This window comes from Canis lupus, chromosome 32 (assembly GCF_003254725.2).
Source record: "Canis lupus dingo isolate Sandy chromosome 32, ASM325472v2, whole genome shotgun sequence".
Classification (NCBI taxonomy): Eukaryota; Metazoa; Chordata; class Mammalia; order Carnivora; family Canidae; genus Canis; species Canis lupus.
The window spans coordinates 66,274-1,156,080 of record NC_064274.1 but is presented as its reverse complement, the minus strand read 5'-3'; the positions used below and the strand labels follow the sequence as shown (position 1 = coordinate 1,156,080).

The 1,089,807-nt window shown below is 39.5% G+C and overlaps 17 protein-coding genes, 3 long non-coding RNA genes, 2 other non-coding genes and 8 pseudogenes across 100 annotated transcripts; 17 read left to right on the top strand and 13 right to left on the bottom strand.

Annotated features, from left to right (window-relative positions):
• Positions 1-38,089: 38,089 nt before the first annotated feature.
• On the bottom strand, positions 38,090-38,827 carry LOC125754209 (small nuclear ribonucleoprotein G-like; annotated as a pseudogene).
• A 21,633-nt stretch (positions 38,828-60,460) lies between these two features.
• On the top strand, positions 60,461-188,081 carry CCDC158 (coiled-coil domain containing 158). 21 transcript variants are annotated; one of them, XM_049105069.1, is made up of 25 exons: positions 60,461-60,682; positions 65,594-65,661; positions 90,050-90,092; positions 98,887-99,031; positions 105,706-105,923; positions 110,563-110,672; positions 110,787-111,114; positions 111,476-111,552; positions 112,387-112,497; positions 113,308-113,422; positions 120,571-120,690; positions 122,481-122,678; positions 124,042-124,524; positions 128,540-128,729; positions 130,711-130,863; positions 133,828-133,940; positions 135,643-135,801; positions 136,769-136,861; positions 137,642-137,767; positions 173,411-173,571; positions 176,333-176,392; positions 180,265-180,332; positions 183,318-183,476; positions 185,418-185,517; positions 187,826-188,081. In XM_049105069.1, exons 4-25 carry the CDS (start codon positions 98,962-98,964, stop codon positions 187,944-187,946), a joined length of 3,333 nt encoding a protein of 1,110 aa, XP_048961026.1. In that variant the 5' UTR covers positions 60,461-60,682; positions 65,594-65,661; positions 90,050-90,092; positions 98,887-98,961; the 3' UTR covers positions 187,947-188,081. The 21 variants fall into 21 exon arrangements, 17 of the variants coding, with proteins under 17 accessions (XP_048961026.1, XP_025283118.1, XP_025283094.1 ...); XM_025427360.3 differs by lacking the exons at positions 60,461-60,682; positions 65,594-65,661 and adding exons at positions 84,603-84,713; positions 84,867-85,543 and having other exon boundaries at positions 136,781-136,861; XM_049105066.1 differs by lacking the exons at positions 60,461-60,682; positions 65,594-65,661 and adding exons at positions 84,603-84,713; positions 84,867-85,543.
• On the top strand, positions 131,945-132,051 carry LOC112647481 (U6 spliceosomal RNA). The gene has a single exon (XR_003128341.1). It is a non-coding gene; the product is annotated as a U6 spliceosomal RNA (small nuclear RNA).
• A 4,109-nt stretch (positions 188,082-192,190) lies between the features above and the next one.
• STBD1 (starch binding domain 1) lies at positions 192,191-194,968 on the bottom strand. 2 transcript variants are annotated; one of them, XM_025427495.3, is made up of 3 exons: positions 194,767-194,968; positions 193,044-193,223; positions 192,191-192,926 (listed from the first exon to the last, which is right to left on the bottom strand). In XM_025427495.3, exons 1-3 carry the CDS (start codon positions 194,951-194,953, stop codon positions 192,364-192,366), a joined length of 930 nt encoding a protein of 309 aa, XP_025283280.1. In that variant the 5' UTR covers positions 194,954-194,968; the 3' UTR covers positions 192,191-192,363. The 2 variants fall into 2 exon arrangements, with proteins under 2 accessions (XP_025283280.1, XP_025283270.1); XM_025427485.3 differs by having other exon boundaries at positions 192,191-193,223.
• Positions 194,969-215,364: 20,396 nt separating this feature from the next.
• FAM47E (family with sequence similarity 47 member E) lies at positions 215,365-242,399 on the bottom strand. The gene is given in 8 exon segments (XM_025422651.3): positions 215,365-215,487; positions 225,671-225,826; positions 231,816-232,016; positions 235,402-235,507; positions 238,517-238,659; positions 240,782-240,859; positions 240,861-241,223; positions 242,355-242,399. Coding segments are annotated over 8 exon segments (1,215 nt in total).
• Positions 242,400-262,291: 19,892 nt separating this feature from the next.
• Positions 262,292-262,692, top strand: LOC112644378 (uncharacterized protein C3orf14-like; annotated as a pseudogene).
• A 16,487-nt stretch (positions 262,693-279,179) lies between these two features.
• On the top strand, positions 279,180-355,976 carry SCARB2 (scavenger receptor class B member 2). 3 transcript variants are annotated; one of them, XM_025427541.3, is made up of 12 exons: positions 279,180-279,513; positions 300,750-300,907; positions 315,724-315,871; positions 316,952-317,140; positions 326,158-326,249; positions 333,733-333,852; positions 336,760-336,929; positions 343,283-343,401; positions 344,717-344,790; positions 347,470-347,521; positions 351,470-351,628; positions 353,159-355,976. In XM_025427541.3, exons 1-12 carry the CDS (start codon positions 279,397-279,399, stop codon positions 353,195-353,197), a joined length of 1,437 nt encoding a protein of 478 aa, XP_025283326.1. In that variant the 5' UTR covers positions 279,180-279,396; the 3' UTR covers positions 353,198-355,976. The 3 variants fall into 3 exon arrangements, with proteins under 3 accessions (XP_025283326.1, XP_035565412.1, XP_048961004.1); XM_035709519.2 differs by lacking the exon at positions 279,180-279,513 and adding an exon at positions 279,689-279,899; XM_049105047.1 differs by lacking the exons at positions 279,180-279,513; positions 300,750-300,907 and adding an exon at positions 313,952-314,044.
• Positions 350,534-350,829, bottom strand: LOC112647018 (60S ribosomal protein L38-like; annotated as a pseudogene).
• Positions 355,977-361,722: 5,746 nt separating the features above from the next.
• Positions 361,723-392,811, top strand: NUP54 (nucleoporin 54). Of its 2 annotated transcripts, XM_025427510.3 has the most exons (13): positions 361,723-361,907; positions 362,521-362,682; positions 365,940-366,023; positions 366,125-366,271; positions 373,281-373,507; positions 376,405-376,592; positions 377,466-377,662; positions 379,768-379,822; positions 380,300-380,393; positions 384,989-385,096; positions 389,095-389,214; positions 389,799-389,909; positions 391,887-392,811. In XM_025427510.3, exons 1-13 carry the CDS (start codon positions 361,841-361,843, stop codon positions 392,013-392,015), a joined length of 1,689 nt encoding a protein of 562 aa, XP_025283295.1. In that variant the 5' UTR covers positions 361,723-361,840; the 3' UTR covers positions 392,016-392,811. The 2 variants fall into 2 exon arrangements, with proteins under 2 accessions (XP_025283295.1, XP_025283306.1); XM_025427521.3 differs by lacking the exon at positions 362,521-362,682 and having other exon boundaries at positions 361,725-361,907.
• Positions 392,812-401,795: 8,984 nt separating this feature from the next.
• ART3 (ADP-ribosyltransferase 3 (inactive)) lies at positions 401,796-607,505 on the bottom strand. Of its 16 annotated transcripts, none has more exons than XM_049105055.1 (12): positions 607,482-607,505; positions 428,004-428,081; positions 421,313-422,024; positions 412,464-412,496; positions 411,491-411,523; positions 410,442-410,489; positions 408,458-408,490; positions 407,833-407,865; positions 407,170-407,202; positions 405,663-405,695; positions 403,949-403,981; positions 401,796-402,387 (listed from the first exon to the last, which is right to left on the bottom strand). In XM_049105055.1, exons 1-12 carry the CDS (start codon positions 607,503-607,505, stop codon positions 402,254-402,256), a joined length of 1,227 nt encoding a protein of 408 aa, XP_048961012.1. In that variant the 3' UTR covers positions 401,796-402,253. The 16 variants fall into 16 exon arrangements, with proteins under 16 accessions (XP_048961012.1, XP_025283500.1, XP_025283420.2 ...); XM_025427715.3 differs by lacking the exon at positions 607,482-607,505 and adding an exon at positions 582,169-582,320; XM_025427635.3 differs by lacking the exon at positions 607,482-607,505 and adding an exon at positions 582,043-582,133.
• Positions 494,604-495,971, bottom strand: LOC112647083 (dnaJ homolog subfamily A member 1-like; annotated as a pseudogene).
• On the top strand, positions 511,328-513,252 carry CXCL11 (C-X-C motif chemokine ligand 11; the record flags this gene model as incomplete). The annotated part of the gene is given in 4 exon segments (XM_035709611.2): positions 511,328-511,397; positions 512,165-512,291; positions 512,409-512,477; positions 512,704-513,252. Coding segments are annotated over 3 exon segments (261 nt in total), but the record flags the coding sequence as incomplete, so codon positions are not given.
• CXCL10 (C-X-C motif chemokine ligand 10) lies at positions 544,174-546,575 on the top strand. The gene is made up of 4 exons (XM_025427765.3): positions 544,174-544,343; positions 544,889-545,015; positions 545,239-545,328; positions 545,787-546,575. Exons 1-4 carry the CDS (start codon positions 544,283-544,285, stop codon positions 545,803-545,805), a joined length of 297 nt encoding a protein of 98 aa, XP_025283550.1. The 5' UTR covers positions 544,174-544,282; the 3' UTR covers positions 545,806-546,575.
• Positions 607,506-607,567: 62 nt separating the features above from the next.
• Positions 607,568-634,283, top strand: SDAD1 (SDA1 domain containing 1). 5 transcript variants are annotated; one of them, XM_049105046.1, is made up of 23 exons: positions 607,579-607,818; positions 607,991-608,061; positions 609,241-609,345; positions 609,777-609,875; positions 611,924-612,034; positions 613,546-613,617; positions 613,699-613,799; positions 615,002-615,059; positions 615,871-615,945; positions 616,740-616,841; positions 617,401-617,470; positions 618,131-618,234; positions 620,307-620,364; positions 621,444-621,502; positions 622,241-622,317; positions 622,491-622,588; positions 622,692-622,768; positions 623,432-623,558; positions 625,574-625,668; positions 625,805-625,995; positions 626,105-626,189; positions 627,022-627,183; positions 631,333-634,283. In XM_049105046.1, the coding sequence occupies exons 3-23, from the start codon at positions 609,331-609,333 to the stop codon at positions 631,378-631,380; spliced, it is 1,884 nt and encodes a 627-aa protein (XP_048961003.1). In that variant the 5' UTR covers positions 607,579-607,818; positions 607,991-608,061; positions 609,241-609,330; the 3' UTR covers positions 631,381-634,283. The 5 variants fall into 5 exon arrangements, with proteins under 5 accessions (XP_025283369.1, XP_048961002.1, XP_048961003.1 ...); XM_025427584.3 differs by lacking the exon at positions 607,991-608,061 and having other exon boundaries at positions 607,568-607,818; XM_049105045.1 differs by lacking the exons at positions 607,991-608,061; positions 631,333-634,283 and adding an exon at positions 630,294-631,273 and having other exon boundaries at positions 607,568-607,818.
• A 4,751-nt stretch (positions 634,284-639,034) lies between these two features.
• On the top strand, positions 639,035-663,851 carry LOC112647377 (uncharacterized). The gene is made up of 5 exons (XR_004811256.2): positions 639,035-641,910; positions 645,156-645,246; positions 649,432-649,508; positions 658,532-658,609; positions 659,937-663,851. It is a non-coding gene; the product is annotated as an uncharacterized LOC112647377 (long non-coding RNA).
• Positions 663,852-672,402: 8,551 nt separating this feature from the next.
• Positions 672,403-700,431, top strand: PPEF2 (protein phosphatase with EF-hand domain 2). The gene is given in 17 exon segments (XM_049104878.1): positions 672,403-672,457; positions 676,941-677,068; positions 677,219-677,276; positions 678,222-678,397; positions 679,693-679,807; positions 680,782-680,828; positions 681,808-681,974; positions 682,441-682,477; positions 682,571-682,720; positions 686,960-687,277; positions 688,982-689,167; positions 690,656-690,798; positions 695,605-695,678; positions 695,681-695,707; positions 696,372-696,535; positions 697,258-697,345; positions 699,771-700,431. Coding segments are annotated over 17 exon segments (2,220 nt in total). The 3' UTR covers positions 700,058-700,431.
• A 3,035-nt stretch (positions 700,432-703,466) lies between these two features.
• Positions 703,467-703,628, top strand: LOC112647495 (U1 spliceosomal RNA). Its single transcript, XR_003128345.1, has one exon. It is a non-coding gene; the product is annotated as a U1 spliceosomal RNA (small nuclear RNA).
• A 27,582-nt stretch (positions 703,629-731,210) lies between these two features.
• On the top strand, positions 731,211-760,421 carry LOC112647133 (uncharacterized). 3 transcript variants are annotated; one of them, XR_003128119.3, is made up of 5 exons: positions 731,211-731,762; positions 742,961-743,093; positions 743,166-743,297; positions 745,575-745,827; positions 752,953-753,365. It is a non-coding gene; the product is annotated as an uncharacterized LOC112647133 (long non-coding RNA). The 3 variants fall into 3 exon arrangements; XR_007407830.1 differs by lacking the exons at positions 743,166-743,297; positions 752,953-753,365 and adding an exon at positions 760,405-760,421 and having other exon boundaries at positions 731,218-731,762; positions 742,961-743,101; XR_003128118.3 differs by lacking the exon at positions 743,166-743,297 and having other exon boundaries at positions 731,219-731,762; positions 742,961-743,101.
• On the bottom strand, positions 748,556-838,425 carry USO1 (USO1 vesicle transport factor). 3 transcript variants are annotated; one of them, XM_025427774.3, is made up of 25 exons: positions 838,078-838,425; positions 816,613-816,699; positions 816,471-816,535; positions 806,451-806,527; positions 794,707-794,807; positions 794,220-794,322; positions 793,820-793,875; positions 789,173-789,293; positions 774,809-774,987; positions 770,852-770,992; positions 769,094-769,182; positions 768,555-768,709; positions 767,956-768,167; positions 766,357-766,377; positions 762,969-763,079; positions 762,544-762,662; positions 762,212-762,393; positions 761,585-761,706; positions 758,438-758,576; positions 756,949-757,112; positions 756,183-756,272; positions 753,630-753,728; positions 751,459-751,566; positions 750,094-750,309; positions 748,556-749,570 (listed from the first exon to the last, which is right to left on the bottom strand). In XM_025427774.3, the coding sequence occupies exons 1-25, from the start codon at positions 838,141-838,143 to the stop codon at positions 749,481-749,483; spliced, it is 2,913 nt and encodes a 970-aa protein (XP_025283559.1). In that variant the 5' UTR covers positions 838,144-838,425; the 3' UTR covers positions 748,556-749,480. The 3 variants fall into 3 exon arrangements, with proteins under 3 accessions (XP_025283559.1, XP_025283566.1, XP_025283577.1); XM_025427781.3 differs by lacking the exon at positions 766,357-766,377; XM_025427792.3 differs by lacking the exons at positions 806,451-806,527; positions 838,078-838,425 and having other exon boundaries at positions 816,613-816,681.
• Positions 838,426-838,452: 27 nt separating this feature from the next.
• On the top strand, positions 838,453-925,457 carry G3BP2 (G3BP stress granule assembly factor 2). Of its 5 annotated transcripts, XM_049105042.1 has the most exons (15): positions 838,453-838,669; positions 876,315-876,443; positions 878,690-878,785; positions 879,426-879,482; positions 907,297-907,415; positions 910,668-910,749; positions 911,536-911,709; positions 912,758-912,848; positions 913,698-913,800; positions 914,309-914,489; positions 915,468-915,566; positions 920,037-920,139; positions 921,342-921,470; positions 922,011-922,129; positions 922,534-925,457. In XM_049105042.1, exons 5-15 carry the CDS (start codon positions 907,321-907,323, stop codon positions 922,804-922,806), a joined length of 1,449 nt encoding a protein of 482 aa, XP_048960999.1. In that variant the 5' UTR covers positions 838,453-838,669; positions 876,315-876,443; positions 878,690-878,785; positions 879,426-879,482; positions 907,297-907,320; the 3' UTR covers positions 922,807-925,457. The 5 variants fall into 5 exon arrangements, with proteins under 5 accessions (XP_048960999.1, XP_035565407.1, XP_048961000.1 ...); XM_049105043.1 differs by lacking the exons at positions 838,453-838,669; positions 876,315-876,443; positions 878,690-878,785; positions 879,426-879,482 and adding an exon at positions 891,621-892,097; XM_035709509.2 differs by lacking the exons at positions 838,453-838,669; positions 876,315-876,443; positions 878,690-878,785; positions 879,426-879,482 and adding an exon at positions 891,701-891,841.
• On the bottom strand, positions 886,034-893,374 carry LOC118353088 (putative uncharacterized protein ENSP00000383309). The gene is made up of 3 exons (XM_035709609.2): positions 893,341-893,374; positions 891,191-892,493; positions 886,034-886,162 (listed from the first exon to the last, which is right to left on the bottom strand). The coding sequence occupies exons 1-2, from the start codon at positions 893,372-893,374 to the stop codon at positions 891,412-891,414; spliced, it is 1,116 nt and encodes a 371-aa protein (XP_035565502.1). The 3' UTR covers positions 886,034-886,162; positions 891,191-891,411.
• Positions 913,321-938,192, bottom strand: LOC125754208 (uncharacterized). The gene is made up of 3 exons (XR_007407831.1): positions 938,086-938,192; positions 934,367-934,454; positions 913,321-913,494 (listed from the first exon to the last, which is right to left on the bottom strand). It is a non-coding gene; the product is annotated as an uncharacterized LOC125754208 (long non-coding RNA).
• A 64-nt stretch (positions 938,193-938,256) lies between these two features.
• On the top strand, positions 938,257-987,613 carry CDKL2 (cyclin dependent kinase like 2). Of its 3 annotated transcripts, XR_004811251.2 has the most exons (15): positions 938,267-938,726; positions 942,517-942,715; positions 959,038-959,232; positions 962,573-962,751; positions 964,246-964,358; positions 965,603-965,742; positions 968,472-968,560; positions 970,984-971,122; positions 972,381-972,679; positions 973,429-973,522; positions 976,276-976,399; positions 977,043-977,149; positions 978,595-978,763; positions 983,737-983,825; positions 985,517-987,613. XR_004811251.2 is itself a non-coding variant. In XM_025427900.3 (14 exons), exons 2-13 carry the CDS (start codon positions 942,548-942,550, stop codon positions 983,800-983,802), a joined length of 1,713 nt encoding a protein of 570 aa, XP_025283685.1. In that variant the 5' UTR covers positions 938,257-938,726; positions 942,517-942,547; the 3' UTR covers positions 983,803-983,825; positions 985,517-987,613. The 3 variants fall into 3 exon arrangements, 2 of the variants coding, with proteins under 2 accessions (XP_025283685.1, XP_048960998.1); XM_025427900.3 differs by lacking the exon at positions 978,595-978,763 and having other exon boundaries at positions 938,257-938,726; XM_049105041.1 differs by lacking the exons at positions 978,595-978,763; positions 985,517-987,613 and adding an exon at positions 984,317-984,444.
• Positions 979,510-980,029, bottom strand: LOC118353063 (60S ribosomal protein L23a-like; annotated as a pseudogene).
• A 6,080-nt stretch (positions 987,614-993,693) lies between the features above and the next one.
• On the top strand, positions 993,694-994,002 carry LOC112644400 (10 kDa heat shock protein, mitochondrial-like; annotated as a pseudogene).
• Positions 994,003-1,000,812: 6,810 nt separating this feature from the next.
• Positions 1,000,813-1,002,936, top strand: LOC112644406 (ribosome production factor 1-like; annotated as a pseudogene).
• Positions 1,002,937-1,002,941: 5 nt separating this feature from the next.
• Positions 1,002,942-1,011,878, bottom strand: ODAPH (odontogenesis associated phosphoprotein). The gene is made up of 2 exons (XM_049105040.1): positions 1,011,725-1,011,878; positions 1,002,942-1,005,264 (listed from the first exon to the last, which is right to left on the bottom strand). The coding sequence occupies exons 1-2, from the start codon at positions 1,011,789-1,011,791 to the stop codon at positions 1,004,807-1,004,809; spliced, it is 525 nt and encodes a 174-aa protein (XP_048960997.1). The 5' UTR covers positions 1,011,792-1,011,878; the 3' UTR covers positions 1,002,942-1,004,806.
• Positions 1,011,879-1,027,719: 15,841 nt separating this feature from the next.
• Positions 1,027,720-1,034,119, bottom strand: LOC112647388 (39S ribosomal protein L22, mitochondrial-like; annotated as a pseudogene).
• A 1,678-nt stretch (positions 1,034,120-1,035,797) lies between these two features.
• On the bottom strand, positions 1,035,798-1,053,319 carry THAP6 (THAP domain containing 6). Of its 5 annotated transcripts, none has more exons than XM_025428014.3 (5): positions 1,052,811-1,053,319; positions 1,052,055-1,052,157; positions 1,050,455-1,050,662; positions 1,044,094-1,044,219; positions 1,035,798-1,038,442 (listed from the first exon to the last, which is right to left on the bottom strand). In XM_025428014.3, exons 2-5 carry the CDS (start codon positions 1,052,132-1,052,134, stop codon positions 1,038,188-1,038,190), a joined length of 669 nt encoding a protein of 222 aa, XP_025283799.1. In that variant the 5' UTR covers positions 1,052,135-1,052,157; positions 1,052,811-1,053,319; the 3' UTR covers positions 1,035,798-1,038,187. The 5 variants fall into 5 exon arrangements, with proteins under 5 accessions (XP_025283799.1, XP_025283810.1, XP_025283817.1 ...); XM_025428025.3 differs by having other exon boundaries at positions 1,053,171-1,053,319; XM_025428032.3 differs by lacking the exon at positions 1,052,055-1,052,157.
• RCHY1 (ring finger and CHY zinc finger domain containing 1) lies at positions 1,050,858-1,080,204 on the top strand. Of its 22 annotated transcripts, none has more exons than XM_035709496.2 (11): positions 1,053,335-1,053,471; positions 1,053,757-1,053,870; positions 1,057,794-1,057,936; positions 1,058,535-1,058,654; positions 1,058,905-1,059,020; positions 1,074,528-1,074,606; positions 1,076,560-1,076,604; positions 1,076,711-1,076,769; positions 1,076,854-1,076,880; positions 1,077,751-1,077,871; positions 1,079,527-1,080,204. In XM_035709496.2, the coding sequence occupies exons 3-11, from the start codon at positions 1,057,823-1,057,825 to the stop codon at positions 1,079,647-1,079,649; spliced, it is 804 nt and encodes a 267-aa protein (XP_035565389.1). In that variant the 5' UTR covers positions 1,053,335-1,053,471; positions 1,053,757-1,053,870; positions 1,057,794-1,057,822; the 3' UTR covers positions 1,079,650-1,080,204. The 22 variants fall into 22 exon arrangements, with proteins under 22 accessions (XP_035565397.1, XP_025283773.1, XP_035565392.1 ...); XM_035709495.2 differs by having other exon boundaries at positions 1,053,757-1,053,874; XM_035709498.2 differs by having other exon boundaries at positions 1,053,343-1,053,471; positions 1,053,754-1,053,870.
• Positions 1,080,205-1,089,807: the final 9,603 nt, after the last annotated feature.

The following is a 1,089,807-nucleotide window of genomic DNA, read 5'->3' as shown; positions in this document are numbered from 1 at the left end:
CTGCTCTCAAACAGGAGACCTGGTGGGGCAGGGTAATCATATGATTTGAACTTTAGAAATATTTTCAGGGGCGCCTGGGTGGTTCAGTGGTTGAGCATGATCCTGGGGTCCTGGGATTGAGTCCTGTGTTGGGCTCCCTGCGGGGAGTCTACCTCTGTCTCTGCCTCTCTCTGTATCTCTCATGAACAAATAAATAAAATATTTTTTAAAAAAGAAATATTTTATAATGTGAAGGGTAGATTTTAGGAAGGGCAAGATTAGACACTAGAAAATTTGTAGCAACACTATTTCAATAGACCAAGCTACAGATGAAGAAAAATGGAGAGAAAAGATGGACAAAAAAGAGTGAGTTTGAGCAGAGTAGTAGGTAAAATTAGCAGCCTCGATGACTGATTGACCATAGAGAGTGAAGGAGAGGGAAGATTATGTGTGGACCAGAGGAGGAGGACCAGAACCCCCATCCCCTCTTAGTCTACTGCTAGTTCACAATTTTCCACTAATCTGACTTTCCCAACCTCTCTCATTGTCTTTGCTTCATTATGAAGTATCATTTCTGATTATTAGAAGTGACTCACGTGTAATCATAGTCCATGCCAGGCCCTATGTCAATAAGCTGAGCTTTCTAGTCATCTGGCCTTTGAGAATAGGTCAAGACAAATCCACATCCAAAATCTTGAATTAATTATCCATTTCATAATAGTGAATAATTTCAAAAGTGATAAATCACCTATCCTACCTCAGAGGAATGACATCTCAATGCGGGGCTTCTCAATGTGACTGTAAATAATGGAATTAAATTTAGCAATGGAGAACCTTTATCCAGACAGGTTTCAGCTTCAGTTTAAATGGTTTTTAAATGTAATCTCCAACTCTAGTTAATGCCTGATACTGCAAACTGAGACAAATCTCACGTCCTCAGTTCATTAATTCCATTGAAATGAAAACTAAGCCATTGAAGCGTTCAAGGGCAAAGCGCAATTAGAAGACAGCAAACAATGGTCAATTTGTTAATTAGAAGTTCGAAAAGCAATAATAAATAGGTAGTAACAATTTGAAGACCACACCCCAAATGACCCTTGGTGAACAATTAGAGAAATATTCTATTATGTCAAAAATCATGGAATCAGCCTCCCTTTTTCCTTTTGTAGTCTCATTTTCTTTCTTCTGCTAAAATTTTTTTGTTCTTTTTAAAATATTTTCTCTTCCACCTTTCTCCATTGTCTTTTTCTCCTTCCCAATACTTCATTTTTCATTGTAATTGGGTCATATTTCAAATAGTATATTTCTTGAATAAAATTTCATGTTTTATGTTCTATTGTGATATAATTTACATGTCATAAAATTAAATTCACGTGTCATAAAATTCACCTTTGTTAATCATATAATTAAGTAGTTTTTAGTATATTCACATTGTCATGTGACTATCACCACTATGTAACTTCAGGACATTTTCATCACCCCAATAGAGGCCTTCATATCCATTAGCGGTCACTCCCCATTCTCCCCTACATGAAGCCCCTGGCAAGCACTAATCTATTTTCAGTCTCTATGATTTGCCTATTCTGGACATTTCATATAAATGGAGTTATATGCTATGTGGCCTTTCATGACCTTTCGCTTAGCATAATGTTTTCAGGGTTCCTCTATGTTGTACCACCTATCAGTGCCTTGATCCTTTTTTATGGCTGAGTAATATTCCACACCATAGATATATCACATTTAGTTTATCCATCATCAGTTAATGGACATCTGGGTTTTCCTAATTTGGGTGGGCATTATGAATAATGCTATTGTGAACATTTGTGTGAAAATTTCTTTTTTTTTTAAGATTTTATTTATTTTATTCATAGAGACACAGAGAGAGAGAGGCAGAGACAGAGACACAGGCAGAGGGAGAAGCAGGCTCCATGCAGAGAGCCCGACGTGGGACTCGATCCAGGGTCTCCAGGATGACACCCTGGGCTGCAGGCGGCGCTAAACCACTGTGCCGCCGGGGCTGCTGTGTGAACATTTCTGTGGATATATGTTTTTACTTCTCTTGAGTATATATCAAAGAATGGAATTCCTGATCATATGATAACTCTGAGTTTAACTTTTTGAGAAAATTCCAAACTCTTTTCTAAAGTCTTACCAAACGTTACTATGTTTCATATTTCTCACTTAAATACTTAGGCTTTTAGAAATTAAAAAATTAATTAAGTTGCCTCTTGCTTCCGATCAGTTTTTTTTTTTTTAAAGAGTTTATTTATTTATTCACGAGAGACACACAGAAAGAGGCAGAGACATAGGCAGAGGGAGAAGCAGGCTGCCTGTGGGGAGCCCCATGCGGGACTAGATTCTGGGACTCTGGGATCACAAGCTGAGCCAAAGGCAAACACTCAACTACTGAGCCACTCGGGTGCCCCCCTTTGGCTTTTGATTGAGTTTTAATGTGAATCATTGGTCCTCAATAAACTCAAGGATTTTAACCCTAGGCTAGAAACTGTAGCAGCCGAATATTACAATGATTAGCAAATGACTAGACAGGACTATACCACTTTTTAAAGGTCAAAAATGTCTGACCCAGGGGTGCCTGGGTGGCTCGGTGGTTGAGCATCTGCCTTTGGATCAAGTAATGATCCCAGGGGGACCAAGTCCTGCATCAGGCTCCTCATGGGGAGCCTGCTTCTTCCTCTGTCTCTGCCTCAGTCTGTGTGTCTCCCATGAGTGTGTCTCCCATGAGTAAATAAATAAAATCTTTTCTTTGTATATATTTTTGTTGGAGTTCAATTTGCCAACATGTAGCATAACACCCAGTGCTCATCCCATCAAGTGCCTCCCTCAGTGTCCATCACCCAGTCACCCCATCCCCCTGCCCACCTCCCCTTCCACTACTCCTCGTTCATTTCCCAGAGTTAGGAGTCTCTCGTGTTCTATCACCCTCTGATATTTTCCACTCATTTTCTCTCCTTTCCCCTTTAAACCCTTTCACTATTTTTTTTTTTTATATTCCCCGAATGAATAAGACCATATAATGTTTGTCCTTCTCCGATTGACTTACTTCACTCAGCGTAATACCCTCCAGTTCCACGTTGAAGCAAATGTTAGGTATTTGTCATTTCTTTTTTTTTTTTTTTTTAAGATTTATGTATTTATTTATTCATGATAGACAGAGAGAGAGAGAGAGAGGCAGAGACACAGGCAGAGGAAGAAGCAGGCTCCATGCCAGGAGCCCCACGTGGGACTCCATCCCGGGACTCCAGGGTCACGCGCTGGGCCAAAGGCAGACACTAAACCACTGAGCCACCCAGGGATCCCCGTATTTCTAATTTCTAATGGCTCAGTAATATTCCGTTGTATACATATACCGCACTTCTTTTTTTTTTTTTTTTTTTTTTTAAGATTTTGTTATTTTACTTATTCAGAGGGGGGCAGGGGGACAGAGACTGGCACCATACAGAGAGCCCGACGTGGGACTCGATCCCGGGTCTCCAGGATCACGCCGGGCTGCAGGCGGTGCTAAACCGCTGTGCCACCGGGGCTGCCCCATATACCACACTTCCTTACCCATTCATCTTTCGATGGACACCGAGGCTCCTTCCACATTCCCACCAACAGTACGAGACGGTCTCCCTTTCTCCACATCCTCTCCAACATTTGTTGTTTCCTGCTTTGTTAACTTTCCCCATTCTCACTGGTGTGAGGTGGGATCTCATTGTGGTTTTGTTTGTATTTCCCTGATGGCAAGTGATGCGGAGCATTTTCTCATGTGCGTGTTGGCCATGTCTATGTCTTCCTCTGTGAGATTTCTGTTCATGTCTTTTGCCCATTTCATGATTGGATTGTTTGTTTGTTTGCTGTTGAGTTTGATAAGTTCTTTACAGATCTAGGATACTAGCCCTTTATCTGATAGGCTATTTGCAAATATCTTCTCCCATTCTGTAGGTTGTCTTTTAGATTTGTTGACTGTTTCTTTTGCTGTGCAGAAGTTTTTATCTTGATTAAGTCCCAATAATGCATTTTTGCTCTTGTTTCCCTGGCCTTCATAGATGTATCTTGTAAGAAGTTGCTTAGCCAAGCTCAAAAAGGGTGTTTCCTGTGTTCTCCTCTAGGATTTTGATGGACTCTTGTCTCACATTTAGATCTTTCATCCATTTTGAGTTTATCTTTGTGTATGGTGTAAGAGAGTGGTCTAGTTTCATTCTTCTGCATGTGGATGTCCAATTTTCCCGGCACCATTTATCGAAGAGAGTGTCCTTTTTCCAGTGGATAGTCTTTCCTGCTTTGTCGAATATTAGTTGACCATACAGTTGAGGGTCCACTTCTGGGTTCTCTGTTCTGTTCCATTGATCTCTGTGTCTGTTTTTCTGCCAGTACCACACTGTCTTGATGACCACAGCTTTGTAGTCCAACCTGAAATCTGGCATTGTGATGCCCCCGGCTCTGGTTTTCTCTTTCAATATTCCCTTGGCTATTTGGGGTCTTTTCTGATTCAATACAAATCTTAGGATTATTTGTTCCAACTCTCTGAAGACAGTCCATGGTATTTTAATAGGGATTGTGTTAAATGTGTAAATTGTCCTGGGTAGCGTTGACATTTTCACAATATTAATTCTTCCAATCCATGAGCATTGAATATGTTTCCATCTCTTTGTGTCTTCCTCAATTTCTTTCAGAAGTGTTCTATAGTTTTGAGGGTATAGATCCTTTACATCTTTGGTTAGGTTTATTCCTAGGTATCTTATGCTTTTGGGTGCAATTGTAAATGGGATTGACTCCTTAGTTTCTCTTTCTTCAGTCTCATTGTTAATGTATACAAATGCCACTGATTTCTGGGCATTGGTTGTGTATCCTGCCATATTGCCGAATTACTGTGTGAGTTCTAGCAATCTTGGGGTGGAGTCTTTTGGGTTTTCTATGTACAGTATCATGTCATCTACAAGGAGGGAGAGTTTGACTTCTTCTTTGCCAATTTGAATGCCTCTTCTTCCTTTGTTGTCTGATTGCTGAGGCTAGCACTTCCCGTACTATGTTGAATAGCGGTGGTGAGAGTGGACATCCCTGTCGTGTTCCTGATCTTAGGGGAAAGGCTCCCAGTGTTCCCTATTGAGAATGATATTTGCTGTGGGCTTTTCGTAGATGGCTTTTAAGATGCTGAGGAATGTTCCCTCTATCCCTCCACTCTGAAGAGTTTTGATCAGGAATGGATGCTGTATTTTGTCAAATGATTTCTCTTCATCTAATGAGAGGATCATATGGTTCTTGGTTTTTCTCTTGCTGACATGATGAATCACATTGATTGTTTTATGAGTGTTGAACCAGCCTTGCATCCCGGGGATAAATCCCACATGGTCATGGTGAATAATCTTAATGTACTGTTGGATCCTATTGGCTACTATCTTGGTGAGAATTTTTGCATCTGTGTTCATCAGGGATATTGGTCTGTAATTCTCCTTTTTGGTGGGGTCTTTGTCTGGTTTTAGAATTAAGGTGATGCTGGCCTCATAAAACGGTTTGGAAGTACTCCATCTCTTTCTATCTTTCAGAACAGCGTTAGTAGAATAGGTATTGTTTCTTCTTTAAACATTTGATAGAATTCCCCTGGGAAGCCATCTGGCCCTGGACTTTTGCGTCTTGGGAGGTTTTTGATGACTGCTTCAATTTACTCGCTGGTTATTGGCCTGTTCAGGTTTTCTATGTCTTCCTGTTCCAGTTTTGGTAGTTTTTGGTTTTCCAGAAATGCATCCATTTCTTCTAGATTGCCTAATTTATTGGCGTATAGCTGTTCATAATATGTTTTTAAAATCGTTTGTATTTCCTTGGTGTTGGTAGTGATCTCTCCTTTCTCATTCGTGATTTTATTAATTTGAGTCTTTTCTCTTTTGTTTTTAATAAGGCTGGCTAATGGTTTATCTATCTTATTAATTCTTTCAAAGAACCACCTCCTGGTTTTGTTGATCCGTTCTACAGTTCTTATAGTCTCTATTTCATTGAGTTCTGTTCGAATCTTTATTAACTCTCTTCTTCTGCTTGGTATAGCTTTTATTTGCTGTTCTTTCTCCAGTTCCTTTAGGTGCAAGGTTAGCTTGTGTATTTGAGTTTTTCCAATTTTTGGAGGGATGGTTATATTGCAATGTATTTCCCTCTTAGGACTGCTTTTGCTGTATCCCAAAGATTTTGAACAGTTGTAACTTCATTCTCATTAGTTTCCATTAATCTTTTTAATTCTCTAATTTCCTGGTTGACCTTTTCATCTTTTAGCAGGATGCTCTTTAACGTCCACATGTTTGAGTGTCTTCTATTTCTTCTTGTGATTGAGTTCAAGTCTCAAAGCATTATGGTCTGAAAATATGCAGGGGACAATCCCAGTCTTTTGGTATCAGTTGAGAGCTGATTTGTGACCCAGTATGTGGTATATTCCGGAGAAAGTTCCATGGGTACTTGAGAAGAAGTGTATTCAGTTGCATTTGGATGTAAAGTTCTATAAATATCTGTGAAATCCATCTGGTCCAGTGTATCATTTAAAGCTCTTGTTTCGGGCAGCCCAGGTGGCGCAGCGGTTTAGCACTTCCTGCAGCCTGGGGTGTGATCCTGGAGACCCGGATCGAGTCCCACGTCGGGCTTCCTGCATGGAGCCTGCTTCTCCCTCTGCCTGTGTCTCTGCCTTTCTCTCTCTCTCTCTCTCTGAATAAATAAATAAATCTTAAAAAAAACTTTATTTAAAGTAAATAAATAAATAAATAAATAAATAAATAAATAAATAAATCTCTTGTTTCTTTGGAGATGTTGTACTTAGAAGATCTGTCATTTGCAGAAAGTGCTGTGTATTGTTATCTAAGCATGTCTTTACTTTGGTTATTAATTGATTGGTATACTTGGTAGCTCCACATTAAGGGCATAAATATTCATGAATGTTAGGTCCTCTTGTTGGATAGATTCTTTAAGTATGATATAGTGTCCCTCTTCATCCCTTACTACAGTCTTTGGGATAAACTTTAATTTATCTGATATGAGGATTGCTACCCCTGCTTTCTTTTGAGGACCATTTGAATGGTAAATGGTTCTCCAACCTTTCATTTTCAGGCTGTAGGTGTCCTTAGGTCTAAAATGAGTCTCTTGTAGAAAGCAAATAGATGGGTCTTGCTTTTTTATCCAGTCTGAAACACTGCGTCTTTTGATGAGATCGTTTAGCCCATTCACGTTCAGAGTTACTATTGAAAGATATGGATTTAGTGTCATCATAATACCTATTCAATCCCTGTTTTTGTGGATTATTTCTTTGGGCTTCCTCTTTCTTTGAAAGAGTCCCCTTTAGCATTTCTTGCAGAGCTGGTCTGGTGGTCATATTCTTTCAATTTCTGCCTATCTTGGAAACTCTTTATCTCTCCTCCTATTCTGAATGAGAGCCTTGCTGGATAAAGTATTCTTGGCTGCATGTTCTTCTCATCTAGGACTCTGAATATATACTGCCAGCCCTTTATGGCCTGCCAGGTCTTTGTGGAGAGGTCTGCTGTTAATCTAATATTTCTCCCCAAATAAATTAGGGATTTCTTGTCTCTTGCAGCTTTAAGGATTTTCTCTTTACCTTTGGAATTTGCAAGTTTCACTATTAAATGTCGAGGTGTTGAAAGGTTTTTATTGATTTTAGGGGGGGACCTGTCTATCTCCTGGATCTGAATGCCTGTTTCCCTCCCCAAATTAGGGAAGTTCTGAGCTATGATTTATTCAAATATGCTTTCTGGCCCTCTGGCCCTCTGGGCACCCTCTGGAACCCTAATTATATGTAGATTTTTCCTTCTGAGGCTATCTTTTATGTCCCTTAACCTTTCCTCATGGTCTTTTAATTGTTTTTCTCTTTTTTCTTCAGCTTCCTTCCTTGCCATCAACTTGTCTTCTATGTCACTCACTCTTTCTTCTACCTTTCATTAACCCTCATCGTTAGGATTGCATTTCATTTAATTGATTTTTAATTTTGGCCTGATTAGATCTAAATTCTGCAGTCATGAAGTCTCTTGATTCCTTTATGCTTTTTTCCAGAGCCACCAGTAGCTTTATAATTGTGCTTCTCAATTGGCTTTCTGACATTGAATTTTAATCCAAATTCTATAACTCTGTGGCAGAAAGTACTGTTTCTGATTCTTTCTTTTGTGGTAGGTTCTTCTTTCTAGTCATTTTGCTCAGTGCAGAGTGGCTGTATGAGCGGGCTGAGTCAAGAATATCAACCATGACCTAAGTAAATTTCACCCTAGATGATTTTGCCAAAGTCAGAGACCAGAAACTGAAAACAAAGATCAGAACAAAATATAACAAAAGGACCACTAAAGTGAAAAACGAATTTTTAAAACAAAGTAGTAGAAAAAAAAAGGCCAGGAATCCTAAAGACGAAGAGAGAGAAAGAAAAGAAACAGAAAAAAATAAAAGAAAAAGGAAAAGGAAAAAAAGGAGATAGAGGTGGTGACAAAGTTGTAGTGGAGGGAGAATATGGTCTACGTGAGGGGTTCTATAGGGTGACCATCTTGGTTCTGAGTATATTAAGTTCTGTATGTTAGAAGATGCTCAGTCCCAGATTTATATAAACCAGAAATACTTGTAGAGGGCCCCAACATGACCACCAAAACATAAATGAGATAAAAGAGGGGGGCAGAATGGGAATGAGGTATTTCGCAGAATGAACCAGCACGGTATACCACTGGGTCTGGGTGCATGCTGGTCATGTTTAAGAAGGCATTAACTTCCACCATTGTAGAATAAAACGAGGCAGAGAAAACAAAAAACACAAAACAAACAAAACATATCTTGTATATCTCTCAAAATTAAGCTGAGTATGTTGAAGGGAATCTAGCAGTGGCAAATATATCTAGGACGTGTAATTGTAGAAATATGAAAGTCAAAAAGGAAGAACCTTAAAAATGAAGAGGTGGTAAAATATTGTAGTTAAGGTGGGAAAAGAGAAAAAAAATTGGATATTTACAGTCTGATATAAAAACAAGTTTTACTGGAAAAAGGAAGGAAAGAAAAGGAAGGCTACCCTCTGGTTCTATAAACTGTAAATCCCTCAACTTCCCCTGGAGCTTCCAGCGCTGCTCGGTCAAGAACTTGCTCTTCCCCTGTTCTCCAGCTGGTCTTCTGGGGGAGCAGCTGCTGTGCTGATTCTCAGGTGTGCGCACCTGGGGGAGATGCTCTCCCCACCCCCGCTGCTGGGTGCCGGGCTCAGTGGGAGCTGTTTACCCCATGAGGCCCTGTTCCCTGGCGGCCCGCTCCGTCCCAGGCACACGGCGACACCGGGAGGAACACCACTGGCGGCGGCCAGGTCCCCAGCCCTGGAGTCAGCTCCCGCAGTAACCACCCGCAGTCTCCCAGTCCGCACTGGCCTGGATGCTCCCGGGGCCGGGCGCTGAGCTGCACAGCTCGGGGGCGCCTGGTGGCAGGAGCGTCCTCACCGTCCTGTGCCCTCCCAGCCTCCGTCTGTCCCGGGGGGAGCGCAGGATCCTGGGCTGTGTCCCCGGCGCCCCGGGACGGGGCCTGTGCTGCTGGAATCCTGCTCCTGGAATCCTGCGGGGCGCAGCCCCTCCGCCCGGAGCCCCCTGCCCCACCGGCTTCTCCCCGAGGCCCCGCCACGCTCCGGCCCTTTCCCGACATCGGCTGCGGGGTGGGTGGTGGGTGCGCTCTCCCCGGGCGCACCTCCTCTGCTGGTGACCCCGGGACACTGGAGGTGTCCCTGCCGCCCTGGGGATCTGCCCGGGTTCCCTGCTCAGCGCCTTTCTGTCTGGGAAGAAGCCGGTGCGGGTTGTTAAAGTTCCCCGTCCCCGGGGCTGGGCTCTCCTGGCCCAGGCTCTCGCCGCCCCCCTTAGCCCGGCTCCTCGCGCCCCTCCCCCACTGGATTCTTTTTTATTTTTTCCCCGCCTTCCTGCCTTATTAGAAGTGAAATCCCTCCTCTCTGTAGCGTTCCAGCTGTTCTCTCTTTAAATCTCAGGTAGGATCTGTGGGTGTTCAGGATGATTTGAAAGTTACCCAGGTGAGTTGGTGGGGCGTGAGCTGAGGACCCTACTCCTCCACCAGCTTGCCCTCTCCCCAGTAAATAAAACCTTTAAACAAAAAATGTCTGACCCACATAAGAAAAAGCAAAGTCCCAAGTCTTCTAAACTTCCCCCTCATCTTCAGCATTTTCTCAATGCCTACCAGGAGAGGACAGAGATTTGTCTCTGCGAGTGTTTGCTGGTGACAATAAAGTTATTTTCTTCTAAAGACTTTCCCTCGGTGAGTGCCCAGCCCCTCCTTTCACTCTTGAAGTGATCACCTATAAATGTGATCAAAGAGACTGAAGTACTCTTTTCCCCAAACTTTAAAAGTGGAATCAGCAACCAGCTCTTCCTTCTTTTATAGTCAACTTGAACACCTTTTTCCTGGTGTTTACCTGGGGTTCTCTCCCTCACAGGGGCTAAAGCACACATGCAAACATCTATTAGGGAGTCATGAAAGGCCCAACAGTACGACAGCTCCGTGGAGGACCCTCTGAAGTCAACAGAAATCCAGGACGAATCTTTTTTTATTATTATTATTCGTGAGAGATGGGGGTGGGGGGGGTGGGGGAAGAGGCAGGACAGAGGCAGAGGGAGAAGCAGGCTCCATGCAGGGAGCCTGACATGGGACTCGATCCTGGGGTTCCAGGATCATACCCTGGGCCAAAGGTGGGTGCTAAACCACTGAGACACCCAGGGATCCCTCCAGGACAAATATTTGGCACAGAATCAACCACCTGCTCCAGCTTAACACCAGGATAGCCCGAAGCAAGTGGCATGTTGCAAAGCACTGAAGCCTTTTATAAGACTTGTTACTGCAGATGTGGGGATGCTCTATCTTTTATGATATTGCCAAGGAAATCAGTTATGATCCAAGACTCAGTTCTGCTTCTTTCTTCCCAGTATTTTAGCAAGATGTTAACCATTTTCCATAGCTCCTCCATAAAGCTCTCTTCATTTAGTAGTAATTCAGGTCTGTGATACGGTCTTTACTAGATTTTTTGCTAATTCTCTTTCCTTTGGAACACTTCATCAAACTATAAGAGAAATGTGTATTCCAAGTCTTTTGCATTACTCCCCTCACCCTGAGCCCCTTAGGGCCATGTTTAATTTTCCTAACCCGTCAAACCCATCCACTTTGGCAGTAATTTGGGTAGTGGCTCCCCCAAAGGCCACCAAATTCAAAGATGAAGAATTTTCCCTCCTTGTGCCTTGATCCCCAAACACCCTGCAAAGGGTGTAACGTTTAAAGCAGGCCCATGAAGGTGGGAAGCAAAGGAATTTTGAGGAAATAGTCAACATTCCAAATCTATTAGCTTCATGAGGCTGTTGTCCTTCATTATTCTGTTCTTACCACTTAGCAGGGAAAAAAAGAAAAGAAGGAAGAGAATTTTCTCTGAAAGAGAATTTTCAATTCATAGACTAACAATAACACAGCCTTCTGTTCCCTCCCCACAGAGAACTAGAGCATCCCAAGAATCTGCTTAAGATCATAGCCAATCATTCTTTACAATCATGGGAGCACATCTCAGGAATGGGCTGAACGCCGCTGAAGGAGATTATAAACACAGCTTCAAGTTGCTCCAGCCATATGGCATATATTTAAGCCATTAAGCAACTTCCTCTCAAGTTTATATGTCAGTTTCCCTCTAGTCAATATGCCAGATCTTTAACCTGACACATGACACTCTCTTTTACCCTTTCTATTCTACTTCCATCCGTATACCTAGGCAGACTTTTGTCTTGAAGTCCTTGGAGAAAGGTGATCTACTTTGGGCTCATGGCTACTCCCTTAGGCCTCAGGTTGAAATTCCTTTCCTAAAAAAAAAAAAAAAAAAAAGAAATTCCTTTCCTAAAGATCACTTGGCCAGCACCTGAACCAGGACCCTGGGCTCTGCCCCTAGAAATCCTCAGCAGCATCTTCTCTAGCTTTTAGATTCTGCAACAGGTTTACCCATCTGACTTCACGGTGAGTCTCCTGCCTTTTCCCTACCCATTCCCAGCCCACCTGGCCAGTGGTCAGCAACCAACCAAGGATCTTGGTGTCCCAACCCACTGCTCTGCATCGCCCACCACAGTTTGAAACTGGGACACATTTGAATGGAATGACAATTTGAAATTCATTTCCCTGAGTAAGTACTACCAGGCACCCATGTTTTGGAAGAAAGAATCCTCCCAGATTTTAGAAGAAAGAAATTGCTGTTTTATTTTGTAAAGTGCACAGCTGCCACCCTGCTGTGTAGCCCCCAGCTTATCACAGATAAGAACTTGGCAGGCATTTTTCTGAAAAGCAGTAGCCATGATGAAAAGGGCCTTGGGAAAGGGTGTGCATGTATACGAGTGTGTCTTTGTGTGTGTGAATGGTAAGTGCTGGGACGCCTGGGTGGCTCCGCGGTTGAGCATCTGCCTTTGGCTCAGGGCTTGAGCCTAGATTCCCAGGATTGAGTCTCCCATTGGGCTCTTTGCAGGGAGCCTACTTCTCCCTCTGCCTCTCTCTCTGTCTCTCATGAATAAATAAATAAAATCTTTAAAAAAAAAAAAAGGTAAGTACTAAGTAGTGGCTCCTTACCTTCTGTGGATATATTGGAAGAATGGGAAAATTCTTTTATAGTGATATAAGAATCATTCTAAGGACTTTAAACTTTAGTCCCATAGAAACTACTAACAGCAGGCTGTCACCTTAAGTCATTTGCCCTCTTTTTCTTCATTTGCATTCTTACCCATCCAGCAAGCTGTGGAATATTCGGTTACCCTACAGGCAAATGGCAGCCAAGTCTTGTCTTCTGCTGCCACCTTGTGTTTAAGAGAAGAAAATCCAGGGCAGCCCCGGTGGCTCAGCGCTTTAGTGCTGCCTTCCACCCAGGGTGTGATCGTGGAGACTCGTATTGAGTCCCACGTCGGGCGCCCTGCATGGAGCCTGCTTCTTCCTGTCTGTGTCTCCTCCTCTCTCTCTCTCTCTCTCTCTCTGTGTCTCTTATGAATAAATAAATAAAATCTTTAAAAAAAGAGAGAGAGAAGAAAGTCCAAATTCATAGCGTTGATCTGGCAATGAGAAACCTGCATCTCAGAGCTGGAAGACATTTAAGAAATCTGAAGCTCAACTCCCTTCAGTTAAAAGATAAGGAAACTAGACTCAGACCAAAACCAAGAGCCCCTTGCTCCTTCCTCTGCACCACACCACTTCTCTGGACAATAACACTCATAGCACACTTGGGTCAAGTCTTCAAAAACTCAGACTCAATGTACATGGCAGCAAAAACCAGTGTGTCCAAATCTGTATATGTCTCATCCACTAAAAGCATTTCCAAGGGATTACAGTCATGACAGGGTCAAGAAAGCAACAGTGAGAGCTAACATTATAGAGCTCTCACTATGGATCAAACACTGTATTGACTACTAGATCTGTTATCTCAAATTCTTCCAGTCACCTTATAAAACAATAACTTTTATTAAGGAAACTGAGGCTTAGAGAGGTTAAGCACCAAAAATCACACAGCTTGCCTCTCACAGAGAGAGAATTCAAACTTGGGTCTGTACAGTACAAAGTCTGTGCTCTTAACTCTTTATCATTACGCATCACATTGACTTTACGCCAGCCAGTTTCACTTCATAAGGTTCAACCAGAGATCCCTTAAAGGCCCATTCACTTAGTACCCCTCTTCATCTACACCCTGCGATCTCCCTTGCTTTTGCTTTCCTGTACCATGGTCCTCAGTCCAGAAGCTTCACCATCACTCACAAACTTCTTAGAAATGCAAATTCTTGGCCTGCACTCTAGACCTACTGAATCAGGACCTCTAGTGATCAGGCCTGCCAATCTGAGTTTAACAAGCCCTTGGGGTATCATGATGTCCATCAGGTTTGTGATTCATTGCTGTGAATATATAGGTACTTCAACAATAGTTTGAAATTAAAGAATGAATGAACACAGTATTTTAGGTATCTGTCTAAAAACAGAAAACAGAGAGGATGTATTTAATTTAGGAGAGGTCAAATTCCAATCTTATTAGCTAGAGGGAAAAGACTCCTGGAATTTTTAGTTTCTTCCAAATCCCACTTGACCTCTTCCCTGTTGGCTTTGAGAGGGAAAGGTTTTCTATTTAGCAAGAGAAGCAAAAAGATGGGCAAGAGAAGCCCAAGGATGGGCACACTTGCAAGAGGTAACAAATCTCCATCCTCAAGCTGGCATTCAGCACCACCATTGTAACATTCCTTTCTGAGGGCGGGGTGAGGCAGACACTGGCTAAATGCTTTACCAATAAAAATTCCAGGCCTTTTGGACAGCATTCTAAAATTCTCAAAGTACTGTTTTTAATAATATATTTTTCTGGTGATAAAAGTAATACACATTATAATCTAAAACTTTAGAAAAATAAGTAAACTCTAAAGGCAGTTAAAATAATCTATATTCAAATTACTCAGAGAATATTATTAACAGTTTGTTATATTCCCTGCTAACCTTTTTCTATGCAGAAGTATTTTTTATGATATATATAAATTGATTTCAACATTTTCATACTATAAAATAATACTGGTGAAGACTCCATATATAAATATTAGAATTTTTATGGTAGATTTATGGAAGAATTATAGGGTTAAAACTTACAACCTTTATCTTTGTTATTGTCAGACTGACTTTCAAGAGCCTGTACTATTTTACAGTTCCATCAACGGTACCTGAAAGTACCCATTTAAACCCTTCCTCAATCAACATTGAAAGTGTTCATATTTTTCTCAGCTTTGCTGAGAGTAACCTGATTTTGGCATCATTTAAGAATTTGGAAGATGAGAACAACACGTATCTCATCATCCCTCTCTAGCTGAGAATTCTGGACCCAGGGTAACCTAAATGATCAAATAAGAACAAGTTCACATTGGGGTACATTAAACTTCACATAGAAAAAATTATTAGATAAATGTTCAAAACTTCCCAATGGAATATTTAAAGGGTATAAGAAGTACCTGCTGATTATCCTTTCTAATCCATATACGAAGAACTTTTTAAATGATTTAAGTCAGGATCCAAAAATTCAGATGTTGTCAGGAGTCAAGCAGGCAAATTAATTAGTAAAACAAAACAGGGAAATAAAATAAGCAAAGTTTGCAGCAAATGCAGACTGTACACCAGAAGAAAGACATTCAAATTTATTTTTTTAAAGTGATGTGTATATTCTTGCAATGAGCAATCTGAAAATGAAGTTTAAACATAACTCCATTTATAAAGACATCAAAAGAAGAAAATACTTAGGAACAAACTAAAAAAAAAAGAAGTGCAAAACATACTCTGAAAACTGCAAAACACTGTCAAAAGAAATTAAAGAAAACCTAAATAAGCAGCAGGATATCCTATGTTCATGGATCAAAAGACTTAATGTTAAGATGGCAATATTCCTTAAAATTTATCTACAGATTCAGTGTAATCCCTTTCAAAATCCCATTTGGCCTCTTTGTAGAAATTGAAAAGTTCATTCTAAAATTCATATGTAAACTCAAGGAATCTAAAATATTCAATAATGATTTTGAAAAAGGAGAATAAAATTAGAGGACTAACATTTTTTTAAAAGATTTTATTTATTCATGAGAGACACAGAGAGAAAGAGAGGCAGAGACATAGGCAGGGAGGGAAGCAGGCTCCATGCAGGGAGCCCGATGTGGGACTCAATCCTCAGACTCCAGGATCACACCCTGGGCTGAAGGCAGGCACTCAACCACTGAGCCACCCAGTGGTTCCCCCATTTTTTTATTTAAAACTTATCAAAAAGTCGCTAATACAGTATGGTACTGGAAGAAGGACAGACATAAATAGAATGGAATAGAATTAAGAGTCCAGAAATAAACTCATATTTATGGTCAATTGATTTTTGACAAGAGCATCAAGATAATTAAGTAGGGGAAAGAATAATCATCTCAACAAATGGTGCTGGGACAACTGGATATTCATGGAGAAAAGAAGTTGGATCATTACCTCATACCATATTAAAAAATTAACTCAACATATCAAAGACCTAAATATAAGAGCTAAAACTGTAAAACTTTTAGAAGAAAACAGGCATAAATCTTTGTGACCCTGAATTAGACAATGGTTTCTTGAATATGTAAAAGCACAAGTAACAAAAGACAAAAATCAATAAGTTAGACATTATCAAAATTTAAAACTTTTGTGTTTCAAATGACACCATCAAGAAAGTGTAAAGACAGAACTCAGAATGGGAGAACATCTTTGTAATTCATATATTTTATAAGGGATTGTACCTAGAATATATAGACTCTTAGAACTCAATAAAAAAAAAGAACTCAATAATAAAAACAAATAACTCAATTTTTTAAATAGATAAAGGATTTATATAGACATTTCTCTAAAGAAGATACACATATGGCTAATAAGCACATGAAAAGATTCGTAACATCACTGACCATCAGGGAAATACAAATCAAAGCCACAATGGCATATCACTTCACACCCTCTAGAATTCCTATCATCAAAAGATGGCTAACGAAGTGTTGGTGAGGATGTAGAGAACCTGGAGCCCTCATTCCCATCTGTTCAGAAAGTGAAGTGATGCAACCATTTTAGAAAACAGTTTTGGTAACCTAATATAAGGTGATTTTTTTTGTGTATGTTACTCATATGTGGTCACATGAGTTTATCTCAAGGCACGTTTGGGTTTTTCTTCATGACATTATTCTTTCACATCTTTCTTAGTTTTCTTCTGTTGGATCAGATATGGACTAACAGAGGTGACTAAAATTTTCTAGTTTTATTCTTTCAAACTATTGTTGCTTAAAGTTATATGAATAGGCTATTGTCACTGAAAATTGTATTCTTTTATTATAAATTTATCTTTGCCTCATTCACAACTCAAGCCCAATGCTGTCCAACATTAATAATGTGAATCTAGGTTTCTTTTGTTAGTGTCCACAATATTATGCCTTTGTCCATCCTTTTGGTTATTATGGAAAGGCCCAAATATAAAAATATATAATTAAATTATCTTTACATAAATGGGATCATTTGGGAATGTGGGGAAAGAACTCTAAGAGCTAAATTTTCATCTTATATAATAGATGATAGATATACTGACAGCTGATGAAAATCAAGAAAAAGCCATATAGGCAGGTTATTAAAAATATGGTGGCAAATATTTTTAAAAATAGTTAATTGTTGAATGGTTGCCTCAGAGAAACAGGAATAAGGTAGGATGGCATTGGGGGAGGAAAGGGTACTTGTACCTTTAGCCAAATTCAGGATATAGTATTCTACATACCTTTCCCTGTCTCCTGCATTTATTGTTAAGAATATTGATAATATTCACTGATATGATTGAGAACCCAATATTTGCTAGGCTAAGTATTATACATATATAAACTGGAAGTAAAGCCAAACCCTGGGGAAGGCCTATAATATTAGGCCCTAGAGTAAAACAGAGTGGATATCTTAAAAGATCCAAAATAAAAGCATTTGATAAAACTCAACACATATTCATGTTTCACACAAAATCTTAGGAAAGTAGGAATGGAAGGACATTTCATTAAACCTTTTAATTTAATCAAGAACCTTAGTAAGGGATCCCTGGGTGGTGCAGCGGTTTAGCGCCTGCCTTTGGCCCAGGGCGCGATCCTGGAGACCCAGGATCGAATCCCACATCGGGCCCCTGGTGCATGGAGCCTGCTTCTCCCTCTGCCTGTGTCTCTGCCTCTCTCTCTCTCTCTCTCTCTGTGACTATCATAAATAAATAAAAATTAAAAAAAAAAAGAACCTTAGTAAGGTGAGTACTATTATTACTGCCATTTATTATATAAGGAATCTTAAGTTCACAGGGTTTCTAAGAGGCAACCCTCTGCCTGGCTGCATGATTTGAGGTCTTTCAGCCATCAGATTCACCTTAGATTAATAGAACACAAGTACACAAAGTAGTTCTCAGGGGCGCCTGGGTAGATCAGTCAGTTAACCAACTGACTTCAGCTCAAGTCATGATCTCAGGACCCTGGGATTGAGCTGCTCAGAAGAGAGTCTGCTTGCTCCTTTCCCTCTGCCCCTTCCCCTCCCTCTGCTCATGCTATCTCTCTCTCTCTCTCTCTCTCTCTCTCGAATAAATACAATCTTAAAAAGAAAAAGTACACAAAGTAGTTCTCAGAATGAAAAGGAAACTCAAAGCTATACTCTATGCATTGTCTTATGTCTACAAGAGGGCTTTGGGGCTCATTTAAACCCAAGTCTAATGCTCAAAGAATGAAGTAATTGTATTATATCAAACTGAAATGGTAAATTTGGAAACTTGCAAGTGTATATTCTTCAAGGTCCATCTGCAACTTGGGCCAGAATTGACAGCTCTGCACTTTTCAATAATAAAACTCCATTGTTAGTTAGAGTCTTCATATGCTTCTCTCTACCCCAACCATCAAAAGGCATTCAGGCCATATTAAAGACAGATTGTACAACCAGCTGATCAGTACCTCCTCAGTGTAGTGGTAATGTATGGACACTATTTCAATAATTTTTAATTAGGAGTAGAGAGGGAGAGTATTCTTCTAGGGAGGCTATCTCAAACTTTGGGAAAGGGGGACTATTGTGTGTATGATTTGAAAAAAAATGCATAATCCACATTAAATTTTACATTTGGAAAAAAATAAATTTTTCATTTAGGAAATTGCTTATTGTTTCTATAATACAAATAGTAAACAAAGGTGTGAGGGATTTTTATGTTTATCAAAAAGGCAGGAGTGTTAAAAATTAAGAAATTTGATTCTAGCTGATTTATTATTATTTTTTAACTAGGCTCCATACCAAGTGTAGAGCCCAACACAGGGCCTGAACTCATGACCCTGAGATCAAGACCTGAGCTGAAATCAAGAGTTGGACACTTAACTGACAGAGCCACCCAGGCATCCCTGGTTCTAGTTCATTTAAACCCATTTGTGGCAATACAAAATATTTTCTATTATAAAGCACCAAGGTCTCTCACATTCATCTCCTCCTTCCATGGTTAATAGCCACTTCCATGGTTCAAGTCCATATTTATCCGCTTTCTATTTCTGGAGTTTTATAAATAGGGGGCACAGCCAAATCTGTGAAAAGGGCTATAGTATTGGAATCTAGAGCTGAGTCAAAACAGAAGTGGACATCTTGAGAGATACAGAAAAAGCATTTTATGAAAAGTTTGCACCCACTCATGGTTTTAAACAAAACCTTAGGAATAGAAAGTCACTTTCTTAAATTAGTAAATGATATCTACAAAAAGCCTTCTATAATTATCATACTTTAGTGAATTTACAAGATAAAAGATCAACATACAAAAATGAATAAATGCTATACATTAGCAACAAAAAACCCGCATAAAACAAAATTTTAAAACAATATCATTTACTGATGCACATCAAACATTTGGGAATAAATCTAATAAAAAATGTACAAGACCTCTAGGCTGGTTACTATAAAATATTATTGGGCAAAAATAAAGAAGACCTAAACAAATGGAAAGATGGATTCATGGATTAAAGACTCAACAATGTTAAAATGTTAATTTCTCCAGAATTAATGTATAGATTCATCACAATAGTAATCAATATCCAAGCATTTCTTTGTGGAAATTGACAAACTGATTCTAAAATACTTCTGAAAATGCAAAGTACCAAGAATCACTAAGGCAATCTTAAAGAAGAACAAAGCTGAACGACTTCCACTTCCAGATGTCAAGACTTGTTATAAAGCTGTAATAATCAAGATTGTACAATATTGGCATGAGGATAGACAAGCTGACCAATGGAGTAGAACATAGAATTCAAAAATGGATATTTTTGAACTGACATATACAGTTAACTTGATTTATGAAAAGGTGACATTGTAGTAAACCAAGGGAAAGTGTTTTGGGCCCACTGGATATCCATATGAGAAAAGTATCAGAATTTTAATCTCATACCACACACACAAATCAAACCCAGATGAATTACAGATCCAAATGTGAAAGATAAAACCATAAAACTTTTAGAAGAAAGCATAGGAAAACATCCTTATATTGGAGTAGCAAACATTTCTTTAAAAACAATAAAAAGTTGTAAGCATAAAGAATAAAAACTTGTAAATTAGGGTATATTAAAATTAAGAACATCTGTTCATCAAAAGATATTACAAGAATGAAAAGGTAAGCCTCAGACTGAAAGAAGTCATTTGCAATACATATCTTTGAAAAGGACTTGTACCCATAATATATAACTAACTTTCACAAATCAATAAGAAAAGACAGTAAGTACATCAAAATAAAAAGCTTCTACACAGCAAAGGAAACAATCAACAAAGCTAAGAGACAACAGAATGGGAAAAGATATTTGCAAATGACATACTGATAAAGGGTCAGTCTCCAAAATATATAAAGAAGTTATACAACTCAACACACACACACACACACACACACACACACACACACACACAACCCACAAATAATCCAATGGAAAAAATGGGTAGAAGACATGAACAGACATTTCTCCAAAGAAGACATGCAGATGGCCAACAGACACATGAAAAAATGCTCAACATGACTCATCATCAGGGAAATGCAAATCAAACCCACAATGAGATATCACCTCACACCTGTCAGAATGGCTAAAAACAAAAACACAAGCAACAAGTGTTGGTGAGGATGTGGAGAAAAAGAACCCTCATGTGCTGTTGAATGGAATGCAAACTGGTGCAGCCACTCTGAAAAACAGCATGGGGGTTCTTCAAAAAAGTTAAAAATAGAACTGCCTAATGATCCAGTAATTGCATTACTGGGTTTTTATCCAAAGAACACGAAAACAGAAATTCAAAAGGATATGCACTCCTATGTTTATTGCAGCATTAGTTACAATAGCCAGATTATAGAAGCATCTCAAATGCCCATCAATTGATGAATGGATAAAGAAAATGTGGTATATACACACACACACACACACAGGAATATTATACAGTCATAAAAAAGAGTGAAATCTTGCCATTTGCAGGACCTCTGAGTAGCTCAGTGATTTAGTGCCTGCCTTTGGCTCGGGGTGTGACCCCAGAGTCCCAAAATCGAGTCCCACATGGGCTCCCTGCTTGGAGCCTACTTCTCCCTCTGCCTGTGTCTCTGCCTCTCTCTCTGTGTGTCTTTTATGAATAAATAAATAAAACCTTTAAAACAATATTTTAAAAAGTCTTGCCATTTGCAACAACATAGGTGGACCTAGAGGGTATAATGCTAAGCAAAATAAGTCAGTCAGAGAAGACAAATACCATATAATTTCACTCATATGTGAAATTTAAGAAACAAAACAAATGAATGAAAGGAGAAAAAAGAGAGACAAACCAACAAACAGATTCTTAACTATAGAGAACAAACTGGTTACCAGAGGGGAGGCGGGTGAAATGGATGGGTGAAATGAATGATGGAGATTGAGTACATTTATCACGATGAGCACTGAGTAATGTATAGAATTGTTGAATCACTATATTGTATACCTGAAACTAATATAACACTATATGATAACTCTTGGAATTAAAATTTTAAAAAATAAGAAAAAGGCAGGAAACCCAACTTAAAATGGGCACAAGACTTGGACAGTTCACCAAAGATAGCCAAATGATAAACACATGAAAAGGTATCCAACTTCCTTAGTTGTCAGAGTCAGGCATAATAAAACCACAATGAGATACCACTTTATACTCACTAGAATGGCTAAATTAAAAAAGAAAATACCAAGAGTTGACAAGTGTGTGGAGCAACTAGAACTTTCACACACTACTAGTAGAAGTATAAATTGGTAAGACCACTCTTCATGAAGAATGTTGATGTTAACAACAACAAGGGACAGTGGAGCACCTTGGGGTCAGCAACAGCTTCCCAGGGACAAGGACAGGAGAGATGGTGGCTCTGAGACATGAGATCTGTCACCGTAGGGGAGGCTGGCCAGCAGGAGCCTCTCCTTCAACAAAGGAAGGCAGGGGCAGCCCGGGTGGCTCAGCGGTTTAGTGCTGCCTTCAGCCCAGGGCATGATCCTGGGCACCCAAGATCAAGTCCCATGTCGGGCTCCCTGCATGGAGCCTGCTTCTCCCTCTGCCTATGTCTCTGCCTCTCTCTCTCTCTCCTCTCATGCATAAATAAATAAAATCTTAAAAAAAAAAAAAAAGAAGGAAAGCAGCCCCACTAAATGTAAGGCCCACTCTCCAATTTCCTTTCTACTCATTCCAACTGGAAACCAGAAGTCAAGAGATCAGGCTGATAGAGTCCAAGAGAACCCAGCTTCCTGGGGCCCAGAACAGGGTGAAACCAGAGTGTGGATCTGGGGGCACAAAAAGAGAAAGTCAAATTTGTTTTAAAATGACAAAAAACTCATCAGAAATGTCAAAACCAGAGCATGGACTCTGGAGTCAAATGACATGAGTCCAAGTGTGGCTCTGCCACATACCAGCCATGAGACCTTTAGGCTATACACTTAACCTCTTTATGCCTCAGTTTCTTTATATGTAAAGTGGGGATGATAATAATAATAATCTAGCTCATAGGGTTGTATAATAAGCAAAAGAATGAATATAGAAGAAGAACTTAGCATATAACAACTGTTTCATAAGTGATGGCTACTATTACTAAATTTAAGTATTTCCCTTTGCATATTCTATTCTCATTTATATAGTTTATTAAATCGAAATATATTTTATAATTGTGTGTGTGCTTAAGAAGCTCTTTTCAATAGAAATGTTCCCCAATCCCTTTTCTACAACCTTCCAAGAAGCCTCTGAAATGTCTTTCTCTATGAAGACTTCCCTGAGCCCCTCATCCAGAAGCCTTTTCTGTGCATCTAGAGGCCAATGTCCACTCTTCTCTAATGGAATTTACCCAGTCCTTGCTGAAACACGGCTGTTATTGCTTTTCAGCCTTTTGGCTAAGATCAAGTGAAATATGGCTCCATGTACACATGCCTACTCTCATTTCCTTAAAAGCAGACACCATATCCTATTCTTATTTAGTTTTTGAGTCAACTATAGTGCCTAACACAACACTTGATATACAAGTATTTGTTACCCTGAATTATATTGGAATTTTGGTGTAGAGAACATTGCTTGAAATACATTTACTATTGGTTGACATTTTAAAATCTTATAGTTGGGATCCCTGGGTGGCAGAGCGGTTTAGCGCCTGCCTTTGGCCCAGGGCGCGATCCTGGAGACCCGAGATCGAGTCCCATGTCGGGCTCCCGGTGCATGGAGCCTGCTTCTCCCTCTGCCTGTGTCTCTGCCTCTCTCTCTCTCTCTGTGACTATCATAAATTTAATAAATAAATAAATAAATAAATAAATAAATAAATAAATAAATAAATAAATAAAATAAAATCTTATAGTTATACTGAGTATTTGTTGAGAGGGTTTCTATTCTGTATCGTCACTGGCAGCAAAAAGGAGCTAATCATAATACTATTTACTGAGCATCTATTTACTCTGTGCCAGGGCTTTTCATGTTATGCCATGTAACTTTCAACCAGCCCTTGAAGCAGGGTCAGATGAGAGAAGGCTCGAGAAGAGAATATGATCTGCCCAAGACCACAGCAGTGGCAAGTGGCAAGCTCTGATTCCTACCCAGACCTCCACAAAGCCTGTTATTTCCATGATGCCATGTGGCTCAATTAGTGAAGACCGATGGCAGGTGGGAACAGACTCTTGTGGGCCTTACTTACTTTCTTCTTTTGTGCAATGAGGGAGAACTGAATGCTCTCTTAGATTACTTCCCATCCTACTTTTTAGCTTTGTGTGTTCATATCACGTGCCTGAGTCGATTACTGCTGGGGACATTTCTTCCTTCATAAAATCGGTTAGAAAATACAGGTGTTCTCAGTTTCCATCACAAGTGCAAAAGGCAGGTTTAGTGAAACTGCCTTCTATGGGACTCAGATTTCCCCTTCTTCAGTTTCATGGGTTACCGTGAAGTCAACAAGAGTGTAATTTGTGTTTGCATAAAACCAGAACACAAAAGAAAAGATTCAGGCCTTATTGAGTATTCCCATACTGAAAGGGCAAAGTTCACTTTTGTTAGCTACTCTCTTTATTCAGCAAATAACGCCTCTTATCTGCTGGTAATACCCCAAATCTCTCTAGCTTTCCCTGTGTCTTTGGGAGATAAGCAGAAACCCAAACTATTTTGTCAAACTAGAATATATTTGATAATTAAGAGGTTGGAATCCAGGTAGCATTAATTAACCATGCAACTTCTGAACTCCAAGTTTGTGATTCATAAGGAAAGAAAAAGGCAACCCATCTTTATACACTGCTGAAAAGGGAAAGATCCCTCCTTCACGGTCTCTCTCCCTACAGTCCAATCATCCATCCATCTTCCTTGAGCTATCTATCCATGTAAGCCTCGGTCCAGGTCAGGGAAGGTGGGCGTACAACATCAACAATTAGGACAAAGCTGTTACTCCTCTCTGTATGACCTCTTTGGGAACAAAAAGTACAAATTCTCAATCTGTAAACATGAAATAAAAGGCTTCCCAAAGAAGCATCCTATCTCTGATCATATAAAATTAATTTTTCTGTCTCACAATTAGAAAATATAAACCTACATGACTAAAGGCAAGAGAACAAACTAGAATTCATACAGAGGGAAAGGACTGATGACTTCAAATCACACACTACCTGGCTCAAAACCCACCAGTGGTTCCCCATTCTATTTTCTACTATTACTTTTTCTACTTACTTTGAGATAATAAATTATTGTTTGAGCCACTAAATGTGGGAATTATTTGTTACTTAGCAATAAATTACTGAAACACAAAGGAAAATAGTTTCTCTAAAAATAAGCTATTTAAAAAAAGTTCTGAAAGAACAGTTTAGTAAGCCCAGACATATTATTGAGGTTAAGAATTATTAAAGTGTTTGGCTGATATGCTGTGAAATCAGAACTCATACAATGTTAAAATGAGTAAAAACATATTTTGGGGCAGCCCTGGTGGTGCAGCGGTTTAGCGCTGCCTGCAGCCCAGGGTGTGATCCTGGAGACCCGGGATCGAGTCCCACGTCGGGCTCCCTGCGTGGAGCCTGCTTCTCCCTCTGCCTGTGTCTCTGCCTCCCTCCCTCTCTCTCTCTCTGTGTCGCTTATGAATAAATAAATAAAATCCTTTAAAAAAACGTATTTTGGCTCAGAGAGCTGACATGACTTGTTCAAGATCACACAGCCAGGTGTGATCTTGAACACACACACACACACACACACAGATCTAGAAGTAGAACTGGGGTTTTCCTCATTCTCAGCTCCCTATACTATACATTCATTTACTTGTTCTACAAATATTTAACTGAGCACATTCTTTGCATAAGACACTATGCCAGGAGCTAGGGATACAGAGATGGTCCTTATCCTTAGAGTACATTTCATCAGATGAGACATACCTTAAGCAATGAATTACTTAAATTTTTTGTTTGATTACCACTGCAATAAGAGTCACAAGGGGGAGGGGGGCGACGTCTGGGTGGCTCAGCGGTTTGGTGCATGCCTTCAGCCCAGGACATGATCCTGGGGTCCCAGGATCAAGTCCCACATCAGGCTCCCTGCATAGAGCCTGCTTCTCCCTCTGCCTATGTCTCTGCCTCTGTGTGTGTGTGTGTGTGTGTGTGTGTGTCTCATGAATAAATAAAATCTTTTTTAAAAATAAATAAAATAAAACCGTTTTAACAAACAAACCAAAAAAGAGTCACAAGGGGGAATAGGGTGCTTTGAGAGCTAAAGGAAATGATACCAATACAGATTGGTGCCACAAAAATGTCATGATCTCTCACCTCAGTTGACAATCAATGCCATCTCCTTCCCATCAACCACACACTCCCCACATCAGATGTTTACCAATCTTCTCAACTACCTTATCTAGTATCTCTCTCATATCAGAAAGAAATAAAAGCCCACAACACCAGAAGAACATCAACTCTACTATCCTCTACTATCAGGTGGGATTGCCCAGAAGTAGAGCCCACGACAGGGATTCATGTGCAAGTGATTTATTGAAAGATGTTCTTGGTAGACACCTATATATAGAAGCGAGGGGAGCATCATGGTGCAGAAGTTAAAATATGGTTCCAGCTAAAGTCTATCCTCAGCCTGATCCCACAGGACTCCTAAAGCAGCACCACGTTGTACCCTTTGAGGCAAGAGGGACAGATTTTCACACTCAAGAGTGCGAAAGAAGCAAGTATTGGCTCTCGGCACCCCAAGGGGATGGTGTGTAACCCATAGGCATTTTCTGCTTCTTTCAGCAGGGAGCAATTTTCCATAAAGGAGTATAGCTAGGAGCCTTAGCAGCCAATACAACAGCTCAGGGGTGGGCACACCAGTCAACCAAGGGGACCTGGGTATGGCACCAACAGCAGCTCTTACAGCATCCAAGCCTACAGCCTAACTCACATTAATAGTCTCCCTCTTGTTGCTGAATTCCTTAGTATCTCCCACCTGGCAACGGCAACGAGCTCCTACCCTGGCATGAATGATCTCTAATCTCCCATACAATGGGGGCCATTCATTCTTCTCAGGATCCCTGGTGCCTAGCACATAGAAGAAAGTTAATCCAAAGGAATATTTTGGACTCAGTTTGGTTCTAGAAGCAGGAATTTCAAGTCAGTTACATAGAGTTTCTCAAAAAGAGAAGAGCCTTTCACCCTTTGAATCAGACTGCAGAGGTAACAAGCTTAAACAGCCCCTTTAGAACTGGCATTGACTGATGACTTCCATTTGCTAAATTCCACATATTGCATGTCTGAGTACCAAAAATCACACTAGGAAAAAAAGGGGGGTGGGGAGCACCTGGGTGGCTCAGTGGGTTAAGCATCTGCCTGCAGCTCAAGTCATGATCCTGGAGTCCCGGGATCAAGCTCCATGTCTGGCTCCCCACTCAGTGGGGAGTCTGCTTCTCCCTCTGCCTCTACTCCTGCTCATGCTTTCTCTTTCTCTCTCTCTCTCTCTCTCTCTCTCTCAAATAAATAAATAAATAAAATCTTTAAAAAAAAAAAAATCACACCAGGACCATGGAGAGAGCACCATACAGAGGGCATCCCAGAACCCTCCTGCTGATCATCTCAGAACAAACAACCAAAAAGCCAGGGTTTGTGGCTGCTCTCAAGTTGCCAGTATTGGGGTGCATCCCTTATTATTATGCACCCACCTTAGCCATCCCTCATGCCATGTGTGTGTCATGATCAGTACGTTATTTTTCCCCATTCATCTCTTGCTGCTTTCAGCATAAGGGTCTTGTGCCCTAAAATGTTCACCATCTGGGAGACATCTCCCCGATTTCTTCAGCTCCACAGTTCTCTCCCTTTGTGGGAAAGTACAGTTGCCCAATCCAAAGGTGTTAGGTGATCTCATTTGACAAACAGGAACAAACCAGCAGTGCACAATGTTGATTCTACTTCTGAAGGGCCACAGGCAGCTGGCTATATACCAGGGTGAAAACCCAAGTACCATGTTGTCCCTCCATGTCTTGTAAAGACTCATACTTTTTACTTCCTTAAAGACATGCCATGTGGGTAAAGAGTGTACAAATGAACACAACAACTGAATGATGAACATAAATAAAATCTGGAAAGGCCTGGAAATCTAGAAAGAGTTTGAGAAATTTGGAAACCATTCTTCTATTGAGAGACAGCTAGTGCACATTGGGGGGAAATTAATCTGGGGTACACACCAGGAGAAATCAATTTAATCAGGGAGGGGGCAGTGAGCATGGAGAATGGGAAAAATGAATAAGGGCCAAACCTCTCATTTCAAAATTCAGAATAAAGACCATAAAATGGTATCATAACTGCAGCCTATAATAAAAAAGTTAACATTTTCATTTTTTGTTAAAACCAATTAAAGATATAAAAGGGAAAGGGGCAGAAGAGAAGTTCAAGGGTAAATAGAAAATAAGAAAGATGGAGGGCATTTTTCTCCTCCAATTTTGGGCTTGCATCTGTCTTCACTCCCCTCACCTCTGGCTGAACCTACTCAGCCCCCTGATGGGACATGAGATCTATCAAACCTACAGAAACCTCCAGTAGCTTTTCCTTTATCCTTTCTTGAGCAACTTAGGCAAATGCCATTACCATCAATTATTCCCACCAGAGTTAGGGTTGCTTGATTTAGCAAATACAAATATAGAACTCCCAGTTAAATTTATTTGAATTTCAAATAGATAATAAATATATATTTTAGTATAAGTATGCCCCATAAGTATTTGCAACATATTTATACTAAAAAATAAAATAAAATTCTTGCCTACCTGAAATTTGAACTTAAATAGGTATCCTGGATTTTATCCAGCATCTCCACACAGAATCCCACCACCAGAACCAAACTGCATTGAAAGTATACCTCTAGTAAGATTTGTATGTTTCTGGATTTTTCTCTGAGAGCAGTGTAGGGACGACTCACACCCTTCAGGAGCCACCACACAGGACATGGGAATATGTGCCTAAACTCTAAGGTTACGTGAACAGGATTATACACATGATTTAGTCAAATATGGAAATTTGAAAAAAAAATCAATTTTCCCTGGGTGACAGTTATTAATGCAGAGTTAGGACGAGACTCTATGCAGCATGTTTCTTTTTTTTTTCTTTCTCTCTTATCAGAATTTTCTTATCAAGAACTTATTATATATAACACACAAAGCTCCAGGAACTGCATGGTGCTTTGGGTACTGAATTCTAAAATAATTTTACAAACTTAAAAAGTATAAAATGAGTAAAAAGAAGAGTATAATAAAGTAAAATAAAGAGTACAATAAAGTATAATTGTAATGTACCTTTTGAATCTCATTTTTAAATCCCACAACCAATCATGTTTCAATCAACGAGTCATTCAGACCTTCAGAATGCATACTTGCTGCAGTTGAAAAGCTCTGCAAAGCAGGCTGATTCTCGTTAGCACATCCATCACTGGGCTGAAACATGCCTCCCCGCCAGCAGACACCAGCAAATGCAGGGAAGGTGGGAGGAAGCAAATGAAAGGGCAGCAGTTCTGGAAGAAAATGCTTCCTTCTGCCTCGCGTGTATCAAAGGGCTAGGGAAATGCTTCAAATTTACTAATGAGCCCGTTGCCATTCAAGAAACACATTGCAACACTACAACCTAACAGAAACTCTTACCTAGCAGCAAACTGGTCTGAGATCTGGGCCAGGGTGTTTGACCCTTAGGACTTTTGTTTAAAAGACTTCATTTTCCAGAAATGGCATCCAAAGTGCATTTTCCTGTTCTTTTGGGGACTCCTGTTCTTTTGCAGGCTTCAGTGGACAATTCTAATGATCACTCCCCATAGGATGTTTTTCCAAAATTACTCTCTATTTCAGTTTGGATGTTCTGGCTACAAATAACAGAACGCCCATCTAAAAATGGCTTGGACAATAGGGGATTTGTTCTTTCACATGACAAGTCAAGAAATGGATGGTCCCAGTGTTGCTCAGGGCTCCCTGATGTCAGGACTCTGAGTCAACTTCCCACCTGTTTTCTTGACCTATGTCTCAAGACTACAAGATGGCTACAGCAGCACCCTGGATGATGCACTTGCATTTGAAACCCAAAGTAGAAAGAGATTTTTCTTACTGGATTTTTTTTTTTTTTTTTTAATCACCAGAGAGATATTTATTCCTAGAAACCCAGAAGGTATCCACTTGTGTCTCATGCTCTGAGCTGGTTAATATGCAAAGGAAGATCAGCCATCATGGGCTACAGTGGCTACGAAAACAGACTTTGTGGTTAAATGACTTGTATGATATTTGGCAATTAACTTAACTCTCCAAGATTCAGTTTATTCATTCATAAAATGAAGGTGATAAAACAGAGCATACATGGAAAATGTCAGGGAACGGTAGTTGTTATTTCTGCTGCTGTTCTTGTTATTAGGTAACAGGCACCCTACTATGAATTTGGGTGTACAGGTGGCTAATGTATACATTGTGCCTGCCCTCAACAAGCTGATTTCAGCTGCTGAAATGGAGTCTAACTATTCCATTGGCTGAATGCACCTCTCATATACCAATGAGTACCCATTTTATAAATTGATTCTTTGTCTTTGTCCCTAATTAAGGTGAGTCCCAAGGGTAGAACCATTTTGGGCTATGCTTACTCTTCAAGAAAGCTTCCTTCAAAATTCTAAAACCTCATTTTGTTTTCAAGAAGACCTTTGTTCACTCTGAGTCATAAACCCTAGCTCATGTTTTGACTCACTCTTTCAAAGAATACTATGCTTCCAGAAGCTGCTAACAGGATTTATTTATCTTCATTTGACATTCTTGCCACTTTGAAAAGCAGAAATGGAGATGGAGACGTGGTGCCTCTTTGTTTCTTTATGCCACAGTTAGACTGTAAATTTTCAGTACTGGAGATTAAAGGTCACACCAGAGATCAAAGAGGCACACAAGTTGCATTCTTCTCACTTGGCTGTGGTCTTGTGATTTTGCTTTTTCATCTTCAAATTTTTACTCCTTTTAATTTGATTCTTTTGCCAGTTTCCGCAAACCAGCCATAATAAAAGACAATATTGTATACTAGAGCACACATTCTCTGCTTAAAAAAAAAAAACAAAAAACAATAATAACAGGTATATCTTAAAGATAAGCAAGATCTGTACCATACTAATCCTTTCTAGCCACAAAAGAATGCCATGTAATTTATGCTACTTTTGCCTTCTGAAATTATCCAAGCAGTGAAAGGCCGAGACAATGCCTCAGTTCACCAGTTCATTTTGGCAAAGTTCTGGCAGGGGGTTGAAACCTGCACTCCCTCCTTCTTCCAGAGCTCTGGCCAGAGGCATGAGAGTTTCCCCATGTTCCCAGTCTGTGCAAGAACACTTATTATTTAGGGGTGCTAACTCTGGAAATAGACCACCTGGATTCAAATCATGACTGTGTGGTCTCGAGCAAGATCCTTAACTTATTTATGTCTGAGCTCCCTCCTCTAAATTGAAGATAAAAATTGACTGACCTCATAGGATTGCTGTGATATTATTTGAGTTAATACTCACATACTTAGGGAACTGCCTGACATATGATTAAGAGCTATGTAAGTAGGGGGATCCCTGGGTGGCTCAGTGGTTTAGAGCTGCCTTCAGCCCAGGGTGTGATCCTGGAGACCTGGGATCAATCGAGTCTCACGTTGAGCTCCCTGCATGGAACCTGCTTCTCCCTCTGCCTGTGTCTCTGCCTCTCTTTCTCTCTCTCTCTGTCTCTCATGAGTAAATTAATAAAATCTTTAAAAAATAAAAAATAATAATAAAAAAAGAGCTATGTAAGTGTGAGCTCTTATTGTTACTAATACTCTTTCCCTCGGCTTGGCCACCTGTCAACAGTCTTGACAGCTTACTGGAATACTTCCTAAATATTTCCCCAAAGCTCTCTGTTCAAAACCTCAGGCCAGCCTATGAATCAACCAATTTCATTCTGTAGAAAACAGTCCAAGGAGTCCAAGGAGTCCAAGAGTCCAAGTCCATAAATGAGGAATATTGGATACGGTGGAGCTAATGCTTTATTGGCTTCTTAAGAAACCTGGTCAGGCTAATGCTTTATCACTTTCTTAAGAAATCTGGACAATAGAAATGCAAACTGCCTTGCATAAAGGGGAGTCCATATTTTATTCCTCTCCAATGAAGCAATGTTCTCCTTAAAAGTCAAACAGCATCCCTCTCACTGCCTACTCTTTATAAGCTTCTACTCAAATATACATGCCACAAGAAAATTGTTAATGTCTGCAGAGTTCAAATAGCTTAGGCTCATTAAAAATCAAACTTTTGACAAGTCCATTAATCCTAAAATCTCAACTCCAAGGTCATATTCACTTTACGAAATCATAACCAGAGCACCTATGTATAAAGTTATTTTTAATGATAAAAACATGGTCTAAGATTTTAAAAATCTTCCTAGTGATCCTTATTCTCACTTAGCAACCTCCTTTTTAAAAAAATAAATACTATTAAATTTACACACATAAATGATGTGTCTCTCATAATGTGTGTGGTTTTTTGTTTTGTTTTGTTACCATCTTCAATAATACCTCTAACTGCACAATACTAGAAACTAAGATACAGGTTGAAAGAAGTAGATTGCAACTTCTTCCTAGTTTCAGGATAAACACAATTTACAGGGCACATAAAAACCATAACATGCATAGTAAAAGTTCTTTTCACCAAAAGACTATACAAATACTTTGACTGAATTATCTGTGTTTCAGGTCTTTTAGCTCAGTAAGTGACACCAATGAAAAGCAAAAAGGCCAAAAAAAAAAAAAAAAAATGGCAGAGAACTAAGAAAGTAAAGGCCCTAGAATAATCTGAAATTGGCTCCATCCCTCCTTTGAGAGTTGACTAATGGAAACAGGGAACCTCTGTTTCCACTCTAGAGTTCCAATTCTCAGTGAATACTGTCTGTGTTCCAAGTGCAGTAGCAAAATAATAAATCAGAGTGAATTCAATGTAAGTATGACCCTGTCTGAAGAGACTAAACATTTAGTACAATTCAATTTTCTGTGGTTCACCTACTAGTTCACAACATGGGTTGGGGTGGAAGGTTGGTACAGGACCAAGAAATACCAGTTAAACTAGATACACACTATTAATAAGATGACTTTTATTTTTTTTAAGGATTATATTTATTTATTGAGAGAGAGACAGAGACAGAGATAGTGAAAGAGAGCACAAGCCGGGAGGAGAAGGGGAAGCAGGCTCCCAGATGAGCAGGGAGCCTGATACAGGGCTGGATCCCAGGACACTGGGATCACGCCCTGAGCCGAAGACAGACACCCAACCAACTGAGCCACCCAGATACCCCAATAAGAGGACTTTTTAACATGATAGTTAGTAAAGGTGATATTTCTAAATTAAGAATTACCTTCCTTTGGGGGGAGGGTGATAGGGATTAAGGTTGGGTGATAGGGATTAAGCAATGCACTCATCATGAGCATTGATGAACAGAATTGTTGAATCACTATATTATACACCTGAAACTAATATAATGCTGCATGTTAACTAACTGGAATTAAAATAAAAACTTTAAAAAATTACCTTTCTCCCCAGCAGTTCTACTCTACATATCGAAGGGATATGTGGATATGGATATCCACCCTAAAAATACATGTCCACACAAACCCTCTGTACATGAATGTTCGTAGCAGCATTATTCATAATCGCCAAAGGTAGAAATAACCCAAATATCTATTAACTGATGAACGGATAACTAAAATGTGGTATATCAACTTAATGGAATATAATTTGGCAATAAAAAGAAATGAAGTACTGATGCATGCTAAAATATGGATAAACTTTGAAAACATTACGCTAAGAGGCCAATCACAGAAGGCCACACCATGCATGATTCCATTTATATGAACTGTCCCGGAGTAGGTAATCAACAGGATAGAAAGTAGAGACATAGGCAGAGGGAGAAGCAGGCTCCACACAGGGAGCCTGATGTGGGACTCTGATTCCAGGACTCTGGGACCATGACCCGAGCCACAGGCATGGACACCCAATCGCTGAGCCACCCAGGCACCCCTCTCTTATAATTTTTAATCCTAACTTATTTTTCCAAATTCATAGGAACTCCAGACTCACAGAAATTGTAGCCAAACCTATCCTCACTCACCAGCACTCACAAACATTGTAGAAACCTGTAACACGTTCCCAGAAGCATTATCTTAATGCACTAGGATATACATGGGGGATTAAGAGATGAAAGGAGAGGCGGGCTGCCCCGGATCCAGTCCCACGTCAGGCTCCCTGCAAGGAGCCTGCTTGTGTCTCTGCCTCTCTCTCTCTCTCTCTCTGTCTGTCTCTCTCTTTCTCTCTCTCTCTCTCTCCTCTCTGTGTATTCTCATGAATAAATAAATAAAATCTTTAAAAAAGAAAAAAAAAGAAAGGAGAGGCTACATATCCTAATTCTTGATCTTTTGCTAATTTATGCTTAAGAGAAAGAAATACATTTCAGTACACCAAAGGAAAATAAATGTAGACATGGCAAATATCTAAGGTAGGTTAACAAAACATTATATGGTCAGATCTTTTGAAAGTGAGTAAAGTTGATAACCAAATAGGCCCATGGACTTATTTACAGCTCTTTTTAAACCAAGAAACAGAAAAATGGAAGGACTCAGCTAAAAAACCCAATATCTAGAGATGAATTGGATTTTGTTGCCACTAAGCCGGTTTACAAGAAATTCAGTAATCTGATGCTTGGAGGCCGAGCCTCTTTAATGGATGATCAGCATTTAGAAAACTATAGAAAACAGATCCTTCCGTTTTTAGTGGAGGTCAACTAATTGAAGCAAATGGCTTTGGGAGTCTAGGAAAAGAGTAGAGAGATCATGTCTCCGTATGTATGAAACACACAGGCCTCTCTAACCTAATTAGGTAACTTATTAGTTATTATTATTACAAAACAGTTTTCAAATGACTCTTTAAAAATGGACTCCAGGTTCAGATCCCAGAGCCCCACTGAAGTCTCATTCCCCGCCTATGCCAGGCTTCAGCGTGCTGCCTGGTTTGTAGAAATATTCTGCTGGCACAGCTGCTCGAAGATTGTTTTGTATGCTCATGCAGTTCATTAGGTTTAAATAAAATAAAATACATTGGAATACAGGCAAGATTGTTTCATGTGATTTCTCTAATGAGATTTTTTTTTAAAGTATCATTTCGGGCTGATTAAATCCTATGGACAAAAAAAAAAAAAAAAAAAAAAAAAAAAATTAAAAAAAAAAAAAAAAATCCTATGGACCTTCGGGGATATTGTAGAAAATACTAGGAGAATTCACTAATGAATGTTTTTTCATTCCCCGTATTTTTTCCCCACCTGGGAGTATTGAATTAAAGAAGGTTGATATGGGACGCCCGGGTGGCTCAGCGGTGGAGCATCTGCTTTGTGCTGAGGCGGTGATCCTTGTCCTTGTCCGAGGATCAAGTCCTGCATCAGGCTCCTTGCAGGGAGCCTGCTTCTCCCTCTGCCTGTGTCTCTGCCTCTCTCTGTGTGTCTCTCATGAATAAATAAATAAAATTTTTAGAAAAAAAAAAAAGAAGAGTGGTGTGAACAATGAATTTGCAATTTACACGTTTTGGTGTATCTCTCCTGAAGAACTGCATTGATAAAGTTAAATGTTAGATATAGGGACACCTAGCTGGCTCCGTCAGAAGAGCATTGACTCCTTATCTTAGGATTGTGAGTTTGAGCCCCATGTTGGGTGGAGAGATTACTTAAAACTTTTAAAGAGAAGGTTAAATGGTGTGTATAAATTCAAGTGATTTGCATTGGATTCCTTAACATTCTATTTCAGCTTATAGTTTTTTGTTTGTTTGTTTTTTAGCTTTTTTTTTTTGCTTATAGTTTTTTAACCCGCCAACATTTATATACTAAATATTATATACATATATATTTATATTATTATAATATATATTATTATATATTATAATAATAATAAATATAATATATAAAACATCAGCTTATAATTTTTTTTATTTATTTATGATAGTCACAGAGAGAGAGAAAGAGAGAGAGAGGCAGAGACATAGGCAGTGGGAGAAGCAGGCTCCATGCACCTGGAGCCCAACGTGGGATTCGATCGCGGGTCTCCAGGATCGCGCCCTGGGCCAAAGGCAGGCGCCAAACCGCTGCGCCACCCAGGGATCCCCTTATAATTTTTTAAAAGCCAACATTTGCTTTATAAGCTTTTAAAATGTTTTATAAGCTTTATAAGTTTTTAAAATGTCCAGTCAGCATATACTCAAAAAAATAATGTGGGATACAGATTTTATACATCCTCTGCATTCAGTATTTTATTTTATACCACATTTATTAGAGCTTCCAAATGTTAACTTGATATTTCTCAAAATTCTGGAAATACTTAACTCTCCCATTAAAGTAGATATTGACTGTGGTAAAATACAGAATATAACAGTCCTTTGCCTCTGGCCCATGAATTTTGTGTCTTCTAGGAGTAACTATGAAACTGTGGCAGGCTATTTGTTAGCTTGCTAGTAGGGTAAATTCTCAAACCCTTCACAGTTTTTGACAATTCTCATTGAATTATCATAATGGAAGTGTCCCATCAAGTTGTGGCCTGATATACTCATGTTTTCCCTTTCCTATTTCCAAATCAGGGGTGTGCATTTAGTGAACATGACAAAAATCTCCCTCTCATCTATCACTGTGAAAGAAGTCATGTCTATATATATCGGTAATGCTTTACATTTTCATGAAGGTTTGTATAATTAAATTTGCCAGGCTAATAGGATCAAGTCCTCTGGGGGAAAATTTCTAAAGTCACATATATTCCTTAATACAAAACTAAACTGCCAAGTACAGAATCACTTATACTCTCTGGAACAAAGCCAAGGGAGGATGCAGAAATGATGATAAAAATGATGTTAGACTAAATTTCCTGAATCATACTCTAATCACATGACTTACTTTCTCCATAACCTTTCATGGTTCTCCACGGCCAGCTGTCCAGCCATACCTTTATAATTTGATATCAATTCATATTTCCAAATTTATTTCCTATTACTCTCTTCATACATACATACATACATACATCTGTGTAATGTAGTCAAATATAACCATTCTAAGCATGAAACTATCCCATGCTTCATAGTTTGAGATATATAATTCATCTACCATAATAGTCACCTTATTAGACTGTACAAGCCAGTGGTTTTAGTATGTTCAGTTTTTCAACCATTACCACTATCCAATTCCATAACATTTTTATCACTCCAAAAAGAAATTCTGTACTTATTAGTGGTCGCCCTCTAACCACCCGCACCTTGTCCTTCCCGCCCCACCTCCCAGCCTCTGGTCCCCATAGCCGCTGACAACCTTGCTGTTTCATGGATTTGCCTGTTCTGGGCATTGCATACAGCTGGAATCATACAACACATGGTCTTTTGTGACTGGCTTCTTTCACTTAGCATGTTTTCAAGCTTTATCGGTAATACAGCAGGGATCAGTTACTTCATTCTTTCATATGATCAAACGATATTCCATTGTATGGATATCGCATATTTTGTTTATCTATCAGTAGATGAACATTTAGGTTTTTTCCCCACTCTCTGGCTATGCTGAATAGTGCTGCTATAAATATTCTTATACATGTATTTCATGTATAAAATTTTATGTGGATGCATATTTTCATTCTCTCGGGTACATACCTAGGGGAGGAATTTCTGGGTCATTAACTCTAATGTTTAACTATTTATTTATTTATTTGTTTGTTTATTTATTTATTTATTTATTATTTTATTATTTATTTATTTTTATATGTTAACTTTTTGAGGAACGACTGAATTGTTTTCCAAAGTGGCTACACCGGGGCAGCCCAGGTGGCTCAGCAGTTTAGCATCACCTTCATCCCAGGGCCTGATCCTGGAGACCCGAGATTGAGTCCCACATCAGGCTCCCTGCATGGAGCCTGCTTCTCACTCTGCCTGTGTCTCTGCTTCTCCTTCTGTGTATCTCTCAGGAATAAATAAATAAAATCTTAAAACAAAAACAAAGTGACTACACCATTTTACATTCCCATCAGCAATGCATGAGGGTTTCAATTTCTCCACATCCTTGCCAACCATTGCAGCCATCCTAGTGGGTGTGAAGTAGCACTTCATTGTGGTTTACAATTTTGATTAGCATTTCTCTGATGACAAAGGATGTTGAGCATCTCTTCATGTTTTTTTTTATTTTGTCATTTGCATATCATTTTGGAGAAGTGTCTATTGAAATCTTGTGCTCATTTTTAATGGTGTTATTTGTCTCTTTTCATTGTTGAGTTTTTTTTTTTCTATTATAAAAGTTTATTTAACAAAAAAGTTCAATATGAACATGCAGGTGACCTGATTTTTATATTGTAGTAAAGCAGGTACTATGGACAGGGGATATGTGGAAGCAGTTTTTTTTATTTTTTTTTTAAGATTTTATTTTATTATTTATTCATGAGAGACACACAGAGAGAGAGAGAGACAGAGACAGAGACACAGGCAGAGGGAGAAGCAGGCTCCATGCAGGGAGCTCAGCGTGGGACTGATCCCGGGTCTCCAGCATCAGGCCCTGGGCTGAAGGTGGCACAAAACCACTGAGCCACCGGGGCTGCCCGGAAGCAGTTTTCTTCTTCTGACCAACAGGCTCATTGTTTATACTCGTTCCAAGGCTTCTAAGAGGATGATGCTCTTCCCTTGTATTACCACCACTCCAATATTGTTCTGTTACCCACTAGTTGCCACCTCCACACATTCATCTATCACAAGACTCATGAACGGACCGAACCCTCGCAATATTCCTGGGACATGTCTGCCGCCGTTTAATTTCAATGATAATTTCTTGTCCATAAATGTTTTCAACTTGGGAGGGTGAGCTTCACTCATGGCGTCTACTCAGCGAACTCAAGATGCCTCCAAACGGAATTTGTGGGGTCCCTCACACTCCCGCAGTAGGCCCAGCCCATTGTTGAGTTTTATTTATTTATTTTTTCCATTGTTGAGTTTTAATAGCTGTTTATCTTCTTTTATTATTCTAGCTTTATTGAGGTATAACTGATAAATATAATAGTTCTTTATATATTCTAGATAGTAGACTTAATCAGATCCATTATTTGCCAATATTTCTCCCATTCTGCGGGTTATCTTTTCACTTTCTTGAGTGTCCTCTGAAGCAAGTTTTTAGTTTTGATAAAGCCATTTATCTTTTCCCCCCCCGTTGGTTACTTGTGTTTTACATGCCCTCGCTAAGAAACCATTCCCTAATCCAAGGTCAGGAATATCTCATAATTTTTTAAATTGAGATATAGTTCACATGCTATACTTAGAAACTTTTTTACTATACCTCTAAGAAACACACCAAAAAGTACACACAACATAAATGCATAACTTAATTATTCTAGAACTATTATCCAGGTCAAAAAACAGAATGTTGCCAGATCCCAAGAAGTCTTCCTCCAGTGTCCCATCACTGCTTCCCAATTATAATACCCACTCATCTCTATGACAAGATCATAGCTACTGGGGCAACGCCGGTGGCGCAGGGGATTAGCACCGCCTGCAGCCTGGGGCGCGATCCTGGAGACTCGGGATCGAGTCCCACATCGGGCTCCCTGCATGGAGCCTGCTTCTCCCTCTGCCTGTGTCTCTGCCTCTCTCTCTCTCTGTGTCTCTATGAATAAATAAAAAATAAAAAAAAATTTAAAAAAAGATCATAGTTATTGAAAGGAAGTCCCAAATTAGATCTATTTTTATTGGAACAGTATTTATTACAGTACTTGATAGTAAATATTATTGAATGAAATAACAAAGAATGGAAAGTCAGTTAATTTTACTATTTAACAGTATCTCCTGTAATTTTTAGCTGATGAAGAACTTTAAGTTATTGCGCAAAGCTGTGTTTCTCCGTCTGTTTTTGGTTTTTGCTTGTTTTATACCAATCTATCTTAGGTACGTGACACATTTTGATCAGTTAATACCTTACTCTAGATAAAGGAAAGAAAATAATACTGTTAATGATAAAATAGCTGATAGTTATTTATTGCATGCTTAATATATGCCTGAAACTCTGTCAAGCATTATGGCAGTCAATCTTCACAACGCCCTTAATAAGAGACCTATTTTCTCTCTCTTCCCTTATCTATCTGTTCCCCGGCTGACCCCCACTTAATTTTTGCCAACAGAAGTACTAAGGCTTACCAAGGCTAAGTAACATGTCCCAGATCACACAACTAACAAACAACAGAGATAGGTTGCAAAAACTGGCAATCTCACTCCAGAGCCTACGTGATACAATCCTCAACTCTTCCCAGATAATTCTGATGCCCAAAGCACCTGAGAACTTCAATCTGTTCAGGAACAAGATCCCTGGTATCTTTCTCAGATGTTCTTTCAGATGTACAGTCTTGGAACAGGAAGTATTCAATAAATGGTGTTTATTACAAACACGTTTTTCCATTCATCTATCAATGGACACTTGAAGTTGCTTCCATAACTTGGTATTGTGGATAATGCTGCTATAAATATTGGGGTGCATATATCTTTTTTAATTAGTATTTTCATTTTCTTTATGCAAGTACTAGAATTACTGGATCATATGGTATCTCTATTTTTTATTTTTTGAGGACCTTCCATAATGTTTTCCTCAGTAGTTGCACCAACTTATGTTCTCACGGACACTTGTTCTTTTTTGTCTTTTTTATTCTAGCCATTTGGCAGGTGTAAGGGGTTATCTCATTGTGGTTTTGATTTGCATTTCCCTGATGATGAGTGATGTCGAACATCTTTTCATGTGCCTGGTTGACATCTATATATGTTTTCTTTTGTTTTTTTTTAAGAATTTATTTATTTTTCATGACAGACACACACACACACACACACATACAGGGGCAGAGACACACAGGCAGAGGGAGAAGCAGGCTCCACACAGGGAGCCTGACGTGGGACTCCAGGATCACGCTCCTGGCCGAAGGCAGGTGCTAAACCGCTGAGCCACCCAGGGATCCCTATATACGTTTGCTTTGGAAAAATGTCTATTCAGGTCCTCTGCCTATTTTTTAAATTGGATTACTAGGGGTTTCTTGGTTTTGAGTTGCATAACTTCTTTATATATTTTGAATATTAATTTTGATTCCATCATTTACAAATATGTTTTCCCATTCAGTAGGTTGACTTTTTGTTTTATTGATGGGTGTTTTTCACTGTATAAAAGTTTTTATTTGGTGTAGTTCCAAGAGTTTACTTTTGCTTTTGTTTCACTTTTGCTTTTGTCTCTTAAGGCTTCTGTTGCCTTAAGAGACATATCTATGGATGTCTGGGTGGCTCAGTGGTTAAGTGTCTGCCTTCGGCTCAGGACGTGATCCTGGAGTCCTGGGATCGAGTCCCACATCAGATTCCCTGCAGGGAGCCTGCTTCTCCCTCTGCCTATGTCTCTGCATCTCTCTTTGTGTCTCTCATGAAAAAAATAAATAAAATCTTAAAAGAAGAGGCAGACATATCTAGAAAAATGTTGCTACAGCTGATGTCAAAGAAACTACTGTCTATGCTCTCTTCTTGGAGTTTTCTGATTCCAGGTCTTACATTTAGGTCTTTAATTCATCTTGAGTTTATTCATGTGTATGGTGTAAGAAAGTGGTCCAGTTTTCCCAACACCACTTATTGAAGAGAAAATCTTTCCCTCTTTGCATATTTTTGCCTCCTTTGTCACAGACTAATTGACTACGTAAGTTTGGCTTTATTTCTGGGTTTTCCATTTCGTTCCATTGAACTACATGTCTATTTTTGTTCCAGTACCATATTGTTTTGAGTACTACAGCTTTGTAGTATATCTTGAAATCTGGGACTGTAATACCTCCAGCTTTGTTCTGCTTTCTCAAGATTGCTTTGTTTTTTTAGAGGCCTTTGTTGTTCCATACAAATTTTAGTACTATTTGTTCTAGTTCTGTGAAAAATGCTATTGATATTCCAATAGAGATTGCATTGAATCTGTACGTTGCTTTGGGTAGTATGGTCATTTTAATGATATTTGTTCTTTCAATCCATGAGCATGGAATACCATTCCATTTGTCTGCATCATCTTCAATTTCTTTCATCAGTGTTTTATAGTTTTCAGGGCAGGGGTCTTTCATCTCCTTAATTAAGTTTATTCCTAGGTAGTTTAATCTTTTTGGTGCAATTGTAAACGGAATTGTTTCTTAAATTCTTTTCTCTGGTACATTGTTATTATTGTATAGAAATGCAACCAATTTCTGTGTATTCATTTTGTATCCTGCAACTTATTGAATTCATTCATTACTTAAAATGATTTTTTGTGGAGTCCTTAGGGTTTTCTATGTATAGTATTATGTCATTTGCAAATAGTGACCATTTAACTTCTTTCTTACCAATACAGTATATCTTTTTGTTGTCTGACTGCTGTGGCTAGGACTTCCAGCACTATGTTGAATAAAAGTGAGAGTGAATATCCTTGTCTCATTCCAGATCTTAGAGAAAAAGCTCTCCATCTTTCAACATTGAGTATGTTAGCTTTGTGTTCTTCATAATGGTCTCTATTATATTGAGATATAGTCCCTCTAAACCCACTTTGTTTGTTTTTTTTTATCATGAATGGATGTTGAATTTTGTCAAGTGCTTTTTCTTAATCTATTGAGATCATCATATGATTTTTATTCTTCATTTTGTTGATGTAATATATGACATTGATTGAACCTGCATCCCCAGAATAATTCAACATGATTTTGGTGAATAATTTTTTAATGTATTCTTGGATTTAGAATGCTAATATTTTGTCAAGGATTTTTGCATCTATCATCAGGGATATTGGCCCGGAGTTTTCTTTTTTCTTTTTTTATTTTTTTATAGTGTCTTTGTCTGGTTTTGATATCAGGGTAATGTTGGCTTGTAGAATATATTAGGAACCTTTCCCTTCTCTTCTTTTAATAATTTGAAGAGAGGGATCCCTGGGTGGCGCAGCGGTTTGGCGCCTGCCTTTGGCCCAGGGCGCGATCCTGGAGACCCGGGATCGAATCCCACGTCGGGCTCCCGGTGCATGGAGCCTGCTTCTCCCTCTGCCTGTGTCTCTGTGCCTCTCTCTCTCTCTGTGACTATCATAAATAAATAAAAATTAAAAAAAAAAAATAATAATTTGAAGAGAATAGGTATTAAATCCTTGTTAAATGTTTGGTAGAATTTAGCTGTGAATGCATCTGGTCCTCGACTTTTGTTTGTTGGGAGTTTTTTGATTACAGATTCAATTTTGTTACTAGTAACTGGTCTGTTTAGATTTTGTACTTCTCCTTGATTCAGTTTGGGATGTATGTTTCTAGGAATTTTTCCACTTCTTCTAGATTGCCCAATTTGTTGGCATATAAGTATTCTCTTTTTTAAGGATTGATTTATTTGTTTGAAAGAGAGACTGTGTGGAGGGGAGGAGCAGAGGAAGATGGAGGGACAGAATCTCAAGCAGAATTCCCACTGAGCACAGATCCCGATGTGTGTGTGGGGCTGAACCTCACAACCCCAAGATCATGACCCAAGCTGAAATCAAGAGCTGGATACATTCAATTGACTAAGCCTGTCAGGCACTGCATGTCATATACATTTTAATAGTTGTCTCTTATAATCCTTTGTAATTTCTGTGTTGTTGGTTGTTACTTCTCTTTCATGTTTTATTTTCTCTTTTTTTCTTGAGGAGTCTAGTTAAAAGTTTGTCAATTTTGAGAAAAAAAGGCTTATCAATTTTATGTTTTCATAGAACCACCTCTTGGTCTCATTGATCTTTTCTATTGCTTTTTTTAGTCTTCATTTCACTTATTTGTGCTTTGATCATCATTATTTCCTTCTTTCTACTCACCTTGGGCTTTGTTTGTTCTTCTTTCTCTAGTTCCTTTAGGTGCAAGTTATATTATTTATCTGAGATTTTTCTTATTTCTTGAGGTAGGCCTGTGTCACTTAAATTTCCCTCCTAGAACTACTTTTGTTGTGTCCCCCAAATTTTGGACTATTGTATTTTCATTTTCATTTGTCTTCATGTTTTTTTTTCTTTTCTTTTGTGTTGACTCATTGGTTGTCTAGTAGCATGTCATTTAGTCTCCATGTGTTTGTGGATTTTTTTCAGTGTTTTTCTTGTCATTGATTTCTAGTTTCATACTGTTATAGTTGTAAAAGATGTGACCGGTGTACCTGGATGGCTCAGTTGGTTAAGCATCTGCTTTCACCTCAGGTCATGATTCCAGGATCCTGGGATCAAGCCCCTGCTCCACGGGGAGCCCGCTACTCCATCTCTCTCCACTCATGCTTTCTCTCACTATCTCTGTTGATATCTGTCTCTCTTTCTCTCAAATAAATAATAAAATCTTAAAAAAGAAAATAAAAGCAAAAAGATGTGACCAAAAGGTTATGATTACAATCTTCTAAATTTATTAAGACTTGTTTTGTGGCCTAACATGTGATCTGTCCTGGGGAATGTTCCATGTGCACCTGAAAAGAATATGTATTCTATTATTTTTGGATGACATGTTCTATATGTGTTATATACATCTGGTGTAATGCGTCATCTAAAGAAACTACTTTCTTGGTTTTTTTTTTTTTTTTTTTTTTTTAAGAAACTACTTTCTTATTGATTTTCTGCCTGTATGATCTATTCATTGACTTAAGTGGGTTGTTAAAGTCCCCTACTATCATTATATTATCATCATTTTTCCCTTTAAGCCTGTTAATATTCACTTTATGTGCTTAGGTGCTCCAATATTAGGTGCACAGATTTTTGCAATTGTTATATCCTCTTATTGGGTTGATTTATCATATCTATTTTCTTTTCTTTTTTTTTTTGTTTTAATTATTTATGATACTCACACACACAGAGAGAGAGAGAGAGAGAGAGAGAGAGAGAGGCAGAGACACAGGCAGAGGGAGAAGCAGGCTCCATGCACCGGGAGCCCGACGTGGGACTCGATCCTGGGTCTCCAGGATCGCGCCCTGGGCCAAAGGCAGGTGCCAAACCGCTGCGCCACCCAGGGATCCCTATCATATCTATTTTCAAAATTAAGTATTGGAAAGTTCAGGGTATACTCCTTAGAAGTCAGCCTTATAATCAAGTCATTTCTCTAAGTTCTGGTTCTAACTTTTTCAACCCAGTACAAATGAAGGTTCAGCATGCAAAGGTCACCAGAATTATTCAAATTATGACTAAGTTTATAAAAGTTGGGATTATATATCTTCATCTTGATCTTCCTATGCTTTCCCTTTTACCTTATTTATTTCTTGAAGATTGCCATTTGAAGTTTGTGTTTTCATTTGTAAGGTCTCGAGACCCTCATTAGGATTAGCAATGTGCATGGAGGGCAATCACCAAGGGCCTTGGCCTTTGCTTGCTCTACACTCGAACTCATTGCTTAGCTGCCTCAAGTGCTAGTTTCTTTAACCAGTATTTGCTCTATCCTTTATAGTTCCATGACCATTCTCCTTCATCCATATTTTAAAGTGAGACAGGCCTAGGTTTGAACCCCAGAGGGACTAATTTTGGGGTAACTTCTCTAAGCCTCAGTTTACTCATCAGTAAAATGGAGATAACATGCTTTCTATTCTGTGTTCTGGGAGAACCAAGGTTATATGTACTAAAAATCATCCAGCAAAAGGGTTAGCATAAAGCACAAATGCAAAAAATAATTTTTTAAAAATATTTTATTTATTTATTCATGAGAGACACACAGAGAGAGAGGCAGAGACACAGGCAGAGGGAGAAGCAGGCTCCATGCAGGAAGCCTGATGTGGGACTCGATCCCAGGTCTCCAGGATCACAACCTGGACTGAAGGCAGCACTAAACCGCTGAGCCACCTGGGCTGCCCAAAAAATAATTTCCTTCTTTTATTCTCTTCACAGAGAAGCAAAGTACTATTTCAGCAGTACTTTGCTTTCTCTTAATGCCATATTGTCATTGTTTCTTCGGCCCAAATCCAAGCATAGTCCTTCCTTATCTGTTATTGTTGCTAAAATATAAAATTTACCAAGCCAAAGAGATTTTTGCATTGCCCTTAGAACTTGGTTTTTATTGTTTTTAGTTTTGTTTAGTGTGATTATTTTTTGCAAGGCTTCTGCTGATTCTAGACGTGGGCTTATTGTTACTAGCACAAGGTGAATGTTTTAGATGATTCCAAGAGAAATGAATCATTAATATGGACAGAAAGGCCAAATAAAGCATCCAGGAAACAGCAGGGCCCCTCTTGCCGCACTTGGTAAAAAATACTACAGACAAGGCCTAAAACCTCCTGACTCTGCTCCTGGCTACAGGGGAAGTCTATGTACAGGGCAGAAGACAAGGACTCACCCAACTATTTCTGTAACCAAAACCTCCATCCCACTAAATTGCACTATGTCTTGAAAATTTACAAGGCCTGTTGGAAGAGAACATGAAAGTGGAAGAACATAAAGGAGCAGATGTCATGAGAGAAGAGAAAAACAATTTTGCTTTCAGTGTATCTGATTCAGTTGTAATAAAGCCTTCCACAGAACTGTCCATCACCACCTCACTTAGGTCAGACAATAGTCTGACCCGAATGCCTAGGCAACAAAGGACAAACAATGCCAAATTCGATTTTAGCTGATCCTTGAAAGAAGGAAAAAATACATTTCCAGGAGCCTGTTGAGAGTACCACACGAACCTGACATTTTTCATTTTTGACACGTTAGAGTTTATGTTAGTTCTTTATGATATAACGTGGAAACCAAAATATATAAAGATTACACAAATGTGTCAATGCTGTTCAAGATCTCTGTTTCTGGGGCACCTAGGTGGCTTGCTGGTTGGGCATCTGTTTTTGACTCAGGTCATGATCCTGGGGTCCTGGGGTCCTGGGATCAAGTCCCGCATCAGGCTCCTCACAGGGAACCTGCTTCTCCCTCTGCCTATGTCTCTGCCTCTCTCTGTGTCTGTCATGAATAAATAAAATCTTTTAAAAAAAGATAAGATCTCCATTTCTGCACCCATGCCAGAAATTTTGTCTCTTTCCTGCATCCACTTTAAAATTTTATTTTCAGAAATGACACTTTCTCACTTAAGGCATAGATGTTTTCCCAGGGTGGGAGGGGAATCTCAGCTCTATCCAGGTCTTTTATGTATGGCATATTTAATTAATTTTTCAAAAAACTTTTTATTATTAGAAATAGGTAAAATTGTTCCCCAAAGCCCAGCAATCTTATATTTGTCAACAACCTAATATTCGATGGACTTCAGCTTTTTTGCATGTTAGGTGATTTCTGTGTCAGGTCAGGTCCTTGGAGAAACAGATGCCAAAGTGGAACTCAACACGCAAGACGTGTACTTGGGGAAATACCAAAGGAAGATACAGCAGGGAGGGGTTGGGAATAAGGGGGGAGAGCCTTCTGACCACAGGCAAATCTGACACCTGTGAAAGGAGAGCAGGAAGGAAGGAGGACTGAGGAAGGGTACAATCCTGAGAAAGCCCCACCCAGGTTGAACTTAGAGCAAAGACTGTCTATCATAGCAAGCATCAGGCAAGAATGACCCAGCCTTCATCCTTCATCTGCTCAGCCATCCACCTGTAGCAGCCTGGGGAACACGGCCTTGGCATGAACACTACAGCAGATACAAGGTGTTAACAGTTGGAGGCTGTCTGACAACTATCTTCTTTGCAGCAGTTTCTCTTGAAGGAAGATCTGAACAGTGCACTTCCTTGGCTACTGCAACTTCTTAGGCTAGTGGCTACTTTAAATTGTTTTTGGAATAAGGTAGGTATCCATCCACCCATCCACACATATGCATGTATACTAGCTCTTTGGATAAACAAGTGATGTGGATCAACTTTGCTAATAGGTGACATCTTGACCTTTTTTTATTTTAATATTTTATTTACTTATTCATGAGAAGCAGAGACACAGGCAGAGGGAGAAGCAGGCTCCGTGCAGGGAGCCTGATGTGGGACTCGAACCCGGGTCTCCAGGATCATGCCCTGGACCAAAGGCAGGCGCTAAACCTCTGAGCCACCCAGGGATCCCTATCTTGACCTTTTTAATGAAGGAAATGAGTCTATAGAACTTTGAAAATTTCTTGAAATTGATTCTAAACAGATGTGAATTCCTGGATACACAAAACACCACTGAAGCTCGCAAAGAGAGGACTCGTGGTGCTCAGATGATAAATGAAGTTTGGGCTCAAGTTTACTTTACAAGACTCACTCTATGGTTATTTCCTTAGTTCTTAGATGTATAATTGATGGAAACATGCTTGGAAACAGGTCTAAAAAAAAAAAAACAGGTCTAACCTCTACACTGGAATGTGGCAAAAGAGCTAGTATGATAGAAGGGCCAAGTGGAAGCTCATGGAACTCCCTCCACCCCACTCTAGGCAATAAACTAAAAACAATATCACATCCCTAGGATAATTAACAAGATTAATGCTACCACGAAAGACTTAACAAGATGCAGGTATGGTGATTCCTAACATTCCAATTTAGCTTGTCTATTTGGTCTGTGCAGAAGATGTATTCATCTTGGATAATGATCGTGGGTTATTATAAACTTTATCAAGCACTGCCAAGCTATTCCAGACGTAGTTATTTGAGCAAATGAATGCAAGTGTCTGGCATCTGGGATACAGCAATTGATCTAATTTGTTGCCCATCAAACAATTCTCAAGTATCACGATAAGGCTTTTGCTTTCAACTAACAGGGGGACAACAGTACCCCTTCAGTCTGTTCCCCCAGAGCTATGTCAGCTTTCCTGCTCTTTGTCACATTCTAGTCCTCAGAGATGGTGATCATCTTGACATCCCATGGTATATCACATGTGTCCAATTCATTGGTGATATCTTGCTACATTACATCTCATGAGCAAGTCATAATAAATATCTTTATGCTTATTCCTTATGCTAAATTTCCTCTGCCGAAATAACTAGGGTAGGTTCTGGTTTCCTATCTGACACAAATTCTACTTTCTAAGCCCTTTATGGACCAAATCGAAAACTATTGTCAAACATCCATTATTTTTCCATGGAATTCCAAGTATCTACATACAAGTCAGCTACCCTTCTCATGATTAAAATAAGTACCATGTGAGATAGTCAAACAAACTTTTCTACTTGAACTCACAACTGCCTTTGACTCCTTTATATGATACTGGAGTAAATTCTGGTCCTTTAGTTAATTTCTCATTATCGGACACCTGGGTGGCTCAGCGGTTGAGTGTCTGCTTTTGGTTCAGGGCATGATCCTGGGGTCCTGGGATCGAGTCCCGTATCAGGCTCCCTGTGAGGAGTCTGCTTCCCCCTCTGCCTATGTCTCTGCCTTCTCTCTGTGTCTCTCATGAATAAATAAATAACATATATTTTTTTTAATTTCTCATTATCTATGGGGCAAAAAAAATCGTTTATAGCCAGTTATGGGCTGATTTATATACCCCATCTTCTGCCAATTCATATGTTGAAGCCCTAACCCCAGTACCTCAGAATATGATTGTATTTGAAAATAGGGTTTAAAGATACAGCTAAATTAAAACATGGTTATTAGAGTCATATGGCCTTAACCCAGTATGACCAGTGTCTTAGAAGAGGGAATTTGGACACACAGGAAACATCAGGGATGTGCACACACAGGAAAGACTGCGTGGGGACACAGCGAGGTGTCATCTGCAAACCAAGGAGAAAGGCCTCAGAAGAAATCAAACCTGCCTACCACCTTGATTTTGGACTCCTTGCTTCCAGAACCACAAGAAATATTTCCATTGTTTAAGCCTCCCAGTGTGTGTGTGGCATTTTGTTAGGGCAGCCTTAGCAAACTAATACATTGCGTATGGTGTAAAGATGCACTACAGCTTTCAAAACATTTACTGGCAAGAAACCTAAAGGTCATAAAGACAAGGGTGAAAGCATCTTTATCTTGGTGCCTATGTTGATGTGTTTATGCCTCTATGTCTCTACCAGGATCCCTACTTTTCCGACTGTCTTAACCTCTCTTGATGACTCTTTCCTATTTCGTTCTGCTTTGTTTTGTTTGGGTGGGGAGGGGAGTTTTATTTGACTCTCTCTTTCTCTTTCTTCCTCAAAACACTTTCAATTTACTAGATAATACTAATGATACTTACTGTTCAGCAGCTACTATTCTAGGAGCTTTACTTCTATGAACTCATTAAAACCTCACATGATCTCATGAAGTAATGATCACCTTCTTTTACCCCACTTTTTTTTTAAGATTTTATTTATCTATTCATGAGAGACATAGAAGGAGAGAGAGGCAGAGACACAGGCAGAGGAAGAAGCAGGCTCCATGCAGGGAGCTGGACGTGAAACTCGATCCCAGGTCCTCAGGATCATGCCCTGGGCTGAAGTGGCGCTAAACGGCTAAGCCACCAAGGCTGCCCTTTTTTTTTTTTTACCCCACTTTTAAAAGTAAGAAAAAATAGAGGTTAAATAACTTTCCCAAGGCACACTGCCAGCAAGTAACAGAGTTCAAATCTGAGTCCAAAAATTCTGACTCTAGAGCTTTGCTCCCAGTCAGTATGCTATGCCAGATTTTACACAAAAGGGAAGGATGCCTGCAGATATGTCCATTAACAAATATACTTTTTTACTAAATTGAAGACAAATGGAGAGGTCATTTTCATCTTAACATAAGTTAAAGGCACTTTTTTTAAAGATTTTATTTATTTATTCATGAGACACAGAGAGAAGGCAGAGACACAGGCAGAGGGGGAAGCAGGCTCCGTGCAGGGAGCCCAATGTGGGATTCATCCCAGGACTCCAGGATCATGCCCTGAGCCGAAGGCAGATGCTCAATCACTGAGCCACCCAGGCACCCCTAAAGGCACTTTTTAAAACCTACATAGCCCTCGGCACTTTTCCTTGGGTAATATTCAAAAGTTTTCTCTTTTGGTAATGGCTAAAGACCATATACACATAATCCAGGAGAATCATATACACACAACTTCTAAATTCAAATTTAAAAATTGTACTGATAATGAATTATTGGTATGCCCTGATACTGCGCAAGCGTCTGAGCTGGCCCGATTTGAGCCTCACAAGAGCTTTGTGACTGAGAAGATGCAGATACGTCGTGGACACTTTACAGATGGGGCGGACGCTGGGGAAGGTTGACAAGGCGCCGGGGTGTGAGGCCGCCAATACCGCACCTTTGGTTACCAACTGCAGGCCCCAGCTCTTTGCCGCAACACTTGCCGCTTCTCGGAGAAGTCAAGTAAATCGCAATCCTAATGCAGTATATTTGCTCAGCTGTTCTGACATCCTTTAGCCAAAGGACCGAGAACACACAGTGCAGCCAGAATGAGGATTTTATGCTCTTCTGTGGTCGAGCCTAGGCCGCATCATGACTCAGCAGCAGCCAAAGAGGAAAGTGGCCCCGCGGCACTCCATCCGGCTGTGGGGGATTTTCCTCCACTGGTTGGTTTTCTTTTTTCTCCTGCTCCAACTTGATCCTGTTTAGTGAATGAGGCCTGACGAAGTCTGAATAGAAAGCTCCCTGCTGAAGGGCTGTCACAGCTGCTCAACCTAGGCTCCCGGGAACTTTGGCAAGCGGAAGAATCCTTTGTCTTCAGACTATGACAAGAGGGGAAAAAAATCCCAACTATTCGGCTGTGTAGCATCACTCAAGCATGCCTTAATGGGGAAGGTCTAATGAGGAATGCGGTCTTTGAAAACTCTTGCTTTAAAAATTCCCAAAGCATTCTCACTGTACAATTCCACACAATTATAATTAAATAGGATTCAAACTACAAACCAGAGATTATGTTACTGTTTTACCCAGTTTGATGGCCACGGATGCTTCTTTTCTTTACTGGTTATGTACAAAGAGATCTTGGCCTGTTATTATAATCAAATATGTAGGAGAAAACATCCCCATTCTTCGTGGATTCTATGGAGGTAGCAGGAATGAGAGAATAAAAGAAAAGCCAATTTTAAACTACCAAAAGAACCACAGCTGCCCTCCGCCCTTTCCAATTCCCCTGCTTCCTCTCCTGCTGTTGACCAATTAATGGATTCCTGCTCTTGGGTTTAACTCAACTTTTGGAGGGGAGCTGGATCTAAATCCAGTTTGAACAGTTTTTGAAGGTAACCAGAGCTCCTTTCCAAAAACAAGACACACACACACACACACACACACACACACGCACACACAAACAAGACACATGTTTCTAGCAGGTAAAATTCACTTAAAATTATTTCTCTATAATCTTTCCTAAAGAAATTCAAGAACATTCACCCTAACATCATACTTCATGCATGGTTACAATATTTCCAATTAAAAAAAAAAAAAAGACAAAGAGGGCAAAAATACTTCCAAAGTGTATGTATGATAGTATGTGAATTATATCTCAATAAAATTGTTATTTTTTAAAAAAGATTTTATTTCATTTATTCATGAGAGACACAACGAGAGGTAGAGACATAGGCAGAGGGAGAAGCAGGCTCCCTGCAGGGCACCCAGTGTGGAACTCGATTCCAGGACCCAGGATCACAACCTGAGCCCCTCAGGTGTCCCTAAAATTCTATTAAGTATGTATGTAGTTGAAAAGGGGAAAGGATGGATAAAGATCACTAAGTATAGAATTTTTTTTTATTTTAATCAGTCATCACTAGAGGAGAGGTTAATGGAAACATTGCTTAATGGGTACAGAGTTTCAGTCTGGAAAGATAAAAATATTCTGAAGATGGGTAGTGGTCATATAAGAGTACTGAATATTACTGAATTGTACACTTAAAAATGGTTAAACTGGTAAACGTGTGTGTATTTTACCACAATTTTAAAAAGTCATCACATTTTTTTTAATTAACAAAAATAATGACTACAACAAGACTACATATTTGTTCTAGAAATCTTAAGGAAAAAATGAAAAAAGAGGAAAATATAAATCACTTAAAATCCCACTATCCGGGGGCAGCCCAGGTGGCTCAGCAGTTTAGCGCCACCTTCCGCCCAGGGTGTGATCCTGGAGACCCGGGATTGAGTCCCACATCAGGCTCCCTGCATGGAGCCTGCTTCTCCCTCTGCCTGTGTCTCTGCCTCTCTCTCTCTCTCTGTCTCTCATGAATAAATAAATAAGATCTTTAAAAAAAGAACCCACTATCCAGACATAATCATTTTTAATACTTTCCTATCTATATCCTCCTAAATTTTGTCAAAAACACGTAAGTAAAAACTGGAGTTGTACTAGCAATATTATTTACCAACTTATTTTTCACTAAAAACACATAAATACAAATATATATATATAACATGTGTATATATCTTTCCAATACTTATATATAAAGAGATATACCTATATGTGTGTGTATATACATTGTATATTACACCAGTATCATCATTTTTAGTGGTTCCATAGTTTTGGACATTCAAATTTTTTCCAACTTTTTGCCCTTTTAAATAACATATTAGTGAACATCCTTGTACATTTATCTTGTGTGATTTTTTTAGGATAAATCCAGAGTTATAAAATTAGTGAGTATGCCTATTTTTTAAAGTTAATACGTGGCGCCTTAAGAACAGACTCAACCAATTTGTATTATCATGAAAAATGCATAAAATCACTACTACCAAGTATATGTTATCACTCTTCCTGATCTTTGTCAGTCTTATACGTTAGAAAAAAGGTTTAATATTTTTTGAATTAAAATTCTATTTTTATTCTATTTCAATTTTTATTGCTTTAATTATAGGGGAGGATAAATGCTTTTCCTAGATATTCTTTGACTCTCTGTTATTCCGTCCTTGTGAATTGCATATTCATGTCCTTTGCCAATTTAGCTTTTATGTGTAGCTTTTTCTCCTTTTTTATATGTAAGAGCTCTCATATTAAGGACCTTACCCCTATTTATCATACCACTTTATTTTATGGAGCTTTTGCCATATACATCTTTTCTTTTTTTTCCCTTTTTAAAAAAAAAAAAGATTTTATTTATTTATTCATGAGAGACACAGAGAGAGGCAGAGACACAGGCAGAGGGAGAAGCAGGCTCCATGCAGGGAGCCCGATGTGGGACTTGATTCTGGATCCTGGGATCATGCGCTGAGCCACTCGGGCATCCGTCTTTCCTTTTTTTTTTTACATAATCAAACCTATCACCCTTTTCTTTCCCATTGAAGTTTTGCCTTTGTTTTTCATGTTTTCCTTCCTCCAAATGACATACATATTTATCTATATTTTATTTTAGCACTTTTATAGATTTTTTTTTAAATAGAGGTCATATATGAAAAACTCACAGCTAACATATACACACAGTGGTGAAAGACTGAAAGTTTTAACTCTAAGAATAGAAATAAGAGAAAGATGCTCACTTTCACCACTTCTGTTCAACATAATATTGGAAGTTCAAGCCAGAGCAATTAAGCAAGAAAAAGAAATATAAAAGGCATACAAATTGGAAAGGAAAAGTCCCTTAAAAAATTAAACACGAATTACCATATAATCCAGCAATTCCACTTCTAGGTATCTATCACCCCCACTCCACCTCCACCCCACCCCCCACCATCTATCAAAATGGAAGAAGGTATAGTGAACTGAATGTTTGTCCTTCCCACAAAACTCTTATGTACGGCTGTATTTGGACTAACGCAGTGGTTAAGGCTAAATGAGATCATAGGTAGCAGGACCTGGTCTGATAGACGTAGTATTCTTATAAGAGGAGATACCAGAGAGCTCCCCTCAAACCCTACCCTACCCTACACCATCCCAGCCTGTAAACCAGGAAGAGAGCTCTCACCAGAAACTAAATTGGTCAGAAACTTGATCTTCCCCTCAAACTCTACCCTACCCTACACCATCCCGGCCTGTAAACCAGGAAGAGAGCTCTCACCAGAAACTAAATTGGTCAGAAACTTGATCTTGGATTTCTAGCCTCCAAAAACTATGAGAAAATAAAGTTATGTTGTTTAGGCTACCCAGTATTTTGTTATGGCAGACTGAGTAGATTAAGATAGAAGGTATCTGAATAACATTTGTACACCTGTGCTTATAGCAGCATTGTTCACAAAAGCCAAATGGTGGAAATAGCCCATGTGTCTATCAACGGATGAACAGAAAGACAAAACACCATGAAATATATTTAGCCTTAAAAAAGAAGAAAATTCTGACTCATGCTACAATATGGATGGATCCTGAGGATATTCTGCTACACAAAATAAGCCAGTTACAGAAAGACAAATACTGCATAATTTCACTTATGCTGAAGTACCTAGAGTAGTCAATTTTATATGGAGAGAAAGTAGAATTGAGAGGAGAGGTTGCCAGGAATTGGGAAGAGAGGAAATGGGGAGTTGCTTAATAGGTATACAGAGTTTCAGTTTGGGAAAATGAAGAATTCTGGAGACGGATGCTGATTGGTGATTGTTGAACAATAACGCGCCACAGAAACATACACATAAAAATGGTTAAAATAGTCATTTTTGTTATGTATGTTCTACCATAATCAAAACATTTTGAAAAGTGTGCTTGCTAAAAGAATTCAAACAATGAAGAAATGTATAAAATACATTTATTTCACTTTTTATATGAAAATCTTTCATCTATCTGGCTTTATTTTGGTATTAGGAATGAAGTAGTTCCAGTTTTTATCTTTCCTGGTTCCAACATTGTTAAATAATCCTTCCTCCCACCCACCCTCACTGATTTAAAATTCTTCTTTCATCATATACTCAATTTTTATCTAGAAAGTAGATCCAGGGGGATCTCTGGGTGGCTCAGAAGTTTAGTGCCTGCCTTTGGCCCAGGGTGTGATCCTGGAGTCCCGGGATCGAGTCCCACATCAGGCTCCATGGAGCCTGCTTCTCCCTCTGCCTGTGTCTCTGCCTCTATCTCTCTCTCTCTCATGAATAAATAAATAAAATCTTAAAAAAAAAAAAAAAAAAAGTAGATCCATTTCTAAATTTTTCATTTTGTTCCTTGGTGCCAGTGGCCAATTTTTTCCTGCCTCACACTTTAAGGTATCATAAAGTGTATTTTATATCAAGTAAAATACACAGATCTTAGGGGTACAATTCAATGAGTTTTGATAAAGCATACATCTAGAAAGCCCATGCCAGGGATCCCTGGCTGGCTCAGCGGTTTGGTGCCTGCCTTCGGCCCAGGGTGTGATCCTGGTGTCCCAGGATTAAGTCCCATATCGGGCTCCCTGCATGGAGCCTACTTCTTCCTCTGCCTCTTCTTGTTTAAAAAAAAGAAAGAAAGAAAGCCCATGCCACTATGAAGGTATAAAACATTTCCATCACCCAGAAAGATGCCTTGTGTCTCAGCCAGTTCCCAACTGCCTCCAACACGGAGGCAACCACTGTTCTGATTTCTTTCACCAGTGATTAGACTTTCCAGTTCTAAGAATTCATGCAAATTGAATAATTCAGTAAGTACTCTATTATGGAATCCTTTCTTTAACTCAGCACAAAGTTTTGGCAGTTTATCTATTTTGCTGCATGAGTTTATCTTTTTTATGTTTGAGCAGTATTCCATTATGTGGATATACCACCATTTCTTTAACCATTTCTCATTGTCAGACATTTAGATTGTTTCTATTCAGAAGCTATTATCAATACAACTGCTACAAACTTTCCTGTACAGGTTATCTTGGAGAAAAGTATTTTGTGAAAATCTTTTTCCCTTGGAGAACCATACTTTTAAAATACCATAGCTTTAAAGCAAGTATTAATATTTGCTAAAGAAATTCTTCACTCATTATTTATATATTTTCTCCAAAAATGGCTAATTTTTTTTTATTCTGCTAAAACATACCTCTGGGAATTTTTGGAATTTGATAGATTAATTGAGAAGAATTAAGGTCTTGACAATATTTAATTTTCCCATCCTAAAACATGTCATTTTTTTCCATTTGGTCTTTTTTTTTTTTTTTTTCATGTCCCTCAGTGAAGTTTTTAGTTTTTATCAAAAAGTACTAAAAAAAAAAAAAAAGTACTGAACATTTATAGTTAATTCCTAGCAATTTTTATTTCTTTTCACTATTTAAATTGGTCCCCTTCCTCCATTATTATTTTTTTTTATCATTATTATTCCTTTTTCATAGGGGAGATCCCGGCTTTTTATTTTATTTTTTAATTTTTTTTAATTTTCATTTATTTATGATAGTCACACAGAGAAAGAGAGAAGCAGAGACACAGGCCGAGGGAGAAGCAGGCCTGATGTGGGATTCGATCCCCGATCTCCAGGATCGTGCCCTGGGCCAAAGGCAGGCGCTAAACCGCTGTGCCCCCCAGGGATCCCGATCCTGGCTTTTTAAAAAATTATTTTATATCCTGTCATCTTACTGAATTATTTTTCTAGTCATTCTACTATAAACTTTTGTTTTTTTAGAATTCTTCAAAGATACAGAATTTCTGGTTGTGAAACTGCTAGTATACTACAGAGCAAACATTCACAGGCTTAGTACTATGAACTATTTTAAATATTTACTTTGTGGAGGACTTTTTTTTTTTCCCAGAAGAAAATGGCAAAAAAAAATTGTACTTTTGTAAAGCTTCACTAGATTGCTTTCTAGTTTTTCTTTCATTATCACACTTCCTTATAACCAATGATTTTTCCCCACCAACAGCCCCAACCACCATCTTTCTTTCTGTCAGTTATAAACTTTAGAGAAGTCAAAAGTAAACCGTTAATAGGAAAATGTGATTTATACCACTCAAGAACACACAATTCTGAATTAAGTCTAGTGCATGTGAGAGCCAAAAACCATAACAGAAAAAAAAGAGATAATCATTGATTAGTTAATTGCACAAAAGATAGCCATCATCTCTTTCCATGAGTGGACAGTCATCACACTTTAGCAATTGTACATGTATACATTCACTATAGATTCCTTGAATCTGAGAAAGTTTTGACCAGCAGGTACTAGAATGGAGGATGGCAGGGGATTTTGTAGACTTTTAAGAGAATTTTCTTTCCCTTCATGTCAAGGGTCCCCAGTAGAAGTCAGAGTGGACAGCCAAGACAGAAGACAGATACCACAGGTCAGGAGGAGCAACTGGGCATCACTGGTGATCAAGAAGCTCCTGCTCCCAGGTGGCCCATGCCCCCCACATGGCTTCACAAAGCATAAGATCGCCCTTGTGAAAAGCTTTTTCACCCCTCATCCTGAAATGCTTCTTTGCCTTCTTTATAAGCTAACTAGCTTACCAGCTGATTCACCTTTATAACCCCAATGTGATAAGACTTCACTAAATTTCCATAGTCTCAATGACTAAAAATTCCTCAAGCTTAAAGTGCCAGCACACCTTACTCTTCTGTAACATAATATTTTTGTCACAATGTTAAATGCCTGTGTGTCCTCAAACTCTACTGAAGAATTTAATTCTAACCTCAGTAATTTAGCCAAAAATTTCATGTTTTACATTATTTTGCTTTCCTAGGACACTGCACTTTCATCCTTCCAGAAACATATGGTACACAAAACATGGGCAAAATCAAACATACAGATTTAAGATCCTGGTATTTGACAATGAGAAAGGCATTCTTTATTCTTCCTTCAGAGAAAATCCTAGAATCCACTGCCTAGGTCTTCTGAATGTGGCATATTCTTTCTCATTCCCTAAATTGACTTATGAACAACTTTTTAGATTTTCCTGTTTCTTTAGGTAATTAGGTCTCCGTTGTGCTTTTTAGATCTTTGTTTTGGTCATCTTCCTCTACTACTTTAAATTTCAGTTAATTAAATCAATACATGGTGAGTAATAATCTACTTTGTGATTCTTATTTACTTTCTATCTTTCTCTTTTTTTGTTCCTTCTCATTTTATTACCAGAAAAAAAAGTAGCTATTTCCCTATAGTCAATGATTTTTAATATAAAGAGTTGTGGAATCATCACTGTGATCTATTTTAGAACATTTCCATGACCTCGGAAAGAAACTTCGTACCCATTTATATTCACTCTCTACTCCCATCCTTAGCCTCACACAGAAAGAAATTTACTTCCTATCTCTACAGATTTGCCTCTTTTGAGTGGTGTCTATAAATGGAATTGCATAATATGTGTATTTGTGTGTGTCTGGCTTCTTTAACTGAGCATAATATTTTTGAGGTTAATCGATGTTGTAACATCTGTCAGCATTCAGTTCCTTTTTTCCCCTAAAACAGTATTCCATCATATAGGTATACCATATTTTATTTATCCAGTTGATGGATATTTGGATTTTTTTCCCACTTGGTGACTATTGTAAACAATGAGGCCACGAACATTTGAGTGTGTCTTTTTTACAGAAGTGTTCTCATTTCTCCTGGGTACATATACTTAGAAGTATCATTGTTGGGTGATAGAGTAACATTTTTAAAAACCGCCATATTTCCAAAGTGGCTACACCGTTGTACATTCTCACCAGCAACATATAGCAAGGTGTATTTTTCACTTCCATGGAGTGACAGCTTACGTAGGACAAGCCAGGGAACTTTGACTAAGAAGAATTTTTCCTGCACTTGAGAGATGGGAAGATGGGAGATAATTTTCTTCTCTGCCACTTTCTGAATCTATTTTCTATTCCACATGCAGTTAGAGTAGGCATCAACGTGTTCTGCAATCAACATCATAAAGTTAAAGTGAACACTGACTTGCCAAGACCTCCCTCATTATGATGAAATGCTACTCCTTATGCTCACATACACCCAAACATGATTTTTTAAAATGCTCATTAATCCCTACTCGTACAAAGAGGCAAATACCTTCTTCACTTGCTCTTTTTAAGTAAAGTTCATTGCTCCATTATTCAGAGTTCAAAAAAATGAACTCTGAAAAAAATGAACAAACAAAAAAGGAATAATGCCTTTTGCATTGTCATATTCGAATGTGAATTAAAGAAGAGAGGACCAGAAGCATATTTAGCTTCTCTTGAATGGCCAATTTCATGTGGCTGACAACATGAATTATATTATGTAAAATCTATTCATTATTCTATCCATTCCTGATCATGCTGAGGTTTAGGTTGGCCAGGCTAATGGCTGTCACATGAAGCTACTATCTGTCAATCTTCAGTGAACTTCAACAAAAAACAGGGAAACTGTAAAAAGACAACAACATAGTGAGTCAAAGCATATTCGTTTTCTTTTTTTTTTTTTTTAAGCATATTCATATTGAGGGGAATGGCTTCAAAAGAAGCTTCTTGCTTTGAATTTGGCAGTGGTACAAGTTACTTTAAAAACACTGCATTTTACTGTCAAAAAGTCACTGTGTTATTTTGAGGTTGGGATGGATTAGAAATTATACTATATTTTATTGCTTGCTTAGGTGCCGAACCTCATTCCACTGCCATGGTATAATGTCAAATATGCTGGACTGAAAAACAGTATGTTGTCCACTTTCTTCTCGTGTATGTTTATCATATGAACTCAGAAAGAATAGAAACCTCATAAACAAAATTCTAGAAAAGAAATCTGCTCAGAGAGCTCCCAAAGAATTAGATTTCCCTGTCTATTCTGCACAGGGGAGCACATTTTCCTTAACCAGTAACCTGTAGAGCCTCTAGAAGAAAGCGATCTACAGAACAAAAGAGACATTGGATTGTCCTCTCAAAGGGGAAGAGAAATTTTCTTGTAGCTTGATTCATACAGAAAAAAGAAGTGATGATAAAAACAGTGTGATTCATCAACTCATTCAGTGAAGAAAGAGGAAGGCAGTCCAAGAATGAATTTCTCCTTTTCTTAGCACCCAAGAAAACGTAGGTCTAAGATACTACTGGGGCCCTTTGATTCGAATCCCGTGGCGGAGTGGAAAGACCAGAGACTTTGGAATCAGATTCACTTCAGGCTCAGGCTTTTCCTTAGTTAGCATTCGCCAAGGGGTGCTAGTCTTGGTTGGGGTTTCCCCAGAAGCAGACTCCAAGACAAGAGTTCAAAAGCAAGTACTAGCGTATCTAGAAAGTGCAGAAAATCGAGGGGGAAGTGGGCGGGGAGGCAGGAGAGGCACAGTCCACACAGAAGCCCTTGCAAGCCAGCGCAGCCAGCGCAGCCAGCCCAGCCCCGGCCACCGGGCAGCTCCCACCACGCGGCGCAGAGGCAGCGAGAGGAGAGGCCACGCCAGAGCCCGACGGTTCTCAGCTTAAGTCGGGCACGTGGGGAGGGTTGCTCCGAGCGTCCTTAAACAGGCAGCAAAGGGGAGGCAAAATAGAGTCCTTAACCCAACAGACGAGGATGCTGACAGTTGAGGATGCTGACAGTTGAGGATGCTGACAGTTGGAGGTCAAGCCAACATGCCCTGACGTGAAAGGTGAGGGAATGGGACGTGGCGGTGCTGGTCGCTGCAGGTGGTAGAAGCAGCAGCAGAGAACACAGGCCCTTTGGGCGCAGAGACCTTGTTTGCTGTCGTTTCCTCCATGCTGTCATATTTTAGGCATTTGATAAATAATGTGTGGACCGAACATGCCAGTGAACACATGAAACAGCTTTAAATCCAGGCTCTATCATTTAGGAAAAATCTTTTTTCAATCTCTTTTTTCATTTCATCAAATTTCATTCTACAAAACCATAAATAAAAGAACTTAACATAGTATCTATCCAACCCACAGTAGAACTGAGTGAATATAAATATTGTTACTATGTGTCCATTTCCTGCTTTCTACCTGCAGTCCTCCCCTCTTTATTTTGCCTTCCCTTATCAAGAGGAAAGCTGACTGCAGTACCCTACAGTGCCTGGGTCCAGAAATGGGCACTACACCCTGGCACACTGTAAGGGCCCACACCACAGTTTCTTCTTCTTTTTTTTTTTAAAGATTTTATTTATTATTCATGAGAGATACAAAGAGAGAGAGAGGCAGAAAGAGGCAGGCAGGCAGAGGGAGAAGCAGGCTCCCTGCGGGGAGCCTGATGCGGGACTAGATCCAGGACCCTGAATCACACTTGAGCCAAAGGCAGATGCTCAACCACTGAGCCACCCAGATGCCCCACCACAGTTTCTTCATAAGGTCAAATGCATCGACTTATATATGCACAGAAAGCTGTGATAGTAATTCTTACAAGACACTGCTAAGCAACTCATTTAAGTGTAAATGTTGAGTCAAGAGCACCAGGATGCAACCATAATGCAATCCTGAAGAACAAAACTAACTTTCCTGCTACTTATACTTACCTAGGTCAATGGTTGTCTGGTTTTTCACCTGCTACTCAAATGTGAAAATATGAAGAATAACCCCCTGCCACCACCAAAATCCAAAAATGAAAGTGTCAAGTATTTTCTGTGAACTCATTCTCCAAAATTTACTCACTGTCCCATTCCTTTAATATCCTATCTTGGCTCCCAATATGTGTATTTATTGCTGGAACCCAACCAGATCCTGTGTCTGAATTCCAGCAGCTCACTCCCCAGTTTCCCTGAGACAAGGCAACCCCCCAAAATGTGAATTTCTCAGAGGACCACACACAAGATGATAAAAGCTTAAATTATGCCTATACAACTTCTTCCATTAAAAGTTTCAACTTTTTAAAGCAAAGGAATAAGACAGTTACTTCTAGAAGTTTAATCTTTCTTCCTACTTTCTAGCAAACGTGTGGTTAGAATATAATATAATACCCAAAGTGCTAGACACTTAACTTAGTCCAACTAACCTGAAGAATACTTACTCCACTTAAATTGTCTTGTGTTTTAATTCCGAATTCCTGCCATAATTATCTTTAGTCTTGAGATCTTTACAATTCTAGGATCTGTCTGAACTATTGCCAGGAGCCAAGAATGGATGAGGGATGAGGCCAGTTGAACTAGGCACTACTAGGCAGCAATGGCTTTGAACAATTGTGTGTGGAGGTCTCAGGATTATTCCAAGGGAACATACTATTAGGAGAGCTAGAGAGTATGCCTTTCAGGGAGGGTGGGACTAATGAGTCATGGAACCAGAGCAGATGGGTTAAGCATGAAGAGAGTAAGCTAAGCAGCAGACCAAGCCAAGAGCACTGGCTATTAAGGAGTGATATGAAAATACTCAGTAATTTGTTTATATCATAAAGTAAGCAAGAGCTAGAAAGGGACAAATGAAATAAAGTTAGTTACAATGGAGACTCCTCCATGGAAGACCATCTGTTGTGGAGCTGATCTCCACCTCGCTGGAAGGCATGAACTTGAAGTACCCTAGAAAATCAGTGCTCTATCAGCATGAACCTCAAGCCTGAGGTTGTATGGATAAACTAAGTGGATCCAGCCTCTGTTAGCTTTCGACTGTTTCATGTTTTAGTGTTTTTCCTTGGGTAACTGACCTGATTTGAGAGTTAAGGTTTTATTTATCATGGCCTATCCAGGTGACAGAATGTATGCAGCCCAAGAGTTAAGCCCCAGGGTTTAGGCTGATGGGCAGCAAGAGTTTAAGTCAACTAAGGAGACAAAAGCCTAAGAGAGAAACAAAGGCACTATTGATGACTGTACATTAAGATGAAATACAGCAAAATCCCCATTGAAAAACAACAATCAGTGAGGTGAACTGAGACCAAGGTTAGAACACCGCAGAAGTACAAAGGCAGGAAGGAGGGTCTGGGAAGATGTTGGGAGGCCAATTTAATTCCTGAGGTTGACATCGCAGGAATGTTCCTCATTTCATGGTACTAGCTACCTTCAAGATGCCATTGAGCTACCTGATTTTTTTCCCCACAGTTCACACATCCCACTCCTTCTACCAGTTGATCGTGACTTTGGGATGAAGTAGATGGAGGTATTCTTTGGAACTGCACAATGACAATGCAGCTTTCACTTTCAAAAGTATTTCTCAAGCTTACATTTTTTTTTTTTTAATTTTTTTTTTTATGATATGTCATATTTATGATAGTCACACACACAGAGAGAGAGAGAGAGGCAGAGACACAGGCAGAGGGAGAAGCAGGCTCCATGCACCGGGAGCCTGACGTGGGACTCGATCCCGGGTCTCCAGGATCACGCCCTGGGCCAAAGGCAGGCGCCAAACCGCTGCGCCACCCAGGGATCCCTCAAGCTTACATTTAAAGAAGTCTTAGATTAGGGATCCCTGGGTGGCGCAGCGGTTTAGTGTCTGCCTTTGGCCCAGGGCGCGATCCTGGAGACCCGGGATCGAATCCTACGTTGGGGTCCCGGTGCATGGAGCCTGCTTCTCCCTCTGCCTGTGTCTCTGCCTCTCTCGCTCTCTCTGTGTGACTATCATAAATAAATAAAAATTTAAAAAAAAGAAGTCTTAGATTAGTACCTAATTAGTTCTGCCAGCTTCCCGTTTATCTATAAAATGTAAATAATAATGGGACCTCTACCTCACAGTTCTGTGAAGTTTATGTGAGACAGCATGCCTGTTGCAGAGCAGGACCTCAATAAGATTAGTCATATTACTGTGACAAAAGCAACCCCAGCAGATCTTGTTGGCTTGAAGTGATAAATAACCCTCTAATCAACAGTTATGTGATAGAGGGATCCCTGGGTGGCGCAGCGGTTTGGCGCCTGCCTTTGGCCCAGGGCGCGATCCTGGAGACCCGGGATCGAATCCCACGTCGGGCTCCCGGTGCATGGAGCCTGCTTCTCCCTCTGCCTGTGTCTCTGCCTCTCTCTCTCTGTGACTATCATAAATAAATTTAAAAAATTAAAAAAAAAAAAAACAGTTATGTGATAGAGAAAAATGTCTCCCAACTAATCAAAACAAGAATATTTGTGATTTATTTGTATATCACTCCATAAATTATAATAAACTTTGACAGTTGTCTTTTGGAAGGCCTTATCTTGTTGTAGACCCAAGAAGTACCGTAGAAATCCATGAGGGAGAGAAGAGAAGGTGGCTTCAAGAACCAGCACTAAAAATCTCCCAGGGCTTAAATACACACCATGAGTCCGTCTTACCATAAATAGAAGAAGACTCATAGTGTGATGCACACTCACATCCTATACTGAAACTCAGCCCAAGATCCTCCTAAAACCTACAATGTGCAATATGATCTGACCCCTGACTACCTTTCCATTTTCATATCATACCACTCTCTCTCTTGCTTATTTCTATAGACTATGTGCCCTCTCTCCACCTGACTTCATGTGTTGAAACCTATTTCCCCAATGCGATGGTATTTGGAGGTTGGGGCCTTGGAGGTGATTAAGTCATGAGGGTGGAGCCTTCATGAGTGAGACCTGTGCCCTTAGACCCCAAAGAGCTCCCTCACCCGTTTGGCCATCTGTGGGCTAGGAAGCCAGCCCTCACCAGACACTGAATCTGCAGGCACCTTGATCTGGGGCTTCTCAGTCTCCAGAACTGTGAGAAATAAATCTCCATTGTTAATAAAGCACTCTGACCATGGTACTCTGTTAAAGCATCTGAACAGACTAAGAAACTTACTATAATCCAATAATACTGACTTTATTTTTGTTTTGAACATTCCAAGGCTCTACTGTCTATCCCAATGTTTAAAAAAATTTTTTAAGATTTTATTTATTTATTCATAGAGATGCAGAGAGAGAGGTAGAGACACAGGCAGAGGGAGAAGCAGGCTCCATACAGGGAGCCCAACGTAGGACTCGATCCAGGGTCTCCAGGATCACGCCCTGGGCTGCAGGCAGCGCTAAACCGCTGAGCCACCGGGGCTGCGCTATCCCAACTTTCAAACCTCTTTGAGTGTCTGATTTCATATTTCCCATCCACCAGGTCTTAGTTCAGATGTGACTTTTTAAAAAGATTTCATTTATTTATTTGAGAGAGAGAGAGCATCAGTTGGCATAGGAGTAGAAGGAGAGGGAGAAACAGACTCCTCTCTGAGCAGGCAGCCCAACATGGGGCTTGATCCCAGTACCCTAGGACCAGGACCTGAGTTGAAGACAGACACTCAACCAACTGAACCACCCAGGTGCCCCATCTCAGATGTGATCTTATCAGAAAACTCTTCTCTAATCACCTATTTATTTATTTATTTTTTAAAGATTTTATGTATTTATGATAGTCACAGAGAGAGAGAGAGAGAAAGAGAGAGAGGCAGAGACACAGGCAGAGGGAGAAGCAGGCTCCATGCACCAGGAGCCCGACGTGGGATTCGATCCCGGGTCTCCAGGATCGCGCCCTGGGCCAAAGGCAGGTGCCAAACCGCTGCGCCACCCAGGGATCCCTCTAATCACCTATTTAAAGTGAACCCTGCTTCTCATACCTCTACCCCACAAATGCTACTACTCTGCAACCCATCATCTTATTTGTTTGTTTTTTAGTAACACTCACCAATTCTGAAATTATCGCGGATGAACAGAACATATTTATTGCCGCTCTCTACTGAAATGTAAGTGCTATGAAGGCAGAGAATTACCTGATCGGTGTAGCAGTATGAGGGCTGCCAGGACACAAAAATCAGTCAAATATCATCTTTGTCATATGGGTTGCTAACTTCTGTTTGATACCTACTTTTCTCCCACCAGTCCACATCATATCATAACCAAATTCTGGATTGTGTTTTGTCATTTCCATGCACTGTTGTTTAGCTTAACCCATTGGATACTTACAACAACTCCATTAGGTAAAATGTTTCATTTTTAAAGGCAAGGAGACAGGCAAAGCTAAGTCACTCCCCATGGTCACATAGCCAGTAGAGACTATGGTAGAAATGAAATGTTCATTTTCACTCCAAGCCCTACATTGTCTGGAATGTATATTGTGCTACACTGGGCAGCCTTGCCTAAAATGGAGAAAAAAAAAAAAAAACGATAACAGAAATCACAACCCTCAATCAATACAAACATACCAAAGAGCATTAAAAATAAAGACTTTTAAAAAAAAAAAAAATAAAATAAAATAAAATAAAAATAAAAATAAAGACTTTAGATAAATCCCATAAATCTGTAAGTAAAATGCAGTTCAAAATAGAGAAGGATAGAATGAATAGATGTGTGGATGGCTGAGAAATGAAAAAATGTGATTGAAGGAAGAGCAAATTCAGGCTTAGCTGCCTAGGACAGAGTGTTCTGCACATTCATCTGCTAAGTTAGAAAAGCCTGTTCTGAAGGCAGGAAAGAACTGTCCCTTCCATTCAGTGGATCAAGATACACAAGTTATCTTTTGTGGGGAAAGTCATTAGAAGATGGGGGAAATGGTGCTTAGACTCGGCAGAGAAACTTGGCCTCACTTCCTCTCATTGAGAAGGGGCTGGGATGTCAGTGCATGAGAGATGGATGGAACAAAGAGAACACCAACTCTGTGGCTCTTTGGATCAAGATGTCTGCTGCTTGGAAGTACATCAAAGGGAGAGACATGGAAAAATCGGTCTATGGGTTAGCTAGCACCCAGAATGTTCTTTGGGGTTTTGTCTTTTTCAAAGATAGGAAGTCTCTCATTATGCATCTCCAGTCACATTGTGGGTTCATTAAAATGAGACAGATGAATATTCCTTAAATTGTGTTCCCTGGATAGGAGGCAATGCCTTGAGAATCTATTAGTTTTGAAAGAAAACAGAATTCTTACCAATGCTAATATACATTTGGCACACCACCTCGGCATGCTACTCTATTTGAATAAAGTTATTTCTAACAATATTGATGGGATCATGAGCTTAGTTCATGACAAAAAAAGACACAATATTTAAAGCAATTTCTAAATTAGGTAATTTCTAAAAACTTAAATAAAACCATGGATTTTTCTTTTTTCCAATCTAAATCAACTCAACACTTACCAAACATTACGTATGTGTAAGATATCATTAAAAGAAGAATCAAAAAAAAAAAAAAAGAAGAAGAATCAAACTCAACCTACTTGCCTCGTTTTCTTAAAGAGGTTTTTCTAGTATCTCATTTGCACATCTTTCAAACAAAGATTTTTATCTATTTATTTATTTATTTTAAAGATTTTATTTATTTATTCATGAGAGACACACAGAGAGAGGCAGAGACACAGGCAGAGGGAGAAGCAGGCTCCATGCAGGGAGCCCGACGTGGGACTCATCCAGGGTCTCCAGGATCAGGCCCTGGGCTGAGGTGGCGTTAAACCGCTGAGCCACCAGGGCTGCCCTCAAACAAAGATTTTTAATTTTTTTTTAAATTTATTTATGATAGTCACAGACAGAGAGAGAGAGAGAAAGAGGCAGAGAGAGAGGCAGGCTCCATGCACTGGGAGCCCGACGTGGGACTCGATCCCGGGTCTCCATGATCGCGCCCTGGGCCAAAGGCAGGCGCTAAACCACTGTGGCACCCAGGGATCCCTCAAACAAAGATTTTTATTTTTTTTTTTTTGTTTTGTTTTGTTTTTTTGTTTTTTTTTTTGTTTTTTTTTTTCAAACAAAGATTTTTAAAGAAGATCCTCTTTAGTATTCATTCATCTTCCTCTTCATTCATTAATATATTTTCTTTTTTTTTTTTTTTTTTTTTTTTTTTAATTTATTTATTTATGATAGTCACAGAGAGAGAGAGAGGCAGAGACACAGGCAGAGGGAGAAGCAGGCTCCATGCACCGGGAGCCTGACGTGGGATTCGATCCCGGGTCTCCAGGATCGCGCCCTGGGCCAAAGGCAGGCGCCAAACCGCTGCGCCACCCAGGGATCCCCATTAATATATTTTCATTGTCATTGTTGTGCATAGTTTAAGCACTGTGCATAACAGAAAGAACCGAAGGAAGGGAAGAGGGAGGAAGGAAGGGAAGGAGGGGGAAACAGTCTTAGCTTCTAGAAGTTAATAGCCTAAGAGGACCTAGGGTTCATTTGAAAGTATAAATAGCACAACCAAAAAGCAGTTATTCCCTCACTAGCTAAGCTTTACACACACACACACACACACACACACGCAATTTGTTTGCTAAGGTGGTAACCATCTTGGCAAATAAAAAAACTTTTGTGAGTCTCAGTTTTCTGTGTAATGAAGAAGTTGGATTGAATGATTGTTGAAATTCTTTATAGCTCTAAAATCCTATAAATCATTTCACATTTATTAAGCATTCATTGTGTGTGAAATGGGAAGTTTCACACTTTCCCAATGGGAAAAGCAGGATACACAGCATGAGTATACCTAATTTGGCTGTAAAGACAGTATAACTTATTGGCAAGATACCAAATGCAAACAATTACCTGTATCAGAAAATGGTATGAATAAAGGTGTTGGAGAGAGGAGAGGAAGCAGCAGTTTACACAAGTGTAGGACAGGGGTGGATTTGAGGGAACAGACAAAGGACAGTAGAGAGAGGAGGCTCCCCTGGCAGGAAGGGCAAAGGATGTAAAAGGAAAAAGCAGGAACAGTGAAGAAAGAAACTCACAGAGAAATGGCTGTTTTAGGGATCCCTGGGTGGCGCAGCGGTTTGGCGCCTGCCTTTGGCCCAGGGCGCGATCCTGGAGACCCGGGATCAAATCCCACATCGGGCTCCGGGTGCATGGAGCCTGCTTCTCCCTCTGCCTGTGTCTCTGCCTCTCTCTCTCTCTCTCTCTCTCTCTCTCTGTGACTATCATAAATAAATAAAATAAAATAAAAGAAGTGGCTGTTTTAAAAGGTCAATAACAAGCTGACCTAGCTTGGTACTTGGAAAGAAATGAAAAAGATGACTTTGGGGTGAACTAAATCAACCAGCCCAAGGTCTTGGGGAACTGCCTAGAAATCTATTTCAAATCGAACTCAGGGACCATGGCTGAAGAGCTAGTAAAGACTGTTTTAGTGCGGAAGAAATGGGCCAAGAGAGATGGAATGGCTGATGCTGCTATGTTGAAATGGAGGCGCACTAAGGAAGCTGATGGAAAGTGCTGAATCTAGATGGATGGATATAGAAAATCCAGAAATGAGGAAATCTCAACATGATCATCCAGACAATTCAATTATGTTCTAAACAAGTAATTTCCTAACTTACGAACTATTGATATTTCTAAGTGCAGTGATAATAATAATAATATCTAAGTGATATTTCTCACAGTGCAGTAAAGCAGCTCATTTCACTTTAAAGATTTGCTTATTTATTTTAGGGAGGAGGGGCAGAGGGAGAAAGAAAGGGAGTCTCAAGCAAACTCTATCTGCACTGAGCCTGGAGCCCGATGCAGGACTTGATCTAATGCAGGACTTGATCTAAAGACGCAGAGATCACCACCTGAGCCAAAAAGAGTCCAATGCTTAACTGACTAAGCCACCCAGGCACCCCTAGTTCATTTCAATTTAAAAAGGCAGGTCAACTGGGATGTTTTGGATGATTCTCTGGAGAGGAGGAATAAGAAAGAGGACTCACAGATTAGATCAAATCACTAAGGCTAGAAGAACCCATTTAAAAATCTGAGTAGTGTCAGCCAACAAGAAGCCTGGAGATAAATGTTTGAGGATGCCTCTGACTTCTCCTACAGAGAAAGAATGGGAAGATGGGGACGGGATGGGGTTAGTTAGCTGAGCCCTGATAGGCAAGGGCTAGAGGTAGGCTGTGATTTGGATAGACAAGATGATGGTGTTATAAGCAGGAGTTTCAGAGAAGGCAATGGTATGGAAGATGGAACCACAGGATTTATACACAAAGAGAGTCCAGCTAAAGTGAAGACATTTCTTAGGGGAGCAGGAATAAGGAATATGTGTCTGAGTGTTGATGACATAAGAGCCTGGAGCAATGGCTTATTCAGAAGGCCATGTTTGAAGTACACAAAAAGGTGCCTCTCCAAGTGAAGACACCACAAAGATACTTATTAAGAGCTGTTAAGTGACTCCTCCTTGTATGGGTCTTGAACTACTTTAAAAATATTGCTTGAGCAGTAGTCATACCTACTTTATGGTACCTTACGGGACAAAGTTGTTCTTTTTTTTTTAAAGATTGTTTTCCTCTAACAAATTTAAAAACATACAAAGCAAAAGATCAATCCTATATCTTACCCAAGTAATAGCTCTTAATCTAGACAGAGCCAAATATCTAGTAGGCAATGATGACTGAATGGTATAGTGTGTTAAGTGCATAGACCCAGGGGAACCAGAATGCCTGGATTCAAATTCCAATTCTATCATTTACTAGCTGTGTATGCTGCAGAAAGTTACTCAAATACCGTGTTCAGTTTCTTATGGATAAATTTGCAAAATCTATCATCTTCCTCATGGAGCTATGGAAATTAAATGAGTTAACACATGTGGATGTCTTGGAATAGAGCCTGTCAAGGAGTAAGGGCTCACAGTAAGTGACATTAGTTGTTCTTTATTGCTATTATACTTATAACTTGATTTATGAACCCTGGAACAGGTGCATTCCTACTGCAGGTGGAGCTGCTGTTTTCAGCCACAATGCAGAGTGAGTCATAATAATCATGCTGCCAACTTCCCGAACTATTGAATTACTTGAGCTTCCACATACAATCACTACTGGAAAAAAAAAGTTGCCCTTTCTTTTTGAAGTTCGCAGATTACAGAGGCTTATTCTTCCACCCCACCCCTTTTCTTTTCAAGGACATTAAATCTCAAAGAAAAAGATTTGAAAATGATTTCTTTTATTGCCACCCTTTTGTAGTTCCTTCCCCCATTCATTCTCCTGCCTCATTGGTACCTAAAGAAAAAATACTTCATTCATTATATTGTCATGATACCTGGCAGCTCATAACTGCTTTTATATAAGTGTAGATGCCTTCCACCTGTATGATTCAATGTGTACTATCCTTTCCCTTCCCCTACAACAGGGGTCACCCTACTTTGAGAGAATAGGGGACATCTGGCTACCATGTATGAGCTGGTGTGCCCGTGACCTGGTGGTCCCTTTTTTCTTTGTCCTAGAAAGATCAGGGATGGGCAGCCCCGGTGGCGCAGCGGTTTGGTGGCACAGCGGTTTGGCGCCGCCTGCAGCCTGGGGTGTGATCCTGGAGACCCGGGATCAAGTCCCACATCGGGCTCCCTGCATGGAGCCCGCTTCTCCCTTTGCCTGTGTCTCTGCCTCTCTCTCTCTGTGTCTATGAATAAATAAATAAATAAAATCTTTAGAAAAAAAAAAAAGAAAGAAAGATCGGGGATATGCATGATCAACTACTAAATTTCACTTCGGTCTCATCTCTAATATGGTCCTACTTATATGGACTTTCATCAGGCTCAAATGGTTGGTGGCAGGCAAAATAAAACCCTCTCCCTGCAAAGACATCCATGTTCTAACCGCTGGAAACTGTGAATATGTTAGATTATATGGCAAAGGGGAATGAACTTTGCAGATGGAATTAAGGTTGTTACTCAGCTGATCTTAAAACAGGGAGATTATCTTGGTGGGCCCAATATACTCCCGAGGGTCCTTAAAATTAAAAGAGTGAGGCAGAAGTTAGAGATCAGAGCAAGAGATTTAATCTGCTGTTGCTGACTTTGCAGATGGAGGAAGGGGACTGTATGTCAGGGACTGGGGGCAGCCTCTAGAAGCTGGAAAGGGCAAGGAAATAGCTTCTCCCCTCCAACCTCCAGAGGGAACACAGCCTTGCCGACACCTTGATCTTAGCCCAGTGAAGACCTATGCTAACCATGGCTTAATCCACTGCGTTTGTTGTAAATTTTGCAGCAGCAATGGGAAACTAATAAACGCTCCATCTCTGAGATCTGCCAGGCATCTTCATCTCATTGGACACTACCTCCCCTCCTTCCCCTGCACACTGCTCTGTTTCATCTAAGCTTATTAATGCAATAGAAGTTACTGAGCACATATGCTGTGCCAAGGACTCCAGTAGATCCTGGAAATGCAAGATGAATAAGACATGTCTTCTCATTTACTCAACAAATATTTGCGTACCGGGCAACTTGTGTTAGAGGTGGTAGAAATGAAAACAGTCCCGCCCTGAAGAAGCTCTTACACTTCTGAGAAGACAGTCAACATGACTAAACAATTATAATTTCATGTAATCATTGCATGTAATTCATTGCAAAATCATTGTAATCAGGGCAGCCCCAGTGGCTCAGAGGTTTAGTGCCGCCTACAGCCCAGGGCGTGATCCTGTAGACCCGGGATCGAGTCCCACGTCGGGCTCCCTGCGTAGAGCCTGCTTCTCCCTCTGCCTGTGTCTCTGCCTCTCTCTCCCTCTCTCTCCTCTCTGTGTATTCTCAAGAATAAATAAATAAAATCTTTTTAAAAAAATCATTGTAATCATTGTAATCTCATTCTAAGAGTATAGAAGAGAGACCACCTAATGCAGCTTGATGAAACCAAGAAAACTTCAGAGAGCAAGGAAGAAATGGAGCTTGGGCAAATCAGTTTGCCAGGCAGAAAAGAGCTTTGAAGGAATGCGACACTTGAGATGTGGCTAGTTCATATGAGGAACAGAATTTTAAATTTTGTTTCATTTTACTTATTTTTTAATTTTTTAAAAGATTTAATTTATTCATGAGAGATACATAGAGAGAGGCAGAGACACAGGCAGAGGAAGAAGCAGGCTCCCTGTGGGAAGCCCAATGTGGGACTCGATCCCAGGACCCCAGAATCATGACCTGAGCCAAAAAGATCAACTGCTGAGCCACTGAGGTGCCCCTCATTTTGTGGAGGCTGAGAAAATTAAGGCCATTCCACTTTAAGTTCAGCGTTAGCACTAGTACAGCCATCCCAGGCCCCTGTGAATAAGAGCTGAACTTTACCTTACTTCAGTTACAGGAAGAAAACAGCTTACAGCTTAATGTCCTAGAAAGCCCCTATTAGAATGAAAACAGAGCCCAAGCCAAGGGCAGGAAGCCCCTATTAGAATAAGAACAGAGCTCAATACCCTTGAAGGCCCCATATCAAAATGTAAACAGAATTTGAGGAATTGCTCCAGCCCTTCTGGAGGACCCCTAGACCAGTCCTTAAAACTTAAGCTGAAACGCACCTCGGGGTCCAAGTCCCTGCTCTGCTGTGTCGGGTGTACTTGGACGCAAGCTCGAGCTTGTAAATCAACCCTCGTGTGTTTGCATGGGTGTCGGCTCCTTGGTGGTTTCTCGGATTCGCAATCTTGGGCACAACAATTTTACTTTCAGTTGACATGTAAATAGCTAGATGTGGCTGGTGGCTACCATACTGGACAGAGCAGATGGCACCAGTCTATACCCTCACAAGGAAAGAGATTGCCTTGATTGGCTCCTTATCCACTTCTTCCTCCCTGGAGAGCAGATGCTGTGGCAAGTCACCTTTGACTGTGCAGATGGGGCATCCCCTCAAGGATGAACATAAGAAAAATAGAAGGAATTTCGGTCTCTGACATCATGAAGCCATCTTTCAGTTTGGTTTATGCTCAGATTGTGATGTGAGAATGATAGGAACTCACATATTATTTGAGTGTTATTTTGCATCTTTGTATAGCAGCCAAATCTGTATCCTAATACAAATGTCCCCTAAAATAATAAAAAGCAATAACCATAATCTTTGCTGAGATCTTTTTGTGAGCTCCTTTATGTGCCAGGCATTATGCTAACTGTGCTAAATGCACTGTCTCATTTAATAATCCCCATACATTCTGATAAAGGAGATTAAATGGAGCTTTAAAGGAGTGGCTCATTAGTGGTAGCAGCTGGCTTGTCCTACAGCAAACTGCATTCCAGCATACAGACACATAATATCTTGTCACATAAGGCCATGCAAATTGGGTATACAACCAGAATTCTAAAATTCAGATATGATACTTATATTTGTAGCAGACATTCTCGGTTGTCTATGTAGCACCCATTTCCTCCTTCCTCTTGAAAAGAGAACTCCAATTTATTCAAACAATGGGCAGAGATTCCTTGACATCAGGAAAGGTAGGCTCCTATTCCAGAACCCAGGAAAGAAATCCTGACTGGTCTAAACTAGTCATGATAATCTCATGACCCTTGACCAGTAACTGGTCTGAAGACAGGTATGTGGCACAATTTTAGTTAATGAGATATAGGCAAAAGTCTGTTAGGGAGGGTTTCTCTTTCCAAACAAAAAGCCAAAACTCTGCCCAGAATAAAGATGTAATACTGGAGGTATGGCATCCATCATGTAACCACGAAGACAAAAGCCAAGATCATAGGGATGGCAGAGTGGAGAGATCATCGAAGTCCGTGTTGACACAACTGACCTGTGGCCCCTTGCACAGACAGCCTACCTCCAGACATCTCACAATACGAGAAAAACAAACCCCAATTTAATTAGGCCATTACCAGTCAGGTTTGCAGTTACTTATAGCTGGATACCTTCCTAACTTATACACATATGTATACATATATCTTTTGTTTTCTTAGAAAAGACAAGGAAAAGTCACAAACCTTACATCTTGCACATCTTGGCTGACTGCTGGAAACCAATTATTCACGTAAGAGTCCATTTCCATCCCTCTCAAAACATACACTTTTAGGAATATGGAAACTAACCTAAATAAGTTACAGAGTTTGGGCAAAATGTGTATTTATCCATTTCCCAGCCTCAAAATAAAACACTTGTCCCCTCCATTACAAATGCTTCTTAAGTAATGCATATGTGTAAGAAGCATTTATATTCCATTGTTTTAGACTGTTAATGTCCTGAACATTTAGAAGGAATTTCTGTGATCTCTCTTCATCTCTGTAGTTGAAAAGAGAGGCAGCAATACTAAGCCTAATACATAAAAAAGATTCATTCAGTGGGTATACCTAGTCATACGAGAGAAAAAGAACTGAGATGTGTTACTGATGACGGTTTAAAAATTGGTTTAAAAACATAGGTATATAAAAAAGGCAGAAATGGTGTTTTGCATTTGATTTATACAGAAAGTTGATTTACTTCTCCTTTCTGAGTGTGCAAAAAGCAATAAATATTTATGTAACCAATTATTCCAGAATTATAAACAACTTCTAAAATATCCTAGAATGCTAGATATTGTCATTTGACAGGAGAAAGACCAGATCTTTTTCTAGCCTTATGCTAAAAAAAAGGCATATACATGCCACTACTTCATGTTGTTAATCTTTAATCTGATTCACAACTGAAAAGATCATGTGGTAGCTGCTTTTACACTATTTCATTCACAAAGAGAGATTATCCATTGAGCGAGCACATTATTTCCCCGGGGATTTCATAGACTCAATGAGCTAGACACATTTTTTTTCTTTCAGACGCCAAGCCATACAGAATATTTGCAGATATAATCTGAAAGGTATGCAACAGCAAATTAAGCCATACTCAGGCAATCCTTGGCATTATGGTTGCATTTTTGACAGACCTGACAGAGTCTGAAAGTTGAAAAAGCAATGTGAGTAAAGACAATGTTACAAAATGAAACATACCTTCGAGATAATTAGTGGTTCTCCGTGCTCCAGGCCACCAGCAAAGTAAAGCCCCAGGGAGCTCCTCCCTGCAGGAATGCTTCCAGATAAACGTACCTGCCCCTGAGGGTTGTGTTAAGGCTTAATGTGGCCGCAGTCTCATCGAAGTTGTCCGTGGTCTTCATCGTGCCCAACGCATGATCCCTCCAGTTAAATGTTAAATGCCTGAAGCCGATTCAGAGCAGTGCTTCTATTCATACCATCTGATCCCATCCTTCGTGATACTTGCCGGCCAAAAGCGAGGTTTGGAGAAACGAATTCTTTCAGATGTAAAATGTTCTTCTGAGCTTAACTCCAAGATGCTGAACCAGGAGGATTTTTCACTTCAACATTTCTGAATGTAAATTCTCCTCCTGGGATTCCGGGATCTCACTGAAGCCCCGCAGTGCTAGGTATCTCCCCACTCCGTTTGAAAACAAAACAAAACTTCTATGTCACTCTCAAAACTTTTATTTCACACACACACACACACACACACAAAACTTTTTTCTGTATATTTTACAGAGAAAATTAAAAGTTTCACAATATAGCAAGAGAATTGAAAACCTCAAACGAATACCGAATTTTTGATTGATTATCAACCCTTTCTTCCTCTCCAAGTGAAATTTACCATTACAATAGCCTCCCCTCTGCCCAGAAGTAGCTTTAAAAGAAAGCACTTACTATGCTTCTGCTTGCTTCAGAATTTTCTAATTTGTCCCAAAGAGACAGAGCAGCTGTGCTAAAACTCTTTGCTTATGTTTCTCAGCAAGAAGTTCATGGTTTGTTTCTTGCAAAAAAAAAAAAAAAGAAAAGAAAAAATAAAAGTTTTTGCAGGATGGAGAGAAAAATGAAAAAAAGCACGGTAAATTAATCCTCAGTGGAACAAAAATATCCAGGAGGTAGCTGAGTTTTTCTTTGGTATTTGCTGTGATGATCAGCTATTGCTGCTGTCACGGCAGCTACTTGCCTCCTCTGAGAAAAAGAGCAAGGAAGTGAGAGAAAATGGATTAAAGCAAGTAGAAGCACTGCAACCTTTCTGCACAGTGAGCACGGCTATGCAGAATTCAGTTCAGCAGAAAAACTCCACCAATCCTCGCAGGCTTGCAGCTGATAAAACGTAGGAACTTAGAAATACCATACAGATGGCTAATTACCAAGGAGTAACTACATAGAATAGCCTCCATCTTGTACCAATTAAAGCAAAATCCCTGGAGATGAGACACAGGCATTGGCGTTTTTTAAAACTCTGGGCGATTCTGCTGAGTAGCCACAGTAGGCACTTTGAGAAGCAGTGCCTTAAGCAGTTTCAGTAAACATAGAAGTGTTCAGGTGGTGGTATAAGGACGTTATTTTTGTTGTTGTTGTTAGAAGAAAACACCAAGTGTCCCATAGGACAAACTTCTCATCTTGAAATTTGACTCTCCAATCAAATTTCCACTTGTTTGACTCAAAACGGACAGGAAGTAGGCTTTCTTCTATATTTTCATTGTTATCCACTCGAAGACTGTTATCCAGTCTTTAAATGAAAAGGAATATACTTAATGTTATTCTAATTCTAGCTTATCAATAGAATTTTTAATAATGTTATATAAAATTTAACATTACTACCTTTTTTCTTTTAATTTTTTTTAAAGATTTTATTTAGGGGATCCCTGGGTGTCTCGGCGGTTTGGCGCCTGCCTTTGGCCCAGGGCGCGATCCTGGAGTCCCAGGATCGAGTACCGCGTTGGGCTCCCCGCATGGAGCCTGCTTCTCCCTCTGCCTGTGTCTCTGCCTCTCTCTCTCTGGTCTCTCATGAGTAAATAAATAAAATCTTAAAAAAAAAAAAGGTTACAGAGTTCAGTTTGGAAAGATGAAAGAGTTCTGGAGAGGGATAGTGGTGATGGTTATAAAACAATGTGAATGCCACTGAACTGTATACTTAAACATGGTTAAAGTGGGGTGCCTGGGTGGCTAAGTCAGTTGAGCATCTGACTCTGAGTCCCAGCTCAGGTCTTCATCTCAGGGTCATGAGTTTGAACCCCGTGTTGGGCTCCACATGTGGAACCTACTTTTAAAAAATAGCTAAAGTAGTAAATTTTATGTTATGCACATTTACCACAATAACAAACTTTTTAAAGTACTTATAAAAGGTAAAGATAAATTGTTAAATTGTTGTGCCCAAGATAGCGAATCCGAGAAACCACCAAGGAGCCGACACCCATGCAAACACACGAGGGATGATTTACAAGCTCAAGCTTGGGTCCAAGTGTACCCGACACAGCGGAGCAGGGACTTGGACCCCGAGGTGGGTTTTAGCTTAGTTTTAAGGGCTGGTCTAGGGGGTCCTCCAGAAGGGGTGGAGGAATTTCTCAAGTTCTGTTTACATTCAGATATGGAGCTTTCAAGGGCGTTGAGCTCTGTTCTTATTCTAATAGGGGCTTCCTGCCCTTGGCTTGGGCTCTGTTTTTATTCTAATAGGGGCTTTCTAGGACATTAAGCTGTAAGCTGTTTTCTTCCTGTAACTGAAGTAAGGTAAAGTTCAGCTCTTATTCACAGGGGCCTGGGATGGCTGTACTTGTGCTAACACTGAACTTAAAGTGGAATGGCCTTAATTTTCTCGGCCTCCACAAGTATTGAAAGAGAGAGTGATGAGGGCGCCTGAGTGGCTCAGTTGGTGGAGCATCTGACTCTTGGTTTCAGCTCAGGTCATGATCTCAGGGGCTTGGGATGAAGCCCGTGTTCAGGCTCCACACTCATTGGAGAATTGGGTTGTGATTCTCTCCCTCTCCCTTTGCCCCTCCCTCACTCGTTTTCTCTCTCTCTTCCAAATAATTTTTTTTTTTTTTTTTAAAGAGAGAGTGACCACAAAATAACTTTCTGGATAGATGGAAATATTCTACATTTGATTAGAGAGCTAAATACTAGGTGTATACATTTCTCAAAAGTCATCAATCTGTACATTTAAAATGAATGAATTATGAATTATATTGTACATGAAGTTTACCTAAATAAAGTTTTTTTTTTTAAGATTTTATTCATTTATTCATGAGAGACACACAGAGAGAGAGGCAGGGACATAGGCAGAGGGAGAAGCAGGCTTCATGCAGGGAGCCCGATGCAGAACTCAATCCCTAGCCTCTGGAATCACACCTTGAGCTGAAGGCAGGCGCTAAACCACTGAGCCACCCAAGGATCTCGTCAATAAAGTTGTTTTAAAAAGATTATTTGAGAGAGATATTGAGTGCAGGGTGAGTGGTGCTAAAGTGAAAGGAGAAAGAGAATGCCCAGCAAACTCCCCACTGAGCACATCTGGCTCAATCCCAGGAATTTGAGATCATGACCTGACCTAAAATCAAGAGTCAGATGATCAATCGACAGGGCCACCCAGGCGCCCCTCAATAAACTTGATCTCAAAAACCTCAATCAACTCTACAGAGCAGAGACTTCCCTGCACTTAGGTTGGCATATGAAAGTCTTCTTTTACACTCGTTTCAAAAGAAAACCCCAAATTAGAAATTGTTCATCTTAGCTGATCCTGCTGGGAAATGTTCCTAGAAATTTATTCTCCTCTACTCCTGGGAAGAAGGTGGGTCTTCCCTCCCCCATTTAAATTTCCATCCATCCCATGCTCCCTTTTCGTTGCCTCCATAGCACTTAATCCCTTCTAATATGTTAACTAGGTCATCATGATTATTTATGACCCGTCTCTTGCAACTAGAATCTTGAGTTCCCTGCAGGCAGGGTTTCATCTATTTTGTTCCTGGTATATAGTTGGTGGGTTTTTTTTTTAAATATTTTTATTTTTATTTTATTTTTTAAAGATTTTATTTATTTATTCATGATAGTCACACAGAGAGAGACAGAGAGGCAGAGACACAGGCAGAAGGAGAAGCAGGCTCCATGTACCGGGAGCCAGACGTGGGATTCGATCCCGGGTCTCCAGGACCGCGCCCTGGGCCAAAGGCAGGCGCCAAACCGCTGCGCCACCCAGGGATCCCTATAGTTGGTGTTTAATGTTTGCTGAGTGAATTCAAGCTTTCTTATTAAATATATTTCTTATATTCTTGGTGGAGAGAAGAATATCAGAACATTCTATGGTCTTTAACTATATGGTCTTTAATAATTTTTACCCTATCAACTTGTAAAAAAGTATTGGATATGATTTGCCATTTATTTCCTCTCCATTATATTTTGAGTCACTTCTTTGTGTCCACATTGTACCAGGCACTGGGGAAATATGGCTGTCAGATAAGACTTACTATAGGAAATCTTAAACCTATAGTCAGAAAGGGAAAATACCCTAAAAATCCAGGCTACTCTACAATTCTGGTCTAGCATTGCATTTAGTTTTGAAGAGATTTGGCAAAAATCTTTAAGTTCAAAATCATAAAGGAAACACAAAAGTAAAAAAAAAAATTCTATAATCTATATCTTTTTATCTATCACTTATTTACAAAACTGTGATTTATGAAACGAACTTTTTTTGTAAATTTTTTTATTGGAGTTCAATTTGCCAACATATAGTATAACACCCAGTGCTCATCCCATCAAGTGCACCCCCCAGTGCCCATCACCCAGTCACCCTGTCCACCTCCCCTTCCACCACCCCTTGCTCCTTTCCCCGAGTTAGGAGTCTCTCATGTTCTGTCACCCTCTCTGATATTTCCCACTCATTTTCTCTCCTTTCTTCTATAAACCCTTTCACTATTTTTTATATTCCCCATATGAATAAAACCATATGATGATTGTCCCTCTCCGATTGACTTATTTCACTCAGCATAATACCCTCCAGTTCCATCCACGTCAAAGCAAATGGTGGGTATCTGTAGTTTCTAATGGCTGAGGAATATTCTATTGTATACATAGACCACATCTTCTTTAACCATTCATCTTTCAGTGGACACTGAGGCTCCTTCCACAGTTTGGCTATTGTGGACATTGCTGCTATAAACATCGGGGTGCAGGTGTCCTGGTGTTTCACTGCCTCTGTATCTTTGAGGTAAATCCCCAACAGTGCAATTGCTGGGTCGTAGGGCAGGTCTATTTTTAACTCTTTGAGGAACCTCCACACAGTTTTCCAGAGTGGCTGCACCAGGTCACATTCCCACCAACAGTGCAAGAGGGTTCCCTTTTCTCCGCATCCTCTCCAACATTTGTGGTTTCCTGCCTTGTTAATTTTCCCCATTCTCACTGGTGTGAGGTGGTATCTCACTGTGGTTTTGATTTGCATTTCCCTGATGGCAAGTGATGCTGAGCATTTTCTCATGTGCTTGTTGGCCATGTCTATGTCTTCCTCTGTGAGATTTCTGTTCATGTCTTTTGCCCATTTCATGATTGGATTGTTTGTTTCTTTGGTGTTGACTTTAATAAGTTCTTTATAGATCTTGGAAACTAGCCCTTTATCTGATAGGTCATTTACAAATATCTTCTCCCATTCTGTAGGTTGTCTTTGAGTTTTGTTGACTGTTTCTTTTGCTATGCAGAAGCTTTTTATCTTGATTAAGTCCCAATAGTTCATTTTTGCTTTTGTTTCCCTTGACTTCATAGATGTGTCTTGCAAGAAGTTGCTGTGGCCAACTTCAAAAAGGGTGTTTCCTGTATTCTCTAGGATTTTGGATTCTTCTCTTACATTTAGATCTTTCATCCATTTTGAGTTTGCAAGATCTTTTTTTACTAAGCAAATCATGAATTAAATTTTAAGTGACCCTACAAGTGTGTCATGATTCTGATATATGAAGTGCTTTTCTGGTACAATTTTAATAAATGCTTTTGTATTAAGATAAAGTTCTTTGGTTTTAAAGAATTATAGTTCTTTTTTTTATTAGTTAAAAAAAATGTTTTGCAGCAATGTCTATACCTAACATTTGGCAGATGAAAATACTAATGCTCTAAAAGGTTAAATGGCTTGCCCACGGTTATATAGTCAGTGTCAAAGCTCAGACCAGATCTGGGTTCCTTATTTCTGAACCACCCTTGAATCAACCCACCCTTCTTAAATGGACCTCATAAAAGCCAGCAGCCATTTGTATTGACACCAATAAGGATGATACTGGCTCCTTGAAGGCAGAAACTGGAGCTTCTTTATAACCACTTCTCCCCACCCAATGCCCAGCACAGAATCTGGTCCAGAGTAGGAGCCAATGAAGGAGGACAAATAAATAACAACCCTGAACCTAGACATAGACTCTTACCAAAGAGTTCTTGGTGGCGTAGTCCCTAAGTCTCTAGAACCCCAATGTTCTCCTGTTGGCCCACTCTGCTCAGGCCTCACTGGCCGTTTGCTTCATTCTCAAATACACCAACCATGTACTTGGTGTACATATGGCTCCTCCCTCCAGTCCTATGGGTCTCTGTTTAATGTCATTTTAACAATGAGGCTTTCTCAGAGGACACTATGAAATGGCATCTGATAAAATAACATTTTTGACTTTTCATGTTTGGAGGCCCTGCTTCTGGATTCTCAGGGAAGCTATACTTTAACATTTACCAAGGTGAAAAATGACTCAGCAAAATTTCAAAACATGGGCTCTATTTTTGCCCCATGCTACACATTGTACATCTGTTTCATTAAAATATAACTGAAAAGGAACATTCCAAATGTAAAGATAGAAAAAAGAAAAAAGCCATTCTTTAATCATAAGATTAAAGTCATACCGCCTTGCACATACTAAACACATAAGAGAAAGCCTGTAACTTTCTGGAATGTCCTTCGTCATGATGATTTGCAACTCTTTATGTGGAAAAAAAAAAGCTGTATATAACTATCAAGCATTCTTTCCCCAGTGCACTCTTCTTTATGAGGATGGTGTATCTCCCAGGCAGCTGTGTCCTAACTTGAACTTGAATAAAACTCTTTTCCTTTCTCTTTATAATTAAAAAAAAAAAAAAAAAAAAAAAGACTTGTTCATTTAGTGTTGACTCACCCCACACTCCCTAATTTCCTTACCCCGTCTCCATAACACTTACCATCATCAGACATATTTGAACTTGTCCCTTTGTGCATTGTTCATCTTCCTCTACAAGAACATAAACTCTATGAAGATAGAGAATTGATCTGGTTCATGGCTCTATTTTCAACACCTTCACATGGCATGTGACAGGTACTTTATAAATAAATGTGAAATGACTGAGTGAATGAGGAAAACTGGACCCCTTCATGTGGAGGCCGAGAAAAATCAAGGCCATTCCACCTCAAGTTTATTTTTATTTTATTTTATTTTTTTCCACCACAAGTTTAGCATTAGCACAAGTGCAGCCATCTTAGGCCCCTGTGAATAAGAGCTGAACTTTACGGGAAAAACTGCAGAATGTCCTCAATGTCCTTGGCAGGTAATCCCATATGAGAAAGACAACAGAGGGGATCCCTGGGTGGCGCAGCGGTTTGGCGCCTGCCTTTGGCCCAGGGCGCGATCCTGGAGACCCGGGATCGAATCCCACGTCGGGCTCCCGGTGCATGGAGCCTGCTTCTCCCTGTGTCTCTGCCTCTCTCTCTCACTCTCTGTGACTATGATAAATAAATAAAAATTAAAAAAAAAAAAGAAAGATACGTTAAAAAAAAAAAAAAAAAACAGACAACAGAGCCCACACTGGTGGTAGAAAGCCCCATATTAGAATGAGAACAGAGCTCAACGCCCTTGAAAGCCCCATATCAAAATGTAAACAGAACTTGAGAAATTCCTCCACCCCTTCTGAAAATCCCCTAGACCAGCCTATAAAACACCCAGCTGTAACCCACCTCGGGGTCCAAGTCCCTGCTCCACTGTGTCGGGTGTACTTGGACCCAAGTTCGAGCTTGTAAATCAACCCTCGTGCGCTTGCATCGGTGTCGGCTCCTTGGTGGCTTCGGTGGCTTCTCAGATTCGCAATCTTGGGCACAACACTTCACATCTTTACATTCTCTATCTCAACAGCTCAGAAACTCTTTTTAATTCAATATACAAAAATATTGAGAAGTAAAACTGCAAGACACTTCCAAACGCAAAGAACTGCGTAAGAAAATTCAGGGCGCGTAATTTCATACAACATGTGAAAATACATGGAAATATAAATATAAAATAGTTTTAAGTTTATTTATTTATTTATTTTAGTAATCTCTATATCCAACGTGAGGTTCGAACTCATGGCACCGAGATCAAGATCGAGTCCCGCATCCGGCTCCCTGCATGGATGGAGCCTGCTGCTCCCTCGGCCTGTGTCTCTGCCTCTCTCTGTGTCTCATGAATAAATAAATAGAATCTTTAAAAAATTTAAATAAAATCCGTGATTACATTAAGGAATGCGGCATTTATCAACGTTTCCGATCAGTTTAGACTCAGAAAGTTAATCTGCCATTGGCGTGTGCGCCGCGGCTGCTGATGCTGCATGTGTCACCCTCGGGCCTTCCTGGAGTCCCCCCCCCCCCCCCGCCTTGGGCGCTAATTCGGGCGGCCGCAGCGGGTCGGTGTCATGGACCATCTGACCTGATAAACTGTCTGTTGGAGAGGACAACCGAGCGCAACCGAGAGCGCGGCGCGGGGAGCAGCTGTCGGGGGCCGAGTCCGCGGTCCGGGCGCGCCTGGACCCGCCAGGCCTTGGACACAGCGGACCAGCACGAAGGCAGAGCTGCGCCGGGTGGAGGGCGACGGGCCACGCGCCACGATCTGGCCGGGCCTCGGGCGTCCCGGAGACAGGGCTCGGCGCGGGTCGCACGGGTCCGGGAAGGTTCCCCGCGGGACGACCGCGGCACCGCTGGGGCGCAGCACGCGGACACCCGGTGACGGCGGAGTGAGGAAGCGACAGGCCTCGACGGACGCGACGCCCGGGCGCCCGACGCGGGGTCGCCCCTGGGTGACGTAAGCAGCGGCCGCGGCCAGGGCTCGGGCGCCGGCGTCTACGTCAGTTGCCCGCGACGGCGTCCGGGAGGCGGAGTCGGGCGGGAGGAGCCGCCACGTCACACCGCGGTGGCCAACGGCTGCCCGGGCCGGGTGGGGCAGGCGGAGGCCGCAGGGCGAGCGCCGCGAGGCCGGGTCAGCGCGTCGCGCCGCCGCCGCCGCCGCCGAGGAGGAGGAGGAGGAGGAGGAGCCGCCGAGGAGGAGGAGGAGGAGGAGGAGCCGCCGCCGAGGAGGAGGAGGAGGAGGAGGAGGAGGAGGAGGAGCCGCCCCTCCCCCCCCCGCCGGGACGCGCCAGGTTTCTTAGGATGCGGCGCCGCTCGCAGGTACAGGGGCGGGGCTCGGCGCGGAGACCGGGTGAGGGGCGGGTCGCGCGCGCTCCTGAGGACCGCAGCGGCGCCTCTTCATTTCTGGAACCTTCCGGACCTTCCCGTTTATTTCGCACGTGGCAGATGCCCAACAAGTCGTTTCTTTCGCAGAAGGGACAGCTGCCGTGTTCGGGGATCGCAGGACTTCCGGGGACAGCGGCTGGGACTCGGACCGAAGGACCCTCCGCAAAGCATTCCCCTTTTGGGAGGGTAATAACTGCGATGCTGTCCCAACAGGAGCGCTTCTTGTTCCTACGCCGCCTCCCATGCACAGGGGGGTGGGTTAGGGAAGCCGTGGACAGTCACCAACCTGTCGTCCAAAACGAGATTGTCGTAGATGTGGGTAGGGACTCTTTCAGCTGGAGCCCTTTCTGCAAGTGACCTTAAGAATCGGGCTATGCAAAAAATTAAAAAAAAAAAAAAAAAAAAGAATCTGGCTATGCAAAAAATAAAAAATAAAAAATAAAGAATCGGGCTATGCAAAAAATTAAAAAAAAAAAAAAGATTCTGGCTATGCCCTATTATGAGCATCAGTCAGAAACAGGGAGTCCAGCCTTTTCCATAAAATTTTGTTCCAGGTCAGCACTCAGGCCGTTCCAGGATTTGTTCTTGCATCTTGGTGTACTGTAAGGTCAGGGGAAAATAGAAGAAAAATGAGGCCTGTTGTTATTTCTCGGGATCTTTTTGTTTTTGTTTTTGACTAGGCAACCACTTCTTGCTTTCTCTATCAGCTGATGATTCAGGAAAGAAAGGGCCAGTGCCTACCAGGCATCCCAGAGACTAGCTAGGTAGGCAGGACTGTTTCTGTGTGTTAGTCCCCTGTGTGTGTGTGTGGGGAGGGGGGGGGGGGAGTGGTGGGAGAGACCTGGTCCTCCCACCTCCGTAGCATATTGTTTTTAATCTTACACAGTCATCTATTTGTGTTGTGGGTAAAATGTTTTTTTTATGCCATAGAGATACTATGATACTCTCCAAATAAATTGAGGGCAGAAATGGACAATTTATTTGGTGTGTGCACAGTCCTTATTAATGTGTTTGACAAAGAAGACTTGGTGTTGTCTAGTACGTTAGAATCACTCACTTTAAAACTGCACACTTAATGAAATCAGGCCTCTGTGAACCACATATTCCCAAACCAGGTGACCCCAAATTATATGGTATAGTAGTTTGAATAAGAGCTACCCAAAAACATGAGGTCGCAATCCCTGGTACCTGTAAACGTTATAAGGAAAAAAGGGTCTTTACATACATGATGAAGTCAAAGATCTTGAAATGGTGAAATTATTTTGGATTATCTGGGTGGACTTTCAATGTAACACAAGTGTTCTCCTAAGAGACAGAGAGAGGAGATTTGATACAGTCAGAAGGGGAGAATGCAGTACCACAGAGGCAGAGATCCAAGTGATGAGGCCATAAATCAATAAGTAATGCTGGCGTCCGACAGACACTCAAAGAGGCAAGGAATAGATTCTTTTCTAGAGCCTGCAGTGAGAGCACAGCCCTGCCAACAACCCCAATTTCAATCCTGTGGGACTGCTTTTGGACTTCTGGCCTCCAGAACCGTGAGAGGATAAATGGCCCTTATTTTAAGCCACCAAGCTTGTGGTAATTTGTTACAGCCACTGCAGGAAGCTAATCCATATGTTAATTGTTATAAATCACATGGAATCAGTCCTATATTGGTGTATATTTTAAAGCTCCCCAGCTGGGACAGTGACAGGTCTGTAGTAGTGGAGACCACTAAATAGTTTCCTGAACCCTGTAAATCTCAAGGAAAAGACTTCCATAAAGAATTTGGTCAGAAGTGAAAATAAGGGATCCCTGGGTGGCACAGCGGTTTGGCACCTGCCTTTGTCCCAGGGCACGATCCAGGAGACCCGGGATCGAGTCCCACGTCGGGCTCCCGGTGCATGGAGCCTGCTTCTCCCTCTGCCTATGTCTCTGCCTCTCTCTCTCTCTCTCTCTCTGTGACTATCATAAATAAAAAATAAATAAATAAAAATAAAATAAAGAAGTGAAAATAAATTAGGTGCATAGGAAAGAACTAGTCTAACGCTGAAAGCAATTTTCAGACTTTTATTTGTATTTCTATTAATATGTCACTGTATTTGCTCTGGTTAAGGGAATAAAGGTGAGTTAATCTTGGTCCTTATCTAATATGTTATTGGGTATCCATTATATGTATATTAAATTAGAGTTTTGAACATCTGAGGATTGAGGTCCAAGCTTGGAGAAAGTAGGCAATACAGAAGTGCTTCCATGAGTGGGGATGTTAAAATCTGGCCAAAAGCAACCTCTGGTGAACACACTTGAATGAACACACTTTGGAATTTTCATGGTGCAGGAAAAAAACAGTGTTCAGGTTTAACTGGCTGACTTCTAGGACCCAGGCAGCTAATATGCACCCCCCCACACACTCTTACTCCACAAAACATGACAACAGTGTACATGCAAAGAATAGTCAATCAGCTTTTTTTCTGAACTGCTTTTCTGAGGTCTAATTTATATACCATAACATTCACTGGTTTTAAGTGTAAAATCTAGTGCTTTTTTAAAAAAAATGTATTCATGATAGACATAGAGAGAGAGAGAGGCAGAGACACAGGCAGAGGGAGAAGCAGGCTCCACGCTGGGAGCCCGACACGGGACTCGATCCCGGGACCCTAGGATCGCGCCCTGGGCCAAAGGTAAGTGCCAAACCGCTGAGCCACCCAGGGATTCCCTAAAATCTAGTGCTTTTTAGTAAATGTACAGAGTTGCGCAATTATTACAATCCAGTTTTAGAAAATGTCCATCACCCCAAAAAAGAGCCTTTGTACCCACTTGCAGTCAGTCCCCATTCCCAAACCCAGCACCAACCCACTTTTGACCCCTGGCCCACTCTAGAGTTAGCTGTTGTCCTTTTGCTGGGCTACTCCAATGGCCTCCTAACTGGCCTCTACTTCAGCTCAGTATATATTTCACTTGACTGCTAGAGAATCATATGCCCCCTATTAAAATCCTCCAGTGGTTTTCCATTGCAATTAGAATAAACCCCAAAGTCCTTGTCAAGGTACTATGAGCTCTACCCCCTGCCAACCTCCCCAACACTTTCTCAGGAAAATTTAGGAAAGAAACTGGCAATAAGTGCCCCTTTGGGCACGATAAACAACTGTTTGTAAGCAGGTCTCCTACCTTCCCTTGTCTATGTGGCAGCCTCACTGCTTCCTTTCTGTGGTCAGCAAACACTGCTGTTCATCCCAAGACCTTTGTATGTGGTATTTCCTCTTAGGAGCTTCCTCCCTTCTCTGTGGGGGTGACTCTTTTTTCACATTCAGCTCACATGTCACCTCCTCAGAAAGGTCTTCTCTGACCTGCCCTAACTAAAGTAGCCTCAGCTCCATCTCTCTGTATACCACTCTCTGTGGTAGTTTCTGCATTGCACCCAATCCCTCCCCAAAATTATATTTTTTATTTGTTTCCTTAGTGTCTTTCTTTTCCCACTAGATTATAAGATCTGTGAGGGAAGAAATTTGATCAGTCTTGATCTTAGCTTTATCTCTAGTATTTACAAAAGCACTATTCATAGCAGCCCTACATTGTAAGCTATCAGAATCCCAGTAGTGGTAAGTCATAATTACTGAATGTTTACTATGTACCAGCCAGGCCCTTTGCCGAATGCTTTGTATGCATGAATGATTGAAGCTTATTACTTTTGATGTGGGAACAGTAAGGAGAGCATGCCTTCCAAATATAGTCCCCTCTAGTAAATTATTTTATTCAGAGGCATTGGGCAGTTTTCTTTCCCTTAATTATTGAACATTGATTTTCAATGTTCATTGTCACCAGCAATATAGTATTGAACCTCTTCTTCCATAGCCCTAAAAACTGAACTGCAGGTTTTTGCTAAGAAGGAGAGAAAGAACTAAAAAAGAGTATAAATAAAAGCGGAATTCTGAAAGAGCAGGATACCCTCAGGACATAGCAGGTAGACTCCAGTTGAGAATGTGTCAGGGGAAAAGCAGGAGATGAAGCTGGGAGGTTGATTAGGTCAGATCCTAAAGGGCTTTGGGTGCCAGTTTTAGTTCAGATTTTAGTCTTTGAACACAATATGGCAAAAGAGTCTGATTTTAAAGGAAACTCTTTTTTTTTTTTTTTTATTTATGATAGTCACAGAGAGAGAGAGAGAGGCAGAGACACAGGCAGAAGGACAAGCAGGCTCCGTGCACCGGGAGCCCGATGTGGGATTCGATCTCGGGTCTCCAGGATCGCGCCCTGGGCCAAAGACAGGCGCTAAACCGCTGCGCCACCCAGGGATCCCTAAAGGAAACTCTTAAAGATTGTAAGAAACAGACGCTAGAAAGGTCACTTTGAAGTATTTTGTAATAGGTCTGGCAAGAGCTGATTAAAGCATGAAAGAATAGAAGTAAAACTAAATTTCATATTCTAGCACTGTTTCCTTGTGACTTAAGATCTTCTAGTCTAATGCTCTGCTCTTGAGAGGACACCCAGTGGCAGTTGTCATCCCAGCAAATGCTCATCCCCTCTCAGCTTGAACACCTCACAAGGAAGTTCTCCACGTATATATTCAAGGTGCTCTAGCTTTTAGAAAGTATGTCTCCACCCTGAACTAGCACCTACCTCTGTTCATTAAGCCTAATCCTGCACTTAGGATATTGTCATTTATTTTTCCAACATGGCAATTGCTCACTCAGATTGCACTAAGATATGCCCAAAATCCTGGTTGGTTGTAATCTCAGCTCCACTGCTTAAAATTTATAGGTCTATTTCTGACTCACCAGATGGGAATTCTGCTTAGCAACTTTTGTAACCAAGCTCTAGAACTGTTGCCTGGTCAAAGCATCTCCAAACATTGAAAAGCAATTTAAATGGTTAGAAGACATTCAGGTGGTCTATTTAAGTCAATTTGGACTATATCTAGAAAGATCTGGTCTGGAAAGATCTGGGCAAGTGGCTTACTTGATGTGTTATCTTAATAATGCCAGTGAGATCTGTACCATCAGAATTAGCATTGGACCAATAGGGAGTATACACTTAGACATGTTCTGTTGTACAAACATAGCCTAGGTAAGTGTCATAGGCTATTAATTTAAATATACTTTCATATGCAAGATAAGCACAAAGGAAAAAGAACTTAAAGGTTTTGTGGTGATGGTTGTGTGTGTGTTAGGTGTTGTCAGGATCTTAGGTGATGAAAATGAACTTGTGGATTGAACTTTTAAAAATAATAAGTTTTAGGTAATGAAGTATGGCTATCTGTTAATACACAGATTTTAAAATATTTTCTTTTTCAGGTGTTAATAGGATAAGTGAAAATAAGAATTTCCATATATTAAGGTATCTCTTGTTTTACTTTGGATTATATTTAAGAATTGTGAACATATAAAACCAATATACTGATTTATTATATTTATGCCTACCTATATCTTATTTATTTTAGAGCCTGAAGCCTTGAGCTTGATGAAGGCCTTGGCTGGAATTTCTAAGATAATAAAGCTACAAGGGCTTTCTCTCTGTGGTTTTCAAACCCTGTTCAGCAGAGCATCTGCATTCCATAAAGGTGTCTCTGAGGCAGAGGGGAGGGTGTGTGGTTGGGACTCTGACAATTTAGAGAAAGGCCTCCTCTGCTTAAAAAAAAGTTTGGAAGATACAACTGCATTTTCATTTAGTAATGGTGGAAATTGAGGCTCAGAGATAGGAAAAGATTTGCTCCTCCTCTCGGGTAACCAATGACAGAATTAAGTTTCCTGGTTTTAAATCTTGTCCTCCTTTCATGCTGCCTCTTTACAAGACAGTATTATGTACTAGAGAAATATATCTTAAATAGCGTACTTCTGTATTAGAGGATAATAGTATCTGTGTTTATTCAATGCTGTTTAAACCTATGTTCTTTGGGGATCCCTGGGTGGCGCAGCGGTTTTGCGCCTGCCTTTGGCCCAGGACGCGATCCTGGAGACCCTGGATCGAATCCCACGTCAGGCTCCCGGTACATGGAGCCTGCTTCTCCCTCTGCCTATGTCTCTGCATCTCTCTCTCTCTCTCTCTGTGTGAGTATCATAAATAAATAAAAATTAAAAGAAAAAAAAAACCTATGTTCTTTGATGTTAGTGGACTTATATGAAACTTAATAGCTTCTTTCTTGATGAATAGAAAGATATAGCCGTTTATGACAGGAAAGTGAGTTAGTATACGCTGCCTAAATTATAAAGACAGTATTGTTGATGTATTACTACACTATTATGGGATACCATTTGCATAGGGATTGCTGCAAGTACTATATAGTAAGACTGCCCGTGAGTTATTCTTTTAGGTGCACGCTCTTTATCTCCATCTTTTAGTATTAAAGAGGTTAAATAGTGTTCTCACACTCACAAAGCCAGTAGATCACAGAGCTAGGATTTGAACCCTGATAGTCAAGGAACAAGAACTAGAGAGAAAGAATGTGATTGAGAAAGCAAGCATTAAGAGCAATGTGGAGTTAATGAGCACTTAACAGTAACTCAGGCAGTGAAGGCAGTGTTTTTTTTTTGTTTGTTTTTTTAAGATTTTATTTATCCATGAGAATACAGAGAGAGAGAGAGATTGAGAGAGAGAGGCAGGCTCCATGCAGGGAACCTGACATGGGACTCGATCCTGAGTCTCCAGGATCACACCCTGGGCTGAAGGCTGCGCTAAACAGCTGAGCCACCCAGGCTGCCCCTAAGGCAGTGTTTGGCATTAACTGTTCTTATTGCATTTCTGAGATTGCACTAGCCTAAGTATGTTGTATTTGAATCAGTCTTGGGGGTGCCTTAGAATTTCCTAAGGAAAACAAACCCTTCAGACTTGTTCTTTGAGAGGCGCCTCTCAAAGAACAAGTCTGAAGGGTTTGTTTTCCTTAGGAAATTCTAAGGCACCCCCCAAAGTACTTGGATGGGAGAGTATGGACCAATTTTATAAAATTTCCAGTCTCAGGCTTCGTGGAAAGTAGGATGGGTTCAGCATCCTAAGGACTTAAATCATCAGTTGATATATGTAGGAATCCTCCACAAAAGTCTTTTCATGGTCTGTGGTTTCTAAGGCCTTTTCTACAACACTCCAATTGGATAATCATAGTAGAATCCTTTCTTAGCTGTTACTTGTCAGAAATTTAAGGCTTTTTTCAATGTGAACCTGTTCATAATTTTAAATATAGCAGAATTGTTCAAAATAAGTGTTGGGCATACCTGAAGAGGCCAAGATCTCAGCTTTGTACTATACCCAGAGATTTAATCAAACACATGTAAGTCCACGTTATTATCCCCAAATCAACAAAATACAATTTCATGTCTTACTGTGGCAAAAAAAAAAAAAAAAAAAGTTTCTTTTGCCAGAAATCTTTAATATTTTAGTAATCTTTATGCCTGGAAATAGGAATAATGTTTCAATTCTTAATGTCATGGAAGTAGAGAAATACTGAGTGATTTGACCAAATTGAGGATATGGTTAGTCTAATACTTTTTAAAAGGCAGATTTCATTAACTGGTAGCATTGGCAAATGGAAGTACTAAACATCTTTATTTTTTTTATTTTTTATTTTTTTAACTAAACATCTTTAAAAATAAATGTTTATTTAAAAATTCTTGTTTAAGTAAATAAATCTATGCTGTCTTCCTTAAACTATCAGTTTTCTTTTTTTTTAAACTTTTTTTTTTAATATTTTTTATTTATTTATGGTAGTCACAGAGAGAGAGAGAGAGAGAGAGAGAGAGAGAGAGAGGCAGAGACATAGGCAGAGGGAGAAGCAGGCTCCATGCACCAGGAGCCCGACGTGGGATTCGATCCTGGGTCTCCAGGATCGCGCCCTGGGCCAAAGGCAGACGCTAAACCGCTGCGCCACCCAGGGATCCCTTTCTTTTCTTTTTTTAAACTGTTAATTTTCTAAGAAAAAAATTTCCTTCTGAAGGGCTGCCACCTATCATGGTATACTGAATTAATGAGTTTATTACATTCATCATCTTATCCAAAATAAACAAACTTGGGTTTTTGTTTTGTTTGTTTTTTTAAGATTTGTTCATTTTAGAGAGAACACGCAAGTTGGGGGTGGGGGGACAGAGGGAGAAAATCTTCAAGCAGACTCCCCACTGAGCTTGGAGCCCAAGATGAGCTGATCCCAGGACTAATGAGATCTTGACTTCAGCTGAAACCAAGAGTCAGATGTTTAACTGACTGAGCCACCCAAGTGCCCCCGTACATGTTGTTTTTTTTAATCAGAATATTCTAAAGTCAAACCTCCTCCTTTCTTTTCTCTTCTCCAACTCTTAGTTTCAGTTCTACTTACCTTACTCGTAGGTTCTATTTCCTGCTTGACACCAAAAACATTGGTATCTAGGAGAGTGGATCAGTGTGTAACTTCCCAACCGTGTCCTGCTCATGTCCTGCTCATTCCTTCATATTCTTGATCTGTCTGTATTTTATAATATTAACATTACTCAGTAATTTGAATTTTCTTAGTATCTTTCATCATCCTAAAGAATCCTCAAATGCATCATTTTAGTATGTAAGTTATATAGCAAACATTCGTGATAAGACTTTTTTTTTGTTTTTTGTTTTTTGATAAGACTTGTTTAAATGAGGGCCTCCCTCCCCCACTCCCATACCAATTTCTTCTATTTAGAACATCTGAGTTGCCTAGCAATCCTAACATTACATTTATTCTAATTCTTTATGAAATGTCTCCCTAGCTACTACTTATTTCTTAAAAATGGTAGTATGAGATACATTAAGGTAGAATTTATCTAACTGTAGTTTTGACAGATGGCACCTCATTAATCAAAAGGGAAAAACTGTGAGTGAAATAAAAAGGAATTCTGTTCAATAAAAATTCTCTTTAGCTTACAGAGTTTTACAAAAAATGCTTATAATCGTGAATTACTGTAAAAATGATAAGCATTTTGACCTTCCTTTTTTTTTTTTTTATCACTTCAATGGTCCCTGCCTGTATTTATTTGCTTTTTTAAAAAAGAATCAGGATTCTGATTCATTACTTTGATTTACTGTATTTCTGTTCTCTACTTCATTAATTTCTGTTTATATCTTTATTATTTCCTATGATATGCTTTCTTTTGTTTTACTTTTTCTTCTTTTTGTCATAGAAATTTAGCTCATTCTCTCATTTTTGTTGAAACAGGTGTTTAAGGCCAGGAATTTCTTTTTTTACACCACTTTACTGTCTCTCAGATTCTCGTGTACTGTGTTCATTGTCATTATTTTACGAAAATTCTTTAATTTTCCTTTATATTCCCTTTATCACACAGTTGTTTAATAGTTCTTTGAATTTCCAGGTGGAAAGGCCTTTTTGCTTTGGGGTTTTACTTTTCATTTCTAGTTTTATGACATTGTGAACAGAAAATGTTTGTAATATTTTTACTTTATGGAAACCTGCTGATTATTTTAAGATTATTTATTAGAGAGAGAGAGAGAGAGAGCATAGGGTGTGGTGGCAGAAGCAGGAGAGGGAGAGAGAATCTCAAGCAGACACCACACTGAGCCCAGAGCCTGACATGGGGCTCCGTCTCACAACTCTGAGATTATGCCCTGAGCCAAAACCAAGAGTCCCACACTTGACTGAATGAGCCACCAAGGTGCCTTGGAACCTGCTAATCTTTTATTTTTGCCCTAGAATATGATTGGTTTTGTGTCAGTGTTCCTTACATGTGTGCTTGAGAGGAAGGTATATGCTCTATTATCAAAGTCTTGTGTTTGATGTATATTGAAAAAGTCTACCTCAGTGATTTCATCTAAATTTTTTATATCCTTATGTTCTGTCAGCGTGACCTATCTCATACTGAGCAGCCTGTTAAAGTCTTATCATCACTGTGTTTCTGATTCTTACTGTATCTCCTGTAATGTATATTTTATCTAAGGTGGGTGCTGTGTTATATGGCACAAGATCAGAAGTACTGGATCTTTATTGTGGATTGTGGCTTTTCACTTTAAATGCCGTTTGTTTTATTTAATTCTCTGCCTTGAAGACTTACCTGGTCTGGCATCAGGATTTTTTTTTTTTTTTTTAATTTTTATTCATTTATGATAGTCACAGAGAGAGAGAGAGAGAGAGAGAGAGAGAGGCAGAGGGAGAAGCAGGCTCCATGCACCGGGAGCCCGACGTGGGATTCGATCCTGGGTCTCCAGGATCGCGCCCTGGGCCAAAGGCAGGCGCTAAACCGCTGCGCCACCCAGGGATCCCTGGCATCAGGATTTTAACCATTGCTCTCTTACTGTGTTCATTCTGGCAAATTTTTGTCTATCACTTTTTTTGCAGTCTTTTTGAATCAGTGCCTTTAAGTGTCCTTTTGTATAGAGTATAGAATTGAAATTTTTAACAGCCAATTTGAAAATCCTTTTCTTTGAATAAGCAGGTTAAGTCCTGTCACATTCAGTATTTGGTCTAAATTCTGTCACATTATTCTCACATCATCTTCTGGTGATATGATTACTATATATTATATTTACTATTTTTTTGTGTGTGTTTCTTCTCTTTCTTTAAAAAAACTTCTTTGTGGGATCCCTGGGTGGCGCAGCGGTTTGGCGCCTGCCTTTGGCCCAGGGCGTGATCCCGGAGACCCGGGATCGAATCCCACATCGGGCTCCCGGTGCATGGAGCCTGCTTCTCCCTCTGCCTGTGTCTCTGTCTCTCTCTCTCTCTCTGTGACTATCATAAATAAATAAATAAATAAATAAATAAATAAATAAATAAATAAATAAAAATAAAAAAACAAAAAACAAAAAACTTCTTTGTCAGGGCACCTGAGTGGCTTACGTGGTTAAGCATCTGACTCTTGATTTCAGCTCAGGTCTTGATCTCAGGGTTGTGAGATTAAACCCTCTGTCAAGCTCCACATGGAACCAGTTTAAGATTCTCTTTCTCCCTCTCCCTCTCCTCCCTGCTCTCTCTCTCTCTCTAGGAAAAAAAATTTTTTTTGTCACTTAAGAAGGTTTGTATTTTTATTCTAGTGCTTACCTTTGCATTAGTGCTTTTTGTAGTACTCCTACAGACTGTTTATATTCTTAACTCTTTGCTTTCTGTCAGTTTTAAATGATACTTTTTGACAACCAGTGGTCTTTTACTTTCCCCCTTTTTGTCATTTATTTTCCCATTTTGAGTTACATTTGTATTTCTTTTTCACACACATAATATTTATATGTTATTTCTCAATGCCTTTACCCCTCCTATGTTTTAGTCTCAACTTTACAGCTGAATAGGTCATGTGCATCAGCAGACCTTTTGCACGCTTTCCTCAGTCATGGTGTTTTGATTTTTTTTAATGCTCATTTTTGTCCTAAGTTTTATTTTGGAAAATACAAGGCCTATAGAAAAAACAAAAAAATTTCACCAGTTGTTCACACTTTGCCATACTTGCCAGCCATCTTCTGCTTGGATAAAGCCTCACCTCCTCTAGAAGATTCTTCAGAAGGGGCACATATATACAGTGTTATGGCACTTTCAAAACTTTTTTTATGGCTTTGACTCTTTTTTTAAAGATCTTACTTATTAGAGAGAGAGAGTGCTCATGTGCACATGAGCAGGTTTTGGGGTGAGGACATGGCAGAGGGAGAGGGAGAAGCTGAGTGCAGAGCCCAATACCAGCTGGATCCCAGGACCCTGAGATCATGACCTGACCAGAAGTCAGATGCTTAATTGACTGAACTACGCAGAGGGAGCTTTAACTCTTTTGAAAATCTTGGCTGGATATAGGGTCCTTGGTTTGTGTGCTCTTTCCTTGTGTTTCCTTAAAATTCTGCTCTACTATTGCCTTGCTTTGCATGTTATTTTTAAAAAATATTTTATTTATTTATTCATGACAGACACAGAGAGAGAGAGAGGCAGAGACATAGGCAGAGGGAGAAGCAGGCTCCACGCAGGGAGCCATATCTTTAAAATCTTTTTTTTTTTTTTTGTTTTGTTTTGTTTTGTTTTCATATCTTTAAAATCTTAATGTAGTTTTATTAAGATATGTTTCAGAGTTGATCATTCTTCGTCGCTATTCCCTAGTATTAAAAATGTGTAGATTCATGGCTTCCTTTATTTCTAGGAAACTTTCTTGGATTATAGTTTTATTTTTTTTATTTTTTTATTTTTTTAAAAGCTTCCTCCTTTTTTTTTTTTTTAAGATTTTATTTATTTATTCATAGACACAGAGAGAGAGAGAGAGGCAGAGACACAGGCAGAGGGAGAAGCAGGCTCCACGCAGGGAGCCCCATGTGGGACTCGATCCTGGGTCTCCAGGATCACACCCCAGGCTGCAGGTAGCGCCAAACCGCTGCGCCACCGGGGCTGCCCCGGATTATAGTTTTATTTATTTATTTTTTTTAAATTTTTATTTATTTATAATAGTCACAGAGAGACAGAGAGAGAGAGGCAGAGACATAGGCAGAGGGAGAAGCAGGCTCCATGCACCGGGAGCCTGATGTGGGATTTGATCCCGGGTCTCCAGGATCGCGCCCTGGGCCAAAGGCAGGCGCCAAACCGCTGCGCCACCCAGGGATCCCCGGATTATAGTTTTAAATAATAGTTTTGTTTCACTGTTTTGACTTCTTTTCTTCAGGGACACCAGTGATGGCCAACCTCTTTTGCCTGTCTCCCATTTCTTTCACTTCCTCTTTCAGCCTTTTCTCTTCTGTTTTTCTGATTTTCTTCAGGATCTTGATTAAGTCTTCATTACAGTCTGTTCTCTCATGTGTACTCTGTCATTGGGCTTCATTTCTGATATGATATGGTCGGTCGTTTCCTTCTCTTTCTTTCCTGACCTCAGCCAACTCTCCTTTCATTCCTTCCCTCCTATTTGCTTGCTTGGTTTATGTGTTTCTTGGTTTTACATTTCTGATTCAAGGGTGATTTTTCACATTCTCAGGTACTTGTTTGGGAACACCTAGTTCAGCTTGCAGTGTTATATTAGTTTTCTTCAACTTCATGTTTGAAAAGATTTTATTCACATTTTCTGACATTTTATAATAGTTTTGTGTAGTTGTGGTCTGCTTTTTTTATTTTTTTTTTATTTTATTTTTTATTTTTATTTTTTTGGTCTGCTTTTTATCTATTCCTAGTCACTTCGTGGATAGAATTCTTGTTCTGAGATTTCCCTCTTTCATGTGGTTTCCATTACACTTGGCAATAGAAGAATGGGAGAGATACAAGGAGGGTTGGTCTATCTTGCTTCTTTTGTTATGCTGGTGCCTGAATTTTCCCTCCTCTCTCCTTTCCCTGTGCGATAATCTCTTCTTCAAAAACACTGCTTCCCTGAAGCTGCTACTTCTCGTCCCCCGCCCCCACTTTCAAGCTGGTACTAGGGAGCCAGGGCTGTGGACTACCTAGTTGCAACCTGAACCTAACATCTTGGCTTTTCCTGTTCACTTTCAGGGGTGCATATGTCTGTGCTTCCTCCAGCCTTCTGCTCCCTTTCAGTTTCCCAGCCTCTCCATCCATTCTCTACACGTATGTGCCCGCAGGGCTGATAGATAGACGGTGGGAACAGTTTTGGAAAGCGCTTTCCCTCTGTTAGCAAGTAATTTGAAGGTTGTAGTACTCTGTCATCTAGGGAGGCTGAAGGCATAGAACCCATGTGCTTTTATTCATTTGTTCTCCTTGTTGATTTTATAGTTATTTTCAGAGGATGAGGGGGAGATTTGAAATCAGGCCACCACCATTGTTCTCCAAACCCAGAACGCTTCTTGGCCTAATCTAAAATTATGAGCACTGTTTGAACTTTTATTAATGATTTCCACTTTGCTGATTTATGGGGTTTTTAAAAATTAGTTTGTGACTTTTAATGAAGATATTTTCTACCGTTATTTGACAATGTAACCTTATGAGAGGGACTTAAGAAAAAACTTTGCCCTTTGAAGCCGAGTACTAATCATAAACCTAATTAAAATACTAGTTTTTAATTTTCAGGTTGTCTTTAATAAGCTACTTAGACATGAAAAAGCAACAATTTTTTGCAATCAGATTATATTCACTTATTAATTTATGTAGTGATAAAATATTTCTGCATAAATATTTTCCTGGTGAAGAGTTATTACTAAATTTGAAATATGAACAAAGTCAGTTCCTCTTCTGTGAATTTTGTTCTCATAATACCTTATTAATAAAGATCAAATCCCTGTCTTCTAGAGATAAGAACTTAAAGAACCAAACAGGGAAGCACTCCTATTTCAAGATCTCTAAGAAGAGGTAGCAATAATTAATATGGAACAAAAAGCTGGTGAACCAAATAATGAAGATCTTTTATCAAGTAGTGGTATCACATCCAATGGAGGTGCGTATTCTTTATCAAATAAAATGGGGGGGGGGATTGGAATTAAGCAGCCCTTATTTTTTTTTTTTTAATTTATTTATGATAGTCACAGAGAGAGAGAGAGAGAGAGAGAGAGAGAGGCAGAGACACAGGCAGAGGGAGAAGCAGGCTCCATGCACCGAGAGCCCGATGTGGGATTCGATCCCGGGTCTCCAGGATCACGCCCTGGGCCAAAGGCAGGCGCTAACCTGCAAGCAGCCCTTATAATATTCATCCAGGCTGCTGTTTTTTAGTATGTTTTGGTTTTAACTGTGCAGGGTACTGATGGTGGTCATGAAGGTTTATTGTTTAAAATTCTACTTTTTTTTTTTTTTTAATTCTACTTTTTGAGGAAGAAAATGTTTAGTCCTTTAAAATACCCTATTTTTAAGCAAATTTTACATTATTTTTTTTTTGGTTTAAAAATGGTTTCCATGTTGAGGAATTTCAACATGCTCCATGTTTCCCTAATGCCTTCTCTTCCCTGGTCCACTTGAAGCCAGATTTCCCTATCATTTTGACTCCTTTTCCCTCCCCACCCCCATCCAGTTGGGCATGCTCCTTCCTGTCTAGGCAGTGGCTTCCCTCTCCATCACCTGAGCCAAAGGCAGGCGCTTAACTGACAGAGCCACCCAGGTGCCCCACTTTTTGTGATTTTAAACATTTATATGGCTTAGACCCACACCTGGAGATTCTGATTCACTAGGTCTGGAATGGGGCTTAGGCACCACCGGATTTTTTTTTTTTTTTTTTTTTTTTTAAGATCCCCAGGTAATCCTGATTTCAAATAAGGGTTGAAAACAACTGCTCTGGATTCTGCCATTCTAATTGACTCTTAAATTAAAACCTCTTCTTATCCTCACTTTCTGTTTCATATATTTTTTTTTCTGTTTCGTATTATTATTTCAGTTAATCACTTGCCAATCTCTTAAACGTCCTTTTTCTCTTATTATTCTGTTACACTTATAGGAAAACCCCCATCTTTATCAGGCTGACCACCTTCTCCATTTTTGTACTGGGCTTCTGGACGCTTCTGCTAGAGAAAATATACAAATTGTGGATTTTCCACCAGTTTGCCACTTCACAGTCTCCCATCTCTGCTGTATCCATGACACTGCTAGAGGAGACTTCTCATGATCTTAGGCATTTCTCTCCCATTTCCCATAATACTTATTTCAAAATTATGCCATTCTCATGTCCCATGCCCTGCCCCCTTCTTTCTCACTCTCAAATAACATCATTTCCTAATTTCCAGAGACATTGGATGCCCTTAGGCTGGTACTCTCTTACCTTCTCATGCCCTGCTCCAAAACCCACCATTTTTCATAATCTGTGCCTGCATTCTTTCATAGCTCCGTGTAAGAGTCAGCTTTTTAATTTGCTACCCATGACCTAATTCCTCTGCCCACTGTCACCACGTTCACTGCTTCAGAGATTTGGCTCCACAGATTATCCCCACTCACTCTGTTAGCTTCAGTCTCTTCTCGCCATTTGCACTTACCCATCTATGTAAAAATGCTAAATCTCTTCCACCCTCAAAACACTACAGATACAACAAACCAGAAAAACAAAAAATAAAACTTTTTCCTCAGCCTGTCCTCCTCTATCTCTTGTTTACTTCATAGCTGTGGCTTCTGAAAGACAATTTTGTATTCAGTGTCTTTACATCTCCACTGTCCATTGGTTCTGCAAACTACTGCCTTCTGGCTTTTGAACCCAGTACTCAAATGAAAGCACTTTGACAATGTGACTAAATTTTCCCTTTTTTGCTAAATTCTGTGACCTATACCTGGACCCCAACATTTTGTTTTGAAATTTTTTAAGCTGTTGAAAAATTGAAAAAAATAGTACATTGAATGCCGTAGCGGTTGTCAACATGTTTATCATATTTGATTTATTTGTGTACCTACAATTTATATTTCACTTACCTGAAATTGAAGTCATCACGATTCTTGTCTCAAAATCTGAACATGCATCTCCTTAGATAAGGATGATTTCCTATATCACCACATTAAAATAAGAAAATCACTATCAAATGCAATGTCACCTTCTTTGTATTAATATTAAAATTTACTTAGTTGTCAGTATATAAAAAGTCTTCATTAGTTTTTTTAATGTAATCAAAGTTCATGATTTATATTTGGTGGTGGTTCTCTTCATCCTTGCTCCTTTGTTGTTGTTTCTTATGGCATAGGCTTTAAGAATTCAGACCAGTTGTATTATAGGATATCCGACATTCTAGATTTTTGATTGTTTCTCATGTTTAGATTCAGATTTGTTTCTCATGTTTAGATTCAGATTAAACTCATTTGGCAAGAGTTTGTGAATATCCTAGTACTAAGTAACTTTTTTTCCAGTGCTTTTAGTATCTATTGAAGAGCCTTGCTCAAATTAATGATTACATTGTTGATCTTCTAATTTTACTGTAGTTATTAGCTGGCATTCCTCAGGCAAGAAGAACTTTCCTTTAATTATTATCACTATGGATCCATAGATAGTTCTTTAGTTCAAAGTGCTATAATGCTTTGCTGCCACTAGTGTTTTTAATACTCAACTGTATCACATTTGGCCAGTCCTTTTATTTATTTTTTTTTTAATTTTTATTTATTTTTAAGATTTTATTTATTTATTCATGGGGATCCCTGGGTGGCGCAGTGGTTTAGCGCCTGCCTTTGGCCCAGGGCGCGATCCTGGAGACCCGGGATCGAATCCCATGTCGGGCTCCTGGTGCATGGAGCCTGCTTCTCCCTCTGCCTATGTCTCTGCCTTTCTCTCTCTCTCTGTGTGTGTGTGTGTGTGTGTGTGTGTGACTATCATAAATAAATAAAAATTAAAAAAAAAAGATTTTATTTATTTATTCATGAAAGACACAGAGAGAGAGAGAAGCAGAGACACAGGTAGAGGGAGAAACAGGCTCCATGCAGGGAGCCGGATGTGGGACTCGATCCCGGGACTCTAGGATCACACCCTGGGCCAAAGGCAGGCGCTAAACTGCTGAGCCACCCAGGGTTCCCCTGGCCAGTCCTTTTAACCTGACTCCCTGTGTCTTTTTTTTTTTTTTTTTTAAGATTTTATTTATTCATGAGACACACACACACAGAGGCAGAGACACAGGCAGAGGGAGAAGCAGGCTCCATGCAGGGAGCCCGACGCGGGACTGGATCCCGGGTCTCCAGGATGAGGCCCTGAGCTGAAGTGGCGCTAAACCCCTGAGCCACCCAGGCTGCCCTCCCTTTGTTTATTTTTAAAAAAAATTTTTTTAAATAATAAATTTATTTTTTATTGGTGTTCAATTTGCCAACATACAGAATAACACCCAGTGCTCATCCCGTCAAGTGCTCCCCTCAGTGCCCATCACCAGTTCACCCCCACCCCCTGCCCTCCTCCCTCCTCCCTGTGTTTAAAACATGACCCACTTCATTGCTCTCTGGGACATCAAAGTGTTCCGGGCTCACATTGTATTTGGCCTGTTCCCCCAGGCCTGGAATGAGCCATTTCTCTAAGGAACTCTGGTTTCTTTCAAAAGGGAATAGTATATAGAATCCAGGATCTTATGTGCATATTGCTACTGAGGTAACATTTGTGCCTGGGAGCATTCAGTGGATAAGGTTTCAAAATAGATTTTTTTAAATCAGAAGTTCACATAGTTAACTCAAATCCAGATCCAGTACTATGGAGTTCTTCCTCGTCTTCCCTCATTCCATATCTACATCTCCTCAACAGTGAAAATTCTAGTTTCCAAAACTTTCAGCATATTTATTCATTTTCTCTCTTCCACAGTACATACAGAATAGTTCTAGAATTATAACAGTGCTACCACCATGAACGACTTACCTGCCAAGGGAAGCTCACTAAGACCACACAGAGCACTATGTTCTAACGTTACTTGAAGGAACTATTTCTCTCTGTGACATTATGTTATCAACTTACTATATACACTTAGGTTTATTTGTTTTTGTTAGTATTCAACCTCATGTTATTTTTGGAATATGTATAACACGTGTACGGCATACAGTAAAAACCTGATGAAAGGTATATTTAGTAGAGTCTTGCTGCCAACCCTATCCCCTCTACTCTATTTCTACCCATCCCCTATACCTCTATAGATAACCATTTTCATGAGTTTGTTTTATTCTTCCAGTGTTTCTTTTTGCAATATTAAGCAATTGCTACCCCTCCCCCCACATATGTACATGCTTAACACATACACTCATTTCTCCTTTTGTAGAGGAGGGATATTAACCTCTACCTATTAGAGGGAGGACTATCAAAGAATTTATGGACATATTTTCAAAGCACCACAGTTTACCTCTGGTCACAAATTTACATTTCTCTCACATGTGGAGTGCCTTCACTCCCTCCCAAGAAGGCCCCTAACAGTCTCATCCCATTATAGCATCCATTCATTCAAAGGCCAGAATCTCTTTATTGGAATTAGATTCAGATGTGGATGAAGCTCCTCAGTTCTAAGTCCTTAAATACAGCTCCCTGAGTTGGGTTCCTCTTCATCTGAAGACCTGTGACAGCCAACATACAATGTCAGGCAGGCCTAGGATAACCGCCATCAAAACTACCATTCCAAATGAGGAAAACAGGAGGCTCACAGTTCATCACAATTCTGAAATCTAGCTGAGCACAAGTTGACCATGCCCTGATTGGGACTCTGGCCTAGAAATAATTCTCCATGGTTCTTAGTGCCATTCTCTGGACTCTTGGGTCTAACTCTAAGACGACCTTCCTTTTACATATAAGGTAGCTTATGTTTTCAGCCTAGGGGCTTCCAGCCTGCCTATAGGAAGGCCTCTTTTCATCTCACACTGTCTCTGCAGCTCAGTCCAAATCAGTGGTGTTTTTTGAATATAATTCTCTAATATCTTTGTGGGTTTTCTGTGAATCTTCCTGGGTTTTCCTTCCTTGTCTTCCCTTTAACTATTGGTATTTTGTCAGAGTTCTCTTCTTATTCCTCTTCTCTTTTCACTCTATACACTGCCCCTGGATGATCTCATTGACATCAAGGATTCGCTAGAATTCAAATGCTGATGATTCCCAAATCCTTATCTCTGAAGCAGCACCTACTCCTGAACTCACAAGTCAAACAGCATTACTTGGATGTTGAAGCTCAAAACCCAAGAGAGACCTTTAACAACTCCCTGTCTTTTACTTACTACATGTATTTCTCAAATCCACACTCTTGAGTCTGTCACCACTGCCTCTCCTTTAGGGTAGACCCTTACCATCTCTTGCTTACATTGTTGAAAGCCTTCTCCAATTTGATTCTCTCTTTTTTTTTTTAATTTTTTTTAATTTATTCATGAGAGACAGAAAGAGAGACACAAGCAGGCTCCCTGCGGGGAGCCCAATGTGGGACTCGATCTCAGGACCCCACCGAGCCATCCAGGCACCCCCAACTTGTTTTTCTACCTTCAGTTTTATCTTCATCTCGTGCATTCTCCACACTGAAGCCAGAGAGCCTTTTCAAACCACAGACCTAGTTAACTACTCTTAAAATCTCAAATCCATTAATGATTTCCCAAAGCTTTCAAGATGAAGTTCAGATTCCTTGGCATGACCACAGGGTCCTTCATAATTTGGCCTATATCTTCATTTTCATATCTGGCTACTTCCTTTCCATCACCCAAAATATACTATGCTGTCTCCAGCCTTCTCACCAATAATGATAGTGCTCCCACTGCCTACAATGCCCTTCCTCTTCTTAATATGCTTCAAGCCTCATTCAGTTCAGGTATCACTTGATCACTATCAAGTGAGACTCCCTCTTCCCAAATCTCTCTCTCTCTCTTTTTTTTTTTTTTTTTTTTTAATTTTTATTTATTTATGATAGTCACAGAGAGAGAGAGAGGCAGAGACACAGGCAGAGGGAGAAGCAGGCTCCATGCACCGGGAGCCCGACGTGGGATTCGATCCCGGGTCTCCAGGATCGCGCCCTGGGCCAAAGGCAGGCGCCAAACCGCTGCGCCACCCAGGGATCCCCTCTTTTTTTTTTTAATAGCCAGAATGCAAAATTTTATTACTGGTTTCAACAACAACAACAACAACAAAAAAACGAGTGGATACACGTAGAAACATGGGCAGCATCTCCCTCAGCAGGCAGGATGAGGAAGGCAGGCAGGCGGGGTAGGCTTAAGATATTCCCCTCTGTCCAACAGAAGTAGAATCTCAGGGAAAGGGTCAGGTTCCCTCCATCCAGCTGCAAGCCCGGAGACTACTTCATTCAGGGAAGCCCAGGACAGCAGCTGAGGGCAGAGGCTGAGCAGCCAGGGGCCAGGCCTGGGGGAAGGTGTAGAGAGGAGTCCTAGGCTGACATCACCAGGGGGGTGTCATGGACTGAGGGTTCTGCAGATATGACATGACCACAGCAGAGATGGACAGCATGAAGCTACTCATCATTTGTTTAGTGTCCTCAGAGCTCTGGGAGTTGGCAAAGCTGATGAAGGGTGGACGTCTACTGCTCCTTCATCAGCTTTACCAAATCTCTTTTTTACCTAGTGCTTGTCTCTCCTAAGCTCCTACTCATCTTTTACTTGTCTCTTTTCATGAGACCTTGAGCATCTTCAGAGTTCAATAAGGAAAACACCTAGGATAATGTTTACCACAAAATTATTTTATTAAAAGTTGGTTAATTCTTTAATATTTAGGTTCTTCAAGTCCATTTTTTATGTCATCTGTTCGTGGTACAATAATTGAAAACACATCTTCAGCTGGGACATTGGCACAAATTCCTTTTTTCCCCAAATATGAAGTGGAACTTGATTCTCCTAGGAAAGTCATCCCTTACCCTGGAAAGGAACATATTGAACGTGTTTTGGAAGAATATTCACATCAAGTCAAAGATCTGCAGAGAAGACTAAACGAAGTAAGTTACATTCTTTTCTTCCAGTACTCTATGCCATTTGGGGATGGCAGTGAGACATGTTGCCTTGGAACAGAACCTAAACTTAAAACTTAATAAACACTTAACATGGGATGCCTGGGTGGCTCAGTGATTGAGAGTCTGCCTTTGGCTCAGGGCGTGATTCCGGGATCTGGGATCGAGTCCCATATTGGGCTCTTTGCATGGAGCCTGCTTCTCCCTCTGCCTGTGTCTCTGCCTCTCTCTCTCTCTCATTCTCTGTCTCTCATGAATAAATAAATAAAATCTTTAAAACAAAACAAGGGGGATCCCTGGGTGGCGCAGCAGTTTAGTGCCTGCCTTTGGGCTCCCGGTGCATGGAGCCTGCTTCTCCCTCTGCCTGTGTCTCTGCCTCTCTCTCTGTCTCTCTCTGTGACTATCATAAATAAATAAATTAATTAAAAAAAAATTAAAACAAAAACATTTAACAATGGATTTATTGGTTAAACTTGTTAATTTGGCTTATGCCTTCTTTTTTATTTTAAAGATTGTATTTATTCATTCATGAAAGACAGAAGAGCAGAGACATGCGCAGAGAGAGAAGCAGGGTCCCTGCAGGAACCCAAGGCGGGACTCGATCCTAGAACCCCGGGATCATGCCCTGAGCCAAAGGCAGTTGCTCAACCACTGAGCTACCCAGGTGCCCCTAATTTGGCTTATGCCTTCTATTTCAGTATTAAAAATTGGGCACATGGGATCCCTGGGTGGCGCAGCGGTTTAACAAACGCCTGCCTTTGGCTCAGGGCGCGATCCTAGAGACCCGGGATCGAATCCCAAGTCAGGCTCCCGGTGCATGGAGCCTGCTTCTCCCTCTGCCTATGTCTCTGCCTCTCTCTCTCTCCTGTGTGACTATCGTAAATAAAAAAAAATAATAATAAAATAAAATAAAAATTGGGCACATGAAGTTTACATACCTTTTTTCCTTTTGTTAATAGAATGTCTTGGTTTCATGGTTAATTTTAATGAAACTTGAATAGCTCAAAATGTTATCATAATAATTGGTTCAGGCCTACTGACCTGCTATCATGATAGCTCATTTTTCTTTACAAAGCAGTTGTAAGAGTAGGTTTTTAGATATATGTAAATAGCTCAGGCTAATTTCCTCTTCTTTATATGGCTGTCTGGCAAATTCTTGATATCCATCAAGACTCAGCTAAGCATTTGCTTCTCTGAATCCTTTCCTCTAAACAGCATTAAGTATATTCTCCTCTGTACAGCTGTTGCCCTATGTGCACATGTCTACTGTAGTATTTAGCACATTACTGTATTTATTCACACATTGTTCTACCTTATCAGACTGTGTAAATACATTTAGGGAAAAAAAACCACAACTTAATATTAAGTGCCGAGAATCATTACCTATTATATCATGTACAAGGATACAGAGATGAATAAGGTAGGACTCATAAGAAGTTCATAGACTTGAAGAAGAAGAGCTGGTATATAAACAAATAGTGACAATACTTTGTGATGACTGCAAATAAAGAGGGTGGGTGGGATGGATGGATAGATGGATGAAGCACAGAGATACCAATGAGGGAAAGAGACAGTGCCTTACTGTTGTGCCCAAGATTGCGAATCCAAGAAACCACCAAGGAGCCGACACCGAAGAGGGTTTATTTACAAGCTCGAGCTTGGGTCCAAGTATACTCGACACAGTGGAGCAGGGACTTGGACCCCGAGGTGGTTTTTAGCTTGTTTTAAGGGCTGGTCTAGGGGACCTCCAGAAGGGGTGGAGCCATTTTTCAAGTTCTGTTTACATTCTGATATGGGGCTTTCAAGGGCGTTGAGCTCTGTTCTTATTCTAATAGGGGCTTCCTGCCCCTGGCTTGGGCTCTGTTCTCATTCTAATATAGGGCTTTCTAGGATGTTAAGCTGTAAACTGTTTTTTTTTTTCTGTAACTGAAGTAATGTAAATTTCAGCTCTTATTCACAGGGGCCAGGGATGGCTGGACTTGTGCTAACGCTGAACTTAAAGTGGAATGGCCTTAATTTTCTCGGCCTCCACATTACTTAATTCATTTTCCATGTCCATTCTCTGGCAGAGGATCTGACACTTGATTGGCTCCCAGTAAATATGTGTTAAATCTCTAAATGAATACAGGGCTATTAGGATACTTACAATATTTAGCATAAAACTCCTATGTAACATGTGCTAGGTGCTGGGTCTAAAAAGATGGAAAATACATGGTCATTTTTTTTAAAAAGATTTTATTTATTTATTCATGAGAGGCAGAGACACAGGCAGAGACACAGGCAGAGTGAGAAGCAGGCTCCACGCAGGGAGCCTGACGTGGGACTTGAGCTTGCGTCTCCAGGATCACACCCTGGGCTGAAGGTGGCGCCAAACCACTGAGCCACTGGGGCTGCCCTACGTGGTCATTTCTGTATGCACATTTATAGTCTGTGGCTGAGATATTTATATAGAAAATGATAGTAACAATGAGATCTGTGCTGCAGTAGGAATAAGCCATGATGCTAAATCCCATTGCTGTTTTACCTTCCTTAGAATTTTAAGCAACATTTCACATAGGTGATTATCTTCTTCCTCTTAAGTATTCTTTTCTCCTAGGTCCCTTGAAAATAAACTCTCTTGACTTTCCTTGAGCTTATTCGTTTTTGTTTTTTTGTTCCAGTAGAACCATCTGAAAATAGTCATAGTGATTCCCACGGCTTCTGTTGCCATTTATATATCAATGAACACTCAACTTATATTTCTAGTACAGACCTCTTACTTTAGCACTGCATGTACCTACTTGACATTTATACTTGAAATGTCTGAGGGTCTATAAACTCAACATTTCTGCCTGGATACATGATCATTCCCCCAAGCCTACCCTTCTCCCAGTGTTCCTTCTAATTGTATGTGGTGCCACCTTTACATAATTACACAAGCAAAAACTTCATTTATATTTTTTAAGGGGGGCACAGAAGGAGAGACTCTTAAACAGACATAGAGCCTGTGGGGCTTGATCTCACAACCCTGAGATCATGACCCGAGTTGAAATCAAGAGTCAGACGCTTAACCACTGAGCCACTCAGGCACCCCCAAACCTCATTTATTCTTGATACCTCTTCCCTGGTGTCATTTTATCACCATATCCAGTATATCTCATATATATTTCTCAGATTTCCTTTTTTTTTTTTAATTTTTATTTATTTATGATAGTCACACAAGGAGAGAGAGAGAGGCAGAGACATAGGCAGAGGGAGAAGCAGGCTCCATGCACCGGGAGCCTGACGTGGGATTCCATCTTGGGTCTCCAGGATCACGCCCTGGGCCAAAGGCAGGCGCCAAACCGCTGCGCCACCCAGGAATCCCGTCAGATTTCCATTTCCACTGTTGGCATCCATAGTTCAGACTGTACTGTAGTTATTCACCTGGACTATAAGAGGAAAAGATAAAGGGCCTTAACTTTATATTGACTTTATAGACATTGTCAATTGCAGAATCAACTAGTATCCTTTTACACTTGCTCTCCAGTGTAGTGTTTTTTTCACCAGAAAGTGTATGCCTTTATCATATGCTTTTTTAAAAAGTTTTTTAAAAGAACCGTCATGTAGGTTTTCTCTCAAATCCTCCTCTGATCCAGGACTCTTCAAGAGTCATCTGTCCTATTTTCTGGCTTAGATGAATTTCTTAGGTCTGTGTATAACTGTTTTCTTCTCATCACAGCTTTCCTGATTGGATCCATGATTTCTAGGATTCATTGTTTTCTGTCTTCCTTTTTCTGGATCTGCTTCATTTAGTCAAAGTACATCTTTAGAAACTTAAGAAAGGTACATAGGCATATATTTTATGGACCTTTGCATTCTGAGAACAACGTTAGCTGGGTAACATTGAAAGTCATTTTCTCTCTGCAAATATAAATTTTAGGAAGCGTTCTTCTATTGCTGTATTACTTTGTTTCTTAGGATCCTTTTTTTTCTGGTGTTTGCTTCTTTGTTTCATCTTGGACTCTTGTATTTTATAATCTTCCTTCAGGTGTCCATGAGTATTTGTTGGTTGATTGGTTAGTTGGTTGGTTGATTTTTGTTCATACTCAAGGATGAGCAATAAAAAAGCTGATGGCAAGCTCTCTCAATAGGCAGAATTTGATGGCTTGGCTTTGGGATAATTAGGTGGTATCAGTTGTTAGGCTGGGAGGTCTCTCTCAGTGCCTAATTTTAGAGATCTTCCTGAATTTCTCTGTAGTAGAACACCTTGACTTTTGGGTGGTGGTTGTCTGCTGTAGAGTTTTCAAGTGGGTTGGAGGTGAGGATGGACTTTTCTGTATATAGAATTTTAACCAATTTTCCTGTTTTCAAAAATAAAAATTATTTCTGTATTTATCTTGAGCTAGAAGTCTGATTTGTTTTAGAAATAGTGTTTTGGTTATTAAGTAAAGAATAAATTGAAAGGGGCCAAGCTTGAGACAGTGAGACTAGTTAAGATAGTTCAATAATCTAGGTGAGAAATGATTAATTAGGCCCTGAAGTATGGTGAAAGGAGAAGGAAGTACACCTAAAAATAAATTAATAATCTATGGATTTTTGGAAAGTATTAGCGTTAAGAAAAGAAGTTCCTCTGGTAAAGACTGATTTACCTGGCATTTTTTTCTAGAGCAATGAATTGCATGAGAAACAGAAGTTTTACTTAAGGCAGTCAGTCATTGATTTGCAAACAAAACTTCAAGAGATGCAAATGGAGAGAGATGCCATGGCTGACATCAGGTTGGGAGTTGTTACCTAAAATTATTTTAAAATTTTACTTTTTGTAGTATAAAATTACTTGTGTGAATATGACCTTTATGAATATTATTTCTTCTTCTTTCACTTATTTCATAGACGAAGGGAGAGTCAGTCCCAGGAGGATTTGAGAAATCAGCTTCAAAATACAGTTCATGAACTTGAAACTGCCAAATGCCTTAAGGAGGACATGCTGAAAGATAGCAACATGCAAATAGAACAGCTGAGAAAGATAATGCTTAGTCATGAGGGAGTGCTTCAAGAAATCCGAGCAATCCTAGTTGACTTTGAAGAAGCCTCAGGCAAGAAAATATATGAACAGGACAGCATGTCTGCTCTCCACTTCCGCAACCTGGGCTCGGCTATTAGTAAAATCTTAAGAGAATTAGACACAGAAATTTCTTATCTAAAAGGGAGGATATTTCCAGTAAGTGGTGAGAACACTATTCAATTTTATATTAAAATCCATTAAGAGAATAGTATTAGATGTGTATATTTTTTTAAGTTCTTAAAAGCAAACCAAGTTCTCACTTTTGTTTTCTAAAATAAGTTATTTCCACAATGACGTCTCAGTAAATTAAGGGAACTAGCTTGATTTGTCTGTATGGCTTCCTGAGAGTATAACCAAAGTAAGTGATCTAATAAAATATGGTGATAAAATGTATTAAGTTTCAGTATTACTTTTATTTGCTTCTTTCTAAAGTGTTCCTTTAGTTGGAAAATCTCCAACTTTTCCAAGATGTAGATTTACCAATCCATAAATCAGCATCTCTTTTTTATATAACTAGGTAGAGGATCAGCTTGAAGCACTGAAGTCTGAATCACAGAACAAAATAGAATTGCTTCTTCAACAACATCAAGATAGGTGGGTTTCTGACTAAAGTATAGAAAGTCATAGTGAACTAAACCATAGGTTTACTAAAATCCCTTATCAGCAATTCCAAAATCTAAAATATTCTGAAACAAAGAAGTTTTCTTCATAGGTTTATGGCAAATTCATGTGAAAGGGAAAATTTTTCTGACATTTGTTTAAAAGGTTCAGGAAAATTTTATTCAAGGCTTTTGCAATAGGGGTTCTGTGTTAGGGGACAAAGATGAAGCTCAGCTCTCCTAATACAACCAGGAAGGTAAGGATTTTCAGCCAAGGAGCAGATGAATGGGACAGTAGAGACATCAAAGGTAGGGAGATTCTCACTGAACTGACTTAGCCAGATTCTTACTAAGCCTGGGCAGGCCAGGCCAGTGGGGGTGAGATGGGAGGGTGATGGGTGCCAAGGTCAAGGCCTTAGAAGAAGACTCAGAGGAGCCTGACTAAAGTTTGGTCAAGGAGAGAGTCTTTGTCAGTCATTTGTTGGCAAAACCTGACTTGAGCTTAATGTAAAGCTTTATGATGTAAAGTCTTTATGATTTAGTGTGAATATTTAAAATCCTGTTGTTGTGTTTGCAATATGTTACAGGACACTTCCCCCCATGTGTGTCACATAATATATAGTACTTGTAACTTACTACCGTTGTAAATTTTTTTAAAGATCTGAATTTTTTTTTATAAAGATCTGAATTCTAAAACCTAAAATGAGCAGCATCTTCAAAGTCAAAGCAAAATACTAAATTTAAGAGTGTTGAAAATCATTAATTTTTGGAATAATCAGCCAAGCAAAGTCTTATGTATCAAATAACAAGCACTGCATTTTCTTTATAGGATTGAGCAGTTAATAAGTGAACATGAAATCGAAATAACAGGACTTACTGAGAAAGCTAGCAGTGCTCGAAGCCAAGCCAATAGCATCCAGAGTCAACTGGAAATCATTCAGTATGTTTGTCCTGGTAGTTTGAAATTGGTAGTTATTTATCTTCATTTTAGAGATACCATTTTCATTAATATTCTGTCCTAAAATCTTTTAAAATTTGCCTAAAAATTCCACAAGGAAGTAAAACATTTCTAATTTAAATGAATGGAAAAGATTACTTAAGAGATAATATTATATGATTACATGGAAGTATTATTGCAGGTATTTAGGCCTCTTGGAATTGGATGTTTTAAATATTATTTATGATAGGCATACAGAGAGAGAGAGAGAGAGAGAGAGGCAGAGACACAGGCAGAGGGAGAAGCAGGCTCCATGCACCGGGAGCCCGATGTGGGATTCGATCCCGGGTCTCCAGGATCGCGCCCTGGGCCAAAGGCAGGCGCTAAACCACTGCGCCACCCAGGGATCCCTTAAATATTATTCATATTACAACTGATAGAACCAAAGACACACACGCACTGTATATGTGTGAGTATTAATATATATAAATAGAATACACATGAATACATATAAATAATTTTATAATTTGAGCTTATATAATTGAAACTTTTTATAGGGACATTTTCAATCATATATGAAAATAGAAAAAAAATAGTACAGATGAACTCCTATATACACTATCTAGTTTTAACACTTAACAATGTGATTGAGTGGAAGCTTTAAAGAAGCAATTTTGGAAAATAAAAGATTTTTGACCTATTAATGCCATATAAAAGAACTAGAGAAAGTATCTAAATGCTAGAGTATGCTTAGGTATCACACTTATTCTTAGTTTGCTATTTGCTTTTACTCCCCTTTAAAACCCTTCTTAGAGAACAAGCAAGAAACCAAAATTCAATGTATATGCGACAACTCAGTGATCTGGAATCTACTGTTTCCCAGCTACGTTCGGAGTTAAGGGAAGCCAAAAGGATGTATGAAGACAAGGTGAGGTTAGATTTTGCTGCTGTGCTTCCACAGACTATTATACACAGATTTAATTATACATGTTTTAATAGTTTATTTGAAAATGAGGAATCAAAGTAATGTCAAATTAAAAGCAGCTTTTAAGATGGAGTAGGAGGACACCAAATATCAATATGTTAAGTTATAAACAATTTTAATTTAAATTGTTTGCTCAAATTAATTCATCTGTAGAAGAAAAGTTTTGCATATTTCAAGTTAAATTTCTTAAAAAAATAAGTTAAAATAAGACTACTAAAATTATTTTTACAAGGCTTATTAGCTCTAACAAATATTTTGCTACCAGGTGGTCTCCCCCTACCACTCATTACTTCAGAGTACCTCCTAGGTTTTACTTCAACTCCCAGTTATTAATCACTGTGTGACTAGCAAACTGAATTAATAAGATCAGTCTAAATAAAAAATAATTAGGATAAGTTTCATCTTTTATCACACAATTCTTATTTTTTTTTATTTATTTATTTTTTTCACACAATTCTTAAACCCAGATATTCTTATTTGATATTCTGTTTTTTTTTTTAATTTTTTTTTAAATTTTTATTTATTTATGATAGTTACAGAGAGAGAGAGAAGCAGAGACACAGGCAGAGGGAGAAGCAGGCTCCATGCACCGGGAGCCCGATGTGGGATTCGATCCTGGGTCTCCAGGATCGCGCCCCGGGCCAAAGGCAGGCACCAAACCACTGCGCCACCCAGGGATCCCAATATTCTGTTTTTTTGTTCTCTCACTTTCCTACAGCTAAAAAGGAGCTATTCACTGTCATTATCAACCGATTATCCAGAGCTTATGTTTTTGTTAATCTCAAGCATATGCAAAGCAATAGAGACCCTAAAAATCAAGCAGAGAGTTACCATTCAGAGGAGCTTGTGTTCTTCATTCCCTGTAGGAAGGGTAGCCAACTATGCATGCCTGTTTGCCTGTGACAGCCCAGTTTACACCTGCTACTCCAGGGTCCTATTTTGTTTTTTTTTTTTTTTTTTTTTTTTTTTTTAATTTATTTATTTATGATAGTCACAGAGAGAGAGAGAGAGGCAGAGACACAGGCAGAGGGAGTAGCAGGCTCCATGCACCGGGAGCCCGATGTGGGATTCGATCCCGGGTCTCCAGGATCGCGCCCTGGGCCGAAGGCAGGCGCCAAACCGCTGCGCCACCCAGGGATCCCCCAGGGTCCTATTTTGTAAACACCAAATCTACAAATTGACTCAGTTTGGAAGACAAACTCTAATAAGTCATCCTAAAACTCTAATAAGTCATCCTACCTATCTGAGAACCTCCAGTTGTAACCATCATTGTTAGCCAACTTCTCACACATTAGCTGATTGGGAAGAAATAGAATATAAAGGAAGCCGCCAGATTCCTCTAAAAAGTAGCCCAGTTCTACAGGGTAACAGTACAAGGACAAAGCTTCACATGGGAAGAAGCAGTTGAATACTGCAGCTCTAGTTCTTCCGGACAGCCGTTTAATTACAGTCATTTAATTATACTGTCCCCCCCCCCCCCCCCCCCCGCCCCGCTGGCCACAGGAGGGGGACTCTTCCTCCTTGGTTCTAGTTTAAGCACAGGGTATAAAACCTCAACCTTAATTCCCTGTGGCACAGCTAAAATAAGAATGGAAAATTTAGACGTGGCTTTACTAAAATCTAAACAATAAAGACTAACATAAAACTATATAATCTCAGTTATGAGATTTGGATCCTCTATAGCAGTGGCTTTCAAACATTTTTGATCACTCCTCATAGTAAGAAATAGCTTACTTTTTGATCTACTATACACATAGGACTGAAGCAAGTTTCACAGGATGTTGTTTACCCGTGTTACATGTGGGATGCTGATTTGATACTAAATTGATACCATGATTCACTGGCAGGTTGCAGTTTGAATAACACTGCCCTACTAGACCACTGGGCTTAGTTAGCTCTTAGCTTAAATCCTTTTGTCAAGGTCATTTCAACCACCACCATTTAAGAGTAGCCTTCAGGAACCTTTGACTGTTTGTTTTATTTATTTATTTATTTAGTTAGTTAGTTAGTTAGTTATACATACCTTTGTCTGTTTAAAAGCTAAACCAAGAAGCAGAAGCCCAGAGAGAAACATACGTTCTTTTCTGCTTCTCTGAGGCCTTTTTGGTTCTAGTTTCTTTTCTCAGGGTGAGCTTTTCCCCTGAAGATTGATACCAGGAATGTCCACCCCTTTCTGGGCAGACCAAGCCTACATAAAAGGTCTTGATCTCACCCTGCAGCATGGGGGTGCTTTCAGCACATTATAGGGTGGAAGCTACCAGAGCCCTGGTAGTCTAGTGGAGATAGGCACATTCGCGGATATGAGCACAGACCGTCTGACAGTAAGAGAGGAAATGAGAGAGCTGTTGTGTTCTAGTCCAATATAGTAACTGATATTCATTACTATTCAACTCATTTTGAGAAGATTAAGTATTCATTATTTATTTAGAAGTCCTTTGAAAAGCTATGAAGTACTAAGCAAAACTCAACTCGCTTGTGTCTTCTTATATAATTCGAAAGTGCTATAGCTTTCCATTGTAACATTGCTTGGCAAAGTGACCCTTCCATCAGCTGTCACCTGTTGTTTGCTAGTTCACATACAGTTCATATACAGCACCGTGCTGCCGAACTCTAAATTTGAGCATGGTGGGAAATTTTAACAAATACTGAATACAGTACATCAAAAGAATACAAAAAAATAGCTTGAGTTTTTATAAATATTTATCTTTGGCATTGTAGAAACATAAGCATACAGATGAATGACTGTAGACTTTTTCATATGAATGTTTTGAGGCCATATAGATATATAATGATACATACAAATATGATGTTATAATCATTCTTATTTTGCCCTAATGTAAACAGTGGATCACCAATAATTTTGTCAGTCTTAAATAGTCAACATTTAATAGAAATAAGGGGGGGGCATATTAGATTAGCTCATTTTAATCTAGATCAGTGAGATTTATAACAACATATTGAACCTGTGGAGTTGGCAACTAGATGGTGGTTAAGTAGGCTTTCTTAATAGTGATTCCCTTTAGTCAGAGAACACTGAGAGATGATTATCTTGTACTTTGGCCTGAAATGTCATCAATGCATGGTTGTAACCGAGCAAGAAAACATCAACCTAGTTAACAAAAGGATTTCATTTTGGGGTCATGAAAAATCATATTGTTAGGAAATGTTTTTCTTGTAATGAATTGAATATAAAATTCTTCTGTTTAATTTTTTTTATTTTCATATAACTTGAGTTTACATTGCTAAAGCTTCTGAAAAAAAATTTTTTTTAAATTTTTATTTATTTATGATAGTCACACAGAGAGAGAGAAAGGCAGAGACACAGGCAGAGGGAGAAGCAGGCTCCATGCACTGGGAGCCCGACATGGGATTCGATCCCGGGTCTCTAGGATCGCACCCTGGGCCAAAGGCAGGCGCTAAACTACTGCGCCACCCAGGGATCCCAGCTTCTGAAAATTTTAAAATCTATTTTATCTTCTACTGCTTTAGTGAGCAGTGTTAGTATTTTCTCCTGAGGTCAGATTCCTTCCGTAAAAAAGTCTTTATTGTTTAAAAAAATTGATGACATGATAGGTCTGAACAAAACTTTTCTTTTTTTTTTTTTTTTTTAATTTTTATTTATTTATGATAGTTACAGAGAGAGAGAGAGAGGCAGAGACACAGGCAGAGGGAGAAGCAGGCTCCATGCACCGGGAGCCCGATGTGGGATTCGATCCCGGGTCTCCAGGATCGCGGCCTGGGCCAAAGGCAGGCGCCAAACCGCTGCGCCACCCAGGGATCCCTGAACAAAACTTTTCTAACTAGAAGGCATAAATTGTCCTTTAGGAGGGCAGTATGTATCTTCAGGTTAACAAAATATTTTAATACTGAAGAAAATAGAAACTACGTTTCAAAGAAAATTGTAAATGTAGCTTTTGTAGCTTACAAAAGTGCCCTACTGTAATGCTTTTTTCTATTCTTCTCTTTCCATTTTAGGAGAACCTCCAGAATTCCCCTTTACGAATTTGGACCAGTAGAAGCTGTCACTATTGGCTCTGTAGATTTGGCTTTACTCTTAACTTTCGCTTTTTGACAACAAAAATATCTCATGATCTTGATTCTGTTTATTTTTCCTATTTTGAAAGCTTTTGGGGCTGAATTTTGTACTCAAAAAGTAAAGATTTAGTAGCACTGGCTGGAGCTATATTCTGTGCAGGAAGAGTCTGTGCAAACCTCTTTGCACAGTTCTGCCAATGCACCCCCGTGCTGACCTACAGCACCCCTCAGTATCCAATGTCTGTGTCGTCTTTTTGAGCACAGAAAACAAAACAATTCGGCTTGATTGGTAACATCTTTAAAAATCCCTGTAAAAATTTGAATGAGATCCAAGTACTTATTTGTCCAGTGATCCAAAACTGAAAGTAGATTCATAGATGGTGAAAGGGAAAACCGGTGCTGCTATTGGAAAAAGAAAAGAAAAAGAAAAAAACCTTTAATATCTATCTTGGATATCACTATTTATTCTGGACATTTCAGAAGGCTTTGTAGTGTTTTGTACAGCTGTTTGTTCAGCTCAGCTGCTACTTCAGTGGTTTTCCCTTTCACTCTCCATTTCTCTTCTTGATTGATTAAGTAATAGAAGTATTTCTGCTCTAAAAAGTGAAAGGTAAAAGCAGAGCTATAGCAGTTGAGTCAGTACTGACAACTACAAAACCAATGTTCCTTCAGGGGTCTGGAGGAACTTCTGACAGTTGATAAACTTAGACAAAAAGATAACACTTGGCTCTTTTCTTTTTCTTCATTCTTTTCTCACTTTTCTTTTGAAACTTTGGTCTCATGGATTTTACCATCCAGTTTGATGTTATCAAAGGGTCATCCAGAATTTTTTTTAAAAAATGAAAACAGACAAGATAGCAAGTTTTAATTTAAGTTTTTAAAGCACATAGACAAATATTTTGCTCAAAGAGACAATAGTTTTATGCCAAATTTGGACTAGAAAACCTTATAGACATACGAGTAACTCTTCATATTGAAAGTGCTCTTGTTAAATTTATAGCTCAAAATACAGTTTTCAGGACAGGCGGGAATTATAGGATTTCAGCTTTATTAATACTGTTCTTCTCATATAAAAAAGCAGAATTGAAAGAACTTGGAAAGATTATCTAGAATACTCTTTTCAAATTATAGATGAAAAATACTGAGACTCAGAGAGGTCATGTGACAGAACCTGGACCATAACCTAAAGTCCTAGCTTGATCATGTTCCCTCTCTGATTACATTTGTCCACCCACAGTAAAAGTTTGTGGGCTTTTTCCTGAGTATTCCTAATGTCATTACTAACTTTGTGCTGATTTGGGCTTTCCTGATAATAGTAGAGCTGAAGAGATTATATCAACTGATACCATTCAGCCATTTTCCTTAGAAAGCTACTCCTGCCAGAGGTTGAGTTTTGTGTGAGAACTTCTTTATAGGATTATTAGAATTTTGAACTTTTCTGGTGATAGCCTAATGTTTTATGTACACTTAATTCTTGTGAAATACTTGTTTATATCTAACATACATTCAGACATAGTCATTTTTAAAATATATTCACTGTAAATATTAAAATAGACACTCCAATCTCTACAGGCTGTGATTCTACTCTGTAGGTAAATGTGAAACTGTTTGATGATCCTATATAAGTACTTTTTAAAAATCATATATATGTATGTGTGATTAAAGGTATATGAATTCTGTGTATTCATACTTAGCATTTATCAAAGTGGTAGTTGCATATATATATATATATATATAAAACTAATAAATATGTGCTAAATTAATAAATGAAGACCTTAAATGAACCTGGTCCAGAAAAAAATAGAGTCATCAAGAAAAAAACTTAGTCTTGCTCATATATTCTCTAAGAAATTTTATTTTTAAAAAATATTTATTCATTTGAGAGAGAGAGAGCAGGAACAGGGCAGGGAGCAGAGGGAGAGGGAGAAACAGACTCCCCACTGAGCAGGGAGCCCAATATAGGGCCTAATCCAGGGACCCTGGGATCATGACCTGAGCTGAGGGCAGATACTCAACCGACTGAGTCACCCAGGTGCCCCTATTTTCTAAGAAATTTTAATCACAGTTTGTCATCCAAACCAATAAGTTTTATTCTTGACATAGTAAATCTGGAAGCCTGTTGAAGTAAGAAGGAATATGTACCATTTATGTAGTCATGAAGGATTTCTTATTACTGGCTGATGAAATAGTATTTTAGTGATCACACTAAGTATCAATATGTTCTCATTATTTTAATATCTCAGTATGTAAATTATGAATTTTTGTGGCTCAGCTAAAATCCAAACCTGGAGCCTCCATTGTCTGAGATCTTAACCTCTTCGCCTACTTTGCATCTACAGGTCAAGAGCTGTGGGAATGCTATTAACAATGATGGGCCTTCTGGTATATTGACATTTAGACATGCATAGTTACACAGATCAAATAGCTGCCCTATCTACGAGGGAAAAATGCACCTATGCCAGACCTTTAAAATTGGTATTCATCCAGTTTATAGTTGAAGGAAATGAGGATTGAAACATATAATATGTATATAAGTGTTTTAAATTAATACATTTAATTTAAATTAATTTTAAATTAATATATATACGTATATGTATGTTAATTCGTCTTTCAAAATTGACTAATAATGACAATAATGAAAACCTTATTACCATTCATTCTTTTATATTCATTGCCTTTTATTATTGAAACTCTAATAGTCTTAAAATAACTCTTCTACATATAGTACAGATCATTTGTGTGGGCTGTGCAGAATTTTATTTATACCACATCAAACTTCCTTAAATACCAAATGACAGAACACCTATTCACACAAGAAAAATCTTGAATAGTATGAAAAAGATTACAGACAATGCCCATATCTAACAATATCAAATATTTCACTTTGGCTAATTTCCCTAAGTTAAATTCTACATAGATCTTAAGTTCAGAAAACTTTACAAAATGTAATAAGCTTTTATTTTTGCCCCAAAAATAATAGCATTTGTTTCCCAGAGACTGTATTTATTTTATATTCCCTACTCTCATAGTCAGATTGATTTGTGCTTTCCTTCTAGATAGAAGAACTTGAAAAGCAGTTAGTCCTTGCTAACTCGGAGCTAACTGAGGCACGGACGGAACGTGACCAGTTCAGTCAGGAATCTGGAAATCTGGATGATCAGCTTCAAAAGCTGTTGGTAAGACTATGCTCTAAATATGAATTCAATTAATTCTGGGAAGTTTCTCACCAAAATATTTCACAAAATTGGTTTTACTTATAAAATTACAAATTTTACATAATATTTGTGCATATATACATAATGGACTATCTTGACATTATTCAATTTATATATGAATAATATTCTAAATTTTACCTATTTTTTTCCCTTAAGCAGTTACAGCTTATAAGTTAGGTGAAGCTAGTCTTCAAATGGCCTTTCAATTAGATAAATGTATTCTACTAAGTTGAGGTAGTATTGTTTATTTTGAAGCCAAATAACAGTCAAAACACAATTGGAAAGGGAGTTTAGGTTAAAAAAATTTTTTTAAAGAAAGGAAATAAGATTCCAATAATAGTGAAACAGCCTGTGCTCTGTTTGAGGTACTAGAGGATGAGAAATTTAGGAAAGGAAACGATTGGTACTCCTCTGTGTGATGTTAGCAGTATAGGAATATAGGAGTATAGGAGTATAGGAGAATAAATTTCTCTCGCACTCCCAGGCCCTTTGTAGGGTGTAGCGCCCTCAGCCGGTGGAGCCATCTTTCATAGGCTGACAAAGGGTTTGAGGAACAAGCACTAAAAATAGAGCTGGCAACTGTGTGACAAGTTCCAAACCTTGGGATAATCCTTCACTACTTTCCCTCCACCTGCATGTTTCCCTGGGTCCTCAGATCGAATTTGAAAATCTTGCAGATTGTCTGAAAGATCCTCACGGCCCTCCCCTCCTTTTCATTCTTACCGCCACTACCCCTTGGCCCAAGCCCCTCACAATACCTGGAGCATGTCTTCTCACTAGGATTGCTACCTCCAGTTTTTCCCCTCCTCAGTCTGGCCTATGGAGTGCTGCTCTGCTCAAATATCACTCTGTGTCACTCTTTGATTTAAAAATTACATTCCCCATAAAAGCTAGACTCCCCGCCTTTCAAGACTGTTCATGATCCAGCCCCAGCTTCCCATTGTGATCCTTTCTGTCTGCATATGCCCAGTGCTCCAACCAGACCACACACACCCCTTGCCAGCCCTTTCTTCCTGATCTCTGTATCTCCCAGTTGTTCGTGAGGTCCAGGTCCAACTCAAATGCCTTGTTGAAGTATTTTGATCTTCTTTGTGCTTTCTCTTTGCTGTTGCTTAGCTCTCTCTCTCTCTCTCTTTAATGAAAAACCACTTCCATTTCTTTGTATCTGTTCTCACCTTTTCCTTTGGGTGATAAATCCTTTGAAGATCTCTGTGTCTTTGTCTCTCCTACTCTAGTTTTTGCTAACTGTAAACACTATGTATTGTTTCTAGCTACTGAAGGGGAAGGTAATTCTATTCATAGTCAACTGTTACTCCACTCTCAGTACCAAATGCTATTCTGTCATTTCTGAGGCAGTTAACCACATTACTATTGCTATGCTTTCATTATTTGCTAAGCTTTTGAGCATTTCTTTATTACAGGAGCACACTTGATGTGAGGCATAATAATGCCTTTTCTAGAAAATCCAAAACTTAAAAATAGGATGATTTAAAAAATCTATTGCATTTTTCTTTTCATTTTATATTGTTTGGGATTTAATCTATTGAGATTTCCTTGTAGTGTAAGAAATTATAAGTAAGCAAATGTTAACTTACGTATCTAGTAAATCATTTTTCTGAATGATTGAAAATAAGATTCCAAAGTCAAAGGTTTCTCAAATTGCATAAAAAGTCCAAAAATGATAGAAGGAAAATGAGAATTATGCTTTAATTCTTTAATGCAAGTTGGGGAACATACCTCATTTCCTGTAGGCTGATCTACATAAAAGAGAGAAGGAGCTGAGTCTGGAGAAGGAGCAGAATAAGCGTCTGTGGGACCGGGACACGGGCAACAGCATCACCATTGACCACCTGCGGCGGGAGCTCGATGACAGGAACATGGAGGTGCAGCGCCTGGAAGCACTCCTCAAGGCCATGAAGAGCGAGTGCCAGGGCCAGATGGAACGGCAGGTCAGGCAGGACATGGGATGGCTTCCTCAGATTGCCTCTTCTGAGGGAAAAATGTATTTTATGTGTTATTGGTAGAGCTTTTTTTTCTTTTTTCTTTTTTTTTTTAAAGATTTTATTCACCTATTCATGATAGACACAGAGAGAGAGAGACAGAGACACAGGCAGAGGGAGAAGCAGGCTCCATGCAGGGAGCCCAACGCGGGACTTGATCTAGGGACTCCAGAATCATGCCTGGGGCCAAAGGCAGGCGCCAAACCACTTAGCCACCCAGACGTCCCTATTGGTAGAGCTTTTAAAAAAAATGTATGGGCCTAAAAATGGCCATAAGATAGAGCTATGGATTCTTTGAGCAAGTTATAAAAACCTGTTATTTATTTTTATATTTTTGACTGATCAAAATACTAAGCTTTATCTCATTTTTGTTCATTGTTGAGAAATGAAATTCCTATCCAATTGCCTTTTTATTTTTGCCTAGAAATCAGAAACCTAATAGATGCTTATTTTAAAAAGCATCAAACCATAGGGAGAACTGAGGAACAGCAGGGTTGAAGGTATCCAACAGCCGTTTTTTTTGTTTTGTTTTGTTTTTTTAATGATTTGGTTTTCCCCTAAACTGATTGAAACTAGTAGACAAGATGGATGCACTCTGTTTTGGGGCCCCAGTGGCAATGCTTTATTAAGAGCCTTGAACCTTCAGTACCAAGAGGACATGATTCCAATGTCAGTATTGCCACAGAGACATAGAAAGCATCCCACAAAAGAGTAAGCTTCCCAAAATGTGAAAGCAAACCAAAGGGACCAGTCTTGGGTTAGAATTCAGGCAAACCATTTTTCTACTCTTTGGCCCACCCTGGGCAAGAAGAAAGATGAGGGGAGTTACTGGGAGTTAGATTCTTAACACTTCTCTGGACAAGGACCTGAGAATGTGAGTGTGTGTTAGATGAAAGCCGTTATTCACTTTTTCCTCAGAGGTATAACTAAGGGGCAAGTTGGAGGAATAGTGGGGCAAGAGTGCCTTCCTCCCTAGGAAGGGCAGCTTCTTCAGTCATGCCACACTTTTGCCAGTGTTATCCTAATTTAAATTGGTACAGAAATACTCTCAGAGGAAACCTCCAAAGCTCCCACACTAGAAAGCCATTCTAGAGGAGCATTATTATTTAATTCATGTCTCTCCACCTTGGTCTAACTAACTTAAGTTGGTCTGTGGTCTATACAGAGTTGTGACATAAAAATGATTTCAGTTTAGGTAGATATTATTATTAGATTCATGAATTCATGTTTGTGAGCTAACTTGTTATATCTCTTGAGGTTGCTTCCACCCCTCTGCCCAAATTCATGAAATTTTCTCTTCTTTGACAATCAGATGGCAGCAATTCAGGGAAAGAATGAAAGTCTAGAAAAAGTGTCCTCCTTGACGGCTCAGCTTGAATCCACCAAAGAGATGCTCCGCAAAGTGGTGGAAGAGTTGACTGCTAAGAAAATGACCCTGGAGAGCTCAGAGAGGACCATATCGGACCTGACCTCTTCCCTCCAGGAAAAAGAGAGAGCCATTGAGGCTACCAATTCGGAGATCACAAAGCTACGCTCCCGAGTGGACTTGAAATTGCAAGAGCTGCAGCACTTGAAAACAGAGGGAGATCACCTCAGAAATGTGCAGACTGAGTGTGAGGCCCTCAGGCTACAGATGGCAGAGAAGGACAAGGTGATTGAGATTCTGCGACAGCAGATTGAAAACATGACACAGTTGGTTGGCCAGCACGGACGAACTGCTGGTGCCATGCAGGTTGAAAAAGCTCAGCTTGAGAAGGAGATCAATGATAGGAGACTGGAGCTACAGGAATTCAAGGTCTGTAGAGGGTTTTTTGGTAGTTTTAACTTCAGAAATATCATTTCCCTCCTAAGGAAGTATGATTTAAGTCACTGAAGAGATGCTCTATGAAGGTCTGTGGACCCTTTGAGGTTGTTTAAAAGTATTTGTGCCTGAGTGCCTTTGTGTGTTGTTGTGAGAAGGGATCCTTACTTTTATTAGATTCCAAAAGAAGTGGATGGACCCAAGACTACTGATACAAAAGAGAAAAAAATCATAAAAATCCAGCTTCCTCATGAAGCCATGTCTCATCCCACAGTTTGAAGTATTTTCTCCCTCGTCAGACAGACCTGTCATTGAACCCCACCTCTCACCACCTGACTATAAAACACTGCTTTGTTCACTAAATCTTGGCTTCCATAACTATGAAACTAAAGAAGAGTTAGTTGGCATACTTTGTAATATTAGTTTTAGATGTACAATATAGCAATTCCGCACTTCCATACATCATCCCGTGCTTATCACAGCAAGTACACTCCTTAATCCCCATCACCTATTTCACCCATCCTCCCTCCCACCTCCCTTCTGGTGACCATCAGATTGCCCTCTATAGTTCAGAGTCTGTTTCTTGGCTTGTCTCTCTCTCTCTCTCTCTCTCTCTCTTTTCCCCTTTGCTCATTTGTTTTGTTTCTTAAATTACATAGATGAGTGAAATCATATAGTATTTGTCTTTCTCTGACTGACTTATTTTACTTGGCATAATACTCTCTAGCTCTATTCATGTCATTGCAAATGACAAGATTTTATTCTTTTTGATGGCCAAGTAATATTCCATGTTTATATATATATATATATATATATATACCACATCTTCTTTTAAAAAAAATTTTAAGTTCAGTTGGCCAACATATAACAGCCAGTGTTTATCTCATCATGTGCCCTCCTTAATGCCTGTCACCCAGTTACCCCAACCCCCCACCCACCTTCCCTTTTTTTATTTTCCAGATCCGTTTCCTCCCTTCCCTTATGATTCCTTCCACTATTTCTTATATTCTACATATGAGCGAGACCATATGATAATTGTCTTTCTCCGATTGACTTATTTATTTCACTCAGCATAATATCCTTCAGTTCCAACTATATCAATGTAAATGGTGGGTATTCGTCCTTTCTGATGGTTGAGTAATATTCCATTGTATATAGAGACCACATCTTCTTTATCCATTTATCAGTCAGTGGATGCTTGGGCTATTTCCATAATTTGACTATTGTAGATAATGCTGCTATAAATAAACATCAGGGTGCATGTATTCCTTTGAATTAGTATTTTTGTATTCTTTGGGGAAATGCCTAGTAGTGCAATTGCTGGATCACAGAGTAGTTCTATTTTTAACTTTTTTTTTTAGATTTTACTTATTCATTCATGAGAGACACACAGAGAGAGGCAGAGACACAGGCAGAGGGAGGGGAGAAGCAGGCTCCCTGCAGCGAACATGATGTGGGACTCGATCTCCAGACCTGGGATCACCTCTGAGCTGAAAGCAGACACTCAACCACTGAGCCACCCAGGTGGAACAGAATTCTGTACTCTTTTCCATAGTGGCTGCACCAGTTTGCATTCCCACAAACAGTGCATGATGGCAAAAGTTGGGCATGTGCATTGTTAACCCACTTTAAAAGACTGGGATTTTTTTCAACAGGTGTTGGCAAGGATATGGAGAAAAAGGAACACTCAGGGTTTCTGGGTGGCTGAGTCAGTTAAGTGTCCAATTCTAGATTGGCCTCAAGTCTTGATCTCAATGTCATGAGTTCAGGCCCTGCGTTGGGCTCCACGCTGGGTATGGAGCCTACTTAAAGAACACTCATGCACTGATGGTGAGAATGCAGCCACTGCAAGAACACTCCTACCTCCACCCCTGCCACTCCTTATGCTTCTCACAGGAGCCAGAATTATATTTGAAAGTGTTAACATTGTACCATTCCCATGTTTATAACTGTCCAGTGTCTTCTTATGTCACTCAGAATGAACTCTCATATCCTTACATTGCCTCTAAGGCCAGTCTTGCCCATGGCTCCCTCTGTGACTTCATCTCTGACTACTTCCTCCCCATGCTCAGTGTAGGGCAGGAGAAATCCATCTCCCTCTGGCTTTCTCAATTCTTGGTTGAGCCCCTGTAACCAAGACAGACCAAGAAAAGAGTAAACAGAAGTTTATTGAGTAACTCAGAGAGGTGGCTTAGAATTGAGACTTAAATATTAAATACCATCTTTAGCTAAAAGAAGGATGTGGGAGAGGCAGGTCATAGGAAGGCAACTAGGAAAACAATGGAAAACAGGAATGAGGTTTGTTTTGCAGATTTAAGCCTTGCCTTCCCCATTTATAAGATTCTTTTGTAATTTAAAGTTATCCTTCCTCTTCTGCTTCAGAAAGGGAGACACCTTTATAAATGGAGACTTCCTTCATAAATATAAATATCCCTTAAAGGGCAACTTATCTGTTTTCAGACCTTCTCCTGTGTCCGCCATTTCTCAAAATAATCAGCTCAAAGTAATCCTTATGGCAGAGAGGTAGCATATTCTGGTCTCCTCCACCAGCCATTCTGATGGCCTTACTGTTTCCTGAACACATTACCTGTCCCTAGAGCTGCCCCTGAGCCTGGCATATGGCTTGGTCCTTCACCTCCCTCTTTGAGGTTTCTGCTCATCAGAGGGTCAGGGTCCCCAAGACTACCTCCCCACCCCGGTTCACCCATTTGCTAGGACTCAGCATATAGTTGTGCTTACAGGTACAATTTATCACAGTGAAATAACGTAAAGTAGAATCATCAAAGGGAAAAGGTATGTGGAGGCAGCTTGGCATAGGCTTCCAAAAGTCCTCTCCTGCAGAGTCATGCAGGATGTACTTAACTGCCCCAGCAATGAGTTGTGACAGTACATATCAAATGTTGCCAATCAGGGAAGCTCATTTGAGACTCAATCCCCAGGTTTTTATAGTAGGGACTGGTCACACAGACCCCATTGTCTGGCAAGTATTCCAGTCTTCCAGAAGACAAGCAGGTGCTCTGCATAAATCATTGTTTGCAGAACTGATTTAGGCACAGTGAGCCTCTCCTCAGAGTGATGGGAACCCTCCCAAACCCAAGTTCCCAGATACCAGCCAACGGCCAACCTTGTTTCCAGCTTTAATAAGAATAGCAATTTGGGGACATCTGGGTGGCTCAGTGGTTGAGCATCTGCCTTTGGTTCAGGGTGTGGTGATCCCAGGGTCCTGGGATCGAGTCCATATCAGGCTCCACGCAGACAGCCTGCTTCTCCCTCTGCCTATCTCTGCCTCTCTCTGTGACGCTCAAGAATAAATAAATAAAATCTTAAAAAAAAAAAAAAGAATAGCAATTGGGTTCTTTTCTACATACCCAGTTATCTCTTACATGCACAGCCCCTCCTTTGCATTCATTCTCTACTCCCCACTTTTTTTTTTTTGGTAACTTATTATTACCTATTAAATATTTGTTATTGTCTATCTCTTCTCACTGAAATGTAAGCTCCCTGGGGACAAGGCCATTGTTTTATTTCCTGCTATTCATAACTGGGACTGGGTAAGATTAGTGAGGCAGCTAGAACACAGAACTCAGAGAGGTGCCCACCTGGGGCCTCACTTGCCTCACCCAGTCTCTGTCCTGCTGCTCTGTCCCAATATGTAAAATAGTGCCTGGCACAGAGTAGGTGCTCACTACCTTTCTCTTTGGAATGCAAAATAGTAGGAGTAGGGATAATGAATTATTGCAAACAATACTGGAAATTGACATCTTTTTTTTTTTTTTTTGGAAATTGACATCTAAGGTTAAAATAAAGGCCTTTCAATATCAATAGAAGGCCTTTTGCTTTCCTATTTACTGTTGAGGCTTGATAATAAAATAGAAATTTAATATTCTAGGAAATAGTGAAAAGATAGTAAATATAGATAGGATACTAATGAAAGAATGTCAACTATAGGTACATGTACATTTTTTTTTTTTACTTCTTACTCTGTCCTTGTATTTATCCCTATATTTAGATTTTAAAAGATAAAAAAGATGCAAAGATACGGGAGCTTGAGGCCCGAGTAAGTGACTTGGAGCTGGAAAAGGTGAAGCTGGTGAACGCAGGGTCTGAACGCCTCCGTGCAGTAAAAGACATCAAACAGGAGAGAGATCAGTTATTGAATGAGGTGAAAACCAGTAGGAGTGAGCTAAACGGTCTTACAGGTATGTTACTTTAATTCAAATTCTGCTGACAACTAGGAGCACTGCCAGTGAATCCAGCGTGGATGCTAGGACTATTGCAAAAGAATGGGTGCTCATCCCACATTGTAAACAGGGATAATTATGCTGCCCTGAAATCCTGTTGCTTCTGCTTACAAATCTTACACTCATTAACTGTTAACTTTAGTCAACCCTCAGAGTCCATGAAATTCTTTACTTACTTGTTTTTTTTTTTTTAAGATTTATTTATTTAGAGAGCATGAGCTTGTGTGAGTGGGGGGAGGGGCAGAGGGAGAAGGAAACCTCAAGTTGATTCCCCACTGAGCAAGAGCCCACTATCAGGCTCAATCTCATGACCCTGAGATCATGACCTGAGCTGAAACCAAGAGTCAGATGTTTAACTGGCTGAGCCCCTAGGCACCCCTCTTTACTAAGTTTTCAAGAAAAGGGTGAGAGAAGTGGAAACCTTGAGTCCTTTGAGTTAAATAGTTTGATTAGAAGTTTCATAGTGAAGCAACGTGTATACACAGACTGTATAGATTTCTTGAAAAATCAATCAAGATCTTAAATTTAGAAACAAAACACTTAAAAAAAAAAGAAACAAAACACTTCTAGTTCATGATTAGTGTGGTTCAGGTATCATTTACTGCATGTGCGCGCGTGCGCGCGCGCTCACACACACACACACAGAATCAGTGATTCCTGAGCATTTATTCGGCCAGATACCGAGATAGACCCTAGCAGCACAACAGTGAGGATCCCACCTACTTGGGAGCCAGACTTCTATAGAATCAGTTACAGGACAGTGGGTGAGCATGATGTGCTGGGTGCAGATGGAGAAGAGTGTAGAGAATCAGTCTCCTATAGGATTTAGAGTTCCTCTGCTAAATTTGAAGGAAGAAAAGGGATTTAGCAGGTAGAAGGGTAGAAGGGCAACCCAGGCAGAGAGAACATCATGGGCAAAAGCATAAGGAATGAAATAACAATGTGACCTCAGAAGTATTGAGTGAAGGCACAAAGGCCCGGGGGCTAAGAAATTAGGTAGAGTAGATAGGCAGAGCCAGACAGTGTGGAGCTAGCAAAAGACATTAAGTAGGAGATTATTGTTATCAAATTTGCATTTTGAAAGGACAGCAGCAGGTAAATGGAGAAAAGCAAGACTAGGGCCCAGTCCAGCCAGTTAAAGGGGCTCTTGGCCTCCTCCCAGGGAGCTATGAAACTGGAATCAAGGCAGTGGCAGTGAGAATGAAAGAATTAATAGGAGTATTTTTGCAACTGAACAACAGTGCTTCATGATTCGAGGGATTGTGTGGCCTGCAGGTTTTAAATCCGTGGGATCGGTAGAATGATGGTCACCTCTAACTGAGATAGGAAAACCATTCGGGGAGCAGGCTTGAGGGCCAGAGGTGAGATATAGCCAGTACGAGACAGGTGGTATGGGGGACGCTGGGATATGCATGTGGAAATGTCTCAGTACAAGGATGGCTTGGCTCTGTTTGTTCCCTTTATATATGAATCTATCATATATAAATATATTGAAAGTTGAATAGGTGTGTGTGTGTGTGTGTGTGTGTTCTTGTATAGAATGACGAGTGCATGCCAAGTATTTCAGTAATAACTAGAGCTAAAAAGACAGAACACACAGTAACCTCGGGTTGCTTATCATGTCATGGAGATTCACCTACCTACAGATAGATGGTAGTGAGATCTATTGTGGATATGACCATCCAAAAAAATTGAAGATGCAGTTGATGTAAGCCAATCATACTGGCTGGGAAAAAAAAGCAGTGAATAGTAAGGAAGTAAAGAAGGAGGTTCCACTCAGGAAATGTGACTGTACATCTCATTTCTGAAACAAATGAAGATGTAGCTAAATGAAGTCTCTCCCAGCTCTAAAATTTTGTGATCATTAATTACAAATAAAATACACTTCATACAGTGGGATAGACCAAAGTAACCATCTATTATTATCACATGGTGACAGAGGACTATGAAGTCTTAAAAAGGAATTTTCGAAACAAAACTGAAGAAATGGAAGCTACTACAAATAAACTGAAAATGCAGTTAAAATCTGCACAGTCTGAACTTGAACAAACAAGAAATACTTTAAAGTCAATGGAAGGATCCGATGGTCATGGTATGCTTTACTGGATTTTATTCTTCTGTTTTTAATGCCATTGGTCTAGACTTACTAAAACACAAACCTAGATACATCCCCTGCCACCTCTTACAAGTGCCCCATGATGTGAGAGATACACAGTGATAGGCACCAATGATGAGTGTGAGATAGTAGTCATTCTACTCAGGGTTTTTAAGGGAAAATGCCATGTGCTTAATGTAATCCCTAAAGTATCTGAATCTTTGCCTTTTTTTTTTTTTTAAGATTTTATTTATTGAGACACACAGAGACACAGAGAGAGAGAGGCAGAGACACAGGCAGAGAGAGGGAGAAGCAGGCTTCATGCAGGAAGTCTGACATGGGACTTGATCCCGGGTCTCCAAGATCACGACCTGGATTGAAGGCGGCACTAAACCGCTGAGCCACCCGGGCTGTCCATCTGAATCTTTTCCTGTGGCTGTTTCAGGAATTTCTAACAGATCTCAATGTCTATAAGTGCCAATTAATTATTCTTAAGGAAGTATTGATAAAAAAATACAAGTTACCAGTAATTTTCATTTAACCTCTTATTTTTCACATGTTCATTATCAACATAAAATAAAAATCTGTGGGATCCCTGGGTGGCGCAGCGGTTTGGCGCCTGCCTTTGGCCCAGGGCGCAATCCTGGAGACCCGGGATCGAATCCCACATCGGGCTCCCGGTGCATGGAGCCTGCTTCTCCCTCTGCCTATGTCTCTGCCTCTCTCTCTCTCTCTCACTGTGTGACTATCATAAATAAATAAATAAAAATTAAAAAAAAAAATCTGTGGTTCATTGTCAGTTCCTGATTCCCTCTCTGGGATAAAAATGTGATGGAGCTGTGGGAATTGAACTGCCAGAATGAGTGGTTTCTTGTTACCACTTAGACCTGTTCCCTTTGTCCCTTGATGTCCATATTAATTCTGCTGTTTTATATAATTCATATTGGTGGTATATACATATATATATACATAAACATATACAAATATGTTAGCTGACTATAAGAATAAATATTAATCTAAGTAAATCTATGTTTTTAAATTTCTCAATTATTTTTTTAATGTGAAAAGATTTATTTTTGTGCTCGTTTCAGCAACACATATACTAAAATTGGAACTATGCAGAGAAGATTATCATAGCCCCTGCCAAAAGGCGGCAACATGCACATAGATTCTTGAAGCATTCTGTATTTTGTGCAGTTCTTGGAGGTTCCGCTTTTTCTTTGCTGGTTAACACCAAGAAAATGGTAGGGTTTGGAGAAGTCACTTAGGAGGCCCATTTGCGATCATACCCTCCCCTCCCCACCGGGGAGAGGCTTTTTCTCAGTGTCCTGAGGCATTTCCACCACAGCCTCAGTCACATTATAGTGATTAAATTATCTTGGTAAACCTGTGTTTACATTCAAATGCTTATTTTTATTGCTCAAATTATCTTAAAATAAAAGAGATTTAAGAAAATAAGCTTTCAAGGCCAGCCCTGAACCACTTATTTATTTATTTATTTATTTATTTATTTATTTATTTATTTATTTATTTATTTATTGAACCATTTAATAAGACCAGAATTCTTCATTGAATGAGGTGAGTGGTGAGCAAATGTCAGACTGTGGCTCTGTTAGTAAAGCAGTGCGTTCTGTCAAACCAACCCTGTTTTGACAGTTTAGCTTTCTAACAAGCTTTCTATATCTTGTTAGAAAGAAGTCAGACCTTTCATCCTCTCCGATAGTTTGTTTCTAGAGATGGGTACAATTTCTCTTTTTAACCTCTAAGCTCCATTTGGACCTTACTCAAAGCCATCACATTTTCAAACCTCTTTCCTCAGCTAACTGTGGGAAACAACATTGGGTCTCTGATTTTTTTTTTTTTAAAGATTTTTGTTTATTCATGAGAGACACAGAGGCAGAAACACAGGCAGAGGGAGAAGCAGACTCCCCACGGGGAGCCCAATGTGGGACTTTATCCCAGGACCCCAGATCATGCCCTGAGCCAAAGCTTAAGTGCTGAGCCACCCAGGCGTTCCCAGGATCTCTGGTTTTGAATCTCCAAACAAGGATGAGCTTCATAGATCTTTTCAATGACCTGCCATGTTTGAAGTATTCAGTGCCTCCTACCTGCCTTGAACATTCTCATCCCATCACTAGTTTTTTTTTTTTTTTTAAGTTTTATTTATTTATGATAGTCACAGAGAGAGAAAGAGAGGCAGAGACATAGGCAGAGGGAGAAGCAGGCTCCATGCACCGGGAGCCCGACGTGGGATTCGATCCCGGGTCTCCAGGATCGCGCCCTGGGCCAAAGACAGGCGCCAAACCGCTGCGCCACCCAGGGATCCCCATCACTAGTTTTATTAAAACAATTCCATATATGCTTATACTGCCAATATGACTGTTGAAATAGTAGTGAGTTCCAAACACATGCAGTGACCATAGGAATGAAAATTGAATGTGAATGCTTTGTGACATCACTGGAATCTGTAAAAAGATCACTTAATAATAGACACCTTATATAATAACTTAAGACATTTTTATAGGATACCATATGAACAAATAACTAATAGTTGTCTTTGTGGCATTTTAAATATGAATTTCTGGAAAATTATTTTAGTAAAAATGCTTAAAAATACATTATTCATTATATGACTTAATGTATATGTTTTCTATATGTATAAGTATGAAGTTAGTCAATATTCTATAACATTGGAGATGGTAAACTACGATGGTCAATGAAATTAATACCAATAGCAAGGAAATCACAAAACATCATTCTCAGCTCAAAATCTCTGAAAATTGTTATATCCCAATATTGTGAAATCTGAAGATCTTTCTCTGTGATCACTCTCTTGAAACTGTCCAAGTGCCTTAGAGAATCTTGTCACCTTCTCACAGTGTTTAGCCATCAATTTATAATAGCTTTTCAAAATATAGAAACCTTAAATACTAAGGCAGTTTACTTCCTTTCTCCCCCCAGCTATGAAAGTGGCAATGGGAATGCAAAAGCAAATCACAGCTAAAAGAGGTCAAATAGATGCCCTTCAGAGCAAGATACAGTTTTTGGAAGAGGCAATGACAAATGCAAATAAGGTAAGTCCCTGTCCTCAGAGTGGAAGGAGTCAATATACTGTTCACTCTTTAATATACTACAGGCAGGATAAGACATAGCAGCATTACAAGGTATAGCTGAGAAATGAGGTTATTTCTGACTAAGAGAATGAGCCTGAAGGAACATTTGAGTAGGATCTTGAAAGAGATGGTATTTTAAATGCAGAAAATGGGCAAAAGAGCATTCTTGGTAGAGATAGGGAATGATTTTATGTGATGTGTATTCTTAGACCGCTCGGCCACGCTACCGTGCTATGTGATGTGTATTCTTAAAATCTCTATGGTCTGCCAAACAATGCAGTAAAAGCCACAGAGTGATGAGTACAATGGAATGAGGAGTACTACACTAACAGGGACGCTTAAGTGGCTCAGTGGTTGAGCATCTGCCTTTGTCTTGGGTCGTGATCCCGGGTCCTGGGATCAAGTCCTGCATCGGGCTCCCCACAGAGAGCCTGCTTCTCCCTCTGCCTGTGTCTCTGCCTCTCTCTCCGTCTGTCTCATAAATAAATAAATAAAATCTTAAAAAAAGGAGTACCACACTAACAGATTTCATCAATGACATACAAAAAATAGAAACCAAATGAAAATGGTAGCATAGTTTTACAGGTTAAATGAGGAGAAAAATACATAAGTAATACAATAAACATGGGCCTTTATCTTGAAGAAGTTTATCTTATCCTGAAGTTTGCTTGTGGAAGTGTGCATTAGAGGGTTGTGGCTTGTGAGGTATGGTGGGGGGTATAAGGGGAGTTTTCTGTAACACTAGATGTATATGGATGTGACTCATAACTCAAGGTAAACTGCGGTAGTAGTAAATGGGTGTTTGAGGAGTGTGCATGTATGCTTTTTGTATGTTCCTACACAGCTCTGTTCAGCTCGGCACAGTTTTGTGTGACTTAGTATTTCTCATAAATGAAACTGTATAATAAGTGAAATCAGTGTTGTGCTCAGACGTTCCCAGATACATCAGTCACTTTGAAATAAATCAACATTTTCAAAAGAAGTTACGTGAGAACTGACTGTAATGGAGGTGAGGAAGTAAAGAACATGCATAGAAGACAGCAGCTCAAGTTAATTGCTTTCCCATGCCCAAAAGGAGCTGCTGACGTACTTTTTTAGAGTGAGGCTAAACAGTCCCAAATATGTACAAATGTATGTGTTTATGCAGAGCCCTCATCATATGGACTGACTTACTTCCTTTTTTGGGTTCTTTCCTCCTTTTCTCTTATCGTAAATTTGTTTCTTTTCTTCTTCCATTATTTGCCCATTTGGACCTAAAGGAGTGCTTATCCTCATCCTCCCTGAGAAAACTTAGAGCATAAGAGGTCACTACCTGCTGTCATCACAGGTGTCTGCCCCCACCCACAGGAAGGTATTTAAAACCCACAGACACTCCCTTCAAACCGAAGGGAAACAACTTGTGAAATTAATACATATTTTACATATTTTATAGGTTTTATCAAAGATTTAATAAGCCAAGAAAGAGGTAATAATGCCAGTAGTGATAAGAATAAGAGAGTACATGGTAACAATTCTAATGGCTCCCAGCTACAACTCATAAGCAATTAAATGACATATGAATTAACTGTAGTTCAGATATTTGTATAAGTTTCATATCTCCATCACATCAGAGCATCTACATCAGTACATTATTTCTGATATATTTTTTCCTCTATAATTATAGGAAAAGCATTTTCTAAAAGAAGAGAAGACTAAATTAAGCCAGGAATTGAGTACTGTTGCAACAGAAAAAAACAAGATGGCTGGAGAACTAGAAGTCCTGAGATCACAGGAACGCCGTTTGAAAGAAAAGGTTGCTAATATGGAAGTTGCTCTTGATAAGGTAGTTATTAACTAAATGTGTAAAGTAATTATCAACTAAATAGCTATTAAGTAGCCTTGGCCTGAATAAAAGCTCATGTTGATAGGAACCAAATCTCTGTTATATCACAATCACCTAGTATAAGGAAAAACCATATCCTATAGAGAAGGCTCTTCTAAGTGTTAAAGTATAGTATGCATACATTTTACAAAATTCTCTTTTTCAGGCTAACACAGTCACAGGAGTAGTAAGGTATAAGATGCTCCTGATGTCCTTAGTTTACTGAATAAATCTATCTGCAGTCTGACCTACTGCCACAGAATACTTGAACACTAAGTAGAATACTGTTGTTAATATCAGTAAGATGGCAACTTGATGCTAAATGTCTGACATTTGTTGTGGTCCAGAAAATGGAGGCAGAAAACAGCTTAAGGAGTGAGAAGGATTAATGACACTGTATTTGTAGTTGCCGTTTATCATAGAGGAATGAATCTTTCTTGTCACTGAGAACCCTGGAAGTCTAAAAATGTACCCGGACTGGTCCTTGATTCTTAAGAAATTAGAGCTTTTATGGTTAGGTAAAATGACCTGTGATCCCTCCTATGCCAACTTTGATTTTAAAACATGATAGGAATTTGAGTTGTGAAAAAATAAATAAATAAAAATTTAAAAAATTAAAGAATTTGAGTTGTGGCTATTTCTCTGTACATTTTTTATATTGCTAAAACTATTTGGTCATTTCATCCTTAATCTCTTCATCCTTTTGAATGCCCCTCACAAACTAAATGCTGTGTAGATACTGGGGACACAGAGAATAAAGCCATGACCTCCAGTTGTTCTAAGTTTACTGAAATAAATAGATAAATGTAAGTTAGTGTGTTGAGAGTGGGTGAAGTTCCTTTGAGAGATGGCAACTCTGTATTTATAGATTAATAAAATAAAATTAGAGAGAGTGGAGGATAAACCACATGTGATTGCTTGATTGTAGGCATCTTTGCAGTTTGCAGAATGTCAAGATATCATACAGCGTCAGGAACAAGAATCTGTGCGTCTAAAACTTCAGCACACTTTGGATGTAAAAGTGAGGTCTTTTTTTTTTTCAATATAAATAATTTAAGCAAAAAATAATGCCATTCTTTGATATACTTACATATTTTCTTCATGTGCCTTGGATACATTCAAGTGTACTTTCAACATTATCTGATACTAGCAATTATAAAATCTGAATAAATATCATTACATTCTATACCTCTCCTTTCCTGTGGTAACAAATGAAGCACTGTACTCTGTGTTAAGTTTAGATTAAGAGAGGCAAACACCTTCAGGTATGCCTTGAGGATACCAGAAAGAAGAATTTTCCATACAGAAGGAGTTCAAGCAAGTGCAAAGGCCCAATGTGAGAGTATGTTTAGCTTGTTTGGAGAAGAGCAAAAATTATTTCATCTGCATGACAGAAACATGTGTCCTTTAAAAACAGTACACTTTCTATTGAAATATATGTCTCTATTTTAAAGTTGCAGGCATACATTAAAGTCCTAATAATAGTTGTACAGGATCTTTCCAAGTTATATGCCAGAACTACTATGGAGTCTTTAGTAAAAACTAGAAACCAGCTTACTAGCATACCATCGAGGTGTTTTCACATCTCATGCTTTTTTCAGTTAGCAGTGTGAAGGCATCTTCTTAAGCATATGCTTAGTTTTCAAAGAGTAACTCAGAAGCATTTGCTTGATACTTTGGTTTATGACTTCGTAGATGTTCAATATCTAAGATTGAAATTATGTTTGCAAAATACATTTTGATTTTGCAATTCTAGGTGTAGGTTGACAATTATTTTGCTCACCTCTGTATTGCTTTCTAGGAACTTCAGGGCCCTGGATACACCTCAAATACTTCTGTGAAGCCACGCCTTCTACAGCCATCCTCAGCCGCCCATTCTCATTCTAATGTACCATCATCCCAGTCCACAGCCAGCTTCCTGTCTCATGTAAGCGACTAGTCTCATTATTTGTGATGCAAATGACCTAGTATGTAAATAATTTTATTTTTAAAAAGATTTATTTATTCATGAGAGAGAGAGAGAAGCAGAGACATAAGCAGAGGGAGAAGCAGTAAATAATTTTAAATTGAGAAGAATTTCATTAAAAAATACATCTATAGTTATGACATTTTCAATTACTAGATTTTAGATTTATATAGCCCAGATGAGTGAAAATGTTTACTACACTATTTGGTGCTTCCTCTGGGGAAGATAGATGAAATATTCAGTGTGATTAATGTTAACGAAATTGTTTAAGTTTTCATTTTAATTCCAGTTTGCTAACATACAGTGTCCTATTAATTTCAGGTATACAATATAGTGATGTAACACTTCCATACATCAGACAAGTGCTCGTCAGACAAGTGCCTTCCTAAATTCCTATCACCTGTATCACCCATCCCCCCTCTCACCTCCCCTCTGGTTACCATCAGTTCTCTTTAATTAGGGTCTGTTTCCTGATTTGTCTCTTTCTCTTTTCCCCCCCTTTGCTCATTTATTTTCTTTCTTAAATTCCATATATGAGTAAAATCATATGGTATTTGTCTTTCTCTGACTTCTTTCACTTAGCATTATACTCTCCACTTCCATCCATATTATTGCAAATAGCAAGATTTCATTCTTTTTGTGGCTAATAGACCATTGTGTGTATGTATACCACATCTTCTTTATCCATACATCAATCCATGGACACTTGGAGTGCTTCTATTTCCTGGTTATTATAAATAATGCTACTATGAACATCGGGTTTATGTATCCCTTTGAATTAGGGCTCTTGTATTCTTTTTTTTTTTTTTAAGATTTTATTTATTTTTTCATGAGAGACACACAGAGAGAGGCAGAGACACAGGCAGAGGGAGACACAGCCTCCTTGCAGGGAGCCCGACCTGGGACTCAATCCCAGGTCTCCAGGACTACACGCTGGGCTGAAGGTGGCGCTAAACCACCAACAACCAGCCAGGCTGCCCGGGCTCTAGTATTCTTTTAGGTAAATGCCTAACAGTGCAATTGCTGGATCATGAGATAGTTCTATTTTTTACTTTTTGAGGAACCCCCAAACTGTTTTTCACAGTGGCTGCACCACTTTGCATTCCTACCAACAGTACACAGGTGTTCCCTTTTCTCTATATCCTCACCAACATCTGTTGTTTCTTGTGTTTTTGATTGATTTAGCCATTCTGACAGGTATGAGGTGATATCTCATTGTAGTTTTGATTTACATTTTCCTGATGATGAGTGATGTTGGCCATCTTTTCATGTGTTTGTTGGCTGTTGGATGTCTTCTTTGGAGAAATAGCTGTTCATATCTTCTTATTTTTTCACTGGATTTTTTTTTTTTTTTTTTTTGGCTGTTGAGTTGTATAAGTTCTTTATGTATTTTGGACGCTGACCCTTTATTAGATATGTCACTTGCAAGTATCTTCTCTCATTCCATAGATTGCCTTTTAAGTTTGGTTGATTGTTTCCTTCACTGTGCAGAAGCTTCTTATTTTGATATAGCCCTAATAGTTTTTTTTTTTAAAGATTGATTTATTTATGATAGACATAGAGAGAGCGACAGAGAGAGGCAGAGACACAGGAGGAGGGAGAAGCAGGCTCCCTGCTGGGAGCCCGACGTGGAACTTGATCCAGGGACTCCATATCCCGCCTTGGGCCAAAGGCGCTAAACCGCTGAGCCATCCAGGGATCCCCTATCCCCAATAGTTTATTTTTTGCTTTTGTCTCCCTTGCCTCGGGAGACGTATCTAGAAAAAAGTTGCTTTCTCAGATGTTAAAGAAGTTACTGCCTCTGTTCTCTTTTATGATTTTTATGGTTTCAGGTTTCACATTTAGGTCTTTAATCCATTTTGAGTTTATTTTTGTGTATGGTATAAATCCAGTTTCTTTCTTTTGTATATTGCTGTCCAGTTTTCCCAACACCATTTGTTGAATAGACTTTTTCCTACTGTATGTTCTTTCTTGCTTTGTCAGAGGTTAGTTGACCATATAGTTGTGGGTTAATGTCTGGGTTTTCTGTTCTATTCCATTAATCTATGTGCCTGTTTTTGTATCAGTACCATACTGTTTTGGTCACTACAGCTTTGTAATATAACATGAAGTCCAGAATTATGATGTCTTTAGGTTTTCTTTTTCAAGATTGGTTTGGCTAGTTGGAGTCTTTTGTGATTGCATACAAATTTTAGGATTGTTTGTCTAGTTCTGTGAAAAATGCTGTTGGTATTTTTTTTTTAAATTTTTTAAAAGACTTTATTCATAGAGACAGAGAGAGAGAGAGAGAGAGAGAGAGGCAGAGACACAGGCAGAGGGAGAAGCAGGCTCCATGCAGAGAGCCTGATGTGGGACTCGATTCAGGGTCTCCAGGATCACACCCTGGGCTGCAGGCGGCGCTAAACCTCTGCGCCACTGGGGCTGCCCTGCTGTTGGTATTTTGATAGGGATTGCATAAGATGCATGTATTGCTTTGGGTAGTTACAGACATTTTAACAATATTTGTTCTTCCAGTCATGAGCATGGAATTTCTTTCTATTTCTTTGTGTTGTCTTCAGTTTCTTTCATCAGTATTTTATTGTTTTCAGAGCAAAAAGTCTTTCACCTCTTTGGTTAGGTTTATTCCTAGACATTATTTTTGGTGCAACTGTAAATGGGATTGTTTTCTTAACTTCATTTTCTGCTGCTTCATTACTGGTGCTTAGAAAAGCAACAGATTTCTGGGCATTGATTTTGTATCCCGAAAATTTACTGAATTCGTTTATAACTTCTAGCAATCTTTTGGTGGAGTCTTTCAGGTTTTCTATATATAGTATATCTGCAAATACTGAAAGATGTACTTCTTTCTTATTGATTTGGAGGCCTTTTATTTATTTTTGCTGTCTGATTGTTGTGTCTAGGACTTCCAATACTATGTTGAATAAAAGTGGGGAGAGTAGACATCTTGTCTTGTTCCTGACCACAGAGGAAAAGCAACCAGTTTTTCCCCGTTAAGGATGATGTTAGCTCTGGATCTTTCATCTACAGCCTTTATTATGTTGAGGTATGTTCCCTCTAAACCTACTTTATAGAGGATTTTTATCATGAATGGATATTGTACTTTGTCAAATGCTTTTTCTACATTTTTTGAAATGATTATATGGTTCTTACCCATTCTCTGATTGATGTGATATATGTATTTATTGATTTGCAAATGTTGAACCACCCTTGCAACCCAGGAATAAATCCCACTTGATCATGGTGAATGATTTTTTTAAAATGTATTATTGGATTTGGTTTGCTAGTATTTTGTTGAGGATTTTTGCATCTATGTTCCCTGGGGATATTGATCTGTAGTTCTCTTTTTTAGTGATATCTTTATCTGGCTTTGGTATCAGGGTAATGCTGGCCTCAGAATGAATTTGGAAGTTTTCCTTTTTTATTTTTTGGGATATTTGGGGAAGAACAGATTAACTCTTTTTTAAATGTTTGGTAGAATTCACCTATGAAGCATCTGGTCCTGGACTTTTGTTTGTTGGGAGTTTTTTGATTATTGATTCAGTGTCTTTGCTGATTATCAGTTTGTTCATATTTTCTCTTTCTTCCTATTACAGTTTTGGTAGATTATATATTTCTAGCAATTTATCCATTTCTTTTATGTTGTCCAATTTGTTGACATATAGTTTTTCATAATATTCTCTTGTAATTGTTTGTATTTCTATGGTGTTGGTTGTTATTTCTCTTCTCTCATTTGGGATTTTATTTATTTGAGTCCTTTATTTTTTTTCTTGGTAAGTCTGGCTAGAGGTTTATCAACTTGAATCACTTTTTTTCCCCAAAGAACCAGCTCCTGGTTTCATTGATCTATTTTATTGCCTTTTTAGTTTCTATATCATTTATTTCTACTCTAATATTTATTTCTTCCTTCCTTCTGGCTTTAGGTTTGGTTTGTCCTTTCTATAGCTCCTTTAGCTGTAATTTTAAGTTGTTTGAGATTTTTCTTGCTTCCTGAGTTAAGCCTGTATTGCTATACACTTCCCTCTTAGAACTACTTTTGCTGCATTCCAGTTTTTGGACCGTTGTGTTTTCATTGTCATTTTGTTTCCATGTACTTACTTTATTTCTTCTTTAATTTCCTGGTTGACCCATTCATTGTTTAATAGCATGTTATTTAACTTCCATGTGTTTGTAGTCATTCCAAATTTTTCTTGTGGTTGACTTCTAGTTTCATAGCACTGTAGTCAGAAAAGATGCATAGTATGACTTCGATCTTCTTGAATTTGTTGAGTCTTATTTTAAGGCCTATTTTGTAATCTATTCTGAAGAATGTTCCATGTACACTTGAAAAGAATATGTATTCTGCTGTTTTAGGATGGAATGTTCTGAATATATCTGTTAAATCCATCTGTTCCAGTGTGTCATTCAAAGCCATTGTTTCCTTGCTGATGTTCTCTTTAAGTAGTTTGTCTCTTGATGTAAGTGGAGTCCCCTATTATTATTGTATTATTATTGACTAGTTCCTTTATGTTGTTATTAACTGTTTTATGTATTTGGCTGCTCCTAGGTTGATGCATAAATATTTATAATTGTTAAACCTTCTTGTTGGATTGTCCCCTTTATTATTATATAGTGTCCTTCTTTCTCTCTTGTCATCATCTTTGTTTTAAAGTCCATTTTCTCCAGGGTACCTTGGTGGCTCAGTCAGTTGAGTGTCTGACTTTTGATTTCATTTTGGATCATGATCTCAGGGTGGTGGGATTGGGCCCCACGTTGGACTCCATGCTGGACATGGAGCCTGCTTGGGATTCTCTCTTTTCTTCTCCCTCTGCCCCTCCCCTCCCACTCATGCTTTTTCCTCTCTCTCTCTCTCAAATAAAAAAATAAATAAATAAAGTCTGTTTTGTCTGATAATAAGTATTGCTACTCCAGCTTTCATTTGACATCCATTTACACAATAGGTATTTCTCCATACCCTCACTTTTCAATCTGCAGGTGTCTTTAGGTCTAAAATGAATCACTTGTAGGCAGAATATAGATGAGTCTTGTTTTTTAATCTAATCTCACCTTGTTTTTTGATTGGACCATTTAGTCTGTATATGTATTTATTATCATTTTATTATTTGTTTTTTGGTTGTTTCTGAAGATTTTCTCTAATGCTTTCTTGTCTTTCATGGTTTGCTGATTCACTTTGGTGATATATTGGATTCATTTCTCTTTATTCTTTGCATATCTATTAGTGTTTTTTGATATATGGTTCCCATTAGGTTTGTATATAACCTCTTCTGCATACAGCAGTCTATATTAAGTTGGTGGTCATTTAAGTTTGAACCCATTCTTTATTCCTCTCCTTCCCACATTTTAGGTGTATGTTGTTATATTTTATATCCTTTTAATTTTTTTAAGATTTTATTTATTTATTCATGACAGACACACACACACAGAGGTAGAGACACAGGCAGTGGGAGAAGCAGGCTCCATGCAGGGAACCCGATGTGGGACTCGATCCTGGGTCTCCAGGATCTCACCCTGGGCCGAAAGCAGCGCTAAACCGCTGAGCCACCGGGGCTGCCCTTTTATATCCTTTTATTTTGTGAGTCCTGTGAATGTTTTTTTTACAGAAATATTCTGTAAATATTTTTACTGCTTTTGTGTTTCCTACCTTTATATTATTACTTTTAGTCTCTCCTTCCTACTCAGAGTCCCCTTTAATATTTCTTGCAAGGTTGCTTTATGGTCATGATCTCCTTTATTAGTTTTTGTGTATCTGGGAAACTCTTTTTTTTTTTTTTTAATTTTTTATTTATTTATGATAGTCACAGAGAGAGAGAGAGAGAGAGAGAGGCAGAGACACAGGCAGAGGGAGAAGCAGTCTCCATGCACGGGGAGCCCGACGTGGGATTCGATCCCGGATCTCCAGGATCGCGCCCTGGGCCAAAGGCAAGCGCCAAACTGCTGCGCCACCCAGGGATCCCTCTGGGAAACTCTTTATCTCTCCTCTAGTCTGAGTGATAGCCTTGTTGGATAGAGTATTCTTGGCTCCACATTTTTCCCATTCAGTACTTTGAATATATCATGCTAATCTCTTCTGGCATGCCAAGTTTCTGTTAAGAAATGTCCAGCTAGTTTTATGGGTTATCCCTTGTGAGTTAAGGACTACTTTTGTTGCTTTTAAGATTTTTTTCTTTTATTACTATATTGCCAGTTTAATTACAGTATGTCTTGGTGTGGATCTGATTTTGTTAATTTTTATGAGAGTTCTCTGTGCCTCCTGGTTCTGGATATCTATTTCTTTCCCAAGAATAAGGACGTTTTCAGCTATTATTTCTTCAAATAAATTTTCTATCCCCTTTTCTCTGTCTCTTTCTTCTGGGACTCCTATAATGAATGTTACTACATTTAATGTAGTCACTGAGCTCCTTTAATTAAGTCTATTCTCATTTTACATAATTCTTTTTTCTCTCTTTTGTTCAGCTTGATTACTTTCTACTACTCTGTCTTCTAGGTCACTTATTTTTTCCTCTGCTTCTTCCATCTTGCTGTTCGTTCCATTAAGAGTGTTTCTATTATAGTCTTTATCTCTGCTATGTTATTCCTTATCTTTGGGTTAAGCTTCTCACTCAGGTCTTCCACTCTTGTCTCAAGTCCAGTGAGTATCCTTATGGTCATTGCTTTAAATACTCCATTAGGCATGTGACATATCTGTTTTGCTTATTAGATCTTTGGACACAGTCTTGTCCTGTTCTTTCATTTGGGATACATTTGTCTGTCTTCTCATTTTGTCTAAGTCTCTGTACCTATTTCTGCATGTTACAAAAGTCAGCTATATCTCATTTTCTTGAGGGTAATGGCCTTATGAAGAAGAGGTCCTGTAGTGCCCTGCCTTATGGTGTCCCCACTTCCCCAGATCCTGGTGCTTCCCAGAGCATCTTCAGTGTTTGCTGCATGTGCTCTGCTGTTTTGTCCTGGACACTTTTTTTTTTTTTTTTTAAAGATTTTATTTATTTATTCATGACAGTCACAGAGAGAGAGAGAGAGAGGCAGAGACACAGGCAGAGGGAGAAGCAGGCTCCATGCACCGGGAGCCCGATGTGGGATTCGATCCCGGGTCTCCAGGATCGCGCCCTGGGCCAAAGGCAGGCGCCAAACCGCTGCGCCACCCAGGGATCCCTGTCCTGGACACTTTTATCTGTCAGACCAGTGGTCTGAAGAGGCTCTCTTTCCCCGTTGTGGACAATGTTTGGTCCCTGGCCTGAATGGTGGCATGTTTTAACTAGGTGTGGTCTGGTCTATTTGTGAAATGAAGACCTATTGCCACTACCACTGGAACCAAGGCTTCACAAAACTCCCAAGGTGGGAGGCACTGTATGAGTAGTGTTTTAGTCTGGTCTTCTGGGAGAAGCTGCCTGCTACACTGGGATTGAGGCAAGCATGACTAGGAGGGGTGGGGTAGTTACACTGCAGTGTGGAGGGAAGGGTAGTGGGGCTTGGTATAAGCAAGTTAGGTAGCTGTTGGCTCTGAGCTGGTTCCCACAGGTGGCCCTGTGCTTACGTTGAGGGGGAGGGCAGGGAAATGGCACCAGCCAGTTCCTTTGTTCCCAGAGCAATCTCTCTGTGAATGCTGTCTCTGGGACACACTCCAAGATGAGTAAATAACATCCCCACCATGTGCCCCAGGTGCTCTTCAGACCACAGTTTCCATTCTGTGTGTCCACAGGTGGTTTGTTCACTTTCTGTCCAAGAGCAGTGCAGTGCCCTCTGGGCTCTATCCATCTAAGCCCACTGACCTTTAAAACTCTAGACTTTAAGCCCCATTAATTGCTAGAAGTCACAAAACTCCACCCCTTTGGTTTTCCAAGCCAATTGCTATGGGGATTCATTTTCCCTGTCCACTCCCTTTTGTGTCAATCTGTCTCTCACCCTTTTCTATGACCATGGCTCCCTCTCTACTACACTGGCCAGGATCCATTTGTCTCCTAAACCACATCTCTGTATTCTCTGCCCTTTTCTTTTTTTTTTTTTTCTCTGCCCTTTTCAATGTAACCTCTTCTACCTTTAGTTATGAAGGTTGTTCTGGCACTCTTCGTGTCATTACTAGGGTATTTGGGATGATTTGATAGTTATCTAGTTGTATTTGTGGGATGAGGTGAGCCTAGAATCTTCCTACTCCACTGCCATCTTCCAGTCCATGAATAATAATTATTAAAGTAAATTATTTGTCTTATGTTCAGTGCTTTCCATTACAAAGGAAATGGTGAGATGGCAAAAATAAGCATCACTTCAAATGCCAAAGGCAGATTAGTGGTATAGCTAATATTCTACCAAGATGAAAATGATTTGCTGTGTATTGTTTCTTCATGGATATGAATTTATGTATAATTATAAAGTTTTAGTCATCATAAAATGTTTTCTTTTTAGTTAAAATGTTAAAGACTTTGGAAAATTTTAGTTTTAACTTTTTATACTTTAAAGCTCCAGGAAAAACGTATGTGCAATGTAAAATTTTTTTTAACTTTTTATTTTATTTTATTTATTTATGATAGTCACACACAGAGAGAGAGAGAGAGAGAGAGAGAGAGAGAGAGGCAGAGACATAGGCAGAGGGAGAAGCAGGCTCCATGCACCAGGAGCCCGACGTGGGATTCGATCCTGGGCCTCCAGGATCGCACCCTGGGCCAAAGGCAGGCGCCAAACCACTGCGCCACCCAGGGATCCCTGCAATGTAAAATTGAGGCTTTGTCTGCTCTGAAGATACATATTTATGGAACCACTAATCCCGTGCAACCGGTATTCATCCCCATCTCCAAAGAAATGAAACATATTCCAAAAATAACACATAAAAATCTATTTCAGTAGTTAACAGTATAGCAACAGGATCACTAGTGACCTGCCAGTTATCCCACCTGTGCATTTAAATGAAAGGCATGGGCTGCGAAATGACTAAAAGTGGAAAAGGATTTCTCTCACACACTTTAGATGTGTACACAGAACAAGCTATCACACAACAAATAATAAAAACATTCTATCAAATAACAACAATAATAAAAGTTAAACATGCTTCTGTTTGGAGGTGGGTGGAGAAAGAGCAAGACACTGCTGCTTTTTGTTTTAAGTGTTATAAAATTATCTTTAAAATTATGTACATGTTATATTGATAAAAATTAAATCATCCCCCCCCCCAAAAAAAATAAACTCACAACCAAACAGCAACAAAGAACATTTGACTAGAAGTCATTAGCATGTCTCCCTACTTACTTCTGTGACCTTGGAAAGCCAAATATATTGTGCCTTGCTCTTTTCATCTCTAATGAAGAGTCTAGACTAGATGACCTCTAGCGTCATCGGGAAACATTAGCTCTGAAATTACATGACTTTTTATTACCGAAAAGCCAGCCTAGGAGATTTGTCTAATTGTGCAATAAATAAACTCTACTTGATTATAAAGAATCTCATGCATCAGTGAAAAGGTACCAGTTATGTCTATTGGATAAAAATTTTAAATAATTCTAATTGCAGAAATGAACTATATTTCCTAAATAAACTGTTAAGCATGCTTTATATAATTTCATTTCTTAAAAATGTTTACTATAGGGGAATCCCTGTGTAGCTCAGCGGTTTAGTGCCTGTCTTTGGCCCAGGGCGTGGTACTGGAGCCCCGGTATCGAGTCCCATGTCGGGCTCCCGGCATGGAGCCTGCTTCTCCTGCCTGTGTCTCTGCCCCTCTCTCTCTCTCTGTCTATCATGAATAAATAAATAAAATCTTTAAAAAAAAATGTTTACTATATAATTTTATACAATATAAGTAACATATTCTTTGTTTTGTTCATTGATGTACCCCAACGTACCTAGCACAGTATCTAGCATATAGTAGTCAATAAATATTTGTCAGGTGGTTGAACGAATTGAATTTATTGTAGAACATTATATTCTGGAGTCTGTTGTTTCTACTGGTAAGTCAATTTTAAGTGTTCCTGTTGGTCTTTTGGAGGTGATTGTTTCTCTGACCACTTTTTTTTTTTTAAAGATTTTATTTATTAATTTGAGAAAGAGAGTGCAAGCAGGGAGAGGAACAGAGGATGAGGGAAAAACAGACTCTGTACTGAATGTGAGTGTGGAGCCCCACATGGGGCCCAATCCCACAACCTTGAGATCATAACCTGAGCCAAAATCAAGACCAAAATCAAGAGTTGGACAGTTAATTAACTGAGCCACCCAGCTACCTCTCTCTGACCACTTTTAAGACTTCCTCTTTATTTCAGTTTATAGCAACTTGACTGTGATGTGCCTAGGTGTGGTCTTCTTTATATTTATTTTTCTTGAGGTTCACTGATCTTAATAGAAATCTGGATTAAAAAAAAAAAAGAAATCTGGATTGATATCTTTCATTGATTTTAGAAAAATTTTATCCCTTACCTTCTCAATTATTTTTTCTGTCCCATTCCCTTGTTTCCTTCTCATAGTTGTACTATTAAAACATTATTTTTTAAAATTGGTATGTGATAACTACATTATCTGAATCTCCTATGGGCCTATGACCATTGTTTTTCTTGGCTTTTAGTCATGTGGTTGTCCAGTCTCTTTTTTTTCTTTTTTAAATACTTTATTTTTTTTAGAGTAGTTTTAGGTTCACAAAAAAATTGAGAGAAAGGTCAGAGATTTCCCCACACTGGACAGCCTCCCCATTATCAATATCACTCACTGGAATGGTATGTTTGCCACCAAGGATGGCTCTACACTGACATAGTATCATTACTACAAGTCCATAGTTTATGTTGAAGTTCACTCTTGATATTGTATATTATATGGATTTGGACAAATGTATAATGACATAATATCCATTATTATATTATACAAAGTATTTTTACTGCCCTCAAAACCTGTGCTCCTCTCATTTATTCCTCCCATTCACTTCCACACCGACAACCACTGGTCTTTTTACTGTCTCCATATTTCCAGAATGTCATATAGTTGGAATCATACAGTATGAAGCATTTTAAGATTGACTTCTTTCACTCAGTAATATGCACCAAAGTTTCCTCCATGTCTTTTCATATCATGGCTTGATAGCTCATCTTCACACTGAGTAATATTCCATTGTCTGAATGTACCATAGTTTGTTTATTCATTCACCTACTGAAGGGCATCTTGGTTGATTCCAAGTTTTTATAATTATGAATAAAGCCTCTATAGACATTCAGCTTTTTGTGTGGACCTGAGATTTCAGCTCCTTTGGGTAAGTATCAAGGACCATGATTTCTGGATCATATGATAATAGTATGTTTAGTTTTGTAAGAAACTGCAAACTGTATTCTGCAATGGCTGTACCATTTTGCACTTCCACCAGAAATAAATGAGAGTTCATGCTGCTCCACATACTGGCCATTATTTGGTGTTGTCTGTTTTCTGGATTTTGGCTATTCTAATAAGAGCATAATAGTATCTCGTTGTTTTGATTTGCATTTCTCTAATGGCATATGCTCTGGAACCTCTTTTCATATGCTTTTTTGACATCTATACATCTTCTTTGGTTGAAGTGTCTGTTGAGGTCTTTAGTCCATTTTTTTCATTGTTTGCTTTCTTTCTAAATAATTGAGTTCTGGACATTGACTATGAAAAATTAGATAATTTTAGTTTCTAGATGACATTATTTTCCTTCATAGAGGATTTACATTAGCTTCCGGCTGGTAGCTAAAGTAAGCTCACTAACAATCCCACATCACTTTAACTCATTTGAGAACTGAGATGGTTCAGATAAGGCTCTTACCCGAAGCCTGAGGTTTAGCAGTTGGCTTATCTTCTACCTCTTTGATAGAGTTTTTATCCCCCTAGCTTCTTGATTCTGCCAAAAGCTCATCTCGGGGCAGCCCCTGTGGCACAGTGGTTTGGCGCCACCTGCAGCCCGGGGTGTGATCCTGGAGACCCAGGATCCAGTCCCACGTTGGGCTTCCTGCGTGGAGCCTGCTTCTCCCTCTGCCTGTGTCTCTGCCTCTTTCTCCTCTCTCTCTGAATAAATAAATAAATAAATCTTTAAAAAAAAAAAAAAAAAAAAAGCTCATCTCATCTTCCCAGCCTCTCAGCCGGTTCTTTTAGAATTGATTAATGTTACCAGAGAAGATGAAGATGGCTTTAACTACTTCCCTAGTCTGAATTTTCTTTTGTTCCAGACTTCAGCCCATAATTCTTTACTATACTGATCGCTCTCTAACATTGTCAAGAAGACTTAAAAATTTTATGTGTATACTTTTCTAGTGAATTTCTGAACAGAAAGGTGGTTTTACTGTTACTGGAAAAATAACTCTTCTACTGTTACTTTCTGCTGATACAATTTTAGATATTATCTATAGGGGATCCCTGGGTGGCTCAGCGGTTTGGCGCCTGTCTTTGGCCCAGGGCGCGATCCTGGAGTCCCAGGATCGAGTCCCACGTCGGGCTTCCTGCATGGAGCCTGCTTCTCCCTCCTGTGTCTCTGCCTCTCTCTCTATGTCTATCATAAATAAATAAATAAACCTTTAAAAAAAAACAAAAAAACAAAAAAACAAAAAAAAGATATTATCTATAAATTTATGCTATAGAATATAAAAATTTACCTCTCTTTTAACCATGCATGTATATACACTTTTCTTTTCCTGCATATTCTCCATTATATATTCATACACATTTGTTTAAGTCACATTGTTCAGATTATTGACAATGTAAATATTGTTCTCTAGCTTAACTGTACAGTGAACTGTGATTATACTTCCTTTTTGCCCTTAGATTTAATAATTGTCTTGTTTTACTTTGGTTATTTTTCTAGATATCTAGAACCAGTTATCCCTCAAACATTCTCTGAAAAACAACTATAAAATTCCTTTTAGTATGAGCAATCAGATATTTTATCAATTCCTTGTTCATATATTCATGTGTTATGCATAATACTTGTAGAGCCCTCTGCATTCCTCTTCTGATCTGGAGTGGTCACTCTCTAGGCTTGCCACACTGTTGCCTTCTTGGATTTTCCTTCTTTCATAATCCAGGGAATTCCCTTCACCTTTTTTTCTGTTCCTTAGTTTTATTTATTTATTTATTTATTTTTAATTTTTATTTATTTATGATAGTCACACAGGGAGAGAGAGAGAGAGAGGCAGAGACACAGGCAGAGGGAGAAGCAGGCTCCATGCACCGGGAGCCCGACGTGGGATTCGATCCCGGGTCTCCAGGATCGCGCCCTGGGCCAAAGGCAGGCGCCAAACCGCTGCGCCACCCAGGGATCCCTGTTCCTTAGTTTTAATTCCCTTTCTTGGTTTCTTTCTTTCTTTTGGTGGGGCAAATGATGCAGGGGCTAACTATGAAAGGGTGAATTTCATTCTTTAAGTGTTTTAAAACTTTGCATGTCTGAAAATACCATTATTCTTCACTTACATGTGATTGATGCTCAAAGTCTTGTTGTGGTAGTGCTATTTTGACTGCAGAGCCTTTGTCTGTGACTTGTTTTTGTTCTTTTTTCTTAGCGTTTGTAGGGTCTTTATCCCTCATAGATTGATTTCAAGATGATGCCTGTGGGGTTTTTTCTTTTCATTGTGGTGGGTACCTAGCAGGCTCTTGTATTCTTTTGTTCTCAGAAATTTTCTTGTATCATTTATTTGATCATTTTCTCCCTCCATTTTTATCTTCTCTCTTTTTAGAATTTCTGTTAGTAACCTATTAGGCCTCTTGGACCTGTGTAGTCATCTTTAATTCCAACTTCCATGTTAATCTCCTCATCTTTTATTCCTTCCTCTTAGGAAATTTCCTCAACTCTTTCTTCTAAACATTTTTGAAATTTTTTTCTGATATCATTCATATAGGTGTGTGTGTATACATATATATTTTAATTTCCAGGATCTCTTTTCTCTTTATATAGTTTTATATTCTTTTGTGATGCAGTACTTCTCATTTCTGTTTAAAAATATTAACTTCAGTTTTTCAGTAATTTCTCCGGTCAAAAATCATTGATTTTTTTCAAATTTGTTTTTTGTTTGAAATCTGTCATTCAAGACTTTCCTTCAATGTTTAGTGATCATTGGCTCTTCATTCATATTTAAGATTGAAGCCCTAAGGGATGCCTGCCTGGGTGGCTCAGCGGTTGAGCGGCCCAGGGTGAGATCCTGGAGTCCTGGGATCGAGTCCCACATCAGGCTCCCTGCATGGAACCTGCTTCTCTCTCTGCCTGTGACTCTGTCTCTCATGAATAAATAATAAAATCCTTAAAAAAAAAAAAAAGATTGAAGCCCTAAAAAGCTGCTTAAAAGGTCTTTGTAAGGTTGACAGGATTTGTCAGCTGGTAGATAGTTAAGTGTTGCTTTTTTTATTGAGGGACCCTAAAATTATGTGTAGGTTTTTTTCTTGGTCCTGTGAGTTCTCCTAATGAGGGAGTCTCTTACTACTGGCTTATAGGTATAAATCACCTGCCAGGATTCTGAGACATGAGTGGGGTGAGGAGTCTGGGGTATCTATATATCCATACAATCTCACTTAAGTGCTCATGTTTTCATTTTGCAACCTTACTCTTGCTATGCCACATAGCAAAATCCTCTGGTTCAACCTTTGTAACCTTTGGAGCCTTTGGAGCCTAAAGTCCTCTGGTTCAACCTCATGTAGAAATTAAGCCTCTAAATTCAGGGGAAAAGAATGAGTGATTACCCGACTATGTGGGGAGATTCTAACAGCTTCTCCCATAGACTTTTAGCCAGCCCTCCCATTTTGCTGTTCTTTCTCTTATTTTGGCCTTCAGAAATACATGAGGCCTCCAATTTCTGTCCCTTTTTGGAATACTCTCATGCAGAGCAGCTTGCTTCTTGTTGTCTACTTCTGTGCAGCTACTTTAAGTTTTAGCTTTCTTTGTTATGCTTAATCAGTTACAAATTATGCATTTGCTTTCCATCTCCTAAAATTTTGTTATCCTTATTCATCTAATGTTATCTCTTTCTTTTTCTCTTTATCCTTATTAATTCCTTTAGTGTCCTTTCAGTTGGGCTGCAGATAGAGTAGACATAATGTTCAAAAGTGGAATATTACTGTTTGCATTCTTCTGCATTGCCCCTTCAGTTATCTTGTTAATTTTAGTCTGCCTATTCAATAATTCTAATGATAGTTGAAATTTACTGAATACCAGGTACTGTTCAAAGTACTTTCTGTAGATTGTCTGATTTATTCCCCACAATTGCCCACATAAGGTAAGTGCTATTACTATCCATATTTTACAGATGAAGAAACTGAGGTTTGGAAAAACTAAGTGACTTACATACAATTCACTTATTAAAAACAGTTATGCCAAGATTTAACCAACACAGCCTCAGTCTAGATCCTGTGTTCTTTTTTTTTTTTAAGATTTTATTTATTTATTCATGAGAGATACACACAGAGAGAGAGAGAGAGACAGAGACACAGGCAGAGGGAGAAGCAGGCTCCATGCAGGGAGCCCAAGGCAGGACTCGATCCCAGGTCTCCAGGATCACACCCTGAGCCGAAGGCAAATGCCCAACCGCTAAGCCACCCAGGCGTCCCTAGATCCCGTGTTCTTAACTATTATTCTCTACTGCTTCTCTACGCTACAATACTGAATGCTGTTTATAAAAAAAATTTAAATAATTGATGATGTAAATAGATTATCTGCCTGAACTAATATTGTATTTCATACATGCATATACATATGCACATATACATACAAATACACGCACATGTTCATTGATATCTTGATATAGAAGAATTTTAATGTTTCACATAGAGGCTATTTGCATATAAAAATAAAATATTTCCAGGGACACCTGGGTGGCTCAGCAGTTTAGCACCTGCCTTCGGCCCAGGGCATGATCCTGGAGACCCAGGATTGAGTCTCTCATTGGGCTCCCTGCATGGAGCCTGCTTCTCCATCTGCCTGTGTCTCTGTCTTTCTCTCTCTCTCTCTCTCTCTCTGTGTGTCTCTCATGAATAAATAAATAAAATCTTTAAAAATAAAAATAAAATATTTCCAAGACAATGTAATTTATTTTATTTATATATCAGGATCTATGCACATACATTATATGTAATGTGTACTAGTTATGCTTGATCTTTGCCACCAAAATATCCATGATGTGGGCAAGAATTTTAGCAACACTTTGTGTTTGTTTTTTTTCTACTCATTCTCAGTTTACAATATAAATAATATATTTATATTCTAAGTAGATATTTATATTGCAGTTTTATTATAGTCTTCTAACAGATATATAAGTGTAAGAGATAGGCTTGGGTCAGACATTCTCAAAATAGAATAGTCTAATTCAAACTGAATGAGATCAAGCTTTTATTTTTAGCTTTTCCATTTATCTTCTATCTTTGGAGAATGGAGATAGGACCAGTTGAGAAGTACATAGTCTCCTTAGACATTACTTATCTTACATCATAACTCCTACGTTGCCCTGTAATGGACTTGAGGCCATTAGAGAGAACCATATTTGGAAAAGATAGAAGTACATTAGAGATATAATTTAGGAGTCATTTTGGCAACAAATCTAACATTAAATGATTTCTGAGTCAAAATGTAATAGGAAACTAATCCAATCACAAAATAAACCTTAAGTTTAACTGAAGAGAATAAGCTTGTGATCCCTGGGTGGCGCAGCAGTTTAGCGCCTGCCTTTGGCCCAGGGCGCCATCCTGGAGACCCGGGATCGAGTCCCACGTCGGGCTCCCGGTGCATGGAGCCTGCTTCTCCCTCTGCCTGTGTCTCTGCCTCTCTCTCTCTCTCTCTCTGTGACTATCATAGATAAATAAAAATTAAAAAAAAAATAAAAAAGAGAATAAGCTTATATTCTTCCCTTGAAACCAAAAGCATATGGAAGTTTTAACCTGAAAATGTAGATCCTCTAGAAATAGCCTTAATATGTATCCTAAGGGTCAAAAGTTTGGGGTGGGGGGGAGCATGTTTTTTTTTTTTAAGATTTTCTTTATTCATAGAGACAGAGAGAAAGGGGCAGAGACACAGGCAGAGGGAGAAGCAGGCTCCATACAAGAAGCCTGATGTGGGACTCGATCCTGGGTCTACAGGATCACACCCCAGGCTGCAGGCGGCGCTAAACCGCTGTGCCACCGGGGTTGCCTGGAGCATGGTTTTTTAATGGAGTCCAGTAACTTCAGGAGGAGCTAGCTATGTTTAATTATTTCTCTACCGGCCAGACAAGACTCATACATAAACAGTGTTTTAAAATTTTTCACTTCCTAGCTATTTTCTAATATTAAGAAGTACTTTACTCACATTGTAAATCAAAATATTTCCATATGAATTAGATAATAATGTATTAAAGAAGATAATTTTGACTAAGTAAAACTAATACTGACCACCAAAACTAATCACAAACCATAACAAAATTAAAAGGAAATCAAAAACAAAAAAATATTTTGAATAGACAAAGAGCTAGTATCTATCATATAGAGAGTTTTTACATATCTGGATGAAGACAGTATACACTCTAAAAGAAAAGTATACTGAAGATACCAATTTTGTAGATATAAAATTCACAAATAAGGAACGCCAATATCCAATAAACATGAAAAAAAGTTCAAGTTAATTTATAAACAACTACATGTCAAAGCAAAAATAAACTACCAATTTTGCATATAAATGGTAAAGTGGTAATAGGGTGTGCATTCTTGCCCCTCTTCTATTATACCCTGCTGATAAATGTATAGATTGACATGATTTTTTTGTTTTTGCTTCCAAACCCCACAATCTCTTTTTTCTTTTTTTTTCTTTCTAAATTAATAGACTTGATATTTCTTTTTTTTTTTTAAGATTTTATTTATTTATTTACTCATGGGAGACAGAGAGAGAGAGAGAGGCAGAGACACAACACAGGCAGAGGGAGAAGCAGGCTCCATGCAGGGAGCCTGACGGGGGACTCGATCCCGGGTCTCCAGGATCCTGCCCTGGGCTGAAGGCAGAGCTAAACCACTGAGCCACCGGGACTGCCCTAGACTTGATATTTCTAAAGTAGTTTTAGGTTTACAGAAAAATTGAGCAGATACTAGATACATTTATTACAAAAGATGAGCTGATATAGATACATTATTATTAAAGTCTGTAGTTTACATTGGCCCCTTGTGTTGTCCATTCTGTGGCTCAAAAGCCATTATACAAATGTATAGTATCATAAAGAGTAGTTTTACCACCCTACAAGTGCACTGGCTTTCACCTATTCATTACTCCCTTCCTTACTCTGAACCCCTAGCAGCCAGTGATCTTTTTTACTGTCTCCATAGTTTTGCCTTTTCCAGAGTATCATATAAGAGGAATCATTTAAGATGTGGTCTTTTCAGATTTTCTTTCACTTAGTAATATATTTGCAAAATTCTGTGTCTTGTCATGAATTAATAGGTAATTTCTTTTTGCCACGTAATAATATTTCATAGTATGGATGCACCACAGTTTATCCATTCACCTATTAAAGGACTCCTGATTGCTTCTGAACTTTGGCAGTTATGAATAAATCTCCCATATGCATCCAGATGTAAGGTCTGCATCTCATTTTTTTTTACATGTGCATGTCCAGTTGTCCCAGCACCATTTGTTGAAAATACCGCCCTTTCTCCATTGAGTTGCCTTTGCTGTTTTGTTAAAGATCAGTTGACTATATTTGTGTAGGACTGTTTCTGGCTCTTTATTCTGTCCCATTGATTTATTTGTTTATTTTATTTTTTGTTTATTTGTTTTGTGCCACTCTGTCTTATCATGGTAAGTCTTGAAATGGAGTACTGTCAATTTTCCAACTTTGCTATCAAGATTGTGTTTGCTATCCTGAGTTTTTTGCTTTTCCATATAAACTTCAGAAGCAACTTGTCAGTATCCACAAAATTTTTAAATTACTGAGATTTTGATTGAGATTGCATTGAATTCGTAAATCAGATTGAAAAGAACTGAATCAATACTGAGGCTTCTTATCCATAAATGTGGAATATTTCTCCACTTATTTAGATCTTCTTTGATTTCTTATGTCTGAATTTTGTCGTGTAATTCATATAGGTCTTGTATATATTTTGTTAGATTTATACCTAAGTATTTTACATTTTTGGTACTAATGTAAATGGTATTATGTTTTTAATTTTTAAATTCCTGTTGTTCATTGCTGGTGTATAGGAAAGCAGTTGATTTTTGTATATTAATCTTGTGTCCTGCCACCTTGCAATAACCTCTTATTTGTTCCAGGAGTTTTGTTGTTATTATTGATTCTTTGAGATTTTGCTGCATAAAGAATCATGTCATTTGTGAAGAAAGAAAGTTTTAATTCCTCCTTTGCAAATCTGTACACCTTTTCTTTTTGGTATGACTAGGACTATGACTACTGGGATGATTTTGAATATAAGTGGTGAGAGGGGACATTTTTTTTTTTTAATTTTTATTTATTTATGATAGTCACACACAGAGAGAGAGAAGCAGAGACATAGGCAGAAGGAGAAGCAGGCTCCATGTACCGGGAGCCCGACGTGGGATTCGATCCTGGGTCTCCAGGATCGTGCCCTGGGCCAAAGGCAGGCGGCAAACCGCTGCACCACCCAGGGATCCCGAGAGGGGACATTCTTACCTTGTTTTTTATCTTAGCAAGAAAGCATCTAGTTTCCTACTTTTTTTTTTTAAGATTTTATTTATTTATTCATGAGAGGGAGAGAGAGACAGAGACAGAGACACAGGTAGAGGGAGAAGCAGGCTCCATGCAGGGAGCCTGATGTGGGACTCCAGGATCACGCCCTGGGCCAAAGGCAGGTGCTAAACCAGTGAGCCACCCAGGGTTCCCCTAGTTTCCTACCATTAAGTATGATGTGGGCCACCTAGGTGGCTCAGTGGATTAATCATTTGACTCCTGATACCACCTTGGGTCTTGATCTCAGGTTCATGAGTTCAAGGCCTTCATTGGGCTACATGCTGGATGTGGAGCCCATTTTTTTTTTTTTAAAGTGTGATGTTAGCTATAAGTTTTTTGTAGATGCTCTTTACCAAATTGAGAACATTCCTTCTCTATTTCTAGTTTGCTGAGAACTTTTTATGATAAATTGGTGTTGGATTTTTTCAGATGCTTTTTCTGCATTTATTGATATGATTATGTGATTTTCTTTCTTTAGCCTGTTATTATAACTTAACTGCTTTAAGCATCTGTGTGCATGTTTTTATGTAGACAGAAGTTTTTTTTTAGACATAAGTTTTCAATATAATCTTATAATTAATTGATTTTTGAATGTTGAACTAGCTTTGATTACCTGGGATAAATCCCCCTTGATTGTGTTATATAACTTTTTGCATAAATTGTTGAATTATATATGCTAATATATATATTTTTTAAATTTTTATTTATTTATGATAGTCAGAGAGAGAGAGAGAGAGAGGCAGAAACATAGGCAGAGGGAGAAGCAGGCTCCATGCACCGGGAGCCCAATGTGGTATTCGATCCTGGGTCTCCAGAATCAAGGCCTGGGCCAAAGGCAGGCGCCAAACCGTTGCGCCACCCAGGGATCCCTATATGCTAATATATTGTTGAGTGTTTTTCTATCTGTGCTCTTGAGAGATATTGACCTTTAGTTTTCTTTTCTTGTAATTGTTTTGGTTTTGGTGTTAGGGTACTGCTTACCTCACAGAAATAGCATATAAGTACAGCTATTTTCTAAAAGAGATTGTAGGGAATTGGTGTAATTTCTTCCTTAAATGTTTGGTAGAGTTTACCAGTGAACTCATTTAGGTCTGGTTCTTTCTGTTTTGAAAGGTTATTAATTACTGATTTAATTTCTTTAATAGATTTAAGCTTGTTCAGATTATCTGTTTCTTCTTATGGAATTGGTCCATTTCATCTGTGTTATAAAATTTGTAGGAATAGAATTGTTTATAATTCTATATTTTTTTTCTTCTTTTGAAGCAGAATCCGATTAGAATTTTTTCATACTTATTTAAATAACTCATATCTAACATAAGTGTAGTATTCTGTGTCTGCCTATTTAAAATTTAATCTAAGAACAGGGTCCTTAACAGATTTACTTAGAGACCAATCAGATTTGAAAACATATGACTTAAGAGATAGATTGTTAAATCTAACCTAAGAGAGATTTTCTTAGAACTATCTTGGGTGGGAGACAATGTTTTCTTGTGAACATTCTATCTAGGAAGAATTACAAGAAAAGAGTAAGTGGTTTAACAAATTCAATTTTTACAGTCTGCTTTAAAACTTTTATGTTAAAAATAAAAGAGTATAAAAGCATAACATCACTTCCAAGCTTTTCTCTACACAGTCAAGCACTTATTCATTGTTTTTTAAAGGTTTGTCTTATTTATTTATCTATTTATTTATTTAATTTATGAGAGAGAACACAAGCAGGCAGAGCTGTAGGCAGAGGGGAAAGGAGAGGAAGAAGCAGGCTCCTGCTGAGCAGAGAGCCTGATGTGCGGCTCAATCCCAAGACCCTGGGATCATGCCCTGAGCTGAAGACAGGTTGAGACACCCAGGAGCCCCAGCACTTGTTTATTTTATGTGTCTGGCAGGATGGGGTTTGGTTGTGGTCAATCTGTGCCTTTTGCAACACCCCTGGCACACTAGAGGAGGTGGGAATGAGGATAAATTAGTCTATGAAAGGCTACCCCACCCATGCTGCACCCTTCCAGAGTGAAAAAAGACTAAAGAGATGTGACCACTACATGCAACACATGATCCTAGATTAGCTCCTATAAAGGAATACTAATCTTTATCTTTTTAATGTCCTTAGGATTTGCAATTATATCCCTTCTTTAATTTTGATATTAGTAATTTGTATATTATCTATTTTTTTCTAAGTTGGCCTGGCTAGAGGCTTATTGATTTTATTGATCTTTTCAAAGAATCAGTTTTTGGGTTGTTGATTTTTTTTAAATATTTATTTATTTATTATTTATGATAGACATAGAGAGAGAGAGGCAGAGACACAGGAGGAGGGAGAAGCAGGCTCCATGCCAGGAGCCTGACGTGGGACTCGATCCCGGGACTCCAGGATCACACCCTGGGCCAAAGGCAGGTGCTAAACCGCTGAGCCACCCAGGGATCCCCTGGGTTGTTGATTTTTTCTGTTGATTTCCTATTTTTAATTCCATTGATTTCTGCTCTAATTGTTATTATTTATTTTATTTGCTTACTTTGAATTTAATTTGTTCTTTGCAAGAAGAGACTTTGCAAGATGTTTAGATTATTAGTTTTAGATCTTTTTTTCTAATTATGCATTCAATGCTATAAATTTACTTCTAAGCACTACTTTTGCTAAATGCCACAAATTTTTATAAGTTGTATTTTCATTTTCATTGTGTCAAAAATATTGTTAAATTTCTCTTGAAATTTCTTCTTTGGTCTCTGTGTTATTTAGGAGTATGCTATTTTATCTCCAATTATTTGGGAATTTTCCAACTATCTTTTTATTATTGGTTTCAGTTTCAATTCTGTTGTATTACTGGAGTAGACAATGTACTTTTTTTTTTTTTTTTAAAGATTTTATTTATACATTCTTAGAGACAGAGAGAGAGAGAGGCAGAGACACAGGCAGAGGGAGAAGCAGGCTCCATGCAGGGAGCCTGACATGGGACTCGATCCCCGGTCTCCAGGATCACACCCCGGGCTGCAGACTGTACTAAACCTCTGCGTCACCAGGGCTGCCCGAATGTATGTTTTTTATTCTTTAAAAATTGTTAATATCTACTTTTGGCCCAAAATGTGGTTTTTCTTAAGGAATGTTCCATGTAAACTTAAGAATATGTATTCTGTTTTTAGATGAAGGAGTCTGCATATGTCAATTACTCCAATTGATTGATGGGGCTTTTAAGTTCAGCTATGTCCTTACTGATTTTCTACTTGCTGAATTTGTCCATTGTTGATAGTTATTGAAGTGTCTTCAGCTGTAATAGTGGATTCATCATTTCTCCTTGCAGTTTTATCAATTTTTGTCTCATATTTTGATGCCCTGCTGCTAAGTGCATACACGATAAGAATTGCTTATCTTCTTGGAGAATTGATATCTTTATCATTATGTAATTCCCCTCTTTTCCTTGTTCTGAAGTTTGCTCTGTCTGAAATTAATGTAGCTACTCCAATTTTCTTTTGATTAGTATTAGCATGATATTTCTTTCTCCATCTCCTTACTTTTAATCTATATGTGTCTTTATATTTAAAGTAGGTTTCTTATAGACAGCATATGGTCAGTCTTGGGTTTTGATGCATGTTGGCAATCTCTGTCTTTTATTTTTTTTATTTTTTATTTTTTTAAATTTTTATTTATTTATGATAGTCACAGAGAGAGAGAGAGAGGCAGAGACACAGGCAGAGGGAGAAGCAGGCTCCATATACCGGGAGCCCGACGTGGGATTCGATCCCGGGTCTCCAGGATCGCGCCCTGGGCCAAAGGCAGGCGCCAAATCGCTGCGCCACCCAGGGATCCCCAATCTCTGTCTTTTAAGTGGTATACTTGGGCCATCAATATTTAAATTCATTATTCATATAGCTAGATTAATATTACCATGTTTGTACCATGTTTGTTCTTCTCATTGCATTTGTTTTTGTTTTTTTTGCTCTTTTTTCTGCCTTTTGTGATTTTAATTAAGCATTTAAAAAATAGTGTCAATTTCTCTCCCTTTTTAATTTTTTTTAAAAATTTATTTATGATAGTCACACACAGAGAGAGAGAGAGAGAGAGAGAGGCAGAGACACAGGCAGAGGGAGAAGCAGGCTCCATGCACCGGGAGCCCGATCTGGGATTCAATCCCGGGTCTCCAGGATTGTGCCCTGGGCCAAAGGCAGGCGCTTTTTATTTTTATTTTTTTTAAATTTATTTATGATAGTCACAGAGAGAGAGAGAGAGAGAGAGAGGCAGAGACACAGGCAGAGGGAGAAGCAGGCTCCATACACCGGGAGCCCGACGTGGGATTTAGTCCCAGGTCTCCAGGATTGCGCCCTGGGCCAAAGGCAGGCGCTAAACTGCTGCACTACCCAGGGATCCCTTCTCTCCCTTTTTAGCATACAAATTATTTCCTTTTTTTTTTTTTTTTTTTTTTTTTTTTTTTAGTGGTTGCCCTAGAGTTTGCAACATACATTTACAACTAATCCAAGTCCACTTTGAAATGACACTATACCATATCATGGATAGTAGCACAAGAACCTTATAATAACAAAATAGTCCTAATTCCTCCTTCTTGTCCTTTGTATCATTGTGATCACTCATTTCACTTATATCTAAGCATATGTATATACACATATATATTGTATATATTGTTGTTATATCATGTATATATAACTGAATGCATTATTCCTATTATTTGAACAACAGCTGTTACAGTAATTAAAAGAAAGTTTTTTTTTATCTTATCTTCCCTTATTCCTTCTCTAAATTCTTCCTTTCTTTATGTAAATCTGAGTTTCTGACTATATCATTTTCCTCCCCTCTGAAGAACTTTTAACATTTCTTGCAAGGCAGGTCTACTGACAACAAATTCCTTCAATTTTTGTCTGAGAAAGTCTTTATTTCTCCCTTACTTCTGAAGGATAATTTTGTAGGATATAGTTCTAGATTGGTGGGAGGTTTTCTCTTAATATTTTCTCTTAATATTTAATATTCTTGCTTGTATGGTTTATAAGAAGTCTGCTGTAATTCTCATCCTTGTTACTCTGTGTTTTTTCCTCTGGCTTCTTTAAAAACTTTTTGTCTTTGATTTTCTGTATTTTGAATATGATATGCCTATGGGCAGGTTTTTTTGATGTCTGTATTGTTTGATGTTTCATGAGGTTCCTGGATCTGTGGCTTGGTGTCTGTCATTAATCTTGGAAAATTCTCAGCCATTATTACTTCAAATGTTTCTTCTATTTCTTTCTTTTCCTTCTGGTACCCCCTTTATGTATGTTACACCTCTTACAGTGGTCCTAAGTTCTTAGACATTCTAGTCCATCTTCTTCATTTTTTTTTTTTGTCTTTGCATTTCAGTTTTAGAAATTTCCATTCACATTTCTTCAAGTGGGGGCACCTGGGTGGCTTAAACAGTTGAGCATCCAACTCTTGATTTCTTGATTTCAGCTATGGTCAGGATCTCAGGGATGTGGGATTGAGCACCATGTCAGGCTGTGCGCTCAGTGCAGAGTCTGTTTCAGATTCTTTCTCTCTGTCTCTCTCCCCCTCCACCCATCCCTGCTCGCATGCTCACTTGTACCCTCTTTCTCCCCCTCTCTCTCACTCACTTGCTCTCTCTCTAAAATGAACAAATAAAAATCTTTTAAAAAACCCAAACAAACATTCCTTCAAGCTCACTGATTATTTTCTTGTTCATGTTGTCTGTTGATAAGCCTATCAAAGACCTTTTGGGACACCTGGGTGGCTCAGCAGTTAAGCGTCTGCCTTTGGCCCAGGGCGTGGTCCTGGGTCCTGTGATAAAGTCCCACATCGGGCTCCCCTGGTTTTTCTAAGTTATTTTGTACATTTTTCAGCAGCGAAACCAAACTGGGTCTTCAGCTTTATCCGCATTTCTTATAAGGGAAGAGCCTTTATACAACTGGACACATTTTGGTTTTTCCTCATTGAGAATTTTAACCCTTTTGCATTCTTTCTACAATAATTTGTAAACATATTTATTTTTCCTTTTTTTTTTTTTTTTTTACTTTTCAGGCCAAATATTTTATACTGCACTTATTTGTCAAAATAAAGATTCTCACATAATGCTGGTTATCTCTGGAAAAAAAAAAAAAAAACCCCACAGGTTTCTTCCTCTGTGTCTCTCATGAATAAATAAAAATAAATATAAATATTTATTTATTTATTTATTAAATATTTATTTATTTAATAAAAATCTTAAAAAAAAAGAAACAGGGGATCCCTGGGTGGCTGGGGATCCCTGGGTGGCTCAGTGGTTTAGCGCCTGCCTTTGGCCCAGGGCGTGGTCCTGGAGTCCCCGGATTGAGTCCCGCGTCGGGCTCCGGGCATGGAGCCTGCTTCTCCATCCTCCTGTGTCTCTGCTTCTCTCTCTGTCTCTCTATGTCTATCATAAATAAATACATAAATAAATCTTAAAAAAAAAAAAAAAACCTCCTTTGTTTCCTTACAGTATTTTTCTAGGATTTCCTTTTGATTTCATCTTAGAATTTCTGTTTTTCTGCTTACATTATCTATCTGTTTTTGCATGTTGTCTACCTTTTCCATTGGAGCCTTTAGCATATTAATCATAAGGAAATTCCTAGTCTCATAATTCCAAAATCTCTGCCATATCTGAGTCTGATTCTGATGCTGGCTCTGTCTCTTCAGCTGCATTTTTTTGTCTTTTTAGTATGAATTTAAGTTTTTTGAAAGCTAGACATGATGTACTGAATAAAAAGAACTGAGATAAGTAGGCCTTTAGTGTGAGGGTTTTGTGTTTATTTGACTAGGAGTTAGACCGTGCATGCTGCTTGCTGTAACTATAGATGTCAGAGGTTAAAATGTCCTCAAATGTCCTTGTTTTCTCTCCCCTTTTGTCTTTGGGTTTCCCTAGAGACTTCTTAGGGTCTTTGACATGCATTTATTTCTGTTGTAATCTCATTATTATATAGAAGCCTACTGAAGTCATGGGTCAAGGTAAGGTGTGGGGAGAAGGGAAGCGTTCCCTGTAGTCCTGTGATTAGGTCTCAGTCTTTTAGTGAGCCTGTGCCACTGGGCTCAGGCCCTCCCAAGTGCTCAGTTTTGTTACCCGCCACTCCCCTCACCCACTGCCACCTTTAGGTGAGAGAGGAAGGGGCTGAGTTAGGTATTTCCCTTCCCAGTTGGTAAGATTCTGGTATACAACCCAAGGTGTAGAGGGGCTCTGATTTAATAGTGTCTCTTAAAGGCTGGATTTGTTAAGAAGAACAGAATGCTCTGAACATCATTTCCAAATATGTACTTTTCCCCTATTCCTGCTAGAAACACAAGATTTTTCTGCAGTCTTCACCCTGAGAACCCACTGGGGCTCCTAAAGGTAAAACTCACAGAAGTATGCAGCCCCAACCTGGAGTTTTTAATTCATAAGTTTGTCCATGTGAGCCTCTAGCAATTAGAATTTTTCTTCCTATTACTGGCTTAAATGAAGGGTTTCCATTCCTGGACTTCTCTTCCTATAAGCTGTGATTCTGTATATTTGCCTCTGCTGTTGACCTCACTTCTCAGGTGGACCTAAGTAGAGTTGTTGATTGTTAAGCTTGTTCAGCTCTTTTCGTGTTGTGAGGACAGAGGTGACAACTAACAAGCTCCTCACATACTGCATTGACTGTTAATGACCTCTCTAGAAGATAGTTATCAGAAGTCCTAAAAATGCCCTTGGATTCAGTAAGATCATTTCTTGAAATTGGTCTTGAGAAAATAATCAGAGATAGCTACAAAGGTAAATACATGAAAATATTCACTGAACATTATTTATAATAGCAAAAAATGGAAAAAATACAAGTGTCTGACAATAGGGCTTTGGTATAAAAATTATGAAACATCAGTGTAGCCATTTACAGTTATTTTTTAACTAATGTTTATTTTTTATTTTTTTTTTTAAATTTATTTATTTATTCATTCAGAGAGAGCGAGAGAGAGGCAGAGACACAGGCAGGGGGAGAAGCAGGCTCCATGCAGGAAGCCCAATGTGGGACTCGATCCCGGGTCTCCAGGATCACGCCAAACCGCTGCGCCACCGGGGCTGCCCCCTTAACTAATGTTTAGAGGGAAATGTTCATGGTTAGTCAAATGACTAAAAATCCAAGGAAAAGTAGTATATATATACAGATAGCCTGTCTCTCCGTTTTGTCTGAGGCCCCAAAGCCAAGAATAATACAGACATCCTAAAGCAAGGTACTAGACCACCTATGCAGCACCAGCTAAAAGATTGTGAAACCAGTTTTGCTACTTTTAGCTAGTCAATTCAAGGTTTAACAGGGGAGGCTAAAAGTTGAAGAGGCCCACAGAGAAGTGTTTAGAAGAAACTTGCCAGTATGCTCCAGTCCCTTCACACTCCCGCACCTTAAGTGGAGATGGAGGAACTTCAGGGAAATACTCTAGCAGAGCTGGACAAGTGTCCCCTGGGGTTTGATTTATGAGTCCTTTCAAGAAAATTTCATAGTCAAGTGCCTCTCTGTAACGGGCAAAGTGGAAAAGAGGACTGCCTTGGTGGCATATGGTACTACCCTAGTGGAGGGCAAAGGTAAAACATGTGCTTCCATGGCCCAGTTACAGGCCTTAGGAAAAAAAAACATTTTATTTTTTTATTTTTTATTTTTTTTAATTTTTATTTATTTATGATAGTCACACACAGAGAGAGAGGCAGAGACACAGGCAGAGGGAGAAGCAGGCTCCATGCACCGGGAGCCTGACGTGGGATTCGATCCTGGGTCTTCAGGATCGTGCCCTGGGCCAAAGGCAGGCGCCAAACCGCTGCGCCACCCAGGGATCCCGAAAAAAAAACATTTTAAAAGGGATGCCAGCATGATCTTCATCAAGGTATAAATGCTGGGAGACCAGGGCTGGGCAGGGCTCATACACCAGTTCACTTGCTAGTGAAATCCCCAGAGTTCACCCCAGGGACCACTCAAGCAGGGCCTCACCTTCTTCCTCTGCTTTCCTCCCTTTCTTGTCTCCAACCATGAAGTGGCCCAAAGCAGCATCTAACAAGTGAGGAAGGAGTAGGGCAGAAAAGGAAGAAGACTTAATACTCCTGTTCATTGAAGCCTTCCAAGCGTGAAACAGTCCTCTCCATTCATTCTGTAATTTTATATGTTGCAAAAAGACAAGAGGGAAATACCTCAAAGTGTTAAAATGTTAACAGTGTTTATCTTATGGCACATAGAATTTTTTCATCATGTATTTTTTTAATTTTTTTTTAATTTTTTTAATTTTTAAGTGAAAACTTAATGCCTATATCATCAGAACAAAACATGTATAATTCAGAAAATAGTGTTTTTTTTAAAGTGACCCTTCAAGAATTAATTTGTCTATAAAATATTATCAGGCAATTAATCCCTCAATAAATATGTTCTTGAATGGTATAATTTCATTTGAGGCCTTGCCCTTTCTAGGAATTCTTTGTTAATTTGTTAAGTTGGAAATTTAAAATTTTATTATTTTCATCAAAATGGATCCTGTCTTGATTAAAAAATAAATAGTGATTTAATACTGACAATAGGTCATTTGCCTTATATACATTATTTCTAATCCTCACAATAATTTAGCAGGATAGATTGTATTGTCCCCATTTTTAAAATGAAGAAAAGGCACTTTAGAGAAGTAGTGTTGCCCAGGGTCCCACAGCTCGTACACAGCAGAGCCAGGATTAGTACTCAAGTCTGTTTGTGCTGTGCTGTCTGAAAATTCCCAGAAAACTTATATGTTCTTTCTCTGTCCTCTTTCTGTGTTTGTATTAAAGAAGACTTTTGGTTCACACATTGAACTTTTACAAAATTGGTACATGGGATTGGATTAGTCACAGTCCTTGGAGTTGACACTCTCATTGTTGATCCTTATATGGCTTTATTTATTTGATTGTTTAAAATAACAACACAACTGAACACATTGCCCAGCCCAACAACCCGAACTCTACCAGTGACTTACCACTGTGTTCCTCTCCATTCCACCCCCAAGAAGTAGCCACTCTCCTGTAATTTTGATACAGTAGTAATGTATAAACAAATCTTCAGCATAAAAGTAGTTAAATATGTACCTGTAGAGATTTTTAATATAAATGGAGTACTACTATACACATTGGTTTACAACTTGCTTTTTTTAAAAATACTTAACATTTCTCAGAGGTCTTTCTGCACAAGACCTAAGGAACCAAATTCTCTAAATTTATTGATAAATTAGGACAGTGTCTGGGTATATTACATTGTCTGCTTTGGTTCCACAACCTCTAGGGGATCTTTGCCACAGCCTTCAGATTCCTTGATTTGGGCTAAATATGTGTGATACCTGGAGATAGTTCTTATACCTCTGTGGGTAGCTAAATCTTATACATATTTCAGGACATATGTATGCACACTGCCACCCCATACACACAAAGAGCTCAATGAATATCATTTGTTGAATGGTTAACATTTGTTATTATTGTGTCAAGTTTACCTTTCCTTTAGTTAAAAATAACAATGTTGTTTGCATAGAAAAGTAATTATTCTTTTTAAATAATAGACCTAATACTTTATTTGAACACATACTTATAACAAAGAAATATTTCCTTTAAGTGGTAGGTATAAAATTTACTGAGATGTAACTTTCAGTAACTTTCAGACTCGCATTTTTGCCCCAATTTACTAGCTGCTTATTTTGCTTTGTGTAAGTATTTAATTTTTCGAGATTTAGTTTGAGCCTCTAGAATCTCATTTTATCCTGCTCCTAATATTTACTCCCATGGCTCACTTAAACTTACCGTACTGGGAAAACTCAAGAGAGAAAGAATTTTCTTCTTCCAGGCTTATATTAGGATCAATTCTAGAGCTACCATATTGCCTTTTTTTTGAATGTCAGTGTTGAAGGTATTAGTGTAAAACCACGAAGGTAAATGCTTTCCTCCCAATTGGGTTCCAGAAAAAAGGTAAACTATTAAACATGTTCCCTCACCCTTATAAGAAGCTGTTCAAAAAACTGTTTGGAAACAAAAAGGAGATGAGTTTCTGACTGTGACCATGTAACTTTCCCCTGCAACTAGAAAGAATGAGGATATTTCTACTTACATCAAGAGGAGCATAGTAGCTAGAATGCACAACTAGCCCTGATAACTTCTTAGCAGTGGCTTACCCAGGTACTAACATGCTGCGCTGTAAGTTATAGCACCTCTCCGGTGATTCTAGATCAGTAAATATGGAGCATATAAAATATATTTCTATACTAAGGGAAGAGTGAGGTGCAAACCAGCCATTCTTGGATACTTCCTATGCACACACATTAAGCACTTCTCGTTTCTTGTACCATCCTTGTAAAGTGAGAGGTATTTTCTTCCTTTTTAGAGATGAGGAAATGGAGATTAAAATAAGCATTCCTCTTGTTATGAAATTATATTTTCATGCATTTGCCTCTCATATTAATCTGTATGGTCACCACAGCAGGCCAGGTATATTTGTCATTTTACTTCAGTTTCTAAGGGAGTGTCTGGCATGTAGTAGGTGTCCTGCAAGGTTTCCTAAAGTGTGAAAGGTAACTTGCCCTAGATCACATAGCAAAAGAATGATGCTCTTTTCAAAAGCCTGTGCTCTTTTCCACTGTACCCCACTGCCTCTCTGCTCCCTGTCACCTCAAGAATGGGTTAGGAAACAGCACTGGCATTTGTGTAAATAACTCTTTAGTGGTTTTAAAGACTCCCGAGGTATATTTGACTTCTAAATCGATCTTTGTTTAATGCTTCTGCGTTCGGGGTAATTGCCCTCATGTGATTTGTGAATTACTTTCAGTAATAACCAGGCTATAATTAACTCAAGGTCAGTTGCTCAACTATATTATTTAGTCTTTGCCCATATTCTGTAGTTCTGTGATCCTAAATTTGGATACCTTATAGCCTGCTAATCACATTTCCTAATGAATTTATCCAGTGAGAGTCAGGCAGTGTACCAAAGTGGAAAGATCATGGACTTGGAAGTCAGATGACAGTCTTTATCCCAGTCTCACCATTTGTCCTTTGTGTAATTTTACCAAACTATTTAACCTCTCTGTGCCTCAGTTTTCTTATTTCTAAAACGGAAGTAATTATTTCTATCTTATAGGGTGGTTTGAAGATTAAAGTTCAAATGAGATAATATGTAGAATGCCTGATGCATAACAAGCACTAGATAAATGGTGCTTTTATTTATTTATGTAGACACTTTGGAATGATGAGCCAAGTCTATGAAGAGAAAGTTTGGTTAGAATAAATGTAGTCTAGAACTTGGTACTAAATACACAAAAATACAAAGTTGCAGTATGGGAGATGTGGCTTATTAGTAACATGTGGGAAGGGCCTCCCTTGAGGTCTCAGTCTGAGTCAGCAGTATTATGTAGCAGCCAAAAAAGGTTTTAAAGATAACATCCTGATCCTCCCAGAGAGGGACAGTTCTTCTCCACACAGACTCTCCCTGGATTCTCTGTTTCAGTTTTAAGGCATGAGCATTTAAGGGAATCACTGATTAAGCAGTCTGTCAAAAGAGACACAATCAGAGTGTTAAGAAATCGTGAGCCCATGACACATGAAAAGAGTAGATGGCTTGAAGAGATTTAGCCTGGGCTGTGTGTTACAAAGTGGAGATTAGGGGAATGGAGGTTGAAGTGATAAAATAAGCATCAATTTCTAAAGGATTATGTTCGACTTGTTCCCTGTGACTTAAAAGGTAAAATGATGACCAGGATATAAGTTGTATGGAAGAGATTCAATTAGCCTTTCTCTCAAGGGATTAAATGTATATAAAGGGATCCCTGGGTGGCGCAGCGGTTTAGCGCCTGCCTTTGGCCCAGGGCGCGATCCTGGAGACCCGGGATCGGATCCCACGTCGGGCTCCCAGTGCATGGAGCCTGCTTCTCCCTCTGCCTGTATCTCTGCCCCTCTCTCTCTCTCTCTCTCTCTCTATCTCTCTATCTCTCTGTGTGACTATCATAAATAAATAAAAATGAAAAAAAAATAAATGTATATAAAAATTGAGACTGCCTGCCTTGGTTTTTGGTGATCATGCAAAGGTCAGATAAGTATATTGCTAGGGTGTGCCATAAAGGAAATTCATTGTCATTTCTTTTTTTTTTTTTTTTTAATTTTATTTATTTATGATAGTCACACAGGGAGGGGGGGAGAGGGAGAGGCAGAGACACAGGCAGAGGGAGAAGCAGGCTCCATGCACCGGGAGCCCGACGTGGGATTTTATCCCAGGACTCCAGGATCGCGCCCTGGGCCAAAGGCAGGCGCCAAACCGCTGCGCCACCCAGGGATCCCTCATTGTCATTTCTGTTTGGAGATTAAACTAGAACTAGATGATCTTCAAGACTCTCCAACCTTGATATTTTTTTATTTTTATACCCATGCCAAGTGTAGAGTGTGGAGTATATAGTGATAACCAAACCAAATCCTTCCTCTGTAAAACACCTTACATTTTAATTGGAGGAATAGCATACATTTCAAAAGTTCTTAAAAGTGTTAGGATGAAGTCATAATAAGAGAATGTCATAGGGCTGATTATGATTATTTGCTAAGTGAATGTTAGAATTCAATGCTTTTCAACCTTTTTTTATTACTTCAAGTTTTAATTTAAATTCTAGTCAGTTCACATGTAATGTAATCTTGGTTTCAGGAGTAGAATTCAGTGATTCATCACTTACATGTAAAACCCAGTGCTCATCTCAAATCTTTAATCCCTCTTTAATCCCCATCACCCGTCTAGTCCATCCCCCACCCACCTCCTTCCAGCAACCATTGTTTTCTGTAGTTAAGAGTCTCTTTCGGTTTGCTTCCCTCTCTTTTTTTATGTCTTATAAAGCACTAGTCACTCTCAAACTGAGTGCCATAATCTCAGGGAGAAAAAAGAATATTTCTGTTTCCAGATTATTATGCTATCATTTATAATAAATGTCAAGGCTTAAAATTTTTGATAATTATCAAAGCTTATTAAATAAACTTGTTAATGGGCAGATGATATGAAAGTCCAGGTGCTACACTGAGATTTTAAGGTTAGAACTAAGGCAACTGAAGATCGCAGTAGGATAAAGTTTTATTTTTATAAAATTTTTTATCTTATTCCATAGCAGACATTATGTCCACCAGGGTTAAGACAGGACAAAACCAGTATTTGGTGAAATTAGATCATCTGCATAGAGATAAATGCTCTTACTCATAAGAAACTGGTTCAGCACATGTGAGATCAGGGGTATGTGGGAAATCTCTGTACCTTTCATTCAGTTTTGCTGTGAACCTAAAACTGCTCTAAAAAATAGTCTATTAAAACTGGTTCACATCTTTATTATTTTAAATTAATGGAGCCAAATTTAGTAATTAAACAGAGTCTAATTTATGAAACTCTGAACTCATGGCAATTTCCAGGAAAAGTGACCATCAATAAACTGGAAAGACCATACTTACCCACTCATTCAGTTAATCAGAATTCTTAATATCTTCAGCTCAATGTTATATGTAGTTTGTCAGTGGGGTTAGGAAGAGAAGAGGATTATAGGCTTATTTCAATAACATCAACACTTGTTTGTCATGGACCCTAGAAAAGCAAAGCCGGTGTTCATTCAGCAACCAATGTATATGGCAGGCTTAACTCTACATTGGGACAGATACTTCCAGCTAAAGTAGCTTGATGATGACTGATGACTTTCTATCCATGAGTGTCCAGCTAAGACCATCTGCTCTCCAGAGCAACTTCAGATTATCATTTGGTTTCCCTTTTTGAGGTGCCTATTGGGAACATCTGTAGTTCTTATTATATTATAAATATTTATTAGGGAATACTTATATATCTAAAACTCATTTAAAAAAAAACTCATTTAAGGGGCACCTGGGTATCTCAGTGGCTGAGTGTCTGCCTTCAGCTCAGGTCGTGATCCTGGGGTCCTGGGATCGAGTCCCACATTGGACCCCCTGCAGGGAGCCTGCTTCTCCCTCTGCTTGTGTCTCTGCCCCTCTCTCTCTATCATGAATAAATAAATAAAATATTAAAAAACAAAAAGTCTCAAAAATATCGAATGTCTCTTTCCTCATCAGTAAAATGGGGGAGTAAATTAATTCATCTCTAAAGAGTTCCTTACTTCTAAAGTTCTGTAGCTTTATTTTTTTTTAAAGATTTATTTATTTATTCATGAGAGACACAGAAAGAGAGAGAGAGAGGCAGAGACACAGGCAGAGGGAGAAGCAGGCTCCATGCAGGGAGCCCGACATGGGACTCGATCCCAGGTCTCCAGGATCACACCCTGGGCTGAAGGCAGCACTAAACCGCTGAGCCACCAGAGCTGTCCAAAAGTTCTGTAGCTTTATAAAATTAGTTCAGCCCTAAACAAAGTATTAGAATTAATTTTTTAAATTTTATGTATTCATGAGAGACACATACAATTATTTATTCATGAGAGACACACAGTTATTTTGTGTTATTTTGCCTGGACATAGTTGTAAATTTTTTGCCTGGACATAGTTGTAAATTTTTTTTTAAGATTTTATTTGTTATTTCTTTGATAGCACAAGCAGGGATAGTGGCAAGCAGGGGGAGAGGGAGAAGCAGGCTCTCCACAGAGCCAGGAGCCCAATGCAGGGACTCTATCCCAGGGCCCTGGGATCACAACCTGAGCCAAAGGCAGATGCTTAACAGACCCTCCCAGGCACCCATAGCTGTAAATACTTAATGACATAGTGTGCTATCCATACTACATGGTTAAAATCTTTTTGATGATTTAAAATAGATGTGTATAGTTTGATCCTATGTGTATATCCTCTAATTTATAAATATGGATACATAAATAAGTATACACATATTTATAAATTAGATACAGCACTGTGTTGATTATTGATTGGTTATTATTGATTATCCCTGAGTAGTAAGATTACAGGTGATTTTTTTCTTCTTTTTCCTCCATAATTTCTATTTTACCAGCTAAATTAATTTTACAATAGAAAATAGCATACAAATCTAAAAAAAAAACCAAGGTGTTTTGTGAATTGTTTTAATTCAGCACTCTATGAAACCTAACACATTGAAGGAAGATCCAACAAGGGACCTGAAACAACTTCTCCAAGAGTTGAGAAGTGTGATCAACGAGGAACCAGCTGTGCCTCTGGGCAAGCCTGAAGAAGAAGGGAGAGCACCATCCCTGGGAGTCTCATATGTGGCTGTGTAAGACTAGGTGTACTGCAGAATGGTAGAGCTGCTCTCATCAGGGGTTTGCCATTAGTTGTCTATGTGGTATTGTGTCAGAGGTTGAGGTTTAACTTCAAAGAGTATCTGATGTTACCAGGGAAGACAATATGAAAGTGGAAGAGCTAAGCCAAAGTAAAACAACTTGATATGAAGAGCAATCATTACAGTTACTCTGTTCAGAAAGAAATAAGTCAAAGCAAGGTGTTAGCCAAAGTCATGTTAGTATAGTAAGTTGTAGTTCCCGACAGATTTTACACCCATAAGCTTATTTGATCATCACAGCAACTGTTTGAACCAGGACAGGGCAGAGTTTATTTATCTCATCTAAAAAAGTGAGAAGAAAGTAAGCTTCACAAGGTTGACATGCTTGCGGCCACACAGTTCAATGGTGGAGCTAAACCAGAATCATGAGAATTACAAGTATAATCTAATAGGGTTCAGGTATAACCTAATAGGAAAATCCTTGGTTCTCTAGGGATTCATGCCAATGACTTATACCAGATTAGTAAAAGGTCACACCCAAAAATGACTGAACCAGTTCACCAGCCCTTCCCTGTAGATACCTGCAGATATCAATGAGATTCTCATATTCTTTTCAAATAATGTTTTAAAATTTTATTGTGTGTTATTATTAGATTAACAAATCATTTGAATAGAGTATACGCTATATGATACACAGTGTACAGTATACAGTAAATACACTGTATTTAATACAGAGTACTAATTGTATACTAGTTCTTAGTATTGTAACAGCTTGTTGTAATATTCATTTTCTGGATATCTGGCAAATATCTAAACGTAATACTTTCTGAAATAATACACATATATAAACAATCTCCAATTTCTTAAGGTGTCCAATTATATGTGAACCTGAAGTAGCTAAATATTAACTGGATTTATTTAATATATATTAATAGTATTATTAGTCGTAATAGTGAAAGAGCACAGCCCGGTTACGTAGCATAACATTGCATTCTCCGAATCATATGTCAGAAACATTCCACTGGCTGCTCCTCTGAGGAGTACATATATGTTCAGAGCACTTTCATTTTTGTGGGAACTCTATAATATGCCTTCTAAGCCAGGGCAGTATTACTAAGCTCATTTGACAAATGAGGAGGTTGAGGCATAGATTGAGTTGCCTTCTTCTCTGAAGCAAAGCAAAAGCCAAAAGTAACAGTTAGAGCCCCTGGCTCCCAGCACTAATCATTCCACAAAAATTGCTATGATTTCCCTGATCAAAGGGTTTCCAGCACTTTAGCCACTAATTGTGGACTTGAACTCTATTGGACTGTATTGAACATGAATATATTTGGCTCCTTCCTTTAAAGAATGTATGTTAATTTGCTGTAATTGTACAAATGACCTTGTCACCAAAGCCTCATCTCAGCCTGAAGCTTTTAAGGGTCTATGAAAGCATGTCTGAGTTGATAAAATCCAGGGGCAGCTTTCTGCAAAATTTGCTTGGAGGCCTAAAATCTATTGTTGTGCTTTAAGGAAGAATTTTTTTTTTAAATTTTATTTATTTGTTCATGAGAGATACAGAGAGAGAGAGAGGCAGAGACACAGGCAGAGGGAGAAGCAGGTTCCATGCAGGGAGCCCAACGCGGGACTCAATCCTGGGACTCCAGGATCACACCCTGGGCCGAAGGCAGATGCTAAACTACTGAGCCACCCAGGGATTCCTAAGGAAGAATTAAATACATATGAGCAATTAATTATTCTAAAAATACATGGAATCTGGAAATTGTTCTTTGTATAATTAACTGAGAGTTAACATTTATCTATACAGAGATGATAGAGTAAGATATTGCATTACTGAATCAAGCCTGAGATTAGAGATAATCTATAGGTAAGAAGAATCTGAGATTCTGAGTCTAATTAATTGTCCAAAGAATTTTTTTAGATTTCCAGGGAATTTGTGAAGTCTGGACAGTTTACATGGGGATTGATGGGCATTTGGGCTTTAAAGTTAAGGCTGTTATGTTAAATCTAAGGCAGATTCAATGTAATGTATTTTCTAGAAATCAGGAATTTTTTTTGGCTTATTTTAAATTTTGCTGCTGTTTACCCATATGAAGATATTTACATAGTATGCCATACCAAATATAGAAGAGTTTTTTCTATATTTGTACTCATTTACAATGGCTTATATAACTTTTGAGAGGAAAGTAGTCTGGAAGGAAAGTCTAAGAACCTCAGTATAGGATTCTAAGAACCCCACAGAGAACATTGTGTTTTCCTCAGTAATTGAATAGCTGAATTGTTAAATGAAATCCTAAAAAGAGCACAAAGAAATGAAATCCGTAACCTCTCAACAGAGACAGCCTCCTTTTTTTTAGCCAAGGAGGAAAACAGCTAATATTAATTTGTTACTCATGTAAGACACAGAGGACATTACTGTCGGGTCTTCATCAGCCCACACTGCCTGCTGCAGTAGGGACCTAGTTCCCTGGTCTGACATTGAAGGAGAGCTCCCTAACTTATCAGCAGCCCCCTTAGCTCCCATAGTGTGCTCTAACCCAAACAGACTACTCCTGGTTCCCAAAAGGAGCCCATTCCTTTTGTTGTTAAGCTTTTCTTCACATTGTTTCTCTACCTGGAAGAGCCAGTGGCCCAGTCTCACTCTTTGAATCAGTGTTGGTGTAAAAGCAACATTCAGAGAAACAGTGTTGTCTTATCATTAAGTAAAAATTACACCATGTAGCCTTCATCTTTGCCATCCTTTTGCCAACAGAAGCAACAACTCATTAAGGGACTCCACTGAAGGTAGCAAATCCAGTGACACTCTTAGCAGGTAAGAAATGACCTTACCAGCCCCTGACTGTACAGGACTCCACATTTCTACTATTTACTCCTTATTTCAATAGATTGTTAACTACCTGTGATGTGCCACCCTCGACGTTAGGTCCATAAAATGTAACAGTGGGCGAGACTACATGTGTTTACGGTTTATTGACTGACTGCCTTCCAAAGCCCAAATGCCCAAAAACTGACTTTTATCTTTTAGATTTTTATCCTCCTAAAAAGAAATAGAGATATCAGAGCCTTTCATATATCTTGGGAATATGAACATGAATTATGTTTAAATCCAGTTAGGCAGAGGCTTATTCATTGTGGTGTCTTCAGCACCAGCCATTTGCCTGACACAGAGTAGCCATTTAGTAAAACGTTTGTTTCGTGAGTGAATTAAGACAGTATTATAAATACTTTCTTACTGTCTCCACTGCTTGATCAATACATACAGTGAACTTGAATCTTTCTAAATGTACCTTTCTCTTAAATGAGTTGGCGTGTTCTTCTCACCTAGCCATCTTACATGACGTGGAGCCTATTAATAGTATCTGCAGCTATCTACTGCATATTTTTATTGACATTTTCTAAGTGCTTTAGACTTACTTCATTTAGTCTATCTAACTTAATCTTTGACTTACGCATTATTATGTCCATATATGTGTTAGAAATGAAGACTCAAGGTTGCTTAAGCAACTTGCCAGGGTCATATAGCTTGTAAACAGTGGAACCACGTTTGAACTCTGGTCCTGCCAGCTCCTGAGCTCAAGCGTATGAGCACCTCTGTGTGTCTAGACTGAGCTCTCTGGGAAGGAGCCCAGTCCTCAACATGAGGCACAGAGCGGCTACTCCCCTAAGATATGTGAAGCTCTGCTATAGTTTTTCCATGACCAGCATGTCATGGAAATCTGTTCCTTTCAGCAATGGTGTGTTTGTGAAGCAAGAGAATGAGGAGGAAAAGCTGGGACCTGGCCCCTTCCTATGTTCAAATGGGAAGAAGAGGTTTTCTTTCTTTCTTTTTTTCTTAAGATTTTATTTGAGAGAGAGAAAGAGAGAAAGCACAAGCAAGAAGGAGGGAAGAGCTAAGGAGGAAGGAAAGAGAATCTGAAGCAGACTCCCTGCTGAGCATGGAGCCTGATGATCTCATGACCACAAGATCATGACCTGAGCCCAAACCAAAAGTCAGGTGCTTAACTAACTGAGCTGCCCAGAAGCCGTGGGAAGAAGAGGTTTTCACATATTTTATAGAAGCTCTGAAATGTATGAAACACACTAGAAGATTAAAGATGCATTTAAATACTCTCTACAATGGCAAATTGGCCATTTAAAAAACTCACACATAAAGAAATGAGAAAGAATATCATAGTTACTGTTTTACTACAACAGTTCACTGTCATTGCATCATCTTTGCTTTTACTCAATACCTTACAGCAACGTTTCTTCACTTAGAAACCTCTGCAACCTTTTAAGTTAAATCAATATAATCCATATACCAGAACAGAATAAAAAATTAAAGAAATGAGCACCTCTGGTATGTGGCTTTGTGCTTGAATTATTCTGAGAGCTACATGTCTCAGAAGTGTTGTGGAGAATTGACTTTTCTTATTTTGTTATATTATTAAAACTTAATGAGCAACATTATGACCTAAGGAAGATTTCCAATAAAGGCTTCGAAACATCTAGCTCCCCTTTACACATCTCCATATGGATGTTTCAGGAGCTGAAACATAAAGACTGGAAGATCATAATGACCAAAATGAAACAAAGGCAATCATTTCACAAAACCATTCCCCCCATCTTGTCTTCTGTTTCTGTCAATGGAGTCCTGCTTTCCAGGGCACCTCTAACATTATCTTTGATTCTTCTTCCTCCTTTGTCTTGTTTCTCTAGCCACTAAATCTCATTAATTTCAACTCTAAAACAGTTCTCAAAATCATTTTCTTCTTTGTACATCCTCTCCAGCTGCTTGTTTTAATTCCCTGTGGCTGCTGTAACAAAATTAGTGGTTTAAACCACACAGATTTATCTCTCTTACATTTCCAAGGAAGCCCAAAGTCCTCAATCAGTTCCACTGGGTGAAGTTAAGATGTTGGCAGGGCCACACTCTTTCCAGAGCTCTTGGAGTTAATCCATTTCCTTACCTTTTTTTTTTTTTAATTTATTTATGATAGTCATACAGAGAGAGAGAGAGAGGCAGAGACACAGGCAGAGGGAGAAGCAGGCTCCATGCACCGGGAGCCCGATGCGGGATTCGATCCCGGGTCTCCAGGATCGCGCCCTGGGCCAAAGGCAGGCGCCAAACTGCTGCGCCACCCAGGGATCCCCATTTCCTTACTTTTTTCAGCTTGTAGAGTTTCATTCCTTGCACTCTAGGTCATGACTTCTCCCTTCATCTTCAGATAGCAGCATAGCACAGCATCTCAAATCTGTCTGCTGAGTTGCCACATTGTCTTCACTGTCCCGAATGAAATCCCCCACTGCCTACCTCTTATAGACCCTTGGGTTAACCTCCCAGATAACCCAGGATAGTCTCCCCACCTCAGGATCCTTAATTTCATCACATCTGCAGAGAGACTCTGTTGCCATGTAAGGTAGCACTTGTATGTTTTTGAAATTTAGAAGCAGATCTACATGGTGGCCATTACTGAGCCCACCACACTGCATTAGGCCTTGTTCCCTTTCTTAGGCTATGGTGGTGGCCTTGATGGTGTTTAGTGTGGCTGTTTTAGAATTTCCAGTCTGTTGCATGTTCTCGTCACTTCTATATATCAATTTCAAATTGATCTGCCTAAAGCACACCTCAGACTATTCAAAGGCACCCTACTGCCTACTGCAGCAGAAACAAACTGCTCTGATAATTAAGGCTATCCATAATATAGCCATGAAACTTCCTTTCCAGGGCTTTTCTCCTAATGTAGCTATTCTCAAACTTTTTGGTCTCAGACCCCCTTTGTAGTCACAGATATTGAAGATTCCTAAGAACTTTTGTTTGTATAAGTCATTTCTATTGCTATTCTAAGTATTGGGAAATAAATTATCATATTAAGCATTTTAAAAATGTAAAACCCTTTGATATACATTTAGAAATAACTATATTACATGTTGACATAATGGCATTTTATTATAAAAATAACTTTTTCAAACAAAAAATCGTTGAGAAGGCATTGTTTTACAGTTTAATATGTGGCTTAATAAAAGACAGCTGGGTTCTCATGTCTACATTTGCAGTTAACCTCTTGTGGTGTCAGATACTGTGATATCTCTGGGAAACTCCACTATACACTCGTGAGAGACTGAGAATTAAAAAGATGATAATAATATCTTAGTGTTATAATTAAAACAGTGTTGACATTACAAACCCCCTGCAAGAAAACTACTACCATAATATTCTTGTACCGTTACCCAAACCACAGAGAACAGTGTGGTTTATTGCAACTCGATTTAACTAAGTGATACTTTTGTAAAGTGATATTGCTGTTGCCAAAAGAGGTTCCTGTTTTTGTCTTTGTGGGGTTTTTTTTTTTTTTTTCTATTTTAAAATAAGCTACTGGGATTGTATCTCTTAGAATCTATGAGAGAAATACTTGGGTTATAAGCTATTATCACCAAAAAATGAATTGTATAACCAATATTGTATAACCATTCTGCATGTCTATTCTGCAGAATGTTCATGGGTACTGAATGCATAAAAAAAATAATGCAACTTTGGATCTCCCCCTTAGGGTATTTTAGGATTTCTGCAATTTAGGATCATAGCTGCCATCTTTTGTTTATATTTAAGATGTCACTTTTGTGTGCATTAGCTTGCTTCTGTCCATAAATCTAAGCACTGTGTTTGTGAAATGGAATGTTTGCATGACCATCCTTATGTTCCAGAGAGCCAGTCACATTACACACAGGAGACTTGGAAGATCCATCTAGTTGCTTTACATTCCCATCTACAGGTGAGTAGTCAATGAAAGTACAGAAATTGGGCCTGCCTAAAACTCTGCAGTGGCTTCTCATTTTCATGAGAGTAGAAGCGGGTATGACTGTATGTAGCCTGTAAGTCCCCATTAACTCTCCAGTCTCATTTCCTCCTCCTCCTCCTTCTCCTCCTCCTCCTCCTCCTCCTCTTCCTCTTCCTCCTCCTCCTCTTCCTCTTCCTCCTCCTCCTCCTACCCCTCCTCCCCCTTTTCCCCCTCCTCCCTTTCCTCTACTCTGTTGCATCCTCCAAGGCCTTTATGCCACTGTCCCTTGCATTGCTCAGATGCCACCTACTCACTGAGACTACTCTTACCACCTTCTGTAAAGATTGTAATTCTGCCATACTCCCAGTCACCCTTTTTCTTTTTTTAAATCACACTTAGTATCTTTCAATACATAACTTACTTATTTATGTTGTTCATAAAGATGACTGTGTCACCTCCTGCTAAACAAAAGCTGCACAAAGGCAGATGTCTTTGTTTGGTTTCCTGATATATACTAGGCACATAGCAGGTGCTCAATAAATACTTATTGAATGGATGAAAACAAAAAGAATTGAGACAGATGGTTCTCTTTATCGTTTCCAAAGACTTATAATCCTGTCTGCAAAATAAGGAGGTCAAGGAAGTAATTGAAAGATAACAGAAGCTGTTGAAAAGCAAAATGTCATAACAGACTGGAAATGGAAGAGAAAAATATAAACATTACAAGAGAAAGCCTTGAGAAAGATAGAAATACAATAGGCATGACTGAAATCACATAGACTTGAAATCACCAGACCTCTTAGAGAAAATGACACAAAAAGAAAGATGAAAAATAATTACAGAGAGTATATTAGATTTGGAAGGTATAACTTGTCATCCTAGAGAAGATAATGAAATGAATGGGAAAGAATGAAACTGAAAATGATATTCAACAGAAGTCTAGGTATAAATCTGGACAAGGATACAAGGAAAATGGAGGTGTGAGGTGAAAGAGATAAAAGAAAGATAAGTTTCCAGGTTTTCTTGTTTTTATACAAGATTGTCAATATATATCTAAAATCAAAAACATAGTAGTTTTAATTATTTATTTATTTTTTTAATTTATGTATGATAGTCACAGAGAGAAAAAGAGGCAGAGACACAGGCAGAGGGAGAAGCAGGCTCCATGCACCGGGAGCCCGATGCAGGACTCGATCCCAGGTCTCCAGGATAGTGCCCTGGGCCAAAGGCAGGCACTAAACTGCTGCGCCACCCAGGGATCCCAACATAATAGTTTTAAATAAAATGTCAATTTTTAATTTTTAAATAATCTTTAACTTATGAGAAATCTTTTATGAACTAATATTTTGAAGAAAAAGCATTTATTTGAAATTAAATTATTTGAAATTTCACTTACATGTTTTTACTGTTGTTTTCATAATTACTCAAGAGAGTACAACATATATCTTTGCCTTATTAGATTAATACACACGAATGCTTTTACCTTTTCTCCTGTGTTGTGAGTACTTCAGAGCATCTTAATTCCATTCACTATCCTTTCAAGTTACATATAATTGTTGTCACATATATATTTTAACTATAAAGGTGAATACCACCACAATGGATAATTTTCATTATTTTGTACAGTTAACATCCATTTAGTTATACCCACATACTTATAATTTACTTTCTATCTGGTATCGTTTTACTCTTGTGCCTTTAATTTTTCCTTTAACGGAAGTCTGTTGGTGATACACTCTCTCAGTTTCTGTTTTTCTGCAGTTGTCTTTATTTCATTCTCATTTTTGAAGGATATTTTTGTTGAGTATAGAATTTCCAGTTGACATTTTTCCTTCACTTTGAAAATGTTCCTTTTTTTTTTTTTTTTGGCTTCCATTGTTTCTAAGAAGTCAGCTCTAAGTTTAATGGTTGCTCATTTAAATGTAACCTATTTGTTTTTGCCCTTTTGGCAGCTTTAGGATTGTTTTTGTCTCTGGTTTGTTTTTCGAGGATGTTTTTTAGCAGTTTTTATTATATCCAGTTATGGTTTTTCTTTATTAAGAAGAGCCCATTTGGGGTTTGAAATAATGCTGCTTAAGTCTGTGCTTGTCTGGGATTCCATTATCTAGACCTTGTGGGTCTGCGTCTGTGATCTGTATTTTTTTCTCTCGGTTTTCTGCTGTGTCATTTTTTTTTTTTGAGATTTTATTTATTTATTCATAGACACAGAGAGAGAGAGGCAGAGACACAGACAGAGAGAGAAGCAGGCTCCATGCAGGGAGCCCGATGCGGGACTCGATCCCGGGTCTCCAGGATCACACCCCAGGCTGCAAGCTGCGCCAAACCGCTGCGCCACCAGGGCTGCCCTCTGCTGTGTCATTTTGTCCCCTTCTATGCTTAGTTATTTTTATCGTATGATAGATATATTTGCAAAATTATACAGATACTCTGCAGCCTAGAATAAGGCTGCCTTCCTCCAAATAGCATTTGTGCTTGCTTCTGGTAGACAACTAAGAACACCATAGCCCCAGGTCAGTTTAATCCAAACAGGAATTAAGAGAATTTGAAGCTGGACCCCAGGACCCCCAAGGGCAGGTCTTACACCTTTGCAGTTCTAACCCAAAGCCTTGGGTATTTATCAGAATGTCCCCTCAACCCCATCATTGGGAACATTCACTCATGAAAGTTTGACTTTTTAAGAGGGGCAGTATGCTATTTTTTTTTTAAGATTTTATTTATTTATTTATTTTTTATTTTTTATTTTTTTAAGATTTTATTTATTTATTTATTCATGAGAGACACACAGAGAGAGAGAGGCAGAGACACAGGTAGAGGGAGAAGCAGGCTCCATGGAGGGAGCCTGATGTGGGACTCGATCCCGGGTCTCCAGGATCAGGCCCTGAGCTGAAGGCGGCACTAAACTGATGAGCCACCTGGGCTGCCCCGTATGCTATTTTTAATTAATTCTGTCCTTTTACTTTTGTTCTTGCCAAATTTTAGCAAGTCCATCTGTGAAAAACTCAGCTTCTCGTTCATTCCATTCTTCTCCTAAGAAGTCTCCAGTTCACTCACTCCTAACTAGTTCAGTTGAAGATTCAGTAGGTTCCACATCACAATATAGATCCACAAAACCTGTTCATTCATCTGCTTCTGTTAAAGGTAAGAATGATCTGGTGTCACTGATGAGATTAATTGATTTCCTGCTCTGGTGAATTGAAAGTTCTTTTCCATAATCAGAATTAATAAACTTTTTCATGGTGATCTTATGTGCAAGCTCTAACTGATGCTGTGTAACTTGAGTCTTATTTAAATAAAATAGCTATTGTGCGTGCACACGTGCACACGCACACACACACACACACTCTCCTTAATAAATATGCAGAAATATCATATGTGAATATTTTCTCTTTCTTTCTCTAACATGAGTAAGGAACTTTTCCCCCCTATTTTACGGTAAGATTTTGGGTCTTTTTTTTTTTTTTTTTTTTTAATGCTATGAGTTTTCTTATTTACATTCTCTAAAACTATGGCTCTTTTCAGTCTCTGCTTTTTTAAGTGCAAGTATCTATCATACAAATTTGTCAAAATGTTCTCATTTTTAAAGTTTTAAGTTGATATTTGCTAAAACAGATGAGAAAAATGTTTGATTTAGATTTAAGTGCATGATGAGTAAGTGGATGATAGATATGTATGTATATGTTGAATTAAACTTGAAATGTCTTTTTACAATATATGACAGCAACACCGATAACCCCAGTGCTCTCTGGCATCGTTCCCTTTGATAAGGGATAAGCTGGGCAAACTGTTGCATCACTCTTAAGTCAGGTCTTAGTCCTGAGAAATTCTCTGCCTCACACATTTCTAGATTCACCCCAAAATAAAAATCAAACCTAATCACAGATTTTAATACATTTTCTTTTTTGTCATCTTTTTTCCTGCATTTTGTTCTCCTTCCTCTCTTAATGTTTCTCAGTTATCCTTTAGTATTTTTAAAAACTTTAGAGCAGCAAATTCTTTAACTATTAGAGCAGTGACTATTGTAGGAGTAGAACAATGTTTCTGGTCACCTCATTATTGTGATTACATGATAACATGGCATTTTTTTCTACTGTCAGATAGATATTCATCACATACATATTATCTATGTGAAAACTCTCTGAGTAACTGTTTTTCATCCTCTGAACTAAAACGATTCTTAGATGATTGCCTTTAATATTAGCATCTCTGTACTGAAAAGGCTTTTTTTTTTTTTTAACTTTTTATTTATTTATGATAGTCACAGAGAGAGAGAGAGAGAGAGGCAGAGACACAGGCAGAGGGAGAAGCAGGCTCCATGCACCGGAAGCCCGATGTGGGATTCGATCCCGGGTCTCCAGGATCGCGCCCTGGGCCAAAGGCAGGCGCCAAACCACTGCGCCACCCAGGGATCCCCTGAAAAGGCTTTTTTAATGGGAAAATGAGCCACCAAAAAATATTTTCAAGATTATACAGCAAGGCAGGGACTAGGATCAAAATTAAAACTTCAAGATTGCCAATCAGTCTTTTTAGGGATTGGCAAAACAGCATGCTTATTAGAGTTTAGCTTATATCCTTCTAGCCCCTCTTGACTTGCTACTGCTGCACTTATTCTAGGTTCACTGCAGCCATGTCAGCATCTGTACCCTTTCCCACCAAAGAACACTGTCCTCATTCAGGTGACAGCCATGACATGGGTACTTGGTCTCACACACATTCAAAATTGTTGGCAGTATCAGTATTAAATCTTGCTCTTCCAAATCCTAAGTTAATGGAGCTACTCAGGTTTGGTATGAAAAGCTGTCATTTATAATGCAGAATGTATCATTACATTTAAAGTACTCCTCTCACTCATCCCATTTAATGCAATGTAGTTAAATAATAACAAATCAGATTGGTTTGAAACAATCAAATACACTAGTATTGCAATATTTAGATAAAACACTTTTTATTTTTAAATAGTGTTTTAAAGTTTCCATTATTCTAGAGGAAAGGTTGTTTAACCTGTCATTGGAAGATTTCTAAAAAGAAATACTGAACAGACTTTTAATATCACATCTAAGCAATTTTCTAATAGCTTCACAGTCTCAGCCAATAGAAACAACAGGAAAAACATGCAGAAAGCTTCAGAACAGACTGGAAAGCTTGCAAACTCTGGTAGAAGATTTACAGATGAAGAACCAAGGTACCGTGTACATTTCAGAGAGATCTTCCTTGCTCAAAAGAATACTCACCTTCCCTTCAGGTTAAGCCTTCTATCTATAACTGGCTGAGGAGGATATTGAATATGCAATTCAGAAGCCTCAGTCAAAATATGAAGATTTTACCCATGACTAACCCCTGGATTGGTGTACAACCCTGAGGAGGTCACTTAAGCCCCGCTCTATTCTGTCATCTAATAAGGGTGATAATACTGCTGAGCAATCCTCAGGACACGTTTTGAGCAGTTTTTCACATGAGACTTCCCCACACACACTCTTTCTCATCTCCATTAGGTCTGTACACAAGCCTTTGTATGACAGGATAACATTGCAGTTGATAGCTAGAAAAAATAAATTTGTTTCACTTTACGCGGGAGTTGAATTAGCATAGACCAGAAGAGACTGTGCCACCCAATGAATCCCTAAATAAAAAGATAAACTACTTTTAAATGTACTAAAGCTGTTTGAATGAAAACTGTCGTACTCTGCAGATGGTGGGCAACTTGTGGGGCATAAGTTCTAAGTGGATGTTCCCATGGTTGTGGGAGGTTATGGATATGTTCCAAGGATTTGGAAGGGCTATCGTGTTTTGTGCTTTTCTGGTATGAATCCATGAATCCAGAAGCCTTTGTCAGAAGTAATTTTGAAAAAAAAAAAAAAAGTAATTTTGGAGTATACTTGTTATTCTTAGCCTATTGTTCCATCTCTAGGAAATATAAGTTGCTAGATGAAGGTTATAAATACTTTTCTAAGAACAATTCCTTCTAAAGTAAGTTTAACCCTTATTAGTAATAATAGTAGCTATTGGTATTTACTGAGCAATTACCAGCTACGCACCAGGCCCTGTACTCAGTGCTTGACTTATGTTTTCTCTATGTGAGCCTCATAACAATATTGGGAGGTGGGTGCTAATATCAGGTCATTCGAAAATGAGGAAACTGAAGATCACATCACAATCAATAAGTTGTAAGTCACACAATGAGTATTAGAGCTGCTACTGCTGACTTGAAAGCCCACATTTTTTAATCTGCTAAGGCTATACCAAATTGTTATTAGGGAAAACTCCACATCCCTTCTGATAATTCCGGATCCCTGTGTATATAAACATCAAGAAAAACATTTGATTTTAAGTTTATTGTGAATTTTTTAAAAGATGCACACGCCTTTTATTGGCCCCATTTTTATTCACACTTTGGCTTCTATTTCTGAGTATATGTCTGTGTATATACTCAGTATAATAATACAATAATACAAATGGGAGATACGTTGTATTTGTTTAAAAAATAAAAAGACCTTTTTATTTGATGCATTGTCTGGATGGAATGTCTCTTGGAAATTATGAAACAGATTTAGAGAGAATTTTGGGAGCATTTATCAAGATTTAAATTGTACATATGCTTTGACTCAGAAATTCCATTTACAGCAATTAGTTCAAGAAAAAATTGTACACACAAAAGCCTGTTTACAAATAGCATTGTTTATAAATGAGAATAAGAAAACTTTTTCTACTTAAGTGTAGTTGACAATGTTAACATTAGTTTCAGGTGTAGCACATAGTGATTCAAGTTCTCTATACTTTCTGCTGTGTTCACAAGTGTAGCTACCACCTGTCACCCACCACACAACACTATTAAAATACTATTAACTATACTCCCTATGCTGTACCTTTCATCCCCGTGACTTATTTTTCAATAATCAGAAGCCTAAGAAATCAACTTTTTAAAATGTTATTTACTAACATGTTGGTACATCCATATAATGGAATCCTGTGCAGTCAGAACAAAACATGAGCTAAACTGGAAAAATATTGACATTTTTTAAGTGAATAAAGCAAACTACAGAACAATTTATGCCACATATTTCCACGTGTGCAAAAAAAAGTGTGTGTATGTGTGTGTGCGCTCATGCGTGCATGTACATGAAGATATTCACCAAACTGTTTTAAGTGATGCCCCCTGAGGGGAGTTCAGCAGATTGAGGGAGCAGAGACAGACACTGACCTTCACCTTCATCTCTCTTTGTACCCTTCTGAGGTGTTCAGATTATTTACAATTAGTATGTATTGCTTCTATAATAATTAGGTTCTTTAAAACAACCGAAAGAGTAAAGATTTACCCGTAGCTCTTTAACATCAGTCTTTTCAAAAATATGCCACTTTGAAAATTTTAAGAACTTCTGAGCTCAGAATATATCTATTCTCTAGTAGCAAGGTGACCTTTTAAGAAGCACATTATAGAATTGAAAGCCAGAGTAGATGTTGCTAATCTAACTTTGTTTTATCAACATTTTCAGCAATGTCTTCAATGATCAGGAATCAAGAAAAGAGGATACAGAAAGTGAAAGACCAGGAAAAAATGTTACTAAAATGATACATTGCTTGCCTATTCTTTACAGAGGGATGATGCCCAATTAATTGTGGTATTGCTTATAATTAGTGCCCTGTGTACTTTTTTCTTTTTATGTGAAAATTTAATAAAAGACACCCTGTCCTGTAAACTCTATTTCGAAATAAATTATTCTTGAATGCTCTTACAGTAAAACCTCAAAACCGTTGTAGCTAGATGTGAAAGTATGCCTACCTTATAAAGTATTAATTTGTGCTAACACCAATGTGCCGGAATAATTTATCATCTTTACTAGTGCTTAAGCAATACTTACTCTTTTCAACTTTAAAAACAAAAACAAACTTCACATGCAAGTAAAATATGTGGTATAATGCCCAGAAGGACAAACTCCAGCTTGCTAACAGGGATTCCTTTTGTGATCCTGAACTCATCATTCCATTGGTATCAATGCATGTCATCAGATAACAGAACACTCGGGTCCCTAATCAAAACTTCTAGAAAGGTTTCTCTTTTATGTATTAATAACTATAAGGAAAGAAAGGGAAAAAATGTATTCTTCTTCAGCCAGTGGGTAACTTCTAGATTGAATGGATTCAGTCTGCCTTAATGAGGTTTTCTTATTAGGGGGGTTTTGTATGTGGAGTGCTTTCTAACACCAATAACTTAATTGTGGACACCAGCTAGGTGTCCTAAGGGTCATTTCAGTGCTAGCACTCCCCGGAGCTAGCATCAGATTCTACAGGTTTAAGAGTTCAGTCACACAAGACTGCACCCCACCTCAGGTGCAATTGCAAGTCCTGGGCCACATGTGTGTGACCGGCTATAAATTGGACTTCCCCACAACTCCCTCCTCAGTTTCACTACTTGCTAGAACAGATCACAGAACTCAGGAAAGTGCTTTATCTACTATTACTGGTTTATTTTCAAGGCAACGACTCAGGAACAGCAAAATGTAAGAGATGCACAGGGCAAAGGAGGACATTCTGGTACATGAAGAGTTCATGCCCTCTCAGGGCATGACACCCTCCCAGGACCCAGACATGTTTGCCAACTGGAAGCTCAGCAGATCTTCGAGAGTGTTTGTAGAGCTTAATCTGCTGCCCCCCTCCCCTTCTGAGGCCGGGGGGGGGGGGGGGGAGTGGGAGTGGGGGGCTGAAAGTTCCAGTCCTCTAATCACTCTTTCTGGCCTTCGTGCCAGAGACAACAGGACAATCCGGCAGAAGGGTAGCTGTCCAGAAAAGTCCACACTCCTGTTGCATGGTACAGATGCCACCGAGGAATGGCTGCTCAGCTAGAGGCTATTTCCCAGCCCCGGTGCCCCTCACGTTTACTGATCAGATCTCACTAAAGACTGTGGACAGAGCAGGACGTAGCACTTTCTGGCCAGACTCTTCAGTAAGCATCTGTGCATTTCCTCACAGTGAGGTCCTAGGGGATGACAGAGCCCCAGGACAGAAGCAGCCTGGGTGACAGTCTGCAGTGAGAACTGCCCTCCTGCCAGAAACCCCCACTGCTGATTATTTAGTGAGCAAGAAATAGGCTTCTGGTGCAGCCTTAACAGGTATGGTATCTGTCTGTGATGGCAGCTGGTTCAGTCCTACCCAGCACAGAGAATACATTAAATCCTGTTTCTCCTAAATGGCAGTGTTAACACTCTAAGCATGTCCAATTTTACAACAACTCTTTAAAATACAAAGTTTAATATTATATGTATCTCAAACAATTGGTTTTACTGAAAGATTAATTTTTATTTCATCAGGTAATGATGAAATTGCTAGTGAAAGAATTCTAAAGATATTTTTACTATAAATTGTTTCACCTTTAATTTTACATAATAGAAATGCTTGGGCATTCTGTGAAGTAACAATAAATGCTCTCTGAAGACTTTACTGGTAGAATATAAAATTCATTATGAAGAATATTAAAAGTATATGTGAATTTAACATACAGGTGCCATGAGCCAAAAACTTTTTTTCTTTTAAGATTTTATTTATTTAAGAGAGAGAGAAGAACACAGAAGAAGAGAGAGAGGGAGAAGCAGACTCCCCACCCCCTTCCCCAGAGAGCCCCCTGTAGGGATCACTCCCAGGACCCTGAGCTCGTGACCCAAGTCAAAGGCAGATTCCCAAATAACTGAGCCACCCAAGTGCCCCAAACTGTCATGTTCTTGTAGGCACTTCCTAATACTATTTTCCATTGGGTTTATGCTCTTTTCAGCAAAGTCTGCCTGTGACCAGGATTAAACACTGTTTTGCCAGAAGATGTTATACTTATTACAAGTTGTTTTAACATATAAAAATTCATTTTCAAGTACAGGCATGCATAATATCCTTCCAAACAAAGGTAAAGTTTCTTTTTTCTTTTTCTTTTTTAAAGATTTTATTTCTTTATTTGACATAGAGCAAGAGAGAGAGAGAGCATGAGCAGGGGGCATAGGGCTCGATCCCAGGACCCTGAGATCATGACCTGAGCCGAAGGCGGACACTTAACTGACTGAGCCATCCAGGTGCCCCTATTTCTTTTTCTTTCAAAAATTCACAGGTCACCTGGGTGGCTTAGTCGGTTAGGTGTCTGCCACCGGCTCAGGTCTTGATCCCGGGGTCCTGGGATCAAGCCTCACATTGGGCTCCCTGCTTAGTGGGGGGGAGTCTGCGTCTCTATCAAATAAATAAAATCCTTTAAAATTTTTTTAATGTATTTCACACAGTGTGCATGAGCCTGGGGTGGGTTGGGGGGAGGCAAGTAGGGGCAGAAGGGGAGGGAGAAGCAGACTCTCCACTGAGCAGGGAGCCCAACACGGGGCTCCATACCAGGACCCTGGGATCATGACATGAGCCAAAGGCAGATGCTTAACCAACTGAGCCACACAAGCGCCCCCCAAAAGGTAAAGTTTATTTTTTTAAGAGATTTTATGTATTTATTCATGAGAGACACAGAGAGAGAGAGAGAGAGAGAGAGAGAGAGAGGCAGAGACACAGAGGGAGAAGCAGGCTCCATGCAGGGAGCCCGAGGTGGGACTCGATCCTGGGACTCCAGGATCACGTCCTGGGCTGAAGTCAGGTGCTAGACCGCTAGACCACTGAGCCACCCAGGGATTCCCCAAAAGGTAAAGTTTAAAAAGGAATTCTAAAATGTTTTCTCTAAAGAGAGGAGAAAAACGGACCCCTCTTGCCTCTTGATGTTTGCTTTTTTCCTATGTGTCTGTTATAGTGGAGGAAAATATTGGTATTTTATTTTACGTCTAAGCTATTATGGTACTGAGGTTTAGATAAGTAATTCAAACATCAAATAAAGATATTAAAACTCACATTTTATTTGTTCAGTTATAATGAAGTTTAATTTCTTCTCAGAACAAAGTCGTACTTCTCTATCACTGTCCTGTTATAATTTTGTTACCCAAGATAGCTGTTGGTCTGAGAGGAGAGGGCAGGAGAATGATTGCTATCAGTCCCTCTGTCAGTCCAGACCCATGAGAGAACAGGAGCCAGGGGAGAGATGGTCCTACAAAGGCCCTAGAGGGACATGAATGCTGCAGTCCCTCCCGGCAGTAGTAGGAGCATCACTCAGGCCACTCACTCAGCCCACACTGGAATCCCATTCCCATTCCCTCTCCTCTTGGCTCCTCCCAATGACCGACTCTAACTAGGCCCCTTGTTTCTGCACCAGTTTGCCATCATTAAGACAAAGACTTACTTGCTACCTTCAAACCATAACTAGCAGGTGAAATCAAGCAAAACAAAGTAAAACATCAGGAAGTCTTACAAGTTCATATCCTTGGTGATCACCTCTTGCGACCAGATATTTCTGATCACAGTTGCATATGGCATTATTTTTAAATAAAAAGTTGTGCATGGGGGCAGCCCTGGTGGCTCAGCAGTTTAGCGCCACCTTCAGCCCAGGGCCTGATCCTGGAGACCCGGGATCGAGTCCCACATCGGGCTCCCTGCATGGAGCCTGCTTCTCCCTCCGCCTGTGTCTCTGCCTCTCCCTCTCTCTCTCTCTCTCTCATGAATAAATAAAATCTTAAAAAAAAAAAAAAAAGTTGTGCATGTAGTAAGAGAGTTTCTCCAGTTGTACCAATAGGAAAGCAGCTCTTTTTGAATGAGACTTGTTTCACTCCCCGGGTTTAAGGATTACCCACCCAAAGGCTCAAGCTTGAACCCTGGGCAGCCAGTTGGTTTTGCTACGCCCAGGCCAGTCCACACCAGAAGCTTAGCCAAGTCATTCCCCAAGAGGACCAAGCCCTGAAGTAACCATGGATCAGCGAAAATCCACCCATCAACACCACAGGAAAAAAAAAGTCCACGCTCACTGGAAGCATCATCTACATTATATTTCTGCACGTCAGATGCAAGCCACTGGCAAATTTGAAACAACTCTGATGGCTAAATTTGGAGTTCTACTTTATTTAAAATTATTCAGTGTGCCCCACAAACTTAGCCTTTTCCAGATTCTACAACAGCTTCTCCACTACTTTGAAAACAATCAGGGAATCCCCCACCACTTTTGTACCACTTTATCCTCACGACCAGTCTCCAGGAACCTATTGCTACATTCTTCCCAGCGGGTAATCTCCCCATTTTCTACGACTACAAACTTCCATTCCACCACTGTATCTGCAGGCAGGGACACAGAACGACACCAGAACCCATCCTTGCTATACTGGAGTGGGAGGTAGGTACTCCACCTTCCAAGACTCTTGTGATCTCCAGTGATCGCAATACACTGCTTACCAGTGCTTGTGATATAATGGATCTGGAACCTGATGCTAACTTGCTGGGACCCCGAAACCACCGCTACTACCTTTTTCCGTTTCACATCCACTTCCTGACCTCTTGGTTCCATAAGAGTGCTTCTGCCACAGTCCATTTCCTGGTTTGGGCTTACCACTGGAGCCTCAAGGCTGCCACCCAAAGCAGCATCTCCCCAGGATGAGTGCCTGGACACCATTTCCCAGTCCTCATTGTCAGCCCGGTCCTGATTGCTCAGCTGTGCAAGGCTCACTTCCTTCGCTCTGTCAATGACCAGGTTGCTAGAATACAACTTTTCTGCAAAACAGGAAGCTACATTAGCAAGTGTCTCTTGTCCTTTCTGGAATCCCCATTCTCTTATAGCAGATTCAAGGCTTTCATTTCTTGAAACTTCAGAGTAACCCCGAGAGTTACCAGTCTCAGATGCAGCTAGAGATTCTGTGGCTGGAAACCCTCCAGAAGGAACATGCTCTCTTGAACTGTTGCAACCACTGTCTTTTCCAGAAGGACTCTGCAGTCTCCGTGCTGCTTCCTGCAAGTTACCATGGCCTTTGGTCTCTGAAACCAAACATCCATTGCTTTCTTGAAGATGCTCTAAAACAAAAGGAAAAATGTAATAGTGTTAGGCAGTTCTTGCGAGAAAAAAGGCTGGGAAAATAGATTTAGTTGTTGAAGACTTTATCATTAATCTATCTGCAGTTCACAAAATCCATCTCGATTCAAAGCAAGTACTTAATTACCCAGTTCAGACACTAACTGCACCAACAGTGTACTTTAAGAATATGCATGTGTATCCAGTAATAAAAGGCATATCCGGGAGCGTCAGTGTGCCCACCCAAGAGTGTAAATGAAGTGGCAAGTGTAGAAGCAGACTTGTGACCCTGTCGTGGTCCTCAATCCCCACAGTCCAGACCGTACTGGCATGCAGCCACATTGTTCTGCTTCTATCATCAAAAACTGTTGTTCCGGCAGAGATCCGCATGGCTACCCTACGGACCCTAAGAGTACACTTGCACTCCCAGGAACTGCATGCACGCTGGGGATCGGCTCTCACAGATGTGGGCAGACCCCCAGCAGCTGACACTGTGGGGGAATACAAGGAACAGTGGTGAGTCATTGTGCAAGAGTTGGGGGTGCTGGTGGGGGAAGAGGACTGGTTTCTCTTTGCCAACCCCATATGCGTTAGGAATATCTTCAACAAAAATAGGCTTTTTGCATCCCCACAGGGACTGTTCACTTTTTTAAAAAAAAATGTTCTCGCAGTTACACGATCCAAGCTCCCTAAAGGCTCGGTTTCCTTCTTGGACGCCTCACTCTCCGTCGGAATAGCTCCCTACAAGACCGAAATCTCCAAAGTCATACAATCAGCACGGATGGGGGGGGAGGCGGTCTGTGAGGGTTTGGCCTTGTTTAATTTTGTCTCTTTTTAATGGAGTCGTGAGACACGAACATTACCCTGAATTCCTCATCTTCCAACCTAAAACATGAGGCTGGCTTTCAGAAGAAGATACATGAGCTCCCTGCTCGTCCCACACCAGCTGTGGGGAAGGCACAGAGGCAGAGTCTCGGATGGCTCCACATGAACACTGACTCCACTAAAAATAAAGTTCCCAGATGTCGTTTTCACCAATGGGTCGGAGTCCAGGCGCGCCCTGGAGGCTGGGGCTTCTGCCAGCGGCCTTCCTCCCCTTACTCGCGGTCACGCAGTCGCCAACATGCACACACGTGAACCGGCTGTCAGTCCTGGTCGCTGGGGCTGGATGCCCTGTTAGGTGGGCCCGTTCCGGGGCTCTGCTCTGCGGCTCAGCCGAGGCCTCCGTGGCCGGGGTCCAGCCCGGGCCCTGCCTCCCGGGCGGCGGGAGGTGCCCACGGCCTGGGGTTCCCGGGCCCGGCCCTTCCGCGGGGCGCGGGGAGGGGCCGTGGGCCTTGGGGCTGGGGCGGGAGAGCTGAAGGGGGTCGCGGGACCCCTGAACCTGGGCGCAGCCGCCCGAGCGCCCCGAGCGCCCCGAGCGCCCCGAGCGCCCCAGCGCAGGTGCGCATCCCCCTGGCGGGGCCGGCGGGGACCCCGCGGTTTCCGCCCCGCCCCGCGGCCCCGGAGCCCCGAGCCGGCGGGCCCTGCGGCCGTGGGGGGCAGTACCTGGCGAGGCGGCCGGCTCCCGCCCGGGCGGTCCGCAGCTCAGTCCCCCGCCGCCGCGCCGGGCGCCCCCCGGGGCCGCGTCCTGCCGCTCCGAGTCGCCCTCGGCCGCCGCGTCCCGCAGCAGCCAGACGAAGATCGCGCCGGCCAGGCCGCCCCCGACCAGCAGGGCGGACCACACGGCGCCCATGGCGGAGGCCAGGCGGCCGCTGCGGGGACCACGGCGCCCGGACGCGCCTCGGCCGCGGGCACAGCCGCCCCCGCCCCGCCCCGCGCTGCGTCCCGACCTCGCCGGGCCCCGGGCGCCTCCTCCCGCGGACTCTCCAGGGGCGGGGCCGGGGCAGGGCGGGCACAGCCTCGGGAGCCCCGCCCGGGCGACGAGAGCATCCACGCACCAGGGCCGCTCGTCGCAGCCACGTCCAGTCCTGGCTCCTCCCTCGACCGCTCTGGGGTGTGCTGGCTGCAAACTGCGTGCGCTCCGGTCCGCACTGCGCACGGCAGGGACGAGCTCCCACGGGTGGGCTTTTTTTTTTAATTTTTATTTATTTATGATAGTCACAGAGAGAGAGAGAGGCAGAGACACAGCAAAGGGAGGAGCAGGCTCCATGCACCGGGAGCCCGACGTGGGATTCGATCCCGCGTCTCCAGGATCGCGCCCTGGGCCAAAGGCAGGCGCCAAACCGCTGCGCCACCCAGGGATCCCGAGAAAGCTCTTCTTAATTTTTTTTTAATTTTTATTTATTTATGATAGTCACAGAGAGAGAGAGAGAGAAAGGCAGAGACATAGGCAGAGGGAGAAGCAGGCTCCATGCACCGGGAGCCCGACGTGGGATTCGATCCCGCGTCTCCAGGATCGCGCCCTGGGCCAAAGGCAGGCGCCAAACCGCTGCGCCCCGCGGGGATCCCACGGATGGGTTTTCTCATAAAACTCGCGGCCCTCTTTGTTAAGCGCTGCGGTGAAGTGCGAGCGTAACCAGACCCTCGCAAACCCAACAACCGCGCGAGAAAAGAACTTCCAGCTCGTCCTCCCCTCGCCCGCGTGTGCAGCTGGAGCCCTTCCAGGGCTTCTGCACCAACTGCTGCGGCCCGCGGGCAATGCCGCCCGGGGGACCGAACGGAGGGGCTCCCTCTGGCAAAGCAGATCGTTCAAAGGGGCCCCAGGTTCGGGCACACGGCAGCCCTGGCCCAGGTCCTGCAGGGCCGGGCCGTGCCTCCCCCGGGTCGGCCACGACGCCCGCAGAGGCTAAGGGACGGGGCGAGGCAAGGGGGGAAGGAGCCCGGGCCGGCTTCCGGGACGCTGGCAGCCGCCCAAGCCCAGCTCCCTGGAGTGTGACCTCCCACCTCCTCCCCAACCCCGCGGGGGCAGCCCGACGACGACGTGGCAGCCACACCCTCCCCAGGAGCAGACCCCAGCAATGTCCAGTCGCCCTCGGCTACTGCTCTCCCCCTCACAGTAGGCAGGAAGGAGCCAGCTGCTGCTCTCTCTGCAAAATCCCACATTAAGAATCCTACTCCTCCGGGCGCCTGGGTGGCCCAGCGGTTGAGCATCTGCCTTGGCCCAGGGTGTGACCCCAGGGTCGTGGGATCGAGTCCCCCATCGGCCTCGGCCTCCCTGCATGGAGCCTGCTTCTCCCTCTGCCTGTGTCTCTGCCTCTCTCTGTGTGTCTCTCATGAATAAGTAAGTGAAATCTTTTCAAAAAGAGAAAGAATTTACTTCTCTGCTCTAAGCGACCCCCTGGTCTGTCACCAGCCCCTCTCACTTGGATGACGGCCGGCTGCTGTCTCTGCTTCCGCCCTGGAGCCTCTGCAGGCTACTTGCCAAGCAGCAGTCGGGATGACTCCTTGAAACACCCTCAGAGCCTCTGCCCAGGACCCTCAATTGCTCCGTATCTCAGGACAAAAGGTCCGGTTAGTTCGCAACCTCCTAGGAGCTTCTCAGGTGTGACCTGAAGCCCGCCCTAATGTGGGGAGCACGGGGAGAAGCTGCAGACAGAGGCAAACCACTCCAGATTGGCAGGTGGCCGTTTTAATAGGCAGGCGGGGGGCTCAGGACGCCTCACTGGGCCCTGAAAGGTGAGCCGATGAGTCTGCAGATGTCCAGCCAGGTAACTAACCTTCCCTGCTCCCTCACCCTCTACAGCGGTTTGCACAAGGCTGTTCGCCCCCCGCCCCCCAGCCCTTCCCTGATAATCCCAATTTTAATTACAACCCCTTCCTCCCTAGACCCTTCTCTGCTTTATTTTTCTCTTGAGTGTTTAGGGCATCACTTCTAATACACTGTAGAATCCAGGGATTTGTTCTGGTTCATTTCTTTCCTTATCTTCAAATAAACTACGTGAAAGTAGATTTTATTGTCCTTTGTTCTCTGCTGAATTCAGAACATTCCCAGACTGGTCCCTCAAAAAGTACAGGTTGAGTGAATGGATTAAAAGCTCCAAGTATTACCAGTCAAGAGCTTAATGCCATCCTCTTCATATAGGTTCTATTTGCTTTTTTTTTTTTTTTTTTTAGCACGATGTAGGTGCTATTTTTTTGTTAAGTAGGTTTCCTGTCTTAAACAAATTAGGAAGTCAATGATGAGCTTTTTAAAGACCTTTAAAAATATATTTTTAAAATATTTTATTTATTTACTCATGAGAGACACAGAAAGAGAGGCAAAGACATAGGCAGGCAGCTCTGCAGAGAGCCTGATGCAGGACTTAATCCCAGGACCCGGGAATCATGACCTGAGCTGAATGCAGATGCTCAACCATTGAGTCACCCAGGTGCCCTTAGACCTCTAAAATTTAAAACCACTAACAACAGCCATTCATTCATCTCAATTCAGGCAACTTTAAGATTAAAAAAAGAAAATCTTGAGATGAATTGAAAATACTAAAAAGTGATATCAAAGCTATATTTTTAAGAAAGTGAATGTCACTGTATAAAATAACATTTTTGGGACGCCTGGGTGGCTCAGTGGTTTAGTGCCTGTCTTCAGCCCAGGGCAGTGATCCTGGAGTCCTGGGATCGGGTCCCTCATCAGTCTCCCTGCATGGAGCCTGCTTCTCCCTCTGCCTGTGTCTCTGCCTCTCTCTCTCTCTCTCTGTGTGACTATCATAAATAAATAAAAATTAAAAAAAATATTAAAATAAATAAATAAATAAAAAATAAAAATAAATAATAAAATAAAATAACATTCTCATGGACTCTTACTAATTCATTCTTAAGTCATAAGACTATTATAGCTCTAATTGTTTAATGGTCAGAATTTTGTAGAAAATTTTAGAATTTATCTCCTTTTGTCAAAGTAAAACTTAATGTCATAGGATGTCCTTGAATTTTACAAACTCTAAAACAAGTAGAGTGATTTTACATATAGTATGAAAATTCTTGAACATTTTCTTTTTATTTCCTCACGGATAACTTTGTGAGCTGCTTCATTGGTCAAAGTTTCTTTATCAATTGTGCTCACAAATGAAACCTCAACGGATCTGTAAAATCAGAGAAAGCAAGCCCCACTATCCATTTCTAATAACTAGAAGGCTCTTAGTAAAAGTTTATTGTCATCAATCGCTATTTATTAAAAATATAACCAGTAAATGATGTAGTTCTTTCCACCCATCAGAATTCTTTCTATCTTGCATCATATTTCTCATGCAACATTTTAAAAGAACATTATTTGTCTTTCCTTTTGGCTTTTCTAAACTTAAATGTTGACTCATTGATTTCTGTGTTGCTGCTTTAAAAAAAAATAAAGGCAGTACTCCACTCACTGCCATATTTCTTAGAAGTCTTTGGCTACATATTCTAAAAACATGTTTTCCACAGTAACTGTACCATGTTTATCACGATACAGTTGCAAACATTGTTGCTTTTATATAGAAGTCCTTTGAGCCTAGGAAGACAGAAACAGAAGAGAAAGGCAGATTCAGTAGAAACAGGGGAGGAAGATGATGCATTCTCCCGGGATGGGTTAAATTTGAGGCAATAGCAGGAAGCTGAAACTGGGGGCATGTAGTTTAATGAGATATTGGAAATTCCTCACAGAGAGGTAGCAGTAATGTTACAAAAGAAAAAAATGAGCTTCAGCCATTGGCATAATTTCAAGAAGATTGGAAAGCTGCATCCCTATTGCCACTTATGTTGCTATTATATCTTTATGTTATATTTTAGGGGCCATAATGTAGTGCCCACTTTCTAATTGATTACTATTCTATTAGGAAGAGTATAAATAGATATAGATATGGATGGGTATTTTAAGTTTATATATTAAGTATACTTATATATTTTAAGTATATATATGTATATGAGATGTATATATGACATATATAAAAATTTTAAATATCCAATATACATATTAGGGAGTCAATGATGGACTTTTAAAGACCATTTACATTTATTCATACTTATATGTAATATGTTAGTATTATTATCTATACATATGTGTATACTTTTATGTAACATATTTTTTTCTTTAACTTCATGCAAGAAAAGATTCCTCCCTCCTTGTGTGGAAGGATGAAGACAGAACAATTAAAACCTTTGTTTGCAGGGCTGGAGGATTAAAGAGGATGGGAAGGAAGAGTTAGGGAAGAGAAAACAGGGAGACTTGTTTCCAAAGTCAGTGCAAGAAGGTGGTGGGAAGGGGAGAGAGGGGTGTCACTCAGCAGAATTTAAGAGGATAGAGGATTAAAAGAGAAGTGATTGGATTTGACATATAGGAGGTCATCGACTTTACTGAATTTGTGAGGGTAAGCATCCAATTTTGGAAGGCTGAGGTGTAAATGTGGTGAAGGCTATGAAGTCAACACTGAGTTAGCCCTCTCTCCAGAAATTCGGAGCTGGGACGTCTGGATGGCTCAGCCATTGAGCATCTGCCTTTGGCTTAAGGCATGATCTTGGGGTCCTGGGATCGAGTCCCACATCGGGCTCCCTGCATGGAGGCTGCTTCTCCTTCAGCCGATGTCTCTGCCTCTCTCTCTGTGTCTCTCATGAATAAACAAATAAAATATTTTTTTTTTTTTTTTTTTTAAGAAATTTGGAGGCTAAGGGTGGGAAAGAAATAGAAGTATCCTTTAAGAATAGAACAAGGTCCAAAGGAATTTCTTTCAGACCAAGGAAGACCTACCCAGGCGTGTTTGTAAGGAGGAAAGAGCCAGCGAAGTCTGAAAATTAATAAAAGGAAAACCTCCTTTAAAATGGAGTTGGGAAGACAGAAGGGAGAGCTCCATCTGTGATCAACTAGTGCACCAGCCCACCAGGAGGAAGAAATGTTTCTCTCTCCCAGCAACAGGCCAGCCAATGAGAGACTGTCACAACTCAGCCAATGAGAAGCCATTATACTTCCATCTCCCGGTTTACTCCAATGGACTTTTTGTTAATAGTCCTTCCAACTTGCCCCTTTCCTCTATAAAGGGGTGTTCCTTTCCTTTGTTCTTCAGATTAGTCTCTGGTTTTGCTACCCATTGTTTGTCTTGCATTCACGTTGCAATTCTCTCCTAGTCCCGAATAAGCCCATTTTGCTGGTAAAGTAACTGGCAGTGTTAGTTTTAAGATTAATAAGATCACACCTGAAGATGTGAGAAGAAGAAATAGTTTATGGGAATTCAATAAGGAAAGAGGAGGCAGTGGCTCCAGAACTCCCGGGCAAGGGTTGGCCTCCGATGAATGAAGGAGAGGAGACAAGCATGCATAGAGGAAAGAAGGAACATAAGAAACACTTTGAGGTACCAAAGGGGCAGGGACGGATGTTATCAGCTGAGTGAGGAAAAGGAGGTCCAGCTGAGGTTTGAGGGAAAACAAACGAAATCACCACTGGGAGAAGAGATCCACCTAGCAGGAGATCTGTCCTTCCTGCATTACATGGATTCTTCGGTCCTGGGCTTCTGCTTTGCTCCCTTCCCTGACATTCCAGTATCCTTGCCCCCACTCAGATCCCACCTAACTGGCCAGAGGACCACAACCACTTCCCAGTTCCTGTCAGCATCTCCCTCCCTTCTGACCGTGATCCACTCTGACTTAATCCTGCTAAACTACAGCTCTCCAGAGGGCAACTCTTTGGTGTACCAGATTAAATTCAACCCCATGTTAGCCTCCAAGGTCACTATGATACAGCCCGAAGGACCAGTCCAGGCCATTCCCTTACCATTGATCTGCACTCCAGCCAAATTGGGACTCTCCTGCTGAAACCTTCACTCCTTGGTCTAGAGACTTCCTAAAAGCCACTTACCTCCATGAAACTTTACCCCAGTCCACAGTCCCATTCCCCAGCCCTCAGCTCTCAAACTAATAATGTCATCAGACTTCAAAGAATTACATATTTTAATTTAGAACAAAACATGAGATTTTCTGTGATGGTATAGTTATTTTTGTATTCTATCTCATCCCCTATTAGATCATAAATTCCAAGGGCCAAAGTTTGCTTATTCTTTGAATTTCCTGGAATGCAAAGTCTGTTATCTAATAGGCCTTTTTATTGTCTTTTTTCATTGAATACCTACTGGTACTAGCTAACTGCTTTATAAGGTTTATCTCATGCCCCAATTGAAGTAAGCTGCCCAAGGTCACACAGCTGATGAGTGACTGAGCTGGGATTTGAACCCAGTATTCTGACCTCCCAGGACCCATGCTCCGAAACTCCAGCTACACTGAATCTGAACAGCCGGCTATTAAACCGTGTCCAAATTTCAAAGCATAAATTTTAGACGTGAGTGTGCAAATGTGGATGTGTGACATCAGGGAATGCCTCTGGGTGGTATTCCAACATTTGCGATGAATTTCAGCCTTATTCTTAATTTGTAATTGCTCTCTCTGCAAGCCCTCACCTCCTTAGAGAAATGTACTCACCAGCAGCAGCACCTGTCCCCTGCTGTCAAGCCCTTGGCTCCTGCTCCTCCACAGAATATTAACCACAAGTCAAACCTTTCTGCAAAGCAGTCACATTGGAGCTGCCCAGGTTCAGATTTCACAGGGACATTTTCTCACTGCAAATGTTTGCAAACCTCTGACTCATCTTAGTTCCAGAATAGACTCAATGCTGAGATCTCTTCTTATGCTAAGGGGTGAAGGCTTTAGAAAAGAGGGAAATCTGTTGGGGAATTGAGCTCACTGTATAAAAAGAAAGTTACATTACTACTTTACACCATTACCACTACAATGGCAGACTCTAGAAGGAATAAAGCACTACTTGTAAATGGTAAAACTACCACAAAACTGCAAAACCACTAAAAGCTAATAAAACAAGATCTGGGAAACTATCACTGTGATATTGCAGAATATAGGAGGCCAAAATATTTCTTGACCTTATCAAAATGAGGTTAATCACTGAAGGAGGCCACAGACAAAGTTAGCAGACAGATCCAGATAGGGAGATTTTTGTGTTATTAAAACTGACAAGGGATTAATATGTAGACCTATAATGAACTCTGACAAATGGCCAAAAATAAAAAAAAAAACATAAGTTCCAATGTAAAATGCATAGGGGATGCTTTTCCCTGGGCCCTAAAACAGTGCCTGGAACATATTACGCACTCACACTAATTTTTGGTTGAATAAATAAATGGCTAGCAAAAAAGGTGCAGAAATACTCAAATTCATTGGTAATCAGATGAATGCAGATAAAAGCAATGACATACCATTTTACATCCAAATATTTGAAGATGTGATGTTGCCGATGAGAGTAAATAAGCAGAAACAATCTGGAGAACAATCTGAAAGAATTTTGTGAAGCTTAAGGATGCGTATACTTCATGACCCAGTAGTCTCACTCCTGAACATGTTTGGCCGAGGGAAAATTTTGCATAAGACTGTAAGGAGAAACACAGTGTTACCTGAGACAACAGTAAGCTGAAGGCCACCTAGCTGCCCATTATGGGGAAATAACTAAGTAAAACATGGTGGATGCCTATGAAATACTATGCAGTAGTTAGACCAATGAACTAGACCTACACATTGCAACAGAATTAAATCTTAAATACATGAAGGTGACAAAAGGTGAGAAACAATAAGATTTCAAGTACAATAACATTTATGGAAGTTGAAAATACATGCAACACTACAGAGTTTCAAAAACACATCATATTTAAGGTCAATTATTTAAACAGATTAAAGAGAGTGACTTTGGTAGGCAAAAGGATAGGACATTGGAATAAAAGAGGAACGAATACATACGTAACCAGAGAAAGACCTTACACAGATATGTGAGGACAATAGCTCTGAACTAGGGCTTCTCAAACTTAAATCTGCTAAATGCAGCTTCTTATTCAGAAGATGTGGGGTAATGCCTGAGGCTCTGCTTTTCTATTAAGCTTAAATTGATACTGACCCTGCAGCTTAATAGACTTTAAGTAGCAAGGAGACTAAGGAGTAAGGTTGGCTGAGATCTAGAAGGTTTGTTTGATTGTTTGTTTGTGAGAGCGAGAGCGAGAAAGAGCATGTGTGCAAGGGCTGGAGGGAGGAGGGAAGACCAGAGAGAGAACCTTAAGCATACTCCACACCCAGCGCTGACTCTGACCCTGAGACCCTGAGATCATGACCTGAGCCAAATCCAAGAGTTGGACACTTAACCAACTGAGCCACCCAGGAGCCCCAAGATCTGGAAGGATTAAAGAGGAAGAGAAGGAAGAAGGGGATCAGGAAGGGAGAAACCAATCATTTAGGAACGGTGTTGGGGACATCTAATGCAGGGGGACTGTCTAGAACACACAAAAGGGAAGAGGTAGTGGCCATGATCTCTGCTCTTTGCAATCAGTCATGCCAAGCTATGCCTCACACCCAACTCTTCACCAAGTGGAAAGAGGAGACTCCCATTTCCACTAGATGCAAACTGTTACTGAAGAGAATATAGGCCAAAATTCTTTTTTTTTTTAAAGATTATTTATTTATTTACTCATAGAGATGCAGAGAGAGAGGCAGAGACACAGGCAGAGGGAGAAGCAGGCTCCATGCAGAGAGCCCGACGTGGGACTCGACTCCATCTAGGGTCTCCAGGATCACGCCCTGGGCTGCAGGCGGCGCTAAACCGCTGAGCCACTGGGGCTGCCCTAGGCCAAGATTCTTCAGAGAGGTCTTCCCCAACCTCCCTGTTCAAAGCCATGCCCTCCCACTACGACAGTGGGCCTGCTGCCTGTTATTCTCCATCTCGCCCATTATTGATCACAGTGTATCGTGCATCACTCACCATATTATCTTCTTTGGTTACTCCTTTATGATGTGTTTCCCTCACTGGAGTATAAGTTCATGAGGGTGGGGAATTTATAGGTTTTTCCCTGTGTTCTATAGAGTGTTTTGAGTTCTACATAGTAAGGGCTTTAACTATGTATTTTTTGAATGAATGAATGAATGAATATCAGGATTGGTGAAGCACTAGAATATATTACCAAGTATTGGAGGTAAATGTTCAGAAAAAAAAAATATTTTTTTTATAGAATTGACCATTACAGGGTGCTCAGTCATTAAGAATCTACGTCTGGCTCAGATCATGATCTCCAAGTCCTGGGATTGAGCCTTGTGTGAGGCTCCCACTCAGTGGGGAGCCTGCTTCTCCCCCTCCCTCTGCCCCTCCCCCTACTTGTGCACTCGCTCTCTCTCAAATAAATAAATAAAATGCTTAAAAACATAATTGACCTTGATGCTTGAGAGAGAGTGAGGTAGGTTAGAAAAGAACCATAATGGGGGCAAAATCTGGGGGTAACCATTTTCTTCTGTTTCTTCTGTCTCTTTTCAGTATTACCTTTTTTTAAAAAGATTTATTTATTTTTATTTATTTATGATAGACATAGAGAGAAAGAGAGAGGCAGAGACACAGGCAAAGGGAGAAGCAGGCTCCATGCCAGGAGCCCGACGTGGAACTCGATCCCAGGACTCCAGGATTGCGCCCTGGGCCAAAGGCAGGCACTGAACCATTGAGCCACCCAGGGATCCCCTACCTTTTTTTTTTTTTAAGATTTTATTTATCTATTCATGAGAGACACAGAGAGGGAGAGGCAGAGACAGAGGCAGAGGGAGAAGCAGGCTCCCTGTGGGAAGCCAGAGCAGGACTTGATCCCAGGACCCAGGGACCATGACCTGAGCCTCCCAGGTGCCCCTCAGTATCACTTTTAACTACTTCCTGGTCCCACTCACCTACCCAACCATGGCACTGTAAGTATTGTTGTCTGTACCATGTATGAACTAGAAAGTTGATGTGTCACCAATACTTCAGAATTTGCTTGATAATTTAAGGAAATCTAGAGGAAGAACAAACTGGGAGAATGGACTTCTAATGGAAGAATTTCAAACCCTGGGCATGTGCCTAGGAAAGGAGTTGAAGAAAGCAGGACTCTCCCAGCTCCCCACACCAGATGTGCAGGACTGCCCTTCTGCTAACAGAGGAAGGAGAGCCTATGCGTGCAACACTGCTCATGCCACAGCAGAAACACAGGCTAAGTTACAAAGAAATACAACAGAACAAAATAATTTCTTAAATGGTAAAGGTCGCCAGCAATAAGAGAAACACAAATTAAAACAATATACTAATTTTTGTCTATGAAATTGGCAAAGATTATTTTTTTTAAAGATTATTTATTTATTTATGATAGAGAGAGAGAGAGAGGCAGAGACACAGGAGGAGGGAGAAGCAGGTTCCATGCCGGGAGCCCCAACGTGGGACTCCATCCTGGGATTCCAGGATCACGCCCGGGGCCAAAAGCAGGTGCCAAACCGCTGAGCCACCCAGGGATCCTCCGGCAAAGATTATTTTTTTTTTTAAGACAAAACTCAGTGCTGGCAAATATGCTGAGGAAAAGGCGCCCATATTCAACTTGTGAAAGGAGGAAAGATATAAACTTTTGGGAGGGCAATTTGGCACTATATATCCAAAGCCTTAAAAAAAAAAAAAAAAGAATAAATAAGCAACTGTGTGTGTGTGTGTGTGTGTGTGTGCACATGACCCTGCAAATTAACACAGCACTTCAATTGGGGGGATTTTGAGTGCCCAGAGGCCAGAGATGCTGCAGACCATCCTACAATGCATAGGACAGCCCCTCACAACAAAGAATAAGCCTGTCTAAAATATCAATAGTGCTAAGCTTGAGAAACTCGGCCCTAGAGCACATCATCCAAGAGAAAGCAAGAAGGAAGCACCAGGCTTTTTATGACACAGACTTGGAAATTACACATCCATTTCTACTACATTTTATCATTAGAAGTAACTTCAGCCCACACTCAAGAAGGGAATTAAACTCTGCCTTTTGAAAGAAAGAGTATCAAAGAATTTGTGGACATTATTTTAAGACCAGCAAGTGTGTCTTCCGGCCACAAATTATTAACATTCCTCTCATATACAAATAGGCTTATCCCCTCATAAGACCCTCCTCATTTTAGTCCAAGCTTGCACTGTTTATGCCAATATAATTCTTTGAAAAACTTTGCAGGCCTCCTGTGAATCTTACTGGGTCCACACCTCTTCAAGATAAGCCCTTCTCTACCTTGAGATTCTGCTGGAAAACAACATCCTTCAGTTTCTTAGAAGCTCTATTGTTTTTTTTTTTTTTAATTTTTTTTAATTTTTTTTTTATTTATGATAGTCACACAGAGAGAAAGAGAGAGAGGCAGAGACACAGGCAGAGGGAGAAGCAGGCTCCATGCACCGGGAGCCCGATGTGGGATTCGATCCCGGGTCTCCAGGATCGCGCCCTGGGCCAAAGGCAGGCGCCAAACCGCTGCGCCACCCAGGGATCCCAGAAGCTCTATTGTTTGATGGAGAGAACCTGTTGAGGCAACTCTAAACCTTTTGGTAGACTTTTGCCCGACTGAATGGTACTCAGAAGCATCACCTCTGATCTTTCTGAGGTCTTAATGATGGATTTAATAATTACATCTTAGATTCATCTTCAGACCATGTTTTCCTGGAAGTGTCATTTTCTGTGTCCTTTTGGATTTGATCTTTGCTACAAATCATTTCTTGACTTAAACATCTCTTGTCATGTGAGACACTAGGAATTTTCAAAATGGTAACATCCTGTTTCTTTTTTGTTTACTTGTTCTTTTTTCAGCTTATCTATGTCCTCTTGCATTTTACTATAAGCAGCAAGAAGCAGTATCTTCAGTGCCACCAACAGTCTATAAAAATCTCCTTAGTTACATCACCCAGTTTATCAGGTACCCTCTCTACTTTCCACATTCCTTCAGGTGACAGTGTGGCTGGCTACACTTCCTGCTGTTACATAACAAGGAGACCATTTCTCCCAATTTCCCAAGTTTGGGAACTTTATTTCATTTTCCTGCAAGCCTTCACTCACCAGCTTCTCAAAGTGCATGAGGCTTCTGCTAACAGTTTGCTCAAAGCTCTTCAAATTTTCATTAACACTGTCCTCAAAATTCTTCTAGCTTCAGCCCACTACTCAGTGGGCCTCCTGCTCTCTTCCACATTTCCAGTTCTTGTCATAGCTGCATCCCACTTCCGGGCATTAAGATCTATATTGTTCATCTATTGCTATATAACAAATAATCCCTAAGCTTAACAGCTTAAAACAAGAATCATTAGAGTAGTTTTCATGGGTCAGGAATTCAGAAGCAACTTAGTTGGGTGGTTGTAGCTCAGAATCTCTCATGTCAGAATGTTGGTTGGGCTTCCAGTCTCATCTAAAGTCTTCATGGGGCCACTTCCAAGATGGCTTAGTCACATGGCTGTTTGCAGAAGATTTCCATTCCTTTCCATGTGGGCCTTTCCATAGGAAGGATGGATGTCCTCACAACATAACAGCTGGTTCCTCCCAGAGGAAATGATCCAATGAAAACAAGGAGAAAGCCACAATGTCTTTTATGGTTTAGTCTCAGAAATCACATCATCACTTCTCCCACATTCTACTGCTAAAAAAATGAAGTCTAGATACAGGGGTGGGGGAAAGGAGTTACACACATTTTGAAGAGAGGAGGATTGAATAATTTGTGGACATTTTTAAAACAAACATAGATCCCCTCAAATCAGGGACTCTAAAGGACTTTCTAAAGGAATTTCTTGTCTTGCAGCTGCTGAACTGAGAGAGAGAAAGAGGGGGAGAATTGACCCTTTTAGTTTGCTGACTTAAAATATCACTTAGTTCACAGCTTTGCCAGATCTCTTTAGTGAAGAAAGAGCATTCCTTGGGAAAGAGTGAGACCCTAAACACTGAAACATGACCACCACATGGAGAGATTCAGATGGCTTCTAGTTCCTAAACTCCCACACCCATAGAAATACACTCTTTGGGTCTGCTGCTACACAGAATATACACTCAGCTGCTGCTCACCCTTGCCCTGAAGCCATGCCCTTGGGCTGCTCCCAACCAGTGATGGAGCACAAGGCAGGCCCATTCTGGCAAGATGTGAGAATCCACCTTTGGGGCAACTCCCCATTGGCCTGGACAAACCTTTAGTTGAATTGTGCCGCAATCAAGATTCTTCCTTCCCCAATCTCCCTTCCTCCCCACTCTCCTTCCAAAGGCATCACACATGCATCATAATCTAAAGGCTCTCTCTATGTTCTCCTGATTCCTCCCCCAGGAAGTCTCTTGAACTTCTAATCCCATTTTGCCATCAGATGAACTAATGCAGCTGCCCTTGTCAGACAAATTTTCGCTACTCCCCAGTGTGTGAGGTTTTTCTCACCTCGCACAAAGACTCTGCAATGTCCTTTGTGGAAATAATCTAATACGGGGTGGGAGTAGCCAATTCTCTTCATTCTTCACCACTAACATCATTCCTAGCCTTGAATCCTACCATCCTAGTAATGTGCTAGAGACAGTTTGTACCAGAATCATAAAAGTCAATTGAGAACTTTCAGGAATCTCATGAACTGGTTGATTAATACAGTCATTATCAAAATTTAAATATACCTACAGTTAAATAATTATATTAACAGCAAAGTTAATAAAAATTCCAAAATGTATCACTTTCTAGTTATTAACAAACTTTTCTTAGTATCTCTACCCTTGAAGCTACTTACATCTATTATATCTGGGTGTTGGAAAGAATATATAATGGTGTGCCACTGGCACTTCTCTTTGGATATTGAGGCCAGATTTAGATGTGCTGTTTCAGCTCATTTCTGCAGTAATCTGAGAGGTTACCAGCTTTGAGTGCAGCTTGAAGCAAGAGAAGGCTTGTAGCTGGTCCAAGAAGCTCTGCCCTCTGATCCAATGAATCCAATGTACTTGAAACACCTGTGGCAAGGCTGCCGCATGGAGCTTTGGCACATCCCAGGCCCCCAGGGTTTCGCAGCCCAGCCATGAACTCTGTGGCATATAACTGTTCTCATTTTTGAGAGGCCAATCTTGGTTTGTCACTTGGCACTGACAAGTACTTCGGCCTGATCATGAGCCATTAGGTAACCAAGCAACTAGTGCCCATTGTAAACTCGGGGTTATCTGATACACCAAGCCATAAAGTCAGCTAACATTTAGTGTGTGGACACAGCATGCCAGGCTCTGTACATCACTGGTAACATTTCCTTTAGTCTTCACCACAATTCTGGGAGGCAGTTCTGTTACTATTGCTGTTATCCCTACTTCAGCTGAGAAAATGGATACAGAGAGAAGATAAGCAATTTGCCCCCGAGTCATATAGCTCATAAATAGCAGAGCTTGGTTTGAACTCAGACCCTCTGGCCCCAAAGTCCACATGTTTAATTATCAAATTATATGGCTTCTCATGATCAAGTGGAAGTTTTCTGTATAGGATTAGGCTTGAGCAGAAACTGAAGACACAACAGATTGCAGAGTGTGCGTGGTCCTCACACACTGTCACTCTTCCTCAGCTCACACATCTGAGTTAGGGATGTTCTCTAAGTACAGGTGACTGAACAGACAACCTGCACAGTATGACGGCAGCAGCCACAAGTGGATGCCACAACACTATAGCCCAACTCAAGGCTGGTCCTGAAGATCAACTAAGGAGAATTTTCCAGTAGGCAGAATTTTTAGTATTTCATCCTATTGACTACCTGGTCCGAAAGTAGAAATGGCCTGAGATGCACATGCCACTTGTAGTGGCCAGTAGCTGATGGTTTAGCTCAGGAGTCAGACTTGGAAGGATCATGAATGCAAGGCTGATGGTGACAAAGATGTTTAGGGGAAGAGGCAGTCGGGGGATCTCCCAGAATGGATCCTCTTGAGTATGAGGATATTTAGTTCTTCATGAATACCCACTGAAGGTCTCCACTGTAGAGGAAGTGCTCAATAATCAGGTGAAAAGTCTAACCTAGCCTTTGCACGTCAACCAACTTCTTTCCCCAGGCACTCCAATGGTTCCGAGTGATCTCATAAGTGAAGTACACATGAGGCAGCCCTGGTGCAGCGGTTTAGCGCCGCCTGCAGCCCAGGGCGTGATCCTGGAGACCCTGGATCGAGTCCCACGTCAGGCTCTCTGTATGATGCCTGCTTCTCCCTCTGCCTGTGTCTCTGCCTCTCTCTCTCTCTCTGTCTCTATGAGTAAATAAATAAAATCTTAAAAAAAAAATAAAGTGAAGTACACATGGATGTAGAAGAAGTACAGACTATGTTCAGGTTTCAGCAACTTGGACTTCTCCTCACCAAAGGCTGATCTGGCTACTGCTTCTGTTGAGTATTTTGTTGTCCAGAAATTAAAACTAAACCTGAGTGCTTGATATGAATTAGGTATGGATGTAACAAAGCCTGAAGCAAGGTGACCAGGAAAAAAACTAGACTCTCACCAAACCACCACTGCCAGCATCACTTTTCAGAATCCCAGCACTGAATGCCAAAATCCTGCCCCAGCCTGCCTGGTAGAACTGGATAATTCCTCCACTGGGCTTGCAGGAGGAGCAGCTCTCCCTTTGTTGCTCTTGTAGGCTACCAAACATGTGTGCATGTGTGATGAATTGAAAATATCAACAAAGTCTGAGAAAAGTGGCCTTACTGCAATAGTTACTTTTTCTGGATTTGGGTTTCTTTTCCTGTTTAACTATACCTCTGCCCACACCAATATGCATAGATCTACTGACTGCTTATTCCCCACCAACCTATTCCACCCAGCATTAGTTCTCACTAAGTAACTAATTTTTTTGGAATGGGCTGACACTATGGGGTTCGTGCTTCTATCATGTACTTCATCACCCTAAAGTGTCTGGCCTCACAGACGGCATGGCAAAGGCTCATTTCCAGCACAATTGCTATGTAGTCAGTCTAACAGACAGATTATTGAGATGAAATTGTGACAGACCCAGAGGATGAAAGGTCATCACCCAGAGATTTTGTATTTAAAGACAGATGCAATGACTCACATAACTTTGGGACTCAATATTCTTTTAATGAATTCCCTTTTTGATTAAATTTTACAGAGTGGGTTTCATAGAGAAAGATCTAAAAGGATGTATTCCAATGAATGAAGAGTGGTTATTTCTGACTCTATAGGAATAGTCACATTTTCTATATTCTTTTTGTTAGTTTATATTTTCTGATTTTCCTAACATGAGCATTAACATTTTTAATTAAAAATTAATTTTTGGAAAATTTATTGAAATACATATACCATTTTGAGTTACCATTAAACTCAGTGACTTATGACTTTATCTTAGAGGTACATTAATTATTGAGACTAACATGCCTAAAAAGGGAAAAAACTTCACTAAGCTTAATTCAAAATTAAAATAATATTCTAAAAAAATAAAATAAAATAAAATAAAATAAAATAAAATAATATTCTAAAGAAAGAATAAAGGAGGTGTTCACTCAAAACCAGGGAAAATAACACTATGAGAAAATGCAGTAGAGTAATTCAGATTTTTTTTTTCAAGATTTTATTTTTAAGTAATCTCTACACCTAACATGGGGTTCAAACCCACAACTCTGAGATCAAGAGTCCCATGCTCCACGGACTGAGCCAGGCAGGTGACCCAGAGTAATTCTGCTTTTACTTACAGTTTTATTTGTTTTTTCTTACAAGTAGTTATATAACTATGTAATATTGACAATGCTACAAAAATGTGAGAAGACTATGTGTGAATATTGATCTCATTGCTGATATGATATATAAAATATTAATTACCAGAAGCAGACAGCCATTGTGAAATGTTTTCAAGTATTAAGTATGAAATTTATAGATGTTGCCAAGTCAAAGTTGTATATCCATGGGACACTCATAAGTCTTATTTAAGGTTTAAAATGAGACAGAGAAATAGCCAAGTATGTAGTAAATAAAATTGATCTAATCATCTTCTCAAGATTCTTCCATGCTTGAGTTATTTTATAGAAGTCATATTACAATCACATTTACGCTCCTTCCTGATATACATCTTCTCAAGGAACTTAAAAAAGAAACAAAGAGTAAACCTTCATTAGATTGGCAAACAAAACTGTATAGTTCTCCCACAGTTACTACCATACCCAAACTCACAATCTCACACTTCGACATATATCCTTCTACTACTCAAAATCTCATGTTGATAATTGGCCATGATAAATGTGGGACTTTGGAAGGTAGTTGCATAGCATCAAAAATACCTAAATCTAATTCCCATTTGTTCTGTGCCCAAGTCCTGCCCAGCTCAGCTCAGCAAAGCCTTGTGCTACTCATCTCTTCTATTAAAAACCTGCGACCCATCTGTGTAGTAGACAGAATGAAGCTGAGGGTAGATAATCCAACAGCAGATCCTAGAATGTGCTCATGTAACATACATGAATGTGTATATGCAGTGTACACAGACCTCATATGAACAAAAAGAGAATAATGTTTATATATACATATATATTAAATATTTTATTTATTTATCCATGAGAGACAGAGAGAGAGAGGCAGAGACACAGGCAGAGGGAGAAGCAGGCTCCATGTAGGAAGCTCGATGTGGGACTCGATCCCAGGACCCCAGGATCATGACCTGAGCCAAAGGCAGGCGCTAAACCGCTGCGCCACCCAGGTGTCCATATATATTTTTTATATATATACATATATATATATATATATATATGCATGTGTATAAATATTTAAATAAGAAATGACACATTTAAATATATAATATGTATTAAATAGATAATAAAATGCATTCCCTCCCCTCTTTCAGTTGAAATTTTATTGATAAAATAGAGGATGGAGGATGTAAGAATAAAGGAAGTAAATATATTCCAGGGTTTTGGATAACAGGTATTCTCAGAGGACTCCGATACAGTCAGGGACATTATCTCTAGTTAATGCAGCTGGAAGAGTATAGCCAGTATGTGAGGCATGCTTCTCTTTGCCCAAAATTGAGTTAACTGTCCATCAACAAAATGGATTAAACCAACAAGGGACAAAAAAAACAAAAAACAAAAAACAACAAACAACAAACAACAAACAAGGGACAGATCAAAATGAAAAAAAAAAAAAGTGTTCTGTCACACACAAAATGTTCAGACAGAACTGAGTTATTATAACATCAAACAAGGAGAAATATATATATAATTATATATACATAAAATCTTTGGTAAGAGGAATATATATACATTTAGATATATATATACATACATATCACATAATTATATTTATGCTTAAGTATATTTATATATGTTATAAAAGATGTAATATGTGCAATTATGTAATCATATAAAATATTATAAATATAGGGGCACCTGGGTGGCTCAGTCGGTTGAGTGTCTGATTCCTGATTTCGTTTGGCTCAGGTCATGATCTCAGGGTCATCAGATCAAGCCCCATTTCAGAGGGGAGTCTGCTGGGGATTTTCTTCCTCTCCCTCTGCACACCTCAACCCACTACACACACATGTTCTCTCTCTCTCTCTCTCTCAAATAAGTAAATAAACCTTTAAAAATATTATTAACACACTTTATATATCATACATGTAAATTTATACTTATGTGACCCTCATATACAGATTAGGCAGTTCCAAGTACATAAATGTGTATGATGATGTTAAATACATTTCACAAGCCTATTATTGATGCCCAAAGCTCAAGGAGATATTTCATCTCAGTCCTATCACAGAGTCTTTGACCCCTCTCTACCTCACACTCTAGACTTCCCCTCACATGAACTTTGAAACCACTCTGGATCTGAGCTTGGTCAATATATTTATTTGGCAATACATAAAAGCTATTGTTAGTTCCACCATTCATGGAAAAAAACAAATTCAGTATTGCATTTTCTGAACTTCTGACCATGTTGGCTGCATGGCTTCCTAAAGACACATGAGATGTACACACAGAAGACACTGGAGAAATGCATGACTTAACAGCTATGATTTTGGAGAATGGCTACCTGGTTTCTTGCTGTGGTCACAGGGCTGGTCTGGGCACAGAATTCCAGGTTCTGAGGCCGTCCTGCTAAAAATGGTCTGCTCTGCCAACCTCCCACCCATCGTGCTACGTGAGGTCTTCCAAGGGTGGTGCTCCAGTTGGGAGGCAGCTGGGGTTAGCTTTACAAGTTAAGAGAGGGGAAACTAGATGAAGGGGTAAGAAAAAGTGGGGAAAGGATGGAAGATACTGGTGGGTCCCCCAGGAATGAGCTTTTGCCCTTGTCTGTTTCCATATGAGGCTGACCCTGTGGTACAAGACTATTGTGAATCTCAATTCCATTTTTCCTGACTCAAGCCACAGCTCTTTGTCCTTAGACGTGAAAGTAAAAGACACTCAAAGAATTCCTAGAGACTTTGAAGTGTTTGAGTAACAGAGTTTGCAAGGTATGTGTCCTGCACATAGACCCCTTTCACTTTGGTCCCATTAAGGCCAAACTCAAGGCAGGTGAGTTAGCAGGAAGACAGCTCCTCTGGCAGCAAAACCCAAATAAGCAGAATAAGAAAAGCAAAAGCCGGGCAGCCCGGGTGGCTAAGTGGTTTAGCGCCGCCTTCAGCTTAGGGCGTGATCCTGGACACCCGGGATCGAGTCCCACGTCGGGCTCCCTGCATGGAGCCTGCTTCTCCCTCTGCCTGTGTCTCTGCCTCTCTCTCTGTGTGTCTCTCATGAATAAATAAATAAAATCTTAAAAAAAAAAAAAGAAAAGCAAAAGCCAAATCCTATCTCTGGGCCTTTGGGGAAAAGCATGCTCTCTTTCTTCCGGGGGCCTGAGTTCTGGTATGAGAACATTGACTCTTGAACAATATACTGCAGAGGTTAAGGGCACCAATCCCCTATTTAGTTGAAAATCCGTGTATAAGTTTTGACTCCCTAAAAAAAGCTTCACTAATAGCCTATTATTGACCTGAAGCCTTATTGATAACATAAAGTTGGTTAGCATATATTTTGTATGTTATATATATTATATACTGTCTTCTTACATTAAAATAACCTACAGAAAAAGTGTTATTAAGAAAATATTAAAAGGGGCACCTGGGTGGCTCAGTGGTTGAGTGTCTGCCTTTGGCTCAGGTAGTGATCCCAGGGTTTTGGGATTCAGTCCCACATCAGGCTCCCTGCTCAGCGAGGAGTCTGGCTCTCCCTCTCCTTCCCTCTCTCTCAAATAAATAAATGAAATCTTAAAAAAAAAAAAAAAAGAAAGAAAAGAAAATCATAAGAGAAAATAATATATTTACAGTATTGTACTTCATTGATCACAAAAAATTCACATATAAGTGGGCCTGTACAGTTTAAGCCTGTGCTGTTCAAGAGTCAACTGTATTTTGCTTTTGTCAGGGTGCTGGCCCTGTCCCATCAACAACTATGAGCCCCTCAGCCAGTTTTTCTGAAATGCCCCCTTACTCACACTTGGCATTGTGTAGCCCCTGCTCAGAATGAAATCCTTAAAGGCAATTGTCCCTTGAAGGTCGGAAAGTGACTCCTCCTAAAAAAAAAGTATCCACAGTAAAAAAACAAAAAAACAGCTGTCAGAAGTTTGATTTCATACTTGTCCTAATTCAAAGCAGTTAGCTTTTTATAAACTACTTCATTTTAAATCACTTTCTTCTCATCTGGGAGTATGTATGTAGGTAACATCCATGAGTTGATGCATATAAAGGCTTTCAAAAGATGTCCGACTTTCTCTCCTTTCCCTACCCCCACTTTTTTTAAACCCCTATATTAAGGATAATCAACATTTTTTTAGCAATTAGACAGTTACTAAGCTCCGATGTCTGGAAGCTAACCTATTTGAGATTAGCAAGTGTGCTACTGTGATTTTTAGTAGGAAATACATATTTGGTCTTCTTCCCATTCCTGGCACAGAGCTCCTAAAACCATTGGCATTTCCTAAGTGATAAGAGCCACAAAGGTGAAAGGAGAATTTTTTGTTATTCATAACTAGCCCCTTTCAACCACAAAAGAAATGATGTTAACAAGGTGATTTTTGGAAAGCCCTCAGAGAGCCACAGAATGGGGTCTGGTTGCCAGAAGAAACAACCACATGATGAGAGGGTTGGAACTTTCGGCTCCATCCTGCAGTCTGCGGTTGAATTAATCACCTATGACCAGTGATGTAATCAATCATGCGTACATACTAAAGCCTCCATAAAAACCCAAAAGGACAGGGTTCAGAGAGCTTCCAGGTTGGCAAATACATGGAGGTTTTGGGAGGGTGGCGCAGCTGGCGAGGGCACAGAAGCTCTGCACCTTTTTTCATATGCCTTGCTCTGTGCATCTAGCTATTCCTGAATTATATCCTTTTTTTAAAAAATGAAATGCTTTTTTTAAAGGAAGATTTTATTTATTTATTTATTCATGAGAGACAGAAAGAGAGAGAGAGAAAGGCAGAGACACAGGCAGAGGGAGAATCAGGTTCCATGCAGGGAGCCCGATGTGGGATCTGATCCTGGGACCCAGGATCATGCCCTGGGCCAAAGGCAGGCACTAAACTGCTGAGCCACCCAGGGATCCCTGAATTACATCCTTTTATAATAAATTCATAATCTCATAAGTAAGCTGTTGCCCTGAGTTCTTCCAGCAGATGACAGAAGCTGAGAAGGAGGTGTAGGGACCTCCCATGGACAGCTGGGTGGTCAGAAGCACAGGTGACAATCTCATTTGTAAAGACATCTGAAGTAGGGGCAGTGTTGTGAGACTGATGCAACCTTAACCTGTCCGGTCTGATGCAAATTCCAGGTGTTCAGTGTCAGACTTGACTTAAATTTGTGGAACACCCAGCTGGTATCTGGAGAATCAGAGAATTGCTTGGTGTTGGGGAAACAAAACAAAACAAAACTGATGCATCTAGTGGCTAGAACTAAGAGTAGTAGAGGAAGAAACGAGTGTTTTTTCCACTTGACAATATATCCGTAATTTTTAGATCTGTTAGAAAGGAACAACAGGCCCAAAATGGAGTCACTTCTGTTAAGCCACCAAGATTTAAGACCTAACCTAACTGTGGGTTCAGCCTCCCCCAGGAGTGGGATTTTAAACCAGTCAGTGGACTTTCCTGATGAGCACTAGGGGACTCAGGGGGTTAGCGAGGCCTTCAGCCCAGGGTGTGATCCTGGAGACCCCGGATTGAGTCCCATGTCAGGCTCCCTGCATGGAGCCTGCTTCTCCCTCTGCCTGTGTCTCTGCCTCTCTCTGTGTGTGTCTCTCATGAATAAATAAATAAAATCTTAAAAAAAAAAAAAAAAAAAAAGAACCCCAGGCTTGAAGGTGACTTTGCCTACAACAGTCCTTTCTTTTCTTTTGCTAATAACTTCCTTATCCACCCCCTCCATTTCTGCCTATAAAAACCTTCCATTTTATAAAAGTCCTTGGTGCTTCCTTCTATTTGTTAGATGAGATGCTGCCAATCCATAAATCATTGAATAAAAGGCAATTCAATCAAAATTTACTTTCTAGCCACTTCTGAAAACCATTAGTAATTTCCTCTCAGTTCTGAGCTCCACTCTCCGCATCGCACTTCTGATCTAATTGGCTTTCCACAGTTCTCCATCCCTCTGGAAACCCCAGACCCTGGTTCTATGTCCAGATCCACATTGGCAGCTATAGTTCCCCATTTATTGGGAATCGGCCCACACCCCTCATTTTTTCAATGCTTTTTCTTCTCCAGATTCCATACAGGGAGCTGCTGGTTATTGCGTCCAATTTAAAAATCCAGGCTGGATTGGATTTGGGATTGGACTGGGTCCAATTTGGGCTGCTCTGAGTCTGCTTTGAGCTGGATGGGCCCAGCAGGAGGCCTCAGGTATTCAGTATTAAACAGGGCTAGTTGGGATCCCTGGGTGGCGCAGCGGTTTGGCGCCTGCCTTTGGCCCAGGGCGCGATCCTGGAGACCCGGGATCGAATCCCACATCGGGCTCCCGGTGCATGGAGCCTGCTTCTCCCTTGGCCTATGTCTCTGCCTCTCTCTCCCTCTCTCTCTCTGTGACTATCATAAATAAATAAAAATTGAAAAAAAAAAATTAAAAAAAAAAAAACAGGGCTAGTTGCTAATGATAATCGCAAAAGTCAAGCTGAAAGCATTGGTGGGCAGAAGTTGAGCATTTAAGGTTGTTAGGGTGCCTGACACTTTGAGAAGACTCCTGTGATAGGCCTTCTTCAGTATTAGTTTTGGCTCCAAGAAATCCAAAGGCCTAGCTAAAAGAAATGAGATCCTTTATATCCAGAGACCCTCCTTCCCACATAATTATGTTTAAGAACTCTGGTCCCAGAAGCTATAGATATCTAGCAAAATGGCAAACTTTTGCTAGAAATAACCTAGAATTACAAAGGCCATTATGGGGAACCTTTCAGTTAGATAAGATCACTCATTCAAGAAATGCACTTGAGAGCAAGAGTGTTCCAACTGGAACATACAGAATGGGATGCTACTTTAATTGCTATGCAGAAGCCTCCAAAAGGTTTGAAGATTCCAAAATAGCTTCATTGAACTACTTCATTACAAAAGACCAATGAAAAATTAGAGACAGGGAGCAACCAAAATAAAAGCCCATAGGACTGAGGTGACTCCTATTGCTCCCCTCTAACCTTTTTCACCTAAGAACTCATATTTTACTAATCCTCTGTCCAAACATCCTTTCCCCTCTGAAGAGACTATTGGACAGTTACCTTTTAAAATAAAATTACTCAAGGTTGCAGATGAACCTCTCAGGTATCTGTCATGCCTTGGTCAAAGACTGAACTAATGACCATAATTAAAGAAATTACTAAACTCTAGGGAGGAAGCCCAAAGTTTTTTGAAGAATTTGAGTATTATCTGTGCCCATGACTCCAGGCTGCCAGGTCTTTATCAACACATACACATGTTGGCAGGCAGGACCTGGTGGAATCCGAAAATGGATGTAGGAAGCAAAATCCCACGGATGATATTTGAGATCCTTGGTCTTCAACATCTCAGGGACCAGAAAAAGCTCACAAAATAGCAGCTGAACTTTTACAAGGCATTCTTAGAGACTTCAGATAGGTATAACTAAACCTCTCCCTAAGTTACCTCACTAACCATTAAAGCCTGAGGCCATACAAAGCCTCACGCTAATTGCCCAGAGGTTAATCATTCCTTGTACCAGTTCCTGCAAAACCCAAGCTAGTCAGTCTGGAAACCTAATGGATGGGATGCTGATTTTCCCAGGATTTGAGAGCTATTAATAAGACAATTATTCCCCACCTCTCAGTCATTCCAAACCTGAACACCCTTCTGTCACAAGTTCCACCAGACTCAAAATGGGCCTCTGCTGTGGACCTCTGTTCAGCCTTTTCCAACATCCCTGGAGACCCAAGTAGCCAACTACTATTTGCCTTGAACTATCAACACTGTAAGTGGACAGTCAGGCCTCAAGAGTTTATGAGGCCCCTTCTAACTTCTCTCAAGCACTTCACCAAGATTTAAGCAACACTCCAGTTCCCCAGGAAATCCACCCTTTTGCAATATGTAGATGACTTGCTATTTCCAGCCACCAAAGAGGAGTCCATAAAAGAGTCCGTTTATTTGCTACAGTAGTTAGCTGAAAAGGGACACAACGTCTCTAAGAAAAAAAATACAATTCTCTAGACATTGTTCATTCCCTGTGTCATTATCTAAACCCTGAAAAATTCAGCTGTATCCCAAAAGAATTAAGGTAGTCCAGGAACTTCCTACACCCACAATGAGGAGACAGATTTGTGGATGGCTAGGCTTGGCTGCTTATTGCAGACTATGGGCTCCTAATTTTTCTCTATTAGCTACCTGACTCTATGAACTTCCTAAAATTTCAGTCCCTGGACACCTTCTTTGGAGCAGGCTTTTCGGAGGCTAAAACAAGCATGGTAAGAACTGCCTGCCTTTGGGCCACCTGACTACGCAAAACCTTTCAGCTTATTCATGCAGGAAAGGGATAATCTAGCCCTAGGAATCCTCCCGCGAGAGCCTATTACCCAGTACAGCACACAGCTTGATTCAGTTGCTCAAGCTGATCCAGCTGTCCTAAGGCTACAGTCAAGCTACGAAGCAATGGAGGTCTCATCAGATTTGACCCTAGCGAATGACATTTATTTGTAAACTCCACACACTGTCCCAAGTCTTCTTAACTCAGAATTGACTCAACATTTCTTGCAGGTAGACTAACTTCCTATGAGATCCTTTCTGCTTTCACCGCCTAATCTGTGTCTTAAACATTGCAACACTCTTAATCCTGCGATGTTACCACCTCCACCTGAGGAGGGTGAGTCCTGATTCAAGGTTCTAACGTCCCATTTTGTGATACCATGTCCTGATTTATGACATACTCCTTTAAACTACTCCTGATCTAATCTTTGTTGATGAGTCATACCACAAAAATGAAAACAGGGATATTTTCAAGCTGGCTGTGCTGTTATTACCCAAGATGGACTACTCAAAAAGAGGAAACCTTCCCTCAGCTACATCCACACAACAAGCAGAGGTCCATACCCTTGCCCTGTGGTAAGCTGGATACATATGCCAGCTATCAGGACAAACTCAATATTTATACTGATAGCCAGTATGCCTTTGAGGTCGTCCATGATTTAGGGATGCTGCAGAAACAAAAGGGCTTTCTTATGTCCTCTGGGACTCAATCAAAAATGGGCAACAGGTGAATGATCTTACTGCCAGTCTCTTACCTCCTGAAATTGCTGTCATCAAAACTGAGGCCCACACTGAAAAACTGAATCTGAATGTCAAGGAAATGCCCCAGCTAACTTTCATGCAAAGGCAGCAGCAAATAAAACTATAAACACGGTGGCACATGTGGATGAAATCCATTCTGCTTCTGCAAATCCATTCTGCCCATCCTGACATCCTTGTAACATGGCAACAATCTGCTCCTGAATCAGAAACTAAGATAGGTAAACAAGGGCTATAAATGAAGTGAACAGTTGGGGCTATGGGAAACCCGAGACAGCTGCTTGGTTCTTTCTGACTCCCTGACAAAGCCCACTTACTGGTTTTTGTATCACTGAACCCATTACAGGGTATTTAAGATGAACTCAAATTATGAATTGACATTTATGAAGAGACTTCTATAAAACTGCAAATAGTCTGCAGCCATGTCTGACCTGCCAGGTTCATAATCCCAGAGAAATTATTTTTGTCTCCAAAGGCCTCAGACCTCCTCCCTCTGGACCCTTTGGGTTTTTTTGTTTGTTTGTTTTTAAGATTTTATTTATTTATTCATGAGAGATGGAGAGAGAGAGAGAGGCAGAGACACAGGCCGAGGGAGAAGCAGGCTCCATGCAGGGAGCCTGGCACGGGACTCGATCTCGGATCTCCAGGATCATGCCCTGGGCCGAAGGCAGCGCTAAACCACTGAGCCACCCAGGCTGCCCTCCCTCTGGACCCTTTGAACATCTGCAGCTGGACCTCATTCAATTGCCACTTAGTATGGGTTGTCAATATGTTCTTGTTACTACTTGTAAGGCTGATGCCCTCACAATGGCAAAGAAACTGCCAGAGAATGTGTTTCCCACTTGGGTATACCTTCCACAATCTCCAGTCACCAAGGCACCCGTCTTACTTGGCAAATCATATGAGGCTTAATAAAAACCTTACAAACTTCTTGGAATTACCATTGTCTTTATCATCTGGAATCATCAGGCAAGGTTGAGAGAACTAATGGAATCTTAGTTTCTAACCTTACTGAAATCACTGAACTCACCTGGCTTAAGGTATTGCTTTTGGTCTTCCTGACCATTTGTAGCACCCTCTTTGGGAAACATAAACTCACTCCATAGGAGATAGTCACTGGCAGACCAATGTCTTATACAATCTTCTGCTGATCCCTTGTTGTCTCATGCTAGTATCACCAGCTACTGTAACTCTTCACTGTCTGATGCTCAAGCATATCATCAACAGAGTAAAGAAGATTTCCCTGAGCCCAATTCAAGGTCACAGTCTAGAGCCTGGTGATATTCCAAAAGCATCATCAGAAGTAGATAGCCCCTGAGCCACAGTAGAAGGGATCCTACCAAGTACTCTTGACCACTGATACCATCTATAAAACTAAAGGGCACAGAGCCTTGGGTACACATCTCACACCTAAAGGAGGCTCCACTTGACATCTGGTCCTGTACAGATGCTGGAGACTTCCAAATCACATTGATGAGGAAGGAAAGCATCTGGCACCAAAGTAGACTGCTTCTTCCCAAGACACTGATTAACACTTTACACTTTGACCAACCTTCTTCTTCTCTTTCTTTTCTTTAACATTGACCAGGAAAGATAATTCCATTCTCTGTATCTCCCAGTCCACTGCTAAGGGAGGCTAACTTTCAGATTACTGGATTCGTCATGATGCAAGAGGCCCCCTGGCCTTCCCCGTGGCCAATTTCTCTTATATTTCCAATGTCACCACAAACTATAGTTGACTTCTGCTTAGAAGTATGTATCCAAGTAGACACATTTACTTACGTGAACCTTTGTACATTTGCACCCCCACATTCCTGTGACTATCAAGATCAGATCTGCCCCCACTCATGGAGAGATCTCACCAGTAGGACCTATCTTTGTCAGGCACTTAGGATGACTTTTTATTTCAGGCTAGGCGATTCTCTTCTCATATGCACTAGAAACCTGGCTGACCCCTAGTGTAGGAGTAAACACAAATGAGACTATGATCAGAAACTTCTTAATTCTTGGAGACATTGCAGATTGCATTGCTAAGACACTAGCTGCCCCGCAAAATCCTTAGACTTTCTGGCCAAAGTTGTTTTTGATAACAGGATTATCTTTTAGCTGAGGAAAGAAGCGCCTGTGCTGCGGCCAACACCACATGCTGCACCTAGATTAACACTTCTGGGGAAGCTGAAACTCAGTTACATAACATCACTGAGCAAGCCACTTGGCTTAAAAGGTGACTCTCACCACTGAGTCATTCTTTGATTGGTTTGGTCTCGGGGACCATGGCTCCAAAGTGCATTCCAAACATTGGAAATTATGCTGCTTATGTTATCATAATAGTCTCTCTGATGTGTTCCATTCTTTCAAAAGCTTGAAATGCATGTTTGTAGCTGCTTATCACCAAGCAAAAGATCTCCCTAAGACTGGAACATCAAAAAAGAAATGAAGAGAAGGACAGGGTAAGAAATTGTGAACCTAACGTCGTGACCTGTGAACACCATAGAGATTCATCAACAAAACGAAACAAAACAAAAACCCAGGATCAACAAAAGCTTTTAAAACTACAAAGCACTAGCTGAGAGGGCACCGATGCCTTAAATTTTGATCACACTTTCCAGTTCAGCTGACAGTTTCATGAAGGGGAGGTAGGGCTATTTGTTAAAAAGAAATAACAGATCCAAAATGGAGTCACTTCTGTTAAGCCCAACAAAGATTTAATACCTAATCTAATTGTAGTTTCGGCCTCTCACTAATGGGATTTTAAACCAGTCAGTCTGGAATTCCCTGATGAGCACTGGTGAGGTACTCTGCATAAGATCCCTGCCCTTCCCCCTAAGAAAGGTGACCTTGTCTGGAACAATCTTCTCTTTTGCAATAATTTCTTTGGCCCACTCCATTTCTGCCTATAAAAGTCTTTCTTTTTATACAACTTCTTGGAGCACATTTCTATTTGTCAGACAGGATGGTGCCCAATTCGTGAGTCATTGAACTAAGCTAATTACACCTTTACATTTATTGGGTTCAATGTTGTCCTTTAATAGATTTTGACTTCAAAGGGCATGACAATCAGAAAAGATTTGATCTAGTCCCAACATCTTTGGGGTATTTATATATCCTTTGGGTTTTACCTTTCATTTACTTGAATTTTAAATTTGGATAGATAAGTTTATGTCATTTTAATTCAGTGCTTTAACAGGATTTCACCTTCCAAATGAACTCCATCAAGAACAGACAAAACTCATGCCACCAGCAAGACAACCATGTCACCATACTGACTGCCCCTTATCAGCATCCCATCACTCCTGTGTCTTATGAATTGGGATGCCATAGTCAAGTGGCACCAACCAAAATGCACAGGGTAATTCAATCTTTAGGAATTACAAGACTGTGATTTATAAAAATCACTATGGAACAATTTCTCATTGTTTTGACTCCTTCCTGTCTAAGCTGTTGGATAAACAATCTTTTACTGCAACACATACCCATATTTGCAAAATTTAAACATTACTTCTTTTTCATGAGTTGACTGTCACCATTTTGGCAAACATTCTTCAAAAAAATGGAATATTTTTGTGAAATTCCTTAAGCCTTTAAGAATTAGTCTTTAAGGGGATCCCTGGGTGGTGCAGCGGTTTGGCGCCTGCCTTTGGCCTAGGGCGCAATCCTGGAGACCCGGGATCGAATCCCACATCGGGCTCCCGGTGCATGGAGCCTGCTTCTCCCTCTGCCTGTGTCTCTGCCTCTCTCTCTCTCTCTGTGACTATCATAAATAAAAAAAAAAAAATAAAAAAAAGAATTAGTCTTTAAGAATATATTTCTAAAAAGAGAACTTTTAGCCATCTTAAAAGAATAAGTTTTACAAAAAAAATAAGTTTTACAACTATTTTTTGATTTACAATATTTAATTCATTGAAAATTATTCATTCATTCGTTTTATTATTTTTAAGTGCAACTGGAATGTATTAAATTCACATAAACTTAGATATTTTGCTCCAAAACCATACCTCAATAAATTCTACTGAACTTTATTTACATTATTTATAGACTTATATAAGCATCTCATGCTTATAAATTTGTATCATGCTTACATCTAAAAATAAGAATTTCATATCCTACTACTAGAAAATATAAAAATGACCATCCTTTCTGTCTCAGCTTTCCAATCTAAAGGGGGCACTCAATGAATGATTACTGAATGAATGGATAGGCAAATATGTATAGCATTTTACTTTTTTTTGGAGTGTTTTCACATCATTACCTGGGAGAAGTTTTGGACCTATTGTAAAAGAGAAGAGGTTCACAAATATTCTTATCAGGGTTCTGTTCAAGTGTTGCATCATTATTTCTAAATTTCCAGGACTACGAGTATATTCTTTCTGTTAGGTATCTGTTCCCAAGAGTTGGACAGGCGCAGAGTTTATTTGCCATAAAATTAGAGCACATCCTTGTTACATGTGTTTGTTGCTTTGTGATATCAATTGACCGTTCTTAACCTTTGTCCTTTTTCTCTCAAACAGATCCTACAACTCTGCTGAATTGCATAAGAAGTTTCCCAAATGCAATTTTGAATTCTTTAACATTCATCCATTGCTAGCAAAAAACAAGATTCACATTTAGTTCCTCAAAGAGAACCCATGATGCTATATTCATTCTGAGTACTGAAGGGGTCCTACCGGGTCACACCACCCTTTGAACAGCCAATCTATCCATAGGATTGATTATTCTAAGAATGCTAGGAATACGATGAGTGGTTGTTCCTTCTTTAGAGACATTGTGTCTACCGTAAGCTAGGAGATTTCAAGTCTTACTTATTACATTTCCAATGTGTGTATGTGTAACCCCATATAATGGCTTAGCTTTCTCATAGCTGGGGTCAATATGCAAGCTGTAAGACTTTCTGGAGCCTCTGTTTCACCCAGAGACTCTGGCTTTAATATGAGGTAGCAGTTGTACTGTGATATTTTTTAGATCAGATGATCAAATGTCATGATGCATATACACATACCTGTTCCTGTAGCTCCCTTTTAAAATTCTCATCTTGAGCTTTACATGAGACCTTGGGGTCAAGCAAAGGTTCATCTGCTCTTTGCTTTTTCCATAACTTGGTGTCCAGATACCATGCTCCATACCTCATCTTCACACACTTTGCATTATGAGGATTCTACAGAAAATAACATAATTCCCAATTTCATTAGTTTCTTTTTATGTTTGTCATTTCAATAAATCTAAGATTTAGCTTATTAAAGCAGTAGCATTTATTTGTATTTTTTTATTTTTTAAAAAATATTTTATTTATTTATTCATGAGAGACAGAGAGAGAGAGAGAGAGAGAGAGGCAGAGACACAGGCAGAGGGAGAAGCAGGCTCCCTGCAGGAAGCCCGATGTGGGACTCGATCCTGGGTCTCCAGGACCACACCCCAGGCTGAAGGCGGCACTAAACCGCTGAGCCACCGGGCTGCCCAGTAGCATTTATTTTTAGCTTATGATTAATCTTGTCAAAGTATTTCATGAGGTTTTAGTATGCTTCGATTTACAAAGGTACCCTGAAAAGTTCACGAATGAGAAAATAAAGTGATAGTTAAGTATGGCCTTTGGACTTAGACAAACCTGGGTTTAAATCCAACCTCCCTTACTTAGTATCTAGGAGTCCATGGGAAAATTACTTAATTCTTCATCTGTAAAATGGAGAAAAGAGTATCCACTCCATAGGGTTGTAGGAAAGATCAAAGGAGAAAGTTATGTAAAGCAGCTAGAAATCATATAAAAATCACATTTAACTGAAGGGTAATGACCTTAAACACAATACTCTGTCCACCAGGGCACCTGAGTGGCTCAGTCAGTTAAGCGACCTGCTCTTGATTTCAGCTCAGGTCATGATCTCAGGGTCCTGTGGTCAAGACTCATGTCAGGCTCACCACTCACCGCTCACCCTCTTCTTCCTCTTCCTCTGCCCCTCCCCTAGCTCCCACACAGTCTCAGTCATCTTCTCTAAAATAAATAAATTTTTAAAACAAAAAACAATACTCAGCCAACCAAATTAATGAGTTATAAACTTACTATCGGCCCAGCACCGTGTTCAGCCTGGTAATTGCTATACTACTTTTGATCAAAATGCTATCCAGCAATAGCAATAACAACAAATATGTTATCCAACACCAATCTCGTGCCTCTAATTGGAAGAGAGAAAGAAAAGAATAGATGTCATTCCTTTCCTTCTTCCATTCCTCAGTAGTGCATGAAGGATGTAAAGAGATCTGCTGGGTCATAGCCTGGTAGTGTGGATGTAACACCCACACACTGTCTTATCACATGTGGGGGTCTAATTCTTGAGAGAGGCAAAGGTATGACACCACAAAGATTCTGCCCCTTTCATCCTCTGAAATATAAGCTTCAGAGATTGTTCCCAGATACAACTCCCTGACATCTAGAATAATATATTTCAGATATAATAGATGCTCAATAATATTTGCTGAATTAAAACTGAGTTGCTTCACTTGGCATTATTGACACTTTGGGCTGGATAATCCTTTGTTGGGGGGTCAGGGAGGGTGCTGTCCTATGCATTGTAGGATGTTTAGCAGTATCCCTGGCCTTTGCCTACTAGTTGCCAACAGCAGTGCCTCCCCCAAGTTGTGACGACCCAAAATGTCATCTTCAGACATGGCCAAATATCCCCAGTGTGTGGGGTAGGAAGCAGGGCAAAATCACCCTCAACTAAGAATCAATGAATAAAAGGAAGGCTGGAAGGAAAGAGAAGGGGGGAAAAAAAAGAGGGGACAAAAATCTATACTATTGTTACACTACGGATCTAAGTTCTGAAATCTGTTATGTTGTTGGGTGACTAGTAAGCTTTCAAGACACTACAAACATCATTTCTTCTGTGAGACCTTGATTGGAGCCACCCTCACCTTGTGCTTGGTGGAATTGATTATTTCTTCCTATGTCTCTATTTATGAACCAGGACATCATTTTATTACAGTTAATCGTTTACCTGTTGACCCAACTAGGCTGTAAGCTCCTTAAGTGCAGGAAACAGGCCTTTGTCTCTGCTTCATTTGTTCCCAGCACCTTTTGGCACATGGCAGTAAATTATGGGAAATGTTTGTTGAAGGCTTGCATAGACAGATGGATGGATGAATGAATATACAGGGCAAAGAGGGGCACGGACTGCAGTGAGAGATCAGAAGTAAGAATAAATTAATGTCAACCAAGGGACCTGAAAAAAATCTCCATGAAAAAACTGGCTTATGACCAGGGTCTAAAGGAAGATGTAAGAAGGTAGACATGGGAAAGGGGCACTTCAGGCAGAGAAAATATTGTGAACAAAGGTATGGTAGTGGAAAAGCTCAGAGTTTTAAGGAAGACCGAAGAGCAATGGAGCAGAGGCCTAAGATTATGTGGGGAAAAAATAAAGATGGGAATTTCCATTTTTTAAAAATTTTATGTATTTATTTATGATAGTCACACAGAGAGAGAGAGGCAGAGACACAGGCAGAGGGAGAAGCAGGCTCCATGCACCGGGAGCCCAATGCGGGACTCGATCCCGGGTCTCCAGGATCATGCCCTGGGCCAAAGGCAGGCGCCAAACCACTGCGCCACCCAGGGATCCCCTAGATGGGAATTTCCATTTCTGAAATTGAGACCAGATTTACCCTCCCACATGTAGCAGCCAAAAAAGGAGAAATCAGTATAAATATAAATATATAATATATAATGGCCTATAAGACACTGGCCATCAAATAACAAGTACAGTAATCCCCTGAGAGACAAAAAACAAACAAGATAAGCCCCACAATTGCCCCAGCTCACTGTCCTCTTTTTTTAAAAAGACTTTATTTATTTATTTGAGACAGAGAGAGAGAGAGAATGAGTATGAGGGAAGGGGAGGGTCCCAGGACCCTGAGATCATGTCCTCAGCCGAAGGCAGACACTCAACCCACTGAGCCACCCAAGCTCCCGCTCCAGCTCACTGTCTTGTGATACTTTCCAAGCCACAGCACAGGGACACTCTCAGGAGGAGACCAGCAGACTCTCTGAGTTGAGGAGACAGCATTGTGAGAGCAAACAAAGGTGGTTCTAGTTGGTAACAAAGAGTAAGAGAAAGGAGAGAACTGCACAGCAAGGGAACTCCAGAGGTCTGCAGATGGTCTCCCTCAGCACTTGTATGGGAGGAAACCCAAAAGGATTAGAAGAAACAGGGCCCAGCATGCACACAGGGCCAGGGACAGTGCTTGTTCCCTTCTGAGAAACCTGAAGATTCACAGGGCACTGGGTAGAATAAACTGAAGAGTCTTGCCTCAGTATTAGAGAATGAACCATAGACTGAACATTACTTCAGTCCTTCCTAACACATCTTTAGAGCCAAGACCCAGAAGGTTCAAACTTTTCCAAGTAACTTTAACTACATCCCAGAACAAAACTCAAGTTTACAGGAATACAAAAGTCCCCTGCCCGGATAAGGTAAGATCCACGGTGTCTGGTATCTACTAAAAAAATTACGGAGCATGAAGAGAGGCAAGAAAACATGATCCATGAAGAAGAGATAAATAAGTTAATGGAAACTCACACAGAACTGGTGCAGATGTTAGACTAGAAGACATGAACATCAAAAATAGTTATTATAACTGTATTTCATATGTTCAAGATTAAGGAGAGATGTAGAAATATTTTCTTAAAAATTCAAGTCAAATGTTTTGAATTGAAAATTACAATAGTATGAGATGGAAAAATAGACTAGATGGGATCAGTGGCTGATTAGACATTGTTAGAAAGAGCAGATTAGAATATACAAGGACACCACAGAGAGAAAAAAGATTCAAATACCAAACAGAGCCCCAGTGAGCAATGAGACAAGTCCATGAAGCCTAATTACCTGTAATTGGAATCCTTGGAGCAGGAAGAGTGAAAGGTAAAAAAATTTTTTTTGAAGAAATAATGGTCAAAATGTTTCCAAATTTGATGAAAACTAGAAACTCATGGATCAAAGAGGCTCAGCAGACCCCAGGCACAAGGTGTATATAATAATTACATTCACGATCAGTGACAAAGAGAACATCTTTAAAGGAGCCAAGGTGGGATCCCTGGGTGGCGCAGCGGTTTGGGGCTGCCTTTGGCCCAGAGCGCGATCCTGGAGACCCGGGATCGAATCCCACATCGGGCTCCCGGTGCATGGAGCCTGCTTCTCCCTCTGCCTGTGTCTCTGCCTCTCTCTCTCTCTCTCTCTCTCTCTGTGACTATCATAAATAAATAAAAATTAAAAAAAAAAGAAGGAGCCAAGGGAAGACACACATCCAGAACAACAAAGACAAGGAAGGTTTACGATTTCTCATCAGAAACAACACAACTAAGAAGGCAACAGAACACCATCTTTTAAGTACTAAAAACAAACAAAAAACTGTGAACCTAGAAATCTATACCCACAAAAATATCTTTGGAAATGAAGGCAGAATGAGGATATTTTTAGACATACAGAAGCTAAAGGAATTAATCACCAGCAGATCTACACTAGACACAGGGTTAAAAGATGGTCTCCAGGCAGACGAAAATGACACCATATGGAAATGTATTTGAACTTTCACATAATGACCCTCTGTCTGCCAGTCAAAAGTTCAATTTTGGCAATAACCACCATGGCTTATAAAGTAGTAGTTGTGCAACAATTTGTACATACAAGGAATTGAGCAATTTGATTCAGCCCAGATTCAGGACAAGCTGTGGTTCAGGCCTTGGGTGTGATGACATAATTTGCCTGTCCAGCATCACTTTGCATTTTACCCTTTAGAAACATGGGGAGCAAATGGAAAAATGTAAATGCTTATATGAGTGCCAGAACGCATAGTTTTCATAAACCTTATGCAACAAAGCCAAGGGTGGAAAACATCACATATGTAACAACAGGTCAGTCCATTGTATTCAATTATAAAGGAAAAAGTTAATTAATATGTTTAAATGTGAGAAATACAGTATCAAAGATCACATGTAAAAGACAGAGGGTAGTTAGAGATAATATATTGTTTTTCACTCTCAGAGAAAGGAACTTCTCCACCCCCAATCCCACTCCTGACCACCACTTAGGTACTTAAATCTCTTGTTGGACTTGAGGCACTTAGGTGGTTCAGTTGGTTGAGCTTCTGACTCTTGGTTTTGGCTCAGGTCATGATCTCAGGGTGTCAGGATCAAGCCCTGCGTCAGGCTCTGCACTCAGCTTAGAGTCTGCTTCAAATTCTCTCTCCCTCTCCCTCCTGCTCACTCTTCCTCTCTCTCTCTCTCAAATAAATAAATAAAATAAAATCATTTTTAAAAAAATCTGTTGTTGGACCTATACAATTTGATCTGTGTGTGTATACATATTTGTGTAGAAAAGTAGAAAAACACTTAAGAGTCCATACTACTTCCCTTTGGAACACAGTATGTTTTTTCTCCTCTGTTTCCTTGTTCTATCTTCATGGGCAAGTGGTATTGAAAAACTCAACAATTTGTTAGTAATCGGGCAAGCATGTGGTCAAGAATGACGGTGCGTGGTCAATAAGACTGCTCCCAAAATTCAAGAATTCTTTGGACAAAGAATAGACAACCTTCATGATTACTAATTGCAGCATTTAACTCTTGGAATAATAAACTTTCATATATATTTCCATCAACTTTTAGAATTTCAACATATAAAACACATAAAGAGAGAATTTCAACATATAAACACAGAGATAACAAAGACTATTCAGATATCGACAATAATGCTGAATGGCATGGCTTGTTTGTATAGCTAGTTTTATTACCTATACTAAATATTCATTGATTTAACAAATATTTATTAAACACCAAAAAAATCCTTCAAGAACTCTACTGAAAAAGGCCAGTGCCCTCCCTGAAGTACCAGAATTCAAGAACAGTTAAGATTTTTTTAAAAAGATTTTTTATTTATTTATTCATGATAGACAGAGAGACAGAGAGAGGCAGAGACACAGGCAGAGGGAGAAGCAGGCTCCATGCTGGGAGCCCCACACAGGACTCGATCCCGGGACTCCAGGATCGCGCCCTGGGCTAAAGGCAGGCACTAAACTGCTGAGCCACCCAGGGATCCCCCAAGAACATTTAAAATTTTAATCCAACCTAATTTTCTTTGATATTCAGTCTTCTCCTGTTTGGCAATTACCTGTGGTTTCTGGTGTTTCTGCTCATAGTCTAGTTTCTGGAAAAACTGTGGCTTCTGCAGCTTCTTTAGCCCCACTCTCTTCTTTAGCTCCAGAGGAACCTGGTTGAGTCTCCTCGTGTGGAGCACATCATGGCTTGGTTTACTCTGATAGTCGATGTCAAACTGTTTCAGAATGAACTCTTCATCGATGTTTGAACTTCCCTGGAAGAATATCACATTGCATGAATCAAGGACAAATCCTTCTTTAATCTAAAGGAGGCATGTGACTATGGCTAGAGAAGAGGTAGTTTAGAGGACAGGCAGGAAATGCTCAGTCGGCATTCATTGGAGACAAGAAGTATTGGGGTTCTGGAGGACTTTGTCAGTGCATTAAGGGACAACTTAGGACCAGATAGAAGCAGTGAGTCCTTGAGAGAATTAACAGGCTGAGAAAAATTCAGTCTGTTTAATCTTTTTTTTTTTTTTTAAGATTTTATTTATTTATTCATGAGAGACAGAGAGAGAGAGGCAGAGGGAGAAGCAGGCTCCACTCAGGGAGCCCGATGCGGGACCTGATCCGGGGTCTCCAAGATCATGCCCTGGACTGAAGGCGGTGTTAAACTGCTGAGCCACTGGGGCTGCCCCAGTCTGTTTAATCTTAAGCAGACTTCTGAGTGCATAAAGAAGATGTCATGGTACACACACACACACACCGGAATATTACTCAGCCATAAAGAAGAATGGGATCTTATGATTTGTGATAACATGGATGGATCCAAAGGGTATTGTCCTAAATGAAGTACAACAGAGAAAGACAAATACCGTATGACTTCAACTATATGTCAAATCTAAAAAACAAAACAAATGAACAAACAAACAAGAAAACAGAAACAGGGGCAGCCCGAGTGGGCTCAGTGGTTTAGCGCCGTCTTCAGCCCAGGGCATGATCCTGGAGACCCGGGATCGAGTCCCACGTCAGGCTCCCTGCCTGGAGCCTGCTTCTCCCTTTGCCTGTGTCTCTGCCTCTCTCTCTCTCTCTCTCTCATGAATAAATAAATAAAATTAAAAAAAAAGAAAAGAAAACAGAAACACGGGATCCCTGGGTGGCTCAGTGGTTTGGCGCCTGCCTTTGGCCCAGGGCGCGATCCTGGGGTCCCGGGATCAAGTCCCGCACCGGGCTCCTGGCATGGAGCCTGCTTCTCCCTCCTCCTGTGTCTCTGCCTCTCTCTCCCTATGTCTATCATAAGTAAATAAATAAATATTAAAAAAAAAAAGAAAACAGAAACAGACTCATAAATACCGAGAACAAATTGGTAGTTATCAGAAGGGAGGTAGGTGGAGGAATAGGCAAAATAGGTGAAGGCAATTGGGAGGTAAATGCTTCTAGTTATGGAATGAATAAGTCATAGAGATAAAAGGTGGACCACAGGAATATAATCAATGATATTGTAATAGCATTATATGGTGATAGATGATAACTACACTTGTGGTGAACAGCATAATGTATAGAATTGGCAAATCACTATGTTGCACACCTGAAACTGGAGTCAGATAAATGGATTCAGATAGAGGGGAGCAGCCAAGAGACAGAAGGAACACCTAAAAGCATTTTAGCGCCTAGATCTAGCTATACCTGAAGCTCCTAGGATGTCTGGATGGTTCCTTTACCTCCCTTAATCCAGTCTGAATTATATTTCAGTCACTTTTCAAGGAAATAGTCCCAAAAATACATTGTCTAAACTGACTAATGTTCTCAAAATATAGGTGAAGAAGATTACAAATCCTAGATCTTAAATCCGGGAAAAACCTAAGGAACCCATCTACAGGGACTTGAGAACACAAATAGGTATTTAAATGGATTCTTGGAAGGAAGGCAAGGAAAGGCTTTAAGAACTAAGTCAAAAGTCCATTCATGCCAGAAATATCATTTGTGAAGGTTGTGGTTAAGCATAGCTGTCCAGGGGCAGCCCCAGTGGCTCAGCGGTTTAGCGCTGCCTTCAGCCCAGGGTGTGATCCTGGGGACCCGGGATCCAGTCCCACGTCAGGCTCCCTGCATGGAGCCTGCTTCTCCCTCTGCCTGTGTCTCTGCTTCTCTCTCTCCTCTCTGTGTATTCTAATGAATAAATAAATAAAATCTTTAAAAAAAAAAAAGCATAGCTGTCCAAGTACTTACAGATAAATTAACTGAGAAAAATATGTTGAAATTGTGAAGGACACAGAAAAAAGAACACTGAAATGGAAAACAAAAATGTGAAACAACAAGGTGAGGGAAATGAGTAGTGATTGGCCAAAATATATAAACTTTCAGTTATAAAATAAATAAGTTCTGGGAATCTAATGTACAGCATGGTGACTATAGTTAATAAAATTGTAATTGTACTTGAAAGTTGCTAAGAAAGTAGATCTTTTTTTTTTTAATTTTTTAAAGATTTTTATTTATTTGTGATAGTCACAGAGAGAGAGAGAGAATGAGGCAGAGACACAGGCAGAGGGAGAAGCAGGCTCCATGCACCGGGAGCCCGACGTGGGACTCGACCCCGGGTCTCCAGGATCGCGCCCTGGGCCAAAGGCAGGCGCCAAACCGCTGCGCCACCCAGGGATCCCAAGAAAGTAGATCTTAAATGTTCTCACCACACTCCAAAAAGGTAATTATGTGAGGTGATGGATGTGTTAACTACCCTTACTGTGGCAATCATTTTGAAATATACATATATATGTATCAAACTATCACACTGTACACCTTGAACTTACACAGTGTTATATGTCACTTATATCTCAATAAGGCTGGCAAAGAAAAAGAGCCACTAAAAAGATAGAAAGAAACAAGAGCAATGTGACATATAAACAATAAACATTCAAATAGGCTGCAAGCTTGCAAACTTTCCAGAAACATCATCTAGGAAATATTTCTATTATAAATAGTAGAAGAGTCACAATTCCTTTATGACTCTGATTATTTGACTTAAATTGTATACTAACATTGTTTTTTATTTTTTTTAACATTGTTTTTTAATAATAGCAACTCAGAGCTTGACTTTAAAAAGTAGGTTGTATGGAATACTACTTAGCCGTCAAAAATGAAATCTTGCCATTTGCAATGATGGGGTAGAACTAGAGGGTATTATGCTAAGCAAAATAAGTCAACCAGAGAAAGACAATTATCATACAATTTCACTCATATGTGGAATTTAAGAAACAAAACAGAGGAGCATAGAGGAAGGAAAGGAAAAATAAAACAAGATGAAATCAGAGAGGGAGACAAAGCATAAAAGACTCTTAATCAAAGGAAACAAACTAAAAAATAACAATAACAAAGGAAACAAACTTGAGGTTGCTGGAGGGGAGAGGTGTTGGGGGGATAGGGTAACAGGATGATCGACATTAAGAAGGGCACATGATAGGAAAAAAGAAAAAGAAGGGCACATAATGTAATGAGCACTGGGTGTTACAGAAGACTGATGAACCACTGAAGTCTACCTTTGACACTAATAATACACTATATGTTAATTAATTGAATTTAAATTTTTTAAAAAGGAGGTGATTAGTATTACTACTAACTTACAAAAGCAGTAGCCCAGTTGCAGAAGTCCCTAACTCCTTTGTGCACATTTTCATGAAGAAGAGGACCATCTTCATGGAACAAATCTGTTTCACTTGGCTTCTTTTCTTCATTAAGCCATTGACCTGGATGTGCCACTGAAGTCTTCTTGGGACTAAGGATAATGAGATCATCAAAGAATCACAGTATGAGCCACCAGGAATCAAAGTAGATTTCCAACACTATCTTAAGGAAAAAGTATAGTAATGCAAGCATTTCTAACAGTCTCTCACAAGCTCATACAAGGTATATGCTAATTTTCCAAAGATCACATTTTCCTTATCTATATCATAAAGGCAATATCATGAATAGTTATAATAATTAAAATATATATAGCACCTTACCAGTTTAAGTTGATTTTTTTTGAAATTATGGGTTGCATTTATTAAAATAAGTGCCAAATTACTGCACTTGGAGTCTGCTCCAGATATAGACAATCTTGACAAGCAAGAGATGTCCTTGATTTCCCTCTGTCTTTTGTCCTAAAACCCAGCCCATTAGTAAATCTGGTAGGTTTTAATTCTGTCCCCTTCTCTGGACTATTGCAAATGCTCTTCACTGATCTTCTCCTAGGGCCTCAACTCCCAAAACCCTAATCCATTTGCAGCACTGCAGCTAAAATAGTCTTTCCAAAACATAAATCTGGTCATAGCAGCCACCCTTCATCCTCAACTAAACCTCTCAATAGCTTCTTTTTAAAATTAAGATATAATTCACATACTATAATATTAACCATTTCAAAACATGCAATTCAGTAGTTTCCATATAGTTAAAAAGTTATGCAACCTCTACCATTATCTAATTCTGGAACATCTGCATCACCCCAAAAAAGAAGCTCCATAACCACTGACAATCACTCTTCATTTCCCCCATTCTCTCTGCTCCTGAAAACTAGTTCTGTCTCTATGGATTTGCCTGTTCTAAACATTTTATCTGAATGCAACCTTATAATACATTGTATTTTGTGTCTGGCTAACATCTCAAGGTTTGACCATGCTATTAGCATGTAACAGTGGTTTATTTCTCTTTATGGCTAAGAACACATTGTCTGAAGAGACCACATTTTATCTATCATCAGTTGATGGACATCTGGGCTCTTAGGCATAGTGCTGCTTGGTACGTTCAGGTACAATTTTTTGTGTTTAAAAGATTATTACTCTTCCATTAAAGACCTACGTCTTAACTCAATTTCCAAGACTCTTCATGGCCTGATCCTTGCCTGTATCTTCAGATTCTTCTGGAATTACCACCCTCCCTCACTCTCTGAGCTCCAGCCATTATGGCCTTCTCTCAGGTTCATGAATTCATCATGCTCTCTTCAACCACAGGGCCTTTGCCCATGTTGTACCATCTGACTGCAATGCCTTCTGCATTTCCTCATCTCCCTTATGTTCCAATATACATGTCCCTTCCTTAGGGAGGTATTCACAGGCTGTCCCCAGAACCCACACTTCCTTCCCAGCATTTTGTACCTTTTTTTCATAGCACCCAAGTATTAATTTATCCATCCATACATTCAACAAGCACTTATTAAATACCAACTAAGTACCAAGCACAGTTCTAGACACTAAAACTCAACTGTAAATAAAGTTTAGTCCCTGTCCCAACAGAACTTAAGATTTGAGTAAGGAGAGACAGCTAGGAAAGAGGTAAACGTATGCCAAGTCATTACAAGCGATAAAAAGAAAAATAAAACAGGGCAGGAGGGATGGAGAGTATTGACAGGGGGCTTTTTATTTCTATAGGGAAGGCCTCACCACCAAACTGATAGCTGAGCAGAGACCCAAAAGAAGGAATCAATCAAACCATGCAGATATCAAATATCAAGCGTGATGATCATTGAGAACGGACTAGGTAACCTAGATGTCAATGGCAACCTTGACCAAGGGCAAATCCACTGGAGTGCTGATGAGTTACAGAAAGAAGAGTACGTAAGTATGGACATGTCTTTCAAGGAGTTTTGCTCTAAAGGAAAGGAGAGACTATATACTCAATGAAACTTGTTTAGAAGATGGGAGATGTTACCTCATGCTGTGGTAGGCTGATAATGGCCTCCAAAGATATCAGGGGCTAATCCTTGGAACCTGTAAGTGTTACTTTGCTTGGAAAAATCATCTCTATAGACATGAGTAGTTTAAGGAGTTTGAGATGATGAGATTACCTTGGATTATCTGGGTGGGCCCTAAATGCCATCACGAGTGTCCTTGTAAGAGAGGGACAGAAGATTTGACAGAGGAGAAGGGGATGTGAAGACATTGACCTTGAAGATTGGAAAGATGTGGCCATAGCCCTGGAATGCCACTAGCAACCAGAAGCTCGAAGAAGTAAGGAGTAGATTCTTTCCTAGAGCTCCTGGAAGGAACATGGTCCTGCTGATACTTTGATTTCAGCACAGGAATACGGATTTTGGGCTTCTGGTCTCCAGAACTGTGAGATAATAAATTTCTGTTGTTTTAAGACATCAAATTCGTGTTACTTTTTTTTTCTTAAGTATTTTATTTATTTATTCATGAGAGACAGAGAGAGAGAGAGAGGCAGAGACACAGGCAGAGGGAGAAGCAGGCTCCAGGCAGGGAGCCTGACAGGGGACTGGACCCTGGGTCTACAGGATCAGGCCCCAGGGCTGAAGGCAGCGCCAAACCTCTGCGCCCCCCAGGCTGCCCAAATTCATGTTACTTTGTATAGCAGCCACTGACAAGAATATGCCAAGAATATGGTGACAGAAAAACTTGCCATTAGGTAATTATACATTCATTTGCGATGATAATTTATTAAGCTATTAGTTTCATTCACTTCCTTCATACTATTATCATCTCTCCTTTTAAATAGATAGCCCATTTGTTTTTAATTTCTTGCCCCAGAGATGTTTTTCAGGGTTGACCAAGGAAACTGCCTCCAGTTAAAGGCAGAACCTATATTGTGTAAAAGCCCAAGCTTATGGCAGCAATTATGCTTGACGTTATGGATGACATGGAGAGAGAGGGGTGGTCCCAGAGTGTCCCACAAACAGGAGGAATGGAGAGAAGAAAGAGTCCCAGAGACCAGAGAGAAGTTAAGATCAGTCCTGAAACTCCTCAAATGTTTCGGCAGGTGACAGGAAAGGGCAAGGGGTTACGAACAGTACTTACAGCCCGGGTAGACCGGGGAAGAACGTTTTTTTAAAAGCTTTGCTGGTTCCTTTGTTCTTTTCCTGAAGCCCTGACAATAAGCCCATGTGTCCTCCAGTCTCCTGTCAGGATCCAGCACTTCCAGCACCTTTGATAAGAGCTGCACACACAGAAAACGGCCTTAGAGGAAAGAAAAATGTGCTGAAAAAGAAGAGCCCTTGATTCTAAAACAGAACAGACCAACATGCCCCTTTGCTTTGCATTTCTGGCCGGCTGTGCCATTCATCCGTTTCGGTGCAAATACTCTGATGGCTGCTGTGGGTTAGTGTCCCCCATCTAGGCACTAGTATGTGCCTGTTGTGCTAAAATTCTGTCCCTGGGGCCCACCCCAGTCCCTTCCGGCCCCATTGAGCCAAGAGCCTCTAGAGGTTTCTATAGCTTTTGACTGCCCAGTACCGATTCTTCCTCCTATAAAAAACAGTGTCTAGATTTTTCTTTGGACCTTCTCCTTGCTCCACAGGCAGGTCAGAACAATGGAGACCACAGCGACTGGTTTAGGAACAGGCACATAACCCAAATTTTACCCATGGGAACTAGACTATGGGATTTTGCTGGAAGCATACAGAAAGAGGCGTTCTTTTTCTTGGTAGAACTTAAATCTAGAGAAGCTGGTGGCTATCAGAGTACCATAAGAAGAAATCCTGCCTTGGAAAGAAGACAACACACCCAGCTGGACAGGTGAAACGTGGTAATAAGGACCACAATCCCAAGTGCCATCTGAGGGTATGTGGAAATCATCTATTTGTCATGGCCTTAGAAACTCTGGCCTGCAGGAGGCAGTTGGAGAAAGCCCCAAGTGGAAAATAATTGATTAGAATTCTATAGATTTTCTGCCACTAATAATTTATTCATTCATTCATTATGCACAAATATTTGTTGAGTGACTCTATGCCAGGTATTAATTAGGGACACACAGTGAAAGACACAGGTAAAGTCTGTGTCTTTAGACACAGAGATTGGAGATTTTATTCTGGCCCAGTGGTAACAAGAGCTAGGATGAAAAATAGATCATGATGAGGGATAGAGGGTGGGGAAGAAGGAAAGTGTTGTTTTATGAGACATTGGAGCAAGGATCTGAAGGAAGCGAAGGAGTGAGCCAGACAGGCATGTAGGGGTAGTTGTCCCAGGCACAGAAGAGAGATCTGAATTGGACATGCTCACTCACGTTCACAGAGCAGCCAGGAGGTCAGGGTGGCTGGAGCAGGGTGAGAGCAGAGGGGTAGGTGGTGAGGTTGGAGGGGGTGCAGAGCAGGGGTGGGGCAGAGAGTAGACAGAGGTGCTGGGCCTTTCAGACCATGGTGAGGACTTTACTCTGAGTAAGAAAGGGCCATCAAAGGGCTTTGCGGGGAAGTTTGCCTTTCTGAACAATTGCCACGCCGACCGACTTAGGGAACAGATTACACAGGTGGGGGTAGCAGACACCCAACATCCATTCTGCCTTTTTCCTTAAATCTGACAGAACTGTATTCTAGATTTTGCTCTCTGTCCCAATGCCCAACCAAGAAACTCAATTTTCTAGATTCCCTAGCAGCTAGAAGTGGTCAGATGAATGGGATGTTTACTGGACAAGTTCTTACTTGTCAAATTAAAAGACAGAGTCGGCTGGCATGGACCCTCTAAGCTTCGCCCCCTCCCCCTGACCGACCTGATGCCTGAAGGTGTGGAAGCCATCCTGAGAAAAAAGAACAAGAGACATACGCTAAGGACTGTGGAGCTCAGAGTCTGAAGCAGCCCGGGACACTGTGACATAACGGAGCTGTCATCCAAACCCAGCCTGACAAAGTGGGGACTCTTCCCCATGACCTCTCAGGTGCCCCTCTGCCTGCTACCCATCCATTAGTTAAAGGCTACGGACACCTCCCAACACCGGCTAAAGTAACAGGAGCCCTGGACAATCTGCCCTTTGGTTTCTAGCCTCAGCAGGTCCCAAGCAAAGTAGGCCGGTCGAACGTCGAGGGAACAGAAGCCGAAGGTTTCCGGTTTACTGGGCCTCCAGAAGTTGCGCGGCTCCGTGGAAGTGGCAAGTACCTCGCTGCTGGTGTCCTTCCCAGAAGCGGAGAAGGAAGGTTGCCCCAGCCCCTGAGAGCTCGCCCTGGCAGGCGTTTGTCACCCCCTCCCCCAGACAAGTCTGTCTCCCCTCAGAGGAGCTCCCACACATCTAAGGAAAGTTCTTTTCCAGGCCCCAGGGAGGGCCCTCCCACAACCCCGGGTCAGGAGGTCGCCTCAGCAGGCCCGTCTTCCCCCAGCTGCGGGCAGAGAGCCACGGGGCGCGGGGTCAGCTGGGCCTCTGGGCCTCGGCATCTGCAAGGAGCCTGCTCTGTGCCCCGGGGCTGGCGAGAGCTCGCTTGCTTCCTGGGGCGGCTGCGGCTGCCTCTTCTTTAGGGGAGTTGTGTGATGGATCTGGGGGACAAAGGCCTCCCGTGGACCCTGAGTGTTCAGACCCTTGTGTGGTGGGCAGCGTCTCCTAAAGTCATCCAGCCCCTTCTTTGAGAATGTCCCCCGCAGGCTGTGCAGGCAGGTGCGGCCCGTGGGCCCGGGCCTGTGCTTTGTGAAATACTTGGGAGGTAGATTCTCTTTGTACCTGGAGGGCAACGTGCCTGATTGTAGGGATCGTGGGGCTTGGGGTGGGGGACTGGGGCTGTACGGAGGCTGGCCTCCACCTTTCTGGAGAAGGGGAGGTCGGGGGGAGGGGTTCCGTGGAGAGCTAATTCGACTCCTGCTCACCCGCACCTTATCTCTGCTCTGTGCAAGGTCCCTCTCCCATTTCCTTTAGGCTCTCATCCTACATCCCGTTCTCATGGCTTTCCTGGCACAGGCAAAACCACTCTCGCAGACTTAAAATGTACCCTTTGCCTGTACACTCCTCATAATATCTGCATCATCCTTTTACGTGCATGTGTTCTCCACTTACCTAGAAGTACTCTTCTGTTTCTTACTGGTATGCCAAGCACCACGTTAGAAAGACCCATCCATGTCACTAGGTGTAAATCTCATTCATTATTACCACCTGCTGCCACCACGGTTCATCTATCCATTCTCCTTGTGAAGGACACTCACAAGCTGCTGCCCCTCCAGGGACTTTTTCTTATCCTTTAAAGAATCACAGTGGGCAGCCCCGGTGGCAGCGGTTTAGCGCCGCCTGCAGCAGCCCAGGGTGTGATCCTGGAGACCCTGGATCGAGTCCCGTGTCAGGCTCTCTACATGGTGCCTGCTTCTCCCTCTGCCTGTGTCTTTGCATCTCTATGAATAAATAAATAAAATCTTTAAAAAAAAAAAAAAGAATCACAGTGCAGTGGGAAGAACCTGGATCCCAGGGACAACTTGCCCCTTACTAGCTGAATGACCTTGACATTTTATTATTTATTAACTCTGTGAGCCTGAGTTAAGCCCCTAAACTTAGAGGGTCAAAGGTTGCAGACTGGCAGTCCAGGGGCTGCATGGGGCCTACAAACCTGTCCTGTGGTCCCTTTTCGGTTTGCATAAGAATTAGAATAGCTAACACATACCGAAGATTTTTTTCTATAATAAGCATGTTCTAAATGCTTTACAGGTATTAACTTACCTAATCCTGTAACAATCCAATGAAGTAGGTACCAAGTACTGGCATTCTTCCCACTTATAGATAAGGAAATTGAGGCACAAAGAAATTTAAGAGCAAAACAAACCCTTGTGAAAGATCCCACAGCTAATAAGTGTTAGAGGTGGGATTTTAATCCACGTAGTGTGACTCCAGAGAAAAGTGTTTAAACACTAAACTAGAGTTTCTGACATTAAAAAAAAAAAAAGTTCACATACATAATCTATAACAGAAGTCAGGCTCTCAGGGAACACGGGGTCCATCTTTCTGTGGAGTAGCAGTTGGTACAATGGTTGCCCCTACAGACAGTCCTATGCTCTCTTAGTCACAGACTCCACCCCTCCCTACTGATTTCTTCTACCCAGGCTGCTTCATCCACTTTCCTTGCCCACCTGACCCCTGTCTGCGCTGAGTTGTTAGGGCATAAATATGAGATGGAAGCAGTTGATGGAAGGAAAATAAGGCCAGCTCCTCGATTATCTAACACATCCAGCCATTGCCTACCTAAGCCATGACTTGGGACCAAGTACTAACAGGTCAAGGGCAGATCACTCATTATCTTTCTTTTTTTTTTAAGAATTATTTATTTATTCATGAGATTCACAGAAAGAGAGGCAGAGACACAGGCAGAGGGAGAAGCAGGCTCCACTCAGGGAGCCCGATGTGGGGCTCCATCCCTGGTCTCCAGGATCACGCCCTGGGCTGAAGGCGGCGCCAAACCACTGAGCCCCCCGGGCTGCCCAGATCACTCATTATCTTACTACATCACTGCCTTAGTCAGATATTTCGATATTATTGGTGTCTTTCCCTGAAGCCTCTTCCACCCCCAGGCTCCTTTCATCTGTAATGGCTCATTACACCAAATCTACTCCTGTTGCACTCATCTTTACAGGCACAAAGCATTTTTAAGAGGTTCCAGCTTAATCCCTATTCTTTTCTTGTGAGTCCCAGAAACTTACCGCTTGCTGTGTGTGCATATGTAGGTGCTTGGCCTTAAACCAGTTCTACTGTGAAGATCTAAATGAAAGGATACAAAAAGCTGCTCTCTGAAATTAATAAACCACTCTTAAATAGCTAAGTGGTGGGAACTGAAATTACATTTAACCTTAAGGTTTGATGACCCATCAGCATGACCCACTAGCAAGTAACCTCCTACAATATTAGATATCTTTACAAGGTTTATTTTCCACGCATTGACGACTCACTCAAACACCCACGCATTTCATGAAATCAAACCTGATGACTTGAGATTTTTGCTTATAGACTTTATACCACTCAAATTGAGGAAAGCATGGCAGCTAGCTCAAGCCTCATAGGATGTTAGAGCTAGCAGAACCTGAGGAAATCTGGTCCACCTCCTCCTCCCTTCTAAATGAAGAAACTGAGTTCTCGGAGATGAACAGGCAACCACTACAGCAGGAGGGCGTCCCGCGCCCCTGCTTTGCTTCTCGTAGCTAATAAACTTACCTTTGCATTTTGTTGACCTTATGAAAAGTCTTGCTTGCCCCAGGAAATAAAACTGAAAACATTTTTTCCCTAAACATTTACTATTTTCACAGTTATTAGCATATGGTGTATGGGTGGTTATCTCCCTCTTTAAGAATTGGGAAAGAGTATTAATCATTTGTCCTAAAGAAATGAAAACTTTTGTTTGTGCAAAAACCTGTACACAAATATTGATAGCAACAGCCATAAACTAGAACACCTGAATGTGTCTCAATAGGTAAAATGAATAAACAAACAGAGGTACGTACACCATACAGACAATAAAAATGAACAAACTCCTGGGGCGCCTGGGCGGCTGAGTCAGGTAAGCATCTGCTTTCAGCTCAGGTCATGTTCTTGGGGTCCTGGCCTTGAGCTGGGCCTAGGGCCTAGGGCCGTCTGCTTCTCTTTTTCCCTCTCCCTCCCCTCCTGCGTGCCCGCGCTCTCTCTGTCTCTCGCTCAAATGAATAAATAAATACATCTCTTAAAAAATGAACAAACTATCAATATGGTAGCTTGGATAGATCTCAAGAGCTGAATGCTGAATGAAAAAAAAAAGCCCATCTCAAAGGTTTGTTTTTTTTTTTGTTTTTTTGTTTTTTTGTTTTTAAGATTTTATTTATTTATTCATGAGAGACGCAGAGACAGAGAGGGGCAGAGACACAGGCAGAGGGAGGAGCAGGCTCCATGCAGGGACTCGATCCTGGTCTCCAGGATCAGGCACTGGGCTGAAGGCAGCGCTATACCGTTGAGCCCCCCGGGCCGCCCCTCAAAAGATTTTCTACTCTATTATTCTATTTATCTAACATCCCCAAAGAACAGAATTATGGAAATGAACAGTTATGGTTGCCAAAGGTTGGGGTGGGGAAGGGAGTGTGGATAAAGGGGTTGCAAGAAGTAGTTCCCTAGTGGTGAGGCAATTATTTTGTATCTTGATGAATACATATGACAAAATTTCATACACACACAACTGCAAGCAAAATGTGGTGAAATCCAGGTAAAGTCTGCCGTCTAGCACATCCTGCCAACGCCCATTTCCTGCTTTGGTCCTGGACTACAGTTGTGAGAGCTGGAAGCCGCTGAGGAAGGGTACAGGCACCTCTGTACTACTTTTGCAACTTCTTGTGATCTATAATGATTTCAAAACAAAAACTTTGAAAATGGGGGGGGGGGGGAGGATTCCCAGAGTGTTGGTGACTGCTAAAATGTATACCCTATACTGTGTGCCGGTAACCGCCTTTACACGCCCTGTCAGTTAATCCTCAGACGGTCCTACAGAGCTGGTTCATTTGTTGTTGCCATTTTACAGTTGAGCAAACCGAGCCCAGAAGGAGCAAGTACCTTGTGTAAAGTCTCTAGACAAACGGGCACGAGCCCGGACTCCGGTAGCCCCGAACCCGCCGCCGCGTGGGGCCGCCTCCGAGACAGCGCAAGTGCCTCCTCCTAAGTAGTGCCGGAGGCTGCGGAGACCAAGCGGCGGGGCCCTGCCCTGGGGCCGGGACCGGGGTCTGAGCCCCCCGCACCCCGCAGTCGGTCGCAGGCCCCGGGGGTCTCCGTCACCAGCCCGGTGGCCCCCGAGAGCCGGTGGCGGGCTGAGCCGCGCTGTGCGGAGGACCGTTCCCCAGGCGGGCGGGCTGCGTCGCTCTGCACCCCCGGGGGGCTGGACCCGAGCGCCGAGCGCTGGGGAGCGCGGGTACGAAGATCGCTGGGCTGCCGGGGACCTTGGGGACGGAAGGCAGCGGGGCCTCCGGCCGCCCGGGTCTGCAGGAGACCGCGGACCCGCCCCCGCTGTCCCCCGCGCCCCCCGCCGTCCCCCCGCGCCCCTCGCTGTCCCCCGCGCCCCTCGCTGTCCCCCCGCGCCCCTCGCTGTCCCCCGCGCCCCTCCCTGTCCCCCGCGCCCCTCGCTGTCCCCCCGCGCCCCTCGCTGTCCCCCGCGCCCCTCGCTGACCCCGCGCCCCTCCCTGTCCCCCCGCGCCCCTCGCTGACCCCGCGCCCCTCCCTGTCCCCCCGCGCCCCTCGCTGACCCCGCGCCCCTCCCTGTCCCCCCGCGCCCCTCGCTGACCCCGCGCCCCTCCCTGTCCCCCCGCGCCCCTCGCTGACCCCGCGCCCCTCCCTGTCCCCCCGCGCCCCTCGCTGACCCCGCGCCCCTCCCTGTCCCCCCGCGCCCCTCGCTGACCCCGCGCCCCTCCCTGTCCCCCCGCGCCCCTCGCTGACCCCGCGCCCCTCCCTGTCCCCCCGCGCCCCTCGCTGACCCCGCGCCCCTCCCTGTCCCCCCGCGCCCCTCGCTGTCCCCCGCGCCCCTCGCTGTCCCCCGGCGCTCCCCGCTGTCCCCCGCGCCCCTCCCTGTCCCCCGCGCCCCCCGCTGTCCCCCGCGCCCCTCCCTGTCCTCCGCGCCCCTCGCTGTCCCCCGCCGTCCCCCCGCCGTCCCCCCGCCGCCGGGAGCGTCTTCTTCCCGCCGAGACCTCGCGCAGATCGGGCCGCGCCTGCTTCGCTCACCGCCCCCAGAAGGGGTTTGCTCGACGGAAGGAAGAAAGCGGCCGTGGAGAGCAACAGAGTGAGAAGGGAAGGGAAGGGATAGACCGAGTTGGGGTGGCGGGAAGGCGGCTCAGCATGGAAGGTGTTTGGGGGCCTCGGGAACCCCGGCCCCGCCCCTGCCAACTGGGTGAGCGCCTCCAGCTAGGCCCCCCCGCCCCGGGTCCGGTGGGCACACGGACTGCAGGAGGACGGGGTGCGGTCTGCCAAGTTCTCTTACTCCTCGGGAATGTCCCGGACTTAAGGACGAGGCGTGGCCTCCAGAGGCACAGAGCAGCAAAGCATTCTCCTGTCCTCAAATGTTAAATTTCTTTTGAACTGTTTCTGTTACTCTGGGATGATCTTCCTAATCGTTTACAGACGAGTCTTCTCACCTTCAAACTCTCTGAGAATGAACTAGCTTCCCCTTCAAAAAATCTGTTAAATACCTGGATACTAGTAAAGTTGCTCTAACTGGTACTAGTCAAGGAGGCAGAACCAGTTCTTAACTCAGGCTTGGTGCCCGCAGCTGCAAAGTCAACGCGGGAGACACAAGCGATGAGAGGAAAAGAAAGGTGCTTCACTCAGGAAGCCAGCAGCCCGGAGGACGGCGGACTGACGCCTCCGAGACCACCGTCCACGTCCAGGAGAAGCGGAAGGATTTTTAATGGGGAGGGCGTGGGAAAAGGGAGAGAGGCTGTGGGCAGGAGGAGCAGGTCCCAGGCAGTAAGTCCTATGACACCATGACCCTGAACAGACTTGCTGGCACCTATGGTGGCTGTTTTCTAAGGCCTCATCTCCTGGGGAAGTATGTATGCTCTTTCACTCCTCAAGGCCACTGCTCCGGATATCCCAAGGAAAGCAGCCTAGTTGTGCTACAGATTAAGGATTTGGGTCAGCAAGCAAGGAATGCGTAAACTCGAAGCAAGTTAATCCTTAAAGCTGGCTGAATTGCTGTTACACTAGCTCCAGCATCTTCACTTGCTTTATGTGTTCAGCTACCTTTTCTGTGCAGTATAAAGCCCTGGAGTCCCACCACCTGAGAGGAATCCTGACTCACCTACTTAATAGTTAGGTACCACCCGGGCACAATTACTCAAAATTTTTTTTAGTTCCATTGATTTTCTAGTCTGAAGTGGAGGAAATAATAGTATCTCCTTATAAGGGTTACCGGCAGATCAATGAGATAATGAATGTAAAGCACTTAACAGTGCTGGCGATTAAGAAGCCCTCCAGAACGGCTGAGCAGTAGCAACATACAGTACCTCACCCCAGTGAGAATGGGGAAAATTAGCAAAGCAGGAAACCACAAATGTTGGAGAGGATGTGGAGAAAGGGGAACCCTCCTGCACTGTTGGTGGGAATGTGAACTGGTGCAGCCACTCTGGGAAACTGTGTGGAGGTTCCTCAAAGAGTTAAAAATAGACCTGCCCTACGACCCAGCAATTGCACTCCTGGGGATTTACCCCAAAGATACAGATGCAATGAAACGCCGGGACACCTGCACCCCGATGTTTCTAGCAGCAATGTCCACAATAGCCACACTGTGGAAGGAGCCTCGGTGTCCATCGAAAGATGAATGGATAAAGAAGATGTGGTCTATGTATACAATGGAATATTCCTCAGCCATTAGAAATGACAAATACCCACCATTTGCTTCAACGTGGATGGCACTGGAGGGTATTATGCTGAGTGAAGTAAGTCAGTCGGAGAGGGACAAACATTATATGGTCTCATTCATTTGGGGAATATAAAAAATAGTGAAAGGGAATAAGGGGGAAAGGAGGAAAAATGAGTGGGAAATATCAGAAAGAGAGACAGAACATGAATGACTCCTAACTCTGAGAAACGAACTAGGGGTGGTAGAAGGGGAGGTGGGTGGAGGGTGGGGGGGGTGGAGGTGACTGGGTGACAGGCACTGAGGTGGGCACTTGACGGGATGAGCACTGGGTGTTATTCTGTTTGCTGGCAAATTGAACACCAATAAAAAATAAATTTATTAAAAAAAAAAAGAAAAAAAAGAATTGGGGGTAGTAATATTTGCCCTGCCTACTTCATAGAGTTATTTTAAGAAATGGAGAAAACAACAGATGTAATCATTATAAGGAGTCTGATTCATTGTTTTCATTATCTTTGGTAGTATCTTTCATGGTTGCAGATTCAAGCTTCTAGGACTTTGAGGAAGTAGGCTTTTTCATAAAACCAAGGGTAGGAGTTTTGTCTTCTGTGCTCCTAGTGCTGGACCTGGCATTCGGTAGGTACTCATTCAACAGGTACTGGCCGTTATGGCCATCTGAGGCACTGGGGATGCAGTGGGGGAATAAAACACACTTGGTCCTTGTCAGCTTGATTCTTGGTATCTAGTGTTTGTTGCACGAATTACTAAGAAACCACCTATTTCATGACTTTCACATCCTTACAAGTTGATCTTTGCTCCATGTGGTAACTTTGACTCCAGATCTAGTAGTAGACAAATAACCTTCTTTTTATTTCATCACATTCTATGCCTAAATTATAGTCATAACTCAGGGAATCTCTCATTTATTCTGACTCTGTCTCTTGCAACACAAAGGTAAAATGTGTTATATATAGTAATCTAATGAGTAGATGTTACTGAAGAGTGAGGATAATGAGGTCCTGGGTATCTCTTCTAGCTTTCCTGCCAGATGGTATAACCATTTTATTTCCAAATAGGATTACTCAAATACCCATTACAGGGTTGCCAAACACTGTTACTGCATCCTTCCCACTCAAGGACTAATTACTGTCTCTGTAAGCAGTCTACTACATATGCAGCAACACTTACTTAGTTCATGGTACTTTCCAGACCAAAAAAAAAAAAAAAAAAAAAAAAAAAAAGCATTTGAACAACTAGAATAACAGAACTTTAAGCTGGGAAATTATAAAGTGGTGCTGGATTAGTAGAAACCTTTGGTATCTGTACAAAATATTACCAGTCATCCCTGGAGGGCTGCAAGGAGTCTAAACGACTGTACCCTCAGCCAATTCTTACAGCATTTCTACAGCATTTACAGTGGACATAAGCTCACCAACAAAAATAAAACCCACAAGGAAACAAGGCACAGTGACTAAGAGACAGCAGAAACACCAAAGAAGAGAATCAGATCTACAGAAACTTTATGTATTGAGATGTTCGATACAGAATATATGTAAACAAGATTAATTTTGTATAAATACATATGTTTATGTACACAAAATAAGCATGTTTCATGTGTTTTGGAAATAATAATAGAGGGAATCAGAAATATGAGCAAAGCACAAGACACCATTTTTTAAAAGATAAATTTGAAAAAGAACCAAATAGAACTTCTAGAAATGAAAAATATAATTATCTCAATTAAAAACTCTGGACTGGTTAAACTGATTAGGCCAGTGCACAAGAGAATTAGTAGAGATAGCTCTGAATAAATGCTGAGAGTATAGCACAAAAAGGTAAAGAAATAGAAAATATGGAAGAAAAGAAATTTGTGTGAGGAGGTCTCCCATACTTCTAATCAGATTTCCACAAGAAGATAGTAAAGAGGCAATATTTTAACAGATAATGGCTGAGAATTTTCCAGGCTTTTTAAGATATACAAATCCTCAATTTTAGGATGAACAATAGACCCCAAATAAGATAAATAAGAAGGGTGGTTGGGGGGGATCCCTGGGTAGCTCAGCGGTTTAGCGCCTGCCTTCAGCCCAGGGCATGGTCCTGGAGTCCCGGGATCGAGTCCCACATCAGGCTTTCTGCATGGAGCCTGCTTCTCCCTCTGCCTGTGTCTCTGGCTCTCTCTCTGTCATTCTCTCTCTCTGTTTGTCTCTCATGAATAAATAAATAAAATATTTAAAAAAAAAAGAAGGGTGGTTGGCTGGCTCAGTCAGTGGAGCAGGTAACTCTTGATCCTGGGGTTCTGAGGTCAAGCCCCACATTGGGTGTAGATATTACTTAAAAATAAAAATATTAAAAAAAAAAAGAAGAATAAAATCTTATTTAGCATTTCACCATGAATACAAAAGACAAATAACTGATATTAAAAGTAGCTAGATAGAAAAGATAGACTACTTACAAAGGAACAAAAAATAGATCAAAAGCTAACTTCTTCTGAAGCAATGATAAAAGTAAAATAACCAAGGTTTGAGTGAAAACAACCGTCAATTAAGAACTGTATACCTAGCAAAACTCCCTTTCAATAATATGGCTCAAAAAATACTTTCAAGGGTACCTGGCTGGCTTAGTTGGAAAGAGCATGTGACTCTTGATGTCAGGGTCATGAGTTCAAGCCCTATGTTGAGTATAGAGATTACCTAAAAATAAAATCTTAAAAAAAAAAAACAACAGATTTTCAGACAAACAAAAACTGGCAGAATTTATTATCAACAACAGACCATAACTAAAGAAAATTCTAAAGGTTGCACTTAAGATAAAATTAATCCCAAAATGAAGATTAAGGAGTGAGATGGAATGTTGAGCAGAGGAAATTATAAATATGTAGTTACTCTTTTATTTTTTTATTTTATTTTTTGTAGTTACTCTTTTAAAAGGAGGGTTGTATACAAAAGTAATAAAGATAATTGGCAGAGATTAATAAAAAGGATTTATCTGAAACAGTAAATTATTTTATCTAATAGAGAAGAGTGTAAATATATTGATTAAAGAAATCTGAAGAAAGGGGTGCCTGGCTGGCTCAGTCAATCTCTGGCTCTTGATTTCAACTCAAGTTATGATCTCAGGGCTCTGAGATCAAGCTCCACGATTGGCTCCTACTCAGTGTGGAGTATGCTTGGGATTCTCTCTCTCCCTCTCCCTCCCCCAATTCACATACTCTCTCTCTCAAATAAATAAATATATCTTTAAAAAAGAGCGAGAAATATAAAGATGTACTAGTCAGGTATTAACCAAAAGAAACCTAATTTAACTATATTAATACCAGACAGAATAGACTTCAAGACAACAAAGATTAGATAAGATGGGTCGCTTAGTGGTTGAGCATCTGCCTTCAGCTTAGAGTGTGATCCTGGAGTCCCACTTCGGGCTCCCAGCAGGAGCCTGCTTCTCCCTCTGCCTCTGTGTCTGCCTTCTTTCTCTCTGTGTCTCTCATAAACAAATAAATAAAATATATTTTTAAAAAAGATTAGAGAAGGGCAGCCCCAGTGGCGCAGCAGTTTAGCGCCGCCTGCAGCCCAGGGAGTGATCCTGGAGACCCTGGATCGAGTCCCACGTCAGGCTCCCTGCATGGTGCCTGCTTCTCCCTCTGCCTGTGTCTCTGCCTCTCTCTCCCTCTGTGTGTGTGTGTGTGTGTGTGTGTGTGTGTGTCTATGAATAAATAAAGTCTTTAAAAAAATAAAATAAAAAATAAAAAAGATTAGAGAATATGAACATTTTAAAAGATACTTTTATGCAAAATGATAAAATTTTCCATTCACACACATGCATGCACACTATATATAGATATATAATTCTAAGCTTCTATGCACTGATAGGTTAATATATAAAAGGGAAAATTGATAGACCTATAAAAAGAAATTGGTTAATATGATATCCTAATCAGAAGATTTCAATACAACTCTCATTAATAAATCAAACAGGTGGGGATCCCTGGGTGGCTCAGTGGTTTGGCGCCTCCCTTTGGCCCAGGACGCGATCCTGGAGTCCCGAGATCAAGTTCCGCTTCGGGGTCCCAGCATGGAGCCTGCTTCTCCCTCCTACTGTGTCTCTGCCTCTCTCTCTTTCTATGTCTATCATAAATAAATAAATAAGCAAATCTTTAAAAATCAATCAATCAATCAATCAAACAGGCCAAAAAAATCAGTAAAGAGAAAGGATTGGAAGCCTGATCTAATGGATAGAACTTTACATCTAACATGCACAGAAAACACATTCTGGAACATTATATTTACAGGTTCATAAAGCAAGTTTTAACATATCTAAGTTGATGTAATTTAACCCACATCCCTGATCATAACGAAATTAAGTTAAATATCAAAAATAAAATCATATTTAAAAGAATTTATTTGGAAATAAAACACATATTCATGGGTTAAGAAAGAATATGTAAATTTAAAAATAAATGTTAAAACATCAAAAATTGTAGGATGCCACCAAAATGACACTTAGGATGAAACCACTTTAAATTATTAAGCTAAAAAAGAAAGATTAAGACCTAAATAAATGGAAATGTATCTCATGTTCTTGGATTGGAAGACTTCATATTAAGATGATAATACTATCCAAAGCAATATACCGACTCAATGCAATACCTATCAAAATCCCAGTGGTGTTTTTTGCAGTAATAGGAAAACTCATCCTAAAATGCATATGGAATTTAGGGTTTAGAGGCCCAAAATAGACAGCAATTTTGAAAAAGAACAAAGTTGGAGAACTCACATTTCCTTTCTTCAAAATTTACTACAAAACTAGAATACTCAAAACAGTCTGTATAGACCAATGGAAGAGTCTCTTCAATAAATGGTGCTGGGAAAACTAGATAGAAACATTCAAAAGAATAAAGTTGGACCCTTACCTTATACAGTACAAAAAATCAACCAAGAATGGACTAAAGTCTTGAATTTAAGAGCTGAAACAATAAAATTCTCAGAAGAAAACATAGGGGCAAATCTGTGTAACCTTGGATATAGCAATGGTTTCTTAAATATGGCACTGAAAGCGGAGGTAACAAAGAAAAAATGGATAAATCAGACTTTGTAAAAATTACAAACCAATGTGCCCCAAAGGGCACTATCAAAAGAAGGAACAGACAAGCCACAGAATGGGAAAAATATTTGCAAATCATATATCTGATAAGAGTATGATATCCAGAATGTGTTTTTTAAAAAAGAGCTCCTACCATTCAACAACAAAAAGACAACCCAATTAAAAAACAGACAAAGTGGGGCATGCGGGTGGCTCAGTCACCACCCTCTCTTAGAAAAGAAAAGAAAAAAAGAAAAGAAAAGAAAAGAAAAGAAAAGGAAAGAAAAAAAAAGCAACATCAACAAAAAGAAGAAGAAAGGTTGAAACTTGTGATGAGCACTGGGTGTTGTGTGGAAGGGTTTAATCACTATATTGTACTTCTGAAGTGAATATTAGACTGCATGTTAATTTAAATAAAAACTTAAAAAAAATAAAAATAATGAGGGAAGGATGCAACTTAACCAATTAGAAAAAATGGCCAAATAAACCCCCAAGAGAAGGATATTCTTCATGTTGTGCAAAAGAAGCCAGAGTATATACTCTGTGCTTTCATTTACACAGAGCTTTGACGCAGGCAACACTAATTCATAGTTATAGATGCCAGAATGTAGTTACTGGGGGATAACTGATGGAAAGGAGGCACAAGAGGCCAGCTAGGAGGCTGGAAATGTTCTAGACCTTAATCTGGGGGTGGATACATGGGTGCATATAAGGAAAAATTCGAAGAACTCTACACTTCAGACTGTGCACTTTGCCATGTGCCTTATGCAGTTAGCCCTCCCTTGGCCAGTTTCACTTTCTGCAGTTCAGGTACCCGTGGGCCACCACAATGTGGACAGAGGATCCTCCTTCAGTCAAATGCAGAAGGTCAGTAATAGCCTGACGTTATTAGGCTACGTCACAATGCCTATGTCATTCCCCTCACTTCATCCTATCATGTAGGCACTTTATCATCTCACATCATCACAAGGGTGAGTCCAGTACAATAAGATATTATGAGAGAAAGGGACCACATTCACAAAACTCTTATTGTAGGATATTATTGTAATGGTCCTATTTTTTAAATTATGTTGTTAATCTCTTATTGTGCCTAATTACTAATCAAACTTTATCATAGGTATGTATGTATAGGGAAAAAAACATAGTATATATAGGGTTTGGTACTATTCATGGTTTCAGGCAACCACTAAAGATCTTGGAATGTGTCTCCAAAGATAAGGGGGTAACTGCTATCCACTAATAGAAAAGGGAGAAAGCCTTTTCCATCAGGAAAACAATCCTGGAGAATTCTTTCCCCTCATCATCATACATAGAAATGAGGGTCCTAGAAGTCATAGGATGCCCAAAAGTCTGCAGACTTTCCCCTGTGCTTCTTCTGTGATACTCTTCCAGGGGAAGATATTTAAAATATTTAACTACTAGTAAGGCATATGCAAGAACCAATCAGGAAAATAGCCAGCCAGAATGCAGCAGCAGGTTCTGGAGCTCCCTGGCCATGCCAGGCTTACCTCTTTAGTTGCTGATCTCGGTGGGAGGGATGGTTTCAAGGAATTGGTTAGGGCAGTCAGAAGACTGAGACCAATAATCAACAAGAGCATCACGTGGAGATGGAGTATAATGCCAGGTAAGGGCTTACAAATAAAACAGATGAGGTTGCTGACCTCAAGAGTTTAATGGTCCAAGAGATGGGTGGGTCCTTGTGATCCAGCGAGCTGGTAGATTTGAGGAGACGCCTGAGGCATCTGTAGTAGGCTAGACACATTCAAAAGAAGATGGAAGAAATCTCAGCTGCTACTTTTTGATGGGCCATGAAGAGTAGATGAGAAGTGGAGATCCCCTGCTGGTAGGAGTGGAGCCAGTGCAGTTATTATGGAGATCAATCTGAAGGACTTAGTCAAATCAATTAAACCATTTGCCTGCCCTCTGATTTGTCCCCACCTGTTCCTGCTCTGCCCTGGCACCTACAGGTTGCACTGGGGGTGGGTTCAACTAACAGAAGGCACTAAGAGGAGATCTTGGTGGGGGCGGGGGTGGGGGATGGAAGGAAAAGTCAGGATATTTTCTCTCTCCCTCTGTCTCCTAGCGGGTATATATATTTCTTCCTTCACTTTCAGCTTCCACCTGAAGTCCTGATATGATTTCAATTCCCATCAGACTCAGGCTCCTATTACAAGTAATTGCTGTGGGGAGCGCCTGAGTGACTTAGTCGGCTGAGTGCCTGCCTTCAGCTCAGGTCATGATCTCAGGGTACTCAAGCCCCACATTGGGCTCCCTGCTCGGTGGGGAGCCTGCTTCTCCTTCTCTCTCTGCCACTCCCCTCTGCTCTCTCTCTCTCTTTCAAATAAATAAATAAAATCTTTTTTAAAAAAGTGATTACTGCAGCTTGGTTGTGGTAGAACTTTCCTGCTACTAATCCCTTTGTTACCTTGGCTCTCAGCTCTTTCATAATCTCTGCAACCTGTTCTTGCATTAAAATCCCTCAGTTTTAATACACTTATGTGTGTTAGAAGTGGCTGTTGCTTTCCTGGTTGGACCCTGATACATATGTTACCTATGACCCAGCATTTCCCCTGCAGGGTATAGGGATCCAGAGGAATTCTCACCCATAAAGAAAGATATGTATGAGAATATTTGTCGCAGAATTATTAGTAGTATTGGTGAGTTGAGGGTGATGAATGTGTCCATTTCTGTGATGCAGTTGGATAAAATGGATGGATAACAAAGCATCAGTTAGAAACAACAGTCTAGACATATACTCAGCAGCATAGTTAGACTTTTTATTTTATTTTTTTAAGATTGTATTTATTTATTCATGAGAGACACACAGAGAGAGGCAGAGACACAGGCAGAGGGAGAAGCAGGCTCCCTGTGGAGAGCCTGATGTGGGACTCAATCCCAGGGCCCCAGGATTATGACCTGAGCCAAAGGCAGACGCTCAACCGCTGAGACACCCAGGTGCCCCCATGGTTAAACTTTTTAAGATGTAGGGCTGCGTGCTCGCTTTGGCAGCACATGTACTATGATAAAATATAGTGCTGGGAGAAGAAAGACACAGAGTGAGATTTTTCACTACAAAATGATTTATATAAATTAAAAATGCATACACACAAAATGGAAACATATGTTTTACAAGAACTCCTACAGAGAGATGGATATACTTCAAACACAGGAATGGTTGTTTATGGAGAAGGCAGAAGAATAGAAATGGAGAATATGGAAAAGAAAAGGAATGTATGAATGAATGACTAAGCACACCCAATTGAGAATAGAGTGTCTTGAATTAAAGAGTAAGATTAACCGGTGTACTATACCTGAAGTTGAAAAAAAAAAAAGATCGCCAGAGTAATAGTTAGTAGGTGGCAGTGAGACATAATTTCAAAGAGCACATTGTGGATTGTGAAAGGTTGAAACAATACCTGCTCCAAAGCCAAGTTAATTGGTAGTAATAAGAGCAACCACATGGGACAGATGAAGCGAGGAGCCAGAGCGAGTGACACGTCCTGGATAAGTCAGGGGTGTTGCTGAAATTCCCTGGCAATATTACGTGAGCCCAGCTTGAAGAGGATTCTAGGTCTCCTGATTTTCTTGTCGATTGCACTCAGATCTGAGTAGACATTATGATTTGAAGTCTTACAACTGAATAGAAAGGTACCCCCAAATCCTGCTGTCATGGCTTTTAAGGGTCGGCTACAGCCTTAAAGCCTGGGCTGCCTCAAGTGGGGCTCAGATTATGATCAACATATGCACTAAAGAAGTGGAAACAAGGAATTTTGGGAGTGTGTTAAGGGGGACTTGAATTCTCGTTCAGTGTAAATTAAAATATGACAATAATAGAAATGTTTAACCAGGACATTAGGTTTTACTTTCTCTTGCTTGTATTTTTAGAGTTGGTATGACTTTCTTGGTTCAAAAAGCATTCAAGTTCTGGAAGATTGGACAGCCCGGGGGGCTCAGCGGTTTAGCGCTGCCTTCAGCCCAGGGTGTGATCCTGGAGACCTGGGATCGAGTCCCACGTTGGGCTCTGTGCATGGAGCCTGCTTCTCCCTCTGCCTTTGTCTCTGCCTCTCTCTGTGTCTCTCATGAATAAATAAATAAAATCTTAAAAAAAAAAAGAGTCTCTCTTTAAAAAAAAAACCATATTGTATGCTTCATTAAGGTTTAAATGAGCATCGCTCTTCTCTTTACAAATGGACACTTTAGAGTGTGTTTTGTTCATTAATTCTGGTGCTGCTCCAAACATAATTAACTCCCCCTCAGCAATTAACATATTTGTTGGTGTTTATTTGGGCTTTTCCACATTTGTACATAATGATGCTAAAGAAATATTTGTTAGGTCAAACTGAATTTTTGTTTTCACAGTTTGTGAAGCCAAAGAAGCAACTCAAATAAAACAATAATGCATTATGGACTCACCAGACTTATTAAGTTCATGTCTAATGACATGGGGAGATTAAGACAATTACTCAAGTTCATGCAACCAATTAGTGGGGGGATCCCATCATAACCCAGAGCTCTACAATGAGTCACCCAGAAAAGAGGTGACTCATAAACCAAGCTAGAGTCAGTATAATATAGTGGCTAATCTGGGTGACCAACCTGGGTTTGAACCACAGCCCTATCACTTAATAATGCTGGGCTAATCCCTTGCAGCCTCTCTACCTCAGTTTCTTCTTCAGGAAAGCAGAGCTAACAGCATTCTACATCATACAGTCATTACAGGGGTGCAATACAGAAATAATCTAAAACTATGCTTTCCAGTAGAAATATAATGCAAGCCACCAATGTGAGACATAGATGTAATCTAAAATTTTCTAGTAATCATATGTTTTTTAAATTTGTTTATTTGAGAGAGAGTGTGCATGAGAGAGCATGAGTAGGGGAGTGGGAGAAGGAGAAGCAGGCTCTCTGTGGAGCAGGCAAGGCTTGATTCCAGGACCCCTAGATCATGAGCTGAGCTGAAGGCAGCCATTTAACTAACTAAGCCACCCAGGCATCCCCTAGTAGTCAAATTTTAAAAAGTAAACAGAAACAGAAAAAATTAATTTTAATAACATATCTTATTGAACCTAATGACTAAAAAATATTATTCTCGTAACATGTAATCAGCATAAAAATATTAGTGAGATATAGCACATCATTTTTTTCATACCAAGCCTTTGAAATTTAAGCACAAATCAGTTTGGACTAGCCACATTTCAAGTGCTCATTAGCCACATGGGGCTGGTGGCTACCATATTGGACAAGAGAGGACAAAAAATATTTAGCCAAGTGCCTAGCACAAAGGAAGCACTAAAAAAATATTGGCTCAAAGGCATCCCCTGGGTTTATCTGTAGGTCAATTGCATTTGTTGCTCAGTTATAAGGATAGAAAATACATGGTATTAACACAAATTTGAAATTTCATACTTTTATAAGTTGTGCCTCCATTTCAGTTATTCTCGTTCTGTTTACTCCATGGAATGAGATGTTGCCCTTTTTCCCTTCTGACATGAGCAGAGGGCGTTAGTCCTGGAGCTGTTCGCATGAGGGATTTTCCCTGAGAACCAAGATGAAGAGTGTAGCCTCCATAAAAAAATTCCGCAGAATTTCTGTCCTGGTGAACGCATTGCATTTGGCTGGGTAAGTATTTAATGTGCTCTTATTACCACAGGAGTATACTGGGAGACAAAATCATAATTTTATTTTATAATTTTATCATATTTTATATTACAATGTGATTTCTTTGAACCTCCTTTTCTCCTTCCCATCCCATCCCTCCTAGACTTCTTGGGAACCTGGAACTAAACAGGTACAATAAGTTCATTTGAATTGTCTCTTTGGAATCTGCTCCGTGCTGGCCTCATAGTTGCCCTTACCTGCTGAATTCCTGGTGATCAGAGCTGAGCTAGGGACCATTCCTTCTGTGTGTGGCTGTCCTAAAGAGAAGTGTGGGGGGATCCCTGGGTGGCACAGCGGTTTGGCGCCTGCCTTTGGCTCAGGGCGTGATCCTGGAGACCCGGGATCGAATCCCACGTCGGGCTCCCGGTGCATGGAGCCTGCTTCTCCCTCTGCCTATGTCTCTGCCTCTCTCTCTGTGTGACTATCAAAAATAAATAAAAATTTAAATAAAAAAAAAAAAAGAGAGAGAAGTGTGGGATGAGGAGCCAAGTTCCTCAGGGCCCTGGCAGATCCATTAGCCAGTCCACCAAGCAGTACCCAACTGTCTTGGAAAGACCACACTCATATATGTAAATGGTAGAAACAGGTTCCCTGAGCTAGATCAAAATCTGACAAAACAGTACAGGTAAAGTTGGAGACTGTCCCTAGTCCCTGAAGGCTGAGCCAGGCTGGGAACTAGCCTAACTCAGGGTGACTTGGAGGCATTCAGGCTCAACCCTGATGCAGAATCTTTAGGGCTTTGGCAAGCACAGACCTAATAATGCCATAACCTTCCTTACAGCCTTCCACAGCTCCCCACTAGACACAATACATTCAGACTCCCCAGGTCAGCATTCTAACCCCCCAAATCTGGCCTGCTCACATATTTCCCTTCTTTGTCACTCTTTTTCCTCTCCAATTATATTATTCTACCTTCTGTTCTTCCCTCCCATACTCTTTCTTTCTTAATGTTGTTCATGGTGTACACTTTGCCTAAAAATTCCTTGGTAGTGGGTCTCCACCACTGTCTCTAAAGTCCCAACTCCAATCCCACATCTTCCAGGCGTGGAATCTTAGCTAACCCTTCACCTCCAAGAGAGCTCCCTTCAGTCTTCCTTCTGATAAGTACCAAGCATGTAGCATTTTTAGTGGACATTACAGATGCTTCTTCAGTGATTATCCTACCCCTTCCCCATTATGCAGCAGCCACTCATTTGGGGAGAATGACTGCACTTAGGCAGCCCAGGTGGATCAGCAGTTTAGCGCTGCCTTCAGCCCAGGATGTGATCCTGGAGACCCGGGATTGAGTCCCTCATCGGGCTCCCTGCATGGAGCTTGCTTCTCCCTCTACCTGTCTGTCTGTCTCTCTCTCTGTGTGTCTCTTATGAATAAATAAATAAAATCTTAAAAAAAAAAGAGAGAGAGAGAGAATGATTGCACTCAACTCTAATAATGGACTCTGACTAGTATAGACCACTGTAGTCTCATTCTACGTGTGATTGCTTCAGGTCTGGACAGTAACATGGCCACAGTGAATCAATGCATGGCATTCCTTGGGGATCTGGCTCTGATCGGCCCAGAGTTCAATACAAGTTCAATGGCTGGCGGGAAAAGAAGACTTTTCTCGTGCTTTTAATGGTATTCATTTTACAATTTACAATTAATTTTTTATTCACCAAAAATATTTGAGGTGGTTGACTTTACCACTGAATTTGAACCATTGGAGGGGGGGAAAAATCATTTACTATCCTACCTAGCTCCTAGAACGGTACCTTACAAGGAGCTCTCCAAATTTTGGTTGAATTTTTGTTCAGACTCTGGACTTGGAGGACACAAACCCAACTCTTCATGGGCTCAAACTCCTGGGTATGTCCTTAGAATGGCTGGACTTTACTTTCTGTGATACTGACAATATATGGAACTGAACTGGGACAGGTAGACATCTAAAAGACTAAAATTAAGTCTGAGTCACACATACCTTTGCTATTATTCATATCAAGTCAAACCAACTTTTACTTGAACGTGGACCCTACTGGGCTGTGGCAGTTTCTAACCTGTATTATTCATATCACCTTTATTCACCTAATTAAATGAAATAAATATATGAAAAAGTTCCAGACCCGGTCAAGGCCTTAAGACATCTTAATTAGGGATCCCTGGGTGGCGCAGCGGTTTGGCGCCTGCCTTTGGCCCAGGGCGCGATCCTGGAGACCCGGGATCGAATCCTACGTCGGGCTCCTGGTGCATGGAGCCTGCTTCTCCCTCTGCCTATGTCTCTGCCTCTCTCTCTCTCTCTGTGTGACTATCATAAAAAAAAAAAAAAAGACATTTAGTACAGAAACAAAGGAACCTTGATAACTGTGCTTACACTGGCATAAATCCTTTAATGTCTGTTTGTCTTCATTACGTTTCTTTTAAAACTCTTGTGATAACTATAAAGTGACTTAAACCTGAATAGCCAGCCTGACAGGTTTCTGCTGGTTTGGGACAGTTAATGAGAATGAGAGTAGTAATGGCATGCACCTCATTGGGTTTCGTGAAGTGAGTTATGACATTAAAATGCTTAGAACAGTGCATAGCATGTAGTTAAGCTCACAGTAAATAGCATGGCTATAATTCAGAAGAGTTCTCAAATGGAGAATCTAAAGAGAACTACTTGGTGAATTTTAGTGATCTGTGCTTCTGAGGATTCCCTGGCCACTGTTATAAACGGCAGGACATGGTGATGAGGTGGTAATATGAAAATGAGAACCATTTTCTTTTCTCTCAGTTGGTTGACAATCCCTCTTGAGACCTTAACTGGGAATCCATATCTGTTGTGCCTAGTTACTAGCTTTATGATCTTGGGCAAGTTATTCAATCTGTCACAGATCCCCCCAGTTTTCTTCAAATGTAAAGTGGGGATATAATCCCTACCTCACAGGATTAGTGTAAAGAAAGGAAGCTATGAGAGTGCCTACCACCATCCCTGGCATATGATGGAGGCTTCCTTCCTCCTCATGCCCACCAGAAGTTCATCAGGAATAAATAGCTTGAGGGGCACCTGGGTGGCTCAGTGGTTGAGCGTCTGCCTTCAACTCAGGTTGTGACCCTGGGGTCCTGGGATCGAGTCCTGCACTGGGCTCCGCACAAGGAGCCTGCTTCTCTCTGTCTCTCTCTGTGTGTCTCTCATGAAAAATAAATAAAATATTTTTAAAAGAATAAATAGCTTAAAACTATATATTTTTTTAAAGATTTATTTATTTATGATAGACATAGAGAGAGAGAGAGGCAGAGACACAGGCAGAGGGAGAAGCAGGCTCCATGCACCGGGAGCCCGACGTGGGATTCGATCCCGGGTCTCCAGGATTGTGCCCTGGGCCAAAGGCAGGCGCCAAACCGCTGCGCCACCCAGGGATCCCTAAAACTATATTTTTAAAACTATTTCCCTGACAGAAGCGGTGCCTTTACAGAAAAGGTCCAAGTACAGCTGGGAAAGTCTGGGACAGTCACCTTGGGCTTTTGCACCCAACCAGATTTGCCTTCAGTCTCTGAGCCTTCAAAGCACTTATTTCACTTGATCTTCATCTGTATTGGTGCAGGCTCTTCAATCAGGAAAGCTTATAGTAGAGCCAGGATTCCAAATCCAGGCAGCCTGACACCAACATTCATGCTCTCAACACTCTTTAAGTTTAGACACCAAAACAAAAGGGACTTGAATTTTGGAGAGATTAAAGAACATTTTAATTAACTGTCCCAAACCAGCAGAAACCTGTCAGGCTGGCTATTCAGGCTTAATTAAGTCGCTTTATAGTTATCACAAGAATTTTAAAAGAGCTTTGAATCAAAATGACTTTCTTGTTTGCTCAAGAAATTCGCTTTTCTAAAAGACATGAAGAGCCTCACAAAGATTAATATTACTTTAACAAATAGAGAGGAAACCTGTAGATGAAAACAAGGAAAAGTCATCTCAGATGCAAGCAGCTGACACTGCTTTTATGAGGAACGTTAGTCTCTTAAAGGATATAGAAACAGCAGAAAAGTCTCAAAAGACCCAGATTCCACCAGAGGTGGTTTCTCTTGAGACTCCTTACTGGACGTCAGTAGAAGAATACACTCACAAATGAGAACAATGTCATTTAGGAAGAGCACCTATTCTATCAAGATTGAAAATGAAAATAAAACAAAATACCATTCACAATGAGGCAGTGATAACTTCCTCCCACACTTTTTCAAAAATACCTGTTTAGTACAGCTGAATAGTAAGACATATGCAGGTTGCTTCAGGAACCTTAGGAATCAAATATGTTCATATTGTACCATTCCCAATGACAGTGAAGATAGAATCTGCTGACAAGTCTCAGCTTATCACTTTGAGGCCTACTACTACTTTGAGATCATGCAATTGCTTTCTATCAAACCCATGGAAGAGTTTGTTAGGAGCTAATATTGAAAGGTGAACTGTTTATTAAATAAATCGCTATAAACAAATAAATAATAAATAGGAACAACTATTTCCCTAAAGTGAATTTTATCTTAATTTTTACTATTTAAATCAACCACAAGACAATTTTAAAGAAAGACTAACATTTCCCAGAATGAAATAATGATGGGCCATCCTTTGAAATTATTCATTTAAACAAATTCCAGTGGCCTATTGTATATAAATGAAAACTGCTTACACATAATACACACATAAAGATTTTAACTATTGTTTAATTGAATTTATAATTTAGCATGTTTATTTTTTATAATTTAGCATTTTTAAAGAAAGATTTTAAAGTTGTTTCACTGTGTACATTTAAGCATTTCGGTGTGACAGCTTTTAAGGGAGGCGTAGAAACAACTTGTCTTATCTGAGTGAGGTTTCTTGACTTTTGTGAAGTCTGAGAGCACTAGCAAGTTTTGTCTCTCCTTGTAAACCTACACTCTGTTCTTTTTTTTTTTTTTTAAGATTTTATTTATTTATTCATGAGAAACACAGAGAGAGAGGCAGAGACACAGGCAGAGGGAGAAGAGAAGCAGGCTCCATGCAGGAAGCTCGATGAGGGACTCGATCCCGGGACCCCAGGATCACAACCTGAGCCAAAGGCAGATGCTCAACCACTGAGCCACCCAGGCACCCTAACCTACTTTCTGTTCTATTCAGAGTACTTCAGAATGGTAATAACATTTATGGAGCACATACAGTGGCAGGCACTTTATATATTTTTATCTCATTTAATCCTTAAAACATTTCCATGAAGTTAAACACTACTTATTATTTCCATTTTATAGATGAAGAAACAGACACACAGAGGTGAAATGATTTCCTTAAGGTCACACACCTACTAAGTAAGTGAAGCAGGATTTAAAAAGAAATGGGCTCCAGAACCCACTGACAATGGGAAATCTTTTCACAGCCCTCTGCTCCCCGAAAGCAGCTGAGATACCTCGTGGCCATCCTGTGTCCCAGCTAACCACAAAGGGCTCACTGCCCAGCAGAGATGAGATCTGTCTTCACCTTCCCTCAGGACTCTTGTTTACCCGTCTCCACAGGTACCCTCCTTTTTTTTCTTTGAGACATTCAGTCCTCCTTCATGAGTGAGCATTTTTCCCATTGCAATAGTTGGGATAAAATACATCTTTAATTGCCCAGAGCATTTTCACACCAGACACTTAGCCACCTATAGTCAAGGTTACCAATACTTGAGAAAAAAAATCCAACCTGGAAGTTCCTAAACTGTTTTCAGCTAATGTCTCTTTCGGTGGAGTAGCCCACATACATTTTACCCATCCTCTCATAAGCATTTCCGAAATTTTTACCACAGGGAGAGAAGGTAGATTCCTGAGAGTATCTGAAGTAAATTCAGTTCATGGGAAAAAAAGACTCTTAAAGCTGATTTGACAGATTTGAAGTTTTTATTTTTATTTTATTTTTATTTTATTTTTTATTTTTATTTTTTTAGATTTGAGGTTTTTAAAATAGGACTTCTTTCTCTCAATTAATCCTTCCCTTTGCCACTCCCTGCCTCCCTTCCTTCATCTCTCAAAATGTCATGAAATGTGAATGTTCTCAATAGAAGGCTTTAGCAAAATCCTCCACTGGCATTTATGAGCATCAGCTATATACCACTGTACTACTTTCTAGGGTAAAGAAACAAGTAAAACCCACGGTTTGCTCTCACAGAGGTCACACAGAATTAAAGCTCCAATCTAGTTGTAGTCTACCTGAGAGCTCTCTATACATGATTGCTTATTTATTTTTTTAAACATTTTTTAAAAGATTTTATTTATTTATTCATAGAAACACAGAGAGAGAATGAGAGGCAGAGACACAGGCAGAGGGAGAAGCAGGCTCCATGCAGGGAGCCCGATGTGGGACTGGATCCAGGGTCTCCAGGATCACGCCCTGGGCTGCAGGTGGTGCTAAACCGCTGCCACCAGGGCTGCCCGTGATTGCTTATTTAAAGCACATTGGATGAAGACAGCTGTGGAGAAAGTGCCCTAGAACAATGATATCAAGTACAGAAATGGTCATGACAAAAAAGCTTCCTGCTCCCACCTTAGTCAAAGGTTTGACATTTAGTTGTCAACAAATATTAAGAACCTGCTGTGTTCCAGGAACTCTTCCAAGTACTGCAGAAACAATCTCATGGTTGAATCTCTCTGTGCCTTGGTTTCTCCATTTGTATACAATGTCACAATAAAAAGTTCTGTCTTCTTTTGCATGATACTTGCTTTCAATTTCCAGGAGGGAAAACTTAGAGGACATAGAGTAAAAAGTTCTGTCTCATTCTCATAGGTTCACCATGTCTGATATGATTTGGTGTCCAAGACTTGACTTCCTTTTCTCAAGATCCAGAGAAAAACTTTCTTTTTGCTTGTAATATTACCATAGGTGGCAAACAAGACATAATAATTTTGCAGTGTTCTTTGGGGCAATTTTAATAAACCTTAGTTAAAATAAATTTGAGAAATATCTGGAAGAAGGGAGCATATATTGGTAAGGTCATTAATGGGAGTAGTTATGTCATCAACAATAACTATCTAGGTTTCTGTCGGTGTCTCTCCTTTATTACAGAAGTCATGGTCCACTTACAGGACATCTGTCATTTCTCAGCAAGGGTTTTACCTTCATCCAGCATTTTTATGATCATGATTGTTGCCATATTGCTTTGCAATCTTACTTAAATTAGCAATGAGTTATTGTTGTCAGAAGCTGTGTCTGCTTCTTACAAGGCAATTATTGAGAGAAGACAGCTGAGATGGAGGGCGAGTGCCCACACCTGGGGCAAGCATGCCTCAGGCACGGGGATCCTACAGGTTGGCTCCCTCCCTGGGCTGCCTCGCCCCTGTCTGCAGCCATCTGCTTTCTCCCCAGCTCACCTGCTGTTCCTTCCCTTGGATTCCAGTCCTGCCTCTAAGGGTGTTTAGTCAAATTAACCTCTGGGAAGGGTAGGTGCAGCTCTAAGGTACTGGGGGAAGAGCGACCGTGGTAAGGGTAAATACCAATGGAGAAAAAAATGAATGTTCCCCAGCATAGCAATGGAAGGGGACTCTTCCCTGCAGAGGGCTTACTGTAGACAACTTGTAATAGCAAATTCTTCTCTGTATCTTTGAGATGGATGGACATCTTCTTCAAAGCAAAATAAGTGTTTTGCCATCTTTACAATCCGGGAATGTTTTTCTTAAGGCCCTGGGCACCATCTCTTTGATATGTAATCAAGAAAGATAGCATTCCTCTCACCCAGTTTCAGGTGGGATGGTAGGAGCAGGTGCCTGGCTCTAAGCTATACAACCACTACCTGTCCTAAAGATACAGGACAGGTAGTGGTCTTATTTTTCCTTTAGGTGAAGGCAACTGTTAACAGATAACCACTCCATTGCCAAAAGAATTTAGGATGTACTATGTGTGACCAGTGATGCTGTCAAGTCCTCTCATGTGAGAACTAGTCATTGTTCATCTTGAGGACCTGTCCAGAATAGGTTAAATCCACCTGGGTATATAAAAGGATGGATTTTTTTCTGTCTTTGCCATCTCTTTAGCTGATGGCCTGTGATGCATGTCGTATTCTGACTTAATGATTATTCAATTAATTAAACTATTTTCTTTCTCTGCTCCTTTGTGGGGAAGTTTCCTTGGTTGGTAGATTTCATTGTTAATGACATTCCCCCAACATCAGCAGAACCTGAGAAGACAAGGCATGGTTGAGTTATGTATCCCTGGAGTCAGGGCCAGTCGTCATCCCAAGATCAAGCCTGAATGCTTCAGGAAATGCTGATCTTCAGTGGTCCGGAAAGACCCTGGGCGTGCAGAGTAGGCCCGGAACACTGTCTTTAAATGCACATGACAGGGTGGGGGTGGGGGCGAGGGGGAACATGCCGGGGTGGTGGCAAGTGTGAAGAACAATTCTAAGGTTCATCAAAGGAAGACTATCAAAAGCAAGGTCATGACCCAGCCTTGAAGGACTATGGTCTAACCTTGTGCCTCTTAACCTTTAACATGCCCATAGATGAGATAGTTCTGGTTCAAATGCAAATTCTGGTTCAGTTGGTACAGACTGGGGCCTGAGCTTCTCTATATCTAACAAACTCTTCCAGATGGTTCTGATGCTGCCTGTTCTGGGATCTCACTTTGAGTAACAAGAAATCAGAGAAAAAGAGTGAAGGGTATGGCAAGGAGGAAGATGAGACAGGAAAGAGATCTGAACTGGGAACTGGGGAAGCCAGCTGAAAGGCCACAGGAGGAAACCACAGGGCCTTGGGGCAATTAGAAACCGATGCCTAGTCTTTCCCAGAGGGCCCCAGGGCTGGAACACTCTCTGCTCTGAGTCTGGACTGATGATTCTAATTCTGGTTCATATAGGATTCTGCTGTCTTCTAACAGGACCCAGCCCATTTCTGATGAATTCTCCCCCAAATTTGACTTCTGGCACAGTAGAACCAGATAAGGGGCAGGTTACCGAGCCATTCCCAGAATGCAAATTACCTAAAACTGGAAATGTACCAAGATGGAAAGAATTTTGTTTACTGAAACCCCTTTTCAGGCAAAGCACTATATGTGTTATGGGAACACTTGGACAAGCCACTTTAGGTTGGAGATGAGACCCCCAAAGACCAGGTTGGAGTTAAAAAAAATTGCTTCCAAGGAGGTTGGTTTCACTAACAACTATGGGATTTTTTTCTTAATATTGAATGCATATGCAAATATGGTCCTAGAGCTGGATATAGAAAGAGGCTGACCTCTGCCACCAGTCCCCACAAAGCCTTATATTCGATCTTGAACAAATCTGTAAAATCGTGGTTTTGAAGGGGTGCAAAATTATTGTGAGTCTGAGGCATCTACATGTCCAAGTCTGATCCTACCGGACAGCCCTCACACTTAGAGGGTCCACTTCCCTGCATCAGCCTTCACCTGGAACCTCCTACTTGCCTTTCTCCTGAGCTTCAGTTTGGAATTCTTCCTGACTGAAACCCAAACCAACTTCTCAGCTAAGGCTTTTGTCTTCCGTGATGGAAATATCCATGAACAAGTGGGGTTGCTTCCCCTGTCCAGCCCTTCAAAAAATTATTAATATCTGTAACGCCCTTGAAACAGAGCCTGCTATATAGCAGGTAATATTTAACTTTTGATAAGATAGAATAAATAGAGAATTTTTAAAAAAGATTTTATATTTAAATAAACTCTACACCCTACATGGGGCTCAAACTCACACGTCTGAGATAAAGAGTCACATGTTCTTCCAACTGAGCCAGCCAGTCACCAGGAGTAAATGGAGACTTTGAGAAGCTTCCAACATTAGCAAGAAAAGGACCTGTAGACCTCCTAGAGAATCTGGTGATCACACAGGACCTGAGAGGCCCCAACAAGACAGACCTGGAGTTGGGGGCAGGTGAGAAGGGAAAAAAACTGTGATAAGAGAGATGATCCCTGGAGTTTTGTGATGTGAATGCTGTCTGGAAAAACAGGAGACTCAATTTAAAAAGTGAAAATTTGCACCATCAAATATTAAGATTTTATTTCAGGCAAAATATTGGGCCCGCTCAGCCTCTGGAAGTTTTATGTAGAACTCTGCATTGTATTTGGCTGGAACTCTCACTTTTTTACAAACTACTTTAGGGGTGCCTGGTGCCTCAGTTGGTTAAGCAGCTGACTTCAGCTCAGGTCATGATTTCAGCATTCTGGGATCTGGAATTGAACCCTGTATTGGGCCCCCGGCTCAGTGGGGAGTCTACTTCTCCCTCTCCCTCTGCCTCTCTCCTGGCTTGTTCTCTCTGTCTCTCTTACTCAATTAAATAAATAAAATCTTTAAAAGAAAAATAAATAAATAAATAAATAAATAAATAAATAAAATATAACCACTTTTTTTGAAGTGTGACATTAAAAAGCTGTACATATATAATACATACAACTTGATGAGTTTGGAGATAAGTATATCCCCATCCATGTTGTCTCAAATGTTAAGATTTTTTTCTTTTTTTAAGGCTGAACAATATAATATTCATTGTGTGACTATAACACATTTCTCTATCCATTCAGGCATTGATGGATATTTAGATTGTTTTTTATCCCTTGGCTATTGTGAATGATGCTGCAATGCACATGGGAGTGCATGTATCTCTTCGAAATCCTAATTCCAATTCTTTTGAATATATACCTAGAGATGGGAATCCTGGACCATACAATAGTTCTATTTTATTTTTTGAGGAGCCTCCATACTGTTTTCCACAGTGACTGTACCAATTTACATCCCCACTAACAGTGCGCAAGGGTTCCCTTTTCTTCACATCCTCACCAACACTTGTTTTTCTGTTTTTTTTTTTTTATACTAGCCAAGGACCCTCGTTCTTATTTTTTAATTAATTAATTTAGTTAGTTAGTTAGTTATTAGAAAAAGAGAGAGGGGAGGGAGAGGTAGAAGGAGAGAGAGAATCTTAAGCAGACTCCATGTCCACTTCACATCTACTCCACTGGACACACAGCTTGATACTGGGCTTGATCCCACAACCCTGAGATTACAACCTGAGCCGAAATCAAGAGTCAGACGCTTAACTGCTGAGCCACCCAGGCACCCCAGGCCCTCATTCTTAAATGTGCAGTTTCTTTTTTTGGTTTCACAAATAGATATTACTGTGCCAAATAGTTCCATCAGGGTTGTCATCTATTGTTAAAGAGTTTGGAACTAATTCCATAATATCACCTGGCATAAGTTTAAGAATAAATTTTGGGGCCACTGTGCCTGGGTGGCTCAGTGGTTGAGTGTCTGACTTTGGCTCAAGTTGTGATCCCAGGATCCTGGGATTGGGCTCCCTATGGGGAGCCTGCTTCTCTCTCTCCCAAGTGTGTCTCATGAATAAATAAATAAAATCTAAAAAAAAAAAAAAAAAAAAAAGAATAAGTTTTAGTGGTGAAAAAAAGAACTCACAACACCAGGGTCAAGGCAGGTAGACAGTGTGCGGGTTCTGTTTTGGAGAAGAAAGCTTTTCACCACTACTCCTTCTTTCTCTACCCCCACCCAGTCCCCTCACCACCAGAATAAATTTCCCTTTCTGCAGAACAAGTGTGAGGAAGAGGCCTTGTTTGTAAGGGAGTTGCATGATGCCAGGCATTCTAGGTTTAGGGTTCTGTGTGTGTGTGTGTGTGTGTGTGTGTGTGTGTGTCCCTCTTTTTAAAGTTTTATTATTAATTAATCTCTACACTCAATGTGGGGCTCAAACTCCCAACCCCAAGATCAAGAGTAGCATGCTTTACTGACTGAGCCAGCCAGGCACCCTAGGGTTTTGGCTCTTTGTAGGTGCTGATTAGCAGTGCCAGCTGCCCTGTACCCGGGGACCTTGGGGCCTGTGGGAAACGCCATCTCCTATGAGGAGATAAGGAGAGTTGAGAGGAGGGGCAGCCCGGGTGGCTCAGTGGTTTAGCGCTGCCTTCAGCCCAGGGATTGAGTCCTGGGTCGGGCTCTCTGCGTGGAGCCTGCTTCTCCCTCTGCCTGTGTCTCTGCCTTTCTCTCTCTATGTGTCTCTCATGAATAAATCAAATCTTTTAAAAAAATAAAAATGAACTTGACACCTGTGAACCTTGCACACACATATGTGCTTAAGGAGGCATGTACAGCTTTGTCTGCTGCAGCATTGCCTGTACTTTAGGGGGAAAAAAAAAGAATGTACTTATAACTTGTTATCCCTTTTATCTTCTCCCTGGGGAAAAAAAGTGCTAGAACTTTCTAGAATTGTTTTACCATCACTGAATTTTCAAAAGATCTTATTTCAGGAGATATTATTGCTCAAATCAAATGGTACATGAGAAGGAAAAAGAAAAAACCCTTGGGAGTATTTGATATCTATACATCTCTTTCTCCCATCATATATTCTCCCATCTTCTTATAAAATTCCAATATGATTTGTATTTTTTTACTGAAGTGCAATTCACAGGACATAAAAGTAACCATTTTAAAGGGCACAATTCAATGACCTCAGTATAATCACATTGTTATTCGATAACCATCTGTCTCTTGTTCCAAAACTTCATCATCTTCCCCCAGAATATCCTGTGCCCCTCAAGTGGTCACTCCTTACTGTTTCCTGCCCCTGCCCCTGACAGTTACCAATCTCTTTTCTATCTCTATGGATTGACTTATTCTGGATATTTCACATAAAGGAATTGTACAATATATGACCTTTGTATTTCTCTTCTTTTACTTAGCATACCATTTTCAAGATTCATCCATGTTGTAGCATGCATCAGTACCTCATTCCTTTCTGGGGCTGAATAATATTCCACCGTATTTATATAACACATTTTATTTATCCGTTCATCAACTAAGACATTTAGGTTGCTTTGCCCTTTGGCTATTGTGAATAGTATTGCTATGAATATTTATGTGCAAATATTTATTTGAGTACGTGTTTCAATCCTTTTCAGTATAAATTAGGAGTGGAATTTCTAGAACATATGGTAAGGCTATGTTTAACTTTTGCAAAAAGCATTATTGGTGGGTACCAATGTCTCCTCTGGCTTGATTAGAAATGTAGGAAAACAGTGCTGCTCAAGATAGATTGCAATGCAGTCGAAGCAATCCCTGGTCATGAATATTCTAAAAATATTTTTCACTGAGGCTAAAAAGAGAGAGTTCGTTATTGATCAAGGAATGGAAATGTCTCTAAACCAATAGTTGTAAAGTTAACCAAATAATCTTTTTTGGCATTGTATTCACACAGGAGGCTTCCGGGTAATAATTTCAAAGAGGTTCAGGGAATGTGGCACTAGTAAGAGGTGAGGGACAGGTCTTATTTTTACCCTTTCCAGAATCTAGCACCTTGACCTCCACTGCCAGCCGTTTCCACAGCCCCGTCTCCAGTTCAGCCAGTCACTTCCTTTCTACCTTTCAGGGTCCTCGACAGGCAGAAGTTCCCTCTGCACTCTCCACCGGCCCCTCGTCCCCATCCCCGTCCCCTACCTCCACCCAGAGATAGATATTGAGTAAACTTGATTTCTTCATTTAAAACAACCTCTACCCATGAACTAAATCATAAAATAATAACGGTAAGCACCCGGGTTGCTTATTTAGCCCTGATATTTTATAATACGCCACACTGAGTCTAACGGTATGTAAACACGACTCAAGGGGCACCTGGCTGGCTCAGTCAGTTGGGCATCCGGCTCTTGGTTTCTGCTGGGGTCATGATTTCAGGGTCCTGGGATGGAGCCCCAGGTCAGGATCTGTGCTCCATGGGGAGTCTGCTTGAGCATTGCTACTCTCCCTCTGCCCCATCCCTGTGTGTGGGCGCACTCTCTCCTCTCAAATAAATAAATAAATAAATACATTTTTAAAAAAAGATTTAAAACAAATAAACACAACAGACTTTATTTGCTTCTAGAAAGTACCATCAAACTACCTCAAGTGAGAGCAGATTAGAATACATTTCACAACAAGGCATACATTGGACACTGTATTTTCAGCTACCTTGAGGCTGAGGGGAACCTGCAGCTCATTCCTGGCTTGCCATTCCGGTCCAACATCAAGTCCAGGCAGGCAGAAATATTCTCTCTGTCAAATAGCTAATGCCAACTCCACTGCCCTTCCTAGTTGCCCATGTCACTGACAATGTTCGTACTATCACAGCTTTCCTCTCCTCTCCTCTCCTCTCCTCTCCTCTCCTCTCCTCTCCTCTCCTCTCCTCTCCTCTCCTCTCCTCTCCTCTCCTCTCCTTTCTTTCTTTCTTTCTTTCTTTCTTTCTTTCTTTCTTTCTTTCTTTCTTTCTTTCTTCTCTCTCTCTTTCTCTCTTTCTTTCTTTCTTCTTCTTTCTCTCTCAATCGTCACTGCCTTCCTTTTGCTCTCAGAACACCCGAGGCTAGAAGTCCTAACCCAGGAGGAGTTAAGTGGCTAAGACCCTGGCTTAAATGTCTGAGGGACTTGGGTTTCAGCACTAGCTTTGCTTCTTACAGCTCATGTGACTTTGAACTACTTTATCGACCTCTCCGTGCTTCAGTGTCCTTTTTAAAATTGAGATATAGGGACGCTGGGTAGCTCAGCGGTTGAGTGCCTGCCTCCGGCTCAGGTCGTGATCCTGGGGTCCTGGGATCAAGTCCCACATCGGGCTCCCTGTAGGGAGCCTGCTCCTCCCTCTGCCTGTGTCTCTGTCTCCCTCTCTGTGTCTCTCATGAATAAATAAATAAAATCTTCTAAATAAATAAATAAATAAATAAAATTGAGATATACTATTTACTTTATAGGGCATTGTGAGTATGCACATGAAGTAATGCAGGTCCAGTGTCTAGCACACCGCTTAGCACATGTACAAGCAGCAGATGATATTGCTGACATATTAACCATTTCTTGCCCATTATTTCTTTTCTCCTCCTTGCTCCTCTGTCTCCTCATGCTCCCCACCACCACCGCCACTGCACACACACACACATTCTGTCAAAAGAGGAGATGCCTGTGGCTTCACTGAGGGAAGAGAACTAAGCAAATAGATTGTAGCTTCCCAGTTGTGACATTTCGAAAACACTGCATTCTTAGAGGAGCAGGAAAAGAAATATGGGTTTGGAGAGGGGGATTCTTATTTCTGCACAACCCCAAGCTGAATAAAAACCAAAACCAGGGATCCCTGGGTGGCGCGGCGGTTTGGCGCCTGCTTTTGGCCCAGGGCGCGATCCTGGAGACCCTGGATCGAGTCCCACGTCGGGCTCCCGGTGCATGGAGCCTGCTTCTCCCTCTGCCTGTGTCTCTGTCTGTCTCTCTCTCTCTGTGTGACTATCATAAATAAATAAAAAATTAAAAAAACAAACAAACAAAACAAAACAAGGTTCCTGGTGGGAAGAGGTAGCAGAAGGGCCCATGGACAGCTTCACAGATTCCTTCTGCTCTGGCATGCTCAGAGCAGGTGGTACAAATGATGAAGAAGCTCTAGTCCAGCGGGCTGTAACTTGTCTCATGAAGAAATTCTGGAAGTATTAGAAATTTGGGGTGACTGGTAAGATCAGAAGAAGGGAGGCAGAACTTTTTTCTTATGAATCATTCATTGCTCAGGGTTAAGGATACTCCACAGACATTTAGAAAAAACAAATATCAAATCACTAGAGTATAGATTGACTTCGAATAACGGTAAGAAAACCAAGAAATCTCTGGGAGTCAGGCCTACACAACGTAAGGAAGGCCTAGGGCCATTTCCATTCCTTTTTTAGGCTTCCAGAATATTAAATAATTAATAAATGACAAAAAATGGTGTTTCCTTTATCTATCATGACCTAACAAACTGCCCCCAAACTGAGTAGCTTAACACACAACCATTTATTTGCTCACTATGGTGCAGTTGGGATAGGACTCTGCAGAGACAGCTTGTCATCTCTGTTCCATGTAGCATATGGCTGTATTCATCGGGAGGTTTAGATGGGCTATGACATCCCTCATGGCCTCTCATTCTTCAGAGTCTCTCTCCAGGTGGCCTCTCATCACCCAGTAGTCTAATCCATGCTTCCACCATGGGAGTTGGATTGCAAGAAGGTAAAGGAAGGGGCTGCCAGGCCTTTTAAAGCCTAGATTGGGAATTGGTATGCTGTCCTCAGTTCTATCCCATTCTATGGGTTGAAGCATGTCACAAAGCGAGCCTGGACTTAAGAGGTAGAGAATAAACTCCACCATGGATTCCAGGGGCAGCAGGAGTCTACAAAGGGTTGTTGACAGTCATGTTTGGAGATTGTCTATCATTCCTGTAAAAGTTGTAGTGTTCTTTCTTTCTCTCTCCCTTTCTTTCTTTCTTTCTTTCTTTCTTTCTTTCTTTCTTTCTTTCTTTCTTTCTTTCTTTTTCTTTCTAAGATTGTGTTTAAATTTTTTTTAAATTTATTTATGATAGTCACAGAGAGAGAGAGAGAGAGAGAGGCAGAGACATAGGCAGAGGAAGAAGCAGGCTCCATGCACCGGGAGCCCGACGTGGGATTCGATCCAGGGTCTCCAGGATCGCGCCCTGGGCCAAAGGCAGGCGCCAAACCGCTGCGCCACCCAGGGATCCCTAAGATTGTGTTTATTTATTTGAAAGAGAACATGAGCAGGGAGAAGGGTGGAAGGAGAGGGAGAAGCAGGCTCCCCATTGAGCAGGGAGCCCAATGTGGGGCTCCATCCCAGGACCCTGAGATCATGACCTGAGCCAAAGGTGGATGCTAACTGACTGAGCCACCGAGGTGCTTTATTTTTTAAAAGGATTTTATTTATTTAGTTTTTCTCTTCCTGAGTCTTGACTGTGAGATTTGCAGCAGGCGCCAACAGTCATTCATTCATAAGGGCACTTGTTCTTCTCAAGTTCCTATTCTTCTGATTTTAGGTATAGAAAGGTAACTAGGAAGATTCCTGATTGTCTCCCTGCCAGGGCATCAGTCTCCCCATCTAACTAGTAGCAGCAGTTATCTCCTCCCACACCGTCTGACCCTCTAGAGAGTGATTATGGAGCAGAGGGTGGGTTATTAGTCTTCATACCTGTTATGTAGCCACCACTCCTTATATGTAGAGTTGAGTCTCATCTGTAGAGTGAAATCATTCTAGAGCGCGGGCACACACACACACACACACACACACAAGACTTAATGCCAATTAGCAGTAGTGGTGACATGTCTTATTTAGACCAGAAATAAGGAGGATGCTTGTATGAGAATGTGGGGGTTTGGGGCATAGTCCCTATCTGTAGCTTCCATGGGTGGAGAAAAAGATAGAACCCAGCTAGGCCAGGTGCCAAAAAGCTGCATCAGCTCTTTATGATATGACAGAAATTACTGTGGGATCACAGACTGTTATTTGGGGAGCATGTGTTCTTTATTTTTAAGCTGTTTATATTTTCTGTAATTAGGTCCTTTTTGTTCTTAGTGTTTAGAGCATTTTTTAAATGCTAGTCTGGTCAGCTGTGCTAAGAGGAACCAAGAAAGAGGTTTTTGTCTAGTCTGGACCAAAGTTTTAAAGGGGAAGCTGCTTACCAATCGCCTGACATAGTGGAAACAATGGCATGCTGTGCCTGAGTGAGAGAGCCTCAAAGAGAAGGTAAACTGAGGGCAACGGAGTGGGAAACTCACGTTCAGGAGTTCTCCCCACACCGAGATGTATTTCTCAAATCTAGGCCCATCTCTCCATCCACATTCTCTATTACTCCCCTAGTGACCCAGACAATAGGCAAAAAGGACCTCAGTGAATAATGAAAAGGAAGACTGCACTGGGATTTGTGGCTCAGGGCTGGAGTGGGTGTTACTTGTGGTGTTTGCTCTCGAGAACAGAGCTAGCGAACAGAAAATCCAGTCTTAGCTGGGATACAGGGGAGGAAGTGTTCAATTTGAGCATGAACTGCTGGGAGCCAAACCGTCAGGAAGGAAGGTTACCAAATCTTTTTTCCAGGTTTTTTTTTTTAAGATTTTATTTATTTATTTGAGAGAGAGAGAGAGAGAGCAAGCATGAACTAGGGGAGGGGCAGAGGGAGTAGTAGAAGCAGACTCCCCCTTGAGCAGGGAGACAGATGCCGGGCTCAATCCCAGGACGACCCTGAGATCATGACCTGAGTGGAAGGTGGATGCTTAACTGAGCCACCCAGATGCCCCCCCCCTTTTTTCTAGATAATGAGGGAGAGGACACACTCATATTTGCAGAGGATCCCAACTATTGCCTAGGAAGGGGACGAGCAAAGGTTAGTGGGCTAGCACGGTCTCTTAACCAAAGTGGGGCACAGGGAGAGCTAAGGTAGATAGGAGGACTCTAAAGCAGAGATGGGAGCAGAATAAAGCATTACCATGGCAGGAGTAGAGGTAGGGAAAGACTGCTGATTGTGGGTACATGAAGACCAGGGACCACCCAAGTACTGTGACCGTGAGGCTTGGGAGAGTTGAATCATTCCAGACCACCTCCCACCCTCCTCTCTAGCCTCCCTGGGCTGCTGCTGGTGGAGCTGAGAGCAGGCACCACCGTCACTGTCTATGTCCCAGGTTTAGTCTTGCCCTTGCAATCTGTTCCAGTTATCCAAAACTGAGCAACATGCTAGGCTAAACCTTAGTGGATTAAGACAACAACCGTCCTTTATTTTGCATTTCAGGCAGGGTAAGGCAAGGACCACTTTGCTCCATATTTCTGGGGCCCATGACTCAGATGGCTGGGGCCAGCAACGGCCTGGCGGTACACGTCTCTTCCTGCAGGCTCAGGTCATCTCCCTACTGTCTCTCCTGTGTTCTCTAGCATAGAGATCTCAGTGTAGCTAGACTGAAAGGTGGCTCAGGGCTCCAAGAACAACAATTTCCAGATGTACCAGGCGGAAAGAAACTGCAAGGCATTTGTGATCTGACTTTAGAAGTTCCCAGATATATGATTTCTACCATATTTTATTGGTTTAACAAGTCACTAAATCCAGCCCAAATTCAAAGGTAAATGTATAGATCCCACCTCTCAATAGGAGTGTCAAGGAATCTGCCACCGTTTTAAAGGCATCTCTCTGAGTCCTTAGCAAAGTCTCCCCACTGAACTCCCTGTCTGCAGATTCTCATTGATGGCCCTGGGAGGCAGGAATGCACAAAGGTAGAAAAAGCAGGGGCTTTGGAGGACACTAGGCCTGCATTCCTGTTCCAGCAGGATCCACCATTCAGCAACTGGTTGAGCTTCTTAGGTTACTTACCTTCCAGAGCCATGGTTTCATGTGTCAAAAGGGAATGATAGCACTAGAGTGACTCAGAAAAGGCAACTCTCAGATCTTCCAGTGCAGAGCATAACTGACCAATGGATCTGTCCCGGGGACTGAGATCTGAGGTCTGTCCTCTGATAGCCACTCCCAGCCCGGGGCAGAGGCCGTTTGGCTGGGGCTGCTCCCATCCCCCGACTAAGTAAGAGGTCTGTTTCTGGGAGATGCCTGACTCCTGGGGCAGACCGTGGCTTGAGGACTGCCCTGCCACCCACAGCCTCGCTGAACTTTCTGAGAGTTGCACTGTCCTATAGGAAGCTTCCTTCTGCTCAGCGGTCCTGCTTGCTTCTCTCCATAGCTCACGTCTGCGCCCCAGGTCCAGCTTCCTGTGTGTGTTTCCACATCAGTCTTTTGCATAGTGTTCCTGCCAGCACTGCTTTCGGGGGTGGGGTGGGGGTGGGGGACAAATAGCCACAAGGTCTCAGGGCTGCCCTAGGAACATGGGTGTGTGGGGATCCCTGGGTGGTGCAGCGGTTTGGCGCCTCCAGATCTTAATCCTGGAGACCCGGGATCGAGTCCCACGTCGGGCTCCCTGCATGGAGCCTGCTTCTCCCTCTGCCTGTGTCTCTGACCCTCTCTCTCTCTCTCTCTGTGACCATCATAAATAAATAAAAATTAAAAAGAAAGAAAGAAAGAAAATGGGTGGGTGTAAGCGCCTGACCAAAGGCCAGTATATGGTTGACATCCGCTCCACTAATGCTGCGTCCCTGTGCGGCTCCAGTGTGTTGGCCTGGGCCGCAGTGGTGAGCACAGCAGCTGGGAACAGTCGCTACCACCTGCTCACGCTTCTTACCGAGCCTCGCGGCCAGGGAGAAGGTCCCAGCTCTCCCGCGGGCACCAAGAGCCTTTAAGCCTCGACACCCCCCCCTCCCCCCCCCCCCCCCCCCCCGTGTCCCGCACGCCCGATCCTCGAAGCCAAAGAACTTCCTTCTTTTCTGTTTCTATTCTTCTTTCATCCCCAACGTCTGAGCACTGTCCTCCCCTTGCAATGACGCCCGCTCCGTCCCTCATTCCCTTACGCATCCTCCGAGGCCGGGGGACACGCGTGTGGGCACGGATCTCGGCCTGCGCCCCGGACTCCGGAAAGCTCGGGTCACGGTGTGCGGCGACCGTGTGACCGTGTCCCCGCGAGCAGGTGCGCTCGTCCAGGGCGGGGTGCGTCCTCCTCCTACTCCTCCACCTCCTTCCCCTCCTCCTCCTCCTCCTTCCCCTCATCCTCCTCCTCCTCCACCTCCTCCTCCTCCACCACCTCCTCCTCCACCTCCTCCTCCTCCTCCTCCTCCTCCACCTCCTCCTCCTCCACCACGTCCTCCTCCACCTCCACCTCCTCCTCCTCCTCCTCCACCTTCTCCACCTCCTCCACCTCCACCACGTCCTCCTCCACCTCCCCGGCCCCGCCCCGGCCCCGCAGCCCCCAGCGGCGCAGCGGACGCGGGAACGCGCGGGGACCCCGAGCCTCCTCCGGGGCTGCCGGGGCCTGCGCGGGAGAGTCCGGGCCGCAGGCGGGGCCGCCCGGGGAGGGCCCGGCGGCCGCGGGCACATGACTGCGGCTCGGCCCCCGCCCCGCCTCCCGGGGCTGCGGCGAGTCTCGGGCGGGCTGAGCGCGGCGGGGCCCGCCTGCCGAGCGGGGAAACCGGAACCGGAGCGGGCGGTGCGGGCCGTGGCGGCGGAGGCCTGTCCCTCCCTCCGTCCGTCCCTCCGTCCGTCCCTCCGTCCGTCCCTCCCTCCTCCCAGGGCGGTCGCGGGCCGGCGGGGCCCGGCCGGGAGCGCGCGGGATGGGCAGGTGCTGCTTCTACACGGTCGGGACCCTGTCCCTGCTCCTGCTGGTGACCAGCATCGCGCTGCTGGTGGCCCGGGTCTTCCAGAAGGCCGTGGACCAGACCATCGAGAAGGTGAGGCGGCCGGGCTGCGTGTGCGTGTGCGTGTGCGCGCGTGAGTGTGGGTGAGTGTGAGTGTGTTTGCGCGCTCAGGCCTGCGCCCCGGTGCTGGCGGACACGGCCCGTCCCCGCCCCAGCCCCGCCCCACCCCCGCCCCGACTGCCGAACCCCGTGCAGGGCCCCCCGCAGCCCGCGACCGTCCGGCCGGAGCTCCCGTTGCGGCTGGTCGGCTCGGGGCTGACGCGCGCGGGCCCACGGCGGAGGGAGAGGCGCCCTTCTGCGTTCTGCCATCGCCTCCCCTTCCACGCCCTCCTATGCCTCAGTCTCTGTTGGGCCCAAACAGATCTCCCTTCCACGTAATGAAAAAACAAGACTAAATGGAAAACGCCGCAACGAGGCAGGTTTGTCGGCTGCCTGCGTGGCCCTGGAAGTGGTGCGGGGCAGGGGATGCGGGAAGGGCGCGGTCTGTTGTGTTCCTGCCTCCCGGACTAGCCAGGCCGGGCCTCTGGGCCGGGTGACATTTCAGCCCATCCACTCTGTGCTGGTGTCCCTCTGACGGAACATGTGCTGTCTCATACCAGCAGTGTGTATTGCTTTGTCTCACCCTGGATTCGTGCTCTTCTGGAAACAACCGTAAGCCTCAGACAAGGATGCATTTAGATTCTGGAAAGAATCGGAACCTGCCTGTTACACTACATGAGTGGGCTGGAGAGCTGGTCTTTTAAAAATGTATTTATATATTTTTTAGAGCTGGTCATTTTAGGAGACTTCTGAGTCACTTGACTTTACCAATGCTCTTTCCTTTCACCCACATCCACCAATCTGTGTGGAAAGAGGAACAAAAGAGAGATACTGGGATCACTTTTTCTTTAAAAAAAAGAAACCATTGTTGCAGCCTTTCTTGTTAGCACCCATAGCCTGGTGCTTAATCTCTCCCAGTGGTTTGTATTTGCTGTTGCCTGGATGAAAAAGCCAGTTTGATCACTGAACTCCCTATTAGTCGAGTTGTCTCCTTCAGGTGGCAACAGACATATTCCTTTAATAGAGGTTCCCAAAAGCCATCAATTACTTGAAATCTGGAAGTTAAAGATAAATTAAAAAGTCACAGTAAGCTAATTAATTTTAAAGTTCACATTATTATGGGAAGATGAAGCTCACCGTCTGAGCTTCCCAAAGACCAGTGTTTTTCCTGAGCAGCCATGTGCAAAGGAAAAACCAAATATAATCTGCCCCACTCCTGGCCATCTGCAAATCCATGGCAAGATTGTTTAAGGATATGGACTCTTGCTTGGATGACCAGAGTTAAGTAATCCACTTATAGTCAGTATGTGAGTCTTCTTGTGTGGCTTTAAGAGGCTGTTTCAGGAGAGCCCCATGAGATGAGTGGTCTCCCAGGTGCCTCAGGTATTACCAGCCCTTAGATGCTCTGTGGGTCTCCATTTCGTGGGCAGGTAGGAAGGTGGCCATGAGGCAGCCTGCCTGGGCCTTGAGTTTGCATTGATATTTGGTGATTGGCCTTTTTATGTGGTTTTATTTGTGAGGAATGGACTCTGATCAGACTAATAAATTGTAGAACAGAGGAAGTAGACTTTCAGAATTGCCCAGCCCCATGAAGGAACACTGAACAAAGCAGTATATGAAATTAAATGATAGGGCTAGTTTTGGCAGACAGGAATATTGAAAGTCCGCCGGGGGTCATGCATTACCATCAATACCATTCTCTTCTCCTGGGTCACCTGTGGTGTGGTAGCATGGGATGGTGGGACAGAGTAAGGACCCCTAGACATGAGTCCTGGCTCTACCATGTACTAGCTGGGTCACCTTGGGCCAGGTGCTGAACTGAGCCTTCCTTGATTCTGGGTTTCCCTGTCGGGAAATGGGGATAATAACAAGTCCAGAGAATAGAAAGCTTATAAGAATTATTAGGGAAAACAGGTAATTTTCTTGGGATGTAGTTAGGCTTTGTAAAGGAGTTTTATTTTTGTTAGAAGCCACATGAGCACAGACAAATACTTGAGATTTGAAGTCAGACACGCTGTATTCAATCCTGGCCTTACCATCTGCAAGCTTTTTGATTCTGGGTAAGTTATTTAACTTCTCTGAGCCTCGATGTCATTACTTGGGAAAGTGAGGATGTTAGCCACTTGGGGACAGTGGTGCATTAACTGTGAAGCACACCAAGCTTAGGCTCAGGCCCTCACACGGGCCCTTCTAACAGCCTGGATCTAATTCTGCATCGAAAACTTGCTTTCTCTTAGGAAGGGTCTCCTCACATTGTATAAGCTCCCCATGAATCCTGGACCTGCCTCTGTGTGTGTCGTTGGGAGATTGAGTGAGGTCATCTGTGTAAAGCACCCAGCACAGTATCAGGCAGGGGATGGGCGATCAGTCATGGCAGCCGCCATCATGTCCAAGGTATTGTTACAGAACAATCCCGTCATCACTTGACCTTAGTATACTTGTAATGAAATCCACTCTGATACTCTCAGTTCTTAGGGTTTTTTTGTTTTGTTTTCATTGGAAGATTCTCCATGCCCTGGCTTGTCTATATCAAAGAGAAGAGAGGAAAGGCATGAAATTCAAATGAGTGGGTTTGGCTAATTGTGAGAACTGTGGGAACATAATTTCTATTAGAATAATTTGCAGGGAGGATTTTAAGATTAAAGGGAGATTGAAATTTTGGCCAGTGAATGGAATAGAAGGAACTAAGACAGTTTGGTTTCATTCTTGGCCTCACTGGTTACTGCCTTGTATTGGACAAGTCCTGCAATTGTTTTTGCTTCAATTTTCAATTGTAAAACAGGTATAGTAATGTGTCCCCCTTTGTCTGCTCACACCCACTTCTTGGGGGATATTCTAAGCATTAACCAGGCTTTCTCTGTCAAGCATTCATTTTAATTTTTTTGTTTTTCGTTTGTTTTGTTTAAGATTTTATTTATTTATTTGAGAGAGCGAGAGAGAGAGAGCGTGAGCAAGGGGCCAGGGAGGAGCAGAGGGAGAGAGAGACAAGCAGAGTCCCTGCTGAGCACAGAGCCCAATAGAGGGCTCGATCTCATGACCCTGACATCATGACCCGAGCCAAAAATCAAGAGTCAGAGGCTCAGTTGACTGAGTCACCCAGGTGCCCCTAAAGCATTCTGACTCCTCTGAAGATGGAGCTTTGCAGAAACCGTTCAATCTCTGCCCACTCCCTACTCTCCCTCCCACCCCCCCCAGCCTGGAAGGGCAGATTTTGATGCCCTGGCTCACTTGGTAACTCCACTAAATGTCCTGGCCTCTAGCACAGTGCCTGGCCCATGGCAGGTACACAGTAAATGTCTGTTGCCTCACTTTGGATCATTCTAGCTAAAAGAGCAGCATTCTAAGAATCAGCAGACCTTGGTTAAGATTCTTTTTTTCTGTCACTAACAATATTTGGATTAAGTTGAGTGAGCCAAGTAGCAAATATTGAACTGCCCAAAACTTCAGGTTTCTCATTTTGAAAATGGGAGTAATAAGAATACCTGCCTTGGGATCGTTGCAAGAATGAAATGAAAGGATTGATGTAAAGCACCTAGCACAACACCTTGCATAAGGCCCAAATGTTAATAGTTGTTATTGTTTGTAGCTATTATTTTGTCCTCTGTAGGCTGGAGATAGATAAGTTTCCTTCTTGATCCAAACTTTGAGATTTTGTGACACAGGAATGTAAGCTTTTGTTTAAGAGCTTTGCAGCTCTTTGCAGCTCAGCATATTAAATTTGCCCTTAGACTTAGTGGGAGTTTGAACATCTCCCAGAAATGGGAATGCAGAGCCAGCCAGAGTCAGAGTTGGCTAAAAAGAAAAGGGCCGGCAAGGGAACCAGTGAGAAGGAAAGAGACAGTTCACATGTTTTGCTTCCTGTTCACAGGCCAAGGGAGGATGATAGCATTAGGTGTCAGGGATGAGATGAACAGGACAAATATACTTCTCATTGGCCGGGACCTAAGACTCTGGGCAAGCAAAAACAGCTATAGCCTCTTTAGGAGCCACATAACTTTGGAGCTATTTTGCGGATGCCTCAAGAAATAAAATATAATCACTGCTAATTTAACCAAGTAACATTAATGGTAGGGGATGCCTGGTGGCTCAGTCGCTTAAGCGTCTGCCTTAGGCAGAGGTCATGATCCTGAGGTCCCGGAATTGAGTCCCGCATCGGAATCCCTGCATGGAGCCTGCTTCTCTCTCTGCCTATGTCTCTGTGTGTCTCTCATGAATAAATAAATAAAATCTTTAAAAAAAAAAAGATGATGGTGAGTATCAGATTGCCTTTGTATTAATGTACCACTGGAAATGCAGATAACTGACTTGGAGAGGTAGGGGTAGGGTGAGGCACACGGTGGGGTCTCCTCACTTTTCCCATCCCAAGGATGACTAACTATGTACCCTGTCGCCAGCAACAGTCCTGCTTTATTTACACCTGTTGTCCTGGCATAATTAGTAGCACTCTCTTTTCTTTTAAAAGACCCCCGGCTTGAATCATCAATTCTATCCTCTACCACATTGTCCTCCACTTCTTAGTAATAAAGAGGAGCAAGGAGCTAAACCCACCCAAGCTGGCTCCAGAATGATGAGACTTTTTTTTTTTTTTTTTTTCTGTAAAGCTGAAAGAGGAAGCTCATGGAAGTCTGAGGGTGAGAACCTAAGGCCTCCTGAGAGTACAGTAGAAACTGCAAAGTCAGCAGAACCTAGGCACACTTTGTATCTCTCACTAGCTTCCTCTGTTTTCCCCTACCAGATAGTTTCCTCTGTTGACTCATTGGTCCTGGACTGTTTACTTCTCAGAGGCTTCCTCAGTCCCAATGCTATGTGACGTTTCAGCTGCTGAGCCTCCCATAGAAATGCTTTATCTCGTGGCTTCTCTTTTCCAAATCTGTAACAGAGTAATGTGATTGGCTCAGTAGAAGCAGAAATCATAGAACCTTAAACAGAGGCAGTATCCTCGCAAAATTCTTGAACTCCTAAGCAAAATTATCCAACTCCTCCCTGGCATTTAGAAATGTGATCTTGTGGGACACCTGGGTGGCTCAGCAGTTGAGAATCTGCCTTGGGCTCCCTCCGGGTGTGATCCTGGGGTCCTGGGATCCACTCCTGCATTGGACTCTGCAGGGAGCCTGCTTCTCCCTCTGCCTGTGTCTCTTCCTCTCTCTCTGTGTCTCTCATGAATAAAATCTTAAAAAAAAAAAAAGAAATGTGATCTTGTGATATCAAAATCGTATTATGTTTCTTTCAATATCTTACAAATTCATGGTGACCCTGAGTGTATTCATTATTACTAGTTCAAACAATGGAGTAAGCCAGTAGTTCTCAGTGTAGTCCCTAGACTTTAGGAAGTACATCAGAATCACTTCTAGAGTTTAAAGAATGCAGATGCTACCAGCCCTGCTATCAGACTCCTTAGGGTTGGCACCCAAGTTAAAAAGCTAACCATGAAGCCTGTGGCTGGTTTGGATAGTGATTATGGCAGCCCACATCTTTATTCTTTGAGATAGCATTTATTTTTTAAGCTTCGTATTTTATTCTTTATTTTTATTTATTTTTCTGATAATGAATACATGCTATTATAAAAAGTCCGATACAAGAAAAGTTAATAAAACAAAGATAACTACTGTTAACATATTGCTAATTATTCCACATTTTTATTTATGCACATATAGTAACATACACTGTACAAAAATGGGTGCTTCTATTCCCACTCTTTATTTATTTTTAATTTCATCTGATATAGTTGACATATAAAAGATGATAATTCTAGTTGAGGATGTTACTACGAATGATTACTATTATTTTTCAAGTTCACATTAAAGGAAGGATTTGAGCAGGGGGAGGGGAAGGGTGTTGCTTGTGAGAACCATTTTCACTTTCTTAATAAAGTGCGAGATTTCTTTCTGTCAGGCCATAGCAGAAGGGCCATCTGTTCTGCCAGCCATTTGCTTGTTTCCTGGGGAAGAATCAGCAGGTGGGATTGTAAGATCATTAGTGAAAGCATAGGATGTTGGCCAAGTCACTAGGCATTTAGGGCCTGTATCATCAATATGTGTAGCATTTAAGCACAGCACAAATACAGGGACCATTTTTCATCAAAGCTGGTAACTAGTCCAAAGCAACTGAGGAAAATAAGGCTACTTTTGGTGTTTGCTGTCTATATCTAAAAGTACTTTTATGCCTATGCTTTGGCAGTCATTCATTTATTTAGCAAATATTTATTTATCTTTTTTTTTAAGATTTATTTATTTATTCATTCAGAGAGAGCAAAGAGGGAGGCAGAGACACAGGCAGAGGGAGAACCAGGCTCCATGCAGGGAGCCCGATGTAGGACTCGATCCTGGGTCTCCAGGATCACACCCCGGGCTGCAGGCGGCGCTAAACCGCTGTGCCACCAGGGCTGCCCTATTTAGCAAATATTTATTGAGGGTATACCATTTGTGGGGCAATGTGCTAGGAGCTGTGGATACAAGAGTAAAGTAGACACAATCCCGATCTTGCAGAATTTATGATTTAATTCAAAATTTGGGGGCTCAGGCCCCTTTACACCCTTAAATTGAAGACCCCAAAGAACTTGTGTTTCTGTGAGTTATAGCTATCAATATTTATAATATTAGAAACTAAAACTGATAAATTGGGCAGCCCCTGTGGCGCAGGGGTTTAGCACAGCCTGCAGCCCAGGGCGTGATCCTGGAGACCTAGGATCGAGTCCCACGTCAGGCTCCCTGCATGGGGCCTGCTTCTCCCTCTGCCTGTGTCTCTGCCTCTGCCTCTCTCTCTCTGTGTCTCTATGAATAAATAAAATAAAAAAAAATCTTAAAAAAAAGAATAATTAAAAAAAATAAAATAAAACTGATAAATTTTGAAAGCACAAGAGTAGACATGCACGTGTTAGCTGTCAGAGCACATGTCCCGCAGCCTCTAGAAAACTGCACTCTGCATACTCATGAGAATGAGTATGAAAAAGGCAAATATTCTCTTAATATTATTATGAAAATAGTTTTAACCTTGTGGACCCCCTGAGAGGACGTTGGGGACCCCCAGAGGTCCTCAGACCACATTTTGAGAGCTGCTGATCAAGTGTTCTAACTAATTATGATGATTTTTAGAATAACATAAGAAAGTAACATAGTATCCCTGTTATATTTCTGTAAGAGCAATTTGGAAAATATGTTATTAAGGTTTTCAAGTCACCAGGATGTTGTTTAGTGTGTTGTATATACCTTCCTTTAGTTTCCACCAAGTGTATGGTTATTTTTTTTAATTTTTTTTTAAATTTATTTTTGATAGAGAGAGAGAGAGAGAGGCAGAGACACAGGCAGAGGGAGAAGCAGGCTCCATGCAGGGAGCCCGATGTGGGATTCGATCCCGGGTCTCCAGGATCGCGCCCTGGGCCAAAAGCAGGCTAAACCGCTGCGCCACCCAGGGATCCCCAAGTGTATGGTTAAAGGTAGTAGTTTAGGTTATCAGTGATTCAAGTTCACTGTATCTCCTGTCTTCTCTCTGTGCTAATCAAACTAGACTAGACCATCAGCATCTCCATAATTTAATTATTTGAAAAGTACCCTCTAGCCTTAGCCCTGTCAGGGATTTTCAATCCCTATGACAGAATTTGGTACTTGAAGCTGGCTTGAAAGCTCTCTTTGAAGGTGGCAGCTCTGCTATATTTAGCTTTGTATCATCTTCCCATGCCAGCAAGTGCAGTGTCATACATAACAGATGTTCATTAAGTATTGCTTGGATGAATGGAAAGATGAGTAGATGAAAACTTACATCCTCTGGGATGACCTTGCTTACATATTATTGTTTCTGTTGTTGTTGATGCTCTTTTTAATATGCTCTGTAGGCCAGTGGTCATTGCCTTACTGTACCTTTAAAATCTAGAAACTGCACCCAATAATCTAGGTTTCCAGCTTCTCTTGAAACACACAGATGCTCTGTGTGGTATCCTCACCACAGTCCTATGTGGCAGCGGGCTGAGCAGAATGAGGCTGCCTTTGGGGTGGGGGTGCCCTCCCTGTTCCTATGGTCCCTCACCTACCTGCTGGCTCCCTAACTCTCAGAGGCCCAGGAAAGATGCCCTTTGCCACCATGCCTGCTCTGTTGTCTTTCTTAGAGTAGAGAAATACTTGTTTGTATCTGAACTCTTTACCAAAAGAAGGAAAATGAAAGAGCCTGAGAAGGGTCACGTGTTTAACAAAAAATGAAAGAGGGCATATTTTTATGGAGAACTGAAATATTATTGCTAGGGTTTTTATTTTTATTTTTCTTAAAGATTTTATTTATTTATCATGAGAGACAGAGAGAGAGGCAGAGACACAGGCAGAGGGAAAAGAAGGCTCCATGCAGGGAGCCCGATCTGGGACCCTAGGATCACCCCTTAGCCAAAGGCAGACACTCACCAGATCACCCAGGTGCCCCTCGCCAGGTTTTTTTTTTTTTTTTTTTTTTAATTTTTATTTATTTATGATAGTCACAGTGAGAGAGAGAGAGAGGCAGAGACACAGGCAGAGGGAGAAGCAGGCTCCATGCACCGGGAGCCCGACGTGGGATTCGATCCCGGGTCTCCAGGATCGCGCCCTGGGCCAAAGGCAGGCGCCAAACCGCTGCGCCACCCAGGGATCCCCCCCTCGCCAGGTTTTTACAGCAAACAAACGTACAAACTCGCATCCACTTCACTCACCCCACCCACCTGGTCCCTTCAGCATCTGAGTTTTACACTCTTTCTAGAGAAAGAGAGGCAGAATGCCATTGTTATAATAGCATAATTGCTCTTGCAAGTCCTACTTTAAGGGTAGCTGCTTTTAATGCTGTATTTCTGATAATCAACAGTAATGGAAGGAAGAGGAGACTAAGATAGAAATAGGTGATGAAAGCCTCATTTATATAAACTCTGGGCGATATAATCACAACCAAGCAGGATGTAAAATAATAAGAGCGGTTCCACAAGTTACACACAGAACCAGGGCGTTGTTTTCATGGGCACACTTCTTATTCATTCACATCTTAATAATCCTCTGTCTCATCCACTCCTTCAGCCACTCTCTGTACACATCTATTTCTCCGATTGTCACCAGGTCCTTTTGATTCAATTTCCATCTGGTGGCTGCTTTCTCTCTCTTTGGGATGTCAGTTCTCAACCTTGGTTTCACATTTATTATTATGTGGAAATGTTTAAAGAGTAGTCTAGCGGGTGTCTTGTAGAGGAGCTTTTTAGGATAGCTATTCCACCCTGTTGTCCTGTCTGTCATTTATAGACAGAGCAGCAGCTTCCACATGAACTAATGTTTGAACATCAACTGTCAGGTCTCATTAGCTGAAATGACTACAATTGCAATTAGAGCAAAAGAGCTCATTAACAGTGACATAAAAAAAAATGCCAATGTATATGTTCCTGAGTTAAAATAAGGTCAGAGAATTAGGGTAGAATGTCAATGGCAGCTCATGTCTTTTACTTCAACAGAGAATTTAAAAAGGCAAGTGGCACAAATGACTCACATCACTATGAGAGTCTGGATAGGAGTCGCTTCATTTCAGGGAGAAATCTTTCTTTTCTTTCTTTTCTTTTCTTTTTCTTTCTTTCTTTCTTTCTTTTTCTTTTCTTTCTTTCTTTCTTTCTTTCTTTCTTCTTTCTTTCTTTCTTTCTTCTTTCTTCCTTCCTTCCTTCCTTCCTTCCTTCCTTCCTTCCTTCCTTTCCTTTCCTTTCCTTTCCTTTCCTTTCCTTTCTTTCCTTTCTTTCCTTTCCTTTCTTTCCTTTCTTTCCTTTCTTTCCTTTCTTTCCTTTCTTTCATTTATGACAGATTGACAGAGAGAGAGAGCATGAGTAGGGGGAGCAGAAGGACCTGAGGCAGGGCTCCATTCGAGAACCCTGAGATCATGATCTGAGCCGAAGGCAGATGCTTAACCTACTGAGCCACCAAGGCATCCCTCAGGGGGAGATTAAAAAAAAAAAAAAAAAGCAAACCCACTGGCATTTTGATTTTTTTTTTTTTTGGCATTTTGATATTTGGTGAGTTTTATTAACCTGGAGTCCAGTAAGAATCATTTACACACTATTAGGCCAGGTTGTTAGTGTCAGTCTGCATTATCTCTGGGTGGATTTAGACTGTGTAGATGGCAATGTAGATGCTAACATGTATTTAATTATTAAGTAGCACTCTGTTGAGCCAAAAGAATAACGAGTAGTGCTCTTGAGTCCTGAAAGTTGCCTTAAAAGTATTATTACCTATTCCCATCCAAGCCCAATGCATGTCCCTCCAGTGCTTATTCTTATCATTTGGAAGTGGCTTATACTAGGACAGCTGGTTCAACAACCCTCCTAGTGCTGCCTTCCCAAAAGATCTCTATCAGGCTGACTTGGATGTGTTGTGTCTTGTGGCTGTATCATGTCATGTCAGCTCCCGCATGAAGCAGCTAATCCAGCTTATACTTGGGGAACAGTGGGTGGTTGAGTGTTGCTGGTGCAAAAAGTGCCTACGAGGGAATGACAGATGATGGCAGGTGATGATGGGCTGCGTCAGATTGGGGCAGTAGGCACGGACCTAGGGCTTTATCCTATGAGCAGTGAGAAGAGTGTCTGCTCCCATGGGCACTTTTGATAGAACTCTCTGGAAGCTGGGGTGGAGAATGGATTTGAAAGGAGCCTGGAGAAGAGACTATCTACAGTATTGCTGCCACCCAGGCCACCTATGGGATCAGGAGTAAAAATGGAGAAGAGGAGGATAGGATTTAGGATTGATTAGGGGAGAAAAAAATCTTAAGTCCGTTTTTGGTCACATTGACTTTCCACAGCCTTCCACAGAATGTCCAGATGGGAATTTTAGGATGGATCCATACAACTGAAATGATCCAAATAATTATCAGGCATAAGCCTTTCTTTGGGCTGAATTACTGGGCCTTACACATAATTATTCACTAACTGCTTCATGTGTGCTAGTTTTTTGTCCTTAGCTAAATTTCTTTGTGAGAATAGGGCCTATGTCTATTGGGCACATAGAAATCCCTCAATATATACATATTGGCTAATTAGCTGAAAATAAGTTTTTCAGTTTAAATGATTAATCTGGTTGTTGACACTGCGGATTCACCACAGAACCCAATAATCTTTCCAATATTTCTTTTTGTAGTAGTATTACAATATTATGTCTGGAAAAATTCATCATGTTCTACTTGGCTAAAATTTATAAGCAATATCCAAGGTCACGTAGCAAAACTGATTTAGGACCTTATGTTGATGTTTAATTTCACATAACTAGAAAACTCAGTTGATCACAGGGCTTGTGTGGTAATTGTCACTACTAGGGCACAATCCTCAGGAAGACCATTGTTCCCAAGCCACAGCTTCATGTCTAAATTGTGTAAAGGGCTCCTTGTGACCAAAGGAACTGGTTTGTTGTATTGGGCAGAAATAATGACTTCCTGTACCAGACATTCTCCTGGCTTGATGTTAGCATTATTACTTGTTTTTTTTTGTTTGTTTTTTTAGATTTTCTTTATTTATTCAGAGAGAGAGAGAGAGAGGCAGAGACACAGGCAGAGGGAGAAGCAGGTTCCATGCAGGGAGCCCCATGTGGGACTCGATCCCAGGTCCCCAGGATCACACCCCCAGCTGCAGGCGGCGCTAAACCACTGCGCCACCGGGGCTGCCCACTTGTTTGTTTTTGAGTCCATCCTTTGCAGAGCAAGCCCCTGGGAGTGTACACAGTTGAATGCCCTGAGAATCTGGGGGTAGAAATTAGAAGTTTAAGGTCAAAGTGAAGCCCTCTTCTGGATCATCCTATGGCAGGAGGCAGAGGTGCTTGTTTTTTTTGGACTCATTAGCATAAGGGGGCAGAGCAGCTACCTGGACACAATGGAGCTCAGTTCTCCTGCATCATCTCATGAGTCTGCTCCAGCCTGGGGGTTTACCATGACTTTACACAGGTGCCCTGGTTTCCTTTCCTCCAGAGGTAATGCCTGACTCCCCAAGAAGCTCTCAGAGTCTACGAGAGGGCCTCTCCATAGTTTCAGTCTCCCTGGGGTAGGGTTGACAGATAAAATATGGGATGCCTAGTCAAATTTGAATTTCAGATAAGCCCAGAATAATATTTTGGTGAGTATGTCTCTTGCAGTATTTTAACTCATTTCAGTTTATCGGTGGTTAACATCCTGCCATATTTACTACATCTCTCTCTGATATACTTTTCCTTAAATTATTTGAATATAAGTTGCAGACATCACAATGTTTTCATCCTGAATCCTGCAGCATGCCTCACCTAAGAGTTAAAGTACTTTGTGACTTAGTCCATGCAATATTTGGGGTGTACTCTTGTGTCCTCTGTTTTTATTTGCTAAATCTGACAGCTCTCCCCTGAGGGGTGCAGTGGTGTGGCAGCCACCAGAGTGGCCAAGCGTGGTTTTTGCAAACCCACAGACCTGGACTTGGTCAGATTTGACTTGACTTTCTTGGCTCTGTGAACTTGGGAAAGCCAGTGCCACCATTTTCTTATCTGAAAAATGGGAATTCTTGGGATCCCTGGGTGGCTCAGCGGTTTGGCGCCTGCCTTTGGCCCAGGGCATGATCCTGGAGTCTCGGGATCAGGTCCTGCGTTGGGCTCCCGGCATGGAGCCTGCTTCTCCCTCTGCCTGTGTCTCTGCCTCTCTCTCCCTCTCCCTCTATGTCTATCATGAATAAATAAAATCTTTAAAAAATTTTTTTAAAAAATGAAAAATGGGAATTCTTACCTTGCAGGGGCGGTGTAAGGCTTGGAGATACCATAAAGCCCTAACACAGTCCCTGACTCCTAGAGACTCAGGAGATGCTAGCTGGCCACCACAGTAATGGGTACCTGAGGTGAATGTCAGGGGACCAAGGTGAAAATAAAGAAGCCAGTTTTAGAAATACTGGCAGCTGTATTTATGAACTTCCCTCTGGTCTTTCATTTACTTTCTCCTTCTCCACTTGGTGTGTGCACACACACAACATGTGGTCCACCTCGGGACTTACAGTGGATTCCTTGACAAACACCCAGCAATGTGGTGTGCAGGAAAAGAGACACATCAGAGGTGCAGGAAAAGCCAATGCTCTTGAGGGCAAGATTTGGATAGAATGAAAGATGGTAGGAGACTTGCTTGGGTTTTGGCTCTGCTAAGAGTGGCCGGGGAGAGGGGGGTGATGGTGTGGGGGTTGGAGGCAGGAGGCAGGAGAACCCCACTGTTGTAACAGAATCTGCTATCAGGGGCAGCCCTGGTGGCTCAACAGCTTAGCACTGCCTTCGGCCCAGGGCCTGATCCTGGAGACCCGGGATCGAGTCCCACGTGGGGCTCCCTGCGTGGAGCCTGCTGCTCCCTCTGCCTGTGTCTCTGCCTCTCTCTCTCTCCCATGTCTCTCATGAATAAATAAATAGAATCTTAAAAAAAAAAAAAAAAAAAAGCAATCTGCCATCAGTGTGATCCTGGCAGGCTGTCAAGGGTCGTTTTCATGGTTAGGCTTTGCATTTGGTTGGTTTGGTTAAGGACTCCAGGGTACTAAGTGTTTATTTCTGTCCTGAAATGGGCAGCCTGGCCTGCAGTCGGTGTGCAATCTGGAGGAACGAGTTCACAGCAAACTGTTGTAAAAACAGCCAGGTTTACCCTCTCTCCTAGGAAGGATTTTGCCCTCCTTTCTGGAAAGGCCCCTGCTGTCTCTGGATTTTTGGTTGCCTAACAGCTGGATGCAAACCAAACAAGATAAACGCAGGCAGTTAGCCCATCTGTCCATTCCCACTTGCTGGCTCTTTCAGCAGCAAAGAATCTCTTTCTGAGGCGATTTTCTTTAATAAAGAAATGACAGTGTGAGCCCTTTCTCTGAAATTCTTCACACACTGTGACGCTTGCCAGGAAAAGTTAGCAAGGCCTCAGATGCGCTCACCCTGCCCTTCCCGCAGTAGGGAAGGAAAGAGCGAGAAGCCGCGTGTGGGGGACGTGTCGGGGACGTGGCTCCCCGGAGCCTCTGCAGGTGAGCGGACCTCACGGGGGTAGCACCAGCCTCGCCTTCGCCTTCGTGTTGAAAGGACAGAGGAAAAGCCTAGATGAAGTTGGCTCTCTGTGGATCTTGCTCCTTCCCCTTTCTCACAGGGCCTTCATGACATTTTATAGGATCTGAGTTTCTGAGATTTTTCACTTAAAAAAAAAAAGGGGATTTTTTCCCAGCTTCCAAGAGTGATTTATTTCTGTTCTAACCCTCCCCAAACCCAAGCAATACAGAAAAACATAACAGAGAGAGGGGAAGACCCCCTCATAATCCTGTCCCATGGAGATGTGCATAATTAGGTGGTTAGTGTAGATGCTAAGAGATTTTGACAGAAATTAAGACATCAAAATTTAAAAAATATCTGTATTTTACCCCTCTGATATTTTCCTGTTTTCATTTTATTTGCTAGTCTTGTCCACATATATACATATTTTACAGTGTCTTTTTCCTCTTAACACAGATATGAACATGTTTCTTATTTCTGTGTAGTCTCTATAATTTTAATGGTAACTTTCTGCTCCAGCCTGTGAATTATCATAATTTACTAAATCATTCTTTTTCCGTTTGACATTTTGGTTATTTCTGATTTTATATTAATTCCTTGTTTTCACAACCTAAACTGGATTGTATAGAGAGCTAGAAAAGAGGATCATGACTAAAGATTTTCTGTGTGGTTTCTTTTCTCCTTTATTTAACATTTGCTGGACTGTCAATATTTCAACAGATACCATTCTTTTTTTTTTTTTTTTTAAGATTTTATTTATCCATCTGAGAGAGAGAGCACGCACGTGGGAGAGCAGGGGAAGGGAGAAGTGGACTCCCCATGGAGCAGGGCTCAGTCCCAGGACACGGAGATCATGACCTGAGCCTAAGGCAGACACTTAACCCACTGAGTCACCCAGGCATCCCCATGACTCCTTTTTCAACTTAAACCTAAACCTTTGATCCCTACCCTGAAGGTGGCAATAATCAAGATCACAGTTACCATTCATTGAGCATTTTGAGTGTGGCCTGAGATAAGCACTGTGCTAAAACCTCATTTCATCCTTTCAATAATCCTAGCCAAGCCCTCCTTCCCACCTTCTAAAACACCTCTTTTGTGTCAACTCAAAATAGGCCGCATGGCACAATAGTTAGGGGCTTCAAATAAAAACAAACCCCTGGTTAAGGAGAGACTATTCGAAAGGACTAGTGCAGTAGGGGACAGGGGACGTGCATTAGGGAGAACTCTGACAGTGGGATCTACAGGAGCCTCTTACAGGGAGAGACAGAGAGTAAACAAGGGTGGGAAGGAGAGAAACTTAACCGAAGTTTGGCTAACAAGCATTTTTCCCCACCTTTATGACCTATGATTGACAAATACAAATTCTATGTATTTAGTGTCAAGTTGTGTAAGTTCTTTATATATTTTGGATATTAACCTCCTGTCAGATATGTCACTTGCAAATATCTTCTCCTATTATTGTCTTTTTTGTTTTATCGATGGCTTCCTTCGCTGTGCAGAAGCTTTTTATTTTGGTGTGGTCTCAATAGTTTATTTTTGCTTTTGTTCCCCTTACCCGAGGAGAAATAGCAAGAGAAATGTTGCTTTGGCTGATGTCAGAGGAATTCCTGCCTGTTTTCTCTTCTAGGATTTTTAGGATTTTAGGTCTCCCATTTAAGATCTTTCATCCAGGCGCCTGGGTGGCGCAGTGCATGACTGGGGTCCTGGGATCGAGTCCCACATCAAGCTCCCCGCAGGGAGCCTGCTTCTCTCTCTGCCTGTGTCTCTGCCTCTCTGTGTGTCTCTCATGGATAAATAAATAAAATCTTTTTTAAAAAATAAGATCTTTCGGGATCCCTGGGTGGCGCAGTGGTTTGGCGCCTGCCTTTGGCCCAGGGTGTGATCCTGGAGACCCGGGATCGAATCCCACGTCAGGCTCCCGGTGCATGGAACCTGCTTCTCCCTCTGCCTATGTCTCTGCGCTTCTCTCTCTCTCTCTCAAAAAACAAAACAAAACAAAACAAAACAAAAAACAAAACAAAGGAAATGTGTGGTTCAGCCTCTGGCTTGATCAGGTAAAAGAGGGATAAACAATGTGGGGGATCTATCTAAAGCATAGGGGGAAGGGCGTGTCTTTGCAGTAAGTCATTTCCTGGAACACAAAAGGGAGAATTCCTGAACAATTTACTACTTTCCAGGAACACCAGGCTCTGATAAAATTCGACGTTGCCAGGAGCTCAGGTCTCGAGTGAGTCCTGGGGTGGGAGGCTGACTCTACCACCTTCCAGACTTTAGGCATTCTCCTAACCTTTGAGCTTTGGTCTCTTGAAGTGTAGAACAGGGGAAATGATTTTCACTTTATAGGCCATTAAGGGGATTATATGAGATAAAGGGCAATATAGTGCCTGGCTCTTGATAATGCTCTGCAGCTGAGAAACCTTGCATGGCTCCCCATTTCTTATCAGATAAAATCTAGGCTCCTATGACCCTAACCTATCTCTCTAAGTGAATCTCCCTACTCCTAATAACACCCGCACATAGTCACCCACTACTGTCCCATCTCTGTATGTTTTATTGTCTCATTCTCCTCATCCACTATCTTTCTGATTGAGTGGAGGGTTCCAAGATAGATGGACCTGGGACCGGCGGGGAGGAAGGGCCCAGTCAGCCAAGACAGGGTAGTTGAATCAACCCAGGCTGTCCTTAACGTGCCTGCCCTTGTGAACTCCCTCTGCTTGCTAAATTTTTATTCATCTTCCCTGGCTCACTCTAAGGACTGCCTTTCTCTATCTCAGTTCATAGAATCCATTCTCTGCACACTATCAAGACCATTTTCTGGCATAGTCATTGACCGTGTACCACATTTGTTGATTAATTTGCATGTATGTGTAAATATTCCCCTAAGTAGAGGACAAGCTTCTGGAATGCAGAAACCATATCTATGTGCTGGGTATCTCTGATGATGCCTAGCACATATATAGTATACGGATTATTTGCTTTCATAATTCTTCTATACTTAGCGAGAAAACCATGAATATCATACTGCTTCAGTTGTTAGGAAAAGGGGTCATGGTGAGACACAGACTTTTTTTTTCCACCCACAGAAGGAACTGGTTGCACTTAGCTCTTTAGGGTGCTGGCTTACTGATAAGATGCACAAACTGATGGGTGCTAAATTTCCCATGTTTAGAGGATTCTAATGAAGCTATTGCTTTCTCATATCTGAATGTGACTAAAATGGCCAGTGAACAACCACTTCCTCTGAATACACTTTAAAGTCTCCTTGGATTTGTAGCTTGGGAGCTGCTATCACAAGGCCTGGCACTGTGACTTTGCATGTGACCATCCGTGCCTTTCTTCGGTACCTCTCTGATGGCCTCCTCTCAAGTACTTCTTAGGGCACCTGGGTGGCTCAGTCAGTTAAGTGCCCGACTCTTGATTTTGGCTCAAGTCATGATCTCAAGGACGTGGCATCCAGCCCCGTGTTGGCCTCCATGCCGGGCTTGAAGCCTGCACACATGTGCTATCTCTTTCTATTAAAAAAAAAAAAAAGTTCTTCTGGCACAGCATCTTACAAGCAAAGTCAGTGGAAGTTAGTGTTTAAGTGTTCAAGTACTATATTTTGCTGATTGAACAAACATTTCTCCAAGAACTACATTGTTCTAGACACTATGGAGAAGATCAGAGAGGGGAAGAAAAGACCCTTTTTTTTGATGAGACAGAAAAATGTAAAGACAAACCATGGAACTCCTTTCCTCCCTCTTTCTGGATTCAGCTCAGACTCTCGTGGGTGAAGCCCTCTCCACCCACCTTGGATGCATTAATCTTCCTCCATTTCAAAATGCCAACAGTTAACCTCATATGTTAGCTACCATATTGAATAGATGCACTTCCCTTCTCATTTTTGATTGCTGATATGGGCTGCTTCATGTTGATTCCTGTTAACTTCAAATTTTAGATGTTTTCTGTCCTGACCACTTTTTCCCTAAGAAATTCAGTGTAATGTGTTATGGGGTTCAAAGGAAGAAATGATCCATCCGGTAAAGGGGGCTACTCAAGGAATTCATAGAGGAGAGGACATTATTGCCTTGCTTTATTATGGAAATTTATGGACAAGAAAACGAGGTCCTTATTTTAATGAAGTCAGACAACTTAAAAAATATCTATGGACCTTCAAAATCCTCTAGAAGACAAATGATTATTTATATGTTAGATTTCTCATAGTTAACATATTAGTTTTAGGTAGATTAAATTCATGTTACTAAGTTGTTTCTGGGAGCTATATGTATACTTGATGGTGGAGAAACTCTACCATAAAACTTGTACAATTATATATGTAGTATATTTGTACCCATTTTTTAAAAAATGTTATATGCAGAAGTAGGGTGGGAGGGTGGAGAAGAGCCACACAGGATTCCAGACCCAGCTCTGACCTTCAGCACACCTTCTTACCCTTCCAGATCCCCTGTATTACATCTTGTCAAACTCAGGACCTTCCCAGGTCTAGTGTTCTCTCACTCTCTGAGCCTGACTCACTCTCCTGCTCCTCTTCACATAACTAAGACTCCTGTTTAGGAGATAAGAAAAAAACTTTAAAAACAAAACAAAACAAAAATTGCCTGAAATGACTGATTCAGCTGCTTAGGGGCTGGGCAGAGGAAGATCAATGCATCCAAGGTGGGTGGAGAGGGCTTCACCCAGGAGAGTCTGAGCTGAATCCAGAAAGAGGGAGGAAAGGAGTTCCATGGTTTGTCTTTAAATTTTTCTGTCTCATCAATCTGATCTCATCTCAGAAAATCAGTACTGATAGTAAAGGCCAAAAATATTTTGATAATGTGCTGTTTGAATAGAAACCTGATTATTTAAAAAAAAAAAAAAAAGAAACCTGATTATTGGACATTTTGAACAGATGCCAAACCACAAATAATCCCCAGTTCTGCGGCATGGCCAACTCATGGATGTAAATCTACATTCAGCCCTCCGGATCACCAGCTTGGCTTTGACGAGCTTAGGTTTTCTGCATTCATTTATCCCAGAGCCACTTTGTTTCTTCTCTGCAGAGATTCTTGAGATATTTTCTATTTAATAATAGAGCCATATCATTTTTTTAAAATAGAGCCATATCATTAAGTTCCCTTGCAACATTCCCTCTATTAAGTTGGAGGCCTTGGAACGCCTGGGTGGCTCAGCGGTTAAGCTCTTCCTTGGGCTCAGAGTGTGACCCCGGCGTCCTGGGATGAAGTCCCACATCGGGCTCCCTGCATGGAGCCTGCTTCTCCCTCTGCCTGTGTCTCTGCTTCTCTCTGTGTCTCTCATGAATAAATAAATAAAAATCTTAAAAAAAAATAAAAATAAATCGGAGGCCTGGACTACTAAAACTTGACATTCTATTGTGTGCTGTGTCATAATACATTTTAGCATGTACAATCAAAGATGTTTTGAAACTGGTCCCTTTGTTGTCACTCAAAGCCTCACTGCCAGAGGTGACCTCAGAGGATGCTTCTTTTATGATCCAGTGTTATTGTTTCACCACTGGCCTTACATTGTACTGGTCAATCCCATTTTCCTCTTTTGGTTTTCTTTAAAAATTTTTTTTTTCTCTTTTGATTTTCTTTTAAAAATGTTTTCAGTGTTCATTTCTTCATTGGCTATTAAAAATTTGAAGAGTGCCAAAATTCATTAAGGGGAAAATAATAATGATCCAGATTTCCAATACTCAAGAGTTAGTGACTATTAATACTTTGGGTTGTTTATTCTCAGTCTATCCCTTTATCTTTCTTGTGTACTTCAATAATTTTTACCCTAAAAAAATGCAGATTTTTCTCCATTAACAAGTTGAGGATAGTTGGGACTACTAGACAGTAGGTTTCTGTCTCTTAACTTTGGACATTCTGTTAACTAGGCTTCCGTTGCAAGCCTGAATAACAGACAACTTTCAAGTCCCAGTGTCTTATAACAATGACATTTCATACTCACGGTGTGCAGGGTGGCTGCAGTTTGAGCTTGGCTGGCTCAGCTGAACCGGGCGGGACTCCAGGCTTCATGTTTGGTCCACACATCACTATTTTAGGGCCTTGGCTGAAGGATCCACAGCTACCTGAAGCATGCTTTTTTGGCAAAGGGTGATTGGGGATTGCTTTCTAAGGCTCAAAATTGGGGCATTGCCATCCCACCCATATTTCCTTGGTCAAATCAAGTCACTTGGCCAAGCCTGAAGTCAATAGGGTGGAGAAGAATACTCCGCCCATAGGGGGACCATGGTGTATTAGTTTGTTAGGGCTGCCCTAACAGATAGCACAGAGTGGGTGACTAGAACAAGGGACGTTCATTATCTCACAGTTTTGGATACCACAAGTCTTGAGATGAGGGTATCATCAAGGTTGATTTCTTCTGAGGCCTCTCCATGGCTCATAGGTATTGTCTTCTTCCTGTGCCTCCACATGGTCTTTCCTTCCTGCGTATTTAAGCTTTTCTTCTTATAAGGACATTAGTCATATTGGATTACAACCCACCCGAATGACCCCGAACAATGAACTTAGATTGTTCTTTAAATGCTCTGCCTCCAAATATAGTCACATTCTGAGGTACTAGGCATTAGGACTTCAATATATGAATTTGGATGAATTTGGGAGGGGGCCATAACACAGGCTAAGGGTGGGAAATGAAGGAAGGATTGTCGATAAAGAATCCCAAACACTTAATATTGGTAAGGCTCAGCTTCCTCATCTTTAAAACAGGGATAGGCATCTCTATGTAATGGGTTTGTTAGAGACTGAATGAGAAAATTCATGTGAAGCTCCTGCTGGTGGAGGTAGGAAGGGTAGGTGTGGTTCTACCTCACATGAAGAACCAAATCCAGCCTTCTTGGGCCTATCACCTTGTTGTTCTACCACGTGGGCAGGCTGGGAGCAGACAGTGCTTCTCAGAATGGGCTGCCTTCCACAGCAGCTGGTACCATCTGTGAATTCTTCATAACAGAATCAGTAGGGCATTTGGGGTACTCAATCTATGACCTTGGTTTTGGTGACACCATTTCTACCCATGAGCTATGGCTACTGTCTTTCCTTTACCACAAATATTTATTGAAGACCTTTGATGGCTTGATAGGGCTGTGGGCTTCATATTGACCTAAGGCATGGCCTTCCTCCCAAGGGACCTTAGTTGAATGCCTACGGAAACTATAAGTGAGCTGGGAGGTCAGAGCAAGGGTGTCCCTCTCCCTCTGTGTTCAAAGCTAACTGCCTCACACGGTCTCCTTTTGGTTTTCTGCCCTAGAACATTGTGTTACGGAATGGTTCCGAGACCTTTGACTCCTGGAAGAAGCCCCCCCTGCCTGTGTATGCCCAGTTCTATTTCTTCAATGTCACCAATCCAGAGGAGATCCTCCGAGGGGAGATCCCTCGGTTAGAAGAAGTGGGGCCATATACCTACAGGTGAGTCCTGACCACCTCCCTGCCATACCAGCCAGATATATGGAGTGACCCCACTGTGGGCTGATTCCATATCTCTTCTCGTGAGCATCCTCTGTATGCTGCATGGGGAGGAGAGGTTTTGGTGACATCTGTCTGAAATGTTGCTGATGTTTGGCACATGCCTGTAGCACCTCAACAGAGAATGGTGTAGTGGACTAGTGCCAATCTCAGCCTGTTTAGAAATGCAGCTGCTGGAGACGCCTGGGTGGCTCAGTGATTGATTGTCTACCTTTGGCTCAGGGTGTGATCCCGGGGTCCTGGGATGAATCCCACATTGGGCTCCCTGCATGGAGCCTGCTTCTCCCTCTACCTATGTCGCTGCCTCTCTCTCTGTCACTCAAGAATAAATAAATAATCTAAAAAAAGAAAGAAAGAAAGAAAGAAAGAAAGAAAGAAAGAAAGAAAGAAAGAAAGAAAGAAAAGGAAAGAAAAGAAAACAAAAGAAAAGAAAAGAAAAGAAAAGAAAAGAAAAGAAAGAAAAGAAATGCAGCTGCTTCCTCCTGAGATGACAGAAAGTAGTTTTTGAGCCATGAAGAGCTATTCCTTACCCCCAACCCTTTTAAGGTCACCCCTTGATTCTCTTTGATGACTTTTAGGGCCTTCCTCTATTTCCCTCTCCCACATACTATTTTAGACCAGGTCCTAGAATTTCTTGTTTGCCTGTAGGCAGGCCTTTCTGCCTCTTATTCACTCCTTCCCCCACCCCTCCTGGGTATGAAAGATAAGCAAGTGGCAGGGTAGCTTAGAATCTTTGGCAGTGACTACCAGTTCTAAACACTGGGAGGCAGAATTGTTTTAATCGTTTTTTAGAACATTAATAAATGGAAGTGCTTGGGAAACATAAAGCATTTTCCCTATTGTTGCAGTACCTGCCTCTCCCACCCACTCACCCCCAATAATCTTCCCAACAAATTTTCTTCTTACTAAGTTTAAGAAGAAATAGAGGGGGGAGCCTGGCTGGCTCAGTCAGAGGAGTATGCAACTCTTGATCTCAGGGTTGTGAGTTCAAGCCCCAAGTTGTGTGTAGAGATTACTAAAAAAATTAAAAAACAAAAACATAGTAGAGGAGGCAGACAGCAAGATCTTTTTTATATAGAACTGCTAAATGGTAAAAATGCTTCACAATCTTGTCATAATCTATTGCTCAATAAATGGTTGCTAAGTCATATGATAAATCAGCACTATTCCCTGTGCAAGAATTCAGAGATAAAAATCTTGGTCCCATGGGGCACCTGGGTGGCTCAGTTGGTTAAGCGACTGACTGGGTTTCAGCTCAGGGCATGATCTCAAGATCCTAAGATCCAGCTCCGGGTCAAGCTCTGGGCTCAGCAGGGGTCTGCTTGAGATTCTTTCCAGATTCTTTCCTTCCCCCTCTGCCCCTCCCTGCAGTATGTGTGTGCGCTTTCGCATTTTCTCTCTCTCTCTCTCAAATAAAAAAAAAAAAAAATTTAATTAATTAATAAAAAAAAATCTTAAAAAAAAAAAATCTAAGTCCCAGCCTCAGGTGCTCATGGTCTAGCTCTGGAGTCAAATTGCCTGTTTTGAATCTCACCTCAACTGCTTAACTACTTTTCTGTGCCTCTATTTCCTTATCTGGAGATAAAAATAGAACACCCACCCAAAGATTGTTGTTGGGATTAAATGAGCCAATGAGTCAGTATTTAAAAGTGCCTGGATTAATGCCTAGCATATAATTAGTGCTAATTAAGTGTTTGATATTATTAGCCTTAGCGGATTGTTTTAGTCTGTATAAACCAATATCCAGATTTGTAAAGGTGAACTCTGTTGTCATATATAGGAATTTTATTTTTTATTTATTTATTTATTTATTTATTTATTTATTTATTTATTTATTTATTTTTTTAAATCTTTGTGCATCATTTTATTTATTTGTGATAGTCACACAGAGAGAGAGAGAATGAGGCAGATACACAGGCAGAGGGAGAGGGAGAAGCAGGCTCCATGCACCGGGAGCCCGACGTGGGATTCGATCCCGGGTCTCCAGGATCGCACCCTGGGCCAAAGGCAGGCGCCAAACCGCTGCGCCACCCAGGGATCCCATATATAGGAATTTTAAATAAATACTTGGGTCTTCACTTTTAAAAGCAAATATTTGTAGCGGGTTAAATGCCTGAAGAAGTCCATGCTAGAGCAAGTCTGTGTTTGCTGCTGTCCTGTTAGGGAGTAATTAGAAGTTGAACTAGAATTAGGATCTGAATGTCCTGTGTCTCTGCTTTTCCGTTTTGCAATTTTAACCATCTTTTATCTACATTAAAAGAAAACAATGTAAAATACACAACTGCTTTTAGGTGTATAGTTCAGTAGTGTTATGTATGTTTTTATATTGTTGTGTAACAAATCTCTGGAACTCTTCTGGTCTTGCAAAACTGGAACTCTGTAATCATTAAGTAACTCCCCTCCCTTCCCCCCAGGCCCCAGTAACCACCGTTCTGTGTTGTTTCCATGCATCTGACTCCCTTAGATACCGCCTGTGAAAGGAACTGTGCGGAATTTGTTTTTTTGCTGTTTTTGTTTTCTCACTAATTTTTTGGAGGTGGGGAGGGGGGAGACTGCCTCCATGTAAGGATGAACCCACTTGAGAACTAAGGAAAACCATTTGCCCTCTGGGTCTCCTGACAGCCGTTGCTCAAGATGCCTTTCATTTTCAGAAATACTTCAAAATTACAGTAATTGTTAGACTTGCTGCTACATCTTAAAGTATCAGTAAAGAAGCAGGTATATCGCCATATCACAGATTTTTTAAATGATACCTGTATTTCTGTAATTGGTTTCCTTTGTAATGCTGAGTATTTTATTCTCTGTGCTCAAAAACACGTATCTGAGAAAGGGTCCATAGACTTTACCCGACTGTCCCCGGGGCCATTGGCACAGAGAAGATTAAGAATCCTGAGAACAGATCCAGTAGTTTGGAAAGCAGTTGGTCATTCATTGATTGCTTCATATTTCCTTCCTCTGGTTTTTCTCCCTGCCCTGATCTCTCTTCTGCTCTGCTACCAGGGTGATTTCCCAAAGGCAAATCTGACATTTCCCTTTCCTGCTCAGGGGCCTAGTGACTCTTCCTGTGTGATGTTCCAGGCCTGAACAATCTGGCTCCTTCTATATGTCCAGCTTCTTTGTTTTATTTTAATTTTAATATAATTTTTTGGCACTCTCAACCTGGGCTTCTTCACTCTAACCAGGCCTATCCAATAGAAATTTACTGTAAGCCACATGTGTAATTGAAAATGTTCTGAGAGTCCCATTTTAAAAAGGTGAAATTAATTTTAAGATTCTCTTTACCCCAATACTATCCCAGTGTCATCTAAACATGTAATCCATTTCAGAATTACTAATGAGATACTTTACATCCTTTTATTTTTTTAATACTAACTTGGGCTAGCCAAGTTTCAAATGTGTAATACAGCCACGTGGGGGGCGGGGGGGCTGGTGGCCACACACCTCTAACTGTATCCGGTTGGTCGTTGGTCCCTGGACACAGTGTTCTGCTATCATGTGCTGTGTTCAGTGCTATTATGAGTTCAAGAATGAACTCATCCCTGCCTCCCTCAGCTCAAATGGTGCCTCTTCTTGAAACGTACCCTGACTTTGGATGAACTCCCCCTGGCACATGTATCGGTTACGTACTGACTAAATAACTGCATTTTACCAGTTGGTTACCTGTCTGTCTTTCCAATGTACCAAAAGCTCCAGGAGGGGCAGAAATCAAGTCTTTTACCTGGGAATATCCAGTGGCTGGTGAGATAAGTGAATGGAACATCCTTGGCCGTGGGTTAAACCCATAGAGATGCAAGAGGAGAAATTGGTTAAATCTTGCAGGACACAGGTAGCTCAGCTGCAACCACAGGACTTAGTCATGAAAGCACAGGAGCCAATGATAGGTTCACGAAAGAGGAACAGGGTCTTGAAAACGAATGATTTTGTTTAGGAACGGATGCTCACATGCACAGTGCAAGCTGCTGAGCGTTCCTGGCAGGGTTGAGTGGGTTGTGAGCTGGAGTTTGCAGAAAAACATGGCTTTTTTAGCAATACTTGCGGCCCTTCTAGTGAGCCTTTTGCAGTCCTCTAGTGGATCTGATTTCTATCACTCATGATTTAATCATGTTATTGTTTACAAGAAAGAACTTTCCAGTAACTCCTGCCCCAGTGTTTGGTGGTTCCCTGGGTTCCCTCCCAACTGAGTCACTGACTGGACTGGGTACACCGAGGCCTTGGGCAAGGGAAGGGGAAGGCATGCTGGCCTTCTGCTTGTTGGTGTGGATTGGTCTTGGTGGTGGGAAATCTCTGAGAAGGAGGCACACAGAGCAGTGGAAGCCCCAATTAATTTGACAAACAGGGCAGCCCGGGTGGCTCAGCGGTTTAGCGCCGCCTTGGGTCCAGGGCCTGATCCTGGAGACCCGGGATGGAGTCCCACGTCGGGCTCCCTGCGTGGAGCCTGCTTCTCCCTCTGCCTGTGTCTGTGCCTTCTCTCTCTCTCTCTCTTTCTCTCTCTCTGTCTCATGAATAAATAAATAAAATCTTAAAAATAAAATTTGACAATTGACAGTGGCACATTTTCCCCAGCTTTCACATACTGATGAGTTCAGACTATTAATGTTTTTGGGAAGAGGTGTTGGTAGTTCCACACATAGATAAAAACCAGTCAGTCGGGTTTAAGGAATGCAGTGCATTATTTAGCTTTGGGTTGAGCAGCCCGGAACCAGGCCTGTTAGCACAAAGCTAATTTGCCTCATGGTCCTGTTGCTTACTAACATGTTTGCCTAAAATGTGTATCCAATTTATGATATCCTTGGCTTTTGCAAGCTTTTTGTGATTTTTTTTTCATTTTGTCCGATTTCTTTTTTTTCTTTTTTGCCAGTCTTTAACATACCAAGAATTAAAAAAAGAAAAATAGATTGTCCAAGGGCCCTTTCAACTAACTTTCATATTTCTAAGACGTATTTGCTAAATTTACAATACCTGGTTAAATATCTCCCATTTGAGTTTCTTAGTTTTGCTGTTTAATTTGTTGTTGTTGTTGTTTTTAAAATATTTTTTCTATTTATTCATGAGAGACAGAGTGGCAGAGACAGGCAGAGGTAGAAGCAGGCTCCCTGCGGGGAGCCTGATGCAGGGCTTGATCCCAGGACCCCCAGATCTTGCCCTGAGCCAAAGTCAGACGCTCAACCACGGAGCCACCCAGGCATCCCTAGATTAATTTCTTTTTTAGGCTCATATTACTGCTTTGATAGTAAAGGAAAAGACATGAGGGATAAATATAAGTGCTTTTTAAAAAATTTTGCATTGGTCATTATGAAATAATCAATATACACAATATCATCTGTAGCATTACCTTTAAAAATATAAACTGTATTTTATATTCTTTATATATCTTTCCCTGATGTGGGACTCAATCCTGGACCCCGAGATCACGCCCTGAGCCGAAGGCGAAGCTCAACTGCAGAGCCACCCAAGCGTCCCTGTATTTTATGTTTTTGACCTTCAAGGAAAAAGCCAGTTATTTTACCAGCAAAATGGAGGAATTACAATTCAGGACGTGCAAGCCATAGCAAACCATAGGCAAGTCTAGAGATCAAAAGAGAAGAATGTTACTTTATAGAGAAAAGGAGGAAGTTGGGAGGGGCTGCTGGAAAAATGAGAATTCAGGGTAGTGATGGTTTCTTATTGGCTGAACTGTGGTATTTTCTTCCTGGCTGAGTTTGTTACAGGGCGAGGAGAAATTGTTTTGGCTGCTGTCTGCAACTGAAGATGGGTTGGGAAGGTGCAAGAGCTCCCCCTTCTGGCCTCCTGACTTTATTTATTATTATTATTATTTTTTTAAATTTTCTGACTTTATTTTAAATGAGGTTTCCTTTTTGGGTTTCACATTATTATAAAAGTAACATAGATAGCAGTAAAGACAAACTTTAAAATGGAATAAGGTAAAATAAGACAAACTGCTACTATCTGTGATTCCACTGTCTCAAAGATAACTAGTGCTAGTATTTTAGTGGGTATCTCCTCAGCCATTTTTCCATGGGCGAGTTTGACTTTTACATGGTTATCATACTGCGTGTCTATAAATGATATGCATGTACGTGTGGGAACTGCGTGTATCATATATGTATCTACATGCATACATATGGGTGTATGTTATGCACACATAGTATGTATATTCTGTTCACTTACTAATACATCATAGGTCTTGCCCCATGTAATGTTTTTGTCCTGTAACCGATCTCACGTTCATATATCAACACGCAGGAAAGCTAGTCACCAGAACGTGGAATGTGCAGCAAGGAAAGGGTTTCCTGGAGAGGCGTCCAAACGAAGAGACAGGGGAGGGCAGGCCTCAAATCCACCCTCAGAAAGGGTTACAGTGGCATGTATTTAAGGATAAGGGGGCAGAATGTCAGGGGGTATATACACTGAATGGAACATGCTGATTGGATATAGGAAGAAGAGAGGTGTTCTCCTTTCTGAGCACGTGTGCATTCGGGAATCATGTCTCTTTCTGAGCTACATGTTCATTAAATGTCAGCAGAAGCATGGTAAGTGGGGTGGAGGGGGGATCTCAGGTGTGTCATCACAGAGGTTGCTTTTGTTCACTCTTGGTCCTTTCTGCCCAACTACAAGAATTCTTCCCCCTTTGTTCCAGTCAGTCTCAGCTACTCTTCCTGGTAATGAGCCAACTTGTGCAAAACAAGCTCTTAAATCAATTCGATTAACCAGAGTTTCCTTAAGGTAGAATGGTCAAGCATCTGTTAACTCAACATGTTGGGTTTAGTCTTTATACAAATACACTTTAATGTTGATAATATTCAGTAGCTAAAGGGAATGTATTGCAGCACTTTATTTAATCATTACCTTCTTCTTGGTCATGTAGATCAGCTCTCATTTCATTCTTTGATTTCCACACAGAATGATCGTTCTCCCCATGTTCGCCAGCTGATTGCATTTCGACACTTTTAGCTCTTGTCTTTTGTCTGTTGCCAATCTGGGTTCCAGTATGTCTGTGCCACTCTGTAAACTTAATAGCAATAGTGACTCTTCCTTGCATTTGTGACAACTGTTTTTCTTTTGTGTGCCTTTTTAATTTTTAAAACATACGTAGTCAAATCTATTCTTTCATGAAGTTTTCTATCGTTTCTGAGCTTTAAAAGTCCTATTACCTTCAAAAGTTTGATATTCAAGTCTATTTTCCTGTAGTTCTGTTGTTTTACATTTAATTTCTTAGGGACCTAATTGTCTCCTTACAATTTTGCAAAGGTAGGAACTGTATTTAAACTTTCAAATTCCGGGGCACCTGGGTGGCTCAGTCGGTTAAGCATCTGCCTTTAGCTCAGGTCATGGTCTCAGGGTCCTGAGGTCAAACCCGAGGGGGCTCACTGCTCAGCAGGGAGTCTGCTTCTCCCTCTCCCACTACTGCTCCCCTAGCTCATGCTCTCTTTCTCTCTCTCTCTCACTCTCTCTCAAATAAATAAAATCTTTTAAAAAAATAAACTTTCAAATTCTGTCCTATTAACCCTTTGGTCCTTTACTCATCTTAACCAGCTATATACATTTTTTTTTAATATTGAAGAGATAAAAAATTTAAAAATGCCATGGTTATTGTCTCATTATAAGAGAATATCTGTTTTTCTAAACCTGGCTCAAACTCTTCTCTAATATTATGTTTTTTTCTCAGAAGAAACAGAAGTGGCTTCAGATAAATTAGGTTATTTCTTTTATCTTTTAACTGCATGAAAGTAAGAGAAATAAAAAATGAACTCTCCTTCCCCCCTTTTTCTTATCTTGTACAAAAAGTGGTTACCAGGTACTTGTGAGTTTTAAATGCACATAGCAGTTCTGTGTGACTTGCCTGCACAGGACACTTGGGTCAGGGTACCAACCTCATGGATGGGGGTGGGGGGGCATTTCCATCTTTAGGGGTAAAGCTATTTCTTGCACACCCCCAACAAATGCCAGCCATGTTCTCCCCATTGACCAGCCAGGACCCCACAGCTTTTTCTCAGTATTCTGCTTTAGGCTCTAGGTTCAGTCTTTCACATAGTTGAAAGGGCAATGATAACAGAAAGTTAAATACAGATGCTGCTCAGCACTGTTGGGGATGGAAAATATTCTTCTACCCTTCAAGGTTCTCCTAGCTGGTTTAAGAATTAAATTGACATGAGACAAAGATTAACAGGAAAAAATCAAATTTAATTATATACCCACAAGAAATCCATGTAAGCATGAGACTCTAAAGATCATCAGGGAAAGTGAGAATATGTCATCCTGAACTAAGGAGAAGAGGGAGGGAGTCTGGGACTGCAAAAGGAAGGAAAGTAATTCAGAGGAAGAAGAACAAGAGTAAATTTTTGGTTGGATGTTTACAAGGTTACTCAGAAACAGCAGGATATAGAGGACTTTGATCAAACAGGCCTTGCTAGATTTCTCCCTGTCTACCATGCTGACTTCATATTCTAATGTGAATCTATGGTGATAGCTCTCTTCCTGGAGCAGATTCTCTATCTAAATTCTTTTAGGGAGTTAGGGGAAGATATAAGTTTCTTTCTGAGTGTTTTGGGCCTTGATTGTTTTCAGCACAAAATAATCAGCGTGCCCAAGTGGCACATCTGGAAGCAGTTTGTTCTGAACCCCTACAGCACCCTGCCTTTGGTCATCTCTCCCTCCTTTGGGTGTCTGGCTAGTGCCTTGACTCAGCTTCAGAGTGCTCTCCACATGGGAAGCAGTGTTGGAATAGCAGCCCTTCCATGCTGTCCTGTGGAGTTCTTGCCAACAGGAACGAGATCTTTATATCTCTCCATCTCGAGAGCTTTGCATAAGTCTGCTTTTTTTTTTTTTTTCCCACAAGTCCACTTTTACATGATATTAGTAATTAATACTAAACACTTAGTGTGTGCTAGGCAGTATTCTAACTGGAATAAGTTAATATTATGTGGATTTAATGCTCACAACAACCCTACAAGGAAGGCATGTTATTATCTCCATTTTACAGACAAGGAAACTGAAGCAGAGAATCAAGGAGTAACTTCTAAGTCACAGAACTAGTAACTGAGGAAGCCAGGGTCGAATGCAAAGCCTGGCAGGCAGCTCTCCACCCATGCTCCACCCAATGTGCTCATGACTTCTGACACTAATTCTCAGCAGAGTGCTGGATGTGTGGAGAACCTAATGGCTGAAAGATGAGGATCGTATGACAGTACTGTATGTAGCTAATTTATCCCACATCTCTAAGGAATCAGATATTGCATAGATGTTAATTTTCCAACTAATTAAGGTTACTCCTTTTGGTTTCCTTATCTCGGGCTATTGTTTGCCTTCTGTGCTGGTGAGATTTTGTTTAATAATTCAGGAGTTTAAAAACTTTTTTTTTTTAAGTAAGAACTCTGTTTTAACAAAAAATGATTTTATTTTTTTATTTTTTATAGAATTTATTTATTCATGAGAGACAGAGAGAGAGAGAGAGAGAGAGGCAGAGACACAGGCAGAGGGAGAAGCAGGCTCCATGCAGGGAGCCCAACGTGGGACTCGATCCTGGGTCTCCAGGATCATACCCTGGGCTGAAGGTGGCGCTCAACCGCTGAGCCATCTGGCCTGCCCTCAAAAATGATTTCAAATGAAATATCTCTAAAGTCAATCTTGTGTTTTCCTGCCTGATTAAGTAGTTCATGATGTATAATTCAACCTTTTAGTAATGTCTAGGACCATCACTGTGATTTAAAAGAGTAAGTCAGGGGCTTACTTTTCACCCACCTGGGTGGCTCAGTTGGTTAAGCATCTGCCTGTGGCTCAGGTTATGATCCTGGGGTCCTGGGATCAAGCCCTGCATTGGGGAACCTGCTTCTCCCTCTCCCTCTGCAGCTTTCCCCTGCTTGTGCTCTCTCTCTGTCAAATAAAATAAACATAAAATCTTAAAAAAAAAAAAAAAAAAAAAAAAGTCATAATCTGAGCCTATGAGGTCCTGGGGCCTTGAACAGCAGTAACATTTATTAGCACCTACTAAGTACCAGGCACTTCAAGTACAGTTCCTTAATTAATTGTCTAGGCATAAGATTTGCTTAGCCTTTTTTTTTTTTAAACTCTTGTTTCTATTTCTGGAAGTTTCTTTTTTTCTTTTTTTAAAGATTTTATTGATTTATGTGAGAGAGAGAGAGAGAGAGAGAAGCAGGCTCCATGCAGGGAGCCCGACATGGGACTCAATCCTGGGTCTCCAGGATCAGGCCCTGGGCTGAAGGCAGCGCTAAACCGCTGAGCCACCGGGCTGCCCTATTTCTGGAAGTTTCTTTAATGTTCTTGGATCTGGAGAGCAATAATTGATCACTTCTTGCTCTCAGTCTGCTGTTTACCACAGGACCACCTGCTTCTAGTTGACTGTTGTTGAGCTGTGGGGGAGATTTGGGTAACCAGACTTGTTGGTATTATTATTAAAATCCCTCCCCTTACATGTTGGTGGCCTCCCTGTTGTTGCCAGATAAGATGCTTGGGAGGGGAAACATTTTGGGGTTCCCTCCATCAGTTGCTGTTTGGAGAGGCAGGCCCCTCACCTACCCTCCCCATGGCCTCCGAAGAGCAGGAGGCCACTTCTGATAGCCAGTGGCACTTGTCTTCCTTGAGTTAGGACACAGGCCATATGTCAGTCATGCCTTAGGGTGATCAGTGGCTGTGGGAAGTCACGTGGCTAGCTGTGAGTGACCTGACACAATCCCTTCAAGCCTGCCGAGGGAATTAAGTACTTCTGTGGTTTGGGAGCCCTTGGCTTTGACCTTTTGCAATTTATTGAGAAACCAAGTCAAGTCACAGGACTTAAAGTGATTGGAAACTCCATGCTCAATTTCCCTTTAAAATGTTTGGTTCTGGGCAGCCCGGGTGGCTCGGCGGTTTAGCGCTGCCTTCAGTCCAGGGCGTGATCCTGGAGACCCGGGATCGAATCCCATGTCTGGCTTCCTGCGTGAAGCCTGCTTCTTTCTCCCTCTGCCTGTGTCTCTGCCTCTCTCTCTGTGTGTGTCTTGAATGAATGAATAAATAAAATATTTTAAAAAAAATAAATAAAAATAAAAATAAAATGTTTGGTTCTTACAGGGTAAGCAATAAAGAAAACATTAAAAAAGCCATCTCCAGAGTCAATAAACATAAACAAACATTAACGAAGCAGGGTCTAGGCCTGGAATCATTCAGGCCTCTGGGCTCATGATGTGTGGGTTCAATGAAAAAATCGTCAAGAGCCTTAGCAAGGTTATCAGTTTTCATCATTAGAACACTTGACAAGAGTTCATGCTTCTCCCTCTCCCTCTGCAGCTTTCCCCTGCTTGTGCTCTCTCTCTGTCAAATAAACATAAAATCTTTAAAAAAAAAAAAAAAAAGAAAGTCATAATCTGAGCCTATGAGGTCCGCACCTAGGTGGGGTCCCAGCCTCTGGCTTGGCTTTCTTTGAGTACAAATTGGTTTTCCTCCCTGGGGTCACTTTTTCTATTTCTAGTTCCTCAGTGGTCAGTGAAGCCAACAACAGGTCCTGGGCCACTAAAACAAAGAGCTACACCTGGAGAAGGTTGTCACTGTAGGGAAGCTCTGGGAGTAGCCAGTGGGAAGGGGTTTGCCTTGGAAACGTCCTCTTCTCCTCCAGCTCTGACAATTCACTTTGCATTAACTGATGTGTAAAGTCAAGGAAAACCTTGGGTGTGGAGTCAGGTGACCAGGATTCCAGACCTGGTTCCAACACGTGCTGGCAAGTCCTGGGCTCCTACTTTATGTGACTCTCCATTTTCTGATTTATCAAAAGGCTGGGTTGTGATTTCTATATAACGGTTTTTGATGGCAAGCAAGACAAACTATCTCTGGCTAATTTAAATAAAAAGGGATTCTAGGGGTGCCTGGGTGGCTCAGGGCTTGATCCCGGGGTCCCTGGATTGAGTCCCACATCCAGCTCCCTGAAGGGAGCCTGCTTCTCCCTCTGCCTGTGTCTCTGCCTCTATCTCTGTGTCTCTCATGAATAAATAAATATCTTTAAAAAAATTTTTTTTAAAAGGACTTTATTTGAAGGCTATAAAGTGGGTTACAGACTCCATGGGGCAGGGTGGAGAGCAGCTCTAAAGGTCCAAGTCACAGGTGCGCATGGCTCCTCTCATTCCATGTGCACCCCTGCCAGAGGAAGCTTTCTTTTTCCTGGGTTTTTCATCTTGAGGCTCTGTGCTCAGAATCAGAGGCCGAGGGAAGGGAACCATCGAGCATGGGTCCCTCACCACTGCCCAGTGCAGGGGAGGAAGGAAAACAGGGCTCTGAGAGGCAGAAAAGTAAATGAATGGGTGTCAGACCCCTGGAGTCTGCAGCTCCTGGCTGCAGGCATGTTTGACACTACATACGTCCTCTATTAGGTTTTGTACTCATTCCTCGTAACCGGAAGTGTATATAATTTTTCTTTCTCTCTCTCCTATTTAGCCTTTGTTAGAGGCATTCTTGGGTTTCATCCTGCAGATGTTTTTAAAGTACTTATTAAGGAGGCTGTGTGATACAGTAGAAGAGCACTGACTCCTGTAATGCTCATCTGTGCCCTGTGTCCCCATCTATAAAAGTGAGACAAAAATGCTTGCTCCAGGGGATCCCTGGGTGGCTCAGCGGTTTGGCGCCTGCCTTTGGTCCAGGGCGTGATCCTGGGTCCCAAGATCGAGTCCCGCGTAGGGCTCCCCGCATGGAGCCTGCTTCTCCCTCTGCCTGTGTCTCTGCCTCTCTCTTTCTCTCTCTGTGTATCTATCATGAATATATAAATTAAAATATCTTTAAAAAAAAATGCTTGCTCCATCTGTGCCACACCCTTGCTGTAAGGACTAAATGAAATCATGTGGTTAAACCCTTTGAGGAGCCGTGCAGGGTCAGATATTTATTTATTTATTGTGCATAGCTTGGTGCTTAATGATAAAGAGCAAAGACATCTATTTTGATGCATCTATACATTTGCTATTTGCTTATTGATTTTTATCTTAAATTCTAGACATTGAGGTATACGAGTTTCATAAGCTTGCCTACAGTCTACCCGAGGTGTCCAGATAATTCCTTCATCACAATCTGAATGATGTCACTAAGCACAGTAGTGCCAAAGACACGGTAGGACAGCCTGCTCTGCAGGTGTTCAAGGGTGTGTGGCTGTGGTCAGGAAATGCTTAGAGGAGGTGGTAGGTTTATACCTTTGTCAGGATATTAATCAGCTTGTCCAGTAGAAACACACTGTGAATCACATATGTAATTTAAGATCTTTCTAGTAGCCACATCAAAAACAAAGCAAAAGAAATAGGTGCAATTAATATGAATAATATATTTTTATTTTACCCGTTATACTTAAAAGCATATAATCATTCCAAAGCATATAATTGTCAATATAAAACATTAAGGAAATGTTTTACATTCCTTTTTTCGTGCTGTTTTGAAATCTGCGTGTTTTACCCTTACAACACATCTCAGTTCTGATTAGCTACAGTTCAAGGATCTAGGAGACACGTGGCTATCAGGTCAGGCTCAGCCCTGGATAGAACAGAGAGAAAAGGTGAGGAGCAGAGGGACAGAAGCAGTAGACACTGGATTTAGTGAACATTTACTATGGACCAGGCAGGACCAGGACTAGTATAAGCCGTTGAATGAACAAACTATCAGATCCTGTTTCTATCTAGAATTTTGGTATTTTGTTCATCATGAATGTTTTTGCGTTGATTTTGATTTTAAAAAACGCATTGCAATATGATTTACCTTCATTCCAGAGTGTTCTGGCACTCCTTATATTTTGCATACAAGGTGAGCCGCCCCCTTCCCCCCCAGGGAGGCCCTGGCCTCAGGCCTTTTCTGTGAACTTCCTAAAACCTCATCTGGAGGCCTGAACCTGAACCAAACTGAACTGTATATCACAAACGGGAGCGAACTCCTCTAATTTACTAAGCTTTGGGCATTTATTTTGTTAAATGTTTCAGCTAAATTCAAGTTAGCAATAAAAAGACTTGGGGCACCTGGGGGGCTCAGTGGTTGAGCGTCTGCCTTCTTTCTGCTCAGGTTGTGATCTCCAGGTCCTGGGATCGAGTCCCACATCGGTCTCCCTGCATGGAGCCTGCCTCTCCCTCTGCCTGTGTCTCTGCCTCTCTGTGTCTCTCCTGAATAAATAAATAAAAATTTATTTAAAAAAAAGAAAAAGACTTTGGAAAATAAATCGAAATTCAGACTGAATCTATGAACTGAAAAGTCTGAAAATATTTCAGGAGCAAACTAAGCAGAGCATTCATTGGCTTTGATTTCCTGGTCAAGGTGACCCTGGACCATCACACGTCCACCACCACCCCGCCCACCCCACCCCCCAGCCCCATAGAAGAAAAGAATGAAAAAGACAGTGTTTTGTTTTTTTTTCCAAAGATTTTATTTATTTATTCATGAGAGACACAGAGAGAGAGAGACAGAGAGAGAGAGAGAGAGGAAGAGACACAGAGGGAGAAGCAGGCTCCCCGCTGAGCAGGGAGCCCGAGTGGGGCTCCACCCCAAGACCTTAGGATCATGACCTGAGCCCAAGGCAGCCGCTTAACCCACTGAGTCTCCCGGGTGCATAGTCTCCAGTGTTTAAGGGAGTGGTATCAGCAGGCTCTCTTGGTAATGGTTATAGTGGGAATGCTGTATTGGAAATAGCTTCAATAAAAAAACAAACAAACAAACAAACAAAAAAAGAAATAGCTTCAATGCTAAAAGAGAGGTCAAGTATTACTTTTTATAAAGTGGTGCCTATTTTCAAACAATCCTTTTCTCTCTTTTAGGGAACTTAGAGACAAAGCAGACATTCAGTTTGGAGATAATGGAACAACCATATCAGCTGTTAGCAACAAGGCCTATGTTTTTGAACGAAATCAATCTGTTGGAGACCCTAAAACTGACTTAATTAGAACATTAAATATTCCTGCAGTGGTAAGTAGGCGTTTTTAGTATCATTACTATGGATTTTAGAAGAAAGGAAAAAGCTAAGTTAAGGCTGTTACAGTTTTACATTCAGGAGTTATTAAGTTACATTAAAAATATAGATACATTTGTACACTTCCCTTCCTTAGAGTTTATCTGAGACTCTTTTCTGAGATTTTTTTAAACAAGATCTTTTCAAATGGTGACATAATACAAGTTTTAGGATCACCCCCACCCCGAGTTTCTTGCTGTGTGTTTGGGATCAGCTCTTGTGTAAATAAAGATATCCCTAGGATTTTTTTTTTTTGAGGGGATGCAAGTGGGTAGCTAATAATTTTTTAAAGATTTATTTGCCCCTTGTTTTGGTTCAGAAAGTCTAGCAACAAAATTTGCATACCACTTCTTGGCTTGGATTTCGATCTTATTAGATTTTTTATTTTTCAAAATATATACTGACTTTTTCACCCTTAACGAACCGCGGAGGCGGGGTGCTGATTACAGCCTAGCCCGATTTCACTGAGCTCAGTTATAATGACAATCCCATCCAAGAAAGATGCAGGAGACCCAGAAAACTTCCCTATTCACCTACAGCAACCCCCTCTGAGGCTTCTGCTCTAACTCCTGGGTGACAATGACATATGCGCTGCACAGTTATGGTGGACCCAGGACTTAGAAATTACTAGATCCTAGATCTGGCCTGCCCTGCTGCCTACCCGTGCAGGGTTTAAAACGAGGGTACAGCCTCTGGCTCGGGTCATGGGGCCAGTGGTGCCACGTTGTGGCGGAAGATGCCAGCGTCTCTACAAGAGTTTTTCTCATTGCATTTGCTCCGTGGAGAAAACTCCAGAGCTAGCTGCACTAGCTCGACTCACAATGCTGAACTCACACTTAAACAACGTAATACTGAGAATGGGCAATAACTGAAGAGTCTTATTCTTGTGCACGCAGCCAGGGAGGATCATTTCTGGCCGCTTTTTCAGCTATATAGTTTTCACATTTACTTTTAAGTTTCCAAACCCTTTTTGCCAAAAGGGGCAGTAGTAGAGTGGGGTGGAGACTCTGCCATCTGAATGTGCCTGTGCTTCTCAGACTGCCATGGAATGGGCCCATCTTCACTTCTTTCGGGAGCTCATCGAGGCGCTGTTGAAGGCCTATCAGCAGACGCTCTTTGTGACACACACCGTGGATGAATTGCTCTGGGGCTACAAAGATGAGATCTTGTCCCTCATCAACGTTTTCAAACCAGAGATCTCTCCCTATTTTGGCCTGTACTATGGGGTAAGTTGATTTTTCTTTTTGAAACCTCTTTATTCAGCTGATTGGGGGCAGGGGGAGGGCACTCCAAGCCACATTTCATCTTCACTTTGGATTTCTTCCAGAAGAAGACCAAAATTGCCTGGAATTCTGGATGTCTTGTAGAGCATGTGAAAACTAAGAAAGTGTTTTAGTTTTTAGAAAAAAAGAAAAGCTTCTCCCACAATTTCAATATGCTACCAGCACTGACTTTGAATGAGAGCAGCTATGAAAACTACATAGTGTGGCTGTGCCATTAAACAGTTGCAGTCTTTCAAAGTATCATAAATTTCAGGGATCAATGCCAGCTCTTCACTGATGACTTAGGGGCTGAACTTATGTATCAGCTTGACAGAGACAAATAAACTAAATAGGAACATTAGATCATCCATTAGGGGTAGTAGCTACATGGATAATTGGAAACTCCATGTCATTCATCCATGATTTCTTATATTTATAAGTGGAACTTGTGTAGTTCGTAGACTTTATTCACTTTGGCTCAAAATAAAAAATATCAGCCATCAAGTAATTACTATTCAAAGCATATGTTATTGTTGCTTAAATTTCAAATGAATTGAAGTTAAAAGGAATTTTAAAAATCCGCATTCCCTGATGTCCCCCACCAAAACAAAATAAAACAAAAACTTTTTAAAAATGGGTAGTGGGGGGCAACCCTGGGGGCTTACTGGTTTGGCGCCGCCTTTGGTCCAGGGCGTGATCCTGGACACCCGGGATCGGGTCCCGCATCGGGCTCCCCGCGTGGAGCCTGCTTCTCCCTCTGCCTCTGTCTCTGCCCCTCTCTTTCTCTCTCTGTGTCTCTCATGAATAAATGAATAAAATCTTTTAAAAAATAAAAATAAAATATAAAACGGGTAGTGGGACATTGGTAATGACAAACTCAAATGCCAAGAAGAAAGGGTAAGATTAATGGTAGAGTCTGAGTGATGAATTTCCTTAACTTTAAGTTTGTAGTTACTCTCTTGTTCTCACCACTTGAGAATCTCACCCTTATCCTATAATTTCTGAGCATGTTCCTCTATGTCTGTGGCATATGGTGATAATACTGTCCCTGTGTCTTCGAAGGTGTACAAAAGTTAGACTCCATTCAAACAAAATAGTAAAAAAGTTTTTCATATGATTTATGCAAGAGGTGCGTCCTAGGAATAGGGCTGGGCTTAGCCTGAATCCTTCACTCTGGGGGAGTGGACTTAATAGATGCTCCCTAGAAGATCCCATCTGAAAATATCCCAGCTTCCACAAGACCAGAGGAAGCACTGATTTCTTGTTAAGCTGTGACTAGACCTCCCTTCTTGAAAAAATTTCAGGAGAACTTCCAACAGAGACAACAAAGCTTTAAAAAAAAAATTATTATTATTATTTTAGAGAGGGAGGAGGGGAGGGGCAGAAGGAGAGGTAGAGAGAAATTCCCAAGGAGGCTCCATGGCCAGCATGGAGCCCGACTCAGGGCTCGATCTCACAACCCTGAGATCACAATCTGAGCGAAAATCAAGAGTCAGACGCTTAGCTGACTGAGCCACTCAGGCGCCCCAACAAAGTTTTCCTTAAGGCCATTTGGGTCCCAGTGGTTTCCATCCACCTGCCAGGTAGATCCTGTTCCTAAGATCTCAGTATATTTCAGGTTATTTCCATTGTATAGCTTGCTTTTCTGTTTTGTTTTGGTTTTATATCACTGACTTCATCAGACATAAAACTAACATTCTTTTATATCTTTTTAAAATGTAACCCACATTTATGGACTGGTTAGGAAATTGGCATTTTTGCTTTCTCAAGGCAAGGATGTGTTGCTTTATGTATTTATTTATTTCTTCATTTCTCTTTCCTTGCCCTTTGCCACATTTTGTAGACACCACTATATCTCCATAGGGCCCCACTCGTGAAAAGCCCTGTCCCGTTGCTCGGTTGGATTTGTACCTTGAGTGGATTTCCCACAGCCAGGAATAGAGCAGAAGACCTGAAATCAGAGGGCCTGGATTTATGTTCTGACTTTTTCACTTGATTAACTGTGGGACTATTTCTGAACCTTGGTTTCATCATGTGTGACTTGAGGCTAAAAGTATCCATGCTTCCAAAGTTGTTTTGAAAGGCTAAGTGAGAAGTCCATAAAAAGGCTTTGGAAGCTATAAATCGCAGTACACATTTCAGGAGCTGCTATTTTCCCCCGAAGACTGGCCCCAGAGAAGACCCTGAAATCATGCAAACGGTCTTTCCATTTGGGACCCAAATAAACTGCCTGTGGTGTTGTTGGTAAAAAGGCAGTGTCCCCGGTCAGTTTGTCACCTGCTCTGGTCAAATACTGATTATTTGGCCAATAGCATGAAAATTCATGCTTGAGCTGCCATTCATTCAAAGACCAGGATAAGCTGTGAGGGTGCACACCTTCCTCGGCACCCATTTCGCTGCCCCCACCCGAGCCTTCCTTAAACCTGGTGGTGTGGTGCCAGCATCCCACTCGGATGCACCAGGCTTGCATGCCTGTCCTACCTGCTCCACTACAGATGACAAAGAGAGAAATTTTAGTGAATGCCATTGGGCACTTTTCCTTTAAAGACTCTAGTGATGAAGGGGATCCCTGGGTGGCTCAGCGGTTTGGCGCCTGCCTTTGGCCCAGGGCGCGATCCTGGAGACCCGGGATCGAATCCCACATCGGGCTCCCGGTGCATGGAGCCTGCTTCTCCCTCTGCCTGTGTCTCTGCGTCTCTCTCTCTCTCTGTGACTATCATAAATAAATAAAAATTAAAAAAAAAAAAAAAGACTCCAGTGATGAAACAAACAATGGGGAGGGACAAGGTATGAGAATGAACAGGGTGAGTGAATGTAGAATATTGGCACAGAACTTCTGAGAAGAAGGGACCTGGTTAAATATCAGATGCTCTTATTTTCATATTGCAGAGCCAATCAGCATTGATTTTAGGGCGCCTCTGTTCTCCTTGGCATAAGAGAGTTCAGGCACCTCCCACTGAGTGTGTATTCTTGGATCTATAAAATTATAGTTGTCAGGAAGTGTCTTTGGGAGGTCAGCAAGTCCAGCCTGTCCTTCAGGGGCGGAGGTGGGGATCCTCTTACATTACAGTAGTGGTATGACTGTGGGAGTCCTAGCTCAGAGCACCTCTCCATCTCCTGCAGTAGTATGTTCTTTCTATCCAGCGCACATCCCTGCCATCGTAACATAAAACCTACTTATTCCTGCTTGTCCTCAAGTAAGAGGTTCAACAAGACAGGGAAGCATTCACACACAGTGTCTGACTCCTGGGCAGAAAACAGTCGGGCGGGGAGAACCCTTGTTGAATTACTGTGAAACATTGAAATGTTTACCCACCTGGCTAAGCTCATATCTGAGTTAAGTGGAAGACTTCAGGAAATAGCATCCGTTCATGTTTAAAATTGGTGGCTCAGCATTTTGTGTGTGGAGTATTTGAATTTTCCTTTAGTTGTTGTAATGTTCACATTGCTGCTCCTAAAGAGCTATTTCTTGTATCTTAAAGTCATGTAAAGCTTCATGCAGGGAACACATGACCATTATACATGTGGGCCATGTTGATATATTGACATAATTGGCAAGATAATGTTAAGTGACAGTAGGCAAAAAATATGAGAAGAGAATTCACAAAGGGTATGAATTTTGTTTTTTAAGGTTTTATTTATTTATTCATGAGAAACACACAGAGAGAGGCAGAGACACAGGCAGAGGGAGAAGCAGGCTCCCTGCAGGGAGCCAGATGTGGGACTCGATCCCAGGACCCCGGGATCATGCCTTGAGCCAAAGGCAGATGCTCAACCACTGAGCCACCCAGCCGCCCCAGGTAGGAATGTTAAGACAAAGAGCTGAAAGATAGGAAAAAAGTGATCAACCTCAGGGAATGTAGAAATGTAAAAAGAGATAAGAAACCTTTTTCTTTTTTGGTTCATCTCTAATTATCTTTTTTTAATTTTTATTTATTTATGATAGTCACACAGAGAGAGAGAGAGGCAGAGACACAGGCAGAGGGAGAAGCAGGCTCCATGCACCGGGAGCCCGATGTGGGATTCGATCCCGGGTCTCTAGGATCGCCCTGGGCCAAAGGCAGGCGCCAAACCGCTGCGCCACCCAGGGATCCTGGTTCATCTCTAATTAGATGAACCAGAGCTTAACAGAAGTCACTTGGGGAATGTAAACTGATTTACTCTACTATTTCCACCACTTAGCAGCTGAGCAATTTGATAATATATATCAAAGGGCTTAAACATGTTGGTGTTCTTTTCTCTAGTCATTCTACTTTTATGGGTCTGTGTAGAAAACAAAAGGACTGACAAGGCTTTAGGCATAAGGATATTCATACAGTATCATTTGTAATACCAAAAAAATAAAAAATTAAATACCTAATAATAAGAGAATAATTATTTCTACAGAATGTGATGGAGTCATTAAGCTACACTTATGAAGAACTTTTGGTAACATGGGAAATATGTCAAGTAAAAAATTGTTTGTGTATAAATATATATATGCACAATTGTGTATATGCATAAAAATTGTGTGTATATATTACACGTGTATAATATATCTTAGTTCTAGAAACAAATGTTGTAGAGAAAAGAGACTGAAAAGAAACAGACCAAAGTACTAATAGTAGTTCCCATTGGCTAGAAGAATGATGAATAATGGGCACTTTTTATTTATTTATTTATTTTATTTTATTTATTTTTTTAAATTTTTATTTATTTATTATAGTCACACACACAGAGAGAGAGAGAGAGAGAGAGAGGCAGAGACATAGGCAGAGGGAGAAGCAGGATCCATGCACCAGGAGCCCGACGTGGGATTCGATCCCGGGTCTCCAGGATCGCGCCCTGGGCCAAAGGCAGACGCCAAACCGCTGCACCACCCAGGGATCCCAAGGATAATGGGCACTTTTTAAAGAAAAATTTCATTTAATTATTTGAGAAAAAGAACAGGAGTAGTGGGAAGCAGCAGAGGTGGAAGGAAGGAGAAGCAGACTCTCTGCTGAAGTAGGGAGCCTGATGTGGGGTTTGATCCCAGGTTCCTGGGATCATGACCTGAGCCAAGGAGACACAAAACCGACCGAGCCACACAGGTGCCCCTCAGCACTTTTTTTATACATCATTCTATATTTTCTAATGAGATTTTTACTTTTACAACCAACTGTATAATCAGAAGAAAAACCTATTCTAAAAATAAAGCAGAACACAAGTACTATGCATCAACTTATTACCCCAAAATGCATATGTTAATACCCAAAAACGTATCTGTGACAAACTCCCAAAGATAGCTTAAAGCAATGGCAATAGAACAGTCTGGTTAGGGATCCCTGGGTGGCTCAGTGGTTGAACATCTGCCTTCAGTTCAGGGTGTGATCCCGGGTCCTGGGATCAAGTCCCACATCGGGCTCCCTGCAGGGAGCCTGCTTCTCCCTCTGCCTGTGTCTCTGCCTCTCTGTGTGTATGTCTCATGAGTAAATACATTTTTTTTTTTTAAGAACAGACTTTGGTTATTATTCTTAGCTTATCAACAAAGTGCCTGTCACATAATAAGCATAACAAGCACGAGAACAATTATGATAGTAATGGAATGGATGCATCACGAAGGCAGTCATTAGTGTCCACTTTGTTCACTGACACGCAGTGCTGGACACGTGGTAGGCGTTCAGTAAGTGCTCGCTAATAGACAAATGAGTTCCACACCCTGGTAAGCAGATCAGCCTGTGGAGTGTGGGGTTACAGAGCTGGGCTTCAGTCCTAGCTCCTACCATCTGGGCAAGTCATTTAGACTTCTCTCTGCTTCAAATTTCTCATCTATAAAATGAGGATAAAATAGTGCTTGTCTATATTAGTTTCCTGTTGCTGCTATAACAAATGGCCATAAATTAAGGGGCTTAACACAACATAGATTTACTCTCTTAACAGTTCCAGTTGTCAGTAGTCCTAAAGTCAGGGTGTGGTCAGGGCTGTGTTCCTTCCGGAGGCTCTCGGGAGCTTTAGATTGTCTGCATGTGCCTAAAAGAAGTGTGACTTGGAAAGCATGTGCAGGTGAAGAAAGCTTACTTGAAAATGGGACTATAGGGACTATGGGGACACCTGGGTGGCTCAGTTGTTAAGCATCTGCATTTGGCTCGGGTCGTGATCCTGGGGTTTTGGAATCAAGTCCCGCATTGGCTCCCCATTGGGAGCCTGCTCATGTCTCTGTCTCTCTCTCTGTGTCTCTCATGAGTAAATAAATACAATCTTTAAAAAAAAAAAGAAAAGAAAAGAAAATGGGACTATATTAATATTACTTTCTTCTGGTGCAGCTAATGCATAATAGAATCCTGGCCCTGGACTTAGGCTTTCTTATTTTTTATTATTGAGATAGAATTCACTTTCCATAAATTTCACCATTTTAAAGTGTACCAATCAGCAGTTTTTAGTATATTCACAAGGCTGTGCAACCACCACCACTATGTAATTTTAGAACATTTTCGTCATCCTCCAAAAAAAAACCCCACATACTCAGTAGTCACTTCCATTTCTCCTCCTTCCAATAATCCACTTTCTGTCTCTATGGGTTTGCCTGTGAATCTATAGATTTTTTTTTAATAGTTAAAACATTTGTGTCTTTTTTGGTTTTCTTTTCGCTTTTGTAAAGAAAAGTAAGGTTATACTTTTTGTTTGAAACAGAACATAGGGATCCCTGGGTGGCGCAGCGGTTTGGCGCCTGTCTTTGGCCCAGGGCGCGATCCTGGAGACCCGGGATCGAATCCCACGTCGGGCTCCCGGTGCATGGAGCCTGCTCCTCCCTCTGCCTGTGTCTCTGCCTCTCTCTCTCTCTGTGTGACTATCATAAATAAATAAAAATTAAAAAAAAAAAAAGAAACAGAACATAAATAATCCCTCCATGCACCTGCCCAATGTCTCTCCTGCCCATTGGGGTGCTAGGACATCTGCTGCTGTGTAGGAGAGTCCAGGCTGGCCCCGGCTGAAAAAGGAGATGAGCCAGCACTCTCTGTGTGGGAGCTTCCTCAGAGCCAGAGAGGAAGGGCGTTTGGGAATGGAGCTTGGCTTTGCTAGGCAAAATTTAATATTAAAAAAACCTAGCAGACATGCCCACTCTACCGATAGGGGCCAGGAAGCACCACCTCTGAGTTGGAACAATCTCTGGCAGTTGAACATTCCTATGCAACTTGGACATCTCTGTAGATGGAATCATAGAATATATGACCTTCATGTCTGACTTCTTTTATTTAGCATAATGTTTATCAGCCTCATCCATGCTGTAGGAGGTATCAGCACTTTATTCATTCTGTGGCCGAGGGATATTCTATTGTATGGATAGACCATCAGTTGATGGATACTTGGGTGGTTCTACTTTTTGGCTATTATGAATAATGCTGCTCTGAACATTTGTGTACAAGTGTTTGTATGGACATGGGCTATATACTTTGGAATGAAATCCTCTTGGATATATAGGGAGGAGTGGAATTGAAGGTCATATGGTAATTCTGTGTTTAACATTTTGAGGAACCACCGAACTGTTTTCCATATCGACTGCAACATCGTCCATCTGTCCCTACCAGCAGTGCATGAAGGCTCGGATTTCTCCACATCCTCACCAATACTTGTTGTTTTCCTTTTTTAGGATTTATTCATTTATTTTAGAGAGAGAGCATGAAACAGGAGGGGCAGAGAGACAGGGAGAGAGAATCTCAAGCAGACTCCCTGCTGAGTGTGGAGCCTAAGGCAGGGCTTGATCTCATGACCTTGAGATCACAACCTGAGCCAAAACCAAGAGCTGGACCCTTAAGCGACTGCACCACCCAGGCACCCTGTTTTTGTTTTGTTTTGTTTTGTTTTTTACTCACCATCCTGGTGGGTGTGAAATAGTATTGTGGTTTTGATTTGCATTTCTCTAATGACTGATGATGTTGAGCATCTTTTTGTGTACTTGTTGGCCATTTGAATATTTTCTTTAGAGAAATGTCTCTTCAAATCCTATGTCCATTATTTAATTGGGCTTCTTTTTAAAACCATAAAGTAATAATATGATTAATATGGTATTTAGTCAAATAGTCACTGTATTCCTTTGTTCTGGTTCAGTCTTATGTAGCAGTTAGGCCCAACTAGGGTAGTTTCATGAAGATTAAGTTTCTCAGTTACTGTATCAGTTGGGGTTCTCCAGAAAAACAGAATCATTAGGAGATCTATATCTGTAGTATCTACCTGAGGGATTTATATGTATTAAGAAATTGGCTCATGCAATGGTGGAGGTAGCAAGTGGCTAGTTTGAAATACATAAGACAGGGTGGCAGGCTAGAAACTCAGGCAGGATTTCTGTATTGCAGGATGAAGAATTCCCTTTTTGTCCAGCAAACCTCAGATTTTGTTTTTATTTTTTTATTTTTATTTATTTTTTTATTTATTTATGATAGTCACAGAGAGAGAGAGAGAGAGAGGCAGAGACATAGGCAGAGGGAGAAGGAGGCTCCATGCACCGGGAGCCCGATGTGGGATTCGATCCCGGGTCTCCAGGATCACGCCCTGGGCCAAAGGCAGGCGCTAAACCGCTGTGCCACCCAGGGATCCCAGATTTTGTTTTTAATAACTAGGGGCACCTGGGTGGCTCAGATGGTTAAGCATCTGCCTTCGGCTCAGGTTATGATCTCCAGATCCTGGGCTCAAGCCTTGCATTAGGTTCCCTGTTCAGTGGGGAGCCTGTTTCTCTCTCTCCCTCTGCCTCTCCCCCTGCTTGTGCTCTGTCTCCACCCCCCACTCTCAAATGAATAAATTAAAAAAATCTTTAAAACCTTCAGCTGATGGGATGAGTCCACCCATATTACCCGGGGTAATCTCTTTTACTTAAAGTCAATTGATTGTAAATGTTAATCATATCTACAAAATACAGCAACATCTAGACTAGTGTTTGACCAAACAACTGGGCACCATAGCCTAGCCAAGTTGACACATACAATTAACAATCACAGTTTCTTAAAATGATTATATTTACTTATTTTCAGAAAAATGGGACTAATGATGGAGACTATGTTTTTCTAACCGGAGAAGACAATTACCTTAACTTTTCAAAGATTGTGGAGTGGAATGGAAAAACGTAAGTGTAATGTTTTACCAATGTAATTATTTTTTAAATTTTTGTTTGAATTGAGTGTTCAATTATGTATTATTTCAAAAAAAATGTTAACTCATTTTTTGGATGAAAACTATAAATACATAAAATCTCTTTATAACCACTATTGTATAAATCAAGATGGGGACAACACACTTTACATATTAAATACTAGTGCTCTGTAGACCGATCAGGGTTAGACATGAATTACAAGCAGTGAAAGCTTCACTTTCCACGTGGTCATTGAATGATGTGTAGCTATAGCACAGATACTTTAACACCACTTGTTTTGTGGGGAGACGGAAGAGTTTCTCTTTTTAATTTAATTTACTGATTGTGAATTGTTCATGTATTTTTCTTTAAAGATAAAATTAATTTGAGTTCACTATATGGTATTTCAGAAATATTTTTTAACATTTATAACTTGTAAACACCCACTTCCAAAAAGTTGCTGAGGCAGTTTACAGTAAAGCTACATGTAAAACAAGACACTTTCTTTAAGTCAGAGGCTTTTGATAAAGCCTTGGAGGGAAAAAGGAGGGTAATTCTTGAACCCTTGTTCTTGAACCTTATTTACATCTAAATTTCCCAGAAGTATGGGCAAAAAACTGGTGTGGAATATAGGGAACCCCCCCCCCCCCACTCCATACTACCTTTGCAACTTTTCTGTGAATCTCAAACTATTTTTAAGTAAAAGTTTATTTAAACTTTAAAAAGCACACATATCCATGTAAATAAATATATATTTGTGCATGTGTACACATACAAACACACATACACCAAAATAGATAAGATCCCCAAAAGAATATGTGAGAAGCTGGCAATAGTATTGCTTCTGGAGGGGCGCCCTGGATGACCAAGGCACTGGCCACAAGGAAATTTACTTGTAAACAGGATATAGCTGGATTTTTTAAAAAAATTATTTTGATGGGATGAGCACTGGGTGTTATACTATATGTTAGCAAATCGAACTCCAATAAAAAATACACATAAAAATTGTATTTAAATTCAGTTTGCCAACGTATAGTATAACACCCAGTACTCATCTCATCAAGTGCCCTCCTCAGTGCCCGTCACCCAGTTACTCCATCCCTCACCCTCCTCGCCTTCTGTTACCCTTTGTTTGTTTCCCAGAGTTAGGAGTCTCTTATGGTTTGTCTTCCTTTCTAATTTTTCCCCATTCAGTTTCTCATCTTCCCTTATGGTCTGGATTTTGTTTTAAACTCAACTGTCATTTTCTTTCCAATCTTTCAATAACATAGTGTAATCCTTTTCAATATGTATTATAATTATTGATGTAATTACAATATAATGATATAGTATTTAATATATTGGACTTTTTTTCTGATTTATGTCCGTTCCACCCTCAGATTTTTATGGTTCCCATTTAACAATATTTTCCTGACAAAATTAAAAGCTGCCTATTGTCTCTTCTTCTCCAAAACAGAACAATAACTTTACCAATTTCATAACACATTATACCCATCTTCATGCTATTCTTGCCTTCAATTTGTTTCACATTCTTTGGAAGCCAAATATAAGTAAAATGTGTATTACTTTTATAGTAAATATTTAATTAAATGTATCAGCGTACTTTATTGCATTTTCTTTTTTATTTTATGTACATTTTTATTGAAATTCTAGTTAACATAATATTAGTGTAATATTAGTTTCAGGTGTACCATATAGTGATTCATCACTTCAGTACAGACCTGGTGCTCATCCATCAAGTGTGCTCTTCGTTACCTATTTTTTTTTTATTATTTTAAGTTTTTATTTAAATTGCAGTCAGTTAACATACAGTGTCATATTGGTTTCAGGAGTAGAGTTTAGTGATTCGTCACTTACATACAACAGCCAGTGCCTATCACAAGCGCCCTCCTTAATACCCATCACATGTAGCCCATTTTGCCACCCACCTTCCCTCCAGCAACCCTCAGTTTACAGTTTATTCTCTATAGTTAAGAGTCTCCTCTGGTTTGCCTCCCTCTCTTTTTTCCCTTCACCTATGTTCATCTGTTTTGTTTTCTTAAATTCCACATAGGAGTCATATGGTATTTGTCTTTCTCTGACTTATTTCACTTGGCATAATACACTCTAGCTCATCCATGTCATCACAAATGGCAAGATTTCATTCCTTTGATGGCTGAGTAATATTCCATGTATATATATGCCACATCTTCTTTATCCATTCATCAATTGAAGAACATTTGGGCTCTTGCCATAATTTGCCTATTATTGGTAATGCTGCTATAAACATTGGGGTGATGTGCCCCTTCAAATCAGTATTTCTGTATCCTTTGGGTAAATACCTAGTACTGCAATTGCTGGCTCATAGGGTAGTTCTATTTTTAACTTTTGAAAGAACCTCCAAAAAAATAAGTAAATAAATAAAAGAACCTCCATACTGTTTTCCAAGTGACTGCACCATTTTTCATTCCCACCGGAAGTGAAAGAGGGTTTCTCTTTCTCCACATCATTGCCAACACCTATTGTTTCTTGTGTTGTTGATATTAGCCATTCTGACAGGTGTGAGATGATATCTCATCCTGTTTTGTTTTGTTTTTTAAATATTTTATTTATTTATTCCTGAGAGAGAGAGGCAGAGACACAGGCAGAGAGAGAAGCAGGCTCCATGCAGGGAGCCTGACGTGGGACTCGATCCTGGGACTACAGGATCACGCCGTGCCCCGAAGGCAGGCGCTAAACCGCTGCGCCACCCAGGGATCCCCCTCATCCTGGTTTTGCTTTGTATTCCCCTGATGATGGATGATATTCAGCATCTCTTTTTATATGTCTATTAGCCATCTATATGTCTTATTTGGAAAAATGTCTGTTCAATCTTCTACCCATTTCTTAACTGAATTATTTGTTTTTTGGGTGTTGAGTTTGTAATCTTTTTTTTTTTTTAAATAGATTTCGGATACTATAACCCTTTGTCAGTTAGGTATTTGCAAATATCTTCTCCCATTCTGTAGGTTGCCTTTTAGTTTTGATTGTTTCCTTCATTTGCAGAAGCTTTTTTTCTTGATGAAGTCCCTGTAGTTCATTTTTGCTTTTGTTTCCCTTGCCTTCAGAGATGTGTCTAGTAATAAGTTGCCATGGCTAATGTCAAAGAAGTTGCTGCCTATGTTCTCCTCTGGGATTTTGATGGTTTCCTATCTCACATTTAGGTCTTTTATCTATTTTGAATTTATCTTTGGGTATGGTGAAAGAGAGTGGTCCAGTTTCATTCTTCTGCATGTTGTCCAGTTCTCCCAACACCACTGTTGAAGAGAGTGTCTTTTCCAGTGGATATTCATTCCTACTTTGTTGAAGATTAGTTGACCATAGAGTTGAGGGTCCATTTTTTGATTCTCTATTCTGTTCCACTGATCTCTGTATCTGTTTTTGTGGCAGTACCACACTGTCTTGATGATTACATGTTTGTAATATAGCTTGAAGTCCAAAATTATGATGCCTCCAGCTTTGCTTTTCTTTTTCAAAATTACTTTGATTATTCATGGTCTTTTATCATTCCACACAGATTTTAGGATTGTTTGTTCCAGCTCTGTGAAAAATGCTGGTGGTATTTTGATAGGGATTGCATTAAATGTATAGATTGCTTTGGGTAGTACAGACATTTTAACAGTAATTGTTCCTCCAATCCATGAGCATGGAATGCTTTCCTATTTCCTTGTTTCATATGTGTTCTATAGGTTTCAGAGTATAGATTTTTTTTTTTACCTCTTTGTTTAGGTTTATCCCTAGGTATCTTTTTTTTTTTTTAATTTTTATTTATTTATGATAGTCACACACACAGAGAGAGAGGCAGAGACATAGGCAGAGGGAGAAGCAGGCTCCATGCACCGGGAGCCCGACGTGGGATTCGATCCCAGGTCTCCAGGATAACGCCCTGGGCCAAAGGCAGGCGCTAAACTGCTGCGCCACCCAGGGATCCCTATCCCTAGGTATCTTATGGTTTCAGTGCAATTATAAATGGGATCAATTCCTTGATTTCTCTTTCTGCTGCTTCATTATTGGTGTACGGAAATGCAACAGATTTCTATACATTGGTTTTGTATCCTGTGACTTTGCTGAATTAGTGTATCCATTCTAGCAATTTTTTGGTGGAGTCTTTCAGGTTTTCTATATAGAATATCATGTCCTCTGCAAATAATGAAAGTTTGATATTTTTTTTCCTTTCTGATTTGGATGCCTTTGTCTCTTTTTTGTTGTCTGACTGCTGAGGCTAGGACTTCTATTACTATGTTAAATAACAATAGTGAGAGGCGACCATCCTGTTGTGTACCTGACTTTAGAGGAGAAGCTCTCAGTTTTTTCCCACTGAGAATGTTATTAGCTGTAGGTCTTTGTATATGGCCTTTATGATGTTGAGATCTGTTCCCTCTATCCCTGTTTTGTTCAGGATTTTTGTCAAGAATGGATGCTGTATTTTGTCAAATGTTTTTTCTGCATCTTTTGACAGGACCATATGGTTCTTATCCTTTCTTTTATTACTGTGATGTATCATGTTGATTGATTTGTGAATATTGAACAACCCTTGCAACCCAGGAATAAATTCCACTTGGTCATGGTGAATAATTATTTTAATGTAATATTGGAATCAATTTGCTAGTATCTTGTTTAGAATTTTTGCATCCATTTTCATCAGGGAAATTGGCCTGTAATTCTCTTTTTTTTTTTTAAAGATTTTATTTATTTATTCATGAGAGACAGAGAGAGAGAGAGGCAGAGACACAGGCAGAGGGAGAAGCAGGCTCCATGCAGGGAGCCTGACGTGGGACTCGATCCCGGGTCTCCAGGATCACACCCCGGGGCTGCAGGCGGCACTAAACTGCTGCGCCACCAGGGCTGCCCTGTAATTCTCTTTTTTAGTGGGGTCTTTGTCTGGTTTTGGAATCAAGGTAATACTGGCCTTATAGAATGAGTTTGGAAGTTTTCCTTCCATTTCTATTTTTGGAATAGTTTGAGAAGAATAAATACTAACTATTCCTTAACTGTGTGGTATTTCCCTGGAAGCTATCTGGTCCTGGACTCTTGTTTGTTGGAAGAATTTTGATTACTGATTCAATTTCTTTGCTGCTTATTGGTTCCTATTTCAGTTTTGGTAGTTTATATGTTTCTAGGAATTTATCCATTTCTTCCATCTTGCCCAATTTGTTGACATACAATTTTGCATAAACCTTCATAATTGTTTGTATTTCTGTGGTGTTGATTGTGATCACTCCTCTTTCATTTGTGATTTTATTTATTTGGGTCCTTTCTGTTTTCTTTTTGATAAGTCTGGCTCAGGATCTATTAATTTTATGAAGTCTTTCAAAGAATGAGCTCCTAGTTTCATTGATCTGTTCTATTGTATTTTTTGTTTCTGTATCATTTATTTCTGCTCTAATCTTTATTGTTTCCCTTCTTCTGCTGGCTCTGGCTTTATTTGCTATTCCTTTTGTAGATCTTTTAGTTGTAAGGTTAAGCTGTGTGTTTGAGGCTTTTCTTGCTTCTTGAGGTAGGTCTGTATTGCTATATACGTCCCTCCTAGGAACCCAAAGGTTTTAGGGTGTCATGTTTTCATTTTCATTTGCTTCCATTGTTTTTTAAATTTCTCCTTTAATTTATTGTTAACCTATTCATTCTTTAATAGAATGGGATGTTCTTTAACCTTCAAGTATTTGTGGTCTTTCCAAATTTTTTCTTGTGGTTGACTTGCAAGTTTCATAGCGCTATGGTCTGAAAATATGCATGGTATGATCTCAATACTTTTGTACTAGTTGAAACCTGATTTGGGACCCAGTATATGATCTATTTTGGAGAATGTTCCATGTGCATTCAAAAAGAATGTGTATTCTGTTGCTTTAGGATGAAATGTTCTGATTATATCTGTTAAATTCATCTTGTCCAGTGTGTTATTCGAAGCCACTGTTTCTTTATTAATCTAATGCTTAGATGATCTGTCCATTGCTGTAAGTGAGGTGTTAAAGTCCCCTACTATTATTGTATTGTTAGCAATGAGTTTATTTATGTTTGTTATTAATTGGGAGGCATAAATATTTACAATTGTTGTATCTTCTTGTTGAATAGACCCCTTCTTCATCTCCTGTTACAGTCTTTGGTTTAAAAGCTAGTTTGTCTCATATGTGTATGGCTACTTCAGCTTTCTTTTGGTGTCCATTAGCATGATAAATGATTTTCCATCCCCTCACTTTCATTCTCCAGGTATCTTTAGGTCTAAAATGAGTCTCTTGTGAACCACATATAGTTGGGTCTTTTTTTTTTTTTAACCCATTCTGATACCTCAGGCATATTACTATATCTGTTTTGATTAGACCCCTGGCTGTGACCTCTTCATGTTCCTTCTTTTGGGATGGATTCCTCCATCTTGGCATTTTGGCATTTTGTCTAGGCCTCTGTCTTCTGTATCTTAGGAAAGCCTGTTATGTTTCTTGTTCTTGAGAGTAATGGCTTATATTAAGAAGATGTCATATAGTGTCCAGGGCCTGGCACTCAGGAAGTGTCTCTGGTGTGTGCTGTGTGCACTCTGCTGTTGTGTTTTTGGCTGCTTTCCTCAGGTCAGGCCTCTGCAGAGTTTCACCTTGCCTGCAGTGGGGTGTGTTTGGATCTTGTCCAGTATGTGATGAGTTTTAAGTAGGTGTGTTTTGTTCAGCTTCTTAAAAGAGACTAAATCCTATTTCCCCTATAACTTAAGCTTTTCAACGCTCTATGGTCAGTACACTTGGTATGTGTGGGTGTTTTGTGCTGGTATTCTGGGGGAGGGGCCAGCTTTCTGCTCTCTGACTCTCAGGCACCCTTGCCCTAGTTCAGAAGCACCTGCAGAGCCCAGCAGGGGCAGGGCTTGGTGTAAGTGGCGCAAACCTCCACTCTGGGGCGCTGTGCTGCTCACTGAAGTGCATCTGCAGACTTCACACCTCCTACCTTCCATGATGAGGCCTCTTTTCTCCCTCTAGTGGTGTAATTTGTTCTCTCCGTCCTCAGATAGATTCCCTAGGTGTTCAGAATGATGTGATGTTTATCCAGCTGTGTTTAAGTGACAAGATAAGCATGAGATCCTCCTCTGCCTCTGCCACCTCAACTCTTTCTTCAAGAGCTGAACAGAACCATCCCGAGGTCTCCCGTCTGCGGGCTAGCTCTGAACAAGGCTGTTGTTCATGCTAAATTGAATCACTGTTTTAAGAAAATGGGTATTTCTAAACCTCTACATAGGATACTCTTTTTGCAGAAAGGAAAGAGGGATTTTTGGACATTGCCTCTATCAGAATTGATTCAGGGATCAAGTGCCTACTATTACCCCCTCTTAATCCAGTCCCTAACTAGCATTCCCTTTGTGTCTGCAGATGGATAAGATTCTGTGGATAGCTGGCTCCCAATTCAGGCTTGAAAAGTCCTGACCATCTGAGAGGATCTAAAATCAAATTTGATAGTCTTGATTCTTTCTTGTGCTTATCAATCGCAGGTCGCTTGACTGGTGGACAACAGACAAATGCAATATGATTAATGGAACAGATGGAGATTCTTTTCACCCGTTGATAGACAAAGACGAAATTCTTTATGTCTTCCCATCTGAATTTTGCAGGTAAGAACTTTACAGATAAGTTCTTTGACTGCAAGACCACCAAAAATGTGAGGAATATATGCAGCTACCCTTCATAGGTGTGGACATTTATGCTTCATCAATGATGAATGCCGATACAATACTGAGACACGCTGTGGGGCAGTGGTTCACAGCGGGCTCCAGAGCGAGACTGCATTGGTTCATTTGAACACCAGCTCCAACATGTAGTGCTGTGTGACCTTGGGAAAGTTATTCAACCACTTTGTGCCTCACTTTCCTCATTTGTAAAATAAAGACAGAAATAGTTGCCTACCTTGGGAGTTGTTATGAGGACAAATGCATTATTCTTAGTGAAATACTTAGCCCAGGGCCTGTCTACGGTAAACACTCAGTAATGGCTCTTAGTTATTTGATATGCTCTGTCAAGCATGATACTTAACCTGGTCTTCCAGTCAACAGGTAACCTCTACATAGAAGATAAACCAAACTGAGGTCTCTGGTTCAGAGTTCCCTTAGATCATACCTGCTCCCGCCTGCCCTGTAAGCTCTCCCTCCCTCCCACCTGCTCCTGCATGATTATGGCTCCTCTATGGGCAAGAAAGCATCCCACGCTCCATCCTGATTCCCATACCCCCATCAGCCACTGCCCTTTCTCTGCTCTTCACCCTCAAACTGCCTGAATGAATGGCTGATTCACACTGGCTCCAGATCCTCCCTTACTTATCCTGGCAAGTCTTTTTATGAAACTTCTCAAAGTCCCAAGTGACTTAGTTGCATTTGACGCTGTTGATTCAATATCCTGAATAATTGCTGTTCTTTTGGCATTCTGTAGCTCACATAATTGCACCACCTACCCAGTCCAGCCTGCCGGAAATATTGGTGGCATTATACATTTCCCTTCTCTCCTGCATCGAATTTGCTACCAAATCTGCTACTGGATGCTGGGATGCCTTCTCAGAGAGAGCTCTTGCATCTGCCCCCACCTCTCCATCGTTGCTGCCTGTGCCACGGCTCACATCCCTTCCAACTCTCCCACAGAATACCACCGTCCCTGTCCCTCTCTCACTGGCTGCCCTTATCCGTACATATTGTGGAAGGCCAGAAGGAATAGAAAGTGCATTTGAATGCAGTGAGTGAAACCAGGCAACCAAAAGTGCAGTGGGTGGCCTCTTACAAGATCTGGTGCGGAGGAAACATGTTCTTATCTGGCACAACCACTTTTGAAGGGCCACTTGGCAGTGTTCAGTAGAGCCAAAGATGTGCAAACTCCACAGTGCTTCACTATTTTCCTGTGTAAGTTCGCTGGCCTGAAGAACCCTTGCATAGACATATAAGGAGATGTGTACAGAAAAGCTCATTGCAACATGGTTTTAGTAGTGGAATATTGGAAGCAATTTAAATCTCTCTATATATTTTAATTATCATATTATTTTAAAATTTTAATTCCAGTATAGTTAACATACAGTATTAAATTAGTTTTAAGTGTATGATATAGTGATTCAATAATTCTCTATATTACTCAGTGCTCATTTAAGTCTCTATAAAAAGGAGGATATAAATAAATTGTGGTGTATTCATATGATGGAATATTGTATAAGATTTAACATCTGAGAACCAGGGGCACCTGGGTGGCTCAGTCAGTTAAGTGTCTGCCTTCAGCTGAGGTCATGATCCTGGGGTCCTGGGATTGAACCCCATGTCAGGCTCCCTGCTCAGCAGGAAGTCTGCTTCTCCCCCTTCCTCTGCCCCTCCCTCCAGTTTATGCATGCTCACTCTCTCTCTAATAAATAAATAAAATCTTAAAAAATTATAAAATATGAGAACCAGACAATGCAATGTTATCAATCTTAATAATGTCATACTGAATGAAGAAGCAAATTACAGGAAGAGAACATGGTATACTGTTTATATATAACACTTAAAAATAGCAAACCATGCCACATATTGTTTGTGAGTGTGCACATTGGTGAAAGGATAACAGCCTGCAAGGGATGGATAAACCCCAAGTTCAGGATACTGCTTACCTCTGGGGACTCAGAGAAAGGCTAGAATGAGGAGTATGATGTAGGAGCAGTTTTATCTGTAATGTACTTTTTATTTATCTGAGTAGTATTTGTTCTAAAAGGTATTTATAATAGTATTTTTCTGTCTGCCCAAAATATTTTATTTAGAAAATGCTATAGGAGTGGGATGTGAGTACAATGCAGTGTTATTTACAACCCTACAAGAGACGTATCCCACCTCGGGTTCAAGGATGAAGAAGTCAGGCCCAGAAAGCATTTCACTTTGGCCTGCAATGAAGGGCTGAAGTATCACTTGAGACAGTGTGTATGAGAGTGTTGTGTCTATCATTCAGGTGCTATGAAAACACTATTGAGATAAATGGCTGCAATAATAAACATCAAAATAAATCCCCAAATACGGAAACTTTTTATTTGAGAGAAATGGGTATCAAAGTATACATTCAAATCAAATGTCTGGCCAATGCACACTTTTCAAGTGCTTACAAATCTATCTGGCTGAGCCTTTTGCCACCTTTTCTGCTTTTGCTTTGCCTCTGCCTCCCCCTTGCTTCTGCTCTGTCCATACTGGCATGTGTCCATGCTGGGTTAGACAACTCTTTTATTTCTTTCAATTTGAGTCTCTGTCTTCAATGTCATCTTCGTTTCCTATCACACATTTTTTCCCTTGGCCTTGGTTGGCTGTTACTACAGCAGCTACCTCTTAAACATTTTTCATGATAATTCCTCTTCTACATTGAGTGGTGTGAGTTCCTCTCAAGCTTTCTTTTGCATCTTAATTTCCCACTAAACTTAATTTCCCGTAAACTTTAGCCACGTTGTACCTGAACAGTTGTGAACTTACTGGTCTGGGGCCGACTGCACTGACCAGAGCCCACACTGATTTTTCCTTCTTACTTCCTACCAGATCAGTGTATATAACTTTCAGTGACTTCAAGAGTGTGCAGGGACTGCCTGCCTTTCGGTATAAAGTGCCTGGAGAAGTATTAGCCAATACCTCAGACAATGCCGGCTTCTGTGTGCCTAAGGGAAACTGCCTGGGCTCAGGAGTTTTGAATATCAGCATCTGCAAGAATGGTAAGAGCTCAGGGAAGGGACATGATTCTGTGTGTCTAGAATGCAGGGTTAGTGTTCTTCAACAAAGAATGTTGTCAACCCAAATGAAATAGTGATTCTGACTTTTCACAAATAATATTTCACAATATGGCTATTAAATGGTAAAAGATTACTGGCTTCTCTGTATTGCTTGTTTTTTTAAAATTGAAGGTATGCTTGACACATAACATTATATTAGTTTCTGGTATACAATATAACAATTCAATATTTGTATATATTGTAAAATGATCACTGCAATAAGTCTGGTTAACATCTGTCACCATACCTAGTTATAAAAAAGATGTTTTTCTTGTGATGAAGACTTTGAAGATCTATTCTCTTAGCATCTTGTAAATATGCAATATATTATTATTAACTATATTACATCCCTGTAACATTTATAACTGGAAATATGCACCTATTGACCCCTTTCAGCCATTTCTCCCACCCTAACCCTGCCACTTCTAGAACCACTGATCTGTTCTCTGTCTATGAGCTTGATTTATTGTTGCTATTGTTTTTAAATTCTACATGTAACTGAGATCATAGGTATTTGTCTTTGTCTGACTCATTTCACTTAGCGTAATGCCCTCAAGATCCATCCCTGTTGCTGCACATGGCAAGATTTCATGCTTTAAAAAAAAAAAAAAAAAAGATTTCATGCTTTTTTATGGCTGAATAGTTCCACCGTGTCTGTATGTGTGTGCACATATATATGCACCACAACTTATTTATTAATTCATCCACTGATGGACAGTTAGGTTATTTCCGTATCTTAGTTATTGAAAATAATGCTGCAATGAACATAGGGGTGCATATATCTTTTCAAATTAGTTTTTGGTTTTTGTTTTTTTTGTTTTTTTGTTTTTTTTTTGGATAAATACCCAGAAGTGGAATTGCTGGATTGTATGGTGGGTCTATTTTTAATTTTTAAAATATTTTTATTTATAAGAGAGAGAGAGAGGGAGAGTTTGCATGTGAGCAAGAGGAGGGGCAGAGGGACAGGGAGAGAGAGAATCTCAAGCAGACTCTGCCTTGAGCATGGAACCTGACGTAGGGCTCAATCTCATGACTCTGAGATCATGACCTGAGCTGAAATCAAGATTTGAACACTTAAGCAACTGAGCCACCCAGGTGCCCCTATTTTTAATTTTTTTGAGAAACCTTTATATTGTTTTCTACAGTAGTGGCACCAATTTACATTCCCATCAACAGTACACAAGGGTTCCCTTTTCTCTGCATCCTCACCAACACCTATTGTTTCTTGTGTTGTTGATTTTAGCTATTCTAACAGGTGTGAAGTAATATCTCATTGTGGCTCTGGTTTGCATTTCCCTGATGATTAATGATGTTGAACATCTTTTCATGAAGCCATTTGCCATTTGTATATCTCCTTTAGAAAAATGTCTACTCAGATCCTCTGCCCATTTTTCAATTGAATTGTTTGGAATTTTTGCTATTTAGTTGCATGAGTTCTTTATATAGTTTGGATATTAACCCCTTACAGTTATATGATTTGCAAATATTTTCTCCCAGTCAGTAGGTTTCATTTTGTTGGTGGTTTCCTTTGTTATGCAAAAGTTTCTTAGTTTCTGTGGTCTCATTTGTTTATTTTTGCTTTTGCTTTTGGAGTGAGATCCAAAAAGTATCACTAATACTGATGTCATGGAGCTTACTGTCTATGCTTTCTTATAGGAGTTTTATGGTTTCAGGTCTCATATTTGAGTCTTTAATCTATTTTGAGTGAATTTTTGTGTATGGTACAAGAAAGTGGTCCAGTTTCATTGTTTTGCATGTGGCTGTCCAGTTTTCCCAACACAGTTATTGAAGACTCTGTTCTTGCCTTATGGTATATTCTTGGGTCCTTTGTCATAAATTAATTGACTGAATGTGCATGGGTTTTATATCTGGACTCTATTCTGTTCTACTGACGTGTCTATTTTATGCCAATTCCATACTGTTTTGCCATACCATGGCCTTGTAATATAGTTTGAAATTGGGGAGTGTGATACCTTTAGCTTTGTTTTTCTTTCTTTGTCTCTTATTAAAGTCTCTCTCTCTCTCTTTTTTTTTTTTAAGTCTGTTTTGTCTGATGTAACTCCAGCTATCCCAGATTCCTTTTGATTTCCAATTACATGGAATATCTTCTTCCCTCCATTATGGTCGGTCTGTGCATGTCTTTACATTTGAGATGAAGCTCTTTAGGCAGCATATGGATGGGTCTTGTAATTTTTAAAAAATTTTTATTTATTTATTCATGAGAGACACAGAAAGAGAGGCAGAGATATAGGCAGAGGGAGAAGCAGGCTCCCTGAAGGGAGCCTGATGCAGGACTCAATCCCAAAACCCTGAGATTACCACCTTAGCCAAAGGCAGGAGCTCAACCACTGAACCACCCAGGTGCCCCAATTTATGATGATTTCAAAGCAGAGTTAGTTTTACACCCTGCCGCAGATCTCCGGGTATTTCTGAATGTCTGAGCTGCTCAGGTCCTTTCCGTGAATGAGACAGAATTATTGGTGGCACAACTGGAAAAAGCATTTTCTTCATCTTGAGAACTAATTTTGACAATCACAATTATTCACAATATTCTTACTAGATAGGCATCCAGAGGCCTCTTTTTATAATTGTGGAAACCAGGGCCCAGAGAGGGAAAATGATTTTTATAAAATTTTATCTCTGAGCAAATCCCTGCTAAAACTTAGGTTCTTCTCCTGTTGCTACTGTGATGCTTCTTAGGCTACAATTCCTCTTTGAAGTTTCTTCTGAGGAATTTTGGAACCCATCTTTCCTGAATAAAGTTGCCTTTACCCCCTGAATAAAGTCCTGTGCTAACTTTTGCCCTCTCTAATTTGCCTGAAAAAAATCTCCTTTTGGGGTAAGTCTGAGGTCAGCAGTATACCTCCCTATTTTCTGTCTGCTAGGGTAGTGGCTCCTAAATTTGGTCTTGCATGAGAATTGTCTGGAGAGTCATTAAAAATATGTCCTGGGGCCCACCTGCTGGGGCCCCAGAACCTGTATTTTTAACATGAGCTCCAGGTGATTCTCATGAGAATGGTGCCTATACTATTTGGGAACCACTGAGCCACGGTACATGGTACCCCTCCCTAGAGATAAGACCAAAGGTATGTGGGAGCAAGTGCCTGATTCTGACCTGTCCTGCTTTCTTACTAGGTGAGTGGTCCTGAAAGAGTGTCCTGCCCACACAGTCCAGGTACCTCCAGCTCCAGGCACAAGTATAGGCATATTTTTTCTCATTATTTTGTTAACAATCTGCTTCCTCAAGAAGTTGACGTCCTAATCAGCCAAGATTCTGTTTGGCAACTCAATCTCTTGGTACAATCCTTTTCTTCTTGCCTCTTATAGACTCTCAGATATGGACTGAAAAGTGAAACCTTCTGGGATTATCATCCAGTGTTTTGAATTTCCCCAGAGAACCTTTTGGATGGTGGGATGGGTCAGTGTTCTGGAGTCAGTTAGATCTGGGTTTGGTTCATATTCTGTTAGCCCAGTAACCAAGTTGGTTGAGGAGGATCCTTGACCTTAGTTTTCTCATCTGTAATGTGGGGGTGATGATAACTCCCTTGGAAGGTTGTGTGAAGGTTAGAGATTATGTATATAAAACACTGAAGATATGTCTGGCCCTTATCAAGTTCCCAATAAATCTTTAAAAATACATTTTAAAGATCATTTTAGGTCACAAAGAAGGAAAATATGACGTTGTGAAACTGTTTAGTGAACAGTTTCTTCCTAAACAAAACGCATAGATGTAACAGATGATATGTATCTTAAGCCATGGCTGGTAGATGTATAAGCAAATCTAAATTATTTGGCAGTAAGCTAATTTCTCCAAATGTATATTTCCCTGGTAGCAATTGTTGGATCCCTCTCTCCTCTTCAATAGCATAATCTAGAATAGGTTTTCTTTAATAACTTGTTTCCCTATTTGCTCTTTTTAACATATAGTGTTATATTAGTTTCAGATGCACAACATAGTGATTTGACTATTCTATATATTAACAGTCACCACAATAAGTGTAGCCACCATCTGTCACCATACAACATTGTTACAATATTATTAACTATATTCCATATGCTGTGCTATTCATGTCTGTGGCTTATTTATTTCATAACTGGAAGTTTGTACCTCTTAATCCCCTTCACCTATTTCACCCAACTCCCCCAGTCATCACCTACTCTCCGGCAACCACCACATTGTTCCCTGTATTTATGTCTGTTTCTGTTTTTTTTTTTCATTTGTTTTGATTTTTTAGATACCACAAATAAGAAATTATGTGGTATTTGTTTTTCTCTGTCTGACTTATTTCACTTAGCATAATACCCTCTGGGTCCATCCATATTGTCACAGATGGCAAGATCTCATTCTTTTTTATGCCTCAGTAATATTCTATTATATATGGCTACCACATGTTCTTTATCCATTCATCTATTGCTGGCAGTATTGTAAGTAATGCTTCACTGAACATAGGGGTGCCTGTATCTTTTCAAATTAGTATTTTCATTCTCTTTGGGTAAATACTCAGTAATAGAATTACCAGATTACATGGTATTTCTATTTTTACTTTTTGGAAGAAACGCTACACTATTTTCCACTGTGATGATACCAATTTCCATTCCCATCAACAGTGCACAAGGGTTACTTTTTTCCCACGTTCTCAGCAACATTTGTTATTATAATCTTGTCTTTTTGATACTAGCTATTCCAACAGGTATGATGTGATATCTTCCTGTTGTTTTGGTTTGCATTTCTCTGATGATTAGTGATGTTGAGCAATTTTTTCATGTGTCTGTTAGCCAACTGGATATCTTCTTTGGAGAAATGTCTATGCAGGTCCTCTGCCCATTTTTTCGATATATTATTTATTTTTTTCAGTGTTTAGTTGTATAAGTTCTTCATATATTTTAGATACTAACCCCTTACCAGATAATATTATTTGGAAATATCTTCTCCTGTTTAGTAGGTTGCCTTTTTCTTTTGTTGATAGTCTTTGCTGCGCAAAAGGATTTTGTTCTGGTGTGGTCCCAATAGTTTATTTTTGCTTTTGTTTCCCTTGCCAGAGGAGACATATCTATAAATATGTTGTTAAGTCCAATGTCCAAGAGATTATTGCCTGTTTTTTTCTAAGAGTCTATGGTTTCAGGTCTCATAGTCAGGTCTTTAATCTGTTTTGAGTTTATTTTTGAATATGGCGTAGGAAAGTGGTCCAGTTTCTTTCTTTCTTTTTTTTTTTTTTACATGTAGCTGGCCAGTTTCCCCAACATGATTTATTAAAGAGATTGCCTTTCCCCCCATTGTATGTTCTTGCTTCCTTTGTCATAAATTAGTTGACCATGTAAGGGTGGGTTTATTTCTGGCCTTCCTATTCTGTCCTTGATCTCTGTGTCGGCTTTTAAGCCAGTACCATTCTGTTTTGACTAATAAAGCTTTGTAGTATATCTTGAAATCTGGAATTGTGATATCTCCAGCTTTATTCTTTCTCAAGATCACTTTGACCCTTCAGGATCTTTTGTAGATTCTTACACATTTTAGGACTATTTGTTCTAGTTCTGTGAAGAATACTATTGGTATTTTAACAGGAATTGCATTGATTCTGTAGATTGCTTTGGCTATCATGGACATTCTCTATTTGATTCTTAAAAGAATAGGGAAGAAAATAAAAGAAAAAACAGAGTCTTCATGTGGGCAGACCTTGATCTAGGCAGAGGCTGGGCAGATAGCATGACCAGGCAAAGTCTTAAAAAATTCTGTATCAACATATGCAGGAGAAGAAAGCCTGTCTTAGATAAACCAAGAAAAACAGAAAAGCAGGCAAAAAAAAAAAAAAAAAAAAAAAGTTCTTTCATTGGTAGAGATTTGCAGTTGAAACAGTGCTTTCAGATGATCATGTCTCATTCAATTAGAATTCTGCCTTCATCACCTGATAGCTGGATGTGAACTTCGCTTTCCTCAAGTGCAAAATGAAATTAATAGTTTTAACTTACTAGGGCTGCTGGGAATATTAATTAAAATAATGTGTGTATACCTTTATATTTCATAGGTGCAGTAAATACTGAAGACTATATAATTTAGCCATGACTTCAATATATATTGTAGAATAAAATCATGTTAGGGTAAATAAGATGTCAGAAAAAGAAGTATAAATCCCAAACTAGGAGGTGTTGAATGGAATTTTGCCTGTCCCATTCCTCCACGCAAGTCTCCTTACATATAGAATTTCCCCCTTTCTAGGAACCAAGTTTATGATCAGGAACTCTATATTCATCTTGGACTTTCAAGAACCACATCATTTCTTTCTATTTTCCTCAAAATTCAGGTGCACCCATTATTATATCTTTCCCACACTTCTACGAAGCCGACAAGAAGTTTGTTTCTGCCATAGACGGGATGCGTCCAAATAAGGACTACCATGAGACATTTGTGGACATTAATCCAGTGAGTACACACATCTTCCTGGTAAAAGCATGCATTTGATTCTGCTTACTCGGTGTTTTCTGGTTTAGCCTGAGCAGTGTTAATGTACTATCTCCCTGCCATATACATATTCAAGTGGAGAAGACTCAGCTCAGTGCATGTGATGCGCAGTCTCACGGCCTGCCTGGCTGAACTCTGTGGCTCTAATACACAGAAACGTCAGCAAACCCGCTTTGACAAAAAAGCACTTCTGAACATTGCATCACTGGAGCAACTGGGCCTGGACCCATGTAACCTGGCAGTGTTCTGTTGCCAGCCTTAGACTTGAACGAACATACCTTCTCCCACTGGCAGACAGATCAGCAAGGCTGAAGACAAACATTCTTTTGCTTACCGCGGGGAAGGTTTGGTTGAAATTTAAATATATGTATTAGCTTCAGTTACTTTTGGCAAACCTCGTTCTACGGGCACTCTTGAGAGTTTATTGTATGAGATGATTAATTTAAAAGGCATTAGAAATACATATGCTTTCATCCTGTTGTCAAAGAGGAGAAAAGCTAAAGCCACGCCAAAAGGAAGGGAATCTCCTTTTACTATAGGAGAGCCTCTCCCTTTAGTAACCGAGTTAAAGGTCAGATACCTTCATTCTTGGGATTTCACATACATGGAAGAGTGAAGCAAAAGCAGTAACAGTGTCGAGCACAGCAATCTATGGCAATTCGCTCTTGTAGCTGAGAAATCAGTGTCTTATCATTTTCTGAAAAAGATCAGGTGTTTTCCCCCTTCTCTCTCTTAACCTTCAGTCTGTTCCTCTTCCTCAGCTGACCTGTGGGCAGGCGTTTGTCCCCGAGAGAGGGCCGGGCAGAGCCCCTAGACCTCAGCGCGGGGATGAGGCGGCCTTAGGGGACACGTAAGGGGATCCGGTAGCAGCAGTTGCTTTCCCGGCTTGGTGGTGGTGGTGGCGGTCCTGACCATACCAGGAACCACACCCTGGCTCAGCGCTCCCTCCTGCCAGGGTCACCTAGGGCTTTCCTGTCTGAAGTGGTGGCACCTTGGGTGCCTGCTAGAAACACCCAATGTCCTGCTTCCCTCCAGACCCACTGAATCCCAATCTGCGTCCCCAAGAGCTCACACGCATACTACAGTTGGAGGAGCACTGGTCTCCCGGGCACCCAGCCCCAGCCGCAATGCTCGCTCTGTCCCGGGGTCAGTTGCCCTTGTCCCATCCACTCTTCCTCTCAGATGTGGCAGCGGCCACCCGAGTTGTGAGCACCACACAGAAATGGTGCTCCACTGAGAAAAACTAATGTTTTCTTTCCGCTTCTCTGGTTTGCAGTTGACAGGAATTATCCTAAGAGCCGCCAAGAGGTTCCAGATCAATGTTTATGTCAAAAAGTTAGACGACTTCATGTAAGTTTGACTTCTCTCATCAGAGGCAGGGGGTGGTTTTGCTGCATTGACTTTCTGGTGGGGTCAACAAGGCAGCATTCAAATAGCTGCCTTGGACTTGGGATTTACTTATTTTATTTTATTTTATTTTATTTTATTTTATTTAAGATTTTATTTATTTATTCATGAGAGACACACAGAGAGAGGCAGAGACACAGGCAGAGGGAGAAGCGGGCTCCATGCAGGGAGCCTGACGTGGGACTCGATCCTGGGTCTCCAGAATCATACCCCGGGCTGAAGGCAGCACTAAACTGCTGAGCCACCGGGGCTGCCCTACTTATTTTATTTAACCGAACATCCATAGTGTGCTTTCCATGGATCACACACTGCTTTAAGCCTCTTACATGCAGTAGCTGATTTATTCCTCATGGTAACCCTGTGTTAGCCCCATTTGACGGATGAGGAAACCAAGGCATAGACAGGTGACATAAGGCTACAGAGTAGCCTCCACTCTGTGCAGTGCTTCCCTTGCCATGACTCTGGTCACCTCCCTTACCTGGCTTCCTACTGCTCCCACCCAGGGCCAGCCACAGGCTCTCAGTTAAAATAGGCTTCTGAGTCCCACCTCTCCTCCCCGCATGCCATCTAAAAACCACCTCTTAATTAAGAGGACTCAGAAGCCTCAGCCTGTGGCAAGGGAAGCACTGCGTGGAATGGGGAGGAGACACTCTGTAGCCTTAGGGACGCCTGGGTGGTTCAATGGTTGAGTGTCTGCCTTCGGCTCAGGGGTGATCCCAGGGTCTAGGGATCGAGTCCCACGTCGGGCTCCCCACAGGGAAATGGTGCTTCTCCCTCTGCCTGTGTCTCTGCCTCTCTCTCTCTCTCTGTCGCTCATGAATAAATAAAACCTTAGAAAAAGAAAAAGACCTAGAGCCTTAGAATCAAAATGGAATTATGGTCCTGACTCCACTTTTTATTTCTGTTGGCCCTGGACAAATGACTCTGAGCTGTAATTCCCATGTCTTAAACCTGGGACAGGGATGCCTCCCACATGGGACTAGTGTGAGATTTAAATGATATAGTGTCCTCCCAACAGGTGCAGAGCTGGTTCTTGGTTAAGGGCTCTGAGCTCTGATCATACCTAGTGGCCTGGTTACAAAACATTCTGAGGAGGGGTGCCTGGGTGGCTCAGTCAGTTAAGCATCCGATTCTTGATCTTGGCCCAGGTCTTAACCTCAGGGTCGTATGAGTTCAAGCCCCACATTAGGCTCCAGGAACCTACTTAAAAAAAAAATTAAAAAACAAAAACCGTTCTGAGGAATGGCAGCATTGTTCTGCTGGCTGCTGGCCATCCCTCTGATAACTCTTGAGAGAATAGTAATCATTTTGATGAATTTGCTTTCAGCGTCTTGTATTTTGATTAAAATGCTTAATATAAATGTGCAACATTTGGAATTGTTAGACTGACAGATTGGAATCTAGCTTCTGATTGATAAGTGTTTGCAAAGATAACTCAGAAGTCTTTATAAGTTCTGGGCAATTGAATGAAATAAGTGTGCTGGAATTTTTAAATGAACTTCTCTCTCCAGGGGTACCTGGTGGCTAGTCAGTTAAGTATCTGACTCTGATTTCGGCTCAGGTCATGATCTCAGGGTTGTGGGATGGAGCCCCACATTGGGCTCAGCCCTCAGTGGGGGTCTGCTTGTCATTCTCCCTCCTCTTCTGCCCCTCCCCCTGCTCACACAACTTATCTCTCTGGGCCGGGATGTCTATAAAATAATCTCATATTTTGTCTTTTTATAAATTGCGGTATAATTGACATACATTATATTAGTTTCCAGTATACAATATAATGATTTGATTTTTTTTATATATTACAAAACAATCACCACAATAATAATAATAGTTATTATCTGTCACCACAGTAGGCACAGAATTTCTTTCTTGGGATGAGAACTTTTAAGTTCTATTCTCATAGCAACTTTCAGCTATGCATTACAGTACTATTAACTAAAATTGCCATGCTGTACTTCACATCCCTAGGACTTACTTATTTTATAACTCGAAGTTTGTACATTTGGACTCCCTCCATCCATTTTGCCAACCCCCCTACCCCTAACTCTGACAACCAGCAGTCTGTCCTCTGTGTCTGTGAGCTTGGTTTTTTGTTTTGTTTGTTTATTTTAGATTCCACATATAAAGGAGAATATACAGTATTTGTTTTTCTATGTCTGATTCATTTCACTTAGTGTAGCTTCCTCAGGGTCTGTCACAAATGGCAGATTGTGACATTCTTTTTTATGGCTGAATGGTATTCCAGTGTGATTATATGTATATATATATAATGTTTTCTTTATTCATCCATTGATGGACACTTTGGTTGTTTCCATATTTTGGTTATTGGAAAAAATACTGCAGTGAACATAGGGGTGCATATATCTTTTTGAGTTAGTATTTTCATTTTCTTTGGCTAAATATCCGAAAGTGGAAGTGCTGCATCATATTGTAGTTCTGTTTTAATTTTTTTCAGAACCTCCATACGGTTTGCCCTAGTGGCTGCACCAATTTACATTCCCACTAACAGGGCACATCCACATCCTCACCAACACTTATTCCTTTTGCCTTTTGATACTAGCCATTCTAACAGGTATAAGGTGATATCTCATTGTGGTTTTGATTTGTCACCTTTTGTCTTTCTAGTGAAACAGGAAACATTAGAACCATGGTTTTCCCAGTGATGTATATCAATGAGGTAAGTCCCGGGAGGGAGCCACATATATATTTTACTTGTGGAAGCTTGGAAAACTTCCATTATGATGTCTACTATTGTAGCTCTGTAATTTAAGATGTGAGAAAGGGGGAAAGGTGATTTTTAAAAATCTGTCCTCAGAAAATTTGTTTATATGTTTATATGAGGCTGCCAATGTTTGAGATTTGAAAATGACAGAAACAAAATTTCCTTTCTCAAGAACATATTTTGGGTTCTGTCTTCTGAGAAGCTGGTTATGTAAGAAACAAAATGCAAAGGTAAGTGAAGTAATGTCAGACACTGTCGAAGCAAAAAAAAATAGCCAAAACTCAGACAGATGGGCGGTTAAACCTTTCTTTGCATCTCCTCCATCTTTGAAACTCTCCCGGTTTGTAGAATGTTATCAGTTTACCATTCATGTAGTTGAGCAGGAGAAAAAGTGGGTAAAATTAAAATGATTAGCAATATTACATGAAAGTTTTATGTATGGTGGTTAAAGAAATGACTGAATAAAATGAGATACATTCTCATTAATTTTACTGGTGTGTGGTTGCCTTATCTTTTATATAGCATTGAGGGTTTTTCTTACTTTCTGGTAAACAAACATATATCATAGGACATAGATCGTGTCATAGTTCAAACAAAAAGGGTTTCCCTAATGAAATATTTCTTTCTTTCACAATGTACCCACAAAAATTTTATCCCTAGATGTTAGATATAAATTGAAGTTTTGCAAGTAAAAACTTTGTTTTTGGAAAGCTCAGAAAACACCTGCTATGTAAGACACTTTTGATAAATTCTTTTATGAATCACGTGCATTTATTATATATATACACACACATATCCTCAAGTTCCCTCTTTCTTCCACCCAGTTTTGTGGGGGAATACACTTGTAAGGGTGTTCCTTCTCCAATAAATTCTTGATTGGCTTGCTTCGGTTGTTAACAGTAGCGTCATTTAAAAAAGTTTTTATTATTTTTTCTGTTCCCTAAACTTGTTCTGTGTAGAAGATTCAGTAACAGGGATTGGCAAGAAAAAGGAAAATTAAAATAACTTTCACAAAACCTGGGCCACACTGACATTGTTTTGTTCTTGACTTGCTTCGTTTTACTCAAAAATGTTGTAAAATTGTTTCCAATGATACCTTTGTAAAATATAATTTAACAACAACAAAATATATATATATAATTTAACATCTTACGCTTCGTAAAATGAACACATGCTCTTTATAGACCTCTTGGAAAACTAAAAATCTGTATTTTAGAAGTGAATTACCATACAGATATTGAATCATTATCTTGTACGCCCAAAACTAATATGTTATGTGTCAATTATACCTCAATTAAAAATTTTTTTAATATTTAACAAGTGAATCACTGATAAACTGTCCCTCAAAGACAAGTATAGCTGACATCTGCTTATGTTGTCTCTTAGTATTTTTCTAGTGTTGATATTAGATAGTTGAGACCATCCTGTAGATGCAGTTTTATAACATTCTTCTTTTTTTTTTTTATAAAGATTTTATTTATTTATTCGTGAGAGACACAGAGAAGAGAGAGAGGCAGAGACACAGGCAGAGGGAGAAACAGGCCCCATGCAGGGAGCCCAACATGGGACTCCATCCCAGGACTCCAGGATCACCCCCAGGGCTGAAGGTGGCACTAAACCGCTGAGCCACCCAGGCTGCCCTCTCTCTTTTTTTTTTTTTTTTTCATTTGGCTTTACTTTGGTAGCCACATTTATAAACTTTTGAAGGGTTTGTGCTTACAATTCTAAGATAAGGCTTTTATCATTCCATAGGAAAAATTTAGGCAATACTTACCAACTTGTAGAATCTATTTGTGATTGCTCCTGTTGCTTGCTCATTGCTCATCACTGTTCTTGTTTGTGGAGAGGCACATGAAAGCAGGGCTTTTTGAAAACAAGGAAGGACCCTGTTCTGGCAGCTTATGTTCATAGTTATGGCATATTTGAAGTCCCCTCCAACTCAGCCTTTGCTTTACTTTGCTTTTTGGTTGAAGACTATATTGAGTCCAGGGAATTACAGAGTAAAACCTTGTGCTTTCGGTGCCTCCCTAGAAAGAATTTGACTTTACTCTAGAAAAAGAAAACATTAAACCTTGAGGTGACCTTGAGATTGCTCTCCCACTTCCTTTTTTCAGAGAAGGAGACTCTAACATGGATGGATCTTGGTCAGTTGCTGGAACCACCAGCCCTAGAAACCCATCCTTTGTTTCAGTCTAGTACAGATTCAGCCTAAATTAAGCCGAAAGTTTCATTTGTTGCTCATAATTTTTATGAAATTAAGTTCTCCAGACACCTCACTCATTGTAATTTACAGAGATAAGATCTTTGTTCTGTTTAGAAAGTGTTATCCTAGAACATTTTCTTGGTTATCAACACCCTCTGGAATTCTAGTGAGCCTCAAGACTTCCTTGGACACTCTACTGAGACCTCTGGTCTTTTTTAAGAAATGTATTTTTTTTAAGAAGCATTTTTTTAAAGATTTTATTTTTAAGTAATCTCTACACCTAACATGGGCTTGAACTTATAACCTAGAACTTACAGCCTAGAGCCCAAGAGTCTCATGCTCTACTAACTGAGTCAGCCAGGTGCCCCGAGACCTCTGGTCTTGATTAGTAGAGATTAACCAAAACAATAAATTATACTTTCCACATACCATTGTTGGAATGTTTCATTCATTCAACCAACTGACATTAATGTAGCACCTACTGTGTGTAGAGTGCTATTCCTAAAGTTGAGGTGACTGAGATATAAGTCTTTCCTCTGGAAATCTGTCACAAGGAGATCTGCAGATAAACAGACAGTTACAACACAGAGTGCAGAGTGATTTTAGAGGTGTTTTAGGGGAGTAATTTGAAAGAGCAATAAAGGGCTAACCAGGCCTGAGATGGCCAGAGAAAACTTCTGGGTGGAAGTTAGGCTGAGTTGGATTTTATTTATTTATTTTTTTGCTGAGTTGGATTTTATTTTATTTTATTTTATTTTTTTAAGAATTTTTAAAATTTTAATACAGTTCAAATCAGTGGGCCAGGTTCATTTTAGCTCCTTCACTGCCAAACCTGGGGGCAGAGACTGCTTGAGTTTCTCTGCCTTCTCTTTGTCTGTGATGACCAAAGTATAAAGATATCAGCTGCATCGAACTTTAAACTTCACATTATCCTTATTCTTCTTGATCTTGACGGATTTGGCGTCCTTCCGCTGGGCCGTCAGCAAGAAGTCCTTGATTTCCTCGATTTTGCGAGGCATGGCAACGGGGGTCGCAGGGGTCGCGGGGGTCAGCGCGCGGCCGGCCCAGCAGGCAGCAGGAATCGCTGAGTTGGATTTTTTTTTTTCTGATGAGTAAAATTATTTTATTTTATTTTATTATTTTTTTTTAATAAAATAATTTTTATTGGTGTTCAACTTACCAACATACAGAATAACACCCAGTGCTCATCCCGTCAAGTGTCCCCCTCAGTGCCCGTCACCCACTCACCCCCACCCCCCGCCCTCCTCCCCTTCCACCACCCCTAGTTCGTTTCCCAGAGTCAGGAGTCTTTACGTTCTGTCTCCCTTTCTGATATTTCCCACACATTTCTTCTCCCTTCCCTTATATTCCCGCTGAGTTGGATTTTAAAGGATGAGTTGGAGTCGTCAGATACAAAAGATGGTATTATCTCATTATTTTTTAATACTTTTTCCCTCCTATTTCCAACCTTCCTTCCTTTGAAAGGAAGATATGTTTTCAGGGGAAAAAAAATGTAAATGAATAAATGCCCCCTCTGGTTACTCTAATTTATAAATGGATTTTCGGTATCTCTGATTTGCTAATGGGAAGACTTACCCAAACTGTGTTTAATGATTTGGAGGAGAGATATAGCAAAAAAAAAAAAACCTCTACACCCTGAATATTAAGTAATCGGGGGATATTATTTTCTTGCCTTCCAGAGTGTTCTCATTGATAAAGATACTGCAAGTCGACTAAAGTCTGTGATTAACACTACTTTGATCATCACCAACATACCCTACATTGTCATGGCGCTGGGTGTGTTTTTTGGTTTGATCTTCACTTGGCTTGCATGCAGAGGACAGGGATCCATGGATGAGGTGAGCAGTGGCTGAAGGAACTTCTCTCTTACTGGATAACTTTATCTGAGAAAGTCAACTGTACTTCATTGAAGGGCTGTCAACTGGCTCTATCACCCAGAATCCTCAGGATGGATTCTGAGATTTTATGCTGAGCACAGTGACTTCGTGGTTACATCACTACTAAACCAAATGGGAAGCAAGGGGAGTGTCTCAAAGAGGGAGGAGTAATACAGTAGTATTGTCCCATCTTGGGGGCTGTCTTCATGGATGTGGAATCCCTGGGAGTAAACTTAATGTTTCTGAAAATAGCCAGAAAGGAGAGGAAGATCATTTAACAGCTAAACATCTGGGCTTTGGTGTCAGACTGCCTAGGTTCAAATCCCAATTCTGCCATTTAATGGTTATGTGGCACTAGAAACTGTGCCTCAGTTCATCTGTAAGGTGAGATAAGAGAGCTTGCTTTTGGAGGTTTTTGTAAGGATTAGATGATATAGTAAACAGAAAGCAGTTGGCCCAATGTTAGCATTTAGTAGGAGCTCAATAAACATTAGTTATGTGATGAAATAATTCAAAGATTGTAGAGCAAGGCAACCAGAGACTTGCTTGGAAAGAATCGTATTATATTAGAAGATACCTAACGCTGAGTCGTCAGTGCATAGGAAATGACTGGCGCAGGGGAGCAGTAACTTTCTTGGAGTGAAGGGAACCCCCTCTAGCCCCCCTGCCACTCCCCAACCAAATGGGTGGGCTAAATAAGGTTAGGTTGGCCTCCCTGAGTGACCAGCCGGCCAACCTAGCTCAACCTTCAATAAGCCTTTCCTGTGGGATCCTTTCTTAAAATTCTCAGCAACTTTCCTTTTTTGCAGCAAAGGCTTCCCCCCACGCCCCTTCTAGCTGCTTCAGCTAAGTGTCTGAAGCAAATGTGAAGTAGGAAATGAAATAGGTTGAAACCATCTCAATAATATTAGCTCAGATTTCCCTGTGTTCTATATTCTTCCATGATTTCCCTTAACCTGTGCCCATCAAGTTAGCATGAATTAGGTGTGAGGCAATTATTTTGCCATTTCTATGTGTGGATCTCACTTGCAGTCTGACGTGCCGCCACTGAGATGTCCATAAGCACAGGTGATAGCCCATGTATGTTATCACTACTCCTACAATTAACCGCCTTCATGGAGTCAACAAGCAAGCAATGATTGAGCAGCCCCCACCTCTGAGACATTGTTCTCTGACAGGTTTCAAACCAGGGAGGAGCCAAAGCCATGGAGTGTGATGAGGGTTATAGTCCAGGTGGATGCCAGGAAGGGCACTGCTCTGGTATCAGGGGTGGGGAAGGGGAGGTTGGAGCAGGCCTCGCCAGAGGGTGAGGGCTGAATGGCAGAGCAGCAGCAGGCTGAGTGACAAGAGAGGGGAGTGTGACAGCCGCCATCCTGTCAGTCTCCCCTCCTTTCATCTTCCTCCACCCCCTGCACCCCAACGTTTTCCATCCTGGGAGAACTTTCTGAAGTGAATACCTGACCTCTCTGTCCCCTCTCTTCCGAGTCTCAGGGAACTCCGGATGAAAGAGCACCCCTCATACGAACCTAACCTAACGGAGGCCCGAGCTTGGTGAAGGAGCCCTGTGACTGTCCTGACAGGGACCCAACATGAGGAAACTATCCACGTCTTCACAGGAATGTTGCCTGTTGTAGTGAGGAGGGAGGAGACCCTGTGCTGGCAAATGACCAGAGCATTGTGGCAGGAGGTTAAATAATGGACTGACATGGTTGCCTGTTAGGCTTTATAAAATTGTTTTGTTTTCCATGTGTCTAGCAAGTATTTAATAAACTCTTGTAATTTTTTTGTTATAAGGTGCTGGTAGCTCCAGAATTTTGTGACAACTGTTGTGGTTAAAATGTATCTGTATCGCTTGTTAACGTTCCCTGGTCTAACCTTACTCAGTAAGCTTTATTCACCAAACTTTGTGCTCAAAATATATCAATACTATTTTATGTTCATTTCACCCCCAAAAGAGAAGTAAATAAGAGTTCGGAACCCAGGGTAAAATGGTAGCCTCATTCAATACATCATTAAAATGCATCTTATTTCCTCTTTAAAAAACGTGATTTATTGTATTTCATGCTAATCTTCAGTTCAGAATTCCTCCAGGAAAATAATTCAATCTTTTGACTACTTTCACACTGGCTGCAAACCAAGCAGGGAAAGGGTAGGGTGAGGGGAGGTTATGCAGTGGAGCAGTACCCTGGAGTTGAGAGTGATAAACCCCTGAGGCTTTTGTATTTGTACTTTTGTGAATTTAGAGAATGCAAAAATATGTTGGTGAGGACATTCTTCTCATAAAGAGTAGAAGTAAATGCTGGTTGTGAATTTGTGGGTAGCCTGGATTTTCTTTTTCTTTTTTTTTTTTCTTTTTTAGTTTAATGATCTTAATGTGGAAAGGTGCTTCTGGGAGGTGCTTCTGGCAGGTGTCTAATATTTTCCCCCAGTCACCCTTGCCAAATATGATACTCTATTAAGTACAATATTATTGAGTGATTCTTTGTGCAGTTATTTATGAGTATGGGAGATCTCTCCATATCTAGCTCAGTGTTTTTCCTTCCTCAGATCTGGTGCCTTCCAGTTCTATGGCTCACTGTCACTCACTGAATAGAGAAACACGTGCCTTGCACTTCCTGCGACAGTCATCTTGCTGACAGAATGAACGATGGTGTTTTAAAATATTGCACAGGAAATGCTTTAAAGAAAGGTCCCTGGGCACCCAGGAGCAGAACTATCTCTCTCCTCAGAAGACCTCGTGGTTTGCAGTGCCACCTAAATCAAAGGGTTAGGAACCATCATATGTTACAAGTTCAAGCATATTTAAGGGAATTTTCTTCCTCCTCAAAGCTCACTATTCATTTTTGATTGAGAAACTTATACAGTTATCCAGCAAAGTGCACATAGAATTTCTTAACAACTGAATCATTTTATAGGATTTTCTGTCTAAAACTGGATTTCAGTGTAAGCAAGTGAAAAAAAGCAAGCCATGGATTTCACAAATATAGCTTCTGATTCCTCTATGGAGGCAATAAATCCCATTGCCCTAATTTCTTTCTCTCTACACTAAAGCAGGATGTGACATGTTCCCTTCCTGAAGGGGCAATTCATTGACTCCCAACTTCTCTATAAATTAAGAGAACTTATAGATATCCCAAATCACCAAAATGTGAAAAACTAAATCGAGAATATCTTGTCTTCAATAACACCAAATATCTAGATTCTTTAAATTTCTCAATATTAAACTATATAATTGGCACACCTTCTTCTTTTGTGCATCCACTTACCCACACCAATAAAACTGGTAAACCAGTGCGTATTCATTGTTTCACCCTATTATCAGAGTATAGTCATCTGTGAGGAGGAAATTTTTAAATACTATGAATGATAACAGTTGATTTACACTTTAGATTGAATTCCACACAGGCAAGGGAGACCAAAAATATATTACCGCCATGTGATTCTTAATAGTTATTTGGCTTGGAATCCCCTTTGATATTCTTTCTGAAAAATCTGTGGCAAGCCCAAAAGCTGCAGTCAAGATTATAGATTGGTTAAGAAGAATGAATGTGCCTATTGGCTTTAGGTTGAAAATAACAAACTATTCCTCATGCATTATCCTGGAAAGGCCCCCAAAGTCTTTGTGATTCTCATAATCACAGAATATGTGTGTCCTGTACTATGATACTCCACTTAGGGAAAAACCAGAGGGAGGCTTACCTTGCTTCTCTCAGAGAAAATTGAGAGTTAAGCACAGGACAGCAAATGGGCTTTGCCACTTTTAGCTCAAGGCTTTTCCTCCTGGACTTTATTTCCTCATGCTCTAGAAAGATTGCTAATGGTCAAGTGGAACAAGTACTATATGACTAACCCCTATTGGGGTTTTTACTTAAGGTAGGCTTTTTTTTTTTTTTTTTTAAAGATTTTATTTATTTACTCATGAGAGACACAGAGAAAGAGAGGCAGAGACACAGGCAGAGGGAGAAGCAGGCTCCATGCAGGGAGCCACATGCCGGACTCCATCCCGGGTCTCCAGGATCACACCCTGGGCTGAAGGCGGCGCTAAACCGCTGAGCCACCTGGGCTGCCCCAGTAGGGTCTTTTTTTAATTTAAATTGCTTGAGATTTGAGTTCTGCAGAAGGTGACCTTCACACTTGGCCCTCTGGGCATTATTAGTGGACTTAATTGCTCATGGCTATTAAACAGAATATTGAGCAGAATGTTCTTACTGTAGCTTAAATAGTTGGTTCATTTCATGTGATTCTTGACGTGTTTACTTCTATCCTTAATGCAATGGAGTATTTCGCTAATAAAACTATTTATATGAAATTGCACTGGAAATGGTATGTCATCAGATGACCACTCATCTCGAGAGTTTCATTTGAAAGATGCTCTTTGCCTCTTGACAGATGCAGGCCTGAATCTCATCTGTCGGGCCATTTGTGACTTCTGTTCAGCTGTGGTGGACAGTTCTAGGCAGCCTGACAAGTCGAACTTGAAGCAGGTTCTATGCTGTGCTCATCTGCCCGAGGGCTTTCTCCAGAACCCTCGAAGTCCCACAGAAGCCCTGAGGGCTCAGGAGACCCAGGTATTGACCCTTAACCAAGGGGGCAGGAATCAGCTGATAAGTACTTCAGTCCTCAGAGGTTCATTCTATGTGATTCCTCAACTAGGACTGCCCACAGTAGGATTGCCTTCATATCATCATTTCTTCCTTCCCTGTCTCACACTCCCCAAGCCCCCCTCCACCACCACCCCTTCGACTGCTGCTTCCTCCCAAATAACCTACCTGCACTAACATCCTTATTCATGCCTGCTTCCAGGTAAACATGAACTAAGTGCATGCAAGTCCACCCAGAAGGGCCTGGCAGGGCCAGAGAGCTATGGGAGAGGTAGTGGACCTACATTTCTACAGACATTGCTACTGAAATTATTAGTCTCCAAATTAAGACTACCTTTAAAATCTTTCCCATCCAAATAATACTGCATCTTATTTCTGGAATCAGAGCAAATTCAGATCAGTCATAACATATCTTAGCTCAGTGTTATAAATGTCTTTATGTATCAAGGACACTTGATCCCCAACGTACGTGCTTCCAAGGAACCCTGAATTTGATTTTAGCTGGCTTATGTCATAAGGGGAACTCTGAATATCTATTTCTGTTTTCTCAAAGGTATATAGAGACATCTGGAATGTGGTAACATACCAATCTGCATTATTTCAAATCAAGAAGAACGGTCCAGAAAATATATTTAAAAGAATACTGATAAGGGGTGACAGGTGCTGCCAGGTATTAAAGCATATACATACCCATGAACAGTAATTAAGAAAGTGTGGTATAGGGTGAGTGATAGAGAATAGAAAGTCCAGAAACATGGATACACACCTAACTAACACAAGATAAAGTTCCCATTTCCAGTGATAACTGTAGTCTTTCATGTATTCGACTAATATATATTTTATTTTTAAACCTTTATTGAGCCATAACTCTCATGCCATAAAAATTTAAAAGCACAACACAATGGTTTTTAGTAAATTTACTAAATTTAGATTTAGTAAATCTAGATTTAAATGTAGTTTTAGAACATGATCACCTCACTAAAATTCCTCATTGGTTTATAGTTAATCTCCATTCCCATTCCCAGCCCCAAGAAGCCACTAATCTACTTTCTCTGTATAGATTTGCTTTTTCTGGACATTTCATAGAAGGAAACTCATATAGTGTGTGGTCTTTAGGGCCTAGCTTCTTTCTACATTATACTTTAAAATAATGTATTCAACAGATTTTATTGGGTAGTCCCTTTATGCCAGGCACTATTAACTAGGCTATTGGATCTTACAGTCTACCAGGGGAAACAGCAACCAAATAATCATAAATGTAAAATTTCAACTAAGTTTCATGATACTCTGGGAACATGGCTTGGAATTGAAGGAAGGCTTCCCCAAAGAAGTAGCATTTACTGAGACTGAAGACTAGGTGTAATTAGGCAAAGTGAAACATTTCAGAGGAAAGAGGTCATGGCCAGGAACAGGAAGAAACACATTTACAAGTAACAGAAAATATTTGCTTGGAGTTCAGAGGGAAGAAAAGTGGAAGATAAGGTTGGAGAGAAAGGCAGGGTCCAGGTCAAGTTGGGTCTTACTAAGCCAGTTTAAAGACCAAAAGGTCTATTTTAAGACCAATGGGAAACCATTGATTGTTGTAAATTGGATTTTGGGAGACGGGAGAGAAATGGGACACGTGGCAGGTTTTAGAAAGGCCTACACTAACTGCAAGGTGAATGAACTGGAAGAGTCTACATGAATGCAGGGTGGTCAGTTTGGAGGCTGCTGTGTTAGGTGGGTCCCTTTGGGGTCTCCGTTGGCATGCAAGATGGATCTTGCCTCGGGGTGTCTACCACAAAGCCGCATAGCAGGGGCTTTATTGGGGGAAATAAAGATATATAGGGGCAGGACAGCAAGAAAAAAGGCACAGATCCTCCATTTCTTGTCATCCCATGGAGAGGCCAATATGGGCCAGAGTCCTGTTTGGTCTCACAAAGGAGCACACACACATCTGCCTTCTAGTCCCCTCTTTTAAGGAGCAAGCATGAAGAAACAGTCCTGTCAATGAAGGAATGTACAAGCCACCGAGCAACAGGCAGTTGGGACTGAGGTGGATGCTTTATAGAAATTGTCTGTGAATGCAGCTGCCTATGGAATGTTACAGTCTCCACCACTGGGGTAAAGAAAACTCTGGTTCCATGGGCCCTGAGCTTGGGTGCAGAAGGGGAACTCTTAGCCACAGCTAGCTTGTTGTCCAGGCAACCCAGAATGAAGTCCCAGTGCCACAGTCCTGCTGTGTCTGGGTAGGGGTTGGCAAACCTTGTCTATAAAGGGCCAGATGAAAAAGTTTTGGCTTTGCAAGCCTCTCTTGTCACAACTACTCAAGTCTGCTCTTGTATAATAAAAGCAGTTGTAGACAACATGTAAACAAACGGATGTGTCTGTGTTCTAATAAAACTGTATTTATACAAATAGACGACAGTCCACGTTGGGCCATCATTAGCTGATCCCTGATCTAGGCAAAAGATTATGGTAATTTCAATTGTGGAGATGGCAGTGGGGATGAAATATTTTACAAATGTTTAAAAGATAAAATATGTGGGACTTGAAGATGAATATGGGAAAGGCAAGGGAGAGGGACAGGTCAAAGAACTCATTCATCGGTTCCATGGTCCTGAGTAAGGTCTGTCACGGGGGCAGGCACTCTGTTAGCAGTAGGGATACAAGCAGTAAAAACAAAAACAAAAACAAAACAGTTCCCTACCTCACAATCTTATATTAAATCTGGGAAGCAATAAATAGGTGGTAGTAAGTACTAAGAATATTTAAGTAGCCACAGTGACAAGATAGGAATGTGTTATTTTAGAAAAGGTAATCAGGGAAGGCTTCCTATGGAAGAAACATTCACCCATTCCTTTCATCCCCAGTCTTTCTCCCCTTCCATCCATTATTTCTGTGATTTCACTCTGCGGGTTCTCCTAGCTCTCCAGCCATACTCTCCCAGGTTCCCTTGAGGGCTGTTTGTTCTCTCAATTCCTGTGATCAGCTGCAACTTCTCACTTGGTAACTCTTCTTGACAATCTCATGGACTCCCTGACTTCAGTGACAACCTAAACACCTACAACCAAAACACAAATCTCTGTTTAACCTCAGCCACACGTACCAAACACATGCTGGATATCCTCAGCCAGACTGTCCCCAAATCCAGAAAGTAAAAAAAAGGTAAATTAATTTTTCCTTGTCTTCGTTCCAAATTCCCATTGCTGGGGAACGGCATCACCATCTACCCAGTTGTACCTGCTAGGAAGCAGGACTCTCGCTAGACTCCTTCCCTGCCTTCCCTCCACATCCCATTAGTCATCAAGGCCATCTGCTCTGTGTCTCACCCTGGGGTCCTCTTCCCTGCATCAGTGCTCTCACTGGGACTCTTGCAGTTACTATTGCCATGATTTAATTTTTGAACAGGTAAACCGTTTACATTTTCAAGAAGCATAAAATGGGTTTACAGTGAAAAGTCTTCCTCCACCCTCTTCATCCTCCCAGAGGCAACTAATTTACTCACTTTTTAATATATACTTTTCCAGGAATAGTTTATACGAAAATGTATATTTATATATTCTAAACTTTTTTTCAGTCACTAAAATTGTAGCATGCCATAGACAGTTTTCTAATTGTTTTCTATGTAATACATCTTTGAGATCTTTCTTTTCAGTAAAGAGCTTTACTGTTTCCATTTCATGCCTGAATCGTATTCATTTGTATAAATGCTGCTTTTTAGGCAAACCCGTTTGTTTCCAGTCACTGGTTATTATAAACAATGCTGCACCAATAACTTTGTGTCGCATAATTTTGCCAAATCGTTTATAAGATAAATTCCTAGAAGTAGCTGGGTCCAAGGATTTGTAATTTTGATAGACACAATGGCTTTTGTTATTGTTTTTATTTAGGTATTTAAGCACACAGATTTAAGAATCAAATAATTCTATAAGGTTTGTTATTGAAGAAAAAAAAAAAAAAGGAACCTAAACAGATACCCTTCTCAAAGAAACCTGTTAACACCTTTTATTTTAAAATTTTTTTTTATTTACCACCATGACTATCATACTTTGGATGACACATTTGTTGCTATAACGTGTGAAATAAAGTAGATGCTCAAAACATACATATACACCTTTCCTAATTGATATAGTCTTTACTTGCTTCGAAACTTCCCACTATTTGTACAATCTCCATAATTCTTAATTTCGTGTATTCCTTTTCTTTTCAATGATTGATGTACAACAGTGGGATGTCTTTTCTCTCACGAGAGGTGAAGTGTCCAAATTACAAAATACTGCAGGCGAAAGTCTGCAAAAAAATCAATGTGATGCAGCATTTATTCTGAGATATCAACAATAAATTCTTTTTGAAAATCATTATTACTTTATTATTAATAAATTATCGTTACATTATTTTGCAATAATGATGATTATTATTATTTCTTGCAATAATGATTATTAATACGACTCATTTGAGAGAGCAGGAGATAAACACCTTCCCCTGCTGGTTTCTAGCTCGTTACCGCCCTTGTCCTTAGGAGGACGGTGCAGAGAGATCAACACTTGGGCATGGATCGCAGATGCCAGTGTCGACATCTTCCATCATCTCGAGAAAATTTTCAGTACCGTACAGTCAAAAAATCAATTTCAAATACACCTGTGCGTGTCTTAAAAACAAAAAAAATGCATTTATAAACAAGAATAGGAAAAATGCTAGGCCAGTACTGCCCGGAAGAGGAGCCGGCGTCAGGGAGACGCTTGGAGGCCTTCAGCGGGGTCGGGGCGTCCTTCCACCTCGGAGCGGAACGTCAAGTCTTTTTTTTAAATTTTTATTTATTAATTTTTATTTATTTATGATAGTCACACACAGAGAGAGACAGAGAGAGAGGCAGAGACACAGGCAGAGGGAGAAGCAGGCTCCACGCAGGGAGCCCGACTGGGACTGGATCCCGGGTCTCCAGGGTCGCGCCCAACCGCTGCCCCGCAGGGATCCCACGTCAAGTCGTCACTGAGATGCACGCCCGGCCTGCAAGACGCAAAAAGCCAAGACAGTCCAAGCAGAGGGGCCACCCGACTCACCGCAGTCCGGGGCTGGAGTCCGCTCCTCGGCACCCGCTGCCCCGAGGCCGCCGCTGGCGGAGGAGGGCGCGCACGGTGGGGCCTGTCCCTGCCCACGTGCCGACTCCCAGACGACTCGGGGCGGTAGAACACGGGAAAGAGGCCGCTTCGGGGTCCTCGTGAGCTCCGGCGTGACAGTGGGCTCCGCGCTGCGGAGACGGGGATCGCGGCCTCCCGCCCGGTCCCCGCCACACGCCCGTCAGCAGCGGAGCCCGCCTCCGCCCGGGCCCTCCCTGAGGCGCTGAGCCCGGGGCCCGCGGCACCGCCGCGACGTCACGCCCTGCGCCGCGGGACGCGCTCAGGCCCCGGAAGCGGGCGGACCCGGCGCGCTCCCGCCAGGCCCCGCCCCTGCGCTTCCGGCGTTCGGGCTTCCGAGGCGCGGCCAGAAAAGGGCCGGAACTCGGTGAGCCGGAGGCGGCTCTCGGCGGGACTGAAGAGCGGCGCGCACCGAGGGTCGTGGGGGCGGCGCCTGCGTCCCCTGCTCGCGCGACATGGCCTTCAACTTCGGGGCTCCCTCGGGCACCTCTGGCACCGCCGCGGCCCCCGCGGCCCCCGCGGGTGAGTGGTCCTCCCGGGAAGGAGGGGCGGCCCCCGGTGCAGCCCCCCGGCCCGAGCCTGTGCGGCCCGGAGACCCTGGGGGTGTCCTGGCTGCTTGGGGACTCCGGGGGCTCCGGGCCAGGGGCCGCGGCTGAGCGGGCCCGGGCGGCTCCTGAGGAGGCCGCGGGGGTTCCGAGGCCCAGCCCGTGGCTCCCCGCACAGCCTCGCCCTCCCGGGGTCCGCTTCCCGCCGCCGGGGGCCCTCCGGAGGCCAGACGGCGGCTCCGCGCTCCCGCTGCCGGACGGCGGCCCGGCTCTCCCCGCCCGAGCCCCCGGGGCCCCGAGGTCCGGTTGGGGCTGGCGGGTCGGGGCTGCGCGGCGGCCGCTCGGGGCGGGCCCTTGGGTCGGGGCTGCGGGACCTCGCGCTCGGGCTCCTCCCTCCCGTCCCCGCCTCCACCTCCGCTTTCTTAACCCGCTGGAGCTAAGTCGAGGTTTGTCCTCGTTCGCTTCTGTGAGACCTGCTGACTCTTCTAACCCTTGTCTTGCTTTCTTTTCCTTTTCTTTTCTTTTCTCTTTTCTTTTTCTCCCCCCTCCCCCGTTTTAAAATTTTGTTTCTGTGCCTACACGCCGATCAGGATTTGGTGGGCTTGAGACTGCCAACTCCACCGCCAGTGGGTTTAATTTTGGGGGTTTCGGATTAACTGCTAATCCTGCAGTGAACTTTAATATTGGGAATTTCGGTGTTTCTACTACCTCGGCGACTCCGTTCAATTTTGGTAACAGTCTGGCAAGTGCAGGTAGATACTGCGGGTCGTACGTGTGACGATGTTGGGAGCCGGAGTCCAAGAATATTTCGCAGCTCCGAGTTTTCGGAAGAGCAGCGACATGCCTAAAGGGGAAAGGACGTTCATTCATTCCCTAGAGTCGAATCAAAAACGTTTGCATCTAGCTCCGACTGTCTTAAAAGATTTGGTTTTTAGAAGCCTTGCAAGTTGTGATGTTCCTTTGTTGAACTTGCATTCGATCCGACAGAATATACCTTCCAAGTGGTAAGAATCTGGAACGGATTATTTGAAGTAGAATATGTTTTCCAAATTGTTTATCTTATCTCTTACAAAACAGAAACTCACCAGTCAGGCTCTTTTCTCTGGGATTCTTGGACTCCTGCAGTCATTTTTTTTTTTTTTTCCCCCATCTTTCCTGCATCTTTCATTGCAATTTCATTCGACTGTCTTTGTGTTTCCCAAGAGAAACAAGTCTTATACGAACAGCAACATCCTGTATTTTTAAAATGTGTTTAGCAACAACAATGTATTCCTTTGGTCCACTCGGCAGATTAGGATGCATTTCTGTAAGATATGTAATTTTAAAGAGTCTTGGTTTTTTACAGGATTTTTTTGAGAAATAAGTAGAGCAGTTTAATTTGTCAGATAGCATGGAGGCTAGTAGGTAGGCTAGACATATTTGTATTAAATAATGATGAAGATTTTAGTACCTATATGGATTGAAGCTCATTGGAAATTTGCAAAGCACAGACTATAATGTGTTTATATGTATATATAAATTTAAAATAGGTCTGTGTATTTTACATAGTTATCCTATAGAAAAGTCTTGTTCCTCTGCTGCTCGTATATGAATATATTGTCCATATTCTCTTGCATTATGCCACTTATACCCATGCCAATTATATGCATTTTGTAAACATTATTTATTCCCTAAAATTTATTTGGAAAGTCTGGTATTTGTGCAGTATTTGTTAGAGCAGTACGAATATCACCTCGGCATCTGATTTGAAATGTTTTGAAGAATACGTTTGAATTCCAAAGATAAAACAGTCCTTGTCGTTAAGGTATATTTAAAGTGATCGTGTATCACTGTCATTTACTGTCATGCACATTTATTTTTCCGTTTGCTTAAAATTGGCACTGGGTAAAACAGCTGTATTTTGAAATTTGTGTTTCTGAATAAAGCCACCCAGCTTGTAATTCAACAACAATAAATAAACTTATTGGTATTTGCTTGATTTCATGTTCATTTGGAGTTATCACTGTTAAGTGTTGAGTTGTGATAATATAACTGTATTTTAACCACTTCTATGTATGTTCAGTAACTGAACCTTCAGCAAAGGGATGATAGAAATTCTTATTTTTTTTATTTTTTTTAAAGTCTTGTTTATTTTGTATCTTAACAGATTCACTACTACATTTTTGGTATTAGGAACCATGATAAGCTACTAATATTGTGTAGCCAAATCAGAATATATCATAGTTATTCTATGTAAGGGAAGATAATGAAAAAGATTGAGAGCAGTGTTTTATACTTTTAGTTGATTTTTTTTTTTTTTTTTAGTCCAAATGTTTACAGTTTGCAGTACTGCAATAGAACCTACAAGAAAATAGCCTATTTGGTTATGTCTACAGTATGCAGTCTATTCTTGAGTAATTTTCCAAATCAAAATTATATGGTGAATATCAAAAGGTTGAGGTTTTTTCTTTCTTATATCCTTTATGTAACATGAATCTATCTCTTAAACTAGAAATATAGGAAATTAGAAGTTAGAATTGTGAAAAACTGTGGCATAATGCAGCACTAATGGTTCAGACTTTTTTTTTTTTTTTTAAGATTTATTTATTTATTCATGATAGACAGACAGGGGCAGAGACACAAGCAGAGGGAGAAGCAGGCTCCATGCCAGGAGCCTGACGCGGGACTCGATCCCAGGACTCCAGGATCGCGCCCTGGGCCAAAGGCAGGCGCTAAACCGCTGAGCCACCCAGGGTTCCCCATTTTTCTTAAAAGTCTTTTTGGCACCACATTGGTAATCAGGTAAAAACTGACAATAAGGAAAAAACATAAAACAATATTAGATTGTCTATATTCCATCCCATTCATATGTCAAATTACATATGGTTAAGATTAGTTTCATCTCTAAACTTACCTAAAAAATGTGTGTGTCTGTATCTGTCGGTTGCCAAACTGGTGCAGAGAACTATGCTAGTTCCACTCTCCTTTCCTACTACTGCATTCCAGTTGGAGCTTGTTTTTCCCCCCATATCTCTTTCTTCAAGAAACATTCTTGTTGTAGGGAGGTCAGTATGTTTCCTTTAGAAAGTTGCAAAGTTTTCATGAAGACTAAGTAGAAATATAAGCTGAAATACAAGTTAATTCATCAAACCCAAAGCTGCAAACTGGCCCCACAATCTGCTGATATGATGTTTCACACTATTTTAAAAACATTTGAGATGCCTGGGTGGCTCAGTGGTTTAGCACCTGCTTTCCACCCAGGGTGTGATCCCGAGTTCCGGGATCAAGGCCCATATCCCTGCATGGAGCCTGCTTCTCCTTCTGCCTGTGTCTCTGCCTCTCTCTCTCTCTCTCTCTCTCTCTGCCTCGTGAATAAATAAATAAAATCTTTAAAAAAAAATAAAAACATTTGAGTTTTTGCCCCTCTCCCCCAAATGAATTAGGGTTTAAAATTCTGTAAATTTCACATAGAAAATTTAGATCCTCTGTTTCTCTTAGGAAAAATGAAACATACAACACTACGAAACTACCATTCTCCCAGAGCAGTAATCTGCTGGAATTTAGAAATTGCTGCCACTTTTAAAAACTATTCACATTGAGCAGTTCTATCAGTCAGTAAACATCCAGTCTATTTCACTCTTTAATGTTATCAGCCTTAATCTTGTAGGCATTTGAATTTGCAACTCCTACTCTAAAAAGTACATGCATAGTCATTTTAGAGTTTGTTAAGCATGGTAATAGGCTTAACGTTTTCTTAGCTGTAACTGTTAATCACCCCTTTAGTTTGAAGGGTATATATTGCATTGTGGTTATTTCTATTTTAAATACTTAGTCATTATTTCTTGCAACATACTGACTTCATGATGAGTAGCGTAGTTTTTTAAAAACTGAAGTTGAAAGTAGAGAAAGGAAAAATTAGATCAAACTATTTTGTCTTTTTATGTGGCAATGACGTAAAATAATTTGAAAAAAGAAATTAATGCATACAAAAGATTCTTCCTTTCTGTTTTATTTATCCTTTTTAAATTAGGTGGGTTTGGAGGATTTGGGACAACATCTACAACAGCAGGTTCTGCTTTCAGCTTTTCTGCTCCAGCTAACACAGGCGCTACTGGTAAGAAGATATCTAAATCATTTGTAAAGTGAATGAACTAGACATCAGCTTCTTCTTTTTTTTTTTTTTTAACTTACGCAATTTAAATTTTTCTTTCAAAGGACTCTTTGGTGGTACTCAGAACAAAGGTTTTGGATTTGGTACTGGTTTTGGCACAACAACTGGAAGTAGTACTGGTTTAGGTACTGGTTTGGGAACAGGACTGGGATTTGGAGGATTTAATACACAGCAGCAGCAACAGCAAACTAGTAAGTATAAGAGGCCTTCATCCTACTTCAAATATAAAACTGTAACATATACCTAACATTGAGTGCACTGTTCAAAACACTTTAGTGGATATCTCTTTTTTTTGAAGATTTATCAGTATTAGTTCCACAAAATTCCAAAAGCTACTTCTCATGTTTATATATGATGATAGCAACTGGGGAGAAGAGAAGACTGACTGACAGGATGAGGATTATTAACCCTCTGTGTTTAATATGTTTAATAGCATATGTTAATATGTTTAATAGCATTCTGTTTAATAGCATTCTGTTGAACTTTCGTTGCTGAAAGTAACACAGAAAACAGCACAAAAGTACAGCTTAATGAATTATATATAAGGTGAACACCTGTAACCACTGCCTGTGCCAGGCAGTGGCCCTGGCCAGCCACTTGAGAAACTCTTCACATTGCCCTTGCAGTCACTGCCCTGTCAGAGGAACTATAATTCTGTCTTTCATGGTGACCTGTTCTTTACTTGACTTTATAATTTTGTCATATAAGTTTAAGTGTAAACATTATTATTTAGTTTTATTTGTCTTCAAACTTTGTTAAGTTCCCCTGTTAGCCCTTTTTTGTTTGTTTGTTTTTACAATTTGCTAAATCAGATACTTGTTCTATACAGTTTTTCAAGTCAGGACTTTACTAGATTGCATTCCTGTGGTATAGTTTAACATATTTTGTATGTAGTCTTCTCTGTTTCTTGTAAATTGGGTTGGATCTAGACACTTTGGCTGTAAGACTATATTGCATTCTTTATTAAGAGGTATATAATGTCAGTGATGTCTTTTTTGTTGTGTTAGCAGTAGCCATTGGTGATCAGTACTTAGATCCATTAATTTTTTAGGGGTTACAAAATGGTATCATTCCAACCCTGTGACTCCTTTTACATGTATTTTATAAAGAAAAACTTTATTATTTGGTTGATTCTTTTCCATATTTACGATTAGTTTTCAAAATAAAGAGTTGGAAGAAAAAAAAAAGAAAAAAGAAAAAAAGAGTTGGTTCTCTATGATTCTCCAATGGAGACTAATTACATTTTTTTTTAATGTTAGGAACTTAAGTATTTCAACTATTTGGTATTTTTTAATCTGTTGCAGTTATTATCCTTATCGATGTTTAAACTGTCCCATCTTTGGCCAAAGATACAAGCCTTTTCAGGTTGGCTTCCAAGTCCTTTGACACAAGCTTTGAATCAGTCTTTGATAGCATCCTTACTAGCTGGTATGGCGATATGTTCCAGGGTTTTTTTTTTTTTTTTTTTTTTTTTTTTTTTAATTTTTATTGATTTATGATAGTCACAGAGAGAGAGAGAGAGAGAGAGAGAGAGAGAGAGAGAGGCAGAGACACAGGCAGAGGGAGAAGCAGGCTCCATGCACTGGGAGCCCGATGTGGGATTCGATCCCGGGTCTCCAGGATCGTGCCCTAGGCCGAAGGCAGGCGCCAAACCGCTGCGCCACCTAGGGATCCCTGTTCCAGGGTTATCTTGTATGATTAATTTATTTAATTCTCACAAGAACCTTATGAAATAGTACTCTTGTACCACTTGACTGACTGTATGTTGTATGTCAGGCATTGGGTATATAAGGTTGAGAGCCACAAAGCCTGTTTATAGTCTACTTGGAGATAGAATGACAGATATCTAATTAGAATAACAAATATCCATTTATACAAAATACATATATATGTGAAAGTTCTAAAATGAATCCCTACAAGGTGCTGTGGAATACAGAGGAAGAACTGAATCTTGAAAGAATTAGGTTAGATGAAGTCAGAAAAGGGTATTCCAAGTAGAATAACTGACAAAAGCATCATTGCATGGCATAGTATAATGAATTTGGGACCTGCTGCTGTAAGGAGTTTGAGTTTAACCTACAAAGATTATGGAGCTGTTGTCTTATTTTTAAAACAGGTGCTTGCTGTCTGGCTATACCATCTGTGATATGTCTAATCTCAGTTGTCTGCTGACTTCCTGGACAGTACCTCTTATTCATTTAAAACTTTAGCAGTTGGCTGTTAGTCTTACTTTACTTTTCAATTTCTATCTGGGTTAAACATCACATGGCTATATACTCAAACAGCCATGCCGTCTACCTTTTTTTCCAAAGACCTCTTCCATTTTACCTAAACAATTCTTACCCTCGACCTTGGCAACATCTGAAAATGTTCTAATTTTAAAATCACTAACATGAACATCCCACAACTTGTTCTTTTAGCCTGCCTTTATAAGAACTTCCAATATAGCTGTTCCTAGACCTCATTAGGTCTTTAAACCAGTGACATTGTCATTTAGACCATTTTCTATTCTTTATCTGCTCCTTCTTGTCTTCACTATCCTCTCAAATTAGCTTAGATTCTATGTCCTTCTATTTCAGTCACTGGTTGCCAGTATGCTAAACTTCCTTGTCCTTTTATCATGTGCCTGGCGGTGGGGCGGGGGGGGGGGGATCCCAAGCTGGTGTAAGCCCAACTGTCTATCTAGATACTACTTGAGAAAATCACACAATACAAAATATTGAATAGTACCCCTAAATTCTTAATCACTGACCTAACTTGGGGCCTCAACATTGCCTGGTAATCCTTTGAAGTTTCTCTATTTAATTTATTCTCCAACCTTCTATAATAGTTATTTTAAACCTTTATTCTCTTCAAATCTCAGATTTCTCTGTTCTTATTTTCAGCAGATAGCCTTGACCTCTTCTTCATAGAGAAAACAGTAATTCCTCATTGTAATTCCTTCAGCTTCCCACTACCAAATCTGTTTATCTACCTCCCTCTCTGCTCATCCTTTTCTCTTTTCACCTGTGCTCTGGATCTCATTCTCCCAAAGGACCCTTGTACTGTTGGTTCTTTCCAGCAACCCTCCCCCCCAATAGTCAACTTCTCTCCCCAGTGATCCTTCTTACCCACATTTCAACAACCTGAAGTATCTTTTTCCTTAAAATAGTAACCACAGAACAAAACTACTTTAATCTCATATCACACTTCAGTTGCTGTTCTCTGTTCCCCTTTATAAACTACATGAAATAGTTATGGAAGAAGGGGATCCCCTTCTGTTGTCTTCTGTTTCCTCTTAGCCCACAGTGATTTGGATTCTGTTATTTTTTACCCAAATAGTTAAGATCATTAGTCCTTTCCGATCCAGTGAATACTTAATGTTCTTTATTTATGAAACACTTAACACAAAAATAAGAGAGTAAAATGACCGTATATTCTACTGAATAGATTCCCCCAAAAGTCAGAATTTGCCGTACTTGTTTTATCTATCTCCTTTCCTCACTCTTTTTTTTTTTATTACTGAAGTATTTTAAAGCAAATCCTAAATGTGTCTTTTCACCCTCACTTTACTATGCCTCCCTCTTTAAAAATATGGACATCACTCCAACTCATTATTTATAATTCCTTGGTATCGTCTAATACCTAGTCCTTAATCACATTTCCCTATGTTTCATTCAGGTTTTCTTCAGCTGGTTTATTCAAATCATGAGCCAAACAAGATCCCCACATTCATTTTCTTTTTATGTCTCAAGTTGTGTTTTTTTTTTTTTTTTTTTAAGAGAGAGCGTTGCTCAGAGAGGGAGGAGAGGGAGAGAGAGAGGGAGAATCTTAAGCAGGCTCTCCAACCAGTGCAGAGCCTGATGAAGAGCTGGATCTCACAACCCTGAGATCATGACCTAAACCAAAATTAAGAGTCGACTTAACCAATCCAGCCATCCAGGCACCCCTCAAGTTTCTTTTAGTATAGAGAGCTCCACACTCCTTTTTGCCCCATCAAGAATTGGAGAAACTGGGCCAGTTGTCCTGTGAAATGTCCCCAAATCTAGGTTTCCTTCCGGTATCATTTAACTTTATACCCCATTTTCTAAAGCTAAATGAAGTTAGCTTTATATTCGATTCAAGTTTGACTTCTTGGCATGGATACTTTGCCAGTTGTGCAATGTACTTCATACTGCATCACATTAAAAGGTTTATCCCTCTTTTGATGACACTAAGATTGATCAGTGGGTTCGGGGGATGACACCCAATCTGTCTTGTAAAGTTCCCCATCAGTCTTTAACTTAATGGTTTCATTCATTGATGATCACTGCCTCAGTTATTTTATTAGGAGTTGCAAAATGGTGATTTCTGCCCTCCCGTTCACACTAAAATTCTGTAAAAGGAAGTTTTTCTTCGTCCCCCAAGAGTGCTGGGTCACCCTAAAATATAATTTGTATAGGAAAGGCAAACTAAATTCTTTTTAATTGACAAGGTTTTTTGTTTGTTTTTAAAATATTTTATTTATTAAATAGAGAGTACACACACAAATGGAGCAGTAGGCAGAGGGAGAGGGAGGGGGAGAAGCAGACTCCCCGCTGATAAGGGAGCTCAGTGTGGGGCTCCATCCCAGAACCCTGGGATCACGATCTTAGCTGAAGGCAGATGCTTGACCTACTGAGCCACCCAGGTGCCCCTAATTGACAGTTTTTGTCGGAAGTTGTTGGTAGCCTGATTATTTCCAGTGGTGTCCAAGGAATTGAGGTTTTTAAATTTTTTGATCTTTTAAAAAACATAATTCTGAATGCATGAGTTTTATTAAATTGAATGTGCTTGAGTTGGTTGCATTTTTTTTTTTTTTTTTTAATGCTCAAATTGTCAGTTTTGGCCAACATGAGCCCTTAATTTCAACAATAATCTGGTCAATTTTTTTCTTACCTCATTCTTTAGTACTCCTTATTGCTTCTGCTGGTTTATGTTCCTCTTCCTCTTTACCAGAGATTTGCACATGCTATTCATCTTTGCCCCTACATCATGGCCTGGCTGACCTCTTCCTTTACGCCTTAGTGAATTTCTAGTGGAGCAGCCTTCTCTTGACCTTCGGCGCCCCACTTGATTAGCTCCCTCATTTAGTACTCTCATAGCCTCTGTACTTCTCTGAGGAATTTACCACAGTTGTTACTATTTGTCTGATATGCTGTTTGTTTATCACTCTGTCCTTAGTCTTTAGCTCTGTGTCTGATATTTAATGGATACTCATTCGTGAATGAAAGTATGTATTTATGTATGAGATATAAAACCTGGAGAGACTATGTATTGTCAGAAAAAATGTAAGGGAAAAGAGCTTTTCAAGGAGGATGTGTGTTCAATGAAAGTTGAAGATTTTTCTTTGGGAGCTGAAGGAATAATCAACAGCATGAGGGCCCTGGGAAGGTAGAAAGGTATGAGAAGTCTTAATATGTTAAGGTTTGAAAAGAATGTTTTGGATTTTGTAATTTGAGCTCATCTATTCCTTCCAGCTAGTGAACTCTGAATAGACTAGTATGGCTGTAATCTAGTTTGAAGTGTAAAAAGGAAGCTAAATGTAAATCAGTACAGATCATAGTTTATCTCATTTAGAAGTTGAGATAAAGTGTAGGAATTTTTCTTGGCAAAAGCTACAAAAATAGCTTATTGAGCTTTTAATAAGGATTCAAATCTTCTGGCTTCTAGTCCATTTCTTTACAATTTTTGTATGTGCCCATTTGGAAATTAATACTGTTCATCTGGAAGGTAATAAGAGACCCTTTATAGCCCTGTAGCAGCCCCAATGATCTTGTGGTATTTAGAATCTTTAGACCTGAAAGAAAACTTAAATATCATCTAATAAAACTAAAACTCAAGAGCATTTGGTGTTCATGATTTTTCTCTTACCTATGTACCATTTGTATTATTAAGAATTTTCTTTAAGTCAATTTACTTTTAAATACTACATTTATTTTAAAAGGAAGATTTGTACTACTGCTATACATGGAAAACCAGTATTATTTGCTACAAAGGCAGGATAATTGAAATTAAGTACACAGAAGATGTAATAATGTTTATAAGTTCTAATTAATACTTTTGCCTTAAGCTCTGACCTTTAGACTTTTTTCCTTTGATATAATATGAGCTAAGCAGGTGTTTGTGAGCCATTAAAAGCAGGCTAGCATTAAACTGAGACTTATTTAAAACATCAGAAAATTAAAAGATTTTTTTTTGTTATGTGAATTAGTCCATAATTAGACAACTGTTGCCTGACAGCTATAATTTCATATACTGGGGATATTTACCTCCCACTTTGGAAATACTGGCCTGATCTAACAACTTTACCCTTTCTGTTGGAGAAATTGTAGTACAGAGAAGTGACTTACCAAACCTACACACCCTGCTAAGGTTTTTAGCTTAGAAGCCTAATGATTAGTTCAACTGTTCTTTTTACTGTATATTTCTTCATAATAAGAGAAGGAAAAGTGCTTAATATTGATAAAATACTGATACAATGATTCTTTTTATTTTCTCCTCGAATTTGTATTTATTATATACATATAACAGCAATAAAGATTTAAGAACCAATTCTGCAACTTCACAAACTTTACTTTTCCATATCATATTCTTTTTCTTTTTTTTTTTTTTTTTTTTTCTGTTGACGTGGGTCTAATAAGGAATCCATCTAGTGTACTGGTAATGGAATTATTTGTATTAAAAAGATAATCATTAGAAAAGTAAGTTTAACATTATAAGGACTGCCCTAGTATATTAGTTTCCTAATGTTGCTGTAAGAGTATCACAGACTTAGTGTATTAAATTCATATTTATTATTTTACAGTTCTGGAAATTAGAGATTCAGAAATGGGTTTCACTGGGCTAAAATCAAGATGTTGTTGGCACAGCTGTGTTACTTTAGTCTTTCTCTGCATTTCCTGGCTTGTAGCCCCTTCATCTTTACATCACTTTGACTCTGACTTCCCCCTTCCCTCCTTAGGACCTTTATGATTGTGTTGAGCCCATGCTGATAATCCAGGATAGTCTGAACAAAGTCTCTTAATTTAAGCACATCTACAAAGTTTCTTACGCTGTGCAAAGTGACATATTTACGGATTCTGGGGATTAGGATGTGTGTGTGTGTGTGTAGGGGGGGTGCGTTATTCTGCCTACCATACCTAGGATCTGAATTGATTGATTCTTTTTTTTTTTAATACTAATTATGGGGTACATTTCTAGCATTAGGTGGTCTCTTCAGTCAGCCCACACAAGCTCCTACCCAGTCCAATCAACTGATAAATACTGCAAGTGCTCTTTCTGCTCCAACGCTGTTGGGAGATGAGAGAGATGCTATTTTAGCAAAATGGAATCAGCTGCAGGCCTTTTGGGGAACAGGAAAAGGATATTTCAACAATAACATCCCACCAGTGGAATTCACACAAGAAAATCCCTTTTGCCGATTTAAGGTATTAGTATTTCTTTTGATCCTCACTTGAGTGTGTGTAAAAGAGAATATGATACTGGATTTAAATTATAGGAAGAGAGCAATTGCTTGGTCTTTAGTACTCCTTGAACATGGTGCAATTATATTTTTGTTTTAAAGATTTAGAAGTTATTAAATTGAAGTGATTTCTTACATTTATGTGATTGAAGGTGACCAGAATATGAATGAAGGAAGGTGTGATTAGAATGTAATTTAAAACTGAGGAAAAAATGTTAACAGAAGGGGAGTGGTCTGCTTTGCATCTATAAAGAGAGACCCAAAACTAGAATTTAGTGATAATTCATCTAATATTGTCCAGGAAAGTACACCCTGGCCAGCAGACAAGAGTATAAGTTCTGTTTGTCACTATTATAGCTGCAGTTAAAGCCATTAAGACAGTATAATCTATTTTCTTTCTGATTTCCATGCCTACCAAACAACTTGCCTCTCATTTGAATTTGACTTCTCAGAGATTCTGTCTCATCAGCAGTGAGAGTATTTAGGTCAACTTGATGGGATTTTTTTTTTTTTTAAGATTTTATTTATTTATTTGAGAGAGAGAGTGCACACCATAATCAGGTAGGGGCAGAGGGAGAGGGAGAAGCAGAATCGCCACTGAGCAGAGAACCAGATGTAGGGCTTGATCCCAGGACCCCAGGATTGTGACCTGAGCCGAAGGCAGACACTTAACCAACTGAGCCACTCAGGTACCCTGATGGTGTATTTTTCATAACTAATGTATTACAATCTAGTTTATACTTCAGCCACTTTTTTTTTAAGACATACAATTTTTTTTAGAGAAGAGCACACACATGTGCAACCTGGGTGAAAGGCAGACGGAGAGAGAGCATGGGACCTGTTATGGGACTGGATCTCATGACCCTAAGATTCTGACCTGAGGGTGGTGGGGGAGGGGCAAGGAAAGAGGGACAGAGAGAAATCTCCAGGATATTTCCCACTGACTGAGGAGCCCTACACGCAGCTGGATCCCACAACTCTAAGATCATGACCTGAGCCAAAATCAAAAGTCAGATGCTCAATTGAGTGAGCCATGCAGGTGTCCCGGCCCCTTTCCTTTTTTTTTTTTTTTTTTTAAATTTTATTTATTTATTCATGATAGTCACACAGAGAGAGAGGCAGAGACACAGGCAGAGGGAGAAGCAGGCTCCATGCAGGGAGCCCGACGTGGGATTCGATCCCGGGTCTCCAGGATCACGCCCTGGGCCAAAGGCAGGCGCCAAACCGCTGCGCCACCCAGGGATCCCCCCGGCCACTTTTCAATGGCAAAAAAAATCACTTTTTGTTGCCTAGGTCAGTGTCTAATCAATATGTATGTAAGCCTGTGTTTGAAGCTTCAAGGCTGAAGCTTGATCAGACCCTTTTCAACATGGTTAAATGACAAAAAGTGACTAAATTATCTTATTTAAAAATATCTCTTTATCTCATCACTCTAACAAAAAGTTTTTAAGTATTATATAGTTGAAATTTTAATACTTTTGTTAAGTGACTAAGGGCTATACCGTGGACATAGGCTGAATATAACTTTTTTTTAAGTTGATGTATAACATACAAATGGCAAAATGAGAACTAGTCTAGAATGAATTTAAGTTCTTTAAAAGTTGCATTATGGGGTACCTGAGTAGTTCAGTTGGTTAAGCGTCTGACTCTTGATTTTGGCTCAGGTCATGATCTTGGAGTTGTGGGATGCAGCTGTGTGTAGGGCTCCTCAGTCAGCAGGAAGTCTGCTGGAGATTCTCTCTGTCCCTCTTCCCTTGCCTACCCAAATAAATAAATAAATAGTTTCTTTTTTTTTTTTTCTTTTTAAATTTTTTTTATTTAAAGATTTTATTTATTTATGGGAGACACACACAGAGAGAGAGAGAGAGAGGCAGAGACACAGGCAGAGTGAGAAGTAGGCTCCATCCAGGGAGCCCGACGCGGGACTTGATCCCGGGTCTCCAGGATCAGGCCCTGGGCTGAAGGCGGCGCTAAACCACTGAGCCACCCGGACTGCCCTGTTTCTTTTTTTTAAAGTTGCATTATAAATGGTGACAAGAGAAGAGGCTTCTATCTAAAAGAGTAATTCTTTAGAAAGGTATAGTTTGTCATATTTAATATTATGTTAAAAACTAACATTTTTCATAAAGTTTCATATTACATGAAACCATAAAATGATGTAGATATTCTTTATAGTAAGTTTGACAGTGTTCTATTTTTAAAATATTTATATTCAGAAAAAAAAGTATAGTAAATCATTTATTTGTGTATCTAAAACTTAGTTTAAGATTCCGTAAGTCATGGGGCACCTGGGTGGCTCCATGGTTGGGCATCTGCCTTTGGCTTAGGTCATGATCCCAGAGTCCCAGGATCGAGTTCCACATCGAACTCCCCGGAGGGAGCCTGCTTCTCCCTCTGCCTGTGTCTCTGCCTCTTTCTGTGTCTCTCCTGAATAAGTAAAATCTTAAAAAAAAAAAAAAAAAAAAAAAAAAGATTCCATAAGTCAATATAGCAAAATAAATTAGGTCTTGGTCCATGACTTTTGAAACAGTCATTTTTATAATGACATGCAGAATTGTTTCATCAGAGTTCAGGAACACTCAACAATAATGAATATCGAAGTTCTTCAGAGGAGAAGCTATTTGGTTACTGTTAAAGAGGACATTTTAATTTCACTATAAGTTTATATTATCCTTGGGTAAAATAGTTTCTCTATACTTTTGTCATGACCTAGGGCACAGTGTGGTGGGAAGAATCATTCTCTTCATTAGTAGATATTAAACTGTTTTCCCTGTTTTAGCAGGTATTTAAGGTATTAATATTAAACATCTGATGTAAAATCTGTACATTTTTAAAAATTTTGTTTACTTTGTCATTCTACAGGCAGTAGGATATAGTTGTATGCCCAATAATAAAGATGAAGATGGGCTACTGGTTTTAGTTTTCAACAAAAAAGAAACAGATATTCGAAGCCAGCAACCGCAGTTGGTAGAATCATTGCATAAAGTTTTGGGAGGAAACCAGACACTTACTGTAAATGTAGAGGGTATTAAAACATTGCCAGATGATCAGTAAGTATACGTTAAATATATTTATTTCTGTGTGCCTTGGTCCAAAGAGAGTGATCCAACAGCATTTTTGTTGATAAAGCACAAATTAAATCTTAAAGCAGAATGTTATCACTCAACTAGTGATTATTCAGTATTTATAGCAACATTTGTTTAAAAGCTTCTTTTCTTAATCTTGGAGTTCATTTTTTTTTCTTGAATTTTTTTGTTTTTTAGAGGTGGGAAAGGCAGAGGGAGAGAGAATCTTGCAGGCTCCACGCCAAGTGTGGAGGCCAGATGCGGGGCTTGATCTCACATCCCTTATATCTTGACCTGAGCTGAATTCAAGAGTCAGACATTTAACTGGCTGAGCCACTAAGGCGCCCCTTAATCTTGGAGTTCTTAATTTATCAGATGCTAATAATTCTTTAGATTTTTCATTCAGAAACAGGAAGAAACAGTAATCATGGCTGTGTATACAAATCAAAGGCCACAAAGATGTTACTGGAAAGTTTTAACTGATGACTGTTTATGCTCCTTAGTGAGATATAATATGTGAGATAAGCTTCAATAGGATCTCCAAAGTACTTCTCAATTCTGGAAAAGATAGTAATGTTTACATAGGACTTTGCAGCTAAGCAAACCTTTTACAAATATTAAAATGTCTGTCTCATTTTAATTTTATTGTTATCATTTAAGTTGATTTGTAAGTGAACATAATATTAAATAAGTAAAGGTTCCTCATTTTCCAAGATTTAAGAAAATACTCTTTTAATTCTCTTCTAAAATGACGATTTCTGAATTCAGCTAGCACCTTTCTGAAATCACAGCTGCACTGTTACTGAGTTGTATCTGTGAGTTGTGTGCTATTTTATAACTTGTTTATTTTTCCCCCAGGACAGAAGTTGTCATTTACGTTGTTGAACGCTCTCCAAATGGTACTTCAAGAAGAGTTCCAGCTACAACACTATATGCCCATTTTGAACAAACTAATATAAAAACACAGTTGCAGCAACTTGGTATAACCCTTTCTATGACTAGAACTGAACTTTCTCCTGCACAAATCAAACAACTTTTACAGAACCCTCCTGCTGGTAAGTTTTTAGTCACAGAGTTGAAATGAAATATTTAGAAATATATAAGCTTCCTCTATTTTGGAATGTATTAGTTGATTATTAATAAAACCAGTGTTTATTATGTCTGCTAATTTGGGACAAAGTTTTAAATGTTTTTATCGTATGTATTCATTTAGCTTTTTTATTATATAGCTAATATGTTTGTTAGAAATTTTGGAAAATAAACAAAGAAAAATGGTCCATAATCCATCTACCCAAAGATAATTCACTTTTAATATTTTTATTTGTTTCTAACTTATCTCTTGTTCTGAGTATTCAAGTAAAATCTAAAAAATGTGTTCTTACAAGGGGTACCTGGGTGGCTTAGCAGTTGAGCATCTGCCTTTGGCTCAGGGCGTGATCCCAGGGTCCTGGGATCGAGTTCTGCATCGGGCTCTCCGCAGGGAGCCTGCTTCTCCCCTCTCTCTGTGTCTGCCTCTTTCTCTGTGTCTCTCATGAACAGATAAATAAAATCTTTAAAAAAAAAAGTGTTCTCATTGAAAAGGATTATAGATGGCATAACTAGATGGACTGTATTACAGACCCTTTATCTCCTTTGCACAGAAATAGCTACTACTAATGATTGTACTCTATTAGTCCTTTATTTTTTTTATTATTTTTTTAAAAGATTTTGTTTATTTATTCATAGACACACAGAGAGAGAGAGAGAGGCAGAGACACAGGGAGAGGGGGAAGCAGGCTCCATGCAGGGAGCCCGATGTGGGACTTGATCCCGAGTCTCCAGGATCACACCCAACGCTGCAGGCGGCGCCAAACCGCTGCGCCACCAGGGCTGCCCTCTATTAGTCCCTTATCTGTGATTTTAATATAACATATATATATATGGAAATCCTTTTAAAAAAAGGATTCTGCACTGTACATCAATTGCAACTTGCCTTTTCAGCTATAGTATTTCTTAGTACTTCCTTTTTTTTTTAAATTTCTTTTTATTGGAGTTCAGTTTGCCAACATATAGCATAACACCCAGTGCTCATCCCATCAAGTGCCCTGCTCAGTGACCATCACCCACCCAGTCACCCCACCCCCCCTCCCGCTCACCTCCCTTCCACCACCCCTTGTTCATTTCCCAGAGTTAGGAGTCTCTCATTTTCTGTCTCCCTCTCTGATATTTCCCACTCATTTTCTCTCCTTTCCCCTTTATTTCCTTTCACTATTTTTTATATTCCCCAAATGAATGAGACCATATAGTGTTTGTCCTTCTCTGATTGATTTATTTCACTCAGCATAATACCCACCAGTTCCATCCACATCGAAGCAGTGCTTAGTACTTCCTATCCCATGTCAGTAAATGGAAATATTCTTTTTAATCTACATGGAATACCATGGATGTACCTTACTTCACTTGAGTTATGTGTCGTTTCTTTTTATTATTATAAACTATGCAGCAATTAAATATCCTTGTAAATATGTCTTAGAACAAATAGGTGGACATGTATTTTAGATCTCTGGTAATGAAATTTTTGAGTTCAAGATTACGTGTATTTTATGTATTATTAGATACTGCCAAATTGCTCTCCACAGAAAGATGTACACACTGTAACAGGAATGTGTTATTTTCATATTTTTCATTTTGTATAACATTTTCTTATTTTGATCTGTTTGCTGAGATTATCAGTCATTTTTCACCACTCTGCAAAAATCACTTTTCATTTGCATTTCCCTGATTTCTAGTAAAACTGAGCATCTTTTTGTATGTTTATTAGCCACTTTTGTATCTTTTGTGAATTAAGATTTCAAGTAATCCATTTTCAGTAAGTGTTTTTGTCTTCCTTTCTGATTTATAGGAGCTTTCTATATTCTGGAGGTTAATCTATTATCCTGTAGGTTATAGGTATTTCCTTTCAATCTATAATTTTTTTTTAAGCTTTATCCTACAAAAATTTTCATTTTTGTAGTGGCCATATTTGATAGTCATTTTTCATTACAGCTCCTGGGTTTTTGTTTTTGTTTTTTTTTTTATCTTACTTTAGGAAGGCCTTTCCCATACAGATATTTAAAAGATGGAGGATATTTTTTTTTGTTTGTTTTGTTTTGTTTTCAGAAAAATTTCTCCTTTTTGATAGGTGTTGATCCCATTATCTGGGAACAAGCCAAGGTGGATAACCCTGATTCTGAAAAGTAAGTGTATCTTCAACTTATTTTCATATAAGAACTAAAATTGCTATCAGGGAAGCAAACAAATGCCAAATGCCAACCATTTATTATATTTCTTACACTTGAGGTGAATTTTTTCATTGCTTTTTAAAGAATGTTGACCCCTGGCTTGTTCAGTTGGTAGAGCATGGGACTCTATCTCAGGGTCATGAGTTCAAGCCCCACATCGGGCATGGAGCCTAATTAAAACATAAAAATTTGCTGGTAAGGATGTATAGTATGGTGAAAACTTTGAAATCTAAACTTTACTTGTTTGTAAGATAAGGTTGAATAAAATCTGTAGTTTAATATTATGATTTCATAGTCATTGATCTGCCTTTGAACCCTAGAAATTTATTGTGAAATTACATGAATGTGGTTATGAGAATTCTAATTTCTTGTACTTTGTAATACTCGTAAAAAACTTTAGATCTGATAAGTTGGCCACTTGAATTTCCTCAGGTTAATTCCTGTACCCATGGTGGGTTTCAAAGAACTTCTTCGAAGACTGAAGGTTCAAGATCAGATGACTAAGCAGCATCAGACCAGATTAGATGTAAGCATTTAACTTCATTCTCTGCCTCTGGGAATAATAAAAGAGATTATGCACACTTCTTTTTACCATGTGGATTACTGTTTTATAACAACATAGTATATGCTGCAAATTAACAATTATAGTTTTGTGCAACTACTTAATATAGTGCCTCCAAAATCATGTAAATCTGATTTGATATATTTTAACAATGAATTGAGAATTGTTGGCTTAGCATTGTTATTAGGCTGTTATTTCCATTTCCAGCCAAGGAATGCATATTACTTAATTAAACACTCTTATTTATGATGCCTTACCAAAATGAAGGCTACAATTGTGATTCTTTGTTGGTGTAGTATAATTGTAGATTAATGAAGCAAACTTAAATTATTGAATGCTTAAATCTCTTAATATCTTTCTAAGTAGATTTGTAAGTAGATCTTAATATCTTAATAATATCTTATTAAGTAGACTGTAATCAAATACTTAAAAGTTACCTTCAAATTCTCTGATGTGATATAACCTGTTGATTCAGTCTCAATAGTGAAAAGCTTACTGCTTTAGGAAGCAACCCATTTCATTGTGTCAGTTAACTCAAATTGATATAAATTCTTTTGCTTACATTAATTCAGTATCTGCCTAGGTATAATTTATACCCATTTTCTCGGGCATTAATTTGCAGGTGATCGCTGTGCTTCCAATGGTAGCACTACAGATATTTGAACATCATAATCATTTCTTCCTTTTTAGTATTCTCTTCTCTGGCTATAAATTTAAGCATGGTTTTTCATGTGACATGATTTCCAGAGCCCTGATTATCTTAGGCTGGACACTGAATTTATCAGCATCACTTTTAAAATGAATTGCCGCAGTACTTACTATAAGTAGGGTATGACCAAAGTTCTTCAGAGTAAGACCAAAGAAGGTATTACCTCTATTTGTGTTAGTAGAGGTTTGTCAACTGAACAAAGTTTGTGGTCTCATTGATTTTTTTCTAATATTCTGTTTATAATTTCATTAATTTCTGTTTTTAACCATTTTCTTGATTCTGCTTGCTTTGGGTTTTTCTTTTTTCTAGTTCCTTAAAGTAGCAGCTTAGGTTATTAATTTGAGACTTTTCCTAATATAGCATTTAATGCTATTAATTTCCTTCTAAGCACTGCTTCAGTTGAATCCTACAAATTTTCATAATGTTAAATTTTCATCTCTGATACATTCAAAATATTTTCTAATTTCACGAGAGTTCTATTTGTTTGAACTTTGTTGATTTCTAGTCTAGTTCTCAGAAAACTTTGTATGATTTCACTTTTGAAGTTTTTAACCTACATGCCTTTGAAAAGAATGTGGATAAATGTTCTCAGGTGGAGTTTTCTATTAGTGTCAATGAGATCTAGTTGGTAGATTGTTTAAGTTCTCTATTGATTTTTCTGCTCACAAGTTCATTGTGAGAGGAGAGTTGGGAATCTCCAGCTACAATTATGGATTTGTCTTTTTCTCCTTTCAGTTGTTGGTTTTTGCTTCGTGTATTTTGAAGGTCTGTTGATTCCTCTTTTCTGCCTTTTGTTTTTTGGGGACACTTTTTAGCATTCTGTTTTTAATTTACTGTCATTTCAACAATTTTAAGTGATTGCCCTAGGGCATTTCTCAGTGGGGTTGAAGGTGGTGTTTTGTTCGTGGGGGCACATTTGGCAATGTCTAGGGATTTGTTTGGTTGTTAGAACTGGGGGTGGGGTAGGGTGGTGCTACAGGCATCTAATTAGTAGAGGCAAGGATGCTGATAAACATCCTAGTGTGTAGACGACAGTGCCTCTGCAGCAATTATCTGGCCCAAATTAATACAGCAGTCCCCCCCCCACCCCCCGCCCCCTTATCCACGGTTTCACTTTCCGTGGTTTGGTACTCGTGGTCAGCCGCATCTGGAAGCAGATGATCCTCCTCCTGACAAATCATCAGAAGGTCAATAGTAGCCTAATGCTGTGTCACAATGTCTACGTCATTCACCTCACTTCATCTAATCGGGTAGGCATTTTATCATCTCACATCATGAGAACAATGGTGAGTACAGTACAGTAAGATATTTTGAGAGACCACATTCCTGTAACTCTTATTATATTACAGTTGTTCTATTTTATTGTTAATCTCCGTATGTCTAAATTATAAATGAGGCTTTATCATTTGTATGTCTGTATGTATTGGAAAAAATAGTAAATATAGGGCTTGGTACTATCCGTGGTTTAAGGCATCCATTGGTGGTTGTCCTCATGGATGAGGGGGGGACTGCTATAGTACTGGAGTTGAGGAAACCTATAATATCTAATAAAACATTAGATGTTTTATTAGTGTATAAATAGTGTATCTCCTATACCAGTGCTAATAGGCTTTTCTTGGAGCTGTCAGCATGATGCTTGCTTCTCAGTTTTGGACTTTTTGAGACAGGAGGGGGTATGCCAGAGGTTGGGGACTGTGGTAACTCACCACCAGTTTAGTGGCACTTCAAATTCAGTATCTTCTTATGCAGTCCGCTTGCCACTATTTTTCAGAGTCCTCAAGTAGTTGCCCATGCATTCTTTTCAAATTTTATAGCTATATTAAATAGGAGAGATAGAATGGCATATACCTAAGTCCATTTTTGTTACACTTATCTTCACTCAATTTCAGGAGTTCACTGTTTATTTAGATTTTATTTTATTTTATTTTATTTTTAATTTTTTTTTTTAATTTTTATTTATTTATGATAGTCACAGAGAGAGAGAGGCAGAGACACAGGCAGAGGGAGAAGCAGGCTCCATGCACCGGGAGCCTGACGTGGGATTCGATCCCGGGTCTCCAGGATCGCGCCCTGGGCCAAAGGCAGGCGCTAAACCCAGGGATCCCTGTTTACTTAGATTTTAATCTCTAGTCTAATTATATTGTTCAGGTATCTCCTATTATCTCTCTGCTTAACTCTGCAGTGCCCTTAGTTGGACAGAAAACTTTAATGTATGATATCCACTAGTCAGCCCGTGTTTTCTTCTTGAAAGTTTGCTCAAGAAATCATTCTTTACCCCAAAGTCTGAGAGTCTCTTACATTTTTTCCTAAAATTTTAGAGTTTAACCTTCACATTTGGGTCTTCTAGCCTTATGAAGTTCAAGTTTGTATAATAAGTGGTATGAACCCAACTTTATTTTTCTGCAGTGGGTCAGATTTTCTAAATCTGGTCATCCATAAATAAAATCCAATGTTATTTTCCCCAATGATTTATCAAAGCATTTATCCAACCAGGTTTATATATATACATATATAATAATAATATATATAATATATAATAGACATATGTTATATGTACATATATAATAATATCATATATATGATTATATATATGATTATATATATATATATCAGTTTAGGTTTTTTTTTTTTTTTACCCTGTGTCTTTGTAATGTATTTTGGCATGTGATAGAGTGAATCTCTGATCTTTGTTTCAGAGTTGTTTCATCTTTATGAATCTTTACTGTTCAATACAGTCTTAGAATTAGTTTGTCAAAATGCTACAATTTTAGTTGGAAGTGCAATAATGTATTATTTGTAGAGAACTGAATCTTAATTATTCCATTACGAACATGTTGTTTCTTTACTCATTGAGGTCTTTACTCATTGAAGTACTATCCTTTGAGACAGCTTTAAATATAGTTTCCTTAAAAACCTTGTGCAAAAACAAAACAAAACAAAAAAAAACCTTGTGCATTCTTCCTTGGGTTAATTTTTAGATTGCTTTAGTGTTTGTGAATAAATACTGAATGGTAACATTTGTATTTTTTCTGTTATTGCTGGTTTAGAAGACCACTGGTAGTTTCTTGTGTCTGGAAGCCTGCCAACTTTTCAAAACTGGGGTGGGGAAAGTGCCTAGGTTATATAATATAAAATATTGGTTACCTGCTTTTGTTCCTTCAGCAGGACCTGTCACTGGAAAGTTTCAAAGATGACACTGTTCAGGTGGACATACTAAATTTGTCTTGCACAGTGAAAACCCTGTTTCTTATAACCTCTCAATATAAGCCAATGCCACAGAATGATTGACTATGAATTATGGGATTGATTCAGGTTAGGTAGCCTTAATGAAATGGGATTTTAACTCTGTAAGGTTAAGACTTTATAAGATAAAACCATATGATTTCAGGCCAGGCAAAGAGCAAATCCAAGGTACAGAGGCATAAAAATGTATTTGGGTGTATAATTAGTATTCTTCCCTTTTCCCTCCATTCTCATCACTCCCTCTCAACAGTTAATACTGGACCATACTTTCCAGAAGTAGTCTTATGTCATTGTCTATTAAGGCCACTCCTGGATGTCACTTTATAGATACTAACTTTTTCCATTCATGAGCTGGTGGTTAATATTACTAAAAATTCCTCATTTCTGAAGTATGTTTTATTTTTCTGTACAGTGACTCATCACTAAATTTCCTAGAGCTCTTGGAGCCTTTGAATGGTACTTTTTAAAAAGGAAAGAAATATAAAGCAGATTTAAAGTGTGTATTTTGAGAGATGAATCCAATCTCATTTTAGAATTAGACTTTGCATATAATAAACCTCATAAATATTTTGATGTCTATATTTCAAAACTTTCTTTTAAAAAACAGATTATATCTGAAGATATTAGTGAATTACAGAAGAATCAAACTACAACTATGGCCAAAATTGCACAATATAAGAGGAAACTCATGGATCTTTCCCATAGAACCTTACAGGTAGGAATTTGGAATTTTTTTTTGAACATTTTTAAGACTGTTTGACAGTGCCAAATATAGATTTTTGAAATAGAGAAAAACACACTGAAAGAAGTATTAGTGATTTGAACTGAAAGTACCAATCTTTCTCAGTAAAACTTAGAAGATGGAGGAGAGGTCTCACAGGAGTGGGTAAAGAAAGTAAGTATATTCTAAAATTTACCTCTTATTGAAGGGTAGAAGCAGTGAAGACATAAGTCATCCAGGTGCAAAGAAAACATGTAGCAAATCACTAACATCTAGTTTTCATAAAAGTAGTAGGGAAAAATATTTGATTTTCAGTGTTAGAAAAGGGGCTGTAACCATTAATAAAAACAACAGGATGAAAAACAATAGAACTTCAAAATTAACAAGAGGGAATAAAAGCATGAATAGCAACAAAAACTGAAATTATAAACTATCACGAGAACAGAAATACTGCCTACCAAAATCAATGGTATAGAGCAAGAGCTATATGGCAGAGTAAAATTTATAGACTTTAAGCCTTCATTTTAAAAATACAAATGCAAAAAACAAAACCTAGTACTCAAGAAGTTAGAAAGACTATCCAGAAAAGCCAATAAGAGAGAAATAAAGATATAAAATGAGTGAAACAAGAAAACCATAGTACAAAAAATAAACTGAAAGCTGTTTCTTTGAAAAGATCTTTAAAATAGCTAAACATCTTATGAGACTGAAGAAGGAAAAGAAAAAATAGTAATGAGAAAGAAAATATTCCTATAGATAACAGAACAGAATGAGAAAATATTGCATGCAATTCAGGGCAACAAATTTGGGAACTAGGGAACAGCTTAATTTTGCTGATTTCAAACATGCTAAAAAACTCATCTATAGAGACAGAAATCTTAAATAGACAAATACTATAGAAACAATTGAGAAACTTACTAAAGATCAGCCATGAAAAATACCAAAGCCAGACAGTTTAATCGCTGAACTTTGTCTAACCATTAAAGAGCTAATTCCAAAGTTACTATTCTAGACAAAAGAAAACATATATAGACCATTTCTCCATTTTAAAAAATCACTTTAAAACAAAATTCACCAACCGTATTACCACTCATTTAAAGTACACAATTCAGTGGTTTTTAGTCTAGTCTGTGCAACATTGCCACAATCAATTTTAAAACATTTTTGACCACCCTAAAAAGAAACTCTATCCCTATCAGCAGTCACTCTCCCAATTTCTCACCAACCTAGGCAACCACTTCATGTCTCTCTGGATTTGCCTTCTGGACACTTCATATTAATGGAATCCTGAGATACGGTCTTTTGTGACTGGCTTCTTTCATGTAGCATATGGTTTTCAAGGTTCATTTATGTTGTAGCATGTAGTAATATTCCATTATATGAATATACCACATTTTTACCCATCAATTGATAAACATTTTGGTTGTTTTCCGTTTAGCTATTATGAATGTTGCTATTAACATTTGTGTATGAATGTTTGTGTAAATGTGTGCTTTCATTTCTCTTGGGTACATAAACCTAGGATTAGAATTGCTTGGTTCTTTTTTTTTTTTTTTTAAGATTTTATTTATTTATTCATAGAGACACAGCTAGAGAGAGAGAGGCAGAGACACAGGCAGAGGGAGAAGCAGGCTCCATGCAGGGAGCCTGATGTGGGACTCGATCCCGGGTCTCCAGGATCACGCCCCGGGCTGAAGGCAGGCGCTAAACCGCTGCGCCACTGGGGCTGCCCCTAGAATTGCTTGGTTCTATGGTAACTCTATGTTTAACTTTTTGAAGAACTGGTAAAAACTTTTCCAGAGTAGCTGCACTATTTTACAGCTGTTTTTGTTACCCCCAAATAAAAATCTATTAATAGATACTTCTAATAAATAGAGATACAAATTATGCTAAGTGAAGAAAGCCAGATTTAAAGGCTATATATGACATGATTCCATTTATATTATGTTATGGAAAAAGCAAAACTAGAGAGTTAACAGATCCATCCATAGTTGTTGCTAGGGGAGGTAGTAGTAAGGAGAGAGGAGTGACTACAAGGAATAAACGGAAATGTTCTCTATCTTGATTGTGGCAATGGTAACATGACTTTGTTAAGATTCATAGTAACTGTACACCTAAAATGGGTGAATTTTGTTTTGTGTGGATTATACCTCAGTAAATCTGACCAAAAACAACAGAAATGCAGTTTTAAATGAAATATAAGCAACAAGATTCCTATTTATCAAATCCTAAAGGAATAAACTGTGACTAAGTAAGGTTTATTTCAGGAATGCAGGGTTGGTTTTTATAACAAGAAATCTTATCAGCATGTAACTTATTATGATCAACACATTAAAGGAAAAAACACGATACTTACCAAACTGAACAGCAAACATTCAGAGAAGCAAAACACTAAAATCACATTTCAGAAAGTAATATCTGATATTATTCTGTGTTATCTTGGAAGTTTTCATAAATATAATGAACAGGTAAGTAAGTAAACTAACTTAAACATTGGAAAAGATTATCTTTTTGCTGTTTGCGAGTGGCATGATTGTGTATCTAGAAAATTCAAGGAAAAAAGCACAGATTATAGCTAGATCCAAGATAAATGTACAAAACCCAGCATTTTTTTATACTATTAGTGGATATAGGAAGAAATTCCATTTACTAGGAGGGGAAAAATTGTAAAATACTGAAGAATAAATTTATGAGGGAAGTAAAAAATGTGGATTTAAAGTCTTTGCAAATAGACCTATAAACCATATTCTTAGATGAGAAGATTTGCTATTCATTTTATAAGGTTAAAAATTACAACTTTTAAAGGCTTGATTAAAGTCTTTCAGTTTATAAAGGACAAGTGTTTTGAGAATAGCTTTTGGTGGAACACAAATAGAGGGACTTGCCAGATTTTAGTACCTATTTTAAAGGTTCTTCAACAAATCAATGTGGGATATAAAGACAACAGAACAGAACAGAGAATCCAAAAATAAATGCCAGTATATCTCAAAATTTGGTATGACAAAGTGGTGGTGGTATCTCAGTTCAGTTGGTTTATTTAATAAATAATGCTAGAGTAACTGGCTGTCTGGGGAAAAAATGGACTCTTCTGTCTTACCAGAAACAAAAATAGCTGGATTAAAGAGATTTAACTCTGTAAGAAATTTGTGAAGCTACATGTACACCTGTAAGGATTGGAGAGATTTTTGGCCAGAAAGCCAGGAACTATAACCCACACTGGCTATGTAATTAGAAAGTTTTCTGTAGCAAAAGATATCAGAAGCCATAGTCCTGTGACAGCTATCTGAAAAAGAAAACTGGATTTGCAAATGGCACTAACTATTCATATTATACAAAGAGATCCTTTAATTTTGACCAAAAGAGGAAAGAATGCATGAAGGCAGTTCATAGAAGAGCAGATGCAAAGTAGTTAACTATTAAAAGATGCTCCTTTAACTTTCAGGGAAGTACACTTTAAAGAAAAAAATGTAGGCTCCATTTACACTCATTACTTTGGGAAAAATTTAAACTTACTGCTGATTGGGATGTGGGGAAAAGGGTACTCTTCATGTAGCTTATGAATTTAAATTGTGAAACAGTCTAGCAAGCTTCTTTTAGACTGAAAACATGCTTTTAAACCCAGCAGTCTTTCTTGGGGGTGTCAGCAAATCTATATATAAAAAATGTTTAGAACAGTATTGTTTATAATACCAAAACTACAAACAAAATATATACCTCTTAATAGGAAGAATAACTGAATAAATTATTGGTTATTAATGCATGAAAAATTATGCAGGCATTAAAAACAAATTAGAGGCATTATCAATATGCTAAATGTAGACTGCCAAATAAAAATGGGCAGACCTAATTCAAATCTCGAACTGTTAGGATTCTTGCTGTATTGTTAGTGTATTATTCAACTTGTTTTCTTTTGATAACTAATAAAGTTACTTACATAATTAAAAAGAGAATCATGATTCTGTTGATATTGTTGGTGGATTTTCTTTATATAGGTCCTAATCAAACAGGAAATTCAAAGGAAAAGTGGGTATGCCATCCAAGCTGATGAAGAGCAATTGCGAGTTCAGCTAGATACAATTCAGTGTGAGCTGAATGCACCTACTCAGTTTAAGGTAGGTATTTGTAAGATCATAAAGCTAGAATTTGCTAGTCTTCAAAAGGGAATTTTGTATACTGGTTTTTATTAAGTTTTTTGTTCTCTTTAATCAAAACTTCCTTTCTAAAGTAGATGCTTAATGATGATGTTTCACATAACAGGGAGAATTAGAAAACTTTATTAGAGTAGTAACCATCCTTTTTAAAAAAGATTCTCTCTGGGTGCCTGGGTGGCTCAGTTAAATATCCGACTCTTAATTTTCCACTCAGGTCATGAGATTGAGCCTCTCCCTGTCAGGCTTCATACTCAGCAAATAGTCTGCGTGATATTCTCTCACCCCCCAGACACATACACACACGTGCACATTTTTTTTTTAAGATTTTATTTATTTATTCATGAGAGACAGAGAGAGGCAGAGGGAGAAGCAAGCACCATGCAGGGAACCTGACGTGGCACTCGATCCTGGGTCTCCAGGATCATGCCCTGGGCTGTAGGCGGTGCTAAACTGCTGTGCCACCGGGGCTGCCCTCAGATAAATCAGTCTTAAAGCAAAAAACGTGTTGTTAGCAATTGTAATTTGACTTGGTCTTATATTTTTAGGGCCGACTAAATGAACTGATGTCCCAAATCAGGATGCAGAATCATTTTGGAGCGGTCAAATCGGAGGAAAGATATTACATAGATGCAGATCTGTTACGAGAAATCAAGCAGGTAAGTGCACTAAGCTCTAGAGTGCACTTTTAAAAAGGTGATTCACATCCTTTAGGTTTGCTATTACCCAAAAAAATACAGTTGTTGACAAGGATGTGAATAAAATACAATCCGTGTGCATTGCTGGTGGCAATGTAAAATGGTGCAGCTGCTGTGGAAAACAGTTCCTCAAAAAATTAAACCTCTGTCTACCATATGATCCAGCAATCATTCTGTAGATCTGGATATATGCCTGGAAGAACTGAAAGCAAACTCAGATGTTTGTACACCTATGTTCTTAAGCCAAAATGTGGAAGCAACTCAAATGGCAGATTGAATAAATAAACTAAATACGGTATATATACATTGCGGAATATTATTCAGCCTTAAAAACAAAGGAAATTCTGATACTCAGTACAACATAGATGAATCTTGAAAGTATTATGCCAAGTGAATTAAGCCAGTTTAAAAGGACACATACTCTATAATTCCACTTTTACAGTATGCCTAGCATAGTACAATTCATAGCAGCATGGTGGTTGCTAGGGGCCTGAGGGGAAGCGGGATGGGGAATTCGTATTTATTAGTATTTAGGAAGATGAAAAGTTCTAAAGATTGTAGTGATTTTGCATACTACTGAACTGTATACTTTTAAAAATGGTTAAAATAGATATTTCTGTGTTTTGTATATTTTTACAATAAAATGTGAATTCAGTTATTAGAGGTACCAGAGTCCCCAAGGCACTGCTATTCAATGGGTAGGTGATAGTGGCAGCAGCAACAGCACCCGAGCGGTCATTAGAGATGGATAATCTCAGTCCTTACTCTGTACCTACTTAATCTACATTTTATTTAATGTCCGTGATTTGTAGTACATTAAAGTTTGAGAAGTAACTGCTCTATGTCCTATATTCCCAACCTGTCCACATATTAATTGTGATTATGTAGAGATATGGATTCCCCTCAGCCCTTAGGGGAGGTTGGAGTGGCCAGAACCACTCCAACCACTTTTAGGCTCCTCTCCTTTGAAAAATTTGGAAAGTACTGCTCTAGTTTATTTTTCTTAGTGTAAATAGAGATTGATTTAATGAAAAATAACTATTGACTATACATAAAGATATCAAATTTGTAGAACACATTAGGACGGTTGGTGTGGCCCTGAGGATTTTAGATGGTTACATTTGGCATCCACAAAATCCAGTTTTTTACTATGTGCTCTAGAATGGATATTGTCATTTTATACAGCTAAAGACCAATCTGGCTCCTAGATTCTTGGGAACTGAGGTATACGTACACTTGATTATATTCCATTGTACATACCTACAATAAAATTAGCTAAGAAGATCCAGCATATTGAGGTGAAGAACCATATTAAAGAGTTTATGCAATACAATCTGGGATAAAACAAACACCTGCCTAAAACAATGAAAAGCAGTATATTGTTTTGGGATTGAATCACATCTCATCACCTAGTTTATGACCTTAAGCAAGTTTCTTACCTGCATCTCAATTTTTGTATCTGTGGCACCACAGACCGCCTAAAAGAATTTTTAAATAACTTATTTAATACCCATGAAGCTCTTAAAACTGCTTTAACACTTGAGATACTTAAAAATGTTTGTAATTATAGTTAACACCATTATCATAATATACTTGAAAAGTTTGTTTTCAGAATGATTATTTTGCTAGTCATCTATATTTGAGTACCTTGCACTCTTTTTAAATATAAAATCTGCATCTTATAAAATTTACATCTTCTGTAAAGTTTCTGTTGAAGACTATTGTTCATTTTTTTACAGTATGTTATGATAGGTCATAGAAATGTGTTTGCAAAAGATGTAATATGAATGTTTAAATATGCACATGCACTGTATTTAGGGCAGCTATTAAGTGCTGTGTTGCTAGTAAAATAGTGAAAAAAGTCCTTATTCCTATGGGTAACTTGCAGTTTAATTTTAATAGATCAATACATTAATATATATTTTTAATTCCTTCTAGCATTTGAAACAACAACAGGAAGGCCTTAGCCACTTGATTAGTATCATAAAAGATGACCTAGAAGATATAAAGTTGGTAGAACATGGATTGAATGAAACCATCCACATGAGAGGTGGTGTCTTTAGTTGACAGTTCACAAACCTATGTGAAGGGTTTGTGAAATGTTATCTTCATGCTACATCAGACCTTCCGTAAGAATGAAACTGACCACACGGAGGGAAAAAAGGAAAACAATCCTCTCCTGGCTTTTGAGGAGGTTACTGACAATTTTCAAATCTGAAATGACGTCCACTTCACAGCTCTTCAAAGATAGCCTTTGAAAGATTTATACCTGAAAGCTGTTCTTTACTGTAATAAAGTACATAAAAGTACATAATTACCAAAAATATGTACCATTGTACATTTTGATAACAGCATTGTTCTTAAAACTAATCAGTGTTTAATGATTATTCTCCATTGAGCCTGTACTCTGCTTTCCATAGCAAGGAAATATGAAATACCTACTTGCACGTAACAAAATAAACTGTGTAACTACTTGGCTATTGGAGCTTTGTACTTCAGAATGTAAATGTACATCAGTTTTTATATATTTGTGAATTCATCTGTGGGAGGAGTAAAGGAAATCCAAGAGTATTTAATGATTAATGTGGTTTTCTTTTCATTCTGTAAAGATTTGAAAATCTATTTTTATATTATTTTACTTATTTGGAATTTACAGAACACACTTAAGTGATTAGGATATAACAAAATTACATTTTATCATTTTTGCAACTTTTTTGTTTTTTAGGTCTTTATTTCTAAAAAAGATGAAAATTTAAATAAATTGATTGTACTTTTATATAATTCTGTCTGATGCTTTATTTGGCTCTGAGAGAGTAACCATTAATGTCCTCATAAATATTAAATCATAATCACAATTCAAGGATTTCAGTCTTAAGTCTGATTTTTTCCTCCTACGGAGAATGTATCAATGTGGACGTATTTTGACTAGGTTATGGCAGATAAAACATATTTTAAGTATCATCTAAAGAATTCCCTAGGGGCACCTGCGTGGCTCAGCGGTTGAACGTCTACGTCTGCCTGTGGCTCGAGGCGTGATCCTAGGGTCCTGGGATTGAGGCCTGCAGTGGGTTCCCCACAGGGAGCCTGCTTCTCCCTCTGCCTGTATGTCTCTCTGCCTCTCTTTCTGTGTCTCTTGAATTAACAGAATCTTAAACAAATAATTCCCTAACATATCATTAGTATTTGTAAACACTAGAGAATCTGAATTAGACATAATGTGAAAGTGATTTATCAGATTTTCTGACTACAAACTTCACACCTGGCCTGCATGTTGGCCCTGCCTATAATGCTTGAACTTTGCATTTCTTTATAATGGTTTGGCTTGTAATGAGAGGTGTTTTGAGAAGCAGGCCCATGAATCTTGCTGTTTGTTTACGAGGATGGTGAGGAGTATGATAAATATCTAGAAATCATCCTTTCAGATAACCACTGAAGGAATTTGTCCAGTTGCAAACTGGGTAACCGTTGTGTAGGAGACTGGGAACTTTAAAAAATGACTGGTTCTAAGCTGCTAAAAGTTTGCAGCCACTCTTGCCAGGCTGATGGCATGCAAACTTGTTATATGCCCTCTTCCATCATACTTTCCTACTCAACTCACTGTTGCAATTCCAATAGTGCTGGAAGAGAAATTTCTTTTCGAGTTTTCTCCTTGGCCCAGAAAACAGGCAATCTCACATCTTTCTCTTCTGTGTAGCAGAGTATAGGAGTTCCTGTCCCTTTGTACACCGTTTTACAGTGGAAAGAGTTGTTGGTCTGATGAGGATTTTTACTTGAGCCATATATGCCAGTGCACAGATTGCTAATACCATGTTCACTTCTCACAGCCTTTCATTTTTCATGCTCTGATACTTTTAGGATCTGCCTTTTAAAGACTGACACAACCTCTTGCTTCAGTCCCACTGACTGCATGTGTTAAGGCAGGCCTATCAGCTTTGTTCAGGTAGCCTTTTAGGTAATTGGACCTGGTCAAACAATAGGTGTGACCAGAGCAAGTAAGTGATAGTCAAGTTTGTGGATGGGTCCGTGGATAGGTAGGAGGGGGAAGGACCCACTTTGGCCTGAGGATAAGGTTGTGTTCTCCAGCACTATTATAGAAGTTCTGTGTTTAATCTTCAACTAATATATCTTCGACGGCTAACAGTTCTTGTGGACAGCCCACTCAAAATTCTGACATGAAGAATGGTAAACAGAATTGAAGCAACTAAGACTGCAGGTAAGATAATAATAGCACAGGAGGATCATGAGATTTCCTCTTACCAAAGACACTGAGGATGCACCTACATATAATGCAACTAACTCTGACAATGACCTCAACACTAGCAGCACACCTCTTCCACGGCCAGAGATATAAAAAAACCACATTAGAAGGGCAGGGGAGGCAAAGATGCAGTTGACAATCAAACACCTAGCATGATTACCCATAAGCAGGAGGGATAATTACAGGTCTTCCTTAGTAGGGGATCTGATCTCAAAAGGGCACCTCCACCTACCCTGGAGACATGCACTGGGAAGATGAGCTACCATAACACCTGGCTTTGAAAAATCAGCAGGATTCATAACCAGGAGACCTGGAGGGCAATAGGAAACGAGACTCCTCTCTTAGAAGGGTCAGAGCACTGTATCACTGGGTTCAAGAGCAGCACAGAGGTAGCAGTTGAAAGTGTCTGGCTTATACATGAAGATTTATTGACTAATTTTAGGGTATGTTCTGGAGGCTATGGATCTGTGGACATTCTCTCCATGAACAGATCTGCTAGTGCCCCACATCAGGCTCCTTGCTCAGCAGGAAGTATGCTTCTCCCTCTCCCCCCACCGCCCACCCCCGCCACTCGTGCTCGCTTGTGCTCTCTTTCAAAAATAAATTTAAGAAAGGGAAGGGACAGAGAAATACCTTGCAAATGGATGCCACAAGAAAACCAGGGTAACAATACTTATATTGGACAAAACAGACTTTAAAACAAAGACTGTAACAAGAGACAAAGAAAGACACTGTAATAATAAAAGAGATGAACTAGTAAAAGGATATAACAATTTTAAATATTTATGCACCCAACATGAGAACAGCGCAGTACATAAAACAGTTAATAACAAACAGAAATAATAGTAATACTATAGTAGTAGGGGACATTAGCACCCCACTTACATGGATGGACAGATAGTCCAAAAAGAAAACCAACAAGGAAACAGTGACTTTGAATGACAAACTGAACCAGATGGACTTAATGTTATTCAGAACATTACTTCTTAAAACAGCAGAATACATATTCTTTGCAAGTACACATGGAACATTACAAAACATCATATATTAGGCCACAAAACAAGCTTCAACAATTAAAAAAAATCAAACCCATACCATGCATCTTTTCTGACCACGATACTATGAAACTAGAAATCAACCACAAGAAAAAAAACATTCAGTAAAGTACTTAAAACAATCCCATTTACATTTGCACCAAAAACAGTAAAATAGGAATAAACTAACGAGGTAAGAGATCTGTATTCTGAAAACTATAAAACACTGATGAAAGAAATTCAAGATGATGCAAAGAAATGAAAACACATTCCAGGCTCATGGGTTGGAAAAACAAATATTGTTAAAATGCCTACACTACAGATTTTTTAAGATTTCATTTATTTATTCATGAGAGACACAAAGAGAGAGAGAGAGGCAGAGACACAGGCAGAGGGAGAAGCAGGCTCCATGCAGGAAGCCCAATGTGGGACTCGATTCCGGGTCTCCAGGATCATGCCCTGGGCCGAAGGCAGGCGCTAAACCACTGAGCCATGCAGGGACCCCCCCCCCCATACTACAGATTTAATGTAACTCCTATCCAAATACTTACAGCATTTTTCACAGAGCTAAAACAATCCTAAAATTTGTATGGAACCACAAAAGACTGAATAGTCAAAGCAATCTTGAAAAAAACCTGGAGGTATCACATTTCCCGATTTCAAGTCTCATTACAAAATGGTAATAATTAAAACAGTATGACATAAAAAGAGACATACAAGATCAATGGAAAAGAACAGAAAGTCCAGAAATCCACAATTACATGGTCAATTAATCTTCAACAAAGGATGAATGAATATGGGAAAGAGACAGTCTCTTTGACAAACAGTGCTGGGAAAACTGGACAGCAACATGCAGAAGAATGAAACTCGACCACTTTTACCACACACAAAAATAAAACGGATTTAAGATCTAAATGTGAGACCTGAAACCATTAAAATGCTTGAAGAAAGCATCCGCAATAATTACTCTTGTATCGTATCGGCTGTAGCAACATTCTCCTGAGGTAAGGGAAAGAAAAGCAAACATAAACTATTAGAACTTCATCAAAATAAAAAACTTCTGCATGGCAAAGGAAACAATCAAACTAAAAGCCAACTTACTGAATGGGAGAAGATATCTGCAAATGACACATCCAATAAATAGTATCCAAAATATATAAACAACCAATCCAACTCAATACCCAAAAAATCAACCTGATTAAAAAATGGGCGGAAGACATTGAACAGACATTTCTCTAAAGTTGACATCCAGATCATCAGCAGACACATGAAAAGATGTTCAACATCACTCATCATCAGGGAAATGCAAATCAAAACCACGATGAGATACCATTTCACACTTCATAAAGGCTAAAATAAAAAACACAAGAAACAAGTGTTGATGAAGATATGGATAAAAAGGAACCCTCTTGTTCTGTTGGTGGGAATACAAATTGGTACAGCCATTGTAATAGTATGGAGGTTCCTGAAATTTAAAATAGAGCTACCTTATGATTCAGGAATTGCACTACTGGGTGTTTACCTAAAGAATACAAAAACACTAATTCAAAGAGATATGTGCACCCCTGTTTACTGCAGCATTATTTACAATGGCCAAATTATGGAAGCAGTGTAAGTGTCCATCAATATATGACTGGATAAAGAGGAGATAGTAATATCTCCTGAACAATATTATTCAGCTGTGAGAATGAAATCTTGTCATTTGTAACATGGAAGGATCTTGAGAGTATAATGCTAAGCAAAGTAAGTTACTCAGAGAAAGACAAATACTATATGGTCTCACTCATGTGAAATTTAAGAAACAAAACCAATGAACAAAGGAAAATTCAAAGAAAGACCAACCAAGAAACAGACTCTTAACTATAGAGAACAAATTGATGGTTACCAGAAGGGAGGTGGGTGCAAGATGGGGGAAGTAGAGAATAGGGATTAAAGAGTATGCTTACGATGAAAAAAAAATGATTAAAATATGTAAATAAAATGAAGGCTGTAAGAGGGACAAGGGTACTAAATAATCATAAAGCAATCAATCCAACAAGAGGGTGTAACAATTATACACCCAACATGTAAGAACCTGAATATATAAAGCAAATATTAACAGACCTAAAAAGGGAGAAACTGTCCCTGATACAATTAGTAAGGAGATTTTAACACACCACTTACATCAACAGAGAGATAATCCATACAGAAAATCAATAAGGGAACTGGCTTTGAACAACATGGATTTAACTGATATATATAGAACATTCCATCCAACAACAGAATACACATCCTTTTCAAGTACACAGGAAACATTTTCCATGAAATATTGTGTTAGATCACAAAACAAATCTCAACAAATTTAAGGTGACTGAAATCATATTAGTATCTTTTCCAACCATAACATTATGAAACTGAACTCTGTTACAAGAAAAAACTTGAAAAAACACAACCATGTGAAGACTAAACAACACACTACTCAATAAACAATGGGTCAAGAAATAAATGAAAGAAGAAATAAAAAAACACCTTTAGACAAATGACAATGGCAACACAATCATTCAAAATCTTTATGATGCAGCAAAAGCAGTTCAAAGAGGAAAGTCTATGGTGCTAAACCTATTTATCAAGAAACAAAAAAAATCTCACACAATCTAACCTTCACCTAAAGGAACTAGGAAAAGAACAAAGCCCAAAGTTAGTAGAAGGAAATAATGAAGATCACAGCAGAAATAAATAACATACTAATAAAGAAAATAAAAATGATTAATGAAACTAAGCTGTTTCTTTGAACAGATAAACTGATAAACTTTTAACCAAACTCATCCAAAAAAAAAAAAAAAAGAGGTCCCAAACAAATCAGAAATGAAAGTTATAACTAACACCACAGAAGTACAAAGGATTATAAGACATTACTATGAATAATGTGTATCAACAAATTTGACAACACAGAAAAAAATACATAAATTTCCAGAAACATACAATATTCCAAGATGGCATTAGGAAGAAACAGAAAATGTGAAGAGACCAATTGCTGGTAACAAGACTGAATTGGTAATCAAAACACTCCTAACATCAAAAGTCTAGGCCCAGATGGCTTCACAGGTGATTTCTACTCAACAATTCACTTTTTTTTTTTTAAAAGACTATATTTATTTATTTGACACAGTGAGAGAGCACAAGCAGGGGGAAAGACAGAAGCAGGCTCCCCACTGAGCAGGGAGCCTGATGCAGGGCTCAATCCCAGGGTCCTGGGATCATGACCTGAGCTGAATGCAGATGTTTAACTGACTGAGCCACCCAGGTGCCCTCCACCCAACATTTAAAGAAGAGTTAATACCTATCATTTTCAGCTATTCCAAAAAACAGAATAGGAAAGAATGCTTCCAAATTCATTCTACGAGACCAGCATTATTCTGATACAAAACCCAAACAGAAACATTACCAAAAATATTGTAGATTAATATTCATGATGAACATAGATGCAAAAATCCTCAACAAAATATTCACAAACTGAATTCAACAATACATTTACAAAGGATCATTCACCATGATCAAGTGGAATTTATTTCAGGGATGCAAGAACAGTTCAGTTTTAACAAAATGAAGGATAAAAATTCTATGAGTATTTCAACAGATGCAGAAAAAAAACATGCGGCAGAATTCAACATCCATTTATGATAAAAATTCTCAACAGAGTTGGTAGAGAGGGAACATAACCCAACATAATAATAGGCCATATATGACAAGCCTATAGCTAACACAGTGAAAAGCTGAAAGCTTTTCTTCTAAGATCAGGAACAAGACAGGGATGTCCACCCTCACCACATTTATTCAACATAGTACAGGAAGTCCTATGGATCAGACAAGAAAAGGAAATAAAGGCACCTACAATAGTAAAGAAGAAATGAAACTATCACTATCTGCAGGTGACATGACACTATATAAAGAAAACCCTAAAGACTCCACCAAAAAAATATCAGAATAAATTATTTAGTAAAGTTTCAGGATAAAAAATTAATATACAGAATCTGTTGTTTCAATATACGAATAAGTATGTGAAAGAAATTAACAATCCTATGTATAATTGCCTCAAAAAGAGTAAAATACCAAGAATAAATTAAACCAAGGAGGTAGAAGACTTGCACTCTGAAAACTATTAAGATAGTGATGAAAGAAGTTGAAGATGATACAGATAAACAGAAAGATATTCTGTGCTAATGAACTGGAAGAATAATGTTAAAATGTCCATACCAACCAAAGCAAACTACAGATTTGGTACAATCCCTATCAAAATGCTAATAGTATTTTTCATGAACTAAAAGCAAATAATTCTAAAATTTGTATGGAAAAACAAAATACCCCAAACAGCAAAAGCAATCTTGAGAAAGAACAAAGCTGGGGGTATCACGCTTCTTTATTTCAAACTATATTACAAATCTATCATGTTAAAAACAGTATGGTATTGGCATAAAAAAGATACATTACCTATTGAACAGACTAGAGAGCCCAGAAATAAACTCACATTTATATGGTGAATTAATCTATGATAAAGAACACAAGAATATAGAAGAGAAAGTCTCTTCAATAAATGCTGCTGGGAAAACTGGAGAGCTACACCCACACACAAAAATAAACTCAAAATGTATTAAAGACCTAAATATGAGACCTGAAACCATAAAACTGCTTAAAGAAAACAGAGGTGGTAAACTTCTGGACATTGGCCCCAGAAATATTTTCCTGGATCTGTGCCTTCAGACAAGGGAAATAAAAGTAAAAATAAATAACTGAGATTACAACCAATGAAAAGGAGGGACACCTGGGTGGCTCAGTGGTTGAGTGTCTGCCTTTGGCTCAGGGTGTGATCCTGGAGTCCTGGGACTGAGTCCCACCTTGGGCTCCCTGCATGGAGCCTGCTTCTCTCTCTGCCTATGTCTCCGCCTCTCTCTCTGTGTCTCTTATGAATAAATAAAATATTTATGACACACAAAAAAGTTGCTTACAAATAAAATCTTAAAAAAAAAAAAACGGCTTTTGGATAGCAAAGGACTATCAACAAAACAAAGGCAACCTACAGAAGGGGAGAGACTATTTGCAAATTATATATCCAATGATACCCCAAAAATATAAAGAATTTGTATAACTAACGAAAAAAATAAACAATCCGATTGAAAATGGAGCAGAGGATCTGAATACACATTTTTTTACAAATAGGATATACTGATGGCCAACAGACACATGAAGAGATGCTCAACATCACTAATCATTAGGGAAATGCAAATCAAAACCATAATGAGATAGCACCTCACACCAGTCAGAATGCCTAGTCTAGTACCAAAGAGACATTTAAGAAGTAAGTTCTGGTGAGAATGTAGAAAAAAGGGAACACTTGTGCATTGCCGGTGGAAATGTAAATTGGTACAGCCAATATGGAAAACAGTATGGAGGTTCTTAAAGAAATTTTAAAAAGAAATACTATATAATCCAGTAATTCTACTACTGGGTATTTAGCCAAAGAAAACCAAAACACTAACTCGAAAAGATATATGCACCCCAAGTTCACTGAAGCATTATTTGCAATAGTCACAATATGAAAGCAACCCAAGAGTCCACTGATAGATGAATGGACAAATAGGTTGTGGTACATATGTACAAGAGAATATTACTCAGCCATAAAGAGAATGAAACCTTGCCATCTGTGATGACACAGATAAACTAGAGGGTATTATGTAATTATGTCAGACAAGGAAAAACAAATACCATATTATTTCATTTATATGTGCTATCTAAAAAACAAGACAAATGAACAAACAAAACACACAAACAGACCCATAAATACAGAGAACTGGTGGTTGCCAGAGCAGTAGGGAGATGGGTAAAATGGATGAAGGGGATTAAGAGGTACCAGCTTGTACAGTGAGCTGGTAACTACACTTATTGGGGTAAGCACTTCATAATAGAATTCTTAAATCACTGTTGTATACCTGAAACTAATATACTTCAATTAAAAAGTTTTAAAATAAATATAAATAAGCCAGATTTGGGGGGGGGGGATGTGTAGACTACTTTTTTTTTAAAAAAAGCACATTGAACCCATTAACACCTAGTTTAGATTTTACGTAGTTTTTCTCTTATCTTTCAAGGTGGACTTATCGTTTTGAAACACTGCAAAATGTAATAAACAAGTGCCTGTTAACAAAGCTCATGCCTAAATCAGTCACTATTCAACCACCACAATACCTTGGGAAAAAGGATACCATATTGTATAATCTCATTTTTTCCTTGCTTACTTAGCATATACATTCACTCACTACTGTCTACTTTCCTGGGTTAATATGAGATTGAATTTAGGGACTATTATGTAAAACACTTGGTAAACACTCATGTTTACAGAAACATAGTCTTTATTTATCAAAGGAAGATGAAGAGATGAGGGGTGATACTATTTGAAGTCAAAGTCTGATCTTTCAAAGATAAGTAAAACTTTAAAATTGTAATTCAGGAATTAAATTCAAGTTAATCACTAACAGTACTAGATATTTTAGTATCTAACAATTCTAATTAAATTACATCCAATAATCTTAAAGTCTTTTATTGAATTCAATCAGGAATATACAGTGCCTTTTTGCAACCATAAATTAATATAGAAATAAATGAAAAATGAATTCTGTGACATATCTGGACCAACTCTGAATTTGCAAAGTAAATAAATACTCAGTTCTCATTTTATCAAGTGACTCTGACCAACAAGTGAAAAATACATCATTCCTGTTGGTTTCCTGTGGGATCCCTTGAGTATGTATTTTTTAAAATTTTTATTTATTTATGATAGTCACACAGGGGGAGAGAGAGAGAGAGGCAGAGACACAGGCAGAGGGAGAAGCAGGCTCCATGCACCGGGAGCCCGACGTGGGATTCGATCCCGGGTCTCCAGGATCGCGCCCTGGGCCAAAGGCAGGCGCTAAACCGCTGCGCCACCCAGCACCCAGGGATCCCCCTTGAGTATATTTTAAGTAAATAAAGAATGTGTTAGACTACAGAGCAACAAAGAGATATACAGTGGAAGCACTGATTAAAATGATGGATGTCCCCAACGGTGGAAAGAGCATTTTGCCAGAAGATGCAGAGGGATGGATTTTGGGACCTGGGACCGGAACTGGACCTGGAGCTGTTAATGAGAACACACAGTAATTGACACATGTCATTTTTGTATCTGAATTTCATCCACCTACACCATTTATCCTTAATATGTAGACATTCAAGTTGAGTTGCAAACTTACCTAAATACTAACTAGAAACAATGTTGAAATAAATATAGTTCATGAGATTTCAGGCTATATTTTCATATATATCATCAGAGTGTGCTGACATAGGTTTTATCTAGGATTCCACAGCCTTTTTAATATCTATGTAGACAAGATACTTTTGCTGTTGTACCAATTCTCTAGAATTCCTTACAATTTTTTGTTTCAATTTCTGTATACACATGCAAGGTAAATTTTAATTCTGTGCCTATTTCAAGTCTACATTTCATATGTATTTGCTAATAGCTACCAATATGAGATTAAATATAGCTGCATTTTTAAACACTAATTTAAAAAAAGTTATTTCAATTTTTTCCCTCCACACATGAAACACTGGTCTGGAGGAAACAGATTCCCTTTCATCTGAACTAGTGAAGAGAAACAGTGGAATCCATCCATGTGAGGATGATCTGTTTCACACGGCCCTTAACTGAATTATGGCTGTGTTTTGGTTTAGACTGTAAAAGGGAGAACTGGGAAGTATCCAAATGGGATCACCACTCAGATTTCAACAGAAACAGCCAATAAATTTTATAAGTCTTTAACTCTGTATTATCAATTCACTTGCCATAATTATAAACATGCAGTTCTATGAATATAGATGGGGTGCACTCATACATTAGTTTGTTACTATAGAGCAGTGGCTCTCAAGGGAGTAGTACTTCCTCATAACAGGCAGTCATAATTTGTCAATCACAACAGTGCAGTAGAAGTAAAAGGCTAAATATCTTGCAATGCTCTGGACAGTGTTTGTACAATGAAAACCTAACCCATTTCCACACAAATTTCAAATGCAGTGGAAGACATACATACAAGTTAATAATCTGTATATAATGCATAAGGCCAGAACCTAGACCTCAATTGTACATAGAAACATTATTTTTGGATTGTTTTAATAAACATCAATTTCTATCTATCTTCTATTTCTTTTGTCTTTCGTTTTCTTATATTTGCACAGAATAGCTTCTAGTCTTTTTTTAAATCCAATTTGTATAAGTAAATACAATTATCTGTTCACTATCTTTTACTATAATAGAGACACATATTGAAATCTATATGTTTGTTATAAGTTATAATTAGGACATTATAATTGATATTCTTATGGGTGCAGGTAGGTCTTATCTATGAATGATATTCCAGGACACTATAAAGTCTTTATAAATATTTGTTATAAAAAGGGGAGAACTGGGTTGATGGGGTTGAGAACCACTGCTCTAAACAGAACAGAGTCGAAAATAAAGATATAAAGTCAAGTTGCTCCCACCATATACAAACTAATAAACATTTGCATATGACACTATATTGTTACTATGATGCCTTAAACTCCTGAAACTTTGCTCCTGTTATTGAGGAAAAATAAATTTGTTACTTTTTCTATACAGGAGATCAGACATTTATCAACTACAGAAATGAAATATTTCTTACCAGGATTGCCGATACCTTCTCGACTTTTGTCTTCTAAAATATAAACAGATTTTGAATTAATTACATTGTACATCTATCCAGAAGAGAAAAATCTGATTAAACGATTAAGTAAACTTGGCAATCTCTGAAAATGGGCCTGCAGAAAAGAGTATTAGGTTTAGATTTATGTGTGGCGTTGGGGAAGGGTTTAAATTTTACTCACTTGTGCTTTGATTTTTTTTTTTTACTATCTATGTGTATGTTTTTCCATTCAAAGAGAGATTAAAATTTTATTTACAAAAAAGTACTTTTTCTGCACACTGAACAAGTACATTAATAGCTATCATTTACTGAGGGCTTTCTATGTGTCGTGCTTCATGCAATTGATTTATGTACATTGTCATTTTTTTAAAAGATTTTATTCATTTATTCATGAGAGAAAGGGGGGGGGGCAGACAGAGATACAGCCAGAGGGAGAAGCAGGCTCCATGCAAGGAGCCCAATGTGGGACTCGATCTGGGGACTCCAGGATCACCCCCTGGGCCAAGACAGGCGCCAAACCGCTAAGCCACCCAAGGGATCCCCCACTGTCAGGATTTTTACAGTCTCAGTAGGTAGGCATAGTTACCAGTATTATATAGATGTTCTTCAAAACTTGATTAAATCACAAAGGTAACCAGATAGCAATGTTTGATTTTAAAGCTTCTGCTCTCAATTACTATGACATATGACCTCATTTACAACGCTATACTAGCACTGAAATATTACGATATTGCCATATTTTGATAAGTTTGAAGCCAAATGCCAATTCTAGGAGCCCAGGATAGAGGTGTATTTTCTATAACTAAATTTGGTTGGAAGACAAGTGTCACGTGACAGAAAGTGAGCAAAATTTGAAAAGCATGAATCCTAGTTTTCTCCTTCTAGCCCTTTACAAGTTTCTTAAACTTCCTACAGTCCATATCTTCATCTCTGAAATGGCAATAACAATATTTATCTGAAATAGATTAAACGAGATCCTGTGTCAATGTTTTCTTTTTAAAACAATGCACTACATACAGCTTTCCAGGAGAGGGCATAATACAAAACATTCCCAGGGAAACCTAGGGGCCTATTTGTTGGAGGACTTGGTGAGTGCAGTGAGGAACACAGAATGACTGGTCTCATGCTGTAGGGTTCTCTCTCTCTCTTTTTTTTTTAAAGATTTATTTATTTTTGATAGACATAGAGAGGCAGAGATACAGGAGGAGGGAGAAGCAGGCTCCATGCCGGGAGCCCAATGCAGGACTCGATCCTGGGACTCCAGGATCGCACCCTGGGCCAAAGGCAGGCACCAAACCACTAAGCCACCCAGGGATCCCCCTCATGCTATAGGATTCTCATACACACCTCTTTGATGATGCTGTTCCAATTACTACAGATTCCCTCACAGTGGCCACCTTACCTTTGGAAACTTCTTGTCCTATTCTGGAATAGATATGTGTAGCGGGAAGCCAACTGTTCCAGTTGCAGGTCAACTATTTTTTTTTTTTTCTCTGCTTAGCCCAGAGAGCCACAAGAGCAGCCTACTGCTACTGGTTTCTCAACATTTTCTCACTCTGGCTGGCAGACTGGGATATCAGAAGCTGTACAGCCCAGGTGTTTTTCTTAGTCCTCTTAAGACTGAGCTAACAATGATGATGGTAAAGGACCCAGGAACCCATGATATCTCCACCCCTAATAAAGAATTTATTACCAGGTTTTTCATCCAGTTGTACCACTTTTATTCCTAAATGAGAAAGAATTTCAGATAATAACAAAGACAACTACCATTTACTTCTATTTTAAACTACCATTCATTTTGCCAGACTTTATCTCATTAGAACTTTAATTAGTCCGGCAAGACAGAAGTTTTCTTCATGTTACAGATTTGGAAGAAGCAAAAAAAAAAAAAGGAAAGAAAGAAAAAAAAAAAAAAACTTAGGTAATGTTACCCAGAGGAAAATGGCAGAGAAGAGACTTCATGAAACAGACAGAGAGACAGACAGGATCTGTCTACACAGCCTGTGTTCATTCCCTATCCAAGCTCAGCAGCTGCCTTTCAGATAACCACTGTGCCTTGCAGGAGCCAGTAAGAATACTATGCAAACTCAGGTCGCTGAACTGAAAAGTTGTAGCCACACAAAATGGCTTATAAGTGTTGTCAGAGGGTCACTTCAAAGTTGTGAGCAAACAAACACGTGGGCCAATATGGCAAATTCGGATGAATATAAGAGTTGCTGGATAGTCTCTCTGGGCCTGTATCTGTGATTTAGGTGATTAACTATGAATATGCAGTTTCTGTATACAGGACACAGTTTCCATAGATAGCAATGTTAGGCAAAGCTCAGCACTGTGTTGTTCATTCCATAATAATAAGACATACCAAAAATTATTTTCAAAATACTACATGAACTCAGGAGAAAGGACTTAAGCATTAAATAGGGGCTTGCACCCTGAGATTTTACATTTTTGTAGTCCTTATAAGATAACCCCAAGAGGTAAACATGACAAATATTAGCTGTATTTGAAAGACAACAATCCTGAGGCAGAGAAATGTTATTACTGTCCATAGCTCTCTTGTAAATTATGTCCACTTTAAAAAAATTTTATTTAAAGATTATATTTATTTGAGGAAGAAAGCACAAGCAGGGGGAGGGGCAGAGGGAAAAGGAGAAGCAGGCTCCCAGATGAGCAGGAAACCAAGTGAGCCAGGGCTCAATCCTGGAACTCCAGGATCATGACCTGAGCCGAAGGCAGATGCTTAACTGACTGAACCACCCAAGCACCCCAACTTTTTAAAAAATTTACTTCTCTGTCCCAGGAAAAAAAAAATAAGTTTAGGGACTTTTTAATGGTTTTCCTCCTCTAAGTATAAGTTCTGAGACCCTTCTGCGGAACTTGACAGAAATCACTGTTCAGTTTCTCTGGCCACAGAAGCTCAAGGCCCCTCAATGGCCTTGTCCTCAGCAACAGCCTCACACTGTTTAAATATCTATTTAACATTTTCATGATTATATCTTATAGGTAGGTTAAATCTGCCATGGTAAATAAAACTGGAAAAACACTTGAGGGACCCCAAGTCTCAAGGAATGGGTACTAAGAAATGTGGGTCCGTTATTCACTGATGTGATCTTAGTCCCCCTGCATTATCTAATGGTGGCAATTATAACTATACCCCCCAAATTGGCAGCTTCCTCTCTCATATGCCAACCACTTCTTACCAGGTAGTGAAAAAGTTTCTGGAATTTTCATTCCTAAATGAGAAAGAAGTTTTCAGTGACTTAACAGCTTGCTCCAGTCAGTACACATTTTCCCAATTCTTATCTGATGAGCTTAAGTGATACATGTGCCAAAGCCCCACTGCCCTGTACTTTCTGGCGTTTTATTTAAAACTTTTGGCTATGAGAACCCTCACTGTGCAAATCCACTTCAAAGAGAGAGGACCTTTCTACCATGGCACTGCACTGAGTTTGTCCATATGCCAGAAGACTGTATTTTGCTACCTGGAAATTCTAGATGTTGAGTTGTCAGCCAAAGCTAAAAGTCAGCTTTCACATGAAACTGAAGTTTCTACTGAATAACAGCTGTAGCTGTAGAACCTAGAATGTGTTGGCTTGCATGCCTCCAGGTCCCAGCAGCCTTGCCTTCAGCCATGTCCCCTACGCCAAGCTAATTTCCCTGCTCCAGGAACACACATATGATAGAAGACAGACACTTTTTTCCTCTCTACACTCTTCCCCAGCTAAATCTTTGTAGAATGGCTAACAGGCAGCTGTAAGGGAAATGTTAATGTATAGTCTCATGACAATATATTCTTTAATGCCTGGGGGAATTAATCTTACCTCATACTTGGGCCCAGAGAGTAAAAAAGAAAGCTGTCTTACCAGGTATTTGGGTGGGTTCATGGCTCATCATACCTCAAGACAGAAAGGAGTATTAGTTATTTTGCATTGTGAATGCTCTTTTGTCTACACCTCCCCCCCTCCAACCCTAAAAAAAGGAAGAAGAAAAGAGTAACAACAAAAACACTTTTCAACTGTTCTTCATTCTCTGACAAAGCCCACTCCTTAGCCTGCACTTTAAAAACTTCATGATCTGACCCATATCTCTCCAAACTTCTCTTTATAAGGCAGTCCTAACATAAACTTTTAAATGAACAGCCCTAAGTTTAAGACCCTGCTTGATTTAGTTCTATTGTCATTATAATTACTAGCTCTATGATTGGGCAGGCTTCTTAATCCTTTTGAGCTTCAATTACTTATTTAGGCAAAAGAAATACTTATAATCTAGGTTTGTACTAAGTGATAATCAAAGGAAATAAATCATAAAATTGCTTAGCACACTGCAGGGAACATACAAAGCATTCAATTAATGGAGTCCCTCTCCTCTTGCTTAACTTCTTCCTCAAACTCTCCATGTCCAGTAATATCCTTAGTCCTAGGAGTCAGCCCTTAAGTCTCCCCCTAACCTTGTAGCTAGTCTCAGAGGGTAAGGAAAAAGATCGCTTACCAGGTAAGACAGTGGACTCTTGGTTTTTCATTCCTTAAGACGAGAAGAGAAACTGTTTAGTTAAAAATGCATCAACTTGAAAATTAATTTAACCTTGTATTTATATTGCTATTTACAGTGGAAAACTAAAAGCTTTGAGAGATGGCAGGAACAGGGTAAAAGGGGAGAACATTTAACTCACTGGAGTCTGACCTATGCTAAAAACTATGGCTAGTTACCCAGGCTCTCTCCTAGATTAAGCAATACAGCTGTTCGTGATTTTTTTTTTTTTAAGATTCAGTCCAAAGACTCTGACCTACAGTTGTCATATATATTGAAAATAAAATTTCTTGATTACATAATACATTATAATTACAGGTAATTTGGAAAAACACATGAAATATTAAAAATTACTCATAATTTTAGATCTCAGAGCTACTCATTCTCAATATTTTTGGCATATCTCCTTTCAATTTCTTTGCTATATATAGGTACATACACATTTGTAAGCATTTTTCCAGCTTTATTGAGATGTAATTGATAGTACTGTATAAGTTTAAGGTTTATAGTATGATTTGATTTACATGTATTGTGAAATGATCACCACAATTAACATCTAATATCTCATGCAGACATTTAAAGAAAGAAATTATGGCTTTTTTCCTTGTGATAAGGACTCTCAAGATCTACTCTCTTAACAACTTTCAAATGTACCATGCTGCTGTACTACTATACTCATCCTACTATATATTTCATCTCCAGTATTGATTTCTCTTATAACTAGAAGTTTGTATCTTTTCACATTTTTTTAAGATTTATTTGAGATAGACAGAACAGATTTCCGACTAAGCACAGAACCCAACGTGGGACTCGATCTCACAACTCTGAGATCATGACCTGAGCTGAAATCAAGAGTCAGATAGTCAACCAACTGAGCCACCCAGGTGCCCCCTCTTGAAATTTCTACATAAATTGCTATTACAGTCCATATGTTTTATATCACATTTATATTTGCCACTATATTATTAGCACTTTCTCGATCTTTAAATATTTTTCAAAAACGTGATTTTTAGGGGCATCTGGCTCAGCAGAGTCGGCTTCTCTTTCTTCCCCTCCCCTGCTCACATGTGTCATGTGCTCTCTCATTGTCTCTAATGTAGTTAAGTAAATCTTTTAAAAAAAATATGATTTTTAAGTTGTTTAGTGTTTCATTATATGGATATTATTTAACAATATCCAACTGTTGGATACTAAGGTTATTTATAAATTTTGGCGACCACACACAGTAAACGTTTTGTACCACATATCTTTATTTCCTTAGTACAAATACCTCAAAGTGTTATGATAAGGTTAAAAGGTATGGGCATTTTTAAGGCTGGTAATATAAACTATCAAACTGTCCTTCAGAAAAGTTCCAATTTATAATCTTACCATTAATTTATGAGTGTCCCTATCCCAGCACCCTTGAGGTCATTTGAGTAATATCATTATAAAAAACGACAACAAAAACCTGGGAATGAGCTGTACTTCAAAATATACTAAATAATTAGATGTATACAGGTAATAGCATCTATTACTCAGACTGCTAGAAGCAGAAATACATAAACAAGATCATTTTAATTTAGAAAAAGATAACATCATTTTTTAATGCCTCTGCCTTCCTCTATCCACGTAACAGCTAATATAAAAGCAGAAAATATGCTCTTTAGTATATGTGCTGCCAAAGCAAGCACAGAAAATATGCTCTGTAGAACTAGTTCCTCATATCTTATCCCTAACTGCTCTGTGGGTCATCCTGAAGATAGAGTCAGGTAAATGAGAGAGCTGCTGTGCCTTCTTTATAAAGGAGGTCTAACTCAGGAGGGCTTCTTTATACCAAGCTAGTAAGTTAAAATGGGTTCTGCCCTCTTCCCACTTTTCCTTACCGCGCCATACTTACGTGTTTCCATCCCTAAGAGAGCTATATTGCAAAGGAAAACCCCCAGAGTTTACAAAAATGTCTTACCAGGGTCTTCAAGGTTCTGACTTTTCTCACCTAAGTTATAAGAAGAAACTTACCCATTTTAATGATAAAACAAAATAATTGAGAATTACTATAGTTACGGCAAACTATTTTCAGATATCATAGCCATAAAGAACCACCTAGTATGTCCAACAAATTAAAGCTACTAAATTTAAGTGTCAGCCAGAGTCCAAATGCACCGAATTGGGCTGCAACCTTCCTCTGGTCCTCTCTATTAAGAAAAATCATCACATATAGCCAGTCTTCTAGGGATCTCAATGAGCTAGAAAAAATACCTGTCTTGAAAAGTTAGCTGAAGTCCCTGTGAAATAACCAGTAAAACTTGTTGACTGCAGTGAGTCAATAAGAAATGTTGCTAAAAGCAAGTCCCCAGGAGCTTCACATGAAGCTGCACAAAATGCTTCACATAAGGACAGGAAGCATCTTCCAAACATCAGGTAAACTACATAGTTAGGGAAAATCCAGATGCTTTTCTCTCCTCGGTAAAGATAAACTTACTGTAGCTACATGGGCCAAACATACAATAAGGAACTTAAATGCAACAAAGTGATTTGAGTCAAATCACTGAAGTAGAAACTTAGCAGGGAAAGCATCTAATCACCCAAACACTTTAGTCAAATGACAGCAAACATCAGCATATTTAACAGATGAAAATGAGTAGCTTTTCTACTTTTATCTGGATGTGTGATGCCACACAGGCTAATCTCAACAATGAAAAACAGAGCTATACTAAGAGGCCCTCAGGTCTGTCAAGAGCAACTAGTCCTTCAGGTCCTACCAACTTTACTACTCCCTGGAATATTTATTTCCATATTATTCAGCTCTCCAGAGAGCCAACCCTCTCATTTGCAAAAAGGTAAGTTTCCCCTAGAATAAATTCTTTTTTCCACTTCTCTTACCTCTCAAGTTACTCCTTCACATCTGCAAAGTATTCTTTCTTCAGCTAAAAAGTTAATTTGCTAAATGGGAAAGAGCTACTAAATACTAAATATCCACTTAAGGATTATTTTTAAAAATCAGAACACACTTACCAGGGTTGTAGACATTGATGAGTTGATGATATTCTGAAATACAAACATGTTTTCATTACCTAGTACTATGCTCAGATGTACATAAATGTCAGGTTCAGTCTATTTTTATTTTATTTTTTTTCAGTCTATTTTTAAATGCCTATTAATAAAAGATTTGAGTTGGCTTCCAAAAATATAGTAATGAGAAATATAAAATTTCAATATCAAAAACAAATGGGTATGGATTTATTTTAATTACATGAAGAATTCAAGAAAAATTTGCCAGAAACACAGCTAGAAACAGACTTTTATTCTCAAACTTTTTAACAAGGAAATCTTCAGAAGGATCCACCCAAGACATGCATTAGCCTAAAGCACTTTCTGGAAACTTTGGTTCAAATCTGGTGGGCTTATGGGATATGCTCCTCCTCCTAAAATTCCTGTTTATCTTCTGAAATCTTTCCCGTGGTCTGCTAAGGAAGATTATTTTTATTACTTCCTCCTACTTTTCACTGAAGAAGCTGAGACAGACCCCATTACTTCTGTCCCCTGTATCTCCCCCTTTCAGCCATATGTACTCTATTCCTTCCCTTTTTAGTCTCCCAAATGTTATTTCCTAAGATATCAAAATGTAAGAATATGAATCTGGCACTGTGAGTACGAATCATGCAGGGGGATTCAAAAGTCCTTAAGGCTAGGGCGAGAGTGGCATAGTCCTTGCATGCCCAAGGCAATTGCAGTGTTTGAGGGTATAGCCATAGGCATGGCTGGGGGTGGAAAGCAAGCAGCAGACATTCCTGGGCCCTCCACCTGACAAGGCGGCGGCGGCGGTGGTGGTGGTGGTGGTGGTAGTAGTAGTAGTAGCAGCAGCAGCAGCACAACTCAGCCTTGAGAAAATGATGGCTGCAGTATGACAATATGGTGGGGTGGCTCTGACTCATACCTGGGAGAATTTAATATTCCCATTACAGCAGTAATTAAAAGCATATCTTACCCACGTTCTCAACACAATCTTCATTTTTTAGTCCTGAAACATGAAGATAAAGCTTTATTAATGAGATACAATCTTCCCTAGTAAAGATTTCAAATTGGTCTTATGGCTACTGGTAATCTAATCTGTAGATCTACCTATCAGATCCATAATTCAGTGGGATTCAAAATGCAGAACAATTACATTTTTGTACTCACATTATAGCTAACAAACAGCATGATCTTTAATAAAACAAAATGTTTCTGGAATTCAGTTTCCTTATCTGTATCTTTTACTGGGAATTTGCTTCAAATAACCTCCAAATGGCCATCCAAAGCTAACACTTTAGGATTGTATTCTATGATTAGTCTGCAAAAATTAGGGAAAAATTTACCTGGCTGTTCAACTAATTTTCTCTTTGGATACTAAATGTCCTCAACAGAAAACCTATCCTTTTACTATGACAATTTTTTTTTTTTTTTTTTTTTAAAGAGAGAGAGAGAGCGTGAGCCTGTGCATGCACAAGAGCAGAGAGAGGGAGAATCTTAAGCAGACTCCATGTTCAACATGGAGCCCGAATGGGGCTTGATCTCTCACACTATGATCATTACCTAAGCTTAAATCAAAAGTCAGATGCTTACCCAAATGAGCCACCAAGGTGCCCTTATGATAATTCCTATTCATTGAGAAAAAAATTTTCAATCAGATCTTCAAGATCCTTGGATATATAAAAAGAAAGATCCTTCACATTCATATAAAGAAACAAGTTGTTCTATCCCAGAACATTGATTGGTGGTCCCAGAACACTGATCTATATATGTAAGGAAATCCACAGTTTTTGTAATGCAAGAATATGGCATCTACCACTATATATTTATAAGGCCTTAGACTTTCTCACCAGTGATGGCCTAGAAAAAGTCATCAGTACTGCAGTAAATCCTCTGAGATGTGACAAACAGGAAATCTGCTAGCCTGCCCCACAGTGGTTAGGTCAAGAACTTCAGTGGAAGGATGTTTATTTAGACTTGGTGCCAGCATGAGCCATGGAGGGCTTCCTAGAATACCACAGGAAGGCCTTGGATGTCCTATGATCTCTTTTCCATGCCTGGCTAACTCACTGATCTAATCTAACCTATTCAGCTACCTGAGAATGAATCTCTCCATCTAAAATGGGGGAATCCCTAAGAGGTCCGTTAGAATCTGGATGGTGCCCTGAGGCTGATAACCTCAGATGCCAAAATAGAAATTAAACGAAAAACAACAGTACAGAGACTAATACAAAATATTGCTTTAGCAGGAGATGAATGAGTACAAGCCTCACTTCAGAGGGCTTAGTTGAGGGTGAGGTAAAGGTGAGGAAAGGTGTAGCTAAGAAAGCTATAGGTATAATATACCTTACAAGACTAAGGCAGTATTTGTTGATCGCTGGGTTTCTGCAAACAAGCAATTTCTCCCTTTGCAGGGCTGCTACTGCTAGCCTGTTACTGGGACTGAAACAGACTGTCTCACTAAAAGACTCTTCAACCCCCTATATTATCATGCAATGGTTCTCTCTGAACTTAAGTCCCTAGGTAGGATAAAACCCCAAAAGTTCCATTGTTGCATGGAAATTTTACTTGTAATTAAGAACCAAACCCAGCTGCTAAGGCCTTAACCACTTTCACAAACAGGTGCCTGTCCATTTATTAGACCTGCAGTTCCCAAATACTGGTAGAAATTCACAAAATACCAAGGGGTGTTTTAAAATTTTGGGACAAACACAGATGTACTTGGTATCTATCAGACACAGCATGAACTACTAGCTTGAAGTAGAACGCAGTTTCAAAGTTATACCATGTAATATTCTGTTTGATATCATGTATTTGCATAGTTGGGTTTTCAGTAATTGTGATAAAAAGCAAATATATGTGAAAATCAATGTGGGTCAGCAAATAAGTGTGGTATGTAATCTGATTCCAAGGTTTGAGAAGCTGAACAGTGTCCAATAGGCACATACATTCCATTAGCAAATTACTGAGGTTAAGAATGGAATATTTAAAAAAATATTTTTAAAAAGCCTTATTTACTATTTTATCCAAACTACTGGCTCAATAGGGGCCTTACCTACAAGACTTGCACCTGAAAAGACAGCACAGTTTTCTATTAAATCAGCCTGCCTGCAGGTTGGGCAACTCCAATAGAATGCTGCATCCATCCATTGTAATAATAATTTGTTCACTGCCTTGGCTGATCTTGTGAAGAGCAGAACTTCAAATGGTGATCCTGGCAAGGAGTGTACCACCTTGGGGCTGACTGACATCTACCAGTGCCAACACTAATGGTCTAGGCTGTAGAGACACTCAGAACTCTATTACCAAAGATAAAATCATATGTAGTCCTCTCTATGGAAACAAACACAGCTAACACAACTCATGAAGTCAATACTTATGCTACAAACATACATGTTCATATGCAGTGAATATATCTAAAGAAAGGCATCTGGGGGAGCCTGGGTGGCCTGGTTGATCTAGAGTTTGCCTTTGGCTCAGGGACTCGTGGATCAAGCCCTGCATTAGGCTCCTCACTCAGCAGGAAGTCTGCTTCTCCCTCTGACCCTTACGCCACTTGTGCTTGCTCTCTCAAATAAATAAATAAAATCTTTAAAAAAAAAGAGAGAGAGAAAGAGAAAAAGAAACACATCTAGAGACTGACAAAGCAAATCAAGCACGTGTAGCCATTGTCTTTACTACAGCTTCTGGCTCTGTAAGCAAATCTACCACAGTAAGGAAATCATTTATAAAGGATTAGGACTTCCAATAAAAAATTCCATCAGCCCCCCCGTAACAATCTCTCCAGAACTGACTGGCTGTCTCAGCTATTTATAAGTTGCATACAACCATGCTAACCTCTATCTTGGCTGAGTTCCTAAGTACCAAGGAATTAGGTGTTGAAGAATGAGGTGAATTGGAGGAATGGTATGCTCTCCACCTTTTTGTGTAGGTTTGCTTGTTCTGACCTTAGTGGATGGACATTTATATAATATCTGCTTTTACTTCAGTAGATAAATATATATTTCATATGATTTCAGTAAAACGACAAATGGTTCATATTGATTAGATCAAAAACACCAGTATATGAAACCGGAAGCTAACTTTGCTTCCAGTGGTTCTGTAGCTAATCTCCTTGCCAGAGAGGTCACTATGAACTAATCATTATGGAAAAAGGACAGCCAATCTGGATCATCCCAAGAGGAAGTGACAGCACATAATGGGTTGGTATTATGGTAGGCAGCTTCTGACATCGTTCCCAATGACCCTGCTTCCTGGTATTCACATCCTTAGATAATCCTCTCCTTCTGAGTGTGTAGTGAACTAGTGACTTACTTCTAGCAAAGAGAATATAACATTGGTGATATTACTTCTGTGATTAGGTTGCGAAAGGCTATGATTTACTGGTTTTCTTTCTTGCTCGTTCTCTTGCTTACTCTGATGAAGCAAGCTGCCATGTTTTGAGATACTCTATGAAGAGCCCTATGTGGCTAGAAACAAGAGAAGTCTCTGGTCAACAGCTCATGAAGAACTGAGGTCTTAGTTAACAACCTATAAGGAACTGGAACTGGATCTTGCCAATAAGTGAACTGGGAAGCAGATCTTTCCCAGTCAAGTCTTATGATGACTGCAGCCTTGTGAGACAGTAAGAGCCAAAAGACTTAGATATACTACACCCAAATTCCTGACCCAAGGTAACTGTGAAATAATAAACGTTGTTTTAAGCCACTAAATTCTGGAGTAATTTGTTATGCAGTGATGGATAACTAATATAGATGTGAGGGTCAGTTTTATTTGTGTGTCAGATGTCTAGGATACAGTCTTCTATTATCCAGTAAAACACTAATCTAATTGTTGCCTTGAAAGTATTTTGTAGATGTGATTAAAGTCTATGATAAGTTAACTTTAAGTAAAAAAGACAGCCATGATAATCTGGTGGGCCTGATTAAATCAGCTGAAAGACCTTAAGAGACTGAGGCTTCCCAGAAGAAATTCTGCCTAGACAGCAGCTTTAGCTCATGTCCAAGAGTCCTTGCCTGCCCTTCCTGAAAGCCTGACCTACAGATTTCAGACTTGCCTTGCTAGCCTGAGTCACATAAGCCAATTCCTTGTAGTTACTGGCTTCATATATGTTTCTTATATATTTCCTACTGATTCTGTTTCTCTGGTTGAATCCTGACTGATACAATAGGGATGAACAAGTCTGGTGGATGAAAGTCTAGAGGAAGTTAGTGGTAAAGAGTACTCTCTTTTGCTATAAATACAGATAAACAGTCTGAACAGCCTTCCAATTGCTCTAGGTGTTAACTCATACTGTGAATTTCTCATGGTGATGAATATGTCACTTCCTATCTGTTCTAACTATGTGAGATCTTATTGACGTCCCAGTTCCAGACAATCTCAGACAACAGCACAGAAATTTCACTCCTCCCAAGGAAGCCTAAAAAAGAGCGTCCTTTAGAACCAGTAAGATACTTATGTTTAATGAGCCCTCAAGGGCTAGGTGTAGATTTATAAAAACTAAATCTTTGATAGCTCTGTAGGTTTATCTTCCTTTATCCTTTTGATGCCTTAATAGAGAACTGGGCTCAACATGTCTGACTAAGATTAACAAAGTAATACCAGCCACTGGAGTCCAGGTGCTCCTCCTTTCTAACAGGGTCACTTTTCTAGCCAAAGAGTCTTGATATTCCCTTCCCCCATGACTCTAATATGTAGAACATATTACATATATACAGCCTTGCCCCTCTCTATAGGAACACTGGCTAAAATGCCAGATGATCTATGCCCACCCTGTTCAAAATAGAGTTCAGAGTATGATGTATACTCTACTATTTCTCCAAATGTTCTTCCAATAAAACCTTAATCTGCACTCTAAGAGACAGGGCATCCCAAAGCTATGGTTTTCCACCAGGTATTACAATTCATCTATAGTCTTCCCAATCCAGGTAGTTTTCCAAATGGGGTCATTTTTTAAAAATAACATACATAGCCTGACTACACCACTGACATTCCACATTTAACCAAGTTTTCTAGAAAAACTGTATAGAAGAACATTAACTGGTAGTAATTTTCCTATGAGGAAGGAGAAAGGGTGTTGTTGTCATGGACTCACAGTTCACTGACATAATCTTGGATTAATACCAAAATCAGTATTTTTCACCACCAGGAAACTGTATTATCTAATGGGACATTGATGTTTTCTCCAATTCCTAAACAACTGATCTATTTTTTTTTTAGATAAAAATTTATTGTGGGCCTTAAAAAAATTAGTTATCTTGGGCAAGTTTAAAACAACACAGGCCTGTGTTAGTGCTAAATTTAGTATAATTTTTTTATCCCATTTAGACATGACTATTTTTTCATCCAGAGTTATATTCAGTCACAATGTAACAAGGTTCTGATTATATCCTCCTAGCTTGAGTTTTTAAAACCCCTGCCTATTATCCTTCATAGTGTTGAAAACACTAGCTTTGTTTTTGCCCCTGAGATCCCAAGAGTTGTCTCTAGATGGCAACAGAGAACATTGGTTAGATTCCAGTTTGGCACTAAATCAACACAATTGCAGTGGACTTTGTCAGAGCTACCCAAAAGAACAGTGCATGTGAGCCTCCACAAAGGTCTCCCCTTGTGGTTTGAACATTAACTTGCTGTATAGCCTTTGCCTGCCCTTGTGGGCAGGCCCCACAGTGGTGTGCATCTTCCTCACATGAATTCATACTGCACTTCCTCATGCTGATCTGTGCCCTGGCTCATTCTGAATCAACCCAATGGCTCCACCCCATTTGTTCATAATTCCACTCACAACAACTCTGTGGGTTTCAGTATCACCTTTTGTCCATCACCCAGTGACTGATTTCAAGCCAATAGCGACTGCAGCCAGGGTTTTTGCATAACCAATGCCTCCACAAATGGCATTTAGCTGAATGCACTGGGAGCACCAAAGTGGGATCATTTTGTCAGCCCATCTTCAACTTGGTTTCTGACTGTGATGTCCTAGTTTAGTTGAACAGGTTCTGTGGTGGGTGGTGGGGTCCTGATTTGTAGTGTTCACTGATTTCCATGGTTAAGCTCTCAACCATGGCCAATTTCAAGCTACTGCAATATATGAGAAACTGGGAAGAGATGCATGTCCATAATCAGCTCCCACAGCTGTATAAGCCAACTCTAACCGGCTTGGATTTTGGTCAGGTCCACTATATGGTTGGTGAGGAGAATGGGCACTTTTCCTCTCAATACAAATTTATTCACTTCAGTCCTCATCTGCCCTCTCAAGGTGAACAGTTTCATTTACTTGCAACTCAGGTCCAGAACTGCGGTAAGGCAAATGAGGTGCCTACGAAGGCAAAATTTATAAAGGCACTCACTCTTAAAATCATGCAATTTTGCAGATGGTACAAGTGTAGGACTCTGAGAGTAAGGACCTTCCCTAAATTTTGTGCCTGAAGCGCTGCTGCCACAACACTTCTGCCACTAAATCATAAGTGGATCAGCCCCCCACCCAGGCATGGTGTCTCGCCAGCATTTCTCTATCTGTTCTTTTTAATCTCATAGTGCCTTGGTTATAATGAGTCAAGGTCTAAAAGTCTATCCCACTTCTGAGGTCATATTGCAATACCCACTCTGCTTCAACAGCAGCTCTGGTTTTGGGTTCAGTTAGACAGTCACATTCATAAGACCCAAAAAGGTTCTTCTCTCACCAGTTTACTCAGTTTTGCAGAGGAATGCAAGGCAAGGAACACAGCACACTATTTAGCAGAAGGGCAGCATCAGATATATCCCTTCAACACAAGTCCTCATAGCAATCCAGGGCTGTTCGTTAGCTCCCAAAATGATAGCTCAGGTACAAGGAAACTACCTTCAGTAGATTTATAGAGAGACAGTGCTAGAAGATCAACAAGAGGCCATTTTCATAGGAAGAAGGGGAAGGGTTTTGGTATTCTTTCACTCATATACACCAAGCCACAATATCATATCATTTCAGAACGTTGGGGATAAAGAAAAATTCTAAAACCACCCAGAGGAAAACGTAAGGTCTAATTCAAAGTTTTAGTAATCAGAATGGCTTCACATTTTTCTTCAACAGCAGCATCAGAAATCAGAAGACGATGGAGGAATATCTCCAAAATTCCAAGGAAAATTATTTCTAAAACAAAAATACGAATCTATGTAAACTATTATTCAAGCCTACAAGTAGATCTTTCAGACATGCAAAGTCTTAAAAATTTCCCTCGATGTCTCTTTTCTCAAAAAAACTTTTAGAGAACCCATTATCCCTGCCAAACAAAGGAATAATTCAAGAAAGAGAAGAAAATTCAAGATATAGTGGATTCTTCACAGGGAAGAAACAAAAGAAAGTTTCTACAGTTGTGAGGAGAGATTTTAGGATATTCAGCTGGCCTATAAAGTATATCATAGAGCAGTATGATGGGGGAATTCAGAAGGAGTCTATTCTGTTAACAAAAAAAAAAAAAAAAAAAAAGAAGAAGAAGAAGAAAAAGAGAGTATCTGATATGTCTAAATGTACTAAGAGGAGATTTATATTTCTCAGGATTTGGGGATGAATTATTGACGGGATATAAAAAAAACCTAAGGAAACAGAAAACTCATATAACTAATAATCCTGGCGTAAAAGAGATATTTAAAAAGGTACCAGTCTTGGGGTACCTGGGTGGCTCAGTCAGTTAAGCGTCTGCCTTTGGCTCAAGGTCATGATCCTAGGGTCCTGGGATGGAGCCCCACATCAGGCTCCCTCCTCAGTGGGAAGTCTGCTGCTCCCTCTCCCTCTGCCCCTTACCCCTGCTCATGCTCTCTCTAATAAATAAATAAAATCTTAAAAAATAAATAAATAAAAAGGTACCAGTCGTTATTACACTGGGAGATTGAGAAGGTGGAGATGCACAAATACTAAGGAAGAACATAGGGTGGTGGTTATCAGGTAGATTTGGTTTACTGACATGACAGCTATTTCTAACTCCCTTCTCCTTGTCTACACTAGAGAGGTTGGACAAGCTAATTACCCCCTTTTCAAGCTTTCTTCTTCAAGCTATAGATTATCAAGTTCTGATCAATGATATGTAATCAGAAATCTACTAGGAGTTTCTGGGAAAGCTTTTACTTTCCTGATCAAATAGATATAGTTGCCATGCTACTTCCCTTTTTCTTGAACATGGATTGATACCTGCAGCTCCAATAGTCACACTGCAAACATGAATCAATAAACCCAACATGCTAAGACTGGTGGAACAGAGAGACAAAAGAGTCTGAGTTACTGATGATATAACTGATGACATCTAAAAATTTCAAATCAAGAAATAACATGCTGAAGCATGTTACTAAAAACTAGCTGAAAAACTAAAAATGAATGCCACTGAGGAGTGAAAATTGAGGATAGAGAGCAGTTGGGCAGGGAGTTGCTATTTTTCATTGTAAGCCTTATAAGTAAAGTTATGGGCCAGGTACTTCTTTGTTGTGGGGGCTGTTTCTGTGCCTTTTGTTTAGCAGTGTCCTTGGCCTCTACCCATTAGAGACTAGTCATGGCAACTAAGTACAACTGTGACAGTTATAAATTCTAGTTACTGCCAAATGACCTTGCAGGGCAAAATTGCCCAGTTGAGAACACTGCCTTATAGTATTTTCTTTCTTTAATGTTCCAAAATGCTATAAATGTATTATTCTGACAAAATTAAATTACAGGAAAAAAAAACCCTAAATGATATGAAGGGAGCTAACATCATCAATGTTTTTTCTTTCAAACATCTGTCAGTTTCTTTCCTGACCTTTCCCTGGGGCTAAGGATTCCACTCCTTCCCTTCAGATAAGCAGAGACAGAACAGAGATACTTACCACCTAGAAATGCACACTCATAATGGCTGCAGGTCTTGTTTGTGCTTTGAAGGATAAAGTTATTGCTGGCCCCATCCTGCGACACATTAAAAATCTCATTCAGAGGTATTAAAATAATTTTTTCACTTTCTTTATCAAAAAAATTTTCAATGGCAACACCAAAGCACGTGTGGATGGTTAACAGAATGTGTTGGTCATCAGCAGCGTGAGGTTTGACTGAATATGCCAAGGTGAAATGGCCAAATCTGGCTTGATTTAGCCCTCCAAATGCAAATGAGGTATCCTGGCTTATACTATACACCGCATTTTTATAACTGTCCTCACAAGGTCGTCTCAGCAACTGAAGGGCTTTTGTCAGATAAAAATGAAAAGCTTTGAACTGGAAGTCATAGATATAATCTTTTCGAGATAGGCCTGCCGTCTTCACAGCTTCACTGAACATATGGTAAAAAGGAGTCTGTCTTTGAGCTTCAGAAACATATGCCATCAGTGCTATTCCATGGTTATCTTTAAAACTCATAGGGAGAAAGATGTGAGTCTTCTGGGCTTTCCATTTGGCTTCTGCATTTTCCCACACGTTCTTCAAGAGTTGATGGCTTGCTTTCTCCTCCTTCAGCAGTTGGGGAACATATTTGACTTCCATCCTGTCAGTGCATTTCAGGTATTCATCATCAAATGCATTATCTGCCATGTTTAACATTTCAGCCTTCATCTTGAAAAGAAAAGGAAAAGGAAATTATTAATACTCTTGAAATAAGATATTTGGTATATATCATTTTCTCTCCCTTACTGTCCCCACCCTCTCATGCCCTGCCTAGAAACTCTTCCTTGCTTAGAACCAACTTTGGACATGATTTTTATGTAGGAAGTATATTCCACTGTTACTGATAACTTTTCTCAGCTGTGACCTTTTTGTATGGAATAGCAAATGTTAGCAGTGAGAAGTATGGGAATGATTATGACTGTAACTCATTCATGTGAACTTTATGGTGCAGAGGAAAGGAGCATGAAATTGAAGAAATGGGTGGCAGTCCTGGAACTCTGAACAATATTCTTATCTAATTTTTTCAACCCCTTAAGACTGCTCAATGAATCTGAAATATCCTGTGAAATATTGTACATGATAAATACGTAATGGTAAGTATTATTTCTTTTTCTTTGAGGATCCCCCCACCCTTGTCCATGTGGTTTGGGTACTGATTCTGCACCATCCACTGCAATGAAAAGCAATGACACAGGGCTTTTTTGAGTGGAGAGAGAGCAAGTGCAAGAGAGCATGTGAGCAGGGATGGAGGTGGGGAAAGAGGGGTATAGGGAGAGGGAGAAAAAGAATCTTAGGCAGGCTCCACACTTGGGAGAGGAGAGAGCCCCATGCAGGGCTCAATCTAACAACTCTGAGATCATGACCTGAGCTGAAATCAAGAATCAGATGCTGACTGAGCCACCCAGGTGCCCCAGTGATGCAGGTTTAAAAACAAGAGCTCTCCCAGGGGAGAGAAATAAGGCTTTCTTCCTCTACAACCATAAGCTCTGACAGTAATATTGGCTTGGGGCAGCCAACAGTTGTCCTTTTAGTTCCATGGAGAATCCTATCTGTAAACAAAGCCAACAAAGGAAGGTTTGCAGAGCTGAAAGGGAGAGAGACAAGAGACAAGGCGCTGATGACATTAGTTAAGGCCATGGGTCTAGCTGTACCTGAAGACTATATTCTACCTCAGTCATAAGAATCAATAAATTCCCTATTTGCCTGAACTAGTTTGAGTTTTGTTTCTGTTACATACAACGAGAAAGGCCTAATGTATCTTTAAATTATATATATATATATATATATTATACATATACATATGGTTGTGTAATATATAATCAGCATTAGCTTGGAGCCAGACAGATCTGGGTTCGAATTCCATAACTAGATACTAATTAGATATGAGAAAGTTACTTTACATTTCTGAGCTTCAATTTTTTTCATCTAAAAATAAGGATACAGGAAATAATATCTTAATTGCAGGACTATTGTAAAGAACTAATGATAAAATGAATATATGCAAAGCCCTTACCCACACTGCCTACCACCTATTAAGCCTTCAACATGCTGTGGTTATCTTCATTATTCCACGATAGGAATGCATGTATTATACTGTAAGCTCCTCAAGAGCAAGATCTGTGTCACATTTACCTTTTGAATTCCAAACAAAATATTCAAGTGAAATAAATTAATGAAGGATAGTCAGAAGAAAGGCAGGCAGGGACAAGCCTCTCCCTCCACCCCAAAGAAAACTACCCTTAAAAGGATTTTACAGCACCCTGGAAGGAGCTGGCCACCCTTCCACACATAATAGATGATAAAAACCTGATTGGATGACAGGCACTGGGAGGATCAATCACATTAAAACAGCGGCTAACAAGCTCATATAAGCTTCCAGACTTAGAAACTCTGGTGACAACCCTCTTGGGTCTCTCCTCCTTTTTCAGGAGCTTTGTACTATCACTCAATAAACTTTGCTTTGCTGTCCACCACTCTTAGTCTGGTCTGCCTCATTCTTTCAAGTGGGCTGACCAAGAACTGTAGGCACTAAAGGAATAGAAATCCTATAAAATAAGAACCCTCTACTCTGGCCTATGGATGAAAACACAGTATGAGCAAATCTGCCCTGGGACACCATTTAAGGGTTTCTACAAATAAAAGGACAATGCCTTCACTGCTTTCTCTTTCCACTATTTTATACTTGTAATTGTACATTGGCTGCCTAAACTGCTACCTAAGCAGGAGACCTCAGCTGGAAACTATAAATTATTAGCCAGAAGCTGGTAGAGTTCCAGCCTCTGTGTGAATGATTGTTTTTTCCCCTGCATGAATGATTCTTAAAAAGTGTGTGTGTGTGAGTGACATTGTGTGTGGCAGGGAGAGAGAAGCAGGGAGAGAGAGAAAATCAACTTAAAAAAGCAAAGTAAGTATCCCAGGATAACTATCTGCTTCCTTTCTTCTCCCCCTCAAAACCTTCTTGAAAGAAACATCCACCTTCCTATCTCCATTTCATTTCTACTCCTATTCAATCCTCTCCAATCAGCTTCCGACATACATTCCTCCACTCAAACAGCTCTCGCTAAGGGGAACATCTCTTAGGTTCCTTTGAAGATGCAACATACTCTCCTGGCCATTAAGTGGTGGAGTTTCTCAAGGCTTCTTATTTTTTAACTTTCAACTCTGCCCTTAGGCAATTATATACATGTCCATAGGATCAATTATCTAAATACCTCTGACCTGTCCTTGTAAGTGCCAGACCTGTATCATCAACTGTCTACTTACTAAGTTCATTTGAATTGCACAAAGACTTTTCAACTGTTAATAGTCTTAGACCAAACTTATCAACTGTTAATAGTCTAAGACCAAACTTATTATCCTACTGCCTACAACAGCTATCAACAACCTGGTCCTTACACACCATCATCTATTCATTTTTTAGTTTTCCTAGGTATCTTCTTCTCAGTCACCCTCTTGTGGCCATTGCATCACTGAGAACTAACAAAGTTCTCCAGGGTGTCTTCTGTATGCTAAGTGCTAAGTGTTTCTATATATTAATGAATTCATTTAATCCTCATGGCAACTCTGTGTGGTAAGTAATATTAGTCCCTTTTTTTAAGGATGAGCAAACTAAGACAGACTAAGTAACTTGTCTGAAATCAAGATTTGAAGACAGGCAATCTGGCCCCAGAGTCTATCTTCTTAAACAAAATGTCCAATGATAAAGTTCATTGAGATTTATGTAGCACTTCCAAAAGACTAATTTTCTCCTCCTAACAACTATTACGAAAGCTTGGACAGACAGTTCGTAACATCATTCTACAAATGAAGAAACTGTGCCAGCATGAGAAACTATCTTTACTACCAGTCACAGAATATTCTGCTGGGGAAGTCACTGAGACCCCTGAACTCCTGGGTCTGTAGGTCAGTTTCCTGAAATGGGAATCTGAGCTTCAGGAGATTAAATCATTGTCATTTCCTAGCCAAGAAATGCACTTTCCTCTGCAGCACAGAATGTACCATGGTGTATCTTGGCCAATGATACCTGATTCATCTTCCAGACTTCAAGGTATTATATGACGTAACACTCTGAAACCACCTCCCACATTCCTCACATCATATCTGAGTCACATCGTATCACAGTCACATCATATCCTATCCAGCATATTCCTATCTTTTCCCTATGCCTCTAACCAGTCTCCACCAGTCTAATTTTAGGCATTCAGTCTTTCTGGCCCAAAGCCACAGCTGATTGTGTGTTCTGTACAGTGAGTGCCTTGAGCAGTGAAAAAGTTCACAAATGCCGCCACCATTCAGGGAAAACTGAATGGATATTTAGGGACTGTCCAAAAGGCTAGGGGAAAACACTGCTTATATTTTCATCCTCTGTTTTATCCACTGAAACAAAAGCCAATGCTAAAGAAATTTAATTATTAAAAATTTATTACAAAAATATAACCAAAAAATGTGAAATTATCTGAATGTTCATGAAAATAAATTGGTTAAACAAATAATGGAACATTCAAAGAACACACATGAAAATTATGTTACAAAAGACTTTGATATGCATAATGTAAAAATGCATATCAAAACCACAATGAGATATCACTTCACACCCATTACAATGGCTATAATCATAAGGGGAAAAATGGAAGGTAATTGTTGGCGAGGATGTAGAGAAACTAAACCCTCGTACATTGCTGGTGCGAATATAAAATGGCGCAGCCCCTGTGGAATACAGTTTGGAAGTTCCTCCAATATTAAAACATAAAGTTACCACATAACAGAAATTAGGTATATACCCAAGAGAACTGAAAACATGTTCACATAATAATCTGTACATGAAAGTTCAGAGCAGGATTATTCATTCCTTTAAAAAAAAAAAGTGAGAATCCAAATGTCCATCAATCTATAAATGGATAGGGGTGCCTGGGTGGCTCAGTCGGTTTAGTATCTGCCTCAGTCTGCTCTGGTCATGATCTAGGGGTCCTGGGATTGAACCCTGCATCAAGCTCCCTGCTCAGCAGGAAGTCTGCTTCCTTTCTCCCTCTGCCTGCCTCCTGCTCATGCTCTTTCTCTCTCTCTCAAATAAAATCTTTGAAGAAAATTAATAAATGGATAAATAAAATGTGGCATAACCATATAATGGAATATTATTCAGCTCTAATAAGTAATGAAGTACTAGTATATGCTACAACATGGTTGAACCTTGTAAACAATACACTAAGTGAAAGAAGCCACACAAAGGGTCAGATACGGTATGGTTCCATTCAAGTGAAATATCTAGAATACACAAATCCATTGAAACAGGAAGTAGATTAATGGTTGGTAGGGGAGGGACGCCTGGGTGGCTCAGTGGTTGAGTATCTGCCTTTGGCTCAGGGCATGATCCTGGGGTTCTGGGATCGAGTCCCACATAGGGCTTCCTACTTCTCCCTCTGCCCGTGTCTCTGCCTCTCTGTGTTTCTCATGAATAAATAAATAAAATCTCTTTAAAAAAATGGTTGCATGGGATGCAGGGAAGAGGGAATTGGGACTGACTGCTGATAGCTACAGGGCTTCTTTTGGGGGTGATGGGAATGTTCTGTAACGAATAGTGGTGATGGTTGTACAACACAGTCAATTTATGAAAACCACTGAATTATATAAAATGGTGATTTTTTCTTTATGACATGTGAACTATACCTCATTTTTAAAAATCATACTGCAGGGATGCCTGGGTGGCTCAGTGGTTGAGTGTCTGCCTTTGGCTGAGGTCACGATCCCAGGCTCTTGGGATCGAGTCTTGTTATCAGGCTTCCCATGGGGAGCCTGCTTCTCCCTCTGCTTGTGTCTCTGCCTCTCTCTGTGTCTCTTGTGAATAAATAAAATCTTTTTAAAAAATCATACTATAGTACAGGCAACAGAATATGCAATGATTCCACAGACAAGGGGTCAGAATATTAAATTCAAAAATACAATTTTAAGAACTTAACATATTTCAAAGAAGGCACTTCAAATCAGTGGACAAATATTCAGTAGTGAAGTGACACTTAACATTGTGGGGAAAGAAATCAAATGAGACACCTGGCTCATATTTTACATAAAAATATGTCACAAAGTTTAAAGATTCAATCATAAAAAATAAAATCATAAAAGTTTTATCAGAAAAAAAAAACACTGGATATGAGAAGATGGTCATTATATAGTTCAATAAAATACACATACCGAACACTGCAGTGTTGTATTATTTGGATAAAATACGTATTTTAAGAATACTTAAAGATAGAGACATTTATGGTACAGAAGTAACTTAAAAAGCAAAGTAAAAAAAATACTTTGGACAGTGTGAACCCATTTTTCTAAATTGCACACACACACACACACACACAGACACAGAAAAAAGCCAAGGAAACTATACACTAACATTAAGTCTTTCCCTCTGAGTGGAGGGACTGTGGATGATTTTTACTTTCCTTTGTTTGCTTAATTTTAATCTTTTCAACTTTCTACAGTTAGCCTGTCTCTAAAGTGTAAAATGAAAAGATAAAAACTACTTCTATAAAACTAATTTACCTAGTCTATTTTATCTGCTCTCATTTCCAACATCAACCCACACAGATGCCTCAGGCAACATTATATCAAGAGTTCCCATTCCAATGACTACATACTTCCCATTCCCAACATTACCTGGAAAATGTCCATTAGAATCATAGCTGCCAGCAGCATGGTGACCATAACAAAATGTCCTGTCTTCATTTTTCTCTTCTAAATTAAAATGAGGAAATTCCAATTTAGCAGTCTTAAAAAAGTAGTTTAGGGAAGTAGAGCAGGATGACACACTATATGTATTTTCATTCAGAATGAGAGTGGGTATCATGATGGTCAGGAAGTGATTATCAATAAATTTCCAATGGCTGGAAGGGCCATTAGATTTTATCTGGTAATCTAACATCCTCATACTACAGATAGGGAAACAAAAGCTCAGAGAACTTCAGCAAATTGCTCAAGATTCAATCTGTCCAATTCCATTCTCCTCCAGCCATGTTGTCCCTCCCACCACAGAGAGTCACTGGGAATCACATTTTCCTTCTATCTCTAAATTTCTCCTCAGCATACACATAAAATAACACAAATTAAAAACCAACCATTTCAGACTGGTGGTCTCCTAGCTCCCAGTTTCCAGAAATTCTTCAGTAATTATTGTCCATGCACATAATTCATTCTTTTATCTTTTTTTTACAAACTAAGTCACACCCATCTGGATAGGATGGAGGGAATGATGAGACCAGCAGTGGTTCTAACCAGAGGGTTAACCAAAGGTGCTCCATCCCCCAAATATTCACATTCAAGAGAAGCCCAAGTATAAAACAAGTGTCTTGCATACATTTCTGATGGCAGGAATGAAAATAAGAAAAAATTGGGTAGGCAGTAATTCTAATAAGATTATACGACTCTATTGGACAAAGGTCCAATACTTGTCCCAATATTTAGGAGACTGAAAGGAGGTTAAGAGGCCCTCAAGAGCTGAAGCTGTCCCACAGCCATTAACAGATTCAACTAAAGGTTGGTTCCTTCCACATACCTACAACAAAGTTGACATTACTGGAACTGAAATCTACTTTATCCTACCAATCATCATATTCTGGCATCTGCAAATAAGAATGAACAGCACAGTGCAAAGGAAGAGTTCCCTTTTGGGACAGCACAGTGCAAAGGAAGAGTTCCCTTTCGGGCCCCACATTCCCATCTTTACTCAGCAGTTTCTTTCACTAGAGATACTAAAATATACAACTACAATGCTACTTTTGTGTTAAACTTTACTTTCTAAAAAAGATTTGAAATGTAATACTTGACAGAGAACTATCACGAGGCAGTAATTGCCAAGCAAGCTCTGAATCAGGGTTTTCTGTAAATTCTTTACTTCCGTAGTCTGAGTGTAAATAAGTCAAAATGTTTACCTGGCTTTTCTGCCTGTGGAGGAGGTTTAAGTGATGCTAGGTCTCAAACTGTCCCCCCACTCTCTCAGTTGTGGTAAGCGTGTCTTCAGGATGAGAGGTTGTTGACAGTGAGAGCTGAGAAGGGAATGCTTTTCTTTTTATAAACACCCCCAGCAGTAGCTTGGCAGTGGCACATTACCCCATTTGTGTTCTGCTATTTATATCTGGCCCCCACACCATGCTTTGGAATCACTGCTGTTAACACATGAAATCTCCAAGAGGCTTGTAAAGCCACAGCAATTCCCTCTAACACACAGCGTGTTCAATTCTGAGCCCTGTCATAAGCTTCTTAGAGAGTGATCACCTCCCATTCCTAACCCTTTGACTCTGAGATGTCAAAGTAAAGCAAAGACTTTACCCTAACTAGATGGTTCACATAGCTAAGGTGACTTGCTGTGTTAATCTCTGGCAATGATGATGACTATCACCATTCACTCAACCAGCATACTATTTTTCAGGTACTGTGCCAGCTGCTGGGATGCAAAAGCAAGTAAAACAGCAATAAAAAGCACTCACGATCTGATAAAACGTATCACTATGCATACTTAACCAAAATAGATGTTAAAAATCTGAGTTTTAGAAAAAGTCCAGTGAGGACATTAAGAAGGGAAGGATTTCATAATACCTGCAACTACAGCTCTCATTTGAGTAAGGTACACAGAGTAAATACATAGATTGCAACATTGAAGAATACTTAAGAGTTCACTATGGATAAAAAACTGTGAAACTTTTTTTTCCCCCAGAGTATTTATCCATTTAATGTGTTCCTCTAACTACTGCAAGGTAAGATGGGAATTTTAAAGGTGGGGCTGGGGGCTTAGGCACAATGGTACATACACAGTCATATCACTAGGACACTGTAAAGCGACAGGCCTGAAATCACAACCCCCACCACCGTGTATTACAGTCTACAGGACAGGGTGTGCTAGGAGAAGTAAGGCTCACTGTGACCATTGAGAAGCCTTTGTGAGATTACTTGAGATGTTCCCCATCAGGTAAGCACACCCCTGATCCTGTACTCTGTTGATCCAGAGTAGGTGGGAAATGGTCAGGTGGGGGCTTTTATCTTCCATAGCTGTGAGCAGCATCTGAATCTCCTTGTCAAAAACAGATTTGTCCAGCCCAAACTGCTGCACGGCACAGTCCAGGTGGTTCAGGGCTTCGCACAACACCACCGCCCCACTATAGATAAAAAACTGTGAAATGTCGTAGGAAATTTATGCTCAAAGTACATTAATATTTATGTATCAAAGTACATTAATATTTCGATGATACACAATGTATATTAGCCCCCAAATGGAAACCATCCAAATGCCTAAGGACAGAATGGATACATTGTTATATTCATACAATGGAATTTTGTGTAGCACTAATAAACTCTAACCATATATAAGAAATGTGGATAAATCTTAAAATATTTTTGAGCAAAAGAAGAGGACATGTATATACTGCATGATTTAATTCATATATCATGAACAAAATCAAACAAAACACATATATAGCATTAGAGTCAGAATACTGGTTACTCTGAGTAGGATATAATAACTGGAAGGGGGACAAGGAGAGTATCTGGGATGCTATTCAGGTTCTGGTTTGGTTCTGAGTGTTGATTATACTGATATATTCAGTTTATGAAAATTCACCAAACTATATGCTTCTGTGTATTTTCCTCTGTATATGTAGATATATACATACATTTTTACTCAACTAAGTATTTTAAATATTAAAGTACACCCAGTTTTACAAATCCATCTCTAATCTTCAGCCTTCAAAACCTCTAACTTCCTTCCAACCTCGCTGGCTAAGCAGTTTAAGATACAACTTAACATACTAAATAGACTCCCAGCAATAGCATCATTAAAAAGAAAAAGTTTGGTCAGAAAGAAAAAAGAGGGCTTGCCCATATTTTCAGGTATTATGTTCACACTGACCTTCTTTTAAGTCTCAGGCGTGTGAGCCTATAGTGAATTGGGCAGCGGGATTTTCCTGTCTTTGGCACTAAAACCTACCAGATTTGTCTATGTTTCACACAAGATGAAATCTACCAAAAAGCATGTAACAAACACCGCATGAAGTTCAAGGTAAGTCTGAGCTTATTTATTTTCAATATACTTTTGCTCCATTTGTTTTACTTCAGTTTTTAATTTTTAAAAATTGAGGCATAATTAACATACAACATATCAGATTCTGGTGTACAATATAATGTTTTGATATTTATATCTTACAAAATGATCACCATAATAAATCTAGTTAACATTTGTCACCATACAAGTTTTTGTGTGCGATAACTTTTAAGACTCACTCTCTTAACTTTCAAATATGCAATGTGGTTTTATTACCTACAATCACTATGTTGTACCTGATATCCCAATGATATTTATTTTATAACTGAAAATTTCTATCTTTTGACTCCCTTTACCCATTTTACTCACCCCTCTGAACCTCCAACTACAGCAACCACTGATCTGTTCTCTGTATCCATGAGTTGCATTTCAAAAAAAAATTTTTAAAGATTCCACATATAATTGAGATCATAAGATGTTTTTGTTTTTGACGTATTTCATTTACCATACTGCCCTCAAGGTCTATCCATGTTCTCACAAATGGCATGGTTTCATCCTTTTTTGGCTGATAATATTCCATTTTATTTATATATATGTATACGTGTGTGTATACACACACATACACACACACACATTTTGTTTATGATGGACACTTAAGTTGTTTTCATATCTTGGCTACCATAAATAATGTTGTAATGTCATTTAAGTGTTTTCTTCATATAAATACCCAGAAGTGAAACTGTGGGATTATACGGTAGTTCTTTTTTTTTTTTTTTTTTTTTTTAAGATTTTATTTATTCATGAGAGACACACAGAGAGAGGCAGAGACACAGACAGAAGGAGAAGCAGGCTCCATGCAGGGAGCCCAATGTGGGACTCCCTGGTCTCCAGGATCAAGCCCTGGGCTGAAGGCGGCACTAAACCGCTGAGCCACCTGGGCTGCGGTAGTTCTATTTTTTCCATAGTGGTTTCTCCAATATATACTACCACCAACAGGGTACAAAGGTCCCCTTTTCCACATCCTTACGCTTGGTATTTTTCCCCTTGCAGGCCAACAACCCCTTTGTTCTTTTTTATAATAGCCATTCTAACAGGAGTGATGTAATAGCTTACTGTGGTTTTCACTTGCATTTCCCTGATTAGGGACTTTGAAGATCTTTTCACATCCCCATTAACCTTCTGTATGCCTTCTTTGGAAAAATGTCTATTCAGAGTCTCTGTTCATTTTTAAAATTGGTTTATTTTTTTTACTATTGAGTTATAGGAGTTCTTCACATATTTTGGATATTAACTCCTTCTCAGATATATGATTTACAAATATTTTTCTCCCATTCAGTAAGGCTGCCTTTTCATTTTGTTACTGGTTTCCTTTGCTTGCAGGAACTTTTTAGTTTGATATAATTCCAATTGTTTATTTTTGTTTTTGTTGCCTTTGTTTTTGGTGTCAAATCCAAAAATTACTGCCAAGATTGATGACAAGGAGATTACTCCTTGTGTTTTCTTCCAGTTTTTAAAGTTTCATGTTTTAATTCAAATTTTTAATCCATTTTGAGCTAATTTTTGTGTATGACCTAAGAATGTGATCCAGTTTCATTCTTTTGCATGTTGCTGTCCAGTTTTCCCAACACCATTTATTAAAGAGATTGTCCTTCTCCCATTGTATATTCTTGGTGCCTTCGTCTAAATTAAATTACCATATACATATTTATTTCTGGGATCTCTATTCTGTTCCACTGATCTGTGTGTCTGGTTTTTGGTTTTTACTGTTTTCTTAAAGATTTATTTATTCATTTCGGAGAGAGAGAGACAGCAAGCAAGAGCAGGGGGGGAGGATGAGAAGGAGAATAGAAGCAGACTCTGATGAGCAGGGTGCTCGACATGAGGCTCAATTCCAGGATCCCAGGATCATGACCTGAGCCAGAGGCAGTCACTTAAATGACATTGAGCCACCAACAACGACTGAGGTGTCCCAGTTGTTTTTTAAGTAGGCTCCACATCCAGCATGGAGCTCAATGTGAGACTTGAACTCATGATCCTGAGATCAAGACCTGAGCTGAGATCAAGAGTTGGATGCTCAAGTAACTGAGCCATCTAGGTGCCCCCGTTGTCTGTTTTATTTTATGCCGATACCATACTAGTTTGATTACTATAGTTTTGTAATATGGTCTGAAAACAGGGAGCCTCATACTTTGTTGTTCTTTCTCAAGACTGCTTAGGCTATCTGGGGTCTTTTGTGGTTCTACCCAAATTTTAAAATTGCTTGTTCTATTTCTGTGAAAAATGTCATTGGAATTTTGATAAAGGTTGCCTTGAATCTATAGATTGCTATGGATAGTATGGACATTTCAACATTTGAATTCTTCCAATCCATGAGCATCCATCCCAGTCTGTACTGAGAAGTCATTCTCCTCCTTGGTTATATTCCTAGTATTCAACTCCTTTTTTTTTTTTAAGATTTTTATTCATTTATTCATGAGAGAGAGAGAGAGAGAGAGAGGGGCAGGGACACAGGCAGAGGGAGAAGCAGGCTCCATGCAAGGAGTCCAACATGGACTCCATCCCGGGTCTCCAGGATCACGCCCCGGGCCGAAGGCAGGCACCAAACCGCTGAGCCACCCAGGGATCCCCTTATTCTACTCATTTTAATGCAACTGCATATGGGGATTATTTTCTTAATTTTTCCTTTTTTAAAAGATTTGAGAGAAAGAGAAAAAAAATGTGAGTGGGGGAGGGGCTGAGGGAGAGAAGAGAGAATCGCAGACTCCCCACTGAGTGCAGAGCCTGATCGGATGCAGGGCTCCATCTCACAACCCTGACATCATGACAGAGCCAAAACTTAACCAACTGAGCCACCCAGGTGCCCCCTTAATTTTTCTTTGATAGTTTGTTATTGGTGTGTAGAAATGCAACATATTTTTCTATATATTGACTTTGAAAGACATTTTTTTTTTTTTTTTTAAAGAGCAAGACTGGGCAGGTGGAGGGGCAAAGGGAAGAGGAGAGAAACCCTAAAGCACACTCCTCTCTGAGCACAGAGCCCAACTCGAGGCTGGAACCCAGGATCCTAATATCATGACCTGAGCCAGAATCAAGAGTTGGATGCTTGACTGACTCAGCCACCAAGGCACCCCTCTGTATACTGAATCTATATTCTATAATTTTACTGAATTTACTAGTTTTAACCGTTTTTAGGAGGAGTCTTTAAGGTTTGCTATATATAAAATATGTCATCTTCAGAGTGATAATCTTCCTTCTTTCTCTCCAATTTGATGTCTTTTATATTTTTCTTGACTGTGTTTAAGACTTCAACATTATGTTGAATAAAAATGACAAGAGTGGGCATCCTTGGGGGACTTGGGTGGCTCAGTCAGTTAAATGCCTGACCCTTGGTTTCAGCTCAGGTCATGATTTCAGGGTCCTGGGATCAAGCCCTACACTGAGCTCTGCACTTAGTGCGGAGTCTGCTTGTCTCCCTCTCCCTCTGCCCCCACACTGCTCATGCATGTTCTCTCTCACATAAATGAATAAATCTTTAAAAAAAAAAAAAAAAAAGGAATGAGCATCCTTGTCTTATTTGCTGCTGTTGTTTTTTTCCCAACTGAGTGAAAGTAAAGCAGAGATTATTGAGAGCGCAAAGCTCCCAAGAATGGAGGGGATCCAAGAGGATTGCCCCTTGCTTTGTAAGGTTAGCTGTGGGCTGTTCATAAATGGCCTTCATTATGTTGAGGGATGTTCCCTCTATACTCACTTTATTGCAAGTTTTTATTATGAATGGATATTGAATTTTGTCACGTCTTTTTTACATCTATTTAAATGATAATATGATTTTCCCCTTCATTTTGTTAATGTGTGTCACACTGATTGATTTATAAATGTTGAATCATCCTTACATCTCTGAGGTATGGTCTGTAGTTTTCTTTTCTCTGTCATTGTCTTTTCTTGTCTGGTTTTGATATCAGGCTGATGCTGGCCTCATAAAATGAGTTTGGAATGTTCTCTTTTATTTTTTGAAGAGTTTGAGAATTATTGATATTAATTCTTCTTCTTTTTTTTTTTAAAGATTTATTTATTTATTCATTCAGAGGGAGCGAAGAGAGAGGCAGAGACACAGGCAGAGGGAGAAGCGGGCTCCATGCAGGAAGCCCGATGTGGGACTCGATCCTGGGTCTCCAGAATCACACTCCAGATTCTTTCAGAATCACATCCTTGCCTCCTTTAGCAGGAGGTGCTAAACCGCTGCGCCACTGGGGCTGCCCCAATATTAATTCTTCTTTGGTAGAATTCATCAGTGAAGTTATTTGGTCCTGGAATTTTGTTGGGAGGTTTTAAATCATTGCTTCAATCTCCTTACTAAGTAATCGATCTGTTCAGTTTTTTTTTTTCTCTTCCTGACTCAGTTTGGAAAGGTTTTTGTTTTTCAAAGATTTTATTTATTTCTTCATGAGAGACAGAGAGAGAGAGGCAGAGACACAGGCAGAGGAAGAAACAGACTGCCTGTGGGAAGCCCCATGCAGGACTCAATCCCAGGACCCTGGATCACAATGCTCAACCACTGAGCTACCCAGGTCCCCCAGTTTGGAAAGGTTTTATATTTCTAGGAATTTATCCATTTTTCTAGGTGGTCCAATGTGTCAGTGTATAATTGTTCATAGTCTCTTATGATACTGTGTATTTCTGTAGTATTAGTTGTAATGACTCCTCTGTCATTCTGTATTTAAGTCCTCTTTTTTTTCTTGGTGAGTTTTAGCCAAAGATTTGGCAATTTTGTTTATAATTTCTAAGAACCAGCTCTTGGTTTCATTGATTTTTTTTAAGATTTTATTTATTCACGAGAGACAGAGAGAGAGAGGCAGAGACACAGGAAGAGAGAAGCAATCCCCCTGATGCGGGACTCCGATCCCAGATCGGAGCCAAAGGCAAATGCTCAACCACTGAGCCACCCAGGTGCCCTCACTGATCTTCTCTATTGTCTTTTTGTCTCTATGTCATTTATTCTGCTCAGATTTTTATTTCCTTCCTTCTACTAACTTTGGGCTTTATTTTTTTTTTTTCTAGTCTCCTGAGGTATCAGGTTAGATTGTTTGAGATGTTTGTTTCTGAGGTAGGCATTTATTGCTATGTACTTCTTAGAACTCTTTTTGCTGTATCCTATAAGCTTTGATATGTTGCATTTTCCTTTGTCTCAGGTATTTTTTCTATTTCACTTTTTAAAAAATATTTATTTTTTTTTTCAACTTATTTATGATAGTCACAGAGAGAGAGAGAGAGAGAGAGGCAGAGACACAGGCAGAGGGAGAAGCAGGCTCCATGCACCGGGAGCCCGATGTGGGATTCGATCCCAGGTCTCCAGGATCGCGCCCTGGACCAAAGGCAGGCGCCAAACCGCTGTGCCACCCAGGGATCCCTCTATTTCACTTTTGAATTCATTGACCCACTCTGCCTGTTTAGTAGCATGCTGTTTAATCTCCACATATTTTTAAATTTTCAGTTTTCTTTTTGTAATTGATTTCCTGTTTCAAACCATTGGGTTTGGAAAAGAAGAGTGATAGAATTTCAATCTTCTTAGATTTGTTAAGACTTGATCTATTCTAGAGTATGTTTCATGTACACTGGAGAAGAATGTGTATTCTGTTGCTTTTGGATGGTACATTCTATATATACCTGTTATGTCTCTCTGGTCAAATGTGTCATTTAAGGTTAATGTTTCCCTAGGTTTTGCTGTCTGATCTATTGATGTAAGAAAGGAGGTGTTCAAGTCCCCTACTATTATTGTGCTGCTAATTCTCTCTATAGGTGTGTTAAGTATTTAGGTGTTTCTACTTTGGGTGCATATAACAATGTTATATTGTCTTGTTAAACTGATCCCTTTATCATTATGTAATACCCTTTTTTTGTCTCTTATTACAGCCTTTGTTTGAAAGTCCATTTTGTCTGATATAAGTATATCTACCCCAGCTCTCTTTTGGTTTCCATTTGCATGGAATATCTTTTTCTACCTCTTAATTTTCAGTCTCTGTGTGCCTTTATGTTTGTCAACATATAGATGGGTCTTGTTTTATCCATTTAGCCACCCTACATCTTCTGATTGGAGAATTTAGTCCATTTACATTCAAAAAATTATTGATAGGTGTAGACTTATTACTGCCATTTTGTTATTTGCTTTCTGGCTGTTTCATACTTCTTCTGTTCCTTTCTTCTTCTCTTGTTCTTTTCCACTGTGGTTTGATGACTTTCCTTAATGGTATGCTTAAGATGCCTTTCTCATTATCTCCTGTGCACCTACTACTGGTTTTTGCTTTGTGGTTATCATGAAGCCTACATATAAAAATTTATGTCTATTTTAAGTTGATGACAACTCAAGTTTGAATGCATTTTAGAGTCTACATTCTTACTCTCCAATGTCTTGTTTCTGATATTACATTATGCATCTTTTCATATGTATCCCTTAACTAATTATTGTAGTTATATATTTTTTTTAATTTTTATTTATTTGTGATAGTCACAGAGAGAGAGAGAGAATGAGGCAGAGACACAGGCAGAGGGAGAAGCAGGCTCCATGCACCGGGAGCCCGACGTGGGATTCGATCCCGGGTCTCCAGGATCGCGCTCTGGGCCAAAGGCAGGCACCAAACCGCTGCGCCACCCAGGGATCCCTGTAGTTATATTTTTATATTATTTTGTATATTTGGTTTTCAAACCTCATACTAGCTTTACGTTATTAACATAATCCCTTTAGTAAATATTTACCTTTACCACTGGGATATATTTTTTTCATATGTTTTCTTGTTACTGTTTAGATTTCTTTTCAACTTAACAAATCCCTTTAATATTTAAGACCAGTTTACTGGTGATGAACTCCTTTAGTTTTTGCTTGTCTGGAAAACTCTTTATCTCTCCTTCAATTCTGGTTGATAGCTTTGCTGGGCAGCGTGTTCTTGGCATTGTTTTTTCTCCCAGCACTTTGAATACATTGTGTCACTCCCTTCTGGCTTCCAAGGTTTCTGCTAAAAAATATGCTCATAGACTATTTGGGTTCCCTTGCATGGTAACAACTTTTTTCCTCTTGTTGATTTTAAGAGTCTCTCCTTCCCCTTAACTTTTGACATTTTAATTATAATTATTTAATTATAATAGGTCTAGGTTTGGGTCTCTTTGGTTTCATCTTATTTGGAATCCTCTGGACTTCCTGGATCTGCAAGTCTGCTTCTTTCCTCATTTAGGGAAGTTTTCAGTCATTATTCCTTCAAATTAATTTTCTGTACCTTTCTTCTCTTTCTGGGACCCTATAAACAACTTGAGGTTGTCCAGTAAGTTCCTTAATCTATCTTGATCTTTTAAAATTCTCTTTGTTGAAGTTCTGTGTTCATCCAAATTTTCCCAAGTTTGGTAAGCATTTTTAAGACCACTACTTTGAACTATTTACCAGGTAAATTACTTGCCTCCATTTCAGTAAGGTCTTTTTCCTGGGGTTTTCTGCCTTTATTTTCTGCCTTTATTTGGAACATATTCTCCTGTTTCTTCATTTTGCTTGACTGTCTACATTGGTTTCTATGCCTTAGATCGAACAACTGTCTGTCTTGAAGGATTGGCCTTGCGAAGATAAAACTTATTGTTCAACACTGCTCTTGCTCTTGGTTGTCTCTCAAATCTTTGTAATTATACAAGCAACATATTAATTTTTAATTGGTCCCTGTAATTGAGAGTATGTCAAGACTAATCAGTGTCCCTAAAAGTTAGGATCTGGATTTGGACTGGGTGAAAGGCAGATCCTCAAGCAAAAACCTTTAAGAAATGCAAATATATACAGTCCTGCGGGACCACAAGCATAAGTCCTACTAGCCCCTAGAGCCAGGTGATCTGGAAGTGTCTCCTGGGCATCAGTCACAAAACTGGGGCTCCAGAAAAGTGTCTGAGCTCCTGGGATCCCTGGGTGGCGCAGCGGTTTGGCGCCTGCCTTTGGCCCAGGGCGCGATCCTGGAGACCCGGGATCGAATCCCACATCAGGCTCCCGGTGCATGGAGCCTGCTTCTCCCTCTGCCTGTGTCTCTGCCTCTCTCTCTCTCTCTGTGTGACTATCATAAATAAATAAATAAATAAATAAATAAATAAATAAATAAATAAACAAACAAACAACAACAACAACAAAAAAAAGTGTCTGAGCTCCTTTCTGGGAGGTAATAGTGAGCTGTGGTAAGGTGAGGAAGAGTGCAAACATGGCATTCCTTAACCTACATTCACTGAGAGCATCTGTATAACCTCTAAAGGTATGCAAAACCTAAAGTTTGCCCTTTAGGCTGAAGTTCCAGGACTAGCAAGTAGGTTTCTTTCATAAAAAGATGAGGAATGTATTTCAGTCTGGCCTATACAGTGTCCTGGGATTGGTACCTGCCAAGAATCCTGACTGTTACAGTCCCAAGAGACCCAGGAATGCCAGTGCTCCTAGCCACCAGAGCCAAGTGATTAGAGGGTATTCCCTGAGGTGACAGCTGCTGAAACCAGGTACCAGATATAAAAACTGGGGCACCAGACATGTATCAGAACTCCCCTCTGAGGGATGATGGCACTCTAGCGTGTGGCAGAGGGAGAGCATAAAAGATAGTGCCTATCTTCTGAAGTGTCAGGGGAGGTTTTATCCTTCAGATGTGTGTGTGATAGAAGCCTGCCCCTTAGGCTGCAACTATGACAATAAACTAACAAGCCTTTCTCACAGAAAGACTGAGTTCCTGGATCTATTGCCTCTTGCTGTGTTAGTTCTTGGGGCAGAAGCTGGGAGTGGTAGCTACAAGAATTCTGTTGGTTACAGTCCCATGGAACCTAGGAACTGCTACCACCAAACCCAGGCAATGTAGAGGTGTCCCCTGGCAGCAACCGCAAAAATCAGAGCACCAGAGAATGGTGTAAGCTCCTTTCTGGACGATACTGGCAAGCTGGAGCAAGGCAGGAGAGCACAGAGAGGTGCTTTGTGCTGGTATTCTGGGGGAGGGGCCTGCTTTCTGCTCTCTGACTCTCAGGCACCCTTGCCCTAGTTCAGAAGTACACCTGCAGAGGGATCCCTGGGTGGCGCAGCGGTTTAGCGCCTGCCTTTGGCCCAGGGCGCAATCCAGGAGACCTGGGATCGAATCCCACGTCGGGCTCCTGGTGCATGGAGCCTGCTTCTCCCTCTGCCTATGTCTCTGATTCTCTCTCTCTCTCTGTGTGACTATCATAAATAAATTAAAAAAATTAAAAAAAAAAACAGTACCTCTGTTTTGAGGCCCCTTTATGTGTGCCAAACCAGAAGCTCAGGCCAAAGCCCCTGGACAAACAGGTATCTTTCTCAGAAAGACTAGAGGTGCTATCTGCGCACTGTCTCAGGAGTCTTCACAATGTTCCAGGAACCATTTTATGTACTGGGGATAGATGAATGAACAAAATAAACATCTTGCCGTTGTTAAACTTACATTCCTGTGGCAGGAGGCAATCAAATAAAAATAATCAAATAATATGAGTATGTTAGAATATAGTAAGTACTACTATTTTCTGAAAAGTATTACAAAGGAAATTGGGAGTGTATATAGTTTGTAATTTAAATTGAATGATTAGAGAGTTAAGATGCCAGAGTCGTAGGACCTTATGCTTGCCTCTCCTCAAATACAGCTAGATAAATGTGAAATCGTTCAGAACACCAGGAAATCTATCTGAGGACTAAGAGAACAAACTGTACAACTAAAGAGAGAAAACGGCCACATTGTGGAAGGTAGGAGATACAGATATGTGATTTGGGGGAGAAAAGAACAGCCAGTGCTACAGAAGGGAAGGAGTCCTGATCAGGGAGAGAGGAGAGAAAGAGAGAATAGAGTACAGTGCATTACACAAGAAAAACACTTCCTAAAACCACTGATGTGGAAAACAAGAGGGGTTGGTTATTCCAAGTTTTCACACATGGCTGAGCTCAAAGACTAAAGGCGAAGCCTGGCAGGTATGGAGGTGCTCCTGTGAAGAAACAGGACGGAGGCCTGGAAAATACAGCGTGGTCTGAAGATCCCCTGGGTCACATTAGGAGAGATGGTTCCCTCTTCTTGCAGTGCATTTTGGAAAGGTTCCACTGCCTCTGCTCGGAACAGAGCTGGTGGGTGCCTGCTGAGGGCTGCTAACGGAGACATCAGCTTTTTGCTACTCTTTGCCATGAACTCCAAGCCAGTCCTCATTGGTGCAACTGCCCTTCTGGGACAAACTGGCATCAGCCATAGCACTGTGACACCTACCCCCAGAGGATCATTGCTGAAATATAAGGTCCCTGAAATTTGGAATTTCGAAAACCCGCTGGAGGGCCTGAGATAAAACCCAGGAACACAGTGCCACTGGGTGGGTAGATGGCTTAGATACAGAGTGAAAGGAGGGCTCTGAGAGAAGCCTGGGACAAACAAGGGGGAGGTTATTCACTCTTCTGTGAGGGCTTCTTCAACAGCAGAGGGTGCAAACTCTCCTCTCTGAGGAGGAGGGAGTGGGCTGATGCCATTTCCTCCTGCCCAGCTGCACAGACAGACTTCACCGCCCCACAGCGGAGGTTTGCACCACTTACACCAAGCCTTGCCCCCTTGGGCTCTGCAGGGACTTTTTTTTTTTTCAATTTTTTAATTTATTTATGATAGTCACACACAGAGAGAGAGAGAGAGGCAGAGACATAGGCAGAGGGAGAAGCAGGCTCCATGCACCGGGAGCCCGACGTGGGACTCGATCCCGGGTCTCCAGGATCGCACCCTGGGCCAAAAGCAGGTGCCAAACCGCTGCGCCACCCAGGGATCCCTCTGCAGGTACTTCTGAACTAGGGCAAGGGTGCCTGAGAGTCAGAGAGCAGAAAGCGGGCCCCTCCCCCAGAATACCAGCACAAAACACCCACACACACCAAGTGTACTGACCATAGAGTACTGCAAAGCTTAAGTTTTAGGGGAAATAGGATTTAGTCTTTTTTTTTTTCCTTTTCTTCTGGTTTTATTATTTTTTTATTTTTGTATATTTTTTATTGGAGTTCGATTTGCCAACATATAGCATAACACCCAGTGCTCATCCCGTCAAGCACCCCCCTCAGTGCCCATCACCCAGTCACCCCAACCCCGCCCACCCCCCCCCTTGTACGTTTCCCAGACTTCGGTGTCTCTCATGTTCTGTCACCCTTTCTGATATTTCCCACTCATTTTTTTCTCCTTTCCCCTTTATTCCCTTGCACTATTTTTTATATTCTCCAAATGAATGAGACCATATACATTTGTCCTTCTCCGAATGACTTATTTCACTCAGCATAATACTCTCCAGTACCATCTACGGTGAAGCAAATGCTGGGTATTTGTATACATATACCACAGCTTCTTTATCCATTCATCTTTTGATGGACACCGAGGCTCCTTCCACAGTTTGGCTATTATGGACATTGTTGCTATAAACATTGGGGTGCAGGTGTCCTGCCATTTCACTGCATGTTTCTTTGGGGTAAATCCCCAGCAGTGCAATTGCTGGTCCTAGAGTAGCTCTATTTTTAACTCTTTGAGGAACCTCTGCACTGTTTTCCAGAGTGGCTGTACCAGTTCACATTCCCAGCGACAGTGCAAGAGGGTTCCCCTTTCTCCACATCCTCTCCAACATTTGTTTCCTGTCTTGTTAATTTCCCCCATTCTCACTGTCGTGAGGTGATATCTCATTGTGGTTTTGATTTGTATTTCCCTGATGGCAAGGGACGCGGAGCATTATCTCATGTGCGTGTTGGCCATGTCTATGTCTTCCTCTCTGAAATTTCTGTTCATGTCTTTTGCCCATTTCATGATTGGCTTGTTTCTCTGCTATTGAGTTTAAGAAGTTTTTTAAACATTTTTTAAATTTATTTTTTATTGGTGTTCAATTTGCCAACATATAGTATAACACGAAGTGCTAATCCCATCAAGTGCCCCCTCAGTGCCCGTCACCCAGTCACCCCCACCCCCCGCCCACCTCCCTTTCTACCACCCCTTGTTCGTTTCCCAGTTAGGAGTCTCTCATGTTCTGTCTCCCTTTCTGATATTTCCCACTCATTTATCTCCTTTCCCCTTTATTCCCTTCACTGTTTTTTATATTCCCCAAATGAATGAGACCATATAATGTTTGTCCTTCTCCGATTGACTTATTATTTCACTCAGCATAATACTAAGAGTTCTTTATAGATCTTGGATACTAGCCCTTTGTCTGATAGGTCACTTGCAAATATCTTCTCCCATTCTGTAGGCTGTCTTTTAGTTTTGCTGACTTTTTTTTTTTTTTTTTTTGCTGTGCAGAAGCTTTTTATCTTAAGTCCCAATAGTTCATTTTTGCTTTTGTTTCCTTTGCCTTCCTAGATGTATCTTGCAAGAGGTTGCTGTAGCCAAGTTCAAAAAGGGTGTTGCCTGTGTTCTCCTCTAGGATTTTGAAGGATTCTTGTCTCACATTTAGATCTTTCCACCACCCATTTATCTAAAACCCATTTTAGATAAACCCATTTTGAGTTTATCTTTGTGTATGGTGTAAGAGAATGGTCTAGTTTCATTCTTCTGCACGTGGCTGTCCAATTTTCCCAGCACCATTTATTGAAGAGACTATCCTTTTTCCAGTGGATAATCTTTCCTGCTTTGTCAAATATTAGTTGACCATAGAATTGAGGGGCCATTTCTGGGTTCTCTATTCTGTTCCATTGATCTATAATGTCTGTTTTTGTGTCAGTACTACACTGTCTTGATGATCACAGCTTTGTAGTACAACTTGAAATCCGGCATTGTGAGGCCTCTGGCTCTAGTTTTCTTTTTCAATATTCCTCTGGCTATTCAGGGTCTTTTCTGATTCCATACAAATCTTAAGATGAGTTGTTCCAACTCTCTGAAGAAAGTCCATGGTATTTTGATAGAGATTGCATTAAATGTGTAAATTGCCCCGGGTAGCATTGACATTCTTCCAATCCATGAGCATGGAATATTTTTCCATCTGTGTCTTCCTCAATTTCTTTCAGAAGTGTTCTGTAGTTTTTAGGGTATAGATCCTTTACCTCTTTGGTTAGGTTTATTCTTAGGTATCTTATGCTTTGGGGTGCAACTGTAAATGGGATTGACTCCTTAATTTCTCTTTCTTCAGTCTCATTGTTAGTATATACAAATGCCACTGATTTCTGGGCATTGGTTGTGTATCCTGCCATACTGCCGAATTGCTGTGTGAGTTCTAGTAATCTTGAGGTGGAGTCTTTTGGTTTTCTTTTCTTTTTTTTTTATTATAGTCACAGAGAGAGAGAGAGAGAGAGAGAGAGAGAGAGGCAGAGACATAGGCAGAGGGAGAAGCAGGCTCCATGCACCGGGAGCCCGATGTGGGACTTGCTCCTGGGTCTCCAGGATCGCGCCCTGGGCCAAAGGCAGGCGCCAAACCGCTGTGCCACCCAGGGATCCCCTCTTTTCGGTTTTCTATGTACAGTATCACGTCATCTGCAAGGAGGGAGAGTTTGACTTCTTCTTTGCCAATTTGAATGCCTTTTCTTTCTTTTTGTTGTCTGATTGCTGGAGCTAGGACTTCCAGTACTATGTTGAATAGCAGTGGTGAGAGTGGACATCCCTGTCGTGTTCCTGACCTTAGGGGAAAGGCTCCCAGTGTTCCCCATTGAGAATGATATTTGCTGTGGGCTTTTTGTAGATGGCTTTTAAGATGCTGAGGAATGTTCCTTCTATCCCTCCACTCTGAAGAGTTTTGATCAGGAATGGATGCTATATATTGTCAAATGTTTTCTCTGCATCTATTGAGAGGATCATGTGGTTCTTGTTTTTTCTCTTGTTGATATGATCTATCATGTTGATTGTTTTACAAGTGTTGAACCAGCCTTGCGTCCCGGGGATAAATCCCACTTGGTCATGGTGAATAATCTTAATGTACTGTTGGATACTATTGGCTACTATCTTGGTGAGAATTTTTGCATCTGTGTTCATCAGGGATATTGGTCTATAATTATCCTTTTTGGTGGGGTCTTTGTCTGGTTTCAGAATTAGGATGATGCTGGCCTCATAAAACGGTTTGGAAGTATTCCATCCCTTTCTATCTTTCAGAACAGCTTTAGTAGAATAGGTATTGTTTCTTCTTTAGATGTTTGATAGAATTCCCCTGGGAAGCCATCTGGCCCTGGACTCTTGTGTCTTGGGAGGTTTTTGATGACTGCTTCAATTTCCTCCCTGGTTATTGGCCTGTTCAGGTTTTCTATTTCTTCCTGTTCCAGTTTTGGTAGTTTGTGGCTTTCCAGGAATGCGTCCATTTCTTCTAGATTGCTTAATTTATTGGTGTATAGCTGTTCATAATATGTTTTTAAAATCGTTTGTATTTCCTTGGTGTTGGTAGTGATCTCTCCTTTCTCATTCATGATTTTATTAATTTGAGTCTTCTCTCTCTTCTTTCTAATAAGGCTGGCTAATGGTTTATCTATCTTATTAATTCTTTCAAAGAACCAACTCCTGGTTCTGTTGATCTGTTCCACAGTTCTTCTGGTCTCGATTTCATTGAGTTCTGCTCGAATCTTTATTAACTCCCTTCTTCTCTTGGGTGTAGGATCTATTTGCTGTTTTTTCTCTAGCTCCTTTATGCGTAAGGTTAGCTTTTGTATTTGAGTTCTTTCCAGTTTTTGAATGGATGCTTGTATTGCGATGTATTTCCCCCTTAGGACTGCTTTTGCTGCATCCCGAAGATTTTGAACGGTTGTATCTTCATTCTCATTAGTTTCCATGAATCTTTTTAATTCTTCCTTAATTTCCTGGTTGACCCTTTCATCTTTTAGCAGGATGGTCCTTAACCTCCACGTGTTTGAGGTCCTTCCAAACTTCTTGTTGTGATTTAGTTCTAATTTCAAGGCATTATGGTCTGAGAATATGCAGGGGACGATCCCAATCTTTTGGTATCGGTTCAGACCCGATTTGTGACCCAATATGTGGTCTATTCTGGAGAAAGTTCCATGTGCACTTGAGAAGAATGTGTATTCAGTTGAGTTTGGATGTAAAGCTCTGTAGATATCTGTGAAATCCATCTGGTCCCTTGTATCATTTAAAGCTCTCGTTTCTTTGGAGATGTTGTGCTTAGAAGACCTATCAAGGGTAGAAAGAGCTAGATTGAAGTCACCAAGTATAAGTGTATTATTATCTAAGTATTTCTTCACTTTGGTTAATAATTGATTTATATATTTGGCAGCTCCCACATTCGGGGCATATATATTGAGGATTGTTAAGTCCTCTTGTTGGATAGATCCTTTAAGTATGAGATAGTGTCCCTCTTCATCTCTCACTACAGTCTTCGGGGTAAATTTTAGTTTATCTGATATAAGGATGGCTACCCCTGCTTTCTTTTGAGGACCATTCGAATGGTAAATGGTTCTCCAACCTTTTATTTTCAGGCTGTAGGTGTCCTTCTGTCTAAAATGAGTCTCTTGTAGACAGCAAATAGATGGGTCCTGCTTTTTTATCCAATCTGAAACCCTTTGCCTTTTGATGGGGTCATTAAGCCCGTTCACATTCAGAGTTACTATTGAGAGATATGAGTTTAGTGTCATCATGATATCTATTCAGTCCTTGTTTATGTGGAATGTTGCACTGAACTTCTTCTTAAAGGTGAATTTGAAGAGTCCCCCTTAAAATTTCTTGCAGAGCTGGTTTGGAGGTCACATATTCTTTTAGTTGCTGCCTGTCTTGGAAGCTCTTTATCTCTCCTTCCATTTTGAATGAGAGCCTTGCTGGATAAAGTATTCTTGGTTGCATGTTCTTCTCATTTAGGACCCTGAATATATCCTTCCAGCCCTTTCTGGCCTGCCAGGTCTCTGTGGAGAGGTCTGCTGTTGCCCTAATACTCCTCCCCATAAAAGTCAGGGATTTCCTGTCTCTTGCTGCTTTAAGGATCTTCTCTTTATCTTTGGAATTTGCAAGCTTCACTATTAAATGTCGAGGTGTTGAACGGTTTTTATTGATTTTAGGGGGGGGATCTATTTCCTGGATCTGAATGCCTGTTTCCCTTCCCAGATTAGGAAAGTTTTCCGCTAGAATTTGTTCAAATACATATTCTGGCCCTCTGTCCCTTTCGGCACCCTTGGGAACACCAATTAAACGTAGGTTTTTCTTCCTTAGGCTGTCTAAGTTTATTTTATTAAACTAAGTTTATTTTTAAACTTAATTTTTATTAAATTATAACTTTTATTAAATTTAGTTTATTTCCCTTAATCTATCTTCATGGTCTTTTAATTGTCTCTTTTTTCCTCAGTTTCCCTCTTTGCTATCAACTTGTCTTCTATGTCACTCACTCGTTCTTCCACCTTGTTAACCCTCGTCGTTAGGACTTCTAGTTTGGATTGCATCTCATTCAATTGATTTTTAATTTCTGCCTGATTAGCTCTAAATTCTGCAGTCATGAAGTCTGAGTCCTTTATGCTTTTTTCTAGAGCCACCAGTAGCTGTATAATAGTGCTTCTGAATTGGCTTTCTGACATTGAATTGTAATCCAGATTTTGTAACTCTGTGGGAGAGAGGACTGTTTCTGGTTCTTTCTTTTGAGGTGAGGTTTTCCTTCTAGTCATTTTGCTCAGTGCAGAGTGGCCAAAAGCAAGTTGTATTGGGAAAAGGAGAAAAAGAGAGGAGAGAAAGAAGGAAAGAAAAGAGAGAAAAAAAGGGAAAAAAAACGAAAAAAAAAGAAGAGAAAGAAAAAGAAAGAAAGGAGAAAAAAGGGGGGTGGGGGAAGGAAAAAAATAAAAAAGCAAAACAAAACAAAACAAAACAAAACAAAACAAAAAAAGAACCACGGGGGAGTATCTCTGATTCTGTGTACTTTAAGTTCCTTGACTTCCCCTGGAACTTGTCCGTCTAGCTGGTCTTCTGGGGGAGGGGCCTGTTGTGCTGATTTTCAGGTGTTAGCAGTTGGGGGAGCTGCTGTGCCCCTGCCTGGTGCAGGGCTCAGTGGGGGTTGTTTACCCCGTGAGGCCCCAGGAGCAACAGCCCTAGTGGCGGGGCCAGCTCTGCAGCCCTGGATTCAGCTCCGGCAGGAACTCCGGAGGTCTCCGTCTGCAGGGCCTGGAGGCTCCGGGGCGGGGCCGCTGATCTCAGCTCGGGGCAAGAGCGTCCTTGCGGTCCTGGGCCCTCCGGGCCTCTGCCTGTTCCGGGGTAGGCCGGATCCTGGGCTGTGTCCCGGCGCCCTGTGCTCCGGGGCCTGCGCTGTTGGATTCGCGCTCTCGGGCCGCGCAGCCCCCTCCGCGGAGCCGCCGCCTGAGCCCCTCCGAGCTGCTCCGAGTCCCGCCGGGTCCCGCCGTGCGCGCTGCAGCCCTTAGGGAGCTCGGCGCACTCTCCTGGGCGCGCAGTTGCTCTGTTACTGTCCCAGGGAACCCGAGGCCATCCTCGCCTTTCTGGGTCCTGCTCCAAGTCCCTGGGAGCCCCTTTCCTCCTGGGAAGGTTGGTGCAGCTCCTGCTTCTCCGGGGACGGGGCTCTCCTGTCCTGGGGACACTCGCCCTGGCCTCAGCCCGGCTCCTCGCGGGGCCCCTCCCCCTTGGAGGCCTTTGTTTCTTTATTTCTTTTTTCCCCGTCTTCCTACCTTGATAGAAGCACAAACTCTTCTCACTGTAGCATTCCAGGTGTTTTCTCTTTAATTCTCAGGCCGAATTCATAGATTTTCAGGATAATTTGAAGGTTTTCTAGGCAATTTGGTGGAGACAGGTGATTTGGAGACCCTACTCTTCCGCCATCTTGCCTCTCCTCCCCCGTCTTGGGAGGTTTTTGATGACTGTTTCAATTTCCTCCTTGGTTATTGGCCTGTTCAGGTTTTCTATTTCTTCCTGTTCCAGTTTTGGTAGTTTGTGGTTTTCCAGAAATGCATCCATTTCTTCTAGATTGTTCTAATTTATTGGTGTATAGCTGCTCATAATGTTTTTAAAATCGTTTGTATTTCCTTGGTATTGGTTATGATCTTTTCTTTCTCATTCGTGATTTTATTGAGTCTTTTTTCTTTTTAATAAGACTGGCTAGGGGTTTATCTATCTTATTAATTCTTTCAAAGAACCAGCTCCTGGTTTTGTTGATCTATTCTACAGTCCTTCTGGTCTGTATTTCATTTAGTTTTGCTCAAATCTTTATTAACTCTCTCCTTCTACTTGGTGTAGGTTTTATTTGCTGTTCTTTTTCCAGTTCCTTTAGGTGCAAGGTTAGCTTGTGTATTTGATTTTTTTCCAATTTTATGAGGGAGACTTATATTGTGATGTATTTCCCTCTTAGGACTGCTTTTGCTGTATCCCGAAGATTTTGAACGTTTGTATCTTCATTCTCGTTAGTTTCCATGAATCTTTTTAATTCTTCTCTAATGTCCTGGTTGACCCTTTCATCTTTTAGCAGGATGCTCTTTAACCTCCACATGTTTGAGTGTCTTCCAAATTTCTTGTGATTGAGTTCAAATTTCAAAGCATTATGGTCTGAAAATATGCAGTGGACAATCCCAAACTCTTGGTATCAGTTGAGACCTGATTTGTGACCCAGTATGTGGTCTATTCTGGAGAAAGTTCCATGTGCACTTGAGAAGAATGTGTATTCAGTCAAGTTTGGATGTAAAGTTCTGTAAATATCTGTGAAATCCATCTGGCCCAGTGTATCATTTAAAGGTCTTGTTTCTTTGGAGATGTTGTGCTTAGAATATCCGTCATTTACAGAAAGTGCCGTGTTGAAGTCTCCCAGTATTAGTGTATTATCATCTAAGTATGTCTTTACTTTGGTTATTAATTGATTGATATACTTGGCAGCTCCCACATTAGGGGCATAAATATTCATTATTGTTAGGTCCTCTTGTTGGATAGATCCTTTAAGTATGATGTAGTGTCCCTCTTCGTCTCTTACTACAGTCTTTGGGATAAACTTTAATTTATCTGATATGAGGACTGCTATCCCTGCTTTCTTTTGAGGACCATTTGAATGGTAAACGGTTCTCCAACCTTTCATTTTCAGGCCATAGGTGTCCTTAGGTCTAAGCCCAGGGGCAGACTGGGTGGCTCAGCGGTTTAGCGCCACCTTTAGCTCAGGGCCTGATCCTGGAAACCCGGGATCAAGTCCCACGTTGGGCTCCCTGCATGGGGCCTGCTGCTCCCTCTGCCTGAGTCTCTGCCTCTGTCTCTCTCTGTGTCTCTCATGAATAAATAAATGAAACCTTAAAAAAAAAGAGAAAGAAATAGATGGGTCTTGCTTTTTTATCCAGTCTGAAACCCTGTGTTTTTTGATGGGATCATTAAGCCCATTCACGTTCAGAGTTACTATGAAAGATATGAATGTAGTGTCATCATAATACCTATTCAGTCCCTTTTTTTGTGGATTATTTCTTTGGACTTCCTCTTTCTTTTAAGAATCCCCCTTAATATTTCTTGAAGAGCTGGTTTGGTGGTCACATATTCTTTTAGTTTCTGCCTATCTTGGAAGCTCTTTATCTCTCCTTCTATTCTGAATGAGAGCCTTGCTGGATAAAGTATTCTTGGCTGTATGTTCTTCTCATCTAGGACTCTGAAATATATCCTGCCAGTCCTTTCTGGCCTGCTAGGTCTCTGTGGAGTGGTCTGCTGTTAATCTAATATTTCTCCCCATATAAATTAGGGATCTCTTGTCTCTTGCTGCTTTAATAAGGATTTTCTATTTATTTTGGAATTTGCAGGTTTCAATATTAAATGTCGAGGTGTTAAACTAGACCACTCTCTTTCACCATACACAAAGATAAACTCAAAATGGATGAAAGATCTAAATGTGAGACAAGATTCCATCAAAATCCTAGAGGAGAACCAGGCAACACCCTTTTTGAACTTGGCCACAGTAACTCCTTGCAAGATACATCCATGAAGGCAAAAGAAACAAAAGCAAAAATGAACTATTGGGACTTCATCAAGATAAGAAGCTTTTGCACAGCAAAGGATACAGTCAACAAAACTCAAAGACAACCTACAGAATGGGAGAAGATATTTGCAAATGACATATCAGATAAAGGGCTAGTTTCCAAGATCTATAAAGAACTTATTAAACTCAACACCAAAGAAACAAACAAGCCAATCATGAAATGGGCAAAAGACATGAACAGAAATCTCACAGAGGAAGACATAGACATGGCCAACATGCACATGAGAAAATGCTCTGCATCACTTGCCATCAGGGAAATACAAATCAAAACCACAGTGAGATACCACTTCACACCAGTGAGAATGGGGCAAATTAACAAGGCAGGAAACCACAAATGTTGGAGAGGATGCGGAGAAAAGGGAACCCTCTTACACTGTTGGTGGGAATGTGAACTGGTGCAGCCACTCTGGAAAACTGTGTGGAGGTTCCTCAAAGAGTTAAAAATAGACCTGCCCTACGACCCAGCAATTGCACTGCTGGGGATTTACCCCGAAGATACAGATGCAATGAAACGCCGGAACACCTGCACCCTGATGTTTATAGCAGCAATGTCCACAATAGCCAAACTGTGGAAGGAGCCTCGGTGTCCATCGAAAGATGAATGGATAAAGAAGCTGTGGTTTATGTATACAATGGAATATTCCTCGGCCATTAGAAATGACAAATACCCACCATTTGCTTCGACGTGGATGGAACTGGAGGGTATTATATGTTGAGTGAAATAAGTCAATCGGAGAAGGACAAACATTATATGGTCTCATTCAGGGATCCCTGGGTGGCGCAGCAGTTTAGCGCCTGCCTTTGGCCCAGGGCGCGATCCTGGAGACCTGGGATCGAATCCCACATCGGGCTCCTGGTGCATGGAGCCTGCTTCTCCCTCTGCCTATGTCTCTGCCTCTCTCTCTCTCTGTGACTATCATAAATAAATAAAAATTTAAAAAAATATATATGGTCTCATTCTTTTGGGGAATATAGATAATAGTGAAAGGGAATAGAGGGGAAGGGAGAAGAAATGGGTAAGAAATATCAGAAAGGGAGATACAAACTTTAATTTATCTGATTAAATAAGTCTTCCATGTGGAAGACTCCTAACTCTGGGAAACGAACTAGGGGTGATAGAAGGGGAGGAGGGCGGGGGGTGGGGGTGACTGGGTGGCGGGAACTGAGGGGGGCACTTGATGGTGTGAGCACTGGGTGTTGTTCTGTATGTTGGCAAATTAACACCAATAAAAATAAATTTATTATTAAAAAAATTAAAAATAAATAAATGTCGAGGTGTTGAATGGTTTTTATGGATTTTAAGGGAGGACCTCTCTATCTCCTGGATCTGAATGCCTGTTTCCCTCCCCAAATTAGGGAAGTTCTTAGCTATGATTTTGTTCAAATATGCTCTCTGATCCTCTGTCCCTCTTGGTGCCCTCTGGAACCCCAATTAAACATAGATTTTTCCTTCTGAGGCTGTGATTTATTTCCCTTAATCTCTCCTCATGGTCTCTTAATTGTTTTTCTTTTTCCTCAGCTTCCTTCCTTGCCATCAACTTGTCTTCTATGTCACTCACTCTTTCTTCTATCTCATCCACCCTCATCGTTAGGACCTCTAGTTTGGATTGCATCTCATTTAATTGATTTTTAATTTCGGCCTTAGATCTAAATTCTGCAGTCTTGAAGTCTCCTGAATCCCTTATGCTTTTTTCCAGAGCCACTAGTAGCTTTATAATTGTGCTTCTGAATTGGCTTTCTGACATCCAATTGTAATCCAAATTCTGTAACTCTGTGGCAGAGAGTACTGTTTCTGATTCTTTCTTTTGTGGTGAGTTCTTTCTAGTCATTTTGCTCAGTGCAGAGTGGCTAAAAACGAGTTGTACTGGAAAAAGGAAGGAAAAAAAAAGGTATCCTCTGGTTCTATATACTGTAAATCCTTCAATTTCCCCTGGAGCTTTCCAGTGCTGCTGCTCTGTCAAGAACTTGCTCTTCCCCTGTTCTTCCAGCTGATCTTCTGGGGGAGGAGCCTGCTGTGCTGATTCTCAGGGGTGTGTACCTGGGGGAGCTGCCCTGCCCCCTGCCAGGTGCATAGCTCAGTGGGAGCTGTTTATCCTGTGTGACCCCTGTTCCCTGGTGGCCTATGCACCAGGAGGCCTATGCACCAGGTGACACCAGGAGGAACACTGGCAGCTGCCAGCTCTTCAGCTCTAGAGTCAGTTCCTGCAGTAACTACCATACCTCCCAGTCCACACTGGCCTAGATGCTCCCAGGGCGGGGTTCGCTGACCTGCACAGCCCGGTGGCAGAAGTGTCCTCACTGTCCTGTGCCCTCCCTTCCTCTGTCTGTCCCAGGGGAATCACGCAGGATTCTGGGCTGTGTTCCCCAGCGCCCTGGAATCCGGGGCCTGTGCTGCTGGAATTGCGCTCCCAGGGCGGAGGCTCTGAGGGCAGCAGGGCGCAGCCCAGAGCTGCCGCCTGAGCTTCTCCGGAGGCCTCGAGGCCTCGCCGCGCGTGTCCCAGCCCTTTACCCAGCTTGGCCTGCAGTCTATGGTCTATGGTGTGCTCTCCCCCGGGCGCACTTCCTCTGTTAGTGACTCCAGGAGACTGGAGGCTCCACTGACCCTCCTGCAATTCTGTCCAATTTCCCTGCTGAGCACCTTTCTGTCCGGGAATTTTTAAAGTTCCTGCTTCTCCGGAAGGGGACTGGGCTTTCCTGTCCCGGGAGGCTTTCACCGCCGGGCCTTTGACTGGCTCCTCACGGGGGCCCCTCCCCGACTGGATTCTTTTTTATTTTTTTCTCCCCTGCCTTCCTACCTTGTTAGAAGCGCAAACTCTTCTCTCTGTAGCGTTCCAGCTTTTATCTCTTTAAATCTCAGGTCAAATTCGTAGGTATTCAGGATGATTTGAAAGTTATCTAGGTAAGCTGGTGGGACAGGTGACTTGAGGACCCTACTCCTCCTCCATCTTGCCCCATACCCCCACCCCCCAGATTTATTCTCTTTTAAGAAGCTGGCCAAAACACACCTACTTAAAATTCATCACATACTGGACAAGATCCAAACACACCCTACTTCAGGCAAGGTAAAACTCTGCAAAGGCCTGACCTTTGGGAAAGAGCAGCTAACCCGTAATAGCAGAGTGCACACAGCATACACCAGAAACACGATCTGAAACACCAGGCACTGGATAGTATAGGACCTCTTAATATAAGCCATTACTTTCAGGAGCACTAATAGGCTTTCTTAACACACAGAAGACAGAAGCCTAGAAAAAATACCAAGATGGAGAATTCACCCCAAAAGAAAAAGCAAAAAGAGACCTTGGTCAGAGATCTAATCAAAACAGATACAGTAATACGCCTGAACTAGAATTTGAAACAACAATCCTAAGGATACTAGCTGAGCTTAAGGAAAGCACAGAAGACATTAGGGAGTCCCTTAGCAAAGAGATAAAAACCCTAAAATTAGGTTAAAATTAAAAAATCCTATAACCAACATGCAAAACTGACTGGATGTAATGACCCCAAGGGTAGAAGGAGCAAAGTATATTAAGTGATATAGAAGATAAAATTATGGAAGTATGGGCATCTGCCTTTGTCTCAGGTCATGATCTCAGGGTTCTGAGATCAAGCCCAGTGTTGGACTCCACGCTCTGTAGGGTCCATTTCCCTTCACCCCTCCCCCTGCTCATGCTCTCTTTTTCTCTCTCAGGTAAATAAATCTTTAAAAAAATTATGGAAAATAATGAAGCTGAAAAAAGAGGGAAAGAAAAATATTGGATCATGAGTATAAATTTAGGGAACTCAGAGACTTCATAAGGTGTAATAACATTCATATCATAGGAGTCCCAGAACAAGAGAGGGAAAAGGATGCAAAAGGTTTACGTGATCAAATTATGGCTGAAAACTTCCCTAATCTGGAAAAGAAACAGATATCCAAATCCAGAAGGCACAGAGCACTCTCATCAAAATCAATAAAGGCAGGCCAACACCAAGATATAGTATAGTAAAATTTTCAAAATATATAGATATAGAAAAAATCCTGAAAGCAGTAAGGGAAAAGAAAACCCTAACCTACAAGGGAAGACAAACAAGGTTAGCAGTGGAGCTCTCCAAATAAATTGGGAGGCCAGAACAAAGTGGCAGGTATTCAATGTGAATTCAAGTAGCAAGAAAAATATGCAGCCAAGAATACCTTATCCAGCAAGGCTGTTATTCAGAATAGAAGGAGAGATAAAGAGTTTCCGAGGAGTTCATGACCACTAAACCAGTCCTGCAAGAAATATTAAAGGGGACTCTGAGTCGGAAAGACCAAAAGCAACAAAGACTAGAAAGGAACAGAGAAAATCTCCAAAAACACTGACTTTACAGGTAATAAAATGGCACGAAATTCATATCACCAATAATCACTCTGAATGTAAATGGACTAAATGCTCTAATCAAAAGTTGTCAGAATGGATTAAAAAAAAAACAAAAAACAAGATCCATTTATGCTGCCTATCAGAGACTCATTTTAGACCTAAAGACACCTGTGGGTTGAAAGCAGGGGATAGAAAACCATTTCTCAAGCTAAAAGACATCAAAAGAAAGCTGGAGTAGCTATACATATATAAGACAAACTAGATTTTAAACCAAAAACTGTAACAAGAGACAAATAAGGGCAGTATATCATAATAAAGGGTTCTATCCAACAAAAAGATGTAACAATTATAAATATTTATGCCCTCAACTTGGGAGCACCAAAATATATAAATCCGTAAAAAAAACACAAACTCATTGATAATAAAACAGTAATAGTAGGGGACTTTAACACTCCACTTATAGCTGTGGACAGAAAAATCAACAAGAAAACAATGGTTCTGAATGACACACTGGACAAGATGCACTTAACAGATATATTCAGACTATGTCATCTTAAAGCAACAATAGATACATTCTTCTGAGTAAACACGGAAACTTCTCCAGAATAGATCACATACTGGGTCACAAATCAGGCCTCAATTATAAAGTACAAAGAGACAGATCATGCCATGCACATTTTTAGACCACAATGCTATGAAAGTTGAGGTCACCACAAGAAAAATTTGTTGGAGACCACAAATACATGGAGTTAAAGAACATCCTACTAAAAAAATGAATAGGTTAACCAGGAAATTAAAGGAGAAATTTTAAAATGCATGGAAACAAATGAAAATGAAAACGTGACAGTCCAAAACCTTTGGGATGCAGCAAATGCAGTCCTAAGAGAGAAATATATTCCGAAATAGGCCTACCTCAAGAAGCAAGAAAAGTCTCAAATACACTTCCTAACCTTATATCTAAAGGAACTAGAAAAGGAACAGCAAACAAAGCTTAAAGCCAGCAGAAGACAGGAAATAATAAAGACCAAGAAGTAAATGATACAGGGGGAAAAAAAAGGCCAGTATAACAGATCAATCAAATCAGGAGCTTTTTCTTGGAAAGAATCAATAAAATTGATAACCCCTTGCCAGAATTATCAAAAAGAAAAGAGAAAGAACCCAAATAAATAAAACAATGAATGAAAGAGGAGAGGATCACAACCAATACCTCAGAAATGCTAACAATTTTAAGGAATATCATGAAAAATAGTATGCCAACAAATTGGACAAACTGGAAGAAATGGATAAGTTCCTAGAAACATAAACTACCAAAACTGAAACAGGAAGAAATAGAAAATTTGAACAGACCCATAACCTGCAAAGAAATTGAATAAATAATCAGCCTCCCAACAAAGTCCAGGGCCAGGTAGCTTGTCAGGGGAATTCTACAAACATTTAAAGAAGAGTTAATAGCTATTCTCCTCAAACTGTTCCAAACAGTAGAAATGTAAGGAAAAGTTGTAAATTCATTCCACGAGGCCAGCATTAGCTAGCTTTATTCCAAAACCAGACAAAGACCCCTGCTATCGAGGAGAATTACGTGCCATTATCTTGGATAAAAATGGATGCAAAAATTCTCAACAAGGTATTAGCAAACCGAATCCAACAGCACATTAGAAGAGTTATTCGCCACAACCAAGTAGGATTTATTCCTGGGCTAAAGGGTGTTTCAATATTCAAAAATCAATGTCATACACCACTTCAATAAAAGAAAGGATAAGAGACACCTGGGTGGTTCAGTCAAAATCTGACCCTTGATTTTATTAGTTCAGGTCATGATCTCAGGGTCATAAGATCAAGCCCCAAGTCAGGCTCCACTCTCAGTGTAGAGTCTGCTTGGATTCTTTGTCTCCCTCTCTTTTGCCCCTCTCCCTGCTCACGCACATTCTAAATAAATAAAATCTTTTTTAAAAAGCATAAGAATATGATCCTCTCAATACATGCAGAAAAAGCTTTTGACAAAATGCAGCATCCATTCTTGTTTAAAATCCTCAACAATGTAGGAATAGAAGGAACATAACCTCAACATCATGAAGGCTCTATATGAAATACCCACAGCTAATATCCTCAAATGGAAAAACTGGGAGCTTATCCTTTATTTTTTTTAATTCAAATACTTTAAATAATAACAGTTTAAGTAATAGAAATAAAAAGTATAGAAGTGAATTACATGCTTTGTTGTATTTTATAATATTGGCTTAGGATCATGACAAAGGCAGAAGCCACGGAAGTTCATGTTAATCTATTTAATTCAGTGAAGATGAGCAAGCTCTGTATTTTTTTCTTTTTTTTTTTAATTTTTATTTATTTATGATAGTCACAGAGAGAGAGAGAGAGAGGCGCAGAGACACAGGCAGAGGGAGAAGCAGGCTCCATGCACCGGGAGCCCGATGTGGGATTCGATCCCGGGTCTCCAGGATCGTGCCCTGGGCCAAAGGCAGGCGCCAAACCACTGCGCCACCCAGGGATCCCTCTGTATTTTTTTCTTTGTGTATTTTTTTATTGGCGTTCAATTTGCCAACATATAACACCCAGTGCTCATCCCGCAAGTGCCCCCCTCAGTGCCCGTCACCCAGTCACCCGATCCCCCCGCCCACCTCCCTTTCCAGAGCTTGTCCTTTTAAGCCATGAACAAGACAGGGATGTCCTCTTTATTTTAACACAGTACTGGAAGTCCTAGCCTCAGCAATCAGACAACAAAAAGAAATAAGAGGCATCCAAATTGGCAAGGAAGAAAGAAAACTTTCACTATTCATAGACAACATAATACACTAGGTAGAAAATCCAGAAGACTCCACCAAAAAAATTGCTGGAACTGATATATAAATCCAGCAAAGTCACAAGATATAAAATCAACATACATAAATATGTTGCATTTCTATACACCAATAATGAAGCAGCATGAATAGAAATCAAGGAATTGATCCCATTCACTACTGCACCAAATACTATTAGATACCTAGGAATAAACTTAACTAAAGAGGTAAAAATGTCTGTACTCTGAAAACTACAGAAAACCTATGAAACGAATTGAAAGAGGATGCAAAGAAGTGGAAAAACAGTCCATGCTCATGCTCATGGATTGGAAGAACAATTGCTATTAAAATGTCTATACTACCCAAAGCAATCTACACATTTAATGCACACTCTATCAAAATACCACCAGCATTTTTCACAGTGCTAAAACAAGCAAGCAATCCTAAAATCTGTATGGAATCACAAAAGACCCTGTAGAATCAAAACAATCAAACTATATTACAAGTTGTAGTCATCAAGACAGTATGGTACAGGCACAAAAACAGACACACAGATCAGTGGAACAGAAAAGAAAACCCAGAAATGGACCCATAGAAGATAACCAATATTCAACAAGGAGGAAAGAATATCCAAAGGAAAAAAGAAAGTCTCTTCAACAAATCATGTTGGGGAAACTGGATAACTGTATGAAAAGAATGAAACTGGACCGCTTTCTAATATCATACACAAAAATAAATTCAAAATGGATGAAATACTTAGATGTGAGATAGGAATCAATCAAAATCCCAGAAAAGAACACAGGCAGCAACCTCTTTGGCCTTGAATGCAACAACTTCTAGGTAGGCATGTCTCCAAAGGCAAAGGAAACAAAGGCAAAAATGAACTATTGAGATTTCATTAACATAAGCCTTTTTACAGCAAAGGAAACAGTTGACAAAATAAAAAGCCAACCAACAAAATGGGAGGAGAGTTTTGCAGATAAAGGGTTAATATCCAAAATCTATAAAGAACCTAACAAACTTAACACCCAACAAATAATCCAATCAAGCAATAGGCAGAAGACCTATAAATGGCCAACAGACACATGAAAAAATGTTCAACATCATTTGCCATCAGGGAAATACAAATCAAAACCACAATGAAATACCACTTCACACCAGTCAGAATGGCTAAAATGAACAAGTTGGAAAACAACAAATGTTGTTGAGGATGCAGAGAGAGGGAAACCCTCTTACACTGCTGGTGGGAATGCAAGCTGGTGCAGCCACTCTGGAAAACAGCATGGAGGTTCCTCAAAGAGTTAAAAATAGAGCTACCCTACAATCTAGCAATTTCACTACTAGGTATATACTCCCAAATTGCAAATGTAGTGATTTTGAAGGGGCATCTGCACCCCTGTTTTTATAAGCAGCAATGTTCACAATAGCCAAACTGTGGAAAGAGCCCAGTTATCCATCAACAGAAAAATGGATAAAGAAGATGTGGCATATATATACAATGGAATGTGAAAGAAGGAAGGAAGGAAGGAAGGAAGGAAGGAAGGAAGGAAGGAAGGAAGGAAGGAAGGAAGGAAGGAAGGAAGGAAGGAGAGAGAGAAAGAAAGAAAAGAAAGAAAAGAAAAGAAAAGAAAAGAAAAGAAAGAAAGAAAGAAAGAAAAGAAAGAAAGAAAGGAAAGAAAGGAAAGGAAGGAAGGAAGGAAGGAAGGAAGGAAGGAAGGAAGGAAGGAAGGAATAAATCTTGCCATTTGCAATGACATGGATGGAATCAGAGGGTATTTATGCTAAGCAAAATAAGTCAATCAGATAAAGAATTATCATACGATTTCACTAATTTTTGGAATTTAAGAAACAAAACAGAGGAGCATAAAGGAAGGAAGGGTAAAATAAAATAAAATCAGAGGAGGAGACAAACCATAAGAGACATGACCACAGGAAACAAACTTGAGGGTTGCTGGAGGGAGTAAAGGAACAGGTGATAAGTAGGGCACATGATGTAAGGAGCACTGGGTATTATATACAACTGATCAATCACTGAACTCTACCTCTGAAACTAATACACTGTATGTTAATTAATTGAATTTAAATAAAAAAAAAAGAACTTACAAACTCAACACCCAAAAAACAAATAATCCAGTTAAGAAATGAGCAGAAGACATGAACAGACATTTTTCCAAAGAAGACATACAGCTGGCTAACAGACATAAGAAAAAAAGTGCTCAACATCACTCATCAGAGAAATACAAATAAAAAAAACCAGGATGAGATACCACTTCACACCTGTCAGAACGGCTAAAATGAACAAGTCAGGAAACAACAGGTGTTGGTAAGGATGTGGAGAAAGGGGAACCCTCTTGCACTGTTGGTGGGAATGTAAACTGGTGCAGTAACTTTGGAAAATAGTATGGAGGTTCCTCTAAAAGTTAAAAATAGAACTATTCTACTACCCAGCAATTGCACTACTAGGTATTTACTGAAAGGATACAAAAATATTAATTTGAAGAGGTACATGCACCCCAATCTTTAATGCATTATCAACAATAGCCAAACTTGGGGATCCCTGGGTGGCTCAGTGGTTTGGCACCTGTCTTTGGCCCAGGGCACTATCCTCGGGCCCCAGGATCGAGTCCCACGTCGGGCTCCCGGCATGGAGTCTGTCTCTCCCTCTGTCTGTGTCTTTGCCTCTCTCTCTCTCTCTCTGTCTATCATAATTAAATAAAATATTTTAAAAAATAGCCAAACTATGGAAAGAGCCCAAATGTCCATCGACTGATGATTGGATAAAGAAGTGGTACATATATGCAATGGAATATTAGCCGTCAAAAAGAATGAAATCTTGCCATTTTCCATGACTTAGAGCTACAATGTATTATATACTAAGCAAAATAAATCGGTCAGAGAGAGACAAATACCATATGATTTCACTCATGTATTTAAGAAACAAAATAGCTGAACATAGGCAAAGGGAAAAGAAAACAGAGGGAGGCAAACCATAAGAGACTATTAACTACAGAGCACAAACTGAGGGTTGCTGGAGGGGAAGTTGGTGGATGGGTGGGTTAAATGGGTGAAGGGTATTAAGGAGGGCACTTATGATAAGCACTGAGCTTTACATGTAAATGATGAATCACTAAATTCTACTCCTGAAACCATTACGCTGTATGTTAACTAAATACGATTTAAATTAAAACTTTAAAAAATTGGATGATTAGGGAGGACTCAATGAAAAGGTGGTACTTGGGGGAAAAAAAGATGACATTTGAACAAAGATTTGTAGGAGGATAGGGAGGTCAGCCATGAAGATTGTGGTGGAAAAGTGGTCAGGCAGAGGAAATAAAAAAGGCCGATATGGCTGCAACGGGAAGCATGGTAGAGTGATAGGAGCTAAGGTCCTAGGCGTAAAGTGGGTGGTGGAAAGATCATACAAGCCTTTGTAGGCCATTGTAAAAATGCTAGCTTTTATTCTAAGAGAAAATGACAAGGTTTGAGCAAAAGTAGAACATGATGTCACTTATTTTTAAAGATCATTTGGCTACTATGCTAAGCATAGTCTATAGGGTGAAAGTAGGAAGACCAGTTTGCAGGTTATTATAATAACACAAGGAGAGGGGCTCCTGGGTGACTCGGTTAAGTGTCTGCCTTCAGCTCAGGTCACGATCCTGGGGTCCTTGGATTGAGCCCCAAGTCGGGCTCCCTGCTCAGTAAGGAGTCTGTTTCTCCCTCTCCCTCCACTCATGCTCTCTCTCTCTCTATCAAATAAATAATCTTTAAAAAACTGCAAGCAGATATTATGGTGGCTTGAACCAGGATAGCAGCAGTAAAGGTGTTAAGGGTGTGACTGATTCAGCATAATACTTTGAAATCCAACCACATTGTTGCATTAATCAGTAGTTTTAAAACTGACTGCAGTGATGGCTGAACAATTCTGTGAATATAGTAAAAACCATTAAAATTTATACTCTAAATGGATGGAGATGCATGGTATCTGAATTACATATCAATAAAGCTCTTTTTAAAAAAGGAATGAACTACTGATATATGCAACAACACAGATGAATCTTAAAAGCATTATGCTAAGAAGTCAGTTACAAAAGGCTATATACAGCATATGTATTTAAATGACATTCTAGAAAAGGCAAAACTGTCATGACAAAAAGCAGATCTGTGATTGTCAAGGGCTTGGGTGGAGGGAGGAGATGGACTACAAGGGGCATGAAAGAATTTTTTGAGGGTAATGAAATGTTTTACATCATAATTATATTAGCGATTACATCATGATATACATTTGTGAAAAGTCATAGTCTTGTACACTTAAAATTGATAAATTTATACAAATCATAAACACAGCTGATTTTTAAAAATAAAGTTTTTTATATTCCTTAGAACGTCTTTGTGTACCCCAAGAGTTGTATGTATCCCAATTTGGAAACTACTACTGTCAAGCAATTGTAATATTGCAATGGCCCATAGAATAAGCTGAAAAAGAACTGGGTGGTCCACAGGAACTTAGGGTTGTGATCAGCTAATGTAAAGTATGCGTATCTTAGAGACTGGAGGCCAAGCCAGGCATTATAGCAGTAAATGTGAATCACCATTATCCATAGTAAACCAAGCAGGATGAGACACCTCAGTGGAGGCCAGTGACCACTAGAGGTCAGCACCAGAACAAGATACCTTTCTTCCAATGACAGGATTTTAAATTGCTCTTAGGAAGAACAGAAGGTAAGGGAAGAAAAAAATTCTGAATTTAACTATTTACTACTCAATGAAGACTGTTTCAACTTACAAATGACTAAATTTTAATTGACAAGATTAATGTTTCTAACATTAGCGGACACGAGGGTTTGTGGACTAAGTTGAATTTCAATATAGAGAAATACAGTTTCGTTTTGCACATTGTCCCCTTCTCTACACTGTGGCACTCTGCTACTAGGGAAAATTGTAGTCTGTTCTCTGCTACCTGTAGTGGTTAGGCTGGTTTCCAGAGCTTGTGACATTTAATTGCTGGTTCAGTAACTACCGCTTTTGGGGCCATTGGCACTGGGTATTCTAAAAAATTTCAATGTCCTCTGACCCTATTACCACAGATGAGCTTCTCTGGCCTTGCTGGGCATCTTCTTAGAAAAAAAAATCATAGCTAGTCTGTGCTCCCTGTTACCTTTACTAGGACCAAAGTCAAACCTATAAATTCCTTCACAATAACCTTGATTTTGCAGAAAGCTGGACAGGAATCTTTGTTTTCAACATATTCTGCTACTTTGTTATTTCCAACTTACTGCTTGGGTGGTTCCATATTAGACTTGGTGTTTTCCTAAGAGACCTTGAAAATGGTCCAGTTTGTTGTTCAAAGAGGATCAAGCAAACAATCTCCATTGTTCAAGGATTCCCTGAAACTTACCAGGTTGTTTCTGAACTCCTATATCAACTCTTCCAGGGTTTTAGTCCAGAGAAGCCAGGACACAGGAGTCTAATCTTGTTCCCTTCTCCTTCTCTTTTTGTTTGGGAACCAGCTCTTCCATTCCCACTACCTTCAGGAGTATTTCCTATATGCTATTTCTGTCTCCTCTATCCTATGGAACCTCCTTGTTCTGGTGTTACCTACCTTTTCCTTTCCTTGAACTACTTATGACTTAATCTTATTAAAGGTGACTGGAGTACAGACATAAGAAACTTTATAAGAGAAAATATAAAGCTTATCTATACTTAGTATTTTCAAAATAATTCAGAATATTACTCCAATAATATTCCATATATAATGATTATAGTGTCATATTTGTAGCTACCGCTTTGTTGGTAGATTTTAAGCCTCAAGGCCTTAATTCTCAACTTTTTCTCCTGCAGTGAGAAACACATTTTTATCAAAGACAATGGGTCTCTATGGCAATGATTTCTTTTTTTTTTAATTTTTTATGGCAATGATTTCTAAATGTGTATGTTTATGTGCAGAGTCAGAGGTATGGTATTTTAAAAGGAAACTCCTTCAGAGATTTATCATTTGTCCATTATAGATGTCATCAGCATACTTTTGCATCTCCTATAATGCTTAGTGTGTCTTTCACACTGTAAGTACTTTATAAATGTTTATGAAATAAAGACAGGAATGGAGAGAGGCAGTAAAGAAGATTAGTAGCCTTACCAGGCTTAAGATTTTCAGGATAAACAGTATCTGAATCCTTAGTCACCAGAGGCAACAATGTAGCCTTTGCAACTATATCTAATGTATCTACTTCCTTGGAAAGAAATTATACTAATAAAAGTTTCTGTGAAAGTGGTAAGGTGTCCTGTGTCTGGTCATCTGGACTTATAACTTTGCCTTCACGGAAGAGTTAGATGAACTGTGACTTGAAACTATATACTTCAATGACTCAGCAATCTTATACTATTGGACCATGTTACACACACAAACTCAGTCACAAGTTCATATACAATACTATGTGCCAAGCCATGGAATTCAATGTCAATGCTCTAATAATTGGAAGCTAACTTTATTTTCCTCATCATTGTGACAAATACTTGTAAGTAGAAAGCACTAAGTTATTCCATGAATGTTTTCCTACATGATGATGCTGGATGGAGGCTAAAGCCAAGTGAATTGTGACTGTTCTTAGCTAACGTGTTACAGTCTTACAAATCTTTTTTTCAGCTCTAGATTTCATCCCAGAAATTTCTTATTACATTGAAATCTACAGTTGTCTTCTATTATTTAAATCAGATAATTTGGCTCATGGTCAAGAATCTAGACAAGAACCATGAAGTTAGCAATTCTCTTTCCTGTGGAGTAAAGCTGCAGAGTCCAATCCACAAACAAATATCCACCACAGAAACAGCAACTAAAATTACTGTGGCAAAATTTTAAACACAAACTATTCAGAGAATCATTTTATTGAATACCCAAAATGTTCTAGGCAGACATCACTCAACAAGTACGAAAGACCTATAGTAATTGTTGACGATTTGGTTTCTTATATACCAATCATTGATTTGGATAATGAACCACTTCTGAGGAAAAGAAATAAGGGCATGACTATTCCTACTTGTAATCCATCCTTTCAGGATACTCACAAACTTGTAAACCAAGATTCTGGGACAATGGACATAAATGAAACTTCTGAGAACAATGTTAACACAGATAAGAAAGAAAACCAAAAACTGAAATATGACATTACTAAAATTAGGGGATCCCCTGCACTCACAAAGTACTCTAAAAAAGAAAACAAAGTATCAATAATTTAGGAACACAGACTTAAAAGAAAAAGGAGGTGTGAGAACACAGCACATAGGAGTCAACATCAGGATTTTTCTCCGGGGAGGGCCCAATCTTGAGTGAGCGGCAGGCTATATAAGGCAACTCCAGAGATAGATTTTTGTGGAATTCTCCATATCCATATGATTATACAAAGGTAGTCATACATTCATTCATTTATTCTTCACTCTAATACTTACTCAAAAAAACAAAAAAAACCCCACAAGCCTTGAGTTGTCTACTACGTGCCAGACCACAGAGTTCAATGCCAATGCTCTAGTATTTGTAAATTAACTTTATTTTCTTCACTATTGTAATAGGAATACTTGCAAGTGGGAAGCACAGAGTTATCTGGTTAGCATTTTCCTAGGTGTTGGACTGCAACTAATGCCATGTGAATGTGACACCTCTATACCTAACTCTGCCTCAATAGGGTGACCAGAACCTTAAGTGTACAGAGGGTTACACAAACAACTCACAAATATTTACTGAGTATTAAGTCAGGTGAGGAATATTAACATTTTTTAAGACAGAGTCTTTGGCTTCTAGATGTTATCTAGTGAATGGTAAAAGATTTAAGATGAGGAAGTTTGGGTACATGATATTGCTAGGAAGGAACAGAGAAGTCTTGATAAGAAGCATATTCTCTTTCTTTCAAATATATAATTTAGTTTTCTTTCAAAGAATATTGGCTTATAATTATTCTTTCTTCTGATATATCTATTCAAAGTGTCTATTATCTTAAAATTTTTTATATAATACATTCAGCTTAAACATCAACTATTTCAGAGAGTTTATAATGATAAACAACAGCCCTTGCTTCATTTGTTGCCAGCAATAATCATTTTCAACTATTTCAACTATTTTTTTAGTATAGCCAACATACATTAGTTTCAGGTGTACAACATAGTGATTTGAATTTATACATTAGTTCATACTGTGTTCACCACAAGTGTAGCTACCATCTGCCACCATACAACACTATTACAGTATCACTGACTATAGTGGCCTTTTATTCTCATGACTTACTCATTCCATAGCTGGAAGCCTGTATCTCCCACTCCCCTTCATCATTTTGCCCATTCCGCCCCCCCTCACCTCTGACAACTATCAATTTGTTCTCTGTATTTATAGGTCTGGTTCTGCTTTTTTGTTTATTCATTTTTTAGATTCCATTTACTAGTGAAATCATATTTATTTGTCCCCTTCATTTAGCATAATGCCCTCTAAGATCCATCCATGTTGTTGCAAATGGCAAAGTCTCATCCTTTTTGATGGCTGTGAAACATCCCTGTGTGTATGTGCATATACACACATATAGTGTATATATACTTTGTGTATATACACACAGTGTCTATGTATATATAGTGTGTATACACACACACCCAGCTTCCTTATCCATCTATCGATGGACACCTGTGGTGCTTCCATACCATGGCTATTATACATAATGCTGCAATAAACATAGGGGTCTATATATTTCAAATTAGTGTTTTCATTTTCTTTGGATAAACATCCAATAATAGTGGAATTACTGGATAATATGATATTTCTATCTTTAATTTTTTGAGGAACCTCTATACTGTTTTCCACAGTGGCTGCACCAGTTTACTTTCTCACCAACAGTGCAGAAGGTTCCTTTTTCTCAACATCCTTGCCAATGCTTGTTATTTCTTAGCCATTCTGACAGGTGTGAGGTGATATCTCATTATAGTTTTGATTTGTATTGCACTGATGATTGATGAGTGATGTTGAACATCTTTTTATGTGTCTATTGGCCAGCTGTATGTCCTCTTTGGAAGAATGTCTATTCAGGTCTTCCATTCATTTTTTAATTGGATTATTTGGGGGTTTTTTGGTGTTAAGTTGTAGAACTTCCCTACATATTTTGGATACTAACCCTTCACCAGATTATCATTTGCAAAATCTTTTCTCCATCAATAGGCTGCCTTTTTGTTTTGTTGATAGGTTTCATTTGCTGTGCAAAAGCTTTTTAGTTTGATGTAGTCCTATTTTCGCTTTTGTTCCCCTTACCTAAAAAGACTTATCTAGAAAAATATTGCTATGGCCTATGTCCACCTACTGAAAGATATATTGCTTGCTTCCATGTTTTGTCAGTCATCAATAAAGCTGCTATAAACAAACATCTATATGCAGGTTTCTGTTTGGACATATATTTTCAACTCCTCTGAGTCAACTGGGAGTGAAACTGATTATCTATCTATATATATACACACACACACACATATATATATAGTAAGAGTATATTTAGTGTTCTAAGAAATCCCCAAACTGTCTCCCAAATGGTTGTATCATTTTGCATTCACCAGCAAGAAATAAGAGTTCCTCTTACTCCACATTTTCATGCCAAAATTTGGTGTTGTCAGTGTTCTGGAATTGGCCTTCTAATAGGTGGATAGTGGTTACTTCATGTTTTAATTGGTATTCCATGATGACCTTTTAATATGTCTTATTTGCCACCTACATATCATTTTTGGTGAGGTATCTGTTAAAATCTTTGACCTATTTTTAATCAGGTTTTTTGTTTTATTAATGTTGACTTCTAAGAGTTCTTTGTATATTTTAGACAACAATCCTTTATCTGATGTGTCTTTGCAAATATTTTCTGTCTGTGGCTTGTCTTCTCATCCTCTAATACTATCATTCACTGAGAGGTTTCTAATTTTAATGAAGTCCAACTTATCAATTACTTCTTTCATGGGTTATACCATTAGTGTTGTATCTAAAAAACCAGAACCATATTCTAGGTCATCTAGGCTTTCTCTTATGTTATTTTCAAGAATGTCTTTTATAGTTATGTAGCTTATATAACTTTAACTATATACACAGTTACACAGTGTATCTCTTATAATTTTCCATTTAACGGGTCTATGATCCATCTTGGGGAATTTTTGTGATGGATATAAGGTCTGTGACTAGATTCATCTTTTGCATGTGGATGTTCACTTATTCCAGCACCATTTTTAAAAAAAGATTTGAGAGGAAGAGAGCGCATGTGTGCCCAGGTGGGGGAGGGGAAGAGAATCTCAAGCAGACTCCCCGCTAAGCACAGAGCCTGATGTGGGGCTCAATCCCACCATCTAGAGATCATGTCCTGAGCTGAAACCAAGAGTCTGATACTCAACAGATGAGCCACCCAGGAATCCCTCCAGCACCATTTTTTAAAAAAAGATTTATTTTAGAGTGTGCACAAGCAGGAGAAGGGACGGAGAGAGAGAGAGAGAGAGAGAGAGAGAGAGAGGGGAAGTGGACTCCCCACTGAGTGGGGAGCCCAATGTGGGATTCAATCCCATGACTCTAGATCATGACCTGAGCCAAAACCAGGAGTTAGACGCTCAAATGACTGAGCCACTGGGGCACCCCATTAGCGCCATTTCTTAAAAGGATATTATCCAAATTCAACTTTTAGAACTGAAATTATTCTCCCTTTCATTGTCATGGCTTTAAACTAGTTTTCGAATTTTCTAATACTCACCATATTTTAAGTCAATTCTCTATAGTGTCTATAATAAAATGCAACATTGTTCATATTTTCTTTTCTTTTTTTGTGAATCTTGCCTAACTAGATTATAATCTTTTTTGTAATCTTTTCTTTCCCTAGTACTCTCAGCTTAAAACAGTATAGAGAATGAACTCAAGATACATTTAAGAAGGACTTGATCAATACTTTTAACCCTGTATGAATTACATCCACCATATAGTATATATTTATTAATAATTTCAGAAAGTTGGGATGGCTGGGTGGTTCAGTGGTTAAGCATCTGCCTTCAGCTCAGGGCATGGTCCTGGAGTCCTGGGGTCAAGTCCTGCATCAGGCTCCCCACAGGAAGCCTGCTTCTTCCTCTGCCTGTGTGTCTGCCTCTCTCTGTGTGTCTCTCATGAATAAATAAAATCTTTTAAAAAAATAAATAATTTCAGGGGCAGCCCCGGTGGCGCAGCAGTTTAGTGCCGCCTGCAGTCCGGGGTGTGATCCTGGAGACCCAGGATTGAGTCCCACGTCAGGCTCCCTGCATGGAGCCTGCTTCTCCCTCTGCCTGTGTCTCTGTCTCTCTATCTCTCTCTCTGAATAAATAAATAAATCTTTAAAAATAAATAAATAAACAAATAATTTCAGAAAGTTTGGGGCATCTGGGTGGCTCAGTCAATTGACTGTCTGACTCCTGATTTTCACTCAGGTCATGATCTCAGGGCTCTAGGATTGAGCCCCAAGACAAGCTCTCTGCTCAGCAGGGAGACTGAGGATTCTCTCTTCCCCTCTACCTCTGCCCCTCACTCCACTCACATACACTCTCTCTAAAATAAATAAATCTTTAAAAAATAAGTTCAGAAAGTTTTTTATCATGATTCATTCATCTTATAAACTTATTCCAGAAGTTTACTGAAGGTCTGCTATGGGCCAAGCACTATTCCAGGCGTTGGGATGTATCAGTAAACAAAACAAAGATCCTTGCCTTCAGGAAGCCTACATCTAGCAAGTAGAAGAAGAAAGGGAGGGAGGCAACTAACAATGAAAATAAGAAGTTAGCAATTATATAGTGAAGAGAGATGAAATGAAGTAGAGCAGAGTAAGGCAGATTGGAATTGCGGAGTGTGTTAAGGGGGCAGATTGTAATACTAAACACTGGTGAAGGAAGGCCTTACAGGGAAAGGGTGAGATTTAGGTAAAAACTTGAAGGAGGTGAGAGAGTCAGCCAAGTGACTGTGTGTAGGAAAGCAATCTTTATGGAGAAAATAGCTGGAACTGCGCTGTCCAATTACACCTATGGCTACCAAGCACTTAAAATGTAACTTAGTGACTAAAGAACTAAATTTTTTATTGTTTCATTTTATTTCAATTTTTAAAAATGTACTTGATTTAATAAAAAATTAAAGTATGTTTAAAACAACTCAAGTATATCTGTTTCAACTATAAATTTTATAATATCTAAATAAAGATCAAATCTCCAGTAAAAATTCAGCATCCAAATGAGATGTGCTGTCACAGGGTAAAAACACATATTAAGAAAAAGTAAAACATCTTATTTAGATATATTGGGTTGGATAAGATATACTAATAAAATTAATTTCATTTGTTTCATCTTTTTTAATCTGGCTACTAGAAAAATTTTAAATTACATATGAGGATTGCTTTGTATTTTTTTTGAATAACACTGAACTACAACAGGATGCCTTTCTGCTATCTCTGAAAAAAACCAAGACCATTCAAAGGTAAATGTAGCTGAACTGAGTGAGTGAACAATATAGTATGAAGTCAAACAGATATAGGTCCTCATACATTTTTTAAACCTTTCTGTGGGATCCCTGGGTGGCGCAGCGGTTTGGTGCCTGCCTTTGGCCCAGGGCGCGATCCTGGAGACCCGGGATCGAATCCCACATCGGGCTCCTGGTGCATGGAGCCTGCTTCTCCCTCTGCCTGTGTCTCTGCCTCTCTCTCTCTCTCACTGTGTGCCTATCATAAATAAATAAATAAAAAATTAAAAAAAAAATAAACCTTTCTGTGGTAACAATGACAATACCTGAAATTGCAGGGTTGGAAGTTGAATTGACATTTGAAACTAGATGTCAGAAATTTCTAGGAAACCCATTTGGCCCTATAATTGTGCCCCTATCACTATGATGCATTGTTAGATGACATTAGGTACAATAGTGGGAAGAAAGGAGTTTCAGTTAAACTTCATTAAAATTTGACAGTGTGCAGGACTGGACAGACAGCTTTCAGAGAGTAGGCTAACCCAATTCCCATGGTGCCAGGCCCACAGAGACTCTAGTAGTATCAAGCAGATCTAGTCCATCATTCCTTCATTCTCCACATCATTACTCCTTCCATCCAAGGCTGCTTCTCCAAGGAGTAAGAAAATAACTCTCTGTATTATTTCTTTTCTTATACCATAATTTAATTATCACTATCAACTATGCGATGGTATATGTATTTTTTATTATTTTTTTAAAAGCAGGTGAAGCAATAGCTATATTATCATCTTCATATTTTCTCTATATAATATAAAATTGAATGATTAACATAGATTTAGGAAGGAGAAAAAAGGCTTTTCAATGGGATAAAAAAACAAGCTATTTTCATTCATTCATCATCTATAAGATGTCCAAAATTGCATGGGAGATTGTGGATTAAGGAAACAACACAAGGGTATAAACAGGATCTGATTTGCTAACTGGAGAGGCCCTGTGGAAGTTATGCCTTCCTGAGACAGCAGAAAAAAGAAAAATAATTTTTATTTTTTACTCTGTACATTTCCTTTTTAATTAAAAATGCACAAAGAACAATATTAAAATGGTGAACATTTTACATAACATTAAGTTTAGAGTAACATTCTGTCTCTGGGCATGGCTAATATTTTTCAAGAGTTTAGTTTATTAACTCTTTTCCCAAAGCTGGAAACGCCCACACGAAGTAATAACTACTGTTAGAATACCATTCAAACTCAAAAGAAAACTGAAGATAACTTAATGCTTGTTAATTTAAGCTTACTCCTTAGAACAAGAAAACTTGTCTTTTTAAAAAAAAAAAGGAAAGCAAAACTAAAAGTGGGTAGTCCTTTTTGTAAATGAGAAGAGTTGATGGCTACATGAATGAGTCTGGTAGCTTTCTTACATGTGTCTCATCATCCAGAACTGCTTTCTCTTCTGAAAGGATTAAGTGAATTCCTGCTTATTCCTAACCCAAATACTAAATTTAAATGCTGTTAGTTTTTATGTAATACTGACAAAAGGCTGCCATTGAACCATCTCAGAAACTCTGCTAATACCGTCCTAAGAATATCCAGGAAAGATATTCTAAAAACTCACATGAAAACCCACTTTCGCAGCTCACAATCCTATGCTTTGAAATTCTTCTCACTTTTTAAACTAATATTTACTAAACCCCTAAGTATCAGACACTATAACAGGTGCTTAAGACACAAAAATAAAGTCCCCTGTTTATAGAGAGATGATATCATATTAAAAAACAAAAATTATAGTTGTGTGAGGTAGGTGCTAGGTCAGATACATATATAGGGCCTTATGGGTCCATAAAGGAGGGCAACTACTTCAGCTTGGGATGGGGAACAGGTGCTGAAAGAAGTGGCAACTCAGTTGAAGACGAAATAAAATAGGAGTAGTTAGGAAAAAAACTAGACAGCATTCCAGGAAGATTTAAAAGTATAAATAAGGCACTGATGGCATAAAACAGTAGCACACACTGAAGAAATTGCAAGATATACAGTGTAGCTGGACAGTATGATATGTGTTAAGGTGGTTCAAGGTTAGGGAAGTAAGCAGGGGCCATGATATTAAAAAGCCTTGTGTGTAATGCTTAGAAGCTGGGACTTTTCTGAAATGGCAATGGAAAACCACGAAGCAAGAGAGAAATATCTAATTTCAGAAAAGTCCTGTTTCTTCATAGAACATGAGTATGAATTAGCTAAATTTTAACTAGACAAGGAAACGTCTTGATAGATTTGAGAAATCCAAGTGAGAAGTAGCAGAAGCCTGACCCAAATCAGTGTAACAAATCTAGAATCAAAAAAATTCAGTAAATTGGGGCACCTGGGTGGCTCAGTGGTTGAACGTCTGCCTTCGGCTCATGTCGTGATCCTTGAGGTCCTGGGATCGAGTTCCTCATCAGGCTCTTCACAGGGAGCCTGCTTCTCCCTCTGCCCATGTCTCTGCCTCTCTGCCTCCCTCTCTCCCTCTCTCTTCTCTCTCATGAATAAATAAAATCTTTTTTAAAAATTTGGTAAGTTATATGGGATAGGGATATCCCCCTCTCTCCTCTCTCCCTCTCTTTCCCCTCTCTCTCTCTCTCTCATGAATAAATAAAATCTTTTTTAAAAATTTGGTAAGTTATATGGGATAGGGATGTATAGAGGGACAGTGTAAGATAAAGGAAGGAGTTTTAAGTTGATTCCCAGATTTCTGACTAAGGTATCTGAATGGGTAAGACCAGTAACAGTAAAACTTAGGAGCAAGTTTTAGGGAGAAGTTTCATTTCAATGTAATGAATAGAGGTCCCTAGAGGATATCACAAAGAAGATAATCCAGTAGGCAGTTGAATTTATGGTTCAGAGAGAAATCTGAGATAGTGTTTCAAACTTGAGTCTTTAATTACATTAGTTTTCTATTGTTGCTATAGCAAATTATCACAGACTGAATGGCTTAAAATAACACAAATGTATTATCTCAGAGTTCCTAGATCAGAAATCTAACAGAGGTCTCCACAGGCTAACCTCAAAGTGTTGGAAGGGTTAATTCCTTTTTAGAGGCTCTAGAGGAGAATTCATTTCTTTACTCATTCAGATAGTTGGTAGAATTCAGCTCCTTGAAGATGTCGAGCTGAGATCCCAGTTTCCCTGTTGGCTCTCAGCTCAGAGGGATTCCCAGATTCTAGAGACTAGCACATTCCTTGGTTTGTGGTCCCCCAACCTCCATCTCCAAAACGAACAACAGCAGGTAGAGTCCCTCTCATAAGCAAATCCACCTCCCTTCTTTTGTTGTGTCTGACTGTTCTCTTTTACTCTTTAGGTGCCCATGTGATTACACTGGTTCCACTTTATGTGTATATGTATTTTAAGATCCACAACAACCTTAACTCCAGTTGCAAGGTTTCTTTTGCCATGTAATATAAAATATTCACAGGTTCCAGAGATTAAAGCATGGACATTCTTGGGGAGCTATTATTCTGCCTCCCATACTAGCTAATAAGTATAGTGAGCTTGAATGCGGACGATAACGCCCTGGAGAACACTGGCATTTTGGTGCAAATGGAGAGCAGTTATAGAAGGAAATTAGGAAGCAGACTAAGCATAAGTTTTTTTTTTAACTTTTTAAAAAGATTTTATTTATTTATTAATGATAGACACACAGAGAGAGGCAGACACACGGGTAGAGAGAGAGGCAGAGAGAGAGAAGCAGGCTCCATGCAGGGAGCCTGACGCGGGACTCAATCCTGGGTCTCCAGGATCACACCCTGGGCCAAAGACAGGCGCCAAACCGCTGAGCCACCCAGGCATCCCCCTAAGCAAAAGTTTTAAGAAGAGAGATTTTCATGAGGGAGGAAAAAGTTAATTGTCTAAGACCACAAAGAAGTCAAGCTAGACAAGAAACAGAATACTTTAAATTTCATTATATAAGAATAACCAGTAACTTTTGATAGTCAACAACAACAAAAAATCTGGTATTATCAGGTCAAGAAGAAAAGAGAAAGTACAGAGACTACGCAGGGAGATTACTGAGAGGATGTGATGATGACAATGACAACTGTATTAGTCTGCTCCTGCTGCCATAGCAAATACTACAAGTTGGGTGGTTTACCAATAGAAATTTATTTTCTCATAGTTTTGGAGGCTAGAAGTCCAAGATCAAAGTACCAAGATGAAGGTTTCTCCAGAGGCCTCTCTTGTTGGCTTGCAGATGGCCACCTTTTCTCTGTGTCTTCACAGGTTCTTTCTCTCTGTGCACACACCCTAGTGTCTCTTCCTCTTCTTGTAAGGATGCTAGTCCCACTGAATTAGTGCATCACTCTTATGACTTCATTTAACCTTAACTATCTCCTTTAAAGACCCTATCTCCAAATAAAGTCACATTGGGGGTTAGGGACTACAACCTACAAATTATTAAGTAAGGGGACACAGTTCTATTAATAATGATGATGATAATGACAATCACTAACATTTACTGATCATTAAATATGTTCCAGACACATTGCTAAGCACTTCACATATACTGTCATTTGACCCTCAAAGCAATCTTATACACAACTATTATTTCTCTCATTTTATCACTTGAAGAGCTGAAGCAAGATTATACATCTAGAAGTGGCAGAGCTGAAACCTGAATTCCGGGCTTTTAGCTTGAGCTCATGGTCTCATATGCTTTGCTCTCTTTTTCAGTAGTTGTAATAGAAAAGAAATAGATAGTAGCCAGATTGAGAATATAAAGATGTGGAAGTGGGGTTTTTTTTTTTTTTTGGTTTTGTTTTTTCCTTCACTTTTGTCTTTTTTTTTTTTTTTTTTTAAATCCAAAGCTAAGAAAGGCTTAATGAGTTAATATCTTAAGTGGGGAAAAAAGCTCACAGAAAGGGAGAGGCTGAAGATTGATTCTACTGTTCCACTTTTCCTTCTGCCCCGACTTTGATGAAAACTGAATAAAAAAGTTGCATTGTACTAAAACTATTCCCACCACAAATAATTCTTAACTACCTATCATGTGATAGGCACTATATAAGATTCTTACAACTCCACAGTGAGCAAAAAAAAAGGGAATGGGGCAGCCTGGGTAGCTCAGCAGTTTACTGCCTCCTTCGGCCCAGGGCATGATCCTGGAGACCCGGGATGGAGTCCCACGTCGGGCTCCCTGCATGGAGTCTGCTTCTCCCTCTGCCTGAGTCTCTGCCTCTCTGTCTCTGTTTCTCATGAATGAATAAATAAAATCTTAAAAAAAAAAAAAAGGGAACAGTCTTCCCCTAATAACAGTAGTTACATAGTCTAGTGGGGGAGGCAGATACTAAATACTAATGAAGTATATAATAATAAACTGAGATAAGTGGTATGAAAAAACATACTTTGTGAGACTATTTTATAAAGGAAACTGGGGGCACCTGGGTGGCTCCGTCAGGTAAGTCAGGGCCTCTCTCTCACTCTGTGTCTCTCTTGATCTCAGCTCAGGTCTTGATCTCATAGTCATGTGTTCAAGGCCCATGCATGTTGGATGTGCAGCCTATTTTTAAGTAAAATAAAACAGGAATCTGACCTAGACTAACAGGGGTTGGGGAAAGCTATTCTTTTTTTTTTTTTTTAAAGATTTATTTATTTATTATTTATTTATTTATTTATTTATTTATTTATTTATGAGAGAGAGAGAGAGAGAGAGAGAGAGAGAGAGGTAGAGACACAGGCAGAGGGAGAAGCAGGCTCCATGCTGGGAGCCCGATGCGGGACTCGATCCCGGGACTCCAGGATCGTGCCCTGGGCTAAAGGCAGGCACCAAACCACTGAGCCACCCAGGGATCCCCGGGAAGGCTATTCTTAAAGAAAGTTACTACTGAACTCAAAGCAGAAGAATGAACAGTATGTGTAATGGGGAAGAGGACAGACAATGTTCTGGGCATAGAGATATGAGCAAGACAAAGGCCTTGTGTGATGTGTAGCAGATTTGAGGAACTGAAAGAAGGTTAGTATAGCTGGTGTTAGATAACAAGGGGCAGAGTAGTGGAAGATGAAGCTGGGCAGGCATGCAGGGCCATCATAATTAATTGGTCTTAGTCCTAAAGGCTTTCAGGATGTTTTAAGAATACCACAGAGACACAAGATTGGATCTGCCTTTTTATAAAGATGCCTTTGGCTTCACTGTAGAGACTAGTTGTGATGTCTCATACAATCAGACTAGGTACATGTAGGAGGAAAGAATTTATGACTTTGGATTTGGATATGCTGAATTTGAGGTGCCTTTTAAATACCCAAAGGGGAATGTCAAGTATGCAGTTGTGTATATGGGTCTAGAACTCAAAGAAGAGGTCTGGATTGGAAATATAATTTGGGAACCAATGATGTATATGTAATTCCTGAAACATGATCATTGACTATATTGCCAAGATACAGCTAATGACACAGGACAGAGGTTATAGGATAGAAAGTGGTAAGACTATCTAGATTTGAATCAGAAAGAGAAAGACTAAAGAGAGACAGAAATAAGAAGAGAAAGACAGAAATACAGATGGTTGACATTTCATTAACAGGGAAGGAAAGATAGGCCTACAAAGAAAGCCAAAAGAGAGGATGATAAATCATGAGTACAATACCAAAGAAACCAAAGGAAGATAATTTCAAGAAGATGTTCAACCGCATGAAATGCTCTGATAAACACCAATACTCCTACTATTAGAACTTAAAGGAATCTTAGGAACAGTCTGATTCCGTAGTCCCTTATTTCTCAACTATGGAATTAAGATCAGGGAATATTCTAGTTAATTTGTGGAATCTAGATTAAACCTAAAATTCTTAACAAATAGGACAATACTCTTCTCATATACTCAGTTGTCTGATGACTAGTACTTGACTCATCTTTTCCTTCTTTTTTTTTTTTTTAAGATTTTATTTATTAATTTATAGAGACACACAGAGAGAATGAGAGGCAGAGACACAGGCAGAGGGAGAAGCAGGCTCCATGCAGAGAGCCCGAGGTGGGACTCAATCCAGGGTCTCCAGGATCACACCCTGGGCTGCAGGCAGCACTAAACCGCTGCTCCACCAGGGCTGCCTTCATCTTTTCCTTCTTAAGTCACCTTTACTCCTTTAGTCTTTCACAGTATTTCACCAAATCTCTGGCTATCTAAAAGTCACATTTTTAAAGCTTCTCCAAGTCCTTACGTCATATTCCATTCTAAGAGAAGCCTTCACCAACTCTAAATTAAACTGCAGATTGATCTGAAGCTGCAAGAAAGTAATTTGTCACCCACTCCCTACCCTTACCCATTCCCACCACCCCAAACCAAAGTCATTACACATCAGGGTTTCCATCTTGTACTCCATATTCAAAGGACTGTTTTACTGGGAAACAACTGGAAGAGAGGTCTAGAATGTCAAAGTGGCATATTCAATCATCCTCTCTTGCTGTGGTAATATTAAAAGTTGAGCCCCACAGCGGTTTAGCCCTGGATCACACCCTGGGCTGAAGGCGGTGCTAAACCGCTGAGCCACCCAGGCAGCCCGAGAATAATCTTTACATCTGAATTTGGTTTGGGACTAATAATCTAGGAACCCATAATACTTTAAAATAAAGAACTATCCTGTCAAGATACAATCTCCATAGTCTCTGTACCAACTCTGTTTCTCACTTCATGCTCCGAATGAGTAACATCACCTTTCAAAATGATATTGTTGGGGTTTTTCTGTTTTTGTTTTCTATCTATAGACATCTTGGTTGTTTCATACTGCCTACATCAGACTCTGGGGTAGATGGTTGATCAAGATTTTTGACTTAAGAGATGTCCTTCCTTAACTTCTACAGTTTTCGAATGAATGAAAGACTTTTCCTGTATAGGCACACCTCAGAGATATTGAAGGTTCATTTCTAGACAACCGCAATTAAAGCACAAAGCAGTGAGTCAAATGAAATTTTCTGGTTTCCCAGTGCATATCAAAGTCATGTGTACCCTCTACTATAGTCTACTAAGTGTACAATAGCATTATGTCTAAAAAAATGTGAATGCTTTTTTTAAAAGGCTCCATACTGGGCTTGAATGTGAGGCTTAAATTCACAACTCTGAGATCAAGATCTAAGCTGAGATTAAGAATTGGATGTTTGGGGACACCTGGATGGTTCAGCGGTTGAGCATCTGTCTTCGGCTCAGGGCATGATCCTGGGTCCAGGGATCAAGTCCCGCATCAGGCTCCCTAGAGGGAGCCTGTTTCTCCCTCTGCCTATGTCTCTGCCTCTCTCTCTCTCTCTCTGTGTCTCTCTCATGAATAAATAAAATCTTTAAAAAAAAAAAAAAAAAGAGCTGGATGTTTGGAGCACCTGGTGGCTCAGTGGTTGAGCATCTGCCTTTGGCTCCGGTCATGATCCCAGGGTTCTGGGGTCGAGTCCTGCATCTGGCTCCCTGCAGGGAATCTGCTTCTCCCTCTGCCTTTCTATGTCTGTCTGAAATAAATAAATAAATAAATAAATAAATAAATAAATAAATAAATAAATAAACAAACAAACAAACAAACAAACTTAAAAAAATAAAAGGGTCAGACATTTAACTGAGCCACCCAGGAGACCCAAAAATGCATATACCTTAATTAAAAGATACTTTTATTGCTAAAAAAAAAAATGCTAACCATCACCTGAACCTTTAGCAAGTCAATCTTTTTGCTGGTAGAAGGTCTTCTTGCCTTAATGCTGATGGCTGCTGACTGATCAGAGGGGTAGTTACTAAAGGCTGGGGTGGCTGTAGCAATTTCTTAAAATAAGACAATAAAGTTTGCTGTATCAATCAACTCTTCCTTTCATGAACAACTCCCCTGTAACATATGGTACTGTTTGACACCACTACCCACAGTGAAACTTCTTTCAAAATTGGAATTAATCCTTTCAAACCCTGTCACTGCTTTATTAACTCAGTTTATGTAACATTTTAAGTTCTTTGTTGTCATTTCAACAATCTTCACAGCATCTTCACCAGTAAGAAGTTTCATCTAAAGAAATTACTTTATTTATTCATCCATAAGAACATGTCCTTGCGACACCTGGGTGGCTCAGTCAGTTAGGCATCTGCCTTCAGCTCAGGTCACGACCCCAAGGTCCTGGGAAAGAGTCCCACATTGGGCTCCCTGCTCAGCAGAGAGCCTGGTTCTCCCTCTCCCTTTGTTACTCCTCCTGCTTATGCTATCAAATATATAAGTAAAATCTTAAAAAAAAAAAAGCCACAACAGGTCCTCATCAGATAGTTTTATCACGGGATTGTAGCAACTCAATCACTTCTTCAGGCTCCATTGCTAGTTCTCTTGCTACTTCCACCACATCTGCAGTTACTGCCTCAGTTACTAAAGTCTTGAATCCCTCAAAGTCATTCATAAGACTGGAATTAATGTCTTCTAAACTGTCAATGATGACATTTGACCTCTTTCCATGTCACTACTGTTCCCAATGGCTTCTACAATGGTGAATCCTTTCCAGAAGGTTTTTATTTTGCCAGATTCATCAGAGAAATCACTATCTATGGCAGCAGTAGCCCTACAAAATGTATATCTTAAGTAAAACAAACTGAAAAGTTGAAATTACTCCTTGATCCATGAACTGCAAAATGGAAGTTGTAGTAGCAGGCATGAAAACAATTTTAAAAGCCTTGGGACTTTCAGAATGGTAAATGAGCACTGGCTTCAACTCAAATCACCAGCTACATGAGCCGCTAATAAGAGAGTCTGCCTATCCTTTGAAGCTTTGAAGCCTGGTATCAACTTCTCTCTAGCTATGAAAGTCCTAGATGTCTTCTTCCAGGAGAAAGCTGTTTGGTCTATACTGACACTGTGTTTAGTGTAGTCACTTTCATTAATTACCATAGCTAGATCTTCTGAATAACTTACTGCAGCTTCTATATAAGCACGTGCTGCTTCACCTTGTACTTTGATGTCATGGAGATGAGCTTCTTTCCTTAGACCTCATAAACCAACATACAGCAGTTTCCAACATGTTCTGCAACTCACTCACCTCTCCCAACCTTCATAAAATTGAAGAGAACTAGGGCCTTGCTGTGGGTTTAGGCTTTGGCTTACTAGACTGTTGTGGCTGGTTTGATCTTCTATCCAGGTAACTAAAATTTACTCTGTATCAGCAAGAAGACCATTTCACTTTCTTATCATTCGTGTGTTTACTGTAGTAGCACTTTTAATTTCAAGAACTTTTTATTTGCATTTACAACTTGACTGATGAAAAGAGGTCTAGCTTTCAGCCTATCTTAGCTTTCGACATGCCTTCCTCACTAATCTTAATCAGTTCTAGCTTTTGATTTGAAGTGATAGACGTGTGACTCTATTCACCTGAACACTTAGAGGCCACTGTAGGATTAGCAATTGGCTTAGTTTCAGTAAGTTGTGTCTCAGGGAATAGAGAGGGAGAGGGAGAGAAATGGGGAACAACAGAGCAGTCAAAACACAAAAAACATTAAATTCACTGTCTTATATAGTGTCTTATATTCGCTGTCTTATATAGGTACAGTTCATGACTTCCCAAAACAATTACAATACTAATAACAAATATCACTGATCCCAAATCACTGTAACAAATATAATAATGAAAAAGTTCGAAATATTACAAGAATTACCAAATGTTACACAAAGACACAGTTAGTAGATGCTATTGGGAAAATGAGGCTCAACACAAGGTTCCCACAAATCTTCAATATGTTAAAAAAAAAAAACCATGGTATTTGCAAGTGTAATGAAGTGAAGCTCAATAAAATGAGGTATGCCTGTATCAATCAAAGACTTAGGTAGACTATATAACAGTGCTAATAATATTTGGAAATAGGTATTTGACTGTAACTCAGGGTTCCCCTATGTTTTAATCCTAATGTATCATTTAGCATAACTGATTATTATATATTCTTCATATCTCAGCATCAACAGACTGGTTTACTTATCAGAGAGAGACTTTTTTCCAATCCAGAAGCACTGCATGAGATTCTGAGGTTTCTTGTTTCTTCATGCTTCCCCTTCTTTGTCTATTGCAAATATCAGATTTTCCTGAGATCACAACTGTCCTCAACCTACTCTTCCTTGTCAAAGGACAGATTCAGGTACAGGTCTACAGTGGCTAGTGGCTAGAAAGAGAAAAAAGGGAAGTTTCATCAACACCTTATGACTCTGAAAGACACTATTATTATTTAATGGCTAAGATCCATAGTGCTCTTGGGCTTGAATTTCAGGTACCCTAGATAATAACTATGTTCTGTAAGCCAAGAATTACATAAATATATTTATTAAGATTTATTTTACTTGACCTCATGTGACATATGGAATCTAAAAAAACCAACCAAGCTCACAGATGGCCAGACATGGAGGTCGGGAGGTTGGGGAAATGGTAGAAGGGAGTCAAAAAGTATAAAATCCCAGTATAAAATGAGTCATCAGGATGTGATAAGTAGCACGACAACTATAGTTAATAATACTATATTGCATGTATGAAAGTTGCTAAGAGAGTAGACCTTAAAAGTTGTCACAAGAAAAGAATTCTGTATGTATTGTGGCAGACATGAATTAGACTTGTGGTGATCATTTTGCAATATTTATAAATATTAGATTATGTTGTATATACCTAAGACTCATAAAATGTTGTATGTCAATTATACCTCAACTTAAATATTCACATATATTTGGAGAGAGTAAAGTTTTATGCAAAGGAATTAGGAGGAAATAGATAAATCAAAGTTACCATCTTGGACGGACCTCTCAAGTTTAATAATTACACCATCATCTTAACATCTATAAAAATGTAGGTTCTGATTTCCTAACCCAGAACTCACAGATTTCCTGATTATATTCACTTTTGCTTACTTTATTAGTGTTAGTGCTACTTATCCAACTCATATTTAACTAATGGTTTATTTGGTATCCCTCATCTCTCTTCATCAGACATGTAGAAATGTGGCAGTTTTCCAACTTATATTTACATCGTTTGCTTGTTTTTTTTTTTCTCAAGTAAATTCCTCTAGCCTTAATGCTACCGAACTTCATTAATTCATTTTTTAAATGTCAAAGTCATTTAGTAGTTTGAGTTGTCCACACAACTAAGGATCGCCTGAATATGTAATGGGAGTACTGAATGGCAAGTAAAAGCATTTATTTTTCTCCTGAGGTATCTACAAGTAGAAAAATCATTTGAGGGAGCACCTGGATGGCTTAGTCAGTTAAACATCTGCCTTTGGCTCAGGTCATGATCCTGGGTCCTGGGAACCAGCCCCCCCCCCCCCCCCCCCCCCCCCCCCCCCCCCCCCGTCAGGTTCCCTACACAGCAGGGAGTCTGCTTCTCCCTCTCCCACTGCCCCTCCCCCCTGCTCATGCACTCACTCGCGCGCTCTCTCCCCAGTAAATAAAATCTTTTAAAAAAATCGAGAACTGAGATTGTAAGCTAAAAGCCAATTCAAGTTTTTAGAGAAAATAAATAAAAAAAAAAGTTTTTAGAGAAACAAAAGTTCAAAGGTTCAACAACCATCTCTCAAGCTTTGAAAATGAAGAAACAACCTTTTAAAAAATAAATTTTATAGATATTTTTAAAAATTCCATATTATGATCAATACAATGAAGAAACAGAAAAAAACTGGGAATGTGAATAAAAATTTTAAAAAGAGCAAGAGAAAAAAAGGACAGTAAGAAAGCTAAAAGAACTTTGGCCTTTGGACTTCCAAAGCAAATGTCTGCAGTTAGCTTTTTCCCCTGCACCATGAATCCAAAGACAACAGAAGTCATTATTGCTGTTTACAAATTTTTACTCAAAACATAATGAAAAATGCCCCAACTATGGAAAGAAAAACAAATGTAAGCTGCTTCTGCAACAAAGACTACATAGTTGCTATTTTTGTCTATATGTATATAGGTAGGAAATTCCTGCTCTTTTTCTCACCTTTTAAATAACTAGTTTTTCTTTTTTTTGCCCCAGATAACAAAAGAAATGAATTTTTCTAAACAAATGTAGACAGTGATTAATTCCTAGAATTACAAGGCTCAGTTAACAGTTAATATAGGCAATTTATCAACTTTCCTCTTTCACTAAAACAATCTTTCTTCAGAGTAATATGCACCTTGTAGAAACCTCTACCTCTGTCAGCTTCCTATAACGAAGCTCAAGTTCAGTCTCTACATTATCTGGTAACCAGACTAAAGTAATTCATTCAAACTTCCAAGGCCCTATCTACAGTACTCCACACGTCATAATCTTCCTTCATTTTAAAAAATACAAAGAAAGCCATTGTTACAATGGCTACCAAGTTGGGTTTAAAATAAATAGGCAATTTCAATATTTAAGATGAAAAGGGCATTCATTCGGTGCCTGGGTGGCCCAGTTGGTTAAGCATACAACTCTTGTTTTCAGCTCAGGTCATGATCCCAGGATCATGAGATCAAGCCCTGAGTCAGGCTCTGTGCTCAGTGCTGAGTCCACCTCTCTCCCTCTGCCCCTCCCCCAGCTCACACACATGCTCCTTCTCTAGAATAAATGAATCTTAAAAAAAGAAAAGGAAAGAAAGAAAAGGGCATTCATGTTAATTAAAGCACACAGAGAATAACAGCAGAACTTCTTGGTGAAATTCTAAATGAAGTTTGATTCTAATTTTATTGTACAGGCTGCACCTGTTACTTACGAGCAATTAACACTACAGCTGACCCTTGAACAATGCAAAGATTAGGGGCACCGAATCCCCACACAATGGAAAGTTTGTGTATGATTTTTGATTCCCCCAAAATTTAGCAGTCTGCTGTTGATCAAAAGCCTTACCAATAACATAAACAGTTGTTTAACACATATTTCATTATATACAGTATTCTTATAATAAAGTAAGCTAGAGAAAAAATGTTAAGAAAATCATGATAAAATGTATCTACAGTACTATATCTATCAAAATATAACCACTATTAGTGGACCCACACAGTTCAAATCCATGTTGTTCAATGGTCAATTGTATTCACAAAGGCTTCTTGTCAGAAGACCATCTCAGATGAGTTTCCCTAGTTCCAACACAGTTGTTATCCACAACAGCATGCCATGAAAACAAAATATTGCTGAAGCTCAGCTCTGAATATCATGGATGAAAACCAAAGAGGGCTGCTATCAATGTTCAAGGGTAAGTATTCCCTGAAAGATTAAAAAAACCTGGTTAACAGAGATTGCCTCAGGGAAGGATAGACCTATTTTTGCTAACTCTCAATCTTCCTTTTTTCTGAGAGAGAAAATTGGTATGTAACATTATGTAAGTTTCAAGTGTACATCATAATTCGATATCTGTATGCACTACATCAAAAGTCTAGTTACCATCCATCAGCATATAATCAACCCCCTTCTTTCATTTCACCTATCCTCCAAATCCCCTCCCACTCTGATAAACAATCTGTTCTCTGCATTTGTTTTTGTACTCTTTTTTTCTTTAGATTCCATTCATGAGTGAAATCATTTGGTATTTGTCCTTCACCCATCTGACTTATTTCACTTAGCATTCTACCCTCAAAGTCCATTTGTGTCTTCACAAACAACAAAATTTCATTCTTCTTTATGGCTTAGTAATACTCATAATCACACACACACACACACACATACACATATATATACCACAACTTTACTCATTCACCTATCAAAGGCTATTTGGATTATTTCCATATCTTGGCTATTGTAAATAATGGTGGAATGGATACAGCAGTGCATATGTTTTTGAATTAGTGTTTTCACATTCAGTGGATAAATATCAAGAAATGGAATAGTTGGGTCATACTGTAAATGTATTCTTTTTTCAGAAATCTCCATTAAATGATTTTCAATAGTGGCTGCACCAATTTACATTCCCACCAACAGTGTTTAAGTGTTCTCTTTTCTCCACATCCTTTCCAACATTTGCTATTTCTTGTCTTTTTGATAATAACCATTCTAAAAGTGTGAGGTGATATCTCACTGTGGTTCTGATTTTCATTTCCCAAGGAACTAGTGATACAGAACATCTTTTTAGGTGACTGTTGGCCATCTCTGTATCTTCCTTGGAAAAATGCTATTCATATCCTCTGCTCATTGTGCTGATTCCTTTTTTATTTTCATTGTTGAGGTGTAGGAGTTTTTATATATTTTGGATATTAAGCCCCTTACTGGATATTCGATTTGCAAAGATCTTCTCTATTCAGTAGGTTGCCCTTTCATTTTGGGGATAGTTTCCTTCACTGTACAGAGGCTTTTCAGTTTGAAGTCCCATTTCCTTATTTTTGTTTTTGCTTCTCTTGCCTTTGGAGTGAGACCCACAACACATTAAGACCAATGTCAAGGAGCTTACCACCTTGCTTTCTTTCTAGGAATTTTATGTTTTCAGGTCATTTCTGTAATCCATTTTAATTTTTGTGTATAAAGATAGGTCTATTCAGGTCTTCACAAATAACAAGATATCATTCTTCTTTATGGTTCAATATCCCACTGTGTAAATTTCCATTCTAAGCTCTTTCATTCTTTTGCATGTGGCTGCTCAGTTTTCCCAGCACCACTTTTTCTTTTTAAAGATTTTATTTATTCATGAGAGATACAGAGAGAGAGTGAGAGAGAGAGAGGCAGAGACACAGGCAGAGGGAGAAGCAGGCTCCATGCAGGAAGCCCAATATGGGACTTGATCCCCAGTCTCCAGGATCACGCCCTGGGCTGAAGGTGGCGTTAAACCACTGAGCCACCCGGGCTGCCCTCCCAGCACCACTTTTGAGGAAAACTATCCTTTCTCCATTGTATGTTCTTGGCTTCCTGGTCACAAATTAATTACCCATTTACATGTGGATTTATTTCTGGGTTCACAGTTCTGTTTCATTAATCTGTGTGTCTGTTTTATGCTAAAACCATACTGCTTTGATTACTATAGCTTTATGTTATAGTTTGAATTCAGAAAGCATGCATCCAGCTTTGTTCTTTCTCAAGATTATTTTAGTAATTTGATATTTTTTATGGTTCTATACAGATTTTTTAAAAAATATTTTTATCTATTCATGAGAAACAGAGAGAGAGAGAGGCAGAGGGAGAAGCAGGCTCCACGCAGGGAGCCTGATGCAGGACTCAATCCTGGGTCTCCAAGATCCCGCCCTGGGCTGAATGCGGCGCTAAACCACTGAGCCACCGGGGCTGCCCTCTATACAGATTTTTAATTATTTGTTCTAGTTCTATGAAAAATGCCATTGGAATTTTAATAGGAATTACACTGAATCTGCAGATTTCTTTGAGTAATATGGACATTTTAACATTATTAATTCTAACCCATGAGCACAAATTATCTTTCCATTTATTTGTGTCTTCTTCAGTATTTTTCAAAATGTCTTATACTTTCATTGTATGGGTCTTTTACCTCCTTGGTTAAATTTATTCTGAGTTATTTTACTCTTTCAACGCAATTGTAAAAAGGATTGCTTTCTTAATTTCCCTATCTAATAGTTTGTTATTATGGTATACAGAAATGTCACCTATTTCTGTGTATTGACTTTGTATCTTCTAGCTTTACTGAATTCGTTTATTCTAATAGTTTTTTAGTGGAGATTAAGGATTTCTATATATCATGTCATCTGCAAAGAGTGACACAGTTTTATTTCTTCCTTTCTCATCTGGATGACTTTTATTTCTTTTGCTTGCCATATTGCTGTCCCCAAGACTTCCAATACCATGCTGAATAAAAGTGGTGAGAAAGCACATCTTTGTCTTGTTCCTAATCTTAAAGTAAAAGCTTTTGAGCACTGAATATGGTATTAGCTGTGCAGTTGTCACATGTGGTCTTTATTTCACTGAGGTATGCTTCTCCTATACTACATTGTCAAGGTTTTATTATAAACAGATGTTGAAATTTGTTAAATGTTTTTTTACATCTATTCACATGACCTTATGGTTTTTACCTTCCATTTTGTAATGCAGTGTATTTGCACTGATTGATTTGTTGATGTTGAATCATTTTTGCATCCCTAGAATATGGCAAGGATTCTTTTAATGTCTTACTGAATGTGGTGTGCTAATTTTTGTTGTTGAGAATCTGTGCAGCTATGTTCATCAAGGATACTGGCCTTTCTTTTTTTTCTTTTTTTTTTTTTTTTTTTTTTTGTGGTGTCCCCGTCTGATTTTAGTGCCCAGGTAATGCCAGCCTGATAAAATGAGTTTATTTTTATTTATTTTTTAAAAGATTTTATTTATTTATTCATAAGAGACAGAGAGAGAGAGAGAGAGAGAGAGGCAGAGACATAGGCAGAGGGAGAAGCAGGCTCCATGCAGGGAGCCCAGTGTGGGACTCAATCCTGGGACGCAGGGAGCCCAGTGTGGGACTCAATCCTGGGACTCCAGGATCACACCCTGAGCCAAAGGCAGATGCTCAACAGTTGAGCCACCCAGGCATCCCATAAAATGAGTTTAGAAGCATTCCTTTCTCATCAATTTTTTGGAAGAGTTTGAGAACAATAGGTATTAAATCTTTTTTGCAAGTTTGGTACAATTCACCAGTGAAATTGTCTGGTTCTGGAATTTTGTTGGGAGGTTTCTGATTATGATTCAATCTTTTTACTAGAACTCTGTCTTTTCAGATTTTCTACTTCTTTATGATTCAGTCTTGGAAGATTCTGTTTCTAGGAATTTATTCATTTATTCTAGGTTGTCCAAGTTGTTGGTATATAAATGTTCACAATACAGTTGATCCTTGAACAAAAATGGGTTTGAATCATGTAGGTCCACTTATACGTGAATTTTTTTTCAATAAAAATAATGCAGTACTATAAATGTATTTTCCTTATAATTTTAACATTTTATTTTCTGTAGCTTATTTTATTGTAAGAATACAGTATATACTAGATATGACATACAAACTATGCTTATGTTATCAGTAAGGCTTCCAGTCAACAGTAGCTATTAGTAGTTAATTTTGGGGAGAGTGGAAAGTTATATGTAGATTTTTTACTGTGCAGAGAATTGGCGCCCTTAACCCTTGTGTTGTTCAAGAATCTACTGTAGTTTGTCATGATCTTTTTTTTTTTTTAAGATTTATTTATTTATTTAGAGAGAGAAAGAAAGAGGCAGAGACACAGGAGGAGGGAGAAGCAGGCTCCATGCACCGGGAGCCCAACGTGGGACTCGATCCCGGGTCTCCAGGATCGCGCCCTGGGCCAAAGGCAGGCGCTAAACAGCTGAGCCACCCAGGGAATCCCCTGTCATGATCTTGTATATTTCTGCAGTAATTTCTCCTCTTTCATTTCTGATTTAAAAAATTTTTAGTTCTAGTATAGTTAACATACAGAATTACATCCGTTTCATTTCATTTCTGATTTTACTTATTTGAACTCTTTTTTACTTGGTGAATCTAGCTAAAGGAATTTTTTTTTTAATCTTTTCAAAGAACCAGCTCTCTTAGTTTCACTGATCTTTCGATCTTGTCTTTTTTAGTCTCTATCTTATTTCTGCTCTGATCTTTATTATCTACTGCCTTCTACTAACCTTTGGCTTCATTTGTTCTTTTTCTCATTCCTAGTTGTAAAGTTTTATATTTATTTAAGGTTTTTCTTGTTTCTCGGGGTAGGTCTCTAATACTATAAACTTCCCTCTTAGAAATGCTTTTGCGGCACCAAAGATTTTGGTCTATCATATTTCTGTTTTCATTTGTCTCAAGATATTTTTTGATTTCTCATTTGATTTCTTCATTACCCACTGATTGTTCAGTAGCATACTGTTTAATATCCACATTTCTGTGGTTTTTCAAGTTTTCTTCTTCTAAGATTAGAGAGAGAGAAAGAGAGACATAAAGATTGAGGGGAGAGGCAGGAGAAAATCTTCAGGCAGACTCCCTGCCAACTGGGGAGCCCAACATGGGGCTTGATCCCATGATGAGATCATGACCTGAGCAGAAACCAAGAGTCAGATACTTAACTGACTAAGCCACCCAGGTGCCCCTCCAATTTCCTCTTTTAATTGATTTCCAGTTTCATACCACTGTGGTTAGAAAAGATGCTTGATAGAATTTCAATCTTCTAAATTTGTTAAAACTTGTTTTGTGGCTTAATATATGATCCATCCTGGAAAATGTTCCTTGTGCACTTGAGAATAATGTGTATTGCTACTTTAAGATGACATGTTCCGTATATATCTTTAAGTCCATCTGCTGTAATCTGCCATGGAAGGCTGATATTTCCTTATTGCTTTCTGTCTCACTGATCTATCCAGTGATATAAATGGAGAGTTAAAGTCCCCTACTATTATCTATGGCTATCCATTTCTCCCTTCAGGTCTGTAAAGATTTGCCTTATATATTTTTATGCTTCTATGTTGGGTGCATATATATTTATGCTATTGCTTCTTACTGGATTGACCCCTTTATTGTTATGTGATGCCCTTGACTTTTAGGACAGTCTGTAATAATTTCTTAAAAAATCTATTTTGTCTGATATAAGTATGGCTATACCAGGTTTCTTTTGATTTCCATTTGCATGGACTATCTTTCTCTATCCCTTCACTTTATTCTCTGTGTCCTTACTTCAGAAGTGAATCTCTATGTAATAGGCAGCATACATAGATGGGTCTCATTTTTTTAATCCTTTCAGCCACTATTTATCTTTTGGATAATTCAGTCCATTTATGTTTAATTATTGAGAGGTATATAATTATTGCCATTTTGTTAATTGTTTTCTGGTTGTTTTTATAGTTCCTCTGTTCCTTCCTTCCCTTTCTTCCCTTGTCATTTGATGGTACTCTTCACTGTTGTATTTTGAGTCCTTTCTCATTTTCTTTAATGTATTTACAATGTTTTGCTTCTAATTATCATGAAGTTCACATTTAACATATACACACACACACACATATATATATATATATGACAGTTGGTTTTACCAGGAATTTTAATTTGAACACATTACAGAACTTTATGTTTTTATTCATCTTTCATGTTTTATATTCCACATTTCACATCTTTTTATTTTATGTATCTCTTAATTATTGTAGTCTTAGTTAATTTTACTATTGTCTTTTAAAATTCATACTTCCTTTAGAAGTTATTTACCACTATCTTTACTGTATATTGACCTTTTCCAGTGATATTTTTATTTTTGTATGCTTTTTTAAAGATTTTATTTGAGAGTGAGCAAGAGAGAAGGTGAGAGAGAGGACAAGTGGGGAGGAGGGGTAAATGGAGAAGCAGACTCCCTGTCTAAAGCCTGACATGGGACTTGATGACAGGACCCTGGGATCATGACCTGAGCTGAAAGCAGATGCTTAACTGACTGAGCCACCCAGGTGCCCCGTATGTTTTCTTGATATTAATTAGTGCCATCTCTTTTCACTTTAAAGCTTCTTTAACAGGTCGCCTGGGTGGCTCAGTGATTGGGTGGCTCAGGGTATGATCCTGGAGTACTGGGATCGAGTCCCACATTGGGCTCCCTGCAGGGAGGCTGCTTCTCCCCCTGCCTGTGTCTCTGCCTCTTTCTGTGTGTGTCTCATAAATAAATTAACAAAATAAAATCTTTTAAAAAGAAAATAAATAAATAAATAAATAAATAAATAGAAAATAAAGTTTCTTTAGCATTTTTGTAAGGCCAGTAGTGATGACTCTCTTAATTTTTTGTTTATCTGGAAAGCTCTTTAGATCTCCTCTTTAATCCTAAATCATAACTTTGCCAGTTAGAGAATTCTTGGTTGGAAATTTTTTCCTTGCAGCACTTTGTGTATGTCATGTCACTTCTTTCTACTCTGCAAAGTTTCTGCTGAAAAATCTGCTGACAGCCTTAAGGAATTTCCCTTGTATATAACAAGTTGTTTTCTCTTGCTGCTTTTAAGATTCTCTCTTTAACTTTCACAATTTCTATTATAAAGTATCTTGGTGTAGATCTTTCAGGGTTCATCCTATTTGGAATTTTCTGGACTTCCTGAACTTGAATGTTTCCTTTTCCAGAATAGGAAAGTCTTCAGCCATTATTTCTTAGAGTAAGTTTTCTAGCACTTTCTCTCTTTCTCTTTTCCTTCTGGGACCCCTGTAATGCAAATGTTATTCCTCCAGATGTTGTTCCAAAAGCCATTAAGGTAGCTTTACTTTTTAAAACTTTTTTTTTTGTTGCTCTGTCTGGGTGAGTTCCCCTGCTTTGTCTTCCAGCTCACTGACATGTTCTGCTTCATTTAATCTGCTATTGAACCCCTGTAATAAAATTTTTCAGTTAAGTTACTGTATTTTTCAGCTAACTTCTGTTTAATAGTTTCATTTCCTATCTCTTTGTTGAAGTTCTTACTGTGTTCACCTATTCTTCTCCCAACTTCAGCATGCATCTTTATAATCATTACATTGAACTCTTTATTGGGCAGATTTCTTATCTCTGTACATGAAAGTCTTCTTCTGAAGTTCTGTCTTGTTCTTTCATTTGGATCACATTCCTCGGTCTCTTCATTTTGCCTGAATCTGTGTTTGTTTTTATGTATTAGGCAAATCAGCTATCGTTAAGCCTTGAAGGAGTAGTTTTGTGTAAGAGCTATCCAATGGACTGAGAAGTGCTATCCTCTCTGTCCACCCTTGCCAAGGACTCAAGGAGCATCCCTCTGGGAGCTGTGCGCAGCCGCCTGCTTTGGTGGGGTCACAACATGAGAGTAGGTGCAGCTCTGCTGGTCTGGCTGTGATGCAAGACTGCAGTGCATCAATGGGCATGGCCCTCAGCAGGTTGTGAACTCCAGAGCCAAACGCCTAGTAGAAGAGTTCCAAAATGACAACTGGTGGTGCTGGCACCACCACGTTAGAAAAAGATTACAAAAATGACACCTACCAGTGTCTCCATCCCAGCAGAGTCCCAACAAGTTCCTGTCTCTCGGGTAGACACTTCAAGATTAGTAAATGAATGTCCTTCACTTACAATTTAGGTGTTTTCCAAACTGGTATTTCTGTACTGGGTCCAATGACCAGGGAGTGTATGTATAAGCCATTTAACAGCAAGTTCTTGGGTCACCTGAGTGGCTCAATCAGTTAAGTGACTTCAGCTTGGGTCATGATCTCAGGGTTCTAGGATTGAGTCCCATATTTGGCTCCATGCTCAGTAGGGAGTCTGCTTGTTTTTCTCCCTCTGCCCGTCTCATACCCCCTGCTTGTCGCGCTTTCTCCCTCTCTCAAATAAACAAATAGAATAAAATTTAAAAAGTCAAGTTTTTCTCCATTCCCTACAGTTCTATGGCTTTCCTGAACATAATCCCTGTTGGTTTTCAAAGCCAGGAACATAGAGGGCTCATCTTGTCTATGCAAGTTGGGGTGCCTAATATGCAGCAGAGACCCTTGCTTCTCAAAGAGAAGTTCCATATTTTTGAAATCCTTCCTGGTTGTGGATTGCTGTGTCTGGGATGGGTTTTTGGTGTGTTGTTGTTGGTGGTGGTGGTGGTTTTCTGCAAGACCATGTCTCTGCCTCTCCTACCTGTTTCAATGCTGCCCTTTTAGTCTCTGTTGAGGAGGTTCTGTTCATCTGGTTTGCAGGTCCTCTTTTAGAGGAAATTATTCCATATGTAGCTGTAAATCTGTTATGTCTGTGGTAGGAAGTGAGTTCGGGATCTTCCTACATGGCCATCTTGAACTTGTCTCTTTACGAACTATTTTTAAGCCATATCTGGGAGTGGGGGTGGGGAGGAAGAGATGAAGTGGGAAATGCATGCAAATATGCAGGAGCACACTGAAAGCCAGGATGATGCAATGAATTTCTGGATCCAGAATGCCTCAGTTTAATCCCAACAGTCATTTTATAGCCCGAACAACCATGTGACACTGGAGATGTTTTTTACTTCTCTGTATCTAGTTTTCTAATCTGTCAAATGCAGAAAATAATAGTTCCCCTCACAGAGTTATTGAGAGGAATCAGAATTAAAATAAACACAGAGTCTTTACTTACATACTTATATAGTAGGCACTATGTAAGCATTAGATATTATTTTTAACTTTCTTTTGCTTTGTAATCAGTATATTAAGGAGACATTCATACATTTCAATTGCTAAATTCTGATTCCAGATTTAAGCTTGTGAACATGACTTTTAAACATACAATTAAAGCTATTCATCATAATTTGCTATACTATCAAAATGAAATTACAGTTACTTCAGAGCAGAAGTTCAATGGTTTAAAGTAAGCCTGTCACATACCTAGAAGACACCTTCCTGTCTCATACATGCAAATTAACTCCTCCACGTAAATGTCTCTTCACTCTAAGTTACCCTGGCTCCTGAAGTCACTACTCTGAAGTTTATCATGGTCCAAAGAGAAGGAAAAAAAGTGTAACCAGGACTGAAATATATATATATTTAAAAAAAAAAAGATGGCACAGAAGGGAATGCAATTCTACAAGTGCAAGCCCTCAAGCAGCAGCATATCATAAACCACTTCTTTAGAGGTATCCTTTCTATCACTGATACCACAGGCCAAATTACATAGCATGCCATCTTCAAGTAACAGTTGAGGCAATAAAATGCAGAGGCATCACAATGAATCCTACTTAACGTAACTACAGACCAACAGCTCTCTACAAATTAATAAATTCTTTGTCTGATTGCCAATTAAATACAAGTTTTAACTTCATAGCTTAACAATTAAGGGTCATACACTGAAGTCAATACATACACCTAGCATTTCAGTCTGAACTGTTTCATATACATAGAGCTGCAATCAATTACAAGGTATGGCCTAACAAACGCTAAGGGAGATTTTTTAAAAGTAGTTTTTACAGTATTAAACTTATCTTGCACACTGAAGTCATCATACATACAGGGCAAAGTCAGAGCTTTTATATTTGAGTTTATTCTTCATTTAACTTTTAAAACACTACTATAGTTGAATATTAAAACAAAAACAATAGCAAGTAGTGAGCTATGATTATAGTCCTTCACTCATCCACTACTGCATATAAAATGCCAGCAGCAGTGTTATTCACCGGCCCCATTAAGAAGTCTGACACTGAACACCACCCCTAGGATGATGTTCATCATCCTTATATGCTTCCCCATTGTAATGGCGCCATCTCTCCTGATTGGGATCAAAGTCCACAAGTTCTACCTGGTCCATTTCATCAGTCTCTTCTACTTCCTTCCTCTCAGGTAGGAGTTTTTCCAGCAAAGAAAGTTTATCAGGAGAGAGAAAGCCGTTCTCGGGGAAGTTCACCTTAAATTCGATGATTAGGCGACCCTTCTCATATGGTCTACGATAAATTGGCATGCCTTCATTTAGCACACACTTGATATCCCCATGCTTGACAATCTGACCTGGATGAGAGGTGATGACGATGGTTCGGTTGTCAAGAGTAGATATCGGCTTTTGAAAGCCACACAGGGCTTCAACCAGCTATATATCCATACACATGAAAAGATCTTCTCCTCGTCGAGTAAAAACAGCATGGTCCTTCTGATCTAAAACAATGATAATATCTCCTGGTTCCAGTCCTGGTTCTTGGTCTCCCTCACCATGGAATGTTATCTTCTGGCCATCTTTCATGCCTTTGTCAATATGCACTTCTAGAATCTTCTTCTCTCGAACTATCTTCCTTCTGTTGCAGCTTTTACATCTATCTTTAGGACTGATCCGTTCCCCATGGCCCTGGCACTCCATGCACACAGACTGAATTTGCTGAACCATTCCAGGTCCTATCTGATGAATTCTTATTTGCATTCCAGTACCTCGGCAATTGGGACAACATTCGACTGCTCCTTTCTTACCACCTCGCAAATTTATCGCAAATCACATTCTTTTGCAGAGCTAGTTTTCTTGTTGTGCCATTATATAGATCTTCTAAGGTTACTGAGAGCTGATGTACAACATTTTTACCTCTCCGTTCTCTCTGCATCCTGCCTCCTCCTCCAAAAAACATATCAAAGATGTCCATGGGGGAGCCAAAACCACCACCAGCTCCACCTTCTTTAATTGCCTGTTCTCCTCCTTTGTCATATAATTCCCTTTTCTTTGCATCGGAGAGCACTTCATAAGCTTGAGAAATCTGTTTAAACTTCTCTCCTTCATTTGGATTCTTATCAGGGTGGTACTTCAAGGCCAGTTTTCTGTAAGCCTTTTTCAATTCCTCCTGGGTGGCATTGGGTTTGACCCCCCAAAACATCATATAAGTGGTTTCTTTCACCATTTTCTACAGCCAGTGAGAGGGCCGAAGCCGGTGTGGGGGAGCGGGAAGGAGCGCGTTGCTGGGCGCAGCTCGGGCAGCCGCCGCTCCTCCTCATCTCACCGAGCGTTCTGGAAAGTTCCCTATTTTTAACTTTTTGAGTTCATTTTAGACTTTCAGAAATTTGCAAAAATAGTACAGTGTATACTTACCTCACTCATTCTTCTTCCCCTACTGTTACCATCTTATATTACCATAGTACAATTCTCAAGAACAGAAAATGAACACTGGTACAGTATTAACTAAACTACAGACTTTAATTTCACCAGTTTTTCCACCAATGTCTTTTTAAGGATCTCCTCCAAGATATACATTGTATTTAATTATTTCTTCTTAGTCTTCCCTAGTCTGTGTTAATTCTTTAAGGTAGGGCAGCCCAGGTGGCTCAGCGGTTTAGTGCCGCCTTCAACCCAGGGCATGATCCTGGGGATCCGGGATCGAGTCCCGTGTCGGGCTTCCTGCATGGAGCCTGCTTCTCCCTCTGCCTGTGTCTGTCTCTCTCTCTCTCTCTGTCTCTCATGAATAAAATCTCGAAAAAAAAATTCTTTACGGTAGACAGACATAATAGCATTTGGTAGACTTTTTCTGCCAAAAAAATGCATAACCTCATTATGAGAAAACATAAGAATAAGCCAAAACTGGAACATTCTATAAAATAATCAGTATTCCTCAAAAATGTCACTATTATTTACAAGAAGGGACAGGACCTGGGATGATGATACAGGTAGCAATTAGGGCTACCAAAACTCTCAGAAAGGTTTAGAATATAGATTAAAGGAGAAAGATAGTGGGATGAAGGGATGACAATAAGGAGCAGCACTGTGACAGTTAACATTGTGTCCTAAAACAGTTTCATCACCTCCCTTCTCTTTCTCTGTTTCCCCTAGAAGATCTAATAAGACCTTTATTAGGAGAGGGATTGCTCTGCTGGCTGCCTATTGCACTGACTTTAACTATTGCCTAAGACCAGTAATCAGCTGTCCATCTCAGCTAACTGTAGAAAGAACATAGGCTTCTTTCCCTTTTTCTCTATACCTGGAGCAAGCAACAGTTGTTCTGAAGTTTTCTAAGAGTCACTACTGACAGGATGGGGAAATAGAGAATAAATATTACTAACAAAGGGCAAATTTTAAGAAGTCTCACAATATAAATTAAATGGGGTTCTAGAGCTTTTAGACCTTCTCAAGCTTTCCTAACTGCTCTTTCACCAGGACCCTCAGATTCTATTTATCCAAATTATTCCATACGTAGTCTTCTACTCCAATCTTTTGCTGAGTTTTCTATTTTCTGGGATGCTTACATCTGGGAGTTATAAATACTTTATAAAGTTATAAAGACTTTATAAAGTTATAAAGTCCCTGATGTTGCCTTTCACTCCCCTGCTTCATCACAGAAGGAGCAAACTGGAGTGTCCTTTATCACTGCTGCTTTCCCAGTTCTGCTACTAAAGTGTTGCTAAATGTGTTAAATGCTTTGAAGAAGAGTTACATAATCTTTTGAAGCCTCATTTTCTTCTTTAAACAGTAGATGGTGGTGCCCTTTCTTACAGAATTAATTTGATGACTAGTGAAACAGCATGTACAACAGCATATGCCAAGCATCCAACAAATGATGGCAGTTGTGGTCTCTATCACCCATTCTATTACCAGCATATATTCAGTCCACAATTCAAGGTCAACAGAACCTAGAGCTGAGGAGTGTACCATGTTTCCCTAAAGTACCTCCTAGTACTTACCTACACCCACGTTAAAAGTAAGAATGGGGAAGTAAGAAACACAGAAAGAAGCTAGGTTACATATATGTGTAAGATGGAACCAGAAATTTAGGAAATCTTAGAAATAAGAAAATGAGAGTAAGGTTTTGCTGGCTTTTTATTAAAAGGGAAAGTAGCATTCAGCATAATGTGCAAGATAAAAATATATATAGCCTATCTAAATATTATAAGTTGTTTTTGTTTTGAATCTGAAAGTCATTTATTCTAAGTGTTAAAATAATATTGTAACAAAAAAATATCCTTCCAGTCCTTTTGTTTTTATAGTCTTGACTATATCTTATTTAAAACATTACACTGATTAACCTTTAGTTGTAACTGGCAAATCACGTGTACCGAAATGCTCCTTATAAATGGCTATTTTCTTATCCTACTAAAAAATGCATACAAATAAATCCAATGTAGGTTCATACCTTACATACATAGCTCCTCTAACATTCACATGCAAGACTCATCTCCTCTCCAGGCATGATCCTTTTGTGTATTACTCTTTTTCCAACGAGCCCTGAAATAATACCAGCCAGATCTATTTTCCTCTCTCTCCAACTTCTCTGAATACCACGGAAGTAAACTAATGATAAGTGAAGCTACTGCATAATTTTCCCTTTTGTTGAATGAAACTTCCTTCAATTAGTTGTTTGTAAAGTTGCTCACTGCTAATCTTTCACATGCTTCTATCCCTCTAACAATAGACATGCTGTTTCTCAACTTGGAAAATTAACATGAACATCCACATTGACCTGGCAGTTGTAGACTGCAGTTATTTTCCAGGCAGGCAGTTTGAAGGCCATGCACAAAGCTGCCTTTGTTGTGAGAAAAACTATTTCCCTGAGGTTTATGGTGATATTAAAGCTGCTTTGTACAGTCCACTGCTCCTGGCTCAATACATCCTTATAGTAGCATTCTGTGAGGAAAAGAGGGTTTATCTATTTACTAATGTAACAGAACTTGATTGTTTCTTATTCTGTGTTCTAAATTTTAACATATGAAGTTTTAAAATTTTACCTAAATTTTAAAAGGAAGTAATTAATTTTAAACCCAATGTCCTTTTTTTCTTTCTGAATTATTGTGAAAACAAATCAGGTAGCTTTCTCTTTGACACTTGTTAATTATAACCTAATAAAATTAAGTTGGCAGTAAACCTGGCAAAAAGTAACGAGTCAAGGCAAGTAAATTTGGTCCTAGATAAAATGAGCAATATTTATATTCTATACTTTGTCAGGTCTAAAAAGCAAATAACGATTGTTATTTGATAACTCTCATTCCAAAAGGATAAAAATTAAGTTTTCTTTTCAGACAGGGAATGGTAGATCAAAATTCTGAGTAATTTCCAAGAAAATGAAAAAGCTGTAATTCAATAAATCACCTGTAGCTTAGCTATTCCAGGAAATCCTCTACTTTGCAATAAATTTAATTAAGACAATGGGAAACCACCATTTGACTCCGTGAACAAGACACAGACAGCCTATGTCTAACCAGCATGAATAGATATGGTTAAAAAGCAAAGTAAATTTAACTACCAGTAACTATTTTTCCAATCTTTAATCACTGAAAGCTAAAAGCTTATTTCTTTTCTTTGTGCTCATCTTTCAGATATCTCTCCTTTAACGTCAGAAATTTGGTAGAGTTCAGGGGTATCTGGGTGGCTCAGTTGGTTAAGCATCTGCCTTCATCTCAGGCTGTGATCCTGGGTCCCTGAGATTGAACCCCCTCAGCAGGGAGTCTGCTTCTCCTGCCTCTCTCTGCTTGTGCTTTCTCTTTTGTTCTCTCTCAAATAAAATTTTAAAAAAAGGTTTCCCAGGCAGACAGAAGTTAAAGGAATTCATGACCACTAAATCATTCTACAAGAAATGTTAAAGGGGACTTTTTGAGTGGAAAGGAAAGATTGCAAGTGAGAGGAAGAAAGGTATGAAGCACAAAAGTAGTAAAAAAAAAAAAAAATACATGTGTCTGTTAAAATAATTAAAAGAACTCACAAAAATAAAAAAATAAAAAATAAATAAAAGAACTCACAAAAATAAAAGGATGTAAGTAAAGTATGAGACCATATGCCTAAAATGTGAGGGGCAGGAGGAGAGGAGTAAAGAATAGATTTAAACTTAAGTGACCACCAACTTAATATAGAGTATTATATAGAAGCTGTTGTGAACAAACCACAAATCAAAAACCAGTAATAGTAATGCAAAAACTAAAGAAAAAGGAATCCAAATATATCACTGAAGAAGGCCAACTAACTATAAGAAAGCAAGGAAAGAAAAGAACTATAAAAACAACCATAAGTAACAAAATGGCAATAAATGCAGGTCTATCAACAACTATTTTGAATGTAAACGGACTAAACGTGCCAGGGGACACTGGGGTGGCTCAGTCAGTTAAGTGTCTGACTCTTGGTTTCAGCTTAGGTTGTGATCTCAGAGTTGTGAGATCAAGTTCCACATCAGCTCTACACGGGGTGCAGAGTCTGCTTGAATTCTCTTTCCTCCTCCCTTTGCCCCTCTCTCCACTCTGCAAACACTCTCTGTGAAATAATCTTAAAAAAAAAAAAAAAAAAAAAAAGGACACAGGGTGACAGATTGGATTAAAAAAGACAAAACAAAAAACCAAGAGAAGCACCTGTGTGGCTCAGTGGTTGAGTGTCTGCCTTTGCAGGTCATGATCCCGGGGTCCTAGGATCAAGTCCCACACCGGGCTCCCCACAGGGAGCCTGCTTCTACCTCTGCCTGTGTCTCTGCCCCTCTTCTCCATGTCTCTCATGAATAACTAGATAAATCTTAAAAACATACACACAAAAATAAAAGACTCATCAGCAAGAGTGGGGGAAGATGGTGGCAGAGTAGGAGGACTCTATGGGCTCACCTTGTTCCACAATACAACTAAATAACTATCAAATCATCCTCAATACCCCAAAAATCCATCTGAAGACTTACAGAACTCCACAACTAAAGGTAGAGAAAGCTATGTTAAAGAAGGTAGGAAGTGCAAAGCCAGGTTTGAGAAAGAAAATGGAGCATAGCTGCCATGGTGGGGAGGTAGTTCCAGTTGTGGAGAAAGGCAAGACACATACTGGCACACAGAGGAGCCCACATAGGGAAGACAATTCCCCAAAGCAACTGGCTTGAAAAGTGAGAGGGGCTGATTTCATGAGTTCTTGCAGCCAACAGGGTTTAAAACCTGGATTTTTTTTTTAATAACTAAGTTTTTATTTGACATCGGATTTCAATTTCCTATATTTGCATAATAATTAAAACTGACTTCTCATGGTGAATTATTCACAACTGCATGCTAGCACAACTGATACCCATTTCATTCTCCACTTAAAATCCAATTCTTGCTTTGTCATAACACCAGGAAGGAAAGAGCTGCTGGTCCTTGAGAGCAAAATGAGGATGTGTGTACATAAAACATGGTGGGTTCTCCTTACATCATGGTTTGTAGGACAATGTTTGGTTTGGTAAATAAGATAGAAAAGGGTAAGAAGAAAGAATAGGATCTGTTATAAAAGAAACATGAATGCATTTCAGTGATCCACATGGTTTGAACTGCTGAGCCGGTAACCCTGTGCATTCTTTGCCACATAACTGATAGGTGTTAGGATCCAGAATCTGAGGGTGGAAAGGAAGGTACCATTTAGCCAGCCCCACCTAGTTTCTGGCTAAGGAAAAGGTTCAGGGAACTTCGGTGAATGGCTACACAGGGATAGACACTCAGGCTTTCAGACCCAGATCCTTAGTACTTGGTGTAAACTCATTTCCTGGTCCTCTGCATAAACTTGAGGTATGTTAATCAATTAAAGCCTGGGGAAAAAAAAAAAAAAAAAAAGCCTGGAAATTTAAAGGTCAGTAGTGGGTTTGGCTCTGGGAGAGCCCAGAACATTGGGACTGCTCTTGAGGAGAAGGCAGGTCAAATGGCCGGGGGACATAGAGTGGAAAGAGCGATCTGAAGCATGCCTGGGGCATACAGTGAGGAGGTTATTCACTCATCTCAGAGAGTGTCCCAGAGAGGTAGTGCACATGGATGGACTCCTCTGAGAACAAAAGAACTGGCTGGTGCTATTTCTCTTCCTCCATCCTTCAACATAACCACAGGACCCATCTGCAGAATCAACATAGCACCAATACTCGCTACCTAACTTCCTTACATCAAGTCCCAGCCTCCTGCACTCCAGTGGAACTGCCCTTTAAAGCCATACTCACCTACCTCAGTGGCAGCACAGTGTGGAGGGGGGCCCTCCCCCACAGGACTTGTCCAACCCTCTGCCAACACCATGTTTCCCAACCCAGGATTTTTGTGAGGCTTTGGTTCTGATGGTGGTAGCAACAAGCAAACAAGAGAACACCTACTAAAAACTCACACCAGTCAGGCCAGGGATGAAACGCTGCCCACAACAAGCAAAGAGAAACTCTGCAGATGACTGGCCTGAAGGATAAAAGAGCTAGTTCACAACAGCATGCAGCACATATTGGAGACACTCTCTGAAGTGCCAGGCCTTGGAGAACAGGGGACACTATACTGCAGGACATACAGGACTACTTCATCATAAGACCATTACCCTCAAGAACAGGAAAGGTAGCTGACCATCCTATAACACAGAAACAAGCACAAAGACTTAGACAAGAGGAGAAGGCAAAGGAATATGTTTCAAATGAAAGAATAGGACAAGACCATGGCTAGAGATTTAAGCAAAACAGATACAAGTAATGTACCTGATAAAAGAATTTAAAGTAACGATCATAGAGGTGCCTGGGTGGCTCAGTCAGTTAAGCTTCTGACTCTTGATTCAAATCCAGATCACGATCTCAGGATTGTGAGATTGAGCCTCACATCAGGCTCTGCACTGGGCATGGAGCCTACTTTGGATTCTCTCTCCTGTCCCCACCCCTCTAAATAAGTAAGTAGTGATCATAAAGATACTCATTGGACTTGACAAGAGTAGAAAATATCAGTAAGACCCTTAACACAGAGATAAGGAATAACCTAGCAGAGACAAAGGTTCATGATACAAAATGAGAAACATGTTTGGTGTAATGACCAGCAGCACAGGAATGAATTAATGATCTGGAAAACGGAGTAATGGAAAGTAATCAAGCTGAACAAAAGAGAAGAAAGAATTATGCAAAACAGGTACAGACTTAGGGAACTCAGTGATTCCATCAAACACAATATTTGTATCATGGCATCCCAGAAGATGAGAAAAGGGGGAAGAAACATTTAAGAAAATATAGCTTCCCTATTCTGGGGGAAGGAAACAAATATCCAGATCCAGGAGGTAATCAACAAAATCAACAAGAGGAGATCCACACCAAGAGATATTATAATTAAAATGGCAAAATGTAATAGAAACAGTCAAAATTTTAAAGCAGCAAGACCCATAGTTACATACAAGGAAGTCTCATAAGTCTATCAGATTTTTCAGCAGAAACTTGGCAAACCAGAAAAGAATAGCATGATATATTCAAAGTGTTGAATGGGAAAAATCTGCAGCCAAGAATATGCTATTCAGCAAGGTTTTCAGAATAGATGGAGAGATTAAAGAGTTTCCAAAACAAAAATGAAAGGAGTTCATGACCATAAACTGACCCTAATTATTAAAGGGGATTCTGAATGGCAAGACCAAAAGTGACAATATGGAAATAGGAAACACAAAAGCAGCAAAAATGAATATTTCTGTAAAAAATCAGTCAAGGAACTCACAAACTAAAAGGATGTAAAATATGACACCATACACCTAAACATGGGGGAAAAAGGAGTAAAAACGTATTTGTATTCAAAGTTAAAAGACTGTCATATAATATAGATGGTTATATACAGAAGAGGTTATATACAACTCAAATGATAACCACAAATCAAAAATCAGTAATAGAGATGTAAAGAATAAAGAAAAAGAAATCCAAATATATCATTAGAGAAAACCAGCAAACCATGAAGGAGAGAAAAAAAAGAAAGGATTGATAGAGTAGGCAGTCAGTTAGACATAAGCTGGAGGCAAAGGTAGTGATAAATAGCTGACACATTAGAAGCCTCAGCACAATATCCTGACTGGTAGCTTTTAATATCCTGTCTTACTGGCTTCCAACACCCTGGAGGTGACAAACAAGAGCCACAGATGCAGAACATGCACTCTTCTCTTTAATCTCTACCCCAGAAAACTCGTAACTTCATTTATAATATATTTACATTGTGGTTTTGACCACCCCCCATGGGAGAAGGAAGATGGCCAGGACAGTTCCAGCAAGAACCTTGTGGGGCCAAAAACTCCCCCTCTCAACCAAAAGGAGGAGTCTCTTAGATGACAAGAAACAACTTCAGTTGGGACTTCCCTAGCAATGATCCATAACCTCTCCAAACATAAAAAGAAAAAACATCCATCCCTAAGCCCAGTGCAGTTGCCACCCTTGGGCCTACTCACTCTCCCACCTTGACTGTGTATCATTCTCAATAAGCTGCTTTGTGCTTGCTTGCTACTTTTCTTCTGGTTGTCTTTGAGTGCATATCCTCATGTAAATCTCTCATGGGGAATTCAAGAACCAAAACTTCCATTCACACAACATAGACTCTCCCACTGGTAAGGTCTTCAGAGGAAAATTGAGAAACCAAAAACAATAAAATGACATAATTCCATAAATGTAATTCCATAATCTTTAAATGTAAATATCCTAAGCACTCCAATCAAAAGACATATAATGACAGAATGGATAAAAAAAAAAAAGTAAGACATCTTTGTGCAACCCACAGGAGACTTATTTTAGACCTAAAGACACCACAGATTGAGAATGAGAAAATGGAAAAAACATCTATCATGCAAATGGATGTAAAAGAAAGCTGGAGTAGTGATACTTAAAATATATTTTAAAACAAAGACTGTATGAAAAGGCAAAGGACACTACATATTAATAAAGGAGAAAACCAAACCAGAAGATATAACATCATAAATATTTATGCACCCAACATAGGAGCACCCAAATACATAAAACAAACAAAATAACTGATAGCAATACAATCATAGTAGAGGAATTTAGTACCCCACTAACATCAATGGACAGATATCCAATCAGAAAATCAACAAGAAAACAATGGCTTTGAATGACACACTAGACCATGTAAATCTAATACATATACATAGAACAGTCCCATCTTAATACATCAGAATACACACAATTTTCAAGTGCACACAGAGCAAGTCCTAGAATATTAGGCCACAAACCAAGTCTATACAAAATCAAAAAGATCCAGGATGCCTGGGTGGCTCAACGGTTGAACACCTGCCTTCAGCTCAGGGCGTGATCCTATGGTCCCAGGATTAAGTCCCACATCGGGCTCCCCAGAGGGAGCCTGCTTCTTTCTCTGCCTGTGTCTCTGCCTCTCTCTCTCTCTCTCTCTGTGTCTCATGAATAAATAAAATCTTTAAAAATTTTCAAAAATATTCAAGTCATACCATGTATCCTCTCTGACCATAATGCTATGAAACCAGAAATGAACCACAAAATCTGGAAAGACCACAAATATATGAAGGTTAAATTGCATGCTACTAAATAATAAATAGGCTAACCAGGAAATCAAGAAAGAAACCAAGGATAGAAACAAATGAAAGTGAAAACACAATGGTCCAAAAACTTTGGGACACACCAAAACTGTTCTAAGAGGAAAGTTTAGAGCAACACAGGCCTATCTCAAGAAGGAAGAAAAATCTCAAATAAATAATTTAAGCCCCACATATAAAGATGCTGGATAAAGAACAAATAAAAACCCAAGGGGTATCCCGTGTGGCTCAGTGGTTTAGCGCCGCCTTCAGCCCAGGGCCTGATCTTGGAGACTCGGGATCGAGTCCCACATCAGGATCCTTGCATGGAGCCTGCTTCTCTCTCCGCCTCTCTGCCTCTCTCTCTGTCTCTAATAAATAATAAAAATCTTTAAAAAAAATTAAAACAAATAAAAACCCAAAACCAGTAGAAGGAAACAATAAAAATTAGAACAGAAATAAATGAAATAGAAACCAAAAAAATAACCCCAAGAGAACAGATCAACAAAATTAATAAACCTTTTGCCAGACTCAGCCAAAAAGAAAGAAAACTCAAATAAACAAAATCACAAGTGAAAGAGAAAAAATAACAACGGACACCACAGAAATACAAAAGCTTGTAAGAGAATATTATGAAAAATTATATGCCACCAATGTCCCCACTGCATCAGGAAGAAACAGAAAATTTAGACAGATTACAGCAATGAGATTGAATCAGTAATCAAAGAATTCCCAACAAACAAAAGTCCAGGACCAGACGGCTTCACAGGAGAATGTGAATTCTACCAAACATTTACAGAAGAATTAATACCCGCTTTTCTCAAATTATTCCACAAAATACAAAAGGAAGGAAAAGTTCTATTCTCATTCTATGAGGCCAGCATTACTTGGATACCAACCAAAACCAGAAAAAAAACCACTACAAAATAAGAGAACTGCAGGCCAGTATCTCTAATGAACATAGATACAAAAATCTTCCACAAAATACTAGCAAACCCAAATCCAACAATATATTAAAAAACAATCATTCACTATTATCAAGTTGCATTTATTCCTGGGTTGCAAGAGAGTTCAATATTGGCAGTCAATTAATGTGGTATATCACGAATCCATAAAAGAAAAGGTAAGAAACGTATGATCATTTCAACAGATGTAGCAAAAACATTTGACAAAGTAAAACATTCATTCGTGATAAAAACCCTCAACAAAGTAGGTCTAGAGGGAACATACCTCAATGTAATAAAGACTTTGTACCCCCCCCCCCAAAAAAAAAAACCACACAAAAAACAAAAAAACCCACACCTAACATCAAACTCAATAAAGAAAAACTGAGAACTATCCCCCTATGGTCAGGAACAAGAGAAGGGTATCACCTCTAACCAATTTTTTCAACACAGTACAGGAAGTCCTAGCTACTGCAATCACAACTAAAGAAATAAAAGGCATTCAAATTGGTAATGAAGAAGGAAAACTCTAATTGCAGTTGACATGATACTATAGATAGAAAACCCTAAAGACCGCACCAAAAAACTACTAGAACCGATAAATGAATTCAATAAGTCACAGGATACAAACAATAAAATACCTAGAAATTGACCTTAACCAAGAAGATCAAAGACTTGTACTATGAAAAGCATAAAACACTGAAAGAAACTAAAGGCAACAGAAATAAATGGAAAGACATTCCACTTTCATGGGCTAGATGAACAACTATTGTTAAAATGTCCATACTACCCAAAGTAGTCTACAAATTTAATGCAATCTCTATCAATACAAAAAAAGCATTTTTCACAGAGGTAGAACAATCCCAAAATTTGTAAAGAACCACAAAGACCCCAAAAGCAAAAGCAATCTTGAAAAAGAAAATTAAAGCTGGAGGTATCACAATTTCAGATTTTTAGTTACATTACAAAGCTGTAGTAATCAAAACATGATGGTAATGGCACAAAAAACACACAGGGTCACTTGGGTGGCTCAGTTAAGTGTCTTGACTCTTGACTTCAGCTCAGGTCATGATCTCTGGGTTGTGAGACTGAGCCTGTGCCAGGCTCTGCACTGGGCACAGAGCCTGCTTAAGATTCTTCTTTTCCTTCTGCCACTCCTCACCTCTCTTAAAAAATAATAGACACATAGGTGGATGGAAAAGAACAAAAACCCAGAAATAAACCCACAATTATATGGTAAATTAATGTTCAACAAAGGAGAAGAATATGCAATAGGAAAAAAAAAAGTCTCTTCAACAAAACGGTGTTAGCAAAACTAGAATAGCTACGTGCAAAAGAATGAAACTGGCCCACTTTCTTACATCATACACAAAATAAACTCAAAATGGATTAAAGACCTGAAACCATAAAAATCCTAGAAGAGAGCACAGTCAGTAATCTCCTCTGACATCAGCTGTAGCAACATTTTTCTAGATATGTCTCCTGAGGCAAGGGAAACAAAAGCAAACACAAACCATTGGGACTACATCAAAATAAAAAGCTTCTGCACAGAAAAGGAAACAGTCAAGACTAAAATGCAACCTAGATATTTTGCAAATAATACATCTGATAAATAGTATTCAGAATACATAAAGAACTTAAGACAACACCAATAGGGCAGCCCTGGTGGTGCAGTGGTTTAGCGCCACCTGCAGCCCAGGGCCTGATCCTGGAGATCCAGGATCGAGTCCCATGTCAGGCCCCCTGCATGGAGCCTGCTTCTCCCTCTGCCTGTGTCTCTGCCCCTCTCTCTCTCTCTGTCTCTAATAAATAAAATCTTAAAAAATAAATAAAATAAAAGCTTTTGGTTGATAACAGAATTTAAATGTGGAATAAATGTGTAAATAAGTATAATTTCAGGATAAGATGTAAATGATAATTCTCAAAAGAGAAGTTAAATAATATAAAATAATAATCTGAAAACAGTAAACTACCTGTATGTCCCAGATTATGCAACAGAATCAGGAAACAGGAGGAAATGCATGAAAGAAAGTGATTTTCTCATCTTACAAAAGAACAACCAGAAAATAATATTTATGGTTGATGTAAATAATGGGAAACTATAAGGTAAAAGAAATGTTTATGGAGTACTAACAAAATGTAAAACAATGGTACTCCTTTCAGGTCACGTAAGAAAAGTGTTCAAGAAAAGACATTTTTTAAAGTGAGAAAGAAATCTAGGTATGCCAACTGCTAGAGTCCCTGTGGAAAAAAGTATGTAGGTTCTTCCAAAAGTTAAAAATAGAACTACTGGGCAGCCCAAGTGGCTCAGCGGTTTAGCGCCACCTGTAGCCCAGAGCGTGATCCTGGAGTCCCATGTCAGGCTCCCTGCATGGAGCCTGCTTCTCCCTCTGCCTGTGTCTCTGCCTCTGCCTCTCTATTAAATAAATAAAACCTTTAAAAAAAATAGAACTACTATATGATCCAGTAATCACACTACTGGGTATTTAAGCAAAGAATATGAATATGCTAATTCAAAAAGATATATGCACCCTTGTATTTATTGCAGCATTATTTACAATAGCCAAATCATGGAAACAGCACAAGTGTCCATCCATAGATGAATGCATAAGAAATATGTGGGGTGTGGATGCTCGGGTGGCTCAACGGTTGAGTATCTGCCTTCGGTTGAGCGTGATCCTGGAATCCAGGATCAAGTTCCACATTGGGCTCCTTGCAGGGAGCCTGCTTCTCCCTCTGCCTGTGTCTCTTGTGGAGGCCGAGAAAATTAAGGCCATTCCACTTTAAGTTCAGAGTTAGCACAAGTACAGCCATCCCAGGCCCCTGTGAATAAGAGCTGAACTTTACCTTACTTCAGTTATAGGAAGAAAACAGCTTACAGCTTAACATCCTAGAAAGCCCCATATTAGAATGAGAACAGAGCTCAATGCCCTTGAAAGCCCCATATCAGAATGTAAACAGAACTTGAGAAATTCCTCCACCCCTTCTGGAGGACCCCCTAGACCAGCCCTTAAAACTAAGCTGAAACCCACCTCGGGGTCCAAGTCCCTGCTATGTCGGGTATACTTGGACCCAAGCTCGAGCTTATAAATAAACCCTCATGGGCAGCCCCAGTGGCGCAGGGGTTTAGCGCAGCCTGCAGCCCGTGGTGTGATCCTGGAGGCCCAGGATTGAGTCCCACATAGGGCTTTCTGCATGGAACCTGCTTCTCCCTCTGCCTGTGTCTCCGCCTCTCTCTTGCTCTCTCTGAATGAATAAATAAATCTTTAAAAAACAAATAAATAAATAAACCCTCGTGTGTTTGCATCGGTGTTGGCTCCTTGGTGGTTTCTCGGATTCGCAATCTTGGGCACAACATCTGCCCCTCTCCTCTGTGTCTCTCATGAATAAATAAATAAAATCTTAAAAAAATATATATGTAGGATGTGTGTGTTTTACAATAACATGGATGGATCTAGAGAATAATACTAAGCAAAATAAGTCACTCAGATAAGACAAATACTGTATGATCTCACTCATATGTGGAATATAAGAAACAAACAAAAATACAAAGGAAAAAGAGACAAACCAAAACACTGACCCTTAACTATAGGGAACAAACTGACGGTTCCCAGAGGAGGTGAGTAGGGGATGTGTGAAATAGGTGAAGAAGATCAAGAATGCATTTATCGTGATGAGCACTGAATAATGTACATGATTTTTTTTAAAGATTTACTTGACAGAGTGAGAAAGCACACAAGCAGGGGCAGCAGCAGAGGGAGAAGGAGAAGTAGGCTCCCTGCTCACCAGGGAGCTCTACATGGCCCTCTATCCCAGAATCCCGGGATCACAATCTGAAAGAAAGGCAGATGCTCAATTGACTAAGCCACCCAGAGGCCCCTGGAAATGATTTTTCAATCACTATATTGTACACCTGAAACTAATAGAACATTGTATGTTAACTATGCTGGAATTTAAAAAAATAAATTAAACAAAGAAAACAAAATAGCAAGAAAGCATTTTTAAAAGCTTTACAGGGATCCCTGGGTGGCACAGCGGTTTGGCGCCTGCCTTTGGCCAAGGGCGCGATCCTGGAGACCCGGGATCGAATCCCACATCGGGCTCCCGGTGCATGGAGCCTGCTTCTTCCTCTGCCTGTGTCTCTGCCTCTCTCTCTTTCTCTCTCTGTGACTATCATAAATAAATAAAAAAATTTAAAAAAAAAAATAAATAAATAAAAGCTTTACAGATTACCAATTATTCAGTAAATAAATTTACCCATTAAAAGTCCTTTACATATGACATTTTAAGGTATCTGCATATAACCCATTTAAAACAAATAGCTCTAGAAAGCTTAAGTGGAAAAGGTAAAGATTAAAGGAAAACAAAGGTTACATCAAAATAGAACGCAAAATGTAAAAACATCACGAGAAAAGAGGATCATTTAAAAAAATCCACAAGTAATACAATTTTATACTCTAAAAGTGCTAAAATATATATAAAGTAAAAACTGTTAAACATGCAAAAAGAAGTAGATATAAATTCAGAAGTAGAGAGACTTGTTTAGATGTGCAATTATAGTCAGCATAAATATAAACTAGGTTAAATGAAAGTCACTTGAATTCAATTAGTGTAGGCCTTACATATGAGAGTTTGGTCTTAAAAACAAAAGGTGATAAAAACATTTAAGAATGTCCTTTTGTGTAGTGATCTGAAGAATGGAGGGTAAACAGAATAGAAGACAATCTTCCTAAATGAAAGACTGAATGGCAATCAATTTATTGCCCATGGTCAATCCCATAATGAAATACATTTCTAGGAAATGGTACTTTGAGAAGGCTGATTCCCATTTGGGAGTGCCCTAGTCTATGTTTTATATATCTCTTCACTCTTTACAAAGTGCTTTCACATTCCCATTACTTACAACATTGTAAAAAAAACAGGAAAGGACAGAGACATGTAGAGAACAAAACAGAAACTCTTGGAAGCAAAAGAGCATGCCTAAAGGAGGGGAATTCCTATTGCCCTAAGAGGATTTTAGGTGTAAGTACCACTTCCTCTCACATTCAGCATTTCTACTCCCACCAAAAAGAGTATTGACAGGAAGCAGCAACAACAGCAGTGAAAGACAAACAAGAGTGTGAAGGGCATGGTTACAGCCTTGGCTGGGGTATTCTGTGCTACAACTGTTCAAGGTATACAGCACTTTTTACTTCTTATCCTATAAATTTATTTTCTAATATTTCAAATGTCTTCATCTTTTCTAAAAGATTTAGTAAATTTTTATTTAACCTCATATATAAGTTACTACTGCTTTGACAGAAAATGCTTGAACTGTTTAAGGCATTAGAGATAATTACTGAAACTAGAAATGATAAACTTCATGGAGTTTGATTTGGCTACAATATCTGGCAAGAACCTTTACCAATAATTTTAAATATATGTTAAGAAGATTTTATGTAAGATGTTAGCTAGCTAGAAAAATTCTTTTTTTTTTTTTTAAGATTTATTTATTTATTCATGAGAGACAGAGAGAGAGAAAGAAAGAGAGAGGCAGAGACACAGGCAGAGGGAGAAGCAGGCTCCATGCAGCGAGCCGGATGCAGGACTCCATCCCAGGGCTCCAGGACCATACCCCTGGGCTGAAGGCTGGTGCTAAACCACTGAGTCACCCAGGGATCCCCTAGAAAAATTCTTGAGTACAAAAACAAGAGGCGAATAATCTTTATCTCCAATAAACTTTCATGCTTCCCTTTATTCTTTAAAGATCTGTTTACAAATTTAAAGAGAAAATCAGTATCTTTCTTATATTCCTTTCCCTGTAACAGCAATGTCAAGTGCTATTTGACAAACTGCGCTCTTCATCGTTAATGAAAACCCTGCTCGTAATCTTCACCAGGATAAGCTATAATCATCTGCGGCAATCGGATGTATTAGTAACTGATGCTGTGATCCATTCTAGATTTCCCCATGTTCAAAGGAGGATGCTGTCTTTGCATAGGCCCTGGAGTAAAAGCAGTGTAAGTGGCAGATGTTGAGAAAGCTACCATAATTTACCCAAGTAACAACTGTGACAAAATAGAAGTGATGTAAGTAATGAACTTGCTAAAGAGGACAGTAGTGGAAACTTTGTTTTGTGTGTGTTTCTGTTTTGCCTATGTTTTCCCATCCAAAATTAAAGATTGTTTTAGATCTTCCCTTAACAGTATCACCCTGAGAGCACAGAAAGGAGAAAGATGTCTAAATCCCAAATTGAAGCAAGCATTATAATCAAGGTAGGGTGCCAGATTACTTCCATTTCCTGAAGATTTTATCCAAGACATATCTTTTGAGAAAACAGACTTGCAGAAAAGATTCTGCTAGGATTTTGTATGAGGTATTTTGATAAGAGGTCTCTGGTTTAACTAGCTTTCCTTTTTCTGCCTTATGTTTTTACATGTTAACTCAATCACTGGAAAACAAGAACAGCATGTTTATAAAACTCTCATTTTCTCATTTCAGAAAATTGAAAGAATGAATTTTTTAAAATCTCAAAATGTATGAAGTCCTAGGAAAGAGAATTTGAAAACCTAGAACAAGTTTACTGTGTGACAACTGAAGTGATTAAGAATTCCACAATTGGAAACGGATTTTCTCCTGCCTGTTGCAATGTATATTCACGCATTTCTACATCAGTAAACCTCAGAAATCTGATGGTTAGAACTATTCTTTTGTGATTATGAAAACATTTCTGTATCTAGAAGTTATGTTTTTGTACTTGATCAATCTGCCATATTACAATCTTCACTTACAATAGAGACATTATTTCTGGAGTCAAGACCTTATATCAAATGCATCCATGTGTGTAAGAGACATTCCCCAAATAATTTTTAAATGCAAATCTACATTTTGAATCAAAGCACACACACACACACACACACACATATATATATTCCTTCTATATATGTACATATATAAAAGGAAATAGTTCTTATACATACTTGTTTTATAAAAAGGCTATAATTCACAAAATGTACTATGAAAAAATTATAAGCTAAGAAAACTGGTAAGAGTACAATATTTCCTAAATAAATTCATAGTTCTGGTCTTTTATTTTTAAGATTTTATTTATTCATGAAAGACATGGGGGGTGGGGGGGGGGAGGCAGAGACACAGGCAGAGGGAGAAGCAGGCTTCCTCCAAGGAGCCCGATGTGGGACTCGATCCCAGATCCCGGGATCCCTTTGGCTCAACCGCTGAGCCACCCAGGCGTCCCCATAGTTCTGGTCTTAATTTGATTTTTTTCAGCAGCTTTTTTTTTTCATTGAGATTTTGTTGTGGTGATTTTGTTTTAAGTGAGCTCCACACTGGAAGCCCCATATATGGCCTGAACTCACAACCCTGAGATCAAGACCTGAACTGAGACCAAGAGTCAGATGCTTAACTGACTGAGCAACCCAGGCATTCCTTTCACAGAGATGCACAATAAGGATATGTGTGTTTACTTTGCATTTTGGTTTTATTTATACTTACAAATTATAGCAATATTTTGGAGACATTTTTAATTTAAATATAAAATACTTTTGCCCACCAAGAAAACATTGAAAAATGAACATATACATTTGTCTGGCAATCACCTTTACTTTCTGGGGTTCTTTTTATTTTTCTTTCTTTTAAAGATTTTATTTGTTTATTTCTAAGAGACACACAGAGAGAAACAGAGACATAGGCAGAGGGAGAAGCAGGCTCTCTGCGGGGAGCCCGATGCAAGTCTTGATCCCAGGACCCCAGGATCACACCCTGAGCTAAAGGCTCAGATGCTCAACCACTGAGATACCCAGGAGTCCATCTTTTTCTTTTATTTAATTTAAATTCTAGTTATAATTAATATACAATGTAATCTTAGTTTCAGGTGTAGAATTTAGTGATTTAACACTTACATACAACATCCCGGTGCTCATCACAAGTGCCCTCCTTAATCCTCATTACCTATTTAACTCATCTTCCTGCTTACACACCGTCTGGTAACCATCAGTGTGTTCTCTGTAAGTTAAGAGTCTGCTTCTTGGTTTGCCTCTCTTTTTCCTATGTTCATTTGTTTTGTTTCTTAAATTTCACAAAGGACTAAAGGCATCTGTCTTTCTCTGATCGACTTACTTTGCTTAGCATAATACTCTCTAGCTCCATCCGCATATTTCCCTGTACATATTTATGTGTGTATACACACACACACACACACACACACCACATCATCTTTATCCCTTCTTCAATCAATGGATACTTGGGCTCTTTCCATAATTTGGCAATTGACAAAGTACAACATCCATTCATGATAAAAACCCTAAACAAAGTAGGATTAGAGGGAATATACCTTAACATAATGAAGGCCATATACAAAAATACCTACAGCTAATATTATCAATGGGGAAAAACTAAGAGCTTTTCCTCTGTAGTCAGGAACAAGGCAGGATATACACTCTCACCACTGTTATTTAACATTGTACTGGAAATGCTAGCCACAGCAATTAGAGAACAAAAAGAAATAAAGTGCATCCAAATCTGTAAGGAGGAAGTCAAACTTTCACTATTTGCAGATGACATGATATTCTATATAGAAAACCTGAAAGACTCCACCAAAAAACTGCTAAAATTGATACACAAATTAGGTGAAGTCACAGGGAGCAAAATCAACATAGAGAAATCTGTTGCATTTCTAGACATCAATAATGAAGCAGCAGAAAGAGAAATCAAGGAATCAATCCCATTAGCAATAAGATCTCTAGGAATAAACCTAACCAAAGAGGTAAAAGATCTGTACTCCAGGATTCTTTTTCTCAGAAAAATTGACTTTTCAGTCTTGCCTACACCATAAAATTTTGGGATACCTAGACGATTTTAATTTGAAAAGAATCAAAATCATTTTCTTGTAGTAAAATACCACAACCCTTCTTAAAACAGAAACCATCATATATTTTCCAAAAATTGAGATGCCTTTAATAATTTTAATTCATATTTCAAGAAATATACAGCTACCTGTCATCACATAGAATTGTTAAGAAATATATTTTAATGAGTAATAGTGAAAGACAGTGGTCCCTTCTTACTTAGGGCAAATCTCTTTTTATGGGAGTCTGGATTGGAGGCCAAAAGAGAAAAACAAAGGGAGGAGATCTTCCCAGGTAGCCAGAGCAAGGTGTCGGCCAGACCACTCCTACCCTAGACTTTGAACTCCAGCTAGCACCACAAAGATGCTATCAGTAAAAAAAAAAAAAAAAAAAGTATTTATTTTAAAGTGGCAGTAGGGGGGGATCCCTGGGTGGCGCAGCAGTTTAGCGCGCCTGCCTTTAGCCCAGGGCGCGATCCTGGAGACCCGGGATTGAATCCCACATCGGGCTCCCAGTGCATGGAGCCTGCTTCTCCCTCTGCCTATGTCTCTGTCTCTCTCTCTCTCTCTCTCTCTGTGTGACTATCATAAATAAATAAAAATTAAAAAAATAAAAAATAAAAAAAATAAAGTGGCAGTAGGAATAGTATATAAATCTTAGAACTGTGGCTTCCTAACACATATTCCTGTAGCATGACTATGGTTAGTCCTCCCTGCTAACCCAAGGGTTAGCTCCCTTGGATTTTTGTCCATTTTCCAAGCCTGATTCTTCAGTCTTCCTACAGATTGTTCAACTAACAAATTCTTTTTCTATTAAAGCTAACCAGTGTTGGTTTCTCTACCTGTAACCAAAAATTTTAGCTGACATAGCACTTTATATAGACACCTCTACATTTGAAACACGAAAATATTTGTTACAGAATTGCCATAAAATAATCAGGTATTTCTGTTTATTTAAAAACAAACAAAAGGGGCACCTTCATGGCTCAGATGGTTGGGCGTCTGCCTTCAGCTCAGATCTTGATCTCCAGGTCCTGGGATCAAGCCCCACACTGGGCTCCCTGCTCAGTGGGGAGTCTGCTTCTCCCTCTACCTCTACCTCCTGCTCATGTTTGCTCTCTCTCTCATATAAACAAAATCTTTAAGAGAAAGGGGATTTTAACTTATTATCTGTGCATCTTTCCCACTGGTATCAGTGCCAACTGTAACGCAGATCAGAGAATGGACAGAAAAGTAAACAGCAGATCAAGGTACCTGGTACCAAACAGGCCTTCTTTCTGACTGGTGCCTGTAAGCAATAATGAGACGCCACTTGTTATCCAGGGTATTTGTGTATAAATCTATCTAATTTATATCACATATTTATACTATGATATAATATATAGTATAAAGACATGTAATAAATAATACAGATATACAGCACACATATATATTTTATCTACCACAAACAAATTTTCATATTGAAATGAGACGTCTATATAAATTCCCAGGATAGTTTTAAGACCTGGATCTAATATTTTACTTTGTAGCCAGTTCCTTTTTTAAGAGTATCTTTAAAAATTCATTGAGCTAGGACTACATGATAATTTGGTATTTTTAGGAAATTTGTATAGACCAGTCCACTATATAAGCAGATAACATATACTTAAATTTCATGGCAAAATAAGCATATTAAAGAATGAACACACTTGAGCCAAGATTCTTCCCACCTCAGTACCTTTGCATATACTACTCCTCTGCCCATTTCATCACTAAACTAAATCCTATTAGTCACTTAAATCTCAGCTTCAATTGCATTTTCACCAAGAGTTCATCTTTGAAACTACCTCTTCAATCTCAGTTAGACTAGATATCCTACTTGTTTTTGTAACACTGTCTGCTTTTCTACCACACTATTTATTGCAACTGTATTTAATGCAACTGTAAAGAATTATTCTGCTGTTTAATATCTGCTCTTCCTCCCATAAGTATAAGCTCAATTAAAAAGCCATTTTAGTCCTAACCCATAGTAAAGTGCCTGGCACATGAGCCTCTCAATAAATACTTGAGAAGAGAATGACTGAATGGCAACAGAAACTAAGGAGAACGGAATTTACAGCAGAGAAACAGCATGAAGGAATGTACAGTGGTAAAAAAAAAAAAAAAAAAAAAGAAAGCAGGTGAGTCTTGAAAATAACAATTAGACTGATTTGGAGTGAAGATATAAAGGACTCCAAAAGTCCAGGTACACAGCCTTGAGTTTTACTCTTTATAAAGTGGAAATTCACAAAACATTCATGAATAGGAAAATGAACTTATCCAAGTTGTTTTAAATTATTCTGGGAATGGCATAGAAGGTTGATTGGAAATAGGAAAGACTGGGAAAAGAAATATGTTGCCATAGCTCAGGTCTGTATTTCCCAAACTTCCAGTCATTCTCATACCATCTTTATAATTTTTTTACTGTATTTTCTGATCAATCTTCATTATATTTTACAAATTCTGTGTATCACCTTTATTTTGCTTACATTTACATAAAAAGGCAAATTTTTACTACTATGTGTGAAATCAGTGTCACTTGATATAGAAATAAAATGTAACAATAAAAGGAAACACAATGAACAAATACTAAATTCCAGCTAGATGTTACCATGTGCCAAAAAAATTCAAAGCCTCAGGCCTTCTCTGTGTTTGTCAAATAGTTGATGAAGTGTTTGAACACCATACTAATATCTAACTGAGACTTTCAATGACTTAATCAGAGGGACTGAAGTTAAAAATTAATTAATTAATTAATCAGGCAGCCCTGGTGGCGCAGTGGTTTAGCGCCGCCTGCAGCCCAGGGTGTGTTCCTGGAGACCCTGGATCGAGTCCCACGTCAGGCTCTCTGCATGGAGCCTGCTTCTCCCTCTGCCTGTCTCTCTCTCTCTCTCTCTACGAATAAATAAATAAAATCTTTAAAAAAAAAGATTAATTTCTTAACTAATATTAAATGTTATTATAAGTGAGCTCCTTGGTATTATCCCACACTTCAGCAAACACTGGTTCAAAAAGTAAGGGCAGGGATCTCTGGGTGGCGCAGCGGTTTAGTGCCTGCCTTTGGCCCAGGGCGCGATCCTGGAGACCCGGGATCGAATCCCACATCGGGCTCCCGGTGCATGGAGCCTGCTTCTCCCTCTGCCTTTGTCTCTGGCTCTCTCTCTCTCTGTCTCTCAGTCTTTCATGAATAATAAATAAAATCTTAAAAAAAAAAGAAAAAAGTAAGGGCAGTAAGTTAAACAGTATTACCATATGACCCAGCAATCCCAGTTAAAAGTATGTAACTAAAAGAACTGAAAAGGGTTATTCAAACAAAAACCTGAACACAAATGTTCATACAGCACTATCCACAATAGCTGAAATGTAGAAACACTCAAATATCTATCAAAAGATAAATGGATTGGGCAGCCTGGGTGGCTCAGCGGTTTAGCGCCACCTTCAGTCCAGGGCGTGATCCTGGAGACCTGGGATCAAGTCCCACATCGGGCTCCCTGCATGGAGCCTGCTTCTCCCTCTGCCTGTGTCTCTGCCTCTCTCTCTCTCTCTTTCTCACTCTGTCTTTCATGAATAAATAAAATCTTAAAAAAAAGATAAATGGATAAAGAAAATGTGGTGTAATACATAATAGAATATTATTTAGCCATAAAAAGAAACAAAATACTGACATAGGCTACAATATAGGTGAACTATGAAAATAAGATGCTAAGGGGCGCCTGGGTGGCTCAGTAGGTTAAGCGTCTGACTCTTAATTTTGGCTTGGGCTCCCCATGCTCAGCATGGAGACTGCTTTTCCCTCTCCCTCCCCCAACTTGTGCTGTCTAAACTAAATAAATTGATTAATTCTTTTGGGGCAAGGGGAGAAGATGCTAAGTAAAAGAAACATAACACAAAAGGTAACATATTGTATGATTCTATTTATATGAATTATCCAGAATAAGGAAATCCATAGAAACAGAAATAAGATTAGTGGTTGTCAGGAGCTGAGAAGAGAAGATAATGAGGAATGACTGCTTAATGGGTACAGGGTTTCTGTTTAGGGTAATAAAAAAGTTTTAGAACTATATAATAGTGATGATTATACAACACTGTGACTATACTTAAAGCCATTGCACTGTATAGTTTTAAATTAAAATGCTAACTTTTATATGTGTTTTATCACAATATAAAAGGGCTAAACTGAAGTAGTAATGGTGAAAACAAATACTATGAGATTACATTGCAGAAGAAAAAGCAACAAGACTTAGTGACAAACTCATGTGAAGATTGAAGCTGAGGAAAGGAATCCAGGAAAATGCTAAGGATCTGAATCTGAAAAGAAAGCAGAGAAGAGAATCAGGAGGGACGCCTGGGTGGCTCAGCAGTGGAGCATCTGCCTTCAGCTCAGGGGGTGAACCCAGGTCTGGTGATCAAATCTCACATCGGGCTTCCCGCAGGGAGCCTGCTTCTCCCTCTACCTATGTCTCTGCCTCTCTCTGTCTCTCATGAATAAACAAATAAAATCTTAAAAAAAAAAAAAGAGAGAGAGAGAATCAAGAAAAGAGTTGAGATTCTGAGGTTTAAAAGAATAATACTGCCACTAACACAAGTAGGGAGATGATGAGGGGAAGACACAGTTTAGCAAAGAAAACCACAGGGTGGGTTTTAGTGAGATGCCAAATATTTAGTGATTTAGAAAGTCAGAACTGTTTCCTCTAATTAACCAAAAGAAGCTTATAAACATATGGAATAATTGTGGATAATAATGCTAGAAAACATATTTAATTATGTTTGGCTATTGAGTATGTACTAAATATACCCACTTAGAATTAGTATACTTCTTTAGTAATGTTTCTTAAAGATTCCTAGAACCAACAAATATAAATCTTTACAATACAGTGAATGCATCCTGTGGGTTACAAACAGTACACTCTCACACCCACAACTGTTTGAATTATCTGGTAGGAGGGAGAAAGGTAATGTTACTTAGTTGCTTCTTGCCTTGTCTGCAAATTTTATTTGAAACTGGCAACTATAGTTTCAATGCAGGTAAGTATCAAAGAGGATAACTACACTTCCTGGAAATCCCAGCACCATAAATGCAGATGAAGCTGCTTGGTACTACTCAATAAACTATTATATTAGAAATGCCCTGAGGTAAATTAAGAGACTTTACATAATTTCTCATAAATCATAATTTAGCATTCTCGTTTAAACTGTTTACAAAGAATGGGGCACCTGAGTGTCTCAGTTGGTGAAGCATCTGCTTTCCACTCAGGTCATGACCCCAGGGTCCTGGGATCAAGTCCCACACCGGGCTCCTTGCTTAGGAGGGCGCCTGCTTCTCCCTCTCACTGTCACTCCACCTGTTTTGTGTGCATGTTCTATCAAATACATACATAACTCTTTAAATGTTTTACAAAGAAAAGATAAATTGTCAATAAGAGCTTGAAGAAAATGAAATGATGATCTGAAATATGGAATATTGGGACTCAGTGGGTTAAGCATCTGGCTCTTGATTTCAGCTCAGGTCATGATCTCAGGGTCGTGGGATTAAGCCCCACATTGGCTGTGTGCTCAACAGAGTGAAGATTCTCTCTCTGCTCCTTCCCCCACTCATTCACTCTCTAAGAATAAATAAATCTTAAAAAATAAAATATGGAATAGCATGCACTATTAAACTACACATTGAATTACATACTTCAGATTTCTCCTCTCAAAAAAGACAATAATGAATCAATTACAATTAAATCTAAACCTGTTCTAAGTCTTTGATTAAAAATGGAACAAAAGTGACAACACAGGTGGCTCAGAGGTTGAGTGTCTGCCTTTGGTTCAGGGTGTGATCCTTGGGTCTGGGATTGAGGCCTACATTAGGCTCCTTACGGGGAGCCTGCTTCTCCCTCTGCCTATGTCTCTGCCTCTCTGTCTCTTTCATGAATAAACAAAATCTTTTTTTAAAATGGAACAAAAAATTCATAGGATATTAATTTTATTTAAATCTCTGGTTTATGAGAGAGGAAAGTAATGCACCCTTACTAAAATATGATCACTTTTATAATGCTCTCAAATGTTACCTCCTCTTCCTCCAAATGACTAAGTCTGCCATAATTCTAAGTGTCCTCCCAAATGCATGAGCTCAGAAACATAGCACTATATTTCAAAGTATGATTCTGTTTTCTAAAGCAATTCTAAAAGAAGTCCAATGCTGCCCCCAACTCTACCTATACCATGACCCTGGCCTCTCTTCATCAAAAACCATAAGCTTATGGCCTATCTGCTCGTTATCACACCCCAGATTGTCACAAGATTCTGAAGATGAAATCACCTAAATTGCCTTTAATTCATATGTCAGCACAAAAAATTTATCTATACACACCACACATTCACACACATATATTCCATTAAGCCTGCTAAAAAAAGACAGTAGGAAGCAAAGCAAGGATTAGGAAGGAACCTCTTGTCATTTATATTTAGCAACTGTCCAAATGACATTACCTGCAAGTACAATCCATACTACACTAAATGTCTTCAATTCATCTGTTTCTCTTCTATCTCTGTGGTTCAAGCATCAGTTCAAGCCCTAATTAGCTCTTATTCCTACTCTAAGAGCCTCCCTAGCCTCCCTCCAAGTTTCCAACAGTTACCTTTGACAAAGACTCTCATTGACCAAGCTTTAGCTTGCTCCTCAGAACCCTCTTCGCAACAAGGTCTTGACCTCTGAACTCCTGTGTTCATCATCTTTGCAGGATCCAGTTTCACTAAGGATTCTAAGAAGTTTAACAAGAATTCTCCACCCTTGACACCTGATTGCTCTTGATATTTGGTCAATTTCCTCATCTCCTACCATCCCCCAGTGGTATCTGATCACTTTGGCCTGCCTTCAGCAAGAATCCTTCATAGATCAGTTTAGCAAAAATTACCCTACTCCCTTAATTTTATAAACACTATAAAATACACTACACTAATCCCCCCTGCCACCCCCCCCACACACACAAATACACTCATTAGCTATAAATCCTTACTTTTCTATACTGTATTTGGAATTGAGCCCCATTCTATTCTGAGTCTCTTTTGAGTCCCTATTGCAATAGTTCTGGAACAAATATGTTTTTACTGCTTTTACTTAAGTTGTTTAGCTCTTATTTTCTCTGACATCTTCCAAAATGCAAATCTGATATTTTCCTTTTAAAATCTTTCAACACCTTCTCACTGCATTCTGAATAGAGTACACACTGCTTAGCCTATCTTTATAAATGCTGCTGTTAACTCCTTAAACTATCTACTCCCATCATATTCAATTATTTGTCACTTCCACGCTATTTTCTGAAATGCCCTTCTCCTTCACCTACCTGTCCAACACCTACTCACCTTTCAAGACTCTGTTCAAGAGTAACCTGCCATAGGAGCAAAGAGAAAGGGGGGAGGGGAATAAAACAAGATCTAATTAGAGAGGGATACAAATCATAAGAGACTCTTAATCATAGGAAACAACTGAGGGTTGCTGGAGGGGAGGAGAGTTGGGTATAGGGTAACTGGGTGATAGACACTAAGGAGGGTACGTGATGTGATGAGCGCTGGCTATACTATAAGACTGATGAATCACTGAACTCTACCTAATCACTGAACTAATAATATACTATGTTAATTAATTGAATTTAAATATAAAAAATAGACTTCTCAGAAAATTTGACTAAGTTTAGGCATGAATTATTTTCTGTATTATAGGAAAACTTGGGAATATTATCAAGGAAATTAATTTTCAGTATTACAGTACTCAAGACATTGGTTTTTTGCTGTTTTTGTATACAATTTTTTTGTATACAGTTTTTAAAAAGAAGAAAATATCTGAAAATATCTAAAAATATCATGAATGTAAAGATCTCAAAATTAAGGGTCACATTGATAAAGGACATTTTGATAAAAAGAGGTGAACTGGTCCGTGCAAAGAATCATTTTCTTAAAAAAAAAAAAAAAAAGAGAGAATCATTTTCTTAAGAAACAAAAATGAATCTCTGGATTCACAAGAAAAAAAGTTACCTGCCATAATCCTTTCCTAAGCCATCTAACACATACACATTTTAGAATACATCTCTCTCCTTACTATCTCTACTATAATACATCATTCTCACCTGCTTACAATGCCTTCTTTTCCTAGGAGATTCTAAGACTCCTTTCAGCAATCATGGATCTCTTTGATGATCTCTGAGTATCCATGGCTGGTTGTCAATTATTCTACAATACATGCTTTTTTCAGGACTAAGATCATGTCATACTTCTTTGAACTCTTATAGCACCTATGTATCTAGTACCTTGGCAGATGCTCAATCCTTGCTAGTAAAATAAAACTCTTGTTGGTGCCTGGAGCACCAGAAATCAAAGGTTTTCACCAGATTCTGCATAAAGTGGTCTTCTAGTTGTATGGTAAGTAATCTTCACATTTGTATAGTTGGCATATGTTGTACTGAATAAATGCTCTTAGAAAATTCATAGACACTACAAGTACTCATGTTTTTCTAACTTATAGTAGTAATAATCTTGCGAATCATTTGTATTTTCATTAATTTGTCATTACCATTGTTTTCTATTTTGCATTAAAATATATATTTATATACAATGCATAATAAATATATTTATTATAAAAATATATGACAGTAGTTCTCAATGTGACACTACCACCTTCATCCCCTAAGCATCTTTTTTTCGGGTAAGATTTATTTATTTATTTGAGAGAGAGAGAGAGAGAGAACACAAACAGAAGGGGCAGAGGGAGAGGGAAGAGGAGAAGCCAACCCCCCCACTGAGCAGAGAGCCTGATGTGAGCTTTATCCCAAGATAAAGGGATCACGACCTGAACTGAAGGCAGAGGCTTAACCAACTGAGCCACCCAGGCCCTTCCCCCAGGGATCCTTGAGACACTTTCAGAAGTCTATAAAGTCAAAGATTTATTTATTTATTTTAGAGAGAAAAGACTACATGTGCATGAGTGGGGGAAGGGGCAGTAGGAGAGGGAGAGAATCAGACTCTTTGCTGAGTGTGGAGCCCAAAATGGGGCTTGATCTCACAATTCTGAGATCATGACCTGAGCCAAAATCAAGGGTCAGACACTCGACTGAGACACGCAGGCACCTCAAAAGTCAAATCTATTAAGATGAAGGCATTATTTGTCTTCTTCATTCTCATTCACTCATGAGTTTCCCAGGGGATAGCTGGCACATAATACTGCAACAAATTAAATGCATAAATAGATATGAAATCTAGCTATCTTCTATCAAGCCAGGCATTGTAAACTTTAAAGAGCTTCGCAAAAATGTAAAGCAATATTACTCTTTTCACAAAATTTTTTTTGGAAAATAGTTATTTTTCGGAAAAATATGTTTATTTCTGTTAACATGCAATGGGCTTATCACTAGGTTCTAGTAACATCCTTTCCTTACCTTGCCTCTGAGATAATATAAACTTCCCATAGCTGACCTCAGCATCCCATGTTGGTTCTTTTAATCTTGCACACTCCTTCATTAAATCCTTGTCAGAATTCCAGCTGAGTGTACCCTCAGTTTTCTTCCAGGTCCCTGGTCTGATACTCCTCTTGATCCTGGGTCAGACAGATTCATCAAGAAAACCTGTTTCTTCCTGAAGGACAACTGATGCTACTAATTTTAGATGACCAGGTGTCCTGATCTGTTGGCTAATGTCATAGATTTTGTCACTAGAGGCTGATAACAAAAGCAACATGCAGAGGCAGTAGAGTAGACTGGTTAAGAGGAGTTAGATTCCTGGAATTAGACTGCCTAAATGACAATTCTGCTACAGAATCCTATTTTGGCTTATTATAAAACGGTACAGGTTTTCTCTGCTATCTGAATGTAGAGCCTTCCTATGAAACCTTTCATAAGCCAAAATGTCATAAAGCAAAGAAATAATTACCATTAATTTACATGCAAAAATTTTTGAGTGCTCCCAGACCCAAGAAATAACTTCTCTTAGACTTTTCTGATACCTTAGGACACATTTTGCTAACAGATACACAAAATAAGTAGAGATGAAACACAGATGCTCACAGACACAGTTCAAAGCTATGGCAGCTTAATGCTGAGATGCTCAGTATAGTTCCAGGGGAAGGAGCTTGGGGGGCCATGCTTGCTGTTTGGGGTGTGCACTGTCTCAATAATGGCCCTGCAAAACAAATGCTGAACACTATTTTCCCTTTCCATCTTTTTCCATAAAAGCTAAAATCCTCTTTGTATTTTTCAGTTGTCAAAAACAGATACTAACATATATTTTTTGTAAAAGTAAAGTGTCATGGGGCATCTTTGGTGCCTTAGTTGGTTAAGCGTATGACCTTGGCTCAGGACATGATTTCAGAGCATGCCCCTCCTGTTGTTGAGCTCCCTGCTCATTAGGAAGTCTGTTTGTCCCTCTACTCCTCCCCCCACTTGTACATACATTCAAGTAAATAAATAAAATATTAAAAAAAAATCAAAGTGGCATAACAAACTTCCAAAATCCAAGGGATACTTGTAAATCTTATAAAGTGATCATTAAATGTCATAAATTTATGATTAAAATGTGATAAAATTTTAAAAAAGCACGGCTTAGCACAAAATATATGGTATTAATTTTGATATATTTTTAATAAAATAAATTTTAATACTAAGCAGTTTATTCAGATAGTTAATAAGAAAATCATTCAGATTCCTTATATTAGGAACCATGCATAACTTAGAGACCCCTGTATTGGGATTCATCAATACATCTTAAACCACATTCTTCTGGCTCTTCCAGAACCATGAAGAAAAAACCACAGAGAGGAAAGAGAAAATGAAAGAAGTTAAAAAGAAAAATAAAGAAAAAGTTTAAGAAAATAAAGAGAGATTGAGAGAGAAAGCAGGGGGGCACAAAATGGAAACCAATCCTCACCTCCTTGTCTTCTTCACCTATCCTCTGATTTTATCTCCTACCATCCCATTTATTCAGTTTAATTTACTAACCATAATCTTTCTATCTCTCCCTCTTCAGTTCTTTGATGTCTGGATTAATAACTCGATGACCCTCTCAGGACAGGATGCTGGTTTAAACACATCAATCTACTAAGCCAAAATATTGCTATAATTTAACAGAGACTCTTGGAAACTCCCCAATACTTAAGATATAAAATGACTCAGAAAAGTAGTGGCATAATTATGTCACATTTCTCTGGCTCCTCTTCAGAGGAGAAACAAGGGATATACAATTATTTCCCTGAAGTGAGAACTTTATGGTAAATTAATTTTTTAATGAATCTCAGGTATATATACATTTGGATTATTCACCACTTTATCAATGATACATTGTCACCTCTGATCCATGCACACATATATATAAATACATATGTTCGGAATATAATGAAGACTCATGAATTCATTACCCAAATTGAGAATATTAAGCATCACTAAAAATACAGCTATAACCATGTTTCTTCCTCATCATGTTCCCTTGCCTCCTCTAACTCCAAGATACTTAATATCCTGAATTTTATTATTCCTTTTTTTAAATTATGGTAAAAGAAAAAATGACATTTTGCTATTTTAATCATTTTTAAGTGTACAGTTCAATGGCACTAAGTACATTCATATTGTTGTGCAACTACTATTCTCTTGTTTTAAAAATTTACATAAACAAACCTAAACAAAATATTAAACTTAAACTTTATTGTACTGAACTTCATAAAAAGAATAATCATTCTGTATTTATCTCAACACTATTTTACTTGACACTATTTTAGAAAAATTCATCTACAATTTCTGCAAACAAGTCCTGCTTGTCTTTGTCAGTTTTATTTCTGAGTATTTCAGGTTTTTAAATATTTATTATTGCTACTGTAAATTTCTTCTTTTAAATTGACATTTTAAGTTATTTGCTACTGATGTAGAAAACATGATACACTGATCTTCTAGCTATCCACTTCGATAAGTTCTGGTATTTCAACACAGTAAATTCTTTTGGGTTTCCTATACATCAGATAAACTATAAGTTTTATTTCTTCTCATCCAATTCTTATGGATTTCTCTGTTTATTTTCCAGACTAGAACTTACAGTACAATGAAAAAGAAGTGAAAAATGGGCATCTTTGTCTTATTTTGTAAACTCCCAGTGTACTTTATCATAGGTAAGTCAAGTTACCTAAATAAGCCCTTTCCTAAGAGTAAACGCTGCATGATTCCGATCCTCACAGTTGTACCTGGAGAGTCACACATATAGTTGTAGACTAACAGAAATATCTGATGACACAAATAACTTTTGCATGTAGGGGAAAAGCTGAAATTTGGCCAGAGAGCTGGCTATATTTGTGAAATGTTGGCTGATAAGAAAATTCATTTAGATTTGTTAAAATACCCTTTTAATCCCTTGTCATATTTAGAACAACTTGAAAGGTGGTTAAGGTGTTACAGTGAGCACCTGAATACAAGAAAACTGAAGCACAGATAGTCCTACCATCAAGATCATGGAGCAAGTGAGAGACACAACTGTATATTGTTATCTCTAGATGCCCAGTCCATCTCATCATCCCAACAGGTGAGGAAAGCAAAACACCTTATGGTCTAAAATGCATCCAAACAGAAGCTATTCTCAGCTCTCCCAATCATGATGATTTTAAGTGTCTATTACCCACTTTGCACTTTGCTAGGACTCTCAGTGAATGATGAAACATATCAAAAAAATTAAAAGTGTGTAACCAGCACTAACAAACAATGTCAGTTAAGGGAATTTTTGGGGAGTTCAACCAAAACTGTTGAAAGAGAGGGGTGCCTGGGTGGCACTGTGGGTTAAGTGCCCAACTCAGGTCTTAACCTCAGGATTCAAGCCCTGTGTTGGGCTCTACATTGGGCATGGAGCCTACTTAAACAACAACTATAAAAAGGGAAAGCTAGGTCCTCCTCTCCTATACCCTCCAAAGTGTACTGTCCATCAGCTGAGGGAATTCCCAGTTTACAGAAATCACTGAACTCCTGCTCACTTTTCAGGAAATTTCCTTTAAGCATACTGGTTTCTCGGAAAGCATTTTTTTTTCTTGGCCTATAACAAATCAGTCAGGGCAGACTGTTTCTTTTGGCCTGATGCCATAATGAAAGGCTTAAAGATAAACCAGCAGCATCTGAAACTGAAACTAAAGACCGAATATTTCCTTAATTCTTCTTTTCTTTCAAAACTAGACTCAGGTCAGTGAATACAAAGAAAGTATGTCAGAGATTTGAAAAAATTGGAATATAAATTTAAAGAGTTGTAATTTAGATTTTTATTCAAATGATTCACATAGGATTCACTGTGGATATAACAATAGGTGGCTTGCTATTATCCCTAGCAGGTTGGTTTTTTTTCCCCCAAATTCTTCTCCATATTGATAACACAGTTTTCCCCTAAAGCAAATCCCCATTCAAAACAAGAATAGATGGATCCCTTCGAGTCTATGCTACCAGACAACATTACAGTTACTAATTCAACTTCTGAGATACTATGATACTGGAAGAGAGTGACTTGAATACCAGACACCAATATTCCCACTCGTTGGGAGTCGTTATAAATGAATAAACTGTCTTTTTTATTTGCATTTTAGTCTCTTTAGATTTGGTGAGCAGAATTAATTCTTTGAGAACATTAATTCTTTACTCTGTATGATTACAAAAAAAAATGAGTTTCTGGACTGTAAAACTGAGACCCAGACACTACAGAACCCTTACCAAGTATTACCATCCCTATGAGACTGTACCAACCTGCCTGATTGGTTGGCTGGCTTCCTCCTATACCATTTACAACATTTCTCAAATTGTGTATATGCTTTTCCCTCCAACCATTTGCTTAAATAAGCACAATAACGTTCATCTGAATGCTCCTGGTCATAATGAGTACATTCTTCCATGACCATCCATATTATTGTCTAGCACTGACCATATGGTTTCTTCCACTAATATTCATTGTTTTGTAATTTTTGCTCTTTCCAATTAGAATACAAGCCATCAAGGACCAGCATCAGATCAGGTCACCTGAGATTAGCTTGGTTCCCAACACAAAGTACACAAAGTACACAAACAATACTGAGAATAAGCACAACTCTCATTCTTCCAACACCGTCTATGGTCATATATGTAACGCACACTGAAAAGATTTGCATTCCTTCATTCATTCAATGCATAATTACTGAGAATTTCCAATGAATAAGATCACCCTTTGTATAGTTACTCCACCGTCCTTGGAATGAAGATTCTGGACTCTGAGAATATCTGTATTGATTCTACCTATTTGAATCCACACTAACTTCTGAGGAAATTATAGTCTTAAGTTAAACTTAGTTCCTAAATCTAGAAAAATCAATACCCATGTCTTAATGTAGAAATCTGAGTCAACAGAAATTCTTTTTGAAGATGTACAATTCTCATTTATGCTGTTTCTTAAAATCTGTATAGATTCATCCATCTATCCAAACCCCCTTTCAGTATTTACTGAATACTTTCCATATGCCAGATGATACGCTAGTGGCCACAGATGCAGTTGTGATAAGACTGAAGAAACAGACATTACATTAGTAAAAAATAAACTAACCATATATCAGATAGAAATACCAAACAGAATTAAAAGGTGGTCATGGATGCTTTAGATTATATGTTAAGAGAAGGTATTATTTAGCTGAAGTCCAAATGTCAAGAAGGAATCATCTATCCATAAAATAGGGAAAAGCATTCCAGATAAAGCAATTTACGTAAAAGTCATTGTGATTGGAGTGTAGTAGCTGAGAAAAAACTATGTGAGATGAGGTCAAACATAACCTCATAAATAGCAATCAGACCACAGAGGACTTAGTAAAACAAGTTAGTTACAAAATCAGATTTAATTTTAAGTAGAAGTTGTTGGAAGATCATAAGCAGGGGGAATGACATGGTGACTTATGTTTTAAAAATACCACTCTGCTACAGCAATGAAAAAGAAAACATGTCTAGAAAAAGATTTATACAGAAATGTTGTATCAGCTTTATACTAACAACTAAAATTGATGGAAATAGAGATATTCATCAATCAACAAGAGAATGGATAAACCAAATGGTATATTGTGCAATGGAATACTATGCAGCAATAAAGGCAAACAAAATAATGATTCATGCAACTACACAGATGAATATAAAAAATATACTGAGAAAAGAAGCCTTGCACAAAAGACCACGTACTGAAATGGTCATATTTACATGAAGTTCTAGAAAGACAAAACAAATACAGTTAAAGAAAATTCACAAGAGTAGTGTCAGAAGTAAGGAGATGGGGTAAGGACAGACTGACAAGTGGCACAGAGGGATTTTTCTGGAGTGGTAGTGATGTTCTATAACCTGATAGGGACTTGGATTATACATACAAGTGTATGCATTTATGTGATTCATTTAATGGTACACTGAAGATCTGAACATTTCAATGTATGTAAATTTTACCTAAAAAAGACACACACACACACACACACACACACACACACACACATATGGGTGCCTGGATGGCTCAGTCAGTTAAGTATCTGCTTTCAGCTCAGGTCATGATCCCAGGGTCCTGGGATTGAGCCCTACTTGGATTCCCAGCTCAGCGGGGAGCCTGCTTCTCCCTTTCTTTTTCTCTCTCCTCCTTCTGCCCCACTCATATGCACATTCTCCCTCTCTTTCTCTCTCTCAAATAAATAAAATCTTAAAAAAAAAAAAAAAGAACCATAAAGACTAACACTCAATAGAAAGCACTCTGGGATGATGGAGTAATGACCTCTGAAAATCTCCTCTGTAAAAGCAAAAAAAGCACTGGAAAAAAATCTCTCAAAACAAACTTTTTCAGAACTCTACAAATTAGCCAAAAGTCTGTAGCAGTATGAAATTTATCTAAGATACAGTTTACCTCAGTGAGAACAGAAAACTCTGTGGGGGACTTTTCACTATCCTATTCTCATTCCCCTCTCCCTTGCTCTACACAATAGCCTTGAAAAATAACAGCCCCACAACAGTTCTGAAAAGCTGCCTAAAAGCCATGGAGGGGGAGAAAGGGTTTGGAACTGCCCAAAAGTCCACCCTACATGATTATCACTACTGACTTGGTTAAAAGCTTCCTTACAAGTTCATAGGGCTTGTCTTTATTTAACTTGATTCTGAGCTCACTTGGTGTAAACAGCCCTACCCCTGGGACTAATGCTAATCAGCAGCAACTATTTAACAATTATTAACAATCTGAAGTAGTTGGCTCTAATAAAAAAACTGAAATTTATCTTAAAAGAAAAAATGGAGAATGAGGTTTATGGAGGGCTCTGAAAAGCTCCAACATAGTCCTAGGAATCTAGAAGGCCACCCATTTGTGCAGGGCTGTGTGCACACACAGAAAAGATCTAATCTCTCACCTCAAACTGACCTTGAGGTTCTGCACAAACAGGAAATAAAAGCAAAGGCAGAATTGCAAACAGCTGTCAGAGCACAGAAGGCATACCCCAACATATACCCAGAGCCCCTTGGTAAGGGCTGGGAGGTTTACTGGTTCAAGGCATAAGGAAGCCAACTGTTAGCTCACCAAGAACCTAAATGAAAAAAGACTTCACTAGCTATACACAATAAACAACAAAGATGTTACAGAATTAGTTCAGGAAAGTCACTGAAGAGCAACAACAGCGAATCTCAAGCAGGGGAAATTTTGGATTTCCTGAGTTACCGTATTATATAAAATATCCAGTTTCAACCCCCCCAAAATTTTACATGATGTAGGGCAAAGAAAGTATGGTTCATGTATTCAACAGAAATGATTCCTAAGGAAACCCAGAAACTTCTTCATTTGACTTACTAAACAAAGACTTTAAATCAGCTGTTACATTTTCAAAGAACTAAAGAAAAGAAAACCAGTATCTAAAGAATTAACAGAGAGAATGACACCACCTCATTACCAAATAAAGAATATCAATAAAAAATTATAAAAAAAATAATCTCTGGCTTCAAAAAGTATTTTAAAAAGTATAATGAACAAAATACGAAATTCACTAGAGAAATGCAATAGATGACTTAAGCTGGCAAAAGAAAAAAAATCAGCAAACCTGAAGACAAGTTAATTGAAATTCTCCATCTGAGAACAGGGGAAAAAAAGGTAAAGAAGAATGAACAGAGCCTCAGAAATGTAAAGACACACACACACACACACACACACACACAAATGTATAGATACTATCAAGTGTACCAACATATGTATAATGGAAAAACAGAAGAGTAGAGAAAAGGGGGGAGAAGGAATATCTGAAGAAATAATAGCCAAAATGTTCCCAAAGTTGATACCAGGTAAATATGTATATATCATAAGCTCATCAGTGCAGTCTTATCATTATTGCTTAATTCTCATTACCTAGTTGCCTATTTACAGAACTTCCTAAACTTGATGAAAAACATTAACCTGCACACCTAAGAAGCTCAAAAAACTCCAGAGTTCTACACCTGACAAAGCATAGTCAAGCTATCAAAAGCCAAAGACACAATCTTCAAAGCAGCAAGAGAAAAGTGGTTCATCATGCACAAGGGAGCCTGAGTAAGATTAATAACTAAGTTCTCATCAGAAATCATAGACGCCAGAGGGCAGAAGCATGATATATTCAAAGTACCAAAAAACAAACAAATAAACAAACCTATCACCAAGAATTGTATACCCTGCAAAACAATCTTCCAAAATGAAAGTGACTATTAAACTCTGTGAATATACTTAAAAACCATTGAACTATTGTATTCTTAAAATGAGTAAATCATATTTTACATATTACATCTCAATAAAGCTGTTATATTAAAAAATTGAAAGAGAAATCAAAACATTCCAGATAAAAACTCATTGAGAAAATGTCACTCACAGACCTGCCCTAAAAGAAATACTAATGGAAGGACACTAAACAAAAGGACACTAGACAGTAACTTAAATCCACAAGCAGCAGCCAAGAGCATCAGTAAAGAGAACTCTATAGGTAAATATAAAATGTAGTATAATGTCATCTTTTTCATCTGATTTGAAAAACAACTGAATAAAGCAGTAATTATAAAACTGCACTGATGAGCTTATGATATATACAGATTTACTTGGTATAATAATAGCACAAATAAGGGGTGAGGAAACATTTATAATGTAGTAAAGTTTCTGTATAGTACTGAAACTGGATTACTATTAAACAAAAGTATGTTGTTCTAAGATGTTAATTATAACCCCCAGGGAATCCCTAGGAAAAAAAACACATACAGTAAAAGAAATGACAAAGATTCCAGTCATATGAAATGTCCAAAATAGGCAAAATTTTTAAAAAAAGAAAGTAAATTAGTAGTTATCTAGAGGTAGAAAGGGTATGTGATTGGAGTGTAATAGCTAAGGGATATGGAGTTTTCTTTTTCAAATGATGAAAATGTTTTTAAATTGACTGTGGTGTTAGTTGCACAACTCTTTGAATATACTAAAAATTATTGAACTGTACACCTTAAAATGGGTTAATTATATATATGTGAGTTGTATCTAAATAAGTTGTTTTTCTAAAAAACAAAAATAAAACTGAATTAAGAGACAAACTAAAAAATACCTGTATAACACAAAAGATGGCAGTAACAGAAGAACAAAGACATAAAAAAGAACACATATTTAAAAAGATAGCAAAATGGAAGATATAAGGCCTATCTTCTTATTGATTACATTAAATAGAAAAGGACTAAACACTCCCAATCACAAGTCAGAGACTGGCAGAATGGATCTTTAAAGAAACAAGATCCAACTGCACACTTTTTCAAGAGACATAATTTAGATTCAAAGACAAAAACAGGTTTAAAGAACAGGAAAAAAATCATGCTACACATTAATAGCTACATTAATAGAAAAGAAGAAAATTGTTAGTAGAGGTAAAGAAAGACATTTCATAATGATTCAACAAGCCAAAGATTAAAAATAAGAATATAAGAAAAAATGTTGGAAGGTATCTACATTTCTGATAAAAGAACAATTCAGTAGGCTGATCAATAAAATCTGAGAGTTACCTACTTACATAAATAACAGGTTGCTGAAATACAAGATCTATTTGAGTTTTTTAAAACTACACTAACATCCATTTCTTAAAGAAATATAAAATTACATATTTTAACAATTAGAATACAGATTTCACAATTTGGGAAAAAGTAAATGTCTGTTTCCTCAAATAAATATCGTCTGTTTTAAAAATACTTAAAGTGGGATGCCTGGGTGGCTCAGTAGTTGAGCACTTGCCTTTGGCTCAGGTCATGATCCTGGAGTCCCGGGATTGAGTACCGCATCAGGCTCCCTGCATAGAGCCTGCTTCTCCCTCTGCCTCTGTCTCTGACTCTCTCTTGCTCTGTCTTGTCATGAATAAATAACTAAAATATTTAAAAAATAAAAATACAAGTACTTTAAAGTGCAGAAAAGGGAGGCTAAAAAGATGGCATAGTAGGAGGGCCCTAACCTTACCTTGTCTCACAGATACACCTAGTTAACACTAACATCATCAGCACAATCACCCAGAAAAGGATCCAAAGACCGGCAGAAAAAACTCCACAACTAAAAGTATAATGGAGGCCACATCAAAGAAGGTAAGAAGGGCAAAGATGCGGTTTGAGAGGAAAATGGACAGTGGCTTTCAATGGTAGAAAGGGAGCCAGTGGCGCAGAGAAAGACAAAAAACAGACTATCACACTGGGGAGCATGCAGGGGAAACACAAATCCCCAAAACATTTTGGTATAAAAGCAGAAGGGGCCAAATTTCATGAGTTCTTACAACCAGCTGGGCTCCAAGCCTGGAATTTTAAAAACCAGTAGGCTAGGCTCTGTGAGAGCCCTGAGGGCATTAGGAAGCAGAGAGTCCTGTCCTTAAAGAGACAGTGTGACAGCCAGCCAGCCCACCAAGATAGTGTGGAAGTAACAATTTGAAAAATGCTTGGGGCAAAGATGATGTGGTGTGTATATATAACATTCCATTTTATTTATATATGGTGTGTGTGTGTGTGTGTGTATATATATATCTACCATAATATTCCATTTTATTTACATATGATGTGGTGTATATATATACATATGTATATATATCTACCATAATATTCCATTTTATTTATATATATATTTATATATATATTTATATATATATATATCTAAGAGACAAATACCCACCATTTGCTTCGATGTGCATGGAACTGGAGGGTATTATGCTGAGTGAAATAAGTCAGTTGGAGGAGGACAATCATCAAATGGTTTCACTCATACAGGAAATATAGGAGTAGTGAAAGAGACTATAAGGGAAAGGAGGGGAACTGAGTGGGAAAAATTAGAGAGGGAGACAAATCACAAGAGACTCCTAACTCTGGGAAACAAAGGGTTGTGGAAGGAAAGGTGGGTGGGGGGTTGGGGTGAGTGGGTGATAGGCGATGAGGAGGGCACTTGATGGGATGAGCACTGAGCGTTACGCTGTATGTTAGCAAATTGAATTTAAATTTAAAAAATTTAAAAAATTTAAAAAGAAAAATTCTGGGGGCAAATGGGAGAGACAGTGATTTACCCATCTCAGAACATGGCCTGGAGAGGCAGGGATCATGGAGAGATCCCTCCAGTAACAAAGGAGCTGGCAGGCACCATTTCCCTCCACCACACCCCAGCATAAACACACAGCCACCAGCAGAAACCAGTGCAACAGTGACACTTGCTACCTAACTTGCTTACACCAAACCCCTGACCCTCCCCACACCCCTACACACACACACACTCCACTTCAGGGAATCTGCCCCTTCCAGTCAAGATCGCCTCAGTGGGGGTAATACAGGGCCCCTCCTTCAGAAAACTGGTACAAACTTCTCCAGAACCACATCTCCCAATCCACATCTTTTATGGACCTAGGTTCTAGGAGTAGCAGAGGCAGGTCTCATTCATAAGCAGGCCAGTGTACACTTGGTTACCTGGGCCTCCCCCTTCTTGGGCTCTCTAATAAATACATTTTTAAAATCCTTAAAAAAAAAAAAAAATGAAGCCAGAGTAGCAATCCTTATATTAGAGAAAACAGACTTTAAAACAAAAACTGTAACAAGACAAAAAAAAGTACACTATACAATCATAAAAGGGACAATTCAACAAATAATAATTGAAAATATTTATGCACCCAACATAGGCTCACCCAAGAAAAGTAGGTAATAACAAACACAAAAGAAATAATTAACAGTACTATAATAGTAAGGGACTTTAACAATCTACTTACCTTAATGGATGGTTAATTCAAACAGGAAATCAACAAGAAAACAGTTGCTCTGAATGACACATTGGACCATATGAATTTAACAGATATAGTCAGAACATTCCATCCTAAAACAGCAGAATACACATTCTCCTAAGTGCATATGGGATATTCTCCAGAAAATATCACCTATTACGCCACAAAACAAGTCTTAAACTCAAAGAGATCAAAGTCATAACATACATCTTTTCTAACCACAACACTATGAAACTAGAAAACAAACCACAAGAAGAAAACTACAAAGGGTTCAAATACATGGAGGTTAAATAACATACTACTAAACAATGAATACATCAACCAAAAAATTAAAGAAATCAAAAATTACATGAAGACAAAAGAAAATGAAAACACAATGATTCAAAATCCTTGGGATACAGCAAAAGCAGTTCAAAGGGGTAAATTAATACCAACACAGACCTACATCCAGAAAAAAGAAAAAATTCAAAGAAACTAGAAAAAGAACAAACAAGGAAGAAATCAGACAGGGAGACAAACCATGAGAGATTCTTAACTATGGGAAAGAAACTAAGAGTTGCTGAGGGGGTGGGAGTGGATGGGGTATTTGGGTGACAGGTATTAGGGAGGCACGTGATGTGATGACCACTGGTGTTCTATGCAACTGAGCAATTATTGAACTCTACATCTGAAACTAATGATGTACTATATGTTGGCTAATTGGATTTACATTTTTAAAAAACTCCCCCAAAATAAAAGTTCAGGTCCATATAGCTTCACAGGCAAATTCTATCAAACATTTAAAGAAGAGTTAATAGCCACTCTTTTTAAACTATTCCCAAATAAATTAGAGGGAGGAAAACATCCAAATTCATTCTATGAGATCAGTTTCATCATACCAAAACCAGATAAACACACTACAAAAAAAGAGAACCATGGGCCAGTATCTCTGATGAACACAGATGCAAAGATCCTCAACAAAATACTAGCAAGCCAATTCTAGCCATTCATCATTATCAAGTTGAATCTGCTCTATTCATGAGATGCCAAGGGTGGATCAATAGTCACAAATCAATGTGATACATCACATTAATACAACAAAGGATGAGAAGAACCACATGATCATTTCAACAGATTTAGAAAAAGCATTTGGCAAAGTACAACATCCATTCATAATAAAATAGGTCTAGAGGGTACATACCCTGACATAATATAGCCCTTACATGAAAAATCTATAGCCAACATCATACCTGTGGTAAAAAAATGGACAGCATTTTTTCCCCTAACGTCAGAAACGAGGGGAAGAAAAAAAGAAACAAACAAGGACATGCACTCTCACCAATTTTAGTCAACATAGTACTGGAAGTCCTAGTCACAATAATCCGACAATAAAAAGAAAGAAAAGGCATCCAAGATGGTAAGGAAGACGTAAAACTTTCACTATTTGCAGATGACATGGTACTATAGATAGAAAATCCTGGAGTACCTGGGAGGCTCAGTCAGTTAAACATCTGCCTTCTGCTCAGGTCATGATTTCAGTGACCTGGGATCAAGCCCCGCATCGGGCTCCCTGCTCAGTGGGGAGCTTGTTTCCCCCTCTCTGTGCCACTTGCCTACTTGTGTGCTCGCTCTCTCTGTGTCAAATAAATAAAATCTTTAAAAAAAAATCCAAAAGAGGGAGAGGTGAGGGGATGGGGAGGATAAGGTAACTGGGTGATGTATTGAGTACTGGGTCTTAATTAAGACTGATGAATCACTGACTCTATCTCTGAAACCAGTAGTACATTATATGTTAACTAACTGAATTTAAATAATGTTTAAAAAGAAAAATAAATTAATTTTAAAAGAGGAAATTCTAAAGACCTCACCAAAAACAGCTAGAGCTGATAAGTAAATTCAGGATACAAAATCACTGTACAGAAATCTGTTGCGTTCCTATACACTAATAATGAAGTCACAGAAAATGAAATTAACAATTATAACTGCACCAAAAATAAAATTTCTGGGGATCCTTGAGTGGCTCAGTGGTTTGGCGCCTGCCTTTGGCCCAGGATGATTCTGGAGTCCTAGGATTGAGTCCCACATCGGGCTCCCTGAATGGAGCTTGCTCTCCCTCTGCCTGTGTCTCTCCCTCCCTCCCTCCCTCCCTCTCTCTCTCTCTCTCTGTGTCTCTCATGAATAAATAAATAAAATCTTTTAAAAAATAAAATAAAATTTATATGAATAAACCTAAAGATCTGTACTTTGAAAACTATAAACACTGATGAAAGAAGTCAGACATTCAGTGCTCATGGATTAGAAGAAAAATATCATTAAAATGTCTATGCTACCCAAAGCGATCTACACATTTAAAAATGTACTCCCTATCAATATATAAACAGTATTTTTCACAGAACTGGAAAAAATAATCCTAAAATTTGTATGGAATCACAAAAGACCCCAGAGACCCAAATCAATTTTGAAAAGACAGAACAAAACTGGAGGAATCACAATTCCAGAATTCAAGTTATATTACAAAGCTGTGGTAATTGCAACAGTATAGTATAACACAAAAACAGACATACAGACCAATAGAACACAATATAACACCCAGAAATAAACCCACAATTATATGGTCATTTAATCTTTAGTAAAGGAGAAAATAATATGCAATGGGAAGAACCCATTTCTTCAACAAATGGGTGTTGGAAAAACTGGGACAGTTACATGCAAAAGAATGAAACTAGGCTACCTTCTTACATCATATATAAAATAAACTCAAAACAGATTAAGAACCTAAACGTGAGATCTGAAACCATAAAAATCCTGGAAGAGAACACAGGCATTAATTTCTCTGAATTGGCTGTAGTAATATTTTTCTACATGTGTCTCCTGAGGCAAGGGAAATAAAAGCAAAAATAAATCATTGGAATTACATCAAAATAAGAAGCTTCTTCATAACAAAAAATACAAGCAACAAAACTGAAAGGCAACCTACTAAATGGGAGAATATATTTGTAAATGACAAATGTGATAAAAGCGTTAGTATCCAAAATATGTAATAAACTGATACAACTTGACACCCAAAAAACAAATACTCTGATTAAAATGGGCAGAAGAGTGGCATCTTGAGGGTTCACATGGATACTGGGATTTGTTTTTCCCTCTGCCTCTCTCCCTGCTTGAGCTCTTTCTCTCTCAAATGAATAAAAAATCTTTTTAAAAAAATAGTTAAAATGGGCAGAAGAGGGACACTTGGGTAGCTCAGTTAAGCGTCTGCCTTCAGTTCAGATCATAATCTTGGGCCCTGCATCAGGCTTCCTGCTCAGTGGGGAGTCTGCTTCTCCCTCTGCCCCTCACACCCCTTGTGCATTCTTTCTGTCACAAATTAAAAAATAAAATCTTTAAAAAAATAAACCAATAAATAAAATGGGCAGAAGACACCAACAGACATTTCTCCATAGAAGACATACAAATGGTAGGCTCCCTGCTCAGCAGGGGTTTGTGTCTCCCTCTCCCTCCGGGCATTAGCATTTGTCCTCACTCACTCTCTCCTCTCTCAAATAAATAAAATCTTACAAAAAAAAAAAAATCCTTAACATCAATCACTACAATGCTACAATGAGATATCACCTCACAACTATCAGAATAGCTAAAATTAAAAAACAAAAGAAACAACAGGTGTTCGCAAGGACATGGTACCCTCGCGACCACTAGTGGGAGCGCAAAGTGGTACAGCCACTGTGGAAAACAGTATGGGAATTCTTCAAAAAGAAAAGAACTACCCTAAGACTCAGTAATTACACTACTGGATACTTACCCAAAATTTACAAAAACACTGATCTGAAGGGATACATGCATCCTTATGTTTACTGCAGTATTATTTACAATAGCCAAATTATGAAAGGAGACCAAGTGTCCACCAACAGACAAAGATACACACACACACAAAATTCAGTATTATTTAGCCAGAATAATGAAATCTTGATATTTGCAACAACATGAATGGAGGTACACAGTATGATGCTAAGCAAAATAAGCCAGAGAAAGATAAATACTATAGGATTTCACTCATATGTGAAATTTAAGAAACAAAACAAACTAGTATAGGAAAAAAGAGACAAACCAAAAAATGGACTTTTAACAATAGAGAACAAACTGATGGTTACCAGAGGGGAGGCAAGTAGGGAAATTAATGAAATAGGTGATGGGAATTAGGAGTACACTTTTCGGGATCCCTGGGTGGCGCAGTGGTTTAGCGCCTGCCTTTGGCCCAGGGCGTGATCCTGGAGACCAGGGATCGAATCCCACGTCGGGCTCCCGGTGCATGGAGCCTGCTTCTCCCTCTGCCTAGGTCTCTGCCTCTCTCTCTCTCTCTCTCTCTCTATCATAAATAAATAAAAATTAAAAAAAAAAAGGAGTACACTTTTCACGATGAGCAATGGGTGTTGGTACAGAATTGCTGAATCATCACATTGTACTCCTGAAACTAATATAATGCTGTATGTCAGCTGTACTGAAATTAAAAACAAAAGAGCGAAAAAAATGCTTTGAAGTATATACATGTCTATGTGACTGTTTACTAACATTCATGCATATCTATATACATATGTGAATAGCAACTATATACAATAGCATTTTCCATTTTAGTATGAATTCCAGTATGAGATCCACCTTACCTTTCTGTTTAATTACTAAGGCACCCAAACTGATTTCAAATATGGCTTCAGCTATTTTAGACAGATAGAATGGAAATCAGAAATCCAAATCAAGAACAATATTCTCTCTAAAGAGGCAGCATAACAGTTATTAAGAACGTGGACTTTAGGGACGCCTGGTGGCTCAGCGGATGAGCACCTGCCTTTGGCTCAGGGCGTGATCCTGGAGTCCTGGGATCAAGTCCCACATTGGGCTCCCTGTGAGGTGCCTGCTTCTCTCTCTGCCTGTATCTCTGCCTCTCTGTCTCTCTTATGAATGAATAAAAAAAATCTTTAAAAAAAAATAAATAAATAACGTGGACTTTAGAGTTAGAATTACTGTGTTAAATGAATCATTATTTAAGGAGTAACTGAGTCAATAATCATAAAGCACTTCAAACATACCTGGCACACAATTTTTGCTATGTAATGTTTATTTAAAAAAATCAATTAAACAAGAAATATTTTTTCATTAATAACAGATATTTAGTCCCCTTCATAGGTAATCTGACTCAAACTCTATTTTGCTATATAGAGAGCATCTTAGCTGAGAATTTAGATACTAACAAAACTAAAATCACATTTTTTTTTAATGTTGGAACTGTTCAGAACCTCTTCCACCCTTGATGTCAGACATTTCTCTGAAAATACTGGCATTTTTACTCACAGTCTAATTTTTTTATTCTGCACAAATGGCTATGAGAGGCCCCCGTCACGTCCCCATCTCTCATAAGACTTTCCCCCATCAAATGAAAGTCTCTGCTGGATGAAAGTCTTCTGCATTCTATCAGTTCCTGCCTCATTTCCTTTCCTTTGGTTTTCACAGTTTCCCACAGCTAAGTCCCCTGACTTATTGACTTGAAAGCTTAGCCCTGGAATAGATTGAGTTGGTATTCAGCACTCCAGCAATTTTGGCCTGCCCCAAGCAACAACTCAGTGTTCTGATGAAAAACTTCCTAAATTTGAGGTTCCAAGTTTTATGTGTGCCCAATTTGCAGATATAGGCTTTTCTCTTGGTGTTTATGCCAAGTTTTAAATCAGTAAGTACAACTAAACTAGTTTAATCCTAGGATGGAAACTCAGTCTTTCCCCAGCCTATCTGTAAATTGTTGCAGCTTGGCTGACTATGAAAAGATCCCCCAGATATTTCCCTAGGTTCCAAGTATTCACCTGCATAAGATTTCCCATTGCAGTGTGATGCCTGCATTTCAAACAGCATTTCACCTTGGCTCCCCTGTTGCCAATGACTTGCAAAAAACAACCAGACTATTACATCGCTTGGATACTGGACTTCCACTGTTAGGCCCAACAAGTGTTACACAATATGGGTATCACCTGCTTCCTACTGTTGTTACCAGCTGTGAATAACCAGCTAAGTGCTACTGAATACTAAGAGACCAATTTTTTCCCCCTATTTGCCCAGTTAAAATTGTGCTAATTTCTGTTACCACTGCTATCAGTGTAACAACTAACACTTTTTATCCTTTACTTTGCATTTGACAATGTCTTCGAGCTGTATCAATGTTAAATCAACCTTTTTCCATCTTGTTCTCCCAAAGTCTCTATTCATGCCTCTTTTAAAATTTTTTCTTCAAAAAGGCAATCTTTTTTTTTTGCAATACCCTTATCATAGCTACTAATCCTTTTTTCATGCCACTCTAGATGTTACCTTATAATGTCTCATTGAGAGACTTTTCTGAAATACTCATAAATTGCTTACCACACAAACAGGAACCAGATTCTTTCACTAACAGAAATCAGATATCCAAATGAGTAGTGTTGTTCCTCAAAATAGTTATATATAGAAGACTCTTTAGCTATTCTAATGTTATGAGTGTTCAAAAACAGTTCTGGAATTCTTGAAAACTTGCCAGTTCCATATCTTTGACTTTGTCCAATAAGACCAAACCTGTTACTCAGAGTATTTGATCAAAGAGCAATGCTTGGCTAAATTACTATTTTCAAAAATTAAATTTATCTACAGAGGATGAAAAATTGCTATTACTAAAGAATTTTTAAAACTTTCTTACCCTCTGAAATTAATTGCAAAGTTTAAGACAAATGTAGAGAAAAAGCATCATAGGTAGACTAAATAGAACACAACCTTTGTACAACCTTACACAATTATCTCTAAGGTTCTTCCATACATAAAACGAAGTAACAACTTTCCTATTCCTATTCCTACAGGTTATTGTAGAGATTAAAGAGAGAAAACATGAAATCCCTGAAACCCATAAAGTGAATAAAGATCAGATATTTATGTTCATGCCTTAATGCTGTAAATAGAAAAATAAAAAATAGAAAAATAAAAAATGAGGTAAGACAGAGAAAGACAAAGACCATATGATTTCACTCCTTTGTGGAATTTAAGAAATTAAATTAAGAAATTTAAGAAACAGGGATCCCTGGGTGGTGCAGCGGTTTGGCGCCTGCCTTTGGCCCAGGGCGCGATCCTGGAGACCCGGGATCGAATCCCACGTCAGGCTCCCGGTGCATGGAGCCTGCTTCTCCCTCTGCCTGTGTCTCTGCCTCTCTCTCTGTGTGACTGTCATAAATAAATAAAAAAATATATATATTAAAAAAAAAAAGAAAGAAATTTAAGAAACAAATTTAATTTAAGAAACAAATGAACATGGGGAGAAAAAAGAAAGGCAAAACAAGAAAAAGACTCAACTATAGGGAACAAACTGAGGGTTGCTGGAGGAGAGGTGGGCAGGGACAGGGGATAAATAGGTAATAGGGATTAAGTAGAGCACTTGTGATGAGCACTGGATGTTGTATGAAAGTAATGAATCACTCAATTCTACACCTGAAACTGATATTATTATAGTCTATGTTAACTATCTGGAATTTAAACAAAACCTTGAAAAGAAAAAAAAAACTATTTAGGACTGATTTGAGGATTAAGTTTACATCTTTATTTTGCAGAAGGCCAAAGACAAGAATCAAAGTTTCACTTAAAAAGATTCATTAAATTTTTTTTCATTAAAAAAAAAACTTACATGGAATAAACTTCTGGTTTTCAAGAAATAGTTCATGTTTTGGAAAGCGAAACCTAACTCAGTGAAAAAAGGAGGTGGAGGGAAATTCCACAACTGAGAGTCACAATAAATACTAATAAACCTTTTGATTCTGCAACATGGGACTTCCCCAAGGGACAGGTTTTGCTAAGTCGACTGTAACGTTATCCAATCAGAGGTAGAGAGGGAAAGTGCCTTTGCAAATAAATACTGCATCCTAAGCCCACATTTTCTGAGACACTCAACTGCTTAGACTTTCTGAGCCTACTGCAGAGGAACCTCCAGTCACAGCATCATGAACCAAAGTGCTGTTCTTATTTTTTGTCTTATCTTTCTGACTCTGAATGGTACTCAAGGTAAGGAGCATGAAGGGATATTTAGTTTGTAAGGTCAGAAATCAGGCTCGGTATAAATTCTATAATTACAGGAATAGTGTATTTGCAAAGGTTTCATAGCCTACCTATAAATGAAGGGTAAATAAGCAGAGATTCTCTCTGGCCACAGATATACAGTCAGAATAGCAAATGGAATAAAGGAGAGAAGAAAGAAGAAAAGAGGAAGAGTAAAAGGATAGACAAAAAAAAAAAAAAATATATATATATATATATAAGGGAATAAGGAAAGAGAGGATGAGACAAATACTTCCTTAGTTAACTCAGCTTAATTAACCATATGAATTGGGCCTCAAGGGTATGAATTTACATTTCATAAACCGCAATTCCTTTCTTTCAAATAATCAACTAATTAATCATTAAGAGCTGTGTTATAATGGGAATCTTTCTTGACTTATTCAAATGGCATGGGGATATTGGTTCTGCTTAGTAGGAGACAATCCACATTATATGCCTAAAATAAAAACTGCACTAACCTTTCCTGATGTACCTGTCTCTTTTTCCCACAGGAATACCTCTCTCTAGAACTATACGCTGTACCTGTATCAAGATTAGTGATCAACCTGTAAATCTAAGGTCCTTAGAAAAAATTGAAATGATTCCTGCAAGTCCATCGTGTCCACATGTTGAGATCATGTGAGTAAAATGCCATCTGAATATCACTTCCCTAGTTGTAATCATATATTAAATATATGACTATGATCACAAAATCAGTAAAGGGTTTGTAATGATTCTAAGACTTTTATATAACAAAAGGAACATCTAGACTGAAACCTAAATGTCTGGCCTAAAATCTGTATACTCTGTTTTATTGGTCCAAAACTGTTTTATGTATTTTCACTCTTACTTACTTCTACAGTGCCACAATGAAAAAGAGTGGGGAGAAAAGATGTCTGAATCCAGAATCTAAGACCATCAAGAGTTTAGTGAAAGCAATTAGCAAGAAAAGGTAGGTTTGCTGCACTTTGCAGAAGAACTGCTCTTTAAGAAATGTCAATTTTGGGAAGTCAGAAATATTTGCACTGAGTTTTCCTGTGGGATCCTTGGCTTGAAAGTGTGTTTACCACCAAGCCTGCCTCTACCTCTATTTATTTGTAAACTGAGATGTCATCTCCTGTAGTATCAAAAGTTACCCTACCTGTCTAGAAGTGTCAACCTTGAGGCAGAGCTTTAACTATTCAAGCAAAGCTACCAAATTTCCCCCAAGCCTTTCCTGGGCTTAAAAAAACTGCCCCTATAATCCACAATGACCATTTAGCAGCAGGAAATCTGACCACTTTGCCTAGGGACTTGGGGTTACCTATGAAATCAGAATGTTCCCAGCAGAACCCAGGCTGAAGCCATAGTTGAGTATATCACACTTTCACACTTCCTTTCTCTCTCTTTTTTCGTTTTTTTTTTTTACAGGTCTAGAAGATCTCCTTGAACACAGACGCGTAATCACCATAGTACTGATAAAGATGGACCAGAAAGAGACTACCTCTGCCATCATTTCCCTGTATACAATACATGCAAGCCCTAATTGTCCCTGGATTACAGTTCTCCTAAAAGGTGACCAATCACCATCACCAAATTAGCTGCTACTACTCTTTGAGGGAGGTGAACGGTTGGTTCATCGCTCTGCCCTGCCAGTATAAGCCAGTATAAGCTATGCTGAGGTGCTACATTTTTAGTGAATGTACCAGATCCTAGCCCTACTACTGACACTTTCCTCACCTTTGCTATCTTGTAAATGTTACTAAGGGACATTTCCACCTCTAAGCTTATCAGAGTTCTCAGAACTTCTAAAAATTGTCATAATGCTTTTTGAATTAAAAATCTTTACTTCATAGGCTTCTACTGCTATCCTCCCAAGGGGCCCATATTCTTTCAGTGGTTATATGTACACAACTCCAAATACAAAGAGCCTAAAGAAATCTGGAAATGTATTTGAAAATATTATTACTTAATAAAAACCTACACAAAGTAGAATTCTTAGATGTACATGTTTCCTACTGGTTTTCAGTGTTTATGGAGTAACTTGTGTAAGTACCATACATGAATGTGCAATGAAAAAAATTTAGATATGTAATCTGCATGTTATATAAGATAAATATTCTGAATGTGTTTCAAAATAAAAATGCTGTGCTCTCTTGGAAATGTTAAGATTATGTAACAGTCAACATCAAGAATTAATAAAACAATGACTAAGACAAAGTAATCTAGTGGGTCATTTGAATGGGACATGTATTTCATAAAAGAATCCAATAGGTAGAAAACAAATGAGTTTGAAAATTATCATATTCTTTCCAACTGCAGTATTCTGAAAGGCCCATCATAAAAGACTCCTTCAGAACTGATATGGCCTAACAGACTTCGCCTAAGCTTCAGACCCTTATATGCAAATGTCTACAAGACATCTCCCCCTGAATATTCCACAGAAACATCAAACTCCAAAATATCTCAAATTCCCCTCTCCCCCAGATCTAGTTCTCCTCCTCTATTCGATGGTCTAGTTTAACAGCACTAGCATCCACTTACTTCCCCAAACCAGAAACCTGGGATAATTCTACATTCCTTCTCCCTCACCTCCCATAGCCAATTAGTCATTAAGGAAATATTTGCAATGCATTTATAGTTGGCAAATTAGTAGCATCTAGAATATATAAAGAATTCCTATGAATGAAATAGGAAAAGACAGACAACTAAATGAAAAATGGAGAACAGAAATAAATGAATAGGAATTATACAGAAAAAATGCATGCTGCACAAGCTGAATATAAAAAGTATTCAACATCACTAATAATCAGGGACATCTACATTCAAATCATATTGGGATACCATCTGATACCACCAAACTGGCAAAATTCTTTAAGCTGGATAACTACCAACTGATAAGAAGGTTGTAAAGCAATGAGGAATACCCCTCTACTGCTGGTGGAGGAAGGAAAGGAGAGGAAACAGCTTTAACTGCTTTGAAACCAACTTGGTATTCTTATAAAATTTAACACGTGCACACTCTATGTCAAAGCAGTACTACTACTATGTATACACCATAGATAAATTCTTCTTGCATATGACATATATGAGAGAATGTTTTAGCAATATTGTTTATAACAGCAAAACTCTGGACACAATCCAAATGTCCACAAATGGAATGGGTAAGTAAATTATGGTATCTTAATTCCATGAAATATTATACAACAGTGGAAATAAATAAAAATAACTATGTACATCAACAGGGATGAATCTCAAAAGTAGTCTTGCACAAAAGAAGCATGCCACAGAAAGTATATGCAGCATAGTTCTCCTTACTATGAAATTTTAAAACAGATAAAAAACCCTGGATTTAGGAGTGAAGACATACATAAACATATATAATGAAAACAATCAAAACTGAAGGAATGACTTCCATAAAATTCAAGATGGCAATTACTTCAGAAGGCTAGAAAGGAATGCAGTCAGGGAGGGGCACATAAGAGGCTTCTGAATTACGGTAAAGTTCTATTTTTGAATAGATGGCAAGCCTTAGGTGGCGAGTACATGAGAATTTGTTCTTTAATCTGTATCTACAAATTTTAATTTTTCTGAATACATGAAAGACCACAAATGCATGGAAATTAAACAACATGCTACCAAGGAATGGGTCAACCAAGTAATCCAAAAAGAAATTTAAAAATACATGGTAACAAATGAAAATACAACAGTGCAAAATCTTTTGGATGCAGCAAAAGTGGTCCTAAGAAGAAAGGATATATAGCAATACAGGCCTACCTCAAGAAGAAAAACTTCAAATAAACAGCTTAACCTTAAACCTAAAGGAGCTGGAAAAAGAACAACAAATGAAGCTTAGAATCAGTAACAAAAATAATAAACAGTAGAGCAGAAATAAATGATACAAGAATTTAAAAAACAAATAATAGATCAATGAAACAAGGAGCTGATTCTCTGAAAAAATAAATAAAATTGATAAATCTCTAACCAGACTCATCAAAAAGAAAACAGAAAGGACCCAAATAAACAAAATCACAAATGAGAAAGGAAAAATAACCAACACCACAGAAATTACAAATGATTATTAATAAAGTATTATGAAAAACTATGCCAACAAATTGGACAACGTAGGAAAAAATGGATAATTACCTAGAAACACATAAACTATCAAAACTGAAACAGGAAGAAACAGAAACCTTGAACAAACCCATAACCTGCAAAGAAACTGAATGAGTAATCAAAAATCTCCCAACGAAAGTCCAAGACCAGACAGCTTTATAGGCAAATTCTACAAAACACATGCAGTAAAATATATACCTATTTTTCTCAAACTATCCCAAAAAATAGAAAACAAAGAAAAACTTCCAAAATCACTCTGTAAGGACAGCAATATCCTGATTCCAAAATCAGAGAAACACATCACTAAAAAAGAGAACTACAGGCCAATATCCTGATGAACACAGATGCAAAAATTCTTAATACAGGCAAACTGAATTCAACAACAGATTACAAAAATAATTCAACACGATCAAGTGGGTTTTGTTCCTAGGTTGCAAGGGTGAATCAATATTTACATATCAATCAGGGTGCTTGGGTGGCTCAGTTGGTTAAGGTTAAGCGGTTAGGCATCTGGCATCTGACTATTTTATTATTTTTTTTTATTTTTTTATTGGAGTTCAATTTGCCAATAAATAGCATATCACCCAGTGCTCATCCTGTCAAGTGCCCCCCTCAGTGCCTGTCACCCAGTCACCCCAACCCCCCCCCACCTCCCTTTCAACTACCCCTTGTTCGTTTCTCAGAGTTATGAGTCTCTCATGTTCAGTCATCTTCAATGATATTTTCACTCATTTTTTCTCCTTTCCCCTTTATTCCCTTTCACTCTTTTTTATATCCCCAAATGAATGAGACCATATGTTTGTCCTTCTCCGACTGACTTATTTCACTCAGCATAATACCCTTCAGTTCCATCCACGTTGAAGCAAATGGTGGGTATTTGTCATTTCTAATGGCTGAGGAATATTCCATTGTATACATAGACCACATCTTCTTTATCCATTCATCTTTCGACGGACACTGAAGCTCCTTCCACAGTTTGGCTATTGTGGACATTGCTGCTATAATCATTGGGGTGCAGGTGTTAAGCGTTTCACTGCATCAGTATCATTGGGGTAAATCCCCAGCAGTGCAATTGAAACAATACCTATTCTACTAAAGCTGTTTCAAAAGATAGAAAGAGATGGAATACTTCCAAACTCGTTCTATGAGGCCAGCATCACCTTAATTCCAAAACCAGACAAAGACCCACCAAAAAGTATAATTATAGACCAATATCCCTGATGAACACAGATGCAAAAATTCTGAACAAGATACTAGCCAATAGGATCCAACAGTAGGAGGAGGAGGGGCAAGATGGCAGAAGAGTAGGGTCTCCAAATCACCTGTCCCTACCAAATTACCTAGAAAACCTTCAAATTACACTGAAAATCTATGAATTCGGCCTGAGATTTAAAGAGAGAACACCTGGAATGCTACAGTGAGAAGAGTTCGCGCTTCTATCAAGGTAGGAAGACGGGAAAAAAGAAAGACACAAAAGGCCTCCAAGGGGGAGGGGCCCCGCGAGGAGCCGGGCTGAGGCCGGGGCGAGTGTCCCCAGGACAGGAGAGCCCCGTCCCGGAGAAGCAGGAGCTGCACCAACCTTCCCGGGCGGAAAGGGGCTCGCAGGGAGGCGGAGCAGGACCCAGGAGGGCGGGGATGCCCTCGGGCTCCCGGGGACACTAACAGACACCTGCGCCCCGGGAGAGTGCGCCGAGCTCCCTAAGGGCTGCAGCACGCACAGCGGGACCCGGAGCAGCTCGGGGGGGCTCGGGGGCGGCTCTGCGGAGGGGGCTGCGGGGCGGGAGCGCAAATCCAAAAGCGCAGGCCCCAGAGCACAGGGCGCCGGGACACAGCCCAGGATCCGGCCTCCCCCGGGACAGGCAGAGGCCGAGAGGGCCCAGGACAGCAAGGACACTCCTGCCTCGAGCTGAGCAAATGAGCGGCCCTGCCCCAAAGCCTCCAGGACCTGCAGACCAAGAGCTCAGTAGTTCCTGCAGGAGCGGACTCCAGGGCTCCAGAGCTGGCCCCGCCACTGGGGTTGTTCCTCCTGTGGCCTCACGGGGTAAACAACCCCCACGGAGCCCTGCACCAGGCAGGGGGCAGAGCAGCTCCCCCAAGTGCTAACACCTGAAAATCAGCACAACAGGCCCCTCCCCCAGAGGACCAGCTAGATGCACAAGTTCCAGAGGAAGTCAAGGGACTTAAAGTATACAGAAGCAGAAGATACTCCCCCGTGGGTTTTTTGTTTTTTGTTTTTGTTTTGTTTTGCTTTTTTATTTGCTTCCCCCACCCTTTTTTTCCCTTTCTTTTTCTTTCTCTTTCTCTTCTTTTTTTTTTTTCTTCCTTTTTTTTTTCTCTTTCTCTTTTCTTTTCTTCATTCTCTCCTCTCTTTTTCTCCTTTTCCCAATACAACTTGCTTTTTGGCCACTGTACTGAGCAAAATGACTAGAAGGAAAACCTCACCTCAAAAGAAAGAATCAGAAACAGTCCTCTCTCCCACAGAGTTACAAAATCTGGATTACAATTCAATGTCAGAAAGCCAATTCAAAAGCACTATCATACAGCTACTGGTGGCTCTAGAAAAAAGCATACAGGACTCAAGAGACTTCATGACTGCAGAATTTAGATCCGATCAGGCAGAAATTAAAAATCAATTGAATGAGATGCAATCCAAACTAGAAGCCCTAACGACGAGGGTTAACGAGGTGGAAGAACGAGTGAGTGACATAGAAGACAAGTTGATGGCAAAGAGGGAAACTGAGGAAAAAAGAGACAATTAAAAGACCATGAAGATAGATTAAGGGAAATAAACGACAGCCTGAGGAAGAAAAACCTACGTTTAATTGGGGTTCCCGAGGGCGCCGAAAGGGCCAGAGGGCCAGAATATGTATTTGAACAAATTCTAGCGGAAAACTTTCCTAATCTGGGAAGGGAAACAGACATTCAGATCCAGGAAATAGAGAGATTCCCCCCCTAAAATCAATAAAAACCGTTCAACACCTCAACATTTAATAGTGAAGCTTGCAAATTCCAAAGATAAAGAGAAGATCCTTAAAGCAGCAAGAGACAGGAAATCCCTGACTTTTATGGGGAGGAGTATTAGGGTAACAGCAGACCTCTCCACAGAGACCTGGCAGGCCAGAAAGGGCTGGCAGGATATATTCAGGGTCCTAAATGAGAAGAACATGCAACCAAGAATACTTTATCCAGCAAGGCTCTCATTCAAAATGGAAGGAGAGATAAAGAGCTTCCAAGACAGGCAGGAACTGAAAGAATATGTGACCTCCAAACCAGCTCTGCAAGAAATTTTAAGGGGGACTCTTCAAATTCACCTTTAAGAAGAAGTTCAGTGCAACAATCCACAAAAACAAGGACTGAATAGATATCATGATGACACTAAACTCATATCTCTCAATAGTAACTCTGAATGTGAACGGGCTTAATGACCCCATCAAAAGGCAAAGGGTTTCAGACTGGATAAAAAAGCAGGACCCATCTATTTGCTGTCTACAAGAGACTCATTTTAGACAGAAGGACACCTACAGCCTGAAAATAAAAGGTTGGAGAACCATTTACCATTCGAATGGTCCTCAAAAGAAAGCAGGGGTAGCCATCCTTATATCAGATAAACTAAAATTTACCCCGAAGACTGTAGTGAGAGATGAAGAGGGACACTATCTCATACTTAAAGGATCTATCCAACAAGAGGACTTAACAATCCTCAATATATATGCCCCGAATGTGGGAGCTGCCAAATATATAAATCAATTAATAACCAAAGTGAAGAAATACTTAGATAATAATACACTTATACTTGGTGACTTCAATCTAGCTCTTTCTACCCTCGATAGGTCTTCTAAGCACAACATCTCCAAAGAAACGAGAGCTTTAAATGATACAATGGACCAGATGGATTTCACAGATATCTACAGAACTTTACATCCAAACTCAACTGAATACACATTCTTCTCAAGTGCACATGGAACTTTCTCCAGAATAGACCACATATTGGGTCACAAATCGGGTCTGAACCGATACCAAAAGATTGGGATCGTCCCCTGCATATTCTCAGACCATAATGCCTTGAAATTAGAACTAAATCACAACAAGAAGTTTGGAAGGACCTCAAACACGTGGAGGTTAAGGACCATCCTGCTAAAAGATGAAAAGGTCAACCAGGAAATTAAGGAAGAATTAAAAAGATTCATGGAAACTAATGAGAATGAAGATACAACCATTCAAAATCTTTGGGATGCAGCAAAAGCAGTCCTAAGGGGGAAATACATCGCAATACAAGCATCCATTCAAAAACTGGAAAGAACTCAAATACAAAAGCTAACCTTACACATAAAGGAGCTAGAGAAAAAACAGCAGATAGGTCCTACACCCAGGAGAAGACGAGAGTTAATAAAGATTCGAGCAGAACTCAATGAAATCGAGACCAGAAAAACTGTGGAACAGATCAACAGAACCAGGAGTTGGTTCTTTGAAAGAATTAATAAGATAGATAAACCATTAGCCAGCCTTATTAAAAAGAGAGAGAAGACTCAAATTAATAAAATCATGAATGAGAAAGGAGAGATCACTACCAACACCAAGGAAATACAAACGATTTTAAAAACATATTATGAACAGCTATACGCCAATAAATTAGGCAATCTAGAAGAAATGGACACATTTTTGGAAAGCCACAAACTACCAAAACTGGAACAGGAAGAAATAGAAAACCTGAACAGGCCAATAACCAGGGAGGAAATTGAAGCAGTCATCAAAAACCTCCCAAGACACAAGAGTCCAGGGCCAGATGGCTTCCCAGGGGAATTCTATCAAACATTTAAAGAAGAAACCATACCTATTCTCCTAAAGCTGTTTGGAAAGATAGAAAGAGATGGAGTACTTCCAAATTCGTTCTATGAGGCCAGCATCACCTTAATTCCAAAACCAAAGACCCAACCAAAAAAGAGATTTACAGACCAATATCCCTGATGAACATGGATGCAAAAATTCTCAACAAGATACTGGCCAATAGGATCCAACAGTACATTAAGAAAATTATTCACCATGACCAAGTAGGATTTATCCCTGGGACACAAGGCTGGTTCAACACCCGTAAAACAATCAATGTGATTCATCATATCAACAAGAGAAAAAACAAGAACCATATGATCCTCTCAACAGATGCAGAGAAAGCATTTGACAAAATACAGCATCCATTTCTGATCAAAACTCTTCAGAGTGTAGGGATAGAGGGAACATTCCTCAACATCTTAAAAGCCATCTACGAAAAGCCCACAGCAAATATCATTCTCAATGGGGAAAACACTGGGAGCCTTTCCCCTAAGATCAGGAACACGACAGGGATGTCCACTCTCACCACTGCTATTCAACATAGTAATGGAAGTCCTAGCCTCAGCAATCAGACAACAAAAAGAAATCAAAGGCACTCAAATTGGCAAAGAAGAAGTCAAACTCTCCCTCTTCGCCGATGACATGATACTCAACATAGAAAACCCAAAAGTCTCCACCCCAAGATTGCTAGAACTCATACAGCAATTTGGTAGCGTGGCAGGATACAAAATCAATGCCCAAAAATCAGTGGCTTTTCTATACACTAACAATGAGACTGAAGAAAGAGAAATTAAGTAGTCAATCCCATTTACAATTGCACCCAAAGGCATAAGATGCCTAGGAATAAACCTAACCAAAGAGGTAAAGGATCTAAAAAAAAAAAAAAAAAAAAAAAAAAAAAAAAAAAAAAAAAAAAAAGAGGTAAAGGATCTATACCCTAAAAACTATAGAACACTTCTGAAAGAAATTGAGGAAGACACAAAGAGATGGAAAAATATTCCATGCTCATGGATTGGCAGAATTAATATTGTGAAAATGTCAATGTTACCCAGGGCAATATACACGTTTAATGCAATCCCTATCAAAATACCATGGACTTTCTTCAGAGAGTTAGAACAAATTATTTTAAGATTTGTGTGGAATCAGAAAAGACCCCGAATAGCCAGGGTTTTTAAAAAAGAAAACCATATCTGGGGCATCACAATGCCAGATTTCAGGTTGGACTACAAAGCTGTGGTCATCAAGACAGTGTGGTACTGGCACAAAAACAGACACATAGATCAATGGAACAGAATAGAGAACCCAGAAGTGGACCCTCAACTTTATGGTCAACTAATATTCGACAAAGCAGGAAAGACTATCCACTGGAAAAAAGACAGTCTCTTCAATAAATGGTGCTGGGAAAATTGGACATCCACATGCAGAAGAATGAAACTAGACCACTCTCTTTCACCGTACACAAAGATAAACTCAAAATGGATGAAAGATCTAAATGTGAGACAAGATTCCATCAAAATCCTAGAGAAGAATACAGGCAACACCCTTTTTGAACTCAGCCACAGTAACTTCTTGCAAGATACATCCACGAAGGCAAAAGAAACAAAAGAAAAAATGAACTATTGGGACTTCATCAAGATAAGAAGCTTTTGCACAGCAAAGGATACAGTCAACAAAACTCAAAGACAACCTACAGAATGGGAGAAGATATTTGCAAATGACATATCAGATAGAGGGCTAGTTTCCAAGATCTATAAAGAACTTATTAAACTTAACACCAAAGAAACAAACAATCCAATCATGAAATGGGCAAAAGACATGAAGAGAAATCTCACAGAAGAAGACATAGACATGGCCAACATGCACATGAGAAAATGCTCCGCATCACTTGCCATCAGGGAAATACAAATCAAAACCACAATGAGATACCACCTCACACCAGTGAGAATGGGGAAAATTAACAAGGCAGGAAACCACAAATGTTGGAGAGGATGCGGAGAAAAGGGAACCCTCTTACACTGTTGATGGGAATGTGAACTGGTGCAGCCACTCTGGAAAACTGTGTGGAGGTTCCTCAAAGAGTTAAAAATAGACCTGCCCTATGACCCAGCAATTGCACTGCTGGGAATTTACCCCAAAGATTCAGATGCAATGAAACGCCGGGACACCTGCACCCCGATGTTTCTAGCAGCAATGTCCACAATAGCCAAACTGTGGAAGGAGCCTCGGTGTCCATCGAAAGATGAATGGATAAAGAAGATGTGGTCTATGTATACAATGAAATATTCCTCAGCCATCAGAAATGACAAATACCCACCATTTGCTTCAACGTGGATGGAACTGGAGGGTATTATGCTGAGTGAAGTAAGTCAATCGGAGAAGGACAAACATTATATGTTCTCATTCATTTGGGGAATATAAATAATAGTGAAAGGGAATATAAGGGAAGGGAGAAGAAATATGTGGGAAATATCAGAAAAGAGAGACAGAACGTAAAGACTGCTAGCTCTGGGAAACGAACTAGGAGTGGTAGAAGGGAAGGAGGGCGAGGGGTGGGAGTGAATGGGTGACGGGCACTGGGGGTTATTCTGTATGTTGGTAAATTGAACACCAATAAAAAATAAAATAAAATAAAAAGGATCCAACAGTACATTAAGATTATTCACCATGACCATGTGGGATTTATTCCCAGGAGGCAAGGCTGGTTCAACACTCGTAAAGCAATCAGTGTGATAGACCATATCAACAAGAGAAAAAACAAGAACCATATGATCCTCTCAACAGATGCAGAGAAAGCATTTGACAAAATACAGCATCCATTCCTGATCAAAACTCTTCAGAGTGTAGGGATAGAGGGAACATTCCTCAACATCTTAAAAGCCATCTACGAAAAGCCCACAGCAAATATCATTCTCAATGGGGAAAACACTGGGAGCCTTTCCCCTAAGATCAGGAACACGACAGGGATGTCCACTCTCACCACTGCTATTCAACATAGTACTAGAAGTCCTAGCCTCAGCAATCAGGCAACAAAAAGAAATCAAAGGCACTCAAATTGGCAAAGAAGTCAAACTCTCCCTCTTTGCAGATGACATGACACTGTACACAGAAAACCCAAAAGACTCCACCCCAAAATTGCTAGGACTCATACAGCAATTTGGCAGTGTGGCAAGATACAAAATCAATGCCCAGAAATCAGTGGCATTTCTATACACTAACAATGAGACTGAAGAAAGAGAAATTAAGGAGTCAATCCCATTTACAATTGCACCCCAAAGCATAAGATGCCTAGGAATAAACCTAACCAAAGAGGTAAAGGATCTATACCCTAAAAACTATAGAACACTTCTGAAAGAAATTGAGGAAGACACAAAGAGATGGAAAAATATTCCATGCTCATGGATTGGAAGAATTAATATTGTGAAAATGTCTATGGTACCCAGGGCAATTTACACATTTAATGCAATCCCTATCAAAATACCATGGACTTTCTTCAGAGAGTTGGAACAAATCATTTTGAGATTTGTGTGGAATCAGAAAAGACCCCAAATAGCCAGGGGAATATTAAGAAAGAAAACTATATCTAGGGGCATCACAATGCCAGATTTCAGGTTGTACTACAAAGCTGTGGTCATCAAGACAGTGTGGTACTGGCACAAAAACAGACACATAGATCAATGGAACAGAATAGAGAACCCAGAAATGGCCCCTCAACTCTATGGTCAACTAATATTCGACAAAGCAGGAAAGTCTATCCACTGGAAAAAAGACAGTCTTTTCAATAAATGGTGCTGGGAAAATTGGACACCATATCAGAAGAATGAAACTAGACCATTCTCTTACACTATACACACAAAGATAGACTCAAAATGGATGAAAGATCTAAATGTGAGATAAAATCCATCAAAATCCTAGAGGAGAACACAGGCAACACCCTTTTTGAACTTGGCCACAGTAACTTCTTGCAAGATACATCTATGAAGGCAAGGGAAACAAAAGCAAAAATGAATTATTGGGACTTAAGATAAAAAGCTTCTGCAAAGAAAAAGAAATAGTCAACAAAACTAAAAGACAACCTACAGAACAGGAGAAGACATTTGCAAATGACATATCAGATAAAGGGCTAGTATCCAAGATCTATAAAGAACCTATTAAACTCAACAGCAAGGAAACAAACAATCCAATCGTGAAATGGGCAAAAGACATGAACAGAAATTCCACGGAGGAAGACCTAGATATGGCCAACAAGCACATGAGAAAATGCTCTGCATCCCTTGCCATCAGGGAAATACAAATCAAAACCACAATGAGATACCACCTCACACCAGTGAGAATGGGGAAAATTAACGAGACAGGAAACAAAAATGTTGGAGAGGATGTGGAGAAAGGGGAACCCTCTTCCACTGTTGATGGGAATGTGAACTGGTACAGCCCCTCTGGCATCTGATTCTTGATCTCAGCTTAGGTCTTCATCTCAGGATCAGGGATTCAAACCTCACATTGGCTCCAAGCTGGAATGGAGCCTACTTAAAAAATCTTCAATCAAATCAATCCATGTGATACTCCATGTTAGTAAAAAAAAAAACAAAAAAAAAAACAAAAAAACAAAAAAACCATTTGACCATTTTGATAGATACAGAAGAAAGCATTTGACAAAATACATCGATTTAAGATAAAAACCCTCAACAAAGTACAGTCTGAAGGAACATATCTCTACATTATAAAGGGCTTATGTGAAAAACTCGCAACTAACATCATCCTCAATGGAGAAAAACTGAAAGCTTTTCCTCTATGGTCAGGAACAAGACAAGGAAGTCCACTCTCACCACTTTTATTCAACATAATATTGGAAGTCCTAGCCACAGCAATGAGACAACAAAAAGAAATTAAAGGCACCCAAATTGCCAAGGAAGAAGTCAAACTTTCACTATTTGCAGATGACATAATACTCTATACCAAAAACTGGAAAGGCTCCACGAAAAAATTGCTACAACTGATAGGTGAATTCAGTGAAGTCATAGGTGAATTCAGTGAAGTCATAGGATACAAAATCAACATACAGAAATCTATTGCATTTCTTTTTTAAGATTTTACTTATCTGAGAGAGAGAGTGTGTGGGCATGCATGAGGGGGGAGGAGCAGATGGAGAGTGGAAAGCAGAGGCCTCCTCTCCCCTGGTGAGTAGGGACTCCTATGTGGGGCTCCATCCCAGGACTGAGATTGTGACCTGAGTCGAAGGCAGACACTAAACCAACTAAGCCACCCAAGGGCCCCAATCTGTCACATTTCTATATACCAATAATGAAACAGCAAAAAAAATAAATCAATGAATCAATCTTATTTACAATTCCACCAAAAACCATTAAGAGACCTAGGAATAAAGGTGAAAGACCTATACTCTGAAAAGTATAAAACAATGATGAAAGAAATTCAAGACAATACAAAGAAACAGAATGACATTCTATGTCATGGATTGGAAAAACAAGTATTGTTAAAATGTCCATACCACCATGCAAAGGAATCTACACATTAATCATAATCCCTATCAAAATACCACCAGCATTTTCCCAAGAACTAGAAAAAATAATCCTAAAATTTGTATAGAACCACAAAAGACCTCAAATCGCCAAAACGACCTTGCAAAAGAAAGCAAGGCTGGAGGCATCACAATTCTGGACTTCAAGCTATATTACAATGCTGTAGTAATCAAAGCAGTATCATACTGGCACAAAAACAAACACACAGATCAAGACAACAGAATAGAAAACCCAGAAATGAACCCACAATTACATGGTCAATTAATCAACAAAGCAGGAAGAATATGCAATGGAAAAAAAAACCAGTCTCTCAACCAGTGGTTCTGGGAAAACTGGACAGCAACAAAGGAATGAAACTAGACCACAAAAAAAAAAATTCAAAATGGATTAAAAACCTAAATGATAGACATGAAACCATAAAAATCCTAAAGGAGAACACAGGCAGTAACAACTTTGACATCAGCTGCAGCAACTTCTTTCTAGGTATAGTCTTCTGAGGCAAGGGAAACAAAAGCAAAAATAAACTATTAGGAATTCATCAAATTAAAAAGCTTTTGCACCGCAAGGAAAACAATCAACTAAACTAAACCCCAGGGATCCCTGGGTGGCGCAGCGGTTTGGCGCCTGCCTTTGGCCCAGGGCGCGATCCTGGAGACCCGGGATCGAATCCCACATCGGGCTTCCGGTGCATGGAGCCTGCTTCTCCCTCTGCCTATGTCTCTGCCTCTCTCTCTTTCTCTCTCTGTGACTATCATAAATAAAAAAATAAAAATAAAAATAAATAAAAAAATAAACTAAACCCCAACCTACTGAATGGGAGAACATATTTGCAAATAATGTATTTCATACAGAATTAGTATTCAAAATATATAAAGAACTTACAAAACCCAATACCCAAAAGATGAATAATCAAATTTAAAAATAGGCAGAAGACATGAAAACACATTTTTTCCAAGACATACAGATGACCAACAGACAAGAAAGGATGCTCAACATCATTGAACATCAGGGAAATACAAATCAGAAGCACAATGAGAGATCGCCTGGGCTTCCTGCTCAGCTGGGAGCCTGCCTCTCCCTCTGCCCCTCCCCCCTGCTCCAGCTTGCAGGCATACATTCTCTAATAAATAAATTCTTTTTTAAAAATGAGACTGGGGATACCTGGGTGGCTCAGTCTGTTAACTGTCTGCCTTTGGCTCACGTCATGATCTCAGGGTCCTGGGATCAAGCCCCACATTCCTGCAGAGCAGGGAGCCTTCTTCTCCCTCTCCTTCTGCCTGCCATTCACAAAGCTTGAGTGCTTGCATGCACTCTGTCAAATAAATAAAATAGTAAAAAAGTGAAATTGTATAAACAACCAAAATTTAAAAAGGAAGACATAAAAAATCTGAGCCCCTAACCAGCAAGGAAATTGAAGCAGTAATCAAAAACCTCCAAACAAACAAGAGTCCAGGGCTGGATGGCTTCCAAGGGAATTCTACCAAACATTTAAGGATGACTTAATACCTATTCTTAGGAAGCCATTCCAATAAAACAGAAATGGAAGGAAAACTTCCAGAGTCTTTCGATGAAAGCAGCATTACCTTGATCCCAAAAACAAAGACCCCACCAAAAAGGAGAATTACAGACCAAAATCCCTGATGAACATGGATGCCAAAATTCTCACCAAAATATTAGCCAATAGGACCCAACAGTACATTAAACGGACTCTTCGCCACAACCAAGTGGAATTTATTCCTGGCCTGCAAGGGTGGTTCAACATCCACAAATCAATATGATCACTATATTAGTAATAAAAGGACAAAAACCATATAATCCTCTCAATAGATGCAGAAAAGCATTTTTAAAAAGTACAGTATCCTTTCTTTATTAAAACTCTTCACTGTGAAGGCATAGAGGACACATATCTCAATATCATAGAAGTCACCCATGAAAAGCCGACAGCAAATATCATTCTCAATAGGGAAAAAGTGACAACTTTTCCCCTAAAGTCAAGAACTCAGCAAGGATGTCCACTATCACCACTGCTGTTCAACAGAGTACTAGAAGTCCTAGCCACAGCAATCAGACAACAAACAGAATTAAAAGGCATCTGAATTGGCAAAGAAATCATCAAATTCTCACTTTTGCAAAGGACATGATGTTCTACATGGAAAACTCAAAAGACTTGACCCCAAAATTGCTAGAACTCATACAAGAATTCAACAAAGTGGCAGGATATAAAATCAAAGCACAGAAATCAGTTGCATTTCTATACACTAACAATGAGAAGAAAGAGAAATTAAAGAGTCAATCCCATCTGTAATTGCATCCAAAACCATAAGATACCTAGAAATAAACCTAACCAAAAAGGCAAATATCTGTACTCAGAAAACTATAGAACACTCATGAAAGAAATTGAGGAAGACAAAAGGAAAAGGAAACACATTCCATGCTCATGGATTGGAAGAACAAATACTGTGAAAATGTCTATGCTACCTAGAGCCATCTATACATTCAATGCAATCCCTATCAAAATACCATCAACTTTTTCACAGGTTGGAACAAATAATCCTAAAATTTGTATGGAACCAGAAAATATCCTGAATAGCCAAAAGATTTCTGAAAAAGAAAACCAAAACTGGTGGCATCACAATTCCGGACTTCAAGATCTATTACAAAGCTGTAATGAACGAAGACCATATGGGACTGGCACAAAAACAGACACACAGATCAATGGAACAGAACAGAGAGCCCAGAAATGGCCCCTCAATTCCACAGTCAACTAAGCTTTGGCAAAGCACGAAAGAATATCCAATGGAAAAAAGACAATCTCTTCAACAAACAGTTTTCGGAAAATTGGATAGCCATATGCAGAAGAACGTAACTGGACCATTCCCTTACACCATATACAAAAACAGACTCAAAATGGATGAAAGACCTAAATCCATCAAAAACCTCAAGGAGAGGGACATCTGGGTGATTCAGTGATTGAGCATCTGTCTTTAACTCAGGTTTTGATCCAGGGATCTTGGGATCGAGTCCTGCAACAGGCTCCCCACTGGGAACCTGCTTCTCCCTCTGCCAATGTCTCTGCCCCTCTCTGTGTCTCTCATGAATAAATAAAATCTTTAAAAGCAGAACAAAAAAATCCTTAGAGGAGAACACAGGCAGCAATCTCTTTGATCCTGGCCACAGCAACTTCTTACAAGATACTTCTATGAAGGCAGGAGAAACAAAGGCAAAAATGGACTATTGGGACTTCATCAAGATGAAAAGCTTCTGCACAGCAAAGGAAACAGTAGACAAAACCAGAAGACAAATAAATGAGAGAATAGGAGAAGGTATTTGTAAAGGACACATCAGATGAAGGACTAGTATCCAAAATCTATAAAGAACCTACTAAACTCAACACTCAAGGAACAAATAACCCAATCAAGAAATGGGCAGAAGATATGAACAAACATTTCTCCACAGAAGACAAATGGCCAACATACACATGAAAAAAGGCTCCACATCACTCAGCATCAGGGAAATACAAATCAAAACCACAATGAGATACCACCTCACACCAGTGAGAATGGCTAAAGTTAACAAGTCAAGAAACGAAAGATGTTGGCAAGGATGCAGAGAAAGGGGAACCCTCTTATACTGTTGGTGGGAATGTAAGCTGGTACAGCCACTCTGGAAAACAGTATGGAGTTCCTCAAAAAGTTGAAAATAGATGTACCCAAAACCCAGAAACTGCACTACTATTTATCCCAAAGATAGAGACATGGTGATCCAAAAGGGCACCTGCACCCCCTTGTTTATTAGCAGCAATGTCCACAATACCCAAACCATGGAAAGAGCCCAGATGTCCATCAACAGATGAATGGATAAAGAATATGTGGTATATATACACAATGGACTACTACTCAGCCATAAAAAAAAAAATCTTGGGGCATCTGGGTGGCTAAGTGGTTAAGCATCTGCCTTTGGCTCAGGTCATGATCCCAGGGTCCTGGGATCAAGTCCCACCATCGGGCTTCCCGCAGGGAGCCTGTTTTTCCCTCTGCCTATGTCTCTACTTCTGTGTGTCTCTTATGTCTCTTATGAATAAATAAAATATTTTTAAAAATAGGGACGCCTGGGTGGCTCAGCGGTTGAGGGTCTGTCCCGAGATCTGAGTCCCACATCAAGCTCCCTGCATGGACCCTGCTTCTCTCTCTGCCTGTGTCTCTGCCTCTCTCTCTCTCTCTCTCATAAATAAATAAAATCTTTAATCTTAGGAAACTCTCAATCATAGGAAACAAACAGGGTTGCTGGAGGGGAGGGAAGTGGGGGGATGGGGTAACTAGGTGATGGGTATTAAGGAGGGCACATGATGTAAGGAGCAGTGAGTATTATAAATGATGAATCACTGACTTCTACCTCTGAAATCAATAATACATTATATGTTAACTAACTGAATTTAAATAAGATTAAAAAATAAAAAAAATTTTTAGGGACGCCTGGGTGGCTCAGGGGTTGGGCGTCTGCCTTTAGCCCAGGGCGTGATCCTGGAGTCCCGGGATCGAGTCCCACATCGAGCTCCCTGCATAGAGCCTGCTCCTCTCTCTGCTTCTCTGTGTGTGTGTCTCTCATGAATAAATAAAATCTTTAAAAAAAATTTTTTTAATGAGGTATCACCTCACACCTATCAGAATAGTTAAAAAATACAAGAAACAACTGGTATTGGCTAGGATGTGGAAAAAACAGAACCCTCTTCCACTGCTGGTGGGAAGGCAAACTGATACAGCAACTCTGGAAAATAGTATGAAGATTCCTCAGAAAGTTAAAAATAGAACTACCCTATGATCCAGCAACTGCACTACTGGGTACTTACCCAAAGAATTCAAAAATACTAATTCAAAGGGATACATGCACCCCAATGTTTACAGCTGCATTATCTATAATAGCCAAATATTGGAATAGCCCAAGTATCCATCAACTGCTGGATAAAAAAAATGTGGTGTGTACACATACATACACACACACACGACTGTTACTCAGCCATTAAAAAAGAATGAACTGTAGGCACACCTGGGTGGCTCAGTTGTTTAAACATCTGACTTCAACTCTGGGTCGTGATCTCAGTGTCTTGGGATCGAGCCCCACGTTGGGCTCCACACTCAACAGAGTGTCTGCTTGTCCCTCTGCCTCTTCCCCTGCTCATGCACATGCACGCACTCTCCAATAAGTAAAATAACATTAAGGAAAAAAAAAACAAAATCTAATCATTAGCAACGGCACAGATGGAGCTAGAAAGTGTCATGCTAAATGAAATAACTCAGTCAAAGACAAACACCACATGATTTCTTTCACTCATGTGGAAGTCAAGAAACAAAACAAATGAACATATTGGGGATGCGGAGGCAAACCAAGAAAAAGACTCCTAATTATAGAGAACAAACTGATGGTTACCAGAGAGGAGATAGGGGGATGGGCGAAACAGGTAATGAGGATTAAGGGATACACTTGTGATAAACTCCAGGTATTGTGTGGAAATGCCAAATCACTATACTGTACACCTGAAACTAATAGTTGGCTAACTAGAATTTAAATTAGAATATGTTTAAAATGCTGTACATTAAAAAGGCGAAACAAACTAGCAAAGAAACAAAAAACTCCAGAACATTACCAATTGTGAGATGTCTTCATGAGTATCAAGCAGCTTCACATAGCAAAATGGAAGAATTAGAGAGGTATCACTGAGAACATAACATATAGCACAGTCACTATGGTTTATAATACCGTATTACATAGGGGCACCTGGATGGCTAGGTCGGTTAAGTGCCTGCCTTTAGCTCAAGTCATGATCCCAGGGTCCTAGGATGGAGCCCAGGTAAGGCTCCCTGTTCAGGAGGGAGTCTGCTGCTGCTTCTCCCTCTGCCCCTCCCCACCAGCTCAAGGTTGTTCTTGCTCTCAAATAATTTAATAATATCTTTTTAAAATACTGTATTAAGTATTCAAAAAGTTGCTAAAAGAATAGATCTTAAAAATTCTCATCACACACAAAAAAGTTTTAACCATGGATAGAGATTTAGTGGATAACCATGCACAATATATACAAACAATAAATCATCATGTTATACATCTGAAACTAACAATGTTATATGTCAATTGGAAAAAATAAAAATCTAATGCAATACCAAAAAAAAAAAAAAAAAAAACCCGGGGAAGAGAGACCATGCCTAAGAGTACTACCACATTCTGGCATGACAAAGAAATACAGTACATACATAACCATTACTATGGAAGCCTTAACTGGATCATAGCAAAAACACGAAGGGGCAAAATTTCTTTCTGCTCTCTCATTTTCTTCTTCTTCCTGACCCCCTAAATCTATACAAAAAGTCCACAATCTTACTGTCTATGGTCAACTAATTTTCATGAAAGTGTTAACCAATAGAATTGTAAGATGTTCTCTGTTCAAAGGTATGGGATTTATTTAATAAACGTCTATTGAGGGCAACCTGGGTGGCTCAGCGGTTTAGCGCCGCCTTCAGCCCAGGGTGTGATCCTGGAGACCCGGGATTGAGTCCCACATTGGATTCCCTGCATGGAGCCTGCTTCTCCCTCTGCCTGTGTCTCTGCCTCTCTCTCTCTCTCTCTCTCTGTTTCTCATGAATAAATAAATAAAATCTTTAAAAAATATATCTATTGGGATCCCTGGGTGGCGCAGCAGTTTAGCGCCTGCTTTTGGCCCAGGGCGCGATCCTGGAGACCCGGGATCAAGTCCCATGTCGGGCTCCCAGTACATGGAGCCTGCTTCTCCCTCTGCCTATGTCTCTGCCTCTCTCTCTCTCTCTCTCTCTCTCTGTGTGACTATCATAAATAAATAAAAATTAAAAAAATATATCTATTGACACCCACTACATACCAAGTTGTAAGAATGAATATATCATGAGTTCCTCAGTTACTACCAATGATAGAGATAAAAATAACTGTGAACTGAAAAAAACTGTGGACTGAAAAACCTCCAAAAGTACCAAAAAACAGAAAATTAGGAAAGCCTTATTTTCCTAGAAAGTGATGGCGATCTGGAATTTGAAAGATGCATTGTATCTAGTAAGTAAAAGGGAAAAAAAGTGAATTCTAGCAGAGGAAAGAAAGAACATGATCAAAGACATAGGTGTGAGACAACATGTGTTTCAACCTGGAATAATATAAACATAAAACCATAAATATGAATACTGTGGAAAATGATAGATAAGAATTAGATTATGAAAGTATTTTTTGCTAAGTATGCCATCACTGTTTCACATTTCTAAACTACATATATATGATAAAACATACACAAAAAATAACATATACTATTGCTAGACTATGCTGTACTAATAAAGCTCCCAAAATATGAAAGACCTAATACAATGAAAGTTTATTTTTTTGCTCACATTAAGTTCCATGTAGGTTGGCAATGCCTCTTTGTTGACTCAGGAATACAGTCTCTGTCTACTCAATTGAAGATCGTCATGATAAGACAGACAAAGACGGAAGTGGCATACTGGCTCTTAAATGCTGCAGTCCACCCTACATTGTCCAGGAACAAGGTATTGCCTTATTAGTCGCAATGACAGATAGAAACTGTTCGGAAAAAATGTACTTGTCTCTGCCACAACCAGGTAATTTTTTAAATGAGTTTTTAAATTATAAAGCAAAAAACAAGGCTCATGCAGAAATCTGGCTCAGAAAAAGTCTACACAGATATTAAAAAATAAGTCTAAGAATAGAGGAATCAGATGAGAAGAATCCCTTTCCTAGGTAGGAAGTTCACCATGTTTGATGTAAGTAAAATTTGAGGTACACAGTGAACAAATGGACACATCTGCTGTAGAACAGTCGTTTTTTAAAAAGATTTGTTTGTTTTAGGGAGAGCAACTGAGCAGGCACATAAGCAGAGGGAGGGGCAGAGGAAGAGAGTGAATCCTCAAGCTAACTCCCCACTGAGCACAGAGCTGGATCCCAGGACTCTTGAGATCATGACCTGAGCTGAAATCAAGAGTCAGCCACCCAACCAACCAAGCCACCCAGGTGCTCCTCTATAGTCATTTCTAAATCTGCGGGGAAGAATCTTTTTTCTAGAAAAATACACGGTCCACAATGATCTATATATTGCAATATGATCTTAAGGCCTTAAGAAAAAGGGAAAAAACTATTATAATTGTCTCTCTTTATTTGCTTTGTCATGGTATACTTACTTAATTCGCAGTTCATATTTAGAATTTGATAACTAATATCATTCCCACTCCATTCAGGGCCTGAGAACCTCAATAAAGAACTAAGAATACAATAATTACTCTAGCAATTCTGAACAAGTCATTAAAGTCTGCCCATGCCTCTGTCTTCTCACCTATATCAACATAAATAGAAATCCTCCAGAAATGTGACTAAAATAAGTGTCAAGGGTTAGTTAAAATACTATTTCTAGGTGACAGAATTATAGATGATTTTTACTGTTTATTTTCCAAACTTTCTACGAAGAACATTCTCACTTTTTAAAAAAATATATTTTGTTTGATAGAGAAAGAGAGTGCACAAGCAGGGATAGCAGCAGAGGGAGAGGGAGAAGCAGGTTCCCCACTGAGCAGGGAACCCAACGTGGGGCTCTATCCCAGGGCCCTGGGATCATGATAAAGGCAGACAGTTAACTAACTGAACCACTCAGGCACCCCTTTCATGGTTTCTAATAAGAAAAAAGTTAACCAAATGAAAACCAATTTTCAAAGACACTAAGTTAATCTTAAAGGGCTAGTATTTAGGTTCTTAGTGACCATGAGATTATTATCTCTGAGAAAGATGTGAACTGAAAAGAGTCATATTTATATAAATATATATAAGTATATATACACACATATAAAGGAACACATTATATATATATATGTGTGTATATATATATATAAAGTTCATTCCAACGCTAGGCTAAAACTTAATTTACTTGTATTAAAAAATCATTCAACTGCTACTAGATATATTTCAGGTCACCAGACAATATCATTACTATTCTCCCTGCTTACCCTCTTGCCTGCTACCGTTTATTCTCTACACAACAGCCAGAATAATACTTTTAAAACAGGAGATTAAAGATAAACATGGTCTCGTCCATGTTTTCATTCCAGCTATACAGCCTCCTATTGCTTCTCAAGCACAGCAAACACATTCCCATCATTTCCATAGCTTATTCCTTCACTTTATCCAGCTCTCTGCACAAATCACCTTCTCAGAAAAGGATTTCCTTGCCAATCTATTGAAAATAACAATACTTCTATCACTTGATCTATCGCCATTATCATGATCTGTAAATATAGAACATATTTTTTTCATACCTTTATTCTCTATCCCCATAAAGGTCTATGAGAGCAGAAACTATGCCTGTCTTATTTGCCACTGTATTGTTGGTATATACAAGGGTACTCACTGAATGAATGAATAAACAAGTTATTGACATTTGCCATTGCTAGAATCCTTTAGAAATTGGTATTCACTCCATGGACAGGACAACTTTCTAAAGACTTTAGATACTTCTTAAACCTTAGGAGAAAGTAAACTTGGAAATAAAGAGAAGCTTACTAGTTTTGTTGGATCACCATACAAGCACAGAAAGAATGATGACCTTCTCCCATTACAATATCCAACACACACTGGCGAACTGTTTAGTTGACTATGAAAGCCCCATGCGAAGAGGATTAAGGTTTAAGCAGGGGCTTACTGTTTTTCAAAAATAATGTTTCAAAGCTAAGTGTAACATTTTAATGGCAGCAACAGGTGTTCAGAGGAAGGGAAAGTCTCTCCCACCCCAAATTTCATCCTGTAAGATCATTAAAAAAAAACAAACAAACTTGTGTTATCACTTAACATAGAGAACATGTTGTTTACATATTATGCAACATTTTCCCAGGACACTCAAATCTAATTAAAGATAGAATTGACTGGCTATCTCATTTCCTAGACTCAGATGCAGGAAACTCCCATAGTTAACTTTAGAATGGGAAAGAGGGAGGATAAAAGGAGCAGGGGGGTGAGAAAAGCTGAATCTCAGTCTGAATTTAAGAATTATAGAGCCTGCACTGCTGTTATTCCCAGAGCAGATGATCTTGGGATGTGTCATTTTCAGGGATCAACAACTTTAAGATTATAAGCTAAATGTATAAATATACATGTAGCCATAGTTTTTACCAGATTCTCAGAGTTCCATTACCTTGAAATTCAAGTAAAAAATCAGAAAAATCATTTTTTTGTCCTAATTCATCACAGAACTTCAACAAACCATAGCAGTTTGCAGAGCATTCACCTCAGGTCATAGGGATACCAATATATGTACTTCACATCTGGGAAACCCTGCATGTGAATTATACTGAAAAATACTTGGGTCAGTGTGAGAATTTAAGAAACCTAAGTTGACCTCAAAGATCTGGGCCCTAAAGGAGACATCTAATGGTTATTTCCAATGCATTTCCAAAATTTCCAAGACCATCTGGCCTACTTTACTAATCATAATAACATTCCCTCCCCCCCTTTTTTTTACCTCTAGGACCACTGAGGCAAAAACTTGCTCTGGGTTAGAAATTAAAGACCTCCTTTAAATTATTATACGAAATGAAAGGGAAATAGGCCTAAAATATTCTCAGTTGCAATCAAATTCAACTTAATAATTACTCCACACCTACTAACTTCAAAATCCAATGGTGCAAAGACAATCAAGATATGGTGCCTGACCTCAAAATTGTAATAATCTAGCTGAGGAAACAAAACACATTTATAAAAAAAATGTCACCACCAACAAAAGATAGGAAATACTAATACATGAGTATTTGTAAATAAAACTAATCAAAAAACAAATCTAATATGTTGGAAGTAATAGATATATTGGATATAATTAGTAAAAACACATGTTAAATCAGAAGAACATGTAAATATCACTATAACCCCATAGGGATATAAAACAAGATAAAGTTTTAAAGATAGGGCAGCCCCAGTGGCGCAGCGGTTTAGCACCGCCTGCGGCCTAGGGCATGATTCTGGGAACCCTAGATCGAGTCCCACATCGGGCTCTCTGCATGGTGCCTGCTTCTCCCTCTGCCTGCGTCTCTGCCTCTCTCTCTCTCTCTGTGTCTCTATGAATAAATAAATAAATAATCTTTAAAAAAAAAAAAAAACATAAAATTATGCAATGTCTTGCAATCATGACAGTGAAATGAAGAGAAACCAAAGTTAGAACTTGCCTAAATGAAATAAAGGGTAAAATCAAGACTAAACCATGAATGTGCCACTCTGTGCTGTGTAGATAATAGAACTTTGCATTCTTATAAATCTATATTAAGAAAATTTTAGGTGACACAGTCAGTTAAGCATCTGACTTCAGCTAAGGTCATGATCTGTGTCCTGGAATCAAGCCCTGCAATGAGCTCCACACTCAGCAGGGAATCTGCTTCCCTTCTAGCTCTTTCCCTCCCCCTGCTTTTCCTTTCTGTCTCTCTCTCTCAAATAAATAAAATCTTTTAAAAAGAGAAAAGAAAAAAAAAGAAAATTCCGCACAGCAATGAAGTCAACCATAGGGGTAGAATAATATGATCTAGCTAGCTCCATCCACCTCAGAAGTAGTTCTAGAGAGGAGCCTGGAAGCTTTCTGGGCAATCAACAAGAATAATCCCGTTAAAAGGCAAATTGACGCACACTGAAATTAAGAGTTTGAGTATATATATATATCAATACAATCTGGGAAGCACCAAATCAAAATGGTTAGGAATACTCCACTGACAGGAGCTCAGGGAGAGGTTTTTAAAGAGAAGACGTAGAGGCAAATCAAGGCAATGATCTGATTGGCTACAGCTTTCACAGTTACCTTATTTGGCAAAGCCTAACTGTCTATGACTGGTTGTTCTTAAGTTTCATTTTCTCGGATTCAAGTGCACTGACTTTGGCTTATTTCAGTTTGCTTGCATAGGCTTCCAAGCAACCTCAATCTAACCTCCTTGTTTATTTACTTCAACAATCCAGGGATCCCTGGGTGGCGCAGTGGTTTAGCGCCTGCCTTTGGCCCAGGGCGCGATCCTGGAGACCCGGGATCGAATCCCACGTCAGGCTCCCGGTGCATGGAGCCTGCTTCTCCCTCTGCCTGTGTCTCTGCCTCTCTTTCTCTCTCTCTGTGACTATCATAAATAAATAAAAATTAAAAAAAAAAAAAAAAAAAAAACCACAATCCATAACGAAATTTTCAGTTACAGGTTTTAAGAAATTGTACTAAGAATACTGCTCATGAACTTAGGCCCTGCAGAGCAATTACATCTCCTGATGATGGGTAATCAGTACAAATACATGAATGTATGTGGACACATGTTCTCTCATCTATTATCAATGCTCAATCATTACCCAAAAGGAGGGCTAATGGGAATAGGGTTAAGAGAGTCAACATTATAAATGCTGAAATAAATGTGAAATTACTTAAGGAAAGGGATAGATGACCTACAGCTGTGGTGTATTCAGGGATGATTTGACAGAGGAAGCAGATTTTGTGGTTGTCTGCTCAATGTAATTTAACTCTAAGTGAAACTTTCATTGAGGAGCATGCAGAAGTTCAGCTTTGCCAGGGAACAAGAATCACATTATCAGCATTATATACATACACCATCCCTGTACACATACAGAATTCTATAAATAGTTCGACATACCTATGGCACTAAGATAATTACTTGGAAAGAATGGACTACAAAAAAAATATACTAGAAACATTAAATCTCAAGTCATAGACCCCAGATATTAAAAGTATACTACATATTTTCTTGGAACAGGTAAAAACTAAATTGAAATTATACATTTTTGGTAAACAGAAATATGAGTAATAGTATCATGTCTACCTCTAGCTAAATCACTCAAAATAAAAACTTACAAAGTAAAAACAAGTGATTTTCAACAAATGGCATATAAATAACCACAAAGCCTAATTAACAAATACCACAAAACCAAAGAAAAAGGTAAAATAGAACATATCCATAACGGCAGACATCATAATGTGAGTTCAAAATATTAAAGCAGGGATCCCTGGGTGGCGCAGCGGTTTAGCGCCTGCCTTTGGCCCAGGGCGCGATCCTGGAGATCCGGGATCGAATCCCACGTCAGGCTCCCAGTGCATGGAGCCTGCTTCTCCCTCTGCCTGTGTCTCTGCCTCTCTCTCTCTCACTGTGTGCCTATCATAAATAAATAAAAAAAATTAAAAAAAAATATTAAAGCATAATTTTCAACTGGGAGCACTATTGCTATTCCTACCAGGAGAAGTACATTGAATCCTGAAAGTGAGGGGCAAATGTAGTTTGAAAATGCACATTCAATTCTGTAACTTGAAAAACAAAACAGTAACAATCATTATTTCTAAAAACTATAGGGAAAAAAAAAAAAAAAAAAAAAAAAAAAAAAAAACTATAGGGAACCCCGGGTGGCTCATCAGTTTAGCGCCACCTTTGACCCAGGGTGTGATCCTGGAGACCCGGGATCAAGTCCCACGTTGGGCTCCCTGCATGGACCCTACTTCTCCCTCTGCCTGTGTCTCTGCCTCTCTCTCTCCCTCTCCCTCTCTCTCTCTCTCTCTCTGTCTCTCATGAATAAAGTCTTTAAAAAATAAATTAAATTAAAAAAATAAAAACTATAAAAAACTAAAGCTTACACAATCCTCACGGCTGATGGAGATTTTTAAAAAATAAAATGAAAAGTTTAGAATAAACTGTTATTAATGCTATATTATCAGCATTTGTTTGCTACAAGCATAATAGGCACTCGAAGTGCCTTTTATTTTTTAAATGCTTTTTATTAAAAAGATTTTTAAAGATTACATTCATTTATTTAGAGAATACACATAGTCTCTAAATAATTGAATGTGTGCATGAGTGCTCAAGCAGGGGAGGGGTAGAGGAAGAGGAAGAGAGAGAATCTCCAACAGATTCTGCACTGAGCAGAGCCCTAGGTGGGGGCTCAATTCCACAACCCCGAGATCAACACCTGAGCCAAAACCAAGAGTAATTTAACCCACTGATCTACCCAGGCAATGCCTTCCTTATATAAAATTTTAAAAACAAAAATAACATGTGAAATAATGAAAAGATAAATCAAAAACTCACCTCTCTTTCTTTTATTGTAACCAGTATTGAGATCCTTCCACATTTCTGCCCCATTGACACTAACATTGTATACACACACATGTGTAAAAGTAAGGATGCTCAAATCCTAAAAAGGAAAGAATAAGTACAAGAGAAGTATCCTTCCTTCCCCACCCCCATGACATGCCTTTTAATTGTACAGGGAAAAAATGTATGAAGAATATGGTTTTATTAGGGTTCTTTCAGTTGTTAAGACACAGAAACCCTATTTAAACCAGTTTAAGCAAAAATAGGGAATTTTTGTAACTAAAAATTTTATGTAACTAAACTGCAGAAAATACGGAGATAGGAGGAGCCAGTGTCAGGGACAGGAAGAAAAGTTCAAACATCCTCAGGTCTTGTCTTTTCCCCTTCTCCAAACTTTGTAGTCTTTCTGTCTCAAGGAAGTTGGTTTAATTTCCTTAGGAAAATTGGAACCATAGCGACTTGTAACCCTAGGCATTTTTTCATAAAAGCACTTGAAAAAAATTTCCCTTTAGCTCCAATGAGAAGAAACCTTGTGGCCACAGTCTGTAACCAGAAAGATTTTGGGGATGAATGCTAGAGTCTCAAAATAACTGCAGTTAAGGAATGGCTTGAGTGAAATTAAGACAACACCTATTTCGTGATCTGGGAAGTCGGAAAAGCTGAGAAAATGACTGATTGTTAACTCTGCTTTTACTAGATATGTATCCCTGAAAAAAAAAAAAGAAAGTTGATAGAATTTTTGGGTCTCAATTTCTTCATCACTAAGGTTTATTATCTTTCTTTAAAACAAACAAACAAAAAAAAAAGATTTGGGGGCAGTCTGGGTGGCTCAGTGGTTTAATGCCTTCAGCCCAGGGCGTGATCCAGGAGACCCAGGATCGAGTCACACGTCGGGCTCCCTGAATGGGGCCTGCTTCTCCCTCTGCCTATGTCTCTGCCTCTCTCTCTCTCTCTCTCTCTCTCTCTCATGAATAAATAAAATATTAAAAAAAAAAAAAGATTTTATTTATTTGAGAAAGAAAGAACGAAAGAACACAAGTGAGTGAGAAGCAGATTCCTGCCAAGCAGGGAGCCCAACATGAAGCTTGATTGCAGGACCCTTGGGATCATGACCAAAGCTGAAGCTTAACTGACTGAGCCACCCAGACACCCCATTATCTGCTTTCTGCGCACCAAGCTTGTGTGGGGTCAATCAAGTGAGGTGACTGTGTAAATACAGGACACAGGTGTGAGATAATGTCTTATTTTAAAATCAAGTTTGATTTTTGTGGTGCTAGAGTACAATACAAAGGGGACTTTTAGCTCCCAAAAGCTAACTTTTGTTGCATTGCTATTTCCTCTATTTCATGACTTGCAGGTCCTCTGGACTCTGAAAGATAGAAAATAAGAACATTTTCAAAATAAGACCATTTAATTCCGACTTGAAGTATCACTGAATGGTGAGATTAGAAGGGGATGGTTAGTAGGTAGTGAACACAGATATGTACAAAAGGAACAAAATCTTTACTTACTTCAGGTAAGAATTAGGTATATATTGCAAAACCTTACATGTCATTTCCGTATTTTGAGAGAACACATAAAAAAGTAACTTTTGGAATTCAACTTTTTAAAAATATTTTATTTATTTGAGAGAAAAAGATAGCGAGAGAGAGAGAGTTATAAGAGAGGGGAAAGGGAGAAGCAGGCTCCCCACAGGGGGCCCAATGTGGGGCTCCATCCTAGGACCTTGGGATCATGACATGAGCTGAAGACAGACACTTCATCTACTGAGCCACTCAGGCACTCCTGGAATTCCAAATTTGATTCAGGTCTCAAAGATAATTACTGAAATTTACTTCAAATAAATTTTACCCTAACACACATAAGCAGGCTTTGTGTGTCATTCTACATTACTTGATCTGCATTTATAGAGATACCTCAAGACACTGGTTGACCACAGAGACAATGAAATGGAAATTTCATTAACCACACACACAAGGAATACCTACTTTGTAAAAATATTTGGGAGAGTCACCAATGGACGGTTCCAGCAGACAACAAGCAAAATCAACAATCCCTGAAAGGTGGGAGAATCAGATTTCCAGAGTTACAATATTCAATGTCTAGTTTTCAGCAACAAAAACTCACAAAGCATACAATGAAACAGAAAATATGGCCCAATCAGAGGTAAAGAACTGACAGAAAATCATTCCTGAGGAAGCACATTCATTGGACTTACTAAACAGTCTTTAAATCAATTGCATTAAAAATGGTCAGTGAGCTAAAGGAAACCACGTACAAAGAATTAAAAGGAAAAAAAATAAAAACAAAATAAAAAAAAGAATTAAAAGGAAACTGGGAAAATGACATCTGAACAAAATGAGAACATCAATAAAGAGACACAAATTGGGGATCCCTGGATGGCTCAGCAGTTTAGTGCCTGCCTTCTGCCCAGGGCGTGGCCCTGGAGTCTTGGGATTGAGTCCCACGTGGGGCTCCCTGCTTGGCCTGCTTCTCCCTCTGCCTATGTCTCTGCCCCGCCCCTCCCCCCGAATGAGTAAATAAATAAAATCTTTTTAAAAAAAGAGAGAGAGGAATCCCTGGATGGCGCAGCGGTTTGGCACCTGCCTTTGGCCCAGGGCACGATCCGGGAGACCCTGGATCGAGTCCCATGTTGGGCTCCCGGTGCATGGAGCCTGCTTCTCCCTCTGCCTGTGTCTCTGTCTCTCTCTCTCTCTGTGTGTGTGACTATCACAAATAAGTTTAAAAAAATAAAATAAAATAAAAATAAAAAATAAAAAAAAGAGAGAGAGACACAAATTATAAAAAGGAAGCAAACAGGGGATCCCTGGATGGCTCAGCAGTTTAGTGCCTGTTTTTGGCTCAGGGCGTGGTCCTGGAGTCCTGGGATCGAGTCCCACATAGGGCTCCCTGCATGGAGCCTGCTTCTCTCTCTGCCTGTGTCTCTGCCTCTCTGTCTCGCATGAATAAATAAAGAAAATCTTTAAAAAAAAAAAAAAAGGAACCAAACAAATTCTGGAGCTGGTAAGTAAAAAAACTGAAATGAAAAATTCACCAGAGGTATTCACCAGCAGTTGTGAGCTAGCCAAAGAATCAGCAATCTGAAAATAGGACAACTGAAATTGAGTCTGAGGAACAAAGAGAAAAAAAAATGAACAAAAGTGAACACAGCCTAAGGGACCTAGAATACCATCAAATGAACCAATCTACTCATAATGCAAAGCCCAGAAAGAGAAGAAATGAAAAGCATCTGAGAGAATAACTGCATAAATAACAATAGAAAATTTACCAAATCTGATGGACTACATGAATCCACACATCGAAAAAGCTCAATGAATTCCCAAGAAGGACAAACTCAAAGAGATTCACACAATAGTTAACCAAAACTCAGAAACAAAGAGAGATTCCTAAAAACACCAAGAGAGAAGGGACTCCTCACACACAAGGGATCTTCAATAAGATTAACAGCCAATTTCTCATCAGAAATGATAAGAGCCTGGAAGGAATAGGATTACAGATTTAAGATGCTGAAAGGAAAAAAAAATCTATCAACTAAGAATTTTGTATCTACCCTTTAAGAATGAAGGAGAAATAAAGGAGAAATAATTTCCAAATAAATAGAAGCTAAAGGCATTCATTATATTAGACTTGCCCTACAAGGAATGTTAAAGGGAGTCCTTTAGGCTAAAATGAAATGTCATTAGACAGTAAAGTGAAGCAGTATGAAGAAATATAGAAAAATGGTATAACTAATAGTGAAAAAGAGGAAGAAGAGAAAAAGAAAAAGGAGAAGGAAGAATGGAGGGTAAAGGTGGAGGAGGTGGAGGAACTGCTGCTGCCTAGGCTGTATTGCTGGAGAGAGAGCCTACATGGAGAAGTCTTCAGGGGCCATTTAATACCTGGGCTATACTGCTGGGCAAAAAGGCCACATAGAAGTCACTTGTGATGCTATTTTGGATGTCTAGCACAACCAAGCCTTCAGATGACTCCAGATCCAGCGACTATCTGATGGTAACCAGAGAAAAATCACTATTTAACAAACTTTGGTGGGAGACTTAGGTATTAATTTGGAGATCAAGAAACTTAAACCTATAATTTGGCTATTGCTGATAATGCTGCTGTAAATGTGTGTATTTATGTCTTCTGCCAATTTCCTAATGATTATTTGTTTTGGGGGTGTTGAGTTCAGTAGGTTCTTTATAGATTTTGGATACTAACCCTTAACCACATAGGTCATCTACAAATATCTTCTCCTATTCTGAAGGTTGCCGTTTAGTTTTGTCAACAGCAGCCAAATTATGGAAAGAGCCCAGATGTTCACCGACTGATGAATGGATAAAAAAGTTATGGTATATATACAAAAATACATACATACAGAGTGTAATATTACTCAGCCATAAAAAAAGAATGACATCTTTGCCATTTGCAACAACATGGATGGAGCTAGAGTGTATTATGCGAGGTGAATTAATTCAGAGAAATACAAATACCTATGACTTCACTCACATGTGGAATTTAAGAAACACAACTGATAAATGGTGGGGAAAAGAGAAGCAAACCACAGAACAGACTCTTAACTATACAGAACTGAGGGTTGCTAGAGGTGAGGGTGGGAAGACGGACTGAATGGGTGATGGGTATTCAGGAGGTCACTTGGATGAGCACTGGGTATTATATGTAAGTGATGAATCACTAAATTCTACTCCCAAAACTAATATTACACTATATGTTAACTGAAATTTAAATAAAAACTTGAAAATTAAAGAACATTTTAGACCCATTCTTTATACAGTATCAGACAGTAATCTATAGTTTGAAATAATCAACTATTCAATACCTACACACAATAGGGGTACCTGTTCAGTCAGCACAGCATGCAACTCTTGATCTCTGTGTTGTGAGTTCAAACCCCATGTTGGGTGTGGAGCCTACTTAAAAGAAGAAAGAAAGGAAGAAAGAGAATATGCATACACTACAGAAATAAACAAATATTATGTAAAAATGAAAAATTTCTAAACGATTAAAAACAAAAAATATAAGGCAATGAACCTAATGGTATTAAATATAAATGGGAATGTAGGGTCAATGAAACTCTCATTCACTGCTGGTGGAAGCTAGTGGTGTGAATATACACACACCCTATGAACCAGCAATTACACTCCTAATAAAACACTCAACAGAAACACATATATATGTGCACCAAAAGATACACACAAGAATATTCCCAACAGCAACATTCAATTTAGCCCAAAAGGGGGAAAAAATCAAAATGTCCATTAGCTGAATATATTTGTGGGAAGCCATGCAACAGAATTAAACAGAGCAATTAAAATGAATGAGACACTCTTCCAACAGGACATGGATGAAATCTCAAAAACATTTAGTGAGGGGGGCCTGAGATGCTCAGTGGTTGAGCCACTGAGTGATTGGTCTGAAGGCAGCGCTAAACCACTGAGCCACCCGGGCTGCCCAAAAAAGCAAATACTTTAACTAAAAATAGATTAAAGCTTCCTATTCAAAATATGTAAAGAACTGACAAATGTTTATAAAGTCAATACTCTGACTCCATTTGACAAGTGATCTCGAAAAGACAGAAGCAGCGGGTATTAAGCCTACACAAACTGAATAAACACTGATCTCAAGAGCCAAGTTTCATGCCCTAAATAAACAGAAGTAATCACAAATGACAAAGGAATTGGAAAACTGGTACATCTACCAGTTTTTGGGGCATCACAAAATTAATCTTTCTGGCAAGTAACCTATCAAAATGTTACAGAAAATATAAAATGAGGGATCCCTGGGTGGCTCAGCGATTTGGTGCCTGCATTCAGCCCAGGGCGTGATCCTGGAGTCCCAGGATCCAGTCCCGCGTCGGGCTCCTTTTTTTTTTTTTTTTTTTTTAATTTTTTTTTTTAATTTTTATTTATTTATGATAGTCACACAGAGAGAGAGAGAGGCAGAGACATAGGCAGAGGGAGAAGCAGGCTCCATGCACCGGGAGCCTGATGTGGGATTCGATCCCGGGTCTCCAGGATCGCGCCCTGGGCCAAAGGCAGGCGCCAAACCGCTGCGCCACCCAGGGGTCCGCCGCGTCGGGCTCCTTAAATAGAACCTGCTTCTCCCTCTGCCTATGTCTCTGCCTCTCTCTCTGTCTCTCATTAATAAATAAAATCTTTAAAAAACTGTATATATATACACACACACAAATGTTTTTAACCCTTGTCTCAATACTTCCAAAAAAGGGAATATATCCCAAGAGAGTAAAATCTTTGAAAAAATAAAAGATTTTTTGAACTAATGAAATAGAAACAACTCCAGCAAAATCAACTCCAGTGCTCAGAGAACAGACTACAAGCATAAAAATATTTTTTAAATATATAAACTATGCAAATATAATGAAATGTTTATGCAAAATGATTAAAGATATTGTTTAGTGACTAGGGTCAGATGTGGATATGGGTGTACATACGCATTGTGAATCTCATCTCACTCCCTTGGTTAGAATTCTTCAAGGTTTGCTCACTGCAGAGGGATTTACAAGGCCCTTCCTCCTTTGATTATTGTTGTATTTCTAGCCTCATTTCTCACAGATCCAACTTTATCACTGTACCCTTCACCCTTACCAAAGTTTTTGCAGTTTCCAAAATTTGGCATCCTTTTCCTCAGGTCTCCTGCTCAAAATGCCTCCCCAACCACCTTCTTCTAATAAATTCCAACCAACTCTCCCTTCCAGACTTAATACCACCAGAGCTGTGATCTTTTCTGCACCTCCAATAAACTGAGTATAATCCCTCCATCGAAAGATGAATGGATAAAGAAGATGTGGTCTATGTATACAATGGAATATTACTCAGCCATTAGAAACGACAAATACCCACCATTTGCTTCGATGTGGATGGAACTGGAGGGTATTATGCTGAGTGAAATAAGTCAACTGGAGAAGGGACAAACATTACATGGTCTCATTCATTCGGGGAATATAAAAAATAATGAAAGGGAATAAAGCGGAAGGGACAAACATTACATGGTCTCATTCATTCGGGGAATATAAAAAATAATGAAAGGGAATAAAGCGGAAAGGAGAAAAAAAAATGGGAAATATCAGAAAGGGAGACAGAACATGAGAGACTCCTAAGTCTGGGAAACGAACTAGGGGTGGTAGAAAGTAGAAAGGGAGGTGGGCGGGGGGTGGGAGACTGGGTGATGGGCACTGAGAGGGGCACTTGATGGGATAAGCACTGGGTGTTATTCTATATGGTGGCAAATTGAATACCAATAAAAAATAAATTTATAAGAAAAACCGAGTATAATCCCTTATCATACCACTTCCTCTACAATAGTAATTTGCATGCCACTTTCCCCCACACTAAACTGTGAGCAGTTTGAGGGCAGAGATTATTGCTCATACTTTGTTTTCAGAGTCTAAAATCGCAATAAAAGCTCGGTGAATGAAATAAATGAACGATAAACAGTAAATGAAAGGTCTCAAGAACATGGATTTTTTTTTCTTGTAAAGTGACCTAGATAGGAATTTTAATGTAAATAACTTTAAACAAATATTTTTTTAAATTTTTATTTATTTATGATAGTCACACACACAGAGAGAGAGGCAGAGACACAGGCAGAGGGAGAAGCAGGCTCCATGCACCGGGAGCCCGACGTGGGATTCCATCCCGGGTCTCCAGGATCGCGCCCCGGGCCAAAGGCAGGTGCCAAATCGCTGCGCCACCCAGGAATCCCTAAATAAATATTTTTAAACAAAACTATTTTCTCCCTCTTCAGGTTAATTTTTCTTCAAATTAGGGGCTTCCTAATAACTGTGGTAACACGTCATCAGACTATCACAGAGCAAAAACGTTGTGTTACTGGTAGCATTCAGCCACTGCTGTCCTTTAAATGATGTCCTAACATTTCCTCTCAGGATAGTTTACTGTCAGATTTAATTAGCCTAGTCCTTCAGCTTTAGATTAAAAAAAAAAAAAAAAGAAAGTGAAGGAAGAATTTGTTCTTCTCTGTTATCTGAGAGGTGGACAAGACTTGAAACCCCTTATAACTATGATTTGTCTGCAGACACTATACCATCCCCTAATATTTGGGAAGGAAGAAGGAACCTCTGCATGGGGGGAAAAAAGGAAAAAATAAAAAATCAGAAGGCTAAGTAGTGGCTTCCGAGACTTTCAAGAAATAAACCCTCCTCAAATCAGCATCCTTTAATAACAGCAATAGCTGCTGAGAGAAGGGGAAGTCCACCCTGCAAGAAATTCAAACAGGCCTGGGAATTTCATTTTGAAAGAAACTTCCCCTTTCAGAAGTAAAAGGAAGACCTATTCTCAGTGTGACGGAGCCCGTAAAACCGTACAGAATTAAACAGAGCACACTCATTCCAGGACCAAAAAGACGAAAAGGGGGAAGTCCGGGAGCACACGTGGAAAACATAACCCTGCTCTGCAAGGCTCTTGAGGGTTACGCGAGCCATTTGGTTCTTTGGGGAACAGGAATGTATGGAGACAGAACAGCTTAAAACTACGCTCAAAGGGAAAGTGAGAAGTTCGTGATTTCAGAGTGCTGATAAGCAGCCCTCGGCTCCTTTCCTAGGACTGTGAGAGATGCCTGCGATATCCTCCTGCTGGGTTTCTGTTTCCCCTAAAAGCCCTATTTATCCATAAACGCCACTTTAGTGGGATTTTCTCTGGCCTGCCCAGGCAGAAAAGTTTTTTTCCTCAGAGCTTTCAAGAGAACTCCCGCAGGGCCTCATGGTTAACGCGAGACCGCACAGGCCGGCTGCGGGCCTAGCCCTCGGGGTGTCCACGGGTCGCTTCGTACGGACTAGGCCGGCCGGTCAGCCGGGGCCTCCTGTTAAGTCCGTTCACAGAATAAATTAGCCCCGTCTGTGTAAGAAACACGGTGAAAAGAAAAAAAAAAAAAAAACAGGAAAAAAAAAAAAAAAACAAGGTGAGCCTCAGGGGCTCCTAGGCCGCAAGACCCTGGCACCGCTTTTCTCCTCCCGCGAACACCTCGTCCCAGTCACCGTACAGGGCCCTCCTCAAGCCCGCCCAGCGGCCGCAGACCCCGCAACCAAGCCCTTCCGGCGTCAACCTGGGCCTCGTGTGGAAACAGCGAAACAGGCATGGCGGCCCCTCGAGGAAACGCATCGGCGGGGTCAGCCGTCTGTGGGCCGCACAGGGGCCAGAGCGGAGCCATCCCAACGAGCACAACCACTACCTTTCTCTCCTCGTGCTCCTCCGGCGGAATCAGCGCGGGCAGCAACGGAAGGCAGCGGCAGCACGAGCGGCGACCGCAGCGCCTGTCCCGGCCCCGCTGAAAGTTCTGGAAGCCGGCGGTCTGGACATGCGCAGTGCGCGCACCTCAGCCCCCGGGAGGTCAGCTGGTCTGACAGGCCCCGCCCCCGGAGGCTGTACGCATGCGCGGTGTGGAGGCGGGCCGGGAGTGCGCGTGCGCCAGGCTCCGGGACCTGCGTGCATCCTCCAAAGTCTAACCTGCTATGGCGGTCGAAGGAGATTGGGCCGCTGCGTTGCCGGCCGAAGGTGCCGCTGCCTTCGATGTCGGCACGTGGCGCTGTGAGAGCGTATGTGGGATCTTGAGTCGGGGGCGGGGGCGGTCAGGAAGGCCTTCCCCGGGGAGATGCCAACCTGGGTATCTAAGGTGGGTAAGACTGCCTGTAGGGGAAGAAGGCAGAGCAGACCTGGCATTTGAGGCAGGGAAGCCGCATGAGCAAAAAACAGCGCAATGGGAAGGAGGCATTGACCCTTTTGAAGAATGGAGGGAAGAAGGGGTGTGGGAGCAGAGTCCAAAAGGTAGGCAAGGGCAAGCCATGCTGGACCTTAGTATTTATCCTAAGAAATTTCCGCCTCCCTTTCTTTGCTAGAAAAAAATGATCTCTAGCCTTCTGGTACTTTGCAATTGGCAATGGCTTGTTGGCGTAGTTTTATTTGCAGATGGAACCGAGGCTTGTGGTTGTATTTTGCAGTCATTAGGTAGCAAAGCTGAGACCTAAAGCCACCTCCACTCTATGCATGGCCGCGGTCATTACCAAGATTAAGCATAACTGAGTGAATAAGCTGTATCAATGGTCACCACAGTTTTCTTCAAAGAATATTTGTGCATTAATAATCTAAAAACTCCATCCAAAACTGTACACCATGTTACAGAAAGTGGTAATATCTGTTCCCTGTTCCCCATTATCCTACAACATGCATTCTCAAAGGGGTGAGGAAAGAGATTGCCCACAAGGGGCCAAATTTGGTCCTTGGGCAGACTTAAAAGATCTTAGATAATGCACTGAGTAGTAGCCCACTAAAGTTTAATCCTACCCAACAAAGTCTTATTTATTATTTATTTATATAAAGTGATGGATGGATTTTTTTAATGAGGTATATGTATACTATGGAATGCTATTTGGCCATTAAAAAAAATGAAATCTTGCCATTTGCAACAACATGGATGGAACTAGAGAATATTATGCTATGCGAAATAGGTCAGAGAAAGATAAATCCTATATTATTTCACTCATAAACGGAATTTAAACAATAAAACAAATGAGCAAAGGGAGAAAAAAGAGAGGCAAACCGAGAAACAGACTCGACTATAGAGAACAAACTGAGAGTTACCAGAAGGAAGGTGGGTGAGGAATGGATTGAATAGGTGATAGGGATTAAGGAGTGCACTCATGTTGAGCACCAGGTGATGTATGGAATTATTGAATCACTATACTATATACTTAAAATTAATATCACACTGTATGCTAACTGGAATTTAAATTACAACTTTAAAAAAATGTTGTTTTGCAGTAATGGAACCTCCTAATTTTAGTGGATCAAACAGAATAAACATCACATTTCCTAATTTCCTATGCAGCTAGTGTGGCCATACTCATAAATTCTGGTCCATGGGAAGTGATGAGAGCAACTTCCAGGATAGGTCTAAAACTAAGGAACATTTTAAGACCTTTTTCTGCCTTCCCACCATCCTGTCCTTGGAAAGTGGGCATGGTGGCAAGCCCGTTTGAGCCATGTGCATGGAGACACCAACCTCGCAGTGGCAATAGAGCAGATGATAGAAGGAGCCTGGGAGAGTACAATGAAGGAGAACCACCGTATAAACCCTAGTTTCAGGGCAGCCTGGGTGGCTCAGCGGTTTAGCACCTGCCTTCAGCCCAGGGCATGATCCTGGAAACTGGAATTGAGTCCCACATCAGGTTCTGCATAGAGCCTGCTTCTCCCTCTCTCTCTCTCTCTCTCTCTCTCTGTCTGTCTCATGAATAAATAAATAAAATCTTTAGGAAAAAAAAAAAAAACAACCCTAGATTCACCTGCCTCTGTCAGGGAGAAATACACTTCTGGGGATCCCTGGGTGGCGCAGCAGTTTAGCGCCTGCCTTTGGCCCAGGGCGCGATCCTGGAGCCCCGGAATTGAGTCCCACGTCGGGCTCCCGGTGCATGGAGCCTGCTTCTCCCTCTGCCTATGTCTCTGCCTCTCTCTCTCTCTCTCTCTCTCTGTGACTATCATTAATTAATTAATTAGTTAATTAATTAATTAAAAAATACACTTCTGTTTTAGTTATTTTTTAATTTGGGTCCACATTGCATGTAACAGGTCCTTTACGCCTTTTTTATTTTATTATTGTGGTTAAAATAAAACACTTATGGATGCCTGGGTGGCTCAGCGGTTCTGCGCCTGCTTTGACCCAGGGTGTGATCCTGGAATTTCGGGATCGAGTCCCACTTTGGGCCCCTTGCTTGTATGGAGCCTGCTTCTCCCTCTGCCTGTCTCTCTGCCTCTCTCTCTCTCTCTGTGTCTCACACACAAAGAATAATCTCACAGTGAATAAATAAATAAAATCTTTAAAAATAAATAAATAAAACACTTAACATCAAATTTATCTTAACCATTTTAAAGTGTACTGTTCAGTACTGTTTAGTATACTCAGTTATACAACAGATCTCTAGAACTTTTTGATCTTGTGACACCGAAACTCTACACCCAGTAAGGATTAATTTCACCTCACCCTTTCCCCCAGCCCTTTGCAAACACCTTCCCAATTTCAGTTTCTAAGATTTGACTTTAGATTTTTCATATGAGTATTTGTCCTTTTGTGACTGGCTTATTTCACTTAGCATAATATCCTCAAGCTTCATCCATTTTGTAGCATTTGACAAGATTTCCTTTTTTTTTTTTTTTTTAATTTTTATTTATTTATGATAGTTACAGAGAGAAAGAGAGGCAGAGACACAGGCAGAGGGAGAAGCAGGCTCCATGCACCGGGAGCCTGATGTGGGATTCGATCCTGGGTCTCCAGGATCGCGCCCTGGGCCAAAGGCAGGCGCCAAACCGCTGCGCCACTCAGGGATCCCAAGATTTCCTTTTTTAAGAGAACATAATCTACTGCATGTAGATACTACATTTTCTTTATCCATTCAAATGTCTGAACATTTGGGTTGCTGTGCCTCTTAACTATTCTGAATAATGCTGATATGAACATGCATGTGCAAATATCTCTTCAAGATCCTGCTCCATATTCCTTTGTACATATTCCCAGAAGTGGGATTGCTAGATCAAATGGTAATTCAATTTTTAATTTTTAAAGAAAACTCCATATTGTTTTCCATAATGGCTGCACACTCCTTTCCATCCAACACTTGTGATTTTTTGGGTTTTTGATAGTGGCATCCTGATGGGTATGAGATGATATCTGCTGTGGTTTTCATTTGCTTTTCTCTAATGATTAGTCATGTTGAGCATCTTTTCATGTGTTTATGGGCCATTTGTATATTTTCTTTAGAGCAATGTCTATTCAAGTCTTTGCCCACTTTTTAATCCAGTTGTGTGGGGGGTTTTTGTTGTTGTGTACAGAAGTTCCTTGGATATTAACTCCTTATCAGATAGGTGATTTGAAATTATTTTCTCCCATTCCATAAGTTCTGTTTTTACTCTTATCATTTTCTTTGATGTATAAAAATTTCTAAGTTTGTTGTGGTCTCATTTGTCTTTTTTTCCACTACTTTCTATACTAACTAGTTTAGCCATTTAAAAAATAATAAACTGTAGCAGCAGTGATAGAAAAAAACAAAATGAGGGGCACCTGGGTGGCTCAATTGGTTGAACATCTGCCTTCGGCTCAGGTCATGATCCCAGGGTCCTTGGATCAAGCCCCATATCTGCTTCCCTGCTCAGCAAGGAGTCTGCTTCTCACTCTCCCTCTGCCCCTGCCCCTGCTCATGCTCTCTGCCTGCCCCCCAAATAAATAAACAAAATATTTTTTTAAAAATGAGCTTACAGTAGAAAATGACTTGGTCCCTGGGGAAATTAAGATGCTGATTGTTTAAGATTGATAGAGAAAAAAATAAATGTAGCTATTTATTATACAGAAGGATATTGTGTAAATATTAAAAGTATTGGGAAAATATATTATTTATCTGGACTTTAGTATTTTCCATTCGGAAACAATACTCCAACCCTTGTTGTATAATATTATATTTATTATGTAACCTATTCTTCACCCAGGTGAGCAGCTACAAGTGGGCTAAAGGCTGCCAATGATGCTCATTTCATATCCTTACTATAAACTACCCATTTATGTGAAATGGAAATAAAACATGCAGAAATTCCCTTGGATCTGAGAGTTGGGTTTCCCCCAACACAGTTAAGTTTGTGGTCAGTTTAGCTAAGTCAGCCAAGAACACCAGCCAGAGTTTAGGAGGGAAGTGGACTTCCCAAATAAATGATTCCAAGAGCATGTTCTCTAAAGAAATTCTCAGGTTTGAAATACAATACAGGAGTGAATCAGTAGAACTCCATTCTACTGATATGAAGAAAGGTGGTGTTCCTCTTTTGTTGAGTATCATCTTCCTGACTCTGATTGGAGGTCAAGGTAAAAGGTTTTGAGTTACATTAGGATAGGAAAGTCAGAGATGCAAATTGCTATAAAAGTCTCTTGATTTGCCCAATAAAGCTGACTGCATACATCAGAAAGTGATATGAGTAATTCATTAAAGCTTCTCAGTGATGTAATTCATTATCCAAAGTTCATATCTGAGGCCTGCTAAGCCAAACATAAATCTTCTCAGACCAGGTATGTGAATTCCTAGTATGTAGTAAGTGTTCAATGAATGTTGAACTGGATGGTAATGAGATCAAAGAGTTTGTCTCTTAAATTATTTTTGTAACCCTGATATTGTTTCTTGGTAAGTATATCTGTAATTAACCAATTAAGGGTCCAATAATCAGAGAGGTCTGTTTACTACCTTTGGGCAAATTACTGAACTTTTCTAGAAGTGTTTCCTCAGCTGTGAAATGTAGATTTTATTTTATTTTTTTTAATAAAAGATTTTATTTATTCATGAGAGAGACACACACAGAGAGAGAGAAAGAGAGAGGCAGAGACACAGGCAGAGGGAGAAGCAGGCTCCATGCAGGGAGCCCGACATGGGACTTGATCCCAGGTCTCCAGGATCACACCCTGAGCCAAAGGCAGGCGCTAAACCACTGAGCCACTCAGGGATCCCCCAAATGTAGATTTTATAATTAGGCTTTTTCTACCTACCACACAACACATAGCGTATGATAAGCACTGAGTAAATGTATGTCGAACAAATTAAAGAATTAAGGAATGAAGATAGTATATTTCAAAAAGTTTTTAAGAGTTTAAAGTACTATTGAAAAGCAAGGCAGTAGGGAGGATGAGGTTGGTGGTTATAATTGGTTATTCTGAGTAGAGCTTTCTGTCCAAACCAACACCAACTCCATTCTACTAAGGTCAGACAATAAATGGCTTTGGGAGTTGCTTAAGAAATTGTGGCCCACATAGCACACAGAAATCAGGTATTTGTGTGTGTGACCTGGTATTTATTAAATATTGTGTAAATCTGCTTTCCTACAGTGATAAGATATGGTAGTTAAGAGCAATGCAGTACATTTGGACTCAAAAAAACCTGAGCTGAAACCCTGCACCTGCCCTCTAAATGCTGAATGACTTTGTTCTTTACATAACTTCTTTAATCTTAGCTTCTTTATCTATAAAATGGAGATAATACCTCTTTCAAAAGTCTGTGATAATGATTAACAGCATAGGTTCATACTCAGGAGCTTTTTTAGTATAATCTAAAACTGGCCCCCTTACTCAGAGATCAGGGAGAGACCAAAAAAAGAGACAGACCACTCCAGGTTGGTAGGTGGCAGTTTTACTAATAGCAAAGGGAACTTACATATGAGACTTGTCTTGTGCAGCAACAAAACGAATGGATCCCTGCACCCGCCCACCAAATCTTAAAAACTTTTAAAGAGGCCCTAATTGGGCTTAGTCATGTATACAGTCCAGGTTATTTTCAACATCATGTCACCATCTCAAAGCTAAGGCCTTGGAGCAGGCTCTAGGAGCCAGGAAGGCAAGTGGAACCCACATTCTAAGGACAGGGGAGAGGAAGAGGTGTCTCCCAAGTGCCAAGGTCCAGCTCACAGGTCAATTGGTGGTAACTTGTTTTTTTTAAATCACATTCCCCAACAAACATACTCAAAAAAGGACAGTAATGATCATGACTAAATCAAATGTATCATTTTGATGGATCACCTAAATTGAGACATTGCCTTAAATCAATGTGTTCTACCCCAATAATGAGGGTAGGAACCTCATTAATGAGGAACCCCAATAATGAGGAATAGATGCTGTTCCTGCATCACCACCAGCCAAGGAACAATCCAGTCAAAACTCCTAAAGGACATTAAACAATTTGCCCCAAGCTCTTCTTGTGGAAAAACTGAAATCATGTAAGTAAAAACTCATCCAACATATATGCACCATGTTGGCAGAACATCAAATTTAGTGTGAATATCACCCTTAGAACACTTGCCTATATAGACACTTAAAATTCAGATAGCTGTCCCTCCATAAGTGTGGTCTACTTCTTTTCTTCTAAACAACAAGGAATATCTAGTAAACATTAAAACTAAGGATACTATATCACCAAGCATGTAGAAAATATTTAATGCAGTTAAAAGAAGAAAACACAAATCCTTTATATTTCTACCACCAGTGACAGATACTGGTCACCCCTTGGCCTATAGTCTTCCAAATCTCCCTCATTTGCATCTGTGTATATATACAGACACAGCATATATATACATACATAATATATATATATAAACATAAAAATAAAATTATAGGCTACATACTCTTTTCTAGCCTGCTTTTTCATTAACACTATATTATGAACATTTTCTCATGTCAGTAAATCTTCTGTAATACCATTTTTTCTAATAATGTCATTCCTGATGGCCAAATTATATTCCATCATATGAATGTACCATAATCTATATGAGCAATGCCTAAATGTAAATTATTGCCAAGTTTTTGCTATTGAAATCAAACTGCTACTGTGGCCATATTATGTCTTTAGTTTTTTCCTATTAGTAATAAACTTTAACAGGGTGTTGTGTGGAAGTGTTGAATCACTACATTGTACACCCAAAACTAATATTATGCTATATGTTAATTAGAATTTAAATAAGACCTTAAAAATACTTTTTTGAAGGGTAGCCCCGGTGGCACAGCAGTTTGGTGCCGCCTGCAGCCCGGGTTGTGATTCTGGAGACCCGGGATCGAGTCCCACGTCCGGCACCCTGTGTGGAGCCTGCTTCTCCGTCTGCCTGTGTCTCTGCCTCTCTCTCTTTCTCTCTCTCTGTCTCAATAAATAAATAAAATCTTTAAAAAAAATACTTTTTGAAGATTAGAATTCCTAGTTTCAGTCTTTTGAAACCTAAATTAAGACTGATATATAAAATGGTTATTCTTACTCTCAGATTATATGGAGAAATGAAAGAAAAAAATTTAAATTATCCCTGGACAGTCTGCTATAAGTAATTTAAAATATTCAATCAGTCTGCTAATCATGTTTTAGAAAACCATTGTATGTTTTAGGGAATTTCATTAGAAAATTTAGTAAAACTCATGCTGATTTTCATTGTTTCTGGGAAAAAAATAGCCAGATTTATAACTTTTTATTTTGGTTCTTCACTTAAACATAAATGTTTTCAACACACCACAACTAGTATTATCTGTAGACATAAACTGTCATTGCATATATCTGTTCGATTTTTAAAATTAGGGTTGTGGGGCAGCCTGGGTGGCTTAGCAGTTTAGCGCTGCCTTCAGCCTAAGGCGTGATCCTGGAGACCCACGTCAGGCTCCCTGCATGGAGCCTGCTTCTCCCTCTGCCTGTGTCTCTGCCTCTCTCTCTCTCTCTCTCTCTCTCTCTCTCTGTGACTATTATAAATAAATAAAAATTAAAAAAAAAAAAGAAAGAAAAGTAGAACAAAGCCAGGAGCTTGCTTGGCTTCTGGAGTCTGATGGTCTAGTGGTTCTGCCACATACCTCCTGTGCAACTTTGGGTAAGCCACCTTTTCCAAGCCTTAGTCTCCTCCTCTGTAAAAAGTGGATGATGATAATACCATCCTCAAAAGGTTGTAGTTTAGACAAGCAGAGTTGGAGTAAGGGCAGTAATAAGCCAGGAAAATAGACAAAAGAAGACTAGTTAGAAAGCTATGGCCTCCTCTTCAAGGTCAGTGAAGTAGAGAGAATCAAAAGGAGCCCCTTTGAGAGTGAAGATTTAAAAAAAAAAAAAAAAACACCACAGTCTGAAGAGTTCAAATACAATATAAGGAAGGAAAAACGGTAAGATAAAGAAACACTACTCTTGTTTTCCTTCTCCTCATAAGTCAGCCAAAAGAAAAAGCAAAAGAAAGGGGAAAAATATCAAAAAAAGCAAGCAAGTTTTAAAACTTAAAAAAATCTCAACGTCCTCATCAAAAGAAGATGACATAAGTAACTACTTTACCAAGTGCTTTGTGTTAAAAAGGTTCTTTTTAATTATGCTAAAATTATTCCAAAAGGGGATGGCATCTTAATATATAAGCTTTTTATTTGACTAGAAAATTTTGAGCATTATTGTGAAATTGTAATTAAAGTTAGAAAGTTGCTTTCAAATGTTAAGAATTGTTAAAGGCTATAGTTTGATTTTGTTCTTCCACTGCCAACTAACTGAATTTCATCATGCTTAAAATCACAATCTTAACACCCAAATCTGGACAAATGTGCACAGAACACATCCTATACACAGTCACATCCCCACACATAACAGCTGCCTAGAAGAGCAGCCCTGCACTTCCCGGGCCACAAATTCCAGCTTCCAGAGAATATTCTGAGGCACGTGTCAGCAAGCCCCAGCCTGTCCACCTGCTAGGAGGCCAAGCAGTTTGGAATTGAAGTGGATCTCACCAAGTTGCTGTGGCCATCAGCATCTGTATTTGAATCTGCCTATAGGCCTCAAAGTGTATCTGAGAGACTCATGCTGGATGTTTCTGGGGACCACCACTGAAAAACACTTGCACCTGGCTTTCAGAACCTAATATCCAGCTCTTGAGGACATGGTACTCCATCTTGCCTGTCCAGGCTTACCATTTTATTTTTTATTGTTCACCTTTGCTTCTGTCGAGCCTGTTCCTCACTGTCCTACCACAATTCATTGTCTGTCTCTGCTACACAGGTCATGCTCTCATTCTACTCCTGAGTCTACTCTTTTTCACTCTTTACCCAGTACTCCACAGGCATGCCTCCCTCTTCTCCCCACTCATCCTCGTTTGACCCAGTCTTTGGCTCAGTTTAATCCTGCCTCTTAAATAAAACCTTCTGGACACCTGAATTATCTTAAAACTCCAATTTTGCTTGTTTGTGTTCAGTGCCACACAGGTAAACATATAATTCTTTTCTAATTATTTTTTGTATGTTTTCTTTCTATTTCTCTAACCAGATTGTCAGCTCCTTGAGGGCAGGGGGGCCACAGTTTATTTCCTTGAATCTATCACCATGCCTAGTAGACCATAAACTAGGTTTTGAATAATTTCTCTGTTGCAGTTTTTACAGGTAGGGCAACTAGACCATCTCCTGAGAGAAGGATCTGACTACATTGGCTAGCCCATATTGTCTAACCCCTGGTAACCTCTTTTATTTATTATCTTCAGGCCATTGTCACTACAGGAATAGGGGGTGATGCAGCATTCTTGCCTTATGACAGGATGTTAACTTGATCTCTCCAACAAATAGGAAGAAAATGTTTAAAACACTGGATATTCTAAACTATTTTCATAAAAAAATACAGGATACCTAGAATCATAGAATCTTACAGTAGGAAGGGGCTTTGGTGTCCAACCTTTCCCCGCCTAGTACAAAAATTCCTTCAGTACTCTTTCTGACAAGCCTCAGTTTTCTATGTCTGACAAGAAAACCAAGTACCTTTTGAAAACTCATTTTAGATAAAAATAAATTTCATTGTCCTTTTAACCTGTTTCAGAATTTGTAAAGTATTGTGACTATCAATTACCACACCAGCTCTCATGAAGAAAGGTGGGTTTTAAAATACCAAAAGCTAGAGGGAGCAGCAAATCCTGTTAGTGGAGGTATTGCTGGTGCCCAATGAACTTCAACAGGGCTTGGAAACCCTCTTGGAGAGGAGGTTTAGTGAATTGTATAGGAGAGGACATCTTTAGCCAGAATTTAAACTCACACCTACTTTGCCAGATTTTGTCACTTCTTACACTGCATGTGATTTTTAATGCTGACCAGAGGTGATCCCATCCAAACAGCACTGTATCCAATTGTGAAACCCTCTAGCTCCTTCGGTATAACCCCTGAAAACTAAACATTCTGTAATTTGAATTTGTGACCCAGTTACCATGTGTCTCACAGTAAAGTGGATAGTGTATAACAAATAGCCAGAGACCACTTTGACTAAGTACCTATAACACATATGGCATGATAATCATTCTTCATTTATATATATATATATATATGTATACTCTAAGCAATAATTATTAAGTGCAAAGCAGTAGCAGCATATATAACTTGTACTTTCAAATATTTTCTTTGTTAAAAGACAATGGTATCAATAAACAGACCATTGATCAGAAAACAAATATTGATTTTTTAAATGTCTTGAACATGTACTCAACTATTAATGTTTAACAGTAATTCTTACATGTCCTTATTCATTTTCTTCTATGTCAGATAGGCTATACTTAATATAAAGACATAGAAGTCCTTTAAAGAGCTCTTTGGGGAAGAAGAAAAACTTCAATGGAAAATATGACAATTACATTATAGGAACATTGACTTTGAAGAATTATGTAGAATGCAATTTATTTCCTAATTCTGAACAATAATGCTATTCCAATGAGATATACACCCAGGAAACAAAAGATGCCCTCTTTTCCATATCCTGAAAGTATATCTATTTAAATATTAAAAAGTCTCAAGTAGTTACAGTGGAGATCTAAACATAGGATAAGTTCTTTAAGAGTCCAGGAAACTTAGGTTGGAAATATTATGCAGTGTGGACTAAGAAGATTAAGAATACACAAAGAATGTAGAAAGACCATTTGAAGTACACTTGAAAAAAATAAAATAAAAAAAAAATTTTTAAAAATGAAGTACACTTGAGAGTTGGCCAGAAAGGTATGACATTTAGGCAGGTAGCAGTGGACATGACTACTTACAAGGGCCTTACCTGAGAGAATACAGAATGCTGCGGCAAGAGCTAAGATTCTGGATTCAGAGACACCTGGGTTAAGATCAGAAGCCCACCATTTATTATCTATATGACTTTGGTTCAGGTACACTATTTAATTTCCCTGTGTATCAGTTTCCTCATTCAGGATTGTTGTGAGGAACAGACCCAGCATACATCTGATGCATAGAAAGTACTCAGTGTCAGTCCCAACCTTCCCTGACCACTTAGCCTCTGTGGTACCTTCCTTGCAACAGAGGGTTCCACATCTCATACACAAGACGGACCCTCCAAGGACTGAAAAAAATGTTGGAAAAATGAGACAAGGATGCCTGGATGGCTCAGTGGTTGAGCATCCGCCTTCGGCCCAGGGCGTGATCCTGGGGTCCTGGGATCGAGTCCTGAATTGGGCTCCCTGCAGGGAGCCTGCTTCTCCCTCTGCCTGTGTCTCTGCCCCTCTCTCTGTGTCTCTCATGAATAAATAAATAAAATCTTAAAAAGAAAAAAAGAAAAACGAGACAAAAAGCCCATCTGACAAGTTCTCTGTATCTACATTTTTATATTACTAGTCCAGACCATTATTGTCCCATTCCTAGACTATAATAGCCTATTTTTCTTCCTGTGACTTTTAATCAATTTTTATCTTGCTTCCTTACTATTCAAAGCACAACTCATAGAATACCATTTTTGCTTAAAATGGTGTAACTTCTGTTTAAATCAAACACACCAGGGCCTATAAAGCCCTATGTGAGTTTACGCTCTGCTTGCTTTTCTGACTACGCTCCCTTCATCCTCCCCTTCATTTGTGAGCCTCAGCCTTACCTTTCTCTCCCAAGCATACTGAATTCGTTTCCTTCTCAGGCCTTTGCATATGGTGTTCCCTCTTGTGCTGGATTATGCTATATCAGCTTGGTTAACCTGGGAACTCTCTTTCCCAGAATCTTCTTCTGTGTGTGGTTCTAGGTCAGAATTAACCTAAGAGGCACTTATGTGAGATTTGGAAGGTGGAAGTGAGGAAATGGCCATTACTCTTGATTAGGTATAAGACAGACACAGTGTTATCCCAAGGATTCCAGCTTGCCCTTGTTCTCCTCCATGGTCAGTTCATCTTCATGACTGCTGGCCTTGTGACTAACTATGATCCCAAACCCCCCACCAAATACTTGAAGTTCACCCACAGAGGCAGTAGTTACACAGAAGCAACAGCTTCCTATAGGCCCCTAGCAGTCCCAGCGTGGAAGCTGAACAGATTTGGCTTTTTGGATTTTCTTAAAAGCTCTGACTTGTTCAGCTGTACCAGTGCTTCTGAAGGATTGATCAGTGAATCTTTCTCCAATTCCCTGAATACTCTCCCTGGCTTTTATACCCAAAGATCCTTCCTCATCTGTGAAAAGTCTGATTCCTATAGTAAACCTTTTATTCCCATAGTACTCAGATTGCCTCTGCTTCCCTGATACACCCGTGCCACTTTTTTTGCATGGCTGTTCCTACCTCATCATTTGAGTTTCAGCTTAAATGTCAGTCACTTCACAGAGTCTCCGTCCCTTCTCAACCTTAATGAAATAGCCATCTTGTCCCCAGACCCTCTCTATTGTAGTGCTTTCCAAAGTTGATGTGTGCACCCTCTGGGGTGGATTAAACAAGAATATTCATAACATTTTTTTTGTAAAAAAAATTAAAGAGAGGTGCCTGGGTGACTCAGTGGCTGAGCATCTGCCTTTGGCTCAGGTAGTGTTCCTGGAGTCCTGGGATGGAGTCCCACATCAGGCTCCCTGCCTCTGCTTCTGTGTCTTTCAGGAATAAATGAAATCTTTTTTAAAAATTTAAATAATAAGAAAGCTGAAGAGTTTTTATAAATCTGTGAACTCAGCTGTTGATACTGGCAGCTTCACTGGATGCATTTGTCAGGTGGTCATGTGTTACATGGAGATTTCCTGCAGAAAAAATGAGACATCCACAACTGGAAGGCATTGACATATGTCATTCAGTCACTTCCAGTGCATTGAAATGATGGATTGCCACTTATGTGGGCACAATCTTCTCTGGCTAACTCTAAACTACAACCGGGATTATGAGGATTATAAAATAGAGTGCTAACTGAGGCAACCTTCACAAAATGGGCAAGTGGCTTCAAAAGATTCCTACTAAGAAATTCATATGGAAGATAACACTAAGAATGCAAATATAAACTAACAAAAGAAGGACGCCTGGGCGGCTCAGTGGTTGAATGTTTGCCTTTGGCTCAGGTCATGATCCCGGGATCCTAGGGGGAGCCTGCTTCTCCTCTGCCTATGTCTCTGCCTCTCTCTGTGTCTCTTATGAATAAATAAATAAAATCTTTAAAAAAATAAACTAACAAAAATAAAATAAAACACACATGCAAAGGATGCCTGTTATAATTTTATCTAGAGGGACACACAATTTTAAAGATCTGATAACTATTGTCTGTTTCATTCTCTTTTATCACAATCTGATAAATCAAACCTCATCACAATCTGAGATTATCTTTTAAAAATATTTATGTAGTTATTGCCTATCCCCCAACCCCACCACAAACACTAATTTGAGTTTCTTGACTACAGAAAATTTCCTCTTCACCACTGTATCCACAGTGCCTAGAGCAGTGCCTGACACCTAGGAAGTACTTAATATGTATTGGGTTTTGTTTTTTTTGTTGTTTTTTTTTTTTTTTACTTAAATGACATGTTTCACCCTACATTTTCTTCCAGGCCTTTCCCAAATTAATCTCAACTACTCTTACCACTATTGTTTAAACTTACCATGCTTACTTCTATCTTCAGCTTTGTTGATGCTCTTTTATTCAGCTGCTCCCCTCACTCTTCATCCCCATCTGACTCCCACCCAATTCATGATGCAAATCTTGCTTTCCCATCCCACTCAGTACTCCATCCCAGAATGCTCCTAGACTACTGTGACTACCCTGTCATAAATTTTAACAATAAGAACTGTTCCCTGAACTCAGGACAGAGCTGCCAGGCAGGAGTGCTCACTTTGGACTGTGAAGTGAGAAAGATAAACAGTTCTTTCTTTAAGTAGGGAATCCATATAATTTATCATCCAAACTGAGACACCTGTGAAAATAATCACATGGCACACTTGTGTAAACAGATCAGTTGCTTCACTGAGACACCTGCACCCCAATGTTTATAGCAGCAATGTCCACAATAGCCAAACTATGGAAGGAGTCTCGGTGTCCTTCGACAGATGAATGGATAAAGATGTGGTCTATATATACAATGGAATATTACTCAGCCATCAGAAAGGACCAATACCCACCATTTGCTTCGACTTGGATGGAACTGGAGGGTATTATGCGGAGTGAAGTAAGTCAGTCGGAGAAGGACAAACATATGCTTTCACTCATACAGGGAATATAAAAAATAGTGAAAGGGATTATACGGAAAAGGAAGGGAACTGAGTGGGAAAAATTAGGGAGATAAACCATGAGAGACTCCTAACTCTGGGAAATGAACAAGGGGTAGTGGAATGGGAGGCAGGCAGTGGAATGGGAGGCAGGCAGGGGAATGGAGTGACTGGGTGACGGGCACTGAGGGGGGCACTTGATGGGATGAGCACTGGGTGTTATACTATATGTTGGCAAATTGCACTTCAATAAAAAATATACATATAAAAAAAAGAACTGTTCCCTGATTTAAAATTTAAATTATTTTGCTATACCAGAAAGCAGTTTGTATCTGAACAAAGTTTTTATATTAGAGAAAGTGGTAAATAAATCAGTAAAATATTTAGTCTGTAAACTTTACTTTTGAATTTAAATGCCAGTGATCTCTAGGTCAGTTCATTGAAAAAGCTATCTGAGATTTCTTTATCTTTCCTGGGAAAACAGAAAGCTGCTTTCTTCATAGAAAGGAAGATACAGGGAGAGACTGCAATTACAGATACTTAAAAAAAAATTTTTTTTGGCCTGTATAGAGAGAAGATGAAATTAAGTGATAGGGAAGAAAAGCAACCTTCCTTGCTGATAGAGTTAGTTACCTTGTTGGTAGTCACTGGGCGAAGAGATCATTTGAAGCATTTTGATGCCAAGTTATTTTACAGTTCCCACAAGGATTTTTGAGCCAACATTTTAAGGAAGTAAGTAAATCACAAAGAAGCCATCAAATCTAAGTTTGTGAATAACATTATGAACTGGACCTAACTGATAAAAGATTAGAGGAAAGATGTCAAATCATCATAACTATTTGCTTTCTTTAAAAGCTTGCTTTATGATTGAAGAAATTTCATACTTTAAATATACTATTTTATTATACTGTTTCAAGTTGACTGTTTTCATAGAGAATTTGTTTCACTTTTAAAAAAAAGGAGGGGAGAGTTGCTGGTGCCCCCATCTGGAGGGAACGAGGCCGTGGCCTCTACCTTCTGTGTGGAGCACAGAACCGATTAGGCCCAGCCACCTACCACAGCCTTTCTTAACCACCAGACAACTGAACTTCCTCCAGAAGGAGGAACTGAACACCAAAATCTGTAATTATGAGAGGAGAAATGTCAAAATAAACCATATAACAGGAAAAAGAAGTTTTGTTACTTAAAAGTGTGATCAAATCACTTCTATAACATTATCAACAGCAGAATTTACCTCAGGGCAGACAGAGGCCTCTAGTTTGGAGCCTTTGATTAGGGCCTGATTGGCATAGGAGTTTTTATCGAATGGAAACTAAAGCAAAAGTGAGCTAAATTTATCTGAATGATAAGGAAACAGGAATTATCTCTGGCAGTTAGGAAGGCTGTTGGGGATCCTGGAACAGCAAAAAGAGAGGCAGTAGAGGGAGATGGGAAGGGGACAGAAGGCTGGAGTAAAAGGTAAAGAAGAACAGTGGGAAGTTTCCTGTGGTGGGATGACCAGCTTTAAAACACTGCTGTGTGGGGCATCTGGGTGACTCAATGGTTGAGCATCTGCCTTCGGCTCAGGTTGTGATCCCAAGAATCCCGGGATCGAGTACCACATCAGGCTCCCTGCAGGAAGCCTGCCTCTCCCTCTGCCTGTGTCTCTGCCTCTGTGTGTCTCTCATGAATGGATGAATAAAATCTAAAAAAAAAAAAAAGAAGAAGAAGAAAAAATTTGCTGTGTAACATTTGGTTTTAAATGTGAGGCTTCCTAGGACTCTGGAAATATTGGGAAACAATGAAAATATTGGATTTCTCATTGGTGGAATAGAGGCTTACATCACCCTACTTGGATACTGAAGGTAAATACAGAAGGCTAGAGCACTTTGGGGCCACTTGGGTTATATGGCAGCCACGGAAGTGTGCTGCGCAGATCACCATGCAACAAAGTTCACTGTTCAGCTACAAAGAAGGCAGTTAGCTGCAGAGCCTCTAGCTGTCACAGCTTGGCTCACACCAGATTTCAGGCCATGGTCTTACATGGTCTTCCAGCCAATCAGAGTATGAAAAGAATACTAGGGCCTGGCCATGTCATGTCTGCCAAGTGCAGGACTCACCTTCTGGGTGGTTTTTAATCAGAGCTCCCCACTAGGTTGACTAAGACTTAGTCAGATCTGCATCACAGTCTGAGGCAGTGTCTGCCCCAATTCTGCTGCTGCTCTTTTATTTTTGTAAGGGTTACCTTCTATAAAACTCTGGCACATCCAATTCTCTCTCAGTGCCTGCTTCCCAGAGAACCCAAATGACACAGGTTACATATACTGTTTATTTTGATCACTAAATGTTAGCTGCTATTACCTTATTATTCCCTCTTACAGCCCCAAACACAGACTTTTAACACTGGGAGAAACCTTACAGATGGAACTACAACCAAGATTCTGGAAATGAAGATATTACTGGTCTGCCACACTTTGGCCAAGTAGTTTCGACAAGTCTCATGGCCTCTCTGAGTAGAAGACTACTTCTCTGGTCTTAGGTTATTTTGATAGCTGATTTTCTACTTCTCTGGTCTTAGGTTATTTTGATAGCTAAATTTCTACTGAGGTAGAAATTAGAAGCTGCCAAAACAGTTTCATTATTTCTCCATTTCCTATCACATGAATTGCTAAGTAATATCCAGGTAGTTCCTACATTGCTCCATTCCTCTGCCTGAAAGTAAGAGTCTCCAATTGTCCAGTTACCCTATGTGGGTCTCTCAGGTTCAGGGCAGACAATAGAAGGGATGCTATTCCTTTTATAACTGAGAAGAACATTCACAATTCTTCCTGCAGCATCCTTGGTGTCATCTGAAACCTGCATCCTTTACCCAGAGATCAGGGTAAAGATCAGGGTAAAGAGAGAGACCCAAGAAAGAGGTAGGTCACACCAGGTTGGTAGGTAGCAGTTTTTGTTTGTTTTAAAGATTTTATTTATTGGAGAGAGAGAGAAAGCAGAGCGAGAGAGTGAGCCCTGGGTGGGGGGAGTGGCAGAGGAAGAAGCAGACTTCCCACTGAGCAGAGAGCCAGACTCAGGACTCTATTCCAGGACCCTGGGATCACAACCTGAGCCAAAGGTAGATGTGCAACCAGCTGAGCCACCCAGGTGCCCAGTAGGTGGCAGTTTTAATAAGCAAAGGGAACTTAGACACTAGGCTTGTCTTGGGTGGCAACAAGATGAATGGATCTCACACCTGCCCACCAAACCAAAATTGAGTTCAGTCACATATACTGTGCAGGTGTTCTCAACATCACACCATTATCTCAAGCCTATGTCCTTAGAGCAGCCTCTGGGAGTTGGAAAGACAAGTGGAACCCATATTTCTGGCAGGAAAGGAAGCAAGGAACCTCCTATCTCCCAGCTCCAGCTCACAGGTCCAATGGAAGGTTCATCTTTCAGTGGCCTTCCTAAATAGGAAAGGAGAAGTGTTCTCATCCTTCTTATTAGTTCCTGAAATACGTAAGATCCTTGAGGTTGTGGATCCTTGAGGATATCTCAACACAACCTTCATATTATTTGGGCTAGAGAGAGATTTGTTTTTTCCGAATTTTTATAGAAAGAAAAAAAAAAAGCAAGGATAATTTATCAGCAAAGAAGTAGAGAATTTACACATACTACATGTTTTCTCCCCTGTTAACACTAGTCTTTTTTTCCCCAGAGAGGAGAAATAGACATCCTAAAGACACCAATTCTGTTCATAATGATCTTTTTTGAATTTATTTAAATTTAATTTGTAACCTGTCTTCTAAAAGGGACCCCAAAATCTTTTTATACCTTCCTAAAACAAATCCAAAAAACTAGCCACAGCCTATTATATTTCTCATGTGATGGAAAATTATGTATAATGGTATCAGAACACCTTGGGCCCAAGATGGGCATTTTCCTAATGGGTTCCTATGACAATGAAAATCAGGAACATTAATAGTCTTTACATTGTCTAAATTAACCCAGCAGTAACAGCAGATCTTACAGATTAAGGCAATGAACTGCGTTGGTTTCATCTGGCACACCCAAGAAATCTGGCAAAAGAATAAGAACCAGTCTCTGTTTCTTTATCCTTTATGAGATTAAATATTGATAATGTGCAGTGATTTATCTTCAAAGGAGCTATTTCCCCACTATCACAAAATCACCAATATCTTTCAAAACCAACTAAAATGTTATCACCCTTTGAAGTTTTAAGTATAAACACATAAAAAGTAAAAAACCATCAGATGGTTCTTGAGGAAGATTTTGACATAAGAACTTGGCTGTTGTTATTTCAAAGATAAAAGCAGAAAGATAGAGGAACTAGTCCCTGCTGGACCTGGGGTTGATATATTTGTCCAGGGGCAGACCCAACAGTTCTCACCGTCCATTGAAGGAGGGGTGGTAGTGGAAATAAGGAACAATGAAAACTTACATTAACCTTGAAAAGAACTTTGCTGTTGAGTTTGTTTGTGGTCATTTTATCAAATGATAGAATTTTCTTGCTTTAAAAAAAAAGCATGAGCTCCCTCCAGTGGCTACTCCAATAGTTTCTAAAATCAAGATATTTTAATTAGAAAAGGACTCACACACACCTGGCTTTTCTGAACATGATTGATATTATTGGCTTCTAACAAGAGAGAAAATAATTAGAATTCACATGTTAGTCAGTTACTAATCTTGAAGTAAATTTTGCTGGTGGATGTATATTTTAAGTTTTTACTTTAATAAATCAAATCACACAACTGAAGAGGTAGAAGGCACTACAGATTGTGTATCTGTTCATCCAACAAATATTAACCGATTACCTACTATGTGTCATACATTGGTCTAATTGTGGAGGATTGAGCAGTAAACAAAACAAAGTCCTCATTAAATTCATCCTCTAGTGGCAGAGAGACAGACAACAAAAAATTAAGCTAGTAAATACATACTAGGCCAGAGCCTTATAAGAGCTATGGAGAAAAATAGAGCAGAAGGGAGTAAGCAGTGGGAGGCAGGATAGGAAGTCAGGGAAGTCATCTTGTCACCTTGATAACAAGATGTCTCTTGAGTGGAGACCTAAGGCAAGTGAGGGAGCAAGACTTGTGGTTCTTATGTCAGAGTAGGCACCTGTTGTGATGAACACTGGGTGTTATATGTGATGAATCACTAAATTCTATATCTGCAACCAAGATTATACAACATGTTACCTAACTAGAATTTAAATAGAAACTTGAAATCAGGGATGCCTGGGTGGCTCAGTGGTTGAGCATCTCTTTTAGTTCAGGGTGCGATCCCCGGGATTGAGTCCCACATCAGGCTCCCCACAGAGAGCCTGCTTTTCCCTCTGCCTGTGTCTCTGCCTTTCTCTCTCTGTCTCTCATGAATAAATAAATAAAATCTTTAAAAAAATAAATAATTTCAGAAAGTCTTTTAAAAACTTGAAATCATAAATGAATTAATTAATGCAAATGTATTTCTGTGAGAATTTTAAAAAGAAAACAACTCTAAAAATAAATAAATAAATCTTAAAAAAAGGGGGGGGGCACCTGGGTGGTTCAGTCAGTTGAGCATCTGACTCTTCATTTCTTGATTTTGGCTCAGGTCATGATCTCAGGGTCCTCAAGCTCTGTGTTGGGCTCCATATTCAATAGTGAATCTGCTTGAGATTCTCTCTCCCTGGCCCTCTGCTCCTCCCCACCACATTCGCACTCCTGTACAGGCTTGCTCTCTCTCTCTCAAAATAAATACATTTTTTAAAAAAAAGGAAACAGCAAGTGTGAAGGACTTGAGGGGTGATACATTGAAGGTAGGAGGCTATTTTGCCTGGGGCTGAGTGGACAAAGGGGAGTGTGATGGGAGAGGAGAAAGAAGCTTGGGATCAGATTATGTATGGCCTCCTCTGCCACTGGAGGACATTAGCTTTAAAGCTGAGGGCGTGATCCTAGAGTCCCGGGATCAAGTCCCACGTTGGGCTTCCTGCATGGAGCCTGCTTCTCCCTCTGCCTGTGTCTCTGCCTCTCTCTCTCTCTGTCTCTCATGAAATCAATCTATCTATCTATCTATCTATCTATCTATCTATCTATCTATCTATCTATCTGAGTGAGGAGAGAAGTTGGAGGAGCAACCAGATCAATTTAAGGGTCCCTCTAACCACCACTATAAGAACATACATAATGAGGGGCTAGGGAAGAAGCAGAGTCAAAGCTGTCAAAGGCCAGTTACCAAACTTGTTTCCAGAAGGAGTGAGAGACCAACTGTATCCAATACTGCACCTAAGATAAAGATTGAAACTGACCATTGAACTTAGCAACAACAAGGTGATTGGTGATCTTGATAAAAAGTTTTAGTGGAATGGTGGAAGCAAAGGATGGTTGGCAGTTTCTTAAAAAGTTAAATAAAACCTATCATATCATCCAGCCATCCACTCCTAGGCACTTATCAAGAGAAATGAAAATGTATGTCCACATAAAGACTTGAACAGAAATATTGATAGCCAAAACCTGAGAACAATTCAAATAGTCAATAGGTAAGTGGACAAATAAATTGCATTATAGTCATATGATTAAATGTTACTCAAGAATAAAAGGAATGAATTATTGATATACATACACAACATGGATGCATTTCAAAATTATTATGCTAAATGAAAGAAGTCTGACACAAAAGAATAATGGGTGGCTCAGTTAGTTAAGCGTCTGCCTTTGACTCAGGTCATGATCCCAAAGTCCTGTGATTAAGCCCCCATCGGGTTCCTTGCTCAGTAGGGAGTCTGCTTCTCCCTCTGCCCCTCTCCCGCTTCTGCTCTTTTGTTCAAATAAATAAATAAAATCTTAAAAAAGAAGAAGAATGTAGGATTCTATTTGTATAAAATTTCTGCAAATGCAATCTTATCTACGGTGACAGTAAGCAACAGCGTGTTTGTCTGGGGATGGTGGAGGCCAAGGAAACTTGGGGATATCTTCATTATCTTGATGGTAATAATGGTTTTGTGCATGCATACACACACATCAAAACTGATGAAATTGTACACTTTATGGCCAATTTCTCATACACTAATTACATCACATCTTAATAAATCTGGAAAATAAATACATGATCACAAAAAAATAAAGGATGGGATCTCCTGTGGAAGCAGAGGTATTGACCTTAGATGGGCTCAAAGAAATATCACCACCACATGAAACCCATCATCCCCAGATATTATTGTTTTGTATCAGTGAATAGAGTATATTTAGCATCAATTCAATGGAAAATTTCAATTGATCATCATATAGATCATACCTCCATATGACAATGTAACAGTCATGAGGTTGGAATGAGAATGGCTTTGTTCAATACTCTCATTTTACAAGGATATATTCCCTAAGGAATTCCACAATCTCTTATGGAAGTTACTACCTGTCTCAATTTGAGTTAGTTTCTTTGTTCTCTATGTATCATCCCTCCAGCATATCAAAACTTTATACAGCTTTCAAGACCTATCTCAAGTACACCCATCTTAATGAAACTTTTCCTTACTTCTCAAAACAACCATAATCTCTCCTTCCTTTATCTCCTTCCTTTAATATCTCCTTCCTAATCTCTCAAAGCTTCATTGTACCCAGCCAAAACACTCGTTGGTAGGACTACCCATCTCACTAAGTTCTGACCAAGAAGATAAATGTATTACATTGTTTGGAACTTCTATAAAGCTAATTCAGCTGGGAGGTGAACCCATTTGTGCTTCCACACCCTCTTTCCTCCTACTGTTTGTAGTAGAGATTTAATGGCTCAAGATGTGTTCAAACTGCTGTCTGGAATATCATAACCCACCCCACCCAAAAGGCGCCCCAAATAAAAATATAAGAAGAGTGTGCTTCTAATGCAATCAAAACTTAAACCAGCCCCCAGTCTTGGTGCCTTTAATAAAGAGATATTTATTCCATTTGAATCCAGATGATTTGATCCATTTTATAATTACTATAGGGTCTCTTCTGCAAAGGTATTAAGGAGATTTTCTTTCCTAGAATAATTCATTTCAAGTTAAAAGTTATTTGGGATCAGAAAAAGATGGAAAGTTCCTTTGCCAATTCAAGACTAAATATAGAAATGAATATGGAGTTTTCTTTTTTTTTTAATATTATTTATTTATTTATTCATGAGAGAGACACAGAGAGAGGGAGAGACACAGGCAAAGGGAGAAGCAGGCTCCACACAGGGAGCCCAATGTGGGACTCCATCCCAGGACCCTGGGATCACAACCTGAGCCAAAGGCAGACGCTCAACCACTGAGCCAACCAGGCGTTCCTAGAGTTTTCTTGATGTTAATCTGGCTCATATACATTAAACATATGCAGATTATGTTACATACAATATAGCCATTGTTTAATATTTTAAAAATACATATTCAGTTAGTCATTCTCAGCCTTAGTTTTCTCATGAACAAACTTATATGCCCTCCTTAGATGAGCACAGAAAGCTTTTCATCATTAGGATATCATAACCTCAGCTGACTCACTTTTCTCATCACCTTCCCTGCTGTATTACTCTCCTCCTAACATTTAATCACACCAAACTTCTAGCTATCCCTTAAATCCACCAGATTTTTTTCTTTCTTTCTTTCTTTTTTTAATGTAGAAAGCCTTTCTTTCCTTCCTCCAGAAAAACTCTTCATCTTTCAGGATTTCAATCAACTAGTACCATAACTATGAAACATTCTGGTTCCTCTAGACTGGGTTGTCCTTTCCATGGCTTCCACTGCTCTACTGTAAGAACATTTTTATTCATTTTAAAAGTGCTTGTCTATTTGTCTCCCTTTTCAGTCTATGACTACCCTGAGGACAAATGCCCATGCTTCATTTATTTTTGTATTCCTTGTACCTACCCTACTGCCTGACATATAGATGGCAAACAAAAGTTTGTGAAATGACCTCAGTGTTCTATTCTTGTCATATTTTTGTGATTAAAGAGTCATAGTACATAAGTTTATGATTTTGATAGGAATTCTATTAAATAATTTCAAATTTTTTTCAATATATTTCATTTTTAGGATACTTTTCCTAATACAACCTAATCAAAAACGTTTTTTAAATCTAAATCTATGAATGGGCTTTTTAAAAAAACTTATTTACTCATTTAAGCCATCTCTACACCCAAGGTGGGCCTTGAACTCATGACTCTGAGATCGAGAATCCCCAGCTCTACAGACTTAGCCAGCCAGATGGCCCTCCGAATATGCTTTAAAAAGAGAAAAAAATATTGTTTACATTTACCCCTTAATAACTTAACAAGTATGTGACTCAATGATTAATAAAGAGAATAATCATTTTCCAAACATAGCTGAAAAATAATGGTGGTTTGCACAACATTCTTGATTCTGTTTGTGCTCAGGTGATTATAGAGTTCTCATTCTATTCAGTTCTTTTTTTTTTTTTTTTTTTTTACTTTATTCAGTTCTGTGATGACCTGGACAGAAATGAAGTTGGTGTTTTGTAAATTTTTTTGAAATTTATTTAATAATCTCTACACCAATGTAGGACTTAAACTCACAACCCTCAGATCCAGAGTAGCAGGTGCACCTAAAATTGTTTACCTTAAGCAGAAGAATACCACTGCCCCTCTATTAATGCCAGACCAGTTACCAGATGATAGATAGCTATGAGGTTTTTTTGTTTTTTTGTTTTTTTGTTTTTCCATCTGGTTACAATCAAAACTGCCTGGGCTGAAATCCCAGCTCCCACACCAGCTATGAATTTGGGCAATCCATTTGTCTGAGCCTATCTCCTCCTCTGTAAAGTGCAGATAATTATAGTACCTAATTTAGAGCGCTTTTCTGAGAAATAAGCTGATACAAATGAAGTGCTTGCAACAGTGCCTGGCAGAGTGAGTGATGGGGCATATTTTTGTATCAACACCTTAACTCAATCATTCATTCATTCATCACACTTGCTTTTGCACACCATGAAATTGTAGAAATGTGTTCTCTTCGAATAACCCGCATCTGATTATAAAACTCTGGCTGAAGAATACTTATAGGATCATAACAACATCCTTTAAAAGATTTTAACGGGTTGTCCTTTAAATACAAATTAATTTGCATTTTAAGTCAATCAGCATGGTTGTATTTTATCCGGGCCACACCCTTTTCCCTAGTATGAGTCACGGTGGGTTGAAGCAACCAAAACAAATGGCATTTGGAGTCATAGCAAGGGACGCCTGGGTGGCTCAGCGTGACCCGGGGTCCTGGGATCGAGTCCTGCGCGGGGCTCCCTGCGTGGACCCTGCTCCTCCCTCTGCCTGTGTCTCTGCCTCTCTCTCTCTGTGTGTCTCTCATGAATATAAATAAATAAAATCTTAAAAAAAAATAAAGCCATAGTAAAAGAGTGACTTACGCACCTCATCGCTCTTGCCCCCGCCCCCACTCTGAAATAGCATGATGCTGTCTATCCACTCCCAAAGGAAAAAGTTTCTGCTCTCAGGCTGTGGGATTTAAAAAATACAATGATCCTTATCTGTTTCATAGGAGTGTCAGAATAATGAGATAACTGATACGTGTGGGGGAAAAATTTGCATTTCAGATTTCAGAAACGCTACGTAGAGCAACGATTGCCAGAGAGGGGGAAACAGAACAAACCTCGTGTAAACCGCTGTTGAACATTCCGGCAGTGGCAGAAGTTTGACACTCTCAGGCTCCCGTAATCCCGCTCCCCCCCTCGCTCCGCCCCTCCAGGAGACAAGATGGCGCCGCCTGCTGAGCTTCCCACGCGCTGTTTCCGGTCGCTCACGGAAGTGCGAGTCCCACACGCAGCCGACGCTGCCGGCCGTTGCCCGCGGAGAGGGGCTTCTTCATACCGCGTCTTGCGGGCGGCTCAGCAACCAGCATGTCTAACAGAAACAATAACAAGCTGCCCAGCAACCTGCCACAGTTACAGAATCTGATCAAGCGGGATCCGCCCGCCTACGTCGAGGAGGTGGGAGTGCGGCGCGGCGCGGCGAGGGGAGGTGTGCAGCGGGGCTGGGATCCGCGCGGATCTTCCGGGGGGGGGGGCGGTTCGGGTCCCCCTAGGGAGGGACACGCCCTCGGGTTGGTTCCCCACCGCATGGAAACTTAGCGCCATTTGGATTCTCTAAACTACATCGTAGTCCCAGCTGCCACGGACAGGCCCCTAGAGACGTGTAATTTGTGGCCGAGCCATGGATACGATGGGGAAGAGGTGAGGCGAGGAACTTGCCGCCCAGTCCCGGGGCCGCCTCCTCACTCGTGTCCACGGTAGTGGGAGCCGAGAGAGCAGGGTCTTAACTGAAGCACGTCTGGGAGCCGCGGGTCTTCTCCTTGACGCTCTGGGAGCAAGCTGGAGGCCTGAGGGCTCTGTCGGAGTTGTTTTCTGGCCATGCCGAGCTTCAGATGTCTGTTGGATAAGCACAGATACGAGGCAATCGGAGACGGGACTGTGGAGTGCACTGGACCGCTTGGGACCGCTTGGGACCGCTTAGGACCGCTGACGGAAAGAAGCGCTGATTCTCAGGGTGCCTCGGTGGCTCGGTTAAGCCTCTGACTCTTGTATTTCGGCCCCGGTCATGACCGCAGCAGAGTCCTGGGCGGGAGCCGTGCCGGGGCTCCCCTTCCAGAGGCGAGTCTGCTTGAGGACGCTCCTCCCTCTGCCCGCCCTGCCTCCCCCCACCCCCACCATCCCGCCCCCGCCATGGTCTCTCCGACTCTCTCTAAAAGTAAATAAATCAATATTTAAAAATAATACTCCCCTAGTGTCTCTCTCACAACTTAAAGCTGCGGTCTAGGGCTGGAAGGTGGATGTAGGGCATGGAACTGAGGCCTGGAGAGTTCCAACATTAGGTCGTTGGGTTGTCGTTACAATTACATATAATTAAGCGAAATAATGTATGTAACGACTTAAACAGCAAGCGCTAAATAAGTGTGAGCTGTTCTGGTTATTGCCGTGTGCTGCTTTTGGCTGCGGATACATCCTATCTAGAACTCCAGGACAAAATCTTAAATCATTGTTTGAAGGAAGAGGGTAATTTTGACTGGAGAGTTTTACATAGTTGTGATGTTTTCGTTTTCTGACCTCTATTTTCCTGCTGCTGTGAGTGCTCTATATATTGAATCTGAGCTTTTGACTCTTTTCTCGACGTTCCTTCTACCATACCACCTACGTTTCTAATGATAAAGGAATGGGGTCTTTAGATTACCTGTGATGTGTCCACGTTTTTCAAGACTTTTGAAGAATGCAAGTAAAGGAAAGATGTTTCTATGCACTTTTGCCAATTCCCCTTTTCCACGCAACTATCAGAGATGTGTACTAAGTAATTTCTTGTTCTTTACTGAGAAAGTCATGTAATAGAATGTGACCGACTTAAATTTTATTTTTCTACAGTTTCTACAGCAGTATAATCACTACGAATCCAATGTGGCGATTTTTAAATTACAACCAAATAAACCTAGCAAAGAACTGGCAGAGCTAGTGATGTTTATGGCACAGGTAAGATGATTTCTGAGTAAAACAAAAACTAATTGTTTCATACAGTTTGCAGAATATTGCAGAATATTCCAGTAATACCCAACCTTATTCCATTCAGGAATGGAAACGTAATTTAAAAAATTTTTTTTTAAGTTTCCTCTTTTTTGCAAATTTTATTTTCTCCCTGAGCTGAATTAGATTTCACTGGAGCTTTTAGCAGAACCAACCAAAGCAAAACTTTCAGACTGTTTGGTTCTTTCTCAAACTCATTATAAGAGCAGATACTAAATCGTGGTCAGAGAAATTAGCATGTAGAATAAAAAGAAATTATTTGAAACCATCTATTTCTATCAAACAGGCTTTTACTCTCCTTTTGCAGAACATCATATATATGTGCATATGAATTATAGGAGAGAAAGAGAAACTTCAGAAGAACCTTTGCTTTGTTACAGATTGGTCACTGCTACCCAGAACATTTAAGTAACTTTCCCCAAGAGCTGAAAGATCTTCTCTCCTACAATCACACTGTCTTGGATCCAGATCTTCGAATGGTAGGTTCAGTATTTGGATTGATGTATTGTGCTGTGTTTATGTGAGAACAGGCTCAGCTAAATATCTTCTTAGAATGTAAATCAGAATGTGTCACCTGTCCTTAAAATCTTTCCATGGCTTCTATTTATATTTAGAGTAAAACTCAAACTTATTAACATGGCCTATAAGTCCCTACGTGATCTACTTCTTTCCAGTATTTTAAGATTTTATTTTTAGAGGCGCCTGGGTAGCTCAGTTGGTTAAATGCCTGCCTTTAGCTCAAGTCATGATCTCAGGGTCCTGGGATGGAGCCCCTGTTCAGCGGGGAGTCTGCTTGTCTCTCTCCCTCTGCTAGAGCCCTAGCACCTAAGAGGTTGTCCTCCCAGTCAAATAGTGGTACCTGACTAACCCAGAGGTCCAAAAGCCTGATGATGCAGGACTTGATCCCTGGACCCTGGGATCACACCCCAAGCCAAAGGCAGAGACTCAACCACTGAGCCACTCAGGCATCCCTGCATGCATTGTTAAATAAATAAATGAGTGTATTTTTCTTTATATGATTTTTTTAATGATGATCAATAGGTTTTTAAAAATAATTAATGGATATTTCCTTTGCTGGGAAACAAGGGATTGAGTCTGTGTAATTAACATTCCTCTTTTTAATTGGCAATTGTGATAACCACTAGTCCTTAACAACTGCTGGACTTTCTGCTTAGTGTATTTATTATTTTCCCAGGACTTTTTGAATCATTCCCAAGTTTTTCCTGCTTAACACAGATAGAACAGACTGTGTTTCTTAATGGAAGAAACAAAATACCTATATAGGTTAACTGTTACTTAATGAAATCAATAAAATTGATTTTCTTGTGTTTCTCTTTCTTTAACATTGTAACCTTTTTATGTCCTTTTTTTTTTTTTTTTTTTTTTTTTAAGATTTATTTATTTGAGGGGCACCTGGGTGGCTTAATGATTGAGCATCTGCCTTTGGCTCAGGTTGTGATCCCAGGGTCCTGGGATCAAGTCCCACATCAGGCTCCCAGTAGGCAGCCTGCTTCTCCCTCTGCCTATGTCTTTGCCTCTCTCAGTGTCTCTCTCATGAATAAATAAATAAAATCTTTTAAAAAGAGAGAGAGATTTATTTATTTGAGAGAGACAGCTTGCAGAGGGGATGGAAAGAAAAATTGCAAGCAGACTCCGTGCTGACCATGGAGCCCAACACATGGCTCAATCTCACCACCCTAAGATCACGACCTATGCCAAAACCAGGAGTTAGACATTTAACCAACTGTATCACGTACCTAAGTCCTTTTTATTCATTTCTTTTTTTAAAGCATTATTTATTATTTTTTGTTCAAATTGTTATCATTTGGCCAGTGGGAGCTTCTCAGTCCTTTTGGCAAAGCCCCTTCCTTATATTTTTGAAAGATCCTTACATTCTGGCGGAATAGTTCCAAAACCATTTTTACTGCTTTTCGTGCCCCAAGACTTGAGAATCAGCTATTCTCCAAGGATTACCTGTTCCATTAATGGAGAATGGTAGTAGAAGCCAAACCTTGGGTGATATGGGTACTCATGAAAGTTGGTGTAAGCAGGAGTGCTACAAATGCTGTCAGGTGATTGATGGTACTAACACTACTGCTAAGGAATGCCTTATAAGGTCACAAATTCAGATTGATGATTTCAGTTCTGTTCTTGTTACCTCACCTTTCTTATCTGTGTGCATTCATTGTGCACGGTAGGAGTTTGTCCTATCTTGAGACACTTGGCCTCCATAGTGAGCCCTCCCTCAGTCACTGTGTATCAATTATATTACCCTGTTTTACTTTCTTCATGATATATTTCAATGTCTGAGATACCCTGTTTACATGCTTCCTTGCTCCTCTATCCCCTCTTCCACCCCACTCCCATGTAAGGTTCGCGATGACAGAGAATGACTTTCTGTTTTCATGCACAGAATAGTGCCTAATTAGTAGAAGATACCACACTCTTTTGGGATATACATACTCCCTTTTCTCATCTTAATTTCATCATCATCATATATTAATATGTTTTCTTTTTTCTTCCTTAGACATTTTGCAAAGCTTTGATCTTGCTGAGAAATAAGAATCTCATCAATCCATCAAGTTTGCTAGAACTTTTCTTTGAACTTCTGCGTTGCCATGATAAGCTTCTGCGAAAGGTAAGGAGCAAAATTGCTTTTTCCCCCCTTACGTTTCACTTTTCCATGCAGTGACATTAAACTTGTAGATTGAATTCTTGATGTTATTGAATACGGTTAAAAATAATTTTAACAGGAAAAAAATCAACACTTGTGTGCATGCAATATAGTGCTAATAGCTAATAACATTTATTGAGTGCTTATTTTTTACCAGGTACCATTCAGAGATTCTTAGATGTTCATCTATTTACTCACAAAATGCACTAGGGTTTTTTTGTTATCATTATTTTAGAGATGAAAAGGCTGAGGCACAAAGAAGTAGAATGAGATGCCCTGAATCATGGGACATGTTAGTGGAAAGGCAGGAATATAAACCCAGGTATTATAGCTCCAGAACCCGTGCCTTTTTCAACTGTGCTATACTGACTAGCTAAATCAGAGCACAGACTGGACACTCATAGCTATAAAAGCCCCCACACTATTTTCCAAAACACTTTTTTTTGTTATTAAATATTTCCCTGTGATTTTGTGTTTGCTTTTATAAGTAAGACCAGAAGCCGAAGGTTTGTGAAAGAAATTTAAGGAAGAAAAATTTAAGCTTATATTTATTAACTTAAAAAATTTTTCTTTTTCCCAAGTGTTAAGACACTGCCACCACTTGATTTTAGCAATTGTGAACTTCGTGATTCTAACTATAGGATAAAAGTTGTCTATGGAAGCATATTTTGGGCACCAGTGGTTATTTGTATACCAGGTGGGGGCTAAGTAAATGGAGCAACTTTCCTTTTTTTGAATAACTTTATTGTGATATAATTCACATGCAATTCATTTATTGAAAATATACAGTTCAGTGGTTTTTAGTATAATCACAGAATTTGCAACCATCACCACAATCAATTTTGGAATATTTTTATCCCCCCTAAAAAAAGAAACCCCGTACCTATTTGCATTCACTCCCCATTTACCCATCTCTGTCAGGCCTGGGTAGCCATCAGTCTACTTTTGGCCTCTATAGATTTGTCTACTCTGGGTATTTCATATAAATGGAATCACGCAATACATAATATTTGTGTCTGGCTTCTTTCACTTAGCATCATTCTTTCAGGGTTCATCTATGTTATTGCATGTATCAACGCTTCATTCCTTTTTGTTGCCAAATAATATTCCGTTATATGGGTATACCATATTTTGTCCATTCGTTGGTGAATGGACAGTTGAGTTGTTTCCACTTTTTAGCTATTATGGATAATGCTGCTGTGAATATTTGTGTGGATATTGGTTTGGAACTATCATTTTTCTTGGATATATAACTAGAGGTGGAATTGTTGGGTTATATGGTAGCTCTTTGTTTAACATTTTCAGGGCAACTTTCCTTTTGTATTTTAGCTGCTGTTTTGTTTTGTTTATGGTATCTTGTTATAGAATGAAAAGTAGGTAAGATTAAATTCTCCCATACTTTTGTACTTTGCTCCAAACTGAGCAAGGTTAGAAATGTTAATTAATATTTGTATGTTTTTGTTTCTTTTCCTCAGACTTTATACACACATATTGTCACTGATATCAAGAATATAAATGCAAAACACAAGAACAATAAAGTGAATATTGTAAGTACCCTTTTGTTTTCCATGTTTGCAGCATGTACCAGCAATGTATCATATTGTCTTCTTTCTCCTCTTTTTCTTTAGGTGTTGCAGAATTTCATGTATACCATGTTAAGAGATAGCAATGCAACTGCAGCCAAGATATCTTTGGATGTGATGATTGAACTCTACAAAAGAAACATCTGGTAATATATATATGTATTTGTCTCTTGAGAAGAAGACCCATTACTACAGAGTACATATACAAATACTTTCTGGATTTTGAGCTCTTTAATATACTTCTCTTATAGATTAAGTTGGAATTAAAAATAGAGAGCAATCCAAAAACTAATAACATTGGCTACCATTTCTTGAGCCCCTTACACCTCATAATACCTCATTCAACCTTTAGAACAATATAATGCAAGTTATCTGGAATTATCCCTGTTTCATAGGTAACAAAACTGAAGTTCATATAGTGTAAGCTTAGTTGCTAGTCAAGGGTAGAGCTGAAATTCAAATCCAGATATCAGACTCTGAATTCTGTGCACTTTCTACTCTGTCACTTTGAAGATTTTTACATTAGTTTATCCCATGTATATAAAGTATCACATTCTATAAACTTTGATCTGTTGGTACTTTGCTCCCAATTCATGTCTTTTGCTTTTCTTATTCACTATTTTTTTTTTTTACTATTAAAGTAATACTTATTGCAAAAAAAAAAAAAAAAAATTGGAAGAAGCTAGAAAGTGGTTTTTTTTTTTAATTTTTTGATAGTTTTACCACCCAGAGATAATCAATCACTGTTGATAGCTTATGATATTTTCTTGCTTTTTCTTAAATGTGAATTTTTTAAAGATTTATTTATTTGAAAGAGAGAGGAGCATATGCACACACAAAGCAGGGAGAGGGTTAGAGGGAGAGGGAAATCCTCAAACAGACTCCCCCTGAGCTCCAGATGGGGCTTGATCCCAGGACCTGAGATCATGACCTCAGCTGAAATCAAGAGCCAGCCACTTAGCAGATGCCCCCTTTAACATGAATTCTTAAATACGGTTGCAATTTTGCAATACTATTAAGTTTCTATTTTTTGTTTCTCTTGTCTTCAGTAGATTCCTGTGTCATTAAAAATTCTTCAAAAAAATCCATATTAAATGGCTGCATAATTTTCTGACATAGGCTGGGCTAATGTTGAATTAAATGTTTTCCTAAGGTTGACAATTTAGTGATCTGTGGTGTTTTTTAGCAACCCATGACTATTTATTTATTTACTTACTTATTGCAACTCACAACTTTTCATACTATGGAGTCTAACATGTTGGAAATATATATTATTTTGTGCCATTGTCAGTGCTATGAAATGCAATAGAATGAATTTACTTTGAAACACTCATTTGTCTTACCCCAGGAATGATGCCAAAACTGTCAATGTGATCACAACGGCATGTTTCTCTAAGGTCACCAAGGTGAGTGTCTATAGGGCTATTTGAAGGCACTGCCTTGAGTAGTCCCAGTTCTCCAAATGGAAGGTGTAAGAAGATGGGCATATGAAGAAGAGGTACTGTATGGGCATGCAGTTCATGTTTAGTAAAGCTCTCTTTGTGTTTAGGCTGCTTTCCTGGTTCACCTGTGCTTTAGAAGGGCCAAAGTTAGGAGTTTTTTAAATGCTTTGTATTAAATGATAGCCTTAGTGTTTGACTATTCTTTTAAGGGCCCAGGCATAGCTGAAAGAAATTTAAGAACGTGTTTGACTTTCCGTTAGAAAGGCTTCAATGTCACTTTTCAGAGCTTGGGTTGGGATGTAGAAATTCCTGGCAGTCTATTTAAAGGATAACTATGTAGAGACTGGCTGTTTTTATCTAAAAATAACTTTTTAAATTATATATACTTTCAGGACAAAAAATGCTATGACAACATTATGTTTTAATTAGGAAAAACGGGGGGCTTTGGGTGACTCAGTTAAGTGTCTGCTTTCAGCTCAGGTCATGATCCTAGGGTTCCAGGATCAAGGCCCACATTGGGCTCCCTGCTCAACAGGGAGCCTCCCTCTTCCTCTCCCTCTGCCCCTACCCACAGTGGTGCTCTCTTTCTTGCGCACACACTCAAATAAATAAAATCTTTAGAAAAAATTTCTTGAGAAAAATGAACCCAAATCCCACCAGTCTAATTTTGTTCCTTCAGATCCTAGTTCTGTGCATGAATAATACATAAACAAAAGTATTTATTCTTCGTTGTAAGCCAGGATAAGTGATTAACTTTGTTCTTATTGGTCTTTAGATATTAGTTGCTGCTTTGACATTTTTCCTTGGGAAAGATGAAGAGGAGAAACAGGACAGCGACTCAGAATCCGAGGTTAAACATTCAACCATAGATGCTTCTGAACTTTACAGTAGTCTATCTGATTTCATTATTACTGTTGGTACAGATTATAAAATCCATGACTTCTCAAGTTAGAAAGAAACTTACATGATACCTTTGTCCTTTATTGTGTTCTGCCATGCTGAGGCTTTATTCTATTTAGAATTTGTCACTTAACATTTGCTGAGATTGGTTACAGAACTAATAAAAGATTCATTTAGCCTTGTTCTTCGTTCTAAAGCTATACCTTTAACTCACTATATTAAACTTAGAATGAAAATTGCCACCAGCATATTTTTTTGAGATGATGTCAGTATTCTAGTATTTAGAGAAGGAGAGGAATAATGTTGTGACATCTTTAAAAAGGCAAAATGAATATTTATGATGTCATGAAATTTTCTTTATTAAAAAGTATTTTTTACTAAAATAAAAAAAATCCTTTCCTCTGGTAACAAGAATATTTATTTCAGAATATGAATGTATTATATAGCTTAAGCATTTTCCTAATGATACTGTTTCTAGTTTCTTTTCTCAAATAAAAACAAAATTGTATTCTATACTTTGATAAAAGTATATACTATACTTTGATAAAAAGCAAAATATAAAAACAAAAATCAGTGCTGCAGTGAAAATCTTTGTATCTGTACACGTAGGCAAGTATTTTTTTTTTTAATTTGAAGTCATACTCATTTTTGTTAGTGATTGTGTAAGTACAAAAAAGACTTTAAAAGACTTACTATTTGCTTCTATGCAGATTTTCCTTGCTTACAAAGTGGTTTCTTCTTCAGGATGAAGGACCAACAGCAAGAGACCTGCTAGTGCAGTATGCCACGGGGAAGAAAAGCTCCAAAAACAAGAAAAGGTTGGAAAAGGCTATGAAAGTGCTCAAGGTGAGGCTTGTACCTGGAAGATGAGATAGGAATCATTAGACTATAGAATATGGAATTTTTAACAAAAGCTCTTTAGAATTTGAAATAAAGAAATGACATCTTTGAAAGACTTAGAAATGTGTGATAAATTTTTAAGTACTGTGTTTTTTTTTTTTTTTAAATGATGAAATGTTTTCAGTTCTAACAAAATCTGTGACTTGAATAAATTAACTTGATTAAATTCAGTTTTCACTTGCTCTGATCAAGATGACCTATATTAGGGTATTTTTGCTAGACTTATCTTCTCAGAAGAGTACACCAATGAAATACATTTTATATTCTGTAATGCTTAGTCTGAAAACTCATTAATTTGGCCCTTCTCTGTTTTGTATAGTTTATGTTTCTAAATTCCTTGCAGTCTCACAGGGGCTATGTGCTGAAACATTACTGAGGTTTAATGTTAAAAGACTAAAACCACCTTTAGTTCTAGTTGAAAGATTTTGAGAACAAATTTGTTGTAGGTTCACCTCCCCCAGTAGTGTGGCGTAATGTAAATGTTTTTCCTCTCGTTTTATTTCAGAAACAAAAAAAGAAGAAGAAACCAGAGGTGTTTAACTTTTCAGCTATTCATCTGATTCATGATCCCCAAGGTATTATAATTATGACTTCCCAAATTCCTTTTTGGCTTTATCTCTGCTTGTGACCAGGGAATATAAGATCCGTAGCACTTAATAGACAACCAGTAATTGTTTAGTTGTTATTAGTTGGTTGTAGCCTGGGGGAATTATGTTCTGAAGTTATTAATTCCCAGTCCACAGCAAAATAAGAAAAATGTGGAAGAATACTTCTTTACTTCATGTCATTAACAACACAGTAGTGGTAGGACATTGTGCTTGAGTAAATGAAAAATGATACTCTTTTGTTGGTGAAGATTCTGATTTAGTAGGTCTGGGGGGTGGGGCCTGAGATTCTATATTTCTAGCAAGCTACCAGCTGGTAGCGGTCTGCGGACCACACTTTGAGAAGCAAGGCTCTGAGAACTGTTAAGTGGAGCTCCTATCAATCACTCAAGATGTTGATGCTAAAAATCTTGGAGATCCTTAAGACTTAACTTTGGGCACCATTGAAAGTACATTTACCTGTGTGAATCTTTTCATCTGTGATGCTGCTGTTCTTAACATCCTGGTTCAGCAGAATGATTCCAGGTACACAGTCACTGATCTAATGACTGACCTTCTCTACACCTGTTGAATAATGTTATACAGACCATGGACTTACACAGTGTACTTCTCTGATCTTCTTCTTTCCAGATTTTGCAGAAAAATTATTAAAACAACTAGAGAGCTCTACGGAGAGGTTTGAGGTGAAAATGATGCTCATGAACCTCATCTCCAGATTGGTGGGAATTCATGAGGTTCGAATTACATTATGTTTCTCATTTTAGTGAATATTAGAATTCTTGGTGAAAGGAAAGCCACTAAGGTAGAACAGTGGCTTAATTTTATCCCTCGAAACTATTTAAACCTATACAGTTTATAGAAGAATAAAATCTTTCACTCCAAAATAGCAATTTTTATCACTTTTTTTTTATCAGTAAGTATGGATGTTAAATTGTACATATATTCAATTTATGGACAGACTATTTTGTGTTCTATTTTTCTAGTTGTTTTACATATACGTTTTTCTGAGCCAACATAATCCGTGTATTTTTATTGACTATTAGTACATTTTGCAGTGTGTTTATTCCTTTATAGCTTTCCTGACTTCCAGACCCCTGGTAGGAGATTATCAGTGTTTGCAAAGCTGAATTTTCTGGTCATTTATTTCATTTTGAATTAAATTGTAGGAGTTCTTTGGTGGTATTACGTGTGTGTGTGTGTGTGTGTGTGTGTGTATATATATATATATATATATATATATATATATACACGTCAAATCACTATGCTGTAAAACCTGCAACTATATATATGTATATATACACACACACAGATATGCGTACATATGTGTGTGTATATATATATATCTGTATAGTGTGTACATAGTGGAAACTTCGCACATACTCATGGACTCACTGCCATTGTAGAAAAAGAGATTTCCAAAAAATGAGGCCATGAAGAAATGGCCATTGAGGTTGTTCTGTATCCTTTTGCTCTGGAGATGTGCTGCTCTGTATGTCATTAAATGTATTGCTTTCTTCAAAAGATTTTTTTATTTTTTAAAGTTTAATTGATTGATTGATTCTTATGTAATCATGCCCAACATGGGGCTTGAACTCGTGACCCTGAGATCAAGAGTTGCATGCCCTTCCAACTGAGCCAGCCAGGCACCCCATTCAAAAAGTTTATTTAAAGAAAAAAAATAAAATAAGCTTGCTTACTGAAAATCTAGTAGTGTCAACATGTATTCAATTAAAAATGAAAGTATATGGAGTGAAAACACTTGTCCCTTTTTTCTAAGTAAAACTTAATATCTTAAAGAATAAGATACTTTTTCTCCATGAGCTGTAGTCCCACAGCAGGATTACCTGGTCAATTTATGTTATATTTGTGCAAAAATATCATGTCAGGCCTGAATTTAAGCTTGATAGGAAAGCAAAAGTGATGTGTAATTTAAGCATGGTTTGATAGAAATGATGTTAGAGCTTCACAACTGACTGTAGTTGAGCATCCATCTTTATATTGAACCTGAATCTTCCTTATTACTTGTATGATCATGGTTTTGCTTTGTGGCTAAATAGGAAAAAATAATTGATTCTGACATGTTGAACTTTGGGAAGGACCAGTCCATTTCCAAAGTTTCTCTCCTTGTTAAAGATTACAGGTGCTTCAGTGAACGTTTTGTAATGTATGTTAATGTCAAATCACTATGCTGTAAAACCTGCAGCTGATATAATATACGTCAACTACAACTAAAAAAAAAAAAATACAGTTTCTTTAATAACTAGATGCTGTCACCTTTATTTAGGTAGACTCCAGAGTGCTAGTGTTTTCTCTGTCAAACATAGAGCTTGGAGTATAACGAGTGTGATTGTGGACTGGTGTCCAGTAATGAAATGAGAACTGTTGGGGCTTTGGTGATTAAATAATACCAGGTGCTATTCAGATTTTGAGTTACTATTTTATCCTTTGCTTTGGAGCCTTAATATCATTGCTATCCCTTCTATATTCCTCTTTATCTTTGAAGGCTTAAAGTTATCTCTGTAGCCACACCAATTTTAAAAGTAGAAACGTTACATTTTGGTTGCCTCTTTTCCCCCTGGTTTATTCTGCATGTACGTTTTTCTTCCTTACCATAAGAATGGCAGCCTCACAGCCTCCCTTTCCTTGGGTAATACAGCACATTGAATAATGAATGCTTGTTGAGGAAAACAAAAGTAAAAAGTGGCCCCTAGTTAGTTGAGCTTGGTGATAAAATTGCGTTAAGGAGAAATAAAACTCTACAGCTTGAGTTACATAAATAAAAGTCTGTGCATTCTTTTTTCCACAGCTTTTTCTCTTCAACTTCTATCCCTTTGTACAAAGATTTCTGCAGCCCCACCAAAGAGGTAAGCTTCCCACTTCCTTTGGTGAACTTGGGTTAGAATAACCATCCATGCCTTTTGTTTTGGAATTATTAAAGGCAAAGAGTTAGGAGTAAAGTGTGCTCTGTTTCAGAGAAGCAGAGGGAAACCCTTATGTTTTCTTTTCCACTGTCTGTCATGGGTAAATTGTTCTGCTTATCAACTTTAAGAAGCAGTTATTTTTGGAAGACAAAAGGCTGGATTCTTAAAGCATGTCTTTTTGTAATACCATAAACAAGTAGAAAGTTCTAAAAAAGAAGTCTGACCTGTAACTGTAATAGATACCAGAATTTTATCTTACTGTTATCATTGCCCTCGTGTGTATTCTCAGTTAAAAACAATGTAACAGCAGGAAAGAAGAGATGATTGCTTTTGCCTTTAAACTTGAACCAAGATAGGAAGGAACCCAGCATGTTGAATACCTAACATGAGCCATGTGATGTGCTAAGTGCTTTACAAATATCATCTCATCAAGTCCTCACTTTAATCCTATGAGATGTAGAAATAAAAAGAACAGGGTCACTCAGCAAATAAATGGCAAAGTAGGATTCACCTCGCTTCTTTTGCCAGAGGCCTTGTTCCTAATATATACTGCCACTTTGAAGGGAGAGCATGTGTATATATTTATGTTTGTAGTTCTTCACTTATTTAGTGATTTCTAGGCTGGACACTGAGTTAGACACTAAGAATTCCACAGAAAATGTAAAGCAATGTCCTCACCTTCATAGAGGTTACATTCTGGAGGGAGAGCCAGAGAGTGCTCTGTGTACAGTGTCCAGGTGAAGATACATATTTTGAGGAAAAAGGAAGAATAAAGATAATACAGAGTACTGGAGCAGGATCTAGTTTAGATTATGTCAGGAAAGACATTTTGACAAGGCAGCAATTGAGCAGGGACCTGAGGGAAATGAGGGAGTGAGCCATGCAGGGTTCTGGGGATTGGCTGTTCTGGGTGGAGTAAGCAGCAGTAGCATAAGGTGAGAACGTGCTTACCATGTTTGCTATAGTCCTGAGAGATACCACGATAAACTGACTATGATTTTTCTGATCTCTTATATTTTTAGAAGTAACAAAGATCCTTCTGTTTGCTGCCCAAGCATCTCATCACTTAGTACCCCCAGAGGTGAGAACTCTTAAACCTTACTTTTGTCTATTAAGTATATCATGGTAGCTTTTCCCGCAGGGATTGCTGCCCCCTGCCCCTCTTTCTTCAAAATGAGAAGAGACACTAACTCTTAAGGAGATAGACACAGCAGTTTAGTTAACAGAAATTGAAGAAAAAAAAAACATTTACTATGGAAAAGTAAACTTCGTTTTAGATAAGTTGATGAAAATTCTGACTTTAATTGCTTAAATCTTTTGTTAGGTCAAAAATATCAGTAAATTAAAGAATTATCAGTAAATTTTTATAGTGGTTATTTTTTAAAGCTCATAATTCCTTTCTTTGATTAAAATAGAATTGGAGGGGTGCCTGGGTGGCTCAGTTGGATAGGTGTCCAACTTTTGATCTCAGCTCAGATCTTAATCTCAGAGCCATGAATTCAAACCATGCATTGGGCTCCATGATGGGCGTGGAGCCTACTTAAACATAAATAAAATAAATAGCATGGGATTGTTCTGGGTCAAAGCAATTTTTAAAGTCCATATTGAAAAATAATATTAAAAGCAAAATTTAATCCAAGGATAGTCAAGAAGACTGAAACCCAAAGTATTTTTGTCTTCCTCAGTCTATTCCTTCCAACTCCCAAACTGAAGATGATTGTTTTACTGTGAATAATTTACTGTTCCTTCATCCTCAAGTGTTTGGGTAGGTAGAGACATTTTATCAGCAGTCATCCCTTTTCTTTTATTTCCATTTCAGATCATTCAGTCAGTGCTCATGACTGTGGCCAACAATTTTGTCACCGACAAGAATTCTGGGGAGGTCATGACAGTAGGGTATGTAGAATGTGCCTAGAGGCAGTGTGTATGTTTTTAATGGACAGTTGGCCCTAGAAACCCTATGAAACCCAATTTATATACCTTTTGACTTAGTCTTTTTAGGAAACTTTCTTAGATTTAACTATCTGAGATTGCTGTTTGGGCTTTCTAAATTCATTTTCCTTTTTTAGAATCAATGCTATAAAAGAAATAACAGCTCGATGTCCTCTAGCCATGACTGAAGAACTTCTCCAAGACCTAGTTCAGTATAAAACACACAGAGATAAGAGTAAGATGCATGTTATTCTCTGTAGATCAAAGAATATCAAATGACTCTTTTTTCTCAATAGACTCTTTGCTCTGGAGTTTCTAATTACAGGTGTTTTTTATAGATGTGATGATGTCTGCTAGAACTTTGATTCAGCTCTTCCGAACACTGAATCCTAAGATGTTGCAGAAGAAATTCCGGGTAAGTGAAACATGCATATGTTGATCCAAAGGTTCGGATCTCGGAAGGTGAGAACAACTTCCTACAGAATGAGTTTCAGCATTTGTAAAGCTTCCACTAAGAGTATTGCTAATTTTATTCTTAAAGCTCAGAATACAATTGAAGTGAATACCATTGCCTTAACTATTTTGTAGTTGGCATGTACTCTTTGATGCTGACTGAGTCTTAGAGACTTATCAGGCTATTTAATCTTGAAAGCTTTTAACGTTGTTAACAGATTGGAATTCCAGAGATCCGTCAATAACTGATGCCAGTCTTGAACAGGCTGTTCCTCAGCCAGATAGTACCTCTTTGGAATTGGGAAGAAAGAGAAATGTGTATATGTAACAGAGAGAGATAGTGATCTCAAAACTTGAGAATTGGAGCATTGTTCTCTACTAAATCCCTGTTTCCTGATGGAATCAGAAGAAAGAAAATAGTAGGCAGAGTTCTGGCTGAGGGATTTACTTTGACCCAAGGCAGAAGTGGAGTGTTTTTGTCATTTGATTACTTACATTGTTCATGCTCAGCAGGGAGTCTGCTTGGGCTTCTCTTCCTCTGCCCCTCCCCCCACTTGCACACATGTTTGTGCATGTGTACTCTCTCAAATAAATCTTTAAAACAAAACAATGTTCTTTGCTTTAGGGCAAGCCTACAGAGGCCTCCATAGAAGCAAGAGTGCAAGAATATGGAGAATTAGATGCTAAAGATTACATTCCAGGAGCAGAAGTTCTAGAAGTTGGAAAAGAAGAGAATGCTGAAAATGTTGAAGGTTCAGTTTCATTTCACCATTATTCAAGATAAAATCACTCCTATACTGGATTTACCTTGAAATCTTTATGCTGATTGAACATTCATTCAACAGATATTTATTGAGCAAGGACTATATGCCAAGCACTATTACCCCTTTGGGAATCAAAATGGGCATGGTTCCTGCTCTTAGGGACCTTGCATTATAGTGTTAATGTCTTATCATGTCCTCAGGGTAGCTACCCCTTACCAAGAGCATGCTGAGCACTTGGACAAGACAATGGTTTTTTTGTTTGTTGTCTAGAAAAAACAATGAGGATCAGTCCTAAGCAACCCTCTAAGATTCTCCTTGTTGAAGGAGAACACTTGTTGAACATATTGAAGAATGCTTGAGAAACTCCATTCTGATTTCCAGGGTTAGCCTTTATTACCTTGATTGCTAGAGTCCTATCTTCTTCTTACTAATTGATTCATTATATTAACAAAACTTTTTAAAGCATTACCTGTGAGCTAGCCTCTGCCAATATAAAGATGAATTATTCCTGCCCTTGAAGATCTTTCATAAATAGCTTAGCAGTAGTGTTCCCAGGATTTATGATTGAAATGCTGAGCTATTTATGAAAGATCTTCAAGGGCAAGAACCATACCATTCATCTTTACATTGTCAGGGGCTAGCTCACAGATAATGCTTTAAAAAGTTTTGTTAAGGGATCCCTGGGTGGCGCAGCGGTTTGGCGCCTGCCTTTGGCCCAGGGCGCGGTCCTGGATATCCGGGATCGAATCCCACGTCGGGCTCCCGGTGCATGGAGCCTGCTTCTCCCTCTGCCTGTGTCTCTGCCTCTCTCTCTCTCACTGTGTGCCTATCCTAAATAAATAAAAGTTAAAAAAATTAAAAAACAAAAAAAAAGTTTTGTTAATATAATGAGTAATGTAAAGAAGGGCAGGAGAGAAGTCAGGTGTACCTCAGAGGTTCAAAAAAGTCTTCAAAGAGTGTGGTGGCTCATTCAGTTAAGTGTCTGACTCTTGGTTTCAGCCCAGGTCATGATATCAGGGTCCTGGGATCCAGCCCTGTGTCAGGTTCCCTGATCTTTGGGGAGTCTGCTTGTTTCTCTCTCTGTGTCCCTCCATCTCCTCGCATGCTCTCTTTCTCTCTCAAATAAATAAATCTTAAAAAAAAAAAAAAGGATTCGGAGATGCTGATCCATGAGCTGTATCTTGAATAATAAGTGAGGAATGGTAGAATAGTGGAGATTTTCCAGGCAAACTATGGGCAAAGCCCTGAAGGATTCAGGAAACTATTACAATGTAGGATTGGATATATAGCAAGATACCAGACTAGAGATAGAGTTGGGGCCTCAGCAGGAGTGGTTGTGTATACACCATACCGAAAAGCTGAAACACTTATGGGGACTAACTGAAAAATTGGAAGTGTCTGTAATTTTAAAAGTTTATTGTGGTGACTTCATTAAGAACTATATTGCCTCTTCATTGAGGTGTCTGCAAGGTTCTTTCACATCCAGAATATTCGACTTCAGTTCTCTGAATGACTTTCTGACTAGTTTCAAGAAACATGTTTAAATACACTTAGACAAGTTGTCAGACATTTGCTGTGAGGCCAAGGTAAATGTCTAGGTGCTATTTTCATGTACATGGTTTGATAGAAAGAACATGAGCTGTAGGCTCAGACATGATTTTCATAAATGTGTGCATTGTAGGCCACATTTTCTAGCAGTAGAGTAGGCATCCTAACTTATAGGGTCTGTTCCTCTTCTGTTGAGTCATGAGAGTTAAAGTAATGATAAGGCAAAAAAAAAAAAAAGTAATGATAAGGCTTTAGCTCATGGTAGACACATAGTCAGTGCTTATTTCCCATTCCATAACTGAGTTAAATTGATGTGGCTTATTTAACAATAAATATTGCTCAATTCTTGGTCAGTAGAACGCCATTGACTTTGATACTTTACTTTTGCTTGATTTATTTCAACTTACTGTGAGTACACAACATAAAGTGATAGTACTATCTTGTTTTTCTCACAGATGGGTGGGAAAGTACCAGTCTCAGTGAGGAGGCAGATGCTGATGGTGAGTGGATTGATGTGCATCATTCTTCTGATGAAGAGCAGCAAGAAATAGTAAGTCCTGAAATTTCCTTGTACAAGTGCATCACTCTTGCATAAACTCTGATGTTTATTAAGACCTAATTTACGCTAGGCTTTATTGGGGAGCTATGGTCTCACTTGAGCTAAACTTTTGTTGTGTGGTTTCAAGTTCAAGAAGCTCAACGGGATGCCCATGGAGGAGCGGAAAGCCAAAGCTGCAGCCATTAGCACGAGCCGAGTTCTAACTCAGGAAGACTTCCAGAAAATCCGCATAGCCCAAATGAGGAAAGAACTCGACGCTACCCCAGGGAAAGCCCAAAAGAGGAAATATATTGAAATAGATAATGATGAGGAGCCCAGGTAAAACAACACATGCACCAGGTCTTCTTTAGTGAGCTCACATGATGATGAAAGTATTAGGGAAAGGAATTCCACCCTAGTTTCATATTATATTTGTTCTTCACCCCAGGGGTGAGTTACTTTCTCTTCGGGACATTGAACGCCTTCATAAAAAGCCAAAATCTGACAAGGAGACAAGACTAGCAACAGCAGTGGTAAGTGAAGCTTATTATTCTCTGTTTCCTCAAACAAAAAGCAAATAAGATAAAAAATGAAATAAAATGAATAGCCACAGAATGGCAGTATTTTATTTTGATGTTTTAAATAAAGGTAGAATTAACAGAATAAAATGCACAGGTATTAGGTGTTCTGTTAGATGAGTTTTTACAAGTTGATAGCCATGTAACCACCATCCAAAACACCGAAAGACACTAGTACATGTTCTGGTATCTGGGAAGCTCAGTACATTTCCAAGTTATTAGGAAAGCAGGGGAATGTTTATAGTCATTGAAGAAAAGCCTCTGGTAAGGTGCTGTGGCTGTGCGTGATTGCGCATCTCTCACATTTCCAACCACCTAGCTTTTCAGCTTTATGTCTATACCTTTATTGTTTTAGGCACAACCCGTACTGGTTTCATATCACCCTGTGCATTCCATTTGTGCTGAAACGTGTTTAGATAAATTTAAAAATCCATGTTCGTTATTCACCACCTTCCCATATTTTATCCTACTTTCTGAACTGCTCTACCCTTCCCCTCCTTTCTCCCACCACAAATGCCTTCATCCTGCCAAAAACAGCTCATCAGTCTCCCTTTCTAGGAAGCTCCTCTGATCTGACTGGCTGAATTACGCCATTTTCTTCCACTGAGCTTCCCCTGCCCCATTACAGTATATCATGGTCATTTCTTGCCTGGAGTGAGTTCCTGGGGAGCAAGGACTGAGTTCCTTCCATCTTTTTGTCCTTGGCATCCATCGGAGTGCCTAGCATAGAGGAGACACAATTGTGGGTTAGATAACTGTTGAAGTATTTTTGTGTGTGTGCTAATAGGCTGGAAAGACAGACCGAAAAGAATTTGTGAGGAAGAAAACCAAAATGAACCCATTTTCCAGTTCCACAAATAAAGAGAAGAAAAAACAGAAGAACTTTATGATGATGCGATATAGCCATAACGTCCGGTCAAAAAACAAGCGTTCCTTCCGAGAAAAGCAGGTGAGTTCAACTTGAAGCTTGATTGGTTAGAATACTGTTGTCATTTTAAGACCTTACTCTTAAGACAGTTGTACCTTCAGGACCTTGTGTTATGTGTGTCTTAGGATTAATGGGGAACATAATTGGAGAGCATGGAGAGGTCGAAAGTGGTGAGGACATGTAAACTATATATTTGACGTGGTTGAGATTCAGCTGTGTGACCAAAGAGGAGTCCATTTTCTTCCTCTATAACTAAAAGAGTGTAAGCAAGATGGTCTGTAAGGTCTTCCCTCTGCTAAAATTATTTTATTTTATTTTATTTATTTTATTTTATTTTATTTATTTTATTTTATTTATTTAATTTTATTTTATTTATTTTATTTTATTTATTTATTTTATTTATTTATTTTATTTATTTTATTTTATTTTTATTTTTATTTTTATTTTTATTTTTATTTTTATTTTTATTTTTATTTTAAAGAGCCAGGAAAATCTGACTTTTATTCCTTAAATACTGTGAAGGAAGATGGGGGTGCTAAAATTATTGATGTTGCATCTGTGAAACATAACATGATCCTTCTTTACATGCTCTTTTGCAAAGCTTTTATGTTTAAAGATTTTGGGAGTTTCATTTTATCTATATATGGTCTTTGATGTGTAGTCCTATGTAGCTCAGTTGGCTTGCTTATTTGAGTAATTTGTTATAATAAATTCATGTTTTCACATTTTTATCTATGGGGGTATACCAGAATATATGTAAATGTATTCTGAAGGATCGCCAGAAAGTCAAGTCCAAGAATATATCAGTATTTCTAAGTTGCTAGCCAAGGATGAGCCTGCCAGACCAGAATGTTAATGGCGAGCTTTCCAAGGCAATATTCCATCTGTGGGGGCACCAAGGCAGTATTAACTGAATTAAGGTGCCATTTAAAATCTACCTGTCTGCTTATTTCATTTTTCATTTTTCTGGTTCCTAAACTGTGTCCAGCAACATTATGTAAATAATAAAGTGACCTGTATTTTGAATAAAGAATGTTAAAATTGAGGTGAAAAGAAAGGTGCCATTTCAGATTTTAAATATCTGTATTTTGGGCTGCCTGAGTGGCTCAGTTTATTGGGCATCTGAGTCTGGATTTCAGCTCAGGTCATACTCTCAAGCCCTACCTGTTCACCTGTTCATTGGGAGTCTGGTTGGGATTCTCTCTCTTCCTCTGCCCCTTCTCCCCCACCACCCCTACTATCTCCCCCTGTCTAAATTACGTAAATAAGTCATAATAAATAAATATCTGAATTTTATCAATTCAACTTAAATTCATAGTTGAATTGATGCAGTCCATTAGCTTATCCTTCAGCAGACATTTATAAGATTTTAGGGTTGAGGAATAGTAACCACTGAGTTGCACCATGGTTTTTTCCTTCCTTCATTTTGAAGTTTTTGTGGTTTTGCTACATTTTGTGACCGACCCCACTCCATACTTCCTCTGTTGTTTTGGAGAGATTTTTTTTTTGGCATGATCTGGAAGCCTTGCTTTGTTCCTTGCCAGCAACCCTTGAATCATGAAACTTCTCCCTCAAAGATGAAAGAATTTTTTATTTAAGAGTAAGAGTTCATTAGACATATGCATTTGTTGGCTCAAGAATGTTTTCCCTTGTCGTGTAGTTTTTTTTGCCATTTGGAACCTGAAATTAATCAGAATTTCTAGTATGTATCCTTGCCCTATATTTTCCTTAAGGTCTCTAAGTTACAAAACTTGACTCTAGGTTTCTAATTTTCTCTTATTCTCTCCAATCTAGACTACCACTCCCCAGTTGAAATTCAATATAAACCACATATATAATTTTAGAATGAAAAAGCAAAAAGAAAGAGATGAAATTAATTTTAGCACTATATCTTTTTTAACCCGGTACATCCAAAATGGTATCATTTCAATATGTAATCAATCAGTATAAAAATTATTAATGAGATGCTGTACCTTCTTGGTTTTGAACTAATTGAAATCCACTGTGTGTGTTAATTTGTGGCACATCTCGGTTTGGACTCACCATTTTTCAAATGTCCAGAAGCCACATGCAACTAGTGACTACTGTATGGGACGTGCAACTTTAGAGCATCTCCCAAACTGACCTGTGATTCTGAAATAGAAAAACCCATTTCAGTCCAACTTTTGTGTGTTTCTTTTGCTATTCACACAGAGCACTTCACTTCTGACATTTATGGTCACCAGATGTGTAGAGTCTTTTTTCCCTATACATGCAATGTTCTGTAATGCTGGCTAAGTGTCCTACAATTTAATTTAATTCTGACATTGTTTTTGTGGAGATAGTGTCAGATCCCACAGGTTAAGGGCTCAGTCCCATGAGATTGCACACACACACATAAATTTCAGAAACCAGTCACAAGCCCAGGTGATAACCTGTGTTTCTGACCAGTGACCCTTTCCTTAGGTTTCATTAAGTTGCCACAGCTGCACAGCTGCTCATGGAACTCAGGGCAACGGTTAAATTTACTAGTTTATTAAAGGATGTGATAAAGGATACAGATGAACAGCCACATGAAGAGATACATAGGGGCAAGGTCTAGGAGGGTCCCGAATGCAGAAGCTTCTGTCCCTGTGGACAGAAGTGGAATACATCACCCTCCTGGTGTAGATGTATTCGCTAACCTGGAAGCTCTCAGAACCTCACAGTAAAGGGATTTTTTTTGAAGGCTTCATCACATAGGCGTGATCAATTATTAATACCATTTCCAGCCTCTTTCCCCTTCTGGAGAAATGTGTATGTTGGGGGTGGGGGTTGCCAAAAATCCAAGGTCTTTCTTGGGCCAGCCCCCATCCAGCAGCCCACCTAGTTGCCTCATTAGAAAAAAAAGATTCTTCTAGTGGTCTTATCACTTAGGAATTACAGGGGTTTGGGGAGCCCTGTGTCAGGGACAGGGTCAAGGACAAATATTAAAACAAGATGCCCTTACCACTTTTAGGAGTTCTGTGCCAGGAACCAGTGGCAGAGACCAGTATATATTTTCTATTAGCTTGTGCACCTTAAGCCCTCTCTGAGAAAGCATCACATTTCATACCCCTTATACCTCTCAGTGATACTTTATTTTTATTTTTTATTTATTTATTCATTCATAGAGATGCAGAGAGAGAGAGTAGCAGAGACACAGGCAGAGGGAGAAGCAGGCTCCATGCAGAGAGCCCGACGTGGGACTCGATCCAGGGTCTCCAGGATCACGCCCTGGGCTGCAGGCGGCGCTAAACCACTGCGCCACCGGGGCTGCCCCCCTCAGTGATACTTTAACATGCCTTGAAAGGGTACATAGGGTCTTACTGCAAATTTATAGAATATACTCATAGAATATAAAAAAAAAATGAGACTAGAAAAGGAAGGTAAAGCATATGGCAGAGAAAGAGAGGAGGATCTTACAGTGAAACCTTTGGAAAGGTAAAGGAAGAGGAAGGAGAATATACTGGTTCCTTATGTTCAAAGGGTGACATTTGGAGGGAGAAGGGAACCGAGAGATCTGTGTGAGAGTAGTGAGTAGCTTGTGCTTTATTACAAAGTTTAATAAGCAGAATTAAACCCATGTAACCTTGGATTATAACAACATTATCTAACATAGTTTTTACCATGTGCCTTGACCATTCTAGAGCTTTGTATTTTTTTAGATTAATCAGTATAGAACAATATGAGCAGGTACTATGGTTTTATATTTTGCAGATGAGAGAATAAGACAGATGAGTCTGAGAAATACTTCTTCAGCCATACAAATTAGGTTAAAATGAACTTGTTAATTTTTATACCTTTAATCCTTAGCTATTCTGACTATCTACAAAGATGTACCAATTCCCAGATATGAATAAAGACAAGGAGTTAATACCTTAAAATCATAAAATGCAGATAGTTTGAACATTTAGCTAGAGAATCAGGTGACTTCCACCCCAAAAAATGCTTTAACAAAGCAAACAAAAAACACTTAACCTTGTTGAAATTCAAAAGCTAGAGATCTTAAAAAATTTCTAGGAATCAAAGTGGTGCTTGAGAATTCATGGACTAGTATCCAATACACACACACTTAATAATCTCGGGATGATTTGTTGATTTAGTGATTCTGTTGGTATAATGGGATACTCAAAACTTCCCATGTTTAGATTTTTTTTTCTTATGTTCCAGCTGGCACTACGAGATGCACTTTTGAAAAAGAGAAAAAGAATGAAGTAACCTCCGAGCAAGTCTTCCATTCCAAGAAGAATGCTAAATTTGTATCATTATTTTGAAAATTAGTTAATCAAGCATGTTTACATTAAAAAGTCCTGAAGGTACCATATTGTGAAAAACACAGTAAATTTGGTAGCAATTCAGTATTTCTGTTTTGGAGTTGGGTAATGGGAATCTTTGGAATGTTAACCAGTAGTGGTGTTGTAAACGCATTTTCATTTAGCATTCATGCAAAGAAAAATATTGTTGGATGCCTACTGAATGTCACTGTAGATATAAAAATGAATGAGCCATCACCCCTCACAGAAGGCATTCACAGCCTATTTGGCAAATTGGAGGGGGCGGATGTGTATTGTATGTGTATTTATGTGCAGTGTAAATAGTTCTCTAGTAAAGATAGGTCTGTGCTTCTCTGGGGTCACAGAGGCTTCTACAGGGCATAAGAGTTCAACATTTTCTCAACAGGACAATGTTACAAGAGTAAGAGATTCTTACTTGTATATAGGCTTACCTGCTAAAAAACAGGTCCCTGCTGTACAGATTTTATGTCGCCAATTTAGGTCTAATTTAGTCCATCCAAAAAAGTTTACATATCTTTTTGAATGCCAGGTACAGGCTTTTTGACTAAGACCTCGCTTTTTAAATTGCCTTAAGTATAAATAGGAATCTTAGAGTGTCTTTAGTTCGTCATTTGGGCCACCATAAAGGAATAAGAAATCAGATTGGTTTCCTCAGCCTGTCTTCATGCTCTAGTATTTTTAGCTTGCTGTATGCTTTATCTCAATAAAAGGTTCCTAATGTCAGATAGGTACTATTGTGTGTGTTAAGTGCCGTGTTAGGCTCCCTCCCCTAAGCATGTCTGAGTGGATTTCAAGGGACACAGAGCCATGGTCAGCCTCTCTGTTTGCAAGTCATTGCATTTGGAAGTAGTCTGATGCTTTTGCCTTTGATTTCCTAGATCATATTGTGGTAGATGAGAAAATTGTTGCTTGAGAGTAAAAGGCAATTTTCTGTCTACCCAGAATTAGAAAGTAGCTTCGAAAACTACTTCTCTAATTCACTTTCGGTGTTCACTTTTCCACTCCAAGTCCAAAAGACTTTTGGTTTTATTTTGAAACTTTGTGACCTTCCCCAAAGATGCCCCAGCTCGCTAGAGATTAGTTGTGAAAATCTTGAAGTTTAACATTGAAATTACACTGGCTTGGTGAGAGGAGTTCTGAGTTAACTTCAGCAACTTCATTGTTTAACAGGAAGTGTCCAGTGCAAATTTGAATATTTCAGACCTGAAACTTCTCTCTCTCTCTCTCTCTCTCTCTCTCTCTCTCTCGCTCTCTTGTTTGCATTTTTGAACTGGGTGTCTCCTCAAGAGAGGTAAATAAAATTCAAAATGGCATAGCAGCTAGGGTTCACAGCTTTTGCTGCATGACTTGTGATGGTGTCTGGAAGTCATCCTTCCTTTGGACTTTCCCACTCCACTTAGAGGCCAGGAGGCCAAAGTCCATTCTGTGCTCTGACTTCTGTACTACTGTGGCTTCACCTTGCTCTTAACTGAGGTTTATATGCAAAGTAGAAAAATATCTCATTTAAAAAGGTGAAAGTCTTAACTCTTATTTCTCAAATGCATAGTATCTTAATTCTACCCAATTTCCTAATAAAGGAAATCTTAGAAATCTTCTCTTGTGAATATTTACTATAAATTTGAAGATCAGATTTTCACAAGGTTGGATGCTGTCAACAAAGGCAGAGTGGTCTTTCAGGGTCACTTTTACCTTAAAGTGATCATCAGAGTCTGAGCATCAGCTTTGCAATCTCCTTTTTTTTTTTTTTTTTTTTTTTGTCAGTACTAAGAATGGATCCATTTCACGGATGAGCTCCCATTTCCGGGCTCATAACTTATATATAAAGTGATGTGTAATTCTAGGATGCTGATGTATTTTGTATGTGATCTCAGCAGAGTCATGAAATGCAGAGTCTGTTCTCTGCTCTATCACTAGTGCTAGTTCAGTGCCCAGGATGTTAGTTGCTCAGCAAGTATTTGAATATGTGATTTATTTCCAGTCAGTTCTCTCTGTAAATATAAGACCACCTACCTCATTGATTGAGAATTCTGAGAATGTTAGCATTTAGTAAATTTCTCATCAAAGATTAGCAATGTTAAGTTTTTGTTTTATTTTTTGTTTAATCTTCATGAAATGAAACAACAGTTACAGTTGCTACAACTATTTGCTTCACCCTTCATCCATTTTGGGGGGAATTAGTTTGAAATCTAAAAACATATATTGAATGCTCAATGTGTGGGTTGCAAACACAATGTTTGTGCCATATGGAAACCTTCAATCCAGTTAAGAAATAGGCTTACAAAAATGACTAATGTAATAAAAGGCTGCTTATGGAGCTATCAGAAAAAAGGTGCAGCATAGGGCTGAGAGCATCCTAAAAAGGGAAGTTCAGCTGGCAGGAGGGTGAAATGGCTATTTGCTAACAAATTGATGCATATGATGAGCAGGAAAGCAGTAGGAAATCTATTCCTGAATCAGAAAAGTTATGGTTTAAAAGGTGGTATAATTTCTGAAAAGTTATAGTTAATATAAATTTTGTTTTCATTACCTCATATTCTAATTCTTTGAAAATGTATGTATTTAAAGTGTCACATGGCAACCCAGATTGTTTAGAATATTCTGTTCTTCAAACCATTTTAGATAAATAGATTTTAAGCTTTGTTACCAAGAATAATAAGGTTCTATCAGTGACATCCTTTCATAGCATAAAATAAAACTAAAAATTAACTATTGTTTATTTTTTTTAATGAGATTTTAAAAATATCATGAAAATGAATAGAAAAGTAAGGCACTGACATGGAGCTTTTTCTCTTTTATAAGGAAATAAACTTTTCTCTCCTAGTTCAATCTTTGGTCAGTACTTATTTAAAAATGCAGATGAGAACAAAGCGCAGCTAATTCTGTACTATTTAAATACCATACAAATGTTTGTATAGGGCACTTCTTACATGATAATCTTATTCTGCAAATTCTTTCATTGTTTTGTCAATCCAACCTCAGTGTGGAGATGAAGTTACAATTTATCTGCATGATGGAATAATTTGAAGCCATAAAAATGTTTACAATAGGGAATGCTTACAAATGAAAGGAACAAAATAACAAAAGTATTTATAGCATAATCAAATAACACATGTAAGAAAATGGATAATTTAGGTCCAAGAGGAAGTACTCTGTTGTTTGTAAAATGACACTATTTTAACTTTGATTTCAGTGGTTACTAGAGAGGTTAAGGTTGTTTCACATAGATTTTTGCCATTTGGTTCTTCTTTTACAGCTTTTTGGTGTTTTTTATTATTGATTTGTAGGAGATCTTTATATATTCTAGATACCAATTCTTTGTTAGTTACTTATGTTACACAAATCTCCACAGATAGCCAGTGCCATCTTTGTGATAAACCCAAATATACCTTAGGTCTGGGAATTTTCAAAACCAGTCCTGGATCCTTATTTTAAAAAATAGCCAATTTTTAATTTGAAGGTTTATTTATTTTAGAGACAGAGCAGAGAGGGGGATTTTGGGGCAGAGGGAGAAAGAAACCTGAAGCAGACCCAACTGAGTGCAGAGCCCAAGGCAGAGCTCCATCCCAGGACCCTCAGGTCATGACCTAAGCCAAAACCAACAGTCAACCGCTCAACCAACTGAGCCACCTAGGAGACACTAAATAGACTTTTTTTTTTTTTTTTTTTTTTTTTTTTTTAGCAGTTCTAGGTTCACGGCAAAACTGAGTGCACCGGAGTGATGCAATCACTGCAGTTGATGAACCTACATCATTATCACCACAAGTCATAGTTTACATAAGGGTTCACTCTTAGTTTTGTATATTCTGTGGTCTAGACAAATGTATAATGATATTTGTCCACCATTGCAGTATACAGGGTAGTTTTAGTGCTCCTACAATCCTCTCTGCTTGTTCACCCCCCTTTCTTCCTGACCCCTGACAACCACTGATCTTTTTACTAGAGTTTTGCCTTTTGCAGAATGTCACAGTTGGAGTCAAAACCTACTGTTTTCATATTGGGTTTGTTTTTTTTGTTTTTTCCATTTAGTAGTTTGTATTTATGTTTCCTCCATGTTTTTTCATGGTTTGGATAGTTCATTTCTTTTTAGTGATGTAACATTCCATTCTCTGGATATATTATGGTTGGTTTATCCATTTACCTACTGAAGGACATCTTGGTTGCTTGTAGGTTTTGGCAGTTATGAATAAAGCTGTTATAAACATCTATGTTCAGGTATGAACATAAATTTTTACCCCTTTGGATTAGTGTCAAGGAGAGCAGTTACTGGATCATACACAAAGAGTTTATATTTAGTTTTGTAAGAAATTGCCAAACTGTGTTCCAAAGTGGCTGCACCATTTTGCCAGATCCTTGTAACAGTCCTAAGCTTCTCTCACATTTTACAATAAGCAGGAAGAAGGTAGGTGACAACTTCAATATTTTAACTGGAAATTTAGCTGCGTTGTTCTCCAGTTACATTTTCTACCTTCGGTATTACTGTGGATGACAGTTGTTAAATGTTCTACTATTAAGTAACAACCGCTGTTCTCCAGTTGCCAGTACATGTTCCTCACTTACCCTGAAACTAATACAGGCAGTCTCCTTAAAGGCCTTCAGACTTCTCATAGTCAATTCCAGGAGCTTTTTTTTTTTTTTTAAGATTTTATTTATTTATTCATGAGAGAGAGAGGCAGAGACACAGGCAGAGGGAGAAGCAGGCTCCATGCAGGGAGCTTGATGTGGAACTCGATCCCAGGACTCCAGGATCACACCCTGGACCGAAGGCAGGTGCTAAACCGCTGAGCCACCCAGGGATCCCCAATACCAGGAGCTTTTTAGGCTTTCACTAATACTGTTCAGAGTCCGCCCAGTTGCCACCTACTGCTCCATTCCAAAGCCATGCCTACATTTTGAGGTGTCAGGATGGTAATACTCCACTTGTGTTATTAGTCTGTATTAGTTACCTACTGCTGCATAACAATTTGTCAAAATTTAGTGGCTAAAGCAATGAATATTATTCTGTAGCTTCTGTGGTTCAGGAATTTGGGGGTGGCTTAGCTGGGGCTGGGGGACCCACTCTGAAGATTGCTCATTCGTTTGACTACTAGTAAGAAAGCTCAGTTCCTCTCTGATTCTTGGTAAAAGGGCTCAGTTCCTCAAGACAGGAACATTTTCACAGGACTTTAGTGTTCTCAGGGCATGACAGCTGGCCTCCTGCAAATAGTGCAAGGAGGATGCCTGCAATGAGTTCTGTGGTCTTGTAAGCCAGATACCACCACTAAAGCTGTATTGTATTCATTAGAAGCAAATCATTAAGTATAGCCCATAGTCTCAGAGAAGAAATAGGCTCCACCATTGCACGAGAGGAGTGTTAAAGAGTATGTGGCTATTTTTTGAAACTACCACACTGTTTTTAAACTGAACAAAATGAAATGCAAGTATAAAAACGTTATATCCCATGTTTCTGACACAGTCATTTACCTTCATGCATTCTCCACAGAAGTTTTTATTTATTAGAGACAAAGAGATGCAGAGACACAGGCAGAGGGAGAAGCCGGCTCCATGCAGGGAGCCCGACGCGGGACTCCATCCGGGTCTCCAGAACCACACCCTGGGCTGCCCTATAGGCCAATTTAAAATAAACATTAAAAGGGAAATCCGAGCAGCCCTGGTGGCCCAGCGGTTTAGTGCCGCCTGCAGCCCGGGGTGTGGTTCTGGAGACCCAGGATGGAGTCCCACGTTGGGCTCCCTGCATGGAGCCGGCTTCTCCCTCCCTCCCTCTCTCTCTCTCTCTCTCTCTCTCTCTCTCTGTATTCTCATGAAGAAATAAATAAAATCTTTAAAAAAATAAATTGTCCTATAGCACGTATAACCTCTTAATACTAGAGGAATACAGAAGATTATGAAGCTCAGCTTGTGAATAATGCCTGGCAAACCACAATGTAGATTCGTTCATTGAATACATTTTATGATGGTTGTTTTACAAATCTCTTATCTTTTTAATATCAACCTTAAAGTGACAGGAAGTCACTTTTTTTATATGCAAGTGAACCTCTTTAATCTGTTTGCACTCTTGGTGATTCTCACAATGCATCTGTGGCTTAAGCTGTTGCAAATGAGCAAATTAAGACCAAGGTCTTGATTGAGATTTTGTGCCAAGACCAGGAAAAAGTGGAAGCAGAGACTTAAAACCGTAGCCCAGTGACATCCAGGCCATAAAAATGCGGGAAAATAACATCAGAGGTACCAGTGGTGTATTCTATATGATGGGGGGGGGGGCGGTGGAGGAGGGGGAGGCGTACTTAAAAACAAACCTGGAAAAAAATGAACCTTCTAAGTTTTCTCTATACATTTACCCACAGGAGAGACTGCTCTAGCCATTAAGAACATCCCAGCCTCGTTGAGTCAGGTGGTTTTCTTAAGTTTAGTGGGAACCGAGAGAGGTGGAGTTTGGATTCTGCAGCCGGGCTCGGGGGCAGTGCAGGCCCACAGTGCTGTGATGTCCGGCAAGTTCCTGAACCTCTCCAGGCCTCACATTTGGCCCATAAGGAAAACGGGGATGAGTTACTTGCACCCGCCTTTGGCTTGTTTTGATGCTTAAATGTGAAAAGACGCAGCAAAAACATCTGGCACATAAATTTAAACTCTTAAGCTTTTTTTTTTTTTTTTTAAACTGAAAAGACACAGGAATGTTGAACAGAAAATAATTCTTGTACAATCCAGATAAAGGCTTTAAAGACAAGCCAATGAGGCCGAGAGGGAGAGCTGGGTGTCTTGGTACAACAGGAGGCTTTTCTGCTACGTCTTCTTGGACCCCCTCCGGCCGCGGCTGCAGTGTCTGGACCTGCGCGGGAGCGACGAGACGGGGGCTGCGGGATGCGGGGTCCGGGGATGCGGGGTGCGGGCTGCGGGGATGCAGGATGCTGCTCCGCCCCTCGCCGACGAGATCCGCGGCCTGTGCCGAGCCCCGGGCCCGAGGCCCGACCGCCTGCCCCCGCCTGCTGCTCCAGGCCTCGGCCTGAGTGTCTGCGCCTCCCGGGGTGAACCAGAGCCGACCCCGGGATCCCGGGCGGGCGGCCTCTCCGACCTCAGCGTCGACCTCTCCTGCACCAATCCAGGCAGCATCCCACCCTCCCACCGCCACTCGGCACCTACTTTAACAGAAAGTCCTAAGAACTAACCCCGCCCTCTGGTTGACCCAGGGACCCTGCATCCTTAAGAGGCGCAGGGTCGCCCCAGCACTCACCTGTACCCCCTACATTCACTCCATGTCTTTCACGGCCAGAGGCCCCGACCTCTCTCCCAAAGCCTATGCCCTCCAGGGCTGAGCCAGCACTTGGTAGGCGCAGTGGGCATGATAAAGGGGGCACAGAAGTGCAAGCACTAAAGAATGTGGCTGATCCCAGGCACAGGGCAGGGAGTCTTGAGTCTTATTGGCTCAGTAGCAGGTCCCAGAAGTAAGACAGGTTTGACCTGGCCTCGGCCTTCAGGACTTGCTGTTTTGCCGCCAGACCAGCCTTATCTAACAACATACATAAGAGCTTTTGGTTGCCTAAAGATGACTGGCGGCGGGGGGTGGGGGGTGGGGGGTGGAGAAGGTTCTTGGAATAAGGCAACTTGAAGGCCTCCTGGCATCTTCCCTGAACCCCTAGGCAAAATAGGCTAAGAAACACTGAGAGTCTACCACTTTAGCGAAGTATTTAAAGACCCAGATAAGACACAAACTTGTTAAATTAACATGCTTTTTTTTTTTTTAAGATTTTTTATTTTTTAATTCTTATTTATTTATGATAGTCACAGAGAGAGAGAGAGAGGCAGAGACACAGGCAGAGGGAGAAGCAGGCCCCATGCACCAGGAGCCCGACGTGGGATTCGATCCCGGGTCTCCAGGATCGTGCCCTGGGCCATAGGCAGGCGCCAAACCGCTGCGCCACCCAGGGATCCCTAACATGCTTTTCAATTGAAGGAAGTAATTCTGCTATTCCTCATCTCCTACCCCCGTCTTTTTCTTCTTCTGACATGTGGCTTTCTCAATTAAAAAAAAAAAAAAAAGTTTTCACTTCCACCTTTTTTTTTGTTGGAGTCTATGCATTCAAGCAGATTGAAGCCAAAGGTCTAATAAAAATATTCTAGAATTTGGATTTGATATGTATTGAATTGCCTGACAATAAAAAGCACCGTCAGACTCTATTAGGATCAACAAAGGCAATGTTCTGTTTACATATCTAAGGCTTTTTGAATCAGAATAATCCTACCCATCCTTTATTGAGCCTATTGGGTGCCAGGCACTGGAGACGATGGTATTACCTGTTGGGTAGAAACCAAGCTTCAGAAGGGAAAAACTTGCTGAAAGTCAGGTGCCCGGTGAGTGGTCAGAGCTGCTGCTAAACGTTCCTGTGTCTCCAGTGTACTGCAGCACCTCCCCTAAAGCCCACAGCTCCCCTCTTCTTCCCTGTGCTTATTGACTACCTCACATTAAAATATTCAGGTTACAGGGCGCCTGGGTGGCTCCGTCAGTTGGTGTCTTGCTCTTGATCACAGCTCAGGTGATCACAGGGTTGTGAAGTCAGGCCCCACATTGGGCTCCAGGCAGGGCATGCAGCCTACTTAAAAACAAAACAAAAAGCTTGGCTTGACATAGAAATATTGTCGTCTTGCCAGTTTTGAAAAATCCTCAGATTCCACAAACTTCGCTTTGGCCACTTCCAGTGTTTTATCAGCTTCCTCTTTGATATCAACTCTTGGAAGACCAGAAATCTTGGAAAAAAATAAAAAACCAAACTTCCTTTTTTAAACCACCAAAAAAAATAGATAACATTTATTTTCTCTTATTATGAAAATAAACTGTAGTCATTATAGAAAATTAGAAATGCAGAAAAGTATAAAGAAAATTAATCACAATCTTGTTACTGAGAAATGACCAACAGTGCAGAACAACGATCAGGGTACTTCTCTCAATTTTGTTTGTGTGGATATACATATCTTTTCCTAAATTGGACTTGCTGTATTTTTCTACAAAGCAATATATATTCTCAGAAGAAATGGACACTTAGATTATCTTAACAAACCTCTCCCTCTTTTCCTCAAAATACTTTTTTCCAGCTGGGAGTTTCTCTGTCTCTGTCTCTCTCTCTCTCTCTCTCCCTCCCTCCCTCTTTTTAAAGACTTTTTTTCTATTTATTTGAGGAAGAGAGAGAGAGAGAATGAGCAGGGGGAGGAACAGAAGGAGAGGAAGAAGCAGATTCCCTGCTGAATTGGAAGCCTGATGCGAGGCTACCCATCCATCAGGACCCCGAGATCATGACCTCAGCTGAAGGCAGATGCTTCACTGACTGAGCCACCCAGGTGCCCCAGCTGGGAGTTGTTAAAGGATCCTTTTCTCTTATTAGCTCTTTGCAGGGAGCCCTGAGAGGGACAGGGTAAGTGCCAGGCCCCTAAAGAGACAAAATGAGACATTTGTGGAACAGAATGGTTTGGTGCCATTGTACGTGCTCTGAGAAATTCATAGAGGAAAAGTGAGTTTGAACTAGCTTTGAGTGGTGTGTTAAATAGACTACATACTGCCAAACTGAGGCATAAGCAAAGCTCAGAGATCTAGCTGAGCCCAGAATGAGTCCGTTTCAGATTTAAATTTAGGATGAAATTCTCTTTCAGTAGGTGTTCAGTGCCAGGTGTGCTGAGGGGAACGGTCTAATAATACTGAATGAACACATGAGTTTGTGTCCAGTTGTGCTTTTCTTTTTTTAAAGATTTTATTTATTATTTATTTATTTATTTATTTATTTATTTATTTATTTATTTATTTAATTTATTTAATTTATGAGAGACAATGAGAGAGAGGTGGAGACACCGGCAGAGGGAGGAGCAGGCTCCCTGCAGGGAGCCTGATGCAAGACTCAATCCCAGGACCAGGGATCATGACCTGAGCCAAAGACAAACGCTTAACCACTGAGCCACCCAGATGCCTTTTCATCTTGAATTGTGAATCCATATTCTTGCACAAGGATCACCTATCATATGTACCCATTATAAGGAGAAGACTTATTTTACTTTAAGGCTTTATTTCTTTTCTTTTTTTTAAGATTTTTATTTATTTATTCATAGAGACACAGAGAGAGAGAGAGAGAGAGAGAGGCAGAGACACAGGCAGAGGGAGAAGCAGGCCCCATGCAGGGAGCCTGACGTGGGACTCAATCCTAGGCCTCCAGGATCACACCCCTGGCTGCAGGCAGCGCTAAACCGCTGCGCCACAGGGGCTGCCCAAGGCTTTATTTCTTAAATGAAAAACTCATTTCCCTTTTTCTTACGTTTCTCATTCATTCATATTGTACTTTTCTCTTCTCTCAGATTCTGCACCAGTATCGTGGCTCAAGACTCCAGAGGCCACATTTACCATGGCTGGAATCTGGATTATCCTTTTGAAAATTTCTTGAACAAGCTGACCGTGGATGTGCAATTCATAAAGAATGGGCAGGTATAGTTGTACACTATAAGATTCAGAAATCAGAGAGACTTGCTAACCAAAGTTAGCAATCACTAGGATGGCCTGCTGCTTAAGTGTGTTATCACTTTAAGGTACAGAAAACATCAACTCCTGAAAACACAAAACTGCAAGAGAGGTTTATGTCCATTTTGCTCATAGAAAGAAGGGTCATTTATTATTGTGGAGTATGTACTTAGAGAAAGCAATTAATTTTCCTTAGGGAACTCTCAGTCACCCACTTATCCTGGTGAGTCAATTCTTTCTCTGCTTTCCCATATTGAGACTGCTTCTGGAATAGGGAGGGGCTGCATGGTGGAATGACTAGAAATGGCCAGCTTTGAAGTCTGACAGTCCTGGGTTTGAATTCTGCTTCTGTCACTTACTTCCTGCAAGAATGTGGGAAATTACTCAGACACATTTTGCAGGTGACAGCTCAGGTTAATCATTACTTTATGGAGGTAGCTATACAGGTTACATGAAGTAATCTATGCAAAGCATATGATAAATGCTTGATAAATTAATAAATGGTCCTTCATTCTATAAGCACTCTCTTAAGTATGATCTTTAAAAAATTATATTGAGATCATTTTACTCTCATCATAAAAATGTAACCTAATATGTACTATTTTCATATTTCTGTGTAAGCATCTGGAGAGACAGCTTTAATCGATGTTCATTCAATACACAAAGCATGTTATTGCCATGAAACAGCATGCTAAAGCCAGATTTTGGCTTTGGGGGACACTTTAAGGATAAGGACTATATTTCATATGTTCTTTGCATTTAGGGGCTGAGTCACAAATGCTGCAAACTCATTTATTCAATACTTACTTGGTCATCTGGTTTTACAAACAACTTTTTCTCATAAAAAATTAAAACTATACAGAAATACTTAAGGCGAAAGTTTCTCATTTTCTCATTTCATTCCTTTACTTCTCCACTGTTAACAATTTGGTTTATAGCTGAAGAATTATTTAAAAAACGGTTTTAAATGGTAACAACGACAGAATATCCATGCATGCTGTGTTCTAAAAGGAAATCTGCTGAAATGTTAGCAATTCTTACTGGATGATGGGACAGTAATCCTTTTCATTGGCAGCTTTGTGCTTTCCTCCATTATCTACAATAAAGCAAAAATCCTTTAAGTTGACAAAGGAATAAATGCAGTAAAAATAAATTATTTCAACAGTTCTCTCTAGAACTCGCCCTGTTACTGCTTTATTTGTCCCTGTGTGTCCTGGAGCGGCCCTGAGAAATAGCCTGCTGGTGTGGCTTGACTCTCAGTACTCAAGTTATTACCAAATCCAGCAGTGTACGCTTGAATAGTGTCTCTCTGCTGAGGGCTCATGGCCGAGACTGTTTTTGCTAAATTAGGAAGAAGTTATCCACAACATAATTAATCTCTTATTCTTGAATATTGTACATAATTTTTAACGTATTTTCACATACCGTTCCTCATTAGATCCTCACCATGGCCCTCCAAGCGGGCACAAATCAACATTTTCATCCTCATTTTCCAGATGAGAGGTGGAGGCCTGACATAGACCACCACAAAACCAGGCCTTTGGCCTCTTACTGGCTTTCTTCCCTCCCGCCCAAACTCAGACTTCAGTGGTGATTCAGAGCCTCCTGCTGCAGCTAAGGGTTTATGTTAACCGACCTGGCAGAGACAACTGGAAAGTGCAGACATTTAGAAATACAGTTTTTCAGAGCTGCAAGGTAGAGCTTGTAACTTATACCCCAGAATTATCTATAATTATGTAGTATAAAATATCTTGGAAACTACAATGTGATTTTGATTTTCAAACTTTAATTTGCTCAGCCTTTCAAGAGTGACCCTAAAATGAGCGTCAGTGTATCATGTGAACAAAATGACAGTATAATTACTTTTTTTTTCTTCATATAATTACATTTTGTAAAGGCTTTGGCAGCAACGTAGAATTATGCCCATTTTACTGCCATGAATGGAAATGGAGAGAATTCACTGGAAGCCCTCAATGAGCCAGGAAAATGTCATTTATAAAACTAAGGCCACTGCGTTTTTTTCTTTGTAGTTTAGCCACCTTAAATTATTTTTACAACCCGATGAGGTAGAAAAAAATGATTAAAACGATTACAGATGTAAGGTATAGCTTTCTAAGGAAAAATATTAGCCCAGGTCTGTTTGTATCTGAAAATAAAAAATGTTGGTTAACCTTTATTGAACAGGCATTATTCTAAGTATCTCTTTAAAAATGAAATCTGGTATCTGCAGTAACTGCCAGAGTGTGATTGGAGCTCGTTACCTTAATTTAAAGTGGGCGTGATCCCTATAACTCATGGGATAACCATGAGGGTTACATAAGAGATACATTTAAAATTTAAATATGGGGACGCCTGGGTAGCCACCCACACCTTTGGGTCACGGTGTGATCCAGAGCTCCAGCCTGCTTCTCCCTCTGCCTGTGTCTCTGCCTATCTCTGTCTCTCATGCATAAATAAATAAAATATATTTTTAAAATAAATAAATAGAAAATTTAAATATGATTATGACTGCCAAACAATCTCACTTCCTCTTATCTCACAGAACTTACAAGATGCATGACCTTTATCTCTTACAATCAAGTCAACACAAGTTTTTAGTCAGAGCCCATTTGCTATTTTTAGGATAGAGTTTCTCAATCTTTCGGGGCATGATCCCCTTCGATGAAGCCTATGATCCTTTCTCGGAATGTTTTGTAACACATACAATGAATAGATTACAAAAAAACCCAGTTATGTTGGAATTCAATATTACACTTTTTCTCAACACAATCCGTGTATCTAATAACCGTGTATCTAATAACTACCGTAGTTTCAGGGTAGTGATAAGTTAAGAATGGCATTTCAGGATGCATAATTATACCATGTCAAGATAAGTATGATACCATTATATATGTGGAGGTATCTGCTATGTCTGTGGTGGCAGAGTCATAGGCACTGCTGTGATTACAGGATTTGTTGTGTGCCTCTGTTACTGAGGAAGTGAAGTTTTAGTTAGAAATGAGTGAAAATAAAGATGTGCCTTTTTTCCCATTCAAGATCACTGACCCACTGACTTCTATCAATGGAACCTCCAGGTTAAACCTTTCAGAAGATTTTAAGAGTTTTTATTATGTTGGAACTTATAAGAAAAAATTCCACGAGTGGGACAAAACAGATGATTTCAATGTATATTTGGTGGGAATGGCAAAATGATACCTATCTCTTGATTTCAGGTCGCATTCACAGGAACCACGTTTGTTGGCTATGTAGGATTATGGACTGGTCAGAGTCCATACAAGTTTACAGTTTCTGGAGATGAACGAGGTAATCAAAACAAATTCCTGAGCATTTTTAGCCATATTTCTGGTCAGTTCTCTCCAGGTACTTCATTTGCTCCCCCAACTGAACATACAGATGAATACCTACCATACCGTGTAGCAGGGACTTCCAGTCTAGTCGGAGGTCATGATAAGGAGTTTGGATTTTAAGTGTAATGAAAGCCTGAGGAGGATTTTAGACCAGGAAGTGAACAGATCGGATTTACATTTTTTATTTTTTTATTTTTTAAGGATTTAATTCATCCATTGGAGAGAAAGAGAGATAGAGCATAAGCAAGGGGAACAGCAGGCAGAGAGAGAGGCAGAAGCAGGCTCTCCATCCAGCAGGGAGCTGGATGTGGGCTTGATCCTAGGACCCTGGGATCATGACTTGAGCCCAAGGCAGATGCTTAACCAACTGAGCCACTCAGGCACCCCCTGATTTATATTTTTAGTTATGAATTTGGCTGCTATTTAGAAATTGGGTCGTGTTGGGGTATCATGGAAGCAGAAGACTGTTAGGCGTTGTACAGGCAACAGCTGTAAAGTACTTTATAGTATACTGTGGACTTAGTTCTGAGTTTTCTCACTAGACTTTCACAACGGTCCTGTCAGGCAGGGCTGATAGTGTTAACCTCACTCTGATGGAGGAAGCTGAGGCTGGGAGCTGAAGTAACAGCTGGCAGGTGGGAGAGGTGGTTCTCAAACTGATCTCCTGGTCCTGGCCCAGTTGCTCTGTTGGTTATACTACCCCACTGCCATTCCCAGAGCTCAGGGAATATCAGTCAGTTCCGTGGTGTGGTAGGAAACCCGAAAGTCCACAGATCCTTGTCTCTGTCCTCAGGAACTTGCAGCTGAGCTAAGGAGAAAGACAAAGTTTAGTGTTGGTCATCAGATGAACGCTTGATTGACTTCACGTTGTTTCCTTTGGTTAGGTCTGTTCTTACCATTTTACGTAAGGCTTTAACAGGAGGATGCTGGCTGAGTATAGATCAGTGGCCAGTAATCAGTTCTTTATCCTAATGGATTTCTTCAGCATTTTCTCAAAAGTCAGCTGTGGGTGAGACTGAATCTCTTTTTTAAAGATTTATTTATTTTAGAGAGCAAACAGAGGAGGGGCAGAGGGAGAAAGAATCCTCCAGCAGACTCCCCGCTGACTGAGGAACAGTACATGGGGCTCAATCCCACCAGCCTGAGATCATGACCTGAGCTGAAATCAAGAGTCAGATGCCAAATCAGCTGAGGCACCCAAGCTCCCTGTTGTGAGACTGATTCTCAACCAATGGTACTCAAACCACAGCATGACAGTCACTGAGGTTTTACACAGAATGTCTGTAAACAAGTGTATATGTAAAAGCTGGACTTTGTGGGCTTTAAGTCATTTTGTGACTTAAATTGTTTAACAAACTGATTACTAGAACCTAAGATATAAACAGTTTAAATATAACTGAGTTGGGGCGCCTGGGTGGCTCAGTTGTTTAAGCTCTGATTCTTGATTTTGGCTCAGGTCATGATCTTGGGGTTGGGAGATGGAACTCTGCATGAGGGTCTGTGCTCAGTGGGGTGTCTGCTTGAGATTCTCTCCCCCTCCCTCAGCCCCTCTCCTTGCTTGTGTGCACACACTTTCTCTCTAAAATAAATACATAAAATTTAAAAATCCTTAAAAATAATTGAGTTTTTCTGTGACAGTTTGAATACTGACAAACTGCCCCCCCTCTTTTTTTAGAAGAGAGGGAGAGGAGATGAATAATGGAAGAGAGAGAGAGAAAGAGAGAGAGAGAGAGAGAGAAGCTTAAGTAGGCTCCTTGCCCAGCATGGAGCCCAGTGTGAGGCTTGATCTCAGGACACTGAGATCATGACCTGAGCCGGAATCAAGAGTCAGATGCTTAACTTCTCAAACTGATTTTTTTAAAAAAAATATTTATTTATTTATTTATTTGTTTGTTTATTTATTTATTTATTTATGAGAGAGACTAAGCACACAGAGGAAGAGGGAAAAGCAGGCTCCTCACTGAGCAGGGAGCCTAATGTGGGGCTCCATCCCAGGACCCTGGGATCATGACCTGAGCCAAAGGCAGATGTTTAATCGACTGAGCCACCCAGGCACCCCTCAAGCTACTTTAATACTTATTTTATCCTTATATTAATGAAAACCAATTATATTGTAGTCTGCTAAGATGAAGTTAAAATGCCTGAACAATAAGGTAACATGTCTGGGTTGAGATAAGATATTCATTAAGTTTCTGGACCTTATGGAGAGTGCCTACAAGGCCTCTGACTCCCCTGGGAAAAGGTAGGGATATGAGGGGGATCAACAAATTGCATACAGTTTGGGGAGGCTTAACAAACCACCTGGCAGGTAAGGTCTCAGACTCGGGAGCCAGCCTGCCTGGTTTCAGTGTTGGTGCTGTCCCTTGCTAGCGTGGCGACCACACCCGAGGTACCTGGAAAGCAGGGGATGACGATGGCTGCCGTGAGGGTGAAGCAGTTCATGGATGTGGAGCAGAGCGGTGCCTGGCAGAGTAAGGGCCATGGAGCACTTGCTGTCGTCACATCTCCAGGCCCGACCTCTAAGCCCCACGTTGGAGCCCCAGCCGCCTTCTCCGCCTCTCCACTTTGATGGCTGCTAGGTGTCTCACATTTTGCATGCTTAAGCAGGTCTCTTGCTTTTTTCTTTTCCCTTTTTCTTGCCCTCACTCTGCCTCTACCCACACCTGTTACTCTCCTGGGTTTCCGTGTCTCAGGATATGGCACCCCTTTCTACTGCACTGATTGTACCAGGAGAATTTTTTGACTCCTCATTCCCTGGACCTTAGTTCTACCACCAAAACCAGGCTGTCCCTGACCATCCTGTCCACCTCCACTGCTCGGCTAGTTGCTGTCACACCTACACTGCTATAGTTGTGGCTCATCTGGTCTCACCCTCCAATAATTCTTTCTCTTCTTTTTTTTCTTTTTTTTTTTTTAAGATTTTATTTATTTATTCTTGAGAGAGAGAGAGAGAGTCAGAGACATGGGCAGAGAGAGAAGCAGGCTCCATGCTGGGAGCCTGATGTGGGACTCGATCCTGGTCCAGGATCACGCCCCAGGCCGAAGGCAGGCGCTAAACTGCTGAGCCACCCGGGCTGCCCTCTTTCTCTTCTCAGCAGCTAGTATGATCAGGTTGTTCCCCTGTTTAAAACCTGCATTGAATTTCCATTTCCCTTAAAACAAATCCAGATTCCTGACTCTGACCTGAGAACTCTCTGTGGCCGCCTCCTACACCTCATTTTATGCCTGTCTCCTCCTCATTCCACTGGCACCAGTGTCTCTTTTTCTGACATCTACCAAGTTTGTCCCTGCCTTAGGGCCCTGCCAACCAACGCCTTCTGTCTGGGATGTTCTGACCATCTTAGCTCAAATGTCTATAACTCATAGAGGCTATCCTTAACATTTCTCTCAAAAAGACAAAAATGTCATCACTTGCAATTGTATCATCCTGTTTTATTTTCTTTATGATAGTTATCAAAATCTTATTTGCTTAATGGCACACTAATTTCTCCTTTTTGCTGTTAAATTCCAAGGATCTGGACCAAATCACAATATGGCACATAGTCGATGCTCAGTGCTTATGTCTTGGATGAATATATTTCTTTGGAGATAAATCCCCAACAAAGATTTTTTTAAGATGTTAAAAAATAATTTTGGAGAATGTCTGTAAACTCATATTTAAAAAAAAAAAATGTGAGCCCAAATCAAATTTAAAGTTCTGAAAACACATTCTCTTAGTCTTCCTACTCCTTATTGAGCCACTTCTGTTGATAGCTACATAATTCTGTTTGCCTGGGATGATTAGTAGAATTGTTTACTTTCACATAATTATCATTGCTTCTAGGAACAAAAGATATATATATATATATATATATATATATATATATATTACAGAACATTCATGGATACACATGCAGAATATTTCAGAATATTTCCCAATCCCTAGAAATTTGTATATATATAAATTATATGTTTCTATGGGTGCCATGAAATTTAAGCTTTATCTTTGAAAGCTGGATGCCAGTAAACTCACTCTTCATCCACCAACTTTCCTCTCCCATCATTTTGTACCATGGGGAAGAAATAAGATATAAGGAACTTTAAAATGTGGCACTTGGGCAAGAATTCATATATATTCTTTGTTTCTCCCTCAACACGGCAGACAAAGGCTGGTGGTGGGAGAATGTGATCGCTGCCCTTTTTCAGAGACACTATCGGATCAGCTGGCTTATCCGTACTGTGAGTACTTTTACTGTTGAGCCCCCCCACCCTGACTTCATCTTCTGTGTGCTCCTGTTGTAATGCTTCCTTTCATTTAAAAATGTTATTTTTCATGTAAGAAGCTCCTAAAAAGGATAAGCATCTAAGCGTTTGCAAAATGCATATCAACCTTCATGATAATAAGTATCAAAGATAAACAGAGCTGGAAAGGAGTTAAATAGTTATAAATTATAAATTTACAGTCATAAAATAAGTTGTGGGCATATAGTGTTCAGCATGGTGATTTTAAGAGTAGATCTTAAAAGTTCTCATGCAGAAAAAAAATTGTAATTATGTATGGTGACAGATATTAACCAGACTTACTGCGGTGAGCATTTTGCAACATATGCAAATATTGTATGCCTGAAACTAGCATAATGTTATATGTCCGTCATACCTCAATAAAAAGAAATAAGTGGTGGGGACAGATTTTAATCAGTCGTATACTATTGTAGTAGGGAAGAGTGTCCAGTGTGAACAGAACTCAACTTTGATTTGTACAAAGGCAACCAGGTGTTTTAAATGGAGAATGAGAGAAGGGTGCCTGGGTGGCTCACTGGTTGAGCATCTGCCTTTGGCCCAGGGTGTGATCCCCTGGTCCTGGGATCAAGTCCCGCATCGGGTTCCCCACAGGGAGCCTGCTTCTCCCTCTGCCTGTATCTCTGCCTCTCTCTGTGTGTCTCTCATGAATAAGTAAATAAAATATTTTTAAAAATGGGGGAGGAATGAGGGAATACAGAGGAGTGTCAATAGGCTCTCAGTGGAGTTGGAGAAGTTAAAAATTACAAAAAGTGAAAAAGAGGGATTGTCCGTGTAAAACCTGTCTGGGATTGCTAATGTGCTTATCAAAATTAGCCTCCGACCCTCCTGCAGACACTGGAAAACAGAGGCCCTATCTTTAAGTGTTAGCTGGAACAAACAGTAAATTCTTTGGGCAGCCTTATTTTCTCAGACAGGCACTGGAAGAGGGGTGATGGTAACCCAATGGGTGGAGCCTTGAGGTGTGAGAACTGTTTGTTCAAGAGCTTAATAGGCCCAAGTTAAGGCCTTATCAAGAAAAGGCCTCAGAGGACCCAAGCCTAAGTATGGTCAAGGAGAAAATCTTTGTTATAGACCACAGTTTTAGCCGATAGTGTTAAATCTTTTTTTTTCAATATTTTATTTAAATAATTTTTTAAAATTTATTTATTTTTATTTAAATTCAATTTGTCAACATATAGTATAACACCCAGTGCTCATTCCATCAACTGCCCTCCTCATTGCCCATCACCCAGCTACCCTATCCCCCCACCACCCACCCACCTTTCCTTCCACAACCCTTTGTTTCCCAGAGTTAGGAGTCTCTCATGGTTTGTCTCCCTCTCTAATTTTTCCCCACTCAGTTTCCCCCTCGTTCCTTTACAGTCCCTTTCACTATTTCTTATATTCCCCATATGAGTGAAACCATGTGATGATTGTCTTTCTCCCACTGACTTCCTTCACTCAGCATAATACCCTCCAGTTCCATCCACATCGAAGCAAATGGTGCGTATACATCGTTTCTAATGGCTGAGTAATATTCCACTGTATACATAGACCACATCTTCTTTATCCATTCTTCTGTCAAGGACATTGTAGCTCCTTCCACTGTGTGGCTATTGTAGACATTAGCCTATATATAGCCTTATCTTGATAAATGATTGAGATAAGATATAACAGTAGGCTTTTCTGCAGATAAAAATGTACCCTCCTTTTAGAATCACCATTTGCAAATGTTGAAATTAGCAAAACAAAGACATGAGAAAGTAATTCTGCACAGAACAAAAAGTTTGCTTTACATGACCTATTTAGAGAGTTCCAGACCACATACATGTAAACTGTAATTTGACCACATTTGGTGCAAGGCCCTTCTTGGTCTTGCTCTAAATGATCTTAGTCCCTCTGGACTTAAAATTCTTCTAAACTTTTTGCCTGGGAATTTCCTAAAGCTGTTGACAAACTATGTAGCCTTCATGCATTTTTCAGATGACCTCTAAAACTTTTCATCGTAAGATTTTTTTTTAAGATTTTATTTATTTACTCATGAGAGACACATTGAGAGAGAGAGAGAGAGGCGGAGACACAGGCAGAGGGAGAAGCAGGCTCCATGCAGGGAGCTCGATGTGGGACTCAATCCCGGGTCTCCAGGATCACGCCCTGGGCCAAAGGCAGGTGCCAAACTGCTGAGCCACCCTGGGATCCCTTATCATAAGATTTTAAAGCTGCAAAAAACCCAGTGTGTTGCAAATATGGCCATTTAAAAATAAAACTGGAATTTAAATCTATCAAGGGGAACCTACACGCCAGAATGATTTTTAAATGTTTTAGATATAACTTACATACCATGACACGCACAGATCTTAAGAAGGTAGCTCAATGCATCTGGACACTTGTACACGTTCATTTATTCATCTGTGTAAGCACTGATGAAACAAGATACAGAACAAATGTCCCAAGTCCCTGGACATTTCCCTCCTGTTCCCTTGTAGCCAAATTCTCACCTCCTCTCATACTCTCCTCCGGGAATCCACTCTGTGACCTCTGTCACCACAGATGAGTTTGCCTGTTTTAGAATACATCTAAAGGAAATCCTAGAGTACAGACTCCTTCACTCCGCCTAATGCTTTTCAAATTCACCCATGTTGTTTGTACCACTCACTCGTTCGTTTTCATTATGGAAGAATATTCCATTGTATGAATATGCCACAGTTTATTCATTTTCCTGTTGATAGACATTGTGTTGTTTGCAGTCTTGGGCCGTTCTGAATAAGCCTGCTGTAGAAATTCTTGTACGAGGCTTTCGGTAAACATGTATGTCTGTTTCAGCTGAGCAAGGGCTTAAGAGTGGAATTGCTGGGTCATAAGGCAGGTGTACCTTTAGTGGAGGTGTGGTGCCATGCAATTCCCATACCATACCATTCATCCATTTATAGTATAAACTTCGGGGCATCCCGGGTGGCTCAGCGGTTTAGCGCCGCCTTGGGCCCAAGGCCTGATCCTGGAGACCTGGGATCGAGTCCCGCGTCAGGCTCCCTGCGTGGAGCCTGCTTCTCCCTCACCTGTGTCTCTACCTCTCTCTCTGTGTGTGTCTCTCATGAATAAATAAATAAAATCTTTAAAAAAAAAAAAAAGTAGATAACTTCCTGGTTTTCAGTATAGTCAGAGTTGTGCAACCATCTCTACAATCAATTTTAGAACATTTTCATTTCCCTAAAAAGAAATCCTATGCCCATTAGCCGTCACTGCCCACTTCCATCACTTCCTGAGCCAGACAGATAAAGTGCATGTCTCACCCTGACTCTGCCAACTGAATGAAGTAAGTCACCACTGCCTTCAGTGTCTCTTACATCACCTGGCTTTCTTCTCAGAATTCTGTTAGAGGAAACGGATTGTTTGATCGCTGTTGCAGGATGGTATAGATGACATAAAATGATGTTCCATCACTCCTGTTGCCTCACTTTATAATTTTGCTGAGTTCAGAACAAACCAATTTGATTCTAAATACCTCACCCCTGACAGTAATATGTATATGTGAGGGGAAAGTCCGCAGAGTCCTGCCATGGGTTGATGGTTTATGGTGCTGACTGATGGCACTTTTGCAGACACTAGTATTTTGAATTGTTCTTTTGTTAGAATTTACTCCCATCGCTGGCACTGTGCCTCGGCAGTATTCAGGATGGATGAGCAGAAAACCAACTTTCCAAAAGCAGTGAAGAGTGATTTTGAAGATGCAGGTGGAAAGGGCAGGCTCTTCCACAGGACGTTCTTGTGCAAATCAGCTTGAGCAAGGAGCAGCTATGGAAGCTGAAGAAATGGAAAGTGGTCCCCTTAACTAGACCTTTGGGAGTCTTCATGAACCCTTGGGGGTGTCTGAACACTCTGCTCACTGCTCTGATGTAGCATGCTGTCTTTCATCTCTAAGCCTTTGCCAAACTATTCCATTGAGCTGGAACTGTCTTACCCTCCCCCGTGCCCAATACCCCCACTCTCACCAGCCTGACTTCCCTCTGTCCCTTTGGCTCAGCTTATGTGATACCTCCCTGGGATGCTTCTCTGATGCCCTGGGTGAGGGTGGCTCCCCTGCTATGGCTTTTATAGCAACTGCTTCCACTACTTGGACACCTCTTACATTGTGTCACCACTTCCTGTCATTCTTGGAAGTCTAGAGTAAACAGGGTCAGGTCAGTCAGATTCACGGCTCTGTCCCAACACCAGCATAGAGCCTAGCACGTAGTAGTTATTCAGAAAGTACCAGTTGAAAGAATAAATACATGAGGAAATGTGCAGAATCTTGTATGAAGGTGACCTGCCTAGAAAGCACATGGCCCATATTTGGTGAGCCAGGCCTAGAACTTGTCAGCAGTTCTTTCCTCTTGTGAGAAAAATCCGTCTGCTGTCAGCTCCCCCACTGAGTTTTCTTCCATCTCAGGAGCCCTGATGACAGGAGGATGAGGTCAGAGCAGTTTAAGAAGGTAGCCATGGCTACCTTCAAGTAAGTGACATGCTAAACACATCTGTTCATACATGGTCCCAGACTGGGGGACTCACGCTCCTACTCTTCGGCTCAGCAGAGTTCTGGGGGCCTCTACAGGTCAGGCTTTCAAGGTGCTGTGGGTACAGCAGGGAACCGAACAAATCCCTGCTCTCATGGGACTAGCATTCCACTGGTTGGGAGTGGGGAGGAGGAGAGGTAGGGCAGATAAACAAATATAAGGCAGGTGAGAGGTCCATGAAGAAAAACAGAAGGAGGAGGGCAGTGATTTATTCGTCCTAAATCAGTCTGGTATTGGCACTGCCTGCCCTGGTTCTGAGTGCCTTAATTTCACTCTGTTAGAACTAAACTTCAGACACCATTGGCTTCTCTTTAACTTCCTGGGACGTTCTGCTACCACCCTACTTGGAAATTACTGTTTCTCTCTTAGCCTGTGCCCTGGATAGTAGCATTCTGTGAGCAGTGGCTTCATAGCTCTACAGCCCAGGGTTTTACCCATGTGGTCTTCTGATGTGAACCCCTGGGCCGTAGCTACTCCTGTCACATTAATTAAGCCTGAGAGGCAGCCACAACACTTGTACAGGAAACTCTGAAGGTCCTCTGTCACCAGAAAAGGCAAGCTGACTCGACCAACAGCATGCTCTTCATTGTCCTACTTCATTGCCTTATCTGCACCTTGGACCAGCTCTGTAGGGGTGCAGACACCTTCTTTTGCTTAGTGAGGTGGGGCTTAATTTAATAAAATGAAAGAGAAAGCATCTGGAGGTCAAAACACTTTTATCTCCTCCTTTTACTTCAGTAAATTTCCAAACCCAGCATTTCCTACCTTCTTATCATTCTTATATCTGCTTTCTCCAAAGCAAGAATATCAAAATGGACCTTTTCAGGAAATAGTATAATACAGACAAAACCTGTCAAGCAATTTTTAGTTTTAAATACACAGTTGATTTTTTTTTTCTTTGAAATGACCCTCTCTTACACAAACACAAAACATTTTTCCTGATGGCCTGTGGAATAACTTTAGTATACAGGTACTTTAAGATTCCTGGGCGGTTATGACATTTACAAAACTGGTGTGTGTGTGTGTGTGTGTTTAAGATTTAATTTATTTGAGAGAGAAAGAGAACAAGAGCAGGGAGAAGGGCAGAAGGAGAAGCAGACACCCCACTGAGCAGGAAGCTGGATGCCGGGCTCCATCCCAGGACTCTGGAATCACAACCTGATGCTTAACCTACTGAGCCACCCTGGTGCCCCAAAACTGGTGGTGTTCTTTTCATTTTATACCATAATAGGAATATATCTTCCAATGGTCCTTTCGAAAGCTTTTTCTGTAAGTGTGGCCTGATAAAAAGATTAACATTAAAAAATTTATTCTATAAACAATATTCTAAAAGCCAATACAGGAAAACAAATGAGGCAGTACTTAGCCACTCAAACAAATGAGCTGCTTGGGTAACAAATGACCCAGTATTATGCTAGTAAGCTAGCTCTTTGGTTGGGGGCAGGTGGGATCCGGGGCAGGAGCGACACAAAACACAAAACAGAGACCCTCCTTGAGTTGTAGCATTTATTGCCTTCCATGATGTAAATACTTCTGCCCGGCCTATTTCAAGCTTGTGATTGGCTTCTAAACTTTCTTTAACAGTTAGCTCTCACGAGCCTGTAGGAGCCAGGTCCACCATACAATTGACTGTATCCTTTCCGATAGGGCACAATTTTGCCCTTCTAATATTCATTTTGAAAATAAGAGTGTTCTCTTTTATGTGTTCTTACAGTTTTTAAAATAATTATTATAAATGATGACTATGTCTTTTTAAAAATTAGTATTCAAATAAAATAGTTGTTTACATATTTTTAAAGATTTTATTTATTTGAGAAAGAGAAAGCACAAGCAGGGAGAAAGGGGAAGAGTGAGAGTGAGAAGCAGACTCCCTACTGAGCTTGAGATTCCAGAACCCTAAGATCATGAGTTGAGCCAGGACTCTGAGATTATGACCTCAGCTGAAGACAGATGCTTAACTGACTGAGGCACCCAGGTTCCCCAATAGTTCTCATATTTTTAAAAGAATGCTTTTAAAAGCAAGTCCCATGCTGTGAACAGCCCTTATAATTTTAAAATTAAAAATTTTTAATTTTTTTTCTCTCTTTCTTTTTTTTTTTTTTTTTAGGGCTAGGAATAAAATTTACGTTCTTTACATTTACTAGGGGAAAATGAATGCATTCGGAGTCTAAGTAGTACTATCAGCGTGAAATCAAATTTAAATCCCTTTCTCAAGACAGAAATAATTTGTAAAATATTTCCAAGTATACAGTAGATGCCTTTGTCTGTTTGTGCATAGTCGAGTGCATAAGCACGTGTGTGAGTGGCTTTATGAATTTCTCGTGGTGGGTTCAGAGTGCTTAAGGCTATGTCTGATTATAGGACTGCATCTATATAAGCCAATTGAAATATATTGTATAATTGAGTTAAGCATTCTCCAGTTGTTAATTTTTCCTCTATTAAGACTCTGAAATAAACATATTAGTACATCCCTCTCTACTCCCCATTTTTGGGTTATTTTCCCTGGCTGAATTCCCAGAAGTAGGGTTACTGAGTTAAAGGCTATGAATGTTTAAATGGCATATGAATGTTTTGTTGAAATAGAACTGTTAGAAATTATAAGTAGTTAACCAAGTGATATTTTTCTCTGTTGTGTAACTGAAAACCCAAGAGGAACTGTATTTTTTTTTTTTTAAGATTTGTTTATTAGAGAGTGCAGGAGCAGTGGTAGGGTGAGGAGGCAGAGAGAGGGAGAGAGAGAGAGGGGAAGCGGACTCCTAGCTGAGTGGGGCTGGATCGCAGGACCCTGAGATCTTGACCTGAGCACCACCAAGAATCCAATGTCCACTGACCGAGCCACCCCAAAGAACTGCATTTAAAGGATAATCACCACTAAGCCAGAATTAACACAGATCCCTGACTCTCAGGCCTTTTGCTTGTAAGGATTCCTGGCAACTAAGGCTGTTCACTGTGCGAAGTTAACAGAAAGAAAGCTCAACAGGTAGGACACCTGGGTGGCTCAGTGTTGAGCGTCTGCCTTTCACCCAGTGCGGGATCCTGGAATCAGGGATCCAGTCCCACATCGGGCTCCCTGCGGGGAGCCTGCTTCTCCCTCTGCCTGTGTCTCTGCCTCTCTCTATGTGTCTCTCATGAATAAATAAGTAAAATCTTAAAAAAAAAAAAAAAAAAAAAAAAAAAAAAAAGCTCTATGCTGCCCCCTCGTGCTGTGCTGTAAGATCACACTCACCTGCAATTGAATATTCTCTGAAGTGGCTGCAAGCAGAGAAAATATTAAAATAACAATGGAGAATAGAATTATGACCAAGGTAAATAAGTAGCTGAAGTCCTCATTCAGGGAACCTCCATTGCCCTTGGACAGTCTCTGCATGCACTCATAGTGCTGACTTCAGCCAGGTGTACAGTTTGGGCCACTAATTCTTCCTATTCCTGAACAACCCAGCTCCAGAAGCTTTGAGCATGCATCCCAGCTAGTGTCCAGGACAAGAGGTAGATGGAGTGAGGAAAAGGGGTTTGAGTGTGTGTGCATGCATGTACGTGTGATCATGTTCAGGTTTCTTGCTATGCAGTATGTTGAATAAATTACAGTGTGCTTTTCATCTTTAGATCTGAGTGAACAGGCCCCCTGACTTCAACCCTGAGCTTTCGAGGTTCCACTTAGGCCTTCCTCTAACCCTCCCTTGATATAAATGATATAACCCTCACTGGACCAGGAGCATTTGCCCAGTGAATCTGGCCCAAGTACAGAGCCTCGAGAGCTCCAAGCTATTTCCAGGGCCTGTGTGGTCCACAGTCCTCCGTGGTGTTCTCCCAATGGCAGTGGGTAGCCACCATGGACATCCCATGCCTGGTGGGTGGCTAAGGAATGACTTCTTCCTGGAGTTGTGCTTGAAGCCTCGATGCAAAGTCTGAGGTGTCCACACACTGCCACTTGTGGTGTAGGGCAGAGCAAGGGGTGAGGGCCGATGGCTGGCTCGCCCTCATTGCCATGGTGTGAAATTCTGAGGAGTCTGAGAATCTTCAATTTGAACCTAGCCTTCCACAGGGTTGTCAAAATAGAAAGGAAGGACTCGCTGTGATCACTTGAATTATAAGTTTTAAATATTCTGACATGGGGATCCCTGGGTGGTGCAGCAGTTTGGCACCTGCCTTTGGCCCAGGGCACGATCCTGGAGGCCCGGGATCGAATCCCACGTCGGGCTCCCTGCATGGAGCCTGCTTCTCCCTCTGCCTGTGTCTCTGCCTCTCTCTCTCTCTCTCTGTGTGACTATCATAAATAAATTTTAAAAATTTAAATATTCTGACATATCCAGGCTTCTATTTGTATTATTTTCCTGGGTCCCAAGGGTGAGGGAAGGGCTTGGTATTTTTTCCTCCTCTTTGGAATATTGGAGACAATGATGTGTCTATAAAAATTCCTCTCATGGTTTACAGCTACACAGTTTATACTACAGTGATGACTGCTGCCAGCCCAGAGAAGTACATGACTAGGATCAGAAACCTGGGTTAAAAGTAAGTAAGCAGAGGAGTGGATTCAACCATGTGTGAAAGTTTTGCTAGTTTGTTGTTTGTTGATCCGGGGACATCTGTGGGTGTGTGCTGGTATTTCTCACAGAAGATGGTAACATCTCTAACATTTATACATACAGAACATTTTCTGACAGACATCTGGCAAATGGTTGTAGTTTGTATCAGGTGAATGTCACTGTTAGATATTTATTTTGAATTTGTTGGTAGGAGAGCTAATCTTCTCATGCCCTGTGCCCTTTGTCCTTTATTCAAACCTATTTTCAGGGCAAAGTGTTATCTCTTCACTGACACAGAGGGGGGAATATCTGGGGAGACTTGCATGTCCTCAGAATAATAGCGAGACAAGCCAGCACCTTTGCAACCTAAGAAGATGACAGATAGTGAAGGCAAAGGACACCTGCAGAGTTTATTTCGGGCATTGCTGAGCCCATCAGTGAGTGGGAAGACATGAAGAAAAAGCAGGTGTCCTTTTTGCCAAACCTAGGCAGTTTTCCCTATTGCCGGGGTCTTCTGGAGCTTGTAAACCTGGCCCAGTGTTTTGGGCATTTGCATCCTGGCAGTGTTAAAAATCAGTGTTTGAATTAAGTACATTTATTTTTCTTCCCTTACAGATGATGTCTTAAAAATGAGATTTTTGAAGAGCTAGCTGTACTTTAAAAAAACAAAACAGAGTGAGAGGATTGTATTATTTCAGGAATAATATGGAATCATTCTCGTTAAGCTTTCCAGTCTTGTGAAGTGGGAAGCAGAATCACTTTGCAGCTTGGGTGGGTAAAGCGGATTATAGGGACGCCTCACGTTGGCTTCCATGTGTCGCTTGCCTTGACCCTCTCTGAGTTTGTCTGTCCTGACTTGCACAACTCAACGAGGTCAACTCAGAGGGCGAGCCTCTTCTCACCACAACATGTAGCAATGGTGTCATGCGTCAGCCTTGAAGAAATGAGCTGGCAAGACCTCTGCTTATTATGAAGTGCTTCTGGAAGAGCGCGAGAGAAAAGGTTCTTCTAAAAGAAAATGGAGACCTGTAGTTGAGTAGAGCCTGTTTGAGTGTGTTGTTAGTCTGAGCGTTGATCACGTGTTTCCATGGGATTCTCATTTTGCATAATGAGTCTAGTGTTGCTTTATAAAAACTGATAGGCCTCCTTTTTCTAAATAGCTACTTTCTTACCACTTTTTGAAAGCAATATGAAACCAAATTATTTCTGATTGTCACTTTTCATTAGTTAATAAAATGTTGAAAGAGTTATTGGCAAGGAGAATAAAAATTTTTTTCCAAGACATTTAATGTTGTGTTTTCCCTTCCTTCCAGCCTCTAGAGTTGTGTGGTTCTGAACACCTGTCCCGAGGAAGCAGCTCTCACAGATGTTGCTTAAATGTCAGGACTCAAAGGAGCGCACAACTGCGTTGCAGAATTTGACTTTTTGTTTTCCCGCACGTACAAGAAAGAAACGTCTCTGAGGATGAAGTGAGAAAAGGTTAAAATCCATGAACAGTGAATCAGTGGGATGTTTTTGTTTAGTGAACTAGCAAGAGCAAAGGAAAATGGAATGAGTGGAGGGAAGTGTTAGCCAGGCGCTGGTCACCCCGCTTCACCATAATGCACATACCTCACTAGTGGCCCAGAGCAGTCATGTGTCTTCTTGGGCAGTGTTGGATCCACATAGTTAAATTTCCATCATCTAACGCCCTTTTTAAAAATCAAACATCAAGAGTAGCTTACTCTTGCCAGACATGTTGAACTGTGATGAAGACTAGAAACTTCTACTTATTAGTCACTTCCATTCCTGTTTTCTAGACTACAGACCGTGACCTTTGGATGGAAATTTGGGGAATTACCCTAATTTTAACCAGGCATTGAGGACTTTTCAGCAGGAGAGGGATTTAAGTAATCTAAATTTCTGTTGTTTTTAAGACCTGTGTTCCTTATGCCCTGTGGTTTCACTACAGTGGGTCTAGATGTAGATTTCTTGTTATTTAGCTTGCTTAGGATTTGTTATGCTTTTCAGATTTCAAATTTATCTCTTTTATTCAAGTTTGGAAAGTGCTCAGTTACTCTTCTGTGACTGTCCTATATTCTCTTAAGTCTTCTCTCCTAAACTCCCAAGCATATGTGTTTTCATGCTTTCTATCCTCTGTCTCAGCCCTCTGGTATTTTGGAGGGGAGAAAAATAGGAGGGGGTAGATTTCTCTCTTGATGACATATTCCAGGTAATGTCTTTATTTTTTTCTGTAAAATCAAATATTTCTTCAGTGGATCTATTGAGTTTTTAATATCAAGGATTGATTATGCTTGTTTGTTTGTTTATTTTAGAGAGAGAGAGCATGAGCCAGAGGGATAGAGAGAGAAGGAGAGGGAACCTCAAGCACACTCCCTGCTGAGCACAGAGCCTGATGCAGGGCTTGAGATCACGACCTGAGCTGAAACCAAGAGTAGGACACTTAACGGACTGAGCCACTCAGGCATCCCTATTTATTTATTTTTTAAAAGATTTTATTTTAAGTAACCTCTGCATCCAGCATGGGGCTTGAACTTACAACCACCAGATCAAGAGTTGCATGCTTTACTGACTGAGCCAGCCAGATGCCCCTCAAGGATGATATTTTTATTTTAGATGGGCTATTTGCTACTTTTTCAAACTGCTGGGATTTTTGTTGGATAGTATCTGTTCCTTGCTTTGGTTTGTTTGTTTGTTTTTGTTAAACTTCTTAACCCATACTTATTTTAAACTTTTCTTTTTTTTTAATTTTTATTTATTTATGATAGTCACAGAGAGAGAGAGAGAGGCAGAGACACAGGCAGAGGGAGAAGCAGGCTCCATGCACCGGGAGCCCGATGTGGGATTCGATCCCGGGTCTCCAGGATCGCGCCCTGGGCCAAAGGCAGGCGCTAAACAGCTGCGCCACCCAGGGATCCCCATACTTATTTTATACTCTGCTTCTAAATTCAACCAGCAAGTCCTCAACTTTGCTGTTTGTTTTCACTGACCCTCCCTCATAGAGATTTCTCTGGTGTTCTGTAGTTTTGGATTGTGTTCCTCTGGAAATCCTGAAGGCCAGGATTGACAGTATACCACCCAGAAAAGATTTATGTCTGTTAATTTCTCAGCTTGTGGTTTCTTAGAACATTCGGTATAAATTGAAGCCTCAATTTATATTGTATGAGGGCCAGCCTGTGGTCACATCTTCACAGAGGAGAACTGGCCCCTGCAAAGGCTGATATTCTAACTCCATCTTGTGTGCATCCATGTCCATGTCCTTTTATCTCCCATCTTCCAACATAAGTATCGAAGAACCAAAGATTCTCAGTTCCTGGGACCAGCAGATGTCCTGGGGCCGCCATGACTCTCGTGCCTGCTTCCCTCCCAAGCTTCTCTTTATTTCCCATCCTCCCTATATTCCCTTCATCCCCTTTCATTACTTGCTAGCTCAGCTAAATATTCAACATTTAAGAGAGATGCTTGTTTATTATCTTAAGTTTTATAGTGGGCATGTTTTTCCAGGTATTTATTCCTCCAAAGTATCCAGAAATCAAAGAGCTGATGAGCGATTTTTTTTAAAAGTTCATTCTGTGTAATCATGAAGAGTGCATTGATGGGGGCTGATAATGGAAAAGTGAAAATCAGTTAACTTGACATTTTTGTAGAACAGATAAGAAATTAAGATGGATTGCAAGATATGCAAACAACCTTAATGTTCACAGATGAATGGATAAAGAAAATGTATGTATATGATGCATATTACTCAGCCTTTAAAGAGATGGAAACTCTGCCATAGGTGACAGTGTGGATAAACCTTGAGGGCATTATATTAAATGAAACAAGCTAGTCACAGAAGGACAAATACTGCACATTCCACTTATCTGAGGTTATGGAGTATAGGACACACTACCTCAGAATATGGCACATTGGCATATTGAATATTTTAAGCTGAAGGAATTTGGGAAAACAGCAGAAGCACAAAGGCCAGTCTGACTTCCTCTCCCTAGCCCTTCTTCCTGAAAACAAGTCAATAGAACCCTCCTGCCAAGGAGTCTTCCCTGTACCTGGAAGAATGGAGCATCTTTATCTCTGAAGACAATGGAACCCCTAAAGAATCCTAATGAACAGTTCTCACTAAGTTTTCTCTGGTTCACTATAATTACCTCGTACTCCTCGACCTATCGTATTCCTCTGTGCCAAACCTCCCACAAATACGCACAGAACCGTCTCTTTGGGTCATTTCCTTATGAAGGCCCTCGTGTCATGTGAAACTTAAACTGAATAAATGAATAAATGCATATGTTTTTCTCCTGTTAATCTATCTTTGTCAGTTTAATTCTCAGACCCAGCGAGGGATCCTAAGAGGGTAGAAAAAACCTTTTTCCATCCCCACAAGAAAAAAAAAAAACTTAAAGGCAGAAATATGTTTAATAAAAAGTGTTTTTAGGGGTGCCTGGGTGGCTCAGTCAGTTAAGTGTCTGCCTTCAGCTCAGGTCTTGATCCCAAGGTTTTGGGATCGAGCCCTACATCAAGCCCACGTGGAGGGGGAGGGGGCGCGGGTAAGGAGAAGCCTGCTTCTCCCACTGCTGCTCCCCCCTGCTTGTGCGCTCTCTCTCTCTCTTTCTGTCAAATAAATAGATAAAAATCTTCTAAAAATTTTGAAAAATAAAAATTTAAAAAAGTGTTTTTAGAAAATTAATATGGCTTGGCCTACAGTGGTTGTATAGAGATTGATAGGGTTGGTTTTTAAAGAATCTAATTTTTTAAGTGTACAAGTAACATATACCTCTTTTAAAAATAAATCAGGGGTGCCTCAGTGGCTCACTCAGTTGGGCCTCCAACTCTTGATTTCAGCTTAGATCATGATCTTCACAAGTGGGATGGAACCAATCAATCAGGGGCACCCGGGTAGCTCAGTTGGTTTTGCATCCAGCTCTTGGTTTCGGCTCAGATCATGATCTCAGGATCACGAGATCAAGCCCTGCATCAGGCTCATGCTCAGTGTAGAGTTTGCTTGAGAGTCTCTGTTCCCTCTGCCCCTCTCTGCACTCGTTCTCCCCTTCTCTCTCTCTCAAAAATAAATAAATAAAATCTTTAAATAAATAAATCGAACAGTACATAGTACAATCCTTTGCCTGTCTTCCTCACTCATAGATTACGCTCTCCCCAATAGCATTCCCTAAAGATAACTGTTATCTGTATTTGTGAAGAGTTTTTTAATGCATATATGTTTTAAAATGTAGATTTTTTTTTAATGTAGATTTTATTTAGGTCTGGTGAGGCTAACAGGTCGGGGACAGTTCCCATTAGATTGTTACAGTTCCCAAGAGGAAAGGGACACAGCAGGTGCCTGCAGGGCCATAGCAAAGAATACCAAGATTGGTCACAGGCAGAGAGAGCAGGGAACTGTGTGTCAGTAAGAGAATTTTTGTGGTGTTCAAGGGAAGGAATGTGTGTTGACACAGGGTAAGCAGGCTAGACAGGTCTAGGATTGTCTAGTGTGAATAATTTCATCAGCTCCACAGTTTAGGAGCTGCCCGAAGTTGTCTGATAGTGGTTCTGGGTACTTAGGGCAGGGGAATAGTGTCCCTGAGTGGTAAAGTGCTTAAAGGCCATGGTTGGGGGATGTGGACTCTGTATTGGGTGGCCTACATATGAAAGACTAGTGCACAGACCTTTGCCATAGATAAGAATCAGTTAACCCAGGGCAGGGTGTTGCTTTGCTGGGAGACAGCAAGGCCCCAAGATGTCAAACCATTAATACAGATATTAGAAAACATAATTGATAAAATAGAATTTTTCTTCACAATGAGGTTAGATTATACATTTCAGCAAGTTTTGCCTTGTTCACATAAAAAATATGAACATCTTTTAATGCAGAGGATATTGATCTATATATTTTAAATGATGGCATAGGACTCTCTTGTATATACTATAAATTCATTAACCATTCTGCAACTTACAGATTTTTAAGTTGTTTCCAATTTTTCATGATCATAAAGAATATGGTAATGAAAATCCTTATATACTTTCTGTGTGGGTGTATAGTTCCATAAGATACCTAAAAGTTGAATTTCTGGTTAAAGGGTTTACATTTTACAGATTTGTAATTGAATTTAAACAGCATTTTTCACAGAAATAGAACAAATTTTTATGAGACCACGGAAGACCACAAATAGCCAATCTTGAAAAAGAAGAACAAAACTGGAGGTATCACAATTGCAGATTTCAAGACATACTACAAAGCCGTAGTAACCAAAACAGTATGGTCCTGACATAAAAATGACACATATATCAGTGGAACAGAATAGGGGCCTCAGGAATAAACCCACACTTATTTGGTCAATTAATCTATGATGGTGGAGGCAAGAATATACAATGGGGAAAAGACAATCTCTTCAACAAATGGTATTGGGAAAACTGTACAGCTACATACAAAAGAATGAAACTGGCCCACTTTCTTACACCATACACAAAAATCAATTAAAAAATGGATTTAAGACCTAAATGTGAGACCTGGATCGAGTCTTAAAGATCCTATAAGAGATCATTTACAATAACTTTTTTGATGTTGACCATAGCAACTTTTTTCTAGATCCGTCTCTCAAAGCAAGGGAAACAAAAGTAAAAATAAACTATTTTCAAAATAAAAACCTGCACAACAAAGGAAATTATCAACAACCCACCAAATGGGAGAAGATATTTGCAAATGAGATATCCAACAAGGGGTTAATATCCAAAATATACAAAGAACTTCTAAAACCCAACACACAAAATCCAATTAAAAAATGGACAGAACTGCTGAATAGATATTTTCCCAAAAAAAGAGAGATGGGCAACAGACACATGAAAAGATGCTCAATATCACTAATTATCAGGAAATGCAAATCAAAACCGCAATGAGATATCACTTCACACCTGTTAGAATGCCTAAAAGCAAAAAGACAAAAAATAGCAAGTGTTGGCAAGAATATGGAGAAAAAGGAACTCTTGTGCTTTGTTAGTGGGAATGTAAATTGGTGCAGCCACTGTGGAAAACAGTATGAAGATTCCTCAAAAGGTTGAAAATAGAAATACCAATAATTCCACTATTGGGTATTAACCCAAAAGAAAATGAAAACACTAATTTGAAAAGATATATTCACTCCTGTATTTATTGCAGCATTATTGACAATAGCCAAGATAAAGGAGCAACCTAAGTATCTATGGATAGATGAATGGGTAAGGAAGCTACAGTATATATATTTGATGGAATATTATACAGCCATAAAAAGATGTGATTGTGCCATTTGAGACAACATTAGATGGACCCAGAGGGTATTATACTAAATGAAATAAGTTATATTGAGAAAAACAAATACCATATAATTTCACTCATACATAAAAAACAAAATGAGTAAACAGAATCAGACTTATAAATATTGAGAACAAACGGATGGTTGCTAGAGAGGAAGGGGGTGGGCAGATGGACAAAGTGAGTGAAGAGGGGTGGGAGATACAAGTTTCTAGTAGTGGAATGAATAAGTCACGAGAAGAAAAGCCACATTATAGGGAATATAGTCAGTGATATATTTTTTTTAAGATTAAAAAAAAAAAGATTTTATTTATTTATGAAAAACACAGAGAGAGAGACAGACACACGCAGAGGGAGAAGCAGGCTCTCCATAGGGAGCCCAGTGCGGAACTCGATCCCAGGACCCCAGGGTCACGCCCTGAGCCAAAGGCAGATACTCAACTACTGAGCCCCCCAGGTGCCCCTGTCATAAAGGCATTGTATGGTGACAGATGGTAGCTACCCTTGTGAGCACAGCATAACGTACAGAGTTGTTGAATCACTATGTTGTACACCTGTGTACAACTATATTCAAATAAAAATATTTTTTAAAGAATGTCATGTTTTTCAGCTAAAAAATACATAATTTAATAAATCACAATTAAAATTTAATCTCGACTGGGATCCCTGGGTGGCGCAGCGGTTTGGCGCCTGCCTTTGCCCTGGGGCGCGATCCTGGAGACCCAGGATCGAATCCCACATCGGGCTCCTGGTGCATGGAGCCTGCTTCTCCCTCTGCCTGTGTCTCTGCCTCTCTCTCTCTCACTGTGTGACTATCATAAATAAATAAATAAATAAAATTAAAAAAAAATTTAATCTCGACTAATTCTGACAAAGTGAAACAATTTACATTCCCATTAGTAGTGTAGGAAAGGCTCCTTTTCTCATACTGTCAATAATACAGGATTGCATCAGTCTTTTAACTTTTAGAGAATGGGGGGATGTTAGCAGTCAACCACTAACAAAAGTGAGTCAATGTGAAAATGTCAGTATCAGACAAAAGAGAATTCAAGCCAAAATGGATTTTGGCAGAATAATATTTTATTTTGATAAAATTTCTACCAAGAAAAACATACATAAGCTTTCATGTATTATAGATATAAAATTATATAATGGCAATTTTATGTAACTCAACATATGTTTAACACAGAACTACAAAACCTAATGCAAAGGTTCAGAAATCCAAGAATAAATTGCTAAATCTGTACTTATAGATATCTTTGAACCGGGGAAGAATACATAAGGATAAAGAGGATTTGAATAACAATAACAAGCTTAACCTACTAAATAGATGCAAATAAAGTATAAATTTCTTTGCAGATTCCCATGGTACCTACCAGCATACACATAAGCATCTTAGATTAATTGAAAAAGTAAGCTGTCTGGGAATAGTGATTAATATTTTAATATTTTGCATTATGTCTTAAGAAAAGTAAACAAGAAAAGGCAAGATGTTCCATCACTTTTGTGAACAGAGAAAAGCCAGCCAGAAGAAAGAGTGCCTGGGGTCCTGGGGAACTGCAGGGGGGGCCTCCGGTGCCCGGCAGCTCTGAGCCCCATGCCCTGTGTTGTCAGCACTCTTCCATTTCTGGCTTAAGGAGCTCAGGCTGCATAGACGTGTCTTGAGAAACACAGCCTCCTAATCTGGGGGGGTAAGAGGCTTAGTTCTGGGGCTAGGGCAGGAGAGTGCTGGGGAGAAACTGTCTTCAGGAATCAGGCCCAGGTGTGAGGGAGACATCCTGACTATGCAATCTCTCTCCCCTTTCAAATCCTCCTCGCAAGGCTTGATCTGATTGAGTTCATGAGGTGCCTATTGCTGTGAGGCGGGGAGCCCTGAGTGCTTGGCCACAGCTGTGGATGTCCTTACTGCGTTTCTGGAAGACGGTATGCCAGCTTGAGCCTGGGCCTTCTTTACCGGATCTGTAGGTCTGGAAGAAACTGCATCAGCCAAGGATCCCTGAGCCAACTCCAAAGACAGGATGGAGGTCACACCTGTGTGTTAAAGAGGCTCCTGCCTCCTTGCGTTTCATAGTAAAGAATACCAAAGAATACCAAAGAAGGTAAGAACTTTCTTTCTAGCCTAAAGTACAGAAATGAGGGCAACAAACGTATGTTCTTACACAGGAAATAAATCCAGGTTTGGTTTGAGGACAGAGGTCAGAGAAAGCCCCTGTTATCAACTCACCCAGGGAGGGTCTTTGCTATGTGTGTTTTGAGGTTCACTCAGTGGGAAGATAAATAATTGCCAACATTTTTTTGGAAAGATTTTATTTATTTATTTGAGAGAGAGCAAGACAGTGCACAAGCAGAGGGGGAGGGAAAGAGAATCCAAAGCAGACTCTGCACTCAGCACAGAGCCAATGCCGGGCTCTTTCCCAAAACCATGAGATCATAACCTGAGCCAAAACCAAGAGTCCAGCGCTTAGCTGACTGAGCAACACAGTTTCCCTCCAACCCTTTTTTAAAATGATAACATCAGATATTGGTGATGCTAAATCAAACCCTAGAAGGACAGTGGTCTCAGATAGGTAGTATAGATGTGCTGTTTACCTGAGTAGATGGCTCAGCTGGGGGATCACCAGCAGGAAAAGCAGTTAGTCATTACTAAAAGGCGTCGATTCAACAATCTGAGGCTACATCAACTCATTTTCTGTTTGGTTTTACAAAGCTTTCACTTTTTCCCCAAGAATTATTTTAGTTCTCCTTTCCATTCCTTTTTCGTAGTGATTTCTAGAATGTTCTTTACAGATCTGTAGATGATATCACTTTCTTCTATTAAGGAAGCCATATGTGATGCCTATTTAATCAGAGTCACTTTCTAATTTCCTTACCTCAAAAAATGTTGGGGAAATATGATTTATTGATTTTTAATTAACAAAGTTATAATAAAGCTATATATGTTAAAAATTAAAATTTCTCATAAGCCCATTCCCCAGAAAAAAATCACTATTAACAGTTTGGTGTATGTTATTTGATTATACATTTACTGATATGTTTTTTATAGAGATGATGAGATCATAGGAAGCATATTGTTCAGCAATTTGCTTTTCTTCATGTAATGATATATCTTATGGATATTTTCACACCATCACATTTAGACTTGCCTTGTTCTTTGTCCTGGCTGAATACTGTTCCATCCTACTTTTGATGTACCATGATGTGTTTTCTATATCTGTACTGATAAAATATTTAAAGTGGCTATGATTTTGGAGAGAGAGTTTTTTTTAAAGATTTTATTTATTGAGAGAGCATGAGCGAGGGATGGTGGCAGAGGGAGAGAGAGGGAATCCTGAGCAGACTCCCTGCTGAGCACAGAGCCCCACTCAAGCCTCCATGTGGGGCTCAATATCATATCCCTAAGAGAAATCAAAAGCTGGCTGCTTAACTGACTAAACCACCCAGGTGCCCCTAGGGAGAAAGATATTTTAAAAGATTTCTGAGCGTATCATTTAAAAAGTTTCCTCATCTATAATTTTCATGACAGAGACAAACATTTGCAAAGTACCTTCATATATAACCTCATCTCACCCTTGTGACAACCCTGTAATGGAGTTATCACTATCCATTCACCATCCTGATGTCTGGGTGCTCCCTGTCCCCTTCCACAATGTATGAAGGCACATACTTTTTGTCCTTAATGACCAGAGTTCATTACAACTGGATGTGCTCCCTGAGGAGAGTCTTCATTTCTTTCATTACTACAGGTTGTTTCAAATAGTTTATTGACTCATGATAGTTACTCCTTTCTCATTCTATGCCAGTATCATATTTCTATCTCTACATCTTTCTTGTAGGGTAGGTGACAAACAAGGTTGCCTTATTCTGCAACCATTTTCAGATTTATAAACTCATAAGAAATAAGGTCCCGAAGGGCAAAAATGGACTTACTTACTATTACAGTCTTTGACCCAGAAATAATCAATATCTGTCCCATTTATGGGATAGTTTATGCTTGTCTTGGTCAGCTAGGGCTGCCATAACAAAATACTACAGGTGGGTGTCTTAACCAATATGTATTTATTTCTCACAGTTCTGGAAACTGAGTAGTTCAGGATCAAGATGCCAGCAGATTTGATTTGTATATTGAGTGCCTTCTTGGCTTGCAGATGGCCACATCCTTGCTCACATTGTGGCGGGGGGGGGGGGCGGTGAGAAGAAGAGAAAGGGGGGAGAAAGAGAGAGAAAGAGAGAGATCTAGTCTCTCTTCTTCTTCTTATAAGGACACTAATCCCATCATGTGGTCACCACCCTCATGACCTTACCTAAACCTAATTATCTCCCAAAATCCCCACCTCTAAATACCATCACATTGGGAGTTGAGACTTCAATTTGTGAACTTATGGGGGACACATTCAGTATATAACAATGCTGTATTAAGATAGTATGTCTTTTACTGCCTCCTAAATTTGAGCCAGGGACATGTTTTTGATTATCTATATTTTAAAATAAGTATATCAAAAAATAAAATAAAATAAAATAAAATAAAATAAGTATATCAGATCCAATCTGTCAACATATATTGAGATTCTACCAGATACTAAGAACACTTTAAATACATTATTTATTATTCTCCAATATTTATAGATATTATAAAACTGAGTTTATGGGAGGTTAAGTGACCAACATCTAGTGAAAAGCTGAGCTGAAATTCTCACCTGCATCAGTGTACTTCCAAAACCCAAACACTTTAGTACACAGTGGTCTCTATAGGCAAGTTACTGATTATCAAAACAAATTGTAAGTGATTTGGTGGACTCAATCATTTCTGATGACCCTTTCAGCTCTAAAACTGTTCAGGTATCCAGAAAAATTTGGGTTGATTTGGTAATGATGGCTGCTCATTTTGACCCATACTCAGGTTCTAGTTTTATGATATCTCTTACATCTGGAAATCATTTTGCACACACACAAAAGAGATCATAGTATTTTTTCCTTTGATTATTTAGTCAAAATAAGCTAAACAACATAAACAAGTTGTGACTTTTCTTTGATTTGCAAGGGAAAAGATAATCACTAATACAATAACCTTTAAAAGTGGAGGAAGTAAAGTGCAGTAGATGTGAAGGAGGAGAAAAATATGGAAGTGGAATCCATTCTCAACATTAAGTCAGTACATCTCACATTGCTTCCTGATAAAGGTCTAGAAAAAGATTCTTCTTTGTTGTGTAAAAATAAATGTGGCAATAAATAAATATGGTAAAAATAAATAAAAAGTTTATTCAATTAATATTGCTTGAATCCCTGCCACATGTCAGGCCCATGGTACCTTCTAGAGATATGATGAATTTGCTCACACACAGTCTTTGCTGTCAAGGAACTGATAGTCTAATGGTAGAGAGACACAAAATAGGAAACTATAATACATTATTGCAGTGATGGAGATGTGAATAAGATATTCAGGACCTCACAGGAGAGACCTGTCAAACTGGCTTCCCTAAGGTGATGCCCAAAGTGAGCTTTAAAGAATGAGTAAAGTTAGCTAAGTTAGCCAAGAAGCATGGGATAAGAATATTCCGTGTCAGAACAAAACACATAGGCCATTGTGGTCAAAGAGCAGAGTTTGAAAAAGAAAAGAGAGATGAGGCTGGAGGAGTAAGATTTTAGAGAGCTGAGTTCTGCTTGTGGTACATGGAGTCTAAGGCACCCCAGTGAAAGTTTAGCAGAAAGCTGGGTATATGGGGCTGACATATATGGATAATCTGGGATGAAGATATAGATTTGAGAAGTGGGAAGCGATAGTTGAGTATGAATTGATTCAGTCATCTGGGGACCATGTTCAGAGTGAGGAGATCTGACATTTGAGTCTAGAGTACAAACCAAAATGGACATTTAAAGGATAGAAAAAAGTGAGCTCAAGAAGAGAGATAGAGAGGTAGAACAAATGCAAGGGAGTCCAGCATCATGGAAACCCAAGGAGTAGAATTTTTATCAAGGTGGGGCTTGCAGAGACAGATGGTTTTGCTGTTTGGGCAAGGTAAGGACTGAAAAGATGAAGGCACCTTAAAACCATAAAAGTGGTTTTAAGAGGAATTAAGGAGAAAATATGTAGTCTACTCAGAAATATGAGAAGAAAAGAGACTGGCTTATAACTAGAGGGATATGGGAGTCAAAGAATAATGATTGTGATCAATAGCTTTGAGATTGTAAGAGAAGAGACTTCAGGACGTTTCTAGACTCAAAAGGAAAAGCTAGAAGAAAGGCTGGAAACATGGGAAAGATAGGAGATGACAAATGAAGGGAATTTCCATGCACTGACACTGAAGAGGTGGGGAAAGTGCTCTCAGATGATAGTCTCACAGTTTTTATGATGTGGGTGACAAGGTCCATTCATAACTTAGTCTACCTGAACTAATAATACTCTGCCTGGATTATCTTATTTCAGATTCCCTCTTCCTTTTATCAGCAAACAATTTGCTCTCCCTCTGCCTGCTATCTGTGTCCTGCAGAAATCTTGTACGTACACTATGGGAAGGGGTACCTCAGCCCAACATCACTTTGCTTTCCAGAATGCAGAGAAAGGTATGTGTTTCCCAACTCCCAGATTATCCGTAGGTATCCCAAAGCCTACATTTTATAGGGAGGGGCTTCTCAGAATAGAAAGAAACCATTATATTTCTCCTCAGACAGTTCTTGAAACTCAGCTTCTCCTCCTTATGATGAGACCACCAGAATGTCAGCTGAATATCTTAGAAGTTGGTGAACTATATTTGACCAAGTTAAAGTGTACTGAGGAGTCTATGTTGTCCACTATGGGTTATCCCAAATTGTCCATGCACAAATAAATGAAATAAAATTGGCAAAAAGCAGATGAAAGAGCTTTTCAGGTAGAGGGTTTAGAGAGTCATATTCAAGGAACTGAATGGTCTGAAGTGAACAAGAGGGAGGATGGCATGACATGTGGCTGCCAAGGTAGGCAGAGCCCAGATCACTCAGGGTCTATAGGATTTTAAACTTTATCCTAAAGATGTGAAGAACAATTGAAGAATTCAAAATAGGGAGTTAATAGTAAGATATGCACATTAAAAAGATCTCAGAGTTCTGTCGAGAAGGGATTGGAGGGAGTAAGAGTAGAAGAAGGAACAGCCCAGAAGCCACTAAAGTCATCTAAGCAAGAGATGATGATACTTTGGTCAGAGTTGTTGGCAGCAAAGATGGAGAGAAGAGGGTAGTCTACGGCCATACCACCCTGAACGCGCCCGATCTCGTCTGATCTCGGAAGCTAAGCAGGGTCGGGCCTGGTTAGTACTTGGATGGGAGAGAAGAGGGTGAATTCCAACAGTATTCAGGAGGTCGAATTGACAGGATCCAACTGAGTAGACGTATGGGGTGAGGGAGAAGGATCAAGAATGATTTCCAGTTTTCTGGCTAGCAAAACTGGGTAGGCAATTATACCAATTACTGACATAAATATAGTGGAGGAGAATCAACTTTGACTAGAGGGAAGATGAAGGGTTTATACAAGTTAGGGTTGGGGTGTCCGTGAGACACGCAGGTAGAAATACTGAGAAGGCAGTTACATATTCACATCTGGATTCTGGAGGTGAGGTTGGGCTGGAGAGATATGCATGGAAAGGCATCAGAATGTTACGTAGTGGTTGAGGCCATGGGGGTCCCTGAAGTGCCCTAGAGGGAAAGTAAAGGCAGATCAGAGTCTAGGGCCTAGGACAGAGCCATGAAGGACCCCGGGGCTTAAGCACCAGGTAGAAGAGGATGAGTCAGCAAAGGAGGCTCAGGAGAGGCAGCCAAAGTTATAGGAGGAAAGCAGGGGGAATAGTGACAACACCTGGTTTATATGGTATATGGGCTTCAGCATCACTGGAAGTTTGTGGCTTCCTTGTTTTCTAGCTTGGCAATATGTCCCAGGGTCATCTTGCACATTTTTGGCTCCAGAGAGGGTACTTCTTTAGGGTACCCTCTCTTTAGGGTGCGAGGTATTCATTGCTTCCTAGTTGGCCTACATCATTCTATACCTTTCCAGTGAGCAGATCTGGAAAATAAGTATTACTTAGAGAAAAACCCACCATAACGAATTTATATTTAGGAACACAATATTTTTACTTAACAGCCTTGATATTTTACTTATATATATCTCTTTATTAAAAATCTTTTTTCCCTAATGACATTAAAATAGTATTATTTACTCTGCCCCACCATAAATAACAGTTTCAGAATAGAAACAATACTATTAAATAATAAATAAATTCTTTGTAGTTCTTTTTGTCCTTTGTTTGTTTGTTTGTTTGTTTGTTTTTAAGATTTTACTCATTTATTCACAAAAGACATAGGCAGAGGGAGAAGCAGGCTCCCTGTGGGGAGCCTGATGCGGAACTCAATCCCAGGACCCTGGGATCACAACCCGAGCCAAAGGTAAACACTCAACCGCTAGCCACTCAAGTACCCCATCTTTTTGTCCTTTGGATATATCCACTAGGGATGTACAAATTACTGAATTCTCAAGGCATTTGAAATAACTCCATTCTGTGTTTCTAACTTAAATAAGGTAAGATTCACTTATTTAACTTTTGCGCTTTTTTTTGAGAGAGAGAGAGAGAGAGAGCATGTGTGAATTGTAGGGGAGGGGAAAAGGGAGAGGGAGAGAGAGGACCTTAAGCAGGCTTAATGCTTAGCGTGGAGCCAAACCCAGGGCTCTTTCTCACCACTCTGAGACTATTAGCTGAGCCAAAATCAAGAGCTGGATGCTTAACTGACTGAACCACCCAGGCGCCCCTAAACTTTTGCTTTTCATCTTTGGAGATTGATTATTCATTTTGCTTTAAGTTTATTTTATGACTTTGTAAAGCATTTTTATAATTCCTCTTCCAATGATGTATTGCTTCATAACTATCCCAAAACTTAGTGGCTTAAGACAACCATTTTATCTGCTTGTGATTTTGTGGGTCTGGAATTTGCAAAGGGACCAGCTGGGTGGTTTGTCTATAATCCTCTGGGTAGCTGGGGCTGGAGGCTCTTGTTCTTTTTTTAGGATTTTATTTATTTGAGAGCATGTACATGAGCAAGGGGGAGGGGCAGGAGGGAAGGGAGAAGCAGATCCCTGGTGAGCAGGGGGCCCGATGTGGGGGCGTGATCCCAGGACCCTGAGATCATGACCTGAGCCAAAGGCAGATGCTTAACCAACTGAACCACCCAGATGCTCTGAAAGATTTTCTTTTTTAAGTAATCTCGACACCCAACCTGGAGCTCAAACTCACAACCCTGAAATCAAGAGTTGCATGTTCTAGAGGTGCCTGGCTGGCTCAGTCGGTGGAGCATGTGACTTTTGATCTCAGGGTCATGAGTTTGAGCCCCACATTGAGCGTGGAGCCTCCTTAAAAAAAGGGGGGGTGGGAAAGCTGGAGCAAGAGGAGCCCAAGTGTGTTATATTGCGCTGTTGGGAAGGCAGGAGTAGAAGGTCTTAGACCATCCTGCACCTCACAGCCTTTATCTCAGTTAAGGGTAACTCAGACCCCTGGCAGGACTAGGTGGGAGAAACAGGTGAGGAGGCACTGCCTGCTGTCCCTGCCCAAAGCCAGTCAAGCAAGACTGAGGATATAAATCTGCCTAGTTGGCAGCCCTTTCCTTTAAATGTTGAAGAAAGGTGTTAGCAAACAACATTTTTCACAGAACCTTGGTGGCCCCGGTACTCCTCAGTATTGCTTCCACTTGAGTGCACATGAGTCGTGTGTGGAGTTTGTCAGCCTTGAAGGTCCCTGGACTCCTTGTAGAGAGTCTAAAGCTGTGGCTTCTAAGGCAAGGTCCAGGTATCTGTGCTTCCCATAAGTTTCTAGAAAGTCTGTTCACCATTCTGAACATGGATTTACAGAAGTCAGTTGGTAGAGCTTCAGCTTCAACCCTTAGTGTTGGGTAAGTGCCTTTGAGTAATAGCTACCGTGTGACATTCTTTGTCAGAGGAAATCACATTCAGCTTTGTTTAAGACCCTCCCTGGTTCTCCTCCCCCCACTCTCCCATTGACATTCTTAGAGAAATCAGCAGAATTCTGTGAGCTCTCTAATGCAGGCTAACTATATTAAATCAGTCTGTCTACTCTTCATGAGGTTGACCTGAATTAACCTGTAGGGTTTTCTTTTTAATCTCGCTTTATCCACAAATGCTCCATTCATCACCAATGGTACATTCAGGCCCAGAAGCTTAAGAAGAATCTAGTTATTTATGTGAACAGCTGTTCTCTTCTATAGCAGCAGTACATGACCACAGGTCCTAAAGCTCATAGAAAGAGGTAAACCTCATCGTGCCACCCTGTGGACGCGGTCACCCAGCACAGGTCCTGGCAAAAGGAGAAGCCCAAAGCCTGCCTGCAGATTTGATAGTCAGTGTGCTCACCCAGATATCACGATGGGGACACTTAAAGCCCACAGGGCTGTGACAAGTATGGAGAAAGCAAGTGCAGAGCCCTATAAGCATTTACTACCACCTGACATTTCATGCAGAATTTGCGTGTTTGTCTATGGTTTGTTTTCCCCAGTCATCTAGTCCATCCCCCTTTCGGGATGGGAACACTGAGGCCCAGGAAGGTAAAATCCACGTAAGGCCACAGAGCTGATGAGGGCATTTCCAGGCCTAGAACCCAGGACTCCTGCTATCCAGTCTATTGTTATGTCAAAATGTCTTCCCCACTTTCTACCCCTGTGTTTCCACTCTGCAGGGATGCCTCATGCTTGCAACCTCTTCAGGTTATGTTTCTTAAGAATCCTGGCAATCCAGCCTCCCACCTGCACACGCAGTATTCTCAGCAAAAAGTAGGAATTCCAGTAAACCTCCAGTGATATTAGTATAAGTACTAGGTAAGAATGAAGGTGGGGTGGGAGATGGGAATGGGGAAACCAGCACCCCAGCCAGTGGTAAGGCAAATCCTTCCCACCAGCAGCAACGGGTAGTGCTTCTCTCCACTGTCTTGTTCCTGCGTCACCATAGGAGAGGTGCCCTTCACCCCCTCCCAGCCCAGGGGTCCCAGCTTACTGGCTCGCATCTCCACCCATTTCACAGCCTTCAAGGCAGCAGCCCTGATCCAGAGATGGTACCGGCGCTACATGGCACGCCTGGAGACGAGGCGGCGCTGCACCTGGCGCATCTTCCAGTCTATCGAGTATGCTGGGCAGCAGGACCAGGTCAAGGTGCGGTGGGATGTGGGACAGAGTCACCGTGTGCTCTGCCTTCTAGCCCGCGGGCAGCAGGGCTCAGTTGCCCAGAGGGTGCGGCTGATTTGGACCCTCCCGGTTCTGTTTGCACTCATCTCTGAAGCGGAGTCTTCGGTTCTCCTGCAGCTCCATGATTTCTTCAGCTACCTTGTGGATCACTTTACCCCCAACAGCAATCATGAGAGTGAGTATGAGCTGCCATACAGGACATAATGGGGGTGGGGACGGGGTGGGAAGGAATTCAGGGCAAGGAAGGCAGCCAATAAAGGGGGTGGGGATGTGCTACTAAGCCAGCAGGTTGGTGTGCCTGGGAAATGGTGCAACATCCCATGCCTTGGAATGATCCCACCTGAAGGCAGAGAGAACTAGAGTCTTCATATGTCATGTCCTGAGGCTCATTGGTTGAAGGCTGCTGGGAGGGGTGGATCGGAAAGGCTGTTGATTCCACATTTCAGGCCTGCTGAGGACCCCTGTGAGCCTAGGACCCCTGTGAGCCAGTGATGCGGAAGCTGGTGGTTGGCCCTTGCTTGAAGGGCCCTGAAAGGTCTAATGGCTTCTGCCACACTCACTGAGTATACCACAAATACCTGTGAGCTTTTTTTTTTTTTTTTTTTCCCTGTCAAGGCTTTTCCTTTTCCTTCTGCTTATAAGCCTCGGCTCCTCAATTTCTATTCTTTCTAGGTCTAACAAATCTCAATATTTTAAAATAAAAGTAAAATGAAATTGACATTAAAGCTTAACCTTTTCCTCCTGCCCACCTTAATCTTTTTTTTTTTTAAGACCTTATTTATTTATTTGAGAGGGAACAGAATGAGAGAGAGAGATAGAGAGTGTGAGCAAGGGTGAAAAGCAGAGGGAGAAGCAGACTCCCCGCTGAGCAGGGAGCCCAACACAGGGCTCCATCCCAGGACCCTGGATCATGACCTGAGCCAAAGGCAGGGGGCCACCCAGGCACCTTGTGCCCACCTTAATCTGTTGTCACTTTCCCTTCCCTTTCTCTTCCCTGGTGTTGGAGCTGATGCCAGACTGGCCCACCCCACTTCAAGTATGGTCCAGGGAAAGACAGTCTTGTATTGCCAACTGACTGCACAGCTGATGATAAGCTGTCCAAACCTTCTGTCCTGACCAGGGGACTTCCTGAACTGCAAATTCACCACGGAGAGATTCCTCCAGGACTCTGAGATGGAGAAAGGCAGTGACTATGAATCTATAGAGGTACCAGACAATTACACGGGGCCACGCCTCTCCTTCCCACTCCTTCCTGACCACGCAACTGCCCTGGTGGAAGCTTTCAGACTGAAACAAGTAAGCTTGCTCTGGGGAACCTGGGCCGCCACCAATGCCATGTAGTAGGTAGAGAGAGACCAGACCTAACACAGAAGGAAGAGCCCTGGATTTAGGGTGTTAGTATCTATATGGATGTACTAGAGAGATTCCATGTCCTCTTCACTTAACCAGGACCTTGTACAAGTCAATAAACCAGGTGTTGTGTACTGAAAACTTCTCCTAATTTATGTCATCTTTCCTGGTTCATTCATCCCACAGGTAATTAGTGAGCACTACTATGTGTAGACACTGTTCTGGGCCTGGGGATACAGCAATGAGCAAGGCAGAAATCCCTGCCCTCACAGGGCTGACATTCTAGCGGGGAGACACACAATAGATCAGAAAGAACAACAAATAAGTAGATTCTGTAATATATTAGACAGAAATTAGAGCTATGGAAAACAATGAACTAAGTTCTAGGTAGGAGAGATGGCTGCAGTCTCAGAAGGCACCGCGGAAAAGGTGAGGAAATGTACCATGTGGATGCCTCCAGAAAGATGTTCCAGGCAGGAGGAACAAATGGAAAGGCTGTGAGGTAGGACCCTGCCTGGATGGCTTGGGGACCTCAGGAAGGCCACTTGGTGAGGAGAGGCTTAGGGAAGAGAGTTAAGGAATGGAGGCAGAGAGGAGAGTGGGTGGGCTTTTATGTTTCTCAAAGAGATGAGAAGACATTGGGCAGAGGAATGATGTAACTTGGCTTGATTTTTAAAATCATCATTCTGTTTTCTGAATAGAGTGTGGGGAGCGAGGGCTGAAGCAGGGAGACCAGTCAGGGTTTTCCCACAGACCAGGCAAAAGGTGATAGTGGCTTGAAACCCCGGTGGTAGAGGTAGAGGTGGTGAGAAGTGGTCAGATTCTGGTTCTATGCCAGATTCCAGCCCTTTCTTTCCTTCATTTGAAGGCAATTTGTTGCAGGAGGAGTTGGGATGGTATTCTCCGTGATGTCAGGATCCTCAGTACCATCAATGCGCATGCACTTACTCACACCTCACTGAGATAAGCGTGCATTTCTCCCACGCTGAAGGCATGGGATGCTCTCATTCAATCGGTAGTAAAGAGATAATTAGTTCAATATTTGGGGATGATGAAAAGCAGAAACAAGAGCAGAAGATAGGTGAAAAAGAGAGGATCCATGCAGAGGGTCCCAGAGTCGATTTACTAGGGTCACTCTTGGGGTCTCAGGTGATTGGAGTCATTACACAGTCAAGGTGAGGCCCCGTTTGCTGCATGAATATCAGTGTCATTTTGTCCCTCCCTCTGCTTCCTCCTAGTAGCAGCTCCATGCTCGCTATGTCTTGAATCTTTTGCATGAAACCAGGAAACACCTGGTACAACTGCCAAACATCAACCGGGTCTCCACCTGTTACAGCGAGGAGATCACAGTGTGTGGTAAGCACCGGACAGAATGGCTTCATATGCTAGACCCAAACAAGAAAGCCCCTGTGATGGGGAAGAGGAGAGGCAGGCTGGTGGGAGATGCATGCACCCTGAGAGTGCTCACGGATTCACGCCACGTGTACTGAGGCAGCTGCAGTGCAACGAAGGGCTATGGGCCAAGAGGGCCCAGCTTCTGCCTTATTTCCCCAAGCAATTCCCATTTGGCCCCTAACTCGCGCTCTCCATTCAAAACAAAATCCCTGCAATTAGCCAGATCCCCCTTGTCAGAAGACAGCTTATTTCTTGTTACTTGAGCAAGCCCTAGCAAACTCTTCCTTCCACCCACATATAGTCTTTTCCCAGAGAGAAATCCTGTCAGTCACGATTCTTTCCATATCCTTATGTTTTCAGAGACGTTTAAACATCTATTACAGACTGATGTCCCACATCTTAGGGGATACGGCCTGCAATACACCAGGGATTGTAAATAAACTGGCACCCTGAGGACTGCTTGCAACCTGCAGATAGGTCTTATTTGCCCTGAAATGTTCTTAAATTTTTCAAATTAATTTCCAGTTTTTGAAAATCAGAGGATTTTAAAATTGAACTAATTTTAAAATCCAGATTTCCAACATCTCTTGAAAAATCTCAGAACACCGGCCCACATGTGAATATCGTCTTCCTGCCGTGGATAGAGCAGAATCACTCCAGCTCCCATTTGAGTTGGCAACCCTGCAGTATTCTGTCCTGTTCTTTACTTCATTTACTATTCATGATAATCTTGTAGAAAAAGATCATATTTCCTGCTTTCAATATTAACTATCTCTGCAACAAGGGAAATTAATATTTATCCCTCTCTTACATATGGAAAAATGAGTAACCATCACTTTTGTCAGATTTTTCTGGGTGTTTTCCTTTTCATAGTAAAAATGAGACACAGTGGCAAGAACCAATAGAAACTGATATTCTTTTTCTGTCTCTGTTAGGAGACTTGCACGGCCAGTTGGATGACTTAATATTTATATTTCATAAGGTATGAGTGCTTAAGATCCTGTCTTGCTCTGAGACTTATTCTGGAAGTTCAAATATAGAATCTATAAACAAATGCTTAAGTATGCTTGGATTTTTAAAATATTATTTTAAAGTTTAAATAATACCTCATAGCAAGTACATAATATAAAAGCCAGCACTGCGTTACATTTTAGTATATTTTTGTAAACTGTTTTATTTATTTATTTATTTATTTATTTATTTATTTATTTACTTATTTATTGTAGACTATTTTAAAATAAAGACAAGGAATCATTATTTAGTACTTTTCTTTTTTCCAAATAAAGAAAATTGATGATTAGTAAAGTGCCCAAAAGCTATTTTCCTATCCATTTCTAGTTATAAAATGTAGAGCATGTAACAACATACATGAATGTTCCTTTAATGTAATATTACTTTATATATACTGTGCTTCCCAAAGCATTTTCTCATTTGTCTTATTTAATTCAGAGGAATCTGACAGCTATTTTTGCTATTACTAAAGATATTGTGGCCAAGGGTGCCTCGATGACTCAGTTGGTTGAGCATCCCACTCTTGATTTTGGCTCAGGTCATGATATCTGAGTCATGGAATTGAGCCCTATGTTAGGCTGTCTCTCTCTCTCTCTCAAACAAATGAATAAATCTTTTTTTTTTTAAAATAGATATTGTGGCCAGGACTTAAAACTGGCTGTTGGATCATAAGTTCAGTGTCCTTTGTACCTACTACATGGCAAGACTCTGGCTTTGTATAAAGTCCTTATTTTGATGAGCATGTCATAACCTCAGCCTGACTAGAAAGGAAATATAAGACCAATAAAAAAATACTTCCATCTTTTGTTGACAATTCACATTTGGAGGAGAGCCAGAAAGTACAGAATTCATGTATGATCTGATGTAACTGTCAAATGCACATTGGTTTGACCCAATTTCCTATTCCCTTCCTTTGTTTCTTCTTCTTGACTTGTCTTCTTGTTGGGAAGAATGGCCTTCCGTCACCAGAGAGGGCCTATGTCTTCAATGGTGACTTCGTGGATCGAGGCAAAGAATCAGTAGAGATCCTGATGATTCTTTTTGCCTTCATGTTGGTTTACCCAAAAGAGTTCCGTCTTAACCGAGGAAACCATGAGGACCATATGGTGAACTTACGGTAACAAACTAAAACATGCTTGGTTATTTGATATTTACTTGTCATTGTAAAAAGTTATTTCGTCAGAGCTCCTTATTTGTCAAATGCCTTTTAAAAGTAGTTTTTCAGTTTTATAAAAGAATATGCAATATATGACATTTAAAATATTTCTTTAAAATTTACACATTATCCTACTCCTAATAAAACCATTAAATTTTTTTCACATATCCATACTCTTTATCATCTAAACAATAAAGGCTCAATATACGAAAGGTAAGAAATACAGATAAGCAAAAGGAAGAAATCAAAATATCCTATAATTTCTTGAACCAAACAGAATGCTATGATTGTAAACATTTTGGTAAGTATTATACCTCAGTCTCTTCCATATATTTAAGTATATGTATATAGAATATGAATTTTTATAAGAATTCAATTATACCATAATGTCACCAAATGTAATATCTATTTTTCTTTCTAAATCTAGATATGGCCTTACCAAGGAAGTGATGCATAAATATAAGGTATGCTGCCTTTAAAAGCAAAAGTTTCTCTTAGTTCAGATGAGTCTAGTAGTGTCATTTGAAACTTATTATCTTCTAACTATCATTTTCTAGACACATGGCAAGAAAATACTAAAAATACTGCAGGATGTTTTCTGTTGGCTTCATCTGGCTACTCTGGTTGATGAGAAAGTCCTGATTCTTCATGGCGGAGTGTCAGACATGCCTGACCTGGAGCTTTTGGCTAAACTAGACAGGCACAAGGTACTGACTACTGAAGTGGTATGTATTTCACTATAATTTAACCCAGTTAATAATAATCCAGTTCATAATAATTTAACCCAGTTTCACTGGCAGCATAAAATATCATCTTGCACATGGACTCCAGGTGACTAATAAGGGCTGTTAAGAGAAGCCATTAAACCATTAAAAGGAGAAAGATTAAGAATCCACGTCCAAGCACAAGGCACAAGTGTGCTGTGATCCATTAGTGGTGTTTGTTCTGGATGTGATAGTGGAGAGTGACAGTGAGAGCCATCTATTTGCTGTCCCTGATCTGGACAATTCTAGTAAATACTCCTCAATCACTGTACCTGAAGAGCCTCTATTTCTCAAATAACTCGGTTAAACTAACAAATGTGTATGTCCTACTTCATGGAGGGAGGATGCTACTGGCAGATAGAAGGATGAAGATCAATTTAGAATTAAACTCAACAACTATGTTTAAAGTACTTACTATGTGCAAGGAAAATGGTAGGGGGGATACAGAGATAACCAGAGATGGTGCCTCCCTAAGGGGATTTACAATAACCAGCAGGAGGAGTGAGTGACACAGAATGCATTATACTCCAGTATTAACACATCTCTATTTTGTTTCACTTTGGAAGTAAAACTTTAGGAAAAAAAGATTCTATTTTCTTTTAATCACAAACTCTTGTACTTGAATGGTGTCCTATGGCTTCTGTACTCCAGCTGCCCCTTCCAAAACACAAGAATCCCTACTACAACATCCTTGAAAACATTCATCTGAGCGGTTCCAAAGATAGAGCACTCATTACTACACAAGCCTGTGTGCTTTGAGCAACTCTAATTCATGTAAGTCTGTGTTATATGAGACACAAATGAAAGAATATGGCTTTAGAATCAGACAGATCTGGGTTTGCATCTTAGAACATGAAGTACTTGGCTAGTATGGCAGCTTTGTTTTACTAGGTTATCCAAGAACCAAGTCTTCTTATGCTGCCATCCTTGGGGTGTGTTTCCCATGCCCTCATCTGTGTAGGCCAAGATGGCTTGCCACCACATCTGTGTTCCAAGCAGTAGGATAGAGGAAGGAAGGGGGAAGAATATCCCTGCCCTTTAAAGACACAGTGAAGAAGTTGTATACATCTCTTCTGTTCTCATCCTGTTGTTCAGAATTACACCTTGCTATAAGTGAAGCTGGAAATGCAGCCTTCTTTCTGGTTGGCTGCAGGCCTAGCACAAGAGTTGGGGTTCCCATTCCTATGACGAAGAAGGGGAAAATAGATTTGGAGGAGTGGTGGTCTGCCACACAGGTATTGAATAGAAATATGTTCTTTTTTCCTTGAGTAGCTATGGTAAGTGATTATGCCATGGCCTATGAAGTTGGAAAGAAATGGATAAAAATTCTGTTTCTGCTACTTATAGAATATTGCCTTGAAAAAGTAATTTACTATAACATCAGTTTCTGAATCTATACAATAGGAATATAAATGACTATATCCTAGGTGTTGTGAGGATTAAATGAAAATACATATGCACATGCTTTACAAAATTTGTACTCAACAAGTAGAAATCGTATTAACTGCATTTGGCTGAAGTGACAGAAAACTTCAATAACAATGGTTTATGATTATTCCTTCCTTCTGTAAATAAACACAGGAAACAAGCAGTCCAGGGCTGGTAGGGTAACACCACAAAGTCACCAGGGACCCAGTTTCCTGCTGTCTTGTTGCTCCCCCAGGCTGCATCATGGCCCAGCATGGCTACTTGGGTTCCAGCCATCATGACCACATTCTAGCAGCATAAATTAGAAAGTAGGAGAAAGGCATGTTTCTTCCCTTTAAGGACATTCAGTTGTACACAAAGTTTTTGTTCATGTTTCTGTTCAAAATTTTATCATCTGTTAACATTTAGGCTGAAAGGCAGGTTGGAGAGTGTATTCCTAATTCCAGGTGGTATCTATAAGAATCTGGGTTTCTATTTCTAAGGAAGAAGTGTAGATAGATGTTAGATAGAAGTGTAAATAGATGCCAATTCTGTCTTGATCTGTTTTTGTTACTCCCCAAATTTCCATGCATCCTGGTTCCCACATAGCGAGCCATGCCCATCCCTCCTCAATGGAGTCAGCACTCAGGTCTCATCCAATAATTGCATTCAGTCCAAGGTTTCTGGATTCAAATCCTACCTATCAAGGTCTGGCTATGGCCCCTTGTGTTCTGGCGACTGAAAGACCAGTTATGTGTCCCTGTACCCACAAACTGAGTGTCGGAAGGGGAAAAGGATAACCCCTTGGCAGAGGTGGGAGAGGGGGCACCTGCAACATTTTCAACAGCTTCCTTCAAAAATCTTCATTATAAATTCCGTCTCTGCTTTTCCATAATCTCAACCCTTTCATGTTCTTAACAGAGGAGGAGGGGTTCAAGGGACCTAAAACTAGCTCTAAGTATTTCCTTTGTCAATTCTGCACAATGTCCAGCACCTCACTTTTTTTTTAAATTCAAATATTCTGTTCTGCTGCATCTATGTCTGGAGGTAGAGACAACAAGTCACAATAAAGGAGATGATCTCATGGGAGGAATCACATTTCATGTATACAGGAGAAGTAGGAACTTTGGGAAAGAATGCTAAAGAACAGTTTATTTTCTGTAGCTTAGCAAAAAGCCAACCTCCCAATAGTTGGTTTGCAAAGCTCTGGGGAGGGGAGATGTAGCCATCTGTACAGAGTCCAGGGATCACTTGGGAGAGAAACACAAAAGTAGGAGCTCTGGAGTCAGATATCTGGATACCGTCCTGGTAACGTTTTAGTATCTCTGTGTCTCGGGTGTCTCGTCTGTACTATAAGTGAGGATGCTGTCTCACAGGGGTGTGAGCACTAATCAATGAATTCATGTAAAACCATAAATGAGGACGCAGTCTTACAGCGGTGACCTGAGGGTCAATCAATGAATTCATGCTAAGTGCCCAGCATAGCACTATTTAGAAAGGGCTCAATACATAGTAACACTGTCATTCTCCTTAAAAATCAAAATTAGAGATGCCTTTTGGGGGGCAGATAAATAACATCCTTGAAATAAAGTTACCAGAGGGTGGAAAGGGGTGGGACTGATAGTCTGACACTCAATCTGAGTTGCAGCAAGGAGAGAAGGAGGAGGTTATGACTCCATTCACATTTGATGGCCTTTTACTGTCTATGCCCAGGGCTAAGCTGCCTAGAAAGTCATTAGTGCTTGTCCAAAGTTAGAGAACACCTCTGTTCTGCTATATTCAATCTGGATTCCTCTTAAAACATCATTCAGGTTCTGCTGACCCTCTCTGAGTGTCCTTTGTCCTCGCCCTAGACTAGTCCACACGAGGACATGGCTTTCTTGGATCACAGTCCTTACATCTATTTGCAGAAAGTTCTCATTCTTTGATTACGTGTTTGCACTGAGTTCCCGTTGTGAGCCAGACCTCTGTCATTGATAGCCTGACAATGTGTCCCTCGGTTTCCACTGTGGCACTCAGGCACACCAGGAATGGTTGCTGGATGCCACAGCTCTGCTCTGTGGCCTTATTTTCTTTCTTTCCCATGATCAGAATTCTTCCAGCTTGTGACTACACTGTCAGCCGGGTCCCAGTACCATGATGACTCTGAGTCAGTGATAGGGACCATACTCAGTCTCTTTGGCAAAAAGAGTCTCTTTCCAATTAGGTCCAGGCTGGAAAGAGGTGCTCCCTTCCACTCCCTGCCTTCCTCAACAAGTAAGATTGCACTTCCTATAAGATGCCACAAAGTGCTGCCTCGCCCACAGCAAAGCATCAGGTGTTTCCTATCCCAACATTCTTCAACTGCAAGCTGCATTTCTTCTCCTTTAACACCTGGTTGTATAGCAGGAAAGTCCATACAGACTTCCCTTCCCGAGAGGTCCCCTTTCCCGTCCTTGTCTAAAACTCACCGGGTTCCTAGAGGAAAGAGTGGCCTGGCTTAGTATCTCTCGAATTATCTGTGGTGGAAGATCAGGTTTTATAAACTTCCAGTTTGTCACAGATCAGTACTTTTGTTAAAAAATACAATATATATGAAGTACTAGGAAAAAAGGAAATGCAAACCAAAAACTGTAAGGCCACAGATCATGTCCTTGAATACCACAGCGGTCACCAAAGTGCTCTGAGGGTTTCTAGAGGCTTCCCCCGGAGCCCAGGTGCTCACCGTGGAGGGGCTACTCAGGAAACCAACTGCGGTGTCAGCCCAGCGTCTGTATCTTCTCCGGACGTTTTTAGGTGGTTTCCACCCTGCGGCGCAAGACGAGGAGGCAGAAGGGGAAGCAGCCTGCGAAAGAGAAGGCCGCGCGGGTTCCTGCCCCGGAGCTGGCTCTGCGCCCTGGGCGCCTCCACCTGGGCTCCCGCGGGGGCACCGGGCCAGCCGCTCCTCCAGCATCCCCTGCAGCTGCGGCCGGCCCTGGGGACCCGGGGCTGGACGGTGCCGGCAGCAGGCAGGCCCCCCAAGAGCCGGGCGGAGGGGAGCCCCCTGCCCTCCACGCCAGAAGCAGGCTGGGAAGCCCGGAGCCCCTGCAGCCCACTCAGGAGGCCTGGAAGCAGGTGAGCCGTGGCCTGGTGCTGCTCCCTGCAATGTGGCTGTCTTCGGGACAGGATTTTGAAAACCAAAGGGAATCTCTTCCCTCTGTAAATTCAGGGTATTTTTTCCACCTCTCCCCCTGGGGCTAGAACACCCCAGAAGGATATTAGTATTGGCCTAAGAACTCAAATATTTTAGAGTTTTATGGAGGATGGGAAGCTGTGGCAGGTGCGCAATCACCCACTTAGTGACCTCGCCTCACTGGGTAGGAAGGTAAGCCTGACTTACTGGATGCTGTTACCTGAGGTTTTGTTTTTAATGTATCAGAAAGATGGCTCCTGTAGTTCAAGGTCCAGTGGGTTAGGTCAGCAGCTTCTGGGGCCTCTGTTCTCAGGCAACTAAAGGCTTCTCCAGAATCTTCAGAACTGTGTCACATAGTCACCCTTCGCTGTAAGGGAGACCGGGACAGCAAGTGTGTAGCTGGGCATGCTGCCGCCCCAAACACCCCATCAGAGTTCTCTTCCCAAGAAGGAAAAAGGAGAATGAATTCAGAGTAGGCACTCCCAGTGTTCACCTAAATATGCCCCCGGCTGCCAAATGGAGGGCACATTTCACCCAGGCAAGACTGGGGTGGTAGGACTTGTAATCCACCTGGGAGATCTGTGTGGGAAGCGTGTGCCAGGAGTGTTAGTGGCACTAAGTGAACTTGCTGGTATTCAACCATTTGTCACCTGTAAGAATGGCAGCTTTTTTATGGTTCATCCAATAAAGAAAGGAGAGAATTCAGAATTATGTAAGAGCTAAAATTGGCAGAACTTGCGGATTAATTGGATGGAGGGTGGTGAGAAAGAGGAGTCACAGCTGACCCCGAGGCTGGAAACCTCAGAGAGCTAGATGGTGAGTTTACATTACATTCTCGCTGAGCTGTCTGTCGATTTGGACTCCAACATCAACTTAAAATGGAAATTCTAAAATAAATGCAAGTCTCTCCTTTTGCAAAATGTGACTCATTAATAATGTTCTGATGTTTACAAGTCAAATGCATTTTTCCCCCTTAAAAGTACATTTAGAAAGTACTGGGTGTCAACAACCAAAATACACCCAAATATTTCATGTAAGTTGTGTACAAGATTAGCCATCAGTGTTTCCTGAGTAGTAACCAAAGGGTAGAACCTGAATTGCTAGAAAAATTATTCAGCTCTTCTGCAAATTCTTTTAAAAATGCTGAAATTACTTTAAGAGATTAAGCATTTGATTGCACCTTCCCAGGACTACACCTGGGCCTTGTGAATGCTGCATGAGAGATCACATTGCCAGTCCCAGGACTTCCGCCTTCTTTCTGGGGCACATGTCCAGGAGCCCAGAGAATTGGGCTAACCGAAGATTACTGGCTCCGATCAGAGCTCCTACCAGAGCAGCTCCCTTTTTATCTGGTTTATATGTGGAGCCTTCGCATAAGATTTATCTCCTAGAAAGTGGCTTGTCAAACAATATGCGCATACACGTGCTCCTCCTGTGAGTAAGAGAAAGTTCTGGAACCCCAGAGGTTCAAATATGAGCATCTATCAAATATTGATCACAGGGAAAACGATTCACTTATTTCCATCCAAATATTTGTAGCCTCTTCTTCCTCTCCTCCTCTGCCTTTTACTCCTCCGCTTTTCATAGGAATGACTTTGAATCTCTCTCTAGAGTTTAGGAAAGAAACCATCTCTTGGTCTTTCCAGGTGGTCGATATACTGTGGAGCGATCCCATGGCCCAGGAGGGCTGCCAAGCCAATACCGTTCGAGGAGGAGGCTGTTATTTTGGACCTAGTGTAACAGAACAGTTGCTACAGAAATACAACCTGCAGTTCCTGATCCGCTCCCACGAGCGCAAGCCTGAAGGCTACGAGTTCTGCCACAGACGCAAGGTGGGCACAGTGTGTGTGGTGCCCGGGAGCGGTCCACGTCACCCCCAGGTCGGGACAAGCGCAGGCTCTTGGTTGCCCACGGCCAGCCGTGGCTCGTGTGTGTTACCCGCTCTCTCCAGGTGGCGCGGTCCTTTACAGTCGCTTCTCCTTGACTTTCATAGCCTCTTCAAACCTCAGAATTTGATTGCTGCCACCACACAGCATGTACCCCGAGAGAACAAAAAGGCAGATACTGTCCCATCTCGCGGACAGAAATACATGGCTTAGTGGTTTCCCAGCCACATCTTTAAGTCACATTGCTTGCTGCCACATGTTTCAAACAACACTGCAGGGTGACAGGATTTCTGCACTGTGCCCCAGACAGGGATTCAGGATTGTTTGTCATCTCAGGAACATATTTAATATCCTAACTGATCTTTGGGCATCTTAATCCTACAATGGTTGCCTAGCCCAGTGCCACTAGGATGAGAGCGGTCCCGCGGAAACCAACTCTACAGGAGAAGAACAGGTTTCCATGTGGGGGGAAAAAGTGAGATGAACTAATCTAAGAAGTGTTTGGTTAATTCAAGTTTCTCTACTGTGGAAGTTCTGAGAACTTTTAGTTTCCTATATCCCTTATAAATCTCCAAGAAGAGATGCAGTGTCTACCATTTCCCAATGTACTAACGATGGAAACCTTCACAGGGCATCGCAGGAGGCAGGGTATTCCATGGGAAACTGCTTTGAGGCCTCATACCAGCTCTGATTACTGGTTTGCCAATTGTTTTTTTTTCTTTTTAAGATTTTTATTTATTTATTCATGAGAGACACAGAGAGACAAAGAGGCAGAGACACAGGCAGAGTGAGAAACAGGCCCCATGCAGGGAGCCCGATGTGAGATCAGGCCCTGGGCAGAAGACGGCGCTAAACCGCTGAGCCACCTGGGCTGTCCCCGGCTTGCCAATTGTAACGGCCTTCCCAAGTTATTGGATCCTGCTTGCCTCTCAGTTGATCCAAATGAAATGTTTTCTCTGACCCCTACTATTGTACTTGAGATGAAACTATGAAGAAAGCATGTTGTGGATGTCCCATCAGAATTCAAGCTGTTATTACTTGAGCTCCTGCCTTACTAGAACTGATGACTTTAAAAAATTGAAAAGATCTGGGACATCTGGGTGGCTCAGTGGTTGAGTACCTGCCTTTGGCTCAGGGCGTGATTCTGGGTCCTGGGACCAAGTCCTACATCGGGCTCCCTGCCTGGAGCCTGCTTCTCCTCCCTGTGCCTATGTCTCTGCGTCTATCTCTGTGTCTCTTGTGAATAAATAAAGAAAATCTTATAAATCAATCAATCAATCCATAGGTGAGGCCAAGGAATAGCCTCTGAAATTGAGCAATGCCTGAAATTGGGTTGGGCCCTATCAGATTGATGGTGAAAAGTTTTTCAGTGAACCTGAATGCCTTTCTCTCTCTCTCTTTTTTTTTTTTCTCTCTCTCTCTGTTTTGATTTAGGTGTTAACAATCTTTTCTGCCTCCAACTACTATGAAGCTGGCAGTAACAGAGGGGCCTATGTCAAACTGGGACCGGCCCTGACCCCATACATCGTGCAGTATCAAGCTAACAAGGAGACCCACAGGCTGACTATGAGGCAAAGGCAAGACTTTTTAATGAATGATTTTCAGAAAAACAGAATTATGGTGCTTGTAGAAATGTCAAGCATCATGATATTTATCCAAATTCTAAGTGAGAATTCAAAATATGTGGGGCACCTGGGTGGCTCAACTAGGTAAGCACCCCACTCTTGATCTCAGCTCAGGTCTTGCTCTCAGAGTTATGAGTTCAGGCCCTACACTGGGCTCCACATTGGGCATGGAGCCTACCTATAACAACAACAGTGACGACAACAACAAAATTTAGCTATGTCAGCAGTGAGGTCCACATAGACATAGCAAGAGCCTCTTCTTTGTCCTCCATATACTTTAAGACCTGTACCTTGGCGTCATTAATGAAAGCAACAAATTTGCTTCCTGCAGAACTTATTTTCAATGGATGTGTCTTGGGTAAAGTCCATATACCAGGCCACTAAGTTTTTCCAGGGTCACTCTTCTGTTTTCTCCCTTCCTTAAAGGGCTTGTGTTACCCTATAAGCCACAGACAAAGGTTTTTTGCTTTCTAGGCATTTGACAGATGGGTTTCAGTCCACACATTTGCTGGCTGTCTTCTTCCCGGGATGGAAGCATATAACAGTACTTAAATGGCTTCTGTTGGGATGATTCTAAGTTCTAACCTTGGTTGAGGACTCACCACCCACTAAGTGCTATTATAAAGAATTTATATGTATGTCTCACAATGAACTTATAAAATACATATGAATTTCACTTTTATGGAGGAGATCAGTAAGGAACAGAGGTTAAATCAGCTGGCTCATACTCATACAGCTAATACACAATGAAGGCAAGCCTTAACCCAGGCAGTCTTATTTCAGAAATCACACACATAATGGATGTGCAGTACTGCTTCCCACCAAGAAGATGGTCCCAGAGTATATAAGCTGCTAACAGAGACAGTGTTAGTGCTACTGAACAAGCTTCTTTAATTATCAAGTGAACTAATTAGAAATCAAAACAAAGTTAACATAAACCCAGTGGAAGAGAACACTTTAATGTTTAGCATCTGCTTTGTGTGAGTGCTATAAAAGTGCATTATTTTAAATCACTCTTGAGTTATTAAATATCAAGAGTTAGGTTGGGAGGCAAGATGGCAGAAGAGTAGGGTCCTCGACTCACCTGGTCCCACAAACTTACCTAGATAACTTTCAAATCATCCTGAACACCTACGAATTCGACCTGAGATGTAAAGAGAAAACAGCCGGAAAGCTAAAAGAGAAGGGTTTCACTTCTAACAGGGTAGGAAGGCAGAAAAAAAAAAAAATTAAATGAATAAAGTGGGGAGGGGAACCATGACAAGCTGGGCGAAAGCAGAGCCATGAAAGCCTCTGTGGCAGGAAAGCCCAGCCCTGGACAAGTGGGAACTTTAAAAATCCACATCTAAGTGTTCCCTGACTGAAAAGTGTTTAGCAGGGAAATAGGGCAGAATTGCGCGGGGGGCATTGAAGCCTCAAGATTCCCAGAGACACAATAAGAGTAGGGGTGCCTGGATACACAAAACTCAAAACGGATGAAAGATCTAAATGTGAGACAAGAATCCATCAAAATCCTGGAGGAGAACCCAGGCAACACCCTTTTTGAACTTGGCCACAGCAACTTCTTGCAAGATATACCTATGAAGGCAAGGGAAACAAAAGCAAAAATGAATTATTGGGACTTAATCAAGATAAAAAGCTTCTGCAAAGCAAAAGAAACAGTCAACAAAACTAAAAGTCAACCTACAGAATGGGAGAAGATATTGGCAAATGACGTATCAGATAAAGGACTAGTATCCAAGATCTATAAAGAACTTACTAAACTCAACACCCAAGAAACAAACAATCCAATCATGAAATGGGCAAAAGACATGAACAGAAATCTCACAGAGGAAGACATAGACATGGCCAACACGCACATGAGAAAATGCTCTGCATCACTGGCCATCAGGGAAATACAAATCAAAACCACAATGAGATACCACCTCACACCAGTGAGAATGGGGAAAATTAACAAGACGAGAAACAACAGATGTTGGAGAGGCTCTTGCACTGTTGGTGGGAATGTGAACTGGTGCAGCCACTCTGGAAAACTGTGTGGAGGTTCCTCAAAGAGTTAAAAATAGACCTGCCCTACGACCCAGCAATTGCACTGTTGGGGATTTACCCCAAAGATACAAAGGCAGTGAAACGTCGGGACACCTGCACCCCGATGTTTCTAGCAGCAATGTCCACAGTAGCCAAACTGTGGAAGGAGCCTCGGTGTCCATCGACAGATGAATGGATAAAGAAGATGTGGTCTATGTATACAATGGAATATTACTCAGCCATTAGAAAGGGCGAATACCCACCATGTGGATGGGTGGGGGGGTATCATGCTGAGTGAAGTAAGTCAATCGGAGAAGGACAATCATATGGTTTCACTTATACAGGGAATATAAGAAATAGTGAAAGGGATTATAGGGGAAAGGAGGGGAACTGAATGGGAAAAATTAGAAAGGGAGACAAACCATAGGAGACTCCTAACTCTGGAAAACGAACAAGGGGTAGTGGAAGGGGGGCTGAGTGGGGGGTTGGGGTAACTGGTGATGGGCACTGCGGAGGGCACTGGATAGGATGAGTACTGGGTGTTATACTATATGTTGCCAAATTGAATTTAAATTAATCAAGTGAAAAAATCAAGAGTTATTAAACACTCAAGTTATTAAAAAATCAAGGCCAGCATCACTCAAGAAGTTTCATATGAAAATTTAAACTCATTAAGTGATAGTCAAATCTACTGTGCAGGCACATCATCAGGGGAGCTTTACAAAAACTCAGCCGCCCTACCCTCACCACAGCCCCACCAAAGTAGGATCTCCAGGGGTAGGCCCCAGGGAATTGGAATGGCTGATTCCATAGGATTTAGGTGTTGTCACTGCAAAAAAAGTCACTGTAGGGAATCCTATAGAGCATATGTTTTAATAACATAATTAAAGAGCTCTTTGAAATCTTCATCAATTGTATTAAAGCAAGGAAACATCACCTAATTCACCTAGAAGTCACTCGTCCAACAACTTCAAGTTCCTGGAGCGCAGTGGAGAACTTAGAAGTAAGGGGGGAATGTCTCTGACTATTGTTATTGATGGTTCAATGCCGTAAACTCAAAATCTTGTGTTTTTCTTCAGAGAGCTCTCATTCAGCATCCATACTTTCGGTTCACATCAATGCCTCACAATGATGGTTTAGCCTGCCTGCCCTCCACCTGTTGAGATTGATTGCCGGCCCACCTGTTATTAGCTATGTGGCCTTGGATTAGTTACTTTGTAATGCGCATAGTAATCAGACCTTCCCCAGTGGGTGTTGGAGGAAAGAAACAATCCATGCAGAACTCTGCATTTAGTTAATGTTCACTATTTGCTGCTTGCCCTAGGAACAGAGCCTCGTACATCTAGCCGGCTCCCAAAAGTGTCACCATACTATATCCCGTCATGATAATGATGGATGACTGCAATTTGACAGAAGATAGTTTGAATGTTTTGCCAGACCAATGGTTTATAAACTTTGGGGGGGACGAGAGGGAGTCCCATACTTCTTTTTTTTTAAGATTTTTTTAAATTTTTTTTTAAGATTTTATTTATTTATTCATGAGAGACACACACAGAGAGAGAGAGAGAGAGAGAGAGAGAGAGAGAGACAGGCAGAGGGAGAAGCAGGCTCCGTGCAGGGAGCCCGATGTGGGACTCGATCCCGGGTCTCCAGGGTCAGGCCCTGGGCTGCGGGCGGCGCTAAACCGCTGCGCCCCCAGGGCTGCCTTATTTTTTATTTATTTATTTATTTATTTATTTATTTATTTATTTATTTATTTAAATTGCAAGGAAGATTTTCATCAAACATGATTAAAACTCTGTGTGTGTGTGCACACGCACATGTGTAACTTGGCACTTGAAAACATAGGTTATCTGGTCCTCATTTATAGAATGGCTGGCTCTTCGGTGAGGCAAGACAAAGTATATATTTACCTTTATCTCTTTTTTTCTTTACCTTTCTCTCTTTTTATCTTTTTATTCATTCAACTATACATATTTCCTGAACACTTACTTTGGATCTAGTGCCTGTTCCCGGCATTATTCTTTTGATCCAGTAAGAATGAGAAAATTAAATTAGAGCTATTTTATTATTCATACTCTTGTCTTGTGCCTATTTAACGTAATAAATTACAAGGAAAGCATATGAGTATGATAACAGAGACCATTTACTAAGTGCTTTCCAGGTGCTGGGGTTTCTTCTAAGTACTTTGTATGAATTTACTTTTTTAATCTTTACAATAATCCTATAAGATAAGTACCATTTTTCTTTTCTTTTCTTTTCTTTTCTTTTCTTTTCTTTTCTTTTTCTTTTCTTTTCTTTTCTTTTCTTTTCTTTCTTTCTTCTTTCTTTCTTTCTTTCTTTCTTTCTTTCTTTCTTTCTTTCTTTCTTTCTTTCCTTTTTTAGGTACCGTTTTTATCCCTCTTTTGTAGATGGGGAAATTGAGGTGCAGTACAGTAAGATAACTTTACTGCAAAGGTGGTCTCTCTCCAGATCTTTTGCTGTAACCACTGTCCGGCACTATGATGGAGAGCAGCAGGTCCTGTTTGTGCCTAGCAGGGAGAAGTGGAAATGCCAAGGGGAGAAATAAGAGATGGAGCTCTTCCTTCAAAAACTGAGCCCTTTCCCTCCTTCCCAAACTGAGCTCCAGGGAGGCTGAGGCATTAGGAAAGAGAGAAGTATGGTAAGAAAAACAAATCCATGCCTATTTTCTCTATGTTAACTTTTAAATTTTTTCATCTCCTGTCCCAGGATTAGCAGAGTAGAGGAGTCAGCTCTGAGATCTCTGTGGGAAAAGTTATTTGCTTCTTTGGATCTTCTTGGTGAATTAAGAAGCATGATGCAGATAAAACTGGTGAGACCAAGGAAGTAAAATATTCCTAGAAGAAAGCTGGCCAAAAAAAAATCTGTGTTGCAGAAGTTATCAAATCAATATTTGTTGAACTAATGGCCAAAGGACACCTTTGACTACTTTCTTTATTGTATTCAATTTAATGTTCCAGTTATCTTTTCTAAATTTTAAAATTACAAGCTTTTAACAGAATATGAATTTAGCAAAATATAGATGGGGAGATGGTAAAAAGAAATGGAGTCAAAAGGAGGGTGACAAGGCCAGAACTAAGCAAAAAGCAATAGGTGGGGGAGGTTACAAGAAATTTTCCAAGATTAGTAAAAGATTAGTGATTTGGCTTCTGTTTAATGTGTATATATCTATTCTGTGTTCTATTGTCCAAGCTAGAAATGCTGTCTTTGCTCAACTCAATGGAAAGTCTAATAGACATTGACCACATATAGTCCTATTAGAAAGGAGCAGTAACAATTTAATTGGGCATCCAGTATTTTATCTTGCAATCCTGGTTTCCAGCAAAGTCTACCTTGACTAACAAAAATAGTGACAGTGCCCATTATTTTTATTACCTACAGAGAGCAAGAAGTATGCCAGGATAAAAACGTCTGCACTATTGGGCAGGACACTAGACCTATAAGTGACAGGTCAACAAACTTTCTCTTTCCTGTAGGTTTAATCACTCTTAGTGCCTGGGCAGAAGCTGTGGAGTCTGTGCTGCATCTAGGACTGCCATGGCGGATGCTGAAGCCACAGCTGGTGAACAGTTCAACAGATAACACACTGGAGTACAAGTCCTGGCTGGAGGACTTGGCCAAAGAACAACTGAGCCGTGAGGTAATGGTGAGAAATTGGTGGATGAAGGCATATTGTGGACCATGAATCTCCCTATGGAGAACTTTGAATCAGGAACAAATATTGAGAACCCAAAAAAGAAGATGGACGAGAAAATGGAACTATTTGAGTTGAGTTGAGTTTCTATATGTCAGGTTTTGTGTTAAGTGACACATATGTTGCCTCAATTTATCTTCAAAATACCCACCCCACAAGTATAGTATTCTCAGCACCATTATACCTATGGGGACACTGCTCACAGAGCTTCTGAGTTGTAGACCTGGGATTCAAACTCAGGGCTGTCTGATTTCCCTGGCACCATACTGCTCCCCAACCTCCAAAAAAAAAAAAAAAAGGATTTATTCAATAAATACTTACTGAATGTGTAATGTATATGAGGCCTTGAGCTAGGTACTTTTTAAAATAGCTTTATTTCAATATAGTTCACATACCATACAATTCATCCATTCAAACTGTACAATTCAGTGGTTTTTCATATATTCACAGATATGTGCAACCATTATGAGGGTCAATTTTAGAACATTTTCATCATAGACTAGGTACTTCTTAAACCCTTAGATTATTTGGTAGGCTGAGGGCTTGGTGACAAAATATCTTCAGGCTGTTTCAATAGTATCTTATTGTCAGGGTTGATTGTTTGTTAATTATATATTAGAACAAGTCTAAACATGAGATATAGAAAGAAAACGTCTTTTCTTTTGCAGAACATACAGTCAAATTTGCTGGAAACATTGTATCGAAACCGATCCAACTTAGAGGCCATTTTTAGGATCACAGATAGTGATCATTCAGGTAAAGACACTCATTATCCTATCACTCCTGACACAGAGTACGGATTTTACCTCCCACCTTTCAGTCTCTTTCCTGGTTATTTAGCTCTCTACTCAAGCACCTTAGGACCAAAATAAATAATGGTTATGCTTATAAATGGCAGAACTGGAAAAGCACTTGGGCAAGATGAACAATCCAGGTAGAGGGGTAGAGCAGAGAAGAAATCTTGAAGACAAACCTTATGAGAACTTCTCATAGGAAAAACAGCTATTAGAAGATGTACCTAGAGAAGAAAGGCTTTTTAACAATCTCACTCCTAAAGAATTCTTTTTAAAGTTCTTATTCTGGAATCATTACAGATTCACAGGATATTACCAGAAAATGTACAGAGAAGTCTTGTATACTCTCATCCTGTTCCCCCAGTGGTCAAAAGGCCTTTTTCAATATTATTACTCTCTTTCTACCTATTTTTAGGTATAATTCACACACCGTGTAATTTACCCATTTAAAATGTTCACTGATTCTTAGTATATTCATGAGGTTGTGTGACCATCACCACTATCTAATTATAGAATATTTCATCACCCTAAAAAGAAACCCACACCCATTAGCAGTCACTCTCCATCCCTGTCCCTTCTCCACCAGCCCCTGCCAACCATTAATCTCCTTTCTGTCTCTATGGATTTGCTTATACTGCACATTTCATATAAATGGAATCATACAATATTATGGCCTTTGGTGTCTGGCTTCTTTTACTTTGCATAATGTTTTCATCCATGTTGTAGTGTATATTGGTTCTTTATTCCTCTTCATAGCTGGCTAATATTCCATTGTATGGATATAGCACATTTTGTTTGTCCATTTATCAGTTGATAGACATTTAGATTGTTTGCACTTTTTGGCTGTTATTCACAATGACGCTGTGAACATTAGTGTACAACCTTTTATGTGAACATATGGTTTTTTATTCTCTTGGACGTATTCCTAGAAGTGCAAGTGCTGAATCATATCATAAAACTATGTTTTACTTTTTTGAGGAGCTGCCAAATTGTTTTCTACGGTGGCTATACCATTTTACATTCCCATTAACAAGGTTTGAGGGAAAAAAAAAAAAAACAAGGTTTGAGGGCTCCAGTTTCTCCATATCCTCACCAACGCTTGCTACCTGCCCCCTTTATAGCCATCCTTCTGGGTGTGCAGTATCTCATGGTTTTGATTTGCATTCCCTTAATAAGCAATGATATTGAGCATCTTTTCATGTGCTTATTGGAATTTTTATGTATTCTCTGGAGAAATGTCTATTCAAATCCTTTACTCATCTTTTAATTGAGTTATTCATTTCTTTGTTGTTATGAGAGTTTTTATATATTCTGGATATCATGCCATGATCAGATATATGATACAAAAAAAATTTCTCCAACTTTATAGATTGTCTTTTCACTTTCTTGGTAGTTTCCTTTGATGCACAAAATTTTTTTAAAGATTTTATTTATTTGTTCATGAGAGGGAGAGAGAGAGAGAGAAAGGCAGAGGGAGCAGCAGGCTCCATGCAGGTAGCCCAACATGGAACTCGATCCCAGGACTCTAGGATCACATCCTGGGCTGAAGGCAGGTGCTAAACTACTGAGCCACCCAGGGATCCCTGATGCACAAAATTTTTTAATTAAAAAAGTCCAATTTATCTTTTTCCATTTGTTATTTGTGCTTTTGGTGTCATATCTAAAAAATCATGATGTAATCCAAGATCACAAAAGTTTACATCTATGTTTTCTTCCAAGAGTTTTACAATTTTAGCTCTTCCCGTTAGGTCTTTGATTCATTTTGAGTCAATTTTTGTTGGTAGTGCAAGGTAGGGGATTTAGCTTCACTCTTTTACATGAGGATATCCAGTTGTCCACTACCATTTATTGAAAAAACAGTTCTTTCTCCATTTAATGGTCTTGGAATCCTTGTAAAAAAAAAAAAAAAAAGTCAATTGACCTTAGATGTATGGGTCCAAAGGCTTTTTATAAGCAAAATAAATTATATGTTTGGGATGGGTTATGGTTTCTCAGCAATGGCACTGTTGACATGTTGGCCTGAATAATTCTTTGTTTGGGGGTCTATCCTGTGTATTGTAGGATATTTATTAGCTTCCCTGGCATTTACCTATTAGATACCAGTAACACTTACCCTACCAAGTCATGACCATCAAAAATATCTCCAGACCTTGGCAAACGTCCCCAGTGGAAAGGAAGCAGAATTGTTCTCAGTTGAGAACCATTGGTGATCCATTAGTTTTGTGCCATCCCCTTGGGAGTTTAAACCAGATAGAAGGCCTTGAATATCTTTGTTCAACAGTAAGGAGCAGGTGTCCCTGCAAGAATGTCAGAGGAAATGAACATTGAAAACTAGACTGACTCACTGAAAATAACTGAAACTGAAATAACTTCCTCTCTCTGGTAAGGGTTCATCTCACTGGATGAGTTCAGGCAGACCTGGAAGCTGTTCAGCTCTCATATGAACATTGACATCACAGATGACTGCATCTGTGACCTTGCCCGGATCATTGACTTCAACAGGGATGGCCACATCGACATCAATGAGTTCCTGGAGGCTTTCTGCATTGTGGAGCAATCCTCCACAGAGGGTGATACTTCAGACTGCCCCCAAGCCACAAACACAGATAACCAAGCAGCAAACCAAGCAAACACTAAGAACAGCGTGGTGTCCATCACCTATGGTGCCTCATAACCAATATTCAGCTTGTCCCTGGAATAGCCCCCTTATTCTCCATAGATTTATGGAATTTTATGCTGAGAAATTGCCTACCAGTGTGCATCATAATCAGCTCTTTGTGTGTGTGCACATGTGTATTTAAATATATAGGTACCCCATCCCCATCTCAGAAGTTTCACAGGGTAAGACCCACCTATAAATATTTTAAATCCTCAAGTCTACCCCAGTTAAGAACCACTGATAATTTAATCCCATCTTTGTTTTCATTTTATACTTTTTAATTATTATTTTTAAAATGTCTTATTGATAAAGGAAAGTTATGAAAAATTGTGCAATTCCATGACAAACATGGATTCTTTTCACTATTTACTTTTTCTTGTTATAGTTTTTATATAATTATATGTTCTGCTTTTTTAAAAAATAAATTCACATCAATTTATAAATACTTTTCTGTGTTGCTACATAGTCCTCATGATTATTAATTTAATGGCTGCATAATTTTCTTTCAGATGGATGTACTATAATTTATTCAGCCATTCTCCAGTTGTTAAACATGTGCATTGTTTTTAGTTTTTCATTATTATAAATAACACTACAGTTAATAACCGTGCATATAGCTTGTTTTACAAAGTCTTTTGAAATTAAATCCCAGGAATGGATTACTTTGTCAAAGAATATCATATGAGTCTATAAGAAGATTTACTATAAGGAATTGGTTCACATGATTATGGAGGCTGAGAAATCCGAAGCCCTGCAGTCACCAATCTGGAGACCCAGGAGAGCTGATGGTGGTGTGGTCCCAGTCCAAGTCTGAAGGCCTAAGTACCAGGAGGGCCAGTGGTTTAAGTACTAGTCTGAGCCTGAATCCAAAGGCTGGAGAAGACAGATGTCTCAGCTCAAAGAAAGTCATGCAAAGAGAGAGAATTCTTTTCTTTTTTATTCTGTCGAGGTCTACAGTGAATAGGATGTGGCCACCACATTAGGGAGGGCAATCTGCTTTACTCAGTCTATGAATTCAAATGTCAACCTCATCAGGTATACTCAGAAATAACATTTAACCAAAAATCTGGGAATCCCATGGTCAAGTTGACACAAGTGTGAATATTTTAATGGCAACTTGCTTTTTAGGACTGAGCATACTCATAAACTCACAAGCTCTGAGTGTGATCATTTGTAATTTTTGCTAAAGGCAAACAATGGTATGTCCATGCTATTTTAATCTACATTTCTGAATTAGTGTCTCCCTACTTCATTTTATTTTTAAAGTAAGGAAGTTGAGGTCCTGGAACTAGCTGGATAAATGATCTAGTTAATGACACAGCCAGGGCTAGACCCCATGTTCCTGCTCCATTCAGCGTTCTTTCCAGTTTTTCCAGGACTAGATCATCTGTTTGGTTTGACAATGAGGAAGCCCTGGTTCTCCTGACCTTTCTCTTATGTGGCAAACAGTCTCTAAAGTGACCCCTGCCCTCAATGATTTCCGGCCTGCTAGTATTCATGACTTTGTGTGATACCTCTCTGTAAATGCTGGCAGGACCTGTGACTTGCTCCTAACCAACAGAATATGGCAAAGGTTATGGGTGTTAATCCTGTGATTACACTACATTATATAACATTTTTTGCTAGTAGACTGGAGCAAAAGATTCTCCTAGCTGGCTTGATGAAGCAACAGGCTATGTTGAAGGAACCCACATGCCAAAGTACTTTGGGTGGATTGTAGGATCTATAGATGGTTCCAAGTGGTGGCTACAAAAAGCCAGCGTCTCAAATCATCCAGCTATAAGGAAACAAATTTTGCAGACAAACTGATTTAGCTTGGAAGCAGATTCCTCCAGATATAATTGAGCCTCCAGTTGGAAATGCAGCATGGCCAACACCTTGATGGCAGGCATATGAGACCTTGAGTTGAGGATGCAGGGATGTTCAGATCCCTGGCCCACAAAAAACTGATAATAAATTGCGTTGTTCTAAGCCACTAAATTTGTAGTCATTTTTTTCTTATTCTGCTATTCTAGAAAAGTCTGTCTTTCCATTGGTGAGTACAATCCAAAGAAGAGCTAAGATATTATGACCCATGTGTTTATCTTGCCTGAATTAGTAACTAAAAGATCAAATATACTAGCGAATTCATGTGTTTTTTTTTAATATTTTATTTATTTGTGTGTGTGTGTGAGAGAGAGAGAGAGAGAGAGAGCACTCCAGCAGGGATGGGGGCCAGAGGGAGAGGGAGAGAAGCAGTCTCTCTGCAAAGCAGAGAGCTTGATGAGGGGCTCCATCCCAGGACCCTGAGATCCCCACCTGAGCTGAGGGCAGATGCTTAGCCGACTGAATCACCCAGGCGCCCCTGTTTTGAGATCTTTGACATGTCTTCAATTCGTGTTTGGGGGGCTTTGTGTGGTTTATTAAACAATTACTCTTGCTGCTGGACATAGAACACACATGCAGATAAAGTTACTGTTCCGTAGATCTTTAACAATCACTGCTTTAAATGTGAGCATTTCTTTCTGTAGAACTCAAACCTTCTTTTATCTGTATTTTAATTTTTAAAAGATTTTATTTATTTATTCATGAGAGACACAGGGAGAGAGAGAGGCAGAGACACAGGCAGAGGGAGAAGCAGGCTCCCTGCAGGGAGCCCAATGTGGGACCTGACCCCAGAACCCCAGGATCACACCCCGAGCCGAAGGCAGATGCCCAACCGCTGAGCCACCCAGGCGTTCCTCTGTGTTTTAGTTTTAAAACAAAGGAAGAAAGTTCTCAATCTTTGGGTTACTCTTGTGGATTATAAGGGACTTTAGATACTAAGGACAAACTGAAAACCACTTCCTGGCAGGTGTCTGCTGGAATGCCCCAGGAAGTCACCACTCTTAGAGGCTGCCTAGTTCCATTTTGGGAGAGAGGTATCGTTAAGAGTTTTTCATGTGCCAAATATCCACTTGGTATGAGGACCTGAGGTAAGAAGATTTGGACTTCAGTTCTTGGCTGTGGAATCTGGGAGATCATCTGCCAGACTCCCCATAATCCAGCTCTTTAGGTGGCAGGGAGTAGCTCTAAATATCTACACAGGTGTGTTGAGATTCTGGGGGCAAATTAACACAAAAACAGAAGCAGAATTATCTTGACATAACTCTCATCTTAGTCTTAAATGATATGGAGCTGAACCTCTTTATTACTGAGTGATTATACACCGTTTAATTTTTTCTCCCCAAAGAAGATAATGTTAGGCATGCATTTCTTTTTGCAAACAGATTAGATTCACTAATATATTTCATTTTACCTTAAACAGTTCAAATGTACTCACTTGAGGTTTTTTTCTTTCTTTTTCACTAAATTTATTTTTCTGGTATCTCATGTTTGTGGGAAATGATATTGGTTTTTCAATTACAGTATTGAGGTAATCTTTTCTTTTAAAATAAAAGTATCCATACTTACTTGGTAGGGGAGATACCGTGATGATGAAGGTGGTTTTCCCAGGACAAGGTTTATCCATGGCACTCTGATGTGCGATCTCTGAAATTTCCCCTAGTATGGGAAACTCGACTACATAATTTGTGGTAATGAGGGACTGCATTCATACTCTCCCCTAAAAAAAAAAAATAGATAAAATAAAAGTGTCCAATGTTTGAGAAACATTGGCCTTACAGATAAAATCTAAACTCTATGATCTTGCCTGTGCCCACCTCTGCAGTCTCAAATCTGAGCTGCTTTTCAAACCCTTTCTAGCCACTTGGATCTTCCCAAAGTCCCCCAATTATACTCTATCTTTCACAGAGTGTTTCTTGGATCCCACATGGCCTGTGCCCCATTGGCCTACCCTTATTCTTCAAGACCTGGCTCAAATACCTTCTCCTCTACGAAGGTTTCCAGTGACCAATCCCCCCTCAATTGCTTCTCTACAGCACGAGCTTGCCTTGGGTTCCTTCCAGTAGAGTCTGATTCACACACTCAAGACAGTGATTGACTTATACACTAGCCTCCACTGGCTCCTTAATAACACAGGGCAGGTTTCATATCCTATTCACCACTGTGTCTCTAAACTGGCCAGGCACATACTAGGCACTCCATAAATATCATTTGAGTTAGTGAATATTAATAAAGGCCAAAAATATCCTTGTTTCTGAATTGGAATCCACCACCAGCTGACAAATTCAGCATGAACTATCTCTAAGAAGATTAAGGATCAGGAAAAAAAAGGATCATACTGAACTCAACCTCGTCACGGCAACAAAAATTCCTTTTTTTTTTTAAACGTAGAAAGATTAAAAAATGACACAAAGATTTTTACGTAAGTGATAACATGGTGGTGGTGTGAGCATGTGGGGAAGCAGGCACCCTCAGACACATTAGCAGATTGGTGGAAAAATGCTCATTTCTCTTTGACCTAACGATTCTGCTTCTAAATGACCATCTTCAGAAGCACTCTTAAAAGTATAAAATCAATTGCACAAAGTTGTTTGTGGAAACATTGCTTATGGGGATCCCTGGGTGGCTCAGCGGTTTAGCACTGGCCTTTGGCCCAGGATGTGATCCTGGAGTCCCGAGATCGAGTCCTGCATCGGGCTCCCTGTGTGGAGCCTGCTTCTCCCTCTGCCTGTGTCTCTGCCTCTCTCTCCCTCTCTCTCTCTCTCTCTCCCTGGCTATCATGAATAAATAAATAAATCTTAAAAAAGAAAAAAAAGAAACATTGCTTATAATAGAAAAAAAACTTAAATCTCCCCCAGAGTCTATTAATGGATATGGTAAATAAATTATGCACGCCCTATTCCCTACAAAATACCATGCAGCCATTAAAGAGCATACTCTACCATTAACATTATCTGTGGTTACTCCTGGAGTGTGTGCTCATGTGGGACTTTCATTTTCTTTTTTTTTTTTTTTAATATTTTTTATTTGTGATAGTCACACACACACACACAGAGAGGCAGAGACACAGGCAGAGGGAGAAGCAGGCTCCATGCAGGGAACCCGACGTGGGATTCGATCTCGGGTCTCCAGGATCACGCCCTGGGCCAAAGGCAGGCGCCAAACCGCTGTGCCACCCAGGGATCCCTGGACTTTCATTTTCTATTCACATAGTGCCCCAGAAACATTGTGAGTTAAAATTTGGGAACAAATCTTATCACAAAGGCTATTACTACTCAATATCCTTTGAGGTTTTCTAATCCTGATGGGATAGTTTTGCAATTGAAAAAATACAATTTAAAAAAAAGAAAAAATACAATAAGAAAACATTTAAAAACTAAACTACAATAAAAATACGTATTTAAAAATTAAAAAGGGGCCTCTACACCTCAAGAAATTATGCTTTTAAAGCCACTAGTTGTCACTGAGCAAATGCTCTGAATCTCAACAGTGGCTGCCAGAAAATGTTGATCCCTCATCAATCAGCTAGAAATAGCACAGTAATCTGCTCTCAGGGAAATGCTGACATCCGGGAAGTAGCCACATAGAACTTCTGGCACCAAGTGGTTGGAACAGGAAAGGGGAGGCAGGAACACAGGTGAAGCCAGGACATCCTGGAGTGGCCGGACTCAACCTGCACCGGAGTTAGGAATGGGCTCCTTCCAAACCACAGCCGGTCACACAGGTCCCTCCTTAATTTTGGGCCATGAATTTATGTGTGTTGGCTGCCTAGTCTTGACAGTTGGTTTTGTTTCAAAAATGGCTACCTTCAGGCAAAAACCCTTCGAGCACCTAGGGAAGAGTTTTGAAAAAAACAAAAAAATCCAACCTGAATCTGATCAAACTTCTTGTATCTGCTGGATTACAAGAGCTAGAAGGTCCAGAGGAATGTGTGAAATGAAAGTGAGAGTATGTAGTCAAGCAAAATCTAGGGTGGGGACAATACAGGACAAATGACTTGGTTTCTTCAAAAATAAGTTACAGGGAGACAAAACAAAAAGAGATAAAAGGGAAACCCTCAGGTTGAAAGAGCCAGATGAAGCAATTGCAATGTATAGAATTTTCTTGGATCCCTGATCAATGAAACCAAAAAAAAAAAAAAGAAGAAGAAGAAGAAAGAAAGAAGAAGAAAGAAAGAAAAAAGAAAAGAAAGAAAGAAAGAAAGAAAGAAAGAAAGAAAGAAAGAAAAGAAAAGAAAGAAAGAAAAGAAAAAGACAAAGATGTGTGCATACTGATCAGGTATGGAATGATATTAAAGGATTATTATTAATTTTTTAGATATGATAACGATTTTGAGTTTATTTTGCTTTCAAGTCTTTGGAGAAACATACTGAAATATGTGCTTGGATTTGTTTCAAATAAGAAGCAGTGGATGAGAATATAGATGAAATCACTCTAACCCTGAGTTGATCATTATTGAGGTTGGTTGATGATTAAATGAAAGTTAATTACACTATTCTCTTTATGTTGTTTGAATTTTTCTATAATAAGTATTGTTTAAAATTAGATACCAGTGTTCAGATAGAAGGAACAGATTACATACTTGCCAAAGCAAACAATCAAACAAACTTTCTAGGGCACAATTGGAGATAGAGGAGAACCATCGCAAGTCATCAAACTTCTGAGAAGACAAGTTAAGTCAACAGTTTATTCGTTTTGTGGGAGTGGGAGGAGGGGAATTACCTCATCTTGTTAAGCCTCAGTTTCCTCATCTGTAAGATGGACATCACAAAATAATATTTTCCAGGAGAGTCATGAGACATAAATGAAGAGAAGCATATAAAAGAGTATTCTGAGACCCATAAAGTATTACCCAAGTACTAATAGTCACTTACGTGATAATACTACTCATTTATTCACACATATGTTCCATAAACATTTATGAGATGCCAGATGCTGTGTTAGGCACCACAAAGATGATAGGACATTAGTTCTGCTTTGTCAAATTCAGTGTTTCTCAACCCTAGATACATATTAAAGATACCAATGTCTGGGCATCACCCCAGATCATTCGAATCAGAATCTCTAGGTATGGGTCCCGGCATAGGGATTTTTAAATTTTTTAAGCTTCACAAGTGATTGATTCTACTGTGCATACAAGGTTGAGAATCATTTGTCTATTTGATCTTTGATCATGAATAGTGCTGAGCAATCACTAAGAAGATTGGGTCTTGGTTTATGTGGCTCTCAATTTTTTTTTCCCAAACAACTTTTAATGACCAGAGGCATCCTCTAGGTGTTCACTGCCTGGAAGGACAGGTTTTGTCCAGCTATAAAGCCATGGTGTCTTTCTGGCCCCATGTGACCTCTTTGCTGACACAAGAGAATGACAATTTCAGCTATTTTCTATGGAATTTAACGTTGTGTTTTTCTTCCTTACAGGGAATTTATCTTTTCTCTGATTACAAAAGCTTTTCGGTTTTGTAAACTTCCCAGTTTCAGATATGAGCAAGGGAGACTGGTCAAAGTTCCTGAGTCACATTCCAGGTCAGACCTTTCAGAGTTTGCACCCTGAGTCATACTGAACCCTGAAAGCACGAGGTTTGAGGTAAGAGAGTAGTGAGCCTGGTAGCACCATTCTACCCAGCACAGAATTCACCAGCAGCAACTTCTGGTTTGATCGTTCTGTTTATTCCAGAAGGTTCTGAAAAGAAAGAAATAGGATCAGTTGAAATGCCTAAAAAAGAAAAGAAAATCTTGATTGTTTTTTTTAAGATTTATTTATTTATTCATGATAGACATAGAGAGAGAGAGGCAGAGGCACAGGCAGAGGGAGAAGCAGGCAGAAGGAGAAGCAGGCTCCACGCCAAGAGCCCGACGTGGGACTCGATCCTGGGACTCCAGGATTGCACCCTGGGCCAAAGGCAGGCGCCAAACCGCTGAGCCATCCAGGGATCCCCAGAAAATCTTGATTAAGAAAGTAAAATTTCTGGAGAGACAAAATAACGCTCTGAGAGCAGAGTCCCAGATTCTCCAAGTCTCTGTAGTAGAGGTAGGAGTTATATATAACCACGGAAATAAAGGTTTACTTGCAATAACATCTTATTTTACTTCCTTTCTTTACATATTCAGGCACTTTTTTCCTTTGACACATACACTCAAATGCAAGCACCTACATGGGATCTTTCTGGACACAGAGGAAGTCCAGAGAGGAAAAGCATACATTCAGGAATCACAGATGCTAAATGATAGCCCAGCTTTGACCCTTACCTGCTGTGCAATCTGGAGTAAAATGCTTAACTGTTTTCCTATCTGTGAAGTGGGTTCATGATAGTACCTACTTCATGAGGTTGCTGGAGGATTAAAGAAGGTAAAACTTAAATGAGATTTAAGGCGATAAAGAATGCTTAGCACAGCATCCACTGAATAATAAACTGTAATCAAGTTTATCAGAGGGTCTACTGCCAGCAGTCCCCTAGGCCAGTGCTGCTTATACTTCTACATGCGTGTGAATCATGTGAAGACCTTTTTAAAAAGCATATTCAGGGTATAGAGTTCTAGTTTGCAAAGATGGAAAAGTTCTGGAATGGAGTGTGAGGTTGCACAACAATGTGAATGTACTTAATGCCACTGAACTGTACATTTAAAAACGGTTAAGATGGTAAATTTTGTTATGTACATTTATAATGTTAAAAACTTAAACATTACACATCATTACATTACACATTCAGTAGCATTTCTAGCAAGTTCCTAGGCTGATGATCTGATATGAAGACCACACTTAGAGCAGCAAGGTCCTCTAAGTAATGAACCACACCACCCAATTCACACTGCATTTTACCCTTTACATAAGGCATTTCTATATCCCGTGTCTCTGTGGTCCCCACAGTACCAGCACATGGTAGTGTATCCAGAGCAAATGCAATTATCTTAAAGATTTTATTTATTCATTCATGAGAGAGAGAGAGAGAGAGAAAGAGGCAGAGACATAAGCAGAGAGAGTGAAGCAGGCTCCATGCAGGGAACCTGATGCAGGACTCGATCCCGGAACCCCGGGGTCACACCCTGAGCCAAAGGCAGACGCTCAACCGCTAAGCCACCCAGGTGTCCCACAAATGCAATTCTTTCTCCCTTGCAGACAACACCTTGATCTTGGTAGTAGTTCTTTATACCGAATCAGGGCTATCTCTTTATAGAGGCAGATAGGATCTTACTTGAGGGACTCTTCACTTTTTGCTGTTTTGCTGCCTTTTTTAGACCAAGTCTCTGAAGCAAATGCTTCCCACATCGCTTTAGGACTTGTCTTCCCCGTTTATGTTTGTGCTTCAGACCACAGGTGGGCCCCGGGGCCTAAATAGGGAACATCTGCTTCACCCTTTGGCTGCTTGCCTTCCTCCCCAAAGTCTGGCAGGAAGCATTTCAAACATTTTCTCTGCTTTACCACTTTACTGATAGGACAGAGGAATGCTTTGTCATGTCCGTTGAACATGGGACAGGATAGTATTTGCTGGAATTCTCGTCTCTGTTCAGTTGTCGCTGATACGTGTCTGCAGTGGAAACAGAGCTGGGATCTCCGGACTACACTGTGCGAGTCATACGAGCCGTGTCCCCCTCAAAACATCAGTTCTCCGGGGGCTGGCAGGGGGTTCTTCCCGGGAGATCACAAATTCGGATCTGATCAGCTGTTTCCCGCGCCAGAAACCCAAGCCTGTAGATCTGAGGCTGTCACTGAGCCTTCCCTTGGACTAAACTGCAATAATGTAGGTCTCGCGGGCCTCTGGAAGCCAGGCATGGTCACTGGGCCAGCCTGACCTGCACTTACCTCCACTCCCAAGGCCAAGCTGGCCTGTCGGCTCCCCCAGTCCTAGAGGGAAGCACGTGGCAGAGGCCAAAGTGCCTGCTGCTGCCCACAAGGCGGGCTGCCCTGGCCACCACCGCGGCAGGAATTCTCAGGGGTTTCACGTCTCAAAAGAAAGGAGGCAGCTCGGGCACCGCAGGATTCCAGCCCCTTGGAACAGAGTTTCTCCACATTAAAATCATCGGGGAAAGCAAATGTTTTTTCAAAAAATAGTGATGCCGGGGTCCCATCCCCGATCAATTAAGCCAGAATGTCTGGAAACTGGGTATCAACAATTATTTTAAAAAGTAAGTCCAATGTGGCTATGTTGAAAACGTCCACCTTAGAGGGTTTCCGTCGTTTTCTTTTTTCCTTATTTTTACCTTAGAGCAGCAGGAAAGGTAGTCGAAGATGAAGAGACTGGAGCTATGATCATCAAAACAAGACTTCAAGGTTTTTTAATGACAAAATATTAGCACTGGTGTCCGGGCTAAGCAGCAGTTTCAACCACCGTATAATATTGTGTGTTTGCCCCCCTGTGAGGAGGATTGGCTCTGAGGCAGGAGCACGGAATCAAGGGCCAGCGGCCACCTAGTGGGCCCCTGGATTGCTGACCTGTCCCTGAGGGCAGGAGGCTTTGGTGGGCCCCACTCACAGGAAATGCTTACCAAACACTGGCTAGACACTTTGAATTTTGAAATAAAAAGATTTTAACCATAAAAGCGATTTCAAAACTTTATCCCTTTACCTGATAGGTAAGTTTGGAATTGATTATACCATGAAGTAGGTAGTAAGCAAAACAGAACTCCGTGAAGCAAGAATGCATTTACCAAATTCACTTAACATGAGAATATGTAAGACGTGATTACTGGATTTTCTGGTCCCTTTGCAATGCTCACACTCCCCCCCCCCCAGCAACAAGACTGTTTGGACATGCTTTGGAAAAACGAGATCACCAAGGACAAGAGGTAAATAAATCTACATGGCTTACATTCCCTAAATCCATTCTCATAAGTGGATTTAAAGCCATATTTAAAGCTTAGAAACAGGATTCTCCAAACCTGGACAAATATCAGCTTTGTAAAAAATGCTGAATCAGGGCAGCTGGGGTGGCTCAGCGGTTTAGCGCCGCCTCCAGCCCGGGGTGTGATCCTGGAGACCCGGGATCAAGTCCCACATCGGGCTCCCTGCATGGAGCCTGCTTCTCCCTCTGCCTGTGCCTCTGCCTTTCTCTGTCTCTCGTGAATAAAAAAATTTTTTAAATCTTAAAAAAAATGCTGAATCAGAATCACCAACAATGGGGACTCTGAACTTGCAGATGGTATGCTCATTTCCAATTGCAGCTATAACAAATGACCACACTCAGAGGCTTAAAACAACGTAAATTTATTATCTTCCAGTTCTGTAGGCCAGAAATCCCGCCTGAGTATCACTGGGCAGAAATCAAGGTCTTCTTGGGCTGCCTTCCTTTCTGGAGGCTCTAGGGGAGAATTCGTTTCCATGCCTTTTCAAGTTCTAGAGGCCACCCATATTCCTTGGCTCATGGCCCCTTCCTCTCCTGCAGAGCCAACAAAGGCAGGACAAGCTCTCCTGACACCACTTTATTCTGATCTCTTCTGCCTCCCTTCACTCTTCCACTTTTAAGGGCCTTTGTGATTACACTGAGCCCATCCGGATAATGCAGGATAATCTCAACATCTGAAGGTCCTTGACTTAATCACACCTGCAAACTGCCTTTTGTGACATAAGGTAATATATTCACAGGTTCAAGGGATAAGTGTCTGGACATCTTTGGAGAGGGTGGTGATTCTGTCCCCCACTCCCACAGATGGTTAAAGCTCCCCAGATAAATCTGAGGCAGGTTGTCCATGGACTGTCACTTGGGAACTACTGCTGGATGTCAAAGACTCTCTCCATCCCACATGTCTAAGTCCCAGCCTCGACTTTCTTCCACTGAAATTCTCATGGTTCTGACCCATATGCATTGTCATTCTTTTTTTCTTTTTTTAAGATTTTATTTATTTATTCATGAGAGACACAGAGAGAGAGAGAGAGAGACGGAGAGATGTAGGCAGAGGGAGAAGTAGGCTCCCTGCAGGGAACCCGATGTGGGACTCAATCCCAGGACCCCAGGATCACGCCCTGAGCCAAAGGCAGAGACATTCAACCACTGAACCACCCAGGCATCCCCTTCCAGGTGATTTTAATTTATTCTCTCATAAATATGTATTGTCTTTATTTTTCCCCATTTTATTTGGAGAACAATTTCGTTGTGAGCCTTTACTAATCAATAAATGTCTCTTTAGGGCAGCCCGGGTGGCTCAGCGGTTTAGCGCCGCCCGCAGCCCAGGGCATGATCCTGGAGACCCGGGATCGAGTCCACCTCGGGCTCCCTGCATGGGGCCTGCTTCTCCTCTGCCTATGTCTTTGCCTCTCTCTCTCGCTCGCTCTGTGTCTCTCATGAATAAATAAAATAAAATCTTTAAAATAAAAATAAATAAATGTCTCTTTAGATATAATGCAGTTGGGGATTAGTTAATATAATAATGTATTCTCTATAGTTTCTGTAAGAAAGCATTTCAGTCCATACGTTTAAGGAATTAAATATGTTGAAATATCACATTTTAAAGATATCCCTTTTAAAGATATCCTTTTTGCCTGGGGTCTTTGGGAGGAAAAGAACTAACTTGTTAAGTAAGCTAATGAAGGAGTCAGATTTCTTATAAAAACATAGATAAGGCAACAAGAGAGCCGGAATTGAAGAACAGAAAATGTAGTAGTTTGGCATCATTCACCTTGGAATTGGAGAGAAAGGAGATATTTCGTAATCCAATATCAATATCATCCTTGGAATATCAGCATCAGGATTATCTTTACTCTACAGGGGTCCCCTGAATATTATTCAGCAAATTCTCCTCACTTTGGGATAAACATTTCTTATAAAGCTAGTTTAGTGGCAATTAACTCCTTTATCTTTTGCTTGTCTGGAAACCTCTTTACCTCTCCTTCAATTCTGAACTTAGCCAGGTAGAGTATTCCTGGTTGGAACTTTTTTTTCCCTTCAGCCCTTTGAATATATTGTGCCACTCCTTTTTATTGCCACATAATATTCCATTTTGTGGCTATACCACAAATTGTTTACCTATTCACCAGTCTATGGGCATTTGGGTTGTTTCTACTTTTTGGTTATCATGAATAACCCTGCTGTGAACATTTGTTTACCAGTTTTTATGTAGATATAGAATTTTTAATTCTCTTGAATGTACATAGGAGTGAAATTGCTCAAGCGGAGTTCTTTTCTATTTAGTCCAAATTTTCTGAGGGGCATAAGTTGGTTTTATGAGATGAAATAAATTTTGTTCAAAAATTAAGTACACCATTATCTTTTTGTTTTGAAAACACAGATTAGCAATGCAGAACAACCTCTCCTCCTCTTTTCTTCTTCTATTAAGTTTTTTATAGAACAGTTTTCTGACTTAGATCTAGTACACTCAGGAAAACCTACCTTTGTGCCAGCCTTGGCAAGTAAGCACCCAGTGGTTAAAATACCAGTCTAAATCCACTCAGAGAAGTAAGTCAATCGGAGAAGGACAAACAGTGTATGTTCTCATTCATTTGGGGAATATAAATAATAGTGAAAGGGAATATAAGGGAAGGGAGAAGAAATGTGTGGGAAATATCAGAAAGGGAGACCGAACATAAAGACTCCTAACTCTGGGAAACGAACTAGGGGTGGGTGGAAGGGGAGGAGGGCGGGGGGTGGGGGTGAATGGGTGACAGGCACTGAGGGCGACACTTGACGGGATGAGCACTGGGTGTTATTCTGTATGTTGGTAAATTGAACACCAATAAAAAATAAATTTATTTAAAAAATAAAATAAAATAAATAAATCCACTCAGAAAACACATCAATGATCCAAATGTCCTGTGCCTCTCAATGGATTTTCCAAGTGTTGTAGAACAAAATGCAAATCATCCAAGATCTTTCTACATTACACTGAATATATCATATCTGCGTTTCTGCAGGGATAGAAAGTCATCTCATGATTGACTTGTCCCAGAAAATTAGTCAGGAACACCCTTCCCAGCCCCTGCTTTAGTGTGCTTGCATACTGCTAAAGGCTGACACCAGACATTTTCTCTTGTGCTCAAACCTGTCTTCCCACTTAACTAGTTAAGTCTTGGTGTCCTCTAATAGGCTAACAGACACTGTTTGCTCAAATGCCCCCTTACTGTATGGTGTTCTAGTTAAACATGCTTCTTGATACACTGGCTGAGAAGCAACAAGGCTCCATAAAGAAAATCAAAAGACACATGCAAAGATCATTGCAATATATGACAGATAAAATCTTCCAAAAATGGATAAGGAAAAGATGTGTTATTCAGTTTTCAAAATGAGCATCAAACATTCATAGAAATATAGATTGATGTATAGATATGTGAGAAAACAAATACAGTTCATAATCAATAGTAGAATCTAGGGACACCTGGGTAGCTCAGCAGCTTAGCGCCTCCCTTCCGCCCAGGGCGTGACCCTAGAGTCCCGGGATTGAGTCCCAGATTGGGCTCCCTCCAAGGAGCCTGCTTCTCCCTCTGCCTGTGTCTCTGCCTCTCTCTCTCTCTCTCTCTCTCTCTCTGTCTCTCATGAATAAATAAAATATTTTTAAAAGATAGTAGAATCTAGTAAGTGCATATGTTGATGTTCACTGATTTTTTTTTCAACTTGGCTCCATGTTTCAGATTTTCCATAATAAAATATTGGGAGGTGGAGGAATTAGATGAAAGTGGCCAAAAGGTACGAACTTCCAGTTGTAAGATAAATTAGTACTGGGATGTAGTGTACAACCTGATGACTACAGGTGACACTGTTGTCTAGTTTATTTGAAAGTTGTTAAGAGAGTGGATCCTAGGAGTTCTCATTACAAGGAATTTTTGTATCTATATGAGATGATGGATACTAACTAAACTTACTGCATAATTATTTTACAATATATAAAAGTCAAGTCACTGTGATGTTCACTTTAAACTTAATGTTATCATATCAATTACATCTCAATAAAACTGGAAAAAATACTGTATATACTTTTCCCCACCTCATTTTTTTTCACTTAAGATAATATATTGATAATCACCTCATGGTAGTGTATTGAAGTATTCTCTATTCTTTTTTATAGCTATGTTGTAATAGGAGTTGTAATAGGAAGTTTAACTTATAACTGGAGAGAAGGGAGATTGGCTCAGAGGATCATGAGACCATAACCACACTAGGAAGTTCATAAGGCTTGGCAGAGGGGTGCCTTGGCTGAGCTATTGGTCTCCCATAGAAGATGTTATTTCAGACTGAGTAACCCTGACTTTGGTAAAAATGCTGCAGACCCTGTATTGATCTGCCTGGAACATAGAAGTAAAACCTATAGATGTGGCAACTATAAGACTTCTCAGAAAGAAAATAGATATTTATCCAACCAAACATAATGGAGCAGATGAACAGATTTTTGTTGAAGGAGGGAAGAATGTCCTTCTTTTGAAATGGAGTTAGCTGTGACGTAACAGCTATCTCGGAGAGGACACAGATAAAGAAAATCTGATTTTCTTTGTGGGAACTGAACTGACATTAAGCAGGTAGAGACAACAAAGTGGCTGAGCTTGGACTGGACACACTGGGCCTGAGTCTCAGGCTGGTGCTCCCTCCATCCACCCAGGTCAGAAGCCTCTGTCTCCTCACTGAATGAGATGGCAGAACCAGGTTTCCTCTGTAATTGCATGATTCATGCAAATTTCAATGGATTTATTTTAAATCTTTTAAGTAGAAATTCTCAAGATGAACTTCTAACCAAACTGCTAATATATTATGGTACTTATCTGGTTGTTGCAAAAATTCTTCCTCATTTTTCATTAACAAAACCCTAGAGTCTCCTGAAAGAATTATTCATGCCTCAAGAATAAACAGAAGGAGAGGCAGGGCAAGCTGGAGAAGTAGGGTCTGCAGCTCACCCGGCCCCACCAACTTACCTGGATAACTTTCAAACCATCCTGAACACCTATAAATTCAACCTGAGATTTAAAGAGAGAACAGCCGGGACTCTACAGAGAGAAGGGTTTTCGCTTCTAAGAAGGTGGGAAAAAAACAAATAAATAAAAAAGAATCAAGTGGGGGAGGGGCCCCACAAGAAGCTGGGCTAAGGAGGGTGGCAAGAGCCTCCAGGACAGGAGAGCCCAGCCCTGGAGAAGCAGGAACTTTAAAAATCTGCACTGGCTTCTTCCCGAGTGGAAAGGTGCTCAGCAGGGAAACTGGACAGAACCGCAGGATGGAAAAAAAATCAAAAAAAAAAAAAAAAAAAAAAAAAAAGAACCGCAGGATGGGCAGGGATACCTCCAGTCTCCTGGGGTCACTAATAGAGAAAGTGGCATAGGGGAGAGCTGCACACTGTGGCGGATCTCCGTAAAGGGCTGGAGCACCGGCCTCGGGAGAAGCCAGTGGGTCAGGGGACTCTGGAAGGAGAGGTCTGCACCCTGCTGCCTTCGGAGCCATGGCTCCAGGAGCATGATTCCAGCAACACAGGCCCCGGATCCCAGGGCGCTAAGTGGACACAGCCCCCAATCCTGTGGTTCCCCGGGGCAGGCGGAGACAGGGAGGGCACAGGACAGCTAGGACTCTCCTGCTGCCGGGCGCCCCCAAGCTGTGCTGGTCAGTGCCCCCACCCGGGGAGCATCTAGGCCAGTGCAGACTGGGAGCTGCCGGTGGTTACTGGGGATGCTGACTCCAGAGCTGGAGAACTGGCCGCCGACAGTGTAGTTGCTCCTCCTGGTGTCACCATGTGCCTGGGAGGGGCAGGGCTGCCAGGGAACAGGGGCCTCATGGGGTAAATAGCTCCCACTGAGCCCGGCACAGGAGAGGGGCATCTCCCCCAGGTACACACACCTGAGAATCAGCACAAGAGGCCCCTCCCCCAGAAACCAACAGGAAGGGCAGGGGAAGAGCAAGTTCTTGACCAAGCAGCACTGGAAAGCTCCAGGACTGAGGGAAAATTGAGGGAATATAGTATATAGAACTAGAGAGTCCCACCTTTAAATTTTTTTTTCCTTTTTCCAATACAACTCGTCTTTATATCAAAAATTTCCAATATTGTTTTCTCTTTTCCCACCTTAACTACAATATTTTACCAGCTCTTCATTTTTAAGTTTCTTCCTTTTTAATTTTCATATTTCTACAATTACATGTCTTACATTTTTCACTTCTGGATTCCTTCAACATATTCTATTTAATTTTGGGAGATATAAGAGATATGAGTTTTTGTTTGTGTTTTTGTTTTCTCTGCCTCATTTTGTTCTACAATGTCAGAAGTTAATACCTTCTAAAACATGCAGCATGCACCCAAAACCAAGTGGTATACCATGTTGGTCCATTCTGTGAGATTATATTCTCTCTTCATTCCCATTTTGCCCCCCTTTTTATCTCCTTTATGTTTTGAAGGTCAATTTTGGGGCTTTCTACAAGTATTGCTGATTTATATAAATTAGGGACTGAGCATCTTCTAACATATAGAACTTAATATACTCAGAACCAAGAGGATCACCCTCTAGGACCCCTCAGGTAGACTACATTCTCTCTCTATTACAACTTCTTTACCACGACCATCTCCCCCCCACCCCCAATTTTTTATTCTTTTTTTTTCTTTTTTTCTCTTTTTCCTCTTTACATTTTTTCTTCTTTGGGATTCTTGGCCTTTTATTTTTTACTACTCTATTTTAAAATTTGTTCCTAACTTTACTGGTCCTTTTGTTTTATTTTGTTCTGATCTTCTTTTTCAATTTCTATTCTTTGACCTCGTCAGATTCATCTAGGGTGGAATTTATTTAGGTCGTGGTTGATATTCTTGACTCAGCCCACTTATACAGCCGCTCTGCACTGAGCAAAATGACTAGAAGGAAGAATTCACCACAAAAGAAAGAAGCAGAAACAGTACTCTGCCATAGAGTTAGAGAATATGGATTACAATTCGATGACAGAAAGTCAATTCAGAAGCACAATTATAAAACTACTGTTGACTCTGGAAAAAAGCATAAAGGATTCTAGAGACTTCATTACTGCAGAATTTAGATCTAATCAGGCCGAAAACCAATTAAATGAGATGCAATCCAAACTGGATGTCCTAACAACGAAGGTTAATGAGGTGAAAGAGTGAGCAACATAGAAGACAAATTAGTGGTAAGGAAGGAAGCTGAGGAAAAAAGTAAAAAACAATTAAAAGACCATGAGGAAAGGTTAAAGGAAATAAATGATAGCCTGTGAAGGAAGAGGCTATGTATAATTGGAGTTCCAGAAGACAACGAGAGGAGAGAGGGCCACAAAGTATATTTGAACAAATCATAAGTGAGAGCTACCCTATTTTGGGAAGGAAAACAAGCATTCAAATCCAGGAGATAGAGAGGTAACCCCCCCAAATAAATAAATACCACAAAATTTAATACTGAAACTTGCAAATTCCAAAGATAAAGAGAAAATTCTTAAAGCAGCTCAAGACAAGAGATTCTTAATTTACATGGGGAGAAATATCAGATTAACAGCAGAACTCTCCACAGAGACCTAGCAGGCCAGAAAGGGCTAGCAGGGTATATCCATAGTACTAAATGGGAAGAACATGCAGCCAAGAATATTTATCCAGCAAGGCTCTCATTCAGAATAGAAAGAAAGATAAAAGCTTGCAAGATAGGCAGAAACTGAAAGAATATGTGCTCTGCAAGAAATATTAAGGGGGACCCCGTAAAAGAAAGAGGACTCCCAAAGAAATAATCCACAAAAACAGGGACTGAATAGGTATCATGATGACATGAAACTCATATCTTTCAATAGTAACTCTGAACATGAATGGGCTAAATGATCCATCAAAAGATGCAGGTTTCAGACTGGGTAACAAAGCAAGACTCATCTATTTGTTGTCTACAGGAGACTCATTTTAGACCTAAAGACACCTCCAGCCTGAAAATGAAAAGTTGGAGAACCATTTACCATTTAAATGGTCCTCAAAAGAAAGCTGGGGTAGCAATCCTCATATAAGATAAATTAAAGTTAAAAAAAATGATAAAGTTTATCCCAAAGACTGTAGGAAAGATGAAGAGGGACACTATATCATACTTAAAGGATCCAACAAGAAGGCCTAACAATCATGAATATGTATGCCCTTAATGTGGGAGCTACCAAATATATCAATTAATAACCAAAGCAAAGAGATAATTAGATAATAATACAATAATAGTAGGAAACTACAAAATGGCACTTTCTGCAAATGACATTTTTTCCAAGCAGAACATCACCAAAGAAACAAGAGCTTTAAATGATACACTGGACCAAATGGATTTCACAGATATATACAGAACTTTGCATCCAAATGCAACTGAATACGCATTCTTCTCAAGTGCATATGGAACTTCCTCCAGAATAGACCACATACTGGGTCACAAATCATGTCTCCACCAATACCAAAATATTGGGATTGTCCCCTGCATACTTTCAGACCTCAATGCCTTGAAACTAGAACTCAATCACAAGAAGAAATTGGGAAGACACTCAAACACATGGAGGAGGTTAAAAAGCATCCTGCTAAAAGATGAATGGGTCAACCAGGAAATTAGAGAAGAATTAAAAAGATTCATGGAAACTAATGAAAATGAAGATAAAACCATTCAAAATCTTTGGATACAGCAAAAGCAGTTCTAAGAGGGAAACACATCACAATACAAGTATCCCTCAAAAAATTGTAGAAAACTCAAATACAAGCTAACCTTGCACCTAAAGGAACTGAAGAAAAAACAGCAAATAAAGCCTAAACAATGCAGAAGAAGAGAAATAATAAAGATTCGAGCAGAACTCAATGAAATAGAGACCAGAAGAACTGTAGAACAGATCAACAAAATCAGGAGTTGGTTCTTTGAAAGAATTAATAAGATAGATAAACCTTTAGCCAGCCTTATTAAAAAGAAAAAAGACTCAAATTAATAAAATCATGAATGAGAAAGAAGAGATCACAACCAATACCAAGGAAATACAAACGATTTTTTTTAAGATTTTATTTATTTATTCATGAGAGAGAGAGAGAGAGAGAGAGAGAGAGAGGCAGAGACACAGAGAGAGGGAGAAGCAGGCTCCATGCACCGGGAGCCCAACGTGGGACTCGATCCCAGGACTCCAGGATCATGTCCTGGGCCGAAGGCAGGCACTAAACCACTGAGCCACCCAGGGATCCCCTACAAATGATTTTTAAGACATACTTTGAGCAGCTATATGCTAATAAATTAGACAATCTAGAAGAAATGGACGCATTTCTGGAAAACCACAAATTACCAAAACTGGAATGGGAAGAAATAGAAAACCTGAACAGGCCAGTAACTAGGGAGGAAATTGAAGCAGTCATCAAAAACCTCCCAAGACACAAAAGTCCAGGGCCAGATGGCTTCCCAGGGGAATTCTATCAAACGTTTAAAGAAGAAACAATACCTATTCTAATAAAGTTGTTCCGAAAGATAGAAAAGAACGAAATACTTCCAAATTCGTTTTATGATGCCAGCATCACCTTAATTCCAAAACCAGACAAAGACCCCACCAAAAAGGAGAATTATAGACCAATATCCCTGATGAACACAGATGCAAAAATTCTCAACAAAATACTAGCCAATAGGACCCAACAGTACATTAAAATTATTCACCATGACCAAGTGGGATTTATTCCTGGGATACAAGGCTGGTTCAACACTTGTAAAACAATCAACATGATAGATCATATAAACAAGACAAAAAATAAGAACCACATGATCCTCTCAATAGATGCAGAGAAAACATTTGACAAAATACAGCATCCATTCCTGATCAAAACTCTTTTAGAATGTAGGGATAGAGGGAACATTCCTCAGCATCTTAAAAGCCATCTACAAAATGTCCACAGCAAATATCATGGGGAATGATACACTGAGAGCCTTTCCCCTAAGATCAGGAACATGACAGGGATGTCCACTCTCACCACTGCTATTCAACATAGTACTAGAGTCCTAGCCTCAGCAATCAGACAACAAAAAGAAATAAAAGGCATTCAAATTGGCAAAGAAGAAGTCAAACTTCCCTCTTGTCAGATGATATGATACTGTACATAGAAAACCCCCAAAGACTCCACCCCAAGATTGCCAGAACTCATACAGCAATTCGGCAATGTGGCAGGATACACAACCAATGCCCAGAAATCAGTGGCATTTCTATACACTAACAATGAGACTGAAGAAAGAGAAATTATGGAGTTAATCCCATTTACAATTGCACCCCAAAGCATAAGATACCTAGGAATAAACCTAATCAAAGAGGTAAAGGATCTATACCCTAAAAACTACAGAACACTTCTGAAAGAAATTGAGGAAGACACAAAGAGATGGGAAAATATTCCACACTCATGGACTGGAAGAATAAATATGAAAATGTGAAAATGTCAATGCTACCCAGGGCAATTTACACATCCAATGCAATCCATGTCAAAATACCATGGACTTTCTTCAGAAAGTTGGAACAAATCATCTTAAGATTTGTGTGGAATCAGGGCAGCCCTGGTGGCCCATCGGTTTAGCACTGCCTTAAGCCCAGGGTGTGATCCTGGAGATCCGGGATCAAGTCCCACATCAGGCTCCCTGCATGGAATGGAGCTTGCTTCTCCCTCTGCCTGTCTCTGCCTCTCTTTCTCTCTCTCTCTCTCTCTCTGTGTGTGTGTATATCATGAATAAATAAATAAAATCTTTTATTTAAAAAAATGTTTTTAAATATTTTATTTATTCATGAGAGACAGAGAGAAAGAGAGAGAGAGAGAGAGAGATGATGCTCTGCATCACTTGGCATCAGGGAAATACAAATCAAAACCACAATGAGATCCCACCTCACACCAGTGAGAATGGGGAAAATTAACAAGGCAGGAAACCACAAATGTTGGAGAGGATGTTGGAAGCCTCCTGCTCTGTTGGTGGGAATGGGAACTGGTGCAACCACTCTGGAAAACTGTGTGGAGGTTCCTCAAAGAGTTGAAAATAGACCTGCCCTATGACCCAGCAATTGCCCTGCTGGGGATTTACGCCAAAGATACAGATGCAGTGAAACAGCAGGACACCTGCCCCCCGATGTTTATAGCAGCAATGGCCACAATAGAAGGAGCCTCGCTGTCCATCGACAGATGAATGGGTAAAGAAGATGTGGTCTATATATGCAATGGAATATTACTCAGCCATCAGAAGAGATGATTACCCACCATTTTCTTCAATGTGGATGGAACTGGAGGGTATTATGCTGAGTGAAGTAAGTCAATCAGAGAAGGACAATCATCATATGGTTTCACTCATAAGGGGAATATAAGAAATAGTGAAAGGGATTATAGGGGAAAGGAGGGGAACTGAGAGGGAAAAATTAGAGGGAGACAAAACATGAGAGACTCCTAACTCTGGGAAATGAGCAAGGGGTAGTGGAAGGGGAGGTGGGCGGGGGGACGGGGTGACCAGGTGATGAGCACTGAGGGGGGCACCTGATGGGATGAGCACTGAATGTTATACTATACGTTGGCAAATCGAACTTCAATTTTAAAAAATTTATATATATATAAACACAAAAGAATAACCACAAAAATGTCATGATCGGAGACAAGGGTCTTAGCCCCACAAAGAATGAGGTATTGGCCTGCAAGGGAAATCCCATCCCTATGTAAATGAGGATCATCAGAATTTTTTAATGTACTGATACTATACGTCATTAGTATCTACGTATATAAATATCTTTGGATTACCCAGATCATGTGAAAAGTAGTCTTCAAGGTAAGCTTATTGGTATTGGACATTTCATTTCTCCTTGTGTATGAGGTAATACCCTGTTAGTTATAAATTATATTATCTTATAAAAGGTATGAATGGGGGCAGCCCAGGTGGCTCAGCGGTTTAGCACCGCCTTCAGCCCAGGGCATGATCCTGGAGACCAGGGTTCGAGTCCCACGTCGTGCTCCCTGCATGGAGCCTGCTTCTCCTTCTGCCTGTGTCTCTGCCGCTCTCTCTCTCTCTTTCTCTCTCTCTCTCTCTCATGAATAAATAAATAAAATCTTTATTTAAAAAAAGGTATGAATGGCTAGAGAGGCTGAGAATTAAAGAACTCAGTTTAATTTCTTGATAATAACATATTCACTCATTTTTATAGTCATGCATATATTTTTATTTGATTTTGTAAATATTGTCTTACATAGTCATATGTATATTTACTTTAAATATGTTACTCAGAAATTTGCTCTGGGTTATAGTAGGGTTTTAAAATAGTGACTGAAAACAAATTACAGAAAAATAACAGTGACAAAAATTCTACATAAGAGAACCTTTTATTTAACACTTTATAGATTTTATTTTTGTAATAGAGAGAGTGAGAATGAGAGCATGGGTTGGGAGAGGGAGAAGCAGACTCCCCGCCGAACAGGGAGTCTGATGTGGGGCTTGACCCCAGGACCCTGGGATCACCATCTGAGGCAAAGGCAGATGCTTAACTGACTGAGCCACCCAGGTGCCCCCATAAGTGAACTTTTTAAAGTTATTTTGCAAATGTAGATTGTTTTTCCCTTCTCCATATTTTTAGCAATGTATATAAGGATAAATAAGGAGAACAGCAACTGTTTTAAGAAGGGAATAAGAAAGATGTAAGCCTTCCTAGTAGGTAATAATATTTGCTTAAGTTTAATCTTCATACCGACCTCTTGAAGGCTCTCTTCCCATTTCAAATGTTTTTTAATGTTTGAAGATGGATTTTTTAATCAGGCGTTGGCAATTTTGTTCAGGGTATGTTCTCTTAAGGTATTTTGAACATCTAAGATTATCGGTATGTGTTGTTATGTTCTGTCTTGATTTGTTTTAAAATTACATTTATAGCCTTCTTTGTAAAAAGTGTTTCAAGTGGCAGAATTTTTATAACAAACATTTACCAAGAATGATATTTCTTACTTACAAAAATGAACCACTTAATATATTCTTGATGAAAATTATAGTATTCTGCTATGGAGAAATATAGCCATTATGTTTATCTTCAGAATGCCTGATGTCCCTTCTCTTCCCTCAAAACAAGAAGGCATTTTGTATATCATTTTAAAGGTGTATTATTAATACTTTGGAATGTTTCTTGATTTCATAAAAGATGAAAATGATTGAAATAAAAGTTGCTATGATATAGCAGAAAACAGAATAACCTTGTAATGATGGAAATTTACTCACAAACAGTCTACATTATAATATAAGGGTGCAGACAGGACAAATACCCACTTCTAAATGGATCTTATACTAATGATATCTACCCATCATTGTAAGAATCAAATGAAATAATAAACATCTTAAAAACTGTAGGTTTTTACATTTTTTCTTTTTTAAAAATTTATTTATTTATTTATTTATTTATTTATTTATTTATTTATTTATTTATTTATTTCAGAGAGGGAGAGAGAGAGCGCACAAGCCGGAGGAAATGCGGAGGGAGAGGGAGAAGCAGGCTCTGCACTGAGCAAGGAGCCTGAAGACACAGGGCTCGATCCCTGATCTGAGCCAAAGGCAGATGCTTAGACAACTGAGCCACCCAGGTGCCCCCTAAAAACTGTATTTTTATAAGCAGTTAATAGAATAGACCAATGCTATTTTAAACTTACTAGAAAAATATTCCCACTAAGTGTTAAATGTTTTATACTGCACTTGTATGCATGCATGTGTGTCTGTGGGTTTTTGTGCGTGTATGATGCAGATCTTGAATTAGGACACACGCCATTTGTAAGATGTTTAAATTATAATCTATACACCAACTGCTTAATAGTCTCCAGAATTTCTAGTCTATGTATTCTTTGGTTTCCAATAGCACTTTATACCCTTTTGGGAATTTTAGAAGAGGATACTTGAAAGACAGTGAAGCTGAAAAGAAAGGATTTAATTGGGGCAATTTCAGAACAAGGGATAATTTCAGACACACAGCATTCTTCTCTCACTCAAAGGAAGCTTTCTTTACTTGTTCTCACGTACCCTGATTGACCAAACTTGAAAGATTACCTAACTGAAATTCATGAGGAAACTGGCCTCTGAATCTGTTCAGTGACATTATCATTATATTTTCAATGTTTGTAAAGTTAGAACATTAAAATCACCTTCAGCCTCACGATCTCTGCTTATTTTGGCTTGGTTTTCCAATCAGTTCTTGCTCATCAACTACATTTTAAATGTTTTTCCCTTTCCTAGCATTTTGTGGAACACTTTTCAAAGTTTTTAACATATACTGCTAGAGAGGATCCCGTTTTCCTGTTCTAAGTAATTAGAACTATGGATATGACCTGTCTACTTGTATAGTCTAAAAATATAGTGAACTGATTTTCCAAGTCACATTTGCCAATACCAGATGAATTATGCCTTTAAGTTGTTTTATTTGGGTTTTTTTTAGGTTTTATTTATTTATTCATGAGACACACACAGAGAGAGGCAGAGACACAGGCAGAGGGAGAAGCAGGCTCCATGCAGAGAGCCCGATGCGGGATTCGATTCCAAGGCCCCAGGATCACGCCCTGAGCCGAAGGCAGATGCTCAACCACTGAGCCAGCCAGGTGCCCCCCTTTAAATTATTTTAAAATACTTTAAAATATATGAAAATATATCATCTGGCAATCATTATAACTATTAAAAAAAACTACTAGATACTTTTACATAATGGCAACAGAGAGTGGGTGAATATCAAGGTTGAATATTCAGCTGAGGCTAGTTATGAACTCAGAACAAAGTACTCTGAAGCACAAATTATCATTTTTATAAGCAAGAATATTTTTCTTGTTATTCATTCAAATTTGTACATTCTTGTATGACCCGCATCTGGTCGAAACATCTATGATGTTCTCAAGATAAAGATGTACTTGCAAAGCATCTGTGAGGGTAATTAGCAAAACTGTTCAGACACTGGAGTTAAGATTCAGTGTTGCTTTGCCACTCTGCCTGAGAACAATGGTTACAATTAACTTCTGACTATACAGTTGGAGCATATTGGTGGTATTATCCCTGGAATTATGATTTTTGTAGCTCCTGGTGTATCACTTTCCTAGGATGGCTGTAACAAATTACCACAAAGTTGGTGACTTAAAATAGTAGAAATTTATTCTCTCAGAGGCCAGAAGTGTGAGATCAAGACGTCAGCAGGGCTATGCTCTCTCCTAAGGCTTTAGGGGAAAATGCTTCCTTGCTTCTTTCCAGCTTCTAGTGGCTCTTGCAGTCCTTGGCTTGTGGCAGCATGATTCCAATCTCTGGTTCCATCTACACACGGCCTTCTCTCCTGTTTCTCTGTCTGAAAACACTCTCATTGGATTAAATACAAGATAAACTCATCTCAAGATCCTCAGTTTAAATATATCTGCAAAGGACCTATTTCCAAATAAGATCAAAGTCACAGATACTGAGGGTTAGAACTTGTACATTTGTCCTTTTAGGGGACACAAATCAACCAGCTACACTGACCAGGTACATTAAGGGCATTATACCCACCCTTTTCATGTAGCATAATGTGCTCCCTCAGAGGACCTGGTGGTGCATCAGGGGTGGAATAAACCACAAAATGAACATGGTACATCTTCTAAGACTATCAATATTCTAGATTTTTGAGAAATATTTAAAACATGTAAATATGACAATAAATCTACCCTGGCATAAATACAAAATCCACATTAAAAAAAAACCACATGAATTTTTAAGATGAAACATGTGACTCCAGCATATTTTTGTGCTAGGCAATGTCTTTCATGCAAGGTCTCTAGAAGAATGGCATTTATTCTTTTGCTGATAGAGTACTTCAGAGCAAAAATTGGGGATTTATCATTACAGTTTCCATTATTCACCTATTAAATACAGGCAACCTAGAAGTCTATAATATTATAATTTATGATGTCGTCAAGGTAGAAATTTCAGTCATGTGTTGCTGTAGGCAGCTTTATGGAAACAAATTACTGACCTAGTGAATCAGTCTGGATGATCACCCAGTTTAACCATCTGGGCTTCATTGTTCTCCGGTTCTCACCCATTCTGGGCCAGATATGATCAAATACAAGGTCATGTGTAACATTTAGAATTTGTACAAGTGATTTATTCAACATATATTTATTGATCAATGGTATGAGAATATAAGAGTGATCAAGAAAAAAAACCCCACAAACAGTTCTTGCTCTTTCCAAATGGATGATAGGTAGAGATATAGGTACATGTCTCCTATATATATCTAGAATTGATGGCAAATATGAGCACACATGCCACTACTGCCCATTTGCCTTATCAGGATGGTCATTGCTAGATGATCTTGGTGCTTTTTACTGCCAAGCCCATGTCTTAGTCTGCTCTGGCTGCTCTAACACAATACCATAGACTGGGTGGCTTAACAAACAAGAATTTATTTCTCATGGTTCTGGAGGCTGGAAGTCCAAGATCAAAGTGTCACCAATGCCATCCTGGTGAGGGCCGTCTTCCTGATTTGCAGACAACCATCTTCTTGTTGGATCCTCACATGGCAGAGAGAGAGAGACAGAGAGAGAGGAAACAAGCTCTTGCGTGTCTCTTCTTGTAAGGGCATCAGTTGCATGTGTGAGGGCACTGCCCACTTCCAAATACTATCACACTAGCGTTTAGGGTTTCAGTATGTGAATTTTAGGAGGACACAAATATTCGGTTCATAGCAGCCCAGTTATGGCTTTAGTAACAAACGACATCTGTGCTTCCTGTATACCTACTTTATAGGCAATGAGAATGAGGCATTTCTCATCAGAAATGAGAGCATATTGCTTCAATCATGGTACTTCATTCAATAATGATATACTCAGAGCAATGCTTTTTATTTACAAATAAATTGTTTTTTTTTTTCATGAGATATTTTTGGCAGCATGATCCACTTAAATTCATCCAAGGGGCTGAAAACATTTGGAATATTATAAGATGTCACAAAAGGCCTCAATTTGAAGATTTACGTGGAAATCTCGTTAAATTCAAAAAAGGAAGTTTTTGGCAATACACACACACACACACACACACACAGGTGAAAAAGTGTTTGTGTTGAGGGGGGAGAAAATAAAAATCCAGGTCAAACCTGGCTGCTCCTCAGGGCCTGGCTCTGGGTGTGTGTGTGTGTGTGTGTGTGTGTGTGTGTGTGTGTTAGGGGGCGGTGGTCTAGGGTTATGCACATGGGCTTGTATACCACCTCTGATATCCCAAAAGGGGAGGGAGCTGGGGCAAAAAGGCTGAGGTTGGCACTGGCTGTAAAGTGGGGACCCACAGACACGAGTAAGAAAGATATGGGCCCACGACCATGGTGAAAAGGAGGGATATGGTGACAGAGACAGCCTCTGACCCTTGACTTGCCCCAAGTCTCTTTGGTGGTGGTTCTCACTTTATTGAAGACACTGTATACCTTGGCAGAGCCACTTATTTTTAGTAGCTCTTCTGTGAGTTGTGAGCAATATGGATCCATTTGGAAAGAAAGCAACAGATTGAAAGGAAAAAGAGGTTCTAAGATAACTGCATTCTTCTGTTTCCGACTCCGCCTTAGGGGCGCCCCCTCATCGCCAGGGGTGCTTGGTTTGTCAGATGAGAGAAGTAACAGCAGTCTTGGATACAGGAAAAGCTACTATATATTTCAGATGCTGGTAAGCCAATGGCATATTGCCTTTCCTTAAAAAATGAATTAAGTTATTTTGGATCGGGAAATGTCGACAGTGACACTATCAACTTCTGGGGCCAGATAATTCACTGTTGTTGTGTGGTTCTGTGCACTATGCAATGTTTAGCATCACTGCTGACCTCCACCCTCTAGACACCAATAGCACCCCTACTTCCCACATGTGACAACCAACAATGTCTGCAGACATTGCCAAACGCACACTGTGTGGCAAAATTGCTCCTGATTTAAAACACTTGCTTTAGATAATTTGCAAGGGAAATCCCTATCTGAATTGTAGGAACTGGGACGCTTGAGTGGCTCAGAGGTTGAACGCCTGCCTTTGGCTCAGGGCGTGATCCTGGATTCCCGGGTTCGAGTCCCACATCGGGCTCCCTGCATGGAGCCTGCTTCTTCCTCTGCCTATGTCTCTGTCTCTGTGTCTCTCATGATAAACTAATAAAATATTTTTTAAAAAATGAATTGTAGGAACTTAATGCAGTGGTAATACTTCAGGGACTGGTAAAATTCAAGTGTGTCTGAATTCTTCAACCATCTTGCATATTGAACCCAAATAGAAATGCTTTGGATTCGGTGAGAACAGATTATTATTATTATTTTATTCCTGGAAAATACCTCTGTCATACTAGAAAAATTCAGTATTAGGCTAAGTGTAAAAAATATAAAGTTGAAACTTTATCCAATATCATACTGAAGGAAATCCTAAGACTAAAATAGCAGCCACCACCAACAAAACGATTAGTCATCTAGGGCATAACGACTAGGATGGTTTATAGGATCTGATTCCTGCCTAAAAAGTTCACTGGCTTCCTTAGCATCGCCAACAGAACTTGGTGTCAAGAAAAATTTTAATTTACTCACATTTGCTCGTGGCATTTATACACTTCTTTTTTATTTTTGAAATGTATTTATTGGAAAGAGAGGCAGAGAGGGAAGCAGACTCCTCGCTGAGCAGAGAACCCCATGTGGGGCTGGAACCCAGGACCCGGAAATCATGGCCCGAAGGCAGATGATTCACCGACTAGGCCACCCAGGCACCCTGGCACTTTCATATTGTAACAAGCATGTGACCTGTGATGATAAATAGGTCGGGAGACCCAAGAAGGGGGCATGGAAACACTTTCCAAGTGGAAGGACATCAATGGGCCCCGAGGTATGTGTGATAAAGCCCAGTTGTCCCCCGAACATCTCTTGGCTGAAAGTGTCAGAGCAGAGACCCTGGGCGGCTCAGTCGGCTTCCAACGGGCGACCGCGGCTCAGCTCGGGTCGGGTCGGCTCGGGTCGGCTCGGGTCGGCTCGGCTCGGGTAAGCTCGGCTCGGGTCGGCTCGGGTCGGCTAAGCTCGGGTCGGGTCGGCTCGGGTCGGGTCGGCTCGGGTCGGCTCGGGTCGGCTCAGCTGGGGTCGGCTCGGCTCGGCTCGGCTCGGCTCGGCTCGGGTCGGTTCAGCTCGGGTCGGCTCAGCTCGGCTCGGCTCGGCTCAGCTCGGGTCGGCTCGGCTCGGGTCGGCTCGGGTCGGCTCGGGTCAGCTCGGCTCGGGTCGGCTCGGGTCGGCTCGGGTCGGCTCGGGTCGGGTCAGCTCGGGTCGGGTCGGCTCGGGTCGGCTAAGCTCGGGTCGGGTCGGCTCGGGTCGGCTCGGGTCGGCTCAGCTCGGCTCGGCTCGGGTCGGCTCGGGCCGGTCGCGGTCTCCGGGTCATGAGCTCAAGCCCTGCGCTGCGCTCCCTGCCGGGTCTGGGGCCCGCGCGGGATTCTCGTCCTCCCGCCTCTCCCCTCGGCCCGCCCGCAGCGCCCTTACTCAGGTGCTCCCCCCCCCCCTCCCTCTAATAAAGAAAAGAAGAGGAAAGAACAGGAAATGTCCAGCGTTGCGTCACACCGGGAACAAAGGGAAGCGCTAAAGTGAAAGGGTGGAGGCGACGGAGTCTGTCCTGACCGTGGGGGAGCAGCACGGAAGCCGCAGGCGTGGGCGGCGGTGACGGGGCACGCGGGCCTCCAAGGGCAGGGGCGGGCGGGCAAAGGGCAAACGGGCTCCCGGCTGGCCCGACCCGGCTGCGGCCCCGAGCTCCGGCCCCGGCTCCGTCTCTGCGGGACTCGCGCGGCGCAGCCCCCGCCCCAGCCTCGGGTCGCTCGGGCCGGAGCTCGGGGGGCGCCGCGCCGTCCGCCCCCCGCGGCCCGCGGTGCTTTCCCTCCTCGGCCCCTCGGCCCTTCTCGTCCCGCGCACCCAGAGTGGGGGGAACCGGGGAACGCGCGAGACCGGAAGGCGGCGGCCGGTGGCTCCGCGGGGCGCCGGGGTTCGGGGGGCGCCGGGCGGGGCGGGGGCGGGGCCGGGCCCAGAGGCCGTGGGGAGCCGGCGCCCCCCGGAAGCGACTCCGCCTCGGGGCGCCCGTCACCGTCACCGGCCGCGGCCGCGGATCCCCTCCAGAAAGCAGCTCCGCAGCCGGGAAGGCGGTGCTGGCCCCGGCTCCGCGACGCTGAGGCCCGTCTCGCTCCTCCCGAAACACGAAACCGCGAACTCCTAGATCCTTCCTGAACTGCCCCGGGCTTTCCACGACAAGAAGCCGCCTCCCGGGGCGCCCGGGGCCGAGCGGGCCGAGCCTGGGACCCTCGAGTCGGGCTCAGGGCTGCGGGGTGCGCCCGGGTCGGCTCCCCGCCCCCCCCCCCCCCCCGCACAGCGCAGCAGGGAAGCTGCCCGGGGCCTCCCTGCCCCTCCCCCCCTGCCCCTCCCCCTGCCCCCTTCTCCCTCCCAAATACATAAAATCCTAAAAGGAAAAAAAGAAAAACCTAATTTCAGGCAAAATTGAAAAGTCCTAGGAATTCGCCATCCCTTGCCCCGTCCTCTCTCTCTCTTTCTCTTTTTTTTTTTTTCTTTCTTGCATCTTCCTTCCTGCTCTGGGAATTAAAACCTCCCACGCTCAAATTGTGCTACCAAATCTGGAAAGACTCTAAAATCGGCCACTGACACTTTCAGTTCCCAAGTACTCTTGAGACTTTTAAAATGACCCCGAGGTCACGGGCTTCCAACACGTAAGCTGTGGCCTCCGGAGAGAAAGGGCCCAGAATTGTAAGGAACAGAACGATTCTAAATTGGAAAACTCTTACACGAAAAGGCTCCAAAAGAGATTCTGTTACTGGGAAACTCCTCTAAAATGCCGCAGTTTTCTTCGCAGTTCCATCGGATTCTGCCTCAAGCGGAAACTGCTGTGCTACAAAATGTGGGGGCGAGAGTGGAAGAGGGAGGGCACGAGAGACCCTAAAACCACAGCAACGAGCTTCAGCGACCACGTGATTTGTTTGCGGCTCAACTGAGATTCGCTCAGAGCCTCGTGCAGGGTAAGGAAACCAGGGAGTCGGAGTTGGCTCAGAAAGAGGGGGTTGATGTGGCCAACACGTCCCTCCAACCTTGAAGTTAAGACAATCTCATCTAGATGAGGCTGAAAGGACAAAGCACATGACTTGATGGGAAATTTCTTTCTTTCTTTCTTTCTTTCTTTCTTTCTTTCTTTCTTTCTTTCTTTCTTTCTTTCTTTCTTTTCTTCCTTCCTTCCTTCCTTCCTTCCTTCCTTCCTTCTTTCCTTCTTCCTTCCTTCCTTCCTTCCTTTCTTCCTTTCCTTTCTTTCCTTTCTTTCCTTTCCTCTTTCCTTTCATTCCTTTCTTTCTCTTTCTTTTCTTTCTTTCTTCCTTTCTTCCTTTCTTCTTTCCTTTCTTTCCTTTCTTTCCTTTCTTTCCTTCCTTCCTTCTTCTTTCTTTCTTTCTTTCTTTCTCTTTCTTTCTTTCTTCTTTCTTTCTTTCTTTCTTTCTTTCTTTCTTTCTTTCCTTTCTTTCTTTCTTTCTTTCTCTCTCTCTCTCTCTCTCTCTCTTTCCTTCCTTCCTTCCTTCCTTCCTTCCTTCCTTCCTTCCTTCCTTCCTTCCTTTCTTTTTTTCCTTTTTTTCCTTTTTTTCCTGGAGTTCAATTTGCTGATAGGGAATTTCTATGCACTGGTTGCACAAATCTTGAAGTTGGAAGAAAGATGAATGATGCAAATGTGAGGATTTGGTTATGAAAGCTTCACATGAGCAACATTTTGTGGCTTCCACAGTGGTGTGCTGGCAAACGCTTAACAACTGGCTCTCTGGGAGGTAAAAAGTGGATGTGCGGTTTTTGCCATGATGTCTCTAATGGAATCGTGAGGAGGTGTGCAGCCATGATGTCTCTCCACACAGAGAGATATGACGGGCACAAATAGCCTCAAGAGCGTAGCTAAGAGGGGCACCTGGGTGGCTCAGTGGTTGAGCATCAGCCTTTGGCTCAGGTCATGTCCTGGGGTCCTGGGATTTAGTCCCCATCAGGCTCCCTGAGGAGGCTCCTCTGCCTGTGTCTCTGACCCTCTCTGTGTCTCTCATGAATAAATAAATAAAAGCTTTTTAAAAAAGAGCATAGCTAATAGTAAAATATAGTAAACAATTAGTAACTGGTGAGTTTACTTGTTACGTTTGTTTTTAATAGATTTTAATTGTATATTTATATGATTGAATTACTATTTAATAAGGGCCATGTTTAAAGCCAGCTTACCAAATCCCTAAAAAATTAACAACCAGCTCTAGCACACCACAAGGCAAGAAGATGAAATCGGAAGGTAAAAAGAAAACAGATGCAATGGAATCTTGCAGTACCAGAATGAGTATCTTCTAGTTCTCTTATATTTATGCAGTATCTTATATTTCTAGACACAACACAGAAACATTAAGAAAAGTTGTAAAATGAAAAAAAAAAGAAGAAAAGTTGTAAAATGGAAGGAGAAATAGAAATCCTGGTTATTACAATTGTATAGTACCACTGAGACTTTTTTACATTTTATTTCATATGGGAAAGCATGTTCATTAATAAAGAATCCAGAAGGGATGCCTGGGTGCCTCAGTGGTTGAGCATCTGCCTTCGGCTCAGGGCGTGGTCCTGGGTCCTAGGATTGAGTCCCACATCGGGCTCCCCAGGGAGCCTGCTTCTCCCTCTGCCTCTCTTTTCTCTGTGTGTCTCCTATGAATAAATAAATGAAATCTTAAAAAAAAAAAAAATCCAGAAGAAAGGAAAAGGAAATCCTCGAACAGATGGGGCTATAGTCACCAAAACATGTGCTGGCATGGGATGAAGAAATAGGAGAAAAGGAAGAAAAACATGCAGCTGGGCAACACCAGAGCACCCTGAGAGATTTAATGTAGCCCTTCTCTGGCTTGGAATAATCTTTGTCCTTCAGAGTCTTAGATGTCACAAAAGCTCTTGAAGCAAGAAATGAAATTTAGAAACAGAAGTTTACTCTTGTTTTTTAGACTTCTTGGCTTTCAAGGAAGATGTGATGGGAGAAAACGTTTTCAAAATCATAGGGAAAGGAAACATTATTTTCACTTCTTTCTTATACTGCAATCTTTGACTTTGAAAAATGGGTTAGCATTTGAAGAGGATTAGTGTATGCCACCCCAAAATATGTCACTTTGGCAAAAGGATAATTTTGAGCTGAAGGCAACTGTGAATTAAGTGCTCCAGAAGGAGTAAATTCCTACCTTCTCCTTATCTGCCTTAAAGCAGGCATACGTCTCACTTTGTAAATTGTCCCCCGCAACTCAGCTGGGAAGAGAAGATCACTCATCATCAGAGATGAAGAACAGAGAGTCAACACTGACATGAGTTTGCCATAAACAAACTTTACTAAAATAATCCAATCTTCCTTTAGTTCTCCTATATATTTCCTAGTTCCCCACACTTTCTTGTCCTGTGAACCGCAAATCCACCCCCAAGTTGAGCCCTTTCTTTTAGTCTCACTATTCTTTGAACTCCGGTGCATATAAAAAATTAATACATTTATATTATTTTTCTATTAATCTGTCTTTTATTAGTTAAATGCAGGCCCCCATTCATTAAACCTAAAAGAATTTGGGATCCCTGGGTGGCGCAGCGGTTTGGCGCCTGCCTTTGGCCCAGGGCGCGATCCTGGAGACCCGGGATCGAATCCCACATCGGGCTCCCTGCATGGAGCCTGCTTCTCCCTCTGCCTGTGTCTCTGCCTCTCTCTCTCTCTCTGTGTGACTATCATGAATAAATAAATAAAATCTTTTAAAAAAAAAAAAAACCTAAAAGAATTTTTGGAAAGCATTCCTACTGGACATATTGTTTTGTTTTTTAATTTTTATTTATTTATGATAGTCACAGAGAGAGAGAGAGGCAGAGACACAGGCAGAGGGAGAAGCAGGCTCCATGCAGGGAGCCTGATGTGGGATTCGATCCCGGGTCTCCAGGATCACGCCCTGGGCCAAAGGCAGACGCCAAACCGCTGCGCCACCCAGGGATCCCCCTACTGGACATATTAAGTTAACTTAATAATCTTCAAAGCTTGCCTGAAGATTTTATTGTGTTTACATGGTGGCAGATGGATAGCCCATCAAAAGTATATATTCTTGCAAATCAAACCCACAATGAGATATTACCTCCCAACTGTCAGATTGGCTAAACTAAAAAACACAAGAAACAACAAATATTGGCAACGATATGGAGAAAAAGAATCACTTGTGCACTGTTGGTAGGAATGCAAACTGGTGCAGCCACTGTGGAAAACAGTATGGAAGCTTCTCAAAAAATTAAAAATAGAACTACCATATGATCCCACAATTCCACTACTAGTATTTATCCAAAGAATACAATAACACTAATTTGGAAGATACATGCACCTCTATGTTTATTGCAGTATAATTTACAATAGCTAATTTATGGAAGCAACCCAAGTGTCCACTGATAGATGAATGGATAAAGAAGAGTGGTATATATATATATAAAATCAGAGGATTTTACTCATATGTGGAATTTAAGAAACAAAACAAATTAATAAAAGGGGGAAAAAAAGAGATAAACCAAGAAATAGACACTTAGGGCAGCCCCAGTGGCCCAGTGGTTTAGCGCCGCCTTCAGTTGGGGGTGTGATCCTGGAGACCCGGGATCAAGTCCTGTGTTGGGTTCCCTGCATGGAGCCTCCTTCTCCTTCTGCCTGTCTCTCTCTCTCTCTTTCTCTTTCTCTGTCATGAATAAATAAATAAAAAATAAAATCTTAAAAAAAAAAAAGAAATAGACACTTAACTATAGAGAACAAACTGGTGGTTACCAGAAGGAAGGTGGGAGGGGGGATGGGATAAATAGGTGATGGGTATTAAGAGTACATGTATTGTGATGAGCAATGAGTAATGTAGAGAATTGTTGAATCACTCACTATATTGAACACGTGAAACTAATATAGCACAGTGTGTTAAATACAGTGAAATTAATTTTTTTTTTTTCCCTTTGGGCACCTGGATGGCTCAGCAGTTGAGCTTCTGCCTTCAGCTCAGGTCATGATCCTGGGGTCCTGGGATCCAGTCCTGCACCAGGTTTTCCACAGGGAGCCTGCTTCTCCCTCTGCCTGTGTCTCTGCCTCTCTGTGTCTCTTATGAGTAAATAAATAAAAATCTTTAAAATTATTTTTTAATTTAAAAAATAAAATAGGGATCCCTGGGTGGCTCAGTGGTTTGGCGCCTGCCTTTGGCCCAGGACATGATCCTGGAGACCCGGGATCGAGTCCCATGTCAGGATCCCTGCATGGAGCCTGCTTCTCTCTCTGCCTGTGTCTCTGCCCCTCTCTCTCTCTCTCTCTCTCTCTCTCTGTCTCTCATGAATAAATAAATAAAATCTTTTAAAAAATAAGTAAAAAATAAAATACCCATTCTTTTTCTATGGCAAACATGACTAATTGAGGAGAGTATTTTGTCCCACTGAGAAAATGTGGTGTCAGGATCTCAATCTGGTATACCTACTAGCCAATTCTGGCTAAGGCAAGTTATCAAAAAGGCCTTGAATAGGGTAGTGGAAGGGGAAGTGGGCGGGGGGGTTGGGGTGACTGGGTGATGGGCACTGAGGGGGGCACTTGGCGGGATGAGCACTGGGTGTTATGCTATATGTTGGCAAATTGAACTCCAATAAAAAATAAAAATAAAAAATAAAAAATCACACACACACACAAAAAGGCCTTGAATAAATGAAGACTGCCAAATAAATAAATAAATACATACATACATATATACAAAAATTTCATGTGGTTTTAAGAAACACATGAGTCGGGATCCCTGGGTGGCGCAGCGGTTTGGCACCTGCCTTTGGCCCAGGGCGCGATCCTGGAGACCCGGGATGGAATCCCACGTCGGGCTCCCGGTGCATGGAGCCTGCTTCTCCCTCTGCCTATGTCTCTGCCTCTCTCTCTCTCTCTGTGTGTGTGTGTGTGTGTGTGTGTGTGACTATCATAAATAAATAAAAATTAAAAAAAAAAGAAACACATGAGTCATTTTCCCTATCACTGCAGAAAATAGTTGCCTCAAGGCAAACTCGTGGCTAAAGGGAGTTCAGAACCAATAGCCGCTGCTCTACGGATTGCAAAGAATTTCATCTAATACCCAAGGGGTTTGGAAAAGCTATTAATGGCTATTTTTTCTCCATTAAAGGCAATTGGATAAGCAGGCCATTAACGGTAGGCTCAGCTTCTGTGCCTATGCCCAACAGGAATCTTTTATGTTTCAAGCCTTTAGAAAAATTACCACCATTTAGGCATAGTCAATAGACAACTGGGGAGGCTGATGCAGTAACAAATGCTGGATAGATCAACCATCCTGTCTGGAATTCCTTAAGAGCAGGAACAGACTTCAGTGTGCAGGCATCTATGACACAACTACTTTCCAAGGTCATCTCTATTATATCCTTTTGACGATGAGTGCAACTTTTTGTTTATGTAGACTTCCTCTTCACTTACAATTTCATTATATTTAATTTAATCAGTTTGGGTAATTTCAGTTATAGAGTAGGAAGGATAGAAAATAGAGATCAAAACCCAAAACTTTCTAGATTTTTTACAGTGTAAAGAATGATACAGAATCAGATTAGTTGCATGAGAACTCAGTTGTTACATAATACTAGTAAAACTTTCAAAGACAGTAACTGACTGAAGGTCCATTTTCATCCAAAGTCCCGCAAATCACCTCTAACAATGCTTCCAAATCAATCTGAACAGAGATCATGTGGCTAGCTCAGTCGGTGGAGCACACAACTCTTGATCTCAGGGTCTTGAGTTCAAGCCCAATATTGGGCATGAAGCCTACTTAAAAAAAATTAATTTGAATAAAAGTTGCCTTCTTTCTTAGAATTATTACAGGATTGTAGGCGTTATCAGATAATATAAAGCAAGAAGAAAATCAGAAAGAATGAAGAAAAAGTATGAAGAGCACAACTCAGCATCCTATTTACATAGAAGAACTTAAAGTGTTCTTTGCCCAAATAAACATAAATACAATGTAGCACATAAACCAAAGATCCTTGATTTTGCAGTGAAGACAGGAACAGGATGCAGTTGTCACATGCTCTGTGCCTTGAGGGTTCATCATTATAAAGAAATCCTCTATAAAGCTAAATATAGCAAGAAAGGCTTATAAAACTTTGTCAAAGATCCTGCCACATCATTTGAAAATAACTTCTCTAAAAAAAAACATTTCATTCTGTGTCTAACATTGACTCTCTCTCTCTCTCACACACACACACACACACACACACACACAGGAGAGAAAACTTAAAAATTCAAAAAGAAGGAAACAGAACAGTTGGACATCATAAATACTTTAATTTTTAAATATTCAAGGAGTACTTAAGCTTATTAAATGGCATTTCAGCCCATAGAAAAATTTTTGATTCAGGAAGGTCAATTAAGTCAATGGACAGCAAACAAAAATGAACCATACAGAGCCCTAGTACTCTTTAAGTAAGATAGGAAGTCATTTAGCTCCGTTATTAACAAAGATTAAACACCCAATGAGAGAAAAATATTCATTATGATCAAACTGACTTATTATGAATGAGCATTTGGTGGCTAATAAGAAGAATTTTAGTTCATTACTATAAATTGTAGAAAATGTTCATGTTAATAAGCTACTTATACAATATATTCCTTTGAACATTTCAGAAGAAAAGGTAATTTTAAGGAAACGTCCTTTGGATGATTAATGTTCCATGTCAGTCACACGTGGAACCAAGCAATTATAGGTCCTAGGATCTCACAGGGAACAGGAACACGAGATGGCTGCCCCCTTTCCTTCCCTTAACGGCTATCAGTATAATGCCTGGGCGGCTGGGAGAAATCATCCCAGATCCCTCTAGGTGATGATCCATGAGGCTCTGCCTTCTTGAAGTGATGCAACTCATTCCATGGAATGCAGGCCCTCATCATTTTAAAGTCTCAGGCTTTAAAATTAACCACATAAAGTTATTATTTGGCCAATTAAATGTGTAATACCACAAATAGCAAGATCTCGGAAATGATGGCACACAAGTTCTCAGGTTTCCAATTTGATTATGAACAAGTAAACAGAACTCATTTATGAAGCCAGTATTTGTGGAGTACCCACAATATGGCAAGCATTAATCTAGGCAACTGGGCCTCCATGATGAGCAAGACATGTCCTTGTCCTCATAGCGCTTACATTCACTCTTGTAGTTATAGAAACAGAAACAAGTATCTGTAGACAGTGACTATGTTGTGAGGTGAGCAAAACGGTGCAATGGGATGGAGGCTGTCAGCGTGTTGGGTGGTAGGGCTGATCTCCAATCTCTGTCCCATTCCCACCCCACTTGGCCTCTGCCTCATTCTGCTCTGCAGATAATTCACCTCCCTGTCCCCTATCTGGTGAAGGCTGCATCTCCACAGGTCTTCAGTTCACATCTTCCTGCTTTGAGAAGCTGAGAAAGAAGACAAATGCAGCTTCCTAGCTGGAGAATTTGGCCCATTTTGGTCAGGGGTACAACCTCTAGTCCAATGTACTAAAGTCTAGACAGAAACATTTAGAAAAGGAAAGATAAAGTTTACCAACAGACTTCCCAAATTAAAACAAAAATGAACAAACCCCACACAAGTATTTAAAGGAAAAGAAACTTAAATTACCAGGGTTATGACAATCATATTAGTCTGCTCGTGGTGAGAAAACAGCAACTTTCCCACATGATTAAAATTTTCCCAAAGGTTATGAGGCATCTAAAGATATCAGCACAGCTTAAATAGGGATAAAGTTATTTTGGTTAGGAAGTCCAGGTTTACAGGAAATATTCAAGGCTATATTATTTTAGAGATCAGAATGAGTTAGGATGACTCCTGTCTTTTTGGTTTATCTCGGGGTGTGAAGCTTTGTTTTTCCAGAATTTGGTATCTAAGATGTTCAGTCATATTGAAAGAGACAAGTCTCAGCTGCTTCTTTCTTTTTCTTTCTTTCTTTCTTTCTTTCTTTCTTTCTTTCTTTCTTTCTTTCTTTTCTTTCTTTCTTTTCTTTCTTTTCTTTCTTTTCTTTCCTTCCTTCCTTCCTTCCTTCCTTCCTTCTTCCTTCCTTCCTTCCTTCCTTTCTTCTTTCTTCTTCTTCTTTTTCTTTCTTTCTTTCTTTCTTTCTTCTTCTTCTTTCTTCTTTCTTTTCTTTCTTCTTTCTTTTCTTTCTTTCTTTCTTCTTTCTTTCTTTCTTTCTTTCTTTTCTTTTTCTTTCTTTCTTTTCTTTTCTTTCTTTCTCTTCTTTCTTTCTTTCTTTCTTTCTTTCTTTCTTTCTTTCTTCTTTCTTTCTTTCTTTCTTTTCTTCTTTCTTTCTTCTTCTTTCTTCCCTCCCTCCCCTCCCCTCCCCTCCCCTCCCCTCCCCTCCCCTCCCCTCCCCTCCCCCCCCCTCCCCTCCCCTCCCCTCCCCTCCCCTCCTCTTCTCTTCTCTTCTCTTTTCTTCTCTTCTCTTCTCTTCTCTTCTCTTCTCTTCTCTTCTCTTCTTCTCTTCTCTTTTCTAGTGGGCTCCACACCCAGCATGGAGTCCAATGCAGGCCCTGAACTCACAATCTCAAGATCAAGATCCGAGTTGAGATCAAGAGTCAGACACCCAACTGACTTAGCCACCCAGGCACCCCTCAGCTTTTGCTTCTACAATACACAAGCTATAAATATAGCCATGGCCCATCCACACCTAAAGGATGCAGCTAAGGGGGTTGCTCTGAAATGGACAAAATTCCAAAATAAATGTTCACTGCTGCCTGGACATGCTAATCTGCTTAAGCCTAATTACATAGCCATAGAAATCTACACTGCTGACCCCGGAGTCTTCACCTTTGACCAGCACGTTATATAAAGCACTTTCATGTCTACTCAGACAGTCAATCCCCAAAACCCTGGGATAAAAGAATGTTAGTTACAACTTATTAAGCACTTCCTCCATGTGCCATTCAGTTATTAAGTGTGCATGTACTAAGTAGTAGGCACTGTTCTAACACCTTTATATATATTAACTAGTAATCATTTAATTCTTATGAACATAAGGTATGATCGTTATTCCTATTTTACATGTATGGAAGCTGAAGCCCCCAGGGGTTAAATAATTTCCACCAAGTCACACAGCTCAAATGTAGTATAGTTGGAATCTGATCCCAAGTAATCCAGCTCCAGAATCTATGTTTTGGGGTTTTTTAAAAATAATCTCTATGTCCAACATGGGACTTGAACTTATGACTCCAAGATCAGATGACTCAGCCAGTCAGCCAGGCCTGGAGCCTATGCTTTTAATCACCGTCTTACACAGATGCTCTAGAAATGAGAGTTATTCCAATTTTACAGATGAAGAAATAATCAGTGCTGAAAAATTAAGTGACTTGCTCAAGTTTACTAATAGAATGAATAGAGATTTTAAATCAATGTTTCCAATATGACTGAATGCTTTCCAGATCTTTTGACTTCAAGTCAGTTTTCTTTCAATAACTGTAACAGCAGCAACAACAGGTTAACAGTTATGTAGGGCTTACTATACGCTAAACATTGTTCTAAACATGTTACAAACATAAACAAATTTAATCCACAGCTCTAAGGCATAGATACTGTACTTATTCCCATTTTATAGAGGAGGAAATGGAGGCACAGAGAGGATGAATAACTTACCCATGGCCACACAGTTGGCAAATGACAGAGTCCAGACTCAAATTCAGGCAGTCTCCAGAAACTAGACTCTGGGGGGTAACTAGGGTTGGATGCATCACGACAGTGGACCCAAAGATGGGATGAGTGCCCTTAAAAGAAGAGACACCAGTGAGCTTCTCTCTCTTCCCATGTGCAGAAGAGGTCACTATGAGCACACAGCAAGATGGCAGCTTCCTACAAGCCAAGAGGAGGCCTCACAAGGAAACCTACCTCTCTCACACCTTCATCTTCAATTTCCCGTTTCCAGAAATGAGAAATTCATTTCTATTTCTTAAGCCATTTAGCCTTTGGTATTCTGTTACCGTGCCCTGGGCTGATTAAAATGCATTGAAGTTGGGCAGCCCCGGTGGCCCAGTGGTTTAGCGCCACCTTCAGCCCAGGGCGTGATCCTGGAGACCCGGGATGGAGTCCCACATCCGGCTCCCTGCACGGAGCCTGCTTCTCCCTCTGCCTGTGTCTCTGCCTCTCTATGTCTCTCACGAATAAATAAATAAAATCTTAAAAAATAAAATAAAATACATTGAAATTAAAAAGTGTAGGAGCAAGGGTTCCTACTACAAGTATCAGACCATTTGCTCATCTATATTAAATGTATAGGGTGAGTGGGAGAGTAATTTAACATCAGTGCTCACCAGCTGGGGAACACCATGTTTCTAATGAGTTCAGTCTGCAGGTGAACAAATGCTTGTTAAGACAGAACCAGTGAATAAAAAGGAAGTTGTTCTGGAAGATGCCAATGTAATGAGTTTTTTACTATCTTCAGACACTGGTGATTTTACAGTGCTTTACACATGTTTGGCCATCACAAAAAAAATATGAAATTGCAATGAAATGAAGATTATTTGATGGGACTTAGCAAAGTATTATTGAAGTATCTTTAAAACCGTAAAATCTGAATTTCATGTAAGTATGAAAATTAGAAAATTGAGAAGTTGGATTTAGTGCTTGGTTGCTTACATATCTGGTCTATGATATAATTCATGTCTAAAATGAAATAGTTAACTTTTTTTTTTTTAATAGTTAACTTTTAAGTAGGACTTTCTGATACCAAGCCCTCTGTCTCAGCAAACAGCTATAGAAACCTGAGAGAAGGTTCTATTTTATCCTGTGCATTTGCCTTATATACATACAGCAGATATAAATGATTGCTTACCCAATATCCTCTTTACGCCAGCCCCCAGCCTGTAGCTTTCCTTCTTCTTGACATGACTTTAATTTTATCTGAGTAACCCCAGCCCCACAAAGCTGTGTGCCCTGAGAGGTGCTGCCCCATTGCTCACCACACCCCAGGAGTGAACTGTGATTAGTTGAGGCAGTCTCGGGGGGCTATTTCCTTTGATGCTGGTTGGTCTGCCAGCCATTGCTGGCCATGAGACCAGAAGATGCAAATTGAGTTAAGGATCTGAATACCAATCCTGCTTCAAATGCCACTGCCCCACATCAGCCATTGTAAGAGGTTTTGACTGTATCATAAGATACAGTAGACTTTATTCTAATGCTTCATTTTTAACTTTCCAGAGGGATACAGACAGGAATACTACCTGCACGGTACCTTCATGCCATCAGGAGGCTCAGGGACTATCCAGCTTCTTGCCCCCGTCACCCACCCCACCCCACCCTGGGTCCTACGCAGCTGCTAAGGAAGATCAAGGTACAGAGGTTCGTTCGACCGCTTTCTCACTGGTGTCTCTCTGGGTGCCGACTCATAGCTCTCCCTGTGCAGGTGCAGCTCTGGAGACCAGGATTTCATGGCAAACAAGGCAGAGAGCTACCAGCACAAGCATTCTCTAGCTTAACTTGGCAGGTGCCAAGGAACTAGTGCCATAAGAAGGCAGATCCAGGGTCACCTTCCCAGGTAGGCTTAAATCTGTGAGCCCCCAGCCTGATGTTAACTTTTACAGGAAATTGGCTGGCAGGTTCAAAGGAAAGGTTTTCAGGCTCTTAAAAGACACAAGATAGTCTTACTCTTCTGTGCACTGGTGTGTTTGAAAATGATGCTCAGAACTATACGTTCCTGGTCCATATAGTTTCCCAGACTCCACCCTAAGACATCTCCTTCCCCACTTTCTCCACTTTCCTCAAACCTCCTCCACAGCTCTTTCACTGATTTCTTGGTTCTTACTTGAGGAAACAGAAGCAATCAGAAGAGAACTTCTACACATTCCCACCACCACATACCAATTTCTTTTTTTACTTCCCACTGTCCACCTCTCCTCTTGTTACTATTGTCCACACTCCACTGTAAGACCACCCCCTCCTCTTGTGCTTTAAATTCTGTCCCCACTCTCATTCAAGGACATCACTTTAGCAACTGTCAGCCTACAGTTCTCTGGTTGATTATTCCTGTTAGTTTACAGCCTTTAGTATTTTCTGTTTTAGAATCTCTCTCACTTGACCCCATACCGGGTCTTGCTATGACCTGTTTCTCTACTGCCCATTGTGTCAACACATCTCAAGAGTTTTCTATGTCTGTTGTCTCCAATTCTTCCAGTCTTACTTTTCTGAATTTTCTATTACTTATAACCCAAGTTACCTTAAATATTATAAATTCATAAACTCAATAACATTTTTCCATTGAATACTGGTAATTACTATGACTTAAGATTATTAAACTGGAAGAAAGTTCTTCAATAGGAGAAATCCATCACTGAAATAGCAGTATACTGGAATAACCTTCAAATATGACTAAACTGGGCTCCTGAGTGACACAGTTTGTTGAGCATCTGCCTTTGGCTCAGTTCATGATCCCAGAGTCCTGGGATCCAGCCCTGCATCAGGCTCTCTGCCCAGTGAGGAGCCTGCTTCTCCCTCTCCCTCTGACTGCCACTCCCCCTGCTCGTGCTGTCAAATAAAGAAATAAATAAAATTAAAGACAAAAACAAATATAACTAAACTTAGATGAAAGAAGTGCTCATGTCCAAACTTGATTAGAGCAAGCACCTGAAAAGAGCTAAGAACTGAATAACAGCAAAATGGAAGGAAATGGGCAAAAATGAGAACTTTCTAGGTATTAAAGTCAAAATTGAGAGTTAGGTACTAAGGATGAGTCTGAAATTTCATTTGCACAATCAGGCAAGAGGATGGTGCCATTCAGCAGGGATAAGCATACAAGAGGATCAGATTTAGGAAAGGGAGGGACACAGTTTTTTTTTGAGTATGTTGGGTTTGAGGTGCCTTTGTAATACCAGAGACAATGAAGGGGATATGAAGTTCAGATAATTGGCCTGAAGATTCACATTTCTGACGTATGTGTCCAAATTGTGGATGGTGAGCTTCCTACTGTTGTATTTATTATTGACCAAAGTGACTGTTAACTCTGATCTATTCTGTTGTCTTTCTGCAAAGATCCCATCCTGGAATTAATTAAAGAAGGTAGGATTTAACACTTTGACATAAATATTTATTACTAAATTTACTACTCCCTTCTGACTGTACTGTCCCCACTTCCCATCCTATTTTGAGAACATCTGACAGATTAAGAAATAAGGTTCAAGAGAGTAAAAGTATGTGGGCATCCCAAAAGCTCCACCTCCCATTCATACCTTTGTGCACTTCCCTCCTACATGTAGGCAGGCTCCAACTTGCTTTTAGCCAAAAAAGTATGGCAAAGTAACGGATGCCACTCCGTGATCATATTATTTTATATTAAGACTGAGCCTAGCCGACTGACTTGGGTTACAGATTCCCCTTCTGTTCTGATGAAGTAAAGTGAGCATACTGCAGGATCCATGAGGCAAGGAAGTAGGTCGACCACTAGTTGCTGAGGGCAGACTCCAGCCAAACTGCCCAACAAACAAACGGAAGCCATCCTTTCTTAGCTCTACAGACATAACTTCTATTAACAACGTGAATGAGCTTTGGAAGCTTGTTCTTCCCCAGGTTAGCCTGCAGTTGAGCACACAGCCTGGCTGAACTTTGATTGCAGCCTTGGGATCCAGAGCAGAGGGTCTAGTTAAGCCGTGTCCAGACTCCCGACCTGAAGACTATGAGATAATGTATGTGGTTTTAAGTCACTAAATTTGTGGTAGGTTGTAATGTGGTACAGAAATCCATGTAATACTTAAGCTTTTATTCAGCTCCTCCTACTCTTCAAGATGCTAACCTTTTGTTTTGTTTTGTTTTTGTTTTAAAGACTTTACTTAATGCAGGCACATTTTGGTTTAAGAACACAAGAGGAAAAAAGAATCAAAGTCCACCCCATGGTCACCACAGGAACTAACTCGCATCTACCATCTCTGTGATGAGGAAACAAACTGTTTCATAGGGGCATTAGAAGCATGAAATGTCACAGAGACCTGAAAGAACTTTTTAAAGTGAAGAGCTGAAGAGGGGGCAAGCTTTGCCGCTATAGATACTCTTCTAGATTTGGAGAATAATAAATACATGTATGTGTCTTAATAATAAACTTATTGAAATAAGTCTAGAATTAAAAGCCAGAACTAGAAAATGAGGAGCAAACCAGCTATTAGAAATTCATGTGTTTACATCCTTATAGGTGGAAAAATGTAATTACAAAATTGGCTCATGTTGTTGTAATGAGTGAAATCAAAAGTAATATATAATTGCAGCAAGGGCAATGTACAAAGCTTTTCAAACTAAGACAATTACAATTGCTTATGGTGAATATGGAAAAAAACCCTATGTCTAGACAAAATTAGTTAATTTGTAGGAAGGGAAACCACATCTCTGGATATGTGTCACACCTTAATGTTTTCCCTTTGGCTTAATTTTCATTTTGAAAGATTGTAGAAAATCCTCAAGTTTCTGAGTTGTAGACGAAAAAATTGCAAAAATAACTTCTAGTCAGAGTTTCTGATAGGGAAGCAAGTCAGTTATCCACTAATGGGTCAATTTAACAAAATAACTTGCATTAAAGAAAAACCTTTCTGGGTGCCTGTCAGTTATGTGTCTGCCTTCAGCTCAGGTCATGATCCTGGGGTCCTGGGATGGAGCCCCACATTGGGCTCCTTGCTCAGTGGGGAGTCTGCTTCTCCCTCTGTCCCTCACCCTACTGTTGCACATGCCCATATTCTCTCTCACAAAAATATTTTTTAAAAACCCCTTTCAGGAAGTGGAAGGGGAGGTGGGCAAGGGGATGAGATGACTGGGTGACGGGCACTGAGGGGGCAATTGACAGGATGAGCACTGGGTGTTATATGTTGGCAAATCGAGCTCCAATTAAAAAATATATTTAAAAAACCCTTTCAAATGATATAATGTAATTAAACAAATATATTCTTCAGATACTTAAGAACTGTTTGATTAGTAGGCAGAGTTCTTAAAAAACAGGTTAAGTCCACTACTAAAGAACAAGTCTGCATCAATAGAATGTTTCATTAAAGCAGTTCTGAAATGAATTAGGTTTTCATTTTTCAAAATACCGCAGAAAATCCGTTAAAAGCTCAGAACTCAGTTTTCTCAATTCCAAAGCTCAAATTTGCTCTGGCATAAGATTATTTCATTGTGCATTTAACATTACTTAAAATTCCTTCCTCATCATAGGGCTCAGCTGGTTAAGTATGAGACTCCTGATTTCAGGTCAGGTCTTGAGTCATGAGTTCAATCCCTCTGTTGGGCTCCAAGCTGGAGGCGGAGCGTACTTTATTTTTTTATTTTTAAAAAATATTTTATTTATATATTCACGAGAGACACAGAGAGAGAGAGAGAGAGAGAGAGAGAGAGAGGCAGAGACACAGGCAGAGGGAGAAGCAGGACTTGATCCTGGGACTCCAGGATCACGCCCTGGGCCGAAGGGAGGTGCTAAACCGCTGGGCCACCCAGGGATCCCCCAGAGTTTTGGTTTTGATATTCTAACGGCAGATTTTCAGACTAGTAACTTAAACCTTTCAAAATGTGAGCAGCTACTTCATCTTTTCTAGTAACTTCGGGTGACTATTCTTTTCTTTCAGAGGTGCTAGAGGTATAAACCACAGTTGAATAACATTTCAAATAAGGACAAACACGTGTTGTGCTTTATGACAAATGTTCCACCCTAGTTCTCTGTACATAGAAACTGTAGAAACTGCCTTTAGTGAGCAGGCTGGCACATGGATGGGGAAAGAACATGAGAAATGAAAAAGCAGGATGCATATGCTGTCATAGTAGAGTTTCGATGTGGCGGTAAAATATACTCAAAGGGAGATAAAGCTGGAGTGCAGCAGAGTACAAAGGGTCTCATCTACCTGGCTGAAAACTCCAACATTAGGCAACACTAATCTCCTCCACTCACGTGTGTCTGGGAAAGTGAAGTGCGGTGGATACACAGGATGGTGGGAGGATGGGGGTGGGGATGGGGGGTGGGAACAGGACAGGACACACAACCAGGCTGCAGGCAGCCACTAGTAGGCTCCAGATACAATCCAGGCAAAAAAATATGGCTACAGTTTGGATGCTACTCCTTTGGGCTCCAGTGTGTAGCCAGGAGGCCTCCATGTGTCTTCTCCCCTCTAGGCCTGCCTCAATACCTGAGCTTTGGCCAACTATCACTAATTTTGAAGATGTTTCTTTCTGAAGATCTTTGATATTCCATCACCTACAGAAGTCTTATTCATACTCCTATTTTTCTTTATCCTTGTAACAGTCGCCTGAAATACAGCCATTAACCATTAGTTCATTAGGTGGTGTCAACTTTAGGAAGACTTTATATAGCCTGAGCTGGTCCAGTAACAGTCATGTGGTTCTCGGATGGCGAGGGCCAGAAGCATGGTGGGGCCCTCCCAGGTGCTCCATAGCACACAGCCACCTCTCCTTTTCAGGACACAGGAAGATACTTTTCTTTCAAAAGTCCGTGCCCTTTAGTGGACTGCTCAAACTATTCCTGAGGTCAGGAGGCAGATGGTACACATCCTTCAACTCTTGCTGTCTTGCCTTTAACTAAACTTCCTTCTTTAAAAGAAACACCTAAACTCTTCTCCAACCTCTTCTGCTTTTGCTCCAATTAGACCTTCTCATCTTACGGAATCCTAATTAGTTTTGAAGGATAAGACTGCTTTTAGCAGTTATAATAATGTAGTTTTAGTAAAAGAACTCTTCTTACCACTTCCACTTGCCTCAGCTTTTTTAAAGAATAAAATACTTTCCTCAAAATCTAAAAAAGGGAACCATGACCAGGAATTAAGTGAACATAGTATCTATTTTTATTATGAAACATTAAATTTTGACACATTGCTTCATTTGCTTTTTAAAAATCTATTATCTGACTTAAACCTATTCAGCAAAAATGCCAATAAATTATATAAATCATAGTTCGGGTCTTTTTAAAACTAGTATGATAATCAAATAACAATGCTAAATCTGAATTGTATGAGCTGTTAATTTGTAATATTTTTAAGTTCAGCTTAAAATAAAACCCAAACCAACCCACATGCAAATACGCTGTTGCAAAAGTTTCTGAGAAATGTCCTCCTCATCTCTGTGTATCTGTATCGTCCTGTTTCTTCCCTGAATGCAGCCAAATCAGGTGTGAAGGCACTCATTTTAAAGGTCCTATCCTGCCCATTTTAGGAGTTACATTGGATGGAGGGCTGATGATATCCCCAGCCTATGCTATCTTGCCTTTAAATGAATCCATTTCTTTAAAAGGAAATCGGTAGCTAAGAAGCCCAATACTGAATTTAGAAACAATGATTCCAATACACATTAAATCAAATGTGTTAGTACTTAAAGTCACATACTCTGAAAAGTAAAAATAATAGACAAATACAGAACTTATGTAAATGATCAATAAACTAAGATAAATAGCACTGCCACCACATGCTTTAAAATGGTGTATTTTTAGTGTCTAAGGTTCTTTGCAAATTATCTTTTGGGACAATTCAGATGAATTTCAATAAAAGATGTATGTTCTGCAAGAAGTTAGTTTTAAGGTTTCCAACATGGGTGCCATCATTAAAAAAATACATCAATAGTCTTATTAGTGAGGTTTTCCACTTGGGTTTCTAAATCTTTATTTTCTGTGGAGGTAAACCAAAGTTCTGTCTTAAGACTCAATCTTCAAAATTACAAAATACAATCTCTATCATTCCTAGAGATGTGAAAACTAGATGTGACCCTGGTCCTTGCCATCATCTTCATCCTCATCCTCCTCATCATCCTGGTCTCCGGATTCAAGTTCATCTTCTTCTTCCACCTAAAGGGAATATGCACTTATTATTAAGATTTGTTCACTTCACATTCAACATGTAATGACACATACTCTTTGATAAATTCTTTATTCCAGTAATTGCAACAGATTATAAGCCCTTGGATTTCCTTGATTTCCTGCACAAGGCTCCCTGCCATTTTTAATATGAGACGAGATATACAGGTTAACTTGCTGACAGATGGCCATACCTCTCTATATACAAATGTGGATTGAACATGACAAAAGAGAATGGTGGCACATGTGGATGATGAGTCTTGTGACCGCAGGAGCAAATCAATTCATTTCTAGGCTCAAAGCCCAAAAGACAAGAGTTAACAAATGCTGGAAACTGTGCCTATGTGTCTTAAGTTGATTCACTGAACACCATGAAAGTAGTGCAGATGATACCATATACACGTACCTACATATTTATACCTGTGATATGGATATGGAGACACGACATTTCTATGCCACAGTACAATTTTTAAAAATATACCGTAAATCATTTTTGGAAACATTTCATTCTTACCGGATGACCAAGTTCTTTGAGCTTATTCTTTAATGAAAATATTTTCTGATCCTGATCAGCCAACAGCACCAAGAGATCATCTTGTTCTTTTTTAGAATCTGTAACATCCATCTCGAGCTTGTTTTTCTCGTTTTGTAAAATGGCAATGGTACTGTTAGATGCATCCAGCTGCTCTTTAATAGCAGTTCTTTCCTCAGACAGAGCTTTAATTTCATTCTAGGAAAAGAAATGGGAAGATCAACTAATTTAAGATTAGTATTCACTCTCATAGGGTTTTTGACAAATAAACAATCTGACAAGTTTGGGGGTGGTGGTTTTGAATAGAACACACACACACTCTCTCTCATCCAATAACATAAAAATTTATGTTAGGCTATACATCAAAGATGGTTATTGTGAAAAATAGAGTTTAACATTCAAAAAATAGTTTTAAGTAGCTATTTTTCAAAAAATCCTAAGAGATAATACCATTTCAGATAGCCACAGGAATAAAGATACAAAACATTTTATGGGAGAAGCCAGATTGGCATCAGAATTAGAACTCAGTCTAAAACCAATTTTTTAAAATCCCAACTTCACGCATACATCAAATGGGAAAGAAAAATAGCTGCAAATAAAACTCATGGCTTAAAGATAAAATAATCTGACCACAATCCAAAAGGGATAATCACACATTATCATCCCTTTTCCAGTGTTTTATTCATGCCTTTTAGTTTTATTATTTTTACTTCATTCCTTTCTTCATTTTATTTATTCTGATTTCTCTGTCACACATAGGTTGGCAGGATCTAACGTGCCTGTCTTTAACCTAAAATGAAAGCCTACTTGTGGCTTGTGTTTTAGCCAAAGCTGTCCTCTTTATTTCTTTTTAATTTTTTTTTAGATTTATTTATTTATTTGAGGTGGGGAGCATGAATGGGATGGGCAGAAGGAGAGGGAGATAATCCTCAAGCAGACTCCACTCAAAGTGTGGAGCCCAATGCAGACCTTCATCTCACGACCTGAGCTGAAACCAAGAGTTGGAGGCTTAACCTGCTGAGCCACCCAGGCACCCCTGTACTCTTCACTTCTATTGTGATTAGAGACTGACAAGAAAACTTAACTCTCCATGATTTCTACTTCCAAAGTACATTCATACACATTCTTACTTTATACATGTGATACCATTATATGAAATGGCATTTAAAAATGAGTGAATTGTGCCTTCTTCACTCATCCAAATAGCAATGGACACGTTGTGAGATAACATTATCCCCCAGTAGCTTTCCTCATAAATCTAAGAATTCAAGAAATTAAATAAGATCAAATTTCCTGGAGTTCATTTCATAGGATATGCAATAAATAAAAGTTTCACCAAAGAGCAACCTTTAACTCTTTAGTCTCCTGTAATAATGCTGACAATCTGCCTTCTACATCCGTGGTCTTTGTGGCCATTCCAGCTTCACTCTCTCCTGGTACAGGAACTGATTTTGCCTGAAGGTTGAAATTGGAGGAAAAAAAAATTTAAGGTTATAATCAATGTGAAATCCCAAAAGTGATTTAATTTTCTTGCTATTTTTTTAAAAGGATTTTATTTATTTATTTGACACAGAGAGAGTGAGCGTGCACAGCGGGTGGAGGGGCAGAGGGAGAGAGAGAGAAGCAGGTTCCCTGCTGAGCAGGGAGCCTGATGTGGGGCTCGATCCCAGGACCCAGGATCATGACCTGAGCTGAAGGGCAGATGCTAATCAACTGAGCCACCAAGGTGCCTCTAATTTTCTCACTATTTTGAAACTGTATTTCCGATACCAGAAAAGAGAATTCCTCATGTACTGACATGCACTGAAGTGCTCTCCCTGGAAAGATGAACAGTCCCTACAGTGGAGTGGGAGGCTGAGGCAGGAGAGTCAGCATCAGATCTCAGTAGAGCATAAGGAAGGCTGGGTTAAGCAGTCTCAAGATCAGACCATAGCTATAACATAGCACTTAATAAGCAAAGAATATTTTCCAAAGCCCTTTCCTCATAACATTTCTGTAAGTTAAGTTCACACTGTCATCTCAGAGAGAAAGGTGGGGAAATTGAGCTGAATGCCATTAACTGGTGAAATGCAAAGATTTTCTCTCTTTTATTAGATTTGAGAGAGAGAGAGAGAGAGAGCAAGCATGGTGGGGAGGAGCAGAGGGAAAAGAAGAGAAACTCAAGTAGACTCCACGCTGAGCATGGAGCTCAAAGTAGGGCTCAATCTCACAACCCTGAGATCTCAGATCATGACCTGAGCCGAAACCAAGAGTCAGATGCTTAACCAACTGTGCCATCCAGGTACCCCAAAATGCAAAGATTTTCTTAAGTGCTCTAAGAAATATTCTTAAATAATGGTTTTCCAATATTTCTCCACCCCTTTTCTACAAAGTACTGGGAAGGATGGTACTGATATGAACAAATATCTAAAAACCTGGAAGGGGCTTTGAATTGGTAACGGCTGGAAGAGCTTTGAGGTACATGTCAGACAAAGCTTAAATTGCCTTGAAGAGATTTCTGGTAGAAATATGGATATAAAAGGCAATTCTGGTAAATACTCAGAAAAAAAGAGGAGCTAGAGAGGAAGCTTCTATGGTCTCAGAGTAAACCTATCATGAACAGAATGTTGGTAGAAATATGGAAGGAAGGGTAGTTTTGTTAAGGCCACAAATGGAAATGAAGAACATGTTACTGGAAAGTAGAGGAAGTGATCTTTGTTATGAAGTGGCAAAGAAATAGGCTGAATTGTGTTTCAGTGCTTTGTAGAAAGTAGAACTTATAAGTGGTGAACTTGGATATTTTGCTGAGATTTCTAAGCAAAATATTAAAGGCATGACCTGGTTTCTCCTTGCTGCTTGCAGTAAATGTGACAAGAGATAAACTGAAGAAGGAACCATTATGCAAAAGGGAATCAGAACATGAAGACTTAGAAAACTCTCAGCCTCTCCCAATAGCAATAAATGACAAAGGATGTTCTGCTGAAATACCAAGGATGTGGCTTGGCTACCATTTGTAAAGAAGTTATTTGTGTGGCTCATGGACCCAAACAACCACCTCAGCAGAAGCTGGAACAGAGATAGGAATCTCTGGGAAGGATCCAGAGAAGGCCTTCTTGTCTGATGGCTTGAAGCCTGGTGTAGGGCATAGGTCACTAAGAAGGTTTTGACCAATTCTATACCAGCAGAAAACCTGCCAGCTTGGGCTGAAGGGGATACAGATGGGATAAAATGTAAAACACCAGCAAAATGAACCATTAAATAACTGATTACACTGACCTGGTTGAGTCTGACTCTAATGTGGCTGCCATCATGGCCCAGATGCCTTTGTGGCTAGAACTGTAACCAGTAAGAAACCTAAAGGAAAGGTGCTTCTGCCATTTGCTTCTTTTACAGAGTGGGTGAGAAATAGCTTGTTAAAAAAAGAAAAGAAAAGAAAAGAAAAGAAAAGAAAAGAAAAGAAAAGAAAAGAAAAGAGAAAGAAGGAACTTCTTAACCTTGTGTTTACTATCTTGCAGGAAAAAAAGTAATAATTAACATACAAATGTTTCTGTTTTCTGTAACAGCTCCTGCTTTTCTGTCTGCAGTTTGGTAATCTCCATAGATTGTGAGTTTAACTGAGACTTTAATGTTGCCAGTTCCTAGAAGACAAAAATAATTGAGCTGTAACATGAAATAGCATTAATTTTATCAAGGGAATGTCTATTTACAGGAAGAAATTTAAAATTATTTCCTTCCTTGGCCATTCTCTCTAAAATCACACCTTTCAAGTTTTAACATCTAATTCTAAAAAAAACTGTCCTTGAACTTTAGGTTCAAGATAGAGAATTAACCAAGTTCATTATACATATTCACCTCGGCTTCTTCCTCAGATACCCTGTAAAAAAAAATTATAAAGTGGAAGAAGAAGAGAAGGAAAGAAAGGGAAAGGGATAAAAGGCAGGAAAGAAGGAAGGAAGAGTAAGGGAGAGATAAACCCACAAGTACAAAAAGAATTAAACAATTAAACTGGGGAATTTCAGAAAGCAAAATGGCAATGGTGACTGACCGCAGCATACTAGCGAAAGCTAAAAACCTAAACAGATGTTGAGAAAGTCACCTTGCTACCTGACTTGCAATGCATGATTGCCAAAAGGCTTGTGATCTGGTCCCACCAAGTATTTCTGGAAATGTGGGTAAAAATGAGGTCAAAACCAGCAGGGCTGGCTTAAAGTCTGCTTAGGAAGACCACCAGATCCCTGTTCCAATCTCATGCATTAGGCAACCGTTCCTCTCCTCCCGGCCAGAGACTAGACATTTATTATTTGGAAAGGGAGAACAGGACATGTTTAGACTGTGAGCCACCTAATATAGACAAAAGTTGTTAGTACTGTAGTGAAAAGGAGGGAATTGACAGTTTATATATCATTAATGCTGAAATTCCCAACCTTCTTGCCCTCTCCCCACCAAAAATGCACACGGGAAACATACCAATTGTAACTATGGTTCTCAACCAGGAGAATCTCCCTCACAATATTTGACAATATCTGCAGACGTTAGATAACTAAGTGGTGGGATACTGTCAGGTAGAAAGTTCTTTTGTTCTCTTAAAACTTTCTATCACGTCCATGTGGCTTTCCTTTGATCTGTTTTTTTTCAGTTATCTAAATGAGTTACATAGACATTGAGATTACAGACAATTATAGTTTTCTTTTTCTATAGGATTTTACTATATAAGAAACAAAACTGTCACTTAAAGTATCTTTTTAACACTGTTAAACTGATAAAAGAAAATAAATTGCAGACAGTAAAAAACCAAAGACAAGTCTCTTGAGAAATATTTAAAGTTTCAATGGAAAACATAAAAAGTAAAATTTTTACTTGGGATTTACAAACTAAGGTAATTTATTAATAATTTAATTCCCTTTAATATTAATGCAGTTCTAGTGTATGTAGACTTCATAAAACCAAAATGGCATGCATATTAATTTTCCTCACAAGAGCAAAATATGGTAGACAAATACTGGAATCTTCTAAATCTTTAACAACAATTTTTTTTTTAAAGCTTGACTGTAGACTCTACTCTGGGGTACAGGGACATTATCAAAATATGACAGTTTCACTGTGGATAGTAATTTTTCTCTCAGATCAGCCATGTCAGTGGTCAGCCATGTCAGTGGGCTAGAACCAAATGACTAGTGGAGGAGAAAGAAGTCAGTCCTAGGTAGGGTTGTTCACTTCTTCCTTTGGTATTACTTATTTTTATTTTTTAAAAGAAACAAAAGTAACATTCCTTTTTATAAGAAAGGAAGGAAGGAAGGAGGGTAGGATAGAAAAACAAAAGAAAGGAAGAAAGAAAGAAAATTTTATAAGTAAAAACACAACTTGTTTAGGGATAGATATACTAATGAGCAATCTGATACTTTTCTAGGCTTTTCTTCCAATATTTAATTCTATACATAAGTTTTTTTTCTTCTTTCTGGCTCTTTTCTTGAACAAATACATTTAATATTCTCATTGGATAAAGTTAAATTTGCACTACCTAGTTTCACAGGAAATTATAAATATTACAGATAACCAAGTAGGAAAAAGTTTAATTTGCTTTTCTAGATATTATAAATTACTATAGCAGAAAAAAAGTTTGTTTTGCTCTCTAGGTAGTCATCTAATTGAAATAAACACAAGTTTATTCCCTTTTCCAATTTTAAAAACAAACATTCTTCTGGACAGAATGGTTTAAACGCTCAATACATTTAACCATGCAATTATCATGGTCAATAGTACATGAACATTAGGCATAGGATTTTATATCTTCCTATTTGCAGCTTATAAATACACTTAAACTTTCCCTGTTAGTTCACTGATAATCTACAAATAACTTGGATGAGATGCTCAAATCTGTTAAAAGGAATACAATTAAAAAATAAAAATACTTAATAAAAAGCAAAATACCATTACTATTTAATTAAAAAAGCTTCTGGACTTTCAAATAACTATCTTCACTATCAAATTTTGCTTACACCAACAAAGTAGTTCTAGATTAATGAAACTACAGGGCTGTTACTCTTATAATTAAAACAACACAAAATAGTACTTGGATCAAGCTGGAAAATTACCTGTTTTAATTCTGCAATTTGTTCAGAATCTCTAGCAGAAGCTGTTGCTGAAGATTGTTCATTTGTGCCAGGTGATGTTTGGGAAGATTTCTGCAAATAGCATAAAAATAAACTATGAAATAAATTCAGTCTAAAGAGATAGGAAACAAAACTGTACACATATAAGCTATGCCTTATAGAGGTTTACCAAAAATTTCAAATCAACATTTTAATTTTTATATCTAAGATAAAATTTCAACATAGCACACACTGTCTACAACTTTTCCATAACTAATAAACTTATATCAAATAAGCATAAATAAATCTAAGCACTTATATCTGAGGTCATATGGAGAAAGAACATAAACATAGGTATTTATTGAGTGATTTCCATGTATTAAAAAAGCTTTATACAGAATAGCTCACTTAATTCTTACAACAACAAAACACAACCACTACCAATTTGTAGATCAAGAAACAAGTTTAAAGAGGTTAACTAAGTAGTTTAAATTCAATTAGCTAGGAAGTGCTGAAGCTTTATACAGTGACATCAAAGCTCATACTCTAGTTTTGTTTTTAAGTAAATTCTATGCTGAATATAGGGCTCAACCTCATGACCCCAAAGTCAAGAGCCGCATGCTTTACCAACTGAGCCAGCCAAACGCCTTCCAAAGCTCATATTCTAAAATCATACTATGATACTTTGGCTTAAGGGATCCAGGAAAATAAAGAAGCAGGGTAATGAGAATTATTCTTGACCTCTTAAATTTTTTTAGCATTTACTCACCAAATTTTCAATCAGAGAGTTCTTTTCAGCCAGCTGGCTTTGTAAAAGCTCCTGGTTACTTTTTAATTCTTCTAGCTCTTCTCGTAACCTACCGACTTCTTCTGATTGAATGCCATTCACCTGAGTCTTGTCACTGTAAGAACCTTGATGCTGATTATCTTTTCCTATTAAGACAGGAATAAAATTTGAAAAGCCAGCATGAAACTTAAGTTTTTGGGATCCCTGGGTGGTGCAGCGGTTCAGCGCCTGCCTTTGGCCTGGGGCGCGATCCTGGAGACCCGGGATCGAATCCCACGTCGGGCTCCCTGCATGGAGCCTGCTTCTCCCTCTGCCTGTGTCTCTGCCTCTCTGTCTCTCTCTGTGTGACTATCATGAATAAATAAATAAAATCTTAAAAAAATATATATATAAGAAACTTAAGTTTTTCATTTCTTGATTGAGAAGACTTAAATATAAAAATGCAAAATTTCCTTAATTCAATTACTTTGGTGGTACTTTTGTAAGCACATTTCATTTCTGCAAAATAGCATATTGATAGAAATAGTGAAATGAGGCTATTTTCAGGTTTCTGGGAAGAAAAACAGCATCGTCTTATTAAAAGACTAAATTGCATGGTTTGGCAAACTATAACTAAGAATTGCAGGAGTTTAGGAGTGCCTGGGTGGCTTAGTCAGTTAAGTGTCCAACTCTTGGTTTCCACCCAGGTCATGATTTCAGGGTTGCGAGACTGGGCTCTGTGCTCAGTGCTCTGTGCTGAGATTCCCTCTCCCTCTTCCTCTGCTCTTCTCCCCCCACAAATTAATAAATCTAAAAAAAACTTACAGTAGTTTCAATTCCAGTTTGAGCAATTAATATAAAAGAAAACAAAATCCCTTTTAAAATCTTCACAAAGGACTGGCTTTCTGTACTAAATTACTAATTCTGTACTAATTACTAAAATAATTGACAAATTATTGTTATAAATAAGGAAGTGAAAAGAGGTGATTTTTTCTGAAAATTATAGTCACCTTTATATAAATAGACTATTTCTAAATAGCTAGCATTCTAATCATAAGCACTATAGAATAAGAGTATTTACAAGCATCTATTATCAGTTCCATTTTGCAGATAAGGAAATAGAAAGGTTAGAGGAGTCATTCTCAACCAGCTATACATCAGAATCACCTGGGAAAGCTTATAACCATTATTGATGCTTGGCTCCAACCCCAACTAATTCAATCAAACACTTGAGTGGGGTCTCACTATTGGTGGTTTAAAAAAAAAAAAAAAAAAAAAAAGGTTTCAGGATATTCTAATGAGCAGCCAAGGCTGAGAATCAATGGATCAGATACTGAAGTAGGTAGCAAGGAACTTGGGACTTCAAACTCCGATTTACACATTTGTTTGTTACAGTGATTAAGGTTAGAGAACGACTAGTCCACAAGAATAATCTATGTGATTTAGTCCAGCTCTGGAGGACACTACAATAGTTATGGCTAGCTATACCTACCTAGCTGTACTTTAAGAAGATTATACTGATCTTTGTGTTGCTGAATCTGAGATACTTGCTGTGTGACTGCTGTCTGAAGCTGTTCATTTTGACATTTTAATGTAGAAATCTGCTGCTTTAATTCCTCAAGTTGCAGATCCTGTGAAATAAAACATAATTCAAGTGTTTTAAATTTATACTAATTAGCATTAGGAAAAAGAACAAATTAAAAATCAGAGATTATTTTGGGTCATGTTATTAAAGTACTCAACACTTCCAGAATCGCTTAGCAATTAAGTAATAATACATTCATGTATGCACCAAGGTCAATTAACATGTAGCAGAACTGTAAACTTTCCAGTACTGCCCCATTAATAAGCACCATGGCACAACCTGCAATACCATTGCAATGTGGGGGACAATTTTAAAAACTCCATTTTATGCTCCAAAAAAACACTTAAAAATTTATATCAAACTATTTAAGAAACTTAGTGTATATACATAAACATACATCTATACTACTTTTAACACAAAAGATAATTCTAGAACAGAGTATTCAGAAGGCCAAAAAAAGAACTTCCAACACTCACCACCCTAATATAACTAATTGGAATTTGATCTAGTTCTTTATTTTCTGCTAATTTTTTCCCCAATTCAAGTGTTTTAAACTTGTCATACCCAGTCCACGTCATTTTGTAGCCTTTACCTACTACTCAATTGTAAGTTCCTCTCATTTCTAGTTTTTTTGCAATCATAACTTCTAATGTTTACATCAGTAAATGCAATATAATTTACATTCAAAAGCAACACCAAAGTTGTTTTCCATTTTTCTAAATAATAATATTATTACAATAAATATCTTATTTTTGTTTTCCTGAATTTTGAAGAATTTCCTTAGGATAGATTCTCAAATGTCATTCACGGTTTATATAAAGATTTTATAGTTCTTACTGCTTACTGCCTAATTGTTAAATGGCATTTTAAATGGTGAGAATATTTAAAATTAACATTTCTAAAGCAGAGTCATTACAGTAATTGTGTCAAATCACTCTTTTCTTCTTCCAAATTAACCATATTTATCAGCCTCAAGTGTGGGCTGTAACATCGTATTACAAGTATTTCTTTTCCATTGCTCTTAAGATATTACATTTTACCATCTGGAAACGACTCCATACTTGTACTAAAATACAGATGAAAAATCCTAATAACCATGCATAGTTTAAGGATTTAAGTTTGAATCATTCAAAGATGATTCTAATTTACTGATCTCCTTATAAACTGAAAAGCTCAGACTGAATGCTAAATATACCACTATGGGGGCAGCGCGGGTGGCTCAGCGGTTTGGTGCTGCCTTCAGCCCAGGGCGTGATCCTGGAGACCCAGGTTCGAGACCCACTTTGGGCTCCCTGCATGGAACCTGCTTCTCCCTCTGCCTGTGTGTCTCTGCCTCTCTCTCTCTCTCTCTGTCTCTCATGAATAAATAAATAAAATCTTTTAAACAAACAAACCAACAAACAAACAAACCACTATGTTTTTATTCTTTCTTAGAATTCCAACCTCAACAGTATAGATTGTGGGGAAGAATACAGGGGCAGTTCTCATTTACAGTCCTCTACCGAAGGTCTCACTTGCCACACTTGCCTCAAGCTGTGCATAGTCAGCAGGGGGTGGAAGCCAGTGCAGAGAAGGGAGTGCAACCAGGCCCAGGTGGACTGCCACCCATGTATTGGTTTTAATGACACCAGCATTTTATTTTATTTTTTTTATTTTTTTATTTTTAAATTTTATTTATTTATGATAGTCACACACAGAGAGAGGCAGAGACATAGGCAGAGGGAGAAGCAGGCTCCATGCACCGGGAGCCCGACGTGGGACTCGATCCAGGGTCTCCAGGATCACGCCCTGGCCAAAGGCAGGCGCCAAACCGCTGCGCCACCCAGGGATCCTGACACCAGCATTTTAATAACATCAATAATCTTATTTTCCAGATAATACTGCAGTACTTTTTAGGATTCCAATCAAGGTATACACTGTGTTGAGTTAAATGAAAGAAAACAAGAAACACATTTTGAAGAAATGTAATGGAAAGTTTAAGCTGCTCAACACAATCCAAGAGTGGAGGTTCTCTGGTGTCCTTCCCAGAAAATATCAATTGATGACAGAGGGCAGTTTCGACACTCAGCATCATTCTCCACTCTAATAAATCCACATTCTCTGTTGTTCTCAGTATTGTCTATTCAGTCATGCAAGAAGGAGACCTGAAGATCCTATCTGACCCTTTACATTCCCTTCCATTCACATCCAATCATTACCAAGTCCTGCCAGTTTCCTCCGCTTCCTCTTTCCTTCCCACATTTCTCAGGCCTGTGCCCTCAACAGCACATAGTATGAGTTTGAGAGGCCTGGGAACACCAATCTCTGGAATTCTGTTCTACCAATCACTGAGTGACCCTGGACAAGTTTAAATTTTGTCAGTCCCAAGACTCCTCATTTGTTCTTAAATGAAGATATTAACTACTTTGTAGGGATACTATGAAAATTAAATGAAATAGCATTTAAAATGTATTTTGTGAGAACACAACAAACAAAATATAGCAGCCATTATCCCCACTGTCACCTTCAGCACCCCAGCTCCCTCCCCTAGCCTGTCACAACCAGCTCCTTCCCTCTGGCCTTGCCTCTCAACTGTCTATTCCATGCTGCCACCAAGTGTTCTATGTACATGCCAGTAACAAGTCCTGCCCCTCTTCCCTATCCCTCCTTTGGCCCAGCTTATTTCTAGTTATCCATTTGGGACTCACGTTCTGTTTTCTCCAAGCCCCTGCTCTTACCTAGCTAAATTAGGGGCCTCTCTGTGCTGCCACATACTTTGCATTATCTCTGTCACTAGACTTAATATGTGTGTCACAATAACCTATTGATAGTTTTCTCTGCCCATGACTGCAATAGGGGAACATGTCTGACTCATGCCTTTATCCACAACATCCTGCACAATGCTTAACAAAATATTAAGCTTAATGTATTGAGTACTAAGATAGTTTTGAATTATTGGGGAAAATGAGCTCTACTTTCTGTATCTTCCTGCATATGAAATACCAGGAAAAATTCTTCCCCAAAGTAAAAGAGTATCAGTACATCAGATAGTGTTTACAATTTATCAGTACCTACTTGTTCTCGAATCATATTTTTGTAGTGAGTCACAATACTGTCATGCTGTTCTAATGTTTTCTTCACCTCTTCTTCTTTTTTATCCTCTTCACTGGACTTGTAAATAGCCTTAGTTATCACACCTATAAAAGAAAGCTTATTTAAAATGCATTTGAAAGATTTAAAATCTGGTGTAGTTTAGTTGGTTAAGTGACTGACCCTTGATTTTGAGTCAGGTCATGATCTCAGGGTTGTGGGATTGAGCCCCCACGTTGGGCTCTACGCTCAGCACAGAGTCTACTTGAGATTCTCTCCTCCTTCTGCCTCTCTTCCCCCCCAACTCATGCGTGCACCTATGTATGCATACACTCTCTCTCTAAAATAAATAAAATATTTTTAAAAATGTTTAATCCTATTTTATTATTAAGACTCAATCAGCAAAAACATATGGCCTAGCTGCATGATAGATAAGATATAGTCTTTTCAATCTTATTGAATGTCAAAAGTCCTTCCATGAACTATAGACCAAAAGCTAGGAAAAAACCCCTACTTTTAGGCTTACCATATAATCTACATGTGTCCACAATATACATATACAAAATAATCCTAGGTATTTTCTGATGAATATCAATATAAACTCCATCTTACCTTCAAGTTCTTTTACCAGTTTCGTAAACTCATGATCAAATATCATGTATTCTGGACTGGGAAAGTTTGGCTGCGGCTTCTGAGATGCTCTGGAATACAACTCATGTTTGCTAATAAATCCTAGCTTCTCTATGAAGTTTTCTTTGCCAATCCTCTTCTCTATTAGTTGTTTTAGTTTCTCTCTACAGAGATAACCATTATGAGATGCTTTAAAAAAAAGTCATAACAAAACATAAAACTTGGTCTACATTATACTTTGGTAGAAAAAATTTATCATTAACCCTTGATGACATTAGCAGGTCATTTTCCCCTAGCATTTCCCCCTTACTTACTTCATGTAGCTCTCAAGTGAGTTATCATTGAAGTAAATTGAAATGCCCAGCAGAAGGGCACATAAGCCTTGGACCAACTGCTCTTCTTCGCCAAGATTTTCTGCAATTTGTCCTGTAAGCTGAAATGTTTGTTAAGGAGACCAATGGTTCATAATATCTAGAGTATTTTATTTTACAGTTTGAATTTGACATACATATCATGTAAGAATTTCTACAAAAAATTCCATATATTGTCTAGACAAGCATAAAATAATGGTACACAGACACACACACATATACAAACCGAGCTCAAGCATCATCACCACCTTAACAGTTTGAAAAGCTGCAACACAGATGAATTCAAATACTTAGAACACAGAACTATCTCTTATTGAGAGAAAGAAATAAAGATACTTACATGTATCTTACTAAAACATAAAGGATACAAATGGAACATTGGCCGAATTGTGAAGAAAATGTGTTACTGCAATGGGACAGTTGCTTAACCAGGTACAAAGCAACATTAATAATCCAACTCTTGTCTGTATTTTGCTTCCCTGCAATAAACAGATAAGTTGTCAGAAATCTCATTTTTTTTTCAAACTTAAAGTTGCCCTAAGATCCCCCTCCATTTGCATTAAAAGATCTTTAACATCTTATAAAAGATATGTTAGGAATCCACATGTAAAAAATTGAACGAGAATGCATTTTTGTGTCTCTACAGGCTGTACCTCCCAAAATGAATAAAGAGCAGACATTACAATTGATTTATGTTCATAAGTACATACCATGTTATCTAAAATACTATTAGTAGAAAAACCTGGTCTGCTAAGGAAGATGAATGACATGAATGCTTAAAAAAATTTATCTGAAAACACTTTACATTGATGTTTATGATGTTTCAATCAGAATTTTAAAAACAAGTTTCTGATAAAAGGACAAATTCTACCTCCTTCAAAAAACATTGGGAAAAAGAAAAAGAAATAATCTCCTGAATTACTCAAATTCCATTAGAGAATATACTCCCTAACAAGAATAATAAACCATGTTGTAAGCTCACTGAAACATGCCAGATAATGAGAATCAAAAATACAAGAAAGAAAAAGGTTTATTTATTTATTTAAATCAGCCAACTGCCCCAACCACTAACGATACCACTCCAACTATGGTTGAACCATTTTGAAATGGTTTTTGAAAACCATTTTTGAAACTAGCAAATTTTGAAATTTGCAAACTAGCAAATTTTGAAAACTAGCAAATCCATCAAAATGACAGTTTCCTAAATTTTAATAAACTAAAGGATAAGAACAGCAAAGTTAAACAAAACTAGTTAGAATCAGTTAGAAGATAGAATGCAACACCCCTCTTAAACTATGGTAACAAAAGAAGATAAAGTACTCAGGAGCCTAACCAATACTGTGTAACACCTAAACGAGGCTGGGGCATGTAGGTGTCCTGGTCAGTTAAGGTTATCAGCCAACTCTTGATTTCAGCTCAGGTCATGATCTCAGGGTCCTGGAATACAGCGCTGCCTACTGCCCCCCATCTGGGCTCCAAGCTCAGTGGGGAGTCTACTTCAGGATTTCTTTCTACTTGTGCCCCCTCCTCCATTTTCTCTAAAATAAATAAATAAACCTTTTAAAAAAAAGCCTAAAAAAGAAAAAAAGCCTATATGAGGAAAATTTAAAAACACTCCTACAAAGCACAAAAGTAGATCTAAAACAGTAGAAAGATACCATGTCCTTAGAAAAAGTCAAGATCATGAAGATATTAATGCTATGTTAATCTATAAAACTCATGTAATCCAAATAAAAATACCAAAAGGTTTTTCTTCTCCCCACAGAACTAAACAACCAGGTTCCTGAGTTCATCTGGATGGGAATTAAAAGAACCAAAGCTTCTACTGTCCTACCTTGTGCAAGTTCAATACGCTATGTGGGCCCCAATCTCCTCATTTAGTTAAGAGAGGCCTTTGGATTAAATAATCTCAAATACAGAAGTTAAAGGGATAGGCTCAGAATACCAGGATTTGTATCCTGGTTCTAAAACTCAACAGCATGAAACCTTATCGTTATCCTTCAACAGGAGAAATAGTCAATATCCATTTCATAGAATTGTGGAGTGGATTAAATGGGTTAATGCTGAAATTATAATTTTAGAGCATTCTGAGGGTTTAGTTACTAGAAATCACAGATTTTACAGGATGGAAGAGAATCACAAACAAAATAAACAAAGCTGAATCATCTTATCTTTAACATAAATTATTATGTTTTCCTTACAATTTTCTAAATAAAAATCCCTCTTATTCCTACTTGGTGGATTTCAAGTTTAGTATTTTTTTTTTTAAGATTTTATTTATTTATTCACGAGAGACTCAGAGAGAGAGGCAGAGGCAACACAGGCAGAGGGAGAATCAGCCTCCATGCAGTGAGCCCGATGTGGGACTTGATCCCGGGACCCCAGGATCATGCCCTGGGCCAAAGACAGACACCTAACCGGCTGAGCCACCCAGGCATCCCACACGTTTAGTATTTCACATTGTTTATAAAAATATAAAAATAAAAATATAAAAGCTGGGCTGGCTCAGCTGGTTAAGCGTCTGCCTTCACTCAGGTCAGGATCCTAGGGTCCTGCTTCTCATCGAGCTCCTTGCTCAGTGGGGAGCCTGCTTCTCTCTTTCCCTCTGTGTGCATGCACGCGCACTCTCTCTCTCTCAAATAAAATCTTTAAAAACAGATACAAAAAGCTAACATTTTAAACTTCTACTCTTCAAGTATTAAAATGAGGTTCTAGAATATTATGATTAGATTCACTTTTTAGCAGTGGCCTCTGGGGATAGACAATTAATAGGAAAGGGGCATGATGAAACTTTCTGATATTATAAAAATGTTCTACATCTTGTTCTGGGTGGTGGTTACAGAGGTATATTCACCTATCAAAAATCATCTAATTGCATACTTAAGGTCTGTACATTTTACCGTAAGTTGTACCTCCAAAATAATTCCCTTCTAAATGATTCACATGTATACTTTTAAAATACCTAATATCAAAAATTCTGGAAGCTAAACCTGCCAAGTATATCTGTGTATGTATTAACAGGTGTTAAATCATGCTCATACAAAGATACAATTTCTAACAGGATCTCAGTTTATTATTATCAACACTGCACAACTTAACTTAACCAAACTTAAATAATAAAATACACTCCTTTTTTTGCCAAACACACTCCACGCAAAAAAAATCAAGACCAAACTTCCCAACACACATCAAAAACAAATCCCCATTGGTAATTGTACCATATGTGTTACATCCAGAATAACCGATAATATTTAATTCAGAAATCTTTCACATTACAAAATTATACTTACTATTGTACATTTTCACTAAACTAAGTAACATAAAAGTCATCACATTCTTTCATGTACTGACTATCTAAAGACAAAATTCTTAACCCTAAATTTTACTAGCTTCGAAATGGTTTCAGGGGGAAATAAAGAAGCAAGCTTAGGTGAAGAAACACACACGCGCACACACACAAAACCACCAAAAAACCCAAACCAAGGAATTCCAGAAAGTGCAAGCATACCCAAAGGAAGCACAAGTATAGCTTCAGACTCATTCCCACAGTTCTTAGTAATACCACTACATGGAGAAAACATCCCACAGAGAAAAACTGGAGAGCCACTTATGATGAGAGAAACTTGCTGATGCATGAAAGTGTGAGTAGAATACAACTTTAAACAAGCAGTTAAAAAAAACCATCAGCAAAACCCAAGACAAAGAAAAGCCTTGTTGTAAGAGGGAAATGCCTAAGCTGAAACAAGCAATACATACCCGTCTGTCGATCTTATCACCCTGCAAATTATACATTACAAATTACTCACAAATATTACTGCTTTAGAAAAATTTAACTCTAGAAAAATCACTCACAGATGGTCCCCCTACAAACCCACACCAATAACTTGGGACAGGATAGTTCTAATCTTGTATTATATAATAATACATCTACATTTTGGAGGAGAGGGGATCATTTTATAGCACTGTGGGAAGATACCATTCTTGAGAATTTCTCATTATGCATTAATTGTGAATACAATGTTAGAACAAAGTCTCTCTGGTGGCAGTGGTCAGTTAATTGCTGTTTGGCTTAAGAGAATCTGTTTTCAACAGCAACATGAGAATGACAAGTATTAAATACATAAGAATATGAATATTTGGGGGTAGTTTTTTCAAATCATTAATAAATAAATGAGGGCAGCCTGGGTGGCCTAGCGGTTTAGTGCCTGCCCTTGGCCCGGGGCGTGATCCTGAAGTCCCACGTCAGGCTCCCAGTAAGGAGCCTGCTTCTCTCTCTGCTTATGTCTCTGACTCTCTCTCTCTCTCTCTCTCTCTCTCTCTCTCTCTCAAGAATAAATAAAATCTTAAAAAAAAAAGATAAATCAAAAATAAAATAGGCTTTCAATCTAAGTAAACAGATTTTAAACAACAAGGAAGTGTACAACCCCTTTTCCACTATGTTAATTCTTAACTTTTAATTTATAGCTTCCTGTGGATGGCATGGGTGTCTCTTTAAAAACTCACAATAAAACAAATCAACAAGTGTGACAAAATTAAAAATTAAGAAGGACACAGCACCTTATCACAGGGAGGAGGCAGGCAGGAAAACTCCAATGGACAGGATGATTTTAGATTTAAGTATACTTTTACTTTGTATGACTGCTGATAGCTGTAGTTTCATTAAAGAGAGAACCTGAACTATTCAACAGCAAGGTTGGTGCATGGGCATAAATCATGCAGGAGTAAGTGACATTCTTAAATACCTTAGCATCCACACTTCAGTTAAGCTATGATGTTCTCGTTAGGGGTCTAGAGGAATGCAGTTACGTTTTTTTCCATTTTACTAGCTAAATGATATGCCTTAGGGTTTCGATGATTTGAGTGCTCATAAACATCAAGGAGTACAATGTTTAACTATGCAAGCAATGGACTGGTATTCTCACTTTGTTTCCTGAAAGAAGAGTGACTGGCTTGGGAAGAGAAAGAGGGAAGTATGCAGCTAGGAACTTTGTTCTATTCCTTCTTATAAACTGACCCAAATTCGCCTATAGAGCAGAACAAGAAAAGGACATGCACAACACTGTGGATGCTGTAGAAGGAACAAAAAGAAAAAAACAAAACACCTTTCTGTCCAGAATACATGTTTCCATCATGAAGCAGACCTTAATGACTAGTTGGCAAAACCACTCATGTAAGAATATTTATTGCTTTCTCTCCAGACTGTTTCTTGTTACAACAAGCCAAGGAGGAGGTAAGTCCATGCCTATTTCCCTTTTCATCTGTGTCTAAGGATATGCTAAAATTCTTGTATCCTTGACATAAAAATGTAGTGCTGAAACCTTTTCCCCCTCAGAGAAGTTCTGCTCGCCACTTTACCTGTGAAAGGATGTTGGTGCACTGTTGTAATAAAGAAACTGGAGGGTTGCCGATACTTGTAGCAAGCTGAACCCTGAGCAACTGTTCTTTCTGGGTAGCGTTTTCTTGCAAAGCATGGGCAAGGGCCACAGCTGCACACCAGTTTGAAAGTGAATCAGTAGAAAATAAACCTCCGCACAGTAACTGACCAGCTGAGACAGAGTTACCTGTTGCTACAAAGATAGGAGGCAGATGATAATAAAAAATTAAATGTTTTACACACACACAAATCGTATGATATACTATTTTTAAATCTGTTAATTAGCGGTATTAGGTGACACTTTTAAAAGTCTGCTTTTCAAAACAAAATTAAAGGACCTTGGAAGAAGAGTGGCAGAACAAAGAAATATTAGAACATTTTAGGGATCAAACTGAGGAGATGATGATATTCCAGAAAATGACCATCTTAATTAAAAGCTGCATTTCTAAAGCAAATTCAAGGAAATGCCATACTTTAAATATTCCACTACACCAGGGTCTGTTATCATTTATGACACATTTTATCATTAAAAACTTTAAAGACTACTTTTCAAAACAGAAATTAGAACAAAATTATTTACCATCAATAGTGGAAGGTAGAAGCGTTGACACAATTTCTCCTTGTCCTTTTTGGTTTTTATATAAGAAACACTGGAAACAATAGAGAACAGCACAGCGCAGTACAAACGGCTGCCTTTCATTAACCATGGACATGAGAAGTACTACAATTGCTGGTCTGTTGTGTTAAAAAAAAAAAAAAAGAACAAAAGAAACGTTTGCGACCCAACTACATGAATCAATAACCAGTTATAGCTGCTGACTGAAGAACCTGAACCAGAACGCCAGCAGGTTAATATTTCCATCTCCACCTTGCAGAAATGATAACTGCAGCATAACTCCATTTGCTTAAGGCACAGTGGAGGTAGAAGAGCCCAAATACCTAAGCTCCAAGGACTGCAAACTCTTTTTAAAATACCAACATGTTTATCTTGTCAGGTAATTTCTAGTTTCAAAACCTACAGCTCAACTTCTTAGGAGAAGATGTATATATGAGATATCCTAAAGACTCAAAGTAAGTTTTGACTTTCTCAAAGGAATCACAGTATTTCCCTTTTCCTACCTTGGGGGGTTTGAAGGTGCATTTACAGAAGCAAAGTAGTCTTGGTTCACTTGGTAGCCTCGAATAACTTCTGATACAGTATTAATGGTCTATGGGGGGGGGAATAAAAATTTAGAGAGAGTAAGTCAAGGAAGAAAACCTGTTTTCAAAAGAAGAAAATGTTATATATCCTTCTGTGTTTTGCTTTTAAATGCCAAAATTCAGACACACAAAAAAAGCAGTGACAGCATTATAATCGTCTAACACTTTTGAAATAACATTTTAAAACATTAAGTGCAGGCCTTTAATTAGAAAATAACACCGAACTACAAGCATTTAAAATATCAAAAAACTCAAATTAATAGTATCCTCAAAAAAAAAAAAATAGTATCCTCTAAGAGAATCTATTTCTACAAAACAAGGATGCTTTAAGATAAAAATCAGAGAACAAATTTAAAATATAATAAAATTTCAATGTAAGGACAACGCTGAAAATACTTCCAAGAAAATAGAATAAAAAGACAAACTAGGTCCACAGAAAGTCCAACAACCTATTAATGTGGTTTGCAGAAACAGAACATAAAAGAAAAAAATTATCAAGAGACGTAAAAAACATTCTCAGGACTGAAGGACACATGTCTATAGTTTGAAAGGGCCCAGTGAGTGTCAAAAATAATTGGGGAGGGCAACAACAAAAAAAGATCTGTAGTACTGCACATCATCAGTGTATTTCAGGAAGCCAGAGAGAAAGACAAGATCCCAAAAATTTCTAGAAGAAAAAAAGATTATGTAAAAAGGATTAAGATTAAAAATGGCTTCAGATTTCTTAACGGCAGCTCTGAAATAATGTTCTGAAAGTTGTGTTATGATTTCACCTCTGAATCCACACCTACCCAAATATTAGAGTAACTCTCAAAGTAGAAGCATGACATGAAAGAGTTAAAAACAAGTTCACACACACAAAAAAACAAGTTCACTTGCCATTTACTGTTTTCAGGAAGTTAAATAACTAAGATAATAAGCCAAAAGGTGGGGGATAAAGTCTTGGAATCCTGATAACTCAGGGAGTCAAGAGAGAAGTAAAAAGAAGTCCTAGGGGGATGGTGAAAGTCCCAGGACAAGAGATGTGCACAGAAGAAGAAAATAACCAGCCCGTGTTGGAGAAGGGGGGATGGAAGGCTTCCAGAAAGAAAAATGTCTGGGATGGAAACGACATGTTAAACCGGTGATGGTATTCATATGCAGGCATACAGAAAATCAGTAAGATGAAAAAAGAACACTACTACAACTCAGGAAGGAGAGAAGGATATTTAAAAAAGGTATTAGGGTTCTGGCTTACAGGAAACAGTTTTTATGTAGTCATAAAATTATAAACCCTGATGATTGATATAAATACAAACATCAGGGGAAAAGAATTTATAATTCTAGGAATATGTAAGACTACTTAAGTCTGAAGTCTTATTTGACTAAGTCATACTGTTCTCAAAATTAAAAACGTAAATCACACTGTGCCCTCCTGTTGAATACAATAAATTTTATGAGAAATCCTGGAAGCTTTAACATTATTTATAGACTATTAAACTTGAGAAATGAGTACTTTTTGGGCTTAATACTGTCATCATTATGCCAATTATATTTTAGTAGGATCAATAAGGAATTTAGCATATAAAAATGGTTAACTTTCACTGTTTTTTTTTCTGTAGCTGTCTGTCATCTAGTGCTTCTTAGGATTCCCAGTTTCAACTTCCACAGAGTAGCCCCTGCCTTCACGTGGTTTACCTCGGTCAGGATATCAGCAGGAACTCCAGTAGCCATTAGGATAGTGCAGAGCTGCTGCAGTAAGCCACACTGGAACATAGCTTTCTGGCAGCTACTGGTGGCACCAGGAGGGTTGGTGGGAGATACCAGTACACGAACGAGCTGAGAAAGAAAGAGAAAACAAAATTTGTCTTTAAAGATTTTAGAAGTTTTGAGGGAAATTATCTACATAAACAAGAATATTTTTGTGAAGGATTCCCTCACCTACTCAGCCAGAGCTAGGTGCTCTTCCCTTCATGCTTTCACGGCACTAGTTCTGTTATAGTACATTGTACATTATTACGCCATTTGCTCCAGTTTGTCTTCTCCAGGTGATTGTGAGCTCCCAAACCAGACACTGCCTCAGTCACTTTTGTATTCCAGAGAATGAGCCCAGTATTAATCGTATATATTTTATTCAATAAATTAATGAATGAATATGTAACAGGGTGGCACATTTCTTATCAAATAAAGATGAACTACCTAATTAGAGAGTAGATCTGAAAACAGAATGGCTTGAGATGTGACAAATTCCCCTTAAACTGGAGATACTTAAAGAGAGACTAAAACTACAACTGAACACATGGTAGAAGATATCTGCATTAGGCAAGGGGTTCCTCATTGACTACTAATGCTAATTAAATCCTTATGGGGCAGCCAGGGTGGCTCAGCAGTTTAGCGCTGCCTTCAGCCCGGGGTATGATCCTGGAGACCCAGGATGGAATCCCATGTCAGGCTTCCCACATGGAGCCTGCTTCTCCCTCTGCCTGTGTCTCTGCCTCTCTCTCTGTGTGTGTCTCTCATGAATAAATAAATAAAATCTTTTTAAAAAAAATCCTTATGGCTCTACGATTAGCTGAACCTGAACATGGAAACTGAGAAACATAAAAAAATGTCACCCCAAATATGCGTGTATAAAATCTTATATATTAAGATCAAATGGGAAATTTATGACAATACTTTATTAAATGGGTTAATACATTGATGTCACTACAGAGAGGCTTTAGGATTACCTATTGGTTCATATCCTTAGACCTTTCCAGTTAGGCCTCCATGGTTTTTTGTTTTTTTTAATTTATTCTCCTCCTACCCTTATGTGAAAAAATACATATATTTAAAGCAAATACCAAGCTAGATGTCAGTTCTCCCATAAATATTTCTTTATGCATCTCTACCTAAAAAAGATATTTATTTATTTATTAGATTTTATTTTATTCATCAGAGACCGAGAGAGAGAGAGAGAGAGAGGCAGAGACATAGGCAGAGGGAGAAGCAGGCTCCATGCAGGGAGCCCGATGTGGGACTCAATCTTGGGTCTCCAGGATCACGCCCTATGCTGAAGGTGATGCCAAACCACTGAGCCACCTGGGCTGCCCTAAAAAGGATTTTAAAAAACATAATCATCATGCCATTACTGTACTTAACTAAATAAACAATAATTCCTTAATATCATCTAATAGCAGTTGAGTATCTTTATTGATGATGTAAAAAAAGAAAAGATAATTATCAATTTTCTAGATGACAGAAAAGTAGGAAAAGGTGACCGAAGAACGAGGGAATACTTAATATAAGGATAAGAAAACAATGGAAAGACTTAATAACAACATTAAAATATGTAAAATACCATAAGGAATGGACTTGTATTTTCCCAGAGAGCAAAACAAGGGGACGCTTGCAGGAGCTTTATCAAGACAGATTTTGACTCATTATACAGATTTTTAAAAAAAAATTTTTTAAGATTTTATTTATTTACGAGAGAGAGAGAGAAAGGCAGGGACACAGGCAGAGGGAGAAACAGGCTCCATGCAGGGAGCCCTACATGGGACTCGATCCTGGGTCTCCAGGATCGCACCCTGGGCTGAAGGTGGCGCTAAACCGCTGAGCCACCTAGGCTGCCTGGATTAAGTTTTTAATAACTAGAATTACCCAAAAATGAAAAGGATTCTCTCATAAGGTAATGAGCTTTCTGAGAGTTGCTGGCAGTATCTGACCAAAAAAATGGTATATAAGCGTATATACATGCCTATAGGAATAGGAGGTGGAACTAGTCATAACACTATCATTCCAGGACAAAATTAAAATGTTTTATGACCAAAAAACTTTTCAAAAAGATGCTTTCCCCAAATTTAATCTGTAAAATCTGAATAAAATATCCTCAAACACATCAAATTCAACTTTTAGAATTTTTGAAATCAATCATGATTTCAACTGCAAAGATGAATAATTTCAGTTAGGATGTTATCTATCCAAATAGGACTGTTTATCATTTTTTATGCATTTTCATTTGGTGTGTAATAGAGAACTGGAAGTACAAGCAACCCTACATAAAACAGGTCAAATAGCAGAAGATAACCTGTTCAGCCTGTGAAGTCATGAATGTATCAACTACTCAATCTTTGAGATGAAGAATATATTAAATTGAATCAAAATCAGTTTCTTTATTTTGAAGTTTATGTTTAAGATTTTATTCACTTTTTATTAGTCAAGAATACTCAAAGAACCAATTTACTATGTACCTAAAATACTATATATTTTTGTTGATATTCAGCATTCTAGTCTACGTTTTTCGTGGTAAAACAACTTTACTTTTTAGAGAGTGCTACTTTCTTACATAGTACTCTAAACTATAAAATATGCGTGGACTCCTCCAGCACTTTAAATCTTCTCTGCTTGGCAAGATATATATGTTTTTGCACATCACCAGATCCTTTCACTGTCTAATCCCGTTTTGAAAGAGGAATTTCCTTTATTAAGGAAGTGGTATTGAGCAAAGATACCAAGTTCAGTATTTTGAAAGTAACAAAACTAACACAGTCTCGAAATGTGTAATACTAACATGTGAAAATAGAAACGAAGTGGGGAGTATAAACTAGATTTTATCCATGTTCTCCTGTAGAATATTTTCCTAATCATTTTTAGGCGTATTTTATATAGCTAGTTACCTGTATAGGGTAACTATAATTTATTATCTAAATTGGGACCCTTTAGATGTGGAGGATACTATAATAGTAATTACAAAATAGATACTAGCTGGCAAAATGGGGCATCTGGTCACCCTAATTATCCAATCAACCTACATAGCCAACTCCCAGGGCACGCAGCGATATTCAGACTCCAGTTACTAGAGAAAACATCTATCTAGTTTTGAGGAAAACAACTTCAGAGATGCAGGCACAGTTCAGAGATAGTCAAAGACCCACAATAATCACCAGAGAGTGAGTAAACTGGGAGGCTCGTGTATAAAAACTTAAAGGACTGAAAAGGAATAATGAAGAAGTAAAATACTTCAAAGAATTTCATATATTCTCTGATGCAGAAATCATTTGGGATCCTACTGTCTTCACTTTTACTGTCCATCACCACAAAGCTTTCACCATAAAGCTTAAATAAAATTACAGGTGATATGTCAGTTTAACTTGTGTCAGACTCTAAAACAGTTTATTAGTCTTTGGGGGCAGGCACATTATCATTCATTTCCTAGTAGTCAGTGCCTAGCTTTCAGTAAATGTTTACTGAATTAATTTATTTGCTGAACGTAATATTCTGAACATTAAAGCTTTAAATGAAGAAAGCAAATTTTAAAAATTCAAATCAATAATCTAACCTATTATTCTCTGAGTGCAAAACCATCAAGACACTATAAATTTGGATTTGCTTTAAAAAAAATCCAGCAGGGCAAGAGAGGGGAATAAAAGATGAAAAAAACTTGCCAGTTGTTAATAATTATTGAAGCTGAGTGATGGGTGTATGTAATGGGGGTGGGGAGTCGGAGGTTAATGGCAGAGGATCTTTGAGCGTAACTGCAAATCTTTATATTAGGTTTTTTTAAGCCCATCTGAAACCAACTCAACATCCTAAATTTATCAAACATAAGCAATCTTCTTTTTGAAAGGAACATTGTCAAAATTCTTATGACATTTATGTCTAACTACAGTATACCTGTAGCATTACGTGCAGATTAGTCACTTTCTGCGCAGACCAGCCAGAATTTTCATCTCCAACATCAAACCAAGGTTTCATACGTTGAATATATGAGCCTTCTTTAAAAAAATTTTGATTGGAATTGTTGTTTTTTAACAAGTTTTGGAGCAAAATCAGACAATCTTCTACCACTATACCTGAGGAAAGAATGTAAAATTAGAGTGTTAAGGCTGATAAAACCTGAAGGAAAATTCAACCCCCAAACACTTTGGGGGGATGGCAGAGGATCTTTTTTGTTTTTTAAAGATTTTATTTATTTATTTTAGACACAGAGTGCATGCACATGTGTGTGTGTGCAGGGGAGGAGCAAAAAGGGAGGGAGAGGGACTAGCAGACTCCACTCCATGCTGAGTGCAGAACCTGAGGCTATGCTCCATCTCACGACCCTGAGATCATGACCTGAGCTAACATCAAGAGTCAGATGCTTAACTGACTGAGTCACCCAGATCCCCACAACCAAATACTTTTAAAAAGACAAATCTCTGAGCTGAGCATTTCTTCAGTATGGCAAGGCAGACAGAAAGCCTGACTCCTGATGGCCACAGACCACAAGCTGTGTGCTCTTTCTCAGGTCCCCACTGATGTCTTGACCATTCTGTTCAACTATCCACTCCCCTCAGTAACTCATATTTTTTCTTCAGATCCCAGATTAAACATCAAGACCTGATGACCAGGTTAGCATCATCATGATCCAGCTACATACTTTCACAAAAACCTGCTCCTTTTATTACTTAGTATCTGTCTTCTCTACTAGATTATAATTCATAAAGACAGGGATGTGAATGCCCTACTAGGATACAGTGACTTACTCTATATCCTCAGCAGAGACAGAGACAAGATATCAAGTCTATAATTATCAGGTCACTACTAAATATTTGTTGAATGAATCAATCATATCTTAAAAATTTTTTATTATTTTTTTAAAAGATTTTATTTATTTATGAGACAGAGAGAGAGAGAGAGAGAGAGAGAGAGAGAGAGGCAGAGACACGGGCAGAGGGAGAAGCAGGCTCCATACAGGGAGCCTGATGTGGGACTCGATCCTAGAACCCCAGGATCACACCCTGACCTGAAGGCAGATCCTCTACTGCTGAGCCACCCAAGTGTCCCGAATCAATCATATCTTATTTAATCTCTAAGAAGCACCTGACATTGTTGTCTTGCTGTCTCTTTCTAGAAACTTCCTCTTCCCGTGGTTTCTCAAACACTAACCACTCTCTTCTGTTCCTTACAAATTTCTGACCACTCTTCTGGCCTTGCTATTGGTCCTGATTTCTGCTATCCATTTATTCCTATCTCTGCTTATTAACATACTATGCTATAGGGTACTTTTATCCACACTACAGCCTACATTAGTATATTTAAGCTTAAAGTTCACCAACTAATCTCTACGAAATGCTAGTTTAACCAAGGATCTGCTTCCTCAAGAATATGACTGATGCTAGATGTTCACAGCTAGTAGGTTCCTCTGTGCAGTACACCTACACTTTTACTCCTATTAGAGTTTTATGTTTACAAAAATCAGTTCCTTTTTTTTTTTTTTTTAAACTAACAGAGTTTATTTGGGGGGCACTTGAGTGGCTCAGTTGGAAGAGCATATGACTGTTGATTTCAGGGTTGTCTGAGTTCAAGCCCTATGTTTAACATAGAGATCACTTAAATAAAACTTAAAAAAAAACTTTATTTTTTAGAGCAGCTTTGGTTTACAGAAAAACTGAGCAATAAATTAAAAGGAATCCCCATATGCTCTCTCCTTCTCAGTTTCCCCTATTACTAGATAGCATTAGCATGGTGCATTTGCTATGACTGATGAATGAATACTGATATATTATTAAAGTCCACATTTTAAATTAGGGTTCACTCTGTGTTGTTTGGGGTTTGGCATATTAGTTTTGACATACATATATCATGATGTATCTACCATTACAGTATCATACAGGATAGCTTCACAGTTACAACTACTCATTTCTCTTTCCCCAAATGCCTGGTAACCATTTATCTTTTTACTGTGTTTATAAAGTTTTGCCTTTTCCAGATGTTATATTTCACTTAATATGCATTTAAGATTCCTTTATGTCTTTTCATTGCTTAAGTTTTATTGTTGAATAATAATTAATAATAATGATAAATTTACTGTCTGGATGTACCAGTTTACCCACTCAACTACTGAAGGACATCTTGATTGCTTGTAAGTTTTAACAGCTATAAATAAAGCCACTATAATATTCCTGTGTAGGATTTTGTATGGATATAATTTTTACACTCATTTGGGTAAATACCAAGGAGTGTGATTATTGGATCATATCATAAGAGTATGTTTGGTTTGGTAAGAAAATGCCAAGCTGTCTTCCAAAGTGAGTCATTTTGCACGAGCAATGAATGACAGTTCCCATAGCTCTACATCCTTGACTGCTTTTGGTACTAGTGTTCTGGATTTTCACCAATCTACAACAGGTGTATAGTGCTATCTCAATGTTTTAGTTCGTATCTCCTTAATGATTTATGATGCTGAACATCTTTTCATATGCTATTTTCCATCTATATGTCATCTTTGGTGATGTTTTTGCCCATTTTTAAATTGGGTCATTTACTTATTGTTGAATTTTAAGAGTTCTTTGAGTATTCTGGATACAAGTCCCTTCTCAGGACTATATTATGCAAATACTTTCTTCCAGCATGTGGTTCATCTTTTCATTGTCTTAACAGTAAAGTCCCATGTATCAATTTTTTCTTTCATGGATCAAGTCTTTGGTATTGCATCTAAGAATAAATTACTTTGTAATTTACAAATCTACCATGCTATTTATACTAGTTATTAATGAACTATTATATAAATTGCCAAATAACTGTCCCCCCTAATCTGCAGTTTCACTTTCTGAGGTCTCAGTTATTTGTGTCAAGTGCCATCCAGAAGCAGATGATCCTCCTCCTGATTTAGAGTCAGAAGGTTAATAACAGTAGCCTAATGCTACATCACAATGCCTACATCATGCACCTCATCACAGACATCATTTCATATCATCATGAGAAGCAAGGTGATTACAGCACAATATTTTCAGAGACACAGAGGAAGTAAGATCATATTCATATAACTTTACAGTATATTGTTACAATTGTTGTATTTCATTATTAGTTGTTGTTAATCTCTACTGTGCCTAATTTATAAATTAAAATTTATTGTAGGTATGTAGGTATAGGAAAAAAATACCGTATATATTGAGTTTGGTACTATTTATGGTTTCAGGCATTCACTGGGGGTCTTGGTATATATTCCCTATAGATATGAGGTGATGACTATAATAACAGAGCTATTTTTATAAAAACTAAGTCTTTCACAAAACTCCGTGAAAGCAAGTCCTTAAGAACAGCTGTTGTTATATATAGGTAATGCATGTCTAAAAAAAACAAGAAAAGTCATTGTAAAAACCCATGAAGATCCTGCACTCCGCTTTAAGGAAACCAAAAAGCAAATCCTACAAGACGTATTATAGACATGATGTGAGAAAGATGCAGAAAGATGATGGAAAAACTCCAGTTGTTTGACTCATATTTGAAGAAAAGGTTCTGACTCTAACTCAAAAGATTTGTATATTAATGAATATTTAAAAAATTATTACATTTAACTTGAAATAAAATGTTTAAAAGTGTATATTTTAAATCCTGTTTAAAATCTGATTTAACCAGTCTGATCTCTCCAAATCAAAGGCTTCCTTACCTCATACTGCTGAACCACGTGGATCCTCATCTCCTAAGGAGGAACCACTATATCTGTCCCTTACACAGGACATTAAGTCCTCGTTAAATAAGATCTGCCATTAGAACCATCTAAAGGCTCTGGGGGAAAAAGAGAATGTCAAAGCCCTCACTGTAACTGACAGGTCTTCCCTCCACTGTGCAAAGTGAATTCTAGAGCCTTGAAGGCCACCATCATTTACAAGAAGCCACTGGAAATTATCTTAGCAATCCTAAAGAGTAGCTAATTCGACCTTGCCTTAAAATCCTATTTTCCTTGGTCACCTCTGAAAATATATGCCTTGCTAATCATTTATGCATTTCCATTTTCTCATCTTAGAATACTTAATCTTCTTTCAAACTCTTTCAAGATGCTACCTCAAACTCCCAAATGTTGGTTAATAAAACCTACTAAACCCTCAATTACTTCATGAAACATTTTTTTTCTTTAAAGAAGCTGCCTTACCCTGTTAACATTCTGAAGCACAGCCAGTTCATGCTCTCAATCCCATATATCTTAGTGTCAGAACATGGAATCTATGATCATTCCAGCCCAGTGTACTTTCCAGAGACCATAGTTCCTCTGCCTTCTCACAAAATCTCCTGTTTCCTTGAGGATCAGGCCATCTGTCCATACCACCTCTTATCACTCCTCATTACAGTTATGTTAACAAAAACGTGGTTACTACTTTGTCCACTGAAAACATTGCTGGCATTTTACTTAAAATCTTCTTTCTCTACTTTCTACCGTCACTCTTGATTTCAAAGACAATCCATCTAATATCTGGACTTCTCAGTTCCTTGGCCTCATCTTCAGAGAGAATTCTCACTCCATTACTAAAACCTCCCATCTTTCCAGCTCAAGTATTCCCAACATATCTGTTCTATGATTTCTCTGAGATTTTCAACCCATCAACAAGTTTTCTTTCTTCCTTTTTTGAAACCCCCTCTGTCTTTATTTCCTTCCCTATCTAGTTTATATTATACAGCTGTTCATTTCTTTACTCCGTAGATAACATACTAAGTTCTTGTTTTACTGTCTTTTCATAGCACCTCCTGAAAAACACACAATCCTGTGAAAAATTAACTGCTTGGCTTTTTATCTATATCACCTAGGCAGCTGAATATTGGAAGGAGTGGGGGGACAGAATCACTTAATCAAGCGGTGCTGTAAAATCCAGTGAAAACCCTCAAAAAGGGCCTTTATCCCTGCCTGGAAATCTTCCTCATTACAACAGCTAGCTCTCCTATTCTCCAAAAGACTTTTTACCTACTCCATAATTCTCAACTATGTCCTTCTCTTTCATTCTTAGCATATGACTCTACTTTCGTTTCAGCTCACTATCACCAAATCTGAAAAAGGACCTACATCTCCACCTGTGCCTTCCCTGTTATGATGGAAGATGTGCCTCTTTTCCGATCTTAAAAATAAACTCCTACCCCTAGTCTGGATTACATTCCTTCCTCCTTTTTTAGGTATTATGTACCACTGATTAACCATCCTTTCTCTCTCGTGTACCCTCCTCCTTTTCAACTTGCTTATACTGGTTGCAGTCTCTCTCACTTTAAAGAAAAGATTCTCATAGATTAAAGGAGAATAATCTGATGATCTCCATAGATGCAGAAAAAAATTCACTAAAATTCAATATTCATTCATGATAAAAACTCTTAGCAAAAATCAAACTTAAAAAATCAAACTTAGGGATGCCTGGGTGGCTCAGCGGTTTAGTGCCTGCTTTCAGCCCAGGGTGTGATCCTGGAGTCCTGGGATTAAGTCCCACATTGGGCTCCCTACATGGAGCCTGCTTCTCCCTCTGCCTGTGTCTCTGCCTCTGCCTCTCTCTCTCTCTCTCTCTCTCTCTCTCTGTGTGTCTCTCATAAATAAATAAATAAAATCTTAAAAAAAAATCAAACTTAATGGTGAGACATCAGCATTCTTATCAAAGTCAGCAGCATTCAACACTATTAAAGATTCTAATTAGAGCAAAGAGACAAAAATGAAAAGTGGTACAAGAATTAAGAAGAAAAATGATTACTTTTATAAGCAGAATATACGATTGTCTACACAGAACGCCTTACAACTAATGGTTTAATAAGATGGTTAGACATAAGATCAACATACAAAAATCAAGTAGTGACCACTTTGAGAATGTAATGGAAAAAGATCCCATTCATATGGTAACAAAAACTGTTAAGAAGCTAGAGGTCAATCTAATAAAAAAAAGGTGTAACACTCTTGCTCAAAATTATAAAACATGACTCAAAGATCTAAAAGAAGATCTGAAAAAATTAAGAGATAGACTTAGGTTCACAAATGAAAAAGTCAATACATACAGATGACAATACTCCTTAAATTAATCTGTAAACCCAGTATGTTTCCAATCAAAATTCCAAAGGGGTTGCCTGGCTGCTCATTGGTAGAGCATGCGACTCTTTTGGGGTTTTGAGTTTGAGACTCACACTGAGTGCAGAGGTTACTTAAAAATAAAATATATATACACACACACACACACACACACACACACACACACACACACATATTTACACTTAATATATAGAACTTGACCAGCAAACAAATTTCATTCAAATGAAAGAACAAAAGGAAATGGCATGCTAAGGCAATTGTGATGAGTGCTTCATAATTCATTCAGATGACCAAAATATATTTCTCAGATTTATTTGATCTTCATCCACAGTTCCTGAAAACACTTCAGAGCCATAAAGGTGAAATGGATATACTGCTATTAATGAAGGTGATTTTGATCTACCTCACTGAAGGGCAGGCAGGACCAACCATGTGACCACAGAGTTGGAACTTTCAGGCCCCCCAAAATACTCCTCCCACCTCTGGGGAGAGGGGTAAGGCTAGAGGTTGAATCATCTAATGCCTGATGACTTAGTCAATCATGAATTTTTAATAAAGACTCCATAAAAACCCAAGACAGTTTTTCACTCCATCTTTTCAGAGAGCCTCTACACTTAGGGAACCAGAACGCTTCCACCACATGTCATTGAGCTGGGACTCAAGCTTCTTGAGGATAGAAGCTCCTTTGTTTTGTAAATTTGATACGGTGAGCATTTATTACTTCTATAATTAATAAATAAATTTTATATTAAAAAGATTTTATTAAGAGTACCGTTAGAGTCATCTGTTCGGGTATAGGGGTCTTTCATGACTGTAAAAATTTATCATGGGTTAAATCTTATTCTTATTTGCACTCTAGGTCAGAGTAGCAGTTACTAGTTAAGCTGTACCAGTTTTGAGGTAAATGTGCTGCCAACCACAAGCATGTGAGGCTGGGTCTTATCACTGAAGGAGGCCATTCAAATGACTTTCTCAGAGAATCCATATCAAAATGACTTTGCTAGAGTTCCCGCATAACTATACGGAAAGTATAATAACTTTGTCTAGAATATATTTTGATGTGAGAAATCTGGTCCAAATTGTCATTTTTAATGAGTCAGTTTCTTCTGATTTTTATTTTTATTTTTTTGTAAAGATTTTATTTATTTATTCATGGAGACACAGATAGAGGCAGAGAACAAAACACTGCTAGCATTTGGGCATATTCCCTTCCTGTATATCTTTATGGGGGAAGTACTAACTATAATTTTTACTGGTTATAAAAATTCATTATAGGCATTAGAAGATCTCAAACTTCAGAGTACTTAAAAGGTCACGTGGGTTGATTCTGAGTGTATTACTAGCGGGACTTAGCAATCTGTTATTTTCCATAAGCCCTACATGATTCCTGTTCAAGAAGTTCTGCATCAAACTTTAACGTGGGGCATCTGGGTGGCTCAGCCAAGTAAGCATCTGACTCTTGATTTCGGCTCAGGTCATGATCTCTGAGTCCAAATATAAGTCTTTGTGGACAGCTTAGATTTCTTCTCAGAAGTAGAATTTTTTTTTAAGGATTTTATTTGTTTATTCATGACAGACACAGAGAGAGAGAGAGAGAGAGAGAGCGAGGCAGAGACACAGGCAGAGGGAGGGGCGGGCTCCAAGCAGGGAACCTGACGTGGGACTCAATACTGGGTCTCCAGGATCACACCCTGGGTTGAAGGCGGCACTATACCGCTGGGCCACTGGGGCTGCCCCCAGAAGTAGAATTTTTGTTCAACAGGTATAAACATTTTTTTTTAAGGTTCTGAATATATATTGCTGAATACAGGGCAAGTCTTTGGAAAGCAAGTTATTCATTTGAAATACATGTAATTAAAATGCAATTATTTAACGAAAAAAAAAAAAAAGAAGCTCCTTTGTTCAGGACCTCCCCCTATTTATCTCTTCACCTGGCTGTTGATTCATATCCTTTAATAAGCCAGTAAACAAAAGTGTTTCCCTGAATTCTGTGACTTAGGTCAGAAGCACAGGTAACAGCCTGGGCCTTGACTGTCATCTGAAGGGGGAGGTAGAGGGTAATTTTTGTAGGACTAAATCCTCAACCTGTAGAATCTGATGCTATCTATGGGTAGACAGTGTCAGAACTGAGTTGAATTCTCAAATACCCTACTGCTATCTAACACTGGAACTGGATCCAGGAACCAGGCAGTATAGAGGATTTTTCTTGTAAGAGATTATGAGGTACAGTTATTTAAAAAGTGTGGTTTTCATGGAGAGGGAGACAAATGGAACAGAGCAGAACTCAGAAACAGTCCTTCACACTTATGGACACATTACAAATCTCATACCATCATTCAAATGCAAAACACATGTTAATTAAATATAAAAGACAAAATTGCAAAGCCTTTAGAAGAAAATGATGAAAACTCTCTTTACAACCTTGACATAGAGAAATTCCTCCCACGTGTGCACTCTCTCCCTCTCTTAAATAAATAAATAAATAAATAAATAAATAAATAAATGAAAATGTAATCTTAAAAAAGGCCAATATACATGATTATGTTAAGAATTTAATAGAAATACTATAACTAGATGAGAAGATAATTGAAGCATGTATAATTAACAAAGAATTAGTATCCAGAATACATAAAGAACTCTTAGTAATCAACTGGAAAAGGAAAAATAGGGCAACCCAGGTGGCTCAGCAGTTTTAGTGCTGCCTTCAGCCCAGGACCTGATCCTGGAGACCCGGGATCGAGTCCCACATCTGGCTCCCTGCATGGTCCTGCTTCTCCCTCTGCCTCTCTCTCTCTCTCTCTCTCTCTGTCTCTCATGAATAAATAAATAAAATCTTTAAAAACAAAAAAGAAAGGAAAAATAATCTTACATTAAAATGGTCAAGCAGGTAATTCAGAGGAGTAAAAGACAAACCAACCAACAAAATCAGATGGCATAAACACCCATGAAAATATGCTAATCTCATTAGTTTATGAAAAGTGAAAATCTCAATGAGATATCATCTCATACCCCTCAAACTGGCAAGCAAGGATTGACAAAAAAGTGAAGAAAAAGAAACTTAAAAAAATACTGCTGATAGATGTATAAACTGAAAAAAACCACTTAAAGCCATCTGGTAATATGTGGTAAAGATGAAAAAAGTATAATTTTATTTGTAGATATACAGTGTAGAGAAACTTCATATACAAGTAGACACATAAGGACCATTTACAACAATAGTTTGCTAGCAAAAATAGATACAGCCTAATTGTCAACTCAATTAAAAAAAAAATCACGGGCACCTGGAGGGCCTGGTGGGTTGAGCATCTGCCTTTGGTTTGGTCTGTGATCTTGGAGTCCTAGGATTGAGCCCCATGTCAGGCTCCCTGCTCAGTGGAGGGTCTGCTGATCCCCCCTCTCTCCCCCGACTCATGCTCGCACGCGCTAATAAATAAAATCTTAAAAAAAATAGATCATAGAATATTCATACTACTGAATAATACATAGTACTTAAAATGAATAAACTAAAGTAATATGTATCAAGGCAGCCCCTGTGGCCCAGCAGTTTAGCACCACCTTCCGCCCAAGGCATGATCCTGAAGACCCAGGACTGAGTCCCATGTTGGGCTCCTTGCGTGGAGCCTGCTTCTCCCTCTGCCTGTGTCTCTGCCTCTCTGTGTCTCTCATGAATAAATAAATAAAATCTTAAAAAAAAAAAAGTAACATATATCAACATGGATAAATCTGAAAAACATGATGTTGGATAAAAACAGCAAGTTATAAAATTATATTCAAAAGTATACTTTTTATCTAGTTTAAGAATGTGTAAAATAATGCTATATATGGTTTATTAATATATGATATGTGTGTGTAGAATCACACAAATACATGTTAAAAGTATAAAAACAGGGGCGCCTGGGTGGCTCAGTTCGGTAAGCACCCAACTCTTGATTTCCACTCAGGCCATGATCTCAGGGTTGTGATATTGAGCACTACATTGGGTTCCATGCTCAGCACAGAGTCTGCTGGGATTCTCTCCTTCTCCCTCTGCTCCTCTCCCCACTCATGCACTTTCTCTGTCCCCACCCCCCAAAATCTTTTTTTTTTTAAAGTATAAAAACACTCACTGGATGGGAAAACAAAATCAAAATACTATAATTTTAGAGAAGAAGGCAGAGTAACGGAACAGTTACATAAAGGACTTAACTATCTGTGGCATTTTATTTCTTTAAAAAAATCTAAAACATGTATAGCAAAATGTAAATAATAGAACTGGACAATAGGTACAAGTGTTTCTTACATTATTTCTGTTTTCAGTATGTTTGAAACATTTCATGTCAACAAAAAATTGAAGAGGCTAAAAATCATTTCCTATTAATTTCCAGTTCACATTATTTCTGTTTTCAGTATGTTTGAAACATTTCATATGTCAACAAAAAATTGAAGAGGCTAAAAAACATTTCAATCTCCAGTTCCTATTCACCTCTCTCTCTTGACTTTTCCAAATTCTTTGTATGCGTTTTCTCTACTATTCTATTTTCTCACTTCTAATTCACTCCTCTTAACACTGCAATATGGATTCTGAGGCAATCATTATACTCAATTGCTCTCCCCAAGGTCATCAATGATATCCATGTTATAAATCCCAAGGTGCAGGGACACCTGGGTGGCTCAGTGGTTGAGTGTCTGCCTTCAGCTCAGGGCATGAACCTGGGATCTGGGATCGAGTCCCACATTGGGCTCCTTGCAGGAAGCCTGCTTCTCCCTCTGCCTGTGTCTCTGCCTCCCTCTGTGTCTCTCATGAATAAATAAATAAAATCTGTAAAAAATGTATTATTTTAAAAAATCCCAAGGTGCATTTCTGCCCTTGTTTGACATCTTTGCAGCTTCTAACAATGCTATCCCACTCCCCAGACCCTCCTACAGTGATTTTCCTCTCTTTCAGCCCTCAGTCTCTTTCACCAAGACTTGCTCCTCTATCTCTTAACATTAGTACAGCTTAGGTTTTGTTTGAGCACTTCCCTTCTCGCTCCTTACTCATCCAAACGGACTCATCTAATCTTTAACCTCATTTATCTAATTTTGTTTCATCTATCATTTATATTGTAAGTACTCAAATCTTTATCTTCAGGCTGCCCTTCTCTCCAGATTAATATAGCCAAATATCAACTTCAACTATATTATTCAATTTGCTAATCTCAGTACAGTCAATGCAAATAAACATTTTCTTCTCCAACCTTAGTGCTAGGTTTTCAGATCAATCTCTCATTGATTATACACACAAGTACAAATGCTGAATTAAAAAAAAAAAAAGTCTTGTTGGGACACCTGGGTGGCTCAGCGGTCGGGCATCTGCCTTCAGCTCTGGGCATGATCCTGGAGTCGCGGGACTGAGTCCCACATTGGGCTCCCTGCATGGAGCCTGCTTCTCCCTCTGCCTGTGTCTCTGCCTCTCTCTGTGTCTCTCATTAATAAATTAAAAAAAAATTTTTTTTTAAAGTCTCAGGAGCAATAAAGAATTGAAAGTTTAGCAGGCTAACTCTGATAAGAAAATGAGTATTTAGAGAGGTAAACAAGTATAAATACCTTTTGGCTGGAAGTATATTTCTCAATCTTAAAAAACCTAAAACTTTTATTTTGATAGACTGATGGGGCAAGGGAAAATAAATCAAACCCAAGAGTATACACAAGGTGGGAAAGGAATCTAATTGCAAATTCTCCACTAATAAGCTGAGACTTCAAAGGGCTATGTCCTCAGGGTGAGAATAACCAAAATTTTTCTAATCCTTATAGATCTTAGAGCTTGGTTTTGAATTGCCTAAGTGGTCTAGGAACTCTCAAGCCTTAAACCTGGACTAAGTTGATCCCAGATAAACTGCACTCCCAGGGCCTGGCAGAAACAACTATGTTTTCTCTAAAAGAAATTATCTCCACCCTAGGCTTCAAATTCCTATGAATAATTCTGTTAAATAAAACATAACACATAATCAAAGATAATCACACATACAGAAAACATTATAAAATGTATAAGAACCAACAGAGCAAAAGTTCCCGATCCACAAAGACCTGAAATACTGGGACCACTAGACACAGACTATGAAAAATTTGTTTCTTGTGTTTGAAGAAGTAAAAAGTTAGTTGAAAATATCTGCAGAGAGAGGTGCCGGAGTTGTGCAGTCGGCTGGGCATCTGACTCTTGGTTTTCACTCAGGTGGTGATCTCAGGGTCGTGGCATCAAGCCCCGGTTCATCGGAGGGTCTGCTTAGGATTCTTTCTCTCTCCCTAGCCCTTTGCCCATCCCCCTGCTCACACGAACTCTGTTAAATAAATACATACATACATACATACATACATAAATGTTTAAAATAAAGAAAAGAAAAAATATCCGTAGAGAAAAGTAAATTATAAAAAACTACACAGCAAGTTTCCTAAAGAACCAAACAACTTCCAGAAAAGAGAAATTAAAAATTCAATGGATGTACGTTGACTTAAACTTACCTTTCACAATATATTAAGTCAAATCATGTTGTATACCTCACACTTGTAGGTCAACTGTGTTTCAGTAAAAATGAGGGAAAAAGAATCTCTCAATAGACATGTTTAACAGCAGATTAAATATAGGTGAAGATGAATAGTTTATTTTTGCTTTTGTCATCAAAATAAAAAGCTTTTGCACAGTGAAGGAAAATCAACAAAATTTAAAAGGCAACCTACAAAAAGGGGTATTTGCAAATGACATACCTTTAAAGGGTTTGTTTCTATAAAGAACTTATAAAACTCAATATCCCAAAAAAGTAATCCAATTACAAAACAGGCAGAAGACACAAAGAGATGATTTTCCAAAGAAGATATCCAGATGGCCAACAGACACATGAAAAGATGCTCAGTATCACTTATTATCAAGGAAATACAAATCAAAACTATAATGAGATTTCACCCATACCTGCCAGAAAGGCTAAAATCAACAAGACAAAAAAACTACAGGTGTTGGTGAGGATGGGAAAAAGAACACTCCTACAACTGTTGGTGGGAATGCAAACTGGTACAGCTGCTCTGGAAAACAGTATATACGTTACTCAGGTTAAAAACAACTACCCTGGGATGCCTGGGTGGCTCAGCAGTTGAGTGTCTACCTTTGGCTCAGGGCGTGATCCCAGAGTCCCAGGATCGAGTCCCGCATTGGGCTCCTTGCAAGGAGCCTGCTTTTCCCTCTGCTATGTCTCTACCTCTCTCTGTGTGTCTCATGAATAAATAAATAAAATGCTTAAAACAAACAAAAAACCACAACTACCCTATGATCCAGCAGTGGCACTACTAAGTATTTACCCAAAGAATACAAAAATACTAGTTCAAAAGGACACATGCACCCCAATGTTTTTATTTATAGCAACATTATCTCTAATAGCCAAACTGTAGAAACAGCCCAAGTGTCCATTGACTGATGAATAGAATAAGATGTGGTGTATATATATATATACACACAATGGAATGTTGTACTCAGCCACAAAAAGGAATAAAATCTTGCCATTTGCTCCACATGGATGGAGCTTAGAAAAAGACAAACACCATATGTGGAATTTAAGAAACGAAATAGATGTTCATAGGGAAAAAAAGAGAGAGGCAAACAAAGAAACCAAACTCTTAACTCTAGAGAACCAACAGCGGGAGGTGGGTGGGTGGATGGGTTAATAGGTGATGGGGATTAAGGAGTGTACTTGTGATGAGCATGGGATGATGTATGGAAGTGCTGAATCACTATATTGTACACCTGAAACTAATATCACATAGTATATTAACTATCTGGAATTTAAATAAAAACTTAAAATAATAAATAAGTGTAGGTGAAGAAAGAACTGTTGAAATAGATAACAGGTCAGAAGTAATAAACCAGAATAGAGCTTGGAAAGACAAAAAGATGGAAAACACAGAAGAGAAAGTAAAATAAAGTGAGAGTCAAATCAGATGACAGAAAACTTGATTCTGAGTTTAGAAAGATAGGAAAAAATGTAGCAGAGCAGTATTTGAAGAGAGATAGCTGAGATTTTCCAGAAATGATGAAAGACACCAACCTAGATTCCAGAAGCCTAACAAATTTCAAATAGGATAAATAAGAAATCCATACTCTGCAAACCATAATGAAAGAAAGAATATAATGAGTTCTCATTTCTCCCTCTAATGGCATTCCCTAGAAGTTAACAATTTAGTGAGCACAAAAGGAATCTCTCTAAATCAATCTCATACTATACCTCCATCACTGTTCCCCTCCTCTGTAATAATGTCCAGTAGTCTCTCAAAAGCATTTTCAAAAGCAACAATTTTCTGGATTGCTCCATTGCTTCTGGTTAGTGCCTGCAGTAGTAATACACCCTTATGGAGAAAAAAAGATAATGTTTAGTAGAGAACAACTTTTATAAGACATTTAAAAACCACAGATTTTAGAAGTGCAGAAATTTCACAGAGGTGAGCAGTATGCCTCTCTAAGATTATAAATCTCAAAGGGACAGGGCCTAGACTAGAATCCATGTTTACCAACTCCTAATTCCATTTCCTTTTCACTGCACAATATAAATATGCAACAATTCTTACATATTCATCAATCATTACTCAGCTTTAATCATGGCCTGAGAAAGCTGGGCACAATAGTGTGTCTCAGAGATGCTTTTGTATGTGCTTCACAATAGCAATGGTATGAAATTGTGAATTCAATAATATAAATCTACAAACATCATCACATTCTAGAACAGAAAATTCTATTCTCCTGTAATTATCTGGCCTCTAAATGCCCAAAACTTGATTCTAAGTCAATAGAAAAAAATAAAATAAAGTAAAACAATTCACAGCAGTCTTTGCTTCTGATTCTTAGTTTTTCTTAGCTCCCGTAAGCTGGATTTAATTTATATATTCTGCAACTTCTTCATTATCATTCAAGAAAAACTTGCTGTTACTCATTTCTATTTATTTCACCATTAAATAACAAGTATTTTGTAATAATACCATTTGCTGATTCTTTGAAACCACATTTTTTATGAAAACCGATTTTTTTTTTTGAAAAATGGTATTTTTTAGGGGAAAAAAAGGCAGATACTTGACAAAAAGAAGAATAGCAAAAGAGTAGTTCGAAAGTCCTAAAAAAGGCAAATTAGCTTATTGGGCAGATAAATATTCATATAAGACAAAAAAAAAAAAAAATTTAAAAAGCCCATGGCCTTCCAGACTTGTTCTACTCATTTTCCTGACTGCCAAGTCTCAAAAGTGAGATGAAAAAAAGGTAAAAGGGGTTATTTTCAGATGTCAAATTCTCCCACTTAATGCTGCCAACTCAAATTTAACCACTAACAAAGGGGGGAAGGAATGCTGTAGAAAGAACACTAAGGCTGAGTTAGATAAAGTGGGTTTTAAAAATGGTTGTCCTAGGGCAGCCCCGGTGGCCCAGCGGTTTAGCGCTGCCTTGAGCCCAGGGTGTGATCCTGGAGACCCAGAATTGAGTCCCATGTCGGGCTCCCTGCATGGAGCCTCCTTCCCCCTCTGCCTGTGTCTCTGCCTCTCTCTCTCTCTTTCTGTCTCTCATGAATAAAGTCTTTAAAAAATAATAATAAAAATAAAAAAAATAAAAATGGCTGTCCATACTAGTTGTGCAACCTTAACTAGATTACATAAATTCTGAATCTTAGGGATGCCTGGGTGGCTCAGCGGTTGAGCATCTGCCTTTGGCCCAGGGCGTGATCCCTGAGTCCCAGGATTGAGTCCCACATTAGGCTCCCTTCGTGGAGTCTGCTTCTCCCTTTGCCTGTGTCTCTGCCTCTCTCCTTGTCATGAATAAATAAAATCTTAAAAAAAAAAAATTCTGAGTCTTAGTATACCCATATGTAAAACAAGGATAATATCTTTGTCATAGGATTTTTATTAGAAGTAAAGGAGATAGGGCCGCCTGGGTGGCTCAGCGACTGAGCATATATGCCTTCGGCTCGGGGCGTGGTCCCATGGTCCTGGGATCAAGTCCCGTATCGGGCTCCTTGAGTGGAGCCTGCTTCTCCCTCTGCCTGTGTCTCTGCCTCTCTCTCTCTCTCTCTGTCTCTCATGAATAAATAAACTATTTAAAAAAAAAGAAGTAGTAGTAGTAAAGGAGATAAAATAACTTCTATGGAAGCTACCAGGTTTATATGTAAATGGCACTTATATTTTTTAAGTTCTCAATACACGTTTATTTTTTCTGACTAAAGAGATACACTGCTCTAATCAAACATACCCACTAAAACGCTATTAAGAATGAAAAGTATGGGCAGCCCCGGTGGCTCAGCGGTTTAGCGCCATCTTCAGCCCAGGGCCTGATCCTGGAGACCTGGGATCGAGTCCCACATCTGGCTCCCTGTATGGAGCCTGCTTCTCCCTCTGCCTGTGTCTCTGCCTCTCTCTCTTTCTCTCTGTGTCTCTCATGAATAAATAAATAAAATCTTAAAAAAAATGAAAAATATACTCATCGGTCATTTAAATTTAAAGTGAACACCAAATCCTTATTTAAAAACTGGTAATTAAAGGCATTTATCTGTTTATTCTGCTTTTCATGTATGAACTATACTTCAGAGTAACAAATTAGACTACTTGATGAAGTTCTTCTTTGCAGAAGATTATAGCTTAATAAGTGTGAAATAATGATAGAATTATAGAAATCATTGTTTTGCAATAATGATAGAATTATAGAAATCATTATTTTGCAACTCTCAACAAAATAACTGATTAAAGCAATGACTATTAATGAATGATCAGATAGAACTTATAAATCTGATGTAAGGTTGATAGAGGATTTATAATGGAGAGATCCAAATCAAATCCACTGATCACTAAAAATGAGACAGCCAAATATTACGTTTCCTTGTGTGTTGCAAAATTAAGTTCACTGTATCATCTAGGAAATATCTCAGCAAAGAGGTGAACCAAAACATAATCAAGGCCTTTAGATAAGTTAGCAGACATAACAATCGGATGTAATGTGAGAACCTTATCTGGACCCCGATCTGAAAAAAACCAACTGTAAAAAATATCTTGGACAAATGCAAAACCTGAATATGAAATGGTTCTTATTGAAACTGAGGACTAAGACATCATGGTTAACTTATTATGTGATACTGGCATTATAGTTCTATCAGAAAATATATATATAGCATGTATACTAAAGTATGTAATGGCAAAATTATATTGCTTGTTTCGATGCTTTTAAACATTCCAGTCATAAATAAAGGACAGTGGTGAGAGGAGGGGTAGATGAAACAAATATAACAAAATCTTGAAAACTGATAGGTTTAAAGGGCAGGTTTGTCTGTGTTCTACTTTTGTGTGTGTTTACATTTCTCATAATAAAAAATTCAATAACAGAACTACAGTCTATCACCTAGAAGTAAGCTGGTATCTCCTAGAGTTTTTCAATCTTTTTTTATAATTTTTAAGCACTAAGTATCCTAAATAAATAGGATAGTGTCAGTGCGCCTATAGTAAATGACCAACTAATTCTCTAATCCAGATAAAAATTAAGGTTTAAAATATAAAACATGGGCCTAAGAATCTTTAATGATATGCACCTAGGGAGGCTACTCAATGGTGACAACTATCATTGAATACAACTAGAAAGTTGGTTAAAAAAGCAAAAAGAAAATACTTTTTAAAGAATAAAAAAGAAAAAGACATGGGAGTGGAAAAAGGTAGTATATTGTTTCAGGCGATCACAGAGTGCCAATAAGAACCATCAGAGGTGCCGTTTAGTTGCCTCTGGTTTCTGGTGTCAACTGAGGTGTATTATGGTATGTTTTATTACATAAGGTTATAAGAGTAATTATCCACAAAAAATTCAAATGAACATGTTTACTAAACCCAAGAAAAGGTGGCAGTAAAACATAAAAACAAAGAATCTAGAGGTTAAATCCAAAATATAAACTTAATCCCTAATCTTAAATTAATGAAAAGCAACATAAAAAGATAATCTTTTTATCTGTGTCAAATAAAAACTGAGAAAAAAAGTAGGGTGCCTGGGTGGCTCAGTCAGGTTAAGTGTCCAATTTTTTAGCTCAGGTCTTGATCTCAGGGTTGTGAGTTTGAGCCCCACATTGGGTGTGGAGATTACTTAAAAATAAAATCTTTAAAAACATTTTAAGGGACACCTGGGTGGTTCAGAGGTGGGGCGTCTGCCTCCAGCTCGGGGTGTGGTCCCGGAGTCCCAGGATCGAGTCCTCCATTGGTTTCCCTACATGGAGCTGGCTTCTCCCCCTGCCTGTGTCTCTGTCTCTCTCTTTGTGTCTCTCATTAATAAATAAATTAATTTTAAAAAAAGGCATTATACTCTTGACCAAGTTGTAGATAACCACAAAAATGTTTAAGCAACAACAACAAAAAAATCAGTCAAACTTATATGCAAATAATAAAATCAATAATAAAAAAATAAATCAGAATGGAAAATAACTACAGAGTTATCATGCTCTATAGTTAAATGAAGATTACAAGGAAAATCATTTGAAATGCATATTCAATCAAGTAAGGTTGAGAATTCCAAACCTAATTCTTAAAGTTTACACAGTTCAACGTTTGGAGATATTTCCTTTACTCTTTCTGGAGGCAGAATTTGGTGTCAATATAACCTTTTAGAAGAGGATGAAAGAAATCCTAAACTTGTGGAAACCATAAATTTGAATACCAAAATAATCTATGCCAAAATATTAGATAATCAGGAAACAAAAAAATAATGTGATCCTACTGTATATAACTTTAAAAAGGTTTAAAGGATTGGCCAATACCCCCGTTTTCCAAATCTAAATTATGACACTGAATAAGGATCAACAAAGATTTCATTTGCAAAGAGATAGGAAAAAAAAGCTGCATATTCTTAGACTTCTTCGAATTTAACTTACATCATTACGTATGACTTCCCTGGAATCTGCTAATAAGTCCATTAATCTTGAAACACCTAGAACATATAACCATGTGAAAAACAGTGGCAGATCAAAAACAGAAACAGTGATTCAAATTATACAATTTATTAACACATCATTTTAGTCCCCTCTTTAGGAATGATCCTCACTTTTAAATCAAAAATTAAGGGATCCCTGGGTGGCGCAGCGGTTTGGCACCTGCCTTTGGCCCAGGGCGCGATCCTGGAGACCCGGGATCGAGTCCCACATCGGGCTCCCGGTGCATGGAGCCTGCTTCTCCCTCTGCCTGTCTCTGCGCCTCTCTCTCTCTCTCTGTGACTATCATAAATAAATAAAAATAAATAAAAAATAAAATAAAAAATTAAGATGAGTCACTTACCCATGGGACTGACTAAAATGATTTGCTGCACCTGAGGTCCTAGCTGTTTTAAAAGAGAAGTAAGAAGCTTCACACCAGGCCAGCGGACATGGAAATCAAATTCCTGTAATATAAGAATTTAAAATATTTAGCATATGTAATTTACATTAAAAAAAATTTTTTTTTCAACTAATAGTACTACCAAAAACTACAAATAAACACAGTTTGGCAAATTTTTAACAAGTAACTTAAGAAATAAAAAGCGATAAAAAGAAAATAGTTAATATAAATTGATTAAACTGTTCCTGACTAGGTGAAATAAAAATGGAAATAAGCAGACAATATTTTTACAAATTATAGTCCTTAAAACATGCATGTGAATCTCTTGCAATTATACAACAAATTTCACCTTAAAAAGGTACGTATGTGCTTCCTCAGTAACACTCAAAAGGTAAAAAACAAACAAAAACTTATTAAGATGACAAAAACACCAAGATTCTTTATTTACCTCCAATAAAGATAACAGGAGAGTGACATTTTCCTGCTGCTTAATGAAAATTTCTGTAAACTGGCTTCCGAAATCCTCACTCTGCCTTGTGGAATTTTCTTCTGTAATATTCAAAGAAAAATGTTATTTCAATATGATGCTATGTTATTTTAAAGTATCCTTCTTGTTGAGGGTACTAAGTAGAAATGATAATTTTCTTAGAATAGTGTGGCCGGTCGTGATAGCACAATTATGCTGGAAAGATTATCCTTAAAATAATTTTCAATGTCACTTAAATAAAAGTTATTCTTTAAATGTTTAAATATGATATTCAAAGAAAAGACATCTAGATTTTCACATCTTTTCAAAGACTTTTTTTAGGTTAAACTTCTAATTAGGGCACAAGGGAGCTTAGTAGAGTGGCAGAGATATTCTATCTCAAGTATGATAGAGATTACACTATTATTCACATTTACCAAAACACATAGGACTATACAAATACAAAGAGTAAATTTCACTGTGTATAAATTATACCTTCAAACCTCCCTCCCTCTAAAAACATTATTGAACATAGAGTCCTTGTTGACTTGTTACTGTGTTAAATAATTTAATTATAAAATTAAACCAATCATCTGCATATTCTTCAGTATTTTTTCAAAAAATTAACATATATATGTATACTATAAAGTTAATTGGCAATAAAATCAGAATTTGACATTTAATTTTACATTTATTCCTTAAATTATTTTATAATTGTCCTTTAAGACTTAACAGTCTTTAGATTAAACTACGTATTGTTTCAATGTCAAAAAAATATAAAGGACCACTAAAAACTGAAGCAATAATTACCAAAGTAAATAATCATTTAAAATCTGCCTATGTTATATATGCAATTTAGAGATAGCAAATATACTACTCCCATTCCCTCACCCATGCCAGACACAACTAACTCTTTTCCACATATTGCTCCAGGCAGTGACTATAAACCAGTGGAGCTGGCAGTCAATACCCCTCAAATAGTTCTCTTCTAATGTGAGATTTTAATATTAATATACTTTAGAAATGGAAAAAAAAAACCAGATGATAGGAAAAGCAAAAACAATCCAACAGTGACAGTGATGATCACATCTAATTATTTGTAGAAAAAAGACGAGAGCAAAAGTAGAAGTGTTTTTCAATACTAAGTACCCAAATATGCTGGGTTTAGCCTTCAGAAACTCCAGGAAATATTTCTCTTATCTCGTGTCAGTAAAGGAATTAAATGTTTTCAGGCCTTCAAACTACACTACTTAAAAAAACTTCAATTTTGAAAGGATTACTCTGGCAGCTGTGCTGAGAACAGAATGTCAGGGGAACCAGGGGAAGAGAAAGACAATAATCAATAGAGACAAAAAGCAATAATCAAGGAAAGCAGTAAGAATGTCTTAGATCTTAGTGGTAATAATTTTTTTTTTTTTTTTTTTGAAATTTACCATTTACTGAGACGAAAAACACTGTGAAGAAACAAGCTGATTACAAAGAGAAGTTTCATTTTGGACACGTCAAGTATGTGACACATTATAAAGATTTGAGTAAAGATACCAAGTAAGCAGTTGGATAAAGCTAACCCTAGGTGTCATTAGAGAAGTTTGGGTTGGACATACACATGAGAGTGCTAACCATATAAATGATACTTAAAGTTACAGAACAGTATGATAAAGAGCATCCGTATAATACTTCCAGCTAACATCATACTTAATGGTGAAAGACTGAATTCTTTCCACTTGAGAGCAGTAAAGAGGCAAGAATATCCACTTTTACCACTTCTAGTCAACACTGTACAGGAGTGGCATAAGGTAGAAAAAAGAAATAAAAGGCATAACAGATTGGAAAGGAAGAAATAAAACTATATTTACAAGTGATATATTTATGTAAAAATCCTATGAAATCTATAAAAAAGCTATTAGAACTAACAAGTGAGGCGAGCATAATTATGGGATATAAGGTTAATACACAAAATTAACTGCATTTCTATATACTGGCAATGAAAAATTAGAAACCGAAACTTAAAAATAGTACCACTTAAAACAGCACCAAAAACTGTTACAGATTTAGGGATAAATCTGACAAGAGATGTATAAGAATTATGCTTTGAAAGCTCCAAAATGGTACTGAAAGAAATCAAAGGAAGACCTAAATAAACATATTACTGTGTTCCTGCATTAGAAGGTGCAATAGTGTTAAGATGTCAGTTTCCCCCAAATCAATCGACAGATTCAACAGCATCTGAATCAAAATCTCAGTCAGCCTTTTATGGTAGAAATTGACAAAGTGATTCTAAGATAAGGGAATGCAAAGAACCTAAAAGAGCGAACAGAACTTTGAAAAGGAATGAAGCTAGAGGACTTCTACTTCATAATTTCAAGATTATGAAGTTAAAGTAAGCGAGACAGTATCCGATTGGCAAAAAGATAGACACACAGACCAATAAAATAGAAAGTCCAGAAACAGACTTACTAGCTCAAACCCAAGTGTAAAACTAGAAACCAAAGACCTAAACACAGGAGTTAAAACTACAAAACTTTTAAAAGAAAACATAGGAGAAAATCTTATTTACTTTATGTTTAGCAAAGAGTTCATAAATAGAAAAGTCTAAATTATAAAATTAAAAAAATCAATAAATTAAAACTTCTGCTTTTCAAAATACAGTGTTCAGAAAATCAACTAGAAGAAAGTATTTGTGAAATAAACATTGCAAAGAATTTGTATCTAGAATATATAAGGAGGGGATCCCTGGGTGGCTCAGCGGTTTAGCATCTGCCTTTGGCCCAGGGCACAATCCTGGAGTCCCGGGATCGAGTCCCATGTCGGGCTCCCAGAGTGGGGCCTGCTTCTCCCTCTGCCTGTGTCTCTGCCTTTCTCTATCATGAATAAATAAATAAATCTTAAAAAAAAAAAGAAAAAGAGCCTTCAATGTTTAAAAAACAAACAATATATAAGGAATTCTTACAACTCAAGTATGAGACAAAAAAAAAAAAAAAAAAAACCCACTAAAAACAAACAAAAGGGGATCCCTGGATGGCGCAGCGGTTTAGCGCCTGCCTTTGGCCCAGGGCGCGATCCTGGAGACCCGGGATTGAATCCCACGTCGGGCTCCCGGTGCATGGAGCCTGCTTCTCCCTCTGCCTATGTCTCTGTCTCTCTGTGTGTGACTATCTCTGTGTGTGACTATCATAAATAAATAAAAATTTACAAAAAAAAAAATTAAAAAAAAAACAAAAATAACCCAAAAAAACCCCCAAAATTTGAATAAACACTTGACCAAAGAAAAGTTACATGGATAACAAACAAAACAAAACAAAAAAAATCATGTAAGTTTTCAATATTATTATTCATTAAAAAATTACAAATTAAAACTACCATGAGATATTATTTCACACCTATTAGAATGGCTAAAAAAATTTTTTTTTTCAAAGATTCCATCCATTCATTTGACAGAGAGAGAGAGAGAGAGAAACACAAGCAGGGGGGAGTGGAAGAGGGAGAAGCAGGCTCCTTGCTGAGCAGGGAACCTGATGTGGGGCTAGATCCCAGGACCTGGAGATCATGATCTGAGCCTAAGGCAGATGCTTAACCGACTGAGCCACCCAGGTGCCCTGAATGGCTAAAATTATAAAAGACTCACCATATCAGGTATTGGAGAGGATGTGGAGGACCTGGAACTCTCATATACTCTTATGCACATTCCAATATAAAATGGTACAACTACTTTGAAAAAAGTTTGGCAATTTCTTCTAAAGCTAAAATACACCTATTACATCACTTAGCCATTCTACTCCTAGGTATTTACTGAAGAGAAATGAAAACATACGTCCACACAAAGACTTGTATGTGAATGTTCACAAAAGCTTTACATGTCATAGCTAAAAACCAGAAACAACCCCAAATGACCAACAACAGGGGAATGAACTAACAAACTGCTGTATATTCATACAACAGAATCATACTCAACAATTATTTATTTATTTATTTTTAAAAGATTTTATTTATTTATGAAAGACGCAGAGAGAGAGAGAGAGAGGCAGAGACACAGGCAGAGGGAGAAGCAGGCTCCATGCAGGAAGCCTGATGTGGGACTCGATCTCGGAACTCCAGGATCATGCCCTGAGCCAAATGCTCAACCGCTGGGCCACCCAGGTGTCCCTCAACAATTTTTAAAAATTTAACTATTGATATAAACATGGATGAAAATAAAAATAATTATGTTATAGGAAAGAAGTCAGACAAAAAAAAAAAAAAACCCAAAAAACAAACAAAGAAGAAAGTATATACTGTATGGTCTCATTTATAAAAAATTCTAGAAAAATGCCAAGTAATCCACAGCAATAAAAGCAGATATGTGACTAAATGAGGCCTATGAAGAGGGATTGATTACAAACAAGCACAAGGGAATTTCTGGATATGTTCATTATTTTGGTGGTGGTGATGACAGTTTCATGGGTTTATACATATGTCAAAACTCATCATATTGTAACTTATGTGCAATCATTATATTTCAATTATACTTCAAAAATGCTGTTACGGGGCACCTGGGTGGCCCAGTCAGGTAGGCATCCAACTCTTGGTTTTGGCTCAGGTCCCGATTTTGGGTTGTGGGGTAGAGAGCCCAGCCTTGGGCTTAGAATTCTCTGCCTCTCTCTTTCCCCTCCCTGCCCACCTCCCTTGCACTCTCACCTGCATTCTCTCTAATAAATAAATAAAATGAAATCTTAAAAGAAAAAAAAAAGCTGTTGTGAGGGAGAAGAAATCCAAATCTGGTTTTTATTTCGGTGTTGTATATATGGTGGAGAATAAAAACTCAACTATAGGGGAAGACAGTAATATATGTGAGTGAAGCAGGCTGCTATAAGACAACAGGAAGGCTGGAGAGTATATGCCCTGCCTATAGGAAGCAGCAATTGACTGCCAAGTGGGAATGCAGGCCCAGCTGTCATCAGTTTTCAGAATTTTAAAAAATAGAAATCTAAAAATCCAAAATCTCATGTGAGGGGTGCTTAGGTAGCTCATTTGGTTAAGTGTCTGCCTTCGGCTCAGGCCATGATCCCAGGGCTCTGGGAATCAGCCCCGCATTTTCCCCTACTTCTCTCTTTCTTTCTCTCTGCCTGCCCCATCCCCTGCTTGTGCTGTCAAATAAATGAATAAAATCTTAAAAAAAAAAAAAAAAAAAAAAAAACACACCCCCCCCTCCCAAAATCTCATGTGAGTGAAAGCTCCCAATCTGATTTACCCCAAAGATACAGATGCAATGAAATGAAATGCTGGGACACCTGCACTCCGATGTCTATAGCAACAATGTCCACAATAGCCAAACTATGGAAGGAGCCTCGGTGTCCATCGAAAGATGAATGGATAAAGAAGATGTGGTTTATGTATACAATGGAATATTACTCAGCCATTAGAAACGACAAATACAAAAAAAAAAAAAGAAAAAAAAGAAAAAAAAAGAAACGACAAATACCCACCATTTGCTTCGATGTGGATGGAACTGGAGGGTATTATGCTGAGTGAAATAAGTCAATCGGAGAAGGACAAACATTATACGGTCTCATTCATTTGGGGAATATAAATAATAGTGAAAGGGAATAAAAGGGAAAGGAGAAAAAATGAGTGGGAAATATCAGAAAGGGAGACAGAACATGAGAGACTCCTAACTCTGGGAAACAAGGGGTGGTGGAAGGGGAGGTGGGGGGGGGGTTGGGGTGACTGGGTGACAGGCACTGGGGGGGCACTTGATGGATGATCACTGGGTATTTATTCTATATGTTGGCAAATTGAACACCAATAAAAAATAAATTTATAAAAAAATAAAAAAGAAAGCTCCCAATTTGTAATACTGGCAACTTATTTAAATTATCTCAAATATTAAGTGGGTCACACAACCTTGCTTGTAAGACAGACAATGCCCTATGGCCAAAAGATTGTTGATCTCTAGAGAAAAGCTCAAAATAAAAATCATTGAATTTGGGAGAATATTATTAAAACTAATCTAAAATGGAAGGGAAAAAAACATATGGACTTAATGAATTCTTCCTATGAAATGTTTTTTAAAATGGTGAAAAGTTTTTATGTGGATAAATGCAAATAACTAAGCTAGGGGTTTAAGCCTCGGTTAGTTATTTCTCAAAATGCAGGACAGTGTGGCATGTTATCAAGTATTTGATGAAAACAACTGCCTTTGCACAAATGTATTTGTATTAAACAAAGTTGAATAGGTTTCTTTACTGCAGAATTCTCAGCACTTAATATACTAATGTAAATTTTGTGATGCTTCAGAGAGGAATACAGTATGTAAAGTTTATTTAACTATGGGCCCTTTTAATACAGAGGACTCTGAGACTTTTATGCTACACCTTACGAAATGCAAGTTTAACCCAAGAAACTGTTTAATTCAATATCTGCATTGAGCACAAGCTAAAAACTTGGCAAGAATAAGAGTTAACACATTTGATTTTTTTTCTGTAAACTCCTTAAAATACTGCGGCTTAACAGTATATAATTAAGATCAATGTTTTGAACTGAACTAGTAAAATATAATCCTGTTCCAAGAATCTAAATGGTACTGTTCCAACTAAATGGTACTTTGTTACTATAGTGAACATAAATCTAAGATGGTTCTATCAAATTAAAGATTGCTTTCTTACAAGTCCTTATTGTATACCTCTGGAAATATTTTAGTCCTATTTATATGACTGGCTTTAAACAAAATATGTATATATATTTTTATTCTTCAAATGTTTATTTACAGTTTTAATTTCTCCAGAAATATAAATAATATTTTAAAACATTTCTGGGGGGAATGCCTGCATGGCTCAGTCTCAGTCGGTTAAGAGATCAACTCTTGATTTTGCCTCAGGTAATAATCTCAGTAGGGCTCTGTGCTGGGCCTGGAGCCTACTTAAGATTCTCTCTTCCCCTTTGCCTCTCCTTCCACTTCTCCACTTGAAAAATGCACTTTCACATGCTCTCTTTCTCTTTCTCAAAGGAAAAAAAAAAAGAGAGGAAAAACCAAAAAAACATTTCTTGACCCTGTTTTGGAATTCTACTCCATATCAAGTTCATAACCATATTACAGAAGACAACACTGCTTTATAGAAAGAGATATTCTAGTAAAAGTAGTCCTAACTCATGGTGAAGGAGTATCAAGTAATCTTTGACACTGTGCTCAATTAAACAAGCACATTGTATTTTTAATGTTTGTCTAAATCTTCCATAAACTAGTTATGTAAATTATAAGACTTACTAAAGATAATCTAGTCAGAAAAATGGTCATTATGTATTAAATCAGAAATCTATTTAACAAACTAGAATTTAAATAAAAATTTGAAACAAAACAAAAGGAAAACAAATCTATGGGGTACTTAAAAAAAAAAAGCATAATAAAAAAATTGTTGGAGCACTGGGTGGCACCATTGGTTAAGCATTCAACTCCTGGGTTTCAGCTCAGGTTGCGACCTCAGGGTCCTGAGATCAAGCCCCAAGTCAGGCTCTGCACTCAGCACAGAGTCAGCTTGAGATTCTGTCTCCCTCTCCCTTGACCCTCCTGCTCATGTTCTCTTTCTCTAAAATAAATAAATCTTAAAAAAAATTTACTGTTATCCTACTTACTAGATGATATTATATACATTACATGATCTCTGGGCTTCTATTTTTTCATCTTAAATTAATTTTTCTCACCTTTAGAAAAGAGAAAAATACCACCTACCTCACAGGCTACTTTGAGGCTCAAATAAGATAATGGACACGAAAGCACTGTAGATTTTAAAGCTCTGTCCAAAAATGATGAAACAACAATGGAAACAACTACGACTAAAATCTATTACCTAGTAAGGAAATCAGTTTATTTTCACAAGAGTAAAGGCATAAAACTTTGGTATTTTCTGCTTTCAAACAAGGGGTTCTAACGTCTCAAAGAGGGCTCCTGAGTGGCTCAATCAGTTAAGCATCTGCCTTTGGCTTAGGTCATGATCCTGGAGTCCCAGGATCAACTCCCACATCTGGCTCCCTGCGTGGCGGGGAGTCTGCTTCTCCCTTTACACCTCCTCCACTCATGCTGGCTCACACTTTCTCCTTCTTGCTCTCTCTCTCAAATAAATAAAATAAATATCTTTAAAAAACAAAACAAAAAACAAATGTCACAAAGGTAAGGCTATATACTTTATATAGCTATATATAAGGCTATACATGTTATAATAACACTTTAATAAGTTAGTTTTTTGTTAAGTACAGTTAACTTTGTTATATACTATTTTAAACCTATTTTATTTAGATAAGGATATTCCCTTCCTCATTTTTAAAAAGTTAAGGTTCTCAGGAAAAATGGCAAAACAAAATAAAATAAAATGTCATTACTTTAATTATGAGGAAAAGAAATATTAATATTAAATATAAATGGAACTTGAAACAGACTACCAGAAAAAGGAAAAACAATATTGGTGAGTTCTACGAGTTAATATAAAAAATGTCACTAACCAAACACTGTGCATGCATTATTTTAAAGGGACAATATCAATATATAAGTGTTTTCTAACCTGGAATACCTTTTCAGTTCTTGTTGAATACATGTAAAATTTATATATATACATATGTATGTATACATATTCAAACATTTTTATTTTTTTTTCAAACATTTTTATTTTTAAATAAAAATTCTTAAAAATTTTCTCTAAGAAGTATACAAACAAGTAATTTGAATAAGCTATCCTGCCAGAGAAAAGGCTTTACTGTTGTTTAAAGATGCACTATTTTCTGTGTTCTAGACAATAAATAAATTTAGTAGCTACAGAAAAAATTAATAGCAGTTATCAGATTATCAAACATTTCCCTTTAATTAGGGAATTCTTATATAGTGAAACAAATCTCTTTTTTACCAACCAGAAAAAATAATCACTTGACAGTGCCTTTTATATTACCAGGAATTATGCCTAAAAGCATCAAGCATATGTAAATGCAATCTTTTACCTTCCACATCATCTGAAAAGGTAGACAAAAATAAATAAAAAGTGGACAATGAAGAAAACAGTTTCTATGTTGAATATTTACAATAAAATAAATAAGAGCTTAAAAATGTCAAATAAGCAATAAAATCTCTTGAAGAAGAGACTCAACCATTTTATTCAAATATCTGATACAGCCTGAAAGAAATATAGCATATACTATATATTCAGGATTGTGAGACAGATTTATTATTAAATAAAGGACTGTAAATATCCTCAAGGTGAAGAACTGTAAAAGGGAGTTCATTATGTCAGCAAAGAATTGATGAAATAGTAGAGAAAAAGTATCAATAATGGAATGGAAGGGCATATTTCTCAATATCTAGATTTTTTTAAATTGGAACTTTCAGGATAAGCACATTTTCAGAACATAGTTTAAGTTCCTATTTTAATCTTCCCCAGAAAAAGTGATTCTACCACTTTTTCACCAAAGAACTGTTTATCTTGTTTTGTCCAAATAATCATTTTTGGATGCTGAATTAAAAATAAAGAGCCCAAACACAGAGACAAACAAAAAATTGGACTCTAAATACGATTAAGTTATAAATTTATAATGAGGAAAAACCACCTAATTAAAAATACTGCTGCTACACAACTTTTTAAAACACAAAAATTATCTGCTACAGACTAGAAAAAGAGCTAAATTCTAATCTGAAACTAAAAAAAAAAAAAAAAAAAAAAAGAAAGAAAATGTCTTTTATTTTAATGTGTTCTAACAGGTGTGTTGCACCTAATTTTCTCATCTAAGAAATAACTAGGAAGATAAGTGTCTTTTTCTTCAAAGTGTGTTCTTGTGTATATTGCATTCAAATATCATCCTTGACTGACAGCTTCTTATTCCATGGGTATCAAATCATGTTTACTAAAGATTTTTTCAGGGTGCCTGAGTGGCTCAGTTAAGTGTCTGCATTCTGCTCAGGTCTCTGGGATAGAGCCCCATGTTGGGCTTCCTGTTTAGCGGGAAGTCTGCTTCTCCCTCTCCCTCCACCCATCCTCCCCACTCATGCTCTCTCTCTCTCAAATAAATAAAACCTTAAAAAAAAAAAAAGAAAGTTTTTTCACCCCTGAGAAATTTATAAAGTTGTAAATTAGATATCACAGAAAAATATTTAAGAAAAGATATTTAAGTCCAAAAAATTGTGACCATTTGACATGACCCAGTTTCAAATGTTCCTATTTTTTTTTTTTTTTTAAGATTTTATTTATTTATTCATGATAGTCACACAGAGGGAGACAGAGAGGCAGAGACACAGGCAGAGGGAGAAGCAGGCTCCATGCACCGGGAGCCCGACGTGGGATTCGATCCCGGGTCTCCAGGATCATGCCCTGGGCCAAAGGCAGGCGCCAAACCGCTGCGCCACCCAGGGATCCCTTCAAATGTTCCTATTACTGATATTCAGTGAAGTTATTTCTGCTTTTTTATCATAATAATATATGTATAAACTTATAATTATCTACATTACTTTATAATTTGCCTACTTAGAATTAAGAGGTCTTATAACTATAATCTAAATTAGACTTCTGAAATACACAAATATGCCCATCTTTCTGGCTGTCTAGAATAATGAAACACCCACTATGCCCCTTCAACAGCCAATCTGATGTGAAGAATTCATTCTTCAACAGCCCTGTCAAATGTTACTCAATGAACATGCTTTTTTACAATATATAGAAAGAAATGTATGTAGACTTCTAGTTAAGTATTTTGCATACTGACAATAAAGTAAAATGACAGACTAGTTTATTTTTAAAATGTAAGTAATTTGAAACAAAAATAGGAAAAGAAAGATGTACCAAAGTGTGTGAATTTTGAACTGATTAGTATTATTTCACACCAGACTAATATAAAAAAACTTTCTAATTTAATAAGTTGTTGCTCTTTATAAATTAACAAAAGTTTATGTTAAAAGTTTAAGTATTTATGAGGGAAAATCCCTCTAATTTCATATTGCTCACCAGATAATAACATAAAAGTTTGTTTTTTTAATAGCCAAAAATGATTTATTCAATCCAAAATTACTAATATTCATCCGGTCTAACTAAAACCAAACACAAAAAGTGGGCAAAATATTTTATAGGGATGCCTGGGTGGCTCAGTTGGTTAAGAAAATGCCTTTGGCTCAGGTCATGATGCCAGAGTCCTGGAATCGAGCTCCATATTGGGGCTCCTTGCTCAGTAGGGAGTCTGCTTCTCCCTCTCTCTGCCCTCTGTCTGCTCGTACTCTTATCGCGCTCTCTCTAATAAAATAAATAAAAAATCTATCTATATATACATTTATATATATGTGTATATATATACACACACACATACATTATAAAAAAGGTATGCCTGTGTGGTTCAGTTGGTTAAGTGCTTTTTTTTTTCATGCAGATCTTGAACTCCTGACCCCTGAGATCAAGACCTGAGCTGAGAATAAGAGTTGGATGCTTAACCAACTGAGCTACCTAGGTACTCTGTAAGCATCTGACTCTTGAAAGAAAGAAGATATTTTATAAAAAAGACTCTGAGTCCATCTCCAAATAACATTCAAAGCAATCATTTTAAATACTTTTCTAGGACTAAGCCTATGTCTCTCCTTTATTGGTTAAAAAAGAAAAAACCCTTATAAATAAACTTATAGAATAAATTTACCTTTAAAACCTGCAAAATTAGTACAATTCCAGGACATATAGCATATGCTATTTTAAGCACAGAAAAACACAATAAAAGAAAAAAAAACATAACAAACTTACCTACTTCTTCTTCTTCATCATTAGATATTATATTGTATAGTGTATCCAAGGCATAACCTATTATTTCAGAATCCGAACTATAAAAAAGAAATTATTACACTTATAAACTGCTAAAGTTAGAGTGCAAACTTTATGACCATTTTTAGATAGTTATTTAGCAAGACTGTATAACACATTAATCTAAAATCTATGCTAAGAAAATATCAGAGTGCAAACTTAAAGAATATATAAAGGTTACTTAAAGTAGTGGAAGATTAGAGGTAACCTAAATGTGTAATAGAAAAAAAAAAGTATAGCAGCAATGAAATACAGTATTTTATTTATTTTATTTTATTTTTTTTAATTTTTATTTTATTTTATTTATTTATGATAGCCACACAGTGAGAGAGAGAGAGGCAGAGACATAGGCAGAGGGAGAAGCAGGCTCCATGCACCGGGAGCCCGACGTGGGATTCGATCCCGGGTCTCCAGGATCGTGCCCTGGGCCAAAGGCAGGCGCTAAACCGCTGCACCACCCAGGGATCCCGAAATACAGTATTTTAAAGAATGTTTAATGACATGGTTATTAAAACACCCTTCATATAATGCCAGTAGAAAAAAATTAAATATAAAATTTTTTTAATAAAATTTAATGTACAGAATGATTCCATTTAGCCAAAAATACATATACAAAAAAACAAAAAAAAAACAAAAAAAAAACAAAAAAAAAACAAAAAAAACAAAAATACATATACATTCCTGTGTGGTCTATATATGTATTTTAAAAACAACTTATAAATAAACTTGTAAGGTAAATTCAACTTTAAAATCAGCAAAATTAGTATAATCCAAGTAATTCTATGGGTATGTGTTTATGTTTATATATGTGTTTTGTGATATTTATATTTAAGTGTTATCCCTAGTTGGACTACTAGAACTTGTTTCCCTGCCCTACACTTTATTTTCTAAAAACAAACAAACAAACACACAATCAAAACAAAAGCTTAATGGTAAATATACTATTTATAAAACCAAGGAATATGAGACTGTAGTTGTTGAAACAAATTTTGAAAGCATGATGGATGATGATGGCATTTAGAGTAGAGAGCAGGAGCGAGACACAGGTCACAAAGATTCAGTGAATACAAAGAAATGATTAGGAGTGATAAATGAAAGATGATGGACAAAGTGGATCACAATCAGAAGATGTAAATCTCAAATAAAGTAGGTCTTAAAAATTAATTTTTAAAAAGATTTTATTTATTTGACAGAGAGAGAGAGAGCGCACAAGTGCACACACAAGCAGGGAGAAAGGGGGAAGCAGACTCTGCTGAGGAGGGAGCCCACCATGGGGCTCGATCCCAGGGATCATGGCCTGAGCAGAAGGCAGATGCTTAACTGACTGGGCCACCCAGGCACCTGTAAAAATTACTACTTATAAAGATTATTATTTATTTTGTTTTTGAGAAATTTTGAGAAGCAACTTTTAAGAGAATATTAAGGAACTAGGAAATGGAACTCAAAATGGTAAAGAGAATCTATGAAAATCCCAGAACATTAGATGCAATGGTGAAAATCTGTACTCTTTCCACCTAAGATCAGGAAAAATAAAAAGACAGGTACCCCAATTAGAAATAAGCAAAGGGGCACCTGGGTGGCTCAGTCAATTAAGTATCTTCCTTCTGCTCAGGTCATCATCCTGGGTCCTGGAACTGAGCCCTGTGTCGGGCTCCCAGTTCAGGGAGGAGCCTACTTCTCCCTCTCCCTCTGACTTTCCCCTCTGCTCATGCCTTACTCGCTCTCTCTCTCTCAAATGAGTAAATAAAAAATATGAAAAAGAAAAAAACAGGCAAAGGATTGAACATACATTTCTCCAAAAAAAAAAAGGATACAAATGGTCAAAAACACATGAAGAAGTGCTCAAAATAATTAGTCATTATGTAAACACAAATCAAAACCAAATGAGACACCAAGTTGCAGTCATTAGGTGGCTGTTAAAGGAAGGAAAAAAAAAAAGTAACAAATGTTGGTGAGGAGAAACTGGGCTTTCAAAAACACTGCTGGTGGGAACATAAATGATGCAAGCCTATGGAAGTTTGGCAATTCCTCAAAAAGTCAAACATGGAGGGATGCCTCGGTGGCTCAGTACTTGAGCATCTGCCTTTGGCTCAGGTGATCCTGGGGTCCTGAGATTGAGTCCTGCATCAGACTCCCCACAGGGAACCTGCTTCTCCCTCTGCCTATGTCTCTGCCTGTCTGTGTCTCTCATAAATAAATTTTAAAAATCTCTCTTTTTTTTTTAAGATTTCATTTATTTATTCATGAGAGGCACAGACAGAGAGGCAGAGACACAAACAGAGGAAGAAGCAGGCTTCATGCAGGGAGCCTGATGCGGGACTCGATCTGGGACTCCGGGATCACTTCCTGGGCCAAAGGCAGGCACTAAACCACTAAGCCACCCAGGGATCCCTACATCTTAAAAATCTTAAAAAAAAAAAAAAAGTTAAACATGGAGTTACTGCATGACTTGACAGTTGCATTCTTATATATAAAACACACGTTCACATAAAAACTAGTACATGAAAATTCATAGCAGCACTGTTCATAATAGCCAATAAATGAAAATAGCCCCAATGTTCATCAACTGACAGATGGGTAAACAAAATGAGGTACATGATTACAATGGACTATTGAGCCATAAAAAGGGATAAAATACTAATACATGTTACAACATGGATGAACCTTGAAATAATGTACTAAGTGAAAGAAGCCAGACACAAAAGCCACATATTACATGATTCCGTGTATACACAATGTCCCAAATGGTCAAACCTACAGGCACAGGGATACCTGGGTGGTTCAAGTGGTTAAGTGACCAACTCCTGATTTCGGCTCAGGTCATGAAATCAGGGAGATCAAGCTCCAAGTTGGGCTCGTCCTGGGTGTAGAGCTTGCTTAAGATTCCTTCTCTTCTCTCTCCCTCTGCCCCTCCTGTCTCAAAGAAACCACTAAGGGATGGCTGGGTTGCTCAGAGGTTGAGCGTCTGCCTTTGGCTCTGGGCATGATCCCGGCGTCCAGGATCAAGTCTCACACTGGGCTCCTTATGGGGAGCCTCTTTCTCGCTTTCTCCCTCTGCCTATGTCCCTGACTCTCTCTCTCTCTCATGAATAAATAAATAAAACCAAGAAAGAAAGAAAAGAAAAGAAAAGAAAGAAAGAAAGAAAGAAAGAAAGAAAGAAAGAAAGAAAGAAGACAAGACAAGACAGAAAGCCCTAAAAATCTATAGACACAGAAAGTAGATTAGGGGTTACCAGGCATTGGAGGGAGGAGGGTACAGGAAATGATGGCTAATGGATACAGGATTTCTTTTGATGTGATGAAAATGTTCTGGATTTTGGGGCACCTGGCTAGCTATGTTGTTGAGTTCAAGCCCCATGTTGAGTGTAGAGATTGCTTAAAAATAAAATCTTAGGAAAAAAAAAAGAAAAAAAATGTTCTGGATTTAGATGGTTGTGATGGTTTCACAACTCTGAGAATTACTAAATCCACTGAAATGTATACTTTTAAAGCCTGAACTTTATGGTATACAAATTATATCTCAATTTATTTTAGTTATTATTTTAAAATATTTTCTTTATTTATTCATGAGAGAGACAGAGAGAGAGAGGCAGAGACACAGGCAGAGGGAGAAGCAGCCTCCATGCAGGGAGCCCAATACTTGATCCCAGGTCTTCAGGACCACACCCTGGGCTGAAGGCGGCGCCAAACCGCTGAGCCACCCGGGCTACCCTATATCTCAATTTTTAAAATTACTATCTAGGTGTCATGGTTCAGAAACTAAGACATTAGACAACTTTCAGGCTCTGAGTGTAGGATTTATGAGAATGAACAGTCTCTCCCCAGCATGACTATAAGAGAAGCAGATTCATGGACAGAGGGAGTGTTTCAAGCCATGTCAAGAAAGGGAACATACTCTATATGATGCAGCCAAGGATGAAGAGGATTCAGTGGAAGAATTCTAAGAGTGTTAGTTGGAAAAGCCAGGAGAAGAAGTGTAAAACAGTAATGAAGAGGGGTGCCAGGCTGGTCCAGTCCGTTGAGGATACAACTCTTGGTCTCCAGGGTCAGGAGTTAGAGCCCCAGGTTACTTAAAACAATAACAAAACAAACAAACAAACAAAAACACAGTAATGAAGATGAGACTTGGAAAGAGATGGGTGTGGAGCACAGACCTTTGCATTTCAGGAAGTTAAAAAAGAAAAGAACTCAGAACACTTTGGAAACAGCAATAAAGTATCAGGCAAATTGAAAGGTAATTTAATTTAGCACAAGAAAGGGAATGAAATACAAGAAGGGAATGCAACTCATAGAAGCTCAGCTTTGTTGTCCAAGAGGCACAATAAAACACCAAGTAGCCCTTAACATGATACAATTATGAGTTTGCACATTCACCAGTTAATGGTACACCTTACTTCTAAGCATGGTGCCTGACACTAAGTAAATGTGCAGTGAATGTTTTTAAAAATCAATTTCTTTACCTCTATATCAAGAATATCTAATATCTACACATTTTTTAGCTGTGCACTTAAAACGACAATAAAGGTCACCTTACATTACAGGGAGTATTCTATTTTCCATACTGAGATGTTAGTCATTTCATTACTAACTTTCTAAGTCCCAATGACCAAATGTATACATGGAATAAAAAAGAAAAAAATATAAATTATATGTATGTATAATCATTACACAAGTTTTTTTCATCTTAAGATCCATTTTCTCTAACTTGGAATATTATTTAAAGCAGATAACAAACTTTAGTTTACTATAATTGTTTTCAAATGATGCTATAACAAATTACCATAAACTTAATGGCTCAAACAATACAAATATATTATCTTAAAGTTCTGCAAGCCAGAGGTCTGAAATGAGTCTCCCTAGACAATAATCAAGGTCTCAGCAGAGCTGCCTTCTTTTCTATAGGATCTAGGGGAAAATCTGTTTCTGTGCCTTTTGCAGTTCTCTAGTGGTCGGTCCCATTCCTCCATCTTCAAAGCCAGCAATGACAAGTGGAGATCTTCTCATATCACGTCATTCTGACCTCCTCTTTTGCATTCCTGTTCCACTTCTAAGAAACTTTGGGATTAACACTGGACCCACCGGAATAACCCAGGATAATCTCTCCATCTCAAAGTCCTTAATCACACCTGCAAAGTCCCTTTTGCCCTCCAAGGTAAGATTCACAGTTTGTGGTAATTGAGATGTAAACATCCTTGGGGGGCTATTATTCTGCTTACCACAGTTAATCAATACGATGTTAATAAAACAGTCCTAACACATCCAAAGCATTTATTCAAATGTATTAGAATTATTTGGCTTTGAAAACATAGCCAGGGATCCCTGGGTGGCGCAGCGGTTTGGCGCCTGCCTTTGGCCCAGGGCGTGATCCTGGAGACCCGGGATCGAATCCCACATCGGGCTCCTGGTGCATGGAGCCTGCTTCTCCCTCTGCCTATGTCTCTGCCTCTCTCTCCTTCTCTCTCTGTGACTATCATAAATAAATAAAAATTAAAAAAAATTAAAAAAAAAGGAATAGATAAAATCTTAAATTTAAAAAAAAAAAAAAAAAAAGAAAACATAGCCAATGTGGGTTGTACTGTCTGAAAAGAGGAAAGTTCCTAACTTGTATGAACGAACAGCTGGGTATTAGAGAAATATAACTGAAAAAAGAGGCTCTGAGGTTAAACAAGCAATACTAACACTTTTAAAAAGCTTATCTGCTTTGCTTTGTTTAAAGACCTGGGGCACCTCGGTGGCTCAGTGGTTGAGCATCTGACTTTGGCTCAGGTCATGATCCCAGGGTTTTTGGACTGAGTCCTGCATAAAGCTCTCTGGAGGGAGCCTGCTTCTCCCTCTGCCTATGCCTCTGCCTATCTGTGTTTCTCATGAATAAATCAATGAAACCTTAAAAAAAACAAAAAACGTTAGACCTCACATTTCACTGAGCTGGTAAAAGGCATTAAGTTAAAAAAAAGGGAAGTCAGAGCAAGCTGGTGGAGGAGTAGGGTCCTTAGCTCACCAGCCCCACCAACTTACCTAGAAAACTTTCAAACCATCCTGAACACCTATGATATCGACCTGAGATTTAAAGAGATAAGTCATATAAACTGAAGAATTAAGAGAAATCACTAGTAGAATCAGAGCTTTCTAAACACGGCACTTGCAACAGTTTGAGCCAAGAGGGAAGCAGGGTACTGTAGAAGATGGGAAGTTATTTAACAATTTTTTAAAATTAATAATTATTTATATTAAAACTTCACCCTAGGGAAGCCTGGGTCAGTAGTTGAGAGCCTGCCTTCAGCTCAGGGTGTAATCATGGAGTCAGAGGATCGAGTCCCACATCCGGCTCCCTACATAGAGCCTACTCCCTCTGCCTCTGTCTCTGCCTCTCTCTCTCTGTGTCTATCATGAATAAATAAATAAAATATTTTTAAAAAATAATTAATTAAAGAAATAAAACTTCACCCTAATGTTTCTACTAAGTATTTGAACAACAACAACAACAAAAAAAAAAACAGAACTCAGGATATAAAATCATCAATGCCCAGAAATCAGTGGCATTTTTCTAAACTAATAACAATGAGACTGAAGAAAGACAAATTAAAGAATCAATCCCATTTACAATTGCACCCAAAGCATAAAATACCTAGGAATAAACCTAACCAAAGAGGTAAAGGATCTATACCCTAAAAACTACAGAACGCTTCTGAAAGAAATTGTGGAAGACACAAAGAGATGGAAAAATATACCATGCTCATGGATCGGAAGAATTTGTATTGTGAAAATGTCTATGCTACCCAGGGCAATTTACACATCCAATGCAATCCGTATCAAAATACCATGGCTTCCTTCAGAGAGTTGGAACAAATCCTCTTAAGATTTGTGTGGAATCAGAAAAGACCCCGAATAGCCAGGGAAATATTGAAAAAAGAAAACCAGAGCCGGGGGCATCACAATGCCAGATTTCAGGTTGGACTACAAAGCTGTGATCATCAAGACAGTGTGGTACTGGCACAGAAACAGACACATAGATCAATGGAACAGAACAGAGAACCCAGAAGTGGGCCCTCAACTCTATGGTCAACTAATACTCGACAAAGCAGGAAAGCATATTCCCTGGAAAAAGGACAGTCTCCTCAGTAAATGGTGCTGGGAAAATTGGACAGCCACGTGCAGAAGAAGGAAACTAGACCATTCTCTTACACCAGACACAAAGATAAACTCAAAATGGTGAAAGATCTAAATGTCAGACAAGAATCCATCAAAATCCTAGAGGAGAACCCAGGCAACACCCTTTTTGAACTTGGCCACAGTAACTTCTTGCAAGATACATCTATGAAGGCAAGGGAAACAAAAGCAAAAATGAACTACTGGGACTTAATCAGGATAAAAAGCTTCTGCACAGCAAAAGAAACAGTCAACAAAACTAAAAGACAACCTACAGAATGGGAGAAGATATCTGCAAATGACATACCAGATAATGGGCTAGTATCCAAGATCTATAAAGAACTTATTAATAAACTCAACAGCAAAGAAACAATCCAATCATGAAATGAGCAGAGACATGAACAGAAATTTCACCAAAGACATACACATGGCCAACAAACACATGCATAGATGCTCCGCATCACTTGCCATCAGGGAAATACAAATCAAAACCACAATGAGATACCACCTCACCCCAGTAAGAATGGTGAAAATTAACAAGACGGGAAACAACAAATGTGGAGAGGATGTGGAGAAAGGGGAACCCTCTTCCACTGTTGCTGGGAATGTGAACTGGTACAGCCACTCTGGAAAACTGTGTGGAGGGTCTTCAAAGAGTTAAAAATAGAACTACCCTACGACCCAGCAATTGCACTGCTGGGGATTTACCCCAAAGATACAGATGCAGTGAAACGGCAGGACACCTGCACCCCAATGTTTATAGCAGAAATGTCCACAATAGGCAAACTGTGGAAGGAGCTTCGGTGTCCTTCGACAGATGAAGGGGTAAAGAAGACGTGGTCTATATAATATGCAATGGAATATTATTACTCAGCCATTAGAAATGACGAATACCCACCATTTGCTTCAATGTGGATGGGACTGGAGGGTATTATGCTGAGTGAAGGAAGTCAATTGGAGAAGGACAAACATTATATGGTTTCATTCATACGGGGAATATAAAAAATAGTGAAAGGGATTAAAGGGGAAAGGAGAGAAAAGGAGTGGGAAAGGAGTGAGGAAGGGAGAGAAAGGAGTGAGGGTGACAGAACATGAGAGACACCTAACTCTGGGAAACGAACAAGGGGTGGTGGAAGGGGAGGTGGGCGGGGCGATGGGGTGACTTGTTGACGGGCACTGAGGAGGGCACTTGACGGACTGAGCACTGGGTGTTATAGTATATGTTGGCAAACTGAACTCCAGTAATATATATATATTAAAAAAAAGTAAAAAAGGTTTATAACATCAGACTTATAATGCCCAGACTGAATTTCGGACAAAAAGATCAGAGGCAAAGAATACAGTTTGGAGATAGTGGTGGTTTTAAACTATGTCCAAAACTTCTTTGATACACAACCCTTTAAAAGATGAAACCTAATTCTCCTCCTTTTTTTTTTTTTTTTTTTTTTAATTCTCCTCCTTTTAAGTGTACTCTATTTATTAACCTGTTTCTAACAAAATGAATGTGATAGAATTAATGGTATGTGACTTGTGAGACTAAGTCCTAAAAGGTCTTGGCTTTCTCTTTGCTCTCTTTCTAGGATTGCTTACTCTGGGAGAAGCCAGATACCATATCATAAGGATGTTCAAGCTACCTTAGAGGGAGAGCAACATGCTGAGGTTGTGAAGCTTCCTGCCATCAGCAAAGTCAGCGAGCTATCCTGGAATCAGATCTTCCCAATCAAGCCTTCAGATGATTGTAATTCTAGCTGAAATCTTGACTGGAACCTCATGAGAGATCCTGAGCCTGGTTTGGATGAGCATAATGGGTTAAGGGGGAGGTATGAGTTCAGCATAAATCCTATAGTCTCTTCTTTGGTGGTACCAAACAAGATGGAAAGGTGCTACCATCTAGGTTGGACTTAAGTCAAAAGGCAGTTGAAGAAGATGGTGGAAGGAGGCAATTAGGAACAGGAAAACAAGAGATAAATTAACTCTTAAACATTCTGAATTTGAGATGTCTGTGAGAGATCTTGATATGGTAGAAATGTCTGTTGAACAGTCATAGGTTGTAATATATATTTAACTAGAGGTAGGATTTTTGAAAGCCATCTATACATAGCTGTTAAAACCAAAGACGTAGGGTGCCTAAGGCGGTGCAGTTGGTTGTGTCCAACTCCTGGTTCCAGGATCGTGAGATCAAGCCCCAGGTTGGGCTCTGCATTCAGCATGGAGTCTGCTTAAGACTATCTCTTCCTCTCCTCTTGCCTTTCTCCCCTGCATGTGCACATGTGCATGCACTCTCTCTCAAATTAATAAATACAGCTTTAAAAAAAAAAAAGATGCAGATAAAAATCTCTTAAAGAGAAACTGGAAGAGATAAAAATAGAATGAGTGACCTTTTCCTTAGGACATGCTAAGATTTAACACTTCACTCTATTAGTCCAGTTTATTTCTCCAAAACGCAACTCTAGATAACTCATATACCATATGTATATTACATTATAGAACAGTATATCACAGTACATCTAAGTGAATTTCAAAATACCCAATTGCCCAATTCACACCCCAAATCTTCAATTGTTAATGAGAAGTTACTTCATTCCATTCTTATATAATGGAAAGATCTCAACCCCTGAGATTATGTCTGTCTTAAGGCTTAGTTATTAGCACAGGGGTTTGCACCTAGTGCCCAATAAGTATTTACTGAAGCAACTGAAAATAAAAACTTAATAACCTTGATAAGTTAATCATTTCTAGAATATTGAGTGATTCTAAAACAATTTAATTAAAATTGCAAGAAAGATTAGGGAGAAACATCATTAAAAAGAGACTTACCGATCTGTTTGTAAAACATGGATAAGATGGTCCATAGCTTGTATACCCACTTCCAAGCGGTATTTCTGCATAAAAGAAACATTTTGTTAAAGTAACTAACATCCAACTTAACAAACTTAATAAGCGATAAAGTGTTACTGACCTTAGATAACGATTTGAGAGCACGCACAGCATTTCTTCGATCATCCAGTAAAGTAGATGAAGATACTCTATCACAAAGTTTTTGAATCTGTCATGGAAAAACGAAATAGCATTAACAGAATACCCAAAAAAAAAAAAAAAAAAAAAAAAAAAAAAGAAACATGAAGTACCCCCCTAAATTTATACGATGTAATTTCAAAAAAACAAAATCAACAAATGGGATGTAATGGTATTGATCTTTTATAAATCTAAGTAACTGTTTAGGTGGTTTTGTAATATTACAAACAGATTTTTCATGGAGACTTGAAAAAGAAGTGGTTGAAGAGAAGTTAAATAAGTGAAATAACTGAAGAATTAAGAGAAATCACTAGTAGAATCAGAGCTTTCTAAACACGGCACTTGCAACAGTTTGAGCCAAGAGGGAAGCAGGGTACTGTAGAAGATGGGAAGTTATTTAACAATTTTTTTTAATTTTTTTTTTTTTATTTATTTATGATAGGCACACAGTGAGAGAGAGAGGCAGAGACACAGGCAGAGGGAGAAGCAGGCTCCATGCACTGGGAGCCCGACGTGGGATTCGATCCCGCGTCTCCAGGATCGCGCCCTGGGCCAAAGGCAGGCGCTAAACCGCTGCGCCACCCAGGGATCCCTTAACAATTTTTTAAAATTAATAATTATTTATATTAAAACTTCACCCTAGGAAAGCCTGGGTCAGTAGTTGAGCGCCTGCCTTCAGCTCAGGGTGTAATCCTGGAGTCAGAGGATCGAGTCCCACATCCGGCTCCCTACATAGAGCCTACTCCCTCTGCCTCTGTCTCTGCCTCTCTCTCTCTCTCTCTCTCTCTCTTTGTCTATCATGAATAAATAAATAAAATATTTTTTAAAAATAATTAAAGAAATAAAACTTCACCCTAATGTTTCTACTAAGTATTTGAACAACAACAACAACAACAAAAAAAAAAAACAGAACTCAGGATATAAAATCATCAATGCCCAGAAATCAGTGGCATTTTTCTAAACTAATAACAATGAGACTGAAGAAAGACAAAGAATCAATCCCATTTACAATTGCACCCAAAAGCATAAAATACCTAGGAATAAACCTAACCAAAGAGGTAAAGGATCTATACCCTAAAAACTACAGAACGCTTCTGAAAGAAATTGTGGAAGACACAAAGAGATGGAAAAATATACCATGCTCATGGATCGGAAGAATTTGTATTGTGAAAATGTCTATGCTACCCAGGGCAATTTACACATCCAATGCAATCCGTATCAAAATACCATGGCTTCCTTCAGAGAGTTGGAACAAATCCTCTTAAGATTTGTGTGGAATCAGAAAAGACCCCGAATAGCCAGGGAAATATTGAAAAAAGAAAACCAGAGCCGGGGGCATCACAATGCCAGATTTCAGGTTGGACTACAAAGCTGTGATCATCAAGACAGTGTGGTACTGGCACAGAAACAGACACATAGATCAATGGAACAGAACAGAGAACCCAGAAGTGGGCCCTCAACTCTATGGTCAACTAATACTCGACAAAGCAGGAAAGCATATTCCCTGGAAAAAGGACAGTCTCCTCAGTAAATGGTGCTGGGAAAATTGGACAGCCACGTGCAGAAGAAGGAAACTAGACCATTCTCTTACACCAGACACAAAGATAAACTCAAAATGGTGAAAGATCTAAATGTCAGACAAGAATCCATCAAAATCCTAGAGGAGAACCCAGGCAACACCCTTTTTGAACTTGGCCACAGTAACTTCTTGCAAGATACATCTATGAAGGCAAGGGAAACAAAAGCAAAAATGAACTACTGGGACTTAATCAGGATAAAAAGCTTCTGCACAGCAAAAGAAACAGTCAACAAAACTAAAAGACAACCTACAGAATGGGAGAAGATATCTGCAAATGACATACCAGATAATGGGCTAGTATCCAAGATCTATAAAGAACTTATTAATAAACTCAACAGCAAAGAAACAATCCAATCATGAAATGAGCAGAGACATGAACAGAAATTTCACCAAAGACATACACATGGCCAACAAACACATGCATAGATGCTCCGCATCACTTGCCATCAGGGAAATACAAATCAAAACCACAATGAGATACCACCTCACCCCAGTAAGAATGGTGAAAATTAACAAGACGGGAAACAACAAATGTGGAGAGGATGTGGAGAAAGGGGAACCCTCTTCCACTGTTGCTGGGAATGTGAACTGGTACAGCCACTCTGGAAAACTGTGTGGAGGGTCTTCAAAGAGTTAAAAATAGAACTACCCTACGACCCAGCAATTGCACTGCTGGGGATTTACCCCAAAGATACAGATGCAGTGAAACGGCAGGACACCTGCACCCCAATGTTTATAGCAGAAATGTCCACAATAGGCAAACTGTGGAAGGAGCTTCGGTGTCCTTCGACAGATGAAGGGGTAAAGAAGACGTGGTCTATATAATATGCAATGGAATATTATTACTCAGCCATTAGAAATGACGAATACCCACCATTTGCTTCAATGTGGATGGGACTGGAGGGTATTATGCTGAGTGAAGGAAGTCAATTGGAGAAGGACAAACATTATATGGTTTCATTCATACGGGGAATATAAAAAATAGTGAAAGGGATTAAAGGGGAAAGGAGAGAAAAGGAGTGGGAAAGGAGTGAGGAAGGGAGAGAAAGGAGTGAGGGTGACAGAACATGAGAGACACCTAACTCTGGGAAACGAACAAGGGGTGGTGGAAGGGGAGGTGGGCGGGGCGATGGGGTGACTTGTTGACGGGCACTGATGGGGGCACTTGACAGGATGAGTACTGGGTGTTATACTCTAAGTTGGCAAAGCAAACTCCAATAAAAAAATATACAAAATAAATAAAAGCCAGAACTACATATCAAAAATTTTTAGTTTTAAGTGTGTCTCAAAATCTATAAAGATGAAATGCATCTATTATAAAAGCTTCTAATAAGTTTGCAGGAATTAAAGTTTATGGTGAATTTTAAAATAAACCTTCAGGCATTATTTATAATGGGGAAAAAGTTGAAAATTGTCCATTAAAAGATGAAAAACTAAATCATCATACGTTCTTTGGTAGTATACTATGCAACTACTTCAAACAATTAACTGTACTGCTATGAAAATACTATGATTTAATAAACAGTGGGAAAAAGTGGCACCTGGGTGGCTTAGTCAGTTAAGTACCTGCCTTCAGCTCAAGTCATGATCCCAGGGTCCTAGGACTGAGTCCCAGATGGGACTCCCTGCTTAGCTGGGAGTCTGCTTCTTCCCCTCACTCTCCCTTGTGCTCTGTCTCTTGCTTTCTCTCTCTCAAAAAATAAGTAAAACCTTTAAAATAAAAAGTGGGAAAACAAGGAACTTGTAAAACTAGATGTAAATAATGAGCCCACTAAAGCAAAAGTATCAAACTGTATGTAAAATTGTAAAAAAAAATCTGGAGGGCCACCTGGGTGGCTCAGTCAGTTAGGTGTCGGACCCTTGATTTTGGCTCAGGTTATGATCTTGAGGTCTTGGGATTGAGCCCTGTATGGGGCTCCACGCTCAGTGGGGAATCAACTTGAGGATTCTCTCTCCTTCTGCCCCTTCCCCCACTCAAGTGCTCTTTCTCTCTCTCAAATAGTTATTTTTTTAAAAATCTGGAAACAGGGGATCCCTGGGTGGCTCAGCGGTTTATCGCCTGCCTTCAGCCCAAGGCGTGATCCTGAAGTCCTGGGATCAAGTCCCACGTCAGGCTCCCTGCATGTAGCCTGCTTCTCCCTCTGCCTGTGTCTTTGCCTTTTTCTCGCTCTGTCTCTCTCATGAATAAATAAATAAAATCTTTTAAAAAAAACCTGGAAACCTAAAACTATACAACTTCTAGGGGTACCGGGGTGGCTGTCAGTAGAGTGTCTGACTTCAGCTCAGGTCATGGTCTTAGGTCCTAGGATGGAGCCCCACATGGGGCTTATCTGGCTTCTTGCTCAGCAGGGAGTTTGCTTGTCCCTCTGCTCTTCCCCCAACTAGTGCATGCATGTATTCTCTCTCTTTCTCAAGTTAACAAAAATCTTAAAAAACAACAACAACAACAACAACAAAAACTTCTACAAGAAAGCATAAGAGAAAATTCTAGTGACCTTTAAATTAGGCAAAGATTTCTCAGATACATACTAAGAGCACAATCCATAAAGAAAAGTAAAATAAAGTATACCTCATCACATCTGCTCTTCAAAAGACACTATTAAGAGAATGAAAAGAGGGGCACCTGGGTGGCTTAGTCCGTTAAACCTCTGATTCTTTTCAATTTTTATTTATTTATTCATGAGAGACACACAGAGAGAAGCAGAGACATAAGCAGAGGGAGAAGCAGGCTCCCTGTGGGGAGCCTCAAGTGGAGCTCAATTATAGGACCCCAGGATCACGACCTGAGCCAAGGGCAGATATTCCACCACTAAGCTACCCAGGTGCCCCATGCTTCTGATTCATGATTTCAGCTCAGGTCATGATCTCAGGGTCATGAGTTGGAGCCCTGCATCAGGCTCCATGCTGACAGTGGGGCCTGCTTAAGATTCTCACTCTCCTTCCATCCTCCTCTCCCCTATTCCCCCCTAATCCTGCTCATGTGCACACACTCTCTCTTAAAAAAAAAAAAAAATTCATAATAGATGTAAGAATTAACTGCACATCTTAAAATTTTAAAAAAGAGAGAATAAGATAAACCAGAGACTAGATGAATATATGTGAAAACATCTGATAAATAATAGTTTTTAAAATCATGATACTCAGGTCCTTTAAAGTTCTAACAGTTACTATTTTAAATTATGATTCACTCTTTAGTGATGGTTCTTACTAAGATTCTATAAACAATATTTTGGCATATCACTCACACTTTTGCACCCCATGTAACTGAATTAGTGGTGTTTAAATACATATACATATAATGTGTTCCAAATTATGTTCTGCAGGCTTCTAGTGTCCCAGAAGATATTAATAGATGTCTTATGATCACAGAACCAGAAGGAAACACAAGGTTATACAAAATTAAATAGGTTTCTGCACTGCTGGATTTCTAAGTCTTTACTATGCTGATTTTCATTTCTTCATACTGCAGATATAGTATGATAACCAAATCTAGTCTTTTTGATTTTATTCAGTCTAACTGCTCACATTTAGAAGCTATTCCTACCTTAAATCCTATTTATTTTCATAATAATTACACTGACTTTCCAAAATGCAAACAACTTTCTCTTTATTAAATAACTGGTGGATTTTTTTTCTACCACAATCTTTTTTTTTAACCATTAGAAAAACTACGTAATTATCTCTTGAAAACATGAAGCTTGTTACCCTCAGCTTAAAGAATTTCTTAAGCCAAAAATAGTTTTCCTAACTATGACTAAAATTTTCTCTCCTTGGTTCTTCTACATCTTTTGTTAACTTTTTCTAGGTAGTTTATAACTGATACAATGAATAAGAAATTGTTTATATACATTTTCTTCTCTTTCTTAGCCTTAGACTTCAAGCTAGGTATGGTTCTAGGTATGGGATTTCTTTTTCTTAGCCTTAGACTTCAAGCTAGGTATGGTTCTAGGTATGGGATTTCCATTTCCCGTGGAGTACTGAGTCTCAGTACCACATCGGGCTTGATTTCCAGCCTCAGCCTCATCTTTGGTTAGTGTATATAAAGATTTATGCCAAAATATGATCTTTCCTGTCTGGAAACTCTTTATTTGTTGAATGTGGACGCTGGAAATCTACTTGATGCTGGAGAAACTTAGCTTTAAGAAATACTGGAGTGGACAGCCTGGGTGGCTCAGCAATTTAGCGCCTTCAGCCCAGGGTGTGATCCTGGAGACCAGGGATCGAGTCCCATGTTGGGCTCCCCGCATGGAGCTTGTTTCTCCCAACACCTGTGTCTCTGCCTTTCTCTCTGTGTCTCTCATGAATAAATAAATAAATAAAAATCTTAAAAAAAAAAATATATTGGAGTAAGATGACCTTAATCCTAGAGCTTAGAGGGTTTGCTTTGTTTTTATTTTCAGTCTTTTTTGTTATAAATATGCTAATATTTGAGCCTTATAAATTTTTTAAAAAGCTTTGATATATACATACAGATCTCAGTTGCTATTAAGACAAATACAAGTTAAAATAGCAGTGAGATTATTTTTACCTACCAGACTAAGATTAAAATTAAAATAATAGTACCAAATACTTTTTTTTTTTTTTTTTTTTTTAAGATTTTATTGCTGAGCCACCAGGGCTGCTCAAGAAAATGTTTTTTAAAACAGAGTGACTGGAGTGCCTGGGTGGCTCAGTTGGTTAAGCACCTGACTAAATTTCAGCTCAGGTCGTGATTTCAGGGTCATGAGGTTAAGACCTGTGGAGTCCCACATCAGGCCCTGCACTCAGATTCCCTCTCTCCCTCTGTCCCTCTCCCTGCTTTTACGCACTGTCCCTAAGTAAATAAATAAAATCTTAAAAACAAACAAACAACTATCCATGATAGGCAAGGATATAGATTAATTAGCTTGCTTATATTCTATCAGAGGGAAAGTAACCTAAAAAAGTGGAAATTTGGCAAAAAATACTACAACTTAAAATGTTCAGACCCTTTCTTTATCAGGCATTCCTACTTTTAGGAATTTATGCTTTTAAAAACACCCCCACAATTATACAATGTTTTATACTAGGATGTTTTTTGTAGTAGTACTTTTAATAGCTAAGAAGGAAATCCAGCTTCTGCCACGTACGAATATAATAAGTCCAGGATCACACCCTGAGCTGAAGGCAGATGCTCAACCACTGAGCCACCCAGGCATCCCTATTTCTTTTCTAATGAGTTCAAAGTATGTTTCAACAGCTCTGATTAATGAGCAAATCACTATTTTTAGGTCGTTGCAAATCATCTGCTTTCCACCCAGGTCATGATCTCAGGGTCCTGGGATGTGGCCCCATATGAGGCTCCCCACTCAGTGGGAAATCTGCTTCTTCTTCTCCCTCTGCCCCACCCCTGCTCATGCTGCTTCTCTCTTCTCAAGTAGATAAAATGTTTTAAAAATATATTAAAATTAATCACTATTTTGAAGTGTATTATTTATACTTCTAGAAATAAAATTCATTTTTTTTAAATTTGAGAAAATATCTCTCAAAACTATTTTTAGGGGCACTTGGGTGGCTCAGTTAAGCATCTGCCTTCAGCTCAAGTCATGATCCTGCAGTCCTGGGATCAAGCCCCACATCGGGCTCCCTGCTCAGCAGGGAGTCGGCCTCTCCCTCTCTCCATCCTCTCCACTTGTGTTCTCTAAGTAAATAAGATATTAAAAAAAAAAAAAAAAAAAAGATGGGACGCCTGGGTGGTTCAGTGGCTGAGCATTTGCCTTTCACTCAGGGCATGGTCCCACAGTCCCAGGATCGACTCCCACATCAGGCTCCCTCCATGGAGCCTGCTTTCTCCCTCTGCCTGTCTCTGCCTCTCTCTCTGTGTCTCATGAATAAATAAATAAAATCTTTAAAAAAAAGAGAGAGACTATTTTTAAGAATATAAGTATGCTTTTTATCTATTGAACCTGGGTTTTAATGCTAAGTACATATTCTTCTATGTTGGGCATTTTAATCAGAACTTTCTCTCTAGCAACTTAAGATAAACTCAAAGCAGTCAAGCATACTGCAAGGCAATGAGAAAGCAAATATAGAACTTATTTACCTAGAACAATTAGATTGAGCTATTTCAGATACCTTTGGTCAGGCATCAAAATGGTCTTTCCATTTTAATTATTTTTGAGAGTAATCTAAAATTAATTATAAGCGTCTCTGACTTCTTAAACAAAGAAACATAATTACAAGCTTTCTTAGCATTTAAATTTAAGTCCTCTCCAAAATTTTACACAGGGATGTCTTAGGTGTTAAATGAAGTAATGAACATAAAAGACTGCTTAGTACATGGCACCTATAAATGAAGTAATGAACATAAAAGACTGCTTAGTACATGGCACCTATAAATGATCAATAAATGTTAACAAACTTTAGTCTATTACCAAGATTCTTATGACTTTTTGTATTATTCTTCTATCAGGCTTTTGGATGTCATTTTTATCATAAACGTTTTTAACAGACCATTCAAATTTTGCAGATTTTAATTTGCTACTGAGCAAAAATTTGATCATTAAGCTGGATACTAATATAATTTTTCTATAACAAAAAAATCACACAGGCTTGAAATCAAGACTGAGTACATGGACCTTGCAACTTCTACTTTTGCTAAGGAAAGCTTAGTACTTTCTGTTAATATTCCAGATGGCTGAAGTTTCTGAATAAGTGATTTCTCTTTAATGAAGTGCTACACTTACAGACAACTGAAACCAAATGAAAGGAAAACATATATAATAATCAAGTTCCAAACCTTACAAAGATTTAGCCATGTTTTAGGCCCAAAACACTGTCATATATTTTTTAGTTGATAGTTACCAAGCAAAAATTTTCTGGCACAAGAATGCTTAACTTGTATTTAAAAATTATAGATCTCAAAGACCATTAATGCCATTTATTCCTTACTTAAAAAACCAACTCAATGCATATACTTGTTCCTGATTTTCCATTTCTCCCCTCATTTATTAGAACCCTCAGTGTTTTAGCTGGGCACATGACTGTTTACCTAGACTATTTTCCAAGTCTTTTTTGCCTCTAGGCACAGACAGTGATTATATTCCAGCCAATGAGTTGTTAGTACCTTCTAGGTCATGTCCTTGTCCTTAAAAGGAAGCTATTTGTTCTTCATTCCTTCCCTGAACTTGGAACTTCAACCTGGTGTTAATGAGGCAACTTCAATAATTCCAACAAGAGCAGCATCCTAGGGGATGGCAGAACAAGATAAAAAGCAACACCTGGGCCTCTGGACCACCCTGAGGAGGACTACCCTATCTAATTGCTTTCTAATTGGACTTTAATTGGAAAAAGACATAAATTTTTATCTTTAGACCCATTTTCTGGCCTCTGTTATATAGCTGATGCAATACCTAAACTAATAAACTCATTTTACAGAAGAAATTAAGGCTCAGAAACAAAGCAATACACCCCAAAATAAACCCAAGCTATAGATGTCTCACTCCAAAGCCCATACTCTAATAGCCTATTTTGTCTCCTACTCAGAAAAATGTGAATCTGAGTTACTGTTGCAAACTACATGGACCACGCGATTTTTTATATATATATATAAATAGGGAGACAGAAATGCAGTTTTCTTAAAGATTTTATTTATTTAAAAAAAAAAGATTTTATTTATTCATGAGAGACAGAGAGAGAGAGGCAGAGACACAGGCAGAGGGAGAAAGAGGCTCCATGCAGAGAGCCAGATGTGGGACTCGATCCCAGGTCTCCAGGATCAGGCCCTGGGCTGAAGGTGGCGCTAAACCGCTGAGCCACCTGGGCTGCCCTGAAATGCAGTTCTTATGAATACGTTTTACTTACACTACAGCCTACTAAGGACCCTAATAAACCTTTGACTTAACTGCTCAGCCAGAGTAGTCCCTTGTTCTAAGAGCTGGAGCTTTACTTCGGGAAAGCCGTTCAATTAGAAGCTACCGAAAAAGAAAAAAATCAAGTATTAAAAAATAGCACCTCAGAAAAAATAGTACCTCAGAAAAACTTAAAAATATACTCAGTTTAAAAAAAAAAGGATTTTATTTTTACATAATCTCTACACCCAGCATGGGGCTCAAACCCACAATCCCAAGATCAAGAGTTGCACACTTTACTGACTGAGCCAATCAGGCACCCCAATATATATACTCACTCTTTTAGAATTAACTTGGTTGAGATAATAAGGACAAACTGGAACGGACAGAGATTGGAGAGAAAAAATATGTCAGTTCATTGTAACAGACAAGGCATAAGAGTAAGAAAAATATATTAGGGTGGTGGTAATGGGCAAAGAGCTGAAAGGATAAATAAAGCAAAAGAATAATTCAAAGAACTGAATTTAAGAGGTTGGGGCTCTAAAGAATGAAACATCTGGAATAGCCACTGTTTGGGATTCAACTTCTACAGCTTTTCCTTAAACAAACATGTAATCAAACATTATTTTTTAAAAGATATAATTAGAAAATCAAAAAACAGCAGTGATTAAGCTATCTGAAGTTTGATATCATGAATCAGCAATCATTCTTCTATATATCAGCAAATACTCTGGGTTTTGGCAAGGACAAAGGTCAAAGGACCAAAATATCTGAAGAATTCAGTATCATAACCCTAGGTGGGCGATTTCATTCATTCATTCAGCAAATATTAGAGTGCTGCTACTGTCATGGGAGCACTGTCATGATCAGTGCAACCAGAAAGTAGCAGTTCAGAAACTAAGCATTTAGAAACTTATACAACAGCTATATAATTTTGTATTTATTTAATAAAAAAGGGCTTAATATTTTTATACACATGATTATGTATACGTATAGTCATTCCATTTTCCTAGCAATTCAGTTTTATTGTATCTTACAAAAGTATTGGTCTGTGATTAATTGCATAAAAAAACAACTAAAGCAACTGGTCTTTAACCACCGACAGCTGAAATATTATTAAATATTGAGAAATATTATTAAAGTGCTTAACATTTTGCAAGGCACTGCAAAATTCTACTCTGGGGCAATAGCCAGTAAGCCACTATGGAAGGTATCTATTCTAATGAAAAAATAAAGACAAGGAGACTACAAAATAAAGACTAGAAAGATAAAAAGAGAAAGTAATAGGCATGACAAAGGAAATATCAGGAATATGAGATAGTGATTAGGTGGAGAGTACTTTACATAACCTAGTTGGTCAGAGGGCCTCAAGTCAATCACTGATTTGGATATAGTCCGAAGTGTGGGTAATGCGTAACAAGAACAAAGTAGGGAAGCAGAGTGAATATTTATGTTACTACCATCAGAAGAGAAAAAGGCAGTATTTTAAAGGATAAATTTATTCACTGTCTCAAATGGGATCCTGAGGTGAGGGACTTTGTTACTACCAACTCACTATCTCAGAAACCAACCAAAGAAGCCAACTTGTAGTTTGAAGCAAAATTCATAAATTAACTGGGTTTGAAGTCACAAACTCTTGTCTGAGTACTACGCAACACTCTCATCAACATGATGGGAGAGCTGGAAAGGAAGTAAAAGGTTTAAATCCCACATATTATAATACCATCTTCTTATCTAAAAATTAACATTTTGCTGTAATTATTGATCTAAAGAGTGACTTACAATACAAAAGAAATTAATCCAGTCTACTTTGTTAAAAAGTCAGAAATGCGGATGCCTGGGTGGCTCAGTGATTGAGTATCTGCCCTTGGCCCAGGGAGTGATCCTGGAGTCCCAGGATCAAGTTTTACATCGGCTCCCTGCATGGAGCCTGCTTCTCCCTCTTCCTGTATCTCTGCCTCTCTCTCTGTGTCTCTCATGAATAAATAAATAAAGTCTTAAAAAAAAAAAAGTCAGAAATGTTTGTCACTAGGTTTTTTACCAAAACAGTATTATCTCAGCAGACTACCAAGGCACATTTCAGGTGACCATTCTATACCCTTGAAACAAGTAACCTTCCTGAATTTCACTGCCTGAGTAGAGAGATATAAATATAGCCAAGACATGTTAAGGTCACAGAACAGAAAACTGGTAACAACAAAAGAAGATACTTTAGCCCATTTGCTTCAAACAAAGAAATTTTTAAAATTGTGTGGGGAAAAATCTGTTTACTAATTAGTGAATAGAAAAATCCTAATACCGGGACACCTGGGTGGCTGAGCATCTGCCTTCCACTCAGGGCGTGATCCTGAGGTCCTGGCATGGAGTCCCACATCAGGTTCCTTGCAGGGAGCCTGCTGCTCCCTCTGCCTGTGTCTCTGCCTCTCTCTGTGTCTCTCATAAACAAATAAATAAAATCTTGAAAGAAAGATAGAAAAAAAAATAAAAGAAAGGTCCTAATACCTATCATTAAATTTTCTAAAAGATTTATTTACTTATGGGGGGGGGGCACAGGGAGACAGAGAGGATCTCAAGTAGACTCCCCACTGAGCACAGAGTCTGACCTAGGGCTCAAGGACCCTCAGATCATGACAGGAGCCAAAACCGAGTCAGCCACTTAACTGACAGACACACCAAGGCACCTCTATTAAATTTTTTAAAAAACCAAAAATCTTAAAAAAGAAATTCATTTGTATAATGAACATACTGGTAATTGCAAAGAAAACATTCTGGAAGTTTGGATGCCAAACTTCACTAGTGATTACCCCCAGTAATGGGAAAAGAGACTATGAAGGGAAGAAGGAAGAGGCAATTTTAGACTACATACTGATATGAATTATTTATAATAAGCATGTTTTCACTATTGCTTCAGTAAATAAACAGTAAACATTTAAAGAAATTTCCAGGGACACCTGGGTGGCTCAGTGGTTAAGCATCTGGCTCAGGTCATGATCCTGGGATTGAGTCCTACATCAGGCTCCCTGGAGGGAGCCTACTTCTCCCTCTGCCTGTGTCTCTGCCCCCCCCACCCCCTGCCATGTCTCTCATGAATGAATAAATAAAATATTTTTTCTTAAAAAGTGACTTTTAATATGCAAAGATCTCTAAGACATATCAATGAAAAAAATAAGCTGCAAAACGCTATAAATAGTATATCATTTATGAAAAAAGATAAGTTCATACAAATATATAATTCTATATTGTACAAATGCAGAATTACTCATAAAACTCTGGAAGGATTTATATCACATTAAGAATCACAGTTATTTCTGAGGGCACCTGGGTGCCACAGCTGGTTGAAGGTCCAACTCTTGGTCTCAGCTCAGGACGTGATCTCATGGTTGTGAGACTGACCCCCACGATGGGCTCCTGCTCAGCATGGAGACTGCTTGGGACTTCCTCTCCCTCTCCCCCTACTTCCGGCTCACACAAGTTCACTCGCTCTCTCTCAAATAAATAAGTCTTAAAAAAAATCATGGTTATTTCTGGAAAGAAACTGAAATTAAAGATGGTAGTCAAAGGGGCCTTAAACTTTACTAGTATTACTTGCCATTTTGTGTCATGAAAAAATTAAAAAGCTAATTAATAAAATAATATGTATAACAATGCAACTCAATGAGAGAATTATGTATCAGAATTCTTCCTTGAGGGGATCCCTGGATGGCTCAGCGGTTTGGCACCTGCCTTCGACCCGGGGCGTGGTCCTGGAGTCCCGGGATCGAGTCCCACATTGGGCTCCCGACATGGAGCCTGCTTCTCCCTCTGCCTGTGTCTCTGCCTCTCTTTCTCAATCTCTGTGTGTCTCATGAATAAATAAATAAAATCTTAAAAAAAGAATTCTTCCTTGTTTTCAGTAATAACCATGTGAGATTCACAATTCCACTTAACAAAAAAAATTTGAAAAGGACAAACCATCCCACTAACAATTGGTAAATGGAGCATAATCAGAATGACAACCTAACAATGTGAATTTAATATCTGCTTTATTAACCAATAGTTCCATTTATTCTCTTCAGATATACATAAAGGAGACCAAAAAAGAAGCAATGGGAATATGAGTGACTAGGAAAGGAAAAAGTGAGATAAGGAATGGAAAAATGAAAAACCACTGAAAAGGAAAAAAAAGGAAAGCGACATAAAACTAGCATGCTGAAGGTACATTTACAATTTAAAGACACTGACATAATGTATTTCCTGACAATTGCTAATAGAAACCCCTAGTTTTTTTTTTAGGTATTCAGTATTTAACTGACACGCAAAAATGAAGAACAGGAATGCCAATTACAAAAATCTAATTCAACCATTCAGTCATTTATTCAATAAGTATTTATCAAGCATCTAATACCAACACATTTGATCATATAACTGTCATGAAGCTTAAAACATAGTTATAGCTCTCCTGGAAAGAACTTACCCAACCATGACAACTGTAGGACTAAAATAATTCATGTTAACCAAAAATCAATTCATTTACATTGTTTTATGGAACAAAAAAATATTAGTGTTTTAGAACACAAAAAGAACCAGAAATTTATTTTAAATTGAATTGAAATCTAATTGAATTGAATAGCTCAGAAAATTTTACCAAAAAAAGCAAAGGTCAGTCTTATCTTGATGACCTAAATATGATCTAAAAAAAAAAAAAAAAAGTGGGACCATTACAAACACCAGTCTCTTTGCAAAATAAATCCAATGAATCTAACACAGTCTATTTCCATTACAGTTAACAGTAAGTCAGCCAAGGTAATATGCTGCTTCATTTATTCTCCACATTTTCTCTAAGAAATGACCGTTTTCCAAAAGAACATTCTTTCCAAGCAAGGCATCATTACAAAACTTGTCTACCAACTAACCTAACACAAATGCTGGTATCTCTAAGTCTTAGCATGACAAAAGTTTTCAAATTAATGGTACAATTTTTATACAAAAATGTTTATAGCATTTCTGCCTGAGGTACAAAAATATAAGCAGGCCTTTTCTATAATTTCCACAAAAGACAAAAAAAAGCAATGCAGTATAAACAATAGACGGTAAATATGTAAGGAGAGAAAAATGGTACTTGCTATCAGCAAATTTACACAAGAAATACTTCTTTTTTTTAAATTTTTATTTATTTGTGATAGTCACAGAGAGAGAGAGAGAATGAGGCAGAGACACAGGCAGAGGGAGAAGCAGGCTCCATGCACCGGGAGCCCGACGTGGGATTCGATCCCGGGTCTCCAGGATCGCGCCCTGAGCCAAAGGCAGGCGCCAAACTGCTGCGCCACCCAGGGATCCCCACAAGAAATACTTCTATTCTCTCCTAAAAGATAATTAGATTCAAGAGTGATTACAATTAACCATCAAACCATAAAGCACCAGAACTTATTTTATGTTCTTTAGAACACTCAGATCTACAAGGTTTCTTTTTTTTTTTTTTTTTTTTTCTACAAGGTTTCTTGAGGAAAAAAGGGATCTGGTCAAATAAAATTGGTAAACACAAATTACTTTATATCTCCATCTTGAAAATATATTTTTTTAAGATTTTATGTATTTATTCATGACAGACACAGAGAGAGAGGCAGAGACACAGGAAGAGGGAGAAGCAGGCTCCCTGCAGAAAGCTCGACCTGAGACTTGATCCCGGGACCCCAGGATCATGCCCTGAGCCAAAGGCAGATCCTCACCTCAACTGCTGAGCCACTCAGGAGTTCCCATCTTGAAAATATTATAAGCTGCTTAATAAACCTTGTATAAATATTAGATTTTTTTGTTTTGTTTTTGATCATCACACAGCATGCTTCTTTGGGAACAAATTTAAGTACATCCACTCGTGTTTTTTGGAACATACCTTGGACAGGTGCGTGTGTGATTCTAAAATTGCCCTTAACAATCTATATATATTAACCTTCAAAAAAGCCATGCAATTTTCAATAGATACTATACTACTTAATTTATTTTTTTTTTAATTTTTATTTATTTATGATAGTCACACAGAGAGAGAGACGCAGAGACACAGGCAGAAGGAGAGGCAGAGACACAGGCAGAGGGAGAAGCAGGCTCCATGCACCGGGAGCCTGACGTGGGATTCGATCCCGGGTCTCCAGGATCGCGCCCTGGGCCAAAGGCAGGCGCTAAACCGCTGTGCCACCCAGGGATCCCTAGATACTACTTTAAAAGAATGTGAGACATCGTTAGTTGGATACAGAAGTGATCAAAACACAAATCATCATTACGGTTTTATCTGACACTGTTATTGCAAGAGAACCAAGAGACAGTGACCTGGTTATGTAGAATATGAAATTCGAACCCAAACAGGACTTTTGGACTACAGGACTATACATTTATAGTAAAGTGGTATAAAATATGCTTGACTAAACCAACACTATGTCTAAATTTAAGCACATATGCCTTAATAACAATTTTTATTATAAGAAAGTACAGCTGTCTCTATATTGTTAGCCCTTTTGCTTTTTAAGCCAGCTGATCAAAGTTTGATCTAAAAAAATATGACTTCAGGGTACCTGGCTGGCTCAGTCAGTGCAGCATGGGACTCCTGATTTGGGGTCGTGAGTTCAAACTCCAGGTATGACCTGGAGATTACTTAAAAATAAATAAATAAATAAGTAAGTAAGTAAATAGATACAATTTATCAGTATAGTAATTCCACACACTTTTTCTGGACTTAAGCAACTTTCATGCCTTGGATACAACTTGAGAAAAGAAACCCCCTATGATTTACCATCAAATGCTTTGATTTTTAAGAAACGAGCTTTAAAAAAAATAAAAAGTTATTAGTTGAAAGGTAGATGGAAAATTAAATATGTATGAGCATTAAAAAACTAAGGATTTTTAGTATAATCAGTGTTTATTGGGCAGCAGGGTGGCTCAGCGGTTTAGCGCCGCCTTCAGCCCAGGGCCTGATCCTGGAGACCCGGGATCAAGTCCCACGCTGGGCTCCCTGCATGGAGTTTGCTTCTCCCTCTGCCTGTGTCTCTGCTTCTCTCTCTCTCTCTCTCTCTCTCTCTCTCTCATGAATAAATAAATAAAATCTTTAAAAATAATAATAATAATAATTAGTGTTTATTTGCACCCAACCTAGTATGCCCAGACTAAGGAGGCCTCTAGTCACCAGAAATCAGTGCCTTTCTCTGAAGCAGAAAAGCGAAATCAAATTTAAAAGTATTCGACTTTAAGGAACACCTGGCTGGCTCAACTGGAAAAGCATGCGAACTCTTGATCTCAGGGTCATGAGTTCAAGCCCCACAATGGATGTAGACATTACTTAAATAAAACTTAAAAAAAAAGTATTTGACTCAAAAATATGCAGTGTAGTGAGGATAAAATTCTATACTTAAGATATTCATAACTTTATAGAATTATTCATTATCATATGATACAAATACAAGTATTTACTACTTAGTCTCTAGAGAACATCCTAATACATATCAAAAGTTACTCTTAACTGACAGTATGAAAAGTTAAGTACTATAAAATCAATAATAAGGGCACCTGGCTGGCTCAGTTGGTAAAGCATGCAACTCTTGATTTCAGGGTTAAAAGCTTGAGCCCCAGGTTGGGTATAGATATTTAAAAATAAAATCTTTACAAAGAAAGTCAATAATATAACTCTAATACACTTAGAAGATCCTTAAGTTCACTAAAGTGAAAACAGGAAAGCTGTAAAAGCACAGTAAAGTTGAAAAATCTCTTCAGTAAAAAGTTTGACAAAATGGACATCAATCATTCTAGAACTTTGATTCCTAGAGTCTTTAAAAAGTACTGTTTAACGAATCCCTGGGTGGCTCAGCGGTTTAGTGCCTGCCTTCCACCCAGGGTGTGATCCTGGAGTCCAGGGATGGAGTCCTGTGTCAGGCTCCCTGCATGAAGCCTGCTTCTCCCCCTGCCTGTGTCTGCCTCTGTGTGTGTGTGTCTCTCATGAATAAATAAATGAAATCTTAAAAAAAATAAAATTAAAAGTACTGTTTTAGCACCTAGTAAGTTGTGAGCTGCTAGGACTATAGATCTGGGATTTCTTTCTTATAACACTGTAATTTATTCATTCATTCATTCATTTTAGAGACAGAGAGAGAGAAAAGAACGAGTAGCAAAAGGAGAGGGGGGAAAAAAATCTCAGGCAGACTCCTTACTGAGCATGGAGCCCAATGCGGGGCTCTATCTCACGATCCTGAGATCGCGACCTGAGCTGAAATCAAGAGCTGCATGATTAACTGAGCCACCCAGGTGCCCCTATAATTCATCACACAAATACTTACTGAATATCTACTACTATGGAAAAATAAAGATGGGGATCCCTGGGTGGGTCAGCAGTTCAGCGTCTGCTCAGAGTGTGATCCTGCGGTGCTGGGATCGAGTCCCACATCGGGCTCCCTGCATGGAGCCTGCTTCTCCCTCTCCCTGTGTCTCTGCCTCTCTTTCTGTGTCTCTCATGAATAAATAAATAAAATCTTAAAAAAAAAAAAAGATTAAAATACTTACAAACTCTTCCTTAAAGACATTTAAGAGTCTAGAAGAAATGAAACGTATACAAATGGTAGAAAGCTTAAGAAATACACAATCTAGTTAAAATGTGAAGATTGCTCAGAGGGGAAAGATTATCTGCAGTTTGGTGGAGGGGAAAAATAAGGGTGGATTTAAAGGACAGTTATGGGCACCTGAGTGGCTCAGCTGGTTAAGCATCTGACTCTTGATTTCATCTCAGGTCATGATCTCAGGGACCTGAGATCAAGCCTACATCAAGCTCTGCACTTTATTGTGGAGACTGTTTAGGATTTTCTCTCTCTTACCCTCTGCCAACTCCCCACGCCACCCACCACCTACCACATGCTTTCACATACTCTCAAAAAAAAAATTTAGGGGGGTGGGGGTGACTGGGTGGCGGGCACTGAGGTGGGCACTTGACGGGATGAGCACTGAGTGTTATTCTGTATGTTGACAAATTGAACACCAATAAAAAATAAATTTATTAAAAAAAATTTAAAGGACTGATGGACTTTAGGGGTGTCTGACTGGCTCAGTTACTAGAGCATGCAACTTTTGATCTCAGGGTTATAAGTTGGAGCCCCATGTTGGGTGTATAGATTACTCAAAAATGTTTTAAATCTTTAATAATAAATAAACAAGATATAAAAAAATAAAGTAAAATAAAGGACACATAGATCTTAGACAAAGAGGCTTTCTGGAGAAAAGCACGAAAGATGGAAAACCACCATGAAAAGAATTTAATTTCACAGAAATGAAAAAAATTATAAAATACTAAACAATAATGTATCAGTTAGAGGTTGCCAATTATAGCAACTTGGAATATCCAGATGAGATCAAATCACCAATTAAAATATCTAAAATTGTACCACTCATTTTACTGATGTCCTAAATACTTTCAAATTAGTGACCCATGACCCCTTTCACCTGTTATATTTCCCAATGGAACAAGATGGTGAAACATTTTATCCATACTGCAACTTGGAATAAACTATTAATTCTCTTCATAAGACAAATTACTTTTCCAATTTTGAGTATACTCCTCAAAGTAAGAACAAGGATCCTCACTTTCCTTTCACTTTACACAAACAACATACACGAGTGATAATCAAGCTTCATTTTGAAATCACAATGTAGGGATGCCTGGGTGGCTCAGCAGTTAAGCCTCTGCCTTCAGCTCAGGGTGAGATCCCGGGTCCCGGCCTCTCTCTGTGTCTCAAATAAATAAATAATAAAATAAAATAAATAAAATAAAAGATTTTATTTTTATTTATTCATGTCAGACACACACAGAGAGAGGCAGAGAGACACAGGCAGAGGGAGAAGCAGGCTCCATGCAGGGAGCCAGACGTGGGACTCGATCCCAGGTCCCCAGGATCAGGCCCTGGGCTGAAGGGGCACTAAACCGCTGAGCCACGGGGGCTGCCCTAAAAATAAAATCTTAAGAAAAAAGAGAAATCACAATGTAAAATTTATGTTGTTTCACTCACTATGGCAAGATCAGTATTCTAGTCTCAGCTCTGTAATACTGTGCAAGTCGCTTCAGTGCTTTGTGCCTTAGTTTCCTAACGTAAAACGAGGTGGGGGGGGGGTTCAACCTGGATGATCTGCAAAGGACCTTCCAGCTTTAAAATCCTATATTCAATTATATACCATCTTTTCTACAGAAGTCGTTGTGACAAGGCCAACTATTAAAAAAAAAAAAAAGAAAAAGATAGTCTTCCTCTAAAATCATGTATTACATTTTTTTTTTTATTAAAAACTACCCTTTACTGAGCACATACTAAGTGCCAGGCTCTACTTCTTATTTCACTTAATCCTTATTTACACCCATAAAAGCAAGTGGTTCCCTTACTTTACTCACAGGGTATTATCCATCTCTTGCCAGGTCCAATCAAATTAGAGGTGGAAGACAAGGATTCAAATTAAAGCCTAAATCCAAAGCGAGCTCTAATATACTATACTTGATGCATCAAACGGAAAATATCAGAAATAAAATAAATGAACAAAAGCTGAAGAGGTGGGCTGTGACTCTGGTGATCTGGAGAGAGCAACAGTCTTATAACAAGGCAGCTCGGGTGCCTTGTAGCCATGTGGAAGCAGACGAAAGAAGCCAAATATCAGTCGTGTATGTCTGTGTGTGTGTGTGTGTGGACATGGACATGAAATCTCCCAATTTTCAAATAAAGGAAGAGAGATTCATCAGCTTTCAACTTCTGCTGTAAACAGTTCTAATTCAGATCTGTGAGGTTGATTTTGATACTTGTAATTTTCCAAAATTCCCGGGTAAGTATTAAAATATGAGCATCAGCAAGAAGACCTAGGCTAAGAAGGGAAACCATATTTGAATCCTGGCTTTGCTACTACTAGTAGCGTGACATTGGTCAAGTCACTTCACCTCTCTAAACCACATTTCTTCATTTGTAAAGTGAAGATACTACCATCTATCTGGCAGGGTGGTTAGATTAATGGAGAATGTGCACTATAAAGAACTCAGCATAGTACCTACTTCAAGATAAGAGCTTGACAAATGAAAGCTATTATTATCTTTCAAAATCCCAGTAACACAGAACGTAGGATCTATGTTCACAGACATCCCAATTATGTCTATGACTACTCCCCAAAGTTTACCTTTAAAATGTCATGCTTGGTCACTTTCCTGTATATCTGAAATCATTCTCAATTAGCTTATTTTTAAAATGTCACATGCACTCATTTCTAATAGAAACTAACCGAACTTCAAAATAAATTTATCTTAAACCTAAACGCTGAACCAACTATCAAATACTGTTTTCCGTGGCGAACAGGTTTTTAACGTGACGCTGCAAATCGTGTTACCGAGGAAGGGTTCAGACTTCTGAATCGGGTGAGTAGAAGGGAAAGTTAGGGATGAGTCCCAAAGCAGTTTGAGCGCGAAACAGACCTCCAAGTCCAAGCGAGTATAGCTGGGGGAGCCCGAAAAACGAGGCCTGAACTGGTGACACCTGGCAGAACGATTTTCCTCCAGTTGAAGGGACGGGAGCAGGTGGCTTCGTGCCCCCAAACTATCATTTCATTCTTAGCCACATGCTTTCGTCAACAGCTGGGTTTTAACCCTTCTTGCCACCTTCCCCCATGACCCACTGCAGGCTGCGACGGAGGGAGTAGGACCTTAGGTTCCTCTCGGCCTCTGGAGACAGGCGGAAGGGGGCAAAGGCCCGCGCGGCGGAGACAGGTCGAGCCACCTGCGCCCAGGGTCGAGCCCTTCCCGGGCGGGCCCCCCCACCCCCACCCCCACCCTGTAGAGCTTCGGGGCGCGGCCGCGGCCACCCGGGCCGAAACGCCGCGCAGGGGGCTGTGCTGGGGGCGTCAGGAGTGGCGCGGGGGTCCCAGGAGAGAAAGGGAGGCAAAGGGAGAGGCGGGCGCGTGGACTCCCGGCCCGTGGTGGGGCACGGAGGTCACCTCCCGGGCCCCGAGTCGTCCGAACCCTTCCCCAGTCCCGGGCCCATCGCGCTCCTCTCACCGTCTCGGCCTCTGTGTGCTGGGGCCCGGCGCTCTGACCGCCCATTACACCGCGGAGGAAATTCATCTTTCGCTCAGCCACCGGCTCCGCAGGCCCCGCCGGGAAAGAAACGGCGACTTTCCCTGCCCTCGGCAGGGCCCGGCCCCTAGGCCCGCTCCCCGCACTCGCCGGCGCGGCCACCAACGCCTCCCACCCAGGGGCCGCTCCAGCCTCCTAAGCCCGGAAACAGCCGCCGCCGCCAGTCTAAGTGCGCGTGCGCGGGGACGTGGCATTACGTGGCGGCCCGACGGGCGCAGGCCAAAGGGGGACGGAGGCGACGGGGGGCCCGCAGCGCGTATCCAAGCCCGCCCACTGCGCATGCCCCGCCTCCCTGGGCGGACACGCCCCCTGCCCCGCCCCCCGCCGGTCGGTCCCGCCGGCCCCGCCGCCCACGCGGTCCAAGCGCGGCCCCGCAGCCGTGGGGGATCCGGGTGGCGGGTCTTGGCTTGCGGGGAGCTTGGCTGTCGCCGAAGGGGCCTCGCCGCCAGCTGTCGAATCTGGGGTCCTACTCTGTTGGGTCGACAGCGGAATTGTCCTTCGGCCGACGTTACAGGTAAGGGGCCCGGCCCTGGGAGGGCTCGTTGGGCCTTGCGGTCCCGCGATGCGAGCCTTAGGGCCTTCTGAGCCTCGTAAATCGCATTTCTTTACCGGGCTTTGTTTAGCGGTAAAAAGGGTGCTAGAGCCCCCTCATTCCGTTGCCACCGGAGGGCGCATTTTCCAGTCCTTGCTCTCCAGACCTGTTACAAAAGGGATTCCTGGATCTGAACACCAGGTACTCCGCTGTTCTCCAATGGTGCGAAGTTGAAACCGATCGAGCCCTGCGCTTAGTTTATGAGAGAAAACGCATTGATCTGTAGTGTCATTTTGGCAGCTAATTACGTAATATTTCGTTATTACTTCTCAACCCCTGCATTTTCAGTGTTTTTTTTTTTTAAACATGAAAAATGTCTTTTTTTTTTTTTCCAAAATGGTATGCCCTGCCCCTTTGGAAATGAGATTGCCCAGGTGGCTACACCTGCTTCTGGAGTAGCCTTGTAAATGTCTTGAGCGCAGGGTCGAGTTAGCCTACTGATCCATACACCTCTTCACTTGGATCCCCTACAGGTCCCGAATTCAGCATTTAAAATTGAACTCATCATCTTCCCCAGCCTACATTAAAGGGGGGAAATAAAAAAGAGAAATCACTATGCTTCTTTGTGCCTTACCAGTCTCAACAGTACCACTAGCCAAATAATTGCCTAAACTAGAAGGAGGACACTGGGGGGAATCTTATGTTCTGGATTTCTCACCCACCTGTCCAGTATTCAAGCTCTTTAATTTCTATTTATAGAATATTTCTCAAACAGGTCCTATGCTCTTCATCCTTGCTGCCTTTGACATAGTTTATGTTCTCATAATTTTTCACCAAGATTATAGCAGTAGCTTCCTAACTAGTTTGTCTGCATTCAAGCCCTGGCTTCTGTCCAGTCCAGCCTCCAGTCCAGTCACCCTTGGATGAGCCTAACAATGACAAAACATCTGTCCATGTAGGTACTCTTCTTAAAATCTTCCCGTGGTTGTCCATCTGCTCCATAATAAAATCTAGTCTCTGTAGCTTGGTATACAGACCTGTTATGTTCTGGCTCCTATCTTTCCAGCTCCTGCCTCCCCCACGTACTCTGGAATTTTGCCGGGATATGCCCTTCCCCTCCCACCTCCTCATCAAGGAAACTCCTACTGATTCCTTAAGATTTAACTCTGGCACCATCTGAAAGCTTTCCCTGAAATTCAGGTACCTGTGTCTATGCTACCACTTTGCAGTTGTTAGTATGTGGAAAGCACTCAATAAATGCTTGTGAAGCCTACTGTTTAAGGGCAGGACTATGTTATTTATTCATTTTTGTATCTTCACATTTTGGCGCTGGCATAAAAGGTGATATTGATGGATAAATGAAGAAGACATTGTGTATATTTGAATATTTTGCTAAGGAGGAGGGTCCTTTTTTCATCTCTGGGGTGGAATTGTAGATAACATATATCACCGAGGCTCTAGTGAAAGTTCCTTTCCTACTGCCAAGGTATTAATTAAGCATGGGTGACTTGGAGAATGGTTGGGATCATACTGCCCCAAATCCTGTGCTCTAAGCATTGTCTTCTGCTTTAAAACTGGACACTTGACATTTAATTCAGACATTTTCCATGGGGGTATTTGTTGCAACCTTAAAAAAGTGACCAATAAACACTCAGCATTGTTATTACCAAGTAATGTTTGTAAAGAATCACTCAGTCCCTAAGCCCCACCCCTTCCTGATGAGCTTCTCACCTTCCTCCTGTGCCTCACTCAATCCCCATCATCTGCATTGGGGCTCATGGATTTCTACTACATGGATTCTTTCCTTTTTTTTTTTTTTTTAAAGGATCTTATTTATTTATTCATGAGAGACACACAGAGAGAGGCAGAGACACAGGCAGAGGGAGAAGCAGGCTCCGTGAACAGAGCCTGATGCAGTACTCAATCGATCCCAAGATTCCAGGATCACGTCCTGGGCCAAAGGCAGCCACTCAACTGCTGAGCCACCCAGGCATCCCTACGTGTATTCTTTCCTAATAAAGCAAACAAACAAAAATAGTGCCTGACATTTTAGCTAAATAAATTCCTTTAAGGCACCAACCTGGTCAAAGTGCCCTGCTTTGTTTTAAACTGGTGAGTAGGTCAGTAACAGCATATGAATTTTCCTTCCAGTTGACCTGTTTTCTTCCCTAACAGCATCCCCCTGGCAGGAAGGACTGTGGACAGGAGGGATGGACAGTTGAGTCCAGAGAAGGTGAAGATAGAGCCCTCAAACCCCCCACCCCCGCCACCCTGACCTCATAGTCTTGCCTCTTGGTGTCTGGCAAGGGGTGGAGCTGCTCACCACTTCCAGTCTCAAGAGGAAGCAGAGGGTTCAATGGCTACTTTGTCCCTCATTTGGGGTCTGAAAGAGGAGCAGAGGCATCATGACTAAGGAATAGCCATGAAATGGACTCGTTATTTAAGAGAAAGAGAGTTACAAGTGAATGTACTTTCACTAATTTTTTTTTTTTTTTATGATAGTCACAGAGAGAGAGAGAGAGAGAGGCAGAGACATAGGCAGAGGGAGAAGCAGGCTCCATGCACCGGGACCCTGATGCGGGACTTGATCCCAGGTCTCCAGGATCGCGCCCTGGGCCAAAGGCAGGCGCCAAACCGCTGCGCCATCCAGGGATCCCAACTTTCACTAGTTTTATAGAGAGAAGTCAGGGACCATGTCTTGTGCCTGTTTGTACCTTTTAATCATTTAGTAGAATTCCTTTAATACGATAGATGTTCACAAACCGTTTCTTTAAATAAAGGAAAAGAAAACATGTAAAAATCCTGACCACCTGACTTAGGCCATTATGCTTCAGAATTTCATAAATCTAAATGTCTGGGATAAGAATTGCCACAAATCCTTATAATACATGTAATAAAAATATTTAGCTTGGGTGTCCTTGGGTGAATAAAAGTGATTTCCCTTTAAGCCAAACCTGATAACAAAGCAACTAACAAAATTTGAAATTCATTTTTAAAATTGCTTCCTCACAATCCCCTACTTCAGTGTCTCTTCAGTGGCCCACTTTCCCCATTCTTTCTTACTTTCTAGTGGCAAACTCAACAAAGCAATGAAATACAATTGCACAAGATTGTGTTTTGGTTGGAAGGTTGGTAGTGTGGTGGAGTATTGTTACCTGCTTAGAAATTTGTATTTGAAATACACCATACACAGATCTCTAAAGACTGCAAAATCAGTGTCCAGAAACATTGTTTGTTTTTTTTTAAAGTCAGCTCTATGCATAACATGGGGCTCAAGTCATGACCCTGAGATCAAGAGTCACACACTCTACCCACTTAGCCAGCCAGATGCCCCCAAATATTGTTGATACAATTATGCATTACTATCCATTAACCAAACATACAGAAAAATAAATTACTAATGATGAAGCAGCTATTGAAATTCATAACCAATCAGGGATCCCTGGGTGGCTCAGCGGTTTAGCGCCTGCCTTCGGCCCAGGGCGTGATCCTGGAGTCCCCGGATCGAGTCCCACGTCGGGCTCCCTGCATGGAGCTTGCTTCTCCCTCTGCCTATGTCTCTGCCTCTCTCTCTGTGTCTCTCATGAATAAATAAATAAAATTTTTAATAATAATAACAACATCAAATACATAGGTGGTGTGCCTTATTTACCAGTCTCTGTCTATTAAAAGTGTGTTGCATAAAATACTTTACTTAATCCTCACAACAACCTTATGAGATGGGTAGTGATAGTAGATGGTGAAACAGGCAGAGCGTTATTTGCCTGATACCCTACAGCCAGGAAGTGGCAGAGCTAGGACATAAGTCTGAGATATGGCTCCAAAGCCTGTGCTGTTAGATACTATGCTATCCAGACTCTTCTGCACCCAAGGCAACCATCATGCACTAGGTAGAAATATGGCCTACAAGTCCCTATATAATCTGACCCCTCTGTTATCCCCCTGACCTCATCTTCTGCTGCATTCCCTCCACTCCAGGCACACTAGCATCTTGTTTCTGAAACTTAACTCCCTCTTTCCCTTGTTCTTTTCCTGTATTGGGGATGCTTGCTACTCCAGTTCTCTGGAGGAATGGCTTGCTCCTTCACCTGTTTGATTAGGTATACTCAAGCGTTACCCAGGTCTCTCCTGACTATTTTAAGTTACAGTTTCCTCATACTCCTTCTCCCTCTGCTCTGCTTATTTTTCTCTGTAGCACTTGCCAGTCTGATACATTATTTTCCCATATGTGTTATTTTCCTATATTTCATCAGCTATAAGACACCATTAAGTGTCCCTCAGAGAAGGAAAAATATTAAACCGTGCCAATTGTCTGATGCATCTACCACAAGATGCATCCCAATTTCAGGTTTCACAAAATGTGAAAAGATGTTTATTGTAGGACTAATGGAGTATAGTATATATTTTACATCTTTATCTTGTTTATTGTCTATCTCCTCATTGCCAGCAGAATGGGAGCCCCTAAGGGCCGTAATTTTAGTCCTTTTGTGAAATGTTTTATCCTCAGTGCTTAGCACAGTGTCTAACACATAATAGGCACTTGGTAACTCTAAAGGGTGAATGAACTCCCCAGATGAAGAAATTCCTGCTTTCAGCCTGTGTGCAGGGAGCAGAAATTCTGCAACGTTGCTAAGCGTTGCATGGTGGCCGGACTTAATAGAGTCTGCATCGGGGTCCTCAGAAAATTTTATTAACATGCTAATTTTAGTTTATGAATATTTTGTTGGCCGTTAATGACTAACTTAATAATTAATGTTTAGTCATATGTAAAAGTAAATGTTGTGTGGGAGGAAGAATTTATATTTTTAGAACTAGATATCAGCCCACTGGGAGAACCATCTCAACCTCCAAATGGCTAGCTTACCTTGCTTGGAGATTCACACTGATGAAATGGTTTTCTTCTCTTTCCTCCACTCCTCCTCCTCCTCCTCCACTCCTCCTCCTTTTTCCCTTCCTCCTCCTTTTTCTAAGACAGGTAATATATTCACATGGTTAAAATAAAAAGTACCAAAAAGTGTATAGTAAAAAGTTCCCCTGGTATATTCCGTGGCCGCCCAGGAAATCAATGTAAACTGTTCTTGTTTATCCTTTTAGATATACAAATATGTATATTTAATATCTCTTTCTCTTTTTTTAAAAAAATAACATAGATAAGGGACACCTGGGTGGCTCAGCGGTTGAGCATCTGCCATTGGCTCAAGGTGTGACCCCAGGGTCCCCACGTGGAGCCTGCTTCTCCCTCTGCCTGTGTCTCTGCCCCTCTCTCTCTCTCTGTGTCTCATGAATAAATAAATCTTTTAAAAAATTAAAAGAATAATAATAACATAGATAAATGTAGCACATTGTATATACTGTCCTATACCTTTTTTCCATTTAATGTATCTTGGAGATTGTTCCACATCAATATATAGAGGGTGGTACATATCTTCAACCTTTCTTATTGTGTCCTGTGAAGTGCCTTTCAAAATATGTTTTTATTTTTTATTTTTTTAAGATTGTATTTCTTTATTGAGAGAGAACAAGCATAAGCAGGGGGAGGGGCAGAGAGAGAAGGTGAAGCAGACTCTCTGCTCAGCAGGGAGCCTGATGCGGCTCCATCCCAGGACTCTGGGATCATGACCTGACCCCAAGACAGATGCTTAACTGACTGAGCCACCTAGGTGCCCCTCAAAATATTTTTTTAAAGTCCTAAGAATTCATGGGACACCTGGGTAGCTCAGCGGTTGAGCGTCTGCGTTAGGCTCAGGGCATGATCCCAGGGTTCCAGAATCAAGTTCCACATCAGGCTCCCTGTATGGAGCCTGCTTCTTCCTCTGCCTGTGTCTCTGCCTCTCTTTCTTCATGAATAAATAAATAAAATCTTGAAAAAAAAAAATAGAGTCCTAAGAGTTCCTAAGGAGACGAGGGTGCAAGAAAGAAGGTTCTGGGACCCCATCCTGTTCCATTCTATCGATTTCATTTGTTTACATTGCTGATTTCATTTGAACAAAAAGATTGAGAGGCTAAAACTTTGGATGGCCACCTCTCTTAGGGGATGTGAAATGTGATCAAGGCATGGACTCAAAATAGTCAAGGAGCCTCACATGCTCTAGAGTCTAGGGTTCAAATTCCTGCCCTACCTGTTAAGAAAGGAAATAAAGGTGGCTGTTAGGATTTTATTAGAGAATATCTTTAACATGCTTAATAATTTAATACCAGAGGGGCCCCTGGGTGGCACAGTTGAGCATCCAACTCTTGGTTTCGGCTCCGGTAGTGATCTCGGGGTCTGAAATCGTGGCCCAGTTGAGATCTGCTAGAGTTTCTCTCTCCCTCTCCCTCTATGCCTCCCCACACTCACTTTCCCCTGTGCTTTTTCTCTCTAAAATACATGAATCTTAAAGAAAAAAAAACACTTCAATACCTGAAACATAGTTAAGTACTCAATAAAAGAATGGACAGCCAGATCATCTTTGGTATGTATTAGCATTTTCTTAAAAACCAAACATGTAGGGATCCCTGGGTGGTGCAGCGGTTTAGCGCCTGCCTTTGGCCCAGGGTGTGATCTTGGAGACCCAGGATCAAATCCCACGTCGGGCTCCCAGTGCATGGAGCCTGCTTCTCCCTCTGCCTATGTCTCTGCCTCTCTCTCTGTGTGTGACTATCATAAATAAATTAAAAAAAAAAATTAAAAAAAAAAAAACCAAACATGTAAAGATAGTACTTAACTGAAAGTATATTGGCTGATGTTACTGGAATGTCTGTTACTTCAGATATAGCTTGATCTGGGGCATCAAGACAATGTCCCCAGGATCTGGGCTTTCTCTTTCTGGGCTCTGCTGTTTTTATCTGTTTCTTTCTCTGGCTCCTTACAGGGGCAAGATGCCTGTCAGCCCTATAATTTCCCAGGTCCAAGTTCATCAAGGAAGACTCCTAACCTCTCTCATGACTCACTGCATCTGGCTGAGTCATGCACCCATGTGTTGGGCCAGTTCCTGTAGTCCAGTGTGTGAGATGCACTGATTGGCCTTGATTCACACACCCACCTCTAAAACCAGCAGTGAGAGTCCTCAGTTCACCTCAAATCGTAAGGCATAAGAACAGGGGAACAGGGACTTTATTCAAAGGAAATCTGGAATACTATGCCAGGGGAAAGTTTATCAGGGTAGAAAAAAACAATAGATGCTCACTGTATGCCCTAATGGACTTGACTGCCAATTTATTTTTGAAAAATATTTTTTCCAGCAGTGCTACTAGCATATTGCTAACCTCAGTTCTGTTGCTTTGCAAAAGGTTCAAAAGATCATGTTGCATTATTTAATAAAAGTTATTTTACACTGCATTGTATTTCTGTCTACAAGCAAAGCTGTAGCTTTACTCTTTAAAAACAAAACAAAAAAACAAAACAAAAAAAAAACTATGGTCCAGTGTGTTTTCATTTTTAAGAAAATACAATAAAGAGAATTCCTTACTTAGGAAACATCTAAATTGGGAAATCCCATTTTCAGTTCCAAAGGACTTTTTATAAAACTATGGAGGGACAGATTTATCAGATCCAGGACTCAGCACTCTTGCCTGCTGTGGAAAATTTGCAGTGACCTCCCCACCACACCCCCTCTCTTCCAGCTAGCTGAACAGGCAGGTCTTGAATAGCCAGGATGGGTTTTTACTGTCCCAGTCTCTAGCTAGACCAAATCCTTTGAAGTTCACGATACTGGCTGATGCCAAGATTCCATGGAAGCTTAAGATGGTTTATTATGGAGTCACTGTCACCTCCACCAGCAATCCATGATCCCAGAGCAAATTGCAGCTGACCTGTTTCATTTGCCTGAGTCTGTGGCCCAAGTGAGTATGTGTGAGGGGTTGGGATGTCAGGGGACTCTGTAGGGTGTCTCTTGAGATGAGAGTACAGTCTGTGAAGGCAGATTGGGCCTCCGGGCCAGCAGGATGGTTAGCTTACCTGGACCAGAACTTTTCAAAGCTAGCCCACACCTCCAAGTCCATTCTTTCCCCAATTCCAGCCCTTTAATGAAGTTGAATAAAGTTGCCAATGGCCTGTGGTTGATGAATACACCACATGTAATTGGGGTGGGCTCAGTAACTTGCAGATATTAGTTGAAGGGACCAGCACTGAAATAGGCAGATTGAGAAAAGAAGAGGGAGTTGGGTGAGGATATAATTCTCTGCCAGCAGCTCAGTTGTCTATTGCAGAGAAATGGAAGCTAAGATCATGAGCACCAAGAGGCAAAGAAGAGAAGTCTTCTGTTTGGCTTGACCATTGCCTGATGCTGCCTTGGTGGGATCTCATAAACACCACAATAGTTGTAGGTAGTATAAAGAGCTAGAAGAGCTGCAGCTTGCTCTCCCACCACTCTCTGTACACACATGGCTTTTCCAGGGCAGGACCACAGCCTATTGGACTGAAGTGCCCCAGAACCAAGTCCAAAAACTGCTCTCTCTCTCCTAGGTATATGAATAGTGACTTGTAAATAGCTCAGAGTCCAAGGTTCTAATAGGTAATGGCCTCAGCCAATCTCTTTCCTGTGAGGGCCCTGCTATCTAGGTCTGGTTCTAGTATCTGGGTCAGAGCAAACTGACTATCCTGGTATTTTGGTACTTACTTCATGGTATAATAAGTTTCAAGATCTTTGTTTTTAAAAAGTTCACATTTTACACCTTTTAAAACAAATCAATAAAACTACACATTCAACACATTTCCTTTTAATAGAGGTGAGCAATTCCAAGCTTTGCTGTGTCCTTGCACACCTGGCAAGGATTCAGTGCCTTTTTGCAGTGTTAGCTCCCTTGCCTGCCTGGAGCTTTTAGAATCTCATCCTCTGGATTGCTGCTCAGCTCCCTAGATTAGATTTTTCCCTGCCAATCCGGGAAGGATGGTCTCTCCCTTGGGATTCTCTTCCCCAGCAGAATGAGCCACTTTGCTCAGAGCCTTTCTCTGGGAATCCGTATGCTCTCTCCCTCTTTTTGGGGGTGGGATGGGATGGGGAGCTGGGGTTGCGAGGTGACTGATAAAGAGAAACTGAGAAGGGTTTCTATGAAGGAGAGGAGGCAAAGAAGAGGAAGGGGGTAGAGTGGCAAGAGATCTGAGAAACTCAATGAAACTGCTGACTAATCTCTGCCACTAGAGTATTACACACACACAAACAGTTTTTTTCCCCCAGTACTTAAAATAGCTCGGCATAGCAAAATATTGAAAACAGTTGTGCTTGGATTCTTGAACTACTGATTCAGCAAACACTGAGTCTCTGTCCTCTGTGACAGGCGCCACTATAGGTACTCTCCTGTGTGTGGGTCACTCTGGAAGGCTAGAAATCCTTATTCTGTTTCACAGAGAGAAGCCTGGGCTTCATCATGGCATAGGCCAGAAAGGCAAGTTTTGTTTGCAAACCTAGACAGACCTGGGTTTTCATTCTAGTCTTGCCACTTTTGAACAGTGTGGCCTTGGGCAAGTGATTTAACTTTGCTGTGTCAGTTGCAATGACCATGTGCTGCAACAACAGGAAACCCAAGAGTATCTTAAATTAGGAGGGAGGAAGAACAGGACTGGCACAGAGTAGCTCTAAGATGTCATCTGTTATCTGAGCTGGAATCTTTCCGCTCAGCTATCCTTGGCTTGAGGCCTTTTGTCTTTGTGGTTGCAAGCTAGCTGCTTCATCTCCAGCATGAAGATCTCCAGCATTGTATCCTTATTCTAAAAAAAAAAAAAAAAAAAAAAAAGAAGGGAAAAAAAAAAAAAAAGATTCTTATAGTAAACAAGGAAGAATAAACCCTGAAAAAACTTGCCAACCTAGGAGCATCATTGTAAAGATTAAATAATGCTTGTAAAACATCTACCAAGAAGCCAGTAACATGGTTAATACTTAAAAATACCCCTCCCCAACTTGTGGGGACAGGTTATTTGTTTTTGTTTTTGTTTTTTTTAATCACTTGTAGTCAGACACATAATAAATAAACAGATAATAAATAGTCACTACGCCTAAGTTACCTTTTACTGGTTTGGAAATTCTGTATTTCCTTGAATCTTTTGATATCCCTTCAGCTATACAACTAAGACTACTTCTATGCTGTATTAGTCTACATGACTATAAAATGGTTGGTTCTAGAACCCATTTACTAGGATAACATTATGTATATATTAAATAAGAACTTGGGCAGCCCAGGTGGCTCAGTGGTTTAACACCGCCTTCAGCCCAGGGCGTGATCCTGGAGACCTGGGATCGAGTCCCACATTGGGCTCCCTGCATGGAGCCTGCTTCTCCCTCTGCCTGTGTCTCTGCCTCTCTCTCTCTCTATCTCTCATGAATAAATAAATAAAATCTTTTTTTTTTAATAATAAATTTATTTTTTATTGGTGTTCAATTTACCAACATACAGAATAACACCCAGTGCTCATCCCGTCAAGTGCCCCCTCAGTGCCCCTCACCCATTCACCCTCACCCACCGCACTTCTCCCCTTCCACCACCCCCAGCTCGCTTCCCAGAGTTAAGAGTCTTCATGTTCTGTCTCCCTTTCTGATATTTCCCACACATTTCTTCTCCCTTCCCTTATATTCCCTTTCACTCTTATTTATATTCCCCAAATGAATGAGAACATACACTGTTTGTCCTTCTCCGATTGACTTACTTCACTCAGCATAATACCCTCCAGTTCCATCCATGTTGAAGCAAATGGTGGGTATTTGTCGTTTCTAATGGCTGAGGAATATTCCATTGTATACATAAACCACATCTTCTTTATCCATTCATCTTTCGATGGACACCGAGGCTCCTTCCACAGTTTGGCTATTGTGGACATTGCTGCTAGAAACATCGGGGTGCAGGTGTCCCGGCATTTCATTGCATCTGAATCTTTGGGGTAAATCCCCAACAGTGCAATTGCTGGGTCGTAGGGCAGGTCTATTTTTAACTCTGAGGAACCTCCACACAGTTTTCCAGAGTGGCTGCACCAGTTCACATTCCCACCAACAGTGCAAGAGGGTCCCCCTTTCTCCACATCCTCTCCAACATTTGTGGTTTCCTGCCTTGTTAATTTTCCCCATTCTCACTGGTGTGAGGTGGGATCTCATTGGGGTTTTGATTTGTATTTCCCTGATGGCAAGTGATGCAGAGCATTTTCTCATGTGCGTGTTGCCCATGTCTATGTCTTCCTCTGTGAGATTTCTGTTCATGTCTTTTGCCCATTTCATGATTGGATTGTTTGTTTCTTTGGTGTTGAGTTTAATAAGTTCTTTATAGATCTTGGAAACTAGCCCTTTATCTGATACGTCATTTGCAAATATCTTCTCCCATTCTGTAGGTTGTCTTTTAGTTTTGTTGACTGTATCCTTTGCTGTGCAAAAGCTTCTTATCTGGATGAAGTCCCAATAGTTCATTTTTGCTTTTGTTTCTTTTGCCTTCATGGATGTATCTTGCAAGAAGTTACTGTGGCCGAGTTCAAAACGGATGTTGCCTGTGTTCTCCTCTAGGATTTTGATGGAATCTTGTCTCACATTTAGATCTTTCATCCATTTTGAGTTTATCTTTGTGTATGGTGCAAGAGAGTGGTCTAGTTTCATTCTTCTGCATGTGGATGTCCAATTTTCCCAGCACCATTTATTGAAGAGACTGTCTTTCTTCCAGTGGATAGTCTTTCCTGCTTTATCGAATATTGACCATAAAGTTCAGGGTCCACTTCTGGGTTGTCTATTCTGTTCCATTGATCTGTGTGTCTGTTTTTGTGCCAGTACCACACTGTCTTGATGACCACAGCTTTGTAGTCCAACCTGAAATCTGGCATTGTGATGCCCCCAGATATGGTTTTCTTTTTTAAAATTCCCCTGGCTATTCGGGGTCTTTTCTGATTCCACACAAATCTTAAAATAATTTGTTCTAACTCTCTGAAGAAAGTCCATGGTATTTTGATAGGGATTGCATTAAATGTGTAAATTGCCCTGGGTAGCGTTGACATTTTAACAATATTAATTCTTCCAATCCATGAGCATTGAATATGTTTCCATCTTCTTGTGTCTTCCTCAATTTCTTTCAGAAGTGTTCTATAGTTTTTAGGGTATAGATCCTTCACCTCTTTGATTAGGTTTATTCCTAGGTATCTTATGCTTTTGGGTGCAATTGTAAATGGGATTGACTCCTTAATTTCTCTTTCTTCAGTCTCATTGTTAGTGTATAGAAAAGCCACTGATTTTTGGGCATTGATTTTGTATCCTGCCACGCTACCAAATTGCTGTATGAGTTCTAACAACCTTGGGGTGGAGGCTTCTGGGTTTTCTATGTGGAGTATCATGTCATCGGCGAAGAGGAAGAGTTTGACTTCTTCTTTGCCAATTTGAATGCCTTTAATGTCTTTTTGTTGTCTGATTGCTGAGGCTAGGACTTCCAGTACTATGTTGAATAGCAGTAGTGAGAGTGGACATCCCTGTCTTGTTCCTGATCTTAGGGGAAAGGCTCCTAGTGCTTCCCCATTGAGAATGATATTTGCTGTGGGTTTTTTGTAGATGGCTTTTAAGATGTTGAGGAATGTTCCCTCTATCCCTACACTCTGAAGAGTTTTGATCAGGAATGGATGCTGTATTTTGTCAAATGCTTTCTCTGCATCTAATGAGAGGATCATATGGTTCTTGGTTTTTCTCTTGCTGATATGATGAATCACATTGATTGTTTTACGAGTGTTGAACCAGCCTTGTTTCCCGGGAATAAATCCTACTTGGTCATGGTGAATAATTTTCTTAATGTATTGTTGGATTCTATTGGCTAGTATCTTGTTGAGAATTTTTGCATCCATGTTCATCAGGGATATTGGTCTGTAATTCTCCTTTTTGGTGGGGTCTTTGTCTGGTTTTGGAATTAGGGTGATGCTGGCCTCATAGAACGAATTTGGAAGTACTCCATCTCTTTCTATCTTTCCAAACAGCTTTAGTAGAATAGGTATGATTTCTTTAAACGTTTGATAGAATTCCCCTGGGAAGCCATCTGGCCCTGGACTCTTGTGTCTTGGGAGGTTTTTGATGACTGCTTCAATTTCCTCCCTGATTATTGGCCTGTTCAGGTTTTCTATTTCTTCCTGTTCCAGTTTTGGTAGTTTGTGGCTTTCCAGGAATGCGTCCATTTCTTCTAGATTGCCTAATTTATTGGCGTATAGCTGTTCATAATATGTTTTTAAAATCGTTTGTATTTCCTTGGTGTTGGTAGTGATCTCTCCTTTCTCATTCATGGTTTTATTAATTTGAGTCTTCTCTCTTTTCTTTTTAATAAGGCTGGCTAATGGTTTATCTATCTTATTAATTCTTTCAAAGAACCAACTCCTGGTTCTGTTGATCTGTTCCACGGTTCTTCTGGTCTCGATTTGGTTGAGTTCTGCTCTAATCTTTATTAACTCTCTTCTTCTGCTGGGTGTAAGGTCCATCTGCTGTTTTTTTTCTCTAGCTCCTTTATGTGTAAGGTTAGCTTTTGTATTTGAGTTCTTTCCAGTTTTTGAATGGATGCTTGTATTGCGATGTATTTCCCCCTTAGGACTGCTTTTGCTGCATCCCAAAGATTTTGAACAGTTGTATCTTCATTCTCATTAGTTTCCATGAATCTTTTTAATTTTTCCTTAATTTCCTGGTTGACCCTTTCATCTTTTAGCAGGATGGTCCTTAACCTCCACGTTTTTGAGGTCCTTCCAAACTTCTTGTTGTGATTTAGTTCTAATTTCAAGGCATTATGGTCTGAGAATATGCAGGGGATGATCCCAATCTTTTGGTATCAGTTCAGACCCAATTTGTGACCCAGTATGTGGTCTATTCTGGAGAAAGTTCCATGTGCACTTGAGAAGAATGTGTATTCAGTCAAGTTTGGATGTAAAGTTCTGTAGATATCTGTGAAATCCATCTGGTCCAGTGTATCATTTAAAGCTCTCGTTTCTTTGGAGATGTTGTGCTTAGAAGACCTATCGAGGGTAGAAAGAGCTAGATTGAAGTCACCAAGTATAAGTGTATTATTATCTAAGTATTTCTTCACTTTGGTTATTAATTGGTTTAAATATTTGGCAGCTCCCACATTCGGGGCATATATATTGAGGATTGTTAAGTCCTCTTGTTGAATAGATCCTTTAAGTATGAGATAGTGTCCCTCTTCATCTCTCACTACAGTCTTCGGGGTAAATTTTAGTTTATCTGATATGAGGATGGCTACCCCTGCTTTCTTTTGAGGACCATTTGAATGGTAAATGGTTCTCCAACCTTTTATTTTCAGGCTGTAGGTGTCCTTCTGTCTAAAATGAGTCTCCTAAAAAAAATAAAAAATAAATAAAATAAAATAAAATAAAAAAATAAAATAAAATAAAATAAAAAAATAAAATGAGTCTCTTGTAGACAGCAAATAGATGGGTCCTGCTTTTTTATCCAGTCTGAAACCCTGTGCCTTTTGATGGGTTCATTAAGCCCGTTCACGTTCAGAGTTACTATCGAAAGATACGAGTTTAGTGTCATCATGATATCTATTCAGTCCTTGTTTTTGTGGAGTGTTCCACTGAACTTCTTCTTAAAGGTGAATTTTAAGAGTCCCCCTTAAAATTTCTTGCAGAGCTGGTTTGGAGGTCACATATTCTTTCAGTTCCTGCCTGTCTTGGAAGCTCTTTATCTCTCCTTCCATTCTGAATGAGAGCCTTGCTGGATAAAGTATTCTTGGTTGCATGTTCTTCTCATTTAGGACCCTGAATATATCCTGCCAGCCCTTTCTGGCCTGCCAGGTCTCTGTGGAGAGGTCTGCTGTTACCCTAATACTCCTCCCCATAAAAGTCAGGGATTTCTTGTCTCTTGCTGCTTTAAGGATCTTCTCTTTATCTTTGGAATTTGCAAGCTTAACTATTAAACGTCAAGGTGTTGAACGGTTTTTATTGATTTTAGGGGGGGATCTCTCTATTTCCTGGATCTGAATGCCTGTTTCCCTTTCCAGATTAGGAAAGTTTTCAGGTATGATTTGTTCAAATACATATCCTGGCCCTCTGGCCCTTTCGGCGCCCTCGGGAACCCCAATTAAACGTAGGTTTTTCTTCCTCAGGCTGTCGTTTATTTCCCTTAATATGTCTTCTTGGTCTTTTAATTGTTTGTCTTTTTTCCTCAGTTTCCCTCTTTGCCATCAACTTGTCTTGTATGTCACTCACTCGTTCTTCCACCTCGTTAACCCTCGTCGTTAGGACTTCTAGTTTGGATTGCATCTCATTCAATTGATTTTTAATTTCTGCCTGATTGGATCTAAATTCTGCAGTCATGAAGTCTCTTGAGTCCTTTATGCTTTTTTCTAGAGCCACCAGTAGCTGTATAATAGTGTTTCAGAATTAGCTTTCTGACATTGAATTGTAATCCAGATTTTGTAACTCTGTGGGAGAGAGGACTGTTTCTGATTCTTTTGAGGTGAGGTTTTCCTTCTAGTCATTTTGCTCAGTGCAACAAGTTGTATTGGGAAAAGGAGGAAAAGAGAAAAAGAGAAAAGGAAGAAAAAAAGAAGAAAAGAGAAGAAAAAGAAAGAAAAAGAAGGAAAGGGAAAAAAAGGGTAGGGGAAGCAAATAGAAATATAAAAGAAAAGAAAAGAAAATAAAAGAAAAAAGGAAAAAGAACCACAGGGGAGTATCTTCTGTTTCTGTATACTTCAAGTCCCTTGACTTCCCCTGCAACTTGTCCATCTATCTGGTCTTCTGGGGGAGGGGCCTGTTGTGTTGATTTTCAGGTGTTAGCACTTGGGGGAGCTGCTGTGCCCCTGCCTGGTGCAGGGCTCCGTGGGGGTTGTTCACCCCGTGAGGCCCCAGGAGGAACAACCCCAGTGGCGGCGCCAGCTCTGCAGCCCTGGAGTCAGCCCCCACATTAGCTCTGGAGCTCTCCGTCTGCAGGGCCTGGAGGCTCCGGGGCGGGGCCGCTGATCTGCTCAGCTCGGGGCAGGAGTGTCCTTGCTGTCCTGGACCCTCCTGGCCTCTGCCTGTCCCGGGGGAGGCCGGATCCTGGGCTGTGTCCCGGCGCCCTGTACTCCGGGGCCTGCGCTGGTGGGTTCGCGCTCCCGCCCCTCAGCCCCCTCCGTGGAGCCTCTTCCTCTTCCCGAGCCCTCCGAGCTGCTCCCGCCCCGCAGCCCCCTCCGTGGAGCCCCCCCGAGCCCCCCCGAGCTGCTCCCGCCCCGCAGCCCCCTCCACGGAGCCGCCCCCGACCCCCCCCGAGCTGCTCCCGCCCCGCAGCCCCCTCCGTGGAGCCCCCCCCGACCCCCCCCGAGCTGCTCCCGCCCCGCAGCCCCCTCCGCGGAGCCGCCCCCGAGCCCCCCGAGCTGCTCCCGCCCCACAGCCCCCTCCGCGGAGCCACCCCCGAGCCCCCCCGAGCTGCTCCGGGTCCCGCTGTGCGCGCTGCAGCCCTTAGGGAGCTCGGCGCACTCTCCCGGGGCGCAGGTGTCTGTTAGTGTCCCCGGGAGCCCGAGGGCATCCCCGCCCTCCTGGGTCCTGCTCCACCTCCCTGCGAGCCCCTTTCCGCCCGGGAAGGTTGGTGCAGCTCCTGCTTCTCCGGGACGGGACTCTCCTGTCCTGGGGACACTCGCCCCGGCCTCAGCCCGGCTCCTCGTGGGGCCCCTCCCCCTTGGAGGCCTTTTGTGTCTTTATTTCTTTTTCCCCGTCTTCCTACCTTGATAGAAGCACGAACTCTTCTCACCGTAGCGTTCCAGCTGGTCTCCCTTTAATTCTCAGGCCGAATTCATAGATTTTCAGGATAATTTGAAGGTTTTCTAGGTAGTTTGGTGGGGACAGGTGACTTGGGGACCCGGCTCTTCTGCCATCTTGCCCCTCCCTCGCCTAAAATCTTTTTAAAAATAAATAAATAAATAAATAAGAACTTGATTCACATTTCTTTATATTTGGGCATGTTCCCCTCATTATAGTCTAAGACATTTTTTCTTTTTGGGGACAATGGCTCTTCATTCCCCCAGGGATGATAATTTGAAAAGATCTAGAAGGAGAATAATGGTATTTGCTCAGTCTTATAAATAAACACAACTGTATGTTTTATTGATTCTTTGCAGTTTTAAAAATATTTAGCAGAGGCTACTATAAAAACCTGTCTTCTGCTGATGATAAGAATTGGAATTTTAAAATTCCCTCATCACAGAATCAGCATGTAAGATTAAGAAAATTTAACACCAATTGGCAGCAAAGTCTCACTTGATTTAACTGAGGATTTTACACTGAAAATCAGAGAGTAATAATATCAGTACAGAATGAAGAAATGATGGTAGAAAAATAATAAATCAGGATTCAAATTATATATACTGAATGATCATAGCTAAGTTTAAAATACAAGCATAGGAAGTTGCTTAGGTGGCTCTGTTGGTTAAGCATCTTGATTTTGGCTCAGGTCATGATCTCAGGGTCATAAGATCAAGGCCCACATTGGGCTCCACACTCCGGGAGGCGTCTGCTTGAGAGTCTTCCTCTCCTTCTGTCCCTCTCCCTACTTGTATACAAACGCTTGCTCTAAGATAAAGTAAAATCTTTAAAATAAATAAATAAAATATAAGCATAGGAAGAAGCCTAGAAGGTCAGCCCAGGTGGCTCAGTGGTTTAGTGCCACCTCCAGCCCAGGGCCTGATCTTGGAGACCCAGGATCGAGTCCCACATCGGGCTCCCTGTGTGGAGCCTCCTTCTCCCTCTCTCTCTGTATCTCTCATAAATAAATAAAATCTTAAAAAAAAAAAAAAAGGAAGAAGCCTAGAAGAAAATGTAGCAAAATATGAATTGAGAATGGTTGTATTTTTTGGGGAAGATCCTAGGTAATGTTTTCTTTCCACTGTCCCATAATTTCCACTAGATAACTTTTTTTTAACAAGCATACTTAAAAAAAAAATCACAAATAATAAGAAACTTAGGAAAAGATATTAAATAGAGATAGTTTTGGAAGAGAAACATCTGGAGCCCTGACAAAACTATTGATTTGCTTGGGAGAAGAAGCCCAGCAGGCCCCATATTGCAGCTGATGCCTGAGCCTAAATTTCATTTCATCCACTTTGGTAACCATCTCTCTTCTTCCTTTCCTTTATTTCTCTTCTCTTTTCCTCTTAATATGTAGTAGGTGATGTAGTAGGTGATAAGATGCAGTATAAGAAAAAGACCATTTTATTTAATAGTAGAATGAACATACTTTAAAGCCAGACAGACTTTGATTTGAATCCTGACATCACCATTTATTCATTCAACAAACATTTGAGCAACTGTTATGTCATGCACTGTCTATGACACTGAGGATTCAACAATGATTAGGGGGCAGCTCCAGTGGCTCAGCGGTTTGGCGCCGCCTTCAGTCCAGGGCCTGATCAGGCTCAGTCAATTAAGCATCTGCCTTCATCTCGGGTCATGATCTCCAGGTCCAGAGAGCAAGCCCCCTGTAGGGCTGTATGCTCAGCGGGGAGTCTGTTTCCCTTCTTCTCCCTCTGCCCCTTCCCCTGCTCAAACATTCCCTCTCTCTCGAATAAATATATCTTTTAAAACAATTTTTTAAAACACTTTTTAGGGACCCCTGGGTGGCTCAGCAGGTTTAGCGCCGCCTTCGGCCCAGGGCGTGATCCTGGAGACCCAGGATAGAGTCCCACCTCGGGCTCCCTGCATGGATCCTGCTTCTCCCTCTGCCTGTGTCTCTGCCTCTCTCTCTCTCTGTGTCTCTCATGAATAAATAAAATCTTTAAAAAAATTAATTAATTAATTAAACACTTTTTTAATAAGAATAAACCTTCCAAAATTTAAACTAACAGAAGATCCTAGTGGAGATAATCAGCTGGACCATAATCCTCCATTCCCCACGGTGTATCTCCTCTAGTCCCTTACACATTGCTGCCACTGGCATGCTGGCCTGTTTCCCCTCCAAGGTTGGGGACCAGTGGGTGTGAGTATACAGCTGAGCCTAACTAAGCTGGGTTCTCCTTGCTAGAAGAGGTTACATACAGAGTGAGAGTGATGTCAATCTAGGTAAACTGGTTATTAGAAGAGTTAATTGATCCTCAGCTTGCAATTCACTGGGGGTCCTGAATTCCCAGCTATTGGACTATTGATACAGATGGGGCCCTTCCTACTCTCAAATCCAGTAATTATTTACCTGGCTTGGTGCTAGGCACTGGGAGAAGAATAAAATGCAAAATCCCTCCAGGGGGCCCTGGCTGGCTTAGTCAGTGGAGCATGGGGCTCTTGATGCTCTAGATGGTGATGAATTCAAGCCCCATATTGGGCATGGAGCCTTATAAAAATAAAAAAATACTTCCCTCCAGACAACACCCATTACCTCCAGCAAGGAGTAGCATTTCAGCATACCGCACGTTCCTAATTTAATTCTGTTGATGTCCATATTCAGTAATACAGAGTCCATTGTTACATATACATTTGCCTTTCTATAAAATAATCTCTATTTTAGATACACATTGACCAAAAAGCATCTATTAATAGTAACTAGCTAAAAAAAACAATTAGCTAATTCAATTAGGATTATGTCTACATTTTTGTTCTCGAGATTTGTTCCCATTTCAGTATTTAATATTAAATAATAGTTACTTTCATTAAATCCAATTCTGCTCGAAACAAATGCCCCAAAGCTTGAAAAATACAAATTTATTTTAATTTTATAAAATTTATATTTGACAAGACCAATGAAAGTCCAATCCAACATTTTTTCTAAGTTTATTTGTTAAACCATAGGATTAGAATTAAGCTAACCTATGCTTTATTGAGGAAATGTGAATGGCATCATCATTCATCAATTTGATAATTGTCTTACATGTTATAAGTAGTTTTTTAAAGATATTATTTTTTTATTTGAGAGAGAGCAAGTGCTAGGGAGTAGGGAACAGAGAGAGAGAGAGAAGCAGACTCCCCGGTGAACACAGAGCCTATACAGGGCTGGATCCCAGTACCCCGGGATCATGACCTGACCTAAAGGCAGACACTTAGCCATCTGAGCCACCCAGCACCCCTATAGATACATTTTCTTAATGTTATATGTATTATCTCAGGTCCATTCCTTCACCCTAATCTGGTTATGAATGTATAATTTTATCTGGGGACCGAAGGGTCATACGTTGTATACGTTGTATACATTCCTGTTTTATGCTCTTCTCCCATTACCACTTATGTACTTGACTATTGTTTTTACATTTCCCTTTTGTGGTTAAGGTTATTAGCTTTTGGTTTCCATTGCTGTGTGTAATAGTCCTTCCCTCTTAATTTGCTACTTGTGATCTAATGTAAATCTTTAGTAGTGGCCAACTTTTATTGAGCACTTACTGTGTTCTAGGCACCATTCCTAAGATTTTGCATATTACCTAATATAATCCTCATAAGCACTCTGTGGGGCAGGCACTACTTTTATGCTTATTCTGTGACCATTTGGCCAAAGTCTTAAAAGTACCAAGAGCCAGAGCTTGGGATTCAAACCCAGTCTGGCTCCAGAGTTTATAATACTATAGAAAGATATACAATATACAATACTGCCTCAATATCCATGGACTAACTAGTTTCCAGTTCCTAAACGTTCCTACCTCCAGAAATCTGCCTGTGCTTATCCTCTCCTGGACCCTTCCTATCCACAAAATTGGCTCCTGCTTGTCCTTCCCGTTTTCAATTTAGAAGACACCCCTGCCTCTGAATCTGGTGCTCCCCTATGCCTGTCCCATAGATCTTACCCCCACAGTGGTGTCACACTGGCCTATTAGCCAATCCGCACACCCAGTGCACTTCAGGAGGACAAGAACCCTGTGTTGTCTGTTTCATGGGCCTACACACCGTTTACTGTTTGACCCTTCTAGACATTTAGTAAACAGTTGTTGAATGGAAGTTACGGAGGAATACAGGGCTAGCTGAGGACAAGGCGGGAGCCTGGGGCAGCACATGGACAAGTCCTTGAAACAGGGAGAGTGACATTCCTTCTACAGACTCAACTGCCTCTGCCTCGATGTTCATACTTTGCTAAGAGCAGAAGGCAATCCTAGCCCGACCCCCAGGAGCCTAGGAGTCTACTTTAACATATAAAAATTCCTTTAGAAATTTCCCTTTATCTCTAAACCCCCAAGAGATGTGTTGACAATCATACCTCAAGCACCGATACACATCTGAAGGGTCTCATGACTCAGGCTTTATTAGACCGTAGTAAGTGACCTTTCTCCAACAATAGCTGGCCCCTTCAAGGCCCTGGAAACCTTGCTTCCAGAATTCCTTAGAGAGTACGCTATCCCCAAGCCCCTCCCGCTCCCAGGTGCATAATCAGCCACCCCTCACCGGCCCGGGGCAGCAGCTCTTCCTGCCCACGGGTCCTGTCCCCGGGCTTTAATGAAACCACCATTTTGCACCAAAGACGTCTCAAGAATTCTTTCTTGGCTGTCGGCTCCGGACCTCATCCCACCAAACCTCACCTATATTCCAAAACTTCATCAGAAGGGTGGGGGGTGGAGGAAACCAGTGGAAGTTGCTTAGGAGACAAGTGCTGTGGATGGAGGGCTGAGAGGTGGAGCTGTGGGAGGCTGGCTGCCTCCTCATGCCTAATTGCTGTCAGAGCCTGGTCCTCTGGTCCACAAATTGCTTGAAACACTGAGAAACTGGCTTCTGCCAACTGAACCTTGCACCACCCTCAGGTTTGCTCATTAGTTTATATGTAAGAAGAAATATTAACTGTCAGGAGGAAGAGACTCCTTGCCAGCACTTTCTCACACTATAGGAAGTTATAGGGAACCCATATTACAATCAGAAAGTTACCTGTGGGAGCCTGCTTGCTTCTGCCTGCCTGCCTGCCTGCCTGCCTTCCACTTATGAAGTGCCTACTCTGTTGGAACAAAAGAATCTGAGTGACTTTAAGGACTGTCCTTCAACTGAGAAAATATGGGAGCCTCTTCTCCCTGCTATGGAAACCCCACTGTTCCCTGTGTAGTGGCCAAATGGCCTGTAGCTCTGGGTTACGACAGAATTGCCCCTGTGCTCCTTTCTTTTAATCCTTTCAGGATCCAACCACCCTTTTCACTGTCATCTAGATATAGTTACATATTCAGTCTGGTTATGGCCCAGCTTTACCTCATGGAATTACTTGGAAGTCTATTCCAGATCACTTCATTTATCTCTGCTCTATCTGAGGCCAATCTTATTTCCAAATTCCAGGGTAGGTGGGCACACAGGGACATCCAGGGCAGTAAGTACCTTGCTGCAGCTTCCATATGTAGTCCTACTTGTGAACCCATATGTAATGCTTCCTCTTATGGGAGTGCACATATGAAGAGTTACAATATATTTTTTTAAGATTTTATTTATTTATTCATGAGAGACGCAGAGAGAGAGAGAGAGGCAGAGAGGGAGAAGCAGGCTCCATGCAGGGAGCCCGACATGGGACTCGATCCCTGGTCTCCAGGATCACACCCTGGGCCGAGGGCGGCGCTAAACCGCTGAGCCACCGGGGGTGCCCAAGAGTTACAATATTTTACAAAGAAATACTGGAAATGCTAGATCATAAGGTTGTCGGGGAGAAAAAAAAACTTTTCTTCTACTCTCTTAGGTCCAGTTTTTGGGAGTCTTTGATTAAACTGACAAAAAGACAGATTAGCAAGAAAAAAGACAAAATTAATCACGTTTGTATTAATTTAAATGCAAGACTTCATTAAAAAGGTGTTTTAAAGGGACAGTTAGAATTTGGGGCTGTACCATACCATCCTTTTTTTTTTTTTTTTTTAAGATTTTATTTATTCATGAGAGACAGAGAGAGGCAGAGGCACTGGCAGAGGGAGAAGCAGGCCACCCACAGGGAGCCCGATGTGGGACTGGATCCCAGGACCCCGGGGTCACGCCCTGAGTCAAAGGCAGACTCAACCACTGAGACATCCAGGCGTCCCTGTACTCTACCATCTTAATAGGGGAAGAGAATGGGAGGAAGGGCACTTACTAGAAAACAAAAGATTTCTTAATAAGGGAAGGGGAGGAGGTGAAAGGACATTTATGGGAAAACATGAGTTTTTGAAAAGATTCATGGGCCCCTAGGAGTGTAGGTGGAAGATAGGGTTGGTTTGTTACACGTCTTATCTAGGTGTGGAGGCTTCTTAATGTCCCTGATGATAAGAATCAATCTAACCTCATTGTTCTGTGGCAGTTTGGATTCTGAGTTCTTTTAGGAGGCTCTGCTTTTAGACAAATAAGGGATATCAAAAAGTCAGATGCCTTCTGCTCAAAATAATTTTTATGCCACCCTAGCATATTCTGGACCCCCCCTTTGTGGTCTTTTTTTTTTTTCCTCTGGAGTATTCTAGTGGGTGGAAGATAATTGGATAAAATTGTTATCCAAAATTATATCAGTATTTGTATTTGAGCCCAGAAACTTTTTAACAAGTGGCTAGAATGTTCAACAAATATAAACAAACACAATGACTAGGATATGATTTACTGGATCCAGATGACACTTGTTCCATATTTAGAATATTGCTTACTCAACAAGATTCCTTTTAGCAAATTAATGGGCATACGAAAAATATTTTATTTAAACCAAATGGTTTAAAATTAGGAGTCCAATTGTATTTAATCTTTCCCCCTTTTTTAAGTGTGTCACCAATAAATTCTAATAGTATATTTTCAGCATGGAGCCCAGGTGTCCCAGCATGCTTTTTTGTAACAATGAAAAGAAATAGTCTTGGGGTTCCTGGCTGGCACAGTCTGTAGAATATCGTAACCCTTGATCTCAGGGTCATAAGTTCGAGCCCCACGAACGATTGGGTGTGGCGATTATTTAAAAAAAAAAAAAAAAGAATCTCATTCAAAAAATACTTATTGGGCAGCCCGGGTGGCTCAGTGGTTTAGCGCCACCTTGAGTCCAGGTTGTGATCCTGGAGACCGAGGATCGAGTCCCCTGTCAGGCTTCCTGCATGAAGCCTGCTTCTCCCTCTGCCTGGGTCTCTGCCTCTCTCTCTGTGTCTCTCATGAATAAATAAATAAAATCTTAAAAAAAAAAAAAAAACTTATTGTACCAACACTTTTTATTAGCTGGGAGTTTTATTTTAGGCCTGATTTTGTGAGATGCCAGAAGAGGACAAGAAAACTAAATACAGGATTAAAAAGTCCAAGTCTTGGGATGCTTGGGTGGCTCAGCGGCTGCCTTCGCCTCAGGGCACGATCCTGGGTTCGGGGATCAAGTCCCACATTGGGCTCCCTGCAGGGAGCCTGCTTCTCCCTCTGCCTGTGTCTCTGCCTCTCTCTATGTGTCTCTCATGAGTAAATAAGTAAAATCTTAAAAAAAAAAAAAAAAAAAAAAAGACCGAGTCCTTGGTATCCTAAATGAGGAGAATTGAAGGAAAACTGGCAAAGTAGACATCAAAAGAGAAAGAGACAAACCAGGGGTGTAGACCAAGCAGCCCTAATTCCATAGAGTTGGTAATTTGTGGCTGAAGATGGATTTAGATCTATCAAAGAGACATATGGAACACCTATAAAACAACATAGCAAAACTCATCTTTGTAAGAAATAAGACAGAGGAATAAGTTTCCTTGGTATCTTTTGGATTGACAGAATAACCTCATCTCATTGGAACCTAAAAATGGAAAGAGTAATGAGACTTTCTGGAATTGTGGGGCCAGGTTAGAGAACTTTGACCTGACTGGAAATGGCTAAATTAGACAATACAGGATTCGAGGAGATAAGCCAAGGTAAAAGTAACATGCTCTGAGTAGTTATTTATTATTTATATACTATATGCTTTTCATACATTATCTCATTTAATTCTTACAACAATGCAATGAAGTACTAGTATTATGTCAACTTTATAGAGGAGACAAATTAACTATTCTTTTATTGAACATTTATCTCCTGTTTTTTTCTATGCTGAACTATTTCCCATTCTTAAGTATATCTGTTTTTTTGTTTTTATTTAGGTTGATTTCTCTGCTTATTTTTTTTATTATTATTTATTTATTCTTGAGAGACACAGAGAGGCAGAGACACAAGCAGCGGAGAAGCAGGCTCCATGCAGGGAGCCCAACATGGGACTCGATCCCGGGTCTCCAGGATCAGGCCCTGGGCTGAAGGCGGCGCTAAACCGCTGAGCCACCCGGGCTGCCCATCTGCTTATTTTAATAACTAATGCAAAAGTGGTTTTTTTTGTATTTTCTATGATTATAACTATAAGAAAAACCACATGAAAACTTGGAAAGAAAGAAAAACGCTGGGGCAGTCCGGGTGCCTCAGTAGTTGAGCATCTGCCTTCAGCTCAGGGTGTGATCCTGGGGTCCGGAATTGAGTCGCGCATTGGGTTCCCTGTGAGGAGCCTGCTTCTCCCTCTGCCTGTGTCTCTGCCTCTCTCTCTCTCTGTGTCTCATGAATAAATAAATCTTAAAAAAAACAAAAAGGATAGAAGATGAAATAGAGATAGCAAGTATAGACAACTCTTGAGGTTTTTTTTTTACAACTCTTGAGTTTTACTCAGGGGAAAAGCAGAGAAATGGGGATGTAGCTAGAGGGGAACATGGTAGGCCAAGTTTGTTACTGTTTTTCATCTGGGCTATTTTAAAGCATGTTTGTATGCTGATGGGAATGATTCAGTGGAGAGGGAAAAACTGGTGAGGACAGCCAACTGCAGGAGTGATGTTGAGAAGGTGAGAGGGATGATTGGCCTTTGATAGGAGCACAGCATTTGGAAAGAAAGGGAAAGATGGAGGAGTGGTGGGTGCAGATACAGGTCCAAGTAGAGGCAGGAGAATAGGAAAGTGCCCTGGTTACTCCACTGTGTTGTGGGCCCATGATTATGTCCTTCGCTCCACCAAACTGCATAGACCACAGGATTGCATTGGGAGGTAAGTGGGGAATAGTTGTCTTGCAAACTCAGGGAGAGCAGAAAAGCTTTGACATAGTTACCTAGGAGAATAAGTTGACAGGAAATATTGCGTAATTGCAGTGGTGCTGGAGGTAGGGCCACTGGACGTCAGTAAGCAGGAATTTGAAGTGAGATCAGAAGGCTGTATTGTGTGTTTTCCTCCAGGGACAGTAACTGGGCTAAAGACAAGGTGTCAGCAGGGCTGCTTCCTCTGGAAGCTCTAGAGGAGAATAGGTTTCCTTGCCTTTGCCAGTTTCTAGAGGCCACCTGCACTTCCCGGCTCATAGTCCCTCCTACATCTTCACAGCTTGCAACTTAGCGTCATTGAATCTCCACCGATTTCTGCTTCTTTCCCCAGGTCACCTTCTCTCTAAAGTTGATCCTCTTGCCTCCTTTTGCCTCCCTTTCGCCTCCCTCTCACGAGGACCCATGTGATTGCTGTGGGCCTATCAGGATAATCCAGGATAATCTCCACACCCCAGAATCGGTCATCAACATCTGCAAAGTCCCTTTTTGCAATGTAAAGTGACATTCACAGGTCTGCTGATTAGGACGTGGACATCCTTGGGAGGACCATTATTCTCTCTCCCACAATTAGTGAAGTTGAATATGTTTTCATATGGTTATTAGCTTTTTGTATTTCTTCTTTTGTGAATTACCCATTCCTGAGATTTTTTTTTCTATTAGCTATTAGTCTTTCTAATTCATTTGTAAGAACTGTTTATCACTTGGGGTATATACCTTTATGGTATAGCATTTTGCGTATTTTCCCCTGGTTTATTGCTCACCTTTCTATTTTGTTTGCAAGATATTATTTAATTTACAAAAGTACAGTACCTTTTTAAAACGTTATATTGTGGAAAATGTCAAATTAAAGTGGAGAGCATACTGTATTAAATCTCTGCTTATTCATTGCCAAGTTTAAATAATTATTGACTCAAGGCTGGTCTTTGTTTTATCTGTATATATCCTTACCCACATCCCCTAAATTATTCATCATTTTGAAGCAAATCCGAGACATCATATTTCATCCATAAATATTTCAGCAAAATACATATATTTCATGATTTAAATGTTCTTAAACTATTTTCTCTAAGGTTTTTGGTGTCATGTATAAGAAAGTCCCAATTCACCTATTTAAAGGAGATGCAAAATCAAGTCTGAATATACATTTTTGTACTTTTTAAGGAATTTATATTTCCTTTAAATTGTTTTTTATTAGCAATGACCGTTTTCTGACTGCTTAAAAACAAGTGTATTTAAACACCTACCCTGCGGAAAATGCTGTGAATTTAATTTTGTTACCTTTGCGTGCATGCGAACATGGAACTGTATAAAAGGATTATAATTATAAAATTAGCCGGCTGCCCACTGGTGTCTGCACTCCTGATTTAGTCTTCTTTCCGTGACGACACTGATGATTGGGAACAACTGCTAGAAGGTTGGCAATTGTCTGTTGTTCCTGCATCATTCATGGGTTGAAATGTTCTTGGTTTCGTTTTTGCCAAGGCCACTGCACACTGCATGGAAGTAAAACAAATATGCAAAACAAAGGAAGGAATATATCCCCTCCCTCATAGTCAGTTCACTGCTCAGTGATCTCTCCAAAGTCCCAGAAGGGTGAGCCCCATGGTCCTCCATTTAACATGGCCCAGACTGTGCAGGACTGTTGGCAAGCACAGATGGAATTGGCGGGCTGTTGGCTTCCATTTTGAAAAAGAAGAAATATAACAAGTACAGGACTAAGGAAGCATAGATGATCTAGGTGATTTCTTATTTCTTTCCAGACATAAAAGAGGGGTGGCGCAGCAGGAGTTTCGTGTGCACTTGTCATAGCCTAGCAACTCCACAGCCAAAACAAACACAACTCAAACTTTACTGCTGTAATTGCCAACGGATTGGTTGGCACCCACTGATTTCCTATTCTTAACCCATTGCCAACCGGTTCTCACCCCTTCGCATGAAAACTCTTCTTTTGTAGGTCACCAATCAGATCCTGGACATTATTTCAGTGTCTCTCATGTGTGTCCTTTCTTCGGTAGATGGCTTACCCTCATTTAAGCTCCTTGCTCTCTTAGCTTGTGATGTTGAATGATTGTGTTCTCTTCAGGGTTTTCTGTGTGAATCTTTGAATTATGGTGGTTGTTTCCTATCCCTCTGTCCCTTCAGTGTGGATGCTTTGAGGGTGATGGGCTTCTGTCTCAGCACTGACTTCTCAGCATTGCCCCCAAATCTCAATTTCCAGCCTTCTCTGCTGAGCTCCCAACGCATGCTTTCTGGCTAATTTCTGGGGATGTCTGAGATTTCTTAGCCCTGCTCCTAACTTGAACTATAGCAGTGGCACACCAGTACCCATGCCCTCCAGGCTCAGACCTGCCCAGTTTAGGAGACACCAACCATGGCAGGAACGGAAGGATCACAGTATGACAAATTTAGAACGAAGCCTGATTGGCCCCTGTGAGGAGCTGCCGTCACACAGCCTTCTCTCCTGAGGACCTGAATGATGCTTGTCTTGCCTTCCCAAGAATGTTGTGCTCTCTGTAGGTGTGAGGCCTGTTTTGCTGAGGCCCTGAAGTATTGATTATTTTGACCAGGTCCCTTTCCAGGCAATCATATCCTGTTTTGTTTTATTTTTTCCCAGTCCTACTAGTCTAGTCTGTGTCCCCCACCTTCACTGACACGTTATTCTGGGCACTGAGCCTTGAGTCATACGGCCATTCTGTTCTCCTGGACATTCACTAGGTCTTGACCATTACCCTTTCTTCTGTGTCCTCCTGCCCTAATTTCCTTCATGCCTTTATTGCTTCATGCTCAAAACTACTGAAAATCCCCCGACTGTTGTTTCTGGATGTGTTGCTTCCCACATCAGCAACTTCTGCCTTCTAGTGCCATCAAATCCTTCCTGGAACTTGATGAGAACTTACCTCAGAAGTAGATTTTTTAAATCATTAATTATATTAGCATTCTTTTCATTATATATTTTCAACTGTGTAACATATGTAAGGTTGGAGGGCCTAACTTTACTAGTGTCCCATAGAGTCAGGAGGCAAGCACTCTTTTGACATATGTACTAGCTAATGTTGGACATAAAGTAATTTCAAACACTCACCTTGATCATGTTGTTGCATGGGAAAATACTTCCACGTGACTTTCACTGCATGTCATAGTCCACACTTAAATGGGTTTGCTATTTGAGGTCTTCCATAATTACTCTCTTTACTATTATTATTTTTTCTTCCTTCCCCCCCTCCAGATTTAAGTGATATATATAGCATTGAGATGTAAGTGATATATATAGCATTGTGTAAGTTTAAGGTATACAGTATGAGGATTTGGTATAACTCTTTGGTATTAATAGGGGGACTCTCGGGGATCCCTGGGTGGCTCAGCGGTTTTGTGCCTGCCTTTGGCCCGGGGTGCAATCCTGGAGTCCCGGGATTGAGTCCCACGTCGGGCTCCCGGCATGGAGCCTGCTTCTCCCTCTGCCTGTGTCTCTGCCTCTCTCTCTCTCTATGTCTATCATAAATAAATAAAAATAAATCTTTAAAAAAAATAGGGGACTCTCTTTCCTTCTTTTCTTCCTCTTCTTTCTCTCTCTCTCTCTCCCATTCGAACTGATTCATTAAATATTTTTATTTATTTATGATAGTCACAGAGAGAGAGAGAGACAGGCAGAGACACAGGCAGAGGGAGAAGCAGGCTCCATGCACCGGGAGCCCGATGTGGGATTTGATCCCGAGTCTCCAGGATCGCGCCCTGGGCCAAAGGCAGGCGCCAAACCGCTGTGCCACCCAGGGATCCCTGAACTGATTCATTAACTAAATAATTCTGGAACACCTAGAGAGGCAGGCCAGTAAATGAAGAGGTGAAACAGGTGGTGGTAACTACCCCAAGACTGGAGAGAGAATACCCCACACTAAGGGAGTAGCAGCTACTGTTCTTCCCACTGTTCACATGTGGAATGTGTGTCCATTGCTGTCAAATCATCAGATTTTTCAAGAGGAGCTGAATGTCTGGATTTTTTTTTTAAAGATTTATTTATTTATTTATTTATTTATTTATTTATTTATTTATTTATTTGAGAGAGAGAGAGGCAGAGACACAGGAGGAGGGAGAAGCAGGCTCCATGCCGGGAGCTTGATGTGGGACTCGATCCCAGGACTCGAGGATCACTCCCTGTGCCAAAGGCAGGCGCCAAACCGCTGAGCTACCCCGGGATCCCCTGAATGTCTGGATTTTGATGCGAAATCTCCCACTTTGAAATGAGTCATCAATTCAAAAACCTTTTAAACAGTGTGAGGGTTGGGATCCTTTTAAACAGTGTGAGGGTTGGGATCCTTGGGATTCCAGTTTAGTGCCTGTCTTCGGCCCAGGGTGTGATCCTGGAGTTCCAGGATCGAGTCCCACATCAGGCTCCCTGCCTAGAGCCTGCTGCTCCCTCTGCCTGTGTCTTTGCTTCTCTCTCTCTCTCTCTCATAAATAAAATCTTAACAAACAAACAAACAAACAAACAAAAAACACTGTGAGGGCTAACCAGAACACCAGAACAACAATGAGATGGATCTGGCCTGCAGGCTCCCAGTTTGCAATCTCTGGTCTCCAGAAACCCCTCGGAGTCCCCCCATGTTCCCTGATGCTTTATGCTTTCATTGCCCTTCTTTTTGTTCTTCATATCCCATTATCTGGACTGTCCAACCCCATTCTCTCCATTGATCCAAATCCTAATTCTTACCTGATCTTTTTTTTTTTAAGCTTTATTTATTTATTTGAGAGAGAAAGAGAAAGAGAGCACGAGCTGGAGGGGGAGACAGAGAAGGAAAGAATCTGAAGCTGACTTTGTGCTAAGCCCAGAGCCTGGCACAGGGCTCAATTTCTTGACCCTGAGATCAGGACCTGAGCTGAAACCAAGAGTTGGCACTTAACCAACTGTGCCACCCAGGCACCCCAACTCTTACCTGATCTTTAAGATCAATCTCAAAGATTGCTATGTGGCATGCTAGGCTTTTCAGCAGCAATAAAAACAGAGCAAGTAGGGGAAGCCAAAATCAGAAATGAGTTGACAGGTGGTCTAGATACCAAATCCTGGGAGGTCAGCCAAGGCAAAGGATCAGCAAACAGCCAAAGGACAAGAGGTTCAGTAACTTCGGTTAAGAAGCCTAAGCAAGTCCTAGGCATAGGACACAGAACATCAGAATGGAACTTGGTAATAGCTACAAGACAGCTGCTTAAAAGAAAAAAAAAAAAAAGAAAAAAAAATTCTCTAGGTTTTTTCTTTCTTTGTTCCCGTTTTTTTTTTTTTTTTTTTAATTGTTTTGTACTAGAATTCTCCAGTTTTTAAAGGGAAAGAAAAAAGGAAGGGCAGGGGCACCTGGCTGGCTCAGTTGGTAGAACACGGGATGCTTGATCTTGGAGTCAGTGAGTTTCCAGCCCCACTTTGGGCATAGAGTTTTTAAAAGAAGGGAAAGGCAACTAACATTTTCTTTTAAGTAAGCATGGAATAAAGGGCAGTGGCTTACAGCAACTGTCCCAGGCAGAAGTAAGGGCAAAAGCCAAGGTGATGGGACATGCACTGGTTTGCTCTAACAACAACCTCAACTTCAAAGCAGGGCATGACATCTCAGAAGGGTGGGGTGGGGAGTAAATGGCATTTCACAAAGAATTTTCTTTAAGTTTTCTCACTGTATATAAATCCTAGAAAAAGTAGTTTGTGCAAATACTTTCATCACAGAATGCTTATTTCTGTGATAAGCAAAGACAACAAGATGTACATCTTGGAAAAGCTTGGACTTAATTTCCATGAACAAACTCTACATTTCCTCTCTATTTTTCTCTGCCAACTGAAAAAATGTACAGTTTTTACACGTTTAAAAGCAGTACACCTCCCCCCATCCTCTTTGGACCTGTCAGAGGTCTTATGACCTTTCGTGTAAAGTGTGGATCTTAAGGGAATCACAGAGGAAGCTGGAATGCTAAAGCCCTAGAAACCTCCAGAAGTAGTTGGTTTCTGCCTGTTTGCTTGGGGATATGTTTTTCAAACAATTCATTTTCAGAGATTTCTGATCTAAGAACTAAACATCATTGCTAATTTTATGGGCACAAGGGAGTAGAGCTAGTGAAAGAAGCACATTTATTGGTTACTATGTTTCTCGTGTGTATTTTAAATGTCAGAGCCTCTGTTATCAATGCTTCTGATCTGGTTGGCCTCAAACCTGGATAGTGACCTGGTACCCTCCTTACTCTGTGAGGCTTATTTTGGGGAAGAGAGCACAGCAGGATACCTGCACCTTCCACCCTCTCAGAGCTTCCCTGAGGTACCTGAACATTCAAATACATTAGGGAAGGCCTTATTCACAAAGATCTTCCTTATGCTTTATTGTGAAGGGCAAATCTTATTGGTCCATAAAAAGAAATTATAGAGAATAAATTTCTGTGCAAAGTACTTTGCCATGTTTCTCAAGCATTCTACTAGTTTGAGTGTGCAGGGAGAGAAGACATTGCCAAGGAAACTAGGCACTTTCTAACACTTGCAGGTATAAAAGCAGTACTTCATCATTAGCTATATGTTTGGTCTTAGACATTCATAAGTGAAGAGAGGGGTTGGTCTACACTACTGGATATTAGATGTGAAAGAGAAAAAAAGTTTAAAGAGGTGGAAAAGGGACACCGGGGTGGCTCAGTGGTTGAGCGTCTCCCTTTGGCTCAGGGCATGATCCTGGGATCCGGGATCGAGTCCCACATCAGGCTCCCTGCATGGGGCCTGCTTCTCCCTCTGCCTGTGTCTCTGCCTCTCTTTCTGTGTCTCTCATGAATAAATAAATAAAATCTTAAAAAAAAAAAAAAGAGGAAAAATCATAAGATTTTTCCCAAAATATTTTCCCAAAATAAAAAGATCCCAGGGGGAAAAAAAAAATCCCCAAAAGAAAGACACAGGTAAGAAATTCAGTCTCTTAGGTTTGTTAAATGTTATAAACATTTAAATTTATTCAAGTTCAGAGGGTGCCTGACTGGATCAGTCAGTAGAGCTACGTGACTCTTGATCTTGAGATTGTGAGTTCAAGCCCCACGTTGGATACAGAGATTACTTACAAATAAAATCCTTAAAAAAACATACATTTATTTAGTTTCAATTTAATGAGTTGGCCAACTAGCTCTGCAAGACCAAGATGCTATCATTTGCTTTCAACAATATCAGTCTTCTGAATTAAAATTCCCAAACAAATCCTTTAGGTATGGATTATTTTCATGCTGACCAAATCATGTGAAAAATATTTTGGAATCTCAATGAACCTTTCTAAGTAATTTGTTCTTTTTTTTTTTTTTTAAGATTTTATTTATTTATTCATGAGAGAGAGAGAGAGGCAGAAACACAGACACAGGCAGAGGGAGAAGCAGGCTCCATGCAGGGAGCCTGACGTGGCACTTGATCCGGGGTCTCCAGGATCATGCCCTGGGCTGAAGGCGGTGCTAAACCACTGAGCCACCGGGGCTGCCCAGTAATTTGTTCTGAATGAAAGTAGATGAGTTTAACATCAGAAGATCGTCAGGGGCAATGATATGGGTGAAACTTACAAACATAATGTTGAGTATAAAGGCAGACACAGAAAGGGATATACTCTATAATTCTATTGGTACAAAGTTTTTTTAAGAAGGCAAAACTAATCTATGTTTGTGGAAGTCAGAAGAGTGGTTATCCCTGAAGGAGGGAGGTACACAGGAAGCTTGAGAGATGCTGAAAAAATTTGGCTTCTTAAACCCAGGTGCTGGCTACATATGACTCCAGTTTGCAGAATTTTACTGAGCTATATCCTTAAGGTTTATGCTTTTTTTCCCCTCTACATAAGTAAAAAATAAATTAAAAAAAAAAAAAAAGATTATCATAGGTCCAGAAACAGGGACCAGAACAGGGAAATCGATAGAGAAGGAAAGCAGACTAGTGGTGGATTAGGACTGATAGTTGATGGCTAAAGGTGACAGAGTTTCTTTTTGAGGTGATGAAAACTTTCTAAAAATGACTAAAGATGGTAGCACAACTCTGTGTATATGGTAAAAACCACTGAATTGTATACTTAAAAAAAAAAAACAAAACAAAACCAGTATTTGGAGAACTATTGTTACTTTTTAAAAGATTTTATTTTTAAGTCATCTCTATACCCAACATGGGCCTTGAACTCACAACCCCTGAGATGTAGAGTCCCATGCACCAACTGAGCTAACCAGGTGCCCCAAAGAACTAGTAGTTATATTCTTCATTGCTTAGTTCCCCTGGCTGGTCCCTATGGATTCGCTACACACCCAGAATGGGTGTGGAATGAATACAGATACATATTTCCACTTGAAGAAAGGAGCTAATTCACTACCTGAGTTCCAAGGGCCTCTGACATCTACCTGGCTATTATTCACAGCTTCCCTTCTCTCAGAGCAATGCTCAGCAGCAGTCAATATTATGGGAAGGACTCTGTGGTTCTCAATCTTTTTTTTTTTTTTTTTATTTTTTTTTATTTTTTTTATGATAGTCACACACACAGAGAGAGAGAGAGGCAGAGACATAGGCAGAGGGAGAAGCAGGCTCCATGCACCGGGAGCCCGACATGGGATTCGATCCCGGGTCTCCAGGATCGCGCCCTGGGCCAAAGGCAGGCGCTAAACCGCTGCGCCACCCAGGGATCCCCTCAATCTTTCTGCATACCAATATCACCTGGGGAACTTTGAATACCAATGATGCCTGAGTCCCATACCTCGAGATTCTATTTCAATGATGCCCCCTAGGCATCTGAATTATTATTTTTTAATTAAATAATTTTTTATTTTTTTATTTTTTTAATTTATTTTATTTTTTTAAATCTGAATTATTTTTAAAGCTAGGAGGGACCAAAATCTGGACATGCTGATACATTGCCTAAACATATAGCCATGCATGCACATGCACACACACACCATGCTCACTCTCCCAGGTGCTTCTTTTTCTTTAAATATTTTATTCATTTATTCATGAGCGACACAGAGAGAGAGAGAGGCAGAGACACAGGCAGAGGGAGAAGCAGGCTCCCCATAAGGAACCCGATGCGGGACTCAATCCCAAATCCTGGGATCACGCCCTGAGCTGAAAGCAGATGCCCAACCACTGAACCACCCAGGCATCCCTCCCAGGTGCTTCTAATATACATTCAATAATGAGAACCACTGGTATAGCAGTTGCCAAAGGAACTGAAAATCTAATTTCTTACTCTGCCATTTATTAGCTATATGACGTGAATAAACTGTTCCATCTCTCTGAACCTCAGGTATGGCTTTAAGAGACACCTACATAGCATATAGTAGGTTTTCATGGCTCCTTCTTGCTTCACCTTCCAGTCTCTGCTTAGGTGTCATCTCCTGCCCGAACTTAAACCGCTGGTGTGATTAATTATCCCTTCTCTCTGTTCTTACAGCGCCTGTGCAGATCCCTGTCTTAAACCTTATTCTGTGACAGTGACATTAAAATCTTTGTCTGCATCTCTTCCATCAGTGTATACACTACTTGGAAGCAAGTTATTAATAAAAGTGATTATATGACCCTTCTTTTAGTTTTCTTTCAGAAATCATAACATTAGCTCATTTCCAAACTTTAGTTAAATAATCCTTCACAGAAAACACATGCAGCTTTGTGAAATGCACATTATCCTTATTTTGTCTACTATTAATTAAAAAAATTTTTTAAAGATTTTATTTATTTATCCATGAGAGACAGAGAGAGAGAGAGAGAGAGAGGCAGAGACACAGGCAGAGGGAGAAGCAGGCTCCATGCAGGGAGCCTGACGTCGTGGGACTCGATCCCGGGTCTCCAGCATCACACCCTGGACTGAAGGCGGCGCCAAACCGCTGAGCCACTGAGGTTGGCCTAAAAATTTTTTTAATTTAAATTTTTTATTTTATTTTTTTAAAGACTTTAATTAATTTGAGAGAGAGGGAGAGAGCATCTCAGGCAGACTCCATGCTCAGCAGAGTTGGCTTGGGATGCTCTCTCCTTCTTTGTCATTGCCCCTCCCCCAGCTCAAGCACAGTTGCACTCTCTCTCAATAAATGCATACATACATACAATCTTTTTTTTTTTTAAAGATTTATTTATTTATTCATGAGAGACACAGAGAGAGAGAGAGAGAGAGGCAGAGACACAGGCAGAGGGAGAAGCAGGCTCCATGCAGGGAGCCCGATGTGGGACTTGGTTCCGGGTCTCCAGGATCACACCCTGGGCTGAAAGCGGCGCTAAACCGCTGAGCCACCCGGGCTGCCCAAATACAATCTTTTTTTAAAAAGAAAACAAAATATCATTCTTTATACTATAAAGCCTTCCTCTTTTTTTTTTTTTAAGTAAACTCTACCCCCAATGTGAGGCTTGAACTCCCCACCTATTTTTTTCTTTTTTTAAACATTTTATTTATTTTTCCATGAGAGACACACAGAGAGAGGCAGAGACAAGGCAGAGGGAGAAACAGGCTCCATGCAGGGAGCCCAATGTGGTCCAATCCCAGGACCTGGGTTCATGCATGCCCTGGGCGAAAGGCAGACGCTAAACCACTGAGCCACCTGGGCTGCCCAAAAGGTTTTTTTTCTTTTTTTTTAAGATTTTATTTATTTATTCATGAGAGAGACAGAGAGAGAGAGAGAGAGAGAGAGAGGCAGAAACACAGGCAGAGGGAGAAGCAGGCTCCATACAGAGAACCCGACGTGGGACTTGATCCCTGGTCTCCAGGATCAGGCCCTGGGCTGAAGGCGGTGCTAAACCGCTCAGGCACCCAGGCTGCCCCCCTTAATGATTTTTATTTTTTTTCTTAATGATTTTTAAATAACATTTTCTTTTCTCTTCCTTACTATAGTGTAAGAATATAGTATAAAATTCATATAACATACAACATACGTGTTAGTCTACTGCTGATGTTACTGGTAAAGCTTCTAGTCAATAGCTATTTGTAGGTTTCAGGGAGTCAAAAGTTATATGCAGATTTTTTACTGCACACAGATCAATACCCCAAATCCCTACATTGTTCAACCGTACACACATATTTGTACACAATGTACATGGTTTCATGAACATCTTCTATTGCCATCCCCTGAAAAGGTGCATAGACCTCAGGTTTAAAACCGGTTTAGAGGGACACCCGGATGGCTCAGTGGTTGAGTGTCTGCCTTCAACTCAGGTCATGGTCCCATGATCCTCAGATTGAGTCCCATGTCAGGCTCCCTGCATGGAGCCTGCTTCTCCCTCTGCCTGTGTCTCTGCCCCTCTCTCTCTTTGTGTCTCTCGTGGATAAATAAATAAAATCTTAAACAAACAAACAAACAAAACATGCATCTGGTCTGACTGGAAGGATAGGACAAATCTTGATTCTAAGGAGGATTCTTGCCTCCTTAGTCATAAACCTCTTCTGTGCTTCCTGCTGAGGTAAAGCTTAGAGAAGTATTTTGCTGCCATGGAGCTAGAATCCAGAGGTTAGCTTGCCTACAACCTGCAAGGAAGTGTTTACCCCTGGAAACCTGTGGCTGGAAAAGAAGGCCTAATGCTGACACTTGGTGTTTTGCTCTCAACTGGGCAAGGTAGAAGAAACCAAAATGCTTTCACTGAGTATCAGCTGTATAATTTTTATGATGAGCGTTTATCAATCAGAAGTTTCACAACTGCTCTCCTAAGTTTTTGTTCTGCTGATGAATGCCTTGTAGTTTGTATATAGTTGAATTTTTTACTACCTGGAGTAGTTTCTTATTTTTTTCTTTTCTTTCTTTTCTTTTTTCTTTTCTTTCTTTTTCTTTCTCTTTTCTTTTCAATAATCTCTACGCCCAACATGAAGCTTGAACTTAACCCTGAGATCAAGAGTCACATGCTCCACTGAGTGAGCCAGCCAGATGCTCTACTACCTGGAATAGTTTTATAGCCTGGTTGCTAGAAGAGGCTTAGTGAAACAAGTATGCTTTTGAAGGTACTATATGCTTTTCCTGCTCCTGAATTTGACTATCTATTTAAGACAAAGACTCATGGTGTGGGTTCTTGGTATTTTCAAACCACTTATTTGACCCAAGAGGAGAATAGAGAGTGGAAGAAGGATGGAGGGTTCACATAGGCTACTGTCTGTTTATGACCTTATGACCATGCTGTGTTGCGTCCCCCAGTATTGAAGGTCTCCCTTGGTTTTATAACAGGAATCAGACCTATATACCCCCTGTGTTACAAACTGTGCTAAACACTATTTAATTAATCCTCCCCAACAGCCTTAAAGTTTGCTGTTTATTCCTGAAGAAACTAAAAGTCGAAGAAGTGAACTAACCTGACCAATATAAAAAAACAAGTTAAGAGCGTGCAACACTTGATCTCTGGTAGTGAATTCAAGCCCCACACTGAGTGTAGAGATTACTTAAAAAAAAAATACTAGTTAGTGAAGAAAATCGAATTTCATCCCTTTTTCCCCACTACTATATTTAAGTGGAGAATTGCTCCTTAGTTCTGGCTTCTCCCAGTACAACTTTCCTCCTCCCCCACACAAGGAAATCTGGTTTGGGTACACTGGTTGACACTGAGTAAATCCACTAGAGACTGAGTAATGACCTACCAGAATACTATTTGACAAAGGGGGATTGCCTTTTCAATAAATTGATTGTGTGTTGACCAGGGCCCCTCTTCTGGGTCAGAGTGCTTGTTCAGCATCAATTCAAAGAGGAGAGAATTGGATGACCTCAAGGCATCTTGTATCCAGACTATAAGGCTTGAAAAAGTAAACAGACCTTGTAACCTTGTAATGACTAGAATATTCATGTCTGCCAAGTATAACCTACCCTGGACAGTGTGAGATAAACACTGGTGAAATTTTGCCTCCTTCCAAAGTCATCATTTTTTAGACTCCAGGCAATTCAGGGCAGATGACTCTCTTATTTACATTATCTTTAGTTGTACTTCCCAGGATCGCTGTATCTCTTAGATCACTCAGTCCAGCCTGAGTTGATTTTCGCTGTCATCACAGCTTCATGAGCTTTGGATAGAATCCATTAGCATTTACAAACCATTATTCAGATAGGTTACTTTTGTAATCCCATAACCTAATTCTTTGGGTTGATTTTTTTCTTTTAAGTTTATTTACTTTGGAATCTCTACACCCAATATCAGGCTTGAACTCATGACCTGGAAATCAAGAGACATAGGCTCTTATGACTGAACTAGCCAGTTGCCCCTCTGGATTGATTTAATTAAAAAAATTTTAAAGATTTTATCTGTTATTTACGAGAGAACAAGAGAACACACAAGCAAGGGAAGGGGGAGGGAGAAGCAGACTCGCTGCTAAGCAGGGCACCCAACATGGGGCCCCATCCCAGGACCCAGAGATCATGACCTGAGCCGAAAGCAGGCACTTAACCAACTGAGCCATCTTCGGGTTGATTTTTGATGAGATTTTCATATCTAATTTTTAAAAAATATTTTATTTATTTATTTATTTGACAGAGAGAGAGAGAGCGCGCGCGCACACAAGCAGGGGAAGCAGCAGGTGGATGGAGAGGGAGAAACAGGCTCCCGCCAAGCAGGGAGCCTGATGTAGTGCTTGATCCCAGAACCCTGGGATCATGACCTGAGTGGAAGGCAGGTGCTTAACCAACTGAGCCACCTGGGTGCCCCTCATCTCTAAATTCTGAAGAAGGGACCTCCTTCAAGTTTGCAGCCTTTATTCTCCCAAGCTGGTAGCATTTAGAATCTCCCCTGCTTGAAGACTTTATTAGTAGGATCAAAACCAGTTAGGCGGGGGATCCCTGGATGGCTCAGTGGTTTAGTGCCTGCCTTCAGCCCAGGCCTGATCCTGGAGACTCGGGATCGAGTCCCACATCAGGCTCCCTGCATGGATCCTGCTTCTCCCTCTGCCTCTCCCTCTGCCTCTCTCTCTGTCTCTCATGAATAAATAAATAAAATCTTAAAAAAAAAAAAAAACCCACCAGTTAGGTAGCTAACATCTTTTGCAGGCATATTGTTACATTTTATACTTAACAGGAAGGTAGGTCACCAAAATATTTTATGCACCTTTTTAGATGTGTGACATACTTTAACGCAATGATCAAATGGAGAGGAAGAACATTTCTTTGAACCCTAACCTGTCTCAGGCCAAATGGATGGAAAGATTACAGGGGAAATTAACATTTGATTCTTTCTTCAGGCCATAATAGCCTTTTTCCTATTTCTTTCTAAAAGGAATGGATTCATCTTGCTCCTGGGAGCAGGTTTCTCTTTGCATCAGAAAGCTTTGCAAAGGAGCCAGCTGCACCAAGTGAGCCCTGAAATTCCCAGGTAACATGCTTTCAATTAGGAAGGCTTGCTCCAAGGCTGAGGAAGTACATCATTTAACAGTGGGTTGTGGTATAGTGGCAGGAACCTGGGAGATTCTGGGGTCTCTCTCTGAATTGGCCACTTTGAGCCTTGTACAGCTTGCCTACTTTGTGAATTGCTTGTGAAATTGAAATGAATTGTGTTTGAAAGTGTTTTGAAAACTGTAAAATGTTCTACAAATATAAGTTGTTTTTTTTTTGTTTTTTTTTTTTATGATAGTCCCAGAGAGAGAGAGAGAGAGAGAGAGAGAGACATAGGCAGAGGGAGAAGCAGGCTCCATGCACCGGGAGCCTGACATGGGATTCGATCCCGGGTCTCCAGGATCGCGCCCTGGGCCCAAGGCAGGTGTCAAACCACTGCGCCACCCAGGGATCCCCACAAATATAAGTTTTATTTCCAAGCAAATCAATGAGCAGTCACTGAAGAAGGAATTGGCTGAAAGCACTTGGTGCATATGCTTTTGTAAGCACCAAACATTAAGCGCTCAGGTTTATTGAGCATTTACCCATGTGCCAGGCACAGTTGTAAATGTTTTACATGTATTAATATTTAATCTTCATAGAACTCTAATAAGATAAATATTATCGTTCCCATTTTACAGATGAGAAACACTGAAGCACAGAGAAGTTAAGCATCCTACCTGAAGTAAGATACCTAGGTAATATATCTAACAAATGGTGAAGTGAAGCTAGGATGCAAATCCAGGCAGCCTGGCTCCAAAGCTAAGACTCTAATGCTGGCAGCATAATCCTTACTAACTGAACTGGTAGCCAGTCCAAAGCATTTGTTATGCCTGTCTCAAAAGGTTAAATGTCATATGTGTTGGAAGGCTAAAACTGTGATGAGTAAAGATGCTTTTCAAGAAAAGTCTCCTTGGGGATCCCTGGGTGGCTCAGCGGTTTGGCGCCGGCCTTTGGCCCAGGGCGCGGTCCTGGAGTCCCGGGATCGAGTCCCGCGTCGGGCTCCCTGCATGGAGCCTCCTTCTCCCTCCTTCTGTGTCTCTGCCTCTCTCTTTCTCTCTCTAGATCTATCATGAATAAATAAATAAATAAATCTTAAAAAAAAAAAAAAAAGAAAAGTATCCTTTCAGGATTTGGATTTGACCCCTCAGTGCCTAATAGTCACATTTTGGGGTCCTATGTAAACCCTACTTCTTTTTTTTTTTTTTTTTTTTTTTTATTGGTGTTCAATTTACTAACATACAGAATAACACCCAGTGCCCGTCACCCATTCACTCCCACCCCCCGCCCTCCTCCCCTTCTACCACCCCTAGTTCGTTTCCCAGAGTTAGCAGTCTTTACGTTCTGTCTCCCTTTCTGATATTTCCCACACATTTCTTCTCCCTTCCCTTATTTTCCCTTTCACTATTATTTATATTCCCCAAATGAATGAGAACATATAATGTTTGTCCTTCTCCGACTGACTTACTTCACTCAGCATAATACCCTCCAGTTCCATCCACGTTGAAGCAAATGGTGGGTATTTGTCATTTCTAATAGCTGAGTAATATTCCATTGTATACATAAACCACATCTTCTTTATCCATTCATCTTTCGTTGGACACCGAGGCTCCTTCCACAGTTTGGCTATAGTGGCCATTGCTGCTAGAAACATCGGGGTGCAGGTGTCCCGGCGTTTCATCGCATTTGTATCTTTGGGGTAAATCCCCAACAGTGCAATTGCTGGGTCGTAGGGCAGGTATATTTTTAACTGTTTGAGGAACCTCCACACAGTTTTCCAGAGTGGCTGCACCAGTTCACATTCCCACCAACAGTGTAAGAGGGTTCCCTTTTAAACCCTACTTCTGTGTGTGTGTGGGGGGGTGGTCTTGAAACATGCATGGAAAGTCATCTGTTAACCTACTTCATCAGCAAAATGGTAATAATGGAATTTTAAGATCTAGTTAGGTTGAAAATGGTCAAGATGGTATAAAGGAAAGCCTTGTAAATTTAAATGACAGACAAGTAATTTTACTCTTTTTAGAAATGCACCTGCTCATGATTGGATCCAATTCTTTTTCTTTTCTTTCCTTTTTGTAAAGATTTTTAAGTAATCTTTGCATCCAACATGGGGCTCAAATTTACAACCCCAAGGGGCGCCTGGGTGGCTCAATTGGTTAAGCATCTGCCTTCAGCTCAGGTCATGATCCCAGGTCCTGAGATTGAGCCCTGAGCCTGAGCCCTGTGTTGCACGCCCTGCTCAGTGGCGGTCTGCTTCTCCCTCCCCACTGCTCTTACATGCTGTCTCTCCCACTCTCTCTCCCCCTCGCAAATAAACAAATAAAATCTGTAAAAACAAGCAAGAAAATTTACAACCTCAAGATCAAGAGTCTCATAGTACACCAACTGAGCCAGCCAGCAGTCCCCTCCTTTTTTTCTTTTGATAGAAAAAAAAAAATGTATCAGTCATCCCATATGTCTGGCTGCATCTTTTCTTCATCAACATCAATTGGTAGATTTTTATCTGATTAGTCTGATTTCTTTATTCATTTCTTTTGTTTTACCACTTGTATCTTCTGATGCCTTGATTTGGTATTTCTAGTCAAATTACATAATTTGTTTCTTTGTATGTTATGAGAGGAAAGGGAGACAGAGCTGAAGGAATGAAAAATTAAAATCTTCCCTTAGTAAGGCAATACCTTAATGGTTTAATATTTTTTTATTGTGAAAGTAACATATGACATTAAAAAAGTAGGAAGTACAGAAAAACATGAAGCTGACCAAAAAAATGAAACATGTTCCTCCTTAATTGAGTACTGGGCAGCTCAGCGGTTTCGCGCCACTTTCAGCCCAGATGTGGTCCTGGGGACTCTGGATTGAGTCCCACGCCAAGCTCCCTGCATCAAATGGAGCCTGCTTCTCCCTCTGCCTGTGTCTGTGCCTTTCTCTGTGTGTGTGTGTGTGTGTGTATCTTATGAATAAATAAATAAAATCTTTTTTTTTTAATTTTTAAAATTTATTTATGATAGTCACACACAGAGAGAGAGGCAGAGACACAGGCAGAGGGAGAAGCAGGCTCCTTGCCAGGAGCCCGACACGGGACTCGATCCTGGGTCTCCGGGATCGTGCCCTGGGCCAAAGGCAGGTGCCAAACCCTGCGGCACCCAGGGATCCAATAAATAAAATCTTTAAAAAATTTTGAGCCATATTTTTTTTACTTAATACTGCGTCATAAACAAAAAGATTGCATCATAAACATGTTTAAGATTGAAACATAAATAGGAGACATAAAAATATATTTTTGAATATCTAAACTTACAGGTTTAGATGTAGATGTGTCAATAATATGTGAATTATTTAACCATTCACTGTTGGATATTTGAGATGCCTCCAATTTTTATTTATTTATTTATTAGATTTTTATTTATTTAATCATGAGAGACATAGAGAGAGAGAGGCAGAGACACAGGCAGAGGGAGAAGCAGGCCCCATGCGGGGAGCCCCACGTGGGACTTGATCCTGGGACTCGATCCTGGGACTCCACGACCACATCCTGGGCCAAAGGCAGGTGCTAAACCGCTGAGCCACCCAGGGATCCCCACAATGAACTTATTTTTTTATGATTTTATTTTTAAGTAATCTCTACTCCCAATGAGGAGCTTGAATTCAACAATCCTTGAGATCAAGAGTCACGTTTTACCAGCTGAGCCAGCCCGGCGCCCCACAATGAACTTCTTGGCATAAATACTTAGAAGTGGAATTATTGGCTTAAGAAGTACAAACATTTTAAAGTTTTTTATGTATCTTGCCAAATTGCTTTTTTTAAAGGATGAATTAACATTTACTTGCAACAGAAACATACAAAGGGGTTTGGTTTTGCGTATTGGAGGTTTTCATTTACAAATATTTACATTTGGGCAGCCCGGGTGGCTCAGCGGTTTAACGCAGCCTTCTTCGGCCGAGGCGTGATCCTGGAGACCTGGGATCAAGTCCCATGTCAGGCTCCCTGCATGGAGCCTGCTTCTCCCTCTGCCTGTGTCTCTGCCTCTCTCTCTCTCTGTATCTCTCATAAATAAATAAATAAAATCTTAAAAAATATATTTACATTTATTTATGGTAACAGCTCTTCATATGTGTTTAATGCTATGTACTTTTTTCTGTAAGTTGGACATCCTTTGCATAGTTTTTATAATGATTCTATTTATTTGACAGAGTGCAAACAGAGAGCGGCAGTCATAGGAAGAAGGAGAAGCAGAAGCAGGCTCCCAGCTGAGCAAGGAGCCTGATGAAGGGCTCCATCCCAGAACCTTGGGATCATGACCTGGGCTGAAGGCAGTGACCTAACTAACTGAGCCACCCAGGCTCCCCCTTTTCCATGTTTTTTGATTAGGTTTCTTATCAAAATTTTCTTAGGATTTCTTTTTTTTTTTTTTTTAAGATTTTATTTATTTATTCATGGAAGACACAGGGAGAGAGAGAGGCAAAGACACAGGCAGAGGGAGAAGCAGGCTCTATGCAGGGAACCCGACATGAGACTCGATCCCAGGACTCCAGGATCATGCCTTGGGCCGAAGGCAGACACTAAACCGCTGAGCCACCCAGGGATTCCCAAAATTTTTTTAGGATTTCTTATCAAATTTTAGTAGTCCTTTGACTCAAATTTGTGGCGGAAGTGTACAAGTATATAGCTTATATTTAGTTTGGTTATATCCTCATAATTTTCTTTATAATTGTTTCAATTGTTTCTCCTGCTTCTAAGCTTAAAAAGTCATTCCTCATCTATGTAGCCATTAGGAAAAAAATGAAGTAGATCTATGTATTAACATAAAAGGATGCCCAAGTTATACTGGTTTTTTTTTTTTAAGATTTTATTTATTTATTCATGAGAGACACAGTGAGACGGGCAGAGTCATAGGCAGAGGGAGAAGCAGGCTCCATGCAGGGAGCCCGATGTGGGACTCGATCCCAGGACTACAGGATCACGACTTAAGCCAAAAGCTCAATGGCTGAGCTACCCAGGTGTCCCGCCAAGTTATACTGTTAAGAAAAAAGTAGTATCCTGTAATAGAATGTTTAATTATCCCATTTCTCTCCATCTTTCTATTTTTCCATACAAGTATATATATCACAAACATATACACACATTTATTTATTCACCAATTATTTTTTAATGTTTCCTTTGTGGCAGAGATACATCTTTGAACAAAACAGACCAAATATGAGCCCTTATGGAACCAAAGTTTATTGGCGAGGCCAAGAGTTTTTAAAATCCCAACAAATGATACATGTCAGGTGCCAAGAAGTGCTATGAACAGAAATAGAGCAGGGTGAGAGATGGAGAGTTGAAGGGTTTCCTCTTAATTCAGTGTTCAGAGAAGACCTACGGTGGCATTCAGTATTGAATAAATTTAGTATATTATTTTATATAGGAATATGGATAGAGGGGTGCCTGGGTGGCTCAGTTGGTTAAGTGTCCAACTCTTAATATTGGCTTAGGTCATGATCTCAGGGTGGTGGGATCCACCTCTACCTTGGGCTCCATGCTCAGCAGGGAGTCTGCTTGTCTTCCCTCTGCCCTTCCCCCATGCTTGCTCTCCGTCTCTCTCTCAAACAAATTAAATCTAAAAAAAAAAAAAAGAAGAAGATAGAAAAATATTTGGAAGAACATTCACTGAAGTCTGTATTCACTTCGCAGTGAGTATTACCTATAGCCCTTCTTGTCACCCAGAAATAAACAGCAAAATGTCCTATGTTAGACTTCTCCCTTACTCCCCATATCTAGTTAATCATCACGTTCTTTGCCACTGTCTTAAGCTATTTTCACTTTTTTTTTGCCATTTTCACTTTTTGAAAAAATAGTATTTCTTCATTTTTATATGCTAAATAATGTCAAATGGACATGTTTAATGCTTAGGGCTTCCCCTGGCCAAACTGGGGACAATGTGAGCATCAGGATGAATGTTGATAATATTGAATTATAAAATAGGAATCCATGAGTTCAGGGTGATAGAAATAAAATAATTGGATAGCCCAGGTGGCTTAGCAGTTTAGTGCCACCTTTAGCCAGCATGATCCTGGAGACCAGGGATCAAGTCCTTTGTCAGGCTCCCTGTGTAGAGCCTGCTTCTCCCTCTGCCTGTGTCTCTGCTTCTCTCTCTCTCTCTCTCTCTCTCTGTGTCTCATGAATAAATAAATACAATCTTAAAAAAAATCATAAAAAAAAAATAGGAAAGAAGGAAAGGTCTTCATTATAGTACAACTGCAACTAATAAATGTAGAAAGAATGATGGAATTAGAAAAGTCACAATTTGGCAGCCACCATAACAAAAATTGATTTAGCCAGGAATCATCAATGGATGCTAAAACTGGTGTGATCAAAGGATGATGAGAAATGGGATATGTACATAATCTCAAAGTAGGATCATACACAAGACACTTATTAATTACAAATAGTAACTGTACAGTGGAGAATCCTGGGAGACTGCCTCAACCAGGTGATGAAAGCAAACATCATCATTATGGGACAAAAGGACATCAGTTGCCTCCTGATATGATGAGCTAGGAAAGTCAGAACAGTACTTCTCTGGTATTTTTGCCAAAAATACACAATCTAAATCTAAGGGAACAAGAGGCTACCAAATTCAGGGGCATTCTTCAAAAGAATTGTCCTGCACCCTAAAAATATCATTGTCGTAAAAGAAAAGAAAGACTGAGAAACTACTCCAGACTCCAGAAGACTAAGGTTTCATGGCAACTAAATAGCTTTGTAATCCTGAATTTTTTTAAAGATTTATTTAATTTTTTTAGAGACAGCATGAGCAGGAGGGGAAGGGAGAGGAAGAAAAATCTCAAGTGGACTTTGTGTTGACCGCAGAGCCTGATGCAGGGCTCCATCTCACGATGCTGAGATTGCTACTTGAGCCAAAGCCAAGAGTCGGATGCTTACCTGAATGTACCACTCAGGTGCCCCTGTAATCTTTAATTGTATCCTGGACCAGAGAACAGTTTTTTTTTTTTCTTTTTCTGTAAAGGTATAAGTTGGACAATTGATGAATTTGAATGTCTGTAGATTATAGTGTTGTATAAATGTTAATTTCCAATTTTGATAATTGTATTGTAGTTATATAAGAGAATGTCCTTGTCTTTTAAAGGGACATCATGTCAGAAAAAAAAATTTAAACTAGAATCTGTTCAGAGGTGGTCTTTTAAAGACAATGGCTATATGACAAACTACGATTTATCTGACAGAGTAACTATAATAACCACTTACAGTTTTCTTCAGAACTCTTGGATTTGTTCATTCAGTAGCTACCATCGAATACCAATGTATCAAGCATAGTACTAGACATGGAATGAAGCAGAAACGATTGCAAAGTAGTGTCCTCAGGAAATTGACAGCCTATAGGAGGTGAGCAAAGATGCGAAGAGAGTGAGAGAGATGGAAGGAGAGAGACAACTGATGAGAATGATAAAACAAATGTAGTAAAAATTAACATTTGAGGAATATAAGTGAAGGGCATAGGGAATTCATTTACTATTTTTGCAATTTTTCAGGATCTGTGAAATAATTTCAAAATAAAAAGTTAAAAATATATTGTAAAAACTGCCAAGAAGAGAAAAAGAAATTAAGGGACAGTAAAAGAAGTTGACTTCAATAGACTAGAGTTTAATAGACAACTTGCAAAACTTGTACCTTGTTAGGCCATGAAGAAAATTCTCAACAATTCCACAAAGCACAAAAATATACATGCCATACTCACAGACTAAAACAAGTAAAACTTAAAATTTAGAAATTAAAATTATTTAGATGTTCTCAATTACTTCTCTCTAAACAATAACTGAATCAAAGCAGTAAATGTGAACTATTGGCTATGGCCTAAACTATTAGCAAAGGAAAAATCTACAGTCCTAATTTTATTTATTTATTTATTTATTTATTTATTTATTTATTTATTTATTTAAGATTTTATTTATTTATTCATGACAGACACAGAGAGAGAGAGAGGCAGAGACATAGGCAGAGGGAGAAGCAGGCTCCATGCAGGAAGCCCGATGTGGGACTTGATCCCTGGTCTCCAGGATCATGCCTTGGGCCAAAGGTGGCACTAAACTGCTGAGCTACTGGGGCTGCCCTACAGTCTTAAATTTATTATTATTCATCAAGAAAAAACAGAAACCTATAAGTCATACACTGTTTTATAAGTTAGGGCAAAAACATCACAAATACAAGGTGCCCAGGAAAAAGACTGTTGTGCCCTCTGTCTGCTCTTAAATGGTCACTCAGCCAGTTCATAGAGACATTTAGGGCAGTACTTTTATTGTGCCAGTACCAAATGCTGGATGGGAGAGGCAAATGAGATCTTCACTCGTGGAACTTACAGGGTATGTGTGTATACAAGCAGGAAAACATCAGATATTAAATAATAAATTCAAAAATTCAGTGTTGTGAAGAAGTACACAGTGCTGTTTATCCCTAGTGCAGTATCACTTAACAGTACCCTCGGTGGTCATTGTTTCCCTACTGACTTTGTTTGAGTCTCTCTTTTTTACTACATCTCTATCCATCTTTTTCTATTTTTCTCTCTTTCCTCCTCTTGCTCTCTTTTCTCCCCCTCCCTCCCTCCTTCTCCCAATTCCCTGAAGACACTGTGTTTCATTTATTTTTGCCTCATCTTGAGCCTAGTGCTCTGCTTGATATATTGGCACTCAATGGTGGCTACTGAATGAATGAATTCCAGGAGTTTTAAAGAATCCTGTATGTTAATTAAGTGGACACTCTGCAAGGCAACTTGTAGATTGCCATTTAAACATATGTGTATGTGTGTGTATTATATTAGATTTTATTTATTTTAGAGAGAAAGAGATAGTGTGAGTGCAAGTGGGAAGAGGAGCAGAGGGAGAGAGAGAAAGAATCTCAAAGAGATTCCCTGCCAAGTGCAGAGCCTGACAGGAGGCTTGATGTCATGAGATCATGACCCATGAGCCAAAACCAAGAGTTGGACGCTCAACTGACTAAACCACCCAGGCACCCTGTAGATTACTATTTGACTTAAAACGAAATCTAGAAGAGAATCTAGGAACTGAAGAATATAAAGAGAACACAAAATAACCACAGGACACAGCTTGGAAAAACTAGTAGACTGTTTAAGCAGTATTTGGTTAACTGAAATTCTAAGAAAGATAGTTTGTGTAAGGGAATCATACTTAATTCACCTTTAGAATGCTTGAATAAGCTGTTTTGGTAGTAGTACTTAGAAAAATCAATAGGTGCAATTTACTTTGATTTTTCACAGACTTTTGCTTTTTTTTTTAATTTCTTAAGATTTTATTTATTTATTCATGAGAGACACATAGAGAGAGAGGCAGAGACACAGGCAGAGGGAGAAGCAGGCTCTGCAGGGAGCCCGATGTGGGACTCGATCCCAGGACTCCAGGATCACGTCCTGGGCTAAAGGCAGGTGCTAAACTGCCTGAGCCACCCAGGCTGCCCTGATTTTTCACAGACTTTTGATAAAGCTTCGCATCCTAGGATCTCCCCTGGAACAGGAAATAGGCCTGAAGTGTCAAATGAAGAGTGAGTGTGTAAGAGAAAAAGTGGTAAGAAAAGAGGGAAGTAAATAAGAACTAGATTGAGTAGGCCTTGGAGGCCAGTTGGGACTTGAGATTTTGTTGTGTTGCTTTTGGAAGGTTTTGAATATGTCATCTGGTCATAGCTATAAAGGATCTGGTTTCTGTGCCTGTGAGACTAGACTGTAGTAGGATAAGAATGGAAGCATCAAGACCAAGTGGTGGAAGGCTGTTGCAGTAGGCAATGGTGGCCTGGACTATGATAATAGTAGTAATAGTGATGAGAAATGTTTAATCCAGGTTAAGTATTGAAGGCAGAGGGAATAGAAGTTACCAATGATTATGTGGTGTGAGTCAAGGGTAATTTAAAAGTTTGTGGCTTGAGCCATTGAATGAATTCAATTCATACCGGTTTCTTTGCCTTACAGTCTATTAGGGGAGAGGGTGTTTCATGGATCCTGTATTTGAAGAGCAGGGACATTAGGAGGCTACTGTAGTTCTTCTGGAAAGATGAAAGGGGCCTGAACCTGGGCAGAGGCTGTAAGTGTAGAGAGGCATTCCAAGGGCACAGACTTGATATTTAGGAAGTAAAAATTACCACATAGGAAAACAGTTTAAAAGGCACCTGGGTGGCTCAGGGGTTGAGCATCTACCTTTGGCTCAGGGTGTGATCCTGGGTCCTGGGATGGAGTCCTGCATCGGGCTCCCTACAGGGAACCTACTTCTCCCTCAGCCTGTGTCTCTGCTTTCTCTCTCCGTGTCTCTCATGAATAAATGAAATATTTGAAAAAGGAAATGTTTATGGCTTTTTACTAAAATTGAAGATAGCCAAATCTTTTCCCCCAGTAACTCACTTATTGGTATTTATCCTAGAGCAGGGGTTGCCTGAGGTATGTTTTTGGATAGCCCTAAAGCTAAGTGAAAACTGTTTCTTACTTTTTCGTTTTTGTTTTTTGAGGGAGAGCACAAGGAAGAGAGGGGCAAAGAGAGAATCTTTTTTTTTTTTTTTTTTTTTAAGATTTATTTGAGCGAGAGAGCTCACACTGAGTGGAGGGAGGGGCAGAGGGAGACAATCTCAAGCAGATTCCTAGCTGAGTGTGGAGCCCAAGGAAGGCCTTGATCTCACAACCCTGATTTCATGACCTGAACTGAAACCAGAAGTCAGATGCTCAACTGACTGAGTCACCCAGTTACCCCTGTTTCTTTACATTTTTAAAGGATTTTAAAAGGAGGTGGGTGGGATATGTAACAAAGAATTTGTGGCCTTCAAAACTTATAATATTCATTCTCTTGTCCTTTACAGTGTAAGTTTGCCAACCCATGCTGTAGGCCAGTTGGGTTTTTCTGTTTTTTAAGATTTTTATTTTTAAGTAATCTCTACACCTAATGTGGGGCTTGAACTCACAACCCTGACATCAAGAGTTGCATGCTCCACTGAACAAGCCAGTCAGCTCCCCCAGTCAGTGGTTAGGAGAACAGCAATAGCATTACCTGGGAACTTGTTAGAAATGTAAATTCTCAGGCCTCAACACAGACTTGATGAATCAGAACCCCTGGGAGTGGGGCTCCGCAATCTGTTTTAACAAGCATTCCAGGTGATTTTGAGGTAGGTTAATTTCTGAGAACCATAGCTCTAGAGAAACTTTTGTGCTTTGTGCACCAGGATACGTTATCGGGAAGAATAACAGTGGTTGTGAATAAGAACCCCAAACTGGAAACAATCAAAATGTCCATCAGCAGTAAGAGGAGATAAATAAATCGTGGCTGTTAATTTAGTGAGAGTATTTTACAGCTTGGGGTGAAGGGCGTGGAGTGTGATGACAGACTGCTTGTGTTTGAATCTTAGCTCCCCCCAACAGTAGCTGTGTGACCTTGGCAAGTTATTTGATGTAAACTTCAGCTTCCTCATCTGTAAAATGGACATAAAATAGTAACTACTCTATAGGGTTAATGCCATGCTTAAGAAATTACATAAAGTAATTGGAAGAGTGCCTGGTACTGAAGTAATTAGACTTAAAAGGGCGATCTGCATGCATGCTTTAAAGGAAAAAAGCATGTCAAAGTTCATCTCCTAAAAGTCACGGTCTGCTCAGATAGTTTTCATGTAACAAAATGATTAAGCAAACAAAGGTAAAAATGTAGTTTTGGAGGTTCGGATGTTGGCAGTGCCTCTGCAAACCTTGGTTTTCATATGTGGAAAATACTTTAAAATTTCTCTTAGATGATGTCAAGCAAACTGATGAAACATCTATTCCCGCATTATGTCTGATACATGGGCACGTAATAAATGTGTTCTTTCCTTTTCTAATTGCCCTTTCATTCCTTTCATCATTTTCTCAGCCCTTCTTTCCAAAAGTGCCTCTGCTGCCTCGATATGCTTTTGAGAAACATTGCCAGCACTAAGGTGCAAAGTGGCTTCCTTGACTATAATATTTGGCTTTTTCCACGAATCAAGGTCACGAGTGTCAGTGTCGACTGATTTCCCAGCTATGCCCTGGGGCCTGGTCTGGGCCTGGATCTAGGACAGGGCTTTAATCCTGGTATGTCCTGGGATTTCAGCCTTTTAGCGTCCTTAATGTGTAAAACGCTTAGTATGTATTTAGCAACACCTAAACGCAGAACAGGCGCACAAAGAAGTGGATTCCACCCGCCCCCGCCCCCGCCCCCGCCCCGTGCAGGCCACATCGTATTTTTCTGCATCCCGGGGCCTTCCGCCTAGTAGGCTCCGTGACGTATCCTGCTTTGGGCCATCAGAGTGAACTTAACCTTCTCAGTGGAGTTTAAAACCTCCATTTCCCAAGATGGGTCAATAACGTAAGTGAGTCTGGGGTGCAAAGAGCTGAAACCACCGGCTGCTTACGGTCTAGAGCAGCAACCTGCAGACACCGAGTTCGAGAGAAAATGGCTAAATTCCCTCCCTTTTAACATCAATAATCCGGAGGGACCAGACACATCGCTCTCCAAAAATGCCGCAAAAGGCACAGCTGCGCGGCCCACCAGTTCCCGTTCGGACGCGATCTCGCACGGCGGCCAGGCCAGGGCCGCAGCACAGGAGCAACGCCGCCGCCTTGTGACGTCAGGTCAGCGGCCTCGCCGCGGCCTCAGGCCGGTTCCGGTTCCCCGGCGTTCCGGGCGCGAGCGTACGTGAGCGCGGCGGCGCACTGCGCGTGCTCCGCTAGAGACGCGAGAAGGTTGGGCCCCAGGCGTGGAGGAGATGCGCGATTGGCCGGCGCCGTGCTGGGGGGTTCCCCGGCCCTGTCGGCAGGGGTAAAACAATAAGAGGGGGCGGCGGCAAAGGGGGCGGGACGTCCGTGTTCCTAGTCGCTCGCCGCAGCGCCTGGCGCCTGTGAAGAGGTGGTTGTAGGGGAAACGGGCTCGCGGCTCCCCGGCTGCCGAGGCTTGCGGTTCGTCGGAGGGAGGGGGCGGCGAGCGAGAAGAATCCGCTGCAGCCGGTCCTCGGCGGCTCCCCTGGTGACCCCGCGCGACGTCCCCGCGCCGCTGCTGGTTGGAGGTGTGTGCGGGGCCGGGCGGGAGGTCGGAGCGGGGTCGGAAGGGGACACTCGCGCGCCCGGCTCGAGGCAACCGTCCTGGGAGTGAGCCCTGGAGTCGGAGTGTCGCGGCGAAGAGACATTGTTCTTGTCGGCTGCCGCGCCGCCGAGTGTGCGTGAAAGAAGCCGAGCCTTTCCTCTCAGGTGCGGGATGGAAGGCCGCGCGGGAGGGGAGGTGGCCGGCGCGCGTCCTGTGGACGGACGTTCCGGAGGGCACAGGTGGGGCCCGGGTTTGTTGGAGATGAGGTGGCGGCCTGGAAGGGGAGCGGGACCGGGAGCGCAGCAGCTCCCAGGCGCCGGGGGAGGCCAGTACGGGGACGCGGAGCAGTAGGGCTTCCGAGGGCGATGGTTTAGGGTGGGAGCCACGCGCAGCCTCGTCTCTGAGTCGCCTTCGTGTCTCCCTCCCGGGTCCGAGGGAGCGGGAGGCCGCCGCCGCCCCGCCCGTGGGGGAGGGGAAAAGAGGCTCTGTCGGCGGAGGCAGAAGCGACGCAGATGCGAAAGTAGCGGCCTCCGGGCACCATTTCTGTGCACCGAAGCGGAATCCGGGTTTGAAGGCAGCCGCAGCTTCGCTCACCCGGTACCTGGTGTTCCACGTTCTTGGACAACCCCGTCGGGCTTATGCCTGGAGTGTTGAGAAACCCGGGCTACGTGAAACGAACACCTACCTTCTTTCCGCTATTTTAGGCAGACGATCCTTTATTGACCTAGGGAGAGCAAAGATGTTTCAGTGCTTTGGGAAATGGGTTTCTTCCTCTTCCCCCCACTTTTTTTTTTTTTTTTTTTGAGTGGGGAGTGGGAAAGATAGTCAATGAGAGGAACATAAGCTTCCCTAGATTGTGTTGATTTTTGTTTGTCGAATCTGATCGAATCTTATCTGCGTCTTTAAAAGCAGATTTTTAAAGATGGCTCTGTGCCGCTTTGGAGCGAATTCAGATTTGCATCTACAGTTTTCCGCATAGATCAGTTTTTCCCCCAAGGCATACCTAACTTCTTAACAGATTTTTTTTTTTTTTTTTCCAAAGGTAGGTGTCTTTGCTGCCTTTAAAAACAACAGCAGCAAAACTCGTGCACTGAAGCTGGATTGATAGCAAAATTGACCTCTCCTGCAAGTTAAGATTTCAGTTTGGGTCAAAATATTGTTTTTAGATTCAAAGCTCCACATACCGTTCTAGCCCTCCAAATGTTAGCATTACCTGTACCTGCATCCGTGAACCATCAGCTGCAGTAAGGGAGCCCCATAGGTTAGAGGGAAAGAAAAAGAGAATTCCTTCTCTAGTTCCATATTTGGCAGTTAATTTAGCCTTAGGCATGTGAACAAAGTTTCTAAGTAAACACTTGGCCCTGTTAGTATCCAGTGGTCCTTTTGATGTCCAAAATTCCTGGTCTTTATTAACAGATACACGGTATGATTAGTTTGAACTCCTTAGAACTGGATTATGTGTAGTTTCTTTGGTGATATCACCTTCCTGTTTTCTTAAATTTGGGGGATTGGTCATGTGTATTCCTGTGTTATGATTTAATCCTTAGAGGTTGGATTCTGAAAGGCTATCAAGGAATTGGGAGGATAAGAACTTCAATTGGATTATTAAGAGTCGTTATGGTTCAAGTTTTTAAATATTTGGATTGAAATATTAGTCAGTAGTGAACAAGTCTTAAGAGTGAATCAGTATTTGTGGGGAGTTTAGGGATTAGAAGTAGAAGAAAGGGGAAGGAAAAAAGTCTTTAGATAATTTGATAGCTTAATTTAGTGTTCATTAGTAGCTGACCAATTGATTCTTGAGTTTCAGTAATATTGGCACTGTTGGTAGCAGGAAATACTCATTGTCCATATTTTACTTAGGAGAGATCAAAATGAAAATTTTGATATCAGTTGTTGAAAATCTGAATACTAATTGCATGTTTGGATTTTTTTTAAGGATTTATTTATTCATGAGAGGCAGAGATATAGGCAGAGGGAGAAGCAGGCTCCATGGAGGGAGCCCAGTGAGGGACGCGATTCCAGATCCCAGGATCAGCCCTGAGCCAAAAGCAGACTCTCAACCACTGAGCCACCCAGGCGCCCCTGTATGTTTAGAGTCTTAACAGTTTTCTTATCCTGTGAAATTATTGCTACTGATTACCCAGTATCAGGATTGAATATTCATTCTCTTAAGTTTCTTTAAGATTTCCCACATTTGGGAACCTCGGTGGCTCAGCGGTTGAGCCCGGGATCCGAATGGAGTCCCACATGGGGCTTCCCACTGGGAGCCTGCTTCTCCCTCTGCCTGTGTGTCTGCCTCTCTCTCTCTCTGTCTCTCATGAATAAAATTTAAAAATCTTAAAAAAAAAAAGGGGGGGGGGCAGCCCAGGTGGCTCAGTGGTTTACGCCGCCTTTGGCCCGGGGTGTGATCCTGGAGACCCGGGATCAAGTCCCACGTCGGGCTCCCTGCATGGAGCCTGCTTCTCCCTCTGCCTGTGTCTCTAACTCTTTCTCTGTGTGTGTGTCTCATGAATAAATAAATAAAATCTTTAAAAAAAAAAAAAAAACGACTTCCCACCTTTTATGCTGAATTGATACAGAGGTGGGAAATAATCCCTTTTCTTTTTTTTTTTTTTTTAAGATTTTATTTATTTATTCGTGAGAGACATAGAGAAAGAGAGGCAGAGACACAGGCAGAGAGAGAAGCATGCTCCATGCAGGGAGCCTGACGTGGGACTTGATCCCGAATCTCCATGATCATGCCCTGGGCTGAAGGTGGCGCTAAACTGCTGAGCTACCGGGCTGCCCAATAATCCTTTTTCAAGTCTGAGTTTGATAGGTATGAACATAAGGGTTGCTTCTGAATTTAAATTCAATAGAATTTGATCGACAAACATGACTTTTTTTTTTTTTTTTTTTTTTTTTTAGTTTATTTATGTATTCATGAGAGACACAGAGACAGAGAGAGAGAGAGGCAGAATCAGGCAGAGGGAGGAGCAAGCTCCATGCAGGGAGCCCGATGTGGGACTCGATCCAGGGACTCCAGGATCATGCCCTGAGCCAAAGGCAGATGCTTAACCGCTCAGCCACCCAGACATCCCGACAGACGTGACTTAATTACTCTCCATTGGTATACACTTGTTTAAGAGTTGCTAAGACAAATTGATTCTTCTCCCAGAACTCTGGACTGGCTTCAGAAGCAATAGAATCCATTTCTTGATTGCTGTTCATATCCTCAGTTTATTCATATCTTTTAATTTCTAGGTAGTTTTCCTTATTTTGGTACATCATTGTAGATAATTTGGGTTGACTCTTGGATTTTTTTTTGTATTCTATTACTGCCCTCTCCTTTTTCACTCCCTGACAGTATCAAACTAGCAGTTAGACTTCAAAAGGTTTTTATAATCTTGCACCTGTAGCTGTTCTTCTAAAGTGGCTGTTCTTAGCCAGGTGTAATGAAAATAACACTAGAAACAGGAGACCTGATTTCAAATCCTCTCTCTTAATTATGAGAGACCTTTTAAACTCTTTTACTTAGGCTCTCTAACCATCAGTTTCCTTTTCTCTGAATGAAGCTAAATATCCTATTTCAAGGAGACAAAGGAGCATGTATGTTACTACTTAAACTTTAAAACGTAATACAAATATATGCTTTTATTTTCATGGCACAGGTAATGCTTCGTCACTTTAAGAGCTTATGAACTTCAAAATATGCCTCCTTAACTTTGGGGCCTGAGGAAAGAAAAGGTTTAATCCACAACTACCTTTCATTTATTTCTACATCTGGTACTTAGATTTTGTTTGTGATGCTTTCATTCAATGATCTGCTGCAGCAAATTAAAGGTTTCTGCTCTAATCTTTAAAAAAAAAAAAAAAAAAACTGCATTGATGTTTTGATTGGTAAAGACCTCTGGAGTACCAGAAAGTTCCGGTTTTAATATGCGGTTAGGTGTTGAGACTGGGAATCCATGGCTCAATGAGAAAAGGCCTGGGCCTGACTAGTGTGACCTCAGCTTTTTGAGTAAGGGGCTCTCGACGGGGAAAAGGAGTGAGTTCCAATAGTAGAGATAAGCCAAGTCCTAGTAAAGCCTTTGGTAACATAATTTCTTTGTGGCAAAGAACTACATCCTGTTACTACTAGAGATCTTATTTTTATAGAAATCAAGATATAGCCCATGTAACTTTACAGTGCTGAAAAAATATTTGTGTAGATTCTTAAAATTTTGTAATTTTCTTTTGGTTTCCTGTGTTTTTTTTTTTTTTTTTTTTTTTTTTTTTTTGACATAGTGTCTCAGCTTCTTGGCAGTTTTCATCTTGATTATTTTTTCCAAGCATTGAAATGGCCATCAAAATGTGACATGAAATTACATATCAGTAACTTGGAGTAAGTGAAAGTCCCATCAAGACCATCTACTGAAAAAAAAAAAAAAAAAAAAAAGACCATCTCTTGACCCCGAACTACTTGACTAAAGATGCTGGGTTTTTTGGGGGGGTTTTTTGTTTGTTTGTTTGTTTGTTTTTTTACTTAGGTCTTTTTTTTTTTTTTTTTTAATTTATTCATGAGAGACGGGGGGGGGGGGGGGGGGGGCGGGGCAGAGACACAGGCAGAGGGAGAAGCAGGTTCCCTGCAAGGAGCCTGATGTGGGACTTGATCCTGGGACTGGATCCTGGGTCTCCAGGATCACGTCCTGAGCCACAGGCAGACGCTCAACCACTGAGCCACCCAGGGCTCCCAAAGATGCTGTGGTTATCACTCTTTATAAATTGTGGTGGTCAGGACATTCCTGGCTCCTCAAAGAGTGAATTTTTGATTGTGCATTTTGATACTTCTATGTTTTGGTATACAGCCCCATGTTGTATCTTGTCTTTGTCATCTGCTCTGAGAACTATTTGCTATAGTAGATCTAAAAATTTAATTTCTTTATTATTCATTCTATATGGAGCCTGCTTCTCCCTCTGCCTGATTCTGCCTCTCTCTCTCTCTCTCTCTGTCTCTGTGTATGTAGCTGCTCAATTTAAATTCCAGCATGGTGTTAGTCTGTTTTCCCCATCTCCGCCATCTCAATCCTATCTTCCATTAATTGGTAATATTTAAGCTAACTTAAACTTTAACCATAATTGTTGGTAATGTAAGCATAATGTCACAGATTGCCTTTTGGTTTTACTAGTAGTGATAAATGAATTCTCGTACTTTTGGCCTTTATTCTAGAGTCATTTTTTTCTGAAGTTTATTTCTTTTTATTAATCTCTACATCTGTGTGGGCTCAAACTCACAACCCTCAGGTTAATAGTTGTGCTCTACTGACTGAGCTAGCCAGGCACCCCCAGAGCCATGTTTGATAACCAGTAACATATATCTGTTAGAAGGTTATCAGAAACGAAATGAAAAATTTAAAGTAGGATTTGATGTCATACTGGTGTTATTAAATTGGTATATAGCTTGTGTTTTTGTTTTTCTAGACCCAGAACCTATACTTCTTATTAGTGTTTTTTTTAATGTTTTTTTCCCACAGATGGGGTTTGTAAATTATTCTACAATTTGATTATTACTTTTGTTAACAGTATTTCTTGTCCACATTTATAACTTATTTTCCCCTATTTTTTAAGATTTTATTTTTTTTTTTTTTATTCATGAGAGACCCAGTTTGAGAGAGAGGCAGAGACTCGGGCAGAGGGAGAAGCAGCCTCCATGCAGGGAGCCGGATGTGGGACTCAATCCCGGGACTCCAGGATTACGCCCTCTGCCGAAGGCAGACAGATGCTCAAACTGCTGAGCCACTCAGGCGTCCTGCTTTCCCCTATTTTTAAATGTGTGCATGATTTCATATTTTATAGCTTTCCATTTTCCTGTCAATGGACATTTAGACTGCTTTATTTTTCTTTTGTGGCAATGAACAACCTTTATAGATCTTTGTACAATTTGTGTATTTCTTTGTAATGTATCTTAGAAGTGGAATTACTGGTTATATGTGTTCTTTTTGTGTGTGTGTGGTTATGTGTGTTCATTTTTAATTAATTTGCTTAAAACCACAAAATTATATCTCCAAAAGATTGTACCAATTTATGTTTTCACCAACACTGTGGAAGAGCCCATTTTCCCCATATCCTTAACAATACTGTATATTACCAATAATTTTCCTTTATAGATGAGGTGTCAACTTTGAATAAATTGCCTTTTTTGAATTAGATATTCTCACCTTCAGGGTACCATGGTTCCCTTACATTGCAATAAGGGATTCTTCATGAACATTTGTTCATGAAATTATTGGCATGGTGAAATGTGATTGTATTGCTAAATTTAAATTTTGAGGAATAATTTACCACAGTACAAGCCACTCACTCTTCATTTGCAGTTTAATGATTTTAGACAGACATACAGGCATGAAACTATCACCACGATCAAGCTCTAAGATAGTTGTATCACCCCAGAAGTTCTTTCCTGTTTCTTTATCGTCCTTTCTACTTTTACCCTCTGATCTGGTTAATCTATATTTTTGCATTTTACAGAATGTCGTATCAGTAGAATCCTGTTATTACTAACTACTTTAGCTTTCAGTAGTACTTTTTTTTTGCTTTAAGTTATGAGAGGTTTTTTTCCTGGATGCAAGTCCTTTATCATGTGTATTTTACAGATGCTTTTTTTCAGATTGTGGCTTGCCTTTTCACTTTCTAAATGATGACTTTATGAAAGGCTCTATATTTTGATGGAGGTCCAGTTGGCAGGGTGTGTGTGTGTGTGTGTGTGTGTGTCTTAACTAAAATCTTAAGGTTATAAAAGTTTTCTTCTGGAAGCCTAGAGTTTAAGGTTTTACATTTACGTCTGGTTTCGTTTCGTTTCTTTTCTTTTCTTTTTTCTTTTCTTTCTTTCTTTCTTCTTTCTTTCTTTCTTTCTTTCTTTCTTTCTTTCTTTCTTTCTTTCTTTCTTTCTTTCTTTCTTTCAGATTTTATTTATTCATGAGAGATGGAGAGAGGGAGGTGCAGAGACACAGGCAAAGGAAGAAGCAGACTCCCTACAGGGAGACCAGTGGTGGAACTGGATCCCTGGGTCCCGGGATCATGCCCTGAGCCACTAAGGAATCCCATCTGTGGTCCATTTCAACATAATTTTTATATGCGGGTGCCAAGTATTAGACTTCTTTTTGTTTTTAATGTGTGGATGTCAGGTGGCCCCCAAATCATTTTGTTGAAAAGATGAGATTACTTTGCTACCTTTGAAAAGAAATTGAGTGTATTGTATGAGTCTCTCGTGCTAATTTTGGGGGGCAGAGGATTTCTAAAATTTCTCAAAGTTCTAAAATTACCTTTAAGTTTTGGGGGGGTTTTTTGTTTGTTTTAAAGATTTTATTTATTTATTCATGAAAGAGAGGCAGAGACACAGGCAAAGGGAGAAGCAGGCTCCCTACAGGGAGCCCGGCGTGGGACTCGATCCCGGGACCCCAGGTTCACGTCCTGGGCCAAAGGCAGGTACCAAACCGCTGAGCCACTCAGGGATCCCCTCCTTCAACAGAGTTTTTAATCCTGTTATGTGCACAGCAATGGTGGATGCTGCAAAGAATGTCTTTTGAGCATCTCCTGGAAGCATAACGCTGCCAGGCTTATGCATAGCATTAGCATAGAGGAATCTTCCAAATAGGAGAGGGATGTGCCTGTGCACATGTACATATATTATTGGGATTAAGTGCATTAATAAGAACTGAAGAAGAGATCTATGATACTATGAGAAAGAAATGGTTAATCTTGCCTGATGGACCCTCGCTAGCAAAGCCAGAGGTAAAATTGGAATGAGATCTTGAGGAGGTTTTTGAAGAGTGAAAAGGGGAAGGATTTGGTGGCATGAGGTATTTTTAAGGAGATGGTCTCCCCTAAAAATTTTTCTTTTGGCTTTGGCTTGAGATATACTCAACTTCCTTACTTTCTGCATGTCCAATTTTTATGCCTGTTCCAGTTCTCAAATAGTATATTCTTTGTGATAGGGCTGTAGCAGTTATCACATGATTGTGTTTAGGAATTTTGTCTCCTACTGGACTTTAAATTTCTTTAGGGCAGCAGATCAAGTCCTTTGTGTTCACCATTGTTTTTCCTTGCATAGTTTCTGTTACATATATAGTAGACATTCCTTAACTGTTGGAAGAATTTGTGTTTTCCCACCTATTCACCCATCTTATGTTGAATGAGATCAGACAGTGGCCTAATGAATGAAAACCACAGATTCAGGGAATGACAGTGAGTGGCATATAGTGTTCTTTGAACACAGAATTTGTTATAGAGGTGTGGTAAATTTGCAAAGTTGGTCAAGATCATGAATGTCAGACTGGATTTCTGTGGAGTGCCTTATTCAAATTAAATGCAGGTGTTTGAATTTTGTTGTATTATATACTGCACATGATAAAGACACTTGGAAGATTTGAGGAAGATGTAGAGAGTAAATTCAGTGGGAGTGAAAAGAATGAGACCAATTCCAAGAGACTTTAGAGTTGTCAGGATTTTAGTTTGAAGCTTAAATAAGGAAAGTCACTTAGGACTGAGCATTCTAGCCATAAGGTGGTGGCACCATTAACAGAAATAAGGGAAACATTGGATGGATGCATATATTGGTATCCTATGAGAGCACGAGGGTTAAAGTGTAAAATTTGTGTTCATGGTAGAGATTAGATATACATTTAAAATGGTAGATAGGAGAGCTAAAGCCATTAGACTCTCTGAAATTGCCAGCTTAGAAGACAGAACTTCTTCATTTTGATGAGAAGGAAACTTGCATTATCTTAGAAATATAGAAGCATTAGGAGGAGGTTATCAATAGTGCTAATACAAGTGGAAGACTGAGGAGAGGTCACTGGATTTTTAAGAATTGTTACTTTCCAGAGAATTATATTTAGGGGAGAGCTCAGATTATACTTGAGAGGGGAGGAGAGATGAAGAAGAACAATATGATTTATAAATTTAGGGAACAATATGATTAGTAAAGTGCCATGATAAAGACACAAAGTCTGTGAGAATTCAGAGGAAAGACAGTAGTAATCTATAGAAGAATCAGGGAAGATTTTCAGGGGTATAATCTGGTCCCAAATAAATGCATAGGATTTCAATCATTACAGATAAGGAAGGTATGGAATGAGAAGGGATCAAAGGTCTAGTTCTTGTTTTTTTGGTTTTTTTTTTTTAAGATTTTATTTTTTTAATTTTTATTTATTTATGATAGTCACAGAGAGAGAGAGAGAGGCAGAGACAGGCAGAGGGAGAAGCAGGCTCCATGCACCGGGAGCCCAACGTGGGATTCGATCCAGGGTCTCCAGGATCGCGCCCTGGGCCAAAGGCAGGCGCCAAACCGCTGCGCCACCCAGGGATCCCTAGTTCTTGTTTAATAGACTTAGACTCCTAGTGTTGGAACAACCTAATCTAACATTGCTAGACATGGACTATTTTACTATTTTACTATAATTCTGCTAAATTGTTCGGTAGATCTCTGGAATAAATACCTACAGTGACTGCCTGGCTATGAAGTAGCTCTAATCTGGATATTTTTGCATTATGTTGAACCTAAATCTACCTTTTTGTAATTTGCATTTATTAATGTTCAACCATTATTTAAGTTGTACAAAGTGGAATTGTCAGCTCATTTTCAACATTACATCTATACGGTAGCCTGAGATTGCTTTGTGGGCAGCTCCATTATACTAGTTAGTGATTCACCAAACTTACTTTTAACCCAAAAGTAAACAAAAAAAACCTAAGTATTTAAGTTTTAGTTCAGGAAGAAACCAAAAATTCTTTTGGTTGATAACTGAGTTTTAAGTTATCTTGAAGTTGAAGAAATCGAAGTATATTGTAAAGACGAAGCCCAATGTGACTTACCTTTCTTTCTCTCCACTTCCCTCTCAATGGTATTTAGGAGATTCAGAAAAGATAGTGGTAAATGATTTCCCGTGAAAGCTGAAGACAGTATGCTTCAGGAAATTAAGTCTAGGCAAATGGAGAGGAAGCATTTTGAGAAACAAGAATGAATAAAAGGATGTTGATAAAGATACACGGGAATTCTATGTGGGATAAAGGTGGAAAGTAGAATGAATGATGATCTCTGAAGTCATTAAATGGGGAAACCAGACTAATCATGTGGGTATCTGGATTAATAAAAAAGACCAATTGTTTTTAATTGAAAGAAAACTAAATTTTACAGTTGTGCATACCAGTTTGACAAATCTCCACAGTTTCAGGTGTTCATGGGAAAAGTAGGGTTTAATTCATGTAATTTTACTTTATCTAAAAAGATGTTAGATTATAATTGCTCTTATCTTTGAAGGTGCTAGAGGCTAACAACCAGCTGAAGAAGATTCTTTTTGTACATAGTATCCTTTAATCTTGGCTGTCTTTGTTGAACTGTATGTATATAGTCTTGTAGGTTTGATCACAGATCACATCTCAGTTTGCAAATGAGGAAATTAAGATCCAAAAAGATCATAACTTTTCATGGCCTTTAAATAGTTAAAAAAATTTTTTCAAAAAAAAAAAAATTTTTTTTCTCAGTCTCATGTTTCAGAGGGTTTTTCTGATAACTTTTTTTTTTTTTAGATTTTATTTATTCACGAGAGACAGAGAAGCAGGCTCCATGCTGGGAGCCTGATGTGGGACTGGTTCCCTGGTCTCCAGGATCACACTGTGGGCTGAAGGCGGCACTAAACCGCTGAGCCACCCAGTTTAGGTCTACCCTTCTGATAACTTTTTTAAAAGAATTGGGGGGTGCCTGGGAAGATCATAACTTTTTCATGGCCTTAAATAGTTAAAAATTTTTTTCTCAGTCTCATGTTTCAGAGGGTTTTTAAAAAGAATTGGGGGGTACCTGGGTGGCTCAGTTGGTTTAAGTATCTGCCTTCTGCTCAGGTCATGATCCCAGGGTCCTAGGATCAAGCCCTGCATCCAGCTCCCTATGCAGTGGGGAGCCTTTTTCTCCCTTTGCCCCTCCTTCTGTTCACGCTTTCTCTCTCTCTCAAATAAGTAAAAAAAAAAAAAATTTTAAAGGAATTAGGAAATGGAAGAACCCAAATCCTAGAAATTTCTTACCTAAGAGTTGGGTACTTTACTGAATAATAAAAAGAGCACAATTGTTCTGGTAATCACATTTATTCTGAATGTGTAGTTTGTCTCTTTTGTTTTTCCTCTTGGCCAGATTCTTTATTTTTTTTAAAGATTTTATTTATTTATTTGACAGAGCGCACAAGCAGGGATAGGGACAGAGGAAGCCGGAGCCTGATACATATGGGGCTTGAACCCAGGACCCTAGGATCATGACCTGAGCCCAAGACATCTAGGAGCCCACCTCTTGACCAGAATCTTGTGTACATTGGCTGTGTGTGAATTATAAACACAAATATCATATTACTCAATTTTCCAGGTCTTAATTTCCTATAAGTACCCAAAATACCTGTTGCTGGTTTATCTATAATTTATCCCTAATGCTTCTTTGATGCATACCTTATGTATTGCACTGTAAATTTTCCTACTCTAGGGGAGAAATGGGAAGATGGGCAAGATGGTAGTTTGTGTAGAACAAATAAATTAGTGTGCCATTAATAGATAAATCAGTGAGGATTTTTTTTGTTTTGTTTTTGTCTCTAAAACCTTTATTTTCTGGTTGATACGGTTTATTTCCACCAATTATATTTTAGCCCACTAAATTTTTTTTCTTTTTTTTTTTTATGATTTTTAAAAAAATTCATTTCGGATGGAGAGAGAGTATGAGAGCAGGGGAGAGAGCTAGAAGGAGAGGGAGAAGCAGACTCCCCACTGAGCTAGGAGCCGGACACCAGGCTCAGATCCCAGGACTTGGGATCATGACCTGAGCTGAAGACGACAGACACTTAACCAAATGAGCCGCCCAGGTGCCCCTAGCCTACTAAATTCTGACTCACTTTAAGCCAGAATTATAGTGAAGAAGTAACTGCTTTGTAAGTTATATTTAAGTCAGTATAAATCGAAGCACCATTCTCTGAGTAACTTCTTCATTTCATTTATTATTCCCTGTGGAAGCCTCCCTGAACCTTAAAGTAGACTCTGCCTAGCCTCTGTATAGCTCTTTGTTTAGGCTTTTACTAGATTAGCATTGCCTTACCTCATTCACCATTTGAGGTTCACTTTTCAAGTTAACTCCTTTGAATAATTAATTTATTGAATAATAATCTCATGAAAGTTGCCTTTACTGTGTGTCTCCCTTGTCTGTCTCTCTGTATTGATGATATGACTGTCATGCTTTGGTGGTTGTATATATTATAGATGGTGGGCATTTGAAAGCCTCTCAACCTGGTAAAAATACTCTTCAGTTATTTTGACCTTTCTTTGATATTGATACAGGTATTCAGCACCTTTTTTTTTTTTTTTTTTACTTTGGTTATATGTATGTGACAAAAAATAGTAGGTAAATATATCCTTTGTAAATGTGATGGAAGATTTGGGATGAATGACAAAGTGTCATTGTAGAAAATCTGGAGATACGGAGGAGAAAAAAGAAAAACATCGGACTCTACAAATCCATAAACGGTCCCTAATAGCATTTCTATTATTCACCATTTGAACAGAACTATTTTGTTACATAGCTGTTTCACTTAGAGGGTAAGTTAGTATCTTCCCATGTCTTAGTAGTATTTTAGCATCAGTTATAGCATTAAAATATGTATTAATTTTCACATTTTCATTATTTTATAAAATTAATACTAGATAAGTCTACTATTCTTTACACTTTCCCATCATTCAAAGTAAAAATCTATGTTGATTAGCTTTGTTACTTTACATGTAGCAAATGAATTCTTTTATACATTAGGATTTAATCCTTATTGGAATTTTTTAGGTTTGGGGGGAAACTGATGGCACCTGAAATGACACTGTGATTCTGCTTTGTGAATTAATTTTTCTTTTTTTTTTTTTTTTAAAGTTGTTTGATTGTGGATGGTACAGAATTCAATGTATAGCAAAGATTGAAGAGCAGACTGGCAGGATTCTAGGCTGGGTTTACTCTGACCTCAAAAACCTTGCTTTGTTTTTTCCTTTTTCAAAGTTCATTTTTTTTTAATTTTTTTAAATTTTTATTTATTTATGATAGTTACAGAGAGAGAGAGAGGCAGAGACACAGGCAGAGGGAGAAGCAGGCTCCATGCACCGGGAGCCCGATGTGGGATTCGATCCCGGGTCTCCAGGATTGCGCCCTGGGCCAAAGGCAGGCGCCAAACTGCTGCGCCACCCAGGGATCCCTCAAAGTTCATTCTTAAGTGTACAGCAGACCCTAGTAGACCTGCTTCATTCTAGCTATAGGTAGCAACATGTTATGGCAGAGAATCTAGGTGTTTTAAACAGGAAGGAAAGGTTAGGGTCACATCTGATGGAGACACAAGGAACTGCTTACTTTTTGCCAGATTTCTCTATTCCACCTGTGGCCAGGAGACCCTTCCTCATAGCTTTCACCTTAGCTCCTCTAACTTCTTTATTTCTTCTGAAAAGCCTTATCTTTCTCTTCCATCTCCTTGAACTACTTCAAGGGCTTCTTGCCACTGTCTCATCCCTAGACCCTGCCACTGGAAGCACTGAATTAACCTTTTTTTTTTTTTTTTAATTTTTATTTATTTATGATAGTCACAGAGAGAGAGAGGCAGAGACACAGGCGGAGGGAGAAGCAGGCTCCATGCACTGGGAGCCTGATGTGGGATTCGATCCCGGGTCTCCAGGATCGCGCCCTGGGCCAAATGCAGGCGCCAAACCGCTGCGCCACCCAGGGATCCCTGAATTAACCATTTTTGAAAGCATTGAGGCATTATTTAGAATTTTAAACAGATTTGTGGGGTTTGTATACTGTTTCAGGACAGTTATAAAAGGAGAGAAAACCTAATAGAGAATTATGTAAAAGTTGAATTGGGAGTCAGTGGGATTGTATAGAGCCACAGTTTTGCCTGAAGGCTCTTGCCATGGTTTATTTATTTATATGAGAGAGAAAGAGCATGAGTGGGGATGGGGACAGAGGGAGGGGGACAGACTCTCTGCTGAGTGCAGAGCCCAATTTGGGAGTCCATTCCAGGACCCTGAAATCATGACCTGAGCTGAAGTCAAGCACTTAACTTGACTGAGCCACCCACGCGCCCCAAATGATTTTTATTTAAAAACATCATTACAATTGTAATGATTATTGCAGGTTCTATTTGGGTGTAAACGTTTTTGTTTAAAGGAAACCTAGGGGCACCTGGGTGACTCAGTTGGTTAAGCATCCCACTCTTGATTTTGGCTCAGGTCATGATCTCAGGGTTGTGAGATCAAGCCCTATGTTGTGCTCTGGGCTGGGCATGAAGCCTGTTTAGTATTCTTTCTCCCTGTCACCCTCTGCCTTCCCTCTTTAAAAAGAGAGAGAGAGAGACACCTACATTGAGATTTATTTGTTAAGCAGGAATTTTAAAAGTGTATCCCAATTTGCCCAGTAAATACACATAGATACTGTGGATTTTTTTTTTTTTTTTAGTACTTTTAAGTGTAATAGGAAAGGATACTTGATTATAAATATATATAAACAAGTAATATTTAACTCTCTCCCCACCCCCCGTTCCATTTCCTAATGTTACAATTTTGACTGTTCTAGGGGCTATAACCATATTTAAGCCATTTACTTTAAATGCTTGTGTTTGTGTATTTTGTGTTTTTTTAAGCCTCCTCCCTGTCAGCATAGACCCTCCCTCCCCCTGCCTTTGTTTTTCTTGACCTTACCTTTGAGATTTTGGCTTAGCAGTACTTTATCATAGCACCTAACCTGATCTATTTTGTATGTACTTGTTTATAATCCATGACTGGTTATAAACTTCTTGAGAGCTAAAGTCTTAATCTTGTTCACCAGGTTGTCCCCTTTATTAAAGAGCACCTGGCAATGTAGTTAGATGCTTATTTAGTTAATGGAAAGAAATATTGGACATATACCAAGTGTAAAAAATACTATTCTCTGAGTACTCAAGCTATTGCTGATTTTTAATGGTAATTTTTATCATTTTGAAAACCGTGAAATAATTTTAAGGAGAATTACAAAAAAGATACAAGTTAGTAGTTTCCAATAATAAGTGTAGTCGCTAGGTGTCCTGACTTGTACCCTCTGCCTAAGTTCCAAAAATAAGCCATTAGAATCCAAGGACATCAATTATAGTCTCCAAAGGAAAAAGGTACTGTGAATAGAAGAGACTTGGTCATGGTGTTCATATTGTGAGGCAGCACTGTAATTTCTTGGGAATAAGAAAAAGAACTGCTGCACCTCGCCTACCCCCCACACCTCTCTTGAGGAATAGAGACAAAGAGACACTGCAGATGTTGGAAGTTACCAATAGTTGTTGGGAATTTATTATTTTGTTGTAAATTGCTTTTTAATGTATTACTTTGCTTTATTCCTGTTTGTATGGCTAAGGAAATTTACTTCCTGAGGGTTTATCATTCTTGTGTTTGCTCCCTTAGCATTTGACATTGTGCAGCAAAGAAATGGTTATGGAGAAGCCCAGTCCGCTGCTTGTAGGGCGGGAGTTTGTGAGGCAATATTATACTTTGCTGAATAAAGCTCCAGAATATTTACACAGGTAAGTTCTAAATGGGTTATTTAGTATTTTTATTTAGTTTTGTTTTCTTGAAAACATATATTTTGTCTTTCCTATTCATGTTCTGATTGTTTCTTTGCAAACCATAACCAATATTTTTTATTTTTATTTTTTTTCATAGCCAATATTTTAACTGTCTAATGGCTAAAACCATTTTTCCCCAAGTTTTTTTAAAAATGAAATCATTGAACACCAATAAAAAATAAATTTATTATTAAAAAAAATAAAATAAAATTTCAGTCATGCAACATGAATTAAAAAAAAAAAATGAAATCAGTGAGTGACTGGGTAGCCCAGTCAGTTAAGTGTCTGGCTCTTGATCTCAGGGTCATGAGTTCAAGCCCTGTTTGGAGCTCCATGCTGGGTGTGGAGCCTACTTTAAAAAAAAGAAAGAAAGAAATCCATGGTAGGAAAAATGCTTCATATTATATCCTGTTAATATAACACATTCATGTCTGTGTACACGTACAGAATTATATCCTTCAGTATTTTGTATTTCATTTAAATAAACCTTGGGCTTGACAACTAATGGCTTCTAGTCTGCAATTTGAAATCACAGTCATAAGTTGTCTTTTTTTAAGTTCCTTATAGCAGTATTAAAAATAGTCATTTAAGTCATTGCAAAATTTTCTTCTGATTGATCTGTAAAATAGTATTCATTGGTAAAACAGCAGTAGGAGCCTTGTATACTATTTTGGCAGTAGTTGGACATATGTAAGCTTATTTTTTCCAGAAGTTGAGGTCAAATTGATACTATGAGTAGTATTTATAATTTTTGTTCTTCCTGTGTATTTTAGCAGGTGGAAGATACGTGAGACTTTTTAAGAATTAGATTTCACATGCATTTGTTGTTGAAAACACCAGCCACATGAGTTAAGGGATAAATCATTGCCACTTCATATGGGAAGAGCTGTTAAAAGGACTTAGGTTCTTTTAGCTAGGTCCTCTTTATAAGTATTCTGGGCATTCTAAAGTTAGATTTTGCAGTGTCTTCTATTAATTCCATAAGGTATTTTCCTGTAACAAATCCCCCTCCTCAAAAAAAGTTCCAAAAAGTGAATAACTATACATTTTTTGAATTATAGAAATAAAAGATAGTCTTGTTGACAGTGTATATAAAGGAGTTTGGGGAGGGAAGAAAGGAATAGGGCCTTTCCTTGTCTGAAATTTAGTCTTTATATAATATAGGTATTAGCATCGTTTGTTTTTTAAACAGGGAGGTTTTGTTCTGTTTTTGTAGTGACAGGCTCTCCACCATTATTTCAAAATAACCTCATAAACTTTTTTTTTTTTTTTTTTTTTTTAAGATTAATTCATTTGAGAGAGGGAGAGAACAAGCAGAGAGGAGGGGCAGAGGGTGAGGAAAAAGCAGAAATCCCCAATGAGCAAGGAGCCTGATAATGATGCTGATGCTAAGTTTGATCTCAGGGACCCTGGGATCATGACCTGAGCCAAAGGCAGATGCTTAATCTTAATCAACTGAGCTGCCCAGTCTCCCCCATAAACTTCTGTTTTATACTTAGCTTATGTAACCAATCTACCTATTAATGAAAATTAGTCTGTAATTTTTCACTTGTTAACAAACTATGATCAGAATCCTTACACATACATCTTTGTGGACGTTTCTTAAGTTCCCAGAAGTAGAATTGTTAAAGGTATAATCATTTCTAAGGCTTTTTTTTACACTTAACAGCCAAATTGTCCTCCAGAAAAATAATAGAAGTTTACATGTTTGCCAGTGGTACATGCGAGAAAATAGTGTAAACTTAAAAAACACAGGTAGTAGTTAGAAACATGGACTCCGTAGCCAGACTGTCTGGGTTCGTGTCTTAGCTACTGCCCTTGGTAAATTAATCTCTTCTGAAGCTCAGTTTGCTCATTTACATAATAGTGCTTATTTCATGATGTTATTAGGGGAGGGGTAAATAAATTAATACATATAATGCTCTGAGAACATTGGTTGGCACAGAGGAAGTCTTTTATGTTTCGTTCACAATAGGAGCTGAGTTCTCTTTATGAAAAAATTAACTTTGCATGTTTGATAATCCTAATTAGAAAGATAGGAGTTCTAATTGTTTTATTTATTTATTTAAGATTTTTTTTTAAGATTATTTATTTATTTATTCATGAGAGACCTAGAGAGAGAGGCACAGGGAGAAGCTGGCTCCATGCAGGGAGCCCAGCGTGGGACTCGATCCCAAGTCCCTAGGATCCCAACCTGGGCCGAAGGCGGCGCTGGACCTCTGGGCCACTGGAGCTGCCCTTAATTTATTATTATTATTTTTTTTAATTTTATTTATTTATTCATAGAGAACACAGAGAGAGGGGGTGGGGGGCAGAGACACAGGCAGAGAAAGAAGCAGGCTCCATGCAGGGAGCCCGACGTGGGACTCGATCCCGGGTCTCCAGGATCACGCCCTGGACCGAAGGCAGCGCTAAACCACTGAGCCACCTGAGCTGCCCTGTTATTATTATTTTTTAAATTATTTATTTATTTATTCATTAGAGAGAGAGGCAGAGACACAGGCAGAGAGAGAAGCAGGCTCTTTGCAGGGCGCCCAATGTGGGACTCGATCCTGGGACCCAGGGATCATGCCCTGAGCTAAAGGCAGATGCTCAACTTCCTGAGCCACCCAGACATCCCTAATTGTTTTAGATAATGCCAGAGAATCATGTACTTAAGAGCAGTATAAAATATTAATGAGATATTAAATACTGAAATAATGTAGATTTTATTTGGTCTCAATTATTTCAATTACTGTAAATCTAAATAAACTGCTTTAAGTTTTTGGAATTAGTAATCACTTGGAATTTTGAATAAAAAGTTAAAGAGCATCTGGTTCCCGAACAAATCTAAGTAACTCTTATCTAAAGAGAAAAACTGATCAATTACTACAGCATCAGTATTTAGAATGTATTTTGAATCTCATTCTTCCACTTCAAAAAGTAGGTGTGATAGGAATCAGAAGAGAATTGCAAGTGATTATTTTCAGTGTGCCAGGCACATTAAGAATTCTCTCATTACTCATTTAATTCTTAGAATAACCCTATGCAGTAACTGTTTTGTTTGATAACCAAGGAAATGGAATTTAAGGACCATAAGTAACTTTATCAATATTATATAACTATTGAGTGACAGAGCCACACATGCAAACTAGGTCTTTTTGTACCAGAACTTTACTGTTTCTTAGGCTTCTCTTGATATTGAATGTTAATCAGTTATTGGCTTTATAGGTTTTATGGCAGGAATTCTTCCTATGTTCATGGTGGAGTAGATGCTAGTGGAAAGCCCCAGGAGGCTGTTTATGGCCAAAATGTAAGTATCAATTTCCTATACATTTTAGATTTTTTTCTTTTTTTGTGTGTTAAGATAATTGAAAGTAGCCTTTTTGTGCTCCTGGATTTCTTCCTGAATGTGATCATTGCTTGTAACTAGAATTTATGTTACAATAATTGTTAAATGAGCTTTCAGTCCTTATAATGTATCCATTGTGTTTGAAACAAGGTGTTAAACTGGGTTGGATACAAAGAAGAAGATGGGATATTATCTATCTTTGATGTATTTTATATAGGAAACAATTGAGGACAGTGTAGTAAATTTATACAGATGTAGGCTAAACCATATGTTACAAGAATGCACAGAAGCATAAGTGCCTTATGACATTACAGAGGATGTGGGACTTTAGCTAGATGGTGAATTATAGAATTTGGCTTTACCATACAAGAGGAAATTAAAAGTAGAAGAAATGGCACCAGCAAACCCAATAAAGTAAAATCAGCTGTGAGGTCAAAGAGTAGTCAGCACAGTTGTGTGAATGATTAAAAACTTAATACAATAGCGGGAGAGAGCTATACAAAGCCCTTATTACTGCTTAATATGGGGTAGCCGTGGTGATCTCTTAATGTCGAACTGTAACATGTTGAAAATGTTGGTTTAGAATATCAACCTGGCAATAAGGTATTATGGTGGGAAAAAATTCAAGTGAGGTAGAAAGATTACATAGTTAAATTTTAGAGTTGTGAGGTAATCAAAGTCTATAGTAATAAGTAATGAAGTATCATAACAGTTTGTATTTCCTCCTTCCTTTTTTTCCTTTTAAAGGATATACACCACAAAGTATTATCTCTGAACTTCAGTGAATGTCATACTAAAATTCGTCATGTGGATGCTCATGCAACCTTGAGTGATGGAGTAGTTGTCCAGGTCATGGGTTTGCTATCTAATAGTGGACAGCCAGAGAGGAAGTTTATGCAAACTTTTGTTCTGGCTCCTGAAGTAAGTTTTCATTTCACTTGATTTTCATTTGTATGATTTTTTGGTTATTCGTTTCTTGAAGTGTCCAGAGTTTCTTCAGGTTATGCATGTAGCTAAATTTGAGAAATTGATATTGGACCTATTGATAAACATTTGACCCTTGAGCAACGCAGGGATTAGGAGCACTAGCCTCCTGTGCAGTTGAAAATCTACATACAACTTCTGGCTTTTCAAAAATTTAACTCTACTGATTGCCTATCATTGACCAGAAACCATACTGATTGTATAAATAGTCATTTAATACATATTATATAGTTTATATGTATTCTATAATTCTACATTGTATTCTTACAATAAAGTAGGCTAGAGAAAGAAAAATATTACATAAAAAAATACATTTACAGTAACTCTCAGAAAAAAATCATGTGTAAGTGGAGTCATGCAGTTCAAACTTGTGTTGTTCAAGGGTCAACTGTAATTTATTTGAGCTTTGTGTGTGTGTATACACTTTGCCTATCTTTTTAATTTCTTTTCACTTTGCCTATTTAGAAGTAAAAGTCTATTGATACAAATAACAATAGATGACTAAGATTACAGGAATAATATAAAATCTTACTTAGTAATTTCTATGTTAAAATGGCAATGTATCATTTGTTAATCAGTCTTGGTTCTCTGTTGAGTAGCCGTTTCTTGAGTTCCAGTATTTGAATGGTCTACAGTATACTTTATATTAATATAGCATGTTCTATTCTAGAAAATTATATGTAGTCTACATTATATAGTGTTAAAATAGATATTGCGGGTATCTGGGTAGCTCAGTCATTAAGCATCTGCCTTTGGCTTAGATCCTGATCCCAGAGTCCTGGGATTGAGCCCCAATTGGGCTCTCTGCTCAGTGCTGAGCCTGGTTTCCCTCTGCCTGCCTCTGTCTCTCTCTCTCTCTCTCTCACGAATAAACAAAATTAAAAAAAAAAAAAAAGATTTTGCATGTGCCATGTAATTTGTTCTTTTTATTCATTGTCACGTTTGCGTGTATTTAATGGAATATTTGGATTTCATTTTCCTGTAGGGATCTGTTCCAAATAAGTTTTATGTTCATAATGATATGTTTCGTTATGAAGATGAAGTGTTTGGTGATTCTGAACCAGAACTTGATGAAGGTGAGGTTAAGATAGGCGGCTTCTATTGGTACTCGTTAAGGGCATGAAAAGTATGAAACTTTATTTATTTATTTATTTACTTATTTATTTATTTATTTATTTATTTTAAGTATGAAACTTAAAAAAAAAAAGTATGAAACTTCAAGAAATTTACTGCTATTGTAACTGAGTCAAGCCCCCTTTTCTTCCTTTTGTTAAAAAGAAATGTGTTCATTGTATGAAATTATATAAAAATCAGACATAGAAAGTAAACCAAATTTCATTCTTATCCTTTATATATAATCAAGAATTTTGTTGAGTCATATCCTTAGCAATATATATTTTTGTAAAAATGGAATTGTGGTGGTTCAAAGCTTTTTTCCACTTAATATATCTTTGTTAACTGTCAATTTTTTGGCTATATCATAATTATTTACTATATGTATATTTGGTTTTATTATACTATTGAATAGATGGGACATAGGAAACTGAGTTATGGTTTAATATCATTTATTTCCTGCCCTTTTCTAATTTTTAGATATTTTTTTAAAAATAGGGACACCTGGGTGGCTCAGTCAGTTAAGTATCGACTCTTGATCTTGGCTCAGGTCATGATCTCATGATCATGAGTTCGACTCTGTGTTGGGCTCCACGTTGGGTGTAGAACCTACATAAAAAAATAATAAAAATGGAGTAAATACCAAAATTCATCTTGCTTGCTCTTTAATTGTTAAGAGAACAGAGAATGCTGCATTTGAGCACCTTAGTGAGAAATAGGTCAATTTTTAAAACTTACCACTTAAACATTAAAAGTATGCATATGAAATTGTTGAGCCTCTTGAAAAAGAAATGTGTGTTATGTATTGTCAGAATCAGAAGATGAGGTAGAAGAGGAACAAGAAGAAAGGCAACCATCTCCAGAACCTGTGCAAGAAAATGCTGATAGTGGTTACTATGAAGCTCACCCCGTGGCGTAAGAATAGTGTTTGCAAGGCCAGATTTGGTCTAAACTATAATGTAGTTGCAAGGTGGTTTTTGTTACTGGAATTACTATTAGAAGTAAATTTTTGATAAAGGTATCAGGCCAGTATTTGAGTACTTTATATATATATATGTAAGAAATTTTAGAAAGAGTTGTTTTATTTACATAACAAATCGAATATGGTTTTGCCCAAAACAGTGTTTACTTACTGATAAGAATAGTTAGGAATACACAGAGCATTTCATTTTTATAAAAACGAGGTTTATTTATAGTTAGTATTCAAGTAAATATTTTTAGTAATTTAACAATCCCATTTTAAAATGGCAGGGTTAAAGAAATGCTGCTTAAGACTATTATTCCCTTCTGCCTTCTTATTGGACTTCTGCTTCAAATCAGCTTATTACCAGTTATGGCCATTAGATTAGAGAAATATTACATTGTTTTATTACAACTGATCATTTCGCTCATACTGAAAAATGAACAAAATATTTTATTTTAGTAATGGCATAGAGGAGCCTTTGGAAGAATCCTCTCATGAACCTGAACCTGAGCCAGACTCTGAAACAAAGACTGAAGAACTAAAGCCACAAGTAGAGGAGAAGAACTTAGAAGAGTTAGAGGAGAAGTCTACTTCTCCTCCTCCTGCAGAACCTGTTTCTCTGCCACAGGAACCACCAAAGGTTAGATCAAAGGAAGTCTTTAGGCCTATAACAGCACACTTTCACATTTGGTGCCATTGATGAAGCATGACCTTTGTTCTCTTATGTTAAATGGTTTAATATAGTAAACTGTGCTTTTTAATGTTTATGGGAGCTGTGGGGTTTTTGTAATCCTGAGGGAATTTCTTTGTATTCATGCCCCGCAACCCCCCAAAATACCCCTGAGAGTGAAACTTATGATTGATCCTTGTCTGTATGCAGTGTTTATTTAGTCTCTTACATGAAATTATTTGAGTCCATGTATAAAGCTGAGAGTTGCTCTTCCATTCTGTATAAGTCCTCTATGCACGGATGCAACTGGAGTCATGAAGTTGCCCAACTTAAACAAGTTGGGCTATTAAAAGAAGAGATACATGTTATTTCTGGTTAAAATGGGAGCAATTTCCTTACTACACCTATTAAACTGTCTTGGAAAGATACGTGACACCCATAGTGTATCATTTAAGCCTACCTAAAACATCTTTTATCTTTCTGTAAAGTAGGTTAAAATATATATGGGTAGTGAGAGGAGATTCCTTGTTTAATTTGTGAATGTCTGTTAAAGTTCCAGTGAGTACTCTTCTTTCCTATCCTTCCCCTCAACACCATCACACACCTTACTTTCCCCCAAAAGGGGAAAGAAATTGGTTCTATTAGGTTCTTATTTTTCTAGCATGTGTAGTTAGTGGTTTTGTTTGCCATTGATCATCTCCTTAGAGCATATAGGAACTTGCTTGTGGATTTATTTAGTAGTTCAGACAAAACAAATAATCTTGCAAAATGAGATTTTGAAAGCTGGCACATAGACTGGCATGTGTGTGTGTGCCTTTCCTTTGAGGAGTCCTCCAATATAGAACAATAGTTTAGAAATGAAAAGAAAATATATATTTGGAAGTTTCCCTATAGGAATGTTGGTGGTTTTCCATGATTAGTAGTCTAGGTTTGTTGCATTTCCTGCAGGCTTTCTCCTGGGCTTCAGTGACCAGTAAAAACCTGCCTCCTAGTGGTACTGTTTCTTCCTCTGGAATTCCACCCCATGTTAAAGCACCAGTCTCACAGGTAACCAATCTGTGAACACATTGGATTGTATCCTTGTTACATTGCCAATTGCTTATCTTTTTTTATACTTCTTTAAATGAGTCAATCAAATTATGGATTAAATATACAAAAAAATTGTATTAAATGTCAGTGCACCCACTTTAAATGCCAAATCTCTATCATCATTTGGGGTTTGGGTGTGAAATACACATTAAGTTGGTTTTACTGATAGAGTCATTTAAAAGGCTTCTTAAAATAACAAAAAAAATGTTCCTTTTAAAGTTCTAAAATTCATAGCAAAAATATTCTAGGGAAGAAATTTGGAAAGGCACAAAGTAGTATGGCAATCACTGTTTTAAAAAAAATAGAGAACTTTAAAAAACTGCCTAAGCTCTCAGTCTGTAAGTGGTTCACTCTGTTTAATTGAAGCCTGTACCAACTTATGACTGTAGTGTTCACTTAACTGATCATTCCAGTATTCTGCTTTTCATCTGTTTGTCATCTTACCCATTTCAGAGCTTCCAAAAACATTGAAAATAAGACACTGGCTACCTGATGTGTTTACTAGGTGTAGTTTAGAATTAACTAAATTCTAATTAAATTTATAGTACAGTTAAAAGGTATTCAGTTTTTTTTTTCCTACATTTTGAGTCAAACTTTATTCTACTAGAAAATTTATATTTAAAATGCTTATACGCAAAAAAAAGAAAATAAAATGCTTATACGCATACAATTATTTGTGTATGCCTCTTACATGCTCTTAACAGTGAAACATTGAGGTTTCAAAAAAGTAATCACTAGACAGTTTTTATGGCGTTGGTACTCATAGCTACATAATAGAATATGTGGCCTCAAGATAACCTGTTTTTTTTTCAGTTAACATATTCAGGAAATGTTGAATAATGTCAAATCACAAACCAGAATTCTGTCTTAGTGAAGAAAATTAATTTGTCAAGTATTGGTTGTGCTTGTCAGCCCATCTGAAAACCTCATGAGTGACTTCTGAATTTTCTTTTGAAACGCTTGATTTCTTATGAGATTTGCATTTGGAATCCTTTGGATTATTACTTCATCTTTTGATTGTTGGCTACATTTATTTTAAACTTACTGCTAGTTAAAATAGCTAATGCTTATTATGCCTTTAGTATGTGCCAGGCATTATACAAAGCACTTTATATTCATTCTCATCTCATCCTCACAGTCACCCTGTGAGAGTGGTTACTGTTCCTGCTTCACAGATGAGTAAATTGAGGCCTCAACCTAAGGTCAGACAGCTGTGTATAAATAGCATAGGACTGGGCTTTGAATTTATGCAGTTAGACACCAGAGTCCCTTTGTGACTCATGTAAATCTAGAGGTTTCTTTAGTCCTTTGGAGGGGAATCTATCTCCATTTACATCAGAGAAGAAAAGTACTGTATTTAAGACATCTAAATTATATTAGAGCCTATCTTTTTGCCCAGGGGAAACATTTTTTTAAATTTTGAAGGAACTTATTTTTTTAATTGTAGGAGACTAGATTGTATTTTCCAACCCATCCCCTTATTAAAGACAGACATATAAACGTGTACAGTTGAAACTATAAAAGAACTTTCTTGGGCTCCTCGCTGGCTCAGTTGGTAAAGCATCCAATTCTTGATCTTGGGGTTGTGAGTTCAAGCCCCATGTTGGGTGTAGAGATCACCTAAATAAATAAAATTTTAAAAACTTTCTGATCCTTTTAGGCTATATTTTGAATGGATTCATGATTATTCCACTTGATTTAATAAATGCCTCATTTTTATTATTTTGGTGGGCTATACCATTTCATTAACACTTTTGGCATAGTTTAATAAAAGGAGAATTAAACTTAATTTTAAGATATTTCATAGGAATTAATTTAGAAGTAGGTAAGTTAATTTCTTGGTTGAAAAAGTTTTGTCTGGAAATTGACTAATATATGTAGTTCATGTTCAGTTGAAGGATTTATTGGTTGTGGTTTTATCTGCTGTTATTGGTTTGATTTGATGGTTCCATTTTTATTTTATATTCTGTTTGACTTTCTTTTGTGGAATTTGTCACCTGAACACTTTCTGGTTGCATGGAATTAATTTTTAAGGCCCTAAAGTGTATGTGGTATGTTAGCCATTTTATCTTGTTGGAATATATAGTTTTAATCATGAAATTGAGTCTGAAGAATTGCAAATACACAGCTGGCTGGGTTAACCAATTAATCAGTTATTGAATATTGTTAGGTCTTTGGTCTCTCTCTCTCTCTCTCTCTCTCTTTTTTTTTTGTATCGGCATCATCCAGTATCTTCTGAAAGGTTGCTAAATCTCACTATGAATTATTTAAAAGACATTGGAAATTATTTAAGTTCATTTTTAATTTTAAATGCTTAAAGGATAATGAACTTTTCTATATTGCTACTTGGAGTTATTTTTGTTTTGGTAATCAGTTTTGAAAAAAAGTTTAAATTAGGTCAGTGAGGATACCTCTTAAGTTATTTGATAATATTTGGATTCAATGAGCCTGAGATTTTTCTGAAATTTTTAGATTAAAAGGTACATTTGCTATTTTTATTAATTTCTTAAACACTAACTTCATCAAGTTTTGTTAGGGTGCATCTATTCTTTAATTCTGTTTTATGTTCATACTGAAGTAAGTTGGTGCTTTTAGGCCCCCTTACTGAAGTTTGTAAATAACTGCCTTTTTCAGGCATCACATTTCAGGTCAAATTATCATATAGCGTTCAAATACAGATAGCAGTGGTCTCGGGGTTATAACATAGGATCCCTTGTCAGGCATAGAACATTTGCCTACGTATTAAAGAACTAAAAATGTAATTTAATTTTAAATGAACCGGGATGCCTAGGTTGGACATCTGCCTTTGGCCCAGAGCATGATTCTGGGATCCGGGATAGAGTCCCACATCAGGCACCTTGTAGGGAGCCTGCTTCTCCCTTGGCTTGTGTCTCTGCCTCTCTCTGTGTGTCTCTCATGAATAAATAAATAAAATCTTTTAAAAAAGAAAAAATAACTTTAAATGAACCAAAAGTTAACAAACATCTGTGCCTAACATCACTGTGCTTGGTTTGGTGGTGGTGTAGAAATGAATAAGATATAGTCTTTATAAGGACTAAATATATAATTGAGAAAACTGGTGAGAGTTAAAAAATAATTTTTTAACTAGCTAAGTTCTATTTTTTTTTTTAACTAGCTAAGTTCTAGAACATGGAGAGCAACTTGATGTTGAGGGAAATGGGAAATCTTTGTGAAAAAAACAACTTGGAAAGAGGTAGACATCTGGTAAAAACTGCTAGGTTAGGAATTAATATGCCTTCTGATTACAGTGGGTGAGATCATTTACAGCAAATTGTCATTTTTGAAAGAAACATAACTCTTTATATCAAAATTTGTCCTTCTAAGTAATGGTATTCCAGATATATAAATGATGGAAGAGTTTGAGACACTGGCTGGACTGATGTCCTCAGAGATAATCAGTCATAAAAACAGGGCTGAAATCACTAGTGTTCTGACTGAGGACATTTTCTTCATATCCTGCTGAGTGTTTTCAGCATTTTTTGAAAGTGCATGTATTTTTATCTCTTCCTTGGACCATAAATATTTGGGCAATAGATAGCCAAAGAGTATGGGAATATTGAAAATGTTACTGTATTAATAAGGAAAAGGTAATAGCAGATGCAGATTTTGTCTTAAAATAGTCAATTATATGTGTGTAATTCAGCCTGAGCAGAAAGTTTTGGAAGTCATCTTAAAATGTCCTATTACTCCCTGCCTGCTGCCGGCCCAAGGTGCAGTTAAAGTTGTTGGAATCAGTCCTTAAATCAGTCCTTAAATCAGTCCTTAAATAATTTTCCCATGAGGAAGAACAATAGGGAGCTAAAGGACTCCTTGATTCTGAGGTGTTTTATACATGTTTCTGTCTTAATTATTTAATTTTAATTTAAAGGTATTTTTTAGTTGCTAGAGTAAGCTAAATTGTACATTTTGAACTATCCACTGATTTTTAAGATTTATGGTACGGGGTTTAGAAGTTATTAGCTGTAAGCACTTCTATTTGAAGGGCAGATAGATAATTAGGAAGTATATGGTAATTTTGTCTAAAATAAAGATGGCTGTTTATTTTGCATATGTATTTACATGGAGTGGCTCATCTTGCATTTTTGTGATTTTTTTTTTTTTTGTAGCTGTATCTTTAACGCTGTCTCAATGTGGATGTAAATTTATTGAAAAAATGTGGTTGTAAAAAGCAGCTTATTTTGAGTTATATATCCTTGAATGAGAAAACAAACCTACCCTACAGTCCTAGATTGGTACAGAATATCTTTATAAAAATTTATTCTTCATATACATAGGACACTATGTTAAAATTACTCTAAACTTAAAAATATCATTATGTCTGCTGGTGACTCGCTGGTGGTTGCTTTAGTTGTTTTGTCTCCTGTGGAATGAGTTTCTTTATAATGTGTTTTTTCCCTTGTATTTTAGCCAAGAGTTGAAGCTAAACCAGAAGTTCAGTCTCAGCCACCTCGTGTGCGTGAACAACGACCTAGAGAACGACCTGGTTTCCCTCCTAGAGGACCAAGACCAGGTGAGTCAGCCCCCTCTGTGACCTTTCCCATTTAGTACTTGGAAAGTTGGAAAATACTGAACTTAAAATACTATAATGTGTTTTATATACAGTTCCTTTGAGTACCAAATTTTTTAAAAGATTTAAGTAGCTTGCTAAAGTACAGTCTGGGGCAGAAAACTAACTTTTAGGGGAGGATTAGTTGATGTGCGATGGAGACCTATATTTTGAAGGTGTAAAAATTTTGAGACAGATTTTATTTGGTTATTGTCACTGGTTTTAAGAATTCAAAACCGAGCTGCCAATAACCTACTCTCTTACTTAGCACTCTTATCTCTTCACAGATAAACAATAAGCACACCCTGATTCTTCTTATTTTGATTGTCTTAGGTATTAAGTAAGTTGCCATGATTTTTGACTTGTTTCCATTGTTAGCTAATATATGTAGCACCTCTATTTGAATTCTATAAGTATGTTTAGATTGCTTTTGGGAGGAGGTGGGAGATATAGTACCCATCAATAGCCTATGTAATTTTTCCCACAAAGTAAAATAAAGTGATGTGTTCCTAAACCAGAAGTCATGGGAACTGGGATTTGTCCTAGCTTTGCCACTCCTTGAGTTTATGATCTTGAGTGAGACCCTTAATTATGAGCTTCTCTTATGCCATTTAGTTATTACCCAAATTTTTCTTGTGTGATGCCTTTCTTACATGCCTCACTGTGTTCTTTGTGTTATTGGGAGGATCAAATAAAATTTATATAAATTTGAGCACATTAATATGTATACAGGATATCTAAATGAGATGTTATTACTATTAAATTTACTGATTTGGCTATAATTTCATACAACCAAAGATTAATTTGCAAACTTCAAAATACTAAACAAATATTTAGGACAGATCTTACTATCTGAAATTTGGTTCCTGGGTGATGGCAAGAGTTTGGTTAAGGAGGAATATTTGTACTAATGTTGGACTTTCATATAATCAGATCAGTAGATCTTAGAAGAAGGCATTTAGCAATCTAGTCAATACCCTTACTTTACACTTAGTGTCATGTTGTTTTCTAACTAACCTACTAATTAATAGGCACTTCCACCTCTGTTCAAGGAGCTCACTATCTTATTAAACTAAAACAGGAATATCTATTGTTCATTCATTGCTTTGAGCTTAGTTGTTTTGACATTATAAACTTTAATTAATCTGTCCTATTCCTTTTCTCAGGCAGAGGAGATCTTGAACAGAATGAATCTGACAACCGTAGGATAATTCGCTATCCAGACAGTCATCAACTTTTTGTTGGTAACTTGCCACATGATATTGATGAAAATGAACTGAAAGAGTTCTTCATGAGTGAGTAGTTTATTTTGCTTTATTAGAAAATTAAGTGGGGAGAATAAAGCTTTTTTAATAATGTAATTAGAACTTTAAAAAAATTTATATCTCTATAAACTGTGTGTATCTCCATGTACCAATCACTTTAATTGATCAGAAAGAGGTAGAAGATTATATTAGATGTTTCCCCATGACTGTACTTAGTGTTGACTGACCTAGTTGTAGAGGTTAGAAGAATGAGCTGATTCAGTCTTATGTTTGGGAGTAGGATTCTTTTGGCAAATATAAGTCAGAAATAGAAGATATCATCTTTGTAAAACCATGCAGGAAACTTTCCTTTTGAGAGGACTAATTGAGGGTAACAAAACAAGGGTCAGGCTAGTCATTGGCATCTTTATGCAAATGACTTGTATGAGTGAACGTACCTTAGTTGTCACTGGATGTAGCAGTTTGCAACTTTTGTTTTGAAGTAGTTCGAGTAGATTAAAGTTATTTCACCCCAATAATTAAAGCTACAAAGTATTCTATTAAAATAACCGTTGGTGTATATTTTCACAGGTTTTGGAAACGTTGTGGAACTTCGCATCAATACCAAGGGTGTTGGGGGAAAACTTCCAAACTTTGGTTTTGTGGTTTTTGATGACTCTGAACCAGTTCAGAGAATCTTAATTGCAAAAGTAAGTGATTGAAAGGGCATACATAACTTAAGACTTTTTTATTCCTATTGTATGTAATGCTAATTTGATGCATTTTAAAGCGATAGATTTTTCCTTAATAGTAAAGCTAAAACTAGTGCTTTAGAAAATATGCAGAAAATAAAGATTTGTTAGTCATTCTAAAGTGTGAGGTGTGGTGTTTTTTTGTTTTTAAGTTGTACCACACAATTACTTAATAACAGTCCAATTTGTGGTATGGATTATTTTAAATTGCACTGTTTGCTCTGGTGAAGAAGGTTGGACTAGATTGCCTATTAAATTTCCTAGAAGTTTTTTGTCAGGATTTTCTTACTTTGGTAGATAAGGGAATACATGACAGTTGCTGTCTAACCTACCTACGTAAATCTTTTTCTCTCCTTTTAAAGCCAATTATGTTTCGAGGGGAAGTACGCTTAAATGTGGAAGAGAAAAAAACAAGAGCTGCAAGAGAGCGAGAAACCAGAGGTGGTGGTGATGATCGCAGGGATATTAGGCGCAATGATCGAGGTCCTGGTGGTCCACGTGGCATAGTAGGTGGTGGAATGATGCGTGACCGGGATGGAAGAGGACCTCCTCCGAGAGGTGGCATGGCACAGAAACTTGGCTCTGGTAGAGGAACCGGGCAAATGGAAGGCCGCTTCACAGGACAGCGTCGTTGAAGCTCCACTGTTTACAGAGTCTTGGCAGTGGTACATTATTCATCGTGTTTGCATTCTTGTTAATTTTTTTTTTTTTTTTTTTGGCTTTGGAATGTGACACAGCCTTTTTGATCATTTCTTTGATGTGAAAAGCATCTTTTGGTTATGAGTTAAATTGAGGTGGACATTATTTCCCCAATTTCACAACAGGATTCACATTGTTAATTTATAAATCTAGACTTGGAGAATTAAGGACTGAGAAATGACCATATCTTAAACTGTCTACAACAAAATGAACTTAAAAGGACATGCCCAACTGAAATCAGGTCCTTTGAGTCAAAAAAAAAAAAAATCCTCTGCTGCACATTTTGTTTAAGTGTTATTGTTTCTACCTGTTAATGTTGGAAACACAAATAGTGCAATTTGTGCAATTGGAGAATCTTGCATTTTTTCTTGGCTCTCTCCCAAAATACAACCCAACAGAAACTTGTTATGCACTCATCAAAATGCACTAATGGGTACTCCTGAACTCATTAACATTGACATCTGCAACAGGAGGCAACAGGGGGAAAAAATCTTTCATCTTTTTTTCCAGTAGAGAATAGTTTGTGAAATGATGAGGGCATTTTATCTGCTTGCAGTGACCAGCGTGTGTACACATAAACCTTAACAAGACTACAAGTATATTCCAGAAGGGAATCATTTAGTCATGAACTCTAAATAACAGAAATCAGAACTTCAAATGCTATGGTCTTGAGTATTAGACCAGATTTAGTAGCTCCATATCTAAGATTTTTCTACCTGCCCCTCTTCAGTACAGGGATGGCTGGCTGCTCAACACACTCCTCCCTTTTTCCTTTCTTTAAGCTATGTACAGTGAAAATTGTCTTTACTGTATTTTTGTTCTCTGGTAATGTAATAAGCATGATGGTGCCTTCTATTAATACATCATTCCAGTCTTGCTGGTAATTTTGTACAGTTTAGTGTATGAATTGCTGTGCTGCAAAGTCAAACAGCTGCAAAATGTTGAAAAATCATTGAAGTGTATAAAAAATTGCAGTATCTTTAAAATCAGTAAAATTGACTAGCATATTATTTACCTTGTTCTTCAGTTAACAGCTTTGTGTTCTCTGTGGGAGGGAGTCTTGTGTGTTTGGGAGGGAGAGGGAAGGAGGAAGTCAGTTATTTGAGTAAGTCTCTTACTGACTTTTAGCATGAATGTGAACGTTGAAGTGTATCACTTGAGAGGTGCTCGGAAAAGCCAATCAACTCGATGTACATTTTTTATGACATTTTGAAAGCAGTCAGATTCCATAAATGGCAAGTAAACGAAGTGAGGATACTGCAATTTTCAGAGAAAAGAACAGCATCTCCTAAGTGTTTGCATTTTCTATTTGGGGGGCAGGGAACTGTCATTCATTTTGCACAATTCTTGAACTGATGTCAGCACCCGAGTGGCTCTGAATTTAAGTCTGGGACGACATCTTTTATTTTTACATGGATCTCTAAATTCTGTGAGCAAAGTTTGTAGCTGCTGGATTATTGTCTGTCTTTATTGCAAGTTCCAGTAAACCGCAAGTATGGCGAAGGATATCCAATTTTATGCTTGGAGCATTCGGGTACATAACAGTTTCTGATGTTTCAGGCTAGGAGTGAGGTAAATTAAGTGTGACCACTTAAAGCTGCTTGTTAGCATGGAAGACTTCTCCATTCTTAGTAAAAACAAATTTAAAAATGCACTTGACATAGTAGCAAACTGGTTCTGAATTATAAAACTGTTTGCTATTTAGTAAACTAGCAAATGATGCACATATTTTGTTTTTCATGTACTGGGCAATATAATGAAATTAAATCTGTCCTTCTTTTCTCCCTTGAATGAGGTCTTCCATGTTTGGGGAAAAGTCTTGCACTATTGCATATATTTTGGGAACACAGATTTCTCATAGTTTCCATTTTGGGGGGCTTAAAGATTTTTTTTTTCCTGTTGGAACACTTTTACACTTTCTAATGTATAGTACTTGAAGTTCTTACCAGAAAATTACTTTTGAGTTTTGAAGCCTTTTTTCAAACTACTTTTAAATAAGTGGTTTATTGTCAGTGTTTTGTTTTGTTTTATAGTATATTTTTCCTCTACTCTTTTCTTTCCTTCCCGTTTTAAATATATATATAATTTCCAATCTAGGATATTGCCCTGCCACCCATGAAAACTGTGTTCTGGCACCAAAAGTAATGAGAAATGTTAAGTGTAATAGAAAATTAAAGAGCCATTCAGCTTCAGTCTCTACATACCATGAATAAAACATTAAAACATCACATGGAGAAGTTTACATGGTGATTGTTCACCTGCAGTACTGTGGACTTTTAACATTTTGTCCCCTTTTCAGTGAACCAGAGTAAAACTATTCATTGACCATTACTGTTATTTGCTTTTTTTTTTTCTTTGTGATGGTAATATTCTATCCTTATGACACTATTGCAACCAAATTGGCTTTACCATCTTGGCTTTAGTAGGTATAGAAGACAATGGATTACCATCTTTATTGCTGTAATGTGTTAAGCATTATATGCTAGTAGAATCTAGTTTAATTGTTTCGGGTGGAAAAGTATTCTTTGAGTTTCCATTTTGAATGTGTTTGGACTTAACAAACAATAAACTACTGATGTCTGCAGCATTTATCTATGTCCCTAATTTAATCTATAGGTTTGTGTTCCAAAGTATTTTTTCCCAATTGCATTTCATACAACCTAAGTAAAAATAAGGAATTGTTCTAAAACCAATGGCTGCTTGTTTGTGAAATTTGATTTCTAAAAAAGTAAAAACAAATATTTAAGTATGACTGAACATGATTAGAGATGTATCCCAGTTCACTTAGGTAACTGGTATACACGTTAAAGAATAGCAGAAGAGAATAAGTATAAAGAAGGTGAGAATGATCAAAATCAGACCACTTATTAAACGTTTAGAGAAAAACCAAAACTTAAGTTTTCTAAAGGATTGGTACCTCTTATCTCAGAAGGACATCTGAAGTTATAGGCATGACTCAATTCAGAAATTGGAACGAATTTGTCAAGCTCTAAAAGAATATTAAATGGAAAATACATACTTGCAAATGTGACTAAGTATTTCAAATGAAAAATTAGGTCCTAATGCATATATGATATTAGAACTTGAGACTTGTTAAAAGGGATGGTTATGAATGATTTTTTCCTGCTGATGTATTTGTAACACTGTTCATGAGGATTCCTTGAATCAGTCTTCACAAGTTTGTATTGGAGAGAACCCCAAATAATCATTATTTCCATACTGTCAAGGAAGTAAGACTTAAGGTTTTTATAAGTGTATAGTAAATTCACTTTCAATTTTTTTTTTTTTTAAGATTTTATTCATTTATTCATGAGAAACACAGAGGCAGACACAGGCAGAGGGAGAAGCAGGCCCCATTCAGGGAGCCCGACCTGGGACTCGGTCCCAGGTCCACAGGATCAGACCCTGGGCAGAAGGCGGCGCTAAACTGCTGAGCCACCCGGGCTGCCCTCACTTTCAATTTTTTTTTTCTTAAAGATTTTATTTATTCATGAGAGACACACAGAATGGCAGAGACACAGAGGGAGAAGCAGGCTCCATGCAGGGAGCCCGACGTGGGACTCGATCCCTGGTCTCCAGGATCAAGACCTGGACTGAATGTGGCGCTAAACTGCTGAGCCACCCGGGCTGCCCCTCACTTTCAATTTTAATTGTAATAATTTACCTAACTTTATGACGAGGGGAAAAACATTTTTTAGGAGGGATAAAGTGTATATGCTACACTAAATTTGCTGCTTCAGATTTGGTTTTCAATAATCATTTGGTCCAGGAGACTTATGTGAAATGAAATATTTGAAAACTTTAGTCACACAAGATGCTTCATTTCTGTTAGGTGATTTCTGTGGCAAGTGAAAGAATTTAATGGATAAATGTTCATATTTTTCCTTTAAGTTAGGATAACTTGCTCATCATAATTTATATTTTAACTGTGGAAGACTAAAGACCCTATTTTTCCCCCCTTTTTATTCTGTGTTCCATAAGACTCTAATTATTTAGTAGTAGACTATTTTGGTTAGTTTGATGCCAGAGTTCTAAATTATTTAAAGTTACGGGATAAATGAACAGTATTACATCATGAAAGAAATCTCTCTTTTGTGATCTCAGTAGGTTCAGATAAAGAGTAATTATTTAAAATCATTTAATGTCATTAAGCTAGATAATTCCTAAGTAATGAAGTTTCTGGAGGGTTTTTTTGACAAATAGAGACTGCAGTCTTCAAATCTGTTTGTATGCACATCTTATGTTTGACATGCTTCAGAATAGGAAAGTGTTTTTAGCATTACCAAATACTGAGCAAAATGCTATAAATGCAGATTCAGAATTAAACATTCACAGATTACTATGCTTCTATTGCCACATTGACCTCTTCATCCTTGATCTGAGATTTTTTTCCCTAAGAATTTGATAAAGCTGGCTGAGTGTTCAAATGCTTTCTTTCACTTTTGTGACTTAATATTCTTTTAACTGCTCTTGTTTTCTGTACTGGATCTTACCACCTCACAACTCTGCACATGCCAACCACCCCTGCGCCCAGTCCCTTCTGTCCTCCGTCTCTTTCCTGACAAACTTTCTCTAAGTGGTTTCATTTAAGCTGGGAACAACTTTACTTCCATATAGTAAAATGGTCAAGAAGGAGGGCTTTGGCTTCAATGGCACCTCTATCATTCAGAGGTTGTTCTTGTTTGGTGCCTCTGTTTCCTCATTTTGTAAGGTGGGTGATTGAGAGGATGCTCAGTGTCTTAATCTATGAAGCACCTAAAACAGTGTAGTGGGTCCTCTGCAAGTGTTATCCTGTTAGTATTTTTTACTACATTGCATTTCTGCTGTCGTCCTATCCTGTCTTCCAAGTATTTTTAAAGATTATTTGAGAAGGGAGAGACCAGGAGCAGAGGGAGAAAGGAAGAAGATTTCCCTGCTGAGCTCAGAGCTCCATCCTAGGACCCTGAGATCATAACCGGAGCCAAAATCAAAAAGTCGATGCTTAATCGACTGAGCCACTTAATGCCTCCCAAACACATTTTTAAAATCTGTTTTGCCACAGACCTCTTTGAAATCCTAGGAAATTCAGAGTTCAGAAGTCCAAAATGACGTGTTTTCTGTGATTCCTGGCTCTCTAATACTGAATGAACATCCCATTTTTCTGACCTATTTAATCTAGAATTATTTGAAGTCTCCTCGGTTCTCAGAATTTTGTCTCCCTATCCATTTCTCAGGCTGTAAGAAGTACACAGGTGCATATTTAAAAAGGTGGCTAGGGGGCAGACCATAAAGGGCCTTGTTGGCCTTAAGGAGTTTGGTCTTCATCCCAAGAGCAATGGGAAGTTGAAGATTTTCAGTGAGGGCAGGTAATCCTATTTTGAAGTGTCTCTAGCCACATAGTAAACAAACTGAAAGAGTTCTGTGACAAACTGAGTAAATCAGGTAAAATGGATACTGCCAGTATTTCAGTCAAGAGCTATGATACTAGAGTGGTGGTATTAGCTCCTACTGGAGTGTTAGAATCTAAAGAATTTGAAAGACTTGGGTAAAATGGCCAGGGCTTGGTGGGGAAGGGATGGTATCAGAAGAACTCCAAGTTTCTTATTGTATAATTGGAGAAATAAAATGGTATGTGCAACACAAAGGGAAAACAGGCTTTCTGGGTGAGGAGGCAGGAGTGCTACTGAAACCTTGGATTTTGATGTGAAACTGGACCTGAAAAGATCAGCCTGTCTAGAACTGTGTAAAATTTTGGCTTGTGGCTTTTTATTTCATTTCAGTTTCTGAAATGGTCAATTTTATATATATTTACAGCAATTAAACATGCTGTGCACATTATAGATAATACAGATAATCCAAAAGAAAGAATTCCCAGTCTTAATATGTAGATAGCCCTGTAGATACTTTGGCATGAGTATGAGTATGTATTTTCCTCTGTACTATTATACTATTTTTTTTATTACACTATTTTTTTTCTAAGACTTCATTTATTTGACAGCGAGCACAAGCAGGGGGAATGGCAGGGAAGGGGAGAAGCAGGCTCCTCACTGAGCAGGGAGCCCTACATGGGGCTGGAACCCAGGGCCCTGAGATCATGACTTGAGCTGAAGGCAGACGCTTAGTCAACCGTGCCACCCAGGTGCCCCTATACTATTACACTATTGTTTTCATGACAAGCCATTTAACACTGTTAAGTGTAGAGTGAGCCACCTCTGCGTGCCAGGCACTGTTCTTGATATTAAAGTTACATGAATAGAACAGGTAGTGAAGGGGATCCCTGGGTGGCTCAGTGGTTTGGCTCCTGCCTTCGGCCCAGGGTGTGATCCTGGAGTCCCAGGATCAAGTCCCACATCGGGCTCCCTGCATAGGGACTGCTTCTCTCTCTCTCTCTCTCTCTCTCTCTCTCTCTCATGAGTAAATAAAATATTTTTAAAAAGAAAAAAAAAAAACGGAGTGAATAAGCTCCCTGAGCTTATTGATAATAGAGAAGTATAGTTGTAAATGTACTGCAAAACTTTAAGATAACATAGCCACTGTGTGGCAACTTTAGGATGGTGTTCCCCAGTCAACCATTTGGGCACTGCAGCCAGAGGGATCAGCTAGTGGAAGGCCTATAAAACTGGAAAAACATGGAAAGTAAGAAGAGGCTGGGATAGGTAAAATGAAGTCAAAAGGTGGGATAGGAGTCAGACTAGATCACCTCAACCAGGGTAAGGAATTTACTTGAATTTCTAAGTGCTACAGGAAGCCGTTGAAGAAAATTAAGCATGGGAATGATAGAATAATGCCTTCACAAGAATAGATGCCTGAGTGGCTCTAGTGGTTGAGCATCTGCCTTTGGCTGAGGGTGTGATCCCGGGGTCCTGGGATCAAGTCCCGCATCAGGCTCCCTGCAGGGAGCCTTCTTTTCCCTCTGCCTGTGTCTCTGCCTGCCCCTCTCTCTCTCTCTCTCTCTCTCTCTCTCTCTCTCTCTCTCTCTCTCTCTCTGTGTGTCTGTGTGTGTCTCTCATGAATAAATAAATAAATTTTTTTAAAAAAGAATAGATGGTAGGAGGACAAAAATGGAAGCAGGAGAACTGATAAACTTGTAATTCAAGACTTAAATCTGAGGAAAAGAAATAGCTTATGTTTTGGCACCTGAATTCAGGAGGTGTTTTGAGGAAAGACACTGAAAATGAACGAGTTCTGGATAGCATAAAGATATCAATGAAAAAAGCAGGCACTTCCGTTTTAAAATTGTGCAACCAGTAAAATATCTTTACATTCATTTTTATTTCTAAATGAGTTTTCTGTAATATTTGAAGATAAATTGAGTCACCCTTCTGATAGCTTTACAATTGATTTAATATTTAGGCTAAGCTAAGTGTAGTTGTCTATTTTACAGCCAAGGAGACTGAAGCTCAGAAAGGATATTGCATTTACACTAGTATGACATGATCTGAAATATTGCATTAGCCAAAAGTGTCAATCTGCTTTAAAGGATGATTTATTTAATTTTAGAAAATGGGTTTTAAATACCAGAAATGTAAACAGTGCATTTTTATCCTGGGGTTATTTTAGAAAATTGTAAAATCACAGCCTCCAGCATTAGTTGGATCCTAAAATTAAGGATCCCTTAATCAGGAACTACATTCAGAAAGCACAGCATTACATAATGAAGCAGAGAAGAGAATTGGAACAGAACTGAAATAGCTTCAGGGGTGCCTGACTAGCTCAGCCAGGAGAGTGTGTGACTTGAATTCTGGATCTTGAGTTTGAGCCCAACAGTAAGGGTAGAGTTTACTTTGAGAAAAAAAAAAAAAAAAAAAGTCGGGATCCCTGGGTGGCGCAGTGGTTTGGTGCCTGCCTTTGGCCCAGGGCACGATCCTGGAGACCCGGGATCGAATCCCACGTCGGGCTCCCGGTGCATGGAGCCTGCTTCTCCCTCTGCCTGTGTCTCTGCCTCTCTCTCTCTCTCTCTCTCTCTGTGTGACTATCATAAATAAATTAAAAAATTTAAAAACAAAGTCATTGAGAAATCAAATAGCTGTCAAATACTACAGTCTCCGAGCTGAGATAAAGAAATGATTTTTGAGGGTCCTCACTTTACATATATTTTTAAATTTGGTAACCCTGTTAAGTTTAATTTTTTTAAAAGAGGTAAACTAAAACTTGGGCAAAATTCTTGCATATTGGTGATGAGGATAGGGACTTAGAAAACATGTAAGAGAAAATTTGTCATCTGGCATGATGACTTGCCAGAAATGACTTAGAGTGATGTTTCAAAGCCGGCACTTAAGTAACAAATGTGTGACAGGAGTGAGAAAGATTTACACTGCAGTCAGTGACTATTTATTGGAATCTTGGTATGTGCCAGAAATCATCCTATTGCTGGTTAGTAACAGTAGGTACAGCTTACTCTCTGGAAACTTGTATTTTTTGAGGGAGGATGGCAACGAACATGAAATAAGTAATTTCAGTCCTGGTAAGTCCTGGGCATGTACAACTAATTTTGTCCTAACAGTAATCCTGTGAGTAAGAGTACTGTTTATTTTACAGAAGGGTTGATGCAGGCCTGGGGGTTAGCTACTTTTCCAAGATCACATGGTTCATAGGAGGGTAGAACTAGTGGAGAATGTAATAGTGACAGGAGATGGGCTGTTCCATAATCATTACTGAGGGTGGTGATGAAAGCCCTCTTGAAGAGGTGCATTTGAGGTCCAAAATAAGGAGAAAGCAACATTGATAAGATCTGGTAGGAGACATTCCAAATAGAAGGAAGAACAAACTGCACAGACTGTTTGGAAGCTTGGTGTACTCGAGAGCAAAATAAGGCCAGCAGAGCCCTAACAGCTGATATCAAGAGAGAAAGTTGTGGGTGGGCTTGTAGTTTGGATTTTACCCTTGTACTGGGATTGTAGGAATTTGAACAGGAAGGTGATATGGTCTGAATCAGTGTGGAGCCTGTCAGGAAGGGATGTCAGGTAATAGTGGCTTAGATTAAGGCTGCAGTTGTGAAGATGGTGATAAATGGTCAGCTAATAAGATATATTATGGAGATAAAACCTACAAGACTTAGGATTGGATTTGAATGCAAGCGGAAAGATAATGTTCAAGGATGATCCCTGGGATTTTGATGGAACCTGGGTGGAAAGCTGTACTTTACTGAGATACTGAAGGAGCAGGAGTAGATTGTGAAGGGAAAAATCAACACTTCTCTTTTAACCATGTTAAGTTTCATATGCCAATTGTATAGCCAAGCAGAAATGTCAGGTGGTTTGATTTTGGAATTCTGAGGAGAGCTCAGTGCTGTAAGTGGCCAGTATAGGTATTTGCAGCTATTGGATGAGATGAGATCACCTAGGAAGTGAGTGTACAGAAACAAAAAGGCTGAGGACTGAGCCCTCAGGTACTCTTAAAATTCAGAGTTCTGGTACAGGAGAAGCCTGCAAAGGAAACAAGGAGACAAAATACGGCAAGTACTGGTGTCATAGAAAGCGAAGTTTCAAGAGTTTATGTCAAAAGCAAAGAATAGACTGTTGTGTCAAATGCTGCTTGAGAGGTCAAATAAGGTAGTGAATTAATTAAGTTGGGCTATCTGCTATAATAAATAGGCCCCAAAACATCTAAAGGCACAAACTAGGTTTTTTACCCCTCATACAAAAACTAAGAGAGTGGTAGTGAAGAGGCCAGTGGCCCCCTACTTAGTCATTTAGGAATACAGATGAATGAAGGCTCTACCAACTTTAACACGTGTGTGGCTTCAAGATAATGCTGTAGTCATCTTCATTATAGCCAGGTGAAAGAGAAAAGGAATATGGAGGATCTTGTATGGAGATTTTTATGGGCCTGGACTGGGAATGGTAGCTATCTCATATTCCATTGGCTTGAATTAAGTCACACGATCCCAACCTCAATGAAAACTGCAGCAAATAAATAAGCCATACATACAGGAAAAAGGAACCAGCTTATTGTGAGTAGTTAGTAATCTCTGCTACAGATGGCCTTGGCAGAATATAGGTCATAGTGACTTTTGGGAAAAACTATTTCAGTGATGTGATAAGGATGAAAGCCCAAGAGACAACTGGAAGAAACGAATAGACTTTTTCTGTAGTTTTGTTATAAAGATTAACAAAAGAATAGGGCAGAGGCTAGAGGGAGATGGAATGTCAAGGAAGAATTTTTGCAAGAGGCATATTACCATGCAAACAAAATGTATTTTTAACATTTGAAGAATGGATTTCCAGGTTCGCACTGTTATGGTATAGACGTATGTTGAAATTGGCAAAGTAAGTGGTATATTGTACTCTAGGTTTTCAAACCTGATTGTCAATCACTTTAATATATAGTAATGAGGTCACTGAATGAACTACTAGGTTGAGAACAGAATTCTCTCTTCTATGGCAAGTGTCTTTCCATCAAAGTACCAGATCAAAATAAATCAGTCCATTTTCCTGAATAGAATAGTGGGATGTATTCATAGCTGCATGCTCTATAATATATTGAAAATAAAGACTACTTTTTGTAGTCTGAAAATTCATGGCCCTTCTGTTCACTCAGTAACTCATTTGAAGTGATGTCAAAAACCTATGATAAATCAGTATTTCATAGGACCTAAGTGGGAGGTATTTTTTGCTTGCTTGTTTGTTTGGCAAGAAACTGGCCCAAGCACATTGTTTTGGGATGTCAAAATGTGTAGAGAATATTGTTGCCAAGAGTAGAAACATAATAATCACTAATGTGAGGAAGGATACATAGGCTACTCTAAGCTAAAATATGTAGTAAATTTATTGAAAAATTTCTGGGAAGGCCATATATTTCTTATCCTGTAATCTATTTTTACATTGAGATATAATTTACATACATGAAATCCACCCTTTTAAAGTGTACAGATCAGGATCCCTGGGTGGCGCAGCGGTTTAGCGCCTGCCTTTGGCCCAGGACGTGATCCTGGAGTCCCCAGATCAAGTCCCGCATCGGGCTCCCTGCATGGAGCCTGCTTCTCCCTCTACCTCTCTCTTTCTCTCTTTCTGTCTCTCTGTCTCTCATGAATAAATAAATAAAATCTTTAAAAAAAAATAAAGTGTACAGATCAGTGGTTTTTAGTATATTCACAAGGCTGTATAACCATGACCATTGTCTAATTCCAGAACATTTTCACCCCCCTAGAAAGAAATATATACCCATAGTAATCCCTTCTCATTCCCATCTTCCCCCTCAGTTTTTGGTAACTACTAATTTCTGTTTCTTTTTTTGTTGTTGTTGTTGTTAAAAGATTTTATTTATTTATTCATGAGAGACAGAGAGAGAGAGAGAGAGAGGAGAGAGAGAGGCAGAGACACAGGCAGAGAGAGAAGCAGGCTCCATGTAGGTAGCCTGACCCCTCCCGGGTCTCCAGGATCACAACCTGGGCCGAAGGCAGGGCTAAACCGCTGAGCCACCCAGGCTGCCCTAATTTCTGTTTCTATGTGTCAGGCTTCTTTTACTTAGCATAATGTTTTCCAGATTTATCCATGTCATAGCATGTATCAATACTACTTCTTTTTTATTCCATTGTATGGGTACACCATAGTATATCCATTCATCAGTTGATGGACATTTGAGTTTCACTTTTTGGCTGTTGCTGCTATAAATATAAAAAATATAAATATAAATATATTTATATATATATCAATTATTATATAAAATATAAATATAAAAATAAAAGAATGCTGCTATAAACATTTGTGTAAAAGTTTTTGTGTGAACATATGGTTTCGTTTTTCTTGGCACAAAAAATTCCAAAAAAGGAATGGAATTGCTGGGTCATTTGGTCCTGAGTCTCTTTTAACCTTTGTTTCTTTGCCATCATCTCCAGCTTTCCTCTGTTGTTGCCAATCTCACGTACTCCCACACTGCTTTCTTTTAGATTTTTAGATTACTTTCACTTTCTTTAGTGACTAAAATATCCCTCTCAACCTCTCCCTTTATTGTTCCACTTGAGTAGTTCACGTTACAATTTTTCAAAGTTTGTCACTCTTCATACTGTGACCTCAGGAATTGAACTCAATTCCAATGACATTCTTCACTGATCTCCAGCCACTCAAAGGAACAGCCAAACATTCCGTCCTTTAGAACCAATCATCAGGGCAGCCCGAGTGGCTCAGCGATTTATTTTATTTTATTTTTTTAAATTTTTATTTATTTACGATAGTCACACAGAGAGAGAGAGAGAGAGAGAGAGAGAGAGAGGCAGAGACACAGGCAGAGGGAGAAGCAGGCTCCATGCACCGGGAGCCCGACATGGGATTCGATCCCGGGTCTCCAGGATCGCGCCCTGGGCCAAAGGCAGGTGCTAAACCGCTGTGCCACCCAGGGATCCCAAGCTCAGCGGTTTAGTGCTGCCTTCAGCCCAGGGCCTGATCCAGGAGACCTGGGATCAAGTCCCATGTCAGGCTTCCTGCATATGGAGCCTGCTTCTGCCTGTGTGTCTGCCTTTCTCTCTGTTTCTCTCATGAATAAATAAAATCTTAAAAAAAAAAAAAAAAAAAAGGGATCAATCATCATTATCTTGTGCCAACTTCAAGGTCTTAAACTCACAAACTGCTTAAACAGTCACTTTTTCTCCTATTTCACTCCCATTAAACTTCATGCCTCTGTGACCTCCACTCCTTCAGTGCCTCTGCATTTTCAGTTTATTTGCTAAATTTTGTCAAAATTTGTCCTATCTAGCTGGAACCAATGGCGAGCCATTTCAGTGGTTCTTTCTCCATAATACTGATTTTTTCTTTTGTTATTTTAAGTAAGCTCCTAAAAAAGCTTGAACTCATGATCTTAGATCAATAGTCCCATGTTCTTCTGACTGAAGAAGATGGTTCTTCTGCCATCTATCATACTTGATTTCTTAACACCTTTGTTTATTCTCCTTGCAGTACCAATTCTCTAAGAGTTGGCTTGTGTGCGCCCCAATTTTCTCCATTCTTGCCCCTGGGGATGCCAAGTCCTATAAAACAGTCAGTTGGTTTCACTGTAAATTCATGGTGTCCAGGCTCAAGTGGGCACATTTTACTATTTTGTATTATTTTCATATCAAAATGACTTCTTTGTAACTACCTTTTTCAAGGTATTTCTGCTCTCAAATACTTGAGCCTCAATCTCACCATTACCTTTTTCAGCAAAAATGAAGTTCTTTCGCTGAGAAGATCTAGGCCAGCTAATGCATCCGTCCTAAACTTTTCTCAGTTGTTTTCTTTTCTAAGCCTCTAAGCCTCTCCAAGGCCTTCTCATACTTTATCACCTTCTCCTTATGACCTGTCCTGGGATTTTCATTATTCTTTTCTTGACTCTAAAGTTTCTCTCCATTCTTTTTCCCTACAAAGATTTCCTAGTTGAAAATGAAAAATAAGCAATAACCCAACCCTGCTTCTACCTAATGCTACCTCCACTACAGCAAACATGTAGATAGCTTTTTTTTTTTTTAACCCAGGATGTATAATTGTTGAATACCTTATGTTTCCTTCACAGTTGGCTTTCAAACTCAGTATTTTGAAACTGTCTTCTCAAGCATTGTCTTTACCAAATCTAGTATTTTTAGTCTTTATCCTTTTGGTTTCCTTAAATAAACAGGTTATTTAAGCTTCAGGAACTCTTGCCTGGAGGGGACCTTGACCCTTAAATATTTACATTGTTGAATATATCTGTAAGGTTGGAAAAGTAAAAATTTTTTTTGTATTCTTGTTCTCAAGCTTCAGTCCTAACAAACCTAGATTTGCCACTTTGTAAAAAGAGGGGGTCTGCCCATCATATAAAAAAAGTCATCAGCTTTTGTTATAGCCTATGGAGGTAACAAAATGGGGCATGGTTCCCTCCAACTTGGTCAAAGCCAGGAATAGAGTTAATTGCTACATTAAGACATCTTGAATTGACCTAAGAATTGTATTCTTTTCATGCCCAGGTCCTAGGTCTGCTCCTCATGATTACAGGTTCAGGAACTAGATTTTAAGCAGCTTGACCAAGGTGATCAAGCACTGGAAGATTAATTTGTGCTAACCAAACTCACAAAAGATGCTCTATAAATCAGAACATTGGGATCCCTGGGTGGCGCAGCGGTTTGGCGCCTGCCTTTGGCCCAGGGCGTGATCCTGGAGACCCAGGATCGAATCCCACGTCGGGCTCCAGGTGCATGAAGCCTGCTTCTCCCTCTGCCTATGTGTCTGCCTCTCTCTCTGTGACTATCATAAATAAATAAAAATTAAAAAAAAAATCAGAACATTTATCTTAGTAAATGTTGGAAGGAATTGATAAATTGTAAGAAGGAATTGATATCTTAATATTGGCTATGGTCATAAATATCTGCTGTTCCAGGACACTCTCTTAACCGGATCAAGGTGTTCTAGAGACCAAATAAGATTACAAACCATATGGTCTTCATGATTTTCTCTTTTAAGATTTATTTATGTAATCTCTACATCCAGGGAGGGGCTCCAACTCAGACCCCGCCTGAGATCAAGAGACTGAGCCAGCCAGGCACCCACAGTCTTCATGATTTAATGTGAAAATAACTGAGTGCTTAAGGCCTCTCACTGCAGGGGTAAGGCCTGAACCTCAAACTACTTAAAGATGAGGAAAACCAAAAAAAAAAAAAAAAAAAGATGAGGAAAACCCTGTTTCTTATGTGACTTAGGGTTGTGCGCCATTCTGACCTACCAGTCTCAGAGCCTGGTCACGGTTCTGGCCTTACGGCGTGGCCTGTGCCTTAAACGTCTCACTCCCAGTTGCACCCTACGCGGCTGTCACACGCCCCTATAGCACATCTCTTCTAGCTCCCCGGCGCCCTAGCCCTTCTCTTATCTCATCCACGTTCTTCCTCCCTCTTCCATGACCTCCAAAGTGTGTCTCTCGATGTCAGTGCCCAGGCTGTCCTCCCCAAGGCCCCTCCCAGTCACTTGTGTTGTCACCTGCCTGCTTTCACCTTGCCTCACCTCCCTGGCGCGGCCTGGCCCCACCGTCCTGACCGAGGAGGAGGCGTCGAACTGGGGCCAGCCCGGAACCCTCCGAACTCCGGGGCGAGAGCGTCCGGAGGCCCGTCCTGGGGCCCGCGCCCCGGCAGGGAAGCTGTGAGGACTGCTTCGTCGCCCTCGGCGCCTGTCTTCCCTTTTGTTTTCTCCCGATCCCACAGAACCACCGCCCCCCTCTTAGCCTCTCCACGGGCCCGGGAATCGCCTCTTGCCCTCAGCGGCAGAAAGGCTCCCAGCAAAGGCAGGAAGGGGCGCTCCTACCTGAGAATCGAAGCACGTGCGGGTGCCGGCGTCTGCGCGGAGGCGACAGAACGCGGGCCACGCCCCAGGCGGAGGGGGCAGGGCGGCGGGCGCTGGGCCAATCGTAGCTCGTGACGACAGGGCCGGCCAATCAGAACCCGGGAGGCGTGGCGCAGCTGGGCGGGGCCTGGCGGGGAGGACCGCCCCCTTGCCGCTCGGGGGCCGACGCCTGCGCCCAGCGCCGGCCGGAGCCGCGCAGGTTCACAGACGCCGGGGCCTGCGCACCTTGCGAGCCGGGCGCAGGTGTCCTCGCACGCAGCTCCTTTCGCTGCAGGCCTTGGCCCTAACCGGCGTGTTGTGCCTGCCGCGGACGCGTTCGGACCTGGGCTGTCTCTCTGGAGACTGTACCCAGCATTGGGCCGAGTGAGGGCGTTGCCTAGGCGACTGCAGCATGCGGCCCGCGGCCCTGAGTGGGAGCCTGCGGCGGGCGGAGGCCGATCTGCCTCCCTGCCTGCTCCGCCTGGGACCCGCGACCGTGTCCACTAAAGGAACCGCACCGCTCCGGGGTCGCTAGTTGGCCGGCCAGCGTTTTTTACACCTGCGAGACAGATGCATTTCGCCTCACGTTTGTTTCCAAGTTGACGATCTTTGGGCCTTCCGAGGTGAGAGGTTTTTAAAGAAACAGTAGGTATATTTTTAAGAAGCTTCGACTATTTCGTTCTTTGATCTGTGATAGGTTTCAGTGTTTGTTTGTGTTTAACGAAATACAGTATTAGCATTATTTTTATTATATGATTGTTGGTATTAGAACCATATGCTTACATGGCACACGTCCAGAAATACCGCATTGCCAATTGGCAAGGCATTTTTTTTTAGGTTTTATTACCCTTTATTACACACAGGAGTAGAAGGCATGAAAGATTGTAGTTTATGCGTAACTTTCAGGAAACCAGTGGCTTTTGAAGCTGCGATACTTCCAAGGTATTCGTGGGCAGCGCCGCTTGAGAAAACAGGCGTGTTCCATGTCCTGTGGCTGAATGTGTAGTTGGTTTCCAGAATAAGCTTGGAGTGGCCAACCTGCTTAATGTCAGCTTGTCAGATATGCTTCAGAATATCTTAGACATGCTTAAGTTTTGTTCACTTTGCATTTTCAAATATTGAGGACACCAACTGCAAAATGTTTAAAAACGATCCAGGTTATAGGGTCCAGCTATTTTTGTTCTTGGCACGGTAAACCTAAAGTCTAATCCTTAATGAAATATGCTGTCTTAATGGACGGGGAAAAAAGTCCAGGAAAGCCAAGATAGAATTACATCGAGGATTTCTTTTTCAAACAGACATTTTATTTAAAATAGTTAAAAATGTCAAATGGAAGTTAGTATGTCAAATATGTGCAAAGTTAACATTGTGGACACTGCTCTGTAAACAGTTTATAGAACCTACTATCAAAGCTATTTCAAACATGAAATAATTCTGATCTTCCATGTATATCTATGCATATATATATATATATAATAAAACCCTAAATTATTAAGGTAAACTGATGAAAATGTATACACACTGGATTATCAGTTTGCTAGAACAAAAAGCGTATTTGTTTTGTCTTTGTTATCAGTGTACTAATAGGGAAGCAAATAAAACATCACAATTCACAATCTGGGTAAATTAGTTTTAGATTGCCATAAGGACACAAATAATGGACAGATGACTTTCTATGTTTTATGAATGAGTATTTTTATATTTTTAGGCTAAAAAAATCAGCTATGAATCATCATTTGAATATATAGTTACTGAAAGATTATTTTTTTTCTCCCAAAACTTTTAGAACCATATTGGGATTAGGATAAATATTTTTTATTCTTTGCTTCTGGAATTTAATTTCAAAATCAGACTTAAGTAAATTTAACTTTGGAGTTGTTTATTAGCCTTTTTTTTAAAGATTTTATTTATTTATTCACAAAAGACACACACACACAGAGGCAGAGACCTAGTTAGAGGGAGAAGCAGGCTCCCTGCAAAGAGCCAGATGCGGGATCCCAGGATCACTCCCTGAGCTGAAGGCAGATCCTCAACCACTGAGCCACCCAGCCTTCCCTGGCCTTTTTTTTTTTTTTTTTTAGGATTTTATTTATTTGTTTGACAGAGAGAGAGCTCAAGCAGGGGTTGCAGCAGAGATAGAGCAGCAGGCTCTCTGCTGAGCAGGGAGCCCAATGTGGGACTCAGTCCCAAGACTCTGGGATCATGACCCAAAGCAAAGGTAGATGCTTAACTGACTGAGCTACCCACATGCCCCATGGAGTTGGTTTTGTTTGTTTGTATTGTTTTTAAGATTTTATTTATGTATTCATGAGAGACACAGAGAGAGAGGCAAAGACACTAGCAGAGGGAGAAGCAGGCTCCCTCTGGGGAGCCTGATGTGGAACTTGATCCCTGAACTCCAGGATCACACCCTGAGCCCAAAGCAGAGTTTAACCACTGAGCCATCCCGGCATCCTTTTTTTTCCCCCCTTGTATTCCATAACTGGGACTATCCAACAGCTGATTTTACGGGTGGAAAAACAGAGATGAGAGGTGGACCTAGGAAGGGGACCATTTGGAGCTATGGTAGCAAGCTAAGGAAATCTCTTTTCTATTTTTTAAAAAATTTTAAAAGATTTTTATTTATTTATGGAGACACAGGCAGAGGGAGAAGCAAGATGCATGCAGGGAGCCAGATGTGGGACTCAGTCCCCGGAGTCTAGGATCATGCCCTGAGCCAGAGGCGAACACTCAACCACTGAGCCACCCAAGTGTCCCCGTGGAGTTATCAGTGTGTGTGTTTTTTTTTTTAAGATTTGATTTATTTATTAATGAGAGACACAGAGAGAGAGAAAGAGAGGCAGAGACACAGGCAGAGGGAGAAGCAGGCTCCACTCAGGGAGCCCAAGGTGGGACTCGATCCCGGGTCTCCAGCAGGATCATGCTCTGGGCTGAAGGCGGCGCTAAACTGCTGAGCCACCGGGTTGCCCTGTTTAGTTTTTATATTCCATGACAATCAAGACTTGTGAATTAAAATCTATCTGTATTTGAACTGAAGTTTTTTTCTATACCAAAATATGTAGTGGAATGATTGCTGGTCCTTCATCAGTCATTACTAGTATTGCTCTTAGCCAAAAAAATGTCAGATAATGAGATATCAAAGAATTCTAAACACAAAATTCAGGTTACACTCCATTTACACTGCATAATCATTAAAAGGATTTTTGAAATATTGTATTTGGTACTACTAAAATTTAATTTTTAAACAATTTGGTTATAAACTGTGATGTCATTGTTATTTTGTAAGTTCAATATGGGAATTTAATTACTATCGTAAGAGAAGTAAAGAAAAATAGTTTATCAAAGTTTCTTACTGTTAACTTGGTAAGTAAGTGATCATTTTGTGAACAAATATTTTTCCCAACTGAGTAGAAAGTGCATAAAAATTTTCAATTTTGCTTTTTTTTAGATTTATCTATTTATTTGAGAGAAAGAGAGAAAGTATAGGTGAGAGGAGGGGCAGAGGGAGGGAACCACCCTCCCCCCACCCCTCACTCTGAGCCTGACTTTGGAGCTCAGTCCCACAACCCATGAGATCATGACCTGAGTGGAAACTAAGAGTCCATTGCTTAACCAACTAAGCAACTCACACGCCCCTCAACCTCACTTTTATTTTTTAAAAAAAGATTTTATTTATTTGAGAGAGAGAGCGAATGAGAGAGAGAGCACAAGCTGGGCGAGGGGCAGAGGGAGAAGCAACTTCCCCAGGGAGCAGGGAGACCAATGTGGGGCTCAATCCTGGGAGTTGGGATCATGACCTGAGAGAAGGCAGTTGCTCAACCGATTGAGCCACTCAGGTGCCCCTCAACTTTGCTTTTTAAAATCTGATGTAAATAAATAAATAAATTTGGTCTTCACTAAAACCAAACTCACTGGGGCCCCTGGCTGGCTCAGTTGGTAGGATGAGTGACTCTGATCTCCGGACTGTGAGTGGGAGTCCCACTTGGGTGCGGAGATTACTTAACAATAAAATCTTAAAAAACAAAATAAAACTCATTTGTGCTTTTTCACCTCTGAGTGAAAAGAAATTGTGTTTTTCTAAAGTAAGCTATAATTGCTGTTTATGATAGTTCAAGCATTGTTCTATCTGTATCAAAAATATATAGAAAAAATATGTAGAATTTCATTAACATGGCGTCTAATAATTTAAATTTAATGGCTTTAATTCTTGTCTATTATGAAATGTCTATATGAAATAATCTGAAAACATAGCTTAGATGTGGAAATAGTAAGAAATAGTGAGTCAGAACAGAACAGCCATTGACACAGTGACTACTCTAATATGGAAAACAAGTGGGGAAGAATTAATTTACTGGAAAGGTGGAGGAAATTAATATACTCAACATTATTAACTCTATGTTTTGGCTCCCACAGCAAGAAGAATTCCTACTGTTTTTGAATCAAAATGGAAAAATATGAGAACCTAGGATTGGTTGGAGAAGGGAGCTATGGGATGGTGATGAAGTGTAGGAATAAAGATAGTGGAAGAATTGTGGCCATCAAGAAGTTCTTAGAAAGTGATGATGACAAAATGGTTAAAAAAATTGCTATGCGAGAAATCAAGTTACTAAAGGTGAGTAAGTATCAATATTGAGTTAAAAAATTAGTTGTTTCTTGATCAAGATTACATTTTTAGAGAAAAATTACTGTTTTTACATTAATTTCCATACCAAGATTTAAGATATAAATGTTTTGGCAATAAACAAATAAAATTATTGTATATGCATATTCAGTTTATCCTATGACTGTAAACATGATTTTTAAAGTATTTGTTGCTTCTTTCTGTATCTATCTGCCTATCTATCTATTGATCTGTCGATCAATACATTATCTATCATCTGCGTTGGGGGTCCTAAGGACCACTCCATCATCTGTGACTCAATATGAGGACTCAAGCACTCATCATTTAGTTGTACTCATGGCTGTGATTTATTATAGTGAAAGGATATAAAGCAAAATCAGCAAAGGAAAAAGGCACATGGGGTAAATTCCAGAGAAAACTAGTCACACTGGTTTCCAAGAATCCTCTTCCAGTGGAGTCCCACTGGACACACTTATTTTTTTACCAAAATGAGCTGTGACAACATATGTGAAATATTGTTAACCAAGGAAATTCAGTAGATTCAGTGTCCAGGGTTTTTACTGGGGGATGTTCATGTAGACACCCTCTGCCTGGCTCATACCAAAATTCCAGAATCCCAGAAGGAATACAGATATTCACCATAAACAACATTTTTTTAAAAATTTTTATTTATTTATGATAGTCACAGAGAGAGAGACAGAGGCAGAGCCACAGGCAGAGGGAGAAGCAGGCTCCATGCACTGGGAGCCCAACGTGGGATTCGATCCCAGGTCTCCAGGATCGCGCCCTGGGCCAAAGGCAGGCGCCAAACCGCTGCGCCACCCAGGGATCCCAACAACATTTTTTTTTTTTTTTGCACATTGAGCCATTTTATCAGTTCTGGAAATGAAGGGAACTTTCATGAAATCCAAGTTCCCAAGTGCCAACCAAGAGCTCACTTTGCAAGCAAACCTTTGTGAATCTCAGGCCCGCTATGTGATCTCTCTCTAATCAGTCTCACCAAAAGTTTATCAATTTTATTTATCTTTAGAAAGAATCAATGTTTGATCTTCTCTATTTTGTATTTCTTTTAAAATTTAATTTAAATTCAGTTTAATTAACATATAGTGTGTTACTAGTTTCAGAAGTAGAATTTAGTGATTCATTAGTTGCATATAACACCCAGTGCTCATCACATCACATGCCCTCCTTAGTTCTCATCATCCACTTACCCCATCCTCTCACCCACCTCCCCTCTAGCAGCCCTCAGTTTGTTTCCTATAGTTAAGAGTCTCTTATGGTTTCTCTTCCACTCTGTTTTTGTCTTATTTTATCTTCCTTTCCCCGTGTTCATCTGTTTTGTTTCTTAAATTCCACATATGCATGAAATCATATGATATTTGTCTTTCTCTGATTTATTTCATTTAACATGATACCTTCTAGTTCCATCCATGTCGTTGCAAATGGTAAGATTTCATTCTTTTTGATGGTTGACTAATATTCCATTATATATTTATCCACATCTTCTTTATCCATCTGTCAGTAGACATCTGGGCTCTTTCTATAGTTTGGCTATCATGGATATTGCTGGTATAAATGTTGGGGTACAGGTGCCCCTTCAAATCACTATGTTTGTATCATTTGGATAAATACCTAGTAGTGTAATTGCTGGGTCATCAGGTAGCTCTATTTTTTACTTTTTTTTTTTTTAATTTTATTTATTTATTTGAGAGAGAGCACACACAAGCAGAGGGAGCTGTAGAGGGATCCTGGGATCATGACCTGAGCTGAAGGCAGATATTTAACTGACTGAGCTACCCAAGTGCCCCTATTTTAAACTTTTTGAGGAATCTCTATACTATCTTCCAGAGTGGCTGCACCAGTTTGCATTCCCACCAACAGTGTAAGAGGGTTCTCCTTTCTCCGCATCCTTGCTCACATCTATTATTTCCTGAGTTGTTAATTTTAGCCATTCTGACTGGTGTGAGGTGGTATCTCATTGTGGTTTTGATTTGTATTTTCTTTTTTTTTTTTTTAATTTGTATTTTCCTGATGCCAAGTGATGTTGAACATTTTTTCATGTGCCTGTTGACCATTTGTATGTCTTCTTCGAGCTTTGCACAGTGGGAGTATCGTAGCCACAGGTTTATCCAAGGCATGACTATTGCTATTGTATGTCTTCTTCGGAGAAATGTCTGCTCATATCTTCTTCCCATTTCTTGACTGAATTTTTTGTTTTTTGGATGTTGAGTTTGATAAGTTCTTTATAGATTTTAGATACTAGCCCTCTATCTTATAAGACATTTGCAAATATTTTCTCCTATTCTGTAGGTTTTCTTTTAGTTTTGTTGACTATTTCCTCTGCCATGCAAAAGCTTTTTATCTTGATGAAGTCCCAATAGTTCATTTTTGCTTTTGTTTTTCCTTGACTTTTTTGTTTTAAAGATTTTTTTATTTATTTATTTATTTATTTATTTATTTATTTATTTATTTATTTATTTATTTATGAGAGACACACAGAGAGAGAGGCAGAGACACAGGAAGAGGGAGAAGCAGGCTTCCTGCAGGGAGCCCGATGTAGGACTCAATCCTAGGACCCCAGGATCATGACCTGAGCTAAAGGGAGATGTTGAACTACTGAGCCACCCAAGTGCCCCCTCCCTTACCTTTGAAGATGTGTCTAGCAAGAAGTTGCTGCAGCCGAGGTCAAAGAGGTTTTCTGCCTATGTTTCCCTCTGGGATTTGGATAGATTCCTGTCTCACATTTAGGTCTTTCATACATTTTGAGTTTATTTTAATGTATGGTGTAAGAAAGTGGCCCAGTTTCATTCTTCTGCATGTGGCTGTCTTAATTTTCCCAGCACCATTTGTTGAATAATGTCTTTTTTCCCATTGAATATTTTTTCCTGCTTTGTCAAAGATTAGTTGACCATAGAGTTGAGAGCTCATTTCTGGGTTCTCTATTCTGTCCCATTAATCTATGTGTCTGTTTTTGTGCCAGTACCACACTGTCTTGATGATCACAGCTTTGTAATACAGCTTGAAGTCAGGCATTGTGATGCCTCCAACTTTGGTTTTCTTTGTCAACATTTCTTTGGCTATTTGGGGTCTTTTCTAGGTTCCATACAAATTTTAGGGTTATTTGTTCTAGTTTTGTGAAAAATGTTGATGGTATTTTGATAGGGGTTGTATGTGAGGGTGATCTGGTTGTGACATCTGTCACCCCATTGATCACAAGGGTTGGCTTGGATGATCTGGCTGGCTAAGTTGGTGTCCCAGTTCCTCCCTTATGGCTCGATGTGTGTCCCTCCTGAAGCTGTACACTCAAACTAAGAGGACCACCTTCCTGGATAGAGGAGGATCATTCTTTGGTCAAGAGGATATGAGTAGCTATGCTCTCTTGCCAGAACCTACAAACAAGCTCTCAAGGTCTTGTCTTGTCTTTTCTTTTCTTTCTTTTCTTTCTTTCTTTCTTTCTTTCTTTCTTTCTTTCTTTCTTTCTTTCTTTCTCTCTCTCTCTCTCTCTCTCTCTCTTTCTTTCCCTTTCTTTCTTTCTTTCTTTCTTTCTTTCTTTCTTTCATGTAAATTCTACACTCAATGTGGAGCTTGAACTCATGTCTGTAAGATCGAGAGTTACAAGCTTTACTGACAGAGCCAGCCAGATGCCCCTATATTTCTTTTCTTAAAAATATTTTTATTTATTTATTTATTTATTTATTTGAGAGAGAGAGAGTGAGTGAACAAGCAGAGCAGGGTGGTGGATGGAGGGCAGAGGGAGAAGCAGGCTCTCTGCTCAGGCTCCATCCTCTATCCAGGTCACAACTATCCTAATTTTTTAAAAAGATTTTACTTATTTATTTGAGAGAGAGAGAGAGAAGTGGGGCTCAATCCTAGGACCCTTGGATCATGACCTGAGCCAAAGGCAGCCAATCAACTGACTGAGCCACCTGGTGCCCCAAATTTCCTTAATTTTTAAATATGTGGAAATTTTCTAGGTTTCCCTCCCCTGCTATTTACTTTTGCTATAATTTCTTGTAATCTGAATATATACTATGTGACATTTTATTCCTTTCAAATATTTTGATACTTTCTCTTTTGGTTCAGAGTGTAAGTCAATGAAAAAAAATTCCTTGGGATACCTGGGGTGGCTCTGTTTGAGTGTCTGCCTTTGGCCCAGGGCATGATCCTGGAGTTCTGGAATCAAGTCCCAGCATCATGCTCCCTGCCTGGAGCCTGCTTCTCCCTCTGCCTGTGTCTCTGCCTCTCTCTCTGTGTCTATCATAAATTAAAAAAAAATTCCTTGTGTGCTTGAAAAGTATTCTATTAAGTAAAGTTTGTTTAATTGTGTTATTTAAATCTTCTAAATTATTACTGATTTTTTGGAATGCTTTTTCTATCTAGTACTGAGAAGAAATATGTTAAAATCTTCCTCTGAGATTATTGATTTGTCTGTATTTTATTGTAGTTCATTTAATGTTTAACTTTATAAACAGAAAAGTTATTAGTACATTACATTTAGAATTATTATAGATTCATGTTGAATCAAATGTTTTATCATCATGAAATAACTTGTTAATGTTTTGTCTTAAAGTCTGTTTTGTCTGAAACTAATAATGGTACACTAGTTTAATTTTGTTTAGTGTTGGCATAGTATATCTTTTTATACATTTTTACTTTCAAGGTTTCTCAATTCTTGCTTGGATGAGTCTCTTGTAAACATTATATGGTTACATTTTGCTTTTTATCCTGTTTGACAAACTTTGCCTTTTAATTGGAATATTTAGTCTATTTACACATAATGTAATTTCTAGTATATTTCAATATAAATTTACCACCTTAATATGTGCCATTTGTCTTACTGCTTTTGTATTTCTTTTTTCTTTTTTTAAAATTTTATTTATTTATTTGAGAGAGAGAGAAAGAAAGAGAGCACAAGCAGGGGGAGGGGTACAGGGAGAGAGAGAAGCAGACTCCCAGCTAAGCAGGGAGCCTAATGTGGGGCTCGATCCCAGGACCCGGAGATCATGACCTGAGCTGAAGGTGGACACTAAACAGAGCCACTCAGGTGCCCCATGTATTTCTTTTTCTTTTCTTTCTTTGGATTAATTGTATTTATCATTTCTTTATTTCCCTCTAATAATTTGAAAATTATACACCATATTTCTCATTTTTTAGTGGTTAACATAGAATAATGTTGAAGTCCAACATTATTCAATACTTGTATTCTTCTAGGTAATATAAATCCTTACAATACTTACAATCTCTGGGGCAGCCCCGGTGGCCCAGCGGTTTAGCACCGCCTAGCCCAGGATGTGATCCTGGAGACCCAGGATCAAGTCCCATGTTGGGCTCCCTGCATGGAGCCTGCTTCTCTCTCTGCCTGTGCCTCTGCCTCTCTCGCTCTGTGTGTGTGTGTGTCTCATGAATAAATAAATAAAATCTTAAAAAAAAATACTTATCTCTGGTATTCTCTTCCATCTTATATGTGGACACTGTCAAATATTAACTCTTACATATTTTTTAAACATCACAAGACAATTATTATTTACTGTTCATTGAGGTTTATATTTACCTATAACTTTCTTTTTTTTTTTTTTTTTTTTTTTTTTTTTTTACTTTTTTTTTTTTTACGGAGTGAGGTTATTTTTTTTTGTTTTTTTTTGTTTTTTTTTTTTTAAATTTATTTATGATAGTCACAGAGAGAGAGGTAGAGACACAGGCAGAGGGAGAAGCAGGCTCCATGCACCGGGAGCCCGACGTGGGATTCGATCCCGGGTCTCCAGGATCGCGCCCTGGGCCAAAGGCAGGCGCTAAACCGCTGCGCCACCCAGGGATCCCTACCTATAACTTTCTTTGTTCTCCCTTTTCTTCTGCATCCCTGGCCATTTATCTGGGATCTCTTTTCTTCTTGGTGTATATTATTTATGATTTCCTTCTGTGAGGATCTACTGTAGACAAAATATTTCAATTTTAGTTTGCATAAAAGTGTCTTTTTTGCTGTCATCCCTGAAAGATATTTTTATTGTGCATGGAATTTTAGGTTGGCAGTTATTTTCTTTCAGTAAGTGAAAGTGACATTGTTTTCCTCCAGCTTCCATTGTGGCTCTCAGGAAGTCAGGTGTCAGTCCAATTGGCTGCTCTTTTTTCTTTTTTTTAAGATTTTTATTTATTTATTCGAGAGAGAGAGAGAGAGAGGCAGAGATGCAGGCAGAGGGAGAAGCAGGCTCCATGCAGGGAGCCTGATGTGGGGCTCGATCCCAGGACTCCAGGATTACTCCCCAAGCTGAAGGCAGACACTTGACCGCTGAGCCACCCATGCGCCCCAAGCTATCCTAATTTTAACCCACATAAGTTAGTTTTGTTTTCTGGCTACTTAAAATTTGGAAAGCAAACGTGCATAGAACCACCACCAGGTCAACAAATAAAACACTATCAACAACCCCTTTCTTGTCCTATCCCAGTCACTCTAGCCTTCTCCTTTAAGATAAACACTGTCCTGACTTGCATGTTTATTGTTTCCATGATTCTCCCACACACACATTTACTAAATAAACATGCATTATTAACCACTATAGTTTAATTTTAGTTATTATTTTCATAAAAGCTTTCTTTTCACTCTCTTAATGTTATCTTTTACTCAACAGTAGTTGTTAATTTCAGTGTAGTCAAATTTTAAATATTTTCTTTAATGGTTGGTGCCATTTATATCTACTTAAGAAGTATTTTATTACTTAGAGATTAAAGTATCCTTCTATACTATCATTTAGAAAATTAATAGCTTTGGTTTTTGTATTTATATTTCAATAAATCTAGAATGGATCTTAATTATGGTGTATGGCACAGTCAAGTCTTATTTTTCCTTTACTGGAAAAATATCTTTTTCAATATCTTTTCCAGTAAAGGAAAAATAAGTAAAGTAAATTAGATGTCCAGTTGTTCCAGAAACAGTGATTGAATATACCATCTTTTCTCCATTGCTCTGAATTCCTCATTTGCCATGTTTCTTTTTTTTTTCTTTTTTTTTTTTTTAATTTATTTATGATAGTCACACATACGTGGGGGGAGGGCAGAGACACAGGCAGAGGGAGAAGCAAGCTCCATGCACCGGGAGCCCGACGTGGGATTTGATCCTGGGTCTCCAGGATCGTGCCCTGGGCCAAAGGCAGGCGCTAAACCGCTGCGCCACCCAGGGATCCCTGCCATATGTTCTTATATGTAGTGGTGGCTTTTCTACTCTTTATTCTGTTCCATTGGTCTATTTGTCTAAGTTTGTGCCAGTATCTCACAGTCATATTCACTCTAGTGAATCACTACAGATATATGTGATATCCCTGCTATGTATTTTAATTCTATATAGAGTTAAATCCCTCCCCAAAATTGTTCAGTCAGTATTTATTAGGATATATTTAATATTTACCCTTCCCATTACTCATCAACCATTCTTACATTTCTGAGCTTCTGTCTAGAATCATTTCCCTTGTATTTAAAACATATCTTTTATTTTCTTTAAAGCAGATCCACTGGTAAGAAATGTCCGTTTTTGTTTGTCTGAAAAACGTCCTTATTTTAGTTTGTGTTTAAAAGATTGTTTCCACCAGATATAGAATTCTAAATTGGCAGTTCATTAAATTCAGTGTGTTCAAGATATCATTCCACTGTTCCTCTGGTTTTCATTCCTTCTATTGAAATGTCAGATATTTCTTAGTATGTTTTTTTATTCTTTTGGATGCATTAAGGTTTTCTCTTTGATTTGATTTTCAGCAATTTTACAATAGTGTGGTTTGATATGGTTTTTTTGGTATTTATTTGTTTTGAATTTTTGTCTCTTGTATCTGTAAAATGTCATTTGTCCCTTGTAGAAGATTCCTAGCTATTATTGTTTCATGTATTCCTACTGTCTTATTCTCTCTTCCCCATTTAAGAATTCAGTTTCAGGGCACCTTGGTGGCTCAGTCCATTGAGCAGAAGACAGTCTGCCTTCCACGGGGCTCATGATCCTGGGGTCCTGCTCAGCGGGGAGCCTGCTTCTCTCTCAGTGCCCTGCCCACCCCCGCTCCCACCATGCTCTCACACTCTTGCTCTCAAATAAATAAATACAGTCTAAAAAAAAAAAAAGAATTCAGTTTCATATATTAGACCTCTCCCCATTGTCTTATTCTTTGTTTTTCAACCTTTCATTTTTCCCTGCTTCATTCTAGATGTTTTCTTCTGACTAATCCTCCAATTCAGTAATTCTGTTTCAACTATTTTCAATCTACTTTTTTAAAAAAGATTTTATTTATCTATTCATGAAAGACACAGAGAGAGAGAGGCAGAGACATGGGCAGAGGGAGAAGCAGCCTTCCCGTGGGGAGCCTGATGCGGGACTTGATCCCAGGACCCCAGTATCACGACCTGAGCCAAAGGCTCAACCACTGAGCCACCCAGGTGCCCCCCAATCTACTTTTATACTTAAGCATTGATTTCTTGATTAAAAATATATTTTAATTCTAATTTAAAATAGAATTTTTAATATATTTTTTAAAATATATTTTTAATTTTTAATTGGATTTTTTTTCCATTGGATTTTTAAAATAGTTTCCAGTTTGCTGCCAAAACTCTTTATTGTGCTTTCTTGACTATTTAGTCTTTTCTATAGTCTGTATCTAGTACCTAATTATCTGGATCTCTCATATTTTTATTTCTATTGTTTTTTTGTTTCATTTGTTTTTTTATTAAATTAACTTCTGGATATGCCTATATTAATTTTTAAATTTGTACACATAGCTTGAGTCTCGGGATGAGATCGGTTCCCCTGAGAGGAGTAACATTTGCTTCTATTGAGGCTCTTCAGGGCACTCCAGGAAACTTAACATTGTACCATCATCTTAATCTAATTTGAAGAATTTACATTATTTGAATTTGAATTGTAGTCCATGAGAATGCCTATTTATTATTCAGCCTTATAGTTTGTGGACTTTTAGGACCAACCCAAAGTGAAAGGATCTCATCAGGCTGTACCCCTTCTTTTTACCTTGATGGGCCCCGGACACCAATCACTATTATGTTAAGCCCCAAGATTGTCAAAAGTGCCGCTCAAACTCTTAATCTTCTCTCTGAATTGGTATGTGTCTAGGTTTCAAAACAAAACAAAACAAACAAAACAAAACAACACAACTCTAATTGCTTAGCTCACTGCCCTGGGTCTCTGTCTTCAAGATCCTAGTCTAGGGGCAGCTGGGTGGCTCAGTGGTTGAGTATCTGCCTTTGGCTCAGGTCATGATCCCAGGGTCCTGGGATCGAGTCCACATTGGGCTCCCTTCATGGAGCCTGCTTCTCCCTCTGCTTGTGTCTCTGCCTCTCTCTGTGTGTCTTTCATGAATAAATAAATGAGATCTTAAAAAAAAAAAAAAAAAGATCCTAATCTAGATATGCTTTACTATCTTATTTCTCTTGTCCCTTAGAATAGTGGTTTTATATTTTTGTTCTGAGTAATATTTTTATGTTACTTGTACCGAGTATGAGAGTTGTTATAAATTATGTAGTCTATTGTTATTGTAACAGAAATTATTATACTTTTCTGGTCTAAAATTTTTATTTGGTTCTAAATCTGCTCTATCACTTTTTCTGATTTCAAGTTCCCTCAAAAAATTTTAAGTAAGCTCTATACTCAACCTGGAAATCAAGAATTGCATTTGTCCAACTTCTTAAGAATTCTCAATAGGAGAGTTGGTGTATTACCCACTCCTACCAAATATTGTCATTGACTTAAAAATAAAAGCACAAAGAAAGAGTTAGAGGGAAAGAGAAAGGTGGAACTCATAACTGATATTTTCATTTTAGAAGTGTATTGTTTAATCTCCATATATTTTAGAATTTCCCAGGTATCTTTTTGTTATTGATTCCTAGTTTATTTTTTTTTTTTTTTTTTTTTTTTAATTTTTATTTATTTATGATAGTCACAGAGAGAGAGAGAGGCACAGAGACACAGGCAGAGGGAGAAGCAGGCTCCATGCACCGGGAGCCCGATGTGGGATTTGATCCCGGGTCTCCAGGATCGCGCCCTGGGCCAAAGGCAGGCGCCAAACCGCTGCGCCACCCAGGGATCCCCCTAGTTTATTTTTTTAAAGATTTTATTTATTTATTCATGAGAGACACAGAGGAAGAGAGGCAGAGACACAGGCAGAGGGAGAAGCAGGCCTCCTGCAAGGAGCCTGATGTGGAACTTGATCCCAGACCCCAGGATCATGCCCTGAGCCAAAGGCAGATGCTCAACTGCTGAGCTACCCAGGAGCTCCTGATTTCTAGTTTAATTCCATTATGGCACAAGAGCAAAGACTGTATGATTTCTATTATTTTAAATTTGTTAAGATGTGTTTTGTGGCCTACAGTGTGGCCTGTCTTGGTGAACGTTCCATTTGAACTTGAAAAATACATGAATTCTGCTGTTGGATAATCTATAGATATGTAGATTATGTCAATTATATGAAGTTGGTTGATGGTGTCGGTGGTGTTGTTGAATTCAACTTTGTGTCCTTACTGATTCTCTACCTGTTGGGTCTATTTCTGAGAGGAATGGTTGATGTTTCCAACTATGATAGTGGATTTGTTTATTTCTCCCTGCAGTTCTATCAGTTTTTATAGTTTCTATCAGTTTCATATAGTTTGATGTTCTGTTGTTAGGCACATACATATTAAGAATTGTTATGTCTCTTTGGGGAATAGACACCCTTTTCATTATGTAATACCCTTTTTATCTTTGATAACCTTTCTTACTTGGTAGTTTGGCTTATTCTGGAATTAATATGACTGCTCTTGCTTTATTTTGATTAGTGTGGTGTATTTTCTTCACCCATTTAATTTAGCTTATTTATTTAAAGATTTTCTTTTATTTATTTTTAAAAGAATTTATTTATTTATTTATTTATTTATTTATTTGAGACACAGAGAGAGAGAGAGAGAGAGAGAGGCAGATACACAGGCAGAGGGAGAAGCAGGCTCCTCACAGGGAGCCCGATATGGGACTTGATCCCGGGACTAGGATCACACCTTGAGCTAAAGGCAGATGCTCAACTGCTGAGTCACCCAGGCATCCCTAAAGATTTTATTTTTAAGTAATCTCTGCACCCACCATGATGCTCAGACTCATAACCCTGAGATCAACCATTGCAAACTCTACTGACTGAGTCAGCCAGGTGCCCCTCCATCCATTTACTTTTAATTTATACATAATGTGTATTTCTTGTAGGTTACTTATAGTAAGGTGTGTTTTGATCTGTTCTGATATTGTGTGTCTTTTAATTGGTACATTTAGGTCATTGACATTCAAACTGACTATTGATATAGCTGAGTTACTATCTACCATATTTGTTACTATTTTCAATTTGTTGCCCTTGTTCTGTATTTGTCTCCTATTCTTTTACTGCCTTTTGTGGGTGTAATTGAGCATTTAATATGATTCCATTTTTTCCTTCCTTTCTTAGCGTATCAGTTATCATTCTTTTTAAACTTTTTTTTTAAGTGTTACCCTACAATTTGCAACATACATTTACAACTAATCCGAATCCATTTTCGGATAACACCGTACCGCTTCATTACTCATATGAGTAATGTATAATAATAAAGTAATCCTAATTCCTTCATCCTGTCTTTTGTATCATTGCTGCCATTCATCTCACTTATATATAAGCATACCTAAGCATATACATACATAAGATATATTCATAAGCATATATAGTCAAATACATTGTTGCTATTGTAATTTTGAACAAACTGTTATGTCAATTAAGAATAAGAAAAATAAAGTTTTTATTTTACCTTTACTTAATCCTTTGATGCTTTTCCTTTCTCTATATAGATCAGATTTTCTGGCCTATATTTTTTCCTTCTCTCTATAAAGAATTTCTTTTTTTAAAATTTTTTATTTATTATTTATGATAGTCACACAGAGAGAGAGAGAGAGGCAGAGACACAGGCAGAGGGAGAAGCAGGCTCCATGCACCGGGAGCCTGACGTGGGATTCGATCCCGGGTCTCCAGGATCGCGCCCTGGGCCAAAGGCAGGCGCCAGATCGCTGCGCCACCCAGGGATCCCTCTATAAAGAATTTCTTTTAACATTTCTTGCAAGGCAGGTCCACTGGCAACACATTTCCCCAATTTATGTTTGTCTCTGAAATTCTATTTTTCCTTTACCTTTGAAGGATTATTTTTCAGTATACAGAAATCTAGATTGGTGGTTTTTTTTTCCTATCACTACTTTAAATATTTCACTGCACTCTTGTTGCTTGCGTGGTTTCTGAGGAGAAGTTGGATGTAATTCTTTGTTTCTGCATAAGTAAGATGCTTCTGTCCTCTGGCTTCTTTCAGTATTTTTTTCATCATCTTTTATTTTCTATATTTTGAAAATGATATGCTAACATTTGTTTGTTTGTTTTTTCTCTTGCATTTATCCTGCTTGGTGTTCTCTGAGCTTCCTGGATCTGTGATATAGTATCTGACATTAATTTTGAGGAAATTGTCTATCGTTACTGTTTCAAATATTTCCTTTGTTTCTTTCTCTCTTTCTTCTCCTTCTGGTACTCTCATTACATGTATGTTATACCATTTATAGTTGTCTCGAAGTCTTTGGATAGTCTTTTTTTTTTTTTTTCCTTATTCTTCCCTTTTTGGTTTTTGAGAATTCTATTGACATATCCTCTAGCTTAGAGATTCTTTCCTGAGGTGTGTCTACTCTATGAATAAACCCATCAGAGACATTCTTCATTTTGTTAGTGTTTTTTACCTCCAGCATTTCTTTTTGGCTCTTTCTTAGGATTTTCATCTCTGGTTCCATCTCCATCTGTTATTGCATGCTGTCGACTTTCCTCATTACAGCCCTTAGCATAGTAATTATAGTTGCTTTAAATTCCTGCATCCCTGCCATGTCTGGTTTCAATGCTTGTTCTGTGTCTTTAAGTTGTTTTTTTGCCTTTTGATATATCTTGTAATATTTTCTTGATAGCTGGGCATGATGCCCTGGATAATAGGAACTGCTGTAAATAGGCTTTAGTAACCTGGAGTTGAGGTGTGGGGGAGGGGAAGAGCTTTATAGTACTATGATAGGTGTCAGTCTTTTAGTCTACTTATACTTCTGGAGAGTGAACTTTGAAAGGGTTTCTCATTTTTTCCTCCCTGCTTAGGTGGGACAGGATGGCTGGAGTAGGATGAAGTTGGATATTTCTCTTTCCCAGGCCAGTTAGATAATACCACAGCTGCTTAGACACTGCTCAACTAGTTTTTGCTGATGGTAGGCCTTGTTAAGAACAGAGCTCTGGCATGTTTCAGAATGGCTCCCTCTTCTTCCTCCTATGGAAGGGGGAAGAGAGTTTTCTCCAAAATTTCCTTGGGGATCTGGCTGAGCTCCTGGAGATAAATCTCACAATATTGTGGGGCCCCTCTGAGACTGGGTTCTTCTGGAGTTTTTGAACTTTTAGATTTGTCCACACTGAGCATCCAGTAATTTGTCAATTACGGTTCAGATTTTCCTGCCTTGGCATTGGTTCCTGCAAAGGTTTTCACTTGTGAGTCTGCTCCAGTTAAAATACTGTAACTTAAAAACAACCACTAACCAACAGCAAAGGAGGCTTTCCCAAATGATGCAACCACATACAAAACAGCCAACCAGATAATTTCCTCACTTTGCTTCCACATCTGCTCTATGAAAGCCTTTTCTTTAGCTTCTACCATTAGAGTGTTCCACACTTCTTTCAGTTTGATAATGCCCTGTGTAAATTGGTGTTTGATCAAATAATCCCACATAAATTTTAATGTGCTTCAGTTTATCTTTTAACACACTAATGCATATTTTATTTATTTATCTACTTGATTTTTGAAAAGGTAACACATAAATATGCTATAAAATTTGAATGGCTTTCCCTGCCACCTTTGCATGTTGGCTATTTAGCTATACCCTCTGTATCCATCAGAGGGATTTTATTCATATACAAAAATATGGATGTATATGGAGCAGTATGTGCGTGTATGTCAAATCGCAACACTCTACACACTGAGCTTCCTCTTACTTTTTTCACTTAATATATCTTAGTGATTATTGTGTATCAGTGGACATAAAACTTCTTTTTTCTTTTTAATTGCTGCAGTTTATTTCATTGTATGGATACACCTTAATTCACTTAACCAGTGATATATTTGGAAAGTGCTTTGTGATTCAATCTGCAATCTTTTATTTTAATAGATGAGTTTAGCCCATTTACAGTTATGATGTAACAGACAAGTACCGTCTAATTATCATTTTTTCCCCTTTAAGAGTCATTATGGCTTAGTGGTTAAGAGTAAGAAATCTAAATATTTTACATTCAAATTAGCTGCAAGTCTGGATGTGCTTACATGGCATACATTCTGGACATGAAGGATAACTAAAGAAAAATGAAATGTTTTCAGGAAAAGACAGAGGGCACAGTGACTAGGTTCTAATTCTGCCTTTGACAATTACTGCTATGTGATCATGGACAAGTTACTTAATCTCTGTGTGCTTTGGTTTCCTCCCCTATAAAACAAAATAATAATGGTACCTATTTCATAGGTTTTTATGATTGAATAGTGTCTGGAACATAGTAAGGAGTATATAAATATTTGTTATTAGTATTTATAATATACTGTTTTAGTTCACCTTTAAAAATATTTTCTATATAATCTTTGAATTATTTTTAAAATATTGATTAGTTTCCTTTGGTAATTTAGACAGGTTTTATATTTTACTATTTGTTACCTTTATAACTACAGCATTTGCAATATACTTAATCCTTTGTAAAGTAATTATTATGTTTCTATTTCCTTTTCTCTCCACTTACCTGATTTTTTTCTTTTATTATTTTTTTAACTCATCTGATTTTCGAAGACATCTTATTTATCTTACTGTTTACCATTAAACCTTTAATTATGTCTTATAATTTAAAATTTCAGGTTGAAAATATAATTCTGACCCACTGACAAGGAAATCAGCATATATACACTTTTGTTTGTATCTTATTTCTTCAAAATTTGTTAGTAATATCATTAGTGCCTGTTAGGTTTTAAATATTCACTTTCTGTTTTGTGACCATGATGCCAACATTTGTCTAAGACTTAGTCCCACACTAATGGATTCACTGTTCATCTTCAAAATGTTTTGCTGTCATCTTTTACTTGAATGGCAATTTTGTTGGGTATAAATTTCCTAGATCTCTCTTTGATTGAAGGTTTTCAGGGCTGTGTTCTAGTGGTTTCTTTCCCTTTCATCACGGCAACATTTTCAGATGAATGTTCATCTACCATTTCTGTTTCCTTCTCCGTCTTTCCTCCTTTCTTAAAGTATCTTTGAATAGATCCAAGATTGGTTTCTTTTTGATTATTTCTTATCTTGTAACAAAGTGAGCCCTTCCTGGACTAGCTATTTATAGAAGGTTCATTTGGGGGACAAGCTGTGATCTTGTTCCAGTCTAGCAGAAATCCACCATGGTTCACAGTGATGTTCCTTACAATGCAAGCTTGATTTGTGGGATTGACTTCTGTTATCCTTGCATTTGCTGGTTTGCTCACAATGAGTTATTTTGCCTTACATTTGGCCTTACCAAGAGATTGCTTCCAGCAAATGAGTTTCTGTGTGATTATTCAGGCCTCCCTTCCCTGCTGTTCCTTGGTACCATTCAGTTCTAGGGTTGCTTTCACTGACAGCCCATGAATCTTGTTCCTACTAATCAAAGAAGGAGTTTTTTGTTTTTGTTTTTCCTTTTTGGGTTATGTCACCAATTTTGGATTACTCTGCTCTACCAGCTTTTTAACCACAGGCTCTTGGTATCTTCCTAAACTTCTGTTTGACCTTGACTACATTTGTCAGTCTCACCTCATTTGCTGTAGTGGGGGTCATAGATCCTGCTTAGTTTTATCAAAGATAGAGCCTTTTCTTGGTTTTATTGTATTCTCTGAGAGGAGAATTGGGCAGTATGGTCTTTTAACTATAATTGAAAGACCAGAATATGTATGTATAAATATATATATATATATATATATATATATATATTCAAAATACATATTTATATGTATAAATATAAAAAATATATTTTAAAGATTTTGTTTATTTATTCATGAGAAACACACACACACACAGAGGCAGAGACAGAAGTAGAGGGAGAAGCAGGCTCCATGCAGGGATCCCGATGTGGGACTTGATCCCAGGACCGCAGGATTATGCCCTGAGCCAAAGGCAAGCGCTCAACCCCTGAGCCACCCAGGCGTCCCACACTAAGATTTTATATTGTGACTTATTGCTAAATAATTTGATGTTGTAAAAATGATTTTGCATTTTTTTTTTACAACAGCAACTGAGGCATGAAAATCTGGTGAATCTGTTGGAAGTGTGTAAGAAAAAAAAACGATGGTACCTAGTCTTTGAATTTGTTGACCATACAATTCTTGATGACTTGGAGCTCTTTCCCAATGGACTAGACTACCAACTGGTTCAAAAGTATTTGTTTCAGATTATTAATGGAATTGGATTTTGTCACAGTCACAATGTAAGTGTTTAGTTTAAATAACTATTTTGCCAACAATTAACTTACCAGATATCATCACTTAATGAGACACTTGCCTGAAGTTTGGACCAGTCAAATAATTGAATGAACCACGTTACTTTGATATTTGCCAATTTTCATGTTTCATCATAATGTGGTCTTTCCTCCAACATTTTATTATAAAAATTTTAGTTGATACTGAAAAATGAAAGAGTGTACATGAATAGAGTGTACATGAATACCCACACAACTACCACATGAATTCTTTACCTGTTAACATTTTACTGTATTTGCTATATGACATTTATTCATGTAGTCATTCATTTATCTACCCATTAACCTGTGTTATTTATTTATGCATAAGTTGCAGACATCAGTACACTCCAACTTTAAATACTTCAGCTATGCATATTAAATTATTTGTTTGCCTCTTTTTTTAAAAGATTTTATTTGTTTGAGAGAGAGAGTAAGCCAGCGAGAGAGCACACAAGCTGGGGCAGTAGCAGAGAGAGGGAAAAGCAGACTCCCCACTGAGTAGGGAGCCTGATGCAGGGCTTATTCCCAGGACCCTGGGATCATGACCCAAGCGGAAACTGAGCCACCAGGAGCCCATGTTTTTTGTTTTTTAGGTGACATTTGCTAAGTGAAAAGCACAATTTTTTTTTTTTTTTTAAATTTATGATAGTCACAGAGAGAGAGAGAGAGGCAGAGACACAGGCAGAGGGAGAAGCAGGCTCCATGCACCGGGAGCCCAATGTGGGATTCGATCCCCGGTCTCCAGGATCGCACCCTGGGCCAAAGGCAGGCGCCAAACCGCTGCACCACCCAGGGATCCTAAGCACAAATTTTAAGTTCAGATTCTCTTGCCTAGTTGTGAAATATGAAAATCCCTGCTTTTACTCTGTTGTCTATCACAATGATTTTATATCCTTTGAGAATCATATAAAAGCACCTGTAGGTGAAATGACACTTGTAAGTATAAAATAAATAACTCAACACATTGATTCTGCCCAGTTTGTTTTTTTAAGGTTTTATTTGTTTATTCATGAGAGACACAGAGAGAGGGAGATGCAGGCAGATGGAGAAGTAGGCTCTGTGCAGGGAGCCCCATGTGATACGCAATCCTGGGGCCGGGATCCACGATTACGCCCTGAGCTGAAGGCAGGCGCCAAACCACTGAGCCAGCCAGACACCCTGATTCTGCCAGTTTTATGAAATATATTTATTTTTATTTTTTTAATTTTTTTTTAATTTTTATTTATTTATGATAGTCACAGAGAGAGAGAGAGAGAGAGGCAGAGACACAGGCAGAGGGAGAAGCAGGCTCCATGCACCGGGACCCGATGTGGGATTCGATCCCGGGTCTCCAGGATCGCGCCCTGGGCCAAAGGCAGACGCCAAACCACTGCGCCACCCAGGGATCCCCTGAAATATATTTTTTAAAGACTTTATTTATTTGGCAGATAGAGTCAGAGAGCAGGGGGAATGGCAGAGGGAGAGGGAGAAGCAGACTTCCTGCTGAGCAGAGCCTGATGCTGGGCTTGATCTCAGGACCCTGGATCATGACCTGAGCTGAAGGCAGATGCTTAACTGACTGGGCCACCCAGGCACCCCTTACCAAATATTTTTAAATCGCATTTTAAAATGTGTGTGATTGTATAAGTAACAAATGCTAATAGTAGATATGGGGCTGACCCTGTGACCTCACCCGGATGTCTAGGATGAGACAGAAGTTGGTAGCCTATGCAAAATGCTCAGCAGTGACAGATTGCTATTTAGGATGCTGGTCCTCTGAAAGAGTTTAAAATAAATATATTATAAAAATTTTCAAAATGAAGCTTATGTGTATTAGAGAATGAGGCCTAGTAGTTTACTTGGCCTAGCTGTGGATTTTTAGTATTGTCTCCCAGCATCCTGTTTTCTGCTTCCACAGTCTCTCCTTTAAAAATCTTAACCACTGACTTTGTTGTACCCTTTTTACATTTCTAATTGCCTGATGAATGTTTCCACCTAAAAGCCCATATGGCTAAAACTAAACTAGTAATTATTCCATCAGAGCTAGCTTTTTTAAGACTTCTTTTTATGGAACCACCATTAGATTTAGATTTAGATTTCCAGGTTTAAGTAAAATATCTGAGATTACTTCCTAAATTCTGTTGATTTTTATTGAGAATATTTCTAAATTGTATCTTTTCCATTCCATTTCTCTGAACACCAGCCTAGTTTAGGTTCTTACCATCTCATAATGTCCCAGTGTTCTTCTCCTGGCCTCTCTCCCTCTTTCTAATTTAGTTTATTTATGGCCAATATCTTTAAACACCATATTGATTATGTCACTTCCATGGGTTTCCATTGCCTTGACACAAACTCAGACTTCCCAGTCTGGCAGTTGAAGCAGCCTTCCTCCCTAGTGTATAACCTCCACTTTAGAAAAATATTTCCCTAGAGTTTCCTGATCTATTTTTGTCTTCACTTTTTCTTCTTTTTTAAAATTAATTAATTATTTTAAAGATTTATTTATTTATTTATTTATTTATTCATGAGAGACAGAGAGAGAGAGGCAGAGACGCAGGCAGAGGAAGAAGCAGGCTCTCTGCAGGGAGCCCAATGTGGGACTTGATCCCAGGACTCCAGGATCATGCCCTGAGCCAAAGGCAGGTGCTCAACCACTGAGCCACCCAGACATCCCTCTTTTTCTTTTTTTAAAAAGGATTTATTTATTTATTTGTTTATTTATTTGAGAGAGACAGAGACAGAGAGAGGGAAAGAGATGGAGAGAGAGAGAAGCAGATTCCCCGCTGAACAAGGAGTGGGACTTGGGGCTGGATCCCACAACCCTGAGATCATGACCTCAGCCAAAATCAAGTCAGATGCTCAACCTGGAGCTGAGACACCTAGGTGCCCCTCAAATTCAGTCTTTTGCTCTCCTTGTTACTTTCATTTGGATTGTCCTTCCATTTATCCAGGTTGCACATAGTATTAAAGACCTATCTTAGAACCCAGCCCTTCATTAAAATTTTCCATGACCACTCTAGTCTTCAATGATAGCCTTACTCTGTTATCTGTTAGTCTTGAGAGTGAGTAGTCATTAACAGAACAGTTGATTTGGTATTTAATAATATATATTTCATCCAATATCTTTGATTGTCTAAGTGAAATTTCAAGCATTAGTATTTCTTGCCTTGCCAGGTCCCAATTACTTGAGAGCCAGGAACGATTTTATGTGCTTTTACTTGTATTTGTTATAGGGAGAAAAATAGTACCCTGCACATGGCAGGTCCTCAAAAAATAATTTGCTTAACTTGATGTCCCAATATATGCCATATTCTGTTTTTTGTCTTAGATTATACACAGAGATATAAAGCCAGAGAACATATTAGTCTCCCAGTCTGGTGTTGTCAAGTTATGTGATTTTGGATTTGCACGAACATTGGCAGCTCCTGGGGAAATTTATACTGATTATGTGGCAACCCGATGGTACAGAGCCCCAGAACTATTGGTCGGTGATGTCAAGTATGGCAAGTAAGACATCCATGAGGGTGTGGAGGGCAGGTTTAATCCTTTTTTCTTGATAATATAACTTTTTCCTGATAATATGTTTCTAATTTAATCAAAGATCCTTATAGCACTGAAAGGAAGTTTTGCACTTAGGGAACTGACTTATTCTTTTGGGAGCCTCCTCTTTAAATGTTTTTGGTGCAATGAGTTGGGGAAAGCATACTTATTTTAAAGGTAGGGAAGTCAAGGTGAGTAAGTGGGCTATATTTTACCACGGGTTGGAAATAGATATATTTATCACTTGTAAAGAGAGGAAGTGTTTTTTAAAATTTCTTTTTATTTCTTTTAATTTTTATTTAAATTCAATTTGCCAACATATAGTATAACACCCAGTGTTCATCCCATCAAGTGTCCTCCTTAGTGCCTGTCACCCAGTCACCCCATCTCCCTACCCATTTCCCCTTCCACAACCTTTTGTTTGTTTTCCAGAGTTAGGAGTCAAGAGAGGGAATGTTGATTGGCTAAATCTGACAGTGTTGGAATGAGGCAAGGTGAAGATGGCAAGGATGGGGGTAGAAACATATTTGAGTAAGATGATTTTTTTTTTGAGTAAGATGTTTTTAAAATAAATTATCTGCACAAATGAATTATTTAGATAAGAAGGGATGGCAACCTTTACTGCTTTTGGTAGAAATCTTCCTAAAATGTTTTCTTACTTTCTGTGTTTTCAGTGCACACATCATTTAATATTTTCTTAATTACACTGAGTTCCCATTTTATTGTTATATAGTAACCTTTGTGCCATTTTATTTTATTTTTTAAAAAGATTGTTTTTTAAAAAAGAAAAAGATTGCTTTTTTTTGGAGGAGGGAGAGGGGCAGAGGGAGAAAAAGTCTTAAGCAGACTCTGCATAAAGCATGGATCCCAATATGAGGCTCGATCTCACAACCTGGTCATGACCTGATCTGAAACCAAGAGTTGGAGACCCATCCGATTGTACCACCCAGGCTCCCCTGTACCATTGTATAATTCAGCTATGACCTTAAGCAATTTCAAGGTAGTTGTCTCTATGCTAAGGACACCAGCATATTCTTCTTTAAGTTCTTGTGACTGATTTTTAAGACAGTTTTTCTATTTTTCCCCTGTTAGCTTTCAGTTCTCCTTGCTGTTACTGAATGTGTCTCCAACAGCCTTCTGGTATGCTGTTTTCGGGGTGTGGTGGGATAAGTCAATCAACCTTGTTAGAATTATGTATAAACAAAGAATAGATAGGCTCCAGATGAAAACCCAAAAGGCTTATTTCCAGAATAATGTACACATAATAACAATTTTGACTTTTCAGAAGCCTTTTCCCTCTTATGATTGAAGTTCCTGGAAATATAACTTGGGTAAAATTGGGAATTAGTATTTTAACTTTATAGGGAAATGTATTTTTATGGGTATTTTAAAGCTTATCACTAGCAGTCACAATAAACATCGTAGGATGCCAGACTTTATACCACATTGCTTTTATTTCAGGGCTGTTGATGTATGGGCCATTGGTTGTCTGGTAACTGAAATGCTCATGGGGGAACCCCTTTTTCCTGGAGATTCTGATATTGATCAGCTATATCATATTATGATGTGTTTAGGTAAGATTATGCATCTGCATTTTAAATTTTAGAATTTTTTTCCCTCATGTTTTTGTTTGTATTGATTTTACAAGTTGTTGGTATATTAAAGATGATATGTGTTTTAGCTGACAGTAGAGAGCAAATAGGAAAATCTCAACTATCTATGTATATTAATTCTTCTCAGCCTGGCTTTGGTTTGTCTGACGTATGGTCTTATTCATGCTCTCATATACCCTCCTGTCCCACTCCACACAAAGACCAAAGACTGTAAATTTTCTCTGTACTTTTGCATTCAGTAAATCACATGTAAATGATGCAAATGATCATTTTTTTTTCTTTGGGTTAGCAAGCATTTGGTGTACTATTACTATTACCCTCATATTAACCTTCAAATTGAGACACAGAGACTTCTAGGTAGTTTACTTTTTAAAAAATATTTTATTTATTTATTTATTTATTCATGAGAGACACACAGAGAGAGGCAGAGACACAGGCAGAGGGAGAAGCAGGCTCCCTGCAGGGACCCCGATGTGGGACTAAACCCAGGACTCTGGGATCACGCCCTGAGCCAAAGGCAGACGCTCAACTGCTGAGCCACCCAGGCATTCCTTTTTAGGTAATTTAATCTTAGTGCTTTGGACAGAATTTTAAACCTAGACTATCAAAGTCTTCTTACATTTGTTGAAATATTAGCTTCATAGTTGTTTTAAACTCGATTAGGCACTGAAGTCAAAGAAAAAGTGCTCAAATCAGACCTTAGACATAGGTACAAAATCAACAGATGTTTTAATTTTTTTAAATTAAAACAATTTGATTTTAATTTTAGAATTAAATTCTCAAAAAGAGTGGAACTGATTATCTAGATTAGATTTTGATCATATGACTAATAATATTTTCATTGTTTTGGATGGCACTTTATGCTTTGTTGTTAGAAGTATCTAAAAAATTATAACATTCTTTACTTGTCCTTTTTCTGTGTTCCCTTGTAACTTCAGTTCTATATATAGTGGTTTTGAATTTTCTAAATGAGTAGGTTGAGATAAGAATGTTAATTTTCTTTAGTTGACTTGCATCAACACCATTGTGAATGAAGACCTCCAGGTGCACCACCCTGAGAACACAGTTTTTGGTTGATTTTGCATGCTGAGAGTCTCAAGTCTGTAAGCAGTGTTGTACTCTTTGGTCCCGTCCACATTATATGTTTCTTTGCCATTTCTGTCATGATGTATAATGACAGAGATGTGTGCTTTTCTCACTTCCAGGTAATCTAATTCCAAGACATCAGGAGCTGTTTTATAAAAATCCTATGTTTGCTGGAGTAAGGTTGCCTGAAATCAAGGAAATAGAACCTCTTGAAAGACGCTATCCCAAGCTTTCTGAAGTTGTGATAGATTTAGCAAAGGTAATCAAACTGTTTACTTTCTTATAGTGAATTTATGTTATAGAGACTTGATTTTCTCTTTTTCTTGTCTAGTTGATATTTTAGGTAAAAAATTTCAATATTGATTTAATTTAATTTAATCGACTTATTTATTTTAAGTAAACTCTACCCCTGACATGGGGCTCAAACTTACGACTCTGGGATCAAGAGCTGTACTCTGAAGTCGAGTCCCATGTTTTGCCAACTGAGCCAGCCAGAAGACCGCCTCCCACCCATTCTTGCCTTTTTTTTTTTTTTTTCCTGCCAGTAGGCTCCTTTTTTAAAAAATATTTTATTTATTTATTTAAGAGAGAGAGAGAGACAGAGATAGAGACAGAGAGCACAAGTGGGGAGGAGAGGAAGAAGCAGGCTCCCTGCTCAGAGTGGAGGCTCAACCCCAGGACCCTGGGATCGTGACCTGAGCTGAAGGCAGACGCTTAAATAATTGAGCCACCCAGATACCCCCTGCCAGTAGGTTCTTAAGCTCAACTTGGAGCTCTAACTCCCAACCACAAGATTAAGAGTTACATGCTCCACTGACTGAGACAACCAGGTACTCTTCTATTGATTTTATTTTTGTATATTTAGAAAGAGGTTAAATAATTTAGCAGGAGGATATTCAGAGAGAAAGGCCTAAAAAATTTGCTTGTCTTGGGATCCCTGGGTGGCGCAGCGGTTTAGCGCCTGCCTTTGGCCCAGGGCGTGATCCTGGAGACCCGGGATCGAATCCCACATCGGGCTCCCAGTGCATGGAGCCTGCTTCTCCCTCTGCCTGTGTCTCTGCCTCTCTCTCTCTCTCTCTCTCTGTGTGACTATCATAAATAAATAAAAATTAAAAAAAAAAAATTTGCTTGTCTTAAGAAACTATTTAGTATTATCTAGCATGTTTTAAGTGAAAACATCCTTCCCCACAACAATATCTTTTTAATGTTTAATACTTAAAATGCAGGCCTATGTAACTAGAAAAGAGAAGAAAAGTAGAATAAGGAAATAAAAAAGAAAGGTAAAGAAGTAGCAAAATATAAAATGTAGGGCATAGGATCATGACCTATACTGTATCGTTGAAGAGGCTTTCGGTTAGCCCCTGGATTCACTGAAGCTAATTTACAAGTGATCCTCACCTTTGCCTTCTCTTTGAAGAAGATACTAACTGGGAAATTCTCACTGGACCTTTCAAATTGTTAGCTCAAAAAATTCTTATTAATTAGAACTGTCCTGAAGTATTGATAAAATAATTACAGTATAGCTGAAATACCAGGATCATATGACATTTACTCAAGATATTTTTTGCTTTTTAAATTTTTGAAATAACCCATTAAAAAAGTTTACTAAGCTTAAAAAACTATAACAGGTTCTTTTTTAAAATAACAAGTTCTTAGTAGAATACATTGCTGCTTTTCTACATAATCTTCTAATGGATTCAAATATTTTTCATTGAGACCAGCTTTATGACCTATTTATAAAGATTTAAAGGGAATTAAGGTAAAACTATTATCCAATTTATGTCCCTTAGAACTATGTAACTTTTAAACATTTTATTTTTTTTTTAATTTTTTTATTTTTATTTTTTATTTATTTATTTATTTATTTAAATTTTTATTTATTTATGATAGTCACAGAGAGAGAGAGAGAGAGGCAGAGACATAGTCAGAGGGAGAAGCAGGCTCCATGCACCGGGAGCCCGATGTGGGATTCGATCCCGGGTCTCCAGGATCGCGCCCTGGGCCAAAGGCAGGCGCCAAACCGCTGCGCCACCCAGGGATCCCACTTTTAAACATTTTATTATGGAAAATTTCAAATATAGAAAAGAAAGTAGAAAGAATATAGTAGTATAATGAGCCCTCCTGTACTTACCTAGCTGCAGCAATTAACAACCTTTTGACAATCTTTTACCTATCTCAACTTTGTTTTTTGTAGTATTCTGAAGCCAATCCCAGAAACTATATTATTTCACTCATAAATACCTTAATTATTTGTAGAACTTGTTCACTTAAAGCTATTTATTGAGTTACTCCTATTTTTACTGGCATTGAGTGGTTCCAATAAATCAGAACAAGACCTGCATTATAATAAAATATACCTATGTAAGGTATCCAGCACAGTAATATACACAGAATAAGCCCTTTCCCTTCCATTCTGCAAGGGCATTAAATAAAAATTTACAGTTCCCTAATATTACAAAATATCTAACCAGTGCTCAATATTTCATTGATTTTCTCATAATTTCTTTTTATAGTTTGAATTAGGATCCACATGAAGTGTATAGATCACAATTGGTTGATATATCTTAATTTACAAGCTCATATCCACCTCTTTCTTTTTGTTTAAACCTAGTCATTTATTTGATAAAGTAGGTTATTTGACCCTTAGAATTTTCTACATAGTATAGTTTAATATGTTCCTCTATGTTCTGTATTTCCTATAAACTCATAGTAGAGCTAGAGCTTGATCAGAATCAGGTTGATTTTTGACAAGAGTACATCATAAGAAGTTTATGTATTTCCATCTAGAGACATGGTGGTCTTTCTTTTTGTGATATTAGCAGCCACTGGTGGTCATGGTCTAGATTTGTACTTTATTCTTTATCATTTATTATACATTTTTAAAATTCATTGACTATAAAGAGTGATTTTCTATTTTTCTATATTTAGAAATGTAAATGTAACCAGTTTTTCTTTGATATGAGCTGTGTATATTCCTTGGTTTTCCAGAAATGCTTACATATTGACCCAGACAAAAGACCCTTCTGTGCTGAGCTCCTTCACCATGATTTCTTTCATATGGATGGATTTGCTGAGAGGTATAGTTCTGACTCATATTTTCTGGGGTACCCCAATCTAGAGTTAAAGTAAGGGTATTCTCTTATTTCTCTACCCCCCTGATTTTATAGGATCTCAAATATTTACCACCCTACCTCTACTCACCCTTAGCTATAATACTGTTTCTAGGAGTGATCCCCTGAATTCACTAAATTAGACATCTTGGTTTTCATGAAGCAGTCACTTCGTGATTTTCTTTCTGTTTCCCATGGTGACATCTACTACTCAGGTCACTGATTTGTATGTGGCTACCAGCTGTGTGATGCCATCATCTTGGGTACAGATATGTTTGCAAAGGTGCCATCTCCTGTTGCCATTGAACTCACACCACACCTAGTCCCATAACACTGTTGTCACTGCTATGCTAGAACCTTGATGTGCCAAACTTGTGTGTGCCAGCACTGCTGACATGGTCTCTTGTGCTATCCCAGCTGCTGGCATCACTGCAGCTAACAAAATAAAAAATAGTGAGATGAGTGGCAATGACAATGCTTTATATTTTTGCAAATCTATTTAATAGCTTAATAAAAGATACCTTGTTTCTCTTATTTGCATTTGCATTGAGTTAGTTGTGACATGTTGTTTTGATTGAGATATATGAAGAAACTTTAGCTTCACTTGCAAAATGGAAGAGTATAATGTACTTGCAAAATGGAAGAGTATAATGATTGATCTTTTAGTTAATTGTGAGTATTCTTTATTGATTACATACCCAGAACTTTGCTACTATACCAAAATTTGACAGTGGTAGTTTGTTAAAAGTTGGTTGCATTGTGGAATCTGAAGTGTATCAGTGAATTTTTCTTACCCTGTTACATTGAAATCCATTTGTCTATCTTGTACTTCGAATAGATCTTTTACCCATGCATGCTTTTTTAACATCATGATTAGTCATTTAGAAAATATTGTTTTGCTAAATAATGTAGATCTTTAAAATGATAACATATTTCATTATATAATATCAAAAAGCCACATTCTCTGTCATCAGAAAAGTCTTTTTAGGTATTGGGAATTTGTTAAGGTCACAGTAGTGGACACAAGTTTAAGAGAATTCTAATTTTGCATAAAAGTTTGAATTTTATCATTTACACAAATATTATCAGTCGTTTTCTTATGTTCACTAAAAAGAAATGTCTGCAGAATACTCCAAGCCTGAATAACTGTAGTTTTCTGTTCATCTTTCTTTCAAGTAAAAATGTTCCATGAAAACGGTGGTTAGTTTAGTTTGGATTTCAAATAATCACACAGTTCCTTTTCTTAAGACAGCCATTGCACTTTGGTTCATAGCAGAGGTGCTTTATGCATATTCTCTTCTTCACACAGAATATGAAAAAAAAGATATCTGTTCAAAGGTTTATTTTTTAATATTTTTAAAAGATATTCTTTATTTATTCATGAGAGACACACAGAGAGAGGCAGAGGGAGAAGCAGGCTCCATGCAGGAAGCCTGATGTGGGACTCGATCCCAGGACTCCAGTATCACCCCTGGGTGGAAGGCAGGCGCTAAACCACTGAGCCATCCAGGGATCCCCTATTCAAAGTTTTTTTTTTTTTTTTTTTAATTTATTTATGATAGTCACAGAGAGAGAAAGAGAGAGAGGCAGAGACATAGGCAGAGGGAGAAGCAGGCTCCATGCACCAGGAGCCCAACGTGGGATTCGATCCCCGGTCTCCAGGATCACGCCCTGGGCCAAAGGCAGGCGCCAAACCACTGCGCCACCCAGGGATCCCTATTCAAAGGTTTAGATTTCATAAGGGACATTCTTAAATGAAACTGCCTTTTCTTTTTTAAAGATTTTTTTTTTTTTTTTTTTTTTTGAGAGAGAGAGAGAGAGCATGCATGAGCAGGGGAGGGGAGGGGCAGAGGGAGAAGGAGAGAGAATCTCCAGTAGACTCCCTGCCAAGCCTGGAGCCCCATGCAGGGCTCTATCTTAGGACCCTGAGATCACAACCGGAGCTGAAACCAAAAGTTGAAAGCTTAACTAACTGAGCCACCCAGGCAACCCTGCCTTTTTTTTTTTTTAACTGAGAATGTGTGAATGAAGAATACAGTAACTGTTAGTACAATTTGGTGTCACTTGCCTCGATTCTTGATAAGGTGCTAGCAATTTTACCCACTATCACATACTATCAGTGCAAATGTTAAGGTAGCAAAAAAGCAGTTATTTTCGTATTAAGATAAGAATAGCTTTGATCTTGTGAACCTCCTGAAAAGTTCTCAGGGATTTCTGGGGTTCCACAGACTACCTTTTGAGTACTGATAATTTAGGCCATAATTTTTCTTGTTTTAAATAACATAGTCCAGTTTAATACTCAATTTTTAAAAACATCTTGAAAATGATTTTTCTAGATCTTATACAATTTTATACAATTTTATTGAATTGACAAATGTATTTTTATGTAGATTTTCTCAAGAATTACGGTTAAAAAAAGTACAGAAAGATGCCAGAAATATTTCTTTATCTAAAAAACCCCAAAACAGAAAGAAGGAAAAGGAAAAGGATGATTCCTTAGGTGAAGAGAGAAAAACACTTGTGGTACAGGTAAATGTCGATGTCTTAATGTATATTTAAGTGTTTTTAAAAAATATTTATTCATTTATTTAAGAGAGTGAGAGAAGATGCATGCATGTGCATGTGCGCACACGCATGTGAGCACACAAGCAGGGGCGGGGTTGGGGGTGGGGGGAGCTAGGGACAGGCAGAGGGAGAAACAGACTTCCTGCTGAGCAGGGAGCCTGACTGTGGGCCCCATCCCAGTACTTTGAGATCATGAAGGCAGATGCTTAACTGACTGGACCACCCAGTGTGTATTAAGTTTTAGATTTCATAGATCTTTAAATTTTTAGAGGAAAAAATTAAAGATTAAAAAAGTTTTCTGAGCAGTGAACTGGTTGTTAACTTTTAGATTAGTTGTAAAAAAATGTATCTTCTCTCTAGAGATTACCTTTTAAAAAACTGTCTTAAGGTATCATGTATTAAGTGCCTACTGCATATCAAACTGTATCAGACTGTGCAATAAGTCTTGTCAGGAAATCACATTCATCTAAGAACATTTAGACACATGTACTCACATATAAACACATGGATACAAACACATGCATGTATTCATTGCTTTCCTTAAATGATAGAAGAGAAAATTATCATTTAAAAATTTTGTATAAAGTAGAACATTTTAAAACTGAGACTTGGGTATTTAATTTATTTGAAGTTTACTTACAGGTAGGTTATCAAGAATCTGTTCCTGGTGAGGTAATTCAAGTTCACTGCCAACCTACTCCCATTTTCTCAAGTGAACTGAAAGAAGAAGGAATTCTCAATTTATATTTCAATTTTTGTTCTTTAGATATATAAGAACAAACATGGGCATACTTGACTCTTTCACATTTTTTCTATTGAAAGATACATAAATTTGATATATGTATTTTATATATGTGTATACACACACACACACACACATATAGCACAGAGCCAGTGTGAATTGCACTTTTTAAAAAATATTTTTTATTTTTAAGTAATTTCTGCACCCAATGTGGGTTTCGAAATTACAACCCTGAGATCAAAAGTTGCATGCTGCATTGACTGAGCCAGCCAGGTCCTCTATGAATTGTATTTTTATTGTAAATATATGTCTGACCAAGAATCCTGGGTTTAATTTAATTCAATAGATAAAATAAAGAAAACAGGGACATAGGTGATATTTATGGAATTCTGCCTTAGTTGACAAATTCTTTATAGGAAGAGGTGATTTTTTCATTCTCCTCAGATCATTAATATTATCAACATTTTTATTAATGGTTAGGATACCAATGCTGATCCCAAAATTAAAGATTCTAAGGTATTTAAAATAAAAGGATCAAAAATGGATGGAGAAAAAGTTGAAAAAGTCAGTCGAGCTTCAAATGCCAGCAGTCTCCCTGACAATGGGATGAACAACATCAAAACAGTGCCTTCTACAAGCCTCCGAGATTGCAGCAATGGCAGTATGGATCACACCAGAAATCCAGGCGTGGCAATTCCCCCACTTGCACACAATCTTTCCGCAGTGGCTCCCAGTATTAATTCTGGAATTGTGACTATCCCAGGAGTTCAGAGTTACAGGTATGAATTAGGAAAATAAGAACAAAGTGTTGTTTAAGGGTATGTTTGCAAATTGCAAGTGTTTGTCACTTCGGCCACATTATATTACTTTCAGGTTTCTGGGTGATCTTCATTCTTGTCAGGGTTCTGTTTCAAAAGAATTTTGCCCTATGTGATGAAAATTGTTAGGATTTGATTTAAAAAAAATTCACCTGAGTACTAAGAAAGTATGATTGTATTGTTTAAGATGAACAAAGTCTACAACTAGTTAGTCTAAAAACATGGAAGGAGGTTATCATAATGAAAGAAATAATTGGTTTTAAGGGTTTGCTGCTACATGGTATGGCTGTGGGCATTTGGTGCTACAAAGAAGCTATTTTGGAAATTTTGCTGGAAGGAGAGTGATTTATTTGGTTGGAGTTGGGAGCTAGGTGGGAGGCCTGAGGGTAGTGGTGAAAGACAGAATGTTCCACCACATCTGTTCTCATTTTATATTTAAGAATAGGTGGCATTAAATGGTGATTAAACTGCATGTCACTTGGTTTTGTGTCAAAAACCAAAGTTTTTTTTTTAAGATTTTATTTATTCATGAGAGACACAGAGAGACAGAGACAGAGACAGGCAGAGGGAGAAGCCTCTGGACCCTGGGATTACGACCTGAGCCAAAGACAGATTCCTCAACCACTGAACCACCCATGCACCCCTGGTTTTGATTTTGTGCTTGAGAAGTAATTACTGCTTGTTCTAACTTAAATTTTTTGTTGTTACAGAGTGGATGACAAAACCAAGAAGTATTGTATTCCATTTGTTAAACCAAATAAACATTCTCCATCAGGAATTTATAATATTAATGTGACCACATCAGTAAGTAAACTATTCCCAGTGTAGAAGAGCAAGCATTAGTCATTTCTAGACTTCTACTAATGTTAAATATAATAGTGGGAGAACTGAGAATTTTATTTGGATATACATCATAAAGTGGAATCTTAATTATATGTATATCATCCCAACCCGTCATAATCATAAATGTAAAAGTCTGCGAAGGTCTTAGAGTTTAAATAAGTTTTGCAAGTCTAGAAGTTTAAATATAAGGTATTATTTAAATGACATCTGTTTTACTTTTTTTGGTAACAGTAAATTTTCTTAATACTTGGTAATCAGTTCTTTTGTAGAGTAGGTGACAAGATATTGTACCCCGCTCACACCAGATTTTTGGTGAAAGTATTCTATTTATTCATTTGCAAATATTTATTGATTATGTATTATGTGTGGGACACCAGAGATGAATAAATCAACTCTCTCTCTTCAAGGAGCTCATGGTCTAATATAGGATCAACAAATTCAAACAGCATCAGATTATAATAGTGGAAGCATGTACGAGGTACAGAGGTCTTCTGAAGGTTCAGAGGAGTGTTATTATGGTCAACATAACTGCCAGAATGCTTCTTTTTAAAGTTAACTTAAACTATTCTTCTACTCAAAATCCTCCATTGGTTTGTCATCTCTGAGTAAAGACCAAAGTCCTTAACAAGACCTCTAAGGCCCTGATTGACCCACTTCACCATCCCACTATTCCACTCTGGCTACTCTCATTCTTGATCAAAATCTACTCCAACCCACTGATTTCCTTGCATTCCTCAAACATGACCAGACATGCTCCTACATTTGGACTTTTGCACTTGTTATTTCCTCTGCTTCAGAATATTTTTTCTCCAGATAATCCTAAGAATTTTCTTGTCTGCTCCTCGGCTTACATGAAGCCTTATTGTGAGGTCTTCCCTAATATTTGAACTCATTTTGTCTCCCTTTACTTTCTATCCTCTCTTGCTTAATTTTTTCCTATTGCATACACCTAATAGCCTCTATATTCACTTATTTATATATTATCTGTCTTTCTTCAACTCGAATGTAAGTTTCTAAGGCAAGAATATGTGTTTTGTTTGTTTATTTCCTTGTAGCTCTACCCCACACCCACACCTGCTATACTATACTAGTGTCTAGTATATAGAAGATGCTTAAGGAATGTGGTGAATGAATTCTTCTGCCAGGGAATGGGAGGTGTGGATGTATTCCCAAAGGAGTACTTTTCTCCCAAATTTCCCTCCTCTAGGGATCCCTGGGTGGCGCAGAGGTTTGGCGCCTGCCTTTGGCCCAGGGCACGATCCTGGAGACCCGGGATCGAATCCCACGTCGGGCTCCTGGTGCATGGAGCCTGCTTCTCCCTCTGCTATGTCTCTGCCTCTCTCTCTCTCTCTGTGTGACTATCATAAATAAAAAAAAATAAAAATAAAATAAAATAAAATAAAATAATAAAAATTAAAATAAAAATTAAAAAAAAAAAACAAATTTCCCTCCTCTACCTTTCTCATTATCCTCAGGCTGAAAAATGTAACCTTCTTTTCATACCTCTCATGATTTGGGCATTATCTATGTTTTTCTTTTCATTATTCTTGGCCCAAAATTTCTATAACCATAGTACTTTCTTTCTTTCTTTCTTTTTTTTTAATATATACCCTGTTGATTTCTTTGTAGATACTTTTGTGTTTTACATTCTTGGTCCACTTTGGAAGATTACTTTGATCAACAAGGCTTTTCACAGTAGCTGGCTCAATACTACATTGCTGGAATTGATATCAGCCTTCTTTCAGGCATTGCATAATCAAGGCTGGCTGTTAATTTTAGATCTTATTCCTGTTTATCCTTATTTTTAAGAGGCAGTCAAAACAGGAGGTAGAGATTAGTGAGGAGAAGACACACTGAATCTTTTCTTGAGAATTAATGGAGGCAGAGCTAAGCCTAAACTTTCTTCAACATCAAGTTTGAAGACCACTAACCCTCTCTCCTGCTCATGCTCTGATTCCAAGATGCAAATAAAGTATTATTACAAACATATCTTATGTATTTTATTTGTCACTCTTTAAATACGTAAATCTAGTAGTTTAAACTCATTATTTTTTGTCCCTACAGATAGTTTTTTGAGCTAATTATTTTATTTTATTTTTAAATATTTTATTTATTCATGAGAGACACAGAGAGAGAGAAAAAGAGAGAGGCAGAAACACAGGCAGAAAAAGAGAGAAGCAGGGATCCCTGGGTGGCGCAGCGGTTTGGCGCCTGCCTTTGGCCCAGGGCGCGATCCTGGAGACCCGGGATCGAATCCCACATCGGGCTCCCGGTGCATGGAGCCTGCTTCTCCCTCTGCCTGTGTCTCTGCCTCTCTCTCTCTCTCTCTGTGACTATCATAAATAAATTTTAAAAAAAAATTTAAAAAAAAAAAAAAAAAGAGAGAAGCAGGCTCCATGCAGGGAGTCCAATGCCAGACTAGGTCCCGAGTCTCCAGGATCACGCCCTGGGCCAAAGGGCAGGTGCCAAACCGCTGAACCACCCAGGCTGCCCGAGCTAATTATTTCATAATTGATTTGAACCAAGAGCCTTAGCACTTACTCTATTCAAAGAACAAGCAGAAACATCCAAATAAACTCAAAAAGCTCATTGCAGGACTTCTGAAGTTTAGTGTTATTCTTAAATTCCTAAAGTTCAGGATATCAATACAGAAGTTAAAAAAGAGGCCAAGCTTACCTGGAAGCTAATTGACTTGTTAATCATTCTGTTATTAGGTCACTAGTGAAAAGAGCCTACTTCAGACAAATAAGAAAAGAAGAGAATACTCCAAGACAGATGTCCGTTTGCCTGAACTAAACTATAATCATCTCCCTGAACTGAGAGCCTTGGAAGGGATAGGTATGTTTATAATGCCTTTACTTTTTCAGCCCTTTTTATTTTTATTTTTTTTTAATTTTTATTTATTTATGATAGTCACAGAGAGAGAGAGAGGCAGAGACACAGGCAGAGGGAGAAGCAGGCTCCATGCACTGGGAGCCTGATGTGGGATTCGATTCCGGGTCTCCAGGATCGCGCCCTGGGCCAAAGGCAGGCGCCAAACCGCTGTGCCACCCAGGGATCCCTTTCAGCCCTTTTTAAAAAATATTTTATTTATTTATTCATGAGAGACACAGAGAGAGAGAGAGAGGCAGAGACACAGGCAGAGGGAGAAGCAGGTTTCATGCAGGGAGCCCAACGTGGAACTGGATCCTGGGTCACCAGGATCACACCCTGGGCTGAAGGCGGCGCTAAACTGCTGAGCCACCAGGGCTGCCCACTTTTTCAGCCTTTTTGTATACATTATTGAAAGCATATGTTGAATAAGCTTACAAAATATTAAAAATAAAAATTATAGTAGCTTTACATATTTTTGTTTGTGAATATATATACAGACTTGTGTAAGTAAATATGTACACTGAGTACACAATAAGGGACAGATACAGAATGTAGAGAAACTAAAATGTCTAATTTTTAAACTATGTTTATGGTTATTTTTATTTAGCTCGAAATTCCAGATTAATAAGGAAAGAGAACAAAAGTCTCTCAGAATCTCGAATTCCTTCTCTGGCCACCATTGACTTGCACACGCCCAGTATCACATTACATCAGGTACCGAAATCCTCTCTAGGTGGAGAGAACTTGGGTCTCATACTTCCTTATTACAGTAGCTTAGGGAAGGTTTGCTCTTAAGGATGAGGCAGGTTTACTGGTGGGATCTATAGCATTTTGTTTGTTAAAGTTTGTCTTACTCTTCATTGCACTTGGTACCTTTATTACATATATATTTATATAGACATTTTCTACCTACGGTCATCAGTTTTTTATAGATTAAAAAGTGTGTGTGTGTGTGTGTGTGTGTGTATGCGTGCGCACATGCGCTCGTGCAGACTAGCTATGGCTTTTGTATGACTTTTGTGGCAATTTATAGTATTTCACTGCATTAACCCCAGTGTTATAACTCATATTTCATTCCTTGAATTGTTTTCGTTCTTTTAAAATGTATCCTCTATTTGGCATTTTCCCTAAGACAATCCACTCCATGCACGTTAAGGACTGGTTCTTCCATGTATTATTATTTTTCTGTAATTTCTCATAATTCTTCAGAATATTTATGTTTCTGCTGCTTTTCGACAACAGTCATATCACTCATTTTCAGATTAAGAAAACTGGCAAACTTTTAAATTTTCTGAGCCAAACATAACTGGTTATACGTTTTTTTAAATTTTTATTTATTTATGATAGTCACACACAGAGAGAGAGAGAGAGGCAGAGACAGGCAGAGAGAGAAGCAGGCTCCATGCACCAGGAGCCCGACGTGGGATTCGATCCCGGGTCTCCAGGATAGCGCCCTGGGCCAAAGGCAGGTGCTAAACTGCTGCGCCACCCAGGGATCCCCCATAATTGGTTATAAACTTTGGATATGTATCATTGTACTTACAGATTTCTCACATCTCCTTGATGCTGGGCAACTTTTGTATGGTTTTTAATTCTCCATCCTCATTTTTGAATTTGAAGCATTCCTGTTTCCTAGACAGCCCCTGTATGTTGCCTTCATATCTATGTGGATGCTTTTTTCTACTAGGACCCCTTAAATAATTTTGAAGAGCTCTACAAACAAGGGAGTGCAACACATTACAGAGTCAGTTATCCAGTGATACTGAGAAACAGATTTATCAACTGCTATACTTTGCCTTATCTCCTGCCAACAATTTCTGCAGTAACATAATCAAAACTAAGCAAATTCCTATTGTGTAAAGATTAATTACAGTCACACATTGTACTTTTAGGAACTACAGAGTCTCAATAAATTCCTTCTTTACTTCTAAACTTAAATTTAATGTGGATTTTAAAGGTTCAAACTTCCTCACTTGTTTTCTGAATGTACTGTTGTTCAAAACCACTTTCCAGGGATCAAATAGCCAAATCTAGTTTCATGAAATGGAAGAAGGCTTTGGTGGCCGTCATACTTCAAAATTTTTATTTGTTCTTGTCAACAAATCCTCTTATAAACTGGTCCTGCATTTTTACTCCTAATTCACTTGTTCATTTCCCAGTTGTATTTAAAATACAATAAAGGAGAAAGTAGATGTGGTGAAAAACACAAATTAGTACCAAAATAAGATGGATTTATGTGTGGAAAATCTGATTGGGAAGAGAAACAACAGGATACTAAAAGCCAAAGGCTTTCTGGCAGAAGCTGTGACTTGCCTTGGACTCTCTATGGTATGGATCAATACATTGAACTGTTTTGTTTCTGTGCCTAACACAAACATTTATAAAAGTCTATTTTTATAGACTTCTGGAACATCTGTAAGATACATTTTTGTAAGTGAAGTATTGTATAATCCATGCAATCTGTCTCCACTCGCCCATATCCTATGTACTTACACATGTTATATACTCATGTATGCACATAGCTACACATTTTTTTCTCTAAGCAGTATTTAAGTTTCATCCCACAAATTATGATATGTTGTATTTTCATCATAGTCAGTCCAAACATTTTCTTAGTTCCTTGTAATTTCTTGTTTAACCCAGGAATTAACTTAGAAATATGTTGTTTAATAGATATTTGGGGTTTCCCTAGTATTTTATTATTATTGATATAATTTAATTCCATGTGGTCTGAGAATATACTGTGTATGATTTTGATTGTTTTATTTTTATTTTTATTCTTGATTTTGATTGTTTTAGATTCATTGAGCTATGTTTTATGGCTCTGCATATGGCTTACCTTGGTGAATGAACCTGTTCCCTTGATAATAACATGTATTCTTCAGTTGTTGGACTACTATAAATGTGAAATTAGATTAAGGTGGTTGATAGTGTCTTCAGATCTTCTATGTTCTTAATGACTTTTTGGTTGGTTGGTTTGTTCTATCAGTTCCTGAAAGAGTGCTGTCACACTCTTTTACTGACTGTGGAATTATTTATTTTTCTCTTATACCTGTTTGGTTTTGTTTCATGTATTTTTTATGGTGAAAAAATTTATATTTAGATTTATAGCCAGCTGGACTCAGTTAAGATGATCCCAATTTTGTTGGCAACATCCAAAGCATCATAGTCAGGAGCCAGTCGAACATATGCTTTCTTCTCTCCATCAGGCCTGATCAAAGTGTTGACCTTGGCCACATCAATGTCATAGAGCTTCTTCACAGCCTGTTTGATCTGATGCTTATTGGCCTTGACATCCACAATGAACACAAGTGTGTTGTTGTCTTCTATATTCTTCATGGCGGACTCAGTAGTTAGGGGGAACTTGATGGCATAGTGATCAAGCTTGTTTCTCCTGGGGTCGCTCTTTTGAGGATATTTGGGCTGCCTTTGGAGACACAGGGTCTTGGGTCGTCGAAATGTAGGTGACGTGCGGATCTTCTTTTTTTTGTGACTGTGCACGCCTTTCAGCACCGCTTTCTTAGCTTGCAAAACCTTTGCTTTGGCTTAGGCTTTGGGAGGAGCAGGGGCTTCCTTCTTCGCCTTCCACGCCATCTTCTTGAAAGGGTGTTTCATGTATTTTAAATCTCTATTATTAGGTACATATCCACTTATAATTGTTTTTGTCTTCCTGATACATTGTTCCTTTTATCATTATGAAAAGTCACCCTTTATCTTTTTTAGCGCTCTGTGCCAAGAAGTCAATTTTATCTGAGATTAAAATAGCCACTCCAGCCTACTTATGCTTATTTGTTTCCATAGTATAACTTTTTACTTTCAAACTGTTTTCTAAGTTTATAGTGTTTCCTATAAGTAGGATCTTTCTTTTGTATCCATTCTGTCAGTTCAATTCTTTTAACTGAAATGTATATTAGTTTTCTATTGCTGCTGATAAACTACTATCAACTTAATTTATTATCTCACAGTTCCCATGGGTCAGACACCCAGGCACAGATGCTTCTCTCCTTGAGTCTTACAGGTCAAAATCAAGATGTCAACAGGGCTGCATTTCTTTCTGGAGGCTCTAGTGGAGAATCTATTTCCAGGCCCACTCAGATTGTTGGCAGAATTTGGTTCCATGAGGTTGTGGAACTAAAGTCCCTGTTACTTTGCTGGCTGACCCCTGGTAGTTGTTGTCAGCTTCTAGAGGCTACCCACATTCCTTGGCTTGTGGCCTACTTCTCCCTCTACAAAGCTAGCAATGGTGGTCAAATCCTTCTTACTCTTTGACCCTCTATTCCCTCCCCTTTTGCCTCATCTCTCACTTATTCTTCTGCTTTCAAGAGTGCATGCAATTGGCTTACCAGGCCTACATTGGGCCTGCCAGGATAATCTTTTTATCTTAGGTCAGCTGGCTAGTAACATTAATTTCATGTGTAAAGTGCTTCATAGCCATAGTTAAGTTAGTTTAATTGACTAAGCAGAGTCAGGAATCTTAGGAGGTTATCTTCAGAATTCTGCCTGCTAGTGAATACTTTGGCTATTAACATTTAATGTGATTATTGATATGTCTGGATCTAGCTCTATATATTATATAAATACATATATTTTTATATATCTTATATAGATATAAGATCTAGTTCTTTATATTGTTTTTTGTTTTGTTTTGTTTTGTTTTTTGTTTATTCCTTTCCAGTCTTCTTTTGTATTTGAGTATTTTTAGTATTGGCTTTTTGGGGATTTTTTGGTATGATTTTTAATGATTGCTCTAGGGTTTGCAATATAAATAATTAATCTTTCATAGTCTATGTAAATACTCTACCTCTTATAAAATGTAGAACACTTGCAAACATATTTCTTTTTATTTCAATGTGGACTTTGTTAGAATTATATGTCTTTTATTTACAGACATTGAAAATCCCACTATATTAGGTCTTACATTTTGCTCTAAACAGTCATAAATATTTTAGGCAATTTAGGGAAAAAAAAGTAGTCTTCTGTATTTACCTAATCACTTACCGTTTCTGTTGTTCTTTCTTTCCTAAACATTACAGTTTTATTTTCTAGTATAATTTTTCTTCAGGTTCAAAAGCTTTCTTTTTTAAAAATTTATTTAGGGTTGCCTGGGTGGCTCAGTGGTTGAGCGTCTGCCTTTAGCTCAGGCCATGATCCCAGGGTCCAGGATTGAGTCCTGCATTGGGCCCCTGTGGGGAGCCTGCTTGTCTCTCTGCCTATGTCTCTGTGTCTCTCATGAATAAATAAATAAAATCTTTTAAAAATTTATTTATTAGAGAGGCAGAGGGAGCATGAGCAGGGGGAGAGGCAGAGGGAGAAGTAGGCTTCCCCCTGAGTAGGGGGCCCTATGTGGGTCTCTGTCTGGACTCTGGGATCATGACCTGAGCCAAAGGCAGACACTTAACAGACTGAGCCATCCAGGTGTCCTGAAAAACTTTCTTTAGCATTCCTTCCAGAGCAGATCTGATGAGTGACAAACTCTTTAGTTTTCCTTCATTTGAGAATGACTTTATTTTGCCTTCATTCCTTGTGTATATTTTCACTGGATAAAGAATTATGGTTGATAGGTTGCTTTTTAAAAATTTTTTCTTCCAGGACTATGAAGACATCATCCCTATATCTTCTGATCTCTGATTTCTGGTAGGATATTCTTAGGCATTTGAATTGTTCACTTGGTTATAATGTTTCATTTTTGTCTAGCTGCTTTTGAGATTTTATATTTATATTTTTGTGTTCATTAGTTTGAATATGATGCATCTAAGCAGTTTTCTTTGAGCATATCCTGTTTGGCATTTGCTGAGCTTCTTGATTTGTAAACTTACCCCTTTTACCAAATTTGGGAAGTTTTTAATCATTATTTCTTCAGATATTTTTTGTGCCATAATCTCTTTCTCTCTTTCTTCTTTTCTGAGAGTCCAATGACATTGATATGAGACCTTTTGGTATTTTCTAACAGATTCCTGAGATCTTTCATTTTTAATTTTTAAAAAATATCTGCTGGTCAATTAGGTAATTTCTATTGATTTAGCTTCAAATTCTTTGACCATTCACTTTGTCATTTTCATTCTGCTATTAAGCCCATCCAGGGAGGTTTTTAAATTTTAATTACTGTATTTTTAAGTCCTAAAATGTTCACTTGGTTCTTTTTTAGGGCTTATATTTCTCTGCTAAGATTCTTGGTTCTTCATTCATTTCAAGTATGTTTTCCTTTATATCGTCTAATATAGTTTTATTACATTTTTAAAGCTATCTGTCTCTCTGCCTTTCTCTATCTATTCATACAACTTACCTAATAAATTCATAAAATTCCAACATCTGGGCCATCGCAGGATTGGTATCTGTCGATTGCTTGTTCCCTTGAGAATTGATCACAGATTTCTGCATCTTTTTATAGCCACTAATTTTGATCATGTCTGGAAACTGTGACTGTCACCTTGTGTGGCCTCTGGGTCCTGTTGTAATCCTGCAGAGGATGTTGAGGTTTCTGTTTCAGCAGGCAGTCATCCAGGTTTTGTTCACACTCTCAATTCTGCCCTATCTCTTAATGAGAAGTGTCTCAAATCTCAGTTCTCTACATCTCTGATATGCTAATTTGCATCTGTCCTTGCTTGTGTGGCTCAGGGGGTTAGCTAGAGCCTCGTGCAGGTCACTGACATCTCAGTTCAGTTCTCCCGGCCCTTGCTGTGCTGATTTGGAGCTGCCCCATGCCTGCATGCTTCAGGAACTGGGCTGAGCTGCTGAGGGTCTACATACATGGGAGGGGCCCCTCCTCTAAATCTGTTCCCTCCAGGACCATTCCCTTCTCCTGATACTTCCTCCCGCAGGGACCCTTTTCCTGGTTTCTCTGGTGTAACAAAGGAGTTTCTATCAGACTTTGAGCCTCTTGCACTTCTTCACTACTTTGAGACAAGGACCTGCCTTTTGGGCAGAGCCCCAGGAATAAAAAACAAAATTGGAAACCTACCCTCTATGAAGGGTCACATTGCCAACTTTTGACTCCTCTCCTTAATCTTCAGTTGTTTTTAATATTTTTCCTAAAGGGTTTTTATTTGTTTGGTAATAGTTGGGAGAGAGGGGTTGTAGTGGGTTTAGACTACCTTGGCATATCAGAAGTATCTTTTAACATATGTGTCAACAAAGAGGTCAAAGAATAACATCACTTCATCATTGTCTTCTGTGCAAGCAGCTTGAGCTATGAATGCTTAATTCTAAACATTTGATATTTGAACAACAGGAATTAGGATTTGGGGAGGAATGGGATTTTTATAGTTACTGAGCATTTATGATGCTCGATTATTAACTTACAGGTGTCAGGACCTTCCCTGTTAGATGATTCAGAGGCTGATTTGCCTTGGATGGAACACCAGCACTGAGAGTCATTTTGGTTCTGAACTGGGTATGTCTATTTCTCATACTTAAAGCAAAATAATCTTCCATGGGGCTTATTTTGTAGCTTGCTGAAGTCCAAATTCTGCAGCTAAATCATTCTCCAGTGATTGGCTCCATGAGAACTCCTGATAGAGAAAGACTTGTGCCACTTAAAAAATAAAGAGAGAAGTAGCATTTGTCTCTGGGATGAAATTCCTTTTCATAGAGATTACATCTCTTGCCCTTAGACTAATCTCCTGTATTTTTCTGGATACAGTAATGTGAATTTATGGTGATAACTGCTGTGGAAGAATATATACTTATCTCCCTTATCAGTCAGTTGTCCATGCAGGTTTGTAAATCAAGAAAGACCAAATGATTGCTTTGGAAATCTTTTTCCCAATAAAAAAAAATCAGCACTATACTAGATGATTACCTTACTTTTATTTTTTATTTACTTACTTTTAAAAATTTTTTGCTTCTAACGGACTTTATCATTGTCCTGCTACTTTGCCACAGTAAAAAGGGCCCTACAAGCTCCAGGCCTGTACCATGTATCACCCCCACAAAAACAGGACCCGCTGGAGCAAGTTCCCACCCCTGCTGTAGACCTACTCACAGGATAAGTACATGTTATAATTTTTTAAAAAAGAAAACAGAAGAAATTAATAAGAAATTAATAGCTTGGGATCCCTGGGTGGCGCAGCGGTTTGGCGCCTGCCTTTGGCCCAGGGCGCGATCCTGGAGACCCCGGATCGAATCCCACATCAGGCTCCCGGTGCATGGAGCCTGCTTCTCCCTCTGCCTGTGTCTCTGCCTCTCTCTCTCTCTCTGTGACTATCATAAATAAATAAAAATTAAAAAAAAAAAAAATTAAAAAAGAAATTAATAGCTTAAGTGATTACGCACCAACATTGATTTGAAAAGTGCAGTGTCAATTTTAAATGGTAACCAGATTGCCTCCCTTTTAAGTATGACTGTTTAGTATTAAAAAAAACAAAAACAAAAAATTAGGTCTTTTGAGTGGTAAGTTACTATGTGACCTCAGACAAGTCATCTGATGTTTAATATCTCATTAACTCTGTAAAATATAATGATAATAAAATCCCATTTTCGCATAAATGTTTGTTGGAATTAAGCTGTTAACCTCCACAACACATTTTGAACGTCTGTGATATCATCATATGTGAATTTACTATGAAGTAAGCAAGTCTTAAGTTTTAATTTCTCACTAGTAAAAAAAAAAAATAATAATAATAATAATTTCTCACTAGTAGGAGTCTCTTCCAAGGTCCTGGCAGAAGTCTTTGCAATGCACTCATTACACATACTGTGTAAACTGTAGCCTCTATAAATAATAATTTTTATTATTTTTATTATAATAATGTAACAATTATTGTATTAAATAATTACCATAATATAATGATTATTATATTAATAATTAATAGTTAATAATTATATCCTCTATAATTTGGATCTGTTTTGTCAAAACTAGTCATTATTTGCATAAAAGTAGATGATATGCTATACGTGACAGTTTCGGTGGATCATTGTCTTCAAAATCCCATTTTTGATATATATGGTCTAAAGTTGTTTTTAGACTGTGTAATACTTATAATATTATAAATATATTCAGTGTGCGAAAGCAAGTGAGATAGAAATCAATTTCTAGAAAAACTTATGTAAATTATTTGGGCATATGTCCCTCTGTGCTTTTAGGTGCTCTAGCTCTTGGGATGACATCCTTTTGCAACAGAAGTGCTGATATCCTACGAAGAGAGATTCATGGTTTTGTCATTTGCTTCTGAACTGCCTGCATTTTCTGAGAAAGGCCTTGCAGAAGAAAAAAGACAGATTTCCAAGTGTTTCCAACGAAGATTGAAGAAGTGTCCCTCCCCAACTGCTATCCTGTCACCTTTCAAGTCCACTGTTGCGATTTTAAGATACATCCAATGGAATAATAGTGATATGGTTCTTATTACATGAATGTGTATTTACTATTTGTAGATTGTGCATTTAAAATTACCCAAGATTAAAATGAGTTTAAAAAGGGAGAAAGAAACATTATAATGGTCATGTTGTATGAAGTTTCTGTGTTATCTGTGTAAATGTGTACATTTATTTAGGAATGGGTTTGGTGGAGGTGGGTGATAAAAACTAGGAACAGTTGAAGAAATGAAAAAACTAGCATCAGTAAGAGAAACTGTTTCCTTTACCATAATTTAACTATAAATATACATTTAGAAAGCTTGCTTGTTTCTAGGCTGTAAGAAGATATGTAATTGCTCTCTATGAATAGATGTATGTCTGGTTTCTGTGATTATTGTTGATGTTTGATCATTGTATTATGGGAATCTGTCCTTTCTGCTGAACCACACAAATGCAAATTTCTCAAAGAAACCTTTTATTTCTAATGACTAAGACTCTGACCTTAGATAGTCCTCTGCATTGTAAGATTCTGGTGTCCATGTTCCTGTGTGTAGGAACATGACTGCAATAAGAATGGTAAAGGAGAATTTTGTAGGTTTACCTTGGAGCTGAGGATATGTTTGTCAGTGGGAAAGGAGATGGGAAGCTGGGTTACCCACTGACTAGGACTGATGATTTTTCTCTAGGCCAGTTATTGTCGATCTTCCCCCACCCTCAAACAAGTTTTGGGGAGGAAACATCCACAATTATGGACTTCACTCCTGTCCGCTGATATTTTGAAGGTGATACCAGACAGAATCTAGAAGTGTTCTTCTCTTCTTGTTTCCTCAAATGCTTAGACCTTCCTGAAAGTTCTTTATCAATAGGCAAAACTATCTACCTACAATCCACACATCTTTTCTTGTGCCCCAGTCCATCACTTTAAGGTGGGATACTTAAGCCAATTTGACTCTAGGTTTTTCATTTCTAGTTTGCTGGTCATACTATGCGTTCCTGGTTTTAAAGAATGGTTGTTAAGAGGACCAAAATTTGTGTGTGTTTTTTGCCTTAACCAGTTAACAACAACTTTTTTTCCAAAAGGCACTGACCAGAACTTAGCCCAAGAATTTAACTAGTACTTTCCTCTATTACTCTGAATAGCTTAATATTGAAATTCTGACTTTAGATACTTGGTCCTCAAAAGAATAGGACATTCAAGAGGAGGCAAATTGAGGGATTCCAATGTAGAAGTGTGTAGGTGGTTCAATTAAAATTCAATTAAAAGCTTGATTTGGAAGCTCTATTTTTAACCTATGACCGAGTGTTTGACTAGATTGGTATGACTAACATGCTAGACAAAATTAATGTGTAGGCATTAATAGGCTTCACATCAACATATTGTTTTATTTTTATTTTAAAAAGTATTGCCAACACACTGTACAGTGTGGGAAGCAGACAATATTTAAAAGCCACGTGGCTTTCCAGCTTATTTTGATGTTATTTTTATTTAAATATCAGTGTGAACATCTCACCTCAATGTCTGAGGATCTAGGATCAATTACCTTTTCACTTCTATATTTGCTTTTGGTATATTTTGCCTATTAAAACATTGTGAACTTCAGAATTAAGGAACTAAATGTAATTTACTATATGTGCAAGTTGAGACCTGAGTATCATATCTGGTTAGAACCTTGGCAGAACTACTTGAAAAGGAAGATTTTGGAAGCTGGGGCTATAGATACTGAACCAAAAATAATTCTTTCTTTTGGTTTAAGATTACTTTGCTCTCCTTACAAACACACGATTAAATCTAATAGGAAATATGTATGTGTACTGGTGGGGAGAAATTGGCTTGCTGTGTAGATGTATGTTTTAAAATGAATAAATATTATATCTTACTGAGCTCCACAGATGGTTTTCTTTGCATTTATTTAAGAGAATACAAATAATGTATACAACATTGTATGGAATTTAACAAATACATTTGAATACTCTCAATTCTTTTTTTTTTAAACTTTGGATACAGAGGTGGCAAGTGTCTTTTTAAAATTAAGTTTATAATTTTAATTCTAGTATAGTTAACATAGTGTTATGTTAGTTTCAGGTGTACAATATGGTGATTCAGCAATTCTATACATTACTCAGTGCTCATCACAGTAAGTGTACTCTTGATCCTCTTCACCTATTTCACCCATACCCCACATACCTCCCTTCTAGTAACTGATGAGCATCATTTTCTATTTAGGGTCTGTTTTTTGGTTTGTTTTTTTATCCCCCTTTGTTTGTTTGTTTTCTTCCTTAAGTTCCATATGAATCTTGCAAACGGCAAGATTTCATTCTTTGTTTTTTGGCTGAATAATATTCCATTTGTGTGTGTGTGTGTGTGTGTGTGTGTGTGTGTGTATATATATATATATATATATATATATATACCACTTCATCTTTATCCATTCATGTATTGATGGACACCTGTGGTGCTTTCATAATTTGGTTATTATAAATAATGCTGCTATAAGCATAGGGGTGCATTTATCTTTTTGAATTAGTATTTTTGTACTCTTTGTATTGTATTCAATACAGTTAGTATTTTTGTATTCTATTACCCAGTAGTGTAATAACTATTAGTTTTGTTTTTAATTTTTTGAGGAACCTCCATACTGCTTTCCACAGTGACTACATCAGTTTTCGTTTCTACGAGCAGTACACGAGGATTCCTTCTTCTCCACATCCTCACCACACTTGTTGGTTTTAGTCATTTTAGTCATTCTGACAGATGGTTTTAGTCATTCTGACAGATGTGAGGTGAGATCTCATTGTAGTTCTGATTTGCATTTCCCTGATGATGAGTGATGTCAAGCATCTTTTCATGTGTCTGTTGGCCACCTATATGTCTTCTTTGGAGAAATGTCTGCCCATGCCTTCTGCCTATTTTAATTGGATGATTTGTTGCCAAGTTAGTTTTTTTGTACAGCACATGATCAAGCAGCTGGGTCATAAAGTAACATGTCTTGTAAAGACTACCTGGTCAAAGCTGTGAAGACTGAGTATTTGAACTTGGGTTTCCTGATCGAGAATCCCTTGCTTGGTTAAAATAACGGACTTCCTACTAAAATGGAAACAGAGAAGACGGATTTCCTTACATGACTCTCTCATTATTGGCTCTTTTATCTGAGTTGTGCTACAACAGTTGCCTTGATCTGTAATAAACTCTGTGTCAGGCTAGACTGAAAAATGTGATTGACTTGTTTTCTAATCCTTCATCTATAGAACTGAACCACTGACAGAAAATTAGAAACAGCAGGGTCATGGCTCCTAAGGCTTTAAGGCTGGTCCTCATGAATTGGATGAAATGGATTTTTCTTTATTGTTTTGTGTTGTGGGTTTTACATTGGTAATGGACCCTTAACACTCTTCTATATGAATGAAAAATTATGTTTTTCATTCACTGCTTTTATTATTTGTTTTTTTTTTTTTAAGGCTTTTATTTGCTTGACAGAGAGAGCACAAGGAGGGGTAGCAGCAGAGGGAGAAGGAGAAGCAGGCTCTCTCCTGAGCAGGGAGCCTGATGTGGACTCAATCCTAGAACCCTAGGATCATAACCTGAGCTGAATGCAGACACCCAACCGACTAGCCACCCAGGCGCCCCTTATTTTTCCTCTTGATAGCTTCTGACATGAGAAAACTTGAATCTAATTAATGTATGGTTTGTTTCTTAACAAACCCCAAACCTTGACATCACTTGTCATCACATGTAACTTGGGATTAGAGCATTGTGTTTATGTTTGTGGATATCTGATGTTGAATATACTATACACTGAGAAAATTTTCTCTCTAAAAAAAGCTAACCCATCTGAAAAATGTTACTTTCCTTTGCTTTCAGTGAAATTTTGTTTCTCCCCATTGCATAGCCTTATTCAATCCTTTATGTTCTACTTTAGCATGCAGGGTCATCTGCTGTAGAAGTGAGGAAAATTCAGGGATGCCTGGGTGGCTCAGTGGTTAAGCATCTGCCTTCACCTCAAGGAGTGCTCCCAGAATCCTGGGATGGAGTCCCGCATCAGGCTCCTTCTGCTTGTCTGCTTCTCCCCTGCTTATGTCTTTGCCTCTCTCTGTGTGTCTCTCATGAATAAGTAAATAAAATCTTTTTTAAAAAAGCGAGGAAGGTTCTAGCAAAATTTTAGAAAATTTATTATTGGTTAGCATGAATTAAAGTAAGAAAGAATCAGGTAAATGAAACCAAAATATTCAATTCAGCATGTTTTTCTGTTCCTAGTCCACAGGAGGATCTCTTATCAGTCAAGAGAATGGGTTTTTTGTCATTTTATTTCCATTAGGCTATCTCCATGTTTCTAGATCTGGAAAGTAATCTCCACTGACATAGCTGCTAGAATTTAAAACTCTTCCTCCACCCCATGACAATAGTGTTCTAATTGGTTGCTTTCCTCCCCAACTTGTTTTTAGCCTCTTTGGATCATTGTTCCTTTTGCTTACATGTATACCTACTGTTTGCTACCCCCCCCCTTTTTTTTTTTTAGTAGAAAAGCTGTTTATTAAGTTGTTCCTAGACCCTCCAGAAGAGTCAAGGCCTGGTTTAATGCAATCCCTATCAAAATACCATGGACTTTCTTCAGAGAGTTAGAACAAATTATTTTAAGATTTGTGTGGAATCAGAAAAGACCCCGAATAGCCAGGGGAATTTTAAAAAAGAAAACCATATCTGGGGGCATCGCAATGCCAGATTTCAGGTTGTACTACAAAGCTGTGGTCATCAAGACAGTGTGGTATTGGCACAAAAACACATAGATCAATGGAACAGAATAGAGAACCCAGAAGTGGGCCCTGAACTTTATGGTCAACTAATATTCGATAAAGGAGGAAAGACTATCCATTGGAAGAAAGACAGTCTCTTCAATAGATGGTGCTGGGAAAATTGGACATCCACATGCAGAAGAATGAAACTAGACCACTCTCTTGCACCAGACACAAAGATAAACTCAAAATGGATGAAAGATCTAAATGGGAGACAAGAATCCATCAAAATCCTAGAGGAGAACACAGGCAACACCCTTTTTGAACTCGGCCACAGTAACCTCTTGCAAGATACATCCACGAAGCCAAAAGAAACAAAAGCAAAAATGAACTATTGGGACTTCATCAAGATAAGAAGCTTTTGCACAGCAAAGGATACAGTCAACAGAACTAAAAGACAACCTACAGAATGGGAGAAGATATTTGCAAATGATGCATCAGATAAAGGGCTAGTTTCCAAGATCTATAAAGAACTTATGAAACTCAACACCAAAGAAACAAACAATCCAATCATGAAATGGGTAAAAGACATGAACAGAAATCTCACAGAGGAAGACATAGACATGGCCAACAAGCACATGAGAAAAAGCTCTGCATTGCTTGCCATCAGGGAAATACAAATCAAAACCACAATGAGATACCACCTCACACCAGTGAGAATGGGGAAAATTAACAAGGCAGGAAACCACAAATGTTGGAGAGGATGCGGAGAAAAGGGAACCCTCTTACACTGTTGGTGGGAATGTGAACTGGTGCAGCCACTCTGGAAAACTGTGTGGAGGTTCCTCAAAGAGTTAAAAATAGACCTGCCCTACGACCCAGCAATTGCACTGTTGGGGATTTACCCCAAAGATACAGATGCAATGAAACGCCGGGACACCTGCACCCCGATGTTTCTAGCAGCAATGTCCACAATAGCCAAACTGTGGAAGGAGCCTCGGTGTCCATCGACAGATGAATGGATAAAGAAGATGTGGTTTATGTATACAATGGAATATTCCTCAGCCATCAGAAATGACAAATACCCACCATTTGCTTCAACGTGGATGGAACTGGAGGGTATTATGCTGAGTGAAGTAAGTCAATCGGAGAGGGACAAACAGTGTATGTTCTCATTCATTTGGGGAATATAAATAATAGTGAAAGGGAATATAAGGGAAGGGAGAAGAAATGTGTGGGAAATATCAGAAAGGGAGACAGAACATAAAGACTCCTAACTCTGGGAAACAAACTAGGGGTGGTGGAAGGGGAGGAGGGCGGGGGATGGGGGTGAATGGGTGACGGGCACTGAGGGGGGCACTTGACGGGATGAGCACTGGGTGTTATTCTGTATGTTGGTAAATTGAACACCAATAAAAAATTAATTTGTTAAAAAGAGTCAAGGCCTGATTCTGAAGTCACATGGGCAAGAACGAAAATCCAGTGTCACCACTCCCACTAAATTTTCTGTGTCTCTAAAGATTGGGAACTCTACTTTATTTATCTATTTCTGTTCCACAGTGTCTCCCACAGTGATTTCTCCTCCTCCTCTTCCTCTTCCTCCTCCTTCTCCTTCTCTACACCCAACATAGGGCTCAAATTCACAACCTCAAGATCAAGAGTTACATACTCTTCTGACTGAGCCAGCCAGATGCCCTTAACACAAAGATTTCTATGTGACAATAGTAATAATCTGTGAAGGAAGGAATGTAAATTGTATTTTATAGGCAAGGTACTAGGCCCAGGAATGTACTCAGCATCACTCAATAAATGGTAGAATCATGTGTGTTTGTTAAAATACATATATGAGTATGATTATATAGAAGATCTGGAGTGAATTTAAAATTTTTTGTTTAGATAATATACACTTTGGGATATTAGACTCCTGGAGCCACATGCTTCTTTTTTTATTAATTTTTTTTAAATTTTTATTTATTTATGATAGTCACAGAGAGAGAGAGAGAGGCAGAGACACAGGCAGAGGGAGAAGCAGGCTCCATGCACCAGGAGCCCGACGTGGGATTCGATCCCAGGTCTCCAGGATCGCGCCCTGGGCCAAAGGCAGGCACCAAACCGTTGCGCCACCCAGGGATCCCTGCTTCTTCATTCACTTATGGAAGATGACGTGTGTTTCTCTAGCCATCAGATAAAATTTCATTCTAAGCTAAATTCGGGTATTGCTCAGTGTGAATGAAGCACTGTAGCTAAGAGGATGGTATGCACGTATTGGCTTGGGCCTGTGTTAAATTCTTTTGTATGAATTAATAACAGGAGCAAGAGGAAACATGATGGTGCTGATTGGCTTAGGGTGATGACAGTTTACCTGTGGAACCACCTGACTTCTACAAAGCTAGGGAAATATACACAGAATACATGCTGGAGAAACAGTCACAATGCTCACCAGAGATGGACATTTGAAGCTGCAAAAGGTATTCTTCATTTTATTTTATTCTTATTTTTTTAAAGGTTTATTTATTTATTTGACAGAGAGAAAGTGTGCACAAGTGAGGGAAGGGACAGAGGGAGAGAATATCCAAGAAGACCTCTGTTGAGCACACAGAGCCCAACTCAAGGCTCGATCTCACAACCCATGAGACCTAAGCTGAAACCAAGAGTCAGACACTTAACCAACTGAGCCACCCAGGTGCCCCAGGTTTGCTTCATTTTAGATTTTGACTGATTCTGCCAAACTGTACTCCAAAATGCTGTACCAATTTATATTTCCATCAACAGTGTATGAAAAAGTCTCTTTCCCCACACCTGGACCATATTAGATATTACTAATAATTTCAATTTTGACTATTATGATGGGTGGAAATTATCTTGCTTTAGTTTACATTTTCTTGTTTATTAATGAGGTTATACATATTTATATATTTTTTTCTTTTTGTATATTTATTAGCCTTTTGGTTTCCTCCTTCTGTGAATAAACGATGTTAAAGGCCTTTTAGAAAGGTAAAGTACAGGGATGCCTGGGTGGCTCAGCGGTTGAGTGCCTGCCGTGGGCCCAGAGCGTAATTCTGGAGTCCCCGGATTGAGTCCCTGGATCGAGTCCCGCATCCGGCTCCCTGCATGGAGCCTGCTTCTCCCTCTCCCTGTGTCTCTGCCTCTCTGTGTGTGTGTGTCTCTCATGAATAAATAAATTAAATCTTAAAAAAACAAAACAAAAAGGTAAAGTAGGAATTGTGGTGGCCAGAGTCATGGCAGGGCAAGCGTTTAGAGTTTCTTCCCCTCTTTGAGTTTTAGTTGAAAGGAGTGGAGCTAAAACTGTAACCAAAGGAGGTATTATGCGTCTAGAAAAATCTCAAGGAAAAGTGTTGCAAGCAACAGTAGTAGCTGTTGGATCAGGTTCTAAAGGAAAGGGTAGAGAGATTCAACCAGTTAGTGTGAGAGTTGGAGATAAAATTCTCCCAGAGTATGGAGGCACCAAAGTAGTTCCAGATAAGGATTATTTCTTATTTAGAGATGGTGACATTCTCAGAAAGTATGTGGACCGAAATCATTACTAAAATGGCATGAAGTGAAGCTGCGCATTCCAGTGAAGTTGTGAAATCTTTCATCATGTAAATAATTTTCATGTCTCTCTTTTATAATAAACTAATGGTATCCAAAAATAAATACATAAATAAATAAATAAAAGTAGATTATAGCTTGAATTTTAGAGATTTTCCTATGTGAATGTTTTTTCTACTTACTGAAAACAAAGGCAAACACTGGATTTAGATAATATAATTCAGCTCAAGCTATATTTTAAATATTTTATTTATTTATTTTTTTTGAAAGAGAGAGAAAGAGTCGGGGCAGAAGCAGAGGGACAGGGACAAGCAGACTCTGCGCTGAGCTGGGAGCTTGATCCTATGACCCGAGATCATGGCCTGAGCTGAAATCAAGAGTTGGATGCTCAATGGACTGAGCTACCCGGTGCCCCTCAAGCTGTATTTTAGATCAAAATTATTTTGTACTGGGAAAATACAACCCAGCCAGCAGAATGTATTTGTTTTTTTTTTTCTGAAAATGTTATTTTAATTCCAGTGTAATTCACATACAGTGTTATATTCATTTCAGGTGTACAATATAGTGATTCAACACTTCTATATATTACTCAGTGCTCATCATGATAAGTGCACACTTAATCCCCTTTATCTATTTCATCCATCCCCCTCCCTCCCTTCTAGTAACCCTCTGTTGGTTCTCTATTTAAGGGTCTGTTTTTTGCTTTGTCTCTCTCCCCCCCCACTTTGTTCATATGTTTTGTTTTTTTTAAATTCCACATATGAGTAAAATCATGTAGTATTTGTTTTTCTCTGACTGGCTTATTTTGCTTAGCTAATGCTGCTCTCTAGATCCATCCATGTTGTTGCAAACGGCAAGATATCATTCTTTTTATGGCTGAGTTTTATTCCATTATGTATATATACACCATATCTTCTTTGCCCATTCATTTATTGGTGGGTATGCAACTTAGGTTGCTTCCATAATTTGGCTATTATAGATAATGCTTGCAATAAACATTGAGATGCATGTATCCCTTTGAATTAGTATTTTTGTATTATTTGGGTAAATACCCAGTAATGCAATTACTGCATCACATGAGTTCTATTTTTAATTTTTTGAGGAACCTCCATACTGTCTTCCATAATGCCAGCCAGCAGAATGTATTTTTATTTTTTTAATTTTTTTAAATTTATTTATTTATTTATTTATGATAGTCACAGAGAGAGAGAGAGGCAGAGACAGAGACACAGGCAGAGGGAGATGCAGGCTCCATGCACCAGGAGCCTGACGTGGGATTCGATCCTGAGTCTCCAGGATCGCGTCCTGGGCCAAAGGCAGGCGCCAAACCGCTGCGCCACCCAGGGATCCCCCAGAATGTATTTTTAAATACACTTGTCTTTTTAGGTAAGGTGGTTGGGTCCCCATTCTTCTGTTGGGTCCTGAGAAGAAATAAGTTGGTGAGAGATAAGTAAGCACATCTCCTTTCTAGGGTAGAGGTTGAGGGAGAAGTCAGTTCTGTTTGGGTGGACAGGAATCATTTAGGGAGAATTATGAAAGTTCTGAGCTCGGAGTTACTACAGTTGGCTTTAAATCCATTTCACTAAGGTGACACTCTACTCCTTTGGCTCTGCCCCGGTTTGTCCAGTGCTGCCAAGTCACCGTCCAGGAGGTGGCAGTGAAGCCCCACTCACTGTAGTCAACATTCACTCTAAGCCACATCCTTCACAAGGGCAAAAATGCTAAACTCTATGATGAACTTTACCTGAGGGGTATTATCTGTTCTTTTTGCCCATGCAATAAATGGCCTTATTTTTCCATTTTTAAAGAGTTCTTAACCTATTTGAACCAAAGGGGTGGCAGCTAAGAACTGTGATCCATGGTCCCTCAAATGGTAGAGCCAAGGGAGCAGCGCACTCTAGTGGACATTGATAGTCCATCCAGTAGTTCCATCCCAGGGGTTTAAGCAAGATGGGAGCAGAAGAGACCTATGCATTTGGCCTCGGTCAGTGTTGCCCTGATGTCAGCAGGTGGCTTGATGATTCAGAGGTCAGAAGGCAGAAGCAGTGGGTGGAGGAAGGCTAGGCGGATAGGTTGGTGGGGGAGTGCTGTGGATTTCACTGAAAATCCTGAGTAAAAGAAAAAGTAGTTGGGGAGTTATGAGACTAAATTTGCCTCATAGCGATGAAATGTGAGCAGAAGGGCAAAAGCAGAGCAGCAGGAGAGCTGACCGGGCCACCTCTAAGAGTGCTAATCCGAAGAGGGCTCAGAACATTTTGTGATTCACCAGAAGCATGATTTTCAAGTATGGTTTCTGCACAAACAGCAAAATGTAAGCCAATGTTCACAATGAATGGAAATGTGTAAGTCCACACTGGCCTGGCTATTTCTATTGTCATGTAGCATGGGGAGTTAGCATGGTACATCCCCAGATACGGGTACAACCTTGATGTCAGTTTCCTAGTATGTATAAGTCAGTGGTCAGTCCACTAAAACTCTGAACTTGAAATAGTGTAGAGCATGTTGTTTAGGAGAAATAAACCATCTATTTTGTGTCTAAAATTTAAGTCCTTATTGTCCTTCTCAATATGTTGATTTGAGAAAAGTATCAGCAAAGAAAACTGAGAAGGAACTATAGAAAAACTAATACTTTGCCACCATGGAATCAAAACTTTAAAACATGTTTCGAATAGAATTTTATCATAATTACTGCATGAAATCTACCTCTATTCTGAATGAGGGTGGGAATCTGATTCTCCAAGTGAAGGAAATTTTGAAAGACATTTCTAAAGAAATGAAAGGATTTACTATGTACAGAACATGCAATAAACCTTCTGTTTATTTTTTTTTATTTTTTAAAGATTTTATTTATTTATTCATGAGAGACACAGAGAGACAGAGAGGCAGAGACACAGGCAGAGGGAGAAGCAGGCTCCATGCAGGGAGCTCGACGGGACTGGATCTCGGGTCTCCACGATCACGCCCTGGGCTGAAGGCGGGGCCAAAACCGCTGAGCCACTTGGGCTGCCCAAACCTTCTGTTTAAAACATGAACCAAGATTTTCTTAATTTTGTTGTCAGAAAATCAGTTTCTCTTGTCTAGTGAACAGATATTTAAAAATTAAGTTTGAAGAGACATCTCAGATAATTAGCCCTCCCAGGAAACCATTCTGTCTTGCCTTGGCATGGAGGAAAACCTTAGAAAAAGGACGGGACTTAGATTTTTTTTAAAGTGATAGACACTGGCAGCTATGGTGGCTCAGCGGTTTGGCGCCTGCCTTTGGCCCAGGGCGCGATCCTGGAGGCCCTGGATTGAATCCTGCGTTGGGCTCCTGGTGCATGGAGCCTGCTTCTCCCTCTGCCTGTGTCTCTCTGTCTCTCATGAATAAATAAATAAAATCTTTTAAAATAAAGTGATAGATGTTGCTAATTTTCAGATGTTGCTGAAAAAAATTACAAAATGAGTGAGCAATTAAATTGGTAGATTCTCTATTTCTGGTTGCCATTCTGACCCGTTCTCTAACAAACTACCAGAAGAGATAAATTTTATCTATGGTAAAACAGAGGAATATTCATGTTAAAATTCCTAAAAGAAGGTCAGAAGTATGCATGGGTGGCAGTAACTTTTTTTCCCCCTTTTTTGGGGGAAAGGGGGAGGAATGTATATGGGTTTTTTCTTCTCCTTACTAGAAATTCTTTCTTTCTGGAGAAGACTTTAAAATCCTGCGGTTTCCCCTGATCAAACTTTTACTGAGTTCCTATAATATGCAGGTATTGTTTTAAGTCCTGGACACAATAGGAGTGAACACAATAGGTACAAATCACTGCCTTTAAGGAGCTTATTTTCTTATATGAAAGACAAGTAATAAAAAAGATAAATTAGAATACATTTAGAGTAATTGAATGTGATTCCTGCCAGGGATAAAAATATAGCTGGGAACACGGTGAGGAAGTGGGTCTGTGCCTGCACATTTAGATAGTGTAACCGGGGAGCAGAGAAGTGGCATTTTATGAATGTCCTGAAATAAGTGAGGGAAGGACCAATGTGGAGAAGGAGAGGCCAGCAAGGGTGCAGCCTTGAAGAGGGAGTGTGCTTGGTTTGTGTGAGGAGTGCAGTATGTCTGAGCAGAGAAAGGAAGAGAGCAATAGGGGATGCGGTCAGAGAGGAAGAGTCTGGGGATGAGGAGAAGGAGGCCAGGTTGTGCAGGCTAGGGGAAGGATCTGGACATCTCTGTCTGGAGGTTTCATAACACTTTGTCATGAGCCCTTCTGTACAAATCATTGAACTGCTACTGTTGTAATAATAATGCTTATCGTAAATTTCCAATGTTGAAATTGCGAGAGATATTTTGTTTGGAATGTGTGCTAAAGGCTTTTTGTGGTTCTTTGGCTAGCCAACTGTATGAAGTATAGGGTTATATTTAAGGCTGTCAAATTACTCTGGTTTAAATTTGCCTTAGCTGGAAAAGACAAATGCTTATTGGTACATACTCAAAAGTATGCAGTCTTCTGCTTACTGTTTTGAGGTGATATTTCAGTGAAGTATTGCTTCCCCTCCCCATTTATTGAGATATAATTGACATCTATAGTTGTGTAAGTTTAAGGTGTACAACATGGTGATCTGACATATGTTGCAGTACAGTTATCACAATAGTGTTAGCCAACATCTCCATCCTGTCACATAATTACCAGTTCTGTTTTTGCGGTGTGGATACTTAAGATCTACTCTCTTAGCAACCTTCAAGTCTATAATATGGTATTATTAACTATAATCACCATACTGTATGTTAGATGCTCAGAATGTGTTAATCTTATGACTGGAAGTTTATGCTCTTTGAGCAATATTTCCCCATTTTCCTGGTTACCCCTCAGACCCTGGTAGCTACCACTCTACTCTCTGTGTCTCAGAGTTTGGTTTTTTAAGATTCCACATATAAGTGATATTATACAGTATTTGTCTTTCTTTGACTTATCAAAGAATACTTATGAAGTATTACTTTATACAAGCTTACCAACTACCAGTCAATAGAATATTTGAATGCTTGCTTAAGAAACAAATCTACAATTATAATTAGTATATATATATATGATTTCTTTTACACTGTGGCACTAAAAAATTTTAATTGATAACTTACATATAGCAAGATACATAAATCTTAAGCATAAAGCTTAATCTTTTTTTAAAAGACTTTATTTATTTATTCATGAGACACACAGAAAGAGACAGAGACATAGGCAGAGGGAGAAGCAGGCTCCTCGCAGGGAGCCTGATGTGGGACTCAGTCCTAGGACCCCGGGATCATGCCCTAAGCCAAAGGCAGATGCTCAACCACTGAGCCACCCAGGTGCCCCTTGATGAATCTTTAAAAATGTACACACCTGTGTGACCTCACCCATATCACGGTATGGAATATTTCCAGTTCCCCAGCAGGGCGCCTCTTACCTTTACTCAGCCCACAACCCATTAAAAGTCATCACTAGTCTGACCTCTGTCACCATGCGTCAGTTTTTCCTGTTCCTGAATCTCATATAAATGAAATCTTATCATATGTATTCTTTTGTATGTGACTTCTTTGACTCAACATGAACTTGCGAGATTCATTGATGTTATGGTGTGAAGCGGCGATCCATTGTTTTGCCTTGCTGCGTGGTATTCCAGTATATGATACAATAACAATATATTCATCCATTCTACTGGTAATAGACTTTGTGTTTCTAGTTGAGAGCTATTTCAGGATGACTCAGTGGTTTTACAAAGTGCTGACCCTAGGAGTTGCTGAGGTACATAGAACTGATTGCCCCCAATACATTGTTTCGGTTGTGTCCTCTCTCTCTCCTATCTCTCATCCTAGGTTCCTTTGTCTCTCTGCTGTTTAGCACAATCTTAGAGATTCTAGTAGGAGCCTGATATTTACATTTTATTATAAAAAGAAGCCAAATATACTCTGTGCTTAAAACAGGAAAGTGTTGATTCTCTTTTATTTTTTTATTTATGTATAAAAGTACCTGAGCATTGCAACACTCTTCTTTAGAATCAAAGCCAGCTTTCCCTAGATTATGCAGCTGTTCTGGGAGTTTTGTAGTTAACTGCTATCAAAAATTGGATACCTAAAAAAAAAACATTGGATACCTTCTATTACAGGCTGAATTTATTCCCCAACTTTCATATATTGACGTGCTAACCCCCCTGCCCCCGTACCTCAGAATGTAACTATATTTGGATATAGAGACTTTAGAGAGGTGATTTAAGTTAAAATGAGGACTTTAGAGAGGGCCTTCATCCAATCTGACTGGTAATCTTATTAAGAAGAGGAAATGTGGGCAGCCCGGGTGGCTCAGCGGTTTGGCGCCTGCCTTTGGCCCAGGGCGTGATCCTGGAGTCCCGGGATCGAGTCCCACGTCGGGCTCCCTGCATGGAGCCTGCTTCTCCCTCTGCCTGTGTCTCTGCCTCTCTCTCTCTCTCTCTCTCTCTCTCTCTCTCTGTGTGTCTCCACGAATAAATAAATAAATCTTTAAAAAAATAAATTGTAGGGATCCCTGGGTGGCGCAGCGGTTTGGCGCCTGCCTTTGGCCCAGGGCGCGATCCTGGAGACCCAGGATCAAATCCCACGTCGGGCTCCCGGTGCATGGAGCCTGCTTCTCCCTCTCCCTCTGCCTGTGTCTCTGCCTCTCTCTCTCTCACTGTGTGCCTATCATAAATAAATAAAAATTTAAAAAAAAATAAAAAATAAAAAAAAATAAAAATAAAAAAATAAATTGTAAAAAAAAGGAAGAGGAAATGTGCACACCCAGGAAAGACACCAGGCACACACACACAGAAGAAAGACCATGTGGAGAGGCAGTGAGAGGGCTGCTATTTACAAGCCAGGGGGAGAGGCCTCAGAGGAAACTTATCTTCTTGACACCTTGACTTTTGGACTTCCAGCCTCCAGCACTGTGAGAAAGTAAATTTGCATTGTTTAAACCTTTCAGCCTGTGGCATTTCATCATAGCAGTGCTAGAAAACTAACACACCTCGTCAAATAAGTTTCCAAATACCATAAGGTAACATTTATAAAATAAGTCAGCTCTTCCGAATTTTTCATTTTTAAATAAGAGCTTAGCAAACCCCAGTGTTTTAATGCGCCACAAGCCAATCATTTAGTAGCAGACCCCATGTAGCCTGTGTGTCCTTCCTCTCCTGGTTCAGCTGCCTCCTGAATAATTTGAGATTTAGTTGCAGAAACTATACTCCTTTACCTTCAAATACTTCATATTTTTATGTAAGAATGTTCTCTTATTCAGAAAATTCAAACACTGACACACATGGTCCACATTAAATTTTACCAGTTGTCCCAATCATATCTTTCCTGACAATCTCTCTCTCTCCTTCCCACTTCCAGGACAATATGTTACATTTAATTGTCATGTCTCTTTAATGTCCCTTATTCTATTATTGTTATTCTTTTTAATTTATTTTAGTAAACTTTATACCTAATGTGGGGCTTGAGTTCACCACCCTGAGATCAAGAGTCACATGCTCTTCCAACTGAGCCAGCCAGGTGCCCCTCACGTCCCTTTAACCTCCTTTCAATTTTGTCTACCACAACATCTGTGTTTTTAAAGATCACATAGCAAGTGTTTTGTTAATGTTCCTCAGTCTGGGTTTGTCTGATGATTAGGTTCTGGTTATGCCTCTTTAGCATACTTGGAACTTTGGACTTGCGTACGCTGTTCAGGTCACAAGGTAAAAGATGCAAGCAAGACAGACGCCAAGACCAGCAAACAGCACGGCCAAGGCGTGGGAAGAGCCTGAAGCGCAAAGCGTCCGCCGAGGAGCCCCAGGAGGCTGCAGCCGCTGAGGATGGAGCGACGCAAAGTGGGGTCCAACCTCCGAAAGCGGCTGCCCTTCCCCCAGGCTTCAGCATTTCGGAAATTAAGAACAAACGACGGCGACACTTAATGTTCACGCGGTGGAAACAGCAGCAGCGGAAGGAAAAGTTGGCGATTAAGAAAAAACTTAAAAAAGAGAGAGAAGCTCTTGGTGATGAAGCTCCACCAAAGCCTATACCAAAGACCATGGACAACCAGCGAGTAGATGATGAAACTATAGTAGATCCTAATGATGAAGAGGTTGCTTATGATGCAGCTGCAGATGAATTTGCATCTTCAACAGACAAACTTCTCCCAAGATTCTCATCACAACATCAGATAGACCTCATGGGAGAACAGTCCGGCTCTGGACCAGCTCTCCGCAGTTATACCAAACTCACATGTTTATGACAGAAGAGGACTGGCTTTGAAAAAAATTATTCCACGGTGCATTTCAAGAGATTTCACAGATCCGATAGTTATTAATGAAGATCGTAAAATACCAAATGGATTAATTCTGAGTCACTTGTTCGTTTGCGTAAAGAAATTAAGAGAAGAGGCAAGGACCCTACAGAACACATACCTGAAGTAATTTTGAATAACTTTACTATGAGGCTGGGTCATTCTGTTGGACGTATGTTTGCATCTCTCTTTCCCCATAATCCTCAATTTATTGGGAGGCAAGTTGCCACATTCCATAATCAACGGGACTATATATTCTTCAGATTTCATAGGTACATATTCAAGAGTGAAAAGAAAGTGAGAATTCAGGAACTTGGACCACGTTTTACCTTAAAATTAAGATCTCTTCATAAAGGAACCTTTGATTCTAAATATGGAGAATATGAATGGGTCCATAAGCCCCGGGAAATGGATATAAGTAGAAGAAAATTCCATTTATAAAATACTGAAGGAATAGTATTGAATTGTGCTAAACAGGTCTACTTTGGATTGATGACAGAAGATCCTTTTTAAAATGTCATTTACTGGTTCCATAAACCTTTTCATGTCTGGACCAGGTAACAAGTGCCATGAATTACCATTCACTGTTTATGTAGCACATACAAATAAAAGTCATTTTGGTGAGTTTAAAAAAAAAAAGATGCATGCAAGAGTTATCACACCCTTCCATTGCTTGAAAAGCAGCAGATCTCACCTATATGCTAAGAGGAACATATTTAATAAGTAAATTCACTTTGAGGTATTAGTGATGAAAACTATCTTCCCCTTGAGTCAATGACCTTGCTAGGCGTCACTGTATTTTTTTAAGGTTTATTTATTTATTTGTGTGTGGGGGGGTGTTGGGGGTGGGGTGAGGAAGGGAGAGAGAGAATGAGAGGAGGGGCAGAGGGACAGGGAGAGAAACTCTCAAGCGCACTCGGTGTGGAGTGCGGAGTTCATGCCCCAGCATCACCGTATTTTTTTGTAAAGATTTTATTTGAGAGAGAAAGAGAACATACATGAGCAGGGGGAGGGGCAGAGGGAGAGGGAAAAGCAGGCTCCCAACGGAGCAGGGCCCCCCTCCCGCCCCCATCTCACCCATGGCTCTTTCCCAGGACTCTGGGATCATGACCTGTGCCAAAGGCAGCTGTTTAACCAGTGGAGCCACCCAGGTGTCCCTAGATTGGCCCTTTTCTGGTTATGCCCCATTAATCAGAGAGAAAGCAAACTACAGTTTCTTAGCGAAAATTTCAAATCCAGATTTTACTTAAGCCTGTACTTTCAAAGCAAATATCTGTCCATATAAGAAAAGTTGCTCTGAAGTGAGTGAAGGAAACTATTTTTTTCCTTTTTATCTTTTCATAAAGCAGAACAGCATGGTGGTTTTCTGAGTCTCTCCATTTCCCAGACAACACTCCCAGCATCCTCATGTCTCCGTGTTCCTTTTTTCCTTTGTTGAAGCAGCAGCAGCAACTTTTGCATGTAAGTCTTGGGAGGAACTGGTGTAAACCACTGACATCATATGCAAAAGCCAAGTTCTTATGTTATAGGCAAGGTGAGCGGCACCGACAGGAGGCAGTTGTTTAGGGAATGGCTACAGTGATACCCGGTGAACACAGTCAGTGGGATTGCTTGCTTCTGTTGCATCCTCAGGTTCCTGTAGTTGAATGAATTCATGTCTGTGGAGCTCTGGAGTTACCAGAACATCCATGTAAACTTTAAATCAGGCTTGTGCGCCTAGAACCATATTGAAAGTTTTAAGGGAACTATATAATCTCAACTAGTATCCGTACAATGATAATGTGACGAACAGTGAGAAACACAAACTAATTTGCGCTGGTTGCTTAGAAAGTCAATACTAATGTAACTTTAGATTTTACAATTAAAAATTAATTTTTTAAAATTAGGTAGTTTGGTTTATGATACCTTCGAGGTATTAGTCAGTCTCCCCATAACTTTGTTTTGCTTTAATGTTTATAATTCTTTTCTTGTTAGAAAACTGAATGGATCTTGAAAGTTCTCATAAGAAAATAAATTGTAACTATGTACGGTAATAGTTGTTAACCAGACTTACTGTGATTTTTTTGCAATATATACAAATATGGAATCATCACATTGAACATCTAATATAATGTTATGTCAATTAAAAAGGCCCAAATGAATAAATAACCACTATCTACACCATTGCCAGAGAATAAAATAAAACTTTCAGTTTTCTGTAATTTCCTTTAAAGTTCACTTTGTAAATGTGTCCTGCTCTGTAAGTTTTCCAGTGAGTAAAAGGGTGTCATTAATGTCTTCATTGGTCTATATCAATGTATTTAAATGCTTTTCACTTTAATTTAGAAGGGAGGACTGATTCTGCTGGTCTCTCAGGATATATAGGAATTCTTGGAACCACCTATTTTAGGATTTTATTTGCACAAATATCCTGTGATTTTAAAAAGTTGGGGATAAGAGTAATGCGATTATTGCTGCCATTTTGCAAACGTGAATAACCTATAAACTCTGCTGACAAGAAGAACAATTTCTAGTCTAGTTTAAGATACTTCATCTTCAAGTTCAAGCATTTTAGTTTGGAAGAAGAAAGCAGCAATCTTCTCTGAGGCATTGGCTTCTTTGGCTTCAGCATATTTGGGACTTCTCTTTTCTCTCTGCTTTCCTCAGATGAGCTTCCTCTCCAGAGCCTTCGTTTGGGAAAATATTTATAATGAGGAGTAAAGCAATCATGTGGCCAAAAACCTGGACGAAACTGAAATAAGTGGTTGTACTTCTGAGGAAGGAAAGGTCTGTTTGGAAACCTAATGTGGACTCTAGGCCCTTGTTGTGGAAAGGAATGAAAGGGATACTTGAGTGGCCTTGTGATGAGCTGGATCCTTGTCACCGGGTTCCTCCTGGGGGGTGGAGGGGTGAGTGTGAAGACTTGGCAGTCTGTAGCACCTCCATTATCTTGTGAGCCTCCAGGAGGGGTGGCTCCCTCTCTCTGTCCTGTGAGGAGAAACATGTAAGTCAGGAAATAGGCCTCATGACAGAAGCAGAAGGGAGACAGTTTAGGGGGTAGTGGGGCAGAAAGATTGAGAGAGAGAAATGGAGATGTCTCAAAGCTTGTTTGAGAAAACAGCCAAGGTCCAAGAAAATGAAGCATGAACACACCTCCTGACCCAGCAGTCCCACTCTGGGGAATTTATCCAAGTGCATGTACCTACAAAGGACTACTTCAGGAATGTTCAAAGCAGCCCTATTCATATTAGCTTGAACTTGGGAACAGTGCAAGTATCCATCAATAGAAGAATGGTTAACCAAACTGTGTATACACAATGAAAAGCAAGCAACGAAAAGAAGAATTACTCTCACAACAACACGGAGGCATCCCATGGATCTTATGTTGAGCAACAGGAGTTAGACACAGAAGAGCACATACTGTAAGATTGCACTCATATAAAGTTCAAGCACTGGGAAACACTAATCTATGGGTAAGAAAACATTTAAAAGTAATTAATTTATGGTTAGGGTAGGTGTTATTTTGTGGAAAAAGTAGAATTCTTTATATCTTGATCCAGGTGATTGTTACATGGATATGGAGGTACACATACACACACACATATCTATATTTACACACACATATACACGTTTCCATATATAACACATATATATGTGTATATGTAAAATGAGATCAGTCTGTACCTTTAAGATTTGTATATTTTATTGTTCATAAATTATAACAATAAAAAAATTCAGTGGAGAAAAAGAACTAATGTTAAGAAAATAAAATTAACCACCCCCTGAAGGCTGCTAATCCAAGAGGTCTGCCTCCCTTCCCCTAGCAGTGAAATCACTCCCTCAAGAGGAAGTCAGGGACATATACATGCAGCAGGGCAACGAGCACTGAGAACCAGGATGAAAGTCATTTCTGAGAAGAAATTTGGGTCAAGCTCAAGTGTCAAGGTCTTCTCTATAGACCTGTATCATCCCATTGAATTGACAATGCAATAGTAAGCTTCCCTTCATAAACTATTCCTTCACTTTCTTGGAGACTTACCAATATAGCCTGGAATGGGCCACTGAGTGTCAACAATGAAAAAACAAACTCATTGCTTCTAGGCCTTTTGGCTAAGATGAAGTGTGGAAAAAAAAAACCCCACAGGAAGTTGAGATCACTGAAGCACTTACAAAGAGCGAGATTCCTCTGACCTTTCGAATAACTGAATTCAGATTTGTTGGTTGTATATGCTATGCTTCTTGCCTGCCTGTGTGCATAGCCCCTTCTAGAGATTCTGTTTTACTTGCAAGCCCTGAAAAGGTCCATCCTAAGTATCCTTGCCTGTGGCAGATTGGCCTGCTGATAGACACTCAGCCCATTCATTGGCTGACCAGGGACCAGACAGATTCTCATTTGAGAATTTCAACAAAGAGTCCCAGTTAGTGGAAGATATTAGTGGAAAGTGTAGGGCAGGGACAAGAGTGTTAGGTTTTGGCCATCTGAATGCTGAGTAAGTAGAGAGGCCGGTCTTTCCGGAGAAGCTGTAAAATGGGAAGACCTGAGAAAGAGACAAGAGACCATGTGGTAACAGAGTGGTGATGAGCCTTGCTCCTTGACTTTGCAGACTTTGCAAGGCTGATCCTTCTGAAGCCTGGCTGTGATTAAGGTTCTTGGAGATATAGTAATCACTCCACTTCCAGCTCTACTCTTTTTTTTTTTTAAGATTTTATTTATTTATTTGACAGAGAGAGCATGAGGACAAGTGGGGGAGCAGGAGAGGGAGAAGTGGGCTCCCCATTGAGCAGGCAGCCCAATGCAGGAGGGCTTGATCCCCAGACCCTAGGATCATGACTTGAGCAGTCACTTAACTGACTGAGCCACCAGGCACCCCTACTCTACTCTTTTCTTAAGCTAGCTTGAGTGAGTGTCTGTTCCTTGAATGAAATACTGACTCTTTCTTTAATACCTACCCAGGCTACTGAGTATTCACATCCTATGATTAAAACTAGATTAAGATATTTCAAACCACAGAAGATGATTAAATCCCACATCACTCATTCTTTCCTCCTACACAGTTAGATCAGTTCTGAGCCTTTGTAACATGAAAACTTTATGTAAGATGAGAATCCAGCCCTAGTGGAGAAGCTAGCTTTATTCTTAAGCTCCATCTTGACTTTTTATCAGATCAGACTTAGCTAGGCCTGAGCTCTGCCACTCAATACTCTGTGTCCCAGCTGTGCTGAAACAAACCAACTAACTAACCACTTCTTAAACCTGAGGTTACTCACCAACTCCTCCCACTGACTATGGGGTGTTAGAGCCTGCTAGGAAGCTTTTCCCTAATTCTGGGATGTCCAGCAGTATTCAGTACTCTCTTCTGGGAATTTCCAAGGTGTCCAGATCAAGATACAAGCTTGTTCCAGTAATCAACCCAAGAATGTGGGCAGGACCACATAAAACTACATTCTTTTGGTGAACTAGACACATGATGACTATTTCAGGTCACTGGTTGGTTAGCACAAGTGTTCTAAAATGTGAGAACCCTAGGGATTGATTTGGGAAACTATCATAGGGCAAGGCCACACACTTGAGTGAGGAGGTTAATGCCATTCATGGTCTCCAACTTTGGCTGAGTTGACACTGCTCATCCATTCTTTTGTTTCTCCTTGTTCTGCTCCATTCCCACTGTCTTCTAAACCTTTGACATTCTCCTCAAAGCCTCTTCAAAATTCTCATTCTTCTTCATTCATTTGAAGAATTCCCTTCAAAAGTCTCTCTATCTTTTTAAGTAGACTACTTAGCTTCATATTTCAGAAAGAAAACTTCAGTAGTCTGTCATGAACTTCTTTGATTCCTATTCCTCTCACTTCAGAGAGAAGTCTACACAGTTCCAACTCAATGCTCATCCCTCCCTCCATATTTAGTCTGGAATCTGGTTGTGTTTTCTCTACTCCACAGGAACTATTTTGGCAAAAGTCATCAATGGGCCTGAGCTTTTAATAAGTTGGTTCCAAATAATAATAATAATAATAATAATAATAATAATAATAAAGTTGGTTCCAGAGGCCTAAGCACCATTTCCTGTCCTCTCTACCTGGCTTACTCCTGCACAGATTTTGCGCCTCTTTTCCTCAAGGAGGCCTTTCCTACCCTGAAGCTGGCTTAAAGCCTTTGGCAGTATGCTTTCATACCAGCCTGGGAGTTCACTTTCAGAATACTCATCAGTCATGTGATTACTATTCAGTGGTTATATTCTTCCTCCACTGAAATATCCACATGACCATCCTGTAGACTGCTGTCTCCTCATCTCTAGTACAGTGCCTGCAGTGGGATTGGCTTGATTGAGAGAAACATGTTTCTGTAATTGCAAAAGTTACCATCTTGCTACCTCTCAGGGATAATGTGATCATTATAAATAAATTCTTCTCAATATGTAACACACTGACATGCCACCAAAGGCACTGAATGTCAAAGACGAGAGCCCTTCTGAGACCTTAAGCAGGCCAAAGTAGGTCAAATCTTTAAGTGCAGATTGAAAATTTTTTGAGAGGCAGAAGAGCATAGTTTTTAAAAGCACAGACTCTAGAACCAGGGTCCCTGAGCTCTGCCATTTAATAACTGTGACCATTGACAGGTTCCTTAGCTTTTCTGAGTCTTTTTCCTTATTTGTGAAATGGAGAAAATAATACTACTTGTCTCATTGACTTGTTGCATTGTCTGAAATTATATATGTAAAGTGCTAAGAACATGTCTGACACATGCACATTTAGTGTATATTTGCTACTGTTATTGTTCATCTTGAGTGTTATAGAAAGATTCTATCAACACAAGCCCCAGTTTCTTGGGCCCATCTGATTACACTTTATATATAAAATCTGTGTGCTACTGATAGAACTAAAGTATATAGTTATTAGAACAGGACCTTCAGGGCAGCCCCTGTGGCCCAGCGGTTTAGCGCCGTCTTCAGCCCAGGTTGTGATCCTGGAGACCCGGGATCGAGTCCCACATCAGGCTCCCTGCACGGAGCCTGCTTCTTCCTCTGCCTGTCTCTCTCTCTCTCTCTCTCTCTCTCTGTCATGAATAAATAAATAAAATCTTAAAAAAAAAAGAAAAAAGAACAGGACCTTCACAAAAGTAGGGATTGTTGATTCTGTTGGCCACGTCTCTGTCCCTAGCACCTACAGTTGTCTCTGGCTTAGAGTGGTGCCCAGTACATAGTCAGAAATTTGAATGAATGGCTAAGCAGATGTTAAAGGTTCCTCTCTGTAGATTCTTGTGAAGTACAGTGAGTATTTAATTCCAGTCCCAGAAAACTTTCAATAACTTACATTTAAAATTATGGTATAAGAAATCAAGCCAAAATATTGCTTGAAGTTTGGATATCAATTTTAAGTGGGTTTATTATAGTCTAGACATGAAATTCATAGCATACCAACAACTAGTACTTTAAAAAAAAAGTAAGGATGAGAGGTTCCCTTTCTTAAAAAAAAAAAAACCCACACAATTACCTGTAGTCTGTGGTTATTTGGGCAGGCAATAGCTGGTTCGTAATGAATGGTCCTGATTTTTAAGAGAAGTAAGCTTTATATATGATGTTCAAGTATGTAGGTCTTCCTTTATATGGCACATGGAACCATATAAAAATTTTCATGTGTTTTCAGAGTTGAACCAGATAGGAATATAAGTCCTGTGATGAATTTACTCACAATTGCTGCAATGCAGTTCATTTTGTAGACTCACAGAACGACTGGCTATTTTGATTAAATCTTTAATTCTACAGAGAATGAATTTGGAGCTCAGAAAGTGTCACAAAGGCCTATTTCAATTCCGTGCTATAAATCCAGTCATGTCACCAGTGTGCAGGCTACTGTGTTAAGTGCTTTGGCAAATGCAAAGATAGTAAAGACACAGGACCAGCCCTCGAGAAGTGTTACAAAGACTTGGATCTGTAATACAAAGCAGAGTGCAGTATGTGCCATGGATGATGTACAAATCGCTCTAAGAATTAAGAGATGTCAGAGAGAAGGAGATTACAATTTTTCATTTGTGTGTCTGAAGAAAGCCTTTGTGAGGGCAATACTATAGTGACATTTAAGCATCATCACATAAAGTAGAAGTACAATGCACAGGTGCAGGCAGGAAGAGGGAGCAGCCACAGCTGCTGCCACAGAGGAGAGAGAGGACAGGGTGAATTTGGACATTCCCACACAGCCAGACAGGGCAGAGCCACAGCATATGTAAGTGAGCTACTAACAGGAATCAGGGCTGCTTGGATAGAGCGAAGCTACAGTTGAAGGACTTCGGAAGCATGGGCCAAATCCAGAATTGGTGCTTTTTAGATGTGAATAAACCTACAATTTCATTATATATAGCTTGTTCAGCTACGTATTTATAAAGTTTCCTGAAGAGTGGTTTACTTTCTAGAAAGATACCAGGTGGCTACTTCTATTTTACAATGCCTCTTTTAGATGTCACATTCAGCAGGTGGTGCTTGGGGTGTCTGATCTTGGGAGTGGGGTGATATTATTTGTAACATCTCCTTGCCTTCTGATCACCAGAGTTTATACAGAGGTTGGGCCAGGTGATCTCTGGTGGTCTCACCTGCAGCTCTGGTGTCTCTTCCCATGTCTGGTCTATGTGAGCCGTAGGGAGAAGGGAACAAACATAGTGTTGGGGGATGATTAGGGTCTGACTGAGCCCTGCAGAGCCCCCGGCGGGCCCAGTCTGATCCTGGGTCTTGCTTCCCTGAGCAGGAGCTAGTTCTGGAACTAAGGTGAACTGTGAAACATTAGACCCAAGTCCTGTAGCATCTTTTTCCCTCATTCCTCGTCCTCCCATCTTCCCCGGGGATTTGCAAGCCAATTTTAAAGCTCAGGCCACCTGGGAAATTTTGTAATGAGGGAAAGGAAAGAGAATAGGAGCAGTGAAGAAATATAATCTAATATAATCTTAGAGAAAGAAATCTATGCTCACTTTGGTAGTACCAGTATGCAGCTGTCCAGTTGTGAATTAAAGCAGTTAACAGAGACTACACATCTACTACATACAAATCACTGTGCTGCTGGGGATAACAAGAGCTGGACGTTGCTGTAAGTCAGGGTGGAAATTGTTAGCTTTACAACAATAGTAACTAGTATAGTGTTTTAAGCTTGAGGAGCTTTTCTTGCATGATAGCTCGTTTGGTCCTCATAACCCCCACAATAATAATTACTATCTGTTACTTCCCATACAAGTGGACTGATGTCAGAGAGGTTAGGTATGTCTAACATCACATAGGTAGGGCTGAGACTAGAACCAGTATCTTCAGATGATAAATTTTAGCTTCTTTCTCTTTTAACCACACATGCTGATGGCAGCTGACAAATTTTTTCCCAATTCATGGCTATGTATAGTTATGGTGCCAAATCTTGTCTTTCTATACAACTTATTATTTAGGGACCCACAGTAGAATAAAAACAAAACCCTTACCTTCTGCCACAGTTACCAGCACCCAGCAGACCAATAGCCAGTAGGAGAAGCACAGTCTGTAAGTCATGGCTTCTACCCTGAGCAGTCACTGCTTGGAACCCAAGAACTCAACGTTGCTTTAAAGGGGAGTTGGTGAGTCACCTGCAGCCTGATTCAGGTAATTTACATTTGCACTGTGGACCACAGGGATCAGGGTTTGCGGTGTGAGGGTAAGAAATAAGCAAGGAAATACCAGACAGTATTTATCAGCTAGAAGCTTCTTGTAATGCCAGCCAAACATCATTCATCTGCCCTTGGAGTCAGATTGTGGGCAACCACACCCTCACTATCCTTTTAATCCCCTCAAAACTTCTTTCTCATTAGTGCCTTCTCTTGACTTGCTCTGTGGATCTCCCTTTGCAAGAAGAAGAATCTGTCTAGGAAATACTCAACAGTGCTTCCCTCTGTGTAGTTTACTTTCTTAAAAAAAAAAAGGCCAAACAGGATCGGGAGGGCATTAGCCAAAGGCTTCCTGACTCAGGTGTTTTGAAGACGCTATTCGCAGGCCTGGGATCAGAGATTATGGTTTTGTCTTCTCTTTGCTTTTGTCAAGGTACCGAGGGTAGCCATGTCAGAAAGCTAGGTTATCTGGTAGACGCCATGGTCACTGTTCCCCCAAACATGAATAAGTTGGGAGATTAACTTACTGAGTTGTCCTTCCACAGCCCCTTCCTGATTCATCACAATTGCCCATATGATGGACATGATACATCTGAGTCTGGTCTCTTTCCTGAGAGAAGAACACTGTCTATCTAGGGGGGGATGGAAGGGAATGGCCGCAGGTGAGGAAAGACTGGCATTGGAAAGACTGGCTCCAATCTTGGTGCCTTTTCTTCCTATGTGGGTGACTAGGAGTGTGATTTGAAGCCACAGGCACCTCATCTGTTAAATGGGTATTTCCCTCAGAAGATTTGTTGTGCTGAACAAAAGAGGCGGTTGACCTACAGCTCCAACCACAGTGCCTGGCCCATTAAAGACAGTGGTTATAGTTATTATTAAATTATAATGACTCCAATTCTTATTTCTTTATTCATGAGAGACACACAGAGAGAGGCAGAGACACAGGCAGAGGGAGAAGCAGGCTTCCTGTGGGGAGCCTGATGTGGGACTTGATCACGCCCTGAGTCGAAAGCAGATGCCCAACCACTGAGCCACCCAGGTGACCCAGTGACTCCAATTCTTATTTTGTTCCCTCAGGAGTTTATACTTGTCCAACCATTCAGTCACTCAAAGGTCTCTGCTTTGAGCAGAATGTTTCCCTGGGCATTGCAGAAAGAACACAACAGAGCACTGTCCCTGGCTTCAAAGGACTAACCATCTATTGGGGAGATTGTGCAAATTGAGGACCAATGTGAGTAAGAATGCAAAGAGTCACAAAGTAGGAAGTGGCAAATTCCACAGGCCTGATGGTGATCCTAGGCAAAATTCTGGGACAGATGGTTAGCAGATGATTCATCAGCAGTTTGGAGAGGAAGCAGGGATCATGGAGAACAAGTTCAGTCCCTTAGATCAAGACATTCATGGCTCTCTGTTGACCCCGTATCATGTGCCAGATCATGTGGTCTCCATGCTGGGGCTAACGGATGGGGTCCTGCTCTCATGGACCTTATGGCCTGGCAGCAACATAAAATATTAAGGAGTAACAATACAGAGTTTTGAGTGTTAAGGGAGAGGAAGTACTGGAAGCTATGAAGCAGAGCTTCAGTGACATCAGTGGGTGAGTATTATATATGCTGATCAGGCACAGAAACAGAAAAATGTTCAACTTTAGCCCAGAAGGCTGACCTAGTACCTTCATAATTCTGGTAAGGATCAAATTCGTGCTAGTTGCTACATTCTTCAAAGGTCACATGACTGCCTGTACATCTCACCCATAGTTAATAGCAAGCTGAATGAGGGGCACCTGGGTGGCTCAGTGGCTGAGCATCCACCTCTGGCTTAGGTCATGATCCTGAGGTCATGGGATTGAGCCCCACATCAGGCTTCCTGCAGGGAAGAGCCTGCTTCTCCCTCTGCCTATGTCTCTGCCTCTCTCTCTGTGTCTCTCATGAATAAATAAATAAAACCTTAAAAAAATTTATCGAGCTGAATGATAAACACCAGAGAAATCTTGCAAAAATTGGCTTTATGAGTAGAAACTTGAACAAGACAACTATGATCTAATACTCCTTGTGCATCCCCTCTCCCTTGAGCACTAAGCATACAACCACCAGCTCCACAGAGCAGAAGTGCAGCCCTTTCTGCCCACAGGTTCTTGTCCCTGTGCTATAATAAAAGCACCTTTTTGCACCAAAAATATTTCAAGAAATCTTTCTTGCCCATTTGTTCATTTGCTCATAGTCCCACATCATATACTAGCTTGCCCTCTGCATTAGAAGCACATTGCCTCATCAATCAAATTAGATCCATGTAATCTCTTTACTTCTCACTGTTCCATTTTATGGATTTATTGTAAATTAATCAAACTTTTATTATTTATTTATTTATTTATTTATTTATTTATAAATATTTTATTTATTTATTCATGAGAGACACACACAGAGATAGAGAAAGGCAGAGGCACAGGCAGAGGGAGAAGCAGGCTCCATGCAGGGAGCCCGACGTGGGACTCAATCCCAGGTCTCTAGGATCACACCCTGGGCTGAAGGTGGCGCTAAACCGCTGAGCCACCTGGGCTGCCCTATTTTTTTATTTTTATAAAAAAGATTTTATTTATTTATTTGAGAGAGACACACACAGAGTGAGAGAAAGCATGAAGAGGAGAGAGGGGCAGAGAGAGAGGGAGAAGCAAGCTCCTTGCTGAGCAGGGAGTTGAGGAAGCTCCTTGCTTGATTCCAGAATCCTGAGATGATCATGACTTGAGCCAAAGGCAGACACCTAACCGTCTGAGCTACCCAGATGCCTCTAATCAAACTTTTAGTTGATGGAGATTTGTATTTCTTCTCTTAATCTTCTTTTCTGTATTGGATCTCTAATTAACTTTCAATTTAAATATTCATGAAAGGGATCCCTGGGTGGCGCAGCGGTTTGGCGCCTGCCTTTGGCCCAGGGCGCGATCCCGGAGACCCGGGATCAAATCCCACGTCGGGCTCCCGGTGCATGGAGCCTGCTTCTCCCTCTGCCTGTCTCTGCCTCTCTCTCTCTCTGTAACTATCATAAATAAATAAAAATTAAAAAAATTAAAAAAAAATAAAATAAATATTCATGAAAATAAATAACAAAAGCAAAATGGTGTAATTTTTTTTCTGTTTGCATTATAACGAAGCTTCAAAAGGAACACTTTTTTTTTTTTCATGTAACAAAGACCCCCCACTTTGTTCCAATGATAATATAAAAAGAAATGAGAGAGAAGTGTTGCAAAAGAAGCCAGTAAGTGAATTTGTCTCTCAGATAATCAACTGTTATCTCAGGTAGTGCCCTGCACTGTAGATTACTCTTCCCTTCAGATGAGTTTCCTGCCCATCAGGAACACCGTGTGGAAAAGTTGACTGGGGTTTTGACTCTGCCTCCTTCTCTTTGAGAAAAATTTAATTCTGAATGCATGGCATCTAACTGCCAGACCCCAAATTTGTTTTATAATTTTTCTGGGAGACTTAAAAGATACTCATGCAAATGGGTCTAAGCATCCCTGAGAGGTCTGCCCTGGGGGAGGTGGATCAGATTCCCTGATGTTCCTTTGAAAGCGTAAACCCACGTGAAGAGGAAACAGACAAAGAAGGGTAGTGATCTGTGCTAGAACCTGTGGCAAATAAGACTAAAACCCCAAAATACTCAGGATATATAAAGTGAAAATATTCTGAAAAGGTAACCTGCAAGGGAAGCTATGCATGATGATGTTAATATGGAAAATGAAGATCAACTGAAAGCACACAGAAGGGGCCATTTCAGTTCCTGCCCTAACTACCACATACTTTGCTAATCATACATAAACTATTCCTAGGCCCAACAGCATATGGCAGACTTGGGACTGATTCCCTGCCTTTCTGTTAGGCTGCCCTTCCGATAATAAAGCTTTCTGTGAATCAAACCCTGTGACTCAGAGATTGGCTTACTGTGTTTTGGGAACACACATTTGATATAAGGGTTCCATAACACATGGAGTTAAGAGGAAGGGCCCATGTATGTAGCTGGTTTGTGTTAGGTGTTTTTTAGGTTTTTTGTTTGTTTTTTACAATAATTTTATGAGGAAGTGATGTAGGACGTGAGGAATTATATTTCTTTCTCGTAGACTCAAAAATATTAAGTGGTAGGGTTGAGATTCGGAACTGGAACTTTCCTGACTTCAAAATTCATGTTCTTTCTTCTAATTCAATATATTTACATTGCTTCAAAAATTCATTCATTGGGGGATCCCTGGGTGGCGCAGCGGTTTGGCGCCTGCCTTTGGCCCAGGGCGCGATCCTGGAGACCCGGGATCGAGTCCCACATCGGGCTCCCGGTGCATGGAGCCTGCTTCTCCCTCTGCCTGTGTCTCTGCCTCTCTCTCTTTCACTGTGTGCCTATCATAAATAAATTTAAAAAAAAATTAAAAAAAAAATTCATTCATTTACTCACTAACTTATTGGTGGATTTGTGTTCTTTTAATGAATTCTTCTGTTTGATATCCTTCTGATTTAACAGTCTGTGAGGAAAGAGGCTCCTCCCTGATAGAACCACTTAGAAACAATGCAGGGAAGAACTCTGGTTGGCCCAGACTGGGTGAGGTAGATGAGGAAGGGAAGGTGGGAGCAGTTACTAGAAGAAGAGAGGTGGGGAATGGAGCCTGGGTCACTGGAGATGTTACTACCTTGATTTGTGTCTACAACACCTGTGGTACCGCAAGACCTTCCCACCCCACAATCTCTAGTATGTCACTTAAACAGAATTTATGTTAACAGACATAGACTAATCAATGTTCTTATGAAAAATAAGAGAACTACTTTCTATTACTAAATGCCTGAGACTACACAAAGATAGTAATATATATGTATAATATATACATATATATAATTTTTAAAAAATTGGACATCCACATGCAGAAGAATAAAACTAGACCACTCTCTTGCACCATATACAAAGATAAACTCAAAATGGATGAAAGATCTAAATGTGAGACAAGATTCCATCAAAATCCTAGAGGAGAACACAGGCAACACCCTTTTTGAACTTGGCCACAGTAACTTCTTGCAAGATACATCCACGGGAAAAAAAAAAATACATCCACGAAGCCAAGAGAAACAAAAGCAAAAATGAACTATTGGGACTTCATCAAGATAAGAAGCTTTTGCACAGCAAAGGATACAGTCAACAAAACTAAAAGACAACCTACAGAATGGGAGAAGATATTTGCAAATGACATATCAGATAAAGGGTTAGTTTCTAAGATCTATAAAGAACTTATTAAACTCAACACCAAAGAAACAATCCAATCATGAAATGGGTAAAAGACATGAACAGAAATCTCACAGAGGAAGACATAGACATGGCCAACATGCACATGAGAAAATGCTCTGCATCACTTGCCATCAGGGAAATACAAATCAAAACCACAATGAGATAGATACCACCTCACACCAGTGAAAATGGGGAAAATTAACAAGGCAGGAAACCACAAATGTTGGAGAGGATGCGGAGAAAGGGGAAGCCTCCTGCACTGTTGGTGGGAATGTGAACTGGTGCAGCCACTCTGGAAAACTGTGTGGAGGTTCCTCAAAGAGTTAAAAATAGACCTGCCCTACGACCCAGCAATTGCACTGTTGGGGATTTACCCCAAAGATTCAGATGCAGTGAAACGCTGGGACACCTGCACCCCGATGTTTATAGCAGCAATGTCCACAATAGCCAAACTGTGGAAGGAGCCTCGGTGTCCATCGAAAGATGAATGGATAAAGAAGCTGTGGTCTATGTATACAATGGAGTATTCCTCAGCCATTAGAAACGACAAATACCCACCATTTGCTTCAACGTGGATGGAACTGGAGGGTATTATGCTGAGTGAAATAAGTCAATCGGAGAAGGACAAACATTATATGGTTTCATTCATTTGGGGAATATAAAAAATAGTGAAAGGGAATAAAGGGGAAAGGAGAAAAAATGAGTGGGAAATATCAGGGAGGGAGATAGAACATGAGAGACTCCTAACTCTGGGAAACGAACTAGGGGTGGTGGAAAGGGAGGAGGGCGGGGGGTGGGGGTGACTGGGTGATGGACCCTGAGGGGGGTACTTGATGGGATGAGCACTGGGTGTTATTCTATATGTTGGCAAATTGAACACCAATAAAAAATAAATTTATAAAAAAATAAAAAATAAAATAAAAGATTTTATTTAAGAGAGAGAGTGGGAAAGAGACACAGCATAGCAGGAGTAGAGGCAGAGGGAGACACAGACTCCCCATTGAGCAGAGAGCCTCATGATGGGCTCGATCCCAGGACCCTGAGGTCATGACCTGAGCCAAAGGCAGACACTTATCTGACTGAGTCACCCAGGCACCCAAGATAGTAATATTTATTTCTCAGGATGGGTGTCAGGAAATAGTTGTTGGTTCCTGAAGGGTCATATGGTCCAGCTGCATCTTGTCATGTGAACTTCTTCCTACCAAATGTCAACCAAGGAACGCCTCAGTGGCTCAGTGGTTGAGCATCTACCTTCGGTTCAGGGTGTGATCCTGGAGTCCCAGGATCAAGTCCTGCATTGGGCTCCCTGCACGGAGCCTGCTTCTCCCTCTGCCTGTGTCCCTACCTCTCTTCCTGTGTCTCTCATGAATAAATAAATGAAATCTTTAAAAAAAGAAAAAGAAGTCAGATGCTTAACCAAACATCAACTAAAATGGAATTACTTTCATGTTTCATTCTGTCCAGTGTCTGTATCTAGGCTGCCCTGATAGTAAGTTTCCAGTGACATGTGTTGTCACAGAAGAGCACTAGTTTAAGAAGGCTTTTGAAGTTTTTAACAGAAAGTCCCTATGTCTTTCCTCTCCCTGGTTTCGAGCCCAGAGAAGCAGGGCATTTGGGACTAGGGAGTGTTGCTTTGGAAGTATGCACTTTGCTGTCACCATTCATTCAGTGGCTATTTATTGGGTGCCCAGTATGTGCCAGATGCCATTCCAAAGGCTTGGGATACATCTGTGAGCAAAACACACGAAAATATCCACCCTGCTTGACTTAATAGTCTAGTAGAATGGAGATAGAGCATAAACAGCAAAAATAACAAAGGAGTAAATTATTATTTTTTTAATAAATTAATTTTTTATTGGTGTCCAATTTACCAACATACAGAATAACACCCAGTGCTCATCCTGTCAAGTGTCCCCCTCAGTGCTCGTCACCCATTCACCCCCACCCCCCGCCCTCCTCCCCTTCCATCACCCCTAGTTCGTTTACCAGAGTTAGGAGTCTTCATGTTCTGTATCCCTTTCTGATATTTCCCACACATTTCTTCTCCCTTCCCTTATATTCCCTTTCACTATTATTTATATTCCCCAAATGAATGAGAACATACAATGTTTGTCCTTCTCCAATTGACTTACTTCACTCAGCAAATACCCTCCAGTTCCATCCACGTCAAAGCAAATGGTGGGTATTCGTCCTTTCTAATGGCTGAGGAATATTCCATTGTATACATAGACCACATCTTCTTTATCCATTCATCTTTCGATGGACACCGAGGCTCCTTCCACAGTTTGGCTATTGTGGACATTGCTGCTAGGAACATCGGGGTGCAGGTGTCCCGGCGTTTCATTGCATCTGTATCTTTGGTTTAATGCAATCCCTATCAAAATACCATGGACTTTCTTCAGAGAAAGTCTGAATCCCCAACAGTGCAATTGCTGGGTCGTAGGGCAGGTCTATTTTTAACTCTGAGGAACCTCCACACAGTTTTCCAGAGTGGCTGCACCAGTTCACATTCCCACCAACAGTGCAAGAGGGTTCCCCTTTCTCCACATCCTCTCCAACATTTGTTTCCCATCTTGTTAATTTTCCACATTCTCACTGGTGTGAGGTGGGATCTCACTGTGGTTTTGATTTGTATTTCCCTGATGGCCAGTGATGCGCAGCATTTTCTCATGTGCTTGTTGGCCATCTGTATGTCTTCTTTAGTGACACACTTCTTTCTTCTGTTCATGTCTTTCGCCCATTTCATGAATGTATTGTTTGATTATTTGCTTTTGAGTTTAAGAAGTTCTTTATAGATCTTGGATACTAGTCCTTTATCTGATACGTCATTTGCAAATATCTTCTCCCGTTCTGTAGGTTGTCTTTTAGTTTTGTTGGCTGTTTCTTTTGCTATGCAGAAGCTTCTTATCTTGATGAAGCCCCAATAGTTTATTTTTGCTTTTGTTTCTCTAGCCTTCATGGACGTATCTTGCAAGAAGTTACTGTGGCCAAGTTCAAAAAGGGTGTTGCCTGTGTTCTCTTCTAGGATTTTGATGGAATCTTGTCTCACATTTAGATTTTTCATCCATTTGAGTTTATCTTTGTGTATGATGCAAGAGAGTGGTCTAGTTTCATTCTTCTGCATGTGGCTGTCCAATTTTTCCAGCACGATTTATTAAAGAGACTGACATTTTTCCAGTGGATAGTCTTTCCTGCTTTGTCGAATATTAGTTGATCACAAAGTTGAGGGTCCAGTTCTGGATTCTCTATTCTGTTCCATTGATCTATGTGTCTGTTTTTGTGCCAGTACCACACTGTCTTGATGACCACAGCTTTGTAGTACAACCTTGAATGTGGCATTGTGATGCCCCCAGATATGGTTTTCTTTTTTAAAATTCCCCTGGCTATTCGGGGTCTTTTCTGATTCCACACAAATCTTAAGATGACTTGTTCCAACTCTCTGAAGGAAGTCCATGGTATTTTGAGAGGGATTGCATTAAATGTGTAAATTGCCCTAGGTAGCATTGACATTTTCACAATATTAATTCTTCCAATCCATGAGCATGGAATATTTTTCCATCTCTTTGTGTCTTCCTCAATTTCTTTCAGAAGTGTTCTGTAGTTTTTAGGGTATAGATCCTTTACCTCTTTGGTTAGGTTTATTCCTAGGTATCTCATGCTTTTGGGTGCAATTGTAAGTGGGATTGATTCATTGATTCCTTAACTTCTCTTTCTACAGTCTCACTGTTATTAGTGTAGAGAAATGTCACTGATTTCTGGGCATTGAATTTGTATCCTGCCACATTGCCGAATTGCTGTATGAGTTTTAGCAACCTTGGGGTGAGTCTTTTGGGTTTTCTTTTTTTTTAAGATTTTAAAAATTTATTTATTCATGGGAGACACAGAGAGAGAGAGAGGTATCTTATACTTTTGAGTGCAATTATAAATGGGATTGACTCCCTAATTTCTTTTTCTTCAGTCTCATTGTTAGTGTACAGAAATGCCACTGATTTCTGGGCTTTGATTTTGTATCTTGCCACATTGCCGAATTGCTATATGAGTTCTAGCAATCTTGGGGTTGAGTCTTTTGGGTTTTCTACATACAGTATCATGTCATTTGTGAAGAGGGAGAGTTGACTTCTTTGCCAATTTGAATGCCTTTGATTTCTTTTTGTTGCCTGATTGCTGAAGCTAGGACTTCTAGTACTATGTTAAACAACAGTGGTGAGAGTGGACATCCCTGTTGGGTTCCTGATCTTAGGGGAAAGGCTCCCAGTGTTTCCCCATTGAGAATGAGATTTGCTGTGGGCTTTTCACAGATGGCTTTTAAGATGCTGAGGAATATTCCCTCTATCCCTACACTCTGAAGAGTTTTGATCAGGAATGGATGCTGTATTTTGTTAAATACTTTCTCTGAATCTATTGAGAGGATCATATGGTTCTTGTTTTTTCTCTTGTTGATGTGATCTATCAGGTGGATTGTTTTTACGAGTGTTGAACCATCCTTGTATCCCAGGGATAAATCCCACGTGGTCATGGTGAATAATCCTCTTAATGTACTATTGGATCCTATTGGATAGTATCTTGGTGAGAATTTTTCCATCCATATTCATCAAGAATATTGGTCTATAATTCTCCTTTTTGGTGAGGTATTTGTCTGGTTTTGGTTGGGTCTTCGGCCTCATAAAACAAGTTTGGAAGTATTCTCCTCCTTTTCTTTTTTTGTTTTTAAAGATTTTATTTATTTATTCATGAGAGACACAGAGAGAGAGAGAGAGAGAGAGATTGAGAGAGAGAGGCAGAGACACAGGCAGAGAGAGAGAGAAGCAGGCTCCATGCAGGGAGCGTGATGTGGGACTCGATCCCAGGACTCCAGGATCATGCTCTGGGCCAAAGGCAGGCACTCAACCGCTGAGCCCTCCAGGCATCCTTTCCCCCCCTTTCTATCATTTGAACCAGCTTTAGTAGAATAGGTATTAGTTCTTCTTTAAACATTTGGTATAATTCCCCTGGGAAGCCATCTGACCCTGGACTTTTATGTCTTGGGAGGTTTTTGATGACTGCTTCAATTTCCTCCCTGGTTATTGGCCTGTTCAGGTTTTCTATTTCTTCCTGTTCCAGTTTTGGTAATTTGTGGTTTTCCAGAAATGCATCCATTTCCTCTAGATTGCCTAATTTACTGGCGTATAGCTGATCATAGTACGTTTTTAAAATCGTTTGTATTTCCTTGCTATTGGTTGTGCTCTCTCCTCTTTCATTCGTGATTTTGTTAATTTGAGTCTTTTCTCTTTTCTTTTTTAATAAGGCTGGCTAAGGGTTTATCTATCTTATTAATTCATTCAACCAACTCCTGGTTTTGTTGATATAGAGTTCTTCTGGTCTTATTTCATTGAGTTCCACTCCAATCTTTATTATCTCTCTTCTGTATGGTTTAGGCTTTATTTGCTGTTCTTTCTCCAGTTCCTTTAGGTGCAAGGTTAGCTTGTGTACTTGAATTTATTCCAAATTTTTTGAGGGAGGCTTGTATTGTGATGTGTTTTCCTCTTAGGACCGCTTTTGCAGTGTCCCAAAGATTTTGAACAGTTGTATTTTCATTTTCATTAGTTTCCATGAATCTTTTTAATTCTTCTCTAATTTCCTGGTTGACCCATTCATCTTTTAGTAGGATGCTCTTTAACCTCCATGTGTTTGAGTTTCTTCCAAATTTCCTGTTATTGAGTTCTAGTTTCAAAGCATTGTGTTCTGAAAATATACAGGTAACAATCCCAATGTTTTGGTATCAGTTGAAACCTGATCTGTGACGCAGTATGTGGTCTATTCTGGAGAAAGTTCCATGTGCACTTGAGAAGAATGTGTATTCAGTTGCACTCAGATGGAATGTTGTGTATATATCTGTAAAATCTATTTGGTCAGTGTATCACTCAAGGCCCTTGTTTTTTTGCATGTTTTTTTTTTAAGATTTATTTATTTATTCGTGATAGACACACACACACACACACACACATACACACACAGAGATTGAGAGAGAGATTGAGAGAGAGAGAGAGAGAGAGAGAGGCAGAGACACAGGCAGAGGGAGAAGCAGGCTCCATGCCGGGAACCCGACATGGAACTCGATTCTGGGACTCCAGGATCTCGCCCTGGGCCAAAGGCAGGTGCTAAACTGCTGAGCCACCTGGGGATCCCCACGTGTTTTTTTTTTAAGGCCCTTGTTTCTTTGGTGATGTTCTGCTTAGAAGATCTCTCATTTCCTGAAAGTGCCGTGTTGATGTCTCCTACTATTTGTGTATTATTAAGTATCTCCTTACTTAGCTTACTAATTGATTGACATACTTAGTGGCTCCCACATTTAGGGGCTTAAGTATTCATAATTGTTAGGTCTTCTTGTTGGATAGACACTTTAAGTACGATATAGTGTCCCTCTTCACCTCTTACTACAGTCTTCGGTATAAACTTTAATTTATCTGATATGAGGATTACTACCCCAGCTTTCTTTTGAGGACCATTTGATTGGTAAATGGCTCTCCACCCCTTTCATTTTTAGGCTGTAGGTGTCCTTAGATCTAATATAAGTCTCTAGACAGCATATAGATGGGTCTTGCTTTTTATCCCGTCTGAAACTTTGCGTCTTTTGATGGGATCATTCAGCTCACTCATGTTCAGAGTAATATTGGAAGATATGAATTTAGTGTCATTGTAATACCTATTCAGCCCCTGTTTTTGTGGATTGTTTCTGTGGGCTTCCTCTTTCTTTTACAGAGTCCCCCTTAATACTTCTTGCTGAGCTGGTTTGGTAGTCACAGAGTCTTTCAGTTTCTGTCTATCCTGGAAGCTCTTCATCTCTCCTTCTATTCTGAATGAAAGCCTTGCTGGATATAGTATTCTTGGCTGCATATTCTTGTCATTTAGTGCCCTGAATATATCCTGCCAACCCTTTCTGGCCCACCAGGTCTCTGTGGAGAGGTCTGCTGTTAATCTGATATTGCTCCCCATGTAAGTTAAGAATCTCTTGTCTCTTGCTGCTTTAAGGATTTTCTCTTTATCTTTGACATTTACAGGTTTTACAATTAAATGTTGAGGTGTTGAACTGTTTTTATTGATTTTTTGGGGGGGTTCTCTCTATCTCCTGGATCTAAATGCCTGTTTTCTTCCCCAGATTTGGGAAGTTCTCAGCTATGATTTATTCAAATATACTTTGTGGTTCCCTCTCTCTCTCAGTCTCGTCTGGGATCCCAATTAGATGTATATTCTTTCTTCTCAAGCTATCATTTATTTCCCTAAGCCTTTCCTCATCGGCTGTTGTTTTTCTCTTTTTTCCTCAGCTTCCTTCCTTTCCATTCTACTTGTCTTCTAAGTCACTCTTTCCACCTCATTAGCCATAGTAGTTAGAACATCCAGTTTGGATTGCATCTCAGTTAAAGTATTTTAAATATCATCAGCCTGATTAGTTCTTAATTCTGCAGTAACAGAGTCTCTAGAGTCCTTTATGCTTTTTTCCAGAGCCACCAGTAACTTTATAATTGTATTTCTGAATTGAATTTCTGACATCATATTTAAATCCTTGTTCAGCAAGGGGTACTGTAAAGGGAGGTGGGCGGAGGGATGGGGTGACTGGGTGATGGGCATTGAGGGGGACACTTGACAGGATGAACACTGGTGTTATGCTATATGTTGGCAGATTGAACTCCGATAAAAAAATATATAATAAAAATCCTTGTTCAGTAACTATGTAGCAGAGAGTATTGTTTCCAGTTCTTTCTTTTATGGTGAATTCTTCCTTCTATCATTTTGTGCAGTGAAGAGTGGCTGTATGAGTGGGCTAAATCAAAAATATCAACCACAACATAAGTAAAATACACCCTAGATGATTCTGAAGAGGTCAGAGACCAGAAAAAAAAAAAAGAAAAAGAATAGAACAAAATAAAACAAAAGGACCACTAAAGCGAAAAACAAATTTTAAAACAAAATAGCAAAAATAAAAACAAAAACAAAGAGGAAAAAAAGAAAAGAAAGGGAGGGGGATGGTGGTGGTAGAGAGAGAATGCAGTCTCCCTGAGGGGACCTAGAGGTGATCCTCTTGGTTTTGTGTGTATTTTGTTCTGTATGTTAGAAGATGCTTGATCCCAAATTTATATAAACCAGAAATAGTTATTTAAAGACCCAAAATTGGCCACAAAAATGTAAACAAGTTAAAAGAAGGGGGCAGAATGGGAAGGAAGAAAGAATATAGTCTCACAGGATGAACCAACACGATGTTCCACTTGGTTCTGGGTGTATGTGGGTCATGTGTTAGAAGGTACTAACTTCCTCTATTGTAAAACAAAATGAGGCAGAAAAAACAAAAAACAAAAACCCGTATCTTGTATATCTCCCAAAATTAAATTGAATATGTTGAAGGGAATCCAGAAGTGAAAAATATATCTAAGACAAGTAATTGTAGAAATATGGAAGTCAAAAAGGAAAAAACTTAAAAATGAAGAGCTGGTAAAATATTGTAGTTAAGGTGGGAAAAGAGAAAAAATAATGGAAATTTTTAGTCTGATATAAAAATGAGTCATAATGGAAAAAGAAAAGGAAAAAAAATGACTCTCTAGTTCTACATACTATTTTCCCTCAGTCATAGAACTTTCCAGTGCTGCTTGGTCCAGAACTTGCTCTTCCCCTGTTCTTCCAGCTGGTTTTCTGGGGGAAGGGCCTGCTGTGCTGATTCTCAGGTGTGTGTACCTGGGGGAGATGCCCTCCCACCCCTCCCCCCACTGGGTGCCAGGCTCAGTGGGAGCTGTTTACCCTGTGAGGTCTCTGTTCCCTGGCAGCCCTGCCTCTCACAGGCACAGGGTGACACAAGGAGGAACAACAACACTGGTGGTGACCAGGTCTCCAGCTCTGGAGTTAGCTCCCCCAGTAACCACCCACAGCTCCCAGTCTGCACCGGCCTAGAAGCTCCCTGGTTGGGGGTGCTGGCCTGCACAGCTTGGGGGCGCCCGGCAGCAGGAGAGTCCTCGCTGTCCTGTGCCCTCCCCGCCTCCACCTATCCTGGGGGACCGCAGGATCCTGGGCTGTGTCTGCCCGGTGCCCTGGGATCTGGGGCCCTTGCCGGTGGACCCACCCACTAGGGGGCCGTGGCTCCTGAAGGGAACGGGGAACAGCCACCTCTGTCCAGAGCCGGGCTCTATGGTAAAGGGAGCTCTGGAATTGGCCCATGGAACCGGCAGGCTTCTCCCAAATGCCCTGAGGGCTGCTCCACTCCAGCCCTTTACCAAGATTGTACCGCAATTTGTAGAGAGCTTTCTCCCAGGCATGCTTCCTCTTATAGTGACTCAGGAGAATCTCGAGGCTTCACTGACCCTCCTGTGACTCTGCCTGATTTCCCTGCTGAGCACTTTTCTGTCAGGGAAAACTCAGGTGTGGACTTTTAAAGTTCCCTCTTGTCCAGGGCTGGGCTTTTGTGCTCCAGGGGTTTTCATGGCTCTACTTTGGACTGGCTTGTCGTGATTCTCCTCCCCCAGTTGATTTATTTTTTATTTTCTTCGCCTTCCTACCTTGTTGGAAGTGAAAACTTTTCTCTCTGTAGCATTCTAGCTACTCTGTCTTTACATCTCAGGTTGAAGTCAGAGGTGTTCATAATGTTTTGAAAGTTATCTGGATAAGTTGGTGGGGCCAGGTGAGTTGAGGACCCTACTGCTCCGCCATCTTGCTTCAACTTTCTATCACCCATCTCTAATAATGAAGCTGGATCATTAGAAATGACAAATATCCACCTTTTGCTTCAACGTGGATGGACCTGGAGGGTATTATGCTGAGTGAAATAAGTCAATTGGAAAAGGACAAACATTATATGGTCTCATTCATTTGGGGAATATAAAAATTAGTGAAAGGTAATAAAGGGAAAGGAGAGAAAATGAATGAAAATATCAGTAAGGGTGACAAAACATGAGAGACACCTAACTCTGGGAAATGAACAAGGGGTAGTGGAAGGGGAGGTGGGCAGAGGGTTGGGGTGACTGGGTGATGGGCACTGAGGGGGGCACTTGGTGGGATGAGCCCTGGGTGTTATGCTATATGTTGGCAAATTGAACTCCAATAAAAAATTATTTTTTTCAATAAAAATTTAAAAAAAATAATGAAGCTGGATGATGAGTGCATTTGAGTTCATTTTACTCCCTACTTTTGTTTGGAACTTTTCATTATACAAAGTTAAAACGGTCACGTTTAAGTTTTGGTCGTATTCTCTCAGAGATGTTGAGAGCACCATGGGCCTACTTCCCCAGACTAGTGGGAAGAACAAGAGTCCATAGGGAGAATGGGTGGAATGCTGCTTAGAAGATTCACCTTCCAAGAGTGTCATTTATTTGAGAGTGACCCCCAGTGCTTTCCATGTGGAAAATACTTAGTATCAGACTGCATGAATGCATGAGCATATGAATGAATGTGAATGATTACTGTCCAGTGAGTTAGAGAATGATTCTGTCATGAGATCAGGAAGAGAATCTAATTTCGGAGCCAAGTGTAATGATAAAATGATTTTGTATGCCTCCCATTTTACCACATTGTGTATTTAAGCACAAACAGCTTTATCTACCACATAATAAAGACTATGCCTGCTAATCATAACATAGCATTCCTATGGCCACAGCAATTGTGTCAGGATATGCCTAGGGCTGAAGCCAAGTCAAAATGGATCCTGGGACCTTAAAAAAATATTTATTTATTTATAAAAAGCATTTATCTTTGTTTTTAAGAAATAAATGGCAAAATATATACACTGTAGAGTCTGAATCCCCCATCACAGAGTGTGAATAATGGTCCGGTTGCGGAGCTCCTGAATATACTCTTTGACATGGGTGACAGCCATATTTGGTGCCTTCTACCAACTTCACAAAATAATGGCAATAAACCATCTCCATAATCCCAAAGCGTCCTCTGCCATGGTATCGGATGGAATTCAAGTATTAGCCTCGCCTTGAAGTCGACTCAGTTATATATAAATTGGATCTGAATTCCACATTGTGATCTCTCACTGCCATATCTTGTGCTTCTAAGAGAATCTCTTTAATTATTTGGGCCCCCTTTTTGTCACTGAATTCCAGTTGAGCCAAAGCCTGGTCAATGAACATTCTTTTACCAATTTTGCCAAACACCACATATTGTCTTTGCTGCATTTTATTTGCCTTCAACAATGGTAGATTTCTGTTGGTCTCCGAGGTTCTCCAGGTAATTGTGGAGGATAAACAGTTTTATTCTTCTTTTCCCATTTTCGAGAAATGTTCAGAGACCTATGCATGTGGATATATGACTGGGGTAAAACATCGTGAGATGAAAGAAGCTCTAAGGCCAGATTGCCCCTCAGATTCTGCATCCAAATGCACCCAAACATTCCAATGTTGCCGCTACCATCTTTCTCCCTCCCTCTATGGAAGCCTCCTAGTTCATGCAGTGATTTTATTTATTTATTCATGAAAGACACACACACACAGAGGCAGAGACATAGTCAGGGAGAGAAACAGGCTCCATGCAGGGAACCTGATGCGGGACTCAATCCTGGGGCTCCAGGATCATGCCCTAAGCCAAAGGCAGACGCTTAACTGCTGAGCAACCCAGGTGTCCTAAATCCTGGGACTTTTATATGAGTGAATGAAAACAAGGCGCACATCTTGCCTTTGAACTTTAAATTGGAAAGAGATATGCCTACCTGAAGGGAGGGCCTGATAAAGCAGAGTGGAGAGAGATCATTATGATGACATCAATTTGAACCCCTGGGGCCAGCTGTACCTGGGGCCATACAGTGTACTGCATGTGGTTTGCTAAAATTCTGAAATATAACCAACACAATCTCATAGTAGCAAAGCACATATGGAACAAAGATTCTAAGCTTACTGTTGCTAGGAAAGAAGAACTATTAGCTTTTATTCTTGTATTTAATTATGAACTATAGATGTAGACGCAGAGTAGAAAATTGTGTCCGTTACACTGGTTGGGTAAGGTACTGACAGAGATTAGTATCAATGTATTTATCATTCCATGCATTCCTCCTGAGAGCTGAGAGAAACCAGGTGATTAGACAGACTCCTGAGCAGGTGAAACCCAGGCATGTTTGAATGTCTTGCCTCTGTGTGTGGTAAGGTGACTTCACCTCAAGTGCTCAGCAGCCTGGTTTATGCTTGGTGGTAGCATCAGACAGATCCAGATTGTGGCGGTGAGTAACTCTGGGCTTTCCCCAGCTTCAGACATGGGACGAGTTCACATTTTATCCTTCAGCCTCTAAATGCCCCAATCGGAGCTTCTGAACAGAATTATTGAAGCCTAGCCTTTGGGTGCTATCAATGTCCAGTAATAATTCAACATTCAGGGAATCCAAATTTCTGGGCCTGGTGTTATAGATTAGGGTTGACATGTCTCTTTGTATAATGATGAGAATATGTATCATTATTCCAGCTGTGAGAACTTGGGCAAGTTCCTGAACTTTAAAATGAGAATAATATAAACTAAGAATAATAGTATCTACCTCATAGGGTCTTGTGAGGCTAAATAAGTCACTAATTTTAAGCACTTTGAATAGAAGTTGGTACCCAGTAAATGTTAACTATCATTATTACTGAAAAATAATAATTTTCTGCCTTGGACAGACATTTCCTCTAGGACCTGGATATCTGAAACAAGACAATGAAAAGGCAAAAATATGAGGATTTATGAAAACTGTGAAATGCTCTGTGAGAGTGTGCAACACTTCTTAGGTATAAGACTTTGAAGTCATGTGTTTTAGTTTTCTGAGGTATTGAGTCAGTTGGAAAGCTTGACTAGAAGTTTCTTGACAGGGGATGAAGGCATTGTTTTTTTCTCCCTTAGGGTTCTGCTAGGTGACCATCACAGGCTAGCTAACTACCATCTTGTAACCATACCTTACCAGACAGTGGTTTCTGTACATCTCAATAGTTCAGCTGGTAGGGGTTTGAGAGAGTTCTTTGAAATATCCAGGTGGCACAGGAAGTAGTAGTAATTCAAGACTTGGAAACAAATTTAGCCAATGTCTCAAGGAGATGATGAGGGCTGATAAGCAGCCCCTAGGTTTTCAGAGATGAAACAATTTGGATCTACATTTGTAGAGTGCTCTTGTTAATAATTTTCTTTCCCTCCCTTTTTTCCTTCCACTTCCCCCTTTCTCTCTCTGTTTCACAGGAAGTATATGCTCCCCTCTCCAGGAGTAACCATTTTTACTAGTTTGACATCCTTTTATTCCTTTTTCTGTATGTTTGCACACACACATAGAAACTATTTTGTAGAAGGGTTTAAACAATTTTTATATAAATGGGACATTTTGAGTTGCCATCTAAATCTTTTAAAGATTATTTATTTGAGAGAGAGAGCACGTGCAAGGAGGAGCAGAGGGACAAGAGCCAAACCAAGAGTTGGTTGCTCAACCAAGCCACTCAGGTGCCCCTAAATTATTTTTCACTTAAAACACCTTTTCTTTCCATGACAATACATATAGATGGATCTCTTTTCAATTGTTACTTATTACTGCATTATATGAGTGCAACATAGTTTATCATCATTTGATAGAATTTGAGCTGCTTTCATTTTTTGCTCTTGCAATCCTTCCATGGCCCTCTTTGGGCACATGCAGGGCTTTCTTTGCCATAAGGTACATTGAAAAATAACCTGCTGAAACCGTGTCTAGAAACATTTCGCTCTAAAATTTTCATTTCGCTCTAAAATTTCCTAATCCCTATGGGGCCTTGGTGGGTTTGAGCCTTTATTGCTGGTTAAAATGATTTCCCATCTTTGGGTGCCTGCATGGCTCTGTTGGTTAAGTGTCTGCCTTTGGCTCAGGTCATTATCTCAGGGTTCTGGGATCGAGTTCTGCATCGGGCTCCCTGTTCAGTGGGGAGCCTGCTTTTCTCCCTCTGCTGCTCTTCCTGCTCAAGTGTGCACACGTGCTCTCTCTTGCGTGCATGCAGGCACACTCTTTCTCAAATAAATAAAATCTTAAAAAATATATATTTCCCATCTTTTCAATAAAATGGCCAGATAATGTTGATGGCCACAGAAAGGTGAAATCTGAATCTCAATAAGACACTCTCTACTTTTAAGTCCCATCTACAAGTGTGTGATAGTGAGAGTGACAACCAAAATGTTTGCTGAAATCCTCAGGATTTCAGAGGTAATTTCCTTCAGCTGTGTAGGCTGGCAACATTTTGTACCATTATAAAATGTTGGGTGGCTCAGTTGCTAAAAACCTGCTTTCGGCTCAGGTCATGATCCTGGGGCTCTGGGATAGATCCCCATATCAGGCTCCCTGCTCAGTGGGGAGTCTTCTCCCTCTCCCTCTGTAGCTCCCCCTGCTTGTGCTCTCTTGCACTGTCAAATAAAAATCTTAAAAAAAATAAAATCAACCTCTTTTATAAGCACCAGTATCATTCATTTAAAATTGTCTGATGAGTACACTGTTAGCAAGTCTGTAGCTGAATGCCCGTCTCCACAAGGTGCTCATCATCTGTATTTGTGGTCAGAATCCTGCACAGCCTTACCATCTTTGTTTAATAAAACATGTCTATTTAAAAAAAAGTGAGGCCAGACCTGCTGAGTCAGATGTAATATCTTTGAACTGCACAAGCTCTACCACAAGGATTTGGGACACAATTCCGTCAGGAACTCCTCTGTTGCCAACTACCACAAAGGAGCTAAGATGAGTTCAAAGATGATCTATTTAGTGACTGATAGTCTGAGACAGTGCTACTCAAAGTAGCTAGCCTGTGAACTCTTTTTTACTGGTCCAGAATGAGATAATGCACTTGTTCCAGAATGTAAACCACTGTACTGTTTCACTCACCGAAAAAGTCTTGCTATGGAAAAAATGTTAACTGAAGGGGTGCCTGAGTGGCTCAATCAGTTGAGTGTCTGCCTTCAGCTCAGGTCATGATCTCAGGGTCCTGGGATTGAGTCTGCATCTGGCTTCCTGATCACTGGGGAGTCTGCTTCTCATTCTCCCTGGATGCTCTCTCTCAAATAATAAAGATCATCAAAAAAAAAAAATGTTAACTGAACTAAACTGCTTTGTGACATAGTTGATTTACATTCTGATGCAAACTCCTTACTTTGTACAGTGGTCTGTGAACCACATTTTTGATTAGCACTGGGATGCTTCATGAAATCTGGAATGAATGGCTTTTTCAGAGTTGAGTTGGGAGGATGGAGAATGGTGATTACCGTTTTCTCTTTCAAAGGGACAGTGTTTTGTACCTGCTTTTGAGCTACCCGAGAGAGAAGCTTATTTAAGGCCACCATTGCCTGTACCACTATCATTCCCTAGAACATGCATTTCTCTTCATGCTTTTGCCCTTCTTCTTGTTCTTATATCCTTTTTCCATGCTTCTGGAATGGGATTTAAAGAAAGAAAAATAATATAGGGAAAGCTCCTTGTATGTTTTCTGTTTTGCAAACAATTAAATACAATTCTCACCACAACTGGCTGAGGAAAGTATTACTACTTTGTCAATGCCCAGAGATGTTTAGTGACTTGGTCCAGGTCCTTCATGTAATGACGTGGCAGGCTTGAGCCTTGACCCTAGGTCTGTTTGCTTCTCTACCAGGTGTTTTGGTCTTCTGCTCTCACATCTGAGGAGGTACAAAGAGAATTCAGGTCCTGCAACAGAACTTGAAAAGTGCCCATACTGACATAAAGTTCCATTTTGAAACTTTGAGGTTCCATTAGCCCCTCAGGCTTGGTACCTTGTTTCATTGCTGCAGTCCTGTCACATTGCCCACTTCTCTGAGTTTGTTAGATACTTATGTGTCCCTGTAGTAGAGAATACCTTCATCTTATCATTTTTGTGTCCCTCACAATAGGACACAGGGCTTTAAAAGCCGTATTACATGAGGAGTTGTTGCATTGAATATTATTAGTCTATAAAGTTCTCTATGTGCCAAAGATAAATATTAGATGAATGAGACTGAGACTCATACACAAATGCTTTAAGATGTTGTGGTATGAATCTGAGCATATGTGCAGTCTTATAAAGCAGTGCATGGTGGGGAGAAAGGCACCAGGCAGCCCTGTCTCCTGAGATGCATTCCTTGCTGTCCCTGGATCATGGTGTTTGGAACTTGTCTATAAACTCCTTGAGGACAGGAACTGGGTCTCTTTATTGTTTCTCCAGTGTCTAGCATGTTCCTTGGCATACAGTTCCTGGCACTTGAAAAATGTGTAGAATTACTCAGTGTGCTAAATTCTCAGCACTTGCTCCTAAACTGTTGTTACCAGTGCTATTAATTCCCATGTGGTTCTGTATTTTCTTCTGCTCCTGGATTTCCTAGGCCTAATCTCACATTTTTTTTCTTCTTTTTCTATCTCTGCCAGCTCCTGCTTTGCATCAGGGCCAATTCTAGGACCAGAAGCACAGCAGGGAGGAAGGTGAGAGAGTTGACAATTGTTAGAACTATGGTGAAAGTGAGAATGGGGAAAATTAACAAGGCAGGAAACCACAAATGTTGGAGAGGATGCGGTTGGTGGGAATGTGAACTGGTGCAGCCACTCTGGAAAACTGTGTGGAGGTTCCTCAAAGAGTTAAGAATAGACCTGCCCAATGACCCAGCAATTGCACTGTTGGGGATTTACCCCAAAGATTCAGATGCAATGAAACGCCGAGACACCTGCACCCCGATGTTTCTAGCAGCAATGTCCACGATAGCCAAACTGTGGAAGGAGCCTCGGTGTCCATCGAAAGATGAATGGATAAAGAAGATGTGGTTTATGTATACAATGGAATATTACTCAGCCATTAGAAACGACAAATACCCACCATTTGCTTCAACGTGGATGGAACTGGAGGGTATTATGCTGAGTGAAGTAAGTCAATCGGAGAAGGACAAACATTATATGTTCTCATTCATTTGGGGAATATAAATAATAGTGAAAGGGAATATAAGGGAAGGGAGAAGAAATGTGTGGGAAATATCAGAAAGGGAGACCGAACATAAAGACTCCTAACTCTGGGAAACGAACTAGGGGTGGTGGAAGGGGAGGAGGGTGGAGGGTGGGGGTGAATGGGTGATGGGCACTGAGGGGGGCACTTGATGGGATGAGCACTGGGTGTTATTCTGTATGTTAGTAAATTGAACACCAATAAAAAATAAATTTATTATATAAAAAAAAGAACTATGGAGAAGTGTGAGGAAGCAATATGAAGGAAGACCATGAGGCCTATGGAGAAGGTAGGTAACAGGTACAGACAGCTCATGCCCCATCCAGGCTTGCCTCCAGGCATTGCAACCTCATTCTTGTCAGACTACTGAATATCATATTCTCCCCATTACTCCAATGGAGGAGCCAATTAGATCTTTCATCTTCCTACAGATAGTGAAGTTCTTCCTTTGGGCACAGAATCAGGCCTTCAATGAGCACTGAATTTGACAACATGTCATACACGTTGACATGTTGTCCCTGAGGGAAGTTCATTAAAGATTCAGTGTCTAAGGTTTTATTTGGTGGCTGGTCATGCAGGCACCCTTTGCTTGACACATTCCCAAATTCCAGACTCCCAGAAGGAAAGCAGGCATTCAGCATAAACCATATTGTTTCTACAAACAGTTTAGGGGCAGTGAGCTTCTTATTAGAGAATGGTGGGAATCCCCTCAAAACTGAAGTTTCCAGATGCCAGCCAACAGCCAACCTTGTAGGCAGACCTTTCTATGAAGAGCAGTCTCAGGTCTGCTATGTCAACTCCTTTTGCACATTAGCTCAGCTTCAGATTTTTTTGTGGAGTTGGCTAAGTGCCATCTTTACAGACCTACATATAAGGTGCAGGAGTGGTGGTCTTTATCATAGCTCTATTTATTCTGCAAAATTTAGACAGATCCTGTAGGATGATAGTGGACTAAGGCAAATTCAACTAAGTAGTAGCTCTGATTAGATACTGTGACAGATATGTATCTTTGCTAGAGCAGGTTAACATGGCTATGTGTACATGGTAGGCGACTACCTATCTGGCGGGCACATGACTTTCCATCCCTGTAAGAAAACAAGATCACAAACAGTTTACATTCACATGGAATGAACAGGCCATCTAACTTTCTTGCTTCTGTTAATACAATTGAAAAAGACATAGACCAGGTAGACATTCTACAGAAAATCACTTAGGTCACTACACTGATGGATTGGATTATGTTAATCCGATGGAATGAACAAGATGTGACTAGTAAATCTGAGGTCTTGATAAAGTACATGTGCTCTAGAGGGTGAGATAAAACCCATCAGTAAAATTTGGTGGGAGGAATGCCCAGGGAACAGGAGAATGCTAGAACATCCCCTCTAAAGTAAAAAACAAATTATTACAACCTGTATCTCTCACTAAGAAGAAGGAAGCACAATGCCTAACAGGCCTCTTTGGATTTTGAAGGGAGCACATTTCACACCTAAAAATACTGTTCTCAGCTATTATACTGGGTGACATGAAAGGCTGCCAGTTTTGAATGAGGCCCAAGCAGAAAGGGCTCTAATGGCACATCCATATTGTGGTAAAAGCAGGTTTTCCACGTGGGTCATCTAACCTAGCAGACCCTATGATATTAGAGTTATTGGTAGAGGGAAAAAATACAGAAGAAATTAAAGCAAAACCATAGTACATATACTCATTTTTTTTTTTACTCATTTTATTGAGTAACTGTATAAAAACCACATACAAATACATTACTGGAAAAGTTATTTTATTTTTTCAAATGAATAATGGATTCTTCACTCCTCAATCATTTCTATAGTGTTCTATCTTTTTATTAAAACTAAATATTTATTTTAATACATTTCATCTTTTCTCAAAGACTGTGGTATAACTATGATTATCTTTAGCAACCAGAGTCTATTTTCAGTGACTTAAACTTGATATGGAGAAAAATGCCACGTCAAGTCTTTTGTACTTGATTTGGTGCTGAGGTTGAACCGGTGTATTGGTTTGTGCTAGGATCCAGAGGCTACCCCAAGCTTGAAAGCAAAATGAAACCTCTAGGCTGGCCTTCGCTGCTTGTGGAACCTGTGGATGGGGGTGACTGGTTTGCTCTGCACAGGACAGTTTCTCCCTGGGCTAGGCTGGAGTATCTGGAACAGAGGACTGAGGTATTTACTGTGTCCAGGCATTTGTTTAGGGTGGCAGGTGAGGAGAACCCTATTTCTTACGTCAGATTTCTGTTAGCAATCATTTCTCCAAAAGAATAAAGAGCAAATGGGTAGCTCTGGGTCCTCGATGACACCAATATTTGTTCTGTTACCTCTCAGTGATATTAAGACCAATGACAAAGAAGAGAGGGCTGAATTCACTGTGAACACAAGTGGTAAAAGTGACTGTGGCAACTGTGATTGTGACACAAACGGGGCTGTCACTCTTGGAAAGGTCTCCTGGGCTGGAGTTTCTCTAACTGGTCAGCAGACGGCTAGAATGTAGACAGATTGTGTTTGGATCAGTCCTACTTTTCTCTATTGTCCACTGACTTTAATTTTTATACTCAAAATAGTCTCCATCTCTATCACAGTATCTCTATAAAACCTAAGATCATACCCAAACTTCCCCTTAGACTGTCCATAAAGAATTCAAAATTAAATAACTAAAATAAATAATGGGTAGCTGATGAAATTTTTTTTCTAGGTAGTAAAAAGATACGACCTTACTGTTTCTTCTTAACATAATGCTGACCTCTGAAATGTGGGAAGGTTCCCATTCAAAGGGAAGGTTTGGAATCCTACATAAAAATATAACATGCATTTACACACAGAAAATTCTTGAATACAAAGAAAAGTTAAGTGACCATACCCTTGCTGATATTAATGTAATGCAAATAAAATATCCATGAGGACTTGAGCAGAAAATGCAATTCATTTCTCGTTAACACACTGAAACAACTGATAATCATATTCTAACTTACTATTGCATAGACATCTGAATGAGGTTTGAATACGTACATACTCTTCAAAGTAGAATTTGACATTGGGCTGGTAATTCTTATTCTAATCTATTGTATTTATGACTCTTAATTCACTGTTTTTTATAAGAAATTAGGAGAAAAGGTAAATTTCTGATACTTGGATCAAAAAATAGCTAAAGGTTCTTCTTTTGTATATTCAGTAGGAAGCTATTCTAAAGCTGCTGCTTTACTTTCTTTAAATTAAAGCCTTTGGACAGTATACTCTCCTAATCACAGGAAAATATTCTAACCCTTTCTCCAAATTCTTTTGCAACTGGAAGAATCACAATCATTAGTTTTTAATGATTCTACTTACATTTTATATTTTAGAAATGTCATCAATATTACTTTCTGTAAAATACAGAACATTAAAAATATTCAGCTAGTACTAGCATCTAGATTTTGGAGATTTATGACCCTTTTTTGCTTCTTAAATGTATACAGGTTTACATCAAAGTGCTCCTAGAGCGGAGGAATGATGTACCATACTGAAAAACTGCGACCTTGTCAGAGGTCTTCTCAACTTGGCTCTGAACAACTTTTAAGAGCCAACAGATTTGTACCATATGCTATTCTCAGGGTCAGTATTATGGGATGTCAAGTAAAAAAAAAATTGGTATTACTGATAACAAAAACATCTTGGATTGGATCAAGATGGACATATGTTAGAAATGAATTCTGCTTTATAGTAAAATACATTTAAAGTATAATTCAATGAACTTACCATAAAGCATACGTAAGTAAAGGTACTCCTTTGAAGCCAAAAATCTGATGCTGCTGAAGGAGAGTCCAGTTCCTATTACCATTGCTGAATATGGCTAATTTGATATCATTTCCTAAGTTCTGTGGATTCTTCTTGATCTTTTAACATCTTACGATAGTGACCTGGCACTAGCTTAGCTCTATAAAAACATAATTGCCACAAATCACACAAAACATGATAACTAGCACACATTTCTGTACATCTTCAAAAAAAAAATCTTTGGGTAACAACTAAATACATAATGCTACAGAAGATCCAAAGAAGCACTCTAAATGATGGATAGTATTTAATGATGGTAAATGAGAATTATTTTCTAAATAGCTGTACCAATGTTAAATTTAGGTAGAACATAACATGGAATTATTTCATGAAATATAGTCTCTTTTTATGCTTTCCTGACAACACTCCCAACAGAAAGCTTCCAGTCTATTTGCTGTTTCTTGGCTGATGAGACATTCATCTTTTAATTCCCTGATCGTCTTCCTCAATGATTTTTGGAAACGTTTTTCTCGGTCTAAAACATTCCGCAGACTTTTCTTGGTATCCTCTAGCTCGCTGATCACATGATCTAATTTATGCTTAAGTTTCTTTGGACTGTCCATTACACTGTAGCTATGTTCCTAAAAACATAAACACCAAGTTATTAAACCAGAGAGACAAGTAGTTACATAAAAGCTTATAGCTAGCTCTCAGCTGTTTCTCCATTTATAATGCTTAGGTATCTTTAACTTGGCAATACTTAGAGGTTTAAAGAACACAGGGACAAGATGGGGGGTAGAAGCAATATCTTGGCTGCCAAGAGCCTCCCTCCTTCATCTAAGGCTAGATGTAATATGAGGGTACAGAATCTATGGATGGGAAGCACTGCTAATTGGGGCTAAGTATCTGCTATCAACAAGACATTTGTAATAACTATATATGGCTTTTTATTCCACAGGTGTGGGGCTGCTAAGTTTAAGCTTTACCTATCAACAAATATTCAGTTGTTAAACTTTGAACTATTTTATTTTATTTTGTTTTGATGAATATTTGTTTTATTTTTTATTTTTTAAAAAAGTTTTTTTTTTTAAGATTTTATTCATCCATTCATGAAAGACACACACACACACACACACACACACACACACACACACACACAGAAGCAGAGACACAGGCAGAGGGAGCAGTAGGCTCCACGCAGGGAGCCTGACGTGGGACTCGATCCCGAGTCTCCAGGATTATGTCCTGGGCTGAAGGCAGGTGTTAAACCTCTATGCCACCTGGGCTGCCCTATTTTTAAAAGAAGATTTTATTTATTTATTTACGACAGACACAGAGTGAGAGAGGCAGAGACAGAGGCAGAGGGAGAAGCAGGCTCCCTACGGGGAGCCTGATGTGGGACTTGATCCCAGGACCATCCCGGGACCGTAGGATCATGCCCTGAGCTGAAGGCAGATGTTCAACCGCTGAGCCACCAGGTGTCCCATGAATATTTGTTTTAAAGAAGATGACAGAAAAGGAGCCCTAGGGCTGCTCCTCAGGCTGAGTGTTATATATTTAGAGAGGACTCTGGTTTGGGGTTTTAGAGAGAATTTAAGCTCTCTCGATATTTATTATGGTTATGCTTAAGTTTGCTGGGTATACTTTTTTTCATTTGAAAATAGGGAAAGTAACACTGACATATCTTAAAAAGCTACTATAAAATAATTTTGAAAAGCTGTTAATATTAAAATTAGTAAAGAGGACTTTGCTTCTAGCCAAGATAAAATAACAGAATTGGGACACCTGGGTAGCTCAGTGGTTGAGCGTCTGCCTTTGGCTCCGGGCATGATCCCAGGGTCCTAGGATGGAGTCCAGCATTGGGCTCCCTGTGTGGAGCCTGCTTCTCCCTCTGCCTTTGTCTCTGCCTCTCTCTCTCTGTGTCTCTCATGAATAAATAAATTTTTTTTTAAAAAAAGAAATAACAGAGAATGAATTGCTTATCTAAAAAAACCCAACACGTGGCTAAAAGCCATAAAAAAATGTTGTGCAGATAACCGACATCAGTCAAGGAAGGCAGCAATCCTAGAGGGATGAGAAACTAAGAGGTGAGCCTTATGGCCAACCACCCTAGCTTACTGCTTTGAGAGAGAGTATATGCCTCATTGCAAGGAGGGGAAACCCAGGCAGAGCTTGGTAGACTGAGATTGTACAAAGTGTCCAGAAAAACCAAGGTGGCTTCAGTTCACAGGAGAAAGTACTAGAGGAGAGAGAGAACTCTGAAGATCCTTACATGTTCCACACAGGTAGGAAACTGCTCATGGCTGGGAAAAGAATGACCAGAAAAGACCAGGAATGCCCTTTGCTCAGAGGGCATGGCCACTATTCCCACCCCTGCCAGATTAGAATATGTAAAGATTCATGGGGGCACTGAAGAGTATACAGAAGGGTCTTGCTGCCATAGTGGAAAAAAAATAGCCCTAGACCAAATACTCTTCTAGTCCTGCCTAACAAACAAAACCTGAAAGGATATAACTTTGTGGTATCCCAGAACAAAGCCCAAACAGGATACAAAAATATCCAGCATCCAGCAAAGTAAAATCCACAAGGTGACACACACCATTAATCAGGTATGCAAAGAAACAGGACAACACAAGCTATCATAAAAGATAAGAAAGGGAGACAGAACATGAAAGACTCCTAACTCTGGGAAACGAACTAGGGGTGGTGGAAGGGGAGGTGAGCAGGGGGAGGGGGTGACTGGGTGGTGGGCACTGAGGTGGGCACTTGACGGGATGAGCACTGGGTGTTATTCTGCATGTTGACAAATTGAGCACCAATAAAAAATAAATTTATTAAAAAAAGAAAGAAAGAAAAACCCTAAAGCTAAACAAAATAAATAAATAAATAAAGATAAACCAGTCAATGGAAACTAACCTGGAATTGACATAAATGGTGGAATTAGCAGACAAAGGAATTATGAAAGTTATTAAAGTTGTATTCTATATTTTCGAAAATTAGGTAGAGACATAAAAGATATAAAAGAGAATCAGGACATCTAGAGATAAATCTACAATGTGTGAGGTGAAAAATACATTGGAGGGAATAAATGGCAGATTAGTGAAGGTGAAGATACAGCAATATGAACTATCCAGGATAGACTACAGAGAGAAAAAGGAATCCAGAAAAACAAAACCAGAAAAATATCTAAAAAATTAGCAGAGCACAAGTGACTGGTAGTAAGACTCAAATAGCCTAATATACATTAAATCAGGGTCCTTGAAGGAATGGAAAGAAAAGTTGAGGTAGAATGAAATATCTGAAGAGTCCATGGCCAAGATTTGTCCAAGTTTGATGAAAACCAAAATCCCACAGATAAAGAACCTCAAAAATCCCAAGCACAAGAAATATGAGGAAAACTAAACTAAGGTATATTATAATCAAATTATTCAAACCATTGGGAAAGAAAAATTCTTAAAAACAAAGAAAAAAAGAAATGTTAGATATAGGGAATAAAGATGACAGATTTTTCATTAGAAACAATGCCTGTGAGGATACAGTGGAGCAACATCTCTGAAGAACTAAAAACAAACAAAACAAATCTCCAAAACTATCAACCTAGGATTTGACACCTAATGAAGAAAGCTTTCAAAAATGAAGACTAAATAACGACTCCCTTCAGAAATATTAAAGCTGAAAGAATTCGTCATCAGCATAGCTGCACTGTAAGAAATGTTAAAGTCCTTTAGACAGAATGATACCAGATGGACACATGGACTTACACCAAGGAATGAAAAACCCTGGCAATGGCCACTTACATGGGTAATGTATACAATTTTTTTCTGATTATTTATATCTCTTTAAAAGATAATTTACTGTTAAAACAAAAATGGTAACAATGCAGTGTGGGGTTTATAGCATATGTAAAAGTGAAATGTATGATAGCAATAACTCAAAAATTGGGAGAAGGGAAATGAGAGTATTGTAAGATTCTTATACTATATGTTATATGGAATAATATCACTTGAATATAGCCTTTGATAATTTAAAGAGGAATGCTATAGATTCAAAAGCAATTACTAAAACAAAACAAAAAGTTATAGCTAATAAGTCAAAAAAAAAAGGGATATAAAATGGAAACAAAAATTTCAATCAATCCAAAAAAAAAAAAGGCAAAAAAAGAACAAAATGGGAACAAAGAACAAACGGAACAAGTAGGAAACAAGATGACAGATTTAAACCAAACAATAACAATAAACATATATTAGGTGTAAATGGTCTAAATAATCTGATTAAAAGGCTGAAATTAGGGATGCCTGAGTGGCTCAGTGGTTGGGCATTTGTCTTTGGCTTAGACCATGATCCCAGGTCCTGGGATCAAGTCCTGTGTCAGGCTCCCCACGGTGAGCCTGCTTCTGCCTCCGCCTGTGTCTCTGCCTCTCTCTCTGTGTCTCTCATGAATAAATAAAATCTTTTTAAAAAGGCTGAAATTATCAGATTAAATTAAAAAAATCGGGGATCCCTGGGTGGCGCAGCGGTTTGGCGCCTGCCTTTGGCCCAGGGCGCGATTCTGGAGACCCGGGATCGAATCCCACGTCGGGCTCCCGGTGCATGGAGCCTGCTTCTCCCTCTGCCTGTGTCTCTGCCTCATTCTCTCTCTCTCTCTGTGACTATCACAAATAAATAAAAATTAATATTAAAAAAAAAATTAAAAAAATCAAGACCCAAAAGTATAAAGTGCCTAAAAAAAATGCACTTCAAGCAAACTAAATAGGTTGAAAGTAAAAGAGTGGAAAAAGATACAGATCTTCCGCCACTTATGATGAGTTTCACAAGGCCTATTTTATAATAAAGTGTTGAATATCTTATGTAATTTATTGAGTACTGTTATTGAAAGTAAAAAACATAATAGTTGTATGGGCCCGGAATGGTTCTAATATAACTAATCATATTAACAAACTAAAAAAACCCCACATGATCTCAATAGATACAGAAAAAATACTTGACAAAACCAACATTCACTTTTGATAAAAAAGTCTCAGCAAACTAGGAACAGAAAGACACTTTTTCAACCTGATAAAATGCATTTATGAAAAACCTACAGTTAACATTGTATTTAGTGGTGAAAGACTGAATGCCTGCTTCTTAAAATCAGGAGCAAAAAAAAAAAAAAAAAAAAAAAAAAATCAGGAGCAAAGCCAGGAGATCCACTCTCAATTCTTCTATTCAGCACAACCCTGGAATTTCAAAGCAGTGCAATAAAGCAAGAAAAAGAAATGAGAGGCATCCATATTGGAAAGGAAGAATTAAAACTGTCTTTAATGACAGACAACACAATTATGTAGAAAACCTAAGACTCTACAAAAAAGCTTTTATAATTAAAATGTGAGTTTAGCAAGTTTGCCAATACAAGATAAGCACACAAAAATAAACTTCTATATATTATAAGAAAAAACAAAACAAAACAACACCATTTATAATGGCATCCAATCACATACAATAGTTATGGATAAATCTGACAAAGTTAAAGAATGGTATATTGAAAACTACAAAGTATTGCTGAGAGAAGTTAAACTTAAATAAAGGTGAGATATAATGAGTTCACAGGTTCAAGGACTTAAGATAGTTTCCTTACAATGTCAATTCTTTCCTCAAAGGAATCTGTAGATTCAACACAATTCCAGTTAAAACTCCAGCAGGCATTTTTATAGAAATTGCTACAAAGTGATTCTAAAATTCACATGAAAATGCAAAAGATCTTTAATATTCAAACAACTTTGAAAAATTACAAAGTTGGAAGACAAACACTGCCTGATTTCAAGAATTATTATAAAGCTATAGCAACCAACAAAGTAAAAAGATCTGGATTCTAGGTCTAGCTGTAACATGAATATGCAATGAGGCAAATAATCATGCAAGCTTGAAAACTCTGTATGTGTATGACCGTTCTTTAAGAAAACCTAAAGAACTAACTATATTTTTTATTATAGTTCCATGTAGAAAATATAGTACCCAAAAGGAGAAATTAATTATTGCCTTTTTCTTGGTAAAAATACCTGTGTGAAAACACTCTTTGAACTAAGGATGTAACCAAAGGATTAACTACCTCTATGTTAATATTGTATACATAAACATTATAATGGCCCTGGGAAACAATATTATTTTGGGACATTACATCTATATTAAAAAACCTCAAAAAAACAAAAACAAAAACAAAAAAACCTCAAATACCTAAGCCTCTAGTTTAGTCTTAGTGGAAAAGGCATATTATCTTAAAAATATCAACATTAGGTCAGTAAGTAATTTTACTTACAAAAATGAACTGGGATTGGAATTCTTCAGGACATGAGGAAAGACCAACAAACTGGTGATTGTGGTGTGTGACTGGAAGAGTTTTGAGGGTGAAGTTTTTTCTACAATGAAGTTTTTCTCTTTTCCCCTGTTAAGAAGAGTTAATAAAAATCATTATAGATACTTCTGTCCTTTCTTAAATTTTTATTCCTTAACTTTGTCTAGTGGAATACAATATTTCTTTTCATGGAAACTGCTTGAAAAGCTCAGTAAGATTTAAATTTCTGAGATTAAAGGAACTTCTAGAAAATAACTCTAAAGTTCATCTAGAAACACAAATTTTCCTAAAATAAGAGTGTGATTGAGAAAGAATGTCTTACCACATATTAAAGATATATTACTCATTAACAACAGCTAATATAGTGTGCTACTCTCTTAAAGATGAGACCGAGAAATCTAGAAATAGATCAGGTAGCTAAAATGTTTTAGGATAAAAAATGGCAATCTAAGTAAGTGGAGAAAACCTGGGACACCTGGGTGGCTCTGTCAGTTTTAGGTTTTGGCTCAAGTCAGGATCTCAGGGTTGTTAAAGAATAAGCCCTGCCTTGGGCTCTGTGCTCAGCAGGGAGTCTGCTTCTCCTCCTCTGCCCTTCCCTCTACCTTGCCCATGTATGGGCATGCCTGCTCTCTCCCTCTCAAATAAATAAAAACTTAAAAAAAGTAAGAAACGCTATAAAGAAGAAATGCTATAAATCATGCAAAAATGAACTAATTAAGGTTATATCCTTTATATATAATGAATCATGCTGAAATTCTAGTACTGAAAATTTATGTAAAAACGAAAATACTTAGGAACTAGAAAAAATAGGTAATATTTATTTTATCTTAGGGTGGGGAAGGCTAAAGTCAGATAAGTCAATTGAAAATATAGAATTGACTATTTAAAAGAGACATCTGAATTTCAAGCAAAACAAAAAAACCAACCTGGTCATTAGTACTAAAGGCAACAAAAAGGAACTGCCACACAGATGGCAGTTAAATGATCCCTATCTTCAACAAACAGCGTTTTTACATGTAGGTTAGAAAAAAGATGAAAATAGAAGAGGAAAAAAAAAAAAATAGAAGAGGACCTCAATAAGTAACTCACAAAAGAAAATATATGAATGTGTAATAAACACATAAAAAATGTAGAGACAGGGATTCCTGGGTGGCGCAGCAGTTTAGCGCCTGCCTTTGGCCCAGGGTGCGATCCTGGAGACCCGGGATCGAATCCCACGTCGGGCTCCCGGTGCATGGAGCCTACTTCTCCCTCTGCCTATGTCTCTGCCTCTCTCTCTCTTTGTGTGACTATCATAAATAAATAAAAATTTAAAAAAATTTTTAAAAAAATGTAGAGACCATATTAAAAAATAAGTTAAAACAATAAAATGTCATTTTAACTGTCAGTTTTAACAGAGGTTAAAAACACAACTTACTCTGAGGATTAGGGTGGATCGAACCTTCCATGTATAGGTAATAGGGGAATAGATTGGTACAAGTTTCCCCTTGGGCCTTTGGGGCTCTGTATCAAAAGAAAAGGCTTTAAAAATGAATATAATCTTTGATTCAACAATTTTATTTCCAGGAATTTAGTTTGAGGAAATAAGGATATGTACAAAGATTCACCTAGAATAATGTTCATCACAACACTATTTAAAATAGTAAGTGATGATAATCTAGATACAATAGTGATCAGTTACATAAACCACTGTTCATACATAAAATCAATTGCTACATGGTCATTTTTAAATGCTGCATAAAATTGATACCACCAGTTACTGACAAGGATATAGAACCAGAAGAACATTTATATGTGGATGATAAGACTACAAATTAGCAAAACCACTTTGGGAAAATGATGGCAATATCTGCTCCAGCTGAACATACACATCCCTGGGACCCAGTAGCTCCTCTTCTAAGAGAACTGAATTACTTTGCAGATATGTGAACACAAGTGCACCAAAAGGCATGGAGAAAAATACTCATAGATATTCCTAATAGCCTTAAAGTGAAAACAGCCCAAAAACTTATCAATAGGATGGTGAAATTATAATGTAGACAATACTATATGGTAAAGTAAATAAATGGACTAGTGTCACATACTACAACATGGATGAATCGCATATAGAAAATGTTGAGCTAGGGATCTCTGGGTGGTGCAGCGGTTTAACGCCTGCCTTTGGCCCAGGGCGCAATCCTGGAGACCTGGGATCGAGTCCCACGTTGGACTCCCGGTGCATGGAGCCTCCTTCTCCCTCTGCCTGTGTCTCTGCCTCTCTCTTTCTCTCTCTCTCTGTGTGACTATCATAAATAAATAAAAATTAAAAAAAAAAAACATTAAAAGAAAAGAAAATGTTGAGCTAAAGAATTAGACTGGCTCTATTTATATCACTGTCAGTGATATAAGTCAGGATAGTATTTACCTTTGGGGGGTATAGTGACTGGGAAAGAGCATGAAGGAGGCTTCTGGGGTGCTGGTAATATTTTACATCTTGGTTTGAAAAGAGTTACACAAGTGTATTCTCTTTATGACAATTTATTGTTAGGTACATTTATGATGTGTGCACTTTTCCATATGTATGTTATATTTTAGTATAAAGTTTTGTTTAAAAACTAGATGTTCTAAAAAAAAAGGATGTTCTATATAGGTTTCTCTTAAAAATATAGTCTGTAGATCTGCAGTACAATTGTGTGGGGTGCTTGTGAAAAAATGCAGCTTTTTGGACTCCAGTATAGGACTATTTTCTTTTATATTTATTTTATTATTATTTTATTTACTTTTTAAAGATTTATTTTTTAATTTAAGAGAGAGACTGTGTGAGTGAGGGGAGGGGCAGAGGGAGACAATCTTCAAGTAGATTCCCTGCTGAGCATGGAGCCCTACTTACAGCTTGATCTCAAGACCCTGAGATTATGACTTGAGCTGAAACCAGGAGTAGGTTGCTTAACTGACTGAGCCACCCAGGAGTCCTGGATTATCCATTTTAAACAAGCTCCTTGGGGGATCCCTGGGTGGCGCAGCGGTTTAGCGCCTGCCTTTGGCCCGGGGCGCGATCCTGGAGACCCGGGATCGAGTCCCACGTCGGGCTCCCGGTGCATGGAGCCTGCTTCTCCCTCTGCCTGTGTCTCTGCCTCTCTCTCTCTCTCTGTGTGTGACTATCATAAATAAAAAAATAAAAAATAAAAAAAAAACTTTAAAAAAAAATAAACAAGCTCCTTGGATAGTTCTTATGTAGACTAAAGTTGGAAAGCCATTGTTACGGAAAAATATTTAACACCATGGAAAGTAGTAGTTAACAGACTTCGGAGTCACGATGTCTAGGTTCAAATACAGCCTCTGCCATTTAGTAGTTGCGTGACCCTGGAGAAGGTATTCCAGTTCTCTGGACCGAGGTTTCCTCAAGAAGTAAAATGAGAGTAATAATAGTATTTATTTCACATGGCAGTTAAGAGGACTGAATGAATTTACATATAAGGTGCTTAGAATAGTGCCTGGTACCTAATAAACACTATATAAATGCTGAGATGAGAGAGAGAGATGAAAGAAAATTAAGAATAAGCAGTTGATTCTTGAACAATGCAGGGTTAATGGCACCAATTCCCTTGCACAGTTGAAAATCTGTGTATCACTGATGACTCTCCCAAAATTTAACTACTAATAGCCTGTTTGTTGACTGGAAGCCTTACTGAAAACACAAATGGTTGATTAACACATATTTTGTTTATGTATTCTATATTGTATTCTTACAATAAACTAGAAAGAATGTTATTAAAACCTAAGGAAAAAATACATTTATAGTTCTGTATTTATTGAAAAAAATCTGTGCATAAGAGGAACTATGCATTCAAACTCTGTTGTTCAAGGATCAAATGTACAGTGTAATTATATTTTTGTAATATACAGATGAATTTATATGCAAACATATACATACAAATGACTGGAAAAATATATATCGAAGTGTTAAAAGTATTATCTCTGTATTATGTGGTTATTGCTAATTTATTTTTTATTTTTTTTACAGTAGGCTTTATGCCCAATGTGGGGCTTAAACTCAGGACCTTGAGATTGAGTCACATGCTCTACTAAAACAGCCAGGAGTCCCTAATTATTCATTTTTTAAGAAGATTTATGTATTTATTTGAGAGAGAAAGCACAAAAGCATAGGGGAAGGGCAGAGGGAGAGAAAGAAGCAGACTCACTGCTGAGCAGGAAGCACCTTGTGGGGCTTGATCCCAGGACTCTGGGATCATGGCCTGAGCTGAGTCAGATGTTCAACCAACTGAGCTACCCAGGCACCCCCAATTATTCTTAAAATTTTTTTTTTTTTGCTTGTTATCATCTAATTTTCTATAATGAAAAACTTCTTTTGTTATAGGGGTATAAATAGTTTGTGAATGTTAGTAACTTATAGTTTAATTATGCCCACATTTTGTAAGGTTTTCAACATTAAAGCTAGAGGGCACTTGCTATAAGAGAAGAAAACTCTTCACAACAATTTGCACAAGATATTGTGCATTTAGGGATCCCTGGATGGTGCAGCAGTTTAGCGCCTGCCTTTGGCCCAGGGCGCGATCCTGGAGACCCGGGATCGAATCCCACATCGGGCTCCCGGTGCATGGAGCCTGCTTCTCCCTCTGCCTGTGTCTCTGCCTCTCTCTCTCTCTCTCTGTGACTATCATAAATAAATAAAAATAAAAAAAAAAGATATTGTGCATTTATTAATATGGGAGAGAGTGAGACAGTCTCTACTTGATCACTCAGGCACTGGAATATGACCAAATAAAGACATTGGCACTGTGGCCAAGACCACATAGGTACATTTCTGGGTTACAGACCTTCCTTATGACAGGGTTACATAAATTGAAATACTGTGAGTTGAAAAGGCATGGATACACCTAACATACTGAACATAATAGTTTAGCTTAGCCTACCTTAAACATGCTCAGAACACTTACATTATATAGTTGAGCAAAGTCATCTAAAAGCCTATTTTTATTTTTTTTAAGATTTTATTTATTTATTCATGAGAGGCAGAGAGAGAGAGAGAGAGAGAGAGAGAGAGGCAGAGACAGAGACAGAGGCAGAGGGAGAAGCAGGCTCCATGCAGGGAGCCCAATGTGGAACTTGATTCCAGGTCTCCAGGATCACGCCCTGGGCTGAAGACGGTGCTAAACCACTGAGCCACCCTAAATAAAATAGGGTTGCCCCCTATTTTATTTTTCAAAAGAGTAAGCACGAGGGGCAGCCCTGGTGGCTCAGTGGTTTAGTGCTGCCTTCGACCCGGGGCCTGATCCTGGAGATCCAGGATCGAGTCCCACGTTGGGCTCCCTGCATGGAGCCTGCTTCTCCCTCTGCCTGTGTCTCTGCCTCTCTCTCTGTATCTCTCATGAATAAATAAATAAAATCTTAAAAATAAAAATAAAAATAAATAAAAGAGTAAGCACGAGAGCAAGGACAGAGGGAGAGAGAGAATCTGAAGCAGGCTCCATCCCATCTGAGACCATGACCTGAGTCAAAATCAAGAGTCAGATGCTTAACCAATGAAGTGTTGATATCTCCTGTAATTTATTGAATACTATACTGAAACTGAAAAATAGACTGGTTGTATGGGTACAGAATGGTTGTCAGTGTATTGGCTGTTTACCCTCATGATCACATGGCTGTAGATCACTCCCAAGTCCAGCATCAAGAGAGTATGGTCTTGCATACTGCTAGCCCAGAAAAAGATGAAAATTAAAAATTCAAGGTATGGTTTCTATTGAATGCTTATTGCTTTCATACCATCATAAAATTGAAAATCATAAGTCCAGGACCATCTTACTTCCCTTGTTTCCAGCTGTACTAATATCACAGAAAAAACACCAAATTCAACTGGATTTTACTTATACAATCCTTTTATTTTCTTTTTCTTATCTCTTCTCTCCTTTCATCCTCCTGTTCGCATCTCTTTGGCTTTTCTTCCTTTCAGTTCTACTTAGGCTTTGGCTCTAAAACTATACTTTGGTTCTGTTAGTGGTTCTGCTCTTGACTTTTGTTTCAGTGTGAGGAGGACTGGCAACTTGGAACTTCAGTTCAACCCTCTTATTTTCCTCCATTGTTTAGATACAAATCCTGAGTTATATGAACTCCTAAAGTCAGTCTCCTTCATCAATCTTAGCAACGTAAAATATTTCTGAGTGGCTACTGGTACTCCTACTACATATTACAAAAGCTGAAGCAGTAGCTTACAAATATAAAAACTCAAAAAATGGATTTCAAAGAAATAAGTAAACAGTAAAAATGTTAGTTCTTCAGTAGTACCATAAAAAAGGAGTAATGATGGTAAGCAGTGTCTCAAACAAACCTGCAAGTGAGATGGGGGGTCAAAGATAGAAGGTATGACTCCAGGTTTCAGTTTAATATTTGGAGTACTTCTATCAAAATCTGTCTTCTTAAAATGCCTTGAACACAACACATCTCCTTTTTTAGGCTCCCAAATGCCTGCAGCATTCACATCAAGTCTTTTCATTGCTAACACCCATTTTCTTTTGACATTTTCATCTGTGGGGAATCTAGAAAAAAATATAAAAAGCATTTTAAAATTAAACACTATTGATAGATACTTGAATTCAAGCTGTGACTATATTGGTTCGTTGATGAGTTTGTTATAACTCTTGGGAAATGGAATATTCAGGAAAGCCATTGTGAATCATGCTTTCAGAACTTTCAGTTTTAATAGGTTTTTCTACCAATAACACTGCAGACATATAGCCTTCATTTCAATTTTCCTCATACTATAAAGAAGAAAAGTTTTAATGGATATTTCAAGCTTATAGGAAGATCTACAACTGGAGGTTTTTCTTCATCTATACATGATAATAACACTTGGGCCTTTTCCTATGTGACGTGATATCCAGAATTTATCCCAGATAGAGTATCTTGTACTTTCATTCTTCTGTCAGCATCAGGTTATTCACTATAGCATCTAATACATAGTCTATAAATGCTTAGTGAAGGAAGGCAGAGAACAGCTGCAGAGTTTGGAGTTCTACAGAAAAGAACTATCTTGAGAGATCTGGAAACTAATAACTATCTTTTCACTTTTCCAAGCTGATTCAAATCTCTTTTGGAATAAGGTAGGATATACATATTCATTTTTTATTTCCTCATACCTCGCAAAGTAGTTAGCAACTCTTTCTCTAGTATGTAGCACAAAAGCAGCAAAATAAACTTTTGGCAAATGAATAATTATTAAATCTTATTACTCTTTCTTTCCTTTGCTGTCAGAAGAATGGCTAAAATAGAAAATTAGTAGGATTATCTTGATTTACATGTAATACCGCTAAAGAACCCTTGGTCTGAATTTGTAATTTATATTTTTTCTCTATAACCTAAGTTTGATCTATTTCTAATTAGAAAGAACAGAACAGGGCGTGGGGGGGGGGGGGGGGGCGGCGCTCAGCAGTTTAGCACCGCCTTCACCCCAAGGCCTGATCTCGGAGACCAGACCCGGAATCGAGTCCCACATCAGGTTCCCTGCATGGAGCCTGCTTCTCCCTCTGCCTGTGTCTCTGCCTCGCTCTCTCTCTGTGTCTCTCATGAATAAATAAATAAAATCTAAAAAAAAAAAAAGAAAAAGAAAAAGAAAGAAAGAACATATTTGGGCAAAGATCCTTTCTTCCTTCAGATTGTAAACTCCATATAAACAAAACTGGATTTCTTTGAAGGTATGTTAAAATGCAAAGTAATGATATTAGAAAAAATGAGCTTCATATTTTTGTTTACTAGCCATGGCAGGTATCTTAAACTTTTAGACTAAATTATAAAAATGTATCCCCGGCACTTCAATTAAAAAAGCTGTTTAAGGATTTGGGAACCAAAGTTCAAAACTGAAGATTTAAGTGGAACTGTCTTTGGCTTTTTATAAGTCAGAAATACTTGGCTTAACTACTGCAAAATCTTACACGTGAAATGTCAGTCCTTTTAACTTGGAATTTGGCAAGCAGCGGGAAGCGCATCCAATGGCCGAGCAACATTTCACCATGATTTTAGCAAGTCATAACAGAACTGAAAGAAAATTAAAACGGTAAGAGTTAATACCTTCAAAGCTAAGGCGGACATACTGACTTTTCCCGGCGTGTTTCATGTACCGTGAACTCATGCTAGAAAGCCAAAAGCAAGTATTTTGAGACCAGCAGCTTTAAAAATTTTCCAGGGACTTGGCTCTTTAAAAGACAAATCGGGGATCCCTGGGTGGCGCCGCGGTTTGGCGCCTGCCTTTGGCCCAGGGCACGATCCTGGAGACCCCGGATCGAATCCCATGTCGGGCTCTCGGTGCATGGAGCCTGCTTCTCCCTCTGCCTGTGTCTCTGCCTCTCTCTCTCCCTCTGTTACTATCATAAATAAATAAAAATTAAAAAAAAAAAAAAGACAAATCGGATTTCACTACACACTCTGAGGTCTGACTCAAACTTGCAGGCTTGTACCTTTCCCTTCCGCGGCTTCTTAGGAACCAGGCCACAAGGCCTTTACACACTAACTCCTGCTCCACTTTCGGCTCCGTGTTGCTTCATTTTTGTCAAGGGAGATCTTCCTTGACACTCAGATTAGATCAGATCTCCTCTAGCATCAGATCTCATAGAACACACACTTCTTCCTAGCACTTCTCAAAGCTGTAATCTTAGTTCAGTGATTTTCTGATTAGCGTCTTTCTCCCTTACCGGTCTGGGAGTTCCAAGCGGGCATGGTGGGGCGTGTGCTTTTTTTCTCACTTTTTGTCCAGCGAAGTGTTCGAAGTGCGGGCGAAGGTCCGGGTGCCCAGCAGCTGCACAAGCAGCGCGCGCAGGTGCCGGCTCACAGCCCAGCGGGCCCGCGGAGCTCTGCCCGTTTTACGAGGTCCCGGGCCGCCCTGTTGTGACAGGTGCGGATGCGCACCTGCCGCAGAGCATCCCTTCCTCAGGGGGCCACCAGGCTCCTGCGCGCCGCTGCGGCCCACCTCGCCTCGAACCGCACCCAAAGTTTGGGCGAGTAGCGACGAGGGGGGTAAAGGGGAGAGAAGCAGCCTAAGAGTGAGTTATTACCGTTAGCAGCGAAGTCAGCGACTAACGTCGACGACAGATTGCGTTTCCCTTCACTTCCGCCCCGTTGCCCCGGGAGCCGGAAATCCGGCCGCCCCGGGGTCACACGCTCAGTCGCCATAGCAACTAGGTGGCTCGTGACGCTACTTCTCTGGGCGTGGTTTCCAGCGGGCGCGGGGGAAGGGTCCGTGGAGTTTCAGCGGAGGTGGAGAAGATGGCGGCTGCGGCGCGGGAAGATGGCGCCCGAGGCCGAGAGCAAGGGCTTAGGGGCTGCGAGCACTACGACAGAGGATGTCTCCTGAAGGTGACGACTTCAACGGGCTCTTCCCTTACAAGCTTCCGCCGGTCGGGCGTGGGGCGGAGAGGGCAAGGCGGTTGGGCTTGGGCTTAAATTAGAGGCTAAATTGTCTGTCAGGAGACCTGCACCTCGCCCTGGGTTTCTGCGTAGAGAACGTGTAGGGGACGCGACCGCAGGCCGCGCCTTAACTCCTGCTCTACGCTTTGTAAGCAAAGCTCTTCGGGAAGAGTCTGGTCTTGCACACCGGTCACTACTAATGTGATTTATTTCGTCTTTCGCTACTCTAAGTAGGCCGAGGCACCCCGGGCCTGGGCTGGCATTTCGCCATGGTGACTTTCAGGTGTGATGAAATAATGGAAGAGGGATAAGCAAGTAGAGAATCGGGATACGCTTTCAGCTCCCGTAGTAAGTAAGTTTTACGGCTGGCCACTTCGTTTTAGAGTCCATGGGTATGCCTAAGCCTGCAAAGGAGAAAATGTTTCTGTGAAATAGACAGCCATGTAATTGCCACTAAATAGGAGATTATGGGTAGGAAAATGCTTAGTATACATACATTGTTACTTTTACCCTGCGAGGAAAATTGCTAGTCAGTCTAGAACTTTTTATTTTTTTAATTTTTTAAATTTACTTATGATAGTCACACACAGAGAGAGAGAGAGAGAGAGAGGCAGAGACACAGGCAGAGGGAGAAGCAGGCTCCACGCACCGGGAGCCCGACGTGGGATCCGATCCCGGGTCTCCAGGATCGCGCCCTGGGCCAAAGGCAGGCGCCAAACCGCTGCGCCACCCAGGGATCCCCATCTAGAACTTTTTAAGTTGGCACACATTCAGTTTAAGTTTCCTGATTTTTTGTTGTTTTTGTCACAAGAAGCAGTTTAAAGATTTTACTTAGAAAGCTTGAGCTTTGGAGTCCCACGGCTGTACCCCCAAATCTAGCTCCGACCCTGGATAGCTTAGTGCTTTCGAGCAAGTGCTGTTTGTGCAATTGGGGTGATAGAAGTTCCCGTTTCATTAAAAAAAAAAAAAAAAAAAGTATGAGGCCTCTAAGGACAACTTAGAGCTGCCTCTGTAGGCCAGGCTTGGTGAACGTGTCCCCAGTGCACTGGGTGAAGCTCTATCAAAGTTCACCGAGTGTTGTGTAAGCAAATTGAATGCTATGGTTAGGATTCCGTTTCCACTGATACTTCCTGTTACTCTTTGAAAATTGGTAATTAGAACTGAATTCAACATGTTGGCCCTTTCCCCCAGAAGCCACATAGATAAGTCTGTGTTTCATAGCGCTGAGATACTTGACTCTAAGTATCAAATACTTTTTTGCCTTCAGCCTCCTCCTTCCTTAAATACCAGAAGCCGAGTGAAGAGTAGTTTTAAGCAAGAAATAATTGACTAAATTAAATGCTGTTTGGGAAGATAAGAACTGAAAATTGACCTTTAAATTTGGCGAGGATGTTACTGGTGATCTTGATAAGAGACATTTCAGTGGTGAGATTGGGACAAAGCCTCATAGGAGTAGATATGAGAGAGAATGAGAATAGTGAAACTGGAAATAGCCTCTGTAGACAATTCTTGGAGTTTTGCTGTAAAAGAGAGCAAAATAATAATAATAATAATAATAATAATAATAAGGCTGTGGTTGATGAGAGATGTGGATCATGAGATTTTTTTTTCCCCCTTTAAAACAGGAGGTATTACAGCATATTTCCATATTCTTAGAAATGACCCCGTGAAGTGAGAACTTTTTTTTTTTTTTTTTTTAAGATCTTATTTGAGAGAGAAGGAGCACACCTGAGCTGGGGGAGAGGTTGATGGAGAGGGAGAGGCAGACTCCCCAATGAGCAGGGAGCTTAAAGCAGGGCTCATCCCAGGACCCTGAGACCATGACCTGAGCAGAATACAGATTGCTTCATGGACTGAGCCATCCAGGTGCCCCAAAGCAAGAACATTTTATAATGCAGAAGGGAAAGGGCAAACTATAGGACCACTTACCGCCCTTAGTAGTCAAAGAAGAGATGGAATCCAGTGCCAAGTGGAGGAGTTGGCCTTAGAGAAAAACATCTAACAGAAGAGAAGAATGAGGATTAGGTACATTAGCAAATAGGTTGATAGTTTGTGAGATAATGTTTTTCTTTTGATTATTTGTATTTTCAAAATAAGCAGGGTTATGAGCCAAGTGTAAGGGTGGAGGAAAAGGTTTAGAGAGAGAAGATATGAAATAAAATCATCTAGATTTTAGGTCCTAGACTGTAGACGAATGAAGGAATTGACTAGGGAAACTTGGTAGTAAAAACCCACTTTTTTATTAGTATCATGACTTAAAAGTGAGACCAGTGCTGTTTTTCTTCAACTATATATGACTGTTCTCTCCAACAGAAGAGAGTTGGATTTAACCACTTGGGGTTTTGGTTAGGATAGTATTTAGAGGAGGAGAGAAGGACGGAGCTAGAGTATGTGCAAGGGAAGCATCTAATGAGTTGGAAAGTGAAGAGGTAGTGGTTAGAGAATTTCATGCTTGAAATTAAGATATAAACAGGATTTAGTTCTTGTTTTACAGCAGTGGTTTTCAAAGTGTGGTGAATGGACCCCTTGGTGATTCCTGAGGCCCTTTCAGGGGATCCTCCAGGTCAAAACTACTTTCTAATACTAAGATGTCTTTTTCAGTGTGTGCAAAAGCAGTGATTAAAACTGCTGGCACCTTAACAGGAATGAAGGTAGTGGCACTGACCTGTACTACACCTATAGTTAAAAAACAAACAAACAAACAAAAAAACCCAAAACGTTTTCATTTTAGAATGTCAATGATAAAATTAAAGCGATAGAATTAAAGCAATAAAATTATTAATTTTATGAAATCTCAACTTTTGAATATATGTCTACGTGTTTGGTGAAATGGGATGTTCAAGCACTTCTGCAAACTAAAATTAGATGGTTGTGACGAAAGTTCTTATGCAGTTGGATTGTGAACTGAAATAGTTTCTCCTACAATTTTTACTTGAACTTGGTTCTTCAGACTTGAGTATTTGGTAAGCACTTTCTCAAAAAGTGAACTGTTGAAAAGAAACTGTCATTACAAGGAAAACAATTGACAGTGGTAAAATTCAAGCTTTCACATAAAAATTAGAATTTTGGAATACTTGTATAAGCCTCTTTGAGCTTGAAAATATTCCAGTACCTAATGACTTTGCTGATGAGATCGGTAGTGATATTAACAAATATTTTTTTATATTGCATGGAAAATGTGTGAACATTTGGAAGACCTGTAGAACTCAGTGAACTGATATTTTCTGAATGACTAATGCGTGGGTAAAAGATTGATTCAAAATACAAAATCAGTGGGTCTTGCATTCTGAAATAACAGAGGGAGAAAAGTTCACTGATGCAATTTCAGAGTCCATGTTAAAATTGATCATTTATAAGAGTTGTCAGGTTTTGGCGTAGTATTAGAGAATATCCATAATTCTCTCTAAAGGCCAAAATACTTAAAATACTCCTCCCTTTTCCAACTGTATAATTGTGGGAGTACAGAGTTTCTTCATATACTTCAACTGAACAGAATACGGAAGTTGAAGCAGAAATGAGAATACAGCTATTTTGGGGGAAACTGTTTTTCATTAAAATATGTCATTTACATTAACATGTAATGGGTTCATTACTATTATTTTTAAAAGAAGTAATACTTTAAAAACCTTTCAGTTTTATAGTATGGTTTCAGTAGACATAATGCACATAATCAAAAGCTCTTTGAGATCCTCAATAATTTTTAAGAGTGTAAAGGAATTCTAAAACCAAAACGTTTGAAAACTACTGTTATGTGGTTTGACCATGAGAATATGTGGCTGAGGAGTGTTGGAGGGCAAGGCTATTGGAAGTGAGAAAGCCAAGAAATTGAGAGTTCAGAGTATTGGAAGGATTATTGTGGTGGATGTGCAGATCACTAAGATTTAGGACAAGAATAGTTTTGGGAGAGAAAAGATGCCAGTTACTCAACTTGTTAAAATCTTTAAGGAATGAACTGTGTTGTGGTAAATCATAGGATAAGAAATCTTCAGAAATGAGTGGATCTGGAAGGTCATAGTATAGTGGAAAGTACTGGGTTAATTTACTAGCTTGGAAACTCAGTGATGTACTAGTTAGGATAAGGCTAAGTTACTAAGTGTAACAAAAAAAAAAAAAAAACAACAACAACAACAATAATGTGGGTTTAAGAATAAAGAGTTTATTTTTTCCCACCTAACAATTTCAAAGTGAATTATCCAGTTTGGTGATGAGACTGTTCCACATGATCACCCAGGGACACGTTTTTCCCATTGTATTATTTTGCCATGTTTTAGGGCATGCAGTCATCAGCTGGGTTGCTGCCATGTCCAGGTTTCATCTGATGGAAAGGGGAAAGGGAGCGTGGAGGAGAAGGCATGCCAGTTTCTTAATATTCAGGCTCAGGAGTGGCACTGATATCTTCTGCTCTATTCTTTTGGTAAGAACTTAGTTGTTTGGCCACAGCTGAAATCAAAGAAGGCTGGGAACTGTAGTATAGCTGGGCAATCATGTGTCCAGGAGGAAGGAGAGAAAGGATTTTGGTAGTCTGCCACTCTTAAAATAAGTCTCTTACATTTATTGTATCTTGTAAAAAAAAACATCAAGGATATAGTTGATGATTAATAAGTACAAGTGAATTAAAATATAATCTTTATTATAGTTAATGTTTAAGTGTTGAAATAGGTAAATGAATTATCTAGAAATACCTCAGAAGAAGTTACCTGTCTGGTGTTTAGACTGAGGATAAATTTAGGGTGTCGTGGGATTAGTTCTTCAGTTGTGGATGTCCATTCTTCATAATTCTTTTGTCTTTAAGGACCGGATTATGTTCAACTTGATACAGACATAGATGTTAAAGGGGATACTTAAAATATGCTAAAAAAAAAAAAAAAGTGAAAAGTTATGTTTAGCATCAGTTTACAAACTGATCCATTGGTTGTATTCTTTGACTTCGTTATAGGAGGAGGAGGAAGAAAAATTTAATTTTGCATTGTAAACCTGTTTTTCTCATAACTTTTTTCCCCCCTGGGCATTAGGCACCTTGCTGTGACAAACTTTATACTTGTCGGTTGTGTCATGATAACAATGAAGATCATCAGCTAGATCGCTTTAAAGTAAAGGAAGTGCAGTGCATAAACTGTGAAAAAATTCAACATGTAAGATTTTATCACATTTCTATTTTCTTTTTAAAAAATGTTAAAGTGATTTACAAAATTTTTTTTGATTTACAAAATTTAATTAAGAGTATTGCAAATAAGATCTTCTATATGCAATATCTTTGATTTAAATGTTTAAAACCTTGTAAAAATCAACATATCAGCATATATAAATTGTGGGTATTCAAGTAATAATACAAAATGTATTGGTAAATTTAATCTAATTTTTAATTACATGTGTCTGTTTTAGGCCCAACAGTCCTGTGAAGAATGTAGCACATTGTTTGGGGAATATTATTGCAGTATATGCCATCTCTTTGACAAAGACAAGAAGCAGTATCATTGTGAAAACTGTGGAATTTGTAGGTACTGTATGTAAAATGTTTTCTAATTACTTTTAATGTACCTGGGCAATAATAGTTTTAAAATCAACTCTGTTGGGATAAAATTTGCATCTAATAAAAATGCATTCATTTAAGTGTCCAGGTTAGTAAGTTACCAACATGATCAAGATAAAAAGCATTTCCATTATACTAAAAAAAATGTTCATGTCTCTTTTGTAGTAACACGTAGCCCTTCAGCTATTGTGTGGCTATTTAAAATTTTTAAATTTAGATACGAAATATGCGTTTATATGAAGAATTTGTAGGCAACTGAAGTAGAAAATTAGGGTGGGCTTTGCTTTTTAAACAGTTATTATTATTATTTTTAAACCAGCTAAGGTTTAAACATTTATTTATTTATTTATTTATTTATTTATTTATTTATTTTTTTTATGTTTTTTTTGTGCGTGTGTATTTTTTATTGGAGTTTGATTTGCAAACATATAGTATACCACCCAGCCTGTCAAGTGCCTCCCTCAGTGCCTGTCACCCAATCATCCATCCCTCCACCCACCTCCCCTTCCACTACCCCATGTTCTTTTTCCAGAGTTAGGAGTCTCTCGTTTTGTCACCCTCTCTGATTTTTCCCACTCATTTTCTCTCCTTCCCCTATAGTCCCTTTCATGTTTTTTTTTATATTCCCTGTACAAGTGAAACCATATAATGTTTGTCCTTCTCTACTTCACTCAACATAATACCCTCCAGTTCGAACCATGTCGAAGCAAATGGTGGTTTTTGGTCCTTTCTGATGGCTGAGTAATATTCCATTATATGTATACACACCACATCTTATCCATTCATCTGTCAAAGGACATCATGGCTCCTTCCACAGTTTGGCTATTGTGGACATTGCTGCTATAAACATTGGGGTACAGGTGTCGCAGTCTGTCACTGCATCTGTATCTTTGGGGTAAATACCCAGTCATGCAATTGCTGGGTTATAGGCTAGCTCTATTTTTAACTCTTTAGGAAATTCCACACAGTTTTCCAGAGTGGCTGTACCAGTCCGCATTCCCAGCAACAGTGTAAGAGGGGTTCCTCTTTCTCCACATTCTCTCCAACATTTGTGGTTTCCTGTTTTGTTAATTTTCGCCATTCTCACTTGTGTGAGGTAGTATCTCATTGTGATTTTGATTTGTATTTCCCTGATGGCCAGTGATGCGGAGCATTATCTCATGTGCTTGTTGGCCATATCTATGTCTTCCTCTGTAAAATTTCTGTTCATGTCTTTTGCCCATTTCATGATTGGATTGTTTGTTTCTTGGGTGTTGAGTTTAATAAGTTCTTTATAGATCTTGGATACCAGCCCTTTATCTCATATGTCATTTGCAAATATCTTCTCCCATTCTGTAGGTTGTCTTTTAGTTTTGTTGACAGTTTCTATTGATGTGCAGAGGCTTTTTATGCTGATTAAGTCCCAGTAATTCATTTTTGCTTTTGTTTCCCTTGCCTTCATAGTTGTATCTTGCAAGAAGTTGCCCTGGCCAAGTTCAAAAAGGGTGTTGCCTGTGTTCTCTAGGATTTTGATGCATTCTTGTCTCACAATTGGATCTTTCATCCATTTTGAGTTTATCTTTGTGTATGGTATAAGAGAATGGTCTAGTTTCATTCTTCTGCATGTGGCTATCCAATTTTTCCAGCACCATTTATTGAAGAGACTGTGCTTTTTCCAGTGGGTAGTCTTTCCTACTTTATCGAATATTAGTTGACCATAGAATTGAGGGCCCATTTCTGGGTTCTCTATTCTGTTCCATTGACTGTGTCTGCTTTTGTGCCAGTACCACACTGTCTGATGATCACAGCTTTGTAGTACAACCTGAAATCCGGCACTGTGATGCCCCCGGCTCTGGGTTTCTTTTCAGTATTCCCCTGGCTATTCGGGGTCTTTTCTGATTCCACACAAATCTTAAGATGATTTGTTCCAACTCTCTGAAGAAAGTCCATGGTATTTTATTAGGGATTGCATTGGATGTGTAAATTGCTCTGGGTAGCACTGACATTTTCACAACATTAATTCTTCCAGTCCATGACCATGGAGTGTTTTTCCATCTCTTTGTGTCTTCCTCAATTTCTTTCAGAAGTGTTCTGTAGTTTTTAGGGTATAGATCTTTTACCTCTTTGGTTAGGTTTATTCCTAGGTATCTTATACTTTTGAGTGCAATTATAAATGGGATTGACTCCCTAATTTCTTTTTCTTCAGTCTCATTGTTAGTGTACAGAAATGCCACTGATTTCTGGGCTTTGATTTTGTATCTTGCCACATTGCCGAATTGCTATATGAGTTCTAGCAATCTTGGGGTTGAGTCTTTTGGGTTTTCTACATACAGTATCATGTCATTTGTGAAGAGGGAGAGTTGACTTCTTTGCCAATTTGAATGCCTTTGATTTCTTTTTGTTGCCTGATTGCTGAAGCTAGGACTTCTAGTACTATGTTAAACAACAGTGGTGAGAGTGGACATCCCTGTTGGGTTCCTGATCTTAGGGGAAAGGCTCCCAGTGTTTCCCCATTGAGAATGAGATTTGCTGTGGGCTTTTACAGATGGCTTTTAAGATGCTGAGGAATATTCCCTCTATCCCTACACTCTGAAGAGTTTTGATCAGGAATGGATGCTGTATTTTGTCAAATACTTTCTCTGCATCTATTGAGAGGATCATATGGTTCTTGTTTTTTCTCTTGTTGATATGATCTATCATGTAGATTGTTTCTCGAGTGTAGAACCAGCCTTGTATCCCAGGTATAAATCCCATGTGGTCATGGTGAAGAATCTTCTTAATATACAGTTGGATCCTATTGGCTAGTATCTTGTTGAGAATTTTGCATCTGTGTTCATCAGGGATATTGGTCTAAAATCTTTTTGGTGAGTCTTTGTCTGGTTTTGGAATTAAGGAGATGCTGGCCTCATAGAACGAGATTGGAGGTATTCCATCCTTCTATCTTTCGAAACAGCTTTAGTAGAATGGCTATTGTTACTTCTTTAAATGTTTGATAGAATTTCCCTGGGAAGCCATCTGGCCCTGGACTTTTGTGTTTTGGGAGGTTTTTGATGATTGCTTCAGTTTCCTCGCTGGTTATCGGCCTATTCAGGTTTTCTTTTTCTTCCTGTTCCAGTTTTGGTAGTTTGTGGTTTTCCAGGAATGCGTCCATTTCTTCTAGATTGCCTAATTTATTGATGGATAGCTGCTCATAGTACGTTACTAAAATTGTTTGTATTTCCTTGGTATTGGTTGTGATCTCCTTTCTCATTTGTGATTTTATTAATTTGAGTCTTTTTTCTTTTTAATAAGGCTGGCTAGGAGTTTATCTATCTTATTAATTCTTTCAAAGAACCAACTCCTGGTTTTGTTGATCTGTTCTGCAGTTCTGGTCTCTATTTCATTGAGTTCTGCTCAGATCTTTATTAACTCTCTTCTTCTGCTTGGTGTACGTTTTATTTGCTGTTCTTTCTTCAGATTTTTAGGTGTGAGGTTAGCTTGTGTAGTTGAGTTTTTTTCCAATTTTTTGAGGGATACTTGTATTGCAGTGTATTTCCCTCTTAGGACTGCTTTGCTGTTTCTCAAAGATTTTGAATGGTTGTATTTTCATATTCATTTTCCATGAATCTTTTTTATTCTTCTCTAATTTCGTGGTTGACCCATTCATCTTTTAGTAGGATGCTCTTTAATCTCCTCGTGTTTGAGTGTCTTCCAAATTTCTTCCTGTGATTAAGTTCTAGTTTCAAGGTATTGAGTTCTCAAAGTATGCAGGGGACAATCCCAATCTTTTGGTGTTGGTGGAGACATGATTTGTAACCCAGTATGTGTTCTATTCTGGAGGAAGTTCCATGTGCACTTGAGAAGAATGTGTATTCAGTTGCCTCCAGATGCAAAGTTTTGTGTATATCTGTGAAATCCATCTGGTCTTGTGTATCATTTAAAGCACTTGTTTCTTTGGTGATATTGTGCTTAATTGAATATCTGTCATTTGCTGAAAGTGCCGCGTTGAAGTCTCCTACTATTAGTGTATTATTATCTAAGTATGTCTTTACTTTGGTTATTGATTGATTACTTGGCAGCTCCACATTAGGGACATAAATATTCATGATTGTTCGGCCTTCTTGTTGGATAGATCCTTTAAGTATGATATAGTGTCCCTCTTCATCTCTCACTATAGTCTTTGGGATAAACTTTAATTTTTCTGATATGAGGATTGCTACCCCAGCTTTTTTTTGAGGACCATTTGAATGGTAAATGGTTCTCCACCCTTTCATTTTCAGGCTGTAGGTGTTCTTAGGTCTAAAATGAGTCTCTTGTAGACAGCAAATAGATGGGTCTTGCTTTTTTATCCAGTCTGAAAACCTGTGTCTTTTGATGGGATCGTTTAGCCCATTCATGTTCAGAGTTACTATTGAAAGATAAGACTTTAGTGTCATCATAATACCTATTCAGTCCCTGTTGTTGTGGATTGTTTCTTTGTGCTTCCTCTTTCTTTAAAGGGTCCCCCTTAATATTTCTTGGAGAGCTGGTTTAGTGGTCATATATTGTTTCAGTTTCTGCCTATCCTGGAAGCTCTTTTTCTCTCCTTCTATTCTGAATGAGAGCCTTGCTTGATATAGTACTTTTGGCTGCATGTTTTTCCCGTTTAGTACCCTGAATATATCCTGCCAGCCCTTTCTGGCCTGCCAGGTCTCTGTGGAGTGGTCTGCTGTTAATCTAATATTTGTCCCCATATAACTTAGGGATCTCTTGTCTCTTGCTGCTTTAAGGATTTTCTCTTTATCTTTGGAATTTGCAAGTTTCACCATTAAATGTCAAGTTGTTGAACGGTTTTTATTGATTTTCGAGGGGGACCTCTCTATCTCCTGGATCTGAATGCCTGTTTCCCTCCCCAAATTAGGGAAGTTCTCAGCTATGATTTGTTTAAATATGCTTTCTGGTCCTCTGTTTTGGTGTTTTCTGGAACCCCAGTTATACTTAGATTCTTCCTTTGATGTTATCATTTATTTTCCTTTACCTTTCCTTGTGGTCTTTTAATTATTTTTTCTTTTTTTTCTTCTGGTTCCTTCCTTGCCATCAAGTGTCTTCTTTGTTGCTCATTCTTTTCTTCCACCTCATTAACCCTAGTCATTAGGACATCCAGTTCGGATTGCATCTCATTTAATTGAATTTTATTTCAGCCTGATTAGATCTAAATTCTGCAGTCATGAAGTTTCTAGAATCCTTTATTTTTTTTTTCCAGAGCTGTCTGGAGCTTTATAATTGTGCTTCTGAATTGGCTTTCTGACATTGGATTGTAATCCACATTCTGTCTCTCTGTAGCAGAGAGTACTGTTTCCAATTTTTTTTTTTTTTTTTTTTTTTTTTTTTTGGTGAATTCTTCCTTTTAGTCATTTTGCTCAATGCAGAGTGGTTCTATGAGTGGGCTGAGTTAAGAAGATCAACCACGACCTAAGTAAATTTCACCCTAAATGATTCTGACGAGGCCAGAGACCAGAAAATGAAAATAAAGATCAGAACAAAATAAAACAAAAGGACCCCTAAAGTAAAAACCAAATTTTAAAACAAAGTAGTAAAAAATAAAAGGCCAAGAATCCCAAAGAAGAGAAAAAAGCAAAAGTGAAGAGGATAAAAAGAAAAAAGGAAAGGAAGAAAGAAAGAGGGGTCTGCTGGTGGTGGAGTAGTTGTAGTGGAGCAGAATGTAGTCTACCTGAGGGGTCTTGTAGGGTTATCCTCTTGGTTCTGAGTGTATTATGTTCTATATAGTAGAAAATGCTCATTCCCAAATTTATATAAAGCAGAAATCATTGTAGAGAGCCCCAACATTGACCACCAAAACATAAACGAGATAAAAGAGGAGGGCAGAATGGGAATGAAGAGAGAATATAATCTCACAGAATGAACCAGCAAGGGATACCACTTGGTTCTGGGTGCATGCTGGTCATGTTTTAGAAGGAATTAATTTCTGCCATTGTAGAAAAAAATGAGGCAGAGAAAACAAAAAACACAAAACAAAAAACTATATCTCATATAGCTCTGATAATTAAATTATGTTGAAAAGCATCCAGAAGTGAAAAATATATCTAAGACCTATAATTGTAGAAATATGAAAGTCAGAATGGAAAAAAAGTTAAAAATGAAGAGGTGGTAAAATATTGTAGTTACTGTGGGAAAAATGAAAAAAAAAAAAGGAAATTTACAGTCTGATATAAAAACTAGTTGTACTGGAAAAAGGAAGAAAAAAAATAGGAGGGGTACCCTCTAGTTCTATATACTATAAATCCCTTGACTTCCCCTGGAGCTTTCCAGCACTGGTTGGTCCAGAACTTGCTCTTGCCCTGTTCTCCCAGCTGGTCTTCTGGGGGAGGGGCTGCTGTGCTGATTCTCAGGTGTGTGTACCTGGGGGAGATGCCCCACTCCTGCCCGGCGCTGGGCTCAGTGAGGGCTGTTTACCCCGTGAGGCCTCTGTTCTCTGGCAGCCCCGCCCCTCCCTGGCACAGGGTGACACAAGGAGGAACAACTACACTGTCAGCGGCCAGGTCTCTAGCTCTGGAGTCAGCTTCCCCAGTAACCACCCACAGCTCCCAGTCTGCACTGGCCTAGATGCTCCCTGGGCGGATGTGCTGATCTGCACAGCTTGGGAGCACCCAGTGGCAGGAGCGTCCTCGCTGTCCTGTGCCCTGCTTGCCTCCACCTGTCCCAGGAGGACCACAGGATCCTGGGCTGTGTCCGCCCGGAGCCTCCTGACCTACTGGCTTCTCCCCGAGACTCCACTGGGTGCGCGCGCTCCAGCCCTTTACGAAGATTGTGTGGTGCATGCACTGCCCTCCCCCCCCGCCCCCGCACTTCCTCTCCCTGTGACTTCGGGAGACTGGAGGTGTCCCTGTCCCTCCTGCGATTCTACCCAACTTCCCTGCTGAGCACCTTTCCGTCTGGGAAGAATCCAGCATGGATTTTTAAAGTTCCCGCGTCTCCGGGGCTGGGCTCTCCTGTCCTGGAGGCTCTCGCAGCCCCCCTTAGCCCAGCTCCTCGCAGGGCCCCTCCCCCACTTGATTCTTTTTTATTTTATTTTTTTCTGCTTTCCTACCTTGTTAGAAGCAAAAACCCTTCTCTGTGTAGCGTTCTGGCTGTTCTCTCTTTAAATCTCAGGTCAAATTCTTAGGTTTTCAGGATGGTTTGAAAGTTATCTAGGTGAGTTGGTGGGGCCAGGTGAGTTGAGGACCCTACTCCTCCTCCATCTTGCCCCCTCCCTGCAATTAGTTTTTAAAAAATTCTCAAAGTATAGGCTAATTTTATAAAAATTAGAAAATACAAAAAAGTAGAAAGAATAAATAAAACCTATAGTCCAGTCTCTCATTGATAAGCTACTATTGACATGCGTAGATAGGAATTTTTTCTTTTTAAAAACTCTGAAGTATTAGATATATAGAAAAGTACATATGTAGCATATGTTATAAAGTATACTAATACAATAAATAAGCCACTCAGTTTCAGAAATAGAAAATTAATCAATACTGTTGAAACCCCAAGTGTTCCACATTAGTCTTTTCTCCTTGTTCTCATTGGAAATAACCACTGCCTGAATATTTTAGAACACTTTCTAGCTCTTATATAGTTTGTTTTTTTTATTTTTTTATTTTTTTATAGTTTGTTTTTAAGGAAGGATAACAAACATACCAAAAGATGCGTAAGCCATAAGCAACCTTATGAGTTTGCTTAGGAAAACATTCTTTTGATTATCACCCAGATGAAAAAATGGAATGTTCTTAGCACTGTAGTAGCCTCTCTTATGCTCCCTTCAAGTCTATATACTTTTCCAAAGGTAACCACTCTCCTGAACTTTTGTTCATGTAGTATATGCTCTTTTGTGTCTTTATGTATTTTAAGGCAGTATCTTTAGGTGTTTACATAGAATTTTTCTATTTTCTTTATGACCTATTTATCATTATATACTCTTTTTATCTTCAATATTTTCTGCCTTAAGAACAGTAGTATCTAGATCTTTCATTTGATTAGTTTTTGCATGAATATCTCTTTTTTTTTATTCCAATCATTCTGTATACTTATATGTAAGGCATGTATCTTGTAATCAGAATTTTATTTTTTTATGGAGTTTGGTGAAAACTCTGTCCTTTACTCTGTCTCTTTATACTTAGTCTACTATATACTATATAGTATAACTATATAATTATATATTAATATAATTGTATATATAAATACATGTGTAATCTACAATGTACAATTTTCTAATTCAGTCTACAATTTTAGTATTTTTTGTTCCGTTAGAATTTGTCCATTTGTCTTTTTTTTCTCCTTTCTTGCATTTTTTTGGAATAATCAGTTTTTCTATTTTGTTTTTATTCTCTATAAACTTGTTAGAGATACATTCTTCCATTATTCTCTTAGCAGTTATCTTAGAAATTATAACGTACTTCCTTGGTTTGCTAGAGTAATGCATTTATCATTTCTGGACAGTGCAGGAACCTTAACTTAGAGGATTTACATTCAATTGTCGTGTTTTTTAATTTATGTATATTTTAAATTCTAAGACATTGTTTTGAACAGTCAGTATTCTCTTAGATTTATGATATTTACCATTTCTGTTGCTCTTCTTGCCTTTCTGCATCTCCTTTGTCTTCAGGATTATTTTCTTTCATCTTTAAGAATTCTTTTCATTATTAGTTTAAAAAAAAGATTATTTATTTATTCACGATAGAGAGAGAGAGAAGCAGAGACACAGGCAGAGGGAGAAGCAGTCTCCACGCCGGGATCCCAACGCGGAACTCGATCCCGGGACTCCAGGATCGCGCCCTGGGCCAAAGGCAGGCGCCAAACCATTGAGCTACCCAGGGATCCCCTCATTATTACTTTTAGTGAGACTCCGCTGGTCACAAATTGTCAGTTTTTTGTCTCTTTGAAAATGTCTTTATTTTGCCTTCATTTAAAAAATTTTATCTCTTGGGGGGGTAGAATTACTTTCTCTCAGCACTTCAGAGATATTCTGGTGCCATGGTTTCTGTTTTAGAGTCACCTAACAGGATTATTATTGCTTCTTTGAAGATAATCTGTCTTTTATCCCTCTCTTGATGTTTTCAGTCATTGGTTTTTAGCAGGTTTTCCATGATGTGTCCAGGTGTGTGAGATATTTGTCTGGCTTGCAGTTTGTAGAATTTCTTGAATCTGTGGCTTGATGATGTCTTCTGTCAGTTTTGAAATATTCTTGGCCAATATTTCTTCAGGTAGTGTTTCTGCCTTCTGCTCTTACCTCTCCTGAGACTTGAGGTATAGACCTTTTCACTGTGTCCCATATGTGTCTTAAATTTTTTTCCTGTATTTATCTTTTTTTTTTTTTTTTTTCGCCCTTTCATGCTTAAATTGGATAGGTCCTCCTGATTTATCTTCCAGGTCTCCATTGTAATATGTGGAATCTTCTGTTTAACCTATCAAGTTTTTCATTTTAGGTCTTTTTTTTCCTCAAAACTATAGAGTTTGCATTTAGTCTCTCCCTTTCTGTAGCTTCCATTTTTCAGGTGAAATTTCTTCACCTTTTTTTTTCCTTCAACATATTAATTACCAGTAATTTTAGGGCAGTGTGAGAACTCCAATATCTTGATTATCTGTGGGTCAGTTCTGTTTTCTGTTTTTCCCCCCTTGGTGTTTGTTTCTTCATCTTGCCTTTTGGCATGCTCGATATTTTTTTTAGTTGGTTGGACAAAACTGTATAAGCTCTGGATGCTAATCTTTTCCAAAGAGAATTTTCTTTTGGCAAGCAGTTAGTTTAAAGGTGGATCCCATGAATCCAATTAAAGATTGAGATGATTAGAGGCCAAGTTTCATTTACAAGTCCTGTTCTGTTTTCCCTAACACCGAACCATATGCTGCTAGCATATGGTTCCTCAGCGATCTTAACTTAAAGCCAGGGGTGTTCACCAGGGCATCTCTTATGGCAGGGCCTGGCATCCATTTTTCTGCCTCCTCAGCAGAGAAATTGCCAAATGGTTTACTTGGTTTCATACTCTCTTACCTGCTGCTTGCTTAGCTCCTAAATAGAATAGTTTAGGGACTGCAAGTTCCCCAATGAGGAAGAAGCTGGGAATGTTGGCTTTGCCTCAGGGTATATTTCCCTTTTCTCTGGGATATTGACTCTTTTAAGTCCTTCCTTGTTCTTTACTGTTTTTAACCATCTGAACCACCCAGACCTCCTTGTTCTTTACTGCTTTTAAATAGCGTTTCTTTTCTTTGAACCAGCCCTAGTTCTCAGTGGAAGGTTTGGTCTTGATTTTGGCTCAAGTCACGGTTTCAGGGCTCTGAGATCCAGACCTGCCTTGGGTACCAGGTGTGGAGCCTCTCCCCTGGTCCCCCTTCCTCTCTTTAAAAGAAAAGAAAAGAAAGAAAAGAAGAAAAAAAGAAAAAAGAAAAGAAAAAAAAGATCTTGGGAGCAAAATCCATTAAATAAGGTTGGCAAATACTGTGTTTAGTCAGAAATGACCACCAGGTAATAACAATTGTTTTAAACAATAAAAATATCACAAGTTTAAAAATGTTTTTGCAGTAGTAGTGTTGGAAACTTCTTTACCCTCATGATGACATTAAAAAATCACATGATTTGAATGTATGAGGTCTTACATTTTTGCTTAAATATCAGTCTTTATTTTGTAGCTGAACCTTCTTTGATACTCTTTTATGAGTCCTCTTTTTGATATTAAAGACAAACATTTTTGACTTAAGTATATTATGAAACTTAGTTATTGCTTTTAGTCCATTATACAAATCTGCAAGGTGATTAGATTTCTCCTACTGGTGTTTATAGCACCTCTAGGCTTGACTCTGGTCTGAAGTGTGGGCTTGAAAATTGTTTTTAGGCAATAATCGCTCTAAGGAAATTAGTGCTTCCTACAGAGCTTAGTAATATGTTATTCCTGATTTATATTTTAAAATAGCTCCATGGGGCAGCCTGGGTGGCTCAGTGGTTTAGCGCCGCCTTCAGCGGGGGGCGTGATCCTGGAGACCCGGGATCGAGTCCCGTGTCAGGCTCCTTGTGTGGAGCCTGCTTCTCCCTCTGCCTGTTTCTCTGCCTCTCTCTCTTTGTATCTCTCATAAATAAATAAAATCTTAAAAAAATAAAATAAAATCTTAAAAAAAATAGCTCCATGATAGTTAGATATTCTTTGGCTATGGCAGTAATTCTCTCAAAGAGTGATGTGCCCTAAAGATAGGGTTTCAGTTTTTCTTTAACTAGGGACAGACATCCAACACTGAATTTTTTGGCAATGGGTGCATACATCCTTACTGAAATGTATAAGAATGAACTTTTTTTTTTAATGGGGAAATATAATTTCTTACTGTTATTAAATAAGCACCAGGATACTTGTTTTGAGAGTACAATATGGCAGATGTGGTTTTGGTGTTCTTATTTCTGATCTTAAAAAAATGTTTCATCCATTTGTATAATTCCATTTTTAGATTATCCCAAGGAAATGGAGATATGTACCAAGAATTATGTATAGTATATGTTTTGTACAGATAAAGAAAAATGAAAAACAACCTGTATGTTTGGGAGATTGTTAAATTTGCAAGCCCATATTAAGAGTAAATTCTTGAATAATATTTAGGGATTGGGAGAATGGTCAAAATGTCTATCAGGATAACACACATACCACAATATTAGCAGTACTTACCCATGAATGATGGGATCATGATTGATGTTAAGTATTTGTTGGTATATTTGTTGGTTCATGTTCTTCTGGGTTTTATACATTTTAAAAAATGGCTATTACTTTTAAAATTTAAAAAGGTATATAAATTTGTATAACTACATTGGGGAAATAAAACATCTCATAAAATGATGCTTTAAGGGAAGGATGTATTTTTGCATTTCTGCAAGTTATTAAAGAAGCATCAGACAGATCTTTGTTATGTGTTTATGTGTTGAGCAGGAGTGGGTAGAAGGCAGGCATGTTCTTTTTTTTTTTTTTTTTTTTTTTTAATTGGAGTTCAATTTACCAACATTTAGCATAATACCCAGTGCTCATCCTGCCAAGTGCCACCCTCAGTGCCCATCACCCAGTTACCCCAATCCCCCGTCCACCTCCCTTTCCACTACCCCTTGTTCATTTCCCAGAGTTAGGTGTCTCTTCTGTTTTGTCACCCTCACTGATAATTTCACTCATTTTCTCTGCTTTCCCTTTATTCCCTTTCATTAATTTTTATATTCCCCAAATGAATGAGACCATATAGTGTCTGTCCTTTTCCAATTGACTTATTTCACTCAGCATAATACCCTCCAGTTCCATCCACGTCAAAGCAAATGGTGGGTATCTGTAGTTTCTAATGGCTGAGGAATATTCCATTGTATACATAGACCACATCTTCTTTAACCATTCATCTTTCAGTGGACACTGAGGCTCCTTCCACAGTTTGGCTATTGTGGACATTGCTGCTAGAAACATCGGGGTGCAGGTGTCCCGGTGTTTCACTGCCTCTGTATCTTTGGGGTAAATCCCCAACAGTGCAATTGCTGGGTTGTAGGGCAGGTCTATTTTTAACTCTTTGAGGAACCTCCACAGTTTTCCAGAGTGGCTGCACCAGTTCACATTCCTACCAACAGTTCAAGAGGGTTCCCCTTTCTCCACATCTCTCCAACATTTGTGGTTTCCTGCCTTGTCAATTTTCCCCATTCTCACTGGTGTGAGGTGGTAGGTATGTCATTGTGGTTTTGCGTTTCCCTGATGGCAAGTGATGTGGAGCATTTTCTCACGTGCATGTTGGCCATGTCTATGTCTTCCTCTGTGAGATTTCTGTTCATGTCTTTTGCCCATTTCATGATTGGATTGTTTCTTTGCTGTTGAGTTAAGTAAGTTCTTAATAGATCTTGGAAACTAGCCCTTTATCTGATACGTCATTTGCAAATATCCTCTCCCATTCTGTAGGTTGTCTTTTGGTTTTGTTAACTGTTTCTTTTGCTGTGCAAAAGCTTCTTATCTGGATGAAGTCCCAATAGTTCATTTTTGCTTTTGTTTCTTTTGCCTTCATGGATGTATCTTGCAAGAAGTTACTGTAGCCAAGTTCAGAAAGGGTGTTGCCTGGGTTTTCCTCTAGGATTTTGATGGAATCTTGTCTCCCATTTAGATCTTTCATCCATTTTGAGTTTATCTTTGCGTATGATGTAAGAGAATGGTCTAGTTTCATTCTTAGGCAAGCATGTTCTTGTTCTTGAATTTATATTCTGTTTGTGGAATAATAAGGCTTCATAAGCAGTCACTACTGTAGAGTTTGTCAGATTATACGGATTGGAGTAGTCTTAATTTTAGGAAGGTTTGAGTAAAGTTTTAATATAGATAGACCAAGGCTGAAGAGATCAGAATGCACCAGGCTATAAATAAATAACCAAGCCTGAGAGAAGGCAGTGAAAGAATGGAGTGAGGGGCAGTGGAGGTGGAGGTAGAGACTGTGGTTGAGGTTGGAAATAAAGAGGATGTATTATATAGAGTAGTTATTTTATTTTATTTTTTAAAAGATTTTATTTATTCATGAGACAGAGAGGCAGAGACACAGGAGGAGGGAGAAGCATGCTTCCTGTAGGGAGCCCGATGGAGGACTCCTTCCTAGGACCCTGGGATCGTCCCGTGAGCCAAAGGCAAATGCTCAACCACTGAGCTGCACCCAGGCCCCCCTACAGTAGTTATTTGAAACTGAAGCAAATCTACTGAGTTCCTGTCACCATTAAAAAAAAATATATGTGTATGGTAAGGATAAGTATTGTTGGGTGGAAGTTTTATTAGCACTTTGAGTGTGTGTGTGTATATATACACGTGTGAGGGGGGAAAGGAGAACTGGGTCAGAATGTAAAAGTATTTACTGTGTGTTGAAGTGAAGTTTGAGGACAATGCTGCAGAGCCTGGCAGGTCACTTTCAAGTACTGATGCCAAATTGACTGTTTTTGTTTAAAACAAAATCTCCTGGTAATCAGTCATTTTGGCTTTTGTATGTTTGAAACATCTTTATTTTGCTTTCATTTTTGACAGATATTTTTTGGATATAGAATTCTAAGCTGACAGGGTTTTTTTCAGTACTTTAAAGATGTTGCTATACTGTGTTCTGTACAATACATTGTGCATTGTTTGCAATGAGGAATCTGGTGCCATCCTTATCTTTGTTCCTCTGTATAAGCCTTTTGTTTTTTTCTGGCTGCTTTTAAGATTTTATCTTTGGTTTTGAGCAGTTTGATTATGATGTTCCATGAGTTTTTTTCATGTTGCTTGTGTTTAGGGTTTGTTGAGCTTTCCTTTTAAGGCCATAACACAGAAGTCTCATTTATTTCTTCTGTTCACAACTTCCAGAGAAGTTGCAGATAGTCTTTATTCAGGACATCCTGTGCATAGCTAAGTATTTTGTTGTTGTGAAAGAAGGGGATAATAAAAACTTGGGGGTAACTAGCGATATTATCTTTATCATGCATAATACGTTTCAAATGGATGAAAGAAAAATCTAAAAATTAAAGGTAAGTATTAGAGGTATACGTATATTTATGACCTATAGGTTTCAAAAGCAGAAGCAATAAAGGAAAATACCAATGGCTTTTTAGTACATAGAAATTAAAATGGCTGTATGACAAAATATATAAATCAAGATAGGTGACATACCAGTAAATTGTAAATATACTAATGAAAAAGATTAATATTCAGGATATATAAACAGCTATTTTGAAGTGGTAAAAGACAAATACCTTAGAATGAACAGAGCACATGAACAGATAATCCACAATAGAAATCCATATGGTTCATAAATATTAAAATACATCTTCATCTCATAACCTGAGAAATGCAAATTGAAAATACATCTTTTATTTGTCTATCATTATAGGTAACCAGTGTTCACTAGGGTACGGGGAACATGGGTGCTGTCGCACATTGTTAGAGGGAATATAATGTAATATTACCTTTTTGGAGGTCAGTTTGTCAATATCGAAATCAATGATGCAGTACCCTCTGATCCCATAGTTTCACGTATAGGAATCTTATAAAAATTACCAAGAGATGGGCTAAGTGACATCTGTATAAGCATATTTATTTTATATCATTGTGTTAAGATGTAAATTATATAAGGGAGTACTTTTAAAAATTATGATCTGTCCATACTATGTAATACTGTGTAATTCATGAAGAGGAATCAAGTGGTTCTAGTTAGAACAATCTTTAGGATGTTATTCAGCTAAAAAAAGTCACAGACCAGGATATATAGGAAGAATCCACTTATGTAAAAAAGAAAACCTAAAAGGTGTGTGTGTGTGTGTGTGTGTGTGTGTGTGTGTGTGTATGTGTGTGAAAACGCCCGGACAGAGAGCATTCTGTTAATAGTGCTTATTACATTTGGGGAGTGTTGTTGAGGAGGTAGTGGTTTACCCCATGTTCTTCATTATGGTTTGAACTAATTTTACAGTGAAACTAAAATAAAAATGAGTAAATTACCACTGCAGTAAAAATGAACTTAATTTTTTGGCTTTCACATGTATTTTTAGGATTGGTCCAAAGGAAGATTTTTTCCATTGTTTGAAATGTAACTTATGCCTAGCTATGAATCTCCAAGGAAAGCACAAGGTATATAATTAAGTTTGCATAACTTAAAAAGTATTATATTGTGTCTGAAAACCAGCTAAATCCTAAAATGTTTGGATTTTTCAGATATTTTGCTATTTTTCAGATATTACCAAGTACAACTATGTTGTTTTTTATTTTTAAGCATTAAGTAGGTGTTTTAAGGCATATGCCTCAGAATATCTGATCTACAATTCTTTTTCATCTGTGTAGTATGTAAGAAAACTTTTTTAAAAAAAAGATTTATTTTAGAGAGAGTACACAAGCAGGGGGAGAGGGAGTGGGAGCGGGAGAGGGAGGAATCTCAAGTAGACTCTGTGCTGAGCACGGGACTCCATATGGGGCTCGATCCTGAGACCCTGAGATCATGACCTGAGTCAATAGCAAGAGTTGGCCGCTTAACCACCTGAGCCACCTGGGCACTCCATAGTATATAAGAATATTATATCAGTTATTTGCATAATGTTGACAGCTTCTAAGTTTATGGATTCATCTCATTGGTACTGGTTTTAAGAATAACAAAAAGTGCATAGTAAAGAAGGAATAGCAATGTAACAGCATTTCGAGAAAAATCAGAAAATAGTTTTATATTTACTTTCATAGTTAGAAGTATTTTTAAGGGGGATCCCTGGGTGGCTCAGCGGTTTAGTGCTGCCTTCAGCTCAGGGCGTGGTCCCGGGATCCAGTCCCACATCGGGCTTCCTGCCTGGAGCCTGCTTCACCCTCTGCCTGTGTCTCTGCCTCTCTCTCTCTCTCTGTGTCTCTCATGAATAAATAAATAAAATATTTAAAAATATATTTTTAGTTTTGGATATAGTAATTATATCATACCAGGCTCTTTAAGATTATTTTTCATTATTCAGAAAATATCTAATAAACATCAGAGAATGGAGAGGCTAATCAGGATTTTTTTCGTTAAGTTTTTCATTTTAATTCTGGTATAGTTAACATTAATGAGGATTTTTTAAATAGATGCTGGATAAAAACTGGCCTAAAATAGGTCAAGTGTTAAGAGAAATTGAGATGAATAATGAGCATTTGGGATACAATGACAAGATAGAAGGGAAAAAGGATGGGGTTGAGTAGAGATGACTCCTGAGGCTTTTAGCCCTTGCTATTATCCTTGATTAGTAGACCATGAATTTGCTGGAATTAAAAGATTGAGTTTGGTTTTATAGACTTCAGTTGAGGCATGATAGCTGTGTGGTCTTTCAAAAACTACACAGTTTCTCTTGTGGTATCTTTGTTTCTCAGTTATTTTTCATTGTCTATATTTCAGTAAATGGTCCTATCATATAGTTAAGTGCTCACTTAAAAAACGTGGGCATCATCCATGGCTTGGTGCTTCCCCATACCTTCCTGCATTTACTCACCCTATCTTGTCAAGTTAGGAACTCTGGCACTGGAGGCAGCCTGTTGGAACTCAAATACTGTTCAACTTCTTATTAGCATGTGACTTTGGAAGTTATTGAGCTTCTCTAGGCCTCAGATACCTCATCTGTAAAATGGAGTAATAGTTGTACCTGTTTCATTTAGAGTTGTGGGACTTGGTTGAGCTAATGTATAGCATGTAGTAAATTTCAGTAATATGAATCGTCAATATCATTAAGTTTTGGAACAAAATACATATGAAATAGATTCCAAATGTTATTATCTCTGAATCTTTGTAAATCTTAATTCTCTGATTTTCCTCATTTGTAAAATGAAGATAATTTGAACAATTAAGATGTATTAATTCATTGTTTCAGGTAATGTGCAAAGCCTGAAATAGTTGTGTGAGTTAATTGTTCAGTTCTTGTCTGACATATAAGAGACATATATTAATGTTGTTAATTATTATTTTAAGTAAGTTAGTATCATTAGTATCATTGCTTTATCATTAGTTTTTATTACTATGTATATATCTGTCATTCCATCTAGTTAAGTTTTAGTAATTTGAGTTTCTCCTTTAAACAGTGTATTGAAAATGTTTCCCGGCAGAATTGTCCAATATGTTTGGAGGTAATCTTAAACTATTATCTGCTTTGGAAATATTCCTTCTTGAACTTAAAGTACTTGGATGTTTATATACTCTTTATGCAAGCAGTAACATTTATTTCCTTTATAGGACATTCATACATCCCGTGTTGTTGCTCATGTCTTGCCATGTGGACATCTTTTACATAGGTAATTTTTTTTTTCCTCAAAAATGTTTGAAAGTAGAGGAGATGGTTTTTGCCTTACTAAAATAGTGTTATATATTTTTTTCAGAACATGTTATGAAGAAATGTTGAAAGAGTAAGTGTTGGATGGGATTTTTAAAGGTTAATATTGTAATATGTCTGATTTATTTAGTTACTTTGTGCAGGGATATGGAAGTGGGCAAGCATTGCTGTGTTACTTACACTTTACTGGGCATGGCAGGTTATCTTGAGATGGGTAGAGTAAATGAATAGTGTTAAATTGGGCAAAGCATATTGTGGTTGTAGGAACTGCATCTTTGCCCCTGTGCTTGTATTATGCCGTATCTCATCCCACAGCTCACAAGAGCTACCTCTTATTTTTCTGGCTGTGCTTACCAGGGGGCACAGGCTCTGCTAAAGGCAATCCATACCATTGTAAAAATACTGAGGCTTGTCACTCAAAGATCTGTTAAGTCATTATATTAGTGCATGTTAATCATCTGCAAAGAGAGCTGGTAACAAGATTATCTAAAGCAGAGACTTTATTGTGGGTGAAGGATGTTAAAATGAAATGAGCATAGTCAGGAGAGAAGAGACTGAAAATGTATTTTGGTCCTGTGCATTCGTAAAGAGAAATTTTAATTTAAGAGCCAGGTAGAAGGGAACTTCTTCAGAATTTTTAGGAAGAAAATAATACAATCTGAATTGCCTGAGTATATTAAGAAATTGAGGTTATTCTGTAAAGAATATGAACTAATTCCTGCCCACTTTAGAGAACTGAGGAAAAAGTAGATCTAAAAAATACCATAGGTTACAGGATTTAATTAACCCAAGTTATAAGTTCCCAGGCTTGTAACAGGTCATCTTGAAACACAGAATAATGCTCTGTTTTGGATGGTTTATGTACCAGTTAGCATGCATCTTATACTGGAGTTGATAGACTCCTTGTTTAATGTTTGGAAAATAACCTTTCTATCTCTTCTAGAGGCTACAGATGTCCCTTGTGTATGCATTCTGCTTTAGATATGACTAGATACTGGAGACAGCTGGATGATGAGGTAGCACAGACTCCTATGCCATCAGAATACCAGAACATGACTGTGGATGTGAGTATAATCAGTGCTTAAAACTTTTTAGGTTCCTGTTTGATGTGCTGGTTTACTTTTGCCTTTTTGCTCGAATCTGTTTAAAAAATACTGCTTTGGGGGATCCCTGGGTGGCCCAGCGGTTTGGCGCCTGCCTTTGGCCCAGGGCGCGATCCTGGAGACCCAGGATCGAATCCCACATCAGGCTCCCGGTGCATGGAGCCTGCTTCTCCCTCTGCCTGTGTCTCTGCCTCTCTCTCTCTCTCTCTGTGACTATCATGAATTTAAAAAAAAAAAAAAAAAAAAAATACTGCTTTGGCATTGACACCAATGTGATTATTATATTGTATTGTATTGTATTTGAAAGGACCAAATACAGATTTTAGTTACTTCAAATTCAACAAACCAGACCAAAAGAGAGAGAGAGGCAGAGACACAGGCAGAGGGAGAGACACGCTTCCTGCAGGGAGCCTGATGTGGGACTTGATCCCTGGACCCAGGATCACGCCCTGAGCCGAAGGCAGACACTCAACACCAAGCAACCCAGGTGTCCCCAGAGTAAAAAAATCTTAAGAATACCTTTATACAATTCTTGCCAACACTAGATGGCAGGCAAAAACTTTATTCTGAATTATTTACATGCTATTTGTCAGAGCCAGTCAGTTAATGTAACTGGAGATGAATTACTGGTCTGCTGTTTTATTTTAATGATATTTTATTTGTAATTATTTTAAATTTTATTTCAGGCATACATATTTGTTGATTTTTGAAGATTATTTTGTTTTTTAATGTTCATTACCCTTTTTATTCATGTGGATAATTGAATTGCTAGTAAGGTCAATGAAGTATCACTTTTAGAATACAAATAATGGTTTTATTGAGATATAATTTATATGCCATATAACTTGTCCATTTGAAGTGTACAGTTTAGTGCTTTATCATACATTCTTGAAATTGTCAAACATCATCACCATCAATTTTAGAGTATTTTTGTCACCCCCAAAAGAAATCCCATACCTATTAGCAGTCATTTCCCAATCCTCCTAGCTCTAGGCAATTAGTAGTCTTTTTACATTCAGATTGTATTCTTAATTATTTTCCAGATTATAATTTTGAGCAAATTTGGAAGTTTTCTATTTATTGTGGTATGACTATTCTAAAGGTAATGCTTTTCTCACATAGTAATGTATTGATCTATTTTCAGGTTAACCGTTTTTATTTTTCAGGATCTCAGTACTAGAAGAGATTAAGTCTCAAATGACATCTTATTGTCATTTTTGGAGATAAGCCAAAGCTGCTTTTTATTAAATTAGGAACTGCTTTTTTGGACTTTTTTTTTTAATGTCAAGGAAAAAGAAATCATCGGTTATTTTGAATTTTAAGTATAGATGTCAATCAGATTATGCCTATGTAAGTAGATTTTATGCTCCACACTATATACTTGGAAACAGTTTTAAAATAAGACTTCTTAACTCACTTTCATCTTCTAAATTCAAAGCTACTCTTAGAATTTTCAGAAAACAAAAGGCATTTCTGTTTTGGGAAATGTTTAGACTTAGCTATATGTGTTTCAGTTCTTCAGTATGATTTTTGGAGAATTGTTTTGAGCAGACAGTGCTATTTTCTATCTATAAGGTTTAATATACTTAATTTGAATTAATCTCTTCACTTTTCAGATTCTCTGCAATGATTGTAATAGGAGATCTACAGTCCAGTTCCATATATTAGGCATGAAATGTAATATTTGTGAATCCTACAATACTGCTCAAGCTAAAAGAATTTCACTAGATCAGCAATGACCAACGTATACTGCACTGGAAAACTCAGCATTTTCTGATCTAGAAAAAGGCTGTCTTTAGTATTCAGTTGTTATAATGTGTCAGAATCTATGCATTAGAGTCGATGTGTTTTGTACTAGTGTCACAGCATAAAATCATATTACACATACTTAAGGATTCAGGGTCTCGTTATAGAATATCATAGCTTTATGTTGGATGAAAGCCACTGTGCTTGTTTATTGATTGGAAACTCTCTTAGTGTCAGTTGTTTGGAAGCCAATGATGTTTGCCACTGAAATTCACATCCATAGAAGTATATTCTGCTTCCATGGAACTTTGCTTTAAGTGACACTATGCACAAAGAGTTCATTTCTAGTTCTTGATAGAACTGCACTTATTTCTCAGTATTATTCTTGACTTTTTAAGGGCTGTGCTATAATGAGAATATGTTCTGTCTTACTGTTGAAATCTTATGATATATACTTTAGAATTTTCTAAGACAGCCCTTTGGATCCTGTAAATGTGAATTTTGATGTAATAACTGCTAATAAAATTATATTGAAACTTTTATTGAAAGTTCTTTCCAAGGTTATTTATTTTTGGTTCAATTTGGGCAATATAGTCATATGTATTTCTTTATAAATACAAATATACATAATATATATGTGTGTATATATATATTTCTATAGAAAACTTTTTTTCTTTTGAAGTTTTATTCCATTACACTAGTTGGGAAAATATAAAATAATAGAAAAGCCTTAAGAAAAACAATCAACATTGAAAATAATTTTGGGACACCTGGGTGGCTCAGCGGTTGGACACCTGCCTTCGGCTCAGGTCATGGTCCTGGGATCTGGGATTGAGTCCCACATCAGACTACCTGCGAGGAGCCTGCTTCTTGCTCTGCCTATGTCTCTGCCTCTCTCTCTCAGTCTGTCTCATGAATAAATAAATCTTCAAAAAAATTTTTTTGATTTGGTTTCACAAAGTTATTTCTTCAAGGAGTTTTTAATTTATTCTGTTGGCAAGTATTTAATGAGCAACTGCTATTTGCTGGGTAAGGTTCTTAGATGTCTATGGAGACAACAGTGAACAATATAGACAAAAGTCCCTGCCCTCATGGTGGTGCCTCATCCCTCATATGCCTCATGACTAGCCTTTTCCCTACTTCCTTTAGGCATGAGGTGGTGGTTTTTGTGGTAAATGGGTGGATTCCTTCTTCCTAAAGTGCTTGAAAGTAGGATGGGTGAGTAGAAGGCATGGAGTATTCCTGACAAGATCTCTGATTTCATAATACTTTTTTGGGCTCATGTAATGGAATTAAAGACACCTCTTAATTCAGGAACAAAATACACAAAAATACTTTGATGATTCTACAATTTTTTTTAAAAGATTTTATTTATTCATGAGAGACACAGGCAGAGGGAGAAGTAGGCTCCATACAGGGATCCCAATGTGGGACTTGATCCCAGGACCCCGGGGTCACGCCCTGGGCTGAAGGCAGATGCTCAACCGCTGAGCCACCTGGGTGCCCCCCCACACACACACACGCACCACTTATTTCTAAGTGGACTTGTTTCTTACTGCCATTTTCATGTGGATTTTTTCCCTTGTGTTTGTCCAATTCTTTGGATTATATGCCAACTTTGGGCAGGTCTGCTTTTTTTGTTTGTTCAACATAATCCTTTTCATTCCCATAAAGTCTTACACCCTGTGTGGTCATCTTACATTTGATTTCACTTTGTCTCCCCTTATGTATCCATTCTGCCAGATTACTTTTCCTAAACTTAGACCCATTGCAGTTTTGGTCAAAATAACGTACAAATTTTCTAATGTTCATTTGATTAAGCCCAGATTTCTTGCTTTGAAGTCTTTACGAAATTGCTCTAATTTTATCTTTTCAGTTTTATTTTTCATTATTTACATACATTTTTAAAACACATGGCTTCTGAATTTTTGTTCCTTTGAGGATATGGTTCCTTCATGGAACAATCATTCTTAGAGAAATGTAGTTGTCAAAGACCTGCTGCTTGCTTCGTAGTCCGGCTCAAAGTTTACCTTTGCCATGAATGCTGATTAATATCCAAAATTCTTTTATAATCTCTCCCTCTTCTAAATGATAAGCACTTTGTACCAGTTTTAAAGTAACATTTCCTTTATTATCATTCAGTTTTTGCTTTTCCCCTCAATTCAACATTGTTTATGAAACAGTATGTAAAGCTTCTTGCAGATAAAGCTGGGTCTGGGTGGGAGTACAATTAAAGCTACTGAAAGTTGGCTTGTGCAAGACAAAACAGGAAGCAACTGATCAGGGTCAGGGTGAGAGAGTCTTATATTCTGAGGACAGTGATGGATTTTTTTTCATCGCATATCTTGCTCATAAGAATTTGTTGAGTTTCTAGTGAGGTTAAGATATTCTTAAATTTTCATCATACATAAAGGATCTGATAAAAGGTTGTGTATGCATATATACAAAAATTGGTTGAAGTGACTTCCCAACCTCCCCCAACCAAGTGTTTAATACTAGAACATATGGGTCGAAAAGTGATGATATCACACCTCTCTCAAACTAGAAGACAGAAATCAAGTTATGCTGGAATCTGGTTGTTAGGCCCATCTATTTATCGCATTTAACAAATGTTTATTTTGTACTAGTTATGTGCCACAATATGTAGAGCAGCAAAAAAATTATGCAAAAAAATGAGACAGCAAATGACCTCAGATTGTTCCTGACCTGCAAGAGGTGGATGTGTGACTGACAAAGTGCTGTGGGAATCTTTGGCTGAATTCTAACCTCTGTGTTAAGTGGCTCAATAAGGAGCCCTGAGAAATAGCCTTTTCAGCACAACTTTTTGTCTTGGTTCTGCCACACAGAGACCACAAAAATATGGTCTTTGAGAGGTGTGTAAATCTGTGACTTGTATACCCTCTATTTTAGAATAGGCATTTCAACTTAGATTCCTATGGATGTCAACTAACAAAGGCTCACTCTGTGATACGTGATACACTGGGTTCCTTGTGGAACACCTGCCATTCCTCAGTTCATTAAGGATTGCCATTGCCCAGATTATGTTGCTTAGGCATGCCAAGCATCTACTTTTGTAAACCTCTGATCAAAATCAAAGCTTCTGGCTGGTTGCACTTTTTTCTCCCCTAGACTCAAACAACATATATTCAAATTGAAGTCAGAACTTTTCTTAATCACCAACCTGCTTCCAACTTTTGTCCTGTTTTCGTTCTGTCCTTTTCCTCGTCTCATGTGCATGTGTTCTGTTTTTCTGGAGTCAGAAATCAGAATGAGCTAAGTATGATAAACTGCTCTTTAGCCCATCTAGAGGCTCTTGGAACTGCAGCCATTGCCAGTAGAGTGGATTTAGGTGGGGGCTTGACCATTGGCTCCTCATCAAGTGTGTGGGACCCTGAGGTACTAAGCCTGCCTGCTGGAGTGTGGAGTACCCTGAGAGATAGGGATGGTTCTGGATCTTCTCCCAGGACCTGGTCACAACATCCATCAAGAGATTTTTAGAAACCCAACCCTGAATGCCCTGGACCACCCCCTTTTCCCCACCTCCCATTTGGCATCACAACATTTGCTTGAAATCTCTGGTTGGCATTTGTTCCAGTCAGCCTTGCTTAGATTATTTACATGTTAATGTCCCTTGTTGAATTTTAGTTTCCTTTGGAGCAATTCGGACAGTGTCTGACTTTGAACTTAATATGATCTGTGCTTTCTCTTAAAGTTTAAAAGGGTTATATTCCTCGGGAATTCTGAATGAAGTCTTAAATCAATTGAGAAGTAAAGATGGGAGTCAAATATTGCTGCTAAAGCTGGAAAGGGGATTGTGGCTTGGAGCCAGGCCAAATTGAGTATGCTCTTCCTTGTTCTCAATTGAAATTACCATAAAGTCACAGGCTACAGGTATCCTTTTACATGGGGAGACTGTCCTAGAGAGAGGAATAGTGAGTTCTTTTTTTTTTTTTTTAGAGTTTTTATTTATTCATGAGAGACGGGGGGGGGGGGTGGGCGGGGGGGGTGGGAAGAGGCAGAGACACAGGCAGAGGAAGAAGCAGGCTCCATGCAGAGAGCCTGACGTGGGGCCCGATCCCGATCTCCAGGATCAGGCCCTGGGCTGAAGGCAAGCACTAAACCGCTGAGCCACCCAGGCTGCCCCTGGAGTAGTGAGTTCTAAATATTGCAGCTGCCTGGGGCAAGGCTGGCGCCCTAGAAAGGGCTTAGACCACATAGGTGCAATGGCTTTTTCTCAAATCTCACCTTCAGATAACTCTCCTTTGGTGGGTAAGGGTTAATAGGGAAGCCGTGGAGGGAGGGATAGAGGCTTTCTTCCTAGTACTTCCAAAGAGGGCAGTATCCTTTAGTTAGCTGAGGCAAGAATATAGAGAAATCCTCTGTCAAAGACCCTGAGGCAGCCCTAGTTCCTGGCATTCTTTGGATGGAAGATAATCTGAATCTGGTTTACCCCGGGGGCTGAATGTAATTTACAGAGGATGAGATAAATAGCTTCTTTCTGGAACAGACTCTAAAATTGGCCTGACCTTCAGGGATGGTATGAGCTGTGGCACCTTCCACTCTGTCATTTTGAGAGGGAAGCAGTGCTGGCAGTGCTGGCTTCCTCAGAGTTACTCAATGTATGAATTGTTTATCACATGAACTGTTTGATATAATAGATATAGCTTGGACTTTGGAAGCAGAGATAAAAGTTATAATTGCTTCAATCTAACATATACTGGCATGTGAACTTGGGTCAGTTCTTAGCTACACAGGCATATTACTCTGTAAAATAAGGAGAGTAGTAAAAATTGCATAGGATTTGTGTTGTGAGGTTTAAATTAGATAAAGCACTAAATAGTGCCTGGTGCACACTGCACTCTAAGTAGATATTAACCTCAGAATCTTCCTGTTGGCAGCATTTAGGTAATCTACCGCATGTTATCCCAGCAAATTATACCAGTGTCCCCAAGTTTCCAAGACTGGAATAGGGTCCAGGCTCTACCATTATCACCTAGGTGTGGCCTGGAGGGTGCTTGGGAGTCTGTCCAGGGACACATGCCCTCAAGTAGATTAGGCCTTGCACCTTGCTCTGCCTAGAGGAGCCTCATAGATGATGAGGTTCTTCTAACATCACACCAGGAAATTGGTCTCATTTTATTCAGCCTGCAGCCCAGACCTCTTCAACTCCCTGGGCATATTTTTCATCCTGGCCAGATCTGTTTGACTCATTTTTTCATGAAGGATGATAGGAACCTATTGTTCTGTCCTTTATGAAGAAAGGCTTTTTCTCCCCTGCCTCCTTACAGGTTTCACTTGGCAATGAACCAGTCTTTGGATCTGAGTGACTATATGCTCAGCTGACTGGTTGGTTGGTGGATGAATTAGTCCAGTTGTGGAAGATTTGAGCTTGTTGTAGGAGGAATCCATTCTCTTTGTAAAAGCAGCTGACAAATTTTTGTAAGGTTGTGATGAAGGATATTATGTTGGGGGTCATGGTAATACATTCTGATTTCTCAAAAGAACAAATTTGTTCCTAAATTTAGAAGGGAAAAGAATCTTACAAACTTTAGAATGGCTTAATTGTGAAGGGGAGACTTGGATTACTTCCTAATTTCTCTGCTTAGTATGGGGCAAGTAATTTTCTTGGCAATCAGTTTTCTTTAAGGTAAGAGCAATAATACCTAAAAATTCTTGATACATTTAAATAATTCCCTCTCCATTAATAGTCATAATTGTTTATTAAGCAGTAGAGAAGAGTAGTTAAGGTCACAGGCTCTAGAGACAGATTGCTGGCATTTGTATATTGGCTCTGCCGTTCACTTGCTATTTGGCCTTGGGCAACTTATTTAACCTCTCTGTGTTTCATGGTCATGGGTAATTTGTCAAGATTATGTAAAAGGTTTAGACAAAGATAGCTATATTGTGATGTCTCTGATATCTACTACCTCTTGAGATTATCTACCTAGCTCCTTTCCTACTTGCTAACATTAAGCTCTGCAAGCTGGCGGAGGAGTAGGGTGTTCAGCTCACAGCCCCACCAACTCACCTAGATAACTTTCAAATCATCCTGAACACCCACAAATTCGACCTGAGATTTAAAGAGAGAACAGGGATCCCTGGGTGGCTCAGCGGTTTGGCGCCTGCCTTTGGCCCAGGGCATGATCCTGGAGACCCAGGATCGAATCCCACGTCGGGCTCCCGGTGCATGGAGCCTGCTTCTCCCTCTGCCTGTGTCTCTGCCTCTCTCTCTCTCTCTCTCTCTCTCTCTGTGTGTGACTATCATAAAAAAAAAAAAAAGAGAGAGAGAACAACTGGAACGCTACAAAGAGAAGGGTTTTCGCTTCTAGCAAGGTAGGAAGGCATAAAAAAAAAAAAATCGAGTCAGGGAGACTAACTGCGAGGAGCCGGGCTAAGGGTTGGGGGGAGGGGGGGCGGCAAGAGCCTCCAGGACAGGAAAGCCCAGGCCCAGAGAAGCAGGAACTTTAAAAAATCTGCGCTGGATTCTTCCCGGGTGGAAAGATGCTCAGCTGGGAAATCGGGCAGAATCGCAGGACCGGCAGGGACACCTCCAGTCTCCTGGGGTCACTAGCAGAGGAAGTGCGCCTGGGGAGAGTGCACCCACACTGCAGCCGATCTCGGTAGAGCACTGGAGCGCGCACCTGGAGGGGCCTTTGGGAGAAGCGGTCATTCAGGGGTCTCCGGAGGGAGGCGACTACGCCCTGCTGCCTTTGGGAGCTGTGCCTCCAGGAGCGCGATTCCAGCAGCACAGGCCCCGGATCCCAGGGTGCTGGGCAGACACAACCCACCATCCTGCAGTCCCCCCAGGACAGGCGGAGGTGGGAAGGGCACAGGACAGTGAGGATGCTCCTGCTGCCTGGGCGCCCCCAAGCTGTGCAGGTCAGCGCCCCTACCCCGGGAGCATCTAGGCCAGTGGGCACTGGGAGAGTTCAGGGGGAAGCTGACTCCAGAGCTGGAGACCTGGTTGCCACCAGTGTTGTTGTTCCTCCTTGTGTCACCCTGTGCCTGGGACAGAGCGGGGCCGCCAGGGAACAGAGGCCTCACAGGATAAACAGCTCCCACTGAACCTTGCACACGGCGGGGGCGGGGGAGGGGGGGCAGTTCCCCCAGGTGCATGCACCTAAGAATCAGCACAGCAGACCCCTCCCTCAGAAGACCAGCTGAAAGGACAGCTAGTTCTGGACCAAGCAGCGCTGGAAAGCTCCAGGGGAAGTCGAGGGATTTATAGTATATAGAACCAGAGGATACCCCTCCTTTTTTTTTTTCATTTTTCTTCCTTTTTCTAGTACAACTTGTTTTTATATCAGACTGTAAATTTCCATTTTTTCCTCTTTTCTCACCTTAATTACAATATTTTAACACCTCTTCAGTTTTAAGATTCTTCCTTTTTGACTTTCATATTTCTACAATTACAGGTCCTAGATATATTTTCCACTTCTAGATTCCCTTCAACATACTCAACTTATTTTGGGAGATACACAGATGTGTGTTTTTGTTGTTGTTGTTGCTGTTTTGTGTTTGCGTTTTCTCTGCCTCATTTTTTTCTACAATGGCAGAATTAATACTTTCTAAAACATGACCAGCATGCACCCAGAACCAAGTGGTATACCATGCTGGTTCATTCTGCGAGTTTCCTCATTCCCATTCTTCCCCCTCTTATATCTCATTTATGTTTTGGTGGTCAATGCTGGGGCTTTCTACAAGTATTTTTGGCTTATATAAATCTGGGACTGAGCATCTTCTAACATACAGAACTTAATATACTCAGAACCAAGAGGATCACCCTCTAGAACCCATTAGATAGGCTACATTCTGCTCCACTACAACTTTGTCAACACCACCATCTCCCAGTCCCTCCCTTTTTTTCCCTTCTCCTTTCTTTTTTCTTTTTTTTTTTTTTTTCTCTTCTTCTTTGGGATTCTTGGCCTTCTATACTTTGTTTTAAGATGTGCTTTTCACTTTCCTTTTGTTTTATTTTGTTCTGATCATTGTTTTCAATTTCTGGCTTCTGACCTTGTCAGAATCATCTAGGATGAAATTTACATAGGTCATGGTTGATATTCTTGCCTCAGATCACTCATACAGCCCATCTGCACTGAGCAAAATGACCAGAAAGAAGAATTCACCACAAAAGAAAGACTCAGAAACACTACTCTCTGCCACAGAGTTACAGAATTTGGATTACAATTTGAGGTCAGAAAGCCAATTCAGAAGCACAATTATAAAGCTACTGGTGGCTCTGGAAAAAAGCATAAAGGCAGAAATTAGATCTAATCAGGCCAAAATTAAAAATCAATTAAATGAGATGCAATCCAAACTGGATGTCCTAACGATGAGGGTTAATGAGGTAGAAGAAAGAGTGAGCGACATAGAAGACAAGTTGATGGCAAGGAAGGAAGCTGAGGAAAAAAGAGAAAAACAAAAGACCACAAGGAAAGGTTAAGGGAAATAAATGATAGCCTCAAAAGGAAAAATCTACATTTAATTGGCATTGCAGAGAGTGCCGAGAGGAACAGAGGGCCAGAAAGCATATTTGAACAAATCATAGCTAAGAACTTCCCTAATTTGGGGAGGGAAACAGGCATTCAGATCCAGGAGATAGAGAAGTCACCCTCGAAAATCAATAAAAACCATTCAACACCTCGACATTCAATACTGAAACTTGCAAATTCCAAAGATAAAGAGAAAATCCAGAGAGCAGCAACAGACAAGAGATCCCTAACTTATATGGAGAGAAACATTAGATTAACAGCAGACCTCTTCACAGAGACCTGGCAGGCCAGAAAGGGCTGGCAGGGTATATTCAGGGTACTAAATGAGAAGAACCTGCAGCAAGAATACTAAATACAGCAAGGCTGTCATTCAGAATAGAAGGAGAGAAAAATAACTTCAAAGATAGGCAGAAACTGAAAGAATATATGACCATGAAACACCTCTGCAAGAAATATTAAGGAGGGACACTTTAAAGAAAGAGGAAGCACAAAGAATCCACAAAACAGGGACTGAATAGGTATTATAACGACACTAAAGTCTTACCTTTAAATAGTAACTCTGAACGTGAATGGGCTAAACGATCCCATCAAAAGATGCAGGTTTTCAGACTGGATAAAAAAGCAGGACCCATCTATTTGCTGTCTACAAGAGACTCATTTTAGACAGAAGGACATCTACAGCCTGAAAATGAAAGGGTGGAGAACCATTTACCATTCAAATGGTCCTCAAAAGAAAGCTGGGGTAGCAATCCTCATATCAGAAAAATTAAAGTTTATCCCAAGGACTATAGTAAGGGATGAAGAGGGACACTATATCATACTTAAAGGATCTATCCAAAAGAGGACCTAACAATCACGAATATTTATGCCCCTAATGTGGGAGCTGCAAAGTACATGAATCAATTAATAACTAAAGTAAAGACATACTTAGATAATAATACACTAATAGTAGGAGACTTCAACACGGCACTTTCAGCAAAAGACAGATATTCTAAGCACAGCATCACCAAAGAAACGAGCTTTAAATGATACACTAGACCAGATGGATTTCACAGATATATACAGAATTTGCACCTGGACGCAACTGAATACACATTCTTCTCAAGTGCACATGGAGCTTTCTCCAGAAGAGACAACATACTGGGTCACAAATCAGGTTTCAACCGATACCAAAATTTTGGGATTGTCCCCTGCATATTTTCAGACCACCATGCTTTGAAACTAGTACTCAATCACAAGAAGAAATTGGAAGACACTCAAACACGTGGAGGTTAAAGAGCATCCTGAAAAAAGATGAAAGGGTCAACCAGGAAATTAGAGAAGAATAAAAAAGATTCATGGAAAGTAGAGAGAATGAAGATACAACCATTCAAATCTTTGGGATACAGCAAAAGCAGTACTAAGAGGGAAATACATCAAAATACAAGCATCCTTCAAAAAATTGGAAAAAAACTCAATACACAAGATAACCTCACACCTAAAGGAGGTGGAGAAAGAACAGTAAATAAAACCTACACCAAACAGAAGAGAGTTAATAAAGTTTTGAACAGAACTCAATGAAATAGAGAACAGAACTGTAGAACAGATCAACAAAACCAGGAGTTGGTTCTTTGAAAGAATTAAGAAGATACATAAACCCCTAGCCAGCCTTATTTTTTT

Coding starts and splice junctions, on each gene's coding strand:
- STBD1 (XM_025427485.3), bottom strand. CDS start 194,953: ATGGGCGCCGTGTGGTCCGCCCTGCTGGTCGGGGGCGGCCTGGCCGGC. Junction 193,224..194,766: donor GGAGCCGGCCGCCTCGCCAG/GTACTGCCCCCC, acceptor CTTTTGTTTTAG/AGCATCTTCAAGAAAGCAAT.
- G3BP2 (XM_049105042.1), top strand. CDS start 907,321: ATGGTTATGGAGAAGCCCAGTCCGCTGCTTGTAGGGCGGGAGTTTGTG. Junction 907,416..910,667: donor GCTCCAGAATATTTACACAG/GTAAGTTCTAAA, acceptor TTGGCTTTATAG/GTTTTATGGCAGGAATTCTT. Junction 922,130..922,533: donor AGAGAATCTTAATTGCAAAA/GTAAGTGATTGA, acceptor CTCCTTTTAAAG/CCAATTATGTTTCGAGGGGA.
- CCDC158 (XM_025427333.3), top strand. CDS start 98,962: ATGGAACAAAAAGCTGGTGAACCAAATAATGAAGATCTTTTATCAAGT. Junction 122,679..124,041: donor AGGGCCAGATGGAACGGCAG/GTCAGGCAGGAC, acceptor TTTGACAATCAG/ATGGCAGCAATTCAGGGAAA. Junction 173,572..176,332: donor GGAGTCTCATATGTGGCTGT/GTAAGACTAGGT, acceptor TTTTGCCAACAG/AAGCAACAACTCATTAAGGG.
- RCHY1 (XM_025427930.3), top strand. Junction 1,057,937..1,058,534: donor TCTTCTGCTCTATTCTTTTG/GTAAGAACTTAG, acceptor CCTGGGCATTAG/GCACCTTGCTGTGACAAACT. Junction 1,076,770..1,076,853: donor TGTGGACATCTTTTACATAG/GTAATTTTTTTT, acceptor TATTTTTTTCAG/AACATGTTATGAAGAAATGT.
- CXCL10 (XM_025427765.3), top strand. CDS start 544,283: ATGAACCAAAGTGCTGTTCTTATTTTTTGTCTTATCTTTCTGACTCTG. Junction 544,344..544,888: donor GACTCTGAATGGTACTCAAG/GTAAGGAGCATG, acceptor TTTTTCCCACAG/GAATACCTCTCTCTAGAACT. Junction 545,016..545,238: donor TGTCCACATGTTGAGATCAT/GTGAGTAAAATG, acceptor TTACTTCTACAG/TGCCACAATGAAAAAGAGTG.
- USO1 (XM_025427774.3), bottom strand. CDS start 838,143: ATGAATTTCCTCCGCGGTGTAATGGGCGGTCAGAGCGCCGGGCCCCAG. Junction 816,700..838,077: donor AGCACACAGAGGCCGAGACG/GTGAGAGGAGCG, acceptor TTTCCATGACAG/ATTCAAAAACTTTGTGATAG. Junction 762,663..762,968: donor ATTCGGCCAATGTTCCATTT/GTATCCTTTATG, acceptor CAAACATTTCAG/CTTACAGGACAAATTGCAGA.
- ART3 (XM_025427635.3), bottom strand. CDS start 582,075: ATGCCTGTTTCGCTGTTTCCACACGAGGCCCAG. Junction 412,497..421,312: donor TGAGTGTGCATTTCTAGGTG/GTAAGTATCTCT, acceptor TTCATGTTTCAG/GACTAAAAAATGAAGATTGT. Junction 403,982..405,662: donor ACAACTGGATGAAAAACCTG/GTAATAAATTCT, acceptor TTTATATTTTAG/AAGACAAAAGTCGAGAAGGT.
- ODAPH (XM_049105040.1), bottom strand. CDS start 1,011,791: ATGACTTACAGACTGTGCTTCTCCTACTGGCTATTGGTCTGCTGGGTG. Junction 1,005,265..1,011,724: donor GCTGGTAACTGTGGCAGAAG/GTAAGGGTTTTG, acceptor TTCTCCTCACAG/GACAGAGAGAGGGAGCCACC.
- NUP54 (XM_025427510.3), top strand. CDS start 361,841: ATGGCCTTCAACTTCGGGGCTCCCTCGGGCACCTCTGGCACCGCCGCG. Junction 366,272..373,280: donor GCAGCAGCAACAGCAAACTA/GTAAGTATAAGA, acceptor GTACATTTCTAG/CATTAGGTGGTCTCTTCAGT. Junction 373,508..376,404: donor ATCCCTTTTGCCGATTTAAG/GTATTAGTATTT, acceptor GTCATTCTACAG/GCAGTAGGATATAGTTGTAT.
- THAP6 (XM_025428014.3), bottom strand. CDS start 1,052,134: ATGGTGAAATGTTGCTCGGCCATTGGATGCGCTTCCCGCTGCTTGCCA. Junction 1,050,663..1,052,054: donor AAAGGACTGACATTTCACGT/GTAAGATTTTGC, acceptor ATTTTTTTCTAG/ATTCCCCACAGATGAAAATG. Junction 1,044,220..1,050,454: donor ACCCCCCATCTCACTTGCAG/GTTTGTTTGAGA, acceptor TCTTCTTAACAG/GGGAAAAGAGAAAAACTTCA.
- SCARB2 (XM_025427541.3), top strand. CDS start 279,397: ATGGGCAGGTGCTGCTTCTACACGGTCGGGACCCTGTCCCTGCTCCTG. Junction 343,402..344,716: donor CATTTGTGGACATTAATCCA/GTGAGTACACAC, acceptor TCTGGTTTGCAG/TTGACAGGAATTATCCTAAG. Junction 347,522..351,469: donor CAGTGATGTATATCAATGAG/GTAAGTCCCGGG, acceptor CTTGCCTTCCAG/AGTGTTCTCATTGATAAAGA.
- LOC118353088 (XM_035709609.2), bottom strand. CDS start 893,374: ATGACCAATCCCCCAAATTTAAGAAAACAGGAAG. Junction 892,494..893,340: donor AAATTTAAGAAAACAGGAAG/GTGATATCACCA, acceptor TCCAGGCATAAG/CCCGACGGGGTTGTCCAAGA.
- SDAD1 (XM_025427584.3), top strand. CDS start 607,729: ATGTCTAACAGAAACAATAACAAGCTGCCCAGCAACCTGCCACAGTTA. Junction 607,819..609,240: donor CGCCCGCCTACGTCGAGGAG/GTGGGAGTGCGG, acceptor ATTTTTCTACAG/TTTCTACAGCAGTATAATCA. Junction 615,946..616,739: donor ACAGCGACTCAGAATCCGAG/GTTAAACATTCA, acceptor TTTCTTCTTCAG/GATGAAGGACCAACAGCAAG.
- CDKL2 (XM_025427900.3), top strand. CDS start 942,548: ATGGAAAAATATGAGAACCTAGGATTGGTTGGAGAAGGGAGCTATGGG. Junction 968,561..970,983: donor ATGGATGGATTTGCTGAGAG/GTATAGTTCTGA, acceptor ATTTTTATGTAG/ATTTTCTCAAGAATTACGGT. Junction 976,400..977,042: donor GAGAGCCTTGGAAGGGATAG/GTATGTTTATAA, acceptor ATTTTTATTTAG/CTCGAAATTCCAGATTAATA.